We start from the raw sequence: 1,153,433 nt of genomic DNA on the forward strand, positions 1-1,153,433 counted from the left end.
CTCACCAAACATCATTTATGGGGTGAAGAAGATAATGCATAATGATCAAGGCTAGAAAATTATTATCCATGATATGAGCTGGTTAGTTTTACTGTTAATTAGATTAGGTCTGTACCTACTGGAGTTTATGCACATAAACAAACTTTCGAGGAAGGCTGCACCATTTACTGATCGGAACTACGATGCCAAAGCTCTGTAAAACGTTTTCAGGCTGTATTTCCGTAATCAGCTATTAAATAATACCAAAATTTGATAGCAGTGCTCCAACAAATGTGATATAAAGACACTCAACGTAGAGAAGGACAAGAAATCTTCCCAAGCACAAGCTGTTCAAAATACACGTGGTTCGCTTACTGGACTACCGAAATAAACTGTAGGTTGGTCAAGGAGCGTAGTTTGGCCTTTATACAACGGATTAAAAGTTATCAAAATACTTATGAAATTGTTCGATAACATTACAAAACACCCATGGCACTACTGCTGTTCTTAGACCTGAAAATGCGCTTGTTAACGAAAATATTTTGATCTGTGGACCAAAGGAATCAATGTCACGTCCACATCAAAATTTGTCAAAAACTTGTCTGAGTTTGGCTGAAACGAATATCAATGTCAGTCGTATATTATAATGGCCCTGATGCTAGGGTATTAACTTCATTTTGCAGCACAAAACGTTTGTCATCTTCTGCTGATAATGTTAAATCATGCTGTAACACAGTGGAGACTAAGTGACACTTCGATGACCAGTAGTAATACTCACTAAACTAAACTCCTCCCGAACAGGCCATGAAGGCCCAACGGTATTGACCGACCGTCGTGCCATCCTGAGATCATAGGCGTCACTGGATGCGGATATGGAGAGGCATGTGGACACCACACCGCTCTCCCAGCCGTATGTCAGATTCCGAGACCGGAACCGCTACTATTCAGTCACGTAGCTCCCCAGATTGCCTCACAAGGGCTGAGTGCACCCCGCTTGCCAACAGCGCTCGGCAGACCGGATGGTCATCCACCGAAGTGCTAGCCCATCCCGAGAGCGCTTAACTTCAGTGGTCTGACGGGAACGGGTGTTACCACTGCGGCAAGGCTGTTGGCAGTAATACTCATTCGTATAGATGAAACAAGAGTGTTGCTACGCTTTTCAACTACTTTTCAAAGAAGCAGGTGGGTGAAGTAGATAGGACGCTCAAAAAAACAGTCGCAGTTAGCTCTAGTCTATTAGTGTTCTTATTATTCGTGACTCCCATGCAGCTGTATTAACTTTACCTTTCAGTACATCTGCTATCATACAGGAGAGAGTATATGACACTTCACCTCATACATCGTCATTTAACAGCAAAGCTGTAACGAATTGCCTCACGCGAAGGCGATAACAGCTGGATAAAACCGGTTACAGCAAAGTGTAACAAATTAACACCCCAATACATCACCATGGTTACATGAAATAGTATTAGGTTAATGCACCGATGTTCAGTCGCTAGAGTGATCACTATTAGCTCAGGGACAGTGATGGCCAATTTACTAGATGACTACCACTACCCCTGGGGCAGTGGTGGTCATTTTAGAAGGTAACAATCATTACCCCAGAGGCAGTGATGGTCAGTTTACAAAGTGACCATAGTTACCCACTGGAGGAAGAATGGTCAGTTTACAGAGTGAGCATCATTACCACACGGATGAATGATAGTCAGCTTTCAAGGTGACCATCATAACAACCTGGGGGTAATGGCGATCAGTTTATAAGATGAACACCATTACCCTCTGTGAGGGGCAATAATCGTTAATTTCTAAGGTCACTACCATTACCCTCAGGGGGCAATGATAGTCTGTTTACTAGACAATCACCATTACTGCAGGAGGCAGTGATGAGCAATTTACAAGCTAATCACTATTACTCCCTTTGGGGAGAGGAGTGGGTGGGTAGCAATGACGATCTGTTTATAGGATGACCACCGTTCCCCTGGGGGTCGCTGATGGTCAGTATATGAGGTAATCACCCAGGGAGCAATGATGATCAGTTTTCATCATTTCCATTGGGCAGTGATCATCAGTTCACTAGGTGACCACCAGGGTCACCTGTGGTAACAATAGTCAATTTACAAGGGACCACCATTATTCCCTATGGGAAATGAGGTCAGTTAACAAGGTGACCGCTATTGCTGCAGGAGGCACTAATGATCAGTTTATGTGGTGACCAGCATTAGACTGGAGGATACTGACAGTCGACTCACAAGGCGACCACAATTAAACATAGTGCAATTATGGTCAGTTTTCATCTGAATACCATTACCCCTAGGAGACAATGATTGTCAATTTATGAAGTGATCATCATTAACCCAGAAGGGAAATGATAGCCAATTTACAAGGAAACCACCATTACCTCTGGTACAATGATAGTCTGTTTACAGGCTGACCACCATTAAGCCTGTAAGTAATGATGGTCAATTTACAGGTAATTACTATTGCGTCAGTACACAGTGGTGGTCAGTTTACTGAGTGAACACCATTACACCTGCGGCAATGATGATCCATTTACAAGGTGCTCAACTTTTTTTTTTTTCTTCATCGGTCTACTGAGTGGTTTGATGCGGCCCGTCACGAATTCCTTTCCTGTGCTAACCTCTTCATCTCAGAGTAGCACTTGCAACCTACGTCCTCAATTATTTGCTTGACGTATTCCAATCTCTGTCTTCCTCTACATTTTTTGCCCTCTACAGCTCCCTCTAGTACCATGGAAGTCATTCCCTCATGTCTTATCAGATGTCCTATCATCCTGTCCCTTCTCCTTATCAGTGTTTTCCACATATTCCTTTCCTCTCCGATTCTGCGTAGAACCTCCTCATTCCTTGCCTTACCAGTCCACCTAATTTTCAACATTCGCCTATAGCACCACATCTCAAATGCTTCGAACATCTTTTGTTCCGGTTTTCCCACATTCCACGTTTCACTACCATACAATGCTGTACTCCAGACGTACATCCTCAGAAATTTATTCCTCAAATTAAGGCCGGTATTTGATATTAGTAGACTTCTCTTGGCCAGAAATGCCTTTTTTGCCATAGCGAGTCTGCTTTTGATGTCCTCCTTGCTCCGTCCGTCATTGGTTATTTTACTGCCTAGGTAGCACAATTCCTTAACTTCATTGACTTCGTGACCATCAATCCTGATGTTAAGTTTCTCGCTGTTCTCATTCCTACTACTTCTCATTACCTTCGTCTTTCTCCGATTTACTCTCACACCATACTGTGTACTCATTAGACTGTTCATTCCGTTCAGCAGATCATTTAATTCTTCTTCACTTTCACTCAGGATAGCAATGTCATCAGCGAATCGTATCATTGATATCCTTTCACCTTGTATTTTAATTCCACTCCTGAACCTTTCTTTTATTTCCATCATTGCTTCCTCGATGTACAGATTGAAGAGTAGGGGCGAAAGGCTACAGCCTTGTCTTACACCCTTCTTAATACGAGCACTTCGTTCTTGATCGTCCACTCTTATTATTCCCTCTTGGTTGTTGTACATATTGTATATGACCCGTCTTTCCCTATAGCTTACCCCTACTTTTTTCAGAATCTCGAACAGCTTGCACCATTTTATATTGTCGAACGCTTTTTCCAGGTCGACAAATCCTATGAAAGTGTCTTGATTTTTCATTAGCCTTGCTTCCATTATTAGCCGTAACGTCAGAATTGCCTCTCTCGTCCCTTTACTTTTCCTAAAGCCAAACTGATCGTCACCTAGCGCATTCTCAATTTTCTTTTCCATTCTTCTGTGTATTATTCTTGTAAGCAGCTTCGATGCATGAGCTGTTAAGCTGATTGTGCGGTAATTCTCGCACTTGTCAGCTCTTGCCGTCTTCGGAATTGTGTGGATGATGCTTTTCCGGAAGTCAGATGGTATGTCGCCAGACTCATATATTCTACACACCAACGTGAATAGTCGTTTTGTTGCCACTTCCCCCAACGATTTTAGAATTTCTGATGGAATGTTATCTATCCCTTCTGCCTTATTTGACCGTAAGTCCTCCAAAGCTCTTTTAAATTACGATTCTAATACTGGATCCGGTATCTCTTCTAAATCGACTCCTGTTTCTTCTTCTATCACATCAGACAAATCTTCAGCCTCATAGAGGCTTTCAATGTTTTCTTTCCACCTATCTGCTCTCTCCTCTGCATTTAACAGTGGAATTCCCGTTGCACTCTTAAAGTTACCACCGTTGCTTTTAATGTCACCAAAGGTTGCTTTGACTTTCCTGTATGCTGAGTGTGTCCTTCCGACAATACTCGCTGGTATCGTTAAAAATGACGCTTTTTCAAAAATTCGGTTTGGCATTTAACACACCTGACCCATATCAGCCTTTCCACGATGTTGACAGTTCAATTGATGGAAGAGAAATGAATTAAGGAAATTTGAAGCACTTTTTTTCATACCCTGCAAAATTGTGGAGGGGGCTTACCCTCCCAGAAATTTCTTGTGAATCAGAGCCTACACATTCTCATTCTAACATGAACCAGTGGAAAGCAATAGAAAATAATATTTATTGAAGAGGGTCTTCGATTACTGACTAAAGTTTATGATGGCTCAATTGCAGAAAATTCCGGAAGTCCAGCAAAATGTGTGGAACCACTGCATCGTCTGAGGTGCATACGACAGAAACCACGTGCAACCAACGATTACTAGAATTGCTGGCTGGGTTGTTGCATTAAAAACAATGTCTACCACTGCTTATTAGTTAATCCCCCTGCCCCGTCCCCCTGCCCCAGCAATAGCTTGGATGTGAGCAAGGCATTAACCTAGAGCAAAAGCAATTGCAGAAGATCAGCAAAAAAGAACTCTCTTACCCCAGCTTACAGTGGGTAGTTACGTGTTGTAGTACCGGCAGAGAATGAATAGTTGTGAGCACCCGGTATAAGAGATTAAATTCTTAAACAGTAATGTATACTCCTGGAAATGGAAAAAAGAACACATTGACACCGGTGTGTCAGACCCACCATACTTGCTCCGGACACTGCGAGAGGGCTGTACAAGCAATGATCACACGCACGGCACAGCGGACACAACAGGAACCGCGGTGTTGGCCGTCGAATGGCGCTAGCTGCGCAGCATTTGTGCACCGCCGCCGTCAGTGTCAGCCAGTTTGCCGTGGCATACGGAGCTCCATCGCAGTCTTTAACACTGGTAGCATGCCGCGACAGCGTGGACGTGAACCGTATGTGCAGTTGACGGACTTTGAGCGAGGGCGTATAGTGGGCATGCCGGAGGCCGGGTGGACGTACCGCCGAATTGCTCAACACGTGGGGCGTGAGGTCTCCACAGTACATCGATGTTGTCGCCAGTGGTCGGCGGAAGGTGCACGTGCCCGTCGACCTGGGACCGGACCGCAGCGACGCACGGATGGACGCCAAGACCGTAGGATCCTACGCAGTGCCGTAGGGGACCGCACCGCCACTTCCCAGCAAATTAGGGACACTGTTGCTCCTGGGGTATCGGCGAGGACCATTCGCAACCGTCTCCATGAAGCTGGGCTACGGTCCCGCACACCGTTAGGCCGTCTTCCGCTCACGCCCCAACATCGTGCAGCCCGCCTCCAGTGGTGTCGCGACAGGCGTGAATGGAGGGACGAATGGAGACGTGTCGTCTTCAGCGATGAGAGTTGCTTCTGCCTTGGTGCCAATGATGGTCGTATGCGTGTTTGGCGCCGTGCAGGTGAGCGCCACAATCAGGACTGCATACGACCGAGGCACACAGGGCCAACACCCGGCATCATGGTGTGGGGAGCGATCTCCTACACTGGCCGTACACCACTGGTGATCGTCGAGGGGACACTGAATAGTGCACGGTACATCCAAACCGTCATCGAACCCATCGTTCTACCATTCCTAGACCGGCAAGGGAACTTGCTGTTCCAACAGGACAATGCACGTCCGCATGTATCCCGTGCCACCCAACGTGCTCTAGAAGGTGTAAGTCAACTACCCTGGCCAGCAAGATCTCCGGATCTGTCCCCCATTGAGCATGTTTGGGACTGGATGAAGCGTCGTCTCACGCGGTCTGCACGTCCAGCACGAACGCTGGTCCAACTGAGGCGCCAGGTGGAAATGGCATGGCAAGCCGTTCCACAGGACTACATCCAGCATCTCTACGATCGTCTCCATGGGAGAATAGCAGCCTGCATTGCTGCGAAAGGTGGATATACACTGTACTAGTGCCGACATTGTGCATGCTCTGTTGCCTGTGTCTATGTGCATGTGGTTCTGTCAGTGTGATCATGTGATGTATCTGACCCCAGGAATGTGTCAATAAAGTTTCCCCTTCCTGGGACAATGAATTCACGGTGTTCTTATTTCAATTTCCAGGAGTGTAGTTTCAGTTCTAGAGCCTCAGCCCTGAGTTAGGAAACAGGCGGCGAGTGTAGGGAGGACCCATTCGTCACAGAAGACACAGCCATCCCCACTTGTACTCTCTGTAAGCCATTCCGACTGTTGCGCTTCATGGAATGGGTGTATGCAAGAGGAAGGCTACCAAGGAAGCGGTAATGGTAAAAATGTAACGTTCAGGTTAAGGGACGACTGGAGAAAGAACATCGAATACAGGGCTGGTGTAATACGTCTGGTGAATTTGCATGAAAAGATGGAACATTTCTGTGGTGCCTTCGTGGGTTGGTAAGCTTGATTATCCCAAGGATCGTATAAAGAATTTCGACAATGTACAGCGTACAGTTCATTGTTGACTGCCGTCTGAATTGGACAATGTGTCGTCTGAGATGGAAAATCGATAGTTCCGTTCTGTTATTAAACATTTTCATTTGAGGGGTTGGGCTGCTGCACAAACCAGAACAAAATTTTATGAAGTTTACGCGGTGTCTGCGCTATCTTTAAAAGACCATATACTTTTGCATCAATGGATTTAAACGTGGTCAGACAAGCGCCGAAGACAAAGCGCGCTCCGACCGTACGTTGAGGTCACCACAAAGCAAACTATTGACAAAGTCTATGGTATGGTAATACAAGACAGCCGAATAAAAATTCATGAGGTTGCTGAGACTGTAGGTCTCTCAACTGAGCGAGTGCGTAATATCCTGCACGGAAGATTGGTTTCTGTGTATGAGATGGGAGCCGCGATTGCTCACAGTCGACCAAAAGCGCATCCGGCACAACATTTCAACACAATGTTTGGAATGTGCAAGACTTTTTGAGCCGATGTGTAATGGTTGCTGAAACCTAGATCCGACATTACAAACCTGATTCAAAACGTCTGTTTAAACAATGGATAAAGTGTGGTGAAAATGCGCCGAAGAAGGCAATGATCATTTTGTCAGGTGGTAACGCGATGGTCAATGTTTTTTGAGATTTCCAAAGAATAATCCTCATAGATTACTTGGAAAAAGGCAGAACCATAACTGGACCCTATTATGCTTCATTGCTGAATCGTTTGAAGCTTGCCTTTGACTGAAAAAGGACCAAGGTTGGCACATAAAAAGGTGCTCTTTCACCAGGATTTGCACCCTCCCACACATTAGCGATAGCAATGGCGAAAATGTATGAATTAGACTTTGAATAGGTTCCTCATCCGTCCAATCCACCAGACATAGCCGCAAGTGACTTCTTCCTATTCCCTAACTTGAAACTCTGGCTTCCTGGGAAAAAATTCTTCAAATGAGAAAGTGATAGTTGCACTCAACAAGTATTATGCAGAACTTAAGAGAACCTATTTTTCCGATGGGATGAAAAACTGAGGGATCGCTGCATTATATGTATATTAATCAAAGAAACTGTGTCGATTAGTGAGGTGAGTTATTTACTAAACAAACCTTTTTTCTTTCTTCTTTACGTGACTCATCAAACCACCCTCGTATCACTATCTACTAACTCATGAACTGCAAGCGAAAGTAGATGCCGGATAAGATCGAGCAAGTGATTAAAAAAAAATTGGAGCTGTAGGAAAGCGAACTATAAGAGGAAATCATGACATGCAGAAATTACGAATATCTACCAGATGAAAAGTGAAACATTTACCATCTTACAAGGAAACGAAAAAAAAGACGTGAAAAGAGATATATAGGTAACATCCTAGCTGCATGTTATGTATATCATACTCGGATGGGATGTTTCGGGATATGATTTCGAGTTAAGAGTTTGTATTTTTGGTGTGTTAGGCGTTCTCTATACCATATGCCAGAGTCCTTTGTGACAATACAGACATATTAATTTATAGACGCATTTTGAAAAGTAGTCATTCTTGCCTATTGTTAGAATGTTTTGGGTAAAAATTAATTTCTCTGGTTAAGCGTGGATACTGTACGATACGAGAATTTCTTAGAAAGTAACCACATTCGTAGTGATCAGTAAAAAACAGCATGAAATTGGAGTTGCAGGCTTATAAATATAGGTTTGTATCATGTTTTTTTTCGCTCCCAATTGTAAATCGAGAAATATCTTTTTTCCAGTTGTCAAATTAGTGCCTCGAGAAAGAATTAAGATTCTAATACTGATTCAAATTATAAGTTGAAAATTAAGCATGGTATTAAACATGAAGAAGGAGTTGTTTCCCGTGTGTAAATGTATTATTAGAGCAGTTAACACAGAGTGCTTTTTCCATTGCACTGTCCTTCGAGTGGTGGCGTCCTGCTTGACTTATTAAACTTCCGTTTCCGGCGGTTCGTGTCTGATATGTGATCACACGTGTTGCCGACACATGGGTATTCTTGATATGTCTCCAGTTACTATTCCGTTTTAACAGTCACAGAGCGAGCTTTCTCTGTGTCTCCCTGTTCTGGACGTTGCTGCACAGACGTGCTTTTCGTGTTGCAACCAGTCGACTGCCGATAAAGGTGTAGGCGGGAGGGGCCAGGTGGGGTGCATCAGAATGCAGCCTTCTCGCTCCTCAGCCATACAAGACACCAGGAAAATCACATGGGACTCCACTTTGTAGCCCGCAACTCGTCGTCGTGCGGTAGCGCTCTCGCTTCCCACGCCCGAGTTCCCGGGTTCGATTCCCGGCGGGGTCAGGGATTTTCTCTGCCTCGTGATGGCTGGGTGTTGTGTGATGTCCTTAGGTTAGTTAGGTTTAAGTAGTTCTAAGTTCTAGGAGACTGATGACCATAGATGTCAAGTCCCATAGTGCTCAGAGCCATCCACTTTGTAATTCTTAGTTAGCTTTAAGTATTTGTCTATCCTCTTCCCATCCTACATCTTTGGGGAGTTTGCTTACGGTGTACATGTGTTGCTAGGTGCGCACAACTGGATTTTTTTCCCACTATTTACAAGTAAAATATAATCGTGTAGCGTGAGACGCTTCTGAGGCATCCTTATAGTGACGTGACACACTAATAACTCAGGAATAATGTATACTTGGTACGTACAGTGCCTTTTGGTTAACGTGACATACGGGTGTTTTGCTAAAATATCATGTTGTGTTAGTTGTTTCACGTGATAACATGGTATTGGTGTCTTCAGTAAAATAATGTTCTGTGATAGCTATTAAACATTCGAAATGATGTACACTGCAGGCCACCGTAAATGCAACACCCTGAAGGAAGCCGAATCAAGTGAAATTTACACCATGAGTTTGCAGCGATGAGATATGTAACTGATTAGAATTTCAGCGCAGACGCACATCACGCGCGCCTGTGGCGCCACCTCATAGCGCCGTTTAAGGCTTGGCTATTTCGACGAGTGTACGTTCGGCACGTGTGTTTACCTTGTGGTTGTTTCACAAGACGATCAGTTATGCCTCGTAGACAACAGCGAACATCTTTTGATCAAGTATCCGAGTTCGACAGAGGAAGGATAGTGGCTTACCGAGATTGTGGATTATCATACAGAGAAATCGCTAGTCGTGTTGGACGAAACCAAACAACTGTTGAAAGGTGGCTACACTGAGCCACAGCGCCAGCGATCGCTAGAGAGCATTGTTCCGCCGCCTCCACTGGCAGTGATTATTGAGAACTCGTAGTGGGCAGTGCTTGGGGAGAGCTCGTGGTAGTCAGTGCTGAGATGTCGTAGTGAGGAGTGTTTGTTGAGATGAGCTAGTAGGCAGTGCTTGCTGAGATGTGATACTGAAAAGTTCTTGTTGAGATGTGATAGTAGCGAGTCGGTGTGGAGGGATTGTAATGTCTAGAGTGCTTTTCATCAATATAAATTAAGGTAACAAACTACTTTTCTTTTCTTTCTCATTATTTCAATGTCCTGAATAATGCGTCATTACAGGTTCAGTCAACAAAGCATCTGGCTTGTGTTCTTGTATTAGAGTGTAATTCTGGTTTTCTTGAGTAATTATGGTATTTCTATTTTCTTTAATTAATTCAGTATAAATGATATTTAAAATTTCTTGTGTTGTTGAAGAAGAACCGTGCCAGATGCGTACGTTGAGTCATACTTCCACACACAGAACAGTTACACTTGTGCTTTGATTTCGTAGGTTTTATAGTTGCTGGGGACTTAATTAATTAATTGTGTTAATGAAAATTTCCATTTCATTCTTTGTTGTTGTTCTATGCAGTCAGATTGCGTAATAATACTAGTCAGGGCCAACCGTTACGAGACTTCGTAAACGGACAGACAGCTACTGAATCAAAAAATTAAAATTATTTGCATTATATTTTAAATAAGCCCCCATGCACGTGGCGACCGCTGCTTCGGATCGTCCCTTGGAATCTTCTGATTGTAAAAATAGTAGACAGTAGTATTGTTGTAGTAATTTGTAGTTTAGCAATTGTAGTCTATTTTGCATGTGTAGATTTGGTAATTGTCATTCTTCTAATGGTATTTTTTTTTTTTTTTTGCAAAATTTCATTTCTGTTGTCTTGTCTATGGGTTTGACAATTAGTGCAATTATTTCAATTGTTCGTTTATCGTGTTTGAGGGAAACATTTCGTGTGAATGGTATTGTTGGAGATAAAGTGTCATTGTGTGTAATTTCATATAGTGACGAGTTTTGTATGTTTTGTAAATGATTACGCGGTCGATGAAAAAGGCAAAAATGATGGACAGTGAGAATGACGAAATTGTTGACATGGCGAACTCGCCAACACAGGACAACAGTATGATGAATAATGGAGTGGAAAACAATTTAATAAGTCGGGAAAATAGTCCGGAACCATTTCAAAATTTTTCTCAATCAGGAAATTCACAGAATACGAGATTAACGATAGAAGAGTCTGAAATAGTATCGAACACAGATAGCTTTACAGCTATGACGAAGGAAACTGGTTTTGCGGGAAATGTTAGGGGCGAAAGGAGTTTCGAATCAGTTACTATGGAGCAGTTGATGAGTGCTATATTAAAAATGGAAACACGGTTTGGATCTGAATTAAAAACACAGAGGGGAACAATGGAATCACTGGGATCACAAATAGGAACAATTAAAACAGAGATGGGAACTTTACGATCTGAGTTAAAAACTGATATGGGAACAATGGAAACACGGTTTGGATCTGAATTAAAAACACAGATGGGAACAATGGAAACACGGTTAGACTCACGAATAGGGACATGTTTCAAAAACATGAAAGATGAATTAAAGAAAGAAATCAGAGAAGAAGTACAACCGATTTTGAATGCTCACAATAATAGATTAATTGCAGTAGAGATTAGACAAAGGGAACAGGATAGAGAACAGGAGGAAAGAGATCGCGTGATAGTACAAAAATTTTCAGAGTTAAATTTACAACGTGCACATGATAAGGAAGAAATATTTGAGAGAATCGAGGAATCCATACCAAATGACAGAATAAATAATCTAACACAACAATATGAACAGTTAACTACCAAATGTGTCAATACTGAAACCCGAGTCGCGATACTTACGGAAGACGTAAGTAAACAGAAAGAAAAAATAGGTGACTTATCGGAAAGAGTTGAGGAGATTTCAGATAAATTGACAAGTCTTAGTTTAAATGGGGATAGAGATTCAGATGATACAGCTCCATTACCATTTGCAGAAACCGAAGAGTACCAGAACATAAGTAAGCATGTTGAAAATCAGGGAAAATTTAATGAACGCGTTAAAAGGGAAGTTGAGGCATTACGAAAGCAAGTCAAACAAATTGAAGGCGAAATCGTAGGAAAGGACAGCAAAAGAAATTTGGAATCACAGTTAGCGGAGGGGTTTGAAGAAAATAATTTGTTTCATTTACGGGATGCAACAAGGGAGCGCCAGGCGCGCGAACTTGACAATAATCAACATTGGGACTGGGACAGACGCGGTAGGTCTTTGTCGCCACGAGGCGAAAACTTTGACTATAAACACTTTTTGACTGTTCGGAAATTTAAGATCTTCCGCAATTCTAAGAATGACATACATCCATGTGCATGGTTAGATCAATTTATGTATGCACTCCCACCAAATTGGCCACTAAGTCACAAACTGGAATTTATGTGTGGATATTTAGAAAACGAACCGGCGACGCGGATGCGCGCACTCATTAGAGATTGTAATAATCTGAATGATTTTTATCATGCATTTCTATCGGCATATTGGTCCGAAAACACGCAAGACAGAGTCAAACACAGTCTTATTATGCAGCGTTATTTCAAACAGTCTGAGTTCCGCACGCCAGCGGAATATTTTGAAGACATGATTCGAAAGAATCAGTTCCTTTCCAACCCTTATAGCCCGACTGAATTAATTCGCATTTGTTTAACTAAGCTGCCACAATCCATAAGACAAATTGCTTTAGCCGGAAGATGTAAAGACGACATTGAGACTTTTAAGACTTTGTTACAAGAACTTGAGTATGACAACGACGACGGGACTTCCTGTAACTTTTTCAGTAACAGTAATTACGATAGATTTTCAGAGAAAAGGGATAGTGATCGGAACGGGCGTTATATGGGTAATTTTGAGAATGACAGACGTAACAGACAGGACAATAGATACCAGCCTTATGACAATAACAGACGTTCTAACAGAAATTACACAGACAATTATAATAACGGTAATTCTTACCGGAATGATCAATCATACGGAAACAGTAATCGGTATCATCAAGACAGAAATTATCCATACAATAATAGAAATTCTTACTACAGAAATGACAAGGGTAGTAGATACAACAATAATTACAGAAGTGACAGTCGAAATTATACAAGAAGTAGTTATGCAGACAGACAGGAAAACAGAAATTTTAACAGACACAACCAAGAATTTGCATCTAACAGACAGGAAGGACCTAATTGGCATCCTCCGCGTGACAGAAATTCAGAGAGACAAGTGGAAATAGTAGAAATTGATCCGCGAAATGTCGGGAATAATCAAAGACGTGACGCAAACAATCGACAATGACTAGCAGCTTCAGCTTCTGGCAGCAATATAGACGGGTCAGAAAGTAATGACACTACAACTTTACACTACGTACGCCTGGAAGATATGAGAGACATTTTGCTAGGCGAAAAGGAGAATAATGTAGACGCATTTTTACATCCTGTTATTGAACTATGTGTGGGTAAGAATAAGTTCACTGCAGTTCTAGATTCTGGGAGCCCATTGAACGTCATTAGTGAATCAGTTTTTCGTATATCTGAAAGAACTATTGCCCGTCCTGTGTTACCTATTTCTAAAACTACAATTCGAGGAGCGATTTCTGGAAAAGGTGTGGAAGTTAAACAACAGACCAACCTAAATTTCATTTGTCAAGGATACGAATTGTCTGCTAATTTTATTATTGTTCCATTACTCAGTACACAGATTATATTAGGTATGGAGTTTCTTAACACACATAAGGCAATTTTGAACTTTAAAGAAGGAAGTGTGAATTTGACTGTTGCCGGAATGCCGAAATGTCTGAAATTTTTCGAGTGTTTAGCAAGATCTGAATCAGATACAAAATGTTTAAGGTTTCTTACTTCTGATGTTTTCGTTGAGCATTATGACGACAGTGTGTTTATTCATGACAATGACAATAGATACAGAGACGCGATGGAGGATATAATTAGTAGCGAAGAATTAATTAATGAAAAGGTTAAAAAAGCTGAAGTGCCAGATGACGTTGCAAGAGAAGAGCTGCACCATATTTGGTCTTCACATGCTACAGTGTTTAGTCATCACACAGGAACTATACAAGGCTTACAATATTTATTTAAAGTAAAAGAACACACACCATTTCGCGGGAAAACGTACGCTATTCCTTTGGCTTACAGAGACAAGGTTAAGAATGAACTTCAATACATGTTAGATCAGGGCATTATTGAGCCAGCAGTCAGCCCTTATACCAGCCCATTACACGTTGTTCTTAAAAAGGATGGGTCAATTCGTTTGGTTCTGGATTCCAGACAGATAAATAATATTATTATTCCTGAAACTGACCGTCCACAAAATTTAGATGAACTTCTTCAACATTTCCATGGAATTAAAGTTTTATCCACGATTGATATGCGCGCAAGTTTTTGGCAAATAGAACTCCACCCTGATTGTAGAAAATATACTGCCTTTTTAGCCTTTGGTAACTGTTACCAGTTTCGGAAATTACCGTTTGGACTTACTGTATCTTCAGCAGCATTCATTCGTAGCTTAAATGAAATTTTACCTGTTTATCTTCGTGACAATATTACTTCATATGTTGACGATATTCTTATTGCTAAACGTTCTTGGAGTGAGCATAACAAAATTTTGGATTCATTGTTACGTATTTTTGCAAGAGTTGGCATTACAGTGAACTTGGAAAAATCTGAATTTGGTCGTTCTCAGGTGAAATTTCTCGGTCACATTATTTCTACAGACGGTATTCTTCCTGATCCAGAGAAACAAGACGCAATTCGTAATTATGCTGTTCCTACTACAAAACGTGATGTCCGTAGTTTCCTTGGTGTCTGTAATTTTCTTAGACGCTTTGTTAGATTGGATGATTTGGCCACACCTCGTTTACACATTTCAGTTATGCACATTTTGGTCCCAGAAAATGCTTTCATAAATTACGAGAAAATTGTTACTTCAGTAATATGGAAAAACGTATTCGTTCTGTTCTTGCCAAATGCAAATTATGTCAAAAGGCTAAGCCGCCAACAATTTCTCACAGAGCACCGTTGTTTCCTATCATTCCAGCGAAATTAAAGGAGATGGCTGCAGTTGATTTGTTCGGTCCAGTGGTTCGATCTACTAATGGTTTTGCGTACATTTTTGTAGCAGTGGAATTGACATCAAAATATGTGTGTTTTACACCGTTACGCAAAGCAACAGCTCGTTCAGTATCTAATGCTTTCATCAAACATTTTCTTAAAGAAGTTGGTCATGTTGATAAGGTTATATCAGATAATGGGTCACAGTTTCGCTCTAAAATTTGGCTTCGTACTCTACGGCGTCGTAAGATTAAACCAATTTTTATTTCACTTTTTCACCCTCAATCTAATGCTTCAGAGAGATGGATGAAGGAAATCAATAAATTGTGCCGTCTTTATTGTCATCAGAATCACAGAACTTGGGATCAGTATCTTCATATTTTTCAAAACATTCTGAATGAACTTCCTAATGACTCAACTTCTTTACCGCCTCTATTGATATTAAAAAACAAAGCACCGACAAATCGCATTTCTAAAATCGTTCCTTTTCCGCCTTCACGGAAACTGCGGCATTCTGAAGTTGTCAACCTGGCTCTACGAAATATTGCGTCTGCGGCTGCAAGAAGAGAGAAATCAGCTAAACGTCCTGGTCGTTTAAAAATTTTGTCAGTTGGTCAAAAGGTATTAATTAAATCTCATCGTTTGTCTCACAAAGGAAAAGGCTTGTGTCGCAAATTTTTTCTGCTTTATAACGGTCCATATAGAATTCGCAAAATTATTCATGATAACACTGTTGAAGTAGAAACTCTTAAATCTCGGCGCTCTAAGGGAATACATCATATATCGAACGTAAAAATTTTTGTGGAATGACATACTTTTGAGAAACCAACAGTTATACGTAAACAGGTGGAGAATGCAAGGATACCGCGCCGTGTTCCGGCGGCGGCACGTACTCAAAGCAACAGTCAGTCTGCGCGCCGCACAAGGCTGTCGTTGACCGCAAACAATCACTTTCTACGTCACGCGCCTACAGCTGATCGAGCGCTCAGTGCGAATGCACTGACAGACGTAAACAAATACACAGTCTAATTTCTCCGACTAAATTCTGTATAAAGCTATGGTGACTTTATAAATTATGTTATTAACGTTCAGTATTTTTCAGGATACGGTTGTGTAAAATATTTAAGACCTTTAGGTAAATTCTGTGCGTGTCCGACGTTAAGACGACTTGCTATTGAGAAAATTTCAGGAAGAATGAACATTTCGAAGAAGAAAGTAATAAACAAAAAAGGTAACGATTAATTGAGTTTATTTTTCAGGTAACATATTTCCACTTAGGTACGTACTTTAGACGTAATTTGCTGCTTGCGATTACGTGACTCATACTTTGTGCTAAATTTCATGTTCTATGAATTTACTTGTGAAGCGACGTACTTACGCACATTAACTGATTTTGACGATGATTGATTAATGAACAGGCTTGTTATTTGTATATATTATGCATCGCTTGGCTGCACTGCTTTTTCACTGATGTCATATTTTTCTATTATGTGCCTGCTGTGCTTATTTATTTAAATTATAATTGTCACCTGATTAATTGTGCTGACTGTAGTTAGGTATGTAGGTTACACTTTGTGATTTATCTGCTTGCGCCTTCATGTTTACTTATTAAGATTACATATGAACATTTATTTGCTTATGCTGAATGATGCTAATGACTTGTTTATTACGTAAGATATATGTTTGCTGCTGAGCGTATGGTTTGCATATTTACACATTTCTGTTTTGTTGTCATAACTATTCTTTAATTTGCTATGTATAGAAATGCTGATATGAGGTGTACGTACATGGAGTTTAGGCCACACTATAGTATTAATTATAGATTGTTCGCTTGACGGAGACTCGTTATAGGGATTGTGCTGCATCCACTTGTTAGCATTCTGTTCTCTACTGGTATATTTACTCGCTATTGCATGTTTTGCTTACGCTCAGTGCCTTATATTTTTAAGATAAGAAAATGAACTGCTATAATTCTACGAACGACATTGGTACAAGAAACTTCATAGAAGTCACATGAGCTGGAGGTTTTATGGAAGCTGTATAAATTTATGCTAATAGGAAGGAAGCTAATGACGTGACATACCAACACTAGGTTTAGACCATTGACAGTTATTACACTGCATTCTTCGTGAGCAATTGAAATAGGAAGTGACACTTGACACGAGAAATACTCCACATGTTTGCTTCTGTTTGCCATAATTTTTGAAGTGGTGTACACACTGAAATATCACCATCATTAACACTTCGTAATCGTACTTACTTACTGAAAGTTATTCAAACTAAAGTCTGTTAGAGGTCATGTATGCATTTCTTTTATTTAACGATGGACAAGGAACCAAAATGTATCTTATAATTTATAATGAGTAGAAGATTTGGGTCAGATGGATTATACAGAGGTTGTGTGTGGACACTGTGTCTTCGGATTGTATGGGATGCTGAACTGAAGTTGCACTAGGATTTTGTCTGTACTTGTTCGAGGAGACTGACTAGAGGAAAGAGTTGTTATGGAAGTGAAATGATATTGGTGCTGAGGTTTATATGTATCGACGTATTATTGAGGTATTGAGATTATGTGAAGTTGATGATTATTGGAGTTTCGTGGACAAGAGGTAAGGTAAATGAGGTATTATTGAAGTATTGAGATTATGTAATGCTGATGTTTATTGGAGTTTTGGTGGATAAGAGGTAAAGTAAGTGAGGAGCATATTTTTTTTGTTGGTCCATAATGAACAAGGAGGATGAAGATGGCAGACTAGAACACTCAAGTAGAAGGAAGATTGTCTACACACACACACTTTGTTAAATCACTAAGCAGTATATACTTTTTTTTTGGAGAGAGGAAGCAATTGCATATCTTGGGTCACTGACAGTTGTTCAGCAACCGTACATTTTGATCTGGCTTGGCAAACATTGGTCTTGACATGATGACTATGACGTTGACTAACCATTATTGACTGTTATACATTGCTGCCACTACTACTTGATACACATGATGAACATAAAATTTTGACAGAATTGCATTTACACAGTTAACACTATTCAATTACACAGTAGCACTAATGTGGATGAAAGATGAGTGAGTGTGTTTTGTGTGTTTTCTTTTTATAATCCCAGAGAAGTGATCCCAACCTATCTCCTAAATATTATTTTACTTGTTTATTGTGGCTTGCACTGACACCCATAAATATTATAGGTTTACTGGTATTTGTGTATTGTAATAGTTAATAGGACAATTATCTGATATCATTTGTGTGTTTGTTATGATTTGTATGTTTAGTGTAAAAGCATTGTATGTGTATTCAAACTATTGTTCATGCCTGAACTGTATGATTAGTGATGGTGCTGCACTTTTCAACATGATGTGTGACATTTAGAAATGTTTAATTTCTGATGAACAGTGTGATCAGTGATAGTGAATTTTATGGAACTGCTTCTGCTGAGAAATGTGACTTGTTGATGTGTGTACCTGCTCAACATTGCTGGGTACCACTGATGGACTGCTTCTACTGAAATGATGTTGCTTCTTGCTGTCTGCACCGGGTCAACATTACTGGGTGCCACTGATGGACTGCTTCTACTGAAAAGATGTCACCTGTTGCTGTGTGCACCTGCTCAACATTGCTGGTGCCACTAATGGAACTGCTTATACTGAAATGGTGTTACTTGTGGGTGTCCGCACCTGTTCAACATTGCTGGTGCCACTGATGGACTGCTTCTACTGAAAAGATGTCACCTGTTGATGTCTGCACCTGCTCAACATTGCTGGTGCCACTAATGGAACTGCTTATACTGAAATGGTGTTACTTGTTGGTGTCTGCACCTGCTCAACATTGCTGGGTGCCACTGATGGACTGCTTCTACTGAAAAGATGTCACCTGTTGATGTCGGCACCTGCTCAACATTGCTGGGTGCCACTGATGGACTGCTTCTACTGAAAAGATGTCACCTGTTGCTGTGTGCACCTGCTCAACATTGCTGGTGCCACTAATGGAACTGCTTATACTGAAATGGTGTTACTTGTTGGTGTCTGCACCTATTCAACATTACTGGGTGCCACTGATGGACTGTTTCTACTAAAAAAAATGTCACTTGTTGGTTTTTGCACCTGTTGACCATTGCTGGGTGCTACTGCTGGAACTGTCAACTTCTTATTCTTGAGCTATGGAAAGCGTTTATGTGAATATTTGTATAAACTGATTTTTTTGTGTATTACTGTTTGTGAAAAGTTATGTGACTCTTACCTGCACATATTCGTCATTGCTGATGCTATTGATTGAACTGTTTAACCACATAATACTTGTGTAAACTGTTATGTAAAGTCACATGTATGAAGGAATTTGTATTGCTTACTGTATTTTATATATTAGGTTATTGAAAGGTCAGTGCAAAGCCAAAATTTTATCTAGTTATATGATATTTACGCATTAATATTATCTTTTATTTTTGTCTGTATTTTTTTGACGAATTTGGTGGTATTTTCACCACCAATGCTGGCAAAAATACCATCAAATTCTAGCCGTGGAGGAAGGGCATATGAAAGGTGGCTACACTGAGCCACAGCGCCAGAGATCGCTAGAGAGCATTGTTCCGCCGCCTCCACTGGCAGTGATTATTGAGAACTCGTAGTGGGCAGTGCTTGGGGAGAGCTCGTGGTAGTCAGTGCTGAGATGTCGTAGTGAGGAGTGTTTGTTGAGATGAGCTAGTAGGCAGTGCTTGCTGAGATGTGATACTGAAAAGTTCTTGTTGAGATGTGATAGTAGCGAGTCGGTGTGGAGAGATTGTAATGTCTAGAGTGCTTTTCATCAATATAAATTAAGGTAACAAACTACTTTTCTTTTCTTTCTCATTATTTCAATGTCCTGAATAATGCGTCATTACAGGTTCAGTCAACAAAGCATCTGGCTTGTGTTCTTGTATTAGAGTGTAATTCGTGTTTTCTTGAGTAATTATGGTATTTCTATTTTCTTTAATTCATTCAGTATAAATGATATTTAAAATTTCTTGTGTTGTTGAAGAAGAACCGTGCCAGATGCGTACGTTGAGTCATACTTCCACACACAGAACAGTTACACTTGTGCTTTGGTTTCGTAGGTTTTATAGTTGCTGGGGACTTAATTAATTAATTGTGTTAATGAAAATTTCCATTTCATTCTTTGTTGTTGTTCTATGCAGTCAGATTGCGTAATAATACTAGTCAGGGCCAACCGTTACGAGACTTCGTAAACGGACAGACAGCTACTTATTTGCATTCTATTTTAATTAAGCCCCCATGCACTGTAATGCGGATATGTGACCGTTGGATGCAGGAGGGTACGACGGACCGACGTGGTCGATCGCATTCACCTCGGTGCACCACTGCACGTGCTGATAGGCAAATTGTGCGCATGGCAGTGACGGATCGCTCAGTGACATCCCGAACCATAGCACAGCACATTGCGTCTGTAACGCATCATCCAGTGTCTGCGCGTACCATTCGACGCCGTTTACAGCAGAGTGGTCTGTCCGCAAGACGTCCATTGCTTCGTCTACCATTGACGCAGAACCACAGACGTCTCCGTCGCCAATGGTGTGATGACAGACGTATGTGGACGGCAGAATGGAATGACGTTGTCTTTACTGACGAGGCACGCTTCTGTCTGCAGCACCACGATGGTCGGATTCGAGTGTGGAGACACCGTGGAGAGAGGATACTGGACAGCTGCATTATGCACCGCCACACTGGTCTTGCACCGGGTATTATGGTATGGGGCGGTATTGGATATTACTCTCGCACGCCTCTAGTACGCATTGCCGGTACTTTAAATAGCCGGCGCTACATATCCGAGGTGCTGGAGCCAGTTGTCCTTCCGTACCTTCAGGGCTCGGCTACAGCCATATTTCAACAGGATAATGCGCGACCCCACGTGGCACGCATTGTCCAAAGGTTCTTCGCCAATAACCAGATCGAATTGCTTCCCTGGCCGGCTCGCTCTCCGGATCTTTCGCCGATAGAAAACATGTGGTCCATGGTTGCTCAACGAGTGACCCAGATTACATCCCCAGCTGCCACACCAGATGATCTTTGGCAACGTGTGGAAGCTGCTTGGGCTGCTGTACCCCAGGAACACATCCAACGTCTGTTTGACTCAATGCCGAGACGTGTGGCAGCGGTGATCTCCAACAACGGCGGCTACTCTGGCTACTGATTCTGGCAGGAACCACATGTCACAGACGTCTGTAAACGTAATCATTTGATACTTGGTCAACATGTTATCTACAAAATAAATCTTGTTGTGCTACCTCTTGTCTTTCTTGGTGTTGCATTTACGGTGGCCAGCAGTGTATTTGCATCTATCTTAGAATGAAAACATGGGTATTTAAAGGAAAATCAGTCAGAAAATGTAACTAGCAACGGGAGGTGGGGTGCTTTTGCCATTGTTTTTTAACAAATTCTAACATCACACGTTAATCACAAACGGACGTGTTCCCTCGTAGCAGTAGTTTATTTGGTGCACTGTGGTAACTGCTCACTCTCGTTCTTCGAGAGGGTATTTGTGAAAAAAAAAAATCATCCAAAATCACAGCAAATTACAGTGGGAGGTGGTGTACTCACAAAAAATGCCGAATACTTTGCTGTTAATTATGTTAACTAAGATACAAAACGTGAAGGTGGCAGTTTTGGACAATTAATTATGATAATATTGGCTTCAATTTTTAAGTGGGGTAACACCATGCCGCACATAATTCGCCTAGAAACGTGGATGGACTAACATTTTCCATCAATTCGTGGAGTGTGGGCCACACACGAACCTTACCAACCAACAGCTCTTACCAACTGAAATTGAGCTCATCTGACCAAACCACAGTTTTCCAGTCGTCTAGGTTCAAAAGAAATGGTTCAAATGGCTCTGAGCACTATGGAACTTAAAATCTGAGATCATCAGTCCCCTAGAACTTAGAAGTACTTAAACCTAACTAACCTAAGGACATCACACACATCCATGCCCGAGGCAGGATTCGAACCTGCGACCGTAGCAGTCGCGGTTCCAGACTGAAGGGCCTAGAACCGCTCGGCCACAGCGGCCGGCTCTAGGTTCAACCGATATGGTCACCAGCCCGGAAGAGACGCTCCAGGCCCTGTCGTACTGTTAGCAAAGGCACTCGTGTAGGTCTTCCTCTGCCATAGCCCATTAACTCCAAATTTCACCTCACTGTCATAACGGATACATTCACTGTACGACCAATATTGATTTCTGCGGTTATTTCAGGCAGTGCTTCTGGTCTGTTAGCGCTGACAAGTCTACACCAATGCCACTGCTGTTGTCAGAGGTGAGAGATAATGCCTGAAATTTAGTGTTCTCGGCACGCTCTTAACACTGTGATTCTGGAATATTGAATTCCCTAACGATTTCCGAAATGGAATGAACCACGCACGCGTCTAGCTCCAAATACCATTCCGCGTTCAAAGTCAGTTAATTCCATCGTGCGGCTATAATCTCGTCGGAAACGGTTTCACATGAATCTCCTGAGCAGAAATGACATTTCCGCCAGTGGACTGCCCTTTTATTCCTTGTGTACGCGATACCACCGCCACCTGTATATGTGTATATCGCTATCCCAGGACTTTTGTCATCTCATTGTGTACTTTCCGTACCGAGTCCTGCGCCATCGGCGTCTCTAGCCCGTATACAGTCTCGCTGTGAACAGTGATCATAATGTTTTGACTCATTGCCGTGTATTTTTTGTATACAAGCAGAGTTTGATCTCACTGACGCTCCGTATTCCCCTTGTGAGAACCACACTAAATCAACAGAAGTGCTAGGAGACCAAGTGTGTGCTGTGTGTGATCCTCTCAGTTTTGGAGTAACATCGTTCCTGGTACTGACTTTCAAATTCAAGCCTTGGCAGTGGACCTCGAAGGCCAGACTGTGGTCTCATTTCACGGCCAGATATTTGGGTTGCGGTGAACTTGTTAGCTGTATCTGTTGAGGCGTGATGACAGAAAACAAAGGGCCTGTGGTTTCAGTCGGTACAGACATCGCCTGGGTGATGTTCAGAGGTGTCTTTCGGCAGCCTCTGTGTGTGATGCTGAGCGGGCAGATCTTTCCTACGTGTCTCAAAGCAGGTGTTCAAGGACGTCATCAGAAACAACTCGGTGTTTTCACAGGTTTGGATCGGTGTCCTACGTAGCAGTCGGTTTGGCGGATGATGAACTTTCTTTTGTAATCGAAGTCTGAAAATTAGCTTACCTTTTCTTACAAGTCCGCCTTCTACGAATACAACGTATTCTTCTTTCTCTCTTTTTTCACGTAGACCCGTTTTTGCACATGTGAACAATTTTCTGTGACTCCTACATTATTTCTGCTAAAAATATACACAATTTGAAATTGTTGCTGGAAACTAGAAGTGAAACTGATTCGTACGTAGCTTTGGTTCTGTTACAGAATATCGCAGTGATATATGTACCCGAAAGAGACGAAAACATAGTGGAAAGGCACCATAAAGACTTGCACAATCGGAAGTTAAAGATGTACGAAACATTTGAAGAAAGTCGTATTTAACAACCACCAAGAGCTGTTGATAATATAAACCTTTATTTACCATCGGTTTCATTCAACCGATTTTCATCATATAACCTGTTGTTATTTACATCAGCCTGTAAGGTATGTTTCCCGCCGGCACGTCAAAAAATAAAATAAACAACCATCCTGCATCACTGAAACTACCGTCAGTAGGAAAATGGTTTTAAACGAGTCAAAAATAATTAAAGGCCTTATTATAGTCAAATAATGTTAGTAATATCTATATTCGCGTTCACGTTCAGTCCTGCTGTGTTGAATGGACCCTACATACTCTCTAATAATGCGTTTTATGACGTCACAGTAAGTACATAAGCTCACAGGCTGATGTAAACAATTTTATATAAAAGTGCGCGTCATTTATGACGGTGGCCGAATTTAGGTTCGTTCTGCGCATCTGACGTCACAAAACACAGTCGACCAATGAACAGAGAACGACGTTGCCGTAGCTCGACTGCAGTGCAGAGCACGGACGAGTGTCTTCAGTTTTAGAAACGTTCAGTCATAAGCAATGTCTTGATAGCCGTCTTTCTTTTATAGAAAGATTGGAAAAAGCATTCTTTATACCAATTGCTTCATATTCTATTAATTAATTGCACCAAACAAGCAATAAGCTTCCTAATTCAGGCGATAGCAAGGAAAGGTGTTTGTATCATTCCCACTAACCGCTTTTTCGCAATAAAGAACAGCGGTAATTGTTATTTCCTATTGTACTTCCACGAAACGTAAGTAATTCATAGTCATACCAACAGTGTTTGTCAGTATTTTGCGTGACAGTTTAAAGTCCTCTGGGAGAGGCACTAAATGACGAGCTGCGTTAGTGTAATGGTGAAAGTGTATGGCTGTTCAGCAAAAAGTTCTGAGTTCAAACCTTGTTTGGTGCTTAATATTTTCTTTATTTAAAAACAATATCGAAGTGTCACACTTCATGAATTTTATTCGTTTGAATGTAATTTTTTGAAATTTCTAGTGGCAACTAAAATCGACCATACGGAAAGCATACGCTATGGACTTTTACCTCTGCAAACTCTTCAAAATTTCGTGCAGTGGTTTACTACATCTAATGCTGCACAATAACTGCGTTGGATATCGAAACAAAATTAAGTCATTTATGGGGGGAAGGTATCAGTCAAGAAGATGTGTAAAAATCATATTTTTGGGTCAAATAGTTTTTGTGAAATCGAATGATAAAGTTTGTCAAAGCAGTCGAAACACCATGTGTCTGCACAGGCGAGCAGTGCAATGATGACAAAATCGCGCATATCGTGGAATGCGGGGAGCACGTCTCTGTAGCAGCGAAAGGGTTAATGCGGCCGTGGTGGCTTTACTTCATAAACTGCGCGCTCCCCCCTAAACGTTAAGTTTGCGAACTACACTCCTGGAAATGGAAAAAAGAACACATTGACACCGGTGTGTCATACCCACCATACTTGCTCCGGACACTGTGAGAGGGCTGTACAAGCAATGATCACACGCACGGCACAGCGGACACACCAGGAACCGCGGTGTTGGCCGTCGAATGGCGCTAGCTGCGCAGCATTTGTGCACCGCCGCCGTCAGTGTCAGCCAGTTTGCCGTGGCATACGGAGCTCCATCGCAGTCTTTAACACTGGTAGCATACCGCGACAGCGTGGACGTGAACCGTATGTGGAGTTGACGGACTTTGAGCGAGGGCGTATAGTGGGCATGCGGGAGGCCGGGTGGACGTACCGCCGAATTGCTCAACACGTGGGGCGTGGGGTCTCCACAGTACATCGATGTTGTCGCCAGTGGTCGGCGGAAGGTGCACGTGCCCGTCGACCTGGGACCGGACCGCAGCGACGCACGGATGCACGCCAAGACCGTAGCATCCTACGCAGTGCCGTAGGGGACCGCACCGCCACTTCCCAGAAAATTAGGGACACTGTTGCTCCTGGGGTATCGGCGAGGACCATTCGCAACCGTCTCCATGAAGCTGGGCTACGGTCCCGCACACCGTTAGGCCGTCTTCCGCTCACGCCCCAACATCGTGCAGCCCGCCTCCAGTGGTGTCGCGACAGGCGTGAATGGAGGGACGAATGGAGACGTGTCGTCTTCAGCGATGAGAGTCGCTTCTGCCTTGGTGCCAATGATGGTCGTATGCGTGTTTGGCGCCGTGCAGGTGAGCGCCACAATCAGGACTGCATACGACCGAGGCACACAGGGCCAACACCCGGCATCATGGTGTGGGGAGCGATCTCCTACACTGGCCGTACACCACTGGTGATCGTCGAGGGGACACTGAATAGTGCACGGTACATCCAAACCGTCATCGAACCCATCGTTCTACCATTCCTAGACCGGCAAGGGAACTTGCTGTTCCAACAGGACAATGCACGTCCCCATGTATCCCGTGCCACCCAACGTGCTCTAGAAGGTGTAAGTCAACTACCCTGGCCAGCAAGATCTCCGGATCTGTCCCCCATTGAGCATGTTTGGGACTGGATGAAGCGTCGTCTCACGCGGTCTGCACGTCCAGCACGAACGCTGGTCCAACTGAGGCGCCAGGTGGAAATGGCATGGCAAGCCGTTCCACAGGACTACATCCAGCATCTCTACGATCGTCTCCATGGGAGAATAGCAGCCTGCATTGCAGCGAAAGGTGGATATACACTGTACTAGTGCCGACATTGTGCATGCTCTGTTGCCTGTGTCTATGTGCATGTGGTTCTGTCAGTGTGATCATGTGATGTATCTGACCTAAGGAATGTGTCAATAAAGTTTCCCCTTCCTGGGACAATGAATTCAGGGTGTTCTTATTTCAATTTCCAGGAGTGTATACTATGGCGCTGCTTCTCTTGGCGCGTACAACTGGCAACGCAGCAATCTCCCGCGTCTGGGCGGGCATGCGCGAACCGCCAAGGTAAAAGAACTATAGCTGACGATGATCAATTGTCTGAAACTGGTAATGAATGATGGTTTATTTCATTAGCAGCTCTCGGTCGTTATTAGTTACGGTTTTCTTCAAATACAATCACGGAAAAAATTCGCAACACCAAGAAGAAGTTGTGCGACATAAAGCAAAGTTGGTAGGCGTTTTTCTACATATGAAGACGATGTCTGTTCAGATTTTGCGCCAGTTGCATAACAGTGGCGCTAGTATTGCCACTTTGCAGTAAATGCTGTAGCGGTCGTCAGTGTTAGTTAACTTTGAGATTCGGTGTAGTGAGTTGATGTTGGTCAGGGATGTCTTTAAGGCGACAAACACGCCATTATCAACACCTCACTGACTTTGGACGAGGTCATGTAGTGGGTGTTGGATAAGCTGGATATTCCTTCTGCGATAGTGCAGGAAGACTTGGCAGGAATGTAGCCACTGTACACGATTGCTGGCAGTGGTGATCACGAGAATGAACGGTCGCAAGAAGACCGCTCCCAACGGGCCATGTAGCTCAACCAGAAGGGAAGACCGTGGTGCTCGGCGCCTGGCTTCAGCGCATCGCACTGCATCTGCAGCAGCACTTTGAGCAGCGGTTGGTACCACGGTGACACAACCAACTGTTACAAATCGGTTACCTCAAGGTCAGCTCCGAGCCAGACGCCCTGTAGCGTGCCTTCCACCGATCCCAAATCGCCGCCATTTGCGACTTCAGTGTTGTCAAGGGAGAAGTCGTTGGACGGCGAAGTGGAGATCTATTGTGTTTTCTGATGAAAACTAGCACTGCCTCGGTGCCAGCGGTGGCCGTGTGTTGGTTAGGAGCACGACAGTCGAGGGCCTGCAACCAACCTGTCTGCGTGCTAGACACACTGGACCCACACCTGGAGTTGTGGTTTGGGGTGCGATTTCGTATGACAGCAGGCGCACCCTTGTGATTATCTCACTTACCCTGACTACAAATTTTTACGTCATTCTGGTGATTTGGCCTGCCATTCATGAACAGCGTTCCAGGGGGTGTTTTTCACCAGGACAAAGCTCGCCCACATACCGCTGTTGTAAGTCAACATGCTCTACAGAGTGTCAACACGTGTCCTTGGCCTGCCTGGACAGCAGATCTGTCTGCACTCAAATGCACATGGGACGTCTTCGGACGGCAATTCCAGCGCCCGCGACAACCAGCATTAACCGTCCCTGTACTGACCGACCAAGTGAAACAGGCGTGGAACTCCATCCCACAAACTGACATCAGCCGCCTGACAACACAATTCATGTGTGCATTTAGTATTACGGTTGTTACACAACTGCCGCGAGGGATTAGCCGAGCGGTCTAAGGCGCTGTAGTCGTGGACTGTGCAGCTGGTCCCGGCGGAGGTTCGAGTCCTCCCTCGGGCATGGGTGTGTGTGTGTGTTTGTCCTTAGGATAATTTAGGTTAAGTAGTGTGTAAGCTTAGGGACTGATGACCTTAGCAGTTAAGTCCCATAAGATTTCACACACATTTGAACTTTTTTTTTTTGTTACACACCTTTTTAATGTACCAGCATTTAGCATTTGCAATGGGTTATCTCGCACTTACATGAACCTGTGATCTTGCAGCTTTAGTCATTTAAATATGTTTGAAAGGTGTCAGGCAAACCCAACACCTTCCATGAAAACCCTGACATGATAGCAAATCTGGCAGTATGTCACAGAGCTCCGAATAAATCGTGACATTAAATTAACCAAAGTAATACGAGTAACGAGTGAGCAAATGGAATACCACAGACTAACACAAGAATGCCTAAATGCATGTCATACCTTCCCACCATGAAACAGACGCAGTTCCGAGGGGAGAAACGAGAACAGAAGCCAAAAGCAGAGTCATGTAGGCTAGGAGGCCCTACGATAAGGGACGTACACCCACGTATCCAGCCGACCGCCAAGACCATCCCCCAGCCCATGTTAAAAGCTACAGCCCTCCAGAAGAACAGTATAGATCTTAAAATAACACTAAATTGGCCACACCAGCTGCAAGTTTCAGCGTGAGACTATACGCGTCTCCGTTACGTTGCAAACGTTAAAAACATTGCCCCACCACGAAAAGTAGAACGTTTCTGGTTGGGTAGACAGAATTTTTGTAGGCGGAGCTTAAGGTTAACATTGAGACCCTGATTGGTCAGTTGTAAACACAGCCAGATACTTTTTCTTAAACCAGCTTCGGTAAATTGTAGTAAGGAGAGGTTAGAGAAGAGTTGCTTCCGAGACGGCGAGGTGTGTGGAGCTGCGCCGCCCGCCGCCCCCTGACGCTGCCTAACCAACGACAAGGTAATGAATGCATGCGATGCCGCATAAGAGCGCATAAGGCTTCACTCAGAACTGCAGAAGTCTCATCTGTTACACCCCCTTTTTACATAATACTAGTGTCGATCGTCAATTAAACTTCGTGGTATTCACATTTGCTATTAGAAGTTAAAAATCTGAAACGCGATGATTTTTCTGTTATATAATTATTGAGAAGCCACATCAGACACTGTAATTTACGACAAGTTAAATAAGTAATTGAAGATAATTGAGGGTCAGTGTAGACCATTTTTGATAGTTTTCTCTTTTATGAAATTTAATTTAAACCTAGATTATAGATGTGATATGGCATAGGTCATCCTTCGATCCATTGTAGAACTTGGAAACCCATTCAGGGAATATTCGTTCACATTTTTGCTGAACGCAGTTGGTTTTTATCATCCTGTATTAAAATATTTCCTCTTATCAATAGTGCAATTTATAAGCAATGTTTTGTGAGTAGAATAAAATTTCCAATGGTAAACTTAACTGCTTTTTCGACGTTATTTTACCAGCTAACTAAAAATAGGAAAGCCTTGAACCCCTTCCACTAAATTTAGTTAGTATTAAGATACTTTTACAGGGAGTGCAGTGGAGCTGTCGCTGAAATCATTAAGTATTCAATTATATCATCGCTAGTCTTACTGAACTCTTCTGAACTCTACATGTCATGTGTGGTCTGGCGTCTCCTTGCCAGCAACAGGTCCCAGGTTCAAACTAGTCAATTCCCTAAAAAAACACGCTCAGAGCGTCGTTGCGCGAAAGTGTTAGGGAGACACGACTTAGAACAGACAGACACCACGCAGAATGTTAGATGTTACCTAGACAAATGTATTCCCGAAATTTCTTTACTCTACGTGATTTATTTTCTGGTGTTGCAATTGTTTTCCCGTCACTGTATTCAACTTATTTCTTGTTCCTTGCTTTATACGGTGTCATCTCTGGATCGGCATGTTAATCTGGATTTGCCAGGCGGTAGCGGACGCCCTACCTTTCGCCACCCCTTTCCATTCCGGGATGGATTTGTGCTCCACATGTGCTTGCATCTAGTGCTATTCTATGTGAAAGTGTGCAAACGTTTCCAGATGTTTGCGAATAGTGTAACTGGGGCGGGACGTGAGTACCAGTCCGGCGTTGATCCAGTCAAATGTGGAAAAACGCCTAAAAATCATATCCAGGCTGGCAGCTGGTACGCACACTGGTCCTCGCCGTTAATCCACTGGGTAGGTGCGATCTGGGGCCAGCACAGCGCCCCGTATGCCTCAGGCGGCGTGCCAACCGTCGCGGCTATCCCATTTTTTAAAAATTTTGTTTAGTATTGTTCGTAGCATTTGGTTGGGCCAGACGTCACACGTCAATGATTCTCCTTGATCATTGATTCCTTTACCCAGTTTTTTTTTTATTACTGAAGGCAATCAGCCCTCTGACCGAACTCGCTGAGCTACCGTGCCGGCTCCGAGCTGGTTGGCTTAGAGGAACCACCTTCACTATATACTGTTACAGTTGTTATTATTATTTGCATATGGACCCTATTGGATCATGAAGAACTTTAAGATTCGTTTTGCTGACCTTCCATATGACTCTCGTTCTTTCTCCTCGGGCTGATTTTCATCCTTCGTTTTCTTTTTAACTTCCCTGCCTGGCTCTACAACCCAACAGTTTACCTTTTGACTGGTCCATTTTAACTTGTTGGATTCATAGTATTTTCTTTAAGTTTCTTAATCTTGACATAATTTTGTGTGCAAGCCTCATTTTTTTCTTCGTCTTGTAATGTCCACTGCCAGGTTCCATCATTTTTCTGTAGCGTTACAGGATAGTGATCCGAGTCGACATTTTATGAAAGTAGCACATTTACACTATGTAATTTTCCAAAAAACTCTAGTCCTGTTCCTGAAAATAAATTCAGCTTCGTGGCCTGTATAACGATAAGTATCTGCCAATATTATATTATGGTTGATTCGTGTCCCAGGTGTATAGACAACAGAAGGTCTCTTCTAATAGGACAATAACAGTGCAACTATACTGTACCAGCCTCATCCATTTTTATGCCGGCCACTCCCGCCAAAGATTCGAGTCCTCCCTCGGTCATGGGTGTGTGTGTTGTTCTTAGCATAAGTTAGTTTAAGTAGTGTGTAAGTCTAGGGTCCGATGACCTCAGCAGTATGATCCCTTAGGAGTTCACACACATTACATCACTACATTTTTATGCAAGACTCAGTTTTAGCAGTTTGCTGATGACAAAAATGTAATGATTCGATTATAGTTGGTTGTAAATACATAACGTGTTTTTTTTACATTAGACAGAAAATTATGTAGAATTACTGTTTTACGGACTGGTGCAATCCTAATAGCTTCATACATAAAAACAGCTGGTCATTACATGCGCTTTCACTAAAACTGGACTGTTTTACGCGAGTTTAGAAACCGGTGCAATATATCCAAATGATTCTGAACAAACTTGTTAATATAAAGCATGTTTCTTAGCCGAGGCGTGTCGTGTAAAGCCATTATTGTATAGATTAATCTGATCTTAGGGTCTGTGTTAAAAGAAAGGACCTCTGGTAAAATAGTTACTTTTTGCAGCCATATTTTAGTAATGGATGTTTGCTTTAGACTTTCATAATTTTTTACAGAACTAGAACTATGCTGGAAAATGTGACCTGGTTTTTAGTCTAGTATGTGTTTATAGAACATTACCGCACAAACTGATGTAACCTTGGCGGTTTTTTATTTTATAAACAAAACTAACAAAGTTGTATTCATTATTAGCTGGACTGCTTTATGGACAGCGTATGTATACACCAAGCGGTTGGATTGCGCGTGTAAAAGTATAGTGCATGTACGCTTCAGTGTACCAGTTGGCATCAGACTAATACAATAGTCTTATCTACGCTGTAGTGTGGATATTTTAAGGCTTGACGATCAATGCCTTGTTTACTAGTCGCATTCATTGTCCACAACCAAAGACAAAGATAGTGTAAATTGTGCATCTCTGACGAAGATATGATCGATCATCCTAAATTCTGATCAATATCGCTGCACTCGTCTGAGCACGAAGATAAGCTGATTCTTTCTTTAGTTTATTATATGACTATGTTGGAACAGAATGCTGAACATTGCAATGGACTGTCAATTTGTGCACTGAAAAATCTGTAACAAATTTATGCATGCATAAGTGACACGTAATTCTGTTAAAATTGTGTACATTCTGTTCGTGTAGATTGTCTAAGTTTGTACGTGTGTGTACTGTGTTTTCAGTGTCTTCACGCATATTGTATTTTTAGCATGTACATCCTGCAACTGAAAATAATGATGTACACCCTTTAACCTGATGTATATACAATAGTTCACGTTAATATTTTAACAAGTACCGTTTCTTAGACACAAATTATGGAGTGTCAGTCTCTGTGGTGCGCAACATGATCAAATTTATTTCCCGTACAATTTTGTTAATATATATGGTCGCTTGACTGAGGCTCTTTGTTCGTAATTATATGCTCATTACAACTGCCTCTGGTGTTTTTCTGATGCTATTCTTTTTATTAATAATTTCTAATTGCATGAAAATAAGGTGACAGAGAAAAGAGGAATGCCTTGTTGTTAAATATAAAAATTATGTGTATTATTCGTGTATTATTGCGCGTAAGGAGCACGGAGATAAGATACGAGAAATTAGGGCTCATACGGAGGCACATAGACAGTCGTTTTTCCCTCGCTCTATTTGCTAGTAGAACAGGAAGGGGATTGTCTAGTAGTGGTACAGGGTACACTCCGATACCGTTCTGTGGCTTGCGGAGTGCGTATGCAGTTTTATATGTAGTTTCAATAATACTGTTCAATGCCTAGAAAGATAAAAGTATTTTGTTTTCTACTTGACGTTTCGCACTTTGACCAAATTTTAAGTTACCAGGGGACCTGTGCGATAATTTCGCACTTTTATACTTTTTAAATAATGACAATATTTGGAATAAGAGTAGTCGTTGTGATATGGGTAGTTGTGGGCATGAAGAGAAAAGTCTATCAAAATGAATCGAACGACAGGAAACAATAATCTTGAATTTATGATACATCCTTGCATATATATATTGTGTAAAATTGTAATTTCTAACTTTCGACCATAATATTTACATTTATTTGTTGTTGAAGAGAAGTTTAATCAGAAATATGAATATAAAATAGAAAGAAGTACATAAAACGCAAAACGTATAGTTTAGAACATAGTGTTCGCTTCTTACCTGGTATTACCACCAAGGCCACAACAACATCTACCTGTACTTCGCGATTTTAATTGCACTTCGTACATTATGTAAGCACTTACGCCGTAGCAGCAATAGGTAAATCACAATTCAAGGTGACAATAACAAACACGTTTGTCGTTTCGGAAAGCATATTCGTTTAGAGAATTCAACCTGTACAAGGAGGGGAGATAATTATTCCAGTGTTCACGGCTATTACCTATAACAATGCCGTATGCAAATTATGCAGTAAAAACTACCTTAAAACAAATAAAGTGATTTTTGTAAGAAGATAATATGAAAACGGAGTCACTTATTCGTGATTTATGTTAAACTTTTCGAGAAATAATAAATATTAGCTCAAAATCGTATGCAATGTCCGATGCCAGTTAAAAATCATTTCTAACGATATGCGATTCATCCTTGTACGATTAATACGTGTTGAGATAAAGGGATGTTGACTTGAGAAATAATATATATGATTGAGAATATTCGCACTTTTATAAGATTAGTAATTAAAAGTAGAAAGATATTTTTACTGAATATTATGATTCCATATTTGATAATCAACATTTTCATTTAACAATAAGTATGGGGTTCAGATAAAAGGAAAAAATGTCTGCTTGCTAGAACCGAACCAACGACTTGGCGACTGAAAAACACTTAGTTGCCGGCGGCTCTGTTAAACGGGCGAAATATTTTCCTCTTAACAGCGCTTGAATATCTTCAAGTGCGATTTTTTTAGACGTAGGCCTCTGTACCACTGTTTTAGGGAACTGATGTCCGGGCATAGACCTCCAAACCCTATAAATGTAACCAAAATCGAAGCGGGTCGCTGCTTTTGTTCGACCAAAAAATGGTTCAAATGGCTCTGAGCACTATGGGACTTAACTTCTGAGGTCATCAGTCCCCTAGAACTCAGAACTACTTAAACCAACTAACCTAAGGACATCACACAAATCCATGCCCGAAGCAGGATTCGAACCTGTGACAGTAGCGTTCGCGTGGTTCCGGACTGAAGCGCCTAGAACCGCTCGGCTACAGCGGCCGGCCATTGTTAGACCACTGGGGTACGACACAAGTACGTATGTGGGTATTCTTCAGTAAAGCGATGTCCTCTCGTGGCGCTATATCTATTCCAGACGCAGCCCGATTCGTTAGTTAAAGTCGCCTTGAAAAGGAGTACGAAATCTGAGTACGGGATGGTATCTTGCTCCTGACTTCCCACGGTAATCACTTCTTTCGGAAACTTCTCAGCCATTTTTCCCGCGAAGGTTCCGATGGCCTTTTACTCATGCAAAAGAACTTTGTCTTTCTTTTTCTCTCGTGCAAGTACTCCGTATGTTGGATTGTCATGTAAAAGATCAAGTCACTACGCCATTGTTTGAGGTAGTATTCCAGTACTTGTAATGCCAAGAACGGGTCCGGCAGTAGCTACACTGGAAAAAAAAAAAAAAAAAAAAAGACTGCTCCACCTGCGTAATATCGCGTAGGACCCCCGAGAGCACGCAGAAGTGCCGCCAACACGACGTGGCATGGACTCATGTCTGAAGTAGAGCTGGAGGGAACTGACGCCATGAACCCCGCACGGCAGTTCATAAATCCCTAAGAGTACGAGCCGGTAGAGATCTCTTCTGAACAGCACGTTACAAGGCGTCAAAGATATGCTCAATAATGTTCATGCCTGGGGAGTCTGGTTACCAGCGGAAGTGTTTAAACTCAGAAGTGTGTTCATAGAGCCACTCTGCAGCAATTCTGGACGTGTGGTTTGTCGCATTGTCCTGCTGGAATTTCCCAAGTCCGTCGGAACACACAATGGACACGAATCGATGCACGTGATCAGACAGGATGCTTACGTACGTGTCACCTGTCAGAGTCGTATCTAGACGTATCAGGGGTCCCATATCAATCCATCTGCACACGCCCCACAGCATTACAGAGCCTCAACCGGCTTGAACAGTCCCCTGCTGACATTCAGGGTCCATAGATTCATGAAGTTGTCTCCGTATCTGTACACGTCCATCCACTCGATACAATTTGAAACGAGACTCGTCCGACCAGGAAACATGTTCCCAGTCATCAGCAGTCCAATGTCTGTGTTGACGCGCTCATGTGAGGCGTAAGTCTTTGTGCCGTGCAGTCATCAAGGGTGCACGAGTGGGCCTTCGGCTCCGAAAGCCCGTATCAGTGATGTGTCGTTGAATAGTTCCCACGCTGCCACTTGTTGATGACCCATTACTGAAATCGGCAGCAATTTGTGGAAGGGTTGCGCTTCTGTCACGATGAACGATTCCCTTCAGTCGTCGTTGGTCCAGTTCTTGCAGGATCTTTTTTCGGTCGCAGCGATGTCGTATATTTGATGTTTTACTGGATTCCTGAAATTCACGGTAAACTCCTGAAACGGTCGTACGGGTAAATTCCCACTTCATCGCTACCTCGGAGATGCTTTGTCCCACCGCTCGAGCGCAGACTACAAAATGGCTCTGAGCACTATGCGACTCAACTTCTGAGGTCATCAGTCGCCTAGAACTTGGAACTAATTAAACCTAACTAACCTAAGGACATCACACACATCCATGCCCGAGGCATGGATGTGACCGTAGCGGTCACGCGGTTCCAGACTGAAGCGCCTAGAACCGCACGGCCACATGGCCGGCGCGCCGACTACAGCACCACGTTCAAGCTCACGCCATTGTAGCAGCAGTAACCGGTCTAACAGCTGTGCCAGACACTTGTTGTCTTACATAGGCGTTGCATACCGCAGCGCCGTATTCTGCATGTTTGGTTACGCATGCCTATACTAGTTTCTTTGGCGCTTCTGTGTGTATTAGTCTTGGTACCAGCGTTTTTGGGAAATAACTATGCAATAAAGAGACACATAACCCAGATGGTCAATCAAACTATCGTCCCCTAACAGTTGACAGACTTATTCTGGAACCATAACGGAGGGTAAGGGAAAGAGAAGGACGTGAACGTATGTAGAGCTGCATGTGATTTGGTAGTAAGAGTTGCGTTACGCGACACTTGGCATTATGTTCTACCGAGGCTAGCCTCTGTGACGTATTTTACGAGCTACCAAGAGTCAATAAAAGAGCAGAGCACGGAGCGCTCTCCATGGTGGAGCCTCGGTCTCTTTTGGGGCCACGGAGGTAAAATGAATGGCGAGCAACGGCCGCCATTAACGATCGCACGAAAGCGCAACTCTGAGAACGTGGAAATGTGTGCATAATTCTAAGAGATCAGAGGAAAAGCTTAAGAATATACAGAAAACTATGAGATATGGACTCTTCGGCTGGGTAAAGGCAATGCGGTTTTCGGGAACGCTATCCTGTTGCCGTAGGAAGGAAACACATCGTGCCTCTATTTTTACCAAATAGTTCAGAAGAACATGCAATAATAAAACTTAAACCACATTATTCGTTTCTGATTGCTTCGTAGCTTTCTGCAAATTAAAAAGAAATGTATGACGATGAAAGTAATAATTAGGACTTTGTTGTGACAACTATTTCGTACCATTCGGCCGTGAACGTAAATAAATGTGACATTTTGCGCGTAAATAGGAGAAATGATCTATCACCGTTCGATTACGCTATTGGTGGTAAATCACTGGGAACGGTATCTACCGTATGAAATTTTGTCTGCAGCAAAGTGTGCGCTGATTAGAAACTTTCTGGCAGATTAAAACTGTGCATCGGACCAAGACCTTTGCTTTCGCTGACAAGTACTCTACCAATTGAGCTACCTTCCAGATTTCATTGAGGTTTTCCTGCGGAACTGCCAAGACTAGCACTCACGAAGAAATAAGCGCTAGTCTTGGAAGTTTCGCAGGAGAGCTTCTGTAAAATTTGGAAGTCAGGAGACGAGGTACTGGCGGAAATAAAGCTGTGAGGACAGGTGAGTCAGTAGAGCATTTGCCTGCGAAAGGCAAAGGTTCCGAGTTCGAGTCCCGGGAGCTTAAGTATCTACTGTAAAAAAAAAAAAAAAAAAAAAAAAAAAAAAAAACCTGGGAATAAGAGTCCGGAGCGAGCTGAGATGGAATGACTACATAAAACCAACAGTAGAAAAAGCAAGTGCCAGACTGAGATTTGAAGAATTTTAAGGAAATGTTATTCATCCACAAAATGCAGCACTGCATTGATACCAATGGTCATCACTTCGAACACCTTCTGTAAATGGACGTTCATGCCACCTTTTTGACCTTCGTTGACCTTCAAAGACCTTACTGTTAGACATAATTGGATTCGTCTCGATAGCCACTATCAGAAAATAAGTACCAAACTATAGCATCCCATTTAAAAAACAACGTTGACCTTCATATCTCTGAAGCGACCCACCCAGCAACAAAAAACCAACGTCATGATAGGTTTTCTTACAAAACATATTGACCACATGTTGGTCTACTTCATTTCACATAATATATTTGTTCTCAACATAAATAAACGATGTACCTCACATGCTGGACTGTTTCTCAACAACGAAAAACAATGTATAAAAACTGTATGTACACAGTATTTACAAAAAGTAATTTAGAAATTATACAGGGTGAGTCACCTAACGTTACCGCTGGATATATTTCGTAAACCACATCAAATACTGACGAACCGATTCCACAGACCGAACGTGAGGAGAGGGGATAGTGTAATTGTTTAATACAAACCATACAAAAATGCACGGAAGTATGTTTTTTAACACAAACCTACGTTTTTTTAAATGGAACCACGTTAGTTTTGTTAGCACATCTGAACATATAAACAAATACGTAATCAGTGCCATTTGTTGCATTGTAAAATGTTAATTACATCCGGAGATATTGTAACCTAATTTGACGCTTGAGTACCACTCCTCCGCTGTTCGATCGTGTGTATCGGAGAGCACTGCAACATACATCGCGTTTCTATAGAATGATCTGCCAACGTTGCTCGAAAATGTCCCACTGGAAACGCGTCGACGTAGGTGGTATCAGCATGATGGTGCACCTGCACATTCCGCTATTAACACTAGGCTGACCCTTGACAGGATGTTCGACGGGCGTTTCATAGGACGTGGAGGACGCATAAATTGGCCAGCCCGTTCTCCTGATCTTACACCTCTGGACTTCTTTCTGTGGGGTACGTTAAAGGAGAATGTGTACCGTGATGTGCCTACAACCCCAGAGGATATGAAACAACGTATTGTGGCAGCCTTCGGCGACATTACACCAGATGTACTGCGGCGTGTACGACATTCATTACGCCAGAGATTGCAATTGTGTGCAGCAAATGATGGCCACCACATTGAACATCTATTGGCCTGACATGTCGGGACACACTCTATTCCACTCCGTAATTGAAAACGGAAACCACGTGTGTACGTGTACCTCACCCCTCATGGTAATGTACATGTGCGTCAGTGAAAAAGACCAATAAACAGGTGTTAGCATGTGGACGTAATGTGCTGTTCCAGTCTCTTCTGTACCTAAGGTCCATCACGATTCCGTTTGGATCCCTACGTAATTCGGTGCTCTCCGATACACACGATCGAACAGCGGAGGAGTGGTACTCAAGCGTCAACTTTAGGTTAAAATATCTCCGGATGTAATTAACATTTTACAATGCAACAAACGGCACTGATTACGTATTTGTTTATATGTTCAGATGTGCTAACAAAACTAACGTGGTTTCATTTAAAAAAACGTAGGTTTGTGTTAAAAAACATACTTCTGTGCATTTTTTGTATGGTTTGTATTAAACAATTACACTAGCCCCTCTCCTCACGTTCTGTCTGTGGAACCGATTCGTCAGTATTTGATGTGGTTTACGAAATATATCCAGCGGTAACGTTAGGTGACTCACTCTGTATACAAAACATGTATCACAGGATGTTTCCCTTTACAGCTGACGCACTTTTCAGCAGCTTGGAATTTTCTTTGCACACGTTACTTACACATTTTTCTTGCAACAGCTTGGGATAGTCATAGCACAGATGATGGACTTAATGAAACAGTTACAAATTTTAACTAACTTGACATGGAATATTTATTTGAAGTTCCTCTATGATACGTAACACTAAACTAAATGCGGTGTCTTTTGGTATGGCCGTCAGCAGTACAACTTTACCTTCTCTAGAGATACTATACATGCAATGTGCCAAAAACAACATTCCTCACAAATACACTCCTGGAAATTGAAATAAGAACACCGTAAATTCATTGTCCCAGGAAGGGGAAACTTTATTGACACATTCCTGGGGTCAGATACATCACATGATCACACTGACAGAACCACAGGCACATAGACACAGGTAACAGAGCATGCACAATGTCGGCACTAGTACAGTGTATATCCACCTTTCGCAGCAATGCAGGCTGCTATTCTCCCATGGAGACGATCGTAGAGATGCTGGATGTAGTCCTGTTGAACGGCTTGCCATGCCATTTCCACCTGGCGCCTCAGTTGGACCAGCGTTCGTGCTGGACGTGCAGACCGCGTGAGACGACGCTTCATCCAGTCCCAAACATGCTCAATGGGGGACAGATCCGGAGATCTTGCTGGCCAGGGTAGTTGACTTACACCTTCTAGAGCACGTTGGGTGGCACGGGATACATGCGGACGTGCATTGCCCTGTTGGAACAGCAAGTTCCCTTGCCGGTCTAGGAATGGTAGAACGATGGGTTCGATGACGGTTTGGATGTACCGTGCACTATTCAGTGTCCCTTCGACGATCACCAGTGGTGTACGGCCAGTGTAGGAGATCGCTCCCCACACCATGATGCCGGGTGTTGGCCCTGTGTGCCTCGGTCGTATGCAGTCCTGATTGTGGCGCTCACCTGCACGGCGCCAAACACGCATACGACCATCATTGGCACCAAGGCAGAAGCGACTCTCATCGCTGAAGACGACACGTCTCCATTCGTCCCTCCATTCACGCCTGTCGCGACACCACTGGAGGCGGGCTGCACGATGTTGGGGCGTGAGCGGAAGACGGCCTAACGGTGTGCGGGACCGTAGCCCAGCTTCATGGAGACGGTTGCGAATGGTCCTCGCCGATACCCCAGGAGCAACAGTGTCCCTAATTTGCTGGGAAGTGGCGGTGCGGTCCCCTACGGCACTGCGTAGGATCCTACGGTCTTGGCGTGCATCCGTGCGTCGCTGCGGTCCGCTCCCAGGTCGACGGGCACGTGCACCTTCCGCCGACCACTGGCGACAACATCGATGTACTGTGGAGACCTCACGCCCCACGTGTTGAGCAATTCGGCGGTACGTCCACCCGGCCTCCCGCATGCCCACTATACGCCCTCGCTCAAAGTCCGTCAACTGCACATACGGTTCACGTCCACGCTGTCGCGGCATGCTACCAGTGTTAAAGACTGCGATGGAGCTCCGTATGCCACGGCAAACTGGCTGACACTGACGGCGGCGGTGCACAAATGCTGCGCAGCTAGCGCCATTCGACGGCCAACACCGCGGTTCCTGGTGTGTCCGCTGTGCCGTGCGCGTGATCATTGCTTGTACAGCCCTCTCGCAGTGTCCGGAGCAAGTATGGTGGGTCTGACACACCGGTGTCAATGTGTTCTTTTTTCCATTTCCAGGAGTGTATTATATGCAGAAAACAACACAACTCCCACAAATGGCGTTCAAAATACAAACACTTGCACTCACAGGTAGAGACACCAATACATTACTGTAAGTGGGTCCTACTATTCCGCATCCAGACACACAGTTCTTCACCATACATACACTGGCATACTACATACACAGGCAAACACTCTCACCCAAGTGAATAGTTTGCATTCGGTAGGGTTTTGATCCCGGCAACACAAATACGTCGCTTATCAGCATGTCCAGAAGGGCCATTATTCAGTTGGTATACAGTGTGCACCCCATGTCTTTGCGACTGAATAGTGAACTGCTGCGCCACATGCGGAGTGGAGGACAGAGCACGACCAACACTGCTCCACATGCACTTCAAGTAGTCTTCGGCCCTGAGGGCCATTGGTGCTGCATGCCGCCCATCTTCAGCTCATCTAAGAGTGGCACTTGTCAGGACTAATGTGCACCTCTTGAGTTTTAACGTTTGCCATCGGTTTGACACGAGTCATTTGGGTAAAAATGGTCATAGACCATACAGAGCTAGCACCAGCTCTGTGGAGCGAGTTGCAGGTGAGTTGGTCGGCAGAGATGAGGCAGTGGTGACTGAGGTCTGGCCAGCGTCCAATAAGTGTTATAGCAGAGACAGTCATCTAGAGTGGATGGTGGGTGTGGTGCGCCAGCAGCAGGGACTGAAAGCCCTTTTCCTCCTGATGTAGTGCTGAAGTTATATAGGGGAAAGATACAGACTTAGACTTAGGAGAAGCAATATGCAGGAATTATATAAGAAATGAGACATCTCTGAGTGAATAATAAGTTAGAGGAAAAATATGTTAAGTAGACAGCAGACTAGAATCCTCTGTCTAATACACAGGTCTGGACTTGCAGGGGGACAAACATAGTTTGCCGTGAAGGGGGGGGGGGGGGGCGAGAGATACGTTGTCATGGAGCCAGAGCCAGTATTCCAAGCTTGTGACATGATAGAGCTATGCCAGAATTCTAAGTCAGTCATCTTGGCGTCTGACACCATAGAGCTAGTATTCAAGGTCTTGGATTCTTATGTCATAAGGTAGAATAACAGGTAAACCGTATTAGATGGACCTCTTGTATTTTGACATCATAGAGCCAGGGCCAGTACACACAGATCGTCATCTTGATTCCAGTGTGCCAAAGTGTCATCTTGAATTTTTGAATTTTCGTCCAATTTGTACGTTGGATTACAGCTCTACGTCATAGGAGTGGGAGTGGAGCAAACACGCTATTGCAATGCGGCTATTTTTTATTTCGCACCAAAAGTTTGAATTTTCACCATTTTATACATCGGGAAATTGGTCTCCATCAGACAGGCAGGGGTGGGGAAATCCGATGACTCATCGATGATATCATCAGTAGCATACTTTGGCCCAGCATGTGCACTGTCTACCTACTCCCATAGAGGATTCATGTTGAAATTCCGATAGTGTGCGTTCAAGAAAGAGTCAGACAACATCGTGAAATGAGGACGACGAAAAAAACCAGAGGAATTCGAGCTCACACTGAAGTTTATCGACAGTCATCCTTACCACACACCATTCACAAATGGAAGAGGAAAGGAGGAACAGATAGTCGTACCACAAATAAGCATTGTCACACACTGTAATGAGGCTTACAGAGTATACATGTAGGTGTAGACCACATGCGGTATCTGGATTTTCTGCTTTTCGTGACTAGTCGCATTCACTATAAGGCTGTCACCACACCTAACTCACGCTTTCACTGTACTGATGTTTTGATCTATAATTTTTGAGCGCAACTACCAGGGGTTCTCCCGCGCACTGTCTTAGAAGTTTCATTGGCCGTGCTACAGTTCATTTGCTCTGCCGTCGACCAGATAACTCAGCTTCGACCTTACCGCCTTCGAAGGAGTTCCACAAAAGAATGTCTCAGGGATTGATGGCAGGAACGTGAAGAGGACAAATGCCGCTGCAGTACTGTTTAATGCAGAAACCCTGAATGGCGCCAATGCAGAAACCCTGAATGGCGCCACTTCTGTGTGGCTGCAAACGGTTATGCATAATGGATTGCGTATGCATTGGGAACTTCCTGGCGCGTGAAGTGGTTGGAACCAGTTCAACATCATCAACATGTATCGAAGAAATCTGGGCGTTTTTTCACAGACGGCCTGACTCTCCCGCTGCTTGGCCCTGGAGCACGTGCACACACAGCCCGACCGAGCGCAGTATGTTCCTGGAGACACGGCGGTACATTTGCCAGCCAAGCTACACTACAGGCCATTAAAATTGCTACACCAAGAAGAAATGCAGATGATAAACGGGTATTCATTGGACAAATATATTATACTAGAACTGACATGTGATTACATTTTCACGCAAGTCAGTACCCAGAAAAACCACCTCTGGCTGTAGCAACGGCCTTGATACGCCTGGGCATTGAGCTTGGATGGCGTGTACAGGTACAGCTGCCCATGCAGCTTCAACACGATACCACAGTTCATCAAGAATAGTCACTGGCGTATTGTGACGAGCCAGTTGCTCGGCCACCATTGACCACACGTTTTCAATTGGTGAGAGATCTGGAGAATGTGCTGGCCAGGGCAGCAGTCGAACATTTTATGTATCCAGAAAGGCCTGTACAGGACCTGCAACATGCGGTCGTGCATTATCCTGCTGAAATGTAGGGTTTCACAGGGATCGAATGAAGGGTAAAGCCACGGGTCGTAACACATCTGAAGTGCTCTCAATGCGAACAAGAGTTGACCGAGACGTGTAACCAATGGCACCCCATACCACCACGCCGCGTGATACGCCAGTATGGCGATGACGAATACACGCTTCCAATGTGCGTTCACCGCGATGTCGCCAAACACGGATGCGACCATCGTGATGCTGTAAACAGAACCTGGATTCATCCGAAAAAATGACATTTTGCCATTCGTGCACCCAGGTTCGTCGTTGAGTACACCATCGCAAGCGCTCCTGTCTGTGATGCAGCGTCAAGGATAAACGCAGCCATGGTCTCCGAGCTGATAGTCCACGCTGCTGCAAACGACGTCGAACTGTTCGTGCAGATGGGTGTTGTCTTGCAAACGTCCCCATCTGTTGACTCAGGGATTGAGACGTGGCTGCACGATCCGTTACAGCGATGCGGATAAGATGCCTCTCATCTCGACTGCTAGTGATACGAGGCCGTTGGGATCCAACACGAGCAGCAATGTCCCGATACGATAAACCGCAATCGCGATAGGCTACAATCCGACCTTTATCAAAGTCGGAAACGTGATGGTACGCATTCTCCTCCTTACTCGAGGCATCACAACAACGTTTCACCAGGCAACGCCGGTCAACTGCTGTTTGTGTATGAGAAATATGTTGGAAACTTTCCTCATTCAGCAAGTTGTAGGAGTCGCCACCGGTGCCAACCTTGTGTGAATGCTCTCAAAAGCTAATTATTTGCATATCATAGCATCTACTTCCTGTCGGTTAAATTTCGCGTCTGTAGCACGTCATCTTCGTGGTGTAGCAATTTTAATGGCCAGTGGTGTATACGTGGATCGGAGTAATGAAGTCATTGACAGCCGCCTGATTACAGAGCAGCTGCCCCAGCACCAGGCAACTCGAAAGGCCGTGACATCGCTTCTGTTATGTTCCGACTGTCTCCACTCTGAGAGGACACTTCGTGCAGACTCTAAAATGGTCCCAATAACTTTTCCTATCTGTTCTCTGGCAACTGCCTATCACTACTGTATAATTAAGACTGTTTTGTAGCCGGCCGGAGTGGCCGTGCGGTTCTAGGCGCTACAGTCTGGAGCCAGGCGACCGCTACGGTCGCAGGTTCGAATCCTGCCTCGGGCATGGATGTGTGTGATGTCCTTAGGTTAGTTAGGTTTAATTAGTTCTAAGTTCTAGGCGACTGATGACCTCAGAAGTTAAGTCTCATAGTGCTCAGAGCCATTTGAACCATTTTGAACTGTTTTATAAATTTTAGCTAAGGTTGAAAATTGTTGACATAAACCTCAGTACCTCCTCAGAGTGCAACTGATAAGCACAGGGTGTCCATAATTAAAGATGCAGTTTCAAAACGCCATAGAAGAAGAACCAGTACTCATGATGACGTCATATTTGAACAGCACGTTATCAACCCAGGGAGAAACGTCACAGGAAACAAAAAAATTAATGAAAATGCTACCGATACTGGCGCTGTAAGTTTCTTAACGTAAACTGAGTCGGCTACAAATGACAGATGAATCGCAGTACGACGGCTATGGTTTGAGTTGCCCGTTACACAATCCGCACTGTTCAATGTGCATGACGGCACGACTCCAGCAGTCATCAGTTGTGGAGGTCTCACGTAAGCCCATCCACCACGACAAGATCGTGCCTCATCAGACGGGAAAAATCGGTTCGTAATTGTCGTGAGATCAAAAACCTCATAAGAAGCAAAATGACATCTGTTTATAATTGTCCTGGGAACAAAAACTGCACAAATATCAAAATGACATAGGCTTCTATTCGTCGTGAGAATGTGGTAAGACTTGTACTGTCCACTGTTCTGTGCCACAAATTGAAATCGAGAAACAGCACGATCCGTAACAGATCGAAGTGTCTCGGGGGTCGCGTTCAGAAAGTGTCGCGCAGTGCGTGCCTTCAGTTCAGCTACGTTTAACTAAAGCACTGAACACAACATCTTTCTGGTAATCCCGCAGCCAGAAGTCACACGGTTTAGGATCATATAATCTGGACGGACAGGCTGTAGGGAACTGATGGCTGATAATTCTACCAGTTCCGAAATGCCTCTGCGACAGCCACTTCACTGGCTGTGCAAACTGCAGAGAAGCGCCATTTTGTATAAAAATCATTCTACCCACACGTCCACGCTGTTGAAGATTTGGAATGACGTTGGTGCACAAGAGACTGTCGTAGCTTTTACTAGTGATGTTACAGGTAACAGGTCCCTCAGACTCATATCCTCGAAAAAATATGGCCCTACGATAAACTGTGCCGTTAACGCGCACCATGCAGTCGCCATTGCAGAATGAAGTGGTACCGTTTGACGTGCGTACGGATTTTTGCGTTGCCCATATTCTGCAGTTCTGCGTATCGGCATGTCCTTGGAGATGGAAATGGGCTTCGTCTGTCCACAGAATGTTCCACGGCCATTCATTGTCAACTTCCATGCAAGCAAGAAATTCCAGAGAGAACGTTCGTCTTTCTGGCAGGTCACTGGGAAGCAGCTCCTGGACATAGGTATGGGTAGCAGTGCAGGATGTGTCGTGGGATTTTATGCGCCATGCTCGCAGGCATGTCCAACGTTCGGGCAGTTCCCCAAGCACTGCATGTTTGCACACCGTCACTCGACCTCCCCTGTAAATACTGTGGTTACGTCTTCTACAGACGTCGGATCAACTGCTTTCTTCCCTCTGTCACGCGGTACTCGAAAAGAACCTGTCTTTTCTAATTTTGTAATCATTTTCTCCAGATCTTTGGCAGACATTGGACCAATACCTTTCCTCATACCCGCGAGTGGGTGGAACTTCTGCAGGGCTACCGGCGCGCAGCCACAGGTCTAGTAGATCGCTGTTGTTAAACGTGAGCGAGCTGTGTAAAGCAAGCACAGTGATGGCGCGAGAACTGTGTTAGCGGCAGCTCTCTGCACTGTTGTAGTCGTTTCTTTATTGCGCCAGTTGGACGAAATAACACAGTGAGAACAGAGTGCGTTTGCAGCCACTGATAAAGGGAGAAAGGCAGAGGGAGGGAGCGGAAGGTGTAGAAAAACCCACGTGCCTCTCCTACTGAATTCTTAAACCGACTTCTTAGTCAGATTTTGGGCTCCTCTTCGCCTGCTCCCATGGTGGGGGCATACCTCGCCACCCCATCAGTGCGGCCAGCCAGGGGCGATTCTAAAAGTCGGTCAAGGGGGGGGGGGGGCTAATGGGAGAGAGGAGGTTTGGGGGAATTAAATATAGCTTAACAAAAGGAGAGTTGAGGTCCTCCACCGACACATTAGTAAAATTTGGTGTTGCTTAAAGTAGTTTTTGGTAGCTGTTTTGGAGTTCAGGGTAAAAAATGTGTTTTCATAAATAATAAGAAGCCCATCTGAAGTTGAATGACATTTATTGGTTTAGATAGTATGCTATTTGCCGCTCTTACTCTTTTGTTGAAATGTGTTTGAAATACACTCCTGGAAATGGAGAAAAGAACACATTGACACCGGTGTGTCAGACCCACCATACTTGCTCCGGACACTGCGAGAGGGCTGTACAAGCAATGATCACACGCACGGCACAGCGGACACACCAGGAACCGCGGTGTTGGCCGTCGAATGGCGCTAGCTGCGCAGCATTTGTGCACCGCCGCCGTCAGTGTCAGCCAGTTTGCCGTGGCATACGGAGCTCCATCGCAGTCTTTAACACTGGTAGCATGCCGCGACAGCGTGGACGTGAACCGTATGTGCAGTTGACGGACTTTGAGCGAGGGCGTATAGTGGGCATGCGGGAGGCCGGGTGGACGTACCGCCGAATTGCTCAACACGTGGGGCGTGAGGTCTCCACAGTACATCGATGTTGTCGCCAGTGGTCGGCGGAAGGTGCACGTGCCCGTCGACCTGGGAACGGACCGCAGCGACGCACGGATGCACGCCAAGACCGTAGGATCCTACGCAGTGCCGTAGGGGACCGCACCGCCACTTCCCAGCAAATTAGGGACACTGTTGCTCCTGGGGTATCGGTGAGGACCATTCGCAACCGTCTCCATGAAGCTGGGCTACGGTCCCGCACACCGTTAGGCCGTCTTCCGCTCACGCCCCAACATCGTGCAGCCCGCCTCCAGTGGTGTCGCGACAGGCGTGAATGGAGGGACGAATGGAGACGTGTCGTCTTCAGCGATGAGAGTTGCTTCTGCCTTGGTGCCAATGATGGTCGTATGCGTGTTTGGCGCCGTGCAGGTGAGCGCCACAATCAGGACTGCATACCACCGAGGCACACAGGGCCAACACCCGGCATCATGGTGTGGGGAACGATCTCCTACACTGGCCGTACACCACTGGTGATCGTCGAGGGGACACTGAATAGTGCACGGTACATCCAAACCGTCATCGAACCCATCGTTCTACCATTCCTAGACCGGCAAGGGAACTTGCTGTTCCAACAGGACAATGCACGTCCGCATGTATCCCGTGCCACCCAACGTGCTCTAGAAGGTGTAAGTCAACTACCCTGGCCAGCAAGTTCTCCGGATCTGTCCCTCATTGAGCATGTTTGGGACTGGATGAAGCGTCGTCTCACGCGGTCTGCACGTCCAGCACGAACGCTGGTCCAAGTGAGGCGCCAGGTGGAAATGGCATGGCAAGCCGTTCCACAGGACTACATCCAGCATCTCTATGATCGTCTCCATGGGAGAATAGCAGCCTGCATTGCTGCGAAAGGTGGATATACACTGTACTAGTGCCGACATTGTGCATGCTCTGTTGCCTGTGTCTATGTGCCTGTGGTTCTGTCAGTGTGATCATGTGATGTATCTGACCCCAGGAATGTGTCAATAAAGTTTCCCCTTCCTGGGACAATGAATTCACGGTGTTCTTATTTCAATTTCCAGGAGTGTATATTGCAAACTATGATGCTACATAATTATAAAAAAAAAGTTTCCATCTGTTGGAGTAATATATTCGCTGATTTCTGAAGTCATTTTATCCAGTGTAACATGATACTCCATTTGGGGGGGAGTCCTATAGCCCTCATAGCGCCCCCCCCCCCCCTTGCCACAACCCCTGGGTGCGGCCCTCGCCTTTTGCCTTGGTCTTTTTGCAGCTGCTTAAATATTAGTCGCGAGTTCTGATCATGCAGGACTTGTATCGCTGGTTGCTTTTCTTTTTACGCCACTTCATGACTGGTGTCTCATCGTCGAGTTGTGTTTTCATCTCTCGTGTGTCCGTCTGCTTAGTTGAGTGGTAACGTGCGTGCCTCCCATGCAGCGTGCCTGGGTTCGATTCCCGGCCGGGGTGGAGATTTTCTGTGCTCGTGAACTGGGTTTTGTGTTGCCCTCATCATGATTTCGTCCTCATCACCCGCACGCAAGTCGCCCAGTGTGGTGTCGACTGAAATGAGGCTTGCTCTCGGCGGACGAACTTCCCCGGATGGGGCCTCTCGTCCAACAATGCCTCACGATCTTTTTTTTTTTTTTTTTCACCTGTAGTTACCGCGACAATATGACTAATCTCACAGAGGCAGCAGTCAACCTGTTGTCAATATCCAGTATAACTGGCTACTCGGGTTGAAGAGAGTACTCAGGATCTGAAGGAAGCGTGGTTAGGTTGGAGGATACCTGGTCGTCATCGTCGTATTTCATTCATGAGGCATTTCCCATTCGGTTTCCACAATGTTTTGTCCATTGCTGCCTTAGTTGACTTATCTCCCACCTTGGTTTTTGGTTGTAGTTCTGTTTTTTCTTACTTTCATCTTTCACTTTGTTCACATTTTGTTTTCACCTGTCCCTGTATCCGATTAATTCCTAACCAACAGCACGTACATTCAACCCAATTCAAACGTCTTCAGTCTCTATTAAACCTCTGCTGCTTGAGTTCTGTCGTCATCTTACTTTGTATTTATCCAAGTCCCGCTTCTACACTATAGTAACGGTACTGCCATAGTTTAGCAGCGCGAACCGCAGCAAGATGCGCAGGAAGTGAGTCAGTGAGGTCGTGGAAGGTGTGGAGCCATGCTGACTCCAGTGCCGCGGCCAGCTGCGCAAGGACCATGGAGCGAAAAGCCCGGTGCAGGTGGTCACACAGATTCTCGGTTGGGTTTAAATTCGGTGAGTTAGGTGGCCAGGGGAGTACGGTAAAGTCATCCTCGTGCTCTTCGAACCACGCACGTACACTGCGAGCTGTGTGACATGTTGCTTTGTCCTGCTGATAGATGCCACCTTCCCGAGGAAAAACAAACAGCACGCAGAGGTGGACACGGTCTCCAAGCATAGTTGTATACTCGTATTGATCCGCTGTGCTTCTAGAACGACGAGATCACCCAGGGAATGGCACTAAAACATCTCCAGGACCATAACGCGTTCTCCCCTGCCCTTGACCCTTCCCACTATTCTTGTAGTGTGTTTGCTTTCATACGTTTAACGCCGCCGTACACGCCAACGGCTATTTCTCATACGGAGCACAAAACTCGATTTACCTGAAAAAGCCACCTTTCTCCACTCAGGGGACGTCCAGTTGGCCGGCCGGGGTGGCCGAGCGGTTCTAGGTGCTACAATCTGGAACCGCGCGACCGCTACGGTCGCAGGTTCGAATCCTGCCTCGGGCATGGATGTGTGTGATATCCTTAGATTAGTTAGGTTTAGGTAGTTCTAAGTTCTAGGGGACTGATGACCTCAGAAGTCAAGTCCCATAGTGCTCAGAGCCATTTGAACCATTTTTTTTGACGTCCAGTTGTAGCATCTGCGTGCAAAATATAATCTTCGTCGCCGACGAACAGCAGTCAGCATCGGTACATGAAGCACGCCCATACGCAGCAGCGATCGCTTACCACACACTCCTCGTAGCCCCTTGGTTTGTCTGGGTGGTCAGTTGTTGGGCAGTTGCACACGCCCATTCGCCACTACGCATCTTCTTCGCAGCCGTCGTTTTGCCATCTATGGCTCGTAGTGCGCTACAGCTGCCTCGGCGCCAGTTTTGGATAGCGCCGTTTGCCATGGACGGTGTACTTTAACCACTGCGTCACGCAAACTGTTCACTAACTTAACCGTTTCGCAGATGGTTCCATTCTTGGCCCGAAAGCCAATGTCATGCCCTTTTGGACGGCAGATAAATGGCTCCTTGTTTTCATTACGACAACGACTGCACTGTTTTCCGCGATCCCCAGACACGCTTTGTATACTTTCCGCTGCTAGTGCTGCCACCTGCCATCTGTGACTGATTACTACAAGTTGCGATCGGACATAGGCGTTGGTCATATGTGACTGTACCGTGTACATTCAAAATCTTCACAAAGTAAAGCCGGATGGATTTACATGAAAACGAATTAGAAGGTAACTGATAAAAGATCATTACGAATACCTCAAAATTATTGAAGACTGTTGCCATTTCATAAGAAATATGAGGTACCTACAATAAACGTGACTGAGAAATGGTGGTTTTTATGAGATCTGTACGTAATATTTTGCTACTAGGCGGGTAACATTCAGAATGCGTTCTAAATTCACATTTTATAGTATTTTTTGACATTTGCTGGTTCCACGAAAAGTACAAGACATTACAAATTGAAGACACAACGCTTGTGGAAAGTTTCATAACCTAGTGTCATCAGGTGCAAGGAAAACGGTGGCGAAATAGTTTCGAGATTTCACTATACATTGCTTTCGCCAATCAATATCCATTACATGACGTGCTTCTCGCCGGCCGAAGTGGCCGCGCGGTTCTGGCGCTGCAGTCCGGAACCGCGAGACCGCTACGGTCGCAGGTTCGAATCCTGCCTCGGGCATGGATGTGTGTGATGTCCTTAGGTTAGTTAGGTTTAACTAGTTCTAAGTTCTAGGGGACTGATGACCTAAGATGTTAAGTCCCATAGTGCTCAGAGCCATTTGAACCATTTTTTTGAACGTGCTTCTCTTTACTGTGCTACTGGACTGATACGTTTTTCTCTGTGATGGAGGAGGATGCGAGTTGGGTGGAGAGGGGGCGGGGGAAGGAGCAGACGGCTTACCCCGTGCTCTGCTTCTCTGCTTATACTCTTGCCCAGGTTTCTCACCAGACCATTGGCTCTCACTGCTAGGTCATGTGGGATAACGGGCGTGCAGTCTGTTGGGACCAGCTCCACAGTATCGTGATACTGGTCATCTGGTGTAGCTGCCACTGGACTCGCATTCTAGACGACGACGGTTCAAAACCGCGTCCAGCCGTCCTGGTTTAGTTCTCCCGTGATTTCCCTAAATCGCTCCAGGAAAAAGCCGGGATGGTTCCTTTGAAAGGGCACGGTCGACTTCCTTTGCCATCCTTCCCGAATGCGATGAAACTGATGAACTGCCTGTTTGGTCTCCTACCCTAAATCAAACAACCAATCGGGTAGCTGCCACGATGCTTGACAACGAAGTAGGTGCAGAGCAAGCCTGTCCTCTGCACAGTTTGCAGCAGGTGTAGACGTGCACCTGTAGCTTTCCCCCACAACACTTAGCAGCTACTTCTAACATTGGACTGATGGGAGCCCGGCAGAATGCAACGCCGCAGCATCGAGTAGAGGCGGCGTTGTCCACGGGTTTAGGATGGCATAATGGAACGTCTAGCTGTCGCAGTGCATTCAGCTTGAAGTCACTGAAGTGATGCTTCCGTGTGAGGTCTGTGTCCATGGGCGCTGTAGGGGTTGTCCTGAGCTAAGGAATGGGGCCTCCAATGATGCGTACTGACTGCAAGTGTCTAGGCAGTTTTCTGCCGGCGAATCACTCTACCTGGCTCCTCTTGGTGGCCCGCTCACCAAGGGCTAACAGTCAGTCTGGAGGCGCCAGCAGAGTGTAACGCCGCTGATGTGCCTGCAAACGTACACTGTCATGAAATGGCACGATCACATAAAATCGATACTATCGAAGGCAGATGAAAGGCTTAGGTTAGTGTCAAGGGTTCTCGGAGCGTGCAGTGGCTATAAACGACATCGTAGGCAAAACGCTAGTGCGGCCAATACTGGAACACTGTTCAAGTGTTTAGGCAACAAGACAGACATTGTCAGCATCACAACAGGTCGATATAGCCTATACTCGAGTGGGTAAAGTCCATACTTTCGACTGTTTCTGACCATTTCTGCCTGTGAGACATGTCCATGCTGGACGATAGTTCCATAGCTGCCTCTGGGTCACCACTTTGCTGGAAGTGTTGGTACAGTGTTTCACTTTCATCATTACATCCTCGAACATATTCTTTTCGGTATCCTCTTGGAATACGCTTTTTAGCTGTTGCTGTTACTGCACCAATGAAGCGTTGATAGTGCTTATGTGATGGAGGCATCCAACGAATGGTCTATCCAGTTCCGTTGAAAACTTCATCCAGTCAGCTTTCTGGAAATTCCATCTAGCATGCGGGGTTGATCATATGAAAGGAGCCGGCCGAAGTGGCCGTGCGGTTAAAGGCGGTGCAGTCTGGAACCGCAAGACCGCTACGGTCGCAGGTTCGAATCCTGCCTCGGGCATGGATGTATGTGATGTCCTTAGGTTAGTTAGGTTTAACTAGTTCTAAGTTCTATGGGACTAATGACCTCAGCAGTTGAGTCCCATAGTGCTCAGAGCCATTTGAACCATATGAAAGGAACCGTGCAGCCAGTTTGTATTATTACAGGTCTGTGTTGGCTGTGAGGAAAGGCATTTATCACTTTTCTTGTGGCGTTGAAGGGAAAGCCATTTTCGTTGCAGCTAACAAAGCATAAGTCAGGATTTGAATCCTTGACCCAAACAGCTGACCTGAAAGTGCCTTGATCTTTGGCATCAAACACTACATGAAGACTATTCTCTTCAACCCATTCTGCAAGCATGCTCCCATTTTCATCATTTTGAGACTACTTCCAAAGTTCGTGGTGACTATTGATGTCTCGTATGTAAATTGCAGGATGTTCTGCTGTGTGTAGGACACAATCGGGCCATGTTGTTTTGGGTGGTTTGTAAACAATTGTAATAGTAATACCGTGCAATTGTATGACAACTGTATGTATATCTGCCTCCACACTTACAGAAATCAGTGAAGCTTCGTTTATGTTGTTACGGACATACGTAGCAATTCCATAGCGTTGTTCACGTCCGTAGGTTTAACCTCAAAATACCCTACACGTGCCTCCTGGGTGGTGCTTATTGAGCAACAGTGATTACAGGCAGCCAGACTATCCGTAGGATCTCCTGGCAATGACATATCAACTAAACAGCATTTCAGACAAACCGCAACTCGGAACCGATACGGAAGGACTACAGGGGGTGGCGTATAGGGAGTCAGTGAAACCACCCCTTTCCTAAGGGCTTCCCATACTTTTCACGGTCGAAAACAACAGTTCGAAATGCGATGAGCAACAGGACGATGTGCTTGACACCCTTGCTACTGTTGGCACCCCTGGAACGATTTCATCTTTTCTAAGAATCGTGTGGGCCAAGAACGCCACTGAGCATGATCGCATAGCTTTAGCGTGCAGTGCGACAAATTTTGCTCTGGTGTACAAGATGAAACGACTAGCCAACGTTCAAAGCCATTCGAGGAAATTTGAATGTGATCCGAAGCAGCAAAGGCTGATGATGCTTTTCCAGGCCTCCTGTTCGGCACTCTACTGTGGCGTGATTACGGGGAGAGAGGAACGAGGGGGAGGGGGGTTGTTGACATTGACACATGCGTGAATAAAATGACGAAGGGTCACTGTCAAAGGCCACCCAATACGCTAACACACTCGGTGCCACACGCCCAGCTTTGAGCTTTGTTGATCACTTTGAAAACATGTCTGTACGTAGACAACTTGTGACCGAATCGTAGCGCCTGGAGGGAGGCCACCTCTGACACCCCTGCGATTCTGCCTGTCCACTGGCAGGTGCCTAGCAGTTCTTGTCTCCGTACAGACACATTTTTTTAATTTTTTAAGTGCTGGGCGTGTGGCACCAAGGGTGTTGCCGAACTGGGTCGTCTTAGAGGGAACCTTTGCCATTTGATACACACATTTGACAATGTACGAGGTTTGACTGAAAAGTAATGCCTCCACGTTCGTAACTGGCAAAATGGTTCAAATGGCTCTGAGCACTATGCGACTTAACTACTGAGGTCATCAGTCCCCCTAGAACTTAGAACTACTTAAACCTAACTAACCTAAGGACATCACACACATCCATGCCAGAGGCAGGATTCGAACCTGCGACAGGAGCAGTCCCACGGTTCCGGACTGCGCGCCTAGAACCGCACGGCCACACCGGCCGGCCCTTCGTAACTCTTCAACAAGTTGCAGCATTGGTATGCGGCAGGTACTGGCATGTTCCGTAGCCTCTGCTCTACGGCTCCAGTTGGTGGGAAGCCTTAGCTTTCAACGGTTGTGTTGCTACAGTGTAAAGTATGGAACCCGGCGCAGACAGTCGTTCAATGCGATTTAAGCAACGTGCAGTCATTGAATTCTTGACAGCAGGAGGTGTCACACCAAAGGAGGTTCATCAGAGAATGAAAGCAGTTTATGATGATTATGTTGCTGTGAGACTTTGGGCGAGTAAGTTTAAAGATGTTAAGGCGGGAACAACTGACATGCGTGACAAACAAAGAGTTGGACGTCCTGTGACAGCAACCATCGAGTTTCACAAGCAAAACGTTGGCAAATTGATTCAGGACGATCGTCGTATCACTCAGAGAGAAACTGCAAGCACAATCGGCATTCACAAGAACAAGCATGACAATACCAAACCACACACTTAAAGTGCCACCACAGCAGAACTTCAGAGACTGAATCTCACCACCGTACGGCATCCTCCATACAGTCCAGGTTTAGCACCGTCTGACCTCCATCTGTTCCCAATAACAAGAAAGACGATCTACGGGGATATCATTATCCTTCGGATGAAGACGTTGAGAGAACTGTGAGACTGTGATTGCGGAAAAAGAGTGTCGACTTCTTCTGCGAAGGCTTCAGAAAACTAGTTCATCGTTGACAGAAATGTATCCAATTGGCTGGTGGTTATGTGGAAAAGTGAATATTGTTAATTACAGATCACATTCTAAGGATTATTTCTACGTTTGATTTATTAAAATATTCCCATCCAAACCCAATTAATGAAAGCGGGAGCATTACTTTTCATTCAACCGTCGTAGACCCCATTCAAATTCATTCTTTATTCATTATGGCCATGTGCAACCACTCTACTGAAATGGCCATCCTATAACATTTGTTACCAAAATTTCTTATCAATGGACATAAACAAATTGGAATAATGTGACATATCGTTCATGCTGCTGCTAGTCTGTCACGTATACGTCGGGGACTCATTGTCTTGGGATATTGCTTATTATTCCTGAATAATATACACTACTGGCAATTAAAATTGCTACACCAAGAAGAAATGCAGATGATAAACGGGTATTCATTGGACAAATATATTATACTAGAACTGACATGTGATTACATTTTCACGCAATTTGGGTGCATAGATCCTGAGAAATCAGTACCCAGAACAACCACATCTGGTCGTAATAACGGCCTTGATACGCCTGGGCAGTGGGTCAAACAGAGTGTGGATGGCGTGCACAGGTACAGCTGCCCATGCAGCTTCAACATGATACCATAGTTCATCAAGAGTAGTGACTGGCGTATTGCGACGAGCCAGTTGCTCGGCCACCGTTGACCAGACCTTTTCAATTGGTGAGAGATCTGCAGAATATGCTGGCCAGGCCAGCAGTCGAACATTTTCTGTTTCCAGAAAGGCCCCTACAGGACCTGCAACATGCGGTCGTGCATTATCCTGCTGAAATGTAGGGTTTCGCAGGGATCGAATGAAGGGCAGAGCAACGGGTCTTAACACATCTGAAATGTAACGTCCACTGTTCAAAGTGCCGTCAATGCGAACAAGAGGTGATCGAGACGTGTAACCAGTGGCACCTCATACCATCACGCCGGGTGATATGCCAGTATGGCGATGACGAATACATGCCTCCAATGTGCGTGCACCGCGATGTCTCCAAACACGGATGCGACCATCACAATGCTGTAAACAGAACCTGGATTCATCCGAAAAAATGACGTTTTGCCATTTGTGCACCCAGGTTCGTCGTTGAGTACACCATCGCAGGCGCTCCTGTCCGTGATGCAGCGTCAAGGGTAACCGCAGCCATGGTCTCCGAGCTGATAGTCCATACTGCTGCAAACGTCGTCGAACTGTTCGTGCAGATGGTTGTTGTCTTACAAACGTCCCCATCTGTTGACTCAGGGATCGAGACGTGGCTGCACGATCCGTTACAGCCATGCGGATAAGATGCCTGTCATCTCGACTGCTAGTTATACGAGGCCGTTGGGATGCAGCACGGCGTTCCGTATTACCCTCCTGAACCCACCGATTCCATATTCTGCTAACAGTCATTGGATCTCGACCAACGCGAGCAGCAATGTCGCGATACGATAAACTGCAATCGCGATAGGCTACAATTCGACCTTTATCAAAGTCGGAAACGTGATGGTACGCATTTCTCCTCGTAACGCGAGGCATCACAACAACGTTTCACCAGGCAACGCCGGTGAACTGCTGTTTGTGTATGAGAAATCGGTTGGAAACTTTCCTCACGTCAGCATGTTGTAAGTATCGCCACCTGCGCCAACCTTGTTTGAATGCTCTGAAAAGCTAATCATCTGCATATCATAGCATCTTCTTGCTGTCGGTTAAATTTCGCGTCTGTAGCACGTCATCTTCGTGGTGTAGCAATTTTATTGGCCAGTTCTGTATTTATAACAACGTATGTATCTTCTAGAAAATTACGTGAATAAAGCCGTTTTATGGTTGGTAACACACTTTTCCCATCTATGTCATACACATATCTGTAATGGGCCAGTAGCTTTTTTACTACTGTTATAAACTATTATCTACGTAAATGTTAATAAACTTCATAACGTTTTCCGTATACATGTATTGGTAATATCACTGGACTCGTGTATTACGATTTCTACGCGATCTTTGTGTGTTTTGAAGCTTTAGTTCTGACACAGAATCTCGCTAACCGCTTAGCGTCCACAGCCTCGCGGTGACACAGTTTGGCCTTGCTCCAGCGGGATTTCCATGCGGCTTCCGGTGGCCAGCTCACTGGACACTTACCCGGCGATTCCCTTGCTCGACTCGCTACAGTGACTCGGAGCGCTGGACGGATATTCTTTGATCAGTTTCTGTGTACAGCAGACAGACTGCTTGTATTGTTATAATGTGTAAGTACGGATAGTAACCACATCGAGCTCTTGCTGTAGTGTTGACATGCAGACGGGTAGCATAAGACAGAATGGCACATACTCGACTGGCACAAGGTGTCCCACTTAAAACCGGTTCGCCTCACGCCCGAGACTGAAGTAACAATGAACAAACTAAAGAAGAACAGATAATAGTAACGGTGAAAAATGTAGTTACCTGTTTGTAAGAGATGCTGGAAGTGTTGGCCATGTGCTTCCAGGCATCACAGACTTCATGTGATGACGGTACTGCGGTTTAATTCTGAAGCCGTGATGTTAATTTCTCTAGCAATGTTCTGTTTAAGATCGTTTACTGTGCGACGATTGTCAGCGTGCACTTTGCTTTTTGATGCGCCCCATAAATGAAAATCACAGGATTTGAAGTCCGGTAACCTTGGGGGCCAGAGACCTCTACTGACATATCTCTTCACAGAACTCATTGGTGATGTGGGCCACACTTTGGCTCGATGTGTGTTGCTCCATCTTGTTGGAAGGCTGCATACTGCTACTCCGCACCTGTTAATAGTCATATAAAGAGTCAAAGATCTCCAGAGACGTAGCATTCTTAACGGGGCAGCTGAAAAATATAGGGCCGATAAAACGCGTGCCAAACAATGCACAATGAACACCTCTGTTCTCTGAGTGGAGAGGTTCTCCATGCAGCATATGTGGGTTGTCCTGCGACCAGTATCTGCAATTCTGAGAGTTAACATGACCTGACAAATGAAAATAGGTCTCATATGACATAAAGCAAAGCAAGTGGTGCAAGTAACAGTTAGCAGTTGATGTTAACAGCCAGTTACAATAATGAACTCTTTTTCTCTCGATCCTCGAATTTCAACTCTTGCACCACACTTATACGATAGGCTTTTAATTTCGTGTCTTTTAGTACTTGATGACATGACGTGCGAGATATACCATCCTGTGGTTATAACTTCCTTACCGACTTGTGGGGACCTCTCGTAATGTCCGTGCGAATTCTGTGAATAGTTTCAGGGGTCCCAGTTGTCGGTCGCCTATTTGTCTGCATGTTCTGAGTGGATCATACAGCTCTCCATTTCTTCTACGAGTTTCCTACCACGGTACTTTGCTTGAAACATTTCTCTGCATTTCTTCATGGAGTCTGTCTTTGTGTAATACTTCGCTGTTATAATGCGAACTGCCCCATGTCTGTAACAGCTCAACAATATGAGCTTCTCGCCACGAAAGACGCACGAGCACACAGCTGCTCTCAACTTTCTGATAACATGCATTGCAGCCAACTTTCGAGACAGTGTTGCCACTTCAGAGACAGTTCGACTAGAGCTGATTAATTGGTGCAGGAGGCACGCCGGTTTTTGTGGGACACCCTGTATGTTTCGGGATACATGTTTACAGGATTATATTTTAGTTTTGTCGGTCTTATGTCTCATAAGCATACGACACATCTCGTTCAAGAAAGATCTTTTACTGTACAGAATGTTACAAAGTCTTGGTTTCAAAGGTTTAGGGGTGATAGGTCAGGTTATAGGGAACAACTTTTGTGAGAGACAAAGTGGTCGCTGACGCTTCCCAGCAATGCTAGGAGTCTTTTAAGCGATCGTCGGCCTTGGGACAAAGTGATTCCACCGAACTAGTAGGGCCTAGTAACCAGGTGTGCATAAGAATGAGTATCTCGAATAAGGAGGGGTTCCCAGTGGTGGGATCGACTTTTTCAAACCTTGTATACGATCGTGTAGGTTAAGACCCCAAGTATCACACACTGCAGCCGTTCATCCTGGTGGGCCCTCATTTGCGAGTAACTGACGAAAAAATATTTCTGAATTTTGTGTGACACTCAAAATGTTAAAAAAGTTGCATCTAACAGTGTCCTTCTGTGGCGCAATAAATGGGGTACGAGCTTCCAATGCCAGAGGTTGAGGGCTCGAGTCCCGCCAGATGCACTGAACTTCCTTTTACTTTTAAATCTTTATCGAATAGACTTTGATCACAATTTTCATTCAGTTAATTGATTTAAATATCACTTTTTATTTCCATTCCTTTGTCACATCATTTTAATCATAATATGAACGTCTTAATTTGCTCTCGTTTTTCTTCCCGACATTCTTTTTCCGTTTGAAAACTTTGCTCATGTGTTTTTAATTAATTTTATGTATTAATTTCGTTTTAATTTCTTTTGATTCATCACCCTGTGTTTTTTTCCACATTACTGCCTTCATAATCTATTCCTCATTTTGTTTCTATTTCTTATACTTATAACTCCTTCTTTCATTTAAATCTCCATCTGCGTTATTTTGCCCATAATGCAATAGGTTTTAGGTTATGTTTTAAATCTTTATATGACGATTACCATGCAAAAAAATTGCAAAAAAGTAACGAAAAATACATATTTCACACCACCGTACAGTCAATATAAATACACTCCTGGAAATGGAAAAAAGAACACATTGACTCCGGTGTGTCAGACCCACCATACTTGCTCCGGACACTGCGAGAGGGCTGTACAAGCAATGATCACACGCACGGCACAGCGGACACACCAGGAACCGCGGTGTTGGCCGTCGAATGGCGCTAGCTGCGCAGCATTTGTGCACCGCCGCCGTCAGTGTCAGCCAGTTTGCCGTGGCATACGGAGCTCCATCGCAGTCTTTAACACTGGTAGCATGCCGCGACAGCGTGGACGTAAACCGTATGTGCAGTTGACGGACTTTGAGCGAGGGCGTATAGTGGGCATGCGGGAGGCCGGGTGGACGTACGGCCGAATTGCTCAACACGTGGGGCGTGAGGCCTCCACAGTACATCGATGTTGTCGCCAGTGGTCGGCGGAAGGTGCACGTGCCCGTCGACCTGGGACCGGACCGCAGCGACGCACGGACGCACGCCAAGACCGCAGGATCCTACGCAGTGCCGTAGGGGACCGCACCGCCACTTCCCAGCAAATTAGGGACACTGTTGCTCCTGGGGTATCGGCGAGGACCATTCGCAACCGTCTCCATGAAGCTGGGCTACGGTCCCGCACACCGTTAGGCCGTCTTCCGCTCACGCCCCAACATCGTGCAGCCCGCCTCCAGTGGTGTCGCGACAGGCGTGAATGGAGGGACGAATGGAGACGTGTCGTCTTCAGCGATGAGAGTCGCTTCTGCCTTGGTGCCAATGATGGTCGTATGCGTGTTTGGCGCCGTGCAGGTGAGCGCCACAATCAGGACTGCATACGACCAAGGCACACAGGGCCAACACCCGGCATCATGGTGTGGGGAGCGATCTCCTACACTGGCCGTACACCACTGGTGATCGTCGAGGGGACACTGAATAGTGCACGGTACATCCAAACCGTCATCGAACCCATCGTTCTACCATTCCTAGACCGGCAAGGGAACTTGCTGTTCCAACAGGACAATGCACGTCCGCATGTATCCCGTGCCACCCAACGTGCTCTAGAAGGTGTAAGTCAACTACCCTGGCCAGCAAGATCTCCGGATCTGTCCCCCATTGAGCATGTTTGGGACTGGATGAAGCGTCGTCTCACGCGGTCTTCACGTCCAGTACGAACGCTGGTCCAACTGAGGCGCCAGGTGGAAATGGCATGGCAAGCCGTTCCACAGGACTACATCCAGCATCTCTACGATCGTCTCCATGGGAGAATAGCAGCCTGCATTGCTGCGAAAGGTGGATATACACTGTACCAGTGCCGACATTGTGCATGCTCTGTTGCCTGTGTCTATGTGCCTGTGGTTCTGTCAGTGTGATCATGTGATGTATCTGACCCCAGGAATGTGTCAATAAAGTTTCCCCTTCCTGGGACAATGAATTCACGGTGTTCTTATTTCAATTTCCAGGAGTGTAGATTATTTGGTCGTTTCTTTTTTAACTGATAGATCGGAATCTTCCAGTAATTGAATATTATAATAGATAAATACAATTAAGTTCATAAAAATTACATTTAAACAGATTAATTGAATAAAACGTATGGTCAAAGTAATTTCGATAAAGATTTGAAAATAAAAAAGAATTACTACATCTGACGATATTCGAACCGTCAACCTCTCGCTTCTGGAGCTGTTATCTCTCCATTACACCACACAACCAACGTATTTAAGTCAACAATTTTAACGTTACTGAGCATCACGCAAAATTCCGATTTTTTTTTTTTTTTCGTCAATTACTCGCAGATGAGAGCCCACCGGGATGAATGGTTGCGGAGTTTGATACCTGCCACCTTAACCTGCATCTCCGTATATTTCATTTCAAAAAGTCGATCCCGCCACTGCGGACCTCTCCTTGTGAGCGAAAAAAGATATTCTTGGAAGCGAATCAGAAACTTCGGTGTCGGTTGGATGATCGACCTACCGCCTCTGACTTAGAGCAGGTGAGCAGGTGACCTGATGATAGGCAGCACATACTGCGTGCGGATGCCGCAAGGTCCCTGTAGACATGGCATACCGGAAACCAGTTTTGAACGACGCCTAGAAGCGTCACTGAACCTTTCATCTCAAACGAAAGTTGTTTTCGATGACGCGAGGTATCACCTCTAACAAGGGGAGGCCGCCAATTGTGAAATTCAGATTCGATTCATACTGCGCATAATAAAAGCTCATGGCCAGAGGTGTAATGTGGCAAAGCTCCAAGATGCACTTCTCAGCCGTTGTCGAGAAAATCGACAGTTAATAGAAACCGTTGCGGTGAAATACTCTCTACGATGTTTTACTTCCTATAGCGTCGTGGCGCAGCGGTAAGTGCTTGGTTTTGTAAGTCAAAGGTCGCCGGATCGAATGTCGCGCCATGCAATTTTTTTTAGTATTTTTTTTGTAATTCAAATAAATATATATATATATATATATTTGAATTACAAAAAAATATATATCATTGGGTCTCTTACACTATACGTATTCGTTTCGGAATATCGTTTCTACGTCTTCCGTTAACTACACGTGTAAACATTATGAAGACAATTAATAACATTTGAGAAATACAACTTTGTTTACAGAAAACATAATCATGTTCGAAGTCGCCAGTTTTTCCACGACAAACGACTTTCAACAACTTATTATATGCATAATTGTTGCAACTGATTGCCGGGAATTTAATATATATATATATATATATATATATATATATATATATATATATTACAAATAAAAAATACTAAAAAAAAGTTGCATGGCGCGAGATTCGATCCGGCGACCTTCGGATTACGGACCCGAGCGCTTACCGCTGCGCCACGACGCTGTACGAAATTACAAATCGTTGAGAGTATTTCACCTCAATGGTTTCTTTTAACTGTCGATTTTCTCGACAACGGCTGAGAAGTGCATCTTGGTGCTTTGCCACATTACACCTCTGGCTATGAGCTTTTATTATGCGCAATATGAATCGAATCTGAATTTCACAATTGGCGCCCTCCCCTTGTAAACGCTTGTCGCAAAGGCTTTGAAACGCTCCGTATATAAACTGGTGCAAGAATTTTTAAAAAATGGTTCAAATTGCTCTGAGCACTATGGGACTTAACATCTATGGTCATCAGTCCCCTAGAACTTAGAACTACTTAAACCTAACTAACGTAAGGACATCACACACATCCATGCCCGAGGCAGGATTCGAACCTGCGACCGTAGCAGTCGCGCGGTTCCGGACTGAGCGCCTAGAACCGCTAGACCACCGCAGCCGGCAAGATTTTTAAAGAAGCTGGTTCAATAAAGTAGTAATAAATTCATAACGACAACCACACAGAACAAAAAAATAGTCGCTCACACGAGCAATCACGCTAATACTGTGTAACATCCCGTCTGGTCTTGATAATTACCCCTATTCGGCGAGCAAAAGAGTCAAGTTTCTGCAGGTATGCCATATCCAACTGAAGCCACTGATTCATTGACAGTTAGATCCTGTAGATCTATCAAAAAATCAAAATTCTGGGAGACTGACTGCTTCGGTGCTCACTCTGCCCCAAATAGTCGCAGACATTTTCTGTGGGATTCAAGTCGGCTGGTGCCAGTGGAAGTGAGTCAGGGCTACTTAGCGTTCATCACATTAGGAACGTATGTGTGGAGCCCTGTGAATACTGCTGGTGTCACCCTCGAGTACGAGAGTATCCCCAGCATACTCATCACGAACATGTGGTTGAATGGTCACCACGTGGTCACCGAGACTGGGGACACAAACATCCTAGTTCTTATTCATGGGGACCTGAATGAGTCAGCCAAAGTCACCGTACGAAAAAGTCTCCCAAAACTTTACAGAACCACCTGTGGCCTGAACTACACTGCCTACACACTCCAGGTTAAGCTCCCCATTGGGTGCACCATTTGAACGAGAGGAACACGATGTGCGTCTTCAGTCAGCTATCCTCCAAGTACTGTATTTGGCCCATTAAAGACGTAAAGCTTTAGATGTAGTTGTGAGCAATAGCTTCTTACGAGGTGCCCGTCTGCAAATGCCCAACGCACGCAGTTCCCTTCACAATGACCGCTAGCAAGGTGGTTGACATGTAACTGTATTTACAGACATCAGCAATTTCTGTCGGGTTTCAAACTGATCGTCTTTCCCAAGGCGAGAGACCCAATTCCGATCCCTGCCAGTTAATATCCTTTTCACGACCACTTTGCTTCCGGCGTATTTCATGGTTGCAAGTAGTGGACGATTCTTTGTATAGATATTGGACTGTCCCCTCAAATACCCCAACAAATCGGATATAACTTCTTTGAAGATATGGTTATGGTCACATCATAACACAGTGCCATTGTGCCTGGTATCCGCGTCGACTGGTCTTACTGTGCCGATCCCATCGAACCAGCTGGTACGTAGAGAGAGTTTTTCATACAGTGACTTTGGCTGACTCATTCAGGTCACCATGAATAAGAAGTAGGGTGTTTGTGTCCACATTCTCGGTGACGATGTGGTGACATTTCTTCCGTATGTTCATGATGAGTATGCTGGGAACACTCTCGTACTCGATGGTGACAGCAGCTAGTACGCAGCACCTCTTCTGGGCTTGTGCCCATATCGGTTGGATCCTAGATGACTGGAAAACCATGGGCTGGTCAGATGGTTCCAAATTGGTGAGAACTGATGGTAAGGTTCGAGTGCAGCGCAGACTTCACGGAGCCATGGACTCAGGTTGCCAGCAAAGCAGTGTGCAAGGTGCTGGTGGCTCCATAATGTTCTACGCTGTGTTTATATGGAATGGACTGAGTCATTGACTGGAAATGGCAATGGTCGGCTACTTGGATAACATTTGCAGCCATTGACGGACTTCACGTTCCCAAACAAGAATGGAATTTTTTTTTGAAGAGAATGCGCCATGTCACCAGGCCACAGTTGTTCGCGATTGGTTTGAACAACATTCTGGACGATCCGGGCAAATGAACGGGCCACCCAGATCGCCGAACGTGAATCCTATCGAACATTTATGGGAGATAATCGAAAGGTCAGTTCCTGAAAAAAATCTTGCACCGGCAGCCCCTTCGCAATTACGGACGGCTACAGAGGCATGATGGCTCAGTACTTCTGCAGGGGACTTTCAACAACTTGTTGAGTATCTGCCACGTCGAGTTGCTGCCTTACACCGGGAAAAAGGAGGTAAGACACAATATATACATGTGGTATTCCACGACTATTGTCACCTGAGCATATGGAGCACGTTACAAATATTTGCTACACTTTGAGACGAAACTGGAGGTTTTCCTTTCGTGGTCAAGTGTTCTAGCGACTGAGATACCCGAGAACGCCCGACAACCCGTCCTCAAAGATGTGAGGACGAGGTTGAGTCCCAATCTGGCACCCACGGAGTTTTAACCTGCCACGAAGATTAATAATTATAGTGTTAATATTTGCAGCTGTTCTTCCTCAGTTACTAGATAAATTCAGTTTGGCTTGTAACAAGAATAACTATTGTTCTTCTTTTGAAGTGATTTACTTTATTTTATTATTATTATTTTCGATTATTCCCATTTAAGAGAGCGTTTGAACTTGAATTCCTTTATGATGATTGTTTATGTTTTTTCTGAGCCCAAATTTTCTTCATGTGTTCACTGTGTTGTTTCTTTCGCTCCGCTGTCCATTTGCATCCTGGTCTCTGTGTTGTGGTGTCAAATTTACGTTTTTTGATGACGTTCCTGAATTCAGTTCTATTTTCTGCATCATTTACTGTTGTGTGCTTGTCTGAGGTCCTCTTAAACTTCTTTTATCCATTTTGTTTTTCCCCTGCCTGAGTTGATGACTTTAAGAATTCGCTTTGAAATTCTGTTTTCATTCATCCTGTGGATATGTCCGTAGAACTGCATTCTTCTTTTCCTTATTGTATCCGTAATCTTGTCTGTGTATTTATATAATTCTGATGTTGGTCTCTTCTTCCAGATTCCTTGCTCTTGTATCGGGCCAAAAATTTTCCTGAGAATTTTCCTTTCTTGTTTCTCTATTCCGTTGATTTTAGTTTGCCCACCTATTTGTGTTGTTTCAGATGCATACAGTGCCTCCGGAAGTACGACAGTGTTGTAGTGCCTCAATTTTGCGTTAATGGATATGCACTTTTTGTTATAATAGTTCCACGTGAGTTTATATGCTTTCTGTAGTTACTTTATTTTATTTTAATTTTTATTTATTTTTTTGTTTTTACCCGATGATTGACCCAATGGAGATATGTATAACACAGGAGACATTAGAGCAACTGAAGATGCCTAAAATAGTTAGATGAAACATGTCTGCATAAAAATAATGATAAATACTGTAAAAGTACGAGTAGTTCTCGTCTACAAGATAATCAGAACGACGACAATTAATATATTCGAGCACTGAAAAGGTTAAGGTATCGGTATAATTCCAGCCAGTGGAATGCAGACCTGGACTCGTTCTTCCACCTGTCACAAATGGCTCGCCTTCGCTCGGACCAGGAGCCGGCAAGCGCCGTCTACGGATTAGCTGACGTAACGGGGTAGCCTTCTAGCCAGGAGCGGATATCCTGTGGTCGAGGTGAGCGTGCCGTGCCCTGGCTGTTACACGCTGCCACTTTCTCCTTCCGTTACCCAGCAGCTCACGGCGCCGGTCAACAGCGCACGCGGCGAAGCAGACGACCGTCAGGGATTCGGCACTGTTTGGAGTCGAAGAACCATACGTCGCTGCCTGTCTGCAGGGTAGCCTCAACATCCAGAATCGCTGTGGACACAGTCGCGAACGGTGCGGTATGGGACAGAGAAGATATATACAGACACTCTGTTGTGGAGGGCCGTAGGAAGAATGGAAGCAGGAGAGTCGCAAACTGGTGTGGGCCGATGGCTTAATGTGAATCGTTGTGTTGTTTCCCGGACGAGGCGACAGTTTATAGAGACCGAAACCGTATCCCAGAGACCAGGGCAGGGCCGACCACGTGTGACATCAGAAAGGGAGGACCGTTATTTAGCTGTAAGGGCACTACAGTACTGCCTTAGTACTGCTCCGCAATTGTCATGTGAGCTCGCAGCATCCACTGGACGAGTTGTATCGAGGCAGATGGTGTGAACGACACTTCGGCAGAGTGGCCGTTATTGTTGGAGACGTGCTGTATGTCTACTTCTACCTCCTCTTTACAGAAGGGAATGTCTAGAGTGGAGTCATCAACATACCACCTGGACGGTCGAACAGTGGGCCAATGCTGTTTTCACAGATGAGTCCCGATTTGGTCCGGAGAGAGATTCTCGATGGATTCCCATCTGCAGGGAACGTGGAACACGATTTCGGGACCCAAACATTATCGAAAGAGACCGATATTGACAAGAGTCCCTAATGGTGTGAGCGGGGATTATGTCGACCACTCGAACACCTCTTCATGAAATTGTACATGTGATTCCGCAAGACCACCCCATACTGAGCACATTAACCAGTAGTCGGAATGCGTATGCAAATCTGTTAAGTCGGAAAAAACAAAGAGCACTGTTTCTACCGTTATGCGTATAGCAGTTACGAGGGTTGGAACTTTAATAGTGGCAACTATTTATTTATAGCTCGTACAAAATAGATACACGTTTCAAAGTTTTGCTGGCCTTCAAAGTAGTCACCACCATTGTGTATAACCCGTTGCCAGCGATGTGGAAGTCGTAGGATACTCTTAGCAGTGCCAGTTGTGTTGACAGTTCGAGCGGCGCGGTCTATTGCACGACGAATTTGTATCAGTTCTGAAGCGAATGCCGTGAAGTGTCTCCTTCAGTTTAGAAACCCCGCACTGCGTCCTGCTGCTTAAGAACTCTTCGAACCGGTCACATATCTGGGAACTTACTCCGTGTGATCGTACCTTCGTTGGCGGCCTGCAGTGGTGGATTGTATCAAACGCTTATCGGATATGTCGGGATATGGAATCTGTCTGTTGCCTTTCATCCATGGTTCACAGGATATCACATGAGAAAAGGACAAGCTGAATTGAGCACGAGAGATGTTTTTTAAATCCGTGCTGATCCGTGTACAGAAGCATTTCCGTCTCAAGTAAATTTATTATTTGTTTTCTGGATCATGTTCTTTCTCGTCTTGACTTTCTCAGACGTTTTAGATGTTTTCTTCTGACCATCTGGTGTGGCTGTTACAATTACGTCCCGGAGGCACTGGATTAGAATCTCCATTTCCAAAGATCAGCTAACAACCAATCTTCCGAAAGTTGCATTAATTTGCATCTTGTAGCGTAAATCAGACATCAGCCATGCAAACTTTCTACGTGTGGTTTCTGGTTTGTTAGCAGTGTACAAGTTAAAAGAAATGGAACCAATAATGATCGTTGTGGTAACCTATTGTTGAGATTCCTTTAGTGGCTGATGTCGCTCCCCACAACTACTTGATAGTTCCGATTTCTGAAGATACACAACTGGCCATTAAAATTGCTACACCGCGAAGATGACGTGCTACACACGCGAAATTTAACCGACAGGAAGCAGATGCTGTGACATGCAAATGATTAGCTTTTCAGAGCATTCACACAAGGTTGGCGCCGGTGGCGGCACCTACAACGTGCTGACATGAGAAAAGTTTCCAACCGATTTCTCATACACAAACAGCAGTTGAGCGGCGTTGCCTGGTGAAACGTTGTTGTGATGCCTCGTGTAAGGAGGAGAAATGCGTACCATCACGTTTCCGACTTTGATAAAGGTCGGATTGTAGCCTATCGCGATTGCGGTTTATCGTATCGCGACATTGCTGCTCGCGTTGGTCGAGGTCCAATTACTGTTAGCAGAATATGGAATCGGTGGGTTCAGGAGGGTAATACGGAACGCCGTGCTGGATCCCAACGGCCTCGTACCACTAGCAGTCGAGATGAGAGGCATCTTATCCGCATGGCTGTAACGGATCGTGCAGCCACGTCTCGATCCCTGAATCAACAGATGGGGACGTTTGCGAGACAACAACCATCTGCACGAACAGTTCGACGACGTTTGCAGCAGCATGGACTATCAGCTCGGAGACCATGGCTGTGGTTAATCTTGACGCTGCATCACAGACAGGAGCGCTTGCGATGGTGTAACCAACGACGAACCTGGGTGCACGAATGGCAAAATGTCGTTTTTTCGGATGAATCCAGGTTCTGTTTACAGCATCATGATGGTCGCATCCGTGTTTCGCGACATCGCGATGAACGCACATTGGAAGCGTGTATTTGTCATCGCCATACTGGCGTCTCACCCGGCGTGATGGTATGGGGTGCCATTGGTCACACGTCTCGATCACCTCTTGTTCGCATTGACGGCACTTTGAACAGTGGACGTTACATTTCAGATGTGTTACGACCCGTGGCTCTACCCTTCATTCGATCCCTGCGAAACCCTACATTTCAGCAGGATAATGCACGACCGCGTGTTGCAGGTCCTGCACGGGCCTTTCTGGATACAGAAAATGTTCGACTGCTGCCCTGGCCAGCTCATTCTCCAGATCTCTCACCAACTGAAAACGTCTGGTCAATGGTGGCCGAGCAACTGGCTCGTCACAATACGCAAGTCACTACTCTTGATGAACTATGGTATTGTGTTGAAGCTGCATGGACAGCTGTACCTGTACACGCCATCCAAGCTCTGTTTGACTCAATGCCCAAGCGTATCAAGGCCGTTATTACGGCGAGAGGTGGTTGTTCTGGGTACTGATTTCTCAGGATCTATGCACCCAAATTGAGTGAAAATGTAATCACATGTCAGTTCTAGTATAATATATATGTCCAGTGAATACGCGTTTATCATCTGCATTTCTTCTTGGTGTAGCAATTTTAATGGCCAGTAGTGTATTATTTATTAGCTGGACCGCTGTTTGGCAAGGAATCTTCCAAAGAAGATATACACTTTTAACACAAAAAAACGACGCACGACAAAGGAATTATACCGATGGCACGGATATCGACTGATGTGATGCACATGGGAGCACAAACAAATGAGTACAATTTCAGAAAAATTGGATGATTTGTTCAAGAGGAAGTGCTTCACAATCTGAGCAAGTCAGTAACGCGTACGTCCAGCTCTGACCATTATGCAAGCAGTTATTCGGCTTAGCATTGACTAATAGGTTGTTGGATGTCCCACTGGGGAATATCGTTGCAAATTCTATCCAACTGGCGCATAAGAAGGTCAAAATCCCGAGACGGTTGGAAGGTCCCTCGAATATTGCACCCAATGTTCTCAACTGTGGAGACATCAGTCAACATTGCTGAACAAAGTAGGGTTTGGCAAGCTCGGAGACAGACAGTAGAAATTCTCGCCGTGTGTGGGCGGGCATTGTCTTGCTGAAATGTAAGCGCAGGGTGGCTTGTCATCAAGGCGAACAAAAGAGGGCGTAGAACATCTTCGAGGCACTGCTGTGCTGTAATGGTGACGCGGATGACAACCAAAGGGGTCAGGCCATGAAAAGAAATGGTACCCCACACTATTATTTACTGGCTGTCGGGCCATATGGCGAACGACAATCAGGTTGGTTTCCCACCTCTCTACGGGGCTTCTGCTGACATGTTTTTGGCCTGCGATCTCATTGACTGGAGAAGAATTGTCTTCATTGATGAGTCCCGCATCGAATTGAGCGCCGGGACCATCTAAGAAGTGTCTTTTGCTTGTCTTCATGTTTGCCATACCTTACCTTGGACAGCTAGACCGACGAATCTCTCCCCAGTCGAGAGCTTTTGGAGCATTATGGGCAGGGCCCTCCAGCCAGTATCTAACTCGCCAGTTGGACAGAATTTGGCACGATGTTCCTCGGGGCTACACCCAGCAACTCTAGGAGTCAGTGCCAATGATGGACCAACGCTTTATTGAGTTGTTCAGTGTACGAAGCTCTTTCTCCTGATCAAATAATTCAGTTTTTCAGTTATTTTCATCGTTTGTTTGTCTGGACATGTTGTATATAATGCCGTGACTCCAAATTGCCTCGTAGGGTACAGAGTGACACTGCTGACGTTTCAACCTCCCTCTGAATTGCTGCTCGGTGGTAGATGTTAAGTGACGAATGACTGGTGTGTCGGCAGGTGTGGCTCCTCGCGTGGACGTTGGCCTCAAAGCCAGGCCGGCTCCGCCGCCAGCGTCTCAACCCAACTCCGCGCTTCCATCTCAGCGTGGCAGCTGCCGCCGTCTGCCGTTGGCAGGTAAGTCCGCTCACTGCACGATCACAACTTCCGGGGTCTTCACTGCCGTCGGTAAGTACAATTCAGGTTCGCTCTTTACTGTACTTCTGTGCGCCATAACAGGTCCGAATTTTCATTTTGGTCGCCACCAAAAGTTACGTCTCACCAGAGATACTGACAATGTGACATTCGCCCCAGTATCTTCTTACAAAACTTTTTTGTGGGTTTAGTCTGTTACTTGTCAATACGCTAAATTATGCCTAATTTTAAAAAAGCATGATTCGTACACCGCTGTCTGCGGCTTTTTTGTATGTTAACATGCTTATAGTTTTCAGTCAGATCCGCTAAAGCCGGGTGTAATGTGACAAGCAAAGTAGCTTTATCAGACGATCTTCGCCGTTTCTTGTCTTCCAGTGCTACCATCCTCAAAGAAGTTGTGTTTATGAGACGACGAGATGCAGACAGTGTTGTCGCTTAAATGTCAGCTGTAGCGTTGTGTCTTGCATGAACAACTTTCGCGAAAGTATGGTCGTTTTGCAAGCACACTTCGACTCTTTGCGTTCCTCTAGCATTTCACATTCATCGCAAAACGCAGAAAGATCCAGTTTCACAGTTGCTATTAGTGAGCTCTCATTTCTAGTTCGTGATTGAGCGTTCAGCGAACCTATGCTGTCAGAAAGCCCAGAATAAAAACTAGAGGCTCATACTTGGTACACTAACTATGCTTCCCCCTCAAGCCAGTCCTGTAACACAAGTGTAAACTGTGTACTTACTCCATTTCTGTGTGATAGCATTCACTATTTACGCATTGCAGTCTTCTTTGAAATTACAAAAACTACTTTGGAAAATTAATACTTTTTCCAAATATGAAAACGTGTTCCCAGGCAGGACTAACTCATGACTAGGAACAGTTATTCGATTGCCATTTAAAGCCGTTGCAGTCTTGTCAGTAGTGCATTTAATAGTCTACCTGTGACATTGTTACTCTATTACACACCAGTAATCAGTAAGTGAAATCGAAATAACGAGAAGTATTATCAAAAGCCAATTAGAGGTAAAATAAATTTTCAAATAGAAACTATTGAAAACTAATATAGATTTCTATTTTTAAGACGTATTAATATGTTAAGACATTAAAGAAACGCAGTTCATTTGCAATTACCACATGTTCCATGGAAGAAGACCTTCTGTTTCGTGGTATAAGACGGTGCACAACTGATGAAGTGTGGCTTAAGTAACAAGTCTCTTGTGGTAGCCGTTTTCGCAGCAGGTCTATATAAATTTCAGTAAGTTAAATGAAAGACGAATTTTGCATGTTGAACTTTAATATTTTATTTTACTTTGTACCCAAACGCGTTTCGCCCTATTTACAAGGCATCTTCAGGGAGTGTCCTGAAATATTACACGATGTTCTTGTTTGCACTTAGTATGCATAGATTATAGATTTAAAATAGCACATAGAATTTTTATAATTAGACGGAAAGGTCCTAACAGATCACGGTCAAGTTCATTATTTGTAAGCCAAACAGGTTTCTCTCATGTAGAAAACATACGTGTTGTGCTATTTGCAATCGAAAAACTTGTATAATATTTCAGGAAAGCCACTGAAGATGTCTTGTAAATAAGGCGAAAGGTGTATGGGCGCAAAAGTAAAATAGAATATTGACGTGTAGCATAAACAGGCGTCTTTGTTTTAAACTACTACAACTGATGGCTTAACAGTCCACATTTTGTACAAATAGTAATAAAATATATAGCATTTAACTCACAATAAAATCTCGTACCTGAAGAATTAACATACATGTTGGAAATTGCGTCAATTGAATTAATAATATATTCCAAATAGCTTTGACATGTCATACAGCTGCATAAATATGCAGAACCCAAAAATTTACAAATGCTATGCAAAACACAACCTCATGTTTAACAACAAAAACTGTAGATGATGGCGGAATCTGCTTATGGCGGTCTGTAGTGAGCATTTCTTCGCGTGATTCTAAAATCGATCACCAGACTGAAGTACCGACCAAAAAACATCGTGTCTGCCGAGTACATCCTCCAGTTACAATACTGTCCCGTACTACCGATTTTCTAATGAGACGGCGAATAAGAGTACACTAAGCTACCGCTAATACGGCCCTCAGTAGTCCGGCCTTTCAGTAATCCGGCACACTTCCAGCTTCTAGTCCTTCAACCTGAAATGACGCCTACAATAATGAAATTTCGTCTGCAAATATGTTGTTAGTTAATTACAATGTTCAACATTCCTTAACACTTTGAAATTGTGGCTTTCCTTACGGATCAGTATCGTGGCTTCTAAAGGGAAGTACGTTATGCTAGACCTCGAGCAGAAACTCGAGATTATATACAAACTGAACTGAGGTTCTTCACAGAAATCCATCGTTGCTGGCAACTATTTATGACCAGACTTCAGCAGAAAAGAGGTAATCATACGCTCACAGGAAAGTACCGATGAAACTGATGAAGAGGAGGACACAGGAGGAGGGAACATGAGGGTATCTCAGCCTGCTGGTGCTGAAGCTGGAGACGCCTTCCTGGAGTACATTACGCAACAATCAGGAACATGGCAGGACCTGTGAAATGCTTGTAAAGCCGCTGTATGATAAAGCATACTACCGTCGCCTATCATCATGGTGACAACTAATATTTTTGTACATGTTTCATAGTGAATGTCGAGTGATATGCATGTACACACTCAAGCACTAAGTTTTCTGTAAAACTGAAAGTATCTTTTGATTTGATAAAGTACAATCCCAATGTGTTTATACTAAATTTTAGACACTCTCAACAATCCGGCGCTTCCGTCAGTCCGGCACCCATATGTGCGAGGAATGGCCGGTTTAACAAGAGTCTAGTGTATCTTTCTTCTGACCAGGAAAACCAGCAATGGTGTCATGCAGAGAACTGTGTTATGCAGAAAGGTCATATATTCAGAGGAAGTGTGACTCTCTGCCTAAGGGAAAGGACAAGCTACGTCTGTCGAAACACACAATTCACTCGCAGAGAACTTCCCTGTAGCCATGTCTGGCGGAATTAGGTCGGTATGACCTTCCTAAGTTTCGGGGATGACAGAGCAAAGTATTTCTACTCTAGCGAGGGGATCTCCAGCTGAATAATGCTGTTGTTGTGCTATTTAAGGAACGTCTTTTTCAGCCCTATGTGTTGTAATAAGACCACATCCACACTACCTATGTGTTTGCTCTCAATTATAGCTGAACATACAGGGTGATAATGATTGAACTGTATGAAATAAAATCGTCAAAACTTCTGAACGTTTTCCGTTAGGGCGTTCAAACTGCACGGTTTGCAGTGGGGCATGCATCCTTGATTTAGCGACGAAACCCACTTTCGTTTCGATGGATTCGTCAATAAGCAAAATTGGTACATTTGGGGGACTGAGAATCCGCATATCCCAATCGAGAAGTCTCTTCACCCTCGACTGGTGACCCTGTGGTGTGTAATGTCCAGTCACAGAATAATCGGTGCGATATTTCTTCATGGCACCGTGACTACCGAACGGTACGTGAAGGTTTTGGAAGATGATTTCATCCCAGTTATGCAAAGTGACCTTTATTTCGACAAGATGCGGTTCATGTAAGACGGCGCTCGACCCCATCGAAGCAGGAAAGTGTTTGATGTCTTGGAGGAGCACTTTGGGGACCGCATTCTGGCTATGGGATACCCAGAGGTCACTGGCATGGGCCTCGATTGGCCGGCATATTCTCCGCACCTGAACACATGCATCTCCTTTTTGTGGGGCTATATTAAAGACTCGGTGTGCAGCAAAGCCCCAAAATTATTGCTGAGCTGAAAACAGCTGAAACTTCCTGACAGATTAAAACTGTGTGCCGGACCGAGACTCGAACTCAGGACCTTTGACTTTCGCGGGCAAGTACTGTACCATCTGAGCTACCCAAGTACGACTCACGACCCGCTCTCACAGTTTCAATTCTGCCAGTACCTCGTCTCTACCTTCCTAAGTTCACAGAAGCTTGCACAACTAGCACTCCTGGAAGAAAGGATATTGCGGAGACATGGCTTTGCCATACCTTGGGGGATGTTTCCAGAATGAGATTTTCACTCTGCAGCAGAGTGTGCGCTGATATGAAACTTCCTGGCAGATTAAAACTGTGTGCGGGACCGAGGCTTGAACTCTGGATCTATGCCTTTCGCGATCAAGAGCTCTACCAGGTTCGCAGAAGAGCTTCTGTGAAGTTTGGAAGGTAGGAGACGAGGTACTGGCAGAATTGAAGCTGGGAGAGGGGGGGGGGGGTCGTGAGTCGTGCTTGGATAGCTCAGATGGATAGCACTTGCCCGCGAAAGGCAAAGGTCCCGAGTTCGAGTCTCGGCCTGCCACACAGTTTTAATCTGCCAGGAAGTTTCATATCAGCGCACACTCCGCTGCAGAGTGAAAAAATATCATTCTGCAAACAGCTATTCAGGAGGTCATCGACAGCATCGATGTTCCCACACTTACAGAGGGTCATGCAGAATTTAGCAATTCGTCTGCGCCACATCATCGCCAATGATGGCAGGCATATGGAACATGTCCTAACCAAAAACCGAATGTCTATAGTGACGTTTAATTGTCGAATAAGGCGTATGCACGCCGTAGTTTGTAAATAATCTACTTTTTTTCATATAGTTCAATAATTGTCAACCTGTGTGATTAGTGTGGGCCTGTATTCGTGTTGTGGTCTTGGGACTGAAGGGTTCTTTAATGCAACTTCCCACGCTGGTCTGTCCTGTATGAGTCTCTCCACCTATGCGTTACAACTGCAGCATACATCTATGAACGGCTGTAGCAATTTGTCCAGAGGGGCAAGACTAGATTTGTCATTTTAATGTTATGAGTGTCACAAAAAATTCATTATATCCCAACGAACTGATGGTTATCAATCTGCATCTAGGAGTGTACGAGAATTCTATGGACAATATAAACTCTGTACTCCACATTCTAGGAGGGAGGGGGCTGCCTCTCCCCCCCCCCCCCTCCGGCCCCCCCTCATGCACACTGTTTCCTCTTTTAGCAAAGTTATTATCCTTTGATATCTCGGTGTGTGTCCTATCAGCTTATTTACTTTACTTAAGGTGTCTTATAAAGTTCTTTTCTCCCCTGTTCAGTTCAGCACTTATTCATTGATTATTCAAAATGCCTCAAATCTTCAGCATTCTACTGTAACTTCATTTCAAAAGCTTCTTTTCTTGTCCGCCCCGTCATCGTCCACATTACACTTCTGTATAAAGCTACCCTCCAGGCAAACTCTTTTGAAACCTGAAATTTATATTTGTACTTAACATATTTCTCAGCATCACTTTAGTTAATTCCACTACACTGGAATATCGACCTTTTGCTTTTGCTGATGATCAACTTATAACCTCTTTTCCATACACTGGAGTCAGCTGATATTCCTAGTCCTTTGCGCCTCTGACGGAATTACAATTTCATTCGAAAACTTTAAATTTCTTATCCTTTTCCACATTTCTCTTTGGTTTCCTTTAATGTTTGTCCAGTGTCCACATTGAATGACACTGGGTATGGAGGTGGGGGGGGGGGGGGGGTTATGGGGGTAGGGGGATTCGCAGTCTCTACTCAAGTGCTACCTCCCTGTCATGTATTTGTGTAAGGGTGTCGGATGTTTAATTATTTTGCCAAGAAAACATACAGTATGTCCAAGTAAGAGTCCCTGATTTAAAAATTAAACATCTCGTCACTTTTAGAAGGCAACAACTTTTCACCCTGAAACAACCACAAAATAAAGAGTTCATACCATCCCAAATTAATAATATGTCAATAAAGTTATAGGTTTGTCAGTCAAATTTACCTTCTTTTCCAAGGAACATTGTGGATACGTTTGTTTGTGTGGCCCTCTTCCGCAGCAGCTGTTAACATCTGTTATTATAGGTTATCTGTCTACAGCTGACTGCAATCTAATTAAAAAAATTATGCCAGACGCGTTTCGCTTTTGTTTACAAAGCATTTTCTGTGGTATTCTGTAAATTGGATACACACTTTTGTACATTTTTTGATTGTTTTAAGTTTAAAAACAGCGTTTTCTGTATAAAATTGGTCTGCAAGCTACTTACGGTGTTTTTTACATAACCTGCACCTTCTCTTCTTGCTAGCAATGATTGGTGTATTTGTTTGTTTTCATTGAGAGATAGAGAGAGAGAGAGAGAGAGAGAGAGAGAGAGAGTTAGTGAAATTGTCTTGTATGTAGGTAGAGACGTGAGAGGAGTATTTTTTAATTTTTTATTTTTTTTACCTGGTCTGTGATTGTGGGACAGATCTGGGAGGAAATGGTAGTGGTAAATGGAGCCTGTGGTTGTATGTGTACTTTTAATGTTATATTAAGTGGTCGATCAGTTTAAAGAGTGTGTGGTTTTCCAAGTTGATGGGATCATTTTTGAGTTGTTTCTTTTCTGTTACGGTTTTTTTGGATGTGATAGTTTTCTTGTGAGGTGAGGAAGTGTTTTTTTTGTTGTTGTTTATCCTTATGATTTCGATGTCTGTGTGTGTGGTTGTAATTTTATGTTGGTGTTGTACAAAAGTTGAATGATTTGTCCTATACTTCCATGCTCTTACATGTTCTTTGTATCTGGTGTCAAATGTCCTCGTTTGACGTATGTATCTTCCATCACATGTATTGCATTTCAGTTGGTATATTTCTGATTTCTGATGCAGATCAGTTTTTCCTATTCTTTTTGGGAAGTATTTCTGAATTGAGTTCTTGGTTTGGTGTACTATTTTTATGCCTTGTGTTTTGAAAGTATTGGATATTATGTGTTTGTATTTGTGGTTGTATGTCATTGTGTTCCATCTTTTACTTTTTGTTGCTTTCACACTTTGTGTTGTTTCTATTCTTGTATTTTGTGTATCTGTTTGTGTGTGATTTTGTCCTTGTGTTGGTGATAGTTGAGTGTTTATTCTTTAACGTTGAGACTCTTCGGTACTGCCGCGCTACTTTTATTCATGTTTTCCTTTTAATACGAGATTTCCTTGTGTAGAATTGAGCCAACAGTTAACACACACGAAATAGCAACACATACTTCAGTGTGCGAAGAATAGAAGAATTCTGTCATATAGCAACTCATGGGTAACTGAACGCTCTCTGAGCATGCATCAAGCACATTCCAATTAAAGTGATCTTTTTACATCTGTTGAAACGTAAGCTCAGTTCCTACGCGATAAATAGGCCTAAATTGCGAAACTTCACTTCATATCGCCTGTCACACAGCATTCTTTCCGTTTGAACGTAGAGTGTTGACCGTGAACTTTTGCCCTGTGTACTTACGCAATGTATATTGCTGATATGTCTCTGTTATGCAAGCAAGCGTGCATAGAGATGAGCTGTGAAGGTCTTCCCACATTTGTGAAAGGCAGTCTCCACGCCTCTCCCCATATGATATGCTAGAATGCTCGCAATGTTGTTGACGCCCGTTATATAAACGGCAGGTTACACCAGACAACACCATTTTTGTGAGACAGTTGTCTCTGCCTGCGACTGGTTGCTTTTGTCGTGAAATGAAAGTAAATCGATATTGTTTTAGTGCGGATCTGCTTTAAGAACATGCCATTCACGCTTTATGCTTTTGCTGATTCTTTTTAAACGTCATATGAACCAGAGTGCAAGTTAGTAATTTCTGAAGTGTTTACTGCGGGCATATAGGGCGTGAAATATGTAGTGTCGTGTACTTCTATGACTAAAGTGTTACTGTCGAGTGTTTACCGTCTAACAAAATTATCTTATCATAGCTTACGAAAATACCTACACATGAAAGAGAAAGTGTCACTTCTCGGATGATTAGACACAAGAGTACTCCTTTGGCAAGAAAGGATGTACAGATCAGGAAGCGTCGTGTGACATTTGTAGCTGTTTCATCTCATTAACTTACAGAGGTAGGGCAGATGTGATGCATCACATTTTTACGAAGAACCGTACAAATAGATTCGCGGTAGCATCGACATCAAAGCCTACTTCTGCATTCATGATTAAAACAGATATCCAATAAGAATTGCCCGTTACTGGTGCAGAACGAACAACAACTTACAAAGTTGTCAAGCATCATCAGCCCTCAGTTCTCTTGACTGTACAGTAAAACTGAATGGCGCAATGTATCCTGACTCCAAAGCCGCCACAAAACAGTGTACAGCCAGGAAAAAAAAGCTACAGCGAGTGTTGAAAATATTTTCGCACCACACTCCGCATAAAACAGTTAATTGCAAGAAGTTTCGTTTTACATCATAGGCACCGATGCACCGAACCACAGGGCTGAAAAGGCGTTTCCTTTAGTTATTTAATACTTTACTGAAACTGAGGGAACCAGTTGAAGTTTGATTCCCTGAATAACGAAACATCGAAGACAACTGCAAAGTTTTGTCTAGACTCTGTGAGTCAACTGCAAATTCCATTACAGTTATTAATCGCTTTTCATGGATGCAATACCAATACCAACCTCGGAGGGCTTCATCGACGTTACCAGCGGAATCTGTTTCACTAAATTAAAGAAGTAGAAAAAATGTAGAAGGCATTGGATGCCCTGCTCTTATTCCTCACAACACTATATCAAGCGGTGCTGGATTCTTAACTGTCGACATTGAAATAATAGTCATGAAAATAATAATTTTTCAATATACATTGTAAGTCCAAAAAAGCTGAGAGAGTTCTGCGTATATGTTGATGTCATCATCAGAATTTTCTATCCCACAAAAAAAAAACAAGGTAGCTGTCGTTAATGCCCGCAGTTGAGAGAATTCTTAAGCTTTGGATTCCATCAAAAGAACGCCGAAGACAGGTCACCTAAAATAATTTCAGATTTTTCCAGTAGCCTGATCATTGAAATATACTTCATGTTTCTGGTGTCAAACTTGTCTCAGTTTGAAAAAATTTGGAAAGGTGTAGAAGAATAAAGTCTCGATAACTGAAAAAGAAGTATATTAATCTACACTCAAAGTTGTCTGAATGAAAGGAAGATTGCCAATTTTATTGGCAAGCAAACCAAGATGAATTTGAACAAATTAGACAATAAGGACCCTAATCAAGAAATAATTTTTTTTATTTCGAAATTTGAGGATGAGACAATGGCTTTATCTACCATAGCATTTGATTACTTAGAGAAATGGTCTAATTCTTTTATTAAATATAAAGTATCAGATTGTTTGATGCTGTCTGAAATCCCAGTTTGGGTGGTGATTGAAAACACTGTTATGTACCTGATTAACAATGGTGTGAGAATTTCAGGAGACACTTGTTTTCAGGAATATATGTATCCGAAGAACTTTTTAGAAACTCAGCGTGACTCGGAAGAATGGAAGTCTAAAGGCTCTATGGAAGAAAGGTGGATTTACTTTCTTAAGGAAACTGAAAATCCTGAGCGTTAATTCCACCTGCTAAAATTATTTGAGTTTTTTTTTTCTGATGCCGTACCCAACGCTACTATGGAAAGATTGTTTTCGGTGATGGCCCAGTAGATTGTTGAAAGAAATGGACTGCTACCAGGGACTGTGGAAACAATCTTACAGTGATTGTTTAACTACGTGCGGACTAGTTTGAAGTTTCATAAATACGTAAAAGAGAAAAAAAGACTTGCTGAAGAAGCTGAAATCTTCCGAAAAATACGGTGTACCAACTACTTCTTCCATAACAAGTTCCACGTAATTGTGTTCTAAATAAAAAGAAATTATATTAAATTTTTTTACTTCATTTCTACACCACCATCTCAGAGTCTCCCGACGATGTCCCAGCTAGATATGGCAGACTTACGTACAAGGCTACTACAAATGATTCATTCGTCGAAATATTGCGTTTGTATTATAAGGGCAGAAGGGCTTCTTTTAACTAGCCACCCTCTATGTTGTGATTGTTACTGTTTTCAATGATGCTCGCCAATCGGCTAATCGAATACTAATGGGTTTTCCCCCTGTTTCTGCGCAATACGTTAAATTTATTTATGCTGAGCTTCAGCTGATCGCCCTTGTAACAAACGTCGATACTGTGAAGAGTCTTGCTGCGTTTCACTACAGTCTTGTGCCGTTGCATCCATTCTGTGGACATCTCCGTCACCCACGAACACTCACTCTCACGGAGCTTTCGACGTTATTCGCCAAACCATCGGTACTTAAATCCAGAACAGTAACTGGTCTGTAATTCTCCCTTGGGGCACACTCGATATTTCTTGTACACATTACGATTTAGCGCCGTTAGCAACGACGTATTGAGTTCTAGCCGCTAGGGAGAACTGAATCCAGTCACAAAGCTGGCCCGATGTTTACTGAAATACTAAAGGGGTACTTCCCCCAGCAACCAAGTTAAGGGAACGCTGATGTCATTAAAATAACACTACGTAGCGGTTGCCATTAATGGCATAATTTCCAACGAGCTGGAAATACGCATCTGATACCCGCCACACGGAGGAGAGGCAGATTCGACAGTATAAAAGGAGGCGGGAAGTATCGTGTTGTCAGTGATTGCTCAATTCCTGTCGTTCCCTCTGGAACATAGGGCCGTGACGAAATTCCTCCACCTGGTACGATTTCTAGCAGGTCTCTTCACTTCACTCCAGGTTTTCCTATCCTCTGCAGCTTCTGCCTCAACCGTCCTTTCCCACGTCTGTTTGGAACGACCACGTTTTCTAACTCCTTGAGGGTTCCAATCCAATGCCATCCTTTCAATAGCTCCATCTGGTTTCCTCAATGTATGCCCAATACATTTCCATTTTCTTTCTTTGATATGTATATTGATTGGTTGCTGATTTGTCTCACACCAAAGATCTTCATTTGCCATTATATCTGGCCATCTGACATTTAATATACGCCGGAGGCAGCGGTTGATAAAAACTTGGATCTGGTTTTTTATGTGGTTAGTCACCTTCCCTTCCAAGTCCCACAACTATACAACAGAACAGCCTTCACATTGCTACTGAAAAGCCGGAGTTTGGTCTTCTTTCAGATGTTCCTATTTCTCCACACAGGGCACAGTTGTACAAACGCACCGTTTGCTTTGCGGATGCGACTATGGACGTCCTCCACAGCGCCTCCTGTAGTCGTGACTACACTTCCGAGACAGAGGAAAGATTGGACCTGTTCTACGTACTCTCCATTAATGGCCAGCCTATTCGTGATGGTCAAATTTATCCGCATTTCCTTGGTTTTGTGAACATTTTTCTTGAGGTCTGCAACTTCCGCCTCTTTCTGTAACCTGGCCAGTTTCTCTTCGATGTCTCGATATCGCTGTGCCATTAAGCAGATGTCGTCCGCGAAATCTAGATCTTCGAGCCTATCCCGCATCCCCTATTGTACACCTCTCTTCCGTCCCCCCATCACTCTCTTCATCACATTGTCCAACGCCAAAAGAAATAGTGCTGGTGAAAGAATACACCTTTGTCGTACTCCCGAATTAACTTGGAAAGGCTCTGTTAGTTCTCCATTATGTAGTACTTCATACATTTCCTTGATGATGTTAACAATCTTCGTTGGAATGCCATAAAATGGTTCAAATGGCTCTGAGCACTATGGGACTTAACATCTATGGTCATCAGTCCCCTAAAACTTAGAACTACTTAAACCTAACTAACCTAAGGACATCACACAACACCCAGTCATCAGGAGGCAGAGTAAATCCCTGACCCCGCCGGGAATCGAACCCGGGAACCCGGGCGTGGTTCAAAATGGTTCAAATGGCTCTGAGCACTATGGGACTCAACTGCTGAGGTCATTAGTCCCCTAGAACTTAGAACTAGTTAAACCTAACTAACCTAAGGACATCACAAACATCCATGCCCGAGGCAGGATTCGAACCTGCGACCGTAGCGGTCTTGCGGTTCCAGACTGCAGCGCCTTTAACCGCACGGCCACTTCGGCCGGCCCGGGCGTGGGAATGCCATATTTTGCAAGAGTATCCCACATGACTTCGATGTCTGTGTTGTCAGTAGAGAAGCCATAACAACACAATGGGTCATTCAGGAGACGTCAGAGACTTCGAACGTGACCTCGTCATTGTATATCACCTGAGTAAGAAATCCCTCAGAGGCATTTCAGTCCTTCTTATAGCTGTCCAAGTTGACTGCCTGTGATCTGACTGTGCAGTGAAAACGCGAAGTAACATTGCAGCTAAACCAAGGCCAGGGAGACGTCATGCACTGAGCGAACAGGGGCCGACCAACAGTGCGGAGGGCGGTTGTAAAGGGCCGCGTGAAATGAGCGGAATGAAGCACTCGTCAGTTCCAGAGTGCTGCCAGCAGTTCGACCAGCTCAGAGACTGTACGTAGGGAATTAAAAAGAATGGTGTGACCGAGCAGCTCTTCGTAGACCACACATTTCTGTAGTGAATGCTGAGCGACGCTTGAGCTGGTGTGAAGAGCGACACGGCTGGACCGTGGATGATTGGAAACGAGTTATTTGATTCATGAATCATGCTGTACCGTGTGGCACACCGATGCTTCGGTTTGGCCAATGCCTGGTTTCGTGTGAAGTGCCAACAACAGTAAACGTATCAGTAGGCTGTATTTACACGGAATGGAAAAAATGGTTCAAATGGCTCTGAGCACTATGGGACTTTACATCTGAGGTCATCAGTCCCCTAGGACTTAGAACTACTTAAACCGAACTAACCTAAGGACGTCACACACATCCATGCCCGAGGCAGGATTCGAACCTGCGACCTTGGCGGTCGCGCGGCTGCAGACTAAAGCGCCTAGAACCGCTCGGCCACAGCGGCCGGCACACGGAATCGACTGGACACTGGTTATCTTCAGGTACAGTTTGGGCTGTTGAAAGTATCCTTTTAAAATGTTTTAGTACATTTAAAACTGAGTGTCACATGGCAAAGCACGGAGGAGGTGGCATTGCAGTTTGCCGGTGAGTTTCGTAGTTGGGGTATGATATCCTCATCGTGTTTAAGAAGATGGTAAATGCGGAAGGATATGAACACTTCTGACAGCATTGTAACTGCGTTCAGTAGAGGAACAGTTCGGAGACGATCGTTGTATCAGTGTGTCAATGTACCCTATCTGGAAGCAGCATCTGTGAGACAATGGTTTTTGACAGCAACATTCCTAAAAATGACTGGCCTGTCCAGAGTGCTTACCTGAACCCAATGGAACACTCTTGGGATGAATCAGAATGTCAGTTTAGCTCTAGAAGCCAACGTCAAATTTCACAACCTTCTCTGGTATCGTCTTTTGAGGATGAGCGGGCTGCCATCCCTCAACAGAGATTCAGACACCTCACTGAAACTGTCCCCAGCAGAGTTCACGCTGTCATAATAGGTGTCCGGATACTTTTGATCAGATAGTGTTCACCCGTAAGCCATTTGCATTATGCTGTGAGAACAGTACGAGTGGAGAGACATACATATCTGAAGATGAGTAGAACTGAAATCGTTTGGGGCTTTCTGACGCAAATTACTTTACTGCGACAGCTGGCGTCCGCTTACGCTCGCCAAATTCTCACTCATAGAGGAAGGCAATGGCTGCGGTTCCTCTTCCTCCAGGGAGCGTAGTCCCTTGCGCGTCATAGTTCCCGCAGACCGGAACCGTAGCGCTTGCCATGTTTCTACACCAGTTTTCGCGAATGGTGTGTATTGCAGGGCCGTATTCTCCCTCTATTAAATATATGACTCCTTAAGTCACAACTCCTATCTTAGAAGATAGATTAAGGAAAGGCAAACCTACTTTTGTATCATTTGTAGACTCAGAGAAACCTTTTGACAATGTTCACTGGAATACTCTCTTTCAAATTCTGAAGGTGGCCGGGGTAAAATACAGGAAGCGAAAGGCTATTTACAACTTGTACAGAAACCAGACGGCAGTTATAAGATTCATGAGGCATGAAAGGGAAGCAGTGGTTGAGACGGGACTGAGACAGGGTTGTAGCCTATCCCCCATGTTATTCAATCTGCATATCGAGCAAGCAATAAAAGAAAAAGAAAAAATCGGCGTACGAATTAAAATCCATGAAGAAGAAACAAAAACTTTGAGGTTTGTCGATGACATTGTAATTCTGTCAGAGACATCAAAAGACCTGGAAGAGCAGTTGAACGGAATGGACAGTGTCTTGAAAGGAGGATATAAGATGAACATCAACAAAAGCAAAACGAGGATAATGGAATGTAGTCGAATTAAATCAGGTGATGCTGAGGGAATTAGATTAGCAAATGAGACATTTAAAAGTAGTAAAGGAGTTCTGCTATTTGAGGATCAAAATAACTGATGATGGTCGAAGTAAAGAGGATATAAAATGTAGATTGGCAATGGTAAGGAAAGCGTTTCTGAAGAAGAGAAATTTGTTAACATCGAGTATGGATTTAAGTGTCAGGAAGTCTTTTCTGAAAGTATTTGTATGGAGTGTAGCCATGTATGGAAGTGAAATATGGACGATAAATAGTTTAGACAAGAAGAGAACAGAAGCTTTCGAAATTTGGTGCTACAGAAGAATGCCGAAGATTAGATGGACAGATCACGTAACTAATGAGGAGGTACTAAATAGAATTGGGAAGAAGAGGAATTTGTGGCACAAATTGCCTAGAAGGGATCGGTTGGTGGGACATATTCTGAGGCATCAAGGGATCACCAATTTAGTATTGGAGGGAAGCGTAGAGGGTAAAAATCGTAGAGGGAGACAAAGAGATAAAAACACCAAACAGATTCAGAAGGATATAGGGTGCAGCAGTTACTCGGACATGAAGCAGCTTGCACAGGATAGAATAGCATGGAGAACTGCATCAAACCAGTCCCTGGACTGAAGACCACAACAAACATGTCACAAATATTCATTTTAAGCCCATTAGTAATACTTAAATCGTAATATAATACCTGTTCTACAGTCTGTATTTTCTTTTGTTTCTACTGACAGCTCGTTTCTGTGTTGCACAAGAGGTGGTGTGCCTGCATCGGCCCTCCCTTGTAATAGTCCTTGAAACGTAAAAGCAAGGCGCCGCGGTACATTCGATTCCCATTAGGCCGTTTTTGACGCCACCTAAAGCTCGCGTGAAACGTGGGTAGACGCGTGTAATAGCAGATTGCATTCAGCACGTTTTCTCTTCTGCTACCCTGAATTGTGATGTTATAGTAAGCTTTTTTAATAAATCTTTCCACTCGTGACGATTCAATGAAAAGTTAGAGCTTGCTAAAAACGGTGGACCTGCTACTCACTCTTAGCAGTTCAATCCCAGAGCACTAAGGGGAGAGGGTTACGTTCCATCGCTACTAGGCCATCGTGCATTTTACTACTCCAAATTTTATTCAAAGGAAGTAAAGTTCCAGTATCACTGCTTAAAACATTTATTGATTATTACGATAGTTTCGGAAAATTTCCGTTTTCAAGCACCTGCATATACGAAGTTTGAGAATTACAACATCCTATAGTTCTAGAGGAATTTTAGGCGTAATTTTTTTTATATAAGAGAAGAATTTCGTAAATTATTGAGGTAGAACTGAAACTCCAGTCATAATTTTCACTATCACGAAGCAAATGTGTGTAATTAATTTTTATACTTCTAAATTATGTAAGTAAGAGGGAGAATTGCGTGTACGTTGTCCTGACGCAAGTCTCCGTCTTACTTACATAATTTAGAAGTATAAAAATTAATTACAACATAGTTGTTTGTGTAATTCGTGATAATGAAAATTGTGGCTGCAATTTAAATTATAGCTCAATAATTCACGAATTTTTTCACTGATAAAAAATTAAGTCTAAAATTCCTGTAGAACTACGGCACATTGTAATTCTCAGGCGTTGTTCAATTGGCTCTGAACACTATGGGACTTAACATCTGAGGTCATCAGTCCCCTAGACGTAGAACTACTTAAACCTAACGAACCTAAGGACATCACACACATCCATGCCCAAAGCAGGAATCGAACCTGCGACCGTAGCAGCAACGCGGTTCCGAACTGAAGCGCCTAGAACCGCTCAGTCACAACGGCCGGCTAAGATGTTGTATATGCAGATACTTAAAAATGGAAATCTTCTGAAACAGCTGTCGTAATAATCAATAAATGTTTTAAGCAGTGATACTGGAGTCTTACTTATAATGTCCTTTCAAGACATACATTTCGCTGCAGGCCCAATCGCCAAGAAGACATAATTGATAGGTTATGCACGAGTTAATTAGAATTGTTATATCTCCAGTGGTATGTTACATACAAAATAAGTACAAAATGTCCTGTTTTATACCCTGTAACGACAAGGTTACTGCTAAAAACGTTATTGGAAAAAAAACTCGTGATTTATGGTGTTTACTAACTACAAATTATTATAATCATTATAGCTCAATCAGTGTTTCATACACAAAATGGGTAGAGTCTTCATATTTAGACACTGTTACTGCAATCTAAACGAGACCTAGCTCGATGCTCTGCACAATTGGTTCTTGAGCAGTGGTTACAAACTGTCATCATTCTTCGTTTGCTCGAGGGACAAAATCAGCGTACTTTCCTCCCTTGAAATAGTTGTAGTCTTCACTAAATTCTCCGTCGTTTGCGCCTTTATCAGTTTCTACGTGCAAATCGTGCAGTACTTAGTGTCAAAATCAGACACAGCGCCATCCACATTGTGCTGATTTGAGTATCAAAAGACGAGATCAGTGGTCAGGGAGACAGTGTGATACCAATATTTACCTAACAGCGAATGCTTGATGTTCCACCTACGTTGCAACTCCGAGGTAATTCCAAGCGACAAAACAAATACGCAGACCATTAGAAAGCACGCGCTTCCTTTCCAAACATTCGTAATATTTACAAGAGCACCAATGTCAACAAACCTGTGTCGTCAGCCGGTAAATGATTCAACCATTGTTAGCAATAATGTTTTTGCCACGAAGGTACTCAAGAGCACGTGAGCACTTGTCGCTTGTATGTCCAGATTGGCGGAGACCAAGTAGAGATACCAACCGCAATCACAAATTTTACGAGGATTTAGTAATCTAGGGTTAAAGACATAGAACAAATTCAGAAATTTCATACGGCCATTCAGTCCTGATATTTGCAACAAAACAGGCTGGTTGTGTGGCAGTGTAAACTCTTCTGTTGACCATTTTTATTGCTGGGAGAGTACAGATCTCCTTGGAAAAGTAAAGATTGTGTTTATTCGGCACTTAATAGTCCACACATTGCAGTTTCAAGGCATTAAAAATCGAAGTTTCATATCCATGCATGGATAGCTTTCAGTACATTTGGTGGAAGTAGGACTGATTTGCACTTCGGTGAAAAGAAACGTCGAAGCGTTTTGAAGCACAATGAAGCAGTGAAACAGGACCGGAAAAAAAAAAAAAACATTAGAGACTGACAGCATCCGCGTGCCATTTACCACAAGAATTATGAATTTGAGGACACAGGGAATGCAGTGCCTTCAACAATAGAGGCAATTATGTGGAGTTAATACATTGTTAATTATCAGTTTTTGTTGGCTGTGTCCAAACCTGAATACAAAATCGAGCGATTATCTATAGATATTGTAGAGGCCTGTCTATAGGAATAGAGCTAGACAATGTATATAGTGTCTAGATATTTTGTCTCGTGTACACACTTGAATTCATTGTTCCTCGATATTTGCTAAATATGAGTGACCTTGTTGGGGTAGCAGCTTGTGAAGTGACAATAATGGATAGTGAGATAAATCGAAAGAGCAGACGTTGGTGGAAACATGAACTGTAGGCCGAGAGGCCTCGTTTCGGCAGTAATTTACTGTCGACTTTGAACGTAGAAGTCAGTAAGTTTTTTCTATTCTGGCATCACTCACCTATATTGAATATTTTTTGGCCAGCTCTTTGACAGGCAGCTGCTTCTTGTTGCGATTTTTATTTTATGAGTTACTAACTTCCCAGAAACATGATGCCGCATGAAAATCTTCAATCTGGTGCAACACTTTTTCCGGTGGCCACATCTTCATAAGTAATGTTTAACAATAAGAAAAACAAAAACAATAAAAAGCCGGTATTTCCCACGGTGCAAAGATAATAGCTGGAGGCTATGTCTACCAACACGTCCACACTAGCAAACGTTGCGCAACATTGTCTAAGAACTGTCTCATGTCTTCCATTTCGAAAAGTCAAAAGTTCTGCGATTTTGTTGCAAAAGCGAAACTATAGATTAGAAATGTCTCCCAATTATCTTTACATAAAATCGCTTGAGTGTGTATAGGCACTGTCTAGATACAAAAATCGCTCGACTTTGTATACTAGTGTAAACAAGGCCTTGGACGACAAATCAAGAATCCACTTATCTACAACCTCTGTGTTCAATAGATTATCTCCTCTCATTCAAATTATGTGGTTCAAAGCGTACATGATGTTATGCTCTCCGAAATAAAACCACAGATGAAAGAAACTACTTTAATAGATGAGACTTCGGATGTCGCAAATCTTTCGCAGTTACCAACTGTATCCAGAGATACACACAAGGGATAGATTTGTGAAACATCGGTAGGGTTTAGTGACGGGGTATTTAAACGGAGCGTAAAAAAAAAGTAGAGAAATAATTCCACGTCCCATATTTCGTGCACTGTCCACCTGCAAGTTCAATTTGGTTGTATCACAGGCAATAGTATCCTGAATGCGCGCATGTAGAGGTTTTTTGTAATTTATTGATTTTGTAACATTTTTTGCCCATTCTTCGAAGACAGCAATCTTACTAGGTACATTAGAGAAGAAGAGATTTCCAAATCGTACACAAACAAGTTGCAGTTACTCAACTCGTTTGGCACAACCTGTGCCACATCATAGGGTTGAAATTAGAGATTTGTAAGAATTCATTCTGGAAACTCCACAAAATTGAGACGCAATTACTATTGATGAAGCATGTGGATTTCTCAAAATGTTACGAGCTTTTCAATTTAACTTGATTTTGTGTCTGTTTGAAGAACTGTTTTCGCTTACATTGTGCAGTCAAAATCCTTAGACATTTCGTTTTGCAGCAAAGAAGTGGAAGACTTGAAAGAAAAGCTGCGCACTCAGATATACAATGGCTTTGAGGAAATATGATGCAAAACTGAAAAGCATATTATGTGGTACTCCAAGGTAGAGAAGAAAGAAAAACTGCACAGAAACATCTGTCAAGAATGACTATAGGAGGATCCACCTTGAGATGTGTCAGATTTTTTATTTTTTATTTACCCGTCATGTTCCGCAGGACCAAATTGAGGAGCAAATATCCGAGGTCACGGAACGTGTCAGTACATAAAATTACAGCATAAAAGTAATAACAGGCGAAAATAAAATGTCTATGAATCCGAAAAAAGTCAGCCGATAAGTTTAAGCAAACGCAATCAACAATACAAAAAGAATCAGCTTAAGTTTTCATGGAACTCCTCGAGAGAACAGAAGGAGTGACCCATGAGGAAACTCTTCAGTTTAGATTTGAAAGCGCTTGGATTACTGCTAAGATTTTTGAATTCGAGTGATAGTTTATTGAAAATGGATGCAGCAGTATATTGCACAACTTTTCGCACAAGAGTTAAGGAAGTCCGATCCAAATGCAGGTTTGATTTCTACTGAGTATGAAGTGAGAGAAAGCTGATTATTCTTGGGACTAAGCTAATATTGTTAACAGGAAATGAAAGTAAGGAATATATATTGAGAGGCCAATATCAAAATACCCAGACTCGTGAACAGGGGTCGACAAGACGTTCCCGAACTTACACCACTTATTGCCCGAACCGCCCATTTCTGATCCAAAAATATCTTTTTAGGATGGGAAGAGTTAGCCTAAAATATAATACCATACGACATAAGCGAATGAAAATAAGCAAAGTAGACTAATTTTCGTGTCGAACGATCACTAACTTCAGATACCGTTCGAATAGTAAAAATTGCAGCAATAAGTTTTCGAACAAGATCCTGAACGTTGGCTTTCCACGGCAGTTTACTATTTATCTGAACACCTAGAAGTCTGAACTGTCCAGTTTCACTAATCATAGGCCCATTCTGTGAAATTAAAACGTCGAGTTTTGTTGAATTGGACTGTAAAAACTGAGTCTTACTGTGATTCAGCGTTAGTTTATTTTCTACATGGGTCATGAACTGCACTACTGGAAACCGAGCCAATGTTGCACACAACATTCTTTACTCCCAAGCTAGTGTCATCAGCAAACAGAAATACACTCCTGGAAATTGAAATAAGAACACCGTGAATTCATTGTCCCAGGAAGGGGAAACTTTATTGACACATTCCTGGGGTCAGATACATCACATGATCACACTGACAGAACCACAGGCACATAGACACAGGCAACAGAGCATGCACAATGTCGGCACTAGTACAGTGTATATCCACCTTTCGCAGCAATGCAGGCTGCTATTCTCCCATGGAGACGATCGTAGAGATGCTGGATGTAGTCCTGTGGAACGGCTTGCCATGCCATTTCCACCTGGCGCCTCAGTTGGACCAGCGTTCGTGCTGGACGTGCAGACCGCGTGAGACGACGCTTCATCCAGTCCCAAACATGCTCAATGGGGGACAGATCCGGAGATCTTGCTGGCCAGGGTAGTTGACTTACACCTTCTAGAGCACGTTGGGTGGCACGGGATACATGCGGACGTGCATTGTCCTGTTGGAACAGCACGTTCCCTTGCCGGTCTAGCAATGGTAGAATGATGGGTTCGATGACGGTTTGGATGTACCGTGCACTATTCAGTGTCCCCTCGACGATCACCAGTGGTGTACGGCCAGTGTAGGAGATCGCTCCCCACACCATGATGCCGGGTGTTGGCCCTGTGTGCCTCGGTCGTATGCAGTCCTGATTGTGGCGCTCACCTGCACGGCGCCAAACACGCATACGACCATCATTGGCACCAAGGCAGAAGCGACTCTCATCGCTGAAGACGACACGTCTCCATTCGTCCCTCCATTCACGCCTGTCGCGACACCACTGGAGGCGGGCTGCACGATGTTGGGGCGTGAGCGGAAGACGGCCTAACGGTGTGCGGGACCGTATCCCAGCTTCATGGAGACGGTTGCGAATGGTCCTCGCCGATACCCCAGGAGCAACAGTGTCCCTAATTTGCTGGGAAGTGGCGGTGCGGTCCCCTACGGCACTGCGTAGGATCCTACGGTCTTGGCGTGCATCCGTGCGTCGCTGCGGTCCGGTCCCAGGTCGACGGGCACGTGCACCTTCCGCCGACCACTGGCGACAACATCGATGTACTGTGGAGACCTCACGCCCCACGTGTTGAGCAATTCGGCGGTACGTCCACCCGGCCTCCCGCATGCCCACTATACGCCCTCGCTCAAAGTCCGTCAACTGCACATACGGTTCACGTCCACGCTGTCGCGGCATGCTACCAGTGTTAAAGACTGCGATGGAGCTCCGTATGCCACGGCAAACTGGCTGACACTGACGGCGGCGGTGCACAAATGCTGCGCAGCTAGCGCCATTCGACGGCCAACACCGCGGTTCCTGGTGTGTCTGCTGTGCCGTGCGTGTGATCATTGCTTGTACAGCCCTCTCGCAGTGTCCGGAGCAAGTATGGTGGGTCTGACACATCGGTGTCAATGTGTTCTTTTTTCCATTTCCAGGAGTGTATTTTAGAGTTACTCATAATACTAGAGGGCATATGATTTATATAAATAAGTAACAGGAGTGGCCCCAACACTGATACCTGTGGCACCCCCCCCCCCCCCACTTGGCCGTACCCCACTCTGACCCCACATCACAGCCATTCTCAACATTGTGAATAATGACCTTTTGCTGCCTGCTGCTAAAGTAAGAGGTGAACCAAATGTGAGCTACTCCCCGTATTCCGCAATGGTCCAACTTCTGGAGCAATATTTTGTGATCAACACGATCAAATGCCTTAGTCAAATAAAAAAATATACCTGTCGTTCCCATCCTTTTGTTTAACCCATCCAGTACCTCACAGAGAAAAGAGAATATAGCATTTCAAGTTGTTAAACGACTTCTAAAGCCGAACTGTACATTTGGTAGCAAATTGTGTGATATAAAATGATCAATTATCCTTACATACACAGCCTTTTCAATAACTGGGTCTAAAGTTATCTATATTATCCCTTTCTCTCTTTTTATAAAGCGGCTTTACGACTGGGTACTTAAATCGTTCAGGAAACTGACCATTCCTAAAGGAAAAATTACAAATATGGCTAAATGCAGGGCTAACATGTGCAGCACAGTACCTTAATATTCTGCTAGGCACTTCATCATAAGAGTCCTTAGTCTTCAGTGATTTAATTATTGACTCAGTCTCCCCCTTGTCTGTATCACAGAGGAGTATTTCAGTCATGAATCTCGGAAAGGCATTTACAAAGCAAGTTATATGATTCCTTGCAGAAACTAAATTTTACTTAACTCACCAGCAATGCTCAGAAAATTACTGTTTAATACTGTACATATATCTGATTTATCAGTAACTGTAATATTTTCACACGAACTGACTTTATACTGTCGACCTTGTGCTGCTGACCAGACACTTCCTTCACAACTGACCATATGGTTTTAATTTTATCCTGTGAATTAATTATTCTATTTGCATACCACATACTCTTTGCCTTCCTAATAACATTTTAGGCACCTTACAGTACTGTTTGTAATGGGCTACTGTAGCTTGATTATGAATACTTCTAACATTTTGATATAATTCTCACTTTGTTCTACAAGATATCCTTATTTCACTAGTCAGCCACGCGGGCTGCCTATTACTGCTAGTACCCCGTTTACAACATTCTAATGGGAAGCAACTCTGAAAGAGCATGAGAAATGTGTTAAGGAAATCATTATATTTATCATCTATGTTATCAGCACTACAAACATCCTGCCACTCTTCTACTTTGACAAGGTTTCAAAACTGTCTATTGCTGTTGGATTAAGTTTCCTACATAGTTTGTAACTATGTGTGACATTTGACTACAAAAGCCTTTTAGTGTTAAATTTGTGCATCAAGGTCTGAAAGGCCATTCACCCTTTTACTAACAGACTGCCCATCTAGTAATGAAGAATGAATAAAAATATTGTCTATGGCTGTGCTACTGTTCCGCTGCATCCTAGTCTGCATCAGATCGTATGAATTTATGAGATCTATCCTTTTTCTTGAACCATCATACACAAACTTTTTATTGAAGTCACTAATAACAAAGTGACTAATAACAAAGTAACTAATAACAAAGTGAATCTAGAACCCTCTCTATCTTGAGCAGAAATGCTCTGAAGTCAGAGTTACGGAACCTATAAACAACAATAATTATAAGTTTAGTTTCACCATCTTCCACTGCCCCTGCGCAACATTCAAAAATCTGTTCTGTGCTGTGCCGTGATACGTCTGTGGACTCAAATGGAATACTGTTTTTTTTACGTACGTGCATATGCTATAGTCATGCAGTTAAACTTCAAATTTGATTGGCTGCCTGACTTAGTGTTTGTCTCTGTGAAGTTTTCAAGCTTTGCAGATGTGTTTCCCAAGGAGGCGTTTCAAAAATTAAGGACAGTGTAAGTTTTTTTGATGTTGATAGGTTGAAGTCTGAAGTGAGTGCTGTTGTTACGTCACAACATTTTGAAATCAAATCTGTGAAGGAAATACAAAGTTTCCTGTGTCAAAATGAATTTGACACTGGACTTCCAGAAGTCTGTAAGCTATGTGAACTGGTTTTAACCATACTGGCTACATCGTCATCAGTAGAACGATCGTTTTCCGCACTGGAAACAATGAAGACACTCGTGACGAATACGCAAGGACACAGTCGTCTGACCGCATGTCCTGAGAAAAGGTTCTGTTGATGGAGACGAAAGCTCGAAACTCGTTTTTCGACTACGAGTTTTGTGAGAAGAGCCGCAGAGCGGAATTTCACTACAAGTAAAACGATAGTGAGTGAGCAGTGCCATATACACGTGCAACGGGTAAGTTTCACGTCGCATGGCTTACCAGCTTTTTCAGTCTACGCCACTGCTGTACTGCCAACGACAGTAACCCGTGTCTAAAGTCGAGAGGAAAGGTGGTCGCAGTAGAAGTCTGGAGATTATTTGATGCTTGTCGCTGGTGCCGATTCCGTCCTATGATTTACATGCACGAACGTATATCATAACTATTCGCCACTCAGAAATACATTGTTGTCTTGACTATTACTAAAAAGAACATTTATTTTACCTTCCAGGTTTGTGTATCTCGACTACCGTTACGGTACCACCGACCACCTTAAAACGGCAATCGATGCTACTGCCATACCCCTGCGAGGAATGTTTGAAATTGTGACCGTGAGATAATCTAATGGAAACAGAACAATCAAACTGGGATTGTTTCCGAAACACTCCAGTGGAGTATAAACAACAGTAAACGGTGGATCTGGAACAGACGTTCTCCTAGCACAAAAGGAAGCTGTAACATTACATATTAAAACCGGTCGCCAGCCTTGTTAGGTATTCTTGTGTCAAGCAAAATGATGAAGCAGAAGGCAGTGCTAAGGCTGACCTAACCTTCCTTGACACACAAGCACTAAACTCTTTCCTTACATCTGTTCACACTACAACACAGTAACCTCTGTTCACACTACAACACAGTAACCTAAGCTTGCAGTTGAAGGTGCTATTGACTATTAAGTCAGATAAACAAATGGCCAATGAGATAGTAAACAGCAACGTATGCCTCTCAACAACACGTACCTTAAATGAACTATGTGCAACAGTTTATAAAACCAATTACCGACACACATGAAACTAGTAGCAATACCGAACAGGGAAAAGCTTGAGGTGATTCTGAATTTAAATCAGGGAGTCTGCTTATGATCATAACCTATAACTTCATTGGTTAGTAGAGGGTCTCTATGTCTATGCATTAACCAAGTTGCATTAAACAGATAACACAGTAAATAGTTCTTTCTTAAACTCGGTTTGAAGCAACTAAACAGAATGCAGATCTAACTACACTGGCTCTGAAGGATCCTTTGCATTGCTCCATTAACTAACTAGCCTGGTACATGAGGACCCTTAAACTTTCATGGTTTGAAGAAAGATACTCATTAACAAAGCTACACCAGTATGTATGAGAAATGGCAAGTATTCTTATCATTAATTATTAGTTACGTAAAGCACAACAAACTATAACTCTTTAAATAACAAATGTACTTTTGTAAGCAGTCTTTTGACCTACTCAAAAATATAATTGGCTGTGCAAATGGCAACGCAACATTAAATTCAAGTTCAGCCGCTTTGACACTCGGAATTAAATTCACTAGGTTAGGAGCCCTATCCAGGTTTGTGATTTGGGATAATCACGGGTGTAAGATGGAGTTTTTAGCAACACCACAATTATTATTAACGTCAACCAAATTTCAGAAATACCTGGTCCATTTACAGAGTGCCAAATATAAACCATTTAGTGGAAGACTGGTAGCACTGGTGGCATAATCTGCAGTGTCTGTTAACCTGGCGGCGATGCGGTCACGGCTGTACTGTTGGCCTCGCCCTATTGCTGATCTTCTTGGCGTCGGAATTGGCCAAAAACCATGTCATGATAATGGTATCACCAGATGCAGGATCCGAGGCCCATAAATACTGCCATTAAGCTCTTCTGGCCTCAAAGCTCCAGCAATATGAGCCACAATGATCTGCTGCTACGAGGTGTTACCCACATCACCGCTCAGCCCAAACTCCTTACCCGTCACAAAAGGACGAGTTGCCACTTGCGCGCCAACCACACTTTTTCCACTCCGCCCGGTTACTTCCGTAGCTGCGATGCTTCCCCACATCTTTTACATTTAACCCTACGTTCCCCAATTATGGACCAAGTCATTTATAGTACAATACATAACAAACATTTCAGTAGTTATTTAAATTCACAAGCATAAGTTAAACAACATCGTTCAAAAATTCGTATACCTGAAACATGTATACATAGTCAAAGAATTTCCATGACAGATGCAACATCATGCAGAAGTAATACTACAAATTGTCACAGAAATATCGATACAGATGCAAAATAGGTCAAAAATAGGTGTTGCACTACGTCTACAACGAAAACGTTTCTGATACATTAATCAATTAGTTGTAGAAGTTCATATTCGCTACCCTATAATCAAAAATAGGTGAAATGTAAGTGGTTTTCAATCTCTTCTTAAGTTATTACTGTGACGGGACACTGTGGTACTGCAGAAGAATTAGGAAGATTAGACGAGTCGATCGAGTAACTAATGAAGAGGTACTGAATACAGGTAAGGATGAAACAGCTTCGTGGCTCAGTTAGACAAAAAAAAAAGGGTTAAGCTTCAAGGAGCACTTTAATTCATAATAAAGTGACATGTAGGGGGTAAAAATTGTAGAGGGAGAGCAAGGCTTCAATACAGAAAGGAAGTTCCAGTGGATGTAGGTTGAAGTAGTGATGGAGAGCTAAAGAGAATGGGCTAGATTGGTGAGATGCATCAAACCAGTCTTCGGTCTGAGGATTTTAACGTCACTTTGTGTCTGACTTGCCCAATGTTATAACGAGGGAGGCTTGTAAAGACACTGTGCTCCAATCCCCCTCCCTAGGTGACAAGGACGAATTGACCTTAAAGTGATGGACAATACACAGGCTGGTAACATAAACACTTGGGTATTGTGGTTTTCATCCCATGACTCACATGGACTATCTACTTCGATGCAAAACATTGCCATTGGTACCTTCTGCAGCTGAGGAACACGAATTGAATGAAGTATTACTTTATTCCTCTATTCCAGGTGTTAAGTAAAAAATTCATCTTCTTTGCTATTCCTCTGTCGGTTTTAGTGACTTACGAGAACGAGCCATCATTTATTTGTCTGGTCAGATGTTATTCGGGGAGAGATTTCACATATATTAGGTTCGAATGATCATTACGTATTATCTATCATCGGGACTGGAACTGCCCATTGTTGGGAAGATTGCGTTTGTGTCATTCCAGGCGGAGGGACATTTTGTACGTGGGACCGTACCAGGTGGTGGATTTTCCTAAATCGTAGTGCAGCTGGCTTTAGTATACCTTTCCAACGAACATAGAACGACCCTTGTGGGAGTTTTGGGTTAGTACTAGAAGCAACGGGTTTTTCCACGGCGCTACGAAGAATCTGTGTACATTAGGATGCAAATTGCATGAATAAGAACTACTGGCAGGCGATATACATTAGGTCGACGGTTGTAGTTGGTATGAATCGGAAAAAGACCAATGAGGATGGCCTTTACTGGATCAAGAAGGAAGTCATTTGATAACCGCCAAGGTGATTTGCCGAGAGGTTAAATAAGGAATAAAGTCTTAGAGCCGTTGCGGTTGTAGAATTTCAGGAAACCGCTCAGACTACTGAGAAAAGAAGTGGCACAAGGAAGAAGACAGTCTTTCAGGAATACTGCTTTTTCGGAGGGTAGGATTGTGGCTGAGAGGAACCAACGTAACTGCGATTCTGATGCTTTCTGTCGGCGGGAAACCACAGACCTGATTCTGGTTGCGGTTGGTCCGTGTGGATAGGACTGCTGCAGAGGCTTGGTTGCATTCAGTCCGAGTCTATGGGATACGTCGGAGACATCCCCGTGTCAGTTTTGTACACCACATTGGGCACGTACAAATTCCTGCTACGAAAATAACGTCACAATGACATTTTAGAGTGATGACTGGGTGTTGTGTGAAGTCCTTAGGTTAGTTAGGTTTAAGTAGTTCTAAGTTCTAGGGGACTGATGACCATAGATGTTAAGTCTCATAGTGCTCAGAGCCATTTTTGACATTTTAGAATCGTAAACTGTCATATGTAAGGCGAAAGAAGATCTGTGATAGATGACGGCGGTTTTGTCGGCTAAGAGGTGCCACACAGTCTGTCCGAAAGCGTATAAATGCGGCAACACTGAGGCGTTTCCATAGAAACGTAAACAAAATCACGTTGTGTGGTTGGTCGCGGAGCCGCGCGAGGGACAGTTCACAGTCGGGAAACTCTCGCCGTTCAAATCGTAGCAACGGGTGAATGCCCTTGTAGACAGACTTGTAAGTCGATCTGTGTGGTACGCCGTTTGGAAATATGGACGAGACGGCAGATTCCTTGAACAATCCATTCAGTCTTGTAGACAGGTGAGGCAAATATGCTTCGTCGTTTTTATGCTCATGTGTCGATAAATATTTAAGAACTAGCGCTCGTAATACGTTTGTAATGCTCGTTCCTGCTGGTGAAAAACAATTATTACAGCGTCTTTCAAAAAGTATCATCCTATTCCGTAAAACTGTATTTTATACCTGAATTAAGATACAAACTTAGAATGGATTAATATATTTTAACACAACAGACTAGACGAAGAATGGTGCGTTTTGAAGACATTTTTAATGTGATGTGTCAGTGGAACTGCATATTTTCGTAATACCCAAGTTAACTTCGGAAATACTACAGTCAAGATGGCAGTTGTTATATTCACGTCAGTCAGCCACTCAAAGCACGGGACACATCATCTAATCAATCAGTCGCAACAAATTTTTTTCGTAGAGCGAACAAACAGGTTAATGGTAGGAAGTGCGACACTGTGTGGGTCAGCGATGCCGGAAAGTGCTTCCTTAGTTTTTATGAACAGCGATTTTCCACAGGTGTTGGGAATTATTTAAGATCTAGCTCTCTTACCTTGCCTATAGTGCTCGTATCAGTTAGTAAAGAACAAAAGTCACTACTGCCCCTTTGAAAAAAATTATCTCATTTCACAAGATTCTATCTTCTACAAGAACGAAGACAGATACTTGGAATTAATTTTAGCTTGCGCATCGAAACCGCAAGCTGACCTGAATTTTCGGTAAGAGTCGCTTCTGTCGCAGCTAGCTCGCTGGCTCTTTCGTTCATATTCCAATGTACGTCGAGCCCGGGTAACAATACCGCACCAACAAAAGTCATTTTGCTCTCGCTATTTCATCAGGTGCAGCTCAGTTCCAGGTTTACAAGACTCCGTCTTTGTACTTCCCGCCTTCACCACTCATTCCAACAACTTAACTGCGGCGCCGTATTGCAAAAACAGTAAATGTACTAACTCCTGACAGGCTCGCAAATGTTTGGGGCGAGTTTTCCTGTGGTCTGCATGTTTGTCGAACATGTGATGGGAGCACACTCGACATTTTTGAAAGTTGAAGCTCTAATCCAACCGTAATTGGAAACAATTGCCGACGTTGAGGATTATACGCTACTAGTTGTCAGATGTGTGATATTTTCAGCACAACATGTTTCGGAATTAGGTTATCCCCTTATGAAATGCTATAAAACAAGTAAATCAATCAGTAAATCTCAATATTACACGTACTGATATTTATATCGCCCTGTAGTAAAACACACCTTAAAGCTTGTATGCCATAAGGACCGTCAAAAATAACGAGCGAGCATCAAACATGCAGTGTCACACATAAAACTCTTCTCAGAACATCTCGTGTAGTCGTGTCATGCTATCAAGACAAAGTTGTATGTAACGCAAATGCAACCGCTTTCGCCTATCAAAGATAGGACATTACTGCAACGCATATGTCACAGTCCCCCCAACGATGCTACTTTCTATCATTAAATCTATGAACATCATATGTCATCAAAAAATCAATAGACTAATGTTCAAGTAGTAGTAAATTCTAAAAATCAGTAGTACACTATGTTGTAACGTTGTTGTTGTTGTTGTTGTGGTCTTCAGTCCTGAGACTGGTTTGATGCAGTTCTCCACGCTACTCTATCCTGTGCAAGCTTCTTCATCTCCCAGTACGTACTGCAGCCTACATCCTTCTGAATCTGCTTAGTGTATTCATCTCTTGGTCTCCCTCTACGATTTTTACCCTCCACGCTGCCCTCCAGTACTAAACTGGTTATCCCTTGATGCCTCAAAACATGTCCTACCAACCGATCCCTTCTTCTAGTCAAGTTGTGCCACAAACTCATCTTCTCCCCAATCCTATTCAGTACCTCCTCATTAGTTATGTGATCTACCCATCTAATGTTCAGCATTCTTCTGTAGCACCACATTTCGAAAGCTTCTATTCTCTTCTTGTCCAAACTATTTATCGTCCATGTTTCACTTCCATACATGGCTACACTCCATACAAATACTTTCAGAAACGACTTCCTGACACCTAAATCTATACTCGATGTTAACAAATTTCTCTTCTTCAGAAACGCTTTCCTTGCCATTGCCAGTCTACATTTTATATCCTCTCTACTTCGACCATCATCAGTTATTTTGGTCCCTAAATAGCAAAACTCCTTTACTACTTTAAGTGTCTCATTTCCTAATCTAATACCCTCAACATAACCCGACTTAATTCTACTAAATTCCATTATCCTCGTTTTGCTTTTGTTGATGTTCATCTTATATCCTCCCTTCAAGACACCATCCATTCCGTTCAACTGCTCTTTCAAGTCCTTTGCTGTCTCTGACAGAATTACAATGTCATCGGCAAACCTCAAAGTTTTTATTTCTTCTCCATGGATTTTAATACCTACTCCAAATTATTCTTCTGTTTCCTATACTGCTTGCTCAATAAACAGATTGAATAGCATCGGGGAGAGGCTACAACCCTGTCTCACTCCCTTCCCAACCACTGCTTCCCTTTCATGCCCCTCGACTCTTATAACTGCCATCTGGTTTCTGTACAAATTGTAAATAGCCTTTCGCTCCCTGTATTTTACCCCTGTCTCCTTTAGAATTTGAAAGAGAGTATTCCAGTCAACATTGTCAAAATATTTCTCTAAGTCTACAAATGCTAGAAACGTAGGTTTGCCTTTTCTTAATCTAGCTTCTAAAATAAGTCGTAGGGTCAGTATTGCCTCACGTGTTCCAACATTTCTCCGGAATCGAAACTGATCTTCCCCAAGGTCGGCTTCTACCAGTTTTTCCATTCGTCTGTAAAGAATTCGCGTTAGTATTTTGCAGCCGTGACTTATTAAACTGATAGATCGGTAATTTTCACATCTGTCAACGCCTGCTTTCTTTGGGATTGGAATTCTTCTTGAAGTCTGAGGGTATGTCGCCTGTCTCATACATTTTGCTCACCAGAGAGTTTTGTCAGGACTGGCTCTCCCAAGGCTGTCAGCAGTTGTAATGGAATCTTGTCTACTCCCGGGGCCTTGTTTCGACTCTGGTCTTCCAGTGCTCCGTCAAACTCTTCACGCAGTATCATATCTCCCATTTCATCTTCTACTACATCCTCTTCCATTTCCATAATATTGTCCTCAACTACATCGCCCTTGTATAGACCGTCTATATACTCCTTCCACCTTTCTGCTTTCCCCTCTTTGCTTAGAACTGGGTTTCCATCTGAGCTCTTGATATTCATACAAGTGGCTCTCTTTTCTCCAAAGGTCTGTTGGCTGTATCTATCTTACCCCTAGTGAGATCAGCTTCTACATCCTTACATTTGTCCTCTAGCCATGCCTGCTTAGCCATTTTGCAATTCCTGTCGATCTCATTTTTGAGACGTTTGTATTCCTTCTTGCCTGCTTCATTTACTGCATTTTTATTTTTTCTCCTTTCATCAATTAAATTCAATATTTATTCTGTTACCCAAGGAGTTCTACTAGCCCTCGTCTTTTTACTTGATCCTCTGCTACCTTCACTATTTCATCCCTCAAAGCTACCCATTCTTCTTCTGCCGTATTTCTTTCCCGCATTCTTGTCAATTGTTCCCTTATGCTCTCCCTGAAACTCTGTACAACCTCTGGTTTAGTCAGTTTATCCAGGTCCCATCTCCTTAAATTCCCACCTTTTTGCAGTTTCTTCAGTTGTAACGTGTGCATCCATATAAAATGGCCAATAGAAAACAGTTTAATGTACTTGATGGCCGGTTGATTACATAAATAATTTCAAGCTGTACCATATATCCTGCTTGCTATTTTTTATACATAGTTTGATTTCTCCATATGTGGATCTTGTGGCTTTTTCGGTCTTCCCTCCTGCCCTCTTTTTTTTTTAGTTTTCGTTTTCCTTCTGTGTCCTGATCCCTTTTTGGTATTTTTTCTAAAAATCATTTTCACTCCTTCCATCCCCTTCCACCTTTTTATCTTTACTTCTAATTGAGATGCTTAGCATTCATAAATCACGTACGAGTGCACATGCGTATGTAATGCATTTTGTAATGTTGAACGTTGGTGTAAACAGTTTTTATATCTTTTAAGTTTCGCAATGTAGTTCCAATACTGATTTCTATATGCTTCTTATTCTTGTTACTTTCTGCATAAAATGGTACTTATTTTAATCATGTACTACATTATTCTATACAATCTCTACGCTGCTCTGTTAGCAACAATGGCGGGTCCGCTTCTTGTGGTACGTAACGGTCCGTTCCGCATTAACATAGGGGTGTCAGAACAGTTTAGACAAGATAGCGCATCTCGTCGTCGGCTGCAACACGATTTCGAGAATGCACTGCTTCTTCCTGCACATTATTAGCATTTCAACTGAAATTCTGGCTGTGTTTCCGGTGGCTGAACAGACCAGTCCTGGCATGAAACAACCGTCGACGTACACCGCTCTGATTGGTTGGAGGAGAGCGCCGTTGTAACTGACGAAGCTTTCTTGCTTGTCGCTTGGCCTCTACATGCCTGCGGCGTTCTCCTTCGAACGAGATAACAGCAGTGGATGTAGCGCTGGTGCACAGTAAGCAGTGAAAAATTACACCGCATGTACGTAATGGAAATTTGGGAAAAGCAATCGTCACCGGTAATTAGATATTTGAGATTTGGGGAAAATTACGGTCGCCAGTCCTATGGACAATTACTATAGTAACTGAAAAAGAAAGGTTATTGCACATATAATGAGCACTAGAAGCGTGGCAACTGAAGGTTGACAAGTGTAATGTGAAAACTGAAAGTTTGTCAGAAGTAATAAATTTTGCTACACTCTGACTTAATTTAGCAAAAGAATTAATAAAACCGGAAAATTGAAAATTAATTTAGTGACTGAAATTAATAGTGAGCTTTGTTTCTGAAGCACTACGAAATTCAATAAAATAAGGTTAGTCTTGGGCTACCTCAACAATCATTTCAAAAGCTACTTGAATCTACGCAATTTAGAAATAAGAGATTTAACTTTGAACTTGAATTAAATGATTCTGAACAATTAACAATAGTATAATTTAGTACGTACCAAGCTGAGCGGCAGTCACAGGTAAGCTAAAATATGGTAACAAAACTCGCACTCATAATTTGTGCTTGTGTAATCTAAATATTGTAGCCAGCTATGAATACCTTAACTGAACTTTGAAATTAAAGCAGTGAAATGGAATAATATTACTTTAATGCTGGCGTTTGAATTTCAACGACAGTCGGGTTCATTCCGGAAAAGGAAGGGACCCTGCTTGGTAATGCAATTGGGACAATGAGCCACAAAGGTTCATGCTACGTTGCTGTAATTTAGTGAGAAAAATTTAACAGTTTGAAAAGCTGAGGTCTGCCATACAGTTCTAAAACTTTACGTGCTACCAGTCTTCCTTGTTGGTTGATTGAAGGTTTGAAGTCGTCGATCGAGGAGGTGGCGACAGTCACTCATTGTCGGCCGTCGCTGTTGCAGAAGCTGGATGTTGGCGCTCCTTTTTCTCGACACGGTCACCAGGCGAAACGGGTTCTTGATGTGCGCCAGCTAACGCTTCCCGTCCGCGGCACCGTGTCAGAAACTATCATAGCAAGTCGAGCGCAATTACATGCTGCCAAACCCCGAAAGCGCGGCAACTCGCGGGAGCGTCACACAACACACCTGCTCAACCGCACTACTCCAGCCAGACTCTCTCTCTGCTCTGCCCACGCTCCACGCGGCAGAGTTAACACTACCAAAGATCCTAAACACTTTTGGTTCTCCACACGACCTATCAATGTAATCGTTCGATAGCATAGTTTTCCCTAGGCCAGACCCAGCGTAAAAATACAAATAATATTTACAAAACAAACCAATTATACATCGCCATAAATGCATATATATATATATATATATATATATATATATATATATATATATATATAACAGTAAGACAAATACAATATATAAAGGCCGGCCGAAGTGGCCGTGCGGTTAAAGGCGCTGCAGTCTGGAACCGCGAGACTGCTACGGTCGCAGGTTCGAATCCTGCCTCGGGCATGGATGTTTGTGATGTTCTTAGGTTAGTTAGGTTTAACTAGTTCTAAGTTCTAGGGGACTAATGACCTCAGCAGTTGAGTCCCATAGTGCTCAGAGCCATTTCAACCATTTCAACAATATATAAAGAGACAGAAATGTCATATCTTCAGGTGACAAAATAAGGAAACAATTTATAGTACAATAGGTGGAAATAGGAGGATATGCATTTCCGGCGTTACAGTCTTCATGATGTGTTTTATCAGGTCCTATGACGGGGGCTCCATGAGGTCTACTGCCAGAGCAGAGTTCGTCATAAAGGATTTGGTGGGGAAGCCTTCTACCACTCATGCGATGAACAAGACCTCAGCAACTCAACTGATGAGCGAGGATGGTTGCCTCAGTGCTGTTTTGCAGCGCTTTCTCGAGAACCGTAGTGTGGGTCACATGGTACTCCCATTTAATTTTTAAGATGTGTCTGACTTTTTGTTGGTGGAAGCGTTGACGTTTCTTGATATCACGGCGACAGACTGTCCAAGTCTCACAGCCGTAGAGGAGCGCAGAAATAACAGCTCTGTACACCATGAGTTTGGTGTGCAGCTGTGGGTCTTCATTCATGAAGGCTGTGTGTGTTAACCGTCCAGATGCTGCATGGGCAGCCCCAAGATCTTGTAGATAGTGTATCTAGTACATGCAGATATGGTTGGTCATGGGAGTTCACTGACTTCGAACGCGGACTAGTTGCTGGGTGTTCAAATAACTGCCGGGTGACGTCGTGGACGGTGGCAGACCAGTGTATTGAACATGAGCGTCACACACGCTTACAACAGCCGAGCAAATCCGCTATCGCAGAACATTGCCTTGACACAGGTCATCCTATGGAATACAACAACACGGAGATTCTGGCTTCCACGTCTAGCTATTGGGATAGTGTTATTAAGGAAGCTGTTGAAATCAAACTATCAAGCAACCTTATAAATAGAGATGATGGATTTTGTTTAAATGCTGCTTGGAATCGGGCTCTGTCTCTCATCAAAAAACAGAGGGACAGAATTAGTGCTACCTCACCTGCTGATTAATAGTCACTATCGATTTTTCTGATGTTGGTTATCTTTCGTTATGTGTTGACTCTGCGGTTACTAGTTCTGTGTGTGGTATCTTCCTTGTTTATCCTATGTGAACCGAGGTATTAAGTTCCCTTGCACACTGCTTCCTCCTTGCAGTTGTGCGTTGAGAATGGCAGGGTGTGCTCCTGTCGAAATATCGGCGTTGGTCGACGACGTCACCCGGCATCAAACCCGTAAGTTATTTGAACATTCAATTCGCCGGAAAAGTTAAGGTCTAGTTGCTGGGTGCCACCTCTGTAACACATTCATCAGCGATATTTCAACCATTCTGAAATTACCCAAGCCGACATTTGGTGATGTGATTTTGAAATAGGAACGCGAAGGAACAGCCCGCAGCTAAAGCAGGACCAGGTAGATCTCGTGTACTGGCGTACAGCGTGGCTGTAAAACATCGCGTGAATTCGGCGGAGAGAATCACTCTTGAGTTTTTTTAAGTGTTGCACCTGTACTCCAGCTAGCACAATGACTGTGAGTAGCCGGTTAAAAAGAATAGCATAAAATTGTCGAGCTGCTCCTTATAAGCCACACGTTTGTGTAGCTAGCGCTTGAGGTGGTGTGAGTAGCGGCGGCACTGGGCAATGGGTGGCTGGAAGCGAGTGATTGTGAGTGATGAATCACACTGTACCTCGGAGCAATGCGATGGAAGGGGTTTGGTTTGCCGAATGCCTGGGGAAGGTTGACCACCACCACGTGTAGTGTTGCTGTAGAGGGGTGATTTCCGTACGTAGGATGTGGTCTCCTTATGGAAAACACTTAATGCGCAAGGGTATGAATACGTCTGAGAGCACTGTGTCCCCCATACAGTAGAGGAACCGCTCGGAGACGTCGGTTGTTTGTATCGCCATGAAAATGCACCCTGTCGCAAAGTATCACCTGTGAGGCAGTGGTTTCTCGACAAAAACAGTCCTGAAATGTACTGACCTGCCCATAGTTGCGACCTCGGCCCATCGGAACAGCAGTGGGATGGGTTACATCAGGGGTGTCCAGCCGACGGGCTGCATGCGTCCCAAAGCAAGTACCAGTGCGACCCAACAAGTGATCGGAAAAAAGTACACAAAGTTCCGTTTATATAGCGTTATGAAAGTAATGAAACCTCATATACAAAATGTCAAGTTAATTCCGTCTTGCTTTTTTAGAATAGAGACTCATAAAATTAATAAATTCTATTGTACTTAAATGTGTCAACTATGTACCTCCGACCATTCTTTTTTTCTGAACGGTTATTGTTAAGGATATTATGTGCGGCCCAAAAATACTGCAACGTGGCTTATGTAAGCTAAAAGAATGGACACCCCTGGGTTAGACTGTCGACTTCACTCCGTATCCCTGCATCCAACGTCGCCAACTTGTCCGGTTTATGCTCTAGAGGAAGAATGAGGCTACCATTCCTCTACAGACATTCAGATACTTTTCTGAAAAACTCCTCAAAAAATTGTTCAAATGGCTCTGAGCACTGTGGGACTTAACATCTGAGGTCATCAGTCCCCTAGAACGTAGAACTACTTAAACCTAAGTAACCTAAGGACATCACACACATACATGCCCGAGGCAGGATTCGAACCTGCGACCGTAGCGGTCGCGCGGTTCCAGACTGTAGCGCCTAGAACCGCTCGGCCACTCCGGCCGGCGAAATTCTCCTCAGGCCGAGTTTAAGCCATCATAATGGGGTATTGTGGACACATCTCATTATAATGTTTACTAGCAGATGTCCGGATACTTTTGAACAGATAGTGTATATTCTTGGGGAAAGCAGACGATTTTTTTAATCAATCTCTACTTGGATCACTAATCAAGAACCGATATATTCAAATATGCGCATTGTGAAACGTAGTGTCGGGCTTCTGAGCGATATAGGTTGATCTTTGAAGCTCTGATTCAGTGCTACCACCAGTGACAGCTGGAAAGACGACAAACATTGGTTAGTACATTCAGTAATTCTGCATTATAGAACCGAGTGATTCTGTCGTAGATATTATACAGTCATTAATTAAATTAGTTTTGCATTCCACGTGGAAATCAGAACAGCAATCAGGCGAGCGTGTTGTGTATTTAAACCGGGGACCTAGAAACGACGGAGAGGCTTCGTCCCGCTGTAGCTCTCAGTGGTTCACAACCCCACAACAGGTCACAGCAGTCCACCCACCCCACCGCCGCCCCACATCGAACCCAAGGTTTCCAAAATGAGATTTTCACTCTTCAGCGGAGTGTGCGCTGATACTAAACTTCCTGGCAGATTAAAACTGTGTGCCGGACCGAGACTCGAACTCGGGACCTTTCCCTTTCGTGGGCAAGTGCTCTACCAACTAAGCTACCCAAGCACGATTCACGTCCCGTCCTCACAGCTTTACTTCTGCCCGTACCTCGTCTCCTACCTTCCAAACTTTACAGTTTTAATCTGCCAGGAAGTTTCGAACCTAAAGGTTATTTTTGCGGTTCGCCCCCCCCCCCCCCCCCTCCTGGAACGCCTCGCACCAGACGAGTGGAACCTCAGATGTTTCCGTGGTAGAGTAATTATGGTGTACCCGTACGTGGAGACTGTGTTTGCGCATGCCCGCAGCATGTAGCCCAGGACAGACACAGCCTGTCGCGAGCTGGGCTCTCGTGTTTTCAGCGTGCGCATAAACACGTCTCATTGCCTGTAACTGGTAGAAGGGCCGAGCCAAAACAGTCGCTCGCGAGCTGTCAGGTCAAGGAGGGCAGTAGTGTTTCTGAAACCGCGCAGCGGACGTGAGCTGTTGGCGTGCTGTCGCGGTGAAAGCGTGTTCTGGGCGGACGCACTTCACCGGTGCGAGTAACGGACGCCGCTGCACTGGAGCACCGCAGGTTAATCACGGGGGCCGAAACTGCGGGCCACGGTGCAGCCGCTCACCGCCAGAGTCGCGAGGGGGACGGGATGGCGTGCGTCGAGGTGAGTGCTCGGCGAACCGCGTAGACCACGACGCAAGCCGAGGCGCTTCAGCACAGAAGACTTCAGGTTTGCGCGCTTGCCTTAAAATTGGACCTCTGATACTTGACGAAAGTCTTTGACTTCGCCGATCAGTTCTATTTTTGGATTCACCAAATGAGTCGAAGTTGACGTATTAAGTCTCCTTTACAAGGAAGCGAACACAAACGAACGCGCAACAGACTACGAGAATTCTCTCTGGTGTAAACACAAGGTGCGTGAGCAAACGACATTCGTTCGTGTTCGGTTCGCATTCGCTTGTGTTCCGCCGGCTGTCGGTATTTTAGCGAATCACCAAGGGGAAGTTCGTCGCTCTCCGTTTCTGCGTTAGCAGAAGCGTTCGTCTTCTGTCTTGCGTAGTTCTGTTGTTGACATGGATTGCGTGAGCGGTGGAGCGGTCCGAAGAGAACGTAATGTCACTGATAGAAGAGCTTAGGTACCATGCGTGCCTTCTCTGATCCAAGAGAATCACAGCACAAATATCGAAAGAGAAGAAATGTGATGGGTAGAATATTCCCGAAGCACTCTGTGGTCCTACTGGGAACGTGAGAAATAGGATAAATTAATTGGATAGTTGCATAAGGCGGGAGCAGGCTGAGTAAACACAAGATTTGTAATTCTTCTTGTTAACAGGGGAAAGTTTACTTTCCTCGCAAGTAAATAAGTGCGATTATGTATTATCTATTTTGCTGGTTAAAATTAAAAATTATACGAAAGATCTGATCATCCTTTTAGCTTACACTTACGGTATCTGTAATTACATGACTGGTGTATGACTTGTATGAGAGATTTCTTATTATAAATAAAAATAGTTTACCTGACATCACATACCTGACCTGTAACATTTTATACAGTAGATTGTGTGTATGTGACAAGTCATATAGATATTTCGCATTTCATTAATCAAATTTTACTGACATTATCTGTCTTATAATTATCTTCTTTAATACAACCCTTGAAGTGGTTCGCATATGTCACTGCAGACACGACAAGCTATCTGATGTACAGGGTGGTCAGAAAAAGTCTGAAAAGCTTGTAAGGGTGTTGCAGGGTAGGTTGTGCTTAGAGATAATTCTTGACAAAAAAGATCGATACCTTGACCCGCCTCCTTATTATTTAACGTTGAAGCCAATCACGCCGTTTCTCGCTCATATTCAAGCGACCCGCAGATGCAGTTAGGCTCACGAGATTGCTCAGCCTTTGGCTCGGTTTCGATCCTTATACTGCTGTCCCATGTCCAATTTGTGTATCGCTCCGTTGGTCAGTTTTAGGAAACCAAACGAAGAAAACGTTTTGCGACACCGTCTCTGGCGGGACGCTTGAATTTGCACGCGTAACGGCCTCATTAGCTAACTTCAACGTTAATTAACTCGGAAACGGCAACGTATCGAATTTTTTCTTAATTATTATTTCTCAGCACAGCCTACGATGCAACACCCTTACACTCTTTCCAGACTGTTTATGACCACGCTGCATGGGAAACGTAAGAGCGTTTGAGCAATTCAGGAGGCATCTGACGAGACTGGGTCAAACCGGCATGTGCATTTCGTTGCAGATAAGACGGAGCGCGCAGTGCATGTGCACCCAGACCATCGGACCAATTTGGTGGCATGCTGACAGAGCAGTCCTGCAGCCCTGGCAGAATTGCCAAAGTTACGCCTCTCCCCCTTTCCCATCGCTCAACTACCTTTCTCCAATTTTTTCTATAGAAATTTAGAAAAATTCAGTTTTGTTCCACAGTTTTAACTGCGCACAGTTTTAACTCCGCTGCAGAGTGGAAATTTCATTCTGGAGAATCTATGTCTTAACTGCTGATGGTAGCTTCTGTATATAAGTTTTCGTGCATTTTTAATAAAGAACAGATATAACTTGTTCCTCATAAACTATTAATAGTAAATATTTCACTAATTAAAAATAACAATAGTAAGGACCATAGTAAAGAGCTTAGAAAATATCCCTTGCCAGATATTTTGTTGTTACTGTAATTTTAGTTCACATGTTCTTGATCTGAGAGAAGCAAACTCGTGTGCCACTGAGGTCCAGTTTAGCGGCTGTGTCGGATTCTACAGACAATGGAGCAAAATTTGAGACTGCGTACGTCCATAATCGGCTTCACAAGATTCTGTAGTCGCTGGCATTAGCCCATACACTGAAGAAAAAGAAACCTCGAAAATATCCAAATGAGAAGCTCTTCATTAGCTCTTTCACCTGGAACTTGCTGTTCCGTTGTCTAGCGCAGTTGATAATATCTCTGCTACATTTGGCACCAAAATCAGCTGGACGTTTTTCAACATAAGATAGAGATGTGTTGCGTAAGACTTATCTTCTCGGGAAATTTAAGTCAAACTTATCATGACAAGTCGTCGCGCTCACTGCCGAGCGTCGTGACCCCAAGAACCAGGCGTCTCCATCCTGGACGGTTACCAGTTTGTCTTAGAACCTGCTACAGAGATAGATCCAAGATCTTCTTGATTCTGATCGGTCCACCTCTTCGCTGCCCTTCCTCTCGACCTCTTGCCCTCGATCTTCCACTCCACGATTATTTTTTCCAAGTTTTGTCCACCACTTCTCACAGTATGACAAAAGAACGGGAGAGTTTTTTGTTTGACACGAGAAGAAAGGCGCATGGAGATACTGAGTTGGTCAATAATGGACATATTTGTTCTTGTTTCAGTCCATTTTAAGCGCAGCAAGCTGCGCCAGTTCTAAAATTCAAATGCATCGTTGCGCTATTTTTCTCTGGCTTTAAGAGTTCATGTCTCACTTGCCATAAAAGAAGAATGAATACACGAGTGTTTCAACAAGCCGGCCTTTGTGGTATTCATTATACAATTTGTTCTTCCAGACCTTGTTGAGCTTCTGCATAGCCCCTCTCCCTAGCGTGATCCATTTTCTTGTCTTGTCTTCACAGCTTCCCGTGTCTCAGATTGTTGACCCGAGATGGATGAAAAAGTGACCTTATAGGTTTGGCAACCACACCTAAAAAGCTGTACGTAATGTGGACGACTATAAAACAATTTAAAATCAGAGATGGTCAAGTAGTGTATATTAAACCGAGTGAAAGTCCAAATCCACAATAGCTGTTTATTGCTGATTTGGACTTTCACTTAGTTTAATATACACTATTTTACCATCTCTGTTTGATTGTCCTTCACATTATCTAGATGAAAGAATGCACAACTTCCAGTTCCTACAGTCGACCTGTGAATTGAACCTGTACTCCTCGACCATTCATCTTGTGTTTGGACTTGCTAAGATTGATGTCCAGTCCATATGAGAGACTAATATCCTTTACTTTTGTTGACAGCTCAGCAAGTTCGAATTATCCGCTGAGTAAAAGCAGTCATCAGGAAATCGGAGGTTGTTAATAGTTCCACCACTATTTGAGATGCCTTCAGTCCAGTCATCAAGAGCATTCCTAATGACATGTTCTGCATAGATGTTGTACAGTTGGGGAGGGGGAGGGGGGGTGGAACACAACCCTGTTTAACACATTTTGAAACACTGAAGACCTCAGACGTGCCAGCACTTGCCTTCACAGCTGCGAGGTGATGACTGTATACACTTCTCATCAGCGCTGTCGTGTGTGGTGGGACACGGAACTCTACAAGCACCTGCCACAACTTTTCCCAGACAACACAGTCCAAGAGGTTTTCCTATAGTCAATGAAGCATTGAAGCAGATGAAGCCAGGAACACAGAATTCTCGCCGTTTACCCGATTGTTTGTCTGATGTTGAGAATCTGTTCACGAGATCCTTTTCCTCCAACAAAACCTGTTTGTTCTGTGGGCATGTGAGGCTCAATGTATGGCTTCAAACACTGGTTCATGAAGTGGAGCAAAATGTTGCTAGCGTGGGATATGAGAATGGTTCGGTAGTTGGAGCAGTTTCTGATTGACCTTCTGCTGTCTAGTGGGATGAAGAGAGACTTTGACCAGTCCTATGGTCATTCCCCAGTTTCCCATATTTTTGCACACATTTCCTTCATCATCTCGCCAGATTTACTGTCTAGACCAGGGAATTTATAGTTCTTCGAATGCTGTATTGCATTCTCTATTTCGCTGCGCGAGATTGTACGCTCCAATGTAAGTTGGTCTACTGCTTGACTTTCCCTATTGTTGTTAATCCCAGCATACAGCTTTTCACAGTACTGTTTCCACCTCGCAACAGCCATTTCCTTGTCTCCAGTTGGTTTGCCAGTGTCGTCATCTACCACAGGGTGTCCCTGGAGGAATGGCAGATATTCAGGCATATTGACGCTAATCATCATTGAAAGCAAAATAGTCTAGTAAACATCGGCTCTAAAATGCGTGCCTTAAAAACTACAAGCACTTGTTCATCTTCGGTACTGTGAAACACATCTCTTCTACTGAAGAAGAGGTCATTGATACTAAGGCATGCATTTTGGAGCCGTGACATTTGTTGTTCCATTTCACTTATTCGCTTATCAGATACTACGAAGCACCCTACGTCTAAGAGACTCGCCCCAGTCTTAGGTCGGTAGAAACAGGCAAAAATAGGCCTTCGATCGGACAGCGTATTTGCTTGAGCACCCTCCCGCAAACGTTTGAGACCCTACAGCTGCAGAGGGAACTTTGCAGCAACAACTCCAATGTTCAACACGATGGAATAACGTAGGGGATAGCAGCGTGAACCAGGGATACTGTTGCCATGTATACCATGCTAGCGGTAGGCATCTGTTCGATATGACCGAGTGTAGAGGTGTGAAACCGGAATTTTCCTATAGGTGGTGCTAGCAGTCAGTGAGGGGCCCGTGAGACCGCGTCTGCAGCGCCATCTACTTCTGTAACGGCTGACGACGAATGTCAACACAGAGTAAAATGGTTCAAATGGCTCTGAGCACTATGGGTCTTAACATCTGAGGTCATCAGTCCCCTAAGAACTACTTAAACCTAACTAACCTAAGGACATGACACACATCCATGCCTGAGGCAGGATTCGAACCTGCGACCGCAGCAGCAGCGTGGTTCCATAGGGAAACGCCTAGAACCACTCGGTCACAGCGGCTGGCAACACAGAATAACCCAAGTTTCATACATCGGTATCTGTTTCAAACCGGTAAACATGTCGAGTTTTGTACCTACGAACTACGATTTGAAGACAGCATTGGTTTTCTGTTATCATTTGAAGAAAACCGCTGCAGAATCGCATCGAATGTATGTCGAAGATTTCGGCGAACATGCTCTTGGGAAAAAAAAAGTGTTTCGAGTGGATCAAAATATTTAAAAGTGGTGATTTTGACGTGTGACACGACGAGCGCGGGAAACCACCGAAAAAGTTGGAAGACAACGAACTGCAGACCTTATTGGATGAAGATGATACTCAGACTCGACAGGAACTCGCGGAACAGTTGAATGTGACGCAGAAAGCCGTTTCTCTTCGGTTGAAAGGTAGGGCAAAGTGCAGAAAGTGGGAAAATTGGTTCCGCATGAACTGAATGAAAGACAACAACCAAATAGAAAGACCACTTGTGAAACGCTGTTCCCCAGATACAAAAGAAAGTCGTTTCTCCATCGAATAGTGACAAGTGATAAAAATGTATCCTAAGTGCCGTAAATCATGGGTGAATCCAGACAAACCATCGACATCCATTGCAAGACCGAAACGCTTTGTAAAGAAGACAATGCTCTGTGTTTTTGGTGGGATCAGAAGGGAGTCATCTATTATGAGCTGCTAAAATCTCGTGAAACCGTGCTACCAACAGCAAATGACTGATTTAAAGCCGCGCGGAATTAGGCGAGCGGTCTGAGCGCTGCAGTCATGGACTGTGCGGCTGATCCCGGCGAGGTTCGAGTTCTCCCTGGGGCATGGGTGTGTGTGTTTGTCCTTAGGATAATTTACGTTAAGTAGTGTGTAAGCTGAGGGACTGATGACCTTAGCAGTTAAGTCGCATAAGATTTCACACACATTTGAATTTTTTTTGACCGATTTAAATCGAGCATTACGTGAAAAATGACCGGAATATGGAAAAAGGCAACACAAAGTCGTATTGCTCCATGATGATGTCCGATCACACACAGCAAAACGGGTCAGGCAAACGATCGAGGCGTTCAGTTGGGAAATACCAGGGCATATGGCTTATTCTCCAGACTTGGCTCCGTCCGATTGTCTCTATCTGCGTCACTGTGATACACTCTCGCTGAACAACGCTTCAGTTCGTATGAAAATGCACGAAAATGGTCCGCTGACTGGTTCGCTTCAGAAGAAGATTTTTTTTTTTTTTTTTGCCGCCGGAGACGTGGGGGAAATACATAAATAGCAATGGAGATTATTTTGAATAAAATATTGTTTATTAGTTTCAGGACAACTGACGTGTAGCTATTGTAACCAAATTCCGGTTTCATACTTGTACACCTGGTACATGTTTCTTTCTGATGTTACTTAGACCAAGTGACCGTGACAACAGCTTGTGTGCACAGCTGCAGGGAAAGCCTTCTTCTCGTACATAGAGGATAGGAACACGATAGGAAGGAGAAGTCACGAATTCTTAAACCGCCTTCTTTTATTGTTCTTTTTCTGGCAGTTACTGCCCCCCCCCCCTCCCTGCGCCTGAGCTGTAGACGGGGGCCTGTGTCGCTATGCCCGCGATAGTGCACCGCATACCGAACGTGGCGACAGAGGCCCAAAGTTGGATGGTTCAGATGGCTCTGAGCACTATGGGACTTAACATCTGAGGTCATCAGTCCCCTAGAACTTAGAACAACACAAATCCATGCCCCAGGCAGGATTCGAACCTGCGACCGTAGCAGCAGTGCGGTTCCGGACTGAAGCGCCTAGAACAGGTCGGCCACAGCGGCTAGCAAAGTTAGAGAAACGACTACTTTGAATATTACACGTGGTTGAACTTTCTGCACGGAAATAACTGCGGCTGTTGCTTCGCCTAGTACTGACTCAACCATGGGAGCAGTCTAATCACTGACAACTGCAATCTGTTACACTGCGTTTGTTTCCTGTTGCATACTCGTTCAAAGGTATTTTATTTGCCCTGTACAGAGCGACCTATATGCCGATTGTTTTTGCATTTTTGGGTGAAATGGAGTTGGGGGTAGTGGCGTTGGTGGTTGATTTTCCCTCTAAATTTTGAATGTACGTGTATAGTTGTCCCTTGTGATATTTAGGTCCAAGCAATTGATGCTTTTGTCTTGTCGATGTTCTACGGTGAATATAATTTTCTGGTGTGGACTACTGAAGCAATTTACAACGGCCAACGAGTCTTCGGCATCCCCTTTGGCCAAAGACAAAGTCAATTTAATAAGGACATCAGCTCGGGGCGCCATTGAACCGATGCGATACTATGCGTGGGCGGCAGAGGCGAGGCAGCGCGCGAGACCGGCTGACGTAACGGTACTGGCCACCGCCTACGCCTGCCCGCTGTGCGGAATGTTATCAGCTGGCGCCAAGTTCATTGGACGCGGGCACGCACGCACGCACGAGCTCACTGCCGAGGCTAGCGGCCAGCAGCAACTCTCAGCAGCGGATCTTGTTCTCACTGTCAGGCCGAGCCAGGCCAACGATTAATGGTGTGTCGCGGCACGTAGTCGGCCGGACGTGGTGGTTTGCCTCGCGAAACCGTTCGCCTTTCCCGGCTGCTTATCTGGCGCCGAGGCCGAGGCCGCTGCGTTCGCTCTGCTATCGCGCCGTCTACCAGGGGAAGTACTCCATTGAGAAGTGTCGCAACAGCAGACGTCTGCTGTTTTATGAGCGCCACGCGGAGTGCCCACCAGCACAGCGGTTAAGTCTGACACGGAGTACGACGTTTCTAATCTACTTTTAACTATACAGGGTGAAGAAAAATTCGCGTACTCGGACTTATCAGCGCGGTCCCTCACGTACAAGCAATACAAAAATGTATGACACTAAATTCCGCCCTGCGCATATTTCGGGCAGTAAATGGTCGTTAAAGATTGGCAATCTGGCAACACTGTTATGACATGTAAGATAAGTACCCCCGCTTTGCAGTTGGTGCAGTAGATAGCGTTTTGGGGTAGCGTGCAGGAGGTCGAGAGTTCGGTTCTAGGTCGAGGCTTATCTACTTTAACTTGCTAAAAGCAGTCTGCGTTGTACAGTATCTATCGTCTTAATCGTCATACAGCAGTTACAGTGGGTCTCCTGCAAAACATTTGCAGTTACATACTACGAACACAGAAATGGAAGTACAATCGTTTTCATTGGTCAGCTTTTAAAGAAGCCTTTTGCAAGTCGTGGACGCGAAATGTTTCGCTCCACTGCATCGACTAGATTACAAAGCTGTTTTCTGTGTACCTTTCCCAATGGTCCCATCGAAATTATTTGCAAAGCACGTTACTAGCCCCACTGGTGACGTAAGGCCCCAACGAAGTGCAATGCGCCTGAACATGGCAAGAATAATAGTTGGTAGTAATCGATCGAACCATTGGGGGGAGGGTAAACACAAAACGAGTTGTAATCTAGTAGATGCAGTGATGCAAAACGATTCGTATCCATGACGTACAAAAGGTTTCTTTAAAAGCTGATCAATGAAAACGATTGTACTTCCGTTTCCGTGTTCATAGTACCTAACTGCAAAATGTTTTGTAGAAGACCCACTGTAATCGCTGGATGGCGGTTAAGACGCCAGACAGCGTACCACGCACACATCTTTTAGCAAATAAAAACAGATAAGCCTCGACCCAGAATCGAACTCTCGACCTCCTGCATGCTACCCCAAAATGCTATCTACTGCACCAGCTGCACAGCAGGAGTACTTACCTTACATGTCATAAGTGTTGCTAGACTGCCAATCTTTAACGTCCATTTACTGCCCGATATATACAGGGTGGTCCATTGATCGTGACCAGGTCAAATATCTCGCGAAATAAGCGTCAAACGAAAAAACTACAAAGAACGAAACTTGTCTAGCTTGAAGGGGGAAACTAGATGGCGCTATGGTTGGTCCGCTAGGTCAAACGGATATAAACTGCGTTTTTTTTTTAAATAGGAACCCCCATTTTTATTACATATTCGTGTAGTACGCAAAGAAATATGAATGTTTTAGTTGGACCACTTTCTTCGCTTTGTGATAGATGGCGCTGTAACAGTCACAAACATATGGCTCACAACTTTAGACGAACAGTTGGTAATAGGCAGGTTTTTTAAATTAAAATACAGACCGTAGGTACCTTTGAACATTTTATTTCGATTGTTCCAATGTGATACATGTACCTTTGTGAATTCATCATTTCTGAGAACGCATGCTGTTACAGCGTGATTACCTGTAAATACCACATTAATGCAATAAATGCTCAAATTGATGTCCGTCAACCTCAATGTATTTGGAAATACGTGTAACGACATTCCTCTCAACAGCGAGTAGTTCGCCTTCCGTAATGTTGGCACATGCAATGACAATGCGCTGACGCATGTTGTCAGGCGTTGTCGGTGGATCGCGATAGCAAATATCCTTCAGTTTTCCCCACAGAAAGAAATCTGGGGACGTCAGATACGGTGAACGTGCGGGCCATGGTATGGTACTTCGACGACCAATCCACCTGTCATGAAATATGCTATTCAATACCGCTTCAACCGCACGCGAGCTATGTGCCGGACATCCATCATGTTGGAAGTACATCGCCATTCTGTCATAAAGTGAAACATCTTGTAGTAACATCGGTAGAACATTACGTAGGAAATCAGCATACATAGCACCATTTAGATTGCCATCGATAAAATGGGGGCCAATTATTCTTCCTCCCATAATGCCGCACCATACGTTAAATCGCCAACGTCGCTGATCTTCGACTTGTCCCAGCCATCATGGATTTTCCGTTGCCCAATAGTGCATATTATGCCGGTTTACGTTACCGCTGTTGGTGAATGACGCTTCGTCGCTAAATGGAACGCTTGCAAAAAATCTGTCATCGTCTCGTAATTTCTCTTGTGCAGGACTGTACACGACGTTCAAAGTCGTCGCGATGCAATTCCTGGTGCATAGAAATACGGTACGGGTGGCAATCGATGTTGATGTAGAATTCTCAACACCGACGTTTTTGAGATTCCCGATTCTCGCGCAATTTGTCTGCTACTGATCTGCGGATTAGCCGCGACAGCAGGTAAAACACCTACTTGGGCATCACCATTTGTTGCAGGTCGTGGTTGACGTTTCACATTTGGCTGAACACTTCCTGTTTCCTTAAATAACGTAACTATCCGGCGAACGGTCCGGACACTTGGATGACGTCGTCCAGGATACCGAGCAGCATACACAGCACACGCCCGTTGGGCACTTTGATCACAATAGCCATACATCAACACGATATCGACCTTTTCAGAAATTAGTAAACGGTCCATTTTAACACGGGTAATGTATCACGAAGCAAATACCGTCCGCACTGGTGGAATGTTAGTGATACCACGTACTTATACGTTTGTGACTATTACAGTGCCATCTATCACAAAGCGAAAACAGTGGTCCAACTAAAACATTCATATTTCTTTGCGTACTATACGAATATGTAATTAAAAATGGGGGTTCCTATTTAAAAAAAACGCAGTTGATATCCGTTTGACCTATGGCAGCGCCATCTAGCGGGCGAACCATAGCGCCATCTGGTTTCCCCTTTCAAGCTAGGCGAGTTTCGTTCTTTGTAGTTTTTTCATTTGATGCTTATTTCGTGAGATATTTGGCCCGATCACCATCAATGGACGACCCTATATATACAGAGGGGTCCAAAAAAAATGTATCCACTGTTTAAAAGTCCATAACCGAACTGCAGCACGAACTACTGACTGCAACGTGTTCATTTGGATATTTGCACGTGAATGTACGATGGATTCTCGAATTTCATTCAATGTGCGTGGCTTTTGTCGATAAACGACGTCCTTTAGTGTTCCCCACAGGTAAAAGTCGAGAGGAGTTAGGTCTGGGGAACGTGGTGGATACTCCACAGTACCTCTACGGTCATCAGTCCCCTAGAACTTAGAACTACTTAAACCTAACTAACCTAAGGACATCACACACATCCATGCCCGAGGCATGCGGTTCCAGACTGAAGCGCCTAGAACCGCACGGTCACACCGGCTGGCAGGCTAGATCACATAAGTAATGAGGAGGTACTGAATAGAATTGGGGAGAAAAGGAGTTTGTGGCACAACTTGACAAGAAGAAGGGACCGGTTGGTAGGACATGTTGTGAGGCATGAAGGGATCACCAGTTTAGCATTGGAGGGCAGCGTGGAGGGTAAAAATCGGAGAGGGAGACCAAGAGATGAATACACTAAGCAGATTCAGAAGGATGTAGGTTGCAGTAAGTACTGGGAGTTGAAGAAGCTTGCACAGGATAGAGTAGCATGTAGAGCTGCATCAAACTAGTCTCAGGACGGAAGACCACAACAACAACAAGAAGTATAGCGCCGCCACCTGTGGCTGAAGTAATTGTGGCTGAAGCGGGAATATTCTACTATGTTCCACAACGAATTGCACGTGTTTGCAACACAAAATTGGCCGAGAAAAAATGTGCTGCATTGAACGGCTCTGTCATCATACTGCCGCCACGAGCCTGGATCCGTAGCGTTTGTTTCAAGCGGCCGTTCGCCTAAGCCCTAGATGACTGCGTATCTGGACTGCACCATCGATTCGATTTAACAAAAAACGTAATTCTTCAGACCAGGCGACAGTGTCCGTAGATTCAGGGTCCCATCTCTATGACCCCCTTGCTGAGAGCAAAAGTAATTTGGCGATGTCGTTGGGTCACCATGGGAACAGGTAGGGATCGTCTGCTACGGAGATCCTTTATTCATCAATGCGGTCTGAAACAAGGGTGCCTTCAGCGGCACCGTGTTCCGTCCACATATCGCCGTCTGTCTTGCTTTACAGAGCGCGAAAGCCTGTGACCTTGTACTGTGATGGGGCGTGGCGTCCAACACCTTGTCGTCCAGTGGTGTTTTCACCGCCATTCGACCACTTTCCGTAGTTGATCGCAACAGCACCAGGCGAAAAGCAGATCAGCTTCGCCGTTTCTGACAATCTCGTTCCTAAGCGCCGTCCCAGAAAAAAACTGTTATCTGTCAGAGTCTCTTACGTCAATGGACTTCCCCATTTGCTGCCCATTCGGCTCAATTCCGCTTGTAAAGAGTGCATCCGGAAAGTCACTGTGCACCAGACCACGGACTGTGGATGTGCAGATTACGTTGGAAGTTCGAAACAAAGCTAGCTGGCGAAACACAAGTTGGCACAGCTGTTTTTTCGTAGATACTTGCTTGGTTTATAATTCGTTCTTCTGTTGCACAACAGGTCACTACGTAATTCAGGGATATGTAGGTTTTCGGTATTAACTTAGTTTCTAAATTACGATCGTTTCAAGTCAGCAACGTATCTTTGTTTTTGAACATGCGTTTCGCCAAGGCGATAAATACACAGGTTTAGCACAGGAGGCATTTGCTATTCCCGTAAACAGCTGTACGTCATCGCAAAGCAGTTCGTCGACTTATTGAGTGATTTCGAAAGTGAGTCTCAGTGTTCGACGCCGAACGAACACCAAGACCACCTGATCTAAACAAGCAAACGTTTTTGGATAAATATGGCTCTATACACCAGCGCCCAGGAAAACAATTCCGCAAGTTGGAACACTAAAAAGGTATTCGCCCTGTAAGTGGTTAGCCAAACATTGCAATTGTTTACGTATAAAGTGACAGCAGAGTAAGAACTGAAAGATGGGGATCATGAAAAGCGAATCCGTTACTGCCTGTGGTTTACGTCTTTTATTGACACGAATAGCATTTGTATTCTTGACGTCATCTTCTGTACAGTCGACATCTGATTTCACCTCTGGTCATTTTAATAAACAAAACACACGCTTGCGTGCCTCAGCGATACAGCTAACCGCACCGTAGGTGCAACCACAACGGAGGGGTATCTGTTGAGAGGCCAGACAAACGTGTAGTTCCTGAAGAGGGGCAGCAGCCTTTTCAGTAGTTGCAGGGGCAACAGTCTGGATGATTGACTGATCTGGCCTTGTAACATTAACCAAAATGGCTTTGCTGTGCTGGTACTGCGAACGTCTGAAAGCAAGGGGAACTACAGCCGTAATTTTTCCCGAGGGCATGCAACTTTACTGTATGGTTACATGATGGTGGCGTCCTCTTGGGTAAAATATTCCGGACGTAAAATAGTCCCCCATTCGGATCTCCCGGGGGGCTTCTCAGGAGGACGGCGTTGTCAGGAGAAACAAAACTGGTGTTCTACGGATAGGAGCGTGGAATGTCAGATCCCTTAATCGGGCAGGTAGGTTAGAAAATTTAAAAACGGTAATGGATTGGTTAAAGTTAGGTATAGTGGGAATTAGTAAGTGCGGTGGCAGGAGGAACAAGACTTCTGCTCGGGTGAATACAGGGTTACAAACAGAAAATCAAATAGGGGTAAGGCAGTAGTAGGTTTACTAATGAATAAAAACATAGTAGCGCCGTTAAGCTACTACGAACAGCATAGCGAACGTATCACTGTGCCCAAGATAGACACGAAGCCCACGCCTACCACAGTAGTAAAAGTTTATATGGCCACTAGCTCCGCACATGACGAACAGATTGAAGAAATGTATGATGAGATAAAAGAAATTATTCAGATAGTAAAGGGAGTCGAAAATTTAATAGTCATGGGGGACTGGAATTCGAGAGTAGGAAAAGTAGTAGGTGAAGATGGAATGGGGATAAGGAATGAAACAGGAAGCCGCCTGGTAGAATTTTGCACAGAGCTAACACTTGGTTTAAGAATCATAAAAGTAGGTTGTATACGAAAGAGACCTTCGGAGAAAAGAGAACCACTTGCGACAGGCGAAATGCCCTCAGACTGCAAGAAGAATATAATAATTCCAATCCCAAAGAAAGCAGGTTGTAACACACCCGGGAGTACAAATGGGGATGGGGGGGACCTTAAACTGGTTGTCGTTTCTTGACCGTGCGCCCTGTCCACACCACGTACCTGGTAATCCCGCGGCGGTCGTACTGTTCTGCTCCACACTGCTGCTGGCTTGCCTCAAATTATCTATCGAAATATGCAAACGGGTTTAGGGGAGACACTCAACGTTAAAATACAACACTGTCCTATGTCTGGTATCAACATCTGTATTTTGAGACGATATGGAAACCACAGGTTGCACTGTTTACACTCTAAATCGTAAATGTTTATCCCAATTAACACTTGATGTTTATCTGTTCACAATATCATTCAGACGAGCGTGCGCGTAACCGTCACGGCGCGGCTGATTCTTGATAACTGCGGAACGCAATGACCGAACGCACGTTCTCACGCTCGCTACAAATCACTGGCACTTGATTGCACTCTTTTATGGTAACTAATTTCTACTGATTCACATTGGTTCATTCTGGGAGACCGAACACGGCGCGGGTGATCGATGCTGTGCGACACACAACGTGAGGATACATACACACGTTATCGACGGCACTGATCATTTTTTCATAACTTCTTGACGCACTTTGCTCTGAATCACTTGCATATTTCATCACTTTACTGTAACATCACTTGTAGCAACACTTCAACCTGAATACTAAAAAAAGCCTCTCACATGCAGAACTACACACTACACAACGTAACAGTACCGAGTCCCGCGCTCGACTCTCTACAGACGCGGCTGCCCCCAAAGATACTCCACAACTAAATCAGCGATATGGCAATACGCTTACAAGGTGTTGACAGGTGCGAAAATTATCTAACTATCAGTTTAATAAGTCACGGCTGCAAAATACTAACGCGAATTCTTTACAGACGAATGGAAAAACTGGTAGAAGCCGACCTTGGGGAAGATCAGTTGGATTCCGTAGAAATGTTGGAACACGATAGGCAATACTGATCCCACGACTTATCTTAGAAGATAGATAAGGAAAGGCAGACCAACGTTTCTAGCATTTGTGGACGTAGAGAAAACTTTTGACAGTGCTGACTGGCATACACTCTTTAAAATTAAAATTCTGAAGGTGGCAGGGGTAAAATACAGGGAGCGAAAGGCTATTTACAATTTGTACAGAAACCAGATGGCAGAGTCGAGTGGCATGAAAGGGAAGGAGTGGTTGGGAAGGGAGTGAGACAGGGTTGCGGCCTCTCCCCGATGTTATTCAATCTGTATATTGAGCAAGAAGTAAAGAAAACAGAAGAAAAAATCGGAGTAGGAATTAAAATGTATGAAGAAGAAATAAAAACTTTGAGGTATGTCGTTGACACTGCAATTCTGTCAGAAACAGCAAAGGACTTGGAAGAGCAGTTGAACGGAATGGACAGTGTCTTGAAAGGGGATGCAAGATGAACACCAACAAAAGCAAGACGAGGATAATGGAATGTAGTCGAATTAAGTCGGGTGAAGCTGAGGGAATTAGATTAGGAAATGAGGCACTTAAAGTAGTAAAGGAGTTTTGCTATTTGGGGAGCAAAATAACTGATGACGGTCGAAGTAGAGAGGATATAAAATGTAGGCTGGCAATGGCAAGGAAAGCGTTTCTGAAGAAGAGAAATTTGTTAACATCGAGTATAGATTTAAGTGTCAGGAAGTCTTTCCTGAAAGTACTTGTATGGAGGGTAGCGATGTATGGAAGTGAAACATGGACGATAAATAGTTTGGACAAGAAGAGAATAGAAGCTTTCGAAATGTGGTGCTACAGAAGATTGCTGAAGATTAGATGGGTAGATCATGTAATTAATGAGGGCGTACTGAACAGAATTGGGGAGAAGAAAAATTTGTGGAACAACTTGACTAGAAGAAGGGATCGGTTGGTAGGACATGTTGTGAGGCATCAAGGGATCATCAATTTAGCATTGGAGGGCAGCGTGGAGGGTAAAAATCGTAGAGGGAGACCAAGAGATGAATACACTAAGCAGATTCAGAAGGATGAAGGTTGCAATAGGTACTGAGAAATGAAGAAGCTTGCACAGGATAGAGTAGCATGGAGAGCTGCATCAAACCAGTCTCATGACTGAAGACCACAACAACAGCCACGCACATTCGTGAAACTGACTACCCTCTATTGGGAACTGAACATAACCACACACCTTAGCACATATAGGTTACGAGCAGGAAACTGGATAACTGAGACTATTTGAGATTGCGGTAGAAATGAAAATAAATTAAATGCGCAGATTACGGGAAACCCAAACAATTTTTTTAAAAAACTTTGTAGATCTGTTATAATATCTCTCCTGGCCTAGATTAAAGAGGTGTGGCACTTTCAGATAAATCTAGTTAGGAGTGTTTAGTTATGGCCTCGCTGCATATTAATTATATATGACAGTAAGCTGAAATACAGGGTATACACAAAATCCGTGAACACTCTCAATTATTTATTGCATAGGAACCAAACATTGTACAGATATCATACATATGTCATTTTGAAGAGAACCTCTGAAAGTTTTTTTCATGTATGCCGCGACATCGTAGTTTGGTAATTTGCCGATGGTCAGCGCTAGTCGCAAACATGGGGAGATCAGGTGCGGAGCGAGCTGTTTCATGAAATGGCCTCCCCAGTCACCAGATCTCACTCCGTGTGACTTTTTTCTGTGGTGACACATTAAAGACCTGGTGTACGTACCGCCTCTACCACGTGATGTAGCAGAGCCCCGGCAGAGAAAACGGGAGGCGACTGCCACAGTCGACGATGCCATGCTGGGACGGGTATGGCAAGAACTCGATTGCCGTATTGACGTCTGCCGGGTCATTCATGGTTCGTATATCGAATGTTAGTAAATAAGACTTTCAGAGTTTCTCTTGAAAATGAAATATGTGTGACATCTGTACAAAGTTTAGTTCTCGTGCAATTAATAATTAAAAGTGTTCCAGGACTTTATGTATACCCTCTATATTGATGCATTGTAGACAGTGAGGTAAGAGTATTGTGTTTTCTCAGTCAGTTACAGCAGAACGTATTCCGTCTTTCACCGAAGCGTTTCAAAGTTATCAAAATGTTTATAATCGTATTGACGTGGAAGGATAGAAAAACAATTAAAATCGCTCAAAAGAGGAAAGGCTGCTGGACCTGATGGGATACCAGTTCGTTTTTACGCAGAGTACGCGAAGGAACTTGCCCCCCTTCTTGCAGCGGTGTACCGTAGGTCTCTAGAAGAGCTTAGCGTTCCAAAAGATTGGAAAAGGGCACCGGTCATCCCCGTTGTCAATAAGGGACGTCGAACAGATGTGCAGAACTATAGACCTACATCACTAACGTCGATCAGTTGTTGAATTTTGGAACACGTATTATGTTAAAGCAGAATGACTTTTCTGGAGACTAGAAATCTACTCTGTAGGAATCAGCATGGGTTTCGAAAAAGACGATCGTGTGAAACCCAGATCGCGCTATTCGTCCATCAGACTCTGGTCCATAGACACCGGTTCACAGGTAGATGCCGTGTTTCTTGACTTCCGAAAGGCGTTTGACACAGTTCCCCACAGTCGTTTAATGAACAAAGTAAGATCATATGGACTACCAGACCAATTGTGTGATTGGATTGAAGAGTTCCTAGATAACAGAACGCAGCACGTCATTTTCAATGGAGAGAAGTCTTCCGAAATAAGAGTGATTTCAGGTGTGTCGCAGGGGAGTGTTGTAGGACCGATGCTATTCACAATATACATAAATGACCTGGTGGATAACATCGGAAGTTCACTGAGGCTTTTTGCGGATGATGCTGTAGCATATCGAGAGGTTGTAACAATGGAAAATTGTACTGAAATGCAGGAGGATCTGCAACGAATTGACGCATGGTGCAGGGAATGGCAATTGAATCTCAATGTAGACAAGTGTAATGTGCTGCGAATACATAGAAAGATAGATCCCTTATCATTTAGCTACAATATAGCAGGTCAGCAACTGGAAGCAGTTAATTCCATAAATTATCTGGGAGTACGCATTAGGAGTGATTTAAAATGGAATGATCATATAAAGTTGATCGTCGGTAAAGCAGATGCCAGACTGAGATTCACTGGAAGAATCCTAAGGAAATGCAATCCGAAAACAAAGCAAGTAGGTTACAGTACGCTTGTTCGCCCATTGCTTGAATACTGCTCAGCGGTGTGGGATCCGTACCAGATAGGGTTGATAGAAGAGATAGAGAAGATCCAACGGAGAGCAGCGCGCTTCGTTACAGGATCATTTAGTAATCGCGAAAGCGTTACGGAGATGATAGATAAACTCCAGTGGAAGACTCTGCAGGAGAGACGCTCAGTAGGGGCTTTTGTTGAAGTTTCGAGAACATACATTCACCGAGGAGTCAAGCAGTATACTGCTCCCTCCTCCGTATATCTCGCGAAGAGACCATGAGGATAAAATAAGAGACATTAGAGTCCACACAGAGACATACCGACATCCTTTCTTTCCACGAACAATACGAGACGGGAATAGAAGGGAAAACCGATAGAGGTACTCAAGGTACCCTCCGCCACACACCGTGATGTGGCTTGCGGAGTATGGATGTACATGTAGATGAAGACTAAAGTGGTTTAGACCAACCGATGATCATCAGGTAACGTGAAGTTCTTTATGTTAGCCTATATGAAATTGTTCTTACTGCAGTATCAGAATATGTAATAAAACTGTCGTGTACAACTGAAATGACGCGTCGACGTCTCACATCTCCATTTCCTGATTCCCACATATGCTGAACGGCAACAAGATCGTCTCACGTAGCGAGTACATAGCTGCTGTTATGTCTATGGGACGTTCCTCAAGCTGTTCTCACCGAGCGATATCACGTGGTGTTTAGCACACTTGACTCGCATTCGGGAGGGCGATGGTTCAGATCCACGTTTGACCCTCTTTATTTAAGTTTTCCGTGGTTTCCCAGAATCGCTCCCGGCAAATGTCGGGAGGATTGCCTTGAATGGTTACCGCCAATTTCCTTCCCCCTTCTTGAAACAGACCGAGCTGGCGTTTCGTCCCTAATGAGCGCGTTGTGGACGGAGCGTTAGTCATTTTCCTGCCGTTTCTCTTATTGAAGCTATTCTGATAAAAATCGAAATCACGAACTGGTGCATTGTGTTGCGGAAGAGGTAGACTGACAGCAGGGAGCCTAAAGTCGTGATGGTACAGTACAGTCCTGCATCCTTCGCCATTGAGTGCGCTGTTGACATTCTGTTCGTGACGGAACTTGAACTCTGCAGTGCTGGGCATTATCTTTGGTTGCTAATGTCTCTTTGGTTTCTTGTCTGTGGGTACGAAGTGCTCATCCGCCTTACGTGTCTTTTTTTTTTCCTGGTGACACACTCGTACGGACCGTGCAGTCGAACATTTGTTGATGTGGCGCTCCCCATACTCGGGACAACGTACGCCGATTCATTTTAGTCTATTCTGTCGACTAGTCGAATAAGGTGGAAGCACATTTTACGTAGGCACTGTTACGTGTAAGTTACCACGAAATTTTAATGTTTTATTTATATTTTTAACGTTATGGCTTCTGTAGAATCTCGCAGAATAATTCCAATGATGAAAGCCTGCTCCACTGAAACGTGTCAATTTTAGTACTTTCGGATTCTGAAAGGTGGTTGAGACTACATTTTAACAGTAGCGTACGAATGCTGTATGTTGCACTGGCCAACGCCAATGGGAGGGGTCAGCGACTGACTCCACAACCATCACACATTCTCTATCTAGGATAAATCACATTGCTTATGTATTTCCATTATTTTGGCAGATTAGAAGATTAAAATGTTGATTATTATTACTGGGAAAGGGTTTCTGGGACATTTTAGTAAAAAATAAATAGTTTTACGTTTGTATTAATTTCACAGTTACAAGGATTACTCAGATTCACATTCAGAACACTTTCCAATACGAACTACTTCTTCTTTCTTGGTGTGTGCAGGGCAAATATATTTCCTGCAAGAAGTGCAAGCCTTCATGTACTTAAAGTCTTTGCTTCTGGCGCGTATGTTGCAGCGTCCTTTCTTTGGCAGATTATGCACAGCTGCACGTGTTGCTTTCCGTCGCGGCTCCGTAACATTGTTTCCTCTGCTCACAGCACCTTGATTTTGATTACACTCATACCCAAACGTTGATAACGCTGTAGTGTATTTTGAGTGTTGGGCTACAGCATTTTGAGCGCGTCTTTTCATGTTGAGGTCACAAAGTTCACGAGCAAGATCTCTCAGGTACTTCTTTCTTCCAGACCTCTTTGTCGGGTAGTTCTTTGTCCATTCCTTGTGTGTATCTTGAAATAGAATTCCAATTGCTGACACAATTTCTTCCCTTTCAAATGCTTTCGAATTTTTTATGAAAATATCTTCAGATGATTCCCTAAGATTTCCAAGCTTTTGATTGGTACACATCAAAATGTTATCAAGGATGTTATCAACGAAGTACATGAAAAAAGCTTGACCTGGCGTATCAGGTTTTATCCCTGGCTTAGTTCCTTTCGGGGTTCTCATTATGTTAGCAACAGACCTCCTCCTTTGATTTACGTAAGGGCTTCTCTTCCATATCACACTTGACGGGGCCACTATGTCTTTTTCAAGTTGATCAATTTGTGCTTCGGCCAGGGTCGTCTTCTTGTTGGTTGAATATCTATAAAAATATGAAAACAATACAGAACACTAGCAAACTAAGCACTCTACAGAGACACACATCCTAATATATTCCAAAATATCTGCAAAAAGTAGTAAAAATCAATACTTACGCTGCTCACTTTCATCCAACTCGCTGCTGACAGAAACTACTTGATCCGGAATTTCCATGACTACATCTTCAGTTTCACTGCTTGAGCTTTCCGATAGTTCACCACTAAATTCATTATCTGAACTCTCAAGCAAATTTCTAATTTCGTCATCTGTCGATTTCATCATCTTGTACATTCTGTCAAATGCCACAAAGATATCTTCCACTCACCACACTATTTACCGGTTGACTGCGAGTGGTGATTGTTGACCTGCTACACCTTCAGTTATAACAATCGCTATAACTCAACAATCAGTGTAAACCAAAAGCTGTTCTTATTGTCGATTGTAGCAATTATAATTACGATAAATGTCATGTATTTATTAAATAAACTACTGAACACGACAGGAGTTTTTAGGCTAAAACTTCGTTGGGGTCAGTTACTGACCCCCCCCCCCCCCCCATAGGTATGCAACTGTTAACACTGATTGTAACAACCACGACCTCGTATCTACTATGGACAAAATCAGTGTATTAGATTGATGCATAGGTTTGTAGCGTTTTGGTTTTGCATTATGGTATACCGGTTGCTATGGGTTTATTTATCGACTGTCATTTTTTATTTGTAGTTAACTGTTGCTGTTTGAGCTTACGTATTGTCATTTGGAGATAGAGAGTGGAGCTGTGGCCACTAGAAAATGGAGTGGAGAAATCGGAACATTTCCGACCTATTCTTCTGTTTGAATTCAACAGAGGCGTGACAGGAGCGGAGGCAGACCAGAAATACTTAAACCGTGTACATGGATAATGCCATTGGAAAGAGCATTTCAAGAAAATGGTTTTCTCGTCTTAAGAAGGATGATTTTGATATTAGTGAATCTTCACTCTCCACGTTTAGGGAACCCCCGTTGTTTGATGAAGATCGTTTAAACGCGTTAATCCACAAGGATCCACGTCTGTGTAATCGAGAGATGGCTGATGTGACGGACCGTCATCGTTCCACCATCGTGCAGTGGGGAAGGTTTAAAAAATGGGTGCGTGGCTACCGCATGCTTCAAGCCAAGATCACAAAAATCAACGGGCGTCCATACGTGCATCTCGGCTTGCTCTTCATCAGTTTGTTGGTGAACAACAGCGGACATTCCTATTGTGTATCGGTACTGGAGACGAGAAATGGTCTCTTTATGCCAACATAAAGAAGAAAGAGTAATGGCTGAGCCCAAATAGAGCGGCAACTCCCCATAGTTGCGCGCGCATAAAAAGGTAATGAATGGTACGCATCTGGTGGAACAGCGATGATGTGCTGCACTGCGAATTGCTTCCCTGAGGTGAGATGTAACCATCACTACTGATATTTGCTGTCAACATCGGAGACTTCTTGCAGACGCAGTCGAAGAACGACCAGGAGACTGCGTGAGATGGTGCTACTCCACGTTAATGCCCGCCCGAATTCTTCTAGACTGACAGAAAAAAGCACTATATAAGAGTTGGACTGGGAAATCGTTCCGCACCTACCTTACTCATCTGATCTGGCGCTCTCAGATTTTCACCTTTCCCGAAGGAACTTCCCTTCCGGGTGAAAATGCGATGTGAACATGGCTCGACGAGTTCTTTGCCTCAAAACTACATGATTTCTACAGCCGCGGAATCGAAAAGTTACTCCAGCGTCGGCAGGCTATTGTAAATAGTGAAGGAGAATGTGTTAGTGATGACTAAGTTCTCTGTTACGTGTATCTGTTGCGTTTATCAAACGTATGGAAAAACGCTACGAACTTATGCACCAACCTAATAATTTTTACTGTTTCACGAAACGGTCTTTCTCTATTACTGAGGTTTGTTAGAAACACTGCGAACTACAAACAAAGAGTTCTGCTCAATGGACAAATGTTGAGGTACAATCCTTTCTCAAAAATCACGGAATCACTCTATGTAGAAACCTGAGCTCCAAAGAGCACATCAGCAAGCTTTCTCATAAAGTTGCTGCAAGGAACAACATACTACATAAGCTCTGTGGTACCACCTGGGGAACCTCTGCTGACTGTCTGCGTTTAACTGGCATCAGCCTTGTGTACTCTGCTGCCGAGTACAGTGCACCTGTCTGGCTGGAAAGTGTACATGTGAAGAAGGTAGACACAAAACTTAACGACACAATGCGCTGCATTACTGGTTCCATCAAATCAACCCCATGCCACTGGTTACCTGTACTGAGTCACATCCCACCACCTCACTTAAGGCGGAAACAAGCTCTACAGAGGGAGGCCAAGAAAATCTCTGCATCACCCTCTGTACCACTGCACCAGGAATTCTGTCATCCACCACAGCAACGATTGCGGTCAATAAGATCAGCAAGTGTTACTGCAGAACAACTCATCGCGGGTGATTTTGATCTAAATGAAAGTTGGAAGCATGAATGGTCAACAAAAACATTGGGAACAAGAGCCCATCACTTTGATCCCACAAAGAAGCCAAAAGGTTTTGACCTACCGAGGAACAGGTTAAGGACTGGACATGGTTGTTGTAGCTACTTCAGGTACAAATGGGGCTGGATCAGTTCACCAATGTGTGAATGTAATCAAGAAGAGCAGAAAATTGAACATTTAGTCCAACGCTGTCCACTTCATTCATACCCTGGAATTCCCGACAACTTGTTCACTCTCACACCCAGTTTAATTAATTGGTTGAAAAACATGGACTGCAAGCTTTAATCTTGTCTTATATCATATGTATCCTTGTATCAACTGTATATTGTATAAAATCACCATACGATTAAATAAAAGTTAGAAACACTGTACAGATTTTTAAGTTTATTTACATTAGTTCGTTTGGATTCTGATCTGTTTCTAAAATTAATAGATACACATTCATATACAAAAATGGATATTGAAGATCTTTGAAAAAGTTTAATCTGTTTCTTCTACATGAATTAACTGAGGTAAATTTTAAATGTTGTTGTTGTTGTGGTCTTCAGTCCTGAGACTGGTTTGATGCAGCTCTCCATGCTACTCTATCCTGTGCAAGCTTCTTCATCTCCCAGTACCTACTGCAACCTACATCCTTCTGAATCTGCTTAGTGTATTGATCTCTTGGTCTCCCTCTACGATTTTTACCCTCCACGCTGCCCTCCAATGCTAAATTTGTGATCCCTTGATGCCTCAAAACATGTCCTACCAACCGATCCCTTCTTCTAGTCAAGTTATGCCACAAACTTCTCTTCTCCCCAATCCTATTCAATACCTCCTCATTAGTTACGTGATCTACCCACCTTATCTTGAGCATTCTTCTGTAACACCACATTTCGAAAGCTTCTATTCTCTTCTTGTCCAAACTGGTTATCGTCCATGTTTCACTTCCATACATGGCTACACTCCATACAAATACTTTCAGAAACGACTTCCTGACACTTAAATCTATACTCGATGTTAACAAATTTCTCTTCTTCAGAAACGATTTCCTTGCCATTGCCAGTCTACATTTTATATCCTCTCTACTTCGACCATCATCAGTTATTTTGCTCCCCAAATAGCAAAACTCCTTTACTACTTTAAGTGTCTCATTTCCTAATCTAATCCCCTCAGCATCACCCGATTTAATTTGGCTACATTCCATTATCCTCGTTTTGCTTTTGTTGATGTTCATCTTATATCCTCCTTTCAAGACACTGTCCATTCCGTTCAACTGCTCTTCCAAGTCCTTTGCTGTATCTGACAGAATTACAATGTCATCGGCGAACCTCAAAGTTTTTACTTCTTCTCCATGAATTTTAATACCTACTCCGAATTTTTCTTTTGTTTCCTTTACTGCTTGCTCAATATACAGATTGAATAACATCGGGGAGAGGCTACAACCCTGTCTCGCTCCTTTCCCAACCACTGCTTCCCTTTCATGCCCCTCGACTCTTATAACTGCCATCTGGTTTCTGTACAAATTGTAAATAGCCTTTCGCTCCCTGTATTTTACCCCTGCTAACTTCAGAATTTGAAAGAGAGTATTCCAGTTAACGTTGTCAAAAGCTTTCTCTAAGTCTACAAATGCTAGAAACGTAGGTTTGCCTTTTCTTAATCTTTCTTCTAAGATAAGTCGTAAGGTTAGTATTGCCTCACGTGTTCCAACATTTCTACGGAATCCAAACTGATCTTCTCCGAGGTCCGCTTCTACCAGTTTTTCCATTCGTCTGTAAAGAATTCGCGTTAGTATTTTGCAGCTGTGACTTATTAAACTGATAGTTCGGTAATTTTCACATCTGTCAACACCTGCTTTCTTTGGGATTGGAATTATTATATTCTTCTTGAAGTCTGTGGGTATTTCGCCAGTCTCAAACATCTTGCTCACCAGATGGTAGAGTTTTGTCATGACTGGCTCTCCCAAGGCCATCAGTAGTTCTAATGGAATGTTGTCTACTCCCGGGGCCTTGTTTCGACTCAGGTCTTTCAGTGCTCTGTCAAACTCTTCACGCAGTATCTTATCTCCCATTTCATCTTCATCTACATCCTCTTCCACTTCCATAATACTGTCCTCAAGTACATCGCCCTTGTATAAACCCTCTATATACTCCTTCCACCTTTCTGCCTTCCCTTCTTTGCTTAGAACTGGGTTGCCATCTGAGCTCTTGATATTCATACAAGTGGTTCTCTTCTCTCTAAAGGTCTCTTTAATTTTCCTGTAGGCAGTATCTATCTTACCCCTAGTGAGACAAGCCTCTACATCCTTACATTTGTCCTCTAGCCATCCCTGCTTAGCCATTTTGCACTTTCTGTCGATCTCATTTTTGAGACGTTTGTATTCCCTTTGGCCTGCTTCATTTACTGCATTTTTATATTTTCTTCTTTCATCAATTAAATTCAATATTTCTTCTGTTACCCAAGGATTTCTATTAGCCCTCGTCTTTTTACCTACTTGATCCTCTGCTGCCTTCACTACTTCATCCCTCAGAGCTACCCATTCTTCTTCTACTGTATTTCTTTCCCCCATTCCTGTCAATTGTTCCCTTATGCTCTCCCTGAAACTCTCTACAACCTCTGGTTCTTTCAGTTTATCCAGGTCCCATCTCCTTAAATTCCCACCTTTTTGCAGTTTCTTCAGTTTCAATCTGCAGTTCATAACCAATAGATTGTGGTCAGCGAGTCGATAATATAAGTTTACCTGGGCACCAGTTGTAAGTTGTCGGTACATGTGATTGCTAGTGGGGGTCCTGCTGCAGCTAGATCGCTCGTTTGTTCATTATCCAAAATGCTTCTCGTAAGGGCTGTGACAAACCAACAAAAGGCGTTCCGGCACAGTACCCTCGCAATGGTATCTGTTTGTGAATGTGCGTTTTACACTGCGCCACTCTTGCCTCCTAACGGAGATTTTGCGCAAAGCTGTTCAAATGGTTCAAATGGCTCTGAGCACTATTGGACTCAACTGCTGTGGTCATAAGTCCCCTAGAACTTAGAACTACTTAAACCTAACTAACCTAAGGCCATCACACAACACCCAGCCATCACGAGGCAGAGAAAATCCCTAACCCCGCCGGGAATCGAACCCGGGAACCCGGGCGTGGGAAGCGAGAACGCTACCGGACGACCACGAGATGCGGGCCGCAAAGTTGTCCCGCCCTTTTATTTACACAGAGTAAAATGTTGCACGAAAATTGTGCGCCGTCAGTGTGTGAGAAGCAACCACGTCTGTGCTCTCTCTCGTGCATCCGGTCCCTGTATAACCGCGTCACGGAGCTGTTTTTCAAGAAGAAAACGAGGCGAGGTCGCCGCTGGTAGACTAACGTTCTATTCCTTCAGCGATGCCAATATGGGAAACAGCTTCTGAGGGAAATGGCACAGGACCTCATGGAAGATATTATCAAGAACTTCATCCATATAACTTGAGAAGATTTTGCAAAATCTTGCTAACACTGATCGCTCCGAAAATCGAAAACGTGGATTCACAACTAAAAGAAACAGAAGCTGTCCGAGGAAGGCTGTTATGACAGTGCAATGACTTGCGAGAGGCGATTCATACATTAGTTTACAGTACTTGTTTAAAATTTCCTGATGCATTGTCCCCACTCAACAAGGCAGACAATTTGCACTTAGCGAAACAAGAGAAAAGAGGCACTTCGTCTCCCGTCCAAAAACACTGAATGGTCTGCGTCACTGTGAAACAGCTTCACACAACACATTTTGGGGGAGGGGCCACATTCACGCTACGTGAGACTTGCCTCGCGAAACTGTTGCGCGAGCTGTTTCGTCTAGCACAAATGCAGCTTTAAGAGCATTTCTTAACAATCAGCAGCCACACAGAGTACGCGAAGGGACATGCCCCCCTTCTTGCAGCGGTGTACCGTAGTTCTCTAGAAGAGCGTAGCGTTCCAAACGATTGGAAAAGGGCACACGTCATCCCCGTTTTCAAGAAGGGACGTCGAACAGATGTGCAGAACTATAGACCTATATCTCTAACGTCGGTTAGTTGTAGAATTTTGGAACACGTATTATGTTCGAGTATAATGACTTTTCTGGAGACTATAAATCTACTCTGTAGGAATCAGCATTGGTTTCGAAAAAGTCGGTCGTGTGAAACCCAGCTCGCGCTATTCGTCCACGAGACTCAGAGGGCCATAGACACGGGTTCACAGGTAGATGTCGTGTTTCTTGACTTCCGCAAGGCGTTCGATACAGTTCCCCACAGTCGTTTAATGAACAAAGTAAGAGCATATGGACTATCAGACCAATTGTGTGATTGGATTGAAGAGTTCCTAGATAACAGAACGCAGCATGTCATTCTCAATGCAGAGAAGTCTTCCGAAGTAAGAGCGATTTCAGGTGTGCCGCAGGGGAGTGTCATGGGACCATTGCTATTCACAATATGCATAAATGACCTGGTGGATGACATCGGAAGTTCACTGAGGCTTTTTGCAGATGATGCTGTGGTGTATCGAGAGGTTGTAACAATGGAAAATTGTACTGAAATGCAGGAGTATCTGCAGCGAATTGACGCATGGTGCAGGGAATGGTAATTGAATCTCAATGTAGACAAGTGTAATGTGCTGCGAATATATAGAAAGATAGATCCCTTATCATTTAGCTACAAAATAGCAGGTCAGCAACTGGAAGCAGTTACTTCCATAAATTATCTGGGAGTACGCATTAGGAGTGATTTAAAATGGAATGATCATATAAAGTAGATCGTCCGTAAAGCAGATGCCAGACTGAGATTCATTGGAAGAATCCTAAGGAAATGCAATCCGAAAACAAAGGAAGTAGGTTACAGTACGCTTGTTCGCCCACTGCTTGAATACTGCTCAGCAGTGTGGGATCCGTACCAGATAGGGTTGATAGAAGAGATAGAGAAGATCCAACGGAGAGCAGCGCGCTTCGTTACAGGATCATTTAGTAATCGCGAAAGCGTTACGGAGATGATAGCTAAACTCCAGTGGAAGACTCTGCAGGAGAGACGCTCAGTAGCTCGTTACGGGCTTTTGTTAAAGTTTCGAGAACATACCTTCACCGAGGAGTCAAGCAGTATATTGCTCCCTCCTACGTATATCTCGCGAAGAGACCATGAGGATGAAATCAGAGAGATTAGAGCCCACACAGAGGCATACCGACAACCTTTCTTTCCACGAACAGACTGGAATAGAAGGGAGAATCGATAGAGGTACTCAAGGTACCCTCCGCCACACACTGTCAGGTGGCTTGCGGAGTATGGATGCAGATGTAGATGCAGAATAGGCCTTAAGTAGCGTGCGGGACTCGCATTGCACTATTGTCCTGCAAGCTCGCCTGATCACATGGAATATACACTATCTGATCAAATGAATCCGGACGCCTCTGGGTAATGTGGGTCTGGCCACCGTATGTCGAGAGAGGCGTTATCAGTAGAGAAGCAGTAACAGCGGAGTAGGTCGGTCAGGAGAACTCACTGACCCCGACCATGGAGTAACTTACTCTTTGAATGTCCTCCGAGTAAGAAATCCATTAGCGGCATTTCAGACCTTACAAAGCTGCTCAATTCGACTGAATGGATATGACTGTGAAGTCGATACGAGAAGGAATAACCACAGTGGAACTAAGGCTGGGCAGACCTCACGTACTTTCGAACAGGTACTGTCGAGCATTGCGGTCGGTGATTGTAAACAATCCTATGAAATCCATGGGAGAAACCACTCGTGTGTTTCAAAGTGCTAGCAGCAGTCCAGGTAGCGTAAATGGCTGTGCCGAAGTAGTTGAAAAGAAAGGGGTTCAGTATTCGAGCAGCTCGTCATAGGCCACACGCTACTAGTCAACGTAAGGTAACACTTGAGATGGTGTCAAGAGCGAGGTCACTAGTCAGTGGATGACTGGAAGCGAGTGACTGGGAGTGGTGAAGGGCACTCTACCTTCTTTCCGTCCGATGGAGGGGTCTGGGTTTCAGTCCGATGGAGGGGTCTGGGTTTCAGTCCGATGGAGGGGTCTGGGTTTCAGTCCGATGGAGGGGTCTGGGTTTCAGTCCGATGGAGGGGTCTGGGTTTCAGTCCGATGGAGGGGTCTGGGTTTCAGTCCGATGGAGGGGTCTGGGTTTGGCGAACACCTGGAGAATGCTACCTGCCATCAGCGGTAGCGCGGAGGAGGGGGTGTTACGACGTGGGGGGTGTTTTTCGTGGTTGGTGTCCCCTTAGAACGCTCAGTGCCGGCCAGGCTGGCGCTACAGTCTGGAACCGCTACGGTCGCAGGTTCGAATCCTGCCCCGGGCACAGATGCGTGCGACGTCCTTATGTTAGTTAGGTTTAAGTAGTTCTAAGTTCTAGGGGGTCCGCTGCTCGTGGTCTCGCGGTAGCATTCTCGCTTCCCGAGCACGGGGTCCCGGGTTCGATTCCCGGCGGGGTCAGGGATTTTTCCTGCCTCGAGATGACTGGGTGTTGTGTCGTCATCATCATCATCATCCATCGCCATCACGGTCGGAGGAAGGCAATGGCAAACCACCTCCACTGGGACCTTGCCTAGTACGGCGGCGCGGGTCTCCCGCATCGTTCCCCTACGCTCTGTAAAGAAGCATGGGACTTCAGTCATTCAAGTCCTATAGTGCTCCGAGCCATTTGAACGCTCAGGAAAACTCTGACTGTCGAAGGTTATCACGTTTCACAGCATTGTGTACTGAGCAGAGTAAAGGAACTCATTCCACCAGTTTGGTTTCGAGGCTTCTTTGTCCTGTGTAGTACTTCAGCATGACAATACACCCTGTCATAAAGCAGCATCTGTGAGGCAGTGGTGAAATTGGCTGGTCTGCCCAGATTCCCGACCTGAAGCCAGTGGAACACCTTTAGACTGAGCTAGAACTTCGATTTGGCTCCAGATCCCAACGCCCAGCATCGCTATCTGGTTTCGGCTCTCGAGGAAGAGTGGGCTGCCACTGCTCCGCAGACGTCCACACACCTCACTGGAAGCTCCCCCCCCTCAAGGCGAAGGGGAGCTCACAGGCCATTTTAATGTCTAATAAAAGGTATTTATGTTTACAAACTGAAGTGGTGAGTGAAAATTTGTACCAAGGCTGGGAATCGAACCTGGGTCTCGTGCTTACTAGGCAGGTGCGTTAGCCACTAAGCCACCTTGGCACAGCAGTTCACACAACTGCACGGGTCACCCTGGCACGCCTCCCTCCTCGATCCAGTTCTTACCGCCGCCCCAGTCTATTATAAATTTTGGGGTGAGACTTTGCATTGAGAAGGAGGACGTGTAAGGGTAATCCGCACAGTTGTGTTAACCCCAACCCCTGTGTCAAGGTGGCTTAGTGGCTAACACACCTACCTAGTAAGCACGAGACACAGTTTCGATTCCTGGACATGGTAGACATAAAATCACATCTGTATGAGATCAGTGATGTCCCTGAAATTGTCATTTTAAATAAAATGTGTCCGGATACTTCTGACTGTGTAGCGTGATTATTTTGGGGATTTGTGAGACACCCTGTGTATACGAGGTGCGATAATAAAGTAATGAGACTGATTTTCTTTTCTGCAAGATGTGGCAACCCTGCAGGCTTGCGTAGGCACAATATCTTTGACCTTGGTCTGTAAGCTCCTTCTAGTCCAAGCAGCACATCGGTGGAACTGCTCAGTTGTGAGCTGCGCTGTAATAAGTTAACACATGTTTGTGTCTCTCGTCACGGAAATGAAACCGCATAATATTGCACAAAGGTATGCCATTTCGTTTTGCGTTAAATTGGGTGAAAACGCGACGACAACTTACGGTAAGCTTCAGAAAGCTTTTGGACAGGAGGTTATGTCAAGAGCTCAAGTTTTTCGTTGATATAAAATGTTTAGTGAAGGCAGAACTAATGTTGAAGATGAAGACCACACTGGACGACCATCAACCTTGCAGACGGATGTCAACTTGGCCAGGGTGTGTGAACTCGTACGATGTGATCGAAGATTATCCGTGAAAATGATTGCAGAAGAACTGAACATCAATCGAGAAACGGTTCGTCTAATAATAACTGAAGATCTTGGTATGAGAAAGATTTGTGCAAAAATGGTCCCCAAAAATCTCACACCACAACAGCGAGAAACACGGAAAAATGTGGCAGCCGATCTGTTAGAGCAAACGGAAATCAATTCAGAATTTTTGAGTCGTGTAATCACTAGTGATGAAAGTTGGTTTTTTCAGTACGATCCAGAGACAAAACGCCAAAGTTCCCAGTGGTGCTCAAAGGGATCACCCAGACCAAAAAAAGCTCGAATGTCAAAGTCAAAAGTGAAATGCATGCTTGTGTGCTTCTTTGATTCCAACGGAATTGTTCATAAAGAATGGGTGCCTCCTCGACAAACAGTTAACCAGTATTACTACAAAGAAATTTTAGAAAGACTTCGTAAAAGAGTTCTTCGTGTCCATGCCAACATAGCTGATAACTGGATTCTGCATCACGATAATGCGCCATCCCATACTGCTCTTTCAGTACAGCAATTTTTAACCTCTAAACAAATTTCACTACTACCACAGCCACCTTATTCACCAGATATCGCTCCGTGCGACTTTTTTCTATTTCCAAGAGACAAAACGGCTGACGAAGGGCACCATTTTCAAACAACACAAGATGTCGAAAAAGCTGTGACGAGGGTCTTGGAGGATATTACAGAAGATGAGTTCCAGAAATGTTACCATCAATGGCAGAAGCGCTGCAAAAAGTGTGTGCAATCAGAACGGAACTACTTTGAAGGAGACAACACTAAACTTGACTAAAACGATAAGCAACATTTTTTTTCACATCAGTCTCATTACTTTATTGTCGCACCTCGTAATCCTTCCCTTCCAACAACTATGGGTGAACTGCAACGTTATCAAGAACACAACACGGAGTATGTTGATGAATACTCGTGAAGCAAAGTGGCACGCTTTACCCGCTAATGAGGAAGAAACGGGCTTGGGTCGTCTCCGCTAGCCGCCTGATGTGAGGGAACCACCGCCATCACCGCATCTGTCACGTTATATGAATAAATTTTCTCCCCTCATCTCTACCCACTCATTCCACCACTTTAGTTTTGAGGCCTCTTTGTCCTCTGTAGTATTTCTTTCACTTCTCTCTGCATGATCCTCTCCTTTCCCCCGTGGCCACTACTGGCAGTCTGCCTTGTGTGCAAACCGCTGTTGGTCAGTTTCGCAATGTGACGTTCCAGCTGCGTAATCCAGAAGCTTCTTCAGTGTGTCTGTAATCCATCTGAAGTAAAGAACTCGAGCTCCTCCCAACAGTTTCGGTGTAAGAGTAAGACGGGATGTAACAGAATGACGTTTTAAAATTTTGGGAGATTGCAGAGAATTACAAATTTATAGGGCTTTGATCTAGGGAATCGATAGCCGGAAATGTGACAGTTTTTACAGCCACGGCTGTGCTGTTGAAAATCCACGCACTACTTGCACAAGAAGTTACCGGGTGAGCTTCAAAGTGAAACTTTGGGCTAAAGTTCTTGGAAAGCACTATATTGAACCTCGTATCTTATCAGATCGTTTCATTGCTTCGTGGTATTTGGGCAGTGCCTTTCCTGGACGATGCTCGCTTGCAGTTGGTCACTACTTCGTGGCTTCTGAACGACGGTGCTCCAGGGCAGTTGGATGGCTTGTCCAGCGCCTATCTCGCATGCAACTTCAGGCGCGTCCGCTCCGCTGACCTCACCTCTCTCGGGGTTTTTCCTCTGGCGTTATGTAAAGTTCTTTGTGTACTCAACTGCAGCAGGAACAGTGCCTGAGCTTATTGAGCTCATCTTACGGAGAATCAGAGAAAAACGTGGTTTGTCGTTGCACATTACGTAACGAAGTCGAAGGTCGTCACATGGATCATTTGTGCTACAATAGAGAAGCCACAGATTAGATTCACGATATTCGATTGCACTCAACTGTCAGTAAAAGTTTTCCCAACTACAGTATTCTGGGCCGGCCCGAGTGACCGAGCGGTTCTAGGCGCTACACAGTCTGGAACCGTGTGACCGCTACGGTCGCAGGTTAGAATCCTGCCTCGGACATGGATGTGTGTGATGCCGTTAGGTTAGTTAGGTTTAAGTAGTTCTAAGTTCTAGGGGATTGATGACCTCAGAAGTTAAGTCCCATAGTGCTGAGAGCCATTTTTTTACAGTATTTTGGTCTTTCATTTAGTCTAATGAATGCGTAGAAAGTACATAGTGGTGTAGAAACTTTTATTTCACATTTCCGGCTACAGGTTCGTTACATCAAAAGGTTCAAAATTTCATACTTGACAATCTTCCAAATTCTGGAAAGTCATTGTGTTATACGCTGTATATTATTACATCACGTCACACAGATGCTAGTGATGTGCCCTCCGAAGGCGGTACAGGAATGACATCCACTTGTAAGATGAATATGAAGTTTATTGTTACACATATGAACAACCTTCTCTGATTAGAGTTAGTTTGGAACACAATAATTGAAAACAAGTCACTTCTTGAATATTGAAAGAACGACAATATTATCTGAGGGCTGAAGGCCTGAAAATGTGACAATGACCTGTATGTTTCAAATCCAATGTCCATATACTGTGTTTACAACAATTAAAACCTGGAAAGGATGTGCAAAAGTTAAAGTCCCGAGAGGAGGAGCAAAAGTAAAAGTATCAAAGGGATGCATAAAAGTTCAAGTCTGGCGTATTGCTGATAGTAAACAAAGGCAAATATTACAATATCTAATTGCTGTTCATTGCGTCTGTAGCCACATATCTTTGGTGTATAGGCCACAAACGGTGTAGGTCTGTAGCTGGCAGCTTCTGGAGGCGAAGGTCGACGTGGGCGGCGTCGTGCTTAGAGCAACACCTCTTCATTGTGGGAATGCTAACGCAGTCGTCACGTGCCACAGGAAACTCACTTGGAGTAAATTGCTCGAATGTACCCCCAAGCGCTGGCCTAAATACCACCACGGCGCCAGCATATTGCAGGTACTATTTTTGGCCATGTGTTCCACGCAGGAGGAAAGGTCCATAGGGGCAGTGACCACTGGCTGCACTTGAATTGGCTACCAGTGGCTGGGGAGCGTGTAGCTGTCCCTGGTCTCCTAGCTGAGAGCTGTCTGCTGCTAGGTCTGTGTCCACGTAACCTGTCTGTGTTGTCGGTTGCTGGCTGAGTAGTAGCAAGGCCTCGACACAGCAGTTACACTTACCTGTTTGACTTATTACTTATTTGCAAGTTATCACCACATGGTTCGAATACGTTACACAGTGACTAGTTTAAGTACGAGGGCTATTCGGAAAATGAGGAACGATCGGTCGCGAAACGGAAACCACAGTGAAAATCTCATGAGGCTTTTCACAGACGTTTTGGGCGGAGTCTCTAGTATGCCCACCGATCGCATCAAGACGCTCTTCTCAGTTGTGAGCGCACTGTGAGCGAGTAAAGGTGCCTAGAACAACAATGTCTCCCACCAAGTAGGAGGGCCCGCTGAAATGTTCGCCTTAATGAATGCAGCCCACCTAACACAACTGCCACGCACTTCCTTCTTCATGGCAATTCTCAGCCGCACTCTGCAGGGGCAGTGAAGACGCTCCTGCAGCCTTTTCGATGGGAAGTGTTCCATCACCCACAACACAACCCTAATTGGCTCGTCCTGAGTATTATCTCTGTTCACATGAAACGCTGGATACGAAGACAACACTTAGGCGCAGGCTACGCGCTATAGAACAGCGTAGAGGAATTATCGGAAAGTACAGGCGGCTGCCTTCTGTGACGATGGTGTTGGAAATTTGATATCACGCTCCGACAAATGTCTAAGAGTGGCGACTATGTAGAGAAGTACCTGGTAGGTGTAGCTAAATGTGCAAAGAAAATAGTTATGATTTTCCATGTGATTTCCTTACTTTCCGAACAACCATCGTACAATGAACAGGTCATGTTCTAGTTTGAGTAGTTACTAGGTAATGATTTCACATCATCTGATGAAAACTTACTAATAAGTAATAAAGTCAAGAATGGTAACTACAGCATTGTAAGACCTGTGGCAGTAATAGTATTTTGTAAAAGAAAAAAGTAGTTTTTCCATAGATCTGGGCCAATTACACTCATACCAGTTTGTACTAGTCATCATTTCAGCAAAATTGCACATGTAGGCAGGACTACATTTAGTATTTAAGGTAAGATTGGGCAGTATGTTTCTCATTCAGAAATCCCAAATGAATGCTGGTTGTTTGCTAGAAAATCAAGGAGAAACGTCTACTAACAAGTCACATGTAACATCTGTGTGATTATGGCCTGCGAAGACTGCAGTTTGTAACATTATTGTCACATATCATTAAGCAGTATTGTTTCATTTTCTGCCACTTCTTGGTGGTTACCTTTTTGAAAGTACTGAATGTCTGTACATGGGGGAAGTGAGATGCACTGAGATGCTGCACTCCTGGTGTTGGTTCCGGGTCCTGTTGTCGCCAGAAGCCAGTCAATGAATTCCATTAGGACAGGCAGACCTCCTCAAGGAGACAGGTAGTTTTTGCAGCTGTGAAGCTGTGGCCTGCTTCGTGCTTTTGTGGGCAGAACCGGCGCCTAGCCAAGCTGAGGGCAGGGGACGCACGCAGTACCACCCATACTGTCCCCAAAGAATGACTGAGTACGACATTTTGCCTATTTTGCACGAAAATCAAAGACCAAGATATAATGGCGCCACCCAGTGAGTGTGAGAAAGACAGCCGCTTTCGCTCCACAATTTTGGTCATGCAATCCATTTGAGTCACCCACCATCGGGCTTAATGCGAAGAGACCAACCAATCGAGGAGCTGAGGGCAGTTCCTGCTGTGTTCCCCTGCTCCTTACCACATCGTCAATAGTTTTGATGCATCCTCTTCATTTAGAATTTTTTGAAAGTAGAAAGATGAGGAGAGAGAGGTAAACATCGTGACATTGGTGTTGTGGCCGCCGTGTGATTGATCTCACAGCCACCGTTTTACGCTGATGGCCACACACGTTTCTGATTTTCGGCAAATGTGAGTTGCGTAGCGTGCAACAGTTCATCCGAACTCTGAGCGGGTTGGTGCTTAGTTGTCCTGGCAAGCAATTTGAGTTGCACACTTGACTGTAATTCGTGATGTTGTATCATTAATGTAAATTCACAAGCTGCCCACGTAAGGATAACTTGTTGCCTTATCTCCGTGCAGTTTTCCATTCAATTTGGTACCTTTCCACTTTGTTAGCACCATTATGTGTGAATTCAATCCAGATATTTACAATACTCGGCTCTCTCTTAACTGCTTGTGTTTTGTGTCTAATAATTAGAACAAGTAAGAATACCGTACACTCCGTCTTGATTTACATTACAAGAGCATTCAAACTATCCTACAACTTTTCCATCGTTAGGCGACTCGTTATAATAATAAACATAGCCTGTTGGACTCCTTAAACTTGTTCTCAATGTGACGGGCATTGTCGCTGAGCACAGTGGCCAAACTCAGCGGTCATTCTCTTATTATCCAGTGAAGGTAACGAGCATTTCACTCGTTCGTCGTGTTTGATTATGTGCCTGGTTATTGACTAGGGAGAGCTATGTCGATTTCTCCTAGGGTTATACCTTTGCTGTCTTGTTTCATGATTATTTGGCTAACGACCTGAAAGTACTCAAGTATTCAGACGTAATAAGCAACAACATTTTATAGCTACATCATAGCATAACACGTCTTCATTACTGTCTTCTCAAGTTTATAGTTTTGCGGCTGTCAGACTCAAGTATGGGGGCCCTTCATAGAATCACGGTTCATTACGAAAATAACAAGTTACGTTGGATTCAGTTTCACACTGAAGCAATCATTGCTATGTTGCGTTTCCACTTTAAATAAACAGGTAATCACTAATTACGTAAGTCTTTTCGTCGACGTTCTGCTAGCAATATGTTTCTGCAGGAGAATTACTGTTTCTCAAACACGGAACTGTATCAACCATAAATTTCTTAATTAATCGCCCACGCTGGGACATTATACAGAAAGACAGTGCTTTCACGGAGAAAAGGCGCGGCCGCTTCCGAAAGTTCCAGAAGTGAGCGATTAACTAATGAGTGCTGGATACTTTTGTCATCAAAGACAGCAGTACTCCTGACAGGGTCTGTGGTTTACCGCCCACTCAAACCGCTCCATCTTTTAAGTTAATTGTGCAGAGACTTTGCTGCTCGTGTTGGTATATATTTCTCGACTGTAATGCGAACATTGAAACGACAATGTCCGGTCACTATGCGAGGTCCCAGCGGCCACACGCGACTAGCGCGCAAGAGGACAGACGTATACGTAGGTGACAGTCACGGAACCGGTATGCACATATAGAGATGGCCGTAGTATCGCATACACGGGGTATAAAAGGGCAGTGCATTGCCGGAGCTGTCATTTGTACTCAGATGGGTTCATGTGAAAAGGTTTCCGACGTGATTATGGCCACACGACAGGAACTAACTAAGTTTGAACGCAGAATTGTAGTTGGAGCCAGACGCATGGGGGATTCCATTTCAGAAATCGTCATGGAATTTTTTTTATTTCTAGATCAACAGTGTCAAGAGTCTGCCGAGATTACCACATTTCAGGCGTAATCTCTCATCATGGGCAACGCAGTGGCCGGCGACCACTTAACGACCGGGAACAGCAGCGTTTGCGTAGAGCTGTCAGTGCTAACAGACAAGCAACACTGTGTGAAATTACAGCCATGATCGATGTGGGACGTACGACAAACGTATTTGTTAGGACAGTGCGGCGAAATTTGGCGTTAATGGGCTGTGGCAGCAGACGACGGACGCGGGTGCCTGTGCTAACAGCACGACATCGCCTGCAGGGCCTCTCCTGGGCTCCTGACCATGTCGGCTGGACCCTAGACGACTGGGAAAGCTTGGCCTTGTCAGAGGGTAAGAGCTAATGGTAGGGTTGGAGCGTGGCGCAGACCCCACGAAGGCATGGATCCAAGTTGTCAACGAGGGACTGTGCAGCTGGTGGTGTCTCCATAATGGTGTGGGCTGTGTGTACGTGGAACGGACCGGCTCCTCGGCCATGTTCGGCTACTTAGACATCATTTGCAGCCGATCATTGATTTCATGTTCGCAAACAATGGAATTTTTATGGATGACAATACGTCATGTCACTGGGCCATCCAGAATCGTTCATGCTTGGTTTGAAGAACATTCTGGACAGCTCGAGCGAATGGTTTGGCCACCCAGATCGCCGGACACGAGTCCCATCGACCGTTTGCGGGACATAGTCGACAGGTCGGTTCGTGGACAAAATCCTGCACTGTCAACACTTTGGCAATTATGGCCGGGTGTAGAGGCAGCATGGCTGAACATTTCTGCAGGGGACGTCCAACGACTTGTCGAGTGCGTGCCACGATGAGCTGCTGCACTACGCCGGGCCAAAGGAGGTCCCACACGATATGAGGAGGTACCCCATGACTTACGTTTGATGCCAAATACAGCAGTACTCCCGACAAGGTCTGTCGTTTACTGCCGACGCAAACACCTTTAACTTTCAATTTAGTCGTGCTGAGAACTTGCTGCTCGTGTTGGTCTACCTTTGTCGACTCTAATGCGAATACCGTAACGACGGGTTCCAGTGGCCCACACTCAGCACCATGAAAGATGTCAGCAGCCCCTCGGGACTAGCACCGAAGTTGATAGTCGTGCAGCCGCGTTACGTAGTTTGAGTCAGGGAAGGGCCTTGTATATAGCAGGACGAGTAACTACCCACATAGTGCGACGGCATGTGGACTGTCGGCACGGAGACTGTTGTTACGGTTCCCTCTCCTTGGCTGCAGAGAGAGTCGCGCAACGACAGTACTAGACGAAGGACGGGCGCCGCGTCGTCTTCTGAGTACAGCACCACGATTGCCGGTTCCAAATTGCGTTACGGGATACCGGAAGGCTGGCCAGCTGAGCTCCACTCGATGCCCAGATCGACGTTGGTGCCAGAAATCTGCACCCGCAGATCCCCTACAGATTTACAGAAGTACTCTTGCTACTGTACTGTTTGCGCACATCAACTAAAACTTTATCTACTTTCTTTCCTGGTGTTGCAGTTTTAATAGCCAGTAGGGTATGTAGCCGCCGCTTTCCTCTTACACAAATGAAATACTTATTTGGCTGTATCTTGTGAACTGTCGGGTCGATCGGTGCTTGGCGGGCTAGTAGAACACGACTCACAACAGACAGAAGGTGCTCGTTGGTATTGCAGTGGATCATCTATTCTCAGGAGACAGACATTCTGGCCGCGGTGGCCGAGCGGTTCTAGGCGCTTCAGTCCGGAACCGCGTGACTGCTACGGTCGCAGGTTCGAATCCTGCCTCGGGCATGGGTGTGTGTGATGTCCTTAGGTTGGTTAGGTTTAAGTAGTTCTAAGTCTAGGGGACTGATGACCTCAGGTGTTAAGACCCATAGCGCTCAGAGCCATTTGAACCATTTTAAGACAGACATTAGGCTTAGGTCATTCGTGTTCATAACACTGATAAAGAAATTGTCCACTCATCGATGTTTGTTATCAGTATCATACAAACGCGTTCTTTTATGCTAGATTTATAGAACAGTGTCATGTCTGTGAATGAGAAGCTCAGACTGGAAATTTTGTTCGCCATTTATAAAACTTGTTACACGCTGTTTGTCCTATAAAGGATCTCATCAGGCTATGAATACGTCAAAGAAGCGTTGATATATTTCTAGCATACGCTTTTTTCTTTACCTTTATTGTTGTTCCAGTTCTGCATGAGGTGATGTGCTGACAACTGTATGAAATCTGCTCTTCAATTAAAGATGTATGTAATTTTAAAATGATATAATGAATCAAAAAATGTGTAATTGTGATTTTAAAATTATGTATGGAGATGAGAACTTTATGTAGCTTTCTGACAGATTAAAATTGTGTACCGGACCGAGATTCGAATCTGGTTTTTTTTATTTGCTGGTAAACGCCCTAGCGACTGAACTACCCAGGCGTGACTGTTGAAGCGCCCTCACAGGCTTACTGCCGGCAGCACCTCTGTCCTACCGTTCAAACTTAGTGAAGTTCTCCAGCATACCGTGCGGATTAGCATCCCTGGAAGAAAAGATATTCCGTAGAAATTACACAGGCACGGTTCAGGCGATTACTGCGGAAATGAATGTTCACTGTACAGCGCAGTGTGCGCTGATCTGAAATTTAATGACCGGGAGTCGAACTCAGAACCTTTGCCATTCTCGATCTGTGCTTGCTAAATGTAGTATTTCGCGGTGCTTCCTTGTTTCGGCTTCCATCAGCTGAGCTTGCGCTTCATTTCCAGTGCTCTTCGATTTTCTTCTGAAAGTTTGTGAACGCGCTTTTCTGAAAGTGCTGCTACGAGCCGCTGAATGTATATATTTTAGTGGGATCTTTCTGATAATTCACTCGGGTTACGAACTACCGCTTACGAGTGCAGAAACGAGAAGCGTCACGAAGAGTGCAACAGCTGCTAAGAGTAGGACAGGATATTTTCCCGATCTGTGCTAAAATTACGCTTATCGGTAAGTATAATTCATGATTGAAGCAGTAACCGGTAATTACTGAATTTTCATGAAAAAATTGATGTCTGCTGAAAATACTATCCACTGAAGGAAGTACTGTTGACTGAAAAAAATTGTTTCCGTAACTTTAAAACATTTGTTAAAAACATCATACGAGAAAAGGAAAAGAGAGTGGGGGTTGGCTGGAAATATGTCGTGTTAGGGGCTGTGTAACATCTTTCGTCTGTGACTCTTCAGTTTCTCTCGGCATTAATACGACCCGATCGCAGTGTACAACGGAAGTCTGACACAGAGTGTATCTGCCACGAATTGGAACACCTGAAGGCGGTTTTCCGTTAAGACTGCTTGCACACAACGACGCATCCGGCTAGCGATAGGCCGCACACCGACAGGAAAACCGCACCAAAGGGAAGAGGAACTTGTGAATGCCGTAGCTGCTGTACCTCTTTCACGCGAGTCTGACAAATACTAAAGATTCGCTGAATTAAGGCTGTTTTAAATCCGTCTGTGAAACCGCAGGAACTCCTTGGGAGCATCAAGTCTGCCAAATCTCATCTTAACGCGCCAGTAAGTATGGAGGGCAGAAGCTGGTAGGGTTGGATAATATTGTCGCGAATAGCGGCGGGGCCACCAGTCGCAGACACTCAGTGTCCCTGTTACACGCAATGATTTAAAACGGTGCACTGTTAGATATCGAAACTGGAGTAGCATGAATGGCACGTGCAGCAGACATCAAAGAGGCATGAAGTGCACTCTATGCTGTCAGATGCAAATTGTTAGCATTGCAGCACAGCCGCGTGGCAGCAGTAACGGTATTTTCATTCTGTATTCAAGCAAAGGATACGTAGCGGGTTTTCAGAAATGGCACTTAAATGTTGTTCGTTTGTAAGAAGATAGAGTTATGCCTCTAGTAAATTAACTAAGGTCACAACCTTAGCAGTGCTAACTACCCGAAATATGATTAATTAAAAGACCAAAAGAGATACCCGTATAACGTGCCGTTTCGTCTTAACTGTTTATTCTGCTATTTTAAGCGAAATATAGTAAGCCTACTGTTACCTGTCTGCTAAATGTTAATGTTTATGTAAAGCAGAATTTTTGTATGTCCCAACTATTCAATCTGACTGCGTTTACGAATGGGATCTGACTGCAAGAAAAGTTACGCACAGCTTCTGCGACTTGCAAACAACACTGACATTCCTGTGTCGTCTTCTTCGTCTGAAGAACTATGCTGCAACTCCTGCGATTCGAATCAGTTCTTTGTTACTTTAATATGAGGTTGAGTTTGAATGGAGTGCGTCGATCCTTTTTCTGTCGTAAATTCGAAGACAAATGAGGTACTCAAACAAGAGCGAACTACTATCATACCTAGTACATTAACATTTACTATTTCCACTATTATGTCGTGACACCGGCTGTTATCATACACTGTCATTACTCTTGCACAACATGTTTTGACTATGTTGCACTTTTCGAAAACATACCTGTTCAGTATTCAGGACTATGTTCTGCCTTCAGTATTCTGTCTCAAACTGCACTGGTGTCCAAAATTGAAACAGCAAACGGAAATTTTGCAAGCTCGCATTTATTTTGTCACAAAACAGGTGATGGGAAAGTAGAAACAGTGTGAATAATACAGAACGTAATCAACTGCAACATGCATAAAGGTGGACAAAAATGTTCTTCGTTTTTTTCCCTCTTAACGGATTTCCATACACATTCTGACAATTGATTAATGTGCTGAGTATGAGTTTTGACCACCTCTGACACCAATACAGGCCTGACAATGACGGGAAATGGTATGAAGTATGTCATCAATCCCAAGTTGAGGCAAAAACGCCCATCTTTACTGCAGAGCTGCTAGCAAGTGTTGGAGAGTGGCTGGTGGATGTTGACGTGATGCAAGCCGTCCCCTTAGTGCATCCCAGACATGCTCCATAAGATTCAAATCGGGAGAGTGAACAGGCCACATCCTGCGTGCAATATCTTTCGTTTCCAAAAAAATATCAACCACCCGTGCCCTATGAGATCGAGCATTATCATCCATCAGTACGAAATCTGGGTCCACGTCACCTTGCAACAACAACGCATCAGATCCCAAGATGTCCTAATGACATCTGAGAGCTGTTAAATCTTACAGATTCACTCGTACAACTTCATGAAGAGGTGTTGGAGTGCTCAGCATAATCCCTGCCCACGCCATTAGGGATCCTTCGCGATATCGGTCTCTTTCCACAATGTTTGAGTCGCGAAATCGTGTTTCACATGCCCTCCAGGTGCGAATCCGTCCAGAATCACTCTCCAGACCAAATTGGGACTCATCTGTGAATAAAAGATTGGCCCACCGTTCGACAGCCCAGTTGGCAAATTGACGGCTCCAATCTAGACTCTCTCTTCTGTGAAGACACGCCACAGATGAAGAGACAGGACGTCCCCAGCAATAAAGGCCACTCTGCCCAAGCCTTCTGTACACCGTTTGCCGCGATGCAACATGTCCAGTGGATGGTGCGGGAAAAGATGCCAGTGTAAGTGCGTTAGTAAGGCGATACCGCCGTGCCCTTACAGCCAAGTAACGGTCCACTCTTTCTATTGTCTCACGTGGTCTGCCCTGTCCTGGTCTCTGGGATACAGCTTCGGTCTCTATAGACTGCCGCCTCATCCGAGAAATAACAGAGCGATTCACTTTAAGACACCGGGCCACATCAGTTTGCGACTGTCCTGCTTCCATTTTTCCTGCGGCCCTCCACAGCAGAGAGTCTGTAGGCGTCTTCTCTGTGCCATACTGCACCGTCTGTGACTGTGCACACAGCGACTCTGGGTGTGGGACTACCCGGCACACACTACCCCGTTCGACAGGTGCCCTGACGTCATCGTTGCTGTGGTTGTCCATTGACCGGAATGCCATCTTCTGTGCAGAACACGATCGTAACATCTGTTGACAGTTTGTATGTATGATTACATCGTGGATTAGAGACAGGACGGGGAAACAGCGATTTGTTGCTTCAATTCTGGATACCAGTGTATTAATTTATCATAGTTCTTCACATATTTGGACCTCACGCGCCAATGTTCGCTATCGTCCAGTTCCAGCTTCTTCTCGTCCCCAACTACCACTGACTGCCCTGCTTGGTGTCACTCTCCAGGGATATTTCTTCTCGGCTGACGGTAGTGGGTAGCGTTCCTACATCATGCGTGTCGTCCAGTGGCCACGTGCAAGTCTTTCAATTGGACGCCACACAACTACCCCAGTTATCCAGCTGGAGAGAGCTCATCTACAGTTTAAAGTTGAATCCAACCACTTGTCATTCGTGGTGACTCCTCACGTTGTTAAGAGGTGAAGACTATATTAAAGGCAGACTGAAAATTTCCATGGTCGTACCGGAATTGGATCCCGCGACTTCTCGGTTTCCAGGCACTAGCTTTAACACTATACAACCAGATACGACGGTATGTGTGATGACTTCCACTTACTACAGCAGATGGTTTAACACGATTTAGCTATAAATGCGGTACCCTCGGAAGAATTGCATTTTCAGAGTGGTGCTTCTTCTAACCAAACTGCTACATGCTCTGGAGATTGACTTCCGGGTTAATTTTGTTCAAATGGCTCTGAGCACTATGGTACTTAACTTCTGAGGTCATCAGTCCCCTAGAACATAGAACTACTTAAACCTAACTAACCTAAGGACATCACATACATCCATGCCTGAGGCAGGATTCGAACCCGCGACCGTAGCAGTCGCACGATTTCGGACTGAAGCGCCTAGAACCGCTTGTCCACACCGGCCGGCCCGGATTAATTAACGTGTTATTTGTCATAAATCACGCTTAATTGTTTGTCACTAAATGAGATGTAAGGTAACATTGGAGGTTCTCGCAGATACTTTCACCGTACATCTAGTATCACTAATGAATCGGCGTCTGATGTGTGAAGAGCACCAACGAATACGTCATGCATTAAACACGTACATAGGGTCATCCACCTCGTCCATCAGCAGATAAAACACACACACACACACACACACACACACACACACACACAGACACACACGACGACAAGCAGCTGATCGAATTTTGATGTACCCGTAGGCGGTTCTTACTTTTCTTCCCGGAAGAAATTGGTTTTGTGTGCTACGAAGACTTTTAGTTACATTTTTTTAAGTATCCCCTTACAGTAATTTACGGATTTTACGTAGTGGCAATGATGGGATTGTAAGTTTTAACTGTCCTGCGGCTGGGTGCGCCGTTCTCCGAGGAGAGGCGTGGCTGCAGTTACACGTGAGGGTAGCCAGGTTGAGGTGGGGCGGGGCCAGAGCGGCACGAATGAGTCCGCGAGCAGGACGGGATTTACGAGGACGATTTGCGTCGCTGAGAGGAGCACGGCCTCCTGGAAACCCGTTCCCCAGCCCCGGGAGCGTCGTCCGGCCGCCTCACACACTCCTAACGGCGCACGCTTGCATAGGCGGCACAAGAGTCAGGCGTTGCGGTGGCTGGGAGCGTGCTTTTATACACTCCTGGAAATTGAAATAAGAACACCGTGAATTCATTGTCCCAGGAAGGGGAAACTTTATTGACACATTCCTGGGGTCAGATACATCACATGATCACACTGACAGAACCACAGGCACATAGACACAGGCAACAGAGCATGCACAATGTCGGCACTAGTACAGTGTATATCCCCCTTTCGCAGCAATGCAGGCTGCTATTCTCCCACGGAGACGATCGTAGAGATGCTGGATGTAGTCCTGTCGAACGGATTGCCATGCCATTTACACCTGGCGCCTCAGTTGGACCAGCGTTCGTGCTGGACGTGCAGACCGCGTGAGACGACGCTTCATCCAGTCCCAAACATGCTCAATGGGGGACAGATCCGGAGATCTTGCTGGCCAGGATAGTTGACTTACACCTTCTAGAGCACGTTGGGTGGCACAGGATACATGCGGACGTGCATTGTCCTGTTGGAACAGCAAGTTCCGTTGCCGGTCTAGGAATGGTAGAACGATGGGTTCGATGACGGTTTGGATGTACCGTGCACTATTCAGTGTCCCCTCGACGATCACCAGTGGTGTACGGCCAGTGTAGGAGATCGCTCCCCACACCATGATGCCGGGTGTTGGCCCTGTGTGCCTCGGTCGTATGCAGTCCTGATTGTGGCGCTCACCTGCACGGCGCCAAACACGCATACGACCATCATTGGCACCAAGGCAGAAGCGACTCTCATCGCTGAAAACGACACGTCTCCATTCGTCCCTCCATTCACGCCTGTCGCGACACCACTGGAGGCGGGCTGCACGATGTTGGGGCGTGAGCGGAAGACGGCCTAACGGTGTGCGGGACCGTAGCCCAGCTTCATGGAGACGGTTGCGAATGGTCCTCGCCGATACCCCAGGAGCAACAGTCCCCCTAATTTGCTGGGAAGTGGCGGTGCGGTCCCGTACGGCACTGCGTAGGATCCTACGGTCTTGGCGTGCATCCGTGCGTCGCTGCGGTCCGGTCCCAGGTCGACGGGCACGTGCACCTTCCGCCGACCACTGGCGACAACATCGATGTACTGTGGAGACCTCACGCCCCACGTGTTGAGCAATTCGGCGGTACGTCCACCCGGCCTCCCGCATGCCCACTATACGCCCTCGCTCAAAGTCCGTCAACTGCACATACGGTTCACGTCCACGCTGTCGCGGCATGCTACCAGTGTTAAAGACTGCGATGGAGCTCCGTATGCCACGGCAAACTGGCTGACACTGACGGCGGCGGTGCACAAATGCTGCGCAGCTAGCGCCATTCGACGGCCAACACCGCGGTTCCTGGTGTGTCCGCTGTGCCGTGCGTGTGATCATTGCTTGTACAGCCCTCTCGCAGTGTCCGGAGCAAGTATGGTGGGTCTGACACACCGGTGTCAATGTGTTCTTTTTTCCATTTCCAGGAGTGTATATCTACGTGCCGTCCACAGCAACAGAACCGAGCCAGATAGCTACGGATCCTAACACAGTCTGTGGTTCGCTTTTAACTTCCAAAATGAAATTTCGTTCTACGCAGACTACGTGCTGATTTCGTGGCAGATTTAAGACTGTGTGCCGGACCGGGGGTCGAAACTAGGACGTTTGCCTTTCGCGGGCAGACGCACTTCTGAGTGAGACAGAAGATACTAGATAAGGTGCTGAGGACATTAGAGCTCTGGGGAGGGAGGAAGGCGGTGTTCATTGGAGAGCTCAGCTGCTAGAACACTCGCTCGCAAAAGGCAAGGGTCCAAGGTTCGGGTCCCAGTCTGGCACACAGTTTTGATCTGCCTAGGAGCTACCAAAAACTTGTCTAATTGTGCTTAATCATTAGGATGAGAACACATCCGTCTGTTTCAAATTAATGTTTTATTTGCGTTTACCAAACATGTTTCGTCTGTTCATGCTAGGAGTCTTCAGCGGTCTATAATATACAGAAAAAGTATTTAATTGTATCCCAGGTGTACACATATGAAACCGGAATTTGGTTGCAATAATTACACGTCTGTTGTTTGAAACTGATAAACAATATTCAATTCGAAATAATCTCCATTGCTAGTTATACATTTCTCCCACCTCTCCGGCAACCTATGAATGCCACGCCAAAACAACTGTTCTTTTTTTTTGAAGCGAACCAGTCAGCGAGCGAATTTCGAACATTTTCATACGCATTGAAGAGTTGTTCAACGAGAGCGTGTCCCATTGATCCAAACAGATGATAATCGGAAGGATCCAAGTCTGGAGAATAAGCCGCATGCCCTATTATTTCCCAACTGAACGCCGCGAACGTTGCCCTGATCCGTTTTGCTGTGTGTGACGGGGCGTTATCATGGAGCAATATGGCTTTGTGTTGCCTTTTTCCGTATTCCTGTCACTTTTGACGTAATCCTCGATTTAAATCGATCATTTTCTGTTGGTAGCGATCAGTGTTAACGGTTTCACCAGCTCGCAGTAGATGACACCCTTCTGATTCCACCAAACACAGAGCATTGTTTTCTTTCCAAAGCGATTTGGTCTTGCAGTGGAAGTCGATGGTTCGCCTGGAGTCACCCTTGGTTTACGACGCTTAGGATTCTCAAAATGTATACATTTTTCATCGCCTGTCACTTTCTTTTGTATCTGGCGAGCAGCATTCCACAAGCAGTCTTTCGATTTGGTTGCTGTCTTCCATTCAGTTCATGCGGAACCCATTTTTCCACTTTCTGCACCTTCCCCACAGCTGTCAACCGACGAGAAAACGCTTTCTGTGAGACATTCAATTTTTTTCGCGAGTTCCTGTTGAGTTAGAGTATCATCGTCATCCAATAAAGCCTGGAATTCATTGTCTTTGAACTTTTTCTGTACTTTCCCGCACTCGTTGTTTCTCACCTAAAATCACGACTTACGAATGTTTCGAACCACTTGAACACTGTGTTTTCACAAGAACATGTTGGCCGAAAGCTTCGACAAACATTCGATGCAATTCTGCAGCAGTTTTCTTCAAATAATAATAGAAAACGAATGTTGTCCTCAAGTCGTAGTTCGTAGGAACAAAACTCGACATGTTTACGGGTTTGAAACAGATACTGATGTATGCAACTTAGGTTACTGTGTGTTGACATTCCTGGTCAGCCGTTACAGGAAGCAGATGGCGCTGCAGACGCGGTCTCACGGGCCTTACGCTGACGGCTAGCACCATCCATAGGGAAATTCCGATTTCATACTTCTACACCTGGTATACTTTGATGGAAGACATGTAGTCATTCTCGGCAGCTCATCTAAATGATCTAACTATTTACAATTACATTGCGCAACTGAATTAAAGGATAACTGTTTTCGAAAGCCCCGTAATTATCAACCATTGCGAAGCAATAGTTTGAAATTTCGTTCAAAGATGTCTACAACCTTCCTCTGTAATGGTAGAAAAGCGTGGCGCCCTGCCACGTCATCCTCGGGCTCGACGAGGCTTCATACAGCATCGTGTCGACACATGCCAAAAAAAAAAAGGCCCGAGTTCATAAGTTCATCTGAGCTGTATTAATCATATCACACTGGCATCCACTGTGGATGTGTCACATCGTGAGGTATTTACAACTTACATTTCATGCCTTCTTTTGACGCCTCGACGACGGAGCTCAGAACTGCGACGCCCAGCGTTGAAATCAGGCGGTTTTTTGTCGATGGGCGAGGAAAACATTTCAGGTAGGCAAACCGCACCCACGGGTGTAGAAAGGGTAGCCCAACCCTCAGGCGCTAGAGCAGCCGCCATGCTCAACTGGTGACGAAACTTCTGACAGGAACATAATTATGCAACGTGGCAGTAAAGCTACGTTGGTGGCACCGAGGGTGTTGCCCGAATTCGGGGTCTTGGAGGGACCCACTGCCGTTTTATTCACGCACGTGCTAATGTTGCGCATCCACGAGATCACGCCACAGCAGGGCGGAAAAACGGAAGGGCTGAAAAAGCATAAGAACCCTTTACAACTTCGGATCACGTTCTAATTTCGTCGAATGGTTTTTGGCCTTTCCCAATTGTCCCAATCTGTGCACGAGAGCAAAAACTGCTGTCGCACTGTACTCCAAAGCGTTACGATCACGTTTGATGGGGATACCGCCCCACATTATCCTTAAACAGGGTTGAAAAAGTCCGAGGGCGTCAGCAGTGTCAAAGGATGTAAAGAACATCTTCCTGCTGCTCAACGCACTGCGAACTGTCGTTTGCGACCGCAAAATGTGTAGGAATCAACGACCCAGGGAAAGGGGTGATTTCATTGCCGACCACTGAGGCCTTTTCGTGTCCATTCTGAGCACCGATGTGATAAATAAAAACTGCGTGATTTCAACGCTGGGTGTCACGGTACTAACATCCCTCACAGAGACGTCAAAAGAAATGGTGAAATGTGGATAACAGGGACTGTGACTCCTTTTTTTTTTTTTTTTTTTTTTTTTTTTTTTTTTTTTTTTTTTTCAAACCTATGCGTGGCAACAGGAGACAATTATGGGGTATGGAAAAAGTGATCCTTTAATTTTGTTGTGCAGTGTATATGGTTGTGTTTGTTACACTGACATTCTTTTCATATATCCATGTGTTCTTTTGGATCTACTAGATGCATGAAGTACAGGCTTCTTCCAACTAGTGGGTTGCATTTAAACATAAGCTGCCAAGAACCACAACGGATGTCACGTCGCCTCTACCAGAGTCGTATGGCGCGATCGATGGTTTGCTGTGAGTTAGATCGCACTAGATATGAATTTGGGGCTTGAGGAACCCGTTTCTGGCAGAGGCCAGTGCACCACATAGGCTTCACTAGTCGACGGCCGACTTTCGTCCTTGTGTTGTCAGTTCGACACAGAGCTGTGAGGCTGGAACAGGCACGTGAAGATCGTCAGTAAACCATTAACAGTCACGGCGTGTAGAGTGGTCCGATGGAGCTAGGGATCGTGCACGTCAACAGGGTCGTGTCCATGTAGGAGAAAGCTCAGTAATGCTCTGGAACATGTTCGCCTCGTCACAATTAGGTCCTATTTTTGCTTGTAGGGACCAATGCGGGCCATCTGCACCGCTCTCTGGCATTAGAGAACCTTGATGGAGATGTCATCTTTTAAAAGGACTGTGGGACATTCAGTCAGTCTTTGGTTACACGCAGGTGGCTTCATGAATAGTCCAGTGGATTGATGACCATGGCTTGGCTGCCAACTCACCTCATCTTACCCTGGTCAAGGTTTTAACAGAGTCAGTCGATACCTGTGTATGCTCAATGAACACAACGCCAACTAGACAAGAGCATTGAAGGTACCACTGTAAGATGCGTGAATCAGTATCTTTCAGGACTCTTTTACACCTCTTAAGAGTCCGTGCCTCTATGGGTTACTGCAGTTTTCGGGGCTCGCAGAGGCGCTATTCTTTTGTTGTTGTTGTGATTTTCGGTCCAGAGACTGGTTTGATGTAGCTCTCCATGATACTCTACCCTGTGCAAGCTTCTTCATCTCCCAGTACCTACTCCAACCTACATCCTTCTGAATCTGCTTAGTGTATTCATCTCTTGGTCTCCCTCTACGATTTTTACCCTCCACGCTGCCCTCCAATACTAAATTTGTGATCCCTTGATGCCTCAGAACATGTCCTACCAACCGATCCCTTCTTCTAGTCAAGGTGTGCCACAAATTCCTCCCCAATCTTATTCAGTACCTCCTCATTAGTAATGTAATCTACCCATCCAATCTTCAGCATTCTCCTGTAGCACCACATTTCGAATGCTTCTATTCTCTTCTTGTCCAAACTATTTATCGTCCATGTTTCACTTCCATACATGGCCACACTCCATACAAATACATTCAGAAACGCTTTCCTGACACTTAAATCTATACTCGGTGTTAACAAATTTCACTTCTTCAGAAACGCTTTTCTTGCCGTGGCCAGTCTACATTTAATATCCTCTCTACTTCGACCATCATCAGTTATTTTGCTCCCCACATAGCAAAACTCATCTACTACGTTAAGTGTCTCATTTCCTAATCTAATTCCCTCAGCAACACCTGATTTAATTGGACTACATTCCATTATCCTCGTTTTGCTTTTGTTGATGTCCTCTTATATTCTCCTTTTAAGACGCTGTCCATTCCGTTCAACTGCTCTTCCATGCCCTATGCTGTCGCTGACAGAATTACAATATCATCGGCAAACCTCAAAATTTTTATTTCTTCTTCATGGATTTTAATTCCTACTCCAAATTTTTCTTTTGTTTCCTTTACTGATTGCCCAATATACAGGTTGTATAACATCGGGGATAGGCTACAACCCTGTCTCACTCCCTTCCCAACCACTACTTCCCTTTCATGCCCCTCGACTCTTACAATTGCCAAATTGTAAATAGCCTTTCGCTCGTTGTATTGCACCCCTGCCACCTTCAGAATTTGAAAGAGTGTATTCCAGTCAACATTGTCGAAAGCTTTCTCTAAGTCTACAAATGCTACAAACGTAGGTCTGCCTTTCCTTAATCTATCTTCTAAGATAAGTCGTAGGGTCAGTATACCCTCGTGTGTTCCAACATTTCTACGGAATCCAAACTGATCTTTCCTGTGGTCGGCTTCTACTAGTTTTTCCATTCGTCTGTAAAGAATTCGTGTTAGTATTTTGCAGCCGTGAATTATATTCTTCTTGTTGTCTAAGGGTATTTCGCCTGTCTCGCACATCTTGCTCACCAGATGGTACAGTTTTGTCATGGCTGGCTCTCCCAAGGCTATCAGTAGTTCTGATGGAATGTTGTCTACTCCCGGGGCCTTGTTTCGATTTAGCTCTTTTCGGGCCTCTGTCAAACTCTTCACGCAGTATCCTATTTCCCATTTCATCTTCATCTACGTCGTCTTCCATTTCCATATTCTTGCTCTCAAGCACATCGCCCTTCTATAGACCCTCTATACACTCCTTCCACCTTTCTCTTCTTTGCTTAGAACTGGTTTTCCATCTAAGCTCTTGATATTCATACAGGTGGTTCTCTTTTCTCCAAAGGTCTCCTTAATTTTGCTGTAGGCAGTATCTATCTTACCCCTAGTGAGATAAGCCTCTACATCCTTACATTTGTGCTCTATCCATCCCTGCTTAGCCACTTTGACCTTCCTGTCGATCTCATTTTTGAGACATTCGTATGCCTTTTCGCCTGATGCATTTACTGCATTTTTATGTTTTCTCCTTTCATCAGTTACATTCAGTATCTCTTCTGTTACCCAAGGATTTCTACTAGTCTTCGTATTTTTACCTACTTGATCCTCTGCTGCCTTGACTATTTCATCTCTCAAAGCTACCCATTGTTCTTCTACTGTATTTCTTTCCCACGTATTTTTCAATCGTTCCCTTATGCTCTCTCTGAAACTATCCCATCTCCTTATATTTCCGCCTTTTTGCGGTTTCTTCAGTTTTGATCTACAGCTCATAACTAACAGATTGTGGTCAGAGTCCACATCTGCCGCTGGAAATGTGACAATTCAAAACCTGGTTCCTAAATTTCTGTCTTACCATTATACAGGGTGAGTCACTAACTAATGCCACCAAGAATAACTCCGGAATTATGATAGGAGCTGAAAAGTTTGTGGGACAAAAGTTGGATGAGAGAACGGGGGCCATAATATGAAGTTGGTTTTTTGTTGATACGTGGGGTCACTTCAGAGATATGAAGGTCAGCTTTGTTTTCGTAAGTGGAATGCTGTAGTTTGGTGCTTATTTTCTGATAGCGGCTATCGAGACGAATCCAATGATGTGTAACAGTAAGGTGTTTGAAGGTCAACGAAGGGCACAAAGGTGGCATGAACGTCCATTTACAGAAGGTGTCCGAATTGATGACCATTGGTATCTATGCAGTGCTTCAATCTTCTTATCGTGGACTGGGTGGTATTCCTTATCACTTCGGCACTTGTCGAAGCATCTGTTCTGACAATTCTCTCTTGCATATCTTCAGGTTTAGTTGGAACGTCTTTACAAACAACATCTTTTACGAATCCCCTCAAGAAAAAATCCAGAGGTGTCAAGTCTGGCGAACGAGCCGGCCACGACACATGTCCTGCGCGCCCAGTCCAACGATTTGGGAACTGTCTCTGCAATTCATTTCTAGCCATCAGCGAAAAATGTGCTGGACACCCATCGTGTTGATACCACATACTGTTCCTTGTTCCTAAAGGTATTTTTTTCCAATAACAGGCCTAATGATTCTTGTAGGCATGTGGTGTACTTCTTACAATTAAGATTTCAAATGGTTCAAATGGCTCTAAGCACTATGGGACTTAACATCCGAGGTCATCAGTCCCCTAAACTTAGAACTAGCTAAACCTAACTAACCTAAGGACATCACACACATCATGCCCGAGGCAGGATTCGAACCTGCGACCGTAGCAGCAGCCCCGTTTCGGACTGAAGACAGTAGAACAGCTCGGCCACAGCGACCGGCTATTAAGATTTCCTTCGATGAGATAGGAACCTATAATTCTGTCCTCCAGAATCCCACACCATACATTCAGCGACCACGGTTTTTGGTGTGCAACTTACCGCAGCTAACTTGGATTTTCAGTTGCCGAATAATGCATGATATGCAAATTAACATTTCCACGGTTCGTGATTGTAGACTCGTCAGTAAATAAAATCAAATTAATAAATGTGTCATCCCTCTGAATCTGAAGTAGAGCCCAAAACACGAACAACCCTACTCTGGCTCATGTCAGATTCCTTTGCGTTTCCTCGTTAGTAACTTTCCTTTGACGGATATGTTTCCAATCCGTTAAAGATCCAGTTGTTCTCGATTTGCCATACACATATTTAAATGTGCGACGTGTAGGGTGAGTACGTTGAGGATATCTTTCAGAGTATAAGTCTCTAGCTCTCACTGAATTTCGTTGTCATTCTCCGTAAATGAGAAGCATATCGACTTGTTCTTCGAAGGAATACATCATTCACATTCGCTTGATTCGACGACACTAGCCTTACCGCTCCTATTGGTGTTGTATTGCGAGACCGTCGAATGGTGTTTACATGACAGTGGCACGTTAGATGGATACGCCGTATTCGGCGAATATTTACTATTTGCATGATATACGAGACAGAATTGTCTGAGCATGTGCTTCGATAAGTGCCGAAGTGATGAGGAATACCACTCAATCCATGATAATAAGATTGCAGCACTGCATTGATACCAGTGGTTATCACTTCGAACACCTCCTGTAAACAGACGTATACGACGGGAGGCCCTCGTCACACGACATTTCATTTTTTCAACAGACGTTCTTGCCACCGTTTGGACTTTCGCTGACCGTCAACGACCTTACTGTTACGTATGACTGCATTCGTCTCGACAGCTGCTATCAGAAAATAAGTACCAAAATATAGCATCCCATTTAAAAAGCAATGTTGACCTTCATATGTCTGACGCGACCTCACGTAGCAACAAAAAAAAAAGTCATATTACGGCCCCCGTTGTCCCATGCAACTTTTGTCCGACAAACTTTTCAGCTACTGTCATACTTTCGGAGTTATCCTAGGTGGCAATAGTTCGTGACTCGCCCTGCATAATCTATGTGAAACCTTCGAGTGTCCCCAGACCTCTTCCATGTACACAGCCTTCTTTCATGATTCTTAAACCAAGTGTTAGCTATGATTAAGTTATGCTCTGTTCAAAATTCTACCAGGTGTGTTTCTCTTTCATTCCTTACCCCCATTCCATGTTCACCTACTATTTTTCCTTCTCTCCCTTTTCCTACTGACGAATTCCAGTCACCCATGACTATTAAATTTTCGTCTCCCTTCACTACCTGAATAATTTCTTTTATCTCATCATACATTTCTTCAATCTCTTCGTCATCTGCGAAGCTAGTGGCCATATAAACTTTTACTACTGTCGTAGGCGGGACTTCGTGTCTATCTTGGCCACAGTCATGAATTCACTATGCTGTTCCTAGTAGCCTACCCGCGCTGCTATGTTTTTATTCATTATTAAACCTACTCCTGTATTACCCCTATTTGATTTTGTATTTGTAGCCCTGTATTCACCTGACCAAAAGTCTTGTTCCTCCTGCCACCGAACTTCACTAATTCCTACTATATCTAACTTTAACCTATCCATTTCCCTTTTTAAATTTTCTAAGCTACCTGCTCGATTAAGGGATCTGACATTCCACGGTCCGATCCGTAGAACGCCAGTTTTCTTTCTCCTGATAACGACATCCTTTCGAATAGTCCCCGCCCGGAGATCCGAATGGGGGACTATTTTACCTCCGGAATATTTTAACCAAGAGGACGCCATCATCATTTAATCATACAGTAAAGCTGCATGCCCTCGGGAGAAATTACGGCCGTAGTTTCCCCTTGCTTTCAGCCGTTCGCAGTACCAGCACAGCAAGGCCGTTTTGGTTATTGTTACAAGGCCAGATCAGTCAATCATCCAGACTGTTGCTCCTGCAACTACTGAAAAGGCTGCTGCCCCTCTTCAGGAACCACACGTTTGTCTGGCCTCTCAACAGATACCCCTCTGTTGTGGTTGCACCTACGGTACGGCTATTTCTATCGCCGAGGCACAATGAGAATATTGGTTCACTGTGATTGTGCCTGCCCAGGAATGTCCCGCCCACTCCCATTTCAGTCCTATAACGATTCTAAATACTTCTTCTGCTTCCTTCTGCCTCTCCTCCATTTGTTTGTTTTCTGGTCTCTTTAAATATTCACCATGCATCTTGTAAACTGTGTACACCCCTATCGATATTTTGCCGGCAGCGAGGTTCTTATGCATGTGCGTGCTCTTAAGGCCTCATTACCCTGCCGGACCAGCCTTCCCCGACCCGCTCCCCTATGAGTGGGCGATGGCCTGGCCGTCGGATCCGCGACTCAGATCCGTCGCTTCGGCTGGCGGACGGACCCCTACTGTATGTTTGCCGCGACCGCTGCCCGCCAGCCGACAAGAGCGGAATTTCGCGGCGGGCCAGAACCGCAGGCCAGTTCCGCGGTGCTCTCTGACGGACATGACTCGTACAGCTGATGCCCGCCCGCCGTTTCCCACTAGCGTGCTGTTCCCGGCTTCCGTATCTGGATCTCCGATACGCCCACAGGACGGGCCCGTTCGTGTGTGGGCGCAAATCGGCTGATTCTCCTGCTTTATCCGCAGACTCAGGACAGGCCTAAAGGCCACGGCCGACGTATTTCAGGAGTTGTGCCTGTGTCTCACAGCAAATACGTAGCACAATCTGGCACTTTATTTCGTTATACGTATCGAGCACATTTTCGCAATTTGAAAGTAGTTTATGTCGTCGATGGAAAGTTTCGCAATTTGAAAGTAGTTTATGTCGTCGATGGAAAGTGTGGAAGATGCTAGGAAGAAGATTAGATTAGATTACTTTTTCGTTCCATCGATCCATGCTGACCAGATCCTCGTGGATGTGGAACATGTCAATTCTTTTTTTTTTAACTGAATAACAATACTAATAGTATGAGTATATACAATACATCATTTGTTTCTATTAAAAACTTCTTCAATGGAGTAGAAGGAGTTGGCCACTAGTAAGTCTTTCAGGCTCCCTTTAAACTGATCTTTATTTGTAACTAAATTTTTTATGTTTGCTGACAAATTATTGAAGATGAGTGCTGCTGAGTAGTGGACCCCTTTTCGAACTGAAGTAAGTGCTTTTAAGTCCTTGTGCAGATCATTTTTGTTCCTGGTATTGTAGGTATGAACTGAGCTGTTTCTTGGAAAAAGAGATATATTATTTAGGACAAATTTCATTAATGAGTAAATATACTGAGAGGCAGTAGTTGGTATACCCAGTTCTTTGAAGAGGTTTCTACAGGACGTCCGTGAATTTACTCCACAAATAATACGTGGTGTGGTCCTATGGCTCAAATGGCTCTGACTTAACTTCTGAGGTCATCAGTCCCCTAGAACGTAGAACTACTTAAACCTAACTAACCTAAGGACATCACACACATCCATGCCCGAGGAAGGATTCGAACCTGCGGCCGTAGCGGTCGCTCGTTTCCGGACTATAGCGCCTAGAACCGCACGGCCACTCCGGCCGGCGGTGTGCTCCTCCCAACTGAATTTATTATCAAGCTGTAATCCCAGCCGGCCGCGGTCGCGGTGGTCTAGCGGTTCTAGGCGCTCAGTCCGGAACCGCGCGACTGCTACGGTCGCAGGTTCGAATCCTGCCTCGGGGATAGATGTATGTGATGTCCTTAGGTTAGGTTTAACTAGTTCTAAGTTCTAGGGGACTGATGACCTCAGAAGTTAAGTCGCATAGTGCACAGAGCCATTTGAACCATTTTTGTAATCCCAGGAATTTAAGACTGTCAACCTCTTCTATCTGCTCTTCTTCATACTTTGTGCATATGCTGGGTGGAAACCTCTTACAGGTTCTGAATTGCATATAGTGCGTCTTTTCGAAGTTTAATGTCAGTGAGTTGGCTTTGAACCATTTATTAATATCCATGAAAATATCATTAGCAGATCTTTCTAGAACTACACTCGACATACTATTTATTGCAGTACTTGTGTCATCTGCAAACAAAACGAACTCTGCTTCTGGCAGTGTAACTGATGAGAGATGATTAATGTACACACGAAAAAGCAATGGCCCTAAGATGGATCCTTGTGTGGGACACGACATGTAATTTCTTCCCATGCTGGTGATGGCTGATGACTTAATTCACTAGTCCCATGCACTGACACCCTTTGTTTCCTGTTAGTGAGGTATGAATCGAACCATTTTGCAGCACTGCGCGTCACACCGTAGAATTCTAATTCATTTAAAAGGATGTTGTGGTTCACAAATGATGGCAGTCGCCCGCTGTTTGAGTCTTTGTGGCGTACAGTAATTTGTGATACCTGTCTGCCCCCTGGGTGAGTGGTCAACTTACCTCACTACCGTGCAGCGGACCCAAGTTAGATTCCCGGCTGCGTCGGAGATTGTCTCCACTCGGGAAGTGTGTGTTTTGTTGTCCTCATCAACGTTTGATCATCATCGACACGCATGTCGCCCAATGTGGCGGCAACTAAAAAGACTTGCAACTCGGCGGCCAGCCATCAATGCCATACGGTCATTTCACTTTTTTTTTTTTAAATATCTGTAGTGTGGTCATGGTCCACTACCTTTACTGTATAGCAACTAAAACTTGCTGTCAACTGAAAATCACTCATTCATCAGCGGCGAATTTCGAGTATCACCTACATTTCTTTGGTTGTCATGTTAAAACTTGCTTCTTTTGGCAAAACAGAGCGGAGTTCACACAATGTCCCCTCACTAACATTCTAATCCAGTTTCAGTTGCGACAGAATACTGAAACAGTGGTTTATTAACCGAGATACCGAGGATAAAAAAGGCGAAAAGCTTAAGAAAAAATGGTTGAAATGGCTCTAAGCACTATGCGACTTAACATCTGAGGGCATCAGTCCCCTAGACTTACGACTGCTTAAACCTGACTAACCTAAGGACATCACACACATCCATGCCCGAGGCAGGACGGTTCCGGACTGAAGCGCCTAGAACCACTCGGCCACAACGGCTGGCAAAGCTTAAGAGAAATCACATTATCGGGATAAGTATAAAAGTGGATTTTCTTCACTTACCTTGTCGCAAAGCCGCACTGTGAGTTCACATTTCATGAGTAATCAACGACTGCTAAAAACTAACATCATTTCACTGCAAGAGTCTGCAGTTAGTCGTATATCGCGGTTGATAAGAAACTTCTGTTTGTTTTCCATGTGGCAAAACAATCTCCCCTTTGCGTGCTATCATCTGCGAAAATCTAGTTTGGGTATTTCAAACCTTTTGTGAGATATGAAGGATAGCAAATGAGTGCGCTGCGTAACATATATTTTCTCGAGATCGGTGATAGATAGAGAACTCCTCTAAAGTCTAAAGAAAAATTCACTGTGTTAGCTAAATATCATATATAGTGTAATATACTCCATATGGAATTCGAAGAGTGCTTGAATAAATATAGAAAGTGTTTGTATCGATTGATAGTGATTGCAACCCAAAAGACATAGTAATTTGACGTGAAGAACATAAAGTTACATAAACCACGTGGCATCTTCACCAATGAAAGACAAAGTCTCCGCTCACAAAGTACTCATGAAACCCACAAAAATACTAGGAATCTCTCGATGAATGAAGAACGGATTTTTATATCTCGCCTACGAGTCAAATATGTAACATTGAAAAAACGAATTCTGGCCCACAGTATACGAAACTGAATGAACCACAGTATCACTCATAATGGCTCAGTACAAATGTCAATACCTTGCATCAGTGTGTCACACCAACAGCGCATTGCGGCGTGTATTACCTGATACATCATTGCTCGTGATCAGAGAGTGCAGATGGCAATTGTCATAATATTTCACATGAAAAGCAAAGCTGTTGCTACCAACCAGTTTCTTTATCTATATACCTGAGAGCACCCACACTTCCAGCTTGCATCAAACACGCCACAGAAAACAAGTTTCACAGAACAGAACATTACTCTTTGTTTTTCATTCAAAAACAGACCATGCTGCTGCTGCTCTGACCGCGTTGAATTCCTATTAGCCGAGTCTGCGCTTACCTAAAGAACGTCGTTAAGACAAAGCATCGCAACTGAGCAAGTTAGAAAACGTGTAAATCATGAGAAATTAGATATTGATAAATATAACAGGGAAGTTTCAACTTCCAGATCGTATTTTTCGTCTGACGAAGAATTCTACATACGTGCAGAATTAATCAGTTACTTTTGTTTTTTTACTGATACTTCGCGACAAGTGTTACCTTACACTGAGGTTACCTCTGGCAGTATCTGTATTCACTGCATAACACTTGGTCCAAATTACACTTGCTCGAGTGCTTTTACATCAGTAACCAACGCTATCTTCCTAAGCATAGTATTCTGTCTCGGCACGGTTAATTATATAATTCTTTCTTCATATAATTCGGTATCACTTGTCCCACCTCCTCTCCAAGTCCACAACTGTCGTTTTTCTATGTCGATCCCCGTCTGCCTGTGCTTGGTGACACCTCCAGGGATACATCTTTACGGCTGACGTCTCAGGGTAGCGTTCCTACGTCATTTCCGCCCCTCGCCACGTACTGCACAATGTTTCTGCGCCTGATAAAAGGACTGCACTAATCATTCAGTGATTTCATGTTGTGAGTGGTGCTTTGTGCTAATCAAACTACTCCGTATTCTGATGTTTGAGTTCACAGTTGCTTTATCGGTTATCTTGCAGGTACAAAATTTAATTGTTTGCCACTGAATCAGAAGTAATATGACATCGGAGCTTAGCGTAGATATCGTCAACTTAACTCTGTGTTGAGCTTTTGCGTGGTACTTGAACATGACGTCATGTCTAGTATCTGTAGTACCACGGCGGAATAAGCGCCCCGCCATACGCTACCATTCCCTTTGCCTACCTGCGTCAGAAAATCATACACTTTCCAGTCACATTAAACTAACCATCTGTTAAAAGCCTCAATAACCACCTGGACTTCCAGGAAGAGAATGAGTGAGGAAGTTTTGGAAGGTATCGGCAGCGATGTGGAGTCATGCTTACTCCCGTGCCGTGCACAGCAGCGTAAGGTTTCTCGGTTGAGGATCCAAGGCGCAAATAGCCCAATCGTGATTCTCGATTGGGATTTAACTAGGGGAATGTGGTCAACGCATGTGGTCTTCGAACTACGCGCGGGTACTGCTAGCTGTGTGCCACGTTGCATTGACCTGCTGGTAGATGCCATTGTGCTGAGGGAAAACAATTGCATGTAGGGATGGACAACCCAGACGGATAGATGCATACGTGTGTTGCTCCAATATGACTTCCAGAATGACGAAATCACCCAGGGAATGCCACGAAAACAGCCCTCAGACGAACGCTCCCTCTTTCGGTCATTGTTGCAAGGTGTTTGGTTTCAGACGTTTCACGCCGCACACGTAACGGCTCCGATGAAGCATCAAACGTGATTCATGTGCGATGGGCACCTGCCTGCCCTCCGTGCGTAATGACGTGCGTATTCTAGCCTTCGCCCCTGACGAGCAGCAGTCAACATGGGTACATGAGGCTGGCGCCTGCCAGAGAGGCTCATACGCAACAACGTTGTTGAACGATCGTTGAGGAGACACTGTTGGGAGCCCTCGGTTCATCTGTATGGTCCGTTGCTCAACAATTGCACGTCTATTCGATCATACACATCTCCGCAGCCGTCGTTCTTCCCTGTCATTTACGGAACCCGTGGTACACAACAGTTACCTTGGCGCCCGTTTTGAATACCTCCATTGTGCCATCGATGTTACACTTCAACCACGGCGGCACGCAAACGATTTACAAATTTAGTCGTTTCCGCAACGCTTCCACCCAAGGCCCTGACCATGCCCTTTTCGGACGCTAAATAGATCGCTCCGTTTGATCGTTATGACGAGTTCAATATTTTCCGCGTCCACGTGACACGTTTTATTTATCCCTCCCACTTGTCGAGCTGCCACCTGCCGTCTATGAGTGGTTATTGCACGGTGGCGTCGAACCTAGACGGTGGTCACGCTAATGAGACTGGGCCGTATATCGGTACTGCATACATAACCCACTGGCCGCCTACAGTCTCGCTCAGTTTTCGAATGGTTTTCTCATTAGGAGTCCAGTGTCTCACAGCGATAAGTCGACATTGTTAATAGTGAGTCATATACTTTGAAACATCGAAATATCTTAAGATTTATGGGCCTACACACCACAAGAAAACTACGCATAATGACGCGTTCGCCTGCAATATGCCGATATCTGATTTCGTGACATGGTAGGCTACTGTTGCCCGTGCTTCACTGTTTGTAACTGCATGCAGTATTCTACGACAAAAAGTGAAAACGTTCGTGCCAAAACATGTTTTTCAAACGAGACTCTAAATGGAAATCATGACAAGGAACAGACAGGCAGATTTTAAGTGGATTATACCACTACTGGCTGGAGCAAAAGGGCTGTTTTTATGCAAATACTTGTACCGCTTACGGCTGTATGGTGCGTAACTCTTATTGTGTTTGTATTCATTCAATCGCAGTATGCTTTGTTTCAGGCAGTCCTCCAGTATAATTATGTGCAAGTAAAGACCGTTGTTCTGAAAACGAACATACTGCACACTGTGGTTAGGTCTGTCTGTTCCCTTTTCATGGGTGTTGTTTCTGACAGGTATGGATAGGTTATGTAGTGAATGAAATGGAGTGTTTTGTTTCAGAAAAAAATTTGATGAGACTTGATGTACGGTCAACCCAGAGCAAAAATCACAAATCTTGTCAGTCTTTATACAAAAAGGTTTCCTGCTAGGACACTATGTAATGTTTCATTTTACAGCTCAGGAAGAATTTACCACCAACGAATGCGCACAAGTGAAGAGAAGCCTGTGTAGAAGAACTAGTGCGGAAAAATAATGAGACCACAGTGTCAGCTACAGCTGCTGTATATCCTCGTATAATCTGTGAACCTATTGATAGCCGGCCGCTGTGGCCGAGCGGTTCTAGGCGTCCGGAGCCGCGCGACCACCTCGGTCGCAGGTTCGAACCCTGCCTCGGGCATGGATGTGTGTGATGTCCTTAGGTTGGTTAGGTTTAAATAGTTCTAAGTTCTGGGGGACTGATAAGACCTCAGATGTTAAGTCACATAGTGCTCAGAGCCATTTGAACCATTTGAACGTATTGATCTGATTCTACAATATCAGCGACCGGTGTTGTCAGAATATTACGGCGTCACAAATGTCACTTCTACCATCATGACATGGAATGCCGTCAAATGAGAACACTTAATTTGTGGCTCATTTCTCTCATCTTCTAAGTATGATCTGACCGTAAAATCACAGACTCCTTAAATGAGGAGAAACAGTAGTTCAAAGAATCTCTCGAGGCTGGCAGTGTAAGCTGTTGGCACGTGGAATGTTAGTTTTGGCAATGCATTCTTGATGTAGCTGTGATGCTTTGTTGTGAAAGTTTTAAATTGATTTGTGGAAAAAATACTTCAGTCCTTGTAATCCGTTTGTTGATAATTATTATGGATTATTTGACAACGTTAGCGAATATCTGAATAGTAATATAGATTATTGTATTAATCATTTGTGTTTTGATATGAGGACCTGATACGTTGAGACAACTGTCCATTACTGTCTTCAGTTCATACGGAAATTTTTCTTTTCCTTTATCCTTTTGTAAACTAGTATTTTATTATACACAGTACCCAGTCATTTCTGAAATGTGCTAAATGTAGCTAGGAATTTTAACCAAACATCAAAAAATTAATTTTATTTGCGTACGGTACATTCATGGAAAGAACCACAAGCTTTACGTTGACAATCTCTTCAGCCGCATTCAGTTGATATTAAAACTCAAAGAGCCCAACATATGGTATGCTGGTACAATTCATAGCAACGGACTGCGGGGAGCAGAGAGAAAATTTGAGTATTGGAAGAAATGACAGAAGCATGGACGTGGCAGTTCCACAGTGGCAACATTAGTGGAAGCAGTTACTATCTCAAGATGGACTGACAGTTCACTTGTAATTCCTGTATAATGATAAGCAGGTACAGAACCAGTAGGAATTGCTATCAGGTTTAATGGAAAGGAAAAGGAGTCTATAGAGATCGAAAGACCCCACTGAATTGGAATATGTATTACGCACATGGGTTGTGTTGACGTGATGGATTCTCCAATTGCTTCGCACAGAAATGACACTAGAATCATAGGTTGTCTGGAGGAGTTTGTACCACATGCTAAATGTAACGGTAGCAGATGACACTGGACACTCATTCGGGAGGACGACAGTTGAAACCCGCGTCCAGACATCCTGATTTAGATTTTCCGTGATTTCCCTAAATAGATTCAGGCAAATGCTGGTTCCCCAATCCGATGTGACCTATGACCTCGCTGTCTGGTCTCCTCCCACAAAACCACCCAACCCAACCCAACCCTTCTCTCTGTCGTCTTAAGAGGACACCTCCCTATTAATAATAAATGTAAGATGTAGTCGCTGTTTCTCGCTGTCCTAATATGAGTATACCCCCTATTGGTCTACAAAGTATTTATTTTGGTTGATGTTAATGAATTATATGCAAGAAAAGTCTTACGGCACCAAAAAATATCGGATTTTTTTCAGTTTTGTCTTGATCACGTGTGCATGAGAGGATTGACGGTATGATAAATGACAGAGACGAACAACCGGCTGAACTGCAGCGGCGGCAGACGGGGAAGTTCTGCAGACAGACAGCGCGGCGCTGGCCGCCACAGCAGGTTGCGTAAGGCGGACGAGGAAGACCGAAAGTCGGCCTCCGGGTCTTCTTCGTCAAACGGGAGTGTCGCGTAGACTAATCTGGGACCGTCTTATCATATGACGACGTAAAATTCTCCTTTAAAAGGGGTTAGGACGTCAAACGGGGCGACAAGGAGCAGGAGGCGCATCACAGGACACTTTAATTTCCACTGTCTATACTTTTACAAATAAGTTGATAAAACTTTGTCAGCATGACCAAGAAGGATTCAGGATTCACACTCATAGCAGTGGTAGTAGAAAAACATAAAAAAATAATTTTTTTACATAAGAAATTTCATCATTTTTTCACTTACTATTGGCTTCATTCGTTGCTATAGGTGGTGGTGGTTAGTGTTTAACGTCCCGTCGACAACGAGGATTCGTTGCTATAGGTACACTTTTCTTCATAAGTAAGAGAGATTCTTTCATGAATTTTGCACAGCATACACAGCATACTTACAGGTGTATGAAAACCTAGAATGTATTTAATTTATGAAAAATGGATCAGCTGTTACATTTTAAACTTAATGTTTAGAAAAAACTCAAATTTTATAGTTAATTATCTAAATTTTTACCACAGTTTTTAATAGATTTGGAAAATTGTAGAGTTTTGCATTAAGGAGTTTGTGTTTAATAAGCAGTGCAAAATTCATCGAAGAATGTCTCTTTCTTATGAAGAAAAGTCTACCTATAGCAACAAATGCAGCCAATAGTAAGAGAAAAAATGATGAAACTTCACATGTAAAAAAAATTATTTTCTTATGTTTTGAACTTACACTGCTATGACTGTGAATCCTGAATCCTTCCTGGCCATGCTGACAGAGGTTTATGAATTTATTTGTAAAAGTATGGACAGTGGAAATTAAAATGTCCTGTGGTGCCTCTCCTGCTCCAAGTCGGCCCGTTTGACGTCCTATTTTTAACGGGAAACAAACCTACGTTTCCCGTAGACGCTGTGCGTCGCGTGACCACTTAACCAGCAGTCCTTCAATTGGTCTTACTCCATGTACTCACTCCAGAAACAAAACACCAATTATGGAGCAAAAACTCAGAGAAAATACGCCTGACGAGTTGGTAGCGAGGACGCAGCGTGTTACCTTGGACGGAGATTAATTGACAAACATAAGTTCAGGGCCGTCCGAAGTGGCCGTGCGGTTCTAGGCGCTACAGTCTGGAACCGAGCGACCGCTACGGTCGCAGGTTCGAATCCTGCCTCGGGCATGGATGTGTGTGATGTCCTTAGGTTAGTTAGGTTTAATTAGTTCTAAGTTCTACTCGACTGATGACCTCAGAAGTTAAGTCGCATAGTGCTCAGAGCCATTTGAACCATAAGTTCAGGTGTTGGAACCCTTGCTGTTCATGATGTGTGTCATTCACTTGGTCGACAATATTAACAGTGAACAGATTTTTTACAGGTACGTAGTTATGTGTAATGAAACACTGTCTGACAAAAAGGTTTGCTGTAGAAATAATCATCCAGATCTTGGTAACATCTAGAAGTGGCTCAAAGATTGGCATCTTGCTTTAAATGTTCATAAATGTAAAACTGTGCCGTTGAGAAAACGTGAAAACATAATTTTCATTTGATAAGAATATCAGTAAGTCCACAATTGGAATCAGACAAGCATGTGGGTGTATGAATTTCTGTGTGCATAAAACAGAATGTTCACACATGCTCAGTCTTAGCCAAAAAAGTGGCAGACCATGGTTGATTGAGCCGCGCGGGGTAGCCGCGCGGTCTGATGCGGCTTGTCTTGGTCCGCTTGGCTACCCCTGTCCGAGGTTCGAGTTCTCCCTCGGGCATGGGTGTGTGTGTGTCGTCCTTAGCGTAAGTTAGATTAAGTAGTGCGTAAGCTTTGGGCCCTATCACCTCAGCAGTTTGGTCCCATAACACGTTACCATAAATTTTTCCATAGTTGATTGGTAGGTATTCAGAAAATGTAGTCAATGTACTAATTATGTTGCTTACAAGACTCTTGAGCGACCAGTTACTGAATATTGCTCAATTGTGTGGGGCCCACACAAAAAGAGTAGCATGAATTGTGACATGTTTGTTAGACCCATGGGAGAGAGTCATGCAAATGCCGATAAACCTAAACTGGCATTAACTGCTGTCTTTCAGTGTTCCTAGAAACTGCTTGGTACGATCTCACTTGTTCAAATGGTACATATTAAACATAGACGCTGTCGCACGAGAAACAGGCCAAGTTACTTTCGTATTGTGATAAGCATTTGTCGCCGACGATTACCAAAAGCCGCATGCTAAACAAGATGGACATAACGTGTTCTCATCTTAATGTACGAGAAGCTGAGGATAGAGATGACCACTTTAAGGGAGTATGCAATGCGTCCGTAAAAGACATCGCCTATGAGGTGAATTCTAGAGTGTTGTCCCAGTGTCTGAAGTCTTTATGAAGTAGATACGACAACAAACACCGAACGAAATCAGAATCGTGACAGGTAGCTATAGCTCATATGGAAATGTAACACAAATATACCGGAAAATGGAACCGGAACCTATGGAAGAATGACGGTGTGGTTCCCGCTAAGCCGCGGGGGATTAGCCGAGCGGTCTGAGCGCTGCAGTCATGGACTGTGCGGCTGGTCCCGGCGGAGGTTCCAGTCCTCCCTCGGGCATGGGTGTGTGTGTTTGTCCTTAGGATAATTTAGGTTAAGTAGTGTGTAAGCTTTGGGACTGATGACCTTAGCAGTTAAGTCCCATAAGATTTCACACACATTTGAACTTTTTTTTTTCTTCCCGCTAAACCCTGTTCGGTACATTCGCATACAGGTATTCGAAATTTAGAAAACTTGTATTCGAAGAAGACTGTGCAGCCATCATTCTGCCGTCGTCGTATACATCGCGTAGGCTCGAGGATAGGATAAGGAAGATTACGGCACCACCAGAGGTAAATAAACAATCATTTTTGCTCGCTAATTATGCGAATGGAATAGCAGAGGAAGTCCCTGAAACTGGTATGATGTATTCTCTCTCACGCACTGTACAATGAGTGGCGAAATATGCAAGGACAACCGAAGTACATCAATAAAATTTCGGAGGTTTTTCAGGAATATTTTCCGAATATTTTGGTGTAAGGCGCACTGAGCCATCGGTGGTCCGTTACAGAAAAGCTGCATTTTGTTTTATACCGTCATTTATGTTTGGTTGTGTACTGCACTGAAAACACGTACCCCGCACAAAGTCCCAAGCGACTGGAAAAAGCGCAGGTGACTCCAGTATAAAAGAAGGGTACAAGAACGGAGCCGCAAAATTACAGACCAGCACCCCTAACTTCGGTTAGCTTCAGAACCCTTGAAAATATTCTCATTTCGAATGTAATAAAATTTCTTGAGACTGAGAAGCTCCACAATTCATCGTGGTTTTTGAAAGCATCGCTCGTCCGAAACTGAGCTTGCCCTTTTCTCACATGATATACTGCGAACTTTGGATGAAGGGCAACAGGGAAATGTCATATTTTTAGATTTCCGTAAGGCATTTGACACGGTGCCTCATTGCAGGCTGTTAAAGAAGGTACCAGCACATGGAATAGGTTCACTGATATGTGAGATTAGATTACTACTTGTTCCATAGATCATGAATACGAGACTTCGTAATGATGTGGAACGTGTCAGGTTAATAAACGGTGTCTATGCAAGATATTACATTACACAAAATATTACATGACACTTTATATTTTTTTTACGTGGGGGGTGGGGAAATTACCCACTCAGTATGTCCAAAAATTCATCTAATGAGTAAGAGTTGCCATTCAGAAACTTTTTTAATTTCCTTTTAAATACTATATGGCTATCTGTCAGACTTTTGATGTTATTAGGTAAGTGACCAAAGACTTTTGTGGCAGCATAATTCACCCCCTTCTGAGCCAAAGTTAGATTCAACCGTGAGTGGTGAAGATCATCCTTTCTCCTAGTGTTGTAGCCATGTACACTGCTATTCCTTTTGAATTAGTTCGGATTGTTAATAACAAATTTCATAAGTTATAGTGTGGCTACAGTGACGATCCCTAGCTCTTTAAATAAGTGTCTGCAGGATGATCTTGGATGAGCTCCAACAATTATTCCGATTACACGCTTTTGTACAATGAACACTCTTTTACTCAATGATGAGTTACCCCAGAATATGATCCCATACGAAAGCAGAGAATGAAAATAGGCGTGGTAAACTAATTTACTGAGATGTGTATCGCCGAAATTTGCAATGATCCTAATAGCATAAGTAGCTGAACTCAAACGTTTCAGCAGGTCTTCAGTGTGTTTTTTCCAGTTCAACCCCTCATCAATGCATGCACCTAGAAATTTTGAATATTCTACCTTAGTTACCGATTTCCGATCGAAGTCTATATTTATTAATGGTGTCATTCCATTTACTGTGTGGAACTGTATGTACTGTGTATACTGTGTGAATGACTCCAAGACTTGTTCAGCAACGGAACCCCGGCGAGTGTTGATCAGAGACAAGGGTATCGTCAGTAGTGTGGTAGGACCGCTCTTGTAATCTACACTCCTGGAAATTGAAATAAGAACACCGTGAATTCATTGTCCCAGGAAGGGGAAACTTTATTGACACATTCCTGGGGTCAGATACATCACATGATCACACTGACAGAACCACAGGCACATAGACACAGGCAACAGAGCATGCACAATGTCGGCACTAGTACAGTGTATATCCACCTTTCGCAGCAATGCAGGCTGCTATTCTCCCATGGAGACGATCGTAGAGATGCTGGATGTAGTCCTGTGGAACGGCTTGCCATGCCATTTCCACCTGGCGCCTCAGTTGGACCAGCGTTCGTGCTGGACGTGCAGACCGCGTGAGACGACGCTTCATCCAGTCCCAAACATGCTCAATGGGGGACAGATCCGGAGATCTTGCTGGCCAGGGTAGTTGACTTACACCTTCTAGAGCACGTTGGGTGGCACGGGATACATGCGGACGTGCATTGTCCTGTTGGAACAGCAAGTTCCCTTGCCGGTCTAGGAATGGTAGAACGGTGGGTTCGATGACGGTTTGGATGTACCGTGCACTATTCAGTGTCCCCTCGACGATCACCAGTGGTGTACGGCCAGTGTAGGAGATCGCTCCCCACACCATGATGCCGGGTGTTGGCCCTGTGTGCCTCGGTCGTATGCAGTCCTGATTGTGGCGCTGACCTGCACGGCGCCAAACACGCATACGACCATCATTGGCACCAAGGCAGAAGCGACTCTCATCGCTGAAGACGACACGTCTCCATTCGTCCCTCCATTCACGCCTGTCGCGACACCACTGGAGGCGGGCTGCACGATGTTGGGGCGTGAGCGGAAGACGGCCTAACGGTGTGCGGGACCGTAGCCCAGCTTCATGGAGACGGTTGCGAATGGTCCTCGCCGATACCCCAGGAGCAACAGTGTCCCTAATTTGCTGGGAAGTGGCGGTGCGGTCCCCTACGGCACTGCGTAGGATCCTACGGTCTTGGCGTGCATCCGTGCGTCGCTGCGGTCCGGTCCCAGGTCGACGGGCACGTGCACCTTCCGCCGACCACTGGCGACAACATCGATGTACTGTGGAGACCTCACGCCCCACGTGTTGAGCAATTCGGCGGTACGTCCACCCGGCCTCCCGCATGCCCACTATACGCCCTCGCTCAAAGTCCGTCAACTGCACATACGGTTCACGTCCACGCTGTCGCGGCATGCTACCAGTGTTAAAGACTGCGATGGAGCTCCGTATGCCACGGCAAACTGGCTGACACTGACGGCGGCGGTGCACAAATGCTGCGCAGCTAGCGCCATTCGACGGCCAACACCGCGGTTCCTGGTGTGTCCGCTGTGCCGTGCGTGTGATCATTGCTTGTACAGCCCTCTCGCAGTGTCCGGAGCAAGTATGGTGGGTCTGACACACCGGTGTCAATGTGTTCTTTTTTCCATTTCCAGGAGTGTATATGGCTATCTGTCAGACTTTTGATGTTACTAGGTAAGTGACCAAAGACTTTTGTGGCAGCATAATTTACCCACTTCTGAGCCAAAGTTAGATTTAACCGTGAGTGGTGAAGATCATCCTTCCCCCTACTGTTGTAGCCATGTACACTGCTATTCCTTTTGAATTAGTTCGGATTGTTAAAAACAAATTTCATAAGTTATTGTGAGGCTACAGTGAAGATCCCTAGCTCTTTAAATAAGTGTCTACAGGATGATCTTGGATGAGCTCCAGCAAGTATTCCGATTACACGCATTTGTACAATGAACACTCTTTTACTCAATGATGAGTTACCCCAGAATATGATGCCATACGAAAGCAGAGAATGAAAATAGGCGTGGTAAACTAATTTACTGAGATGTGTATCGCCGAAATTTGCAATGATCCTAATAGCATAAGTAGCTGAACTCAAACGTTTCAGCAGGTCTTCAGTGTGTTTTTTCCAGTTCAACCCCTCATCAATGCATGCACCTAGAAATTTTGAATATTCTACCTTAGTTACCGATTTCCGATCGAAGTCTATATTTATTAATGGTGTCATTCCATTTACTGTGTGGAACTGTATGTACTGTGTATACTGTGTGAATGACTCCAAGACTTCTTGAGCAACGGAACCCCGGCGAGTGTTGATCAGAGACAAGGATATGGTCAGTAGTGTGATAGGGCCGCTGTTGTAATCTATATACATAAATGATTTGGCTGACAGGTTGGGCACTAATCGGCGGTTGTTTGCTGATGATGCCGTGGTGTAGGTAAGGCGTCGAAGTTTAGTGACTGTAGGAGGATACAAGATGACTTAGGCAAAGTTTGTAATTGGTGTGAGGAATGGCAGCTAGCTCTAAATCTGGAAAAATGTAAGTTACTGCGGATGAGTAGGAAGAACAAACCTGTAATGTTCGGATACAGTATTAACAGTGTTCTGCTTGACACAGTCGTTTAAATATCTGGGAGTAACGTTGCAAAGCGATATGAAATGGGTCGAGCATTTGAGAACTGTGGCATGGAAAGCCAGTGGTCGACTTCGATGTATTGGCATAATGTTAGCAAAGTGTGGTTCATCTGTAAAGGAGACCGCATACAGTACTGCTCGACTCTTTGGAGTCCGTATGAGGTCGGATTACAGGAGGACATGGAAGCAGTTCAGAGGTGGGCTGCTAGATTTGTTACCGGTAGGTTCGCACAGCATTTAAGTATTGCGGAGATACTTCGGTAGCTGCAGTGGGAATTGCTGGAGGTAAGGCGACGTTCTTTTCGAAAAACACTATTTCGAAAATTTAGAGATCGGGCATTTGAAGCTGACTGCCGAACGATTCTGCTGTCGCCAACACACATTGCGCGTAAGGACCTCGAAGTTGAGGGTACGATAAATTAGGGCTAATAGAGAGGCATATCGACAGTCATTTTTCCTTCGCCCTCTGTGCGACTGGAACGGGAAGGGAGATGAGCACTAGTGGTGCAGGATAGAGAGCGCCAATCAGTGTACGGTGGCTTGCAGCCTGCCGATGTAGATGTAAATATCGAGGGCAGGGAATAAATTTACGGTAGTTGCTGTTGAGAACGGTAACGTTCACTCGACTTTACTCCCTCAGGCTTCGTGTCAGAATTCCTCGGTCACGTCCGGGTTTGTTTTTCTGGCAGTGTTAGCTGCATGTTAACAGTAACGCGTTGCAGTATGCATAGCATTGTTGATGTTGTAGGTTTTGAATGAATGGAAGAATGAATCAATGTTAGAGCCTGTCACCATTTCCCCGTTAGCTGATAATAGGAACCTCACCTGCCAATTTCTGTCGCTGACCGTGGGAACACATCTGTTTACTTAGTGCCAGTGTTGGCAGATGTAATACGTAAACACTGAAGGCGACAGGGGGGAAACAGACAAACAGAAAGGAATTTTAAATAAATTAAAAGTATATTGTTCGTCTATAAGAGAATAAATGCGAGATAGTCCTGTTACACAATTACGAGAACGATAAAAAACCACAAGTGTGGATTACTTGGCATGCAGCCACCTTGTTGTAGAACAAGAAAAGTACACGGACGAACTGTAGAAACAAATGATGAACCGCTGAGTCCTTAGAGGGTGGTATCTGGTGAATCGAGATGAACTCTTGGCGGTAAATAATGAGGAAAGAAGTGGTTAGCCACGAGGAGTTAGGGATACGAACGCAAAGACACGGGCAGCGGACGGACTTAGTAAGTCAGCGTTAATGAAATCGTGTTACCGGTTGCTCCCTGTGCAATCGTCGTGGTTGTGTAATAAAAAACGACCGAAGTAGCCACGAGCATATTATCGCGAATCATCCTAAGTAGAACTGACCGACTCCACACAACGCTGCTTACAAGGTGATGGACACCGACACATGTACAACAAAACGCCGGAAAATCCCGCACTGCTGCCGGTAACGAAGTGATATCTTCCGAGAGGTGCAGCCGAATGGCCGGCCGGTGTGGCCGTGCGGTTAAAGGCGCTTCAGTCTGGAACCGCGTGACCGCTACGGTCGCAGGTTCGAATCCTGCCTCGGGCATGGATGTGTGTGATGTCCTTAGGTTAGTTAGGTTTAATTAGTTCTAAGTTCTAGGCGACTGATGACCTCAGCAGTTGAGTCCCATAGTGCTCAGAGCCATTTTTTTGCAGCCGAATGGCTGGGTGCCAAAGACCCGCAACGATATGGCGCCCTCTCCGGGTTTTCGTAAACTCGGACGCGGCACAGCACTGCGCCTCCTCCGACTGAAAAAGGTGGCTGTAGCCAACTTTGCTGGTGGTGGCAGTGAAGACGACGGCTGCTACTTCAGGCCCGATCTCCTGAGATTTAAGTTGGCTGACCTGTTGTGGCACCAGGAGACACTAGTGTCCCGTGCACTGTCGTGAGTGCAGCCGAAATCTGAACTTAACTACCCCGAACATTTACTAATTTTCACCGTCTTGTCGTTTTTCTAATTTAACTGAGCGGTGAACGTGAAAAATAATCCTCCCCCGCCATTCGATAGTCCTCTACGCAGGCAGCTTGTCATTGGTTAAGGTTGGCTGGGGAAGATGACTATATTGATTGATTAATTTTACCGACATTTTAATTAATCAAGCAATAGGCCAATGATTACTATCGTTGAAATCGTGATTACGTATCCACTATGAATATTCCACTGGAAACACGACTGTTAAGTCCGGAACCGCGCGGCTGCTACGGTCGCAGGTTCGAATCCTGCCTCGGGCATGGATGTGTGTGATGTCCTTAGGTTAGTTAGGTTTAAGTGGTTGTAAGTTCTAGGGGACTGATGACCTAAGATGTTAAGTCCTATAGTGCTCAGAGCCATTTGAACCATTTTGGAAACACGATTGTTATGTAACTGAACACTCTTTCCGTGGGACTGGACTGAATTGGTAGCTCCTGAGACTTCTCATCCTGGGTCATACGTTTCAAAAAAGTCTCAGTATTACAGGTTTAACGAGGAAGAGATACCTGATATGTACCTCGTGTGTCGGTTCACTGAATGCAATGGACGAGGTGCACGATGCAACCACATAAGAGTACTTTCGGATCTGAAGGTTGTTGCATTAGTTTACATATTACAGGCTATTTCTCTGTCGAGGGGATATTTTCACAGAAACAAGGTAACTAGTATAACAAACCGAATAAACCATAAGTGCATTAATGATGTAAATAATAAGACATTGCACCAATTAACTGCTGTTTACATTAGTATCGTATATGATCTCTCTCTCTCTCTCTCTCTCTCTCTCTCTCTCTCTCTCTCTCTGTGTGTGTGTGTGTGTGTGTGTGTGTGTGTGTGTGTGTGTGTGTGTGTGTGTGTTTTGTTCTGATAGTCTTGCTCTGCAGTCGTCTTTTTATGGTTTTAAGGGACTGTGCCCCTTTCATTGCGGAGAAATTCCTATACTAGTATACGAAAATCATCCCTCACACTATTTCTTTACGTAAACCAAAAACTTTTACTTAAAGTAAAAGTGTATGTGTGTGATTGTCTACTCGTGTTTCATTTTCTGCGCAGTGAAAGAAGCGCAATACATTATAACCACAAAAAGACGACTGCAGAGCAAGACAAGCAGGAGAAAACACACGCAGACATTACAAACAGTAGTAATGTAAACTATCACAGCACTTGAAAATGGGAATAAATTTCTGAAACACATGGTACTACAGAAGAAGAAACGTAGGTGCTGGAGAGTTGTGTTACTCAAATCATCATTTGCATAGCTGCCGGCTTTCTAAAATTACCGGTTATTCGTAATTATCGTTTGTGATTCTGAAACTCATCAGTAAATAGTGGCAAGACTTCAAGCAGGAAGCAGGTCAAGATTTGCACTCGAAAAAGTTGCTTTAGTACCGGCTTCTTACGAGGTCCTTGAGCATGAGGATCTGCAGGACTGTATGACAACCTGTGGTTATGTGGAGAACAGAGTCCTCAACTCTGTCCCAAGAAAATAAAAAGAAAACTCCTCACATCTGTGAGTACTCTTCTGAGACAAATTTTTGGACCAGTGAAGGACAGAGAGGACTGGAGAGAAAGGAGAAAAACCGCCAATTTCAGTAGTTGTACGAACCGCTGGACAATGTGGCTGTGATTGAACGGAGAAGACTGAAGTGAATAGTGTGGCCATGTAGTGTGTCGACTAGGCCAGAGGTGGTGGAAAAAGACATCAGAGGTAACGGACGAAATGGAAAATCACGCCCGAGGTGGATTGACGGAACCAGAGAAGATATTAGCACGGCGGGACTAGCAGAAGAAGAATACATGGGCTGAAGAAGATGGCGGAGGGTGAAATACTCAGAAAATGTGCGTGAACAACCCACGAAACCTACGGAATATCAGACCAGCTGTGTGGCTGGATTGAAGAGTTTTTAGCAAACAGAACACAGCATGTTCTTCTCAATGGAAAGACGTCTACAGAAGTTAAAGTAACCTCTGGCGTGCCACAGGGGAGTGTTATGGGACGAATACTTTTCGGAATATATATAAATGATCTAGTAGATAGTGTCGGAAGTTCCATGTCGCTTTTTGCGGATGATGCTGAAGTATAGAGAGAAGTTGCAGCATTAGAAAATTGCAGCGAAATGCAGGAAGATCTGCAGCGGATAGGCACTTGGTGCAGCGAGTGGCAACTGACCCTTAACATAGACAAATGTAATGTATTGCGAATACATAGAAAGAAGGATCCTTTATTGTATGATTATATGATAGCGGAACAAACACTGGTAACAGTTACTTCTGTAAAATATCTGGGAGTATGCGTCCGGAACGATTTGAAGTGGAATGATCATATAAAATTAATTGTTGGTAAGCCGGGTGCCAGGTTCAGATTCATTGGGAGAGTCCTTAGAAAATGTAGTCCATCAAGAAAGGAGGTAGCTTACTAAACACTCGTTCGACCTATACTTGAGAATTGCTCATCAATGTGGGATCCGTACCAGATCGGGTTGACGGAGGAGATAGAGAAGATCCAAAGAAGATCGGCGTGCTTCGTCACAGGGTTATTTGGTAAGTGTGATAGCGTTACGGAGATGTTTAGCAAACTCGAGTGGCAGACTCTGCAAGAGAGGCGCTCTGCATCGCGGTGTAGCTTGCTCGCCAGGTTTTGAGAGGGTGCGTTTCTGGATGAGGTATCGAATATATTGCTTCCCCCCTACTTATACCTCCGGAGGAGATCACGAGTGTAAAATTAGAGAGATTCGAGCGCGCACGGAGGCTTTCCTGCAGTAGTTCTTCCCGCGAACCACACGCGACTGGAACAGGGAAGGGAGGTAATGACAGTGGCACGTAAAGTGTCCTCCGCCACACACCGTTGGGTGGGTTGCGGAGTATAAATCTAGATGTAGATGAAGAAATTTTGTCCTAGGAGGTGGGGGTTCACGCTGTGTATATGGATCCAGTCTGTACTTTCCCCCCGTACTCCTACGCCTCTGAGGCGAGCAGAGTCGCCAAATGTCGTAGCCGTCACCCAGTCGGGCGGTGCTTTTTCCCACACACGTATAGTGACTCACTCGAGCCCCTCCCGGACTGGTGACGCGGAAAATCCGCACGCAGAGTTCCCCCGCTGCTATTCTGGGTCGCCTTCCGGTGTCTATTTATCGCCCGTCCCAGCGGCGCCGGCGTCCATTTCTGCACGCGGCTGCATCCGGGGACGGAACTGCAGAGGATGCGCGCCGGCGGCTGGTCGGGCGCGGAGCGCGAGGCGGCCTTCTGGTGCGCCGAGCGGCGCTCGCAGGTGTCTGCGGTGCTGGGCGCCGCGACGCCGGAGCGGGAGGTGCGCGTGCAGGTGCGGCTGCGCGCCTGGCAGCTGCGCGCCTGCGCGTGCGCGCGCGCCAGCTGCGGGCCGGTGCAGTGCGCAGGCGCGGCCGCGCTGCTGGCGGAGCGCGCCGAGGCGGCCGTCGTGGTGCGCGTGGCGCAGCTGTCGCGGGGGCCCGCGCCGCAGCTGCAGCCGCAGCTGCGCACCGCAGAGCTGGCGCTGGTGGTGCGCGCGGCGCGCAGCTGCTACAGCGAGCGCCACAGCCAGGACACGCCGCGCGGCCGAGCCTCCTGCCGCTTCAGCGCCAGCGCGGAGGCCTCCTCCGTGTCCTCCACGTTCACTGTACGCGTCTTCCGGGCGCCGTCCTCGAACCTCGTTCCTGCGGGGGTGAAGGACTGCTCGTTTTCTGACGGACTAGAGGAGCTTGTGTCACAATCCTCGTGTCGCAAATCAATTCGCGGCAGAGCGTAAGGAGAAGGGGCTCGTAGCTCCTGAGCTGAGTATGAATAACATGTTACAAAGAGGTGACATTTTCCGCTTTTGCTGTATAAATTTTATTTCTTCACAAACTATTTCAGCTTTCTAGGCCATTCTCACGTGTTTTTGTGGTTCCGTAATAGAAAACTGTGAGCGTCTATAAATCTGTGTTTTACATTCGTTTCGGTTCACAAATGCTGTCTCTTTGGTTTGATAGCTTGACATTTACATGTGATGTCTGTGGCTGTTACACGAATGAGCAACGTGTGTGGAATATACAGTGTCGCAAAATATAGGTAGCATCCGAAATAGTATGTACTTTTTTGGAATTCCGCTTGTAATATTGAGAGTCTATATTAACAATAGTCTGAGAATGCTGAGTTTCCGACTTGTAAGACCGTCGAACGGAGCTCACTAGTGGCGCCAAACTGTCAAGGAGCGAGATTCAGATTCCCCTGTTGCCATCTAGGATCACGTGCTCCCTAGTTGAACTAAATCTATTTACGCTAATGCGCCGGTGTGTCCCTGTGGACGGACACGGTCGATTTTCTGCTACACCTCTGTCATCCTGAGCACGTGTTTTGTCTCTAGTGACCTCGTCGTCAACACGATGTTGAAACACATAATTATTTTATTAGTTAATCCACATCGATATTGTTTCAAATGCTTGATGAACTGTCGTGACGGGTCTACAGAATACTTGGACAACATCCCTTGAACAATATGCTTGGCTTTCCTGCGTGTTTGACCTTAGCGTGCAATCACTGATTAATGCACATTATCCTGGTCATTGAATAGGTAGAGATGAGCCCATTTCTTGGGTTAACTCACCTCGATAATTAACGCACGCCTGCCACTGGCTCAGCATGTGCTTTTATAGAAGTATGGGAGACAGCACAAGTGGGTGTATCCGAATACGTTGGAAACTTGGTGTGTCGCCGAGATGGTGGAATGTCGTCTCTTTGGGCAATTTGTGTGAAATGGTGTGAACCATTTGTATAAAGGAGTAAATCATTTGTATAATGAAGTAAATGGCAAGTATAATGTACATGTGACAATGTCGTAACTCAGGGCCTAAGACTTTCAGGACTCACCTGTAATATATATATATATATATATATATATATATCTTGAAGAGTTTGGTGCCTTTGTGTTATCCACTATTTTTGATACATCCAGAATATTTGTGACATTGACTACCAAAGTCCCTCTGTATTGAGTATGAAAGTACCTGAAAACAAGCGTTGCTGTGATGTTGCCCGAAAAAGACTGTATTTATTGTTCTTGTGCCATCTGTAACAATAAAAGTATTTGCATATCACTGTCGAACTTTATTTACTGTTTAACCTTCCTGTGATGAAATATTAGTGCTGTAGTGTCACATAGGCACTTTGATTTTATTACTTTTTATTTGCTTTTGCCTTTCCCCTACGTTTGAATGTTCCTCACTCAGTGAATTGGTTCACACAGACCTGTGCTGGAGGGGGCTACGCTAGCCGTATGCACATGGTACTTCTCTAAAGTCTTAGTCGTGTGGTGGTGGTTCACTCGTTCTGTTATCACTCCACCATATTTTCTCAGTATTGCAATTCCACAAATGTAAGTGTGTCGACGGCCACTTAGGAACGACGTTTGAAATCGAAACTAAGACAAATTTTAGTCTGTTTTTTATGTCTTTTTCTTCTATTTCAAATGGTTCAAATGGCTCTGAGCACTATGGGACTTAACATCTGAGGTCATCAGTCCCCTAGAACTTAGAACTGCTTAAACATAACTAACCTAAGGACATCACATACATCCATGCCCGAGGCAGGATTCGAACCTGCGACCGTAGCGGTCGCGCGGTTCCGGACTGTAGCGCCTAGAACCGCACGGCCACAGCGGCCGGCTTTCTTCCATTTATTCAAGGAATATTTCAACAGTTATGTTACGAAGTCCGAAAAGTACATCAATTTTGACAGTAATACAACATTCCGTTTGTCCTGATTGAATACAGTCGACCTAAGGACCCCCCCCCCCCCCCCCCGAAAATTCGACTCGAATGAGCTATCACAATAAAATTTTCATCAATTAACAACATTTTTAGAGAACAATGGCTCTTATGTAACGCAGAATGTTTGAAAGTGAAAACAGCAGCAGCCCACTGGTATTGATTCACTTTACTTAAAACACAGTGTGACCAAGTTACTTCCGACGACTTCCAACTGTAGTGGTTAAAATGTTCTATGGTGCGTCTTTGCAGACGTACTACCCTGAGGTAAACAGTAGTTAATAATTAGGAACAAGCCAAAATAACTATGCAAAATCGGGATTCCTTTTTAAAACCCGTGCTATAGTGGAAAACAGGTGACATAAGTACCTGAAATGTGGGATCTTGTTCTTCCTGCATGTCATCACCTTGAACTGCTTTCTGTTATTCAGCTGGGTAACAACGTCCAGATCGTACGAAATCTCGACAAACCGACTCGATTTCCAGGACCGCCTGAATATGGCAACAATTCGGCTTGCCGAAATTGCGCACACCAACCTGCTGCATACTCGAGAGACCGTCTGGTTTGTTTTGCAGACTGTTCGCTACTAGAGTATTTCCTGTGAACTCATATTAAGTCTAGTTAAGTTTAAGTACGCGAGAGAAAAAGGCACACCCGGGACACTGCAGTTTTTTGGTTGAGATGTGCTTAGCGCACGTGCAGACAGCAAAGATTTGAAGGGCCGAATGACTGACACTCTCGCAACTGTACTTGTACACTAACGAAAAATTTTAGGGCCACGTCTCCACGCACGCAGTGTACAAAAGTACACTACACTTTAGAATATTCCAGGAAAATAAATTTTCTTTTACAATCAGTGGTCATCTTAAACTCCTCAGAGCACCAGAAATTCTCAACGTCACTTTCCCTAGGTGAATTTGTTCCTTCCAGAGCGATGAAACTTGTAGAACGTGGCTGACGCAGTGACCTGACAACCCGGTCTTGCGATTAGTGACGTTCGGAAGTTCTCATCACATTGCGTAGAACTGAAGCAGAACGGAGGGTTTTCGTCGGAAGTGGAATTCAATTCTCGCCCAGAAGTGCTGCAATCTGAAACAGAAGAGACTTTCTGTCATCTGTATTGGTTTCCAGTAATCCTCCCTCCCTCCTCCTGTTCTGTTCTTCCACCCCTACAAACGACTGCTAGATGGCGACTCTGAGATATGACATTACTTTAGTTTTAAAAATTTCTTTTGTTGTGATTAAAGCAGGGGCAGCTCAGATATTGAGTGCAGAGCTTGTTTACAGGAAGCGTTTAAAAAACGGGTTTGGGACAAAATGGAAACTTCACGATTTTTGTATTTATTGGTAATCATTTACTTTCAGGAAAAACTTTACAACAATGCATTGCATTTGGCAGCGATAAGTAGGGGACAATTTTGGTGTTTCAGTCTGGTGACTGACTGTAGAATAATAAGAACGAATGCGTACTAGCGACGGCCATAAGCATTTTCCGCCGTTTTAACAGTTTTTGTTGTTAGGCATAAGGTTGTGTTTTGCGTAGCGTTTGTCTAAGTATTTCGCGTTCTCCGCATTTAAGTGCTGCATATAATGCGAAAGCTATCTGGAATGTATTGTTAATTCTTCCGATACAGAATTTTATGGTGAGCGAAATGCTGCACATTCGCAGAAATATTTGTATACTTCATAGGCCATGCACCGTCTTGTACCTTGAAACAGAAAGTGTTTACCATGGAAGATGTGGTACTTGCAAGCGAACTGAGTTTAACGTCACAAGATTTTTACCTCTCTTGAAAATGTAAACTGGGTTGGTTTCTAATGGCTTCTGTTTCAAAATATATTTGACTTGTAATTGGTTTTTTTGTAATACTTCTGCTTAATTTGATTTCACTTAGTGGCTGTCGGTGTGTAGCAGGGTAATAAAGTAACAGACGATTAAATACAATACTGACAAGTTTTTCTCTATTGCAACGCTTTAAAGTTGAATAGACCATTTGTTTCTAGGTGCACGACCATGTTGTACAATGGATAATGTTTTCACACTTGCGAAAACCTTCATTTTCCGTAGCAATGTTTGTAATTCCGGAAAAAGACTACAGCACGTAAAAATGAATTTTATCACTTAAAAATGGAATAATAATATGTGTTTAACTTCTATTACAGGGCTGGGTAGAGGAGAAATCTCGTAAAGGATATTCTCACAAGCATTCGTTATTAAAGCTATTAAATGTCGTATTTTGATTAATGTTGTAATTCCTGTCCTACTCACAGTTGATTGTGTGTTGCCAGCGCTTGAAAAAATCGTTTGCCTAACACAAATTTATGAGCTTTATAATTATATGACTTGGTACACACAGACAGTCTTAATGCTTTCCATAAAATATTAATGTAACATTAACAACAAAGATTTTGCTCAAAAACGCGAATCCCACACTTCATTTTTTTAAAAAAAAGGGCGCCGATAATTTTGAAGATTCCAGAAAAGTTTGTCAAACCAGCCCTAGCTAAAATTATTATCTCATTGTAAACAGCAAGCGAGGTGGCACAGTTGTTAGCATACTAGGCTCACATTCGGGAGGACGACGGTTCAAACCCGCGTCCGGCTATCATGTTTTAGCCTTTCTGTGGTTTCCCTAAATCACTTCGGGTAAATCTCGGGATGGTTCCTTCGAAACACCACCGCCGATTCCCTTTCCCATCCTTCCCTAACCCGATGGGACAGATGACCTCGCTGTTTGATCCCCTCCCCCAAAGCGGTTCTAGGCGCTTCAGTCTGGATCCGCACGACCGCTACGATCGCAGGTTCGAACCTGCCTCGGGCATGGATGTGTGTGATGTCCTTAGGTTAGTTAGGTTTAAGTAGTTCTAAGTTCTAGGGGACTAATGACCTCAGAAGTTAAGTCCCATAGTGCTCAGAGCCATTTGAACCAAAGGAAGCAACCTCATTGTAAATATGATTCTGGAGCTATTTTGTGAATGCATTAAATATTATAATCGTCACCCAGTTAACTAACATCTTAAATATGATTTTAATGAACATAATTATGCAATAGAAAACTAAACGTTCCGCAAAGTGTTACATACTGTGGCAAACAGTGCCCACAGGTTCTCCAATATTCTAGTCTTTGTTAAACATACATGTAGCATTCTGGCCACAGTATCAAGTTGATGCTGTTTTGAAAACTCAACGGTGTTACGTCCACAACAACATTTACATCCACATAAATACTCGTAAGCTACTGTGCGATGCTTGGCGGAGGGTACCCTGTACCACTACTAGTCATTTCCTTTCCTGTTCTGCTCGCAAACTGAGTGAGGGAGTGTCTATATGCCGCTGTATGAGCCCTGACGTCTCGTGTCTTCGTGATCCTCACGCGCAGTGTATGCTGGCGGCAGTAGAAACGTTCTGCAGTCAGCTTCAAACGCCGGTTCTCTGCATTTTCTGTTGTTGTTTGCAGATGACGCTGTCGTTTATTGACTAATAAAGTCATCGGAAGATGAAAACAAATTCCAAAATGATTTAGAAAAGATATGTGTGGTGCGAAAATTGGCAATTGACCCTAAATAACGAAAAGTGTGAGGTCGTCCACATGAATGTTAAAAGGAACTCGTTAAACTTCGGTTACACGATAAATCAGTCAAATCTAAAGGCCGTAAATTCAACTAAATACCTAGGTATTACAATTACGAACAATTTAAATTGGAAGGAACACACAGAAAATGTTGTGGGGAAGGCTAATCAAAGACTGCGTTTCATTGGCAGGACACTTAGAAAATGTAACAGACCTACTAAGGAGACTGCCTACAGTACGCTTGTCCGTCCTCTTTTAGAATACTGCTGCGCGGTGTGGGATCCTTACCAGATAGGACTGACGGAGTACATCGAAAAAGTTCAAAGAAGGGCAGCACGTTTTGTATTATCGCGAAATACGGGAGAGAGTGTCACAGAAATGATACAGGATTTGGGCTGGAAATCATTAAAAGAAAGGCGTTTTTCGCTGCGACGGAATCTTCTCACGAAATTCCAATCACCAACTTTCACCTCCGAATGCGAAAATATTTTGTTGACACCGACCTACATAGGGAGGAACGATCACCACGATAAGATAAGGGAAATCAGAGCTCGTACGGAAAGATATAGGTGTTGATTCTTTGCGCGAGCTATACGAGATTGGAATAATAGAGAATTGTGAAGGTGGTTCGATGAACCCTCTGCCAGGCACTTGAATGTGATTTGCAGAGTATACATGTAGATGTTGATATACACTACTGGTCATTAAAATTGCTACACCACGAAGATGACGTGCTACAGACGCGAAATTTAACCGACAGGAAGAAGATGCTGTGATATGCAAATGATTAGCTTTTCAGAGCATTCACACAAGGTTGGCGCAGGTGGCGATACTTACAACGTGCTGACGTGAGGAAAGTTTCCAACCGATTTCTCATACACAAACAGCAGTTGATCGGCGTTGCGTGGTGAAACGTTGTTGATATGCCTCGTGTAAGGAGGAGAAATGCGTACCATCACGTTTCCGACTTTAAAAAGGTCGGATTGTTGCCTATCGCGATTGCGGTTTATCATATTGCGACATTGCTGCTCTCGTTGGTCGAGATCCAATGACTGTTAGCAGAATATAGAATCGGTGGGTTCAGGAGGGTAATACGGAACGCCGTGCTGGATCCCAATGCCCTCGTATCACGAGCAGTCGAGATGACAGGCATCTTATCTGCATGGCTGTAACGGATCGTGCAGCCACACCGCGATCCCTGAGTCAACAGATGGGGACGTTTGCAAGACAACAGTTCGACGACGTTTGCAGCAGTATGGACTATCAGCTCGGAGACCGTGGCTGCGGTTACTCTTGACGCTGCATCACAGACAGGAGCGCCTGCGACGGTGTACTCAACGACGAACCTGGGTGCACGAATGCCAAAACGTCGTTTTTTCGGATGAATCTAGGTTCTGTTTACAGCATCATGACGGTCGCATCCGTGTTTGGCGACATCGCGGTGAACGCACATTGGAAGCGTGTATTCGCCATCGCCATAATGGCGCATCACACGGCGTGATGGTATGGGGTGCCATTGGTTACACGTCTCGGTCACCTCTTGTTCGTATTCACGGCACTTTGAACAGTGGACGTTACAATTCAGATGTGTTACGACCCGTGGCTCTACCCTTCATTCGATTCCTGCGAAACCCTACATTTGAGCAGGATAATGCACGACCACATGTTGCAGGTCCTGTACGGGCCTTTCTGGATACCGAAAATGTTCGACTGCTGCCCTGGCCAGCACATTCTCCAGATCTCTCACCAATTGTAAACGTCTGGTCAACGGTGGCCGAGCAACTGGCTCGTCACAATACGCCAGTCACTACTCTTGATGAACTGTGGTATCGTGTTGAAGCTGCATGGGCAGCTGTACCTGTACACGCCATCCAAGCTCTGTCTGAGTCAATGCCCAGGCGTATCAAGGCCGTTATTACGGCCAGAGGTGGTTTGTTCTGGGTACTGATTTCTCAGGATCTATGCGCCGAGATTGCGTGAAAATGTAATCACATGTCAGTTCTAGTGTAATATACAGGGCTATTACAAATGATTGAAGCGATTTCATAAATTCACTGTAGCTCCATTCATTGACATATGGTCACGACACACTACAGATACGTAGAAAAACTCATAAAGTTTTGTTCGGCTGAAGCTGCACTTCAGGTTTCTGCCGCCAGAGCGCTCGAGAGCGCAGTGAGACAAAATGGCGACAGGAGCCGAGAAAGCGTATGTCGTGCTTGAAATGCACTCACATCAGTCAGTCATAACAGTGCAACGACACTTCAGGACGAAGTTCAAGAAAGATCCATCAACTGCTAACTCCATTCGGCGATGGTATGCGCAGTTTAAAGCTTCTGGATGCCTCTGTAAGGGGAAATCAACGGGTCGGCCTGCAGTGAGCGAAGAAACGGTTGAACGCGTGCGGGCAAGTTTCACGCGTAGCCCGCGGAAGTCGACGAATAAAGCAAGCACGGAGCTAAACGTACCACAGCCGACGGTTTGGAAAATCTTACGGAAAAGGCTAAAGCAGAAGCCTTACCGTTTACAATTGCTACAAGCCCTGACACCCGATGACAAAGTCAAACGCTTTGAATTTTCGGCGCGGTTGCAACAGCTCATGGAAGAGGATGCGTTCAGTGCGAAACTTGTTTTCAGTGATGAAGCAACATTTTTTCTTAATGGTGAAGTGAACAGACACAATGTGCGATTCTGGGCGGTAGAGAATCCTCACGCATTCGTGCAGCAAATTCGCAATTCACCAAAAGTTAACGTGTTTTGTACAATCTCACGGTTTAGAGTTTACGGCCCCTTTTTCTTCTGCGAAAAAAACGTTACAGGACACGTGTATCTGGACATGCTGGAAAATTGGCTCATGCCACAACTGGAGACCGACAGCGCCGACTTCATCTTTCAACAGGATGGTGCTCCACCGCACTTCCATCATGATGTTCGGCATTTCTTAAACAGGAGATTGGAAAACCGATGGATCGGTCGTGGTGGAGATCATGATCAGCAATTCATGTCATGGCCTCCACGCTCTCCCGACTTAACCCCATGCGATTTCTTTCTGTGGGGTTATTTGAAAGATTCAGTGTTTAAACCTCCTCTACCAAGAAACGTGCCAGAACTGCGAGCTCGCATCGACGATGATTGATGGGGACATGCTGCGCCGAGTGTAGGAGGAACTTGATTATCGGCTTGATGTCTGCCGAATCACTAAAGGGGCACATATCGAACATTTGTGAATGCCTAAAAAAACTTTTTGAGTTTTTGTATGTGTGTGCAAAGCATTGTGAAAATATCTCAAACAATAAAGTTATTGTAGAGCTCTGAAGTCGCTTCAATCATTTGTAATAACCCTGTATTTGTCCAATGAATACCCGTTTATCATCTGCATTTCTTATTGGTGTACCAATTTTAATGGCCAGTAGTGTAGATATTGAAAGTGGCATTGAATGCTTCAGGAGATCCGCAGCCGAAGAGCTATACGAGCTGATAAGTTTTACCTGTTCGCGTTCCTGCCTAGTTCTTCGGAAGTGCACTAAAACCGCGAGCGAATCGCCGCCCTCGTTCCGGGTGTTTACTGCGCAGCGGCGGCGGCGGCCGTTCCCTTGGACGACTTTGCGCCGGAGCGATGCGCCCGCTCGGTTCCAGGGGTCACGGTCGGCGGTCGGTACTGCTCTCTGACTGTGAGCTCAGGTCAGGGGGAGGTGCGTGCGGTAGGCGAGCGGCCACGTTAACATTCAGCGAGCGGACCGCCTGCGAACAGCGGGCCGGAACACGTCTCCGTCTGGGCCGAGCTGCGTCTGCTCACGTGCTCTGCTGTAGAGTTTCCAGGGTGTAATCCAGCGCGGACACAGCTGCTGCGCGCCTCGTCTACAAACACATTCCGTCCAAAAAATTCCGAGATTGATATTATTCCTGGCGTTTAGGCAACGTCAACGCAGTAACTACGATGTCAGCTTGAACCAGCTTCAACTAACAACTTGGATTCGACCAGCCAGTTGTGCGTGTTTAAGTAGTGGACGAGCGGTCATAGAGTGTCAACTTCTTGCCTCACAAATCGCAAAGGAACAGCATCTCTAAATCATGTGTCTCCAGAATGTTTTGAAGGAGGGGAAAGTGCGTGCAAAAAGTCTGTACAGTACATTTTGAGTTCTGGAGAAAAACAGCGACCTGTGGACGCTTGCCGCAACTTGATTTGAATACAAAACGCGGGCAATTGTTTTCTGGGAAAAAGATATTCACTTGAAAGACCGGGCAACGGCCTTGTCGCAGTGGATACACCGGTTCCCGTCATATCGCCGAAGTTAAGCGCTGTCGGGCGTGGTCGGCACTTGGATGGGTGACCATCCACGCCACCGTGCGCTGTTGCCATTTTGCGGGGTGCACTCAGCCTCGTGATGCCAATTGAGGAGTTACTCGACCGAGTAGTAGCGGCTTCGGTCAAGAATACCGTCATAACGACCGGGAGAGCGGTGTGCTGACCCCACGCCCCTCCTATCCGCATCCTCCACTGAGGATGACACGGCGGTCGGATTGTCCCGGTAGGCCACTCGTGGCCTGAAGACGGAGTACTTTGAGAGTACTTGAAAGATCAACGCTTTGTTCACATAACCGCCCTTGAAACCAATGTCACAAACGAACTGAACTACAACTCACAGAAGGGCATCTTTTGATAGTTTCACATGACTGGATGAACTTTCTGCGCGTTCTGCTCGAGTAGAGAGAGATCATGTAGAACACCTGCAGCATTAAAATCGACATCTTAACTTTTCTGTAGTTTTTCTTCATCCAGTCTGGAAACTTCTTAGGTTGTTGAGGAATGCACTGAGGTAACTAAAGTAATGGGATTCATCATAATATCGTATCGGACCTGCTGTTGCCCGGCGTAGTGCATCAGATCGACGTGGTATCGATTCAATAAGTTGTTGGAAGCCGCCCCCTGCAGAAATATTGAGCCATTCTGCCTCTGTAGCCCTTCATAATTGTGAAAGCGTTGCTGGTGCAGGATTTTTGTGTATGAACTAACCTCTCCATTATGCCCCATAAATCTTCGATGGGATTCATGTCGGGCGATATGCGTTCTTAAATTACTCGCTCGAATTGTCCATAATGTTCTTCAGACCAATGGCGAAGCATTGTTGGTCACTGACATGGCCCAGTGACATCCATAAAAATTCCATCGTTGTTTGGGAACATTAGGTTCATGAATGGGTGCAGATAAAAAAAAATGTATGTATATATATATATATATATATATATATATATATATATATATATATATGGTTCAAATGGCTCCGAGCACTATGGGACATAAATTCTGAGGTCATCAGTCCCCTAGAACTTACAACTACTTAAGCCTAACTAACCTAAGGACATGACACACATCCATGCCGGAGGCAGGATTCGAACCTGCGACCATAGCGGTCGCGCGGTTCCGGACTGTAGCGCCTAGAACCGCTCGGCCACTCCGGCCGGCCAACTGCAGCCATATTCGCTTCCACAAAAGATCATTTTTTAAATATGCGTCACTCCTAGTGATACTCAAGCAGATGTTGAATTCGTTAGGTTTTCACTTTTCCGCTCTGCTGTCTACCTGCAAACATCTCTTGTAATGACGCTTTCCTGAGGCTTTGGCATTCGCCTAAATAACTTGGTATTTCGACGTTGCTGTCGTATTGTGTATACCTTCATCAATTGCTAAGAGACCGTGCAGAAAAGCAATACCTCTGAATTTCTCATGTCAAAACTCTCAAAGCTTTTTAAATAAAACAAACGCTATTTACATTCTAGATCTTTATTCTTCATGCCTAGATATTTCTCAGCATGGTTACCCTGGCGACGAATACATTTCCCCAAACCAGAGGCCGGTTTGTTGATACCGTCACTGCAGGATGTTTGGCTTTGCTGTCAGAGCTGCAACCTCATCTCCGCTTGCACCGCTTCGTTTCTATCAAAGTGAAGGCATCGAAGGTGTTCTCTAAGTTTTGGAAACAGATGAAAACCGGATGCGGCCAAGACGGTGAAGCACGGCAGCGAACCCGAGGCGTCGGTTTGTTGCAGATGTGGCAGCACTCGTGCGTGCTCTGGAATTGTGATCCCGAAGGAAGCGGTGCTCCATGCCTCGAGGAACTCCTCGAATTCTAAACTCGATAACAATAACCTGTTTCTCGCACACTAACATAGTAACACTACATACAGCCATGTTACTCTCTACAGTTTGGAGCCGCCTAGTGGGAGAGGGCTGCAAGTACGTAGACATGAAGACTAAACATGTAGAACGTTAACAACTCGGAGACACTACTCTTTAGCGCCCCCTCCTATTCTATGAAGCAACATCAGAACTGTCAGGGTTTACTTCACATAGCCTACAGTAATACCCACCATTTTCTACAGGTTATTCCAAACGCACACCCTACAACCCGTCTAGCCATTGTCAAAAATTCATTGAATACATCTTCTTCATAGCGTCATAAAAGTAGAAATCTATAACGCCACCTCTAAACACAGTTTGACGAATGCGCATGCAGGCTGGGAGCGTAAAATAAGTCGCACGCCGCAGTTTTTACGAAGTCATGCTCCTACAACCTCACTTCTCGTGTGTGCGTGACCTTTGCCAGTGGCACAGAGGCCAGACATTATGGCCGCCTGGCGCGTACACCAAGTTGTGGCGGATAACTACTTTCGTTACTTCACGTATAGAAACATTAACAAAGTGGAAAATGATACTCTGAAAATTTTGGAAAATACATTAAACGGTTTTGTGTGTGTTATAAAATTATACACTGAAGAGCAAAAGAAAGTGGTACACCTGCCTAATATCGTGTAGGCGCCCCGCGAGCACGCAGAAGTGCCTCAACATGACGTGGAATGGACTCAACTAATGTCTGAAGTATTGCTGGAGGGAACTCACACCATGATTATTGGAGGGCTGCCCATAAACCCGTAAGAGTACGAGGAGGTGGAGATCGCTTCTGGACAGCACGCTGCAACGCACCCCAGTTATGCTCAATAATGTTCATGTCGGGGCAGTTTGGTGGCCAGCGAAAGAGTATAAACTCAGAAGAGTAGTCATGGAGCTACTCCGTAGCAATTCTAGACGTGTGCATTGTCCAACTATCCTGTGGCAATTGCTCAACTCCGTCGGAATGCACATTGGACATGCAGGTGATCAGACAGGATGCTTACGTACGTGTCACCTGTCAGAGTTGTATCTAGACGTATCAGGGCTCCCACATCACTCCAACTGCACACGCACCAACACGCACCACACCATTACAGTTCCCTGCTGATATGCACGGTTCATGGGTTCACGAGCTTGTCTCCATGCCCGTGCACGTCCATCCGCTCGACAGAATTTGAAAAGAGACTCGTCCGACCAGGCAACATGTTTCCAGTGATCAGCAGTCCAATGTCGGTGTTGACGGGCGCAGGCGAGGCGTAAAGCTTTATGTCGGGCAGCCATCAAGGGTGCACGAGTGGGCCTTCGGCTCCGAAAGCCCATATCGATGATGTTTCGTTGAATGGTTCGCACGCTGACACTTGTTGATGGCGCAGCATTGAAATCTGCAGCAATTTGCGGAAGGGTTGCAGTTTTGTCACGTTGAACGATTCTCTTCGGTAGTTGGTGCCGTTCTTGCAGGACCTCTTTCTGGCCGCAGCGAAATCGGAGATTCCTAATATTCCCACTTGTCTCATACACACGTTGCCGACCGCGGCACCATATTCTGCCTGTCTGCATATCTCTGTTTTTTTAAATATGCATGCCTATACCAGTTTCTTTGGAGCTTTAGCGTGTAAATATAAATAAATTATATGAATATAAAATAAATTGGTAATAAATGAGCATTTTAACTACATGATGGATTTTTTGTTAAACTTTTCAATAGTCGTGAACACTTTCATTTTAGAAGTATCAGTTTGATAGTTGATTGCTTTTAATAATCAATGAAGTTGTTTGGTACGGGTCCCACCCGCTTGAATAATATTCTAGGATGGGCCGTACGAGAGATTTGTAAGTAGTCTCCTGATTGCATTTCTCTAATGTTCCACCAGTGAACCGAAGTCTGCCAGCTACTTTACCTACTACTGATTGTATGTGATCCTTGGAGCTCGTTCTCCCACAAACTGTTACAACGGGGTGTTTGTTCTACTTGACGAGTGGGACAGCACAAGCTGGTTGTACCATTACGGGTTGTAAACACCGTGACTTAGCGGTGCTAGTGTATTCGCATTCAGACACCTTCGGAATCCAGCAGACCGAGATCTTCATCTCTGTGCCCTGTCGCAGAACGCATACATCCATCACTCTGTATGCAGCAGACACAACAAGTGATTATTCTTCGTTTTGCATAATCAGTCCGGCTTTGTCCCTAGTATTAATAGCATTATCTGCGTCTCTAATGCGTCACACGTAGAACAAGTTTCAGACTGTGGCTATTCAAATAATATGTTCAGAGTAATGAACACTTCCTAGTAGAGTTTGTAGGGCACATTAATCTGATACTCGTCCAGAAAAACTGATATGCATTTTCTTCACAGTTCGAGTTTCAGGTAGATTCCTTTCAGACAGATTTTTTGGTATTGAGTAATGATAAACCCTTGGTTCAAATAAGAATATATATTTCTAAATCTCCAGAAGGCTTTTGACACTGTATTTCACAAGAGGCTTGTAGTCAAATTACATGCTTTTGGAATATCGTCTCAGTTACGCGACTGGAGTCGTGATTCCCTGTGGGAAAGAGCTTACAGCTCGTAGTAACTGACGGAAAGTCATCCAGTAAAACAAAGGTTTTCCCCAAAGTAGTGTTATAGGGCCTCTGTTGTTCTTTATCTGTGTAAATGATTTGGGAGACAATCTGAGCGCCATCTTATGTTGTTTGCAGATGATGCAGTCGTTTATCGTCTAGTAAAGTCATCAGAAGATCAAAACAAATTGCAAAACAATTTAGGTAAGACATATGTATGCTGAGAAATTGGCAATCGACCGTAACTAATAAAAAGTGTTATGTCATCCACATGAATGCTAAAAGGAACCGTTAGACTTCGGTCACACGATAAATCAATCAAATCTTAAGGCCGTAAATTCACCTAAAAATGTAAGGATTACGAATACGAGCAACTTAAATTGGGAAGAAGACATAGAAAATGTTACAGGGAAGGTGGACCAAAGACTACGATTTATCGGTAGAAACGTTAGAAGATGCAACAGACCGATTAAAGAGACTGCTTACACTACGCTTGTCCGTCGTACTTTGCAGTGCTGCTGCGCGGTGTGGGATCCTTAACAGATAGGATTAACGTAGTACATCGAGAAAGTTCAAGTGTGTCAAGTCAAAGACGAGCAGCATGTTTTACATTATGGAGAAATAGGGGAGAGATATCTCGGACATGATTTATTTTTTTGTTTATTTATTTGTTTATTTATTGTTCCGTGGGACCAAATTAAGGAGAAATCTCCACGGTCATGGAACGAGTCAATACATGAAATTATAACACGACAATAGAAACAGATAAAATGAAATATACAAAACATATTCAGGCGACAAGTCGTAAGTTTAAATAAAGAAAATCAACAACGTAACACTGGAATTTGCTTAATTTTTTAGCTCTTCCAGGAACTCCTCGACAGAATAGAAGGAGAGAGCCATGAGGAAACTCTTCAGTTTAGACTTAAGACTTTGTGCTACTGCTAAGATTTTTGAGTTCTTGTGGTAGCTTATTGAAAATGGATGCAGCAGAATAGTGCACTCCTTTCTGCACAAGAGTCAACGAAGTGCATTCCACATGCAGATTCGATTTCTGCCTAGTATTAACTGAGTGAAAGGTGCTAACTCTTGGGAATAGGCTAATATTGCTAACAACAAACGACATTAAAGAAAATATATACTGTGAGGGCAATGTCACAATTCCCAGACTATTGAATAGGGGTCGACAAGAGGTTCTCGAACTTACATCACATATTGCTCGAACAGCCCGTTTTTGAGCCAAAAACACCCTTTTTGAATCAGAAGAATTACCCCAAAAAATAATACCATACGACATAAGCATATGAAAATATGCGAAGTAGACTACTTTTCGTGTTGAACTGTCACTCATTTCAGATACTGTTCTAATGGTAAATAAAGCAGCATTTAGCTTCTGAACAAGATCCTGGACATGGGCTTTCCACAACAGCTTACTATCTATCCGAACGCCTAGGAACTTGAACTGTTCTGTCTCGCTTATAATATGCCCATTCTGTCTGATCAAAATATCGGTTCTTGTTGAATTGTGAGTTAGAAACGGTAAAAACTGAGTCTTACTGTGATTTAGCATCGAATTATTTTCCACAAGCCACGAACTTATTTCATGAACTACATTATTTGTTACTGTTTCAATATTACACACAAGATCCTTCACTATCAAGCTGGTGTCATCAGCAAACAGAAATATTTTTGAATCACCTGTTAATACTAGAAGGCATATCATTTACATAAATAAGAAACAGCAGTGGCCCCAGCACCGACCCTTGGGGAACGCCCCACTTAACAGTGCCCCATTGGGACTGAACATCACTACCACTCTCAATATTGCGGAGAATTACCTTCTGCTTTCTGTTCTTAAAGTAAGAGGCGAACCAATTGTAAGCTACTCCCCTTACTCCATAATGGTCCAACTTCTGCAGTAATATTTTGTGGTCAACACAGTCAAAAGCCTTCGTTAAATTAAAAAAAAAAAAACCTAGCTTTCGCAGCCTTTTATTTAATCCGTCCAAAACCTCACAGAGAAAAGAGACTATAGCATTTTCAGTTGTTAAACCATTTCTAAAACCAAACTGTACATTTGACAGCAAATTATGCGAATTTAAATGCTCCAGTAACCTTGTATATACAGCCTTCTCGATAACTTTAGCAAACACCGATGGCATGGAAATAGGTCTGAAGTTGTCAACATTATCCCTGTCTCCCTTTTTATAAAGTGGCTTCACTACATAGTACTTTAATCCGTCAGGAAACCGACCACTCCTAAAGGAAAAGTTACAGATATGGCTAAGTAATGGGCTAACATACACAGAATACAGCATTTGAGGTGGACATCATTAAAACAAAGGAGTTTCTCGTTTCTGAGGGACCTTCTCACAGAATGTCAATAATCAACTTCGCCTCCGAGTGTGAAAATATTTTGTTGACGCCGATCTATATAGTGAGAAACGACCATCTTAATAAAATTAAGGGAGATCATAGCTCGCACGGAAGGAAGTAGGTGTTCGTTTTTTCCGCGCGCTCTTAGAGAGGGGAATAATACAGAATTATGGTGAAGGCGGTTCGATGAACCGTCTGCCAGGCACTTAAGTGTGTTTTGCAGAGTACCCCTGTAGATGTTCATAGAGATGATAAACAAGATCTTTGAACGTCAGAGCAACTGCACCATGTCTGTTGTTCGAGGTCAGACGCTACTGCACGGCGCGTCGTTGGCGAGAGACTGTACGCAAAGCCAAGGATGCGTCTCTACACACCGGTACCTCTGTTATCGTAGCATCAGCAATAACGCAGACATCATAATAAAAATATTTGCCACAGCGATACCAGACAGTGAACCTGCGTCATGCTCCTTGTTTATGTACTAGTTTGCGTAACCTTTATTGTTACATATTATTGGCTGTGATGCTCACAGCTACATGTTAAAATTTTTTACTCTGTTAAATAGACGTCTGAGAAATGTTGTTCCCTTTGTTCAGCTGTTGTCGACTGAAAACATCGCAACCGTCGGAAGCAGATGTCAGGTCACCAACACACACTTTCCTGATAGAAAAAGTTACTGTCGGAGAAAAGGAATGACTGGAAACAGTACTTACTTGCAAACTTTTCCAACATGTTCGGCGGGAACATTTATGCCAAATATATTGGAATGTTCCTCACCCATAAGTTTAATCTTTTTCTGTACAAAATTTTCCTTTCTTCCTTGCTGTTTCCGTTTTTTGGGGTACCGGGCACTGTCTTCAGAATTCGTTACAGAAAGACAGACACCGAACCTTAGCATAGGCAAGGACTAGAGCAGGCTGAACGACTCCGACAACTACTAGAAAGGGGACAGCTAGCATTCAGGGTGCAGTGTCCCCAATTTTCACACATAAATTGCCCTTTTTAATTGACAATGACCATTTTGCAAGAAACATTCTTGAGAAGGCTTGTTTCTGTAGAAGCACCTTTTCTGTCAGTTGCAATAATCAACACAGGGGTTGTTTGTGCTAAATTTAATTAAAGCAAATGGTGAGTCCAGGCATGGCTATCAAAATGCGTTGAAATGTCGAAAACAAAATAAAATGACATGGGTTGTTTTTGGTATGAACTCGGCAGTTATGATCCACTAATGTTTTAGCTACAGGACACTAAGTTTTTTTTTTTTTCATTTGTGAAGTGCACAGGTGTACTTTTCTGAACACTGAAAGCTAATATTTGTAACACTCTCAAGTTTTACGAAGGTACGAATAAATATATGCGCAGCTTTCTGCAGATAGTATTTCATTACAAATAACTGCACCATCTGCGGAAAGTCTGAGGTTACCATTTGTTCTGTCTGCAAGATCATTAATGTGCAACATGAGCAGCAAGGGGTCCAGCACACATCCGTGGCACACCACTTCTACATCTGCCCAAGACTCCATCCGAAATAAAATGTTGCGTCTTCCCTACCAACAAATCCTGAACCCACTCACAAAATTAGCTTGATACGCCATACTGTCGTAGTTCCGACAGTAAGTGTTAGTGCGGTACTGAGTCAAATGCTTTGTCGGAAATAAAGGAATACTGATTGTACCTCACTGCCTTTCTCCATGACTTTTATGAGGTAATGTGAGAAGAGCTCTGGTTGGATTTCAGATGAACGATGTTTTCGGGACCCATGCTGGTTCGACTGCAGCAGTTCGTCTGTTCGACACACTGTAGGACGGCGGGTAATAATCAGATGATTGATAGTTTGTTATGTAGTAATGAAAAGACACTTAATTTGTCTGTGCGTACTTAACACTCGCCTTCGTCGTTCACAAGAGTCTGAATATGTGTATGCACTGAGTCAGAAAGCGATGGAGAACATACTGACCGTAATTTGCTGTCTGGAAGTCCACATTACACTTTGTGCTCGCTGGAAAAAAAATGTTCCTACTTGCTATTTATTCAGCGGGATCAGGAGCTACGACTATAAATAAAAGTTTCGACTGTTAACTCATTGACAATACTGTAAAAGGTCACATGCACAAAATACAATAATATCCATGATGATGATAATAATAATAAATATAATATCCCTATCGGAAAGAGTACTGTTAACAGTCCAGAGGCGACATCTGTGGAAGTTCCATGTAAAATAGTCTATTGCACTGACTTCTAATCACCATAAGTTAATTGCTCGCCTTAAAAGTGAGAAATAATCTCGCCACTTGCCACGCGGTTTTGTCATCATTACGGGCGGCAGACCAGCAGTTACTTCCGTGAAATCTAAGCGACAGAGTACAGTCCTCGCGCGTTCACTTCCAACTTTTATCAAAAATGCATTCAAATCTGCCCAGCTGTGACGTCATCCGAGGCACAACGCACACAGGCGTTTCACTGACGAGAAGTCGCGCGGGGTAGCCGCGCGGTCTAGGGGGTCTTGCCACGGTTCGGGCGGCTCCCCCCGTCGGAGGTTTGAGTCCTCCCTCGGGCATGTGTGTGTGTGTGTGTGTGTGTGTGTGTGTGTGTGTGTGTGTGTGTGTGTCGTCCTTAGCGTAAGTTAGTTTAAGTTGAAACTTACCACCACCACCACTGACGCGAACATATCGATATCTTGTTGCAAAATGTGTCGTCCCCACTGCCTCTCTGGCTGTATTTATATAGGGGCGCAGCGGACTGCCAAACGGAACGTATGCTTTCAACTCCCCTAGGTGAAGGCAGCAGTATGTAAATAGCCCGTTTCTTGGTCACGTATTAATTAATAGCTCTGTCTAATAATTTACAGTCTTCTTAATTTTTGTATAAAGGGAGTGAAGTTTGCTTTAGTTACTGGTACCGAAAAAGTTTTAGCTCGATTGCATTTAAACTTTGCCTGCTAGAAGTTCTAGAACGGAACTGACAGTAGAACATGACGTGTGAACTGTCTCTTCAAGGTTCCTTGTAATAGTTGTTATTTACAATATAACCTTGAAACTTAGTACAGCTGTATTGCTGTATTAATGTAATCGATTGCTGTAATTAGAACTTTCTACTACAAATACAAATGATACTTAATCTACCATGAATAAGGACATTTTCGTTTCAAATGTGGTTTTCAGTAAATAGGTTGAAAACTAATAGAGGTAGCTTATTGCTCTCATATAGTTAATGTTTTTACATGAAACTGAGACTACATACGAATTTTCAGCTTTCTAAGTGTAATATTTAGCGTTTCAAGTTTTTGTACAAACGCCGATCTGAGCCAAAATATTGCTCTGATCAGGTTAAGGCTTTTAACTTTTAATTTTGACTTACATTTGCGTATTCTGAACAGTTTTTACCCTTACAGTTTCATTAATCAGCAACACTTATTTTTTTCTGAATATCGTATATTTTCCCGAATATATGCATTTGATCATTCTGAGACTTAACATTAGTGCACTTAAGCATACGCTGACGAAGTTTGGAAAAGATATTTTAATTTTTAATTTCACTCTTAGATTATGGTGCAGTCCCTTGTACGTTAAGCACGTTATGATCCTGACGTGGCGCTGGTAGTAATGAACTGGGGTAAAGGATGGCACACTCGCTCGCCTCTGAACCTCTTACAGCTATACAGCTCATGTTTCGTCCCAATACTAGGTTATGTTCCGATTTTGTACTGCTATTTTGATTGCTCAAACCTTCGGTATCGTATACAGAGGTGGACGACCTGATCACATCAACATATTGCTCACTGGCATGGGGAAGGTCACAGACGCAGCCAGCCGATTGTTATATGAACACGTGGTGTCTGTTATTTCGGATCAGACACACACCACACATTCAAATAATTTGGTAGACCTGGCTGGGAAATGAATCCATCATCTTCAGTGCGGATGCACAGATACGTCCGACCTGCTGTGGGAATCACAGGGAGCGAACGTTTAGGAAACTGACAGGGGCTGCGGGCAGGTGGCTCTCGATGGGGGTGTGGGTCGGCCGTGAGGCGCGCCGAGACAGTCCGGGCAGTGGCGCCACTGCTGGGTCCCGGTCGGCGCAGTGGGTACAGCAACCGCCTGGTAAGCTGGATATCTTGCGTTAGAATCCTGGTCGGGTAGACATTTTCATTCGTCGCTGCCGATTCTGCTTAATGTCCCAATCCAGCTGACAGCAGTGATCCCTGCCCATTCCTTCCCCATCTTCCCCTCTCCTTCTTCAATTTACATACAACCGATTCTTCTCATATTTGGCAGGTCGCTTGTGTACAGCCTAAAATAAGACTCTTAAGTTGTTCTGGCTCAACACCACTGACCTCCCCATATTTGAGAAAACTATCTCTACGATTCAAGACGCGGAATCGATTCAAAATTGATGGGATCGATACATAATTGGAAGTCGAGCATTTTATCATCGTGATGTATGGGATCCGCAAACTCTTACTTTCCTAAAAAACCGAGGAAAGAAATGTTTTTGACTGCCGCTTGTGCACCCGTAAGGTAAACACTGGGCAAAAAACCGCCATTGGAGTAGACACCAGGGCAGCTGGCTGGGGAACAGAGAACCTCTGTCCGATTCCCGATTGTAATTTTTTCCATTTCGAATTTGGTAGGTATAGGAGGGCTAATAAGATAAGTAAATCAATAAGGAATAATAACAAAGTAGGCAAATAAACGTCTCATACGAAATGGTTCAAATGGCTCTGAGCACCATGGGACTTAACATCTGAGGTCATCAGTCCCCTAGAACGTAGAACTACTTAAACATAACTAACCTAAGGACATCACACACATCCATGTCCGAGGCAAGAACCTGCGACCGTAGCAGTCGCGCGGTTCCGGGATAAAGCGCCTAGAACCGCTCGGCCACCGCGACCGGCTCATCTCATACGACTTGGATTAGTAAGGAATTGAGAACGTAATCCAGGTCACTTTATGACGGCCCTTTCACTCACCTTGTTACGTGTCCTCTATTTGTTTCGAACAACTAGATGGATGGTACTTCTCATATAATTACGAAGCAGATATAGTCACGTCACGAAGAAGATCTAACGAATGCAGTCCTCGTGCAATTACATCGTTCCTTAGGAAGGTTCTGAGGAAAACAGACTTGGTTTACATTTAAAAATATTTATTTTTAGAGAATTAATTGTGATGCCTACTACACTTACGATAACATTCCCTGAAAAATCGGTGCCAAAAGTTGATAATGAATTATAGGCCTACTGTGTATCGTTACTGCATCCGTGCGACTGTGCAATTCTCGCGTGGTTTCCAGTAGCAGCCTGCAATTTTGAAGCCCCGAAATAAAGTTTTTAACTTGGCAATAAAAATGAACACCACGTGACTGACACACTGGCGTGTAGTGTGGCAGTATTACTTTTATCTTGCATGACAGTTGACCCTCAGCATCTATAAACGTGTTGTCATACAAGACGGTGTTAGTTTGTCCACCCCGGGCATCAAATACATACAAGACTTGTTAAGGTTTTTAAAATCTTCTCAGGATTTGCTTCGTAAATTTAACATATCAATTAAATGGATTTGGAGCAAGTGTCGTAAACATTCCGCAACAAGTACGTTAAGCGTTTGACCTGTGCTGTACTAAAAAAAAAACCACCTCCCGAACAGGCCATGAAGGCCCAAAGGTACCGCCCGGCCGCCGTGTCCTCCTCAGCCCACAGGCGACACTGGATGCAGATATGGAGGGGCATGTGGTCAGCACACCGCTCTCCCGGCCGTATGTCAGTTTCCGAGACCGGAGCCGCGACTTCTCAATCGAGTAGCTCCTCAGTTTGCCTCACGAGCGCTGAGTGCACCCCGCTTGCTAACAGTGCTCGGCAGAACGGATGGTCACCCATCCAAGTGCTAGCCCAGCCCGACAGCGCCTAACTTCGGTGTACTGAGGGGAACCGGTGTTATCACTGCGACAAGGCCATTGGCTTCCTGTGCTGTACACTGAGGGTCACATTAATCGTCAGTTTGTTGTAAACACAAGAGAACCTCAGGCAGTAATGATCCAGACGCAGCGGTCGAATACCGCGCCTGCCAACTGCGACAGACATCCGTTTTCCCACCCCCTTGCGATAACGTGCGCAGAATGCTCATCTTCGCAGCACTCTATTGGGAATGGTTTTCGTGCAACAAGATCAAGATTTTAATTCATTACCAATGTATGTCGTTTGAGAAATTTATTTGCCTACCTTGCTATTATTCCTTATAACTCCTAATGTCTGCAGGCGTAGCAAGAATCAGGTATTTCTTTGTTGCAAGAGGTGAATTAGAACAGTTCACTGGACTCATTAAATTGTTACGTTTACTCACTGCATTTTCTTCCAGGGTTCAGTAAAGGAAAAATGGCGCGCCAGTTTGAGGCAAATAGTGAGGGCGCAGTCCTCCAGGAAAGCCAAGAAATTGAGCGGAAGGGCACACAGATTTACTACCGTATTACCCTTCTATTACTGTAAAATTCGAAACGTAAAAAGACACGGACAAAAAAGTGCAATTGAGTATGGAACACAGGTTCTCTGCTCCCCAGCTTGTCGCTACTCCAGCGGTGCTTTCGTTTCCCAGTACCTTATGGTCACATAAGCGGCAGTCAAAAAAGTTTCATTCCTCGATTTCTAGGAGAGTAATTGTTTGCGACACGTATATATGATCAAGGAAAATGCTCAGTTCTGAATTATCTGTCGATCCCATCAATTCTGAGTCGATTGTAAGTCATAAACTTTAGGGGTGGTTTTATCAATAACTGCAGATTGTTGAGATTTTCTTTTTAGGTTGTACCTAAACGACCTGCCAAATAGCAGCCGAGACGATTTGTCGTGTCTGAGGCCTTCCCTTTGCACTGCCACAGTCGACACTAAGCACAGTACTGTGATTATTTAAATGGTTATACAACAGAGTTCACAGTTACTCACAGTTCTCGAGCTGTCAGTATTAATATAGCTAACGCATTGTTTAAAATGCCAGTAACTTGTCGGTGTCTGTGGCACTCACGAAACAGTCTGAATATTCCTTTAAACATCGCGATCCATTCACAATTTATACAAAGTCACTGCCCTACTGACGTCCGGATTAGTTCAGTTCACGCGGCAATATCGTCGTCCTTGGCGGATCACTCCGTACATAGAAACCTCCGGCATGTATCGCACATGCACAGGCTTACTCAATTACACATGAAAGTTGTAAGGTTTACACATGCATTTGCAGTTAATAAGAAAGTAGGTACTATAAACAAGACATTTTAAACACTATACAAGACTGGTAAGACTAGGATGTTTATATACTATATGTGAGCACTTAGCGATGAACTACACAATCATTGTAATTAATCATCAACGTAAGAAAATGGCTCTGAGCACTATGGGACTTAAGTGCTGTGGTCATAAGTCCCCTAGAACTTAGAACTACTTAAACCTAACTAACCTAAGGACATCACACACATCCATGCCCGAGGCAGGATTCGAACCTGCGACCGTAGCGGTCACGCGGCTCCAGACTGTAGCGCCTAGAACCGCACGGCCACTCCGGCCGGTATATCAACGTAAGGTTACACGGCTGGTACTGACATCACTTAAAACGTCCGGGATAACAGGACGTGGTCGATGTATAAAACTTTCTCCTAACGTGTCCTCTCCTACTTCGGGAGACATCTTCAGAGGTAAAGTGGCGAACTGCAGCCAGAACTCGAGGGAGCGCCGAATTTATGGGCTGTGTAGAGGGCACCACAGTCCACCACATGAATTTAACAGATACTTGGCGTAATATGTCTCCACATCTGTTTGAATGTAACAAGAAAGCTATAAAACATATTCTGATGCTACTGTGGCTGTAAAACCTTTTTTTGTCCCTCCTGTTGAATTAGATTTCATAGGATTGGTACCTTTTGGAAATGACCTTCTCGACTGTGAAATGGTACCTCTAGCACAGTTCCGTGCTATCGTGGATGCTGATGGTCGAAACGTGGAGCTCCATTTGTAACCGAGAACGTAAACACGATGCGCAGTTAACAAGTATTACCATCTCAAGTGGAAATCAAAATACCTTTCTTCCAGTTGTTTATTCGTTATTTGTCTTCCGCACGTTCTAACAAATGCTTCCGCGAAGTTTCATTGTCCTAGAATCTGTCGTGTTTCATGGGGGCCTATCAAGTAGAGAAAGTAGAGTTATATCCAACCTGTGCAAGCTGGACAGAGCAGAGGTAGTTAAAAGATATGTTCTTAGGGGGAGAAGAAGGATTTTGAGAAAAGAACGGTCAGGTGTTTTGCGAAATTACTTGTCTAAGCCGGCCGCAGTGGCCGTGCGGTTCTAGGCGCTACAGTCTGGCACCGAACGACCGCTACGGTCGCAGGTCCGAATCCTGCCTCGGGCATGGATGTGTTTGATGTCCTTAGGTTAGTTAGGTTTAATTAGCTCCAAGTTCTAGGCGACTGATGACCTCAGAAGTTAAATCGCATAGTGCTCAGAGCCATTTGAACCATTAGAACTTGTCTAAAAGGAAGAAATAAAATGGCTTAGAGTAAAATTTGACGTGCCTCTGAAGGGTGTTGAAACCATGTACGACAAATTAGACTGCATGGTCTACATATCCTCGAGACAAATACCCTGTAGTACTCCTTAACACGTTCGGCGCAGCGTCACCCATGTGTGGGTGACGTGGAGGCTTCCGTGGCGGCCGCGGGACCCACATATGTTCAACTTAATAGGATTTAGCAGTTGGAATTTCCAAAGGAATGTAATGGAATAAGCACTGAACTATAACTGTAAGATATACAACATAAACATACAAACACTACACAGAAACGCTCATACGTTTTATTCATTTCTACACACATCAAAAAAAAGTTTTGCATCACCTCGGTTGCGAGAGTTCCGGAACCTGTACAGAAAATTGGAATAGAGATCAACATAAACATCACTTCCGCCCTTTTTATTGCTCATGAAAACCACATATTGCATGTTATACCACCATACAGCGAGACCTTCAGAGGTGGTGGTCCAGATTGCTGTACACACCGGTACCTCTAATACCCAGTAGCACGTCCTCTTGCATTGGTGCATGCCTGTATTCGTCGGGGAGATGTGGCCCTCAACTACGTATCCTCAGACTCAGAGTTGAAATATTAAAGGTTTTGGCTGGTTTCGTTGTCTAGGGGTTGGGATACGTAGTTGCTGCATTACAATATGAATATACACATGAATCGAATGATCGAAGGTTCCTATGACTCGGCCAGTTGCGAATTTTGAATGTTACATAGAAATTTGTAAATGAAAGATTGCAATTAAATAAAATCTCCAGGTACTATTTTAACGTCTTTAAATGATGAGTACGATAGCAGAAGTACCTTTAAGAATGCCCTTTATTACTGTGAAACACTTATTGCTGTCGATAGTCCAGCAATTAAATAAAATATAAGTTGAATAACAGTTAAACATTAGATTCCTACTTCACGTAATTAGTTATGAGCAAGAACATAGCTCGCGAGATATTCACTTCTAAACGCATACTACGTCTTCACTGCAGAAGCCACGGAAATCTCATAAGTGCACGAGTCGGCACTACGAAATATTTCTATCTCCCGCGACCACGCGCAAACTGCTCCACTCTGCAAGTCTTTCCCGCGACTGCCCGTCGCTGTTTCCCGTCCAGCACCTCCCGTGACCTCTGCCGTCCCCTCCAGAACTGCCCTGACCTCCCTCGAAACGATGCTCCTCCCCCACTTCCACACTTCCATGCAGTCTCCCCACGTGTCCTTTTTGGAACGATCGCTGTGATTGGCTAGAGCGCTCCTGCCCTGTTTCCAAGACAATGCACACTCACAAACGCGATGAAGCACCTTCGAAATACTGGATTTACATTTAAATAATTTGAAATTAAATAAATATTCCTACAGCTGGACCATAAACACGCTCTAGCACACATTATTAAATACAAAAACAAATAAACATACTGGTATATCAAAGGAATAGAACCAAAGTAAACCAGTAGCCTAATGTCTCTGTGCTTTCTAAAACACACCAAGTAATTGACCAATTTCTTCATGAATTGTATATATCCGATATAAGCAAAGACTTAGATGAATTAATATATCTATAAGCATGGTGTTACCGCTCTTTCGTGTAACTGTGGAGTACTTATGGCCTGACGCGATCGATAGTAATCGGCCACTTTGACCTCCAGTAACTCATGTACTATTCAAGTTACATGCCTGTAATTTATTCCAATTTAGGTTTACACTAATAGCCTTCTAAAGACACGTCGATCGGCAAAATCGGATGAACCGTTTTGTATAATTTATCGTCATATACTAAACTTTAAACTAATAAAGATATTGAAAATCTGATTACACCATCAGAATCGTCGTGCAAATAATGGTACTGTAAATGTTTCGTTTGGAGGTATCATGATTCCTCTGGCTACTATTAATTTGTATATGAACTGTGAAATGTCTGCCATTAAGGTTTTACAAAGTCTGCCATCTTTGCCACTCTCGGCATGTCTCCTTCACCGACACAGCGTCACCATGGAATTCCCAGCCACGCGCTCCCTGGACCACGTGGTCCGGCTGCTGTGCGGCATCGAGCGGTTGCTGAGCGAGCTGCCCGAGCGGTGGCCGCCAACTCTGAACTTAGAATATTTTTAGGCCGCCACAACTCGCCCGTTACCTCACAGTCGTGGAATACTATCCACGAGTTCATCGAGGCACTGTTGGTCCATATCCTTCCACTCCTCAACGGCCATTCGGCTTAGATCCCTCACAGTGGTTCGTGGGTCACGTCCCCCATAAATAGCCCTTTTCAATCTATCCCAGGCATGTTCGATAGGGTTTATGTCTGGAGAACCTGGTGGCCACTCTAGTTGAGCGACGTTATTATCCTGAAGGAAGTCATTCACAATATATGCACGATGGGCGAGCGAATTGTCGTCCATGAAGACGAATGCCTCGCCAATATGCTGCCGATACAGCTGCACTATCGGTCGGAGGATGGCATACGCGTATCGTGAAGCCGTTACAGCGCCTTCCATGACCACCAGCAGCGTACGTCGGCCCCACCTAATGTTGGGAACCTCCACCTAGCTGCACTCGCTGTACAGAGTGTCTAAGGCGTTCAGCCTGACCACGTTGCTTCCAGACACGTCTCTGAAGGTATATGCGACACTCATCAGTGAAGATAACGTGATGCCAATCCTGAGCGGTCCATTTTTGTTGGTGCATGGTGTCGTGGTTGCAAAAATGGACCTCGCCATGGCTGTCTGGAGTGAAGATGCGCATCATGCAGCCTATTGCGCACAGTTTGAGTCGTAACACGACGTCCTGTGCCTGAACGAAAAGCATTATTCAACATGGTGGCGTTGCTGTCAGGGCACCTCCGAGTCGTAATCCGTAGGTAGCGGTCATCCACTGCAGTAGTAGCCCTTGGGCGGCCTGAGCGAGGCATGTCGTAGACAGTTCCTGTCTCTCCGGATCTCCTCCATGTCCGAACAACATAGCTTTGGTTCATTCCGAGACGTCTGGACACTTCCCTTATTGAGATCCCTACCTGGTACAAACTAACAATGCGGACGCGATCGAACAGAGGTATTGACCGTCTAGGCAGGTTGAACTACAGACAGCACGAGCTGTGTACCTCCTTCCTGATGGAATTACTGGAACCGATCGGCTGTCGGACCCCTTCCGTCTAATAGGCGTTGCTCACGCATGATTGTTTACATCTTTGGGCGGGTTTAGTGACATCTCTGAACAGTCAAAGGGACTGTGTTTGTGATACAATACCCACAGTCAACGTATACCTTCAGGAGTTCTGGGAACCAGGGTGATGGCCGGCCGGAGTGGCCGTGCGGTTCTAGGCGCTACAGTCTGGAACCGAGCGACCGCTACGGTCGCAGGTTCGAATCCTGCCTCGGGCATGGATGTGTGTGATGTCCTTAGGTTAGTTAGGTTTAATTAGTTCTAAGTTCTAGGCGACTGATGACCTCAGAAGTTAAGTCGCATAGTGCTCAGAGCCATTTGAACCATTTAAACCGGGGTGATGCAAAACTTTTTTTGATATTTATATTTAGGTTAACATATTGCGTTATACTACACTGCATGGTGTTCCTTAAAACACGCTAAACGTTGGCTCTTCTTCTGGTAATATAAGGCGCACGTCCTACCTATAGGCTTCTCCTGCTGATTGTTACGAATCTCTGAATGGTGGAACGCGTTCCTTTTTTATTTATATTACTGTCGGGCACACATTTTCCGTGGAAAACCATTCGGTAACGAGACGTTCCCGAAATTTTCTTATTTCTGCATTTGTATTTGTGGTCTTCAGGCACACGATGTCAGCATGTGTTCCTAAAAGCAAATGTAGTGCTAATTCCGGATACCACTTGATACCCTTTCGTATCGTTGTGGTATATGACATCATCTGGTCGGTTCTGTCGATGCCAGTTTTTCCGTTGTTATATGCCAGTATCACCAAAGGTGTCTGTTTCGCGATGCGTGGAATCCGAGCTTGACGTCGTAATAGGTACAAGTTTTGCTGATAACGTCCTAACATCGCGAACATCTCTCCATTTTAGCATCACAAGACCGTTCTCATCTTCACGTGGAATCATTTCACCTGTCTTCAATGGGTACGACGCTACAAAACTTGGCCTTAAGTTTTTGTTGTATCGTACAGTTCCAGAGACATGCGTTTTGAATTTTACACATTTGACTGCTAACTCATAGCTCGTGTAAAAGTTGTCGACAAACGAAGTTCGTCCTTCATTTAGCAGTTTAGCTGCAAGTTCAATGCAGACATTTTCGGCTATGCCAACTTGCTGTCTTTCGCCAGTATGTCGTCCAGAATATACTTTCACTGACCATGTATACCGTTAGGTGGAGCAGAATTTGAAGAGTTTCATATTATACTTACGCGATTTCGTTGATATGTATTGCCTCACCGTTTGTCGTCACCTCCAGAGAACCATTGTCTCGTCGACTACCTTATCTTCGCTTGGTGAAAAGACTTTTTGATAGTCTTTTCCATATGTTTAGCAGTGGTAAAACTTTTCCAAATCTGCTGCCCTTGCCTGTCGTTTCGCTATTTGCGAAATGCAAGTTTTCTAACGGTAATGCAGAACGATTACGGGGCACCCTGCTGCGCGAAAATGCAAAGTTGTAAATAGGGTCCACTGACCAACATGTAACGAGCGGTATCTGTACTAGATCTATCTAAATCATCAGCCTCATAATGTTTGTAATCAGATGTGGTGGTTTTCCATCTTCAGTCGAGCAGATTCATTCATTTCATGTTGATGCAGTGCTTGCTCTGCATATCTATTAGTCTCTGTGACTAAAAGGCTTATCACTTTGTCGTCTAAGACTAGCGAAAGCATGTCACCTGCTCTAATATCATACGGCTAGTCCATCAGAATCCTACATTTTTCGGTGAACGGAAATGGCTGTTGCCTGTAGCGAATTCGTTCACACTGGAAACTGTGCAATGAATCATCAACAGAGTTCAGTTCCTCTCTTTCGTTTGCAACAGTTTCTGCCAACATGTCGTCAAGGTCTTCACTTACATATGATTCCTCCGTATCGGGGTCTGAACTGGATGGAATTCTATTTATCACTTTTCGTGAAAGCGCACTACCTTGTCATCACTACTCTCCTCACTTTCGATTGTTCTTTCGATCTGTCCAAGGATTATTTTAAGGATACAAAGGTCACTGACGCGGGTCTCAGACACAGTACGCCTCTCGACTCAATAACGTGCATGTGATAACTGCAGGGAGCTCACAGGCACTGCTCTGGCCGAAGAGCCTCTCGCTTTCCCCATCTCGGAACTAAACGCTTCATTCTTTGGAATGATTCGAAAGCTCTGTGGCACTGGATCACCGGCAACGCACGGGCCTCCTCGACTTTCCTTGCTACTATTCCCGCTTATCGCTCTGTTTAGGTTCTGACGCTCCGACAGTCCGACTTACGCGCCGAGTGAAACTCAGTTGAGTCGCGCCGGGTGGTGGGCGTTTAAAATCGTGAATTTCTAAGATGAGCATTGAACTTCAAAATCTCAGTCGGAACGTCATTCGCTGTACATGATTTGGAGCACCACTCAAGGGCACTCCAAATGTTTTTCCAATCTTCTCGTACTTTATTTCTTACTTTTGGGCGAACCATTTCACAAAATATTTGATCGTTCTATTACAGAATTCTTTTTTGTTTCAGAATTGTTTATTGAGACTTAAATATCGCACCAGTGCACAACAGTATGAGAACTGTGGATCCACCCTGATACAAAACACTTTTGTTATTTATTTATTTTCGACAAATTTCACCATCACTGGGTCCTTTAATTCTAAAACATGCATAAATAGCATAGCTATAATACATTGTAAGACTTTATTACATGTGTTACTGTTTGTTATTTTAAATATTTTTTTTGTGAATAGTTTCATAATACCTTATTTACCATACGTCACACCATGCTTTCAAGATTGTTGTCGTTGTTTGCGGCATATTTTTCTGTGTTTTGCTGTTGCCGTTTTTTGTGTGAGCGGTTGTTAGTAAAGAAATACAACGACGTGAACTTAAGTATGTAAGCGTTATACAGTTGGGATTGCGGTAGTGTTGTGGATAGAGTGTTGGTGTGTACTAGGCTGTTACGCAATTTGTCGTGTACTCACGTTCGTTGGGCGGCTTGCAGCTATTTTTATACAGAGAAAAACATAACTTTCGAACTTCGTTCGTAATCGAAAACATTACGCGATGTTGCTGTTCGCGTGTGTCGCGAGAAATGTATCGCATGTTGTAACTGTTTATGCGCAAAATAGCTAGGTTTCGATAAGATAAACTTTTTGACAGTTTTGATTTTCATCGCTAGCGGCAGCTGTACGTGAAATATCTAAATTTTCTCTCAACTCACACATTGTTTTTCTTAATTAACTTCGTTATTTTCAAGCACTTAAACCATTTTCTGCAAAAGTAGTCCTCACCCGGTTAACTTGATATCCCTTTCGTCCATTTCCCACTTTTCGTTTGGATATGAAAGTTCGGACGAAACTCAGTTGCACAGTTTCTAGGGAGTCTCGTTTCGACCAAAAACAGAACTTATACAACCACACTTAAGATAAATCGAAAAATGGAAGTAAGATGGAGATCTACGAAACTGTAGAGAAAATGTCAGAATTAATGGCAAAGGGAATATAGAATGATTGATAACTGGGTAACGAAACAAATCTCCCTGTCTTTCTGGAAAAATAAGTCGAAATAACGTCGATTACAGAAATAAGTAAGGAAATACAAAGAGAGCAGGCCAGAGAATCGGAAAAAACAGAAAAAAATCTTTATAATAATCGCTCTGAGCACTATGCGACTTAACTTCTGAGGTCATCAGTCGTCTAGAACTTAGAACTAATTAAACCTAACTAACCTAAGGACATCATACACATCCATGCCCGAGGCAGGATTCGAACCTGCGACCGTAGCGGTCGCGTGGTTCCGGACTGAAGCGCCTAGAACCGCTCGACCACAGCGGCCGGCGAAATCTTTATAAGAATAAAATACGACATGTACAAGTATTGCGATACAAATGTATTTTTCACGAAAAAACTGCCACTTGAATGCGTCGTGTATGATATAGGGTATACAAGTAGATTGCTTGATATCTTAGCGTTAAAGCCGAAAAGTCGTTCCATCAGAATACTCGTGGACGTGTCTTCTCAAGTGAGACTTCACAAGCGAACGCGTTGATGATAATGACCTTTAGGACTCAGGAATACCCGTTAGCGTTTATGAGGTTAGCATTTTTACAGCCGCGTGGAGAGCTGTTCTCTGTCGTCGCATTCCGACGCTGTATTTACGAGTTCAGCTTTTTATATCCCTGCAAGCGGTACACGATGGGTCAGCCGCGTTTTCTCAAGCTTTCCGTTACTTTAGCAGGCGTGAAGTTGTTCTAGTAAGCTTCCATACTTCATAGAGGTGTTGCACGTCAGCTGGATTTAAGTGTCTTGGACAAGAAAAGCATGACAGAAATCAACAAATGTGTGGGTCACGCCGCTTTAATAGACGTACTACCACACAGAAAACGTCTCTGGCCAAAGGACTTTCCCCTTAACAGAAGGATCCCTGTAGTTACGCACCATCCTGTTCACAGTGTGTAGGAGCGGCCACACAAAAGTGTAGAGAGCTCCACTTCCGCGGGTGGAGCGGCCGTAATGATGGATTCTCCCGTTAGGTGGCTCTGATACACATTGTTTCCAATCAGCTGATCAGCCATCATCCTTGGAGAAGCGTCAGTTAAGTAGGAGTGCCTGGCTTTGTTTTTGCTAACACTACATCGCATATTTTGCAGTTTGAGGAGTTGTGCACTCGGCACACAGAAGTGCTGAAATCAGATTGTTTCTTTTACTGAAACCATGGTGGAAACTGTGTACGAGGGGATTCGAAAAAACACGTTACTGTGGCAAGACAAGTAGCTTTTATTGAATGCTGCACTGCACTTCAAGCTGACAGAGGTATATGACACTATTTTTCAACGTTGTCACTGTTGTGTCGGCTACTGTGGGATATATTGGTTGGGGAGAGAGATGATTTCGTATGTCCAGATATCCAGTAATTATCGCTAAGCTGCACCAAAAACTACCTGCCCAGAAACGCGCGTAGGCATAGACGAGTGCGTGTTAAGAGCGTTGTGGCAGATCTACAACATGAAATTCATATTAACGTCTTTCAGTTGAGTATGCGGCCTGGTATTTCCCTTTTCTCCCCATTGCTGTACAACAATGCCGGCGTGGCTGCGGCGGCTATTCTCTCTTCGTGTTGGCTTCCTCTCCGAAGACCCAAATTTTAAAAAGCAAGTCCTCGTCGCATCGGGAGTAGGATATTAGGACTTAGCTCGGTAGTACAATGAATATTTGCGACTTCCGCGTATTAGAACTTTTACTCAACACAATACTGCGACAACTCGGTTACATTCGTCTTTCACGCACCAGCTCAGAACACCGACAGACACCGAGATCGGTGAGAAAAACAAATGGGTTACACAAAAAAATAGACAAATTAACCTTCAATTTTCTGTTAGCTTAGATATGATCATACCTCCCTACGATATCTTTGCCGTGCGGAGACGGCGCTTATATTTATTTATAGGTGCAGGCCATTTAAAGAACCGACACAGGGAGTCAGCACCGACACAAACAATGAAGGAGAGAAGTTACGATGGCCGATGGCAGGAATCCAAATCATCTGCACAAAACACTTGAAGATATAACTCTTTATTTACAAAAAGAATATAATACAGTAAAGAGCCAAAGAAACAGGTACACATGCCTAATATCGTGTAGGGCCCCCGCGAGCACGCAGAAGTGCCGCGACACATGTGGCATACGCTCAACTAATGTCGGAAGTAGTGCTGTAGGGAAGTAACACCATGAATCCTGCGGGGCTGTCCTTAAATTCGTAAGAGTACGAGGGGGTGGAGGTCTCTTCTGAACAGCACGTTGCAAGGCATGCCAGATATGCTCAATACTGTTCATGTATGGCGAGTTTAGTGGCCAGCCGAAGTGTTTAAACTCTGAAGAGTGTTGCTGGAGCCACTCTGTAGCAATTCTGGACGTGCAGGGTGTCGCACAGTCCAGTTGGGATTGCCCAAGTCCGTCGGGATGCACAATGGACGTGAATGGATGCAGCTGATCGAACAGGATGCTTACGTACGTATCACCTGTCACAGTCGTAACTACACGTATTCAAGGATCCCATACCACTGACTGCACACGCCCTACACCATTACAGAGTCTCCAACAGCTTGAACAGTCTCCTGTGACATGCAGAGTCCATGGATTCATGAGGTTGTCTCCATACCGGCACACGTCCATCCGCTCGATACAATTTGAAACGAGACTCGTCCGACCAGACAACATGCTTCCAGTCATCAACAGTGCGATGTCGATGGGCGCAGGCGAGGAGTAAAGCTTTGTGTCGATCAGTCATCAAGGGTACATGAGTATGCCTTCGTCTCCGAAAGCCCATATCGATGATGTTCCGTTGAATTGTTCGCACGCTGACACTTGTTAATGGCCTGGCATTGAAATTTGCAACAACGTGCTGAAGGGTTGCACTTCTATCACGTAGAACGATTCTCTTCAGTCGTCGTTGACCCCGTTCTTGCAGTATCTTTTTCCGGCCGCAGCAGTGTTGAAGATTTGATATTTTACTCCTGATATTCAGGGTACACTGGTAAAACGGTCGTACGGGAAAATCCCCACTTCATCGCTACCTCGGACACGCTGTGTCCCATCGCTCGTGCGCCGACTGTAACAGCACGTTCAAACTCACTTAAATATTGATAACCTGCCATTGGAGCAGCAGTAAGCGATCTAACAACTGCGCCAGACACTTGTTGTCTTACATAGGCGTTGCCGACCCATCGCCGTGTTCTGACTGTTTACATATCTGTATTTGAATGTAGATCCCTTTACTAGTTTCTTTGGCGCTTCAGTGTATAGCTTAGTTTGAGGTGCCCCTTAGGCCTCCTACAAGCAATTACTTTCCACTATAACGTGTACGGTTATGGAGACAACCTCACGAATCCATAGACCCTGCACTTCAGCAGATGACTGTTGAAGCTGGTGGAGGCTTGAAATGGTATGGAGCGTGTGCAGTTGGACCATGGTACGCCTAGATAAGACACTGGCAGGTGACGCGTACGTAAGCATCGTGTCTGATCAGCTGCATCCATGTCCACTGTGCATGCCGACGGACTTGGGCAATGCCACCAGGACAATGTGACACCACTCACGTCCAGAATTGCTAAAGTTACTGCAGGAGCATTCTTCTGAGTATAAATACTTCTAATGACCACCAGACTTCTCAGACATGAACATTTTTTTAGTGTATCTGGGATGCCTTGCAACGTGCTGTGCAGAGTAGATCTCCATCCTCTCGTAGCCTTACGGATTTATGGACATCCGTGCAGGATTCATCGTGTCTGTTCCCTCCAACACTACATCAGATTTAATGTAGTCCATGCCACGTCGCTTTGCGGCACTTGGGTTCAAAATGATTCAAATGGCTCTGAGCACTATGCGACTTAACTTCTGAGGTCATCAGTCGCCTAGAACTAATTAAACCTAACTAACCTAAGGACATCACACACATCCATGATCGAGGCAGTATTCGAACCTGCGACCCTAGCGGTCGCGCGCTTCCAGGTTGCAGCGCCTCGAACCGCTCGGCCACCCCGGCCGGCGAGCTTGCTGTCTTCCAAGCCGAAAGTAAATGGAACGATATTGAAACACCTGAGAAATAATTCTACCTGGTTCAGGCCATAGAGATAGTATTGATCTGAAAACCATAAATCAGTCTCCGGAATTTAGAATCATGAACGAGTGTAATGAGCCATGAGCAGACATGCTAATGCGAGCATGCAGAGGGGGGCAGCACGACAAAGCTATCCTATATTAATGGAACCATAAAGCTGATTTCTTCAGGTGCAAATCGATTGTTTGCATCTTAAGCATGGTCGGATTTGGTTTGAGGGTTCTACCACTAGTCACTTGTCAAAAGCTAAACGTAACAATGCATGATTGCTTCTAAAGTGATGGAAGCAAACCGAAGTGACGAGAATATTGTGGCAGATAGCGAACTACTGTTAGTGACGAAGCGATGCCTATCAAGAGCCGCAACGCACTGGGACTGAGAGAGCGTCTCTCAGTAGGTTTGTTACCTCGGATGCCACACCGTTGAGTGCACCCTCTCATAGGAAAACGTTCCTTTAGCGAACTTTGCTGGCTCTGGCAGAGCATATTGTCACACACTTTCTGCTAAGCAGCAGCTCGGTCCGCCCAATGCGCAAGTTGGTGGTCATAGGGGGGCGCCAGTTGTCTGCCGGCGGGAGGGGTCCGCGTCATTCTGGACGACCGTAGACTTGGCTTGAATTTGAAACTAACGGCCACTGGAGCTTCTGCAGACTTGTGCTATCTTAAGTATACTATGAACTAAATGATAGCTGATGACGAAAATTATCCGATCCCCACCACTCGATAGTCCTCTTCTTAGGCAAGCTACCTGTCACTACAACTGCCTGAGGAAAAGTATTTTTAGTATATAAAGAAGGAGATTAAATTCATCGTCTGTCTAATTAAGTGGTGTACAACCCTGTGCCTCCTACCACTGAACTCTTAATTGCATAAGCAGTCCGAATAGTTTTATTCTCCCTCTCCCACTCTTTCTTCGTAACGGGACTGGGAGTGACTTCGCCACATTCTCTAAACGTCTACGAAAAGTCTCTTTGTTACAACCTGCCCCTGCGAGGGTTCCATTAACTGAAACCCAATAACGAAACATATCTACGCTGAGTACAGGGTATTACAAAAAGGTACGGCCAAACTTTCAGGAAACATCCTCACACACAAAGAAAGAAAATATGTTATGTGGACATGTGTCCGGAAACACTTACTTTCCGTGTTAGAGCTCATTTTATTACTTCTCTTCAAATCACATTAATCATGGAATGGAAACACACAGCAATAGAACGTACCAGCGTGACTTCAGACACTTTGTTACAGGAAATGTTCAAAATGTCCTCCGTTAGCGTGGATACATGCATCCACCCTCCGTCGCATGGAATGCCTGATGCGCTGATGCAGCCCTGGAGAATGGCGTATTGTATCACAGCCGTCCACAATACGAGCACGAAGAGTCTCTACATTTGGTACCGGGGTTGCGTAGACAAGAGCTTTCAAATGACCCCATAAGTGAAAGTCAAGAGGGTTGAGGTCAGGAGAGCGTGGAGGCCATGGAATTGGTCCGCCTCTACCAATCCATCGGTCACCGAATCTGTTGTTGAGAAGCGTACGAACACTTCGACTGAAATATGCAGGAGCTCAATCGTGCGTGAACCACATATTGTGTCGTACTTGTAAAGGCACATGTTCTAGCAGCACAGCACAGGTAGAGTATCCCGTATGAAATCATGATAACGTGCTCCATTGAGCGTAGGTGGAAGAACATGGGGCCCGATCAAGACACCACCAACAATGCCTGCCCAAACGTTCACAGAAAATCTGTGTTGATGACGTGATTGCACAATTGCGTGTGGATTCTCGTCAGCCCACACATGTTGATTGTAAATTTTCACAATTTGATCACGTTGGAATGAAGCCTCATTTGCATTGAAATGAGGATTGACACATTGTTGGATGAACCATTGGTAGAAGTGTACCCGTGGAGGCCAATCAGCTGCTGATAGTGCCTGTGCGTGGTACGGAAACAACTGGTTCTCCCGTAGCACTCTCCATACAGTGACGTGGTCAACGTTACCTTGTACAGCAGCAACTTCTCTGACGCTGACATTAGGGTTATCGTCAACTGCACGAAGAATTGCCTCGTCCATTGCAGGTGTCCTCGTCGTTCTAGGTCTTCCCCAGTCGCGAGTCATAGCCTGGAATGTTCCGTGCTCCCTAAAGCGCCGATCAGTTGCTTCGGACGTCTTCCTGTCGGGACACCTTCATTCTGGAAATCTGTCTCGATACAAACGTACCGCGCCACGGCTATTGCCCCGTGCTAATCCATACATCAAATGGGCATCTGCCAACTCCGCATTTGTAAACATTGCACTGACTGCAAAACCACGTTCGTGATGAACACTAACCTGTTGATGCTACGTACTGATGTGCTTGATGCTAGTACTGTAGAGCAATGAGTCGCATGTCAACACAAGCACCGAAGTCAACATTACCTTCCTTCAATTGGGCCAACTGGCGGTGGATCGAGGAAGTACAGTACATAGTGACGAAACTAAAATGAGCTCTAACATGGAAACTAAGCGTTTCCGGACAGATGTCCACGTAACATCTTTTCTTTATTTGTGTGTGAGGAATGTTTCCTGAAAGTTTGGCCGTACCTTTTTTGTAACACCCTGTATATACAAACAGCAGGCAACAAGACACAAAAGTGTTTTACAGATATCAAAATGAAATTTGCCTCCAAGACTACCATAGTACAAAAGGATCTCATACCGAAAAACAATCTAAACATTTCCTTGGAACGGTGTTCCATTTGCTCCACTTAACCACTCAAAAACAGTTTCAGTTTACGTATACACAAAAGATTATTACAGGACATTTAAATATATGCATTAAGGTAAAAACAAAGATCATTTCGAATGTTGTTAGTTGCCACTATGCAAAGACTGTTCTTCTATGGGAGATCCTTCAAGACTTTACAATATTACGCCTCTCGGTCACAATAACGTGACGACCGCCTGTGTTCGACGACATAATGCAAGAACCACACGCAGAGGCATGTAGCAGCACTATCATTGGAGGGTATGTACAGCGTGTCGGCAAGAGGGAGGGAGGGGGGGGGAGGGAGACAACGTGCTAAATAGTGCAGCAGTTGTCTTATTGGTGAAACGGAGCGATATATCTGACATCCGAAAGGGAATGATCATTGGCTTTTGGGTCAGGGTTGCGAGAATTTGCGAAAGTTCGTAAATTGTTCACGTGCCGTCGTGGTTGAAGTATACCGTTCATTGCAAAATGGCGCTATCCATGACCAACAACGAGGCAATTGTGATGCACCATGATCCGTAGATGACATGGGAGAACAGTGGCTCCGGAGATGTGTGCGGGCGAATGTGAGGTGCGACAATCAAGTAATGAGACTGATGTGTAAAAAAATGTTGCTTACAGTTTTAGTCAAGTTTAGTGTTGTCTCCTCCTAAGTAGTTCCCTTCTGACTGCACACACTTTTTCCAGCGCTTCTGCCATTGATGGTAATATTTCTGGAACTAATCTTCTGTAATATCCTCGAAGACCCTCGTCACAGCTTTTTGGACATCTTGTGTTGTTTGAAAATGGTGTCCCTTGACCGCCGTTTTGACTCTTGGAAATAGAAAAAAGTCGCACGGAGCGATATCTGATGAATAAGGTGGCTGTGGTAGTACTGAAATTTGTTTTGAGGTTAAAAATTGCTTTACTGACAGAGCAGTATGGGATGGCGCGTTATCGTGATGCAGAATCCAATTATGAGCAATGTTGACACGGACACGAAGAACTGTTTTACGAAGCCTTTCTAAAATTCCTCTGTAGTTATATTGGTTAACTGTTTGCCCAGGAGGCACCCACTCTTTATGAACAATTCCGTTGGAATCAAAGAAGTTCGTGAGGTTCATGGTCGTCCACTGCGGTCTTCATCTTCAACATTCGTCCTGCCTTCACTAAACATTTTATGCCAACGGAAAACTTGAGCTCTTCACATAACCTCCTCTCCAAAAGCCTTCTGAAGCTTACCGTAAGTTGTTGTCGCGTTTTCACCAATTTAACGCAAAAAGAATTGGCAAACCATTGCGCAATATTATGCGGTTCAATTTCCGTGACGAGATACACAAACAAGTGTTAACTTATTACAGCACAACTCACGATTGAGCAGTTGCATCAATGTGCCGCTTGGACCGGAAGCAGCTTAATACCAAGGTCAAAGAGATTGTGGCCTACGCAAGCCTGCAGGGTTACCACATCTTGCAAAGAAAATCAGTCTCATTGCTTTATTGTCGCACACCGTAGACGTGCAGCTGTTGAGCATCTGACCACCCAGATGAACCAAGAGGCTACCAACCGCGGCTACTCAACGACCGTTCAGCAACGGTGCAGCGTATGGTCCTCCGCAGCAGGCGCCCGGCTCATGCATCTGTGGTAAGTCCTGTTCATTGGCGACGAAGGCCGCATTTTGCACGCCAGTATAGCAACTGGACGTGCACTGAGTGGCGACGGGTGAATCACGTTTTATGCTCCATCAGACAGATGGCCGTCTGAAAGCAAACACCTCGCAACAGTCGTCGGAAGGGTCGGGACCGGTGGAGGAAGCGTTATGGTCTGCAGAATGTTTTCATGGCATTCCCTGGAAGGCACAGTGGATCAACACAATTCCTTGGGGACCACGTCCACGCCCTGTTGTTTTTCCTTGGGACGACGGCATTTAGCGGCAGGACAATACAGTGTGTTTGAAAAAGAACTCGCTATAATCCATTCAGGATAAGAATAAACCTGATGTAAACAAACACGAACACAATGACTGGTCAGAAGCAGTAGCACACGTAAACTGGTGTTGTTACGCTCTTGGAAGTAGGTCCTATGTTTTAGATATCTTATTACTAAGTTGCGTTAAATAAAACTTTAAGATACTCAAATGTATTAACAGCCATCAACGTTTTTCTTAATCACGCTTTAGCTGCGTACTTTTTATTTCAATAATCGCGTACAGTCATAGCCTCTGCAGCGTTGTGCTCTGATTGTCGCGCTGTTAATGCGCAGTATGAAAATGGCTGAGGCTGCTTTCTGTTCCGTAGTGCAACACGCGAATTGGAACACGGTTAAAAAGAGCTGAGAAATAGGCTATTCTTAATGTTTTTTATAAATTTACGAAGATAATCGACTTTGAAGTATTCTCAGTTTTCTATATAATGCAGTTCCCAAATTCGCGTTGAAAGTGTAGCGCAGTCGGTAGCATAACGGATTGAGAAACAAAACCCCACGGTATCATTTTCTTTTTCTCGTTCAGTTTGAAATACCTACATCTCGTAATTATAAAACTCATCACCAATTTTTATGAGTAATGCACAACTTCTTGTTTCTAATTACGTATTGAACCCGAAATTTCTGTTTCCATTTCCAATACATATTCTTAATTATCGATGTTTTATGAAAGACTGTTCATAAAAGTTATTGAGATTAAGAAAACATAACAATTTAATTTTTTAAAGCAAAAATGGAAAACCAAACCCTCTTTATTTGGACTATGTCCATCGTTTTATGCATCGAACGAATCGTAGAAACGCTGCATTTTCACATTTTCTTCTGTACCATTACAATATGAACCCAACAGAACTGATCTGGAGCCGAGCCGCGGGATCTGGCCCGAGAAGTAACAAGACTGTTAAGCTGCCAGACGTACTGAAACTGCTTTTTCACACGCCACTGCCGAACGCTGGTGGGGTATAGAACGGTCGCCATAAAGGAAGAAGAGAAAATGCTGCGCCTGGTTGGCTTTGTGGATTCTGTTGTTGATAGGCTCGTTAACAACGTAGCAGGTTACACTTTCAGAACTAAAATGTATTTCTCTGTTTCGGATAAGGAAGGAGCTAAGAGATTACCATACGAGTGACTGTAAGTAATACCTTCAGTGTCTTCAATATTTAACTACACGGTGAAATCCTTCAATACTCTCTTACGTTACACACAGCTTACGCAGAAAAATTATCCTGTGGTTAAATCAGGAATTTTCATCATTCTTGTTTTTAATTACAGTACTGCGTTAGCTAGAAACGATAACGTGTTGCGGTTTTCGTCTAGTCGTCTAAGGAGCGTATAGTGGGAGATTTGCAGTGTACTATTTCATTTTCCTTAAAAATTAAATGACATTCGAAGCTCTGCTCGTCTCTCTTTATATGTGAATTGCAGCTGACCACGCTACGGCAGGCTAGCTGTACCAGCTGAACGGCCAATGCGTCCAAGTTAAATGCACCGGTAAAGCTGTTGCCCCGTATTATCGCTAAGTCGATGTGCAAGTAGAGCAGAGCGCAAAAATTCCCCTTATTATCGTACTTGACAGTACTCGAGACGGCTTGGCTGCAGTCCCACGTCAAACGGAAATCCAATGAGGTTCCAGCAAACGCGCAAGGATACATAATCAGGTTTATTCTTATGGTGAACGGATAGTTTTAAAGTGTCCTAAAATCTGTACAAAGTGACATACACTACTCTAGTTTGTGGTGTCTGATTCATCAACTCTCCAAGTTTGACTCCGCTACATCTGCTTGGCCTTGAGACGGCCCCGGTGCTGTTTTTCCCTCTGTTCCCTCAGATCAGTCCAGGCGTGTGTGCAGTGCGGCGCAGAGCAACTCAGCAACAATGTGTACTCCGCAACAGAAAGCGCAGTGTGTTATTTGGTTTGTGAAAACTGAGTCAGTTATAACAGCGCAACGCAATTTTAGACATGAATATGGTGGTGAACCACCTACAGCAAAAACTATCCGTCATTGGCTAAACTCTTTCAAGGAAACCGGTAGTGATTTGAAAACAAAATCACCAGGTAGACAGAGAACGTTTGAAGAGGTTGTTGAACAGATCTGTGTTTGAGACGGAAAAGGGGCTTGTGTTTTTCCAACATGATGGCGCCCCACCTCTTTACAGTAACCATGTGCGTACTGCTCGACATTCGCTTTCCAGGAAGGTTATAGGCGGCCAATACCTTGGCCACCACGAAGCCCAGACTCAAACCCACTGGACTTTTTCTTTTGGGACCACATAAAAAATGTTGTGTACAGTGGAAAGATCAGAGACATCAATCATTTACGCGAAAGAATTGTCGCGGTGGTTGGGACAGTTACACCTGAAATGTTGGTGAATACGTGGCGAGAAGTGGAATATCGTCTCGACGTGAGCAGGGCAACAAATGGATCCCACGTTGAAGTCTATTAATATTTAACAAAACTTGAAGGAATTCTCTTTCATGATATGTACTTATTGATGTAATTTTTCATTAATTTCCCCATTAAATTTATACTTAAAACTAGGGAGTTCATTTTCAAACACCCTGTACAATGTGCCACACAGCTTGCAGTATACATGCATGTCTGGAAAAGCACGAGACTTAGTTTACAGTATTCCCTCGGCCACCGAACTCGCCGGTTTTAAACATTCGAGAATCTGTGGAACCACCTCGATCAGTCTGTTCGCACAGTGGATCTTCAGCCGATACATCCAGGGCGGCTGGCCGCGGCACTGGAGCCAGCGCGGCTCCACCTCCCACAATTTCACCGACTCTCTTCCTGCACGTCTCACATGGGTGCGGGCTGAAAATGTGGTTGTTCAGCCTTTTGACGGTGTATAAACATCAGAAGAAAAAGGAACATCAAATTTTCCCTAGTCACCCAGTAATGCGATAGTATTTGCGAGTAACCCTTCTTCTAAACCTAAACACAATCACTTTCACTGCTCTCGCTGGTGGTGGACAGGGGTGCCCTAGTGGCCAACTTGTTGCTGCCCCAACAGAACTAGTGAATGGATGAATTGCTCATATGGGTAGCGGCGGCTGGTTAGGCAGCAGCTGGCCGCAATTGGTTCCCCCTTTGAGTGTCGTCCACAGCCGTAGGTCCCTACAACACCATTTTCATGCCTCAATTACCAGTCTGTAGACTTCCTGGGCCCTGAGGGGCGCCGGCTGCTGTGACAGAGTGGTTCTAGGCGCTTCAGTGTGGAACCGCGCTGCTGCTACACTCGCAGGTTCGAATCCTGCCTCGGGCGTGGATGTGTGTGATGTCCTTAGGTTAGTTAGGTTTAAGTAGTTCTAAGTTCTAGGGGACTGATGACCACAGCAGTTGAGTCCCATAGTGCTCAGAGCCATTTGAACCCTGAGCGGCGTCCGTCTCACACCCAGTTGTCACCGCTCCGAACTGTCCATAGCAGCCCCCTGCTTGTGTCGCTGCAGTTCGACTACCCCTTGAGCACTCTCTTGGTGAGGAGCTGGTGACAAACTACGAAAAATCCAGGTGGTGGTTATACTCCCAAAGCCACAAAACTAATTGTGAACAGGACAATTCTTTAAAACCTAATCCTTTAAATTTCAATTGGAGCAAGAATAGGTCGATAATACGTAATTACGGCCCTCAGCATAGAAATGGGGAATGAGCATAAATCTGAGTGTGGTTGACTCTCTCTGACTGAAACAAAATTTATTAGCGTATGAGTTACTGTGATTGAAAGTATCTCCGTGAACACTGGTTGACTGCATCTAACTTAATATAGTGAAGGTACCAAACAGAAACAATAGTTAGATAAATACTCAGATTTATTCACAAGCACTTCAGTTAAAAAACATATAAATTCTACTATGAAAACCATGACAATTCTATTTTGAAACTCAGGTGTAAGTTTAATAACAATAATTGCAATCTATCTAATCCTTCATGTTCCTGACCGAAATAGTGGCAGGAGGTTGGTGACTGTCCCCAGAAATTCACGCATTCAGTACAACTGCAATGAACTTGAGACAGAAAATCGTCCTGGAATCCGCAAGTGTGAATCGAATTGAACTACTCTGTTGATGCTGCGAGTTATACTCCCCATAACTATGACTGTGTTACGCCCAGTTGCACGCTGGAGAACGGTGCAACTAGCGGTTCAGTCGTACTGGTCTCTGCAACAACTTGTAGTTTGGTAGCAGAGGTGTCCGGATCGAATCCCGAGATGGTAGTAATAGAGGATAGATCGATTTGGCGTTACATCGCAGTTGAGGCTGCAACATTTTCGAGTTGCGACAGTCTCCTGACGACGTTGTCTTCACATTTTCCACCTGAAATCTCATTGACTGGGGTAGAATTGTTTTCAGTTATGAGTCCCACTTCGAACTGAGCCCCGATGACCATCGAAGACCTGTCTGGACCCGCTCGGGACAGTGATGGGACACCATCCAAATGTCACCTACCATGCGGCCTGTCAACCAGGACTGGTGGTTGGGGTGCCATTTTTTTCCATAGCGGGATCACATTTGTTGTCATCCGCAGTACCACGTCGACAAGCCATCCTGTGCTTACATTTCGGCAAGATGATACGCCCCCTCAGACGGCGAGAGTTTCTACTGCTTGTCTTCGTCCTTGTTAAACCCTGCCTCGGCCAGAAAGGTCGCCGCCGGATCTCTCGCCAATTGAGGGCGTTTGGGGCATTATGAACAGACCCGTCCAACTTGTTCGGAACTTTGACGGTCTGACGCGCCACTTGGACAGTTTCTGGAACGGTATGCCTCATGAGGATATCCAGCCAGCAACGCCGTCAAACAATGCAAAGCCGAATAACTACTTGCATAAGGGCCAGAGGTGGACCACCGCATTATTGACTTGATCAATTTGCGAAGCTCTTTCTCTTGAATAAACCATCGATTTTTTCCGACATTGTAATCATTTATTGGTTGTATATGTACATCGCATCGATTTTACGTCCGATTCGGATAATTCCTTTATGGTGCGTCGTTCTTTTTTCGCTTAGAGTGTACTTAACATCGATTAGATGTATACTAACCTGGTGTTTAGGTGTGTTAAAAGCAGTGACCCCATATAGGCAATAAACGAGGGTTGCTATGCCTCCATATATCTAATTTCTGGAACTTTCAAGGTCATCCAACTACCTACTTTTTAGCAATGGAGCAGGATCTTTTTTAAAACGCGTAAGGAAGTTCACCTCCCGCCAGAGAGCATTATCAGCACAAGTGATGCATCTATTTAATATTTAAATAACTGCCAGTGTTGTTGGGATAGGGTGGGATTAATTGCAACGTTTTTATTTAAGCGAACACAACACCGAGGTGTGCCCGCGCAGCCTCTCAATCCAGCATTGCGTTCCTGTGTTACCGGGACAATCAGACTTCACCCACTCTAGCGTGTAGCTAACTCGCCTCACCGCAGGCTCATACCGTCGCACAGCACCGCATCCATTGGTGCTAATATCATGTGAGACTACGTGACCTCTGGTCATACTTTCTACTATTCCCACAGCGGAACCATCATTGTGGTTCCTCATCCCGCTAGCTTCCAGTTTAACTACAAACGCATTCGAGTAAAGCGTATGGTGTAAGTGAGGTGTAATCTATATTTTGCACTTCCTACCTGGTCGAAAGTATCCGGACGCTAGCCTAGCGATCGCAGCTACATCTCCCTCGTAATAGTCATCTTGTGTTTCAACATATATTTGCAATTTGTAGCTGCAGTCAACACAGCCAAATACAGGGTGATTCAAAAAGAATACCACAACTTTAAAAATGTGTATTTAATGAAAGAAACATAATATAACCTTCTGTTATACATCGTTACAAAGAGTATTTAAAAAGGTTTTTTTTTCACTCAAAAACAAGTTCAGAGATGTCCAATGTGGCCCCCTCCAGACACTCGAGCAATATCAACCCGATACTCCAACTCGTTCCACACTCTCTGTAGCATATCAGGCGTAACAGTTTCGATAGCTGCTGTTATTTCTCGTTTCAAATCATCAGTGGTGGCTGGGAAAGGTGGCCGAAACACCATATCCTTAACATACCCCCATAAGAAAAAATCGCAGGGGGTAAGATCAGGGCTTCTTGGAGGCCAGTGATGAAGTGCTCTGTCACGGGCTGCCTGGCGGCCGATCCATCGCCTCGGGTAGTTGACGTTCAGGTTTATACCAACGTTTAATACACCACCTATCAGGAGGTTTAACACCATACTTCGTTCGAAATGCACGCTGAACAACTGTCGTCGATTCACTTCTGCCGTACTCAATAACACAAAAAGCTTTCTGTTGAGCGGTCGCCATCTTAGCATCAACTGACGCTGACGCCTAGTCCACAGCGCCTCAAGCGAACAAGTGTACAACTAAATGAAACTTTATAGCTCCCTTAATTCGCCGACAGATTATGCTTGGCTCTGCCTTTTGTCGTTGCAGAGTTTTAAATTCCTAAAGTTGTGGTATTATTTTTGAATCACCCTGTACTGCTCATCACGCCTCGTGGGGGCACCTTCATCCCCCATCCCCCACCCTCGACCTACCACTGGTGGGTCCACCCCTGCACGCTCTCTCAGATTGAACGCGGGTGGATCTACCACAAACAGTAACGCAGACCTAACGCGTGTGGATCCACCTCTGGACGCTACCCTGGATGTAACACCTGTCGATCCACATCCGATGATGTTGATGTTTGGTGTGTGGGGCGCTCAACTGCGCGGTTATCAGCGCCCGTACAAATTCCCAATCTGTACACGTTTCAATCTCGCCACTTTCACGAATGATAATGAAATGATGAGGACAACACAAACACCCAGTCCGCGGGCAGAGAAAATCCCCAACCCGGCCGGGAATCGAACTCAGGACCCTGTGTTCCAGAGACAGCACCGCTAGCCACTAGACCACATCCGACACCCATCTCAGATCTGGTCCAGACAGTGGGAGGCACCGTGAGTAAGCGACACACGCACACACGAAATAACGCAATTGGGCTATGTGTGTGTATATATTAGGATAAACACAGATTTTCGATAACTGTTTCCATCTGTTACATAGACTTCGTATTTTTAAAGTATATACAAAAGCTTTAAAACCTTAGTTGGACAGCATTCTGTGTTATCAGCATACGAGAAAGGACAAACGGATGTCATTGTTGTTAAGTGGTTATGGAGGTAGATTTCTTTTTGTAAGAATCGGTAAACTTAAAGCTACATTCAAGATACCTTAAGTCACCAATCCATCACCACTGCAATGCGTATGTAGTTTAGAGTACCGAATGGTTGACTTTGGAATTAACTGGAAGAAGTAGTAGCTAGGAGTAACCATCTGGGGCGACCTAAAGTGGACTGAACACTTTAAACAAATAGTAGGAAAAGTGGTCAGATTGAGATTCATTGGGAGAATCTTACAGAAATGTTATTCATCCACGAAAGAAGTGGTACACAGAACACTAGTTCGACCAATTCTTGAGTACTGTTCTTCAGCCGGTATCCTTATGCAGTAGGATTAATAGAAGGGATAGCGAAGATGCAAAAAAGAGTGGCGCCTTTCTTCACAGGATCGTTTACTCGACGGCAGATGTAAAGAAGATGTTCAATAAACTCCAGTGAGAGACGCTCCAAGAAAGGCGCTGAACATCACAGAGATTTTTACTGCTGGAATTTCGAGAGATTACGTTCGAAGAAGAGTGGGCCAGTAAATTACTTTCTCCTGTACACGCCTTGCAAAATGATCATAACGAGAAAATTACAGAAATTATTTGTCATATGGAGCTTTACCAACAACCATTCTTCCTGCGCCGCACGTCCCTTTTGTGGATGGAACAGGGAAGGGGGATCAGTTAGTGATACGAGAAGTACCCTCTGACAAGTGTCTTGCGGATTATAGATGTAGATATGCTATGACTAGGCTCCAGATACATCGAGATCCTGCCGCCGTTGGATAAGCAGCTGCCAGCACCAAGTCGTATACTCCTAGCTCACTTATTTGTTACATAGTTTAATTTTTAATTTCTTTGCGTGTTTTTTGGTACTAGCATTGTTTAATTCATAAATTTCGGGCGTATTATAGTATTTGAGAGTTGTAGCATCGCGCTTTGATACCTGAATAGTGTAAATTCGCGTAGTCGTTTGCCTTCTGTTTTTGTTTTGAACGGCCGATGTCGGTTGGTCACAGTCAGTGTGCTCCCTGCCGCCGTTGGATAAGCAGCTGCCAGCAGCAAGTCGTATACTCCCAGCTCATTTATTTGTTACATAGTTTCGTATAGGAGGTGTAATTTCGAGTTTTAGTTACTGAAATCGTAAATTCAGGCACATTGTAGCGCAGTCGCTAGGCATTTGTACACATTAGTTCATACATTCTTTGCGTGTTTCCCTTGCGTTATCTAGCACGGACTCGGTGTTTCAGTAGCTGTTGTTCAACAGCGATTAGAATGGACAGGGACTGGGATTGCTCTGTTTGGATGAGGGCTGAGTTGACATCCCTTCGCTCACAGCTGCAGGCGGCGCTGACTTCGGTCGTGCAGCTTGAGGCTGTTACCAATGGGCACCACTGTGGGGAGCCGGACTTGGCTATCACGGGGATGTCAACCTCGTCCCGTCTGTCCCCAGATCGGTCTGCCGCTGTGGTTGCCCCGGTTGCTGCCCGCAGTGGGGTTGAGCCCTCGCCTGTAGTTGATTGGGAGGTCGTTCCAAGGCGTGGCAGGCAGCGAAAGACGTCCCCGGAGGCTGATCAGAAAGCCTCCCCGGTACATCTGACAAACAGGTTTCAGGTGCTGTCTCTGGCTGAGCCAGATGCAGCAGCATGCCCCGTTTCAGAGGATGATTCTCAACTTTCAAGGTCCGGGCAATCGCTTATTGGTAGTTGGGAGCTCCAATGTCAGGCGCGTAATGGGATCCCTTAGGGATATGGCGGCTAAGGAGGGAAGAAATCCAGTGTGCACTCCGTGTGCATTCCGGGTGGAGTCATTCCTGATGTGGAAAGGGTCCTTCCGGATGCCATGAAGAGCACAGGGTGCAGCCAGCTGCAGGTGGTGGCACACGTCGGCACTAAAGACGTGTGTCGCTTTGGATCTGAGGAAATTCTCTCTGGATTCCAGCGGCTATCTGATTTGGTGAAGGCTGCCGGTCTTGCTTACGAGATGAAGGCAGAGCTCACCATCTGCAGCATCGTTGACAGAACCGACTGCGGACCTTTGTTACAGAGCCGCGTGGAGGGTCTGAATCAGAGGCTCAGACGGTTTTGCGACCGTGTTGGCTGCAGATTCCTTGACTTGCGGCATAGGGTGGTGGGGTTTCGGGTTCCGCTGAATAGGTCAGGAGTTCACTACACTCATCTGGCGGCTACACGGGTAGCGGAGGCTGTGTGGCGTGGACTGGGCGGTTTTTTAGGTTAGAAGGCCTCGGGAAAGTACGGGGTGCACTGAAATCTCAAAGGGTGCATGGCAAATACAGGACGTGCTTGGATCAAGGAACAGTCGGAATTGTAGTTGTAAATTCTTGTAGTTGTGCTGGGAAAGTTCCTGAGTTCCAAGCGCTAATAGAAAGCACAGAAGCTGAAATCGTTATAGGTACAGAAAGCTGGCTAAAGCCTGAAATAAGTTGGCGGTGGAGTGTTTGTGTCTGTCAGTAGTGGTTTATCTTTTAGTGAAGTCGAAGTAGATACTCAGTGTGAATTGGTATGAGTGGAGGTTATACTTAACAGCTGAACTAAGTTAATAATTGGCTCCTTCTACCGACGCCCAGACTCCGATGATATACTTGCTGAACAGTTCAGAGAAAATTTGAGTCTCGTAACACATAAATACCCCACTCATACGGTTATAGTTGGTGGGGACTTCAACCTTCCCTCGATATGTTGGCAAAAATACTTGTTCAAAACCGGTGGTAGGCAGAACGCATCTTCCGAGATTGTCCTAAATACTTTCTCCGAAAATTATTTCGAGCAGTTAGTCCACGAACCCACGCGAATTGTAAATGGTTGCGAAAACACACTTGACCTATTAGCCACAAACAATCCAGAGCTAATAGAGAGCATCATGACTGATACAGGGATTAGTGATCACAAGGTCGTTATAGCTAGGCTCAATACCGTTTCTTCCAAATCCACCAGAAACAAACGCAAAATAATTTTATTTAAAAAAGCAGATAAAGTGTCACTAGAAGCATTCCTAAGAGACAATCTCCATTCCTTCCGAACTGACTATGCAAATGTAGACGAGATTTGGCTCAAATTCAAAGATATAGTAGCAACAGCAGTTGAAAGATTCATACCTCATAAATTGGTAAGAGATGGAACTGATCCCCCATGGTACACAGAAGAGGTCCGAACGCTGTTGCAGAGGCAACGGAAAAACCATGCGAAGTTCAGAAGAACGCGAAATCCCGAAGATCTGTTAAAATTTACAGACGCGCGAAATTTGGCACGGACTTCAATGCGAGAAGCCTTTAATAGGTTCCACAACGAAACATTGTCTAGAAATTTGGTAGAAAATCCGAAGAAATCCTGGTCGAATGTAAAGTACACAAGCGGCAAGACGCAGTCAATACCTTCGCTGCGCAGTGCCGATGGTACTGTTACCGACGACTGTGCCGCTAAAGCGGAGTTATTGATCGCAGTTTTCCGAAATTCCTTCACCAGGGAAGACGAATGGAATATTCCAGAATTTGAAACACGAACAGCTGGTAGCATGAGTTTCTTAGAAGTAGATACCTTAGGGGTTGCGAAGCAACTCAAATCGCTTGATACGGGCAAGTCTTCAGGTCCAGATTGTATACCGATTAGGTTCCTTTCAGATTACGCTGATACAATAGCTCCCTACTTAGCAATCATATACAACCGCTCGCTCACCGATAGATCTGTACCTGCAGATTGGAAAATTGCGCAGGTCGCACCAGTGTTTAAGAAGGGTAGTAGGAGTAATCCATCGAACTACAGACCTATATCAAAAATGGTTCAAATGGCTCTGAGCACTATGGGACTCAACATCTTAGGTCATAAGTCCCCTAGAACTTAGAACTAATTAAACCTAACTAACCTAAGGACATCACACACACCCATGCCCGAGGCAGGATTCGAACCTGCGACCGTAGCAGTCCCGCGGTTCCGGACTGCAGCGCCAGAACCGCTAGACCACTGCGGCCGGCACAGACCTATATCATTGACGTCTGTTTGCAGTAGGGTTTTGGAGCATATACTGTATACAAACATTATGAATCACCTCGAAGGGAACGATCTATTGATACGTAATCAGCATGGTTTCTGAAAACATCGTTCTTGTGCAACGCAGCTAGCTCTTTATTCGCACGAAGTAATGGCCGCTATCGACAGGGGATCTCAATTTGATTCAGTATTTCTAGATTTCCGGAAAGCTTTTGACACCGTTCCTCACAAGCGACTTCTAATCAAGCTGCGGGCCAATTGGGGTATTGTCTCAGTTGTGCGACTGGATTCGTGATTTCCTGTCGGGAAGGTCGCAGTTCGTAGTAATAGACGGCAAGTCATCGAGTAAAACTGAAGTGATACCAGGTGTTCCCAGGGAAGCGTCCTGGGACCTCTGCTGTTCCTGATCTATATAAATGACCTGGGTGACAATCTGAGCAGTTCTCTTAGGTTGTTCGCAGATGATGCTGTAATTTACCGTCTAGTAAGGTCATCCGAAGACCAGTATCAGTTGCAAAGCGATTTAGAAAAGATTGCTGTATGGTGTGGCAGGTGGCAGTTGACGCTAAATAACGAAAAGTGTGAGGTGATCCACATGAGTTCCAAAATAAATCCGTTGGAATTCGATTACTCGATAAATAGTACAATTGTCAAGGCTGTCAATTCAATTAAGTACCTGGGTGTAAAAATTACGAACAACTTCAGCTGGAAGACCACATAGATAATATTGTGGGGAAGGCGAGCCAAAGGTTGCGCTTCATTGGCAGGACACTTAGAAGATGCAACAAGTCCACTAAAGAGACAGCTTACACTATACTCGTTCGTCCTCTGTTAGAATATTGCTGCGCGGTGTGGGATCCTTACCAGGTGGGATTGACGGAGGACATAGAAAGGGTGCAAAAAAGGGCAGCTCGTTTTGTATTATCACGTAATAGGGGAGAGAGGGTGGCAGATACGATACGCGAGTTGGGATGGAAGTCATTAAAGCAAGGACGTTTTTCGTCGTGGCGAGATCTATTTACGAAATTTCAGTCACCAACTTTCTCTTCCGAATGCGAAAATATTTTGTTGAGCCCCACCTACATAGGTAGGAATGATCATCAAAATCAAATAAGAGAAATCAGAGCTCGAGCAGAAAGGTTTAGGTGTTCGTTTTTCCCGCGCGCTGTTCTGGGGTGGAATGGGAGGGAGATAGTATGATTGTGGTTCGATGAACCCTCTGCCAAGCACTTCAATGTGAATTGCAGAGTAATCATGTAGATGTAGATTATGGACGTTCTTATGCAGACATACTGACAAGACCCAGTTTTGTCCCGATGTTACAAAATACTGTTACAAGCTTTGCTCAAGTACTGAAGTAACGACATCTTTAGTGCGACATATAAGTGCTGCCTCAGTTTTCTTTATATTAACAATTTTATGTTGACAAGATCGTTCCACGGATGGTGTTGCGTGTTGCGTATCGTGTATCGGCGATGCAGGCACTTAGATCTAGCGCCATCATTCGAGAAAATACCAGACTTCTTCAGTAGTATGGGGCTCAAACTATTTAAGCACCACCACGCGGAAGAATCGGTCAGTTCCGATTTGAATAGCAATGTGATAAAACGATTCTTTCTAAATGGTTCAAATGGCTCTAAGCACTATGGGACTTAACATCTGAGGTCATCAGTCCCCCAGAACTTAGAACTACTTAAACCTAACTAACCTAAAGACATCACACACATCCATGCCCGAGGCAGGATTCGAACCTGCGACCGTAGCAGCCGCGTGGCTCCGGACTGAAGCGCCTAGAACCGCTCGGCCACAGCGGCCGGCTTCACCCCATCCGTCAGACCGTTTCTGTGTACAGAGAACATGGGCTGTACTATCACCCTGGGGCACTCTTGGCGATGCACTTACCTCTCATGAACACTGGCCGTCCAGGACATCGTACTAGTTTCTGTTACTGGATCTACAATGAAGCGCCAAATAAAATGGTATAGGCATGCGTATTCAAATACAGAGACGTCTAACCAGGCAGAATAAGGCGCTGCGGTCGGCAACGTTTAATAAGACAACATGTGTCTGGGGCAGTTGTTAGATCGGTTGCTGCTGCTACGATGGGAGGTGATCAACAAGTGAGTGAGTTTGAACGTGGTGATATAGTCGGCGCACGAGCGATGGGACACAGCATCTCAGAGGTAGCGCTGAAGTGAGGATCTTCCCGTACGATCATTTCACCAGTGTAGCGTGAATATCAGGAATCCGGTAAAACATCAAATCTCCAACATAGCTGCGGCCGGAGAAATATCCTGTAAGAAGCGAGCAACTACGACTTAAGAGAATAGTTCAACGTGAGAGAAGCGCAACCCTTCCGCAGATTGCTGCAGATTTTAATGCTGGGCCATCGAAAAGTATCAGTGTGCGTACCATTCAACGAAACATCATCGATATGGGCTTTCGGAGCCTGCACAACACAAAGTTTTACGCGTCGCCTGGGCCCGTCAACACCAACATGGGACTGTTGATGACTGGAAACATATTGCCTAAGCGGACGAGTCTCGTTTCAAATTGTATCGAGCGGATGGACGTGTACGGGTGTGGAGACAGTCATAAATCCATGGAGCCTGCACCAGGGGACTGTTCAAGCTGGTGGAGGCTCTGTAATGGAGTGGGGCGCGTGCAGCTGGAGTGATACGGGAACCCTGACACGTCTAGACACGACTCTGACGGGTGACACGTGTGTAAGGATCGTGTCTGATCAGCTGCATCCATTCATGTCCATTGTGCATTCCGACAGACTTGGACTGTTCCAGCAGGACAAAGCAACACCCCACACGTCCAGAATTGCTACAGAGTGGCTAGAGGAGCACTCTTCAGAGTTTAAACACTTCGGCTGCCCACCAGACTCCGCAGACACGAACATTATCGAGCATATCTGGGATGCCTTGCAACTTGCTGTTCAGATGAGATCTCCACATACAGCCACATACAGCACAACATGAGATAGTACCTTTCGAATTAGACAGCTCTCAACCTATGTCACGACCTCATAAACTATGGCAGCATTACCATAGAACTTGTAACACTGTAAGATTGTATATTTTAATTATTTTGTATATTGCTGCCCATTGCGTAAAGTTCAGAATGTCAGAAAATATATTTGTTGCACAACATAAATGAAGAGTGGTCAGCTTGAAAGTTTCTCAGACAATGTCAAGACCTCAGAAGCTTTAGCATTTTAACCATTAAACCTGTAATACTGTGTAGTTTAATTATTTATTGTACTTAACATTGCCCACTGTGTAAAGTGTAATTTCAACGTTAAGAAACAAGACTGATGCACAACACTCAACGCAAGTTAATTGTATCTGCTTATAATGTTTTGTTTCCGAAGAACTAATGTCACTTTCAGACGCTAGTCAGTTGTTTCCTGAAGATGACGCAATAAGCCGAAAACAAGTGTGAAGTAAACAAAGATCAGTAGAACAAAAACAGTGTATTTATTATTCGACCTTAAGTATGGATTTTGTTTACCTTCTGTTGTTTATAAAGTTTTTAGAAAGTTTGTAGTATGATGTGCAGAAGTCTGGAAAAAATGGCGGCAGACGGTTAAGATGATCGTATGACGGGTCACCAACTTCCTACTATGAAAGATGGAGTATTGATGATGATATAATTTATTTATTACAGTGATAATTTAAATTATTGTTTTTCATGAGTATATTTCATTTACGTCTGGTGAGCAAGATGTATGAGACAGGCGAAATACCCTCGGACTTCAAGAAGAATATAATAATTCCAATCCCAAAGAAGGCAGGTGTTGACAGATGTGAAAATTACCGAACTGTCAGTTTAATAAGTCACGGCTGCAAAATACTAACGTCAATTCTGTACAGACGAATGGAAAAACTGATAGAAGCCGACCTCGGGGAAGATCAGTTTGGATTCCGTAGAAATATGGGAACACATGAGGCAATACTGACCCTACGACTTATCTTAGAATTAGATTAAGAAAAGGCAAACCTACGTTTCTAGCATTTGTAGACTTGGAGAAATCTTTTGACAATGTTGACTGGAAAAATCTCTTTCAAATTCTGAAGGTGGCGGGGGTAAAATACAGGGAGCGAAAGGCTATTTACAATTTGTACAGAAAGCAGATGGCAGTTATAAGAGTCGAGGGACATGAAAGGGAAGCAGTGGTTGGGAAGGGAGTGAGACAGGGTTGTAGCCTCTCCCCGATGTTATTCAATCTGTATATTGAGCAAGCAGTGAGGGAAACAAAAGAAAAATTCGAAGTAGGAATTAAAATCCATGGAGAAGAAATAAAAACTTTGAGGTTCGCCGATGACATTGTAATTCTGTGAGAGACAGCAGAGGACTTGGAAGAGCAGTTGAACGGAATGGACAGTGTCTTGAAAGGAGGATATAAGATGAACATCAACAAAAGCAAAGCTAGGCTAATGGAATGTAGTCGAATTAAGTCGGGTGATGCTGAGGGAATTAGATTAGGAAATGAGACCCTTAAAGTAGTAAACGAGTATTGCTGTTTGGGGAGCAAAATAACTGATGATGGTCGAATTAGAGAAGATATAAAATGTAGACTGGCAATGACAAGGAAAGCGTTTCTGAAGAAGAGAAATTTGTTAACATCGGGTATAGATTTAAGTGTCAGGAAGTCGTTTCTGAAAGTATTTGTATGGAGTGTAGCCATGTATGGAAGTGAAACAGGGCGATAAATGGTTTGGACCAGAAGAGAAAAGAAGCTTTCGTAATGTGGTGCTACAGAAGAATGTTGAAGATTAGGTGGGTAGATCACGTAACTAATGAGGAGGTATTGAACTGTATTGGGGAGAAGAGGAGTTTGTGGCACAACTTGACTAGAAGAAGGGATCGGTTGGTAGGACATGTTGTGAGGCATCAAGATATCACCAATTTAGTACTGGAGGGCAGCGTGGAGGGTAAAAATCGTAGAGGGAGATCAAGAGATGAATACACTAAACAGATTCAGAATGATGCAGGTTGGGGTGGGTACTGGGATTTTTTTAGAGATGGGGCCCCTCCACGCCCGCACCGACGTGGTGACCAGACCAAAAGTTCTACTGTCACCTCCGTCGACATGTTAGTTATCTAATAGGAGGATCACAGGATGCTGGGCTTTGATGTTGTCCGTGCGTCTGGGTAAGACTACAAGACTACGCATTAACACGGTCCATCAGGTGAGAGATGGAAGAAACGTGAGTGAGGGTAGCAATTTGAAGAGCAGAGGGAAAAAAGTGCCATGGCTCGTGCCGTGGGAAAAAAGCCTCTGCGATAGTGGGATGGGTAGTAAGAGCAGTAGTGGCTTACTAGCTGCGATAGTTCATGCAAGGTTGGGTTTGTTAGTATGGGTATCATGCATCATTACCGTGGCAAGCGATGGCGATGTATCCCGGTTTGCTGCAGCCGCTGCATTCTTGGAACAATCAAGATCGTTATATAGTAATGGGAGATGGGCCATAGATCATCTCACTGTGTGGGGGATGTGTGGAGCTTGTCTGCATGCAGTGTGTGGTACGGCTTCCCTGCGTGGTGCCAGTTATTCGGCAGTGTATTCCAGCTGGGTATCCAGTAATGGCGTCTGATTAACAGGGGCTCACCTGTACCGTTGTGTTTGCGTGTGCTTGGCCATAGATGTTAGGTCCTTACAAGTATGTATTTTGGTCTTTTCTGTCTCCATCTATGGTTGTGGTCGTAGTTCCACAGATTCAGAATAAACGGGTTCTGCGAATGTCTGGAGTTTCTGTATAGTCTTGTAGTGAGTTTGTGGATTACCTCCGTTAGAGTCTCAAGTCGGTATTCCCGGTGAAGGTCCGCGATGCGTGTGTATCGTGGAGCATTGTTTATGATTTTGAGTACTTTGTTTTGTATGAGCTGCAGACGGCGCAGGCGTGTGGGCGCAGCGTATCCCCAGACAGGAGCTGCGTACGTCATCAGGGGTCGAAGGAGGGTCATGTGCACTGGACTTCGACACCCTTCTGTTCAGTGTGCTACGCCTGTTCAGCATAGGGTAGAGCTGTTTGAGCCTCGTGCTTGCTCGGTTGCTCATGTGTTGTATGTGGTCCCTCCAGAGTAATTTCCGGTCCAGTCAGACACCGAGGTATTTGCCTTTCTCACGGAAACGTATTGGGCGCGCATGTAGAGTTACTGGTCTGCAGTATCGGTGTTTGCGCAGTTGCTTCTGTCTTCTAGTGAACAGAACGGCTTCGCACTTGTCGACGTTTACTCTAACAAGCCCTTTCTCCAACCAAGGCTCAGCCACTCCGAGTGCAGTCTGTAAGCGTGACGTAATGTTTGATGGTTTCCAATCTTGTGCGAGGATGGCTGTGTCATCCGCGTAGATTGCCATCGTCGTGTTGTGTGTGGTTGGGAGATCGTTTGTGTAGAGGTTAAACAGTAGGGGCCCTAGGATGCTTTCCTGGGGTACTCCAGCGTGTATACCGTTTTCCCCGCACGTCAGTGTTGAAACTCCTGTCTGTGAGGTATGAGTGTATTAGACGCACCAGCCCGTCGGGGAATCCCGCGTCGCTGAGTTTGCGAATGAGGCCGTTGTGCCATAGACGGTCGAAAGCCTTTTCGATGTCCAGGAAAACCGCCCCTATTGCTTTGTTTGTGCTGAAGCCATGTGTTACATGTTCAACGACCCGTAAGAGTTGTTGTGTTGTGGAGTGGTGATTCCTGAAGTCGAATTGCTCCGGTCTCAGGATGTCATTTGTTATGCAGTGCCAAGTGATGCGTTTGAGAATCGGCTTCTCAACAATCTTGCTGAGCGAGCTCAGAAAGCTGAGGCTGTGGTCTGATGAAGAAGCCTGCCCAGGATAGAGTAGCACGGAGAGCTGCATCAAACCAGTCTCAGGACTGAAGACCACAGCAACAGCAACGGTTCATTTAAGTAACATTTTCAGTAATGCTTTGTTTTTATGAAGTCGACTTTCAAAATTACTGTATCTCCGTTAAACAGTTGCAGGAAGATTACGGGGTGGCGTGTGCCTTGTACAAAAGTGAAACGTGGGCAATAAAAAGTTCAGACAAGAAGAGAATAGAAGCGTTTGTCATATAGAATAATGCTGAAGATTAGATGGACTGATCGAGTAATTAATGAGTAGCTGCTGAATCTAATTGGGGAAAAAAGAAATTTATGATATTGCTTGGGTGAAAGAAGTGATCTTTCGACAGATGACATTCTGTGGCACAAAGGACTCGTCAATTGGGTAATGGTGGAAAGTGGTGGGGGTAAAAATTGTAGAGGGGGCCAAGACTAGGTTCAAATGAATGTAGATAGCAGAAGTTATGCATAGGTGAAGAGACTTGCACAGGGTAGGACAGTGCGGAAAGCGGCAACAAATGTCTTCGGACTGAAGGTCACAACAGTGACAACGACAAACAACTGTGGTCCAATCCCAGTTTGAGGAGCTGATGGAATCGAGTGGTGGTGGGTGGGGTGGGTGTTAGCTGAGGCACGTGCGCGCCGGCAGAGGGGAGCCCACCGGCACCGGCAGTGGGTGTTGACCCGGGTGGTGGGTGCCGTGCCCCCACCCAGCTGGCAGCGGCTGGTGGGAGAGAGCCTCCAGCGTTCAGCCTGGGCCGGCAGTCGTCTGCGCGCGGTCGCTGGCGGCGCACACACGTCTGCAGCCGGAGACCGCCCGCCTAGCAGTGTGCGTGCGGCGTGCGTGTGTAAACACTCCACCCGGCCGGTGCGTGCTCTCGCCCAGCTACCTACCTGAGCGGCCCGGCCTCATCTCGCCAAACAAGCGACGGCGACGGCTGCGCTCACGTGGCATTCCACTCCGCTCCTGCTTCACCGCGCACCTCCGCTCGACGAAGCGTCGCAAGTGAGTACGGGGGAATGCGTCGGATTAAGTTGTAACAGCGTTCCACGGCTAACAGGTATTTTAGCCGTCGTGCTCGTGCCCGATATTTTTTACGCTAAGCAGGTGATGACAACAAATCGTCTCCAACCTACTAGATGTTTATTGCCTCTACAAGCTATAACTTCATTTTACAACTAAATCTCTGCTCTGCAAAGCAGTGTGCTGTGCATGACAGAGCGAACTTCCCACTGTAACACTTATTAGTCTTTTGTTTTCTCCTTTCACTTCGCATACGTAACCCGGGACGAACTGCTCTTTATATACGTTCAATATCCGTGTTAGACGGATGTGATTCCCACACACTGTAGCAGATTAATAGGATGAGTCGCACGAGCGTTCGGTAGGCAATCTTCTTCGTTGAGTAATTGCATTTTTCCAGTACGCTACCAGTGAACCCATTTCTAAACCTATGACTCAGCAGACGTGTTCATTCCTTTTGACATTCCTATAACTTGATGGTTTTTTGACTATATGCCTGCTTCAGAATCAATGTGACAGCTGCTGAAGCAACACAGTCATTTTTAGTTCTGTATGGTTCTGAATAAATCTGGAAAGAAGTACAGAAGTGTATCTCTAATAATGGACCTCAACAATGAGGAAGGAGCGATTGTTAGGGTTTAGCGTAACACCGATGTCGAAGCCATCAGGCTCAGAACCTTTGCCGAATTGGACAAGCATAAGGAAGGGAATGTGCTGAGACCGATATGAACCAACTGCATCGGAATCCGCCCAGAATTCGGGACGTAAATCAGACTGGGCGTACGGAAGTGTGAATCGCGCTCCTCCCGAATCTCAATCCCATGTTTCAATTACTGTGCAGCGCGCTGGTTGCGCTGCTGAATTAAGTTGAATTTCACTCATGCGAACACGGTTGAACCAGGGGTCCATTAATTATATAACTTCATAACATGGCGGGGGGGGGGGGGGGGGGGCTGGTGAAAATCTCACGTCAGCTGTCTAATTCAGAGAATATACATTACTATAATGGATAACACTTCGTTGTATTAAATTAATCCCGAGCACAGGGAGAATGACAGTGCTCACCAATCATTATGGCCTCTTTGAATGCTCTACACATGTGCATGCCCGGGATTCCCAGATTTGAAACCACTCCCGCACAAGCGTCAGATTTCATCTGGGAGTTCTCTGTCGTGCCGGTCGAAATCACTGCGTGTCCCAGAATCACTCATGGTATTCTGCAACGCATATTAAGCTGATGTTATTGCGTTCAGCATGAATTTGTCCCAAGCCTTGTACAATACATGTTTTAAGTGGCATGCCGACAGGCCGAAACACACATGCGAGCAAGAAGTTAAACGTTTGTGGAAGGAAGCCATCCTGAAGTTCACCGACGAGAATTTTATTACCGATCATGTTAATCAGTAGACTGAAAATCTACGTAATCATACGGTTCAAAGGAAGGTACAAGTCATGTCGTCTTGCATATGCAGAGTACTTAAGGGTTTAATTAGATTTAGCGTATATACCAAGAAAAGATCGGTTTTTAGGAATCCGTCAAAACGGTTGATACTATTACTGTGGAGACTTTTTGTCCGTCTACGGCTTTTCTGTCCTCCCGATTGCTACTCGGGGTTTAAAATAAAGTATTTTTAATCATTTGTTAAGAACATTGTTACATACAATTTGTAAATCAAAGATGGTTTTACTGAAATGACTTAATCACTGCTTAATACAAATTTTAAAAAAAATCGTTTATACGTATTTTTACTCGGATACGGGGTCAAATCACGTGGGGGAGGGGTGTTCGGACCACATCTGATCGAATCTCACCAAGGGGGTAGCGGGAGGTCCAAATTTTAAAAGCCGTCCGCTGGTGGCCGAGCGGTTCTGGCGCTACAGTCTGGAACCGCGCGACCGCTACGGTCGCAGGTTCGAATCCTGCCTCGGGCATGGATGTGTGTGTTGTCCATAGGTTAGTTAGGTTTAAGTAGTTCTAAGTTCTAGGGGACTTATGACCTCAGCAGTTGAGTCCCATAGTGCTCAGAGCCATTTGAACCATTTTTGAACCAAATTTTAAAGAAAACCTCTCACACAATCAATGGACTTCCCCCAGGTTCCTAACAACACCGACAATTCAGCAGCAAAAGAGCTCGTAAATCGGTTGTAGTTTCCATTGATCGTAAACAGTAGTTACGATGGATACTCGTCTTCACGATGAACTGAAAGCCGATTTTCCATAGCAAATTCTCTTCTGCTTCAAATTGATGTCGCAGCAAAATGGGCAGGAAAAATGTGATTCATGAATAGACGGAATGTGTGTCGTTTTAACGAAGCCCATAAGCAGTTGGTAATATTTGTTCGTATTGGTTTTCCATCGCAGGTGAGTTCAGTTGTTGGTGATGTTAGTAAATGTAGAGCAATAGCAACTGAAATGTTTGTAAGAAGCGTCGAAATAACACGGCCGATACCTTTCTCCTTGCGACGTTGTACCTCTTTCTTAACGATGTTATTTTTTGTAACGAGCATCGCGATTAATCGATGCCCATTGCTGTGTTGGAGTAATCAACAAGTGCAGATGAGTCAAGTGTAATTAAATGCCAAGCTACGTACCGATGTTCTGTCCGGTAGAAAAGCACGTTCGTCGCCTTCCACGTGATAATACGAATACAGAATGAAATAGCTAAGATAATGCGGTACAAATTCGCGTGATTACCAGATGGTGTGTTGTGTTAGGCTAGAGCTACTTGCAGAAGGGTAAGAATTGGAAAAAAACAAAACTGGAAATTTGCGATTCACCATGACCCAAGTAGGACGAACGAAGTAAGCAGACAGGTGGAGTTTGAAACATGAAAAATCTCGAAACCTGGTTCATATGTCTGCTGAAGTGCTGGGTAAAGCAGCGTTCTTGGCAGGCAGCGGTTGTGGTATTGTGTGTGGTTTGCTCAATTAGTGACCGCTCGAGTCAGCGACCTTCATTCGGACAGTGTACCGCGACCCGCTCGCTCTCCAAGGCCGTCTCCATCCGTGGCTACACTGCTCTGGTGAATACTGAGAACGTTCACTGACCGTGTTGCCTTTCTTTACACGTAAATGCTGAAGTTACTAGTGAATTGCCATGTAGATATCGCCCTGGGTTTTCTACTAAGACTTGTAAAACGAAACAAAAAATTACACTGCGAACTAAAAGCCTCTATCTTTGTGCCGTTGAGAACTGTGTCATCTGTTTGTTGTACAACATTGAAACGATTCATGTTGGCAGGTTTGAAGAACACAGCGTTCTACTAGGTATGTTCCTATTGGAGGTGGTATATGCCATCGCCTTCCTCCGATCTTAAGTCTTAAGATCGACAGGCGAATTTCGGTTCTTTTCATTTGTAGTCTGACACCCCTTTTAGACAGCGAAAAACAATAAGTATTGCATATCTTTCACCAAACCGGCACAGGGCTTTCGGTAGTGGCAAGCAAATAAAAATTGGCAGTATGTGTTTCGGCAGCACACTACATTCTGCAGGCGTCTGCGTAAAGGCCCCCGTAGACCAGTTATTCCCTACGTTCCTGAGACCAGTAGCCGGGAGCCGTCAGATATTAGCTAGTAATCCCCAACCCAGTCCTCCCACCAGCATTAGCACATAAATAAACTTTAGAAGGAAAAAATATTTTTGAACATTTTTACTTTTAAATGAGAAAGAAAAATGCTATTCAGTTTGTGTATGAGTCAATGAGATTACTGGTGCTTATTATTTCTAACAGACTTTTTGTATTTGTTTTTTTTTCCTCAATTAGTGTACGTTATAAATTCTGACCGAAGTACGTTCGGTTCTTGGTTTTTATTTTCTTTGCTATCATAGTACAAAACCTACATTCCCACTTACAAATCTTGAATGCCACATTTCTTTTCCATGTGCTGTGTTCGAGTTCTGTGTGTGTGTGTGTGTGTGTTAGAATGAATGATGCAGCAATTCTCACTGCATCGTGAGTGATACCTACAAATCCTTAATAGAAAAGAAATTGTCTATCTACATTGATGGCAGATAGTTGTTACAAAAGACCTTTCCCCTGCCCAATTGCTCTCCCTAGCGACACTTTATTAACCTGCACCCTGCATCCCCTTTAGAAATCAACCAAGTTAAAATGGGTGCACTGTACTTACTGTTTAGAAATCACTTGATTTCTGGACTCACTTCAGAACTGGCAGAAATTGGTGGACTGCAGGCTGCCAGTGATTTGTGTCTGACCACTGCCACTAATAATAATAATAGTAGTAGTAATAATAATGTGTAAACTACTATAGTACCCTTGTGTAGTTACTGTCGTGTCATGCTGTAGGTGATTTACCTGTTTCTAAGTGGGTAATGAAGAAATCTGTCGTCCGTTGAAGGAATTATTTCCAACTTCGAGAAGATATTGTCATGCTATATTTAGCATATGTTACGTATATGTGTCATTTTTACTGTCATACATGCATGGTACAAAATACATTTATGAAGTATGCGTGGAGTGGGTGGACAGTGTGAGGAAGATGTTGCTGATACATTTGTTTCATAACCTGTAACCTCGACCGCGGGCATTGTGTCATGGATTAATTCTAGTAATTGAGAAAAAGTTATTATTTATAGCTTTGATAAACAGTACCATATTCTTAGAATTTTGTAATAATAGTACTGATATTTTTAAAAAATAGATTCATGACTAAAACAGGAACGCTTTTGGTTTTAACCAGATTATTTGACAGTAATGCGGCCCTGTTTGACATGCTTTCAAACCGACAGTGTTCGACGTGTATGAGGCAAAATTTGATTCACGGGAGATTTGACAAGATGACAGACGTTGTTCGTGTCGATGTTTCGCCGCACATGTTCAGCTAGAGTGAGTTTGTGTTACAGAGTATCTCGCTGTATCGTGACTTGACACAACTGCGAAAACTCTGATCAAGGATAAAAAAAAAATGTCGAAGCGCTGTGGTTCTTCGACGGACGAGTTCCACCGCGGTTCGAAATCCACTTTAAACCGTAGGACTACTAGTAACTGAATGGGTTCAAGTTAGTTCAAAGCTCGGAGGAAAGCAACGGCGAACCTCCTTCAACAGGACTATGCAATGTGATGTTCGAAACAGTCTTCGGATTGAGGAGTGCTTTACTTTTTTAATGAACTTTTCTTTAGAGGACCAAGTAGAAGGGAATTCATATTCGCATAACTTTGCCTTCTTTCTTCTATGTAAGTGCGAAGTTATTCTTACAGGTTATTAAAAGTTTGGCTGCCCATTTATAGAAAATTGATGTAATCGTCAGTTTCTTAGTGTAATATTGGCTTTAGCAGATTTTCATGGATACATTTATCGGTGAATTTTAGCCAACCCTGAACCAGCGTCTTGTTTTGTTTTTCTTGTTTACATATAGTGCTTAAGTCTAGGGCGTCCATACCCGTGGGGTAATACGGGGGGGGGGGGGCAGCTGGTCCACGTCCGGCCACTTAGCTGAGCGCTCAACGCGTCTGATCGCCAAACAGTGGGCCCGGGTTCGATTCCCACTGGGTCGGAAGTTTTCTCCTCTCGGGGACTGGGTGTTATGTTGTCCTCATCATCATTTCGTCACCATCGACACGGAAGTCGCCCAGTGTGGCGTCGATTGAGAAGACTTGCAACTCGGCTACGGAATTTACCCAGATGGGAACGCCCGGCCATCGATGCCATACGATCATTTCAGGTGGGGCCGCGCGCCCCACCCTAGCTCTCAGGGAAAGGAAAAAACATAGTGCAGTCAGGTGGTTTTCTTTCAAGAAAATAATTTAAAAGTCGATATTACGAAGGTTTCTGACAGGTTCGGGACTTCAACTTTTTTATAGCTACTTTAAAGTCGCAATTCCTCTTCGAAAATACTAAAGATAGCCCCTTCCGCCAGGTCTAGCCCCGCCCCCCCCCCCCTTACAAACTGTCGTGTGGGTGCCCTTGGCTTAATCCAACACAAGAAATGTTTTGTCTGCATCGCTAGTTCTTCCCGCTAGTGTCAAAATCCTTCGCGAAACGGTGAGTGCTTCTTCAAAAATGATGTAAATTTGGCAAACTTGGTTGGAATGTATACTTTCCTGTCTGACAGGAAACGGCGAATTTGAGAAAAAAGTTTTATCGTTACCATGGCTCTTAAGAATTGCACAGTGTGCTGTACATGGCAGAAAATATATTCTTTTCGTAATTGAGATATTTTTGCTTATGTGTGTAACTTAATGTGATACATTACATCAAGCATTGACTGGGCGTATTAATTTAAATACAGTGTTATTTAGGAAACATATACATTTGCAAGATACTCACGTGAATCCTTCACAGACGAATGGAAAAACTGGTAGAAGCCGACGTCGGGGAAGATCAATTTGGATTCCGTAGAAATGTTGGAACACGTCAGGCAATACTGACCCTACGACTTATCTTAGAAGCTAGATTAAGAAAAGGCAAACCTACGTTTCTAGCATTTGTAGACTTAGAGAAAGCGTTTGCCAATGTTGACTGGAATACTCTCTTTCAAATTCTGATGGTGGCAGGGGTAAAATACAGGGAGCGAAAGGCTATTTACAATTTGTACAGAAACCAGATGGCAGTTATAAGAGTCGAGGGACATGAAAGGGAAGCAGTGGTTGGGAAGGGAGTAAGACAGGGTTGTAGCCTCTCCCCGATGTTATTCAATCTATATATTGAGCAAGCAGTAAAGGAAACAAAAGAAAAATTCGGAGTAGGTATTAAAATCCATGGAGAAGCAGTAAAAACTTTGAGGTTCGCCGATGACATTGTAATTATGTCAGAGGCTGTAGAGGACTTGGAAGAGTAGTTGAACGGAATGGACAGTGTCTTGGAAGGAGGATATAGGATGAACATCAACAAAAGGAAAACGAGGCTAATGGAATGCAGTCGAATTAAATCGGGTGATGCTGAGGGAATTAGATTAGGAAATGAGGCACTTAAAGTAGTAAAGGAGTTTTGCTATTTGGGGAGCAAAATAACTGATGATGGTCGAAGTAGAGAGGATATAAAATGTAGACTGGCAATGACAAGGAAAGCGTTTCTGAAGAAGAGGAATTTGTTAACATCGAGTATAGATTTAAGTGTCGGGAAGTCGTTTCTTAAAGTATTTGTATGGAGTGTAGCCATGTACGGAAGTGAAACATGGACGATAAATAATTTGGACAAGAAGAGAATAGAAGCTTTCGAAATGTGGTGCTACAAAAGAATGCTGAAGATTAGATGGGTTGATCACATAACTAATGAGGAGGTATTAAATGGAATTGGGGAGAAGAGGAGTTTGTGGCACAACTTGACGAGAAGAAGGGATCGGTTGGTAGGACATGTCCTGAGGCATCAAGGGATCACCAATTTAGTACTGGAGGGCAGCGTGGAGGGTAAAAATCGTAGAGGGAGACCAAGAGATGAATACACTAAACAGATTCAGAAGCATGGAGGCTGCAGTACGCACTGGGAGATGAAGAAGCTTGCACAGGATAGAGTAGCATGGAGAGCTGCATCAAACCAGTCTCAGGACTGAAGACCACAACAACAACAACAACATCGTGACGTAATTTTAAGGGCGCAGGCGGGAAAAACCAGCAAGATGGTCTGTTCCAGTTCCGTGTACACTACATACGTAGATAATCAAAAAATGGCATCGTGCTCTGCTGACAAACGTGTCGTGCCAGCGTTATTCGTTAATGAAAATGCCAGATGTAGAAAACTTCGCAACAGGTCAAATTCGTAAGGATGAAGTTAAATATGACTCATTAAATGCAGGCGCCGTTTTCGTGCCCCATAAATCAGGTACAAGGTTAACAGCAGCCAGTTACCTTTCAGACAGCTTTACGGCCGCGAATGGCCTTGTTATGGGACAGGGCGCTTTCGTTCGCTCGGTGGCGGAAAGCCGCACCTCTGTGGAGGACGCCTGGAGCACGGCCGGTGTACCTGTGTGTTTGACGCGTCGTCTGCTGGCGCGGCCTGGCCTCCCCGTGTTGTGTCGCCACTGGAGGCTCCTCTGCGACTCCAGCGCACGCCGCGTCCGCTCGCAGAGCGCTTTCCACAATGGAGCAAGCCGCGGGCGCGGACACACCGGCCTGCGGTCTCAGACGCAACGACCGCAGACGCCCGTTTCTCAAAATGCGGCAACCACAGCAAGGGAAAAAGCAAAGCCGGTCTCTGAACAATAGCTCAGGCCGAGCGTTACAGTTCCAGCAGCGCCAGCCACTCCGCGTGATGGCAGCTCACGTACGAAGCCGCACGCGCAGTTTTCTGCACCTGTCCTACGCAAGCTACTTCGCGGTGTGCGGGAGAGGGTACTTCTTATACCAGGGGTCTCCAAACTTTTTAGTCCGCGGGCCACATTGACTCCTCCACGAAGTCATAAGGGCCAAGATCTGCCTAGTGGGATTAAAGCACTCTAGCACTCCACGATCACCGTAATGTAAGACTAAAGGAAAGATGAAATCGCAAAAATCTAAGGTTGTCGGAATAGCTAGCACTGAAACGAACTACGATTTTTATTTAATTACATAATTTTGATTGGTGGACGTACCTAACCGAAATTCTGGCGTATTTTATTCTGGCGAATTTCACCGACAAAAAAGTATATCACTGCACATTCTTCACGAAAGCGTCCTGCAAAGTTAACGAAATCTCAAAATCATTGTTAGCAACACTATTACTGCAAGACTTAACAGAGGTAGAGTATGTCAACGCATTGTTATTTCAAGCAGCGCAACAATAAGTTTAGTTATGTAGTCTTGTAGCGAGTAGCAGAGCCAATGTCGCGGTGTATTGGTCGCGATAGGCCTCGAAACTCAATTGTTGGCAGTGTAGGTACCACCTCAAATATTTGGCTGACCGGACACCGGGGATGTCCGGCCAGCTAACGCGGGCCGGTTTGCCGGCCCTCGCGGGCCGTAGTTTGGGGACCCCTGTCTTATACCATCATCTTTTCCCCTGTTTCCTGTCGCTTCACGAATAACGCGCGGGACAAATAATTGTCGGTAAAGCTCCGTAAGACATCCGATTTTTCTAGTTCCCTCGTCCTTGAAACGCACACTCTCGGAATTGCAACAGGAAATCTCTCGGTGATGCTCTGGGTGGTTATAATGAAAGTACAGCAACTCGGAGAGATCCAGTGTAGGCTGCAACTATTGTCCCGCAGCTAAATTTGGCAGATATTCCAATGCATTAATGCTGATGCTGGAAAAAAAGTTAGTTCCAATTTCGGCTACCAGCTGCAAATCTGGCGTTGTCAATGCAAGAAAGACTTATAGAAATGTTTCTATACATTATGTATTAGGAGTGGGGTGCGAGCGGAAAAAGTCAAACAAATGAGAAAAGGCATAATGTTGATTTCATTATTAACTGTCGGTTGCACAGTTTTTATAATATGAGCAATGGAGACATGGGCGAGATGCCTTATAGCGCCACATTTGCACCTGGTGGCAAAAGTATGTATTAATTTTTTCCAGCGTAAATGGGCTCTATTTTAACGCATTATCGTAATTACCAAGTTTCGTTGTATGCGATAATTACAGCCCACTGGACTTCCGTGAGTAGGTAATTATAACCACCTGGTACAACGTCGCTCATGAAAGGCCCGCCAGTGGAGTTTGATTGATAATCCACTTAAAGCTCTTGCGCGTACGAAACAAATCCGCCGGCCGATTGGGCGAGCGGTTCTAGGCGCTTCAGTCTGGAACCGCGCGACCGCTACGGTCGCAGGTTCGAATCCTGCCTCGGGCACGGATGTTTGCGGTGTCCTTAGGTTAGTTAGGTTAAGTAGTTCTAGGGGACTGATGACCTCAGGTGTTAAGTCCCATAGTGCTCAGAGCCATTTGAACCATTTGATTTGAAACAAATCCGTGACGAAACGCTTCGCTCTTCTTTGGATTTTCTGTGCCTCTTCTACTAATCCACTTTGGTAAGGGTCTCAAACTAACAACCAGCACTCAGCAACCCGTCGAGCGAGTATTTTGTAAGACACTTCTACCGTGGATGACTTTGATTTTCTTAAGAGTCCTCCAGTGAATCTGCATTTCGTACTGGTTTTGTGTGATTACTCCACTTCTGGTCGCTCCAGATGGTTATTTCTATGTTTTTCACAGTTGTTACTGTTTCCATTCATATATCGCCAATAACGGCATCAATCAATAATCGATCTCCTCGCTTCTCATGCGTAATACGCTACATTTATTTACGTTCAGGGTCAACTTTCACAACTTGCATCAATTCTCTACAGGGTTTCGCTATAGCAGTGGTTCGTAACATGGCAGTAAAATGTAATTTTCGGAGGACTAAAAACAAAAGGGTCGTGTATTTCGCTCACGAATCCTAATTCTTTTATTGTTATCACTATTTTCTAAGACTGTAATACTAAGTGCATATGTTACAAATTATTACTTTTTTTTACGTAGTATCATTAATGTGTGACCAAATGTGTTGGAGGTTATGACTTATCCTACGAATATATGCTCAGATAGTCCACCCACTATACACACGTGTTGTACTTTGTACCATGCTTCTGTGTCAGTAAAATTGAGACAAATACGTGACATGTGCTTAAGGATACAGAGTACTTATAAATGGTGGAAAAATCGAAATTTTTTAATGACTTTATTAAATTCTATTGTCTTTCCTGATAACATTGGTGTATACATTATAGAGTTTCAAATGAAAAATGACCTATATATACCAAATTTTAAAGTTACATTCATGTATGCTGCCACACCCCCTTTATTTCTGTTTCAGAAACCAGTGTTATTTCGAAAGGAACTGTAAACCTGTTTCCAGTAATTATACATATGATACATTGTATATGTTGGTAACAGTGCCGGTTTCTAGTGTCTGTATATGATTATCTTCGATAGTACTTACTTTTGTTTCGTTGAAGCAGTTTGTTCACGTGTTACTGAATGTTTTTTGCCCAGGTGCTACTTATATTTGTGGAAGTACATATCCATTAGTGTGCAATAAATGCGAACTATGCCACACACCAATAAATTCTATAAAAGGAAATTTCGTGGTAACCATTTCACAAACAAAGCAAGCCACACTGTTGAAAGTAACCTATGTATCAGTTCTTCAGGGAAGAAACTCCCACATGGCCAACCTCCTGGCGACTCAAATTTTTATGTAAACAATGACGCTGTTTGTAGTGGATTTGTTGTTGTTAATGTGGGAATCTTATCTTCTTTGATAAAGGAAGTGGCGAAATGTAAACATGTGATTGTGTAGGCTGTCTGGAAACATCTGAACAACAAAGTAGCAGGAACGGTTTAGCGTCAAAGTCAGTTGTTCTGTGTAGATCCTGCAATAAATCTACCTCAAAAATGGCTTTGAACATTCATATGATGTGAATTTGAAGTTAGTGTATGCAAGGCGTGCAATAGAAAAACGAAAAAAAGGCTGAAACTTCCTGGCAGATGAAAACTGTGTGCCGGACCGAGACTCGAACTCGGGACCTTTGCCTTTCGCAGGCAAGTGCTCTACCAACTGAGCTACCCAAGCACGACTCACGCCGCGTCCTCACAGCTTAATTCCGCCAGTATCTCGTCTCCTACCTTCCAAACTTTACAGAAGCTCTCGCAGGAGAAGGTAGGATACGAGGTACTGGCAGAAGTAAAGCCGTGAGAACGGGGCGTGAGTCGTGCTTGGGTAACTCAGCTGGTAGAGCACTTGCCCGCGAAAGGCAAAGGTCCCGAGTTCGACTCTCGGTCCGGCACACAGTTTTAATCTGCCAGGAAGTTTCATATCAGCGCACACTCCGCTGCAGAGTGAAAATCTTATTCTGAAAAAAAGGCTGCTCAAACGTTTTGTGGTTTGATGGACCTTCCTCCTCCTCCTCCCTGTAGGTTTAGCACGTACATATAAATTCTTTTAGGAGCGTTGACGATTGTCTAAAGCATCTGTGAAGCGTGCAGTAGCGGAAACTGTAAATATTAGTGGAACCAGGGACATTGCTGTTGCACTTGATGGGACATGGCAACATCGAAGACATCGTTCCTTGAATGGTCTTTGAAGTGCTACTTCTCTGGAGAATGGAAAAGTTGTTGATATTGAGTGCTTATCTAAGTACTGCCACACCTGCCATGGTAACACTAAAGGACATATTGAACATCAGAGTTCTAAGAATTATGATGGTTACAATGGAGGTACGGAGCGTGATGGAGCTCTAAATATATTTCAGAGGTCGGTGCCCGTTCATAACGTGAGATATACGAAGTACCTAGGCGATGGGGACTCTAAAGCTTTCAATAAAATTAATGAGTTCAGTGTTTATGGTGATACCTGCGTAACAAAATTGGAGTATTGTGGACATGTGCAAAAGAGGATGAGTGCTAGATTAAGGAAGCTACGAAGAGAAATGAAAGTTGCTATCTGATGGAGAATCTCTGTCTGGCCTGGGCAGTTTGACAGAAACTGAAATATACATTCTTCAGAGTTATTATGGACTGGCCATTGGACGAAATGCACCTCTGAATGATGTTACAGCAACGAGAAAAGCCGTATGGACCACCTACTTTCGTAAGGTGTCCACAGATGACCACCCTGTTCACGGACTTTGCCCTAAAGGAGCAGATTCTTATGTGGTTACCAAAAAGCAATACTATGCTTCAGCAATGTTCTGAGGCACAGTTTATTGGACTCATACCTTCATTCGCCATTTCCTGCAAGTTGTACATTTCAGAATTCTGGTACAAATATTTCCTAAAGTTTATAAAGCATTGCTCTAATTTTTTTTCTGTAACTTGCAATAGCCCATACTTACGTAGTGGACATAAACTTTATTGCAGAATCGACTAAATTATAGAAAAAATAAGATTTTTATTAGGAAAAAATTATAAAAATTAAAATGTAAGATATTATATTTTTAATCCTTGTAATATGCATAATGGGTGGAATTAAATAGGTCTAGTACTTCAGCCATCATGTCATGCATATCTGGTAAAAATTTGGTCTCCTCCAAATGTATAACATTGGATTAAATGGTATCTCAATTTGAGGAAGGATCATCATCATCATCATCAGCCAATTCAATCATTAGATGATGTGGCCTCTTCGAGTCGTGGATTCAGGTAGGCTTTCAGAAGTCTTCTCCAAGTGGGACGGTCTTGGGCAGTTCTCTGCCAGGTGTTACCAGCGATCTTCTTGATGTCTTTGTCCCATCTGTCTGGTGGTCTTCCTCTAGGCCTCCGGTGCTCTCTCGGACTCCACTCCAGTACTAGCTTCGTCCATCTGTCGTCTTTTCTTCTTGCGACGTGGCCAGCCCACTGCAATTTCAAGGAACCTACTCTCTCTAAGATGTCAATAACCTTCGTCACAGACCGGATGTCATCTGCCCTTTTCCTGTCATTTCTTGTATAGCCCAGCATTGATCTCTCCACGGCTCTCTGTGCTGTCCTAAGTTTCCCTTTTGTGAATGAGTCCAGTGTCCATGTCTCGCAGCCATACGTCATCACAGGAAAAATGCATTGATCAAATACTGCTTTCTTCAGATTTACTGGCAGTTTTGATCTGAATACTTTTGAATTCTTCCCAAATGCTTGCCAGCCAAGCTTGATGCGTCGATAGATTTCTGGCCTTATGTCTCCCTTCATATTTATAATCTGGCCAAGGTAGACATATTCACTGACCTCTTCTAGTAGACTGTCCTTGACTTTCACATCTCCAGCTGGGACCCATTTGTTGGATATTACTTTTGTTTTGGAAAGGTTCATGTTCAAGCCAACCAGCTGACATTCCGATGCAAGATCTGTAACTAAGTTTTGGAACTCTGCGAAGTCTTTGGCCAGTAAGGCAATATCATCAGCAAATCTCAAGTTGGTAAGCCTTCTTCCATTAATTCTAATTCCCTTACCTTCCCAGCTCAGCTTTGACATAGCCATTTCCAATACAGCAGAGAACAGTTTTGGGGAGATGGGATCGCCTTGCTTGACACCCCTCATGATGCGGAATTCTTGAGTTGATTCGCCGATGTAACATAAGCTGAAGAATTCTCGTAGGTTTTCCTGAGCACTTCAATGTATGCTGCTCCCACTCCTTGCTCACTCAAAGCTTGGAGGACAGCTACATGGCTAACGGAGTCAGATGCCTTTTCAAAGTCAACAAAGGCAATGCAGAGAGGCAGTTGGTATTGGAAAAAAAATTGCATCAATTTCTTCGTAATTTTTTAATAAGCCTAAACAGGTTCAAGAATATTCAAAATTTGTTTAGAAAATGTGCTGCATTAGCTGATATCAACAAAAAATCTGTAAAACACAGACATTACAAACAGTGCCTGAAAGAAATAGGTGTTGATTTTTACAAAATATTGAGCCGGAAAAGTACCCTGTATCCTTAAATATCCTGTGGAAATGCCTTCTCCAAGATGTAGAAAGTCTCCGCAGTAGATGAGAAACTGCCGCGTTATTCACTTCGAAACAATAAACGAACTAATTAATAGCACAACACAACACAGTAGACCAACACTTTATTATTATTATTATTATTATTATTGTTGTTGTTGTTCCTATTATTAGCGGCAGTGGTGATACACAAAACATTGGCAGCCTGAAGTCTTCCAGTTACTTCCAGCTCAGATGTCAGGAGTCCAGCAATCAAGTGATTTACGAAGTATAGTTAAGACTGCCATTAATCCGACACTCGGTAATCCGGCACACATCGCAAATTTTCCGGTATTTTTAGCTCGGCGCCGTCTACTTCCTGGTTCAAATGGCTCTGAGCACTATGGGACTCAACTGCTGTGGTCATCAGTCCCCTATAACTTAGAACTACTTAAACCTAACTAAACTAAGGACAAGACACACATCCATGCCCGAGGCAGGATTCGAACCTGCGACCGTAGCAGTCGCACGGTTCCGGACTGCGCGCCTAGAACCGCGAGACCACCGCGGCCGGCCTACTTTCCTGATTTTAAATGGGGTATAGGGTAAAAGTCTCTAGGAAGTGGAGTTGTGCAGAGGAAACATGTTTTGTAACAAGCGTCTACTCTAGCTTTCTTTTTTGAGGTGTTGTAGGTAGCACTCGCAAAACACTGAGAACTGTTTCATCATTCTATAAAAGAAGGTTGTTAGAAATAAGTGTTTAATTTCTAGAGCACTTTAGCTAGGCGCCAATGTTGATGATAGTGACGAGTGGGGGGGGGGGGGGGTACAAGTTAATACCTGCTTACACTCGGGGCTAATGGTCTCAGAAAGGTTGTGAACCACAGCCTTACAGCATTCTGGAGTTGCTGTTTTTTCTGCATGTGACTTATTTAAGCGGGTGAGATCACTGTCTAAGGATTACGCTCCATTAGCACAATTAAGATGGCAGCTATATTGCTCTCTCGCGACTAAAGCAACTACTCCGTTAGCCAATGAAGGCGCCTTCAGCTCAGATCCCTTCCCGAGATAGGATATTAAAATAATACTGTAAGTCCTTTGGCTGCGCCTAGGAATCGAAGGCTGTGATGCCATCTAGCGTCTCCGATTGCATGTAATACTGTAAACCTGCTCCTCCTATTTTCCGTGCTGCCTGGTCAAGTGTTCTGTATGTTTTGGGACTGTGGGATTGTGAATGAGTAAGTTTCATCAGCTCGGAACTACAGTAATATTCAGATAAATGTAGTAAAAATAACAGCTCCTTGGAGAGACTGACAATTAGCTCTCCATGTAGAGAAGTGTCGGATTGTGCATTACACCAAATGCAGAAGTGTAGTGGCTTTGACTACATGGTTAATGCCTGGGAGTATTAATAGTGTCCGCCCTTAAAGCCGGTTCGTGGAATTTCCACGAGTGGATTCTGTTAGCGAGGAAACTTAAGCGAAGAGAAAGCCTTGATGCCCAACTCACTGACGAAACGTTTCACAGATCAGCTTTCGGTGTCGATCTTGATACTGCACAAAGGTTCATGATTCATGCATGAGATTGCAGAACCGATATGCCTAGGGCTGGCTCAGCGAAATGTCGCCAGCATGTAAACGTTATTTTCTTTACGTTGAATTCAACATCCGCTAAGAAACTTGAAGGTTCCACTGGCGCTGCAAATCTTTGTCAGAATTAAAAATGTACCAACATCAATTACAGGCCTGTTTCCGCTTTTAAGCCGTCGTCAAGTCGTAGTAGCACAAAGCTGCCCGTCAAGAATCTTCCTTGATCACGTTTTCATTAGATAGTCTGTAACACTGTGTGAGGGGGGCGCGCTGAAAAGTGATGCCTCAGAATTTTTCATTCTGTTCACAATATCGGTTGAGGTATTGCGTGTCATGCATGTTACTCGGTCGACTTTCCCGCTTCGCTAACGCAAGTTTCAACCCTCTGCCGCTAGAGGGCTCCGTATTGTATCATGAAACATGGCGGTGTGTTAAATAATTTTGTCTGTGCGTGAGGGACAGCACATGCTGTAATCCAGTTTCGAATTCGAACAGTTCGTCCACACATGGTTCGTTCTCTCCTTCGGCATGACAATGCGAGACCACACACTAGCGCTGTGCAACAACCCGACTCCTTGGGTTCATTGTCATCGATCATCTTCCATACTGTTCCGACTTGACCCCGTCCGAGCTTCATCTGTTTCAAAAGATTAAAAAACACCTTCAAGTACTTCACTTGGATAGTGATGAAGCGCTGCAAGCAGCAGTGAGGCTGAGGCTCTGTCAACAGACATACACTCCACAGTGACGATATCCACAAGCTGGTCTGTCGTTGGGAAAAAATAAGTTCGTCGCCAGTATTGAGAGACAAAGGGGTATACATGAAGAATAAAGATGTAGAATGTTAATAAAGTGTACCTTATTTAAGAAGCAGATAAGCACACCATCGTATATTATGTTGTATTACGAGCGAGATGACAATCAAATTAAGGCCGGCCACGTTACGTATTGACTACACTGGCAATCTGTAATATTATCAACGGTGCGTGCTATGAACGAGTTGACAAACAGACCAAGACAAGTCACGATACGTATCAGTATTCGTATCTTCAGTTCACTTGTCAACCCGCCTGCCGTTTATTATACACACGGTTGAGATTGTCACAGACTGTCAGTGTGGATATTGCTTGTTGAAATACGTATCTTGCACTGTGCTATAGGTTCTGTTGATGTATGCGTACACAACACGGAAAAGTCTTTACAGAAAAGTTTTCGACAGGTATCTACTCGCCTGGAAATACCTTAAAACAAAAAAACGCGTATAGTGGATGTTGTAACTTTTTCAGTTTGACAGACGTTTAGAGCCCTGTTGGAACCAGTTTTAACTTTCAGTATATGTAATTGTTACACGAATATAATAATGGTATGGAGAGGGAGAACAACGAAAAAATGACGAGACTCTGGGAGCAGAGTTGGCCATGATGACGTGTTCGGTCCATACCATTTCTTCGGTAGTTGCAGAACCAGGTGAGTACACTGTTCGTGAAATGAAGCTGTCGCTTAAGGGACCTCTAATTTATAGGAAACATTGTAGCGCGTCGTAACAGTAAGGTACATATATGATCAAATCTGGTCACCTTTGTTTTAATGTTATGTCCAGTTTTACAACTCAAGTAGCTGAATGATGATACTTGATTTCAGACCATATTCTCCTTTGAACTGTGTTGTTGCCACAGAACGTGTACTGTTTGGCCACAATAACTTGACGATTTCGCTAGTGCTGCCAGAAGCGGAGAAAACGGCACTACTCGAAAGATATTCATTTGTCTCCAAGTGCTGCCGACAAGCTGCCTCCTAGATCCGAAGTATTACAAAAGGCTTGCGTCCACTTGCAAATAACTTCTTTAAGCACTTGCTGAAGTTTTTACATTAGACCAAAAACTTTCTCAAGTTTGCTTCTTCAAGTCACTGGTCCAAGTCTATTTCAGAACACGCCGCAAGTACTTTTTAGAGAAGTGTCTTAAAAACCACAGCGCCACTGTTATTTCATTATTATTATTAAGGAATGAAAATCGTGAAAAAAAACAAAAATAAAAATACTAGAGGAGTACATATGCTGTTAACACGAAACACTATTCAATTAACCAAAATCAGTGGAGTTCACTTAGATTGAAAACTTTTGGAATGTCCTATGCTAACTTCGAACATCTCTTTTCTATTGTTCAATCAATTATTCGGTAACAGGAAACAAAAACGCGGCGTAGCATCTCAGCGAGCGACTGCCTTTAAATTACTCTTCGATTTTTGCGAGCACTATTTACTACGTTTATCACAAATGCATTGCATTTATGTTTAGAGTAACATTAAAAAATCAGCTAAAATCTGAAGACTCTGTACTGCCTTCCTACTTTTCCTTCTGGTGAAACAAATTGATTCGTAAATTCATTTCGCACTTTCTTGACTGGTGGTGCCAATTATATGTGTCAAGAGGTTCCAGCGGTAGATTTGTTTCTGCCCATCTGTCTTTATGCCATTCTCCTTTTCAACAATGTTTTCTGCTTTCGCACTGGTACTGAACACACACAACTTCTGTAAGTTTGAGAAGAATTTCCACGAGCAGAAAAATTCGGAAAGAACTTGCAGCAAGATGCAAGGAACTAGAACGAATTTTCACCCCCCCCCCCCCCCCCCAGCGGTGTGTGCATTGCTTTCAAACTTCCTAACAAATTAAATGTGTGTGCCGGGCCGAGACTCGAACCGGGGAACCCGATCTGGCACACAGTTTAAATTTTTCGGGAAATTTAATGCAAGAAACTTTCCATTAACATGTGAACTTCCGGAATTTGACTGAACTAGCGGACGTAGATTTTTTAGGGGAGGGGGCGGTGCTGCAGCTACGGTCATTCGTAATATTCTACCCAATTCTGTGATTGCATGGATAATAAATATCATTTTAGGATTACGATGTTAAAGTGGTAGCGAGTCAGAGGCGAATAAACTGCAACGACTCAATGAGGAAGACTGAACTGTTATATAAATTAAAGGAAAACAAACAAGCTGTGAAAGTGTACGTGGATAAAATCTCTGACAGTAGAGGCCACAAAGTAGTGCATTTACCGTCATGCAACTGCTATCTTAATCCAATAGAATTGGCTTAGGCCAAAATAAAACACAATTTCAGGGAGAGCAATGTCGCTGGTGATATGTCGAACGAAAGATTGCAGGATCTTCTTAATGCTGCTTTTCTTTCAGTTCCTGCACAGGACTGGCAAGGTTACTGCAGGAATGTGCAGCAGCTGGAGCAATACTACTGGACACGAGACGGAATGATGGGAATGACCATCTATGAAGTGATCATCAGTGCAATTCCCTCAAGGGATGATGATGAAGATGGTCTTGAAACAAACACAATAGACGGTGATCTTTACTGAACATCATTTTGACAGTTCTTTCAGGCGCTGTTAATAACACTTTGCGCTGTGTGTAATAAATGCGATGTGCAAACAGATTGCAAAAATCAATTTTTTACTTCCGATTCCCCCCGTACATTTATCAACATTCACTTTTCATTGTTTTCGATAGACAAATGATACATATGTCAATGAATTAGGCGATTTCCGATCCTACGGAAGTGTCAGTTAAGGGGCAGCCGTAGGGAGCGACGGTTCCCGACTGCCACCTCGCCAGTCACCAACTTATTGTGGACAAACAGTACAGTAGTTTTAGATTCAGAATTTCGACGTAATAGTTCTTACGTAAGATATTTAAATGTCCCCCTCCGTAGCTGAATTGGTTGGCGTAAAGGAAGGTCGATTGGGAAAAAAATCTGGTTGTCAGCGTGGCTAACAGTCATGCGGAGGTCTCGGGTTCGATTCCCGGTACCGTCAGGGATTTTTCTTTGTAATGGTGGTGGTGTGTGTGTGAGGGGGGGAGGGGGGAGGGAATGGACCGGGGTGCACTCAGCCTACGATGCCAGTGAAGGGTATACTTGGCCGAGTACGGCCGGCACAGCGGTGTGCTTACCCGGCGCCCTTCCATGCGGCCTGCAGTGACGCCATTGGCGGACGACGAGACGGCGGTCGACGCTCTGTCGGTGCGGATGGGCCCTTCTGTGGTCAGAACGCCGGTGATTTCCCTCCTTATTTAAATGATTGAGTGCGCATACAGTAAAACTTTTACTACAGTTTTCTTTCCATAATTCAGCACCTGTGTGATTTAATTGCATGCAGCTATGGATGACGTCATTTTTATAATTGTTGAAAGACGTAGACAATACAGGACATCCTTGTTGCATAATTTAACTTCTGTTGTTTTTTTATTTTATTTTTTTAAAGAGACTGATTCGCATGGCTTTGCGACGGACAAACATCCCAAATTCTGTGTTCATCTCTTATGTTCCATCTCCCCCTCTTCCGGGATAATATCAGTACCTGTCAAAGTAGGAGGGAATGGCCGTTCGAATTCCTGATCTGGCAACAATCTGTTTTGCATGTCTCACCACCGCGTGCGTTCAGTATAGTGACGACATTAAACTATAGAAGTGGATGCGTACTTGGATTGGATAACAAACGAATTCTTACATAAAATTCTAATTAAAAACAGAAAAAAGTTAGCTCCTAACGACACGAGGATGGTGTTGCAGGGGTCGAGATCCATGTTGGGAAGGACCTTGCTTCAAATCCGCTCTGGCTATCCCAATTCAGGTTTCCCCGTAGTTTTTCGAAATCAGTCAGTTCAAAGAGCGGCATGGTTTTTTGAAGGAGACGTGCCTGATTTCTTTCCCCATTCTTCACGAATGCGACGTCGTCCACCAAACGTCAGATCCTTATCTTACTCCCTTCTCTTAAAGGACTTGTGCAGGAAGCGTACTTCATACAGTTCCACTAATGAACCAATGGTTCAAATGGCTCTGAGCACTATGGGACTCAACTGCTGAGGTCATTAGTCCCCTAGAACTTAGAACTAGTTAAACCTAACTGACCTAAGGACATCACAAACATCCATGCCCGAGGCAGGATTCGAACCTGCGACCATAGCGGTCTTGCGGTTCCAGACTGCAGCGCCTTTAACCGCACGGCCACTTCGGCCGGCACTAATGAACCGTTTCGACGACCGTTCTGATTTATTAGGTAGGCCCCACCATCAGCGTTATCAGAAACTGTCTGGAAAGCTTGTAATGTTGTTTCAGTGTAGGTTGTGCGGACAAATTATTTTTAACAAAAAAATTCCACATGTGGCGCCGTTTCCGAGTTACGTAGCATTGAAGTTACCGGATCAGGCCGTTGCGCGTGCCAATTCAAGCGGCCCGCCAGAGACGGTGTCGCCAGACGTGTTCAATGCGAAAACGAAGCTGTAAATATCTGGCGGAATACCAGAGGAAATGCGTCTGATGACTCTTAACGGAAACGCCCTGTATGGTCTTTGGACAGCGTAACTCAAGGCCCGGAAATTATCCAGAATCTGTTCATACAGTGTGTGAGAATGAGAGCACTTAGCGACTTCCAACAAATTTTACTCACAATTTCAAACCTTTCCGAAACCCACAACATGATGAAAGGAAAGAAGTTTATCGGTTACTACATTTTTCCTGTTCGTGCAGTAAAACTGCCGCATCAGGCATGATGTTTTAATTACTAACTGTAGTCGCGACGCATTTCACACGCGGTATCCACATATACCCCTGAATACAAGTGCAAAATTATATCGTTGTACGACACGCAGTTGAGGAGGTATGACATCATAAGCATTGATGATGATATCGTAAACATTGAGATGTGGGCCGGCCGCTGTGGCCTAGCGGTTCTAGGCGCTTCAGTCCGGAACAGCGCTGCTGCTACAGTCGCAGGTGCGAATCCTGCCTCGGGCATGGATGTGTGTGATGTCCTTAGATTAGTTAGGTTTAATTAAGTAAGTAAGTGCTTAGAGCCATTTGAACCTTTTTGAGCTGTGTGAAAAATTAGCTTGGTCGATAACGAGAGCAAGTAGCACCTTGAAGAAACTTTAGACATAGTTTCAAACCTTTCCTAAACGTTCCCTCGCCTACATGGTTAACGTCAAATATTTAAGACATTAACTCATTCGTAAAGTAGTCAGATATTTGAACACGTTTTATAGAGGGGAGCCTGGCCCTTTACTGGCGCCATTCAGCTGGTGTGTAGCCCCTGGCCCCGGACACGGACACGTCGGCACTTGGCGCCAGCGCCGTGATTTTAGCGCCGTCGTTAGCTCGGCCGGTCAGGTTCCGCCCGAGGCGCGGGTGTTGTCCACCTGCAAGGCCATCTTCTGGAGACCGCCTCGCGCACATTACAGAAGTGTTCCGTCGAGAAGGCCGTGTTACGGAAGGCCGTCATTACGACTCGTTCCTTTTTCACCGGCACTACGCCCGAAAAGCGAATTTTGTTTCTGTGTTACGCAATATGTAATTGTAATTTACGCAATAATTGCTCTTCTGGAGTCAGAAATTTGCCAATATTATCTCGTAAGTCATTACATTTTCTCGAAGGCTACGTGCATGCCGAAAGGGCAGACGCCAAAAAATAGCTGTTAAATCATAAGTGTCTGCTGCTACATAAAACAGGTCCAGAGTGCATCTAGTTGACGCTAATCTGCATAACAGGCCACGTTTAGTGTCCGCATTACTGCTTCCGCTGTCTGAAGCTGAAGATGAAATAAAAAGATGGAAATCTTGATCTGGCAGAAATACTGTATTTCGTTGTGGAATTATAACAGTGGGTTTAGAGTGTCACCTTTGTCTCTTTCAAATACACTTCGGTACAGATCCCGTCTGTATATGATACTGTGGTCACCGTTCGTGTAGGTGTATGTAGAAGTTCTCCGTTTTCAAAAAAATTGCTCTGAGCGCTATGGGACTTAACATCTGATGTCATCAGTCCCCTAGAACTTAGAAGTACTTAAACGTAACTAACGTAAAGACATCACACACATACATGCCCGAGGCAGGATTCGCACCTGCGACCGTAGCAGTCGCGCGGCTCCACACTGAAGCGCCTAGAACCTCTCGGTCACATAGGCCGGCTCTCCCTTTTCCTAAAGGTACAATATACCCGATGGAATGACTCAGTCGTCCTTATTATACAGCATGAATATCTAACAGGATATAATGGTAGTTCGTATTTGTGATAAGAGAGCGAGACAACTAATTGTGACTTGGATAGTAAATGAGGCAGGTAATTCGCGTGAGCTATGTCATAGACGCCTGATAAGGTAGCTGGTGAATACAAACATGAAGATGCAGTGGCTCAAATCAGTCTCCCCGAATGAAAGACACACTCTGCAGCGGACTTTGCGGTGAAATGGACTGTGTTTACGGATACAAGTCGCCCATCTCGACCTGAAGTAATTGTATGATTCCCGTGTAATTTTTAGAACATGTGTACTGCCGGAATTGCGAATGCCAGTTTATGTGTATAACATGCAGTGACACAAGAAAAATATGTCTTCGTTGAACCTCTTATTCTATGACAAATGAATGTGACAGATTGATCGATTAGGCTAGCGCACTATTCTACCTCTTATCACCTCGTCGCCCGTCGGTACATCAATTACTAACTTTCCTGTTCAATTTAGCAAACTGTTCTAATGGTTTGCATGCCTGCTGGTGGACGTCTGTGCGGATAGGAAAATGGTATTGGCACGATATTCGTAAGTCTTTAGTCCACATCCATGGTCGTCAAAATTGTGTATACACGTTACACCTCAGTTATCTCAGAACTCTGAAGGCAGCCTTGCACCAGCACCAGCCTGTCGTTTTCGGTGCTGAAGTCTTTACAGCAGGTTTTGAAGTTTTTCTTCTGATACATTGCTATTTCTATCGACGTCAGCCGCATAAAATTTACACTCATTGTTTTCCACGACTAGCAGTGAGAAACGACATTTTTGTTGTTGTTTACTGATGTTGAAGCCATCTTCATGAGAAGAAACACCATAGCGGATTATGAAAGTTCCGCGAACTGACCTCGTAATCTAACGTACAAAAAAAAAAAATGGCTCTGAGCACTATGGGACTTAACATCTATGGTCATCAGTCCCCTAGAACTTAGAACTACTTAAACCTAACTAACCTAAGGACGTCCACTACACCCAGTCATCACGAATCTAACGTACATTCCGTTCAATAAGTGCGTAGGAGGAAGCCATGAAGGTCAGGGTTTCACATCGCACTGACGACAGCGTCACTGGAGGCGGTGCAGAATGTCAGATTGGGGAAGAAAATCGACCGTGCCCTTCCAAAGGAACCGCGGCGAAATTCGCCGTAAGTGACTTTGGGAGTTCACGATAAACCTTCATTTAGATTATTGAACGAGGATTTGGACCGTCGTCGTCACGAATACGGGAACAGGACGTTCCCAAGTGTTTCATTGCTCGGTATACGAGTGTGGAGGCCCATGATGACCACACTGTAATGCAACATAACCTGCCGATATACGATGTCGCTTCGTGCAACCGTGTAGGGTGATAGCATACAACATAAGGAAAACGAAACTCCCATTAGAACATATTGGAAGTCGTTGTTTAACTTTTAACCACAAGGTAATTAGTTGGTTGGTTGGATGATTTGAACCAACAGAACCAGACAGCGAGGCCATCGGTCCCATCAGGATAGGGAAGGATGGGGAAGGAAGTCGGCCGTGCCCTTTCAAAGGAACCATCCCGTTATTTACCTGAAGTGATTTAGGGAAATCACGGAAAACCTGAATCAGGACGGCAGGACGCGGGATCGAACCGTCGTCCTCCCGAGTGCGAGTCCGGTGTGCTAACCACTGCGCCACCTCGCTCGGTCAGGGTAATTAGTTTTGCAGATATTCGCAGGTATGCCCGCCGTTGTCGGCACCTGTTCATGAAGTTACCTTCAAAGTAATTATCACTGCAGACGTCTGCTAATACTGTCAGTCCTAAGACTTCAGAGACTGAATTCGTAGAAAGTAATGAAACGTTACGATGGTAAAGTTAGTGCTTCAGGTGTTATACATAACCACCCCTCCCTCCTGTTGATTACAACGCACAGAACGTTCGTTTAACTGTGTGAAATTGTCGGAATATCTTTGGGATATTGTTCAACTCGCGTGCAACATTGGTTTGAATGTCGAATATGTTAACACAGAGTTGACCGTTCATGTGAATTCATGGATTTCTTCGTTTTGTGGCAGGTCTGTATTGACAACACCAAGTTTCGTCACCTGTGATGATTTTCTCCAGAAAAGAACTACCTGCGCTTTGCGTTTCGTTGAAGTCGCAGCTGGCGTTCACGCGCCTTGTTTTTATTCGGGAGGCACGGTTCGTGAGACACACTTTGCACACACTTTCTTCTTCAAAACATTCTGGAGAATGCCGTGGACACTTGATTGAGGTATGTTGCTCAACTGCGTTTGTGATACAACGGCGTTTACGCAGTAAGGCCCCACGTTCATTACTTAACACTACCTGATCAGCCGGCCAAGCGGTTCTAGGCGCTACAGTCTGGAACCGCGCTGCTGCTACGGTCGCAGGATCGAATCCTGCCTCGGGCATGGATGTGTGTGATGTCCTTAGCTTAGTTAGGTTTAAGTAGTTCTAAGTTCTAGGGGACTGATGACGTCAGAAGTGCCATAGTGCTCAGAGCCATTTGAACCATTTTTGAACTACCAGATCACAACTGCGAGCTCGAATACAGATCTGCAATGGACCACGTCTGTGATGAGCTGGAACCTCGACTTCACTCCGCACACCTGCTTCCGACATTACTAGCTTCTCTGGTTTCGGCTTGTGAGAAAGAATGGGCTGCCATTCCTCCATAGACATTCTGACGCCTCATTAAAAATATTTCCAGCAGAATTCACGCCGTTATAAGGGAGAGAGGTTCAAATGGCTCTGAGCACTGTGGGACTTAACATCTGAGGTCATCAGTCCCCTAGAACTTAGAACTACTCAAACCTAACTAACCTAAGGACATCACACACATCCATGCCCGAGGCAGGATTCGATCCTGCGACCGTAGCGGTCGCACGGTTCCGGACTGTATCGCCTAGGACCGCTCGGCCACTCCGGCCGGCCAAGGGAGAGAGGGGACACACCCCATTTAATGTCCACAACTAGCTGTCCAGCTACTTTTGGTAAAGTAGTGTACAGCGAAGGGAAGAGTGCAGGGAGCAGAGGAAGAGAAAAAGAAGATTAAAATGAAAACGTCCCCAGTAGACTAAGGAAGATGAAGACGACGGAGGCAAGTGGAAAACGTTCAGTCTGTCCCCGTATGCACTGTAATATAACGATAGTTCACCGCGTGATTTCCCTTTGAGTCGATAATGGAACCCATGAGAACACAGCACACGGGCCGGACCGATCGGGCTGCCTGTGAGTCATAATTGCTGCCGGAAGTGACGTAACCGGAAATTAGGGACAAAGAGAAAAACAAACAACTGTGTTTCGGGCGGGAACGTTACTTACGTGTTGGCTTTTAAAGCACGCAGCAAAGCAGTCGGACGCACGCTTGCATTGGACGCGTGCTTACATCCAGGCCGGAAGAACAGCGACAGGTCGTTGGCACAGAGTGGGGGTGGGAGCGGGCCGCCGCCTCCGACCGGGGGCCAGGGCGGCCTTGCGGGGGCGGTGCGAGGCACGGAGTCAGCCGTCGCTTCTGCCTCCCCTCCTCTCCAGCCGCACGCAACGGAACGTCACGAGTCCCTCAGACGGTACAGACAATGCGGCTGCCATGTCGTATTACTCTCTGTCACGCACCTTAAGATATGGTACAGAGAATGATTCAGTCGCATGTTGATATGGACCCGGTATTGCTTTACTAGGAGTTCGCATATTAAAATTACCGAGCGTTGTCGCACAATGATTAGCACTCTCGGCTAGCATTCGGTCATTGGGCCGTCCAGATTTAGGGTTTTCGTTCTTTCTCTAAATAAATTAAGGTCAATACTTGAACGCCTTAAGGTCACGAGTGGTTTCCTTCCCCATAGTGGTCCTGTCTGATGGTTCAAATGGCTCTGAGCACTATGAGACTTAACTTCTGAGGTCATCAGACCCCTAGAACTTAGAACTACTTAAACCTAACTAACCTAAGGACATCACACACATCCATGCCCGAGGCAGGATTCGAACCTGCGACCGTAGCGGTCACGCGGTTCCAGACTGTAGCGCCTAGAACCGCTCGGCCACTCCGGCCGGCGGTCCTGTCTGAGCTTTTCTCCCATCTCTAGTTACCTCGTCGTGGACGGTACGTTAAACTCTTATGCTTCCGCTCCTATTGAAGCTGATACGCCCTGGCCACATAGTTCCGCTGACTCTGACGAGAACGAGATTCATCAGTATTCAAAGCCCACGACGTAATTACGCTCCTTTTTCGTGTCGGAGGATGAGTACCAAAAGACTGGAAAGCAGCACAGGTGACACCAGTATTCCAGAAAGGAAGTAGCAGTAATCCGCTGAGTTACAGAACCACGTCACTGATGTCAATTTGCAGTAGGATTTTGGAGCGCAATGTATTGTGTTCGAATATTATGAATTACTTCGAGTAAAACGACTTATTGACAAATAGTGAGCACGGGTTCAGAAAATACAGTTCTTGTGAAACACAAATAGCTATTTATTCTATCGAACTAATGACTTTTATCAACTGCGTATCTCAAATTGATTCCATATTTTTATATTTCAAGAAGGATTTGATACTGTTCTTCACAAACGGCGTCATATTGGATATCTATGGAGTGTCGTCTCAGTTGTGCGACTGGATACGTGATTTCCTGTCAGAAAGGCCACAGTTTGTATTAGTTGCGGGAAAGTCATCGAGTAAAACAGAAGCAGTATCTGACATTCTCCAAGAAAGTGCTTAGGCCCTCTTTTAGGGGACAATCTTCGCAGTCCTCTTAGATTGTTTGCAGATGATGCTATCTTTACCATCTAGTAAAGACATTTGAAGATTACAATTGCGATCACAAATTGCAAAATGATTTAGATAGGATACCTTGGTGCGAAAAATGGCAATTGACTCTAAATAATAAAAAGTGTGACGTCATCCACATACTCCTAAAATGAATAAGGTAAATTTCGGTTACACGATAAATCACACAGATCTAATGGCTTTGAATTCAGCTATGTATCTAGGGATCACAATTGCAAAAACTTGAATTGGAGCGATGACATAAATAATGTTGTGGGAAAGGTAAACCGAACGCCATGTCTTGTTGGCAGATCCGCCCGCCTGCTTAGCTGGATGGTAACGTGCTCGCCTCCCATGCAAGCGGGGCCGGGTTCGATTCCCGGCCGGGTTGGGGGTTTTCTCCGCTCGTGGACTGGGTGTTGTGTTGCCCTCATCATCATTTCATCCTCATCATCGGCGCGTGAGTCGCCCAGTGTGGCGTCGAATGAAATAAGACTTGCACTTGGCGGTCGGACTTCCCCGAATAGGGGCTCAAAATGGCCGAAATGTGTGTGAAATCTTATGGGACTTAACTGCTCAGGTCGTCAGTCCCTAAGCGTACACACTACTTAACCTAAATTATCCTAAGGACAAACACACATACCCATGCCCGAGGGAGGACTCGAACCTCCGCCGGGACCAGCCGCACAGTCCATGACTACAACGCCTCAGACCGCTCGGCTATCCCGCGCGGCTCCGAATAGGGGCCTCCCGGCCAACGATGTCATATGCTCATTTCATTTCCATTGGCAGAACCCTTAGCAAATGCAACAGGTGTACGAAACAATCTGCCAACACTACGTTTGTGGTTCCTCTTCTGTTGTATTGCTGTGCGGTATGCGATCCTTCCTACCTGACTGGACTCATGGAGAACATCGAGAAAGTTCAAAGAAGGGCAGCTCGTTTTATGTTATCACGCAATATGGGAGGTAGAGTCACGGATAAGATATGCGAGTTGCGGTGCCAGTCAGTAAAGCAAAGGCGATTTTCGTTGCTGTGAGATCTCTCCAAGAAATTTGGATCGCCAACTTTCACCTCCGAATGCGAAAATATTTTGTTGACGCCCACCTACATAACGAGAAATAATCATCGTAATTAAATAAGAGAAATCATAGCTTGCACGGGAAGATTGAAGTATTCGCTTTCCCCGCGCGCTCTCTGACAGTGGACGGTAGCTCGATGGACCCTCTGCCAGGCACTTAATTGTGAACTGCTGAGCACCCACGTAGCTGTAGGTGTAGGTTTGCGATCGTTAAGGGGTGGTAATTTATAATTTCTGATGGACAGGGAGACATACATTTACCTTTTAGGATTTAGAAATTGAATTGACGATTGAGTAACATTTGTGGAAATTTTGCCCTGGGGTTGGATGGTATAGTTTCTAATGTTTTATTAGTGCATCAGGGGATGTTGCTTTATGTTGGATGATTTTTTTCGGCGGCTATATTTTAGATATGAGTGTTAGGAAGGTGGCTGTGGTGCATCAGCGGCTGTGCGGAAGAGTGTGTTCTGCACCGGCTGAACCCTCTACATGTTTGCCTCCTCAGCCATTGCGCAGATTTAGGATATGTGAATGATTGGCAGACGAATATACAGAACAGCCTGATCTTCGTCTCGATCGGAAGGCCGTTGTCTGTTATAAGGGGGTACATTTGTTTCATGTGTCCTTGTCCTGTATTGCAGACGTATCCCGCATGTCAAACGGCAGTCGAGAATTATACCTAAATATTTGATATAAATTTTCCATGGAATCAGTCCCACTGAGTACGAAAGTGACATCTTGGGGTATTCTGTGAATTTGTGGAGATCTTCCAGGGAAGCACCGATGCCATATTTCTTCCAAGTGCACCTGGGCGAAGTCAGTCACACTTGAACTGCTCCTGTAAACAGTAGTATCATCCGCGATAAGGGGCCTCCAGAATGGTGCACAATATTGTTTGTGTGAGTTGCATAGAGGGTGGGTCTCGTGATCGAGTATTGAAGGACCCCTGCTGCCATATTTCAGTTTTGAATGGCAACATAAAAGTGCATATTGCGTAAGAAGGAGTGAATGATTTTGACTACTTAAAGCGAGCAGTTACGACGGATGAGTCTGTAGAGGAGACCCGCGTGCCAAACCATATATAAAGCCTCTTAGATGTCCAAGAATATGGCTCCAGTACATTGCCTAATTGGACGCTGTGGATGATGTGTTGGTGAATGTGCCAACACCTTGTAGATAGAGGAGGCCGAAAATGCACGCTATCTAACGCAGACGGGCGTAAATTCTGGAACAGGATAAGTAGTGAATTCTAATAAGAAAAGTATGCAGCTCCTCAATACTTAACTTTTATTTATCCTTGTTGTGAATACAGCATTCTTGATGAGACATTTCATACGATAACTATCAAACTATGTAAGGCTAATGGCGCCTTGCTAAGTCGTAGCCATTAACTTAGCTGAAGGCTATTCTGTCTCTCGGCAAATGAGAGCAATGGCTTCGTCCGTATAGGCGCTAGCAACGTCGTCGTACAACTGGGGCGAGTTCTCGTACGTCTCTCGAGACCTGCCGTGTGGTGGCGCTCGGTCTGCGATCACATAGTGGCGACACGCGGGTCCGACATGTACTAACGGACCGCGGCCGATTTAAGCTACCACCTAGCAAGTGTGCTGTCTGGCAGTGACACCACATTCCTCCCCCGCAAATCGGCGAACGGTCGTGTTATAAGGCTTCCGCCCGCCGTGGGGAGGACCCCATGTTGACGTATGCGAGGAGGTGGGGAGCCTAACAACAGGCGAGGCTGTGCTACCCGCACCCGGCCATTCGGTCCGAGAGGAGCTAGGAAACGCCTGAAAACCTAGTCCAGGGTGCACGTCAACATGCGGTGTATGCGCCCGAAACGAGACAGGAGGGGCCGAAGGGTCGACCTCCATGTGGTCGGGGCACCCGACGGGCGAAGACGACACCTGGTCCGGAGCGGGCAAGAGTTCCATGGCGGAGGACATCTGGTCACGGGAAGCGATCGGCGGCGCGTGACCCAGGGAGGCGCCCGGCGGTTGCAGCAACGCGTCCACTGCGGGCGGCGCCGGCGGGAGAACAGGCGGCGGCGGCGGCGCGTCGCCATGAGGCAAAATGGAAGGCAGCGTCGGTAACACCTGGGGATGAGGCGAGCCAGTAGATGGGTCCCCAGGGCGCTGACCGGACGGCACCGTCGCTGAAAGCAGACGGGGAGCGGCAGAACCCAGGCGACGACAGAGGCGCAGCTGATTGAGATGCCGACGCACCTCACCAGAGGCCCCCAAAACCAAATACATCGCGCGGCCGAGGCAGCGAAGAATGCGCCCTGCGAGCCAACGCCGTGAACCGCGATAGTTGCGATAGAAAACAACGTCGCCAGGAGCAAAAGCAGGAGTCTGCCGCTGCACAGGAACATGATGCGGCGGATGCAGCAAAGACATCAAGGTTCGATGAGGACGACCATGGAGCAACTCAGCCGGCGAGCGACCATCGCGGGGCTGAGAGCGATACGAAGACAAAAAGAGCAACAATGCGTCCTCCCTAGAATGCGACTCTTTCAACTTCAACATCTGTGACTTGAAAGTCCGGACCAACCGTTCAGCGGCACCGTTTGACTGAGGCGAAAACGGCGCGGATGTCAGATGTTGAATACCATTGGCCTTGCAGAATGACTGAAATTCTGCGGACATGAATTGTGGGCCATTGTCGGAAACAATAGTCTGGGGAAGACCTTCAATGCAAAAAATAGCGGACAACGCTTGGATGGCGGCAGATGACGTCGTGGAAGACATCCGGACAACAAAAGGAAAATTACTGAAGGAATCCACCACAACCAACCATCGAGCATTCCAGAATGGACCAGCAAAATCGATGTGGAAGCATTGCCAAGGGGAAGTGGCTGTCGGCCATGCAAAGAATTTCCGTGGCGGGGCGGATTGTTGTTCGGCACACGCCATGCAAGAAGAGCACATATCCGTAATCGCAGCATCGATTCCGAACCAAGTACAGTGCCGACGAGCAAGCTGTTTCGTTCGCACTATACCCCAATGTCCTTGGTGAAGAAGCCGTAAGACAGAGGACTGTAACGAATGTGGGACCACGACTCTGGATTGATCATTATCCGAACGCAACAACAAAACACCACGTCGTACAAAAAGTCTCTCCTTGTGAGCAAAAAATCGGCGAACCAACGGATCCTCAATCAGTGACTTTGACAAGGGCCATTGCGTAGCAACAAAACGCAAAACAGTAGCAAGGACAGGGTCAACAGCTGTGGCTGTAGCGACACGACGAAAATCAATCGGAAACGATTCGACCACGTCATCGGTTTCCGAATCAATGAACATGCAAGCAAGTTCGGAAGAATCGAATGCTTGATCCTCAGCAACAGGCAAACGGGACAACGCATCAGCGTTTCCGTGCTGAGCAGTGGACCGATACAAGATATCGTAGCGGTACTGCGAGAGGAACAGAGACCAGCGAATGAATTTCTGCGCTGTACGTGGAGGTACAGGCTTGTTCGGATGAAAAAGCGATGTCAAAGGTTTGTGGTCTGTGATGATGGTAAAGGGACGACCATACAAGAAATCATGGAACTTAGTAACACCAAACACGAGAGCTAAAGCTTCTTTCTCTATCTGTGAATAATTGCGTTGCGCAGACGAGAGCAATTTTGACGCAAAGGCAATAGGACGATCATGCGATCCATCTTTGTGCGTAAGCACAGCACCGATCCGAATTCCGATGCATATACCATCAACAAAAGGGGTTTCTGGGGATCGAATGGCGTAAGGCAAGTATTTGAAAGCAACGCCGATTTCAACCGGTGAAAGGCGCGTTCGCATTCCGTCGTCCAGACGAACGGAACACCTTTACGGCGTAAGCGATGAAGCGGAGCTGAAATGGAAGAGGCATGGGGAACATATTTATGGTAGTAATTAATTTTTCCCAACACACTCTGGAGCTGTTTCACATTTTGCGGCGAAGGCAACTCCTGTATGGCACGGAGGTGCTCTGGACTCGGATGTATGCCTTGGGCATTAATTACATGGCCCATATACGGTAAGTCACGAGCAAAAAACACACATTTGTCCTTCCTCAAGCGAAGACCACTTTGTCGCAATACCTGAAATAACGTTCGTAGGTTGGCTAAATGTTCGGCTTCTGTCTTTCCGGAGATCACAATATCGTCCAGATAGTTCGCAGCAGTAGGGACCGACGCACAAACAGTTTGTAAATATTGCTGAAACAATGCAGGGGCGGATGCACACCCGAATGGCAGTCTTTTGAATCGGTACAATCCAAGATGCGTGTTCACTTTGAGTTCCAAATGTGCTTCATAGTTCAGAGCGCAACCAAGGCCCGGTGCAAAATTGTCTGCGAAGTCCTCACATAGACTAGAAACACTGGCGGAAGGCACAGTCTGATTCACTGATAGGACCTGATTTACTATAGACATGTTAAACAACTGAAATAAATCTAAACCAAACAAGTTCACTGCAGTAGAAGAACGAAGAACGTAAAATGACACAAGTTTTGTTTGTTCGTTGTATGTGGCAAGAAGGCTGCACTGTCCTAACACAGGTATCTGCTGTCCTAAACAACTATTGAGCTGAACATTTGCGGCACGCAACGGAGGTTTGCCCAGTTGTTTGTACGTGTCGTAATTGAACAATGAAACTGCAGCTCCGGTATCGAGCTGGAATGGGATCACTTTGCCTTCAAAGTCTAAGTCTACAAAAAGTTTATTGTCCTGCTGACGACAAGAGCGACTTTCACGTGTAATTTGAAGTGATACAGGTACAGAAGCACTTGCGACTTTACGGGAGTTCCGGCGACGTCGACGCACACTTTTTGTGGGACGAACACAGTCACTGTTAGATAAATTGGCACTGGACGGGGTGGAATTAACGACATGAATGTCCATGGGCGAAGGTCCACGAGCCTGATTGTCCCTGGTTCGATTCCGGCGCGAAGCAAAGGGCCTGGAATCGTTGTGATTGTCTGATCTTAGCTTTTTCCGGCAAACACTTTGAACATGTCCTTTCTTATGACAGTAAAAGCAAATAGCTTGGCGTGACGGGCAATTGTCACGCGAATGTCTAGTTGCACACCGCGGGCATGATTTTAGAACTGCATTGGCATGCTTACGCGGCACACGTGTTTGCGAGCTAGGCTGCAGCTGCGCTGACGTGCGCGAGGGCCGTTTAACGTCCTGTGCTGCGCGCCCGGCGGGCCGGTCAATGCGACACACTGCTGGCGAAGTTTCAAATGATTCCTGAGCAAAGTCAAGTGTGTCTTGCCTATCCAATATGTCTATCACTTGTTGAAGGGAGGGATTAACGAGTTTCAAAATCTGTTCCCGTATGCGAACATCAGAAACGTTCTGTGCTATTGCATCACGCACCATAGTATCTGCATACGGAAGTCCACATTCACATGCAAAATCACAATCCCTAGTAAGTCCTTGCAATGTTGCAACCCACTCCCTATTAGTCTGACCGGCCGTACGTTTGGTACGAAAGAACGTATACCTTATTGCAACTACATTAACTGTTTCTTTGAAATAGGCATCTAAAGCAGACAAAATTTCTTCGTAGGACAGAGTTGCTACGTCGCGTCGGGGAAACAATTTCACTATCACACGGTAGGTGGACACGCCGACACGAGAAAGCAAAAACGGCTGCCGCTCATTACCTTGAATTCTGTAGGCGGCTAGATGGAAGCCGAACTGTCGAGACCATTCTTGCCAGGTCTCGTGGGTTGAACCAAAATTACTGAAGGACGGCGCAACGGCGTGTTGTGGCTGCGGTAGCGATGAAGCGGCGGCGGCCGCATCGGTTTGCAGCGCACGTTGACCCTGGACGAGCTGTCCCAGGGCATCCAATAACGCCTGCGTCTGCTGATTCTGCAAGTGATAAAATTCGGACAGTACATCTGGCGAAGCCATGACACAAGTAAATGTAAGCAATCAGAAAGAACACTTTTCCCTCGTCGCCAATGATGTGTTGGTGAATGTGCCAACACCTTGTAGATAGAGGAGGCCGAAAATGCACGCTATCTAACGCAGACGGGCGTAAATTCTGGAACAGGATAAGTAGTGAATTCTAATAAGAAAAGTATGCAGCTCCTCAATACTTAACTTTTATTTATCCTTGTTGTGAATACAGCATTCTTGATGAGACATTTCATACGATAACTATCAAACTATGTAAGGCTAATGGCGCCTTGCTAAGTCGTAGCCATTAACTTAGCTGAAGGCTATTCTGTCTCTCGGCAAATGAGAGCAATGGCTTCGTCCGTATAGGCGCTAGCAACGTCGTCGTACAACTGGGGCGAGTTCTCGTACGTCTCTCGAGACCTGCCGTGTGGTGGCGCTCGGTCTGCGATCACATAGTGGCGACACGCGGGTCCGACATGTACTAATGGACCGCGGCCGATTTAAGCTACCACCTAGCAAGTGTGGTGTCTGGCAGTGACACCACAGTGGACATATGTGCTCACCCAGCCAAAGTGTTGACTCGAAAACCAGACTGTTGCGGGATGGTGATGTTATTTGCTTTGTGAAGAAGTCTCGTAGCATTCTAGGGATTATACGTTTTGAAACTCTGCCGGGACAACTGAGGAGAAGGGTCGGGCTGTAAGTTTGGGGGGATAAGTGATCTAAGCCTGGTTATGGTAAGGTGATGACCTTCGCTAGCTGTCACGATTTGAGATAACAGAGTTGGTCTGAGCAGGCAATTCCCGAGAAGATATTTGAGGTGAAGAGGTGTGGGATGTTATCAGGTTTGCCCGCTCCTAGAGCGGACGCTTTGTTTACAGAGACGACCAGTCCCCTAAATTGTCGATACCTAACCACAACACTCAGTTTCTATGGCGGTTCTTTTCCACAGTTCCTTCAGGCTGCACGCTGCGCTGTTAGAAGTGATTAAACATCTCGCATCTTCCACCACACATAAGTTCTTTTCTTGCTTTTTTTTTTCGTGGGTTTTGTTAACGCACTGCCCTCGTAAAGCCAATTGGTGGACGCAAGGCAAACTCTGAGAGCTAATTTTTGTATTCATGCGTCAGTCACATTAGTACATGTAATACTTTGGAAAATATAGAACTTTGGAATCGAATGAATCATTTATAGTAGACCTGTAGTATCAGCTTATTGTAAAATTGTGTCATTTTTCTGCCAGCTGACGATGTCCATCACAAGAGTGTGATGTCGTAACCACACTCACTCTGAAATCCGAAAGCAAGACCGCAAATGAAACAGCACATATTACTGAAAGTACGCTTTGGTATTAACTCTTGGATGGAGAGTGCAGCTATTTATATAAACATACAATACCTGAGAATGCTTTGATCTATGCAGGCATCCAATAGTCCAGCGTATACCAATATTGCAAACGTAAGATATTAGAAAAACTTTCCAGAAATGATTAATACGAGGGTCACTCCGAAAGAAATGCACACTATTTTTGTAAAAATACAGGTTTCATTCTGCATGTGTGAAAGTTTTACTGTGTGTAGATACGTCCTTCCCGCTTGTTTTCAAACTTAGTTTAACCTGTTCCCGTAAGTGGCGCCGTCACAGCATGTCTACACTTGACGTTCGTCAGAAGCAACGTGCTGTCATGGAATTCCAGTGCTGTGAAAACGAGACAGTGGGAAACATCCACAAGAGGTTGAAAAAGGTGTAAGGAGATGCTGCTGTCGATCGCAGTAACGTTAGTCGGTGGGCAAGCAGGTCACGTGATGAAAGCGGGCACGGCAATATTGAGGATTGTCCTCGCAGCGGCAGGCCTCGTACTGCACACACTCCAGACAATGTGCAGTGTTAACGAATTGGTGACTGCTGACAGACGCATCACAGTGAGCAAATTGTCACGCTACGTTGGGATAGGGGAAGGAAGTGTTTACAGAATACTGGAAGTTTTGGCGTTAAAAGGTTTGTGCCAGGTGGATTCCCAGGATGTTGACAGTGGCTCACAAAGAAACAAGAAAAACGGTATGCAGCGAACTTTTGGAACAGTACGAGAATGGTGGAGATGAATTTCTTGGAAGAATTGTGACAGGTGATGAAACATGGCTCCATCATTTTTCACCAGAGAAGAAGAGGCAATCAATGTAGTGACATTATGCAAATTCACCCAAGAAGAAAAATTCAAAAGCACATCTTCTGCTGGAAAAGTTATGGCTACGGTGTTTTTCAATTCCGAAGGACTCTTGCTTGTGGACATCATGCCAAGTGGAACCACCACAAATTCTGATGCATATGTGACGACACTGAAGAAATGTCAAGCTCGACTGAGTCGTGTTCGACCACATGGGCAAAAGCAGCATGTTTTGCTGTTGCACGACATATGTCAGTCAAAAAACCGTGGAAGCGATCACAAAACTCGGATGGACAACACTGAAACACCAGCCTTACAGTCCTGACCTGGCTCTATGTGACTATCATCTCTCTGGGAAACTGAAAGACTCTCTTCGTGGAACAAGGTTTGAAGATGATGACTCCCATGTGCACGCTGCCAAACAGTGGCTCCAACAGGTTGGTCCAGAATTTTACCGTGCGGCTGGGTATACTGGAGCTGGTTTCAAGATGGCGTAAGGCAGTTGAGTGGGATGGAAATTATGTGGAGAAATGAAAATATTGTTCCTAAAGGATGTATCTACACACTGTAAAACTTTCAAACATGTAGAATAAAAGATGGATTAAAAAAATAGTGTGAATTTCTTTTGGAGTGACCCTCGTACTAACAAGGGAACCTCCCCATCGCACCCCCCTCAGATTTAGTTATAAGTTGGCACAGTGGATAGTCCTTGAAAAACTGAACACAGATCAATCGAGAAAACAGGAAGAAGTTGTGTGAAACTATGAAAAAAAATTAGTAAAATATACAAACTGAGTAGTCCATGCGAAGATATGCAACATCAAGGAGAAAGCGAGTCAAGGAGTGCCGTGGTCCCGTGGTTAGCGAGAGCAGCTACGGAACGAGAGGTCCTAGGTTCAAGTCTTCCCTCGAGTGAAAAGTTTAATTTTTTATTTTCAGTTTATGTGACAAACTCTTATGTTTTCATCACTTTTTTGTGAGTGATTATCACATCCACAAGAAAACCTAAATCGGGCAAGGTAGAAGAATCTTTTTACCCATTCACCGAGTGTACAAGTTAGGTGGGTCGACAGCATATTCCTGTCATGTGACTCACATGCCGTCACCAGTGCCGTATAGAATACAGCAGACGTGTTTTCCTGTGGAGGAATTGGTTGACCTATGACCTTGCGATCAAATGTTTTCGGTTCCCATTGGAGAGGCACGTCCTTTCGTCAACGAATCGCACGGTTTTGCGGTGCGGTCGCAAAACACAGACACTAAACTTATTACAGTGAACAGAGACGTCAATGCTCGAACTGACAGATCATAACTTTGCGGAAATAAAGTAAACTTTTCAGTGGAGGGAAGACTTGAACCAAGGACCTCTCGTTCCGCAGCTGCTCACGCTATCCACGGGACCACGGCTCTTCAGAGCTCAGACTCTCCTTGATGTTGCCTATCTTGCGCACGGACTACTCAGTTTGTATATTTTGCTTATTTTTTGCATAGATCCACACAACTTCTTCCCGTTTTCTCGATTGATCTGTGTTCAGTTTTTCAAGGCCTATCCACTGTGCCAACTTATAACTAAATCTGAGGGGGGTGCGATGGGGAGGTTCCCTTGTAAGTAACAAATGATCGCCAGTGGTCAGGTTTGATCTGGCGACCCTCAGCAAGCCAGCGAGGGATGCTACACACTGCCTACAACGCAGATCGTGGCAATATTAAATTGAGAACGAGCTGGGGAATCAAAGCCTTTAGAGATGTAAACAGGAAACTGCCTGTGAGATAGTAAATAGCAGGCTCCGTTACGGTTACGCAAGACGAGGGCCAAAGTTTGTGAGTTTTATCTGCGGACGCGCGCCGTCGGCGTCCCTCTGTGTCGTCTCGGCCCGCTTTGTTTTCGTGCCGCTCGGCGTTGACAATGAAACTGATTACGCCGCACCGGGGCTAATGTCGGCGCGCGCGTAATCTCGCAAAGGTGAAAACACGTCGCGGCAAAACCGATCATTTAGCTGCCGTGTGACGTCACGGGCATCGTCAGCCTTCTATTACGTCGGCTTGACAAGGCGCTGTGCCTTGCGTGGCAGAGGCTACTTCCCACCATTACTGTATTTATCTGACAGTGAGACAGGCCTGAATATACTTTACGCTTACACCACAATGTAAAACTTTCACGACATGAATCAACGCTGTGCGGTCGTTGATGACCAATTTAAGACTGTAGTAAATTAATGTTCTTTTTTTAAATTTTTTAGTTTGGCGTTTTTGTATTTTTTTTTCTCTACAGATTCATATAAATACTTTTCTCTATCGTCTACGAACTTATACATCTGTAAGATGTTTAATATAGTTCCTTCATTAAACATTACTATAAACTGAACCCATACATTTAAGATCTCCTTCTCTCAAATGAAAACTATTCAAATGCATACCGCCACACACTGTATAAAATGACCTTTATCTTAACGATATGAATATTTATATATGTGTTTGGAGGGAGAGAGCGATTGATTTTTGGTTGAGATTTTTACTTCAAGTCGTAACTGGTACCTGAATTTTGGTTGCTGCCTCCTTGAATGATCAGCTTCTGCACCAGTTGGTGACGTATTACAATTTAGAGGAAGCTATTGTTTTTTAATGTTTAAAATACGACTATGTTGGTTACTTGGCCGTATTGCGGACAGCTTTGAGCCCGAGTTTTCGTAGCTTTTCATACCTAAGGGACCACTGTTGTAAAATAAGATCAAACAGCAATCTGCTTTTCGAGAGAAAAGAGGACTGCTTGGCACACAAACTTCCTTCAAACTACACGTCCTGCTGCATCAAAATAGGTCAGTATAGTTCAGCACCATACTATTATACAAGAACATAATCCGATTACTGCAATTAAGAAATTATGAGAGGTTGTTATGAACTGAATGAAAACTATAGAGAATGAATTTCCTTTCCTGTATTTTAATGAACTTTGTACACTTACAGTTCTGTCGATTGATAGCCGGCGACGACAATAAAGTTCACCTCCTTTTCCCAGAAAACAAGATACTTCTGTTCTTCATTTCCAGAAAATTTGTATACATAAATGTTTGGCAACTATTACACATACTTCACTCGTTTTTATCACTCGAATAGCAATTTTCATTAAATGTAACAAAACGTTCGGAGCGACGGCCTAGCAACACGCCCTCTTTCCACTAGATACAGATTAACAGTCCTCTTTTTTTAATACGTCAATTTTTTTATTTTATTTTTTTTAAGTCCATACTCAGAGATTCACAACTACTATCGTTGCGGGGATTGTGCTCTAAAGAGTTTCTTGCTGTCCAGCTGCGCTTCGCTTCACTTCACTTCACTTCAAGTATTTTTTGAATCAAATTTACATTTTCGGTATTTACATACATTACTGAGCTTCTCAGAATAAGATCAGGCACAAATTAGTTAAAAAGAGGGGAGTGAGGCTCACATAACATTACAGCTTTTCAGCTCTGAAAATAAACTGACACAAAATAGCTGAATTATCTTCACTGTAGTCACTAAATTGTTCAAATGGCTGTGAGCACTACGGGATTTAACTTCTGAGGTCATCAGTCCCCTAGAACTTAGAACTACTTAAACCTAACTAACCTAAGGACATCACACACATCCATGCCCGAGGCAGTATTCGAACCTGCGACTGTAACAGCAGCGCGGTTCCAGACTGTAGCGCCTAGAACCGCTCGGCCACTCCGGCCGCACTGTAGTCACTCTGTGAGACTCTAGGCTCTGTCATTTTTGCACTCGCCACAGATTCCATGTTCGCATTCTTAACGGAGAATGCGAGAACAAATCACGCACTTCGTTTCCCCTTTTCTGTCTTTGCTTCGATGGCAGAAACACATCTCCGGACTTCCTTGTTGGCACTTGATTTCATCTGAAAAAAATAAGCCAAAAATACTCTTTTCATTTGAAACATTACCCGCTTCGATTTTGGGCTTTGGGTAGCGATCTACCTAATTTTGATTCCTTGTTCTCATGTCAGCGGAGGGTAAAGGGTTTATGAACCACATTGCCCATTCTTCCTAAAGACAACGTTCCTAGAAACTGATTCTTCACTTTTATCATCGTACCTTGCTTCAAACTCATCCTCGACATCATGGTCTTCAGTTGTGGCTTCATCTTCTTCATCATCAACACTTTTCTTTTTTCAAGATGACTAAAGTCACTGTAGTTTATATCGTCGGTTTTTGCACCATCTTTCAATGTTTCCGTAATTTATTCTGCAGAAAGACCTGGGCGTGAATACGCCATTTTGGTGACTGAAAATATTGTAACATTACTAGTAAATGAACGATAATGAATTCCTTGATCAATATGTCATCAACTATTCATAACATGTCTATTAAAATAAAACAAGGTACCTTCTTACAATACTATTGCACAAACGACACCGTGGTGTCGTATGTGACCCTAACACAAAAATACTATAGAGAAAAATATAAAATACTCGTGACTGATGTTAGTACTTCATTAAATACACCAACACTGAAGGCAGGAAGACAGCACGGTAACAGCAAGTGGCGCATGCGCGGTTGACTTAATAAAACGTCCGAGTTGTGGGCAACCGCACAGCGCGGTTCTAAAGTTTGTCTTATTGATGCAAAATATAAAATGAGACCACGTTGGCTGTTGGAGGAGACTGATGACCGTAATATCGAAACAGACAGTAGAATTTACGGTCTGGGTTACATGTTATTGTATCTGCGCTGGTAACATATTCCGACTTTACTATCATCATCAGATCTACAAGAGGAAAGTAAAAAGGAAAGTATTTCAGACTTTGTGAAACATGCAGTGTTATTATCTTAGAAAGCAGCGAGGCAATGGTTAGCCGAATTAACTTACAACTAACGCGGTACTTAAATAACTAGTGATGTTTGGTTTATGGGGCACTCAACTGCGCGGTTACCAGCTCCAGTACAAAGTCCCAATCTTTACACAGTCCAGTTTCGCCACGTTCATGAATGATGATGAAATGATGAGAAAAACACAAACACCCAGTCCGCGGGCAGAGAAAATTCCAGCCCGGAATCAAAGCCGGGACCCCGTGATCCAAAGGTACCAACGGTAGCCACTAGACCACGAGCTGCAGACTAAACACGACGGGTGGCAGTCACAAATCTTGCCGCTACTGGAGGGAGCGGTGAATGGTTTTAAAATGCTAACTTCTAGTGAATGTAATAATAATAGCACTTGTTTCTGTTTACTCACTTACTGCCTAAAATAATACACTGTGCTGTAGTATTACTGCTTTACTCCTCCTTCTCTATCGTCTTCGTATGCTAGCCACACCACCTACATTGTCTTCATTATTTACAGACCATACTCGTCTTGATTCCACAGCCGTCATTGTGGTACCCTCACGAGTAATGGAGGAGTCTTCATCGCATTTTATTTTGAAAATGCTGCACAACCTGCTCAGGTCTCTTGAAAATATTGCATGGCCGTCTGTGATGTGTTCCTAATCAGAGGCCGTTTGCGAATATCTGATTCTGTGACCCGAAATTCTCTTCCTGCAGTTCAGCTGTTGCAGTGTGTTGAGCAATTAAAGTTAGCGTCGTATCGAGCGTGTGAACTAATTGGGAATTGCGATCTCATAGGTAAATGTGCCTCATCTAACATATGTTTCTGATTTGCATCCTTTGTTTGTCGAGTGCTGCATTTTAATGTTCTTAAAACTGCTTTTAAAGCTACAGCAAACTGAAGGTTCAAAATGGCTCTGAGCACTATGGGACTTAACATCTGAGGTCATAAGTCCCCTAGAACTTAGAACTACTTAAACCTAACTAACCTAAGGACATCACACACATCCATGCCCGAGGCAGGATTCGAACCTGCGACCGTAGCGGTCGCGCGGTTCTAGACTGAAGCGCTTAGAACCGCTCGGCCACAATGGCCGGCCAAACTGAAAGCTGCGGTTAATTTTTGAACGTTATCGTTGACAAATTCAGATGATCTCCTAACAGTGACGGAATATGTTATTGAATTGTGAATCTATACAATAAAGATTCGTGATTTTAGCGTTTGGTTTAAAATAGCAATGGCTAAGGAAGAATGGGCAAAGGATTGGCACCTTTCAGTATGCCATAGAGGTCAATACTTTGTTGTGACTGAACCAGTCATTAGAAGCTCCCTCTGGAGTCGAACATTTAAGTCGAGCAGGAAGCTGATGACTGCCTTGGTACGGACGTGTCCGGAGATATGTAGACACACCCAGCCCTCTGTCGGTGGTTTGCCCCACGTCACGCACCCTTCAAGAGCTCTGTGTACGTCGCACTGGTGGAAACACAAATCCCTCTACTTTGCTTCCAGAGCAAGGACAGGGCACAGTGATCGGTAACACGAAAAACGCAAACTGTTGAAGCAACAGTCCATGTATTCCAATCTATATACAAATAACAAGCAAAAAATCATCGTTTGGCGTTAAAATATATCCGAAATAGCAGGATATGCGCCGGCCAATGTGGCCGAGCGGTTCTATGCGCTTCAGTCTGGAACTGCGCGACCGCTACGGTCGCAGGTTCGAATCCTGCCTCGGGCATGGATGTGTGTGGTGTCCTTAGGTTAGTTAGGTTTAAGTAGTTCTAAGTTCTAGGGGACTGATGACCACAGATGTTAAGTCCCATAGTGCTCAGAGCTATTTGAACCATTTTTTTAGCAGGATATGCATCCATGCATGTCTTCGGACGACACATTTAAACGAAACATAAACCTAAATTGTCAGATGGAATTTTGTGAATAGTGTTTTAATAAACATTTCTTCGATAGCGTAACTTTATGCATTGACAATTACTCTGAACATTCTCTGTGACATTGCTTGGATTTAAATGTAAATTTTAAAACACACTTTTAGCCTATTGAATTAAATCACAGCAGTATTCCATATACTGCTTCCATTCGATCATTTATACCACTGGTAGTTTGTAAAACACACATCAGGCTCACGAATTATGACAAATGATTAACGAATCTGTATGCATAGTTCTTTATATTTGCATATTACTTTACAGTAGCTTTGGACTTCATGTCAGAAAATAACAACCACAAAACACAAAAAAATGGATTTTTTTACTTTCCTTTCACTAACTAAAACTTCATTAGACGACTGATATGATTGCTCAGCAGCTTTTCATGACAATTTTACTGGTGGAGTTTGCTGATTTTGCAGCACTGAACGTCACTCAAATGACCTTCACGTCGCTAGAAATTTATCTTATTCCTAGTCTGTTTCCAACTGCAAGTTCCTCTCTAATCATTATGTTTTTTATTCTGTTCACTGACATTATAAACAATTTTTGTAATTCCCGAGAGACACCGGATTTCAGTCAGTAAATTAACACGACGTATGTAGTGTTCTTCTTTTCCCAGCGATTAAAGTAGGATATCTATTTTTTTTGCTTTGTTACAGTTATTTACACAGGCATAGTTAAGAAATTCGCAATAAGTGCTTAATGGTTCTTCGGCAGCTTTGCTTCTTCAGATCGCGTTTACAAATGAAATACTGTCCTAACTATTGGTTTGGTGGTGACTTCAATCTATTGAAGAACTGACAAATTTATACTGAACGTGTGTAGGCCCGTTAGGTACTGGCTGTGTCGGCAAAGATCCAACACGACAACTGGAAAGCGAAGATTTTCGGACACCGTTAGCTGGAGGAAGAGCGACGTGCCCAACTGCCTGGCAGCACATGTAGGTGTCCGCGAACCTCCGTCAAACCCTGCAGTCCGAATTTCTCCGGCATGCGTACAAACATTACTCTTTATGCTTCACAATCTCTGTTGACCTTTTTTATGTGGCCCATTTTGTGAAGATTCGTTAGCTATAAGTATGGAAAATATAAGGAGATTGTCAAATTATTTATTGTCATTATTCAAACTATTTCTATTGTGGTTTCTCTGTTTATACGTTTCTATATTTGTACCGAGCTGTTCGCAGTACGGTTCAATACTCCGAAGCCAAATTAAAAAATATTATTCCATTACATAAAAGCGTTAACTTCAACTATCATAGTTTCATCTGTGACTAAGATAACCCAGGTTTCTCTAGTGACGAACTTTAGGGAAACAAAAGCTAGTCTTTTAGTAGTAAGCTAAGTACTGTACCTGCCGACAGTGGTTGGAGCGAAACAGAAATGGCAGATTGTCTGCCTAAGACGCACCCTGAATCTCTCCTGCCTGTTCCTGTGCTGCCTACACGGAAAATACGATGCAGCCATAGAGTTATTTTTCTGTTTGCCTGGACGCAGGTACTGTATATTTAGCCAGCGGACCATCTTCCCGTTATGGTATAATGACCGTCTCTGCAGTACCCTCCGTACCCAGCAGCGTGGCTGTCAATTCACTACGGCGCTTCCTTCAAGGAGACACGACCATGCCAAAGGTTACTGCAGTACTCGGTGTAGCTCACAGGACGATTTTTTTGTGCGTTAGCGCTGTGTGTACTTAAATAACGTGTTCAAGCCACGTCTTAACGATCCTCAGCGTAATGACTATATGTTTAATCGATAAGACAAAGCCCGGAGTAATACCATTTACGCTGTCATAGAGAGCAGCGAGATTCTTTTCTCCAGTTTGCACACACATTATTTTGCGTTTACTCGGTGCCTTATGGTAGGCGAGCTGGCGCTTACTGTAAGATGTAAAACAAGTGCGCGCTTTATGGATTTCTTGGGACATATCTAGCGATGACACCTTCCATCAGCCGAGAGTGTCATCTGCGAGCTAATGACAGAATTACTCATTACATCTGCATCTAAATATGTGTACTCAGGAAATGACCTCCTTGTCGACAGCACATTAAACCTCATCCTTCCTTCTTTTGTTTGCATATTTTTGTGGTTGTCCAATTTCTCCCGGCGCGTTTTACGACAAAATAGTCCGCGAGTGTAATGTCGACTGTTGGTGTCTACAGAGCACGATATTTCGGCCATCCGCTCTACCGCCAACTGTGCGTCACCTGATGACCACCGATCGCTGAAAAATTGTGCTCTTTGTACACCCTGCAGCCGGCGCTACAATCGTTTATTATTTTAGTACATTTTTAGTAAACATTAGCGCCCTGTCACACTGCTTTAAAATACAACCAGCGGTGCCGCAATTCATTAAGAATACGCTTCATGATTACGTTCTGGGTCATCAAGAACTCGTAGAGCCAAACAGGTACTTGGAAAGATCGTATAGTGATCAGAAGGAGAGTTTTATTTGTGGTATGATAGCTCATGAAGCACTTTTCTGGAAATAGCAGCTCCACATCACTCATCCTTCGCGGCTGCTTACAATGTCGCATCCCCGCTCTCAAGCGTTTTGTAATTAGTCCAGCTGTCAAGCTGGAAACTGGCGTAATTATTGCCCCCCCCCCCCCCAGGTAGACTAAAATTTCATTGCCGATGATGTCAGTTGCAGTTTGACTGCTTGGCTGATTACAAGAACGGGCGCTTGAAAATGAGAATGCGACACAAATAAAAAAAAATGAAAACAATAAAATCTAGCAGTTTTCAGAAAAGTAAATAACCGGATCCTTCTTATGTGTCGGTGCGTCGGCGGGCTGTACTTTGTCGAACCACTTTAGGAAATACCGAGTGATACAAGAGGAAAGAACAGATTTCACTCGTTTATTACAGAGAAATTGTAAAAGATCTTGTTCATTACTTTTGGCTTCTCAGGTCAACAGACATCACACCAAAAATGTTCAAATGTGTGTGAGTTCCTAAGGGACCAAACTGCTGAGCTCATCTGCCCCTAGACTTACACTCTACTTAAACTAACTTATGCAGAGAACGACACACACACACACACACTCACCCATGCCCGAGGGAGGACTCGAACCTGCGGCGGGAGGGGTCGCGCAGTCCGTTGGTTGGTGGGTTTGTGGGATTGAAGGAACCAGACTACTGGGGCCATGTTGTGACATGGCACCTCAAACCGCACGGCCATTCCGCGCGGCGACATCACACCTTGCGATTTTTTTCTATAAGGGGAACATAAAACACAGAGTCCTCGTCCTAGTTATGGCAGCGACTCTTCAAGAACTGAGAAATGGGACCGTTGAAGCAGTTGATTCAGTAAACAGGAATATGTTGGTTCGTGCGAGAAATGAAATGGATTACCGTTTCTCTGTTTCTCGAGCAACGCATGGTGCTCATGCTGAAAGTACGGTACATTATCTGCGTGAGCATAAAACTTTGAACCATTCTGTATCCAGTGACATGCGCAATGTGTTTTTATCTCTTATAGTTTAATAAACGACTGAAACCTGTTCTTTGTTTTTTAATCATTGTGTATAGAAATGCGAAATGCGTTTACCTCTTCATGGATGAGAGAGAGAGAGACAGAAACAGAGAGACGGAGGAGTGGGCGAGGAGGGGAAGAAAGGAAGTGAGGCTACAGTTTAAGATCCTATCGCCAATTTGTTGACTGGACACAGACTGGCAGTGAAGAAGAGATTGAAATGTAATCGCCTTTGGCCCTTTCAAAGGGACCACCTTATGTAGCTTAGTGAAACCATGGGACCTATGGATCATAAATAGTATCTGGACTGGTATCTGAACTCCTATGTTTCCGATATTAGAAGTCCTGTGATGTGCAAAGAGTTCTGCGTTACTAATGAACGACCGCTTTTGCACACATTACTGTCAACATTCGCCTCTGACGCTGCACACTCTTGGTCGTGAAGCTGAGCACTTCCCCTGGAACAGTAACCTGCAAGTACTCCGCCTGCGCTGTGCTGCGCTGTACTTAACTGACGCAAAAACTGTGCGAATGCAAGCTCAGTGCTGCGTACTCAGTTCTCCAGAAAGCTGAGTCAGTGCTGGTAGCGCTCCAAATATGCAAAGCACGCTGTGTCCATTTTTGGTTCCAAACGCACTTGCTTGGCTGCTCGATGGGCACGTCATCGAAAAAAATTGACTCGTGTAGTATTTCATCGCTGGACTACCCTAGGATGGAGCTCCGAACGACACGCAGCCGTGTAAAGGTTGTCAAACTCCAATGGAGGGGTACGTTTGTTTTTCAAGAACACGGAATTGTAGTAAAGTACAGGACCATTTGCTGGGGAAACCCAACTTGCAGGAATCCAAATGAATTTATATTACAGTGTTAATGGTAATTATAATATAAAATATTAATTTTAAGAGTTTCTGTGAAGACACTCCTCAGTGAAGTAGGAGAGTTCTGTAATTCGTTTTTAAGCTCCACCACGTTACTTACAAGAGAGCAGACTGTTGTCCTTGTGTGTGACTCCTTTCTGTCTTAAGAGTCCGTTAACCCTTAAGGTCTTTCGAGAAGGTCGTAATGCTGCTAGCACTATACTCATGCTTCGTACTCTTTTTTGAGAAAAGATAAAATGTTCGTAATGACGAAGGACACCTAATATTAAAATATTTCGTGAAATCGTCTCTGCTGAATGTTGTAGGAGGAACGTCACGATGTTGGGTGATGGCATTCAACATGAGTAGAATTAAAACAACAAAATTAATTATACTGATTACAGTTAAATACAGTGTACTCACCAGAATCACTGTAGGTGCTGGCAATGTTTTCCTCTTTCTTGAAGGAAAACATTTACACTTTTACATTTATTAGCGAACACCTTTACCAGCGTTTCACGTATAATCGAATGCAGACAATAAATTTCCGCTGTCTTCATTTACTCTGTTGTCTTTGGGTTATTTTGATACACAGATGATTTAAGCGGCCCCGGAAGGAAATGGTCGGACGGAGACGGATCCGGTGAGCGCGGGGACCCGAGACCTTTCGTGCTTACTCTGCCTCCAGAGATTTCACGTAAAGACGCAGGTGCTGGTATGCCGTATGAGCAGTAACATTATCTTCTTGGAAAAATGAATAAGTGATCTCATTTTCATTCAAAAGGGCAACAAATGGATAAATTATCTGGGAACATCGGAAGTGACGATAGTGTGGGAAAAGATCTGCTCCTTAATTCGCTCTCCCATTTTGGCAACTCACACTCCAATTTCCTCTACGTGCAGTGGCGTTTCTCTTAAGGAATATGGATTTTCTGATGACAAATTCGTGAATTTTGGGAGTTATTGTAGCCAGACGGTGAACCCAAGTCTCATCCGTTAAAAAGCTTCGATCTAAGACGCATGCTCCATGTCGATTAACAGATCGCTGGAATTGTCGGTCAGCAAAAATTTGATGCAGATAGGTCGCCAGTTCTTTGGTTACGGCCTTACGTGCTGTCTTATGAGAGACTTTAGCCTTTTGCCATATTCTCCTCACTAATTTGGTTGGACTTCGAAACATGATGTCCGAAATGTCGTCAAGCTTCCGTTCTGCTTAAATCGTGGATCAGTTGGTGGTTCATCGTGAAGTGAACATGTTGTCCGGAATTTGCGAACTGAATCGCGTACAGTGTCACGATGCGCACACTTCGAAGCAGCCGCTTCACATACTCGGTAAAGTTTCCTCCCGCGTGGAAAACCTCTTCCACTACGGCCGCTCTCTCTGCGATAGTAAGCTTTCTCATTACAGACGAACTAGACCATTATACAACTAGCAGCTGGAATGCACACGCAACTCCCTATCACTGAAGGTCCAAGGAACACTTGCAGGCGAGACTTGAATGTTGTAATCTACCCCCTCCTTCCTACTTGCAGCTGTTTCCCACATTAGTCTTTTATGAAGGTTTGAGGAGAGCGAAGATTACAATAAACTTTCTAGTTTACTTATCTTCTCACGTAGAGTTGGCTTCAGTTCTTCTCGTCGAGAGGTCTGATTCATGAAGCTGGAATTTTACATTTTGCGTCCTCGTGGTTGAATTGATCTAAGTAAATTTGAAGATTGTTTTGTAGAATTTTTGTTGTTACGTAATATATTTTGGCACATTTTACTATATCATACAGTCTTTTGATTTTTCACATTAACAAAGCCAAAATTACGTTGTTCGCACAAAATACAAAATTACGCCCGATCACATCAGAGGCATGCTTACTGATGTGTCACTCATCGGAAATAACAATATTCCAAAAGGTTTACAATTTTTCTTGACAAATGAATTTGTATTAGTTTCGATTACTATTTCATAAATGAATCCAGAAGTAAACATAGTAAACAGTACTCGACGACTTGCGTGTCTTTGTCAAGAAGATGAGATCAAATGATTAAGGCAACACAAACACCCAGCCCCCGAGCGAAGAAAAATCTCCGACCAGGTCAGGAATCGAACGCAGGACCCCCGATCTAGTGGTAGTGACACTAACCACTACAGGTGTGCACTTCATGCTGGATAATGTTGATCAACGAAGCAAAGGATGGCTAATTAGTTAGTTACATGTTCCATGGATCATTTTGCACGATAGATCGTAATGATGTGGAACGAGTCATTTTTACACTCATATCTTTTTTTTTTTCAAAAATAAGAAATACACCCAGATTTGAGGTAGTAATTCCTACCCTGCACATTTTACGTATTACAGTAATAAAATTTTTTCTACGGAATAGAAGGTGTTTCAGTGGTAATGTGCCACTCGAGGGATGCAAAGGTCTCGAGTTCGACCCCCGGTAACTCACAGGATTTGGCCGAGCGGTTCTAGGCGCTTCCGTCCGGAACCGCGCTGCTGCTGCGGTCGCAGGTTCGAATCCTGCCTCGGGCATGGATGTGTGTGATGTCCTTAGGTTGGTTAGGTTTAAGTAGTTCTAAGTTCTCGTGGACTGATGACCTCAGAAGTTAAGTCCCATAGTGCTCAGAGCCATTTGAACCATTTTTTTGACACCTGCCGGCGAATGCCTGCGACTGTGTGGGACGCGATGTGGTCAGAGCTTGTGGGGGATAGCCCAGCTGGAGTAGGGCCAGATAATCCTGTACTCTACTGTGTGTTCATACCAAGCAGCCGTCAGCAGCCGGCGCAACCGAGTTAACGTAAAGATTGGGCGATTGCGACTGGCTTCCTGTGCACATTGAGGCGTTCTCTTGTCGCTCGTGGCGCTAGTTTGTTGAATACACACTAGACTTTTCCTCGAATTGCATAACAGCGTACGTCGTTCCACGCTGATGTTCCAATGCTCTACCTGTGGATGTTTTATTTGCTTTTAATTACAGTGGTTGCCAAGCCGCCATGAGGGTGTGTTTGCGAACTCCTTCATGACAATCATAACAACTACAGCCGCCGTTGGTTGCATCACTTGCGATCCAAAACTACTTACGTCCAACGCAAAAGTTATAGGTTTTGTATACACGTAAACAAATGCATATGTGCGTACTCTAGGCTTTTAGATTTTCGTCTGGGACGTATAGTTCTAGAATTAAATTAAAAACAGTCTCCGCACTCATTTCCGACCAAAGTCTTGTGAACTCAGCTCGATCTGTTCGTCCATGACATCGTGAACGCGGTACACAAAGGGGCTCACGTTGATAGCGTGTTTCTTGATCTCCTGAAGGCGCTAGATAAATTCCGCACTGTGCTTTAGTGAACAAAATAGGAGCGTATCTGACCAGATTTGTGACAGATGACAGATCTTCCTTGGAGGTAGAACTCAACGCGTAGTTCTTAACGGAATAAAATTGAGAAAAGGAACAAAATCGAGAAAAAAATTATAGTTTTGCAAGTATGCGAAACGAAGAGCATATGGTCACAATTATTTACAGTTTTATGTTAATAACCTGTGACCTGCCCCGATGTAGGCTGCATACTAACGATTTTGCATTTTTTTTCTCTCGCCTACCGATGATTGTATTACTTTTTCCCATTTTTAGCAAATTATCGTAAAACGTAAAATATTTGCTTTGAAAAACCACCATTTCTGTTTTTTGCCCAGTTTTGCTCATTAGTCGTTTTTAATCGATATATGTGTTGGAGTTTATAGAAATCTGGAAGTAAGGCGTAGCTGCAGCGTATATGCAACGTAGCGCGACTCCGATGCGGATATAGAAGCACCGACAAGGCAAGGGACACGTTTATGTCTATCCGATGTTTGTGCGGTAAATGTGGAAACGTGAAGTATGCCGGCGTTATTACCAAATACGTCCAAACAGAACCAACGTGCTGCTATTCTTTTCTTGGCAGCCGAAGGACAAACATCGGTAGACATCCGTCGGAGAATGAAGAATGTGTATGGGGCAGCATGTCTGTTGAAAACAGGTAAAACTAGGGTAAGGGTTGCTGCTGCTTCATGCTGAAGCACGTCCTCAAATGGCAAATGTCGTAACGCAGAAGTGACGCCAACTCAAGAGGAAGGCGCTCCAGCACCCACCCTGTAGTCCTGGTCTCCGTCCATGCGATAATCACGCCTTCGGTCCCTCAGAAAAGGCCTCTGCAGGTTTGGTGCACCTGTAGGGCACGTTCTCGAGACTTCCAAATAACTCTGGGAACCAGCAGGTTACTTGGTGAAATCAGTGCAGTGCACCTTCGTAATATTAACTGAGGTTGTTAGTCAGATGCGTTTCATGTCTGTGTTTTCAACTGAATTTATTAATGTGTTCATTTAAAACACGTTTCTGTTAACAGCTTCAATTAAGCTCATTTTAATATTATGCAGTTTTCCACTTTAGCATCTACACCTAGGGCCATAAATTATTTTCATTAGTTAATCAGTTGCGCACAGCAGTTCAGCACGGGCCTTAATGTTTTGTCCAGCTTTTAATTCATTATCTACCACGGTTTAACCATTTGAAACACACGCGGGGTTTTGCAGCTGGAAACAGTAACTACCGTACAATACCCAGTACTAATCCTCGGAGCGAACTAAAGTAGAATGGCCACATAAAAGGAAACAGAAGGAAAAGCATAAGCCAGACTGAGATTCATTGGGAGAATCTTGCGGTAATGTAACTCACCCACGAAAGGAATAGCTTACAAATGCCTTTCTTGAATACTGTTCATCAGTGTGGGACCCCTACCAACTACGATTTACACAAGACACGAAGAAGATCCAACGAAGAGCGGCGAAGTATTAAAAGTCCTCTCAAATCGATAACTTTTTTATTCACTCGATGACTAATTTCGGGACGGGACCAATTTTCAAATCATTTTCGAAGATGCAAAAACATGTCAGAAATGTGAAAAATGTACAGTTACAGTTATCTGTATGCGCTGTAACTGTTAGTTTGCGCATTTTTGGCATATTTTTCCATTTTCGGAAATACCAGTTTTTGCTATGGTACGATGATATAAAAATGGGCTCCGACCCGAAACTATTCTACGAGTGAATAAAAAAGTGAAATTTGCAAGGCGTGATAATCGCATGGGCAGAGATGAGGGCTACGGGGCGGGTGTTAGAGAGTGCCTCCTACTTGTAAACTACTGGCGATCGAAACATTACTGTGTGTCATTTCAGTTACATATTTTTTGATCGACGGTGTCATTTGTAGTTTTAACGTCTGTAGCATACGTGGTTTGTGTGCAGGGTGATGATTGGCCGTTGTTATCAGGCGACGAATTCCTGTTTTCCAAAGCAGCCATGTGGTGCGAACTCTTGAATTACAAGCTGTACATACTGTCAGCTACGGTGTAATCTAAAATTTTACATTTTTCTTAAACTCGTTGTAATTAGCGTGAAATAAAAGCTTGTGTTTATTCCCGGTGTTCTGTAATTTGAGACAGAAACCAATACTACAGACAAAAAAATCTATAGCTGAAAATTATAAGGTATTATACTTTTCATCCCCTCCCAAAGAGTTCGTTTTAAATGAATGATTGCATCTAAACTTTTTCGCCAATTTAAATTCTTAATTTTTTGTTCGTTGTTTCAATGCTTTTTGCACTTTCGGAAGCAAGGAGGGGAGAAATAAGTTTAGCTATTTATCATATAAGTTTAATGGCTATAACATGTAGTAAATTATAGGACTCATTCAAAAGCAAAAAGGGAGCTCTTTTTTGTTCCATAACTCAGTTTACTTATTACGTGTTTCCTTATTTTTCAGGCAGAATTGGTTTTGGTTAAAATGCACGTTTACTGGTGCGTAAGATTAAAGTTGAAATAACGTCAGGAGACAGTGCCCTATATGACTACTTAAACTAAGTTAGTAAGTCAGGATAACACAATGTTTTGTTCAATTTTTTACTAAATTTCTGTGAACTGAAAATTTAACAATTTAAAATGAAAAAGTACCCGTATGAGTTTTAAAGTGAGTAAAAGTAAGGTGTAGAGCTTAAGGTTTTCCTTTCTTTTTTAACACTAAAATTGTTCAGAAATGACAACTTTTTTGGTACTTACATTGTTTCAATAAAATTTACATCATGATGTAGCCCACACTGTGCTAGTTTTTTGCGTTGTTGTCCTATCATGGGCAGTGCATTAGAGCAGTACATTGGCGCTATGCCAGTACAAACATACAAATGCGAACTCACTAAATTTTCCACCTTTCTCTCCTAATTGTATTCAAAAGAATGAAACATGCAGCGAAATGAAACAAACAAATGCATCTAACAAACGAAGCTATGATAAGAATTTAAGGGATACAAGAAGATATTATACAATTTTTACTTCTCTCTTTAAGCAATAAAAGACTATATTATCCAATTTTGGCCATTCTCACTCTCAACTTCACGGTTTGTACTCCTTTTTAACTGGCAACGTTTACCCGCATGTTCGTACATGTGGTCAGTGTAACAGGCTTCATTTCGAACTGTCAGCAGTACATTGAACAGAAACGCAAGAATACTCGCAGCTTCCCGAACAGTTTGTTTCCCCTCAAGCGTCATTCATTTATGCACGCACACGTACTTGGTATTCACCGTCCTCTATACGTACGTTCCTAGGCACTCAGCAAGTCTGATATCCGTAGAGAAAACTGAAATTTGCGAGTCAACTGCCTGTCTGTGGAATATGATTCAGATCACACAGTGCGTTCTTAGAGGTCAATGTTTGCTCTTGATATCTCACAGATTTCGCCGAAATCTCTTTTGTTTCTGTACTGGCGTACTCTCATATGTTGAGAGCGAAAATAATTATAGAAATAACAACAAGGGCGATTATAGCCTAACAGAGATTACTGGAGGCGGGACGATTATATTTAGTGTCTCTGATTGTATTTACTGTCTCTATATCTTAGTATTAAGGAAGGTTTCGTTATTCAGAGTGGTAAAGGTTAACTTTTAACGCAAAATTATAATTTAATTCTCTAGCAGTTATGTTCAATCAATGAAGATGTTACGACTGACGGCACTTATGTTCATTCCATACGATTAAATTTTTCTATAAACAATGGTGAAAAAGTTCGCTCTTGAACGATTTGGAAACTCGGTTAATATCTTATAAGCGTAGAACACGAGGTGTCTTTATGCAGCACCAAAGCACTTGTTCACTATCGTTACGTGTCTGAAGATCGAAGTTCCGAAAGATGATTTAGTACCATGACTCACATGCTGTTATTTGTGAGTTCTCAATGCGAACTCAAATTTCTGTCATTTCGCTAATTTGACAAAAGCATGACTTTTTTTAAATGGCAGGTAAACTGCCATGCACAGGACTACAGTCCAAGAGCAAAAATAATTTATGTATGTAATTCCCATCCACATCTTTGTTTTCAAGTGCGTTTCTGTAGTGGTTCGCAGTTCTTTAGCAGGTTTTCTTGCAGGCACAGGGAAAACATTTCAAACACAACATGTTTAAAAAGCAGTACAACGGAAAACCAGTCCAAAGTTGCAAATTTCACACTTGTTTATTCACTCGTAGACTGGTTTCGGCTCGGGGCCCATATTTAGATCGTCGTAAGATAGTCAAAAATGGTATTTCCGAAAATGGAAAAACATGCTGAAAATGTGCAAACGACCAGTTACAGCGCCTACAGATAACTTTAACTGTTCATTTGAACATTTCTGACATGTTTTTGGATTTTCGAAAATACCATTTTGGCTATGTTACCATGATTTGAAAATGGGGTCTCGGCCCGAAATTAGTCATCGAGTGTATAAAAAAAGTGAAATTGTCAGCTTTGGACTGGTTTTTCTTTGTACTGATTAACAGAAGTTGCTAACCCACAGCTATTCCAGTTTTTGCTGGATGTTTAAAAAAAATGTTTAAAAATGTTTGAAAATAAAGTTAACGAAGGGTACCTATCGTCGTACTATGTTTGACACTGTTGTAATTAGACTGTCAAGTTTCATCACTCACGACGTCAGTAGCAACAGTCTACACGACAGATCCTCCCAACTTTGTAACAGAAACTATTGTGACTGAAGAAGAGATACATCTACGCCCAGTTTTAGCTGATGCTGCCTATCGACAAAAAAATATGTCGCATTTTGGAGATCACTGCGACGCTGGAAATGTGCGCTGTCTGATGGAGAGTGTGCGGACACGCCTGTGTAACGTGGGATTGACCAGTTCGAGAGTCGCATGCGTCAGTGTAAAAGAAGGCGGGGTGTCTCGTGTTGTGGGCGGAGAAGCTGTTACAGCAGAATGGATCGTTCGAGAGAGCTCAGTGACTTCGAATGTGGCCTAAAGACAGGAAGGAGGATTAGAGTTTAACAACGAGGTCGTTAGGGACGGAGCACAAGGTTGAATTCCAAAAGGATGGGGAAGGAAATCGGGTGTGCTCTTTTCAGAGGAACCAGCCCGGCGTTTGCCTGACGCGATTGACGGAAATCACGGAAACCCTGAATCCGAATGGCCGGAAGCGGATTTGGAACGTCGTCCTCCCAAATGCCAGTCCGGTGTGCTAACCACTGCACCACCTCAACTCTGCCTAACGTGGACTAGTCATTGGGTGTCAGCTGAGTAACAAATGCATCAGGCACGTTGTGACCCTTCTAAAGCTTCACAAGTCGACTGTTGGTGATGCGATTGTGGAAGTGGAACAGGAAGTGCGCAGGGGCGACCACAGCTGAAGCAAGACGAGGTAGACCTCATATACTGACAGACAGGAAATCAGCGGAAGGAAAGACTCGTGAGCAACAGAGTGGTACCAATAATACAGCTGGTAGGAAGATCGTGCTTAAGGAGCTGAACGGAATGGGGTTCATTGGTGGAGTTACTCCTCATACGCCATATCCACTCCTGGAAATTGAAATAAGAACACCGTGAATTCATTGTCCCAGGAAGGGGAAACTTTATTGACACATTCCTGGGGTCAGATACATCACATGATCACACTGACAGAACCACAGGCACATAGACACAGGCAACAGAGCATGCACAATGTCGGCACTAGTACAGTGTATATCCACCTTTCGCAGCAATGCAGGCTGCTATTCTCCCATGGAGACGATCGTAGAGATGCTGGATGTAGTCCTGTGGAACGGCTTGCCATGCCATTTCCACCTGGCGCCTCAGTTGGACCAGCGTTCGTGCTGGACGTGCAGACCGCGTGAGACGACGCTTCATCCAGTCCCAAACATGCTCAATGGGGGACAGATCCGGAGATCTTGCTGGCCAGGGTAGTTGACTTACACCTTCTAGAGCACGTTGGGTGGCACGGGATACATGCGGACGTGCATTGTCCTGTTGGAACAGCAAGTTCCCTTGCCGGTCTAGGAATGGTAGAACGATGGGTTCGATGGCGGTTTGGATGTACTGTGCACTATTCAGTGTCCCCTCGACGATCACCAGTGGTGTACGGCCAGTGTAGGAGATCGCTCCCCACACCATGATGCCGGGTGTTGGCCCTGTGTGCCTCGGTCGTATGCAGTCCTGATTGTGGCGCTCACCTGCACGGCGCCAAACACGCATACGACCATCATTGGCACCAAGGCAGAAGCGACTCTCATCGCTGAAGACGACACGTCTCCATTCGTCCCTCCATTCACGCCTGTCGCGACACCACTGGAGGCGGGCTGCACGATGTTGGGGCGTGAGCGGAAGACGGCCTAACGGTGTGCGGGACCGTAGCCCAGCTTCATGGAGACGGTTGCGAATGGTCCTCGCCGATACCCCAGGAGCAGCAGTGTCCCTAATTTGCTGGGAAGTGGCGGTGCGGTCCCCTACGGCACTGCGTAGGATCCTACGGTCTTGGCGTGCATCCGTGCGTCGCTGCGGTCCGGTCCCAGGTCGACGGGCACGTGCACCTTCCGCCGACCACTGGCGACAACATCGATGTACTGTGGAGACCTCACGCCCCACGTGTTGAGCAATTCGGCGGTACGTCCACCCGGCCTCCCGCATGCCCACTATACGCCCTCGCTCAAAGTCCGTCAACTGCACATACGGTTCACGTCCACGCTGTCGCGGCATGCTACCAGTGTTAAAGACTGCGATGGAGCTCCGTATGCCACGGCAAACTGGCTGACACTGACGGCGGCGGTGCACAAATGCTGCGCAGCTAGCGCCATTCGACGGCCAACACCGCGGTTCCTAGTGTGTCCGCTGTGCCGTGCGTGTGATCATTGCTTGTACAGCCCTCTCGCAGTGTCCGGAGCAAGTATGGTGGGTCTGACACACCGGTGTCAATGTGTTCTTTTTTCCATTTCCAGGAGTGTATTTTCGCAGTCAGTGTTAAGAGACGCCTGAGTTGGTGCAAATATCGACGCAATTGGGCAGTCGATGACTGGTAACTGGTGGTTTGTACTGATCGGCCATGCTGTAACCTGTGGCAGTCCTATGAAACGGTTTGCGCCTGGAGATTGTTATCTTCCATCACGTGTAGTCCAGCAGCGAATTGTGGAGGAGGTGATGTTTTTCTTGCGTAGGATGTCGTCGCTTTCTTGCTGTTAAGAAAACTTTAAAAATGTGCAAGGACGTGAAGACGGTGGAGGAACAGTTTGAAAACGGCATCTGTCAGGCAATGGTTGGCGGATAATAACATTTCTGAAGTGCACTAGTCCGCCCAACCTCGCAGCCTAAAACCAGTGGAAAACCTTCGGGCTGTGTTAGAAAGTCGACTTACATACATCCCGTAATGTCCAACAGCACTACCTTCTCTGGTTTCGGCTCTTGAGGAAGAATGGGCTCCCATTGCCGCACAGACATCCATACAACACTTCATTGAAAGTTTCCCCAGTAGAGCTCAAGCCGTAAAGTCGAAGGGTGGACACTATAACATAACAAAATAATGGAATAAATGATGATAAAATGTTGAAATGCGTGGCTTTTTAAAATGTATTGAATTAATGTGATCAATTTTTCGGCATGACTGATAGGCACAATAAGCTGAGCTATGCCTGGAAATAAGTTCGTATTTGTTCATATTGTTTTGCAGGGGGGAAGTAGTTTCTTTCTCCGCTGTAGATTTGTGCTTACACTTCTTTATAATGCTACGTTTGGTCGCCGTGTTCACCTTCGTAGTCTTGACCGTGTTCTCATTTAGCTTGTCGGGTCTTCGTAATTTTCCAAAGTACAGAGGTGGGCTTCAGTTCTTGTAATGATCGTATTATTTGAAATAACAACTCACACGACGTTTCTATTAATAAAACAATATTGTATTTTTACAAACGGTGCACGTATGAAATACACACTCCTCACTTATTCATAGCTACCCCAAAATGGCGGTCTACAATTACTCGCTTAAAAATGGTGTGCTTCTCCCTCGTTTACTAGCTGAGCGCGAATCCTTCCTTCCTACTACTGGTACAAGAGAAACTCCTCTGTTTTTCAACAACTGAAAATGGTTCAAATGGCTCTGAGCACCATGGGACTCAACTTCTGAGGTCATTAGTCCCCTAGAAAGTAGAACTAGTTAAACCTAACTAACCTAAGGACATCACACACATCCATTCCCGAGGCAGTATTCGAACCTGCGACCGTAGCAGTCGCGCGGTTCCGGACTGAGCGCCTAAAACCGCTAGACCACAGCGGCCGGCGAACAACTGAAAATCAAAAATACGTGACTGTAGGCATCTTTTCTCTTTGCCTTTAAAGAAGACGAAAACATAAAGGAAATGCAAAAGATTTATCACAACACACCCTATATTGGAGTACTCTAGCAGGCGTCCGAATACTTAGGATCAGATAATGTGTTACGCAGCTGAGGATAGCTGAAACTCCGAGATGCGTGTTGGCACAAGTGAAGCTCTATAAAATGTGACTGCTGTACTTGATCAAGAAATTCAGTCAAAAGTCGCGAAGTTGGACCACTACTTAGATGTGGATGGTTGGACAGCGATTTGAAGCCGTCAGTTCTCCTGAAAGCCAAGCCGAGTGTGTTAGCACAGCCTTTGTGACCTCGCCTCAGTACAGGAGAGCCTGGGGTCGTGGCACCCGCGGAATTCGGAGAGAGGCACGCCCACGCTGCAGGCGTGGAGGACGCGTTCCGCGCGGCCGCTGTTGTGTGGCCGGGACACGCGTGGACGGCGGCAGCGGCCGTGGCTCCTTCCCACGCAGGCACGCGCAGCATATCTGCGCCGATAGCGCGGCCCATCTGCAGATAACGGCGCCGGCGAGGTCTCGCAGGTGGAGGTGCCCCCCGGCAGAGGTCGCCGCAGACCTTGCGTCGGCGTGGCGAGAACGTGCCGGGTACGCCACGCCTTGCAAATTGTGGCTGCAGTTGTGCTAGTAGGTACTGCCGTCCTAGATTCACGAAAAGGACTGAGCATTATAGCACGTGGGAGGCAAATAACCAAGAAGGATCGCCGGACAGAATATTTGTCAGCACCTGAAAACATACTGCTCGCTTCGGAGTGTGGCACGGTGAACCCCTGCAAAACCCAGGCAGTAAGTCCAGAACGAACGACTCACAGCTTCCGCCTCGATCACATGTACCTCACCATTTAAAGCCACCATGTCCAGTTAGCTTACGCCATACAACACCTCGCACTAACACTATCACCAACTAATATGGCAACCCCATCTACTAACATTCAGCAGAAACCCCACAAAAGACTAAAACTACGAACTTGGGATTTGCACCCCTCTAATATCCTCCACACCTAAAAACCTTGACCTGACCCATTCCCTCCAAACCCTTGAACGCCATGTCCTCCACCTTGCTTCCCGTATCCATTTAACCTTCCACCACATGGATGCTCTACCACCTCATGAAATTAGGTTCCAATACCGCCATTCTTTCCCCTTTGGTCATCGATTCCTATTATACTGCCACACCTTTACGAACACATCCACCCGCCCCTGCACTCAATACTCTCCATATTCTATCGCTGCCGAACTTCATCCAAGTCCCTCCGCCGGGAAGTGAGACGCACTCCGATGTTTTGCCGCCCTACCAACTATAACTTCTCCCTACCTACCCCACTATACACGAAGGCTCCCCCCTCTCTCTCTCTTGCCTCTCCATCTCTCTCTGACCCTCCTCTTGATAGTCACCCCCGCCCCCAACCAGACTCCTGCTCACCTTCTGTCTTGCTACTACCGACCTCAACACTTACCTTCATCTCCATTGTTTCGTACCCACATCTCGTTCAAGCCCATAGAACACATTTTCTCCTCCTCTGATATTTTCCTCTCAGTGCAGGTCCTTCAGCTTCTGAGTAACAATTCAGTGCTGTTTTTAGAAGAACATCACCATGTGAGCGATACAACTCCCCATTTTCATTACGAGGCTGAGGATCCCGTTCCAATCCTCACAACAACAAAAACCCCCTAGCAGTATCGGGAACTGAACCAGAGTCCTCCGCAGAGCAGTCAGACGCGCTGGTCACTCAGCTACGGTGGCGGACTCGCTACATTTTCTACTGAAAAAAAAAAAAAAAAACCAATAGGTCTTGCACACTCTTAGCTCGCCTGATGGTCAGAGTGGGATGAGACTGAAATGTAAAAATGATCAAAAACGATCGATATTTACATCTAAGTTTGGTGGAACAGAACGAACAAAGCGCTCTAAAATCCTCTAGAACAAAGTAAGCGCGGAAAATGAGGCACAATGTTCATCAAATTTTCTTCCACCCATGACAGAGGACTCCCCAGTTACTTACCCGCCTCCGTGGCTGAGCTGACTAAAGCACGCCCGTGTGGTGGCGTTCGACTCGTAGGTACCCCGGTTCGAATCCTAGTAATGGACGAAATTTTCACCGCCAGTGTTTGGCCGGGAACGGGAGCAGAGGTGGTGGAGTAAAGTTCCTGATCACCAGTCTTTACGTCAATGCCCGGGATTGAATTTCAGACCCGTCAGGAGTCTCGTGAAGTGAAGGTCTGCGACACTGTTGGTGGTGACCCGTCTGTCGGACGGGGACGTTACGTTCGCCGGCAACTCCGAGAAGAGTTGGCTGCACTGGGTTCCACTCCCTCCCTTCTTTCATCTTTAGCACACAGCATAAGCATAATAATACGCTATATACGCATGCGTTACAGCCACCTACACTCTGCAAATACACATACGGCACAAATCTCACATATACGCAAACCAGGCAAAGGAGCCAGTGTATGTGGAGGTAGAACACCCCTCCACGACAACCCCGAACGTCGTGGGACACGACGGCAACAGTGCTACACGACAGTTACATTTTAGCCAGCGGGTGTAGAAACACAGTTAATTCGAGGCTCCATGGTGTACTTCCTTTCCAACACACATTCAACGGGCTAATTTACTGACAGAAAGACATCAAGAGCAAACAGATTGAAAGCAACGAGGTGGGTTGGCCTAGAATAAACGTCAAAGAGATTGGGTGGCTAAGACACTTATGTGCGCATCACTAGTCCAAAAAGTAATACACGTTAAATGCGTTCTGTCTCGGAAACCATTCGGAATATGGCGTACGTCCATACGACGTTTTTTGTTTCAAATGAGTTTCCCTGTCATATTCCTGAATATTGACCATTCCTCTTCGGACACCCTGAATGATTTCTGTCTTTTTTTTTTTTTTTTTTTTTTCTACATCGCTTCTAGGAAAAGCTGAGGCGGTGGCTTTGTAAAGTATGCGACAGATTTCCGACCACAGTTTGAACTTGTGCTCCGTCTCCAATGACATTTTGTCACCTGGGTGTGAAACTCTAATGCTCCTTCCTTCAAGTTCCTTGATACATCCCTACACTTACCAGAAAATCGTCTGCTTCCTTCATAACAACGAGGCCTTGGTACTTACTGGTACTTTGACCATCACAAGCATCTTGAGCTATTTCTGATCATGTTAAATTTGTATTGTTACTTTCCGTTTGGTTAGCTCGCGTACCCCTTAGCAATGCGATATTCATGAAACCGTTTTGTGTGTCTCGTACCTTAAGTTCATCGTTATGTATCACACTTTCATTTCGTGAGCTGCATTACTCCCTTTGCTCGGCGGTGAAGAGCATTCTGCACTCTTACGGTCTATTGTTTTCCACCCGTGCTCTACCTTACCGCGCTGTCATCACCTGGAAGGGAGAAGGGGGGGGGCAATAAGTGCCACATAACGGCTACGTACCATCGCTTCCTGTTCACGACGTACAGCAGTTATCCAGACGCTGATTTAGCTGCATTTCGGGTGTGCTGATTATTCGACCGCCGAAAGCGACAGGAATGTTCCATGTGGTTTCGAATTACAGCTGCCGCTAGAACTTTTTATATTACTATAGTCGCTGTGAACAACTAAAAAAATTCTAGAGTAGGGACTTACCGTCGTGGCAATTTACTTATTAAAGAACTGACTCTCCGGATCACAAAGCTTTTCCTATTAAAGGGATGAAGGTACGGAGTACGATCAACATCATACATGAATCACTCTCACAGAAAAGAAAAGAAAAACAAGCGTTATATGACAGCAGATTATGACGAAACCGCAGTTTGTCCAAACCTGCTGATACGTACCTAGCACGCACTGATAAACGAATAAGAAACTTCACATAGCGAAATGTGAGCCATGCAGCGTGCTAAGTACAGAAGAGGGAACGTAAATATTCAAGCACACAGATATTTCATACATGACTGTAAGTATTACCAAGCAGTACAGCATGGTTTGTGTGTGATATTTTTTCTCAAAAATTTAATTGAAAACTGTTATTCAGATAGTTATCTGACGATAATTCCGAGAAATTTTCGTACCATTTGAGAACAATTTTTAACAAATTACTTCTGCATGTATGACATCAGTGTAAGTATTGTGCCTAAAACGCTATACATTAAATGCAAAGTGATATCCTTCAGAGTTAGAAACGATGCTCCAGTATATGGAATTATATTGAACGTCACTGCGTATTTCTTTAAACAAGTAATATGTGAAAAAGTATGTTCCTGTTATTGTCCTCAGTATGAACACTGATGTCATTCCATGGTACTCCATCCAGACCATCTCTGTATAACAGCTGGTGTAGTTACGTTTTGGTCTCCCCCTGCAGCCCACCACCCTCTTCCGGAGAGACTGAAATATGCTGTTGTTAAACCCCTCTATACGAAAGGTGGCAGGAGAGATCACAATAACCACCAACCTGTTTCACTACTGACATCATTTTTCTAAAATTTTTTGTGCGGTGATGTATTGTAAAATAGTATCCCATATGAGCAACAATAATATCCTCAGTAAATCAGAGTTTGGGTCTCGGAAGAGTTGCTCTACAGAGATTGTCATTTATATGTTCATGCGCAATATTTTACAACCATTCAGTAATAAAATAGCGCCGGTTGATATTTTCTGAGACCTATCTAAAGACATTTCACTGTTGAACTACAATATTCTCCTAGATAAACTGCTGTTTTAAGGGATTGGTGGTATAGCCAGCAAATAGATCATTCTGTCCAGAAGAATGCAGCAAGTTCTACTTAGTAATTCAACGAATGTAGTCTGGGGACCTTATTCAGACTGGGGAGAAATCACGTATGGCGTTCCCCAAAGTTCAGTGTTAGCTCCGCGGCTGTTCCTCGTATATGTAAACTATCTTATATGTAAACTATCTATACAACAAGCAAAATTAGTTCTTTTTGCGGATGACACTAGTATTGTAATCAATCCAAGCGTACATAAAACAACATAAAGAATAGTGAAATTTTCTTCACAGTGTCATTGACTGGTTCATCATCAGACGGCACTTCACGTTAAGATTCATATTTGTTACTGTTTACGAGGTGCATTCAAGTTCTAAGGCCTCCCATTTTTCTTCTCCGGGCTGGAGAGAGATAGAAACATGCGCATTCTTTTAAAATGAGGCCGCGTTCATTGTCAATACGTCCCAGAGATGGCAGCACCGTACGGCAGATGGAATTTTACCGCCAGCGGCGAGAATGAGAACTGTTTTAAGTACTCAAAATGGCGACGTTTTCCTTACTTGAACAGCGTGCAATCATTCGTTTTCTGAATTTGCGTGGTGTGAAACCAATTGAAATTCATCGACAGTTGAAGGAGACATGTGGTGACGGAGTTATGGATGTGTTGAAAGTGCGTTCGTGGGTGCGACAGTTTAATGAAGGCAGAACATCGTGTGACAACAAACCGAAACAACCTCGGGCTCGCACGAGCCGGTCTGACGACACGATCGAGAAAGTGGAGAGAATTGTTTTGGGGGATCGCCGAATGACTGTTGAACAGATCGCCTCCAGAGTTGGCATTTCTGTGGGTTCTGTGCACACAATCTTGCATGACGACCTGAAAATGCGAAAAGTGTCATCCAGGTGGGTGCCACGAATGCTGACGGACGACCACACGGCTGCCCGTGTGGCATGTTGCCAAGCAATGTTGACGCGCAACGACAGCACGAATGGGACTTTCTTTTCGTCGGTTGTGACAATGGATGAGACGTGGATGCCATTTTCAATCCAGAAACAAAGCGCCAGCCAGCTCAATGGAAGCACACAGATTCACCGCCACCAAAAAAATTTCGGGTAACCGCCAGTGCTGAAAAAATGATGGTGTCCATGTTCTGGGACAGCGAGGGCGTAATCCTTACCCATTGCGTTCCAAAGGGCACTACGGTAACAGGTGCATCCTATGAAAATGTTTTGAAGAACAAATTCCTTCCTGCACTGCAACAAAAACGTCCGGGAAGGGCTGCGCGTGTGCTGTTTCACCAAGACAACGCACCCGCACATCGAGCTAACGCTACGCAACAGTTTCTTCGTGATAACAACTTTGAAGTGATTCCTCATACTCCCTACTCACCTGACCTGGATCCTAGTGACTTTTGGCTTTTTCCAACAATGAAAGACACTCTCCGTGGCCGCACATTCACCAGCCGTGCTGCTATTGCCGCTGCCATGGAGTCATGGCGTCAGCGTTGTGAAAAATGTGTACGTCTGCAGGGCGATTACGTCGAGAAGTAACGCCAGTTTCATCGATTTCGGGTGAGTAGTTAATTAGAAAAAAAATCGGAGGCCTTAGAACTTGAATGCACCTCGTACATTAGCTTTAAACAATAACAGATATTTTTCTTGACGTGAACAGTCGTCTGATTATGAACGTGTCACTTTGAAGCCGGTAACGGCGTTATTTATGTGAATGAATACCATTATTGAAAGTGGCCGACTGTTGTTTCCCTCTCTGCAAGAATCGACCTGTATTTTGTACAGAGCCGATATCTCAAAATGTCCGTTTTCGACAAAATAGCGTCGTTGACTGGTTTTCTGCGAATGGCCTCACTCTCAATTTTAAAAAGACACGGAACATTCAGTTCTGCACACATAGAGCCACCACGGCAATGGTAAGTGTAACGCAATGCGAAGAAATAATAAATACGGCGGAAGCTTTAAAAATTTTAGGTGTCCATGTTGACGAGGTGCTGGAGAAAGCACATTTTGGAACTCCTAAAATAACTTAGTTCAGCAACATTTGCACTTTAAATCATTGCAAGTCTTCGGGAGAGACAAATCAGAAAGTTGACATATTGCATACTTCCATTCAGTAGTGTCATGTGGGATAACGTTCTGGGGTATCTCATCTTTAAGAAGGAAAGTGTGCATTGCTCAAAAAGCTGGTATAAGAATAATATGTGATATTCAACCACGATCATCTTGTAAACATCTGTTTAAGGAGTTGGGCATTCTGATTGTGCTTCAAAGCACATTTATTCCCGCATTATGTTTGTTGTGAATAATCCACTGCAGTTCAAAAGGAACAGTGATGTACATAATTACAATATCAGAAGGAAAAATGATGTTACTCCACATTACGGTTGTCTTTAGCACAAAAGGGATGCACAATGCTGCAAGCAGAATTTTGATTACTTACCCAGTGGTATAAAATATGTGGCAGAGGGCAAAGCAAAATTTGAAAACGAAATGAAAAAGTTTCTCGTTGACAACTACTTCTATTCAATAGAACAATTTCTGTTATTGTAATCTACAAAAGGCGGCAGTTGGGAATTATTAGCTCACATTTGTATATTTAAAAAAAATGTTAATGTTCAGTATGTAGCCATATTTACAGATTTGTGATGTGAATGTAAAATGACTCGTTCCACATCATTACGATTTATCGTGCAAATGATGCATGGAAAATGAAACTAACTAATGAACTCACCTCGCACACGCTCACTTCCCTCCATTACCGTTATCTTTGTTGTAAACTTCACAAATCTAAAATGTCCGATAAGCGATGACATCACGTGAATTGAAATTATCGAGCCCTTTTACTTTATCGACTTTTGGTCCACGTACAAGAGCAACGGTGACCCAGCCTTTACCGTGTTCATTCGTATCCTTGTTAGCGAGAGTGAAGTTCAAAACTCCACCGCAAAACACCGACGGACCATGCAAGATGACTTGGGCACCTACGAAATCCTTGGTAGTAATAGAAATGTTGTCTATTGCTCTAAAAAACTGTAAGACGCGAACGCCTACCCCTCCTAAAATAACCTAAAAATAATGCCTCGGAATGTCTCCCATCAGCCGGTGCCTGCTTGTAGTCAAGTTGTGCCATAATTACAATTTCTCGCCAGTTTAATTCAGTAGCTCCTCGTCAGCTGTCCGACGGACCCATTTAGGGCTACAGTTTTGAACATGGCTGTTGTTCAGCAACCGTATACTGTTTTCAATATAAATTAACAGCCAACCGGTTACACATAAACGGTAGGTACGTCGACCTAAGTTTCGACACCTACTAAGGGTGTCTTCATCAGAATGAACAGCTGCTAAATCGTAAAATTACATTGCTAAAAAGCTATAGTCCGAAATTGGAGGAACTGTGCTCAAGTCAAAAGTAGCCTTTGCCACGTGTACCCAGCTGGGAACAACATCAGACTATTTAGCAGCTGTTCATTCTGATGACGACACCTAGGCCAATGTATATAATGTTTATGTGCAACCGGTTGGCTGTTTAATCTTACATTGATGCCATCCATTTAATGTTCACAAACTCCTGTTGTACCACGTTCTAAATGCTTGTGAATAATAATATAAACTTAAGGTTATAATATATTTAAAAAAATCTTCAGTGTGGTGCGAAATGCCAGGAACATACGTGTAACTTGGTTAAGAGGCGTAAGTACAGGCCGCAGCTGTTCATTGCAAGCGTGCAGTCAGGGTAACTACAAAATTAGCGTTTCTAAGTTAAAAATGTATGAAGGTAGTAACATTTCTCGAAAGAATAGATACCACCGATGACCGTGCAGCTTCTCCAGAATAAATCATAATTAATTGAAACCTTCAGCTGCCGACAGGTGTTGTTGACATACTTGGATGGGGACCGCTGAAAATATGCGCCCCAACTGGGACTCGAGCCCGGGATCTCCTGCCTACATGGCAGACGCTCTATGTATCAATTTTTTTTTTGTCTCATTTTGTTCGGTTTCGTTCGTTGCATCTTCTCGATGCGTCGGTGCGGACGTCGCAAGACATCCGTTTCAGTTCGTCGTTGATCCATTAACTCAGTTATTTATTACAGAGGGCAGCTAACCCTCTGACTGAACACCCTAAGTTACCGTGCCGGCATCCATCTGAGCCACCGAGGACACACATGAATAACGCGACTGCAGGGACCTACCCCTTGCACGCTTCCCGTGTATGTCATCAAGATCTGTCGGCAGCTGAGGGTTTCACTTAATCACCATTTGAGAATCTATCTTGCTTTCCGTATCATTGTACGCAAAATAAGTAAGAAACCCTAAATTACGTATTTTATAGTTGAAAATAGTAGCCGGCCGCTGGGGCCGAGCGGTTCTAGGCCCTTCAGTCCGGAACTGCGCTGCTGCTGCGGTCGCAGGTTCGAATCCTGCCTCGGGCATGGATGTGTGTGATGTCCTTAGGTTAGTTAGATTCAAGTAGTTCTCAGTTCTCGGGGACTGATGTCCTAAGATGTTAAGTCGCATAGTGCTTTGAGCCATTTGAACCATTTTTGAAAAGAGTAGTAAGCCTATCAAAATTCTTTTCCAAACGGGCTGAGGCTGATAACTCGTATATCACGATGTATAGTTGTTTGCACGGCATGCGGCGCAGCGCCGTTGAACGTGGCTGGTATTCAGAGTTCGGTGGGAACACGAGGTGCTACCACAGCGCTATCGCAGCCTCTCTGTTCCAGGGCGTCGACAGCACCGAACAAACCGCAGGGCGCCCCCTTGTTAGGAAACCGCAGCGATAAAGGCCGGAAACTGGAACTGCGCCAGAGGTGGGTCCCCTCCAGGAGACCTGTTACAAAAAAGGCGCGAACTCTCTTGTCTGAGACATTACCCGCTGGTCAACTCACTGCCTGACAAAATAGGCGAAGCACGCAGAAGGGAAGGAGGAAACGAAATGGAACGTCATGAGCTGATATCGTATGTGATGTCATTTCTGCTGTTATAAAACTAAATCAAATTTACACAGTTAGCAGTATGACGTTGCACTCTCTCTCTCTGGCCTGAGTGCGTGACTTGATTCGGTTGAGAAGGATGCCAGAAAGCTGTTCTATGTTCTCCTGAGACAAACAGCCCCACACCTGTTGTAACTGGTACTTGACACCCTGGACATCCTAGCATGGAGTTGACGTCTGAATTGGCTCAACATCTGTTCTATCGGGGACAGATCTGGGGATATTCCCGGCCACAGAATTAAGACATCACGCAGACCGTTCTTAAAGACGCATAATCTTGTAATCGGATACTCGCAGGTTCTTCGACCATGGTATTGGCATTACATTACGTTTATTATTCGAAGAGAGCTGTCATTTCTTAGTCCGTATTACGTTCTGAAGAAATTCAGCGTTGTTTGAGAGTAGGCAGAAATAAATTGTAACGGGATATACGTTATCAACTTCCGCATAGTCGGCGCCTCATGGAAAACGTTATTTTAACTTTGACGGAAAACAAATGAAAGAGTGCCAGTCTTATTGTCGAATGCACAGCAGGTGGCCATCGTCTCCGGGTGTGGCGGTTTTTCTCTTTCTGACTGTTTATCGATTAATATGGGATATTGTTTACATACGTATTTCTGTGCGACTACATTCTATCGTGAAACGCGAAGATGTATCTGCAGAAGCTGTCTTACGTAAACAACGTTTATGTGCTGATAAAAACGTAATTTGGGCCGCTTCGAATATTACTTCATTTTCGTCTCTAATGAAAATACGAGTACACTTTGACTAAAGCTGATATGTTGGCGACTTCGTCTCTCAAGCGCCAAAGAAAGTGGTGAAGGCATGCGTATTCAAACACAAAGATATGTTGGCAGAATATGGCGCTGCCGTCTGCAACGCCTGTATAAGACAGCAAGTGTCTGGCGCAGTTGCTAGATCGGTGACTGCTGCTACAATGGCAAGTTATCAAGATTTAAGTGAGTCTGAACGTGATGTTATAGTTGGCACACGAGCGATGGGACACAGCATTTCTGAGGTAGCGATAAAGTGAGGAATTTCCCAAGTGTACCATGAACATCAGCAATCAGGTAAAACACCAAATCTCCGACGTCGCTGAGGCCGGAAAAAGATTCAGCAAGAACGGGACCAACGACGACTGAAGAGAATCGTTCAACGTGACAGAAGTGCAACCCTTCCACAATCTGTTGGAGATTTCAATGCTGGACCATCAACTAGTGTCACCGTGCGAACCATTCAGCGAAACATCATCGATATGGGCTTTCGGAGCCGAAGGCCCACTTATGTACCCTTGATGACTGCACGACTCTAACCTTTACGCCTCGTCTGGGCCCGTCAACACTGACATTAGACTGTTGATGACTAGAAACATGTTGCCTGGTCGGACGAGTCTCCTTTCAAGTTGTATAGAATGGATGGACGTGTACGGTTATGGAGACGACCTCATGAAACCATGGACCCTGCATATCAGCAGGTGACTGTTCAAGCTGGTGGACGCTCTTTTATGGTGTGGGGCGTGTGCACTTGGAGCGATGTGGTACCCCTGATACGTCTAGATACGACTCTGTATAATATAATAAAATAATGGAATAGATGATAATAAAATGTTGAAATGCGTGGCTTTTTAAAATGTATTGAATTAATGAGATTAATTTTTCGGCATGAATGACAGGCACAATAAGCTGAGCTATGCCTGGAAATAAGTTCGTATTAGTTCATATTATTTTGCAGGGGGGAAGTAGTTTCTTTCTCCACTGTAGAGTTGTGCCTACCCTTCTTTATAATGCTGCGTTTGGTCACCGTGTTCACCTTTGTAGTCTTGACCGTGTTCCCATTGAGCTTATCGGATCTTCGTCATTTTCCAAAGTACACAGGTGGGCTTCAGTTCTTGTAATTATTGTACTATTTGAAATAACAACTCACACGACCTTTCTGTTAATAAAACAATACTGTATTTTTCTAAACGGTGCACATATGAAATACATACTCCTCACTTATTCATAGCGACCCCAAAATGGCGGTCTACAATTACTCGCTAAAAATGGCGTGCTTCTCCCTCGTTCACTAGCTGAGCGCGAATCCTTCCTTCTTCCTACTGGTACCAGAAAAAATCCTCTCTTTTTCAACAACTGAAAGTCAAAAAATACATGACGGTAGGCATAGGCTCTATGATGGGCTACCGCTTCATCTTCTCTCTTTGCCTTTAAAGAAGACGAAAACATAAAGGAAATGCTAAAGGTTTATCACATCTGACAGGAGACATGTACGTAAGCATCTTGTCTGATCACCTGCATCCATTCATGTCCATTGTGCATTCCGACGGACTTGGGAAATTCCAGCAGGACAATGCGACTCCCCACTTGTCCAGAATTGTTACAGATTGGCTCCTGGAACTCTCTTCTTAGTTTAAGCACTTCGGCTGGCCACCAAACTCCCCAGACAGGAACATTATTGAGCATATCTGGGATGCCTTGCAACATGCTGTTCAGAAAAAATATGCACCCCCTCGTACTGTTACGGGTTTATGGACAGCCCTTCAGGATTCACGGTGTCAATCTCCTCCAGTAATGGAAAATAAGATTTGAGTTTTAACCAGATCGCCTGGTGGAAACGGTGTCTTTCTTTGTCGTCTGACACAATGATAAAATGAGTTAGCAGCGAACAAGGAGATGCATTACGTGATATATGGGGTTTTGTTACTGGAACAAATTCATCCCGTAAAGAATGTCAGGTTATGCTACAGGTAGAGATATTGCCGATGCGGCCGTAACTCTGGAATTACCGTTTCCACCACTTTTACCAGCGAGTCGACCAGCATTGTTCTGTATTTTTAAGAGTACAGAAATCCCTACTAAGAAAATATTCCATGTCAGGTCTTTTACGGATCGAAGGATTGGCCTCTAGAGATCGTTTAGGCATCCGCAAAAGTATGTCGACGTGGCGACATAGAATGACGCGGGCCACGGGATCCCATTATAAACGAGTTTGCCTCGTATTTCCGGGTGCGTTACCCTTGCAGCGCGTTAACTGGCCTTTGATAAGGCTGGTTGCTTTCGCAAGACGCCTCGAGGACTCTGATAATGGGTCCACAGCCAGTGTCGTCGGATGTTCTTCTTCTCACTCTCCAGTATTTTTCCCCAAATTTAACTGGAGAATACCGCCAGAAATATCTGATTTTATTTGGGAAACACGGATTTCGAAGTGTCACATTACGTGTGACCGATTGTCCGAGGCCGGCCGATGTGGCCGAGCGGTTCTAGGCGCTACAGTCTGGAACCGCGTGACCGCTACGGTCGCTGGTTCGAATCCTGCCTCGGGCATGGATGTGTGTGAAGTCCTTAGGTTAGTTAGGTTTAAGTAGTTCTAAGTTCTAGGGGACTGATGACGTCAGCAGTTAAGTCCCATAGTGCTCAGAGCCACTTGAACCATTTTTTTTTTTTTTTTTTTAATTATCCGAGAGAGTCACAGGTCCTGTGATACTTGTTGAGGGAGAGGGGGTCAAAATATTTGGCTCGGAAGAGAATGATAGGCAAGTACTATTCGACTGCAAGCAGTTTTCTACATTCATCTGCTCTGATGAAGACAGTAATCCGTCATCAGAAACAGATGAGGACCAGATAGCAGATATGTGTTTTGCCGGTGATGTGGAGTCTATGATGTATTTACGACTCATAACTTAAGGTTCGTTTTGTAAAAGGGAACGCCTTATACACAGACTAGTACAGTGTCTTATCCAAGAAGTCTTAACAGGTTGTCACTGCGCATGTGGATTAAGCATCGTTAATTAGATATGCTTTAGTTTGTTCGTATGCAGATCATAGTAGATCTTGATATTATGATGCCAAACTAAATCGAGTATAGCTGTCGTCAGCTTAATATAACTAACAGAAAAATATGAGCGATACCGCCAAACGTGGAAGAGATAAGGCTTAGTTACTGACGCAGGTAGTTGCTTTATTGGTTTCTATATTTTGGAATAAATAAATAAATAAATAAAAAGTACGTACGAGTTGTCTTTCTGATTGCCGATGTGTAACATGCAAGTAAAAGCGGGTGAGATTCACAAAGTATTATTACATTATAGCATCTGTCAGTAAATGTTTATGTTATGGATGCGAAAGTCCACTTGAGCTTGTGTGAGCAGTGTCAAGAAGAAGAATGAGAAATAGATTTAATCCTGTGCTGTTTATTGATATGTTGCTTACAGCCATGAAATACAGTTTCAATTTGCATCCTATCCTTGATTCAGATATTTTGCCGAGAAATCGGGTACAGTCATATTATTTAATGGGGCTAAACAGAAAATTTGTTTGAGTACACTGTCAGAATGTCCTTGAAGCGTTTCGTTTTAGTAGCGGTGAAAGACCTTGAAATACCAACTGGCCGATGTTATACGAAACTTATGCCATAAAGTGTGCCAGTCAGACACTGTGTAAGCCCTACGTAAGAAATACTTTGTTGTTTCATGTCACTCCTGTACACAACACAGAACAGATGAAGCGCGTATATGTTTCGCTAATAGACAGTTCCTCTTTGTCTTCTTGCCATCAACGTGGTTGTTGCTAGGCCGTTTCTGTTTGCTTCATCGTTGAGTAATTTTTCGTTGATCTAAGAATAGAGCCCTGACCTTTAATTATAATGCACTGGTATTCGAAATTGATGAGATATGAGACGAAACTAACGACGTAAATATCTCTGACAGCAGGCGGTGAAGGCGAGATGTCCTTGTCGTTTATGGATCCATAGAAGAGGAAAGAGGGAAGTGGGTGGGGGGGGGGGGGGGGCGTAGAGGCGGGGCTTGGAGCAGTAATCAGTGTCTGCTTAGCTTAAGGAAACGCCGAGGCTTAAAAACGAGATTGATTTAAGTGTCTGTCGCATTTCACAGTTTGTCTGCTTATTACTCGCCATTGATTTTGCTCATTTCTTTGTGCCTCGCTGCGGTGTTTGTTCTTCTCTCATTAGTTCTACATTCTGAGGTATGTTCTGTGCAGGGCGGTGAATGGACGTGTGATTACTTGACTTAGATTTCGCCAGTCCAAATTTACAGCCTGTTTATTTAAATCCTTTCTTTCTCGATGTTTCGCCCATGCCTCTTTGCTTGGTGCTTCGTAGCTGTATTATTTTAGAAACACTTCATTCTTTAGTCTTGCATTTTGGGGCTTGCTCTGAAAAAAGTTTCATATTTTTCTGGAGGGCAGTCCTTGAAAGCAATCCAGTCACAAGTTAATGTTGTTGTCCAAAGCTGATATCGTACCATTAAACATCGACGGGGCATAATGACTCTCTCTAGCATGAACCTTGCCCATTCCGTTTGATGGCTCTTCACCGACTGAGCAATGTGTAGCTGTACGGCGCTGCACCCTTATCTCTTACTTTAATCAAATGAAACTAGATGGTTCCAGAGCCCTTTTCCAGACTCAATCGTCTGTGATGTGTATGTGCAGAGTGAAGCATCGAATGAAAATTTGTACCTAGATCGGGATTCGAAGCCGGGTCTCGGGCTCACTAGGCAGATGTCCAGACTTGCACGGTGGCTTTGCACAGCTGCACGTTGTCGCTTCAGTCTGCATGTGTACTTCATTCATTATGTTTGTGACTTGAAAAAGTCTCTCGAACCATATAGTTTCATTTGATTATAGTTTCTTTGCTTATTTTTTAATACGTTAGCTATGGCGACGTGAAGTAAAAGGATTTAAAGTACAAAATACGTAGTGAAAGGATTAGTGTCTGACAATGCTGTTGTGAGTAGTGTTGATATGTTGACGGAGTCCTCTGCCACTTCTTGGTAGATGGCTGACACGTTTGCAGCTCGTGGTCTCGCGGTCGCGTTCTCGCTTCCCAAGCACGGGGTCGCGGGTTCGATTCCTGGCGCGGTCAGGGATTTTTACCTGCCTCGAGATAACTGGGTGCTTGTTTTGTCCTCATAATTTCATCCTCATTCATGAAAGTGGCGAGACTGGACTGGGCAAAGGTTGGGAATTTGTACGGGCGCTGATAACCGCGCAGTTGAGCGCCCCGCAGACCAAACATCATCATCATCATCAGCGACGCATTGAAGGTTCTACTACAGTGAACCACTTACTGTTACAACCTATGTGATACATACAAAGGATACGCAAAATAATGTGAACAGTGGTAGTTACGGGATGGGTGTGTTTGACGGTCATCAACACAGGTAAGCCACTTGTTGCACTAGTCTCGGCGTGTTCAGTACGGACCAGGCATCAGTGCAGGTTGTTTACGAGTAGTGAACACTTTGTATTTGCATTCCGAGGCCGAGGTCGACGTGCAATGAAAGAAAACGAAAATGTTCAAATGTGTGTGAAATCTTATGGGACTTTACTGCTAAGGTCATCAGTCCCTAAGCTTACACACTACTTAACCTAAATTATCCTAAGGACAAACACACACACCCATGCCCGAGGGAGGACTCGAACCTACGCCGGGGCCAGCCCTAGACCGCTCGGCTAATCCCGCGCGTGCAATGAAAGACCTAACAGAGTTCCAAAGAGACCAGATTGTGGGGGCCCAATTAGCTGGAGCAACGGTGACCAAGGCAGCCGACTGTTTCAAGTCACGACAGCCTACACAAAACATAGAAAGACATCATTGCGTAAACGTAATAGTGGGTGCAAATCAAAACTGAATGTCAGAGATCGTCGTACGCTAACACGAATTTTGTCAAAACAACACCAAACTACGGCGGCTAAACTGACTGCAGAGATCAATAACCATCTTCGAGATCCCGTATCTATCGACACTGTCTGCCGAGAACTGCATAAAGCGAATATTCGTGGACGAGTTGCTAAACCGAAACGATTAGTGACGACAACCGACGCAAAGACGCGTAAAACATGGTGTCAGGAGTACAAATCCTGGACGGCTGATCATTGGATACACGTCATACGGTCCGACGAGTCAACGTTTACGGTGTTTCCAACATCGGGCCGGGTTTACGTTTGGAGGACGCTAAAAGAAGCCTACAATCCTGATTGCTTGATTCCAACAGTTAAGCATGGAGATGGAGTGTGATGGTGTCAGCAGCCATATCATGGTATTCTGCTGGTCCCATCATTCCTCTCAAAGGCCGTGTTTTACAGCCAACGATTATGTGGACATTTTAGGTGATCACTTGCACCCCATGATTCAGATGTTGTTCCCCAACAATGATGCCATATTTCAGGACGACAGTGCACCCATTTACACAGCCAGGACAGTACAATGGTGGTATGAAGAGTATGCAACTGAACTGCAGCGTCTTCCCTGGCCATTATCGAACCCTTGTGCGCTGTGTTGGAGCGCAGACTCCGGAGCAGATTTCCGCCTCCCTCGTCACTACAGGAGTTAGAAGAGGTTCTGATCGACAAGTGGCATAATATTCCACTGGAGACTATACAATCATTATATGCCAGTATTTCTAGAAGAATCCCAGCTGTATTACGGCCAAATGGGGGTCCAACCCTTATTATAAACCATTCCCAAATAAGTACAGGTGTTCACATTATCTTGCCTATCTCCTGAATCATGAAATATGAGCACTGTTCTTGACATTTTGTGCTTAATGTCGTGATCAAAGATACCGTGCATTGGTAATAACTTCAGTTTTCTAGGTTTGGTTCCTTGGTCACTGCTATCTCGGGTGGTCGCTGGTCGGTTGCCTCATGACAAGAGCCTGCTGTGCATAAGCGTCACACACGTTTACAACAGCCGAGTAAATCTGCTGTTGCGGAACATTGTCTTCGCACAAATCACCGAATGGAATACAAAAACACGGAGATTCTGGCATGCGCTTCCCGCTATTGGGATGGTGTTGTTAAAGGATCAGTTGACATTAAATTAGGAAGTGACCAAGTGACCTTATGAATAGAGATGGAGATTTTTGATTAAATTCTGCGTAGAATCTTGCTCTCTACCTTCTCAAAAAAGAGAGGGCAGATTTAATGCTACCTCACCCTTTGATCAGTAATTTTCACTACTGATAACATCTGACTCCAGGCTTTGTGTCGTGGTGCTAATGTTTACAGTGTGTGTGTGTGTGTGGGTGGGTGGGTGGGTGGGTGGGTGGGTGTGTTACCGTTCTGGAAATGCTGTGCGCACCGTGGTTTTTAATTCTCTTGCTGCATTTGTGCCTTAGAAGTGACAGGATGTGCAACTGTCGAAATATCGGCGGTTTCCGAGGACGTCACCCTGCTGCTTTCTCGTAAGTTATTGAAAAATGTAGTCAGTTTGCTTTCGTTACTAAAATAATGTTATTGATATCACTGCTGTCTGTAAAGAGGAGTTTTGAAGAAGCTTAGGTCGCGGTCGTGCCTTTCTCTGACCGCCACGTGTGTTGGAAGTGACCCGCGGTGTTCATCTACACGCCGGGCCGGGGGGGGGGGGGGGGGGGGAGGAGAGAACTGCTCGAAGCTAACATTGCGGAATCAACGTGCTTATTGTCTCTGCTGAGCACTCGCTCCTTCAATACAATCGAACAGGGGTCAGCTCTCGTGAAGCCTAAAGGCGGCTACAGACGACCTGATCTGTCGGTCCGAGAGCGGACCCACCGAAATCTTGCGGCATCGACTCGGCCTCATGGTCGTGCGGTAGCGTTCTCGCTTCCCACGCTCGGGTTCCCGGGTTCGATTCCCGGCGGGGTCAGGGATTTTCTCTGCCTCGTGATGGCTGGGTGTTGTGTGCTGTCCTTAGGTTAGTTAGGTTTAAGTAGTTCTAAGTTCTAGGGGACTTATGACCACAGCAGTTGAGTCCCATAGTGCTCAGAGCCATTTTTTGAACTCGGCCTCAACGTAGAGCCCGGTTTTGCCCAGTCGGCTCTTGGCTTCTGGCGAGAATAAATGCTCGAACGCACCATGCGTCTTGCTCTGTCGCAACGAAAGAAAGCTGACATTGCTGTTGTAGCATTGCTAGATGCTCCTCGCGCAAGAAAGAGAACGCTATGGTCCGAGAAGTGGTTACGCAACCGAAATCAGTTACATGACGTTATTGACAGAACTGGATAACCCGCCAGGGTAGCCGAGAGCCGACACGGTAGCTCAGCGTGTTCGGTCAGAGGGTAATGTGCCCTCTGTAATAAACAAAAGTGAGCTAAAAAAAAAAGAAAGAAAGAGGGCTAACGCGCTGCTTCCTGGACTCGGGTAGGCGCGCCGGTCCCGGATCGAATCCGCCCGGCGGGTTAACGACGACGGCCGGCGTGCCGGCCAGCCTGGATGTGGTTTTTAGGCGGTTTTCCACATCCTACTAGGTGAATACAGGGCTGGTCCCCACGTCCCGCCTCAGTTCCACGACTCGCAGACATTTGACACACATTCACACCATTTCACGATTTACACTGCACACAGACAGCTGGGGTACACTCATTCCGTCCTGGGAGGTCAGGGATGGCGGCAGGAAGGGCATACGGCTACCCCTTACAATTAACCATGCCAAATCCGTACTTAACCCTGCCGACCCTGCGCACAATGCGGGATAGAGGCGGTAGGAAAAGAAACAAACAAAATAATTGACAGAACTGGATAGTTAGGATTTTTGCTCTTCCCTGAGAATGGACTACCACAGTTTAGTTACACCGCTTCGAAACGGAGCTATGCCGTGAGAGAGGCCATTACTGCTGAAGGAAGACTGGTGAAGATTTTTGGGGGAGAGGCTACGCAGATCTTAAATAAAGCACTGCAATCTCTCAACAGTTACTGTCAGAGATAATTCCCGAAACGTGCTAATCAATATGATTCAGACGAAGGCGTCGTGATGGCACGGGAGAGGTGTCATTTAAATTCATAAATGATTTTATAGCCAGGTTTCCTAATTTTCCGTAGAAAAAAGTCAGATACTAGTTTTTATGCAGCACATTGTTGAACGTCATTCAGTTCTCGTAACTGTAGGCAAACATATCTCCCATATGTCTCAACTTTTTTGTTTTAGTTAAAAGTAATGACAGCCGTTTCGATTAATCTTTTCTGTTTCTTTGTATCAGTAGCACGTCTTCTCCTGCAGTGTAACCTGGCTGTGTCCTTCATCTGTGTTTCAAGTACTTGCAACTGTTTATAGTTTCTCTACCTGATTCCTGGCATCCTTATTGCAATACTGCTTGTCAGAAGTATTTGAAGGCCTTATAGAGTTCTAAGAACTTCATAATGACTTGTCGCTTAGTAGCAAGAGTGACAATTATGGTCACGTAAGCACGACCTTCAGGCGGTGAAGTCCAAAGCGCTTCTGACAGCTCTACAGACTGCCCGATGCAGTCAGCCGGTCGGATGGAGCTGCCACCTGACAAGGACCCGGAAATGGACCTGTCAGCCAACACGACACACGAGCTGGCCACGCATCTCACCTCACCAAATGCCCATACCGCTTCACCAAATCAGATGCTCTGTAGGCAACTTAAGTCTAAGTTTGTCGTCTACTCATCCTGCTGTCTCAGACAGCCGAAGAGGTACTATGACTACTCAGCAGCAACTCTTTTATAGGCAGTTACCTAAGTAACGTGTAGCACTACCACTCGCTCTGATAACGACAGCGACGCCTCGTGCGGTGGACTATACTGGGCAGCGGCGATATCACTGTGAAGGCGCCCCGAACCGTCACCACTCAACCGCAGCCTACAACTCTCGCAGACTGGTCCGAGCAGCTGAGGTCCACACACGCACGTCTTGCCCAGTGGTGTCCCATGATAGCTGCACAAGAGTTAAGGCGGTGATGCGGAGAGGGGGGGGGGGACAGTAGTATGCCCTTATGTCCATGGAGTATTCCTCAAACCGATCGTACAAAGTTCGGAAGCGATGGCTTCATACTGAAAGTACAGATCCCCGGCAGGATACCGGAAGCGAAAAAACAGGTGCGCGACATTAGGAAGTAGGTTCCTGAATCATCGCTCTCTAAGAGACAACGGCAGACGTTCCCAGAGACCCAATTAATCCCATATTAGCAGCTCCCACACGTTAATATGTCCACCATTTGTGGGGCCCGTGACAGGTGACACGTCGAAGCTGTTCCATTCGCTCAGTTTACCCCAGCGCTGTCTGTAACTTAGCTGCCCATCAGTGTATACTAATAGATACAAATCATGCAGAAATGCAGCTAGCAGTTCTCACACTTGCCTGGCGCACGAATAAAAATCGAACACTTAGTTCCACAGCACGCAAGAAAGATAGCCGAACCATTACACAAACTATGCCAACGTTGCAGCAAACAGCAACACGAGCGCCCTGGCACGTGCTCATAATACATGTCTGGGGGTAACTTCTCTACAGAATCACTTATGAACGAAAAAACGTCGTGTTATTTGAGCAATTCGTAATAATCGCCCATTAATAATAGTAATACGTACTAAACGCGTTAATAACGAGTACACCTAGTCAGTTTGCCGCAACTGACTTTTATTGTTGTGTTAGACGTCATCAGCCCGGAAAATGGTTTAACACAACAATCTAGGCCGGTGTATCCGTTGAAAGCTTTTGATATCACCGTAACTGCTGGACGCTACACTCGTCCGAATCTCCTTACTGCATTAAAGCTTTGTTACCCCTCTACCTTTCTTTTCTGATGACGACATCCTTCTGATTAGACCCTGCCGGAAGATGTATTGTTAATCTTGCGAAGATCGGAATTATTTTAGCACCAGAATATTTTACCAATACAATAGAGCTTTTTGTCCTCAGGAGGAGGAGATTAGTGTTTAACGTCCCGTCGACAACGAGGTCATTAGAGACGGAGCACAAGCTCGTATTAGGGAAGCATCAGGACGGAAATCGGCCGTGCCCTCTCAAAGGAAACATCCCGGCATTTTCCTGAAGCGATTTAGGGAAATCATAGAAAACCTAAATCAGGATGGCCGGAGACTGGATTGAACCGTCGTCCTCCCGAATGCGAGTCCAGTGTGCTACCCACTGCGTCACCCCGCTCGGTTTTCTCCTCAGGTAATACACACATCAAAAAAAGTTTCGCATCACTCCAGTTCCCAGAACTCCTGAAGATAGACGTTGACTGTGTATGTTGTATCACAGACACAGTCCCTTTGACTGTTCAGAGATGTCGCTAAACCCGTCCAATGATGTAAACACCCATGCATGAGCAGCGCCTATCAGACGGAGGGGGTCCGACAGCCGATCAGTTCCAGTCATTCCACGAGGAAGGAGGAACACGGCTCGTGTTGTCTGTAGTACAACCATGCCTAGAGGTCAATACCGTGGTTACTTCGTGCCAGGAAGGGCTATCAACAAGGGAAGTGTCGAGGCATCAAAGCGATGTTGTTCGGTCATGGAGGAGACACAGAGAGACAGGAACTGTGCATGACATGCCTCGCTCAGGCTGCCCAATGGCTGCTACTTCAGTGGATGACCGCTACCTACGGATTATGGCTCGGAGGAACCCCGACAGCAACGGCACCGAGTTGAATAATGCTTTTCATGCAGCCACAGAACGTCGTGTTACGACTCAAACTGTGCGCAATAGGTTGCATGATGCGCAACTTCACTCCCGACGTCCATGGCGAGGTCCATTTTTGCAGCCACGACACCTTGCAGTGCTGTACAGATGGGCCCAACAACATGCCAAATGGACCGCTCAGGAATGGCATCACGTTCTCTTCACCGATGAGTGTCGCATATACCTTCAACCAGACAATCGTCGGAGACGTGTTTGGAGGCAACCCGGTCAGGCTGAACGCCTTAGGCACACCGTACAGCGAGTGCAGCAAGGTGGAGGTTCCCTGCTGTTTTGGGGTGGCGCCGTAACGGCTGTACGATACCTGTATGCCATCCTCCGACCAATAGTGCAACCATAGGGCAGCATATTGGAGAGGCATTCATCTTCATGGACGACAATTCGCGGCACCATCGTGCACATCTTGTGAATGACTTCCTTCAGGATAACGACATTGCTCGACTAGAGTGGCCAGCGTGTTCTCCACATATGAACCCTATCGAACAGGCCTGGAATTGATTGAAAAGGGCTGTTTATGGACGACGTGACCCACCAACCACTCTGACGGATCTACGCCGAATCGCCTTTGAGGAGTGGGACAGTCTGCGCCAACAGTGCCTTGATGAACTTAAGGATAGTATGCCACGACGAATACGGGCATGCATCAATGCAAGCGGACATGCTATTGGATATTAGACGTACCAGTGTGTACACTACCTCTGAAGGTCTCGCTGTATGTTGGTACAAGGTGCAATGTGTGGCTTTCATGAGCAATAAAAAGGGTGGAAATGATGTTTATGTTGATCTCTATTCCAATTTCCTGCAGTGTACAAGTTCCGGAACTCTCGGAAACGAGGTGATGCAAAACTTTTTTTGATGTGTGTATGATGGTTGCATTTACTCCTTGCCTTCAGGCGTGCCACAGTGCCAATATAGTAAGGCCATGTTGGTTAATGTTACATGACTGGACATCATCCAGACTATAGCTCCTGCAGCTATTCAAAAATCTGATGCTCTTTTTCAGGAACGAGATGTTGGTATGGCTTGTTGAGAGATTCTTATTCGCGATGGTTACACCTACAGCACGTCTATCTGTATTGCTGTTGAGATAGCGAACGCACCGCGACAAGTATGGAGGACCGTCCATTAAAACTGCTGTAATGATGTCAGTATGTTAATATTTGTTCAAACTTGGAATATTCATTTCTGTCATATATTACTTTGCAGGTGAACATCTCTTTTTCTCAATACATGCTAATCTTAAACAGGGATGAAAGAGGTATCGTTAGAAAGATTTCTCAACCGGGCTTCTGACATTGCATACCGATTTTGCCCTAAGACTTACTATTGGTAGAAAATTTCAACATAAAATAGGCGTTAAACTGTCATAGGCAAACGGCATCATGGATGCCCACCTTCATGCAATATTTTACGAAGCTAACTTATTTATCATGGATAAGAGTCTCCCTTTTCATATTACCTTATTACAAACACCATTTTATTTGTTTTAAAGAACTTATTAACTGGATAATTTGCAAACATCATTGACACAGATAATAACCGTGCCCACTGCGGTAATCCATTATCCCTGCCCGTCTTACGAGCTGACTTTTCTAATCTGATTTACTTTCCGAAACGACAAACATATTTGGCATCGTCGCCTTGAACGGTGGGTTACCTATTTCTACTGTGGCCTAACGTGCTTACTGTAATTGGAAATGTTTGTCGATCTAAAGTTACAGGTTATGTGGCCCTACGGATAGTCCCTGATCTTTGCACTTTGTACAAGCTTGGACAAAACATTTTTGGACAAATTGAAATGTATATACAAATACGTATCATAAATTCATCATCCTTATTCCACGTCATTCGGTTCATTTTTAAAGACTTTTTCTCTTCATTCCTACAACAACCCTTACCCCAGCGACTACACTTATTCAAAATACTATCTTTATCAAGAAATCAGAAAGTTTCGCACGCCTCCCCTGCTAATTATGTAAAATCCACTGACTGATGTGACAAAGCGTAACATGTTTGGGTAATAAAAAAACAAGTAATTTTAATTGTAAAGAAAATGTTAGTTGTCTTAATCTACGAGGGTTGTCCAGAAAGTAATGCACCGCAATTTTTTTTTTTCTCATCGGAAAACAATTCTCGAATACGAAACGTTACGTATGTGTTATTTGATGTCTTCTGAGTGAGCGCGCCAAGTTTCCGTCACCTCCGACAGATAGCGTAGCTGCAGGACAGTTTCAAAATGGCGTCTGTAGGTGATGTACGCTACAAGCAACGTACCGTCATTGAATTTCGTACTGCAGGGAAAGAAACTGTGGGGAATATTCACAAACTCTTGTACAAAGTCTGTGGAGCATCTGCTGTCGGCAGAAGTACAGTTAGTCGCTGGGTACGAGGGATGAGGTCATCAGAAGGCGGTTAGGCGGAGCTCCACGGTATGCAGCGGTCGGGGAGACCATCCACGGCTGTCACACCTGACATGTTGTAGCGAGCTTCCACTAGTTTGAGCCATTAAAGGATACCATTCGTGGAAGACATTTTGAGGACGATAAGGATGTGATTAAGCACTGGCTCCGCCACTAGGACAGGGATTGGTACCGACAGGCCATACACGCTGGAGGAAGGGCATAGAACGGGATGAAGATTAGGTGGAAAAATAGAGTGTGTAGATAAAACAAAATTCTTCCCATGTGTATTATTCTCAGTATGTTCAATAAATAATTGTTGAAGGAAAAAAAAACTGCGGTGCATTACTTTCTGGGCATCCCTCGACCATCGATGATGTCGTAAGAATGATTCCTTTGCGGTCCTTAGACACCCCACCACATTACGAGCTACAACGCTAATATTCGTACTCACGGCGTGGGCGGCCGACAGCATTAACGGATGACGGACTCCATCGGACGGCCAGAGAGCGCCGTAAGTTGGAGTCGTGGAGCGCGAGCCGCTGGTAGCCGCGTATCGGCCCCCTGCACGCGCGACCTCCATCTCGTCTGGTCAGAGTCCTCTACTCAGAGGTTGGGCCATCGGCGACCTGACCCCGGAGCCGAAACGGTGTCTGCCGGCGGCTGGTAAACACTGCTGCCGGCGGACAGAGATACGCCTAGTCAGTTTGAGAACGCTACTGGCAAACCCACAGGGACCCGCGTCAAGTAGCTTGCTGTGGAGGACAGTAAGACATACTAGTGGTCTAAAGTTTCCTGAACAGGTTGTCGAAAGGGGCAGAGACGGTGTCCCAACTATGGCAGACCGGGACAGCCGGGCAGCTCGTCATGGCTGCCGATTGCGTGGGGGCCCAGATTTGTAACGGCAGAAATCAAAATATGGGAAGTCAAAAGGAAAGGGGAAGAGGGAGGAAGAAGAAGAACCGGAGGAGCAGGGAATGGGTTAGAGGGCTCTAACATGGGGGCAGGGAGCGGAGACGCGTGTTCCTCGTCTCCAGTTGTTAGATGGAGCAGCCATTCTTGTTATGCCAAATGGGCCAACAAAACGAAAGTTAAGGAGTACATTAACCGCTTGTTCCTTGGTTTGTTGCACTGATTAGCAATCAGACAATGGAAAACCAATCGCAGTATTGTTTCGAGATATGCGACTTCGGACAGCGAGTTGTTCTATGGTTTGAATTGTATTATACAAAAAGCGACTATTCAAATATGTATCTTTAAAACCTTATGAAGTAGTGCTGATGGCGGCAACAAAGGAATAAACAGACTAAGGAGAGATGAAGATTAAGCAAAGTTTCGCCTAGACGCCTGTTATGCTAGTAAGGCCACTGGCCACGGAACAAAGCAAAGCTTGAACCGCAGAACATTTGGTACACGTCCATGTCCGCGACTTTTAGTACAGGAGACGGTCTGAATGTAAGTTAGCTAACGTCTTTACACATCAACATTTTTCTGTTAATGATTAAATTATTGAAGAAATCCTGGGGCGTTACAGTAACATGTGCCCTTCAAAGTTATGAGTGATTAAACAATTAAAAGACATTCTTCTTGTTTTAAATAATTTATTTAAAAAACCAATACTACAACACCGATTCTTTGAGTTCAAATACGGGCCACCTATAACATGAAGGAAAAAAAAGTCTGAAGTGGAAGTAATAATCATTATCGATTTCTGCATATTCAATATGCGCCCACATATGGCACTGGATACACTGAATCCAAATTTTTCCGTTCACGTCTGCTGAAAATTGGTTGTCGTAGAATTTTCACGATACATCCGCCCCAGAAGGCGAGCGGTCTTCAGAAAGCTCAAAACCACTTTCCTCGTCGTCTAGGGTAGCCTCATCCTCATTAGATAATTAGTCAGACGAAGATACGTCTACTTTCTTTTTCTTCTGTAGATTTTTTTTGTTTCACTTGCCTTCTTAATTTGATTTTTGAATCTGCCTCAATTTTTGATCAGGAAAAGTTAGCTGTCTTTTCCTATTTAGTGATCTGCCCAAGGAACCTGTGAGCTGTTCCTTGTACGGTGATCCTGTAATCAAGTAAGCTTTTGCAGATTTCCGACCTCTACTGCTTGTTTTCTTTGCAGTTGTGGGTGGTGGGGAATATCAAAAGTGCTAGCAGGAGTCGAAGTTTCTGATTGTGCATATGACGAGGAAGAAATGAGCAGAGGGAATTCCGAAAACGTAACCTGAAATTGTTAGAAGGTTTACCGTTGGAGGTTCTGTGTGAACCCTTCGCGACGATCCTGGCTAAGGGTCGATCGATAGGCCAGATGAATGGCGATTCGGAATAAAATCTGCCCAACTTCTACCAGTTGCGTTAGTGGTGAAAGATGCGTTAATATCATTCCTTTCTGCTAAAACAAACGCGATTTGTTTCAAATCGGATAAAGCATAACCAAAAAACTTTGTTCCATAGTCAACAAGTAAGAAAAAAGCTCTTTTCCAGACGTGGTCCTAAAACAGAAGGCGTACATAGTGTAGCACTGGCTGCAGCACTTGGAGTAAAATCTGCTTTCTAACATAAAGTCTGCAGGGCAGAGCGAGGAACATCACATACTTTGACAGCCTTTACAGTTCCCATTTTCTTCTCCCTCATAGCAGTGATGCCTTCAAACCATCTATAAAGGGTCCCACGTCTTCCTTTTGCCCTTGGCTTGATATTTTAGGGTTGTTACCTGACATCCTGAAAAACAAATCTTGAACAGATTCCAGCTAAAATTATACGAATATAAATTGGTCCAAATATGAGCCAGCCCGTAATTAGACTCTCCATGTGAGCCCATATTTGGACCACACTGTGGTTCCTGCAAAATGGCCCCAAAGGCCATTACGAAATACAGGCAGAACAATGAAAACTGGGAAATAGATACTTAAACATATCAATAATACAATTCTTCGAACGAACTGCATGCAGAGCTAGGTCAAATTATAAATAAAATGGTTGAGCACATACTTGTCCACAGAGTGCAGCCCACAGAATCGAGGTTTTGACGCGCAAAATCTCACTGCAATATGAGTTCGCACAACCGATTCTTTCCAATCGTCCTCGGAGGTGGTGGGGGACAGACTTACGCGCGCCGCCACGGCCAGGTGGCAGCACGTTCTGCCCCCCCCCCCCCCTGGCGTCCTGCCATATATTTAAACCACAGCTCGTATTTGGATCTTCTCCTCTAAGAGGAGCCCTGAAACAAATTACAATTTCTTAAAATAAATATCATCATCAACAACAACAACAACAACAACATCAAGGATTAGTCTTCAAAACTTCTGGTAGATTAAAACTTCGTGACTCACTGGGACCGCCACCTGGCACCTTTCCCTTTGGCAGCCAAATGCTCTGCCAGCCTCCCATTCCTCCCCACCTCCCCTTTATTTTCATGAATCACGACACGACTGTCACAGAGCTACCTTCGAAACTTAACGAAAGTTCTTCTGCATACTTTGTGGGACTAGAACTCATTCCTCCAGGAGCTCTAGTCCCGCAAGTTTCGCAAGAGGACTTCTGTGAAGTTTGGAAGGCAGGAGACAAGGTACTTGCCGGAAGTACAGCTGTGACTGCAGACTGTAAGTCTGCAGTCACAGCCAGCGAAACGCGAAAGTGCCGGGTTTGAGTCCCGATTCTGCCAGGAAGTTTCAAATAAACGCACAGTCCGCGCTACAGAGTAAAAATTTCTTCTGGCAGGGATTAGTCTTTGACAGAATGTTGCGATTTCATGTGTCTCACAAGTGATCTTTCCACGATTCATGTACTCTGTGATTGTTTCCGGTGTGAAAGGATCAGCCATCATTTCTTGACGCCCAGGGTACGCCAGATTGATTTTCTCAGTCGCAATATTCGAAGAGGCTCCTTTCATGTACCCCACCAAAGACACAAATGTCTGCTTTACATCTGAGAAATAGGGGAAATAGGGAAAACAAGTTAAAGATAGAATGGTCACGGGTTAAATTGGAACACTGTGACATTCCAGAATACCTAGAAATAACACTCGACAGATCTCTGACGTTCAGAAAACACTGCATGAATTTCAAACCAAAAGACTCCGCCAGGAATAACCTACTGAGAAAAGTGGCCGGATCACAGTGGGGCAGCCAAGCTGGAACCATCCGCACATCTGCAAAGGCATTATGCTACTCCCCTGCAGAGTATGCCTGTCTTGTTTGGTATGAGTCAACACACGCCAAACAGGTGGATATTGCCCTAAACGACATATGCAGAATAATGACAGGCTACTTGAAGTCAGCTCCAGTCGAATGGCTCTACCACATTGCAGGAATTGCTCCACCTCCAGTTCGAAGAGAAATAGCAGCAAACAGGGAAAGAACGAAACTGGAGCAGGAAAAAACGCATCCAATGCATGCGCAACAAACCTACCCACAACGACTAAGGTCAAGGAAAAGTTTCCTCACAACATCGGAGAAACCAACTAGCACTGATGAAAAAGCCAGGCTCCAACTGTGGAGGGCTGAGACGTCCCACCTTTCTGGTTGGAAAATAATTTCAGAATCTTTATACGCTGGTCATGATGATAATTGACCAGCCTGGAAGTCCTTGAATAGGCTGAGATCAGGAATGGGCAGATCACAAGGTTAAGCTGGCAAAATGGGGATACATTGAGGAAAACAAAACCATATGTGAGAGTGGGGAAGAACAGACTGTTCAACATATACTTCAGTGTCGGCTGTGTCCAGCCATCTGCACAGAAGAAGATGACCTTCACCAGGCAACAGAAAATGCTCTGGTAGTGGTCAAATTTTGGTCAAAGATTAACGAACTATATTCATCTATCAGTAACTGTATAAACTGTGTTCTACGTATGTTTCTGACACGATACTAATAATAATAATGTATCCTATACTACATTACCCTACGGCTTTGTAATTACGCATTGTTTTTCTGTTTTGATTATTCTTTTAATATGATTTAACCATTTTACCTAAAGTGCTCCAATTTCTTCCGGTATATTCTTTACTCCTACTCTGAGTCTTATATTATGAAGTAAAATAAATTCTGACCTCCGGAGCAATTGGACATTATAATGAATGGTGCCGGACCCAGTCTTAAACCCGGATTTCTCGCTTTATGCAAGCGGCCGCCTTAAGCGCTTCGGCTATCTGAGCACGCTTTCTCTCCGATCCACATCCCCATGTTATCGCACTTTACTTACGTAGCGCCCCCTGTCCACCATACTAACACCAAACATATTGAGTATTATATCTTAATTTCGGATGCAGTAACTCTCGTGTGTTCCAAAGTGGAAGATATAAATTCTGCTGACTGGAGTTTTCGTTTGTCTGTATCAAAAGTAACAAAGGAAAAAGTTAATAACAAAACCATAATATTTCTTCCACGAGAGAAAAGTAGATAGCTGTCAGTACGTATAACAACTACATAACCCACTCTCTGTGGAGTGATCCACTGCACTACTCGCAACACTACCTGGGAGAAAGCTCTGCTGTTACATTTTAAAGGGGGAGTACCTGGAAAACAGGAAGAAACAACAGGAATTTCTGCGGTACGCTTCACACGGGGCGGTGAGGCATGTGCGTAAACGCAGTTGTTATAAGGTAACCGACGGGCAGGATTCCCAGAAAAAGAGATTAAACAGGAGTTAGAGGCGAGCACAGAGAGTCCTATGTTATAAGAGCTGAGGGTCAGGGCGTCACAGCGGTACTCTGTGACGTCACGTTTTCTCGGAAGAAGCGGCCGCCGGGTCGCCTTGAGAGAAGGTAGGCTAGGCTGCTCCTGCATCGCATTGCTCGCGCCGCGAACTGCGGCTGGTGACGTAATAGTGGCGCTGTCGTAACCAGGCACCTGACAACCGGCCGAGCTGCTCCAGCTGCACGCTGGCGGCCGCCGAAATCTGGAACGTCCCGGTCGCGTCACAGGGCAGCGACTGATCAAGACACCACAGAAACCGATTGGCGATTCTCCTTTTATTTGCTAGAAGGTTGCGAGTCATTTGTTGCACCATAGTGACATGCTGTTTTGATAAATAGGAAATACACTACTGGCCATTAAAATTACTACACCACGAAGATGACGTGCTGCAGACGCGAAATTTAACCGACAGGAAGAAGATGCTGTGATATGCAAATGATTAGCTTTTCAGAGCATTCACACAATGTTGGCGCCGGTGGCGACACCTACAACGTGCTGACTTGAGGAAAGTTTCCAACCGATTTCTCATACACAAACAGCAGTCGACCGGCGTTGCCTGGTGAAACGTTGTCGTGATGCCTCGTGTAAGGAGGAGAAATGCGTACCATCACGTTTCCGACTTTGATAAACGTCGGATTGTAGCCTATCGCGATTGCGGTTTATCGTATCGCGACGCTGCTGCTCGCGTTGGTCGAGATCCAATGACTGTTAGCAGAATATGGAATCGGTGGGTTCAGGAGAGTAATATGGAACGCCGTGCTGGATCCCAACGGCCTCGTATCACTAGCAGTCGAGATGACAGGCATCTTATCCGCATGGCTGTAGCGGATCGTGCAGCCACGTCTCGATCCATGAGTCAACAGAGGGGGACGTTTGCAAGACAACAACCATCTGCACGAACAGTTCGACGACGTTTGCAGCAGCATGGACTATCAGCTCGGAGACCACGGCTGCGGTTACCCTTGACGCTGCATCACAAACAGGAGCGCCTGCGATGCTGTACTCAACGACGATCCTGGGTGCCAGAATGGCAAAACGTCATTTTTTCGGATGAATCCAGGTTCTGTTTAGAGCATCGTGATGGTCGCATCCGTGTTTGGCGACATCGCGGTGAACGCACATTGGAAGCGTGTATTCGTCATCGCCATACTGGCGTACCACCCGACGTGATGGTATGGGGTGCCATTGGTTACACGTCTCGGTCACCTCTGTTCGCACAGACGGCAGTTTGAGCAGTGGACGTTACGTTTCAGTTGTGTTACTACCCGTGGCTCTACCCTTCATTCGATCACTGCGAAACCCTACATTTCAGCAGGATAATGCACGACCGCATGTTTCAGGTCCTGTAGGACCTTTCTGGATACAGAAAATGTTCGACTGCTGCCTTGGCCAGCACATTCTCCAGATCTCTCACCAATTGAAAACGTCTGGTCAATGGTGGCCGAGCAAGTGGCTCGTCACAATACGCCAGTCACTACTCTTGATCAACTGTGGTATCGTGTTGAAGCTGCATGGGCACCTGTACCTGTACACGCCATCCAAGCTCTGTTTGACTCAATGTCGAGGCGTATGAAGGCCGTTATTACGGCCAGAGGTGGTTGTTCTGTGTACTGATTTCTTAGGATCTATGCACCCAAATTGCGTGAAAATGTAATCACATGTTAGTTGTAGTATAATATATTTGTCCAATGAATATCCGTTCATCTTCTGCATTTCTTGTTGGTGTAGCAATTTTAATGGCCAGTAGTGTATGCATCTCTCCTTGGAGACCATGTCGACCCCTGCATGCAATTTGTTACTCCTCTTGACGATGGCGTCTTCCAGCAGGATAATGGAACGAGTCCACACAGCTCGCAGCGTACGTGTGTGGTTGGAAGAGCACCAGGATGAGTCTGTCGTACTTCCCTGGCCACCAGATTTCCCCGGATTTATATTCAGTTGGGAATCTGTGGGACCACATCTTTAGGGCTGTTCGCACCTTGTACCCTCTACCGAGAACCCTAGCTCATCTGGCCACGGCACCGGAGCCGGCGTGGCTCCGCACCCCTGTCGGTGTCTTCCAGAAGCTCGCTGACCCTCTTCCAGCACGTCTCGCAGAGGTCCGAGCTTCAAAAGGTAGTTATCCAGGCCTCTTACAGATCACTTTAATGTGACTGGACAGTGTAGATCGAGGTATCCACTGTCCACTATCGGTATTTCACTAAGTACTGAGACGACTGTGAATACTGGTTTGCAAATTACCGCTACAGGTGTTTGTAATTGGAGGGGAAAGTGTTTTTCTTCTTGTCGTTTCTGAGTATGTGCGCGAAAACATGCGTTTTTCTACTGGTTTTTTTTCCCTTAGTGGAGGGTCTCCCCCTTCTGTGTCGCCTTACTCAATTTCCTGTTTGTCGCCGCGCTAGGTAGCCGCGCGGTCGAGGGCGTCTTGTCACGGATCGCGCGGCTCCCCCTGTCGGAGGTTCGAGTCCTCCCTCGGGCATGGGTGTGCATGTTGGCCTTAGCGTATGTTAGGTGAAGTTATTAATTAGGGTGAAGCCTAAGGAGTGATGACCTCAGCAGTTTGGCCCCGTACGCCTTACCACAAATTTCCAAAAATTTCCTGTTTGACGGTTGCACTTGGCAAACGAATCGCGTCGCACTTGTTGTCGGCAGCAGGTAGCGGTCAAGGCTGTGACTGGGGGCCTCTACCTGACTGGAATATTCCACGTTGGCGGTCTTGATGCAAGCCCATGCACGTCGCAAAGAAACTGAAAACTACCCTGCGTTGAAAGTTACTTGTAAATTTCTTGGATTCCTGTACTGTTTTGCCGGCCAGTGGGGCCGAGCGTTTCTAGGCGTTTTTTTCTGGAACCGCGCGACCGCTACAGTCGCAGGTTCGAATCCTGGCTCGGGTATGGATGTGTGTGATGTCCTTAGGTTAGTTAGGTTTAAGTAGTTCTAAGTTCTAGGAGAGTGATGACCTCAGATGTTAAGTCCCATAGTGCTGAGAGCCATTTGAACCATTTGAACCTATACTGTTTTCCACAGTATATTTTTCGTGCTGCTTTATTCTCTGAGAGATAGCTCAAATAATTGGAAACTGCTTTACGTAAAAATGTAAAAGATATTATTTTTGAAAACTGGAAGGTCATGAACCCCATGACCCGCTTCCTACTGTATCCGCAGCTGAGTACAGCATGTGGGGGTTCGAAACAACCTCCGGGCTGGTTTTAGCTGTCATCCAGGGCGCCTGCAGTGCGCTGCAAACTGTGGGTGTTGGCAGCGTGGCTCGAAGTACAGAGACAGGTGGATGTGAGAGCCTGGCAGGAGCAGTTGTTAGTTACCTGGTGCGGCCGCTATTTTGAACGCACGCCACTGAGTGAGTGACCTCCGCGCTGGCAGCGGCCCTGGTGGTGGGACGGGACGCTGCGGCCGTACGTTGCAGTGCAGCACAGTGCAGGGGGGCGCGCGCGCTCAGTCTAGTCTGTTCTGTCCTGCCGCAGCGGCCCGGGACGCGGCTGGTCGCCTCCTTCCCGCTGCAAGGTGAGCGCGCTCTGCTGCACACGCCACACAAACACTCGTCCCAGCGGGAACAGCGTTCCGTGTGCGACACCACGCTCCTCCCTACCTGTCGCCTGTAGCTCAACGACCTCCAACGTTGACAAACTGCCGCGTACCTTCACTTCAGTAGGACTCGACAGCGACGTACAGTGCCTGGCAAAGAAAGTGAACTCCAGTAGTTTCAAGTGCTTTAATGTTTCGAACTCTTATCTTTTTTAGTACACTCACATGACAAAAGTCATGTCTCCTAATATCGTGTCGGAGCTCCTTTTGTCCGGGCTAGTGCAGCAACGCGACGTAGCATGGACTCAACAAGTCGTTGGAAGTCCCCAGCAGAAATATCGAGCCATGCTGCCTCTGTACTCGTCCGTAACTGCGAAAGTGTTGCCGGTGCAGGATTTAGCGCAGCAACTGACCTCTCGATTATGTCCCATAAATGTTCGATGGGATTGTTGTCGGGAGAGCTGCGTGGCCTAACCCTTCGCTCCAGTTGTCTGAAATGTTCTTCAAACCAAACGCGAACAGTTGTGGCCCAGTTACAACACCCTCAGTGGCATTGTAGCGAGGAGGATGTACTTCTCTGGGCAGAATCACTAACCTGGTGTCTTGCTGCTTCGGTTAAGTCCCTCGTAGCACAGTAGTAGCGCTCGGTCGCCAGGTTACATCTGGGTGGTGATCCTGCTGGAGTGGAGAGTTTAGGGATGCCAGTTGTTAAATTATCAACGACGTTTGAACTATGTAACCTCCCCCTCACTTATCGACCTTAATGACAGTGAAAAATTAAACCACGTGTACCTAATGGAAATTTGGGAAAAGCAATCGTCACCGAAGTTAATCTGTCGGTAAAGAGGGAGGAAAGGGTTACATCTAAATGAAAGGAAAAATGCAAATGAAACTGGTGGAAATTAATTTTGAAAAGGGGTAAAGTTAATAAAGAAAGTAAATGTGCGGCCGTTACGTTAACAATTAACTAGCGGTAATTAGATATTTGAGATTTGGGGGAAATTACGGTCGCCAGTCCTAAGGACAATTACTATAGTAACTGAAAAAGAAAGGTTATTACACATATAATTAGCACTAAAAGCGTGGCAACTGAAGGTTGACACGTGTAGTGTGAAAACTGAAAGTTTGTCAGAAGTAATAAATTTCGCTACACTCTGACTTAATTTAGCAAAAGAATTAATAAAACCGGAGAATCGAAAGTTAATTTAGTGACTGAAGTTAATATTGAGCTTTCTTTCTGAAGCACATCGAAATTCAGTAAAATACGGTTAGTCTTGGACTACCTCAACAATATTTCAAAAGCTACTTGAATCTACGCAATTTAGAAATAAGAGATTTAACTTTGAACTTGAATTAAATGATTCTGAACAATTAACAATAGTAAAATTTAGTACGTACCAAGCTGAGCTGCAGTCACAGGTAAGCTAAAATACGGTAACAAAACTCGCACTCTTAATTTGTGCTTGTGTAATCTAAATATTGTAGCCAGCTATGAATACTTTAACTGAACTTTGAAATTAAAGCAGTGAAATCGAATTATAATGCTTTAACGCTGGCGTTTGAATTTCAACGACACTCGGGTTCATTTCGGAAAAGGAAGGGACCCTGCTTGGCAATGCAATTGGGACAATGAGCAACAAAGGTTCATGCTACGTTGCTGTAATTTTGTGATTTGAACAGTTTGAAAAGCTGAGGTCTGCCATACAGTTCTGAAACTTTACGTGCTTTTAGTCTTCCTTGTTGGTTGATTGAAGGTTTGAAGTCGCCGATCGAGGAGGTGGCGACAGTCACTCATTGTCGGCCGTCGCTGTTGCAGAGGCTGGATGCTGGCGCGCCTTCTTCTCGACACGGTCACCAGGCGAAACGGGCTCTTGATGTGCGCCAGCTAATGCTTCCCGTCCGCGACACCATGTCAGAAACTATCATAGCAAGTCGAGCGCAATTACATGCTGCCAAACCCCGAAAGCGCGGCAACTCGCGGGAGCGTCACACAACACACCTGCTCCACTGCACTACCCCAGCCAGACTCTCCCTCGCAGTCCGCGCTCCACGCGGCAGAGTTAACACTACCAAAGATCCTACACACTTTCGTTCTTCACACGACCTATCGATGTATTCGTTCGATAGCATAGTTTTCCCTAGGCAAGACCCAGCGTAAAATACAAATAATATTTACAAAACAAAGCAATTATACATCGACATAAATGCATAAATATATATATACAAATATTAAAACAATTACAATATATAAAGACACAGAAATGTTACATCTTCAGGTAACAAAATAAGGAAAACATTATGGTACAATAGATGGAAATAGGAGGATATGCATTTCCGGCGTTACAACTATACTTGTTTTAAAACAGAAATTTCTTTGTCACACACGTCACAGAATCAGCATTTGCAATATGGCGGCTCTGGGCTACGCCGTTATATTGGACCCTTCACATACTTTAATACCGTTTTCCGACTTTACATAATGATAGACACTGCCCACGACACGTGGCGTTCTGATAACTAATAACGTCACTTTTTAGCTTGTTTAACAGCTGAAATACGCACTAGCGACCGTTCTTTTACAGCCGCCCCGGTTACTCCACCGTGCGTTTTGAGGGGCTGCTCGCGACTAACTCGCCCCGTCTTCTCGAAGGACAAGAGAGCTCCCCCTTTCTCCCTCAGCCAACTTCGCTCGTTTCCTACACACACACACACACACACACACACACACACATATATATATATATATATATATATATATATATATATATATATATATATATATATACTCCTGGAAATTGAAATAAGAACACCGTGAATTCATTGTCTCAGGAAGGGGAAACTTTATTGACACATTCCTGGGGTCAGATACATCACATGATCACACTGACAGAACCACAGGCACATAGACACAGGCAACAGAGCATGCACAATGTCGGCACTAGTACAGTGTATATCCACCTTTCGCAGCAATGCAGGCTGCTATTCTCCCATGGAGACGATCGTAGAGATGCTGGATGTAGTCCTGTGGAACGGCTTGCCATGCCATTTCCACCTGGCGCCTCAGTTGGACCAGCGTTCGTGCTGGACGTGCAGACCGCGTGAGACGACGCTTCATCCAGTCCCAAACATGCTCAATGGGGGACAGATCCGGAGATCTTGCTGGCCAGGGTAGTTGACTTACACCTTCTAGAGCACGTTGGGTGGCACGGGATACATGCGGACGTGCATTGTCCTGTTGGAACAGCAAGTTCCCTTGCCGGTCTAGGAATGGTAGAACGATGGGTTCGATGACGGTTTGGATGTACCGTGCACTATTCAGTGTCCCCTCGACGATCACCAGTGGTGTACGGCCAGTGTAGGAGATCGCTCCCCACACCATGATGCCGGGTGTTGGCCCTGTGTGCCTCGGTCGTATGCAGTCCTGATTGTGGCGCTCACCTGCACGGCGCCAAACACGCATACGACCATCATTGGCGCCAAGGCAGAAGCGACTCTCATCGCTGAAGACGACACGTCTCACCACTGGAGGCGGGCTGCACGATGTTGGGGCGTGAGCGGAAGACGGCCTAACGGTGTGCGGGACCGTAGCCCAGCTTCATGGAGACGGTTGCGAATGGTCCTCGCCGATACCCCAGGAGCAACAGTGTCCCTAATTTGCTGGGAAGTGGCGGTGCGGTCCCCTACGGCACTGCGTAGGATCCTACGGTCTTGGCGTGCATCCGTGCGTCGCTGCGGTCCGGTCCCAGGTCGACGGGCACGTGCACCTTCCGCCGACCACTGGCGACAACATCGATGTACTGTGGAGACCTCACGCCCCACGTGTTGAGCAATTCGGCGGTACGTCCACCCGGCCTCCCGCATGCCCACTATACGCCCTCGCTCAAAGTCCGTCAACTGCACATACGGCTCACGTCCACGCTGTCGCGGCATGCTACCAGTGTTAAAGACTGCGATGGAGCTCCGTATGCCTCGGCAAACTGGCTGACACTGACGGCGGCGGTGCACAAATGCTGCGCAGCTAGCGCCATTCGACGGCCAACACCGCGGTTCCTGGTGTGTCCGCTGTGCCGTGCGTGTGATCATTGCTTGTACAGCCCTCTCGCAGTGTCCGGAGCAAGTATGGTGGGTCTGACACACCGGTGTCAATGTGTTCTTTTTTCCATTTCCAGGAGTGTATAAGAACATGTGATCAACACTGTTTCTCAAAATGTAGTCTCTGAAATGACTGCATCTTTGACATTTTTACATACTCTACTTTTTAATTTCATTATGCTATTCACTTTTGGAACACTACTTACGACCAGCTTAAAGACAAAAGTGATGACACTTTCTGCAGGCCCTGACCATCATTTTGCAGGACAATGCTCAAGTACGTACAGTGCAAATTGTTACTGATTGGTTTGACTGATGGGACTGCTAAGTGCTATACCACATACTGCACTCCCCTGACTCAAGCCCTCGTGAGTTCAACTCGATTTCTAAACTGAAGCATTCGCTTCAGAACTGCTACAAAAAACGACTTCCACATCGCTGGCAACGGGTAATACTCAATGCTTTGAAGGCCATTAAAACTTTGAAACACGCATCTATTTTGTACGAGCTGTAAATAAATAGTTGCCACTACTGAAGTTCCAACCCTCGTACACTATCTGTACCCGACATGCGTTGCAATAACACGGAATGAAAGAAGCGTTTAGTTTTATAATCTGTTTATTCAAGTGCTTTTGGATACACCATATTTTTGGTTTTTCCGTCTAGTGTGTACACTAATAAGTACACGGGTTTGATGTCAAATCCTGATGCTTTCCTTCGCGTGATAGTCTTGAGCGCTGATTAGATTTCTTCACGTGTGAAAGGGCGATCATATTCAGTCTCCGTCGCCTGATTTCATATATTTCTAAGTTCACGTTTTATTTCTCCTCAGCCTATACATCGCAGACAACATGCCAGATGCTAGACCTAAAAAGCACACCTACTCTGATGAAGATGTTGCTCATTTGAAGAAACAGAGGAGGTCCTTGCAGACCTGGAGAAGTTGGGAAGGTACTTCAGAAAATGGCGCGTCCAACCAAACACCAGCAAAACAGAGGCTACATGCTTTCATCTGAACAGTAAATTTGCCAAGACGGAGCTTAGAATACAGTTAGAAAACACATGGCTTGCTCACAATGGAACATCAAATTTCTGGGTGTGACACTCGACAGAACTCTCACATTTAAGGAGCGTTCAACAAAAATAGCAGAGAAATTAAAATCGAGGAACGAGATTATACAAAAACTCTGTGGAACAGCATGGGGAGCATCGGCCTTTGTCCTACGCTCATCTGCTCTGAGTGTCGTCTTCTCAACTGCCGAATACTGTGCGCCAGTTTGGCTTAACAGTCCTCACACTCATAAAACTGGCGCTCAACTCAGTAACACAATGAGAATGATCGCAGGAGTCATCACATCTACTGCTACGGAATGGCTCCCTGTACTGAGCCGTATACCACCGCCAAATTTGCGTCGTATAAACGCACTCACGAGATTGTACTGGAAGACGTGAAGCAACAATAACCTACCAATAAACGAGGACACTGAATACGCCACTCATAGCCGCCTTCACTCCAGAAAGCCCCGTGTCAAAACGGCAATTACGCTTGAGGGGAAAAGTTCAGCTTGACTAAATCCTGGCACCAACAATGGAGGACAAAGCAGAGTAACGAAATTCCATGTATTATCCAAAAGCCTCCGGGTTTTGAGTTATCACGTAAAAGATAGCCAAGTCTGAACAGAATAGGGACCCAGAACAGCAGGTGTGCCTTAGTGTGGTGAAATCCAAACCGTAAAATAAATCATGGAAGAATGCCCTGGAACAGCTTATGGAGGGAAACCTGGAGATTTCCTGGTGGCGACTCCAGAAGCAATAGCATACATAAATATGTTAGAAGTTTGTTCATAACTATAATCATTTCAATTTTAACTAAGTGTATTGCCATTTGTGTCTTACTGCCACACGCTAAATAAATAAATAAATAACGAATAAGTGAGACGGTTTCCGGACGTTTTGCCAAGCCACATACAGTTGATCACGTGAGAAGCTTGGCTTTTATAAATTTAGCCCACACACTTGGCGTGATGGCCCCTGCACCTTGTTGACGGTCATTGCAAATGCGAGTCGCACCGGAAACTTCGAGCGTTTGCACTCGAATGGCTTATCTGTTGGAATCATTGAGATGCGTGGTAACAGCAAATCTTCTCATTTAAAATGTCATTTTAATGCTTATTCATGTCTTTCACTGAAAGTGTGGTACCGTGGTGGATCGATATTTCTGAGAAGAATGAGAGGCACGCCAATTTTTAATATCTACACGTGCGGCGGCATGCCCAGCAAATCAAGTGAATTCAAGAACTTAGTCGGAAAATTTACAATTTCTTCTTGATTTACCAGACTATCGAAGTTGTTGTCTCTCCTGGTATTTTGTTTTGAACGCTGTAGTTCGTGGCATTGACATCGCTGCTTTTAGCTGCTAATATAGCACTTTCACCGAGCCGCGTATCAGAATGCAACGTTGTCTCAAAGTTTGAAATTAGTCGGTCAAGAACTTTGCGAAATCAGCTATGAAGAATAAGCGAACAGAAAATGTAAATGTACCTAATCGCAAATCTCGGACAGTACTTAACCGACTGTTTTCAAACTCTCTGACACAACGTTGCACTTGAATACGGCCGTGGTTTTGTATACTTTCTTTTAATACGTTTGCGAAATGTGTTGCGAAGACCTGTAGTAGTAAAGAAGTAATAAAACAAAAAGCCAGCGTGCGCGGCAGCTTCTTACGCATGTTGCCGGCCGCTGTGGCAGAGCAGTTCTAAGCGCTTGAGTGCGGAGCCGCGCGACCGCTACGGTCACAGGTTCGAATCCTGCCTCGGGCATGGATGTGTGTGATGTCCTTAGGTTAGTTAGGTTTACGTAGTTCTAAGTTCTAGGGGACTGATGACCCCAGAAGTTAAGTCCCATAGTGCTCACAGCCGTTTGAACCATATTACGCATGTCAGTATTTATGAGGTCACGTCTGCTGAACTATGGGCCGTATGGCACGAAAATTGTGTTTCATTCAGTTGTAGTCAGACGGTCCATAAAGTAAAAATTATCAGTATACCGTAATATTTTTTGTTTCCAGTTTTGGGGAAACTTACCTAATAGATGTGTTAGCTTATTCTCTTGCGCCTGGTCACATCTAGGACCGAGCGACAGCTTCATCAGCTCTGTAATCGTCGGTGAATGAGCAGTCTGACCATCTACAGGTGGTTCCAACGCGGCCATTGATCCCAGCGTCAGCGCTGCCGCTACCTGTTGCTCGTGACCTCCGCGGCGGTTCACAGCGCACAGTGTTTTTTTACGAATGGGGGTGCCCCACCCACCCCCCAGCTATACCACCTCATCGTCACAGTAGCCATAAGCGACAGGAGCAGCGACATCATCACCAGCCATATGACGCCCACTGCTGGATAACAGGTAGGCTCTGCCACGCATTACGGTCGCTAGTGACACGCGCCGATACTGCAACTTAATCGTTTTCTAATTGTCACCTTTGCACTTTCCATTATCTCGTCATCTGGGACTTTTCATTCCTCGTGGGATCGACCAAAGAACTTCCTTGGTCTATGTATAATTCATTTGTCATGGTGCATTTGCCGTCCGCCTCCTAGTTGAGAGAATTTCGAAGATTTCCGGTCCAGTGTTTCCCTTACAAGGAAACGATATTACCAGAAAGCATTGGTCGGAACCAAGTAAATCTGGGACGATATATCCGAGACGAAAGTGAAATTCTAGTGTAGGTGAAAGAGTATTTGTTTGGATATACGCTAGCTGATCAAAAGTATCTGCACACTATTAGTGGACATTAATGTATGGTCTGTGTTCGCCCATGGCTTTTACGACCACTTGAACTGTACTGGGGACACGTTCAGTGAGGTGTCTGAATGTCTGGAAGAAATGGCAGCCCATTCTTCCTCAACAGCCGAAACTAGAGAAGGTAATGATGTTGGACGCTGGGGTCTGATGCGAAGTCGATGTTCTGACTCATACCAAAGGTGTTCATTAGGTTCAGGTCGGGACTCTGGGTAGGCCAGCCAAATTTAGGAATGTTATTGTGCACAAACTATTGCCTCACAAATGCTGCTTTATGGAAGGGTATGCTGTCATGCAGATACCAACAGTTATGGTCTCCAAACTTTTCCTCTGCTGTACGTAGTACGTATTGCTGTCAGATCTGTTCATACCCTTTTCTTAAACACTATACGGGGATCACACCCTAACCAAGAAATTTGTCCTCATACCGTGGCACCACCCTCTCTGTATTTCACTGTTGGGACTACACATGATTGGAGGCATTCGCCAAACCCAAACCCTGTCGTCGGTTTGCCACAGGGCACAGCGTGAGTCATCAAGCAAATCACTCGTTTCCAGTCATTCATTGTCCAGTGGCGTCGATGTTTACACCACCTCAAGAGTCGCTTAGAATTGATTACAGACATGTGTGACTCACAAGGAGATGCTCTACCATTCTACACCGTTCTTATCAACTCTTTACGCCCAGTCATTGTGCTAGCTGGACTGATTGAAGCGTTGATTCCTTCTGCTGATTTAGCACTTTTTTTTTTTTTTTTTTTTTTTTACAGTACGCTATGCTCGGCGGTCCATGTCCGTCACCACGTGAAGTCTGCCTAGTCTTTGTTTCTCTGTTCTTGATCCTTCGCATTTCCACCTCAGTGACTGTCGACTTGGGCATCTTTAGAAGGTGTCAAATGTTCCTGACGGATTTGTTGCTCACGTGACATCCAATGACAAGTCCACCTCCGTAGGCACTGACCTCTCCTGAGAGACCTGCTATGCTGTTACTGCTTGTCTACTGACAGATCCTTTTGTTACTGACAGATCTTACACCTCGTGACATCTAGTGATGAATTTCGCATTACATTCGGATGTCTGGGAATCTTTGATCAGATACTGTATAGAGTGTAAAGTTGACGATTTGGTTGACATGCCGAGTGCATGCGCATCAGCTGACTATGGCGGAGTACTTAACTTTCCCTACCTTCGTCTTTATCAATGTTATCGCTCAGCAGTAAGCTGGAGTTGATAGCTTTCACTGCGTTGACCAGTCAGGATTCTCAAAGCTGTGAGAGGTGACTGCAACAACGGAGCAACCAGTTCCTTCCAGTTACAGCTGCGATCTAGAAGACGGACTGCCCTCCAGTACCTGGCTATCGCTGACTCTCTCTCTCTCTCTCTCTCTCTCTCTCTCTCTCTCTCTCTCACTGTCAGATTTAGTCGTGAAAAATCGCGGTAAGCGGGCGGTCACGCACCGTGAGGTGTTGTTTGCAGTGTCCTGTCCGTGCAGGTGTTCCACAGGGTTCGGTGCTTGGGCCGGTCCTTTACTCCGTCTCCACCTCGAACCTCCCTTCACCACCACGCGTAGAAAAAGTCATTTACGCTGATGACACAAGGCTTTATACCAGGGAAAAATGGCTCGAAGTACTCGTCCCACGCCTGCAGAGTGCCTGCTACGCCTTAGAAGACTGGGCGGCGAAGTGGCGTATCCGGTTTAATCCGCAGAAAACGCAAACTGTCACCTTCACCAAGAGGCGACCTGGTCCTCGCCGGCTTCGTCATCTTCGGAACCTTCGGCTCTGTGTAACCGAACTGCAGTGGAAGGACTCCGTTAAATACCTCGGAGTGACTATGGACAAGCAGCTCACATGGAAGCTCCACGTCGACGACATCCGCGCCAAAGTGTCTCAAAGGATAGGGGCACTTTACCCCTTCATAAACGAAGGTTCGGACCTGTCTATAGGGAACGGTCTACTGATATTCAGAACGTACATCCGCCCCATTTTTGACAACGCCTGCGAGGTATGGGGCAACACGGCAAAGACACATCTTCAGCGCCTTCAATCGCTACAAAATAAGGTACTTCGTCGTGTTTTCCACGTTCCCCCGCAGTTCCCGCACCGGTACATCCATGAGGCCGCAGATGAACTGCAAGTGCCACAACGACATCAACAGATAGCACGAAGATTCTACACCAGGACTGGAACTTCCGCCAATCCCCTGATACGAAACCTCGGAGCGCCGCATCAACCAAGGGAACGCTATGCGCGACCCATTGCCATGCTGGAACGGTAATGTAAATAATCCGAAGTAAGACGGAATCTGCACCAAAGACAGGAGATAATTCGTGCCCGCCCACACCCAAGACACACAAGCAAATAAAGATGTTACACACAAACCCGCCCCCCAGAGAGAAGTAGGAAATGCTCCTGAGTAAACCCTACACAACGCAGCTGCCGCAGAACAGCCTGAAGCAAAGCGGAAGTAGCGGCGGCTCGTTGCTCAGTACGCACTGCTCCGGCCGCACGGCTGCCTCCAGACCAGCAGCCGGCCAGTCCAGGGCCCGCCCCCGTGTCCGTGTTTACAGTCGCTCTGCGGCTGTGTGGCAGGCGCCGGAAACTTGTCCAGGCGCACCGGCACATGTGACTGCTACCTGCAGCCAGACCAATTGACGGTCAAGGTGAGGCGAAGAGGAAATGCGCAGCAGGGGCTGGAATACTCTACCCGTATAATCTGCGCCCCTATCTTCCGTATAAATAAAAGTAAATGTTTCCTCCTATATTTGTCCTCTATGCGTTCCTAAACCAATCATGCGACTCCGATGAAATGGTTCAAATGGCTCTGAGCACTATGGGACTCAACTGCGACTCCGATGAAACTTTGGTGAGTTGTTCTCCGCACGCCCGCAAGCTTCCTACAGAGTACGACAAATAGTTGATGAGATATTACGTCATAAACTGACGTGCCACCGCGCGAAAATACCCAGATTTATGCATCCACTATTTGAGATACTTGCAACAAACTCGATCTAATTTATAATTTCAAATTTTTAAGAAAATCTTTCTCTCTGGCACTCTCCCACCCAGTGGTGAAAGGAACAGGAGATTATCGCTTACCCCATTTTAGCCCGTCCGGTTGGCCGTGCGGTCTAACGCGCGGCTTTCCGGGTTGGGAAGGAGCGCCTGGTCCCCGGCACCAATCCGCCCGGCGGATTTGTGTCGAGGTCCGGCGAACCGGCGAGTCTGTGGATGGTTTTTAGGCGGTTTTCCATCTCCCTCGGCGAATACGGGCTGGTTCCCCTTATTCCGCCTCAGTTACACTATGTCGGCGGTTGCTGCGCAAACAAGTTCTCCACGTACGCGTACACCACCATTACTCTACCACGCAAACATAGGCGCTACACTCGTCTGGTGTGAGACGTTCCCTGGGTGGTCCACCGGAGGCCGAACCGCACAATGGTTCAAAATGGTTCAAATGGCTCTGAGCACTATGGGACTCAACTGCTCTGGTCATAAGTCCCCTAGAACTTAGAACTACTTAAACCTAACTAACCTAAGGACATGACACACATCCATGCCCGAGGCAGGATTCGAACCTGCGACCGTAGCGGTCGTGCGGTTCCAGACTGTAGCGCCTTGAACCGCTCGGCCACTACGGCCGGCGAACCGCACAATAACCCTGGGTTCGGTGTGGGGTGGCGGAGGGGTGAAGTGGACTGCGGTAGTCGTCGTGGGGTTGTGGACCACTGCGGCTGTGGCGGGGACGGAGCCTCTCCGTCGTTTCTAGGTCCCCGTTAACACACAATACAATACAATACAATACCCCATTTTCGCTGTGCATGCCGTAAAACTGCCCCATCAGGCACAACGTGTTATTCAAGTACTTCGTTGCAGCTCACTCTGTTTGCAACCTATTTTGTAGACAGTATGTACATATATCACTAAATGTGCCGGCAAATTTGTGTCACTGTACGGCCCATAGTTCAGCAGACGTGACCTCATAAATACTGACATGCGTAAGATGGTTCAAATGGCTCTGAGCACTATGAGACTTAACATCTGAGGTCATCAGTCCCCTAGAACTTAGAACTACTTAAACCTAACTAACCTAAGGACATCACACACACCCATGCCCGAGGCAGGATTCGAACCTGTGACCGTAGCGGTCGCGCGGCTCCGCACTCAAGCGCTTAGAACCGCTCGGCCACAACGGCCGGCAACATGCGTAAGAAGCTGCCGCGCAGGCGCGGCTTTTTATTTTATTGCTTCTTTACTACTAAAGGTCTTCGCAACACATTTCGCAAACGTATTAAAAGAAAGTATACAAAACCACGGCCGTATTCAAATGCAACGTTGTGTCAGAGAGTTTCAAAACAGTCGGTCAAGAACTTTCCGAGATTTGCGATTAGGTACATATACATTTTCTGTTCGCTTATTCTTGATAGCAGATTTCGCAAAGTTCTTGACCGACTGATTTCAAACTTTGAGACAACGTTGCATTCTGATACGCGGCTCAGTGAAAGTGCTATATTAGCATCTAAAAGCAGCGATGTCAATGCCACGAACTACAGCGTTCAAAACAAAATACCAGGAGAGACAACAACTTCGATAGTCTGGTAAATCAAGACGAAATTGTAAATTTTCCGACTAAGTTCTTGAATTCACTTGATTTGCTGGGCATGCCGCCGCACGTGTAGGTATTAAAAATTGGCGTGCCTCTCATTCTTATCAGAAATATCGATCCACCACGGTACCACACTTTCAGTGAAAAACATGAATAAGCATTAAAAGGAAATTTTAAATGAGAAGATTTGCTGTTACCACGCATCTCAATGATTCCAACAGATGAGCCATTCGAGTGCAAACGCTCGATGTTTCCGGTGCGACTCGCATTTGCAATGACCGTCATCAAGGTGCAGGGGCCATCACGCCAAGTGTGTGGGCTAAATTTATAAAAGCCAAGCTTCTCACGTGATCAACTGTATGTGGCTTGGCAAAACGTCCAGAAACCGTCTCACTTATTCGTTATTTATTTGTTTGTTTAGCGTGTGGCAGTAAGACACAAATGGCAATACACTTAGTTAAAATTGAAATGATTATAGTTATGAACAAACTTTTAACATATTTATGTATGCTATTGCTTCTGGAGTCGCCACCAGGAAATCTCCAGGTTTCCCTCCATAAGCTGTTCCAGGGCATTCTTCTATGATTTATTTTACGGTTTGGATTTCACCACACTAATGCACATCTGCTGTTCTGGGCCCCTATTCTGTTCAGACTTGACTATCTTTTACGTGATAACTCAAAACCCGGAGGCTTTTGGATAATACATGGAATTTCGTTACTCTGCTTTGTCCTCCATTGTTTGTGCCAGGATTTAGTCAAGCTGAACTTTTCCTCTCTGAGCGTGATTGCCGTTTTGACAGGGGGCTTTCTGGAGTGAAGGCGGCTATGAGTGGCGTATTCAGTGTCCTCGTTTATTGGTAGGTTATTGTTGCTTCAGGTCTTCTAGTACACTCTCGTGAGTGCGTTTATACGACGCAAATTTCGCGGTGGTATACGGCTCAGTACAGGGAGCCATTCCGTAGCAGTAGATGTGATGACTCGTGCGATCATTCTCATTGTGTTACTGAGTTGAGCGCCAGTTTTGTGAGTGTGAGGACTGTTAAGCCAAACTGGCGCACAGTATTCGGCAGTTGAGAAGACGACGCTCAGAGCAGATGAGCGGCCGATGCTCCCCATGCTGGTCCACAGAGTTTTTGTATAATCTCGTTCCTCGATTTTAATTTCTCTGCTATTTTTGTTGAACGCTCCTTAAATGTGAGAGTTCTGTCGAGTGTCACACCCAGAAATTTGATGTTTCATTGTGAGCAAGCCATGTGTTTTCTAACTGTATTCTAAGCTCCGTCTTGGCAAATTTACTGTTCAGATGAAAGCATGTAGCCTCTGTTTTGCTGGTGTTTGGTTGGACGCGCCATTTTCTGACGTACCTTCCCAACTTCTCCAGGTCTGCAAGGACCTCCTCTGTTTCTTCAAATGAGCAACATCTTTATCAGAGTAGCTGTGCTTTTTAGGTCTAGCATCTGGCATGTTGTCTGCGATATATAGGCTGAGAAGAAATAAAACGTGAACTTAGAAATATATGAAATCAGGCGACGGAGACTGAATATGATCGCCCTTTCACACGTGAAGAAATCTAATCAGCGCTCAAGACTATCACGCGAAGGAAAGCATCAGGATTTGACATCAAACCCGTGTACTTATTAGTGTACACACTAGAAGGAAAAACCAAAAATATTGTGTATCCAAAAGCACTTGAATAAACACATTATAAAACTAAACGCTTCTTTCATTCCGTGTTATTGCAACGCATGTTGGGTACAGATAGTGTACGAGGGTTGGAACTTCAGTAGTGGCAACTATTTATTTACAGCTCGTACAAAATAGATGCGTGTTTCAAAGTTTTAATTGCCTTCAAAGTAGTCTCCAGCATTGAGTATTACCCGTTGCCAGCGATGTGGAAGTCGTTTTTTGTAGCAGTTCTGAAGCGAATGCTTCAGTTTAGAAATCGAGTTGAACTCACGAGGGCTTGAGTCAGGGGAGTGCAGTATGTGGTATAGCACTTAGCAGTCCTCCCATCAGTCAAACCAATCAGTAACAACTTGCACTGTACGTACTTGAGCATTGTCCTGCAAAATGATGGTCAGGGCCTGCAGAAAGTGTCATCACTTTTGTCTTTAAGCTGGTCGTAAGTAGTGTTCCAAAAGTGAATAGCATAATGAAATTAAAATGTAGAGTATGTAAAAATGTCAAAGATGCAGTCATTTCAGAGACTACGTTTTGAGAAACAGTGTTGATCGCATGTTCTTATATAATGATAAATACGTGATTACATATATATTAAGAGGATTGAAATTAGGGTTTTTGCTTCCACGCTGTAACCTGTTTCATACAGTCTGCAAAGTTCTGAAAGAATTCCCTTTTGAAGTGAAACACAGGAGCACATCACAAGTCTGGCATTTTACGACATTATGGCTGGAGCAACATTGCATTCTACATCTAGATCTATATTTTTGTCTCCCAGCGTAAATTTCTGGCAAACGCAATGCATTCATAGATCTTTTTCATGTTGGTGGGATGGCTTGTATTGGCTTACGCTTCTTTGCTTCATATCATCCCGTTTCGTCCGAAATATTTGGGTTGATGGGATCCAGTAGCACTTCCAGAATTTCTGAATCCATTAAACCTAAGAACCACGTACACTTACGATAGAAATTCTGCAGTTTTCGATCTACGAGGTGCATTCAAGTTCTAAGGCCTCCGATTTTTTTTCTCTGGACTGGAAAGAGATTGAAACATGCGCATTGTTTTAAAATGAGGCCGCGTTCATTGTCAATACGTCCCAGAGATGGCAGCACCGTACGGCAGATGGAATTTTACCGCCAGCGGCGAGAATGACAACTGTTTTAAATACTTAAAATGGCGACGTTTTCCTTACTTGAACAGCGTGCAATCATTCGTTTTCTGAATTTGCGTGGTGTGAAACCAATTGAAATAGATCGACAGTTGAAGGAGACACGTTGTGATAGAGTTATGCATGTGTCGAAAGTGCGTTCGTGGGTGCGACAGTTTAATGAAGGCAGAACATCGTGTGACAACAAACCGAAACAACCTCGGGTTCGCACAAGCCGGTCTGACGACATGATCGAGAAATTGGAGAGTATTGTTTTGGGGGATCCCCGAATGACTGTTGAACAGATCGCCTCCAGAGTTGGCATTTCTGTGGGTTCTGTGCACACAATCCTGCATGACGACCTGAAAATGCGAAAAGTGTCATGCAGGTGGGTGCCACGAAAGCTGACGGACGACCACATGGCTGCCCCTGTGGCATGTTGCCAAGCAATGTTGATGCGCAACGACAGCATGAATGGGACTTTCTTTTCGTCGGTTGTGACAATGGATGAGACGTGGATGCCATTTTTCAATCCAGAAACAAAGCGCCAGTCAGCTCAATGGAAGCACACAGATTCACCGCCACCAAAAGAACTTCGGGTAACCGCCAGTGCTGAAAAAAATGATGGTGTCCATGTTCTGGGACAGCGAGGGCGTAATCCTTACCCATTGCATTCCAAAGGGCACTACGGTAACAGGTGCATCCTACGAAAATGTTTTGAAGAACAAATTCCTTCCTGCACTGCAACAAAAACGTCCGGGAAGGGCTGCGCGTGTGCTGTTTCACCGAGAAAACGCACCCGCACATCGAGCTAACGTTACGCAACAGTTTCTTCGTGATAACAACTTTGAAGTGATTCCTCATGCTCCCTACTCACCTGACCTGGCTCCTAGTGACTTTTGGCTTTTTCCAACAATGAAAGACACTCTCCGTGGCCGCACATTCACCAGTCGTGCTGCTATTGCCTCAGCAATTTTCCAGTGGTCAAAACAGACTCCTAAAGAAGGCTTCGCCACTGCCATGGAATCATGGCGTCAGCGTTGTGAAAAATGTGTACGTCTGCAGGGCGATTACGTCGAGAAGTAACGGCAGTTTCATCGATTTCGGGTGAGAAGTTAATTAGAAAAAAAATCGGAGGCCTTAGAACTTGAATGCACCTCGTATAGCCTATGAAACTATTCATTTTCTCATTTACAGGACATAAGATGTAGCAGACAAAGTCATTTGTTTTACATCATTTACATATATGTAAATATAACTGGACTGATAATGTGCAAAATGTAGTCGTACAGCCCGATTGTGTCAAATTTGATACAGTACATTTCCACGTATCCTGAGACTTTTAAACACAAACTCAAACTTACAATTAGAACCCGACGTAAGTTAAGAATTTACCATGATTATTCATCGTAAGTAATACTATTTATGTTATTTAACTTTTCTTTCACGTGATGACTTCGTTCGGCGCAAACACTGTGCTTTCCGTAAGTGCTGCCACCTTCTTGTGGCTGCGAGAAACGTGGTAAAAAGAATGACGAGCGTGAAGCGCAAACTGTGTACTACGTGATACACATGGCTGCCAATTCAATTTGATACTTGGGGACGCTAGACGGTGAACTACAGTTCATTGAGGAGGTAATCGGATATTTATGATAATACGCTCTGTAATCAGCGATGGAAAACCAGCCCCATTTTTGACGAAGTGGGTGAGAGTAACCGCTCAAAGAGCATAATGGGACGTAAAGCTGGCAAAAATCAACAGATATGACACTTTGAGAAACTTCGGATCGTAGTTGTCATTCACTAGGAAGAACCACAGCTGACGAATGGTATTTGTTCTTTTTGCAAGAAAGTGCACCCGCTCGAGGATTAGCCTACTGCCCTGTATCACAACCCGGCACTCGACGCGTTGCGCTGTGCAGGGTGCTTGTGGAAAGGAGAAGAAAGGCTTTCGGTAGAGAGGAGGGACAGCGGTGTCCTTGGCGCTGTGGAGGTTGGGCCACATTTAACTGGCAGCCGCGGCCGGCCGGTCACTGGCATTTGCCGGCGGCGCGCGACCCCAGCCGGAGCCGGGTTTTGCCGGCGCAGAGGTCGCGGGTTCACGCCTCGCCCGTTCCCGTGCTCTTTACTCGACCGCCGACCGATGTCGAGCAATAGTAAGGCGCAGGAACCACATCTGCAAGGATCGCGGTTCAATTCTCCGTCTGGCCATCCGGATTTTTCATTGTTTCCCTGAAGCGCTTCTACGTCTACACGTACGCCCGTACTCCGGAAACCACCTTTCGGTGTGTGGTGAGGGGTACTCTATGAACCAGCGTCGGTTCCCCCTTTTTCCGTTCCCCTCGCTATGCTTGGCGGAAACAATGGCAGCTGGTAAGCCTCCGTGTGGCCTCGAATCTCCCTAATTTTATCTTCGTTGTCTCTCCGCGTGGCCGAGCGGTTCTAGGCGTTCAGTCTGAAGCCGCGCGACCGCTACGGTCGCGGGTTCGAATCCTGCCTCGGGCATGGATGTGTGTCGTCGTCATCCCGTCCAAAACGATGTCGCCAAGTCAAATGAAACATCAAAACAATGCTCATTTCCTTTTTTGATGCCAAGGGCGTTGTCCCCCAATTCAGACCATCAGTCAAATCTTTTATTTGGAAATTTTAAAGAGATTGCACAACACTGTTCATCTAAAAAGACCCGATTCGTGGCAGACAGCAGACTGGTTGTTCAACCACGACAGTTCACTTGCACACACAGACATCTCTGTTAGACAGTTTTTGGGTAAAATTGGCATGGTACCGCTGCCCCATGCACCTTTCTCGCCTGACCTGGGTCCGTGTGACTTTTTCTTATTTCCAAGTATGAGAAGGGGTATGAAAGGACACCGATTTCACAACACTGAACTCACAGAGAGAGAGAGAGAGAGAGAGAGAGAGAGAGAGAGAGAGAGGAACTGTCAACCATCTCTAAAGATGACTACAAAAAATGTTTCGAACTTCGAACAGTGGAAGCACCGGTGGGACAAATGTATTAGTTGTAATGGAGAGTATTTTGTAAGGGATAAGGTTGTTTTGTGAGAAATTTAAAAGTATATAGCTTTTAAAACATAATTCGGTGTTGTTTGGGTACCCACTCGTATGTATGAGTCCAGTCTTGATACTGTTTCGTGTCATTCTGGCGCCATATGGACCAAACGGAGTGTCGCGTCCAGCCGAAGTGACATGTTGCCAACACTTTGACAAAGGCAGTACAGAGGTCGGTGCTGCTGGTGGCCGCGAAACCCTGATTTGCGACGTGTGATTTCCATCTTTTCGCAGACTGAAAGAAGATCTTGGGGGGAGGTTCTCAAACGATGGAGACGTTCACAAAGTGGTTCTAGAATGGCTCTGGCTTCAAGCAGCGGATTTCCGTCTTCCAGGAATTGAACGATTGGTAGAATGTTCCAACCGCTGTTTCCAGATACCTGGCGGCGATTTCGGGAAACAATGTCTTGTAACTGTGTCACTTTTTAAGTGTAGTGCAGCACCCAACAGAAGCAACTTGGCCTGTCATAAAAATGTGTAACTTAAGTTTCTGAAGACGCCTCGCACAGTTGGAAAAATCACGGCAACTAACAAGACGGTAAATGATACAAGAGAAAGGAAGCAGTTATATCCTCGTTTTCTGGCCTTACTTCGCACAACGGTGAGTTTACGACAGGTGGTTATTTGGCAAACCAGATTGGTTTTCTCCAACCTGAGTACCGATACCTGCAGACAACGCGCTGCTGCTCACCACAGCAGACTTTGGCGTGACGGTTTTGCCACGATCCCACTGACAGTACGCTGTTGGCAGGGAGGCTCGTGGTAGGCCCGACGCCTGCTCCACCTCAAACACGGAGCGTCCCATGCGTCAGTTTCTGGCCGCTGTTTAGGCCGTGTCCTACGTGAGCGACAGAAGCGAGCCACTTCCGGATACGCGACACTCCAGCGACAAGCAGCAGCATCGGGCGAAAAGCTCGGGTATCCTACGTGCGAGCGATCACGTCGCGCTCCAAGATGCCTGCTTAGAGCCAACCAGCTGTTTCTATAAAACGGCCTCCTTAACCTGTAGAATAAGGCTACAGAATTAGATTTACTTAAGAAAATAGAGTGAAAAGGAAAGCTGTGCATGAAATTTACAACAGGAAGAATCTCCACGGAGAATTTCATAAATATCATCAACTACGAAGATCACCAGACAAGTTCTTCGAATACACGTGAATGAGCAGACGAGCATTCGACTATCTCATCAATAAATTAAATACGAATGTTTCTTTACATCAAGAACTTTTAACAGCCAATAAATGCAGAGGAATGACTACTACATGACCGACTACGCTAAATACAGTAACACTGCATTGGCTGCCTGGGGAGTAGGGGTAGCGTATGTGGTTTGAGCCTACGTGTGTGAGAAAAGGTCCTGGGTTCGATTCCACGTCGTTATTATAATTTTACTGACTCAGTTACAATTCTGTATACCAAGTTTTATGTATACTGTTTACACTGGACCGCTGAGTATATCTTTAAGGTCTTGCCAAAGAACGTGACATTCACATCTATCCCAGTATATCACACACATTTAATTCCCAATAAATTACAATGATCCATGAAATTTTACAGATATTTGATGTTGCGAACGTAATTCATCAGCAGTCAAAGTTAAGGCCAAGCGTTTCAATAACTCTAAATAGTCTGTAAAAGTAAAGCTTACAAAATTGTTGAAAAGAAAGTCAAACATTTTGTGTAATGATTTCTCTAAAAGTATAAAATAAAAAGTTTTAGCGAAGCATTAGGTGCACCTCATTTTCCGTTCATGATTTCGAGCATCATTCAAAGTCACGTAGAACGTTTCTCTGGTCTACTTATTTCTTTTACACAAACCATTTCATAAAATATTTGACTGATTTATTTCATTTTTTTAATTTCAAGTTTTATTCAGAAATCATGATCTTACTGACTCCTCGTTTGCCTTCCTAACGTACTTGATTCGAAGGAAGCCTTTTTGACATTTCAATACCGCACCAATGTATCTTTTTATGTGCAAAATAGACATTTTTGACTCTTCATTTACAGCAGCCTTTTGTGAAATATTTCAATTTTTCCTCAGCTTATTAATTAAGTTTTCGTTAATTACCCTGATTTTGCAGTTAAATATTTTCATGCCAAACTAGACCTCATGCTGGTCACGGTCATACCCCGTTTAACTCTTTCTCTCCCTTTGTTTGGCTATGAAAATTTGGACAAAACCTCATGGTGTAAGTTATAGGGAGTCTTGTTTTCGCTCTGCTCACGCGTTTACAAAAACGTATCGAGTGTTAATCATATGATAAAATAGTCCTTTGTGCGTGCTGTCATTTCCAAAATTCGCCGTTTCGATATCTTGAACCTTTTATGAGATACGTCTACTTTTGCGACCACTTGATTCGCGTAGCGCAGGAAAGGTTCGGAGGCGCCGCGAGCGACCCGTCCACGGGTATATCAACCAATATCTCAAGAATGAGAAGAATTATCACTCCAGTCTCAACTTTAAATACAATTTAGATATATTGGTTACGTTTCATACGCAATAATGTATGGCCTTATATGAACTATATAGAAAGTCTACACAATGTGATTTTACCCGCGCAAAATCTTAAAAATTTCGTGCAGCCATGTACTCAATTTCGTGCTGCACAGTAACTTTGCCGAATGACGAAAATAAATTCAGACCTTTATCGTTCAAAGATATGAAGCTATAGGTTGCGGAAGAATCAAATTTTTTCACCGAATAGTTTTCTTAAAATCGGATGTTAAGTAATTCATAGCTGCCGTCGCGTCCGCTCCACTGCTTTGGCAAGAAGACACGTGGCTGTCGCTCTGTGTCGCTCGTGCTGCAGCGACAAGACTCAAACACGTCTGAATTCAAACGTCGCCAGTTGCAGCGGGACACAGGCAGCGACACAGATGTCGCTCACGTACGACACTTCCGTAACTACACCTGCAGGTGTGTTTTGTCGCCTGAAGCTGTCGCTCGCTTCTGTCTTTCACGTAGGACGCGGCCGAAGTCGCGTGAATGCCGCACGCTGAGCCACGCCGGCGGCCGGTGCAAGATCCGGCGACACCCCAGCTTGCTCCATTCGCCTTGGCTGCCTTTCCCCAGCTGGCCTCTCCGTTTTCTGGTGTTTATCCTGCCGTCTGGGTTCCCCACTTTAGTGAGTTGACAAATTTAAACCGCTGCAAATTAAACTAGAACACCTCGTTGGCAAAAGTCACATAGGCGTGAAGTGTACTACGTAGGCAAATCAGAAAGTCTTTGATCCTATTTGTGTTAGCCAAATTACGGCACTAAATGCGAAGTCAACGTATCCAATCCCAGCCTCGGATGTTCCTCGGTTCGTGCCGGCCTTACTTCCCGGTAGCTCCGCCGCACGACGCTGCTGTCAGTTGTTTAAAGATGGCGGTTGTGCTTCACACGTCCACTGCGTTAAAGCAGCGAAGTGTGATTCGTTTTCAGTGGAGCAAGGGACGAACGCCCATCGAGATCTACGGGGAAATGCAGCCCACACACGGGGAAAACTGTCTCGCTTTGAGAATTGCGAGGTGTTGTCGTTTCGACAAAGGCCGTGAGGTCTTCCACGACAGTGAGCGGTGGGGGAGGCCGCCATTCGTCGCTGACTGACGACATTTGCCGCGTGGATGCAATGGTGAGAGCAGACCAAAGTTTACATATCGCGGCCATTTCCCTGGAGCTTGCCATATCGTACGGGGGTGCAGCGGTTCACAAGTAACGATGAGGTCGAGACGGCAGTCTGACGGTGGCTCCATAGTTAGCCGGACGAATCCTACCAGAAGCATTCCATAATTTAGTGCTGCAGTGGGACAAATGTGTGAACTGGTTAGGGGGATATATCGAAAAATAGTGTAACGTACGTAGAATATGATGTGTATTTCTCATTACCTGTATTCCCTTACTTTGGCTAGTAAAAAATGAGGGCAAAGACTTTCGGATTTCCCCTCCTACTTGCCTGTGTTTTCAAACGACTAGGACGTTAACGAAACCGCACAGATTAGCTAGCACTACCGCCATCTACATTCTGAATGTAATAAAAAAATTCTCTGCTAGTTTCTCGTTCAGAAATCTTATTTCAATGTTAATGCGTTGTCAAAAGATCGTGTTACGCCTCAAGCAAGAAGAAGAATCGTCTACAAGGACGTGACGGAAATCGACAGCGGCAGGGTTTCAGTAATGTTTCAGACCACTTAATTTGCCTCTTTCCCAATAGAACAGTGACAAGAACTGGTGTGGATGGTACAAGCAATTGACTACCGGCGATCTTCTCACGTTCTGCCCATACAGGTGATTAGACGCGCATAGTGGCCTGAAAAGTGACGTGTAGAACGTAAAGTCAACGTCCAAACGGACAGTAGGCTGATTGTGACCATAACAGCTAGATTGAAACTCAACCGTAGTTACTCCCGTCTGCTTCTCCGCAGCATCCATACTGTGCCATTGCCTCACTGCGATTGTAATGAGTCTGAGGATATGAGCCAAATATACTTTGGTCGCCGTAAGTATAGAAGGCAGTCGAACTTCTACTTTAGGAGGTAGTTACAGTTAGCCATGAACTCCAGACTGGTCTGTTGATACTCCTGGTAACAGCGAAGATAAAAATTATACCAAATTTCTGTTTGAATTCTCGATGAAAAATTGCCATTAAATTATAGGCAGTGAAAGACAGCGTCTGTGTATTTTGCTCATTAGTTTTACTGAATTTACATTCTTAAAAAATAATGAAGTATTGCATCAATAAGAAACATTTATGCCTCGTGTATCACTGCAACGTTATCACAAAACCTGCGTGCCTAAAGAGTATCGTACCAGTTCCTCCGAAGGATCATCTCAGTTGTGCGGCTGCATTCAAGATTTCCTGTCAGAAAGGTTACAGTTTGCAACAGTTATCGGAAAGAGAAAATCTGGCGTTCCCCAGAGAAGTGTTACAGACCCTATATTGTTGCTGATCTGTATAAACGATTTAGAAGAGAATCAGAGCAGATATCTGTATAGGGCAAAACGTGGCATTTGACTCTAAATAATGAAAAGTGTGAAGTCGTCCACTTGAGTACTAAAAGGAATCCGCTAGATTTCGTTTACACGATAAATCACACAAATCTAAAGGCTTTAAATTCAAGAGCCGGCCGCTGTGGCAGAGCGGTTTTAGACGCTTCAGTCCGGAACCGCGCTGCTGCTACGGTCGTAGGTTCGAATCCTGCCTCGGGCATGGATGTGGGTGATGTCCTTAGGTTAGTTTGATTTAAGTAGTTCTAAGTCTAGGGGACTGATGACCTCAGATGTTAAGTCCCATAGTGCTTAGTGCCATTTGAACCATTTTTTAAATGAAATACTTAGGGATTAAAATGACGAATATCTTAAATTGGAACGATCACATAGATAATGTTGTTTCTAAAGCAAACCAAAGACTGGCGGAACACAGGTCTACGAAAGAGACCGCCTACACTACGCTTGTCCGTGCTCTTCTGGGGTATTGCTGCACAATATGGGATTCGCACCAGATAGAATTGACGGAGGACATTAAAAAAGTTCAAAGAATGGCAGCCGTTTTGTACTTTCGCGAAATATGGAAGAGTGTCTCACGAATATGATACGCGAATTGGGGTGGCAATCATTAAAACAAAGGAGTTTTTCGTTGCGGCATCACCTTGTTATGAAATTTCACCAGATTTCTCCTCCGAATGCGAAAATAGTAGTTTGGCGCCTACCTACATAGGGAGAAGTGATCACTGTAATAAAATGAGAGAAATCAGAGCTCGCATGGCAAGATTTAGCTGTTCATTTTTGTCGTGCGCTGTTTGAGGATGGAATGAAGGAGAAATAGCTCGTTGTTGTACTTTATATACATTGTATTAATGTACCAAGGGAACTGTCATTCTACAGATATGACTACCTGTTACGCATTTGGCGTTTCCGGATGCAATGCACTTAGCACGATTGTGTGCTTGTCCTGCAATAGCGAGCGTCATTTATCACGGAGAGACGTGTCCCGGCAGCACGCCGCCGTTTCTGACGTCCACGGCCGTCTCGTTTCGTAACACGCTTATGGTTCCCTTCAGTATACAACAATTACTGCTGTATAATTGAGAAGTTTGTTTCTCCAGTGAGATTCGAGCCTTGCGAAACCACAGAACAAGGCTGCGGAGACCCCAGCCAGACACGGATATCCGCCCCTGCGGCCAGTTAATACGTTCTGCGCCTTGCGTAACCGCTGACAATGAGAAAATAAACCACGGAATTCGCGGCCACGAGTCCTTGCCTCGCTCTCGAACAGCTGTACGCAATAGATTTTGCGGGCGGCTGCAGTGGGACTGCGGTTCTTTATAGAGTCACATAAATAGGTAATGCTGCGGCATTTATGTGTTATCATGTCCTGTCCCCCTGTACTTGGGGCGCCAGGCAGTGTAAATTAGGTGCGTGCCCTCAGCTGCGAGGCGAGGCATTGTTTCAGCTCTCGCTTCGTGACTGCCTTCAGGCGTGAAGCAATTCCGCGGTCACGAGCAAAATGCAGAAACTGGCTGGGTAGACAGAGGGATTCGGCACGCGTATCCAACCGAGTCTCCATCGTGCCACCGTGTCGTGGTGGGATCGACTGACCAGTCATTGATGGACACTGTTTACAAAGAGGACGCCGAATGGACAGTTGATGGACAAGTTGCGGAGCCGACGCTCACGCGAGAGCCCTCCAGCTGGTACCATATTCTGACAGAAGTCTCACTTCATGTTGAGGTAACGGCTCCATGCTGCCATAACACAGTATGTCCCACAAAGAAAGCAACATTTGGGATCATAATAACATGCAAATTAAATAATATACGTACAACTACAGAGTGTGTTACTTGCGATTGCGTAAGAAATACGTGGGCTTTCAAAAATAACTACACCCTCCGACTCAGAGTTGATATATTAAAAGTTTTGGCTGGTTTCGTAGTCCAGGGACTGGAATACGTAGTTGCCGCATTACAATCCAAATATTGCAGAGTGTACAGTATACAATATGAATAGACACATGAATCGAATGGTCAAAGGTTCCTATCACTCGGCAGTTGCGAATTTTATAAATAAAAGATTGCAATTAAATAAAATCTGCAGGTACTATCTTATCGACTTTAAATGAAGAGTACAATAGTAGAAGTACTTTTGAGAATGCGGCATATTTCTGCAATACCCTTTTTGGTGTCGATGGTCCAGCAATTAAATAACATATATGCTGAGTAACAGGGAAACAATAGATTCCAACTGTACGTAATTAATTATGAACAACACAGCTCGCGAGATATTCACTTCTAAACGCACACTAAGTCTTCACTGCAGAAGCCACGGAAATCACACAAGAGCACAGGTCGGCACTCCGAAATATTTCTATCCTCCGCGACCACGCGCAAACTCTCCACTGTCCAAGTCTTTCCGCCGACTGTGCGTCGGTCGCGCTGTACTGTCCGCGTCCAGCACTCACCCCCGTGTCCTGTCGTACCGTCCAGAACTGCCACGTGTCCTCTCTCGAGACGACGCTCTCCTCCCACTTCCATCCAGTCTCCACATTCACGAGCGTTGTGATTGGCTAGAGCGCTCGCGCCATGTCTTCAAACCAATGCATACTCTCCATATAATGAAACATATACGAAATACTGGAATTGCATGTAAATAGTTGAAATTAATAAGTATTCCTACGGATGGACCATAAACAAGCTCTAACACACATTATCAAATACATAAACAGATTAAATAAACATATAACTAATGAGGAGGTATTGAATAGAATTTGGGAGAAGAGGAGTTTGTGGCACAACTTGACTAGAAGAAGGGATCGGTTGGTAGGACATGTTCTGATGCATCATGAGATCACCAATTTAGCATTGGAGGGCAGCGTGGAGGGTAAAAATCGTAGAGGGAGACCAAGAGATGAATACACTAAGCAGATTCAGAAGGATGTAGGCTGCAGTAGGTACTGGGAGATGAAGAAGCTTGCACAGGATAGAGTAGCATGGAGAGCTGCATCAAACCAGTCTCAGGACTGAAGACCACAACAACAACAATATCGAAAGAAAAGAAGCAAAAGGTAGGCCACGAGCCTAATGTCTCTGTGCTTTCTAAAACACAGTAAATAATTGACCAGTTTCTTCTTGAATAGCATATATCGGATATTAACAAAGACTTAAATGAATTAATATATTTATAAGCATGCTGCTACCGTTTTTTCGTGTAACTGTGGAGTACTTATGGTCTGACGCGATCGATAGTAATCGGCCACTTGGACCTCCAATAACTCGTGTACTATTTAAGTTATATGCCTGTAAGTCATACCAATTTAGGTTTATACTGATAGCTTTCTAAAGAGACGTCGATCGACAAAATCGGATGAACCATTTAGATTTTGGAAATTCGTTGCTGGGTGTTACTTGGCTACTATTAGTTTCTATACGAACTGGAAGATGTCTGCCATTAAGGTTTCACAAAGTCCGCCATCTTTGGCACTCCCGGCATAGACATCTCCTTCATCGACACAGAGCACCGTCCTCGTCACAGCGGAATTTCCAGCCACGCGGCTGGACCATGCGCTGAGGCTACCCCTCTCGTCCGGCTAACGTTTGCCACCACGTGTTTGTTGCCGGGGCCCCAATTCCCAAAATATAATACTTCCAGGGCGCGAAAACTCGCCCGTTACCTCACACGTACGATGGGAGAGAGCTGCCTATATTGTACCAGCACCTAAATTGTACCACTACCATAAAATTCGTACCTCTTGTACGTCACACATTTAGTGACGTCAGCGTAAAGTACATGCTTCTTGGAGCCATGTTGTCAGCTATCACTTCTGTGTTGAGGAACAGATCGTCGTAAGACAGCATTCATTTTGTTGTAGTTTTGATGTACATTCTCAGACAAAAAGACGCAATGCGAAGGAATTATCCGAATGGGACGGAAATCGGTAGATGTGATGTACATGCGCAGAAAAACAAACGATTACTGTTTCAAAAAAACTGACTCATTTGTTCAAAAGAAAGAGCTTCACAAATTGAGCAAGTCAGTAACTTGTTGATCCATCTACGGTCCTTACGCAAGCAGGTTATTCGGCTTTGCATCGATTGATAGTTGCTCTACGTCCTCCTGTCCAATTCTGCCCAATTGGCGCTTTAGATCGTAAAATCCCGAGCTGATTGGAGGGCCCTACCCATAAAGGTCCAAACGCCCTCAATTACGGAGAGATCTGCCGATCTTGCTGCCCAAGCTAGGGTCTGCCACGCACGAATACAAGCAGTAGTAACTCTCGCTGGGTGTGTGTAGGAGGGAATTACCTTGCTGGTATGTAAGCCCAGGATGGCTTGCCGTGAAGGGCAACAAAGCGTGGAATATCGTCGATATACTGCTGTGCTGTAAGGGATGCCGCGGGTGACAACCAAAGGGGTTCTGCTATGAAATGAAGTACGAAGGCACCCCAGACCATGACTCCAGGTTGCCGGGCCGTATGGCGTGCGACAGTCAACGCCTGGGGCTTCTCCAGGCACGTCTTCGACGTAGAATCTCATTGACTGGAGTAGATTTGTCTCGAGTTCCGCTTCGAACTGAGACCCGATGAGCACCGAAGACGTATCTGGGGGCGCACCAGGCCGTGGTGGGATACCACTCAGACTGTCGCCTGCCATATGCCCCACCAGCCAGGAGTGACGGTTTCAGGTGCCATTTCTGATCATAGCAGAAACCCTTTGGTTGTCATGCGCGACACCCCTACATCGCAGCGGTAGGTCGACGATATTCTACGCCACAATCCCTACCTTGGGCAGCAAGGCCGCCGGATCTCTCCCAAATTGAGAACAGTTGGAGCGATACGGGCAGGGCCCTCCGACCGTGCCGGGATTTTGACGATCAAACCCGCCAGTCGGACAGAATTTGGGGCGATACCCTCAGGAGGACTTCCAACAACTCTGTCAGTCAGTAGCAAGCTGGTAACTCCAGAATGAGATTGTCACTCTGCAGCGGAGTGTGCACTGATATGTTTCATATCAGCGCACACTCCGCTGCAGAGTGAAAATGTCATTCTGGAAACATCCCCCAGGCTGTGGCTAAGCCATGTCTCCGCTATATCCTTCCTTTCAGGAGTGCTAGTTCTGCGAGGAGAGCTTCTGTAAAGTTTGGAAGGTAGGAGACGAGGTACTGGCAGAAGTAAAGCTGTGAGGACGGGTCGTGAGTCGTGCTTGGGTAGCTCAGATGGTAGAGCACTTGTCCGGGAAAGGCAAAGGTCCCGAGTTCGAGTCTCGGTCCGGCACACAGTTTTAATCTGCCAGGAAGTTTCAAGCTGATAAGTGTTTGCATAAGGACCAGACGTGGACCAACACGTTCTTGACTTGCTCAATTTCTGAAGCTCTTTGTCTTGAATAAATCATTCAGTTTTTCTGAAATTGTATTCATTTGTTTGATTTTACATTTACATCGCATCCAACGATTTTCCTCCCGTTCGGATAACTCTTTAGAGGTGCGTCGTTTTCTTTGTCTTAGAGTGTAGCTTTTTATGTACGTAGCGAAGAGAATTACTGTTGTAAGTGCCAACATAATGTTTTATTTATGGGCGAATATACATGTAGTAACCTCAGTTTTCAGACTGTCACGAATCTCTATTCATTATGATTCATTTGCAAGAAACTGCCACAGTGGCGGCGTTGCCTATAATCTACCGGTGTAAGTTTCCGATATTGTACCGGTACCATGTAAGAAAGATGGTCGCGTAGTGAGCTTTAAAAAGGACTCTTAGAATTATTAATACAACGTAATGTAAAAACAAGCCTAACTCACGCAACGCAGAAGAAATCTGGAACCACGGCTCCCACTGTGAAAAGGAAGTGTTTTTGAGACTCTGCGGGGAAGCCACCACAGAAACTCATGCGTGAAACAGAGGCATGCTACTGCGAGATGTGGGAGGAGAATCGAATGGAATAGATGATCAGACGCGTGAAATGCAAAATGTGGATTCACACAAAGTGTGCAGGGATGGCGAAAGGAATGAAAACGTTACGTTTCAATGCTGCAAATAGTGATGTAAGAATTAAAACATGAATTTCCTGCCGGCCGGAGTGGCCGTGCGGTTCCAGGCGCTACAGTCTGGAACCGAGCGACCGCTACGGTCGCAGGTTCGAATCTTGCCTCGGGCATGGATGCGTCTGATGTCCTTAGGTTAGTTAGGTTTAATTAGTTCTAAGTTCTAGGCGACTAATGACCTCAGAAGTTAAGTCGCATACTGCTCAGAGCCATTTGAACCATTTTTTTTAATTTCCTTAGACTTGTATATCTCTAAACTCATGGACATAGTTTTGTAACGGTGGTAAAATTCATGCACCAAATGGTAAAATAAGGTAACTAGATTTATAAATGGTACCACTTCTAGATGTTTAGAAAATTAAGTGTAGTGTGTTTATTTTCCTCAGAATTTCCATTGTTTCAGTCAGGTACAGAGGAAAACATCCCACAGTTTGAGGAAGGCGTTATTTAAATAATTTTATAGCTCACTGCTTATGCTGAAATAAATAAAATCTCAAAAGTGGTACAATTTGGGCAACTCTCGCCTACGACTCAAATGCCCTCCACGACCGTGCAGGCACTGCCTCGTTCTTACGACGATGTTTTTCGTAAGTTTACAGCATTCTTGCCCCTCTACTTCTGAAATTACGCGCCGAATCTCTGCCATGAGACCTGGAAGTAATTGCGGTTTGTTGGCGCACACAAGAGATTTCATATACCTCCGCAGAACGAGACCACAAGGTGCCATATCGTTATGATCTGGGTGGCCAGTTCACGTCACCGTTGTGAGAAATCGCCCGGCCGAGAAACCTCTCTCGTAACAACTTCATTGTTGCAATCGATGTGTGAGAGGTTGCGCCGCGTCGTTGAAACCAGACCTCCTGAGAATTCACACGATCCAGTTCAGACCACAAAAAGTGTCTCAGCATATTGCGGTTGCGTTTGCCGTCCACTGTTAATGCGTTGTGGCGCAATCTCCGAAGAAGTACGGTCCAGTTACGCCCCCAGCCCCAGTGCCACCCCACACGCTAACTCGTTGTGGAAGTAGTGCCTTCTCCTTGATTACTCGAGCGTTTCTGTGCCCCAAGCCCTTCAGTTTTGCTTCTCCACCAAGACATTCAACAGATTATTTCCTTGATGAAATTGTTGTCTGGTCTTTGCTTTTCACGCTGCCAACGGGCAAATGCTCGGCTCTTTTCGTGATCATTTGGGTTCATTTCCTGTGTCGGTTGGATCTCATAGGCCAAAAGGTGCAGATCTTGTTTCAGGATTCGTTGCATGCTAGTTCGTGGGATATCCAGTTTTTGTGAACGTCGGCGAACAGATTCCACCGGACTTACAGCAACATTGTCTCTCAACGATGGCGATGTTTTGCGCACACCGACTGAAACGAAGACGCCCCGAGTGGTATCAAAGGCTAAACGGCTTTTTCAAATTTTGCCATCAGTCTCATCACTGTCGGCTTATCGGTGCATTACGCTGACCGTTCCACGGAGCTTGTGAAAATTCTCTGCACAATATTCGCCATATTCGTAACAAATTTTCACCATGACAACACGTTGTTCTGTCATAAAGTGCCACAAAGATAAAAATCGCACAAAGTTCAGTCTTGCCAAGCTATTGGGACAGAAATGGGGGCAATTCCTAAGTTGTGTTGTTATGGGACAGTCTATAGCATGCCGTCGTAGGAGGCTTTGAAGTGGGAAGACGCATTCTGCTCAAAGGTAACCCCTAATTCTCTGTTTCTTCTTTATTCGAGTCTGTGTCGCACAATAAAAACCTTACCGACATATTCCATAGCTTAGTACAAAAATTAAAAATACGATAAATAATTATGAGCGATGAAGTTATAACGTTTCAAAGCGAAAATGATCCATAATAATTTTCGTATGTAAACATACGAAACTTTAGGTATGTTTTGTACTGCGGTATGCAAATCATACTAAAACTTGTTCAGTTAGCTTACTTTCTCTCTTATTATCCCCTATGGTACCAAAGCTTATTAACGAAAGTACGATCATATGATGAACAAAACAAGATTTCACACTGGATTGAGCATTTTACTACGGGTAGGGCGAAGCATGCTGTATTGGATCCAGAGTCATGAACAGACGTAGAAGTATTCCAGACATGGCCCTGGGTAGTGTACTGGGCCCCGTGCTGTTCAAAGTGAATATAAATGACCAAACATTGTGCAGATGATTCAGCTGTTTAGAGTGAGGTACTTTGTCATTAGTTGCCTTTCATATTCAGAAATGTAAATAGGCAAATAGACACAACAAAAAACCTTTGTCTCTTATGTCTAAAGCATGTCAGTTTCAGTTGGATTCAGTCAGATCAGATAAATACCAGGGATTAATTAAATGAAATTATCACATATATTCAACGGTAGGTAAGGCAAGGGACAGACCTCCGTTCATTCGTAGCGGCTTGGAAAATTTGGGTAGCCTAGAAAGGAGATTGTTTAAAATACATTCGAACGAGCCATCGTGAATATTTCCCAACTAAAGCAAATACGTATGGAACGACTGGCTGTGAGTCCTTCAAGCGGGATGTTGAGGCGCCTGTATATAAGTTCATTCTTACTGGACACCACTTCGGGAAGTTGTGCGCGTATAACCCAACCGCTGGAAGGGGACCTACAGTTACACGCGGAATTCGAACCGCGTATCATTCTCGACATAAACGAGATATGTCCACAAAGTAAGTTCCGTCTGGTTATACAAAACAAACGTGTGCAGATACAGAGAGTTGTTTGGTCACATTTGCCGTGTGAAGTCGGGAATTATCGTGAAAAAAAAAACACCACCTTTTGACAGTAATCCTCGGCGCTTGTTCTGTATAGCGCAGCGCAATTTCTTAATGGTCTCGCAGTAACCATGTGCATTGATTGTTTGGCCTCGTGGTAAGAAGTCACAACCACTGAAACCTAACTAACCTAAGGACATCACGCACATCCATGCCCGAGGCAGGATTCGAACCTGCGACGGTAGCTGTCGCGCGGTTCCAGACTGTAGCGCCTAGAACTGCTCGGCCACTCCGGCCGGCATTTCAGTAAGAATTTTGGGTACCCAACGTGAACAAAGATTTCGAAATTTCAGTTTATCAGATACAATTTCATGAATTAGTGGTCGTGGGATTTGCAGAACTTCCATAGCAAGGGCACTAAGTGTAAACTTAAGGTTGTGCTTAATCTTCTCTTCAATTGTGTGAAGCAGTTCATCAGTAACCACAGACGGGGTCCACTCGGTTCTTCATTGTGCACTTTATCACGTCCTTCATTGAACAGTCTGACCCATCTTCTAACCATTGAATCACTCATAGCATTTTGTCCGTAAACCTCGCAGATTTGCCGATGAATTTCCTTTAGTTTAACTCTCTTTGCATTTAGAAAAGGAATCACAGATCTGATATCACACGCGGCGGCATTTTCAAGTACGGCTGACATTATAAAGAAGCGCTACAAAGCACACGTCGGCAGCAGCGATCTGAATATGGCGTACATGTCTTCTCCTTGAGTCAGAGTAACTGCCGCGCGTGGTCGGGACTGCGATAGTAGCGCTGCTGCGGACAGAAATAGAAACGGAACTTACCTCGTACGCACGTCATAAAAGAGGTGAAGAATGGCGAAAGATGGACTCCAGTGCGTAGGACCGATAGTAAATAGGACTAGCAAGGGATATTGGACGTTACGTTACCCTCGTGCAGAGAGAGGTAGGAACAGGTAATGCACCCAGGAGCATTTCGAACATGATGGTTGTGTTGGCGCTGGTGTTATGGTGTGGTAGGCATAGTGTTGCGTAGGTGCACTGACCTGCAAACGTTTCAACACGGTACATTCGTCGATCAGTGTTGTTGTGATAATGCGATACTTCCCCATGTACCTCTTTTCAGAGGTGCTTTCGGTCCCGACGTCATTTGGTTGGATGGCAGTGCGCAGCTGCATCGAATTGCGCAGGAGGAGGAGGAGGTGGAGAAGGAGCTTTTGGAACGAGAGGATATTCGGTGACTTGACTGGCCTGCCTGCCGCACTCGTGGGGCTCGTTGGGCAGACGTCAACACGCACCAACGAACATGCATCACTTGTCAACCGCGCTGGAGGCGGAACGGAAGGCACTGCCGCAAGCAATGCGTACGCAACATGGGACTACGCTGCAGGCAACGCGTCGCCCTTCTTGGTGATCACAATCACACTCCCTTTTTTAGAAACATGCCCCGCCTTTTCTAATGTCCAGGGACCACCACGAATCACGGTGACTCAAGTACAGGGTGAGCACAAAGTCTTGCCCTGATTATAACAATTTATTACAGAATAACCATTTGACATAATAATTTACATTTGATGCCGTTACATAGGTTAGTTTACTAGTCTTTCTTAAGACCACTTACGTTAGTAAACCTCAACGTGTGCTTCCTTGGTAGCTCGGAGAATGTCGAGGACGTATTCCAGTTCCCGCCAGATGTTTCGTAACCTGTGTTCTGTCACAGTACCCACAGCAGCTTGTATCCTAGCCTTCAGATCGCCGACGTCAGCAACTGATGTGACGAAGACTCTGTCCTTGATATAGCCCCAGAAAAAAAAGTCAAGGGAGAGTGGGGTGGCGCCGGCCGTTGTGGTCGAGCGGTTCTAGGCTCTTCAGTCCGGAACCGGACTGCTGCTACGGTCGCAGGTTCGAATCCTGCCTCGGGCATGGATGTGTGTGATGTCCTTAGGTTAGTTAGGTGTAAGTAGTTCTAAGTCTAGGGGACTGATGACCTCAGATGTTAAATCGCAAAGTGCTCAGAGCCATTTGAACCAACCAGTGTGGTGGCCAGGGCGTTGGGCCGTTCCTTCCAGTCAACCGATCCGGAAATGTTTCATACAGGAAATCACGCACTACCAAAGCCCAGTGGGGGAGGGGGAGGGGAGGTGCTCCATCATGCTGGAAAATTATCCATGGCTGATATTCTTCTAACTGTGGGGCAATGAACTGTTGCAAAACGTCTCAGTAAATATTAGCGGTAATGGATTTTTTCACGAAGAAAAACGGTCGAAAAACCTTGTTATGCATGAGGCCGCACCAAACATTCACTTTTTCGCTGTCTCGCTGTAACTGTACAGTAGCATGTGGAGGTCACTATACCTATTTGCCACTCCACTGACACGAAAGGTGGATTCATCGGTACAGCATATGCGATTTAAGTAATCGTCAGCGCCATCAATCATGTAGAGAATCTCAGTTGCAAATTCAGCACGTGTCAGCAGATCATTCGGTTGCAAGACCTGCACGATTTGCAATTTGTAAGTATGCAACCTCAGCCTTTCATGAAGAATCTTCACCACACTTGCTTGCGGTATTTGAAGTTCACGTGATGCTTGACGAGTTGATTTAGACGGACTCCGTTGAAACGATTGCCGAACACGATCAACAGTTGCAACACTCACACGAGGCCTGCCACTCCGAGGACGATCTTCAACGCTGCCCGTTTCCTTAAACTTTGCATACCATCGCTTTACTGATTTAACGTCAGCAGGGCTGCGTCCATAAGAAGCCCGAAATTTACGCTGAACACTGATGGGCGATTTCGTTTCGTTAAACCAAAGCACACATTGCGCTTTCTCCTACTTCGATGCCATTTCGTCAGCAACTAACGGTACCTAACAGTCCGCGTCGGTGTTGTGGAGCACTAGCTCCATCTGTTGGTCGCAACAACTAGTAACACTAACCTATGTAACGGCATCAACTGTAACTTATTATGTCAAACGGTTATACCGTTATAAATTTTTATAATCAGGCCAAGACTTTGTGCTCACCCTGTATAATTACTGTCTTGAACAGAAATGTCATTTTTCTTCGTCCCATAGCATATTTCATCGATACTTTGTCCTTTGTACTGTAGCACTTTTTTACTATGTGTTTCACCGAGCTACGTTACTTGGCAGTGACACATCTTGGTACAGTTACTTTCGTCCTTAAGTTTTGCACACCGATGCATGTGGTAGAAAGGGAAGCAACCTCTGCCATGTACTCTAAAGTTTGCAGAGACTGATGTACGATAAAAATTTTGTGGACGCGTACAATAAGTCATCTTGGCTCACAATAAAACGGAAGGGCAGATATGATCTGCGGTGTCAGTGCACTAAGTCGAGCAGGCTGTTGTTCAAGCGTCTCGTAATTCCATCTCTGCCATCAAATGGTTCAAATGGCTCTGAGCACTATGGGACTTAACATCTGAGGTCATCAGTCCCCTAGAACTTAGAACAACTTAAACCTAACTAACCTAAGGACATCACACACATCCATGCCCGAGGCAGGATTCGAACCTGCGACCGCAGCGGTCGCACGGTTCCAGACTGAAGCTCCTAGAACCGCTCGGCCACAACCGGGCCGGCGCTCTGCCATCCCTGGACGTGTCCTCCTTCATGGAGTTCGTTGTTGTCATTCAAAATAAACTGCATTATTCACCGAAGACTGGACGGATAAATGTTTTGCTCTTGGATCCACCGCCTTGACCTTTATCACTGTTCTGCTGGTTCCATTATTAGTAGCCTTGCAGTAACGTTTAGATAACGTATTTTATACCATATATCTTAGAACTGTAGCACACTACTTTTATTTTGTATAGAATATTCTCACAGAAAACATTTGTTAATTTGTAAATAATTCGCAAATGTTTCATTTTCACGTTTCTGTTTACGTTTTTCAATTTTTGTTTTATTTGTATTTTTACAGACTCCCTTGCAATATCTTCCCAACGCATTCTTCCATCTGCCAGACGCAGTCTTAGGAAACTTGACCGAAAAAGTGGAACTAAAAGTAGGATTGTGGTTAGTGTTAGAAATTATGATGATAATTTGTGCTGGTAATTGTGAGTGCCAAGTGCGTAACCATTTCGGGACAGTGGTTAGTCTATCACGTGCCCTGTCATCTGGTCCCCCGCATCTCTCTCAGTAGATCCTTCCGGCTTCCAGGATAACCCGCATCTTCAGGTTATTGTTGGTAGTCCCAACCCCTGTTAGCAGCTTGTTGCACCATTTCCATACACTTGTGAATTAGTGGTGTGCTTTTGCATGTTGAGCCGAGTTGTGCTTCCATTTTATGCAGAAAATTTCGACGTCCAAACTAGTTCTCCTCTTCTTGTGTTACGAGTAGTGTTGTTGTGTGTGCTTGTTGACTGGACTCCAAGCAGACTGAACCATTACTGCAGTCGCGGCAAGGAATACACGAGTACATACTGTAGCAACATCTCTCACAGCACCCGAAGAAGACAGCTGATTCGGTCATTGGAATATTCCAGACAAAATGAAATCAACAACTCGGCTAAGCACGCTGGAAGCTAAATTTTGTCTAATATGTCCACTGATCGAGTTTGGCGTGAATTCGTTGCTACTCGTACGTCATCCGACCCATAGTGCTGTACATGCAAACAATCATAAGTAACCGAGTCAGATCCGAAGATAAGCGACTTGTCTTAGTAAATAACGCTCTCTGCTCGTCACGAAAGTATGAACGATCCTTCCATTGGCGCCTCGTTGAAGTATAAACAATTTTAATGCTAGTGCTTAAGATTCTATGGCGAGTACCAGTTGGGTACTAGGCTGAGTCACTTTGAAACAGTCCAACTATACGACTGTCTTTCCAGGGCGACGAAAATGTTCTTTCCGGTTTATGTTGTCGTCCTGTTTCGGATGTCACTGGACGATCAATGTCACTGTTGTGGAACAACATTCGACAGTCCAAATTCAAGTTGCCTGTGGATGACTGGTTAGATGGAAGACTACTGCCAATGCTGGTCCTAGTGAATGGCAGGCCACAGCGAATCTCCACACTTCAACAGGCAACCTGACTTTGGACTGTGTACTGAAGTTCTTGAATAGCGATGTCGGCTGTAATGTGATGCAATGAAGGGAAAATCGTCATCAAAATTGAGCAGTTTTTCACTCTGGGTAGAACAGCTGCAAACCCGGTCGTAACGACAACGTTGTTTGATAACTGTTTGTAATGACGTGGTCTACTACCCAAAAGGATTTCTGTTACCGTTCTGAGGGGAAATGGCCTAAACTATAAGGATATAATATGTCGCAACTGGCAAGCCTCGTGTTATGTGCATAGAAAATTATCTTTTGCAGCTGAAAAACGAGTGGCTGTTACACACTCGGTTCAAAAGCGAACGCGCAAGTGACTACAGGTAAAGGTTAGCACAGATTCGTGTGTCCGAAAAGATCTATGAGCGAGGCATACAACTACTACCTTAGCAAAAGATCTGGCCGACAACACGAAAAAACTCTCGTATTACGTAAAATCGTTAAGCGGGCCGAAGGCTTCCATCCAGTCACTCGTTGACCAGAGTGGTGTGGTAGTTGAAAATAGCAAAACCAAAGCCGAAGTTTTAAATTTAGCGTTTAAGAAGTCGTTCACGAAGGAGAATCGTACAAACATACCGCCGTTTGAGCATCAAACACTCCCTTGTAGACGACATAGTACGGGGGCGAGTCAGATGAAAACCTTAAATATTTTTTTAAAATATTATTTATTGTGCAGAAGTGGTACAAAGCTGTATCACTTTTCAACATAATCTCCCCCACGCTTATTGCAAGTCCTCCAGCGCTTACAAAGTGCATAAATACGTTTAGAAAAAAATTTTTTTGGTAGTCCGCGCAACCACTCATGCACCGCGTGGCGTACCTCTTCACCGGAACGGATGCTGCAATCTCATTCAGTGTCACTCGGCGGTTTTCTTTCACTATGGCTTCAACTGCTGCAATATTCTGTGGAGTCACAACTCGTTCTGCCTGACCTGGACGAGGAGCATCTTCCACTGAAGCCACACCATTTGCGAACTTCCTACTCCATTCGTAGACTTGCTGTTGTGACAAACATGCATTACCGTACTGAACCTTCATTCGTCGATGAACTACAATAGGTTTCACACTTTCACTACGCAAAAATCGAATAACAGAACGCTGTTCTTCCCTGGTGCAAGTCGCAAGTGTGGCGGCCATCTTTATACTGGTACTGCGACGGTATGTGTGCATCAGCACTATGCTGCCACCTACAGGCCATTCTGCACGCTGTTCGTAGCACGCTTACCAGCTTACAGGATAACGGGGCGAAATTTCGATTTGTTATTAAATTTTAAGGTTGTAATTTGACTGACCCACGTATCATGCATCCATGGCGTAGGGAAACAACTGGAAGAGCTGAAAACAAATAAGTAGCCAGGTCCGGATGGAATCCCGTTTCGGTTTTACAAAGAGCACACAACGGCGTTGGTCCCTTAGCTTCCAAATCGTGAATCTCTCGCCCTGCCCAGAGTCCCGAGCGACTGGAAAAAAGCACAGATGAGTCCTGTATGTAAGGAGGGTAAGAGAACGGACTCGTGTAATTACAGACCGTTATCTGTAATATCTTTCTTCTGCAGAGTACTTGGGTATATTCTGACTGCCGGCCGATCTGACCGAGCGGTTCAGGCGCTTCAGTCCGGAACCGCGCTGCTGCTACGGTCGCAGGTTCGAATCCTGCCTCGGTCATGGATGTGTGTGATGTCTTTAGGTTACTTAGGTTTAAGTAGTTCTAAGTTCTAGGGGACTGATGACAGCACTTAATCATTGGCTGATGTGACTCTGTCACAGGTTGCACTCCAAGACATTCCACTGTGTGCTAGAGCGTTGCTGTGTAGGACAGTTTCCATACTCTCCCGTCCATAGGACAAGAAAGCTTAGCCCTTTGTGCTTTCCTAGAGGAGTAGGTTAGATGCGAGCGCTAGTTTTCACCCTCAGCATGAAAGGCGTCTACAAATCAAGACTGTCCATTGGCTTCGCCCGTAACGTTATTATGCGTTCATCGGTCTGTTACAGATCACCCTCAGCATAGGTCACATTGATAAATTGCGCGGTTCCGTTTGCCTAACGTCCACGACAAAGCGTTCAGTACTCCGGCACTCTCAGCAGCAGTCTGAACAATGGCCATCGTCGGGTACGTGTAGCGAAGTGTGCCAGAAATGCAAATATTCTAATGGCGTGTGTAATATATGCGTAAAAACACTGCGAGCAGTTCCTGTGAAGGACGCGAAAGGTTACTTTCCTCAGGTGATTCTGTTCGCATTGCTTCTGTTGCTGCAAACGGTATCTAGTTCACGGTCGCCGCGGACGCGTATACTCCAGTTGTTTAACCAAGCTACAGCTGTAACGCTTGCAGTGCGATCCTTGCATCGTTGCACGTTTGGACGAATGCGGCACCGAATGCTCGGAGGTACCATGACCTTTCTTGGTGTAGTAGTTAACATTCGCATCGACACTTCAGAAGTAACAGTAGTCATCGTAAAGGCAGTGCCGTAACTACGACAGCGTGTGGCAGCCGGGTCGAGAGTTCTGCTCGCTGTTTCCGTTGGGGCGTAGATCGGTGACAGGCGAGAGAAAAGAAAAGCGGATGAGGGACAGCAAAATGAAAGGGCGAAGAAGAAGGAGGAGGAGGGAAGATTTACAGTTTAGCATCCCGTCTACGAGGGGGTCATTAGAGACGGAACACGAGCTGGGATTGGGGGAGGAAATTCTGCCACTCGCCTTTACCGATGTAGGGAAATCACAGAAAAAACTAAATCTGTGATGTCTGGATGAGGATTGCAATCGTTGTCCTACCGAAAGCGAGCCCACTGTGCCAATCATCCTCCTGCCTCGCTCGGTAAGAAGAAAAAGAAGAAGAAGAAGGGATTAGGTTGAAGGACACAAACAACGGAAGGGCGCGGAGCTGTATCAGAGGGAGACTTGAGATTCACATTGGCCCGTGCTTTAGCAAAAGTTCGATAACACCTACCACACCTTGATACGGAGACGATTGTTCCATATTTTTATCTACTTAACAGAGCCACTTTTGTTATTGCAAGCGAGCCCGCGCATCATAAATGTGAGCAGTACTCTTTCTTACCTCTTTGCATTGATCGCCAATGACACAGCGAAAAATTCGACATTTTGGAATCATGCGAGCAGACTTCAAATAGTAAGCTACAACGTATTATGACAAGCCGCGCAGCATTTATTTAATACTTCACTACATTCCATAATGACGCAGAAACATGATACCAGTTTCCAGAATGAAACTTTCTCTCTGCAGCGGAGTTGCGCTGATGTGAAACTTCCTGACAGATGAAAACCGTGAGTCGGACCGAAACTCGAACTCGGGACCTTTGCCTTTCGCGGGCAACTGCTGTACCGACTCTTTTTTTGTCATTTTGTTCGTCGTATTTTGCCGTAGCGGACGTCACATGACATACACTGAAGTTCGTTGTCTCGGACCGAACTACCAACAGAGCTACCGGCTACCGACTGAACTACCCTCGACCCGTCCTCACAGCTTCAGTTCTTACAGTGCCTCGCCTCCTACCTTCCAAACTTCACAGAACCTCTACTCCGAACCTTGCAAAACTAGCACTCGCGGAAGAAAGGAAGCGCTGGTGTGAATGTTAACTACTATACTACACCAAGAACGGTCACAGTACTGCAGTGCTACTTCTGCAAGGTTCGCAGGAGAGTTTCTGTGAAGTTCAGAAGGTAGGATACCAGGTACTGGCAGAATTGAAACTTTGAGGAGGGTCGTGAGTCGTACTTGGTTAGCTCAGTCGGTAGAGCGCTTCTCCGCGAAAGGCAAAGATCTCGAGTTCGAGTCTCGGTCGGGCATACAGTTTTACTCTGCCAAGAAGTTTTATGATACCACTTTTCAACATAAGTCTTCTAACAATAAAGTTCTTCTCGATACATCACCGCATTGTCAGTGTGTAAAATTCTCCGACGTTTCGGCCACTGTTGCAATCGGCATTTCTAAGGACGTTTAGGACGAACATTTACAACAGTGGCTGAAACGTCGGAAAATTTTACACACTGACAGTGCGGTCATATATCCGGAAGAATTTTATTGACTGTGGGAACGGCCGCAGAATCCTAAGCTTGTACTGTATGGAACTGGGGACCTAGAAATGACGGAGAGGCTTCGTCCCCGCCGTAACCCTCAGTCGTTCATAACCCCACAACAGGCTACAGCCGTCCATTCACCCCTCCGCTGCCCCACACTGAACCCAGAGTTATTGAGCGGTTCGGCCCCAGTGGACCTACCACGCTATGATGCACATGTTATCACCACGGCAAAACCCTGCAGGAACCCCTGAACATTTACTGTCTTCTGACAGTGCGCCAATTTGTTGCGCAATCTTACGGTGGAACGCCGTGTGTAACATACTTCCCGAAGTGCAACGTACCATTTACCTACTTGCAAGTTCGTGGTGGAGCAGAGTCGTAAGTTAACGCCGGGCGTCACTGTTAGCCCAGTTTCAGTACAGTATAATCAAGCTGCCAACTTCAGGTTACACTAGGTAACGAAATGGGGATGTTGTTTGATCGAAATGGATCTACTATACAATATATACATTTGTCGAAGTTCTGTCTTAGTCCCATGCGTTAAATCTCTCACAGTTTATTACGAGATGTTCTGTTGATGGTGACCAGTTTCTGGGAGAGGGACAGTGACTTCGGCGATCCATGTGGTGCTAGTTTAACACTCTCCTCTTCTCCCGTCTACAGAAGCAGAAGGAAGAAAACCCACACAAGCGCTCAGTACGTTCACAGCCACTCGATAACAGTATCATACCTATGCTGTAAACGACAGGTTCACAGAAGAGCCTCTCCGAATAACATATCTTCATCTGAACTGTACAAGACAGTATCGCTGTACCCGCTGCATACTGAATTCGAATTCATCGCTAATTGCCTGGTCATCTTAACGTTCAGATGCACTTTGGCTGACACACTGCTACCACTATTTTCTCGCGCGTCCACAGTACCTAAAAGGAGGCAGATATTGCTCTAAGCCTTAATTTTCCTGAACGTAACTAGCCAGTCGGAGTGACCGAGCGGTTCTAGGCGCTACAGTGTGGAACGGCGCGACCGTTACGGTCGCAGGTTCGAATCCTGCCTCGGGCATGGATGTCCTGAGTTTAGTTACGTTTAAGTAGTTCTAAGTTCTAGGGGGCTGATGACCTGAGAAGTCCCATAGTGCACAGAGCCATTTGAACCTGAACATAACTATAAGAAACTATTCGTATTTCACGGACATGAAAGATATGACCAACTTTGACTAGAAAGCAAATTCGTGGTCACATCATGAGGAAGTCCACAATCTATATGTACACTGCGCGAGGTGCCTTACGGTGGGTACTTTTCGTATCGTTGTAATTTTCTCCCGTCCTTGTGCCATTCGCGAATGGTACGGGGACGTTTCTGCATGAGCTCTAATTTCTTTGATTATCTTTTTGTGGTCATTTCCCGAGATGTATGTGGGAGATTGAATGGCAGTACGTCACCGAATAAGCGCAAGGTTTTCTAATTTTGCCGTCACGATCTTTACATGAAATGTGGGACGGAGTAGCTCTTACTTTGACTCGTTTCGGAACCTCCGCTGCCGGAAGCGATCCCATTTATGTTGTGCACTTCGCATTTTTCGTCCTTTCGAGGATCTCCGGTTTTCTATGGGAAATTTTCGTAATTCTATTCCTTGCAGACGAACAAAGACCACTAATGAATCTGTCTCACAAGTTTTATTTTCTCTTCTTTGTAACGAGCTTCTTCGTGGATTAATTAGCGCTCAGGATTTTCCCAACAAATTTTCGTACATCTGATTCCTTACAGCTACGTTTATGTGCAGTGATGTTTGACGATTGTGTGTTTTTATTCATTTCCTCAGGCCTCTATGAATCTCCTGACGAAAAGCTACTTCTTTAAGGATGAGTCATTAAAAAGAAGGAAAAACTAACAAGATTTCTGGGACCTTTGAGTATTAATATAGTAAAAATTGTCTATACTGGCGAGGAAATCCTACTTACGTTTATGTCCATTGTTGAAGGTATGTTACACAGGGTCTACGAATGGAAAGGGCCCTCACGACCAGGGGCGATGCTGGAAGTCGGGGAGGGGGGGCTAACGGGGGGGGGGGGCGGGTTAGTGGAATGGAATATCCCTTAACAAAACGAGAGTTGGAGTCCACCACCAACAAATTGGTAAAATTTGATGTTGCTTAAAGTAGTTTTTGGTGACTGTTTGGAGTTCAGGGTAAAAAAAAAACTTATTTTAACATGGGAGATTTTATATATTACATAAACCATAAAGAAAGGTCCACTTACAACAAATAAATTTTCATTAATTTTCTGGATACAGAAGATGATATGAATGTAAAAACTTGAACTTTAGATGAATATAAAAAAATTCTGTAACAAAATTCACTGGATATTTCTGTCCTCTGCCCAATTTGCCATGCTCATTCGTCTTTGTTTCTTTTTACTGAATATGTCAATGATATTTGCAAAGTCCATATCTCTTTCTTTATGGATATTTGCAAGAGCCAATCTATTTAGTCTCACCTGTCCCATTGTGTTACGCAAATAAGTCTTTATTCGCATCCATGCCCGAGGCAGGATGCGAACCTGCGACCGTAGCCGTCTCGCGGTTCCAAGCTGAAGCGCCTAGAACCGATCGGCCACACCGGCCGGCTATTACACAGAACATGCCAGTCTTTTGTCAGTGCAGGAATTGACTGACCAATGCATGTGGCTCTTAATTACACCACAAATGTGTATTCTGAGAGTTTTCATAGCAAGAGAAGTGGAACCACGCCTCATCACTGAACCATGTGTACTGCAATATTCCTGGCCCCTAAGCAATAAATTGCTGAAACGAACGGCAAAATGTAACGAGTTTGTCTTTGTCATTGACATTCAGTTCCTGAACAACCCTGAATGGATACATGCCGACTTTCTTCGCAGCTCTGTGACATGTGTTCCGTGATATTCCATATTCCTGAGATAAACGTCGAACAGACTTCGCAGGAGAGGCCAACAATCGTTGTTTCACGTTAGCCACTTTTTCTTCCGATAATGACAGCCTACCCCGGCCATGAAGACCCAGAATCGTTCCACTGCTGTCCATCTTGTTTACTAACTTACGTACGCAGCATTTAGAAGGTATAAGGTGTTCACCAAACCATTCGACAAACATTCGCTGACATGTCGTAATGGAACCAGTAATCCAATATTGTTTCACAAGGAACACGCGCTCTTGGACAGAATAGCGATACATTGTCACTAAACACTGAAGACTGAGCTCCTTAGGCGATGTCCTTAGGTTAGTTAGGTTTACGTAGTTCTAAGTTCTAGGGGACTGATGACCTCAGATGTTGAGTCCCATAGTGCTCAGAGCCATTTGAACCATTTTTTTCTGTGTAGTATCACAGCGTCACATCACCAGACCAATTTTTTTCGAGTCTACTGTGACAAGGGCAATTTACTTAGAAATGATCCGGGAATTTGTGAACAAATTGGACGTTGGACGATGAATAACTTACCCTCGGCTGGTACGAACAGGATGGCGCCCCATGCCACGCGTCTCGAGTGACCACGGCTGGGGTCGAATCATTTTTCCCCGTCAGAGTGATTTCGAAAGGACTGTGGGCTCCGAGGTCACCTGATTTAGCACCACCTGTTTTTTTTTTTTTTTTTTTAATAAACGGCAAGGTGACAGAAACAAACCACAGAACTCACACGGCTTGGAAGGTTTACAAGAGAACTTCGTTTGTGAAATCCAAGCAGTGATACCAGAGATCCTGGCAACAGTGTTCAGTATATATATATATATATATATATATATATATATATATATATGTGTGTGTGTGTGTGTGTGTATGTGTGTGTGTGTGTAGAGGGGCGGGGGGGGGGGGGGGCGGGTAGAGAGCTTGATACAGCAGATTGCATTACTCAACCAGAGGTGAAGCGGAGTTCACAAGATAGACTAGCATGAAGAGCTGCAGCAAATGTATTTCTTAAAAATTTTTAAATTTCGAATTGGCTAGCGGAACAGTGCAATGCCCTAAATATTTTTTCATTGTATTCCATTCCGGCAGGGAAACTGAACTGCTTTTTACTGTCCGAAATTATGGGAAACATTTTGTGGCAGAATTTTATTCACCTTGTATCGCTACATCTGTGTGTGTGTGTGTGTGTGTGTGTGTGTGTGTTTGTTTGTTTGTTTGTTTGTTTGTGTGTGTGTCGAGTTACGAGTTCGCATGTGGAACGGCTTTGACGATTATTGTCTGGAAGGAAAGTGAGAGTGCTAGTCTCTAAACATGTGCAGAGGCCGATTTCTTTTTTTTTTTTTTAAATTTTTTTTATAATTGTGATCAGTGCAGCCGTGAAACTGATGAAAAACTGCATGAGTACATAATCCACCAAATCGTCTTCAAATGCTTATCCAATTTATTTTTTTATGCATGCTACAGTCACTAGGTAGCCCCACTTCTCAGAATGAATTATAGCGTACTTTGGTCAAAGGAGATGGCAGTACAAGGAAGAATCAGTTGTAATATGTGAGAGACGCGGCGTAAATCCTGTAGGTAGGCGCTTGTGGGCACCGGTCACGCAGATTACAGACTTTTGTGGGAAATACCCCCATGCCAGGACAGAATATCAGTGATAACGAGTTGTAATTTAAATAGGTTGTCACCGTAAAAGAAGACAGTGAAATTTGATCATTTGCAGCCTTCGTCCGCATTCAACACGAGTATTGGGTGAACTGCAGGAAGGTGATATTCGCGTAAAAAAAGGAATTTATTTACGGCTCTGCTACTGGTCTATCTCACTGTGTTGCGACTCAGCTGCGGGACACGGCACGGCGCGGCCACTCGCTTGCGCAACGCGTCTCAAATGTCTGCGTTGCGACAAAGGGGCGCTTCAGCTACACTCTACAGGCAGCGGCCGTTTACCACCTCCAGGGAAGGGCTTCCGCACCGGGGAAGGGTTTCCGCAGCCCGGGGGGGTGCACAGGCGGTCCGCCGTATGCGGCCAGCTGGTGCCTTCCCTCCGAGAGACCCGTTCCAGCTGCGTATCTCGTCACGACTTCTCCGGATTTTTTTTTACGTCTGTCCGAAAGGCCACTGCAGCTGATGTGCTGGACAGGCGAACGAAGCGCCGGTGCTGGACTCGCGGTCGCCAGGACGGCGATTACCAGCCGCACAAGTGTAAGTTTCCCGTGGTTTGCGTTTAGGCTGGAGGCGAACGCCGGAATGGTAGCTTTGAAGAGGAATTTGCCCATTTCCTTCTCTATCCTTTCCTGATTCGAGCTAGTCCTCCGTATTTTTCACATCGTCTCTGACGGGATGGTCAACCCTAATCCCTCTTCCTTCCTTATTTGGCACAGCGAAATCTTTCCGCATTACCCTCGGTCACAGGCTCGCCGAAGCTGTATATTCTACTGTCGCGCACCTGCACATCAGAATCGCGAAATTCGCGTCCTGTTATACTCGGATGAAAGGTGGAATTGGCGCACACGATCACTCAAGTACGTCGGCAAAACGCTCCGTTCGCGACAGCGGATCAAATGGTTTGTCTTGCCGCGGCTGACTTCGTCACGCAGGGCGCTTAAGAAATGGCAATTTGTCAGAGAGCGGACTGCTCGTGTGCGGCCCGCACGCTAGGCTTGGAGAGCCGCCAGCGATGCCGCGATATGCTCGCGACACACACACACACACACACACACACACACACACACACACAGCCGTGGCGTCCGCGTTGCGGTCACGGCCCTGAGATTTCCGTGGCGCCGAGCGCAGAAGTACGTTTAACGGTGTTAAGCTCCGTCCTTCTTCCGCCAAGTCTGAAGAACTCTACTGTCGTCGTTCGCACAATTCGATCACGATTAGTAATTAGTACAAGATCACTAAAGAAAACATGTAAATGGCGAAACAATGTCTTATCTCTTGTAAAAACGTTGTAAGCATTGTCGTCAGCCTCACTTTGTCCTACGGCACTCGTACAACATTAATCGGCCGCAGCTTGAACGCTGCTCTGTACGCGTTCTGTTTGTCTCACCATGTCTGACTACTGAACAGGAAAATTATACACAGTTAATAGTCGCCACTTAACCTCTCAACTAATTCCTCGCAACGGCTCTGGAACTAGAAAAAGTTGTCTTGACGCAAACAGTGTAGAGGACAAAATCAAAACTCGTTAGTCTATAAGGCAACAATACAGTTCAGTTCCACTTCAGCACCCGAACGAGTTGACACAGTGCCTCAGGAAATCAATTGGCATTCGAGAGGCTCTCTCATCTTGATTTCCTCAGTCACCTATAAGGTGAATGCCGAGATATTTTCTTTGAAAGCGACATGGCGCTATCCCTTCCTGTCCTTGACCCATCTGACCTCATCCGTCTGTGATGACAATCACGTCGACGGGGCATTAAATACTAATCACCATTCCGTCTTCCACTTTTGACCAAGGCCTCCTCCAGCTCTCTACTGCCCTACAACCTAACAGGGCTGCTTTCAAAACTCATCACACGTCTCAGCCAATTCACTACACTGCAATTTGAAAATCGTGTCTGGAACATACATACATCTCCCTCGGTTCCTCATTCCACGACGCGACCATCTTACGTCCGTTGTACCAGTTCAGCGAGTCCAGAACACTTGACGACGACTGTTTCATGTCCCTCGTTTCAGGCAGTCAGGGCTGATGTTACAGATGATTGGTGTTTGCCGCAGCAGCAGTCATTCTTATTATTCCTACCTCCTATACTAGCTGCTCCCTACTAACACAGTCTCACATTTCTATTACGTATATACTGAAGTTCAGGAAAGTTTTCAGAGAAGTCCACCCAGAAACTCTTGCGGGAACATTCTGATACTACGAACACCTCCTCAAAGCCATTCCTCGGGGGTATGCCGACAAATGAAAAAAATTTGGAAATTTGTGGGAAGTTCCTATGGGACCAAATTGTTGACGTCGTCAGTCCCTAGGCTTACACACCACTTAATCTAAATTACGCTAAGGACAACACACACACCTAAGCCCGAGGGAGGACCCGAACCTCGAACGTGGGGAGCCGCGCGAACTGTGGCAAGCCGCCCTAGACCACGCGGACAAATTAGAGCATCCTGAATACACGGTTTTAACAAGGCAACTAACAACAGCTGCCGTGTCGGTGACACGAAATTACGGCAAAGCCGAGGCCATGACGTGCATCACACTTAATGTTCCTATAGTGACTCCCCTAACTAAAACCGAATCGGAGGAGACAATCTTGTATGGTTGGTGCTATGCAGCTTGTAAGTATTTGTCAGAAGACATCTCGTTAACACCATGACTTCCATGTAAAACATTTCATTGCCAGACCATTATTCGGACACAGAGGTACGTAATATGTAAGTTAACTTACGTTTGTACTGCATGTAGGCACTTACTCCCTTACGTCTGGCAACGTTTTCTATCGAATTATCTCCTCTTTTAATGAAGTTCTGGCGTAAAACTCCCTTCTCGTCTGTTCCATTGAGTACCTCCTCAATAGCTAATGATTAAGCTTCTAATCCTTAGCGTCCTTATATACAACCACATTTCGAAAGCTATTCTCTTCTTCTACTATTTATCTGCAATGTTTCATTTCAATACAAGGATGCATACCAATCAAATAGCCTTAGAAAAATTTTCTTACATAAATTTATATTTGATGTAAACGTCTGTCTCTTTTACATGTAAGTTTATCCTGGTACTGGCAGTCTACCATCCGCTTTACTTCTGCCGTCATTAGTTATTATTCTGCCGAAACAACAAAACTCATTTACTACTCTTAATCCCTCATCTCGTAGTCTAATTCATTCTGGACCGAATGATTTAATTCGACGACACTTCATTAAGCTTGTTCTGTTTTCACTGATATTCATGTCATAACCTCTTATCAAGACACTATCCATTCTCTTGAACTGCTGTTACAGGTCCTTCTTCATCTCTGACGAAACACAGTGTAATGGATAAACTCTAGCTCCTATTTCTTCTACTTAAATTTCAGTCCCTTTTCCAAAACCCTTTTCCTCTAATTACTTCGTCGTACGTCCCTTTCGAGCTTACAGAACATGCCAGCATACTTGCGACTGGCTTCAGGACTTCTTAGCAGGTAGAACTCAACACGTTGGTCTTGACGGAATGTAGCCGACAAAATTTCAGAGGTGCCTCTAGTGAGGGCGTTATAATTACGTAAGTGGGCAACGTCCAAAGCCCCGTGGGTCTGTATGCGAACGATGCTGTTGTCTATACAAAAGTGACAGCAGCAGAAGACTGTAGCGAAATGTAACAGAATCTGCCTGGCGATCGACGTTTGGTCCACTGACTGGCAGTTCACGATGAACTTAAATAAGTGTAACGTATTGCGAATAAATTGGCGGAGAGAACTGTTTCTGTTCGATTACGCTATTGGCGATGAATCGTTAGAAATAACATCTGTAAAATACCCAGGAGAAGCCGTCCAGAGCCTCCTAAAGTGAGACAAACACTTAAAATAAGCTGTAGGAAAAGCAGATGCCAGGCTGCGATTCAATGGAAGAATGGAAATGAGATTCACTTATCAAAGAAGTGCCTTGGAAAACTTTCGTTCGATCTTATCTTAAGCATTGCTCATCAGCCTGGTACCCTTAACATTTTGGCTTAATAGAAGAGAGAGACAACATCGAACGAAGAGCGGCGTGTTTCGTCACGGGGTCGTTTAGTAAGTGCGAGAGCGATACGGGAGTGATCAGTGAACTCCAGTCAGAGACAATAGAAGACAGGCATGAGACGTCACGGAGAACGAACAGATTTGCTGTTGGAATTCCGAGAACATACGAGCCACGAAGGGTCGGTCAACGTATTTGTATTACGTTGTTCCACAAACATCTCGCGAAATGTTTGCAACAAGAAAATCAGAGAAATTAGAGCTCATACAAAAACTCAGAAGTACATCTACATGGATACTCTGCAAATCATATTTAAGTACCTGGCAGAGGGTTCATCGAACCACCTTCACAATTCTCTGTTATTCCAATATCGTATAGCGTGCAGAAAGAACGAACACCTGTATCTTTCCTTACGAGCTCTGATTTTCCTTATTTTATAGTGGTGATCGTTCCTCCCTATGTAGGTCGGTGTCAACAAAATATTTTGGCATCCAGAGGAGAAAGTTGGTGATTGGAATTTCGTGAGAAGATTCCGTCGCAACGAAGAACGCCTTTCTTTTAATGATGTCCGGCCCAAGCCCTATATCATTTCTGTGACACTCTCTCCCATATTTCGTGATAATACAAAACGTGCTGCCGTTCTTTGAACTTTTTCGATGTACTCTGTCAGTGCTATCTGGTAAGGATCCCACACCGTTCAGCAGTATTCTAAAAGAGGACGGACAAGCGTAGTGTAGGCAGTCCCCTTAGTAGATCTGTTAGATTTTCTAAGTGTCCTGCCAATGAAACGCAACCTTTGGTTAGCCTTCCCCTCAACATTTTCTGCGTGTTCCTTCCAATTTAAGTTGTTCGTAATCGTAATACCTAAGTATTTAATTGAATTTATGGCTTTTATGTTAGACTGATTTGTCGCGTAACCAAAGTTTAACGAATTCCTTTTAGCACTCAAGTAAATGACCTCATACTTTTTGTTTTTCAGGATCAACTGCCAATTTTCTCACCATTCAGATATATTTTCTAAATCGTTTTGCAATTTGTTTTGATCTTCTGATGACTTTACTAGTCGATAAACGACAGCGTCGTCTGCAAACAGCTTAAGACGACTGCTCAGATTGTCTCCCAAATCTTTTATATAAGGCGTCCTGCGTGGTGTAGATGTAGCTAACGGATTTTCTCATGAGTCGGCCGCGAGTCTGCTCTTGTAGTCGAAGTTGACCATGCCTTACACGTCCGTGAAATACTACCAGTTAACATAATTTCTAATTCCATGCAGAAAAATTAAGGATTAGAACAAAATCTTCCTTCTAGGTACTGTGGGCTCGGAAGAAAACAGTGGTAACAGTTTGTGAGCCGAAGTGCATCTGAACGGTAACTTGATCATGCAAGTTTCGATGACCCACTTACCTTGACCTAGTTATCTCTAACGTAATAGCGGCAAATTGTGGAGGGTCTGCCGAAGTTAAGTGGGGCGAAAGTGATTGTGTTGTAAGAGTGGAGAGCGCCGGCACTGATGTAACTGTGCGCTGCTGCCTCTTACTTAGCAGTCTGTGGCGAGAGAAAAGAGAGAGAGAGGGAGGGACGGGCTGGTAGCGGGCGACGGGAGGACGCTCACTGCTTTCGCAGGCAGTGCGGTGGAGTGCGCGGAATAACGGGAGGGTAGAGAGGGGAGCCCTGCGCCAACAGGTCGTCGTTAGAGGTTACAGGTTTCCCACAAGAAAGCTTTCAAGCCGCCAACTACATTACGTTGTAATTCACTTTGGGAAATTTTTGAGCAGATAAAGATCAGCAAATCTCACAAGACATATTTGGGCATTGTGTTACTGTGGTCTTCATTCCGAGGACTGGTTTGATGCAGCTCTCCATGCTACACTATCCTGTGGAAGCTTCTTCATCTCCCAGTAACTGCTGCAACTTACATCCTTCTGAATCAGCTTACTGTATCCATCTCTTGCTCTCCCTCCGCGATTTTTACCCTCCCTCCCCCACTTCCCTCCCCCCCCCCCACACACACACACACATGTCCCTGCATTACTAAATGGATGATCCCTTGATGTCTCACAATGTGTCCCATCAACCGATTCCTTCTTCTAGTCAGGTTGTTTCACAAATTTCTTTTCTCCCCAATTACATTCACTATTTCCTCATTAGTTACTCGATCCTCCCATCTAATCTTCAGAATTCTTCTGTAGCACCACATCTCAAAAGCTTCTATTCTGTTCTTGTCTGAACTGCTTAACGTCCATGTTTCATTTCGATACAAGGCTACACTCCTTACAAATACTTTCAGAAGAGACTTTACAACCAAATTTGTATCAGACGTTAATAAATTTCTCTTCTTTAGGAACCCTTTTCTTTCCATTGCCAGTTTACGTTTTATACCCTCTCTTCTTCGGCCATCCTCAGTTATTTTGCTGACCAAACAGCAAAACGCATCTGTTGCTTTTGGTATCTCGTTTCCCAATCTCATTCCCTCAGCATCACATGATTTAATTCGACTACATTCCATTATCCTCATTTTGCAGTTGTTGATGTTTATCTTGTACCCTCCTTTCAAGACGCTGTCCATTCCGTTCACCTGGTGTTCCAATTTCTTTGCTGTCCCTGACAGAATTACCGTGTCATTGGCAAACTTCAAAGTATTGATTTCTTCCTCCCTGGACTTAAATTCCTAGTCCAAATTTTTCTTTTGTTTCCTTTACTGCCTGCTCACTGTACAGATTGAATAGCATCAGGGATAGGCTAGAGCCCTGCCTCAGTCGTTTTTGAACCACTGCTTCCCTTTCATGCCCCTCGACTGTTAGACCTACTGTTAGATTTCTGTATAAGTTGTAAATAACCTTTCGCTCCCGGTATTTTAGCACTGATACCTTGAGAATTTCGAAAAAAGTATTCCAGCCAAGATTGTTAAAAGATTTCTGTAAGTTTCGAAGTGCCATAAACGTAGTTTTGCCTTCCCTTAACATGTCTTGTAAGAGATACCGTAGGGTCAGTATTGCCTCGTGTGTTCCTACATTTCACCTGAATCCAAACTGATCTTTCACGAGGTCGGCTTCTACCAGTTTTCCCATACTTCTGTAAAGAATTCACTTTAGCATTTTGAAATCATGAGCTATTAAATTGTTAATTCGGTAATATTCCCACATAGCAGTACCTGCTTTCTTTTGTATTGGAGTACAAAACGGGCGTCCCAGCATTCACAGTGTGTGATACAAACCCAAAAGAAGCTACCTACACGACTTTCATACTTTGCTTAGTACTGGAGTACAGAACGGGAACTCCAGCGTTCATGTATGGTACATAATACACAAACCGAAAATAAGCTACCTTCACGAGTTTCGAACTTTGCGTGCGTCCGTGCGCTCGCCTGTGTGTGTGTGTGTGTGTGTGTGTGTGTGTGTGTGTGTGTGTGTGTGTGTGTGTGTTTCTTTTTGTAATTTCTGAACTCGGTTCAGTAGAACGCACCGTGTCTCCAACAGTCAAGGGACACTGGCTTGCGGGCATTGCTCAGTCTGCAACATGCCTCGAAGGGTCCTTTCTGGCTTTGCCCGTGCAAGTACTGCCACTTATCGGCAAGAAGGATTCTCTGCACGAAAACTTAACAAATTTGCATGCGCTGATCGAAAGTATCCGCACATCTGTCGTTGTTGTTGTGGTCTTCAGCCCAAAGTCTGGTTTGACGCAGCTCTCCACGCTACTGTATCCTGTGCAAATCTCTTCATCTCCGAGTGACTTCTGCAACCTACAACCTTTTGAATCTGCTTAGTGTATTCATGTCTTGGCCTCTATCTACGATTTTTACCTTCCACGCTGCCGTCCAGTACAAAATTGGTGATCCCTTGATGCCTCAGAACGTGTCCTATCAACCGATCCCTTCTTCTAGTCAAGTTGTACCACAAACTCCTCTTCTCCCCAATTCCATTCAGTACCTCGTCATTATTTACGTGATCTACCCTTCGAATCTTCAGCATTCTTCTGTAGCACCACGGTTGAAAAGCTTCTAATCTCTTCTCGTCTAAACTGTTTGACGTCCACGTTTCACTTCCATACACGGCTGCACTCCATACAAATACTTTCAGAACACCTGTTAATGGACTTTAATCTGAGTCTTTTCACCCTTTGCCTTTATGTCGGCTTGAGTTACATTGTGGACAGTTTGAATGAGGCGTGTGAATGTCTGTGGAGGAGTGGCAGCCGAGTCGTACTCAAGAGCAGAAAGCAGAGAAGATAGTGATGTCTGACGCTGCGGTCTGGAGCGAACTCGTCGGGGTAACTCATCGCAAATGTGTTCTGCTGGGTTCAGATCGGGATGTTGAACAGAGCAGCCCATTCATAAATATTACTGTCGACATCTCAGTTCCTCACAGATGCCGCTCTACGACGGGGCTCGAATAACACTGTAAGAGCCTATTGCTAACCTTGTTGGTTACCACATACTGTTGTTGCTGTCGGTCATCAGTTCCGAATGGAGTCTAACTTTTTCCATTTAATATCCTTTATGTTATTAATGCCTCCACAGAGTTTGATGAGTATTGGACTGGGATTTCACGGTTAACATTTTCCATTTCCACCAGTGTTTGTGTAATACACAGTGCAGGTATACGGGCCGGTCGTATCGTTGGTAAGGACGGCTGTCTAGGAGTCTGGAGTGACCGCAGAGTTGCTGGGGAGGACGCGACCAGAGCAGGCCGTTGGCCGTTAGTCGGTTCGCCTGCGCCAGAAGGGCAGTGAGAGTGTTTCTGCCGTGCGTTCCAGCCCTGACACTGAACTCCTTTAAAACAAAGCCACGCTCCGCCGGGGTATTTTTAAGCCGCGTGCCCGCCGCGCCTCGGCAGAGCCTCAGCTGCCGCTGGCTGCTGCCACGCGGCCGCCCGTATCTTCCACGCCATGCAGGGCTGGCGCCGCTGACTGGCTGCGGCGGCCGAGGTGTGGACGGCCGGCGGGAACACGGGAGGGTCGTCCCGTAGGCGGAGGAAGCAGCCAGCACAGCCAAAGCTGAGTAGGGGATCACGTGACCAGCTGGTGGAGCTCAGCACTGCTTGCGGTTTGTAATCTGCCCGCACCATCCTACTTGCAGCTACTGTCCGCATTAGTCCTTTATGAAGATTTGAGGAGAGCCAAGATTACAATAAACTTTCTAGTTTGCTCATCTTTTCACGTAGAGTTGCCTCGAGTGCTTGTCTACCCACCTGATTCTTGAAGCTGAAATTCTCACATTTTAGGTCCTCACGACTGAATTGATCTAAATAAATTTGAAGATTGTTGTTGCAGGATTTTTATTGTTACGTTAATATATTTTGTCACATTTCAGTGTATCGTACAGGCTTTTGATTTTTCACATTAACAAAGCCGAAAATGCAGTGTTTGCACAAAATACAAAAATACGTCCGATCACATCAGAGGCATGGTTACGACTCTCTCACTCTGTGGAAATAACCATATTCCAAAGAATTTACAATTTTTCGTAGCAAACGAATTTCTACAAGTTTCTGTTACGTTATTACTTTTGGTTATAATTTCATAAATGAATCCAGGAATAAACGCAATAAACAGTACTATATTGCGTAATTAGTAATACAAATTTTAACTTTGCCAAATAAACCGTAATTTCAAATGTTTGTAAAAAAAATAATTTTAACTCTACAATCAGAACTAGTACCTATCGGTTATAACATCCAAAATAAAGTAATTCCTTTTCATGAATTTTAGCTTGAAATATAACATACTGTGTATAAGATTATAGCCGCGTGGGATTAGCCGAGCGGTCTATGGCGCTGCAGTCATGGACTGTGCGGCTGGTCCCGGCGGAGGTTCGAGTCTTCCCTCCGGCATGGGTGTGTTTGTTTGTCCATATGACAGTTTAGGTTAAGTAGTATGTAAGCTTAGGGACTGATGACCTTGGCAGTTAAGTCCCATACGATTTCACACAAATTTGAACATTTTTTATAAAATTATATTAAACGTTTCAGAAAAGGAGCTGAGATAATATTGACCTGTCCAAATGGTTCAAATGGCTCTGAACACTATGGGACTTAACATCTGATATCAGTCCCCTAGAACTTAGAACTACTTAAACCCAACTAACCTAAGGACATCACACAAATCTATGCCCGAGGCAGGATTCGACCCTGCGACCGTGGCAGCAGCGCAGTTCCGGACTGAAGCGCCTAGAACAGCTCGGCCACAACGGCCAGCTGACCTGTCCAAAATTCAAATAATAATACTGGTATCGACAAGTACTGTTGAGGAAAACTAATGCTAGAGGAGGATGTCCCGTTAAAAGTTACACTATCTGACCCTCACACCCTATGTAGTGAGGAAGTGACCACTACGTGTCACGAGAGGTCGACCCGTCAGTATAAAAGGACACGGCGAGTTCTGTGTTGTCAGTGCCATTGTAGTGACAGCAGAATGAGTCAGTCAGGAGGGTCGAGTCACTTGGAACCTGAAGTAGCCTTGTCACCTCAATAAGAGATCCATTAGGGACGTTACAAGCCTTCTACAACTGCTCGAGTCCACTGCCGAAGAGGTGGGAACGCGAAGGAACGAAGACGGGGCAGACCTCACGTACTGACGTACAAGCATTGTCGAGCGTTGCGGAGAGTGAGTCCAAAAAAACTCATCAAATCTACATCTACATGGACACTCTGAAAATCACATTTAAGTGCCTGGCAGAGGGTTCATCGAACCAACTTCACAAATCGGCGGAAGGAATTACTAGTGAGTTCCAGTGTGCCACCAAAAGTCCAGCTAGCACACTGACTGCGCCTGGGGAGTTAAAAAAAAAAATGGGGTGTAACGACGGAGCAGCCCGTCATAAGCCACACATTACTACTGTAGCCATTCCTAGGCGGCGCTTGAGGTGATGTAAAGACCGACGGCAGTAGACAGTGGATGACTGGAAACGAGTTGTTTCGAGTTATGATTCAGGCTGTACCCTCTGACAATCCGGTGGAAGTATTTGGTTGTGGGGAATGCATGGAGAACGTTACCTGTCATCATGTGTAGTGCCAAAAGTAAAATGCTGTACAGGAGACGTGGTGTTACGATATGGGAGAGTTTTTCTTCGTTTTTCTTCTTAAGAAGACGCAAAATGCAGAAGGTTACGAACACAATTTACAGCATCGTCCACTGCATACAGTACAAGAACTGTCTGCCTCGATAGATGAGTGGCCAGCGCGGCAGATTGCCATGCAGGGGCCCGGTTTCGATTCCCGCTCAGGGACTTCACGCTGTGGTGTCCTCATAACCATAGCAAGTCGCCTAAGTGGCGTCAACTAAGAAGACTTGCATCAGGCGACCGGCCTACCCGACAGGAGCCCCTAGCCACACGGCGTTCCCTTTCAGTACAAGAACTTGCAGCTTGTACGAAGCAGCGTCTCTAAGGCAATAGTTGTGGACAATGGTATTGCTGAAATAGACTGGCCTGCGCAAAGTACCGATGTGGAACCAGTGGAAGTTCTTTGCGATGCGTTACAGCATCGACTTTGCTCCAGATCCCACCGTCCAGCATGACTGTACCTTATGCGTTTCGGTCTTGAGGAGGACTGTCCTGTCACGTCTCCACGGAAATTCAGACACTTAATTGAAAGTGTCGCCACTAGAGAGCAAACCATCATAAAGGCGAAGGGTGGACACACCCCGTATTAATGTCCACTTGTAGAGGTCCGTATACTTTTGATCAGATAGTATATGTGAGATACACATAATACACACACCATATAAACGAACAGTTACCACAATACATCACACCTAACCTTGATAACGGCTTTCTTTCGGCGACGAAGAGAGCCAAGCCGTTTCTTGAGGTGCTCATCGATAACTAGGATCCCGTAGAACTACCAAGTTGAGGGGATGTTGACTGTCACGTCTCACCCGCCGTTACTCGTAATCCCATATATTTTTTGTTGGAACGCAAAAGTAAGATCGGTAGCGCTGTAGTTCTCCTCCTGATACCTGCAGCGTTTGTTCGCTTCAGGACGGGAATTCAGGATCCGTTTACTCTGAGGCTTTCTTCTAGGCAGTACGTCAAAGAGTGGCCATGTAAGCCTCTACAATTTTGTAGACTGAGCAGTGCGCCACGCAAGTGGTGTTTCTTGAAACCGTGCTGATTTTTTGCGAAAAAATTGTGTTTCTTTTGAGATTTTAACATGCTCTATGAGCCTGAAACAGATGGACGTCAGCGCTTGTGGTCCGCAATAAGTCTATACTACGATTTTTACCCATTTTATAAATGAGAGTGACATGTGTATTCCGGCCACGAGGAACTTGTAGATAGGCAATAGATGTACAAGAAAAATCAGCTGAAATAGGAGCTACGTTCACAGCGTATTCAGTGTAACGTCTAGCTGGAATTGCGTCAGGCCTTCGTGCCTTTTTCGCTTTAATCAGTCGCAACTGATTTTTTGCGTCGGGAGTGCCCATCTGTCGGCTTGGACAGCGGGTAAACGTTGCTGAGATTGTATCGTCATGCATAAATCCAGGTTTAAATGCGGCATTTAATGTTTCAGCTTTTCGTCTGCTGTCTTCAGTTTCTATACTAAACGAGTCAACGTTATACGTGATGTGGAATCGTATTCGATGCTGGGTAGACCTGCAAATCGGGGATTAGATTTAACTTCCCATCATCGTCAAAGTTGCTACAATCGGAGCACACACATTCGCGCAGGATAAACTTGCGAGAAGAAATCTGGCCGTGTCGTTTTGAAAGGATCCGATCCGGAACGCACCAACCTTAACCGATCTAAAGAGAGCAAGCGAAACCTAAACGTGGACAGTCAAACAAGCTCTTCCGGAATGCGGGGGAAAAAAAAGGAAGTAAAATTGGGATTTCCGACCCCTCGAAGGCGAAATCTACGTCTACAACTGCATTTACATAAGTAGTCTGCAATTCACACGTAAGTGCTTGGCGGAGGGTTCATCGAACCAGTTTCACACTATTTTCCTATACCGTTCCACTCTTAACAGTACGCCGGCCGTTGTGGCCGTGCGGTTAAAGGCGCTTCAGTCTGGAACCGCGTGACCGCTACGGTCGCAGGTTCGAAACCTGCCTCGGGCATGGATGTGTGTGATGTCCTTAGGTTAGTTAGGTTTAAGTAGTTCTAAGTTCTAGGCGACTGATGACCTCAGAAGTTAAGTCGCATAGTGCTCAGAGCCATTTTTTTATTAACAGTACGTGCGAAAAACGAATTCTTATATCTCTTCTTGTGAGCCGTGATTTCTCTTATTACAATGATCACTTCTCCCTGTATAGGTAGACATCGACAAATTATTTTCACACTAGAGGAGAACGCTGGAGATGGAAATTTCGCGTAACGATCTCTACAGAACGAAAAATACATTTGTTTTAACGATTGCCAGCCCAATTCGCGTATCATGTCCGTGACATTCTCTCCCCTACTTCGCGGTACTACAAAACGAGCTGCCCTGCTTCGAACTTTTTCGTGTCCTCCGCTAATACAATCTCGTAAGGATCACATATACTGCACAGCAGTACTCTAGCAGAGGACCGAGAATTGCCGTGTAGGCAGTGTGTTTAGTAGACCTGTTGCATCTCGTAAGTGTTCTGGCAATAAAACGTAGTTGTTGGTTTGCGTTCCCCAGAACATTATCTGTGTAATGGTTTCAGTTTAAGTTATTCATAACTGCAATTCCTAGGTATTTAGCTGAATCGACAAACTTTAGATGTGCGACATTTACCACGTAGCCGAAATTTAACGGATTCCTTTTAGTACCCATGTGGATGAGGTCACACTTTGCATCATTTAGGTCAATTGCCACTTTCCACACCACACAAATATGTTGTCTAAATCATTTTGCAATTCCTTTTGATCATCTGATGACTTTACAAGACGGTATATGACAGCATCATATGCATACAATCTAAGATGGCTGCTCTGATTGTCTTCTAAATCGTTTATATAGATCATCAACAGCAGAGGGCGTATAACAGTTCCTTGGGGATGCCCAGATATCACTTCTGTTTCAGTCGATGACTTTCCGTCAGTTACTACGAACTGTGACTTTCCTGACAGGAAATCACGAATCCAGTCACAAAACTGAGAAGACACTCCATAAGCACGCAATTTGATTAGAAGCCGCTTGTGAGGAACGGTACGAAAAGCTTTTCGAAAATCTAAAAATTTGGAATCAATATGACATCCCTTGTCGACAGTACTCAGTACTTCGTGCAAATAAAGAGCAAGTTGTGTTTCACAAGAACGATATTTACTGAATCCGTGCTGACTGAGTCAACAGATCGTTTTTATCGAGATAATTCATAATGTTCGAACACACTGGAATTCGACGTCAGCGATATGGGTCTGTAATTCATCGTATTACTCTTACTTCCTTTCTTCAGTGTTGATGTGGCCTGAACAACTTTCCAGTCCTTAGATAAGGATCTTTCGTCGAGAGAGCGGTTGTATATGATTGTTAAGTACAGAGCTATTATTTCAGCTTACTCTGAAAGGAATTTAATTGGTGAAAACTGTATTCACTAACTCAGCTGCGGTCGCACTGTCATCGCTATCATTACCTTCGCTATCGCGCAGTGAAGGTATTGATTGTGTCTTGCTGCTGGTGTGCTTCAGATACGACGGAATCCCTTTCGATTTTCTGCCAGTCATTAGGGATGGAGGACAATCTAGGACTGATGAAAGATGAGGACGGAAATCGGCCGTGCCCTTTCGAGAGATTCATTGTGGCGTTCGCCTTCAGCAAAACGGAAACCTGGGCAGCCTGGAGGGTATTTATACGAGTCACATTTATGAACACCGCGCCGCTTCTCTCGGTGACGAATACGAGTCCAGTACCTTTGCCTCGGGGTCTGCGCCTATCCTCGCTGAGGAAGATTGCTGCGTTACGCCCGGAACATTGCTTATTTTTCTATTCTAAGTGTGTTTAGAAAGGGAAAATCAACCGTAGTCCAACTACATGTAATACCGTAAATGCTATGAAAGAGCTGGAATTTCGCAGAGGCGTTCACTGTCTTTTTATGGACTGATAATCTGAGCAGGCAAAAAAATGGCAGAAACTGGAACGGGCGCAGATTCCCTGAAAAGTAATGGAGCCAACACAAGCGTGTGTACAAGAGACAACATGCACGGTGGAAGTGAATGGAAAGGTGTGAGAGAAGTTGCCGTGTTAGAAAAGCGCTACGTAAACAAAGAGCGGTTCATCTCAGATTCAAGAGAAGTAAAAACCTAACTGACAAACGAAAGCTGAACAAAGCGGAAATGAGCGTAAGGATCAACCGATCTGAGTGAAAACCCTAAGAGATTTGTGTCGTATGTAAAATCAGTAAGTGGGTCAAAATCATCTATTCGTTCTCTCAGCGACCACACTGGCACCGAAACGGAAGATAACAGAGAGAAGGGCGAAATACTGAACTCGGTCTTCCGAAAATGTTACACCGCGGAAGATCGTAACACTGTCCCTCTTCACAATTGTCGTGCGAACGTCGAAATGGCAGATATTGAGATAACCTATCGCGGAATTGAAAAGCAGCTACAATCGCTTAGTAGTGGAAAGGCTTCAGGGCCAAATGAGATACGTATAAGATTCTATAAAGATTATGCGAAAGAACTTGCTCCCCTGCTAGCAGTATTTTATCGTAGATCGCTTGAGCAACGAAAGTTACCTAACGACAGGAAAAAAGCGCAGGTCATTCCCGTTTTTAAGAAAGGCCGTAAGACAGATCCACACAATTATAGACCTATATCGTTGACGTCAATCTGTTGTAGAATTATGGAACATGTTTTACGCACAAGAATTAGACGTTCTTGGAAAATTAACAGCACCTACATTATTGATGACAAACAGCTCGAGACAGCGTCTGCCATAAAATATCTAGGCTTAACTATCCAGAGCGCCTTTAAGTGAAATGACCATATAAAACAGATAGTGGTTGGTTTGGGGAAGGAGACCAGACAGCGTGGTCATCGGTCTCATCGGATTACGGAAGGATGGGGAAGGAAGTCGGCCGTGCCCTTTCAGAGGAACCATCCCGGCATTTGCCTGGAGTGATTTAGGGAAATCACGGAAAACCTAAATCAGGAGGGCCGGACGCGGGATTGAACCGTCGTCCTCCCGAATGCGAGTCCAGTGCCTAACCACTGCGCCACCCCGCTCGGTAAACAGATAGTGGGAAGAGCAGACACCAGACTCAGATTCTTCGGAAGAATCTTAAGGAAATGTAACTCATCCACGAAAGAAGTGGCTAATAAGGCGCTTGTTCTCCCGATTCTTGAGTATTGTTCATCTATCTGGGATACCTATCAGGTAGAAATGATAGAGGAGATAGAAAAGATCCAACGAAGAGCGGTGCCTTTCGTCACGGGATCGTTTAGCTGGCGAGAGAGCGTTACGGAGATGCTTAACAATCTCCACTGGCAAATGTGACAAGAAAGGCGTTTTGCATCACGGAGAGATTTACTACTGAAATTTCGGGACAGCACTTTTCAGGAGGAGTCGGACAACACATTATTTCCCCCCACATACATGTCGCGTATTGACCACGTGGAGAAAATTCGAGAAATTAGAGCCAATACAGAGGCTTACCGACAGTCATTCTTCCCACGCACTATTCGCGAGTGGAACAGGGTTGGAGAGATCTGATAGTGGTATCGAAAAAAGTACCCTTCGCCACACACCATTAGGTGGCTTGCGGACTATAATGTGTAGGTAGATGAAGTTGTAGGTGGGCCCAGAGTGCGATAGGGAGACTGTCTGTCCCACCTTAGGTTTAATTTGATTCTAAAAAGAGCAGCGAGCAAGGTAACACGCCTGGAAACAGGAATTCCGCTTTGTAGATGGCCTATGCGAATTATGTACACTACTGGTCAAAAGCTTTCGGTAACCCATGGTAAAAATAATATAATTTATATTTTAAGGTACAAACATATCATACAAACTAAATTAGACCAACAAAATAAATACTTTCTCTCTCTGTTATTAGGTACAATACAATATGGTTTACATTTTAGCATGTTCAAAGTATCCAATCTTTCTCCTCAGAACACCTGCACGAACTGTTGGCATTCTGGAAACAAGATGTTGCTGTGTTCTTGCAGGTATTACAGTCCAACGCGTCTGCAAATTATTCCATAGATCGTCAACATTAGATGACCTCCGTTTTCTGACCTGCCTGTCAAGTTCATCCCAATGGAATTCAATGAGATTTAAGTCAGGTGACTGACCTGGCCGAATATGTTCTTCAGTTTCCTCATTTTTCGTTTCTATTGACGTACCCCTGCACAAGTCAGAAGCATGTTTAGATCGTTGTCCTGCTGCAGAACAAACCCACAACCAATAAGTCTCTTGCCGGATGGAGCTGCATTGCTGACCAGTGTCGTGTGATACCCTTCCTCATTTAATGTTCCATTAACTCTCACTAGATCACCGCTTTCATCACCCGCAAAACATCCGCATATCATGACCGGCGCTCCACCATGCTTCACAATTGGCGTCACACATTCCATACGTTCTCCGCCAAGTCGACGAACAAACATTCGACGATGGCTTCCAGATAATTCAAACTTAGACCTTGAAGCACTGCCACACGCTCCAGTTTCTATGTTGCTGTGCCCATTGCAATCTTTTCATTTTATTTTGTTTGCGTAGTAAAGATTTTTTGGTCGCTATGTGCCTCTTTAAACCCCCTTTACGAAGACATTGTTGAGACAGAGGTTGCAGCTGCTCGCCAACTATTTACTACCTCTCGAATTTAAAGTGCAGTGCCAGTTCTCTGGTGTTTACTCTGAACACATGTGGACTGATCTTCCCTGTACGAGTTTACTCGGATAGCGACACACTTACATTGGCACCAGTTTGCTGGAACCGCCTGTAGACTGGGCTATGCCAACATTCGTTGCTATTGTCCTACTAAAGTAGCCTTCCTAGTGCAGAACTACAATTACAGGACTTTCTTCAGTTCCTGATAAGGTATACAAAGACACTGCTAGATGCACACAGTGTGGTGTGAACTAATGAGAACTGAAACTTCCTGGCAGATTAAAACTGTGTGCCGGACCGAGACTCGAACTCGGGACCTTTACCTTTCGCGGGCAAGTGCTCTACCAACTGAGCTACCCAAGCACGACTCACGCCCCGTCCTCACAGCTTTACTTCTGCCAGTACCTCGTCTGATTGTTACACAGGCTGCTGAAGGGATGGAGCCTATTAGAGTGGAACCGTCTTCGGTAAAAGCACGTCAGTGTTGTTGTGGATACTCACCAGCGCTCCTCTGTGGGAACAACCAGTCAGATACACGACAGAGATACTTAGTCTTTACGTGTTTAAACTTGTTTTATTATCAGATCGAGGGTATGATACAATATTCAAAACGAAAACCCTCTTTTAATCACTAATCCATTGTTGTGATATGTGATCGAAAACTTTTGACTGACAGTGTAGGTTTAATAGCACAGAATGAGCGAGATCCGGTTCAAAAATGGTTCAAATGGCTTTCAGCACTATGGGACTTAACATCTGAGGTCATCAGTGCCCTGGAACTTAGAACTACTTAAACCTGACTAACCTAAGGACATCACACACATCCATGCCCGAGGCAGGATTCGAACCTGCGACCGTAGCAGTCGCGCGGTTCCGGACTGAAGCGCCTAGAACCGCGAGACCACCGCAGCCGGCTGATCCGGTTCAGGTGGCAAGAATGTTAATTGATGAGGCAATGAGAGCAAATTTGAAGATGAATGTGGGTAAGACCAATTACCTGTAGTGAGCAGAGAGAACGATGCCAGACCTTTAGATGTGGATGGTAAAATCTGTGAAAGGGTTAACGGGCTCAGATATCGGGCGCAGTATTCTGTGAAAGAGTAAGATACACCAGGAAATAATGGCGAGAATTCGAGCAGGAAACAGATGGAGGTCTGCACTCGGAAAGCTCCTCAAGTCCTGGTTTCTGTCGAGATCTACGAAGATTAGGATCTACAGGACTATACCACAGCCAATGGTCGTATACGGAGCAGAGTTTTGGCCTCTGACCCAAAAGATAGAAGGAGTACTCCTGATATTTCTGAGACAGATCGTTGGACTAGTTAGCGTTCCAGACGACTGGACATAAAGGTAAACCGCGAATTGTAGAGTTGTACAAGTCGCTGGCCGTTGTGGCTGTGGTCAAAGAGAGGACACTGAAAGTGGTGTGGGCACGTAATGCGACAAGAAGGCCAGATGACCAGGCAGCTGGTGAAAGAAGTCTTGAGGGCTAACATACAAAGTGGAAGACCGCGGCTGAGATGAATTGACGGGACCAGTGAGGATGTGACAACGATGGGACTGGCTGGAGAAAACGTGGACTGAAGAAGATGGGTGAGGCTGAGTGGCGAAGCCAAAGACCGGCTGCAGTTTGTGTGGCCAACCTAGTAAAAAAGGAAGTAAGGGCGTTAGTACAGCGTCACAATTACTGAAGTATATGAAAAAACGTAAATTAGCTACAAACTACGGCGTGCACACTCTTTATTCAACATCTTAATGTCACTACAGATATTCGGATTTAGGTTATGACATCTTCGACATCATTGGCAATGACGTGGCGCAGAGGAATAGCGAAATTCTTCATGACCCGCTGAAGTGTCGGAACATGGACGCTGTCGATGACCTCCTGAGTGGCTGTTTTAGGCTCAGCAATGGTTTTGAGGTTATTGCTGTCATCTTGTCTTTAATATAGCCCCACAAAAAGGTGTCGCATGTGTCTAGACCCGGAGAATGTGGCTGCCAATCGAGGCCCATACCAGTGACCTCCGGATGCACCAAAGCCAGAATGTGGTCCCCAGAGTGCTCCCCTAGGACATCAACACTCTCCCACTTGGTTGGTGTGGAGCTCCGTCTTGCATGAACCACATCATATCGACTTCGGATAATGGGGATGAAACTATCTTCCAAAACGTTCACGTTCCGTCCGGTAGTCACCGTTCCCGTGCACCGATTATTCCATGACTGGACATTGCACACTACGCAGTCAACAGTCGAGTATGAGGACACTTCCTGGTCGCGAAAAGCGGATTCTCACACCCCCAAATGCGCCAGTTTTGCTTGTTGACGAAACCATCCAAATTGAAGTGGGCTTCGTCGCTATACCAGACCATACATGCGCATGCTTTCCCATCATGCCCGCGGCCAACTGGTGCAGTTTGAACGTCCTAAAGCAAACCGTTCAGAAGTTATGACGATTTTATTTCATATAGATCTACAGCTGTCACCCTGTATCACGACTCATTAGATCACCCAGAAAAATTTGAATGCAATCTACACTGTCCGCGGAAGGCAAACTTAAACTAACCATGTTATGGTGTCTCGTGTTAAGCCCGAAGTAGTGACCAGCTGAAGACGTGAAGACTTGTCCGATGATAAGGCATGCCGAATGATTGTCAGTACGTTTTTTGAATATTCAACAGTTGCTGACAAAGGTTCGAAAATAATTTCTTCTTCATCGAATATAGACAACTGTGGCAAATTGCCAGCCGTATCCGAGGGCGCCACCGTATTCCCACTTCCCGTGGTCTATTTTTATCCTCATAGTTCTCCTGCGTTACGTCAGTCAAAGACAAGGTAATGATTCCATTCATGGTAGTAGGACCGATATGGAATCGCGAAACGGAACCTCATCGCTCCTTCTGACCTGCGCACGCGGTCGTTGTTTCCTTTCACCTGGCCAGTCTTGTCTCATTACTCACTTCTGCGGACTGCTGTTGCGCCGTCAGTATTTCTCCTCCCAAAGCTGCCTGGTCGTAATTATGCGTGCACGATTACTCGTGACGTAATTTATAACGCAGCTGTCAGTTTGCTTTTGAGCCGTAACTCTTCATTAATCTCTGTGGTCTGATCGTGGCATTCCAACAACGTTCGTTTCTAAACACAGTTCTGATGACATTCGTTGCGAAGTATTTCCTTCTCGTGTAATAAACATTAAAACTGGGGTCTCTGTCACAGACGTGAGGAAGGCAGATTAGAGTTTAGTTCCGTACACAACGGGGTTATCACAGACAGAAGAGTACAGCGATGAGTTGAGTGTGTCCTTTCTCAAAGGAACCGTCCCGTCATTCACTTTAAATGTTTTAGAGAAACCGCCGGAAATTCGGACGGATATGCTAACGCCAGTCATGCTGTATTCTAACTGTGACGTTCCGAAGTAATAATTTCGTAATTTTTGCAGTTGAGTTACTGCTGCAATTACGTCGTTTCAAAAAAGTTCTCAATTTAGCATAAGTGTTCTAATAAATAATGAAGTCATTGCTTGTTGAGTGAACAGTTATTCCTGTTGACGATATCGGACACAGCTGTGGAAATTGCGGAGGTCTTAGCCGAAGTGACGTGGCTTGAAAAACCGAGAAGATGTTATTCACTGTTTATTTAACGTCTCCCTTTTACTGGCATTTGTTCGATAAAAAGCTCATCGGAGGATGATCTCGTAAAAACTAGCGCACTGAAAACAGTAATATTTCATACATACGTATTTGTTGCCTACTTGCGGTTCTTATGCAGAATTCTGACGGGAGGCATAACAAAGGCTTTCACTAAGCCATAAGAAATTGCATATTACTGGCCAATCACATAGCGAGTATTACTTGCTACTCATAATAGTCTGTTTTAAGGCTCTTCTACGTTGGAGCGTGTTTGTACCAATACATAAAAATTATTTAAAGGGGCGTACTTTATACAGTTCCTGCGAACATAAATTTGTTTGATAAGAATATAATAACCATACATTTCTTTCTACGTCCGAGCAGCTGATACCGCAGAAAGAATGGCGTCACCAAGACTCTAATAGCCCGCATGCACCAAATGCTTTTTGTACAAAGGGAATAACGTAAACTTGCATGAGTGGCGTGCTCAAGAACATCTGTAGCCTTGTCATATGTAAAATCCTACAAGATGACGGTAAAATTGATGGAGGTAGTGATTCCAAGCAAAAGCGCGTAGCTTGCGATTGCTAGTGATGATCATTGGTCTGGAGCGTGTTGCTCTGCTTAGCATTATGTACACGAAACTTGAGGCGTCCTGTATCCTCCCTTAAAAGATACTGTCATGTCTGGGATCTATTTCATAGAGCTACTCGCAGGCGTTGACATGATATGATAGGCCCCAGATGTTTTCTACTTAAGTTGTATTCCGGTAGTGTCGAGTTGTATGTCTTGTATATACTGTAGATGTCATCTCGCATTTACACACGACTGAAGAGAAAAGCGTGGGGCTACACTGTGAAACTTCGGTATTCGCAACCCAGCGACGATAACATTGTAGAAGTCAGCCATGAGGAAGGCACATGCCAAACAGACTAAATCAGAAGAACGGAAGGGACATTAATCCACTCACATTTGAGGTCGCTTGTGAAATGCTCCGTCGAACAGCTCTTCTGTATCGTTCGTAAGTTAGAAATACTTATATAGTTGGCTTGACGGAAGAATTGGAGAACCTGCACGTTTCGGTACGACTGTGTTTAGACAGAGTGAAATCACCGTATGTACGTTCAACAGACTCCACTGAGAAGCGCTACAAGAAAGGCATTGTGTGCCGGGAAGAGCCTCAATCACAAAAATTCAAAGTCCACGTTTCTAGAAAAGGGAGGAAGTACAGCAGTTCTGGCATCTTATATCGCGTGCAATGATCACAAGACTAAAATTCGAAAAATGGGTGCAAGCCGCGGTGGCCGTGCGGTTCTGGCGCTGCAGTACGGAACCGCGGGGCTGCTACGGTCGCAGGTTCGAATCCTGCCTCGGGCATGGGTGTGTGTGATGTCCTTAGGTTAGTTAGGTTTAACTAGTTCTAAGTTCTAGGGGACTGATGACCTAAGATGTTGAGTCCCATAGTGCTCAGAGCCATTTTGAAAAATGGGTGTATTTAGGAGGGTTTGAGTACAGATCAGATGCGATGTTTGGAATCGACACCAGTATATAAAATTATATCGATAGCTCGATAATTTCGGTAGAGAAGCACCGACAGCAACAGTATCGCAAGGTATTGATTGAAACTTCTTGGCAGATTAAAACTGTGTGCCGGACCGAGATTCGAACTCAGGACCTTTGCCTTTCGCGGGCAAATGCTGTACCAGCTGAGCTACCTGTGGGGCGGCGGGTGGAATAATTGTTATATATGTGTTCCTATTATTTATTTAATGCTGTTGTTTGCCGTTCTCAACACTGGCTCTCTAACTACAATATTGTCAACCAGAAAGTGATTAGCAAAACGTGAAGCCTGTAATTAGAATTCCTAGTGCCCACTTCATCTGAGAAATACATTTATAGCTACAGCTTATAGCTCTGAGGAATTAGGAGACTGTCTGGGATTCATAATCAAAAACCATTCTCTCTAAAATGTTCACTATATTCTGAAAGTCTCAGACCAAAAAGAATCCACACAATCCAACTAACAGAGCAGTTCAGAGTCTAATGCGCTGATGCAACTATAACTGTCCAAATTAAAGGTTTAAATGAATGCTCGCCATAATTTGATGATTAGGTTCATCAAACGCCACGCTAAATAATGGTAGTATGTCTGTCCCGCGGCGGCACGTGAAAATACGACATACGCAAACTGAAGCTAGATAATTAAAATCATCCCAGAATTAACACTTCACTCGAAAATGATTTCATGGTTACGCGTATTCCGAGTAACTTAATACGGCATCCGAGGCTGTTTGTAGCAATGATACCGACGCGACGCGACTCCCGACACAGATGGCGTGCTATTCAGCGTCTGGAGAGAACTGGGGCTTTGCTTCCTCGCGCAACGTTCTTATATATAAAGCCGCGGTGCGGACGGCTAAGGGAACGCCTGATCAAATCGGCTCTCCCGACTAGCCGCTGGGCTAGTAATGCATCACTTTAAGTTATCGAATAAATCATTACTTCGTTTGCTGATGGCCGATGAAGCTTTCAATTTAATTGTGCAATCAGCACACAAGTAATCATAATAAAAGTCTGACAGGGCAAAGTCAAATATTTTGGGCGAGGGAATTAATTTAATTACACTTACACGCGGTAGACGAGCTCTGAACTTGCTCTTTAGAGATACGCTATCGCTATAGTTTTATAGTTATTCAATTGAAACTTCTCACATCTTTATGATTATAGCGGATCTCCCTTCTACTTAAATTTAAACATTCTAGCCTTATTTATTAGCCTATTTCATCTATCTTGCTTCCTTAATTTCTAAGACAAAAACCAGAAAATCATGAATTTCAATTAAAATTTTAATTTGTGAGATCCAGAATACTGTTTTTACTAAGTTGTTATGCAAAAGGAATCTAAATATAAATTTTTAAGTTTCTAGCTCTTTTGTGTTGCGCCAATGATTTTTACAGAAAAACATCCAAATTTCGAAAATGGTTAAAGTTATTGAACTGATATCCAACACATATTGATTTTGTATTACTCCTGACATGCTAGAAACGTTTCAGGTTATTTACTTGATTTTTAAAGTATTGCGCAACATTTATGACGTCAGAGCTAGTTACAGCGGACTGGCTGGCACACAATGCAAAGACTGATGTGAATTTACTACGGCGTGCTGTAGGCTGCTTCCCTACATCCCCAAGCACGACTCATGCCCCGTCCTCACAGCTTTACTTCTGCCAGGAGTGCTAGTTCTGCTAGGTTCGCAGGAGAGCTTCTGTTAAATTTGGAAGGTAGGAGACGAGATACTGGCAGAAGTGAAGCTGTGAGGGCGGGGCATGAGTCGTGCTTGGGTAGCTCAGCTGGTAGAGGACTTGCCCGCGAAAGGCAAAGGTCCCGAGTTCGAGTCTCGGTCCGGCACAGAGATTTAATCTGCCAGGAAGTTTCATATCAGCGCACACTCCGCTGCAGAGTGAAATTCTCATTCAAGGTATTGATCGCTTATGCATTTTTAAGCTTCTCCAGAAATATGACAATGACGCAAAATTGTCATGAATCCATTTGAGTACGAAATCAAATACAAACATAGGGAGCAAAGGACAAATATTACAACTCCGAATAAAATATAGGCCTTGACATAGATTTGAACCTAATCATACCTTCTGTTATTACAGTGCATCATTAAAAGCATTCTTAAGAAAAAATCACTCATTTATAGTAAGTTTATTTATAGGTAAGAATACTCATTGCGAATACACTGTCAAAATGGGAAGTGCGCTGTGTGTGCATGAGCGAAATATAGTTTAAAGACAATAGTCCTACTACTTACCGAAGTTACTGAATATATATTTAATGTTACTGTTATGTGCTGCTGAAAGCAGATATGTTTGTTATAAGCTGCACGTGATATGTGGTTTTTACTACTGAACTTGTGTTTCCTGTGCTGTACACACACACTGCATACATGTTAATCCTCAATAAACTTATGGTGAAAGGTTATTATTTTTCTCAACACTATTCGGTACTTCCATACCTCTACTCTTGAGTTTTTTCCAATATTATAAAATTATCGAATACTTGGTATCGACACCGACAGCACAGATACTTAAACGGAAGTATCATATTTACTCATGTATGGTATATCGGAAAGTCATTAGGCGTATGCAAGGTGGTACCGAGAATCCTTTATACAGCGTACCTTCCACCAAAGGAAGAGCAAAGCTGATTCTGGTAAACACTGTACTCTTGTTTGCGGAGCACAGATGTAGAAGTACACTGGCCAACAATCTGAGAGGCTGCTAACTTCATTCTTGGGAGTTCCAAACTCAGGAGATTCATTTTCCTTAAGGAACATTGTTTCACTGCAAATGTGTGCAGCAAAGAAGGGAAAGGAACCGTTTCATCGATGCTGGTATGCGGAACTTCAGTATATTACAGCAGAAGCCCCACTGTTTTGGATGAAGCTCACTTTGGTCCATGATAGCTTCGTAATACACTGCCGAAAAAAAGAATAGTACACCTGGGAAGACGACAACGATTTTGATCCGACGACAGCATATGCCACGTGGGCAATAGTAGAAGTACTAACAACGGTTTCAACGTCGTCCGCCAACAGATGACGTAGTGACATAGCTAACAGAGCGCCGTCTGTCTCTATTCTATAATAGAAAATGCTCACAGCCAGAAGGTTCAGTGTGGTGCAGACGTGTGAAGCAAGCAGGCAACCATGGCTCAGAGACACACTCGTGCTTCCTGCAACCAAATCAGCGAGTTTGAAAGGGGTCAAATTGTGGCCTTCCGTGTGGCGGGATGGTCCTTTCGAGGAATTGTCACACAAGTTGGACATAATGCTTCAGTTGTGGAACGATGGTGGCATCAGTGTCAAGTCAACATTGTCACACCTGTAGACGAGGTTCTGGACGTCCGCGCAGCACAGACGCACGCCAGGATCGTCGTAATGCAGGGCCACCAGTGACAGATCGTACAGCAACCACAGACCAGACAAGAGGCCTTGTGGGCCCAGCCGTGCCAACACGAACTGCTGCGAACCGGTCCTTAGCTGGGGACTGTGGACACGCACACCTCCAGCCCGCCTTCCACTCACGCCACAGCATCGACTCGCACGGCTTAACTGGTGCTGTCAGAGGGTCATTTGGAAAGTGGGATGGAACGGCGTGGTCTTCAGCGATGAAAGCAGTTTCTGCCTGCATGAAAGTGATGGTCGTTTGCGCATACCACTTAGAGCTTGTGAGCGATGTCTTGCAGAGTGCATTCGTCCAGGACACGCTGGTCTCACCCCAAGCCTTATGGTCTGGAGTGCGATAAGCCTCTCGTTCCCCTTTGTTGTTTCTGGAGGAGACGCTAACCAGCACTCGGTACGTGCAAAATGTTGTTAAACACGTTCTTTTGCCAATATTGCAGCTATTGATGTGTTGTTCCAACAGCATAATGCTCACCTACACACTGCCCGTGAGACTAAATGTGGTGTGCGAGACATTCAGCATGTTCTTCGAACTTGCCTCCAATCGGGGATGTGTGGAATGTGATGGGACAAGAAGTGACTCATGCGACTCGTCAGCCAACACCTCTTAGATAGCAACGTGTACAAGTCGAGCAGGCGTGGCATAAAGTATCCCAGGACAGAGTTCGCCATCTGTAGGATCGACCGGATTCCTGAGTCAGCGTCTGCATTACCGCCCTGGAGGCATACTAATGTGGGGTGTTTCAGTAAGGGTCGTTACCTGGTACCTCAGAACCACTTGTGCTGTTGATCTGTAAGTGTAGCCATTTCATGTACTTCATATGCCCTATTGCAACAATAAATCTTGAGTGAACTGGAAACCTCTAAAAGAGTGTATACATTTTTCTTCTTGCAGTGTACATGAGTATGGAAATGCGGCTCTACCGTGTACAGACACTATGCTTCTCTTATTCAACATATTTTCTTGAAGATTCACCACTGTCAGTAGCCTTCATTTATTTTCTGTCAAATGACAGGTAAAAAAATATTTTCTGATAATACATACAGTGTTAAGATTATGGTATTTACATTTATAGTGCACTCTGAAGACTAAAATAGCACTCACCTCGACGGAATTATCCGAATGGGACGGAAATCGGAAGATGTAATGTACAGGTACAGGCAAACAAGTGATACAGTTTCAGAAACACTACATGTACACTCCTGGAAATTGAAATAAGAACACCGTGAATTCATTGTCCCAGGAAGGGGAAACTTTATTGACACATTCCTGGGGTCAGATACATCACATGATCACACTGACAGAACCACAGGCACATAGACACAGGCAACAGAGCATGCACAATGTCGGCACTAGTACAGTGTATATCCACCTTTCGCAGCAATGCAGGCTGCTATTCTCCCATGGAGACGATCGTAGAGATGCTGGATGTAGTCCTGTGGAACGGCTTGCCATGCCATTTCCACCTGGCGCCTCAGTTGGACCAGCGTTCGTGCTGGACGTGCAGACCGCGTGAGACGACGCTTCATCCAGTCCCAAACATGCTCAATGGGGGACAGATCCGGAGATCTTGCTGGCCAGGGTAGTTGACTTACACCTTCTAGAGCACGTTGGGTGGCACGGGATACATGCGGACGTGCATTGTCCTGTTGGAACAGCAAGTTCCCTTGCCGGTCTAGGAATGGTAGAACGATGGGTTCGATGACGGTTTGGATGTACCGTGCACTATTCAGTGTCCCCTCGACGATCACCAGTGGTGTACGGCCAGTGTAGGAGATCGCTCCCCACACCATGATGCCGGGTGTTGGCCCTGTGTGCCTCGGTCGTATGCAGTCCTGATTGTGGCGCTCACCTGCACGGCGCCAAACACGCATACGACCATCATTGGCACCAAGGCAGAAGCGACTCTCATCGCTGAAGACGACACGTCTCCATTCGTCCCTCCATTCACGCCTGTCGCGACACCACTGGAGGCGGGCTGCACGGTGTTGGGGCGTGAGCGGAAGACGGCCTAACGGTGTGCGGGACCGTAGCCCAACTTCATGGAGACGGTTGCGAATGGTCCTCGCCGATACCCCAGGAGCAACAGTGTCCCTAATTTGCTGGGAAGTGGCGGTGCGGTCCCCTACGGCACTGCGTAGGATCCTACGGTCTTGGCGTGCATCCGTGCGTCGCTGCGGTCCGGTCCCAGGTCGACGGGCACGTGCACCTTCCGCCGACCACTGGCGACAACATCGATGTACTGTGGAGACCTCACGCCCCACGTGTTGAGCAATTCGGCGGTACGTCCACCCGGCCTCCCGCATGCCCACTACACGCCCTCGCTCAAAGTCCGTCAACTGCACATACGGTTCACGTCCACGCTGTCGCGGCATGCTACCAGTGTTTAAGACTGCGATGGAGCTCCGTATGCCACGGCAAACTGGCGGACACTGACGGCGGCGGTGCACAAATGCTGCGCAGCTAGCGCCATTCGACGGCCAACACCGCGGGTCCTGGTGTGTCCGCTGTGCCGTGCGTGTGATCATTGCTTGTACAGCCCTCTCGCAGTGTCCGGAGCAAGTATGGTGGGTCTGACACACCGGTGTCAATATGTTCTTTTTTCCATTTCCAGGAGTGTATATTCAAGAGAAAGAGCTTTACAAATTGGGCAAGTCGGTAACGCGTTGATCCACCTCTGGCGCTTATCTAATCAGTTATTTAGCTTGGCAGCGATTGATACAGTTACTCGATGTCCTCCTGGGGCATATAATTCCAAATTCTGTCCATTTGGCATGTCACGTCGTCAAACATCCCGAGATGGTTGCAGGGGTGTACCCATAATGCTCCAAACTTTCTCAGTTGGGGAGAGATTCGACGACTTAACTGGCCAAGGTAGTGTTTGGCAAGCGCGAAGACAAATGGTAGAAACTCTGGCCGTGGGCGGGCGTGCATTATCTTGCTGAAATGTAAGCTCAGGATAGCTTCTCACGAAAGGCAACAAAACGGGGCATAGAGTATCGTCGATGTACCGCTCTGCTGGAAGAGTGTTGTGGGTGACAACCAATGCGGTCCTGCTAAGAAAAAAAAAATGGGACCCAGATCATTACTCCTGTTTGTCGGGTCGTTTGGTGGTTGACAGTCGGGCTGGTATCCCACCACTGTCCCAGACGTCTCCAGACAAGTCTTCGGCCTGAAATGTCATTGACTAGTAGAATAGTTTGCAGTGAAGAGTCCCGCTTCGAAGTGAGCCCCGATGAGCAGCGAACACGTGACGATCTAACGTGCCAGTTGTACAGAGTTGGCATGATATATTCCTTGGGAGGACATCCAACAACTGTACCATTCAATGTCAAGTCCAATAATTGCTTACGTAAGGGCCAGAGGTGGTCCATCGCGTTATTGACTTGCTCAATTTGTCAAGTTTTTTCTCTCGAGTAAATCATGCAATTTTTCTGAAATTGTAAAAACTTTTTTTTTGCTGTACATGTAAATCGCATCTGCTGTTATGGCGTCAATTCTTCGTCTCCGTCCCACTCGGATAATTCCTTCATGATGTGTCGGTTTTTTTGTGACATAGGGTGTATGATTAACAGAAAAAAATACACTGAGGAACCAAAGAAACAGCTACACCTGCCTAATATCATGTAGGCCCCCGCGAACATGGAGAAGTGCCGCATCACGACGTGGCATGGACTGGACTAATGTCTGAAGCAGTGCTGGAGGTAACTGACACCATGACTCCTGCAGGGCTGTCCATAAATCCGTAAGAGTACGAGAGGCTGCAGAACTCTTCTGAGTGGCACGTTGCAACGGATTCCAAATATGCTCAATAATGTTCATGTATGGGGATTTTGGTGGTGTGTAAGCTTAGAAGAGTGTTCCTGGTGCCACTCTGTAACAATTATGGACGTATGGGGTATCTCATTGTCCTGCTTGAATTGCCTAAGTCCGTCGAAATGCACAATGGACATGAATGGATGCAAATGATCAGACAGGATACTTACGTACCTGTCACATAGAGTCGTATCTATACGTATCAGGGCTTCCATATCACTCCAACTGCACACGCCCCGCACCATTACATAGCCTCCACCAGCTCGAACAGTCTCCTGCTGACATGCAGGGTCCATGGATTCATGAGGTTATCTCCATCCGCTCGGTGCAATTTGAAACGAGATCGTCCCACCAGTGTCTCCAGTCATCAACACTCCGATGACGGGCCCAGGCGAGGAATAAAGCTTTGTGTCTTGTAGTTATCAAGGGTATACGAGTAGGTCTTCGACTCCGAAAGCCCATATCGATAATGTTTCGTTGAATCGTTCGCACGCTGATACTTGTTGACGGCCCAGCATTGAAATTGCAGCAATTTGCGGAAGGGGTGCACTTATGTCACGTCGAAAAATTGTCTTGCGTCTTCGTTGGTCCCGTTCTTGCAGGATCTTTTCCCGGCCGGAGGGATGTCGGAGATTTGATGTTTTACCGGATGCTTGATGCTCACGGTAGACTCGTGAAATGGTGGTAGTGGGAAATCCCCATTCATCGTTAACTCGGAGATGCTGTGTCCCATCACGTTCAAACTCACTTAAATCTTAATAATCTTCCGTTATGGCAGCAGTAACCGATCTAACAACTGCGCCAGGCACTTGTTGTCTTACATAGGTGTTGCTGACCGCAGCGACGTATTCTAACTGTTTACATATCTCTGTATTTGAATACACATGGCTATACCAGTTTCTTTGTCGATTCAGTGAATATAAGTCAGTATCACGTGCTGATTATTTATATGGCTGTCTCACAGTTGCAGTACAGCAGTTGTTTTGCCCCAGTATCTTAAATGCAATTAATTAGGACGGCTGTTGCTTCATATAAGGATTTTTGGGTCGGTGTTTATGGCTGTTGGTCTGTGGTTCACTTCCATCGTTAGCCTGCCTAGCGCACGCTGGAGTGCCTAATTCGATTCTGCTTCGGCGCTGCCCGTCACCTGCGCTTCCCTGCTGGACGAGCCGCGCAGGAACAGCAGTACTGGCGGCGATGTGGGCGACGCGAATGCGTGAGAGTGGCAGCCCGCTGCACGGCCGTGTCGCAACGCCGCGCCGCGCCGCGCGCTCACACACACATGCTGAGGCAGGCGGGCGACAATGGCGCATAATGAGCGAGCCGCGGCGCGCCGGCCACCCACTGTACGCAACGCGCCACCGGCAACCTTCCGGTTCCGCGCGGCCGACGCCCCCGACTGGCCGCCTTTGTCCGGCGCCCACTGGCCGCGGCCTTGTGGCCTGCCCAGTCACTCGTGTGAAGGAGCTACAAACAGGTGCGAACCCGCGTACCTGCCCACCGGAAATCTATTTACCTCCTACAACACAAGCCGTTCGCTCTCCGTGACGGGAAGAGGGGCACTACGCGATTCTGCGCTTGCTCAACGGATCTGACCCATAGAGGCTGTTTATTGCGCTCCAGTGGTTCTCCGATGACATTGCAATACTATCAGAGACAGCAAAGGACTTCGAAGAGCAGTTGAACGGGATGGAGAGTGCCTTGAAAGGAGGATATAAGATGAACATCAACAAAAGCAAAACGAGGATAATGGAATGTAGTCGAATTAAGTCGGCTGATGCTGAGGGAATTAGATTAGGAAATGAGACACTCAAAGTAGTAAAGGAGTTTTGCTATTTGGGGAGCAAAATAACTGATGATGGTCGAAGTATAGAGGATATAAAATGAAGACTGGCAATGGCAAGGAAAGCGTTTCTGAAGAAGAGAAATTTGTTAACATCGAGTATAGATTTAAGTGTCAGGAAGTCGTTTCTGAAAGTATTTGTATGGAGTGTAGCCATGTATGGAAGTGAAACATGGACGATAACTAGTTTGGACAAGAAGAGAATAGAAGTTTTCGAAATGTGGTGCTACAGAAGAATGCTGAAGACTAGATGGGTAGATCACATAACTAATGATGAGTTATTGAATAGAATTGGGGAGAAGAGGAGTTTGTGGCACAACATGACTAGAAGAAGGGATCGGTTGGTAGGACATGTTCTGAGGCATCGAGGGATCGCAAATTCAGCATTGGAGGGCAGCGTGGAGGGTAAAAATCGTAGAGGGAGACCAAGAGATGAATACACTAAGCAGATTCAGAAGGATGTAGGCTGCAGTACGTACTGGGAGACGAAGAAGCTTGCACAGGATAGAGTAGCATGGAGAGCTGCATCAATCCAGTATCAGGAGTGAAGACCACAACAACAGCATTACCCCAAGAGGACCGCCATGAACTTTTCTCTTCGTCAATAGTGCGTCACATGGACAAGACACCTAAACGGTTCAAGACGTCGGATGGAGTAATTCGCAAATGATTGTACGCCAAAGGACCAGTATTTCGTTGCATTGTCAAAATTCCTAAGAATCGAGACAAAAGCGGTTCAGACACGAGGTCATTCTTTTCAACTTACTTTTGTGGGTTTAGGGAAATCACGGGAAATCTAAATCAGAATGGCCGGACGTGGGTTTGAACCGTCGTGCTCCGGAATGAGAGTCCAGTGTGCTAACCACTGCGCCACCTCGCTCGGTAACACTTCAGTGCCACAGCATTAACACACTAGTCTCGTAAGTGTTTAGTACGGTGCAAACATATTCACACGTTGCTTCAAACCTGTCAGTGATTGCACTGTCAGTTTATAAACAACATTGTCGAGTGTCTCTGGAGAGAGTAGTTCAGGGGCTCGCGACAATTTGGAGGAACAGTACTATACAATACTTGAAATACTTGTTCGCATAATTTTGCAGAAACATGAGCATTTCATTTTCATGTTTTTTTTATAGAAAATAGGTGTTGTCCAGCTATTTTACACGTAGTCGTCTTTCCAGTCAATGCGCTTTTCGTAAGGGATTTATTTTTCTATTGAGCGAGCTCCTCACTGGAAAGCACCGATTGGTGACTGCCGTAACTTCTCCTTTGGACTCAAAAATGTTTTCCAACCATCAGTCTTAATAGATTTGAAAACTATTTCAAGTCAAGGCTGCCAACTCTGGTGAACAGGATGTATTTTCCAACAAACTGTATTTTAAATCCCTCAGTTCCCATGTAACTTAATTACGCGATCTAGCGCTCTATTATACGGGGTGATTCAGCTGCCCTACCTATGTGTTTTATGCAGCGACAAAACATTCTTATTCTCTTCCTCGCGTCGAATTCACTTAGCTCTTACGTAATGTACGTACAGCTTCACAAAACACTGTTCCGATCATAACTGACACTTGCTTCTTATTGAGGACATTGCTCAGCTGCACATTCGTGGTCAAATACATCGGCGCAACCTACATACTTGGATGGCATCTGCCTTTTATGTTCAAGCACGTACTTTCCACGATGTTTCCATATTTTTGTACAACATCTGTACCACGCCACTTGGCGTCGGTGTGAACTGTCTCGGCTCTAGCGCACCGCGGCAGCGTAACTCGGTGACCTTGGCCGTGAACGCGAAGCTTTCCGTTCCACGAACACGACAGAAGGCGAAAACCCAACCGTAGGTCTATAGGATAGTCTATTCTCGCAGTTTCTAGGAGTGGCGCATAAGCTCTCGGTTTGCCCACCAGTTCAATCCACTTCACGTTGCGATGCGCCTTACGTCACAGGTATTTCCCTACTCGCTGCACCTTCCAGTTACGTCGCCGCCCGAGGAACTCGGCAAGGTCATCTGTCACTGATACGGGCGGTTTTGTTCCTTTTTCTGGCATCTTGGCAGAGGCTGCGAGCGGCTCGTGGGGGGGATCGCGGGCGACAGGCCGTAAAGTGCGGCGGGGGCAGCCGGCGGGCGGGGTCAGCCCGTGATCCCTGGCATTAGACGCGCCGACATCCGGCCTCGGCGCGGGCGCCGCCCGCTGGAAGCGAACCCTGGACGCGGATGTGTGCGGCGCGCCGCTCAGTGGCCGCTGTGTGGAAAGTACGCGCTGCCGCTGGTATCACCTGCCCGGTTGCTCGAGCTGGGCTTTCGCGATTGAGAAATCGATCAGGCAGCAAGCCTCTTCTGGCTTCTCCGCCTAGAAACCGATATTCCGAATGTACACGGTGTAGCATAGAGCAGATTACTTTAACTTTTTAAATTCGGTCAGTAACTCGACGAGATATTGAAAATCAAATTCATGTTGCCCCTGGAAGCGGTTAGAGAGGCAACTAAACTTGTGACGAGAATCAGATTCACCGTTCACTACTGCGTGACAAACGTTAAGTCTGGACTGCACCAGTGTCGAGCTACGCCATAAAACGATACCCAAGTAGAGCGACGGGAGCGCAGACCTGTGTGCATTTAACACAAGTTGTCCCCTATAATACTCTTTATGTTAAAGAGCGCAGTTACTGGTTATACTGTAAAATGACAAAGCAAATGTTATGCCGAGCAATCAAAACTGGGCAAACTTTAACTCACATCCAAGACAGGTTTCCTAAGAAACAGTGTTTGCTGATATTTACTGAGTAAGGCTTGGCCATTCAATCAGCTATATCCTACACGGATAAAAGTGCACTGTAGACCCAAAGAAACTGGTGCACCTGCCTAATATTGTGTAGGGCCCCCAGCGAGCGCGCAGAAGTGCCGCAACACGACGTGGCACGGACTCGACTAATGTCTGAAGTACTGCTGGAGGGAAGTGACACCACGAATCCTGCAGGGCTGTCCGTAAGAGTACTAGGGGATGGAGATCTCTTCTGAACAGCAACTTGCAAGGCATCCCAGATATGCTCGATAATGCTCATGTCTGGGGAGTTTGGTGGCCAGCGGAAGTGTTTAAACTCAGAAGAGTGTTCCTGTAGTAACTCTGTAGCAATTCTGGACGTGTGTGGTGTCGCACTGTCCTGCTGGAATTGATCGAGTCCGTCGGAATGCGCACAGCACATCAACGGAAGCAAGTGATCAGACAGGATGCTTACGTACGTGTCACTTGTTAGAGGCTCCAGCAGCTTTGACAGTCTCCTGCTGACATGCAGGGTCCATGGATTCATGAGGTTGTCTCCATACCCGTACACGTCCATCCGCTCGATACAATTTGAAAGGAGACTCGTCCGAACAGGCAACATGTTTCCAGTTAATCAGCAGTGCAGTGTCGGTGTTGATGGGCGCAGGCGAGGTGTGAAGGTTTCGTGTCTTGCAGGCATCAAGGGTAAATGAGTAGGCCTCTGGGTCCGGAAGCCCGTATCGATCATGTTTCGTTGAATGTTTCCCTCGCTGACACTTGTTGATGGCCCGGCACTGAAATCTGCAGCAATTTGTGGAAGGATCGCACTTCTGTCACGTTGAACGATTCTCTTCTGTCGTCGTTTGTCCCATCTTGCAGGATCTTTTTCCGGGCCGCAGCTACGTTGGAGATCATAGGTTTTACCTGATTAATGATAGTCACGGTACACTTGTGAAATGGTCGTACGGGAAAATCCCCACTTCATCGCTACCTGGGAGATGCTATATCTCATCGTTCGTGCGCCGACTGAAACTCATTTAAATCTTGATAACCTGCCATTTTACCTGCAGTAACCGATCTAACAACTGCGCCTCTCACTTGTAATCTTACATAGGCGTTGCCGAACGCAGCGTCGTATTTTGCCTGTTAGAATAGTAATAGAAAGGAAAACTTTCCAGTTAATACGAATCCGCAAACGAGCCGTTCGCGAGATTCGATGCGCCACTTTTTTTTTTCCTTAGCCAATAACAATGGTACGGTCTAGGAACTTGTAGGTACGCATTATTTGAAGAATTCGAAGTGGTCGTGCAAATTTTCCAGTTCCACCGACATACGACGTAGCTGCAGCAGTGTTTCAAAATGGCGTCTAAGTGATGTACGTCACAAGCAACGTCCCGCCATTGAATTTATCATTGCGGAGAAAGAAACTGTTGGGAACATTCACAGTACTCTCTGAAGAGCGCCACTGTAACCGTAGCCGATACGTTGATTTCTTCCACTGCAGTTTTTTTTTACATTATGATGCGGAGCGATACGGAGAAACGTTTATATCAACATTCACAAACGTTTGTGTGCAGTGTATGGAGCACGTGTAGTTGGTAGACGTACGGTCACAGAGTGTGGGGCCATCAGAAGGCGATTCTCGGTGGAGCTGCGTGATTTGCAGCGAGCAGGGAGCCGTCCGTGGCTGTCACACCTGATAAAGGAGCGGGTTGCTGCTGTGCTCGTTCACGAGGACCGACCTATAAGGACACGGCAGGTGGCGCTGGAGCTGGCAGTCAGGAAAGGAAGCGTCGATGCAGTCATCCGTGCTCTCGATTACTCAGAAGTGTATGCACGATGGATTCCGCGTTGTCTTACGATGGAATGGCGTCATTCTCACCGCACAGAATGAAAAAATTCGAAGTACTTGCTTCCGCCTGTCAGATCGCGCTCACTGTGTTTTGATGAATTGATCGACCACTGTTACCCATTTTTAACTCTCTACGCGCAGTCATTGTAGTAGATAGACTGCTGGTACCACACTGGAACTCGTGAGTCATGCCTTCTGCTAATTTCACGCGATTTTTTTTACAGAACCCTCCGCACTGCTTGACGGTTCTTGTCCATCAGCATATTAGGTTTGCCGGACCATCTCCGCTTCACAGTCATATCACGAAAAGTGGGCGTGGGCAGCTTTAAGAGGATTAAAATGTTCCTGATCGATTTGTTAATTTGCTGACATCCAATGATTAGCCCACGTTCGAAGTCACCGAGCACTCTTGTTCGTCCAAATCTGCTCTTACCGCTTCTCTACTGACAACACAATGCCTCCTTTTGTGCTGGTGGGTGTGCGTCGCGTAACATCTAGCGCTCAACCCCACATTACGTAGCGGCGTCCGATAATTTTGATCAGATAGTGAATAAGTTTGTAATCACTGCAAACAGGTCATTACAGGAAACAGCTATTGAACTAAGGAACTTGCGCTACCCATTCAACATTTGTATCAGGCATAGACCGAGTATTTGTTGCTATAATTTTTGGCTGGTTTCTGCAATATGTTTTACCTACACTGACATGAAAAAATGCTCAGCATTATGAAAGGAAACTTTGTCGGTTTGTACTGCACGGTTAGAAAGATTACTCGATGTATTCTAGGCTACATTCTTCACCTTATCAGCTCTTTATTATAGGCACTGCATATAAAAAATTTATACTTTGATAAATTTATCTATCTTGGTTCCTTATTCTCCATTCTATTATTGCATACTTCTGTATGTTAAAAATTAAAGGATAACAAAAGCAGTTGTAAAATGACAGTACGGAAAAATTGCCGAAGTCAGTTAGAAAATACGATTAATGCTAATCCTGTGAATTGATGTTACCAGCCTCACCATAGTACGGTAGGCGTTCAGTTCCTCAAGTAGGAGTACTGTCCAATGAAGATAGTTTTCTGTAGGCAACAGCACCGCCAGCGAGGTAGTTATCTAGTTACCTTCACATTCCATGGGTCAAATGTACGATTAATTCTAATGATATGAAACGAATCATTTCACATTCATAAGTAAAATAACTGATAATGGCTGCAGTAGAGAGCATATAAAATATAGGGTGGTAGTGGTAAGAAAAGTTTTTTGAGAAAGAAATTTGTTAACAAACGATATAAATTGAAGCATTAAGAATTCTTTTCTGAAGGTGTGTGTATGGAGTGTCGCCTCAAAAAATGGTTCAAATGGCTCTGAGCACTATGGGACTTAACATCTTAGGTCATCAGTCCCCTAGAACTTAGAACTACTTAAACCTAACTAACCTAAGGACATCACACACATCCATGCCCGAGGCAGGATTCGAACCTGCGACCGTAGCAGCCCCGCGGTTCCGGACTGCAGCGCTAGAACCGCACGGCCACCGCGGCCGGCTAGTGTCGCCTCATATGAAGGTGAAGCGAGGACGATAAGCAGTTCAGAAAAGAAGAGAACAGAAGCTTTTTAAATCCAGTGCTACAGAAGAAGGCTGGAGATTAGATGGGTAGATTGCATAACTAATGAGGAATACAGTAAGCAGGTTGAAAACGATGAAAGTTGTAGTAGTTATTCGGAGGTAAAGAGCCTAGCACAGAACAGTGAAGCGTGGAGAGCTGCATCGAACCAGTCTAAGGACTAAAGAGAACAACAACATGTTAATATGGCTGCATGCTGATCATTTACAAACTTATTTCTAATATATAGTGTTGAGAACATTAGCAACCCAGAGTCGTTCACTTAGATACTAGCAGCGTACTAACAGTCGCCTTTATTGCTGAGACTTACGTGGTTGTTATGTTATGACGCTAAGAACTGGACGCTAATTAATACTGCCATTACAACACCTGCGCCAAGCTGACTCCGTATACAGCGCTAAAGAATGCGAGGCCGTGAAGCGCTGATCTCTTCCTTGTACGTTGCAAATGACGCACACGCCGCGCGTATGAAATTGCGGCGACCACTTAAGATTGTTCAGGTGCTTCAAATATTTGACCCTCGGCGTGTGTGGTGTCTGTTTAGTTCGCGGCCACCTGCACGACACCTGTGCAAGTATAAGCTTCAGCGCGAACCACTCCATTGTCCTTTTTTTTCCTTATACGAAAAAATTTGTTTCGCATTGAAAGTCGCCCGTGTTTTATGAGACTTTCTACACCACTGTGGCTGCAACCTGTCTTATTGCCCGTTTGCATCTGCCAGGTGACCCTCTGGTGGCTGGGTATGGCAAATGCCGCCGCCCGGAACACGGCTGCGTTAGGCGACCCCGCGTGTTTATTCGTGCGTGAAGGCAGAACAGCAACAGCGCGCTGACCACACGTGTTCGTATCGCAAAAGCTGAATAAACTCAGATTGGAATGTATACCGCAAAGACAGACTGGACAGTGAAGGGGCAGGCGTGTTTATAGCGATAAGAAGTGCAATAGTATCGAAGGGAATTGACGGAGATCCGAAATGTGAAATAATTTGGGTGAAGGTGACGGTTAAAGCAGGCTCAGACGTGGTAACTGGATGTCTCTATAGGCCCCCTGGCTCAGCAGCTGTTGTGGCTGAGCACCTGAAGGATAATTTTGAAAATATTTCGAGTAAATTTCCCCACCATGTTATAGTTCTGGGTGGAGATTTTAATTTGCCGGATATAGACTGGGAGACTCAAACGTTCATAACGGGTGGCAGGGACAAAGAATCCAGTGAAATTTTTTTAAGTGCTTTATCTGAAAACTACCTTGAGCAGTTAAACAGAGAACCGACTCGTGGCGATAACATATTAGACCTTCTGGTGACAAACAAACCCGAACTATTTGAAACAGCTAACGCAGAACAGGCAATCAGCGATCATAAAGCGGTTACTGCATCGATGATTTCAGCCGTAAATAGAAATATTAAAAACGGTAGGAAGATTTTTCTGTTTAGCAAAAGTGACAAAAAGCAGATTACAGAGTACCTGACGGCTCAACACAAAAGTTTTGTCTCAAGTAGAGATAGTCTTGAGGATCAGTGGACAAAGTTCAAAACCATCGTACAATATGCGTTAGATGCGTATGTCCCAAGCAAGACCGTAAGAGATGGAAAAGAGCCACCGTGGTACAACAACCGAGTTAGACAACTGCTGCGGAAGCAAAGGGAACTTCACAGCAAACATAAACATAGCCAAAGCCTTGCAGACAAACAAAAATTACGCGAAACGAAATGTAGTGTGAGGAGGGCTATGCGAGAAGCGTTCAATGAATTCGAAAGTAAAGTTCTATGTACTGACTTGGCAGAAAATCCTAAGAAATTTTGGTCTTATGTCAAAGCGGTAGGTGGATCAAAACAAAATGTCCAGACACTCTGTGACCAAAATGGTACTGAAACAGAGGATGACAGACTAAAGGCCGAAATACTAAATGTCTTTTTCCAAAGCTGTTTTACAGAGGAAGACTGCACTGTAGTTCCTTCTGTAGATTGTCGCACAGACGACAAAATAGTAGATATCGAAATAGACGACAGCAGGATAGAGAAACAATTAAAATCGCTCAAAAGAGGAAAGGCCGCTGGACCTGATGGGATACCAGTTCGATTTTACACAGAGTACGCGAAGGAACTTGCCCCCCTTCTTGCAGAGCGTAACGTTCCAAAGGATTGGAAAAGGGCGCAGGTCATCCCCGTTTTCAAGAAGGGACGTCGAACAGATGTGCAGAACTATAGACCTATATCTCTAACGTCGATCAGTTGTAGGATTTTGGAACACGTATTATGTTCGAGTATAATGACTTTTCTGGAGACTAGAAATCTACTCTGTAGGAATCAGCATGGGTTTAGAAAAAGACGGTCGTGTGAAACCCAGCTCGCGCTATTCGTCCACGAGACTCAGAGGGCCATAGACACGGGTTCACAGGTAGATGTCGTGTTTCTTGACTTCCGCAAGGCGTTCGATCAGTTCCCCACAGTCGTTTGATGAACAGAGTAAGAGCATATGGACTATCAGACCAATTGTGTGATTGGATTCAGGAGTTCCTAGATATCAGAACGCAGCATGTCATTCTCAATGGAGAGAAGTCTTCCGAAGTAAGAGTGATTTCAGGTGTGCCGCAGGGGTGTGTCATAGGACCGTTGTTATTCACAATATACATAGACGACCTTGTCGATGAAATCGGAAGTTCACTGAGGCTTTTTGCGGATGATGCTGTGGTATATCGAGAGGTTGTAACATTGGAAAATTGTACTGAAATGCAGGAGGATCTGCACCGAATTGACGCATGGTGCAGGGAATGGCAATTGAATCTCAATGTAGACAAGTGTAATGTGCTGCGAATACATAGAAAGATAGATCCCTTATCATTTAACTACAATATAGCAGGTCAGCAACTGGAAGCAGTTAATTCCATAAATTATCTGGGAGTACGCATTAGGAGTGATTTGAAATGGAATGATCATATAAAGTTGATGGTTGGTAAAGCAGATGCCAGACTGAGATTCATTGGAAGAATCCTAAGGAAATCCAATCCGAAAACAAAGGAAGTAGGTTACAGTACGCTTGTTCGCCCACTGCTTGAATACTGCTCAGCAGTGTGGGATCCGTACCAGATAGGGTTGATAGAAGAGATAGAGAAGATCCAACGGAGAGCAGCACGCTTTGTTACAGGATCATTTAGTAATCCACTCCAGTGGAAGACTCTGCAAGAGAGACGCTCAGTAGCACGGTACGGGCTTTTGTTGAAGTTTCGAGAACAAACCTTCACCGAAGAGTCAAGCAGTATATTACTCCCTCCTACGTATATCTCGCGAAGAGACGATGAGGATAAAATGAGAGAGATTAGAGCCCACACAGAAGCATACCGACAATCCTTCTTTCCAGGAACAATACGAAACTGGAATAGAAGGGAGAACAACAACAACATTTTTGTTCATTCCTCATTACTAGAAGGGCATTCTGTTAGAAAAAAGGTGAATGGCCTTTCAGATCATGATGCGCAAATTTTAACTTTAAAAGATTTTTATGCTGCAACTCGTGTTAAATATAGTCATCAGCTGTTCAGGAAAGCTGATCCGGTTGCTGTAGAGACCTTTGTAAACCTTATAAAGGAACAAGAGTGGCAAGATGTTTATAGCGCTGAGACAGTAAACGATAAATATAATGCTTTTCTAAAGACCTTTCTCATGCTCTTTGAAAGTTGCTTTCCGTTACAACGTTTAAAACAGGGTACTAGCACAAACAGGCAGCCTGGGTGGCTGACTAGAGGGATAAGAATATCTTGTAGAACAAAGTGGCAATTATATCAAAACGTTAGAAACAGTCAAAATCTAAATGCAGCAGCCCATTACAAACAGTATTGTAAGGTGCTTAAAAATGTTATTAGGAAGGCAAAAAGTACGTGGTATGCAGATAGAATAGCTAAGTCTCAGGATAAAATTAAAACCATATGGTCAGTCGTAAAGGAAGTTGCTGGTCTGCAGAGACAGGTCGAGGATATAGAATCAGTGCGTAGTGGGAATGTCCGTGTTACTGATAAGTCGCATATATGTACAGTATTTAATAATCACTTTCTGAATATAGCAGGTGAACTAAATAGAAACCTAATTCCAACAGGGAATCATATAGCGCTCTTAGAAAAAAGTGTTCCGAGACTGTTTCCTGAAATGCTCCTCCATGATACTGACAAGAGGGAGATTGAGTTAATAATTAAATCACTAAAGACCAAGAACTCTCATGGATATGACGGGGTATCTAGCAGAATACTGAAGTATTGTTCTATGTATGTTAGCCCAGTACTTAGCCATATCTGTAACTTTTCCTTTAGGAGTGGTCGGTTTCCTGATCGATTAAAATACTCGGTAGTGAAGCCACTTTATAAAAAGGGAGACATTGATAATGTTGACAATTTTAGACCTATTTCTATGCCATCGGTGTTTGCTAAAGTTATCGAGAAGGTTGTATATACAAGGTTACTGGAGCATTTAAATTCACATAATTTGCTGTCAAATGTTCAGTTTGGTTTTAGAAATGGTTTAACAACTGAAAATGCTATATTCTCTTTTCTCTGTGAGGTTTTCGACGGATTAAATAAAAGGTTGCGAACGCTAGGTGTTTTCTTTGATTTAACGAAGGCTTTTGACTGTGTTGACCACAAAATATTACTGCAGAAGTTGGACCATTATGGAGTAAGGGGAGTAGCTTACAATTGGTTCGCCTCTTACTTTAAGAACAGAAAGCAGAGGGTAATTCTCCGCAATATTGAGAGTGGTAGTGATGTTCAGTCCCAATGGGGAACTGTTAAGTGGGGCGTTCCCCAAGGGTCGGTGCTGGGGCCACTGCTGTTTCTTATTTATATAAATGATATGCCTTCTAGTATTACAGGTGATTCAAAAATATTTCTGTTTGCTGATGACACCAGCTTGATAGTGAAGGATCTTGTGTGTAATATTGAAACAGTAACAAATAATTTAGTTCATGAAATAAGTTCGTGGCTTGTGGAAAATAATTTGATGCTAAATCACAGTAAGACTCAGTTTTTACAGTTTCTAACTCACAATTCAACAAGAACTGACATTTTAATCAGACAGAATGGGCATGTTATAAGCGAGACGGAACAGTTCAAGTTCCTAGGCGTACGGATAGATAGTAAGCTGTTGTGGAAAGCCCATGTTCAGGATCTTGTTCAGAAACTAAATGCTGCTTTATTTACCATTAGAACAGTATCTGAAATAAGTGACACTTCAACACGAAAAGTAGTCTACTTCGCATATTTTCATACGCTTATGTCGTATGGTATTATTTTTTGGGGTAATTCTTCTGATTCAAAAAGGGTATTTTTGGCTCAAAAACGGGCTGTTCGAGCTATATGTGGTGTAAGTTCGAGAACCTCTTGTCGACCCCTATTCAAAAATCTGGGAATTCTGACATTGCCCTCACAGTATATATTTTCTTTAATGTCGTTTGTTGTTAGCAATATTAGCTTATTCCCAAGAGTTAGCAGCTTTCACTCAGTTAATACTAGGCAGAAATCAAATCTGCATGTAGAATGCAGTTCCTTGACTCTTGTGCAGAAAGGAGTGCAGTATTCTGCTGCATCCATTTTCAATAAGCTACCACAAGAACTCAAAAATCTTAGCAGTAGCCCAAACTCTTTTAAGTCTAAACTGAAGAGTTTCCTCATGGCTCACTCCTTCTATTCTGTCGAGGAGCTCCTGGAAGAGCTAAAAAATTAAGCAAATTCCAGTGTTACATTGTTGATTGTCTTCATTTAAACTTAAGACTTGTCACCTGAATATGTTTTTTTTTCTATATTTCATTTTATCTGTTTCTAATATCGTGTTATAATTTCATGTATTGACTCGTTCCATGACCATGGAGATTTCTCCTTAATTTGGTCCCACGGAACAATAAATAAATAAATAAATAAAATAAATAAAAAAACCGATAGAGGTACTCAGAGTACCCTCCACCACACACCTTCAGGTGGCTTGCGGAGTATGGATGTAGATGTAGAATAGTCTCCTTGGTCTATGGGCCACGTCGCTATCCAGAGGTCCAGAGTTCGAAATCCTCTGACTCGTCTTGTAGTGGGTTTATAATGTGCAAGTAGTGTGTACAGTTAAAGAGTAATGTGTAGAGTAGAATAATGAAATGTTATTTGTCTGTGTCAACTTGATAGTGTAAAACGAGACAACATCTTGATGGTTCTGAGAGACAAAGGGAGAGATTGGGAAAAAAAAAAAAAAAAAAAAAAAACGTGAACGTCACCCACGGATTAGGCGTTTGACCTGTTCCGACAGCTGCTGCCAGGCAGTACGAGGATCGATCTGTGGTCTTGGGACATGTTGTAACCCCCCCTCTCACTAATCGGTTAATGCAATAATGACTGCCTATGCCTAATGAATTTGATTTTTCACAAGGCTATCGTCTCCGAAAAAAAGGATGGTTTAGTGCCGAGAAATGTACAGGAAGTTATTCTAATGAACAGCCTATTCTACTCCAGCACTTTCTACATGTTCGTATTTTTTTTAATACTTAAAACAGTGACATCACTCAAGTGAAGTAAGAAACAAAAAGGGGTACCTCGTAACTTAAAAGCGTTCACAACAAATTCTTAAATAATACAGAAATTTATTAATATTTTGGCAAGGCCAATTGGGCACTGTCTTAACCCTTAACTCACGAGGTGTAGTCTCTCAGACCGCACGAAAATTTTCGAACTTGCTCTCCAAGGCCAGTTGTGGTGGAATGATTCTATACTGCCCCGACCCTCCTTAAATTGCCAAGCTCACGATGTTTTGTTGTCGGTTGTGTTATCACCTTCTGTGTGTATCGTTGACACATGTTATTAGTAGTTGTTGGAGACTCCTAGACCGCGCTTCGTGAACTACGTATCTGTTTTCTTCAGTACTGTACCGTGTTGTTATTGTTGTCTTCAGTCCAGAGACTGGTTTGCTCCAGCTCTCCATGCTACTCTATCCTGTGCAAGCTTTTTCATCTCCCAGTTCCTACTGCAACCTACATCCTTCTGAAACTGCTTAGTGTATTCGTTTCTTGGTCTACCTCTACGATTTGTACCCTCCACGATTCGCTGCAATACTAAATTGGTGACCCCTTGCTGCCTCAGAACGTGTCCTACTAACGGGTCCCTTCTGTTAGGCAGATTGTACCATAATTTTCTCTTCTCCCCAGTTCTATTCAGTACCTCCTCATAAGTTACATGATTTGCCCATCTGATCTTCAGCATTCTTCTGTAGCACCACATTTCGAAAGCTTCTACTCTCGTGCTGTCTAAACTATTTATCGTCTATGTTTCACTTCAATACATGGCTACGCTCCACACAAATATTTTCAGAAACGGCTTCCTGACACTTAAATCTATAATCGATGTTAACAAATTTCTCTTCTTTAGAAACGCTTTCCTTGCCATTTCCAGTCTACATTTTATATCCTCTCTACTTGGACCATCATCAGTTATTTTGCTCCCCAAATAGCAAAACTCATTTACTACATTAAGTGTCTCATTTCCTAAACTAATTTCCGCAGCATCACCCGATTTAATTCGACTACATTCCATTATCCTCGTTTTGCTTTTTTTGATATTCATCTTATACCCTACTTTCAAGACACTATCCATTCCGTTCAACTTTCTTCCAGGTCCTTTGCTGTCTCTGACAGAATTACAATGTCATCGGCAAACCTCAAAGTTTTTATTTCTACATGGATTTTAATTCCTACTCCGAATTTTTCTTTTTTTCCCCTTTACTTCTTGCTCAATATACAGATTGAATTTTGAATATGTCTCACTCCGTTCCCAACCACTGCTTCCTTTGCGTCCCCCTGTACTCTTATAACTGCCATCTGATTTTTGTACAAATTGTAAATAGCCTTTTGCTCCCTGTATTTTACCCCTGCCACCTTCAGCACTGTACCAGATAGCTCAAAATGTGTTCACACAAATGTGTCAGTTTTAACTTTCCCGAGTTTGATGAATTTGTTAGTCGGTCTATGGAGGAAGGTGTTAGTGATATAGACAAAGAAACAAACGAAATCGACGAAGATTTTACATTAGCGAGTGACCACAGTTCTGCTATCGAACAAGAGTATCATTAAGAGAAAGAACTTCACCAAAGTTGTGGTGCGGCTCTGTCTGCTTCTTCAGTGGACTACTTAAAAGTGTCTGTTGAAGTCGAATGTGTTCTGAGTGGTGACAAGAGAAATACACGCGCGGTCTCAGATTGGCATGGCTCTCCACTACACAAGGTGCTGTACGTAGCGACATCTCGTTGTCAGACGAATGTTGAGAAACCGATTTCCGATCAACAACGTACCAATTATGCAAGTCAAGCCGGAGAGCAGTTCATACGGAGGCGACTATCATACCGAGTTGTCACAAGCTGCTGCTTTCGTAATGGAAAGTGTCGTGATTGGAAAGCGCCGTAGCGTTAGGGAATGACCCTGACCTGGTGCAGCGGGAAGGCGTTGTGAAGCCCTCCTCAGGTCTCCTCCTCGGAGCTCCCGTTCCCGTGACGTCTCGCGAGGTTCCAGTCGCGGTCGCGGCCTGCGTAGTACAAAAGCATTCTTAAACCGTCCTCACGCGAGACGAGAAAGTGCGTTCGCGGTCGAAGAGTCGGTCGAGTTTTATGACGTCACAACGTAGAATTTCACGCTCCACAGAAGTCCCTAACGTGAAAGCCTTTATAAGATAAGTCAGATTTTTACTTAGTGAAGAGGAACGTGGCCAATGAGATGCTAGATCGCGTTCTACGTCACAGGCAGAACTTGGGAGACACCATATTGGATTTCGTCGTTCTTTAGTTTAATCTCATATTTTGTAGGTTTCATGTTATAACTTATGTTCTATGAACATATGGTGTTTCAAACTACTGTCACACTGTCTATATCTCGAAAACGCGTCGGTATTCGTGCGATTTGGTGTAATAAAATTACGAAGAACGTCATATTGGTGATAGAATTTTCGTACTTGCTATTAATACTTGCATGTTATGAAAGTATGCCGTTTCAAGGCAACGGCGCATTGAACAAGATTTATGACAAACATATCGCTCTCGGTACGATTTGTTACACTTAATGCCATTTAATGAAATATCTGTAGCCTTCAGGAGAACCTAACGTGAAGTACATGGTCACAAGTTACCTAAGTTCACCTTAGAAAAAAGAACCGTAGTAGAGTGGGTAGTGGCGTGGAGTTGCGAAGCCTGAATCAGTTGCCTTTTTTTAGCCTGGTTTATTAAAATCTTTTATTCGCCTTTGAATTTCCAAAATATTCTGGATTTTTTATGATTTTTAAATAGAAGTATGTTCTGTATTAGTCGATGTCATAAAATCGTGCACTCTCTAACGAGTGAGTTTCTTCGATTTTGTGAATATACCAAGGAATATGTGCCATCGGACTGCAATTGTTTGAGTGTCGGTGCCTGATTCATTTGCAGTTCAGTGTTATTCATTTAAAAAAGTTGTAGACTTTGCGATGCATAACTGTTTTATAAATATTGTTGTGCGCGTGTGCGCATGCACGCACACACACACACACACACACACACACATTACATACAGAAAACGTAAGGTTAATATTGCTGTAATTAAACGATTTTTTGGGCTTTATCTACAAGATACGTTACACTTTTTGCAGTAGCCCATTTTGGACTCTCTGGTTTCAGGCCTTGCAGTGGGAAAAATGATCTTAGAACTTTACAAAAAAACCGAGAATGATGAAATAATTTTTTATCTAATGTGGAGGGTTGTTGTATGAGGGGATGCGGCATACTGAAAAGTAACGTCTTCGAATTTTTTATGTGAAAGCTCTTACAGCTTTTAAAATAAAACAGACATATTTATTCTTCGTGTCTACGTATTTGCAGCCCTCTGCCGCTAGAGGGCTCCGAGTAGTAGCGCGTAACATGGCGGCGTGTGACGTAAGTATGTCGGCGCGTGAAAAACAGCGTGTTGTAATATAGTTTCGAATTCGAATAGTTCATACCATCTCTTCCAGTACGACAGTGCTAGACCACACACGAACGTTGCGGTATCTGCAACAATCCGTCGCCTTGGGTTCACTGTCATCGATCGTCTTCTATACAGTCCCCACTTGGGCCCATCCGTGTTTCCAAAACTCAAAAATCACCTTCGAGTACTTCACTTTGATAGTGATGAAGCGGTGCAAACAGAGGTGAGGTTGTGGCTCAGCAATTAAAGTCAAACATTGTACAATGACTGTTTCAACAAACTGGTCTCTCATTGGGAAAAATGTGGGCGTCGCCTGGGTGGCTATGTTGAGAAATATTTATGTAGACATGGAGAATAAAGACGTAGAATGTTAATAAAGTGTGTTTTACTTTAAAAAGCTTTAAGATGTTTCACATAAAAAATTCGGAGGCAGTCTGTATCGCGCCGTTTGTAACGGAAGTTTTAAAAGCTGATGTGCTTACTTACTAGACATGAAGCTTTCTTTTTTACCTTTGGGTACTGAAGTTTTTATCTGTATATACGAAAAACAGAACAAGCCGGTTAGGCTACGGACGAGGGAGGGAATGTGCGTCGTAATAAAGCTAGCATATGAATTTTACGCACGTGCACTTTCGTAAACAAACGCGTGATTTGCGAGTCAGATGTAGCCGACAAATGCCGCAGCAGAGCAGTGTTGTCACAAATCACGGTGAGAAGCAACCACGATGGGAACCAGGTCTGACGTGCATCAAGATGAGAAATGCGTCCCGGGTCTGTTCTCAGCTCTCTAGTAAGTCGGTGTAAATAAGGGTCTCCAGCCTGGCTTCGACATGTGAGACAAGTTTAAACTTCCGACTAGTACTATATAATGAATAAATGCCCTGCAGCAATCTGATTAGTTCCAGAAACGTTCCAAGCAATCTGATTAGCTCCAAAAACGTTTCTAGATCCGACCACTAGGCTGAAAACTGAACAGCGCAAAGCGTCACCCCGTCGTCACCGCCCGGTTTCTAGAAATCCCGCCGATGTTCTCCTCCATAAACAAAAGAGGATAATAGTTCAAAGTCAAAGAGGGACACAGACAAAACACTTCACTTCACAGCTCAGAAGGTGCGCACTTTCCCGAAGAAGGCAAGAGTCTCAGCTTCGAGAATCGGTTCGGCATACAGTTTTTGTCTGTCAGGAAGATTGAAATCAAACAACACTTCGCTGCTGAGTGAAAATTCATTCTGGATCACGCTCCACGTTTGCAAGGGAACAAAAGGAATTTGTTTTCTATTAGGCTTCGCCAAGTACGCCCAGCACATTGAACAACACACCTACATCTACACTCCTGGAAATGGAAAAAAGAACACATTGACACCGGTGTGTCAGACCCACCATACTTGCTCCGGACACTGCGAGAGGGCTGTACAAGCAATGATCACACGCACGGCACAGCGGACACACCAGGAACCGCGGTGTTGGCCGTCGAATGGCGCTAGCTGCGCAGCATTTGTGCACCGCCGCCGTCAGTGTCAGCCAGTTTGCCGTGGCATACGGAGCTCCATCGCAGTCTTTAACACTGGTAGCATGCCGCGACAGCGTGGACGTGAACCGTATGTGCAGTTGACGGACTTTGAGCGAGGGCGTATAGTGGGCATGCGGGAGGCCGGGTGGACGTACCGCCGAATTGCTCAACACGTGGGGCGTGAGGTCTCCACAGTACATCGATGTTGTCGCCAGTGGTCGGCGGAAGGTGCACGTGCCCGTCGACCTGGGACCGGACCGCAGCGACGCACGGATGCACGCCAAGACCGTAGGATCCTACGCAGTGCCGTAGGGGACCGCACCACCACTTCCCAGCAAATTAGGGACACTGTTGCTCCTGGGGTATCGGCGAGGACCATTCACAACCGTCTCCATGAAGCTGGGCTACGGTCCCGCACACCGTTAGGCCGTCTTCCGCTCACGCCCCAACATCGTGCAGCCCGCCTCCAGTGGTGTCGCGACAGGCGTGAATGGAGGGACGAATGGAGACGTGTCGTCTTCAGCGATGAGAGTCGCTTCTGCCTTGGTGCCAATGATGGTCGTATGCGTGTTTGGCGCCGTGCAGGTGAGCGCCACAATCAGGACTGCATACGACCGAGGCACACAGGGCCAACACCCGGCATCATGGTGTGGGGAGCGATCTCCTACACTGGCCGTACACCACTGGTGATCGTCGAGGGGACACTGAATAGTGCACGGTACATCCAAACCGTCATCGAACCCATCGTTCTACCATTCCTAGACCGGCAAGGGAACTTGCTGTTCCAACAAGACAATCCACGTCCGCATGTATCCCGTGCCACCCAACGTGCTCTAGAAGGTGTAAGCCAACTACCCTGGCCAGCAAGATCTCCGGATCTGTCCCCCATTGAGCATGTTTGGGACTGGATGAAGCGTCGTCTCACGCGGTCTGCACGTCCAGCACGAACGCTGGTCCAACTGAGGCGCCAGGTGGAAATGGGATGGCAAGCCGTTCCACAGGACTACATCCAGCATCTGTACGATCGTCTCCATGGGAGAATAGCAGCCTGCGTTGCTGCGAAAGGTGGATATACACTGTACTAGTGCCGACATTGTGCATGCTCTGTTGCCTGTGTCTATGTGCCTGTGGTTCTGTCAGTGTGATCATGTGATGTATCTGACCCCAGGAATGTGTCAATAAAGTTTCCCCTTCCTGGGACAATGAATTCACGGTGTTCTTATTTCAATTTCCAGGAGTGTATATACTGTCTGGTCAGAAGTATCCAGAGACCAGTATCTGATACGGAACTGACCAGCAGATGTCTGGAGAGGCATACCCGCCAGTGCCAAACGAGACGGGAGATTTAGCATTGTCAGCAGACAGCAGCAACAGCAGTGGGGGAGGGGGGGGGGGGCGCTCAGTTGAGTTCGAGACCAAGAAGATGGACTGACCGTTGGACGTCACACGGGTATCAAATAACAGATCCATCAGCGACATTTCAATCCTTCTAAAGCAGTCCGTGTCGACTGTTGGTGATGTGACCGGCCATTAGTCTGAAGGAAGGACAGGGTAATGTGCAGATTCAGGCACAGATGTCGTAACCGTCAGTGATGTATCCGTGCCTCGACGGGCTTAAATGGCGATAAAATATTTGTCTCTCCCTGTGCAGCAATCACGAAATGTGCGAGCGTAAAAGGTGTGGACTCCGTGACGTATGGAAGGTTGTGTACGTGTATGTGCATCTTTTTAGAGATAGTTACGGGACTCGGCTGTTCGATACAGGATATGAAATTAAACACCTTTCAGCCCTCTAGTTTCCAAACTTATTTTATTAGGCTACGAGTTTCAGTGTTTTTCTACGCAGTCTTCAGGCCTCTGACCGACGTGTAGGAAGGTGCTATTGATGGCCCCTGTTTTGATCGGAATCAAGGTAGAATCTTCCTAAACGTCGGTCTGGGGCCTGAAGATGGCGTAGTAAAACGCTGAAACTGGTAGCCAAATAAAACGTCCCTGTCCATCAGTTCATGAGGTCTCCCTGGTCTCTGTTTACCTATGATCGTTCCTTTGTGTTTCTTCTCCCAGCAACGGTCCTTCTTCAGGTGGCATCCAATGGCTAGACCACCCTTAAAGTGACTGACCTCTCCCGACCAACCCATTCTACTACTGTTGTTTCTTTACTGACAACACGGCACTCGCCACCTTATTTTATACTGGCGGATCCGCCTCTCGTCACATGGTAGTCATCAATTTCCCATTACATAAGGATGTCTGGTAGTTTTCATCAGATAGTGTATGTGGCTCAGTTCCTTCGCCATGCTCCAATTAGCTCGCTGTGGACAGGACAGGACTTCCTGAATGAAGGCGATCGCTCGAGTAAGATCAACACGCTGTCGTGATGGAATATCCTTAGTCTCCCGTGCAAGCGATCTGCCGAAGTGCGAACCAGTGGTGTGGATGGTTTTAGACAGCAAACACTGTCGTCTCGCTGATGCAAGTCCACTGTAGTCGGTGATTCACTTCGCCCGCCTGGTGCCTACGCTGCAGGCGACGGCTGAGACAATAGGGACGCCGGCGCAGCTCTTCCGCCGGCCTTGATCTTGGCTGGGAAGTGGGTCGGCCGACACGCGACACCTTCGCGGGTGCAGCAGGCCACCCGCTGCTCCAAATGTCTCACCTGGCACCAGCGAACGAGGGAGGCGCGGGAGCCGCCAGCTCTCCCACCGACCACAGCGGCGATCAGGTTGCCCGTCTCCAGCAGTGCCATCTCACATGCAGCGCCTGTCTCAACCACAGTTACCCCAACTGCAAGGCCGGCTTCATTTGAACTGTTGCGGTATTTTACGTATATTGTCCGTCACTGTTCCCATAAAAACCATTCCCATATCTTCCTTTGATAAGTTCGATTGCTTGGAGGACTGACTGCGTTGGATCTGACGCATTACCACGAATCTCACTTTCTTTTTCAACGAAAATGAATGCATTTTTTTCTTGAAAGTCTATTCGGGTTGGCTGCCGGATCCTAAAATCAACTTGACTCGATATAAATGATGACTAACTAACAACCTCAGCTGCCGACAGGTGTTGTTGATATACCTCGATGTGGACAGCTGAAAATGTGTGCCCCGACCAGGACTCAAACCCGAGATGCTTACATGGCAGACGCTCTATCCATCTGAGCCACCGAGGACACAGATGAATAGTGCGACTGCAGGAGATCCCGGGTTCGAGTCCTGGTCGGGGCACACATTTTCAGCTGTCCACATCGAGGTATATCAACAACACCTGTCCGCAGCTGAGGTTGTTAGTTAGTCATCATTTATTCTGTGGTGTCACAGGCAGACACCACACGTGCTAGGTGGTAGCTTAAATCGGCCGCGGTCCTGTAGTACATGTCGGACCCGCGTGTCGCCGCTGTGTGATCGCAAACCTAGCGCCACCACAAGGCAGGTCTCGAGAGACTGACTCGAACTCAGCCCAGTTGTACGGACGACAGAGCTAGCGACTAGACGTACGAAGCCTTTCTCTCTCATTAGCCGAGAGACAGAATAGCCTTCAGCTAAGTTAATGGCTACGAACTAGCAAGGCGCCATTAGCCTTACAGTGATTGTAATTAGAGTCTCACTTGTGTTCACCATAGAGATGTACAAGAAGACATTAAAGATAAGTATATGAGAAGCTCCGTTCTTTTCTTCATAGCATTAATTACGTATCCTGTTCCAGTACTTCACGCCCGTCTGCATTAGTTTCGCGTGCCTTTTTAAGCCACCTCTATTTACAAGGTGTTGGCCCAGCTGCCGACACATCATATTCCAGGGAAAATCTGCACGGTCATCAACAGTAACTGTTCTTTCGTGAACAAGTTACTGTCTTCATATTCATATTGACTCGATATTTCGGCGATCCAACTGGTCGCCATCTTCAGGAAAACGCTGCTTCTGCTGATGAGTCCCGCTGAGTTCCAAAAGAAATCCGTTGGAATTTGATTACTCGATAAATAGTACAATTCTCAAGGCTGTCAATTCAACTAAATACCTGGATGTTAAAATTACGAACAACGTCAGTTGGAAAGACCACATAGATAATATTGTGGGGAAGGCGAGCCAAAGGTTGCGTTTCATTGGCAGGACACTTAGAAGATGCAACAAGTCCACTAAAGAGACAGCTTGCACTACACTCGTTCGTCCTCTGTTAGAATATTGCTGCGCGGTGTGGGATCCTTACCAGGTGGGACTGACGGAGGACATCGAAAGGGTGCAGAAAAGGGCAGCTCGTTTTGTATTATCACGTAATAGGGGAGAGAGTGTGGCAGATACGATACGCGAGTTGGGATGGAAGTCATTAAAGCAAAGACGTTATCCGTCGCGGCGAGATCTATTTAGGAAATTTCAGTCACCAACTTTCTCTTCCGAATGCGAAAATATTTGGTTGAGCCCAACCTACATAGGTAGGAATGATCATGAAAATAAAATAAGAGAAATCAGAGCTCGAACAGAAAGGTTTAGGTGTTCGTTTTTCCCGCGCGCTGTTCCGGAGGGGAATGGTAGAGAGATAGTATGATTGTGGTTCGATGAACCCTCTGCCAAGCACTTAAATGTGAATTGCAGTGTAATCATGTAGATGAAGATGTAGATGAGAACTGATGCAAGGTTGCAAATCGACGTCCTATATAGGCCACCGTTCAGTACACGACGCATGCGCCGCCCATCACGGTTTCTGCCTCCCAAGACAGGGAGGTGGCGCCGCCCTTAGTGAAACACTGCTGGCAAGGATACATCGCAATCAAGGCCGCACCGAAGAACGTTCAGTTTTGATGCGACATAATACAGGATTCCACGTCTTGCTAAGAGGAAGCCCATAGTCTTTGTTGATTAAATTACCAGCCAACCTAATTTCAATCGCCTCTTTATAGACACTGTTCCAAAAACCGGAAGTGTTGGGCAACTACCACAGTGTCATCAAATTTCACAGTGTCCCTCATTTAAGCAGTGTTCTGCTACTGCCGATTTTTCCGGCTGTTGTAGCCTCGTATGACGGCGATGTTCCACACATCTGTCATGCACTGTGCGAATCGAACGGCCAATGTAAGCTTTCCCACACTGACAAGGAATTTTGTACACACCGGGTTTCGTAAGCCCCAAATCATCTTTCACAGAGCTGAGCAGAGCCCTGATCTTAGAAGGTGGACGGAACACAGTCTTATGTTAAAATTCCTTAAAATTCGTCCAATCTGAAACGATAAGCCACCGATCTATGTTCCTCTTCATACGCCTCCGGAGATGGTCCAAACTCCGTAGCCCAACGAATCTGCTTCTCGGAGTATCCATTTTCCTTAAAAACAGCCATCAAATGCGCAAGTTCTTGGGTTAAGCTGTCCGCGTCGGAAATGGCATGTGCTCTCCGTACCAAAGTACTAAGGACGCCACTGCGTTGGTGTGGTGGATGAGTCGCAAGCCACAGGACGTTGATTCCGTGTTTATTAGTTTTCTTTCTCTTTACATTTTAAGCACTTATCGTCCCCGAAATGGTACCAGCGTTTCGTCAACAGCCACGTAGCTTCCAGCAACAAAATACTGCAAGCAGCCCTGAGCGAATGCGTCCCAAACTTCACGTGCAACAGCACGCGTATCTGTTCGCCTTCGCTCAGCTCTTGTCTGGGCACAGTCAAGGCGGAAGGCAAGGAGAGTGAACGAGAATCTCTTGACGCTCGTGGTAGCCCGCAAGATATCGCTATCCGTAAAGGAGGCAGGAAAATGATTTCGTTTTCCGGTTTCATAACACCAGCCAAATACAGTAAGCGTATTACTGCTTTGATTTCGATCATATCGACGTCGCTCGCAAATCATTCCTGAGGTTCTTTATACTAGCTTCTCATTTGTTAGATTTTAATTTTGGTGGCCGCGCGGCATTAGCCGAGCGCTCTAAAGGTGCTGCAGTCACGGACTGTGCGGCTGGTCCCGGCGGAGGTTCGAGTCCTCCCTCGGGCATGGGTGTGTGTGTTTGTCATTAGGATAATGTAGGTTAAGTAGTGTGTAAACTGAGCCACTGATGACCTTAGCAGTTAAGTCCCATAAGATTTCACACACATTTGAACATTTTAATTTTTGGGTTGTCTAATATAATCTGTATACAGCAGATACAGGGGCCCAGGCAGGTGCTGTGTTCCTGTACTTCCGAAAGGCGTTTCATACATTTCCGCCTAATGAAAAAAATGCGAAAGTACAGAACACCAGACCAGCAACGTGTTTGGGTTGAAAAGTTTCTAGCAAATAGAATAGAGCATGTCGTTCTCAAAGGAGAGTCTTCAGATGTGAAAGTAACGTCGGCCGTGCCCCAAGGCAGTGTTACAGGACTACCCATTTTTCGCAGTATGCACACTGAAGGGAAAAAATCGCAACGCCAAGGAGTTGTGGGACATAAACGAAAGTTGGTAGGCGTGTTTCTACATCTGAAAGATGAAGTCTATTAAAATTTCGCGCTAGTCGCATAAGAGTGGCATTAGTAGCGTCACTATGAGGATGCAATTCAGGTTTGCTTTAAACACACGCTGTAGTCGTCTTGAGCGTTAGTTAAGCTTTGAGAGAGGACGCGGTCAGATGATGACAGTCGAGAATGCCTCGAAGGCGACACAGACGCCATGATCACCAACTCACTGAGTTTGAACGTGGTCGTGTAATAGGGCTACGAGAAGGTGGATGTTTCTTCTGCGATATTGTACGAGGGTCACTCCAAAAGAAATGCACACTATTTTTTTTAAAAATACACCTTTTATTATACATGTTTAAAAGTTTTACAGTGTGTTGATACATCCTTTAGGAACAATATTTTCATTTCTCCACATAATTTCTATCCCTGTCAACTGCCGTACGCCATCTTGGAACCAGCGCCTGTATACCCGCACGATAAAATTCTGGACCAACCTGTTGGAGCCACTGTTTGCCAGCGTGCACAAGGGAGTCATCATCTTCAAACATTGTTCCACGAAGAGAGTCTTTCAGTTTCCCAAAGAGATGATAGTCACATGGAGCCAGGTCAGGATTGTAAGGCGGGTGTTTCAGTGTTGTCCATCCGAGTTTTGTGATCGACAACATGGTTTTTTGACTGACATGTGGCCGTGCATTGTCGTGCAACAGCAAAACATCCTGCTTTTGCCGATGTGGTCGAACACGACTCAGTCGAGCTTGAAGTTTCTTCAGCGTGTCACGTATGCATCAGAATTTATGGTGGTTCCACTAGGCATAATGTCCACAAGCAAGAGTCCTTGGGAATCGAAAAACACCGTAGTCATAACTTTTCCAGCAGAAGGTGTGGTTTTTTTTTTTTTTTTTTTTTTTTGAGTTTGTATGATGCCACTCCATTGATTGCCTCCTCGTCTCTGGTGAAAAATCATGGAGCCATGTTTCATCACCTGTCACAATTCTTCCAAGAAGTTCATCTCCACCATTCTCGTACTGTTCCAAAAGTTCGCTGCATACCGTTTTTCTTGTTTCTTTGTGAGCCACTGTCAACATCCTGGGAACCCACCCGGCACAAACCCTTTTTAAAGCCAACACTTTCAGTATTCTGCAAACACTTTCTTCCCCTACCCCAACGTAGCGTGACAATTCGTTCACTGTGATGCCTCTGTCAGCAGTTACCAATTCGTTAACTCTCTGCACATTGTCTGGAGTGAGGGCAGTACGAGGCCTGCCGCTGCGAGGACAATCCTCAATATTGCCGTGCCCGCTTTCATCGCGTAACCTGCTTACCCACCGACTTAACTGTATTGCGATCGACAGCAGCATCTTCATACACCTAAAAAACCCTCTTGTGGATGTTTCCCACTCTCTCCTTTTCACAGCACAGGGATTCTATGACAGCACGTTGCTTCTGACGAACGTCAAGTGTAGCAGCCATCTTGAAGACATGCTGTGACGGTGCCACTCACGGGAACGGGTTGAACTAAGTTTGAAAACAAGGGGGAAGGATGTATCTACACACTGTAAAACTTTCACACATGCAGAATGAAAACTGTATTTTTACAAGAATAGTGTGCATTTCTTTTGGAGTGACCCTTGTAGAAAGACTTGGCAGGAATGTAGGCACCGTACTTGACTGCTGACAGCGGCGTCACCAGACTATACGGTGGCAGGAAACCGGGCTCCGGACGGCCACGTGGAACTAAGAGAGGGCAGACAGGCGTGTTCGGCGTATGGCTCTGGCGCATCGTACTGCAAGTGCAGCTACTATTTGAGCGGCACTTGGCTCCACAGTGAGTTTTTTTTCCATTTTTTTTTTCACTAGCTGCTTATATTTTATGACCCACCGTCTAATTTCTTACGGTGGGTCGTATGTTGCGACTTAGCCGTTGTGACTGGGTCCGGGGTCCGGAGTGACTGAAAGTAACACCACACCGGGTCCCGTCCCCACTCACACCGTTGCCCGTGTCCCGCCACGTGGAGGCGGGCTCTATTTGTTTACATCCATAGGATATCTTTTTTTGTGCAGCATTAGAAAAACTTATAACTAATACAAAATCAAGTGAGATATTAATATACAAAACGAAATTAAATGTTTAGAAAGAAGGGAGGAAGAGAATTGAAAAGAGAAGCGATAGGTATAATATTGCCCGTCACCTGGTTGTGGGCGGCGGCCCGGGTCTCGGAATGACGCTGGCCGTAGCTCACCATTCCTTTAACATCTACCATCCTAAAAACTAACTTAACTAGGAGAGATTAGGGTACGTTAAAGCTGGAAACTAAGACTAAGACCTCCATGTCCAGCCTGCTAAACTATTTACGATATGCAATAGAGAGGTAACTGATTTTGTGCTTGGCTCAAAGTTGCTAATTAAAGGGTGCTTGTGGTAAAAATAATAAGGTAATGACGGTGACGGTTTGTGTTGAGCCTACAAGGCTTCTAGTAGAGTACATCAGGCGCAAGCACCTCCCGGCCCCGCCGACAACACGACCTGAACGGTGGTTTTCCCCGATCTACAATAGGTATCCGTCGGGTGGGGCTCAAAAGAGAGGAACCACGATTAAGATCCTTCCATCCAGGCCGTGCGCCGCCTCTTACCGGGGGGCGTAGTTCCACAGTGACTCAACGAACTGTTGCATATCGATTATGTCAAGGACAGTTGCAAGCCACACGCCCTGTAGCGAGCATTCGACTGACCCCAAACCACAGCCATTTGCGACTTCAGTGGTGTCAAGCGAGAGCTCATTGGGGGGGGGGGGGGGCAGGATGGAGGTCTGTTGGTTTTTCTGATCAAAGCTGGTTCTGCCTCTGTGCCAGTGAAGGTCGTGTGTCGGTTAGAAAGAGGCCAGCTACGGGCCCGCAACCAGCCTGTCTGCATGCGAAACAGCCTGGACCCACACCTGGAGTTGAGGTCTGGTGTTTGATTACGTGTGACAGCAGGAGCACTCTGGTGGTCATCTCACGCGCCAGAATAACGCTTCAGTTAAATCACATCCCAAAGAAGAACTCTTCTGCCGGTTTCACATGGTTGAGTGAACGGTGTATGTGTTGCACCCAAGTGGGAGGAGACTGTAGAAAACCTGAAACATTAAAACAGCCAACTTCACTTTCTCTATTTTTTATTAATCTGGTTTCGAAACGTTTGCCGCTGATGGCGTTTGGTGCAGGAGTATTTCCATCATTGGCTTGAACTGATTAGATACTTGCTCGGAAACTTTGCCCAAGAAGACAAGAGGCAACTGAACACTTAGAAGGGTTTGAGACGAGAGCGTGCCCGGAGGCGATCTTCAGCGGCTGCAACAAACCGCAGGTGGGAAATAGCTCTTCCAGAAGGAGCGCTCAGCCGAGATGTTTTTTCCCATTTTTATTCTCGCTGGCGACGGCTCCGCGAAGCATAAGAGAAACATAACTCGGCGTCGGCGTTACGTAAGGCGGGTGGACGCTGATGCAACGGCGGTGCGGCCGGAGTGCGTGCGAGGTTGCACCTGCGACCGCAGCGCCACGACCTGGTGTGGTCGTCTGCAGCAGCCACCACCAGCCAGCTCTCAGCACGACCTGGTGGTCCACGGCCACTACGTCGCAGAGCCTCGTTTCTTACTCTGAGCATCCGATGCCAGCCACTCTGCGCTCATTTTGCACTCGTATACTGCCTGAACTTGACCTACACTACAGGATACACTCCAGTATCCTTGATTGCTCCTACCTCTACCAGGTGGAGACGACAGTTACCGCTGAAACAACCAGTTTTCGGTCTTCAGCTGTTGTACTTCTTGTATGATATACGGTGTTTGCCATTTAATATTTTGTCTTTTCTATAAGAGCATATGTATGTTCGTCATAATGCTGCGTATAGTGTTGTTTAAAATTCTGCTCCAATCTGATTGTGGTTCAAATGGCTCTGAGTACTATGGGACTTAACTTCTGATGTCATCAGTCCCCTAGAACTTAGAACTACTTAAACCTAACTAACCTAAGGATATCACACACATCCATGCCCGAGGCAGGATTCGAACCTGCGATCATAGCAGCAGCGCGGTTCCGGACTGTAGTGCCTAGAACGTCTCTGCCACTCCGGCCGGTCCAATGTCATTGTCATCACTGCCTTCGGGTGTCTTATGTTTGTCTAATTGCGCTTTTATTTTACTTTAAGAGTGTGTTTATGTGATAACTTCGTAATTTTGTGCTATTCTGTTTTTTCGCGATTGTCTTTCTTTGGCACTTTGTAACCGTTGTTGGCTCTATGGTCCTTGTAACCCAAAGCGAAAACGAAGGGAAAAAAAAGAACAGTTTCTGTTGTATCGGCATTTTTCCACACCAGTTTAACCAGGCTGTTAAAAGCGCTCTAACTAGCCGCTTTCTGAAATGCTCCACTTCCGGTTTTTCATTCCTATTATTTTCTGTAGCAAACGTATAAATCGAACAAAAGATTGAAAATTTTCTGACTGAGTTTCAAGATAAATAGAATGAAAATATTAAATTAAATAGGCAAATAAAAGAAAACTTGGCCCGTCCACCATTCTCTGCTTTTCTCTAAAAGTGGTAAGTGGTTTAATACTGCAAAAAAAATCACCACATTTCTCCTAATAATTCTAATTTTTTGAAACTGCTGAAAAATTGTGTTATAATCGGGGATCGTACCACTGTCTGCGCATTACCAATAGTCATTGCTGAAGGGTGCAAACTGAGGTTGAAGAACTATGGTTTTCGTGTTGCTTCATACCTTTCCGAGGGCTACAAGCAGATAAACGCGTATTGTGCAGACACAGGAGGCAGATCACCTAATTTCTACTTTTATTGTGCACTATAAATGAACTGATGATTAAAAATCTTATGGATGTTCTGCGGCGTAACTGAATAAAATACTTTGATTTTTGAAACCAACGTTTCGACCGTATTACAGCGGCCAACCTCAGGGCAAGACTTGCTGTGTAATTGGAGCTGGGGATCTAACCATACTGCTAGCGAAAGCACTTGACAAGCGGAGGAACCTGGGTCCCTGACGAACAGCCGAAACGTTGGTTCAACTTCGTAATTAAAGTACTTTGTGCAGTGACGTGGTACAACATTCAGAATAATTTTAATCATCGTGGCATCCCGAGGAAGTCTACGTAGTTATATGAATAAGTTGTCAAATTTTTAATTTATTACTGTTACCATAATTTCCTTCCTCATCTATTATTTCACAGAAATGGCAGGCAAATGTTCGATTTTTTAAAGCAAATGAATCATTCTACTTCGTTGCCAGATTACTTGGTAAAAATATTTCCAAGCTAGGGTCTGCGCCATTCTGCAGTACGACGGATGACCGGCGGCGACAGCGAGAAGCTATCGTATAGACGTGGCGGGGGACCAGGTCTGCCCTGCACACTGCACGCACACGCGTACTCTTAACTAAGCCGCGACAGGCGGCAACAGGGGCGTTATTGTCTCAGCAGTGGTCAACCAGTTCTGCCGTGTGTGTGTTGCTTGTTTCTGTCAGCACTGCAAACAAAATAGCACTGACCAGTTTTCCGATTTTCTGTAACAATTTTCGAAACGATGCAAATTTTACGAATTAAAATAACTAATTTTTTAAGGAAAAGGTTTATTTAAAAATGAAAAATCTTGGCACTGCTACTACGACTAACTCATATTTCTTTTTTTACTAACTTATTAGTAAATATAGAAATCATCTGTTATAGTCGAACCAAACAAATACCGAAAAATACCGGCTATTCAGAGCTAAAATACCGGTATCGGTTATAACCGGTCAGTTTTTCCCATCCCTAATACCAAGTAGGTTGGGCACCGTTCGCTCGGAACGAGTGAAGGCCTTCCTCGAGCTGCAGATGTTCGCATATCTTCGCTTTCAAAGCTTAGTGTCCCCATTTTTCCCGACCCTGCCAGCACATAAGGGGTGCAAATATTTGTGAACAATACTATATTGCCAGCCCTTCAATGTATTGGAGCTACCATTACACCATCAACAGTTGTGTCAGTATTTTCATTGTCAACTCTATTTCAAGAAGCCAACGTGTCGGAGAACAATTAAACGTTTATTGCTGTTTTATGAACTATGACTGTCAGAAAAACAATGAAAAAAGGAAAAAATTGATATGCCAGTGACCGCGAAAAAAGAGCGACACACTGCATGTTAATTTGTTCACTGCAATCCGACGTCTCTTTTGGCTTATGAGAAATTATTAATGATGTCACAGGATAGAGTAGAGAACGAAAGCACAGTAATTTGAGAGGAAATTGCAGTTGGAAAAAGGTTAGGAGTAACTGAAATTTCTGTCGGCAGGAAGGTCATTTGACTGATGTTTAGTGTTGTAATAACAGCAAGTACGAGGAGTGTAATTGTCATGAAAGCTTGCAAAGTAATTTCATCTGTCGTGCAAAAATCTTTTTAGTTTTGTAAAGAAAGGCAAAGAAACTTTTTTTTTGTGTTTTGTGATTATTATTTCTTATGACATGTTACTGTAGAGTAATTTGCAGATGTAAACAAATAGGGATAAAAGTCATTAAATATACAGAAATTTAGATTTGTATCAGCACGTAGGTAAGTATAGCTACAGCTGAATGTCAAAATACATAAATAATTTATGATAATTTCTTGACATTGACTTGCAATTTACAAAGTACGAGCTACTGCATGAACCTTCGAAGCGGAAGTAGCCGGCCGCGGTAGCCGAGCGGTTCTAGGCGCTCAGTGCGGAACCGCGCGACTGCTACGGTCGCAGGTTCGAATCCTGCCTCGGGCATGGATGTGTGTGATGTCCTTAGGCTACTTAGGTTTAAGTAGTTCTAAGTTCTAGGGGACTGATGACCCTAGATGTTAAGTCCCATAGTGCTCAGAGCCATTTAAGCCATTTTTTTGAAGCGGAAGTCGTTTCCCGGATGGCAATGTGAAATGCTGCTGCGATTTAATTCGAAGTAAACACTCCACAAACGAATTCACGTAATCTAGATATTGTTGGCTCCAGTTATGCATGTATCAGTATATGTCCTGTTTATACATGGAGTGCATAGGGGCCTAAAGATGGCATTAATGAGATGCTGAAACTGGTCGTCAAAATAAAACAACATGGGGTGTTCTGCGATTTTTCTTTGATAAAAAGATGGAAGTGTGTTTTAATATTTAAAATGAAAACAATGTGCCAAAGACTTACGTATAAAACACATTCCGAAGGGATAAATATAATCACTACTGCATTAACTTGTGCTGCCTAAGAATTTGTACTGAAATACTATTCAAAAACTAGTTTTTTTGTTTTGTTTGAAATGCATAGTACAAAGAAATGCGTGGATGCAAATACTGTCATTTCAGCCATATTCTGAGGCCAAACAACGCGCTCTGTTTGTTTGTAGGCTAGGTGACTTGGACTGTTATTTGAATAATTTAGCATTTTCATGTTACGTTACTAACGGCTCGCCACGTTGGTAACATCGGTTCACGCCTGGTCACTGATATTAAGCAACGTTGGGCCCGGCAAGTACTCGGATGGATGACCGTCTGGGAAAAAAAACAGATGCCGTTGCTTTCGAGGACATGCAAGTTGCTGAAGTGATGTTCAACTGAAAGACTTGCACCAGCCCGTGGTGCCGCGCGACATTTGATTATTTTTGACGTTAAAAGTCGTCATGTCCTGCCCTTCCTTGGGAGACTTGTGACGCACCGACAATAGCGAGGTCAGCGGGAGGCGGCAGTGGTTTTGGAGTAGGAAGCCGAGATCGACTGTGGTAACATCTCAGCGTAGAGGCGTACGAAATTGACATGTGAAAATTGAGTGTGAGGTATTTAAGTAGTTAGGCCGAGGACAATATTGTTTGATATGTAAAGGTTACTTAGAAGATTTAAATTCTAGGATCTTTCGGTTTCTGCAGAAGTCAATTTACGGGAGCACATGCAACTTTGCGATCCGTGTGAATTGTTAACTGGTATACCGAGATGCAGTATAAATTACAGACGGCATTCTACACTGATGAGCCAAAGAAACTGGGACTCTGCCTAATAATCGTGTCGTGTAGGGTTCCCCCGCGAGCACGCACCAGTGCCGCAACGCGACGTGGCGTGCAGTCGATCAACGTCTGAAGTAGTGCTGGAGTGTCTGTTGTTTACATGAAAGGAACTTTCTACGGCGGTAAGTAATGAATCTCTGGTCTCTTTAAATATGGATCACAAAGAGGAAGAACCGGATAGCATTTGATTACAAGATTAGTCGTCAACGTCTGGAGCACGTCACTCTGTGTAAGTATTTAGTGCCGGCCGCTGTGGCCGAGCGGTTCTAAGCGCTTCAGTCCGGAGCCGCGCTGCTGCAACTGTAGCAGGTTCGAATCCTGACTCGGGCATGGATGTGTGTGATGTCCTTAGGTTAGTTAGATTTAAGTGGTTCTAAGTCTAGGGGACTGATGACCATAGCAGTTAAGTCGCATAGTGCTTAGAGCCATTTGAACCATTTGAAGTATTTAGCGACAATACTAAGAAGCGGTATGAAATGGGACGATCACGTAAAGTCACTGTTACGGAAATCTATTGAAGGACTGAGATTTGTTTGAAAGGTTCTGGGGAAGTGCAGTACACGTTAGACGAATCCACACACAAGTCGCTAGTGCGACCAATTCGAGAATACTGTTCCAGTGTGAGGAGTCGTTATGAAGGAGGTACGATAATAAACAAAGAACGAATTCGGATATGGGATGCTAGGTTTGTTTCAAGTCGGTATAGCTGATACAGAAGTGTACCAGAAATATTCGAGAAATCTGAATGGGAACGCCGTTATTTGACTTTGTCAAATTGGAAGACAGACGAGCACTGTAAAAATGTAAAAAATATCTTATGGTAAGATCACTAAAACTCCTTTGTTGATTACTAGTTTCAACTCATTGAAGAGTCATCTTCAAATCTGAAAAAAAGAAAAATTGCATAAAATAAGTGAACAGTAGTATCATAAAAAAGCACTCCGTCGTCAGGCCACGAATGGCCTACCGGGACCATCCGACCGCCGTGTAATCCTCAGTGGAGGATGCGGATAGGAGGGGCGTCGGGTCAGCACTCCGCTCTCCCGGTCGTTATGATGGTATTCTTGACCGAAACCGCTACTATTCGGTCGAGTAGCTCCTCAATTGGCATCACGAGGCTGAGTGCACCCCGAAAAATGGCAACAGCGCATGGCGGCCTGGATGGTCACCCATCCAAGTGCCGACCACGCCCGACAGCGCTTAACTTCGGTATTCTCACGGGGACCGGTGTATACACTGCGGCAAGGCCGTTGCCACAGTAGCATCATACATTTTATATTTAAACTTCCGTTTTATGCTACGTACTAATGAAAATTTTTACTTCATCCGGTATGTATCAAGTACCAGATATTACACATCGTCATAATCTGTTGAGCTGAATCGCTCTTGTCGTCATGTAGACACTGAAACATTTTGTAGATCGTGGCAGAGTATATTTGGTAAGTGGTATAAAGCTGTAAATGTGACGATTAGTGCTTTATACCACTTACCAAATGTACTCCGTATGTCATGATCTATAAATTTTTTCGATGACTACATTATGCTACCATCAAGGCGTATGGCGGGCAGGAACGACGAGAATAAATTAAGATAAATAACGGCACGAACGGAGTCGGGTATGCAGGATTGCCTCGCTCAACGGTGAATAGTGTAGTACAGAAAATTCTAAATAGTGGTAGAAAAATGCTCAGCCATGCGCTTGCGGAATAATTACTTAGATGGTGATGTAGGATTCGTTCGGATCACTGTGTTTTCGACGGCAGTTTCACATTTCGTAGAGCAAGACACATTTTCTGCTCTGATCCTTCACGGATGTTCGATGCCCCGTTCTCAGAGACTGCCTGGCGATGTCGTACTCGTAGACGGCCCTGACTTCTTTTTTGGAACGAAGAACGCTCGGGCGCATTCGCGCTACTTACTACTCCCGTCGCACGTTCCGGCGGGCGCTGTAATTTTATCGACTCACGCGGCTATAAAAACAGCTGAGCGGACCGGCAGGTCGGCGCTGCTCCAGTTGGGCGCCCGCAGCATGTGTGTCAAGGCGGCGCAGGCCAAGAGCGCAGTGGGGGTGGGGGTGGGGGGCGCAGTCGTCAGCCGTGATGTGACCGAAAAACGTCACGCAGCGGCGGGCAGGTCACGCGGAAATGTTGCGGACCCGCGGCGAGGAGGAACATCAGCCGCGGAGCCCGTCGTCCTTGGGGTTATGTCAGAGCCTGAAACTTTACTGGCCGCCTTCCAAGGTCACGGAATGCCGACCTATCTCCGTGTTTCACTCGGCGTTACGACATTATTACACAGTCAGCGCTGTCGTTTTATTACAAGGTCAGAATTTTCCGACCTATCGCCTTGCTTCATCGGTTTCAGTGTCCTTACAACAGTGATCATAAAGTTATTACTGTCACTAGGAACAAATCAATCTGTCATCGTGAAACTTCGTGCTGGTGTCACCTCCGTAACCAATACAGGTACTTGAAGGTTGCTGTCGATGCGCCACCTGAAGAACATATCTAATCATATCCTCCGTAATTGTAATAAATGTTATATTTCCAGTGTAACATCAACGTTATCTTTTGCATTTCACTACAGTACACACACTGGGACTTAACATCTGAGGTCATCAGTCCCCTAGAACTTAGAACTACTTAAACCTAACTAACCTAAGGACACCACACACATCCATGCCCGAGGCAAGATTCGAAACTGCGACCGTAGCAGCAGCGCGGTCCCGGACTGAAGCGCCTAGAACCGCTCGGCCTCCGCTGCCGGCGTTAATGAAATATCTGAAAATAAAAAAAAAATAAAAAAAAAGGTGTCATCGGCTCAATCAATGGGATAGGTCCCTTCATCGGGGCACGCAGTTTCCGCGAATACGCTATTGTGTCATATCTGTTAAAGTTTACACACATCTGTACAGGGTGTTCGGAAATAGCGTTACAAATTTACAGGGCTTGTAGAGGCGGGTGAGTAGATAATACATTGAACAGGATCCCCGGTCTGGAAACGAACCGTTTCCTTTATACGACGGTTTCAATTACATGTGTAATGCATCTGCTAAGGGGAAACTCTCAGATGGGACGGAGCACCTGTACAAGAACGTGCTCTGTAGGTACGATGGCTGTAACAAAGTTGATTGTTGCCACATCGAGTCGTTGTTGTAATGCTTCACTACCGTTTCGTACGTACAGTATGCTGGGTTCTTTTTTGATTTGGAAACAATGTAAACACGCAACATTTTAGTGTTAATACGAACAAATAGGCTTAAATGATAATGGATGTCTCGTTATGTTTCGTTTCGAATTGTTGGCTAATAAATTGGAAGTGAAACACGGACAGTGAAGAGTTTTAGACAAGAACAGAACGGAAACTTTCGAAATGTGGTGCTACAGAAGAATGCTCAAGATTAGATGTGTAGATCACGTAACTCAAAAATGGTTCAAATGGCTCTGAGCACTATGGGACTCAACTGCTGAGGTCATTAGTCCCCTAGAACTTAGAACTAGTTAAACCTAACTAACCTAAGGACATCACAAACATCCATGCCCGAGGCAGGATTCGAACCTGCGACCGTAGCGGTCTTGCGGTTCCAGACTGCAGCGCCTTTAACCGCACGGCCACTTCGGCCGGCTGATCACGTAACTAATGAAGTACTGAGTGGATTAGGGGACAAGAGGAATTTATGGCACAACTTGACTAGAAGTTGATGGGACGCGTTCTGAGGCATGAAGGGATCACCAATTTAATACTGGAAGGAAGCGTGGAGTGTAAAAATCGTAGTGAGAGACGAAGAGATGAATGCACTAAGCAGATTCAGAAGGATCTAAGTTGCAGTAGTTACTCAGGAATGAAGAGGCTTATACAGGATAGAGTAGCATGGAGAGCTGCATCAAACCAGTATTTGGGCTGAAGACCACAACAACAAGCTAATAATTGTACTGCGTCACCCCTAAATGAGTTCCTCAACCAGAAAGGGATGAGCTAACATCTGTATTGAAACTGTAGTAGAACGGAAATGGTACGTTTCCGGTCATGGGTTCCTGTTCGAAATACTACGTACTCACTCCCCTCTACAAGTCCTATAAGTTTGTAACGGGAATTTCCGAACACCGTGTATAGGTGTCAATACATTTCAAATCTCATATTGTTAGGAGATTTTGCCGGCCGCGGTGGTCTCGCGGTTCTAGGCGCGCAGTCCGGAACCGTGCGACTGCTACGGTCGCAGGTTCGAATCCTGCCTCGGGCATGGATGTGTGTGATGTCCTTAGGTTAGTTAGGTTTAAGTAGTTCTAAGTTCTAGGGGACTGATGACCACAGCAGTTGAGTCCCATAGTGCTATGAGCCATTTGAACCATTTTTTGTTAGGAGATTTTCGTTGGCACCTGAAACGGATAACGTGTATTCGAAACGAAGGAGGCTAAAAAAAGAAAAAAAATTAAAAAAGGAAATAAAGAAACGCATCTTACTGATTACCGAAACACAAATTGTTAGAAAACTTCTAATAAAAATTATTACTTAAATTTGGTTCGTAGTGGCCTACTTGGGCCTGACATAAGAAGAAATTAGAGGTTGCTCATTCAAGGCAACAGCGCGCTTTGCATCGCTTATCAATACCTAGTCTCAGTCCACAGAACGTCGCTTTATGTTGTGAATATGAGAAAATGCTGTGAACTGTTCGTATCATCCAATGATGGTTGTAGAACTTTAATTACTATTACCGTATCACTACGACAGCTTTTTTCACTGTTTAAAAATGGTTCGAATGGCTCTGAGCACTATGGGACTTAACATCTTAGGTCATAAGTACTCTATAACTTGGAACTACTTAAACCTAACTAACCTAAGAACGTCACACTCATGCCATGCCCGAGGCAGGATTCGAACCTGCGACCCTAGGAGTCCCGCGGTTCCGGACTGAAGCGCCTAGAACCGCTCGGTCACGGTGCCCGGCTTTTCACTGTTGCTTAGTGTCTTCGTGGGTCAACTCACCGCTAAGGCGGCGAAAGTTTGGCAACACGTGGTAAATTAGTGAGCGTTAGAATGCGTCTATCGTCAAAATACACAGAGGAATCGACCCGTTCCATTGATAGAGCCGGTCCAGAGATAGCAACCTTCTCCTAACCTCTTCGTTACCTTGGTCCACATATGTGGACCTTTGTACAGTATGTTTAGGCGTATTTTTCTGTTTATAGACCAATCGTCTGCGAGTATGGACCTTACAGTTTTTAGTTTTAAAACTAGGGCGCAGAATTTTGCAAGGAACGATTTGTGTGTTAGTCTACAGCTATTCGTACGCAGGAAATGGTTGGTTCTACAAATCGAAAAGATATATAAATAATTATTGTGTCTAAATATTAGACTGAGAACCTGTTTTTTTCCTAACGTTCCTTAACTATTCTAAATGTTCAGAATTACTGCAAAATTGTATAACTTTTGCTCGTTACTAAGAAATAACCAATTTCCTGGAGGTCCTTGTACGTGGACCTCAGTGCATAACGCATATTTACTAAATTTCAAAATCGTCTTCGATAACAGAATATTGAAATAACCGTTATTTTTACACCCTACAGTAATAAAAAGACATTCTGAATGACAGCAATGTGGAATAATATGCTTGGGAAGATGAATTCTTGTTTTTGACTGAAGATTGTCCTGCTGATCTTGATGAAACTGACTGGTAAACAATAAGAACGTAAAGATGTCGTGCCAGTAGCTAGGATGACGTCCTTGTAAAGCGAATTCTTCTGACATTGGGGATGTAGAAAAATATGAATCAAAAGCGAAGAACAGCTGTGTTGGAACCAATTTCAGAAGTTAGGTTTTAAAGTGTTGGCCAACTACAAAAATTTGTGGAGGCAAGGAATGCCTCAAAATACAGGAAACGTGGCTGCAATTCTGAGATAAGAGACATATTTTTGTGTCAAATATGAAACGCATTTTAGTATTGTGAAAAATAAATATTCTGAAGCTTATCATAAAACATATGTTAAAGATTTATTTACTGGCGGTGAATTTATAACTCGCCAGAAATTATTGTATGTTTATTAATTTCTTGCATTTGTGAAGTTGTTTTGCAGCACCAAGAAAAACCTGTATTGAAAATCATTCAATTAAAACATTTTAACAAGTTTGTTTGTGCGGCCATCCTCCGCAGCAAGCATATAAATACTTGTTTTGCAAATCAAACTGCCTTTTCCTCCTGCTAGTAATTTTATTTAATCCATACGCGTTTCCGTTTCTACTGTTTTAAGGCATCATCAGTGGGACATATGATGATAACAATTTTGTTAGTTATAGATTATCAAACTGTTCACTTCGCGATTTTAACATTAAGAATCATATTTTCTATGTGCGTTAGCAAATACAATTAAGTGTTTCAAATGAAATATGTAAAGTGCTAATAAAATATTCTAATTGAAGAAAAAAGCAAAGACTCACAAGTTTTCATAATACGTGAGATCTGAGGTCCACGTACGTTAATCAGCAAAAAATATTTCATTTCCATTCGTATCATGTTTGTTTATTAATTTGCTGGAAAATGTGCAAAGAAAAATTTCCTATGATTTTTTTTTTTTATCTCAGGAGTGAAGAGGCTGAACATTTGTAAAGCATGGGTACACAGTCATGCAGGAGGAACACTCGGTGTAACAGATACGCAGAGATGTAGGAACGCGGACAGGCTAACGAGAAATGCAGGATGATTTCGAATCTTCGTTGATCCACTACGGATCGTGGGACGACGGCTCGCATGAACTTCTTGATGCAGTAATTTACCAACAGCCGTGTGTATTGTAGAAGTTTATTTCATTTTATGAACTTTTATGTGCTAAGAGTTTCGGCATTACATTGATGCCATCTTCAGCCCCCACTCGTCATAGTCGTAAAATCGCTATACACGGAAGGAGCCATATAACTGGATCCGTGAATCAAATCGTCCTTGGTGGCCAGGCGACACAGACTCTGTGTCGCCTGGCCACCGAGGTTTGTACAGCGATTTTACGACTATGACGAGTGGGGCCTGAGGATGGCATCAATGTAATGCCGAAACTGGTAGCACATAGAAGTTCATCAAATAAAATAAATTTCTACAATACATACGGCTGTAGGTAAATTACTGCATCAAGAAGGATTTCGAATCTAGTCAGATACTGGAGATTTCCGGAAGAAACGTGACAGAAATGCGGTGATCGTGTGCGAATGGGGAATGCTGCCATTCTCGTAGTGAGATCCAGTCGAGAAACAGTATAAAATCCCTGCGAAGACGCAGGGTGTGCGTCCCGTTATGCAGGCAGAACAGTGCCCTGCGGGGCGGCCGCTTTGCGAGTTCTTGTTAGGCCTCGCTCGTGCCTGCGTGGCTGGATCGCCGCGCGGCCTATCAGTAAGCGGCACGGGTCGGCCAGGCCTCTGGCTAAGCACGCTCCTCACGGATGCCCCTCGTGAAACGAAGACAGCCAACCGCTTTCTCTGCAATCGCTTTTGCGTAACTATCCCACTCCGTATCACTTCGCTTTCTTGATCTGACCTATTCCGATAGCTGATCAATAGTGCTGCATCCTAGAACCGGCAGTAGGCTATTTCTCCCCAATGTAATGCCTTGCGAGAACCTAAGCAATCCGAGCAAAACTATCCGGACACCTGTTAGTGGATATTAATACACTACTGGCCATTAAAATTGCTACACCGAGAAGAAATGCAGATGACAAACGGGTATTCATTGGACAATATATTATACTAGAACTGACATGTGATTACATTTTAACGCAATTTGGGTGCATAGATCCTGAGAAATCAGTACCCAGAACAACCACCTCTGGCCGTAATAACGGCCTTGATACGCATCGGCATTGAGTCAAACAGAGCTTGTATGCCCTGCACAGGTACAGCTGCACATGCAGCTTCAACACAATACCACACTAGTGACTGGCGTATTATGACGAGCCAGTTGCTCGGCCACCATTGACCAGACGATTTCAGTTGGTGCGACATCTGGAGAACGTGCTGGCCAGGACAGCAGACGAACATTTTCTGTATCCAGAAAGGCCCGTACAGGACCTGCAACATGTGGTTCCTGCATTATCCTCCTGAAATGTAGGGTTTCGCAGGGATCGAATGAAGGGTAGAGCCACGGGTCGTAACACATCTGAAACGTAACGTCCGTCAGTGCGAACAAGAGGTGACAGAGACGTGTAACCAATGGCACTCCCTTCCATCACGCCGGGTGATACGCCAGTATGACGATGACGAATACACGCTTCCAATGTGCGTTCACTGCGATGTCGCCAAACACGGATGCGACCATCATGATGCTGTAAACAGAACCTGGATTCATCCGAAAAAATGACGTTTTGCCATTCGTGCACCCAGATTCGTCGTTGAGTACACCGTCGAAGGCGCTCCTGTCTGTGATGCAGCGTCAAGTGTAACTGCAGCCGTGGTCTCAGAGTTGATAGTCCATGCTGCTGCAAACGTCGTCAAACTGTTCGTGCAGATGGTTGTTGTCTCGCAAACGTCCCCATCTGTTGACTCAGGGACCGAGACGTGGCTGCACGATCCGTTACATCCATGCTGATAAGATGCCTGTCATCTCGACTGCTAGTGATACGAGGCCGTTGGGATCCAGCACGGCGTTCCGTATTACCCTCCTGAACCCACCGATTCCATATTCTGCTAACAGTCATTGGATCTCGACCAACGCGAGCAGCAATGTCGCGATACGATAAATCGCAATCGCGATTGGCTACAATCCGACTTTTATCAAAGTCGGAAACGTGATGGTACGCATTTCTCCTCCTTACACGAGGCATCACAACAACGTTTCACCAGACAACGCCGGTCAACTGCTGTTTGTGTATGAGAAATCGGTTGGAAAGTTTCCTCATGTCAGCACGTTGTAGGTGCCGCCACCGGCGCCAGCCTTGTGTGAATGTTCTGAAAAGCTAATCATTTGCATATCACAGCATCTTCTTCCTGTCGGTTAAATTTCGCGTCTGTAGCACGTCATCTTCGTGGTGTAGCAATTTCAATGGCCAGTAGTGCAGGTGATGTGTCCTCCCTCAGCCTTTATGTTGGATTGAACGCTGCTGGGGTGTCTGAAGCTCTGTGGAGGAATGACAGTCGATTGGTTTCACGAACACTCTGGACAATTCGAGCGAATGATTTGGCTACCCACATTGCCCAACACAAATCCCATCGAATATTTATGGGTCACAATCGAGAGGTCAGTTCCTGCACCGGCAACATTCTCTCAATTATGGACGGCTACGGAGGCAGCATGGCTCAATATACCTGCAGCGGACTTGCTATCACGTCGTATTGCTGCACTACGCCGGACAATAGGCAGTCCGACACGATATCAGGAGGTGTCCTGTGAACATCAACAGGCAAGGAACAACCTCAAATGTGTTTCTAGAAGGAGTCAAAGTAGAATTTGTTTCACATTTCAAGCACCTAGGAAGCATCATCTCGAAAGACACCACCATTAAGCAGGGAATACTCAGCACGATCCAGTTTTTACAGGCAAATCAGACATCTTCTCTGGGATAATAAAATGCCACGTAAAGCAAAAGCGACCATGTACCACACCTGTTTCGTAACAATCAAATGGCTCTGAGCACTATGGGACTTAACTTCTAAGGTCATCAGTCCCCTAGAAATTAGAACTACTTAAACCTAACTAACCTAAGGACATCACAAACATCCATCCCCGAGGCAGGATTGGAACCTGCGACCGTAGCGGTCGCGCGGTTCCAGACCGTAGTGCCTAGAACCGCTCGGCCACCCCGGCCGGCTGTAACAATCCCATCATATGCTTTAGAAACATGCACCATACTAAACAAAGATCTGAGCAGAATTCGGGCAATAGATGTGAGATTCATTAGAACTATGGACCAAACAGCTAGAATGGACAAAATCAGGAATGAGGTGGGCCAGCCGGTGTGGCCGAGCGGTTCTAGGCGCTTCAGTCTGGAACCGTACGACCGCTACGGTCGCAGGTTCGACTCCTGCCTCGGGCACGGATGTGTGTGATGTCCTTAGGTTAGTCAGGTTTAAGTAGTTTTAAGTTCTAGGTGACTGATGAACTCAGATGTTAAGTCCCATAGTGCTCAGAGCCATTTTTTTTAATGAGGTGAATAAAAAAGTAGCTCGTATTGAGGTTACTGTAACCAGAGTCATAAAGAAATGCAGGCTTCCGTGGTACGGGCAAATAATGTGCATGAACAGCCAAAGACCTGCCAAAAAGTCTTTCAATCTGAACCTCGTACGAAGAAGACCCAGGGGAAGACCACGAAAACGCTGGATGGGGCCTGTAAGATCAGATGTGGAGGAGAAACGACACGAGTGGGCAGCTGGCCTGAGTTACAGCGATAGGATTTACGTCGGGGGGACGTCCATTCGCCGAATATCCTCCTGTTCCAAGAGGTCCTCCACCTGCGATGTTCGATTCGGTCGCGCAGTGTCATTCATTAGAATGAAATCAGACCCGAGTGCACACCTGAAAAGACGCTCATGGGAGAGGAATACGGTGTCACAACAACGGTGACCTGTGAGCGTGCTGTGTTCAATGATCTGGAGGTCACTACACCTCGCCCATGCAACGTCGTGCCTCTGCAGACCGTAACACCTGGACCACCACACGATGATGTTCGAGAATGTTCCTGGATGCATTACATGTTCCCACCTCTCGTCATATGAGGGTACGTCCAACATTGTCGGACGTGAGGACCTATATAGAGGTGGAGGTGTAATGTTGTGGAAAAGGATAATGTTGTATGGGCGCACTGACATCCAAATCTTTGGATACGGTAGATTCATTGGTCACCGTTGTTGTGATACCTTCCCCACGTGCCTCTTTTCAGGGGTGCATTCAGACCTCGCTAGATTTTTATGCGACCGCATCGAATTTAGTATAATTACTGTCTACTTAAAGTGTCAATTCTGTTCCTTTCATTGCGTATTCAAGTTTCATCGAACTATGTTACTTTACAGTGACACTCGTGCGAAAGTTGCTTTCGTCCTTAAGTCTTGCACATTAGTGTAGGAACTTCAGCCACCAGTCGCTTAGACGAGAAACAAGTAATGTCTACACTGTTATATTTAAGTGTATTACAATTTACCCGAAAATGTCTTTCTACGAGGGAAATCCGAAAGGTAAGGTCTCCTATTTTTTTATAAGTACATAGACCTGTTTATTTCTACAATGGTTTACATCAGTTTAGATCTTGAACGTTTAGCTGTTTTTCGACATAATCAACATTTCTGTCGATGCATTTTTGTAGACGCTGTGGCAGTTTTTGTATGCCCATCTCATACCACCTCACCACCACGCTCTTCACAAAGTTATAATCCTCTTCTTTCACCTCGTCGTTGGAGCTGAATCCCTTTCCAGCCAATTGTTTTTTAACGTAGGGAACAGGTGATAGTCACTGGACTATAGGGTGGGTGGATGATTATGTTCCACTGAAACTGTTGCAGGAGAGCAACGGTTTTCCGAGTCATGCGTGGGCGAGCGTTGTCATGGAGAATGTGTACGCCCTTGCTCAACATTCCTCTTCTACGGTTCTGAATTGCCCATTTGAGTCTCACAGTACCTGTCAACGTTAATTGTGGTTCCAGCGATTCAGCTCCGACGACGAGGTGAAAGAAGAGGTTCATAACTTTCTAAACAGCATGGCGGCGAGCTGGTATGACATGGGCATACAAAAACTGCCACAGCGCCTACAAAAATGCATCGACAGAAATGGTGATTATGTCGAAATATAGCTAAACGTTCAAGTTGTAAACTGGTGTAAACCATTGTAGAAATAAACAGGTCTATGCACGTATAAAAAAATAGGAGACCTTACCTTTGGGGATATACCTTCGTATATGTGGTGTTAGAGTATTTTAAAAGTTTGCCTGTACACAATACTGCGACGATCTCAACTGAACCAACACGTGTTTTGACAACTGGCTTCTCTCTTCTGATGCAGGCCCAATCGTCCAAAGCTGCACTCCCAGTCTAGCCCAGTTGTTGTGGATTGCCTTTGCTGGCGAACCTTCTGTCGGGTGGTGAGTACCTGCAAACAAGATTTATTACTGTGGCAATGCGTGTTTTTACTGTAGTTTAATTTTATTACTTGCTACTGTTACTTGTAACAAAGTTGGCAAACAAAGGTGCTGTTCTGAGAGAACATAGCTCACACACGAAGCACATACTTGCACAAAATAATGTGTATATATGCAAGATTAGGTAAGGTCTGTTTACAATGCCCCTAGAACTCGAATGCCACCTACGTTCCTGTCCCACATGTATTTAGTAAATTCAGACTCTGTATAGCGTCAGACACAGAAAAACCGTTGGTCTATTCTCATGTTTTTCAGTCTTCAGTCTCCAATATGTCGATAATTTCATTTTCCATGATTTTTGCGCATTCCGTTTCGCTTTTATAAGAGAAATACATTAGAAAATGTGTATATACGCTGCATTGTGTAGATTTTATAAAAGGACAGCGACTGTGATCGTACTCAATCACGAATCGATGCACACGGTAGCTTGCTAATATTGGATGTAGAATATATGCGCAAATGGAACTCTAGCGTACGAAGGTATTGGAGGATGGCGCGAAAACGTGTTGAGCGACTGATTACTGTATAAGGAAGACGTACAGTGCGTTCCTGCCCAAGAAGTGCAGAGTTTGAACTGGCGCCTGCGAGCTAACATCCCATAGATGTTCGGGGTCACATGCGCTTCCTCTTCTTCGAAATGTTTTTGCTCAAACTCGTCTAGGAGTTGAACCGCACGTGTTACATTACACTCCCTAAATTAGACACTAGGGGTTGAACCGCACGTGTTACATTACACTCCCTAAATTACACTTGTGACCCTTTGGTTAAATTGTCTGGCTGATGGCAAGTTTGCGAAATACAAAGTTAATACAACGTGTACTAACAGTAATAATAATATTGAGAACTAAATTAACGACCCATAAATGATGTAGGCCACACACTTGAGATTTCGTTAGAATAATGTTTATTCAGAAAGAAAACTAATAGCGAAAGTGGTCGTATTTGGAATTACTATTACACTCGAGCGCATACCCATTTGACACAGTTCGATCATTCACAACCTCATCGCGAAACACAATACTCCACCTCGATGTTTACACGAAAAGTTAGAGAGTTCACTCCAGGAGACAAAGTCCCGTGACACCACACAACGCGAAATTTTCTAAGTCGTTTCACTTCCTAACTGCCTAAAGACCGACTGTCCGCTTTCGCGTCTTAATCCGAACTGTACCTTTTGGTGTCTCCAGCCGAATTGTCCGTCTTCCCGTCTCTGACCGCGTTTCCCGCGCGCCGAACATCCTCGCTCAACTGACTAGGGCAGTTCCCTTTCCTGAAGCCGTCCATCTGATTGCCTATAGCTTATTCTACATTATTTTACATTTTAACATATTTAAATAATCAAAGTTTGACCACTTTTACGTTCTAAGTAAAGTAACAATAATATCCATTACATAATAAACGTTAAATTCTTTTACATAAAACCAATACAATTTCCTTCTTAACTTTGAATGTCACAACCAGTAGCCTTGCACCAATGTGTTTTCTTATACATAAATGAAGAATAAAAGTAATTACTAAGCACTAAACTTTACAACAAATATTCTATTACTTAATGATTCAATAAGGTGTCATGCTGTCATCGTTCAATGTGTTTTGTGTCGAGGAAATGATGATATGATGCTTAAATGTAAATACTGTTAATTTAAATTTACTATATCTTTTAAATAAATAAAGTTAAAGAGTTGATATTTACAACGTTTGTCATTTTAATGGTGCGCTTCTATATTAAATGTCGATCGTTAAGATCGACCAAAGCGTTCAGATTTTAGCATCCAGGTCTTCGTTACAAAACTTGTTAATTTCACTTTAACAGTAAATCGTAAGCTATTATAGATATGATCAATATTCAAGTTTTATTGGGATCACCATGAAAATTTCTGGAGGATGGCAGATTAAAATTACTGTGGCTTCATTCCCTGAATTACTACAGAATTAAATAATTTTCATAAATGTTTTCCTTTATGGCCGACCTTAGGTCCGCCACATTTAACACTGCTACGTTGCCTTGGCCTCACACGGCTTTTACTGGGTTTCCCTACGACGTAGGTTCTTGTCTGTCTCACTTGCACACTACAGCGCTTAGGCTTCAATAGACAATAGACGTCTGTGAGTTTCCCCATCTCGTGCTGAATCTGCGCCCTTTGTGGCACACGGTCCTGGATGACAGGGTTCGTTTCACAATTATTGTAGGCTGACTCTTTCTGCCATATACTTAAATGAGAGCGAAGTGCTCGTTAACTCACACGCCTGCCATACTACTTTCTTGTATATGAGAATGTATCTGCGTTTTCTGTTTAAAACTAGTCGTACAGCCACAGTAGTTCCTGAGCTGCTGAAAAGCTGTAAAATCCCAGGCTGTTTTTAAGTACGTCGTAATGTAGCTGGGTGCAACAATGTTTCCATTAGTGATACAGTATAAGAAAACACAAGATACAGACCGCGTGTGACCTTCAAAATTATTGCAGTCTAGTGACATAGCAGCAAATATCATCAAAGGTATGATGAGAAATGAATCGAAAAAGAGCTGTGACACCCTCTCGAATAGGTGTCATCGCCGCAAAGAAATGTCTCGGATGTACGTTACACGAGGCAACAAAAATAAACGACTGTCGTTAGGCTAAAGAGTGATGCGTAGAACACCGATTGTTTTGAAGACGACCGCTGATTCTGAACCCTTGTTTTTCTTCTTGTCCGATTCACCGACCTTTTTGCACACACGAGGTACTTACTTTCTGTTCGTCTTACCTGGTTCTGCCTCAACGCAGTTCCTAGAGTAAGCTTAAAATCTACCCAGGTAAAGTATAATGCCCCCACTACTCAGTAAAACTGCTGGATTGACTGGAGAGATGGCTGTTCCTCGTGATATGTAATGACACGCGCCATACTGAGGGGAAGCAATCTCTGCCTGCTTAGTGGTGCTGACATTTCTCAATCTCAAATACAGGTGTCCGGGCCGACAGGGTGTCCAAGCAATCCCCGTACTCCTTTTGGCTTCGTACAGGTGGGAAAATAAATGGTTGCTTTATTGGTATCCTTGCTTTGAAGCTGACTGTTGCATTCACCAAATGTGAGTGTTGTATTCACAAAATATACTTGATATACAGTATGTGATCAAAAGTATGTGGACACCTGGTTGAAAATGACTTACAAGTTCGTGGCGCCCTCCGTCGCTAATGCTGGAATTCAATATGGTGTTGGCCCACCCTTAGCCTTGATGACAGCTTTCACTCTCGCAGGCATACATACGTTCAATCAGGTGCTGCAATGTTTCTTGTGGAATGGCAGCCCATTCTTCACGGAGTGTTGCACTGAGGAGAGGTATCGATGTCGGTCGGTGAGGCCTGGCACGAAGTCGGCGTTCCAAAACGTCCCAGAGTTGTTCTGTAGGATTCACGTCAGGACTCTGTGTAGGCCAGTCCATTACAGGGATGTTATTGTCGTGTAACCACTCCGCCACAGGCCGTGCATTATGAACAGGTGCTCGATCGTGTTGAAAGATGGAATCGCCCGAATTGCTCTTCAACAATGGGAAGCAAGAACGTGCTTAAAACATCAGTGAGGGCCTGTGCTATGATAGTGCCACGCAAAACAACAAGGGGTGCAAGCACCCTCCATGAGAAACACGACCACACCATAACATAACCGCCTCCGAATTTTACTATTGCACTACACACGCTGGCAGATGATGTTCACCCGACATTCGCCATGCCCACACCCTGCTATCGGATCGCCACATTGCGTACCATTATTCGTCACTCCACACGACATTTATCCACTGTTGAATCGTTCAATGTTTACGCTCCTTACACCAAGCGAGGCGTCGTTTGGCAATCTCGGTCGTGATGCGTGGCTTATGAGCAGCCGCTCGACCATGAAATCCAAGTTTTCTCACCTCCTGCCTAACTGTCATAGTACTTGCAGTGGATCCCGATGCAGTTTGGAATTGGTGTATGATGGCCTGGATAGATGTCCGCCTATTACACATTACGACCCTCTTCAACTGTCGGCGGTCTCTGTCAGTCAACAGTCGCTTTTGTGCTGTTCGTGGCTCTTCAAGTTTCCACTTCACTATCACATAGGAAACAGTGAACCTAGTGATGTTTAGGAGTGTGGAAATCTCGCGTACAGACGTATGACGCAAGTGACACCCAATCACCTGACGACGTTCGAAGTCCGTGAGTTCCACGGAGCGCTCCATCCTGCTCTCTCACGATGCCAAATGACGACTGAGGTCGCTGATATGGAGTACCTGACAATAGGTGGCAGCACAATGCACCTTATATGAAAAAAGGTATGTTTTTTGGGGTGTCCGGATACTTTTGATCACATTGTGTATGTCAGTCTAATCCGGATGACTTCTGGATTCGCCTTACACAGTTGCAACATAGTGCTACGACACTGTGGTGCAGCTATTCCGATGTGTACTAATACGGCGATCCATCCACTTTAACGAAAGGCAATGCTAGTAGCTGTACGTGACACCAGCCAGTCTGAAGTGCAAATGCGTCTTGCGGATCGCTCCTCCGTCTTGGCGCACGGAACTGTCTCCATTTGTAAGCGTAGGCTTCCGCGGCCGTTGTCTTCTTCAATAAAATTCTTCAGGGTATCAGACCGCATCGTCATAATGGCTAGCTGCAACGCTGGCCGAAACGTTGGCACATTTTAAATTATGACGATGCGGTCTGATACCCTGAAGAATTTTATCGTCTTCATTTGATACAACAGAAAAAGCCAAAGTTACAAATTTCACTTTTACTTACTTGATGACTAGTTTCAAGTGGGGACCCATTTTTCAAATCGCCCAGATAGTTAGAATGGTTTCCCAAAATATGAGAACCATGTCAAGATAACAACGAAGACATATAACCAAAGTGTAAATGAACAGTTGCGGAGCACGCATTTATACTGCAGTAGCAGGAAGTTTGAGGGTCATGTCTGTGTCGCTGCATCATACAGGGTGACAATTGCTGAACAATATGAAATGAAATCGTCATAATTTCTGAACGGTTTGCGTTAGTAGGCTCAAACGGCATGGTTGACCGCGGAGCATGATGGGAATTACTATGCGCTGTACGGTTTGGTTAAGCGACGAAGCCCACCTTCATTTGGAGCGGTTCTTCGAGAAGCAAAATTGGAGCATTTGGGGGACTGAGAATCCGCATTTCGTGATCGAGGAGTCTCTTCACCCTCAACGGGTGACTGTGTGCTGTGCAGTGTCCAGTCACGGAATAATCGGTGCGATATTCATCGATGGCACGGTGACTACGGAACGGTACGTGAAGGTCTTGGGAGATGATTTCATCTCCATTATTCAAAGTGACCCTGATTTCGACAAGATGTGCTTCATGCAAGCGGAGCTCGACTCGATTGAAACAGGAGTGTGTTTGATGTGCTGGAGGAGCACTTTGCGGACCGCATTCTGACTCTGTGTGGTACCCAGAGGCCACTGGCACGGGCCTCGACTGGCCGCCATATTCTCCAGACCTGAACACTTGGGACTTCATTTTGTAGGGGATATATTAAAGACGAGGTGTACAGAAATAACCCCAAACCATTGCTGAGCTGAAAACAGCCATTCAGGAGGTCACCGACAGCTTCGATGTTCCGACAGCGGGTCATGCAGAATTTCGCTATTCGTCTGCGCCACAACATCGCGAATGATGGCAGGCATATCGAAAATGTCATAATTTGAGTCCTAATATCTGTAGTGACATTTACGTGCTCAAAAGTGTGCACGCCGTAGTTCTTAGCTAATTTAAGTTTTTCTCGTATAGTTCAATAACTGTCACCGTGTAGCTGAGCACTGAAGATCTGAAAATGTCCATCCACCTGGCGTCTTCAAATGGTGTTCTCGTTCTTGCAGACCTGTAGAAGTAGCGGATCCGTTGTTGTTGTGGTGAGGCAATAAGTCACTAGCGAGTTGGCCGCGCCTCACTATGGTGTTAAATGAAAATCCAAAGCTCACTGGGATGCCAGAGGGTTTTCATTAGTACTTGCCGCAGAGGAAGCCATAAACTGATGACATAAGTTGTAACAAACGTACGCCCACGAATTCAGAAATATTACGCTTCTAATGCTTGTGTGTTGAAAACATGGAACAAAGTGCCAATTAAATTTTACTTCCGAAACTATGTTCATAGTATTGCTTGCAGAGTCGCGATTTCTTAAGCCCTTACTTTGCAGCGCGAATCACTTCGCTGGGCGTGCTTTTGGGGGGAAGCCGAAGACACACCAACGAATTCGTCTGCATCTCGGTATTCAGATGTTATTGACATTAAATATTAAAATGAAATTCTGGACTGAGTGGACGCTAGCTTCTTGCTGACCGGTTTTCCCGTGTATACTTATTAGCGAAGTCTGAATTACAATTTACTGAAGAGTAATAAATGAAAATATGTGGTTCGGCGCGCTGGCTCAAGGGTAATCCCCCAATTTTCTGTTGCGGCGGGCGGCAGCCAACCACATTGTACGACTACTAAGGCGGCCCAATTTCCCACGGAAGTGGTACTCCATGTTTTTTCAACTGTTGCTTGCAGCTCACTCTACCCTCGTATGTCATCTAATGGATTTTCTCGCAACCAAAAAGTGAACCAGGGACTGCTGCTGCGGTCGCAGGTTCGAATCCTGCCTCGGGCATGGATGTGTGTGATGTCCTTAGGTTAGTTAGGTTTAAGTAGTTCTAAGTTATAGGGAACTGATGATCTCAGATAAGTCCTATAGTGCTGAGAGCCATTTTGAACCAGGGGATATTAATATTGAGGCTCCCAGAACCAGAAATGTTACACTACGAAAGTACACCCGTACCTGGAAACAGACAAAAATTAATTGCGTAAGTAACTTTATTTTATTCGTAGTGATAGTGAACAGCTGGTGACTACCTCCCTGTGGCTTACGCAGTCTCATAGGTCATACGTTGCGGCCGCCTTCTGCAGCCGTGGTGCCCGCTCGAAGTCGGCGAGGCGCAGCGACAGAGTCCAAGGCCGGCGTGTGCCGGCCAGCCAGCCAGCCGGTGTCTTCTTCTTCTTCTGCCTGCCTCGCTTGTGCAACGTGCGCAGCAGCCGCTCCCGGCCACTCTGCCAGCGCAGCACCTGCCGAGAGCAGTTCGGCAAGTTGGTGTTTGGACAGCTGTCCACTGGACGCTCCCCACACCCCCTCTTCCTCAATCTGATACTCAGTTCGTCCAGTTATAATGTCATCCAACCTTGCAAGACATCTTATTCACCCTCTTCTGCCACTCCAATATTTGCTTCTACGATTCTTCTTTGCAAGCAGTTTCTTCGCACTACATGTTCCAGCCACGATGTTTTCCACATTCTTGTCATTTCCACTTCTCTTCTTTCCCCTCGCATTTTAAAAAGCGTTCCTTCATTCGTCATTCTGCGAGTCCTTTTCACTTTTGCCAGAAGTTCCCACAAGCTCATTTCAAATCTGCCCAGGTACTTCCAAGATTGTCGTGATGCCGCCTTGAGCTGCTGGTCAGATACTTTGTCATTCAACCAGTTTCAGTCGTTTGACTATCGTCAGGTTCCAGTATAGCAAACAGCCGCGCGGTTTAAGGCTCCTTGCGACTGGTCGCGCAGCTCCCCCTGTCGGAGGTTCGAGACCTCCCTCAGGCATGAGTATGTGTATTGTGGTTAGCGTAAGTTAGTTTCAGTTAGATTAAGTAGTGTGCAAGCGTAGGGACCGATGACCTCAGCAGTTTTGTCTCATAGTAACTTACCACCACCACTATACCAAATAAAATAATACACAATTAGCATTAAAGGCTTAAACTGTCACGAATCTATTAACTAATGTGAATTTTAATGACAACACACACGTAGTAAGGTGTCACATATTCACATAAAACTATTCACACTATCATTTAGACGAAATATAAAATCGTTATCTTCAGCTGATAAAACCACGAATAATACATTGGAAATAAAAGTACAGGGTGAATCAAAAAGGACTTTACAACTTTGGAATGTTATAGAAATTTACTGAGATAATTTCGAGAATTGATAGATGTGTCATTTTCTGTCAAACAACCTAAGTTCGATGCCTGTCTTGCATGAGTGCGCCATTCCGCCACCAGGAGCGCCAGTGTAGTAGCAGTTAAAATGGCTACTTTCATTGGTGCGGAGCGAGCTCGCTGTGTGTTTTGATTTCATGAAACGAATTCTGCAAGATCTGTTCTGCGTAAATCCCGCACCGAATGCGCTAAAGAACCTCCAAGCAGGCAGCGAAAATCTACATGCAACCATGGAACACGTTCGTCTCAGCGTCAGAATTAATATGTTTTGTGTCCTTAACAAAATGAAAGCGCACTACCCTTTCTTCTTCATGGAGAAAACTGTTACAGATGTTGTGTATCTGGGTATGGTCGAAAACTTTTTGACTCCACAGATCGATGAAGATGGCATATTCGCACCGAATATGCTAAAGAACCTCCAAGTAGGCAGCGAAAATCTAAATGCAACCCTAGAACACGTTCGTGACAGCCGCAAAGTTAATGTGTTTTGTGCCCTTAGCAAACTGAAAGTGTACGACCCTTTCTTCTTCATGGAGAAAACTATCACTGGAATTGTGTCTCAGGAATATGCTTCAAAACTTTTTAATTCCACAGATCGATGAAGATGGTCGAGATGGGATGGTTCACTGCCAGCAACACAGTGCACCACGTCATTTCGTCACTGAAGTTCGAGGTTTCCTCGATATCGCTCACCAGATTTGACACCACTGGATTTCCTTCTCTGGGGTTTCATTAAAGAAACCTACCAAACAGTTTAACCGACCTGAAAACTCGAATGTACGCCGCCGCTGCATAAGCTACGCCCAGTTTGCTGCAACAAGTGTGGGAAGACATTGATTACCGGTGCGATGTTTGTACCCTCACAAATTCTAGTCACAGCGAACCAAAAAGACGCTTGACACTTCTAAGTGGAACTTGAGGTTGTTTGCTACAAAGTGACAGATCTACCGATTCTGTAAGTTATCTAAACTTTTTGTATCATTCCAAGCTATAAAGCCCTTTGTGACTCACCCTTTGTATCGTAACACAGTGATGTGATTCGTTACGAAATCCACGTACCATAAAGGCGTAAATTATTCACATTTGTACAGAGTTACCTCTTATCATATCGTAATATAAATTACGTAGTAAATCTATTACAACTGCGCTAGGGAGTGTACACATTCATGTTAAAACTGTAGCGACTGAACAGCTGATCATTGTTTGCTAGTAGAGCCAAAGAGGTCTACATACATCGATAGCGATATACACTAGAAACATACGATTACCAAACTGGACGTTTTCTGCTACGATAAGTACATGTGACAGTCGTAACAGGTGACCTATATGTTACATAGAAATTTGCACGTGTTACAATCACAGTTGCGGTGACAGAAAACAAAATATATAGAGTAATAGCTAACATGTACCCATAAACACTACTGTGAAACGAACTATAGTTACATTCGTTTATGTACTGCTTCCTGCGTTGAGTAACTTTTGTGGAGCAGGCCATAGAGATACGTACAGTTCAAAATGTCTCTGAGCACTATGGGACTTAACATCTATGGTCATCAGTCCCCTAGAACTTAGAACTACTTAAACCTAACTAACCTAAGGACAGCACACAACACCCAGCCATCACGAGGCAGAGAAAATCCCTGACCCCGCCGGGAATCGAACCCGGGAACCCGGGCGTGGGAAGCGAGAACGCTACCGCACGACCACGAGATGCGGGCCTAAGATACGTACAGTATACAGCTAGCGGAATCGTCTAAATATGTACACTGTAACAGATGTAACAAACTCAGTTTCTCGGACAAGTTTTATATGAGCATCTCACTTAACACGTTAAAGCGGCAGTTGCGTGTATTGGACAAATAGCTATATCAGCATCTCTCTTAACACATTAAAACAGCAGCTGCATGTAAGCCTTATTTGAATTGTGTGTAGTTCCCGCAATGGACCAGGAATTGCTCCATTATCTACTTCGCAACAGATGATCAAACTGACAGAAAAACGCAACAGTAACTATGCAATGGCCTCTACATTGTTTGAGGGCTTACACAATAGTATTGTTAGTAAAATTATAATAATAATTATTATTATTATTATCGGTGGCTGTGAACAGAGGCAAAGCATTGACATACTAGAGTCTTCCAGTTTCTGGCAGTTTAGAAGCAATGAGTCCAGCACTCAACTGATTTACAAACAATAAGCATAGTGCTCGCATTTTAGCTTGACTGATTTTAAACGGAGGCGTAGGGTGTGGGTGAAGCAAGTGTCGCTAGCGAGAGGAGTAGTGCAGAAATAGTATGTTTTATGGAAAGTGTATACTCACAGTGTGGGTAGTTAGCTTTCTCTTCTGACAGGGAGTTGTAGATAGCGTTCACGATACACTGACAATTGCTTCGTCATTCCGTGAAACAAGCTCGTCAGGTATAAGCAGTACCATTCGATTCATTGGCTCATTACTTTTTGATATAATTGAAACACCTACAAAAACTAGGTATCATTTATCTCCGTCATTTTAAAACTTAAGTGTGTTCAAAGAAAATTCTTTTCCATTCTAAAGTTGATGGTGGGGTGTGGAGTGAAGGATGCAGTGAGGGTACACCAGCTAATATCAGACTGCACTCAGGGGTGATGGCCTGAAAAAGGTTAGGTTAGGAGCCACAGTCCTATGGAATAGGACATTGTATGAACAGAGGAATAGAGCTGTCGCTTCCTCACCCGTTGGTTATTTATATTCGATAGTATTTACAGAGAGTAGTATTTACAGAGAAAGAGATAGAGTTATATGCTCTGCAAACCGAGGTTTTAAATTTCCTAGTACAACGGTCTTTCGTTGCGTCTGTCTTGCAAATGACAGGTTGTGCACGACGTCACCCGGCTGCATTGTTTGAACCAGGACGCAGATGATGAAGAAATACGGGCTGAATAAGAGGGATAACTACAGTTTATGACGGAGAGGGTCCTAAAAGTGGAGAAAATAATTCTGAACGAGGGTAAATATAGTAGATACCAAAGTGATGACAATGATAAACGTGGAGGTGCTGTCAAAATATCACTGGAAGTGAAGACCTCGGAACAAACTAAATATTTTAGGTACTTAAGAAATTAGGTGACAGATTATGGGCGCAGAGTTGAGGAATATCGATCGATGAAAAGGTAAAAGGCTTCTTGACAGTGAAAATAATTCCGGTAGAATTAAGACACAGATTCACCATGTGTTTTGTTTGGAATTTTGTATTTTGTGACAGGGAATACTGGACGGTCGAAAAGAAAGAGGAAGAACACTTGGACAATATATTTGCAGGAAATGGTGACCCACATCTCTTATATATTAGAAAAAAATCACATTACCTCCTTGAGCTCCTGGTAAAATACTTCAGTCGTCTGACCATCACCAGGTTCCTGGGATACGATAGACACACGGCTTACGCAACGAAGATCGTCCTTTAGGGTTCTAAAAGCGTCCTAACCTCAGACAGCGGTTGAAACCCACATTTCACATCATACATCCGCCTAAGACCGCCAATCCTGTTGGAAATGCTTTCTGTGTAAGTCAAAAAGTTCGCACGGTTTGGTGGCACCTCGGTATTATCACACCTCATCCGATTCATGTCTTTTCGATAGCGCAACGCACGTGTAATCAGTCTTTCATTATAACCATTCTAACGAAAGGTGGCTTCGGAATGAGCTAACTCACCTGGCAAACTCTCAGACGTGGCCCTCTGAACCAAGATATGAGGTACTCTTTCGCACTGAGCCGGATGATGAAAACTATCAGCCTGCAGATATAAGTCAGTATGATTAGGCTTTCTGCAAACGCCACGCCCCAACTTACCATCAACCTTCGTCCTGACGAACACAAAAACGAAGGGAAGGCAGACACCCTTTTCCATCTCCATCGTGAAGCGAACATTCGGGTGGCTTCAATTCAGATGATCTTTTTATAGCTGTTTAAATTCTCTCTTTCAATGTCCCAAGCAAAAAAAGTATCGCTTAAAAATCTGAAAATAACCAGGCAAGTTTCATGGCCGCCGACTCTAAGACGCGTTCTTCCAAATTGATATTTCATAGGTGACAACGGATTACCCATCGCAACTCTGTCTGTTCACAGTACTGATCGCTGAATAAAAAGAAAACAGAAACCAGCACGTGTGAAATAGGTTCCTTAATTTGACACCCAACTTAACCTCAATCATTCTTAACCAATCAGACGCGGGTGAAGGCGGAGACCAATTCTAAACATAATAAAATATCATTCATGCGTATTCTTAATTGAATTCTTCTTTTCTGCTTCTACTACTGCGCGTCTTGCTTTTTCCTATCCTTGGTGTTTGAGTTTCTCAGGAGGAATATTGAGAACGTTTGGATACAAGCATCACTCCTGACTAACATTGTTTCGTGTACCCGCAACTGTCTGTCTGTCTGTCGTTCTTTCATTGTAATTGTCTGTCTTGTCCAACATTCCTTTGTTAGTATTCTGTCTTTCCAGTCTACACTAACACATTCTGAGGTCTTCAGTAAGACTCCCGTCGGCTGTTAGCATACGTTTAAGTGTAAGTAACCCTGGCTGATAAGCTTACTTCGGATTTTGCATCCATTTCAGTGAGTTATACCGCGCCATTCCAAGATGGAAAAATCACAGCGTCCTCCATTGAATCACTCTTTTGCATTTGGTTAGGAAAACGTGTCACAATGTAAAATCAAAACTCGGTACTACTGCAGCCACTGATCGACGAGCAAAAGTACTCGAAGTGTCAAGGTTCAAATGGTTCAAATGGCTCTGAGCACTATGGGACTCAACTGCTGAGGTCATTAGTCCCCTAGAACTTAGAACTAGTTAAACCTAACTAATCTAAGGACATCACAAACATCCACGCCCGAGGCAGGATTCGAACCTGCGACCGTAGCGGTCTTGCGGTTCCAGACTGCAGCGCCTTTAACCGCACGGCCACTTCGGCCGGCTAAGTGTCAAGGGACTGTAGGTCTGTCGAGGGGGGCGGCAACTAATATCTCACTTGACAAGTTGTAGATGAAAAATTTGTCGGCCCGTTGGGTGCCACGACTGCTTGCGGTGGACAATAAGAGGCTGTAGCAGTTCGAGCGACATACATGAGATTTAATTTGTAGAGTCGTCTCCGTCGATGAGAGCTGGATTCGTCATCATACCCCGATAACCTAGAAACAAAACTATGGTTCAAATGGCTCTGAGCACTATAGGACTTAACATCTGAGGTCATCAGTACCCTAGACTTAGAACTACTTAAACCTAACCAACCTGAGGACATCACACACATCCATGCCCGAGGCAGGATTCGAACCTGCGATGGTAACGATCGCGCGGCTCCAGACTGAAGCGCCTAGAACCGCTCGGCCACACCGGCCGGCTACAAAACTATGCTCGACATTGGGTGAACCTGGTCCAAATAAGACGATGGCTTCCGCCTCAAAAGTTAAGGCAACAATTTTTTTTTTTTTTTGTTGAGATTTTTTAGGGTGTTGGACTGGTAGCCTATCATAGTAACGGTCAGTGCACGGTACTACAGTGAGATATTCGACAAGAAACTGAGGGAAATATTAGGCGAAAAAGAAAGTGCTGTTTCATCACGACGCACCAGCTCATACATCAGGATTTGTCGCCGCAAAACTGCATGAATACAAATGGTAAAATATTCTGTTTCGACTCTGTAATTAATGATCATCAAATGAGCTGTTTAAAGGTAAATAAAAAGTAAGCTAGTAAACCACTACAAATCTAGAGCGTGTAGTTATTTACAGATGTTATTTTGATTTTGTAATTTAGCTTCCTATCATGCTTTTAGTTCTCTTTCAAAGAGAAAATCTGACGATGACTTGCTGATAAGAAGAAACCGATTAGGGCAGCACTTTTGCCAATGTTCACGTACGAGGTTGCCACTGTGTTTCTTTGACTGTGTGCGAGTACCTTACATTTGCTGCCAGCAAGTCTCGTGAGAAGTGCCAAGTTGCAATTGCACATGAATTTTTTACCTGATGCCTCGGGATGGTAAGTCCGCAACAGTTGGAGGAAATTTGGTAATTTTTTAAATTTGTCCGTCTTATTTGCATGAATATACGATTTTTGCTGCAGTGGTTGCCGGTTGCGGGCTGACGTGTCCATTCTCAAACAACACACCTTGTTATTAACCGTAACAGTTTTGTAAACGTTGATCCGAGATATTTGAACTCTTTCACACGCTTATACATGTTGCAGTTTGCTACTAGGCTCAAATGGGTCTGAGCACTATGGGACTTAACATCTATGGTCATCAGCCCCCTAGAACTTAGAACTACTTAAACCTAACTAACCTAAGGACATCACACACATCCATGCCCTAGGCAGGATTCGAACCTGCGACCGTAGCGATCTCGCGGTTGCAGACTGAAGCGCCTAGAACCGCACGGCCACACCGGGCGGCTTTGCTACTAGATCTCGTGCGTTATCAAGTTTTCTTCCTATGGTCATTACTCAGTCTTTTCAGTGCTACTTGTAGTTCGAACCGCGATGTCGCTAATTGCACGGTCTGATTAGATCTTTTCAGCTCATCTTGAGTGCATGCAAGATTATTAGTAAAACTAAAGAAAGACCTTCGCAGGGCGAGGAAAGTCGTGACAGACACTAAATAGCCGAAAACAGGAAGTGAAGAAGACGAAGAGGAAGCTGAAAAGTTCTTATTCGAGTCGCTATTTGGTTAGTCTGTCAGAAAAAGTCGTTACCTGTGTCGGTGAGAAGTTTGTGTGCGCGATTTGAAACTCCAGTGGGGAAGGTCAGAGATGTAATGTTGTAAGCCGGGACGGAGAACGGTGTTGAATGTCGGTAACAACATTATACAGAGTCGTGCGCTACCAGTGATTACGGACTACGGTTTTACTGGGAAGGCGTGACGCTGCGCGGCCTGTCTCAAAGAGCTCACGGAATGACTTAGGTGCGAACTGTCGGCTTTGCGTCGGTAGCAGCAGAGCAGCTACAGCAGCAGCAGCCGCAGTAGCCATCCCACCTCGAGAGCTGGCCGGCCGCAAGTTAACGTGGCGTGGCGAGTAGTTAATACGGTGGGAAGAGAGGCCGGCCGTGAACTTTGGCGGAGAGTCGCCACGGCGTCAGGATCGCCTCACATCGAGACCAGCCGTCCTCGCAGCGAGGGTGACCAGCAGGTGGCAGGTTGCGACTTGAACCCTGGCCGCGCTGACAACTTAAGTAATGCGCAGCCTTTGCCATCCCACCTCGAAAAGAGCCTTTCACATTCCAGCAGAAGCTGGGAAGGAGGAGCGTCTGACCACGACGATCTGATAAAGAGCATGTGTCACATGCAGGGTACTCCAGGAGGGTAAATCAGTGTTCTACGATATCATAACTGTGTTCATTTGAAAAAGCTAAAAGCTGTACGTTTTATTCTCGTCTCGGAATAGCTTCATTGTCATACATGCGAAAGTAAATCTGCTACGTTTTTACAACTACACCGCTGAAACGATTCGCATGAAATTCGGTACGTGCTGTGGCGGGTTGTCAGAAATAAATTGGATTCTGAACAACAGGTGATAAATGACATTATTATTACATGCGTAAAATCTAAGAACTGAAATATATTTACAGTCAAAATGAACACTTTCATTTTGTTATACAACTTCTTCTTTGCTGTCTCTTTAGGCCAGAGCGTAGTAATTGTACACTGGTGTCCAAAATGAAAGTAACAAACCCCTATTTCCCTGTCCTGTGTCCAATTCACTATATAATTGTACAAACTGTCACAGATCTTCGTACGATCGTGTTCTGCACAGAAGATGGCATTCCGGTGAATGGACAACCACAGCAACGATGACGTCATGGCACCTGTCGAACGGGGTAGTGTTTGCCGCGTAGTCCCACACCCAGAGTCGCTGCGTACACAGTCACAGACGGTGCAGTTTGACACAGAGAAGACGCCTGCAGACTCTCTACTGTGCAGGGCCATAGCAAGAATGGAAGCAGGACAGTCGCAAACTGATGTGGCCGGGTGCCTTAAAGTCAATCGTTCTGTTGTTTCTCGGATGTGGCGACAGTTTATAGAGACCGAAGCTGTACCCTGAAGACGAGAACTGGGCCAACCTCGTGTGACATCGGAAAGAGAGGACCGTTATTTGGCTGTAAGGGCAAGACGGTACCGCCTTAGAACTGCATGGCAACTGACATCTGACCTCGCGCCATCCACTGGACGTGTTGTATCGAGGCAAACGGTGTAGAAAAGACTTCCACAGAGTGGCCTTTACTGTCAGAGACCTGCTGTATGTGTACCTCTGACGCGTCTTCACAGAAGGGAGCGTCTAGAGTGGTGTCATCAACTTGTCACCTGAACGTTCAAACAGTGGGCTAATGTTCTTTTCATAGATGAGTCCCGATTTGGTCTCGAGAGCGGTTCTCGACGGATTAACATCTGGAGGGAACGTGAAACACGATTTCAGGACTGTAGGATTGTAGTAACAGACTGATGTCGAGGAGGAGGGGACACGGATTATGTTGACCACACGAACGCCTCTTCATGAAATTGTAAAGGTGAATCGGCAAGGCTTAACTTTTGTCAGATCTTGGGACCGCGTGTGCAGTTGTTGCGAGGCGCTGTGGGTCGAGATGTCGTATTGATGGGCGATAATACTCGACCTCATGGAGCACGGGTGGTGTGATGTTTTTTTGGAAACGGAAGGTATTGAACGCGTGTCGTGGCCTGCTCTCGCCCACGCTTTGTATCCCACAGAGCATGTCTGGAAGCTCTAGGGAGAAAGGGTGCATCACGTCAGCATCCACCAACCTCTCTCCAAGACTTGTGAGCAGCAATGCAGGAAGAATGGGCGTTATTGGCTCTGCATGAGATACATGGCGTCATATACAGCATGCACCACCGTTGTCAGGCCTGTGTTGCTGCCAGAGGTGGTCACATCCCATTCAGCACATTAACCAGTTGTGTGTGCAAACCTCTGAAGTTGAAAAAAACGAAGAATATTTTCGTCTGCCATTGTTTACGTTCTGTATTCTTTCCATTGTTTCTACTTTATCTGTTTATACTGTTTTGTGGTAAAGTAAAAGCTACCTTGCAAAATTTCCTTTTAATGCTTTATTTTAGACACCAATGTATCTACGTCTACATCTACATGGATACTCTGCAAATCTCATTTAAGTGCCTGGCAGAGGGTTCTTCGAACTACCTTCACAATTCTCTATTATTCCTATCTCCTATAGTGCGCGGAAAGAATGAACACCTATATCTTTCCGTACGAGCTCTGATTTCCCTTATTTTATCGTGGTGATCGTTTCTCCCTATGTAGGACGGTGTCAGCAAAATATTTCCGCATTCGGAGGAAAAAGTTGGTGATTGGAAATTCGTGAGAAGATTCCGTCGCAACAAAAAACGTCTTTCCTTTAATGATGTCCAGCCCAAATCCTGCATCATTCTGTGACACACTCTCCCATATTTCGCGATAATACAAAATGTGCTGCCCTTCTTTGAACTTTTTCGATGTACTCCGTCAATCGTATCTGGACGGACAAGCGAAGAGTAGGCAGTCTACTTAGTACATCTGTTACATTTTCTAGGAGTCCTGCCAATAAAACGCAGTCTTTGGTTAGCCTTCCCCACAACATTTTCTATGCGTTTCTTCCAATTTCAGTTGTTCGTAATAGTAATTCCTACATATCTAGTTGAATTTACGGCCTTTACTTTTGACTGATTTATCATGTAACCGAAGTTTAACGGATTCCTTTTAGCACTCATGTGGATGACCTCACATTTTTCGTTATTTAGGGTCAACTGCTAATTTTCGCACCATTCAGATACCTTTTCCAAACCGTTTTGCAATATTTTTGACCTTCTGATGACTTTATGAGTCGATAAACGACAGCGTCATTTGCAAACAACCAAAGACGGCTGCTCGGATTGCCTCTCAAATTGTTTATATAGATAATGAACAGTAAAGGGCCTATAACACTACCTTGGGTAACATCAGAAATCGCTTCTGTTTTACTCGATGACTTTCCGTCAATTACTACGAACTGTGACCTCCCTGACAGGAAATCACAAATCCAGTCACATAACTGAGACTATATTCCATAAGCACGGAATTTCACTACAACTGCTTTTCTGGTACAGTGTCAAAAGCCTTCGGGAAATCTAGATATACGGGAACAGTCTGAAATCCCTTTTCAATAGCCCGCAACACTTCATGCAAAAAAGAGCTAGTTGTGTTTCACAAGAACGATGTTTTCGAAACCCATGTTGACTGTCTGTCAATAGACAGCTCTCTTCGAAGTAATTCGTAATGTTTGCATACAATATATGTTCCAAAATACTGCTGCATATCGACATTAATGATATGGGCCTGTAGCCGCGCGGGATTAGCCGAGCGGTCTGGGCCGCTGCAGTCATGGAGTGTGCGGCTGGTCCCGGCGGAGGCTCGAGTCCTCCCTCAGCCATGGGTGTGTGTGTTTCTCCTTAGGATAATTTAGGTTGTTTGTAAGCTTAGGGACTGATGACCTTAGCAGTTAAGTCCCGTAAGATTTCACACACATTTGAACATTTTTGATATGGGCCTGTAATTTAGTGGATTACTCCTACTGCCTTTCCTGAATATTGGTGTGACCTGTGCAACTTTCCAGTCGTTGGGCACGGATGTTTCGTCGAGCGAACGGTTGTATATGATTATTAAGTATGGAGCTAATGTACGAGCATGCTCTGAAAGAAACCTAATTGGTATACAGTCTGGACCAGAAGACTTGCTTTTATTAAGTGATTTAAGTTGCTTCACTACTCCAAGGATATTTACTTCTACGTTACTGATCTTGTCAGCTGTTCTCGATTCGAGTTCTGGAATATTTACTTCGTCTTCTTTTGTGAAGGCATTTCGGAAGGCTGTATTTAGTAACTCTACTTTGGCAGCACTGTCTTCGATAGTATCTCCATTTCTATCGCGCCGAGAAGACACTGATTGTGTCTTGCCGCTAACATACTTCACATACGACCGGAATCTCTCTGGAATGTCTGCCACGTTTCGAGACAAAGTTTCGTTGTGGAAACTGTTATAAGCATCTCGCAATGAAGTCCGTGCTAAATTCCGAGCTTCTGTAAAAGATCACCAGTGTTGGAGATTTTGCGTCTATTTAAATTCCGCATTTTTTTTTTCCCTGCAACAATGTTCTGACCCGTTTTGTGTACCAAGGAGGATCAGCTCCGTCGTTTGTTAATTTATTTGGTATAAATCTCTCAGCTGCTGCCGATACTATTTCTTTGAATTCAAGCCACATTTGGTCTAAACATACAGTATTAATTTGGAAGGAGTGGAGATTGTCTCTCAGGAAGGCGTCAAGTGAATTTTTATCTGCTTGTTTGAATAGTTGATAGAACCAGCCTAACACTTGTGATGAAATTGAATGTCGTCGATAATACCACCCGAAGCACTGTTCAGTAGAGAGCCTTTCTCGTAGCATTGTTCACAGAGTTCTCAAACATATCCAGGGACTTGCAGATTAACTCTAAGAGTCTAACCGCTTGTCTCTAACTCTGTTGTCGCCGGACACGGCGCTCTTTTCGCTGCTTGCTGTAGACTAGGCGTTGACTAGAACGTAGCCTGGCGTAGCACTGACCTCGTGTCCGTGTGTTGGTCTGTTACAAGACAGGCCGCCGATGGTGGCGTGGAGAACTACTGTTCGCGCGTCTCGCTACTTCCGTCTCTCTGTAGTGTCCAGCGACGCTGCGATAGCCAGGACCCTCTTCGGTGATAGGAGGCTCCAGCGCTATTTCTATCGACTACACCGCAGAATGGACACATCATGAACCCTGAATAAGAACAGGGGCTACTTTAAAAAAACAAAAAATCTAACCTTAAGAGGGAGAAAGAGTGAAGGACGGCGACTCGGACTGTTTATTCATTATGCCGTGACAGTGACAATCCAGTGTTTACCCGTACTTGCGGTTTCTGAAATTTGAAAAAGAATTGCTGCAACACGAAGCGAAGCTGGACAGTGTTTAGGCGAAATATGGCCGAGATACAGTAGTAAAAATCCGTCGGTAAGCCCGGGAACAGTATTTTAGAACTATTACGACCGGAAAGTGTTCAGAAACATATTATTAGTATTATTTGTTTTACCATATGTCTCGCACACGTAATTCTGATTTACCGCATAGTTCTAAGAGAGCCCGAGCTGTGTAAGTTACTCGAACCCAACAAACCTCGGAGCGATCTCACAGCGCCGGAACTCAAACCCAGAACTTGTAAAAGAAGGCAGGACCACAGTGTTGCGTATACAACTGTCTTCTCTTAAGATCGTTTAAGGGTCGTAGGACGTCAAACGGGCCGACGTAGAGCAGGAGAGGCACCAGAGGATATTTTAATTTCTACTATCTATACTTTTACAAATAAATACATAAAACCTTGTCAGCATGACCAAGAGGGATTCAGGATTCACACTCATAGCAGTGGATGTTAAAAAAAAATAACAAAATAATTTTTTTACATGTGAAATTTCATCGTTTTTTCACTTACTATTGGCTGCATTTGTTTCTATAGGTACACTTGTCTTCATAAGTAGGAAACATTCATCGGCGAATTTTGCACAGATTACAAACCATACTTGCAGATCTATGAAACTCTAAAATTTTTTTAATTTATGAAGAAATGAATGAGCTGTTACATATTAAATTTAATGTTTAGAAAAAACTCAAATTTTATAGTTAATTATGTCAATTTTTACCACAGTTTTTAATAGATTTGGAAAATTATAGAGTTTTGCATTAAGGAGTTTTTGTTTAATAAGCATACCAAGTTTGAAAGTAATAGGATATTTATTTTGGATGTTACATGTACCTAAGTACAGAAATTTGTGTTTTGCGGAAAATGGCCGTTACAGTTTCTGCATGTATTTGGCATTCTTTTAGAACTGTCCGACACCATAAGCAGGTGTTTTTTCATTTTCTAAATCGGTTTTCTTCCTTTTCACATTCCTATGATGCACTCTTCTTGCTTTTACCACCTCCAAAAATGTCCGCACCTGGTGCCTGAGTGGTGAGCGCGACGGAATGTCGTACCTAACGGCCCGGGTTCGATTCCCGGCTGGGTCGGAGATTTTCTCCGCTCAGGGATTGGGTGTTGGGTTGTCCTTATCATCATTTAATCCCCATCGACACGAAAGTCGCCGAAGTGGCGTCAACTCGAAAGATTTGCACCAGGCGAACGGTCTACCCGACGGGAGGCCCTAGCCCCATTTCCATTTACCTCCAAAAATGATTGATCTGGTTTCACTACACGCTCTCTGTTGTCGCATACAAACTTTGATGCAGTTCTCTCCGGGCTGAATTCCTATTTTCTGTGAAACATGTTTCCTGCTTTCTGAACCATCATTAAAACATGAAATTTCATCATAAACACCAACAGCAAGTGCATTGCTTCCCACAAAAATCATTTTTGGCAATCTTTCCCATACACAGACAAAACATTTATTCGGGTTTTGGGTATCGCCATGAAAACATTTCTTCAATAGGTTTTAATGTGCAGTATCCCTGAATATAGGTTCGATGGCTTCCATTAGAGCAGTTACTACAGAATTCCTGTCATGATGTTCTTCACTTACGTATGACAGAAGAATGCTGTGCAAAGGAGTGTGTCACTGCGTTTTGGCACACTTAAGAGCAAATAACGTGCCTTATAATCTCTCAAATATGTATGTTTTATACATCAAGCTATTCGGGAAGATGTTTACTACAAAATACGCGTATATTTGAAAAATCGATTTTTTAAAATTTTTAACGTTCTACCCCCTTAATAAGTAACTCATAAAAAAGAGAAAAAACTGTCGTTTTTAATATTATTTAATTAAGATTCGACATACAACAAAAAAATAGAAACACATTCGTCGAATACATATATATAAATCATTACTACATATAATTATACATACACACCTAGAGCACTATTTAGCGGGATGTTTGTAGATTACTAGCTTAGTTACTCAGCATCACGCATCATAACAAAGTGCTGGTCACTGGAGCTCGCTTTGTGGGGTAACATGGGCGGTATTATTTTTAAAATCCCACTAACAAAAAACCAGCACCGGTCACTGAATGAGCAATTAAGCATTACAACTGAATATTTGCTTTCAGTGATTTACAAAACGCTACTGCTGGTATACAAATCACTTCTGGATGCTGGCTAGTTTCTTATGACAAGCAGTGAGTCGTAAAACAGTACAAAGAAATGTTTAGTGATTCGCACTGCCTTATTCCGCTATTGGCACTGGATGGAAGCTTAATATCGCTACCGCCCGTGCTATCTCATGAACAAACTTCTATTGGTATGCATTAAGAAAAGTTACGTAAGTCTTCTATGCGCGTCATCCCAAACTAGTTACGGAATCAAATATATCATTAAGCGACTGGTTGCAGCAAGTTTTTGCAATTATTTTATTTCTCTTTCTCAGACACCTTAGTTGTCTCCAGAATGAGATTTTCACTCTGCAGCGGAGTGTGCGGTGATATGAAACTTCCTGGCAGATTAAAACTGTGTGCGGGACCGAGGCTTGAACTCGGGAGTTCGAGTCTCGGTCGGGCACACAGTTTTAATCTGCCAGGAAGTTTCACCTTAGTTGTCCTTTTTGTACTATGTTTTATCTACTCTTCTTAGGTACTTTTTGTAACGTGAGAGGAAAGAACAGGCACTTTCGTATTTCGTAATAGACGAATAATTTAATATGACCGAGCGAGGTGCCGCAGTGGTTAGCAAACTGGACTCGCATTCGGGAGGACGACGGTTCAAACCCGCGTCCGTCCATCCTGATTTAAGTTTTCCGTGATTTCCGTAAATCGCTTCAGGCAAAGGCTGGGATGGTTCCTTTGAAACGACACGGCCGATTTCCTTCCCCATCCTTCCCTAATCTGATGGGACCGACGACCTCGCAGTTTGGTCCACCCCCCCCCCCCCCAAGTTACTATGAGCCTTTAATGTTTTGCTGATATGTTAGTACTACAAGTATATTAGAGTATCATTAGAAAAGTTACCTTAGGAGATACACATTGCCAGAAACAAGAACGGGAGCCGGCCTCGGTGGCCGTGCGGTTCTAGGCGCTGCAGTCCGGAACCGCGGGACTGCTACGGTCGCAGCTTCGAATCCTGCCTCGGGCATGGATGTGTGTGATGTTCTTAAGTTAGTTAGGTTTAAGTAGTTCTAAGTTCTAGGGGACTGATGACCTCAGATGTTAAGCCCCATAGTGCTGACAGCCATTAGAGCCAAGAACGGGAATATATAGTGGAAATAGATCAAGGCAGTGTTCAAGCCTCCGCATAGGTTTGTGAAAAAGGTTTTTCGAGTGTTTACGATCCATAGATAGCCGATCGGATTTCACTGTCCGCGACTTCGAGTCCGTTGCTAGTAAAGAATAATAATACATATTTAAGAAGGAGAAACCAGAAGCATTGGCTCACTGTGACCTGCAAGATCCGCATCAGCTTAGCAACATAAATAAAAGCAAGAATAACATTCCCTTTTTCAGTGTGAAAGAACAAAATAAATATAATCTCTTTAAGTTCGCCCTCAAGACCAGCAAGGTAGCAAACAGCAACTAGTCAGGGATAAAGATGGAGTGATGCGCCGTGCGCGGACCAGTCTTTCCGGTTGTTGTGAGAGAGGAAAGTCTTGGCAGAGCACACAGCGATTACGTAAGAGAGGCGATCATGTCCGTACAGTAATCACGGAATTGCCACACTGCTACCTAGTATTGTGAGGGTGCGGAAAGTGCCCTTTCGCTAGATCTCTGCCGCGCGGGGTAGCCGTGCGGTCTAAGGCGTCTTTCCACGGTCCGTGCGGCTCCCCCCGTCGGAGGTTCGAGTCCTCCCTTGGGCGTGGGTGTATGTGTTGTCTTTAGCCTAAGTTGGTTTAAGTTAGATTCAGTAGAGTGTAAGCCTAGGGACCGATGACCTCAGCAGTTTGGTCCCATAGAACTTACCACAAATTTCCGTAGATCTCTTCGGCATCCTTTAAGTTTCCGAAAAGTGTCGCAAGTAATTTAGTATCTGATGGAAGAAGTGGAGGCACGACGGGAATGTGTGAAAAAGAGAATCTCTGAACGACTACAGCTTTGATAAGTACATCCACTGACCACAACGAGTTCGAATGCCGCGTGGTAAGGTTACGTTGCCTGTATGTGAAGCGGTGAAGAAAGTGGACAGAGGCGAATGGAGAGTCATTCTAGCGGGGACACGGGCTGCAAATGAGGAAATCGACTGGCATCAGAGATTTTGACCGAGGGTGAGTTGTTACGGCCTCGCACGTAGCGTCGAGCATACCAGAAACGGCGAAGCTTTACGGCTCTTGGTGTGTTAGTGTCGTGAATATCTGTAGAAAGATTCTTGGACGTCCACGCCTCATCACAGAACATTGACGTCGGAGGCTCGTCCGCCGAGTAAAGCACGGTAGGTGGCGGTCCGTGGCACACCTGACGAAAGGCCGCGACGCCGACCTAGGTACACCGTTCAGCGCATACTGTTGACGATGGGACCCTCAACGGACAACCTCTACGTGTTCCCATGACTGCATTGGTCACGGAATCATCTAGATTAGATCGTAGACCAATGGGAGCGTGTCGCCCGGTCGGATGAATCACGTTTCTTGGCAGGTGTTGTGGCAGACACGCCGACATTCAGGCGGACGGCTGTTCCAACCATGCACCACGCTATGGACACAGGTGGGTGGGTACAGTTTTGTGCCAATAGGGACACTGTCGTGGCCTTACATGGGACCTGTGGTAGTAAACGGACGTGGTATGTTAGCTGTGGACTACGTAAACATTATCTCGAACCACACACATCCCTTTCGTTTCATGTCTTCCGCTACGGTGATGGCATCTGCCATCAAGGTAACGGTATGTTGTCACAGGCGCAGAGTCATGTTACAGTGGTTTGAGAAGCGTCACAGGGCACTCACTCTCATGTGTTGGCCGCCAAGTTCGCCTGACTTGTACCCGGTGGAACACATCTGGGACGCTATCGGGCACAAGCTCCGCAACCACAAACCAGCAGCCCATAATTTACGGGAACAGTGTGACCTGTGCCTAGACATCTGGTGTCACATACCTCCGGAAACCTACCAAGGACTTCCGGAATCCACGCCACGCAGCATTGCTGCTATATTGCTTTCCTCAGGTCATCCGACGTGCTATTAGCAGGCGGTCACAATGCTGCGGCTCATGAGTGTATATTCAGAAAAGAACGTCCTTCGGCCAGCAACTTGCGGTGTAGTTGCTTTTACATCACCTCGAGAGATGACTGCATAATTCCTGAGAAGTGAGCGTATACTGTTCAGTTACACGACTGTGACCATTTTTCACAAGCCTTTTTGCAGCGCGGACTGCAACGAGACGTGAAGGAGGAGAGACGATGAGGTTGTGGAAGCGATGTGGAGCCGCGACGACTCCAGCGTCGTGCCCATTTGCGCTGGATTTCTCTCCTGAGGATGCACGGCGCGAACATCCCGATCGAGGTGGCCCCACGCACTGTCGATTGGCATTCAATCCTGGAAGTTCGTTGGCTAGCGGAGAACAGCAATCTCGTCCTGGTGCTCTTCGAACCGCGTACGTACCCTACGAGTTGTGCGACACATTGCATTGCTATGATGGTAGATGCCATCATGCCGAGGAAATGCAAACTGGATGTAGGAGTGGACACGGCTACCAAAGATAGATACAAACTTGTGCCGATCCAGTGCCTGGGGATGCCACGAAAACGCTCCCCGTACCATAACACTCACTCCTCCGGCCTGGACCCCTCCCAATGATTGCGATGCACGCCACTGACCATCTGTCCGATGCGGCATAAAGCATGGTTCGTCTGGAAAAGACACCTGCCGCCATTCACTGGACGTCCAGCTCTGGTACTGGAGTGCAGGAGGCACTTCTGGTCGACCCTCGGTTCATCTGGGCTGTGTGTTGCTCAACAGTTGCACATCTGCTCACCCGTTCGCATCCCCACAGCCGTCGTTCACCCCTGTTATCTGTGTCCCGTGGTGCACCACATTTACCTCGGCGCCAGTTATGGGTAGGACTTTTTGCCATGTGCGATATGCTTTAACTACGACACCAAGTGATTAATTTACGAACGTAGGCGTTTCGGAAATACTTTCCACCGTTGGGCCGAAATCCAATGATCGTCCCCTTTTGGCCGTCAGATAAATCGCCCCATTTCAACAATACGACAACGAGTGCTCGTTTTCACCCCCTCCCTCCCCCAACACGCTTTACTTACCCTCCACTCTAGTGCTGCCGAATGCCGTCTCTCAGTGGTTTCGGCACGTTGATATTTAACGTGGACGGCGCTCACAGTTATATGACTGCAAAGTGTAGTTTTTGTTTCATTGGAAGTGTTGTATTGACTGTTGTTGTTGTGGTCTTCAGTCCTGAGACTGGTTTGATGCAGCTCTCCATGCTACTCTATCCTGTGCAAGCTTCTTCATCTCCCAGTACCTACTGCAACCTACATCCTTCTGAATCTGCTTAGTATATTCATCTCTTGCTCTCCCCCTACGATTTTTACCCTCCACGCTGCCCTCCGGCCTGGACCGCTCCCAATGATTGTATTCACTACAAGGCAAAATTAACGTTGTAAGAAGTTTTTTGGCTTGTACACTACTGGCCATTAAAACTGCTACACCACGAAGATGACGTGCTACAGACGCGAAATTTAACCGACAGCAAGAAGATGCTGTGATGTGCAAATGCTTAGCTTTTCAGAGCATTCACACAAGGTTGGCGCCGGTGGTTTCCAACCGATTTCTCATACACAAACAGCAGTTGATCGGCGTGGCCTGCTGAAACGTTGCTGTGATGCCTCGTGTAAGGAGGAGAAATGTGTATCATCACGTTTCCGAATTTGATAAAGGTCGGATTGTAGCCTATCACGATTCCTGCTCGCGTTGGTCGAGATCCAATGACTCTTAGCAGAATATGTAATCGGTGGGTTCAGGAGGGTAATATGGAACGCCGTGCTGGATCCCAACGGCCTCGTATCACTAGCAATCGAGATGACAGGCATCTTATCAGCAAGGCTGTAACGGATCGTGCAGCCACGTCTCGATCCCTGAGTCAACAGATGGGGACGTTTGCAAGACAACAACCACCTGCACGAGAAGTTCGATGACGTTTGCCGCATCCGTGTTTGGCGACATCGCGGTGAACGCACATTGAAGCGTGTATTCGTCATCACCACACTGGCGTATCACCCGGCGTGATGGTATGGGGTGCCATTGGTTACACGTCTCGGTCACCTCTTGTTCGCATTGACGGCACTGTGAACAGTGGACGTTACATTTCAGATGTGTTACGACCCGTGGCTGTACCCTTAATTCGATTCGTGCGAAACCCTACATTTCAGCAGGATAATGCACGACCGGATGTTGCAGGTCCTGTACGGGCCTTTCTGGATACAGAAAATGTTCGACTGCCCTGGCCAGCGCATTCCCCAGATCTCTCACCAAGTGAAAACGTCTGGTCAATGGAGGCCGAGCAACTGGCTCGTCGATATACGCCAGTCACTACTCTTGATGAACTGTCGTATCGTGTTGAAGCTGCATGGGCAGCTGTACTTCTACACGGCATCCAAGCTCTGTTTGACTCAATGACCAGCCGTATCAAGGCGGTTACTACGGCCAGAGGTGGTCGTTCTGGGTACTGATTTCTCTGAATCTATGCACCCAAGTTGCGGGAAAATGTTATCACATGTGAGTTCTAGTATAATATATTTGTCCAATGAATACCCGTTTAGCATCTGCATTTCTTCTTGGTGTAGCCATTTTAATGGCCAGTAGTCTTTTTGGTGGACAAAGATAGTTAATGTGATGATATGGTGCTTATGAGATACATAAAAAAAATGGTTCAAATGGCTCTGAGCACTATCGGTCTCTCTCTCTCTCTCTCTCTCTCTCTCTCTCTCTCTATCTCTCTCTCTCTATCTGTGTGTGTGTGTGTGTGTGTGTGTGTGTGTGTGTGTGTGTGTGTGTGTGTAAGAGAATTTACCATGCTCTGAAATCCATTGTGCTGTTTTGAGTAATGAAATATAGACATATCTACCGTCCCATATTTCTAAAAATAGTCACAGAAAGAACAAAAGTGACTTTGTTCCGATGCAGAAAATGAAGAATGAGATGAGCAGGCTTTATAATAGCTTTTCAGTAATTTCGTTAATGGTTCATAAGGTTCTGCTGGCTATTGTTTGTTTCACAATTAGAAAAATTCAGCGCTAAGTTTCTAGAATGTTTACATGAAGCTATTCAGTTTGTGTATCTTGGTTTCTTCTGCCAGTGTCTGTAGCTCTATTCCACGTAAGATGTAATCATTCTGTAATTAGTTCCAACACACTTACGTATTAAGCAACCTGTCACAGTGCTATCTCAGCATTAGATCTGTGAGGGCTTTGTACGTTGCCTGTGTTGCAAAACACGTTGTAATTGCAGCATTAAGCATTAGATTACTTCGTGGCACATTTAAAATATAAACTGCTATGACCTTTACTCGATGCAGCCAAATGAGTTATTAAAACTTTCCGTTCATAACATGAGTAATGTTTTGTGAAACTTCTTGGGCCGTCACTATGAATGCCGTAACGCGACTCGAAAGCGGACCTTTGCATGTAGGCGTTCTGCAGTGTGGAGACCCAGAGCAGGATTGGAGGTGGATTGAAGCCCTGGGGTGGTTGGTGACCACACTCGGATTACTCAGTTGGTGTGAGTGTTGCTGCGAAGCTGAAGTGCCGACTTCGAGTCCGTGACCGACACGTTGGTTACATCAGTCCGGAAGTTTCATTACAACGTGGACTTCGCTACAGATTGAAATGTCCTGTCAGAATGATAAATGTTCTTATTTACTTTGCTGTTTGTTCTTGAGATGAGTCGGAAAGTCATTTTCGCAATAAGAATGGATGTAGACATGTGTGGTTTCTGGGATAGCTTCTATAAGGAGCCATTTAAAATTATTAAAATTATATTGGCAGACAACTTGATTAATAGAGATGAAAGTTTTCTTCGTGCCTGATCGTGGAGCACATCAAATCACAAATTTTTTTGGTGCGGCGTGCCCGAGTTATTGAAGCTAGCCTTTTTAAGTGCGTTACAACGTTGCAGCTGTTGTGCTGTGGGCGGCACCACAGGACTCAGGCTGCGCGGAGTGGCCGCGCGGTTTGAGGCGCAATGAAACGGATTGCGTGGCCCCTCCCACCGAAGGTTCGAGTGCTCCCTCGAGGCATGGCTGTGTGTGTTGTTCTTAGCATAAGTTAGTTTCAGCAGTGTGTAAGCCTAGGGACCGATGTCCTCAGCAGTTTGGTTCCCAAGGAATTGACACACACACACACACACACACACACACACACACACACACACACACACACACACACAGATTCAGTCTTTGAGGGCATGCGTGGTGTACAGCACGGAGACGTCTAGAGGACGACGGTCGACGGTTTCCAGTTGTGGCCTCTGTTGTCATTGGGACTCAGCAGTAGCAACGCCTCATCTGAAGATGTCCTCCGGATAGACCGTCGAAATACCGACTCATATTGACCTCAGGACTCGACAGCAAAACCTGAGGAGATTACTAAGAACTGCTCACTTCAGTCTACCCTACATAAAGATGCACAACATTTTTAGGATATACATACAGTATACCAAAAAATGCTTAGTTTGATTTGCAGGTACAAAGAAATTCGTGTGACAACTTTTTTAAGGTCAAGACAGCCTGTATTGGCATGAAGTGCCCATTACACTCTTACGTAGAGAAGCGGGTCATAAAGTTCTAGCGAAAAGACGGCGACTAAAAACAAGATTTGCTGACCACAGAAACCTTGCGATGACACCAAAACTCTTGCGATGTGTTCGCTTCGTTAGTTAAAACTACTTTTATTCTCCAGACTGGATATTACCTGTATATTTTACAAATGCAAATATGGTAACTTTGAATCTGTGGGTCTTGGTAGCGGATAGTGGTATCGAAAAATGTTTCAAGAATCCCCGAGAACATCATCTTACGAACATATGGTAGAAATGTGGAGAATATGGTACAAATCTGAATTATGGGTGTGGGCGTCCCCACAATCGGTACTATTGGTACCCATAAATCATGGTAAATAAATAAATGTCGTATAACTAGGGCCTCCCGTCCGGTAGACCGCTCGCCGGGTGCAAGTCTTTCGAGTTGACGCCACTTCGGCGAATTGCGCGTCGATGGGGATGAAATGGTGATGATTAGGACAACACAACACTTAGTCCGTCAGTGGAGAAAATCTCGGACCCAGTCGGGAATCGAACCCGGGCCCTTAGGATTGACATTCTGTCGCGCTGACCACTTTTTTTTTTTTCTCATGTCATTTTGTTCGCTTTCGTTCGTTGTATCTGCTCGGGGCGGGCGTCGTAACACACCAGTTTTAAGTTCGTTGTTGATCGGTGAACTAAGTTCTCTTTTTTTTATTATTATTATTACAGAGGGCAGCTAATTCTCTGGCCGAACACTCTCTGCCATGCCGGCATACCACTCAGCTACCGGGGGAGACATAAATAGTCGTTTTCCCGGTGTATCTTGATATTGGTTAAAGATTTCCGAAAACGGGAAAGTGGCGTTTCAAAATAAATATCTGAAGGATTTACGTGTAAAATTTGTGCCATTTTCTATGGTTATTTATTCACACAGTTAAGGCCCATGGTGCAAAAACGGTTAAAAACAGGATTTTGCTGCTTCATCGGTTCACGGGTGTCGCGTCGGATAATGTTGTCGGCGCTGCACAACATTTGAACGACACAGCTGCCCGCCATCTTCAAGTGCTTGCAGTGAGCACCTGAAGAAGGCCAGCAGCTTACACAACAACATCCGACGCGAAACCCGTGAACCGATGAAGCAGCTACTGCGCCGGGAAAGTCTGAAACGGGTTTTTGCTGTTTTCTGTTTAAGTAGGCAACTCCGAACCTGTGGACCTCTGTAACGAGTAATGACGTTGAAAAAAGTTTCGAAGTTTCCCGAGAACATCATCCTACAAACATGTGGTAAAACTTTCGACGATTTTCCATGAATAGAAATTGTGGTGGCCATACCCATAATTGGAACCCAAAAATCATAGTATTTCAGGGTATTCTCAGAAACTGTCCATGAACAATTGGTGCTCTTATAAGACCTCTTAGGGTTACCCTAATGCAAAAGAACCAACCGATTTTCTCGATTTGCCTGTGTTGGAGGTGTGTAATGATTAAATGGTGACCCTCTACTTTAGGACAGATACAGTTCGCCCTTCTTCCATTACGTATACGTATGATCGCTAGGCCAAAGGCTACACAAAACACTTGGGCCCTTATTTCTGTGACCAATAGAATTCAAGGTATGGCGCCCTGAAAAATCGTTTTCGCTTGCGACTTTAGGAATAAATTGGTACTCTCCACTGTCGTCCGCGAACCGACGTTTTTCCGTCTTTAACTGCTCCGCAACTTAAAAGTGTTTTACCTCAGACACGTTTTGATTTTATTTACAAAGCATCATCAGTGGTCATTTTGTAAGTGTAGTATACATAAAACGTTTGTACATTTTGTTATTTATTGAAGGAGTTTTTCTTTGTAAAATAGGGGTACCATTTACTTACATATCCTAAAGGCGACAGGTTTCCCGTCGTTGTTGGGTTGAAGCCGAAAAAAACTCGACTGCACTTCAATCCTTCTAGATGTTTCTGATTTTTGGAACCTTATCTTTCTTTTGCTGGATTTGCATTTTCCGTGCCGTTTCTGGTAAAGCCGAAAAATCGCGAATAGTGAAAGTGCAACGAAGTTTTTTTCGACATCAACCAGCACTGACAACGACGGAATAGCGTACCGACATCATAATATCTAAGAAAGAGGAACAGATATCATAAGTAAAATGTACGTGAAATTTATAAACAGAAACTCTTTTCGATCTACGAGTAAAATGTTGGAACTATCACATATACAGAACGACCACTGATCGTGCTTTGTAAGTAAAAGCCAAACGCGTCTGTTGTAAAACTTCCTTAAATGTCAACACACATAAGGAGGAAAAATAAATAATAAATGTTAAATAATAATTGTTGAATAATAGCTGCCGCAAAAGATGGACATGCAATCTGTTACATTCTTTGCTGAACTCTCTTCAGAGTTTCAGTTCTTGTGATTTAGCTTGCAGGCAACGCCGATGCAAGTGACTACGTAGGGATCTCAGTGAAGAACGTGTCGCGGTTTTCGCCAGATAATTGCTCAGTTAGCGGCTGAAATCATTCAGTGGAGGCTGAATCGGACGGACTGGCGACGAGCGCGAACCGGATTTCGCGGCACGAGGTCAGAGGTGTAGCCGTCCAAACAGCTCGCTCGCGAGTTGGTGACCCGATGCATCCGGTTGCGCGCGCGGTGGCGCCGCCCTGGCAACGTTGGCGGCTATTAGCACTGTGACAAATTATCGATATTCTTCACGAGAAACATCGATATAAAGCATTGACGTCTCTCCACCCGTTGTATCGATTTGTCGACATCGAGACGGCAATATCGAATCCCGGTTTTTTATTTTATATTATTTTTTCGCAATTTTCGGTAAGTATTTGAAGCTGCCCTTTTAAAATTGTAGTAGAACATAATTTTACTTTCACAGTGTGAAGTAGTGTTACCACTTGTGCAATCTTTCTCTTTGAATGTGTGATGCGAGGTACAAGTGACACAAAGAAGTAGTCTGATTGCTCTGGGGAATGGCGGTGTGAATGGAATAACAAGATTTCCGATGTGAAGAAATAGCATACCAGTTGCATTAAAAACCGATTTTTAACGCAACTAGTGTGCTATTTCTTCACATCGGCGTTCTTCCAAAATACTGCTGGTAATGATGAACAAAAGTCAAATTGACAAGATCGGTCTTTGCGGTGGGCGGTGACGTGTCAGGGCAAATACTGACTTAATCAGCGCTCGGCGCTACCAACAGAAACGACAACGTGTAACTTCTAGCACTCAATTTTGACACGACAAGTGCTAGGTCGCTGGCGTTTTCAGAAATGATAAAACAGGGAAGTCGACGTGAAGTGTTCTGGACAAATCCCATATGTGCCGAAACCGAACGACGGACCCATCGGACACCTTTTACTGTGTCACTTTCATGCAGTTACCATTGTTAGCAAAGTGGTTATCGTCAAGCGTGAAGATGCGTCGTTTTCCATTCAATTCTTGCTTTAAGGGTGATAGGTAGATTGCTAGCTCGTTGATGTACGGAATATCTAATGATAAATCAATGCTTATATATACAGCTCTGAAACCAGCAGTATATTTACAATGCGCAACCGATATTTTTATAGGCCGGTACGTTGGTATCATTCCCGTCGATGTATCAATACTTCTCTCGATGTGTTCAGAGCCGATAGTGATATTTATTACATATCGATATATAGGATTCTCGATGTCTTTATAAATATTAATAGTCCTAGCGGCTGTGTAGATTATCAACTACTCTACTCTGATATGACGTCCTGAAATACAAGGAGCAGCGCAGTCAGATGGATGTAGTACTTCTTGACGCTCTAAAGCACGTGACTTATTACTATACCACTGGCTACTAGGCTACTAACAAAAATACGACCTTAACGGGGTGTCAAACGAAATTTGTGACTGGACTGAGGATTTATTGATAGAGATGACGCAGCATGTTGTCTTCAATGGAGAGTCATCGAGGGGTGTAGAACTAAATTCCGAAATGCGTCAGGGAGGTGTGTTAGAACCTGACCCGGAAGACATTTTGGACATTTAACTAGTGTTGGAGTTATATGTAATAAAGTACTTTGTTTGGAAACTTAAAGTCGTAGAACCACATCGGACGATCGCCATATTGTGCACTAGGCACATCGTAACCCCTGCCATCCCAGAACTACCTGCAACCATGTCTGTCATCGCCCAACCTTGGTCGGGGACTGCCAGCAGCCAGACTAGGGGAATGTGTAGGTCGCCGTTAGCACCCCAACACAAACTGCTGCGTTTGGAGTGGCGCCGTAACTGGGAAGCATGGACTGGTCATGCATCATGAGTCGAGGATCTGCGCTACCCTGGATGACCATCGTCGCCGAGGATGGCGAAGACGTGGGGAGACGTTCCATGCTTCCAATGTTTCGGCGAGTCACAGAGGTATTACTCTGACGCCGTCGTGCGGGGACTATGGCTTCAGCCGTACCGGTCGTTTCGCGTCCTCATGTGTTAGCTATCATGCAACGGTATCGTGCTGCTGTTGTTCAAGAGGACAAAACTCGTCCACACGTGGCACGCGTCCCTATGAACTGCCTGCGTGATGTCGATGTACACTCGTGCCCAGCAATATCCGCAGACCTGGCGCTGATGGGAAGTGTCTCGGAGCAGCTCGCACGTCAGCTGCGTCCCCCGGCCAGTATCCAGAATATGAAGGGCCAGTTACAACTGCTGCGGGCCAGCTTTTATCGGGAGAGCACACGTACGAGGGATTCACGACGCTCTTCTCTACCGAACGAGTACTTGCGTCGATACTAGAGGGGCTGCTGTGTTACAAAGCGGGCTCATACTGGCTGGTTCTTTGTTAATTTGCCTCGATATCGTAAACACTGAAATAGCATCTCATACCCTCCCCACGCGGTAGGTTTCATCTCGTGTCCTTCTCCACTTCTGGGTGCTTCACTTCTTTCGTCCAGCAGTGTATATAAATTTATTGGATTTGAGGTCCGCCAGATACGCAAAACACCGTTTTTCTCAGTAGCCAAACATGTTTCGGCACCACCGTGCCATCATTAGAGGGTTTTCGCTTCATTTATTCTTTACATTTGGTGAGCATGAATTTTCTGGACCACTTTTGTGTTAATTATTACAGGTAGCTTGTCATGTTTTCGTGTGGTAAGCACTTCCATTCTCCGCATCATGGTGAGATGTTGTGATGCATACGTAGCTATAACAAGTATTTTCCACAAATAACGCAGTAAAACGCTTTTCAGTACAGCAGAACACAGTGTCATTGTGGTTTGTTATGTACATAACGTACATGTACGTTATTCTCTGCTACACTGCTACAATAACGTCACAGGCAAAGCAAATTCTGCCCAATAACAAGTACAGACATGATCTATCCGCCGTGCGCTCATACACTGTTTACGCTTTGTTATTCTCGCAGTTATTAACGATTCAGATCTGACAGTGTTGTTTCCACACGAGAAAGTTCGACCGACGAACGAATGGACGTTTTCACGGCAAAACGAAAGAACGACTGCTTCTGACAGAGAGAATCCCAACAAAATATAATTTGCATATCAGATGGGAGATTCAGATTTTAAGGAAATTTACGAATCGTTTTATATAGTCTGTAGCGCCAAGAAGGCATGCGTATTCAAATACAGATATATGTTAACTGGCAGAATACAGCACTGCGGTCGGCAACGCCTGTATAAGACAAGTGTCTGGCGCAGTTGTTACATTGGTTACCGCTGCTAAAATGGCACGTTATCACGATTTCAGCGAGTTTAAACGTGAATTTGTAGTCGACGCACGAGCGATGGGACACAACATCTCCTAGTTAGCGATGATGTGGGTATTTTCCCGTACAACCATTTAACTAGTGAACCGTAAATCCGGCAAAACATCAAATCTCCGACATTGCTACGACCAGTAAAAGATCCTGCAAGAACGGGACCAACGACTATGAAGAGAATCGTTCAACATGACAGAAACGCAACCCTTCCGCACATTGCTGCAGATTTCAATGCCAGGCCATCAATAAGTGTCAGCGTGCGAACTATCCTACGAAACATCAAAGCTTTACGCCTCGCCTGGGCCTGTCAACACCGACATTGTACAGTTGATGACTGGAAACATGTTGCCTGCTCGGACGATTCTCGTTTCAAATTGTATCGAGCGGTGTACGGGTACGGAGACAACTTCATGATTCCATGGCTCCTGCATATCAGCAAGGGATTGTTGAAGCTGGTGGAGGCTCTGTAATGGTGTGGGGCGTGTGCATTTGAGTGATATGGGACCTCTGATACGTCTAGATACGACTCAGAGGTGACACGCACGTAAGCATCCTGTCTGATCACCTGCATCCATTCATGATGATTGTGGATTCCGACGGGCTTGGGTAATTACAACAGGACAGTGCGACACTCCACACATCGAGAATTGCTACAGAGTGGCTCCAGGAACATTCTTCTGAGTTTAAACACTTCCGCTGGCCACCAAACTCCCCAGACAGGTTCATTATTCAACATATCTGGGATGCCTTGCAACGTGCTGTTCAGAAGAGATCTCCACCTTCTCGTATTTATGGACAGTCCTGCACGATTAATGGTGTCAATTCCCACCAGCACCCCTTCAGACATTAGTCGAGTCCATGCCGCGTTGTGTTGCGTCACTTTTGTGTGCTCGTGGGGGTCCTATTAGGTAGGGGTACCAGTTCTTTTGGCTCTTCATTGTATGTCACAGGTCACTCCAAATAATATATCAAAAGTCGTTGACATTAATCGTTAATTAAATATCTTCAAACTAATTTTCCCCAGCGTGTAGAGATCACCAGAGACCTGCCTGATCAGAGAACTGCCTAATTAGGGGACTGTTGTCTCTTGGAGGCGGGGACATTGTCTGAGCCTTGGTTTAATCGTTCATAATAATTCGCAACATGATGGTTAGCCAGAAAGGCTGACCGAGCGACCACTTTGAATTCCTTGTACGGATTCCTCGTGACACAGCCGACCCGTTCGCCGAACTGTCGCCATTCCAAGAGACCCAACCTCTGAACTGGCCACAAATCCTAAGTTTCGCCCTGTTTAGGTTGGCCACGAGGGAGCCTCTTTGACCCCGCGGACGTATTACTGCAATGCAGTGCCCTCGGTTACATAACTGATGAAGAGGGGGCCTCGTGCCCTCTGTCATTTTCAGTTCTCGGTTGGAGTCTGCAGCTCGTGGTCTGGTGGCTAGCTTTGCTGCCTCTGGATCACAGGGTCCCGAGTTCGATTCCCGGCCGGGTTGGAGATTTTCTCTGCCCAGGGACTGGGTGTTTGTGTTATTCTCATTATTTCATTATCAACATCATCATTATTCGTGACAGTGGAAAAATTGGACTGTGAAAAAATTGGGAGTTTGTATGGGCGCTGATGACCGCACAGTTGAGCGCCCCACAAACCAGACATCATCATCATCATCATCATCATCATCATCATCATCATCTTGGTTGGAGTTGGTTTGTGATCTTCAGTAGCGCAGATGTTGTCGCCATTCATATGTCCTTGTACGTCTCACTGTTTTTGGTAGCAGCTGCGTAGACGAACCGTTTCTCGATTGATGTTCAGTTCTTGTGCAATCATTTTCACGGTTAATGTTGTATCAGATCGTACGAGTTCACGCACCCTGGCCAAGTTGACATCTGTCTGCGAGGTTGATGGTCGCCCACTGCGGTCTTCATCTACAACATTCGTTGTGCCTTCACTAAACATTTTATGCGAACGAAAAACTTGAGCTCTTGATATAACCTCCTCTCCAGAAGCCTTCTAAAGCGTACCGTAAGTTGTCGTCGCGTTTTCACCCAATTTAACGCAAAAAGAAATGGCATACCGTTGCACAATATTATGTGGTTCCATTTCCGTGACGAGAGACAGAAGCACCTTGTATGCAGTTGTCGTGACTATTAATCATTTTGACAAATTATCCTTCTATCTCCCCCCCCCCCCCCTCTCTCTCTCTCTCTCTCTGTCTGTCTGTCTCTGATGAGAAGGTGGATGGTTATCAGAACCCTGTCTACAATGACTTGTTTCTTTTGTCTTGTCTTGCAGCAAGACCTAGCAGACTATGTTCACTAACTGTGTGTGAATAAGTCGTAATTAACGTATAGTAGGTTACCTCCCATTTCCATCTTTTGAGCAGTATATGCGAGTTTATGTCAGAGATGTCGGACTTCTGGTCTGTTGAATTTCCCTGTTGCGTTGTTGAGTTATTCATGTAGCTATCAGAAGCCACGAGATGACGAGATGGGGTCCGATGGTGGGTGCGATCGAGAGAGTAAATTCTCAAGTAAAGCTAAACGTTTGTGTTACTTGGGAATCAGAGGTCGTGGAGTTTTTCATCAGTTTTGCCACGAGTATTGCCAAGTTCTTTAAGCAGAACATAGCGAGCAGCATCAACGTTGTCGGAAGCAAAGTATAGGAGAAACAGATCATTGCGGGACGGCCAGTGTAAGAAGCGCTGCCGCAGAATATTGGTCGGCGCCTTTTTAGGACCGTTGCGGTGCGCCGTGACGTAAAGAAGTCGCGGAGGCATCCGGAAGCTGGACCCGGTGTGAGAAGTGGAGCGACGTAACTGCGGCAAGAACGGCGGGGGGGAGCGGAGCTCGCGTTTCCGCGGTCCAGGCTGCAGCGAGAAAGTCGCGGTGGTCAGACTTTTCCTCGCCGGCCGAGAAGTGGCCGATAAAAGAGCAGGCAGTGCTGGCTGGCGAGGCAGGACACGCCAGGCGAGGGAAGTGTTGCGCTGTCCGGGTAGCGCACAGGCAGGCGGCCGCCTCCCGTGTCGCAAGGCGACACCAGCTGTGCGCCGACACGAGCCGGGCATTGCGCGTGGAGGAGCGTGACAGCGTGAAGCAGGGCAGCGGCGCTCACACGTGACTGCCCCACACTGTCCTCTTTATTACTAGACACCATCACTTTTAATCGAGGACGCTCTTAGGTCGCGCGGGAGCTGTAGCACTGATAATCTGTAGGGATAGTATTCAGCAAAATATAGGGTGGCAGTTATTGAACTGTGTGGAATAATAAGTTTCCTTTAATTTACGTCTATGGTCACAAACTTTTTGTTAACAGGTTACCGGTTCCGGTCGATAATGACCATCATCAAATCTGCAGAAAAAAATGGGGAAAGATAAATATACTGGGTGATGAAAAAGTCAGTATAAATTTGAAAACTGAATAAATCACGGAATAATGTAGATAGAGAGGTAAAAATTGACACACATGCTTGGAATGGGGTTTTATTAGAACCAAAAAAGTACAAAAGTTCAAAAAATGTCCGACAGATGGCGCTTCATCTGATCAGAATAACAATAATTAGCGTAACAAAGTAAGACAAAGCAAAAATGATGTTCTTTACCGGAAATGCTCCGTATGCCCACCATCATTCCTCAACAGTAGCTGTAGTCGATGAATAATGTTGTGAACAACACTGTAAAGCATGTCCGGAGTTATGGTGAGGCATTGGCATCGGATGTTGTCTTTCAGCATCCCTAGAGATGTCGGTCGATCACGATACACTTGCGACTTCAGGTAACCCCAAAGCCAATAATCGCACGGACTGAGGTCTGGGGACCTGGGAGGCCAAGCATGACGATTGTTATGCGCAGTCACTGACGTTTTTCTGTCCAGCGCCATGTGTCGGACATTTTGTGAACTTTGTTTTTTATTTTTATTTATTTATTTAATTTTTTTGTTCTAATAAAACCCCATGACATTCCAAGCATGTGTGTCAATTTTTACCTCTCTATCTACATTATTCCGTGATTTATTCAGTTTTCAAATTTATACTGACTTTTTGATCACCCGGTACTCGCAGATTGTCTACAGCTTAAAAGCAATACATAGACCATAATGAAAAGTGCTACTGACAAATACATGCATTTGTGCGCTTTTAAATATGAAGAGGCATAGACTACCTGTTTTATAAAAACAAAATCCTAATGTACTGCAGCCATAGTGGCATCGTCAAATGTTAAATGCAAAATGACCACCAGCATCGTCAAATACGTATAAATAACATCATCTGCACGAGTCATGTTGTCAGTAGCACTACTGTTTAAAATAAGCTGCCGTACAGTAGCCACAAGCTGTTTGTGTTGTAAGTTCACCACATGTCGCTAATGTTGGCATACACTGGTTTTCAATAATTAACTGCACAGTGAAAATAAAAGGGGATACAATAGTTGATGTCTGTAATGGGCTTATGACGTATATAAGGCATTACAGTAATAAAAAGCAAAGAAAAAGAACACGACCAAAGTAAAATTGTTAAAAATACGAGGAGTTAAGAAACAGTACCTCACATATGCTCTAGTGCCAATATTCTAGATAATCACATAAATAATAAACACCTTTGATGGTGCACCGGATAATATAAATCAACCATAAAACAAATCGCTAAAGAAGGCACAATGAAAGAAAACACAGTGCTGGACATAACCAGCGCCCTCTGTTAGCTCTAACGCCAGAATTCCGCACAGGCGGGAAGTGGTTGGAGGAACGTGACCGGCAGAGGGCCCCTCGTACCCCGCACCACTCCATTGCAAGAAAAAAAAATGAGAAAAATCGGCAACAGTGTATGACCCAACTTATATGGTTAATGCAGTCTAGAATTTTCTTGTACCTTCTCTGTTCATTTCATAGAGTCAAGCGTAAAACGTACGAAAACGAAGTAAATATGTGAGGCACTCTATACTAGGTGAAACTGTCAACAAACTATATACAACAGAGGCATGCAGTGATTAGAGTGAAACATTGTCGAATAAAGCAACGTAGGTATCGGGCACAAAGGCTAAGTGCTAGTTAAGCAGTTTTGTTGGTTTTTGATTTTTTGCTTTATAAGGTTCAAGTTCCTCTAGTAAATTACGAGCACAGCCCTTTTCCATTCTGTGAAGAATACGCATACAAGTCTCTATGTTCCCTATGGAATGACCAGTATCAGACAAATGGTGTCCCAAAGCAGTTTTTTTCCGTGGCTGCGAGTGTTCTTTAAACCTCAATTTAAGAGAGCGGCCTGTTTGACCGATATAATACACTCCTGGAAATGGAAAAAAGAACACATTGACACCGGTGTGTCAGACCCACCATACTTGCTCCGGACACTGCGAGAGGGCTGTACAAGCAATGATCACACGCACGGCACAGCGGACACACCAGGAACCGCGGTGTTGGCCGTCGAATGGCGCTAGCTGCGCAGCATTTGTGCACCGCCGCCGTCAGTGTCAGCCAGTTTGCCGTGGCATACGGAGCTCCATCGCAGTCTTTAACACTGGTAGCATGCCGCGACAGCGTGGACGTGAACCGTATGTGCAGTTGACGGACTTTGAGCGAGGGCGTATAGTGGGCATGCGGGAGGCCGGGTGGACGTACCGCCGAATTGCTCAACACGTGGGGCGTGAGGTCTCCACAGTACATCGATGTTGTCGCCAGTGGTCGGCGGAAGGTGCACGTGCCCGTCGACCTGGGACCGGACCGCAGCGACGAACGGATGCACGCCAAGACCGTAGGATCCTACGCAGTGCCGTAGGGGACCGCACCGCCACTTCCCAGCAAATTAGGGACACTGTTGCTCCTGGGGTATCGGCGAGGACCATTCGCAACCGTCTCCATGAAGCTGGGCTACGGTCCCGCACACCGTTAGGCCGTCTTCCGCTCACGCCCCAACATCGTGCAGCCCGGCTCCAGTGGTGTCGCGACAGGCGTGAATGGAGGGACGAATGGAGACGTGTCGTCTTCAGCGATGAGAGTCGCTTCTGCCTTGGTGCCAATGATGGTCGTATGCGTGTTTGGCGCCGTGCAGGTGAGCGCCACAATCAGGACTGCATACGACCGAGGCACACAGGGCCAACACCCGGCATCATGGTGTGGGGAGCGATCTCCTACACTGGCCGTACACCACTGGTGATCGTCGAGGGGACACTGAATAGTGCACGGTACATCCAAACCGTCATCGAACCCATCGTTCTACCATTCCTAGACCGGCAAGGGAACTTGCTGTTCCAACAGGACAATGCACGTCCGCATGTATCCCGTGCCACCCAACGTGCTCTAAAAGGTGTAAGTCAACTACCCTGGCCAGCAAGATCTCCGGATCTGTCCCCCATTGAGCATGTTTGGGACTGGATGAAGCGTCGTCTCACGCGGTCTGCACGTCCAGCACGAACGCTGGACCAACTGAGGCGCCAGGTGGAAATGGCATGGCAAGCCGTTCCACAGGACTACATCCAGCATCTCTACGATCGTCTCCATGGGAGAATAGCAGCCTGCATTGCTGCGAAAGGTGGATATACACTGTACTAGTGCCGACATTGTGCATGCTCTGTTGCCTGTGTCTATGTGCCTATGGTTCTGTCAGTGTGATCATGTGATGTATCTGACCCCAGGAATGTGTCAATAAAGTTTCCCCTTCCTGGGACAATGAATTCCCGGTGTTCTTATTTCAATTTCCAGGAGTGTATTTGTCACAGTTACTGCAGTCAATCCTATATACTCCAGAGGTATCAAATTTGTCATATTTCCCTTTCACTTTATGTTTTATTCCCAGTTTTAGGGTGTTGTTAACTGAAAGCCACATCTGACATCAGACTTTTTAAAACATTTTTCTATTTGCAGGGACATTTTGCCGTTGAATTTCATAGGAATGGTTTTCATTCTGTCTTTGCCGGTTCTTTTTTGTGTGTCGGTGTGTGTGCGCCTGCTGTTTGTTATACGTTTCTTTAGTCTACTGAAGGGGCGTATGACGTTCTAACATTCTGCGTGGTTTCTGTTGTTCTATATCGTGTCGCCCTACCACTTTCGCGCAACGACGCTCTGAGCGTGTTTTTTAGGGAATTGACTAGTTTGAACCAGGGACCTGTTGCTGGTAACGAGACGTCAGACCACACATGACACGTAGAGTTCAGAAGAGTTCAGTGAGACCAGCGATGATATAACCAAATACTTAATGATTTCAGCGTCAGCTCCACTGCACTCCCTGTAAAAGAATCTTAATACTAACTAAATTTAGTGGAAGGGGTCCAAGGCTTTCCTATTTTTAGTTAGCTGGTAAAATAACGTCGAAAAAGCAGTTACGTTTACCATTGGAAATTTTATTCTACAAGTTTCACAAAAGAGAAAACTATCAAAATGGTCTACAGTGACCCTCAGTTATCTTTAATTACTTATCTAACTTGTCGTAAATTACCGTGGCTGATGTGGCTTCTCAATAACTATATAACAGAAAAATCATCGGGTTTCAGATTTTAACTTACGTAGCAAACGTGAATACCATGAGCTTTAATTGACGATCGACACTAGTATTACGCAAAAAGGGGGTGTAACAGATGAGACTTCTGCAGTGCTGAGTGAAGCTTTATGCGCTGTTATGCGGCATCGCGTGCGTTCATTACCTTGTCGGTGTTCGTCAGGGGGCGGCGTAAGCACAGCTCCGCTCACCTCGCCGTCTCTGAAGCAACTCTCTGTCCTAATTTCTCCTTACTACAATTTACCGAAGTTGGTTTAAAAAACTATCTGGCTGTGTTTTCATCTGACCAATCAGGGTCTCAATATTAACCTTAAGCTCCGCCTACAAAAATTCTGTCTATCCAATGAGAAACGTTATACTTTTCGTAGTGGGGCAATGTTTTTATAGTTTCCAACGTAACAGAGACGCGAAAAAGTCTCACGCTAAAACTTGCAGCTGGTGTGGTCCTTTTAGTGTTCTCGTAAGATCTATACTGTTCTTCTGGAGGGCTCTATCTTTTAACATGGGCTGGGGGGTGGTCCTGACGTAACAGAGACGCGAAAAAGTCTCACGCTAACACTTACGGCTGGGGTAGCCCTTTTTGTGTTATCGTAAGATCTATACTGTTTTTCTGGAGGGCTCTAGCTTTCAACATGGGCTGGGGGGTGGTCCTAGCGGTTAGCTGGTGACGTGGGTGTCCGCTCCTTATCGTAGGGCCTTCCAGCTTAACACGGTTTTGCTCTCGGCTTCTGTTCTCGTTTCTCCCCTCGGAACTGCGTCTGTCTCACGGTGGGAAGGTATGACATGCATTTAGGCATTCTTGTGTTAGTCTGTGGTATTCCATTTGCTCACTCGTTACTCGTATTACTTTGGTTAATTTAATGTCACGATTTATTCGGAGCTATGTGACATACTACTGGATTTGTCAGGGTTTTCATGGAAGGTGTTGGATTTGCCTGACACCTTTCAACGTCATTTACAGAAAAGCCGTTACCTACCGCAATCTGCTTTAAAATGTTAAGCTCTTTACGTATTTCGTTTTCTTCCAAAGGTAGGCGAAGGAGCCAGTGAACCATGGAAGTGAAAGAAAGCTTTTTTGCATCGTAGAGGATGGCATGAACTGGCGTTGATGACACTATCTGTACAAGTTGGTTTTCTGAAAATCGAAAACTTGTGCTTATTGTTGACTTTCATAATATTTAGGTCAAGGTAGTTAATGGAGTCATCTTCTTCTATTTCAGTGGTAAAAGTTATTTTTGGGTGCATGCAACCTATTGCTTGGCCTCACTGGTGTCACCTTCTATCAGTAATAAAACAATAAATTCGTCATAACCTCCGAACGGTTTGCGTTAGGACGTTCAAACTGCACGGTTGGCGGAGGGTCATGATGGGAATTAGTATGCGCGTGCGCACGTATCTTGTTGTCGGCCATTTGCAAGTCACGGAACAGCGTGCCTGAACGTATAGCGCGTGTTAAGGCCTGCTGCTCAAAGGAAATTTGTGACCGAGTTCAAGCTGAAGGCAACCGGTCCAAGTATGCTAACAATCAAGAATTTGATTCGCAAGTTTGAGAGAACTTGTAGTGCTCGTGATGACACTGCTGACAATGTCGCTCGTCCAAAAAGGGTGAAAACGCCTGAAAACACAGAGGGAAATCCATGGGACGTGCTGCACGACAGGTGGGAATCATCCGGCAGACACTGCAGACAGACCTATCAGCCATTAAGTCCGAGGGCCATGGAACAGCGCTTGTGTATCGCAAACACTACTATCCATAGAATTGGCGAACAGGACTTGGATGTGAATATGGTTTGGAATAGCGACGGGGTCCACTTTCATTTGCATGGGTTCGTCAATAAGCAAAATTAGCGCATTTGGGGGACTGAGAATCTGCATTTCGCAATCGAGAAGTCTCTTCACCCTCAACGTGCGAATATGTGGTGTGCAATGTCCAGTCACGGAATAATCGGTGCGATATTCCTCGGTGGCACGCTCACTACCGAACGGTAGGTGGTTTTGGAAGATGATTTCGTCTCTATTATCCAAAGTGACCCTGATTTCGACAGGATGTCGTTCATGCAAGACGGTGCTCGACCCCATCGAAGCAAGAGAGTGTTTGATATACTGGAGGAGCACTTTGGGGCCACCATTCTGGCTCTGGGGTACCCAGAGGTCACTGGCATAGGCCTCGATTGGCCGCCATATTCTCAGGACCTGAGCTTTTTGTGGGGCTCTTGTAAGACAAGGTGTACAGCTATAACCCCGAAACCATTGCTGAGCTGAAAAGAGGCATTCAGGAGGTTATCGACAGCATCGATGTTCCGACACTTCAGCGGCTCATGCAGAATTTTGCTATTCGTCTGCACCACATCATCGCCAATGACGGCAGGCACATCGAACATGACCTAAATCAGAATATTTGTAGTGTAGCGATGTCAGGCACGTCGAAGATGTCATAACCTAAATCCGAGTATCTGTAGTCACGTTTAAATGTTGAATTTTTTTTCATATATTTCAGTAATGCTCATGTTTTGGGATTGCGTGCCTCGTTCTGGAAAACCGGAACGCTTATATGATCGCTTTGTTGTCCTCCTGTGCGCCTGTTAAGAACCCTTTTCCTCAGGGGAGTACGGAGGATGCGACAGCACAAAGATTTCGTTTTTTGTGCAGTGGTCACTCTCCAACATGGATGAATGAGCGGGTCCGTTATTGTGATGCAAGAGCCATGAATTGTCTGCGAACATCTGTGGCCGTTTCCTTCTCATAGGACTTCACGACATGATCCAACTGAAATATTACATTCTTCTGCAGCCTCTCGGACAGTTGGTCTTCGATTGGCACGCACAATTTCGTTGACGTTCCTGATATAAACGTAGCCGGAAGACGTCGAAGGGCGTCCTGAACGAGGGTCATCTTTAACTTCCGTCCGGCCATTTTTAAACCGTGTGAACCATTCTTAACACCGAGTACGGCTTCAGCAGTCATCACCGTAGACCTCCTTCATCATTTAGTGTGTCACTGTAAGTGTTTTCTTGAGTTTCACGCAAAATTTAATGGAGACGCGTTGCTCTTCTAATTCTGCCATCTCGAAATTCGCAAACTGTGCCACATAACTTTCTACTCAGTACAGCACTGAACAATAACTGACAGACAGGCAACAACGAAACATCCGGCAGTTACACATTTAACACGTCGTGTGCAGGAGTGCCAACCACGTTTCGCTCCAACACACCATTGGCGCGAAATTACGAACGTTCTGGAATTTTTTGAAGACCTCGTACAGAGAAGAGCAGCACAACGGTCAGAGAGTTTTGTTTGACCCGTGGGAGAGTGTCACGCTGATGCAGAAGAAGCTGAACTAGCAGGCGCTTCGGTACACTCCCAAACTATCTCGTGAAAGCCTACTTACAAACTTTCAAGTACGAGTATTAAGTGAGAAATGTAGGAATACAGTACAGCCCGCTACGTGTCGCTGCCGTAGGCAACGCAAAGATATGTGATTTACAACGCGCGCAGATGCTTTTAAACAATCATGCACCCCAGGCTTCATATTTGAATGGAACGAGAAGCAGCCCAAATAAATGGTACAATAGGCAGTATCCTCTGCCATGCCGTTCAGTGGTTTACAGACTGTAGATGTAGAGAAACCATTTGTTGCGAATAAGTCTTTCCGTCATAAAACTGGACAAAAAATTTTTGACGTCTACCTACTTCGCGTATACACTGAGTGACCAGTCTACTGCTACTCTTGTTTCTAGTAATTGTGGTGTGTAAGGTAGGCCCAACGGCTGTTCCACATTTTTACCATCGGTCAAATTTTCGGAAATTAGAACTGACAGAACTTGAGCAGGAGTTGTATCTGCAGATCACGTTAAATAGTAAAATGCCGTCTACTATAATTTTATAAATTTTAGACCTTTGGAAAGAACGGAATTGGAGGACGCAAAGTAAAACGCGACTAGTTGGGAGAGCTCTAAGACTCAAAACTTTAAAGCATGCTTGAAAAATTTACAGAAATGTGTAAAACGTGTTAGACAACCATACAACAGCAATTAAAATTAGCGAAAGGAACATAAAACAGGATTACAAAAACAGTACTTATGCTACGGCCACACGTGCGTAGTTTCACGCCGTGCGAAGCGTAGGGAAACCCAGCCGCAGAAGAGCCTGTATGAAATGAAATGTCGTGTGACGAGGGCCTCCCGTCGGATAGACCGCTCGCCTGGTGCAAGTCTTTCGATTTGACGCCACTTCGGCGACTTGCGCGTCGATGGGGATGAAATGATGATGATTACGACAACACAACACCCAGTCCCTGAGCGGAGAAAATCTCCGACCCAGCCGGGAATCGAACCCGGGCCCTTAGGATTGACAGTCTGTCGCGCTGACCACTCAGCTACCGGGGGCGGACAGCCTGTATGATTGTCCAGAATATTCACTGTGTATGGGGTGGTTGTTGTGTTTTTTTGGGGGAGGAGACCAAACAGCTAGGTCATCGGTCTCATCGGATTATTGAAGGAAGGGGAAGGAAGTCGGCCGTGGCCTACATCTACATCTACATTCATACTCCGCAAGCCACCCAACGGTGTGTGGCGGAGGGCACCTTACGTGCCACTGTCATTACCTCCCTTTCCTGTTCCAGTCGCGTATGGTTCGCGGGAAGAACGACTGTCTGAAAGCCTCCGTGCGCGCTCTAATCTCTCTAATTTTACATTCGTGATCTCCTAGGGAGGTATAAGTAGGGGGAAGCAATATACTCGATACCTCATCCAGAAACGCACTCTCTCGAAACCTGGCGAGCAAGCTACACCGCGATGCAGAGCGCCTCTCTTGCAGAGTCTGCCACTTGAGTTTATTAAACATCTCCGTAACGCTATCACGCTTACCAAATAACCCTGTGACGAAACGCGCCGCTCTTCTTTGGATCTTCTCTATCTCCTCCGTCAACCCGATCTGGTACGGATCCCACACTGATGAGCAATACTCAAGTATAGGTCGAACGAGTGTTTTGTAAGCCACCTCCTTTGTTGCTGGACTACATTTTCTAAGCACTCTCCCAATGAATCTCAACCTGGTACCCGCCTTACCAACAATTAATTTTATATGATCATTCCACTTCAAATCGTTCCGCACGCATACTCCCAGATATTTTACAAAAGTAACTGCTACCAGTGTTTGTTCCGCTATCATATAATCATACAATAAAGGATCCTTCTTTCTATGTATTCGCAATACATTACATTTGTCTATGTTAAGGGTCAGTTGCCACTCCATGCACCAAGTGCCTATCCGCTGCAGATCTTCCTGCATTTCCCTACAATTTTCCTTTCAAAGGAACCAACACGGCATTTGCCTGGAGCGGTTTAGGGAAATCACGGAAAACCTATATCAGGATGGCCGGACGCGGGATTGAACCGTCGTCCTCCCGAATGCGAGTCCAGGGACTGTGTGTGGTTAGTATCAATCATGAACGCAGTTTCATTAAGTAAGAATGGCGGGCTTGCGTTCTGTGCTGCGATAGTTGTCCGTAGGTATCGGTAATGGCGGCGTGAGAAAAAAAATATTGCATATGTCCGATACTAAGCGAGAGGTCAACAGACGGAAGGGTTGCGGTTCTATACAGCAAAGTCAGACAAAATCCAGATAAGTTATTCGAATACTGGAGGATATCTACTAATTCATTGGAAATGCCTTGGAGTAGGGATTGGTAGATCGCGTAATCAATGAGGAGGTACTGAATAGTAATGGAGAGAAAAGGAACTTGTGGCACAGCTTGACTAAAAGAAGGGGTTGGCTGATATGACACATTATGGGACATCAAGGAATCGTCTATTTACTGCTGGAGGGAAGCGTGGAGGGTAGAAATTGCGGAGGGAGACGAAGAGTTGGAACGGATGTGGGTTGCAGTAGTTACTGGGAGATGAAGAGGCTTACACATGATAGAGTAGAGGTAAGAGCTGCATCAAACCAGTCTTCATACTGAGGACCACAGCAACAACAACAAGAACTACAACAGTAATAACGGTCAGAGACAGAACTTGTAATAAAAATACAATCTTGAGGGAACGCATGAGTGCAGAAGCAAAAGTCTGTGTAATTTAGCATTTTTTATTTTCTTTATGTATTGTCACAGTTAATACTGCCAAGGTGACAGTAATTAAAAATAGTTTTATTTATGTGAAAGCATTTGCACAGGTACAGCTCAAATTCATAAATTAAAAAGATAAACTGAAGAGACTTTGCTGTATACCACAATGTGTCCGGTAGAATGTCATGCGGGAATTTCGTTTGAGCCAAAGTGTTGTGGAAAAACATGTTGACTGTGAAAGAAGTGCCTCATCGAGAAGTAAGTGAAGAAAATGGTTCAAAATGGTTCAAATGGCTCTGAGCACTATGAAACTTAACATCTATGGTCATCAGTCCCCTAGAACTTAGAACTACTTAAACCTAACTAACCTAAGGACATCACACAACACCCAGTCATCACGAGGCAGAGAAAGAAGAAAATGTAATTATTGTGTAAGATTACAAAGGAGTTTACTGGGAAGCCAAACTTATCGTGTAGTTTCAGTTTTTTACTTAGTGGCAGTAGCGACGTAAAGAACATAGCAACCGCATATTACAAATGTTTCTGTAAACCTGCACTGTTTCATTCTCCAGCGAATCATGTCTTTTCTTTCATCTTACTTCAGGGTACCCCATTTTCTTCCCAGAACGGTACATGTTACTGGTAGCAAAGATTCTCTTTTTTCCTTCTGTTTTTAATATTCGTCGTCCCGTGTATTGTACGGACTGGGGTGTGTCTGCGCTACCATGATGCTGGATTCGCTGCCTAGACGTTACATTTGATACATTCTAAGGTACGACAGTGATACGACGGTGCTAAAAAAGCATTGCGTTCCCAGCACGTGTGGCCAGGTGGCAACATGGTTGTTAAAGATTCGAACTCTGTTGTATAAGCCAGCTTCAAACGTCTGATTACTTTACAAACGAATCAACCTGTTAGAAATCTTATGTTAACCATTCGCGCGAGGAAAAAGGTTTGAAATTACTGTGTTCAGAATTTGTTGGAAGTCGCTAAGTGCTCTCGCATTATCAGACACTGGATGTGTATAGTTTTTTGTTTTTTTTAAAGAAAAAGCTAGTTTACCACGCACCTCAATGTTTATGACGCCATATCCCCTGAACTGCGTGTCGTACAATGATATAATTTTGCAGGTACATTCAGTGGTATACGGTAATGTTGTCTACAGAAGGTGCTGCTAATAGGGATAGTAAAGAAGTGGTAAATTAAAAATCGTGCCTCCTACTGTGACTCAACGAATAAACTTCCCTGTACACGACAGCGTCATCAGCTGCTGCTCACGCTATCCATCAAATCGTTTGCGTATATAGGGAACAACAGCGACCCTGTCACACTTGTCTGGGCCACTCCTGAGGATATCCTTGTGTCTTTTTACGAACACTCGCCGTCGAGAACAACGTTCTCAGTTCTGTTGAAAGTCTTCTAGCCACTCACATATCTGGGAGCCTAATTCATATACTCAAACCCTCGTTAACTGTCTGCTGTGGGGGACAGTGTGAAGCGCTTTTGGGAAATCTAGGAATATGGAATGTGCCTGTTGCCCTTCAAACATAGTTCGCAGGATGTCTTGTGAGAAAAGGGCAAACTGAGTTTCGAACGAGCGATGATTCTAAATCCGTGCTTATTTGTGAAGAGAAGCTTGTCACTCTCACGGAGCCGGCCGGGGTGGCCGAGCGGTTCTAAGCGCTCAGTCCGGAACCGCGCGACTGCTACGGTCGCAGGTTCGAATCCTGCCTCGGGCATGGATGTGTGTGATGTCCTTAGGTTAGTTAGGTTTAAGTAGTTCTAAGTTCTAGGGGACTGATGACCTCAGAAGTTGGTCGCATAGTGCTTAGAGCCACTTGAGCCATTCTCACAGAAATTTGTTTTCGAACTTAGAATGTGCTCAAGATTCTGCAGGAAACCGAGGTTAAGGACATTAGTCTGTAATTTCACAGTTTCACCCCACTTATTTTTAAGAGTCGCCTGCACTTTTTTCTAGTCACTTGGGGTCGTGCGCTGGGCGAGAGATTTCGCGATAAATGCGGACGCCGTGTTGTGCCTGTAAAACCTAATTGCGATTCTGTCCGGACCTAGCGACTTTCAGTGATTTATCAACACACGGTTCACTATTTCTGTGTTCTCCATACGGGAGTCTATGCAACAGAAAGTGTCGGACTCTTGCGTGAATGATTTTTTTAAACGTTGCATTTAAAATTTCAGCTTTCCTTTTGCTGTCTTTTATTGCCACACCAGATTGGTTGACAGGTCGACAGGTGTCGAATGAGAAGAACGTAGTACTGGAGCAGCATTTCTTACATCTAAGTACGTACTACAACAATGCAAAATTAATCTTTTGATGGCCACCCGTTGGATTTGTGCTTCCCTTGTAAGACATCTAAATATAATGAATAGAAATGTTCCTAACTTCCTTTAATCTATCATTATCGTATCTAATTCATTTAGGCCTGTAACATTTACAACAGGTATCAAAATCTTTTACAAAATATATTTTTCTGTTCTTTGTGATTTGTAATGTAGATTAGCTTTGATTGCAATTATATAAATGTTCCGGTTAAGAGCATTGTATTCAAGGAAATGTTCAACAGCTAAGAGTCAGTAAAACCGCATGTACTTCAAATTTCGATCCCTCCAGTAAGTCCTTTTTTCGTGATTGACGTATCTTATTTTAAAACGTAAGGAAGGAAGATTGATTTAATGCCCTGTCGACTTAGGGGTCATTATACACGGACATTTTAAAAGCCGTGTTTACTTCTTCTAAGGAACATTTTGTATTCTTTCAAAATATTGTAGTTATTAAATTTTGCTATTCGCAAATATTACCGTAAGAAGCGTAAAATTAATGAAATTGTAGTGTTTAAACCTTTCGAAACTCTGTTGTATCATATGGTTGCCCTGATTAATCTGTATCTGACTATGTTTACTATCTCTCTTTGTTTCCTAGCGGGCCCACTGGTTTCATGATTTGGAAAAATTTATGTTATTTTACATTTGTGGCTGGATATTCTTCGTTAGTCATACTTGTCAGTTAACCTAGGGGAGAGAAGTCGTGTACACCGTAAGTCTGTCAATAGCGCAAACTTAGCTATGTGTGTTGTCGTATTGTGATTGTTTGGTGTTGTATTTCTGGAGGCGGAGATCACGGACCAACCCAAAACTTCCCCATCCGAGCGTTGAACTAACATTAGTAGATATACTAGGCCATCAACCGGTCGTTGACATTGAGATCATTTGTGGTGAGGCAGCCTGGTTGGACGAAAATAGTTAAGGAAATCTGCTCGGTCATCTTGCGGGAGCCATTATTTTGGGAAACTATCGTAAGTCTAAAACAGGATGGCTAGGTGGGGATTTGAGCCCGTCCTCCCGGGTACTAGTGTAGTACTGTAACCATAACACCACCAAACTTGCTTAGTTTTTGCGTGTGATTACACTCAGAGATTACTTTTATTTCTCTTTTAATATTAACGTTAATTTATATTTTCCAGAGCTCACCATCAAAATGGTTCAGATGGCTCTAAACACTATGGGACTTAACATCTGAGGTCATCTTTTCCTAGATTTAGAACTACCTTAACCTAACTAACCTAAGGACATCACACACATCCATGCCCGAGACAGGATTCGAACCTGCGATCGCTGCGACCGTGGCAGCCGCATGGTTCCGGACTGAAGCGCCTAGAACCGCTCGGCCACAACAGCCGGCAGAGCTCACCTCTGGCGACTAATTATATGTTGTCTGAGGATGGCATAGAGAGTCGAGGAAATTTGCGATGGACCGTTGGTATGTCGTATTTCATCCCGTGAGAAGAAAGTTTAAGAATACAGACCAGTTTAAGTTTATACGGCGGATCATAAGTAATACTGGAACATAACGTAGTCCATGTTTAAATATGAGAACTAAATGAATACAGTCTATTTTCTAACGATAGCACTAACGAATATGTGACGAAAGACGAGTGTTTTGTTCAAGATCCGCACGTACGGAACCTACGAAATTTCTGAAATTGAGAATTCAAGCCACATGCAGCCAAACGATTGCAAAGACTGGCGGAATTTGGCAAGGTGGCAAGGCTGTTGCAGATCCCGTTGACAACGTACTCGATTCGAAATACGTGGTCGCCTGATGAAATCAGTAGATGCAACAACCGTTGGCTTTCCGCCATCCCCAGACAACTGAAGATTGCAGACTCAAACTGAGGTTTGTGGCGGCCTGTGCAACATGAGCAGTCCTTCGGCCGCGAAATCTTTTAAACATAATAAGTACAGCTATTTTAAGCAGCATTTCCTTACTCTCCTTTTCAAAAAAAATGTTGAAATGTGTGTGAAAACTTATGGGACTTAACTGCTAAGGTCATCAGTCCCTAAGATTACACGCTACTTAACCTACATTATCCTAACGACAAACACACCCACCCATGCCCGAGGGAGGACTCGAACCTCCGCCGGGACCAGCCGCACAGTCCATGACTGCAGCGCCTCAGACCGCTCGGCTAATCCCGCGCGGCTCTCCCCTTTTCATATCGACGTGTAACAAACAACAGATCACCGAGGGAGACCAGAGTAATATTCGTACATGAAGCTACGACCCACAAAGTGTTCGTTGGTGATGGAACTCTGCGTTGCCCATTGGACCGCTTTTGATGACGACTCCTGATAATGATATGAGAGTTGCACATCAACCTTTATCTAATGTGAGCCCGTATCCCAGAAACCTGCTTTAATTGGTCGTGTTTTTCGTCACCTCTTGTAGAAATTTGTCCATCATATGTAGTAGAATGCATTCGTGAGTTTGCACGTTGGTTAATTGTGTACTATGGGCATTCCTATTACATACAGTCTTCTAGATTTCATTGACACTCGATCATCGGGAACGAAGCAAAATCTCGTTGTTTTCAGTAAAAGAACGACGTATCAGTACTTCCCTGTTGAGGTAATCCATTCTCCTGAGAAATCGTGAAAAAAAAAATTAAAATAGTTGCGCTTGGTCTATTGGGGAACTCGAAATGCTGGTTCTACACACTGAAAGAGACCCGTGCAATAGTGACGGCACAATTGAGCCTCATATCTAATTTTAGATGAATACTATTTTTCTTTGTTTTTTCGATCTGCAACTGATTGTAATCAATGAATAAATTAAATTTCGTTCTCTCCTCCTTAGCTCTACAGGCCGATCAAAAAGTTTCCGTTAGAAGGCCGTGCTGTCCAGAATCGGTATGCCAATCAGGCAAAATCGCCGTGAGCACTGACGTAATCGTCCCACAGACGCATCACGTTCAAGATACCTGTCAGGTAAAACACCGTGACCTGTTGTGTGAAGAAATCCAGACCTGCCTGCTGCACATCCTCATCCGACGGGAATCGTCGACCATTCGAGGCCTTTTTTATGGGACCGAAGACTTGTTAATCGCACGGGGAGAGATCAGGACTACGGGGTGGGTGCTTCAGTGTCTGCTGCTTGAGTCGGCATAACTTCTGTGTTTCAACATTTGCGATATGGGGCCGTGCGTTATCACGAGGCGGCAGCAGCTTCGTTCGTCGCACAACATTCCGGAGCGGTGGTTATCGACAGACCTGCTGCCCCACACACGTTCTTCCTTCTCCGATGGGTGCCTACCGGTGTAGCGTTCGGCAGCCAAGAAAAGAACAGCAGCACGTTGGTTCTCATTGGACGCATTTGGTACGAGGTGCATTCAAGTTCTAAGGCCTCCAATTTTTTTTTTCTCCGGACTGGAAAGAGATTGAAACATGCGCATTGTTTGAAAATGAGGCCGCGTTCATTGTCAATATGTCCCAGAGATGGCAGCACCGTACGGCAGATGGAATTTTACTGCCAGCGGCGAGAATGAGAACTGTTTTAAATACTTAAAATGGCGACGTTTTCCTTACTTGAACAGCGTGCAATCATTCGTTTTCTGAATTTGCGTGGTGCGAAACCAATTGAAATTCATCGACAGTTGAAGGAGACATGTGGTGACGGAGTTATGGATGTGCCGAAAGTGCGTTCGTGGGTGCGACAGTTTAATGAAGGCAGAACATCGTGTGACAACAAACCGAAACAACCTCGGGCTCGCACAAGCCGGTCTGACGACACGATCGAGAAAGTGGAGAGAATTGTTTTGGGGGATCGCCGAATGACTGTTGAACAGATCGCCTCCAGAGTTGGCATTTCTGTGGGTTCTGTGCACACAATCCTGCATGACGACCTGAAAATGCGAAAAGTGTCATCCAGGTGGGTGCCACGAATGCTGACGGACGACCACACGGCTGCCCGTGTGGCATGTTGCCAAGCAATGTTGACGCGCAACGACAGCACGAATGGGACTTTCTTTTCGTCGGTTGTGACAATGGATGAGACGTGGATGCCATTTTTCAATCCAGAAACAAAGCGCCAGTCAGCTCAATGGAAGCACACAGATTCACCGCCACCAAAAAAATTTCGGGTAACCGCCAGTGCTGAAAAAATGATGGTGTCCATGTTCTGGGACAGCGAGGGCGTAATCCTTACCCATTGCGTTCCAAAGGGCACTGCGGTAACAGGTGCAGCCTACGAAAATGTTTTGAAGAACAAATTCCTTCCTGCACTGCAACAAAAACGTCCGGGAAGGGCTGCGCGTGTGCTGTTTCACCAAGACAACGCACCCGCACATCGAGCTAACGTTACGCAACAGTTTCTTCGTGAAACAACTTTGAAGTGATTCGTCATGCTCCCTACTCACCTGACCTGGCTCCTAGTGACTTTTGGCTTTTTCCAACAATGAAAGACACTCTCCGTGGCCGCACATTCACCAGCCGTGCTGCTATTGCCTCAGCGATTTTCCAGTGGTCAAAACAGACTCCTAAAGAAGCCTTCGCCGCTGCCACGGAATCATGGCGTCAGCGTTGTGAAAAATGTGTACGTCTGCAGGGCGATTACGTCGAGAAGTAACTCCAGTTTCATCGATTTCGGGTGAGTGGTTAATTAGAAAAAAAAAATCGGAGGCCTTAGAACTTGAATGCACCTCGTAGTAACGTCGCCGTGGTTCACGTTCCCGCGTTTATCGCACGCACGTGGGAGAGACACGAGTGCCACGCTGACACCTAACATGCTCGTGGTTATGTAACCGCATCCAGGTTGTGCGATCTTGCATACACGCTGCAGTAACGCCCTCAGACCGATAATTTTTGATCGCCCGTTATACACCGAAAACTTTTTTCATTTCTTTTTTTCGGTTTCAGGTTCCTAACATGTTTTCAAGTTCTCGAGCAGAACATCGTACGTGTCTAATTTCTGTTTTCAGGAATCGTATTTATGGTGTGTTAATAATGTTTAAGCATTTGGATTAGCGACCAAGACTACGGAAGAAATCATACCCAGCACCAGGTCTGGCGTGCAAGCCCTCAGAAGTAAGCAGTCTCAACACAAAGAGGACAACTCCTTGCAGGTTGATCAAGGCGTCGGTAATTTTCATGAAAATTGTCGTATTATATTCTTCGGTTTTAACGAGCACATATCTAACTAAGGACTCCAGGCCCTGCAATTAGTTTGTCTGCTCGTTTCTAACACACTTTGTCTCTACTCGAAACTTCCTTCATTCGAAATATTTGCGACAGTTCGTTCACTTATCCTTTTTGTGGACCACGTCCTAAATAGTTAGAGCAGTCGCTTTCTTTAATTCCATTCTGTAATTCGAATGCAGCTCGTATTCATACGTGAATATATCAGTGGTAACGACTGTGTTACGACTAAATTAAACTTCTCTTTCTAGTCATTCTCACCTCTCACGCTGTTGTTTTCTAGAAGCTATCTTAATCTGGTCAACTCCTCTGTGCGAGTTTGCGTTCTAGATGACTTGACGTCAGTTATGCAAGTCAGTTGATTGAAAATGGAAGTATTATTGCCCTTTTCATTACCGTGGCTAATGTTGGCGTAACTGTAGTTAGCTATCGCTAAGAGCTCATTACGATGTTATTGCGTATTCAGCCCAGGTAACTGTGTGTACAACCTTTACCATGGAATCATTAGTTGTCCTTGCGCAGTATGTGAATAAGAAAACTGATCTTGATAAGGGCAGACGTCTGAATGACCTTAGAAACGTTTCATTCTCATTATTTAAGGTAGTATACTTTTTATGCAAACCGCTTTTGAGGTTGTAAGAAGGAAGAGGTGTGCAGAACTAGTAATGCAGTTAACAACTTAAAATGTAAATGCGGGACCGAAGGCTTATATAACTGTAAGGCTGCAATTTAAGTGCTCGAATGGAAACGTTGTCATGGTCTCCGTCTCACAAAATGGTCACGAGCGCTACAAGGTTGTCGGTATCACGGCACAGCCATCTTGTGTTTCGCGTGAGCTCCGCGAATCGTGTCAGTTCTGGACATTATCTCAGGTGTTTTTTTTTAAAGAGATTTTAATTAAACCACTAATTATTTCAGAAGTTATTACAGAATTCAATATAACTTACACAGCTCGGCTTTGGCACCTTACAAAGATTATTTGTTTCTGTTAGATTCGGGCTGTCTAACTTCATAAACCAGAAGATGAACCATCTGTATTATAAAAGCACTTTCACGTATTTTTAAATCATTCGTTGAACATCGAACACACACACGCATACACACAAACCATCGACCCATTCGTAGTGAAAATTTTCTTGTCACTTATTACGGTCATCAAATTCCAGTCCTGTAGTAGTCTGTACTGCAGGTCATGTAATACATCATTCTGACATGTATAGTACATTAAAAAAAAATTAAACTTAATACAAAACAAGCATATAAAAGGCAGAAATAAAGTAAAATATAAAATTATGCACATGCACAGAGTGTTAAAAAAAGTATTCCATGTTTCGAGAAGTGATAGTAGGGACCAAAACAAGACGACATGTCCAGTAAACATGGGCTCTAAAGCGCATACTTTAAGAGCTATGAGCACTTGTTGCCTTCAAGAGATGCGTTTCACAATAGCGGAAATGAGCAAATGTACATAGCTCTTGAGGTATGCGTTTTTAGCCCATGTTTATTGGACCTTTTTTTTTATTCTTTCGGTTCATACAACCACCTCTGAAAATATGGGAACGAAAGAGCTTGCAGCAGATGAGATGTGTTTCACAGCTGCGAAGATGAGCAAGTGCCCATAACTCCTTCAGGTATGCATCGTAGTGCCAGAGCTTACTGTACATTTTTGTCTTGTTCTGGCCCACACTATCACTTCTCACAATATGGAGGTTTTCTTTTAATACCCCGTATATACGAGAGTTGCGTTGTTATTATTATTGTAGCAGGCCGTGTAACTTTTATGGAAAGCTATACAACACTTAAAAGTGACACAGATACATGACACTATTTCTCAACATCGTCTCCAAGTCCGAACCAAAGTTCGGAAATTTTCGCAGTCGAATATTCCTCGACTACAGCAATCGGCTCCTTGCTCGCGGAGTCATTCGAAAAACTCTGTCAACGTCATCATCGTAGAAAAATCTCTCTCCCCCTCCCCTTTTTCTTTCCGCTTGTCGAAAAAATGTAAATTTCACAATGCAAGATCTGAACTGCACTTCGAGATCGTATCAACCATGGGCTGTGAGGCCTTCGCCAAAATATTGCCACCATTTCACTACGGCCGGGAGGGGAGGGGTGGCACTGCATCTGAGTTCATACATCTACATGACTACTCTGCAATTCACGTTTAAGTGCTTGGCAGAGTGTTCGTCGAACCACAATCATACTATCTCTCCACCATTCCACTCCCGAACAGCGCGCGGGAAAAACGAACACCTAAACCTTTCTGTTCGAGCTCTGATTTCCCTTATTTTATTTTGATGATCAGTCCTACCTATGTAGGTTGGGCTCAACAAAATATTTTCGCATTCGGAAGAGAAAGTTGGTGACTGAAATTTCGTAAATAGATCTCGCCGCGACGGATAACGTCTTTGCTTTAATGACTTCCATCCCAACTCGCGTATCATATCTGCCACACTCTCTCCCCTATTACGTGATAATACAAAACGAGCTGCCCTTTTTTGCACCCTTTCGATGTCCTCCGTCAGTCCCACCTGGTAAGGATCCCACACCACGCAGCAATATTCTAACAGAGGACGAACGAGTGAAGTGTAAGCTGTCTCTCTAGTGCACTTGTTGCATCTTCTAAGTGTCCTGCCAATGAAACGCAACCTTTCGCTCGCCTTCCCCAAAATATTATCTATGTGGTCTTTCCAACTGAAGTTGTTCGTAATTTTTACACCCAGGTACTTAGTTGAATTGACAGCCTTGAGAATTGTACTAATTATCGAGTAATCGAATTCCAACGGATTTCTTTTGGAACTCATGTGGATCACCTCACACTTTTCGTTATTTAGCATCAACTGCCACTTGCCACACCATACAGCAATCTTTTCTAAATCGCTTTGCAACTGATATGGTCTTCGGATGACCTTACTAGACGGTAAATTACAGCATCATCTGCGAACAACCTAAGAGAACTGCTTAGATTGTCACCCAGGTCATTTATATAGATCAGGAACAGCAGAGGTCCCAGGACACTTCCCTGGGGAACACCTGACATCACTTCAGTTTTACTCGATGATTTGCTGTCTATTACTACGAACTGCGACCTTCCTAACAGGAAATCACGAATCCAGTCTCACAACTGAGACGATGCCCCATAGGCCCGCAGCTTGATTAGAAGTCGCTTGTGAGGAACGATGTCAAAAGCTTTCCGGAAATCCAGAAATACGGAATCAACCTGAGATCCGTCCAAATTTCATCGTCTGTTCGGTCTACTTCAACTTTGGAGTAAGTTTCCAGTTTTATCGCCGTTTCACTGCATAGTGTGACGATGGTCGGTCATTCGTACCGCAGTAGAACTGTGTCTCCAGGATTAAGCAGTGGACTTAGCTGGCAACGAAATGTTTGACTTACTTTCTGAAGTCCCTAAGTATATGCTATCTGACAAAAAGGAGAAGCACCCAGAAGGCGTTGTCAGATGTGTGTGACTCTGTATGGGTACACGCCATCGGCATGTATATACGACGTCTGTTCAAAACATTCCGCAACTTTGACCACAAAATTCTTCTACGCTTACCTTTTACTTATTGTGCATGGCCTCCTTCGAAGAACTCTCCTCCACAATTGATACACCGCTCCCTACGCCGTTTCCACTTCCCGAAGCAGTCTCGGTACGTCTCTTGCTGAATCGCAAATTTTCTTTTATCTCCTCCATCGTTGCAAAAAATGGTTCAAATGGCTCTGAGCACTATGGGACTTAACTGCTGAGGTCATCAGTTCCCTAGAACTCAGAACTACTTAAACCTAACTAACCTAAGGACATCACACACATCCATGCCCGAGGCAGGATTCGTAGCGGTCCGGAACCGTGCGACTGCTACGGTCGCGGGTTCGAATCCTGCCTCGGGCATGGATGTGTGTGATGTCCTTAGGATAGTTAGGTTTAAGTAGTTCTAAGTTCTATGGGACTGATGACCACAGCAGTTGAGTCCGATAGTGCTCAGAGCCAGTTGAACCATTCGTGGCGGTCGTGCGGTTCGAGACTGAAGCGCCTAGAACCGCTCGGCCACAAAAGCCGGCCTATCGTTGCAATTTTTTCCCTTAAAAGGTGTTTTTGAAGTTTGGAAATAAGAAAAAAGACTGCCGGGGCCAAATATGGAGACTACGGAGGATGAGGCAGCACGGCGATTTCGCTTTTTGTGCAACAGTCACGCACGAACAGGGATGAATGTGCGAGTGCGTTACCGTGATGTAAGAGCCATGAATTGTCTCTCCACATTTCATGTCGTATCCTTCTCGCATTTTCTCGCAGGAGTCGCAGCACAGCCCGATAGCACCATGGGTTAACAGTTTGTACCTGTGGCACGAATATTCACGATGAACTAACCTTCGTGTCAACATCATATCCGTAGACCCACGTTTCATCTTCAATTATAATTCTCTTAAGGAACATCTCGTTCTCGTTCCCGCGATCCAAAAACTCTTCACAGATTACGAGACAAAGGTCTTTCTGGCCTCGACTCATCAGCCGTGGGACGAACTTGGCAGTTACACGATGCATTCCAAGATGGTGTGTTAGGATTTCACGACGTGATCCAACTGAAAAGTTACATTCTTATGCAAATCTGTCTGGCAGTAAGTCTCTCTTTGGCACCCATAATTTCGTTGGTATTCCTCACAGGAGCGTTGGTAGACATCGAAGGGCGTTCTGAATGAGGGTCACCTTCCATCCGGCCATTTTTAAACCGTGTGAACCATTCGTAACAGCGAGTACGGCTTCATCACTCATCAGCGTAGGCTTCCTGCATCATTTGAGGTATCTCTGTGAAGGTATTCTTGAGTTTCACGAAAAAAATGTAATGCAGACGCTTTGTGCTGCATGACTCTGTCATCACGAAATTCGCAAACTGTGCGACACAACGTTGTACACAGTATAGCACTGAACGCTAACAATAGAGACACAAAAATGAAACGCACCAACACACCACTGGCGCGAAATTAGAAATATGTAATTTTTTGAACAGACCTCGTAAATGATTGTAAAGTTGCAACTCCCTGCGACAGGTAGAAGAGCCACCGGAGTGCATTAGTGCTTGCGAGGCTTGATGATACAGATACGTGGCGTGAAGAGCGTCGTGTGCTGAGTGAGCACTGAAGGCCGCAGAGACGCTGAGTACAGGTGTGAGAGTCCGTTATCAGCGTTTGACAGACTTGAAAAGGGCCCTCATCGTGGGTCTCCGTTTGGCCGGCTGATTGAATAATGCAAGAATCAGATGTGTGGGGCGTACGGATGTGGGGACGTGAGAGCAGACATAACCGTCGTCGAGGTTCCGGTGGGCCGCCTGTGACCACCACAAGGGAGGGTCGCCATATTCTGCACCAAGTGCGTCGTAGTGCCTTCACTCCCTGCAACATTCTGTGTTATTCCACACCATTGGTCGGAGATTAGCAGCAAGTGGATTTGGAAATTGCCGTCCCATGCGCAGATTGCCGTTAACACAACAACGCAACCGGCTGCGTTCGAAACGGCTTCAGTATCAGAAGCAGGGACTGTTGATGATTTCCATCGCATTGTGTTCAGCGACGAACGGCGGTTGTGCATTATCCCGGTTCGCTATCGGCGATGACCTGGGGAGAGGTACCATTCTTCCAATGTCTGGAGAGGCCGAGCAGTGTTCCTTCTGACGTCATGGCGTCAGGAGCCGTTGCGTATGACGTCAGGTCACGGCTGGTACTGGCTGGGGGGAACTCTGACGGCACGAGAGACGTCATGGACAGTCTGCGTCATCACCTCTGATCGAAAGTATCCTGATGCCATTTTTCAGCAGGACAGTGCTAGTCCACGTATGGCTCGTTTCTCTACGACCTGTCTGCGTGATGTTTTGTGCCTAGAAAGATCCCCAGATGTGTCCCTGATAGAACACTATGGGAACAGCTCGGGCTTCAACTCCGTCCCAGTTACACTGTACAGAATGTCAAGGAGGCCAGCTTGCCTCGGCAGAGGATGCAGTGGCTTTATGACATCTTTACCAAACAAACCACTGCATGCATCCTAGCCAGAGGGGGTCAACACCATACTGACAAGTGGACTCATACTGCCCAGTTCTTCTTTGATGATTTTACATAATTTTTGTAATCTCCGAAATAACGTCACTTATCTTCCCAACGCTCACGAAACTTAACTTCTGGAAGCGCCTAACTGTCGAGATATGAGCCGCTTTATTTGTGTTGAAAGCGGTAAGCAGTCAGTGGTATTTAGGGAGCCTTCCGCTGACGTTCGTTTGCTCATTTCGTGTTGGGTGGCTTTGCCTCTGTTCCCAGTCATCTGAGTGTGGTGCTGTTCTCAGCACTTACTACTGGCGCGTACATCACCCTTTCAGTACACATTTTGAGGTTTTGCCGGCATAAGAGTTTGATTAGTAGTTCCGTGTAGTATTATCAACGTAAACAGTGAAAAGGATTCGTGTTAGTCCCCTCGGAAAACTACACTAGTGGCCACTAAAATTGTTACACCAAGAAGGAATGCAGATGATAAACGGGTTTTCATTGGACAAATATATTATACCGGAACTGACATGTGATTACATTTTCGCGCAATTGGGGTGCATCGATCCTGAGAAATCAGTACCCAGAACAACTACCTCTGGCCGTAATAACGCCCTTGATACGCATTGCCATTGAGTCAAACACAGCTTGGATGGCGTGTACAGGTACAACTGCCCATGCAGCTTCAACACGATACCACAGTTCATCAAGAGTAGTGACTGGCGTATTGTGACGAGCCAGTTGCCCGACCACCATTGACCACACGTTTTCAATTGCTGAGAGATCTGGAGAATGTGCTGGCCAGGGCAGCAGTCGAACATTTTTTGTATCCAGAAAGGCCAGTACAGGACTTGCAACATGCGGTCGTGCATTATCCTGCTGAAATGTAGGGTTTCGCAGGGATCGAATGAAGGGTACAGCCACGGCTCGTAACATTTCTGAAATGTTATGTGCACTGTTCCAAGTGCCGTCAATGCGAACAAGAGGCGACCGAGACGTGTAACCAATGGCACCCCATACCATCACGCCGGGTGATACGCCAGTATGGCGATGACGAATACACGCTTCCAATGTGCGTTTACCGCGATGTCGCCAAACACGGATGCGACTATCATGATGCTGTAAACAGAACCTGGATTCATCCGAAAAAATGACGTTTTGCCATTCGTGCACCCAGGTTCGTCGAGTACACCATCGCAGGCGCTCCTGTCTGTGATGCAGCGTCAAGGGTAACCGCAGCCATGGTCTCCGAGATGACAGTCCATGCTGCTGCAAACGTCGTCAAACTGTTCGTGCAGATGGTTGTTGTCTTGCAAACGTCCCCATCTGTTGACTCAGGGATCGAGACGTGGCTGCACGATCCGTTACAGCCATGCGGATAAGATGCCTGTCATCTCGACTTCTGGTGATACCAGGCCGTTGGGATCCAGCACGGCGTTCCGTATTACCCTCCTGAACCCACCGATTCCATATTCTGCTAACACTCATTGGATCTCGACCAACGCGAGCAGCAATGTCGCGATACGATAAACCGCAATCGCGATAGGCTACAATCCGACCTTTATCAAAGTCGGAAACGTGATGGTACGATTTCTCCTCCTTACACGAGGCATCACAACAACGTTTCACCAGGCAACGCCGGTCAACTGCTGTTTGTGTATGAGAAATCGGTTGGAAAGATTTCCTGATGTCAGCACGTTGTAGGTGTCGCCACCAACGCCAACCTTGTGTGAATGCTCTGAAAAGCTAATCATTTGCATATCACAGCATGTTCTTCCTGTCGGTTAAATTTCGCGTCTGTAGCACGTCATCTTCGTGGTGTAGCAGTTTTAATGGCCAGTAGTGTACATACCCGGTATACTACTATCGTTCAACAGGCACGCGTGCCGCATTCAGTCTGGGAAGAAAGCGTTCAGTGTTTTGTTCTAGTGGCTTGCAGGTGCGGGGTCATCTGCAACAAGGAGTAGAAGCTCGTCCTGAAACAAGTGCGCGAATAACTGCAGCTGCTGGAGGATAAATCAAGTTCTTGCGTTGTCAGTCCTGCACGGGCGGTTGCATTATTCACATCAGTCACAGCTTGTGCCGGCTGTCAGACCAGCGGATCCCGAGACAAGCACCCGAGATAGGCTGCATTTTATTCAACAATTAGCTATATGGCCCGGTTTCGCACGGGTAGGATCAAGTATCTACGGCCAGACAACTGGTGTGGCGTAGCGTATTTTATTTGCGGACCACTGTGCAGTCATATATTAATTCCAGAGAACGACGTTAAGTAGGTGAATATCGTGATGCCGTACAACTTATGCAATGTAAGCAGTGCACGGCACGAAAGTCGCCTGGGAGCGTGAATGTTGTGCCTTTCTTACTGAATTGGCGTTTTGAGCGACATTGTATGGAATGATGGGAGGACATCGTGATTTAAGTAATACGTTTGCGAAGAATGTAGTTAATATTGTATGCAAATTGTCAATGTATGTATGTGTCAGTGATCCTTTATGTACCGGAGGTTGGCTTAATGGCACAAATAAACGAAAAAATTAGGAAAAAATAACGTGCGTGATGTACATGTTTACCTCGTGTTGCAGCACTCTGGTGAAGCTTAATACAGCCGCGCGGTTTGAGGCGCCATGTCACGGACTGCACAGCCCCTCTAGCCGGAGGTTCGAGTCCTCCTTCGGGCATGGGTGTGTGTGTTGTTCTTAGCATAAGGTAGATTAAGTTGTGTAAATCTAAGGACCGACGACCTTAGCAGTTTGGTCCCTTAGGAGCTTAATACACGCTGAGATGCGTTGTTGAGATTCATTGGCGCTGTTCTTTGTCGTGGACCCTTTATTGCAGATTGTTCGTCGTGCCACCCAAAGAATCGTCTTCCCATCTAGGTTTGATTCAAGGAAGGAAGAAATCTGAAAGTTGAGTCCTCTGTTGCACTGCTGAAGGAACGTACTGTATGTAAACGAGGCAGAATTGCTGAAGTAGTTTTCCTAAAAGCTTTTACTTGCAGCATATAAAATAAAAACATCACATATTTAGAGAATGAGATTTTCACTCTGCAGCGGAGTGTGCGCTGATATGAAACTTCCTAGCAAATTAAAAGTGTGTGCCGGACCGAGTCTCGAACTTGGGACCTTTGCCTTTCGCGGTCCGGCACACAGTTTTAATCTCCTAGGAAGTTTCATATGAGCGCACACTCGGCTGCAGAGTGAAAATCTCACTCTGGAAACATACCACAGGCTGTGCTTAAGCAATGTCTCCGCAATGTCCTTTCTTTCAGGAGTGCTAGTTCTGCACGTTTCGCAGGAGAGCTTCTGTGAAGTTTGGAAGGTAGGAGACGAGGTACTGGCAGAAGTAAAGCTGTGAGGACGGTGCGTCAGTCATGCTTGGGTAGCTTAGATGGTAGAGCACTTGCCCGCGAAAGGCAAAGGTCGCCAGGAAGTTTCATCACATATTTAGAATTTGCTTGTTTTTTTATGCAGTTGTTCTTAGACGATTCAGGGAGTAATTGGTTAAAAATAATTGATTATTTCAAATCGTTAGTCTCACATCGCAGCCTGATGATGAGACGATTATCTTTTCGTTACTGTCAGTTTTGCGTCGGATTCGAAAAACTAGACTCACAGGAGAACGACCACCAGGTGACCGAGGCAGCAATACACCCCTTGGAGACAAGTCGGCTGGAGGATACTTCTAGGTATTATGCAGCCGTCAGTTTGGTAGTGGTCGATTTGTAGCAGGGGGCCAAGGAACGAATACAATTTTCAGTGTCAAACGGATGTCGCTAGCAGTGATTATTCAGAGATGAAGATTCTTGGAAATACTGGTGTGTCAGTTTGGTGGCGTTTCGTCAACACTTTGTTTCCAGCAGTGTACATACAGGATGTTTCAAAGTCTTCACGAAAAACGTATAGGAGTGATAGATAACATCATGGGGAACAACTTTTGCTACAGACAAAATTTTCTGCGATGCTTCGGTGACATACAGTAGGGTTCATTTTATTCAATCTGTGGGACGGCCCTGGGACGACGAGATTCACCCGAACCAATCGTACGTATTAACCAGCGAGCTGCATACTGCGTATGCCGTTCAATAGATAGAGTGATTTTGAACAAAAGAAACAGTAAGAATGAGTGTCTCTAAGCGGGGGAAGATATTTTAGAAGCTCGACGTACCACGTTTGAAGAAGAGCAGATCGCTGGCCTTTAGCCAACACGAATTGCATACGAACGCCGCAGTGCGCCAACACCCTGCCGCCTATCAGGGGCGTAATCAATTACGCTGAGGTGACATAAGTCATAGATGGTTAGTTGGTTTGGGGGAAGGGACCAAGCAGACAGGTCAGCGGTCCCCTGGGATTAGGGAAGGATGGGGAAGGAAATCGGCCGTGGCCTTTCAAAGTAGCCATCCCGGCATTTGCCTGAAGCGATTTAGGGAAATCACGGAAAACCTAAAGCAGGATGGCCGGACATGGGTTTGAACCGTCGTCCTCCCGAATGCGAGTCCAGTTTGCGAACACTGCGCAACCTCGCTCGGTCAAAAGTCATGGGACAGAGATGTGCAGGTGTACAGGTGGCGGTAGTATCGCGTGCACGAGATATAAAAGAGCAGCGCATTGACGGAGCTGTCATTTCTACTCAAGTGATACATGTGAAAAGGTATCCGACGTGATTATGGCCGGACTAGAGGAAGTAACTGACTCTGAACGCAGGGGGGTGATTGGAGCAAGACACATTGGACATTCCATTTGAGGAATAGTTAGGGAATTCAACATTTCGAGAGAGACGGCACAGTGTGCCGAGAATATAATATCTCAGGCATTATCTCTCACCCTGGACGCCACAGTGGCCGACGGCCTTCACTTGAAAGGCGAGAGCAGCAGTGTTTCCGTAGTGTTGTCAATGCTGACAGACAAGCAACACCGCGTGAAATAAGTCCACGTGCGACGTGACGAACGTATCGTTTTGAACATTGCGGCGGAATTTGGCGTTAATGGGTTATAGCAGCAGACGACCGATGCGAGGGCCTTTGCTAAAAGGACGACATCGCCTGCAGCGCGTCTCCTGGGCTCGTGACCATCTCGGTTGTACCCTCGACGACTACAAAACTGTGGTCTGGTCAGACGACTCCCGATTACAGTAGGTAAGAGCTGACGTTAGGGTTCGAGTGTGTCGCTCACCCCACGAAGCCTCGGACCCAGGTTGTCAACAAGACACTGTGCAAGCTGGCGGTGGCCTCATAATGGTGTGGACTTTCTGTACATGGAATGGGTTGGATCCTCTGGTCCAACTGAACCGATCGTTGACAGGAAATGGTGGTGTTCGACTACTTGGAGACCATTTATGGACTTCATGTTCCCAAAGAAAGATGGATGACAATGCACCACACATTCGGATGGACGACGGTACAAACACGCGTCCGGCCATCCTGGTGTAGGCTTTCCACGATCTCCCTAACTCGGTTCAGCCAAATGCCGGAATGGTTCCTTTTTTTGAAAGAGCACGGCCGATTCTCTTCCCCATCGTTCCCTAACCGGAGCTTGTGTTCCGTCTCTAACGACCTCGTTGTCTCCAATCTACTCCTTCTCCTCCGACAGTGCACCATGTCACTCGGCCACACGTGTTCGCGATTGGTGTGAAGAACATCCTGAACATTCCGAGCGAATGATTTGGCCGCTCAGGTCGCCCGACATGAATCCCATGGAACATTGGTGGGACTTCATCGAGAGGTCGGTTGGTGCACAAAATCCTGCACCGCCGACACTTTCGCAATTATGAACGGCTATAGTGGCAGCATGGCTGGAGACTTCCAACTATTTATTGAGTCCATGCCATGCCGCGTTGCTGCACTACGGCGGGCAAAAAAAGGACCGACACGATATTCATCGCATGACTTCTGTCAACTCAGTGTATAAAAGACGTGTATCGTCGCCAGGAAGCTTCGTTGTACATTTTGTCTCGAAGAAACGTTGTTCCCCATGACCTCATCTGTCGCTCGTAGACGTTCGTCGAAAAGACTCTGAAACACGCTGTAAATGGGGCCACCAAAATCCTGGACGCGGTAGCCTTGCTGAAATAGCAGAGGCCTGGTTGCAATACATGAAACAATGATGAGGAAAAGTGACCGGATCTGGTGCTATAACGATGCACAAGAATCAAACAAAGACTGGTGGGTGGAAGCCATTCGAGATGTAGGTGGGGGGCTTACCTGTCAGACACCGGGTGGAAGAATCTGGTGAATGCCCACCTCAACGTGTCACTTGCAAGGTCACACGTGACGCTGTGACAGAAGCGACTGGACAGCTGAATAGAAGCCCGCCTGGCCTGGCGTGCTGTGGTGTGGTGAGGGCAGACAGAGAGACGGGCAGCTAGCTGCAGTAGGTTGTCGGGCCGCGTCGCACGTTGCGCAAGTCCCAGCTGTGCCACGCGGAGCCACGGCCGCTTTCTCCAGCAGTCTGCCGGTCTCGCTGGAGGGCGCCCACGGCTGCTATCGCGAACAGCCAGCCGGCTGCCGACTCCGTGCACGGTACAGCGGCTGCCTGCCTGCCTATGTAACAGGCATAGTATGCACCAACCCTCCTCGGCGCAGAGAGCAGTCAGATTGGGGGTGCAGAGCTCAGTTAATAGCACAGACCTTCCGGCTAACACCCCCGCCCTTCTAGCCATCTATATCTACATCTACATAGACACTACGCAATCCGCCGTACGGCGCGTACCGGAGGATGGCCCATACCACTACTTTCCTGTTCCACTAGCAAACAGAGCGAGGGAAAAACGATTGTCTATATGCCTCTACTTGATTCCTGATTTCTGGTATCTTATCTCCGTGCTCTTTAAGCGAAACGTACGCGTATGTTGGCGGTAGTACCCACATCAAAAAAGTTTTGCATCACCCTGGTTCCCAGAACTCCTGAAGATAGACGTTGATTGAGGATATTGTATCACAGACACAGTTCCTTTGATTGTTCAGAGATGTCACTAAACCCTCGCATGGATATAAACAAACATGCATGAGCAGCGCCTATTAGACGGAGGGGTCCGAAAGCCGATCAGTTGCAGTCATTCCACCAGGAAGGAGGTACACGGCTCGTGTTGTCTGTAGTTCAACCATGCCTAGACCGTCAATACCGCGGTTCGACCCCGTCCGCATTGTTACTTTGGCCAGGAAGGGCTCTCAACAAGGGAAGTGTCCAGGCGCCTCGGAGCGAACCAAAGCGATGTTTTTCGGACATGGAGGAGATACAGAGAGACAGGAACTGTCGATGACATGCCTCGCTCAGGCCGCCCAAGGGCTACAGCTGCAGTGGATGACAGCTACCTACGGTCGCAGGTTCGAATCCTGCCTCGGGCATGGATGTGTGTCATGTCCTTAGGTTAGTTACGTTTAAGTAGTTCTAAGTTATAGGGGACTAATGACCACAGCAGTTGAGTCCCATAGTGCTCAGAGCCATTTGAACCATTTTGAACAGCTACCTACGGATTATGGCTCGGAGGAACCCTGACAGCAACGCCACCATGTTGAATAATGCTTTTCGTGTAGCCACAGGACGTCGTGTTACGACTCAAACTGTGCACAATAGGCTGCATGATGACCTCCATGGCGAGGTCCATCTTTGCAACCATGACATCATACAGCGCGGTACACATGGGTCCAACAACACGCCGAATGAATCGCTCAGGATTGGCATCATGTTCTCTTCACCGAGGAGTGTCGCATATGCCTTCATCCAGACAATCGTCAGAGACGTGTTTGGAGGCAACCCGGTCAGGCTGAACGCCTTACACAAACTGTCCAGCGAGTGCAGCCAGGTGGAGGTTCCCTGCTGTTTTGGGGTGGCATTATGTGGGGCCGACTTACGCCGCTGGTGATCATGGAATGCGCCGTAACGGCTGTACGATACGTAAATGCCATCCTCCGACCGATAGTGCAACCATATCGACAGCATATTGCCGAGATATTCGTCTTCATGGACGACAATGTGCGCCCCCATCCTGCACATTTTGTGAGTGACTTCCTTCATGATAACGACATCGCCCGACTAGAGTGGCCAGCATGTTCTCCAGACATGAATCCTGTCGAACAATCCGGGATTGATTGAAAAGGGCTGTTTTTTGAACGACCTGACCCACCAACCACTCTGAGGGATCTACGCCGTATCGCCGTTGAGGAGTGGGACAATCTGGACCAACAGTGCCTCGATGAACTTGTGGATAGCATGCCACGACGAATACAGGCAGGCATCAATGCAAGAGCACGTGCTGCTAGGACGTAGACGTACCGGTGTGTGCAGCAGTCTGGACCACCACCTCTGAAGGTCTCGCTGTGTGGCGGCACAACATGCAACGTGTGGTTTTCATAAGCAATAAAAAGGCCTGAAGTGATGTTTATGTTGATCTCTGTTGCAGTTTTCTGTACAAGTTCCGGAACTGTCGGAACCGAGGTGATGCAAAACTTTTTTTGATGTGTGTAGAATCGTTCGGCAGTCAGCTTCAAATGCCGGTCCCCTCAACTGTGTTCCTCGGAAAGAATGCCGCTTTGCGTCCAGGGATTCCTATTTGAGTTCCCGAAGGATTTCCGTAACACTGTTGTGTTTTTCGAATCTACCGGTAACTAATCTAGCAGCCGACTTCTGAATTGCTTCGATGTCTGCCTTTAATCAGATCTGGTACGGATCCCAAACGCTCGAACACTACTCAAGAATAGGTCGCACCTGCGTCCTATACGAGGCCAGTTTTACTGATGAACCACACATTCGTAAAATTCTCCGAATAAGCCGAGGTTGACCTTTCGCCTTCCCTACCACAATCCTCATATGCTGACTCCATTTCATATTGTTTTTGAACGTTGCGGCGAGATATTTTTAGCGACGTGATGGTCTGAAGTGAGATACTACTAATGCTGTATCCGAACATTACGGGTTTGTGTTTCCTACTCATCCGCATTAACTTCAATTTTTCTACATTTAGAGCTAACTGCCATTCATGAAACCAAGTAGACTTTTGAAACTTCCTGGAAGATTAAAACTGTGTGCCCGACCGAGACTCGAACTCGGGACCTTTGCCTTTCGCGGGCAAGTGCTCTACCAACTGAGCTACCGAAGCAGGACTCACGCCCGGTCCCCACAGCTTTACTTCTGCCAGTACCTCGTCTCCTACCTTCCAAACTTTACAGAAGCTCTCCTGCGAACCTTGCAGAACTAACACTCCTGAAAGAAAGGAGGAGAGCTTCTGTAAAGTTCGGAAGGTAGGAGACGAGGTGCTGGCAGAAGTAAAGCTGTGAATACCGGGCGTGAGTCGTGCTTCGGTAGCTCAGTTGGTAGAGCACTTGCCCGCGAAAGGCAAGGAGTTCGAGTCTCGGTCGGGCACACAGTTTTAATCTGCCAGGAAGTTTCATATCAGCGCACACTCCGCTGCAGAGTGAAAATCTCATTCTACAAGTAGACTTTCGTCTAAGTGATCTTGTAGCCTTCTACACTCACTCAACTTCGACACCTTACCGTACAGCGCAGCATCAAAAGTGAACAACTGGAGATTCAGCCCACCCGGTCCACCAAATCATTTATGTATACAGAGAATAGAAGTTATCCTGTCCCACTTCCCTGGGGCAGTGCTGCTGATACCCTTGTCTGTTATGAATACTCGCCGTCGAGGACTAAGTACTACGTTTTATAACTTGAGATATCTTCGAGCCATTCAAATACCTGTGAACGTATTCCATGTGCTCGTACCTTCATTAACAGCCTGTACCGTGTCAAATGCTTTCCGGAGATCTAGAAATATGGAATCTGCCTGTTGCCCTTCATCCATAACTCGCAGTATATGGTGTGAGAAGCTGAATTTAGCAAGAGCGAGGGTTCCTGAAACCAAGAAAATTTATTACATTCGAATTGAGAATGTATTCAAGCATTCTGCAGCAACCGATTTTAGGGATATTGGTCTGTAATTTTGCGGGTCCTTTTCTATGCCCTTCTTATATATAAAAGTCAACTGCGTCTTTTTCCAGTCGCTTGGGACTTTGCTCGCCTGTCCGTTTTTCGTGTAACATTACGTCGTAAACAAAGTTCCCCAAATATACTTCTTAAATTTATTACGTCTATCTATCGCTTGAGCCTTGTCCCGCAGTTACGCAGGGTCAGCCATCGTTAATCGGATTTGGCATGTTAATGTTGAAGGGGTGGCCGGATGCCATTCCTGCCGCCACCCTGCACCCCCCCCCCCCCCCCCGGGATGGAATTAGTGTACCCCAACTGTCTGCGTCGAGTGTAATCCATGGAATAGTGCAAAAGTGTTCAGACGTCTGCGAGCCGTGTAACTGAGGCGGAACATGGGGACCAGCCCGGTATTCACCTAGCGGGATGTGGAAAACCGCCTATAAACCACATCAAGGCTGCCCGGCACATCGGCCCTTGTCGTTAATCCGCCGGGCGGATTCGATCTGGGGCTGGTCGCCTACCCAAGTCCAGGAAACAGCGCGTTAGCGCTCTCGACTACCCTGGCGGGTCTTCTTAAATTTATTACGTCTAACCTAGTCTTATTCTGCACCATCACCTTAAAAGTTGTCCCGCTGGAAGCGTGTACAAGTTTACGAATTGTGAGTAACATTTAGTTTCCTGGTTTTATCCAAGATCTCTTGAAAATTTAAAAGAATGTTTTCGTTATTGTTAACAAAAGCTTTCTCGATCTGCCTTTCTTCAAACTATCTTCTAATCCTAATCAATATTGGCTCGCGTGTGCCTACATTTCTCCGTAATCCAAAAGTGATATTGACCGATGTTGGGGGCTAACACTTTTTCCTTTCTTCTGTAAACAATAAGTGTCTGGTTTTTGCCACCATGGCTTCTTAAACTGATAGTACGGTAATATTCACGCCTGTCAACATCTATAGTCTTTGCAACTGAAATTGTTACATTCTTAAGTCCGAGACCATTTCACCGATCTAAGAGCAGTTGAACTGAATGGACAGTGTCTTGAAAAGAGGATATAAGATGAACGTCAACAAAAGCAAAACGAGGGTAATGGAATGTAGTCGAATTAAGTCGTGTGATGCTGAGAAAATTAGATTAGGAAATGAGACAAAGTAGTAAAGGAGTTTTGCTATTTGGGCAGCAAAATAACTGATGATGGTCGAAGTAGAGAGGATATGAAATGTAGACTGGCAATGGCAAGGAAAGCGTTTCTGAAGAAGAGAAATTTGTTAACATCGAGTATAGATTTAAGTGTCAGGAAGTTGTTTCTGAAAGTATTTGTATGGTGTGTAGCCATTTATGGAACTTAAACGTGGACGATACATAGTTTGGACAAGAATAGAATAGAAGCTTTCGAAATGTGGTGCTACAGAAGAATGCTGAAGATTAGATGGGTAGAGCGCATAACTAATGAGGAGGTATTGAATAGAATTGGGGAGAAGAGGAGTTAGTGGCACAGTTTGACTAGAAGAAGGGATCGGTTGGTAGGACATGTTCTGAGGCATCAAGGGATCACCAATTTAGTATTGGAGGGCAGCGTGGAGGTAAAAATCGTAGAGGGAGAGCAAGAGATGAATACACTAAACAGATTCAGAAGGATGTAGGTTGCAGTACGTACTCGGAGATGAAGAAGCTTGCACAGGATAGAGTAGCGTGGAGAGCTGCATCAAACCAGTCTCAGGACTGAAGACCACATCAACAACAACAACAACAACATATATTTACACACGAGGTGACATAATTTTGTCATGGCTAGATCTCGCAAAGATTTCAGTAACTCTGAGAGAATGTCGTCTACTCCAGGAGCCTTGTTTCCACCTTACTCTTTTAATACTGTGTCAGATATTTTCCAAGATCATATCTCTCATCTCAGCTTCATCTACTTCCTCTTTCCCTACTATAAGAAGTTCGTTTCTTTTATGCAGACCATCTATATGTTCCCTCCACCTTTCAGCCTTCACTCCTTTGCGTAGTAACGACTTGCCAGTTGAGCCCTTCATATGCATACAGCTGTTTCTCTATTCTTCTAACGCCTCTTTAATTTGCCTATGGACGACACCGGTCTTTCTCCTATATGCCCACTTCTACAGCTTTGCATTTATCCTCTCGCTATTCTTGCTTAGATATTTTGCATTTTCCGACAGTCTCATTTTTTAAACTTTTACGTATCTTTTCGCCTGATTCATCTGCTGCATTTTTACATTTTGTCCTTTCGCCACTTCAGTTTAACATGTCCTGTCTTACCCAAGGCATGCTACTAGACCTTGTTTTTTTACCTATTTATGTTCATCTGCCTTCACTATTTCATTTCACAAAGCTACCCATTCGTCTTCTACTGTATTGCTTTCTCCTGTTTCAGTCAAAGATTGTTTAATGCTCTCTGAAACTCTCAACAGCCTATGCTTCCTCCAGTTTACGCAGGTCCCACCTCCTCAATTCGCTACCATTTTTTTTTGCAGTTTCTTCAGTTTTCATGTACAGTTCATAAATAATAAATTACGGTGAGTTGAATATAAGTTCCGAATAGAAAGAAAGTTTAATCGTCTAATACCCATTACTCTATGTATATTTCCACAAAGTTAGATAAATAATCCGACTGATGCTTGATGGTTTTACACTTCACTTTATGTAATATGTAACATTATTTGAATTTTAACTGCAAATTCGGAAGTTTTTCACCGATTCGTACAACGAATATTTCGTAGGCAGACGGAGATGAGTTGCAGCTACCAAATGGCATTGAACCAAAACAGATGGATAAAATATTGTGAGTGAACATGGAGTATTACTAACTTAGATATTCCTAAGTTATAAGCGAACGTTACGGACAGACCTTGGCGAAATGTTTGTGAATAATCTACAATGTAACTTTTGTGAACGGCCTTCGCTGGAAATGTTTTTAGACCGTACATTCGCATGCGGTTAGAACATTGGTGGGGTTATTACCCTTCCGCAAGCTTTTCACGAGCCTGCGGGAAAGGCAAGCTGAAAGCGAGTGTTTTTCTCAGATGTCTGGTCGCTCTACGACTTCCGCGTACCGGAGAGGAACACATTAGCGCGGCATTCGCAAGTGGACCGAAAAGGAATCATGAAGTGCTAATGCCAAAAATGCAGTGAAAGGACTGCGTGTGGTTTTGTAACGAAGTGCTGGGAGGCAGCTTTCGTAGTTCTGAAAATGGTACTATTATTATTTTACATATGAGTGTTATTGTTATTTAAACATTTTCTGTTACTTTTATTAATGAAGATTGAGTCCATGTTCCTAGGAAATGCCTCTAAGTTTGAGAGACGACCAAATAAGAATTTTACGGGCTCCCGGGGACTGGAGAGAAGCTGATCTGCGCCGATAGAGTATGTTAAATAATCCAAAGAAAGCAAACACGCTGTATCTAAAAATATTTAGTAATAAGAGATCTGCCGTGGCATGAAGAGCGCGGATTATACAATGTTTCTTACTATAACTGTATGGTGTGTAAACAAAGTTTTTGTAATTAACTTTAATTGTGAAAATTACCGGTCTCCAGTAGCCATCCCTGTAAAAAAGCAAACAAACGTCTTACAGACTACACACCCTTTGAAAACTGAATCTAACATGATGCTCGCAACAGGCGTATATAGCAAAAACAGTTGCTTACTGTTTTATTCAATTTTAGGGTTGTCTCCTTCAAAGCAGTTCCCTTCTGATTGCACACGGTTTTTCCAGCGCTTCTGCCATTCATGGTAACATTTCTGGAACTCATCTTCTGTAATATCCTCCTAGACCCTCGTCACAGCTTTTTGGACAGCTTGTGTTGTTTGAAAATGGTGTCCCTTGACCGCCGTGTTGACTCTTGGAAATATAAAAAAGTCGTACGAAGCGATATCTGGTGAATAAGGTGGATGTGGTAGTACTGAAATTTGTTTTGAGGTTAAAAATTGCTGTACTGACAGAGCAGTATGGGATGGCGCATTATCGTGATGCAGAATCCAGTTATCAGCTATGTTGGCATGGACACAAAGAACTCTTTTACGAAGTCTTTCTAAAATTTCTGTGTAGTAATATGGTTAACTGTTTGTCCAGGAGGCACCCACTCTTTATGAACAATTCCCTTGGAATCAAAGAAGCTCACTTTTTGGTCTGGGTGATCCCTTTGAGCACCATTGCGAACTTGGGCGTTTTGTTTCTGGATCGTACTGAAAAAATCAACTTTCATCACCAGTGATAACACGGCTCAACAATTCTGGACTGACTTCCATTTGCTCTTAACAGATAGGCTGCCACATTTTTCCGTATTGCTCGCTGTTGTGGTGTGAGATTTTTGGGGACCATTTTTGCACAAATCTTTATCATACCAAGATCTTCAGTTATTATTAGACGAACCGTTTCTCGATTGATGTTCAGATCTTCAGCAATCTTTTTCACATATAATCTTCGATCAGATCGTACGAGTTGACGCACTCTGGCCAAGTTGACGTCCGTCCGTGAGGTTGATGGTCGTCCACTGCGGTCTTCAAATTTCTGCCTTCACTAAACATTTTATGTCAACGAGAAACTTGAGCTCTTGACATAACCTCCTGTCCAAAATCCTTCTGAAGCTTACTGTAAGTTGTCGCGTTTTCACCCAATTTAACGCAGAAAGAAATGGCATACCATTGCGCAATATTATGCAGTTCCATTTCTGTGACGAGCGACACAAACACGTGTTTACTTATTACAGCACAACTCACGACTGAGCAATGCATTGATGTGCTACTTGGGCTAGAAGCAGCTTATAGACCAAGGTCAAAGATATTGTGCCTACGCAAGCCTGCAGGGTTGTCACATCTTGCAAAGAAAATCGGTCTCATTACTTTATTGTCGCACCTCGTGCTTTACCTAAGAAAATAACACCGGTTAGTAGGAGGAAAATGTCCAACAGACCCTTCTGAAGAAAGAATCTATTCTAAACCTAATCTAAATACTGATGATAATTTTGAAATGGGTGGAAATTTAGTGGAATCACTCACGAACCACACAAATAATATTTTTAATACAAAAATATAGATAACAAAAAAATTAATTATTAGCTAAAAAGGGGAAAATTAAATGTTCGTCAGCCCACTAGGGCAATGAATCTCCAGACTCTTAAGAAAGGTATTGGCAAAGAAAAAATGGTTCAAATGACTCTAAGCACTATGGGACTTTAACATCTGAGGTCATCAGTCTCCTAGAATTCGAACTACTTAAACCTAACTAACCTAAGGACATCACACACATCCATGCTCGAGGCAGGATTCGAACCTGCGACCGTAGCGGTCGCGCGGTTCCGAATTGAAGCGCCTTGAACCGGAGGAGTGGATGGGAGTTTATGTATAAACGTTTCCCCTGACAATGCAGCACCACTTCCTGTGCGAGCAGTTCTTTGTCGAGAGTGTTGGCCAGCCGACCTTGACTACACGACGCAGGTCATCGTAAGTTTGTGTCCACAGCAACAGACTTCTTCCAATCAGAATGACAATCAGTTATGAAACATTTCTCCGCACATTTATTTTTACCTCTGGGGCGTACATCTTGTTTCTTTCCCTCAAAACGCTCGGTTTAGGATCGTCTACACTCTGTGTACTGCTGACCTTAAAAGATTTGGGAACACATTGAGTAGAGATTTCAAAAGTGGCTTTAGCATTTTTTTTAATTATTATTATTTTACGAAGAGAACCACATTCCTTCTACACCTGTCTCTAATATTCACCCCGTTATAACTGGGAATAAAAAGTACTGCAGCGGAAGAGAATGTTCCTTGTCCACGTCAATACCAGACATGTTTTATGATGGCCATCTATAGACTGCCGTTATGTGACGGACATCAGAAGCAGGGCATTCTTGGCAGGAGACACAAGACACACTGGATGGAGTGCGACGTGGTATTTCTCAGGAAATAACTCCAGCATACCTCGAAAATAACTGGCAAGTATTCGAAGCAAGGCGCGATATGCTCTGTTACAGCAAAAAGGTGAAGTGTCTGAATAGCGAACCGTGTTAGTTTCTGCGTGATACCGGACTCGCTGTGTGACTACTGTAGCCTGAAAGTCTTGGTCGAGCAAGAAACTTAGCTGGCTGAATCTTTACAAATGGTTCAAATGGCTCTGAGCACTATGGGACTTAACATCTTAGGTCATCAGTCCCCTAGAACTTAGAACTACTTAAACCTAACTAACCTAAGGACATCACACACATCCATGCCCGAGGCAAGATTCGAACCTGCGGAATCTTTACAATTACAGTTAATGGCTTCATACTGTCCCAACGCTGACGTTCCCCCTAGATTGGTTATTTCGAAGCGAGGACCTGATTTCCGGAAATTCGAAAATTTGAGGCCCCTATTCCCATTTTCCGACGAATAATTATGTTTCAGAATTATCTTTCTCTTGGTGGAGTTATATCCCCTTACTGATTTTTCCATTCCATTCTAACACTTGCAGTTGGATATTTTGGAATATACCGTAGAGGAGCAGGGTTATTCACTGCGTTTCACCATGAGTACGAATACTCTGGTCTTAGCTTTCAAATTCTGTCCGTGTATTGTTTAATCTACTCGTACGAATTTCTTTTTAGTTTGTAGCTCAGTGCAGAGTTCTAGTCATTGTCAACGTTCTGATTCTTGTGCTTCGTGACTCACTGATAGCCTTTATTTTATTTTTTAGCTCCACCTTAACAATACCACACAATTATGGAGTGTGTAACAGCATCGAAAGAATAATAATTGAATATGCTGAATAAAACCAGCCTTCAAAGTAGCAAAACCAAAGAAGAGTAATAATATTTGTCGAGTTCAGAAGAGCACATGATTCGGTAGACAGACTGATACTGTTGGAAGTGCTAAATGAATTGATATCTCCACAACCATAATAATAAATCAGATAGCAAAAAGTGGATACAAAGGATCTCTATTTACAAAATTAAATAAGAAAATGCAGAAAGACATCAAAATAATATAAGCCATCCAAAGAAAAGCAAGACACCACACAAACCCAGGGATGCACAACACTCATCACAAACACATGCACACTAACAATACAAGGACACAGCACTAAAACTCAACAGCCAGGCTGACACTCGGAACTGGTAATATCTTTCAGAAACCAGGACTAAAAAAATTTAATACAGGAAGCTTTAAAGGAGTATGAGACTGACATAAATACAAAATCTGGCTATTTACGTACCAACTTTAGTGTAACACCTGTGGTGCTCTACACTTAGGACAGACCAGCGGAACATTCGATATGTGACATAAAGTATATAAAAAGGAATGGAAGTATGGCACCAGCAATTCAAAATTTGTAGAACATTCCCAACAAGAAAACTGCCACCCAACCACATGTGAAAATAGTCATATTCAGTAACAAAAAACATCTCCTAACACTACAAGAGAACTTCCAAATTCAAAAGGCAATCACAGAGAAGAAACACATCATAAATAACCCCACAAAAACCGTCAACCAAACTTTATTTAAAGTAAAAAACATTTAGCAGATAAATAACAATCCCCCTAACCACAACAAAAACAGTATCACATAAAAGAGCCTAAATAACTACTCATGATCACCTATCACTGTATCACACTAAAATTGTTTTAACGAAGTAATAATTTGTGTACACAGAAATTCCACAGCCACAGAAAACAGACGACGGTAGCACCTCGCAAAATGAGATCGAAGTATACGAGGTGTAAGTCGCCTACACAATATGAAAACGAATATACAGGGTATAACTTAATTCCTTTAGACACGTCGAGGAATTGTAATGGGGACCAACAGGTTAAGTTTAGCATAGGAATTCATGTCCAGAAATGTACCGTTTTCCCGCTACACACAAAATACCACCACAACACACGTCCAAATCTTCCGCATTTTCGGCCCCCTGACTATGGTATTACGTACGTTATACACCCAACACCTAATGTCCCATGCTCACTACAGGGGAGGTTTAAAAGCCATTCAGTTGAGTTTATGGCTGGTCATTGTGGCCAAGCGTTTCTAGGCGCTTCAGTCCGGAACCGCGCTGCTGCTACGGTTGCAGGTTCGAATCCTGCCTCGGGCATGGATGTGTGTGATGTCCTTAGGTTAGTCAGGTTTAAGTAGTTCTAACTCTAGAGGACTGATGACCTCAGATGTTAAGTTCCATAGTGCTCAGAGCCATTTGAACCATTTTTAATTGACTTCATGGTCTTTGCCCATAGTGTACTACTGTACAGCAGTAATCATTTACTACGGTACAGAATGCAAGCTGACCGTGTATTTCATTTTTAGTTCACCATGGTGAACTACACGTTTGCGGAATACACCGACATGATGTTATTGTACGGCGCAGCTCGGTGCAATGGGAGGGCTGTTCGCCAGTTGTTTGCAGAGAGTTCTCCCGGCATGGGTGCTCTAGACTACTACGTGTGACGTCACATGAAATCCTTGATTTACGAGACCACGGCGGCATCCGTGGGAGACCTACCGGCGTGTGTTACGGCTGCGGCGAATGCAGAGGACCAGGGACTGGTGAACATGTGTACCGGAACATGGCTGGTCGGTTTTGGGGGAGTAAAGGGAGTAAACAGGCGAGTTATGAGTGTCTCACCGGAACGTGGTACGGAGGTATTGTATCTGTGTTGACATTGGTTGTCGTCCGTCACACCGCGCCCTTCTTGTACGTGGACCGAGACGAAAAACGAGTCAGAGAGCAACTTGGGTTGCGGCATTTGCGCGAAGCCCGAAACCGGTACGTTTCCGGGCATGATTTCCTACGCTCAACTTAACCGTCTTGGTCCCCACTACAAGTCCTTAGAATCTGTACAGGGAAATTAGTTCTATCCTGTACAGCCAGTATCAGTGAAGAGTGCTCTGAATATCGAGCAGCTATCTGTGGAAGAATATTGGGAATGAAGTAGGAATCAAATAATCGTGACAAATAATTGTAATCTAAGACTCTTCAAAAGTAATAATGTAAGATATGGAAACCGTTTACGATTTTGAGAAACAAGGTTGTAAGGAAACCAAATTGTTGCAGTGACCACTGTAGATGCTTGAAATAAAACGAAACGCGTATAGTCTCAATAAGACTTTTGTTACAGTCTCAAAAGCGGTACCGTCAGAGAGGGTGAAATTGACCGATTTTGGACTTTAAACATAAATATTTCTGAAATCGATAAATTTAATACTGGTTTGCTTTCGGAGTTTGGACTTTGAGCTGACCTACTTTCTGTAAAGTGATAATTGCGGATTGTTTATGACTCTAGGATGACTTCAGCTGTTCTGAAACTGTATCGATAACTGAAAAATGATTTTGGCATAATAATGAAAATTTAATACTAATTTCAGAATAACACACACAGAAACTTTAAGGACCAAAAAATTGGTCACAAATTTTCTTTATGGTTTTCCGCTCTTCTTCTTTAGCACAAAAAGTGATCGACCACCTTGTGGTTTACCATAATGCCCATGAATCCTGTTAAGCATGATTTCAGTCGAAATTTTATACACTCGGATAAGTTTTTAATGCTTACTTTTCCACTTAAAATTTCTGTGGGGCACAGTTCGAAAACGTGCAGGCTATGTTTCCGCAGTTCACCAGATTTACATTTGTACACACGCAACATTTACACTCTTACGATCTCAACTGTTCGACGCAGCAAACATAACTGCAACATACTTCAGGAATTCGTATGTTAACATACAGACACTTGCAACAATGACTTCTTCACTGCACCACTAGACCGTTACAGGCAGTTGTTGATGCATCCACTGTGTTGAATTGTTGCTGCGTTCATTAGGTCGCATTCTCGCCGCATTCACGAATGTTTGGACGTAAACGAACCGCTTGAGAAAGGAACGGCTTTACTCCGATTTCAGCTAGAATTTGCTTGCAAAGTTTTATTTACGTGTCTACAAATGGTTAAGTACGAGATTAGATTAACCTCTCGTTACCCATTCGATATCACTAAGCGGAACGAATTGCCGATCATTTCTTTTCATTCCTTACGTATATTTTTTACATAAGAATCATGTTACGTTGATCAAATATCTTCGAACAATGATATCGGCAGTCTCTTCAATGGCTTGATTAATATCGTGTCTCACGCTATTAATAGGCGGTAACCTGATAATTTCGTGAATACGTAATTTACGTCTTTTGGCATTAATTAACTTTATTTGTCTATATTTTTTGCCCACGTTTGTCGTCTCTGAACGTTTCACTACCTCTTCACGGAACTGCATAGTAATCAGTAATTTTATTAGCCGTGACGTACTGGGAACAGTTTTCATAATACAGTAGTAATATCCCAGGCCTCTCTCTGCTGCTGTAAATTCTAGAGGGAGGTGTTTCATTGTGAAGTAACAATGCACGACTTACGTCAGACGTAGGCACACGAATTATTTTCTGCAGGTCACACGAATAACGTCGCAGCTTATTACAATGTTAAAAAGATGAGTCCTTCTGAAAACGATTAGTATTCAATTAATGGATTTTAATACGGTATTGACATTTTGCCATTGTCAGGCATTAAGAAGTTTCGAACAGTAAATACGGGGCTGTTCAAAAAGAAGGAACAGATTTCAAACATTTATTGCTTCCAGACAACAAAAGATAGAAACACAGTTCCAACGTTCCTGGAAAGAGAAAAGTTCAAATTTTTACGCATTCAATGTGAGCACCATGTGTTACCCAGCAAATATGAAAACGGTGGCTCATTTCCTGCCACATAAGATGCAGCTGGTCTCTCGTTATCGAAGCCACAGCTTCAGCAATGCGATGTCTCAGACTTCCAAGAGTGTCAGGCACAGGAGGGATAGAAACACGCTATTTTACGGAACGCCACAGAAAAAAGTCACAAGGTGTGAGTTCTGGAACGTTGTATTGGAAGTGAAGATAAACTCAGTCGGACGTGGTCTCCCAGGTCTCCACACGTCACACGTTGTGATTTTTATTTGTGGCGTTACGTAGAAGATCGCGTTTTTATCCCCCCTGTGCCTGACCTCTTAAAAGTCTGCGACGCCGCACTGTTGAAGCTGTGAATTCGACAACGAGAGACCAGCTGCTTCGTCTGTGGCAGGAAATGAACCACCGTTCAACATTTGCCGTGTGACACATGGTGCTAACGTTGAATGCATAAAAACTCGAACTTCCCTCTTTCCAGGAACGCTGGAGTTGTGTTTCTACCTTTCGTAGTTTGTAAGCAATAAATGTCTGAAATCTGTTCCTTCTCTTTGAATAGCTCTGTATAACAACCGAGATATAAGAATTATCATCACCAATTATTTAATGTCTTTCGAATTTTATGGGTCAAATTCGCCCCAGCGACTAACTTTACACGCTTTGTGGTATACAACCTATGTAATTTGTAGGGCTGTTTATAAATGTGACAGTACAGAGCATTAATCCGTGCCCGCTAACAAACATAAGCCGCGCGGGACTAGCCGAGCGGTCTCAGGCGCTGCAGTCACGGACTGTCAGGCTGGTCCCGGCGGAAGATCGAGTCCTCTCTCGGGCATGGGCATGTGTGTTTGTCCTTAGGATAATTTAGGTTAAGTAGTGTGTAACCTTAGGGACTGATGACCTTAGCAGTTAAGTCCCGTAACATTTCACACACATTTGAACAACAAACATACGAGGCGTGCTTTTTAAGTAAGTAACGTTTTGAAATAAAAAAAAGACGTACTAAGATATCTCAATTTTATTTTTACGTGAAAGCCTGTACATTAATCTACTTTTCTACATATTTCCGTCAATATTGAGGCACTTGTCATAACGTTGTACCAGTTTTTGAATACCCTCCTCATAGAAGTCTGCCCCCTGACTTGTTAACCACTGCAACACCACTGTTTTGACTTCGTCATCGTCTCGAAGACGCTGACCGCCCAGGTGTTTCTTCAAGTGCAGGAACAGATGGTAGTCACTGGGCGCAAGATCGGGGCTGTACGGAGGATGGTGTAGAGTTTCCCATCGAAAAGATGTGATGAGATATTTGGTCGGATTCGCCACATGCGGACGGGGATTGTCTTGCAGCAAAACGATGCCCTTGCTCAACTTCCATGGACTGTTGCTTTGATTCTGGTGTGAAGTAGGCCACCTATGTTTCATCGCCCGTAACAATTTGGCTTAAGAAATCATCACCGTCGTTGTGGTACCGGTCAAGGAAAGTCAATGCACTGTCTAAACGTTTGGTTTTGTGCACATCCGTCAACATTTTCGGTACCCAACGTGCGCACAATTTTCGGTAATTCAAGTGTTCGGTCACAATGCCATACAAAACACTACGAGAAACATTATGAAAGTCATTCCGCAAGGAGAAAATCGTAAAGCGTCTGTTTTCTATCATCTTATTGCCCACTTCCCTGCACCAAACTTGCATTAACGACCGAAGGACGCCCACTCCGTTGTTCATCACGCACATTTGTGCGGCTGTCTTTAAATGCTCTCACCCACTTTCTTACCATTCCATCACTCATAATGCTTTCTCCGTAAACTGCACAGATCTCACGATGAATATCGATCGCTTTTAGGCCTTTAGCACTAAGAAATCTTATAACAGCCCGCACTTCACAGTCGGCGGGACTCAACGATTGTCGAAGGCATCTTAAACACTCAGTACACAACGTAAACAAGGAAGAATCAGACTGTAATGGCGTCAGTGCTTACATTAAGGTAGAGGCTTTCATGTAAAAATAAAATTGTTGAGATATCTTAACACGTCTTTTTTTAATTTCAAAATGGTAATTACTTAAAAAAAAAACACGCCTCGTATCTGTGTAAATCTGTGGCTCGGTACGCCGAATCATGGCCTGCTACGGATTCTGGCTGGAGCCTCGAATGGGCATCGCTCGACGCCACGTAGTCACCGAGTTGTGGACGAGAGGAAGCTGGCGAGTGTACTTGGTGTGTACCAGAGCGGTGCTCAGTAAGTAACGGGACGTTTGCCGTGGGACAGGCGTCGGCGTGGCCGCCCACCAGGAAGGCAGCCCGTGGACGCACGCACTCGCGCGCACGCATGACAATAGCGGCGCCGTCTGCCTGCTTCCCCATGCAGGCCGCGAACGCAGCCGTTGCGCAATCACGTGTCTCCGCTGGCGGGTCGCCACGCCCCCACCGCGATGCCTTCGGGCCACCCGAGCTCCACTCCGTGCGCTGGACGCGGCCGTGGAGCGTCTGGAAGCACTGGCGTCCACAGTAGCAAATGGCAAATACCACTCGCTGGAAGTGTCGTAGTACTAGGACTGTCGGTATTTCTAAAACAATCGGGATTCGCATATATCGATATTTAAAACACACCAATGTGGTATATCGATGTACATGCCTATGAAAATATCGGCTGCGCATTGTAAATATACTGCCAGTTATACAGCTATATTCTGTATGTAAGTACTGATTTATTATTAGATATTCCGTACATATATATGGAAGAAGCCTGAAGATACTAGAAGGTTTCAGATATAATGGTAAGACAGAGATTTAGGAACCAGGTTTTAAATCGTAAGACATTTCCAGGTGCAGATGTGGACCCTGACCACTGTAGATTGAAACTGAAGAAACTGCAAAAAGGTGGGAATTTGAGGAGATGGGACCTCGATAAACTGACAGAACCAGAGGTTGTACAGAGTTTCAGGGAGAGCATAAGGGAACAGTTGACAAGAATGGGGGAAAGAAATACAGTAGAAGAAGAACGGGTAGCTTTGAGGAATGAAGTAGTGAAGGCAGCAGAGGATCAAGTAGGTAAAAAGACGAGGGCTAGTAGAAATCCTTGGGTAACAGGAGATATATTGAAGAATTTGGGAGAGCGCTGAAAGACCTAAGTCGAAACAAGGCCCCGGGAATAGACAGCATTCCATTAGAAATACTGACAGCCTTGGGAGAGTCAGGCCTAACAAAACTCTACCATCTAGTGATCAAGATGTATGAGACAGGCGAAATTTCCTGAGACTTCAAGAAGAATATAGTAATTCCAACCCCAAAGAAAGCAGGTAATGGCACATGTAAAAATTACCGAACTATCAGTTTAATAAGTCACGGCTGCAAAATACTAACACGAATTCTTTACAGACGAATGGAAAAACTGGTAGACGCTGACTTCGGGGAAGATCAGTTTGGATACCGTAGAAATATTGGAATACGTGAGGCAATACTGACCTTACGACTTATCTTAGACGAAAGATTAAGGAAAGGCAAACCTACATTTCTAGCATTGTAGACTTAGAGAAAGCTTTTGACAATGTTGTGTAACACCCCACCCGTCACTTAGCTGGTTTTCGCGTGTGTTCACCCCAGCTAATTGACTAACAGATCAACAGAGAGTGCAAACTGCCGCAATATAGGATAAAGCAAAAACGTAATATGGCCCTGTTACTCCTGATTGAACTGCGGTGGCAGTGTTGACATTAATTTATTCAGAATTGATCACTTTTAATTAAAAAGGGGTGCACATTGATGTTTTATCCAGCTATTGAACACCAGATGCAAATGTGGAACATAAAATTAATTAAGAAAGTGACTTTGGATTTCAACTAGTTGATTGAAAACAGATGCAGTCGATTAGCACAAATTTATTTTAACTCAAGACCTTCAATCATGACATTACAAGACTCTCCTATCAGGCAGTGGTAATAAATTGCGTTTGCGTGGAGTAAAGCGCGATACTCAAAAGTAATTCCTATCGACTGACCCAGGCGTAATGCGAAGTGCAAGAAGAATTCTACAATACACGGCCCATGAAACCCTCGTGGAAACTCTGTCGACGTGATCCAACAAATTAATTAGTGGCCGCAACTGGCGCAATATCACCGAATACAGCGTGGCGGAGCGGCGTCGTTGTGTGGACGTCGGCCGCCCTCGTGGTGCTGCAAGGCTGCGCTCGTTTATTCACTCCTAGCTATCTTGCTCATTACATAGCTGAACCAAAACTTCCTATCTCCAAGCTCAATCGTTCCCTTTGCTAAGTCCTAAACTGCAGAGATGCTCACTCTTTCTCAGGCAAGCTGAGTCAAGAACGCCACGTCCACACTCTAGGCAAGCTGGGAACGGAAGACTTCTACTGAGACTTCTGCCAGTCCGCTCTTCGCCTCGATTTCCCCTCCAGCAAAATCACTTACGCCAATTGCAGCGCAAGTCGCGTTAATTATACGTCGCTTCCCAGCGCCGACCAATGCCTGCTCTGGGAAGTGAACAAATTCCCACAAAATTTCCGTTCCTCTCAACTTCTGCTATTTAGGTCCTCCCAGGCCACCCATCAAGGTTAGCATCTGCACAAACACCAATTTTTACGGAATTCCGATTCCCAGGAGAGTACTTCAAATTCCTCGGTCCTACGTTCCCACCGAAGGCTGGCGTATTTCATGCTGTCGCTCTTCACCTGATTTACTTCAGGCTCTGCGGACCGTGAATTCAGCGTGAAGTTGCTATAGTCACGAACACGCATATTTTGACCTCTGTTGACCGCTCCACCGTAGCTTGCGCGGCTTTGTCGCATGTTTCACGGAAAACTGGACGACGGACATTTATCAACAGGCGTACAAGTTCTCCGTCTGTTTCCTGGTACACCAGCATGGAGTTTAAGGCAGCTGGAGGCCGCACACCATTACTGCTTTCTCAGAGCTTGAGCCGCCCTAAGCTGCCTATTGTCGCATCCTTTAGCCGCTCCCCCGGCCGGCCACGTTCAAATACTTCCCTGGGGCAAACTAGCCTCCAGTAAATCGACGCGTTTCCACAAAGTTTTCATGTCGTGTGAATTACTTTAAAACCATCACCCAACATTAATTATTCCACTACGTCCATACTATACCCTCTACAAGATGCGTTGTGCCTTGTCAGTCATTTTGTTCAGCCCTACTGTTCGCTCAACGTGAGTTAGGTGATCTTTAATGACTTCATGTAAGGGGCATAGTTCTTGCCATCTTACAGTTGATTGGAATACTCTCTTTCAAATTGTGAAGATGGCAGGGGTAAAATACAGGGAGCAAAACGATATTTACAATTTGTACAGGAACCAGAAGGCAGTTATAACTGTCGAGGGGCATGAAAGGGAAGCAGTAGTTGGGAAGGGAGTGAGACAGGGTTGTAGCCTATCCCAGATGTTATTCAATCTGTATATTGAGCACAACTTGACTAGAAGAAGGGATCGGTTGGTAGGGGATATTGTGAGGCATCAGGGGATCACCTATTTAGTGTTGGATGGCAGTGTGAAGGGTAAAAATCGTAGAGGGAGACCAAGAGATGAATAAACTAAACAGATTCAGAAGGATGTAGGTTGGGAGATGGAGAAGTTTGCACAGGGTAGAGTATCATGGAGAGCTGCATCAAACTAGTCTCTGGACTGAAGACCACAACAACAGCATTCCGTACATCAACAATCTAGCAATTTGGCTATCCCACTTAGAGCAAGAATTGAAAGAAAAGAACGCACGTCAACGCTTGGCGATAATCACTTTGCTAACAATGGTAACTGCGTGTAAATGGCACAATAAAAGGTGTCCGATAGGTCTGTCGTTAGGTTTCGTCACATATCGGATTTTTTCTGGAACACTTCATACCGACTTCCCCATTTTTCCATTTCTGCCAACGCGAGTGACCTAGCAGTTGTAGTGTCAGAACTGCGTACTTACGCTAAACGTTGCAGTTTCCGTTGGTAGCGCCGAGCGCCGATTGCGTCAGCATTTTCCCTCGTGCGTCTCCACCCACTGCGAAGACCAATCTTGTCATTTAGATTTTTGTTCATTTTCAGCAACTGTTATTGAAGAATTCCGATGTGAAGAAGTAGCACACTAGTTACGTTAAAAATTGTTTATAAACGCAACAGGTATATGCTATTTCTTCACATCGGAAATCTTGTTATTTCTTTCACCCCCCATCCCCCTAGTGCAATCGGATTTCTTCTTTTGTGCCACATATACTTGCTTCACACAGTCAAAAGAGAAAGACTGGAGGTGTTGAAAGCTCAGAAAATAGTAAGACTTGTTTACACAGCGAAATTAAAATTATGATCTAATACAACTTCAAAAGAAGAACTTCAAATACTTACCCAAAACTGTGAAAAAATAATATGAAACAAAAGTATCAGGACTGGATATTGGAATTTTGATATCTTTATATCGGTGGAAAAAATATCGACATATCGATATTTTCTCAACAGTCCTAGGGAGTACCCCCCTGATGGCCTCTGCCTTAGATCAGTTAAATTACACCGATTGTGTCCTTATCGCTAGCTGAGGTAATTATGATTAATGTTATCAAAGATACCTCTGGAAGGAGTAACCGCGGTCTTTAGTTCACACAGGAACGCTCTGGACCAAAGAGCATCGGTTCGATCCCGCTTCCGGGGTAGGATACCAATGTTACGACCGTGGACTGATTCCAGACTTGCAAAGTGGTAAGGGGTAGCAAAACACAATCTGTTGCGGTTGGTTGGATAAGCAAAAGAATTTATAAACACAAGAACATTGGTAAAAACTGCATATATCGTTAATGCAAACTACAGAACACATTGCCACAGGATGTAAAGCGTAAATTTGTGAAATTAGTCGTTCTGTCGAACCTCCACTACATTGATGTAATGGAACACGGCTCGAGTAGGGAAACTCTAGACGGTTCTTTGTAACTAACGATGAACGCGTGTGTGCATTACATCCGCAACACTCGTCAACACGCCCAGTTAGGGTCACCGCGGTGACTATCGTAGCGCAGGGCAGGGCTCAATTTCGGCCGGAACGCACCGGAAGGGCGTTCCGGTTCCTCCCAGGATTTTTTTTTTAACTTGCTGGAACAAGTCGCCACCGGATATTGACGTAGCACACGTCTATGAAATCGTAACGTAGTACTATAATTTGCCGCCGCGCCAGCACCAATGAACTTGACAATCGGCGGCCAACGTCGTGCGATCGGTAGGGGCGTGTGGAATGAGATACTGTGTGTGTGTGTGTGTGTGTGTGTGTGTGTGTGTGTGTGTGTGCGCGCAGTACACCTAAGGTAAGTCAAGTTTCGATCCGAAGTTTCGATCCGAAGTTGTGATCCGTACATATCGCCTTTTGTTTACGACCGCCAGCAGCGGAAGCGGTGTACTAGCATTTACTAAATATCTAGCTTTATATGTGATACAGTGTTTTGAGAGTGAAATTTTCACGTGTTTTGGTATGTAACTTTCCTCGCAAATCAAAACTGTTCCCCGCACCGAGATTCTAACTCAGGATCTTTGCCTTTCGCGTCCAAGTGCAAGGGCCCTACCGACAGAGCTAACCAAGCACGACTCACGACCCGTTCTCATAGCTTTGCTTCCACCTGTGCTTCATCTTCTACCTTCCAAATTCACAGAAGTTCTCTTCCGAAACTTGCAACAGAACTTAGATGGTAGGAGATGAGGTGCTGGCAGGAGTAAAGCTGTGAAGAGGAGTGGTGAGTCACGCTTCGACAGCTCAGTCGGCAGAACACGGCAAAGGTCCACTGTTTCAGTCTCGTCCCGGCACACAGTCCTAATTTGCTAGGAAGTTTTATAGTCTTTTGTTTTATCATAACTACTCGGGAAATCGGAATTGTACGTGACCCCGATGGATCAGGAATACTTTCATCGTCATTCATCGCTAATTGCTTTATTACGTAGTACAAGACCCAAGTTCACTGACTGGTTACAGTGCAACTGTTTGAACGTGACGTTGTAGGTGACGAAGAATACCGACTTGTGCCGATATGAATCGAGCAGAACTAGGGAGAAACGTGACATTGCTTTGGGGACAGACCTGTTGTTCGTATTAAACATTGCGGTTATATTGTTTTGATTATAATAAAAACGTCATAAGGACCTGAATTTCCGAACAGTTTTTATTGCCAGGGGAGGAAAAGAAAGGAAAGCGATTGTATCGTTAAAGAGGTGCGTTCCGGCACCTACAATGTTAGAAATAAAGCAATTGCGCAATGTTATCTTCTACATGGGTGTACTATACATACAACCTTCGCATACTTTTTACTATTACCTTTAGGATCAAAATTTCATTTACTTCTCACAAATATTTAATGTGACCCGAATGCTCGTCAGACGATAGACAAAGTCGTAACATAACGTACATTGCCAGGAAGGTTGGAGTTAACTACAGTAGGACGTAATTTTTCTCCCAAAGTTGTTGCACGGGAAGGCACATAATTGGTATCTTATACAACTTGCACCCCCCCCCCCCCATACCACCCAAGAAATAAAAGCAAAAGAATCACACACTGCGAACTGAGGCGACCTAGGAGGCCAGTGCTGCAATGCAAAATCTGTAGTGTGTGTTGTGCAGTGCCGTACTCTCGCCGAAAATCACGCCAAACTGTACCCGTTGAAATGGAGATCGCATAACTCCTTTTGTTGCGCGACTTGACCTACGTTGAACAGTAAACAAGCGAGCGCACAGGCTGCACGAAGTTTGACGTTCACCGGTAACCGCATGGACCAGAAACTTGCAGCTGACGCCAAGGCAAACTTTTAATTGCTATGCTTAAGTTAACAAACGTCCCTAGTTTCTGCCTTCATTCAGACCGAAGATATTGTTGTTGTGGTCTTCATTCCGAAGACTGATTTGATGTAGCTGTCCATGGTACTCTAGGCCCCCGCAAACCTCTTCATCTCCAAATAACTGCCTCAAGGTGTATCTACGATTTTTAGCCACTTCCATCCAGTACTAAGCTGGTGATCCCTTGATGTCTGTGTGTGTCCTATCAATTTATTTCCTTTTCTAATCTGGTTGTGCCACAAATTCCTTTTCTCCTCATTTGTCACGTGGTCTACCCATATAATCTTCGGCATTCTTCTGTAGCATTCACATTTCAAACTCTTCTATTCTCTTCTTGTGTGAACTATTTGTCGTCCACGTTTCACTTTCATATATGGTTACACTCCAGACAAATACCTTCAGAAAAAATTCTTAATACTTAACTCTATATTCGATGTTAACAAATTTCTTTTCTTCATAAACGCTTTTCTTGCCATTGCCAGTCTACATTTTATATCCTCTTTGCTTCCGTCATCATCAGTCAATTTTGCTGCCCAAATAGAAAAACTCAGCTACTATTTTAAATGTCTCATTTCCTAATCTAATTCCCTCAGCATCACTTGATTGAATTTGACTACTTTCCAGTATTCTTTCTTTTTTGCTTTTGTTGATGTTCATCTTATATTCTCCTTTCAAGCCACTGTCTATTCTGGTCAACTGTTGTCCCAACTCCTTTGGTGTTTGTAAAAGAATTACAATGTCTTCGGCAAATCTCAAAAGTTTTTATTACTTCTCCATGAACTTTAATTCCGTCCTCAACTTTCTGTTTGGTTACCTTTACTGCTTGCCTAATGTACAGATTGAATAACGTAGAGGATATGGTACCACCCTGCTTTACTCCCTTCTCAGTCATTGCTTTCTTTTCATGCCTCTCGACTGTTATAACTGTTTCTGAACCAGTTGTAACTAGCCTTTAGCTCCCTGTACCTTACCCCTGCCACTTTCAGGATTTGAAAGGAGTATTCCAGTCAACATTGTTAAAAGCGTCCTCTAAGTCTACAAATGCAATAAACGTAGGTTTGTCTTTCTGTGACTTATCTTTTAAGATAAGTCTTAGGGTGAATACTGGTTCCCGTCTTACTCCTTTGAAACTGAATGAATCTTTTGGAAGCATTACACGTAAAGTATGGTGCGTTTAGATACGGGAAGGACTATTATTGTTTGTTTAAGCAGTTGGCGCTCAATCACTGGAAAAGTCTCAGCTGTAAAATACACATTGTGTAATCAAAATTATCCGGACACCTATTTGTGGTCATTAATGTGCTGCGTGGCTACTTTTGCCCTTATGATGACCTTGAACTCTGCTGTGGACGCTTTCAGTGAGACGTGTGAACGTCTGTGCGGGAATGGCAGCCCATTCTTCGTCAAGAGTCGAAACCAGAGAAGGTAGCGATGTTGGACGCTGGGGTCTGGAGCCGTTTGGGTGCAGGTCGGTACTCTGGCCATGCCAGCCCATGTCAGGAATGTTGTCGTCCACAAACCGTTGCCTAACAGATTCTGCTTTATGATACAGTGCACTGCCATGCTGACAGGATCATTGTACTCGACTGCCTGTCTTCTGTTAGCAGTACACACTTCTGTAGAATGTGTTCGTGTCCTTCAGCATTTGGTTTTTTCTTAAGCGCAATAAGGGGATGACAGCTTAACAACGGAAAACGTCAGTCACAACAACGCCTTCTCTGTACTTCCCTGTTGCCACCATGCATGATGGCAGGTTACGTTCCCCAGGCGTTCACCAAACTCAAACCCCTCCGTCGGATTGCCACAGGATACAGCGTGATTTATCTCTCCAAGTCACTCGTTCCGAATTATGCCCTGTCCAGTGGCGTCTCTCTCCACATCAGTTCAGGCGTCGCCTACCACTGACTACAGAAGTTTGTCGCTTGTGAGGAGATGCTCTACCATCGTCCCGCATTCCTTCTTAACTCACTGGGCACAGTCGTTGTGGTGGCTGAAATACTGTTCGCATTTTGGAACTCACGAGTGATTCCCTCCGCTGATTTTATGCGATTTTTTTTACAGCCACTGTCCGCAATGTTCGGAGAACCCTGTCTGTTAATTTATTAGATCTGTCTGATCTTTGTTTAGCTCTGGTTGCTTTCTGTCAACATGGGTTGAAAAAACATCGTTGCTGTGAAACACAACTAGCTCTTTATTCACATGAAGTGTTGAGTGTATTGACAAGGGATTTCAGATCGATTACGTATTCCTGGATTTCCGGAAGGCTTTTGACACTGTACCACACAAGCGGCTCCTAGTGAAATTGCGTGCTTATGGAATATCGTCTCAGTTATGTGACTGGATTTGTGATTTCCTGTCAGAGAGGTCACAGTTCGTAGTAATTGATGGAAAGTCATCGAGTAAAACAGAAGTGATTTCTGGCGTTCCCCATGGTAGTGTTACAGGCCCTTTGCTGATCCTTATCGATATAAACGATTTTGGAGACAATGTGAGAAGCCGTCTTCGGTTGTTTGCAGATGACGCTGACGTTTATCGACTAGTAAAGCCATTAGAATATAAAAAAATTGCATAACGATTTCGTAAAGATATGTGTATGGTGCGAAAAGTGGCAGTTGACTCTAGTTAACGAAAAGTGAGGTCATCCACATGAGTGCTAAAAGGAATCCGTAAACTTCGGTTACACGATAAATCAGTCAAATCTAAATGCCTTGAATTCAACTAAATACCTATGAAATACAATTACAAACAACCTAAATTGGAAAGAACACATAGAAAATGTTGTGGGGAAGGCTAACCAAAGACTGCGTTTTATTGGCAGGACACTTAGAAAATGTATCAGACGTACTAAGGAGACTGCCTACACTACGCTTGTCCGTCCTCTTTTAGAATACTGCTGCGCGATGTGGGATCCTTACCAAATAGGACTCACAGAGTACATAGAAAAAGATCAAAGAAAGGAAGCACGTTTCGTATTATCGCGAAATATGGGAGAGACTGTCACAGAAATGATACAGGATTTGGGATGGACATCATTAAAACAAAGGCGTTTTTCGTTGCGACGCAATCTTCTCACGAAATTCCAATCATCAACTTTCTCCTCCGAATGCGAAAATATTTTGTTGATACCGACCTACATAGGGAGGAAGGATCACCACGATAAAATAAGGGAAATCAGAGCTCGTACGGAAAGATACATGTGTTCATTCTTTCCGCGCACTATAGGAGATAGGAATAATAGAGAATTGTGTTCGATGAACCCTTTGCCAGGCACTTGAATATGATTTGCAGGGTATCCATGTAGATGCAGATGTTTCCACGTCACGATCACGTCGCGAACAGTGGACTTTGGTATCTTTGGAGGGGTTGGAAAGTTCCTGATGGATTTGCTACATCTAATGAGTAGTCCACGTTCCAAGTCACTGACCTTCCTGCCAATACTGCCTCTGTACTGACAACACGATACTACCGTCTGCTTCCATACGTGACCTCTAGTAGTCAATTCTCCATTACATTCGGGTGTCCAAATATTTTTGATCAGATACTGTACCTTAATAAAGGTCCGAGACGTATGGAGTATACACCCTAATTGGTCGATCGGCTGCTTTGTAAGCGATCTTCTTCGTGCGTGAAGTACTTTTCCTCAGGATCATTCCAGTAAATCATTGTCCGGAATCTGTCACTCTCACGGCTAGATTTATGTCGTCGTTGTACCTTTGTAACATTCTGTAGAGAACAGGAAAGGCGAAATGGTTGTGCCGTGCAAACTGGCTTCCGCCACACACCATAAGGCGACTTGTGGATTATACATGTAGCAAAGTGGACGGTAGCGTTATGAGACCGTGGATTGTCGGATGCCGGAGGTCTTGGAGTAAGCCGGAGCGGAGGGACCGTAAGCTGGCGGCTGTTTGGCAGTCCCAGTCAGGCCCCACTGTGACCCTGCGGACAGACCGTTGGCCCGTGGCCCCGCCGTCTTTTATTACGGAGGTGAGAGGTCCCAGGCGCTGCGGTCTTCGGCCGTGCTTCTTTTGACCAGCGCGCCGTGAAGCGATTCAACGCCGAGGCATCGCCGACCTGGCGCCGACACACTTCATCGCGGCGCGGCGTCGCGTTTCACACAGGATTAGCAGTCATCTTACTATAGAAAGACCAGTGCTATCCGGAAAATATATAGTCCGTTGCGCTATAAATAAAATACTGGACAGAGCGAGTTGGCACAGTAGTTAGCACACTGGACTCGCATTCGCGTGTTCAAACCCTCGTCCGACCATCCTGATTTAGGTTTTCCGTGACTTCCTAAATCTCTTCAGGCAAATGCCGGGATGGTTCCTTTGAAAGGGCACGGTCGACCCCCTTCCCTAACTCGATGGGACCGATGACCTCGCTGTCTGATCCCCTCCCTACAAGCAAGCAAAATAATGGAATACTTAAAAGCAAATATATTAGAAAAATGTTAAATCTGCACCTTTGCTTTACTTCTGTCCCTGATCACCGTTCAGATTTAAACATTTATCGTGCCTGTTAGCGAGTCGGCAATAGCCTCCGCATTAAATTGTGTTGCTTGTGATAGTAGCCAGCCCATTTGACCAGGTACGAGGTGCATTCAAGTTCTAAGGCCGCCGATTTTTTTTCTAATTAACTACTCACCCGAAATCGATGAAACTGGCGTTACTTCTCGACGTAATCGCCCTGCAGACGTACACATTTTTCACAACGCTGACGCTATGATTCCATGGCAGCGGCGAAGGCTTCGTTAGAAGTCTGTTTTGACCACTGGAAAATCGCTGAGGCAATAGCAGCACGGCTGGTGAATGTGCGGCCACATTCATGGTTGGAAAAAGCCAAAAGTCACTAGGAGCCAGGTCAGGTGAGTAGGGAGCATGAGGAATCACTTCAAAGTTGTTATCACGAAGAAACTGTTGCGTAACGTTAGCTCGATGTGCGGGTGCGTTGTCTTGGTGAAACAGCACACGCGCAGCCCTTCCCGGACGTTTTTGTTGCAGTGCAGGAAGGAATTTGTTCTTCAAAACATTTTCGTAGGATGCACCTGTTACCGTAGTGCCCTTTGGAACGCAATGGGTAAGGATTACGCCCTCGCTGTCCCAGAACATGGACACCATCATTTTTTCAGCACTGGCGGTTACCCGAAATTTTTTTGGTGGCGGTGAATCTGTGTGCTTCCATTGAGCTGACTGGCGCTTTGTTTCTGGATTGAAAAATGGCATCCACGTATCATCCATTGTCACAACCGACGAAAAGAAAGTCCCATTCATGCTGTCGTTGCGCGTCAACATTGCTTGGCAACATGCCACACGGGCAGCCGTGTGGTCGTCCGTCAGCATTCGTGGCACCCACCTGGATGACACTTTTCGCATTTTCAGGTCGTCATGCAGGATTGTGTGCACAGAACCCACAGAAATTCCAACTCTGGAGGCGATCTGTTCAATAGTCATTCGGCGATCCCCCAAAACAATTCTCTCCACTTTCTCGATCGTGTCGTCAGACCGGCTTGTGCGAGCCCGAGGTTGTTTCGGTTTGTTGTCACACGATGTTCTGCCTTCATTAAACTGTCGCACCCACGAACGCACTTTCGACACATCCATAACTCCATCACCACATGTCTCCTTCAACGGTTGATGAATTTCAATTGGTTTCACACCACGCAAATTCAGAAAACGAATGATTGCACGCTGTTCAAGTAAGGAAAACGTCGCCATTTTAAGTATTTAAAACAGTTCTCATTCTCGCCGCTGGCGGTAAAATTCCATCTGCCGTACGGTACTGCCATCTCTGGGACGTATTGACAATGAACGCGGCCTCATTTTAAAACAATGCGCATGTTTCTATCTCTTTCCAGTCTGGAGAAAAAAAATCGGATGCCTTAGAACTTGAATGCACCTCGTACAATAGCGTGACGTATTGAGGCTGCTCTGTAGGCGAAAGTTTTCGCCTTGCCTTCATTGTCTGTTTTGTCTTTATCGTTAAGGCGTAACACTGAGAGGCACCCACTTGCCTTGCTCATACTGTGGCATCAAGCAGTCAGGCCTGCAAGATGAGTGGTCTGCCAAGCGAGTGGATTCATTCTTATTTATCGAGTAACATGAACTCTCGTACTCACAATTAAGTTACAAATTATTCTCCTGTATGAATAATACGCAACGGAAACGCATATCTGACTATCAGTGATTTACAGAACTCTGACTGTTCACTACGCACTGGCAATACCACATTTTCTTTTTGTCTTTTATTTAACGGCTTTTATCAACACGTGGCCACCGCACTGAATATGAATGGCGCACACATTATAAATTCGGGACATCATGACAACATACAATTCGAAGGAAAAGTCCACCAATCTTTTTCTTTTCACTATCTTATTTATTCCGATAAATTCTATAACCTAAACACACAAATTCTATAACCTACAACAATAACACATGAGAAATTCCGCCCAGTGGGCATGGCTTTACATTGGTGAATCCCTATATTATAGTCTCGTAATTATTTAACGCTACAGTGCACTTTCTGGATAGGATGGTGGATCTTTTATTATACCTCACACTTCGACTCTCACAATCATCATCACGAAACTTTCCTCCAGACCGAGCGGTACCGAAGGAACAAGCAAAACCCACTAATCTTTTGAAACTACCTTGCTACTCTCCCATGCAAACCACACATACCCAAATTACATGACATACACCACACTACAATACGAATACAAAACACAAAATAGTCACAACATTATCACTTTCAGCTTTACCACTTCAATTAGTATTTATCCCAGTTTCACACGACACTGCCCCACTTCGTAATTCTACTTTCCTACTATGAACTCTGGAGATATTTGCACGTCTTCCTGTGCAATGCAAGCCAAGTGGCGTTGCTGGATAGACGGCCGACTCACCTTGCTTCTCTCTCAGAGTTTGAATCTAGCGTCACACGGAATCATATCACGCAAAGTAATATTAAGAACATATTCATCACACACGCGAGTCCTCAACTGATACCATGGACGAGTACTTCTCTTTATCCTTTGTCTCATACACAGATTGAGACTCACACAGTACTCACCACGTGGAAGTACTCGTCTCTAATTTCAAGTCCTGCACACGCCATTTCTTAAATATTTCAACTTATGGTACACACGCTATTTCTTAAATATTTCAACTTATTGTACACACGCTAGTAATTCAGCTTAACTTAAGCATACGGAAGTATTTCAACTTATTGCTACACGTGATTTCATTGTGACCGTTGGTCACTTCCGAAGATTACTACAATCCCATTAATATTACCTGCCTGGCATTTAATTTTCCCCCCACAAAAGTTCCTGAAATAGAGAAATTATTATTTCAAACTACTCTTAAATATTCCACATGCATACCATGTCTCCACTCTTTCGTCATTACGGAGCACAACTAAAACAGGTTTTAACAGCACAAGATCCAGCGGCAGAGTGCTGAAACATGGCCGTTCTTTAGGTTCTCTCACACCTCTGTCGAAGTGGGGAGGCACCTTGCTACCCTATTGGTCAGCCACATTTCAGGCGCTCAAAGCTCAGGTAAATTTCATCTCTTTGGTCCCACCAAAGGTGGCCAAAGGATCGACTCAAAAATGATCATATATTCACATTCACTATCTGCGGTTAGCAGACGACCATACATTCATTCATTTCACAGATCTCACCAAACTGGATGTAGGGATTTACTTTGTGGGAGTGCACATGTGATCAATTAAATAAATAAATTGTCATCCTTTGCCACACTGGTATCCGGCTTCGCTGTATTAATTGAAATTGAGTTATTTTTACACAAAAAATGTGTTGTTCTGACAAGAATAATGAAGTAAGTTGTACCTATTTTCAATGTCGGGCGGTACTGTACCCTTTCAACACTACACACTGCATCTGCGTCTGTATCAATACTCTACAGGGCACCTGACGGAGGGCACATGTGTAGTACTCCCTCTTCCCTACTTTTCTGATCGAATAGGCCATGATGCAAGGGAAGGGAAAACATCTTTATTAAGCCATCCACACATTCTAGCAAGCTTTCGGCATGATTCCCGCCCAGATAGTTCCGGTGGTCACGTGAAAATAGTTTTTGTGGAGCCTGAGGAAGATGGGTTGGACTTTCATTAATCCCTGTAAACGGTGGCCGTTGCAGTACTGGCTCTTTCGTCCTTCGAGAGGGGCAGCATTATAACAGTAGCGCTGTATGCGCCAATGGCAGTGCCAATATTTTGCTCCTGATTTCTTATTGGATCAAGGGCATATCTGTTAAAGAAGTTCGGGAGCGGTTGGAAGTGAGTTGGCAGACCTCCTGGATTTAAAGTGGCAATCTCCGTATACTTGTGGGACGGAATGGTGTTTAGTCCATTTCAGGAGTCTGGAGAAGGTAACCCTTCATGATTAGTCAAGTGAATGAGTGCAGTGCGGAAGACTGAATACGAAGTGCGTTCGCTTCCAGAGGCGGAGAATTCTGCTGAGCCGTTTTCAAGTTGTGCTCTGTGAGCGGCGAGGAGTAACAATTAAGCTATAAGATAGGGGCTCTGAGAGAACGTGGATATTTTTGCTACCTCCAACACGTTGTGACGGGTTAGGCCAGGGTTATTCGATGCTAATAAACTTCATTTGTATCCGTGCAAATCTGAGAGCGATAGTTTTCGAGTGCCCTTTTCCCAGTTGACTTTGGACTGTGTTCCCGTGTCCCCCTACTTAGATGAGTGGTTACGTGCTTGCCTACCATGCAGCAGGCCCGGGTTCGATTCCCAGTCGGGTTGGAGATTTCTTCCGCTCATGGACTGGGTGTTGTGTCATCATTTCACAATCACCGACGCGCAAGTGTCCCACTGTGGCACCTCCTGAAATGAGAATTGCAGCCTTATTACCAACATCAGTGGGTAATAGCCAGTTGAAGGATGTTTTTCTCCTATAGCGGTGAGTTTCACCAATCCAGTGGTCGGATCTGGGAATGTTACCTGAAAGTATGTAGATGAAGTAGTTAGATAGTAACAGTGGTTTCGCTTATTGGCTTTGTTGTGATCAGAGTTTAAGGCTCTCACGTGGGGAGAAGTGAAACTGGCGACCCTGATTTAATCTGATTGGACAGTGTGACACAACACACAGTCAAACAGGATCCGCCGAAAACGTTTCCGATTAAATTCCCGGACCAGTACGTCGCGCCATTTTGGTCTCGCGCGCCGCACGTCGCCAGCAGTACGTGACTTCGCGAGACGCCACGAAAGCTTCGAGGTCGGACGAAAGGAACGTTTCATGATCCCCAGTTTCTGGATAGAATCGCCCATGGTGCACGAGTCTTGGTAAACCACCGTGTGAGCTTGAATCCCTACAACGTTGCCTTCCTCATTCGTCGTCTTTCCGCGAGGTGTCCGTTGAAGAAAGCAAGATACGTGCTTCGGGACTTTTAACGGTAAACCACACCGTCATGCACAGCGTCTATTTTGTAGCGTCTGCCTCTGTAGTCGGATCAGCGTCTCTCCGAAGGTTTCGTGTTCACTGAACAAATCCGTGACGACACCCGTTGCTCTTCTTTGGATCTTCTGTGTTTCTTCCATCAGTCCTTTCTGGTGCGGATCGCAGACTAATGAGCAGTAGTCATGTATGGATCAAACGAGGATTTTGTAAGCTACTTACCTCCTTTGCGGGTTGACTACGCGCCTCTGATTCTGTCTGACATTACTTTTCCTTCGATTATATGCAACGATCAATTGAAACGAGACAGACGGATAAAAGTAAGTAACCTGTTTACAATTTCAAAATTAATCGCCATAACTGTTGACAGATTTATCCCATTGTGACACAAGACGGTCAGTGCCTTCATGGAAACATGTTTGCGGTTGCGTCTGGAACCATGATTGTGCCCTGGCCAGCACCTTTCCGTCCGCAGCAAATCAACGGCCACGTATTTCGTTGTTCAGGGGTCCAAAAATATGGAAATCAGATGGGGAGTGTGTGTGGGGGGGGGGGGGGGGGGCAGATCGGGGCTGTATGGAGGAAGCGTAAGGGCTCTCCAGCGAAACTTCTGAAGCGTAGTCAAAACAGGCACGCCAGCTCCGGGGAACTCGTGATGACCTTTCTCTCTGACTGCAGGGCCCGCTGCTCATTGACTTTCTGGAACACGGCGTCACAGTTAACGCTCAGCGGCACGCGGACACAGCGGACACTCTGCAAAAGCCGAAGCGCGCCATCAAGTCCAAACGCCGAGGAATGCATCATTGTGTTGCACGATAATGCCAGCACACATGTTAACCAAGGTTGCTTCGATTATGGTGCGGAAGTATCGCTGGGAATCCCTTACACGTGCTCCATCTAGTCCCGATCTCTCTCCCATGCGATTCCCATATTTTATAAATACATTAACAGCTATGGCGATTTCTTTTGAAATTGTAAACAGTTTACTTACTTTTTGGGATTCAGTTTCTCACTGAAAATGGAGCACTTATTGCATTAATTTGTTGTTCGTCTGTCTGTGTGTTCGAATGTTCAAAGCCCTGTTTCTCAGGAACGGGCAGACGTAAAAAGCTGACATTTATGCCACCTATTGAAGTCTACGGTCCATTGACGATATAAAAAAGTGTAGCTTTTAACCAACTGCAGTCAAATGATACAGCCATTTATGCCACGTACTTTGATACTCACAAACTCGCTCATCATAACCTGCAGAGTGCTTCCCGTTGGTCTACAGTCATGAAGTTTGGCAAGAAGCAACGTTTCACTCTAGAACCAATGGAAAAAATGTTAAAATTGTTAATTTGTAATTATATCACACGAAAACTTTTTTTGTTAATTTGTTATCACACTGTCCTTTTGGCAACACCCTTTGTTCTCAGGAACAGGAAGATGTATCAAGTTCAAATTAATCTCATATTCTGAGATTTATAGTATTTTGGTGGTGTAACAGTGTTAAGCTCCTAAGTCAAGATAGTCAAAAGATACAGCCATTTATGTCAGATATTTTGATACTCACAAACTCACTCATTAAAAAAATAGAGCGCTTCCCGTCGACCTAGAATCATGAAATTTGGCAAGAAAAGAGGTTTCACAGTACAAAGAAAGGAAAAAAAAAATTAGAAAATTTATAATTTGTAATTACAACAAACGAAAAAAATATTTCTTTCGTCACTTTTATACGATTTCATACTTGAAATTAAAACCTTCTCCAAAGGCATGGAATTCCTGGGACCGATATCTGCCCGTTTCATTGTCGATAAAAGGCAAAAATCGTCGTGATCTTCGATTCACGAAATGTGTGCACTGTCTGTATACGTTTGTGCGGAACCCTCAGTGCTTGAGTCCTATTCGCACCTGGCCAACTGTCTCGTTTTCATTTTACTGCCCCTCATACTTTTGCATGTTCGTTCTACTTTAACTCGCTCTGTGCGATCACTAGCAAATATATTACGGTTGTGACTGTTTCCATTAATTTTTCGGAATCGTGTAATCAAACAATAACGTGTCTTTCCGCATATTTATGCCCAGTACGTTACACTAGTCTGCTGTGGTCACGTGACATTCTATGCACTAAGCATTAATTCTCTGTGGGTGTTCCTGCATTTTTGCTACAGTTTTCGAGCACATCGGCGCAACTCACTCGCGATCGTTATACTCAAGACACAACGGGTCCACTCCACGAAGGAAAGGCGGTGACAACATAAAATCTTCCCGACTTAGGAGTCTGAAGCCGTAGAGATCATTAGAGGTAACGACGCTGAAGGACGTTTATATTATTAACCGTTCCTGAACCTGCCACAAATGTCCTTCCCGCTGTGACAGACGTTTTTCGGGGAGCAGATCAGAGAACCTGCCTTAACATATATCGCGCTCTTTTAAGGCCTTATATGGACTACGGATGCATCTCTTACTGTTCAGAAATCCAAAATAGCCAAGAGGAACTAGGTAGACGCCTGTATAAACTGTCAGAGACTTCAGCGAAGCATGTAAATCGACTCCAACTAACGCTTTGCTTGTGGAAGCAAATGAAATGCCATTACAGCTACGCAGAAAATACATTTTTATTTATTTATTTATTGTTCCGTGGGACCAAATTAAGGGGAAGTCTCCATGGTCATGGAACGAGTCAGTACATGAAATTATAACACGATAGTAGAAACAGATAAAATGAAATATAAAAAACATATTCACGCGACAAGTTGTAAGTTTAAATAAAGAAAATCAACAATGTAACACTGGAATTTGCTTAATTTTTCAGCTCTTCCAGGAGCTCCTCGACAGAATAGAAGGAGTGAGCCATGAGGAAACTCTTCAGTTTAGACTTAAAAGAGTTTGGGCTACTGCTAAGATTTTTGAGTTCTTGTGGTAGCTTATTGAAAACGGATGCAGCAGAATACTGCACTCCTTTCTGAACAAGAGTCAAGGAAGTGCATTCCACATGCAGATTTGATTTCTGCCTAGTATTAACTGAGTGAAAGCTGCTAACTCTTGGGAATAGGCTAATATTGCTAACAACAAACGACATTAAAGAAAATATACTGTGAGGGCAATGTCAGAATTCCCAGACTATTGAATAGGGGTCGACAAGAGGTTCTCGAACTTACGCCACATATAGCTCGAACAGCCCGTTTTTGAGCCAAAAATACACTTTTTCAATCAGAAGAATTACCCCAAAAAATAATACCATACGACATAAGCGAATGAAAATATGCGAAGTAGACTACTTTTCGTGTTGAACTGTCACTTATTTCAGATTCTGTTCTAATGGTAAATAAAGCAGCATTTAGTTTCTGAACAAGATCCTGGACATGGGCTTACCACAACAGCTTACTATCTATCCGAACGCCTAGGAACTTGAACTGTTCCGTCTCGCTTATAATATGCCCATTCTGTCTGATCAAAATATCACCGCCAAATTCCTGTTGAAAAGTATTCACTTCTTAAATGACAGTACATCAGCAAAGGTTAGAGAATTCACTATAAAGTGCTATGCATAGTGGTGGTAATTAACAAGAAAGTACCGCCCTTAGCAGGGTTTTACGTCGCCAGTTCCCTAAATTTAAGCTGCTTCAGTATGCCCTTCCCCAACACCTTAGTGAAGCTCAACATTCAGACTCACCTTCCATTCACCTAAGGTACACTGGAAAAGAAAATTTTAGCTGACAACTTAGCAGCTAGGCCATCCGCAAGATAGATTTACGCTGATGGGTCTAACTAAACGAAAAGACGGAAGAGGAAGTGCAGTAGTAGATGCCAAGACTAATCGAGGGGACAAATTCAAGCTTACTGGAGTAGCGTCCATACTCACTATAGAAAGTACAGAGATTTTAGAGGGACTTAATCAGGTAGAAGAAGTTGAAGAAGAAACAATCATTAACTTAATCATATCCACGCCCAGCATTGATGCTATGATGTCAACAGCACCAAAAAGTATCTATTACAGCCCATTATAGAAGCAGTTCAGGAGCGTTCTCGCCTGACTAAGACGACCATCATGTTTTTTTGGGTAAAGACGCACAGCGGAATAATGGGGATTGAAGAACAAGATACTCTGACTGAGGAAGCTGCTTCGGTGAAGTGGCACCTGACGATCTCCTACATACGACACCAACTACAAAATGTGTGTGAATTCCTAAGGGAAGAAACTGCTGAGCTCATCGGTGCCTAGACTTACACACTACTTAAACTAACTTATGCTAAGAACAAGCACACACATCCATACCCGAGGGAGGCCTCGAACCTCCTGCAGGAGGGGCCGCGCAATCCCTGACATGCCGACTCTGCGCGGCCATACGAACTACACAGAAGAACCAAAGAAATTGGTACACCTGCCTAAAATCGTGTAGGGGCCCCCGAGCGTGCTAGAGGGAATCGAAACCATGAATCCCGCAGAGCTGTCCATAAATACGTAAGAGTACGAGGGGTGGAGATCTCTTCTGAACAGCACGTTACAAGGCATCCCAGACATACTCAATGAAATTCATGTCTGGGGAGTTTGGTGGCCAGCAGAAGTGTTTAAACTCAGAAGAGTGTTCCTGGAGACACTCTCTAGCAATTCTGGACGTGTGGCGTGTCGCATTCTCCTGCTGGAATTGCCCAAGTCTGTCGGAATGCACAATGGACATGAATAATGCAGGTGATCAAACAGGATGTCTACGTACGTGTTACCTGTCAGAGTCGTATTTAGACGTATCAAGGGTCCCATATCACTCCAACTGCTCACGCCCTACACCATTGCAGAGTCTCCACCAGCTTGAACAGTCTCCTGCTGATATACAGAGTCCATGGATTCATGAGGCTGACTCCATACCCGTACGCGTCCATCCTCTCGATACAAGTTGAAACTAGACTCGTCCGAACAGGCAACATGTTTTCAGTCATCAGCAGTCCAATGTCGGTGTTAATGGGCTCAGGCGAGGAAAGCTTCGTGTCTTGCAGTCATCAAGGGTACACGAGTGGGTCTTCGGCTCCGAAAGCCCATATAGCTGAAGTTTCCTTGAATGATTCGCACGCTGACACTTGTTGATGGTCCAGCATTGAAATCTGCAGCAATTTGCCGGCTGCAGTGGCCGTACGGTTCTAGGCGCTACAGTCTGGAGCCAAGCGACCGCTACGGTCGCGGGTTCGAATCCTGCCTCGGGCATGGATGTGTGTGATGTCCTTAGGTTAGTTAGGTTTAAGTAGTTCCAGGGGACAGATGACCTCATAAGTTAAGTCGCATAGTGCTCAGAGCCATTTGAACCATTTTTTTGCATCAGTTTGCGGAAGGGTTGCACTTCTATTGCGTTGAACGATTCTCTTCATTCTTCGGTGGTCCCCTTCTTCCAGGATCTTTTTCCGGTCTCGGCGATGTCGGAGGTTTGATGTTTTACCGGATTCTTTATATTCACGATGCACTCGTGAAATGGTCGTCCGGGAAAATCCCCACTTCATCGCTACCTCGGAGATGGTGTGTCCCATGGCTCGCGGGCCGACTATAACAACAGGTTCTAACTCACCTAAATCGTGATAACCTATCATTGTAGCAGCAGTAACCGATCTGACAACTGCGCCAGACACTTGGTGTCTTATATAGGCGTTGAAGGCTGCAGCCCTGTATTCTGCCTGTTTACGTATCTCTGTATTTGAACACGCATGCCTATACCAATTTCTTTGGCGCTTCAGTTTATAATCAGGGCCCGATGAAACGAAAGGGTGCAATGGTCTTACGAAATTAAAAGGAGCCCGCTACGTCGCAGTGGTATTTACTCTCCCACCATGTCCCTGGAACCAAAATTGCCGATACGGCAGAAACTATATACTGACAAGGATATGACTTCGATTCAATCGCGGCAGATACCGGCAGTATCTCTACCACTTCAAGACGATCACTTGAACTTAAAGGGAACGCGGCAGTGAGGAAGATGTTAACCACACACAAGATATCAAGAAACCACGAGACTAATGCAGCATCTGATGTGCTGTTTGTCGTACCAGGAAATATTAAAACTCGGTTACCACAGAAGTCATAAGAGTGTATAAACACTGCACTTGTAGCATTTTGTGTCAGGGGCACAAACAAGAATGTAGGAGATGATTTTTTAATTTTTTTACATAACAGTAAATATGAACTACGTACACAATGGTAGTTTGAAAAGCTCTCTGAATGGAATAGAAAGAAACGACTTATGTTAGTGAAACTTATTTCATTTGTCAATGTAGTCTTCCAGTACACTAATGGACTTGGTCCAGAAATGTTGACCCCAGCTCCAAAATTATGGATTCCTCGAGGCCTGAAAAATACCCGCTAATTTCGGCTGACAGTCCTTCGTCTGAAGGGAAGCTCCGTGCACCGATGAAAATTTTGACCTTGGGAAAAGGTGGAAGTCTGATGGAGCCAAATTAGGCGAATGGGGCGGGTGTGGCAACAGTTCCGTATTGTAGTTGATGTATTGTTGTCATGGCAACTATGCTTGTGTGTGGTTGCGCATTATCTAGAGGAAGGGTGACCTCCCTCCTTGCCAAAAGTGACCTTTGTTGGCGTATCTCTTGATGTAATTGGTCCAGGAGGTTAGCGGTATACTGTCCCCTAACTATTCGACCAGTGGGGTAAGCTGTCATTAGAATGACGTTCACGTCCCCGAAAACTGATGTGGCCTTTCCGTCCGGCCGTTGTGTCTCTGCGGCGTAGTAGTGGATGCAAGTTTCTATAGTGGTCGCAAACAGCTGCAGAAAATCATGTCGGTTGTTTTGAAAACGGGTGAAACATTGTTAGGGAGTTTCGATTCTGATGAAATCTGATCCTGCATTGAGAGTGGCGACAGCCTTCCAGCAGGTAATTTTCTCATATCCGATTCCACGGTTAAAGTGTGGTATGCCCATTCGGATGACATCCCTAGGCACTACTGCAAAAATATGGGGACAGAGGCACATCTTCACTGACCACTACGCGAATCATTATCCATGCTGTGCCTACCAAATTTAAAATTATTTGTCCACGTGGCAACAGTTGAACTTGAAGAAGTAGTCTGCCAGCGTGTTCTGATAATCGGCAATAAGTTCCTATACTTTCACATCTTTATTTATTACGCATTTTATTACTGCTCAAAAGTTTCCAGCTTCAGAAATCGCTGCACGGAAACTACAGCAGCAGAGAGGTCCGCACCACAGATGTACCACGACCGGCAAGACAGCCCAGCGTGTTCGGTCGGAGGGTCAGCTACCCTCTGTAATAAAAAACTGAGTGGACGGATCAACACTGAACTTGAACAGCTGTCGTGAGACGTCCGCCTCGAACAAATACAACCAACAAAATGTGTTAAAAAATCCATAGTAGAGGCGGGTCGCGTATTTTGCTCGTAAAGGATGACCTGTTATTCTGCGGGAACCTCGTTGCGGTAGCGTTGACATCTGGTGGTGATTCCGCGAACTTTTAAAAACTACGTACTTGTTAATTTTCGTAGACCGTTGACTTAAGTTGAGATGGAATGGATATAACGGATAACTTTTTATAGTTATGAGACTGGTTGCGTGGGTGATACCCAGTAGCCATAGAAATGTCCTTGCCCGTAAGTTTAGCCACTATTGTGCACACGTGTCTCCTTGGTAGCGCGTGTGACGCGTTCGTTAAAGCCGTCAGTACACATACCGTGTATTCCAACGTTGAGGGTGCCGAGTTTCTGACGTCATACTGTGGAAAAAAACACGTTGAGGAGTCTTTCGGAATGTGCAGAGCAATATCTAGCATGACAGATCTTCTGAATGTGCGTTTAAACGTTGACCAATGAGCAAACAGAACACAGCATGTTGTTCTCAATGGAGAGACGTCGACAGACGTTAAAGTAACATCTGGCGTGCCACAGGGGAGTGTCATGGGACCATCGCTTTTCACAATGTATATAAATGACCTAGTAGATAGTGTCCGAAGTATCATGCGGCTTTTCGTGGATGATGCTGTAGTATACAGAGAAGTTGCAGCATTAGAAAATTGCAGCGAAATGCAGGAAGATCTGCAGCGGATAGGCACTTGGTGCAGGGAGTGGCAAGTGACCCTTAACATAGACAAATGTAATGTATTGCGAATACATAGAAAGAAGGATCCTTTATTGTATGATTATATGATAGTGGAACAAACACTGGTAACAGTTACTTGTGTAAAATATCTGGGAGTATGCGTGCGGAACGATTTGAAGTGGAATGATCATATAAAATTAATTGTTGGTAAGGCGGGTACCAGGTTGAGATTCATTGGGAGAGTCCTTAGAAAATGTAGTCCATCAACAAAGGAGGTGGCTTATAAAACACTCGTTCGACCTATACTTGAGTATTGCTCATCAGTGTGGGATCCGTACCAGGTCAGGTTGACAGAGGAGATACAGAAGATCCAAAGAAGAGCGGCGCGTTTCGTCACAGGGTTATTTGGTAAGCGTGATAGCGTTACGGAGATGTTTAGCAAACTCAAGTGGCAGACTCTGCAAGAGAGGCGCTCTACATCGCGGTGTAGCTCGCTGTCCAGGTTTCGAGAGGGTGCGTTTCTGGATGAGGTATCGAATATATTGCTTCCCCCTACTTGTACGTGCCGAGGAGATGACGAATGTAAAATTAGAGAGATTAGAGCGCGCACGGAGGCTTTCCGGCAGTCGTTCTTCCCGCGAAGCATACGCGACTGGAATAGAAAAGGGCGGTAATGACAGTGGCACGTAAAGTGCCCTCCGCCACACACCGTTGGGTGGCTTGCGGATTATAAATGTAGATGTAGATGTACTGTTTTTTGGAAATTTTACAAAGGGATAAAATAAAAAAAGAACAAAAATATATAATAAGTACAAGTGTATATACAATATTTTGTTTAAAATTGTTGATAACTTAGATAATAATAGTAAATAACGTACTTAATAGTTTGTGCATGGATTTTAATTTAAAATTAAAAGAGTGTGTGTGAAATCTTATGGGACTTAACTGCTAAGGTCATCAGTCCCTAAGCTTACACACTACTTAACCTAAATTATTCTAAGGACAAACACACACACCCATGCCCGAGGGAGGACTCGAACCTCCGCCGGGACCATCCGCACAGTCCATGACTGCAGCGCCCAAGACCGCTCGGTTAATCCCGCGTGGTAAAATTAAAAGAGTGTTTAATGGAAGAAGCAAGAGATGGCAATTTGAGTTAGATTCATGTGACAGTTCTTCCCCTTATACCTTCGACGTGTGAGGTTACAAATGTTACATAAGTTGTCTTGACAGTGGTAATACTTAATTTAATGTGTTGATTAGTTTCCGAACTTAAGGTAACCGTGGAGACTGGAAGTGGGTACAAAATGTCATAGTCAGCTGAATCGGGTACGAGGACTCGGTAAAACTTCGAGCCACTCGCACCTGACGCAGCGAAAGAAGAAGAAATGTAACGTCTTCTGATAGACATACGGTACGCGCAAGTCGCACAGTTTCTGAGCGTCCACCAGCACGTTGAACTCGGCTGACTCTGGAGAGCACGGCCTCTGCCGCGGCACGCAGCGTGTTCACTACTTGCTGTTGCGGCGCGCCTGCTGGCTGCACTGCACGCTGCACGCTGCACGCGCCGCTGCGCCCGGGGGTCGACCCCGCAGCCCGGCCACCGTGACTCCTGCCGCGGCCGCATTGTGTGCTAATGCCACCGCCCCCGCACACGCCCCCACCTCCCTGCCACCGCCCCGCCAGCCGCTGCACTGTCCGCTCCTTCCGTCACTACCACAGTCCGCGGTCTGAAGTAGGTGACGTTTGGCAGTGGGCTAGACTAAAGCTATCTGTAAATCATGAAATTCTGCTAGACAAGCTCAAGTATTGTGGCATGAGTGGGACAGTGCACAAATGGTTTAATTCGTACCTAACTGGAAGAGTGCAGAAAGTAGGAATAAGTAGTTCTCGTAACATGCAAAGATCAGCAAATTCCTCAAACTGGGGAACTATCAAGAATGGGGTTTCGCAAGGGTCAGTCTTGGGTCCTTTGTTGTTCTTTTATATATTAATGACTTGCCATTCTATATTCATGAAGAGGCAAAGTTAGTTCTCTTTGCTGATGATACAAGTATAGTAATCACACCTGACAAACAAGAATTAACTGATGAAATTGTCAGTACTGTCTTTCAGAAAATTACTAAGTGGTTCCTTGTAAACGGACTCTCACTGAATTTTGATAAGACACAGTACATACAGTTCCGTACAGTGAATGGTATGACGCCATTAATAAATATAGACCTTAATCAGAAGCATATAGCTAAGGTAGAATATTGCAAATTTTTAGGTGTGTCCATTGATGAGAGATTAAATTGGAAGAAACACATTGATGATCTGCTGGAACGTTTGAGTTCAGCTACTTATGCAATAAGGGTCATTGCAAATTTTGGTGATAAACATCTTAGTAAATTAGCTTACTACGCCTATTTTCACTCATTGCTTTCATATGGCATCATATTTTGGGGTAATTCATCACTGAGGAATAAAGTATTTATTGCACAAAAGCGTGTAATCAGAATAATAGCTGGAGTCCACCCAAGATCATCCTGCAGACATTTATTTAAGGATCTAGGGATATTCACAGTAGCTTCTCAGTATATATACTCTCTTATGAAATTTGTTATTAACAACCAAACCCAATTCAAAAGTAATAGCAGTGTGCATAACTACAATACTAGGAGAAAGGATGATCTTCACTATTCAAGATTAAATCTAACTTTGGCACAGAAAGGGGTGAATTATACTGGCACTAAAGTCTTTGGTCACTTACCAAATAGTATCAAAAGTCTGACAGATAACCAACAAGTATTTAAGAAGAAATTAAAAGAATTTCTGAATGACAACTCCTTCTACTCCATAGAGGAATTTTTAGATATAAATTAAGAAAAAAACAAAAAATATTTAAAAAAATAAAAAAAATAAAAATAAAGAATAAAGAAAAACAAAAAAACACAATAAAATAAAGTTGTTATATTAACTTAAGTATGTTGTTAAATTAACCTAATTATGTCATGTATTGGAAAATTCGACTCGTTCCACATCATTACGAAATATCGTATTCATGATCCATGGAACTAGTATTAATCTAATCTAATCTAATCTAATCTAATCTAAAGGGGAGTCGTTTGTTTCCCCCTTCCGCTTGCCGGCGTGTACACTTCATCCTTGGTTTTTAAGTCGCGTCACGTCATACTGCCGCCCATGTAGAGCTCTCCCGTTGCGTCTGTGGCACAGGATGCGTAATGTACACTGCCTGACAAGGAAAGTGAAGCAGCGCAATTCTCTGTGACAGATAAGAAAAGCCACCAGAACGCATTAGGTTTGTTAAAAATAAAAAAAAAAGGTTCAAATGGCTCTAAGCACTATGGGACTTAACTTCTGAGGTCATCAGTCTCCTAGACTTAGAACTACTGAAACCTAACTAACCTGAGGACATCACACACATTCATGCCCGGGGCTGGATTCGAAACTGTGACCGTAGCGGTCGCGCGGTTCCAGACTGTAGCGCCTAGAACCGTTTGGCCACCCCGGATGGCCAGGAACTGATTCCTGTCTGGAAATGGGACCGAACGAGGTGGCGCAGTGGTTAGCACACTGGACTCACATTCGCGAGGACGACGGTTTAAATCCGCGTCCGGCCGCCTTCATTTACCTTTTCCGCGATTTCCCTAACTCGTTTCAGGCAAATGCCGGGATGGTTCCTTTGAAACGGCACGGCTGATTTCCTTCCACATTCTTCCATAATCCCATGGGACCGTTGACCTGTCTGTTTGGTCCCCTCCCCCAAATCAAACCAACCAACCAACCAACTCGAAATGGAGGAGAAAAGGTCCTAATGAACATGTGTCCGGAAACGCATCGTCGGCACGGTAGATGGTGCTGACGAATCAAAGTTCCGCTGACCACGTGCAGTGTCGATAGCCCAGAGAGGTTGATGATGCGAGTTCCGGTAAAGGATGCTTAGTCGGTAATGAGGACTGACGACAGAAATCCCACAACTGTGATGGCGTGGTGCAAAAACCGCCGAAAAAATCCTTCCCACAGAGCGAAATCCGCTACTGATAATCCTTGCACTCGTTGCAGGCGATGGGGGGTCAGTCGCGGTTGTCGTGCAGGATACACGTAGTACTTTGGCTTACACGATGTCGGCGGGCCAGTTGCCTGGAGCTTGTACTAGGGTTCGTCTCAATGTCCTGTAGAACACGGTCCTCCTGATGTGGCGCACGCACAGTCTGCCACGTCCTTGCACGTTCGTCTGTCTGAAAGGACCCATGGGCACACACGCACCCAAAAAGGACTTGAAATGTTGCCTGATGTGGTTATGAGGGTGCCTTTCGGCCGCTTCCACCTGCTTCGTCGTACACATACAACATCTCGGCTTGTTCGCTACACCATTACCGAGCCATTCTACTGCTTACAGCACGTTGCGTCAATTGTACAGCTGCAACACTCAGGGGACACTCGGCAAGTGGTCAGAGGAACTTTCATTTATCAGCCCCAACTACCGTGGCAACGATACGTTTCGGGACAAATGTTCATAAGACCTTTCTTCATCTATTTCCAGCCATAAATCCATCCCAGCGGTTTTATTAATGTTCACCCTTTACAGATGCGAGTTAGTACACTACTGGCCATTAAAATTGCTACACCAAAAAGAAAAGCAGATGATAAACGGGTATTCATTGGACAAATATATTATACTAGAACTGACATGTGATTACATTTTCACGCAATTTGGGTGCATAGATCCTGTGAAATCAGTTCCCAGAACAACCACCTGTGGCCTTATTAACGTCCTTGATACGCCTGGGCATTGAGTCAAACACAGCTTGGATGGCGTGTACAGGTACAGATGCCCATGCAGCTTCAACACGATACCACAGTTCATCAAGAGTAGTGACTGCCGTATTGTGACGAGCCAGTTGCTCGGCCACCATTGACCAGACGTTTTCAGTTGGTCAGAGATCTGGAGAATGTGCTGGCCAGGGCAGCAGTCGAACATTTTCTGTATCCAGAAAGGCCCGTACAGGACCTGCAACATGCGGTCGTGCACTATCCTGCTGAAATGTGCGGTTTCGCAGGGATCGAATGAAGGGTAGAGCCACGGATCGTAACACATCTGAAACGTAACGTCCACTCTTCAAAGTGCCGTCAATGCGAACAAGAGGTGACCGAGACGTGTAACCAATGGCACCCCATACCATCACGCCGGGTGATACGCCAGTATGGCGATGACGCATACACGCTTCCAATGTGCGTTCACCGCGATGTCGCCAAACACGAATGCGACCATCATGATGTTATAAACAGAACCTGGATTCATCCGAAAAAATGACGTTTTGCCATTCGTGCACCCAGGTTCGTCGTTGAGTACACCATCGCAGGCGCTCCTGTCTGTGATGCAGCGTCAAGGGTAATCGCAGCCATGGTCTCCGAGCTGATAGTCCTTGCTGCTGCAAACGTCGTCGAACTGTTCGTGCAGATGGTTGTTGTCTTGCAAACGTCCCCATCTGTTGACTCAGGGACAGAGACGTCGCTGCACGATCCGTTACAGCTATGCGGATAAGATGCCTGTCATCTCGACTGCTAGTGATACGAGGCCGTTGGGAACCAGCACGGCGTTCCGTATTACCCTCCTGAACCCACCGATTCCATATTCTGCTAACAGTCATTGGATCTCGACCAACGCGAGCAGCAATGTCGCTATACGATAAACCGCAATCGCGATAGGCTACAATCCGACCTTTATCAAAGTCGTAAATGTGATGGTACGCATTTCTCCTCCTTATACTAGGCATCACAGCAACGTTTCACCAGGCAACGCCGGTCAACTGCTGTTTGTGTATGAGAAATCGGTTGGAAACTTTTCTCATGTCAGCACGTTGTAGGTGTCGCCACCAACGCCAACCTTGTGTGAATGCTCTGAAAAGCTAATCATTTGCATCGTCTTCCTGTCGGTTAAATTTCGCGTTTGTAGCACGTCATCTTCATGGTGTAGCAATTTTAATGGCCAATAGTGTAATTCCTACCCACCTTCTTTTACACATTACAGTAATAGAAATTTCTCTATGGTGTAGAAGGAGTTGTCAAGGAGAAACTTTCTCAGTGTGTTTTCAAATTTTACTTTACTGTCCGTCAGACATTATAAGTGATCAAAAATTGTTGTTGGAGGGAAAGTGTCGTCTTCATTGTTTCCTTCCGCTCGCCACTGTGTACAGTTCGTGACTGGCTCAAGTCGATTCACGTCACACTTCCCGGCCGTACTGAATCCTCCTGTTAACGTCTGTAGCAGCAGTATCACACAATTTCGGAAGTTACCACTCAAACAGTGCCATAGTGCTCGCTTCCCATTACACTTTTCGAGGACGGAAGGGATGGAAATTTTATACGATATCCCCTGAGAGGAGAGATGGGGATAGAATTTTTAAAACGCTAATAATAGTAAAATTTAAAGTTCCGCTACAGATATATAAGCTTACAAACAGGTGCAATGTTTTAACATGAACAAATTCGTTGTGAGAGTTGTAACACGATGACTGCGGTTTAAATTCTTAACGTATCGATGCCTTTTACTTATCTATAGATGGCTGAAACTCAAAAGTGAAGATGATGTATAACGTAGCCAACATTGCGTTTTATTTCAACTACTTTCGCAGTTCACGTTACAGTGCTGAAGACCATTGCATGTCTGCTGCTTGCGTTTAGTGTGTCATTAAAGCAAAAAATCATGCAACCGGAACAAAACAGTCTACTTTTTTTAATCCTCAGTATTTTGCAGCTGTTGCTGTGCTAGATTAAGTAATTTCAAACGCACTTAATAAGAACAATATGCGCGTCAAATTATATTTGTCGTATATTTTTGCAGATAGTCGTTCATATACAAGTGTGAGCTAGCTCTTAAATATCAGTCAGGTATATTGTGAACGCTTCATGATTGGCTCACACATCTGTACGATGAATGTTCTTAATTGGGTGCCCATTGTCCCGAAGGCATTTACATTTCTCACAATAATTTGCTTCAGCAGAAATTATGTGAAAAAAAATATATTTCAACACATCGTGTCTAATGTACTGTCCTTCTGTCCTCGTAATAAATTCACCCCTGGTTGCCGGGTTGTATGGCGGGCAACGGTCAATTGGTATCCCACAGCTGTCTTACTTTCCCGGTAAGCATTCTGCTGTCTTCAGAATGAGATTTTCACTCTGCAGCGGAGTGTGCGCTGATATGAAACTTCCTGGCAGATTAAAACTGTGTGCCAGGCCGAGACTCGAACTCGGGACCTTTGCCTTTCGCGGGCAAAAAAATGGCTCTGAGTACTATGGGACTTAACATCTGAGGTCATCAGTCCCCTAGAACATAGAACTACTTAAACCTAACCAACCTAAGGACATCACACACATCCATGCCCGAGGCAGGATTCGAACCTGCGACCGCAGCGGTCGCGCGGTTCCGGACTATAGCGCCTAGAACCGCTCGGCCACTCCGGCCGGCTTTCGCGGGCAAGTGCTCTACCATCTGAGCTACTGTTCTGCAAGGTTCGCAGGAGAGCTTGTGTGAAGTTTAGAAGGAAGACGAGGTACTGACAGAAGTAGCTCATGAAGTAGCAGGGTCGACAAGAGTGATACATCCGGCTGTGACGATGAGAAGGCAACATCGGTTTTCCGTTCATCCCCAAAGAATCACGTTGTTTGCGCGTAATGTGAAGGCCTGGAATCTCATTGACTGGAGTAGAACTGTCCTCAGTGATGAGTCCCACTTGCGACTTAGCCCCTGTGAGCAGCGAAGATGTGTCTGGAGTGGTCCCCGACTGCGGTTTGCAACATACAGATGATGCACGCAATTTCCCTCTGTTTTGTTAACTGATGACTGTGGTGAGCCGAAGGGCATCCGGATAGAATAATTCATGTAAATAAAATTTGTCAAATATGGTAACACCGAGCGCCGTACTACCAGATGAACAACAGGAAAGAGCGACTATAAGTAAAAACGGCATTTGCATCTGTCATTAAAGATACTTACGAACAGCTGTTGGATGAATAAACTATTGACATCAGCGTTAATGATGTACAGTGGGTGACAATAGCGAGCAAGCTACATTTCACATTACGCGCGAACGACGTGATTCTGTAGGGATGAACGGAAATCTGATGTTGCCTTCCCATCGTCACAACCGGATGTATTACTCCTGTTGACCCTGTTACTTCGTGAGAAAAACAGTTTAAATTATGTAAGGAAATTGTCGCAGAATTCGAATAGTTCCTGAAATGCCGGATGAAGCAGCGCTGTGAGACCATGCGACTAGAGACAATAAGTGTTACTGAATGAAGAAGAGGTGTATTTAAATAGCCCCTATTTCATGCAGTAGAACCTGTGCTGTCCAGTGAGAGCATGAGGCCAGAAACAAGACAGCAGAATGTTTACCGGGAAAGTAACGGTGGAACGACCTCGGAATGTCGTTTCTCGCCCGACCTTCGGTCCCTGCTGCTCGGAAATACATTTTCAGCTGAATGTTAAGCGACCCTTTCGGCGTAGCCACTCACGTTCGGGCTTCTTCCCGCGAAGTCATTGTTCGGTATTGCGTATTCTTCGCGTTCCTTTTGTTGAAAACTGTGGTGCTCCTGAAACAGCTGTTTGCATTGTACTCCTTGCCCCCACAGGCTGAGCGAATGACAACTTACCTTGGGAACAGAGCAATTTACGACATTTTCTCCTACAAAACACAGATTTCACTGAGGACGCGTGACACCAGTGGGGGTGGATTCGTAGGAATGGCGCGGACACGACGCCTGCATTCTGGATTTCCTGCCGAGCGCCCTTCACATCCCCGTCACATAGTTTAGATATTTCCCTGTGGTTAACGTAAATACCGCAAAGAGAATACCGGGCTGGTTGCATTGAGGAAAACGCGAACAGTTTCATTCCTCCTAACGTTCCAGTCCAAAGCAGCGCTATGCCTACAACGACCTCGATGTCGGCGGGACGTTAAACCCTAACCTTCTTTCAGTCTCCTTGCAGATTTCTGCACATAGCTAAGAACAGGTCTGCCTCTGTTGGCGTTATGCCATTCTCCTTACTACAAACTAGCAGCCAAGGTTCTATGTTGTATAAGGGGCGATCAAAAAGTTTCCATTTCAGGGCGTTGCCGCAGCGTGTATGCAACGTACCGTGACTCCGATGCGAGAGTGTAAGCACCGACACGTAGGCCAGGCATTAGTGTGGCCTTCTTGTCTTTTAGACGTGCGTGCGTTAAATGCGCAAACGTGAACTGTAGCGACGTTATAGCCAAACGCATCAAAACGGGACCAACCTGCTGTTATTACAGTAATGGCCATTAAAATTCCTACACCAAGAAGAAATGCAGATGGTAAAGAGTATTCATTGGACAAATATATTATACTACAACTGACATGTGATTACATTTTCGCGCAATTTGGGTGCATACACCCTGAGAAATCAGTACCCAGAACAACCACCTTGATACGCCTGGGCATTGAGTCAAACGGAGCTTGGATGGCGTGTACAGGTACAGCTGCCCACGCAGCTTCAACACGATACCACAGTTCATCAAGAGTAGTGACTGGTGTATTGTGACGAGCCAGTTGCTCGGTCACCATTGACCAAACGTTTTCAATAGGTGAGAGATCTGGAGAATGTGCAGGCCAGGGCAGCAGTCGAACATTTTCTATATCCAGAAAGGCCAGCACAGGACTTGCACCATGCGGTCGTGCGTTATCCTGCTGAAATGTAGGGTTTCGCAGGGATCGAATGAGGGGTAGAGCCACGGTTCGTAACACACCTGAAACGTAACTTCCAAAGTTCAAAGTGCCGTCAATGCGAACAAGAGGTGACTGAGACGTGTAACCAATGGCACCCCATACCATCAAATGGTTCAAATGGCTCTGAGCACTATGGGACTTAACATCTGAGGTCATCAGTCCCCTAGAACATAGAACTACTTAAACCTAACTAACCTAGGGACATCACACACATCCATGCCCGAGGCAGGATTCGAACCTGCGACCGTAGCAGTCGCGCGGTTCCGGACTGCGCGCCTAGAACCGCGAGACCACCGCGGCCGGCCCCATACCATCACGCCGGGTGATACGCCAGTATGACGATGACGAATACACGCTTCCAATGTGCGTTCACCGCGATGTCGCCAAACACGGATGCGACCATCATGACGCTGTAAGCAGAACCTGGATTCATCCGAAAAAATGACGTTTTCCATTCGTGCACCCAGTTTCGTCGTTGAGTACACCATCGCAGGCGCTCCTGTCTGTGATGCAACGTCAAGGGTAACCGCATACATGGTCTCTGAGCTGATAGTCCTTGCTGCTGCAAACGTCGTCGAACTGTTCGTGCAGTTGGTTGTTGTCTTGCAAACGTCCCCATCTGTTGACTCAGCATACAGCATCTTCTTCCTGTCGGTTAAATTTCGCGCTTGTAGCACGTCATCTTCGTGGTGTAGTAATTTTAATGGCCAGTAGTGTATTTTCTTGGCTACCGAAGGAGAAACACCGGAAGACATCCATTGCAGAATCAAGAATGTGTGTGGGGTAGCATGTATGTCGAAAACCACCGATGTGGAACGGTGCACAAAATTCCATGCTAGTCGCGACTCGACACAAGACGACGGTTGACGGGAGAGGCAGTCCTTATTCATTCAGGACGGCAACAAGGGAGCGGTCGATGACGCGATTAGGACAGATCTTTCCCCATGCCATCGGTCCCTTAAAAAAGTCCTTGAAGGATGGACGATTCCTGTAAGACGAGGATGTGCGGCAGACTGTTACGGGCTTCTTCGCGCAGCAGTCATGGTGTTTTACCAGACGGATATTTTCAACCTGGTGAGTTGGTGCGTTGATTGCCTCAATGCTCACGGGTATTTTGCGTGATTAGCATAACGATTCTGGACTGTACGATATTCGAATGGAAACTCTTTGATCGCCCTTTACACTTACGCAGTATCTTGTGAAGCTAGGAAGCGGAAGATACAGCAAACGATATCTACACACGACTACCCGCTAACAATGACGAAGGCACGCTTGATACAAATCCGACAAGGTGTACGGATGCTGTTCACAGTAGCTGCCGTCTTACAATCACATTAGCAATCCTAACATTTACATCGTAGTGGCAAGCCAACAGATGCTGCACGTTACCTAGATAGTGATTTCATCACAGCACGATACGTTTTGAAACTATGTTCCAGTAACTGCAATGCTAAGAATCACCAAAGGCGAGGTTTTTTATTTTAGTACAGATTTCACTGCTTGAAACAAACAGTAAGCAAGTTCGCATTCCTACATCTATTGTACATTCCTCCGTTAATCCGTTCTTCTACTACGTTTTGACAGGACTGATATACTGGGAAAAAAGATTTCTCCCGTGTATTGTTGTCCTCTTCTAGTACTGACCGGAACGGTATTCCAATCTGGTTGGCCATCAATCGATTGTGGAGGTAGAATGAACCTAAAATTATGGTTCAGGTGGAATTCTAATTTCAGGAGAAATTTGTCTTCAGGTATGACAAATGTGCACTCGTGCTTCAGCACACGCTGCGGTGAACTTCAGAGACAGTTATAGGATTGTGTGCCTGGCTGGGATTGGATAGCGGACATTGCCTTTCGCAGTTGCACTGTCCGTCTTTGAGTCAGTCCATGGTGCTTGCTTGAACGGCGCAGCTGCTAAAGAAATGTCAGCGGAAAGCAAGGTCCGGTTTCGAATTCCAGTCAGGCATACAGTAACTGCCGTGAACAGCATCCGTACACCTTGTCGGATTTATATCAAGCGTGCCTTCGTTACTGTTAGCGGGTAGTTGTGTGTAGTTATCGTTTGCTGTATCTTCCGCTTCCTAGCTTCACAAAATACAGTGTAAGTGTAAAGAGCGATCAAAGACCAATGTTCAAAGTTAGCTCAAGTTTTGCAGAAATGAAGCAAGGTCTCATCAGTATTCTAATATTCTAATTGTAACGTTCATTGTTACTCGATCGTCATAAATACAGTAAAGCGTCGATTGCCGAATGCATTCCAGGCGAAAAATTCAAATTTGCTCGCGCCGTGCGTCGTGCAGAAGTTCCACTGACGCTGGACTGGCAAGATCTACGGTATTCTTCTCTCTGCCAGCCGTCATCGTTGTGTTAGACATTTCGGAGTATTCGTCACCGTGCTACCTTCCCGACGCAGCCGACGCACTAGGGATCATCGACATGTTTAAGAAGAACGTCCGTTACTTTTACAGACCGTCAAGAGGGTACGGTAACTCATTAATTCGCCCACTAGGAAGAGCAGACGCTCCCCGAGAGCTGTATAATCCCTCGTTGTCTTAACTTAATAGGATATAAGGCCCCAGAGACGTAGGCACTATGCCAACATTTATCTTGCAACCCTGACGACACACGAAACCTTAATGTCGTACACAACCACTTATGGCCTTCACAAATGACAGGGGGTAAAAGCCGCCAAGATACACAATGCACCCTAGCGCCTATTTAAGATAAGGTGCAACCAACGATTGCAGTAGAAGCTTGTACTGTTGTCAAGGATACTGCACTACCAAAAGATTCTAGTAAGTTCCCTCCTTCGACGACTCTTATGACTGCTCCTGAAAAACGACCAAACGGCTAATATATAGGGTGAGTCACCTAACGTTACCGCTGGATATATTTCGTAAACCACATCAAATACTGACGAACCGATTCCACAGACCGAACGTGAGGGGAGGGGCTAGTGTAATTGTTTAATACAAACCATACAAAAATGCACGGAAGTATGTTTTTTAACACAAACCTACGTTTTTTAAATGGAACCACGTTAGTTTTGTTAGCACATCTGAACATATAAACAAATACGTAATCAGTGCCGTTTGTTGCGTTGTAAAATGTTAATTACATCCGGAGATATTGTAACCTAAAGTTGACGCTTGAGTACCACTCCTCCGCTGTTCGATCGTGTGTATCGGAGAGCACCGAATTACGTAGGGATCCAAAGGGAGCGGTGATGGACCTTAGGTACAGAAGAGACTGGAACAGCACATTAAGTCCACATGCAAACACCTTTTTACTGGTCTTTTTCACTGACGCACATGTACATTACCATGAGGGGTGAGGTACACGTACACACGTGGTTTCCATTTTCAATTACGGAGTGGAATAGAGTGTGTCCCGACATGTCAGGCCAATAGATGTTCAATGTGGTGGCCATCATTTGCTGCACACAGTTGCAATCTCTGGCGTAATGAATGTCGTACACGCGGCAGTACATCTGGTGTAATGTCGCCGCAGGCTGCCACAATACGTTGTTTCATATCCTCTGGGGTTGTAGGCACATCACGGTACACATTCTCCTTTAACGTACCCCACAGAAAGAAGTCCAGAGGTGTAAGATCAGGAGAACGGGCTGGCCAATTTATGCGTCCTCCACGTCCTATGAAACGCCCGTCGAACGTCCTGTGGAGTTGCACGCTGATACCACCTACGTCGACGCGTTTCCAGTGGGACATTTTCGAGCAACGTTGGCAGATCATTCTATAGAAACGCGATGAATGTTGCAGCTGTTTCGGCCCCTGCAATGAAGTGAGGACAATGTTTCAAGCGTCAACTTCAGGTTACAATATCTCCGGATGTAATTAACATTTTACAATGCAACAAACGGCACTGATTACGCATTTGTTTATATGTTTAGATGTGCTAACAAAACTAACGTGGTTCCATTTTTAAAAAAAACGTAGGTTTGTGTTAAAGAACATACTTCCGTGCATTTTTGTATGGTTTGTATTAAACAATTACACTAGCCCCTCTCCTCACGTTCGGTCTGTGGAATCGGTTCGTCAGTACTTGATGTGGTTTACGAAATATATCCAGCGGTAACGTTAGGTGATTCACCCTGTATATGATGTTTCATAATTACACCGACAAACTTCGAGGGGCTATAGAAGGTGTCTTGAGGAACAAAATGACGATAGGAACCCGTGTCAGAAAACGTCATCCAACGACGCTACAGAGCGACGAAGTTATAGGCGGCTTATGTGTATGTATATACAGGGTGGTTCCGCGATGCTATTATAAACTCTCTGGAATAATGGAGACGGATAAATACTGTATATCGATTTGAGTGAAGGGAGCCTGGTCCGAAAACTAAGGACTAGAAAGTCATAAGCGAAAATCGTTCTGATGCTTCTGACAGTGGAATACGTGAACCGGTAAGGTTGTTGCTAAGATTGCAGGGTAGGCAGCTTTCAGAGAAGGTAGTACGGACCAAAACAGGAAAAAGGTCTGGTAAACGCTGGTTCTAAAATCCATACCTGAGGAGCCATGAGCACAACATCATCGCTACTGAGTGCCCATAGCTCTCAAACTATGCATTTTAGGGGTCCTCTTTTCTAGGCTCTCTTTCTCGGTTTCTTCCATACTACCACCTCTCAAAGTTGCTTACGCTACAATCTCAGCAACAACAGTACCAGTACATGTATCCCACTGTTTTTTAGAGGCATCAGAACGATTTTCGCCTATAGCTTTCGACTCGTTCGTTTCAGGACGAGGGTCCCTTACCTCAAAGTGATACAGACACTGGCTCCTATAAATTCGACGCTCTGCAACGTCTTTGGATGACGTTCCCGGACTTCGGTTCCTATATTCAGTTTGTTCCTCAAGACACATTCTACATCCTCTCGAAGTTTGTCGCTGTAATTCTGCAACCCGCTGTATATCCGAACTGGTTGGGGTTGTTATATAATCTCCCAGGTTTGAATAATCAACCAGGAAAACATTCCATATTGGCTCGAATGTGATGCTGATGGCCCTAGCTATCGAGTATTAACGGACGATGAAGTAATTACCAGTGCCATGCACGACCAAGACTCGCGAAAGGAGGAGGAACCTAGCGATGAGGTCTAGGCTAAAACAACACCATCGATTGTGGAAGTTTTTCAGTGCTTTGAAAAATCACAAAATGTTCAAATGTGTGTGAAATCTTATGGGACTTAACTGCTAAGGTCATCAGTCCCTAAGCTTACACACTGCTTAACCTAAATTATCCTAAGGGCAAACACACACACACATACACCCATGCCCGAAGGAGGACTCGAACCTCTTTCGAAATGTGGTGCTACAGAAGAATGCTGAAGATTAGATGGGTAAATCACATAACTAATGAGGAGGTATTGAATAGAATTGAGGAGCAGTTTGTGGCACAACTTGACTAGAAGAAGGGATCGGTTGGTAGGACATGTTCTGAGGCATCGAGGGATCACCAATTTAGTACTGGAGGGCAGCGTGGAGGGTAAAAATCGTAGAGGGAGACCAAGAGATGAGTATACTAAGCAGATGAAGAAGGATGTAGGCTGCATTAGGTACTGGGAGATGAAGAAGCTAGCACAGGATACAGTAGCATGGAGAGCTGCATCAAACCAGTCTCAGGACTGAAGATCACAAAAACACAACAACATGAAACAATAAGAGCAAAAGGAATAATGTGGTGCTGCCCTGTTAATGCCTTTAAAAAGCCTGCGAGAGTTAAAAAAAAACGGTCCAAGCATGCCACGAATTTGGAATAGCGCAGCAAACGCTGTGGAAGATTTTTTACCACGGCGGCTTTTGAAGCAGTACCATCTGCAGCCTGTACAACGATTAGAACCAAAAGATTATGACCGGCGTTTTCAATTTTGCATCATAGTACACCTGAGGATAATGTTTTCACCGCCAAGCTAATATATTCAGCGATGAAGCAACCTTTCATATATTTGGAATGGTTAATCGTCGTAGTGTGAGAGTGTGGGGCACAAAAAATCTTCATGAATTTCTGACGTAAAAAGAGATTCATCGAAGGTTAGTGTTTTCTGTGCAGTGTCGTTTTTCTAAAAGCACTGCCACCGGGATCAGAACATTGCTTTCAACATTATCGTTTCCACCATCTCCTCGTTCGTAACTGTTAAAATCTCAGCTAGTGCCTAGTCTGATGAAGATCTCGCTAATGTGCATATTTTCTGCACGTCTATCAATTCATAGATCTCGTTCAGTGCATGCGTTACGTTTTCGGTCGCTAGATTAGGCGCGTCAAGAACGAGAAACCGGATTATTTCGCCGTTTCGAAGGAAGCAGCGACGGTTAATCGAGATATAAATAATCAATGAATAATCTCTATCCTGAAACATTCCGCCAGCTCTTGAGACGACTAGAGACATTCTAGGACTAGACAAAGATGCGGAAGTGAGTTTGCAGTAATCTCGGCTTGGAAACTATTCCAGAATTAATACCAGCTTAACGAGAAAAACACGGAAAAGGCGAAGTGAGAATCCGGAAAGCCGAAGTGTTCGCTGTTGCTTATATTATATGGAAAGCGTCGTTGTTGGGTGGTAGCAAGGAGGTGTCAGAGCCGCTTTGTAGAATGAAACGTAGATACTCTGGAATTCCATTGGATCGTTTTATGTATTCCAGGGGGAGGGAGCAGCAGCTTGACATTTCTGCTTAAGACAACATAAAGTGGTTTCTCAATAATACCTAAAAAATTAAGCATTTCGGACACTTTTTATACTATTTAAATTGAGCTTTACACTACTGGTTTGCTGCATATTCTTTTTTTAGAATATTTGGAACGCTTCGACGAAAGTAGAAGGCCCCTGTACCACACCGAAGAATTTTCCAGACGTTAATAGACTTGTCAAATACTTGACAGTGTGAGGCTTTATTTGAGGGACTTGGCAAACAAAGACCGTCTTTGATGTGGTTCAAATTTGGCAATACGGTGGACGTTTTTTGTGTTCCACGACTTTGGAAACTAGAATCAAAAGAGTATATGGATAAAAACAAAAAAACAATGGCTATTACCAAAATAGTAGAGGCGTTACGTCTTTGCCAGCCATATATTACGCAAGAAGACGTAAGGAAAAAATCAACCTTCTAGGAAGTCCAAGAAAATAACATGTATACAAAAAAATCGAAGCTCTCTGGTTCTTCCACGGACGAAGTGTTGGGTAGTTATAATTAATCTTTCGGTACTTGAGCTAGTGTATACGGAAAACTATTTAGCGTATTGGTACCCAACTTTATTGGAATAATGTTCGGATTGTGCGCTGCAGCATTTATTTGTTAGTGGTGTTAGTCATGACTTGCTGTCGGGCGCAGGTACTGGTATGCCGATGTAGGGTTGACACACATGCATGCAGACAGTCAACATGGGTCTGGAAAACGTGGGCAGGGCTTTAGTCGTGAAGCCATTTTATCAAAACAACGGCAGTGGTACTGATGCACTTTGCGAGAATCGACGCACCGGGGTTGAAGAAGATGGTTGGGAAGTTCTAATTAACTGGCGATTTGGGAACAGCTCCTCGGAGAGGCCTATGGCCAGTTGCCCCACAAAGTGTTGAAGAAGGTACTATTGCGATGGCTGAGAATGCTGGACGCAATGTTCGATCTTAAACAATGCACGAGCTTTGCCACGACAGCTGAATATTCCATTGTCTACAATTCGAAAAGTGTTCCGGACAATTGTGAAACGGTGTGGCTCCAGGATGTAGTGAATGCAGATGTTCATCCCACTGAGCAACGTTTGTAACCTGCAACGTAAACATGGTAAGCAGTTAAAGTATGTTACTCTCTCATGTGTAGATTAAAATGTGTTTCTTCCAGTGGTTTGACGGCCGGTGTGGCCAAGCGGTTCTAGGCGCTACAGTCTGGAACCGCGTGACCGCTACGGTCGCAGGTTCGAATCCTGCCTCGGGCATGGATGTGTGTCATGTCCTTAGGTTAGTTAGGTTTAAGTGGTTCTAAGTTCTAGGGGACTGATAACCTCAGAAGAAGTCCCATAGTGCTCAGAGCCATTTTAACCTTCTTTTCCAGTGGTTTATTCCTTATTTTTCTTCCGCGTGTCCTTGCGAATGTTTCCTGAAGTTTCATGATCCTACGTTCATTAGCTTTTCATGGGGGTCCTTTCAAATAGTGAAAGTTTTATTATAACCACTATGTATTTCTCCAAAAAATGTACACGGATGATGAATAGAATATGTTCCCACATTGTGGTACTTAACTGATCTTCCATTAGATTTTCATGGATGTATATGTCTGTCAATTTGACATACACTGGATCAGTGCCTTATTTATTTTTTCTTTTTCTTTGTACGCAGTGCTGAATTCAGTGCAAGAAATGCTTTGTCTGTATTGATATCAGTGCCCACTAGTGTCTGAATTCTCCGCGACAGCATACAGCTGCTACAGAAGTGACGTTGCAATGACAGACCCGCGGATAAGAGAGACCGAATTTTACAAACAAGTTTGATGTTACCGGAGGCCTTTATATTCACTGAACCCTACGTTTGCTCGCATCTAACCTACGCTGCGCACGAGCCATATCTGACAGCGTGTCATGAGACAAAAAAGGCTTCGCTTGCCGCTTTTCCTTGTCGGCGGGGCAATAAAGATGAAGGAACTTCCAGATAAGCGAGCATCCAAGGCTGCGGGGTGCGGCTTATCTAACATGTCTGCCCTGCTTTGCGAGTTCGCTGCCTTTGGAGGCTGCTTTTTCACGGCCGCGTCCACTTGGCGTCCGGTACGTGTCAAGATCGTTGATGCGGCGTATCTTTCTTCCCAACGGCGTTGGGACAGACGTTAACCTCCTGCCCTTTGCGATAACTGGCTTCACGTGTTCTCCGACATGCTACTGAAGACACTGATCGAATGTTCCAACTAAAAAGTCGTGGTCTTGCCAAATATAGCAGGTCTGATTACTCGAGGAATTGCTGCAACCAGAGTTTTTTATATAGGTTTGCTTACCCGAGAGGCCTAATACCTGTGTATCTTCACCAGCACTAAGTTTTTGTCAACTGCTGTTTGAACGCAACATTTGTCCTTTATTCTGTAATTTTAATTCCGTTTTCCGCGTTTATACAGGGTGGTCCATTGATAGTGACCGGGCCAAATATCTCACGAAATAAAGCATCAAACGAAAAAACTACAAAGAACGAAACTCGTCTAGCTTGAAGGGGGAAGCCAGATGGCGCTGTGGTTGGCCCGCTAGAGGGCGCTGCCATAGGTCAAACGGATATTAACTGCGAACCCCCATTTTTTTTATTACATATTCGTGTAGTACGTAAAGAAATATGAATGTTTTAGTTGGACCACTTTTTCCGCTTTCTGACAGATGGCGCTGTAATAGTCACTAACGTATAAGTACGTGGTATCACATAACATTCCGCCAGTGCGGACGGTATTTGCTTCGTGATACATTACCGTGTTAGAATGGACCGTTTACCAGTTTCGGAAAAGGTCGATATCGTGTTGATATTGTGATCAAAATGCCCAACGGGCGTGTGCTATGTATGCTGCTCGGTATCCTGGACGACATCATCGAAGTGTCCAGACCGTTCGCCGGATAGTTACGTTATTTAAGGAAACAGGAAGTGTTCAGCCACATGTGAAACGTCAGCCACGACCTGCAACAAATGATGATGCCCAAGTATGTGTTTTAGCTGCTGTCGCGGCTAATCCGCACATCAGTAGCAGACAAATTACGCGAGAATCGGGAATCTTAAAATGTCGGTGTTGAGAATGCTACATCAACACCGATTGCAACCGTGCCATATTTCTGCGCACCAGGAATTGTATGGCGACGACTTTGAACGTCGTGTACAGTTCTGTCACTGGGCACAAGATAACTTACGGGACGATGACAGATTTTTTGCACGCGTTCTATTTAGCGACGAAGCGTCATTCACCAACAGCTGAAACGTAAACCGGCATAATATGCACTACTGGGCAACGGGAAATCCACGGTGGCTGCGACGAGTGGAACATCAGCGACCTTGGCGGGTTGATGTATGGTGCGGCATTATGGGAGGAAGAATAGCTGGCCCCCATTCTATCGATGGCAATCTAAATGGTGCAATGTATGCTGATTTCCTACGTAATGTTCTACCGATGTTACTACAAGATGTTTCACGGCATGACAGAATGGCGATGTACTTCCAACATGATGGATGTTCGGCACATAGCTCGCGTGCGGTTGAAGCGGTACTGAATAGCATATTTCATGACAGGCGGATTCGTCGTTGAAGCACCATACCGTGGCCCGCACGTCCGCCGGATCTGAGTTCCCCGCATCTCTTTCTGTGGGGAAAGTTGAAGGATATTTGCTATCGTGATCCACCGACAACGCGTGACAACATGCGTCAGCGCATTGTCGATGCATGTGCGAACATTACGGAAGGCGAACTACTCGCTGATGAGAGGAATATCGTTACACGTATTGCCAAATGCATTGAGTTTGACGGACATAATTTTGAGCATTTATTGCATTAATGTGGTATTTACAGGTAATCACGCTGTAACAGCATATTATCTCAGAAATGATAAGTTGACAAAGGTACATGTATCACATTGGAACAATCGAAATAAAATGTTCAAACGTATCTACGTTCTGTATTTTAATTTAAAAAACCTACCTGTTACTAACCGTTTGTCTAAAATTGTGAGCCATATGTTTGTGACTATTACAGCGCCATCTATCTCAAAGCAAAAAAGTGATCCAACTAAAACATTCATATTTCTTTACGTACTACACGAATATGTAATGAAAAATGGGGGTTCTTATTTTAAAGAAACGGATCTGATATCCGTTTGACCTATGGCAGCGCCATCTAGCGGGCCAACCATAGCGCCATCTGGTTTCCCCCTTCAAGCTAGACGAGTTTCGTTCTTTGTAGTTTTTTCGTTTGACGTTTATTTCGTGAGATATTTGGCCCGGTCACGATCAATGGACCATCCTGTATACAGATGCAACACTAGTACACTTAGTACTAATACACACACGATCACACTCCGCGTATTTCTTATATCACTAAGCACAATATTGACTGAAGTCCGTGGTAATAGCCAATAATCGCAGTTGTTCACTTTCTATCACTTCCAAGTTATCCCGACGGTTGTAGCTTTCAAACTGACTACCTGGCAGCGACTCCGCTTCCCTTATATATGTGACTCGGTTGTTTCGAGAACATTCACTGCCGGAATGTTCGCTTCCAGACTTTTATGGAGTGTGAACAAATACCTGCTGTGAAGGCGACAAGCCAATATGTACCTTACGACGTATAATATAACGGCGAGTTTCCAATGATGACGTCATCAGGCGATTTATGTGTGTGTAACTTTCATTGTCTATTGCGTTCCTTTCCAGAGCATTCGATAGAGGGTCTATATAGTAACAATACGTTTTTAGGAATCTTCTCCAAAGTCACTATTACCGGAGATATACGCATCAGTAGTTTCCCAGACCTAATTCGTATTACGAGTTAGGTATGGGAAACTGTTGTTACGTTATTAGCAAAAATATTGTTACAATTCTCGTGATAATATTTTTACGAGTAACTACTATGAATTACTATTATTAATACTTCACAATCAACTGATCGCTCTCACTCTTGACTAATCTTCACACCTGCACTTGCTACAACTAGGACTTTTCACTTATCCATTCTTCAGTCTTAATATTTCTGCTTCTGATTATAAACTAGCTTCCTATTCGGCGAATAGTCCGTATTTACAACGCTACTTCTCGAAGGTTGCCTGTACAAGGAAACAGTAGAATAATCGCGACTTTTCTCGAACAAATGCCAGACAGAATAACGCTTCGGGTTCACTAGAATGGTCGCGACTTTTCTCGTAGGTATGTGTTAGCTACATGTGTGTCACACAGAAACGTATAAAATACAATGACGCGGACGCGCGTGCTACATAGGAAAGTACAACTACTCGATAACTCGATTCAGTCGAGTCGAATGACGAAAGAAACGAACGAATAGCGTACAGGCTGACTGGCGGGGGAGGCGCGGATGGCAATGGGTGGCGGCTCCGCAATGGGGGGAGGGGGGGGGGGGAGAGTGCATCCGCCACTAGGTTAACGTCCAACAGGGAAGTACGAAGCAGGAGATTAGGGTTTGATCCACTTGTTTCGGTTAAGAGAACGGCTAAATGCGGAAGGGTAAGAACGCATTTTACGCTATCCTGAACTGCGCACAGTAGAGGGAAAGCCCGGAGACGATGACTGTTTCTACCAACATGACAATGCACCCTCTCATAAAGCAGCATTTGTGAGGCAACGGCTTGTGGACTGCAGCATTCCTGAAATGGACTGGCCTGTTCACAGTATCGACCCGAACCTAATGGATTACTGTTAGAACGTCGACTTCGATTCAGATCCCACCGTCCAAAATCACTTCCATCACTGGTTTCGGCTCTTGAGGAAGAAAGGGCTGACATTGCTCCATAAACATTCAGACAACTCTGTGGAACTGTACCCAGGAGAATCAAGCGGTGATAATGACGAAGGGTAGACTAACCCCATATTAATGTCCACTAATGGGTGTCCAGACATTTTTGCTCAGGTAGTGTGAATGCGAAAAATGTAGTTAAAAGTAACGGAATAAAGATAAGTGCACCTAACTGTTAATTAAGCGTAAATATACAATTTGAGAAATGTGGTACCTGAAATAAAAACGCGGTAGCTAAACGAATTGTTACTTTGCAAAGGGCAGTGGTAGTATTCAAATCACTGTAGACATAAACATATACTGATAAAGATACAAATGTGTTACGCCGACTGAGAATGGGTGAAAATTCGAAACGCACCTTGGCATAATAAAGCTACATGAAAAGTGTCTGCTTGATGCATTTCTTCAGGTAATTTAATCGACAGCCACGGAGTTAAAAATGTAAATGTCGTGTGACTACGGCCTCCGGTAGGGTAGACCGTTCACCGGGTGCAAGTCTTTCGATTTGACGCCACTTCGGTGACTTGCACGTCGATGAAAATCTCCGACCGAGCCGGGAATCGAACCCGGGCCCTATGGATTGACATTCTATAGCGCTGACCACTCAGCTACAATTTTTTTTTTTTTGGATATCATTTTATCTACACTCCTGGAAATTGAAATAAGAACACCGTGAATTCATTGTCCCAGGAAGGGGAAACTTTATTGACACATTCCTGGGGTCAGATACATCACATGATCACACTGACAGAACCACAGGCACATAGACACAGGCAACAGAGCATGCACAATGTCGGCACTAGTACAGTGTATATCCACCTTTCGCAGCAATGCAGGCTGCTATTCTCCCATGGAGACGATCGTAGAGATGCTGGATGTAGTCCTGTGGAACGGCTTGCCATGCCATTTCCACCTGGCGCCTCAGTTGGACCAGCGTTCGTGCTGAACGTGCAGACCGCGTGAGACGACGCTTCATCCAGTCCCAAACATGCTCAATGGGGGACAGATCAGGAGATCTTGCTGGCCAGGGTAGTTGACTTACACCTTCTAGAGCACGTTGGGTGGCACGGGATACATGCGGACGTGCATTGTCCTGTTGGAACAGCAAGTTCCCTTGCCGGTCTAGGAATGGTAGAACGATGGGTTCGATGACGGTTTGGATGTACCGTGCACTATTCAGTGTCCCCTCGACGATCACCAGTGGTGTACGGCCAGAGTAGGAGATCGCTCCCCACACCATGATGCCGGGTGTTGGCCCTGCGTGCCTCGGTCGTATGCAGTCCTGATTGTGGCGCTCACCTGCACGGCGCCAAACACGCATACGACCATCATTGCACCAAGGCAGAAGCGACTCTCATCGCTGAAGACGACACGTCTCCATTCGTCCCTCCATTCACGCCTGTCGCGACACCACTGGAGGCGGGCTGCACGATGTTGGGGCGTGAGCGGAAGACGGCCTAACGGTGTGCGGGACCGTAGCCCAGCTTCATGGAGACGGTTGCGAATGGTCCTCGCCGATACCGCAGGAGCAACAGTGTCCCTAAGTTGCTGGGAAGTGGCGGTGCGGTCCCCTACGGCACTGCGTAGGATCCTACGGTCTTGGCGTGCATCCGTGCGTCGCTGCGGTCCGGTCCCAGGTCGACGGGCACGTGCACCTTCCGCCGACCACTGGCGACAACATCGATGTACTGTGGAGACCTCCCGCCCCATGTGTTGAGCAATTCGGCGGTACGTCCACCCGGCCTCCCGCATGCCCACTATACGCCCTCGCTCAAAGTCCGTCAACTGCACATACGGTTCACGTCCACGCTGCCGCGGCATGCTACCAGTGTTAAAGACTGCGATGGAGCTCCGTATGCCACGGCAAACTGGCTGACACTGACGGCGGCGGTGCACAAATGCTGCGCAGCTAGCGCCATTCGACGGCCAACACCGCGGTTCCTGGTGTGTCCGCTGTGCCGTGAGTGTGATCATTGCTTGTACAGCCCTCGCGCAGTGTCCGGAGCAAGTATGGTGGGTCTGACACACCGGTGTCAATGTGTTCTTTTTTCCATTTCCAGGAGTGTATATTGTTCGTTGAATTTGTTCGGGGCGGACGTCCGATGACACCCATTTAGGTTCTTCGTTGATCCGTTCACTCATTTTTTGTTGAAGAGGGTAGCTAACCCTCTGACCGAAGACGGCTGAGCTACCTTGCCCGCCACGTAGGTCGATCACCGGTACTGAACTAATGCTGTAGTACCTACATAAACATATAATGTCGCTGATCCACTGTCATCCAAGCTCTCTAGAGAAAAATAGCATACATAAAAACCGACTAAAGTCAGACATAGGTCTCCAACGTACATCGAAGGAGAAACTAATAATTCTAAAAAGAAACAGGATATGGCAGAAACTGTATTATATGTAAGGAACACCAAACGAATGTATCATAACTTTTCTGATCATAGTTACAGGCTAGTATATGAAGACCATGGCTTACTTAGGTATTTACAGAGCACCTGATGGTGGCAGTGTGCCGAAGTGGGCTCATCGTTAATGGTTTATAAAACAAAAGCCTTTTAAAGAGCAGTGTGGCTGACTGATATTCATAGTAATCATGTCTTCAGAGGACACATTTTACACTGTGGCCCCCAAAGAACGAAACTAATACTGTGGGTCTGACTTTCTTCTCTTGTCGTCTGTCGGTTTGCAGCGTTGTCTGTGGGCCTTTCGCGGCTTCTAATGGGGGATTCAGTATTTAATGCCATGCAAGACTTGTATTAATCGACCATACGCCGGCCGGTGTGGCCGAGCGGTTCTAGGCGCTACAGTCTGGCACCGCGCGACCTCTACGGTCGCAGGTTCGAATCCTGCCTCGGGCATGGATGTGTGTGATGTCCTTAGGTTAGTTAGGTTTAATTAGTTCTAAGTTCTAGGCGACTGATGACCTCAGAAGTTAAGTCGCATAGTGCTCAGAGCCATTTGTCTTCTTGAAGTTTTCGCCTTACAGGGAAGTGATATGAGTGAAGACACACGTGTGACACCAAGGGTATACCTAAGTCAGTAAGAGGAACAACATGTTTTGCTTGCCGTTTGCACAAGATGGCCTCTCGCATCTCAGTTAAGTCGAGCGTTCTGTACTCAAATGAAGTAGCTCAGTGTTGTCGCGACAGGCCTAATCGTATTTACTCAGTGCCTCTGCGCGCGCACACACACACACACACACACACACGCCCTTACGAGAACTTACGTTGCGTGTATTAGGTGTTTTGGTAGACTGTATCTTCACACGGTTGTCAGTCGGTTAGTACACTTACGCTATCTCACAACATAAATAATTGTCGAAGCGTTACTAATACTATTTTGTTATTTCATTGTGTTTTGAATCACAAGTACGATAGATATCGTGAAATTGCGGCACAATTTAGAATTACTTTTTCCTTCTGTTCTTCTTAGTGAATCATGAAGCAAGTCTCTAGTGCTGCCACGTATATTCGTATTGCAATATGTAATGTTTAATACAATAAAAATTTCCTCACATCAGTGCTTGATACATTGCTGTAGCATAGTTTTCAGTAATTTGCATTTCAGAGAAATAGCTCTGGAAACTGTCTGGCAATTTGCAAAGTACGTCTTTCATACAACTGATTTTAGAACTACAATAGCTAAGAAACTTCCACAACTGTGACTACGTCATAATTTGCGAGATACAAATACGAAATGTAAATTCACAGTTACCAGTGTTTCACCTACCACTATGGTTCTTGACACTGCTCTGAAGCCCGACCGCGCGAGGATGTAAAAGCGGCGAACGTTCACACTCTTTTTCCTGTGTTTGTGAAAATGAGTGGCTTTGTTTTTTTGTCTATTCCGTTCTGTCTTGCCGACAGAAAAACCTATCTTTACAGATTCTACCTGTGTGGATAGACGTATGCTCAAAGATGAAAATTGTGTATCTCCATATAATAGTTTAAACACAATACATAAGTTACTTCGTTGTGTCGTCATATACAACAGAAGCCAGCAAAATTCAGTCTCCCGTTTCTGGCGTATTGACATCGCAGTGAATTTTCTTCGTTGGGCAAATGAAAAACGGTTCAAATGGCTCTGAGCACTACGGGACTAAACATCCGAAGTCATCAGTCCCCTAGAACTTAGAACTGCTTAAACCTAACTAACCTAAGGACATCACACACATCCATGCCCGAAGCATGATTCAAAACTGCGACCGTAGCGGTCACTCGGCTCCAGACTGTAGCGCCTAGAACCACTCGGCCACAGGGGCCGGCTGGGCAAATGACGCGCTGGTGATGAAGATGTGCTTCGGAGAGTACAGGGTGACTATAATTAAAGTGCAACTTTAAAACCGCCGTACAAATAACACCACTGCTCAGAATGAGGGCAAATTGCGACGGAATATTATCGGAGAAAGGGGAAAACGTATGGCAGAAGAAAAATAAATAGTTGCATAATGTAACAATAGGCGGCGCTGTAAGCATCACAATTTAATGGTGTTCGACTACAAACGACAAATGATTCATATAACAGTGCCTAAGGTGTACGTTTGACGTTAAACAAACTGTACTACTCAGTGTACGTGGGTGTACGGGTGTGATACTGTTAGGTACGTAAACCCACCAAGGTCTGTCACATCGGATGGGAAAAATCGGTTTTTAGTTGTCCTGAGGCCAAAAACCGCATAAGAAGTATTACTAACATCGGTTTTCAATGCTCCTGAATCCAAAAACCGCTTAAAAAGCAACAATCACGTCGATTTTTAATTGTCCTGAGACCAAAGACCGCATAAAAATCGTCAATCAAAATCAAATCGGATTATTAATTTCCGTGTGACTGGCGCAAAACATGTTCAATATGCTGTCCACCGTTTTCTGCAACAAGTTGTAATCAAGAAACAGCACGTTCCTCAACTGATCGAAGTGCTTCCGTGGTCACGTTCAGAATGTGTTGCGCAATGCATGCCTTCAATGCAGCTAACTTTACAGTCGGAACGCTGAACACAACATGTTTCAGATAGCCCCACAGCCGGAAGTCACTCGGATTAAAGATCAGGTGATATGGACGGCCAGGCTATAGGGAAATGTCGGCTGATAATTCTAGCATTTCCGAAATGGCACTTCATTAACTGGATTTGCAATGTGCAGAGGTGCGCCATCTTGCATACGTAGTTGCGCAAAAGATACTCATAGCGCTTATCAGCGACGGTACGGGAACAGCACCGGAAGCACCTGTCTCTTCGAAAAAATGTGGTCTCAAGATAAATGATGTCGTAAACCCGCATCACACAATGACCTTTTCAGGATGAAGTGGTACTTGTTGATTTGCGCGTGAATTTTCCATTGCCCACATTAAAAAAAAATGACTCTGAGCACTATGGGACTTAACATCTTAGGTCATAAGTCCCCTAGAACTTAGAACTACTTAAACCCAACTAACCTAAGGACAGCACACAACACCCAGTCATCACGAGGCAGAGAAAATCCCTGACCCCCATTGCCCACATTCGACAGTTCTGTATATTGACGTATCCTGTCACATGGAAGTGGGCGACTTCTGTCCACAAAATCTTCCACGGCCAATCATTGTCCACCACCGTGCGAGCAAGAAATTCTAAAGCATAAGTCTCTCTTGCTGGCAGGTCAACAGGAAGCAACTCGTGCACATAGGTTGTTTTGAATGGATAGAAAAGAAGGATGTTTCGCAGGATCTTACGAAACGTGCTCACGGTAATGTCCAATGTTCAGGCAATTCTCCGAGCACTACACGTTTGCACACCACCACTCGTCTCCTCCTGCATTGATGTGGGCATTGCTTCCACTGACGTGAATCAATTCGTTTCGTCCCCTTACCAGGTTGGCCGTCTTTCCGAATTTCCGAACCATTTTTTCCAGACCCACGGCAGTCATCGGACCTACGCCTTTTTCCAAACCCTTCCGTGTCCGGAACTTCTGCAGAGCGACGTGTGCACAGTCAACATTCTTGTAATACAGCTTTACAAGCAGAGCGTGATCCTGCATTGAGACGGTAATTGCAAACGTCGCAGACGCGAAAGGAGTGTACCCGGCGTCTTTATACCAACTTCAGTGGGTCATGCGCATGACTAGTGTTTTCAAATGGTTCAAATGGCTCTGAGCACTATGGGACTTAACATCTATGGTCATCAGTCCCCTAGAACTCAGAACTACTTAAACCTAACCAACCTAAGGACATCACACACATCCATGCCCGAGGCAGGATTCGAACCTGCGACCGTAGCAGTCGCGCGGTTCCGGACTGAGCGCCTAGAACCGCGAGACCACCGCGGCCGGCTAGTGTTTTCTTTTCGGTATTCTGACACATAGAGTGCCACCTATCGATCAGTTCACACACTATTTTTTTTTCTTCTGCCATACGTTTTTCCCCCCTTCTCCGATAATATTCCGTTGCAATTTTGCTACGGTTGCAGATTCGAATCCTGCCTCGGTGATGTCCATAGGTTAGTTAGGTGTAATTAGTTCTAAGTGTAGGGGACTGATGACCTTAGATGTTAAGTCCCATAGTGCTTGGAGCCAGTTTTTCGTTGCAGTTTGACGTCATTCTGACCAGTAGTGTTACTGTATATCGGCGAAGTAGAAAAGTCGTTGAAATGCCGGTAGACAGATTCTCCCTCTTTGGTTAAAGGCCCACTGAGGACTACGTTTAAGCCACTGAGTTAACTTCACGCTTTTTCTAGTACTCCTTTATTTATTCACTATTGTATCTCCTCTCTTCTGCTGTCTAGTTTTTTTGAACTGTCTTGCATTAAAAAAACCTACCTCTTAAATCTGTTTCTATAGTTCCCACTGTGTTCTGTGTATTGCTTCTGGATATTAATGCAGTTTCGTCAGGAAATTGCGTGTGCCTTTGAATTTTTCAAAATGCTGTGCAACTTTTCTTGTTAGTCTTCTAGGACCTTTCTTTGGATGTGTCCATACAACATTAAACGTCTTTTCCTAATGTCGTTTGTAACTTTTTGTACATGATTGTATACTTCTGTGTTACTTCTTAAATGAAATAGGAAAAAGGAAAGATGGATTATGAGGAAGCTATTAGAAAATACAACAGCGGAAACATTTCATTTAAGAAAATGAATAAATCAGGAAAAAGGAAAGATGGATTATGAGGAAGCTATTAGAAAATACAACAGCGGAAACGATTTATTCATTTTCTTTCATTGATCCGAAAATAGCTGTCTGTGGTTCATTCTAGCCGAACTGCTTTCTTTTCATGAAGTCTCGAGTTTTTAGAGACCGTTTTTTTTATTGTAATCTTTTATTAAGTGAATTACTACGTTTATCTTTCGTAATCTTGCTCTGAGAGCTTATTTTTTTCGCTCCATTAAGCTGAAGTATTCCTCCTAAGCGTTTAAATTGGTTTTTTCTTCTGCGGATGTCCATACTTTGCGCTTAGTTTTTATGGTACAGCCCTGTTGCTCGTCGTTACCTCTGTTTCTGTTTTCCAACGAGATTTGTGGTATTGTTTCACCTGCAGTTTGTTTAAGTGTTTCCATCCGTTTTTGTGCTGCTTTTACACGGTCTGTTAGTATCACTATATCATATTCGGACTTGATTAATAAGCTTCCCAATGGAAAAGTATGTTCACGCAATCTGCTGTTCTTAGCAGCCGTAGAGAAGGTTAACATATTTCGAAGAGAACAGCACAAATTTACAGTGAACTATAGAATTAGCTGACGAGTTTTTGTATGTGGGAAAGGTGAAAACGTAAACATAATGTTAAGAGCAAACATAAATATAAGAGTAAAAACAACCTGGAGGACTTTTGCTTCACTAATTAGTTGTTCGAAAACCAGTTTTCCGATATAACTGAAACGAACTTTACAATTAGTGAGTATGAGTTACGGTAGGTTGGGAGGTATTAGTTGACGCAGGAAAACAGAGAAATACGTGGATCGGGCTAGAAATTAGAGGGCAACACTTAATCATGGTTGAATTGAAAATAAAATAAGGATGGTCTGGAACTAATATCAGGTGAATGGCTGACCAAGGAAGTTGTTTCCTGCATTGCAACAGGCAAGAAAAGAACGAAACGACTACCTAATGTCGGCCGGCGTGGGTGAGCGGTTCTAGCCGCTACAGTGTGGAACCGCGCGACCGCTACGGTCACAGTTTCGAATCCGGCCTCGGGCATGGATGTGTGTGATGTCCTCAGGTTATTTAGGTTTAAGTAGTTCTAAGTTCTAGGGGACTGATGACCTCCGAAGTTGAGTCCCATAGCGCTCAGAGCCATTTGAAACATTTTTTTTTTTTTTACTACCTAATGGAAGGGGGGCAGATGACAATAGGATACCTCTAGGGGCTGCGGGGTTGTGTATTCCAGAATACGGTGATGTGAGAAGTAGTCTCGCGGAGGCGGATTTTATACCCCAACTGATGCCCAAATGGTTGGTGAAGATGAAGAGGAAGAATACTGCGTTGACGTATCTTGGCTGTCGATCTACGCTGGCTGTCACATTTTTGCATCTTGTAATAATCTTAAATGTTTATGACGTATAATGGAAGGTAAATTGATACCGATGGTCCCTACAGCAGACCAAAACTAACAGCCGATTTTTAATTGATGGAGTATGTGTGCTCAGGCTAGTCTGAGGAACTACTGTAGAGATTTTCGATACGGTCTTGGAATTCCCGGGACCTATATCTTACCAGCACCAATACATCGATAACAGGCAAAAATTGTTGGGGTTGCTGATTCCCAGGATGGATTATATATAAAAAAGATTTTGTGCGGAACCGTCAGTGCGGGAATACGACTCCCATTTGGCCAATTTTAGGTGTATGAAAAGGTGCCAGCACAGCGAACAGCGCAGCTGGAGAAGCTCCCGGAACGAGAGGATATTCGGCGAATGGGCTGACTGGTCTACCCATTCTCCCGACTTACGACTCATCAAACACATGTGGGAAGCGCTGGGGAGACGTCTTGGAGGAGATGGCCATACAGAAAAGACCGTCCAGGTGTAGTCACCATCGCTGTTGAAGGAATGGAACTTCTTAGCAACCTTGTGGCCAGAATGGGAGCACATTGGAGAGCATGCATTGCCGTCGTGGTGATCACACACAGTCTTGAGAACCATGTCCCGCCTTTTGTTATATCGTGGGGACCATCATGAATCGCGGTCACTTCAGTGAGGTAACTACTGTTTTTGGATAGAAGTGTCATTTCTGTTCGTCTCATTCAGTTTGTCTTCCACTTACCTTTTCTGTTGTAATGTAACAGTATCTTTTATGTTGTTGTTGTTGTTGTTGTGGTCTTCAGTCCAAAGCTGGATTCGATGCAGGTCTCGACGCTACTCTATCCTGTGCAAGCCTTTCATCTCAGAGTAACTACTGCAACTTACACCCGTGTGAACGTGCTTACTGTATTCATCTGTTGGTCTCTCTCTATGATTTTTATTCCCCCAAGCTTCCCTCCAGTACTGAACTGTTGATCCCTTGATGCTTCAGAATGTGTCCTACCAACCGATGCTTTCTTCTAGCCCAGTTGTGCCACAAATTTCTCCCTTAGTTACGTGATTTACCCATCTAATTTTGAGCATCCTTCTGTAGCACCACATTTCAAAAGCTTCTATTATGCTGTTGTCTAAATTGTTTATCGCCCATGTTTCACTTCCATACATGGCTACGCTCCATACAAATACTTCCAGAAAGGACTTCCTGACACTTAAATCTATACTCGATGTTAACAAATTTCTCTTCTTCAGAAAAGCTTTTCTTGCCATTGCCAGTCGCATTTTATATCTTATATGCTTCGACCTTCGTCAGTTATTTTGCTCCCCAAATAGCAAAACTCATCTACTACTTTAAGTGTCTCGTTTCCTACTCTAATTCGGTCAGCGTCATCTCATTTAATTCGACTACATCCCATTACTCTCGTTTTGCTTCTGTTCATGGTCATGTCATATCCTCTTTTCAAGACGCTGTCTATTCCGTTCAATTGCTTTTCCAACTCCTCTACTGTCTCTGACAGAATTATAATGTCATCCGCAAATCTCGAAGCTTATATTTCTTGCCCTTGGTCTTCAATTCCTACTCCAAATTTTTCTTTTGCTTCCTTTACTGGTTGCTTAATATACAGGTTAAATAACATTGGGGATGGGCTACAACCCTGTCTCACTCCCTTCTCAGCCACTGCTTCCCTTTCGCGCCCCTCGACTCGTGTAACTACCATCTGGTTTCTGTACAAGTTGTAAATAGTCTTTCGTTCCATTCTCAAAAGCTTCCCCCAAGTCTTGCCTTTCCTTAACCTATGTAATATGAGAAGTCGAAGGGTCAGTATAACCTCGCGTGTTCTTAACGTTTCTCCTGAATCTAATCTAATCTTCCCCGAGGTCTGATTGTACCATTTTTTCCATCCTTCTGTAAAAGATTCGTGTTAGTATTTTGCAAGTGTGACTTATTAAACTGATAGTTTGGTAATTTTCACACCTGCCCACGTTTCATATCGCTGTGTTACTTGGCAGTGACACATCGTGCGAGAGCTGGTTTTGCCCTTAAGTTTTGCTCACCAGTGTGTTTGTGTGGCCCCACGGTGTTACTGCCTGGACTGTGTCGCCCTCTGGATACCGAGCTGCGTACAGCATCTGGTGACGAGACAGCGGGGCGAGAAGGGTGCAGTGCGGGGAGCCAGCCGTGTGCTGCAACGTGACCCTCTGGCTGTAATGAGGCAACTGTGACGGCGAGGCGGCCTGGTAGCGCCTGGTACCAGTGCTGGTGCTGGTAGTGGTACTTGGGCTGCTAGGCGTGAACTTGCGGCCGCCGGCAGGAGGTCAAGCTCCGCGGCGCAGAGTGGGCGAGCTGCCAACTGGACCAAGGACCGGCCGGCGAACACTCTCCTGCTGCCTCTACCTGCCGTGCCCTGCACCGTCTGTCCTCTGCCCCACTGCAGTCAGCATTGCGTGCCGCCAGCGTTCTCCGAGGGGGCGCCACAATGTGTGCTGCCGGCTGAGTGAATGGGGCGACAGTGGGCGAGCCACGTGCCATTCACGTGCCACAGCAGCAGTGGTACTGCAGTAGTAGTAGTAGTAGTAGTAGTAGAAGACTTATCCATCTGTATATCTCTTTCACGAGGGTACTGGTCATGTTTGGCATAAAAGGACCACCTGGAAAGCGATCGTGAGGCACAGTATTTTTATTAAATTGTCTTTACCTCACAGCTTTTTGAATTACCGGGTTCGGCTATGCAGTAGCCATCTGTAGATTTTGGAATAGATGCAAAGGAAAGTAAATTACTTGCTGCTACATTAAGAGATTAAAACAAAATGACAGAAGTTGTAACAAAGAAACAGTATACCTCTCATTCTCCTGCACTGCAATGAGTCATAACATGCACCAGTAATACCAGTCAAAGCTGCCATGCGTGTATGACCTACCACACACACACACACACACACACACACACACACACACATATATATATATTGCATCACCTCTGTTCCGAGAGTTACGGAACCTGTACAGAAAATTGGAATAGAGATCAACATAAACGTCAAAAAATGATTCAAATGGCTCTGAGCACTATGGGACTTAACTGCTGAGGTCATCAGTCCCCTAGAGCTTAGAACTACTTAAACCTAACTAATCTAAGGACATCACACACATCCATGCCCGAGGCAGGATTCGAACCTGCGACCGTAGCTGTAGCGCGGTTCCAGATGTGGCGCCTAGAACTGCTCGGCCGGCAGGCCATAAACGTCATTTCCGCCCTTTTTATTGCTCATGAAAACCACACATTGCATGTTGTACCACCATACAGCGAGACCTTCAGAGGTGGTGGTCCAGATTTCTGTACACATCGGAACCTCTAATACCCAGTAGCACGTCCTCTCTCATGCCCGCCTGTATTCGTCGTGGCATACTAACCACGAGTTCATCAAGGACTGTTGGTCCAGATTGTCCCACTCCTCAACGGCGATTAGGCGTAGATCTGCCAGAGGGGTTGTCGGGTCACGTCGACCATACACAGCGCTTTTCAATCTGAGAGAGAGAAGAAAAAGGAAAAGAAATCATGAAAATACATTCCACTGGCAATATTTCATGAAGTGATGCACTACCCGTGGTTTCCTGCCACACTGTGCGACGAGAGCATTTTTTATCACGTAACTTAAGTTCGTTTTTCTACACCCTGTTTTTACGATGAATATCTCCTCAGCATGTGTAAATCATCAACTGCAAGTCAGCCTCCGGTAACTGAGTAGTCAGCGCGGCAACATGTCAATACTAAGGGCCCGGGTTCGATTCCCGGCTGGGTCGGAGATTTTTCTCTGCTCAGGAATTGGGTGTTGTCTTGTCCTAATAATCATCATTTCATCCCCCTCGACGCACAAATTGGCGAAGTTGCGTCAAATCGAAAGACTTGCACCCGGCGAACGGTCTACCCGACGGGAGGCCCTAGTCACACGACATTTACATTTTTTATCAACTTTGAAATAATAAAAATGTAATTTTATACACGAAGTCCTCGTGTAAACCTCGCAATGTCTTTTTGGAGATTAATTTGCAGTCCCACATTTTCGTTGACCTTTTCATGCCTTTTATAACAATATTAATAAATACAATACATTAAGCAGTATTTCGGTTTATCTGCTGTGTATGTAATCGAAAAGTTGAAGATAATAAAAAGGAAGAAGAGATTTCGACATAGGGACTCCACCTCACGAATCTAGGATTACCGTTCCGTAGTCTCTCCGTCCGCGAACCGATGCCTGGAAGCTGTGCTAACACAAAAGGATCGTGATTCACCTGACTCACGCCGGAAGTGCTATTGTTTTTAAGCGCATGGCTATCTATAGCTCCCACTTCATTTACTTTAATTTCTGTCGAAGCCCTGCGCAAACCATAAATTTGGAGGTTATCGGTGACATGTAGGCACATCTCCTTGTTAATGGAGCAACTTGTAGGTAAGTATGTTTTTGTTCATAGTGTATGAGTGAGTGCCGCACTCTGGTCAGCAATTGATATTTAAGTATATTTATAACAAAATAGTTCTCAGATTAGAAGATTGGTAACGGCAAGCAAAAATTCAGATGTGAAGAGCTGTATCTGCCTGAGGATATGAGAGAAAACTGTCGAAAAGTCTCGTGGATGTTAAGAAAAGTATGACTGACAAACGTATCTGTCGTGTTAACTATATGTAGACAGTCACAGATTGCATCAAACTACACGGATACGAAACGTAGCAACAACAGTCACACCAGATATTATTTATACGTTGACGTAAGTTTAGAGCCAAAGATAGGATACACGTAATTGAGATACCCAGAGATATAATCACCTCGGACCATAGTCTGTTACTATGTAAATATAAATCATCTATGGTCTGAACTGTCAAAAATTACAGGAACTATTACAATATTATATCAAAAGATTACGCCACAACGTATAAAAGAGCACAAAATCGACATGAAATCGATGTTTTAGAATTTTACGTGAAATATAACGAGAACAGTCACCAGATACAGTCACACCAGATGTTATATATACGTCAGGACAACGTAGACGTAGGTATCCCTCTTACTTACATAATTTACAAATATTAAAATTAATTACAACATAGTTGTTTAAGTAATTCGCGATAATGAAAATTATGAGTGCAGTTGCAGTTACACTTCAGTATTTCACAAAATTCCTCACTTATAAGAAATTTATGTCTAAAATTCCTATAGAACCATAGCACATTGTACTTCTCAAACATTGTATACGCAGATACTTGAAAATGGAAATCTTCCGAAACAGCTGTCGTAATAATCAATAAAGTTTTAAGCAGTGACACTGGCACTTTACTTACAATGAGTTTGGATAATTCTTCTTACTTGGGAATCCTCAGTAGTATGTCACAAATGAGGAAGGTTGAATATAGCAGGACAGAACCAGTGCAACTGCGTTGATCGCAGGTCGCCACCTTACAGAGTATCCCATAGAACAGTCACGCTAGAGGCGGAAGGCAACCTGCCGTGGTGGTTTGGGCGAGCACTCTGAAGACCAAAAGAAGCCGCCGAAGACTGAGTAAAGGCGTGAATCTGCTTGATGCTCTGGCCGTGCCGTAATCCGGGCCTCGGTTGAAGGCGGCGTCTCACGCTTGCGCCGCGGCAGCACATGAAAGGTTTCGCATTGTGCTCCTAACGGCGTGCCTCAGTGCTGTCGGTACATTAGAATTGTTTTCTTCCGCGACTTCTCTCAAAGGCAGCTGCGTCTGTTGTCTAATATTCCCGACACGTACGAGGTCACCACGGTAGGCGTGTCCCCGAACATGAATGTTTCATTCTGATGAAAACTGATGATGAGATAATGGGTGAACATGTATAATGCATTTTGCACCCTCTGCGTTTTTCTGCCTCAGGTTGGCACGTACGTTGTAGTGTCCTCTTGTAGACGGCTTGGTGACAGTGTTGACGCGACGAAAACATCGTTCACGTTAATTATCTTGAGAAAAAAAAAAAGGTTTTTGTAAAAAAAATTCTGTTTAGTAGCACCGGAAGAATCAGTGATCTTTAAGCCCTGCTATCCCACTGGCATGACTGAAACTTTAAGATATGTAATCACGAAAAGCTGTCCGCAGCTCGTGGTCTTGCGTCTCGTGCACGGGGTCCCGGGTTCGATTCCCGGTGGGGTCATGGATTTTCCCTGCCAGGTGACTGGGTGTTGTGTCGTCGTCATCATCATCATTCATCGGGCTGTTGTGTCGTCCTCATCGTTATCTTTCATCCCCATTACGGTCGGAGGAAGGCAATGGCAAACCACCTCCGCTAGGACCTTGCCTAGTAAGGCGGTGCGGGTCTCCCGCATGGCCCCCTACGCTCCTCGGAGTAAGGGACCTCATCATCATCAATCGTGTGCTTCCGAGTCGAGTTGTCAGACGAGTTTTTGTTGCCATAAATTCAGATACCCGAAAGCAACCATTAATCACTCATTCCGGAGAAACTTTTGAGATCTCACGTTACGAAAGCTGTTGATGTGATGCTATTTGCCAGTGCGATGAAATCAGAAATTAGTAGCATTGCGTTCTCAGGTAAACTAGAAATTTATTTTCGAGACACATATCTACACTATTTTCATCTCTCTCTCTCTGTCTTCTTTTGTTTGTTTAGTTTTGTGGTAGCAGATGCATTCACGCTGCAGCAGATAAAACAAGATGTGATTCAAATGGTTCAAATGACTCTGAGCACTATGGGACTTAACTTCTGAGGTCATTATTCCCCTAGAACTTAGAACTAGAACCGCTCGGCCACCCCGCCCGGCCAAGATGTGGTAATCAGTACCAATAAATTCCTGCTTTCTTTTCAAAATAAGATATGAAAGATCTCACAACACGATACGTCGGACTTCTCCGCACCGGCGACAGTTTCACGTACCTTTCGGCGACCTTTTCATTAATATATGCATAACCATCTCGGTAATTCTGACGTCACAAACTTGAAGGCGACGTCAGTCATGTTAGTTGCCGCAAACCTTAGCTTATGGTGGAAGTGTCTGATGTCACAAATGCCAGCTTGTGCCCTTTGCGGGTGTGCTAATCATTCTGATTATAGTCTGTTGTTTGAAGGCATCACATTTCATTCGTTAACGGACTCGTTCCACCAGAGATACGTTCTTACATGCCTGTATGCATGAATTTTGGTCGCGCGGTTTACCTTCACATCACGTACGTCTCTTCTTATAAGAAACGCATAACAAAAGTTATATTAACGAACCGAAATGCGTCGTACTAGTGGCTCAAATATGCATTTAAGACCAGAAAAACGTCTGATAATGCCTTTCTGGCGCTATGCTACGAAGCCAGTGAAACGTTTTCTATTTAAAACAACTGTTGCTTGTACACTGCATAAATTAAGAACAAGAAACAACCATAAGCAGTAGTCCACCCATGTTTTAGGGCATCTAAGATGACGGCGCCGGCTTGGACACAATGTGTGTGGCGCCATCTGCCCTTATTATACCTGCCTGGGCGCAACAGACTTTTGATCTGTCTGCAGATTAATACTAAGAAAGCTTTGCGTGTTGGCTTTGGCGTCTGGTTATGCCGCGCAGTGTAGTGGAGACACTGGACTGGCATTTGGAAGGGGCGGACGCATACTTACGGTATCGAACCCTGAGACTCGAATGTTCAAACCCAACAGCTATTTTTTTATTTTTTTATTTTTGGCTTTGGGCGCCAAAGGCCATACAGCCAACAGAAGTTACAAAAATGCCATATTAACATAACTGCAATTCCCACAGCAAAAAAACTCAACACTTAGCACATTGCACTAACTGACCAGCGCTTCCACGCCCTATTTAAAGGAGATCCTCGTAGTATATACGGTTACAGGTCACTCAAAGCGTCATTCCCTGACTCCATTTCCTGTCGAAAACGCCTGCGGGACGAAATTTTATTACTGACAGTTTTTGCATACTGAATGAGCAAAGAATCGCGCGATTTTTTTTTTTCAGCATGTATCCGTACAAAGTCTCGTACAACGAATTTACTGTGTGAAAGTTGCTTTCTTTACAAAGATCGCCATTTGAAACTTGTTGGGGATCTCCTTTAACTTCGAACGACTGTTGATTGGGTATGGTCACTGTACACAACCAAAACATCCTCACAGTGAGAACGAGAACTTAAGTATATAGCAGGTTATATTTCTTACTCGTGGGTTGCCTAACCATGGAAAACTTGTAGGACACTTGAGGGATTTAGGAATCTTGAAATCCAAGTCAGGTCTGAGTACGACAAACTTTTATTTGCTCTTTGTGGTGGACACAACTGACATAAAATTCTCAATGAGCAAAGTTCTCTAAAATATCAATAGAAATTACATAACATTTCGCTAACACTGTGAGGGTACCAAGACTGTACCGACAATACGCAACAAAATTTCCTCATCTGGGCAGCTCGCAAGCACAAAGAGAATGAGACGAAAAGGGGCCAGATATTATAATCAAATAAGCGCAACAAGTTGCGTAGCAAAACAAGTAAGTTGCCAACTGTCCAGAATTGGATAGCGGAACCGCAGTTGCGACACATTTCCCCAAAATCAGCTAGCAAGAGCCAGTCCGCACCAACAAGACGGCCAGGACAGGAAGAGCCCAGAAACTTCGTTCTCTGCTCTCAACTATGAACTTTCAAAAAACTCCCCATTGGGGAGGGGGGTGGGGGGCGGACTGAATACTGTGCCTATGTGATGAACCTAAATATCGCTTATTTTACGAAAAAACAGGGGAACAGAGTAGAAACTTTGCGACTCTTGGTGTAAAAAACGCACCTAAACAAACAAGAGGTCAATAATGGCCTGTAACTGTGTTCCACGGATTGGTCAACTTCTACGTGACAAGCGTGGTGACTTGGGTAGCCAAAATTTTCGAACAAAAAAATTGTTCAAATGGCTCTAAGCACTATGAGATTTTACATCTTTGGTCATCAGTCCCCTAGACTTAGAACTACTTAACCTAACTAACCTAAGGACATCACATACATCCATGCCCGAGGCAGGATTCGAACCTGCGACCGTGGCAGCAGCGTGGTTCCGGACTGAAGCGCCTAGAACCGCTCGGCCACAGCGGCATGCTTCTAACAAAAGCAACCGAGTTTTTCAGGCTGGTTGTGTGGTATCACGGCGTCCCATCGGCAGTGGCGGCACAGCACGCTTTGCCCTCAGCAAGGACAGTCGCTGGCTCTAGCCAACAAGAGCACGGAGTGCACCGTGGCCGCACTTCTGCGGGACGCCTCGACTTCTTCTGGGGTACCAACCCCTCACTGTCTTCTGCCAACAAGAGGGAACTAGAGACCACAACAGGTGCGCATCTTCCCAGTGGGAAAAAAACGCAAATCTTCCCTCCCAAGCAAAAGTGAAACGTGCCCAGTACTCTCAATAAAATACAACAAATAGTGGCAGAAAATGAAACAGCACAGTGTTAATTAGCGACATATGACAGTCTTCTCACTCGTCATATACTTTCTGCCCCGTAACTGATGAACATTATGTCGCTTTACTTAGTAGTTTAATGGACTATGAGGCGCTACAAAGACAAATAACTGGAGTGGTAACCAGAAAGCTGTCGCCACAGCTCTGTTAACCCGCGCTGACTCTTGGCTCATAGCTTTTTCCTAATAATTCCTCCAGTCTTTGTAGACGATTTTTCCACCCAAGGCACAGATCATGAGTGGCCTGAGGCAATGTGGTCATTGCCTCAGAACCGTGGGACATCAAATTGTAAAGGACAAAAGATAGTGAATTAAATAGTTGGCTTAGTTAACGATAATGCATTCCTACCCTTGCAAATCCGCCATCGAATGGACGCCTTGCTTCTCCACGTCCAGTGACACGTGATGATGTCTGCGGGAGAAGAGGACTAAATCCACTGTGTGCCATAAGAGTTGTTCGCACACGAAAATACCGAAGCATCGTATCCTTCAGTAAACTGTTGGCACTCTACAATACACACGACATGAAATACATACAACTGAGAAGAATAATCAATTTGTGACGCAATGTCGTTCATTTCGTCGGTGATTTGTCTAAAGTTAACACAGTTTGGATAGAAAACAGACTAGTTATAAGAGGACGTATTACTCTTCTGAGCAGATAATAGATGGGTGTCGTTTACTGCTACACATCCGCAATGCTCTTGTTTTCTGTGGACGGGACGTCCATTCTCTTTAATGTTTCATACACGTGCCGGTTCTGAGCAGCAAGAAACCTGTGCCCGCAGGGAATGGAACGAGCTGATTTATGGCACATGTTAATGTTGTCCGCTGGTATGTTATAGATTGCTGTGTCGTTGCCAGATGTTGCAACGGATGTGTGCTACACTGATTTCAAAAGCTGTAAATATATTTCAATCCTAATGAATGGATATGTTACGGAAATACGGTTACCGCACATTTTTCTGCACTTTGTCATCTTGTGGTAGGTTCATACCGATAACACGAAGTCTCGTCACACGTCATGATTTTTGTCCAGAAAAGAATTGTCCGTGTTCTGCTTTTCGATCAAGTCGCGGCAGCGGACCACACGTCTTTGTTTTAGTTCGGGAGTCAAGGTGTGCAGGACAAACTTTCTACACACTTCTCTCTTCTTCAGAACATACTGCAGAATGTCTTGAAATTTGATTGAGAGGTATTGCTCCATTGCGATTTATGACACAATGGTGTAGACACACCACGGTCGCACGTCCACGACTTAACACTGCCTGCTCACAACTGACCGGTGTCGAATGCACAGCTGTTGTTTGCAGTTGATAGTTCAAGTTGCCATCGCAGTTTCTGTGCAGACGTCTCTTATGCGTCAGGGATATCATCGGTCTCGGACTGTTTTGGATGGTCAGCGTACACCCTCCCAAGGACAAACCAACACAGTGCCTCGGAAGAATAGATAGAAATGGTTTCTCTCTTAAATATAGCAGGAAGTATACACTCGTTTGACGCTGGAGCTTTCGAATCGTTCCTCCTTCCCAGTTTTATTGCTGTAGCCAATTTATGGACGAGGAAATTGCCCGTCGAAACTGTAACCCTCTCTCATACTTTGAGGATTCATTCTGATTAGATTATCGTACCGTCTTGACTGTTGCTCTTTCATTATCGTTATGGGATGTTCCCCGTGTTTTGGATCTTTCTACAATACTTAGTGTATTGTGCTGTATTTTAGGTTTATACTAGTAGTATACCTTACTTAGCTTGCTTTCCCGGAACAGGATTAGGACTTTATGATTCCATCAAGTGTTTCGACGACGAGAAATGAAATATTTTAGACTCAAACGAAGGAGGTGGAGAAACGAAATAATTAAAGCTAATTGGTGAGACGGTCAATGAGCCACCAAATCTCGACACTACTTTTCTCTTACATTGCAAGCTTCATGTTGCGTCTCTACGGATACAGCCAAGAGAACAAACATTTTGGCTATGCCATTCAATCCGCTGCATCCATTCCATTCCACCCCCCCCCCCCCCCCCCCCCCGCCTCCTCCCCCTCCCCCATTGGTTGCTACTTTGCCGAGTTTCTTGCAGAACCATCGTGGACATTAGCGACGAAGAAGAGAGATTCTATAGCGGGACCGAATTTCTTTTACTGACTTATTTGTAATGCCTTTCTTCAACAATTAGAAATTTAGTTTTTGTTTCCAAGAATACTCACTTTTTCATTCTTTACAACATGCCCCAAAAATGCGTTCGTTCCCGCCTTCTCAGGCGGTATAACCAAACAGACTGGTTTAGGATTGAAAGACCCTGTCATCCGGGTAAAAATTTTGCCAACGTTTCTTTCCTCTGGCCTTTAGCGGTAAGAAGCCAGAGAACTAGCCAGTTTAAAGAATGTAAAGCAGTGTCTGCTGTTTTTGCTCGAAGTTTATAGGGTAGATAGCTCTAAGTTTTGACAGTGCATATTGAGTAAAATTTAAATTGGAAAACTCATATAACAGACACGTAAATAAGATTAGGTTCAGCTACTTTTGCCATGTGAATCTTCGTGGGGATACAGATCAGTAAGGTAATTTTTTGCATATTTTCATTCACTGATGTACTACCGGATACTACATGGATAACAATATCGTGACAAATGTACAGAGAACTTGAGACTATGAGCCCGCATTTATTGCTGTGACGTTGCACCCCCTCTCACCTACATACTAGCGCTATTTCAGTTGGGAAGTGCGTCATAAAACAATTGCATCCTCTCCTGAGGCAAGCTGGCAAGCAACTGTTTTAAGTGGTCCCTGATAACCTGGACACTGGCGCTAGATCGGAGCTGACGTCCGAGTTCGTCCTACACATTTTCTATACGGGGCAGTTTTCGGAATCTTGCTGGCCACTAGTGTACTTCAACATCTCGCAGACTGGTCATAGACACATGTGCCGTGTTTTGGGGGAAGATTTGTCTTGCTGAAACATGGGGCCATGATACTGCCTCATGGGAGGCAACACACGAGACGCAGGGTGTCCGTGACGTAGTATTGTGCCTTCAGAGTTGCCTCCATCACTGCTAGCCGTGACTTCAAGACATAATCGATGTCTCCACACACCATGACGCGCGGAGTTTCAACGCTGTTTCTCTCCAAAACATTGGAAGTATGGGACTTTTGCCCAGGTCATCAGGGAGTAGTGCAGAACAGCAATTCATCGCTGAGCACAGTGCGACGCCATTCATCAACAGTCCATGATTGCTGGTCACGGCACCACTCCAAAAGCTGGACTCACATTCAGGAGTACGGCGGTTCAAAGCCGCGTCCGGCCATCCTGATTTAGGTTTTCCGTGATTTTCCTAAACCGCTTCAGCCAAAGGCCGGTATGGTTCCTTTGAAAGGGCACGGCCGGCTTCCTTTCCTAAGCCAATAGGACCGATGACCTCGCAATTTGGTCCCCTCCCCAGAATTAACTAACCAACCAAACGCAGATGCGGGCGTCGTGGCGTTACTGGTAGTCTACGCATGGGACTGTTATTCTTAGTTCGGCTGCTGCTTGCCCCCGACCAATGGTGCGTGATGACACAGACTGTTGCAGGTAGTCGGATACTTGTTCTCGGATAGCAGGCGCGCATGTGAAGAGGACCATGTGTTTGGTGCACAATGTGCCGAGCCGGCCGGAGTGGCCGAGCGGTTCTAGGCGCTAAAGTCTGGAACCTAGCGACCTTTACGGTCGCAGGTTCGCATCCTGCCTAGGGCATGGATGTATGTGGTGTCCTTAGGTTAGTTAGGTTTAAGTAGTTCTAAGTTCTAGGGGACTGATGACCTCAGAAGTTAAGTCCCATAGTGCTCAGAGCCATTTGAACCATTTTTTGAACAATGTGGCGACCCTTCCTTGTGGTGATCAGACGTGGTCAGCGGGAACCTTGACGACTTCTATGCCTGCCCTCAGGTTGCCATGGACTCCAGCATTTGCACTGGATATTGCACTATTCAACCGGACGACCAAATGGAGACGCTGAATGAGACGCCTTTCAAGCTGTGTTAGGTGCTGATAACGCATTCCCACACGTGTACGCTGCAGCTCCGTGTTCTTCACAGTGATCACCCAACATCTGACGTTGTTCATCCGTTTTATATTTCCTACCAGGTCTGGTAAGATCAGTAAACACAAACAGCGCTAGTGAGCCGTTGGTGACCGTTTACCGGTCACAGAGAATTGTAGCTCTAATCATTGACATACCAGGCGATGTTGTCGACATGTGCAACGCTACACTGACATCACACTGTGTCTAGTGGGCGCTTCACTTCTTGTTGTCAGCCAGTGTAGTTCGTCTCACTGCGAGTATAACCAAGCGCCCGACGCCTCTGCCCGCCATACTGGACGTCTTCGCAACGATGAGGCGACGACGGCAGTGCGTCTTTGATGAGTTGTAGTGCCGCCGTCTGGAATGCTGGGAACGTAACATGCCACCAAGGATGTGATACTGTGTAATTATTACGAGTAATCTTTGACCTTGCAGTAAACATACTTGAGGCACAGATGCTGTTTTGAATCAGTGAGAGATTGATTATGCGCCAAAGAAAAAATAACCGTGGTATCTTTCCCCTTTGGAGAAAGCCGCCCACATTTCAGTGTGCACTGAAGCTCGTCGAGGCGTCGCGGTTCGGTGACAAATGACGAGATTACTGCTCCAGCGAGACGAGACGGAACATCTACCCACTCCTTCGGTCCGCCCTTGATCCCTCCGTATGTGGCGGACGGCAATCGAGGCTCTGCGTAAGGTCACTGACCCTGCAGAGTCTATCCGAGTCTCGCGAGATGAGCTCCTTCGGTGCATAAAGCGTGCTGTTATCAAATTAGTGCCAAAGGCGGCTCTCTTTGAATAAATATTACTGATAAACACGACTGAAGGAAAGAATAGTATGGAGGCTAAAGTTTGGACTCCCTAAGTCATTAGGCACTGCGCACAAATTAAATTGAGGAAGAGTATAGTAGTCGGTTCACTTTCGGCATTTTTAGATTTAGAAAAAAAAAGCAGTGGTCAAAAACAGCGAGCGGAAGGTTACCTACAAACTTGAACAGAAACCAGTCAATAATTCTGAAGGTTAGATCGGTAGATCGAACAAGTGCTGGAGAAGTTCTGAATCGAATATCGAAGAAGGGAAATTTATAGGTACAAGTTGACTAAAAGGAATCGTGGATAGGAAGCGTTCTGAGGACTATAGGAATAGTTCATCTCGTGATGGACGAAAGTATGGCGAGACCGAGGCTTGAATACTTTAAATAAGTTCAATGCAATGTACGTTGTTGTAGTTACACAGAAATGAAGAGACTTGCATACGATAAGCTAGCCTCGAGAGCTGCCTCAAAGCAGTCATAGATATGAGGATCACAACAACAACAACAACAATCAACAGGCTATGGTCTTCCTGTACATAGAGATTAAATGAAGATTTGGACGTTTATCTCCCCTTCGTTCGCGATGTTATAAGTTACATGTTCGATTGCTGATGGCTTCATGGTGTTGCGAAGCGTCCCTTTGGATACTACAGAATAAATGGTCTGGATGCATACACAGATTCTGTTGGGAAGAATCCCACAAAGTCGTTACTACCCTGTCCTTAAGTAAGCGGTGTCACAACTGGATTAACTGGTCCGTGATGACGTGGATACTGGCAATAGAATGTACCTGACGTCCCACTCGGTCACACACATACTCTATTGGGGACAGATCTGGTGACCTTGCTGGCCACGGGACAACCTTAGAATCACGCATCTAGTTCATAAAGACACGTGACATTGATCAGCAGTGCTTGCTCCCCAGTCACTGCACCACTCTAGACGCAGCCGTTTGTGTATTATGGTGATAAGGTAGCCAAGGTGTCTCTTCAAAACATGGGAAGAATGACGTCTCCCAAGGACGCCGCCACACTAGCCAAGAGCCGGACGACGGAAGAGTTTGGAAGACAAAATTTCATCCAGGATTGGTTGATTAAGAGGACGATGTTAAGAGCGTGGTATTATTTGACCCTAGAGACGACTGTTTTCTGTGTATGTTCCTAAGTTACCTGCACTGCCTCGTATGTGATACTAGCTTCAAGGCACAGCGGTATTACTCCTGGCGCCATACTGTGGGGAACCAACATATAGGACAGTATACGCCTCGTCCATCTATCGCTAGTCTCCAACAAGCCGTGTGGAACGATACAGAATGGTAACTGGGCTAATAGTGTCAAGTTCTTAGTAACTTCGACTCGATTTTGTAATCACTGAAATAACATCACATACCCCATCAAACAGTGAAGTTTCATTCGTTTCCTTCTGCCATTCTGGATGCTTCACTTTTTTTATCATGGAGGGTAAAATGATTGTGTGCCAGTCACTTGGCAAATCGGTACTGCAACATGTGAAGGGGGGGGGGGGGATAAGACTGGCAGTCAGCTGGTGACCTGTCACAACCACGAGAGAAATACTCCATAAGATATGGGATGAGGCCTTTAAGAAAACTGTTGCAACGTGGTGGTGTTTGTCTACGAGCATTGTCCTATTGAAAATGGCACCACGATACTGTCTCACGGGACGTAGTACATGAAGACGCAGGGTATCCGTGGCGTCCCGTTGTGCTGCCCGAGTTCCATCAATCACTACGAGTGGTAACCTTACGACATAGCTGATGGCAGATTACAACTATGCAAAATACTGTTATTGAAGCTACCATCCTCACAGACCTAGCAGTTGATGATGTGTCTTTCATATTCCATAAACGTGTACCAATGATTCCAAACATTTTACTCTCTCATTTTAAGCGACTTCAATTCCCAATCAAAGCTTTGTCTGCAATAACTATAAAGAAGGCTCAAGGTCAGGGAGAGGGGAGAAGAGGAGATAGACAGAGAGGGAGGGAGGGAGGGAGGAAAGAAATGGACACAGAGAGGGGGAAGGAGGAGGCGGTCAGAGAGTGAGGAGGCAGAGAGAGAGAGATGAAGGATGAGTTTATGGACAGAGAGAGGGGGAGGAGCTGCAGGAAATGGACAAAAAGAGGGGAAGAGAAAGTTATGACAACATGTCCGAAATAATCGGACCAGTAATACCTGTTGCTGTAACTGCACACCACACTTTTTTCTCGTTATGCAAACACTCTGTAATAACAGATGACGATTTTCAGAACTCCGTCGTCCATTGTTCTGCGAGTTGCGTGCGCTAATAAACGCAACCGTGCTTCATCATAAAAGAAGAGCATTTCAGGGTCGACTTCTCCATCACGCGCCGACTGCAACAACTAGTTACAGTGCTGACGTCGAGTAACAGTATCTGATTTTTTCAGTCGATGCTCCACCCAGGAACGGTTCGAAATAATTTTCCCACTCAAGCAGCTGAATATTGGACGCACGCCTCACCCCGTCCCCTCCCTCCACCCTTTTCCCTCGTACAGTTTTGCCCGTCCGCCCTAGATGGCTGAGTGGTCAGCGCGACAGAATGTCAGTCCTAAGGGCCCGGGTTTGATTCCCGGCTGGGTCGGAGATTTTCTCCGGTCCGGGACTGGGTGTTGTGTTGTCCTAATCATCATTATCATTTCATCCCCATCGACGCGCAAGTCGCTGAAGTGGCGTGAATTAGAAAGATTTGCACCCGGCGAGCGGTCTACCCGACGGGAGGCCCTAGTCATACGACATTTACATTTTTAGTTTTGCCCCGTGTCAGTTTCCGCTACTAACTGTGATGTGAAGTGTGTACAAATCTGGCACAAGTGCACCCCTTGGCGTCCCTATCAACTTCGCACCTCAGGCATCCGATACTATAGTTTGATTAAAATTACTTGATAGCTGACTTTCGCCAGTTGTAGCTGGTTTCCCCCGATCAGAGCGCTCAAAGTCACACCAGAACCGTTCGCCGTTGCCAGACTGCCGCAACAATTAGTTACTTCTAGTTCCTTGCCCGGCATTCTTTCTTGATGAGTTTGGATCCTGAATCCCGGGTGTGGCGCTCTTATTTCGTATTTCACCACACATGATAAAGACACCAAAAAGAAAACACACACACAGCCACTCTCTCTCTCTCTCTCTCTCTCTCTCTCTCTCTCTCTCAGACAAACACACAACGATGCTAATGAAATATAGACGTTTCACACACAGCACTATCCAAACACTATTGGAGTCTTCCACATAAGACGCGATTCAGCATCATTTATGAAGTTATTATAATTACACAGATTTTCTTACATTAGATAAACTTCGCACAACATTGCATGAAGTGAGTCATTACTCGTTGCGAGTGGAGCTGTTAGTACAACTGCCTTTCGCACTGTAGTGGCGTAGTGTAGTGGTTACCGTATAAACATAACGTGTCGAAGATTCTAATCTCGTCTAATGCAGTGAAATTTATTTTTCTAAATCTTATCAAAAGACTTTGTCATTTTTATTCATTTAATTGGTTGAAATGTATTTCTTTGTTTCTAATACTATACTGAGGCATTTTCAGCATCATATTGACTTTTTTATTTGCTCTAATTTTTCTTCCTATCAACCGTTTTTCGTCTTGAATCTGCTTGTGTCGCCTGTAATCTACAACCGAGTGCCAACCACGACTGCTCACCGCTAAAGCTAAAATTATGCTGCGGAAGGTAGCTGTGGAAAGATACATACTATGAAATTTTTATGTATTTAGTTTGCTCGTAGAAGTTAGCCTTAAAACGCTGTGAACCAAGCGATCGTGATCGTAGTTCTGCCGCAGATTGTTGATCGCTTTTTTCTCGGATACATTGCACATCACGAGGTTGTGGTAAGGTTAGAACATGGGTTTAAATTCAGATCTACAAAACCCGTCGCCTGGTCACTGGCCCCTTAAAATCATATGTCGATCAGAGCATCTTCTGTTTCCGTCGTAACTTACGGTGGCCGCTTCCAACGTTGCACATTAGAACAGCATTTGTGAAGTGACCCGCCGTGTTTGTGTGTCGCCAATAACCGAGCGGTAGGCGGCGGCGGATGTGGGAACACTGTGTCGGCGTGTGACAAACGTCAACCATCAAGTTATTTTAATCCAACTATAACTGAGACGTGTGGTGTATGGAAGTCTAAGAGTTACGGCGACTTTGGCGCCTCCGTCATCATGGCGCCCCACAGCAGCTTAATGTTGCTCGGGCCTTAAACCTGTCCTGGCTGTATCTCTGCTTCTAAGGTTGCACCACTGAGCTTCTACAAAGATCTTTCAGCTGAGATCCGTGAAAGACTGCAGCAGAGTGGATAGATTAAAAAAAAAAAAAAAGAAATTAGCCAACTGCGACTAGGACTTACACACTGTCAGAATCTCGAGGATTTTTTACTGTTATCGATATCGATACTGACAAGATATTGGCCCCAGAAATTCCAAGACCGTTTCAAAATCTCTACTGCAGTTCCTCAGACTAGCCTGGACATACAAAAACAAGCCAGCAGGGGGCTCTGCTTATTAAAACATGACATACAACTTATATTTTATGTTCATCTATTATGCTTTTGACAGACGGTGAGAGCAGTGTGCAGTGTGGTCGGAAAGTCCTGTGACCTCCCTCTTTTTAGGTCGTGATGTCCGTTTACGTATTTCGAACATCTCGTAGCAGATGTGTTGACATCGTTGATACTTCACGTTCTAGCTTGTTTAGTGGGCCAGAAACCAGTATGGATACCACCATTGTCACGGCACAAACTGATGCGGTGCCAGGTCCCGCGTGAAATTTTCTCAAGCATAGGCAGCATGATTTTCTTGAATGCCTCCCTGACAACTTTCTTCCGTTCATCAATCGTCTGGTATCATTGTTTTAATTGCAGATCTTTTTTCATGTGTGTCGGAACAGTCTTTCTGGAATTCCGAATTCAGCAGTTGTTTTCCGCAATGATTTTATGGGAGATCTGGTCATAGAATCCGCCACTGCTGCACAGGTTCCTTGTCGTGTTGATGGTCGACTTGTTCTCTTTCTGTCCAAAATGGATCCGTTTCTGAAGAGTTTCTGTTTGGCGAAGCTTCTTTATGGAATCGTGCCACAAAATCCCGCTGCACATCTCCTATGGTTTTCCCGGTGTATGCACGTTCATGGGTCCATGCGCTTGCCAGTACACGTTCTTCCACTCTGTAGGTATTTGTGTCCACCATCTGAAAAAACGGAAAAGACACATGAAGTATAAATATACATCATGACCAAAAAAGAGGGGAATCACAGGACCTTCTGACCTTACTTGAAGTTCAAATGGCAAAAGAGATTTTTTGTGTGATGTAATTGCAGTTTTAATACGTTTCAGATCTTTACTTTACTTGTACTGTGAAACGTTGCTTCTTTCTGAATTTCATGATACTAGATTAACGGGAAGTACAGGTTCAAAGTTTTACACCTCCCAAAGACCGTAGAACTTAATTCGTGACATATATTTGGACTTGATACATCTCCCAGTTCCTGAGAAAGTCGGTTTTTAACAGTCGGACAGACAGACAGACGTCGACAGACAGACGATCCTGTAGGGTTTCCGTTTTTACACATTGAGGCACGGTATCCTTAAAATTACTGTGTGTGGTAATATCTGAATAACTGTGAAACAGAAGATGGAATCAACAAAGAAAAAAAGATGGCTCTACACATTAACAGAATGCAAGAAGTATCTATATTACACTTAAAAACTTGTACGGTACGCGGCCCCTGTAGCAAATTGTCCTATGTAACGGCTTCTGGGGGCAAAGAAGTCTCATTTACAATATTTGTGTAATTATTGTCCAAATTTTATAAACGATAGATGCTTTCATAACCTATTTATTAAGAGGTATAATCTTACGTTAAAGGTTTACGCAAAAGTCACATAATAAAGTTGGGAAATGTGTATATGTCATAAGGCAGCATAACTCAAGGCGTGAACATTTCCCACACTATATGCGTCGACTAAAGCTTTATGAAACTTTTTCTCTCTGACAACTGCCCCCATCCCTCCCCCACATAAAATAATGAAAGTAAAGAAATTTATCGTTTATATTTTCACTGTTCATGGAGTAAAACAGCAGCATCGGCCACGACGTTTTAATTTATTATTTCTTTACTACTAACTGTATTCGCAACACATTTTTCAGCACAAAAGTATATAACTGTGTTACACATAGTTCAGGCTGTACAATATCATAGAAACTGAGGAAGGTGAAAAACTAGATAGTCTTAAAACGGAGCGCAAATTACAAACTGCGTGCCTACGGAGTATTGCCTCAGTTGTGCGACTGGATTCGTAATTTCCTATCAGAAAGGTCACAGTTCGTAGTAATAGACGGAAAGTCATAGAGTAAAACAGAAGCAATATCCGGCGTTCCGCAAGGAAGTGTTATAGGCCCTCTATTGTTTCTGATCTATATTAACGACATAGGAGACAATCTAAGTAGCCGCTTAGATTGTTTGCAGATGACTCTGTCATTTACCGTCTTGTAAAGTCATCAGATGATCAAAACGACTTGCAAAATGATTTAGATAAGATGTCTGTATGTGCGAAAAGTGGCAATTGACCCTGAATAAAGAAAAGTGTGAAGTTATTCACATGAGTACTAAAAGAAATCAGCTAAATTTTGATTACGCGATAAGTCACACAAATCTGAAGGCTGTAAATTCAACTAAATACTTAGGGATTACAATTACAAAGAACCTAAATTGGAACGATCTCACAGATAATATTGTGGGTAGGGCAGATGAAAGACTGCGACTCATTGGCAGAACACTAGAAGGTGCAACAGGTCTACTAGAGAGACTGCTTACACCACGCTTGTCCACCCTACTCTGGAGTATTGCTGTGCGGTGTGGGATCCGCATCAGGTGGGACTGACGGATGACATCGAGAAAGTACAAAGAAGGGCAGCTCGTTTTGTATTATCGCGAAATAGGGGAGATAGTGTCACAGACATGGCAATCATTAAAACAAAGGCGATTTTCGTTGCGACGGGATCTTCTCATGAAATTTCAATCACCAGTTTTCTCCTCCGATTGCGAAAAAATCCTGGTGGCACCCACCTACATAGGGAGAAATGATCATCACGATAAAATAAGAGAAATCAGGGCTCGCACAGAAAAATTTAAGTGCTCGTTTTTCCCGCATGCCGTTCGAGTGTGGAACGGTAGAGAGACAGCATGAAGGTGGTTCATTGAACCCTCTGCCAGCCGGCCGCGGTGGTCTCGCGGTTCTAGGCGCGCAGTCCGGAACCGTACGACCGCTACGGTCGCAGGTTCGAATCCTGCCTCGGGCATGGATGTGTGTGATGTCCTTAGGTTAGTTAGGTTTAAGTAGTTCTAAGTTCTAGGGGACTTATGACCACAGCAGTTGAGTCCCATAGTGCTCAGAGCCATTTGAACCATTTGAACCCTCTGCCAGCCACTTTATTGTGAATAACAGAGTAATCACGTAGATGTAGATGTACTCATCACGGAATAATTCGAAACTAATAAAAACTAACATACCATACTATTTAACAAATTAACTCATTTGTAAAGTAATCACAGGTTTGTAGCTGTTTAGACGTGGGAGTTTGATTCTTTAAGGATTAGGAGGTTGGGGAGGAGCCTTACCGGTGATTACTAAACAAAGTGTTGTCATACGGAGCGAATGCCAAAGAGACGCTGTAAGACCAGGAAAATTTTGGCAGCAGCGTCCCGTATGACATAACAAACGAATTGGCTTCTGCTCGAAAGGAGGAGGAAAACAGGGAAAACGAAAATCTTTGGACCCTGTGCAGTCGTGGGATTACGTAGCTGCTGTCGAGGGCGTACGAAACGGATCCTGTCTTTCCCCTGGCGGATATAGCCTCAGGATTCGCTGTAGAGAGCTGATGCAAGGGGACACGCCCTATTATCACGAAACCGATGATAAGACTTGACACCAGAACACGCTGAGCTGGAAATACATGAGCGCTTGGCTGCCGTATATTCTAAGGCATTGTTATCCTGCCATCGCGAGCCAGTAGCGTCAACAGCTTGCGTAATACTCCTCGCCCCTCAGAGCTGCGCTGCGGTGTGGCACACATCAGTCGCTCAAGCTATAGCGTACCGCTGGCTGCGCTGGTGTACTTCCGTCATTGCTAGACAAGTGTAAACATTGCGGTGTTCTTATCAAAAGTTGTGCGATAAAAATGGATGTGACTCTTCGGTGATTCATCTGCTGTGTATCGAGATACGACGAGCTCTGTGCATCCGTGTTATCGTCTCCAGGTGTCGTCGTCGAATTGAAAATTTGTGATCGTCTTAGCGGCAGATTCCAGGAGCGGCCTCTTTGTGCAGTTCTACTGGACTGCATCAAAACCGTATTGAAGCGCAGGTTCATTTACTTTCTCCAGATCTTCCACCGGTAGGTGTAACATCTTGTTGCTGTTGTTTCCTGTCGAAAATACTGTTTCTTTCAATTGTTGTTTGAATTCTCGATACTTATTCGGTCCATCTAGGCGCAATACAGTTTCACTGTGGTTGATATTGCTCTGCGGAATGCTTTTAAGTTATATGTCCACCTTTCACTTTTTTTTATTTACTTTATTTGCGGTTTCCACATTTTCTGTTAAGATTTTGTTTAATGTGTGAAACTGCATTATCTCAGATGTGGTAAAGTTTTTTTTGTTCATGGTTGCCTTAAATTTCTATATTAAGACATTACGTGGTGTGTGAATCGTTTAAATTACATCACAGTTGAATAAAATGCTCAAACATAAAAGTGAGTACTCCTTCGCCTACAGTGAATTTCAGTGACGGTAAAACATGCGTTTAACTCGAACATGGTTTTAATAAATTCCCTTTCGCCTCCGCAGCTATTCGGGCTGTTGCAGACTCGGATTGTTACAGCTTTGTCAGCCGAGCTTTATCCATTCGTCTGCGACGATGATGTAAGAACGCTTACACCATGCCTTTGTGTGCAGCCCTATATTAGTATGTGATAATATCGTGGGACTTCGGAAATAAGAGCTTTCTCCTCTGTTTATGGCGCAGCGTCTACCTTTAACCTGTCTTCTTCATGCCAACATTAAGTGGTTTAATATATTGCTATTGAATTACTATCGCAACTTTAATGTACGTGATGTCAGAGTTTTTGCTTCTCATAAAGAGAAAATTATTAAAGGATTCTCTCCATACGCCAGAGACGGGGGACCTTAGCTGTTGTAGGTACCCGCGTGTTCGATTTAATGAATTGACGATCGCTAACATACACGACAGATATGTTAGACTATAGCTGGAGCACAAACGACAGAGATATTCAATTTAACGGAACTTTAAAAACAAAATATAGTTTTTAATTATTATAATTTGCTTTCGAGCGTTCCATATGTAGCCATTTAACGAATGTATAAATGCATATTAGAATTTGACACTGTAAAATCTAATGTAAGTTAAGACACGTTATCTCTGGTTTCGAGTTAATCGTTTTTATTTATTTCTTACGTTTTTCGCTTCGACGTTGCCACATCTTGCAGCCATCCCGCAGTACGATAAAAATTTCAAATCGCGGAAGACATTTTACAACAATGATCTTGTCCGAACATGTTCACATGACTTAAAAAATTAATTTAGATGGATTTCAAAATATTTCAGGCACATGATTCAAATATACAAGGCAAGAATATTAATTGGATTGTAAGTATTTAAGAAAAAAGTATCCATAAACACTAGAAAAACATAACGTCCCATACACACATCGAAAAATTTTGCACCACTCCAGTTCCCATAACTCCTGACGACAGACGTTGACTGTGGATAAATAATGTATCACAGACACAGCCCCTTTGACTGCTCAGAGATGTCACTAAACCCTTCCAAAGATGCAGTGGATGACCGCTACCTACGGATTATGGCTCGGAGGAACCCTGACAACAAAGCCACCATGTTGAATAATGCTTTTTGTGCAGCCACAGAGCGTCGTGTTACGACTCAAACCGTGCGCGATAGGCTGAATGATGGGTACATTCACTCCCGACGTCCATCTTTGCAACCACGACACGACGCAGCGCGGTACAGATAAGCCCAACACCATGCCGAATGGACCGCTCAGGATTGGTATCACGTTCTCTTCATCGTTGAGAGTCGCATATTCCTTCAACCAGACAATCGTCGGAGACGTGTTGGAGGCAACCCGGTCAGGCTGAACGCCTTGGACACACTGTCACAGACAAAGATATGTTACTCTGTGACACTGTCCAGCGAGTGCAGCAAGGTGGAGGTTCCCTGCTGCTTTGTGGTGGCATTATGTGGGGCTGACGTACGCCGCTGGGGGTCATGGAAGGCGCCATAACGGCTGTACTATACGAGAATGCCATCCTCCGACCGATAATGCAACCATATTGGCAGCATATTGGCGAGGCATTCGTCTTCACAGACGACAATTTGCGCCCCCATAGTGCACATCTTGTGAATGACTTGCTTCAGGATAACGACATCGCTCGACTAGATTGGCCAGCATGTTTTCCAGACATGAACCCTATCGAACATGACTGGGATAGATTGAAAAGGGGTGTTTATGGACGACGTGGCCCACCAACCACTCTGAAGGATCTACGCCGAATCGCCGTTGAGAAGTGGGACAATCTGGACCAACAGTGCCTTGATGAACTTGTGGATAGTATGCCACGACGTCACGACGAATACAGGGATGCATCAATGCAAACGACGTGCTTCTGGATATTAGAGGTACCGGTGTGTACAGAAATCTGGACCACCACCTCTGAAGGTCTCGCTGTATGGTGTTACAACATTCAATGTGTGGTTTTGATGAGCAAAAAAAGGGCGTAAATGATGTTAATGTTGATCTATCTTTCAATTTTCTGTACAGGTTCCGAAACTCTCGGAACCGAGGTGATGAAAAACTTTTTTTGATGTGTGTATGTTTTCAGAGTTTAACGATATAAATCTTGAATTAAAATTTTTTGACCTCTTCCTGAATAATTTCATTGTTTTTGACACCAAAATATACCGAATATTAACAGGAAAAGGAATATATGGTTTTTTTAAAAGTTTGTGTTCGGATCTGCCCAGCCTCTCAAATACTTTCTGCACGTAAAACGCAAACCGTTGACACCTCCCGTTTTCAGGTCGCCCCAGAAGCAAATGTCCGTTTCACTGTAGGTCAAGTAGTGAAGGTATTGGAAACTGCCATGACGTTAAAAGTCATGGCACCCATTAAAAGTCAAATAATTGATTTGATGGCCGTTCTTCCTGCTGAGTTGAAATGCGCTTTGCTTTTATTTTATCTTTCCCAGTTTTCCTTCCAAGTCTTTCTACAAATTTCTAGCCCTACAGTGACAATAGCTGAAATCTCTCTGAAAAGAAATTGTCTCTTTATTAACGCAGTAACAAGATGACACACCGAAGCCATAATGACCAACGATTGCAACAGGAAAGTAATCACAGCCTTCATAAAACTGCCTGCATTGAGGCAATTTAGTTTCATTGTAAGTTAACTTCATGTGAAGCAGTCAATTCTTGAACACACATCAATCTGGCGATGTTCTATAAGCTCCAACGTCAATGAAAATAAGTCTGTTGTGGGAATAACACACCGTCAGCGACAGTATCGAGAAAACGTTTTTGTTATTGTATTGAAGCTACCCACAATCAGCTTCCTTGATAAGTGTATGTTTACTAATTGTAGTCGTCTCATAGTTGGGTAAACTGGCTGCCTTTTTAGTAATCCTTAAACTACTCCTCCTTCGAGAAATACTGGCACCCAGGATTTACTTTTAAATTTCCTCTTTTTTTATTTTCTTATTCAGTACAAGAAGTAGAAGAGAGGCATTTTGCTGATCAGACTCCATGACGGAACCGAGACATGGCTCGTTACGCTGCATAGAAGCGCTTTCGGTGGCCTTTTCTGAAGGGGCCCATAGGCACTCGGCAGGATTTTGCATCAATTCCAGAATGAGTCATTCGGTATGCAGAGTAATAGGCCAACAAATTTCTTTGCTGCATTCATTCTGGACGCGTTACACGGATCAGTATTGGACAACCCGATGCCAAACTAGATAACCAGCATGGCTTTCACGTCACGGAGTCTGTGGTGGCAATCACACATGGAACGGCAGAGATCCTGAGGAATTGGATAGACGTTCTAGCAGCCATTGCTAATCTTCCTCTTACTTCAGCAGATATTCCAAGTGATTAGTCACGCTACTTCAGTAGATGGCTGTATGCAGCTGCAGAGCGACAACACAAAGGCACTGTTTAACCCTATGACGCCCAAGCCTTTTTTTTCTAACTTGGATGCCTAAGGGGGGGGGGGGTTCGGGGAGCCCACAGGTATTAAATAAGTTTACTGACGAAAAATTACAACATTGAAAATGGTTTATGTATTTTAACTAAGGCATCGGTTTAATAATGTTGTTAATTGTTATAAATTGTTATAAATTGAGTGAATAAAAAATTGACATATTACAATACAAAATACAGATGTGTTCATATACAATAGACTACTCTGAGTCCTCAACTTCAAGGCAAGAGACACACTTCACAATTTTTTCTGAATGTGTGTTACACACATGTTTATGATACTGTCCACAATACTGTTTTGGTTTACTTAGTTGTACTTGTGCTTCTTTGTTTTAGCTTCTCTTAGACAAATATGTCACCGACCTTTCCCTGCAGGAGGCTGACTTGCTTCTGTTGTCACTTCTTTGATTTTCTTTGTAGGATAGTCTCCATTGATTGAACAATTTGGTTGGATAACCCTCTTGAATTGGCACTTCTTTCTTCTACCTGCAATTTCAGTAGTTCCATCCCAGCTTGCAGAAGATAAAGTTTCCGTTTGTTGTGTTTCTTCTCATTGCATCTTGGATGTTGCTGGATGAATATGGTGGTTGCATTGATAGCAAAAATGTCGATGAGAGAGTAAAATACAGATAGAGGCCATCTCTTTGTTCCCCTCTTGCAGGTGTACATACACGCCATTTGATCAATGGTATCAATTCCACCTTTAGTGGAATTATAATATGCATTTACGTCGATTTTATTCGTCTCTCCTCCAACAGCGCCTTTATCTTGGTGCATTATTGACAACATCAGTAAGTTTTTACTTCGTTCCGTTTTTGCTGTGTAGGACACCATCGTTACTGGAGGCGTACGTGTTGGGAACTGCACTAACTCACTGCAAGTTTACAAGATAAATAACAGCTGACTGACATCAACAATCACTTCCTCTGAAAGTAAACCGATTGTTGTGAATATCGAGAATACCAACCAACAAGAAACTAACTTGCATTGTTGTAGAGATGAGAAATACGAAATCCTACTAAGAGAAATTTTCTATAGCATGGAAGCCTAAGGGGGGGGGGGGTTGTTGTACCCATAATAAGTTTATTTATTTTTTTCTTTCAAAACAGGAATTTTCTATAAAATATATTGACACTAACGTTTCATAAAATAGCCAACAAAGAATAACTCAAAGGGAATATGTAGTATGAAAGTTACTTGGGCAAAAGCAGGGGACATAAAAAAATTATGGGTTCAACGAACCCCCCCCCCTCCCCTTAGTCGTCCTAAGGTTAAGTATTTCAGTCTAACTAACTGGTAAAAGAGGCCTACGCCTGTAGTTACTTTACTGGATGGCCGATTCACGTGAAACCGCTTCTCACTAGTGATATGTTCCCATTTAATAATGTAGATATAAGCGTGTGTAAAAGTCTTTTTGATTCTATGCGGTAAAGTTATACTCTGATGTCAAAAGTCATGGGATATCTCCTAATATCACGTCGGACCTCCTTTTGCCCTGAGTAGTGGAGCAATCCAGCATGGCAAGGACCCAACAAGTCGTTGGAAGTCCCCTGCAGAAACATTGAAGGATTCCGCCTCCATAGCCGCCCGTAATTGCGAAGGTGTTGCTGGTGCAGGATCTTGTGCACGAACTGATCTCTCCATTATGAACCCTAAGTGTTATATGAGATTCATGTCATTCGATCTGGGTGGCCAAATGATTCGCTCGAATTGTCCAGGATGTTTTTCAAACCAATCTCGAAGAACTGTTGCCCGGTGACGTTGTTTGGGAACATGAAGTCCGTGAAGGAAGGCTGCAAATGTTCTGCAAGTAGCGAACATAACCATTTCCACTCAATGACTGATTCAGATGGACCAGAGGGTGCAGTCCATTCCACGCACACACAGCCCACACCATCATGGAGCTACCAACAGCTTGCACACTGCCATGTTGACAACTCGAGTTCGTGGTTTCGTGGGGCCTGCGCCACACTGCAACCGTACCATCGGCTCTTACCAACTGAATAGGGACTCATCTCACGAGGCCACAGTTTTCCAGCCGTCTAGGGTCCAACCGAAACGGTCACGAGTCCAGGAGAGGCGCTACAAGCTACGTCTAGCTGTCAGCGAATGCACTCGCGTCGGTCGTCTGCTGCCATAGCTAATTAACGCCACATTTCGCCACACTGCCCTAACAGATATCTTCCACATTGATTTCTGCGATTGTTTCACGCAGTATTACTTGTCTGTACCACCGCGATGACCGTGGTGTGAGGTAATGTTTGAAAACTGGCATTCTCGGAACACTTGTTGACGCTGTAGATCTCGAAATATTGAATTCCCATACGTCTAACTCATTCCGCGTTCAGAGTCTGATAATTTCTGTCGTGCGGCCATAATCATATTGGAAACCTTTTCGCGTCAATCACGCGAGTGCAAATGACAGGTCTGCCAATGCACTGCCCTTTCATACCTTGTGTACGCGGGTACTACATCTACATTTACATGGATACTCTGCAAATCATATTTAAGTGCCTGGCGGAGGGTTTTTTCGATGCACCTTCACAATTCTCTATTATTCCAATCTCGTATAGCGCGCGGAGAGAATGAACACCTATATCTTTCCGAACGAGCTCTGATTTCTCTTATTTTATCGTGGTGATCGTTCCTCCCTATGCAGGTTGGCGTCAACAAAATATTTTCGCATTCGGAGGAGAAAGTTGGTGATGGGAATTTCGTGAGAAGATTCCGTCGCAACAAAAAACACCTTTCTTTTAATGATTTCCAGCCCAAATCCTGTACCATTTCTGTGACACTCTCTCCCATATTTCGCGATAATACAAAACGTGCTGTCCTTCTTTGAACTTTTTCAATGTACTCCGTCAGTCCTATCTGGTAAGGACCCCACACCGCTCAGCAGCACTCTAAGAGAGGACGGACAAGCGTAGTGTAGGCGAAAAAATGGTTCAAAAGGCTCTGAGCACTATGGGACTTAACTGAGGTCATCAGTCCCCTAGAACTTTTTAGAACCACTTAAACCTAACTAACCTAAGGACATCACACACATCCATGCCGAGTCAGGATTCGAACCTGAAGCGCCTAGAACCGCTCGGCCACACCGGCCGGCTAGTGAAGGCATTCTCCTTTGTAGGTCTGTTACATTTTCTAACTGTCCTACCCCAAGACTTTTGTTCCTCGATGTGATTTAAAACCAATAAATGATTGAAGATATAAATCTTTCGCGGGCCGCATTTTATGTCTTGCGGGCAGCTGATGGCCTTTGGATCTCCGGTTGGGAACCAATGCCCTAAATCGACTAAGGCAAATGCTGGGATGTTTCGTTTGTAAAGAACAGAGTACACGCTCGGTTTCCATTTTCGTCCTTGCTCATTCTCGCCGTGCTCTACGTTGACCTCGCCGTCGATCGGATGTTAACCCACAGTCTTTCCTCTCCTTAATTGTATGTCGTTATAAAAGCCAATACATTCTCAGTGACTTCATTTTACGAAAGCGTGCTGAAAAATAATGCCTCAGATTCTTTTATCCGAAAACGCTAACAGCTCCGTAAATAAAAAATGTTCAAACGTGTGTGAAATCTTATGGGACTTAACTGCTAAGGTCTTCAGTCCCTAAGCTTACACACAACTTAACCTAAATTATCCTAAGGAGAAACACATACACCCATGCCCGAGGGAGGACTCCAACCTCCGCCGGGATCAGCCGCACAGTCCATGACTGCAGCGCCCTAGACCGCTCGGCGAATCCCGCGCGGGTGTAAATAAAACAAACATGATTGACATTCTACATCTTTATTCTTCATGTTTACCTATTTGCAGCCCTTCTGTCGCTAGACGTAACGTGTAACATGGCGGTCTTTAACGTGGGAGTAACTATATCGGTGTGCGAGAAACAGCGTGTTGTAATCGAGTTTCGTATTCGAAGAGTTCGTCCACATGTGGGGCATCCTTCCTTCAGCATCACAGTGCCAGACAACACACGAGGCTGGGACGTCTTCAAAAATCAGACACCTTGCGTTCGGTGTCGGTGCTCATCTTCCATACAGTCCCGAATTTGCTCTATCCGAGTTTCATCTGTTTCTAAAACTCAAAAGGACACCTTCGAGGACTTGACTTTCATAGTGATGAAGCGCTGCAAGCAGAGGTGGGGTTCTGACTCCGACAAGAAAGTCAAAGGTTCTACGGTGCTAGTGTCAACAAATATGTTCGGCGCCCAGGTGACTGTGTTGAAAAATAAACACTTAGACATGAAGAATAAAGATGGTGAATGTTAGTAACGTTGCTTCAAGAGTTTTCACCTAAAAAAATCTGGAGGCATTACTTTTCTGCGAGCCCTCTATACTTTTACAGGTCTTGGAGCCGGCCTTTGTGGCCGAGCGGTTCTAGGCGCTTCAGTCCGGAACCACGCTGCTGCTACGGTCGCAGGTTCGAATCCTGCCTCGGGCATGGATGTGTGTAATGTCCTTAGGTTAGTTAGGTTTAAGTAATTCTAAGTCTAGGAGACTGATGACCTCAGATGTTAAGTTCAAATGGCTCTGAGCACTATCGGACTTAACTTCCGAGGTCATCAGTCCCCTAGAACATAGAACTACTTAAACCTAACTAACCTAAGGACATCACACACATCCATGCCCGAGGCAGGATTCGAACCTGCGACCGTAGCGGTCGCGAGATTCCAGACTGTAGCGCCTGGAACCGCTCCTCCACAACGGCCGGCTCAGATGTTAAGTCCCGTAGTGCTTAGAGCCGTTTGAACCATAGGTCTTGAACAATGTTTGGAAGAAATTATTAAAGATGTAATAAGTTACATGAATGTGTTATGATACTGTCGCTGGACAATGGCACTTTAATCCTGCTATATACTTTTTTTAAAAATTACTTTGAATTTCGTTAGAACGTTGTTGTTAAACTACTTCGTTGCAAAATTCGAGTTAGATTTATGCCGTAAAAAGCTAATCGTTCAACTTTTAAAACGTCCAAACATTATTTTTGTAATAGATTTCCGTTGTTTATGAGACTGATAACGACACTTTATGAAACCAATAGCAGTGAATTTATTTATTTACTCGAATAACAGGCTTACATATAGGATTCTATAAATTTACAGTTTCAGGTAAGGAAATAGAATAAATTTGTACATATGCAACGAATTATTTACAGACGAATGGAAAAACTGATAGAAGCCGACCTCGGGGAAGTACAGTTTGGATTCCGTAGAAATGTTGGAACACGTGAGGCAATACTGACCCTATGGCTTATCTTCGAAAATAGGTTAAGTGAAGGCAAACCTACGTTCCTAGCATTTGTAGACTTAGAGAAAGCTTTTGACAATGTTGACTGGAATACTCTATTTCAAATTCTGAGGGTGGCAGGGGTAAAATACAAGGAGCGAAATTTGTACAGAAACCAGCTGGCAGTTATGAGAGTCGAGGGACATGAAAGGAAAGCAGCGATTGAGAAGGGATAGAGACATGGTTGTAGGCCATTCCCGATGTTATTCAATCTGTATATTGAGCAAGCAGTAAAGGAAAGATAAGAAAAATTCAGAGTAGGAATTAAAATCAATGGAGAAGAGATAAAAACTTCGAGGTTCCCCGATGACATTGTAATTCTATCAGAGACAGCAAAGGACCTGGAAGAGCAGCTGAACGGAATGGACAGTGTCTCGAAACGAGGATATAAGATGAACATCAACAAAAGCAAAACGAGGGTAGTGGAATGTAGTAGAATTAAATCGGATAATGCTGAGGAATTAGATTAGGAAATGAGACGCTTAAGGTAGTAAATGAGTTTTGCTATTTTGGGAACAAAATAACCGATAATGGTCGAAGTAGAGAGGATATAAAATGTAGACTGGCAATGGCAAGGAAAGCGTTTCTGAAGAAGCGGAATTTGTTAACATCGAGTATAGATTTAAGTGTCGGGAAGTAGTTTCTGAAAGTATTTGTATGGAGTGTAGCCATGTACGGAAGTGAAACACGGACAATACATAGCTTAAACAAGAAGAGAATAGAAGCTTTCGAAATGTGGTGCTACAGAAGAATGCTGAAGATTAGGTGGGTAGATCACGTAACTAATGAGGAGGTATTGAATACGATTGGGGAGAAGAGAAATTTGTGGCACAGCTTGACTAGGAGAAGGACATATTCTGAGGCATCGAGGGATCACAAATTTTGCATTGGAGGGCACCGTGGAGGGTAAGAATCGTAGAGGGAGACCAAGAGACGAATACACTAAACAGATTCAGAAGGATGTAGGTTACAGTAGATACTGGGAGATGAAGAAGCTTGCACAGGATAGAGTAGCATGGAGAGCTGCATCAAACCAGTCTCTGGACTGAAGACAACAACAACAACAACATGCAACATGCAAAATTCAAATCAAACTGTCTTTATCCAGAAACTAGCAACTGATACAGCATTTTCTTGTGCCTTGTACACCTCTTGCTCGTTTCAAGAATCAGAGAAAAATAAACGCCCGGCACACAATTGTTTCGTTGACATTACTTCTCCAAATACACGCAGTGTGGTTTGCCAACGCCCGTTCGTAAACTGTTCAGTGATTTCCATGTGGTCCAGCCCATGTTGTGTCCGGCTGGTAAGCATTCGGCTGGCTACGCTACTGTTTGGAGATGACTAATTTTGGCTGCCTGCAGTTTTTCTCTGGCCTTCTTGCCTCATGTTTTTAGTGCTGACGTTGACAGTAAAACGCTCTTCGTAGACTTAGTGGCGGAAGCGCAAGCAGTGGGCGCTCTCGCTTCCCTAGCACGGGGTCCTGGGTTCGATTCCCGGCGGGGTCAAGGATTTTCACCTGCCTCCAGATGACTGTGTGTTTGTGTTGTCCTCTTCATTTCATCATCATTCATCAAAGGGGCGAGACTGGACTGAGCAAAGGTTGAGAATTTGTACGGGCGCTGATAACCCCGCAGTTGAGCGCCCCACAAACCAAACAACATCATCATCATCACCAAGCAGTGAATGTAACTCATTTCTTCGATTTTCTTCCTTGCTTCATTTATGGATACAAACCGCGGTATGTCAGGAGAAGCATATCTGCCCTGCAGTACAATTTATCAACAGGAGTTCGTTTCAGCCTTCAAGTAATTTGCCTCGCATTTCAGTTAATGGAAGACGTCCACAAAATTGACTGAAAATGTCAACTGTCAATTGATTTCTTATTTATTGACAGAGATCAGGGACAATTAAAGTTCAGGGAGAAGAAGTAAAAACTTTGGGGTTTGCCGATGACATTGCAATTTTGGCAGAGACAGCAAAGGACTTGGAAGAGCAGCTGAACGGAATGGACAGTATCTTGAAAGGAGGATATAAGATGAACATCAACAAAAGCAAAACGAGAATAACGGAATGTTGCCGAATTAAATCAGGTGATACCGAGAGAATTAGATTAGGAAATGAGACACTTGAAGTAGTAAATGAGTTCAAAAATGGCTCTGAGCACTATGCGACTTAAATTCTGAGGTCATCAGTCGCCTAGAACTTAGAACTAATTAAACCTAACTAACCTAAGGACATCACACACATCCATGCCCGAGGCAGGATTCGAACCTGCGACCGTAGCGGTCACGTGGTTCCAGACTGAAGCGCCTTTAACCGCACGGCCACAAGGCCGGCAATAGTAAATGAGTTTTGCTGTTTGGGAAGAAAAATAACGGATGATGGTCGAAGTAGGGAGGATATAAGATGTAGACTGAATATGGCAAGAAAAGCGTTCCTGAAGAAGAGAAATTTGTTAAGATCGAGTATAGATTTAAGTGTCAGGAAGTCCTTTCTGAAAGGATTTGTATGGAGTGTAGCCATGTATGGAACTGAAACATGGACGATAAACACTTTAGACAAGAAGAGAATAGAAGCTTTTGAAATGCGGTGCTACAGAAGAATGCTGAACATTAGATGGGTAGATCACGCAACTAATGTGGAGGTACTGAATAGAACTGGGGAGAAGAGAAATTTGTGCTACAGCCTGACCAAGAGAAGAGATCGGTTGGTAGGGCACATTCTGAGGCATCAAGGGATCTCCAATTCAGTACTGGAGGGAAGCGTGGTGGGTAAAAATCGTAGAGGGAGACCAAGAGACGAATACAGTAAGCAGATTCAGACGGATGTAGGTTGCAGTAGTTACTCGGAGATGAAGAGGCTTGCGCAGGATAGAGTAGGATGAAGTACTGCATCAAACCAGCATTTGGACTGAAGATAACAACAACTGTGACTCTGTTCCGTATCTTAGAAACAATAACAAACCACCTGCTCTATTTATGAAGAAACAATTATTGTTTTGTCTTGCGCTCACTCAGCTCTTCAAGTATATTATGGCAAATCTACGGACAGAACCTGTACATTGAAAGTGACATGAAAAGTGCAGTTTGGGCTACATATTTCCACATAGTGTCAACAGATGATCATCCCATTCACCATCAGTGACACATTAGCTACCGTAAATATTTACTGGCTCAGAGGGATAACAATCCCTACATTCGGAAGGAGGGGCTTCCAAATTGTAATCTGGATATTGTCGAGCCCACTTACCAACTTATGGCTGATTGTGTTCATGGCAAATCTCAGAATCCAAATGAGTCTCTAAATTCAGTCATATGGAAACGATGCCCTAAAACCACATTTTCATCTGGTACAGTTGTCAGAATTGCAACTTATGATGCAGTTCTGGTATGTAGTTATGCGAACTTAGGAAGGCTAAAAATATTAGAATGGGTTGTAAGAAAGGAAATTTCAGTCGAGACATCTTGAGAAAAATAGATTTACACTGCCTCTCTGCAGCTAAAAAGTCAGTTGCAGACCTGCTAAATGAAGGAAGGCAGAAAACGAGAAACCAGAAGAGAAGTCCTGAAGGGAAAGAGGACCCTGAGTACAAATGCGGGCCTTTCTGAAGAGGTGACATAAGAAAAAAAAAATCAGGTTGGACTTCATACCGCATTTCCTAGAAATAGTGTTTTTTAAAATTCTTCGTGTATCTTTTTCGCAGAATCTATGAAGTACACTATTGTGAAATTTTGTGCACTCATTTATATAAATCGAAAAATGTTATTTCAAGAGCGTGTTTTGAAATTCTGCTTGTAAGCTGAGATATGGGGCAAAGTGCTTGCAATTTTGCCTGAATTTTATATTATACTTACAGAATTATAATTAAAAAGTTATTCAAAAAGCCTCATAAGAGAAGCTTACTCCATGAATAGAGGTTAAAGAGAAAGATATTTTGTAAAAATCTCTCGCATTCTTTCTGGGAGAAAGGTACACACATTATTTTTTGAAAAACAAAATTTTTAAATTGCGTTAAGAAGTTAAAATATGTGCAATACAAGGAACTTAACTGTAAATGTGTTAATATTCTGTAAAACATGATACAAAATTTCATTGCGTACCTTCAAATTGTGGATTCTTTGCGTGTTATAGATAGATTGTGTTCTCCAGCAACGCCGCCCCCCCCCCCCCCCTCCTCCACGCCTTAATGGCTACGTCTACTTCCTAAGTATGGGCGGATTTGTCCATCACTAGGCAGGCATATTCACAAGCGGAGGGGCAAGAGTGCGATAGCAGAAATACAGACCACTTGTGTTGGGCACCCCTGTTACTGCCGGTCGCTGTGGCCGAGCGGGTCTAGGTGCTTCAGTCCGGAACCGCGCGCCTGCTACGGTCGCATGTTCGAACCCTGTTCGGGTATGGATGTGTGTGATGTCCTTAGGTTAGCTAGGTTTAAGTACTAAATCTAGGGGACTGGTGACCTCAGATGTGAAGTCCCATAGTGCTTAGAGCCATTTGAACCATTTTTGAACCCCAGTTACTACCAATTAGTGTCCGGATGGTGGTGTTTCGGGCTGAGACCTTGTTTGATATTAAGACATTGCCACCGGTAACTGAGTGATCTGTCTTAAGGTGACTCAAGGGTTTTTGGGTGTAAAACAATGATCCAGTTCGATCCCTTCCCAGATCACTTAATGACACTAGGTCTCACTAAAAGAAAATAAGTCAGTGTAAGAGATGGCGATCATTTTGGGCCTTTCTTACTGAATTTATTCTGGCTACTTTCGACGTTTGCCATCAACAGATCATCGCTACGCCAGACATGTGACACATTGTATCTATCGCCAGAATCGGTTTAGGTTGCAGAAGTACGTCGACAGGCGTAACCTATATACAGTACTATGACTAAGTGATACACATTGTATGTTTGACATCGTAACTGCTTGATGATGGTTGGCAATGCCGAAACTAGGCAAGTGTAAAGCTTGAAAAATATTTACGACATAGACTAAATTCATAAATAATAAGACGTTCGATATGTTGTAAGTTCGTGGTCATGTCGTTCTTGCAATATAGCTCAATAGGCTATAGAAAACAGGCACAGCAGCTGATGCATTTACAGTCTATTGCGGAATAGATAAATTCCTTTGTTCAGTTCTGTGCCACTTAGGCGAGTGGAAGGAGAGTAATTAGGGCTTTTAAAGCGGTGCTGTCTGCGCTTTGTCACAGTAAATGCTGCCATCTACAATACTACCTAGCGAGCGTGACTTCGCCTTACCTCGTGGGCAGGGAAGTTGGCTTTTCGCCGCCACAGTACTACACTACATGAATACAGCACCTCCATTTCTCAATGTTTGCCGCTGTCATTTAGTAAGTCCGGGCAATAAATATTTATCGCGCGCCAAGCGCTCCATTTGTCATTCCGTCATTGGTACGTTTAGAACAATGCAGTGAGTCATAAACAAGGAAAATGGCGCTCGTAGTTTGTGGCGACGACGTGGAAGAACCGATTGTCGCCGCTCAGTCACACGCTGCCTCTGCATTTGTTTTCTGGTTTTGTACCTTAATTATTAGAATTTTTGTGTGGAAAATTGTGATTTGCACCGTGGACATTTCATTCACTCTTAAACTGATTCATTTCCACAATATCATAATTTGCATTTTACTATTGCTAATTTCGATTTTGCTGTGTTGCATTAACGCTCGACAGTGATTTGATATCGACAGCAACATCAAATAGAAAGCGTCGCTGTTTGCTTGTGGCACCCAGTTTGAGGTGTAGGTGGCATTATTAAATAATTATTTTATAACGTTGTGTGGACTGACTGTGGGTTATTGGAGAGCCATTGCAATTATTAAATAAGTAATCACACTTTGTGGCCTATGCTTCACGACTTCGCTATCTAGTTTTCAGGTTACAAGTCTTATTTTCTAGCTTTACTGTTTCAAAGAAGCAATTGTAAAATGGATCTTGTAACCCGAAAGCTAGGTAGTGTAAAAAAAATAGTTTGGAAAGATAAACTACCCTAAACAGTGTAAAAGAAAATGTTTAGAAAGGTGCGCAGAAAGTAACTGTTCTCGAGAATAAAATGGTTTTATGTCCTTGTACAGTGCACAGCAGAGTAAAGTTTCGTGACCAAAATGCATTACGTGTTGGCTATAAAAGATGAGACGCCTGTCTCTTGCACTTGCGGACATTGTCAAACAAACGCGACTTTTAAGACAGTCTCGAACGGGAAATGGGGTCTGCTTTCACTGAGCAACGTGTAACTTTGAAAACTTGTTCTCTTTTTCATAAATTCACCATGTGGACGTACTAAATATTTCAGCACGCACGGATGAAAGTTACACTGAATGCGGCTATTTACATTGCAAATGGAGATCTAAGAATAACATTAGACACATTGGCAGAATTATTGAATATGGTGCGCGGCAGTAGGATCACCATTTTGTAGAGGATGTGTCTGTGCCTGACGAATGCCGAGAGCGCTAAGGCCGAAACTGAAGCAGATAACGCATGGAGGTCTGTCGGCACTTTTTTGTGTGCGCAGCAGAGCGTCGTGAAGGCTATCTCAGTTTCTTCGCCACTGATGATAAAGCAGACACGCCGAGTACGCTACAAGTTGCAAATTACACGGTTCGTCGACGCGTATAAAAACAAACGTGTGCTTGGGAGGAAGCTAATTTTTCCATTTTCTTGATGTGTTTCGGCTATCGTATAGACTATTAGAATTGTTCTCGTTGTTGTTGTTGTTGTTGCTGTTGTTGTGGTCTTCAGTTCGAACACTTGTTTGATGCATCTCTTTACGATACTCTGTCCTATGAAGCCTCTTTATTTCTGAGTAAGTATTGCAACCTTGTAAACTACTTCTGTTTGAGCCTGCCTACTGTAGACAAGCTTTTGTATCCCTTTGTATGTTTTAACCCTCACACTTGCCTTCATTACATAAATAGCGATTCCTTGATCCCTCAGTACGTGTCCTATCAACCGATGCCTTCTTTTAGACAGGGTTTGGCCTTAGGTGTTTTTTCTCCCAAATTCCATTCAATGCGTCCTCTTAAGTTGTTCGATCTACACATCATATGTTCAGCATTCATCTCCGGCACCATATTTCAAAAGCTTCTGTTTTGTTCCTGTGATGCTAATCTTCAGATCCTACAAGACTACACTCAGATACATTCACAAAAGACTTTCTAATATTTAAATTTATAGTCGATGTTCAGGACCATTTCGCTTCACATTGCCATACCTAACAAGGTGTACTAAACCCGTTGACATTCAATGTCGCTTCCATACCTCTCCAAATGGATAAATACAGGTCCCGTATCTTTTTCAAGGGAATATTACAGCATTCTTCCTGCAAAGTAGGGGCAACGGTCAGGCAACCTTCTCTTCAAAGTAGACCACAAAGCCTCATTAATTATTGAGATGCGATGATTGCGCGGAGAAAAAGGGAGGTACGAAAATTAACCTCCTCCTGGTCACAGAACGACACCTTGACGATGCTACGGGGACCCTCTCCTCTTGGAACATAGTATCACCATTGGGGAACAAATATTGCACCACGGGTTGGTGCTGATCAACCAAAATGGTCACATAATCCGTGACAGTAATGCGATCTTGCAGAGTTACTACGAGGCCCATGGAATACCACGATATGGCTCATCAAATCATCACCTAACCCCAGCCATATTTCACTGTCGGGAGCGGGCAGTCTGGATCGTAAGCTTTGGACGGCGCACGCTAAACTTAAACTCGGCCAGAAGTTGGAAAAACAGTGTGAAACAACACTCATCCGACCAAATGGCTTCCTTCCATTGCTCCATGGTCCTGGTTTTATGGTCTCGACACCACGTTTTCCTGTTAGAAGTATTTGCGTCACTGATCTGTGGTTCTGGAATACTAGCTCACTGTTCAGTTTGCTGTTTATGGAGTTCCTTCCTGTCGTTTTGGTGCTGACAGGGTTCGCGAGTACGACATTCAGTTCTGCATTTACTTTTGCAGCGTCTTATTTTTCGTTAAAAATCGTCTTCAGTGACCGTCCCTCACCACTACTCTACACACCCAGTTTCGTCCGAGCTGTGGCGTAGCGGGTGATGTATTTCCGCTTTCCCTGTATGCGGTATTCATCTCCGATACGGTGTCTCTTGAAGCACTAAACACTTCGGCTGCCTTGGTTGTGAAAGCAGTCACCATACCAGCACCAACAACTAGTCCACGTACGAATGCACTGAGCTCAGAACTCCATAGAACACTGTTCGGAACACGACTGACACTGCAGACGTATCGTTCGTGGTCAAGTGCAGCAATGCGGCTTGCGTGCTTCGCTAACATTTACATTTGCGTTGAAGCACGCACCTCTCGTGGTTATCCGCATTTTTGTCCCACCTGTGTTGAATACATAGAACGAAAGATCCCTTATCATTTAGCTACAATATAGCAGGTCAGCAACTGGGAGCAGTTAATTCCATAAATTATCTGGGAGTAGGCGTTAGGAGTGATGTAAAATGGAATGATCATATAAAGTTGATCGTCGGTGAAGCAGATGCCAGACTGAGGTTCATTGCAAGAATCCTAAGGAAATGCAACCCGAAAACAAAGGAAGTAGGTTACAGTACACTTGTTCACCCACTGCTTGAATACTGCTCATGAGTGTGGGATTCGTACCAGATAGGGTTGATAGAAGAGATAGAGAGATCCAACGGAGAGCAGCGCGCTTCGTTACGGGATCATTTAGTAATCGCGAAAGCGCTACGGAGATGATAGATAAACTCCAGTGGAGGACTCTGCAGGAGAGACGCTCAGTAGCTCGGTACGGGCTTTTGTTAAAGTTTCACGAACATACCTTCACCGAGGAGTCAAGCAGTATATTGCTCCCTCCCACGTATATCTCGCGAAGAAACCATGAGGATAAAATCAGAGAGATTAGAGGCCACACAGAGGCATACCGACAATCTTTCTTTCCACGAACAATACGAGACTGGAATAGAAGGGAGAACCGATAGAGGTACTCAAAGTACCCTCCGCCACACACTGTCAGGTGGCTTGCGAAGTATGGGTGTAGATGTAGATGTAGATGTGGATATACATAGATTGTGGTTGGTATTGCTCCGATCACAGGTCACACAGGGAATTGTCACTCTCGGTAATTCGGACGCGGCATTGAGTGCGCCATATCTACATCTACATCGATACTCGCCAAGCCGCCTTCCCGCTTGTGGCATAGGCTATTTTTGCCACCAGTGCCTTACCCCTCCTTTGCTTTTCCATTCACCAACGGCACGTGGGAAGAACGTCTCTCGATAAAGTTTTGCATGAGCTCTGTTTTCTACGATTTGCTCTCCGTGGTCATTTGGCGAGATGTATGTGGGGGAAATAATATGTTGCTTGGCTTCTCTTGGAAGTTCAGCAGTAAACTTGTCTCTGACACACAACGCCTCTCTTGTAGCGTATACCTCTGGAGTTTGTTAAAGGGCTCTGGAAGGTTCTCACACCTGCTAAAGGAGCCCGTCACGATTCGCGCCGCTCTGGATAGGATTTTCTGTATCGTTTGTATTAATCCAGCTGAGTAGCGGCCCCAGTCATATGTAAAATACTGTAGAATGCGTCGAGAAGGTGTTTTGAAAGCATCTTCTTTCGTGGTGGAATTACGTTTGCTTAAGATTTTTCTGAACGAATATCAGCCTGGCTTTTACTTTTCCTACCATCTTTTATACAGGTCGGTCGGAAATTGCCGTTACAAACTTCTAGGACTTGTGGTGGGAATTGAGTACATAATATTTTGAACAGGATCCCATTTTCAGAAACGTTCCATTTCCGTGCTACAACCATTTGAGAACGTGTTGCTAGTGCGACCATTTTTACAAGTAGTTGACTGGGCGTGATCCAGTAAATCACTTATTTGACAGTTCCACTCATTAATAGACAGTGAGACTGCTCGTGTACTTGTTGACGGGTTCTCATCAACGTGATGCACTAACGCCTCTTCCAGTTCGGGCGTGTGGTCCCTGGAGCGCCACAGTCACGCCTGCTGCTGGTGAAGATACCCTTTCTCGAAGCTGCTGCGTGATTTTGGCGAAAAGCGTAGTCTGAAGTTGTGGAGAACTATCTTGATAAAGGCGAGGAGCAGCACTTCCATTGCCGTGAGGTTCGCCATTCAGGGAGATCGTGTCGGTGTTTTCTGCAAACTTGTACTCAACCATGTTGCTCCAACACTGACAGACTCGTGAATGAGGCTCAGCCAGGTCAGTGAGGTAGGATAGGATGTCAAATGACATCAGCCAACCTGGCGTGAGCACCCGTCACTATGACTATCCTGTTGCAAACCTACCTAGCAAACATGTCTTCAAACGGCTGTAGCACGAAAACGGTTTCCGGACGTGTTCCTGTTCGGAATATTACGAACTCACTCCCCTCTACAAGTCCTACAAGTTTGTAAGGGGAATTTCGGACCACCCTGTATGTTATCACTGCGCTTCACTTTGCTCTGGATAGTTACTCTGCTTCATATTTTACGGTAGTCTCGTTTACAGTGATATGACACCAGTGCTGTTTCGAGCGGTTGTGGACGTCTTCACGTGTTGATGTGCTGTACATCACGTTTATTAGCATTGAATGTCAACTGGTAGATTTGGAAATGGGAATGGCCTTATACCACAGGCGCAACAACCGTACACGGCAGACGGTTTCGCCACCGGCGCTTCAGGACGCGTTAGCCGGCCCCAGGGGACGCGCCTGTAAAGGAGACGCCGGGCGACGTCGACGCCAGAGTGTAGTCTGCCGGTCAGCACGCGAGCGCCGAAAGTGCGAGTGTTTGTAAACTGGCGCACGCAGAGCCTCCTCATGGAGTGGAAGCCCGAGACAGTCGCCGACTAAGGCTCACGTTTTGTTGTACCGGGTGGTTGTAATTCAGCTGTAGCTTACTCACGGATGTCCCGTGTGGGCTGCAATCGTCGTATGGCGGCGAAACGAAGGTATGCTAATGCGTCAATACGGAACCCTTTCCGCTGGAAAACACATTAGTTCCAATTGTGCCCGCCAGGTGCTCTACTGACGCTGTACACTGTCTGTATGGCGCTATGAAATCTACTCTGTCATTTGACAGACCACAAGTTGAGTGAACAGTGGATCGAGAAGAGAGACCGTGCGCTATTAGTGGAACTGTTTATGTGAACGACAGCAATTACATTGCACTGATAAAGTAATGCCGAAAGAAAGATCTAAGGTGGATGTTACTGGCGAGGTTGCCATGGCTGTAACTGACCATGCAGCACGTATTCCGTGTATTGCTGGTGCCCGTGCAGTGTCATGAGAATTGTCCATACCATGGTCAGCTGTACAGAAAGTTTTGTGCTCTATTTTAAACTGGTACCCTTACAGAATCCAGACGGTGCAGCAACTGAAACCTCACGATTAGCAACAAATGGTTCAAATGGCTCTGAGCACTATGGGACTCAACTTCTGAGGTCATCAGTCCCCTAGAACTTAGAACTACTTAAACCTAAGTAACCTAAGGACATCGCACACATCCATGCCCGAGGCAGGATTCGAACCTGCGACCGTAGCGGTCACGCGGTTCCAGACTGAAGTGCCTAGAACCGCACGGCCACACCGGCCGGCTTAGGAAGGCGTCCTATCCCGGTGGATGTTACTGGCGAGGTTGCCGTGGCTGTAACTGCCCATGCAGCACGTATTCCGTGTATTGCTGGTGCCAGTGCAGTGTCATGAGAATAGTCCATACCATGGTCAGCTGTACAGAAAATTTTGTGGTCTATTTTAAACTGGTACCCTTACAGAATCCAGACGGTGCAGCAACTGAAACCTCACGATTAGCAACAAATGGTTCAAATGGCTCTGAGCAGAATGGGACTCAACATCTGAGGTCATCAGTGCCCTAGAACTTACAACTACTTAAACCTAAGTAATCTAAGGACATCACACACATCCATGCCCGAGGCAGGATTCGAACCTGCGACCGTAGCGGTCACGCGGTTCCAGACTGAAGTGCCTAGAACCGCACGGCCACACCGGCGGCTTAGGAAGGCGTCCTATCCCGGTGGATGTTACTGGCGAGGTTGCCGTGGCTGTAACTGCCCATGCAGCACGTATTCCGTGTATTGCTGGTGCCCGTGCAGTGTCATGAGAATAGTCCATACCATGGTCAGCTGTACAGAAAGTTTTGTGGTCTATTTTAAACTGGTACCCTTACAGAATCCAGACGGTGCAGCAACTGAAACCTCACGATTAGCAACAAATGGTTCAAATGGCTCTGAGCAGAATGGGACTCAACATCTGAGGTCATCAGTCCCACAACTACTTAAACCTAAGTAACCTAAGGACATCACACACATCCATGCCCGAGGCAGGATTCGAACCTGCGACCGTAGCGGTCACGCGGTTCCAGACTGAAGTGCCTAGAACCGCACGGCCACACCGGCCGGCTTACGAAGGCGTCCTATCCCGGTGGATGTTACTGGCGAGGTTGCCGTGGCTGTAACTGCCCATGCAGCACGTATTCCGTGTATTGCTGGTGCCCGTGCAGTGTCATGAGAATAGTCCATACCATGGTCAGCTGTACAGAAAGTTTTGTGGTCTATTTTAAACTGGTACCCTTACAGAATCCAGACGGTGCAGCAACTGAAACCTCACGATTAGCAACAAATGGTTCAAATGGCTCTGAGCAGAATGGGACTCAACATCTGAGGTCATCAGTGCCCTAGAACTTACAACTACTTAAACCTAAGTAATCTAAGGACATCACACACATCCATGCCCGAGGCAGGATTCGAACCTGCGACCGTAGCGGTCACGCGGTTCCAGACTGAAGTGCCTAGAACCGCACGGCCACACCGGCCGGCTTAGGAAGGCGTCCTATCCCGGTGGATGTTACTGGCGAGGTTGCCGTGGCTGTAACTGCCCATGCAGCACGTATTCCGTGTATTGCTGGTGCCCGTGCAGTGTCATGAGAATAGTCCATACCATGGTCAGCTGTACAGAAAGTTTTGTGGTTTATTTTAAACTGGTACCCTTACAGAATCCAGACGGTGCAGCAACTGAAACCTCACGACTAGCAACAAATGGTTCAAATGGCTCTGAGCAGAATGGGACTCAACATCTGAGGTCATCAGTCCCCTAGGACTTAGAACTACTTAAACGTAAGTAACCTAAGGACATCACACACATCCATGCCCGAGGCAGGATTCGAACCTGCGACCGTAGCGGTCACGCGGTTCCAGACTGAAGTGCCTAGAACCGCACGGCCACACCGGCCGGCTTAGGAAGGCGTCCTATCCCGGTGGATGTTACTGGCGAGGTTGCCGTGGCTGTAACTGCCCATGCAGCACGTATTCCGTGTATTGCTGGTGCCCGTGCAGTGTCATGAGAATAGTCCATACCATGGTCAGCTGTACAGAAAGTTTTGTGGTCTATTTTAAACTGGTACCCTTACAGAATCCAGACGGTGCAGCAACTGAAACCTCACGACTAGCAACAAATGGTTCAAATGGCTCTGAGCAGAATGGGACTCAACATCTGAGGTCATCAGTCCCCTAGAACTTAGAACTACTTAAACGTAAGTAACCTAAGGACATCACACACATCCATGCCCGAGGCAGGATTCGAACCTGCGACCGTAGCGGTCACGCGGTTCCAGACTGAAGTGCCTAGAACCGCACGGCCACACCGGCCGGCTTAGGAAGGCGTCCTATCCCGGTGGATGTTACTGGCGAGGTTGCCGTGGCTGTAACTGCCCATGCAGCACGTATTCCGTGTATTGCTGGTGCCCGTGCAGTGTCATGAGAATAGTCCATACCATGGTCAGCTGTACAGAAAGTTTTGTGGTTTATTTTAAACTGGTACCCTTACAGAATCCAGACGGTGCAGCAACTGAAACCTCACGACTAGCAACAAATGGTTCAAATGGCTCTGAGCAGAATGGGACTCAACATCTGAGGTCATCAGTCCCCTAGAACTTACAACTACTTAAACCTAAGTAATCTAAGGACATCACACACATCCATGCCCGAGGCAGGATTCGAACCTGCGACCGTAGCGGTTGCGCGGTTCCAGATTAAAGCGCCTAGAACCACTCGGCCACACCGGCCGGCGATCAGCAGCAGCGTTCTAAATTTGTTCTTCAGTTTTTGACACGGATCGAAGTAGATGGCCTGTAGCCGCGCAATATTCTGTGGAGTGACGAGGCACATTTTACACTCCAGGGTGCAGTGAATGCACAAAAATGCCAAATTTGGGGTACAATTGTGCAGGAAGGGCCATTGCACTGTGCGGTGTGGGTTCACAAGCACCTTTATTGTCGCTCCGTTCTTCTTTGAAGAGAACACACCCTGAGGGCCTGTCTGGTGTACTGTGGCGTGTGCAAGTTATCGAGACCTCCTTGTGCAGCATGTCATTTCCGCTTTGGAAGAGCGCAACTGTGTGGAAACAACTGTTCTCATACAAGATGGTGTAACACCTCTTGTCGCTTGCCCAGTGAAAGATCAGCTTAATGCAAACTTCGACGAACTTCTTATCTCCAGACTTGCAGATGCATGGCTCCCCACAATCACCTGATCTGAATCCATGTGACTTTTGGCTCTGGGGACATCTGAAAGAAAGCGTTTACCAGAGACACGTTCGGTCTGTACCCCATCTGAAGGCCAGTATACAGGGACACGTTGCTCAGATTCTACCGAAACTGCTGAGTACAACTGTTGATCACATTGTTTTAGGGATGACTGATAATAAAATCTAAACTATGCCCTTCACACTTGTTTTATTTTCTTCTTCCCATGCCCTGTTCCTACTCCATTACGTACGGAAACGTTTCTATACGTCATTCCTGCATTCGTAGCGCCAGATTTGCACCTGCTCACTAAAGTTCGAACTTTCTTTTTGCAGCTGAAATCGGTTCCGCACTAACACACGAGAATATGTACCAAGTTTCACTGGCATACGATAATTTCAGCCCACACGGGACCCTCTGCAAGTAGCAACACTTAAATTATAACCACCCGGTACATCACCCATGTCCCGAGGAATGGAGAGATTAAAGGAAGGGCTTGAAAATGAATTTGGTCAGTGGTATCCTAAACTATCACACGTCCCCGACACCAAGTTGTGCATACTCTAGTTTGTGGCTTTAAAAAAAATGCAGTTGGGAGTCCACAAATTTCATTTGCCTTGCCTGAGTGAGACAGAGAAGCATCGGCACGCGCAAGATGAAACGAAATGAACTCTACGTCTTGAGAGGATATGTGATATTATTTTAGTGATTACACAATCCAGAGTCAAATTTATAATGTACTTGGCACTTTGAATCCATTTGTCGGTACGATGTGGAACCCTTTGTGGCCTGCAAGCACGCATAATTTCTGTCGGGAAGGGTCTCATAAAGTCATTGTACCTTCTGAGGCAAGCTGGCCCATTTCTGTTGTAACTGGTCCTGGATAACTTGGATACTGGCACTGTGGAGGAACTGATGTCCGAGCTGGTCCCACTCATGTTGTGTTGAGGACGGAGCTGTAGATCTTGCTGGCCACGGGAGCTCCCTCACACACGCAGACAGCTCATAGCACCACGTGACATGTCTGGAGCTGCATGGAAGGTGACACATGTGAACGCAGTGTGTCTGTGACGTCCAGTTGTACCATCAGAGTTCCATCACTCACTACCTACTGTGACCTGAAGTCATAACCGATGGCTCCCCACACCTGGACGCCAGAAGTAACACGGCTGTGCCTCTCCAAAACATTGCAAAAATGGGACGTTTCCCCAGGTCACCGCCATACTCACTGGCAGTGGTCGTCTGGGGGTAGTGCGGAACCATGATCTGCCGATGCTCACAAAGCGACGCCGTTCATCAGAGCCCGTGCATCCCGATCGAGGCACCACTCCAAACGCAGCCGCTTATGTTGTGGTGTTAACGGCAGCTTACTCGTGAAATGATAATTCTCCAGCCGAGGCTGTTACTGGTCTTCCGATGAAAGATGCGGTCTGACACGCAGAGTTGCATGGAATCCACTAACTGTTCTCGCAGATGTGATGGGGTCGATGTGCTCGGTGCACATTGCGGCTATCCTCCCTTTCGGTGATCAGACGTGGTCGACCGAACTTCGACGACGAGTATGACAGCCCCCTCCATCTCATGGTGACAAAGATCGGGCCACTTTCACATCCGAATGCCCCACAAGTCCGAATACTGCGTGATACGACCACCCGGCCACTTGCATACCCATAATGGGGCCGCTTTTGAAAATATGTCAGGTGCCGGTAACGCTGTCTCATACGAGTACGCCGGCTGTTTTGACCGAGCGGTTCTAGGCGCTTCAGTCTGGAACCGCGCGACCGCTACGGTCGCAGGTTCGAATCCTGCCTCTGGCATGGATGTGTGTGATGTCCTTAGGTTAGTTAGGTTTAAGTCGTTCTAAGTTCTAGGGGACTGATGACCTCAACTGTTAAGTCCCATAGTGCTCAGAGCCATACGAGTACGTGGCATGTGTGTGACCTTCACAATGACTGCTTAACGTTGTACACTAAAAACGAACAACATCAGTGGACTAGTGGCTGTTTTACCTGCGTCAGAGAATTCCAACTCGAATCATTTTTGTAGCCGCCAGTGATGTTTACATGTTCGCAGTTACATTGACATCCGTCCATGTCTTCTGGGTACTTCGCATTTTTTTTTCTCCAGGCAGTTTAGTATGAAACCTGTACAGAGCTGAGATGGCGAACCACGCTTTAACCTGAGGGATATTCAACAAGAATAATGCAGTTTGTGTTATTTAAGGGTAAAATCTGTAGAAAAAATAAATGTGGCAGTAAACTGTCGAAAATTTTTATTTATTTATTTATTTATGCATTTATTTTACCTGGCAAGATTAGGGCCTTCAGGCCCTCTCTTACACCTAACCAGGCATACTCAGATTCAACAAATTTCAGTTTCTACAGAACATTAAGGACATATTACATGTTATACAGTATTAATGTTAAGAAAAAAAATAGAGATTATAAACGTAGTACAATGATAATCATAACAATCAAAAATTAATTATAACAATCAAGAATAATAATAATAGTAATACTAATAATAATAATGACTATGTATATGAAAGTAAACATATTTTTCTTTTATGAATGTCAGTCCTATTGCTAGTTGGGAATTTTCTCGTTATATTCTTGCAGCTTGTGAGTTATTCTCATCAAGCAGAGACATAAGACGATAGTCTGGGGTGAGAGAGATATAGAAGAGGTAGATAGGTTAGAGGAAGAGAAATAGAATGGTAAAATTCGAAGCTATGATGGAGAGGAGAAAGAAAGAGATGAGAGGGGCCCAACAATGGTGGCTATACCGTCCCTAATATGTAAGTCTTGAGTTCACTCTTGAATGTTGAGTGGTTCCGGATAAGACGCAGATCACAGGGGAGCGCGTTCCATAGTCGTATGGCTGAGATGGAGAATGACATGGAGAAAGATTTTGTGTTATGTAAAGGTACAGCCAAGATGCTAGACGTATCCGATCTGGTATTGCGGTTGTGGAATGATGATAGGTGTTTAATGTGAGAAGATAAGTATTGGGGGCACCAGTGGCTAAGAAATCGATGAAGTAAGCACATCGTGTGGAGATCGCGTGCCTTATGTGGGCGTATCCAACCTAGCTGGGAGTATGAAGGACTGATATGATCATACAACCGTATATTGCATACGTATCTAACGCAAGCGTTCATCACTAGCTCGAGGCGTCTCGAATTTTCACTATTTGTGCCGTGTTGAACTACATCACAGTAGTAAAGATTAGGCAAGACTAGTGTTTGGACTAATTTTTGTTTAACATGGGTTGGAAATATTTTTCTAAATTTCTGAATTGCATGTAGGGAGGAGAGCGATTTCCGGCAAGCTGTAACTGTTTGTTCTTCCCAGTTTAGGTGTTCATCCAAGATTATTCCAAGGTCTTTTACTGTTTTTTGGTATGGTAGTTGGGTACCATTGAGGTGTATTTGAGGGACTGTTTCGTGAAAGTACCGACTGATTAACTTTGGATGAGATATAAGTATGACCTGGGATTTCTTGGGGTTTAGTTTCAGACCTAGGTTCTGTGCCCATCGAGAAACAGAGCAAAGATCTGCGTTCATACTCGCTACTGCGTCAGCAATGTTCTTGGGGCTTGCACTTATGTACAGTTGGATGTCGTCGGCATATAGATGGTAGTTGCAGGAGTGAATCACTGAAGAAATATCATTAATGTACAGTGAGAAGAGTAATGGACCAAGGACGGAGCCTTGGGGAACTCCAGAGCGCACGTTTTTCCATGATGACTTTTCCGACCCACAAATGACTTGTTGACTTCTGTTTTTGAGGTAGCTGTCGAACCAGTGTATTGCGCTGTTTGAGAAATTCAGCTGCTTCATTTTAATTAGTAATATATCAAAGTCAACTGTATCAAAAGCCTTGCTAAAGTCAAGCAGTGTTAGGATGGTAGCTTCACGTCTGTCCATAGCATGTTTAATGTCATCAGTTACTTTGATTAATGCAGTTGCTGTACTATGGTGCTTTCGAAAGCCTGACTGATATTTGTCATGGATGTTATGAGTTTTGAGGTAATCCGTCAGCTGTTCATGGACGATGTATTCTAGGGCTTTAGATATTGCAGGTAGTATGCTGATCGGCCTGTAGTCACCTGGCGACTTAGGGTTGTCAGTCTTGGGTATAGGTTGAATTAAACTTTGCTTCCACTCAGTAGGATATGTACTACTGACAAGAGACAGGTTGAAGATGTCTGTGATAACTGGAGTAATAGTGTCTACGACGTTCTTGATCATGCCAATGCTCACTCCATCATTTCCTACTGCCTCGGAAGAGATTCTCGTAATTGCCTTGTGTACTGTGTCGGTAGTGACATGTTTTAGGAAAAACTTGTCTCTCGAGAGATTGATATCTTGGGGCTGGTAATTTGTCGCTGTGTGGCAGTTTACAGCTGTTGAGAAGAAATCGTTTAATTCTTCTGCAGACGCTTGATAAACAGCGTCAGATCTTCGCTTCCCTATACCGAAACTGCGCAGCTTTTTCCACAGTGCAGCAGGTTTTGATATGCCGCATACGACAGAGCGGGCATGTCTGATTTTGGCATTCCTCACGCTCTGCTTGGTTCTATTTCGGAGTTTCCTATAAGCTTCGTACGCCTCGGGAGTTGGGTTACGCTTGAAGGCCCTATGTGCAGCATCACGTTTATTCATTAACTGGCGTAATGCAGTGGTGAGCCACGGAGCGGGAGCTCTCTTTACCTTGACAGTGCGTTGAGGAGCATGTTTATCATACAGTGCAATGATTTTGCGACATAATTCCCGAATTTTTCCGTCTAAAGTCGGTTCATTGCTTATATCATACCAAGCGATGTCTGAGCAATCCTTTTGAAGAGCGTCATGGTTAACATTTTTTAGGTTTCTGTAGGTTACCAGGTGAGATTTTTCTTTGGTAGTATGCACTGAGTAATTTAAGAATATCACGTCATGAGCAGAGAGTCCTGGAGCGGATGTCTGATTGGCGCGAATTATTTTATCTGGTCGCTTTGTTGCCATTATATCTATGAGTGTATGGCTGTGTGGCGTGTGATGAGTTGGGTCCAGCGGTGTTAAACTCATATCATTGGAGTGGAACAGTCTCCTTAGTTTTTCTGCAGAGGGAGATTTTAACTGTAAGTCGATGTTTGTGTCGCCCATAATGATTATGTGTTCATACAGTGTCACGAGCGAGGACAGGGCAGACTGAAAGGAGGACATAGCACCGACGTTTGGAGGTTTATAGATTACTCCAATTAGCAGTTTCAGATTTGATGTATTTATTTCGAAAAACAAGAACTCTGCTTCTCCTTCGCACTTTGCATCCGATGTGCATAGTATAGTAGGTCTCAGATCAGAGCGAACATAGGCACCCACACCACCCCCGCGTCGTGTTTCACGATCTGCCCTTAGGAGAGTGTAACCAGTGATTCGGATAGCGTCGGAAGAGATGTTTGGTTTCAACCAAGTTTCAGAGACGAGGATAATATGGAACAGCGATTGGCAGAACAGGTCACAGAACTCGTCGAAGTGAGCCGTTAGCGACTGAGCGTTCGCGTGGGCCACAAAGAGCCCGCCGCCGGAACCGGTCCGTCCCATTGTGGCCGCCTGTAGGACCGACCGCGCTCCGTTTACCTGCTGGCCGGAAGAGGGACAAAAGCTGGATTTCGCGGGGGAAGACATATTTACAGGTGTGTCCAAGGTCGTGACTGACTCAAGCGTCTGTGGGCTAAAGGTGAAAGACAAGCAAGAGGTATCGGAGAAGGGAGCGAAAAGAAAGATGGAAAGTGGCAGTGGTGCTTACGAAAAAGATAATAGTAGTAGTAGTGGTAGTGACGAGGATGAAAATAACAGATATAGAAAGGCGGTTTTAAGGAGATTCCTGTTAATGGTGAATGTTAATTCCCGTTTGACTGACAATATGAATATACATGAGCACTTATGATACACAAATAAAGAAGCAATATCTATGTGAAACAATTGACTGATTTTAAATAGAGTACTTATGGTCCTTATAGAATTAACGAAGAAATATTTACGTAAAATAATGAAAAGAAAGAATACTAATTAACTTATATTAGACAGGGTACAATATGAGACTTTGTGTCTCGCGAGATTTCGCTCAGTCTTTCAGTTCGGACATGTTCGTCACCGTTTTCCTCCCTCCTTCCATCTTGACTACGATCCTGCCATCCTGGGTCCATACATTTTGAAGGCCGAACTGTGTGATCGCAGTGTTCAAAATTTTTAGTCTTTCGCGCGTCAGATCTTCCCTCAGGGTAACCCCACTCTTGGCGAGTTTTCTTTTCTGAGCAAACACTTCAGCTCTTTTCCGATATGACACAAATTTAATTATGATGGGCCTGGGTTTCATGGCACCTGGTATCGTGCGCCCAACACGGTGGCTTCTGTCAATATCGGTCACGTCGATTCGCACGCCAAGTTTTTCACGCACGAGGCTAATGACCAGGTCGTCGGTGTTTTCGCGATCGTTTTCAGCTACCCCGAACAAGCGCAAGCTGTTCCTTCGCTGATACTGCTCGATTTCATCGGTGGCCGCTGACAGTTTAGCTTCTAGGTCGGCGGCTTTTTTCTCTTGTGCGGCCAGGGACTTTTTAAGAGACTGGATTTCGGTGCTGTTGCGCCCGACAGACTCTTGCAGTTTGTCCATGACCGCGGCCGTCACAGAATCCGTGATGGATTGCACGATTACGTCCAGCGTGTCTTTGCTGTGCAGCGCCGCACTCACCTGGGACCGGACGAGCTCCCCGATGTCGGGAAGCGAGGCCTCACCTGCCGCCGGAGACCGGGCGCCCGCGCTGCCTGCGCCCCTGTAGCCTCGCCTGCTGCCGCTTACTCGTGCTCTTCCCATTTTTCACTCACTTATCGCTTATCACTTGTGGTAATCAACGGAGAACAACACACCACGGCAAGTAACTCTTGTTTAGTCGGATGCACACGTTGTGGACTGCCGCACTTCTCTGTAACACCTTCAATGAGCGGAAAAACTCGCGAGCCAAAGAAACGCGCGTCACTCAGTGGCCGCCATCTTAGCTTTTCATTCGGTTAGACAGTTCAAGACGTACCGAGAGGTAGCCGCAGTTTGAAGGGTATCAGTCGAACTCCGCATAATTTAACACTTTAAAACTTTTGGGTGTGTAACACTGCGACTGTGATAAACAAAGGTTTCCAGCAATTACTGCAACCATTCGCTTTTATTTTCCACGTCACCCTCCTTGTTGCTCTTACGCCGTTTAGGGACCGTCTTCGAACAGCGTATCATGAGCAGGCAGGTCACACGTATCATGGTTCTCTCGTGATTGAATGCAGAATAAAGAACTGCTGATAATACAACATACGCGTAATACTGTCAGGGTGGATGCATTAACATTCAGAAAATTATAATAAATGAAAAGCACCAGTTTGCTTTTGCTCTACAATATTACTTTTATTGTTAACCGGTTTTCGGCTTACAAGACCATCTTCAGACAGAAGTTAAAAAAGTTAGCAGACAACATTGGAAGAGAAGTAACACGTCTAGAGTGAAGTAGAAACATACAGTGAGTAACATCTTTGCAATGAAAAAGTAAAAACTGAACAGTACATAAATAACAATGGAGTAGACAGGAAACCTTTAGCACAAAATAGGAATAGCATGCCTACATAACAGTTTCTATTAATAAACAAAAGTAATAAAATGAAATAAAATTAGTACTAGACAAGGCTGCATCAGGAGGTATGAAACATGGAGAGTTATACACAACCAATTAAAAGAAGAGACAGTTATCAAAGTAAATACAGAATACATAAGGAACTTAATCAATATCAATAAGATAAACAGAAATAAATAAATGCAGGAAAATGGAGGTGTTTGAAGGAACCTACAGTTTGAGAGTGTGGTGGTACTGCATTTTAACTATAACATTATAATCAAAGCAGTGGCTGTGTAACAGTTTTCATTAAATAAATGAGCAAAGTAAAATATGAACGGTAGTTGATGAGACAACTACAAGGGGTGTTAAACATGGTCAGTAATACAAGTACCAGTTAAAAGAAAGCCTTAACTATTGAAACTACAGTCTATGTGGAATACAAAGACAACTGCTAACATTTAACTTCTTCGGTGATAATACTCAGTAAACGTCTGGAGATGGCCTTGTAAGCCGAAAACCGGTTAGCAATAAAAGTAATACTGTAGAACAAAAGCAAACTGGTGCTTTTCATTTGTTATAATGTTGTTCTACCAAGCACCGACGGAAGATTCTGTTAATATGATTCAGAAAATTATTCGAATAGACTCTAATCGATGAATTTATATTTGATGTATCACATGTTATTTTCGACAGACTTTGGCTTATTGTACCTTTGAATTGTTCCCGTTTTATAAAAGAAATTTAATTATGATACTCAATTAAATCTTATGTAACTAGTGCTACAACTTCGCTTCAATACAATTGTTATCAGTACACATTTTGTAGCGAAACTTTTTGTTTGTGAAAATGGTCTTAAAGTAATCGAAATAGCTTGTATAATTAAGAAAAAGTTGTTTTTGTGGTCTTTAGTCCGAAGACTGGTTTGATGCAGCTCTCCATGCTAGCTTCTTCCACTCCGAATAACTACTGAAACCCACATCCTTCAGAATCTGCTTACTGTATTCATCTCTTGGTCTCCCTCTACGATTTTTACCCTCCACAATCTCATAAAATAATAAACTGATGGTCCCTTGATGTTTCAGAATCCTCTCAACCGATGCCTTCTTCTAGCCAGGTTGTGTTACACATTTCTTATCTCCCCAATTCTATTCAGTGCCTCCTCATTAGTTACGTGATCTACGCATTTAATCTTCGACATTCTCTTGTAGAACCACATGTCGAAAGCTTCTATTCTCTTCTTGTCTAAATTGTTTCTTGTCCATGTTTCACTTCCATACATGGCTGCACTCCACACAAATACCTCCAGAAAATACTTCCTAACACTTATATCTGTATTCGATGGTAACTAATTTCTCTTCCTCAGAAACGCTATTGTTGCCACTGCCAGTCTACATTTTACTCGTATATCCTCTCTACTTCGGCCATCATCAGTTACTTTCCTGCCCAAATAACTAAACTCATCTGCTACTTTTAAGTGTCTCGTTTCCTAATCTAATTTCCTGAGCAATATCTGATTTAATTCCGCTACATTCCATTATAGTTATTTTACTTTTGTTCATGTTCATCTTATATCCTGCTTTCATTTGTTCATCTGCTCTTCGAAGTCTAACGCGGTCTCTGACAGAATTACGTCACTGGCAACCTTTAAAGTTTTATTTGTTCTCCTTGGGCTTTAATTCCTACTCCAAATTTTTCGGAGTAGGCTAATACACTATCTCACTTCCTTCTGAACGACTGCTTCCCTTTCCTGCGCCGGCCGGTGTGGCCGAGTGGTTCTAGGCGCTTCTGTGTGGAACCGCGCGACCGCTATGGTCGCAGGTTCGAATCCTGCCTCGGGCATGGATGTGTGTGATGTCCTTACGTTAGTTAGCTTTAAGTAGTACTAAGTTCTAAGGGTGGTGGTGGTGGTGGTGGTTAGTGTTTAACGTCCCGTCGGCAACGAGGTCATTAGAGACGGAGCGCAAGCTCGGGTTAGGGAAGGATTGGGAAGGAAATCTGCCGTGCCCTTTCAAAGGAACCATCCCAGCATTTGCCTGAAACGATTTAGGGAAATCACGGAAAATCTAAATCAGGATGACTGGAGACGGGATTGAACCGTCGTCTTCCCGAATGCGAGTCCAGTGTGCTAACCACTGCGCCACCTCGCTCAGTAAGTTCTAAGGGACTGATGACCTCAAACGTTAAGTCCCATAGTGCTCAGAGCCATTTGAACCATTTTGAACCCTTTCATGCCCCACTACTCTCGCAACTGCCGTATGGTTTCTGTACGAGTTGTAAACGGCCTTTTGCTTCCTCTATTTTATCCCTTCTAGCTTCAGAATTTCGAAGAGAGTATTCCACTTAACATTATCTAAAACTTTCTCTAACTCTACAAATGCCGTAAATGTAGATTTGTCTTTCCTTAACGTATCTTTTAAGATAACTTTTCGAGTCTGTATTCCCTCACGTCTTGCAACATTTATCCGGAACCCAAATTGATCTCCGCTAGGGGTTTCTATCCGTTTTTCCATTGTGCTGTAGAGTCCGTACGAGTGCAATGCAGTTGAGTAAGCATTGAATGAGACTGCTCAAATTTTGAAAGTAATTTGCTGAAAACATACTCTATAAAATTGTTACCAAGCCTATCAGAACAGCTTATCGCTTTGTAACTGCGTATTTCAGATAAGATCGGTTCTAAGGAAAAGGTATGAATTCGGTAATGAAGGCAGACAGACTTGGCGGCCACGGTGAATAATCGAACACGAGGACAGCTTGTTTTTGCCGCAGCCGAAACGCTTACAGCCTGCAGTCTGCAGACTGGGAATGACGTGGGCCTAGAATGCCCCGGCACGTGTCACGTTAACAGTCTATGACGAGCTCAATTAACGTCCAATCTGCGGAACGCGATATTTGATCGCGGAACGAGTCCTGGAACGGAGGTCTTCCTCTGCATTTGAAACGATCAGAGGAGCGTCGTGCATACAGCCTTGCAGAGAAAGCTTCAGAATGCAAAAGCCGGTGACGATGTACGTTTATTGTTACTTGTAATTGAACAAAAAAATTGAAGAAATTGAGTCCCGTGTACCAGCTCTTAAATACACTGTTCAAAATAATTATGGGAAGACGTGCGTTTTGTGATTTCCCTAAATCGCTCCAGGCAAATGCCGGGATGGTTCCTTTCAAAGGGCACGGCCGACTTCCTTCCCCGTCCTTCCCTAATCCGATGAGACCGATGACCTCGCTGTCTGGTCTCCTTCCCCAAACCAACCAACCAAGACGTGCGTCAATGTCCGCTATGTTAAATCTGTATTGAAGCAGGCGGTACCTGTTGTCTTACTGGATGGCTTACGCTCTTCACTTCCAATGTAGGTAACATTTAAAATCATTCGCCATCTATTGGCTGCAGTGTGCATTACAGTGCCGGGTGACTCCTCAAAAGTGAGTGAGTACAGGTATACCAGTATTTTCTAGCGAGGTATATAGACGACGGTTGACATTTGTGGCCGTTGTATTCAACCAAGCACATGCAGTTACAAGGGCGGTCTATTTGATCCAAAAAGATGGACTTTCGATCGTACTGCTGCAAATGCTAATGCCACTCCATGTGTCATCCATAGGTTGCAGACACGCTACGGGGAGACAGGTCGCTGGCCGTTGTATACAACCAAGCGCATGCAGTCCCAAGGGCGGTCTATTTGATCCAAAAAAGATGGACTTTCGATTGTACTGCTGCAAATGCCAATGCCACTCCATGTGTCATCTGTAGGTTGTAGACACGCTACAGGGAGACAGGTCACTGGCCGTTGTATTCAACCAAGCACATGCAGTTCCAAGGGCGGTCTATTTGATCCAAAACAGATGGACTTTCGATCGTACTGCTGCAAATGCCAATGCCACTCCATGTGTCATCCGTAGGTTGTAGACACGCTACAGGGAGACAGGTCACTATGCAATTCGGACAAGATCGCCGACGCATTGCAACCTCGCGTGAAGACCGATATCTGACCGTCTGTGCGTTGCGGTGTCGTACGAGCACCGCCACAGAACTGGAAGACGATCTGAGAAGGGCCACTGGAGCCGCTGTGTCCGATCAGACTGTAATGAACAGGTTACGAGAGAGGGTCCAACGACCCGGACAACCAGTTCGAGTACCCCGCTTGACACGACATCACCTCAGTTCTGCCGCTCCCATGTCGACTCGCAACTTCGTGACTGGCGAAACGTGTTATGCACAGACGAGTCCAGATATCCTCCAACGCAACGGGATGTCCGTGTTCGAGTACGGAGACCCGTGGTGAGCAGTACCTGCGAAATGTTACCCAAGGAATCGACATATTTCCAAGGTTCTGTGATGTCGTGAGGAGGCTTCAGGGTTGACAGCCATATGGATCACGTCATTGTCCACGGTCGCCTTACCGCCAGGCAGTACATCGAACAGATCCTATTGGACCATGTGGTGGCTGCTGCACACGGTGTTGGCTCTAAAATCCGTCTAATGCCACGACCCATGTGGTGGGCTTTAGCAGCGATGCCTTGCGACGTGTGGGCATTGAAGTGATTGTGATGTGATCCGACCTAAACCTCATTGTGCATATGTGACACATGCTTGACAGATGTGTTCGTGGTCGTCCGGTTCCATCCCAGACTCTCCAAGAACTCTCATGGGCTCTCATTGAAGAATGGTAACGGATACCGAAGAGTGATCACGTAGGGTGGGCAAGCCACGTAGGTGTGAGGCAGTGATAAACACTCACTACGAGGATAAAAGTTACTGAAGTCCTCAAAGTCCAATGAAAATCATCCAGGATGGTGGAATGAATGATTGTTTCCACTTCGTTTTCGACAGCTGTCGCACATTTGAGTTATTTTTATGTAAACGATCCAGGATGTAATGATGTTCTATTGTGTACTTAATTTGCGAAAGTTAAAAGTATAATTTCGTAACACACTCAGTCTTCAATTAATACTCAGTGGAGTATAGCAGACACCCAGAATCATGTTCCATTCCACCCTCGTGAGTTTCACATAGGGGACTTTAACCTCTAAGGGATTAAAATACTGGGTGATGATGTTTCGAAAATAAATTAGTAAAGTACTAATAAAACATTTTTAAAGATAAATCTATGAAAACTGTTAGTTGACTTCTAAAGAAATATGTGCTGGGGGACGAAAGTTTCTATGTAAATATCACCCCAAGACCTCAAAAGGCAAGATTAACAAAGATCTCCGACTCCGCGTATCAAAATCGCGTTTTGGTCAGAAGTACAATCGGAAGAGACATAATTCTACGGCCTTAATTAATATCAAAAGTTTAGAAGATGTAGCAATTTGTGAACAACATGAAAAGTAGATTAAAGAAGCCAAAGTAATTTGTGCAGACCGTACAGTCTATGAGAACAAAGCAGCAGGCGCTAAGCTAGAATACTACACGATTCAACTAAGTATAAGTAACCAGTGAGCATCCTTTTTACTACGAGCAAGCACACGGCCCGAGTCTTATTCGCACAGTAATTGCAACCGAGTACTGCCATTCTCACCTCGCCACGATGACTAAGACATCGCTACGGCACGTAAATTGAAATGGTTTCAACCAAGTCTTCGGTCGCTGTAGAATCTCCATAACGGCATGCCCCTCCAGCAGACCAAAGGCAGTCTTCTCCCCAAAGTTGGCTCCATCAACAAGAACCGAATGGAACAGGGGATAGCAGCACAGAGCAGGCTTGGTTTGGGAGGAGGGAGCAGATCGGGGCATCTCCTCCGGGCGGCAATTTCGGGGAGGCGCCAAATTCATATTCTTGAAGAAAGAAACCTTACTTCACAAAGCGCCGTGGGCATCCAGCGCACGTTGGTCTATCAATTATTCATATGATTTTGAAACGCATCCCGTTTGGTTCTTCAACACATTCTAAGTTGGTTTCTTAACGAATCGAAAGTTGTCTTCTAAATGCGTGCATAGTGTAAGTGATGTCCCTGTCGCGACTAGAAACAAAAAACTTTGCCGCAGACAAATGGGGACGGCGCTATATGGGCTGAGCCGAATAAACCCGAACGGGTGAACACCAATTGTTGTTTGTTTATGTTGTTGACCGAGTGTGCGAATGATCAGCTTTGTTATAATTATTAGCAAAATCCATAGATTCAGACTACAGAGTGGAAATAAACGGCTAACAGGAGGAACAGGTAAGAAAGACTACATGTTATCTTCTCGGCGTATGAAAGAAAATTAAATTTTGAAAGAAAATTTTTGCTAGGTCTCCACACTACCAGTTGTACATCCCCCGGTTAGCAGTCGCTTAAAGTTCTATTCTCGGAATATTGCGGAAAACGCATTGTACGAACATGTAGTAACGCCTAACCGGAGAATAGAGACGGGTAACTGAACCTGTGATTCTGGCAGTTAACCGGAGAGTAAGTTTTGACAATGGCAGGAACTGTTACAGAATTAGTGATGACAAGATTGTTTGTTGGAACGAGGAAGGGGAAGAAACGGGGACATCACACAAATTTTATAGAAAAATACGACGATTCCAAATTCATATCAAAATTTCGTACTACCACTTCTCGATCTCATGCTTGAGAAACTAGAGTGTATGAATGAAATGTGAAATTATTTCCTAACATAAAACTTTTTGCTTGTAGTAAGACTAATAAGCATTTGATATTGGTACTTCATGAATTATGTTCTGTCGTGTTATTTATGTAAACGAAGTACATAAAAATGACATTTTGTGCCAAAACAGTCTCGCTTATTTGGCGTGTGTTACAATTCATGCGAAGGAGTCAGTGACAAAATAGACGTAATCAGATCGAGAAACTAGTCCAGTCTTCGGTTCTATTCGTATTAACAGTTTTCAGTATTAGACAACGACATTTTGATTTTTCATGTAACAAATAGTTTGACGAACTGTGATGAAGTAATAGGTTCTTTCGCAGAAACGGAAACCCTCCGTTTAAAGCTGTAGCAAGACTGTTGTCAAATCGGCCGACTGGGAGCAGGAGAGGCACGACAGGAAATTTTAATTTCAATTATCCTCAATACAGGTTTGATGGTGCCCATTTCGAAATATACACGTTTGAATTCCACAGAGTGAATTACAGACACGTGAGGTAAAAGAATACTGTGTGAAGTAGCGTGGTACTGCACTTTGGCTCACTTAAGACCGAATAACATGTCTTCCATCTCCTCGAACATGTGTGTTTTATATATCAAACTCTTCAGAAAGATGTGCGCTACAAAATAAAAATAATTTGTTAAAAATCGAGTTTTTAAAAATGTTTGACGTCCTATCTCAAACGCTCGAGGGTGGGGGAGGGGTGGGGGGAGTCGCCACTATCAAGTTTTCTCCTCGGTTCGGAAATATCGTAGATCCTGGTTTGGCTCGAATCATAATGTAATGGCAGATCCTCTTGTAACGAACGGGACGTCATGGGCTGCAACGCGCGAGCGATTCCCGTTGGTCGAAGACAAACTGACTTACCAAGACTTAAACTTGCTTCAGTGACCAAGCAATGAGGTTTCTACACTGCTTCTATCGATTAATCGAAACTGGCTGTAGCAGACCCGCCTAAAGCAGATTGCAGAGGTAAATATCGCGATCTGGCAGAAATAAAATACAACGGACAGAAATGAAGTGCAGAACGAACAGGCAAGTTCCAAGTTCTACACAGTGCTGCAGCTGTTCACACTTGGTAATTACGTTGCGCAAGAGAATTAAAAGATCACTTTTTCGAAACTCCGTAATACCCGCCCATTGCGACGCTTAATTTACCTGTACAGACAGAACCTGTGACGAGAGTACTGGGAAACTGCAGACAAGTTAGGCTGGTAGTCTTTCGCCGCTGTAATCCTCCTCTTGCGCCTGATGGTAAGCCATCTGGAATCTGAGACTGTCAAAAGAGTTGCCGGTCTGTAAGCGCTTAGGACATCATCACGGGTTCTTTCTGTAGAGGAACGTTTTTAAAATCCTCAATAAAGGAGAGCAGGGTTCACAGAGTGTTTTGCCGAACTGGGGGTGTTACTCTACGTCGTTTTATTCACTTCATATCCCCCCGTGAATCATGCCACAGGAGGCCACAAAATAGGAACTCTGAAAAAAAAAAGCATAAACGCCCTTAGTTGCTTTGGATCACGTTCAAATTTCCTTGAATGGTTTTGAACGAGAGCAAAATCTACGTTCACGGTGCGCTCCAAACGGGTGCGATCTCATACGATCTGTCGCTTTCGACTGCGGAAAATGTGGGAATCAACGACAAAAGGAAATGGGTGGTTTCATTGACGTCCTTTGTGATACCTCTTGACGCCTTTGTGTTTTCGATTCTGAGCGACGTCGTCTCCGAAATGTATTCCTCGACCATTCATAAGAAAACTATGTGATTTTAGCGCTGGTCGTCGCCGTTTTAACCTCCATCGCGGAGACATCAAATGCAGGGCTGGAAAGTGGATAAGAGGGGGTGTGTCGACCTTCCGATCGTGTCACACGTCCACGGTAGCATTTGGCGGAATTGTGGTGAAATTTGGCGCCAATGTGACGTCATTAACCTACCTAACACCTCACGTGATCTTCTTAGCTGTGGTCCTTTTTTTTTCACAAGTGTCGTCACCTTGAATTACGGGGTTTCGAAAAAGTGATTCTTTAATTGTATTCCGCTGTGTAATTACCATGTTTGTTTAAGTACAGACAGCACTCTGTAGAACTTGAAACTTGCCTGTTCGTTCGATGTTTTCATGCCTTTCCGTCATATTTTATTTCTACTTGATCGAGATATTTATTTTTGCGATACTTCAGGCGAGTCTGCTACAGTCAGTTTCGATTAATCGATAGAAGCACTGTAGCAACCTCATTGCTTGGTCAGTGAAGCAGGTCTTTGGGTAGTAATTTTGTTTTCGACCAATGGGAATCGTTCGCGCGTTGTAGCCCATGAGGTCCTCTCCGTCTGAAAGAGAACTCGCAATTATATTACGATTCGAGTGGTGTCTATGTCCTGTTTCTGGTTCGGCTAGGTGCTTTTTGATGGAGCCGTGTTTGGAGAGAAGGCTGCATCTGGAGGTGGTCCATGTTGTTATGGAAATTCTACTGTGAGTAAAGGATTGGTAGAAACCATTTGAGTTGACATGTCTTAGTGAAGCTTACAAGGGAAACTGCCCATCCCACCCCTCTCAGATTTGGTGGTGAGATAGCTCAGTGGATGGACCATAAAAAACTGAACGAAGGTTAAGCATGGAAATGGGAAGAAAGTGCACTTAACTGTGAAAAAAGAAAGCGAAATAGAAACAGTGAGCGGTCTAAGAACAAGAAATGCAATATAGAGCAGACGTGAAGACAAATGCCGTCGTAGTTAAGACTGCCAAGCGTGCGAGCCGTGTGTGAAACTTCTTCGTGCCAATTCTTTTTTTCCAATACATTATGAACTGTCTGTGCTGGCATTGAAATATTTGTTCTCCGTCTGTAGTCTTGGCAGTTGTCATACTATACATTGGTTATAGAATATGAGTCATGTGGTAAGAATACGTTACCGTTGCAAGTAAATGTGATGAGTAGTAAGAGCTGGCGAGATACCACATAGACGTCTCACAGAAATGAAAACAACAAATAAACGGGCGTGAACTATGTTACAACAAAGGAATTGGTTGGTTCAAATGGCTCTGAGCACTATGGGACTTAACATCTGTGGTCATCAGTCCCCTAGAACTACTTAAACCTAACTAACCTAAGGACATAAAAACATCCATGCCCGAGGCAGGATTCGAACCTGCGACCGTAGCAGTCGCGCGGTTCCGGACTGAGCGCGTAGAACCGCTAGACCACCGCGGCCGGCAACAAAGGAATTCAAGAGTCAAGACCTCCAAAACGGAAGGCAACTTCAAAAACGTTGAAAACGTATGTTCTGACACAGCACAGAGAAACTGTGCGTTTGTGAAACTGTTGCGTTCATTTGTTACAGGTTATGTGACAAACATCATTTCATTGGGAGTGATCACATTCACTTTCATATGAACACCTATATAGGGCAAGGAGACATATTTCACTCATTTACCAGTCGTACAAATTAGGTGCGCCGATAAGAGATTCCTATCACATGACTAATTCCGTGTATGATGCACCAGGCGTATTTTCCGGTGGAGGATTCGATTGGCTTGTCACCTTGTCATGAAACGTTTGCGGCTCCCATTCGAAAGCCTCTCCCTTTGCGCAGTGGTTAGCACACTGGACTCACATTCGGGAGGACGACGGTTCATCCTGACTCAGGTTTTCCGTGATTTCCCTAAATCGCTCCAGGCAAATGCCGGGATGGTTCCTCTGAAAGGGCACGGCCGACTTCCTTCCCCGTCCTTCCCTAATCCAATGAGACCGATGACCTAGCTGTTTGGTCTCTTCCACCAAACAACCAACCAACCAACCAACCAACCTCTCCGTTTCGGCTGCTAAAAGAGTAGTTGTGCAGGGTCAGCTGTCAATATAGGCCCCTACCTTACTCCTCGCTGTCTGCAAACGGACGTTACACCACGACACAGGCACAAATTTCGATAAAGCGAACAGCGGGAAAAAAAGAAAGAAAATATGGATTGAGGGAGGTCTGAACCATAGAGTAAATATCTCTGGAGTGAACATTCACATGCGCAGAACAGATTTTGTGTTGTCAACATACATTGCCAGCCTGGTCACGTGTTCTCGGGACGTCGTGTCTTTGTCCGTATAAGCGCCCTGTATACTTAGAATGTCACTAGATCCCTAGTACAGACGGATTCTTTTCGTACGTGTCGTGGATTATTTATATATGTTGTGCAGAAATTTTAACAGTGTCCATTTGATATTGGGAATAAACCAGCTACGTAACTTTTAAGGGCAAGTGATACTACATTCTGCTTCTTTGCGATAGGTGTCACAGTTCAGATGCACTCGATATTTTTTTTTTGTATGATACGGCAATTTATAGTATTACAGAGCCAGACGTACGTTTTTGCAGTGATAGTCTGGCAAAACGACTTGACAGTACGCTAGTACTTTTGCAAGTGTCCGAAAAACACCGAATTCGCCACACATTAGCGATTATATCCCTGCTAATTCGCCCTTTTTTTCTTTTGTTTCTGCATATTTATTTCCTCGTTTTTGCGATCGAAAACACAATTTTTCTTACTGGTGATACTTTGAAGTATTTATTTAACGCATTTTACGTACTTGCTTCCAGTTTATTAAATAAATAGTAGACTGAGTAATCTATATACATAATCGACAAGTCATTGATAAATGCATGGAGGGTAATAGTTGCTGAAACAACTAACTATTCCCTTTCCTGTTACACTAGCAAATTTAGGAGAGGAAGCGATTGTTTGTAAGCTTTTGTACGAGCCGTAGTATAGTCATAAAATCGTAGCAAAATAGGTCTACAGAATCAAGCCTTAATTATAATGCGTCTCGAAATTTTTAAACATATACAGTGTCTCTTACTAATATGATAACTATAATTAGAGCTACATGGTATGTACCCATGAAAAGTTACTATCCCTCCTTTCACATATTTTTCTTTGCATCCGTAGCAACAACAGTAATTCACTATCGCTATTACACTATCAACAAACGGTGAAATACAAAAAAATTCTTGATATTACAAACTTCAAACGCTGCAGAAAGAACACACGCACAGCGAAGTCCCGAAAACATGTGACAATCCTGGTTTAATGTTGACAACATGCGCAGAACGCAATGCTCACTCCAGAGATATTTACACTATGGTGTGAACACGGATGGGTCGTTTGGCGGGCCAACACCATCAGCAACTTAGCTACGACACCGTTTGTCTCTGCGCCTGCTCTGTGTTGACTTCTTGTTCTTGGACCTTTCACTGTTGCTATTTTGCCTTTTTCTTCACAGTCCAGTACGCGTTCTTCCTGTTTTCATGCTTGAACTGTGTTCAGTTTTTGACAGGACTATCGACTGGGCCCTCTTACCACTAAACCTGAGGGGGGCGCGATGGGGAGTTCCCCTTGTTAGTTACTGTGGCGAGGTTAAAAAGGCACTGCTCGGTTCCTATCACTCGGCTAGTGAAAATCGGGCCGTGTCGGCGCGCGTAATAAAATGTTCTGTAGTGTAGTGTACATACATACCACTGCCGCCGGCGACAAAAGAATTGTACGGCCACCGACTCCGAATTCGGTCCCGATAAAACTGCCTCCGCTGCATCCTGAGATCGGTCGCGACGTGAGTCGGTGTAGCGCGCACGCCGCGGACACGGGCGGCTGCTGACGTCACAGGCCGCAGTTCCGGCAGTGCGGTAATAATGGCGGCGGCGGCAGCGGCAGCGGCCTCCAGTTCTGCGTCGCCTCGGGGGTGGCCGCCCATTGTCTGCGGGCCTCCACCTTGGCCCACATAGCGTGGGCGGCAAGGGGCGGCGGTCTCGGGTTACCGCACCGCGGCGCTACGAACCATGTCCGGCCCACTTTCGGAACAGGTAGCGCCGTCTGCGTAATCGGCGTCACGTGAGCTCGCACCGTTGTAACCAGCATGTACTCACTGTACAGCGTACAGGGTAAACCACGGCTACCATAGAGTACACGGCAGGGATCACGAGGTGTACGCGAAGTAGCAAGCTGCTGCGCTGACGTCGCAGTGAACCAAACGAGGCCCACGAGAAAGACAGGCCGCGGCGCGAACGTCACGAAGGCAGAACTGTGAACTCGCTCGCTCAACTGAGCAGACAAGATGCGTTTCTAAACCTGTTAACCCGCAGCTGGGCACGTACGTACTAACGAGAATTGCATCTTCTACTGGAATCTGCTATTATGAAGTTGTAATGTTGATGCTTTAATTTGTTCTGAAAGCGGTGCTGATATTCAAGACAATAAAAGCGCGTTAAAAGCTGTTAGCTATCTGGGGAAGTTAACCTTGCATTACTGAGCAACTGTTTCACCAGGTACCCAGTCTAGCTTACCAAATTCCCAACCAGACTAACATTAATTATAATCTTTTAGTACTCATCTTACGATAACTGGTGATATATATATATATATATATATATATATATATATATATATATATATATATATATATATATATATATATAAAGACAATTTAAATAAAAAGAAATAAATCAGTTTATACTTGGACATTTATTTTAACATTGATCATTGTTCCGTTAAAATTTCAGCATATTAAACTTGATTCATAACTAAACTGGTGCCACGCCCGGGTTCCCGGGTTCGATTCCCGGCGGGGTCAGGGATTTTCTCTGCCTCGTGATGGCTGGGTGTTGTGTGCTGTCCTTAGGTTAGTTAGGTTTAAGTAGTTCTAAGTTCTAGGGGACTTATGACCACAGCAGTTGAGTCCCATAGTGCTCAGAGCCATTTAAACTGGTGCCTTATTTAGGATTGTGAAAATGTGAGTTTGTAATCTTACGGAACACATCAAATATGGAGCCAAGATTGGGAGACTGCACAAAACACTGCATTCATAAAATAACACACGAAGAACGTTGAAACATATGCAAGAGGAAATTAACCACAACCAACCGATTCAATTTTCACCCAAAGAAGTTACGGTCGTAGCGCAATCATGTCCGTCATGAAATTACCACACACTGGTGTACTAAATTCATACTATCTGTCTGTGAAATCTTCCCGAAAATAATAGCTGAGGGCTACTTTGATGATTGCAGTACATTCTTCACGTGGTCAACTTGGTTTACACAAAGAGTGTAACTCCACAATAATTTTGATAATTAAAATAAATTACATCGAAACACAAATTACCAAAGAAAAACCTCGAACTGGTTACTATCGTCTTACTATTAACCTTATGGGTCAAACAATTGTATAAGCACGTGGTACAGCTCTCAAAAAGTACACCCCACGTGGGTTGAACATGAAAAGTTGCTATATTGGAAAATATTGTCAAGACGAGACGTTATAATCTCACGCACATTCGCATTTAAGATTGATGATCTTAGTTACGGATCATCCACACGTGGTTCCACTTTACTCACAAAGTAGTGACAAAGCAACTACTGGAAGATATTCTGAACTTCACACTCGAATTACACTGCGTTGCAATTTAAGATTGCATTAGATATTTTAGATCTAAACCTGAAATAAAGGTGATTAAATTTTCAGTGAGGCTGAACTTCAGAAATCCATTGTCCTACGGACTTAGCAGAGACGCGCTTAGCCGGAGGTCTTACCACTTCAGACGCTCGCCGCGGACAGACTGCCTGGGCCCCTACCGAGGGTGCTTAACAGATACAAACGGAAGTGGCCAGAGAGGCAGCTTCCTATACCAACATGACAAGGGACGGACAGGGCTATACTAAGAATAGAAACCTCTCTGTTTTTAGAAAGCGTAGCTACCTGTTCCGACGTTGTTCCTACTGTTCTCTAGCAGACAGGCTTGTCTGCTACCATCAAGCATGCAACTAGAAATACAGTTTTCATTCATCCTTTCACACAGAAGGGAAGGGGGATGACAGTATCTTATCATACACAGTATATAAAAGAAAGCGGATGTAGGTTCCGTATGAGACTGTGTGACATGAATTACATATAAACTGTGTTTTAAAGTGTAGTAGTGTGACAGATCGTTCTTCATTATGTATAAAAGTAACACGTTCCACTGCTCAGTCTCCTCCTAGATAGTCAGAAACACCACAGTAAATTTAGAAGTGGAATGTATGCCGTAAATGACAACAGTTTTAAGAAATTAACATGAAAGGAATCCAACAGAGACCTTTCAAATTCTTATTGATTAACAGTCTACAACAAAATTTAATTTAAGATCAGTACTAGATATAAATGGTATAACGGCATGTTTATGGCATTTAGTTTCTTCTGCTTAACAGTCCTCATTTCATTCAAGAAGTGGTGCCTTTTGCAACTAATAATCATTTTTGCTACCAATCCAGTTTGTGGAACCGCATATCAGTAGCACTTTCCATTTCCGCAATATTTGGGGTGCACTACTTTGGATACATGCTGTAGCAGTGCACTCAAACTGAATCTTTTTGATTGCCCCTTATAAAATTAAAACATTATCAGAAGTCTTGGAATTACCGGACCCGGTATATGGCCAGTACCAGTGTCGATAACAGACAAAAATCGTCAAGGTTCTTGATTCTCGGGATGCACGACATGTCTGTACACACAATTAAGTTTGTACGGAAATCTCAGAGCCTCAATCCTACTAGCATCTGGCAAATTTTTCCATTTAATTTACATTTCAAAATTGAGGAAATTCTACTGATGTAGGTACCCATGACGCTTTGTGTTACGGTTTTGTGCATCAGCCGTCTAGCTTGGAGCAGACCTAGCCACTTGTAGGTGTCATTTCCACCTTTTGTTACGATTATTGTTACTAGTAATGCATGCATTTGCTATCGATAACTTCACCTGACAAGTTTTGAAGATCTTATAAATAGTAACAAATGCTATCTACGTGGCCAAAAGTAAAAAATGGTGCAAATGTCTCTGAGCACTATGTGACTTAACTTCTGAGGTCATCAGTCGCCTAGAACTTAGAACTAATTAAACCTAACTAACCTAAGGACATCACACACATCCATGCCCGAAGCAGGATTCGAACCTGCGACCGGAGCGGTCGCTCGTTTCCACACTATAGCGCCTAGAAGCGCTCGGCCACAACGGCCGGTGGCCAAAAGTCGTAGGATGCTTTGTCACATTTGAAGGAGTCCCCTGTAGGAAGCGTCATTGTTACGAATAGAAGCGGCGTATGGCGCTGGCGCCACTGTCTCTGTTACGGACAGGTCTGTAGTTAACAATTGAGAGCACTTCACGATTAAACCGATTTTTAACGTGGGATGTGATGATGGGTCATTTTATGTTCGAAAGCTAAGGAATTCACGTAATTCAACCAATACAGTCGGGGGCATTATTCAAACTGGGAAGAAATTCATTACGGGTTTCACCAAGCCTCAATCTTAGGTCCGCTATTGTTCGTTGATTGTTACCCTTTGGTCTAAAATTTCTTGGGCTTCGTCGAGTCCCCCTTACATAATCAGTAGGAGGCTGCAGCACAGCTTAGCATAGTGTCTGCTGGGTAGAATCCGAGGACCAGCAGCGATGCGTCTGTCGGAGCAGTGCCGAAGGTCTCTGTGAAATCTGGGGAACACACCCCTGTGTGCAGGTCGCTCCGCACGCACCAAAGTCTGTGGTGGACGTCAGAATGCCATCATGATGGCTGGTCACTGCATGCAGTGACAGCTTCTGGTTTGCCTAACGGCAAGATGCTGGCTATTTGTGGTAGTGTCAGTGTCCTGTGTGAAGACACACTGTTCCTCCAGCTGGACTCAAGGAATCGCTGATAGAGATCTTTTACGAGGGTCACTCCAAAAGAAATGCACACTATTTTTTTTAAATCCATTTTTTATTCTACATGTTTGAAAGTTTTACAGTGTGTAGATACATCCTTTGCGAACAGTATATTCATTTCTCCACATAATTTCCACCCCTCTCAACTGCCTTACGCCATCTTGTAACCAGTGCCTGTATACACGCACGGTAAAATTCTCGACAAACCTGTTGGAACCTCTGTTTGACAGCGTGCACAAGGGAGTCATCATCTTCAAACCTTGTTCCACGAAGAGAGAGTTTCAGTTTTCCAAAGAGATGATAGTCACATGGAGCCAGGTCAGGACTGTAAGGCGGATGTTTCAGTGTTGTCCATCCGAGTTTTGTGATCGCTTCCGTGGTTTTTTGACTGGCATGTGGCCGTGCATTGTCGTGCAACAGCAAAACATCCTGCACTTGCCGATGTGGTCGAACACGACTCAGTCGAGCTTGAAGTTTCTTCAGTGTCGTCACATATGCATCAGAATTTATGGTGGTTCCACTTGTTATGAATGTCCACAAGCAAGAGTCCTTCGGAATCGAAAAACACCGTAACCATAACTTTTCCAGCAGAAGGTGTGGTTTTGAATTTTTTTTTCTTGGGTGAAATTGCATGATGCCACTCTATTTATTGCCTTTTCGTCTCTGGTGAAAAATGATGGAGCCATGTTTCATCACCTGTCACAATTCTTCCAAGAAATTCATCTCCACCATTCTCGTACTGTTCCAAAAGTTCACTGCATGGCGTTTTTCTTGTTTCTTTGTGAGCCACTGTCAACATCCTGGCAATCCACCTGTCACAAACCTTTTTTAACGCCAACTCTTTTAGTATTCTGCAAACACTTCCTTCCCCAATCCCAACGTAGCGTGACAATTCGTTCACTGCGATGCGTCTGTCAGTAGTCAACAATTCGTTAACTCTCTGCACATTGTCTGGATTATGGGCAAGCCGGCCGAAGTGGCCGTGCGGTTAAAGGCGCTGCAGTCTGGAACGGCAAGACCGCTACGGTCGCAGGTTCGACTCCTGCCTAGGGCATGGATGTTTGTGATGTCCTTAGGTTAGTTAGGTTTAACTAGTTCTAAGTTCTAGGGGACTAATGACCTCAGCAGTTGAGTCCCATAGTGCTCAGAGCCATTTGAACCATTTGATTATGGGCAGTACGAGCCCTGCCGCTGCAAAGACAATCCTCAATATTGCCGTGCCCACTTTCATCAGGTAACCTGCTTGCCGACCGACTAACTGTACTGCGATCGGCAGCAACATCTCCATACACCTTTTTCAACCTCTTGTGAATGTTTCCTACTGTCTCGTTTTCACAGCACAGGAATTCTATGACAGCACGTTGCTTCTGAAGAACGTCAAGTGTAGCAGCCATCTTGAAGACATGCTGTGACGGCGCCACTCACGGGAACAGGTTGAACTAAGTTTGAAAACAAGCGGGAATGATGTATCTACACACTGTAAAACTTTCACACATGCAGAATGAAAACTGTGTTTTTACAAAAATAGTGTGCATTTCTTTTGGAGTGACCCTCGTATAATTGAACTGTAGGATTTCTAAGTAAGGAAAGTTGACGTTTAAGGAGTATATGTGTGGGTTTCTGTGGGACTATGGTTAGTTTGTCGTTTACGCATCATTGCTGCATCCGGAAGAGGTCCCAACTCGCCACCTCCTCCAACTGATCTCCCGAGTACCCCGACACCACAGCCAAGACGTTATCGGCATACGCCACCATTCCATCGACTTGCTCATCTTCTTACAGTTGGCACAAGAGTGGTTAAATTGTCAAATCCCAGAATACCGGCTCACAAATCGACGCCTGTGGGCACACTTTAGTAGTTCTTTTTTTTACGATTCCAGACCAGACAGTTGCGGTTACGAGATGACGTGTTTACAGTTTTCGGTTTCCCGCGGGTACTGAGGTGGTGGTGTGGTGTGTCGCAGGTCCCGCCTCCGCCGCCCCCGCTGCCGCCATGCCGCCCCCGCGGCTGCGCCCGCCCGCGCCCTGCCTGCTGCTGGCGGCGTCGCTGCTGCTGGCGTCCGCCACCCCCGCCGCCCCCGCCTCGGCGGCGCGCCAGAAGCCGGTGTCGGCGCCGGCGGCGGCGGCGGCGTCGCTGCAGAACACGCTGCGGCTGGGCGCGGGCATCAACGTGTTCAGCCGGTACGGCTACCTGAGCATCAGCATGCGCGTGGTGCCGCGCAACGACTCTGACGGCGGCTGGCTGTTCCGCGAGCCCACCGTCGACGTCTTCACGGCGGACAGCCTGGTGGCGGCGCCCACGGCGGCGCTGCAGTCGCCGCTGGCTCCCGGCCGCGGGCCGCAGCCCGTCTTCCAGGTCAGCCCGGCCGCGCTGCTGACGCCGTGCGCGCGCCTCCTCGGCCGCTGGCTCGTCTGCGCCCGGCGCCTTAGCGTCGTCGTCCCCCACCCCGCCGTCGTCCTCGCCCGATCGCCCGCGCAGGAGCCCGCGATGCTCGTAAGCCGCGCCGTGCCGTCCCGGGCCGGGCCTTCGCCGGGGGTCCTCCGCGCTCCTCTGTCTCCACCTGTAGTTCCTTCTTTCTTAGCATCGGTGCCACCGTAGCTTCTCTGTGGGTGCATTACAAGAAGTTTCCAGAAAGTAAATTTCCTAGATCACAAAAGAACCCACACACTCGAGGAGGTGAGGGTGCACGTGAGCTGAGCTCGCGCAAAATAACGTGGCACCTGCGCAGGAACGCATCGTCGTCCTCAGGGCTGCGCGTGTCCATCTACATCTACATGGATACTCTGCAAATCACATTTAAGTGCCTGGCACAAGGTTCATCGAACCACCTTCACAATTCGCTATTATTCCAATCTCGTATAGCGCGCGGAAAGAATGAACACCTATATCTTTCCGTACGAGCTCTGATTTCCCTTATTTTATCGTGGTTACCGTTCCGCCCTATGTAGGTCGGTGTCAACAAAATATTTTCGCATTCGGAGCAGAAAGTTGGTGATTGGAATTTTGTCAGAAGATTCCGTCGCAACGAAAAACGCCTTTCTTTTAATGATTTCCAGCCCAAATCCTGTATCATTTCTGTGACACTCTCTCCCATATTTCGCGGTAATACAAAACGTGCTGTCCTCCTTTGAACTTTTTCGATGTACTCCGTCAGTCCTATCTGGTAAGGTTCCCACACCGCGCAACAGTATTCTAAAAGAGGACGGACAAGCGCAGTGTAGGCAGTCGTCTCCTTTGTAGGTCTGTTACATTTTCTAAGTGTCCTGCGAATAAAACCCTACCTTTGGTTAGCCTTCCCCACAACATTTTCTATGTCTTCTTTCCAATTTAAGTTGTTCGTAATTCTAATACCTAGGTATTTAGTTGAATTTACGGCTTTTAGATTAGACTGATTTATCGTGTAACCGAAGTTTAACGAATCCCTCTTAGTACTCATGTGGATGACCACACACTTTTCGTTATTTGGGGTCAAGTGCCACTTTTCGCACCATTCAGATATCTTTTCTAAATCGTTTTGCAGTTTGTTTTGATCTTCTGATGACTTTATTAGTCGATGAACGACAGCGTCATCTGCAAACAACCTAAGACGGCTGCTCAGATTGTTTCCCAAATCGTTTACGTAGATAAGGAACAGCAAAGGGCCTGTAACACCGCCTTAGGGAACGCCTGAAATCACTTCTGTTTTACTCGATGACTTTCTGTCAGTTACTACGAACTGTGACCTCTCTGACACGAAATCGGAAATCCAGTCACATAACTAAGACGATATTCCAACCCGCTGTTCCGGAGGCGTGCCTGCCTCAGCTGCTCGTCACCTACTGACCTGCACACATTGAGTGCTCTCATTGCTCTCTCTTTACTACATAGAATGCCACGGCAGTCCTGACGCACCATAGATGCAGCAACAAAGTTCTTCAGAATCGCGCATGTGTAGTATTATGGAATGACATTACATTTTTGTCACAGGGGGAGAACCGGGAAGCAAACATCTCATTAAAACTATGTTGAAACGATTGCAGGAACAGCAGTTCCTATTATAATCTCACAATAACGAGGATAAAGGAGCAGGAGAAAACTTCCGCATACACTCTAAAGGGAAAAAACAAAAAAGTGCCATGAAACAATTACACGAATGGGACAGAAATCTATAGCTGTGACGTACATCTATAGATAAACGAATGATTACAGTTTAAAATAATTGGATGATTTATTCAAGTGAAAGAACTTAACAATTTGAGCAAGTCAAAAATGCATTTGTTCACATCTGGCTCTTATGCAAGCATTTTTTCGAGTAGGAGATGATTGATAAGAGTTGTTGGATGTCCTCCCGGGAGATATCGTGCCAAATTCTGTCTAGTCGGCGTGTTAGCTCGTCCAAATCCCGAGCTGGTTGTAGAGTACTGGCCGTAATGGCCCAAAAGTTGTCAGTTGGAGAGAGATCCTTGCTGGCCAGAGTAGGGTTTGGCAAGTATGAAGACAAGCTGTAGATCTGGCTGTGGGCGGGGGATATTATCTTTCTGAAATGTAAGCCCATGATGGCGTGCCACGAAGGGCAAGAAAATGTGGCGTAGAACATCGTCGACGTACTGCTTTCCAGTAAGGGAGGCATGGATTACAACCGAAAGGGTCCTGCTATGAAATGAAATGTCATCCCAGACGCCTCCTGGTTGTGACACGTTGTTGATGATGATGATGATGATGATGATGATGATGATGTTTGGTTTGTGGGGCGCTGAACTGCGCGGTTTTCAGCGCCCGTACAAATTCCCAAACCTTTTCTCAGTCCAATCTCGCCACTTTCATGAACGCTGATGAAATGATGAGGACAAAACAAACACCCGGGCATCCCGAGGCAGGTGAAAATCCCTGACCCCGCCGGGAATCATGGTTGTGAGGCCGTATGGTGGGCGATGTTGGTATTCCACCACTGTCCAGGGCGTCCTCATCACGTGTTTGCTGGTCAGTGGGGCTCAGTTCGAGGTGGGGCTCGTCACGGAAGGCAGTTCTACTCCAGTCAATGAGATTCCAGGCTGAATGTGCCCCACACCACTGCAAACGGCCTTGTTGGTGTACAGAAGTCAATGACAGTCGGTGGAAGGGACGCAGTGAGCCCTGCCCCCTTTCTGTGAACCCCCTGTTACTGTTGCTTGTCCTCAGTGAAGCACCAGTTGCACGTTGTTTCGATGATAACGACGAATCCGGAACTCTGAGTGCCTCTCTGGCGATTGTTGCCTCCCAGTAGGTCGACTGCTTCCTTCAGCAGTGGTTCAACAATTCCTGCAAACATCGCCGAATAGTGGGAACGCTCCTGTTCAACTGTCGAGCAATTTGCCGATTACTCCAATCGGCTACTTTGAGACCAACAGCGCGTCCTCTACTCAAATTCTGACAACTGCCTATACTGTTCATGTGCCTGTTTGCCAGGCATAGTTAATGTCCAGCTGAGTACGCAGAATGAATTTCGTAGGGACTTTATGCCCTCTTTACTGCCCCTGCCAACTGCCCAGTGAAATTGCGCTGTGGCGTTACACATTTATCCACCGGCCGCTGTGCCATTTCAAAGGAACCATCCCGGCATTTGCCTGAATCGATTTAGGGTAATCACGGAAAACCTAAATCAGGATTGCCGGACGCGATCTTGAACCGTTGTCCTCGCGAATGTTGCTCCATTGTGCTAATCACTGTGCCACCTCGCTCGGTAAAGTTTTCCAGGATGAAGTTGGCAGCGATGTGCCACACGCGATGCCGTCGCTGCCTGCAGTGTCATCTTGTTGTCGTGTCAGTCCAGTGGAGACACAAGCATTGCGTATATAAGTGTCACATCGTGCGACATTCATTGCAGTGTGTCGTATTGCATATCGTTGGCCTCAGTGGGATCTGCGCCTAAGGGTTGGTAACGCAGTGAACAGTGCTACCACACAGAGCTCAGCCCATCACAGTATCTACATCGTCGTATAGGTTTTACGTCACTGCGTCAGTTCATGTCATCCTGGGCCCACAGGCGTCACTGGAAGCAGATGGATGGTCGGCACACCGCTCTCCCGGCCGTTCGTCGGTTTACGGGACGGGAAGCGCTACTTCTCAATCGAGTAGCTCCTCACTTTGCCTCACAAGGTTTGAGTGCACCCCGCTTGCCAACAGGGCGCGGCACACCGGACGGTCACCCATCCAAGTGCTAGCCCAGCCCTAAAGCGCTTACCTTCGGTTATCTGACTGGAACCGGAGTTAGCACTGCGGCAAGGCCGTTGACACTTCGTGTTAAAAGAGTCCTTGTCGAAACACTCTGCACTTCCTTGCATCTTTTCCATTTCCTCTCTCAATCCTACGTGGTAACGTTCGCAAACTGAGGAGCGTCAGTCAGGTATGGGTCACAAGATGATTTTGTAAGGCACCTCCTTCGTGTGTGGGATACACTACCTTACGATACCTCCAATGAATCGCACTTGCCAGTGTGACACCTATCTTCCATACTATTAGATTTATGTGGCACTTCCAACTGAAATCGCTAGAGTGGCAGGTTTCCGTTTTTTTTCCAGCAGTCGTGTAATAAAGCAATAACAGGTGTTTGCGCCCACTTACGTTGGGAGTCAGCGGCCAGTCCTTGAGTCCTTGCACCAGTTATCGATCGTTTGGTGATTTTTTGATTTTTCTTCACTTCGGTACAACTTTTTAGCGTTGCAACTCTCTACATATAGCAGCATTGTCCGCGAATATATGCAACAAATGGCACATTACGTCATAAATTTTCTGGGCCCACTTAACTTAGTGGTGATCAACATTCTCCATTACCTCGGTATAGCACATGTCGTACGTCATGAACTAGCAGATTGTTGGAGTACGCAGCTTCTCGAACTTGTCAAGACACGCGGGGACGCCATGTCACGGATTGCGCGGCCCCTCCCGCCGGAGGTTCGAGTCCTCCCTCGGGCATGGGTGTGTGTGTTGTTGTTGTTGTGGTCTTCAGTCCTGAGACTGGTTTGATGCAGCTCTCCATGCTACTCTATCCTGTGCAAGCTTCTTCATCTCCCACTACCTACTGCAACCTACATCCTTCTGAATCTGTTTAGTGTATTCATCTCTTGCTCTCCCTCTACGATTTTTACCTCCACGCTGCCCTCCAATACTAAATTGGTGATCCCTTGATGCCTCAGAACATGTCCAACCAACCGATCCCTTCTTCTGGTCAAGTTGTGCCACAAACTTCTCTTCTCCCCAATCCTATTCAATACATCCTCATTAGTTATGTGATCTACCCATCTAATCTTCAGCATTCTTCTGTAGACAAACTGCCTATTGGCTTCTGTCTCGGGTTCTTCGGCCGACGTTCATCTAATGATTTTTCTGACGTTTCGCCAGCACGAGTGGCTGGCATTGTCAAAGCTTCACCCTCCATTGCCGGTGGTGAACTGGAGGCGAGCTCGCGGCCGCAGACTATATGTACCTGCCGCGCCAACGTCCGAGGGCTTCTCCGCGGTCATTTCCGGTGCGGTTCTCCTCTTGCTACCTGCGACGGTCGTTCGCTGCAGTACGGGAAGCCAGGATCCGTTTACCTTAAGGCTTTCCTCTTTCTTGTTGAAACTGTTCGCGTGTTTTTGTATTTCTACAGCTTCTCTGAACAAGCGCGTGTGATAGTACTTCTCTACGGCCAGAACTTCCGTGTCGGCGAATTTTATTACGCACTATTAAGCACTATCACACGCGCTTGTTCAGAGAAGCTGTAGAAATACAAAAACACGCGAACAGTTTCAACAAGAAAGAGGAAAGCCTTAAGGTAAACGGATCCTGGCTTCCCGTACTGCAGCGAACGACCGTCGCAGGTAGCAAGAGGAGAACCGCACCGGAAATGACCGCGTAGAAGCCCTCGGACGTTGGCGCGCCAGGTACATATAGTCTGCGGCCGCGAGCTCGGCTCCAGTTCACCACCGGCAATGGAGGGTGAAGCTTTGACAATGCCAGCCACTCGTGCTGGCGAAACGTCAGAAAAATCATTAGATGAACGTCGGCCGAAGAACCCGAGACAGAAGCCAATAGGCAGTTTGTCAACAAGTGGCCACGAAAGCCTTAACAATTTTGTATTCTTCTGTAGCACCACATTTCGAAAGCTTCTATTCTCTTCTTGTGCAAACTATTTACCGTCCACGTTTCACTTCCGTACATGGCTACACTCCATACGAATACTTTCAGAAATGACTTCCTGACGCTTAAATCTATACTCGATGTTAACAAATTTCTCTTCTTCAGAAACGATTTCCTTGCCATTGCCAGTCTACATTTTATATCCTCTCTGCTTCGACCATCATCAGTTATTTTACTCTCTAAATAGCAAAACTCCTTTACTACTTTAAGTGTCTCATTTCCTAATCTAATACCCTGAACATCACCCGACTTAATTCGACTACATTCCATTATCCTCGTTTTGCTTTTGTTGATGTTCATCTTATATCCTCCTTTCAAGACACTGTCCATTCCATTCAACTGCTCTTCCAACTCCTTTGCTGTCTCTGACAGAATTACAATGTCGTCGGCGAACCTCAAAGTTTTTACTTCTTCTCCATGGATTTTAATACCTACTCCGAATTTTTCTTTTGTTTCCTTTACTGCTTGCTCAATATACAGATTGAATAACATCGGGGAGAGGCTACAACCCTCTCTTACTCCCTTCCCAACCGCTGCTTCCCTTTCATGTCCCTCGACTCTTATAACTGCCATCTGGTTTCTGTACAAATTGTAAATAGCCTTTCGCTCCCTGTATTTTACCCCTGCCACCTTCAGAATTTGAAAGAGAGTATTCCAGTCAACATTGTCAAAAGCTTTCTCTAAGTCTACAAATGCTAGAAACGTAGGTTTGCCTTTCCTTAATCTTTCTTCTAAGATAAGTCGTAAGGTTAGTATTGCCTCACGTGTTCCAGTATTTCTACGGAATCCAAACTGGTCTTCCCCGAGGCCGGCTTCTACCAGTTTTTCCATTCGTCTGTAAAGAATTCGTGTTAGTATTTTGCAGCTGTGGCTTATTAAACTGATTGCCCGGTAATTTTCACATCTGTCAACACCTGCTTTCTTTGGGATTGGAATTATTATATTCTTCTTGAAGTCTGAGGGTATTTCGCCTGTTTCATACATCTTGCTCACCAGATGGTAGAGTTTTGTCAGGACTGGCTCTCCCAAGGCCGTCAGTAGTTCCAATGGAATGTTGTCTACTCCGGGGGCCTTGTTTCGACTCAGGTCTTTCAGTGCTCTGTCAAACTCTTCACGCAGTATCGTATCTCCCATTTCATCTTCATCTACATCCTCTTCCATTTCCATAATATTTTCCTCAAGTACATCGCCCTTGTATAGACCCTCTATATACTCCTTCCACCTTTCTGCTTTCCCTTCCTTGCTTAGAACTGGGTCGCCATCTGAGCTCTTGATATTCATACAAGTGGTTCTCTTCTCTCCAAAGGTCTCTTTAATTTTCCTGTAGGCAGTGTCTATCTTACCCCTAGTGAGACAAGCCTCTACATCCTTACATTTGTCCTCTAGCCATCCCTGCTTAGCCATTTTGCACTTCCTGTCGATCTCATTTTTGAGACGTTTGTATTCCTTTTTGCCTGCTTCATTTACTGCATTTTTATATTTTCTCCTTTCATCAATTAAATTCAATAATTCTTCTGTTACCCAAGGATTTCTATTAGCCCTCGTCTTTTTACCTACTTGATCCTCTGCTGCCTTCACTACTTCATCCCTCAGAGCTACCCATTCTTCTTCTACTGTATTTCTTTCCCCCATTCCTGTCAATTTGTTCCCATATGCTCTCCCTGAAACTCTGTACAACCTCTGGTTCTTTCAGTTTATCCAGGTCCCATCTCCTTAAATTACCACCTTTTTGCAGTTTCTTCAGTTTTAATCTACAGGTCATAACCAATAGATTGTGGTCAGAGTCCACATCTGCCCCTGGAAATGTCTTACAATTTAAAACCTGGTTACTAAATCTCTGTCTTACCATTATATAATCTATCTGATACCTTTTAGTATCTCCAGGGTTCTTCCATGTATACAACCTTCTTTTATGATTCTTCAACCAAGTGTTAGCTATGATTAAGTTGTGCTCTGTGCAAAATTCTACCAGGCGGCTTCCTCTTTCATTTCTTAGCCCCAATCCATATTCACCTACTACGTTTCCTTCTCTCCCTTTTCCTACACTCGAATTCCAGTCACCGATGTCTATTAAATTTTCATCTCCCTTCACTATGTGAATAATTTCTTTTATTTCATCATACATTTCTTCAATTTCTTCGTCATCTGCAGAGCTAGTTGGCATATAAACTTGTACTACTGTAGTAGGTGTGGGCTTCGTATCTATCTTGGCCACAATAATGCGTTCACTATGCTGTTTGTAGTAGCTTACCCGCATTCCCATTCATTATTAAACCTACTCCTGCATTACCCTATTTGACTTTGTGTTGATAACCCTGTAGTCACCTGACCAGAAGTCTTGTTCCTCCTGCCACCGAACTTCACTAATTCCCACTATATCTAACTTTAACCTATCCATTTCCCTTTTTAAATTTTCTAACCTACCTGCCCGATTAAGGGATCTGACATTCCACGCTCCGATCCGTAGAATGCCAGTTTTCTTTCTCCTGATAACGAAATCCACTTGAGTAGTCCGCGCCCGGTGATCCGAATGGGGGACTATTTTACCTCCGGAATATTATACCCAAGAGGACGCCGTCATCATTTAATCATACAGTAAAGCTGCATGTCCTCGGGAAAATTTACGGCTGTAGTTTCCCCTTGCTTTCAGCCGTTCACAGTACCAGTACAGCAAGGCCGTTTTGGTTATTGTTACTAGGCCAGATCAGTCAATCATCCAGACTGTTGCCCTTGCAACTACTGAAAAGGCTGCTGCCCCTCTTCAGGAACCACACGTTTGTCTGGCCTCTCAACAGATACCCCTCCGTTGTGGTTGTACCTATGGTACGGCTATCTGTATCGCTGAGGCACGCAAGCCTCCCCACCAACGGCAAGGTCCATGGTTCATGTGTGTTATTCTTAGCATAAGTTGGTTTAATTAGTGTGTAAGTCTAGGTACCGATGACCTCAGCAGTTTGGTCCCTTAGGAATTCACACACATTTGAACATTTAAACTTGTCAAAATGTCTGTGTCGAAGAGCGCGACGGATTGCCGTATCTTGTCGATGAGGTCAGAAAGTACGGATGTACCTAGTCGGGGAGTTTCGACGCACCACTCGGAACAAGAGACTTCCGATTCTCACTGTACTTGTGTGCGTGTCCGTTATGAGCGAGCTAAAGAACCATACGGCGTTGTTGGCTGGGAGGCCTCTAGGATTAGGTTTACACGACTAGTCTGGTCGGTTTTATTTCTTCGCGTACAGTCCCATATTTTCTGCGTTAAGTGTCAGACTTACGTCTGAAGTCTGTGTGTTCAGTGAAGACAACTGTAACTGGGATTTTACTGTTGTGCTTTTGTTTTTTATAGCGATAATAGAGAAGAGAGAGCCCACTGGTCGACATATTATGAGTAGAAATGGAAAAGTTTCTCTGTGCTAAATTTCTCATTTATCTGGAGAATAAAAAGCAGTGCGTCTCGTTTCGTTCATAACTTAGTTGTGCCCAAAAAAATTGAGGAGCCCACCTCATCATTGCGAAAAATAAAGAGGCAAATTATCGAAATAAATAATTTATTAAGATAGTTCGAAGTGTCATACCAGGGAAATAAATGATTCTAGGTACCAGTAAGAAAGCTTTTGTTTCAAATGTCATTAATACTAGGACACTACGTTTTGTTTCTCGCAATTCAAGTACAGAAAACGGCAATAATATTTTAACTAGTAGAACTAGTAAAGTCAAGAAAAACAATTTCTCATTTCTTTTAACTGTTTTACAAGAGCATTATAGAATTAAATTCAAGAAAGAAACCTCAGTATGAACTACTGTTTCTTACACCACTCTATTGTAGGAATCAGATGTTGCAAAATTTACTGTAAAGCTCCGCGGCCTCTTGAGGAACAAATGGTGACATCGTCAACAGGTCTTTCAGATTTGCGACTGATAAACATGCTGGTCTTTCAGATGAAGTACATCTGCCATGGTCTTTCCTCTTTTGAATGCAGGGAAATTTTTCCGTTCTTCCACTTCACTGCAAGAATTGTTAATAGCTGAGATGGATGAGTATGAGATACTTTGACCATACTGCATTTACAGGTCTTATACCCCTGTATTGGAAATGGAAGTGCCGCGTGGCTAGGGCCTCCCGTCGGGTAGACCTGTCACCTGGTGCAGGTCTTTTGAGTTGACGCCACTTCAGCGACTTGCTTTTCGATGGGGATGGGATGGAAATGAGCGTATGACGTCAGTGGCCGGTAGTTCCCAGACGGGAATTCGGCCACCAAGTGCAGGTCTCACTGAGTGCGACGCCACACTGGGTGACGTTTGCGTCGACAGTGGGGATGAAATGATGATGAGGACAGCACAACATCCCATGATGATAGAGACAACACAGCACCCAGTCCCTGAGCGGAGGAGATCTCCGACACAGCCGGGAATCGAACCCGGGCCCCTTGGCATGACAGTCTGCCGCGCTGACCACTCAGCTATCGGGGCGGACTATGCCTGTATCGACAACACTGTTGTAACAGCATCTTTAAAATCAAAGAAGTTACTTGCATTGGAATTACATGAAATGGGTTGGTAGCTTTAGCTGACTCAACAATGTTGCTGAACGAAGGCCTTGCTTGCCTATCTTGAGGCTGCATCCACTCACCATAAACTCGTGGTTTCTCTCTTCAAAGCAGCCCAGGCTAAATGGAGGAAACCTTGACGCATGGCACCTAGAACTCCACTGGAAAGCACTGCCAGGCACAAAGACCATGCGACAGCTACTAATGAATATTTGAAAACATTTTCTCCATGATATGACACTTCGAGGGACATGCAACAGAGTCCCGCGAAGAAATAGAACTGAGAACGCGTTTTCTGAAGAAGAAAAAAAAAGTGTGTGAAATCTTATGGGACTTAATTGCTAAGGTCGTCAGTCCCTAAGCTTACACACTACTTAACCTAAATTATCCTAAGGACAAACACACACACCCATGCCCGAGGGAGGACTCGAACCTCCGCCGGGACCAGCCGCACAGTCCATAACTGCAGCGCCCTAGACCGCTCGGCTAAATACGCGCGGCGCGCGATTTGTGAAAAAAAAATGGCGTTTGCACTTTTCATATTCCCTTTACATCTCAAACAGCGCTAAAGGCGGCGCAAAGCTTAATATCGCCATCCAAAGGACATCTCATCCATCAGCAATAGTGTCTGATACCCTCAGTGCATGAGATATTGCGGAGATGTTTGAGGTTTACTGTTCGCCACCACGAGTGCTCCCCTTACCGGCTACACACTGACGACCAAAAGTTTTTCCACGTCCGGATTTGCAACCGGATACCTCGCAAGTTGACCGCCTCCACCCAAACGTATATTAGAGACGTTATGTACATAGGCCGGTTGCATCCACGATAACGATCCCCCACATGCGCCTCAACGCACACCTCATATTCGTTTAGGGAGGTGTTCCAGTATCTTGGCCGGCCGGAGTGGCCGTGCTGTTCTAGGCGCTACAGTCTGGAGCCGAGCGACCGCTACGGTCGCAGGTTCGAATCCTGCCTCGGGCATGGATGTGCGTGATGTCCTTAGGTTAGTTAGGTTTAATTAGTTCTAAGTTCTAGGCGACTGATGACCTCAGAAGTTAAGTCGCATAGTGCTCAGAGCCATTTGAACCATTTTTTGTTCCAGTATCCATCCTATAGTACTGATCTCACCCGCGCCACTCTCTGATTTGTAATTCACCTGAAGGCATTCTCTCTGGTCACCAGTTTAGTAGTGACGAAAACAAGGAGACATCCCTCACTTGCTGGCTTCAGTCCTAGGTGTCCGTTTTCTACTCACTTGCAATAATAAGGCTAATGAAAGTTGTCACTCCGCTTAGGCCGTATCGAGCGCAATGACAACTTTCAGTAACTTAACCAAGGCTGTGGACCCTATCCTTATCAAAAAGGCTAATGTTACGCGATGACAAGTGTGTCACTTTTGGTGATGAGTATAGTGAGAAGTAGGTGGTCCAATACAGATTTCCACGGAACTATATTATCTATCTGTTGATAGCACCACGAAATTTACTTTCTGGATAACATTAGCATTCCTTTAATACCCGCCCCCAGAAGCATTCCCTGTCTTTCAGTGTCTTTCGATGCATGTCTGTGGGAATATCTTACGTAGATAAGTGCGGGTTTCTCTCTCTGACTCCCTATTCCATTCTCTGCTTGTCCCCACGTCTTCCGTCTCCCTCCATCCCTCGTAAATACACACACACACACACACACACACACACACACACACACACGCAACACACTTTGCTAACACAAACTCGCATAGCGCATATTTACACTACTGGCCATTAAAATAGCTACACCAAGAAGAAATGCAGATGATAAACGGGTAATCATTGGACAAATATATTATACTAGAACTCACCTGTGATTACATTTTCACGCGATTTGGGTGCATAGATCCTGAGAAATCAGTACCCAGAACAATCACCTCTGGCCGTAATAACGGCCTTGATACGCCTAGGCATTGAGTCAAACAGACCTTGGATAGCGTGTACAGGTACAGCTGCCCATGCAGCTTCAACACGATACCACAGTTCATCAAGAGTAGTGACTGGCGTATTGTTACGAGCCAGTTGCTCGGCCACCATTGACCAGACGTTTTCAGTTGGTGAGAGATCTGGAGAATGTGCTGGACAGGCCAGCAGTCGAACATTTTCTATATCCAGAAAGGCCCGCAACATGCGGTCGTGCATTATCCTGCTGAAATGTAGGGTTTCGCAGGGATCGAATAAAGGGTAGCGCCATGGGTCGTAACATATCTGCAATGTAACGTCCACTGTTCAAAGTGCCGTCAGTGCGAACAAGAGGTGGCAGAGACGTGTAACCAATGGCACCCCATACCATCATGCCGGGTGATACGCCAGTATGACGATGAAGAATACACGCTTCCAATGTGCGTTCACCGCGATGTCGCCAAACACGGATGTGACCATCATGATGCTCTGAACAGAACCTGGATTCATCCGAAAAAATGACGATTTACCATTCGTGCACCCAAGTTCGTCGTTGAGTACACCATCGCAGGCGCTCCTGTCTGTCGTGCAGCGTCAATGGAAACCGCTGTCATGGTCTCCGAGCTGATAGTCCATACTGCTGCAAACGTCGTCGAACTGTTCGTGCAGATGGTTGTTGTCTTGCAAACGTCCCCATCTGTTGACTCATGGATCGAGACGTGGCTGCACGATCCGTTACAGCCATGCGGATAAGATGCTTGTCATCTCGTCTGCTAGTGATACGAGGCCGTTGGATTCCAGCACGGCGTTCCGTGTTACCCTCCTGAACCCACCGATTCCATATTCTGCTAACAGTCATTGGATCTCGACCAACGCGAGCAGCAATGTCGCGGTACGATAAACCGCAATCGCGATAGGCTACAATCTGACCTTTATCAAAGTCGGAAACGTGACGGTACGCATTTCTCCTCCTTACACGAGGCATCACAACAACGTTTCACCAGGCAACGCCGGTCAACTGCTGTTTGTGTATGAGAAATCGGTTGGAAACTTTCCTCATGTCAGCACGTTGTAGGTGTCGCCACCGACACCAGCCTTGTGTGAATGCTCTGAAAAGCTAATCGTTTGCATATCACAGCATCTTCTTCCTGTTAGTTAAATTTCCCGTCTGTAGCATGTTATCTGCGTGGTGTAGCAATTTTAATGGCCAGTAGTTTAGTAGTGTCGAAAACAGAGAGACATCCGTCACTTGCTGGCTTCAGTCCTAGGTGTCTGTTTTCTAGGCACCTCCAATAATAAGGCTAATGAAAGTTGTCACTCCGCTTAGGCTGTACCGAGCGCAATGACAACTTTGAGTAACTTCACCAAGGCTGTGGACCCAGTCCTTATCAAAATAAGGCTAATGTTACGCGACGACAAGTGTGTCAGTTTTGGTGATGAGTATACTGAGAAGTAGGTGGTCCAATTCAGGTTTCCACGGAACTACATTATCTATCTGTTAATAGCACGAGGAAATTTACTTTCTGGATAACATTAGCATTCCTTTTATTCCTGCCCCCAGAAGCATTCCCTGTCTTTCAGTGTCTTTAGATGCATGTCTGTGGGAATATCTTACGTAGATAAATGCGGGTTTCTCTCTCTGACTCCCTATTCCATTCTCTGCTCGTCCCCACGTCTTCCGACTCTCTCCATTCCTCGGACACACACACACACACACACACACTCACACACACATTTTTCCTCCCCATCCCTCGGATACACACACACACACACACTCTTTTCTAACACAAACTCGCATAGCGCATATTTATGTTCTTGATGCCTATCTACAGCGCACTGTCCTGGAGCTGAGTGTCGTAGTCTGTAAATTTGCATAGATTCATTGGTACCCTATCGAAAAACTGAAGCGTCCATTGAATTTTCAAGTAAGAGAGAGATGTAAATTCAGCGGGAACAGATTAAAAAACAAGCAACAAAACACAAAAATGCGAGCTTCTGGCGAATCTTCCTGATTGTGTGGATGTTGTCCATGAAACTTTTTCGATCCTGTCGTTTCGTTCAGAGCTGCGTTGGACATCTTTAGAGATGCTCCTGGTTCCGTTGAGTGTGGGTGACTGATAAGTCTACCATTGCAGATTGCTGTGGAAAAGGGGTATGGTAGAAGTTTGCACGTGATCGGCTGACGTCATCTTTTTTAGAGATAAAACTTAACTAAAGATTGTCATCTGTCAGACATAAAATTTATGTATCAATTTTCTGGAGCTACTGTCCATATATCACTAAACCTCATAGTTTCTTTTTTCTGATAAAATTCTTCCCTTTTTTTTATCTATTTCGATGAGTTGTCTATATATCGATGGATAATAGTTTCTTAACGGAGATAAAACTATAATTTCAAGAAACTTCACTTCATGATTCCGTGACTGAACAGAATGCTCTGCTACAGCTGATTTTTCAAAAAGCCTTATTGAAGACAGAAGTTATGGGTCGCAAGACTTTATGACTTAACCAAAATTCGTAAAAGTGATCTCTCCCTGAGAGCCATTGTTAGTGCTATCAACTCCTGCTCGTATTAAATAGCCAGAGATCTAGCAACTCATATACTAAAGACTCGGGTCATTTCAACGAGGAGCTTGAAGGGCTAACTTTGGCTCAGGAAGTTACCCTCCACTTAACGAAGCTTTAATTCAAATAACGGATGGCTTCCGAGGGAATATGACTGCTATTTTTAGACTTCGCCTTGCTTCTAGTCAATTCCAATGGGGCGATGAACTTAACGAGAAAATACACTCCTGGAAATTGAAATAAGAACACCGTGAATTCATTGTCCCAGGAAGGGGAAACTTTATTGACACATTCCTGGGGTCAGATACATCACATGATCACACTGACAGAACCACAGGCACATAGACACAGGCAACAGAGCATGCACAATGTCGGCACTAGTACAGTGTATATCCACCTTTCGCAGCAATGCAGGCTGCTATTCTCCCATGGAGACGATCGTAGAGATGCTGGATGTAGCCCAGCTTCATGGAGACGGTTGCGAATGGTCCTCGCCGATACCCCAGGAGCAACAGTGTCCCTAATTTGCTGGGAAGTGGTGGTGCGGTCCCCTACGGCACTGCATAGGATCCTACGGTCTTGGCGTGCATCCGTGCGTCGCTGCGGTCCGGTCCCAGGTCGACGGGCACGTGCACCTTCCGCCGACCACTGGCGACAACATCGATGTACTGTGGAGACCTCACGCCCCACGTGTTGAGCAATTCGGCGGTACGTCCACCCGGCCTCCCGCATGCCCACTATACGCCCTCGCTCAAAGTCCGTCAACTGCACATACGGTTCACGTCCACGCTGTCGCGGCATGCTACCAGTGTTAAAGACTGCGATGGAGCTCCGTATGCCACGGCAAACTGGCTGACACTGACGGCGGCGGTGCACAAATGCTGCGCAGCTAGCGCCATTCGACGGCCAACACCGCGGTTCCTGGTGTGTCCGCTGTGCCGTGCGTGTGATCATTGCTTGTACAGCCCTCTCGCAGTGTCCGGAGCAAGTATGGTGGGTCTGACACACCGATGTCAATGTGTTCTTTTTTCCATTTCCAGGAGTGTAGATGGATTCGCAATGGGAACGCGGAAGATTCGCCAGCAGCTAAGGCGAATGATCGCGGAGGAATTCATTGTATGACAACACAGTAAAATGTGTGAATTAATTTCTCTTTCTAGTTTCGTCACTCATTTCTGCCAACTATAATTTATTCTTTCCTGTGTTGATTACCCATAATTAACCTCATACCTGCATGGCAAGCATACGTAGTTAAGCTCTGTTCCGAGTGAGTAAACGTAAGACTACAAATCCGCGAGTTTGGGTTTATGTCTCTGGTTTGGCTTAGAAATTATCAAGAGTTCAATGTAAGCACTGTCTCCTCTTGTTAACTCTCTGGCTTCATTCTGCCAAACCTAATTTATTCTTTCCTTTGGCGGGCACTCGAAATTAATTTCGTATCTGTATAATAAGCATGTGTAATTGATAAGCTTGATGGATAACTAGAGTTGCATGTGTAATTGTTATCTCGGTGACTGAGTATACGGAAGACTACAAATCAAAAAACTTGGGTTTCAATTCTTCGTTTGCATTATGTTTTTCTGTTATTTGTCCTTTCTGCTTTTTGCATTAGAACAGGCTGCTAAGGACACGGCACTGATTACCAATGAGTTCAAGACTAAATGTGTGGTTGGGTAAGAGCCCACATGGCCAATATGCCGAAATCAGTAATTGTATCTTGAGAAGATTGAGGATTTTTAAAACCTGGGTCGACGACCGTGACCTATTACAACGATACCTGGGGCGAAATTAAACAACGGCTAGTGACGGCCTATAGATCTCACTTTGCCTTAACAGAACACATTTCTGAAAGGCTCTTATCTCTCACGACTGCATTAATGTTGTTGAAATATTTGCAAGACCAGTGCTCACTCAGAAACTGGGACACTAACGGAAAGGAATACCAACATGCAGGATGTCCTTGAGAGAAGTTACTCTGCAGAAATTATTCTGCAGAGCCTCCTGATCGAATAGTGAGGAAGACCATATAACAATGAGCTCTATACTACGTATGAAGATGCATCTGTCAGTGAAATAGTGATACAGAGGTGCCGAAGAAGATACTGACTGGAACTCCCAGGGGTCGTAGAGGGCGCTGTCGTCTCAAAAGTAGGTGGATAGACGGTGACCAAGAAGACCTACGGGTATTGGGATACAAGAACTGGAAACCTCGGAAGCCAGACGTCTGGCGAAAACCGCCGAAGAGGCAAGATCTACAATGGACTGTAGAGCAACAGCAGCAGAAGAAGATTTATCGCTCTTCATCTATGCCTGTGTTTCGTGTCTGTGAAAAATGCCAAGTTGCACTGTGCTTTCGAGTCCACGTCACACGGCAGGTCACTGCCCTAACGCACTGGGTAAATCCGTTCACAGGTAGGAAGAAGGCAAAGACATACCGTTCCAGACAGTCCCACGCCAAATAAAGCAGTGTGTTGTTCAAACCAAAGCTCATGTTGAGGACAACTTTACTTAGTTTCACAGTACGTTGCTGATTCCGAACTCTTCGAGTCCCTCATAATTGCAATGGCGCGCTATTTGAGAAAAGCTGCATACTCTCCCTGCATATCTGACAGCAGCTACAGGTTCCATGAACCAAACTGCGTTCAGACAGCTGGTTGCGACTTGGCAGCTAGTCGCTGCCCGCCTCCGCTGGACGACGTCAGTTTTTCTTAGTGTAGATAACGTCGGACAAATGCCAACGACTTGCTGTGGTATATCGAGAGATTGTAACAATGGAAAATTGTACTGAAATGTAGGAGGATCTGCAGCGAATTGACGAATGGTGCAGGGAACGGCAATTGAGTCTCAGTGTAGATAAGTGTACTGTGCTGCGAATACATAGAAAGAAAGATCCCTTATCATTTAGCTACAATATAGCAGGTCAGCAACTGGGAGCAGTTAATTACATAAATTATCTGGGAGTAGGCATTAGGAGTGATTTAAAATGGAATGACTATATAAAATTAATCGTCGGTAAAGCAGATGCCAGACTGAGATTCATTGGAAGAATCCTAAGGAAATGCAGTCCGAAGACAAAGGAAGTACAAATCTTTAACATATTGCAGCGTGTCAGCAACTGTGAAATGTACAACAATTAAACAATTTTTTCAGCCTTCAGTTGCAAGGTAATTTTATTCGAATAAAATTACCTTGCAACTGAAGGCTGAAAAAATTGTTTAATTGTTGTACAAAGGAAGTAGTTTACAGTACGCTTGTTCGCCCACTGCTTTGAATACTGCTCACCGTTGTGGGATCCGTACCAGATAGGGTTGATAGAAGAGATAGAGAAGATCCTACGGAGAGCAGAACGCTTAGTTACAGGATTATTTAGTAGTCGCGAAAGCGTTACGGAGATGATAGATAAACTCCAGTGGAAGACTCTGCAAGAGAGACGCTCAGTGGCTCGATACGGGCTTTTGTTGAAGTTTCGAGAACATACCTTCACCGAGGAGTCAAGCAGTGTATTGCTCCCTCCTACGTATACCTCGCGAAGAGACCATGAGGATAAAATCAGAGAGATTAGAGCCCACACAGAGGCATACCGACAATCTTTCTTTCCACGAACAATACGAGACTGGATTAGAAGGGAGAACCGATAGAGGTACTCAAGGTACCCTCCGCCACACACCGCCGGGTGGCTTGCGGAGTATGGATGTAGATGTAGATGTAGAAAACCGTTGCTGATAAAGAACGAAGGGCCTCTTAAGTTGATATTACGATCCTCACTCTTGTCCTACTGTTACCCAAGTAAGGTCCCTCCAGACTGGTAACGAAAGACTATGAGGGAGGTACGTCAATCAGGATTATCACTTGCCTGCCGCTTCCACCTGCCCTTTCCTGACAGGGGCGGAACTCGCTGTTGCCTCCTATGGAATTTCTCTAACCAGTGCCTCTACAGAGGCCAATATGAGGTTTCTCGGATTCAGTTGCAATGAACTCGGTTTCTCTAACTATGTTTGAATGTGATCAATATACTGAATTTAGACGGCGAGTGACCATTAGGTTTGGTAGTGTATATGGCACAGTCCGTAATGAAGAAAAGTGGCACCGGCTTGGTACACCCTGAGGGGGAGGGTGGGGGGGGGACATGGTAATACTAATTGGGGAGCGCGAGCTTATCGAACAGAAAAGAAACATTAATTAAAAATTTGATAATTTCACTGAAAGGAAGAAAAAGCATAGTACATTCTGACATAATAAAAAAATTAAAATTCGCTTTTACACTGATCCAATGCGCTGATAAATAGAACTGCATCAGTACTGCACAACGCATTTAATTAGCTAACCTTACAGTACCAAATTAAAAACAAGTTTTGTAATTATCAGTGACTCCCTTCGGCGGCCTGACTTGCAGAGAAACGTTTTTCGAAGGAGGATTTAATTTTTCAAGTAGAGACTCTGGGTTCTTTGTCTGTGTTCAGATGAGATTTGTGTTTTGTCTTCAAAGCAGCCAACGGTGAAAATCTGGTTTCTCAAAGGTAGGCTCTTGAAAATGGTAATAGTATTTCAAGTGCTCTTGTCTCCAGTGCAGAAAACTCATCGATCTACCCTGCCCATATTTCAAGGAGCGTTTCATTACCAAACTGCTTTTTGATTTCATCACCAGCCATGAAGTCTATGGTATGAAGACTCCTTCCTCGGTTGTCGAGAGACTTTCGCGAGTATTTTCACGCGCCATCTGTAATATAGAGAAATAGTGAGACATCGATTCTGGTTTTGTACGTGTAGCGAATCGGCTCTCCGAAATAGCAATAAATTGACTTACGTATGATGTGGAGAGACGAATCTCGCATTACAATGTGGGAGTTTGGAGGAAGGGTTTGGGTTTGGCGAGGGCGTGAATAACATTACCTGCCATCATGTGTAGTGCCAGCAGTGTAGTATGGACGAGGTGGCGTTACGGTATCAGGGGTTTCCGTGGTTAGAGAGTGGTTCACTTAGGGTGCGCTGAAAGGAACGCGAAATGCGGAAGGATATGACATTTACAGCATTTTGTACTGCCTACAGTAGAGGAGCAATTCTTAGGTGATGATTGTATCAGCTCAACAGTCCAGCCTGTCATAATATATTCTCTATAATGATTTTTGGACAATAACATTACTGAAATGGACTGGCCTGCCCAAAGTCCCGATCTAACCCCGACAGATCACCATTGGTATGGAGTTAGAGCGTGGACTTCGCTGCACACCCCAGCGCTAACAATATGAACGCACTATAAAAAATGAACTGAAAGAGAACATCTAATAATTTTCGGGTGTGCAGCCAGATGCCGACGCCATTCTGCGACGATATTTCGGCCCAGAGACGCCCGGTCTTCTTCGGGACAGTAGACAACTACTGAAGAGCACAGTTTTTTTTTCCTTTATTGTCATTTTGAAACCTTATACAGGTAGGCCGGCAGCGGCAAAACTACGCTGCTCTTCGACCACAGATAATACATTCAGTACAAGAGGAGACATCGAGAAACGAAACAAACACGGTGCATAAGCAACAGCAGACAGGCAAAATGAAAATACATGAAGCCGTTCACAGGTGCAGTGTCCGAATAAAAAACGTTCAGCACTCGGACACGGACAGAGATGACAGAAATGACACACGTGAACGATGGAGCACAAACGACGAAACACTGAATCACTTACACGATGGCACACAAAAAACCGATGGCGATGCTCTCCGGCGCACGAATGTTCACTGTTCATGTACGAATCCGGGAACCTGCCAGAGGGGAAAAGGTGGGGGAGGAGGGAGAGGGGGAGGGTGTAGATGCCAGTGGCAGAGGAGAGGGGAGGGGCGGGAAAGAAGGTAGGGGGGTAGGGGGAGCCTGGAGGAAGAGGAGGGAGGGAGGAGGGGGAGAAGGGAGAGAGGGTGCCCTTGGCAAAAACACACAGGGAGGAAAGGGAGGATCAAAGTTGGTAGGAGGAGTAGATGGAGGGGATGAGGGCATCATCAGGGAGGGGGAGTTGGCGGAAGCCACCTTGGGCAAGGGTATGGAGGGTGGAGAGATTGAGAGCGGGTGGGATGTGGGAATACAGGCACGGCAGCAGACAGGGGTGGGAAAGGATGGGAGAGACAAGTGGGTGAGGGGGATCAACTTTGTGCAAGGTGTATAGGATCCGTATCCATTCGAGGAAAAGGAGGAGGTGTGGGAACGGAATTAGGCCATACAGGATGCGCATGGGGGAGGGCAGGCGGATGCAGTAGGCGAGACGGAGTGCATGGCATTCCAGGATTTGAAGAGATTTGTAAAAGGTAGGAGGGGCGGAGAGCCAGGTGGGATGGGCATTGCAGAGGATAGGGTGGATGAAGGATTTATAGGTGTGGAGGATGGTGGAGGGGTCCAGACCCCATGTGCGGCCAGAAAGGAGCTTGAGGAGGCAGAGTCAGGAGCATGCCTTGGCTTGGATTGTCCGTAGATGGGGGGGGGTCCAGGAGAGGCGACGGTCAAGGGTAACGCCAAGGTACTTGGGGGCCAAATGGCTCTGAGTACTATGGGACTCAACTGCTGTGGTCATCAGTCCCCTAGAACTTAGAACTACTTAAACCGAACTAACCTAAGGACATCACACACATCCATGCCCGAGGCAGGATTCGAACCTGCGACCGTAGCAGTCGCACGGCTCCGGACTGCGCGCCTAGAACCGAGAGACCACCGCGGCCGGCGCCAAGGTACTTGAGGGTGGGAGTGAGGTTGATAGGATGGCTGTAGATGTAGAAATCGAGGAGACGGAAGGAAGGGGTGGTTTTGCCTAAAATGATCGCCTGGGTCTTTGAAGGATTGACCTTGAGCAACCACTGGTTACACCAAGTGGTGAACCGGTCGAACCGGTCAAGATGGGACTGGAGAAGATTTTGGGAGCTTTGCAGGATGGGGGCGAGGGCAAGGAAGGTGGTGTCATCAGCGTACTGGAGAAGGTGGACGGGGGGAGAAGGCGGCGGCATGTCCGCCATATATAGAAGGTAGAGAAGAGGGGAGAGGACGGAACCTTGGGGCACACCGGCGGAGGGGTAGAAGGTGTAGGAATCCGTGTTACGGATGGTGACATAGGAAAGACGTTGGGAAAGAAAGGACCCAATCAAACGGCCGTAGTTAATAGGAAGGGCGAAGGTTTGGAGCTCGAAGAGGAGATCGAAATGCCATACACGGTCGTAGGCACGTTCAAGGTCGAGGGAGAGGATAGGGTGAGTGAGGTGAAGGAGAAGGTCATCGGCAGAGAAGGACCGTCAAAAGCTTGTGGATGCGTCGGGTGAGGATGGATTCCAGGACCTTGCTGAAGACCGAGGTAAGGCTGATGGGACGGTAGGAGGAGACAGCGGATGGCGGTTTATCGGGTTTGAGGAACATCAGGATCCGGGAGGTTTTCCACGGATCAGGGTAGAAGCCGGTGGACAAGACCACATTATAGAGCCTGGCCAGGGTGGAGAGGACGAAGAGCCCAGGTGCATTCACGGTGTTAATGCCGAATCTCGCGCATGCGAAATGTGCTGGCGTTTTTTCGGCGCATGCGTCTTGCATGACATGCGCGGTACAGCCGAGTTTTGTGTGCCACCCTCGGTGGTGGAAGTGAGAGATGTGCTAATCACTGAGTATCGTATGAAACCGTCAATTCCACTGTGACTGAATAATTTTAATTATAGCATTCGAATTTTTATCCCGCTAAAAGCCGTTGTCACGATTTATAAGATTATCCGCAAGACTTGTGTGCACTGATTCTTTGATTACTGAATTCCAAAAACTGGAAACGGTTGCTAAAATTTTCGTTCTATTGTATTCCATTGAGTGTCCCATGGACATACATTGTTCTGCTACTGCTGATTTTAATGGTTGCCGGAGAGGGGTATATCTTTCGTGTTCTGTACAACGCTCCTGGACTGTTCGTGTCGGCTAGCCTATATATGCAGCACCACACTCGCAGGCAAGTGGTGCTCCATGTATACGCTACACTCGCCGCGTACGCCGCACCACCCACAGCACTGCTCGTCATACACAGCACATCTTCAAAAGAGATAACCCTTCCCCGGACTTTGGCCACACAGTTTATATCCCTCTAGCGGAATGCGGACGAGCGTAATCGCAGGCGATAATGGCATATGAGATCGTGCTTCTGTGTAAGTTCCACACACACAATACTCACACACACACACCAACGAAGGTTTCGAAGAATAGCGGAATGGTCGTGCTATTAATGAATACGATGCTCTGAAAGGAAATGAATGAACCGTCAGTTCCAGTTTCCGAAATGTTGGTGACGCACTGCCAAATTTTACACCACGACTTGTCATCTGCCTACGGGAGCATAACACGAACTCCACTTAACCACCTCGCGCGACAGCATTCATAGCTAATGCAAAATTCGAATGACACCTAGCTGGTTTCAAGTATCGGAACAAGTAATCGACACGTTTATTGTTAATTGTTTCAGTGAATAGTTTTACTGTACAAACCGCACTGTACGGAACACAAAGAAGATATTGTCCACAGCCAAGAAACAGCTGCGCAAGGTCTACTCGCAAAACAGTTTCTTGATATTCCGAATGACATTCGTATAAAATAAACAGTTCGTTCGTGGACACTTGAGCAAGAAATAACTACAGCCACAAGAATATTTTAAATTGAACTGCGTTGCTATTATTCTTGTCATGGTTCGGCAATGACAACATTGCGAAATTTCTACTTTCCGACTCGAAACTACCGAGGCTGGCAGCTGTACATAGGTATTTTTTACTAGGCCAATGCTTTATGGAACTTGCTGGACCATCGAGGAAATAATCGAACCAGAAGAAAAACCTTGCCTTTGCGCACTGCTGGTTGACACTCTTTTCAGATTTACGTTTCATCGGCGTCTTGCATGTAAATAGCGTTGTAGGCCTTGTATCACATGACATCAAGACATTCGTTGGACTTACTTCCAAGCTGTCTTCCGTCAGTTAAATATACTCCTAAGGAAAAAAATCAGGCACCACGAAGAAATTATCCGGATGAGTAGATTTGATGTTCATGTATAGACAAACAAATGACTACAATATCAGAAAAATATGATGATTTATTCAAGAGAAACAGCTTCGCAAGTTGAGCAAGTCACTAACGCGCTGGTCCACGTCTGGGCGTTATGCAAGCAGTTATTCGGCTTGACCTTGATTCACAGAGGTGTTGGATGTTCTCATGAGGCATATCGTGCCAGATTCTATGCAGCTGGCGTGTTAGACCTCTCGCCAATTCAGAACGATTTGAGCATTACGGCCTGGGCCCTCCATCCGTTTCTGGATTTTGGCGAACCAAAACGCCAGTTGCACAGAATCTGGCACGACATTCCTCAGGCGGACATACAACAACTCTCTCAGTCAATACGAAGCCGCGTAACTGCTCACATATGGGCCAGACGTGCACAAACACGTTACTGACTTAATCAATTTCTGAAGTTCGTTCTCGTGAATCAGTAATCCAGTTTTTCTGAAATTGTAATCATTTGTTTATCTCTACATGTATATCTCAACTATCTATTTTCGTCTTGTATTTGTCTTGGAGTGTATATGACAATAACTGATCTTAAACTTTTGTGTCTCTAGTGTAAACACCAGATGTATTGTAGTATCCCTCCCGTTACCACGCAGCGAACACAAATGTACACCTCTAAAATCCAGCCATAAACTTCGCGTTACTGGAAAGAAGCGTGCGCGAAAAAACAAATTATAACTGTGGCAAAATATGCTAGCTATAGCGTATTCTGATGTACACGGCGTGTTACAATTTTTTAGCGAAAATTGACACGAATGATAGTATGCGATAGTACCAGCAACCACGTTCCACTGAACATGCATGGGTCCAAAGTCAAAGCGTTTGCCTTGTCTTAAAACTTCACAATTCAGATATATTTGTACCGACTACGATACTCGTTCAGAGTGAAGTCAATGTCGGCTCATAACCACAAATGCGCAGTTATCTCGGAAACGGCTGGGTCTCGGTCTACATAATCCACCAGATTAATATCCTCTGGCGCTCTTTAACATTTTAAGATTCTAAGTAAACATTGAATTTTATATTCTCAGTTTGCACCTCAAATGCCATGCATAATTTCGAAGATGGTTCGACGACGTGTCAAATGTTTCTCTAATCTGTTTTATTTATCATTTCCAGACAAGTCATTTCACGAAACATCTGATCGTATTTTTTCAGAGTAAAATATCACATCAGTATAACTTCGCAAAATAGCTGGTCTTTAAGAGATGAAGTTTTTGATATTTGATCGACGTAGATAATAGGAGCTGTTCGTGAAATATGTAAATTTTCGTTCAAATTACTATTTAAGTTTTTCGCATTACTCTGGTTACCTTCAAGCAGTTGAATATCCTTTTGCAACATCAGACATCAACAAAATTGTTAAGCCTTTCGTGGCCACTTGTTGACAAACTGCCTGTTGGCTTCTGTCTCGGGTTCTTCGGCCGACGTTCATCTAATGATTTTTCTGACGTTTCGCCAGCACGAGTGGCTGGCATTGTCAAAGCTTCACCCTCCATTGCCGGTGGTGAACTGGAGCCGAGCTTTTAAAAAAAAAAAAAGAGATGGGGCCCCTCCACGCTCGCACCAACGTGGTGACCAAACCAAAAGTTCTACTGTCACCTCCGTAAAACATGTTAGTTATCTAGTAAGTGGATCACAGGATGCTGGGCTGTGATGTTGCCGAGCTCGCGGCTGCAGACTATATGTACCTGGCGCGCCAACGTCCGAGGGCTTCTCCGCGGTCATTTCCGGTGCGGTTCTCCTCTTGCTACATGCGACGGTCGTTCGCTGCAGTACGGGAAGCCAGGATCCGTTTACCTTAAGGCTCTCCTCTTTATTGTTGAAACTGTTTGCGTGTTTTTGTGTTTCTACAGCTTCTCGAAACAAGCGCGTGTGATAGTGCTTCTCTACAGCCAGAACTTTCGTGTCGGCGAATTTTATTACGTGGTCTGTCTCATTCAGTGCGTGCTCTGCCACGGCCGATTTCTCCACCTGCCCCAACCTGCAATGTCGCTTATGCTCTTTGATCCTCGTGTTAATTGATCGTCCAGTCATTCCGACATAAACTTTTCCGCATGTGCATGGTATACGGTATATTCCCGACATTGCAAGTGGGTCTCTTTTCTCCTTCGCCGATCTAAGACACTCTTTGATCTTCCTTGTCGGTTTGAAAATCGTCTTTACGCCACGTTTGCGCAATATACGGCCGATTCTGTCCATCACTCTGGGAATGTATGGCAGAAAGGCCGTACCCGACATTTCTCTTTCTGGTTCCTTACTTCGCCGAGTGTTTGGCTCTGTTACACTTCTGAGGTGTTGCGGCTCACATATTCGTCCTGCTCTCGTTACGAGCGTACTAATCATGCCTCTTTTCTGGCTCGGGTGGTGGTTTGACAGTTTGTGCAGGTATCGGTCCGTGTGTGTCGGTTTTCGATACACGCTGTGTCCCAGGTTTTCGCCGTCCCTTTTGACCAGCACATCGAGAAATGGCAGTTTCTTGTCTTTTTCTACTTCCACGGAAGTTCTGGCTGTAGAGAAGCACTATCACACGCGCTTGTTTCGAGAAGCTGTAGAAATACAAAAACACGCGAACAGTTTCAACAAGAAAGAGGAGAGCCTTAAGGTAAACGGATCCTGGCTTCCCGTACTGCACCGAACGACCGTCGCAGGTAGCAAGAGGAGAACCGCACCGGAAATGACCGCGGAGAAGCCCTCGGACGTTGGCGCGCCAGGTACATATAGTCTGCGGCCGCGAGCTCGGCTCCAGTTCACCACCGGCAATGGAGGGTGAAGCTTTGACAATGCCAGCCACTCGTGCTGGCGAAACGTCAGAAAAATCATTAGATGAACGTCGGCCGAAGAACCCGAGACAGAAGCCATTAGACATCAAACTGGTTAATTTGATACCCTGCTTACCTATTTATCACTCATTGTATGGCATTGAAAATTGAGCCAAATATCCACAGTTTAATTTCTAGGTAAATCTTGTTTCAGCTTCCCTGACTGACGTCCATTAAATCTTAATTCATGATATCTGATTCGTATAGTCTGATTTCAACAAATTTGTCTCTTAATCTGACCTGATCTGTCCATTTCAATTTAATCTCATTTATAAATGTAGCACTGCAGTGGCAAATGACTTTTATATCCTGATGATTAACGCATAATTTTTTTATCACCTGTTAAGTACGTCAGTATCACAGCACGGTATCAGCGCTAGAAATTTGTAGATAAAGAGCAATCCTGTACGGACATTCCGTTCTCCACATCTCCTATGCGCCGCTCCCTCGAAGTGATGCTACTGAAAATTATCTTCGAGGCGACTTTAACGACATGAAGGACAAAGACATACATGGCACGGACGTTACAGTAAACAGTAAAACTCGTATACGATGAACAAACATTCAGTCTTGGTTGCAGGGATGGCTGTGTTATTTATTTATCAATGACGCCTTTCGCCTGATTCACGCATCTTTAGATTGGTTGAATATTAGATGGCATTAGGTACGTGGGATACCGATCACACAGAGCGTCCCAACAAATAACTGCCCTCGTCAAATGTCTGGAAACATTGCACGCTGTCCTTGTTTAGATATGCGACGTAATCTAATGAATGCAGAACAGGATTAGTCTTTGTAGGTCTGCTCTTCTTCTGCATTCATTAGATTACGTCGCATATCTCAACAAGGACAGCGTGCAATGTTTCCCGACATTTGACGAGGGCAGTTATTTGCTGGGACGTTCTGTGTGCTCGGTATCCCATGTACCTAACGCCAACTAATATTCAGCCAGTCTGAAGATGCCCGAAACAGGCGAAACCGTCACTGGTAAATAAATAACAGATGCATCCCTGCAACCAAGACTGACTTGTTTGTTCACTGTATACGAGTATTACTGGTTGCTGTACCATCCCTGGCCTGTACTGGAAAACGTCGCTGTCCTTCAAGTTGTTAAAGTCGCCTGTAAGATAATTTTCAGCAGCGTCGACTTGCCTGTTCAGCGTATACGAGTATTAGAGGTTGCTGTACTATCCCTGCCATGTACTGGAAAACGTCGCTGTCCTTCTAGTAGTTAAAGTCGTCTGTAAGATAGTTTTCAGCAGCATCACATCGAGGAATACTTTGCACCAGTGGAAGCACAGTGGGAGGCGACAGGTTCCATCTGTGTACTGCTGATGGAAGCAGTCCAGTCCTGTAGCTATCTATTCATCGTGCCGCGCGGGGTAGCCGCGCGGTCTGCGGCGCCGTATCACGGCCCCCGCGGCTTCCCCGTCGGAGGTTCGAGTCCTCCGTCGGGCACGAATATGTGTATTGTCTTTAGCGTAAGTTAGTTTAAGTTAGATTAAGTAGTGCGTAAGCTTGGGGACCGATGACCTTAGCAGTTTGGTCCCATAAGATCTTACCACAAATTTCAAAAAAATTTTATTCATCATCATCATCATTGTAGAGTTCCAGTTTCCCGGGTACTGTTAGTGAGCCTCTTCCGCTGCCTTTTGTTCATGTGTGATCTGTGACGGAGAACATCATCCACTGTCTTTCCTCTAGCGGCGAGGTCATTCTTAATCGTGTGCATCTAACGGGTTTTGGGTCTTCCTTCTAGCACTCTTTCCAAATTTATTCGGGCTCTTCCTGCACGCTGCAATCTAGCTGTCTAATGCCAGGTACAGGGTGACAATTACTGAACTATATGAAATAAAATCGTGTCATAACTTCTGAATGGTTTGCATTAGGACGTTCAAAGTGCACTGTTGTGCGCAGAACATGATGGGAATTACTATGCGCATGTATGGTTTGTTTTATTGTCGAAACCCACCTTCATTTGGATGGGTTCGTCAGTAAGCAAAATTGGCGCATTTGGGGGACTGAGAATCCGCATTTTCCTGTAGAGAAGTCTCTTCAGCCTTAACGGATAACTGTGTGGTGTGCAATGTCCAGTCACGGAATAATCGGAGCGATTTTCCTTGATGGTACGGCGACTACCAAACGGTGCGGGAAGGTTTTGGAGGATGACTTCATCTCCATTATCCAAAGTGACCCTGATTTCGACAAGATGTGATTCATGCAAGACCGAGCTCGACCCCATTGTAGCAGGAGAGTGTTTGATGTGCTGGAGGAGCGCTTTGTGGACCGCATTCTGGCTCTGGTGTACCCAAAGGCCGCTGGGGCTATATTAAAGACAATGTGTACAGCAATAACCACTGCTGATCTGAAAACAGCGATTCAGGAGGTGATCGACAGCATCGATGTTGCGACACTTCAGCAGGTCATGCAGAATTTCGCTGTTCACCTGCGCCAAATTATCGCCAATGAAATGAAATGATCGTATGGCATTGTTGGCCGGGAGGCCCCATTCGGGGAAGTTTGGCCGCCGTATTGCAAGTCCTTTTTAGTTGACGCCACTTCGGCGACTTGCGAGTCAATAATGATGATGAACGCACAACACCCAGTCATCACGAGGCAGAGAAAATCCCTGACCCCGCCGGGAATCGAACCCGGGACCCGATGCGCCGGAAGCGAGAACGCTACTGCAAGACCACGGCGTATCAAACATGTCGTAACATAAATCTGAATATCTGTAGTGACGTTTACATGTTGAATAAAGTTTGTGCGCGTGGTAGTTTGTAACTAATTTACGTTTTTTCTCATATAGTTCAGTAATTGTCACCTTGTATTCTAAATGAGAGTATAGTAGGAGGTGAGGCACGGGAGCAGACTTTTTTTTTCTGACGCCGCGGCGCGGCCGGCGGTGTGCGCAGGGCGACTTCCACATGGAGTTCTGCGACAACCTGAAGCAGCTGATGCAGGCGTACTTCCGCGACTTCTCGGTGGAGCGCCTGGAGCGGCCGTGGCGCGCCTTCTCTGGCGGCTGGTCGCGCGCCTCGCTGTCGCGCCACCTGGGCATCGCGTCCACGTTCGCGTCCGGCGCCGCCCAGCACTGCTACGTGCTGGTCAGGGTGGCCCGGCACCGCCGGCGCGCCGCCCTCGCCCAGGGGGCGCCGCTCACGCTGCTGGACGCCGTGCGCCACGAGGCCGACAAGGTGAGCGAGCGCATATAGCGAGGGCACCGCCGCGGGAGGGGCAGGGGAGGGCTGTCAGCGGCACAGTCCGCCACTCTTCAGCCGAGTGACACGGCAGCTAAAACAAGAATAAAGTGATACATATAGAAGGAGATAAAACAGGGGACCATAAAACAGAGTAAGAGGAGAAAATGGAGGTAAAAATACACTGACATGGAGACGTTCATGGGGGACAGTTAAAAAAGTCACCAGAAAGTTAAAAAACACAGTTGGCGATTCTTAAAACACAAGGAAGACACAGAATGCACATGCACAGGTTAAAAGTCGGCCACAGTATTAAAAACACTCTGAAACAACACACTTAAAACCCTCGTGGAGCACACACGATGAATAATAAAACTGCCAGGTGGGACCTGCCAAGGGAAAGGTCAGAGAGGATGGAAAAGGAGGGGAGAGCAAGGGGCAGCAGGGGAGGCGGCGGGATGAAGAGAGTAGGGGCGTCAGCGGGTACATGAAGAGGCAGGAGACACGTGGGGTGGGAGATGAAGAGGGAAGACAGGGCAGGAGGGAGTGCAGAGACACTGAAAGGGGGCACAAGAGAGGGAGGGGGAGTAGGAGGGGGAAGCTGCTGAGGAGGAGGGAGGGAGAGGAGAGGGAGCCCTGAGGAGGAGGCAGGAAGATGGGGTTAGAGTTGGTAAGAAGGGTAGATGTCAGGGCGAAGCTCATCATCTGGGAGGGGTAGACGGTGGAAGTTGCGTTGGGAAAGGAGATGGAGGGTGTGGAGATGGAGAGAGGGTGGGACACGACGGTAAAGGCGTGGCAACTGGTTGGGGGTGGGGAGGAAGGGACACACCAGGGAGTGAGGGGGATCAAGATGTCGGACAATATATAGTGTGCAGATGTGTTCAAGGTAAAGGAGAAGGTGGGGGAAGGGGATGAGGTCGTAGAGGATGCGCATGGGGGACGGAAGGCGGATGCGGAAGGCGAGGCGGAGCGCATGGCGTTCGACGATTTGGAGGGCTTTATAGAACCGGGGAGGGGCGGAAATCCAAGCTACGCTGGCATAAAAGAGGATGGGGCGTATCAAGTATTTGTAGGTGTGAAGGATGCAGACCCCACGTCCGGCCAGACAGGAGTTTCAGGAGGCGGTTGTGAGCTTTGTTTTGGATGGTAAGGAGATGGGGAGTCCAGGTGAGGTGGCGGTCGAGTGTGAGGCCAAGGTATTTGAGGATAGGAGTGAGGTGGATAGGGCGGCCATAAATGATGAGGTAGAAATCATGGAGGCGGAAGGAGCGGCCGGTGCAGCCTATGATGATCGCCTGGGTCTTGGAGGGATGGATACGGAGGAACCACTGGTTGCACCAAGCGGTGAATTGGGCAAGGTGGATTTGGAGGGTACATTGCCGGCAGAGACGCACCAGAGAGCCTATACAGGGAGAGCGTGGCAAGTCTGCCCGTAGCCGCCATGTTTCCACCAGATCGCGCGCGGGACGTGCAATTACGTAGGGACACAAGCAGAAAGCTAGCCACTTCACGAGTAAAATAAGGCATGTGTTTGACACACGACACCAAAGCAGATCTTCTAGCTTAATACTCGGTACATGATTAAAACAAATGCCATTCGTCTATGTTTATATAGGCCTAATAAATATGTGAGCAAGTGGAAGTATCGTGAAGCAGTGTGTATGTCTGCCGAATTTCAACAGCTGTATTTTATGATGCCATATAAACATTGACAACTGATTAATAAGAAAAAGAAATTTCATTTAATGTATCTCGGAGTACACGATGCTATTTCAGATTTTTCCGTGCGCATATTCATCGCTGCAATTGGTAAACTCTTGTGTGTTTCCGTCCCCACATAATGCATTTTAAGTGTGTGTCGATCTTATAACATTTTCTTATTCTGGCAAAACGTGCCATTCTGTACACACTTTTAGAAACTCTATACCACAGAAAATCGGAAAAATAAGAATACTTAAGTACTCTACTGAAACAGCAGAAAGTAATTGAAAATAGGTAACTGACTATCCACGCGATAATTATAATTTACAGGAATGTGAGTAGCCAAGACTACAGAGCCAAGCGCGAGTCGCCCGTAGAAAGTACGTAGACTTAGGGTTGTGTATACATGTTAAAACACATCGTGTAGCATGAATTGTCACTCTAGAACCATTAAAAGTTTAGAAAATAAAGTTCAAAGAAACTTGTATTGAGCGGGATTCGAACTCACGACTTTTAGATTTTTTTTTTTTTTTAATCTCATTTTTGTTCGCTTTTGTTCGTTGAATCTGCTCGGGGCGGACGTCGTAAGACATCCGTTTAAGTTCGTCGTTGATCGATTAACTCAGTTTTTTTGTTACAGAGGGCAACTAACCCTCTGACCGAACACGCTGAGCTACCGTGCCGGCAAAGATTAGAAGATTAAAACTCTACCGCTGTGCTACAACGTCATGTTAGTAGTACTGCGGTGTTCATATACCTTTACTGTCATGGAGGGGATGTATCAGTTAAAAGGTTGTTCTGTAATTTTTTAGTTTCGTTTTGTAGGCATTACAAACATATAGAAAGAAATTGGTTGTTCGATATACAAAGAAACCAAACGAGCTTTCTAACAGTTACTTCATTTCTTGGGAAAACGAGCATCTTCACTTCGGTTTTTGCACCCAACAGCGGAGCAACCAGGCATTCCTCTCTTGACTGTCCTTGATGATTTTGTAATTCATATTATGAGTGAGACTCAGTAAATCACTTTAAATAAAAATTTTGGCTCGAAAATTGCTGTGAAGTTCTAAAAGTATCCTCATAGATCCGATCAACATAGTAACTGTGAGGTAATTTACGTAAATAGAACCGACAGAGAACATGCAAAAATCCTTCAGTGTTACTGTATTACAACAAGTACATAATTGTACAATGCAATTGGCGTTCGAACCGTTGAAGAGAACCAACGGTACAGAATCACACGCCGTATTTACTTATATTCGTAGCAAGTCAGCGTCAGTTCGGTAGAAACGTGGCGTCCTCGGCTCTTAGCCAGTCAGCGACGCTATCACCATTGGCCACTCTCTCCCTCTATACAGGCTCTCTAAGACGCTGTCAGCGGAACGCGCGGCGGCCGATGGCGGCTCCCACACCACTGAGGCAGCAGAGCTGCCGAGCGCCGCCTGCCGCTCACGCGTACCTAGTTTTGTCCGCCGGCCGAGGTGGCCGAGCGGTTCTAGGCGCTACAGTCTGGAACTGCGCGACCGCTACGGTCGCAGGTTTGAATCCTGCCTCGGGCATGGATGTGTGTGATGTTCTTACGATAGTTAGGCTTAAGTAGTTCTAAGTTCTAGGGGACTGATGACCTCAGATGTTAAGTCCCATATTGCTCAGAGCCATTTGAACCATACTTTTGTCCGCCCACGTGAGCACTACGGATAGTTTTGACACCGAATCTTTTATCTGCGATATTCATTTGGACTCAGCAACTTGGGACACTCTGTCTCAGAACTATTGAAAACACGAACTGGGGGGAAAAAGTGTTGGGAATTACGAGGATCATAAATGAAGCTCAGTTCGAAGAATAACACGAAATTTAACCGACAGGAAGAAGATGCTGCGATATGCAAATGATTAGCTTTTCAGAGCATTCACACAAGGTTGGCGCCGGTGGCGACACCTACAACGTGCTGACATCAGGAAAGTTTCCAACCGATTTATCATACACAAACAGCAGTTGACCGGCGTTGCCTGGTCAAACGTTGTTGTGATGCCATGTTTGCGACTTCGATAAATGTCGGATTGTAGCCTATCGCGATTGCGGTTTATCGTATAGCGACATTGCTGCTCGCGTTGGTCGAGATCCAATGACTGTTGGCAGAATATAGAATCGATGGGTTCAGGAGGGTAATACGGAACGCTGTGCTGGATCCCAACGATCTCATATCACTAGCAGTCGAGCTGACAGCCATCTTATCCGCATGGCTGTAACGGATCGTGCAGCCACGTCTCGATCCCTGAGTCAACAGTTGTGGACGTTTTTGAAGACAACAACCATCTGCACGAACAGTTCGACGTCGTTTCCAGTAGCATGGACTTTCAACTCGGAGACCATGGCTGCGGTTATCCTTGACGCTGCATCACAGACGGGAACGCCAGCGATGGTGTACTCAACTACGAACCTGGGTGCACGAATGGCAAAACGTCATTTTTTCGGATGAATCCAGGTTCTGTTTACAACATCATGATGGTCGCATCCGTGTTTGGCGACATCGCGGTGAACGCACATTGGAAGCGTGTATTCGTCATCGCCATACTGGCGTATCTCCCGGCGTGATGGTATGAGGTGCCATTGGTTACACGTCTCGGTCACCTGTTGTTCCATTGACGGCACTTTGAACAGTGGACGTTACATTTCAGACGTGTTACGACCCGTGGCTCTTCCCTTCATTCGATCCCTGCGAAACCCTACATTTCAGCAGGATAATGCACGACCGCATGTTGCAAGTCCTGTACTGGCCTTTCTGGATACAGAAAATGTTCGACTGCTGCCCTGGCCAGCACATTCTCCAGATCTCTCACCAATTGAAAACGTCTGGTCAATGGTGGCCGAGCAACTGGCTCGTGACAATACGCCAGTCACTACTCTTGATAAACTGTGGTATCGTGTTGAAGCTGCATGGGCAGCTGTACCTGTACACGCCATCCAAGCTCTGTTTGACTCAATGCCCAGGCGTATGAAGGCCGTTATTACGGCCAGAGGTAGTTGTTCTGGGTACTGATTTCTCAGGATCTATGCACCCAAATTGCGTGAGAATGTAATCACACGTCAGTTCTAGTATAATATATTTGTCCAATGAATACGCGTTTATGATCTTCATTTCTTCTTGGTTTAGCAGTTTTAGTGGCCAGTAGTGTAATTTCTTAAATCAATATAAAGCGTGTCAAATAAGCAGTTAATGTCACCATCAGCAATGAAGGGACGTACCCAGAATTTCTTGTCCTGCATTCCCTTTTCATTTCGATATTGCACACAAAGCTTGTCGCTCTTCTTCTGAGCGGAGACTGAAGGCACTCCTCTGGTGTCTCTGTTGACGCCTCGTACTGCGAGACCTGAGCACTGCCGGCAGACCTGACGTGGCGTCCCAGTGAGGCAGGACGCTCGGGTTGTGTTCAGACTAGACTGATGCAAAGTGGTCCATTTGATCTCACGTATTTCTTAGTTGCTCTAGAAAATAATGAATAAGGAATGCGTTACCTACGAAATTAAACAAGAATCACAGTTGATCCTGCTCATTACATGAAATGTGCACGACAAAACATATGACAAAATTTGATAAATCTAAACTAATACCGGTTGGTTATAATCAAGTCAGGTTCTCAACAAAATAAGCAAAAAATAGGCAAAATTCGAATTTTTTTTCGATGAAAAACATACAAAGGATCTGTTTGCAGATTATGATTGATCACACATTGAACTTTATTTTAGATTTTCAATACAAAAACAAAATGGCGCCCGTAATTATGGTTTGATCAAGGGCCTGCGACTCAAGTCCGTCGACTGCGTGCATTGTAAACATCAGTCGATACTACATTGTGTTTATGGGAGCTTATACTTAAATGCAATGAAATAACCTTAAATTTAACGATATGGTGCTAACTCTGAGTTCGATTTTTAGGGGTTTTGCTCGCTCTTTATCGCTTCACAAAAAGTAATTAATATTAACAAATTTCTTCTATTAGAGGTATAAGCTCAGGAGCAAAATGTTAACTTTTCAGGAGTTAAAGGTACAAGTTATTAGGTTGAACCGTTTTTATTGTATGCTGCACGCAATTTTGAAATACCGTTTCTCGGAAAAAAAAACCTGTTTAAAGTTTAGGGAAACCCTTTATACGTATTATTAGTTCAATTTTTATGTAAAAACTTCGTGTTATTGTGTATTTTTCATGCCGCTGAACACCAATCTGAAGTTATATTTTCAAAATTCAAATTACCTAATCCAATATGACGGACTAAAAATTATGTTTCGACCAATTTTGACCAAAATTTCACCAAGAAAGGGTGTTACCGGTACTTACGTTCAGTCTCCAATTCCAGGACCGTACATCAGCCCTTCCTCTTAACTCGAATTGTTCCCGGAGAGCACTTCGCTCGTTCTTCTCGACGAGAAAAGCCTGTCTGGCTGAACTGGATATGCTGCGTTCGGCAGCCAGCACACGTTGTTCGCCAGCTTTTCGGCGAATATGTTGCCATACATACTGCAGTATAAATGATTCTGTGAAGGTGCGTCACGACACGACAGGTTTTCTTCCTGAGCCGGGCGTCAGCGGCTGAGAGCGTCCCTCGGTGGCTATGAAGCTGCTTCGAACAGTGGACTGTAGAAACTTCCGTAACGCGTGGATTAAAAGAAACCTTTTCGTCTCAACATTCTAGACACATATACCTTCAAAAAATGCAATAACAATAGCATTTTCGACCACTTTGATTGAGAATCTGGCGTTAAATTGACGGAGTTCCGAATGCTGCAATACGCGCTACACACATCGCAGGGCGCTGAAACATCGTAAGTGTGTTCATTAATCGGTGTTCTATCTGAGTAGGCTGAAAAAATAACACAGGGTGGGGCAAATAAATATGGCCCCGACGAGTCAATACGATTTTACGTGAATCCATGCATATAACCACACGCGTGACGCGCACATCACGTGTATAACTGGCACGTCATCCACAGCGGTTGAGCAGCTGTTGTTCGTTGCGGAAAGATGCGTGACAACAAAATAGTGGGAACGGTGTGGTCAGTTGTTTGGTGAGAATTTTGATGGCGTCACTCAGTCCGAAAACGGCGTCAGACAAGATCTGTTTTGAACAAGTCAAAAAACATTTAAAAGTGCCTAGACACCAGAAAATGTGACTGCAGTTCACTAGAAAATACTTCAGAGTCCTACCAAACCAACCCGACGCCTGTCGCAAGAGACCGGCATATCACGTCGATCATGCGGGATAATATCCCAGCTGACCTTCACATGCATCCCTACCGAGTGTTTGCTGTCCGTGCATTAAAACCAGCAGATGCTCCTCAGCATCTCCAGTTTTGTGAGTGTCTGTTCCCTGAGATAATAGTGAATAGCTTGGACGTGGATCAGTTTTTTTTTATGTGTGATGAAGCTGGTTTCGCTTGAGTGGTTGTGTCAACTCAGAGAATCGCAGATTCTGAGCAGCGGAGAATCCGCTTAACTTCTACGAAACACATTATGGTCCCATCTTCGTTCATTAGGCGCCCCCGGTAGCTGAGTGGTCAGCGCGACAAACTGTCAATCCTAAGGGCCCGGGTTCGATTCCCGGCTGGGTCGGAGATTTTCTCTGCTCATGAACTGGGTGTTCTGTTGTCCTAATCATCATCATTTAATCCCCATCGACGCGCAAGTCGCCGAAGTGGCGTCAAATCGAAAGACTTGCACCAGGCGAACGGTCTACCCGACGGGAGGCCCTCGTCACACGACATTTCATTTCATTTCATTAGGCGTTGACTTCGGCACGTTACTGTGACAAAATTCTGAAACCATTTGTGGCAGCGTTAACGGTGGAGGGAAAGACCTTCAGTGACTTCCAACGGGATGGAGCAACTGCCCATACAACTGGCCGAATATTGGAGTACATTTACAACAGATCCTGGCGGAGGTTCGAGTCCTCCCTCGGGCATGGGTGTGTGTGTGTGTTTGTCCATAGGATAATTTAGGTTAAGTAGTGTGTATACTTAGGGACTGATGACCTTGGCAGTTAAGTCCCATAAGATTTATTTAAAAACATTTACAACAGTCTTCATGACTGACAGATTTGCCAGCAGAGGTTAGTCTGGTTGAGGCCCTAGCTGGCCACCCAGGACATCTGATCTGTCATTGTGCGATTTAGTTTGTGTGCGGAGCCCTCAAGTCCATGGTGCATCAGAACAACCCTCACAGTCTTGAAGAACTGCAGCAAAGCATTTCGGATGAGATTCCAACATTTCCAGCACTCTTCCCAAAAGTGCCAACACATGAATGATGGTCACTTTCAACATCTGCTATAGTCAAGTTATAACTGTATTTCCTTTCCTCTGGTGTGTTTCTTTGTACCCTGGAACTCTGTTCACTTTTATTTTCCCCATCCTGTAGTTCCACTCTCTCCACCAGGTGAAAATACGACACTATACTGTGCAGCTGATCCCGTCGGAGGTTCGAGTCCTCCCTTGGGCATGGATGTGTGTGTATGTCCTTAGGATAATTTAGGTTAAGTAGTGTGTAAGCTTAGGGACTGATGACCTTAGCAGTTAAGTCCCATAAGATTTCACACACAGTTGAACATTTTTTGAACTTTCTACCTTCACGTCCCTACAAAATGTTACATCCAGGTACTTGTATGAGCTGACCGATTCTAGTTGTGTTTCATTGATACTGTAGCCGTAGGGATAACAGGTTTCTTTCGTACTGTCAAGAACACGATTTCACATTTGCCAACATTTAAAACACGTTTCCAAACTTGGCACCACTTTGAAATCTAATCGAGAACTGAATGAATATTTGTGCAGCTTTTTTCGGGCAATACGCCATTGTAGGTAACTACACCATCTGCGAAAAATCTGAAGTTAGTATTAATGTTAATTGCAAGCCCATTAACGTAGAAAACGAACTGCAAAGGTCCCATTACGCTTTTCGTGGGCACTCCTATATCTGTCGATGACTGCAGGCAAAATAACATGCTGCGTCTCCTCTCTACCAAGAAATCCTCAGTTTAGTCACAAATTTCGTGTGTTACTTCCATACGATCTTACTTTTGATAATAAGCCTAGATGTGGTGCAGAGTCAAATGTTTTTCGGAAATCTAGAAATGATGTATCTACCTGAACGATTTAATCCGTGGCTTTCAAGATGTTGAGTGAGAAAAGGACGAGCTGGGTTTCGCACGAGCGATACTTTCGGAATATATGCTGGTTGATGAAATAAGTTTGAACAGAGTATAGTTTGCAGACCTGGCTATTATATATATATAACCCTGTGGAATCAACTGTGCCCTTAAGCACAGACCTAATACTGTATACCTACAGAGTTTCCCAATAATCCAACGAGCGACAGGGATGGAATCGCGGGGCTTTGGATTCGTAGGTTGGCAGTTACGCACTGAGCTAGTGAGACACACAATGTGCACCATTAGGCGCCTATAATATTTTATGTCTGAAATGTGTCCTGCATCTGTAGGTCGGCCAACTGATTGGTTCCAGAAATTTTCCGTTTTTATATATCTTCTTCTTTTTCTTGCGTTACGGCCTCTGTAGGACCACGGGTAGCCCCTTCGTAGACTGCATTTTCCTCTTCTTCTCCCAGAACCTCTTCATTCTTTCTCTTCTTCTCTCCCCCTCTTCTTCAGAGATCTTCAGTGTCCTTTTCTCCTGTATGTTCCACTGGCGACACTGTAATCTTTTCCTGTATTCTTCTCTGTCGCTGATCTCCGGCATATTGGACAGTGTATATTTGTTCCTCCAATTTTCTTTTCCTTCGACCTCGATCCCCAATTCCCACCAGTCCTTCCGAAGTTCAACAACCCATTTGGTCCCTGTCTTTCCCCTTGTCCTGCCTGTTGTTCCCACATTTTCTCGGTCATTCTGTCCATAATCATCCTCATTACATGTTCAGCAAACCTTGCCCTTTTGAGTCTGATTTCCCTCGATATTGTTCTCATGTTCCGGTACAGTTCTTCCCTAGGTCCGTGTCCATCTCTCTACTCCTCTTTTGTGACCCAGTATTTTTCTCTCTTCTTTCTCTAGTTGTTCTGCCACATTTATTCCTAGTGTAATTGTCTCAGCAGCATATAATACTGCATTCCTCACCGTTGCCTTGTAGTGGCTTATCTTTGCCTCTGTGGATATATTCTTTTTATTGTATATCTCTCTCGTCATACAGAAGGCTGACCTCATTTTCTTTATCCTCTCTCTTATTCCCTCCTTGCTCCTGTTCCTTCCTGTTATAAATTCCCCCAAGTATTTAAATTTGTCCACCATTTGCACAGTGCCTTCCGGTGTTTCCCAGTCTGCAGTGGTATTTAATGTCTTTGTCTTGTTATAGGCGATCCTCAGTTCCACCTTTCTGACTACCTTACTTCGAGTTGTGTCTTTGCGTCTTCTTCCGCCTCACGTACTATTGCTATGTCGTCTGCAAAGGCGAGGCAGTCCACTTGAGCCATGTTGTCCTTTTTGTCCCCCACATGGGTCTTTGGTATTCCCATTTCATTGCTCTCCGCTGCCTACTGAACGACAATGGTGACAATCCATCTCCCTGTTTAAGACCAGTCTTGATCTCAAATTCTTCCGACAGTGCTCCCCTGTATCTCACCTTTGCTTTTGTGTCAGTCAGAATTTCTTTTATGAGTTCTTGTGTAGTTCAAACGGGTTCAAATGGCTTTGAGCACTATGGGGCTTAACTTCTGAGGTCATCAGCCCCCTAGTACTTAGAACTACTTAAACCTAACTAACCTAAGGACATCACACACATCCATGCCCGAGGCAGGATTCGAACCTGCGACCGTAGCGGTCGCGCGGTTCCAGACTGTAGCGCCTAGAACAGCTCGGCCACTCCGGCCGGCCCTTGTATAGTTCCATCAGTCCTCTGTTCTTCAGGTACCTAACAAGAGACCGTCTGTCGATGGAGTCATATGCCTTTGTGAAGTCCACGAAGGTTGTTACGGACTTTTTGTTTTTTTAAGGCCCTATGTTCTATCAGTATCTTCAGGAAAAATGGCTGTTCTATACATCGTCTTCCCTTCCTGAATCCCGCATTTATGTATCAGTACACTCCTCACAATCGCAAAGTTCAAACTACTTGAAATATGAAAAATAGTTGCTCTATAGAAAAGGGCATTTGGTTCCAGTTGGAGATGCCTCTGTGTGGTGGAGCTGCGGCTGCCCCCTCTCCCGCAGTTTTGTTTACACGGCGTGTTGCTCGTCTGTTTGCAGGTGGTTCCGGGCGACACGGCCTCCGTGGTGAACTTCGTGCGGAGCTTCGGCAGCCATTACGTGGCCGCCTACGTCACGGGGAACTCCCTGTACCAGGTGAGCGCTTTGTTGTTGTTGTCATTGTCCTGTGGCGTGGGAACTACGGGCCTTCCCGTGGCTGGTTAGTCACCTGTCGGTAGGCGTGGGATAGCGAGAGATAAATATCGATGTTCGATGTAACCGAATATTACAGTACTAAATATCGATATCGGTCATTAACAGAGTAATTAATATCGATATTTCAGTATATCGGCGCTAAAAATTTAGTTTCAAGATGTATATTTCAATTTAGGGTAGCATATGTTATTTAAAACTTCCGAGGATGGTTTTTATGAATTACTAAATAATTAAGGAAAACCAAATTTAATTATACATTATTTTACGTAGGAAAGTCTTTGGAAAAAATTATTTAAAAAATTGTTTCAGCAAATGAAAAAATGGGTAGCTAAAAATCACTCAAAATACAGGTAACATGAATGAAAAATTTTCAGTTCCATAACTTATTTCTAAAGAACTTAAAAAAATAATTTGTTGGCATGTTCTGCTATTAATTTACTTCTGTGAACAGAAATCACTTCACTAGTTTTTGAAAATATTCTTTCTGCTGGAACTTAAGTCTCAACAACTCTCATTTTGTTTAAATGTTTCCACTCGTCACTTTTCAGAGATATTTCCTTTTTTGGTCTTAACACTGTTAAATCAGTAACACAAACACACAAATATCAGCGAAAAACATAAATAGGAGAGCTTTCGAGAATTGCATTTCGATCAACCTCACTTTCTAGTGACAGGTGGTTAAAGTACACAATTGACAACAATCGAAATTTCTGTGAGAACTTCAATGTAAGAAACTGTAGGTACTGTTCCTATGTCAGAATTATTTCAATATGAAAAAGAAAGTGGAGTTGGGTTTTCTGTATTATGAGCTAGCTGATAATAATAATAATAGGAGGCATGCAGAAGAGTAACGCCGCTGAATTATTATGTGAAAACTTCTAAAGCTTTTTTTTTAAATAAAGCAAACATTATTAACATTCTACATCTCTATTCTTCATGTCTACATATTTATTTCTCAACACATTGTCCGAATGAGACACCATTTCGTTGATACCATCACTGTGTAAAATTTTGTTTTTGTTGACGGAGTCACAAATTCACCTCTGCTTGCACTGCTTCATCTCTGTCGAAGTGAAGTCCTCGAAGGTGACTTTACGTTTTCGAAACATATGAAAATCGGATGGGGCCAAGTCGGGACTCTTTACTTTTTGAATGTGCTGTTGACCAAATTTTGTTTGGTTGTAGTCTGATAACCTAATAAATTTCTTATGATGAATATCGACATTTCTGTGTGCATACTTGAAGACTTGCTGTCATTGTTCTTTGGCGTGGCGTGGGAACTGTGGGCCTTGCCCTGGCTTGACAAAACGGCTGTCGTTAGTCACGCGGGGGTGGACACGCAGCGCGGAGGCTTGCGGTTCACATACCCGTCCAGCCATCTAAATTCAGCGTTCCCACTATTTTTCTAAATTGCTTCAGGACCAGTAGTCACCTTTATTTAAAACAGGAATCCGGGCTGTAAACTGACATCTGTCCACTGTCCAGTTTCCGAGTGAGGTGGCAGAGCAGTCGAAGGTGCACGAGTTACTTCACGGACGAGACCGTGGGGCACTCGCGTCCGGCTCCTTTTGATTAGTATGTTATAACAGATGGTTTGAAAAAAACTGTATGGAACAACGGTTCAAATGGCTCGGAACAACGGTTCAAATGGCTCTGAGCACTATGGGACTTAACATCTGAGGTCATCAGTCCCCTAGAACTTGTAACTACTTAGACCTAAGTAACCTAAGGACATGACACACATCCATGTCCCAGGCAGGATTGGAACCTGCGACCGTAGCGGTCGCGCGGTTCCAGACCGAAGCGCCTAGAACCGCTCGGTCACAAAGGCCGGCTGTATGGAATAAATATGCGGAGCAGCGGCAAAGAATTAATTTATATACATGAGACAGGTGTAGGAGAAAGTATCTCAGGTAGTTTTTGTTTCTGAAACAAAAAATCAAAACTTCAATAATTATTATTCTTGTATTAAAGTTTGGAGAGGAGGGTTTTACCGTAATCTTGCAGAAAGCGTACATTTTTTTAGACGATAAAGTAAGTCACCAGAAGCATTGTGTTTTATAGAAAATGACAGTATCCCGACTCTGTTTACTTCTGTCACGGCGAGTTTGTATATTAATATTTCGCAGCAATCAGCCAAAATCATTGATGTAGCATTATGGCGCTTACCTGCGGTCTCGTATTATAGTATGTGCCCTTTCAGATCAGCAACCTGTATCTTCTAAATATCGAAGTCTGAAGTTTCGTCCGACGACTGTAGAAATTCTAATTTGTGAGACCACAACTCAGACCTGTAATAAGTGTAACTGTCATTTTATCAATAAGCCCAGACTTTAATGTCTTAACGAATTCTGTTGCGTCATTTCCTGTAGACCAGTAGGACAGCCCGTGTTGGTACAGCAACAAATTGGACGACGTCTTTCGCTGCGTGGTCATGGACGCGTCCAAAGGCAGCAGCTCCTGTCTGCCATTATGTCACGTCTCTACGTAGAGCCTTCTTACTGCCCCGATTTCACACAACCGACCGGCACACACTAACTCTGGTTGACGTCAGTGGTGGAGGGTCACGTGACCACCGCCATGTAAAGTGCACCAGAACGACCAGTGTGCGCTGTTAAAGGGAGTACCGGTAACACTGCATGACAAAAGCAGTGAAGCACCTACAAGGGTCGGAAAAAAATTAAATGAAACTTCACAGGTTGAGATGGTGTGTGATGTAACTTCAGCGATTACAGTAGCGGGTCAAACTTACAATGAGGTGTACAGTACGAGCCCACTAATCAGTAGGACGCTGCACCCCTCCAGCCTGGACGTGTACACTGGTTCATTTGACGAGGGTGTCACACAGTCGTTGTTGTATCGTCTCCTGAGGCAAGCTCGCGCACAGCTGTTCTTATTGGTCCTTGACAACCTGGATACCGACACTGCGATCGAGTAATGATCTCTTGCTATCAAGGCATCAAGAGTCTTAACGCCGCAAGAGTATATTGGTACTACCTACCGATCAGCGAAATGCGACCAGCGGTCTGAGGCGCTGCAGTCATGGACTGTGCGGCTGGTCCCGGCGGAGGTTCGAGTCCTCCCTCGGCCATGGGTGTGTGTTTGTCCTTAGGATAATTTAGGTTAAGTAGTGAACATTTTCTTGCGACCGTTCTAGTGGAGACCGAAGATAATGAGCAGAAGATCCCGGGCCTGTTAGGGCCGACGGCGTACCGAAAACTAAGCGCAGATTCGACGCAGCAGATCACACGGAATACGAATCCCTTAATCAAGGTGTCTTCTCTCTCGCCGGACATACAGAGGAACCTCGAGAACACAGAAACATTACCACCTTGGCTGCGTGGATTACCAGAAATCCATAAGAATAATCTTTCATTAAGGCCGATTGTTAGCGCTCGTGGCTGACCGACGTATAAACTGGCAAAACACTTGGCCTCTTTGCTCCATCCGCGTATGGGGAAGACTGACACTTGCATATAGAACTCAGGACATTTTATTGAGAAGCTGAAGAAACTAAAACTTGGTCCAAACGACATGCTGGTCAGATTTGATGTTGTTTCTTAGTTTACCGAAGTGCCACTCAGTGACTCAGCGGCACATCGGTTACATTTTCCCGCAAGATATCATCAAGCTCTTTCATGCATGTGTCACCACGAGCTGTTTCACGTGGAATAGAAACTTCGAGGAAGAGCTGGGAGGCGTCGCCATGGATAGTCCTCTTAGTCCAGTGGTGGCCAACTTCTCCATACAACATTTCAAAGCACAGGCACTGGACTCGGTACCTTGTAAACGTTAAAGGTGTGATACAGATACATCGATGATAGTCTCGTTATGTGGAGCCATGGTGAGGAACGGCTTGGCGACTTCCTAAGGCACTTGAACATCCTCCATAAAATTTACCACGGAAATAGAAAAGGGCAAACAGCTGCCCTATCTAGACGTGCTGGTCACAAAGGATGGTGAAAACCTGAGACACAGTGTGCATCGAAAACCGATAGACACGGACCGATACCTGCACAAACTGTCAAATCACCACCCGAGCCAGAAAAGAGGCACGATTAATACGGACGAATATGTAATACGGACGAATATGTAAGCCGCAGCACGCTAAACGCGAAATGCAACACCTGGGAAGTGTTCTGAGGAGCAATGGGTACTCCACCAGTTATATAAAAAGCGTAACAGAATCAAACACTCGGTGCAGTGACACACAGGAAAAAGCCATACATTCCCAGAGTGACGGGTAGAATCGACCATATATTGCGCGCACACGGCGTAAAGACCATTTATAAACCGACAGACGATTAAAGAGTGTCTCAGATCTGCAAAGGAGAAAAGGAACCCACTTCCAATGTCGGGAATATACCGCACACCATGCACATACGAAAAAGTTTATGTTGGAATGAGTGGACGATCAGTGAACACCAGGATCACAGAAGAAAGCGGCCTTGCAGGTCGGGACAGGTGGAGAAATCGGACATGTGTGAGGCCGACCATTCAGCAAATTTCGCCGAGAGAAGAGAAGAGAAGAGAACAGCTATCAGTCCCGCTTGTTCAGAGAAGCTGTGGAAATACACAACAGGAGAATAGCTTCAACAAGAAAAAATGAAGCCTCACGGTGAACGGATCCCGTATTTCCGTGCACCGAATGGCCGTTGCATGTGGCAAAAGGAGAACAGCACCGGAAATGACCAGAGGAAAGCCCTTGGACGTTGGCGCTCCAGGTACATATAATCTACGGCCGTGAGCTCGACTACCAGCAATGGAGGCTGAAGCTTTGACAGTGCCAGCCACTCATGCTGGTGAAACGTCAGAAAAATCATCAAACAATCGTCGGTCGAAGAACCCGATACAGAAACCAGTAGGGAAATCTGCGGATGCTGCTGGCGGCGGCAATATCCCATCATCGAGCAGACATCTCACAGAGACACGAGCGATTTATAGAAAAGCTCAGTGCTGCTGAGAAATGGCGCCACGATGCTGTCGCATGCGAGGTAACCCAAGAGGGCGCAAGTTGCCCGTGACTTACCGCTGTGCCCTCAGAGTTCCCTCAACCCCTAGCAGCAGTGATGTGAGTCATACTCGATAGCTCGCCACACTGTGACGCCAGCAGTAACAGTGCTGTGGTTCGAATACTGGGTCGTCTACCCAGATCACCACCATACTCACCAACAATCATCAGGGGTAGTACAGAACTGCGATTCATCGCTGAAGGCGCTGCGGCACCATTCACCACTAGTCCGCGTTTCCTGGTTACTGCACCATTCCAAACGCAGTCGTCTGTGTTGTGGTGTTTCGAGCAATTTGCGAATGGGTCCAGATGTTGCTACTCTCCAATAATGGAGGAGGATGACACAGAATGCCGAAGGAGTCAAAGTACTTGTTCTCAGGTGGCACATGCAGATGCGAAGGGGTTCCGATACGCTTGGGGCACGGCGATCCCCCTTTGTGGTGGTCGGACGTGGTCGACCAGAACCGTGGTGATGAGCATGCGTAACCTTACGTTCCCTTGCACCATCCCCTGTAGACACGGAGGACAGTCGGTGTTGGTACAGCAACATATCGGAAAACGTCATTCGCTGTGTGGTCATGGGCACGTTGAAACCCAATTGTTCCTGGCCCTGTGTCACTTGCGAATGCCCACAAATCTGGATATTGCACGATTCGACCAGCCTGTCAAATGGAGGCCCACGATGAGGTTCCTCCAGATGGAGGCCCACAATGAAGTCCCTGATGAAGCTGTCAGAACCGATTACGCAGCATACCCGTGTCTTGCACAGTGAACACTGAACGTCAAACGCTCTTCACACGTGTTATATACCCTAACAGGTGTGGTATCAACACGAATCACTGACAACACTGTTGAACTCTGGTGGCCGTTGTACCTGTCGAGCAACTGGAACCGTACAGATAACCCGCCGATGGCGTGCACGTGTACAAAGTTGCGTTGACATCTGACCATGCTTCAGTGTTTTGCATGGCACTGTGTTTTGCCTGGTGAGCTCGCAGTGAGGAACTGGTCGTGTGAGGGCAAGATGGGGAATTATACACCGTGTAAGTAAGAAAATTACTGGGGAGATGTCGGCACAGATCTGCGACAGGTAATGAGGTGTGGTGGCAGGCGTCCCTGCGTCGCAGAGGCGAGGTCGACGACGCATCGAGCGCAGTGCTGTGGCGCTGTGCGTGACGCAGCAGACGCCGGCCGGCCCGCGACACGTGGGACAGCTGAGGTAGGGGCGGGGCTGACAAAAAGCGGCCCGCAGTGGCCGAGCGGCCGCCGGCGTGGGGCCCTAGTGCGCGCCGTTCACCAGAGTGAGCGCTCGCAGCCGGGGGAACCAGAAGGTCGCTCGTAGCCTGCCTGTTCTCCTGGCCGCGATTTGCGAGCCTCGGCCGTTGAGCAACGGCGCAGCGCGCAGTCCCGCAGCAGAGAGCTTCAGACGACGATCCGCGCTGTCACTGGGCCGTTTCCCCGTGCGACAACACGATTGGACGTCTCTCCTGGGTTCGTCTGATGACGCTCTCACAAGAGCGAGCGATCCGTATCAAGTGAACTGCTCTGCCTGACAAAGACAGTGAAGGCCCCAGAGGCAACACCGACTCAAAGGAAGGCCTCGGCGCTTGTTGGTGACGTCACGTCAGCTAGGCACGGCGAACGCCAGGTCTGTTGCAGGCAGAAACGCCTGGGCGTGCTTATCACTATAAATCTCTTAATTTTGGACAAAATGTTTGGTATTGTTTTGAATTCTGCAGTTTTATTTAGATGAAAGATTTTCTTACTATCGTAAAGCTACAAATGAAGATCTTAGTTCTGTATTACTGAATCCTGTCGAAACAAACGTAGATCAATATGAGAAGATGCTTGGCCCATTGCAAGCTTCGGAAATTTGACATTCAAGTAACTATATTTACTTGACCCATTTTGTTATCGAAATTTACCCCAACCCCCTTACAATTAACTCGTTTCTTTTATTTATTTATTTTCGTTTGACATCGTCACTGGAAATGTGAACTAATTTACATGTGTAAATGTCCAACTGTTGCCAGCCATTAGATTACAGTCTTTTTCAACGAAAAGAATTCTAAACAGGAAACAAAATAGCTTCATACATCGAAAATACTGCTGAGCTTAAACTTTTTGAAACATGCACATTGAAAAGATAAATATTCCCCTCTTGCAACTGAAAGGAGAAACTTTATAAGATAAAAAAAAATTATTTGATAAAACGAGTATCTCTCTTTTGCCTCTTCTTCTGGCCCCCACCCCCTCCCCCAACGTGTACAATCGCAAGATATTTCATTAACATTCAGTGCTCCTCACCCCATAGTCAACCAAGATACCTAAAGAAGAGCACCAATATGTTCACAGTTTCTTGTAAAAGCAACCCAGTAACTTCCTCAGATTTACAAATAAGGTAAAGAAGCACGAATTCTGTTGCTGCTGGACCATGAAGTTGTTTTTGTATGTCAATCCTTAAAACAGGCGGAAATTTAAGTTCAGGAGTACACTATTTGTTAAGAAGTGTAATGAATTGCACAATTAATTGATTGCAGAAATCTCTCAGAACAATGTGTGTTGGTCAACTACCGCCAATAGTTTCACATTTTCCTGTGTCAGAGAGGGAGACACACCGTTATGTGTATGCCTGCAACAGACCTGGCGTTCGCCGTGCCTAGCTGACGTGACGTCACGAACAAGCGCCGAGGCGTTCCTTTGAGTCGGTGTTGCCAGAGGACATCCTCAGAGTCAGTGTAACTTCGAACACGTACACACCATTGGTGGATGTGTAATGATTAACGTTGAGATTATCCACGAGAGGTAATAGGGCCACCAGAGTGCATTAATGTCGATGCTTTTTAGTGTTGTTTCCAAGCCTCGTATTGTATACTAATAAGGGGTGAAACGGTCCTGTAGTCCCCTTTCATTATCATTTTATTTGCTTTCCGGTGTTACAAAACTCTCTGGCATGCGGGATGGAATGATTGTGGATGTGTTTCATTTTCCTATACGATGGTTTAGTCTGCTGCAGCGTACCTCGTCTCCTATTTTCAAAATTTCACAGAAGCTCTCCTGCGAACCTTCCAGAACTAGCACTCCTCGAAGAAAGGTTATTGCGGAGACATGGCTTAGCAGCGGAGAGTGCGCTGATGTGAAACTTTCTGGCAGTTTAATACTGTGTGCCGGACCAAGCTCGAACTCGAGGCCTTTGCCTTTCGCGGCCAAGTGTTCTACCATTTGAGCTGCCCAAGTACGACACATGCCCCGTCCTCAGCTTCACTTCCGCCAGTACCCCGTCTGCTGAGTGAAAATCTCATTCTGGAAACATCACCCAGGTTGTGGCTAAGCCATGTCTCCGCAATATCCTTTCTTCGAGAAGTTCTGGTTCTCCAGGTTCGCAGAAGAGCGTCTGTGAAGTCTGGAACGTGAGAGACGAGGTACTGGCAGAATTGAAGCTGTGGGGACGGGACGTGAGTCGTGCTTGGGTAGCTCAGATGGTAGAGCACTTGCCCGCGAAAGGCAAAGGTCCCGAGTTCGAGTCTCGGTCCGGCACACAGTTTTAATCTGCCAAGAAGTTTCATATCAGCGCACACTCCGCTGCAGAGTGAAAATCTCATTCTGGTTTAATGTTACTAAAATTTGGCCACGGTACGTAGAAATTGTGTCTTCGTGAACCACGTGCCCACACGATCTGTCGTGAATCGTATAGCGTTTCATAAGCAATTATACTTAGTCACCAGGCAACATCAGTTATGTAGATGCCTTAGATCAATGTTTTCAGGAATAAATAATTTTACCTCCAATCTTATCCAGCGTGCCGATGTTGCGCCTTCGTTACCTATGCCATTTACCTTGTAGTTTTCCTTGTTAGTCCATCCACGGCGTTTCCATGCGCACAGGTCCAATAATTAGTGTTTTCTGTTTATTTTAAACGATGCTTTAGAATAGATGTTGTTTTCAGGAATGCTGCTGCAAGCTGCTCTTATGCAAAGTGTCGACGCACTCTTTGCTTTATCTTAATATTTGATTCACGTGAACAATGCCGGGATCAAATTAATAATTACATCCCATTCTTTATGAGTGACTTTATAATGAATGTTCTTTTATGAGTTTTACTTATGAATAAATTAAGCAATTTTTCGACTCAGCCCAACCTCTTATTTGTCGTGGGGATAGAGTTGGTGGCGACCCAATATTTTACATTGACTTCAATGCCAGAGAGCATTTTCTTATTCAAAGTGCGCTTCATGCCTCTTACAGGGGCATGAACAGATTAAGTTGTTGAGTGAAGGACACGAAGATGCCACTGCCTGATAGAGTTTGAATGGGACCTCATTGCGAGTCCTCATTCGCCCGTCAGGTCGAATTGAGCAATATCCACTTCCGTCGTTTATTGGTAGATCACACTGACCTGATGTTGGTCTGCGTGGGTGCCTGAGGGCTGCCATACTTGTTGTCGAGGTTCGGCTCGGTGACGTCCGACCAGCGTATAAGAGGATCACCATACTGTGTACCGAGCACATCCCACCCCCTTCACGTGCGTGCCTGCCGCCGTGATCGAATAATGGACTTCTTGCAAAAGTTGTGTCATTCCTGGTCGGAGACAAGCAGCAACCAGATAGAGACTCGCCACCCCACGTGTAGGCTGTCGTTATCATCACAATGCTGCGTTTGGAGTGGTGTCGGGGCTGATAAGTGGTGTCGCATTCTGTTCGGCGGTGAAGGTTCTGTGCTGCACCCGGAGTGAGTGTGGTGGCTGCTTGGGAAGAGGTCTCGATCTTCCAATGTTTTGGAGAGGCTCAGCAGCCTTACTCCTGGCGGTATGGTGTGACTTCAGATCGTGGCTTATAGTGACTGAAGGAGCTCTGACGGCACAGTGGTATATCATGCACATCCAGCGTCGTTATGTGTTAACTCTCAAGCGACAGGTATTTGGTGCCATTTTCTGATAAGGCAATGCTCTTCCACATATGACATGTGTGTCTGTGATTTGCCTGCGTGATGGTGAGGTGCTCCCTGGTCTTCAAGATCCCCAGATCTACCCTCGATTGTGTGTGTGTGTGTGTGTGTGTGTGTGTGTGTGTGTGTGTGTGTGTGTGTGTGTGTGTGTGTGTGTGTGTCAGCTGTGCCCCATTACCATTATTCAGGATATCAAGGACAAGTTGCAAGAGCTGTGGGCCAGCATACCACATGAGAGGATACATTGTCTTTAATATCCTTCCGAGCCGAATCAGTGCATGCGTACAAGCCAGAGAGGCTGCAACGTCATGCTGGTAAGTGGCCTCATACTGCCATGTCCTTTGTAAATCTCACTCGCTTTTGTAATCACGAAAGAACATCATATATCCTTTCAACTGTCCCCCCCCCTTATGCGTGCATCTTGTTTTTGTCAGGCGGTGTGCTTAATCGCACACGTGGAAGTGTGGTTAATAAAGAATTGTCTGGTTTTACCATAGCCATTCGCCATCACAATCATTTCCTTCCCACTTAAGTCAGCGTCGGCTAGAATTCTACCTTGTTGTTTTTGTTATGGTCTTCAGTCCGAAGACTGGTTATATGCAACTCTCCAGATTCGTCAATCCTGACAAAGTCTCTTCAGTTCCAAATATCTACTGCAACTATGTCCATATGAACCTGCTAGGTGTGTTCATTCCTTGTTTCCTTGTTCGCCCTCTACAATGTTTACTCCTCCCCGCTTCCCCTAGCTCTTCATTACCAAATTGACTATTCTCTCATGCGTCAAGAAGTGTTGTGAAGGTCACTTCATTGATCAAGTTGTGCCATAAATTTTATTCCCAGTTTCTCTTTAGTACCCCTCATTAATTACTCGATCTAACCATCGGCATTCTCCTGTAGCATCACGTTTCGAAAGCTGCTATTCTTTTGTTGTCTGAACTGGTTATCACCCCCATTTCAGTTCTGTACAAGTCTACACCCCACACAGATACATTAAGAAAAGACTTTCTAACACATTTGTGTTAGATGTTTCTCAGAAATGGTTTTAATACTAATCTATGTCTTCTCTACTTTAACTTCACCAGTTATTTAGCTGCGTAAATAGCAAAACTCGCCTGCTACTTTTAATGTCTCGTTTCCTAATTTAATTCCATCAACATCGCCTGACTTACTTCAACTACGTTCCATTACGTTTGTTTTACTTTTTTATGTTCGTCTTTTAACTCCTTTCGAGACGCTGTCCATTCGATTCAGAAACTCATCGGAGTCCTTTGACATGTCTGATAGAATTATAATGTTGTCAACAAACCTCAAAGTTTCTTTTCTTCTCCCTCAACTTTCGTTCCCTTTCTAAATTTCTCCTTTGTTTCCTTCACAGCTTACTAAATGTAAAAATTGAATAACGTACGGATAGGCTAATACAGTCTCACTCCCTTATCAACTGCTGCTTCCCTTTCAGCTTATGTCTGATTTCTGTCCAGGTTTTAGATAATGTTATTCCTGCTACCTTCATCGTTTCAAACGGTGCATTTTTGCCGACACTGTGGGAGATCATTTGGTAGGTATGCAATGGAACATAAAAGTATTCGACTGAATCCACGATGAACTACCTTGTCGGTGCTGTATTTGAAATACTTCCAGAGCTACAGGATGATCGAAAAGTTTACGACATCAAAAATGTGTGTATGTCTGTAATGTAAGGGTGTAACGGGCGTAAGTGCAGGTATTTTTGTATGTAGTATCTTAATATGTACACACATAAGTGTGATGTTCTTTTTGTGCATCGAACAGTCTCCCCAAAACGCGTCACAGACTTTATGGCCTCATGTTTCCGTAAGTGGATTACACCTGTCAGTATAGGCTAACCGTTTTGTGTCCACACGTCCACACTTCAGCACTTGACATGCTGCCTAGGAGAGAATGAGCATTAATGGCTTGCTCTTGTCACATTTACTTGGAGATACTGACCAACCTAAAAACATACTACTCCTAATTGCTACAACTATTAGTCTGCAAATGAAGTAAACGTTGATGTAATATTTTTCAGTACACTGTCCTCATTCAGCAATTGAAATATCTGTAGTTACATCCATTACACGTGTATAATGTACGAGGGTCGTTCAATAAGTAATGCCCCATATTTTTCTTCTCAGAACATACGTTAAGAGTGAGAATTTTGTGGCAAGATACATCAACATGTCTTGTCCGTGTCCTATTTTTATACGTAGTCTCCATCACTTTCTATGGTTGTATGCCAACTTTGTGGAAGAGCATATATTCCCTGTTGGTAAAAGCTCTTGCCCTGTAGGCGCAGCCATGTTTTCACTCTCGTCATCTTCAAAGTGTGTTCCCCTTAGAGAATCAAAAGCGGCCCAAAGAGATGGAAGTCGGAGGGTGCCAAGTCTGGACTATAGGGTGGATGAGGCAATGATGTACAACCCAATTTGGTGATGTGTTCCCGGGTTCTCAGACTTGTGTGTGAGCGTGCGTTATTGTGTTGTAGCAAGATTTCTGCTGGATTCTTGTCCGATCGAACACGTTGGAAACGGTTCTTGAATTTATTCAGGATCTTCACGTATGCCTCTGAATTGATGGTTGACCCTCTTGGCACCACATCCACGAGAATGACGCCGTCACAATCCCAGAAGACTGTCACCACGGATTTTCCCGCAGAGGGTGCTGTCTTGAATTTCTTCCTTTGTTGTGAATGAGGATGATGTCACTCCATGGGGCAAAGGGGCGCACCCAGCTTTCGTTCCCCGTACAGATCCGTGGCAGGAAGGCCTCTCCGTCGGTCTGAAAACGCTCCAACAACTCAGATGCCTTGGCCTTTCTTTGAATCTTGTGGTCCGCTGTGAGCATTTGTGGAACCTATCGTGAGCACCTCTTTGAATATTCGAGAGTCTCAATCATTGCAGACGCACTTTCAATGTTGACCGACAACTGTAGAGCCAATTGTCGAGTTGGATGCGCCGGTCGGCACGAATAATGGCTTCCGCACTATTCAGCATGTCTGGAGCAGTGGCTGTCACAGGACGTCCCGAGTGTGGCTGATCGTGGAGTTCCGTTTCTGCATTTCCTCAGTCTGTACCTTTATTTACCCATCGCCCAGCTGTACTGCTATCAACTACAGCATCGCCGTACGCTGCACACAAACGTTTATGTATGTTTACCACGATTTCTCTTTTTGCACACAAGAATTCAATAACAGCACGCTGCTTGTAATGTGAGTCGTACGTAGATGCCATTTTGACGCTGTACTAGGGCCCTGTCATCTGCCAGAACGGTTCGAAACTTCACCGGCGTACAGAACAAACATCATATGTGAAGCACCAACAAGGACGTTTTTCTATGTACATTAATGGCTTTGTAAAAGAATGTGGGGTATTGAAGGACCCTCGTATTTCACAACCTCACAGACGTTGTTTATAACATATGCTCAAAACATTTGCCCTGTTCACTAATGTGTGTCCAGCCCCATTTTAGCATGTTTGGGGGCACACAGACGTTGTTTATACACTACTGGCCATTAAAATTGCTACACCACGAAGATGACGTGCTACAGACGCGAAATTTAACCGACAGGAAGAAGATGCTGTAATACGCAAATGATTAGCTTTTCAGAGAATTCACACAAGGTTGGCGTCTGGCGCCACCTACAACGTGCTGACATTAGGAAAGTTTCCAACCGATTTCTCATACACAAACAACAGTTGACCGGCGTTGCCTGGTGAAACGTTGTTGTGATGCCTCGTGTGATGAGGAGAAATGCGTAACATCACGTTTCCGACTTTGATAAAGGTCGGATTGTAGTCTATCATGGTCGAGATCCAATGACTATTAGCAGAATATGGAATCGGTGGGTTCAGGAGGGTAATACGGAACGCCGTGCTGGATCCCAACGGCCTCGTATCACTAGCAGTCGAGATGACAGGCATCTTATCCGCATGGCTGTAACCGATCGTGCAGCCACGTCTCGATCCCTGAGCTAACAGATGGGGACGTTTACAAGACAACAATCATCTGCACGAACAGTTCGACGACGTTTGTAGCAGCATGGACTATTAGCGCGGAGACCATGGCTGCGGTTACCCTTGACGCTGCACCACAGACAGGAGCGCCTGCGATGCTGTACTCTACGACGAACCTGGATGCACGAATGACAAAACGTCATTTTTTCGGATGAATCCAGGTTCTGTTAACAGCATCATGATGGTCGCATCCGTGTTTGGCGACATCGCGGTGAACGCACATTGGAAGCGTGTATTCGTCATCGCCGTACAGGCGTATCATCCCGCGTGATGGTATGGGGTGCAATTGGTTACACGTCTCGGTCACCTCTCGTTCGCATTGACGGCACTTTGAACAGTGGATGTTACATTTCAGATGTGTTACGACCCGTGGCTCTACCCTTCATTCGATCCCTGCGAAACCCTACATTTCAGCAGGATAATGCACGACCGCATGTTGCAAGTCCTGTACGGGCCTTTCTGGATACAGAAAATGTTCGACTGCTGCCCTGGCCAGCACATTTTCCAGATCTCTCACCATTTGAAAACGTCTGGTTCGTGGTGGTCAAGCAACTGGCTCGTCACAATACGCCAGTCACTACTCTTGATGAACTGTGGTATCGTGTTGAAGCTGCTTGGGCAGCTGTACCTCTACACGCCATCCAAGCTCTGTTTGACTCAATGCCCAGGAGTATCACGGCCGTTATTACGGGCAGAGGTGGCTGTTCTGGGTACCGATTTCTCAGGATCTATGCACTCAAACTGCGTGAAAATATAATCACATGTCAGTTCTAGTATAATATATTACTCCAACGGATACCCGTTTATCATCTGCATTTCTTCTTGGTGTAGCAGTTTTAATGGCCAGTAGTGTAACATACGCTCGAAATGGTGGTCGTGTTCAGTAATGCGTGTCCAGACCGGTTTTACCATGTTTGAGGGCACTTAGCGCAGCATGTTGAAACTGACGTTGTTAATCAATTGTTCTGTTAATATTTGCTTCTGGCAATGTATGCGTGATGTTTTTATAGTCCCTTCCTTTAACATGACTCCACCGGATAAAATATGGAGGTGTTAAATTGGGAAAACTTATGGGCCGTAATCCGTTAGGCAAGATTGAATGAGCAAAAATATCCCTTCAGAAATGATTTGTTTCATTAGTTATTTGACAAGTGGGACCGCGTGCTGCAACCAGCAATAACGTTCAGCTGCCTCAAGAAGCGGAACAGTCTGTTCAGTGATGTGGCGCATTCCGCTGTTCACAGTAGTTTCAAAGAAAACAGGGTCCGCTATTCGACTTGGACGACGCGATAGGGCACACCACACTCCAATTTTCTGTTAGTGCAAGCAAGGTATTTTTTTGAAAAGCTTATGGATTCTCGGTTGACCAAATTCTTTTGTTTCCATTGCCATATCAACTAAGCTGAAACGACACTTAATATTTGAAGAAAACACGGTCTGCCGCACGGGATTAGCCGAGCGGTCTAGGGGGTTGCAGTCATTGGCTGTGCGGCTGGTCCCGCCGGAGGTTCGAGTCCTCCCTCGGGCATGGGCGTGTGTGTTTGTCCTTAGGATAATTTAGGTTAAGTAGTGTGTAAGCATTGGGACTGATGACTTAGCAGTTAAGTCCCGTAAGATTAAAAAAAAAATACACGGTCTAGTTGTGTGATTCCGTGGCTGTACCAAAATGACCGTAATCGTGTACAGTAGGCTAGACGATTTATCTTTATACGTTTCTTGTCGGCAGTACCGGTGGCTGATGAGTTTATTTTCACGAACGCGACTTTTCGATCGCATTGTATCCGCTCGCTAGATTTCGTGACGCGGACTCACTGCAAGACAGATCGCAGGCACCTGCTCAACTCCGCGTTGTTCCACGTGCCGCAGGCATTGCACGAGAGTCGCTTGCGCCACATCGCAACGCAACGCAGCGCAACGCGTCCGAAGTCCGTTCTACCTGTACTGTTTAAACGATGCAGGGGGCTTACGAGATGTACACCGGGGGGCACTGCGAATAGCAAGCAGGTAGTATCGAAACGGTCACCTCGCCATCCAGAGATTTCTCCGCTGGGGACCACGGTAATCATGTTGCGTTAGCTCACACAACAGCAACTACCACCACTGGACTCGCATTAGTAAGCGCGAGAGCCTTACGGAGGTAACTCAGAAAACTCCGCTGGCAGACGCTGCAAGAGAGGCTATTTGCAGGTGGTGTGGTTCACTACTACACGCTTCAACAAGAGTTGTGGAACATGTTACGTCGTCCCGCATTTCGCCATGTGACCGAGACGAAAAAACCGGAGTTGTTGGATGAGGTCACACGGAGGATTACTGACGGTACTCGCGTACCATCCGCGAATAGGAGATGGCAGGGGGAATGATAAAGGCAGTAATGGCAGCAAAAATAGCCTTGCTCAGCAGAGATGTAATTTTGTTCAGAAAACAGATGCCAGGCTTAGATTTACTGCGAAAGCTAGTAGTACATCTACGTCTACATCCATACTTCGCAAGCCACCTGACAGTGTGTGGCGGAGGGTACCTTGAGTACCTCTATCGATTCTCCCTTCTATTCCAGTCTGTTCGTGGAAAGAAAGGTTGTCGGTATGCCTCTGTGTGGCCTCTAATCTCTCTGATTTTATCCTCATGGTCTCTTCGCGAGATATACGCAGGAGGGAGCAATATATTACTTGACTCGTCGGTGAAGGTATGTTCTCGAAACTTCAACAAAAGCCCGTACCGAGCTACTGGGCGTCTCTCTTGCAGAGTCTTCCACTGGAGTTTATCTATCACCTTGGTAACGCTTTCGCGATTACTAAATGATCCTGTAACGAAGCGCGCTGCTCTCCGTTGGATCTTCTTTATCTCTTCTATGAACCCGATCTGGTACGGATCCCACACTGGTGAGCAGTATTCAAGCAGTGGGCGAACAAGCGTACTGTAACCTACTTCCTTTGTTTTCGGATTGCATTTCCTTAGGATTCTTGCAATGAATCTGTCTGGCATCTGCTTTACCGACGATCAACTTTATATGATCATTCCATTTTAAATCACCCCTAATGCGAACTCCTAGACAATTTATGGAATTAACTGCTTCCAGTTGCTGACCTGCTATTTTGTACCTAAATGATAAGGGATCTATCTTTCTATGTATTCGCAGCACATTACACTTGTCTACATTGAGATTGAATTGCCATTCCCTGCACCATGCGTCAATTCGCTGCAGATCCTCCTGCATTTCAGTACAATTTTCCATTGTTGCAACCTCTCAATATACTATAGCGTCATCCGCAAAAAGCCTCAGTGAACTTCCGATGTCATCCACCAGGTCATTTATGTATATTGTGAATAGCAACGGTCCTGCGACACTCCCCTGCGGCACACCTGAAATCACTCTTACTTCGGAAGACTTCTCTCCATTGAGAATGACATGCTGCGTTCTGTTATCTAGGAACTCTTCAATCCAATCACACAATTGGTCTGATAGTCCATATGCTCTTACTTTTTTCATTAAACGACTGTGGGGAACTGTATCGAACGCCTTGCGGAAGTCAAGAATCACAGCATCTACCTGGGAACCCGCGTCTATGGCCCTTTGAGTCTCGTGGCCGAATAGCGCGAGCTGGGTTTCACACGACCGTCTCTTTCGAAACCCATGCTGATTCCTACAGAGTAGATTTCTGGTCTCCAGAAAAGTCATTATACTCGAACATAATACGTGTTCCAAAATTCTACAACTGATCGACGTTAGAGATATAGGTCTATAGTTCTGCACATCTGCAATTCATGCTCTGCAAGATTAATCTTCCGACATCCTCGCAGTAATTACAAGACGAAGCACTCTCTGCAGCTTCCGCCCCCACGGCCTCTGCCTCACCGTTTACAACCGTCATATCAAAGTACCTAATACGCTAAAATGCCTCAAACCAGTCGTCGACCGTAAGTTAATATATAAATCGCCATTACCAGCCACTGGATAGGAAGCACTCAGTAGTCTAAAACTACCAAGTCTCCGAGGACGGAGATTGCATTCATTCACATACTCCACACCTACAAGGGATTAATCCAGACAAACCATCTCATACGGCAGTGTCGCCTGGATTTCCGTTCAGCCTAATTTTCGCTATTCTGTGAAAACCCGCGAAACCCATGCGCTCCATGTTGCCTTCCGTACCCGCCTACGCTCTGTCACTCTCCGTGTCCTCTCTTGCAGTAAACCTGATACCGGCCACCCTGTGTGTTCCATCCCTGATTATTGACTCTCATAGTTCGCTGGGCTTGTGCCAACTCATCGTCCCAACATTCTTCCTACACTATCCGCATTCTGTCCCAGCCAGCACTTTTTCGACACCCCCTCCCTCCCCCGCCTGAGCAAAAAAACTCTCCCAGAGACTTTCCATCCTCGCTGCTGCAACACAACATTTCTCCTCTCCTCCATGTCGGGGCTCCTCTTTCTCTTACTTTCCTCTCCATCTACTTAACGTACTCCACAAGCCACTATACGGTGAACGGCGGAGGGTACCTTTTACTTCTAGTTGCTTCCTTTGCTTCTTCATTACCGAGCGAGGTGGCGCAGTGGTTAACACACTGGACTCGCATTCGGGAGGGCTACGGTTCAAACCCGTGACAGTCCATCTTGACTCAGGTTTTCCGCGATTTCCCTAAATCTCTACAGGAAAATGCGGGCTAGTTCCTTAAAAGGGCACGGCCGACTTGCTTCCCTCTGTATTCAGCCACAGCTGCAGTTCTCCAAACGTTTCGCATGTGTTTCACGAGAAGAACGTCTCCTCCCTTTCGAGGATTTCCATTCCAGTTCACGAAGCATTTGCGTAATATTCGCTTGCTGATCAAACGTACCTGTAACAATAGCAATAGCACAGCACTGCATTACGCCTACGTCCGACCTGGTCGCCGGCCGTTGTGGTCGAGCGGTTCTATGCGCTACAGTCTGAAACCGCGCTGCTGCTACGGTCGCAGGTTCGAATCCTGCCTCGGGCATGGATGTGTGTGATGTCCTCAGGTTAGTTAGGTTTAAGTAGTTATAAGTTCTAGGGAACTGATGACCTCAGACGTTAAGTCCCACAGTGCTCAGAGCCATTTGAACCGACCTGGTACAGAGCTCAAACGCTCGAGCAGTACTCTAGACTGGACGGCACTGGTTTCTATGTGCCGTCTCCTTTACAGATGAGCTTCGTTTACCTACGGTAGTCGCAGTAAACCGTAGTCGACCATTCGCCTTCTCTACTAGTCTCCTTATGTGTTCGTTCCATTTCATACAGCCTACACCTAGATGTTTAATCGACGTGACTGTATCAAGGAGCACACTACTTATACTGTATTCGAAATCTGCACGATTCTTTTTCTGCTTCTGAAGGTGGCAGGGGTAAAATACAGACAGCAAAAGGCTATTTACAATTTGTAGAGAAACCAGATGGCAGTTATAAGAGTCGAGGGACATGAAAGGGAAGCAGTGGTTGGGAAGGGAGTGAGACAGGGTTGTAGCCTATCCCCGATGTTATTCAATCTGTATATTGAGCAAGCAGTGAAGGAAACAAAAGAGAAATTTGGAGTAGGTATTACAATCCAGGGAGAAGAAATAAAAACTTTGAGGTTCGCCGATGACATTGTAATTCTGTCAGAGACTGCAAAGGACTTGGAAGAGCAGTTGAACGGAATGGACAGTGTCTTGAAAGGAGGATATAAGATGAACATCAACAAAAGCAAAACGAGGATAATGGAATGTAGTCAAATTAAATCGGGTGATGCTGTGGGGATTAGATTAGGAAATGAGACACTTAAAGTAGTAAAGGAGTTTTGCTATTTGGGGAGCAAAATAACTGATGGTGGTCGAAGTAGAGAGGATATAAAATGTAGACTGGCTATGGCAAGGGAAGTATTTCTGATGAAGAGAAATTTGTTAACATCGAGTATAGATTTAAGTGTCAGGAAGTCGTTTCTGAAAGTATTTGTATGGAGTGTAGTCATGTATGGAAGTGAAACATGGACGATAAATAGTTTGCACAAGAAGAAAATAGAAGCTTTCGAAATGTGGTTTACAGAAGAAAGCTGAAGATTAGATAGGTGGATCACATAACTAACGAATAGAATTGTGGAGAAGAGAAATCTGTGCCACAACGTGAGTAGAAGAAGGGATCGGTTGATAGGACATGTTCTGAGGCATCAAGGGATCACCAATTTAGTAATGGAGGGTAGCGTGGGGGGTAAAAATCGCAGAGGGAGACCAAGAGATGAATAGACCAAGCAGATTCAGATGGATGTAGGTTGCAGTAGCTACTGGGAGATGATGAAGCTTGCACAGGATAAAGTAGCATGGAGAGCTCCATCAGACCAGTCTTTGGACTGAAGACCACAACAACAACAACTGGATTTACTAACATTTTTTCACATTTAGAGCAAGCTGTCGTCCATTACACCAAACAGAAATCCTGTCCAAGTCTTTCTGTATCATATTACAGTCACTCAACAACGATACTTTTCCGTTTATCTCAGCGTCGTCAACATATTGTCGCAGACTGCTGATCACACTACCCGTCTGTTCGTTTATGTATAGAGAGAATAGGAGCGGTCCTATCATAGAAGTGGCCTTACCACACTTCCTTGGGGCATTCCTGACGATTCCCTTTGTCTCTGACAAACACTCGCCGTCCAGGACAACGTAGTGGGTTCTTTGCTTAAGAAGTCTTTGAGCCACTCACATATCTGGGAAATTATTCTACAAGCTGGGACCTATGTTAACACTCTGCAATGAGACTCTGCGTCAAACGCTTATTGGACTCTGCAATGAGACTCTGCGTCAAACGCTGATTGGAAATCTGGATAAAGTGTGGGAAGAGTGTAGTGGAGTTTCGCGCACAAATCCGTTCTAATTTGTGGACAGAAGCTTTTCTGTATCAAGGAAATTCGTTATATTAGAACTCAGAGTGTGCTTAACAATTCTGCAGAAAACCAGTGTTATGGATACGGTGTCTAACTTCGCGGGTTCTTTCTTTTACCCTTCTTATATAAACATTCACCTCCGCTTTTTCCCAGTCTTTTCGCTGGGCTAGAGAATCACGAGAAATGCAGCCTAAGTCAGAAGCCAGAAACGAAAAGTATTCCCTGCAAAAACGAAATGGGCTTCCATCCGGACCCGGCAGCTTGCTTGTTGCCAACTCTTTCAGTTGCTTGTCAACGTTAGGGATGCCTTCTGTGTTCTCCATACGGGAGTCTGCGACGCTCAAACGATGATGCCATGTCTGTACAGTCCTCGTGCGTGAATGGTATTTTAAATGCGAAATTTATAACTTAAGCTTTCCAATTTGTCTCTTCTATTGCCACACTATACTGGTCGACGAATGACTGAATACAAGCCTCAGTTTCATATACTGGTTTTACGTAGCACCTGAATTTTCACAATCTTCGAGGTACAAACGCCTGTTTGAACAATTTTAAAAACATATACATGTTTGAACGCTCTAACTTCTTTTTAGAAAACTGTGCCTGTGTGTTTCATAAATACTTTCGGCTGAAAAGCCGCACTGTGCCCCTGCCAACGCACTCTCGCCCTGCTTGACGACAGAATGAAGTGACAGTAAAGGAAACACAGAAAAAAACCGTGACGGGACTTTCTGTCCTACGAACGTTAACGCCTCCTTTTTTTCCGGAGAGTTTTTTCAGAAGTGACCTCTTTCATTTTGTAGCCTCAATATGGATATAATAGAAAGTCAGTTACCTGTCCTTACTGCAACTCATAATGCAAGGCAGTGCAAAGCACCGAGTACATGCGTCAGCTGCAAGAAAGCAAATATGTACTCGGCACACCTACAGTTTGGAGAAAAGATACCTCCGCTTCTCTCACGTAGAACTGCCAACAAGAGAAATTTGTTTAGTACTAGTTTGCGAACGCCTGCCGAGTTGGAGGTAACGTTCATGGGTAACGAATAGTTTGTGCCTCATGTAATAAAAAATGACGCAGGTTCTCTGTGTAAAAGTTGTGATAGTGGCATGTGATGAACCGAGAAATGGTTTATTAAGGTAGCACCACAAAACGTAAGACAGCGCCATCATGTTTCTGTGCATTGTACATTTTTTAATAACCGATTATTCATTAGAGTCACAATTGCGATGTAAGGATGTGTTTCGGCCGCAGTGGGCCATCTTCAGAAATTTTCAGCTTTATTTCTGTGTAACGCGTCAACATCGTCGCCGTTCGTGCCTCGACGTTAAATACTGACGACAGCCCGAACACGGTGACGTTTGTAGGGTGCTCAACCGCGCGGTCAACCAGCGCCGCTACAAAGTCTCAGTTTTTACGCAGCCCAATTTTTTGTACACAGTCCAATCTAGCAATAGTCATGAATGATGATGATGATGATGATGATGATGATGATGATGATGATGGACCACGGTGACGAAGTTGACGTCTCGAAGATGGCACACGACAGCCGAAACAGATAATCACATATGTGCATCGCAAGTGTGGCTGTAACAAACTATTTGACAGTAGCTGTGTCTCTGTATGTATATTACGTCTGCCGTTATGTACTACTTCTGGTCGTTCGAAGCGTTTGAAGCGGTGCGTTATACCGCTCCTGTTGTATTCGCCACGTAGCGTAGCAGATTTCAAATAGCATCGTGTCGGTCTCCTAGTGATTTTTCAATGATCATGTACCCTCAAAGTCGAAAGGTGGGATCGCTCCTCGAAAAACGCAAGGATTGATTCTTTTCTAGTTATTGCTCAACAGAGTCAGTGCGTTGTCTCCGGTAATGACTTTATCAGTGTCTGGGATTAAACGCTAACAGGCCTTCAGTTTTGAAATATGGTGCTACAGTAGAATGCTGGAGATTGGATGGGTAGACTGCATTCTAATGAGGAGGTACTGCATCGTACTGGCGAAACAAGAAATTTGTGACACAACGTGAATAAAAGAAGTGATCGCTTGGTAGGACGCATGCTGTCTTGTCGAAAACTTGAGTTTTGAGAGGGTGGCTGTGTACGAATACAGGTTGTGTGTGGAAAGGTGAACAGTCGTCTGAAGATGAACCCTTCTGTTCGAAACCGCTTACCGTACTATTTCTCTACATAAGTATGTTATTATCAATGGTCGGTTGCTCTTTTCTTCTTTCCAAGAGTCAACCTGTTAGCACAGAATCTGAGGCATCAAGGAACCTCCAGTTTGGTAATGGAGAGAAGGATTGGGGGGTAAAAATTGTAGAGGGAGATCAAGGAGTGAACTGAGGAAGCAGGTTGATATGTGGGCTGCAGTGGTTACGGAGAGATGAAGAGGTTTGCACAGGATAGACTAACGCGGAGAGCTGCGGCATATCAGTCTCCAGGCTAAAGACCACAACAACAGCTTCCATGTCTTCAGTTTCAGACCAAAGTATGAAACACGAGCCGGTTGTCACAGTACCAGGCATGGTTTTCACTAAGCGAAACGGAGTTTCCTAGAATTTGTTAAAGAATGTGACTGGCGTTCGCTCTCCACAAGTTACAATGCCCACGTTGAAATTATACACATTCAGTACAGCCTCCTGGTTCTCAATAAACATACACTAGGTTTGCAATAAGCATACACAAGGTTTCCCGCGAAAGGCAAAGGTCCCGAGTTCGAGTCTCGGTCGGGCACACTGTTTTAATCTGCCACGAAGTTTCATATCAGCGCACACTCCGCTGCAGAGTGAAAATCTCATTCTGGAATTGATCAGCTGTCAGAGATTAGTGAGTTTTCTTGGAGCTAGGTTTAGAGAATTTTAATGGACGATTTGCGAATGAAAAGGGTTGCTGCCAAGTTTGTTCCTCGGGTTTTAACTGACAATCAAAAGGAACGTCGATTTGAAACATGTCGTGCTTTGAAACAACAGCTAGAAACTGATCTAGATTTTCTGCCAAAGGTCATTATTGGCGAATTTTCAGTGATGAGTCATGCCGCTATGGTTACGACTCAGAAAGAAAGCAATAGTCAAGCCAATAGAAGACGTCACCTTCATACCGTCCAAAAAAATGTCGTCAAATGAAGTCAAACATCAAAACGATGCTGATTTGCTTTTTTGATGCTATGGGTGCATTTCATTCAGAGTTTGTTTCCCCAGGTCATACCGTCAATCAGAACTTTTATCTGGAAGCTGTAAGAAGATTGCGCAAGAAGCTTGTTCTTCCAGCATGACAACGCACCTGCACACACAGCCATCAGTGTTAAGACAGTTTTTGGCTAAAATGGCACGGTTCTGCTGCCCCACGCACCTTATTCGCCTCACATAGCTCCGTGCGACTTATTCTTGTTTCCACGCAAGAAAAGGGGCAAGAAAGGACACCCATTTGACAACACTGAAGAATTCAAGAAGAAAAATGCGGGAGGAGGTGTCAGCCATTTGTAAAGATGACTACAAAAATATGTTTCGAACAGTGTGAGCACCGGTGGGATAAATGTATCAGTTGTAATGGAGAGCATTCTGAAGGGAATAAGGTTCTTTTGTAAACAATTTGAAAATATACAGCTTTTAATAATTCCTTTTTTTGGTAGCCCCTCGTATGTGAACAGTATTCACGGTTATTCTGAAGACCTCGCGAAAACTGCAAGACGTAAAAAAATAAATAAATAAATAAATAAAAGTTTGAAACGTGTCAGTGGACAGAGCGTCTCCCATGGTTTCGATTCATAGTGCTCAGCGCGACGTAGTTGCACAAGGGGGACAAGAACATGTAGACAAGCCATCCGCTGCGTGCTGTCGCATCGTCTTAGTTCGCACCTGCAGACAGGCAAGCTGGTGAACGGATTTCCAAAGCGGGCTGCTGCCCGCCTTCACAGTCAGTTCATGGCAGCATCGTCGACGAAATGTACGCACGTATTTACGCATGCAGCATCTCAAATTGTGCCCATATTGAGCAGCTGTAATGTGAGTTGAAACTTGTGGAGAAATTTTATCCACCTGTATGTGTCTATTTTCTGTACGTCTTGTAGCTCTTGGGCACTTGTCTTCTGGAACACCGGAAGTACATATAATAACCCTGTAAAAGCAATTAATCGTGATACTTATAGCGTGTCACAAAAAACATCAAGAAGCCTTACTGACCGGTTCCTTACACTAAAACAAGAAAAAAAGCCTAGTAATTATGGGCTCTAAAATGCATACATTGAGAGCTGTGAGCATTTGTTCGTCTTCGAGACCATGAAATACGTCTCTTCTACTTCAAGACCTTTGCTTCCCATGTTTTTGGACGAGGTAATGTGGACCAAAACAAGTAAAAAATGACTTAATGAACATGGGCTCTAAAATGCATAACTTAAGTGTTACGAGAACTTGTTCAGCACAAGAGACGTGTTTCGCACCAGCGAAAATGACCAAGTGTTCGAAACTCTTAAAGTATGCATTTTAGACCTCATGCTTAGTGAACGCTTTTTTCTTGCTTTGGTCCATACTACCTCCTGCTAAAATATGTAAAACAAACTCTTTGCAATAGAAGAGATCTGTTTCATAGCATCGAAGATGAACAAGTGCTCAAGTTCTTAAGGTATACATTTTCGAGTCGGTATTTATTAGACATTTTTTCTTACTTTGGTATAACGAACTTGTCCCTAAATCTTGTCAGTATTTTTGGGACACCCTGTACATACGTAAATGTAAATATATATATATATATATATAACTAACACAACTAAGAACTAACTAAAAGATATACGTCTTAATTCAGAGATCTGACAACTAACAAGGTTTATTCCTCGCAGGAAAATGCAAGAGTACACATCACGACTGCGACTGTGACAGAATTACGAGAATAGTTCCAGTCATCAAACTCAATTCATTGGTGAATGGAATAGTAAAATGGGGGAGAGAATTCCGTTATACTGTGTTCCCCACTGCCACACACACACACACACACACACACACACAGAGTACGTTGACGTATGAACCGGGAATCTACGGGGGGGTGTTCAATAAGTAATACACCACTTTTTCTCAGTCAATTTCGGTTGAAAAAAATGCGAAATTTGTTTTGGGACATCGTGCTATATCCCCACTTCAGTGGCCAGCCAGGGTGGCTGAGCAGTTCTAGGCGCTACAGTCTGGAACCGCGCGACCGCTACGGTCGCACGTTCGAATCCTGCCTCGGGATGGATGTGTGTGATGTCCATAGGTTAGTTAGGTTTAAGTAGTTCTAAGTTCTAGGGGACTGATGACCTCAGATGTTAAGTCCCATCGTGCTCAGGGCCATTTGAACCCACTTCAGTCCGTATAGTTTCATGAAGTTTCTGTGTGTGTGTGGCGCCGCTTTACGTTGCCTTCAGAGTGCCGTGTCTAAACGGAGCTGCGTTCCGAGCAGTGAGCTACCATCGAGATTGAGTTTTTTTTTTTCGGTTAACCCAGAGCATTGCTGATATCCATAGTCGCTTGCGGAATATCTTCAGAGACCTGCCAGCGAACAAAAGCACGGTGAGTCGTTGCGCGAGGCGTCTATCATCATCGCAAAAAGGTCGTGCAAACGTGCCAGATCTTCCGTGAGCCGGCCGGTCGCACATAGCTTCGACTCTTGCAGTGTTGGAACGTGCCGACACTCTCATTCGAGGTGATAGGCGGTTCGCAGTCAGACACCTCACTGCATAACTGGAGGTCTTCGTTGCTAGTGCTGACACACTCGTCCACCAATTGGGGTACTCAAAGGCGTGTGTTGGCTGCGTTCCTCGCCGTTTAACAGGATACCGTAAAAAGCAGCGAAGGACAATATGCGCGGAATTGCTGGCACGTTACGTTGGTTATCGTGGTAATTTCTTTTCGAACTCCGTCACAGATGATGAAACATGGGTTCGTCACCTCGAACCGGAAACAAAACACTTCTTCTCCGAAATAAAGTTCAAAGCCGCACTCTCAACCGGTAAAGTCCTTCCTCGGTCTTCTGGGGCCCTCAAGGGGTTATTCTGTTTGATGTGTTCTCCCATGGTGCAATGAGCAATTCTGAAGTGTATTATGCTACCCTCACTGTGCTTTTGCATTTTTAATATCATCGTGGGCCGCTACCACCATGGCACGACGCGTCCCCAGGTTGCGGATAGGGGATACGGCCTTCAGATATTAAGGGTAGCTCCGAATACAAAAAATAAGCAGTCGCGGACAGCCGGTGGGGAGCAGGCGAAGGCGTCATGAACAATCCCTGTTTCTTCTTCTCTTACTGTCAAAACTATTCATGAAGAATCGGCAACATTTATGGGCATGGATCCCTTTGAAGTAAAATATTCCGGAGGTAAACTAGCTTCGCATTCGGATCTCCGAGCGAAACCTAGTTCGAAGAGATTGAGGCCGAAAGGAACTTTCAGGTTGGGAACGTGGAACGCTAGGCGTGGACATCACTTCGAGAAATGAGATTGAATCCGAACTAAGGAACAGATTACGGGCGGGAATTGCGTGCTACTTCTCACTAAATAGATTACTTTCATCACGGATATTGTCTAGGAATTTAAAGATTAGAATATACAAAACTATTATTCTACCAGTTGTGGTGTATGGGTGTGAGACTTGGTCTCTCACTGTGCAAAATGAAAAGCCGTTTCAAGTATTTGAAAACAAAATTTTGAGGAAAATTTTCGGAATAAAAAGGGGTGACATTAGCGGAGAGTGGCGAAAACTGCATAACGAAGAGGTTCACGAACTCTTTTCAAGCCCTGACATAATCAGTATTATTAAATCACGTAGGCTGCGATGTGCGGGTCACGTAGCTCGAATGGATGAGGGCAGGGCAGCACGCAGAGTACTGGTAGGGCACCTAGAAGGAAAACGTCCTGTGGGGAGACCGAGGCGTAGATGGGAGGACAATGTGAAGGCTGATTTGAGGAGCCTAGGTATTGAACGTGAATGGAAGGAAAAAGCCCAAGACAGGGACAGATGGCGAAATTACGTTGCTGCGGTAATGGACTCTTGAGTCCGGTATGACCAGTGTGTGTGTGTGTGTGTGTGTGTGTGTGTGTGTGTGTGTGTCTGTGTGTTTATGCTACCCTCAGGATACTGAAGAAGCGATTTCAGCATATTCGTCGCCCCAAATTGCAAACGAACTTTCACTTCTCCCTCACACAAGTCTGCACACCCGAGAGAAGCTCACGAGACTTCATTGGACTGTTGTTTCTCATCCACCTTCCGACTTCAATCTGTAAGGCCCAGTGAAGGATGCAGGCCACGTGAAGCAGTACGTGGACGACGACGAGGAGGTTGCTGATGCAGCAAGACGTTGGCTCCAGCCTCGACCAGCAGAGTGTTACCACGCCGGATTACAGGCCCTCCCAGTAAGGAGACGTAAGGCCGCAGCACTGAACGGAGATTATGTTGGAAAATAGTGTTTTGTAACCAAAAGAGTGGGGAATAATATGACGTACTGGAATTCTGAACAAAGCCAACCTCCTCTGACGTAAAAAATTGTTGTATTACTTATTGGATACCCCTTGTAGTTGTGACAGAGAAGGAACATTTGACTAAATAGGCACGAAGCCTGGGCTCTGCTATCTTGTACTTCCTGGCATTATATTTCTGCGCCGTGGATCTTCGAAACACGGGAAACGACTGCAATTTTCAGTGATCACAAAAGCGAGTGAATCTGTTGCCCGTATCTCTGGCGTTTATCCGTCTCGCCAGATACGGCGCGTGTGCGGGACTGCCTGTTTCCCGTTCCCTAACGACTCTTTGCCTCGTCTGGCATTCCTCTGATAGGACCGTGGAACAGCTAATGGCCCTCAAGTTATTGGCCCAGCAGCATCTGATAGTGCAGAGCTGCTCATAGAGGCATTAGTAAATGGGCTTAGCCTATTGCGTGGGTATTTACAAATGTTGTTAACTGATAGAAGTGTATTTTTTTAATATATCTCTGAAATGATTGTATCTCCAACGTTAATGTTTCTTTTTGCTACAATAAATGAATCAATCACCAAATCACTTTGTACCGTTATAAGTACTTAACAGTGTCACATACAAAGTTACGCAATACTCACGATACTGGAAATATATTAGAGAGGACGCGAGGGTCAAATCCGTGTCTAGCCATCCTGGTTTAGATTTTCCACGTTTGTCATATGATGACATGATGGAGACCGTGGCTGTTACTTGATGAAAAATGTTGATGGTGTTGGGACAGCAACCAGCCACAAATTTACTTTCAGTTCCTTTACTCAAAGGGTACCGTTACCGGTTTCCAATCGTTGTGATTCATCTTCAGACGGTTTACATTCTTTCCTTATGTCATGTGGTGTGTTTTTTTTTACAGATTAAAAAATGTAAATAATACATAATTATAAGCACGCCATACACAGATGGATGATTTTCGTTGCATGTGACTTACGTGAAATGTCGATTTGGAGTCTTTGTTATGAAAACAAACACCCCAAACCGACATTTGTATGGTGTGCTTATAATTATGTATTATTTATAGTTTAGGACAATTAATCTGTAAAAAAACCACACCACATGTCATAAGGAAAGCATGTAAACCGTCTGAAGATGAATCACAACGATTCGAAAACGGTAACAGTACCCTTTGAGTAAAGGAACTGAAAGTAAATTTGTAGCTGGTTGCTGTCCCAACACCATCAACATTTTCCATGTTTTCTCTAAATCAGTTCAAGCGAACACCGGAATACTTCCTTCAAAAAGCGTGCAGCTGATTTTGCCCAACAGCCTTGCTCAAAGTAATCATTTCATCATCACTAAACCATAACCTCTGCCCCTTATCTCGTATTTTTTTATGAAGGACTAATTATCCTCTGGCTGTTATGACAGTTGGAAGTGTTTCTTAATCAATACAGAAGGTGACATCGGGTAAGAGCTTATTCAGTGCTGACTTACTCGGTAATCAGTTACATCAGTTACATTTTACGTGGTCTGGGCAGAGAGAGTGGGCATAAAAGTGTTGCGTTTCACTGGTACACAAAAAAGTATGTCATTGCATCGTACCTGATGAGGCAGGCCATCTTTCATGCTGCTAATGCTATAGCACAGACATAAATACACAGTGTTTGGTCAGAAGTATCCGGACACCCCTCTGTAATGCGGAATGGACCACTAGAGGCCGCAAGGGGCGGACCCGTCAGTATAAAGGATATTGGGCTGTATTGTATTGTCAGAGGAGAAGCAATAAGAGCAAAATTGGTTGGATAGGAGAGCTCAGTGACCTGGAACATGGACTAGTTAGTCCTTGGATGGCACCTGAGTAACCATTCCATCACGGAGAATTTCAACCCATCTAAAGGTGGTCAACTCGACTGTTGATGATGGCATTGTGAGATTGAAACGCCAAGGAACAACCGCAGCTCAAACAAGACGAGGCACAAGTTATATACTGACGGACAGGGACCGAAGAACATTCCGGACGGCGAATGTAGAAACTCGCATTAAACTCGTGAGTTCCGGACTGCTGCCAGCATTCCAGCTAAAACAATGACTGTGCGTCGGGAATCAATGATAATGGGGTACAATGGTATAACTCACACATTTCTGCAGTCAGTATTAAGTGATACTTCAGATTGTGTAAAAGATACGTAACGGTTTTTTTTATTACCGCTACCAGTCACAAACTTTGTCGACTATTGTATTATTTATTTAGCGACATATTTCTAGGGAATACCTCATCTTCAGACTAAATGGCATTACAAAAACAATTTTACAATAAGGTCATACTGATGTTGCATAGTCTTTTCGTAAATGCTGAGGTTATCCTGTGAAAGAAGAGAAAACTGAGTAAGAGGCGATGCCACTTTGGAAGCTGGACTGACGTTTGCATGAAAATGTTTTGTAACGGTCACTCACTTTGTTCCTCTGGCGTGGCAGTCTCGTTGTGGTGCACTGAGGTGTTTGCATTTCCGTGGCTCTCCGGGCTTTCTTGGTCACTGTTCACAAATTTTCTCTAACGTAACAGTAACTTGGAAACACGATCTGCTCTACAGATTTGTTTTTGTGGTCGTGTTTCCAAGTTACTGTTACGTTAGTGAACATTTGTGAACAGTGACCAAGAAAGCCCGGAGAGCCACGGAAATGCAAACACCTCAGTGCACCACAACGAGACTGCTACGCCAGAGGAACAAAGTGAGTGACCGTTACAAAACATTTTCATGCAAACGTCAGTCCAGCTTCCAAAGTGGCATCGCCTCTTACTCAGTTTTCTCTTCTTACACTGGACAACCACAGTATTTACGAAAAGACTATGTAACATCAGTACGACCTTATTGTTTCTGTAATGCCATTTAGCCTGAAGATGAGGTATTCTCTCGAAACACGTCGCTAAATAAATAAGTAATACAATAGTCGACAAAATTTATGACTGGTAGCGGTAATTTAAAAAAGCCTTAACATATTACTTGAGACAGTCACGGTCGAAAATACTCAAAATGACTTGTGTAAAAGAGATACGCTACTGGTTGGTGGATGGCTGGTTTGACCCTGTGGCAAGATGATGGAAGGGTTTGGGTTTGGCGAATGCCTGGGGAATGTTACCTGCCGTGGTGTGTAGCACCGACAATCAAGTACTGAGAAGTTGGTTTTGCGTTGTGGGAGTGGTCTTCGTGGTGACTGTATATTTCTTTCATTGCGTGTAAGAAAACGCTAAATAAGGAGGGATGCGAACGTGTTTTCCAGTGTATACAGTGGAGGAAAAGATCGGAGACGATGACTGTTTATGCCAGCACTATTACTCACTCCGCTATAAGGCGGCTTCTGTGAGGCAGTGGTCTGTGGACAACAACATTCTTCAAATGGACTGGCCTGATCCAGAGTCCCGATCTGAACCCAATGAAACACCTTTCCCATGAGTTAGAACGCCGACTTGAGCAGTAGTTGGCACCACAGTGACACAACGAACTGTTACAAACCAGTTACTTCAAGGACAGCTCCGAGTCAGATGCTCTGTGGCATGCATTCCACTGACCCCAAACCACCACCATTTGCTACTTCAGTGGTTTCAGGCGAGGGCTAGTGGAGTTCTGTTGTTTTCTGATGAAAGCCGGTTCGTACTGGTGGTGAGCAAGGATGTGTGATTGAACCCAATTTGTTTTCATTGTATGTTGCTGTTGTCGTACAGCTACTCAAACACAATCTTCCTCCAGGAATACAGTTAACTTACAGGATGGATGGAAAACTGTTTATTCCGAGCCGTCCTAAAGCAAGGACTCTTAACATTTTCTGCAGCATTAGTTCAGATACTGTATGCTGATGATAATGCCGTTTTATCTCAGTCCAAACAACAACTGGTGTTAATCCCGAATGCGTTCTCCACAGCATACAAAAAGATCTCATACTGAATAGCAGTAAAACACAGATCCTTCACCAAGCAGCGCATTGGAAATGACGAAGAAATATCAGTGTCACCGTCGACGGACTGGGTGTTCAACTAGTTAACACCTTTTCGTACCTTGCAGTATCCTCTCATCAAGTGCAAGTATACACGTGCTGGTGCATCGCTTGCCATACTAAGACCTCGCTACGACAGAGATCCTCGTATACAAATCATCCGTAGTTCCCACCCGGGTTTATGGATCCGAAGCTTGGACGTGTTAAAAGACGGCGCCTTAAAAAGTTGGAACAATATCGCCAGCGTTCACTAAGGAGGATTCTTCATATAACGCGGCAAGAGAGACTCACGAAAGCCAGCATCGTTGAAGGTGCGCATACATCAGTGTAGAAGCGACAATTTTCAAATGGTTCAAATGACTCTAAGCACCATGGGACTTAACATCTGATATCATCAGTCCCCTAAGAACTACTTAAACGTTACTAACCTAAGGACGTCACACACATCCACGCCCGAGGCAGGATTCGAACCTGCGACCGTGGCAGCTGCGTGGTTCTGGACGCGACGATTTTAACCCTAGGACGCCCAAGCCTTTTTTTCTAACTTGGATACCTAAGGGGGGGGGGGGGGGGGTTCGGCGAGCCCAAAGGTATTAAATAAGTTTACCGACGAAAAATTACAACTTTCAAAATGGTTTATGTATTTTAACTAAGGCATCTGTTTATAAATGTTGGTAATCGTTATAAATATTGGATCGAGTGAATAAAAAATTGACATATTGCAATACAAAATACAGATGTGTTCATATACAAGAGACTACTCTGAGTCAACTTCAAGGCAACAGACACACTTCACAATTTTTTCTGATTGTGTGCACACGCATGTTTATGACACTGTCCACAATACTGTTTTGGTTTACTTAGATTGTTGTACTTCTGCTTCTTTGTTTTAGCTTTTCTTACACAAATATGGCACAGACCTTTCCCTGCGGGAGGCTGACGTGCTTCTGTTGTCACTTCTTTGATTTTCTTTTGTAGAATAGTCTCCATTGATTGAACAATTTGGTTAGATAACCCTCTTGCATTGGCACTTCTTTCTTCTACCTGCAATTTCACTAGTTCCATCCCAGCTTGCAGAAGATAAAGTTTCCGTTTGTTGTGTTTCTTTTCATTCGATCTTGGATCTTGCTGGATGTATATGGTGGTTGCATTGATAGCACAAATGTCGATGAGAGTGTAAAATACATATAGAGGCCATCTCTTTGTTCCCCTCTTGCAGGGCAGGTGTACATACGCGCCATTTGATAAATGGTATCAATTCCACCTTTAGTGGAATTATATTATGCATTTATCTCGGTTTTATTCTTCTGTCCTCCAACTGTGCCTTTATCTTGGTGCAATGTTGCCAAACATCATAAGTTTTTACTTGGTTTCGCTTTTGCTGTGTAGGACACCAAAGTTACTGGATCCAAATGGTTCAAATGGCTCTGAGCACTATGGGACTCAACGGCTGAGGTCATTAGTCCCCTAGAACTTAGAACTAGTTAAACCTAACTAACCTAAGGACATCACAAATATCCATGCCCGAGGCAGGATTCGAACCTGCGACCGTAGCGGTCTTGCGGTTCCAGACTGCAGCGCCTTTAACTGCACGGCCACTTCGGCCGGCAAAGTTACTGGAGGCCTACGTGTTGGGAACTGCACTAACTCACTGCAAGTTTACGAGCTAAATGACAGCTGACTGACATCAACAATCACTTCCTCTGAAAGTAAACCGATTGTTGTGAATATCAAGAATACCAACCAACAAGAAACTAACTTGCATTGTTGTAGAGATGAGAAATACGAAATCCTACAAAGGGAAATTTTCTATAACATGGAAGCCTAAGGGGGGGGGGGGGGGGGGTGTTGGACCCATGATAAGTTTAAATGGCTCTGAGCACTATGGGACTCAACATCTTAGGTCATAAGTCCCCTAGAACTTAGAACTACTTAAACCTAACTAACCTAAGGACACCACACACACCCATGCCCGACGCAGGATTCGAACCTGCGACCGTAGCAGTCCCGCGGTTCCCGACTGCAGCGCCAGAACCGCTAGACCACCGCGGCCGGCCATGATAAGTTTATTTATTTCTTTTTTCAAAGCAGGCATTTTCTATAACATATATTGGCACTAACGTTTCATAAAATAGCCAACAAACAATAACTCAAAGGGAATATGTAGTATGAAAGTTACTTGGGCAGAAGCAGGGGACATAAAAAAGTTGGGGGTTCAACGAACCCCCCCCCTCCCCCTCCCTAGGCGTCCTAGGGTTAAGACGCCATTTGCGTTTGGCAGGGTATGTGCTCCGCATGTCCAGCAATCGCATTTCCAGGCAAGTGTTTTACTCTGAGTTGACATTGGGAAAACGATGTTTGAGAGGCCATATGATGTGATTTAAGGCTAACATGAAGATGTGTCACATTAATTTTAACAAATGAAACACGTCAGCTCCCGACAGTTCATCTTGGTGTTCACTAATCCATCGCGGGGCACTGTTTTTTTAAAAAAGAGCCGACAAAGATCGGTTGAAAAGAGGAAGCTTAGAAAAGAAAAGAAAAGAAAATTCTGAAACGACCACCCGGGACCACCTGTCGTCACTATGGAAAACTGTGTACCTCTCGCATCGGAGTGTAATGTCAACTCTGGACTCCATAGGATTGGAAGAGAGACCTTCTCGATAACAGGGGTTTGCTGTGATTTTGACGCAACCTTTGTTTTACGCACTCGCGTCGTGTAAACGCTGTGTAGACAGCATCTTGGTATCACAAAAAAAGTTGTGAAAGAACCACGTGATGAGCTTGCAGCTGCAACATTTGGCTCAAAAATGGCTCTGAGCACTATGGGACTCAACGTGGTCATAAGTCCCCTAGAACTTAGAACTTCTTAAACCTAACTAACCTAAGGACAGCACACAACACCCAGCCACCACGAGGCAGAGAAAATCTCTGACCCCGCCGGGAATCGAACCCGGGAACCCGGGCGTGGGAAGCGAGAACGCTACCGCACGACCACGAGATGCGGGCGCTGCAACATTTAATCGGGTTTAGTCAGAGGAGCGATTACGGAACGTCATATTTGGTACGCTTCGTCCTCAGACGTCCATCTTGGCTGTGTAGCGTCATAGTGCGTTCTCGCAGGCGCTTTACGGAAGTACATGTGGGACAGCAGCAGCGGGGGAAATAGTTTACTGCAGCGCACGCGCTGCGAGAGGCAGTTGTCGCGTGGCGGCACGCAGCGCATGCGCGAGACTCCCATCCCGCCGTCTTCCAATAACTGTTTTGTAAGTGACCAAAGATTTATGTGGCAGCATAATTCACCCCCTTCTATGCCAAAGTTAGAATTAACCCAAAGTAGTGAAGATCTATCCTCGTCCTAGTGTTGAAGCTACACCCATTGCTATTGATTTTGAATTGGGGGAAAGGGGGGGGGGTGGCCGAGCGGTTCTAGGCGCTACAGTCTGGAACCGCGCGACCGCTACGGTCGCAGGTTCGAATCCTGCCTCGGGCATGGATGTGTGTGATGTCCTTCGGTTAGTTAGGTTTAAGTAGTTCTAAGTTCTAGGGGACTGATGACCTCAGAAGTTAAGTCCCATAGTGCTCAGAGCCATTTGAACCATTTGAATGGGGGGTTATTAAACATATATATAGTGAAGCTACTGTGAATATCCCTAATTCCTTAAATAAGTGTCTGCGAGATGATCTTGGCTGGGCTTCACCTATTACTGTGATTACATGTTTTTGTACAATGAATACTTGTTTCTTTAAATATGAATTACCCCAAAATATTATGCCATACGGAAGCAGTTAATGAAAATAGGCATAGTAAACTAATTTACTTACATGTTTTATCACCAAATTTACAATAACCGTAATAGCATAAGTAGCCGAACTCAAACGTTTCAGCCGATCATCAGTGTGCTTCTTCCAGTTCAGTCTCTCGTCAATGTGCACACACCCAAAAATCTTGAATATTCTTTCTTAGCTACGCACTTTTGTTCAAATTTACATTTATTAATGTTGTGCCATGTACTGCACAGAACCGTATATACTGTGCTTTTTCGAAATTGAACGTGAGTCCATTTGCAGAGAACCACTTAATAATTTTTTGAAAGACATTATTTACAATTTTCTCAGGTAATTCTTGTTTGTTTGGTGTGATTACTATACTTGTATCATCAGCAAATAGAACTGGCTTCGCATCTTCGTGAATATAGAGTGGGGAAGTCATTAATATGTATTAAGAACAATAAAGGACCCAGTATTGAACCTCCTGGGACCCTATTCTTGATGCTTCTCCAGTTTGAGGAATCTGATGACTTTGGCGCATTATGTGAACTGTCTATTTAAACTTTCTGTACTCTTGCAGTTAAATATGAATTAAACCATTTGTGCACTTGCCCACTCATGCCACAGTACTTAAGCTTATCTAGAAGCAACTGGAAGCAGTTAATTCCATAAATTATCTGGGAGTACGCATTAGGAGTGATTTAAAACGGAATGATCATATAAAGTTGATCGTCGGTAAAGCAGATGCCAGACTGAGATTCATTGGAAGAATTCTAAGGAAATACAATCCGAAAACAAAGGAAGTAGGTTACAGTACGCTTGTTCGCCCACTGCTTGAATACTGCTCAGCAGTGTGGGATCCGTACCAGACAGGGTTGATAGAAAGAAAAGATCCAACGGAGAGCAGCGCGCTTCGTTACAGGATCATTTAGTAATCGCGAAAGCGTTACGGAGATGAACTCCAGTGACTCTGCAAGACAGACGCTCAGTAGCTCGGTACGGGCTTTGGTTAAAGTTTGGAGAACATACCTTCACCGAAGAGTCAAGCAGTATATTGCTCACTCCTACGTATATCTCGCGAAGAGACCATGAGGATAAAATCAGAGAGATTAGAGCCCACACAGAGGCATACCGACAATCCTTCTTTCCACGAACAATACGAGACTGGAATAGAAGGGAGAACCGATATGGTAGGTGACTACAACTTCTGAGGTGAGTGATAATGCCTCCATTGAGGAAAATGTTTGATGAACATAAGGATGAAATGTCGCTTTTTCCTGACCTCAGAAATTAATGAATTTGAAGGACTTTACGCTAAGTTGGGGTCATATACGCTTGTCCTGCGTCTCTCAAGAAAGTATATTTGTCAGAGAATTGTATAAATGTTTACTGAACGCCACTCAGAATTTGTATGCCACCATACCCAGAAGGGGACAACGGCCTTGCCACAGTGGATACACCGGTTCCCGTGAGATCACCGAAGTTAAACGCTGTCAGGCTGGGCTAGCACTTGGATGGGTGACCATCCAGGCCGCCATGCGCTGTTGGCATTTTTCGGGGTGCACTCAGCCTCGTGATTCCAATTGAGGAGCTACTCGACCGAATAGTAGCGGCTCCGGTCAAAGTAAATCATCGTAACGACCGGGAGAGCGGTGTGCTGACCACACGCCCCTCCTATCCGCATCCTCAACTGAGGATGAGACGGCGGTCGGATGGTCCCGATGGGCCACTTGTGGCCTGAATACGGACTGCTTTTTACCCAGAAGGCCTGGGACTGTTTCAGATGCCAGATGTGACGCTTGTTTGCGTTATTTGGTCAAAAATCTGTGGAGGTCTGCTGTGCCTAAGCGGGCTTGTACGGACGGGTCACATTATACGAGTTAAGTACGAAGGTCACGGGATGAATCAGTCACACTATTGTAACACCCACCAAGAAGTAGCATCTTCGTCGATCCTGCACAGTCCAGTCACGTAAATGTAATCACCGCGAGTATTCGACGTCAACGTGCAGAAGCCACTTACAGGCGGCAGGTGGCAGCGCTGACAGTGTAGAGTGTATAAAGCTCGACCCCCGGCTGGGAGAGGAGGAGGAAATGCAGAAAACAGTGCAGTCGTTGTCGTAATGCGCAAGCGGAGCGATTTATCTGGCGTCCAAAACATCATGATCATTGGCTTTCGGATTAAGGGTAAAATATTTCCGAAATGGCTAAGTTTACAAACTGTTCGCGTGCCATTGTGGTTAAAGTATACCATGCATGCCGAAGCGGCGCTATCCAAAATCTGCTCTGAGGCAACTGTGATACACCACCGGCCATAGATTACAGGGGTGGAAGACGACTGTGGAGATGTGTGCTGGCGAATAGACATGTAACTGTCGAGCAACTGACGGCTCAGGTGAACCAAGGGGATAACAACAGTGTCTCCTCAACGACCATCCAGTGAAGTTTTCTGGTATGGACTTCCGCAGCTGGCACCTTGTCCATGCACCCATGTTGCCCGCTGTTCTTCTGCGACGAAGGCTGGAATCTGCCCGCCAAAATCGCAAGTGGACGTGCACTGAGTGAAGACAGGTGACCTTTTCAGATGAATCACGTTTCATTCTTCATCGGACGGATAGCCCTGAGGCGTGTACGGCGTGAAACGTCCGAAAGCAAACATATTGTAACCAATGTGAGCGGTGTGGTCTGGAAAGTATTTCCATGTCATTCCCTGGGTGGTCTCGTCATCCTGGAAGGTACAGTGGATCAACACAAGTATGTATCTATCCTTGGGGACCATGTCCACAGCTACGTGCCGTTTGGTTTTCCTCGTCAGGATGGCATCTACCAGCAGGACAACGCAACAACGCAACATATCACACACCTCACAGGGCAACGGGCGTGGTTCGAAGAGCACCAGAACGAGTTTACTGTATCCCCCTGGCCACCAAACTCCCCAGGTTTAAACCCAATCGAGAAGTTGTTTGACCACCTCGATCGGGCTGCTCGCGTCAAGGACCCTCAACAGAGAAACCTAGTGCAGGTGGCCGCGACAATGGGGTAGACATGCCTCCACATCTCTGTCTGTACCTTCCCGAACCTCACTGACTCTCTTCCTGCACGTATCGCAGCGTTCTGCACTTCACAAGGTGTCTGTTCAGGCTTTTGACACGTGATCGCATTAATATGACTGCATTCAAGCTACACTACTGGCCATTGAAATTGCTACACCAAGAAGAAATGTAGATGATAAACGGGTATTCATTGGACAAGTCTATTATACTAGAACTGACATCTGATTACATTATCACGCAATTTGATTGCATAGATCCTGACAAATCAGTATCCAGAACAACCACCTCTGGCAGTAATAACGGCCTTCATACGCCAGGGCATTGAGTCTAACAGAGCTTGGATGGCGTGTACAGGTACAGCTGCCCATGCAGATTCAACACGATACCACAGTTCATCACGAGTATTGACTGGCGTATTGTTACGAGCCAGTTGCTCGACCACCATTGACCAAACGTTTTCAATTGGTGAGAGATCTGGAGAATGTGCTGGCCAGGGCAGCAGTCGAACATTTTCTGTATCCAGAAAGGCCCGTACAGGACCTGCAACATGCGGTCGTGCATTATCCTGCTGAAATGTAGGGTTTCGCAGGGATCGAATGAAGGGTACAGCCAGGGCTCGTAACACTTTTGAAATGTTATGTCCACTGTTCAAAGTGCCGTCAATGCGAACAAGAGGTGACCGAGACGTGTAACCAATGGCACCCCATACCATCACTCTGGGTGATACGCCAGTATGGCGATGACGAATCACGCTTCCAATGTGCGTTCACCGCGATGTCGCCAAACACGGATGCGACCATCATGATGCTGTAAACAGAACCTGGATTCATCCGAAAAAATGACGTTTTGCCATTCGTGCACCCAGGTTCGTCGTTGAGTACACCATCGCAGGCGCTCCTGTCTGTGATGCAACGTCAAGGATAACCGCAGCCATGGTCTCCGAGCTGATGGTCCATGATGCTGCAAACGTCATCGAACTGTTCGTGCAGATGGTTGTTGTCTTTTAAACGTCCCCATGTGTTGACTCAGGGACCGAGACGTGGCTGCACGACCCGTTACAGCCATGCGGATAAGATGCCTGTCATCTCGACTGCTAGCGATACGAGGCCGTTGGGATCCAGAACGGCGTTGTGTATTACCCTCCTGAACCCACCGATTCCATATTCTGCTGACAGTCATTGGATCTCGACCAACGCGAGCAGCAATGTCGCAATACGGTAAACGCAATCGCGATAGGCTACAATCCGACCTTTATCAAAGTCGGAAACGTGATGGTACGCATTTCTCCTCCTTACACGAGGCATCTAAACAACGTTTCACCAGGCAACGCTGGTCAGCTGCTGTTTGTGTATGAGAAATCGGTTGGAAACTTTCCTCATGTGAGCACGTTGTAGGTGACGCCACCGGCGCCAACATTGTGTGAATGCTCTGAGAAGCTAATCATATGCATCTCACAGCATCTTCTTCCTGTCGGTTAAATTTCGCGTCTGTAGCACGTCATCTTCGTGGTGTAACAATTTTAATGGGCAGTAGTGTATGTCACTCAGCAGATAATTAAACGGAAAATAGACGTAACATATACTGTAAATGGGTGGGAGAGGAAATTGCTACCAAATATGTGCGACATCTATACTCGGCAGCCAGAGTGGTCGAGCGATTCTAGGCGCTACAGTCTGGAACCGTGCGACCGCTACAGTCGCAGGTTCGAATCCTGCCTCGGGCATGGATGTGTGTGATGTCCTTAGGTTAGTTAGGTTTAAGTAGTTCTAAGTTCTAGGGGACTGATGACCTCGCCGGCCGCGGTGGTCTAGCGGTTCTAGGCGCTCAGTCAGGAACCGCGCGACCAGTACGGTCGCAGGTTCGAATCCTGCTTCGGGCATGGATGTGTGTGATGTCCTTAGGTTAGTTAGGTTTAAGTAGTACTAAGTTCTAGGGGACTCATGACCACAGATGTTGCGTCCCATAGTGCTCAGAGCCATTTGAACCATTTTTGAACTGATGACCTCAGACGTTTTAAGTCCCTTAGTGCTCAGAGCCATTTGAACCATCTACACTCGTCAGTCATGCGAAATCAGTCCAAGAGTGTGAAAACGATTTAGTTATGGTGAAGTCCTGAGACAACAAATGCGAGTAGTCTGCACGACACGCTGTGTTCTGGCGGCTAGTCAGACTGCTGGTTGCCGCTGCAGAGATGTTTACGTCAGCGAGGTGTGTAGCAGCACTGTGTTTCCGCCGCTCGCACCGTACTGAAGAGCAGAGGCGGACAGGTGTGAAGTGGCGAGCCAGAAGCGCAGGAGCTGCTAGCTCAGCACTTGGCAGGCAGTGCAAATCAACGCCTCGAAGAGCGCGGCAGCCTTGAAGCTGGCGGGGGAGGGCAAGCCGCGCCGACCAGCTGTCAGTGCCGTTGTGGTGGAGGGAAGCCCGCCTGTAAACACAGCGCGAGGCCGCCCCAGAAACCCCCAGGCGGTCGTTACCGGTCGGTTAACGTCAAACCTTGCAGCGGCCCCGTGCTCCATTCATTCACACGTAGTGTTCCATAAATTCCGACACGTAGCAGAACATTCAAGGACGCGGAGTGAGTGAACTTTTATCTCTGCAACCTTAGGTGTCGGCTTTTGTAAAGTGCAAGGTCTGTTCAAAAAATTCCGGGACAATCGTAATTTCGCGCCAGTGATTTGATGGAGTGAAATGCGGTTGGCATCCCTGCACACGCCTGTGTTTAATGTGTTAACTGCCAGAAGTTTCTTTGTTATATTCAAAATGGTTCAAATGGCTCTGAGCGCTATGGGACTTAAGGGGATACGGAATCGGATTTTGGGTTAAAAAATCGAATTTTTTTTATTGGCGTATTATATTCTGCCATGTTTCCTCTTTAAAATGACGTATCATACATAGCTCTACTACAATTATAACTATTTTATTTTTATATATTTGTGGGATCGGGTATTGCGCTTTAGTTATACACGTCTCTCGTGCCTGACCATGAACTTTTTGGCAGTACCTTTAAAGTGACATGAATTCAAATATCCCGGTTTCCAGCGACTATTTATACACTAGTTGCCCGAAAATGTTTCTCTCTGGTTTCCTCAAGTTACTCTTTGACTTTGTGGCGGGACTGTTTTGTAAACAGTGTGATATAAGAAAGTAGTTGTTGTTGAGTTATTTCGTATTTAGTGCTTCATTTTTCGCAGTGAAAATGCCTAGAGCTAAAGCAAAAGTATTTAAAAAGCGTGTGAACTGGCAAAAGAAAAGAAATAATGATTCATTAGCAAAGCAGTTCATCATCATCACTGTTGGAAAATGTGAATCCACTTATTACTGATTTGCCGAACGAACTTACACCAAATGAAAACAGTGCTTCTCATAAAAAACTAAGAGATTTGGAAGAGAAATATAATTTACTTGATAGAGGGAATGAAGTTTTTGAACTCATTGATACGAATATATTGTGTGAAGCTCTTGAAAACAGTTTGTGCTGCAAAAAATGTCATGGAAACGTTTCTCTGAAAGTAGAATCCCATGTTGGCCTGGCTGCCCAGTTTAATTTAATATGCAGTGTTTGTAAATACAGCTGTAAGTTTCCAAGTTCGGTTTCAGTAACTGTAAATAATGGATACAAGAAAACTGAACTTTATAGTGTAAATATTAGGTTAGTTTATGGATTGCGAGCAATTGGTAAGGGCAAAGCAGCTGGTGATATGCTATGTGGTGTTCTAAATCTTCCAAGTGCACCTTCAAAGTTTGAAGCTTACAATTATGTACTAGGATCTGCAGTTGAAGATGTAGCACAGAAGTCAATGCAGGTTGCTGTGGAAGAAGCAGTGGAAGAAAATGACGGCAGTCGTGACCTCACAGTGGCGTTTGATGGCACGTGGCAGAAAAGGGGCCACACCTCCAACAATGGTGTTGTAACAGCAACTAGTGTTGATACTGGCAAGGTTATTGATGTTGCAATAATGTCTAAATACTGTAGGTGCACAGGCAGGCTGAAAAATGAACACAGTGATGACTGTATTGCTAATTATTATGGTAGTAGTGGTGGCATGGAGGTTGCTGGGGTGAAGAAAATTTTTCATCGCTCTTCATAGTGGTATAATGTTCGCTATGTCAAATATCTGGGAGATGGTGACTCTAAAGCATTCAAAGAAGTTTTGGAAAGCAAACCATATGGGAACAGTGTAAATATAAGCAAACTTGAATGTATAGGACATGTGCAGAAGAGAATGGGTGCCAGGCTGAGAAGGTTAAAATCAGTTATGAAAGGGAAAAAACTAGATGATGGGAAAACCTTGGATGGCAGAGGAAGATTGACTGATTCCATAATAGACCACATTCAGAACTGCTATGGCCTTGCAATCAGGCAAAATACAGGCAATCTTGAAGAAATGAGGAGAGCTATATGGGCTTTATATTTCCACACCGCATCCACGGATGAGCATCCACAACATGGTTTGTGCCCCAAAGGTGAAAACAGCTGGTGTAAATACAATAGGGGACTAACAACAGGAGAGAAATACATTCACCACCACAGTCTACCATCAGCCATCATGGCAGAAATAAAGCCCATTTTCAGAGATCTGGCTGACAGAAGTCTTCTGATAAAATGTCTTCACGGAAAAACGCAGAACCCCAACGAGTGCTTGAATAGTGTGATATGGCATCGTCTCCCAAAAACAGTGTTTGTCGGAATTAATACACTACATTTTGGTGTGTATGATGCTGTGGCAACCTTCAATCTTGGAAATATAACTAAATGCCAGGTCCTTCAAAAGTTGGGTATATGTGTTGGTTCCCGTACGGTACGTGCTATGTTCTTTTTAGATCAGCACAGACTAAGGCATGCTGATAATATAATCAAGACATTAGTGAAAAAAGCAAGACAGGTGCAGAGGGGTGCCAAAAGAAGACTTGAAGATGATTATGAAGACTGTGAAGGGGGTATTAGCTACGGATCAGGAATGTTTTAATCTTCTTTCTCCGTTTCCCGTAAGTTTACTTTTTACTTCATCTAGGAACATTATCTCAGGTACTGGTCAACCTAGAAGTCTGAAATTTTTATGACGTAGTGACATAGGTCCCTATTACATACTGAAACAACGATTTTTTAATTACTTGATTTACAAAAGACTTAGGGGTGATAGTCTAGTAAAAAGCGATGGAAAAAATTTACTTAAAAATAAATGTACAATATCTCTGTAAGAAAATACTTTGACAATAAACTGTTGTTTCAGTATTGTTGTAACATATGAATGCACATACAGTAAAATTTTTACCTCTCTGTCTCCAGTCGTTTGTGAGAAAATGTTCCCTATAGTAGGCATATATTAACATTGCGGGGATAGGTGATTCTGTATCCCCTTAACATCTTAGGTCATCAGTCCCCTAGAACGTAGAACTACTTAAACCTAACTAACCTAAGGACATCACACACATCCATGCCCGAGGCAGGATTCGAACCTGCGACCGCGGCGGTCGCGCGGTTCCAGATTGTAGCGCCTACAACCGCTGGGCCACTGAGGCCGGCTGTTATATTCCTGTTACTTATTGTTCAGTGCGGTAGTGAGTAGTTGTGTCGCACAGTTTGCGAATTTCGAGATGGCAGATTTACAGACGCAACGCGTCCGCGTCAAACTTTGCATGAAACTCAAGAAAATCCTTATAGAGAAACATGAAATGATGCAGGAAACCTACGATGATGGGTGCTTAAGCCGTACTCGGTGTTGTGAATGGTTCTCACGGTTTAAAATTGGCCGGACGGAAGTTAAAGGTGACTCTCGCATCAGGAACGTCAGCGAAATTGTGCGTGGCAATCGAAGACTCGCTGCCCAAGAGATTGCAGAAGAATGTAACATTTCAGTTTAATCTTGTCATGAAATGCTGGCACAGCACCTTCGAAGCCATTGTGTTGCCGCCAAGTTCGTCCCACGGCTCGTGAGTCAAGACCAGAAAGACCCTCGCCTCGCAATCTGTGAAGATCTTATGGATCACGCAGATGAAACGAGATGTTGTTTAAGAGAATCGTAACTGGTGTTGAGACGTGGGTGTATGGTTATGATGTTGAAACCAAGGTTCAGTCTTCACAATGGGCCGAGAAAGGTTCTCCAAGATAAAGAAAAGCTCACCAGGTCAGGACAAATGTCAAAGGCATGCTTATAGTTTTCTTTGACTTTGAAGGATTTGTTCATCTTGAATTCGTGCTACAGGGACAAGCTGTTAATCGATGGTACTATGGGGACGTGCTGTCTCGCCTGCGAGACAATGTGAGAACGAAACGGCCTGAAATGTGGCGAGGCAATTCATGGCTCTTGAATCACGATAACCCACCCGCACATTCGTCGCTTTTACTGCGTGACTGTTGCACAAAAAAAAAAAAAAAAACGAAATCACTGTGTTGCTTCATCTTCCGTACTCTCAAGATTGGGCCCCTGCGGATCTTTTTTTTTTATTTCCAGAGTTGAAAACCGCGTTGACAGGACGAAATGAAATGAGCGTATGACATTGTTAGCCGGGAGGCCACATCGCGCGAAGCTCGGCCCCCGAGTGCAAGTTTAATTTCAGTCGACGCAACAGTGGCCGGCTTGCGTACTGGAGATGAGGATGAAATGATAATGTGGACAACACAACACCCAGTCCACGAGCGGAGAAAATCTCCAACCCAGCCGTGAATCGAAACCCGGGCCCGCTTGCATAGGGGGCAAGAACGTTACCAGCAAGCTGAACAGGCGGACTGAAAGGACGAAGATTTGCAACGATGGACGAGATAAAAGGAAATTCGCAGACGGCGCTTCGCGTACCAAGACTGCTTCCGGAAGTGGAAACGCCGTTGGGTGCGGTATATCAATTGAAGAAGAGAGTATTTCCAAGGAGACCATACACAATAAGTAAAAGGTAAGCGTAGAAGAATCTTGTGGACAAAGTTCCGGATTGTTTTGAACAGACCTCGTATACTAGCAACAAATTATGACTGCTGCTGATCCATTCACCGTGATAACTACGGCAATTACTTTACGCGTGGCATGTCACAATTATTAGCGAAACCCGACACGGTTGTTGCTGTTGTTATTGTTGTTGTTGTTGTGGTCTTCAGTCCAGAGACTGATTTGATGCAGCTCTCCATGCTACTCTATCCTGTGCAAACCTCTTCATCTCCCAGTACCTACTGCAACCTACATCCTTCTGAAACTGCTTAGTGTATTCATCTCTTGGTCTCCCCCTACGATTTTTACCCTCCACGCTGCCCTCCAATACTAAATTGGTGATCCCTTGATGCCTCAGAACATGTCCTACCAACCGATCCTTTCTTCTAGTCAAGTCGTGCCACAAATTTCTCATCTCCCCAATTCTAGTGATTACCTCCTCATTAGTGATGTGATCTACCCATCTAATCTTCAGCATTCTTCTGAAGCACCACATTTCGAAAGCTTCTATTCTCTTCTTGTCCAAACTATTTATCTTCCATGTTTCACTTCCATACATGGCTACACTACGTCCGAATACTTTCAGAAACGACTTCCTGACACTTAAATCTAAACTCGATGTTAACAAATTTCTCTTCTTCAGAAACGCTTTCCTTGCCATTGCCAGTCTACATTTTATATCCTCTCTACTTCGACAATCATCAGTTATTATGCTCCCCAAATAGCAAAACTCCTTTACTACTTTAAGTGTCACATTTCCTAATCTAATTCCCTCAGCATCGCCTGACTTGATTCGACTACATTCCATTATTCTGGTTTTGCTTTTGTTGATGTTCATCTTATATCCTCCTTTCAAGATACTTTCATTCCATTCAACTGCTCTTCCAGGTCCTTTGCTGCCTCTGACAGAATTACAATGTCATCGGCGAACCTCGAAGTTTTTATTTCTTCTCCATGGATTTTAATACCTATTCCGAATTTTTCTTTTGTTTCCTTTACTGTTTGCTCAATATACAGATAAATAGCCTTTCGCTCCATGTATTTTACCCCTTCTACCTTCAGAATTTGAAAGAGAGTATTCCAGTCAACATTGTCAAAAGCTTTCTCTAAGTCTACAAATGCTAGAAACGTAGGTTTGCCTTTCCTTAATCTATTTTCTAAGATAAGTCGTAGGGTCACTATTTCCTCGCGTGTTCCAACATTTCTACGGAATCCAAACTGATCTTCTACGAGGTCGGCTTCTACCAGTTTTTCCATTCGACACGGTAATAGAAGCAAAAAGACCTTAAACAATGGTCCGCATGAACAAGCCGTTTGAGTGAGAACTGCGAATTACTATGAGAAACCACAGAGTTCACGAAAAACTATTACCCTTGATAGTACGAGGACGTATTGAAAACTAATGTCTCCGAAATGTTTGTTTTGATTTCAATATCGGTTGAGGTGTTACACGTCATGCATATTAATAAGTCAACTTTGCCGCTTCGCTGACTCAGGTTGGAACCCTCTGCCATTAGAGGGCTCCGACTTTAAGGTTTAACATGGCGGTGTGTACAGTAACTACATCAGTTCGTGAGAAACAACGTGCTGCAGTCGAGTCTCGAATTCTGAGAGTTCGTCAATGCCAGTCTGCACACGACAGCTGCGACATCGACATTAATCTGACGCCTTGGGTTCACTGTCATCCATCATCCCCCATACAAATGGTTCAAATGGCTCCGAGCACTATGGGACTTAACATCTGAGGGCATCAGTCCCCTAGACTTAGAACTGCACTGGTGGCCATTAAAATTGCTACACCAAGGAGAAATGCAGATGACAAACGGGTATTCATTGGACAAATATATTATACTAGAACTGACGTGTGATTACATTTTCACGCAATTTGGGTGCATAGATCCTGAGAAATCAGTACCCAGAATAACTACCTCTGGCCGTAATAACGGCCTTGATACACCTGGGCATTGAGTCAAACAGAGCTTGGATGACGTGTACAGGTACAGCTGCCCATGCAGCTTCAACACGATACCACTGTTCATCAACAGTAGTGACTTTCGTATTGTGACGAGCCAGTTGCTCGGCCACCATTGACCAGACGTTTTCAGTTGGTGACAGATCTGCAGAATGTGTTGGCCAGGGAAGCAGTCGAACATTTTCTGTATCAAGAAAGGCCCGTACAGGACCTGCAACATGCGGTCCTGCTGAAATGTAGGGTTGCGCAGGGATCGAATGAAGGGAAGAGCCACGAGTCGTAACACATCTGAAATGTAACGTCCACAATTCAGAGTGCCGTCAATGCGAACAAGAGGTGACCGAGACTTGTAACCGATGGCACCCCATACCATCACGCCGGGTGATACGCCAGTATGGCGATGTCGAATACGCGCTTCCAATGTGCGTTCATCGCGATGTCGCCAAATACGGATGCGACCATCGTGATGCTGTAAACAGAACCTGGATTCATCCGAAAAAATGACGTTTTGCTATTCGTGCACCCAGGCGCTCCTGTCTGTGATGCAGCGTCAAGGGTAACCGCAGCCATGGTCTCCGAGTGATAGTCCATGCTGCTGCAAACGTCGTCGAACTGTTCGTGCAGATGGTTGTTGTCTTTTAAACGTCCCCATCTGTTGACTCAGGGATCGAGACGTTGCTGCACGATCCGTTACAGCCATGCGGATAAGATGCCTGTCATCTCGACTCAACGTGGCCGTTGGGATCCAGCACGGAGTTCCGTATTACCCTCCTGAACCCACCGATTCCATATTCTGCTAACAGTCATTGGATCTCGACCAACGCGAGCAGCAATATCGCGATACGATAAACCGCAATCGCGATAGGCTACAGTCCGACCTTTATCAAAGTCGTAAACGTGATGGTACGCATTTCTCCTCCTTACACGAGGCATCACAACAACGTTTCACCAGGCAACGCCGGTCAACTACTGTTTTTTATGAGAAATCGGTTGGAAACTTTCCTCATGTGGGCACGTTGCAGGTGTCGCCACCGGCGCCAACCTTGTGTGAATGCTCTGAAAAGCTAATCATTTGCATATCACAGCATCTTCTTCCTGTCGGTTAAATGTCGCGTCTGTAGCACGTCGTCTTCGTGGTGTAGCAATTTTAATGGCCAGTGGTGTACTTAAAACTAACTAATCTAAGGACATCACACACATCCATGCCCGAGACAGGATTCGAACCTGCGACCGTAGCAGGGCGCGGTTCCAGACTGAAGCGCCTAGAACCGCTCGGCCACAACGGTCCTCGTCATCCCCCACACAGTCCCTGCTTGGTCCCACTAGATTTTCACCTCTTTTCAAAACTTAAAAAACACCTCCGAGGAATTCACTTTGAGAGTGATAAATATGTCAACCAGGGAGGAGGTTGTGTGTCTGTCAGAAAAGTCAAACATTTACAGTGACGGTATCGACAAACTGGTTTCTCGATGGGAGAAATGTATTCGTCGCCAGGGTGACTACGTTGAGAAATAAGTTTGTAGACGCGAAGAATAAAGATATAGAACGTTAGTAAAGTTTGGTTTATTTAAGAAGTTTTTAAGACTTTTCACATAGGAAATTTGGAGGCATTACTTTTCAGCAGGCCGTCGTACAAATGTATTTGAAATGATAACTTTTCGATTAAGTCTTCATGTAACAGGGATAAAATTTCACCCAAGCCAGAACGAATACCGGAGTGTGTTCGTATCAAATGGGGTCATACTTTTTCTGATATTCATAGCGGATGTCAGTTCCAAGTTGTACCATTTAATAAACATAACGTGACGAACTTCTCCAAAAAGATTGATAGATAATAATAACAATAATGATAATAATAGTAATAATTAAAACCTTAAAAATAAAGCTAGTGGAACTTTTTTGGTGGTCTCTGCCAAAAATAAAAAGTGAGCTTGCTGAAAAGTAATGCGACCGAATTTTTCATGCGAAAACTATTTAAATAAAACAAACGCTGTTAACGTTCTCCATATTTATCCTTCATGTCTACTCATTTATTTCTCAACACAGTCGCCCTGGCGACGAACACGTTTCTCCCAACGAGAGACCAGTTTGTTGATACCGTCACTGTGGAACGTCTGACTTTGGTGACGGAGCCACAACCTCACCTCTGCTTGCACCGCTTCATCATTACCAAAGTGAAGTCCTCAAAGGTGTTCGTTAAGTTTTGGGAATAGATGAAAATCCCATGGGTGCAAGTCGGGACTGTAAGGGGGATGATCGATAAGCAGTGAACTCTCAAGGCGTCGGGTTGTTACAGATGTCGTAGCACTCATGTGTAGGCTGGCACCGTGGTGTTGAAGGAGAGGGTGCGCTATGGGAGGACGTATTCTTAGCGTTCGAAACTCGATTAGAGCACACTGTTTCTCACGAACCGACATAGTTACGGTATAGACCGCCATGTTAGACGCCACAATTCGGAGCCCTGTAGCGGCAGAGTGTTGCAAATAGGGGCAGGAAAGCAGGAAAGTTGACCACGCATGACATGTAATATCTCAAACAATATTGAGAACAGCATAAAAAAATGGGGGGGGGGGCATTACTTTTCAGTTCGCCCTCGTAAAATTAATCTTCGAGGAAATATGGACAACAGAAAAAATTTCATGAGGGTGGAAGGTAGTCTTGATACCTCAACTGTATAAGAAAGGCAATAAACAAGACTTTAACAACTAGAGAACAATTTCTTTGCAACAGATGCATATAAAATATCTTTCAAGAGTTTACTTAACAGGGTGGAGCCAACACTGGATGAATTTGAGTGAATAGCAAGGTGGTATTAGGAAGAGCAGATCATGTTCCGAACAAATATTTAATCTTAAAGTCAATCAGTCTACACATATTACTGAATTGTAGTAACGTTTGTTGATTTCAAAAAGGTCTTCGATTCCGTTGACAGCCGAACTACAGATAAAATAATCCAATAATTCCATTTGAAGTCTAAATTGGCAAATGTAATTCGTAAAACACTTATACGCAGTGTCTAAGCTGAAATTTATGGGAGAAATATATCAGCTCTTCGACATAAACACGGGCAAGGTGATGGTTTATCACACAATTATTTTTAATTGTGTTGTAGAACAAATAGCGAGAGTGAATATGAGATTTCACAAGTAAGGTTGGGAAGAGGAAACAAAAATATTGGAACAAATTCTATCGAATTTCCCGATGCCTTTCCTGTATTTTCTCAAAATGTGACATCTGCTGCAACACAAATTAATATTTAAAAAACAAATAGCCAGTAGGGCCGATTAACAACCTATGCGGAGAAACCTAGATTTCTTATAAGCATTAAAAATACCTAGAAATATTTGAAAACAGATACTGGACAAACTGAAAAGGTTAAAAAATTTAATTATCTTTTTCAGATAATGCAACAAAATTGTTTCGAAAAGCTGTTGTAGATGAAATGCAACATAAAATGGGAAAGTCTTACGTTATAAGAAAAGACTTTTACAGCAAATAAATGCCGGTCTAGAAACGAAAAACAAGGCATCACAATACAGTAGTGTAGCACGAAAGTGAATATGCAAACGGTTGTCCAGCATTATATTATAATTTAATTAAATTAGAAATGCGAATCATTAGGAAAATATTACGACCATGAAATACTGTGGAAGGTTGGAAATTACATAGTAACGACGAAATTTATCGAAAAATAGGTGACATATTAGCAGGAATGAGAAAAAGAAGAAAGGCATATTTTGGGACATTTATATCGAATGCAAGACAGTAGATTATCCCAAAAGATGTTCAAACATTTGTGAGTCAACAAGAAGTTGTATCATGAAGTGAAACAGAATTTAGAAAAAAAAAAAAAAACTTATAAGCAGGAGAATCAACTGACGGAGATATGTTTAGGGGAAAAGTACCGGATATGGAAGGATTCTAAGGTAAGAGAGTGAAGAAACTTGTATGAAGTGGTCAGAAGACAGGAAGGAAAAACGTGGTGAACAGGTCAAGGAATACTGAAAGGAAAAGGGAACAACGAATAAAGAATTGAAATTGGTATGTGTTCTTTAGTTGTCCCATGCCGCGCGGGATTAGCCGAGCGGTCTGGGGCGCTGCAGTAATGGACTGTGCGGCTGATCCCGGCGGAGGTTCGAGTCCTCCCTCGGGCATGGGTGTGTGTGTTTGCCCTAGGATAATTTAGGTTAAGTAGTGTGTAAGCTTAGGGACTGATGACCGTAGCAGTCCCATAAGATTTCACACACATTTGAACATTTTTTGAACAGTTATCCCATCCGAGAATAAAATAATAATAATAATAATAATAACAGACATGGAACACTTCTGGAGCAACATATGGTCAAACCCGGTACAACATAACAGGCATGCACGGTGGATACAAGCAGAAACAGACACATACAAGATGATACCACAAATGCCTGAAGTGATAATTTTGCAACATGAAGTCACCCAAGCAATTAATTCTACTCACAATTGGAAAGCCGCTGGAAATGATAAAATAGCAAATTTCTGGTTAAAGAAGTTCACCTCAACACATTCACATCTAAACAGTTACATTGCAGACCCATACACATTCCCTGATACACTTACACATGGAATAACTTATCTGAAACCTAAAGATCAAGCAGACACAGCGAACCCAGCTAAATATCGCCCCATAACATGCCTACCAACAATATACAAAATATTAACTTCAATCATTAAACAGAAATTAATGACACATACAACACAGAACAAAATTATAAATGAAGAACAAAAAGGCTGTTGCAAAGGAGCACGAGGATGTAAAGAGCAACTGATAATAGATGCAGAGGTGACATATCAAGCTAAAACTAAACAAAGGTCGCTACACTATGCATACATTAATTACCAAAAAGCTTTGGTAGTGTACCCCACTCATGGTTACTACAAATATTGGAAATATACAAAGTAGATCCTAAATTGATACAGTTCCTAAACATAGTAATGAAAAATTGGAAAACCACACTTAATATCCAAACAAATTCAAATAATATCACGTCACAGCCAATACAGATTAAGCGTGGAATATACCAAGGAGACTCATTAAGTCCTTTCTGGTTCTGCCTTGCTCTGAACCCACTATCCAACATGCTAAATAATACAAATTATGGATACAATATTACTGGAACATACCCACACAAAATCACACATTTGCTATACATGGATGATCTAAAACTACTGGCAGCAACAAATCAACCAATTACTAAAGATAACAGAAGTATTCAGCAATGATATAAGTATGGCTTTTGGAACAGACAAATGTAAGAAAAATAGCATAGTCAAGGGAAAACACACTAAACAAGAAGATTACATATTGGATAACCACAGCGACTGCATAGAAGCGATGGAAAAAACAGATGCCTATAAATATCTAGGATACAGACAAAAAATAGGAATAGATAATACAAATATTAAAGAAGAACTAAAAGAAAAATATAGACAAAGACTAACAAAAATACTGAAAACAGAATTGACAGCAAGAAACAAGACCAAAGCTATAAATACTTATGCCATACCAATATTGACCTACTCATTTGGAGTAGTGAAATGGAGTAACACAGACCTAGAAGCACTCAATACACTTACACGATCACAATGCCATAAATATAGAATACATCACATACATTCAGCAACAGAAAGATTCACATTAAGCAGAAAGGAAGGAGGAAGGGGATTTATCGATATAAAAAACCTACATTATGGACAGGTAGACAATTTAAGAAAATTCTTTATAGAACGAGCAGAAACTAGCAAAATACACAAAGCAATCACTCATATAAATACATCGGCTACACCACTACAATTTCATAACCACCTCTACAACCCTTTAGACCACATAACATCAACAGATACGAAAAAAGTAAATTGGAAAAAGAAAACACTTCATGGCAAGCACCCGTATCATCTAACACAGCCACACATCGATCAAGACGCATCCAACACATGGCTAAGAAAAGGCAATATATACAGTGAGACAGAAGGATTCATGATTGCAATACAGGATCAAACAATAAACACCAGGTATTACAGCAAGCATATTATTAAAGATCCCAATACCACAACAGATAAATGCAGACTTTGTAAACAACAAATAGAAACAGTAGATCACATCACAAGCGGATGTACAATACTAGCAAATACAGAATACCCCAGAAGACATGACAATGTCGCAAAAATAATACATCAACAGCTTGCCTTACAACATAAACTCTTAAAACAACAAGTCCCTACATACAAGTATGCACCACAAAATGTACTGGAGAATGATGAATATAAATTATACTGGAACAGAACCATTATAACAGATAAAACAACGCCACATAACAAACCTGACATCATACTCACCAATAAAAAGAAGAAATTAACACAACTAATCGAAATATCCATACCCAATACAACAAATATACAAAAGAAAACGGGAGAAAAAATTGAAAAATACATCCAACTGACTGAGGAAGTCAAAGACATGTGGCATCAGGATAAAGTTGACATCATACCAATTGTAGTATCAACTACAGGAGTCATACCACACAATATCCACCAGTACATCAATGCAATACAGCTACATCCAAACACATATATACAACTACAGAAATCCGTAATTATTGATACATGTTCAATTACCCGAAAGTTCCTAAATGCAATATAACACATACCGTACAGTTAATAGGAAGTGACGCTTGATCAAGGTCCGCGTCACTTTCCATTCTTAACCAGACTTAACGTCTGAGAAAGTAAAGAAATAATAATTTAGTGTGGCTCAACAACCTGGTGCAAACCATGCCACTTCGTCTTGAGAGTTCCTAACCTACGCCAGTGGTTCTACCAGGGAAAGGGAATCTACAGTTCAACGTGAAATACGAACCACGTGTCATCCTTGACGAAGTTTCACTCACAGAGAGCTGAAGGCAAGGTGTGATTCGATCCCACGGCCTCTGGTTTTCCAGTCACGCTCTTTACTATTTGATTTCATCGTGTCTCCACCCACCCATCGCAGCCTGTCTTGCCACTCGCCAACATTCCCCTTTATCGGCGTGGGCTTCCTTTGCCATGAGAACAACTGAATTATGTCCTGGAAATGCGCTGGGGTGTAGAAAGTAATAATTCTTCTTTTGAAACTGGAAGTAAAATTGGAAAAGAAAAGCTTTTTTTGTTAGCCTTCTTACAGTGAGTTGACAGAATAAGTCTTCTCTTCGAATGTTGACTTTACACACTTGTAGTTTTCATTTGGGTGTTTACCATTAACTGGTTTTCTATATGATTTGATAAGAGAAAAATAAACCATCCTCGGTTTAGAACATAAAATTTTGTCCTCATATTCTGAAAAGGGTTTAAAAACTATATATTTTATTTTCCCTGTAACTGAAACAAATCTTCTTCTTTATAAAGAGAATTGATGATGATGAAGAGTTCAATAAAATTCACAAATTCCGTCATGGGCAAATTCTCGCTGCATCAGACCATATCTTTTTAAAACTAAAGCAGTAATTCATTACGCTCGTTTCCCTTCTGATACGCAGAATCTTGTTGCTTCTCTACACTAGACCAACAGGCCAGACAGTTTGATAAACATCGCGCTGGTACTTCAGAGTGTAACACTGTCCATTTCTGTCAGTGAAACATGATATGCGGACGACCATCATTATATAAACTTACTGTAAAAATATGAGAGTATCCTAGTAATTTAGTGTTGCAAATTATCCAGTGCAGTGGGGAAACACGTAAATTTGTTTATTAAATAAACTATCGGCAGAATACTACGGCGTTTCTCTCCATGAGATTTACTTGCAAGCAAAAAGAGCTGTCGCTACGACTTATCAAGTTATTTGCGTGGCCATCCTCCGCAGCAAGCACAGAAATATTTGTTTTGTAAATAAAACCGCCTTTTCTTTCTGCAACTGTAATTTATTTCTCCCAGACGCGTTCTGGAAATGAAGTGGTAGTGCGACCCCCGGACCAGATACGAGGAAACGCAGATGCCAATAAACTCTCGGCGAAACCATCTGCCCTAGTGCTTTCACACTCTTGTCTCGATAGTTCATAGGCGAAGTAATGGTGCTAAACTGTTCGCTTTGACCCTGTGCCCATAGGCATGTTGTACAAATGGAGAAGATGTCTTAATTATTGACGACGCCTTTGGCACAATTGTTTTATTAATCTCCATTGCATGACGTAATTTTAGTAAGTAACTAAAGATTTTATGCCTGTATTACTCTGGTGATTTCACTGTTACTTAAGCTTTTGTGTTTCTCACTTCCGATGCTAAGGCTTTTCTAATGAAAGTGTCTTCCTGTTCAGGATTTTTTACTTCTGATGAAGGTATATTTATAAGTACCGAAACCTTGGTCAAGAATTTTAATAAATTTTTATCCTGCAACTGTTTTTGGCTGTCATCCTTTATCGTGAAGAATTTCAACAGTTTCTGTTGCAGCCATGTTTAAAATCTGGAAACTGTAAGTAATCACTTATTTACATAAAAAACGCGACGTCAGCTGTTTGATAACATAAAAATAACACATATCAAAACAAAATTACATCGTTGTAAATCCCACTGAAAATGCCTTAGAATAAAAAAAGGCGAAACGCGTCTGGGCGAAATAAATTACAGTTGCAGCAAGAAAGGCAATTTTACGAGGGTGGTTTGCAAAGTTCTCAGAATCACCACGAGAGGTCAGCGATGGCGCAACGATTTGTTCACGTGATATTCATTGGACTGTTGCCTGTAAACACGTGCCACGTCAAGTCCTCTTGGAAGAGAGCTGTGGCAATGACGTGGTTCTGTTGTTGTTCCCGCGTAGTGATTTGCGAAGATGCAAAAAATCGAGATTCGAGCAATGATTATGTACTTCCCAAAGAAACGTATGAACGCAAAGGACATTCATGCCGACTTCCAGAATACGCTGGGGGAGTCTGCTTCTTCGTATTCAACTGTTGCCAAGTGGACAAATGAATTTAAATTTGATTGGGAGAGCTTAGATGATGATCCACGCAGTGGTCGGCCAAGGTGTGTCATTACTCCAGAAATCATTGCAGGAAATTGTCAAGGGGAATCGCCGACTGAAAGTGCGTGAAATTGCTCACGCCTGCCAGATGTCATCTAAAAAAAAATTATAAATGAAAAAATTATCTGCAAGAGGGTGCCGCGACTCTTGATTCTGGATCTAAAACGCGTGAGAATGGACATATTTGAACAATGTTTAACCCTTCTGATCACAGATGAAGCTGGGGTGCATTTCTATACCCCAGAGACAAAACAACACTCAAAGCAGTGGAAATAATTCCCTCGGCGGGGAACGTTATGGCATCAGTGTACAGGGATGCGAAGGGGATTCTGTTTGTAGATTATCTCCACACTGCGCAAAAAATTACTGGAGAATACTGTGCTAACCTCGTAGACAGATTGCAACTAAAGATACGCGAAAGAAGGTCAGGTTTAGCAAGGAAGAAAGCCATCTTCCATCAAGACAATGCGCACCCGCACACATATGCCGTCGCCAAGGCAAAATTACATGAAATAAGGTATGAATTGTTGCCACACCCGCGTTATTCACCTGATATGGCTCCTTCTGACTTCCATATCTTCCCAAAACTGAACATTTTTCTTGGCGGACGAAGATTCACTTCAGACGAAGAATTGATAGCCGGAGTTGACAACTACACTCCTGGAAATTGAAATAAGAACATCGTGAATTCATTGTCCCAGGAAGGGGAAACTTTATTGACACATTCCTGGGGTCAGATAGACCACATGATCACACTGACAGAACCACAGGCACATAGACACAGGCAACAGAGCATGCACAATGTCGGCACTAGTACAGTGTATATCCACCTTTCGCAGCAATGCAGGCTGCTATTCTCCCTTGGAGACGATCGTAGAGATGCTGGATGTAGTCCTGTGGAACGGCTTGCCATGCCATTTCCACCTGGCGCCTCAGTTGGACCAGCGTTCGTGCTGGACGTGCAGACCGCGTGGGACGACGCTTCATCCAGTCCCAAACATGCTCAATGGGGGACAGATCCGGAGATCTTGCTGGCCAGGGTAGTTGACTTACACCTTCTAGAGCACGTTGGGTGGCACGGGATACATGCGGACGTGCATTGTCCTGTTGGAACAGCAAGTTCCCTTGCCGGTCTAGGAATGGTAGAACGATGGGTTCGATGACGATTTGGATGTACCGTGCACTATTCAGTGTGCCCTCGACGATCACCAGTGGTGTACGGCCAGTGTAGGAGATCGCTCCCCACACCATGATGCCGGGTGTTGGCCCTGTGTGCCTCGGTCGTATGCAGTCCTGATTGTGGCGCTCACCTGCACGGCGCCAAACACGCATACGACCATCATTGGCACCAAGGCAGAAGCGACTCTCATCGCTGAAGACGACACGTCTCCATTCGTCCCTCCATTCACGCCTGTCGCGACACCACTGGAGGCGGGCTGCACGATGTTGGGGCGTGAGCGGAAGACGGCCTAACGGTGTGCGGGACCGTAGCCCAGCTTCATGGAGACGGTTGCGAATGGTCCTCGCCGATACCCCAGGAGCAACAGTGTCCCTAATTTGCTGGGAAGTGGCGGTGCGGTCCCCTACGGCACTGCGTAGGATCCTACGGTCTGGGCGTGCATCCGTGCGTCGCTGCGGTCCGGTCCCAGGTCGACGGGCACGTGCACCTTCCGCCGACCACTGGCGACAACATCGATGTACTGTGGAGACCTCACGCCCCACGTGTTGAGCAATTCGGCGGTACGTCCACCCGGCCTCCCGCATGCCCACTATACGCCCTCGCTCAAAGTCCGTCAACTGCACATATGGTTCACGTCCACGCTGTCGCGGCATGCTACCAGTGTTAAAGACTGCGATGGAGCTCCGTATGCCACGGCAAACTGGCTGACACTGACGGCGACGGTGCACAAATGCTGCGCAGCTAGCGCCATTCGACGGCCAACACCGCGGTTCCTGGTGTGTCCGCTGTGCCGTGCGTGTGATCATTGCTTGTACAGCCCTCTCGCAGTGTCCGGAGCAAGTATGGTGGGTCTGACACACCGGTGTCAATGTGTTCTTTTTTCCATTTCCAGGAGTGTATTTTGCAGGCCTGGAGGAAACTCATTTCCGAGATGGGATCAAGGCACTGGAACATCGTTGGACCAAGTGCGTTAATCTACAAGGAGACTACATTGAAAAATAAAAAAAAAAGTTTCAGTGATGTAAGTAATTTTTTTCTATTCTGTTCCGAGAACTTTTCGAACCACTCTCGTATTTATAAAACAAATATGTCGCTACGACCGGTTTGAATTTTAACCAATAAATACGTTTTGTAAACAACCCGCTGGTGGGAAATGCGTGCAATCCTTCTGACACGCTGTGTTCGTGGATCCCGACAATTGTTTTTTCCTAACTTCGGGACTCGCAGACTGCGTGCCAGATGTGAAGATATGATATGACGTACGCAGCTTGGAATGTGTGTTGCTTTTGTTCGCGTGTTCGTTTAGTGTAGACACAGAGGGTGGCGGCGTCCGGCGTTAGTTTCGCCTCTTGCTGACGCCCGCTGCGTATGCAACCGCTCCCGTTACTGCTCAGCGGGAAGCATGCACCACGCGTGCGCCCGGGCGCTCGAGAACGCAAGCCAGTGGACATGTGCGGTAAACTGAGGACGGCAGCTCAAGTACTCTGTGGTAGAATGTTACGAGGTGACAGTGGTTAACAGTTTGTTATTTTGCGAAATGTGAGAGGAATCCGAAGGAAGTTTCCATACATGAGTGAACTTATTTCTTCGAAACTGGCTTTATTAAAAAAAATGGTTCAAATGGCTCTGAGCACTATGGGACTTAGCTTCTGAGGTCATCAGTCCCCTAGAACTTAGAATTACTTAAACCTAACTAACCTAAGGACATTACACACATCCATGCCGGAAGCAGGATTCGAACCTGCGACCGTAGCGGTCGCGCGGTTCCAGACTGTAGCGCCTAGAACCGCTCGGCCACTCCGGCCGGCGCTTCATTAAAAGATTTCTTCGTGGTATAACAGAATAACGAAATAACTTTAATAATTGAGTTCATGAACGAATAAGTGAGATGCAAAAATCGTTAATTTTTGAGCTGTCCTCGAGACAGCTTCAAAGAGCAGGACATAAAAAAAATTTAAAAGAAACCGCGCTCATGAAGCGCGTTATTTTTCGAAGGGCGGCGAAAATCGAAGTAATCTGTCGCTGCTGTGAATACATAGGAACACATAGCGGTGGTACCACCGTATTGATACTTATTTCTTCGTCCATACAGTGAATGCTACTCGAATACGCACATTCGTGAAGGCCTAACTCGACAGACATAGCTCGAATCGCTTCGTTAAAATTTTCGTAATCAGTAACCTACATAAAGGCCTGTTTACAATACGTTTGCAGACTTTTGTCGTGGTTGTGTTTCCGTCACCCATGAATTTCGTGAAGGACGATCAAACTAGTTTGTTGTTCCAAAAAACACCCATCCAACACGCAGCAAAATTTAGGGGATCGGGCATATGATACCATAAAGCGAGACAGAGGCGTTGTTAGGAATATTCAAGACTGGAGAACATTCGATTCTGCATTGACATTTAGCTGCGAAAAATACCTGTTCCCAGTAGATCCCGCACAGTTTGACTTGCGCTTCAGAGTAAGCTCGTGCCTGTCGATGTAAGACAGGAACAGGAGATGAAACTTTAGTCTGCTCGTACGTGCCGAAAACTGAGCAGCAGTCAATTGTTTGGGCGTTCCAAGACGCAACGAAACGAACAAAAGTACAGTAGCTCGTTCGCCGATCATTGAAAAGAAAACTGATGCTGAGGATCGAATGGTATACGAGGGCGTGTTGAAGAGTAATGCCTCCGAATTTTTTATTCCGTTCTCAATATTAGTTTAGGTATTACAAGTCACACATGTTAGTCGGTGGACTTTTCGGCTTCGCTGACTTAAGCTGCAACCCTCTGCCACTATAGGGCTCCGGATTGTAGCGTGAAAAGTGGCGGTGTTAAGGTACGTCGGTGATTGAGAAATAGCGAACTGCAATCAAGTTTGTAACCGCAGAAGGCGGTTTTTACTTTGTCCCGAGATTGAGATTATATTACCACTTTTTCACGAAGAAATGACTGAGTGGGTCAGAGTAGCCCCGAGTGCGGCTAACACTGGCCAACTTTTATATGGCACCACGGCAACAGATGCAAACTATTTTGTTTTATATCTTTTTTAATAGACGGTACAAGTCTTTGACAATACTAGAAAAATGTAGTTGAAATTTTCCCTCTGCCGCTATTCTTTGCTTTCATGCCACACACAAAAAGACTGGCAGAATTTGGGCCGAAGTAAGCCCGGTTTACGGTACGTTAAATCAGTCACTTCAAGCTACGTTTCACTGCTAATATTTTCTATAGTTATTTAATAACTGTAGAAGAGAGAGGCAGCTCCGGTGTTACATCATGACAATGCCAGCTGTGTCACAACACACAAAACAATTGATTCTTTAAAGAGGAATAACATCGAATTATTGCCTCAGTTTTCACCGCACTTATTGCCAAGCGACTTTTCTTTGTTCCCTGATGTCAAATGAAAAATGCGGTGACAGTTTCAGAAGCCTCAAGAAGCTGCCCACTTCTTCGTTAAGGTACCAACATCAGAGGCGGAATTTTTTTCCAGAATTGGTCGGAAAGTTTGCAGAAGTGTATGCACTTTAAAGGCGAATATTTTGAGAACGCAGGAGTGTATAAGATTCTCTTTCAGTATGCATTTTGTTATATCGAACGCTCTTAACGCGGAGTTCAAGAACGTCGCGTGGAACACTGACGCTATATCCGTCTGCTGCAGACTGATAAAATCTACTTCTATAAAAAGTTATTGACAATCTTTCCACTCTCCTCTAAGGGGCAGCGGTAATGTAACTCCACTAAAGTAACAGGTTATGATTTTAAAACACGGATGATGATTATGAAAAGGAAAATTGTGATGTGATTTACACACCTTCTGATCGGAAGCGTCTGGACAGCTGTTAGCGGACATTAATACGGGGTGCGCCCACCCTCCCCTTTTATGGCAGCTTCAGCTCTGTTGAAGACACTTTCAATGAGGTGTATGAATGTGTGTGGAGGAGAGGATTGGCAGCTTATCGTTCCCAAGAGCTGAAACCAGAGAAGGTAGTGGTGTAGGATTCTGGGGTCTGCAGCGAAGTCGACGTTCTAACTCATCCCAAAAATGTTCCATTGGGTTCAGATCGGGACTCTGGGCAGACCAGACCAATTCAGGAATGTTACTGTCTACAAACTACTGCCTCGCAGATGCTGCTTTGTGACAGCGTGCATTGTCACTCTGACACAAAGAATGATCGTTCCTGACCTGTTCCTGTACTGTACGTAGTACACAACGCTGTAAAATGTGCTCGTATACTTCCACATTTAGCGTTTTCCCAAGTGAAGTAAGGGAACCACACCTTAACCACGGGAAACACCCCATCCGCAACGCCACCTCCTCCTTACTTCACTGTTGGCTGTACACGTGGTGGCAGGCATTCGCCAAACCCAAAGCCGTCGACTGAATTGCCACTTGGGATTATCATTCCCAGTCTGTCGTTTCCAGTCGTTAATTGTCCAGTGGCGTCTCTCTCTTCACCACCTGGAGCGTCGCTTACCACTGACCGCAGAAATGTGTGACTTACGAGGAACTGCTCGATCATTGTTTCTCATTCCCTTTATCTCCCCACGTACGGTCATTATGCGTCAGTTTCGTACTGGAAGGGAGTTTGTGGGGGTGTGCAGGGGGGGAAAAATTGTAGAGGGAGGCCAAGAGGTGAATACAGTAAGCAAGTTCAAATGGATATATGTTGCGGTAGTTATTTGGAGTTATTTGGAGCTTGCGCAGGAAGGGGTGGTGTGGAGAGCAGCATCAAACCAGCCTGTGGATTGAAGAAGACAGAAACAACTGGTATACAGGATACTTAAAAAAAAAAGCGTGTACAGCCTAATATGGCACAGGCACATCGGGCGTACAAGGATCAGTAATGGCATACGAACCGGGGGCACTAAGGCCGTCTGCTGCTGCTAAATGACGTTACAGTTGCTTAACCACATGATACAGATGGATGCCCACTACAGGACACTGTCAAAGTTTTGTCCAGGTGCATCGAGACGCACCTGACATCGAAGCTGCGGTAAAAGGCACACCCTCTCAAATGTACCTGATGTATCTCGAAGACGTCCTGTTTGCCATAGCAATCTTGCCCACGGCGATGTAACAGCTGTTTCATACTCAAAGCCCTTCAGACAATACCGACCCCCCCCCCCCAGAAAAAATGGATTGGGGACAGATCGGGTGATTGTGGTGGCCATGATACTGGCCCACCGCGACCAATCCAGCGGCCGAGGGAGGTTGCCTGCGGCAGAACCTCTCTCAGGAATACGAGATACGGTCGACCATCGAGTCGGTCCGGGAGAATGTACGGCCCAATCAAACACTCTCCGGCGCTGTCAGCCCACACTTCCAGGGTAAATTTGCGTTGTGAGACATGCGTACGTGTAGCATTTTGGGTTCACATCCACCCACGCATGTACAGGGTGGCGCGCGAAATGTGTTACCATTTTGTTTTTGAATATAAAGTTTGTCAATACAATCTGAAAGGAACATATACTACAATGAAGAGCCGTCCATGGAGATTTCTTCTAACTCAGCACATGCTCAATATGTCCACCATTTCGTTTCCTAACTTCCTTCAAACGAACACTGAATTTAGTGATTACCCTACGGCACATGTCTTCCGTAATTTCACTGCAAGCTTGAAGAATAAGTCTTCTGAGCTCCATTAAATCACGTGGACGTTTCAGGAATTGTTTTTCCTTTAGGTACCCCCAAAGAAAAAAGTCACATGGATTGAGAGGTCTGGACTATTGGAGTTTTTACATGAGCATTTCGACATGCGGATCATTTCACTCGGGTTTCCAGGTCGCTTCAGTGACGGACAAAGTAGGCCCCCCAATAGTCCAGACTTCAATCCATGTGACTTTTTTCTTTGGGGGTACCTAAAGGAAAAACATTTCCTGAAACGTCCACGTGATTTAATGGAGCTCAGAAGACTTATTGTTCAAGCTTGCAGTGAAATGACGGAAGACATGTGCCATAGGGTAATCACTAACTTCAGTGTTCGCTTGAAGGAAGTTAGGAAACGAAATGGTGGACATATTGAGCATGTGCTGAGTTAGAAGAAATCTCCATGGACGGCTCTTCATTGTAGTATATGTTCCTTTCAGATTGTATTGACAATAAACTTTATATTCAAAACCAAAATGGTAACATATTTCGTGCGCCACCCTGTAGGTCTTGAAAGTTCATCACAGTCTCGAGTGAGAACGCAGCCTCCTCGATGAAGAGACCACTCACTGTGAAGCTTCGGTCTGCAGTGGATTCCTGCAGAAACCACCGCGCATGACCCAGGCACTTGTTCCAGTCCCGCCGTTGCAGTGCTTCGACGCGCTGCAGTTGTTGGACGTGTAAAGTGCGCCAGACGGAGGTTGGGGGATGTCAGTGCCGCGGGATGGACCTCGTGTGCTTGTTGACAGCGTCGACAACGCTTTCTTCCACCGCAACTGTCCGTGTTGTTAGTTGGCGAGCAGCAGCCGGCTTGTGCGCACGGAAAGAGCCGGTTTAGCACAATCGGCGAGGCAGGGTGGCGAATAATGTGTAAGCTAGCCGTGCTACTCCCGACGCTTCCACGGCGTGAATGGCGACGATCTCCGTACCCTCCGCCTGTATTTGTATAGCAACGGCGTCCCGTGGCGCTTGCGAACCCCGGCACGTGCGTGATTACTGATCCTTGTTGTATGCCCGATGTGCCGTGTCAGTTTGTAAACGTTTTTTGAATTACCACGTCTAAGGGGGACGGGAGAGCTTGGCCGTCGGTCTTTACGGCTCGCTCCGAAGATGGATGAACGGTACACACCCGAAAGATTAGCAGATAACAGAGTTTGGCTACGGTTGAATTCCTGCAGTTTTATGGATCAAATAACGCGCCGTGAGAATACGAAGTTCACAACGATAAAACGATTTGTACCGAAAGAGAGCTTTTATTGTTTTTTGGAAAAATATCTTAAATGGTGGTTCCACCTGTCGTGAAACTTGTCCATATGAGAGTGCCTCTTGTTGAAGGTACTGTGAGACTGTTGAAGCGACTGTCAGAAGACTCGTGTGCACCGAGTTGAGTGAGATAGCTAGAGGGGACAGGCAAAATAATGTTAACAGTGGTAGCAATGGGATGGTTGTGTTTGGCGTTCAACAACGCAGGTAAAGCACTTGTCGCACTGCACTGTGTGTGTTCAGTACGGACTAGGCACCAGTGCAGGTTGTTTACGAGTAGTGCATACTTCGTATTTGCATTCAGAGGTCGAGGTCGACGTGCAATGAAAGACCTAACAGAGTTCTAAACAGGGAAGATTGTGAGGGTTCGATTAGCTGGAGCATCAGTAACCAAGACAGCGAAATGGTTCAAATGGCTCTGAGCACTATGGGACTTAACATCTGAGGTCACAGTCTCCGAGAACTTAAACTACTTAAACCTAACTAACCTAAGGACATCACACACATCCATGCCCGAGGCAGGATTCCAACCTGCGACCGTAGCAGCAGCGCGGTTCCGGACTGAAGCGCCTAGAACCGCTCGGCCACAGTGGCCGGCTAAGACAGCGAACTTGTTGAATGTTTCAAGAGCAACTGTTCCAGCAGTCATGACAGCTTACACAAAACATCAGAAGACATCATCGTGTAAACGTAATACTGAGCGCAAATCGAAATTAAATGACAGAGATTGCCGTACTCTAACAGGAATTGTGTCAAAATAACACGAAACTACGGCGGCTAAAGTGATTGGAAAGCTCAATAGCCATCTTCGAGACCCCGTATCTACCGACACTGTCCGCCGAGAACTCCATAAACCGAATATTCGTGGACAAGCTGCTACACCGAAGCCAATAGTGACGACAACCAACGCAAAGAAGCGTAAAACATGTTGTTAGGAACGTAAATCCTGGATGACTGATCAGTGGAAGCACGTCGTATGATTCGCCGAGTCAACGTTTTCGTTATTTCCAACATCGGGCCGGGTTTACGTCTGGAGTGTGCCAAAAGAAGCCTACAATCCTGATTGCTTGATTCCAACGGTTAAGCATGGAGGTGAAAGTGTGACAGTGTCGGCAGCCATGTCATGTTTTTGTGCTGGTCCCATCATTACTCTCAAAGGCCGTGTTACAGCCAGCGATTATGTGAACATTTTAGATGCTCAGGTGTACCCCATGATTCAGATGTTGTTTCACAACAATTGTGCTATTTTTCAGCACGATACTGCAGCCATTCACACTGCCAAGACAGTACTATCGTGGTCTGAGGAGCATGCAACTGAACTGCAGAGTCTTCCCTGCCCAGCACAGTCTCCGGACTTGAACATTATCGAACCCTTGTGGGCGGTATTGGAGCGCAGACTCCAGAGCAGATTTCCGCCTCTCTCGTCATTACAGGAGTTGGAAGAGGTTCTGCTCGAAGAGTGGCATAGCTCCGCTGGAGACTACACAATCATTACATGCCAGAATTCCAGGAAGAATCGCAGCTGTATTACGGGCAGATGGGGGTCCAACCCCTAATTAATAAACCTTCCCCAAGTAAGTACAGCTGTTGACATTGTTTTGCCTGTCCCCTGTAGCTGCTGGCTTCCCGCCGGCCGGCTATTACTGTGGCGCAACACGGGCGGCACTTTCACGCCTTGGGCAAGCGCGCCCCACCGCCACTGGCGCACCACTGCGCTGGTGATTCCGCTGGAGCAGACGGTATGCAGGCGCTAGTCGGCTGCGTACGCTCGCATTCTCGCAACTTCCCCTCTTTACGTAACCAGAGTCCTGCTTCCCATGTAGCCGGCGTCGCTCCGTATCAGCGTGGAGCCGTTCCAGATCTCGGAAAAGGTATTGTCTCCAGTCACGCATATTCGAGCCCTGTTACTGCGTCGAGAAAGTGAATTAGTGTATGGAAATGGACAGTCTCGGACGCGATACACACAGATGGCCTTGCAGCTTTTACTTTTCCATTTCCCTATACAGTATTTGACTATTCGTCACACGAAATTCTCGCCCAGCATGAAGTCCCAGGCGACTGGAAGAAAGTGCAGGTGACTCCAGCATATACACTACTGGCCATTAAAATTGCTACACCACGAAGGTGACATGCTACAGACGCGAAATTTAACCGACAGGAAGAAGATGCTGTGATATGCCAATGATTAGCTTTTCAGAGCATTCACAAAAGGTTGGCACCGGTGGCGACACCTACAACGTGCTGACACGAGGAAAGTTTCCAACCGATTTCTCACACACAAACAGCAGACGACCGGCGTTGCCTGGTGAAACGTTGTTGTGATGCCTCGTGTACGGAGGAGAAATGCGTACCATCACGTTTCCACCTTTGATAAAAGTCGGATTGTAGCCTATCGCGATTGCGGTTTATCGTATCGACAATGGTGCTCGCGTTGGTCGAGATCCAATGACTGTTAGCAGAATATGGAATCGGTGGGTTCAGGAGGGTAATACGGAACGACTTTCTGGATCCCAACGGCCTCGCATCACCAGCAGTCGAGATGACAGGCATCTTATCCGCATGGCTGTAACGGATCGTGCAGCCATGTCTCGATCCCTGAGTCAACAGATGGGGACGTTTGCAAGGCAACAGTTCAACGACGTTTGCAGCAGCATGGACTATGAGCTCGGAGACCATGGCTGCGGTTACCCTTGACGCTGCATCACAGACAGGAGCGCCAGCGATGGTGTACTCAACGACGAACCTGGGTTCACGAATGGCAAAACGTCATTTTTTCGGATGAATCAGGTTCTGTTCACAGCATCATGACGGTCGCATCAGTGTTTGGCGACATCGCGGTGAACGCACATTGGAAGCGTGTATTCGTCATCGCCATACTGGCATATCACCCGGAGTGATGGTATGGGGTGCCATTGGTTACACGTCTCGGTCACCTCTTGTTCCCATTGACGGCACGTTGAACAGCGGACGTTACATTTCAGATGTGTTACGACCCGTGGCTCTACCCTTCATTCGATCCCTGCGAAACCCTACATTTCAGCAGGATAATACGCGACCGCATGTTGCAGGTCCTGTACGGGCCTTTCAGGGTACAGAAAATGTTCGACTGCTGCCTGGCCAGCACATTCTCCAGATCTCTCACCAATAGAAAACGTTTGGTGAATGGTGGCCGAGCAACTGGCTCGTCACAATACGCCAGTCACTACTCTTGTGGAACTGTGGTATCGTGTTGAAGCTGCATGGGTAGCTGTACATGTACACGCCATCCAAACTCTGTTTGACTCAGTGCCCAGGCGTATCAAGGCCGTTATTACGGCCATAGGTGGTTGTTCTGGGCACTGGTTTCTCAGGATCTATGCACCCAAATTGCGTGGAAATGCAATCACATATCAGTTATAGTATAATATATTTGTCCAATGAATACCCGTTTATCATCTGCATTTCTTCTTGGTGTAGCAATTTTAATGGCCAGTAATGTAAGAAGGATAAAATGACGGACGCACAACATTACAGATCAATATCCCTAGCTTTGATTTGCTGCACAATCGTCGAACATATTCTCATTTCGAATGTAAAATTTTATTGAGACCTAGAAGCTTGTGTCCACGAGTTAACGTGGTTTTAGAAAGCATCGCTCGTGCGCCCCATTCTCACAAGATATACTGCAAACTATTGATGAACGGCAACAGGCAGATTCCATATTTCCACATTTCCGGAAAGCATCTGACACAGAACCCCAGCCGGCCGAAGTGGCCGTGCGGTTAAAGGCGCTGCAGTCTGGAACCGCGAGACCGCTACGGTCGCAGGTTCGAATCCTGCCTCGGGCATGGATATTTGTGGTGTCCTTAGGTTAGTTAGGTTTAACTAGTTCTAAGTTCTAGGGGACTAATGACCTCAGAAGTTGAGTCCCATAGTGCTCAGAGCCATTTGAACCATTTGAACAGAACCCCAATGTTGCCTGTTAACGAAGGAAAGAGCGTATGGAATAGGTTCACAGATATGTGAGTGGCCCGAGGACTTCTTCAGTAACAGAACACAGAATGTTTTCCTCGACGGCGAGTGTTCATCAGAGACAAGGGGGTCGTCAGCAGTGCCCCAGTGAAATGTGACAGGACCGCTGTTGTTCTGTCTATACATAAATGATTTGGCGGAGATCGTGGACAGCAATCTGTGATAGTTTGCTGATAATGGAGTGGAGTACAGGAAGGTGTTGTCGTTGAGTGACTATAAGGATACATGATGACTTACACAAAATGTCCAGTTGGTGTAATGAATGGCAGCTACCTCTCAATGCCGAAAAAGTAAGTTAATGCGAATGTGTAGGAAAAACAAAGCCACAAAGTTCGCATACAGAATTAGTAGTGTCCTGGTTGACACAGTCATGCTGTTTAAATACCTGGGGCTGACGTTGCAAAGCGATATGAAATAGAACGAGCACGTGGGGACAATGATGGGGAAGGCGGAAGGTCGACTTCAGTTTATTGGGCGAATTTTAGGAAAGTGCATTTCATTTGTAAAGGAGGCTGCATACGAGACGCTAGTGCAACCTGTTCTTGAATATTGCTTTAGTGTTTGGGTTCCGTACCAGGAAGACGTCGAACCAATTCAGAGGCGAGCTGCTAGATTTGTTACCGGCAGGTTCGAACAACACGGAGATGCTTCAGGAACTGAAATGGGAATCCACAGGGGAACGCCGACGTTCTTTTCGAGGAACAGTATCGAGAAAACTGCTGTGTTCATACGATAGAAATTAAGAGCAAGAACATAAATAATAATCTCTTCATACCTTGGAGCATCTAACATGGAGCAGCCGGCTTCAAACCAACGTACCGGATATGTATGTAGCACCATCTCCCCGTATTACACCTCCATGAGAAATACAATGCCTGTAAGTCAAAGAGCATTACCAGCTTAAACTGAGAATCAACGATACAGATAACTGACGTATACATTTTTATATCTTCAAAACTTTTTGGCTTAGACCGACGGTAGAGCTCTAAAATCCTGAGTACGCTGAAGACTGTTCATGTTCAGAAACGGCGTCGTTGCGTCGTTCGCTCGCACCAGAAAATAAACTTTTCTCGTTGCATTCTCACATTTTATAGTAAAGGATTTTGTGTTATTCTGTCTTGTTAGCCTGCATATAATTCATCATTTGACTTGCTGCTCTTGCATTTGCCATGTTTGCAGTTGTAGCTACTGGATATACTGTAATGTCCACCTGTTATGCAAAATACTGTTTTTTCATGTGACCCAAACACGTTTCAGCACATCAGTACCATCATCAGTGGGTTTTCTTTTCTGAACTCTGCCTTTTGCTGGCCGTCTTTATCTTGTTGAATTGTAAGCCTCGGATGGCTTGCCATGAAGTGCAACGAAACGGGGCGTAGACGCTCGTTGGCGGAGCACTGTGCTCTAAGTGCGCCACGGATGACAACGATAGGGGTCCTGCTATGAAGCAAAATGGCACCCCAGAGCATCACTCCTGGTTGTTGGTGATTGTTGGGCCGTATGACGGGCTACAGTCAGGTCGCTATCCCAGCGCTGTCCGGGGCATCTCCGGATACGTCTTCGCTGAACATCGGGGTGCAATGCCGAGTGGGACCTGTCACTGAAGACATTTCTACTGTAGTCATCGAGAGAGAAAAAGTGTCTGGATACGCCCCAGTTAGCCGATACCAACCTAGTGTCGCCCGCCATAAGGCCCGACAACCAGGAATGATGGTCTGTGGTGCCATTTCATTTCATAGCAGGACGCTTTTGACAAACTTCTGTCTCGGGTTCTTCGGCCGACGTTCATCTAATGATTTTTCTGACGTTTCGCTAGCACGAGTGGCTGGCATTGTAAAAGCTTCACCCTCCATTGTCGGTGATGAACTCGAGCCGAGCTCGCGGCCGCAGACTATATGTACCTGGCACGCCAACGTCCGAGGGCTTCTCCGCCGTCATTTCCGGTGCGGTTTTCCATTGCTACCTGCGACGGTCGTTCGGTGCAGTACGGGAAGCCAGGATCCGTTTACCTTAAGGCTTTCCTCTTTCTTGTTAAAGCTGTTCGCGTGTTTTTGTATTTCTACAGCTTCTCTGCCGGCGGGAGTGGCCCAGCGGTTCTAGGTGCCACAGTCTGGAACCGCGCGACCGCTACGGTCGCAGGTTCGAATCCTGCCTCGGGCATGGATGTGTGTGATGTCCTTTAGTTAGGTTTAAGTAGTTCTAAGTTCTAGGGGACTGATGACCTCAGAAGTTAAGTCGCATAGCGCTCAGAGCCATTTGAACAGTCTGAACAGCTTCTCTGAACAAGCGCATGTCATAGTGCTTCTCTACATCCAGAACTTCCGTGTCAGCGAATTTTATTACGTGGTGGGTCTCACTCAGTGCGTGCTTTCCCACGGCCGATTTCTCCACCTGCCCCAAGCTGCAATGTCGCTTATGCTCTTTGATCCTGGAGCTGATTGATAGTCCAATCCAATCATTCCGACATAAACTTTTCTGCATGTGCATGGTATACGGTATATTCCTGATATTGCAAGTGGGTCCGATTTCTCCTTTGCCGATCTAAGACACTCTTTGATCTTCCTTGTCGGTTTGAAAATCATGTTTACACCATTTTTGAGCAATATACGGCCGATTCTGTCCGTCACTCTGGGAGTGTATGGCAGAAAGGCATTTCTTTTTCTGATTCCTTACTTCGCCGAGTGTTTGGCTCTGTTACACTTCTAATATAATTCGTGGAGTACCCATTGCTCCTCAGAATACTTTCCAGGCGTTGCATTTCGCGTCTGAGGTGCTGTGGCTCACATATTCGTCCTGCTCGCGTTACGAGCGTATTAATCGTGTCTCTTCTCTGGCTCGGGTGGTGGTTGGTGCAGCTATCGGTCCGTGTGTGTCGGTTTTCGATACACGCTGCGTCCCAGGTTTTCGCCATCCCTTGTGTCCACCACATCTAGAAATGGCAGTTTTTTTGTCCTTTTCTAATTCCATGGTAAATTTTATGTTGGCATGGAGGCTGTTCAAGTGTCTTAAGGAAGTCACAGAGCTGTTCTTCACCATGGCTCCACACCACGAAAGTATCATCGACGTACCTGTTTGCAAGTCGCCAAGTCCAGTGCCTGTGCTTCGAATTGTTCCACGAAGAAGTTGGCCACCACTGGACTAAGAGGACTACCCATGGCGACGCCTTCCAGCTGTTCGTAGAAATCGCCATTGCACGTCAAGCAGCTCGTGGTGAGACATGCATGGAAAAGCTTTGTGATGTAGTGCGCGAACATGGAACCGATGTGCTCCAGAGCTTTGACGATCTAAAGTGCCAGTTGGACAGAATTTGGCACGGTATTCCTCAGGAGGACGTCCCAACTACTCTGTCAATCAGTGCAAAGCTTGTATAAGGACCAGAGGTGGTGAAGCGTCCCCTTTGAACAATTATACATGACTGTGTTTAAACTGACAGACAATATTTTTAGGACAACGCAATCTGACTTTCAATAATCCTTACAAAAGAATGGCCCTGACTAACATTAACCTATTCCTTTCACAAATAACTTACCTCACAAAATCTTCGTTACTCGAACTACTGCAATACAGCGAGCGCCACTACTGCCAGCTAAATAAAAGATTCAAACTACTGAAGGCACTAACTACTGATAGGCACAGTAAGCAAATGAAAGATTTTGATAGAGAACAATGTATTTACCTTAATAGTGTTCAAAAGTCATAATATATGTAGCAGTTCATGACATCCATTCTTACAAATGTACTGTTTCTGATGGACACTCGTCCAGATCATCCGCTCTCAAAACTCCGCCATCTCACTTCCCCACATCCACCACTGCTGGCGGCTCACCTCCAACTGCGCAACGCTACGCGCTGTTCACATCCAGCTGCCCAACACTACAATGGCCAACAACAATGCAAACCAGCCACAGACTGCACACAGCACAGCCAGTGATTTTCATACAGAGCACTACGTGGCGTTACCAATAAAAAAACCTAAACAGCCTACTTACAGTGGACCAACACGTTATTGACTTGCTCGATTTGAAGCTCTCTCTCTTTAATAAATTATACAATTTTTAATAGGTTTGTTTATAAATAAGTAAATCTTCTGCTACCAGTCACGACGCGTTTCGAGAAATAATTCCCATTTTCAAGTGCGTTTGTTGGTGTGTATTAAGCCATTTCTTTTGATGTTGTCAGTGTGTGTGTGTCTGCTTCACTTTGTTGACTTTTACTGTAATACATAAAAATCGCGTTTATTATGTATTACGACCGAGCGAGGTGGCGCAGTGGTTAGCACACTGGACTCGCATTCGGGAGGACGACGGTTCAAACCCGTCTCCGGCCATCCTGATTTAGGTTTTCCGTGGTTTCCCTAAATCGCTTCAGGCAAATGCCGGGATGGTTCCTTTGAAAGGGCACGGCCGATTTCCTTCCCCATCCTTCCCTCACCCGAGCTTGCGCTCCGTCTCTAATGACCTCGTTGTCGACGGGACGTTAAACACTAATCTCCTCCTCCTCCTCCTTATGTATTACAGTAAAAGTCAACAAAGTGAAGCAGGCTCACACACACTGACAACATCAAAAGAAATGGCTTAGTACACATCAAAAAACGCACTTGAAAATGGGAATTATTTCTCGAAACGCGTCGTGCGAATAGTAAAATAAAGAAAAATCTTGACTGGTAGCAGAAGATTTATTTATTTATAAACAAACCTGTTGTATCTACAGTCGCAGGCTTTCAAAAACCATTTATAATGGATCAAATCAGATATACAATTTTTATGAAATTGCAATCATTTGTTTGTCTGTACGTGCACATCACATCTATCGATTTCCGTCCCATTCTTAAAATTTCTTCGTTGTGCGTCTTTTTTTGAATGTATAAACACAAAGGGACAAGCTAGTCTCACTGCACAAGTAATACGCCAGGGCTGCTGCAGTAGACTCACTTGGCACTAGTAGTCGACTGCGGAGAGGAGACGATCTGTAACAGGGAGTTAGTGCTGACTCGACGCGCCGTTGCAGGTGTTCGTGTTCACGCCGCAGATCTACCGGCGCATCAAGCAGCTGCTGAAGACGCAGGGCGTGTCGGACTTCAGCAACGAGGAGCTGTCCAACTACTTCTCGCCGTGGTACGCCGAGCACATCGGCGCCATCCAGTCGGCGAGCGGCAACGCGACGGTGGAGGCGTGGGCGGCCGACAACCTGCGCCAGCACTTCTACTTCCTGGCCTACTCGAGCCTGCTCAAGCTGCACGGCAACGCGCCCCTGCTGCGCCGCCTGGACGGGCTGCTGCGCGAGGAGGCGCTGCTGCAGCTAGACCTGCGCACGCTCGCACCCGCCTTCCAGGTGGGTACACCGACTGCCGCGCGTCCAGTGTGGCAAAGCTTTCAACTGAGGTCATACGATGTTAACAGATTTCTTTGCTTCAGAAATGCTTTTCTGCCATTGCAACTCTACATTTTATATCCTCTCTGCCTTGTCCTTCATTAGAACTGTTGCTGCCCAAGTACCAAAACCAGGTACTACTTTAAGTGTCTCATTTCCTAATCTAATTCCCTCAGCATCACCTGATTCAATTGGACTACATTCCATTGTCCATGTTTTTTAAAAATTTTTTTAATGTTCATATTGTGTCGTCATTTCAAGGTACTGCCCATTCCATTAAACAGCTCTTCCAAGTCCTTTGCTCTTTCTGACAGAATTATTATGTCAGCAGATTTTTTTTCCTCTTCCCACTGATCTTCAATTTGTACATCAAATTTTCCTTTCATTTCTTTTATTGTTTACAAATTGAATAACATTGGGGATGGGCTACAACCCTGTCTCACTCCCTTCCCAACCACTGCTTCCCTTTCATGTCCCTGGACTTTTATAACTGCCTTCTGGTTTCTGTAAAAGTTTTAATAGCCTTTTGCTCTCTGTATTTTACCCCGTTACCTTCAGAATTTCAAAGAGAGTATTCCATTTTCATAATCTTTCTCCAGGTCTATAAACGTTAAAAACATATGTTTGCCTTTCCTTAATCTATGTTCTCAGATAATCGTATGTTCAGTATTGCCTCAAGTGTTCCTACATTTCTTTGGAATGCAAACTGATCTTCTCTGAGGTCAACTTCTACCACTTTTTCCATTCTTCTATAAAGAATTCGTGTCGTATTTTGTAGCCGTGATGTAATAACCTGATAGATCAGTAATATTCACACCCGTCAGCAACTGCTTTCTTTGGAATTGGAATTGTTATGTTGTTTTTGAAGTCTAAGTGTATGTCAGGTGCCTCATACATCCTGCACAGCATTTGGAAGAGTTTTGGCGATGCAGACTCTCCAAGGTTGTCAGTAGTTCTGACAGGATGTCATCTACTCTGTGGGCTTTGTTTCAACTTAGGTATTTCAGTGCTTCAAAAATGGTTCAAATGGCTCTGAGCACTATGGGACTCAACTGCTGTGGTCAGAAGTCCCCTAGAACTTAGAACTACTTAAACCTAACTAACCTAAGGACAGCACACAACACCCAGCCATCACGAGGCAGAGAAAATCCCTGACCCCGCCGGGAATCGAACCCGGGAACCCGGGCGTGGGAAGCGAGAACGCTACCCCACGACCACGAGATGCGGGCTTTTTCAGTGCTCTATCAAATTATTTTCACAGTACCATCTCCCATCTCCTCTTCATTTACTTCCTTTTCCAATTCTATAATATTGTTTTGAAGTTTTTTAGACCTTCTGGTTTCATTTGCTGCATTTTTATATTTTCTCATTTCATCGATTAAACTCAGTATCTCCTGTGGTATCCGAGGATTTCTAATAGGCCTTTATCTTTTTACCTATTTGATCCTCTACTGCCTTCACTGTTGCATCTCTCAAAGCTACACATTCATCTTCTTTTCATATTCCTTTCCTCTTTTCTAGTCAGTCATTGCTCAATGCTTCCGTATGACTTATTTATTAAAAATTGAGTTTTCATTTGAAAAATTATAACAGTTTTTGGTTTAATGGATGAAAAATACTATGAGATATTTTGGTACCAAAATATAATCAAGTGTGAAATACATGCCATTTGTGGTTCAGTTGAACAAATGGAATTTATAGGATAATAACTTGTTTTAAAATAAAAAACAAAAATAATGTTCTGAAGTATTACAGAAAAACTTGGAAAAGTGTGAAATTTAAATTTCCATACGGTTCACCAATCCCAAAAGGCATTCCTTTTGTATGTCAGACTTGCAATTTTAGGTACAAAATAGCTGAAGAAAGGGTGAAATAACAATTTTTGTCAAACAAGTTAAGGATCGTAATTTACTGTTGATCAAAGATGCCCATAATTCTGCTTTGTTATAGTACAGAATTTCATCTTTGTAGTAAACCTGTGATAGCTACCTCAAGAGAATGACTAAATTGTAGAATACCAAAATTCAATATTGATAATTGCAGTTCAACAGGTGACTTTCAACCTCTCATACACCAAATTTCAGTAATGAACTGCTGCTTCAAACATCACAACTGTCACTTGACAATAAGTTTTTTTGATAAATGGCATGTCCAGTATACTGAAAATATAGATATATTTCTCCAGTATATCATATTGATATCCAAAAGTTGAAACATTGGTACTTAAAAAAATGTTGCCATCCCTTCTTTACAGGATGCTGCACGCCGCCAGTGGTTCCTCGAGGTTGTGGACAACTACCTCAAGCTGTGGGAGGTCAACATGTGACCGGGAGGTGAACACTCTCCCCCACCACCGCCCACGCCGGTGCCAGCACCCCCTGGCAAGAGCCGCACCCGCTGCGGCCTCACAGTTCCTAGTTACAGAGCAGGCAGAGGTTTTCCTCCTCCCCGTGAGGGGAAGCGGCCCTGCTGGAGCCCATCTCGTGAAGACATACCTGTTGGGACACTGCAGTTCCCTCAGAGACTCGAAGAGAGCTCCAGCTTCCGTATTGTTTACCGGACGAGCTGGTCGAAATCCAAAGTGTAACTGTCGACACCGAGACTCGTCCTTTCACAGCCAGCACCTGTTATTGCAGCAGAACGATGGAAGTGTGTGTCCTGATGAAATGCGACATTTTGTGATATTTACGTAGCACAAAAATGGCTACCAGAAACTGTACGAGAAGTAAACTTCGAAGAAGAGCGACCTGCCTTATTTTTACTTTGACATTTTCGTAACCAAGCTGTTTATGTTTATATTTCAGTGCACTGCACTAGGTGAACAAAGACAAAGCGAATTAAAATTGTTCAACGGAGTGTGCTTTGAAAATATTATAGTGTATATTGTATATAACTGTTTTATAAGAAAAAATCATACTGGTATGTGTAATATGTTATGCATTCCAGCATGACAGGGAACTTCATCTTATGTACTTTAAGTACATATGTTGTAAAGTCCTTCAATTTTGTAGAGGCACTGTACAACTAAAAGTACAATCAAAAGACATAAATAAATTGTATATTTTGGTATGTACCTGCACATATTTAGTTTCTTAATTGAGATGCTTGCACTTCAATTGTGTTGCTTTTATAGAAGGATAATTTTGAGTATCTCAATTTTCAAAGGCAGTAATACAATACTGTCAGGTTTGTCAAGCCTCACCGCAATCTGTGATGTAAACAATCCAACAAAAATAAAAAGTATGCAAGCAGTCTTATTATGATGTGTTTGGAATGTGATGAATGAACTGTGAAAATTGTGTACCCAACACACAACACTCATGCCATAATCCATATTACTTCACTGTACTTTGTAACATAAATGTAATGAGAAAAAGAAAGTATGCTTTGTGCTTTAGGCTCATATGGAAATGAATATCTGAGAAATTGGTGAGGCTGCTTTTCATGGATGTTCATATGTACAGCATGTGCCTACAGATATAGATAAAGCTGGTTCACCATAAGCTCAACAGATGTCACGAGCATGCTAAAATCTCAAAATTGATGATGCTTTGTTGTATTGGTTCTCAGCACCTCAAATGATTTTTTTATTTATAAAAAGTAATGGGGTACATTATAAACAGCTGAAAGGCCCTGCCTTATTTGGTGTGTTTAATAATTTAAGATTACACTACAAACAATTGGCCTAAAGTAAAGTGGTTCCTCATGAATCACAATAAAAATTAATTACACTGCTATCTTTCAGAAGACAATATGATGATCTTCGTGTAAGGTCATCTTAAATTGGTTAATTTATGACTAGAATGAATGAAGCACCCAACAATAAGCCAGGGTTACTGGCCCATGCAGATGCAATGGAGTACTACAGGGTGTCCCACATAAAACTGTATGCCTCATGCCCGAGATTTGAGTGACAATGAACTAACTAAAATAGAGCAGATAATAAAAACACTAAAAATATGTAGTTACCTGTTTAAAAGGGGTGCTGGAAGTGGTGGCCAAGGGCATCCAGGCATCTCTGACTTTGTGTGATGTTGCTTTCGTGTGATGTTACACACAGTAATTCTGCAGATGTGATGTTAATTTCTCTAATAACATGTCATTTAAGATAGTCTACTGCTGAGGACTGGCAGCATATGCTTCACTTTTTAGTGTGCCCCACTATAAAAAACACACAATGGTAAGTCCAGGTGTCTTGGGGCCCAAAGGCCTCTACTGACAAGTCTGTCTCCAGGGAACATGTTGGTGATGTGTGTCATACTTCGGCTGGATGTGTGAGTGGTCACTCCATCTTGTTGGAATACTGCACACAGCTTCTCTGCATCTGTCAACTGTGCGTAGAAAGAGTCAAAGTATCCCCATGACCAACACTATTCAAAACCTATAAAAGATAAAAGAGCTTTAGGATCCATTCAGAATGTGTGGAGGAACAAGTGACCAACAGTGTGGACCCCTGTACCTGTAGACAGAATTCGTGTGGACATTATGAGAAGTCCCCACAAGTCGTTTAAGGTGTAACTGAAATATATTGGGCCAATAGCGCACAGCAGACAGCAAACACGAAACACCTATCTTCTCTGAGTGGAGAGGTTCTCTGTGCAGACCAGTATCTGCAATTATAGGAGTTTCCATAACCTGACAAATGAAACAAGGCCTCATCTGACATGAAGTAAAGCAAGGGATCCAAGTAACAGCAGTTGATGTTAACAGCCAGTTACAGTAATCAACTCGTTTTCCTGATACTCAGATTTCAACTGTTGTGCCTCACTCACATAACAGGCTTTTAATTTCATATCTTTTAGTGCATGATGACATGACATACAAGATATACCGTCCCACCAACTTGTGGGGAGTCCTCATAATGTCCACGCAAATTCTGTGTACAGTTACAGGGGTCCTCACTGTTGGTCACTTGTTCCTAGCACTTTCTGAATGGATCCTAAAGCTCTTTATATCTTTTATAGGTTTTGAATAGTGTTGGTCATGAGGATACTTTGGTTGAAATGTTCCTCTACATTCCTCAATAGAGTCTGTCTTTATGTATCACTCTACAATATCAATTTGCTGTTCCAGTGCAAACTGTACCATTTTTGTAATGAATCAGCAATACGATCTCCTCACAGCAACTTGTTCATTATAGTACAGAATCTCATCTTTGTAGTAAACCTGCTATAGCTAGTTCATGAAAATGACTGACAACAACTGATGCCTGAACACACAGCTGCAGTTAATTTTCTGATAAAATGCAGTATAGCCAATTTTCAAGACAGTGTTGCCACTTCACAAGCAAATTCAACTAGAGGTGATTATCTGTATATAAGGTGTACCAGTTTTATGTGGGACACCCTGTATAACCTAAATGTAAGATTATATATGTACACTGCTTGTTGTTGTTGTTGTTGTTGTTGTTGTGGTCTTCAGTCCTGAGACTGGTTTGATGCAGCTCTCCATGCTACTCTATCCTGTGCAAGCTTCTTCATCTCCCAGTACCTACTGCAACCTACATCCTTCTGAATCTGCTTAGTGTATTGATCTCTTGGTCTCCCTCTACGATTTTTACCCTCCACGCTGCCCTCCAGTGCTAAATTTGTGATCCCTTGATGTCTCAGAACATGTCCTACCAACCGATCCCTTCTTCTAGTCAAGTTGTGCCACAAACTTCTCTTCTCCTCAATCCTATTCAATACCTCCTCATTAGTTACATGATCTACCCACCTTATCTTCAGCATTCTTCTGTAGCACCACATTTCGAAAGCTTCTGTTCTCTTCTTGTCCAAACTGGTTATCGTCCATGTTTCACTTCCATACATGGCTACACTCCATACAAATACTTTCAGAAACGACTTCCTGACACTTAAATCTATACTCGATGTTAACAAATTTCTCTTCTTCAGAAACGATTTCCTTGCCATTGCCAGTCTACATTTTATATCCTCTCTACTTCGACCATCATCAGTTATTTTGCTCCCTAAATAGCAAAACTCCTTTACTACTTTAAGTGTCTCATTTCCTAATCTAATCCCCTCAGCATCACCCGATTTAATTTGACTACATTCCATTATCCCCGTTTTGCTTTTGTTGATTTTCATCTTATATCCTCCTATCAAGACACTGTCCATTCTGTTCAACTGCTCTTCCAAGTCCTTTGCTGTCTCTGACAGAATTACAATGTCATCGGCAAACCTCAAAGTTTTTATTTCTTCTCCATGGATTTTAATACCGACTCCGAATTTTTCTTTTGTTTCCTTTACTGCTTGCTCAATATACAGATGGAATAACATCGGGTATAGGCTACAACCCTGTCTTACTCCCTTCCCAACCACTGCTTCCCTTTCATGCCCCTCGACTCTTATAACTGCCATCTGGTTTCTGTACAAATTGTAAATAGCCTTTCGCTCCCTGTATTTTACCCCTGCCACCTTCAGAATTTGAAAGAGAGTATTTCAGTTAACGTTGTCAAAAGCTTTCTCTAAGTCTACAAATGCTAGAACGTAGTACACTGCTTACTCCATAATAATTATTTGCTACATTTACATACAAAACAACTCGTGGAGGATCTAAAACAAATGTTGGAAACAGATTCCTGTTGACAAGTTTACATATTATTGTCTGAATTGATTTTTAAAGAGGGTCAAATCTACATCTACGCCTATACTCTGCAAACCACAGTGGAAGAGCATGTCAGAGTGTATGTCCCATTGTACCAGTTATGAGGGTTTCTTCCTGTTCCATTCATGTATGGAGCATGGGAAGAATGATTGTTTGAATGCCTCAGTGAGTGCTGTAATTATTCTAATCTTTTCCTCATGATCCCTCTATGAGCAATACATAGGGAGTCGTAGTGTATTCCCAGATTCATCATTTAAAGCTGGTTAGTGAAATGTTGTTAGTAGACTTTTAGGGAAAGCTTATGTCTATCTACAAGAATCTGCCAGTTCAGTTTCTTCAGCATGTCTGTGACTGTCTCACATGGGCCAAACAAAACTGTGGCTTTCCCCACTGATTTCAATCAGTGCTGTCTCACAGCTGATGTCTGTAATTCCTTCTTGTCTTAACTCATAATGGCTGCTGGATCAAAATGGTGTCTGTTTTTACAGACATGTCCACAGGAACAGACACACACACACACACACCACACACACACACACACACACACACACACACACACACACACACACACACAGCCAATGATCTCTTCAGTGCAGATGCACACCAGACTTTGAGTTCTTATGGGATTTGGCAAAATTCTATGAGTAATGAGGATGATGGGTCAGGGGCTCTATGGTAGAAATGTGTGGATAAGTTGAGAATTTTGGTTTGATGGGAGTGTAATAAAATGTGGTGAAAATGTTTTTGTGTTGAAGTTTGGGATGAGTATTGTAGTTTAACCCAAGAAAAACAGCATTAAAAAAAATCCTTCACCAATCTTATATGTATCTTGTGTAATCCGGGGTGCTGCTTCTTGATGCTGCCATAGGTTCATTTTGATATTACTGCATCGTCTCATAGAAATCAAGTAGTGGTTTAAATAAGTTTTAGTGCTTCTTGTGTACAAAGGATTTTATTTCGCATGCTAGACGTTTGGCAGTTAACGTACTTCGTAGAACTTACAAAGTCTGACTACATACTGTTGATACAAAATTCCGTCAAAGACTGAAGTATGGCGGCGTACAAATCGCCTCTATTTATAAGGTTGTAAACAATTATTGTAATTGTTACGTATTGAATTTTGCATTTATACAATTACAATTCCCAGATTACATAGAAATTTACATGGAATAAAAGCAAATAATTACATAAAAAGACAGGAAAGAAACTCTTTCTATTAAGACTATAAATTACATGTTTTATCATTGCAATGATATATTTTGTTAATTTGCATATAGTATTTAACCGACTTAAAGAAAAATCATGCTATCTTTTGAGGTGAACAGAGTGATTAGTTTTATTGAATGAAAGACCTAGATGCAACTAATTAATTTTTGTATGAGTAAAACTTTGTTGTATGGGAGCGAAAGCTGGGTGGATTCAGGTTACGTTATCAATAAGGTTGAGGTTACGGATATGAAAGTAGCTAGGATGATTGCAGGTACTAGTAGATGGGAACAATGGCAGGAGGGTGTCCACAATGAGGAAATCAAAGAAAAACTGGGAATGAACTCTATAGATGTAGCAGTCAGGGCGAACAGGCTTAGATGGTGGGGTCATGTTACACGCATGGGAGAAGCAAGGTTACCCAAGAGACTCATGGGTTCAGCAGTAGAGGGTAGGAGGAGTCGGGGCAGACCAAGGAGAAGGTACCTGGATTCGGTTAAGAATGATTTTGAAGTAATAGGTTTAACATCAGAAGAGGCACCAATGTTAGCACTGAATAGGGGATCATGGAGGAATTTTATAAGGGGGGGCTATGCTCCAGACTGAACGCTGAAAGGCACAATCAGTCTTAAATGATGATGATGATGATGATGATGATGAGTAAAATTTATGTTTCGATATGGTCTTAATTACAGTTCTATTAACTAACACCAATTAAAACATGGGTATGTTTGATTCTGACTGAAAAATCAACATGTCATATTTTTATTGGGGATCCAAACAATTTATGGTTTCAAAACATAAAAATAGCTGTCTCTCCATGACTTGGAAATATCGGAACTTAAATCGTTAATTACTCCTTAATTACAATAGCAAAATCATTCCTAGCATGTTCCTGAAATTTGTCTTGTGTGTAAATTATGATGGTGCATTAGTTTCTTATCCAACATTTTTCCTTCATTCTATGTACTGGCGACGCCCAATGTAAACAATGTCAAAACAACAGTTTAAAGTAGTGTAAATTACTAATATCATATATATGCCCTCTTCTGGAGAGTGGAGATGAGATTGGAATAGGATACAGGTCCTAAGTGGTTATGGTATTAGAGGAGGCTTCTAGGATAGTCCATGAAGTTGCAATGACAACTGTGTAGATAGCTTAGAGGTCTAGCATCTGCCTAGTATCTTGGAGACCTATGTTCAGTGTCTGGCCTGGAACAAATTTTCAATTTTCGCTATTGATTTCAATCAATACCCACTCAGAACCAATGTCTGTAAAAGCTTCATGTCCGAAATCTGTAACCATTCATGCTGTCCTTCACTGAATATGTTCAGTATCTCCTTTGCTATCTCACACACCTGAGCAGTATTCTAAAATGGTTCACTTGAGTGATTTGTAAGGAATTTCCTTTGTAGACTGATTGCAGTTCCCCAGTAGTCTACTAGTAAGTCAAAGTTTACCACGTGCTTTCTCTAATATTAATCTTTGTATTACTCATCTTTCTAATCGTGTGAGATTTAAATGAGGCAACACCCTGGATTTTCCTTTGTAAAAGAACATTTGAAACTTGAGTTTAGCATTTCTACTTTTCATTATCTACTCTCAATGTCAGTCCCTGTCTCACTCATGATTTTCTGTGCACTAACTTTGGTATCACTAACAACCGTCATGTATGACAAAAATTTGTTTGGATTTTCTGAGAGAGCGTTCAATAATATTCTGCTAAAGTAGTCATTGGAGGCTTCACTCATTGCCCTCTTCACAGCCAGAAGCATTTAATTCAGCATCTCTCTCTCTGTAGCTCTATATTTTGATTTACAACTATTTGCAGTAGTCATTTGTTTCTTTAGAAGTTTGCCTTATACAGGGTGGTCCATTGATAGTGACCAGGCCAAATATGTCATGAAATAAGCTCCAAACGAAAAAAATACAGAGAACAAAGCTCGTCTAGCTTGACGGGGGAAACCAGATGGTGCTATGGTTGGCCCGCTAGATGGCACCGCCATAGGTCAAACGGATATCAACTGCATTTTTTAAAATAGGAACCCGCATTTTGTATTACTTATTCGTGTAGTGTGTAAACAAATATGAATGTTTTAGTGGGGCCACTTTTTTCGCTTTGTGATAGATGGCGTTGTAATAGTGGCAAATGTGTAAGTACGTGGTATCACGTAACATTCCGCCAGTGCAGATGGTATTTGCTTCGTGATACTTTACCCATGTTAAAATGTACCATTTTCCAATTGTAGAAAAGGTTGATGTTATGTTGATGTATGGCTATTGTGATCAAAATGCCCAACGGGCTTGTGCTATGTATGCTCCTTGGTATCCTGGACGACATCATCCAAGTGTCCGGAACATTTGCCGAATAGTTACATTATTTAAGGAAACAGGAAGTGTTCAGCCACATGTGAAACGTCAACCACGACCTGCAACAAATGATGATGCCCAAGTAGGTGTTTCAGCTGCTGTCACGGCTAATCCGAACATTAGTAGCAGACAAATGGCGCGAGAATCGGGAATCTCAAAAATGTCGGCGTTGAGAATGCTACATCACCATCAATTGCACCCGTACCATATTTCTATGCACCAGGAATGGCGACAATTTTGAACATCATGTACAGTTCTCCCACTGGGCACAAGATAAATTATGGGACAATGCCAGATTTTTTGTACGCGTTCTATTTAGCGACGAAGCATCATTCACCAACAGCGGTAACATAAACCGGCATAATATGCACTATTGGGCAATGGACAATCCACAATGGCTGCAAAAAGTCGAACATCAGCGACCTTGGCGGGTTAATGTATGGTGCAGCATTATGGGAGGAAGGATAATTGGCCCCCATTTTATCGATGGCAATCTAAATGGTGCAATGTATGCTGATTTCCTATGTAATGTTCTAGCAATGTTACTACAAGATGTTTCACTGCAAGACAGAATGGTGATTTACTTCCAACATGATGGATGTCTGGCACATAGCTCGCGTGCGGTTGAAGCGGTATTGAATAGCATATTCCATGACAGGTGGATTGGTCGTCGGAGCAACATACCATGGCCCACATGTTCACCGGATCTGATGTCCCCGGACTTCTTTCTGTGGATAAAGTTGAAGGATATTTGCTATCATGATCCACCGACAATGTCTGACAACATGCATTAGTGCATTGTCAATGCATGTGCGAACATTACGGAAGGCGAACTACTCGCTGTTGAGAGGAATGTCGTTACACATATTGCCAAATGCATTGAGGTTGACAGACATCATTTTGAGCATTTATTGCATTAATGTGTTATTTACAGGTAATCACGCTGTAACAACATGCATTCTCAGAAATGATAAGTTCACAAAGGTACATGTATCGCATTGGAACAAGCGAAATATGTTCAAACGTACCGACATTCTGTATTTTAATTTATAAAACCTGCTTGTTACCAACTGTTCATCTAAAATTGTGAGCCATATGTTTGTGACTATTACAGCGCCATCTATCACAAAGTGAATAAAGTGGTGCAAGTAAATCATTCATATTTCTTTATGTACTACACGAATATGTAATAAAAAATGGCAGCCCCATCTAGTGGGCCAACCATAGCGCCATCTGGTTTCCCCCTTGAAGGTAGTTTTGTTCTTTATAGTTTTTTCATTTGATGCTTATTTTGTGAGATATTTGGTCCAGTCACGATCAATGGACCACCCTGTAATGGCTGTATATTATATAGGGTCCCTCACATCATGAGCTGTTCTACTAGCTACCTGTCTAGAAAGCACATGGTCAACTATTCTGCTAAACCTGAGCCACAGTTCTTTGCATACTCTACTGGAAAACTAAATGTTTTGAGGTTTTTACTGAGATATGACACTACTGCCCTTCTTTTCTAGTTTGCTGAACATATAAATCCTTATACTTGTTTTAGATGGCCTTTGTGTCTTGGTAATCATTGTTGCCACCAATTCTCCATGGTCACTGGTGGTAGTTTCTATGTGGATATCCTCAAAGAGGTCAGGTCTGTTTGTTGCTATTAGGTCCAAAATATTTTCATCATGAATTGGCTTCCAAGTGAACTGTTCTAGGTAGTTTTCAGAGAAGGCTTTTGGTAATGTTTCCAGGATGTTTTTTCACTCCAACCACTTGCAAAACTGTAGTTTTCCCACATGAGTGTTGGAATATTTAATGATGACAGTACAATTGGGGGAATTCATGAACAAACCAATTTAGCTTTTCTCTAAAGTTTCTGGCTACATCTGGAGGTGAGTCTGGTGCTCACTGGAAGAATCTGAGATACTAAATCTCTCCCAGACAGTCTTGCATGCAGTTTCAGTTCCCACCTCAGTGAATTTGAATTTCTTGTCTGCTGTGACAAACACACCACCTCCATTTACCGTTATCCTATCCTTGCAATATACACTTAAAATTTTCCAACAATATCACTGCTATCACTTTCAGCTTTTAATCTTCTCTCTGTATCTAATGTTATGTGAGATCCACAGCTGTTTAGGAGCACTTCAAACTCTGGCACTTTGTTTTAATACTTTGTCTGTAGGGGACATTTCTTCAGATTTTATACTGACACTGACTGACCTAAAGTGGAATGAAACTTCCTGGCAGATTAAAACTGTGTGCCCGACCGAGACTCGAACTCGGGACTTTTGCCTTTCGCGGGCAAGTGCTCTACCAACTGAGCTACCGAAGCACGACTCACGCCCGGTACTCACAGCTTTACTTCTGCCAGTACCTCGTCTACTGGCAGAAGTAAAGCTGTGAGTACCGGGCGTGAGTCGTGCTTCGGTAGCTCAGTTGGTAGAGCACTTGCCCGCGAAAGGCAAAAGTCCCGAGTTCGAGTCTCGGTCGGGCACACAGTTTTAATCTGCCAGGAAGTTTCATATCAGCGCACACTCCGCTGCAGAGTGAAAATCTCATTCTAAAGTGGAATGTCCATTTTAAACAAATGGAAATCAGACTGCAGGTTGTTATTCATAGGGAGAATCTTGTTGTCCTCATTGTGGTCTTCAGTCCAAAGACTGGTTTGAGACAGCTCTGTGTGCTACTCTATCCTGTGCAAACCTATTCATCTCCAAAAAACTACTGCAACCCACATCATCTGAACCTGCTTACTGAATTCATCTCTTCATCCCACATTCAATTTTTACATCCCACACTTACCTCCAATACTAAATAATGTTAAATTCATGATCCCTTGATGTCTCAGGATGAGTTCTGTCAATTGATCCCTTCTTTTAGTCAAGTTTTACCAAAAATTTCTTTTCTTTCCAATTCTGTTCAGTACCTGTGCATTAGTTATGTGATGCAGACATCTTCAGTATTCTTCTGTAACACCACATTTTAAAAGCTTCTGTTCTTTTCTTTCTGAACTGCTCATCATACATATTTCACTTCTATACAAAGCTACACTTCTGACAAAAACCTTCAGTAATGTGTTCCTAATACTTAGATTTATATTTGGTGTTGATAAATTTCTCTTCATCAAAACACTTTTCTTGCAATTTCCAGTCTACATTTTATATCTTCTCCAGTTCAGCTATCGTCAATTATTTTATTGCCCAAAAAGCATAAGTCTTCTACTAATTTTAGTATCTCACATCATCACCTGATTTTGCTTTTGTTGATGTTCATCGTATCTACCTTTCAAGATACTGTTCATTCTGTTCAACTGTTCTTTCCAGTCGTCTGCTGTTGACGAGAGAATTGCAATGTCATTGGCAAAGTTTTTATTTCTTCTCACTTAACTTTAATACTTTCTTTTACTTTACATGTGGCAAGGGCCTTATCAACCATACGCCTGCTCTATGAGCCTCTTCCACTTCTGTTTGTCCAGTTGCTGTTGCTGTTCATCCTAGTTATGTCCTCCTGAATTTTATCCCACCATCTGGTTCTAGGTCTTCCTCTTCTTCTTGTCCCATCTATTGTTCTGCTGAATGCCATTCTAGGTAGTCTATTCTCTGTAGTTCTTGCTATATGGCCTGCCCAATCCAACCTTCTCCTCTTGAGCACTTCGACGATGTTATGGCGTTTGTACAGCCCTCTTAATTCTTCTTCTAATAATTTCCGGGTATGCAGCCGGATCCCGTCGACATTCTGCCATGATATTTCGGCCCAGAGACGTCCGGCCATCATCAGGTGAGTACACAACTACTGAAGAGCCCAGGTGCAGTCATTCGGCATAAATACCGCGACTGCACCTGGGCTCTTCAGTAGTTGTGTACTCACCTGATGATGGCCGGACGTCTCTGGGCCGAAATATCGTGGCAGAATGTCGACAGGATCCGGCTGCATACCCGGAAATTATTAGAAGAAGAAATACGCCGGGAAAATTTCAGAACTCTTAATTCTTAATTACTTCTCATTATTCATTCCTTGTTATATTCCTCATATACAGGTCCAAAAATTTTCCTTATTACTTTTCTTTCGAATATTAACAGTTTTTCTTCATCTGTCTTTCTGAATATTAATGTTTCACATCCATATAACATCACAGGTATAATGGTCGATTGATATAAGTGGATTTTCAAGTTACTGCTAAGTGATATTTTTCTTAGAATTTTGATGAAATTAAAAAGTATCTTGTTTGCTGCTGCTAAAAGGGCATCTATTTCTATATTTCTTCTGTTGTTCTTACTAAAAAGACTTGCTAGGTACTTGAAGTGGTCAACAGTCTTGAAATTGAATCCATCTACAGTAAAGGGTGCATTTTTTCTGGTTTTCTTACTTATGGGAAGGTATTCTGTCTTTTCTTTATTAACATGTAATCCTGTTTTCTCAGCAGTTTTGTAGTAATTTTGCATCATTCTGATTAATTCTGTTTTGGAACTACTTGTTAGCACTACATCATCTGCATAGGCAAGTCTTGTAATGTTCACATCCTGTAGCTGGATCCCTTGTGGACTGGTTTTAGAAAATTATCTATCAATCTTCTCTAGGATAAGGTTAAATAAAATAAGTGAAATGGCATCCCCTTTTCTCAGTCCAGTGTACACCTTAAAATCTTCAGTTTCTCCTACCGATGTCTTCTATACACATTGTAACTAATCTGATTAATTTTGATGGTATTTTAAATTCCTTCATTATACTTAGGATTGTTTGTCAGTGTATGCTATCATAGGCCTTTTTAAAATCTACGAATAATATGTGGACATCTGCATTAACTTTAATTCCTACTCCAAATTTTTCTTTGGCTTACTTCATTGCTTACTCAGCACACAGATAGAATAACACCAGGGATAGGCCACAACCATGTCTCACTCCATTCTCAACCATTTCTTCCGTTTCATGCCTTTTGACTGCTATAACTGCAGTTTCTATACAAGTTATAAATAGCCTGTCACTCCCTGTATTTTACCCCTGTTGTCTCAAGAATTTGTATTCCAGTCAGTATTATCAAAGGCCTTCTCTAAGTTTACAAATCCTATAAACTTAGGTTTGCCTTTCTTTATCCTATCTTATAAGAGGAATTGTAGGGTCAATACTACCTCCCATGTTTCTACATTTCCAAGAACCCAAACTCATCTTCCCCTAGTTTGATTTCTATCAGTTTTCGTTTCTTCTGTAAATAATTTGTGGCAGTATTTTGCAACCGTGAAACCAACTTACAGTTCGGTAATATTCAAACCTGTCAACACCTGATGTCTTTGGAAATATATTTATTGCATTCTTCTTGAAGTTTTGGGGTATTTCACTTGTCTCATACATCTTGTGCATGAGGTGGAATAATAATGTCATGGCTCGCTCTCCCAAGGAGCCTTGTTTCAACTTAGGTCTTTCAGTGTTCCGTCAGATTCTTTCTGCAGTATCATATCTCCCATCTCACCTTCATCTACTTCCTCTTCTCTTTCTATGGTATTGCCTTCAAGTTCATTTCACTTTATATAGACCATGTATGTGTTCCTTCTTCCTTTCAACTTTCCCTTCTTTGCTTAGTTCTGGTTCTCCATCCACTCTTCGTATTCATACAGTTGCTTCTATAGCCTTCAAAGGTCTGTTTAATTTTGCTGTAAGAAGTATCTATCTTCCCCCTATGTATACATGCTTTTATAGCCTTGCTTTTGTCCTCTAGCCATTCCTGCTTAGCCATTTTGCACTTTCTGTCAATCCCATATTTCGACATTTGTATTTGCTTTTCCTGGTTTCATTTGCTACACTTTTATATATTCTCCTTTCATCATCCAATATCTTCTTTCATCATCCAATGTCTCCTGTCATATCCAAGAATATCTACTAGGCTTTATCTTTTTGCCTACTTGAGCCTCTGCTGCCTTCACTATTTCATCTCTCAAAGCTACCCATTCATCTTCCATGTATCCCTTTACCCTGTTTCAATATTATGAGAAGGAAAGTAGCTAGTCACCATATAGTTGAGATGCTGAGTCACAGACAGGCATAACAAAGAGACTCTCACAATTAAAGCTTTTGGTCATTGGCCTTAATCAACAGTAGACACACATACGAACACACACACTCTCACGCAAATGCAACTCACGCACACGACTCCAGTCTCAGGCAACTGAAACCACTGCCTGAGACTGCAGTTGTGTGTGCAAGTTGTGTCTGCGTGAGTGTATGTGTGTGCATGTGCGTATGTGTGTCTATTGTTGATGAAGGCCAGTTGCCGAAAGCTTTAATTGTGAGAGTCTTTTTGTTTTGCCTATCTGTGACTCAGCATCTCCGCTATATGGCGAGTAGCTACTTTGCTTCTCATAATATTGTTACATTCCATCCTGGATTTTCTATTGTTTGATTTTTACCCCATTTCAGTCAGTCAATGGCTAGTGCTCCCTCTGGAAGACTCAGCAACCTCTGGACCGTGCAACTTATCCGGGTCCCATCTCCACAATTTTCTATCTTTTTGCAATTTCTTCAGTTTTAATACACTCTCCAGGTCTCTTTCACATATACTGCCTACTTTCGAGATTCCTAAACCAAGAGTTAGTGATGACTGAATTATTCTCTGTGCAAAATTCTATCAGGTAACTTCTTCTTTTGACCTTTGCCCAGTCCCTATTCTCTATTTTCCTTCTCTTTCTCTTCCTGCTATTGAATTCCAGTCTCCAATCACAATTAAATTTTCCTCTCCCTTAAGCACCTGAATAACTTCTTCTATGTCATCGTACATTCTTTCATCTGTGGTGTTAGTTGGCATATAAACATATACTACTGTGGTGGGTGTTACCTTTGTGTCTATCTTTTCTATGATAATGCATTCTCTATGCTGTTTGTAATAGCTTACCCACATTCCTATTTTATTGTTCATTATTAGACCTATTCCTGCACTGACATAACCAGAGGTCTTGTTCCTCCTGCCATTGAACTACACTAATTTCCTTTACATCTAATGTCAACCTTCCTGTTTCTGTTTTTAAATTTTCTAAGTTATCTGCTGATTAAGGAACCTAACATTCCACACAATGACCTGTAGCGTGTCAGTTTTTTACTTCTCCTGATGACAACATCCTCCTGAGTATCCCAGCTTGGAGAACCAGATGAGGGATTATTTTAACTCCAGAATACTTTACTCAAGAGGATGGCATCATCATTTAACCATACAGCAGAGCCGCATGCCCTCAGAAAAAGTTACAGCTGTTTCCCATTCCTCTCAGCCGTTCACAGTTCCAACACAGCAAGCCTATGTTGGCTGATGTTACAAGGCCAAATCAGTCAATCATCCTCACTGTTGCCCTTGCAACTACTAGAAAGGCTATGGCCCTCCTCAGGAACCACATATTTGTCTGGCATCTGGTGTGGTTGCTCCTGCTCCTGCAGTATGGGTATCTTTATCATTGAGTTATGCAAGCCATCCCACCTTGGTAAGGTCCATCATTCATGGAGACTCTTAAGGAAATATAATTCAGCCATGAAATACATGGATTAGAAAACAAATCATTCAGCTGATCCTTGAGTATTGCTCATCAGTCTGGGACCCTTACCAAATAGGATTAATGAAAGAGATAGACATGGTCCAATGAAGAGCAGCACATTTTGTAATGTGATTGTTTACTAGGTGTGAGAGCATTATGGGGCTGCTCAACAAAGTCCAGTGGCATATGCTACAAGAGAGGCATTGTGCATCACACGGATGTTTCAAGAGCATGCATTGCAAGAAGTGTCAGGCAACATATTGCTTCCTGCCGCATAGATTTTGAAAATGACCACAACAAGAAAAGTGAAGAAATTTGAACTCACATGGAGCTTTACCAAAAATTATTCTTCCCATCTGACATTTGTGAATGGGCCAGGAAACTAGCCTACACAAAACACTTTTTTAAATGGGAAAAGGCATCTTGCACAAAATGTCACAGTGAACATGATGTTTACATTTGTAGCAGAAATTCCACAACAATTATTTATTCAAAGTTCTAGATGAAAGATAAAAATAAAAAATCGTAGCACTTGAGAGATATTCAAAACAGTTAGGAGAATACAGCACTCGTCAGAAACATTTGTAGCTTCATGCAGAATCAGCACCTTCCAGCACTGGTGCTCAAAAACTGTTAAGCTTCCAATTATCAGCACAGCATTGGTATGAAATGAATTCACAACATTTTGCATTAAGGAGTTAACAAAGTTGTTAAAAGTTCTTGCAGCTAACATACATATTTACAAACCGCACAAATGAGATTCTTAGGAGCAACCAGCAGAAATAAACAAAAATATGATGTTTGGATACAAGAACTCAATTAAGTTTCATCTGTCACTTGCATGTAGAAATGTCATAACGTGATACCACACCACAGAAAGAAGAAATCTAGAAGTAACATACTTTGAGTCAGTTTATGTACTAAAATTTGGACCTTTTCTAAGGTCAAATGTACTTGCTGACTGGTCTACATGTTACACTAACTGACTAGAGACTCAGAGTAATTTTCTCCTAATGACAATACTGATGAGAACATGTTTCTTTTGCCACAGCATACTGTTAAGAAATACAACTGGAAAATAAAGTAAACAACCATTTTCAATGCTTCATTTGATGTACAAAATTCCCAATCATGAAATGGCTGGAAACTGGATCTGATTTATTTCTTGACATACTTGCCATCTTACTGAGATTTCAAAAAATCTGATGGGTTAGCATGTGTTTAGTATTCGTAAATTAAAACCGCAAATTAACTAACTTCAGGGTCAAGCCCTGAAGACCATCCTATGATGACCAGCTTTGATGCCAACCTCTGTCAGTGGTGTCATTTGGATGTGGTGTGGAGGGGAATGGGATTAGCACAACTCTCTCCAAGCCAATGTAATCTTCGTGATCTGTGGGGCTACTACTTTGTACTCCAGTAGCTTCTGAATTGAACTCATGAGATCAAGCAAAATCTGTTTCAAGGAAAACTGCCTGACAGTCCACCTGGGTCATCTTTATGACAATCAGTCATGCTGATTGCTTAACTATGCAGATGAACTATTTGGTATTGCGCATCTCAAAACTTGGCCATGTATCATCATCATGTATCACCAGATGTAATAATGTAAGGGTGCATGCATTCTTCGATGTCTCCAAAGGAGCATAAAAACTGGTCTATTGGCATTGACAATTACAAAAAATAATTACTCATACAAATTGTCTACAGCAAAAAGTAATTACCCATACAAACACATATAAAACTGTAGGAGCTTGGCATACAGGTTGTGTTTGGGGAACAGTGATAAAAATTTTGGAATTTGCAAGCAAAGCAGACTATGAGAAGAGTCTTTCATGTTTGTTCACCATGTAAGATACTTCATAATTTCAACTACGAAGAGACAGAGAGAGTTCAACCCATATGACTATTCACAATTGACTATTCTTTATGGTAAGGTTTTCACTACGTTAAGATTGGCAACCAAACCAAAATATCATACAAGGTTCTCTTTCACTGTGTCACAACATGAACAATTCACCCCTAATTTGACGTACACTGATAATTTACTGACACTCGTGACATTTCTCGGGGTATAGAATATTTCCTATTCCCATTTCTTCTGCTAATGCTATCACTTTCACCATGCAAATACAGAACTACCATTGCATTCCAGTACAGTATTATTGTCCACAGCATGTAATCACTTCAAAATTCATTCCACAACAGGCAGCTTGGTGGGGGGGGGGGGGGGGTGGAGGAGGCAGGGAGAGGCTGTCTAATTAATTCTCTTTCTCCTACTTTTGTTTTGTGATGTTTTGAATCGTGATGAAAGTCTTTGTGTGTGAATGCAGCTTGCCGCTAACTTCGTGTAATGTTTGTCTGTACAGAAGTGTATCTTTCGTCTTTATCGCTCCTTCACGCTCATACCTGAATCAGTACAGTAAAGTCAGGGCTTCGTGTCTTATGATTGGCTGATCCGTAAAAGGACAGACAAACAATTATACTACTGGAGGATTCTAAGTAATTTCTAGAATTACATTCACTCTCTCTCTCTCTCTCTTTCTCTATAATTTATCTGTGTACAATAAATATATATATTACTTGAGATCAGCCTCGTCGAATCTCTGGTAGAGCCCCTCGTCTTAATATTCAGCGGCAGTTTTGCTAGAAAAGATCTTTACATTTGTTATTATTATTAAGCGCTGCATTCAGTTGGGAAAATCGATCGTTTGAACAATTCGTTCAGTTTACGACAGATTTAATATTTCAGATGTGGACGAAGCCTTTTTGGACGATTTGTAAAACTCATAGATTGCAGGTTCTCTTCGTCACAACTGAAACTTCCCAATTAATTACAGGCCCAGACAATCATCAATGATTCATACAGAGAACTCATTCTTCATTCACTCTGTAATAAAATGTTCACAAACCTGATTTCAGATGAACGGTTCATATTAAATCCTTTGTTGTACAGATTCCGTTTTCGGGTATTTTAAATCTCAGGAGATTTATTTTTACAGGTATATTATTTCTTTATCTCTCCCACTAGCGGCACAAATTTCCCTTGTTCGCTTTAGTGTGAAGAAGAATACCTAAAACTTCTTTAACAATCCGATTTTGGAAAAAGTTCCGTTCTCTCTCTCTATCCAAACTATAATAACCATGGAGTATACATATCTCTCCCTCTGTTGTTCCAGAGAATAAACGTACTAGAAAACTACCTTGGCGTCGACGAGCTGTCGGCGCATATCTTACTAGAAAATCTGATCAGATACTTTTTAAACGTAAATAAATATGGATGATTTGATTAATCATTATTAATTAGTGCGTGGTAGAGGGTAATTTTCCGTGGGGATATTACAATGCCCCTCGCAGCGAGCGAAGTTTGTGAGCTCAATTTTGATTCACCGAACACACTTCGCGAGCTATCTATTAATGTGGATAACCCGGAAGTGATGATTGTCAGTCCTCCGACTGAAAAAGAATATTATGTTTGAGACAGACGAAGAAAAGAAATGTGGAAAACAGAAGAAATGAAGAGACAGGTATCGCGGCTGTATTGCTTTTACGTGCATCTCGGTGTTATGTTTGCTGTGCACAACCAAGGAAGATGATCTTTCATAGACTGTTGTCAGGGTCTACCCATTCGGGAACTTTCTTAAGCAGGGAAACCTTGGAAAACCTCTTAAGCTTAGACCCCCAGCCTACGATACATAGAAGATAGGAAAGCCTATAGAAGAACAAAAATAATTTTGAAATTTATCTCTAAAGAAAAGATAGGGATCAATTTGTCTCACAATTTGGAAAAAGGTAGTTTGTGCCTCTAGCAAAAAACTTTTTACAATAAATAACGTGAATTTGCGTTTTACAATCTTGCTCCTAGTACAATATCTTGCGGTGCTAAACTCCCCCGGGTCTTGCATGTCCCCGATGTCCACATTTGTAGTCGGTCTTCTACGCGGCCCACAATGGGAAGAGTAGAAGGAACCGGGATACTCGAATTGACATGCAACATTCATTCCCAAAAGAATTAGCAGTGAACAAAAAGGAAACTCTTCCTGTAAGAGAACTGATTAGGTTGCACCGTCCAAGATTCTCCTTTTTGAAAGCAAAATCCTTATGGCTTCATGGATCCTTTTTGTTACGACGTACTTCAATGAATTTAACTCTTAATTAATGATGTTGCCAAAAGCATCATACGATTTACTTTCGTTTGAATACTCCTTTTGACTTTGCCTCCCCACTGGTACTTAGAAGTCCAAACGCTTTAACAGATTTTCTATGACTGATTTGTCCTTCGTAATTTAAAGGATTCATGTAACTTACTATAGATTTTGGATTCAAATCATCGAATAATGGAAAGTGTAGTTCATTTTATACCAGACATCATCCATATTCCCTTAATAAGTCATATAATTTAGCTATCCTCCAAACCTTTTATTCTAAACACATATATTTCTTCGGTTTAGTGCTGAATTGTAAAATTTATTAGCATTGAGGAATGCGGATTCGCTTCTTTCATTTTCTCTCTGATTCATACTGCGTTCATCCATGCGCATCTATGGAACTGGATTTTTCAAACAGAATTCCCAAACGAACACAAACCATTTAACAACTATTAATTCTATAAATATTAATAATTTTAAAAACTCTTAACTCCTAATTGTGACACTTATTCCTTTTAAAGTTCAACCTGAATGAGTTTATTCTCGCGCTTGGTGCGAGTCTCTTATAAAGCATATCTGTGTCGTCTCTATCGATTTTAATTCTCGCGCCGACGTCAACTGTTTTGCGCGGGAAATTGTCTTTGCGGCGTTAACTGTCACTCACGATTCACTACCACAACACATCCCTTCACACGTTTATACATCTAAGCGTTCACATGAGATTATATATGAATATTCACTTTAAACCTTTTTTTTTTTTTTTTTATTCAGCGTCATTTGCGGGAAACATTTCATTCTTCTCGCAGGTCAGTCAGATACTTTATACATCTTGATCACATTAGCAAAGCTAAAGTTCTATGTTCACTCAAACCACAGGTGAAGCCTATCTCCACTATCCTTTTTACAACATCCAATAATAATAATTAGTCACTATTTCTATATTCTATGTCATTGATTAACTATTTCATTTTAAAGGTTTTTAACACTACACACACACAGTTCATTGTTATATTTTTTTTTTTACGAGCGTTCATCTCTGTCACTCGGAACACCATTCCTCCCTATCTTCTAATCTTCATTATATCTTTTTAAGTCATTGTGAGGAAATAACCCTTTTATTTTGTTCGATCCCGTGTGTGCTTTTGGCACGACCAACAATAGTGAGCAGTAGGGGTTGTGGAGGGTTCGATCAAACCCCATTTCAACATGCGATCTATTTCTTTTTGAACTTGAGCCTTTAACCTCCAGGGAACAGGATAGAAAGTTCGACAATATGTTTCGTGCGGCTTAACGTAGAGATGGCATATGTATCCTTTAATCACTCCTGGCCTTTCATCAAACACGTTTTCATACACTAATAATAATTCTTTGAGCTGCTTCTTCTGATCTTCAGTGATGCAGTCGGATTCATTTAACTTCTCATACACTAATTGACCGAAATCTCCTTTGACTTGGAACTCATTATTTGCGTGCTGTTTAAAATTCTGTGCAGTCCTGATTACTTGCACACTGATCCCACTATTATATTTTCTGGTAAGGCTTTCTTTTTTCAACAAGTCCAACACAATTTCTTGTTTATTTATATTTAACCAAATTTTTCCTGTTTTAAAATCTATTCTGCATCCGTATTGACGTAGGCTGTCGACTCCGATAATGCAGTCTACCACCAAATTTTTCACAACAAGGAATGTGCTTAATATTGCTACATTTCCTACTTCTACACTAAGTAGTGACTGCACTTTTACATTCGCCGATCGAGCCCCAACGGCGCCTATTATTTTGCAATTTTGAACTGGAAAAATTGGTACTCTCCTTATATTTCTGATCTTGTTGAATAGAGCCTCTGAAATAACATTTGTGGTTGCAGCTGTGTCTAAAACCGCCACTATAGGTACAGTCTCCAAAATCACTTGCACTTCGGCTACTGCCACCTGTTCCTTATCCTCATCTTGGGGTTCTAAGTCCTCGGTCAATTCATCTGCCAGTAATCGTCCATCATTGTACGTTAGCATTGGTACACATATCCTGTTGCCCCTCAACCTATTGTTGACCGCTCCTCCGGGGCACGAGTGGGTCCTTACAAGTTTGTTGGATTTTGATTCGCCTGGTGGTTGACATCGTCCGTCACTTCGGTAATTACCGGTTGATTCGTAGATGTCTGTCCCCACTGATGTTGGTTGTTTGAGTTTATTCCCCCCGGTTGATTCCACTTTCTATTACCGTTATTGTTCCAAGCTTGGGGTCTGAAATTCCTTTCGTTTCCCCATACGGGATTGTATCTTTTCCCATTCCTGTTATTCCTTGGATAGCCCCTCGCAAGACTATTACCGGTATTATTGTTGAGATTTTGATGAGTTTCTCCATTATTTATCGATCTCTGTGCGTTCCCTTGCCTACCATTAGCCGGAGGTTCTATCTCCCTATATTGGAATCTGCTATTACGTGCTTTCTGGCTGTTCTCTTCTATAATGTCTATATGATCTAACGTCGTGAGGAACGACTCCAGGTCTTTATCGTTGCCGTAAATTAATTGATTCCGGATGCTAGTTGGTAATCTTGCCTTAAGTATGTTTATTATGTCTGGCAAAGGCATAGGTCTGTCCCAATATCTTGTTTTATTTATATATTTTTCAAAATATTTCCTAAGGCTTCCCTTCGAAAAAGAGAAAGGCTCGGGGTAGAGCACCTCCTGCCTTAGGCGTTCCTGTACTCCTTCTGACCAGAATTTCGCTAAAAACGCTTTTTCAAAATCTTCATACGTCGAGCAAACAGAAGTCATGTCCGAGGCCCAGATCGCCCCCGAACCTTGTATATACCCAGTAACGAAACTGATCTTCTGCCACTCCGACCAATTTCTGGGTAGCACTCCTCTAAAACTTCGAATAAAAACAATCGGATGGACCCCCCTTTTGTCCGTGTTAAAAATCTGAAATTGCCGATGCTTTATCATTTTTTCTTCGGCATGACAAAGGCTTTCGTAATCTCCATCCGCTAGGACATCACGCGAACAACTAGCTCGTGGCAATTTGATATTCGAGTTACTTACACATGTCGGTATTGTGTGCGAATGTGCAGTAACTGGGTCTATAGTCGCTGACAACTTCTGCTGTCGACCTGTATTCATTTGTTCTGAGCCTTGTTGTGAAACGCGTATCGATTCTTCGATCGTTCGTTTCCAATGCTCGAAATCAGCACCTAACTGCTGTCGCACTTCCTCAAGTCCTTTCGCAAACAAATTCTCTTCGTGTTTGCCGCATAGACTCTGGAATGCTGCTTTAGCATTTTGCTCAACGTTTTCACACATTAGCCTTTTGTTTTCTAATGTGATTTCGGATAATTTACCCGTTAATACATTAATCTGGTGGTCAATAACGTCTTGACGTTCTGTCAGATGTTCCACACTTTCCTTTAGGTTCGTCTGCGTACGTGCCAATTCAGGAAGTTGCGCAATTGCACATGACATGGCATCTTGCTTTTGTACTAACTGCGGAACCATTTCCACCTGTTCGCGTACGGTATCTATCTTAATGGCCACATACTCCTTCATTTCTACACGTACACATTGAGTAGATTCCTCACATTGAGCTTTAACCAATTCTATTTGTGCAGTTAATTTTCGTTCCGTCTCTTCGGCCTGATCTTTTAGTTCCTTTGTCTTTTCCTCTATCCGCTGCTCTAATTCGGAAAAACTGGCCTGTAAGTGCTGCTTAATCTCAGCTTTCAAATTTTCCTGCCCTTCAGTGACTGAAGCTAATTTTGTATTCAAATGGTTTTGCCCTTCAGTAACTGAGGCTAACTTCGCATTAATGTCGGTTTGCAAATTTTCCTGCCCTTCAGTAACTGAGGCTAATTTTGTATTCAATTGGTTTTGCCCTTCAGTAACTGAGGCTAAGCTCGCGTTAATATCGGTTTTCATATTATTCATACTCTCGGTTATCATTTGCATCTGTCTCATTATAATTACTAATGGATCTAATCCATGTTGCATCCCTGCTGTTACATCTCCAGCCGTGTCTACCGGGCGTTCTATTGCGCTATCTGTAGCGATCGGTTCTACAACACTTCTTACTACCTCATTATCGTCGCTGCTCACAGCTGAAGGCTGTTGCGTGTTGCTCTGCTCTGCTTGACTCATCTTAAACATTGCCCTAGTTAAAACCATATAAATGTTCTACAGTCAAGATTCATATATATCTCCCTCCACACAATAACAGTTTCATATATTACTTATATATTTAAATGCAACTAGGGCAGGTCAAACTACGTCTGGTATGAACACAATTAGTCAATGTTCAAATCTACGTCTACTTCCAGCATACAAGCAAGCTTTAGTAAAAAAAATTATAGATCTGGCCTTATTTTTCTGCGCCCTGCATGCTGTTTATTCGTAGACCCCACTAATTCAGCTGCGAGTATTTCTTCTCTTTTTTCCAAGTTAGGTTGTCTCGTCGTCGTTCACATGAAACAAAGAACAAAATTATTTTAACAATGTCCAAAAACGTGTCCTGTCACGGTCGCCATTCTAATTAATTCTCTTTCTCTTACTTTTGTTTTGTGATGTTTTGAATCGTGATGAAAGTCTTTGTGTGTGAATGCAGCTTGCCGCTAACTTCGTGTAATGTTTGTCTGTACAGAAGTGTATCTTTCGTCTTTATCGCTCCTTCACGCTCATACCTGAATCAGTACAGTAAAGTCAGGGCTTCGTGTCTTATGATTGGCTGATCCGTAAAAGGACAGACAAACAATTATACTACTGGAGGATTCTAAGTAATTTCTAGAATTACATTCACTCTCTCTCTCTCTCTTTCTCTATAATTTATCTGTGTACAATAAATATATATATTACTTGAGATCAGCCTCGTCGAATCTCTGGTAGAGCCCCTCGTCTTAATATTCAGCGGCAGTTTTGCTAGAAAAGATCTTTACATTTGTTATTATTATTAAGCGCTGCATTCAGTTGGGAAAATCGATCGTTTGAACAATTCGTTCAGTTTACGACAGATTTAATATTTCAGATGTGGACGAAGCCTTTTTGGACGATTTGTAAAACTCATAGATTGCAGGTTCTCTTCGTCACAACTGAAACTTCCCAATTAATTACAGGCCCAGACAATCATCAATGATTCATACAGAGAACTCATTCTTCATTCACTCTGTAATAAAATGTTCACAAACCTGATTTCAGATGAACGGTTTATATTAAATCCTTTGTTGTACAGATTCCGTTTTCGGGTATTTTAAATCTCAGGAGATTTATTTTTACAGGTTTATTATTTCTTTATCTCTCCCACTAGCGGCACAAATTTCCCTTGTTCGCTTTAGTGCGAAGAAGAATACCTAAAACTTCTTTAACAATCCGATTTTGGAAAAAGTTCCGTTCTCTCTCTCTCTCTATCCCAACTATAATAACCATGGAGTATACATATCTCTCCCTCTGTTGTTCCAGAGAATAAACGTACTAGAAAACTACCTTGGCGTTGACGAGCTGTCGGCGCATATCTTACTAGAAAATCTGATCAGATACTTTTTAAACGTAAATAAATATGGATGATTTGATTAATCATTATTAATTAGTGCGTGGTAGAGGGTAATTTTCCGTGGGGATATTACAGCTGGTGGGAGTCGACAGTATTTACAAAGTAGTGTAGTGTATGAGAAAGGTATTTAGGTGCTCAGAAGCAGTCAAAAAGGGCTTGAATAACAGGATAATAGAAACAGAAGGAATTAAAGACACATTATCCAAGATGGAGAGAGTGACATAGTTTTAACACCAGCCCATTTCCTAAACGCTGGTAATCTGATGACCATACATGATTCTACAACAAGCAAGGAGCTGATAAAGAAATTTCAATTCTGTCAGAATGCCAAAAAGAAACTCTGGCTTTAACGGAAGCAATCATTTAAAGGGAAGAGGGTTATGGAGGTATTTATCACAAAGTGAACCCCCAAGATGATGAGGAAATAGAGAATGAGATATCTGGCCATTGGTGACAGAGAGTCACAGTGTCAGAGGTTCAACATGACAAAGATAACGAGACTGTATTATGTATCATACTGTAGCAACCTCATGGAATTGGGCATTATTAGTCAATACAATCATTCCTTTGGAAGTAGATCAGAATGGAAAGGGTGTTGGAAAATGAGGACAAAGTAAACATTGTCTTCTACAATTCATATATGATATTGTCATTACAGCCACAGAAAGTATTGCAGTGTCAGAGAGAACAGAGTTTGTGTATGTGAGCACTTTGTGAATATGCCATGAATCTTCTGACCTGCAACATATTAATCTTCTCTCTTAATGTTGCTAATACTGATTGTAATATTCTGCAGCAGTAAAGATGTTTTTGGATAGAGGTAATTGCCTTTAAGTCTTGATATAGATTTTTTTATTGATAGTATTGATTCTATAAACTGATCTGTTGGTACGGAAAAAGAAATATTTTATTTATAAATATTTTCATGCAGGAAGAAATGTACTGAGAAACTTGCCTAAACAGTCACATTCTGAAAGCCAAAATAAAGAAATAGTAAACAATGAGAAATGTTAGAATATACATTGTTAGAATATACAACTTTTTGAATAGTCTTATATAGGATATTCTAGAATTCCCATCACAGATAATTGATATTACACATTCAAGCAATGAAAAGTCTTGTTTGGAATATCAACAGTTATGAAGAGAAGAGGACAGGCCACCTGTGAAAGCAGCCATCTCATATACCAGCTCTGCTGCAATCATTACACAGCTTTTGATGCTGGTATGATTGCCAACCAGCCGTTGACCAGAACGAATAGCCACTGCCAAACTGTGACCAAGAGCAAAGTGGGCCACCCTCTGGCACAACACACAGCTGAACATAACATGCTTGATTTCAATGGATGCCTCACAACCCTGGCCATATGGATGCTCCACTCTACCACCACCTTTTCTGAACTGCACAGATGGAGATATTGTTAAAACACATTCTTCGTTCCTGAAATTATCCCGGCCTCTTCTTATGATAACCTAATATCCCCACTCATCCACCCAGAAGTTTCTGCCCACTGTAATAAAACGTGCCGAAAATGTTTTTGTGGTGAAGTTTGGGATGAGTATCGTAGTTAAACACAAGAAAAATGATGTACAGTATACCATGTTTTAACACACATTACCAGCATAAGAAAATATCTTCCATAGCTTTTATATGTATCTTGTGTAATCCAGGGTGCCACTTCTTGATGCTGCCATAGGTTCACTTTGATGTTACTGCATCGTCCCATAGAAATTATGTAATGGTGTAAATAAGTTTTTGTATATCTAGTTTACAAATAATTTTATTTTGCATGCTAGATGTTCGGCAGCAAACTTACAAAGTTTGACTACGTGCTGTTGATACAAAATTTGGTCTAAGACTGAAGTATGGCCCCTATTTATATGGTTTTAAACAAGTATTGTCATTGTTACATATCGAATTTTGCATTTATATAATTAAAATTTCTTTGTATATCTTCCCAAATTACATAGAAATTTACACAGAATAAAAGTGAATAATTTCATACAATGAAAGGGAAGAATCTGTTTCTACTATGACTATAATTTACACGTTTTATCATTGCAATGATATATTTTGTTAATTTTCAGATATTATTTAACTGACTTTAAGAAAAGTCATGCTATCATTTCCAGGTGAACAGTGTGATTAGTATTATTGAATGAAATGCCCAGATGCAACTAATTAATTTTTTTATGAGTAAAATTTTACTTTTATATATGGCCATAATTACAGTTCTATTAACTAACACCAATTAAAACTTGAGTATGCTTGATTCTGACTGAAAAATCAATGTATCATATTTTTATTAGGAATCCAAACAATTTCTGGTTTCAAAACATAAAAATAGCTGTCTCTCTATGACTTGGAAATATCGGAAGTTTGATCGTTAATTATTCCATAGTTACAATAACAAAATCATTCCTACCATGTTCCTGAAATTTTTCTTGTGTGCAAATTATGATGGTACATTAGTTTTTAATCCAACATCTTTTGTTCATTCCATATACTGGTGAGACACAATGTAAACAATGTCAAAGCAACAGTTTAAATTAGTGTAAATTACTAATATTATATACAGGGTGAAAAGTATTTAAACTGACAAACTCTGGGAGGTTGTAGGGGACACCAAAACAAATATATTTCCCTAATGCCAATTTTTCCTATGAGGAGTATTTAAACCGGTAGAGGAAGATTTCTCTGGCGGCAAATTAATTAAACCAGCAAACACTTTTCCATTTTTTTTATGACCAAGAGACAACACATTAACACAGCCCAATTTCAATTACAGTAGATTTTGAAAAATGCCTCCATTGACATGTAAACAAAGGTTACCTGTCGGATCATGTTCTATCTTACCTGGGCAAAAACCCCAGAAGTATCCTGAATTGTTCCTGCTGCTGCTACTATCTGGGCAACCAGATCCTCTTCTGATGCTACAGGAGTTGCGTAAACAAGGTTGCGCATCTCTCCCCACACAAAAACATTCCAGAGGGGACATATCTGAGGATCGAGCAGGCCATGGTACAGGACCACCTCTGCCAATCCACGTTTCTGGGAACCGTCAGTCCAGGAATCGATGCACACGACGACTGAAATGTGCCGGCGCCCCATCATGTTGGAACCACATGCGTTGTCTTGTAGGGAGCGGGACATCTTCCAGTAATTCTGGCAATGTTCTGGGGAGAATATTGTAATAGTGCCTGCCATTTAATAGCCTAGGTGGTAGATACGGCCCAATTAAACAGTCCCCAACAACACCGACCCACACATTAACGAAAAACCGCACTTGAGGAGCGGTAGTAACTGTGGCATGTGGGTTATCCTCACTCCAAACATGCGAACTGTGCATGTTGAAGACTCCATCACGCCTGAACGTTGCTTCATCAGTAAACAACACAGAGGATGTAAATGTAGGATGCATTTCACACTGTTGCAGGTACCACTGCGAAAACTGTGCTCTGGGTGGATAATCAACTGGTTCCAGGTTGTGGACACGCTGTAAGTGAAATGGACATAACAATTGCTCTCGAAGGGCTGTTCTTACATTCGTCTGATTTGTCCCCATGTTACGTGCAATTGCACTAGTGCTGATTGAAGGATCCCCGGGATATGGCGATTAGGATATTGTTGTTGATAAACCCACTGTACAGCTTGTCCATTGTGGTGCGCTACGTACTACGCACCAACCATATCAGTGTACTCACTTCAGGTGTATCGCTCCATTAGTAAACAGAGACAATGCACTACTACACTGGTGGACAGCAGTTGCCTACAATTGAAGAGCGTAATACGCCCTCTAACAACTGAAGATCGTAATACGACCTCTAATAACTGAAGAGCGTAATACGGCCTCCACCGGTGTACATAATCCTCATAGGAAAAAATGACATTAGGGAAAATTATTTGTTTTGATGTCCCCTACAACCTCCCAGAGTTTGTCAGTTTAAATACTTTTCACCCTGTATATGCCCTTTTTGGGACAGTGGAGATGAGATTGGAATAGGTTACAGGATTCCAAGGGGTTGTGGTATTGTACCCCTCTGTCCTATCACCTCCTCACAATTCATGTCCCCTCACCATCCATGTGCGCCACTCTCTGCCAATGTGCCCACCAGTCTCCCCCCCCCCCCATCCCCCCTCACCCTCTGCTCCTCTCCTTTTTTGCCCCCTATCCCCCCCTCCCCCCACAGCCTCCTCAAATTTTACCTGGCAGCCTTGTACTGCTGCGTTCTAGTCCCTGCATGCTACACCAGATAGTGCTTTCTCCCCTGCCCCGCCCCCCCTCCCTCCCTCCCACAGCTCTCATACCAGTACTCTGTTATTCTTCCACCTTCCTTGCCCCACTCCAGACTGCTGCTTTTTTTCAATGCAACAGTTGCAGTCTAGTCAGAATGGACAGATATAGTGTTCATGTGCGTGGGAGCTGTGCCTGCTTGTGTGAATGTAGTAAGTTTTTTTCATTCTTTTCTGGAGAAGGCTTTGACTGAAAGCTCAATGTGTAAGAGTCTTTTCATTGTTCTTGTCTGCAACTCAATCTGTTATCTTTTCATAATTGTTAATATCCCATATGTCTGGGCTTGCAGGACTGTAGCTTAGCTTCAAGAGTTACACAAAATTTAGCTCTGTATGATATCATAGAATGAAAGTTCAACAGTATGCCAACTTTATATTTTTATTTCACCTATGTCTGACAACTGCAAATAAAGAGTTTTTTTGGTCTTTTTGCATTTATGTGATATCAGATTGTAATACCATGTGTGTAACATTCTCAATCTCTTTTATCTGTGCATACACATAGTTATGCATTTTCTGGTTGTAAGTCTCTTACAAGATTGAGCCATTTCAGGGTTCAAAGATAAGGAATTTACTACAAATTATTTATGTTAATAAAAGAAAATTTCTTTAATATTCATTCCTGAAACCATGCTTGACGTGGCATTTGACACAAATTTTTTGTAACCTGCAAATAAAATAAACTTACAAGGTGTACAACTTTACTTCTGCCGCTTGCTGATAGGTGGCAGTCAAAAGAAACAGATTGCAGATGTCAGGCAGTTAGCTTGGACCTCGGTCAACATATCCTCATTCAAACATTAGTCGATTTGTGTCTGCATCATAAAGATGTTCTTGATCGAAAATGTCAGTTTACGATCCTAATTCTCATTATTTGCGGGAGGTGTTACTGTTTTGTTTCAATATGAACGGTGATTTTAACGTCGTAGACTGGCATAGTAGTGGAAGAGAGAATTTTTTCGAAGATGCAGAATTGGAGACATTGCTGAGTGACGATTCACGTCAAACTAACAAGAATTGTCACAATTAGTGGGAGTGACACAGCAAGCCATTTCAAAATGTCTCAAGGCTGTGGGTAAGATTCAGAAAGAAGGAACTTGGATCCCGTGTGAGCTGAAACCAAGAAATGTTGAACGACATTTGTGTGTTTGTGAAGAGTTGCTTCAGAGGCAAAAACGGAAGGGATTTCTGTATCGCATTGTGACCAGGGGCGAAAAATGGGTTCATTATGTTAACCCTAAATGCAAAAAGTCGTGGAGGATATCCCGGCCATGCTTTCACGTCGATGGCCAAACCGAATATTCAGGCTCCAAAATCGTACTGTGCATTTGGTGGGACCAGCTTGGCATCATATATAATGAGGTGTTAAAAACAAGTGAAACAATCACAGGTGCTCGTTATCAAATGCAATTGATGTGTTTGAGCAGAGCATTGAAAGGCAAATGGCCACAATACAGTGAGAGAAATGATAAAGTGATTTTGTAGCACAACAATGCTTGACCCCATATTGCAAAAGAGGTCAAAACGTACTAGGAAACATTAAAATGGGAAGTCTTACCTCACCTGCCATATTCTCCAGACATTGCTCCCTCCATCACCTGTTTGGATCAATGGCGCATGGCGTGGCTGACCAACACTTCTGATCTCATGAAGAAGTTACAAATTGGATCGATTCGTGGATCACTTCAAAAGATCAACAATTTTTTTGATGCAGGATTCGTACACTGCTCGAAAGATGGGAGAAAATAGTGGCCAGTGATGGAAAATACTTTCACTGATACATGTGTAACAAATTTGTTTCATTAAAGCCTCAAATGTTGGGGAAAAAATCGCGGAAGCAAAGTTGTACACCTTATAGCATTTTGTAATGTTACTGGTGAAAGATCTTTAATATATTGTTGTTATGACCTCCAGTTCAAAAACTCATCTCTGCATAACTATTTCAATATGTGTTCACTGCACTCTGATTATGTGAACCAAACTTTGGCAACCTTCTACAAGTATTACACACCACAGTTGTCTTCATTATCAAGTTGACTGTTCCTAGAAGCATCAGGATGTGTTCTATCAAACCATTACTTCTTTTAGTCAAGTTGTGTCATAAACTACTTTGTTCCCCAATTTGAATGAGTATGCTTTGCTTAGTTAGTTGCTCTATCCATATACTCTTCAGATTTCCTCTGTAGCACCAAATTTCAAAAGGTTCTGTTATCTTCTTGTCTGCACTTTTAGATTAGATGTGCTTTTTATCCATAGATCCATAGACAGGAGATGGCCAAGGGTGTGTCATAAAACAAGGATGCACAATAGGTTGCTATTTACTGGAAAGATGACATGCCAAGTTGCAGACAGGCACAATTAAAGGTATTTACTCATAACTGTTCAGCTACAGCTTTCGTCCGAAAAAGAGAAACACACCATTTATTCACAAAAGCAAGCATACCCCATGACTACATCCCGTGTCACAACCTCCTGATGCTGTGCCTGTTGGCATTCTAGTCCCTGCACGCTCTGCCAGACAGGATCCTCTCTTCCCCCACCCATACAATGCTACATCTTCCCTTTTCCCGCCCTCTCCAGATTGCTAACCCCATCCTACATGATAGTTGTATTCTGGCTTGAGCTGCCAGAGTTGGCAAATGAAAATAATCAAAGCACACTAATTTTCATTTTGGACTATCACTTACTTCAGGTATAGTTGTAATTATAAATATAACAGCATCTGGCTTCTGAACAAGATCCTGTATATGGGCTTGCCAAGACAGCTTACTATCTAGCTGAGTTACTAGAAATTTGAACTGTTCGTATTCACTAATTGTATACCATTTCTGTGTCAGTCATAATTGAATTATATGTTAGAAACTGTTAAAAACTGAGTCTTACTGTGATTTAGCATCCATTTATTTTCTACAAGCTGTGAACTTATGTCGTGAACTGCTTTATTTGATACATTTCTTATGTTGCGTACAACATAATTCACTAGCAAGGTAGTATCATCGGCAAACAGAAATATTTTATAATCACCATCATATTAAAAGGTATATCACTTTTATATATATAAGAAACGATAGTGGTCTCAGCACTGACCCCTGAGTTGCTTACCATGCCCCAACCAGATGCCACTTCGCAGCAGTTCCCATTACTATAGAGAATGATCCTTTGACATCTTTTCTTAACTTATGAAAGGAACCAATTGTGAGCTACTTCTCTTATTCCACAATGATCCCCCTTCTGCAGTAATATTTTGTGATCAACACAATCAGATACCCTAGTTATATTAATGACATGAGGAACAAAAGTTTAAGCCCCTAAGATGATGCCTTTAGAAACACTGCATTTGACTATCAACCAGACAGGTGGTGGCTCACAGCTTATCTCTTGGTTCTAATCTATCAACATCCTCTTTTTCAGCTCAAGGAGATGTAGCTGAACCAGCCAAAAAATAATTAATTTGAATCTGTGGTGATATAACAACATGAATGTTTGTTGGTCACTGATCATTTTGCAATGAAATAGGTTTAATCATTGGTAAGCTAATCATAATGTATGCAGGTACAATCCTGGAAAATTCATAAATATCCTAAAATTCTTAAAATGTAATATCACTATCTGGGACATCAAAAACTATTTTAAATTGTAAAACTTAGTGTTTTATACAAACAATTGTTTTTCAAAAATATTGATGATTTGAAGAAAAACCCCACACAATTAAACCATGAGAAATATATGTTCAAAAGAGCCTGAAGTACATAACAAAAGATAGCCACTGGGCACCACATTTTCCAGTTTCTACATTAAGTAAATTACCTGTGATATTTTTTCAGAAACAGAGTTCACATATTCCTTTTGGTGGAGCTCTGAGTCAATATAGATACCAAAGAGTTTTACAGATGTAGTTTCAACAGTGTTAATATCCTGGATTTTCCATTATTTAACAAATGTAGTTTCTCAATTCTTTGAAAATCCCAAAAGGATGTGTTCAGTTTTGTCTGGATTGTAAAGGAGATAATTGGCAACAAACCACTCCAGAGCAGAATCAAGTGATTTTATTGTAATTTTATCTACAAGTGCAATGCCATGTCATTGGCACAGCATGTAACAGACTGAGCTACACAATGGGGCAGATCATTAATGGCGATAACGAAAAAGAAGGTTCAGAGGATAAAATCCCGCTGAATTCCAGTGCTGATTTTTAACAGAGAAGTAGTTCTTTTTTTGGTTGATAGACTCTCTCTCTCCTGTAATCCAAATAGGAAGCATATATTGCCAGTATGGAATTAAATATGCCACAGAACTCCAGGTTTGATAGTAAGATGTTGGATGGAATGAAATCAAATGCTTTGCTTAAACCACACAAAACAAGTAGTGCCAGGTTCTTGTGCTCTCAAAAGCTGTTAATGTTTGAGTGACACTTTCTGAAAATGCTGAAGTGGTATTTTGGCTTTTTTGAAAACAAAGCTCATTCACAAACAGCAGGAAAATAATGGCACAATTGAGCCTGCATGACAGCTCTGTGAGAGTTGTATATCATTCTTCTTGAATAATGTGACAGCTTATGAGCTGATCGGGGAAGACTACAACCTCTTAGCCTTAAAAAAAAAAATAAATAAAATAAAAAGCCAATGATCCAAAGTCCATTAAAATATGATGTAAAATGGACAATTCATTCATTCATCCATCCATTCATTATCTTCCATAGACCCCATCCAGGAGGAGAATCTTCAGGGTTGTGGAACAGAAGCCAAAGACATCATAGAAACTTAGTAAGTACATTGTATGAACAATAGAATATCACTGAACCTTTTGGGATCACCAGATGAACAAGTGATGACCAAATTCCCTGTCCTCAGATACGATTCTCAAAATGGTTCTTTCACATTCATCACCCCAAGAATCAAATATTAAGATAGATTTTTCTGTCACACTGGGAAAGGAAACTTCCAAATATTTTTTGACCTGGTCACACATTAATTGACCATGTATCAATGCTATCACAAAAACATTTAGGACTTCAAAAAGATATTATCAAATTCTCAGTCTAAACTACCCAATAGTTTCTTTTAAATCTATGGAAAGAGGGGTGGTCAATGTAAAAAAACCATTTCAAGGAACTTGTTCATCTGGTGATCCCAAATAGCTCAACAGCGTATGCACAGTGATTGAACGTATATGGCTTTTACTGCCGCAAGTACTTGGTGAGAAGATTGTCAGATCCAGTTTTGTTGAATGTTTATGATGTCACTATCTACTTGAGAAACAATACAATCAAACTGCAGTCACAAGTATATAATCAATACCTATTGCCTAGATTTTACAGTCTACTGAAATAAGCCTGGTACAGATCAATTAGAAATCCTGCTTAGTTTTGTTTCATATAGCATTGCCCATAATAATAATAATAATAATTTTATTGTCATTTGGCCTTGCAGCAATAGACAAGGTCACATATGTTATACAATACAGTTGATAATTTAAAAGAAACAACAGCATTGTTATTAGTGTTGCAATATTATACAACAGCTGAAATATTCATTTATGTCATAGAATGGGTGGGTAACTAGCCAGTCAGACAGTATTTGTTTGAATGCTTGTATGGGTAATTATTGTACAAATTGTGGAATCTTATTAAATAATTTGTGCCCCATGAGTTCATAAATGTTTAGTGGTTTTGGCAGTCTGTGGTATTGGGTATAAATGCATCTGTCCCTTCTGGTACTGTAACAATGTACATTTTCTCTGTGTTTTGCTTCTGTTAACTTCTTTTTTGTGTAAATTATGAAGTCATGCTGAACAGTTATTACTCACCTGCATTGTGCAAAATGTAGAGCACAGAACACTTCCTGTTGTCCCGAAACCATTTTTTCTAGAACTGAAGTGGGTGCACTCACTGCTGCTACCTAGTTTTGTTTTTTCCAACAGTATGGTGTTCACACACATATCTAAAATAGCATAGCAGTTATGATTTTTTAAAATTGGATGATTCTTTTTTATACTTCCTGTGTATTAGAAAATATCAACGATAAGAAGAAGAAGACTGTGGTAGTCACTGGTGGTTTACACACTATGTACTCATATTGTAAGGTAATAGACATAACACAGTGGATAATAACTGATACTAATGAACATTGTAGAACCAACATTTTATTGGTGGTCACCTTTAGTGTTGGTTTACATAACTCCTCCCTGCCTTATATGCTTCTTTCAAGAGGCCTTCTTGTTTCTCAGGTTATTTATGGAATCAGTGAAGATATTTTAAATCTGTCTTGTGACTCAAAGGAAGTGTGTATTTTTATCACAAAATTTGTTTTGTTTTATTGGAATAAAATAACAACAGTGGTCTTAATGAAACACATCCACCATTTGACTTGATTTCTCCATCTAAAAACAGTTCATTACAAAAGATGTTGATGTTAATACCTAAGATTTTTGCTCACATCGGGGAGAAATTCAGAAGTCCATACATTTTTTTGTCAACTTATGTCTTTACTTACCCTTGAGATCTCAAAATTTGTCAGGGAAAAATGCTAAAACTTGTCTGGAAATCAAGGAAATATCAAGGAATTTCATCTGGGGATACTTGTGGCAGCCCTGTTAGTATGTTTTGGAAGAAAGAAAAATGGGATGTTCTAACATACTTTTCGGGTACACAATCCATAAGTCACCTTAACAAATAAGTTACTCTTGACAGTTTATCACTGATATATTGTACATATTGACCCCAAGATAATTTATTGTTTAAATATACCCCCAAAAACTTAACATAACTAGGATCATCTGATGGAAGCTTGTCTTTCAGACTAAAAACCATGTACTGTCTTTTGTTGTCATTCAGTGAGGAGCCACTTTCTTTAAACTAGTTGGAAGCTTTGTCCATTGTCTTTGCAATGCACCTTTTAAGGCTGCTGAGATCAATACTACAATGAAGAAAGGTTGTATAATCTTCATATAGAACTGTACTGGACTTTATAAATGATGGCAGATCATGGATCATTATTAGGAACAGAAAAGGGCCAAATATGGATCCTTGAGGAACACTTACCTTAACTTGTTCTATACACAGCATTTCCTTGCCAATACAGGCAATTTGCCTATGGTTTCTGTAGATATGATTTTAATAGTTTAAGGCTGTTACCTTCAATGCCATAGAATTGAATTTTTTTTCCCAGAAGTGGTGTTTGCTCTACACAGTCAAAGGCTTTACTTAGATGAGGATAAGTGACTTGAGAAAAGCCTTCTTCCTCAAACACTTGATGTACCGTCAAACAGGTTGATTTTGGACACTGGGGTGAATTCAGGCAGTATGGCTTATTTGCTCTTTGCCACTGCATTTACCACTTTCCACAACTTTTATTTTGCATCAATTGTTTCCCTAGGTGAACAACTGACGAACAGTCTCAGTGTTAAAAATTCATGCATTATCGTAAAGTGGAAACTTCCTATTGTTGTGCCGAGCAGGAAGTTATTGTAACCATAATTGCCAACGGGCTCAGTAGCTAACAGCATTGAGACAATTTCTGTACAAGTTTGTCGAGTTTCTCATGCAAGGTTATAAAATAATGGCCGTTTTTGTAAAACTGTGTACTGTGTAGGGTGATTTCGGACAATGCCAAGAACATATAAGAGCAGGAGAGGCGGGACAGTACGTAATTATGACCCGGGACTTTTAGATAAAGCTGTTCGTGATATTCAGAGTGGTAAGTTATCGTACAGGAAAGCGTGTGATTTGTATGGTATATCTAAATCAACAATACAAAATAAAGCGCAGGAAGCACATCCGAAAAAAATGGGAGGACAGCCAGTGCTAAATAAAGAAGAAGAAGAAATGTTGAAGCAAGGTATCTTGAGGGCTGCACATAGGGGATTTACCTTCATTAAATTGGATATTAGATATTTAGTTTCAGGATACCTTGTTAAATCTGGCCAAAAAGAGAAGAAATTTCGTAATAATTTTCCAGGAGAAGAATAGGTGCACTTATTCCTCAAACGACAGTCAGAAGATCTTTCTGTTCGCTTAAGCGAAAATATTAAACGAGCTCGTGCAGAAGTGAACAAAGAGACTGTTAAGATGTTTTTCTCCAATATCAAGGCAAAGCTGGAAAATCTCCCACCTAGAACATGATCAACTATGATGAAACCAACATGTCATATGATCCAGGCAAGCAGCAGATAATTATGAAACGAGGGAGTAAGCATGCTGAAAAAGTGATGGACTCATCAAAATCTAGTGTCTCAATAATGATGGCAGCTAGTGCTGATGGTAAACTGCTTCCTCCGTATGTTCTTTACAAATCAGAGCTTTTGTGGGACACGTGGCAAGAAGGTGGACCACAAGGAACCTGTTTCAATAGGAACAAAACTGGATGGTTTGACCTGCCAGTATTTGAAGATTGGTTGTTTACAATCGCTTTGCCATATTTGAAGAGGCAAAATGGGCCAACAGTCGTGATTGGAGACAACTTATCCAGTTATGTGTCTTTATGTGGTATTGAAGAGTGTGAGCGGAACAATATTTCATTCATTCTCCTTCCCCCCAATAGCAAGCACCCCCGCCAACCGCTTGACGTGAGCTTCTTCAGGCCAATGAAAGCAGTATGGTGAGCTGTATTAACTGATTGAAAGAAACACACTCATGGGACCATTTCCAAGGATGCCTTCCCATCTCTTCTGAAGCAGACACTGACTAAGATTTTAGCAAACTCCAAGGAAAACATAAAGGGTGGATTTTGTGCCACGGGCCTAATCCCTTTTGATCCAGATTTTTGTCTTATGAAAATTGCCTGATAATGAGGAGAGCCAGCAAAGCAATGCAGACACACTTTTGAAGAAATGCTCAAAGAAATTCGTTATCCTCCAAATAAGCTTAGTAGCTCCTGCCGCCACCACAAACTAGATGTTAAACCTGGAAAATCAATCACTGTCAGATATTTTCAAGGAAACAAAAACAGTGCTGAAACAAATGACAGTGCTTCTAGCAGTAGTGAAAGTGAAAACGGCACATCATCCAGTGAAGTTTTACAGCTGAAAGTAGAGGCTTTTCTTGTTGCACAGTACAAATATAAACTTGGAAACAAGGAGCAAACAAGGCAGTATGTTAGAGTGGCCACAAATGTTGGTGTTCCGGAAGTAAGTGTGAAATTCTTGCATCCACACGAGAACAGTGAAAACATATTTGTGTTTCCTAATGTCCCCTATGAAGACACAATACAAAAATTGCAAATTTTAAGAATGTTTCCCACACCAGTTGAGAAGAGAGGAATGTTCATTTTTCAAGAAGATGTGCTTTAGACTCTAAGACAATCTTTTATTTAAAGTGTTTGCAACTTAATTTAGAATGATGAGTGAGAAAAATTATTTTGACCTTTTAGTTAAAATTACTTTGTTTGCTTCTGTCTGTATGTAATATTTCAGTTAAGAACTGTAAAAATTTTTTTATTTAAATTCTTGCAAAATAAAAACTTATCTGTAATATATAAAATTCATTATATCATGCCATATCACTAATTCGTAACAAAGGGCTACCTTAAAATGTGCAAAATGTCACCAAAATCAAATAACAAGCATGAAGAATTTTAAAAAAGCCAGTAACTGCCCTAATTTGCCCTCTATATACTGTAACTTTGGACAGAGATTTAAAAAACACATGTGTCTGAAATCACCCAATCCATGCGGTGACTTCAGACACTTTATTTAACTGCATCAGATAAAATTATGTACACATACACTTTCTGGTTCTGGGATATTTTATTCATTACACATATAACCTACAAATTCCATAACAATCAATTTAGTCTAACAATATATACGAATGTTACAATCAAAATAACGACAAAACCGTTCAAAATCACCCCGTTTGACGGTACAGTAAGTATTTGACTACAGAGTCTATAGCATCAACTGTTGACACATTTTTACTAAAGCCATACTGTGATTCACTAATTACGCCTAGATTTTCAAAGTAAACACATAATTGTTGCTAAATTATACATTCTAGTACTTTACAAAAAGCCAGGATTGTCGAAACTGGACCGTAACTTGAAGGTGAGTCGGTATCTCCTTTCTTATGTATGGGAACTTCCCTAGACATTTATAACTCATCAGGAGAATACCCCTCCAATTGTTTATACAAGTGTTAAGGGATACACAATATAATCTATTACTGTCTGTAGTATGTTACAAGATTTGTCATATACATCTATGCTGTCTGATAGTTTTAGCTGTTTTACTATTCTTAGGATGAGACTAGGAGAGACCTCAGAGAAGGCATATGTGCGTGCATTAGCCAGTGGTTTACAAACATTTTTTGAAAGAATCTCTGATGAACTAACATCAGGTTTAGTAATAGACTTTCCTACTTACTCAACTGATTTAATAAGATAATCATTGAATTATTGGGAACATATATTAATTTTCTTGTTTCTTTCATTTTTAGTAATACTGTTTATTAGTTTCCATGTGGCTTTGCACTTGTTGGTGGAATTCTCGGTACTGCTGAAATTGTGTACTTCCACAATGGCTTTTTTTATACACTTTCTTATAATTAATATTGAGTGATCTGGCATGGTTAATCTTCAGACTTATTATATACATTGTGCAGCAGCATAACTTGGTTTTTCAGATTTTTTTAGTTCTTCACTATACCATGGATTTTGTTCATTTGTGGCCATGTTTTTGAAGCCATTGTCAATTATTTTGCATTTCTTTGTGTGAATGCTGTCACTGAAAATGCTTTAAAGAACTTTTCATACGTTAGCTTTGCTAACAAATCATTACATAAGCTATAATGTATGCCACCATAACACTGGCCAAATCAGTCTCTCTCTGCAAGGGACTTGCAAAATTTGACAACTTTATCATTTATGACAGGTCTGGTGATTACAACTTTTAGGACAGTCCTTGCAAAATTACTCTTATCAGCAGAGAATCTAGTTTTACAATTTAAGGATACATAATCATGGTCAGAGAATGGAAATACTGTCACATCACATGCTTCTTCTGTAGTTTCAAAATTGACAAATATATTGTCAAGGCAGGGTCTATTGTTGATAAAGTGTAAATGGCACTGTCTCAGAAGATTTTTCAGCTCAGTGACACCATGTTTGTGTGTCATTCACCAAAATCTGAATTCAGACCTCCACTTATCACAGTAGTAGTAGCAGTAGTATTTTAGCTCTCTAAATACATGAAAGACAGGTTTTCTAGAAATACATTGGTGATACATTTAGGTGACCTGTACAAGAATATTATTACTAACTTAAAACTATCACTGTCTATACCAGTAGCTTCAAAATTCTGTTCGTCACACAAATACTCTAGATCCAACCTATTAATAGACCAACTGAGTGACTGGTTAATATAGATTGCTACACCACCTTTTCTATGCAATTTTCTGCAGTAACTATTTGCTATATTATAGTTATCAAGTTTCACAGCTGTAAGTTCACCCTCAGTAGCCCAATGTTCACTCAAACAAAAGATATCAAATTTATTATCTAGGCCAAAAGTATTCACAAAAAATTCTTAATCTTTTATTCCTTGTATGTTCAGGTAGCAAATTTTAATCTCAAAATTGTTATTCCCTTCAGACTGAACCGTTTGGTGAGAAGCTATAATATATTTTACACTACTTATCTTATGGGCTTCTTCATCTTGCTGCATTCCGCTTAAAAATCATTTAGGCGGAGAGGGCACACTGTTTTCCACTTACCCACTGCAGTTCTCTTACCTTCTCCTGTTAGTACTGCACTTACTACTGCTGGTGAAACTTTTTTTATGGCTTGTGATGGTTCTGATCCAGTTGCTTCATTTTCTAATTCTGCTACTGATAGTGACATTGGTAACAGTGATGCTTTGAATGTTGGTGCTCATGTCATTTCTTCTTCATGAGATGTAGATAATGATGTTTCTCCCTCATATGGTGTTGGTCCATTCTTCTTTCATTTGCCAATGGCAGTGAACATATTGGAGGTAGTGAAATTTTTTGTGTGTATCCAGTTTTTATGATCTGGAGAGTTTCTCTGGCCAACACTTACTTACCTAGCTCGTTTCTGTGCAGTCCATTTCTGGTAAAATGCTCTCTGACACAGCTGGTTGCTGCAATGAAAGTTGTGTGCACAAAACTGCTACAAATCTTCCTGAATTTTCTGTTTGTTGTGATTATTTCTTTATATACCCAAGAGTTTTCAGTTAAGTCATGTCTGTGTGGAATGCTTGCAATAAATATCTTGGCTTGTGAAGTTTTTCCTAGTGATTCTTTCAGTGCTTTTCTGCAAGGCTACCCCACTTTTTGTTCACATCATTTACTCCTCTGGTTATGACACAGTTCACACTGTTATTTTCTTTGGTTTCACAGTTCTTTAACACTTCTCATAAAGGAGCTCCAGGCTTTGAAATTCTGGTGACTTTATATTATGACTGGATATCAGACATGACTGTAGCTAATCCCCTTCCATGACTCATTGATAATATGTATATTTCTTCATTTTTCTTGACTGTTTGCTTTTGTGTTCTGTATTTTCACATGTTGCACTAACACAATTTTTATGTTTAACAGTAAATGACAGTAATGAGTTTTCTCTGGCACTTTTTTTGGTCAATAGCTGCTTCTGAGCAATTTTCTGCAGCACTGAAATTTTCTTTCTATGCTTTGGATGGTCTTCATTTAGAACATTGTATTTATTCATTAATGGAACTTGTTCAACATGCAAGTCACCGAAGTGGTGTCAAATCGAAAGCCTTGCACCCGGCAGATAGTCTACCTGTCGGGAGGCCCTAGTCACACGACATTTATTTTTATGGAACATGTGAAATGCTCTTATTTAACACAGGATGGGAGAATTTCTTAGGCCTGATATATATACTCTCTTGTTCACAGCTTTGTGTCTCTGTGAGAATGCACACATACTGAATCAAACTTTTCAACATTTCAGATTATTGTCTAGCTTTGCTTAAGTTGTTTTGCAGTTCTTTTCTCACAGTTATCTCAAGTCCAGTGATACACATTTATTCATGGTAGTTGTACTACAATCTACTTACATTGGTGACCTTGTGTTAGTCATGAAACATGCAGTGCACAATGTCAAGTGTTCTCAGTGTGTACAAACAATGTCGAAAACTGAGGGTGCCGATGGCTCAAGACTGACATCATCAAACCTTTAGTACATCAACATTCCCTACCACTTACGTATCCGTTTTCCTACTGTGAGTACAGCTATGCTGTTAATACTGTTACTGGTGTGCAATGATCCTAGAGTGTTTATAGCAACACTTTCGTATCATCTGCACCCTCCGCATTGCGTATGCAGTGAGAAATTCATGTACCACCCAGCAACAACCATTTGTGTGTCACAAACAATCACTGGCCATGTTGCCTCACACTATGGATCTGCTTTTAGATCTGGAGGAGAGTGTCTTCATGGGCAATGCTGCTATTCAAAACTGAGTGCAATATAGATGTGACATAAACTGTATGTCACCCATGTCTTTTGCATCACGAAATGCAAACGTCCAGTCATTTACCATATTGCCACAACACACTGGGCTTCATACCCCTGCTGCAAGAGACAATGCTGTAAATTCAGCCTTCTCTTCATGTCCGAAGCTTAGTACTCACTCCTATAACCATCTATTGGTCGTACGAATCCCATCTTGTGATTTGCGACAATTGCCAACAGGAGTCCTTGGCAACAATGCTATATATATGTCATTTCACTCTGCCATCTAGCAGGCCAAGCAGAAGTCAACAGTGACATCACACCCTCACCGTATCAAACAAACAAGTACAATGCATTGACTTTTGGACTCTTACAGCACCTCTGATTTACCTCTGGACAACAAGTACAGGAGGCTATGTGCTACCAACAGCTGCATGACAACATTCAACCACAGCTATGATGCTATCTTCATGCAAGCGTTGACCATGCCCGTATGCTGGACACTATGGATGGTTAAACCACAATGAACTACAACTAGAAATGATTAGTCATGAGTCTGAAACTCTCAACAAATGATTCATGCTAGCTGACCATATGTTGCGTCCTTCACCATCAATTAATGAATAACCAAGGTTATGACACACCGAGTAGCACACGGGCATTATCATCGTCCACTGACCACTACCAACTGAGCCAGCTCAGCGCAACCTCTCTGTCCAGCTCCAAAATGCCACAGCAAGAATGCCCTGTCCCTGCCATCGGATGAGAACACACCTGATGATGCAACCTCTTCTGCTGCTTTCATACAACCTTTGGGTAAACAGCTGGATAATGTCAAAAAGCATGTGAGTTCCAAAACACTTTCAGGAGGCTGAAATAGGTGCTTCAGCCCATTCAACACAACATAGTCGTCTATCACCCTTGCACACCGCACAAGCTCATGCCATTTCTATGGTACCCATGGAGAGACACCTCTTCATTCAAGACCTAACTACAAATCAATTATTCTTTGTGGATATGGGGTCTGATATCAGATTCCCACACTGCAGCAGCACGCCCGCTTTTGAACTGTTGTCACCTGTTAGTGTATACTTGGCAGATGAGTCAGACATCTTCATCCACAGCACCACCTTACATGCTGTTCAGCTTAAACTGGATTTACAATGAACCTGGACATTTTATGTCATGGATGTGTGGAAGCCTATTACCAGCATAGACTTCCTACACCATCACAAACTTTTGTCCAACATAGTGCACACAGTGTTAATGTAGTCCACAGTCTGGTATTAGCAGCCTGAGACTATATTCATGTGTGTGTGAGTTGTGTTTATGGTAGTGTACATATGTATGTTGTCTATTTCCAATGAAGGCCTTGTTGGCTGAAAGCTTACTTTCTGATAGTCTTCTGACAATCTTTTTGTTGTACCTATCTGCATCTCAGAATCCTCACTATGTGAAAAGTAGCAACTACCCTTTTCATAATACTGACATTATTCCATACTGGATTTTCCATTGTTTAAAGTTACATTACAGATAGACAACAACTATCCTTTACCACAGCTTGCCCAAAGTAACCATTCTTACAAATGCCTGTAAATGGCCTCAGTAACAGCAGTGTGTGACAGTTTCTCTCAAGAAAACAGTAATTCTAAAGTAATCATGTGTGTAATCTGTAATTCAAATGTGCAAAATGGTTTCAGACTTTGCTTAGAATCACAATTGTGGATACATTCTGCGTGTGTGACATACATTAATGCAAAAACTGTGTTTTCATGTGAATATGATCAGGGAAGTTGTGATGGATTTAACGCTATATTAGTTGCTTATGCTAGCGGACGTGAAATTAATGTGTTACAAAGTGTGTTGTATGAATTGCAAAGTGCGAAAAAAACAATAAAAGTCCTAAAAGCAAAGCTTCGTGAATGTGAATTGAATGGAGTATCATCACTTAACACAAACTCTGAAATCTACAGCACATCTATTCCTCCTAAGACAAGTGTAAATTAAAAAAAAAATATGAACTACAAGCAACTAAAAAGATCGCTGTACAAAACAGATACAATGCTCTGGAAATATGTGACGAAATAAAATCGTGTGGCGAGAGAGTGGAAGAAGTAAGTGTCGTGAGAACTGAAAGTAAAAAAAGGCTCCAAAAAGTTCGTTACACCTAAAATACAAGCAATTGTTAACGAAAACCTCGAGCGAAAACTTAACAACTCAGCCCATAATGTGCTCAAAACGTTAAAATCTGTTAATAATATAATACATAGAGACTGTGAAAAGAAAGAAGATCGTATAATAGACTGCAAAATTTCGGAAGACTTGAGCACAACAAATAATGCTTTTATTGTATATACAGGGTGTTACAAAAAGGTATGGCCAAACTTTCAGGAAACATTCCTCACACACAAAGCAAGAACATATGTTACGTGGACATGCGTCCGGAAACACTTACTTTCCATGTTAGAGCTCATTTTATTACTTCTCTTCAAATCACATTAATCATGGAATGGAAACACACAGCAACAAAACGTACCAGCATGACTTCAAATACTTTTTACAGGAAATGTTCAAAATATCCTCCGTTAGCGAGGATACATGCATCCACCCTCCGTCGCATGGAATCCCTGATGCGCTGATGCAGCCCTGGAGAATGGCGTATTGTATCACAGCCGTCCACAATACGAGCATGAAGAGTCTCTACATTTGATACCGGGGTTGCGTAGACAAGAGCTTTCAAATGCCCCCATAAATGAAAGTCAAGAGGGTTGAGGTCAGGAGAGCATGGAGGCCATGGAATTGGTCCGCTTCTACCAATCCATTGGTCACCGAATCTGTTGTTGAGAAGCGTACGAACACTTCGACTGAAATGTGCAGGAGCTCCATCGTGCATGAACCACATGTTGTGTCGTACTTGTAAAGGCACATGTTCTAGTAGCACAGGTAGAGTATCCCGTATGAAATCATGATAACGTGCTCCATTGAGTGTAGGTGGAAGAACATGGAAAATGAGCTCTAACATGGAAATTAAGTGTTTCCAGACACATGTCCACATAACATCTTTTCTTTATTTGTGTGTGAGGAATGTTTCCTGAAAGTTTGGCCGTACCTTTTTGTAACACCCTGTATACTTGCCGACAGTCTCAGAAAAAGACTGGCAGAAACACTATATAACTCAGGATGCAGTGTTACTAGCGTAATAAAACCTGATGCTCCACTGAAAGAGATCGTCAATAACTGCGAAAATCTGAGTATCAAGATAAAGAAAAATGATTGTGTTCTAATCCTAGGGGGCGGAGTAGACATCCGCTGCAATGATGTATTATCAGCAAGACGAGCGCTAAGAGAGACACTTGAAAAGCTCAGAAATGTACATGTGATGGTAACCAGCATTCCACACGATTTTTTTAAGGAATCTCGTGTTAACGAAGACATAAAAAAAAAAAAAAAAAAACTAACAGACTGCTTCACAAAATAACAAAGTGCTACCCAAATTCAACATTTGTCCAGCTAGATTTCAGAAAACATTTCACAAACAGTGGAGATCTCCTAAATAGAGCAGGACAACTGTATGTCTGTGCTCAAATTATGAAAACAATAAATAATCTCATTGATCAACACAAACTGCCTGGTATCCTCACCATAGCAGTAACTGAGCAAATGGAAATTTGCAAGGAAACGTCTAAGATGAGAGAGATACCTAACATACCGGTACCAGTATCTGAAGGAGTGGTAGAATATGGGGTGCCAGCAGAAATGTCAGGAACATCCAGCAGAGTTGAAGAGGAAACAATTTCTTCAGATGAGAAAGCCCACAAACCTAGTGTAAAATCATGTGCACCTGAAACCTCCAAGGATGAAGCTGTCAGCACAATCGACACACTTAATGCCTCATGCTCACTTGTAACTAGGACTGCAACCACACCAAAACCAAGAACCATTCTACTAGATCCAGAAATTCATCAGCTGCTCTGGAGACATCTCAAAGGAAGAGCCTCAGGATAAGAAGAGCTGCTGTGCATAGTGACTATTTTTTATGGGATCTTCGCAATTCGAAGAAGAAGAAAAGGCTGAATCTTTACAGTGTCAGCAACAAGAAAGTACAAAGGTAAATAGTTGAGGCAAATCCACTACATGAAACTTCAACAGTTGTATACCAAAATGTGCAGGGACTAGAAAGTAAATTAGCTGAAATAGAAGTTCTATTAACTGACTATCTAAAAGACATTAACATACTATGCATAAGTGAGCACTGGGTAAAAGAAATGCAAGCGTCTAGCATAATTATTCCAAATTTTGAAATGATTAGCAAATTTTGCAGAATCAACCATAAGGGGGTGGGACATGTATTTATGTTAGGATAGGGGTAGAATCAAAAGAAATTAAATGTAAACTAAAATGAATAGAAAAAGATTTTAAATACAGTATATGTGAGCTAACCAAATTAAAAATTACTATTGTGTGTCTGTACTGATCATCATTGGGCAACTTTGCCATTTTTATGGAAAACCTTGAGGGACTACTGAATGAACTTAAACATAATGTAATTGTTCTTGGTGATTTTAATGTTAACTTTAAGAATGATTGTAGTAAAAAACAGCAACTGTGCAATCTGTTTTTGTGTCATAATATGATGGCAACTGTAAATGAAGTTACCAGATGCGGAAATATGTCTGAAACTATAATAGATCAAGTATTTATAAACAAGGACAAGTGTGAATATAACACTGAAGTAATTGACACTGGTTTCTCAGATCATAAGGGTATCAAATTCAGTTTAAATGTCACATCTTACAAGGACCCTGTTATCAATAACAATTACAGAGAAAGGAGATTTATAAATGATGACAGCATAAGAATTTTTAATTACATTCTGGAAAATAACAACTGGGGTAGTGAATCAAGTGGTGATGTCAACATAAAGTTTGACTCATTCCTTGAAAGCTACAAACACTGCTTTGATGTTGCCTTTCCTATAAAAAGAGTCAAAACTAAACATACAACCAAAACATGGGTTACACAGGGGATTAGAAAGTCATCAGACACTCTCAGAAAGTTAAATAAATCAGCCAGGAAGAATGTAGCACTGAAAGCACATGTGAAATGTTATAGAAGCCTGTACAAGAAAGTAATAATTGCAGCTAAGAAGCTTGATAATGAATCATATATTGAGACAGGTAACAACAAAATGTAGTCAACTTGGGAGGTAATAAATAAAAATATAGGTAGACACAAAAGAAAAGATAACAGCTTTGTCATTAAAAGTGAGGGTGAAACTGTTAAGGACCCACTTCAGATTGCCAACATATTTAACAAACATTTCACAAATATAGCCATAAATTTAATTAAAACTAAATGCAATTCCAGTCATCATCATCAGTTATCTGCTATATTAGCAGGTCCTTTGCCTCTCCATTTTCTGCGATCCATTGCTTCCTTCTTAAGGCTGCTGTATGTTGTACCGTCCATCATGTCATCCAGTATCTGGAATCTCTTCCTTCCTCGCTTCCTTTTCCCTTCTACATAACCTTCTAAAACTGTTTTTATCAGTCCGTCATTCTTTCTTAATATATGCCCAATCCAATTTCTTTTTCTTCGCTTTATTACATCTAGTAACTGTCTTTTCTCTCCCACTCTTCTCAGTACCTCTTCATTTTTTACTCTGTCCATCCAACTTATTCTTTCCATATTCCGCCATGTCCAGATCTCAAAAGCCTCCAGCCTTTCTCTGTCTTTTTTCCTCATAGTCCACTAGGGGTAAGATAGATACTGCCTACAGGAAAATTAAAGAGATCTTTGGAGAGAAGAGAACCACTAGTATGAATTTCAAGAGCTCAGATGGAAACCCAGTTCTAAGCAAAGAAGGGAAGGCAGAAAGGTGGAAGGAGTATATAGAGGGTTTATACAAGGGCAATGTACTTGAGGACAATATTATGGAAATGGAAGAGGATGTAGATGAAGACGAAATGGGAGATAAGATACTGCGTGAAGAGTTTGATAGAGCACTGAAAGACCTGAGTCGAAACAAGGCCCCGGGAGTAGACAACATTCCATTAGAACTACTGATGGCCTTGGGAGAGCCAGTCATGACAAAACTCTACCATCTGGTGAGCAAGATGTATGAGACAGGCGAAATACCCTCAGACTTCAAGAAGAATATAATAATTCCATTCCCAAAGAAAGCAGGTGTTGACAGATGAGAAAATTACCGAACTATCAGTTTAATAAGTCACAGCTGCAAAATACTAACGCGAATTCTTTACAGACGAATGGAAAAACTGGTAGAAGCAGACCTCGGGGAAGATCAGTTTGGATTCTGTAGAAATGTTGGAACACGTGAGGCAATACTAACCTTACGACTTATCTTAGAAGACAGATTAAGAAAAGGCAAACCCACGTTTCTAGCATTTGTAGACTTAGAGAAAGCTTTTGACAATGTTAACTGGAATACTCTCTTTCAAATTCTGAAGGTGGCAGGGGTAAAATACAGGGAGCAAAAGGCTATTTACAATTTGTACAGAAACCAGATGGCAGTTATAAGAGTCGAGGGGCATGAAAGGGAAGCAGTGGTTGGGAAAGGAGTGAGACAGGGTTGTATCCTCTCCCTGATGTTATTCAATCTGTATATTGAGCAAGCAGTAAAGGAAACAAAAGAAAAATTCGGAGTAGGTATTAAAATTCATAGAGAAGAAGTAAAAACTTTGAGGTTCGCCGATGACATTGTAATTCTGTCAGAGACAGCAAAGGACTTGGAAGAGCAGTTGAACGGAATGGACAGTGTCTTGAAAGGAGGATATAAGATGAACATCAACAAAAGCAAAACGAGGATAATGGAATGTAGTCAAATTAAGTCGGGTGATGCTGAGGGAATTAGATTAGGAAATGAGACACTTAAAGTAGTAAAGGAGTTTTGTTATTTAGGGAGTAAAATAACTGATGATGGTCGAAGTAGAGAGGATATAAAATGTAGACTGGCAATGGCAAGGAAAGCGTTTCTCAAGAAGAGAAATTTGTTAACATCGAGTATAGATTTAAGTGTCAGGAAGTCGTTTCTGAAAGTATTTGTATGGAGTTTAGCCATGTATGGAAGTGAAACATGGACGATAACTAGTTTGGACAAGAAGAGAATAGAAGCTTTCGAAATGTGGTGCTACAGAAGAATGCTGAAGATAAGGTGGGTAGATCACGTAACTAATGAGGAGGTATTGAATAGCATTGGGGAGAAGAGAAGTTTGTGGCACAACTTGACTAGAAGAAGGGATCGGTTGGTAGGACATGTTTTGAGGCATCAAGGGATCACAAATTTAGTACTGGAGGGCAGCGTGGAGGGTAAAAATCGTAGAGGGAGACCAAGAGATAAATACACTAAACAGATTCAGAAGGATGTAGGTTGCAGTAGGTACTGGGAGATGAAGAAGCTTGCACAGGATAGAGTAGCATGGAGAGCTGCATCAAACCAGTCTCAGGACTGAAGACCACAACAACAACAACAGTCCATGTTTCAGCGCCATATAGAAGAACACCCCATACAAGACATTTTATGAGTCTCTTTCTGAGTTCTCTGTCCAGACCGCTGCAGAAGATTCTCCTTTTCTTATAAAATGCCTCTTTTGCCATTACTATCCTTGTTTTAATTTCTTTGGTGCACTTCCAGTCGGTGTCTATCCTGCTTCCAAGATACTTAAAATTTTGCACCTGTTCTAGTGTTTCTCCATTCAGCTCAATTTTTATTTCCTTATTTCCTCCTATTGCCAATACTTTTGTTTTATTTGTGTTAATTTTCATTCCATATTTTTTTCCGTTAGTTGCAATGGTGTCCACCAAATCCTGTAATTCTTTTTCCCCTGTGGCTAGAAGGACCATGTCATCAGCAAATCTCAAGCACCCTACTCTTCTTCCTCCAATTTCTACTCCTTTGTCATCTAATGAGCATTGGTCAATCATATTTTCCAAGTACAGGTTGAAAAGAGTAGGTGATAAACAGCATCCTTGTCTTACTCCTTTCCCTAGTCTGATCCAGTTTGTACTTTCTCCTCTCACTTTAACTGAAACTTTTTGATTAAGGTACAATGAGTTTATTAGTCTTCTGGTTTTCCAGTCCACTCTCTTTTCCCTCATAATAGTCGCCAGCTTGTCGCAAACCACATTGTCAAGTGCCTTTTCTAAATCGATGAAGCACATATATAGGTCTCTTCCTTTTTCAATAAACCTTTCTCCCAAGATTCGTAGGAGCCCTATTGCATCTCTGGTGCCCGTATTCTGTCTAAAGCCAAACTGCTCCTCGCCGAGATTCTCCTGTATTACTTTTTCAAGTCTTTTATTAATTATTCTTAACATCACTTTGGCTGCATGTGAAATGAGGCTGATTGTCCTGTGCTCGCTGCATTTCTTGGTTCCTTGTTTTTTCGGTAATGGAATCATTACTGTTGTCAAAAAGTCCTCAGGCCAGTCACCACTGTCATATATTTTATTACATAACCTCAATTTAGTTTAGTTTAGTTTAGTTTATTGAGCACCCGTTTTATCATGTACAATGATATGGGATTTGTCATATGTTACATACAGAAAAAATATGAATAACAACATATTATGTAAAAACTATCAGTGAACAATCTGAATTAAATATATGGGCAAAACAATTATAGCTTACATGATATAAATTTGTAACAATATAGGACACAAATATGTTACATATATTCTGCGTATAATGGACAGCAGATTAATTAATTTTTGTGTGTACATAAAAGAGTCTACCCCACGACACAAGTTTGTATATGAGTAACTTATAAGATATGTGAAGGCACGCTATCTTTCTGAAGAATTCATATATTCACTAACACTGTAAAAACTATTACTGATTAACATTCTTTTGAGTTCACTTTTAAAACTGCTCAGCTGCTGAATCATTTTTATTTTTAAGGAAAGAGCACTATAGAGAATTTTTGGGTGGTATATTGCACTCTTGTTGTATTGTATTGTATTGTATTTTTATTGATCCAGGCAATCATAGTATTGTACAGCTGTACATATGATATTGGATAGGTCAAGAGAGCTATTTACAGTAATTTTTACAAATTGATGTTTACATTATTTTGTAGCAAGGAAATTATCTATCTTCAACAAAACAGTTAATACAAATCAAAGAGATGTAAGATTTTACATACGATATTGGATAGGTCAAGGGAACATATTTGCAGGTAATATTTAATAAATTGATTTTACATCATATTGGGCTTTCTTATGCACTTCTCTGTGAAATTCATTACTCTGTCTTGTTGTATAGTCATGGAACTCACTGTTTAAAGAAGAAAACTGGGGGTGAGACTTCAGAAAGCATATACTTTCATAGATGTAAATGGATGGAAGAGTCATGATTTTATATTCCTTGAAAATTTCCCTACGTGGATCTCTAGGTGCAGCTCCTTTTATGATTCTTATTGCTCGTTTTTGAATAAGGAGCGTTTTGCCTGACTTGAATTGCCCCAAAATATGACACCATATCGCAAAAGACTATGCATAAATGCATAATATGTACACAATACTGTTTGATCACTGCAGCAATTTTTGAGCATTCTAAATACATAGCAACATTTACTTAACTTTTTATTGAGCACATCTAAATGCTTGTCCCATTTTAGATGCTCATCTAGCCAAATTCCTAAGAATTTTGTATTTGGCATTTGTAGTATATTCTGTTGGCCTAGCTTCACAGTTATATTGGGCTTCAAATTATTTGAAACATGTCTGTAATTCATCCATAATGTTTTTTCCTCATTAACAAATAAACTGTTGTCCCTGAACCATTTACTTGCTTCAACTGTTGTTGTTTCAATTTTGCTGTTAAGGTCAGTCTCATTCTGAGCTTTAATAAAGAGACTTGTATCATCAGCAAAAAGTACACAATCAGCTTGTGTTAAATAGTTTGGCAAGTCATTTATAAAGATCAAGAACAACAGGGGTCCCAACACCGAACCTTGGGGCACCCCATAACTAACTTCCTTATAACCAGAAAAGTATGACTTTCCATCATGAACTATTTCTACTTTCTGGGATCTGCCAGATATATATGACTTAAACCATGCATGAGCAGTACCACGGAGTCCATAGCAACTAAGTTTTTCGAGCAGTAGTTTATGATCAATAACGTCAAAGGCCTTTGATAAATCTAAAAAGACCCCACAATTTACTTCATTATTATCAATGGAATTTAGGACAAGTTTTAGAAAGTTGTATATAGCTGTTTCAGTTGATCTATTCTTTCGAAAGCCATTTTGTTCATCGACAAATATTCCACTTTTTTGTAGGAAAGTAGAGAGTCTTCCATACATTACTCTTTCTATAATTTTTGAAAAACAAGATAACATTGATAAAGGCCTTATTCCATTGTGGTTCAAGCATTTTAGTATTTCTCCCGGTATTGTATCTGTACCTACTGCTTTGCCATTTTTCATTGCAGCAGTGGCAGACTTTACTTCTTCCATTATGATGGTCGGTCCTTTCTCTTCATCACTTACACTGTTGTGTGATTCAAGTTCCAGAGTTTCTGGTTTGCTATTTGTGTCATATAGCTCTTTTATATATTCTTCCCATCTCTGGAGGACATCGTCACGATCTTTGTACACTACCTCTTCGTCTTTACTCAAAATTTCCATAGTAGCACTTCCTGCTCTGTTTTGTTCCCATGTCATAGTCTTTACTCTGTTGTATAGTAAGTCGTATCTTCCCTTCCTGTCCAGATCTTCAATTTCATTGCATTCCTCTTTTAGCCATTTTTTCCTAGCCTGCTCTGTTTCTCTTCGCAGTTCATTATTTAACCTTTGGTATATCTTTCTTACATCTTCAGTGTTCTTGTTTTTCAATTTTCTTCTCTCCACCATCTTGGAAATCATTTCTTGTGTGACCCATGGTTTTTTTGACCTTTTCCCTTTTACATATCCTATATTTTGCTGTCCTGCTTTAATGATTCCTTCTTTCAGCATATTCCAGTACTCGTTGGCATTATCAGGTGCTTCTTCGTCTCGTAATGTGTTTAGAAAGTCCCGAGACAGCATTTCTGTAATTTGTTTTTTGTTGGACCTTATCTTCTCTAGATCCCACTTCTTCACCATTGTCGCTTTTTTCAGTTTTTTCATTCTTATTTCTATTTCTGCCATAAGTAAGTTGTGGTCACTATTAATATCTGCACCTGGTAATGTGTGCACCTTCTTGATTCCATGCCTGTATCTTTCTTCTACCAGTATAAAAGCGATTTGGTTTCTATATTTATCCCCTGGTGATTTCCAAGTGTAGAGCCTCCTCTTATGGTTCTTGAACCATGTGTTTGCCGCTATCAGCTGCCTTTCCCTGCAGAAGTCAATTAACCATTCACCTCTGTCATTTCTCTTTCCGAGACCATGACTGCCTACTATGTTTCCCTCTTTCACTTCTCCCACAATGGCGTTCCAGTCTCCCATTACTATTTTGCAGCATTTTTTATTTTCGTCCATTATTCTCTCTATTACATTGTATGTTTCCTCTACAATTTGGTCATCATGTTCTGAAGTTGGCATATACACCTGGACAATCAGTAAATCTTTTTGTGCTCCTTTCAGCAACCCGGTCATTTGCATAGTCTACATATTCCACACATTTTGCCAATTCCTTTGTCATAATCATTCCTACTCCATTAATTTATTTTACTTCTCCTCCTGAGTAGTAGAATACATATTCATCTGACTGCAACTCTCCATGTCCATTCCATCTTACCTCAGCAACTCCTACGAGGTCCATATGATTTTTTCCATCTCTCTTTTAAGGTTTTCTAGTTTTCCTGCTTGTTGCAGAGTTCTGACATTCCAGGTACCAATTCTCGTTTTGATTTTTTGCCTCCTTTCAAGTTGTCCCCCTCGGAGATCCGAATGGGGGACTATTTTACCTCCGGACACTGATTTAACATGAGAGGAAGCCATTTTTTGTTCCTAAAATGGGGACTGCATTATGCAGGGAAGATAATCTGCGGTGGTATTCCGTTGCCTTCCGCAGTTCTGGAGGCCGCCCCTAACATGGGATACAGACGCCTTTTGCAGCCGCCGCTCCGGGTCAGACGCTGCATGAGAAGTATAGGTTGGAAAATGAAAGACCCCTAGCCCTCGAAACCTAATAGCATCAGGGTCGGAAAAGAACAAGAGCTGGCCGAGGGTGGCCAGATAGGAAAGATAAAAGTGAGGAGCCTGGCATAAGTAAGTGGAAGCAATGCCAGGACTCAGTTCGGGGCCCCGTGTTCGCCAGCCACGTATCACTAGGTGTAACTCCCTGAGGATGCAATTCCAGTAGCAAGGTAAAAATTCCCATGAATGACATGACAATGTTCCTTTATCCAGTAACTGAATCAGAGGTACTAAATGCTATAAATAAGTTAAAAAATAAAATGTCATGTTGGTGTGATGGGATTCCTGACAAAGTCATTAAGCAAAGTGCAAGAAACATAGCCTCACATCTCACTGAAATTATAAATGAATCTTTTAAGACAGGGGTGTTTCCATCAATACTTAAAATATCAACTATAAAGACACTTTACAAGAACGGTGATAAATATGATGTTAGTAACTTTAGGCCTTTATCAATGGTATCAGGTTTCTCAAAAATAATAGAAAGGATAATGTATCATAGACTATACAAATTTCTTATTAAGAATAGAATATTTGTTAATGCGCAAAATGGTTTCCATAAAAATAAATCAACTGAAAGAGCTATCTTCAATTTTTTGCAACTTGTTCTAAATTCCATAAATAGAAAGGGATTAAACTGTGGATTGTTTTTAGACTTATCAAAGGTCTTTGATGTCATCAACCACAAGTTACTGCTTAGGAAGTTATATGCCTATGGGATTCATGGAGTTGCCCACAAATGGTTTGAATCATATCTGTCAGACAGCTATCAGAAGGTGGAGATAAGCCATGCAGATAGGACATAGTCATCAAGATTCGAGAGAGTTTTGTACGGAGTACCCCAGGGATCTGTATTAGGGCCATTACTGTTTTTAATATTTATCAATGACCTACCAAGTCAACTATCTGAAGCAGAGGCAGTACTGTTTGCTGATGATACAAGTTTGTTTGTTAAAGCAAATAGTGATGCTGACTTACAGGAAAAAGTCACATTAGCAACAGAGGAAGCAGACAGATGGTTTAATGAAAACAGACTCATTGTGAATGCCAAAAAAACAACATGGATAAACTTCAGAAATATTACAAATAAAATAAAAACTAACCTTACAGTAGAACTGGGTAAGTGTAAGATTGAACAAGCCTCATACACTAAATTCTTGGGAGTATGGTTTGAGGAACACTTAAGATGGGAAAAGCATGTAATATCATTGAACAAAAAATTAAGTCAAACATGTTATATACTTAGAATGCTTAAAAGCTCATTTAATATTAAAACAGTATTATGTGTTTATTTCTCATTCATGCACAGTTTATTAAGATACGGTGTACAATTTTGGGGGAACAACAGTCTAACAAAACATTCATTTAGACTACAAAAGAAGGCAGTCAGAATAATAAAAGGTATAGGATATAGAGACTCATGTAGGCATGCTTTCAAAGAATTAAAAATCATGACACTACCATCCTTATACATATATGAAAGCATATGTTTCTTACAAGAACACGAGGAATTTTCTACATCAAACAGAGAATTTCACAACTAAGTAACAGAAACTCATAAAACAGCTATGTATCACAAAAGTGTACTACACCAACCCAAAATCCTCTACAGTGCTCTCCCCAAAGAACTAAAAATAATACCAAAACTGCACATATTTAAAAGAGAATTAAAAAAAAAAATTACTGAGCAATAGTTTTTACAGTATTGAAGAGTTTATGAATCATTGACAATAAAAGTGCAGTTAATATTTCCCTGACATAATAAATATGTGTAATTGCACACATTTAAATACTTGCTGTTTCTATGAAAGTGTGAAACAGTTTTAATGTAAGAATGGAAATAATCTTTGATGTGAGAATCATTAGCTTTTTTTTTGTACGTTGTTATCCTACTTGTATATTTTTATGTTAATGTTCTTATAGTTCTATTAAAATTGTAATGTCTAAGTGACAAGTAAATTCAATTATAAATTTTCATGTACATGTATTTTAAATTGTAATGTTTATTGACAAGTCCTACGTCATTTTGATGATGTACTACAAGGACGCTAATAAGTTGAATTGAATTGAATTGAATGTACTATGTAAATAGCCTTCATTATGTCTGTAAAACAAATATTCTTATGACTGAATGTGCTGTGAGTATACACGTCATATCTTAATAGCAGACTTACATTCAAGGACCTCTGTGCTTTCACACAAATTATTGATGTAAGTTTTGCGATTACACACCCCTTGAAATGCAGTAAATTTGTGATCTTTGTGTATATAAATGCATCTCTCAACAAAGGCTATGGGCCTTTAGCATAGTAAAGTATGAAATACAAGTGTAGTAAAATGGCATAATACAGAAAAAAAAACTCTCCAGTCATCCTAGTCCTTCACCAGTGAGCTTACAACACATTAACAATGAATGACTCATAAATACAAGAAAGTAAGAATGTATATATCTGACAAGAGAATAGTCTAAATGGGTTCTCAAATATCACTCACATAATCTTTTTCTGCATATTATTCAATATATCTTTGCATAGATTCTGCATGTGAACTATAAAACACAGATAATTCTTGTTTTGTAAGTAAGGCATTACCAGTATCATAACAGGGTATGTACATTCAGTGCTGTTAAAATAACATTTAGTGGTACGTGTTGCATAAACAATGTATAACTCTTTCATGTAAGCATACATGAAACATTCTATTGACAAGTGCCAATGACTTCTTCCTAATGTTTCCCAGACACTCAGCAGCTTGATGGCAAGAACAGTAGTAAAGTAATATTCATCACTTTCATTTCATTTCATTTATTATCATCCTTTGCATCATTTACATGGTATAGGAATTGTCATAATACTGTCCAGAATATGCACAGCAGAATATTAAAAATTTCTATCAAACACATAAAATTAACATTATGTTGAAAATTAAAACATTGAATTAAAACACATAAAATTAACATTATATAATGTTTTGAAAATTAAAGCATTGAATTAATGGGTTGTTCTTTTGCATGCTCTTTTAACATGTACCGTATGTGATGGATTTATATATATTTAGTACATTTTGGAAAACACATATTACACATAATTTAGAGTTAAAAGAGTATAAATGAGACATAGAACTGACTTTGAGAACAAGATGATATTGACAATACAACTATCAGTTAGTGATTTAAGAATTCAAAATATTCCTCTATGCTACAAAAACATTTACTTATCAGAAACTTTTTTAATTCTGACTTAAATTTTCCTTCAACTTCTGTTCTCCTGATGCTGAGTGGCAAAGCATTATAAAGCTTTATTCCATAGTGGGTCACATGTTTTTGAGTTTTTGTTTTTCTTGTTCTTTCTACATGCACATTCTTACAGATATGTGTATTGTAGTCATGAAGATCTGAATTTACATGTAAACTACTCAGGTGTGTAATTTTAAGCTGTTGCAACTCGATTAAGAGGAACTCTTACTTGTATTGTCTGGTGCCAACGGTTTTTTCATGTTAAGGCTGGGTACCAAAAATCCTTTAGGGACACAGGTTTCCTGCATCTTGTCTTTCTTTCTTCTTGATGTGCTGCAACTTTTGATGCTGCAATTCCTATTGCATCTGATTACTTAGCCCTAATATACAGTGTCTCAAAAATAAAATTCTAGATCTCGAGATTGAGGCCAGTGAATATTGTGTCGATTATATTTGTATTCAAGAGGATTGGTGCAAAAATTATGAATTAGAAAACATTAATATTTCCCCGTATACCTTGGTTAGTCATTTTTCTAGGAAGGAAGCCAAGAATGGGGGTGTCTGCATTTATGTAAAATCAGATATTAAAGTGAAAAACAGGCCTGAAGCTGAACTCCTGAGCATAGAAAAACATTTTGAGGCAACAACAGTGCAAATGAATGTAAAACATAGGAAAATAACAGTCATGTCAGTGTACAGATGACCATGTGGTGACCCAGAAATTTTTAAAATAAGATTGAAGAACTGCTGCTGTCACTGAAGTTGTTAACCAGGTGTTAACTGCATTCAAAAATAAGGATCTAGCATCAGTCGTACTTTGTGACCTTAGCAAAGCCTTCGACTGCATACCATCTAACTCCCTACTTGCAAAACTGGAATTTTATGGCATACACAAACCATCTTTGGATGTAATTGAATCATACTTAAGTAACAGGAGACAGTTTGTATCAATTAAAAATAGATGCTCCTCACTGAAGGAAGTTCGGACTGGAGTGCCTCAGGGCTCGGTCCTAGGTCTTTTCTGTTCATCATTGCACTTAATGACTTACCTTACCATGTAGGAGTGAATTCAATTGTGTGTTATGCAGATGATACAACATTGCTCAATACACACCAGGACACAACAGCACTGCATCAGGAAACACAGGAAAAACTAGAACTAGTAATGGATTGGTTTTCTTCTAATGAACTCCTGTGTAATCCTGATAAAACACAAGAACTAATTCTGGGTTTAACTACAGCTGTTGAAAGCAAATCAATAAAATTGTTAGGATTCCACATTGATTCAAAATTAAACTGGGAGGAACACATTAGCCATATCTGCAAGAGAATAGCAAGAGTGTGTTATCTCATCTGGAGACTGACAGATGTAGTCACTGATGAGTATCTAAAGGTGGTATATTTTGGCCTCTTTCAGTCACACATTTCCTACAGCATATTGTTATGGGGACATTCTTGCTTTGTCAGTGAAATTCTGAAAATTCAAAAAAAAAGTAATCAGAATAATGAGCAAAGTTAAGCCCAAAAAGGAACATTGCTTTATCAAGCACATGATATTAAATGTTGTGAATCTATACATCTACACAGCACTGCTTAATGTCTAAAGCAACTTAAATGAGTTTGAGACAAGAGAGAACATACATCCCCACAACACCAGAGGCAAACTGGACTTCGACATACCGAGACACAGACTCACAAAGACTGCAAACTCACACAAAATAATGAGTTTAAAATTCTTCAATAAACTTCCAGCATCTGCTCAGTCACTGACCAGTAATATCTTCAAACATAAGGTTTATGACTGGTTACTCAAACATCCATTTTATAAGATAACAGAATATTTTGAAATAATCATTGACATTAGTATATAAGAATATTCCTAAAAGAAAAGGAATTAAATTGTAAAAACTTTACTGTAAAGTTATTGTTAATTGTATATTTAATGTTCAGACCTATTCCGCTGTAAGTGGTCAATGGTGAATAAACTAAACTGAAACTGAAACTGTATAGCATGTATCATTAACTCCATTTTACCTTTACCAGTAACGCAGGAATCATGCAAAATAGTGTATAAAGACAATATGTATCTATAAAGTTGTTTCAAGTGAAGTATGTGAGCAGTGGTTCAAAACAGAACCCATCTCATTCTTACTTATTACAACTGAACCATAAAATTATCCACAATATCTACCTGAAGTATGTAATATAAATCCAAGCAATATTTTCATTACAATATAGTGTCTTGTATCAAAGTAGTTCTCACATAGTAATTAATTAGATGAAGCAGCTTCCTTATCTCTTAACAACCTAAGGAAACATACACTATGTGATCAAAAGTATCCTGACACCTGGCTGAAAATGACTTACAAGTTTGTGGCACCCTCCATTGGTAATACTGGAATTCAATATGGTGCTGGCCCACCCTTATCCTTGATGACAGCTTCCACTCTCACAGGCATATGTTCAATCAGGTGCTGAAAGGTTTCTTGGGGAATTGCAGCCCATTCTTCACAGAGTGCTGCACTGAGGAGAGGTATTGATGTCGGTCGGTGAGGCCTGGCATGAGGTCGGCGTTCCAAAACATCCCAAAGGTGTTCTATAGGATTCAGGCCAGGACTCTGTGCAGGCCAGTCCATTACAGGGATGTTATTATCATGTAACCACTCCGCCACAGGCTGTGCATTATGAACAGGTGCTCGATCATGTTGAAAGATGCAATCGCCATCCTCAAATTGTTCTTCAACAGTGGGAAGCAAGAAGGTGTTTAAATCATCAATTTATGCCTGTGCTGTGATAGTGTCATGCAAAACAACAAGGGGAGCAAGCCCCCTCCATGAAAAACATGACTACACCATAATACTACTGCCTCCAAATTTTACTGTTGGCACTACACACGCTGGCAGATGTTGTTCACCAGGCATTCACCATATCCACACCATACCATTGGATCGCCATGTTGTGTACCGTGATTCGTCACTCCACGCAACGTTTTTCCACTGTTCAGTTGCCCAATGTTTACACTCGTTACACCAAGTGAGATGTCGTTTGGCATTTATCAGCGTGATGTGTGGCTTATGAGCAGCTGCTTGACCATGAAATCCAAGTTTTCACACCTCCCTCCTAACTGTCATAGTATTTGCAGTGGATTGTGATGCAGTTTTGAATTCCTGTGTGATGGTCTGGATAGATGTCTGCCTATTACACATTATGACCCTCTTCAACTGTTGGGGGTCTCTGTCAGTCAACAGACGAGGTTGGCCTGTATGCTTTTGTGCTGTATGTGTCCCATCACATTTCCACTTCACTCTCACATTGGAAACAGTGAACTTAGGGATGTTTAGGAGTATGGAAATCTCACATGCAGACGTATGACACAAGTGACACCCAATCGTCTCACCACGTTCGAATTCCATGATTTCTGCAGAGCACCCCATTCCAGTCTCTCATGAGGTTACTGATATGGAGTACCTGGCAGTAGGTGGCAGCACAATGCACCTAATATGAAAAACGTATGTTTTTGGGGGTGTCCAGATACTTTTGATCACGTAGCGTATTACCGGTAATTCATGTGTGTGGCTTCTTTCTTAAGACTGTTAATATTATGTGCAACATTATCTTGCAGTATATAGTTGCATAGCTGAGAAACTCATAAAATACAAGTAAGATTCATGTAACAAATAAAGAGAATAAAGTTTCTGTACACAGACTCTTTGTAATATTAACATTTCATCTTTTGTTACTGAGTAACTCTTCTGTGTGACTTATGATTTTTTTCAAATATGAAAATGACCATAATTCCACAGTATTAGTTAAATAAAAATTGACATTCACAAGTCAGTCATCAGCAGGAAGGATAGAATAGAAGAACAGTCAGGGAATAACTGTACCAAAAGATGGCTAAATCACAGCAGCAAATGGTACAGGTCTTGGTCTTTAGAGGTTGTCAAACCCTTAATTTGCTAAGAAAACACGTTTCTCTCTAAGAATTATGACATTGTTGTAAAATAAAAATCATGTATTACACTTTATGTATTCAGAAAACAGTATGTAAGATTTCTTTTCTACTCCACATCACATGACAGTTCGATTCCTCTTTCCTTGTCTGTAGGCATTTGGAAAAGAATTCGATATCACTTCAAATGGCCCAATATATATGTCAAAAAACTTTCTGTTTAGTTTACTAACTGCTGTAGATATTCCATTGGTCTTCACAAGGACTTGGTCCCTAGTTCTGAAATGTGTGATGTTTACTATGCTTTCATGTCTCTATTTTCTTAAATTGTACTATTGTTCCATGGCCCTCCTAACAATTTATTATGTTTCCTGTGCATTTAAGCTTTTATATTCAGGGTACTCTATTAGTTTGTAGCAATCCCTATGCCCACAACAAATCATTGGGCAGAGAGGATCACCAGTACGCAACTGAACATTTAAATGAAGCAGTTTATTACTATAAATGACACACACCAATACAAATGATCCCACAGAACGGACATTCATACAAAACTGAGTCAAAGATCATAGAATCATCAATCAAAGCAGTACTTCTCAATCACATATTGAATGTCAGTGTCCACCACAGAGTCCCCCCCTGTCCCCAACAGTACAGAGAATGGTGAGGGTGAGGAGGTGGGGGGGGGGGGTTGGGGGGAGGGGTAGGAAGGAAGTAGTAGAGCTATAGTCAATGAGGCTGAGCCTTGGTAAAAATTGCTGCTTTGAAGAGCGCACCGCAGCTCGTAGTGTGAAGCAGTCGCCCTCCGTTTCTGGCGGTGGTGCCGCTGTGACAATCGTAGCTTTGGTGTCTCCCTCTGGTGGGAAAGGAGAAAAGTTGCCTGTTCACTTGCATTTAAGGGACGCTATGAGCTTGCCAGTGAGTCAGTCTGGGTCAGTCTCTCATCCCCAGCTTGCTAGTCTGTCTCTCGTCCGCATTTGTTAGGCAGCTAGTGTCTGTCTGTCGTTCGGCGTGCTAGTATGTCTGTTGTTCAGATCAACCTTTAAAGCCAGAAAAATGAGACTCTTTCCACTCCGCCAGTAAGAGAACTCAGTGAGTGGTCGCCCGGTCGGGGCTTAGTTCCTGCATCTGTGTCTGCGCGTTAGGCCGCCAGTCTGCTCGAGTTTGCTCAGGCAATGGTCATTGGCAGTTGGATCAATCAGTTGGTTGGCTGCGCACTGAGACACAAGATGACTTGTCCGTCTTGAGCATCGGCGCATGTGAGATCGTCATGTGAGTCCAGTGGGCCGTGGCTTATAGCGAGGGGTAGTGACTCTGTGGTCAACACAAGAGCAACAGGAGTCAACCCATGACATCAGTCTGGTCAGTGCGAACTGCAATGCCATGAGATGGGAGATCAGCATGCCTTCCTGTGTCCATGGAAGTGGCTGGCAGCAGACGGTTTGGGAGAGCGATTTGGGGGTGCTGCGCCAGGTCTTCTTGAGAAATCGCAGTTTATTAGAAGTTAAGTGATTGGTGATATGTTATTTGATTTACTCTTGTTAAATTCTACCAGTTTTCTTGGTGAGGTCACCAGCCATTTTGTTTTGGGGTCGTCCCACCATTCTTCTCTGTTTGCCCACCAGTGGGAAGGTGGTTGTTTATAAATTGGGTGGTCCGTTTTTCCGTTGTGGAGTAGGGTCGGGTTAGACCAACCTGTGGTTTGGGTTGTTCGGTAATCTCCCTATCAATCTACTGTACATTAGTAGCTGCCTCTGTCATGTTTGTCAGATTTGGTGTGTTAACGAATTTATTGCTTGGACTGTAATGGCCTAATACCTGAAATATGTTTTGATCTTTGGAAACTTTGATATTATTGCCTTTGATCTTGAGAGGCGGTATGTGTGTACTGTAGAGCATCTTAACTATTGTTTGGCAAACCTTGTAGAATTTTGTATAAGATTGCATTTCATGGGCTTTTATTTTAATGATCATTTTAGTATATAAAGTTGCCACCCTTTCACCGTAAGACTTTTCTTAGAAGTTAAAATCAAATTGCGCCTTCAGTGACAAGGTTAATACACTCCTGGAAATGGAAAAAAGAACACATTGACACCGGTGTGTCAGACCCACCATACTTGCTCCGGACACTGCGAGAGGGCTGTACAAGCAATGATCACACGCACGGCACAGCGGACACACCAGGAACCGCGGTGTTGGCCGTCGAATGGCGCTAGCTGCGCAGCATTTGTGCACCGCCGCCGTCAGTGTCAGCCAGTTTGCCGTGGCATACGGAGCTCCATCGCAGTCTTTAACACTGGTAGCATGCCGCGACAGCGTGGACGTGAACCGTATGTGCAGTTGACGGACTTTGAGCGAGGGCGTATAGTGGGCATGCGGGAGGCCGGGTGGACGTACCGCCGAATTGCACAACACGTGGGGCGTGAGGTCTCCACAGTACATCGATGTTGTCGCCAGTGGTCGGCGGAAGGTGCACGTGCCCGTCGACCTGGGACCAGACCGCAGCGACGCACGGATGCACGCCAAGACCGTAGGATCCTACGCAGTGCCGTAGGGGACCGCACCGCCACTTCCCAGCAAATTAGGGACGCTGTTGTTCCTGGGGTATCGGCGAGGACCATTCGCAACCGTCTCCATGAAGCTGGGCTACGGTCCCGCACACCGTTAGGCCGTCTTCCGCTCACGCCCCAACATCGTGCAGCCCGCCTCCAGTGGTGTCGCGACAGGCGTGAATGGAGGGACGAATGGAAACGTGTCGTCTTTAGCGATGAGAGTCGCTTCTGCCTTGGTGCCAATGATGGTCGTATGCATGTTTGGCGCCGTGCAGGTGAGCGCCACAATCAGGACTGCATACGACCGAGGCACACAGGGCCAACACCCGGCATCATGGTGTGGGGAGCGATCTCCTACACTGGCCGTACACCACTGGTGATCATCGAGGGGACACTGAATAGTGCACGGTACATCCAAACCGTCATCGAACCCATCGTTCTACCATTCCTAGACCGGCAAGGGAACTTGCTGTTCCAACAGGACAATGCACGTCCGCATGTATCCCGTGCCACCCAACGTGCTCTAGAAGGTGTACGTCAACTACCCTGGCCAGCAAGATCTCCGGATCTGTCCCCCATTGAGCATGTTTGGGACTGGATGAAGCGTCGTCTCACGCGGTCTGCACGTCCAGCACGAACGCTGGTCCAACTGAGGCGCCAGGTGGAAATGGCATGGCAAGCCGTTCCACAGGACTACATCCAGCATCTCTACGATCGTCTCCATGGGAGAATAGCAGCCTGCATTGCTGCGAAAGGTGGATATACACTGTACTAGTGCCGACATTGTGCATGCTCTGTTGCCTGTGTCTATGTGCCTGTGGTTCCGTCAGTGTGATCATGTGATGTATCTGACCCCAGGAATGTGTCAATAAAGTTTCCCCTTCCTGGGACAATGAATTCACGGTGTTCTTATTTCAATTTCCAGGAGTGTATTTTAATTGTTAGTATTTTGTACCATTTCCAATTTCCATCCCTCCTAGAGGGGTGCATAGTTTGTGTGCTTGTGTAAATTGTTAAAACTCTTAGTTTAAAGTTATCTGGTGTGTTGCAGATTTGCACCAGTGTAGTCTTTCAGAGGCTGTTGTGAGTGTTTGTAACTATGGCCGTGTCAAAAGGGTGTGGCAAGGTTCTCTGCCCGAAAGCTCATACAGTCAAAACTTGTTTCTTTCTGCCTCTGAATAAATTGTAACTTTGATATTTAGAGGGTGCTTTCTGATTATAATTTTAAATCTGTTTCTTTTAAAAAATGCTTTTAGGCACTATTTTAAGTGAATAAAATTCCCATTTGTTAAAAAGAATTTGGTTATGATTTCAACAGTTACTCCCTGGCAACTACTTCCGTGCTTACATAGTGTGATTAAATGTGTTAATGTTCTTGATGAATTGCTAGTAAATAAAATAAATTCTTAAAAATATTCTTTGAAAATAAATCAAGGCCCAGAGGCTATGTGGTGGACAGTCAGCATCTAGCATTATGTGTGACAAGCTTGACAGACCAGCCATATCATGACAGGCCCATGAAGGGATAGAGGCTGGACCGTTCTTGTATTGTGGCCAGGCATGAAGCAGCGTAGGGTTGACATGACATAGCCTTCATGCCATGCCATAGGGTGTAAATGGTGGCCAGCATGAGAGACAGGAATTGACTGATCCCGCATCTTGGCAGCTGCATGCACACAAGAGGCACATCGATGGTAAGGAAGCCAAGGGTGTTGATTTCGGCAGCGATGCTGTCTTCTTCGACGATTGGAGAAAGGTTGAAGGTGCGCCAGAGTGTGACATGGTGTGTGGAGCCATTGAGTGTGAAAGGAGGTGAGTGAAGCACGAGAATAGTGAAGTCATATAACTGCAATAAGAGGTCATTGACCTATAGGAAAGAGATGTTGATGTAGAAGTCTGCAACGTACGAGGAGAGGGTGATGGGGACAGCTCGAGACGAGCACTCATGGAGACAGTGTCAGAGGAACAAATATCACACTAAGTACCCGAAGCACTTGTAACACACAAATCACATGGAGCACATGCATTGTTAGCACTGGTAGAAGCTGATAGTGAGGAGGGGAGCCAACTCGTCAGCCAGAGGAGATGTGGAGCTATTGGTGGGGGAGAGGTTACCACCAAGCATCCAAGCTGGCTTGTGTCTGTTTATGGAGATGATTTGTAGCTTACCATGTAAGAGGGTGTTGAAGGTGTGGGCAGAGTAGTGGAGCACTTTGAGGGAGCCTGAGTAAGACACTTGAATAACAGAACGGACATTGTCATCTCGGAGCATTACATAATAATGCTGCTCTAAGGTTTTATGAATAAAGACATGTGGGGCAGTGTGGGTGTGCAGAGGTGGGGTGCAGATGTGAGGAACATGAGTGTGGATATGCTCAAGGAGAACTGAGAGCTTGGAGGCTTCGACAAATTCAGCAGGCAAGATCAGTGGCTCACCATAAAGAATGTCACAGAGAAGACTGTAAGTCCTCCTTAAATGCTATGTAGATTCTAAGTAGAATCCAGAGGAGGCCTCAGACCAGGAAGTAGAATGAAACATGAGTGCTGCCTTAAGGGACTGGTGCCAGTAATTGACCAACACATTACTCTGGGGGATGGAAGAGGGGGGAGGGGGAGCGGGTAAGCAGTAGTGTGGAATTTATTGGAACCACACAAGTCACACAGCCTGCTGAAAAGAACTGTTGCCCCTGATCAGCAGTAATAGAAGAGTGACAACCAAAGCGAGAAGTCCAAGAGATGACAAATGCATGAGCAACTGTATCTGTGGTAATGTCTGGGAGAGGAACAGCCTCGACCTACCTGGTGATGTGATCTATAATGGACAAAACATATTTGCAACCCCCTGATGGGAGAAGGGATCAACAAGGTCGAGATGAACATGTGAAAACCATCCTTTGTAGATATTGAACTGACCTGGGGGGGATCTGATTTTATCACATTGGCATGGAAGTCATGCATGTGTCCAGGCATGACAGTCCAACTTTATTCCTGTCCAAATGAAACATTCAGTAAATAGGTGAGTAGTAGCCTTAATACCCAGATGGGTGAGGTTGTGGATCACTGAGAAGGCTGTGTTGTAGGGGGGCAGGGATGAGAGGGTGGAGAGTACCTGTGAAAGTGCCATATAGCGGCAGGCACAAAGATCGAGGTAGGTATCGTGGCTTGACAGCCAGTGAGGTAGCGTTGTTTCATAAAATTTAGTGTTTATCGTCCCGTCGACAACGAGGTCATTAGAGACGGAGCGCATGCTCGGGTTAAGGAAGGATGGGGAAGGAAATCGGCCGTGCCCTTTCAAAGGATCCATCCCGGCATTTGCCTGAAGCGATTTAGGGAAATCACGGAAAACCTAAATCAGGATGGCCGGAGACGGGATTGAACCGTCGTCCTCCCGAATGCGAGTCCAGTGTGCTAACCACTGCGCCACCTCGCTCGGTTTGTTTCATAAAAAAGGGACTACAACAGGTTCATCCTGTTGGAGCCATGTCAGTTCATCCAGGTTGAACTCTAAAGGGATGGTGTACACATGAGATATTTAGTTGATGATGATGTTCTCGGCTCCTTTCATATAACTGACATCACTGGTGTGCTGGCAAATGTGATCCATGTGACAAGAGCACCAAGGCGACAACTCATTATCAGGATTACGGATGGCTTCTGCTAGTGGTTTGTGATCTGTGTAGGTAGTTACACACCACCCTTCTACATCCGCTTTAGAGTGACAGACTGTCACTTATGTCACCAATAGTTCCCTGTCAAAGATGGACTGCTTACATTGGGAGGTGGAGAGTTTCATGGAAAAGAAACAAAGGGGTTGCATCAAGTCGGCTATTGCTATCATAGGATGGGACTTACAGAACACTCACTTGTGTCAATGGTGATAGAAATGTCCATATCAGTTATGGACTGAGCGAGCATGACATCATTGGCCAGTGCTGTTTTAGGCTCTAAAGCACTCTGCATGTAATCAGACTGTTATCAGACTTTGTGAGTGCTAGATGTGTTCTTGCCTGCCTGTCAGAGGGGCTTGTGGGGACACAGTGTGAGTGATGTGCTGTAGGAAAAACTGGTCATCCCTAGGAAATGACTGAGGTAGTGAAACGTCTCGGTAAACAGCAAACTGTGCATGAATGTGACGTGGTTGGACATACGGCAAATACCATTGGTGGAGATGGTATGGCCCAGGAAAGTGACGCTGGTAGCATGTAACTGATATTTTTATGGTTTATCTCGACGCCTTTGTTGGCATATGCTTTGAGAACTGGAGATAAATGCGGCTGTGCTCGTAAGTATAAGGGGAGTAGATGACAAAGCCATCGAGGTAAGCATAGCAGAAAGGGATAGGGAACAAGACTGAGCCAATAAAATGTTGCCACATCTGCACAGCGTTTTTAAGACCATAAGGCATGTAGCACTATTCAAATAAACTGAACAGAGTAACAATGGCTGTTTTAGGTATATTGTCACACTGCATAGAGATTTGATCGTGCAGTTGTTGCCTGAAATCCTGGGTGTGCAGAGTTGGATAATTGTCAAGGATCATCTGAGTGTTGAGTTTGCGGTATTCACTGCACATGTGGAAAGAACCGTCTTTTTTAGGCCCAAGCTGTGTAGGCAATGACCAATTATTGTCTGAAGGACATACATAGACTACACATGCATTAACAAGTAAAAATGGTCAGTATTGTGGCCTTAACATGGTGCAGTTTGGTGGCTTTGAGGGGGAGACCCTTATTCTGGATAGCCGTGCTGACAGTAGTAACAAGCCTGTGGCAGGTTCCATTAGTAATAGCGCCTATAACAGCGATGGGTGCATGTGTAACAACAATGGATGATGAAAGTAAGATACACAAAACATTGTAAGTTTGATTTTCACTGGGAGATTGCAGCGAAGATGGATGTGGAAGTGTGTCAGGAGCAGGCAAAATTTCAGCAACGTCCAGGGGCTGCAATGCGGAGACCACACGCCAAGTGGCTGAGGTGTTGGTGATCAGCTGATGCGGTTTGTTGTTGGTGCGGAGGTCAATGATCTCTTGGTGCTGAGTCATAAGCTGGGTCAGCAAGTTGATGAGATCTGCTGTAAGACGTGAGCACTTGAGGTAGCAAAGATGAATGCCATGCACTGAGAGGGGGTGGATGGGGGCATGGAGGTGAAGATATCTGGAATTCAAGAGCCAAATGGCAGATTGGAGGTCTGGGAGAGGCTGAAATGTTCGAGCAAGTTGATACCAACATTGGGGCAGTTGACATCACCTGGAGGGTCCAAGAGAATACCAGGTCCATTGTGAGTTGGAGACTAATGTATACTGAGCCATGTTGGAGTTGTTAGCTTCTATGACCACCTATTTTATGATTGCTGATTCAAATTAATTATTTAAATTCTGTCTATGGTGATTTTCAGGGCATATGCTAAATACTTCATAACAGCAACTGAACAAACAGGATGGAAAGTTCAGAAATGTTGATTTATCAAAATCCTTTCTTGTTTCTCATGGTTCAAATCTAGGGTCTTCTTTCTCGCCTTTCTTGTGGAATGTTGACAAAATATTTGGATTTTCAGGAGTGCATACACGCGAAAATAACCGACGCGGAGGTCGCGGACACAGTAAAACAGCGAAAACAGACGATGTTACAATTCGGGGTCACCAGTGAGGGCGAAGTTCGGGTTAGTTACACCAAACAACCCCCATTTAGCAGTAGTTCATTTATTCACCCAAACACAAGCTAGGCTCACAAAGAATTGAACATGGCGGAACAGGCCAAAGATAATCTTAGCTTAGTTCAAAGATGGATGCATCGATGTTGGTGTCGATTTCATCAGCACCACAGAACTAAGAAAAATGAGAAACTGTATCATACTTTGTTTAGTGTGGTTCATTAGCTACTTGGTTAAATTTTTTAGTGTAAGCATAGACATATTTTTTTTTAAGTTTTGCTTCATCAGTCAGACATATTAGTTTCTGTCTACCTTTTACATTCAGCCGGCATGTGGACTACTTGTAACTGTTCCACCTGGAACCTGTTATTCTGTACTTCAACTCATCATTTATTGATTTATTTTAAACTTCATTAACACTTGCATTTTTAAGTCTGACCTCCCTTACTTTCCTATAAAAATGCATTTATGCTATAATGCAGAATCAGTTTTTCATACTTTATTTAAGCTTTATTTTCCCCACTATAAAACTACTCCATTTTCATCACAAATTATCTCCTCTCACAAATACACTATGTGCCAAAGGTATCCGGACACATGGCTGAAAATGACTTACAAGTTTGTAGGCCCTCCATAGGTAATGCTGGAATTCTGTATGATGTTAGCCCACCCTTAGCCTTGATGGCAGCTTCCAGGTAAATGTTCGATCAGGTGCTGGAAGGTTTATTAGGGAATGGCAGCCCATTCTTCACAGAGTGCTGCACTGAGGAGAGGTATTGATGTCAGTTGGTGAGGCCTGGCATGAGTTGGCGTTCCAAAACATCCCAAAGGTGTTCTATGGAATTAAGGTAAGGCCTCTGTGCAGGCCAGTCCATTACAGGGATGTTATTGTCGTGTAACCAATCCGCCACAGGCCATGCATTATGAACAGGTGCTCGATCATGTTGATAGAAGCAACTGTCATCCCCGAATTGCTCTTCAACACTGGGAAGAAAGAAGGTGTCCAAAACATCAATGTATGCCTGTGCTGTGATAGTGCCACACAAAACAAGGGGAGCAAGCCCCCTCCATGAAAAACACGACCACACCATAATACTACTGCCTCCAAATTTTACTGTTGGCTCTACACAAGCTGGCAGATATTGTTCACCAGGCATTCACCATATCCACACCATACCATTGGATCGCCACATTGTGTACCATGATTCATCACTCCACACAACATTTTTCCACTGTTCAGTTGTCCAATGTTTACACACCTTACACCAAGTGAGATGTCGTTTGGCATTTATCGACTTGATGTGTGGCTTATGAGCAGCTGCTCGACCATGAAATCCAAGTTTTCACACCTCCCATCTAACTGTCATAGTATTTGCAGTGGATTGTGATGCAGTTTGGAATTTCTGTGTGACGGTCTGGATGGATGTCTGCCTATTACACATTATGACCCTCTTCAAATGTCGGCTGTCCCTGTCAGTCCACAGATGAGGTTGGCCTGCATGTGTTTGTGTTGTACATGTCCCTTCTCAATTCCACTTCACTATCACATCAGAAACAGTGGACCTAGGGATGTTTAGGAGTGTGGAAATCTTGCACACGGATGTATGATACAAGTGGCACCTTATCATCTGACCACATGCGAAGTCCATGAGTTCTGCAGAGCACCCCATTCCAGTCTGTCATGAGGTTACTGATATGGAGTACCTGGCAGTAGGTGGCAGCACAATGCACCTAATATGAAAAACGTATGTTTTTGGGGGTGTCCAGATACTTTTGATCACATAGTGTATGTGTGCGACAAGCACCAAAAACATCATTAACCTTCTCAATACCTCAATACAACATTTATTCACTATAATAACCCAATAAATCATCTCTATCTCAAATTCAGCTCAATATCACATTTATTACTTTTTCTCCATACAGTAAACCCATTTATTAACAACAAGTTATTTAAGTCTCCTGAAAAGCTTTAGTCTCATTTTACTCTCCAGAATACACAGGTCTGAAAAATATTACTTTCCTTTTTTTCCATTCTCTCTGATTCATTACACACAGGTGTATTTAGTAACAAGATTATTACTACATAGAATGACCTCCGTGCTGACTGACAAAAACTACTAGTTTTATAGCAAACAGCTGCTCCTCATATTCATTCCTCTCAATAATATCTGATTTTTACTGTTGTTTTCCAGTGTAATAAATATCTTACTGAATACATGGAATGAATGTGTGTCATTTGCAACAATATTGAAGTGAGAGCATGTTATGTAGTACTTATATAATAGAGGGAAACATTCCACGTGGGAAAAATATATCTAAAAACAAAGAAATGTGACTTACCAAACGAAAGTGCTGGCAGGTCGATAGACACACAAACAAACACAAACATACACACAAAATTCTAGCTTTCGCAATCAACGGTTGCTTCGTCAGGAAAGAGGGAAGGAGAGGGAAAGACGAAAGGATGTGGGTTTTAAGGAAGACTTACCTTGGGGGAAAAAAGGACAGGTATACACTCGCACACACACACATATCCATCCGCACATACACAGACACAAGCAGACATTTGTAAAGGCCTCACAGACACAAGCAGACATTTGTAAAGGCCTTTACAAATGTCTGCTTGTGTCTGTGTATGTGCAGATGGATATGTGTGTGTGCGAGTGTATACCTGTCCTTTTTTCCCCCCAAGGACTTTACAAATGTCTGCTTGTGTCTGTGTATGTGCGGATGGATATGTGTGCGTGTGTGAGTGTATACCTGCCCTTTTTTCCCCCAAGGTAAGTCTTCCCACTCCTGCGATTGGAATGACTCCTTACCCTCTTCCTTAAAACCCACATCCTTTCGTCTTTCCCTCTCGTTCCCTCTTTCCTGACGAAGCAACCGTTGGTTGCGAAAGCTAGAATTTTGTGTGTATGTTTGTGTTTGTTTGTGTGCCTATCGACCTGCCAGCACTTTCGTTCGGTAAGTCACATCATCTTTGTTTTTATCTAGTACTTAATGAGACAAACAATATACCTTTAATTTCTTATGGATAAAAACTCTGTTTTGTTGGAACATGTTATACACTAATATTTTTCCATTAGTTAAATAAGAGTAAACACTGCAACCAAAATATTAAAACACTCTAGTAAGATAAATGTTTGAAAAATGACTTTTCTTTAATAGCCGATATGTATAGAAAAATCCCTTCAGATGGGTAAATGTATACATAAATACATGGTTTGCAGTGTAGCTGTAATTTTTCCTGAGGGCATGCAGCTTTACTGTATGGTTAAATGATGAAGGCGTCCTCTTGGGTAAAATATTTTGGAGGTAAAATAGACCTCCATTCAGATCTCCGCGCAAGGACTACTTAGGAGGACGTTGTTATCAGGAGAAATAAAACTGGCATTCTACAGGTCGGAGCATCGAATATCAGTTCCCTTAATTGGGCAGGTAGGTTAGAAAATTTAAAAAGGGAAATGGATAGGTTGATGTAGGATATAGTGGGAATTAGTGAAGTTTGATGGCAGGAGGAACACGTCTTTTGGTCAGGTGAATACAGGGTTATAAATACAAAATCAAATAGGGGTAATGCAGGAGTAGGTTTAGTAATGAATAAAAAAATAGAATGCGGGTAAGCCACTAAAAAACAGCATAGTGAATGTATTATTGTGGCCAAGACAGATACAAAGCCCACGCCTACCACAGTAGTACAAGTTTATATGCCAACTAGCTCTGCAGATGACAAAGAGATTGATGAGATGTATGATGAGTTAAAAAAAATTATTCAGATAGTGAAAGGAGATGAAAATTTAATAGTCATGGGTGACTGGAATTTGACAGCAGGAAAAGGGAGAGAAGGAAACATAGTACATGAATTGGAATGGGGTTAAGGAATGATAGAGGAAACCACTTGGTAGAATTTTGCACAGAGCATAACTTAATCATAGCTAACACTTGGTTCAAGAAATGTGAAAGAAGGTTGTATACATGGAAGAAACCTGGAGATACTGGAAGGTTTCAGATAGATTATATAAATGTAAGACAGAGATTTAGGAACTAGGTTTTAAACTGTAAGACATTTCCAGGGGCAGATGTGGACTCTAACTACAATCTATTGGTTATGAACTGTAGATTAAAACTGAAGAAACTGCAAGAAAGTGGGAATTTAAGGAGATGGGACCTGGGTAAACTGACAGAACCAGAGGTTGTAGAGAGTTTCAGGGATAGCATTAGGAAACGATTGACAAGAATGGGGGAAAGAAATACAGTAGAAGAAGAATGGGTAGCTCTGAGGGATGAAATAGTGAAGGCAGCAGAGGATCAAATAGGTAAAAAGACGAGGGCTAATAGAAATTCTTGGGTAAGAGAAGAGATATTGAATTTAATTGATGAAAGGAGAAAATATAAAAATGCAGTAAATGAAGCAGGCAAAAAGGAATACAAACGTCTCAAAAATGAGATCGACAGGAAGTGCAAAATTGGCTAAGCAGGGATGGCTAGAGGACGAATGTAAGGATGTAGAGGTGTATATAACTAGGGGTAAGATAGATACTGCCTACAGGAAAATTAAAGAGACCTTCAGAGAAAAGAGAACCATTTGCATGAATATCAAGAGCTCAGATGGAAACCCAGTTCTAAGCAAAGAAGGGAAAGCAGAAAGGTGGAAGGAGTATGTAGAGGGTCTGTACAAGGGCGATGTACTTGAGGACAATATTATGGAAATGGAAGATGATGTAGATGAATATGAAATGGGAGATATGATACTGTGTGAAGAGTTTGACAGAGCACTGAAAGACCTAAGTCGAAACAAGACCCTGGGAGTAGATAACATTCCATTAGAACTACTGATAGCCTTGGGAGAGCCAGCCGTGACAAAACTCTACCACCTGGTGAGCAAGATGTATGAGACAGGTGAAATACCCTCAGACTTCAAGAAGAATATAATAATTCCAACCCCAAAGAAAGTAGGTGTTGACAGATGTGAAAATTACTAAACTATCAGTTTAATAAGTCACAGCTGCAAAATACTAACACAAATTCTTTGCAGACGAATGGAAAAACTGGTAGAAGCTGACCTTGGGGAAGATCAGTTTGGATTCCGTAGAAATGTTGGATCATGGGAGGCAATACTGACTCTACGACTTATCTTACAAAATAGATTAAGGAGAGGCAAACCTACGTTTTTAGCATTTGTAGACTAATAGAAAGCTTTTGACAGTGCTGACTGCAATACTCTCTTTCAAATTCTACAGGTGGCAGGGGTAAAATACAGGGAGCGAAAGCTATTTACAATTTGTACAGAGGCTAGGGGCATGAAAGGGAAGCAGTGGTTGGGAAGGGAGTGAAACAGGGTTGTGCCTATCCCCAATGTTATTCAATCTGTATATTGAGCATGCAGTAAAGAAACAAAAGAAAAATTTGGAGTAGTAATTAAAATCCATGGAGAAGAAATAAAAACTTTGAGGTTTGCCGATGACATTGTAATTCTGTCAGAGACAGCAAAGGACCTGGAAGAGCAGCTGAAAGAAATAGACAGTGTCTTGAAAGGAGGATATAAGATGAACATCAACAAAAGCAAAATGAGGGTAATGGAATGTAGTCCAATTAAACTGGGTGATGCTGAGGGAATTACATTAGGAAATGAGATGCTGAAAGTAGTAAATGGGTTTTGCTATTTGGGGAGCAAAATAACTGATGATAGGCAATGTAGAGAGGATATAAAATGTAGACTGGCAATGTCAAGGAAAGCGTTTTTGAAGAAGAGAAATTTGTTAACATCGAGTATAGATTTAAGAGTCAGGAATTCGTTTCTGAAAGTATTTGTATGGAGTGTAGCTATGTATGGAAGTGAAACGTGGATGATAAATAGTTTAGACAAGATGAGAATAGAAGCTTTCGAAATGTGGTGCTACAGAAAAATGCTGAAGATTAGATGGGTAGATAACATAACTAATGGGGAGGTATTGAATAGAATTGGGGAGAAGAGAAATTTGTGGCACAACTTGACTAGAAGAAGGGATCGGTTGGTAGGACTTATTCTGAGGCATCAAGGGATCACCAATTTAGTATTGGAGGGCAGTGTGGAGTGTAAAAATTGTAGGAGGAGACCAAGAGATGAACACACTAAACAGATTCAGAAGGATGTAGGTTGCAGTAGGTACTGGGAGATGAAGAAGCTTGCACAGGATAGAGTAGCATAGAGAGCTGCATCAAACCAGTCTCTGGACTGAAGACCATAACAACAACAACAGTGTACTGTAACCTGTTTTGAGGTCAGATGCATAAATGATGAAGACTTGCTCAGAACTCAGTTCTGAGACTTCTTGAGAGTATTTATATAAATTATAATATGAGTTCAAAGAATAATTCTGAGGCTTTAAAGGTTTTTTCTGGTACAAACCAGCAAAACAGGTCAGTAACAACTGAAAAAGAGAATTTGCTCAGAGAACACTTCTGAAGCATTTTTTTTTGGCAGCACTAACCAGTAAGATTGCTAATGCAACAATATATGAGACTTTTAATAGTGATATTGCATGGTGAGGACCAATATAAGTTCATAAGGGTTATCATTAACATATTCTCTGGATCAATGGAAGATAAAACAATTTCAAAAGATTGCAACTGTAAATTACAAGCTGAAAAAGGAATTACATGTATAAAATTCAGAACAACATTACATTAAAATTGTTGAAATACAGATTCTAAACAAAAAAGTCGTTTGTTCACAGTGCAGTGATGAAGACTTGAGGCTCAAGTACATCTCACTTGTATATACCCTCTATATACTCCTTACACCTGTTTGCTTTCATTTCTTTGCTTAGGACTGGCTTTCTGTCTGAGCTCTTGGTATTCATACAGTTGCCTTTCTTGTCTCCAAAGATCTTTTTAATTTTCATTTAAGTGGCATCTATCTTTGGTTCTAAATCCTTACATTTGTTCTCTAGTCATTCCTGCTTAGCTAATCTGCACTCCCTGATTCCCTTTCACCTCCTTATTTACTGCATTTTTATATTTTCTGATCTCATCAGTTTAATTCAATGTCTCTTGGGTTATCCAAGGATTCCTACTACTCCTTGCCTTTTTAGCTACTTGATCCTCTGTTACCTTCACAATTTCATCTCTCAAAGCTACCCATTCTTCTTCTACTGAATTCCTGTCCCCTGTTCTTGTCAGTCATTCCTTTAAGCTGTGAAACTCTCTACAACATCTGGTCTCTCAGGTTATCCAGGTGCCATCTCCTTAAATTCCTACCTTTTTCAGTTTTCTGTAGTTTAATCTACAGTTCATATCCAATAAATTGGGGTCAGAGTCCACATCTATCCCTGGAAGTGTCTTACAATTTAAAATCTTGTTCCAAAATCTCTCTTACCATATATAATAAGTCTGAAACCTTCCAGGGTCTCCAAGTCTCTTCCAAGAATACAACCTTCTTTCACGATGAAACTTCCTGGCAGATTAAAACTGTGTGCCAGAGACTCGAACTTGGGATATGTGTTTATTCAGCAGAAGTACACAACAAGAATATTATGTAACCACACATCCTGCAGAAGCCTTTCTAAGGATCTTACACTTACTTCTCAATATATTTGCTCCTGAATGGTTTCTGTTGCTTATAATAAAAATCAATTTCAACAGAACTGAGATACACAGTCACAATTAAAGACACAAAAATAGTTTTCATTAGACTTTACTGCCTTGCCTAGTGTTCAAAATGGAGTTATGTACTCTGTGGCAAGATATTCAGTAAGCTCCTTTGGAGATACAGAGAACCTAGTTTCATTCAAAGCTTCATGGAAAGTTATGTAATTATGTGTACTTGAATGATTTTTTCCCTCTGCAGCAGAGTATGTGCTGTTATGTAACTTCCTGGCCAATTAAAACTGTCTGCAGACCAGGCCTCAAACTTGGAATCTTTGATTTTCATGGACAAGTGCTCTACTGACTGTTACATGTGTATTTATCCACAACATTTGTCAGCTGCTACAATGTCTGTTGAGTTTTGTGGTCATGTCAATTTTGTGAAAGTAAGGAATAACTGTAACAATACCAGAGAAGGAAAGTTACTACTCACCATATAGCGGAGATGCTGAGTCGCAATAGGCACAACATAAAGATTCACACAATTATAGCTTTCGGCGTTAAAGGCCTTTGTCAGCCGTAGACACATATACACACACACGCACACACACACACTCACACAAACGCAACTTGCACACATGTAAGGAGTAACTGTATATTGCAATATTGGTTTCTGCCACATTTCCTACAGCTACCACCATGGCACAAGGGCAATGCCACGAACCATTACACTGCTGTCAACGAGATGCAAGCATCCACTCTTTGGAGATTCAGCAGTGAGTGTACTTAAGTTCGAACATTCATGCACTGAGCCCGTTTCGTGTGTCTGCCAATTGAATAACATTTGTAGACTTTCATAGTGGCCAGGGCTCAACATCTGAATATACATTGTATTGAAGTTCGACAGATTTATAAATCTTTTGCATGTGTATATGTTTCTACATTCAAATCTACTGTTAACAAATGACACTCCAACTATAGCAACAAAGCTATATATTATTTTTCAAACAATGGAATATACAGGAAGGAATGTAACAATATTAGAGAAGGAAAGTTGCCACTCACCATATAGTGGAGATGCTGAGTCGCAGATACGCACAACAAAAAGATTCTCACAATTATAGCTTTTGGCCATTAAGGTCTTTGTCAATAATAGACACACACACACACACACACACACACACACACACACAAATGCAACTAGCAGACACAACTGCAGTCTCAGGCAGCTGATACAACACTGTGAGCAGCAGCACCAGTGCATGATGGGAGTGGTGACTGGGTGGGGATAGTAGGAGGCTGGGGCGGGGAGGTGGGCGATAGTATGGTGGGGGTGGTGATGTAGGATGTATTGCAGAGAAAGTTCCCACCTGCGGAATTAAGAAAAGATGGTGTTGGTGGGAAGGATCCAAATGACACAGGCTGTGAAGCAGTCATTGAAATGAAGGATATCATGTTTGGCAGTGTGTTCAGCAACAGGGTGTTCCATTTGTTTCTTGGCCACAGTTTGTTGGTGGCCATTCATAAAGACAGACAGCTTGTTGGTTGTCATGCCTACATAGAATGCAGCACAGTGGTTTCAGCTTAGCTTGTAAATCAGATGACTGGTTTCACTGCCTTTGGTGGGATAAGTGATGTTAGTGACTGATCTTGTGGTGGTATGAGGATGTATGGGACAGATCTTGCATCAAGGTCTATTATAGGGGTATGAGCCATGAGGTAAGGGATTGGGAGGAGGTGTTGTGTAACTACATCTACATCTACATCTACAAGACTACTCTGCAATTCACATTTAAGTGCTTGACAGAGGGATCATGGAACCACAATCATGCTCTACCATTCCACTCCCGAACAGCGCACGGGAAAAACGAACACCTAAACCTTTCTGTTCAAGCTCTGATTTCTCTTATTTTATTTTGATGATCATTTCTACCTAAGTAGGTTGGGCTCAACAAAATATTTTCGCATTCAGAAGAGAAAGTTGGTGACTGAAATTTCGTAAATAGATCTTGCCGCGACGAAAAATGTCTTTGCTTTAAGGACTTCCATCCCAACTCGTGTATCATATTTGCCACATTCTCTCCTCTATTACATTATAATACAAAACGAGCTGCCCTTTTTTGCACCCTTTCGATGTCCTCCGTCAATCCCACCTGGTAAGGATCCCACACCGCGCAGCAATATTCTAACAGAGGACGAACGAGTGTAGCATAAGCTGTCTCTTTAGTGGACTTGTTGCATCTTCTAAGTGTCCTGCCAATGAAACGCAACCTTTGGCTTGCCTTCCCCACAATATTATCTATGTGGTCTTTCCAACTGAAGTTGTTCATAATTTTAACACCCAGGTACTTAGTTGAATTGACAGCCTTGAGAATTGTACTATTTATCGAGTAATCGAATTCCAACGGATTTCTTTTGGAACTCATGTGGATCACCTTACACTTTTCGTTATTTAGCGTCAACTGCCACCTGCCACACCATACAGCAATCTTTTCTAAATCCCTTTGCAACTGATACTGGTCTTCGGATGACCTTACTGGGCGGTAAATTACAGCATCATCTGCGAACAACCTAAGAGAACTGCTCAGATTGTCACCCAGGTCATTTATATAGATCAGGAACAGCAGAGGTCCCAGGACGCTTCCCTGGGGAACACCTGATATCACTTCAGTTTTACTCGATGATTTGCCGTCTATTACTACGAACTGCGACCTTCCTGACAGGAAATCACGAACCCAGTCGCACAACTGAGACAATACCCCATAGGCCCTCAGCTTGATTATAAGTCACTTGTGAGGAACGGTGTCAAAAGCTTTCCGGAAATCTAGAAATACGGAATCAACTTGAGATCCCCTGTCGATAGCGGCCTTTTCCGCTACTTATCCCCCCCTCCCCACCTCTCCCCAGCCCTCTGTATAAACTGCAGCACTTCACCGTCTACCACCCCCACCATACTATCCCTCCCCCTCCTCACCCCCACCTCCTCCTGACCCCCACCCAGTCACCACTCCCATCATGCACTGGTGCTGCTGTTCACAATGTATGTTTCAGTTGCCTGAGACTGCAGTGGTGTGTGCAGGTTGTTTTTGCATGAGTGTGTGTACATTATTTTTGCTATTTGATATAATATGTAGAAGAAATTAATATCTGAATTCCCTGTTCATGAATGTCCTCTGTTCTTCACTCATATATCCACTAAAAAACTGCACAACATGCAAGGAAGTTGTAGCATATGTAAGTAAAAGACAATTAGTTATCAGCATAAAAAATTAGCATGTTCAGTTCTCAAATTGACAAAAAGTTATGTGAGGAGTGGACAGTCTCAGTACAAAGAGAAAATTTCATCCCAACTAAACAGTCCATAGGAAATATCAATTGAATTTAGTCTTCCTTTGGCCTTAAAATTTCTGGCAATGGAACTAGTGTGAAATAATATTTATTGTACAACTGGTGTAGGGAAAATCTGTATTTCCTGTGGATGTATACATGTCTCCATTACTTTGATACTGTATGTTTTCTGCAGGAAGGCTACAACATGTAGTCTTGTCACATTAGTGGTCCATCCATGTCGTGTGACTAGGGCCTCCCGTCGGGTAGACCATTCTCTGGTTGCAAGTCTTTCGAGTTGACACCACTTCGGCGACTTGCACATTGATGGGGATGAAATGATGATGATTAGGACAACATGACACCCAGTCCCCGAGTGGAGAAAGTCTCCAACCCAACTGGGAATCAAACCTGGGCCCTTAGGATTGACATTCTGTCACACTGACCTCTCAGCTACCACGGGTGGACTACATCAGTGGTGCAACAAGAGAATTGCGTGGAAGGAACACAAGTTACTGGAGGGCTGTGTTTCTAAATGATGTGGTACCTCACTTTATTGTGAAACTGTATGAAAATGTAAGTACAAAATGATATGTGTATGCACAACTTCTGTACAACTTTATGAATACAGTTTCTCTGAAACAAAGCGAGCAAGACAGGACAGTGTAACATAATGAATCTAATCAGGAAAACAGTTGTCTAACTAGGTCCATGAGTTGTGAAAAACATTTTGCAGCAGCAGTTGTACAATTATATTTGGTAAACAGAAAATTTTTTTCATAAACCACCGGATAAGACACAATAAAAAACACACAAACACACACACACACACACACACACACACACACACACACACACAAATTTCAAGCTTTCGCAACCCATGAAGAGGAAAGGACGTGGGATTTAAGGGAGAGGGCAAGGAGTCATTCCAATCCCAGGAGCGGGAAGACTTATCTCAGGGGGAAATCTGCCTGTGTCTGTATATGTGCGGACGGATGTGTGTGTGTGTGTGCGCGAGTGTATACCTGTCCTTTTTTCCCCTGAGGTGAGTCTTTCCGCTCCCGGGATTGGAATGACTCCTTGCCCTCTCCCTTAAATCCCACGTCCTTTCCTCTTTCCCTCTCCTTCCTCTTTCCTGATGAAGCAACCTGGGGTTGCGAAAGCTTGAAATTTGTTTGTATGTTTTTTATTGTGTGTATCTACCAGCACTTTCTCATTCTAATCTACACAATCTGGAACCAAAACACTCCAATTCAGTGGTTAACCTTTCCTCCAAACCTCTCTCCCAATCCGAAACCTCTGTCCTATCCAAAGGCCTCACCTTCAGCCCTACTCCCAGATTCAACCAAACAGCCCTCGTCAAAGATTTACTGTCCTACACTTGTACTCTCTGCTGGAAATATCACTTTGCCACGAAGAAAAATAACCCTGATCCTACTCCTAATGACCCAACTCCCCAAGACACTATCCAAATTGAACCCTGCCTGGAACAGTTCAGTCCTCCATCACAGCGGGACCCACCTCCTCTTCCTCAAAATCACCCTCTCCAAACCTTCCAGGAATTTGTCACTTCCAGCCCTGCCTGTCAATCCTCCTTGAAAAACTTTAATCCCACTCCCAACATCACCACAGCTGAAGCCCAGGCTATCCATGATCTGAAGGCTGACCGATCCACCGTTATTCTTCCGGCGGACAAGGGTTCCACGACCGTGGTACTTGATCGTCGGGAGTATGTGGCTGAGGGACTGCGTCAGCTTTCAGACAACACCACATACAAAGTTTGCCAAGGTAACCCCATTCCCGATGTCCAGGCGATGCTTCAAGGAATCCTCAGAACCTTAGGCCCCTGCAAAACCTTTCACCTGACTCCATCAACCTCCTGACCCCACCGACACCCCGCACCCCTACCTTCTACCTTCTTCCTAAAATCCACAAACCCAATCATCCCGGCCGCCCCATTGTAGCTGGTTACCAAGCCCCCACAGAACGTATCTCTGCCTACGTAGATCAACACCTTCAACCCATTACATGCAGTCTCCCATCGATCATCAAAGACACCAACCACTTCCTTGAACGCCTGGAATCCTTACCCAATGTGTTACCCCCGGAAACCATCCTTGTAACCATTGATGCCACTTCCTTATACACAAATATTCCGCACATCCAGGGCCTCGCTGCAATGGAGCATTTCCTTTCACGCCGATCAAATGCCACTCTACCTAAAACCTCGTTCCTCATCACCTTAGCCAGCTTCATCCTGACCCACAACTTCTTCACTTTCGAAGGCCAGACATACCAACAATTAAAGGGAACAGCCATGGGTACCAGGATGGCCCCCTCGTACGCCAACCTATTCATGGGTCGCTTAGAGGAAGCCTTCTTGGTTACCCAGGCCTGCCAACTCAAAGTTTGGTACAGATTTATTGATGATCTGGACTCACAGTGAAGAAGAACTCCAGAATTTCCTCTCCAACCTCAACTCGTTTGGTTCCATCCGATTCACCTGGTCCTACTCCAAATCCCATGCCACTTTCCTTGACCTTGACCTCCACCTGTCCAATGGCCAGCTTCACACGTCCGTCCACATCAAACCCACCAACAAGCAACAGTACCTCCATTATGACAGCTGCCACCCAGTCCACATCAAACGGTCCCTTCCCTACAGCCTAGGTCTTCATGGCAAACGAATCTGCTCCAGTCCGGAATCCCTGAACCATTACACCATCAACCTGACAACACAACACAACTACCCTTCCGACCTGGTACAGAAGCAAATAACCAGAGCCACTTCCTCATCCCCTCAAATCCAGAATCCCCCACAGAAGAACCACAAAAGTGCCCCACCTGTGACAGGATACTTTCCGGGACTGGACCAGACTCTGAATGTGGCTCTCCAGCAGGGATACGACTTCCTCAAATCCTGCCCTGAAATGAGATCCATCCTTCATGAAATCCTCCCCACTCCACCAAGAGTGTCTTTCCGCTGTCCACCTAACCTTCTTAACCTGTTAGTTCATCCCTATGAAATCCCCAAACCACCTTCCCTACCCTCTGGCTCCTATCCTTGTAACCGCCCCCGGTGTAAAACCTGTCCCATGCACCCTCCTACCACCACCTACTCCAGTCCCGTAACCCGGAAGGTGTACACGATCAAAGGCAGGGCGACATGTGAATGCACCCACGTGATTTACCAACTGACCTGCCTACACTGTGATGCATTCTATGTGGGAATGACCAGCAACAAACTGTCCATTCGCATGAATGGACACAGGCAGACAGTGTTTGTTGGTAATGAGGATCACCCTGTGGCTAAACATGCCTTGGTGCACGGCCAGCACATCTTGGCACAGTGTTACACCGTCCGGGTTATCTGGATACTTCCCACCAACACCAACCTATCCGAACTCCGGGGATGGGAACTTGCTCTTCAATATATCCTCTCTTCCCATTACCCACCAGGCCTCAATCTCCGCTAATTTCAAGTTGCCGCCACTCACACCTCACCTGTCATTCAACATCATCTTTGCCTCTGCACTTCCGCCTCGACTGACATCTCTGCCCAAACTCTTTGTCTTTAAATATGTCTGCTTGTGTCTGTATATGTGTGGATGGACATGTGTGTGTGTGCGAGTGTATACCCGTCCTTTTCTCCCCCTAAGGTAAGTCTTTCCGCTCCCGGGATTGGAATGACTCCTTACCCTCTCCCTTAAAACCCACATCCTTTCGTCTTTCCCTCTCCTTCCCTCTGTCGACCTGCCAGCACTTTCATTTGGTAAGTCACATCATCTTTGTTTATATATATATATATATATATATATATATATATATATATATATATATATATATATATATATATATATATATAAAAACACCGGTGTGTCAGACCCACCATACTTGCTTCGGACACTGCGAGAGGGCTGTACAAGCAATGATCACACGCACGGCACAGTGGACACACCAGGAACCGCGGTGTTGGCCGTCGAATGGCGCTAGCTGCGCAGCATTTGTGCACCGCCGCCGTCAGTGTCAGCCAGTTTGCCGTGGCATACGGAGCTCCATCGCAGTCTTTAACACTGGTAGCATGCCGCGACAGCGTGGACGTGAACCGTATGTGCAGTTGACGGACTTTGAGCGAGGGCGTATAGTGGGCATGCGGGAGGCCGGGTGGACGTACCGCCGAATTGCTCAACACGTGGGGCGTGAGGTCTCCACAGTACATCGATGTTGTCGCCAGTGGTCGGCGGAAGGTGCACGTGCCCGTCGACCTGGGACCGGACCGCAGCGACGCACGGATGCACGCCAAGACCGTAGGATCCTACGCAGTGCCGTAGGGGACCGCACCGCCACTTCCCAGCAAATTAGGGACACTGTTGCTCCTGGGGTATCGGCGAGGACCATTCGCAACCGTCTCCATGAAGCTGGGCTACGGTCCCGCACACCGTTAGGCCGTCTTCCGCTCACGCCCCAACATCGTGCAGCCCGCCTCCAGTGGTGTCGCGACAGGCGTGAATGGAGGGACGAATGGAGACGTGTCGTCTTCAGCGATGAGAGTCGCTTCTGCCTTGGTGCCAATGATGGTCGTATGCGTGTTTGGCGCCGTGCAGGTGAGCGCCACAATCAGGACTGCATACGACCGAGGCACACAGGGCCAACACCCGGCATCATGGTGTGGGGAGCGATCTCCTACACTGGCCGTACACCACTGGTGATCGTCGAGGGGACACTGAATAGTGCACGGTACATCCAAACCGTCATCGAACCCATCGTTCTACCATTCCTAGACCGGCAAGGGAACTTGCTGTTCCAACAGGACAATGCACGTCCGCATGTATCCCGTGCCACCCAACGTGCTCTAGAAGGTGTAAGTCAACTACCCTGGCCAGCAAGATCTCCGGATCTGTCCCCCATTGAGCATGTTTGGGACTGGATGAAGCGTCGTCTCACGCGGTCTGCACGTCCAGCACGAACGCTGGTCCAACTGAGGCGCCAGGTGGAAATGGCATGGCAAGCCGTTCCACAGGACTACATCCAGCATCTCTACGATCGTCTCCATGGGAGAATAGCAGCCTGCATTGCTGCGAAAGGTGGATATACACTGTACTAGTGCCGACATTGTGCATGCTCTGTTGCCTGTGTCTATGTGCCTGTGGTTCTGTCAGTGTGATCATGTGATGTATCTGACCCCAGGAATGTGTCAATAAAGTTTCCCCTTCCTGGGACAATGAATTCACGGTGTTCTTATTTCAATTTCCAGGAGTATATATGTCGACCTGCCAGCACTTTCATTTGGTAAGTCACATCATCTTTGTTTCTAGATATATTTTTCCTACGTGGAATGTTTCCCTCTATGATAACCATATCATTAATTTGAACCCAACAATTACGTTTGTTATTGTCGCTGTTGCATTTCGAAATCTTTCCTGTCGTCTTATTTTCTCTTAATTTTCTCTTTCTGTATTTACCAGTAGTCTCACTTTGTATTCACCTTCCCCTTTTTACCGTAATCTACTATACAATTTTATCCCGCCTATATATACTCAATAATACGTAACCCACTTCCAAACCGTAACCAAAAAATTTTATTTTCCGCTTTCAACACCACCGCTGCTATAAAATCCACCGTTTCTAGTTCAATAACAGCTGCTTTCACGTATAAAACAACCATTTCGGCTGGTTCTAATAACTTTCACTATATTTCCACTTCCGTTTTTCGCACATCACTGATCATTTTTAGCCGCTCCCCACAGGTTTTAACGTCATTATTTCTTCGTCAGACAATTGTTAGCCCCATTTTCGTACTCTTTCACCACAACACCACTCCTTTTAATACATTTACACGTTTTTTCGAAATTTTCCCGAATTTCTCCGTCCTTTAACGTGTTTTAGCGGCAAAGATGCCTTCACCTTAACCAGATTACGCTCGCATATTTTATTTTCTCAGGCTTGTCTGACATTTGGCATAACCCCCAAAGGCCTCACTCCATCAACCTCCTGACCCCACCGACACCCCGCACCCCTACCTTCTACCTTCTTCCTAAAATTCACAGACCCAATCATCCCGGCCGCCCCATTGTAGCTGGTTACCAAGCCCCCACAGAACGTATCTCTGCCTACGTAGATCAACACCTTCAACCCATTACATGCAGTCTCCCATCCTTCATCAAAGACACCAACCACTTCCTCGAACGCCTGGAAACCTTACCCAATCCGTTACCCCCAGAAACCATCCTTGCAACCATTGATGCCACTTCCTTATACACAAATATCCCGCACGTCCAGGGCCTCGCTGCGATGGAGCACTTCCTTTCATGCCGATCACCTGCCACCCTACCTAAAACCTCTTTCCTCACTACCTTAGCCAGCTTCATCCTGACCCACAACTTCTTCACTTTTGAAGACCAGACATATCAACATGGGTACCAGGATTGCCCCTTCGTACGCCAACCTATTCATGGGTCACTTAGAGGAAGCCTTATTGGTTACCCAGGCCTGCCAACCCAAAGTTTGGTACAGATTTATTGATGACATCTTCATGATCTGGACTCACAGTGAAGAAGAACTCCAGAATTTCCTCTCCAACCTCAACTCCTTTGGTTCCATCAGATTCACCTGGTCCTACTCCAAATCCCACGCCACTTTCCTTGACGTTGACCTCCACCTGTCCAATGGCCAGCTTCACACGTCCGTCCACATCAAACCCACCAACAAGCAACAGTACCTCCATTATGACAGCTGCCACCCATTCCACATCAAACGATCCCTTCCCTACAGCCTAGGTCTTCGTGGCAAACGAATCTGCTCCAGTCCGGAATCCCTGAAGCATTACACCAACAACCTGACAGCAGCTTTCGCATCCCGCAACTACCCTCCCGACCTAGTACAGAAGCAAATAACCAGAGCCACTTCCTCATCCTCTCAAACCCAGAACCTCCCACAGAAGAACCACAAAAGTGCCCCACTTGTGACAGGATACTTTCCGGGACTGGATCAGATTCTGAATGTGGCTCTCCAGCAGGGATACGACTTCCTCAAATCCTGCCCTGAAATGAGATCCATCCTTCATGAAATCCTTCATGAAATCCTTTGACCGTGTACACCTTCCGGGTTACAGGACTGGAATAGGTGGTGGTGGGAGGGTGCATGGGACAGGTTTTACACCGGGGGCGGTTACAAGTGTAGGAGCCAGAGAGTAGGGAAGGTGGTTTGGGGATTTTATACGGATGAACCAAGAGGTTACAAAGGTTGGGTGAACGGCGGAAAGACACTCTTGGTGGAGTGGGGAGGATTTCATGAAGGATGGATCTCATTTCAGGGCAGGATTTGAGGAAGTCGTATCCCTGCTGGAGAGCTACATTCAGAGTCTGATCCAGTCCCGGAAAGTATCCTGTCACAAGTGGGGCACTTTTGAGGTGCTTCTGTGGGAGGTTCTGGGTTTTAGGGGATGAGGAAGTGGCTCCGGTTATTTGCTTCTGTACCAGGTCGGGAGGGTAGTTGCGGGATGCGAAAGCTGTTTTCAGGTTGTTGGTGTAATGGTTCAGGGATTCCGGACTGGAGCAGATTCATTTGCCACGAAGACATAGGCTGTAGCGAAGGGACCGTTTGATGTGGAATGAGTGGCAGCTGTCCAGCTGTCATAATGGAGGTACTGTTACTTGTTGGTGGGTTTGATGTGGACGGACGTGTGAAGCTGGCCATTGGACAGATGGAGGTCAATGTCAAGGAAAGTGGCATGGGATTTGGAGTAGGACCAGGTGAATCTGATGGAACCAAAGGAGTTGAGGTTGGAGTGGAAATTCTGGAGTTCTTCTTCACTGTGAGTCCAGATCATGAAGATATCATCAATAAATCTATACCAAACGTTGGATTGGCAGGCCAGGGTGACCTAGAAGGCTTCCTCTAAGCGACCCATAAATAGGTTGGCGTACGAGGGGGCCATCCTGGTACCCATGGCTGTTCCCTTTAATTGTTGGTATGTTGGCCTCCGAAAGTGAAGAAGTTGTGGGTCAGGATGAAGCTGGCTAAGGTAATGAGGAAAGAGGTTTTAGGTAGGGTGGCAGGTGATCGGCTTGAAAGGAAGTGCTCCATCGCAGCGAGGCCCTGGACGTGCGGAATATTTGTGTGTAAGGAAGTGGCAACAATGGTTACAAGGATGGTTTCCGGGGGTAACAGATTGGGTAAGGATTCCAGGCATTCGAGAAAGTGGTTGGTGCCTTTGATGAAGGATGGGAGACTGCATGTAATGGGTTGCAGGTGTTGATCTACGTAGGCAGAGATACGTTCTGTGGGGGCTTGGTAACCAGCTACAATGGGGCGGCCAGGATGATTGGGTTTGTTAATTTTAGGAAGAAGGTAGAATGTAGGGGTGTGGGATGTCGGTGGGGTCAGGAAGTTGATGGAGTCAGGTGAAAGGTTTTGTAGGGGGCCTAAGGTTCTGAGGATTCCTTGAAGCTCTGCCTGGACATCAGGAATGGGATTACCTTGGCAGACTTTGTGTGTAGTGTTGTCTGAAAGCTGACGCAGTCCCTCAGCCATATACTCCCGATGATGAAGTACCATGGTTGTGGAACCCTTGTCCGCCGGAAGAATGACGATGGATCGGTCAGCCTTCAGATCACGGATAGCCTGGGCTTCAGCAAGGGTGATGTCGGGAGTGGCAACAGTACCTCCGTTATAACAGCTGGACAGTTGCCACCCATTCCACATGAAAGCAAAGACCTGGTACAGAAGCAAATAACCAGAGCCACTTCCTCATCCCCTCAAACCCAGAACCTCCCACAGAAGCACCCCAAAAGTGCCCCACTCTTGACAGGATACTTTCCGGGACTGGATCAGACTCTGAATGTGGCTCTCCACTTCTTCAAATCCTGCCCTGTTATGAGATCCATCTTTCATGAAATCCTCCCCACTCCACCAAGAGTGTCTTTCCGCCATCCACCTAACCCTCGTAACCTCTTGGTTCATCCGTATGAAGTCCCCAAACCACCTTCCCTACCCTTGTAACCGCCCCTGGTGTAAAATCTGTCCCATGCACCCTCCCATCACCACCTACTCCAGTCCTGTAACCCAGAAGGTGTACTCGATCAAAGGCAGAGCCACGTGTGAAAGCACCCAGGTGATTTACCAACTGACCTGCCAACACTGTGAAACTTTCTATGTGGGAATGACCAGCAACAAACTGTCCATTCGCATGAATGGACACAGGCAGACAATGTTTGATGGTAATGAGGATTACCCTGTGGCTAAACATGCCTTGGTGCACGGCCAGCACATCTTGGCACAGTGTTACACCGTCCGGGTTATCTGGATACTTCCCACTAACACCAACCTGTCAGAACTCCGGAGATGGGAACTTGCCCTTCAGTATATCCTCTCTTCTCATTACCCACCAGGCCTCAACCTCCGCTAATTTCAAGTTGCCGCTGCTCATACCTCACCTGTCATTCAACAACATCTTTGTCTCTGTACTTCCACCTCGACTGACATCTCTGCCCAAACTCTTTGCCTTTACGAATGTCTGCTTGTGTCTGTGTATGTGCACATGGATATGTGTGTGTGTGTGCGCGAGTGTATACCTGTCATTTTTTACCCCTAACGTAAGTCTATCCGCTCCCGGGATTGGAATGACTCCTTTCCCTCTCCCTTAAAACCCACATCCTTTCGTCTTTCCCTCTCCTTCCCTCTTTCCTGATGAAGCAACCATTGGTTGCAAAAGCTTGAATTTTGTGTGTATGTTTGTGTTTGTTTGTGTGTCTATCAACATGCCAGCACTTTCGTTTGGTAAGTTACATCATCTTTGCAGAATGAGATTTTCACTCTGCAGCGGAGTGTGCGCTGATATGAAATTTCCTGGCAGATTAAAACTGTGTGCCGGACCGAGACCCGAACTCGGTCCGGCACACAGTTTTAATCTGCCAGGAAGTTTTACATCATCTTTGTTTTTAGATAGGAAGAAGGTTTCAGAGAGGGTAGCTAGGAGGCAGCCAGTTTGCTAGCTAGGAATACATATGGGAGGAGTGGCAGGTGGACATATATGTTAAGGTCAAGATGGTCTTCGTAAGGACTTTGTAATAAATTTAAATCAACTGATCTATTTTATTCAAATTTTACTGGTTATTTACACCAAGGTAAGTTAAAAAATCATTTTATATATGTATAACACAAGATAAACTCTGAAAAATACTGCAAGTCAGTCTTCTCTTAAATTTTTGACAGAAGACTGCTCTGGCTTCTTCTGCGATAAATTTGATGTTCCTGTTGATGTGCCTCAGGGCTAAACCATTCAGTCAGTTTTTTGCCATGGTGCTATGAAGATGGGTTGCCATGTTTCACAGTGCAGAAAATGATCTTTCTGCTGTGATAACAGTGATGGGCAGAATGTTGGCTTGTGGTCTTATTTTTTCCACAACTGATTTCAGATCATCAGTTCCCCTTCCAGAGCTGTGAAACATGGTGAATCATTTTTGTATATTTGAGACCTCTTCAACACTTTCAAAGTGGACCCATCAAAAATGTTTTATGGTTTTAGCTTCTTTAAATGACCTATGGCTTCAAGGTGTGCACTGGGGAATCTATAGGCTAGGTCATTACACAGAAAATCTAGAAAAGGAATGTAGATTGGCACTCTAAAGTATTCCTCCTGTGACTCATCTGGGGCATTTTTTTTAATTCTTCTGTAGGGCAGTTGTTCTAGGAGGTTTTATCTCAGTGTATAATTTCTCAGCAAGTTCTTCTACTGCCTCAAAGACAGGATGTAAGTGTAAAATAATGTCCTGATGAAGTTCTTTCAAGCTGTGGGCATGCCGCTTCCATGAGTTGCATTGCTTGGAATGGATCAATTTCCTTGTCTTGCAGCTGTCAAGCAAGTGGCAATGTTATCCTAAGCACTTTGGCAACTACACATGATTCTGATAACTGCACAATGTGAAGTAAGGAAAATGCAGTTGTTGCAGTACTGCTTCCACTGTGAATGTTATGTTGCTTCTGGAGGCTAGGAACGATGTTAGGTTAGAAACGATGTCTTGAAAATGCAGAACAGCATCATGCATCTCTACCCAACATGTTTCACACGGTTTCTTTATTGTGTGAATTTTTTCTGTTTGCAGGCATGACTGTATTTTTTCCTCTAGTAAGTCTCATTACTGAGCAGATTCCCTCATGAAGTTTGCTACGGAACCGATTATACCTGTAGCATTTTGTACGCTGATTACAGTACAGGCTTTGCTTACTGCAAGATTGAGCCTGTGGCTAGCACAGTGACAGTAAATTGCTAATGGCTGTTCCTGTGATATAATTGCTTGAACACCTTTAAATTTACCACTCATATTTGCTCCTCCATCATAGGACTGACCTCAGCAATATGCTACATCAATGCCGCTTTCTTCAATGTCCTTGAGGATGGTGTTAGCTAAGTTTTCATCCATTCGGTCAGCAACAGCAACAAATTTTAGAAATTCCTCTCTTACAACACTACTCTCAACATCAAAGAAATGTAAGCATAGCAATCATTGTTAAGAGATGCTTATGTTAGTTGCTTCATCTGCTATTATGGTGAAACATTTTGATTCCTTTATAGAATCAACCATTTTTCCAACAATAACGTCAGCACAGCAAACTAATAAATAATTTTGTATAGTCTTACTTATATAACTGGCATTGTCTGAGACCAACTGCATGTGTTGTATTAATATTTCATTGTCCGCGTCCATTCAAAATTTCAGTGTAGTGTGAAAGTTCCCTCTGAAGCAATTTCCAATGATTCACTTGTCCACCTCCTGACTGTCTTCATCAAGCAATAGTCCATCATCTCTATGCTCCTACAAGGGTGTATTCTGTGCTCCACATAACATTATTGTCTTTATAATTGAGATTAGATTTTTTCTGTTTTCATCCACTCTTCTCTTTCTAACTTCATCCATTCTTATTGAAACATCCATTGACTTCTATTCAATAACATGAAGGAAGTTCTTCCAGGCAACCATATTTCTCTTATGATACTGTTTCTCTTGGTGACAGTACAATTTCAGTTGCTTTCTTACATATTTTCGTTGGTTCATTCACTAATCATACTAAATTTATATCATTATTGCTTCCTTCTCCCCTACTGAAGGGAATGCAAGCCTTACAAAATGTGCCACTTAATTTGTTGCTGTAGGATAGCCCAACATTTTCTTCTAGCTTATTTCTCTCGAACAATTGCCTTTTATAACCTCCTGCAACTTGTAGGAAGTAAAATTTGGTAGGAGGCATCCAAATGCACTTTAACCATCGAAATATTTTGTTGGCAGATGCCGACTTCTGTTTGCCGAATGATTGATATCATGTTCATCTACAATAGTCTCATCATCACATAAACCACTAACGTTACTTACAAAGGAATTACCACTAGAAGCTGAATCCACAATCACTGGAAGTGATGTTCCACCTCCAACATTAATTTCACTTTCACACCTTAAGTTTTTACAACAAACCAGTGAAGTGTCTTTTCTCTTTTAGATCCACTCATATTATCTTCTGTTTACTGCAATGTGGGAAGCAAACACAATAATGCAATCCTACAAACAATTGCTAAAGTGATCACGTTCATTGCATTCATTACACAACTAACAGATTGCCAACCTTATGTGATGCTGCTCACCTGCTTTATCTCTTTGTTTGTTGTTCTCAGTGCTACACTGGCTAAAAAATGGGTTGTGGAAGTGCAACTACTGTCTACTGTAAATGATGTAGCCGACAGATGCACAGTTGCTTTTCACAGTCTTTTACTTTCACTGTTCACAACCACTCAATATTACACAGTTATATGGCCAGTGCACTATTGTTTAACTTTCCATAAGTTCATTAATAGTTAGCAGGTGAACATCCACATACTGCTACAATAGTTTACTATCAAACATCTACTAGCAGCAAAAACCTAACCACAAAGTTCACAATTCTTGAATAATAGAAAGGTACATATGCAACAAACACTGTCATTGCTTTAACACATGGCCTATTGGTGTAACAACTATTTCACTGTTACATTGATACATTGTTGTCGTTCTAACCAACACAGGTACCTCGTCTGAAACCCGGCCATGGACTGACTGACTGATTCGTGACCAAAAATCAGGCCCTTGTATACAATCACAATAATAGGTACTGAAACTTCACATTGTTTGATGTTTAATTTACAGAAATTACAATTAAAACTTAACTCATTCGATTAACTGAATACATAAAAAAATTGGTTCTTTTTAACAGTTTTTTCTTCTGCAAGAGTTAGGCCGAATTATTTGTTTAAATTGTAAAATTAACTAATATTGTTACACAAACAATACTTTTGACAAAACTGTTAATTACTTTGGACTTAATTAAGGGCTGCCTTTCTTAACATGTTTCCGACTAGAGCCAAATAGATACTTTAAGAATACTAGCATTTTGTCTTCCAAATGTTTCTAATTAGTACAGAATTTATATTTGTTTATATGTCAACAACAGAATTTAAGTTACAAAACAATTACTACTTTTGCCCTATATTGAAAGATACTAACTAGGAATAGTCAAAATAAATTAGAAAATCAATTACATCTGTAAAACTAAGCACAAATTTAGATCTGGTGTTATATTCTTTAGCTGGCCATTGGTGGCCGAGCAGTTCTAGGCGCTTCAGTCCAGAACCGCGCGACCACTACGGTCGCAGATTCGAATCCTGCCTAGGGCACGGATGTGTGTGGCGTCCTTAGGTTAGTTAGGTTTAAGTAGTTCTAAGTTCTAGGGGACTTATGACCTCAGATGTTAAGACCCATAGTGCTCAGAGGCATTTATATTCTTTAAAATTGAGGGCCAACCTTTTTCTTATATGTAAATGCAGATTATATTCACATATGTTAATGGTAATTAGTTAAAAGTGAAAAAACGAATTTAAGGAGGCAGATAGCAAAACAAGAGGGGAAGTAAAAATATCCCAGCTTGCTTTGTCACACTTGCTGGTTTAAATTATGCTGAATAGGAGTATCAGCGCTTCTACTACAACCATCTACTGGCCACAGTTGCAAATACATACATGCAAAATGCATGGGTCATGAATACTATGTTCTAACAATCAAAGTTTTATGTTGTATACTAACACCATCTTGCCACCTTGGGTGGGAGGGGGGGGGGACTGGGGGGGGGGGGGGAGGGTGTGTTTGTGTACATGACCCTGTGTCCACTCTAAATCTGCCACTGTCTCCACTAATCCGTTTTTAAATTGAAAACAGATGGTGCTGCTGCCCAGGCTTGGTCACCAGTTGGCTTTGCCCTGTTATATGTAAGTGCTTAAAATATGCACAAAAATACATGAAATGTACACCAAACAAGGAAAATATTTACCAGAAATATACTAATATGCCCTCAAAATGAACAAATCTGCATCTAAAACCAACACCAAATACAGCTGGAAAAATGGGAATCTAAAAATTTGTTATGCATTTCTGAGATTATGATAATAATTAACCGATTCTGTACTGATTTTAGGTGTGTCTGTTTAGTAAATTACCAAATATTTTTCCAGATCTTCCATAAAGACCATCCTAACATCTGCCAAATTATTTTCACATTTGGAAAAACCTCTCTGCATTACATTATGGTTCAACATAGAAATTCATTCTTGCAGTGTCACCTGCAAAATAATCCTCAAGAAGTACAAGCAGAATCATAAAGCCAAATATAATGTTTTTCTTTAACTCACAAATTTAACAGCAAGCAAGTATGTGGTGATTTTCAAATGAACTGAAAAACTAACTTTCAGCATTTCTTATAAATTGAGAGAATCTCAGTTTGCTACAGATACTGCAGAAACTGTAATGGCTGAGCATTTAATCATAATTTTTACTTTTTATGAAGCAATAACAGCTGACTGAATGCTGCATTTATAGATTGTGTGAAATGTTGACTTGTTTTCACATTCAAGATAAGCAGCTGCTGACAGCTGTCATAGAAATAAATTGTATTTATATGAGTTCTTAAATTTTGTTTTATGTTCCTTTATAACTGATGACCACTTCTTCACAACAGTCAGGAGTGAAGTCCGGCTGACTTGGTAGTACATAACAAATTTTACATGCACTGCCATAACCATGCAAAATTAGGCATGTAATTTAATGGAGTCTGTCTAATGATAAATAAAACAGGAAACAGCCTACTAAATTGTAAAAACATTATTTTAAAAATTTCTCACCTAAATCTTTACTTTTCTTGCTTTTTGAGCAGTGAAGGCCTTCACCAGTTTCTCCATGTGGAATGAATGTGTGACCTGTCTCTCCAGTGTTATTATGGCAAGACCTCTTCACCACTCATTGCCCATTGAAGATCTGAGATAGATTTTTAATGATCTTTGTCTTGGATAAGCTACATGCTGCAGAAGCTGTACTCTCTGCCATGCACAAAAGTGTTCTTAACACAACTGTTACATTTGGGAAACACCATGTTGAAGATGTGCTGAAATGCTTCCAAACGTATATTCACAGTCTGAGGAAGCACAGGGGACAACAGTCCCAACTTGTTTGCAAGATTTGCCAAATGTCTCCAGAATGCATTTTAGGGTCTCTCAAAACTTCTGCAATGTGTCTACATTCTCTGCTGAAATTTTATTTCTTTGTTGTCAAGTTCTTAATGTCAAAAATAGCACTGAACCTGTCACAACAGTTACTGAGCTGCTGAAGTGTTTCCTTCAAAGACATAATAGCGATGTCTGCCACAACATAGAAGTGTACCCTTAAGTTGTTCTCTTCCTCTGGAATGGGTTCATCCTTTCTTTCACAAAAAACTGCCTTTTAATAGTTGCAGGTCTGGACTTTGTTAAATCAGTAACACTTCCTAAAGATGCAACCAGTTCATCTGCTCCTCTCTCAGCCTTTTCAGATCCGTTGGCTCTATATTTGTCAATAACAGTAAGTGTTAATTTTATTAATTTTACTGTAGTGTCTAATTGTTTACCTTCTTGATGAATTGTTTTATTGACTCTGTTTACTTGGCAAAGGGCATTATGCCCTATCACATCATGCAAAGAAAAATTAAATTTTGAGATTTATTTCAAGGGACTCGATTCTTCACTAAAACACACTGGATCATTTTTGAATAGCTTCCTTAAGTCTGTTAATGCAATTATTACATTATTAAGATCAGATCTTACAATCTGAACACTTTCAACCCTAGCCTCTCATCTTGTATCACACAGTGGCTTCATAGTCAGGTTTACATGATTCTTGAGTGCTTCCCAGCACTTTACAGAGGCAGAAAAAAATATGAAAAAATCTTTGAAACACATCAAATGAATGTAGAGCAATTACAGATGATTTAACTGAATCACTAATAACCAAGCAAGGGATATAATGAGCTCTAGGAATTTCTTTGATGTGAGCTTGAGTACCTTTCTTCTTGCTCTTCATGTTGCTCCTGTTGCCATAAGCTTGTCCCCCTACAATTTGCAAGTGGTATGCCAAGAGTATGTAGTATCTGAAGTAATAATTCAGTAAGATCTTATCCAGCAGTGTCACTCACTTCAAAAAACAAACATGTTCTTCAGTTGCCACTGGTCTGGAAAACACATCTACCACTCTTAAAGCCACACTTAATTGTTCCTTGTGACTTAAATCTGGTGCACAGTCCACTATTATTGAATAATCTTTATTTCTGAGTGAAGTATCCTTCACGATAGATACAATCACATAAGAAATTATGCTAATGGTTTTGTATGACCTTACTTAAGTAAGTAACCAACCTTCCACATTTAGCCACATGATTAGTAGGTTCATTTAATACAGGACTGAACTTGGTCATTAATTCTACTTGCAATAAAAAGTTTTCATTACCTGGATTTGCTGACATTTCATGGTTGCCTCTTAATGGAAGATTTCTTTCAGCAAGGAAAGATACTATGAAAAATAATGTTAACAAAACCAATCTCCATGTCTTTTCTTCCTGATCAATTTGATCTTGAGTTGCCCGATCGACTGACTTTGAGTTTTTAATTCTCTGCAAAAGCTCTTTCTGCTTGCACATTTCAGTAATGTGATAGTGTGACAGTTCATGGTTAGAGAGAGCTTTGCCAATCTCTTAAACCATTATCTGTCATAATGCCAGAACTTGAATTAAGCAACTAGCAATAAAAGCAATAAACAACATCTTTTGTTTGAGAATATACAATGCATGTTCACTTAACGATGGAGGCAATGAAAAACAGTAAAACACCATCTTGTCTCTGTATCCACAGGAACTGTGACATTCTTGCAGATCTTCCTTAATTGCTCTTATCAAAAAATTGTCATTTATAATATCTGCCCAGGTTCCTGTATCGCTAAGATCATCAACAACTAGTAAACTGTTACCTTCCTTGGATGGTATTCTTTCATCTCAGAGATCTTGTCTCTGGTTTCTTCCACAGTAACATTATTCCACTAGTGGAACAGTTTCATCAGCCATTAGTTCTTGCTTACATGAAACATATGATTCTTCAGAATTATCAACTGATGAAGCTTTATTAACATACAGTCTTTCACATTACACTCTATATTCACTGAACCGCTGTCAATTCAGTTTAAACTTTTATTTCATGAACCATTCTGCCACAACAGGACCCATATGGTAAGTCTCCCCTGACCCGCCGTTCTGGGTGACTTTCCCAAAATCTATCCCTTTTCCTAGACCTCTGCAGTCCTTTTCCTTCACCCTTCTTCTTTCCCCTTCAATCCTTCTGCCTGATGAAGGAGCCACTGACTCCAAAAGCTTGACAATCATGACAGTCTTTTATGTGTTTGTTCTGCTGTCGCTTGGTGAGTAGATTTTTCATCTGATATAGGTTGAGTGTGAAACCCAGTTTTGATTTGTTGGCAGGATAAACAGCATTATGCACAGTGGTGACAGTCATGGTTTACATTATGCCACACAAAATGGTCCATAATCAGCCATGTCATATTCCTGGTGCCAGGACAGCTGAGGTTGTGAAGTCTGTCAAATACTTTGCACCACATGTTTAGGGGCACCATTTGGCCGTGGTTTCCCCAGATAGACATCACAGAGTAATATGGTAGTTGTTGAAGGCAAAGTGTGTTATTCAATGTGAAGGCCCATGTTTCCATCAGTGAGTAGCTGAGTGATGGCGGGGTCATTTGTTTGTTCTTGCGTCATGTGTTTGCAGTTGTATTGTAGGGAGATTTGTAGAAATATGTGAGAAATGATCAGTGAAAATATTACTGGCTCTGTGAATGTGTCGGATGTCAGTCGTGTATTGGCTGATAAGATCCAAGTGGTGAAATGTCGGGGCCTGCTGTCTGTGAATGGACTGCAAATGGCATAAACTGAGGACTTACAATCTGCAAATATTGTTATATGCCAACCTTTGATGTTTTCTTTGAAATAATGCACAGTGGAGTAAGCTGAAAGCAGCTCACAGTTGGATACTGACCACTTTGATTGCACGGCTGAGAGTTTCTAGGAGCAGAATCAAAGTGGTTGTGGCACACCTTTAAGAATCTGTTGAAGAACTTCTCCAGTGGTGTTGCTCACGTCCATTGTAAGTGTCAATTCTGCATATGGTTGTGGTTGTGTAACAGCTTGAACTGAGCAGTTTTCAGGGTGGCAAATGTCTGCCATTCTTTCTGGGATCCATTTCTTTTTTGTGTGTTTGTCTTTGCCTTTCAAGGTATCTGTTAGAGGGATCTGCAGCTCAGTACCTGTGGGAGGTGCCAGCAGTAGAAGTCAAGAATCCTGGGGAATTGTAGGTCATCATACATTTCTGGGCGAGGAAGGTCTTGCAACAGCAGCGTATGTTCAGTTGTCAGTTTGAGCCAGTGGCATTAAGAGTGTGCAAAAGGAAGGTGACTTCTGTCTGGCAAAGTTGTGATTTCACCTCATTAATGACCACTCCATTCTCCTGCAGCACAGACATAAGTTTTTCTAGGTGCTGTGAGTGCTCACCAATGGGACACAAGAAGCTGAGTATATTGTTGAGATACATAAAGCAGAAGGGGAAGTGGAATAAGAGACCATCAATGAACTGCTGCCAAGTCTGTGCAGCATTTTTAAGCCCATACAGCATAAAGAGATATGCAACAATCTGAATGGAGTTATAATGGCAGTGTTGTGAATGTTGTTGGGGTGCATCAGTATTTATAGGTAGGTCCACTTGGAATTGATCACACTGAAAACTGTAGCACTTGTGAGGGTGTGCATGAAGTCCTGTATGTTAGGAATGGGGTAGCTGTCATGCTCTGTTTGAGAATTGATAACCCTGTAATCATGTCACAATCTTGTAGAACCATCTTTCTTAAGCATGAACTTCATTTTGGAGGACCAGATACTATCTGAATGGTGGACAATTAGTTCTTGAAGAGTTCATTAACAGCAGCTTTGGCAAGTTGTAGATCTGCTGGGGCTAACCGTCATGGCTTATGTCAAAATGGATGGCGTCTGCATGGTTATTATGCTATGCATAGTTCCATGATGAACAGCAGAGGTGTTGCATGTATGTGTGTGGTGACAGGGTTGGGAACACTGTAACAGACATTGTGCTTTGCACTGCACAGTGGCCAGCAGTGTCTGTGTTGGAGTGGTGTGTGCTGGAGGGGAGGGGGTGCACATGAAAAGAAGGTGGAGCCGTGTCCAGCTGTTTGTTGTCTGCCATGTAGAGCTGCTTGTGTGCTGCTGCCAAACCCATGGCAGCAGCTAAGACGTGATGTCAAAGCTCATCATTTTCTGTATGGAGTGGCTGTGGAGGATGTCCTCTAAAAGTCTGATGCATCCACAGATAATGTAGCAGATGGTGGGTGCCAGCTGGGGAGGCATAGAAGAGGTGGAGATGACTGGCACTCGTTTACCCAAGATATGGTGAATGAGTGTGAATTTTAAGACTGGCAGAGAGTCAGTCATGTCATAACAAGTCAGTTCTGATGACTGATTCTACCATATGTAAATAAGTTATACACAACTGCAACCAGTCACTTTTTTTCAATAATAATGCTTTATTACATGAACCGGTTTTCGAACCCTTTCAGGTTCATCTTCAGATGATTTCAGGAGGATCCGGGAAGTTACATCATTACTGTTGTTGTTGTGGTCTTCAGTCCTGAGACTGGTTTGATGCAGCTCTCCATGCTACTCTATCCTGTGCAAGCTTCTTCATCTCCCAGTACCTACTGCAACCTACATCCTTCTGAATCTGCTTAGTGTATGCATCTCTTGGTCTCCCCCTACGATTTTTACCCTCCACGCTGCCCTCCAATACTAAATTGGTGATCCCTTGATGCCTCAGAACATGTCCTACCAACCGATCCCTTCTTCTGGTCAAGTTGTGCCACAAACTCCTCTTCTCCCCAATCCTATTCAATATCTCCTCATTAGTTATGTGATCTACCCATCTAATCTTCAGCATTCTTCTGTAGCACCACATTTCGAAAGCTTCTATTCTCTTCTTGTCCAAACTATTTATTGTCCATGTTTCACTTCCATACATGGCTACACTCCATACAAATGCTTTCAGAAAAGACTTCCTGACACTTAAATCTATACTCGATGTTAACAAATTTCTCTTCTTCAGAAACACTTTCCTTGCCATTGCCAGTCTACATTTTATATCCTCTCTACTTCGACCATCATCAGTTATTTTGCTCCCCAAATAGCAAAACTCCTTTACTACTTTAAGTGTCTCACTTCCTAATCTAATACCCTCAACATCACCCGACTTAATTCGACTACATTCCATTATCCTTGTTTTGCCTTTGTTGATGTTCATCTTATATCCTCCCTTCAAGACACCATCCATTCCGTTCAACTGCTCTTCCAAGTCCTTTGCTGTCTCTGACAGAATTACAATGTCATCGGTGAACCTCAAAGTTTTTATTTCTTCTCCATGGATTTTAATACCTACTCCGAATTTTTCTTTTGTTTCCTTTACTGCTTGCTCAATATACAGACCGAATAACATCGGGGAGAGGCTACAACCCTGTCTTACTCCCTTCCCAACCACTGCTTCCCTTTCATGACCCTCGACTCTTATAACTGCCATCTGGTTTCTGTACAAATTGTAAATAGCCTTTCGCTCCCTGTATTTTACCCCTGCCACCTTTAGAATTTGAAAGAGAGTATTCCAGTCAACATTGTCAAAAGCTTTCTCTAAGTCTACAAATGCTAGAAACGTAGGTTTGCCTTTCCTTAATCTTTCTTCTAAGATAAGTCGTAAGGTCAGTATTGCCTCACGTGTTCCAGTATTTCTACGGAATCCAAACTGATCTTCCCCGAGGTTGGCTTCTACTAGTTTTTCCATTCGTCTGTAAAGAATTCGTGTTAGTATTTTGCAGCTGTGGCTTATTAAACTGATTGTTCGGTAATTCTCACATCTGTCAACACCTGCTTTCTTTGGGATTGGAATTATTATATTCTTCTTGAAGTCTGAGGGTATTTCACCTGTTTCATACATCTTGCTCACCAGATGGTATAGTTTTGTCAGGACTGGCTCTCCCAAGGCCGTCAGTAGTTCCAATGGAATGTTGTCTACTCCGGGGGCCTTGTTTCGACTCAGGTCTTTCAGTGCTCTGTCAAACTCTTCACGCAGTATCGTATCTCCCATTTCATCTTCATCTACATCCTCTTCCATTTCCATAATATTGTCCTCAAGTACATCGCCCTTGTACAGACCCTCTACATACTCCTTCCACCTTTCTGCTTTCCCTTCTTTGCTTAGAACTGGGTTTCCATCTGAGCTCTTGATATTCATGCAAATGGTTCTCTTTTCTCTGAAGGTCTCTTTAATTTTCCTGTAGGCAGTATCTATCTTACCCCTAGTGAGATAAGCCTCTACATCCTTATATTTGTCCTCTAGCCATCCCTGCTTAGCCAATTTTGCACTTCCTGTCGATCTCATTTTTGAGACGTTTGTATTCCTTTTTGCCTGCTTCATTTATTGCATTTTTATATTTTCTCCTTTCATCAATTAAATTCAATATTTCTTCTGTTACCCAAGGATTTCTACTAGCCCTCGTCTTTTTACCTACTTGATCCTCTGCTGCCTTCACTACTTCATCCCTCAGAGCTAACCATTCTTCTTCTACTGTATTTCTTTCCCCCATTCCTGTCAATTGTTCCCTTATGCTCTCCCTGAAACTCTGTACAACCTCTGGTTCTTTCAGTTTATCCAGGTCCCATCTCCTTAAATTACCACCTTTTTGCAGTTTCTTCAGTTTTAATCTACAGGTCGTAACCAATAGATTGTGGTCAGAGTCCACATCTGCCCCTGGAAATGTCTTACAATTTAAAACCTGGTTCCTAAATCTCTGTCTTACCATTATATAATCTATCTGATACCTTTTAGTATCTCCAGGGTTCTTCCATGTATACAACCTTCTATCATGATTCTTAAACCAAGTGTTAGCTATGATTAAGTTGTGCTCTGTGCAAAATTCTACCAGGCGGCTTCCTCTTTCATTTCTTAGCGCCAATCCATATTCACCTACTACGTTTCCTTCTCTCCCTTTTCCTACACTCGAATTCCAGTCACCCATGACTATTAAATTTTCGTCTCCCTTCACTATCTGAATAATTTCTTTTATTTCATCATACATTTCATCAATTTCTTCGTCATCTGCAGAGCTAGTTGGCATATAAACTTGTACTACTGTAGTAGGTGTGGGCTTCGTATCTATCTTGGCCACAATAATGCGTTCACTAAGCTGTTTGTAGTAGCTTACCCGTGTTCCTATTTTCCTATTCATTATTAAACCTACTCCTGCATTACCCCTATTTGACTTTGTGTTTATAACCCTGTAGTCACCTGACCAGAAGTCTTGTTCCTCCTGCCACCGAACTTCACTAATTCCCATCATTACTGGTAGTAGCATAATGCTGGGTGCTGGTTTGCGACAGTGTAGGCGGCTTTTTTCGTATCTGTCTGCCTCCATTTTGATGTCCAGAACACTTTCACACGAACTATATTAGTTCACACTTTAATAGTGACACTTTACCAGCACCCAGCATGCGCTTTACAACTGTTGCTTATAACAAAGGTCTTGACAGAGAGATATAGCATAAGCCTACTTTGTACAGAGATGTAATTTGTTGTTCTTTACATGTGTTAAAGTCGATATAAGGTCAAGTTTTTATCAGAATGGTGATAACATGAGAGCACTAGATAAAATAATAATAAATTACTACAAGAACCAATTCCAGGTGCTCTGATATGTTATTTCTACTTGTATGTTACAGGCATTTTTTTTTATCATGTTTGGCATTTACATGAATCCCAAGGAATCAATAATACAGAGTTATTGTATTTGCAGTGAGGTGCAGCTGTCTGTATGACTGGGACCTGTATATTTAAATTAATAACAAATCTTCAGATGAACTGTTGGCTTATTTCTGTTGTTACGTTAACATGATCTGGGGTATTATCAAGAGCAGATTCTGTTTATTTTAGCTAAAGGTATATGTATAAGAGTTATAGTGATTGTAATGGATTAAAGCTGTTTGTATGGCTGTACATTTAATATTTTAAAAATCATGAACAAAAATTCTTTAACTGTTGACTTATTTTTATTCTAACATTAGAGTGATCTGGGATATTGGTAAAGGCAGCTTCTGTTTGTTCCAGCTAGAGTCAAATTGCATATGATACTAGCATAGAGCAAGACTTGGAGCTGGTGCAGCTTAAATGAGCTGTTGCTTTGTGTAGCTTTGAGTGCTGGTAAGCATTGCTACACAGATGACAAGTAGTGATGCAGTCTGCCGTGATCATGGCCGTTCATGCCAGCCAACTGCATTCATGTGGTCCGTGGGATGGGGTCTGCTGCAGAAGCCTTTGAGTCAAATCTTGGGATGCTGTTACTTTTTGACAATGGCAAATGACAGTGAACATTCAGTCGGCCATGACCTAGTGCCATCGGATTAGCTCTGCCTCATTCACGATTGTGGTGAGCTGTAGGTCTGTCAGTAGCTTGATCAAACACAGGGGGACACAATGTGGTGTCTGGTATAAGAGCTGGATCAGCTGAGATGTGAAGGTAGCACCAGAGATGTGATGTAATGAACTCTTCAAGCTGCTGTTCTGGTGTGTGGGACTGTCTCTATAACAGCACCACCTTGGCTGTCGCATATGTATTCTCTGCCCAAGGCAGCCTGATGATATCAGAAATTAGTTCAGAGTGGCCTGCCAGGCGGCTGATCAGATGCGTGTACATAGAGTGGTCATCGAAAGTATCGATTGAAAAATCCACTCAATGGTCGTGAACCAGAAGCTCAGATTCTTGGCATCAAAAAGTGATAGTGATAGAGCTGAGAGCTGCCTGAACATGTTGGTTTACCAGTGGTCACACTATGTCCATGTAATGATAAGGCAAGATGGCTGCTAACTGTTCATGCACAATTATTGTGTCATGGCAAATAGTGATTGTTGAACTATGTTGCACAGCACAGAAGACACAGGTTGTATGAGCGTGGCATTGTGGAGATAATTAGAAGTGAGAAGGAATTTGAAGGAGCCTGTGAAATTCACTGGATTTAAGTCACTTAATGGGTTCATCATTTCTGCCATTGCTGATATGGCATTGTTCCACTGTAGGGGGAAGAGATTAGTGTTTAACATCCTATTGACAACAAGGTCATTAGAGGCAGAGCACAAGTTCAGGTAAGGGAAGGATGGGGAAGGAAATCGACCACGCCCTTTGAAAGGAATCATCCCAGCATTTGCCTGCAATGAAATCATGGAAAACTTACATCAGGATGGCCGGAGACAGGTGTGAACCATTGTCCTCCCTAATGCGATTCCAGTGTGTTAGCCACTGCACCACCTCACTCTGTGTTCCACTTTTGGCTAGTAGTAACAAAAGCAGATTATTTGTGCACTCAGTTTTCAAAGTTGGATTCACACACTGTCCACATTGATGCTGCACTGCATTCCTCTGAGTGGCGTCCACTAATGTAAATAGAGTGCCCAATGATGTGGTGTACAATGGTCACAGTGCCAGTGCCACCAGATAGTAAGCACGATTGAGTTCAGAGAGGAATTTACACACTTTCATGCTTGACACGAGGTGACCAATTTAGGGAGTGGTATATTATGGTGGTAGTAAGCCACCAATAGAGACAACACGCCTGGATCAGAAGAATACTATTTCTGAATCAGAACACATTATATACCTCACACTAAAGTTGCATTGTACTGTCCCAAAGAGCTTCCACACAACTCTTGCTTAAGATGTATGGTTGCTCTATGATGAATGTGTCCAAAATAATTTTCCGATTTTTCTCTTGAACTACTTGTCCCCGTATTTTCTTCTACCTTTAGGAAATGACTTTTGAACATACCTTCTTTCTGTGACTGATCATTTATAGTCCCTCCTTTAAATGAACAGTGACGTTATCCTGTACTGTGGTCTGTGTCCTGTCTCTTGTTTCACCACAGACCCAATACACTGATGTGACAAAGGTCAGGGGATAGCAATGTGCACATATTTAGATGGTGGTATGAAAGGGCAGTGCATTGGCAGAGCTGTCAACTCTACTCAGGTGATTCATGTGAAAATGTTTCCTACATGATTATGGCCACAAGACATGAATTATCAGACTTTGACTGTGAAATGATAATGGTAGATAGATGCATGGGACGTTCCATTTCAAATATCATTTGGAAATTCAATATTCTGAAATCCACAGCACTGAGAGTGTGCTGAGAATACCAAATTTTGGGTATTCTGTTATAAGTCATAAAATCACTCACAGTGAAAATGTCTAGTGACTAAACCAGTAGTGACAATAAGAAATGTTGCATTGTGCCAAAAGTGTCTTCATGCATGAAACAACACCAGTAACTGTTTATTACAGCTGTGTCTACCAAAACAGCTTTGAAATGATTTTAGATGATAAATGTATCCATATGGTAATTCAAATATTGCAAAAACCAAGTGATCCCTTAGATACTGTGAATATTCCCCTGAAAGTTCCACAAGTACATAGAAATTATACAAAATTGTGTAAGAAGGAAAGTACATTTCCCTGCGGCAACATGAAGTGCCATGACATAAGTTATAAAGACAATAAAGTGCTGGTTTTAGCTGATAGCCATGGAGGAAATATTTCGAAGACACTTAGTGAAATGGACATTAACATAACATCTTTTGTAAAACCAGGTGCACCTATGTATGAAGTAACAAAGGACTACTGTAAACTATGGAGACACTCACAAAAATGATGTTGTTATCTTAATAGGAAGTTTTAATTATGTGTACCATAGTAGTGCTAAACAGGCTGTCAGAGAAACAATGAAAGCCCTGAACAATTTATGAAATGTAAACATGATCCTCTTGAGCATACCAACAGGATATGACTTAATTCTTTAATTTTTTTTTCTTTTGGCTCATTCGTTCTGGATTGAGACAATACAATGAATTATAGTAATGAATATTAAGTATTATACAAACTCTCGGCACTTGAGCATGGCTTTTTTTTGTTAAAGGTCCATTCATGTATTTTTAACTGTGTTTCTTCTCTCTATATTAAATCAGACTTCGTGATAAGACGACAGTGGATCAAGCTGGATGACTTTTTGCTTAAAAGTACAGAGCCTTTTGCCATGCCAAGTCACCCAACAATTGTACAGTGACTAAAGATACAAAATAAAACATACATAGTTTAGTAATAACAGTATATTCTGAAATAAAAACACAATTTAAAGTATGACACTTATGCAATTACGTTTGGTTGCAACTTGCGAATGTATTAACAAAATAATGTAGTATTACTGGCAGTGTGGCAAAATGCGTCCAATCTGGACAAGACCTAGAAAACAAAAGGTGCCTCTTCTTTTGCCAATAATATGATGATCAAAAATCTTCAAATGTTTCCAGCAGATGCGTGCAATATTTATACAGCCGAGAGCTGTATCTTTTGCTCAAATGATTTCTTTATTTCATTACTTATAATTATGTTTTCTGCTAATAATAGCTCAGTATGCAAATGTGCCTTTAAAATTCCTACATCATGTGTCAACAAAGAAATCAAAAATACTAATAGGAAACTATGGAAAATTGCTAAAGCATTTGCTAATGCATTTGTCCTTGAATGTCATTCCCATGAAGGGGATCATTATACCAGGAATGGCATGCGCTTTAATAACAAGGGAAAGTGATTTATGTGTCACCAAATTAGAGAACATATTAGTAATATAACTAAATGAAACAAGTCACAAACTGTCATAATATGGGAATACAAGGACATCCTGGTGCTGAAAATGTAAAGGAGAAAAATAATATCTCAGTTGGCATACATATCAAAATGCAAGATCCATTTAAAACACTCTCCTATGCTGACATTGTGATTTCACCTACAAGGTTAACATCATTTGCAGAAGAAAAAGATGTGACACCTACAGGAAAAATGAAAATTCCACATGCAACAAATGGGAAGAAATCTTCATCAAGCAATCCAAATAAAAGGTTATTGAGCAGAAGAAACACTGAGCCTCCTTCACAAATGAACGATCTTTTATGTGTGGGCCTGAAGAAAAAGAAGGGACAACAGTAGGTACTGTCAAGTGTCTGCTCCCTCCTGTCTCGATGCAAACTCCAGAGGATTTTCAGTCAGGTAACAACAGTGCTATTAGAATAAAAAGGCAAGAGGAAGGCATTTCTTCCTTTCATCAAAATATAAGAGGCCTCTTAAACAAAACAAATGATATTAGTGAAAAGTATTGTATAAATAATGCTCAGATTTTGTCCTTAACTGAGCACTGTGTTACTAATAAATGTGCCTTGCCATTTATAGTAAGTTATAGTTTAGTAACACACTACTGTAGGGAAAGCAAAGACAAAGGTGGAGTAGCAATTTATGCTCAGGATAATGTAGCATACAAAGCTGTAGATATTAAGGAGTATTATGTGGAACAAAATTTGAGGCATGTGTAACTGAAATAATAAATAATTTCTACACAATAATAGTGCTGGCTGTCTATAGGGCACCTTCAGGTGACACAAAAACTTTTCTACATGTAGTGGAATTCCTGCTGTAAGGTTTACATGCAAAAGCAAAGGATATAGTAGTTTAGGTTATTTCAGTATAAACTTTTTGACAGAAAATAAGAATAAAATTGGCTTTGATATTGTGATGACCTTATATAATGTGATATCAATAATAAACTTTCCAACAAGAATTACATCCGAGTCCCAAACTATGACAGATAACATTTTTTTTTAGATGTAAGTAGAATCAGAACTATACTGTCAGGCAGGTTATAAGTGAGCATTCAAATCATGATGGAAAAATTCTCACTCTTTATGATGACGATCTGTTTAAAAAACAATTTCCTCACTGGAAGTTCATAAGATTAATGAACAAAGAGGCAAAAGAAACTTTCAACCATAGGTTGCAGCAAATGGATTGGTCTTTAGTATGTAGCCTTGACAAAATTGATACTAAATTTAACTGTTTTATACATTAGATCTGTGCTCTTTTTGAAGAAATATTTCCAAAGAAATGGGGCAGAAACAGTGCTTTCAATTCTGTAAGTAAGCCTTGTATTACAAAAGATACAAAGTCATGTAAAACCAAAAGGGAAACTTACACTGCAATAAGATTGTCTAAAGATGTAGAAAAATGGGAACACTATAGATCATACCATAAAATTTTAAAGAAACTAATACAGAAACCAAAAGCCCTTTATTATGAGAAGAAAATAGATAATTCTAATAATAAAACAACAATTTGGAGTATTGTAAAAAAGATAATACAATAAGCAGAGAAGATATAAATAAAATCAGATATGAAGGAACCCTAGCAGATAACCCAAAATGTGTGGCTGAGATTTTTAATAAACAATTTCTACCAGCCCAACGTTGATGAAGCTACAACTCTTTGTCACACTGTATATTCAAACACTATTCCAGAAATACACCTAAATTCTGTCACTGTAGATGAAATTCAAAAAATCATCATGTCTCTAAAAAATAAGAACTCTGCATGGGTTTATAATATTCCTAATAATTTATTGAAATATTCTTGTCTGTGGATAAGAGACATTCTGTCATATTTTCAATGCTTCCCATCAAAAATGTATTGTTCCCAGTAGACTTAAGTATGCCATTGTGAAGTCCCTATACAAAAAGGGTAATAAAACTGAATTAACCATCATACTATCTCTTTGCTGATCATCTCTTGACGAATGGAGTTCTCAGCAAGAGCCAATATGGCTCTCAAAAGGGCCACTCAACAGAAGATTCAATCTATGCACTTGAAAATTAAGTCCTAGAAACCCTTAGTGAGAAAATGCTAACAATTGGTGTCTTCTGTGATTTGTATAAAGCATTTGACTGTGTTGATCACCAGATTCTCTTGTCAAAAGCAAAATTAGTAGGAATAAGTGGTGTTGCAAGTAATTGGCTACAGTCATATCTTCAAGGCAGAAAACAGAAAGGTGTCTTGAATAGCTCAGGTGGAGTATGTAATGTTTCTGCACATTCTGGATGGAGTTACATTACATGTGGAGTGCCTCAGGGCTTAATTCTTGGGCCACTATTATTCTTGATTTTTATAAATGGTCTACCATCATGTACAAGCTTTCCGTGTAAATTTACTTTATTAGCTGATGATACCACAATATTTATGAGCAGTAGAACAGAGAGTAATCTTGAGGAATCCATTAATCACTTACTTTCTTTAAATTCCAGTAAGATGAGTTTTATTCAGTTCTATACAAAAACAGATAGAGAGAAATTAAGTGTGACATGTGGTAATCAGCCAATAGAAAGAATGGAAACAACAAAATTTCTTGAAGTACACAATGACAAGAAAATGAACCGTTCTTCACATATAATAGATACCTGTAAGAGAGCTGTGGCTAAGCCATGTCTCTGCAATATCCTTTCTTCCAGGAGTGCTAGTTCTGCAAGGTTTCCAGAAGAGCTTCTGTGAGGTTTGGAAGGTAGGAGGCTAGGCACTGGCGGAATTGAAGGTGTGAGATCGGGTCGTGAATCATGCTTGGGTAGCTCAGATGGTAGAGCACTTCCCCGCAAAAGGCAAATGTCCTGAGTTCGAGTGTCAGTCTGACGCACAATTTTACTCTGCCAGGAAGTTTCATATCAGTGCACACTATGCTGCAGAGTCAAAATCTCATTCTGAAAACATTCCCCAGGCTGTGGCTAAGCCATGTCTCCACAATATGCTTTCTTCCAGGAGTGCTAGTTCTGCTAGGTTCGCAGAAGAGCTTTTGTGAAGTTTGGAAGGTAGGAGAAGAGGTACTGGCAGAATTGAGGCTGTGGGGATGGTTCATGAGTTGTGCTTGGGTAGCTCAGATGGTAGAGCACTTGCCCACGAAAGGCAAAGGTCCTGAGTTCGAGTCTGTCTGGAACCCAGTTTTAATCTGCCAGGAAGTTTCAGATTCCTCATATACATAGTACACTCATGAAATGGTTGTATGGGAAAATCCTCACTTCATCACTACCTCATCCCATTGCTCATGCGCCAACTATAACATCTTGTTAAAACTCACTTAAATGTTGATAACCTGCCATTGTAGCAACAGTAACTGATCTAATAACTGCGCCAGACGCTTGTTGACTTATATAGGTATTGCTGACTGCAGCTCAGTATTCTGCCTATTTACATATCTCTGTATTTGAATACACATGCCTATACCAGTTTGTTTGGCACTTCAGTATATAAGAAAATTAAGAAAAGTGATGTTCACAAGTTTGCCAGACACAGTTGGAATTTGGAACAGAAATCCATAATAGAGTATATTATAATGACTGAAGAAATCAGAAGATGCCTGACAGAAGTGAAAGTGGTGCCAAGGAGACCCCAGACCACTGGTAAGGATACTGAAAAAATCCAGGAAAGGTACATACAGGGGAAAAGGACAGGCTAAAATTGAGTGCTGGAAACCAGGAGATATACAGGGAGAAGATTAAGACACAGCTTCCTTAAGATGAGAGGAAGAATGTAGAGGAAGGATGGAGGAGGTTCAAGCAGGGTCCTCTTCAAGGCAGTGGAAGAAACATTTGGAAGGACATCAACAAAATTCAGACACAAAGAAACTCCATGGTGGAATGAGAGAACTGCAGAAACTGTAAAGGAGAAGAATAATGTGGGGAGAGAACAGTTCAAAAACAAGCAGAACATAACAGAGAGAAGTGAGTAAGCTGAGCAGTAAGGAAAATGGTAGCATTGGCTAAGCAGATGTCTTGGGAAAAATTCACAAAGTAAATACGAGGTGCATTCAAGTTCTAAGGCCTCCGATTTTTTTTCTCCGGACTGGAAAGAGATAGAAACATGCACATTGTTTTAAAATGAGGCCGCGTTCATTGTCAATATGTCTCAGAGATGGCAGCACCATACGGCAGATGGAATTTTACCGCCAGCGGCGAGAATGAGAACTGTTTTAAATACTTAAAATGGTGACGTTTTCCTTACTTGAACAGCGTGCTATCATTCGTTTTCTGAATTTGCGTAGTGTGAAACCAATTGAAATTCATCGACAGTTGAAGGAGACATGTGGTGATGGAGTTATGGATGTGTCGAAAGTGCGTTCGTGGGTGCGACAGTTTAATGAAGGCAGAACATCGTGTGACAAGAAACCGAAACAACCTCGGGCTCGCACAAGCCGGTCTGACGACATGATCGAGAAAGTGGAGAGAATTGTTTTGGGGGATCGCCGAATGACTGTTGAACAGATCGCCTCCAGAGTTGGCATTTCTGTGGGTTTTGTGCACACAATCCTGCATGATGACCTGAAAATGCAAAAAGTGTCATCCAGGTGGGTGCCATGAATGCTGACGGACGACCACATGGCTGCCCGTGTGGTATGTTGCCTAGCAATGTTGACGCGCAACGACAGCATGAATGGGACTTTCTTTTCGTTGGTTGTGACAATGGATGAGACGTGGATGCCATTTTTCAATCCAGAAACAAAGCGCCAGTCAGCTCAATGGAAGCACACAGATTCACCGCCACCAAAAAAATTTCGGGTAACCGCCAGTGCTGAAAAAATGATGGTGTCCATGTTCTGGGACAGCGAGGGCATAATCCTTACCCATTGCGTTCCAAAGGGCACTACGGTAACCGGTGCATCCTATGAAAATGTTTTTAAGAACAAATTCCTTCCTAAACTGCAACAAAAACATCTGGGAAGGGCTGCGCGTGTGCTGTTTCACCAAGACAACGCACCCGCACATCGAGCTAACATTGTGCAACAGCTTCTTCATGATGACAACTTTGAAGTGATTCCTCATGCTCCCTACTCACCTGACCTGGCTCCTAGTGACTTTTGGTTTTTTCCAACAATGAAAGACACTCTCCGTGGCCGCACATTCACCAGCCGTGCTGCTATTGCCTCAGCGATTTTCCAGTGGTCAAAACAGACTCCTAAAGAAGCCTTCGCCGCTGCCATAGAATCATGTGTGTACATCTGCAGGGCAATCACGTCGAGAGGTAACGCCAGTTTCATCTATTTCGGGTGAGTAGTTCATTAGAAAAAAAATCGGAGGCCTTAGAACTTGAATGCACCTCATAGAAGAGAATTTTAAGGATGATGAGAAAAGTTACACTACATGTTAGGTAACAGAAGTAAGCAAAAAAGAAAGTACTTCAAAGAAGTCATTAACAAAGGAGGAAAAACCACAAGGGAGGAAGATGAAGTTTGGAAAGTATGGAAAGAATACTTCAAAAAACTATATGAAAGACAGGCTGAAACAAATAATCATGGTGAGACAGAAGGAGACAAAATAAATATCACCATCATAGAGGAAATAAAAAAAGAGAAGACCTTGCAGATGTTGTATGTGGAGGAAATTGTATTAGAAATGAAAAATGACAAAGCTCCTGGAGTACACATCACAGCGGAAATGATGAAAGCCACAGGACCTATTGAAATACAGTGGCTGAATAGAATAATGAGGGTAGTATGGAATATGACAAGATTCCTGATAATTGGACAAAGGCCTGTCTTTAAGAAGGGTAACAAGGTGTGATGAAGTAAGCTGGGATAATTTTTACTTCCCCTCTTGTTTTGCCATCTGCCTCCTTAAATTCGTTTTTCACTTGTAATTAATTACCATTAACATATGTGAATAGAATCTGCATTTTCATAAAAGAAAAAGATTGGCCCTCAGTTTTATAGAATATTACACCAGATCTAATTTTGTGATTAGTTTTCTGTATGTAATTGATTTTCTAATTTATTTTGACTATTCCTAGTTAGTATCTTTTGGTATAGGGTGAAATCAGTAATTGTTTCATAACTTAAATTCTATTGTTGACATATAAACAAATATAAATTCTGTAATAATGGTAAACATTTGGAAGACAAAATGCTAGTAATCTTAAAGTATCTATTTGGCTCTAGTTGGAAACATGTTTGGAAAGCCAACCCTTAATTTATTCCAAAGTAATTAACAGTTTTGTCAAAAGTATTGTTTGCGTAATGATATTTCTTAATTTCACGATTTAAACAAATAATTCGGTCTAACTCTTGTAGTAAAAGAAATGGTTAAAAAGACAGAATTTTTCAAAGTATTCAGTTAATTTCATGAGGTAAGTTTTAATTGTAATTTCTGTAAATTTAACTTCAAACAAAGTGTAGTTTCAGTGTGTATTATTGTGAGGATGTATGAGGGCCAAATTTTTGGTCCCAAGACAGTCAGTCCGCAGTCGAGTTTCAGATGAGGAACCTGTGTTGGTTAGAACGACAACAATGCATCAACTTAACAGTGTAATAAGTGTTACACAATTAAGGCGTGTGTTAAAAAAGTGACAGTGTCTGCTTCATACATACCTTTCTATTCTTCAAGAACTGTGAACTTTGTGGTTAGGCTTTTACTGCTTGCAGATGTTCAACAGGAAACTACTGTAGCAGTTTGTGGATGTTCATCTGCTAAATATTAATGAGGCTTATGGGAAATTAGAACAATAGTGCATTGGCCATATATATATAACTGTGTATTATTGGGGGAGGGCGGGGTTGTGAAAGTACAAGACTGTGAAACACAACTGTGTATCTTCTGGCTACATCATTTACAGTGGACAGTACTGCACGTCCATCCCCTGTTTTTTCAGCCAGTACATCAATACAAAGAAACAAAGTAGGCGAACTTCTACATCTGCTGCCCCGACATGGGGAATATTGTATGTGGGCACAATAAACTAGAATTCATGAAATTTGACAGTGAAATGTGAACTCGAGTGGTATAAAGCACAGTTTTAAATGGAAGAGATGATACAGCCAATCAGCACTTGGGTTTTGTAACAACCAGCAGCCAAGCAGCGAGCAGGTTCTATGGAAGCAGCTGCAGAGTACAGGAGCAATCAGTCAGCAAGCAGGTGGACACAGCTGAATGAGATAAACCAGACACCTCACTGAGAGAATTACAACTTGCTGCAGCCGTGCAGACAACGGATCAAGATGACAACCACAACAGCAGCAGCAGCAGCAGCAGGGCAACAGTAGAAGAGTGAATGAGAATAAGGTAATTTCATAGTAAAAGCCATTTTATATTAAGTGATACATAATGAGTGACTTTAATGAACAAGACAGTATGACTGAGAACAAAGCTGTAGAGGTTAAGTTTTTAAGTGAACTGAAAGACCTAAGTGAGAACGGTTCTGTAGAAGATTGTAGTTATAAATCAGACATGAATGTAACTTTGAAGGATGGGGGCAAAAGTCCTATTGTAAAGAGCGAAATGAATGAGAAAAGTACTGAAGTGGACGAAATCGTTAAGGTTCAGGGGAAGGAACATAGTAGCGAAAATCAGCAAGGGCAAAAGTTTGTGATAGATGGAAAACTGAAAGTGATGTTAATGCAAATTGTGAGAAGTTTGAGTAATATGAGTATGAAAGAAGACATGAATAGGATGGAAAGTAGTATGAAAGAAGACGTGAATATGATGGAAAGTAGTATGAAAGAAGATATTAGTAGGATGGAAAAGAAAAATGATACCATTAGAACTGACATGGTTAACCTGAAGGATGAACTGAAGAAAGAAATTAAAAAGGAGGTTAAGGTAGTTAGTGCAAATCTTTTAGAATTAAATAAGAAGTTTGAAGTGGTAGCTAAAGATTGTGATGAAAAGATAAAGACAGTAGTACATGAAACTAATGAGAAATTAATATTGATGAGTAGTAAATGTTGAAGAGAGAAAGAGGCTTTGTGATGACTATAGTAGGAAGGTGGAGGCTTCTGAAAAACTGTGTAAAGATGAAGTCAAAGCTGCCAGCAAATTTTGTGCTGAAAACAGGGTTCAACTTGAGAACCACATATATCAGATTGAAAATGATTTTGAAAGGGATGTAGAAACGAAGTGTGCAGTAGTGCTAGAGAAAAAACAGGTAAAAGTAAATAAAACTGTTGATTCAAAATTGGCTGAAATAGAGAAAAAGGTGGAAGAGGTACAAAATCTAAAACATAGAGTATGTAGTGTCCCAAACAGTCCCTCATTAGTCTGTTGTAAGAACTTTAATAATTTTGAACCATATGGAGAAGTGTATCCACTGGATTTCATTAGGGAATTTAATGATTTGCCTGAGACTTGGAATGACAAAGAGAAAATGTAATTTGTGAGAGGTTTTTTTGAAGGTGAATGCTTATGAATGGGCAGCTCAAATAACTGTTAGTTGTACTTAATGGCAAAGCTTTGAGAAAGCATTTTTAGAGGAATAGTGGTCCAAACAGAAGCAGCAGAGAATTTTGAGTGAATTTTGGAGAGGAGAGAGTTTCGACTCTCGGATGGATACTGTGAAAGCTTTCTGTCAGCTTTGGCTAAAGAAACTGAAATATTTGGAGAAAGAGATAGGTAGTGAATCAATAATAATGCATTTAGAAACTAAGTTGCCTCAGAAAATTAGAGAATTGATTGTACCTGCCCCTAGGGGTAATATTAGGGATATTTTTAATTATGTCGATAGTGGAGAGGGTGAAGCCCTCGGTGGAAGATTGTAGGAGGAATTCTGATGACAATAATCAAATCTGGGAGAGAGTTTCAGGTCAATAGGATGAACAGAACTAATTATAATAGAAATTCAAGGAATGATTGGGTGCAGGATAGCCAGAATGGGTACGGAAACAGTAGGTGAAATTCAAGTAAGAAAAATGGAGGAGATGATTTTAATTCTGTATCAAGCCATTTAACCAGATAACGCTCCAGTTTTGGCTCACACTAGAGCGGGTAGTGATGAAGAGCCACTTCTTTATAAATGTGCTGTAATTACTGGTAATGGTAATGAAAATGAGCTAAGTAAGACCAGTGTAATTTCTAATTCTAGTGAGATGTTGAATGATGTTGTGGGTCGCAATGTTTATCCCATAAAAGGAGAGGAGAAAATTATTATAATAAAATCAAGTGATGAAACAGTGTGTGTTGCTGTTGCTCATCGTGTCCAAATTGTCAAAATGGATGTTAAATTTTTTAGAGAACATAAGGAATTCAGGTGTTTTGCTTTGTGGTCTAATACTGGAAACAAGGATTAACTAATTAGCAAAGTATTTTAGGACAATGAAAATGACAGTGGGTCTGATTTGGACAGTAGTGGTAATTATGATAGCAGTGGCGAATCCAGTAGTGACGAGGACGAGGTATTTGAATTTGTTATTGACAATGATGGCAATGTGTTAGGTAAGGAAAGAATAAAGTAGGATAATATTACGACTAATGAAGAATTAGAGTTTGAGAGTGGCAATGAGGAAGAGAACCATGCTATCTGCCGTTTGATGGTGTCTGATAATTATTTTGGTAAGCAGGATGATAGTTTTTACAGGGAAAGGATTAATGAGGATTTGTTGTATGAAGAAGATCACATGGTGAGTAAAAAGGTTGTGTGGCTCCCTGTAATAACAGCAAGTTTACAAGGAATACATGTTGAGTGTTTATTGGACAGTGAGTTTGAAAAATGAATTAGTAAACAGTATGATGTTAGGACATCCAAATTTTTCACTGCATTTCTGTATGAGTACTGATGTGTTTTGGGGCTAGAAATTTTCCAGTTAGTATCTACTGAGATGGGGGTTGAACACAAAACTATTGCCTTTGTTAGTAGAACATTACAGCCACATGAAAAGAACTATTACATTTCAAAATTAGAGGCTTTGTCAATTTTTTTGGATTTCAAAAGTTTGAGTACTATTTGCTTGGATATAGGACAATAGTGTATACAGATCATAAGGCTTTGAATTACCATCAGAAGTGCAGGCTGAAACACACCAGGTTAACTAGGTGGGCTTTGTATTTGCAACAATTTGATTTGGAGGTAGGGTATGTGAAAGGAAAAGACAATTTTGTGGCTGATGCATTATCTAGGATGCCAGTAGGTAAGAAGGATACTGGCAATAGTGAGAACCATGAAGAACAAGTAAGGTTGTTTTATTTGCAAGGCATGAAGAATGAGAAGCTTATTAGGAAAATTTGCAAGCGAATGAGGAGGGAGCAGAATGAGGATCCAAATTTAAGGTTGGTTAAGCAGTATTGCAAGTATTGCAATTCAGACAAGAGTACTATACTATACATAAAGGGTTGTCGCTTAGGAGGAAAAATTTGAATGATTAGGACTGGAAGTTATTCTTTCCTGACCAACATATTGATAAATTCATTGATTACTTGCATGAGAGCTGTGGCCATTATGGGACCAGGAAAATAGTAACTAAGATACAGGAGACAGTAATATTTAACGACTTGTGGAGAAGGGTTAAGCAGATACTAGAAAGGTGTGATAAATGTCTGAAAGTAAAGACAACTGGTGTGCCATCAGAGGGCTTAATGCACTCTATCCTTTCTAGCGAACCTAATGAGCTTATAGCATTTAACCTATAGAGGTTATAAATATTTTTTCATTGTTTTTGACACATTCTCAATATATGTAAAACTGTATCCAATTAAGGAGTCAGATACTAATACTACAATTGAGTAGTTGACATCTGATTACTTTTGCAGTGTAGGAGTACCAAATTCACTTTTATCTGACAATTTGTTTCAGAGAGGTTTGAACACTGTATGGCAATACACAAGATAAAACACATAAAGATTTCTACCTATTTTAAACAAGGTAACATGAGTGAAAGGGTTATGAAGGAGATTAATACACTGTGCAGGACTTATTGTAGTAAGAAACACACTGCTTTGGTGGGTCATATTTGACATTTTGAAAATATTGTCAACAACTTGTAGAACGAATCGACAGGATTGGCCGTGTGAGCTTATGTTCAACAAGAGACCCAGCAATATCATCAGAGAAGAAGTGCATTTCCCTCAGGTAAGTGAAGTAGTACAGGACAAAAATATCAGATTGGCTAAAGAGATGATGAAAAAGAAAGCAGCAGGAAGGAAGAGAAGGCATGACAAAGGGGTGAATCCAATTAGTTCCACAATAGGTGACCTTGTCCTTGTCAAAACCAAAGAATAATCTAGCAAAGTAAATGATGAGATAAAGAAATTTCTGCATGTGTATCATGGTCCTTTCAGAGTGGTATGTATCACCCATGACAACTCTTATGAATTCGCTTACACTAGACTAACAGGATTTTTGGATTTAAGAGTATTATTGCCCCGAAACCTTATGTATCACCAATTACTTGTATGAATATCGATCCACAATAGTTTAAAACATTTCTAAGCTTGGGTAGTATTGATTTTGTTAGGAGAATGGATTGTGCATTGAACCAGAAGTAAGACCTATGAGCAAGTAGGGGGATCAACATTCTGTGCTGGATTCATTATGTGGCGATAATGCTTACCCCAGCTGTCTGTCTCATTTTGTGTGTTTCCTGGGGCAATCAAACTCTTCTCATATCCTATCTGTAGTTTATAAGTGAATCAGAGACATTCTATATTTGACTTTCATGTGATTTTGTACAGCAGGATACTTTAGCACAGGAATATTTTAGAAAAGGTTTCCCTAGTGTTTAGTGTTAGTTGTATGTAATGAAAAATCATAACATGATGGAAGAAAGTAAATTGGTACCATGGTTAAAGAATTTCTGTCAAACAAAGAGTTTACGAAAACAGGAAATGAAAGGATTCAGCATATGTGGAGCAGAGGGTGCAGATTATCTGAAAACTATAATTAACATCTGAAGTAATCAGCTCATGTGTGAAATTAGTATAATTTACTGCAGAAGCAGAGGCATTATGCAGCAAAAACCATCTTGGATACTAGGTCTTAATAGTAATTGTGATACAGTAGAAGCGTTTGTGTTCAGTGCCATCAGTATATTGAGATAACTATCTACCTATAGAAGTGAGTCATGGTACAGCCTTTTCCAACATTAAGGAATTACAGTTTTAAACATAGTTGGCTGGAGTAATGTGTGTGGAAAGAGTAAGCAAGATTTGTATATACAAAGGGCATTCAAAAAGTTTTGCACAGTTGTCTCTTACTTTTTTTTATTTTTTGCAGGAGGAGAATGAAATTGTTTGTGAACATACTTGGAACATTTAGCTATACACTGAGACTACTCAATGTAGCCTCCATCAGCTGTGATGCATCTGGGCCAATGTTCTCTCCATGATGTAAATGCACTTTGGTAAAATTCTGGGGACTGATTGACTTTTACACCATCGCTTGACACAGGAAATAAGGTCTTTCTCACTAGCAAATGTTTTTCTGTGTATGTGGGCCTTCAGATGACCAAAGAGGTAAAAAAATCAGATAGAGCCAAGCCCAGACTGTAGGGAGGATGGGGAACAATTTTCCAACCCATTTTCCTGATTTTCTACTGAATCATAAGGGCTGTATGGGGTTTGGCATTGTCACGGTGTAGTCTGATGAGCTGACCCTGAAGCTGTGGTCTGTGGGTCTCGATGGCACTTTGGAGCTTGTCAAATGATAAACAATAATGGTGCTGGTTAATTGTGCAGCCAGTTTCCAAAAAGTCAATGAAAATGGCACCACACTGATCCCAGAAGAAGGAGGCCATCAACTTTCGGCCTGCTGTTCATGAAAGTCTTGGTTTCTGCTTCCGCGGGGAACCCAGATGACGCCACTCCACAGATTGGGTTTTGCTCTCAGGTTTGGATAGAAACAGCCATGTTTCATCCTGGGTAATGATGCCATCAAAACACTGTTTCCACTCTTCAGTAAAGGTCTTCATGAGACCCTCACACACATTCTTTCTCATCGTTTTCATTTCTTTTGTCAATAATCTAGGCACCCAAAGTGCACAGATTTTTCTGTACTCTAGTGATTGTACCAGTGATACCACACTACCCAATGACAAACAAGTCATTTAAGCAACTTGTCGTCTTGTCACACATCTGTCATTTTGGATGGTTTGATCAATGGTCTCCTTATTCACAGCATTCACTGCCATCAATGGTCTACCTCATCATGTATTGTCCAGTAGAGAGAAATCACCTTCTTGAAACCTCTGCAACCACTGCTGCATACTACTGTGATCCACTGTGTCATCCCCGTAAACAGGGAGCAACTTCATGTGAATCAATGTGGCAGAGTCACTGCCGGTCTTGAAGAGGAATTCCATCACCAACTGTTGTTGCAACCAGATATCTTCTTTATAGTCCATTATGGCTTACCTGTAAATAAAAAAATACTTTTATATACCAACTTATAGCTAAATGTTCCAAGTATGTGCAGAAAAAATTTCATTCTACTCCTGCAAAAAATAAAAAAATTAGACGACTGTGCAAAACTTTTTGAGTGCCCTTCGTATATTGTCCTTCAGTCTAGAATTTTAAGCAGTTTGGTGGAATACAGTGAAATAATAATTTTTCTAAGTCATAATTTTGTCTGATTGGTAATGAGAGTTAAGTTTGCCTTAGCATAAGGATCTGTTATTGTGGAGTGTTTTTCAGTAGAATCAGTTTTGCACTAGATAAGCAGAGCAAGTGTTTATTTATCAGACAGTGAAGCAATAATGAAATAATAAAGTAATGAATAATGTTAGGGTCTTAATGGTTAGGGAGCCTGCCTCTGCAGTAGTGATATTTTTTGAGAATGCACTCCACTAACTAATGAGATAAGAAATGTAAATAAAATAATGGAGCTTACAGACAAGATTGAGGGATGAAGAAGATAACTGTATACAAACAAATGTAGTGTAACTGTGTCGATGATCTAATTGTGAGATAGGCAACATTGGGTACTGTGCATATTGTGCAATTCATGACACTGCAACTGGGAATGGGGGATTAGGAGAAACAGCTATATTTACAAGTCATATAATGCTCCATCATTGGAGATATGTTATCTGAAAATGTCTATTTGTGTTCTGAGGAATTACATACATACATACATACATTAATCCTGTTGCATAGATCAAGAATACATTTCGTAATGATGTGGAACTGAAAGACTTTGTTTGTGGTTTCCTCAGCTGATGCTTGCTTTTTGGGTGTGATTACTGTACTTGTATTATCATCAAAAAGAACTAGCTTTGCATTTTCATGAATATAGAATGGCAAGTCGTTAATAAATATCAAGAACAATTAGGGACCCAAGACTGAATCCTGTGGGACACCATTCTTGATACATCCACAGTTAGAGGACTCTGCTGGTTTTTGCATACTATCTGTACTGTTAATTTCAACCTTCTGCATTCTTCCAGTTAAATATGAATTAAACTATTTGTGCACTGTCCCACTCATACCGCAATACTTAAGCTTATCTAGAAGAATTTCATGATTCACACAATCAGAAGCCTTTGAGAGATAACAGAATATCCCAATGGGTGAAGTTCAGCTATTCAATGCATTTAATATTTGATCAGTGAGAGCATGTATAGCATTTTCTGTTGAAAAGCCTTTCTGAAAACCAAATTGACATTTTTTTATACTTCATTTTTACATATATGTGTTGCTACTCTTGAATATATTACTTTTTCAAGAATTTTGGATAAAACCACTAGAAGTGAGATTGAGTGGTAATTGATAGCATCAGATCCATCCCCTTTTTATGCAATGATTTAACAATAGCATATATCAGTCTATCTGGAAAAATGCCCTGTTTCAGTGAGCTACTATGTATGTGGATGAGAATCCTACTTATTTGTTGGGAACAAGCTTTTAGTACTTTGTTAGAAATGCCATCAATTCCACATGAGCTTTTACTTTTGAGAGAATTTATTACTTTCCTAATTTCAGTAGGAGAGGTGGGTTGAATTTCAGTTTTATCAAATTGCATAGGTACTGCTTCTTCCATTTGCCTTGCATTTTCTAATAAATATCTGGATCCTATTTTCTCTACAACACTTAAAAAATGGTTATTAAAAATGATTTCTACTTCTGACTTCTTGTTAACAAACTTTTTGTTGTGTTTGATAGAAATATAATCTTCCTGTGCTCTCGATTGCCCTGTTTCCCTTTTCACAAGATTCCAAATTATTTTAATTTTATTATCAGATGTGCAAATCTCAGACATAATGCACATATTTCTGGACTTTTTAATAACTTTTCTTAATATCTGCAGTAGTTTTTATGATGTTTCACTGTTTATGGTTCATTACTCCTCCTAGCTATAAGATACATTTCCCTTTTCTGTTTACAAGATATTTTCATCCCTTTAGTAAGCCATGGATTTTTACATAGTTTCTTACAATTATATTTCACTGTTTTCTTAGGGGAACTGTTTTCAAATATACTCTCAAAGGTATCATGAAATAGGTTAAATTTTGAATTAGCATCATGTCCCCTGTACACCTCATCCCAGTCTAACTGTTGTAAGCTTTCCACAAAATTTTGAAATTTTAAATTGTGAATTGAACCCATTATTTGGAAGACTGATTTGCATTACTGTATGTAGCTATATTATATACTGTAACTAGCTTTCAATCATGATCGGATAGTACTTTCTTAACAGGAAAAGTTTTTATTTGATTAAATTTATCTTGGTCTATGAAAACATTATCTATCAATGTACTGCTTTCCTGTATCACACGAGTAGGAAAATCAACAATTGATGTCAAATTGAAAGAAGCAAGTAATACTTCAAGGTCAAGCTTTCTATCGGACTCTTTCAGAAAATCTACATTGAAATCGGCACAAACAATAATTTGCTTTCCTCTGTATGAGAAATAACACAACAAAGAATCCACATTTTTCAAAAACAGCTGAAAATTTCCCAATGGGGACCTATACATGGCTACAATTAGAAAAGTGCTGTTATTTAGTTTAAGCTCACATGCGCTTCTGTATGTTGCCCTACGCAAAATTTTTTAGTTTCCTAATTTTTCACCCTATGACTGATTTTAACATATATGGCAACTCCTCCTCTCTCCATAGTGTCTCTACTTACATGTGCTGAAAGCTTATATCCACCTACATTTACCACTTCCATACCTGTGACTATACGGTGTTCAGACAGGCATAGTACATCTATTCCACCCTCAGTTTCTAAATCTTCTAAACAAACAAGAAGCTCATCTACTTTGTTTTTTAATCCCCTGATGCAGTATATTAACATTATTTTTCACAGTGATTTTATGTGAATCTCGAGACATACTAACATTATTTTTCACTGTACTTTTATGAGAATCTTGTCATGTTTCCATATCTTTAGAACCTGCCTGTCTGAACTTCTTATTAAGCTTAATTTCAATCAACGTAGGATGATTTGACCCTGATCTTAGCCTAAAAAAGTTCTCCCATGAATTACAGTGCCGCCACCCCCACTTAAAGATTTTGCTATCATCCCAGCCAGTTTACCCTTCCCTTTCCTACTGAGATGCAGGCCATGTCTTGTGAAGTCCCACCTACCAATACCATCAACAGGAACTAAACCTATGCCTGACAAAGTAGCCGCCCAAAGCAGCTGATCTAGCTCCATATCGACCCTCCTGACACTGACAGAGCTGTTCAATTGGGGCCGAACATACCACATGGTTTGTTGCAGATGTTGTTTTTAGCAGGTCACACTCAATATTGTAGCCCTGATCCCTATCAATACTGTTTCCCACACCACCCACTCCACCCACTACCACAACATGATCCTGTTTTGTAAAACCCTTGTACAATGATCCTACATCCTCTGTCACTTGGGTAAGACATGCACTGGGCTTGAAAATACTTGTGACCTGGTACCTCGCACCTAATTTTTCCTGCAAGATCTGGCCCACACCTCTTCCATGGTTACTACCTAACAACAGACTATCCTCCTACTTTCTACTTTTCTTGCGACAGTTGGTTTCCTAGTGAAAGTCTGTTGAGTGCTGACTACACTTACATCTACTTGAGCCTCTTCCTTAGCTGACTGAGGTAGCAAGACACACCTATTGTTTGTGCCAATGCTGAAACTGTCATATACTGTTTTCTTTCTGTGGCCCCTGTTCCTTGCTACCACTTCCCACCTGTCTTCACCCTTCTCCCCACTTAACCTCATCAGGTCCTCCCTAGCACTATCCAGTTCAGCCTGAAGGGCTCTATCTTCCCATCCTGTTCTGCTGTTTTCCTCTCCCTCGAACATAATCTGCAATACCATGGAAGAGACCCATTTACTTCCCCGATTCCCATGCCATTACATTCACCCCAATGTAACCATCTGCCACAGCAGCTGCACAGAACCCCAGACCTGACTTTCCTACAGCAGCTCAAACACTTCTTGCTCATGGTTGTTTGCAATATTTTAACAAAATGTATCTAGGCAATAACAGTAATATTCTATTAACTACAGATCATGAAAGTCTCTAAAGTTATGTGGAACACTAATAATTATACATGTATACTACTAATATAGTAACATAATGCAGTTAAACTAATGTTAAAAACCAAAATGTATGAGCTTGAAGTGGTAATACCAGAAAAAAGAACAATTAGTTTGCTGGTTAACTGATAACTGTGGTGCTAGACTGATGTGAATATTTTTGACAGGTCAACTATTTGGTAACATTCAGTGATTTTGTGGGGATTTAATTTTCTGGTTGAATGAGACTAGTTCTTAGAGTTCAGTAGAGAAGTGGGGCAGTGATTTGGTACAACTTCCATCCCCTTAATTTTGATTTGAATAGTAATTAAGCTATGTGATGGTGACTATTGTTTTCCATAAAATAATGTTAGTAAATCTATACTACTGCACATCTTGAGCTTTTGCTATTTTTGCAAATCGGAAAGAGAAACAAAAGTCTTTCAAGTTTAACCAGTTGACACAGTTATCACCTAGAGTAATGTTTTGTAGTGTAATGTGCACGTGATTTTAAATTTTTACTAGTCCACACCTTTCGTGCTATATTAAAATTTAGTGCTAATTATTGTAATGCTATAAGAATTACATAATGTATTTATTTATGATGTAATGACTATCATTTTGGCATTAGCGTTAAACATTTTTTAGACTTAAGTTAGAAGTAAATGTAAGTGTACTAAAGTACAGTATTTTGACTGATTTTTTTTCATTTACTGTGGCAGAGGAGAATCACCTACAAAGGAACTGAATAATAATAATAATAATAATAATAATAATAATAATAACCCGTGGAGGCCCGGGAAAAGAATAGGCCTCCGGTATGTTCTGCCAGTCGTAAAAGGCGACGAAAAGAACAAACCACTAATAGGGCTAACCCCCCTTTTAGTGTGATTAGTTGGTTCAGGACAGAACTAAAGAAGCCTCGGACAAGCGCCGTCATGGTCGGGAACGACGCTTGAACCCTATGCCCGCCCACAATGGTAACGACACTGCTAGCCAACTGGAAAATGATTTAAATCCAGATAGAGGTGTTTTGCAGGATATGCTTCCTGCAACCACCCTAGAAGGAAAACAAAGACAGAGGATGAGATGGTCAGATGAAGTTAATCGACACCTCATGTTCTGTTATTACCAAGCAACAAACCTAGGAACCAACACAACTGGATACAGATCACAAGTATACACAACATTTATTACCAGATACCCAGAATTAAAATTTTTAACAGAACAACGACTAGCTGATCAGATCCGTGTAATAATCAAAAATAACAGGATACCCCAGTCAGAATTAGAAAACATCAAACAAGAAGTACAACAAATACTGGAACAAAATAATGTGCAATCAGAAGAAGAAGAAAATACAGTAATGGACTCAAACATCCCAGAGCAAACAAACAAAGAACAACACGCACCAATTAAACAATCAGAGGAAAACGAAATCTTAAGACAGCCACCAGAACAAGCACAAATAGAACACGAAGTGACACACACGTTAGATATAGAAGAAAAATTTCAGCTGACATATATAGAATACAAAGACACAAATACAGACATAAGACCATTCTTGCATAGACCACCAAATAACCCACAAGTCGAAACAACAATAAAAACTATCAACACAATCATACACAACAAAATAAATGAAAACACAACTATGGGAGAGTTACAACTACTGGTTTATATAGGAGCACTCACTACACTAAATATACACACTAGACAGAGATCAGAACCAATCAACACACAGAAGAAACCCACAAAACCAGCATGGCAACACAGGCTACAGATCAGAATAGAAAAACTGAGAAAAGACATCGGACAGCTAACACAATTTATAAGAAATGAAATCTCGGAAAAAAACAAAAAAGGTTAGGTAAAATCTCACAACAAGAAGCGACAGAGCAATTAGACGAAAAGAAGCAGAAATTACAAGCATTAGCCAAACGACTCAGAAGATACAAAAAAAGTGAAAATAGAAGGAAACAAAACCAAACATTCAACACAAACCAAAAGAAATTTTACCAGACAATAGATAACACACACATTAAAATAAACAATCCACCAAACATAACAGACATGGAACACTTCTGGAGCAACATATGGTCAAACCCGGTACAACATAACAGGCATGCACGGTGGATACAAACAGAAACAGACACATACAAGATGATACCACAAATGCCTGAAGTGATAATTTTGCAACATGAAGTCACCCAAGCAATTAATTCTACTCACAATTGGAAAGCCCCTGGAAATGATAAAATAGCAAATTTCTGGTTAAAGAAGTTCACCTCAACACATTCACATCTAACTAAATTATTTAACAGTTACATTGCAGACCCATACACATTCCCTGATACACTTACACATGGAATAACTTATCTGAAACCTAAAGGTCAAGCAGACACAGCAAACCCAGCTAAATATCGCCCCATAACATGCCTACCAACAATATACAAAATATTAACTTCAATCATTAAACAGAAATTAATGACACATACAACACAGAACAAAATTATAAATGAAGAACAAAAAGGCTGTTGCAAAGGAGCACGAGGATGTAAAGAGCAACTGATAATAGATGCAGAGGTGACATATCAAGCTAAAACTAAACAAAGGTCGCTACACTACGCATACATTGATTACCAAAAAGCTTTTGATAGTGTACCCCACTCATGGTTACTACAGATATTGGAAATATACAAAATAGATCCTAAATTGATACAGTTCCTAAACATAGTAATGAAAAATTGGAAAACCACACTTAATATCCAAACAAATTCAAATAATATCACATCACAGCCAATACAGATTAAGCGTGGAATATACCAAGGAGACTCATTAAGTCCTTTCTGGTTCTGTCTTGCTCTGAACCCACTATCCAACATGCTAAATAATTCAAATTATGGATATAATATTACTGGAACATACCCACACAAAATCACACATTTGCTATACATGGATGATCTAAAACTACTGGCAGCAACAAATCAGCAACTCAACCAATTACTAAAGATAACAGAAGTATTCAGCAATGATATAAGTATGGCTTTTGGAACAGACAAATGTAAGAAAAATAGCATAGTCAAGGGAAAACACACTAAACAAGAAGATTACATATTGGATAACCACAGCGACTGCATAGAAGCGATGGAAAAAACGGATGCCTATAAATATCTAGGATACAGACAAAAAATAGGAATAGATAATACAAATATTAAAGAAGAACTAAAAGAAAAATATAGACAAAGACTAACAAAAATACTGAAAACAGAATTGACAGCAAGAAACAAGACAAAAACTATAAATACATATGCCATACCAATATTGACCTACTCATTTGGAGTAGTGAAATGGAGTAACACAGACCTAGAAGCACTCAATACACTTACACGATCACAATGCCACAAATATGGAATACATCACATACATTCAGCAATAGAAAGATTCACATTAAGCAGAAAGGAAGGAGGAAGGGGATTTATCGATATAAAAAACCTACATTATGGACAGGTAGACAATTTAAGAAAATTCTTTATAGAACGAGCAGAAACTAGCAAAATACACAAAGCAATCACTCATATAAATACATCGGCTACACCACTACAATTTCATAACCACCTCTACAACCCTTTAGACCACATAACATCAACAGATACGAAGAAAGTAAATTGGAAAAAGAAAACACTTCATGGCAAGCACCCGTATCATCTAACACAGCCACACATCGATCAAGACGCATCCAACACATGGCTAAGAAAAGGCAATATATACAGTGAAACAGAAGGATTCATGATTGCAATACAGGATCAAACAATAAACACCAGGTATTACAGCAAGCATATTATTAAAGATCCCAATACCACAACAGATAAATGCAGACTTTGTAAACAACAAATAGAAACAGTAGATCACATCACAAGCGGATGTACAATACTAGCTAATACAGAATACCCCAGAAGACATGACAATGTCGCAAAAATAATACATCAACAGCTTGCCTTACAACATAAACTTTTAAAACAACAAGTTCCTACATACAAGTATGCACCACAAAATGTACTGGAGAATGATGAATACAAATTATACTGGAACAGAACCATTATAACAGATAAAACAACGCCACATAACAAACCTGACATCATACTCACCAATAAAAAGAAGAAATTAACACAACTAATCGAAATATCCATACCCAATACAACAAATATACAAAAGAAAACAGGAGAAAAAATTGAAAAATACATCCAACTGGCTGAGGAAGTCAAAGACATGTGGCATCAGGATAAAGTTGACATCATACCAATTATACTATCAACTACAGGAGTCATACCACACAATATCCACCAGTACATCAATGCAATAGAGCTACATCCAAACATATATATACAACTACAGAAATCCGTAATTATTGATACATGTTCAATTACCCGAAAGTTCCTAAATGCAATATAACACATACCGTACAGTTAATAGGAAGTGACGCTTGATAAAGTTCCGCGTCACTTTCCATTCTCAACCAGACTTAACGTCTGAGAAAGTAAAGAAATAATAATAATAATAAATAGCAAGCATATTATTAAAGATCCCAATACCACAACAGATAAATGCAGACTTTGCAAACAACAAATAGAAACGGTAGATCACATTACAAGTGGATGTACAATACTAGCAAATACAGAATACCCCAGAAGACATGACAATGTAGCAAAAATAATACATCAACAACTTGCCTTACAACATAAACTTATAAAACAACACGTTCCCACATACAAGTATGCACCACAAAATGTACTGGAGAATGATGAATACAAATTATACTGGAACAGAACCATTATAACAGATAAAACAACACCACATAACAAACCTGACATCATACTCACCAATAAAAAGAAGAAATTAACACAACTAATCGAAATATCCATACCCAATACAACAAATATACAAAAGAAAACCGGAGAAAAAATTGAAAAATACATCCAACTGGCTGAGGAAGTCAAGGACATGTGGCATCAGGATAAAGTTGACAATATACCAATTATACTATCAACTACAGGAGTCATACCACACAATATCCACCAGTACATCAATGCAATACAGCTACATCCAAACTTATATATACAATTACAGAAATCCGTAATTATTGATACATGTTCAATTACCCGAAAGTCCCTAAATGCAATATAACATATACCGTACAGTTAAAAGGAAGTGACGCTTGATCAAGGTCCGCGTCACTTTCCATTTTTAACCAGACTTAACGTCTGAGAAAGTAAAGAAATAATAATAATAATAATAATAAAATGATTTAAATCCAAATAGAGGTGTTTTGCAGGATATGCTTCCTGCAACCACCCTAGAAGGAAAACAAAGACAGAGGATGAGATGGTCAGATGAAGTTAATCGACACCTCATGTTCTGTTATTATCAAGCAACAAACCTAGGAACCAACACAACTGGATACAGATCACAAGTATACACAACATTTATTACCAGATACCCAGAATTAAAATTTTTAACAGAACAACGTCTAGCTGATCAGATTCGTGTAATAATAAAAAATAACAGGATACCCCAGTCAGAATTAGAAAACATCAAACAACAAGTACAACAAATACTGGAACAAAATAATGTGCAATTAGAAGAAGAAGAAAATACAGTAATGGACTCAAACATCCCAGAGCAAACAAACAAAGAACAACACACATCAATTAAACAATCAGAGGAAAATGAAATCTTAAGACAGCCACCAGCACAAGCACAAATAGAACACGAAGTGACACACATGTTAGATATAGAAGAAAAATTTCAGTTGACATATATAGAATACAAAGACACAAATACAGACATTAGACCATTCTTGCATAGACCACCAAATAGCCCACAAGTCGAAACAATAATAAAAACTATCAACACAATCATACACAACAAAATAAATGAATACACAACTATGGAAGAGTTACAACTACTGGTTTATGTAGGAGCACTCACTACACTAAATATACACACTAGGCAGATATCAGAACCAACCAACACACAGAAGAAACCCACAAAACCAGCATGGCAACACAGGCTACAGATCAGAACAGAAAAACTGAGAAAAGACATCGGACAGTTAACACAATTTATAAGAAATGAAATATCAGACAAAAAACGAAAAAGGTTAGGTAAAATCTCACAACAAGAAGCAATAGAGCAATTAGATGAAAAGAAGCAAAAATTACAAGCTTTGGCGAAACGACTTAGAAGATACAAAAAAAGTGAAAATAGAAGGAAACAAAACCAAACATTCAACACAAACCAAAAGAAATTTTACCAAACAATAGATAACACACACATAAAAATAGACAATCCACCAAACATAAGAGACATGGAACACTTCTGGAGCAACATATGGTCAAACCCGGTACAACATAACAGGCATGCACGGTGGATACAAGCAGAAACAGATACATACAAGATGATACCACAAATGCCTGAAGTGATAATTTTGCAACATGAAGTCACCCGAGCAATTAATTCTACGCACAATTGGAAAGCCCCTGGAAATGATAAAATAGCAAATTTCTGGCTAAAGAATTTCACCTCAACACATTCACATCTAACTAAATTATTTAACAGTTACATTGCAGACCCATACATATTCCCTGATACACTTACACATGGAATAACTTATCTGAAACCTATAGATCAAGCAGACACAGCAAACCCAGCTAAATATCGCCCCATAACATGCCTACCAACAATCTACAAAATATTAACCTCAGTCATTACACAGAAATTAATGACACATACAACACAGAACAAAATTATAAATGAAGAACATAAAGGCTGCTGCAAAGGAGCGCGAGGATGTAAAGAGTAACTGATAATAGATGCAGAGGTGACATATCAAGCTAAAACTAAACAAAGGTCTCTACACTACGCATACATTGATTACCAAAAAGCTTTTGATAGTGTACCTACCCCACTCATGGTTACTACAAATATTGGAAATATACAAAGTAGATCCTAAATTGATACAGTTCCTAAACATAGTAATGAAAAACTGGAAAACCACACTTAATATCCAAACAAATTCAGATAATATCACATCACAGCCAATACAGATTAAGCGTGGAATATACCAAGGAGACTCATTAAGTCCTTTCTGGTTCTGTCTTGCTCTGAACCCACTATCCAACATGCTAAATAATTCAAATTATGGATATAATATTACTGGAACATACCCACACAAAATCACACATTTGCTATACATGGATGATCTAAAACTACTGGCAGCAACCAATCAACAACTCAACCAATTATTAAAGATAACAGAAGTATTCAGCAATGATATAAATATGGCTTTTGGAACAGACAAATGTAAGAAAAATAGCATAGTCAAGGGAAAACACACTAAACAAGAAGATTACATACTTGATAACCACAGCGACTGCATAGAAGCGATGGAAAAGACAGATGCCTATAAATACCTAGGATACAGACAAAAAATAGGAATAGATAATACAAATATTAGGGAAGAACTAAAAGAAAAATATAGACAAAGACTAACAAAAATACTGAAAACAGAATTGACAGCAAGAAACAAGACAAAAGCTATAAATACTTATGCTATACCAATATTGACCTACTCATTTGGAGTAGTGAAATGGAGTAACACAGACCTAGAAGCACTAAATACACTTACACGTTCACAATGCCACAAATATAGAATACATCACATACATTCAGCAACAGAAAGATTCACATTAAGCAGAAAGGAAGGAGGAAGGGGATTCATCGACATAAAAAACCTACATTATGGACAGGTAGACAATTTAAGAAAATTCTTTATAGAACGAGCAGAAACTAGCAAAATACACAAAGCAATTACTCATATAAATACATCGGCTACACCACTACAATTTCATAACCACTTCTACAACCCTTTAGATCACATAACATCAACAGATACGAAGAAAGTAAATTGGAAAAAGAAAACACTTCATGGCAAGCACCCGTATCATCTAACACAGCCACACATCGATCAAGACGCATCCAACACATGGCTAAGAAAAGGCAATATATACAGTGAGACAGAAGGATTCATGATTGCAATACAGGATCAAACAATAAACACCAGGTATTACAGCAAGCATATTATTAAAGATCCCAATACCACAACAGATAAATGCAGACTTTGTAAACAACAAATAGAAACAGTAGATCACATCACAAGCGGATGTACAATACTAGCAAATACAGAATACCCCAGAAGACATGACAATGTCGCAAAAATAATACATCAACAGCTTGCCTTACAACATAAACTTATAAAACAACACGTTCCTACATACAAGTATGCACCACAAAATGTACTGGAGAATGATGAATACAAATTATACTGGAACAGAACCATTATAACAGATAAAACAACGCCACATAACAAACCTGACATCATACTCACCAATAAAAAGAAGAAATTAACACAACTAATCGAAATATCCATACCCAATACAGCAAATATACAAAAGAAAACAGGAGAAAAAATTGAAAAATACATCCAACTGGCTGAGGAAGTCAAAGACATGTGGCATCAGGATAAAGTTGACATCATACCAATTATACTATCAACTACAGGAGTCATACCACACAATATCCACCAGTACATCAATGCAATAGAGCTACATCCAAATGTATATATACAACTACAGAAATCAGTAATTATTGATACATGTTCAATTACCCGAAAGTTCCTAAATGCAATATAACACATACCATACAGTTAAAAGGAAGTGACGCCTGATCAAGGTCCGCGTCACTTTTCATTTTTAACCAGACTTAACGTCTGAGAAAGTAAAGAATAATAATAATAATTAAACATTAAGCAGAAAGGAAGGAGGAAGGGGATTTATCGATATAAAAAACCTACATTATGGACAGGTAGACAATTTAAGAAAATTCTTTATAGAACGAGCAGAAACTAGCAAAATACACAAAGCAATCACTCATATAAATACATCGGCTACACCACTACAATTTCATAACCACCTCTACAACCCGTTAGACCACATAACATCAACAGATACGAAGAAAGTAAATTGGAAAAAGAAAACACTTCATGGCAAGCACCCGTATCATCTAACACAGCCACACATCGATCAAGACGCATCAAACACATGGCTAAGAAAAGGCAATATATACAGTGAGACAGAAGGATTCATGATTGCAATACAGGATCAAACAATAAACACCAGGTATTACAGCAAGCATATTATTAAAGATCCCAATACCACAACAGATAAATGCAGACTTTGTAAACAACAAATAGAAACAGTAGATCACATCACAAGCGGATGTACAATACTAGCAAATACAGAATACCCCAGAAGACATGACAATGTCGCAAAAATAATACATCAACAGCTTGCCTTACAACATAAACTTATAAAACAACACGTTCCTACATACAAGTATGCACCACAAAATGTACTGGAGAATGATGAATACAAATTATACTGGAACAGAACCATTATAACAGATAAAACAACGCCACATAACAAACCTGACATCATACTCACCAATAAAAAGAAGAAATTAACACAACTAATCGAAATATCCATACCCAATACAACAAATATACAAAAGAAAACAGGAGAAAAAATTGAAAAATACATCCAACTGGCTGAGGAAGTCAAAGACATGTGGCATCAGGATAAAGTTGACATCATACCAATTATACTATCAACTACAGGAGTCATACCACACAATATCCACCAGTACATCAATGCAATAGAGCTACATCCAAATGTATATATACAACTACAGAAATCAGTAATTATTGATACATGTTCAATTACCCGAAAGTTCCTAAATGCAATATAACACATACCATACAGTTAAAAGGAAGTGACGCCTGATCAAGGTCCGCGTCACTTTTCATTTTTAACCAGACTTAACGTCTGAGAAAGTAAAGAATAATAATAATAATTAATTTGTCTTTAAGCCATTACAGCAATAGACAAAGTCATACATATAGTACAATACAGTACAGTACATGCTATAGAAGGACAGAATTGTTAAGAACTTTACAGTTTAATATCACAGGTCATGAAATCCTTTACATTGTAGAATGTGTTTACAACTAACCAGTCATAAAGTGTTTGTTTGTATTGTTGCTCTGGTAAATTTTGTATACCTTGTGGAAGTTTGTTAAATAATTTGTGGCCCATAAGTTCATAACTGTTAACTGATTTTGACAGTCTGTGGTAGGGCGTATAGATAGAGCTGTTTGTCCTAGTGCTGTAACAATGTATATTTGCCCTGCGTTTTACTTTAGGTAAGTTCTTTTTTGTGTAGATTAAAACATAATAAACATATAGGTTTATTACTGTCATGATTTTTTGTTGAGTAAACAAAGGTTTACAATGAGCCTTGTATGGTGAGCCTGTAATTATCCTAATAGCTTTCTTTTGCAGCAATAGTATATCATGCACACAAGTGGAGTTTCCCCACAAAATAATGCCATAGGATATTATGCTTTGGAAAAATGAGTAGTAAGATACTCTAACATAATTTTTAGGTATACAGTGCATTAATCGCCTTAACAAATAGATTACCCTAGACAATTTACCGCTAATATACTTAATATGTGGATTCCAAGAAAGTTTATCATCCAAATATACCCCAAAAATTTAACACAACTACGATCATCTGATGGAAACTTGTCTTTTAAACAAAATACCATCTGCTGGGTTTTGCTTTCATTAAGCAAGAACCCATTTGCTTTAAACCAGAGCGAAGCTTGCTCAATTGTCTCTGTAACACATGTTTTAAGGCTATTAAGATCATTACTGCTGTTCAGAAATGTTGTATCATCAGCATAGAGTACTGTTCTGGATTTGATAAATGATGGCAGGTCATTTATCATTATTAGTGCATTTCCTTATTTCCTTACTAACTGCCACTCGGACCTGTTGAAAGTATGATCAGTTTGATGAGAAACTGTGTTAAAGCTCATTAAATAAGTGAAAGTGCTTGTAAAAAAAAACAAAAAAAAAAAAAAAAAAACCACTGCAGTGCACAGTGTAATTTAACTTTTTTGCTAAGCAAGACAGGACTTACATAAAACGCTATGAATCTTTAAATGTAATCTTCACTTACCCGAAAAGGACATCACTTATGAAGAAGAAGCATAATTTTTGGTAAAATTATAACTTGCGGATCTTTTGTGACATTGTACAATACACTGTATGTAAATATTTTATATGGAGATTTTCATATGGCCAGTTCGTACAAGTGTAAATTTGAAAAAAAAAAACATATAAGAGTTTGTATGTAGTAATTTTGTGTTGTGTAGATTTTAAACCCAATTTCTGGCATCACTTGTGGTCATTGAATTGCCCAGTTAGCTATTTGCAATATCTATCTGGTCAATCCAGTGAGGGGGTGATGTGATGAATCAAGCCGAGATAATTTTACTTCCCCTCTTCTTTTACCATCTGCCTATTTAAAAACCATTTAAAAAAATTTAACTAATTAACATTAACATACGAGAGTATAACCCGCAGTTTCATAAAAGAGAAAGTTTGGCCCTCAGTTTTAAAGAATATAACACCAGATTTGATTTTGTGCTTAGTTTTAAGTGTGTAATTGATTTTCTAATTTATTTCGATTATTTCTAGGTAGTATCTTTTGTTATAGGGTGAAATCAGTAATTGTTTCACAACTAGTGTTGACTTGTAAACAAATATAAATTCTGGAATAATTGTAAACATTTGGAAGGTGAAATGCTAGTAATTTTAAAGTATCTATTTGGTTCTACTCGAAAACATGTTAGCAAAACCAGCCCTTAATTAATTCCAAAGTAATTAACAGTTTTGTCAAAAGTATTGTTTGCATATCTATATATTTTAATTTCATGATTTAAACAAATATTTCAGCTTAACCCTTGTAGTAGAAGAAACTGTTAAAAGAACCAATTTATCAATGTGTTCAGTTAATTTAATGAGTTAAGTTTTAATTGTAATTTCTGTAAATTTAACTTCAAACAATGTGTAAGTTCAGTACCTATTATTGTGAGGATACATAAGGCCCAGTTTTTGATCACAAGACAGTCAGTCTACAGCTGAGTTTCAGATGAGAAACCTGTGTTGGAACAGCAACAGTGCTTCAACTTAACTGTGAAATAACTGTTACACAATTAGGCCATGTGTTAAAACAATGAAAGTGTCTCCTCCAGACATACATTTTTACTCTTCAGGAAATGTGAGCAATGTGGTTAGACTTTTCCTGCTCATGGATGTTCAACAGGAAACTATTATAGCAGCATGCAGATGTTTGCCTGCACCTATTAATGAGGCTTATCGAAAGTTAAACATTAGTGCACTGGTGATTATAACTGTGTATTATTGGGGGGTTGTAAACAGTGAAAGTAAACTACTGTGAAATACAATGGTGCACCTCTTGGCTACGTTATTTAAAGAAAGTCAGTGTTGCACTTACACACTCCAGTTTTCAACCAGTATCACAACGCAGTACGTCAACACTGAGGACAACAAACAAAGAAACAAAACAGGTTAGCATCGTCACAATGTCCTGACATCTTGGTGCCAGTCTAGAAATCTGACTAATTTTATTTAAAAGTTCTGATATTGTAATTTGAAGTACCTGAACAAAGCAAATTACCAGAAGAATATCTTTGCTTAAGACGGTATCTCTTATTAGCATAGATATTATGTAACTCCAGCTCGGCTTCAAATAAATATCTGAAATGACCAAGATTGACAACAGTATTATGCTGAACTAGAAAATTTGTTTGATGAATCATTCTCACATTTCTGGGCAGCATGTAATCCACACATTTGCTAGCATAGCACTTTAAGTGGGGGCTAAATGGTAGTTTACATAATGAAATCATTTAAACAAAATTATTAAAACACTGGCCACTAATGTACCTTGACCAAAAATTGTATTCTTCAGTAATTATTACAAATTTCCCTGTCTCTTTTATCCATATAAAGATGTAACTTTTACATTTAAATCAGTTTCTTCAATGGCAACTACAACAATGCTCATCATTACATAAAAGTACGTGCAACTGCTCTCATCAAAGCCTAGAACTACAGAGAGCCCATCCATTTCCTCTTGATAGAGTCATGAGCTCATCCATTCCCTCTTGATGAAGTCCTAAGTCCATAATATAACGTCATCACAATTCAGAGAGCGCCTTTCTCTCTCACTTCCACAGTGCATGCATCTAATTTACATTTTTAGTACACAGTTTATGCCTGGTGTAACGTTCATAAACAGTAATAAAAATTCACTGTACACTGAAGGATAGTACAAAAACAGATAGTGCAGAAGCACGACATGGTAAGAACTCAATATGTTTCAAGTGGAGGAAACTATTTTCAAAAATTAAAACAAAGGAAACTTTATGCAAAAAATTCTAGAAGAGATGGGGAAGAACTTTGTCATGTTCAGAATTGAATAATGTGATAAAGCTATGGATGAACTTTTATACTTAACATCTTAATCAGCTAAACAACAAGGAACTTGAGACAATGAGCTTTACATAGTTTGTGTTGTTCTAATGACTTTTAGACCACTGTTTCACTTATTCACCCATACTCACATATAATTGTTGTTATAAGAGGTACATAAGTTGGATGATCAGATTGTGGCATGTTTGAAGAATTGTAAAATACCTTTCACAAATCATTTAATATGTGAAAGACCATGTGTAGACATAATCCTAAATAAAAATTGAAGGACATCATAGTTTAAAATCCTATTGTAAAGGTGAAAAGCTGAAATTAGTTCAAAACATTGAGGGCATAACTTATTATTGCTCTTAAACATATAGGCACTGACTGATGGAATGAGTAGTACCAAGTGGGAAATTTATTTAAGTGAAGTAACTTTTATTAATTTTCCATGTTTTTCTACAAACTTCAGTTTGTAGCAGTACAGACTAACTGACGAAAATGAATAAATGTTCTATAGTCAATCCATGATTTATTTTGGATTGGGGGCATATGTTACAATTCAAGCAATATTTTATTTAGCATTCTGTTCCTCTTTTACCAGGATGATGGTCATTTTGTGGGATTTCAGTTTAAGAATAAAAAACATAATTCATATATAGAGACATTTGGATACTTGGAGGACTAGTCTGACAAGAATGGGACACTCATTTGGCTGAGGCTGTATAGCACCATCCATCCTGACATTTACTTGAAGTAATTTAGGGAAAGGTAAAACTGTCATCAACCTAAAGATTGATTTCAATGGTGTGAAGTTTGACTAGGTGTGGTCCTGTTAGAGGCTGTATGCTTTTGTCTTCCTTGGACCTCTGAACTGCCTTACCCAGCCAGTTATAGGGGGTGTACAGTATAACATGTATCCTGAACCACATTGTTATTTGGCATTTTTCACATTAATAAACGCTGCCACTGATGAAGGAAGTGAAAAGTGATGGACAACAATCGTAGCAATAACTATGGATCAAAGCCAAGACCTTTGGATCTGTTAATCTGGCACTTTACCACTGATCTATCCTACAGAACGTCCCTTTCAGAAGGACCAGATGGAGCATAGAGCCAGTACCTTCCTGAATACAAGGTCAGTCTACTAAAAATAGTAGTGTCACTTAGTTTATTTCTTGTGTACAATGCAGTTACCTTTAGATGCTTATGCAAAGAATTTATTTCACAATATAAAAGACTAGCACTAAATTGTTCACTCATTTCTCAACAACAATCACTGTAAACACTATGAGCTGAGTACAAGACTTAGCAATTCATGAACCTATTCTTTGTGTTCTTTAGATCCTATCAACAAGAAGAAATTTAAGAGATATTGAACAAGATAAAGTATATATTAATAAAATATACAAAATAATGGAAGCTTAATCTTCATAAAGTATTCACAATAATCAATCATTATACTGCCTAATACTTTTGGATTAAAGGAGACCGATCACCAAAAACTGAAATGTTGAGTTGTTGAGAGGCGCACGCAAAAGTTATCCTTTGACGAACTAGAGCTAGAGTAAAAAAAAAACACACACACACACACTCACTCACACACACACACACACACACACACACACACACACACACACACACACACACAGAGTTATACATGGCTATGTCCCTACATGGTGCTGGATAGATTAACAGTGCTGACACTGTTCTTCAGCAGGTGGGCAGGTTATGGTGAGGGTAGGTTGGGTGGTGCAGGTAGTGGGAGAGGGAGGTGAGAGGGGGAGGGGGTGAGTAGCTAGCAGCTCAGAGTGAGGCGACTGGTTTGTTGGCTAGGAATGTGGGGTGAAGGGTGGCAGGTGTATGGGTTGGCAAGAATAGTGGCTGGTGGAAAGTGGCACAGCCTGAAGGCAACATGGGTTCATGAAATGGGAGGGGGTGACATCATGGAGGAAGGGGAAACTGTTGGGTGGAGATTTGGGTACAGAGGGTTATCTGAGATTGAGGCTATGTTGGTTATGGGAGTAGAAGATGTGTTGCAAGGATAACTCCCATCTGCATTAGTTCAGGGAAGCTGGTGGTGGAGGAAACGATCCAGATGGTCATCTGAACTATGCAGAATAATTATCCTTACTACACATTCTTCACTCTCATAACTGCACTGGTCTCAGTTCAGAAAATGGCTCTGAGCACTATGGGACTCAACTGCTGTGGTCATAAGTCCCCTAGAACTTAGAACTACTTAAACCTAACTAACCTAAGGACAGCAAACAACACCCAGCCATCACGAGGCAGAGAAAATCCCTGACCCCACCGGGAATCGAACCCGGGAACCCGGGCGTGGGAAGCGAGAACGCTACCGCACAACCACGAGATGCGGGCACACTGGTCTCAGTCTGAGGTAACCCACTGTGTATGTGCCCTCCACCTAACAGTTTTCCATTCCTTCATCCTGTCACCCCATCGAAATTCTCATCCCCACATTGCCTTCAGTGTGTGCTAATTCCCAATGGCCACTACAATTGTGCCAGCCCATATACCTGCCACACCTCTATCTAGCATTCCTAGCCGGCAAACCATCTGCCATCCTCTGAGCAGCTAGCCAGTAACTCCTGCCTCACTCTCCATCTACCTACCCTCACAGACACAACCAGTCAACCTGTCAACCTGGCACCATGTAGAGAAATAAGGGTGTATGTGTTTTTTGCTCTAGCTCATCAAAGATAACTTCAGAAGCTACCAAGTTTTCTGTCTTTTGCATGTGTCTACTGACAACCCAATGCTTCTGATTTTAGGTGAGTGACCTCCTTTAACCCAGAAGTATTTAAATTCTACAAGAACTTTCCTTCAACAACTATACTGTTTAATGCCACTGACACTTACACCAAGTAAATTTAACTGTGTAAATTAGAAAGAAATTTGGTACTTTGTAAAATGCTGCTACCACTTCAGTTTTACTACATAGCCACTGTTTATCTGCTGTTAGTAACATATATTTCCTTGACTACAATCGTGGTTCTCAAAGAAAACAGTTTTGACATCTGCACTACTGAGTCTTATCTGCAGCACATTTGCTCCAGGTAATTTGTGAAAAGGGTAGCCTATAAGATACGTTTTTAATTTTCTTTTGAATTGATAGGGATTCCTAACGTCTTGGTTCAGGTTCAATTGGAGGTTGTTTGATATCTTCCCACAAGAGTAAATAACTCCACTAATTATGAAATGAATGTAAAAATCTAAAGATGCTGAAAAAAGCTTCTGCAAGACGTACAGTTATCTACTTTACACAATATTCTTATTGCTCACTTCTTTCAAATAACTTCATTATTTTAGGTGTACTGCCCAGAAGATAAATTCATAAGACAACATGGAAAGAAAACCTTCAGAATAAGGAAAAGCATTTGTCCTCAGGTCAACACAATGAAACATGTTCCCAAAGGCATGACACTCTGGACTCGGTTTCATAATTATATTATCTTTGCGTTGACTGTTTTAGCTTTTTATCCCTGATGGACTCCAAGGACTTTTATACAGTGTGCCTCATTTAGTGAATGACACTGATGCTTCTGATGCTAAAAGATCGTTATTGCTAGTCTGAAATTGCATAATATGAGTCTTTGGGAGATTAATGATTAAACTGTTGACTTAGAGCCACTTGTATCACTGAGCCACATGATCAATAAACATTACAGTTTTTTAACCACTTTTAAACTCATTGGAAGATCATTTACACATGTCAGAAAAAAAGACTGAACCCAATATCACTCTTTGTGGCACTCCAGACATTATGTTCCACCATTCTCAGGTTCTTTTCATGCCTGATATACAGTATGTAAATGAAATCCTCTGCTCGCTGTAATGGAAATTAGATTTCATCCATGCAACAGGAATGTCATAATGCAATAAGACTGTAGTTTGCTAATTACAGTTTTCTGATCCACACAATCAAAGACTTTGGCAAGTTCACAGACTATACCAACAGTACAATTTTTCTTCTTTGGTTCTGACAGTACTTTATACATGATGTGCTCTATTGTCTCCTCATATTTTATTTTATTGTATTTATATGTTTGTTCTTGGACCATTCAGTACAACAATACTAGACATGTCATGTACAATGTAGAAATTATAAATAAATCCATAAAACATAAAAAGTAGGATAGAATAAGGCAAGGATAGGCAGGAAGTTGCCATGGCTAATCAGTGGCCTGGCATTTAGTACAAGAATTTGGGAAAAACCATGGAAAACCCAAGAGTGGCTGGACTAGGCATGAATGCCACTCCTCAGTACATTCACTGGCTGAACTGACTCACTCAGTACACAATTAGGAAAGAGAACCACATATGTGATGTGTGCCCAATAAGTAAGTTTCCCAATTTTATATTAAAAAATTTACACATAATTTATCATATTGAAAAAAGTTTATTGGCAGTGCTTCTGTTACTTTTATACATAGTCACCATTTTTTTCCAAGCATTTTTTGGTAGCATGACAGAAGACTTTCCAAACCAGTGTTGTATGAGGTCAGGTCCTTCACTCGTAACCAGCTGTTCTCTGCTCATGTGACTTCATCCTCTGCATTCAAGTGCTCACCTCCAAGAGCACCTTTGAGTTGCATGGACATGTAAAGTCGCTTGGGGCAAGATCTGGTGAATATGTAGGATAAGGAAACACTTCCCAGCTGCATCTTCTGAGCTATGCCTGGGTCATTTGAGCTGTAAGAAGCTGAGCACTGTTGTAAAGGAAAAGAACTTTGTGAGAGAAAAGTCCCAGGTGTTTTCTTTCGATGGTAACTCATAGATTTCTCAAGATGCGCACTGGTTTGGAAAAACTTGTGTCATGCTACCAAAAAATGCATTGAAAAACATGGCGACTATGTAGAAAACTAACGATGTCAATAAAATTATTTCAACATAATAACTTGGTTGTTATATTTTTTATAAAATAAGGGAACTTACTTATTGTATGCCTCTTGTGCCTGTGAAGTAACCTCTACAAAAATCAGAGATGTAGTTAACAAATTCCACTCAGTAGGGGCCATGCCTACTCATTGTCACCAATTTCATCCAAATATATGGTGTATGCAGGGCATGGACAAAAACAAAAGTGACCAAGTGCTTGGAAAGAAACGGAATTTTTGGCTTGGGTTGTTTGAAATGTGAGCCATTTAAATTAACTTAGTTTACAGACAGCGGTTGGTGTAGCAAAAGAATACAGAATGGTAATAACAGGGTGGTGGGATCAAGTCTGTGGTGTCACCGCCAGACACCACACTTGCTAGGTAGTAGCCTTTAAATTGGCCGCGGTCCGTTAGTATACGTCGGACCCGCGTGTCGCCACTATCAGTGATTGCAGACCAAGTGCCGCCACATGGCAACTCTAGTCTAGAGAGACTCCCTAGCACTCACTCCAGTTGTACAGCTGACTTTGCTAGCGATGGTTCACTGACTACTTACGCTCTCATTTGCTGAGACGACAGTTTAGCATAGCCTTCAGCTACGTCATTTGCTACGGCCTAGCAAGGTGCCATATTCAGTTACTATTCTGAACAGATCATATTGTGAATCATGTGCCGTCAAGAGCGACGTTCATCATTAATGGATTAAAATTAAGTATCAAACTAATTACGTGCGCTTTCTGGATTCTAATTCCTTGTCATGTTCCAGGCCTCACGTCAGTATAGTCCTTCCCTCCTCACGCCAGCCTGCGTGAGCTAAAATGCGTGCATTTCGGCCTCCACTAGTAACACGGTGTTGGCTCTTCTGCCAATGCAACATTGGTGACGAGAGTAATAAAGGTGTTCTTAATTATACTGACATATATCGTTGATCCTGCCCTGATTTCTTTGTGTAATGGCTTCGCCACAATCTCCAGATGTACTGTCCGAATTTTATCGCTTTACAGAATCAGCAGACGCAGGCATTACTGGCTGCCCTTGGACAGCTCGTCCAGGGTCAACGTGCAATGCAAAAGGATGCGGCAGCCGCCGCTCCACCGCTAACGCAGCCACAACAAGCAGTTGCACCGACGTTCCGACCTTTTGATGCTGCACTGGAAGGCTGGACGGAGTAGTCACGCCGATTTGGATTCCATCTCGCCGCCTACAGAATTCAAGGTAACGAGCGGCAGCCTTTTTTGTTAGCATCCGTCGGCGTCCACACGTACCGAGTGATAGTGAAATTGTTTCCCCGACGCGACGTAGCAACTCTGTCCTATGAAGAAATTTTGTTTGCATTAGATGCATATTTCAAACAATGTCAATGTAGTTGCGAAACAGTATACCTTCTTTTGTACAAAATGTATGGCAGGCCAGACTAATCGGGAATGGGTTGCAGCCTTGCAAGGCCTTACTAGGGATTGCGCTTTTGAGTGTCAATGTGGACTCCCGTATTCAGATACTATGGCATTTGATGCAATTGCACAGAACGTTTCGGATGTTCGTATAAGGGAACAGATTTTGAAACTAGTCAATCCCTCCCTTCAACAAGTGATGGACACATTGGATCGGCAGGACACACTTGACTTTGCTCAGGAATCATTTGAAACTTCGCCAGCCGTGTGTCAGGTTAACCGGCCCGCCGGGCAAGCTGCACGGAGCAGTAAACAGCCCTTACGTCCGGCCGCGCCGCTGCCGCCAGGCTCTCAGCCACGTGTGCCGCGCCGGCAAGCAAATGCAGTGCTTAAATCATGCCCGCGGTGCACTACTAAACATTCGCGTGAGAATTGCCCGTCACGCCAAGGTATTTGCTTTTACTGTAATAAAAAAGGACATGTTCGGAGTGTTTGCCAGAAAAAGCTCAGATCGGAAACTCCAAACAATTCCAGGCCCTTTGCTTCGCGCCGGAATCGGAATCGAACCAAGGATACTCAGGCTCGCGAAACTTCGCCCATGGAAATTAATGTCGTTCATTCCACTCCACCAGTGCCACTCTCTCTAACAGTGACTGTATTGGTCCCACAAATAGTGTGCATTGACATCGCCGGAACTCCCGTCAAGTTGCAAGTGGTTTTATACCAGTGTCAGTTCACGTTGCACGGGACAGTCGCTCTTGTCAGCAGGACAATAAACTTTTGGCAGACTTGGACATTAACGTCAAAGTGATACAATTCCAGCTCGATACCAGAGCTGCAGTTTCATTGATCAATCAAGACACTTACAAACTGCTGGGCACACCTCCGTTGCGTGCCGCAAATGTTAAATTAATTAGCTTTTCAGGTGAAGAGGTCCCTGTGATAGGACAGTGCAGCCTTCTTGCAAAATACAAAGGACAAACAAAACTTGTCTCATTTTACGTCCTTCGTTCTTCTCCTGCAGTGAACTTCTTTGGTTTCGATTTATTTTAGTTGTTTAGCTTGTCTATAGTAAATCAGGTCCTACCAGTGAACCAGTCTGTGCTTTCAGACAGTGTTTCTCGTCTATGTGAAGAATTTGCAGACATTTTTGCACCGGGCCTCGGTTGCGCTAAGAACTATAAATCACATTTGGAACTGAAAGTAAGCGCGCAACTGAAATTTTTCAGAGTGCGCAATGTTCCCCACGTATTAGTGTAATTGAACGTGTGCAGGCTTCTCTCTGGGCATCACCCTTGGTAATTTTGCCAAAACCTTCGGGAAAATTGAGACTTTGTGTGGACTTCAAGGCAACAGTGAATCCACAACTAGTGATTGTAACTTTTCCTTTACCCAGCCTGGAAGATCTTTTTGACAAACTGTGCCCCGGCACATATTTTTCGAAGTTGGGCCTAGCAGATGCGTACTTGCAAATACTGGTGGACGAAGAATCCCAGAGCGTTTTGGTGATTAACACGCATCTTGGTTTGTATCGATTCAAAAGACTGCCATTCGGGTGTGCATCCGCCCCTGCATTGTTTCAGCAATATCTACAAACTGTTTGTGCGTCGGTCCCTACTGCAGCAAACTATCTGGACGATACTGTGATCTCCAGAAAGACGGAAGAAGAACATTTAGCCAATGTCAGAACATTATTTCAGGTCTTGCAACAAAATGGTCTTCGCTTACGGAAGGACAAATGTGTGTTTTTTTGCTAGTGACTTGCTATACCTGGGACATGTACTCAACGCCCAAGGCATACATCCCAGTCCCACGCACATCCGTGCCATACAAGACTTGCCTTCGCCGCAGAATTTGAAGCAGCTACAGAGTGTGCTGGGAAAAATCAACTATTATCACAGATATGTGCCGCATGCCTCTTCCATTTCAGCTCCGCTTCATGGCTTACGCCGTAAAGGTGTTCCATTCGTCTGGACGACGGAATGCGAACGCGCCTTTCGCCGGTTGAAATCGGCGTTGCTTTCCAACACTTGCCTTACGCCATTCGATACCCGGAAGCCCCTTTTGTTGATGGTGGATGCATCGGATTTCGGGATCGGTGCTGTGCTTGCGCACAAAGATGGCTCGCGCGATCGCCCTCTTGCCGTTGCGTCCAAATTGCTCTCGTCTGCGCAAAGAAATTATTCACAGATCGAGAAAGAAGCATTGACTCTCGTATTTGGTGTTGCAAAGTTTCATGACTTCTTGTATGGTCGTCACTTTACCATAATCACAGACCACAAACCTTTGACATCGCTTTTTCATCCGAACAAGCCTGTACCTCCACGTACAGCGCAGAAATTCATTCGCTGGTCTATATTCCTCTCGCAGTACCGCTACGATATCTTGTATCGGTCCACTGCTAAGCACGGAAACGCCGATGCGTTGTCCCGTTTGCCTGTTGCTGAGGATAGGGCATTCGATTCCTCCGAACTCACTTGCATGTTCATTGATTCGGAAACTGATGACGCGGTCGAATCGTTTCCGATTGATTTTCGTCGTGTAGTTACAGCCACAACTGCCGACCCTGTCCTTGCTACCGTTATGCGTTTTGTTGCTACGGAATGGCCTCAAAGTCACGGATCGGGGGCTCGTTGGTTCACCGATTTTTTGCACACAAGGAGAGACTTTTTGTTCGACGTGGTGTTTTGCTGTTGCGTTCTGATAATGATCAGTCCAGGGTCGTGGTCCCACGTTCGTTACAGTCCTCTGTCTTAAAGCTTCTCCACCAAGGACATTGGGGTATAGTGAGAACGAAACAACTTTCTCGTCAGCACTGTACTTGGTTCGGAATCGATGCCGCGATTACGAATATGTGCTCTTCTTGCATGGTGTGTGCCGATCAACAATCAGCACCACCGCGGAAATTCTTTGCACGGCCAAAAGCCACTTTCCCTTGGCAACGCTTACACATCGATTTTGCTGGTCTGTTCTGGAATACTCGATGGTTGGTTGTGATAGATTCATTCAGTAATTTTCCTTTTGTTGTCCAGATGTCTTCCACGACATCATCTGCCACCATCCAAGCATTATCTGCTATCTTTTGCATTGAAGGTCTTCCACGGACAATTGTTTCCGACAATGGCGCACAATTCATGTCCGTAGAATTTCAGTCATTTTGCAAGGCCAATGGAATTCAACATCTGACGTCCGCGCCGTTTTCGCCACAGTCAGACGGTGCTGCTGAACGATTGGTCAGGACTTTCAAGTCACAGATGTTGAAGTTGAAAGAATCGCATTATCAGGAGGACGCGTTATTGCTCTTTTTGTCCTCGTATCGCTCTCAGCCCCCAGATGGTAGCTCACCGGCTGAGTTGCTCCACGGTCGCCCTCATCGAACCTTGATGTCTTTGCTACATCTGCCGCATCAGGATCCTGTGCAGCGGCAGACACCTGCTTTTGCCCCAGGCGACGTTGTCTACTACCGCCACTATCGAGGCTCAGGGCGTTGGCTCGAAGGGCTCATACTTCGCTGCCTCGGACGCGCTATGTATCTGGTTTTGGGGGCCTCTGGTGAGGTGCGCCGGCATCTCAACCAGCTGCACTTCTGTCGTCGCACGGGATCTGCCGCTCGCCGTCTGCTTGCAGCGACAGTGCCATCCGGTCAGCGCCCTGGGGACCCATCTACTGGCTCGCCTCCGCCCCAGGTGTTAGCGACGCTGCCTTCCATTTTGCCCCATGGCGACGCGCCACCGCCGCCGCCGCCTGTTCTCCCGCCGGCGACGCCCGCAGTGGACGCGTCGCTGCAGCCGCCGGGTGCCCCCCTGGGTCACGCGCCGCCGATCGCTTCCCGTGACCAGCTGTCCTCCGACATGGAACTCTTGCCCGCTCCGGACCATTTGTCGTCTTCGCCCGTTGGGTGCCCCGGCCCGATGGAGGTCGACCCTTCGGCCCCTCCTGTCTCTCTACGGGCGCATACCCGCATGTTGCGTGCACCCTGGAGCAGGTTTTCAGGCGTTTCCTAGCTCCCCGCAGTCCGAATGGCAGGGTGCGGGTGGCACAGCCTCGCCTGTTGTTAGGCTCCCCACCTCCTCTCATACGTCAACATGGGGTCCTCCCCACGGCGGGCGGAGGCCTTATACCACAACTTTACGCCGATTTGCGGGGGAGGAATGTGGTGTCACCGCCAGACACCACACTTGCTAGGTTGTTGTTGTTGTGGTCTTCAGTCCTGAGACTGGTTTGATGCAGCTCTCCATGCTACTCTATCCTGTGCAAGCTTCTTCATCTCCCAGTACCTACTGCAACCTACATCCTCCTGAATCTGCTTAGTGTATTAATCTCTTGGTCTCCCTCTACGATTTTTACCCTCCACGCTGCCATCCAATGCTAAATTTGTGATCCCTTGATGCCTCAAAACATGTCCTACCAACCGATCCCTTCTTCTAGTCAAGTTGTGCCACAAACTTCTCTTCTCCCCAATCCTATTCAATACCTCCTCATTAGTTACATGATCTACCCACCTTATCTTCAGCATTATTCTGTAGCACCACATTTCGAAAGCTTTTATTCTCTTCTTGTCCATGTTTCACTTCCATACATGGCTACACTCCATACAAATACTTTCAGAAACGACTTCCTGACACTTAAATCTATACTCGATGTTAACAAATTTCTCTTCTTCAGAAACGATTTCCTTGCCATTGCCAGTCTACATTTTATATCCTCTCTACTTCGACCATCATCAGTTATTTTACTCCCTAAATAGGAAAACTCCTTTACTACTTTAAGTGTCTCATTTCCTAATCTAATCCCCTCAGCATCACCCGATTTAATTTGACTATATTCCATTATCCTCGTTTTGCTTTTGTTGATATTCATCTTATATCCTCCTTTCAAGACACTGTCCATTCCGTTCAACTGCTCTTCCAAGTCCTTTGCTGTCTCTGACAGAATTACAATGTCATCGGCGAACCTCAAAGTTTTTACTTCTTCTCCATGAATTTTAATACCTACTCCGAATTTTTCTTTTGTTTCCTTTACTGCTTGCTCAATATACAGATTGAACAACATCGGGGAGAGGCTACAACCCTGTCTCACTCCTTTCCCAACCACTGCTTCCCAACCACTTGCTAGGTGGTAACCTTTAAATCGGCCGCGGTCCGTTAGTATACGTCGGACCCGCGTGTCGCCACTATCAGTGATTGCAGACCGAGCGCCGCCACACGGCAGGTCTAGTCTAGAGAGACTACCTAGCACTCGCCCCAGTTGTACAGCCGACTTTGCTAGCGATGGTTCACTGACTACTTATGCTCTCATTTGCCGAGACGACAGTTTAGGATAGCCTTCAGCTACGTCATTTGCTACGACCTAGCAAGGCACCATATTCAGTTACTATGAATGTATTCTGAACAGATAATATTGTGACTCATGTACCGTCAGGAGCGACGTTCATCATTAATGGATTAAAGTTAAGTATCAAACTAATTACGTGCGCTTTCTGAATTCTAATTCCTTGCCATGTTCCAGACCTCACGTCAGTATAGTTCTTCCCTCCTCACGCCAGCCTGCGTGAGCTAAAACGCGTGCATTTCGGCCTCCACTCCTAACACGGTGTTGACTCTTCTGCCAACACAACAAGGTCCCTATATGGAAACTTTTTCGTCACTTTGCCGGCCGAAGTGGCCGTGCGGTTAAAGGCGCTGCAGTCTGGAACCGCAAGACCGCTACGGTCGCAGGTTCGAATCCTGCCTCGGGCATGGATGTTTGTGATGTCCTTAGGTTAGTTAGGTTTAACTAGTTCTAAGTTCTAGGGGACTAATGACCCCAGCAGCTGAGTCCCATAGTGCTCAGAACCATTTGAACCATTTTCTTCACTTTCAGTTTTTACATTACAGTACTTATACTGCAAATAAATTGAAATAATGCCCAGTAAAAAGTATTTATTAATATTTTCGTAAAAGGCATGGAAAGGAAAGGAAAAGCAAAATCTGGGATCGGCAAATAAATTTCCAGGCAGGGATTTTTAGGCATATGTGAGAACCCATTGTGTAAAATTGAATCCTTTTGTTATCTTACAGTTGATTTACACGTGCTGGGGTGATATTCACCATAAAAAGTTATTACTGTTCGCGTGCAAATACAAACCAAAATTTTCTGTTGCCTTCCCTTTCCATGCCTTGTTTGAAGATATTAATAAATATGATATATTGAGTATTATTTCGCTTTATTTGCAGTGTAAGGAACGTCAAAACTGAAATAAAAAAATCCGGCCAAGGACTCGACTCCAATACATTCGGATTCCTGTTCTGCACTTTCTGCTGCGCCATCCGATGCATGGAAACTACGCTAAGGTGAATGGCTGATGTCTCGGCCGTCCCGCGCCTGAAGTGCTGTTTCTCCTGAACGCTTCACCATCTGGAGCTCCCGGTTCTGTCACTTTCGTTTCTGGCCAAGCCCTGCACAAGGCATAAAACTGGACGAAAATGCTGATGATGAGTCGGTGCTGTCCCTTCGTCAGTTAAATGAGTCAGTGGCAAAAAGCACTGAGCACCATAGGTAACATTGGGCATTGTGAAAAAATAAGAAAATTAAATAAATAGAAACAAATTGCTCCAGTTTATAATGTTTATTAGTAACGCAAAAACAATATTTCGTGGGCTCTCCTTTTGCCCTTATTACAACGTACTTTCTGTTTGGTAGAGTGTGCACTAGATTTTTACAATCTGCTGCACTTATGGTGTTCCTCTCAAGGCACAGCAGGTATTTTAATTCTTCTGTTGAGTTATGACGGTAGTTTGAAAAGTTCTCGGAACAGAATAGAAAAAAGTACTTACATCACTAAAGCTTCTTTTATTTATCAATGTAGTCTCCTTGTAGGTTAATGCATTTGGTCCAACGGGGTTCCAGTGCCTTGATCTCACCTCGAAAATGAGTTTCCTACAGGCTTGCAAAATAGTTTACATAGTTGTCAACTCCAGCTATCAAATATTCGTTTGAAGTGAATCTTCATCAACCAAGAAAAAGTCTGAATAAACCGAGTGTGGCAACAATTCATACCTTAGTTCGTGTAATTTTGCCATGGCGACGGCACATTGTCTTGATTGAAGATGACTTTCTTCTTGCTAAACCTGACCTTTTTTCGGGTATCTTTTGTTGCAATTTGTCCAGGAAGTTAGCCTAGTATTCTCCAGTAATTGTTTGCCCAGTGGGGAGATAATCTACAAGCAGAATCCTCTATTCATCCCAGAACACTGATGCTGTAACCTTTCCCACTGAAGGAATTGTCTTTGCTTTTTTTGATGGCGTAGAACCAACATGTTTCCACTGCTTTGACTGTTGTTTTATCTCTGGGGGATAGTAGTGCACCCACGTTTCATCTGTGGTCACAAACCGGCGCAAAAAATCTAAAACGGGCCAAACATTGTCCCGAAATGTCGACTCTCATGCGTTTTTGATCAGCTTCAAGAGTCGCGGCACCCATCTTGCGTGATAATTTTTTCATTTGTAATTCTTCAGTTAAAATGTGATATACTCTTTCAGATGACATCTGGCAAGCGTGAGCAATTTCATGGACTTTCAATTGGCAATCCTCTATGACTGTTTTGTGCACTTTTGCAATGATTTCTGGAGTAGTGACACATCTTGGTCGACCATTGCGCGGATCATCGCCCAAGCCCTCCCAGCCAAATTTAAATTCATTTGTCCAATTGGCAACAGCCGAATATGAAGGAGCAAAGTCCCCCAGTGTATTCTGGAAATCAGCATGAATGTCCTTTGATTTCATACCTTCCTTTACGAGTACTTATTCACTGCTCGAATCTTCGCAAATATCTACACAGGAACAAGAACAGAGCCACGTCACCGCCACAGCTCTCTTCTAAGACCACCGACAAAGCACGTGTTTACAGGCAACAGTCCAATGAATATCACGTGAACAACTCGTTGCGCTAGTGCTGATCTCTCTTACTGATTCTGAGAACTTTTCAAACCAGCCCCGTAATTGTGTGCCGCCTGACTTTGAGCTTCAGTAAACTCCAGGATGCTGTCCTGGATTCAGGTCTGGAGATTGAGCAGGCCAGTCCAGAAGCTGGACGTTATTTTCCCGAAGACAAGTCATTGTGCAGACAGATTTATGACAGGTTGCTCTATCATGCTGGAATTTAACGTCGTCCACATTTGTATCGCCCAAAAGGGTTGTAAAAGAGGGCAGTAAAGCAGATTCTAGGACGTCTATGTACTTTATGTAAGTGGCCTTCGGATATGATCATTTGTCCCATTCCTCCAGCCGTCATGCAGTGCCAGATCCTGAAGATCTCTCCGCCATTTTTTACTATAGGTACCACACACTCTGTGTTATATTTCTCGCCCATCCGGCGATGTACACAGCTCGCACCCGATATACCAAAAATCTGAAACGTGAATAAATACTGTCGAGAATTCTTTCATGAGTTTTCAACATTAATAAATTTTGCTTTCTACCCAAAATGGTACTGTTGTTAGAGCATCTAGTAGACAATCCTACCTAAATGTTTGCTTTGTCAGACAACACGATATCTGATTAATCTCGTTCGGTGAACGTTTGTTATTTTAGAGACCACTCATAACACGCCTCTCTGTTCTTGTAAGAGAGCCATGGCTTCTTGCTGGCTTAAGAGCCTTTCAGACCAGCTTCTTGAAGTCGTCTACGAGTGGTGCAAGTAGATATTTTTTTGTTAAGCCTTTTAGACAACCCAACAGCGAGATCTAAATAGGTTGCCTTCCTATTTTTTAACGACTCGCTTACTATCATTTGATCCTCACGGGCTGTTGTGTTCCTCTCGCGCCTGGTTCTGGGGGTATTAGGATGCGACCCAGTCATGGTGAATCGCTCAATAGCATGTGGTACAGACTGGTGTGAACGTTTCATAGTTTTCGAAATCTCCACATGTCAGTTCCATTCCTCATGCAAAAGCATTATCTGCACTCGTTTTTCTAAACTAAGTTCGTTTCTTTCAGGCATAATGCAGCATTTAGCGATGTCACAGATCTAAACAGCAAAAGATCACTAGATTAGTGATATGAGTCCACAAGGAACGAATGTAGCGGACTGATTAGTACTCAGAAAAACATTCGAATGACAAATTTTATTACATCAGGTGTATTGGTGGCTTTGAGGTGGATCATTGTTTTTGGCCTTTTTTGGTGCTGAGAAACTACTTTTTAAACCAAAGGGTTTATTTACTGTTATGTGTATCGCACACGTGCAAAATTCCTAAGGTGCTCAGCACTTTTGGCCATCATTGTATCACAGCCCACTTTCTCAAACGCTATTGAAAAGTTTGGAAGTAGTGTTTCCGCAGTACCTCGTGGATAACATCGGAAGTTCGCTTTTTGCGGATGATGCTGTAGTATATCGAGAGGTTGTAACAATGGAAACTTGTACTGAAATGCAGGAGGATCTGCAACGAATTGACACATGGTGCAGGGAATGGCAATTGAATCTCAATGTAGACAGGTGTAATGTGCTGCGAATAAATAGAAAGAAAGATCCTTTAACATTTAGCTACAATATAGCAGGTCAGCAATTGGAAGCAGTTAATTCCATAAACTATCTGGCAGTAGGCATTAGGAGTGATTTAAAATGGAATGACCATATAAAATTAATCGTCGGTAAAGCAGATGCCAGACTGAGATTCATTGGAAGAATCCTAAGGAAATGCAATCCGAAAACAAAGGAAGTAGGTTACAGCACACTTGTTCACCCACTGCTTGAATACTGCTCACTGGTGTGGGATCCGTACCAGATAGGGTTAATAGAAGAGATAGAGAAGAGCCAACGGAGAGCAGCGCGCTTCGTTACGGAATCATTTAGCAATCGCGAAAGCGTTACGGAGATGATAGATAAACTACAGTGGAAGGCTCTGCAAGAGAGATGCTCAGTAGCTCGGTACGGGCTTTTGTAGAAGTTTTATATATATATATATATATATATATATATATATATATATATATATATATTAGAGCCCACACAGAGGCGTACCGACAATCTTTCTTTCCACGAACAATACGAGACTGGAATAGAAGGGAGAACCGATAGAGGTATTCAAAGTACCCTCCGCCACACACTGTCAGGTGGCTTGTGCGGAGTATGGATGTAGATGTACCGACGGTGTCCTCGTCGACAGCAAATGGCGTGTAGTGCGCCGCTCACATCGCAGAAGAGTGATTTGAACTGGCTGCCTTGAGCCGTTGCTATAGAAGGTTCGCCATACACCACCATGTGGCGCTCCACAGGCTACCAGAGGACGCCAAAGTTGCATCACCTCACTGCCTGCAAATGTTATTGGTTCTCGCGTCTCTGTAAACTGCAGCCCTCAAGCCTCCGGCTCAGTGTACGACCCTGTCTGGGGTGACAAACTGAGCGCCAAATTGTCTGAAAGTCACGTCCTTCCTGACTACTGCCTCAAGTCGATCATCAACTTTCTTCGGGACAGGGAGATAACACTTAAGATACAAAGACAACACTCCAGTCTCAAACACCTTTCGGAAAGCACTCTACAGGGATCGGCTTTGTCATCAGTTCCCTTTGTCATCTATGTTGACGACCTTCCAACACCGCAGCGCGAGGTGCCTGCACAATTTGGTGATGGTGCGGCTTTGTTGATTAGTAGCCTACAAGTCACTGCCATCATAAACCGCCTCCAGTGACAACTGACGCTAACTGAACAACGGAAGGCGTAAAACTATATTACGTTCAATACAGAAAACCCGAAGACCGTGATGTTTACACAGCGATGCTCCGATCTCCGTGATTCTCTGATTCTGCACAGTCGACCACTCAACTGGATGGGCAGAGTTAAATATCTTGGTATTATCCTGGACAAGAAACGACTTCTTAACTCACATGTGTGAGAGAAATGAGTCAAACTGAATGTTTGAACTGTGGAATTGATAGTAAACTCGAGTTATCGGGTAGCGTGTTGTAACTCCAAGTGGTGTGCTTACTCTGTGCTACTGTTAGCAAAAACTTTATACGCATTGATTGGGCAATGCGACTCCCAATACCAATAAAGAAATATAGTCACTGCAAAATACATTCAGCCCCTTAGGCTGTGAATCCTCTGGTCCTGTTCAAAACTGATGACATTCGTCCCTGTGCAAATAACAATAAATTAAATTGACTTACCTCTATAGCAGCAATGGCAGAACGCGGTATATTTTGGTCTCACAAAAAAAAATAGTAATATATGCTAGTTACAGGCTCAGAACTGTGCAATACTGGCCACAGTATTTTAAATGAACATGAAATTCTTTTGGCTAATAAACGAGACATTTAAGAAAATCCAACTTCTTTGGATGCCACCTGAACAGGGACGCGATACTGATTGTGGTGAATTGCAAAGACAGTTTTTTTTTTGGTGAAATCATATCGCAAGTTAAGTTCTTCTTTTCCAAAACATCTGACAACTGAAGTTACATTGATCAGAAAATACATGATATTTACTAATTGATTCACGAACAATGAGATTTATACAGCAAGTATTATCCAGCCTCACTGTACCTGCATAAATGCAAATCATCAAATTACATATAGCTCTGTTAATAAATCTTAGAAACATTACAAAAGTGAAATATCTAACTAGCCTTTGTATCAAATCAGTTTACGTACATTCTGCGGTTAATCATCAATTACAAATTATCAGCCAACTCATCTACACTAACGCCCTGGCAAAATGAAAATCATAATTATTTAACATCTTTACCTTGCTTGCATGAAGACTTCTGCTTCCATGTTCCCCTAACACTTGGTGGCTTCACGGAGCACACCACAAAAACTGCCTACTCCATCGTCTTTCGCTCACAGGTACAACCGTGCACCAAGTGGTCTCTTACTCCAACACTACAATCTCAGACCAGAAGCAGTGCCTCTGGCTCTGCGGTCGTGCACAGTCAGCGATCCGGATTATAGATCCTATGAGAGATATACCTCGTTCATAAAATCATATACTAGTTTCATTTTAGTTTACATTAATATTGTTATCGTATTTGGGTGCCACATACAAGTGTGCACCAGTAGACTCATGCATCGTTTATAATATACTAGTTTCACTTTAGTTTACGTTAATATTATTATCCTCCCCCCATGAACCATGGACCTTGCCGTTGGTGGGGAGGCTTGCGTGCCTCAACGATACAGATAGCCCTACCGTAGGTGCAACCACAACGGAGGGGTATCTGTTGAGAGGCCAGACAAATGTGTGGTTTCTGAAGACAGTCTGGATGATTGGCTGATCTGGCCCTGTAACACTAACCAAAACGGCCTTGCTGTGCAGGTAGTGCGAACGGCTGAAAGCTAGGGGAAACTACAACCGTAATTTTTCCCGAGGGCATGCAGCTTTACTGTATGATTAAATGATGATGGCGCCCTCTTGGGTAAAATATTCAGGAGATAAAATAGTCCCCCATTTGGATCTTCGGGCGGGGATGACTCAGGATGACGTCGTTATCAGGAGAAAAAACTGGCGTTGTACGGATCGGAGCGTGGAGTGTCAGATCTCTCAATCGGGCAGATAGGTTAGAAAATTTTAAAAAAGGAAATGGATAGGTTAAAGTTAGATGTAGTGGCAATTAGTGAAGTTGTATGGCAGGAGAAACAAGACTTTTGGTCAGGTGAATACAGGGTTATAAATACAAAATCAAATAGGGGTAACGCAGGTGTAGGTTTAATAATGAATAGGAAAATAGGAATGCGGGTAAGCTACTAGGAACTGCATATTGAACGCATTATTGTAGGAAAGATAGATACGAAGCCAGTGCCTACCACAGTAGTACAAGATTATATACCAACTACCTCCGAAATGACGAATAGATTGAAGAAATGTATGATGAGATAAAAGAAAATATTGAGATAGTGAAGGGAGTCAAACATTTAATAGTCATGGGGGACTGGAATTCGATAGTAGGAAAAGGAGGAAAAGGAAAATTAATTCAAGAGATGTTGAATTTAATTGATGAAAGGAGAAAATATAAAAATGCAGTAAATGAAGCAGGCAAAAAGGAATACAAACATCTCTACAATCAGATCGATAGTACGTGCAAAATAGCTAAGTATGGATGGCTAGAGGACAAATGTAAGGATGTAGAGGCATATATCACTAGGTATAAGATAGATACTGGCCACAGGAAAATTAATAAGACCTTAGGAGAAAAGAGAGCCACTTGTATGAATTTCAAGAGTTCAGATGGAAAACCAGTTCTGAGCAAAGAAGGGAAGCTACAAAGATGAAAGGAGTATATAGAGGGCCTATACAATGGCGATGCACTTGAGGGCAACATTATAGAAATGGAAGAAGACTTAGATGAAGATGAAATGGGATATATGATACTGCGTAAGAGTATGACACAGCACTGAAAGACCTAAGTCGAAAAAAGGCCCCGGGAGTAGACAACATTCCATTAAAACTACTGATAGCCTCGGGAGAGCCACCCCTGACAAAACTCTACCATCTAGTGAGCAAGATGCATGAGACAGGCGAAATGCCCTCGGACTTCAATAACAATATAATAATTCCAATCCCAAAGAAAGCAAGTGTTGACAGGTGTGAAAATTATTTAGCAGTCACGGCTGCAAAAGACTAAGACGAATTCTTTACAGACGAACGGAAAAATTGGTAGAAGCCGACTTCAGGGAAGATCAACGTGAGGCAATACTGACCCTACGACTTATCTTAGAAGATAGATTAAGGAAACGCAAACCTACGTTTCTAGCATTTGTAGACTTAGAGAAAGCTTTTGACAATGTTGACTGGAATACTCTTTCAAATCCTTAAGGTGGCTGGGGTCAAATACAGGGAGCGAAAGGCTATTTGCAATTTGAAAAGAAACCAGATGACAGTTATAAGAGTCAAGGGACACGAAAGAGAAGCAGTGGTTGAGAAGGGAGTGAAACAGGGTTGTAACTTATCTCCGATGTTATTTAATCTGTATATTGAGCAAGAAGTAAAGGAACAAAAAAGAAAAATTTCGAGTAGGGATTTAAGTCCATGGAGAAGAAATTAAAGCTTTGAGGTTTGCCGACGAGACTGTAATTCTGTCAGAGACAGTAAAGGACCTGAAAGAGCAATTGAACGGAATGGACAGTGTCTTGGAAGGAGGGTGTAAGACGAACATCAACAAAAGCAAAACGAGGATAGGGAGGAATGTAGTCGAATTAAATCAGATGATGCTGAGGGAATTATATTAGGAAATGAGCACTGCATGAATTTTGCTATTTGAGCAGCAAAATATAAAACGAAGACTGGCAATGGCAAGGAAAGTGTTTCTGAAGGAGAGAAATTTGTTAACATCGAGTATAGATTTAAGTGTTAAGAAGTCTTTTCTGAAAGTATTTGTACGTAGTGTACCCTTGTATGGAAGTGAAACATGGGCGATAAATAGTTTAGACAAGAAGAGAATATAAGCTTTATAAATGTGGGTCTACAGAAGAATGCTGAAGATTAGGTGGGTAGATCACGTAATTAATGAGGAGGTACTGAATAGAATTGGGAAGAAGAGGAATTTGTGGCTCAACTTGACTAGAAGAAGGGATCGGCTGGTAGGACACGTTCTGAGGCATCAAGGGATCAGTTTAGTATTGGAGGGAAGCGCGGAGGGTAAAAATCGTAGAGGGAGACCAAGGCATGAATGCACTAAACAGATTCAGAAGGATGTAGGTTGCAGTAGTTACTCGGAGATGAAGAAGCTTGCATAGGATAGAGAAGAATGGAGAGCTGTATCAAACCAGTCTTTTGACTGAAAACCACAACAACAATATTATTCTCGTATTCGGGTGCCACATACAAGTGTGCCCCAGTTGTGGTTTTCAGGATTAAGTTTGGATCGAACTGTTAACGTAATTAGTTTTAGTGAAACGTTTACAAAAGTCGTTTTTTGTTCATTACCCTCATGCGCACATTTAAATTAATATTGTTAACGAATTAACCGACTGTGCTGGTGGTGTAACAGCGCAATAAATAGAAATCAAAAAAGATCGAATATCGGGAAGAGCTCGTGCAGTCGGAGTGGTAGAACGGAGTGCCACGAACAACACCCTTGAAATTCTCACTGGTGGAGGATGAATGTGGGGTGGCGGTGCGTTTGAAGGTCACTTTTGTTCGTTTTATTTTCATAACAAAATTTAATTACGTTAAACTTCCTACAAAAAGGTTCTGCTCATTTTTTCTGTAGTGAGCGAGAGAATATGAAAATCTCACGCGAGGTTTATGAAGGCCCGCAATAACTTTGCGGTTTGCATAAAACGACAGCAGTAGAGGTATCTGAATTCCCCTTTGTAACGTTTTAATCATTCTATACTGTTTGAGGAGTTCTAGAATGTTCATCCACCTCGTCACACCGACGTACCCAACAGGCATTCCAGGCGAGGAGCTTGTGAATAGTGAGTACATTGGCCCACGATTGAAGATTCGACATCTCTGCATACCGAAATTATCAATATGTTTTTCATTGTCGGCATAACTAATTTAAATGTTTGATTTATAGAAACGACCACCAGTAGAAAGTATCTAGATTTATTCATTTTTACATTATCATTACAGTGTTCTAAACAAGTTATATCTATTTTTGAATTGATTTAAACTCTGTATACAGTGATGACATCCGCAGAGCAACCACTAGCTACGCTTATTCAGATTCAGAGCCAACGAATCCAAACTTTGCAAACAAGCACCACCAAACTGGCTGAAGGGCAGCAAGCAAAATACCGGCAACTACTGGCGTATCCCGCCCCCTACCACTCTTTTCACGAAAACCAAGACGAATGGACGGAATACCACACACAGCTCGAGCGCAGCAACACATACACAAAACCTCGTAGCTTAGAAAATCACATAGAACTAACGACGTTCTTAGTTTTTTCCTTGAGTATGAGTGCATATTTTTCGTTTATGTAGGAAATTCTTATCTCAAGTAGGGTCCCGAACCATACGCTATGAGGAAGTCATTCGGAAGTCAGATGAATTTTTTTTTTTTTTTTTTGAAGTTCGAGTCATGTAGCTGCAGTTCATTTCAAATTTTTTCGTACCTCTCGTCATAATAATCAATCTTACAAGTAACCGATCCCTGAACTCACGGGCTTGAATAGGAACTGTAACCTTAACTACAATTTATAGTTTCTTTTCAAGACGAAACGCTTCGCCTTGCCATTATTCAGAACCCTGCAGACAACAGAATATGGGCGGAGATTCTAGGGCATCGCAATCCGTGTCTCATTGACGAACCTGAAGTAATCGAAGCTCAGGAAGTACAAGAATTCGCGGAATTTGAATTTAACTCTTTGAGGAGCAGGCAAACGACATAAGAATTTACCCTACACGGGCATGAACAATAATTTACATATTTCATATATTTTAATACACTTGCAACACTTAATCTTTGTTATTGTGTTATGTATTCTACAGTAAAGTTGTAAAAATTCATCTTAACAACAACGAAATATTAGTATTAAATGTGATTACCGCAGCTAACCATCATCCCACTATAGTGTCCAAGTTCGGTAATTGGTGGTTCAACTCTGTTATAACTTTAATTTTCGTTATTTCTCTTGAAATAGTTCTTACCTGTTCTCAGGCAGAAAGGTACTTTGGACAGTGAACAGACCCACACACTTCGGACTAGGGTTTTTCTTAAACTGCACATCTTTTTGATGACGAGTGAATATGCTGATGTTTACTGCCTTCGTGGCGAATACTTTCGTCTACGCACGGCTTGTGTGCTTTGATTTGAGGAGATATACGAAGTGTGTTCTAAAAGTAAGGTGACTTTATAACTATATAAAAAAAGTATTTATTTATTCATCAATATTCATGTTGTCCCCTTTAACGTAATCCCCCTCAGATACAATACACTTCTTGTCACCGTTTCTTCCAATTCTCGAAGCACTTCTCATAAGCACTTTTTGCTACAACCTTGAGCACTTCCAGCGATGCAGTTTTTATTTCATCAAACGTCGAAAATCTTCGTCCTTTCATGGGTCTCTTTTGGGAATAGGAAAATGTCGCGGGGGGCCATATCCGGTGAATATGGTGGCTGAGTCATGATTGTCGTGTTGTTTTTGGGCAAAAAATCTCTCACAAGTAACGATGAATGGGCAGGTGCATTGTCGTGGTGTAAAAGCCATGAATTGTTTTTCCACAATTTCGGATGTTTTTTTGCGTATTACTTCTCGCAAACGGTGCATAACGTCAAGATAATACTCCTTATTGACCGTACGGCCTTGAGGCAAGAATTCACGATGTACTACGCCGCGGCAATTGAAAAAAAAACAAAAAAACAAAAAAAAAAACAGTGAGCAAAACTTCGACGTTTGATCGAACTTGACGTGCTTTTTTCGGTCTTGGCTCTCCGGGTTGCTTTCATTGGGACGATTGGGTTTTGGATTCGACGTCATAACCGTAAACCCATCTTTCGGCACCTGTTATGACTCTTTTGAGCAAATCAGGGTCATCATTGACGTCATTCAAGAGCTCCTGAGCGACGATCATGCGACGGTTCTTCTGATCAAAATTGAGAAGTTTTGGAACAAACTTCGCTGACACACATCTCATGCCCAAAACATTCGAAAAAATTGCATGACAAGAGTCGACCGATATGCCATCATCTTCAGCAACTTCTCTTGCGGTAATTCGACGATTTTCAAAAACAATTTTCTTCACAGCTTCGACGTTATCATCTATCGTTGATGTGCTGAGTCGTCCAGAGCGAAGTTCGTCATCGGCATCTTCTCGCCAATTTTGGGAGAGCTTGTACTACTTGCAACCTTTTTTTTTTACTTAGAGCAGACTCGCCGTATGCCACAGTCAACATTTCAAGTTTTTTAGAGCACATGATTCCATTTTTCACACAAAATTCGATGCGAATTCTTTGCTCCATTTTTTATAAAAATCGAAAATCGTCGAGCACACTAAAACACGTCTAACCTTTCTATCTGTCAAAAGCAAACGAAGTATGCTGTACACTTGAAACTGCGAACAAATGTTCGGCACATGTGTACCAACATAATAAAAAAAAGATCGATAGTTGAAAGTGCGTTGCCCGCGCAATTTGAAAAGTCGCCTTACTTTTTTTAACAGCCCTAGTATTATGATTGTATACAGAGGATGAAGCAGCAGCAACTGAAACTGTTTTTGGAACCAACAAACTTTTTTACACCTCTCGACGAAAGTGCCAGCCTCATTCTGCCAACGGCCTTGTCAAAGAGGGCGGAGGAGCGGATAGAGGTTCAGGGCACTCTCTTGTCGTAGGGGTGGGAAATTGCCCCTAAAGGCGGAAGAATCAGCAATGATCAACGACATGAGGATGCAGAAGGCAATGGAAACCACTGCATTAAAGAAACGTAACGTGTATCCACAGGACATGTGCCCTGTAATTGAAGAAGTGTCATGATAATCTCTCCATTGGCAAAAGATTCCAGAATAGTCCTCCATTCGGATCTCCGGGAGGGGACTGCCAAGGGGGAGGTTACCATGAGAAAAAGATTGAATAATCTACGAAAGGATAACGTTCTACGAGTCGGGGCGTGGAATGTCAGAAGCTTGAACGTGGTAGGGAAACTAGAAAATCTGAAAAGGGAAATGCAAAGGCTCAATCTAGATATAGCAGGGGTCAGTGAAGTGAAGTGGAAGGAAGACAAGGATTTCTGGTCAGATGAGTATCGGGTAATATCAACAGCAGCAGAAAATGGTATAACAGGTGTAGGATTCGTTATGAATAGGAAGGTAGGGCAGAGGGTGTGTTACTGTGAACAGTTCAGTGACCGGGTTGTTCTAATCAGAATCGACAGCAGACCAACACCGACAACGATAGTTCATGTATACATGCCGACGTCGCAAGCTGAAGATGAACAGATAGAGAAAGTGTATGAGGATATTGAACGGGTAATGCAGTATGTAAAGGGGGACGAAAATCTAATAGTCATGGGCGACTTGAATGCAGTTGTAGGGGAAGGAGTAGAAGAAAAGGTTACAGGAGAATATTGGCTTGGGACAAGGAATGAAAGAGAAAAAGACTAATTGAGTTCTGTAACAAGTTTCAGCTAGTAATAGCGAATACCCTGTTCAAGAATCACAAGAGGAGGAGGTATACTTGGAAAAGGCCGGGAGATACGGGAAGATTTCAATTAGATTACATCATGGTCAGACAGAGATTCCGAAATCAGATACTGGATTGTAAGGCGTACCCAGGAGCAGATATATACTCGGATCACAATATAGTAGTGATGAAGAGTAGGCTGAAGTTCAAGACATTAGTCAGGAAGAATCAATACGCAAAGAAGTGGGATACGGAAGTACTAAGGAATGACGAGATACGTTTGAAGTTCTCTAACGCTATAGATACAGCAATAAGGAATAGCGCAGTAGGCAGTACAGTTGAAGAGGAATGGACATCTCTAAAAAGGGCCATCACAGAAGTTGGGAAGGAAAACATAGGTACAAAGAAGGTAGCTGCGAAGAAACCATGGGTAACAGAAGAAATACTTCAGTTGATTGATGAAAGGAGGAAGTAAAAACATGTTCCGGGAAAATCAGGAATACAGAAATACAAGTCGCTGAGGAATGAAATAAATAGGAAGTGCAGGGAAGCTAAGACGAAATGGCTGCAGGAAAAATGTGAAGACATCGAAAAAGATATGATTGTCGGAAGGATAGACTCGGCATACAGGAAAGTCAAAACAACCTTTGGTGACATTAAAAAAAGCAACGGTGGTAACGTTAAGATTGCAACGGGAATTCCACTGTTAAATGCAGAGGAGAGAGCAGATATGTGGAAAGAATACATTGAAAGCCTCTATGAGGGTGAAGATTTGTCTGATGTGATAGAAGAAGAAACTGGAGTCGATTTAGAAGAGATAGGGGATCCAGTATTAGAATCGGAATTTAAAAGAGCTTTGGAGGACTTACAGTCAAATAAGGCAGAAGGGATAGATAACATTCCATCAGAATTTCTAAAATCATTGGGGGAAGTGGCAACAAAACGACTATTCACGTTGGTATTCTGGCGACATACCATCTGACTTTCGGAAAAGCATCATCCACACAATTCCGAAGACGGCAAGAGCTGACAAGTGCGAGAATTATCGCACAATCAGCTTAACAGCTCATGCATCGAAGCTGCTAACAAGAATAATATACAGAAGAACGGAAAAGAAAAGAAAATTGAGAATGCGCTAGGTGACGATCAGTTTGGCTTTAGGAAAAGTAAAGGGACGAGAGAGGCAATTCTGACGTTACGGCTAATAATGGAAGCAAGGCTAAAGAAAAATCAGACACTTTCATAGGATTTGTCGACCTGGAAAAAGCGTTCGACAATATAAAATGGTGCAAGCTGTTCGAGATTCTGAAAAAAGGAGGGGTAAGCTATAGGGAGAGACGGGTCATATACAATATGTACAACAACCAGGAGGGAATAATAAGAGTGGACGATCAAGAACGAAGTGATCGTATTAAGAAGGGTGTAAGACAAGGCTGTAGCCTTTCGCCCCTACTCTTCAATCTGTACATCGAGGAAGCAATGATGGAAATAAAAGAAAGGTTCAGGAGTGGAATTAAAATACAAGGTGAAAGGATATCAATGATACTAGAGGGAGCTGTAGAGGGCAAAAACTGTAGAGCAAGACAGAGATTGGAATACGTCATGCTAATAATTGAGGACGTAGGTTGCAAGTGCTACTCTGAGATGAAGAGGTTAGCACAGGAAAGGAATTCGTGGCGGGCCGCATCAAACCAGTCAGTAGACTGATGACAAAAAAAAAATTCAGGACAATGTGCGTGCTATTGATAGACAAGTTTCTTTTGCCAGAATTAATTCATCGGTCGCGCAAAAAATATGGACTTTTTCATCTGGCTCATTGGAGCATGGAAATAATTCTACAGGGTGACAATTATTGAATTATTTACAAACTACGGCGTGCACACACTTTAATTATTCGGATTTAGGTTATGACACGTTCGATATACCTGCCACATTGGCGATGATGTGGCGCAGACGAATAGCGAAATTTTGCATGACCCGCTGAAATGTCGGAACATCGATGCTGTCGATGACCTCCTGAGTGGCTGTTTTCAGCTCAGCAATGGTTTTGGGGTTATTGCTGTACATCTTGTCTTTAATATAGCCCCAAAAAGTAGTCGCATGTGTTCAGATCCGGAGAATGTGACGACCAATCGATGGCCATAGCAGTGGCCTCTGGTACCTCAGAGCCAGAATGAAGTCCCCAAAGACATCAAACACTCTCCTGCTTCGATGGGGTTGAGCTCCGTCTTACATCTACATCTACACCCATACTCCGCAAGCCACCTAGCGGTGTGTGGCGGAGGGTACCTGGAGTACCTCTATCGGTTCTCCCTTCTATTCCAGTCTCGTAGTATTCGTGGAAAGAAAGGTTGTCGATATGCCTCTCTGTGGGCTCTAATCTCTCTGATTTTATCCTCGTGGTCTTTTCGCGAAATATACGTAGGAGGGAGCAATATACTGCTTGACTTCTCGGTGAAGGTGTGTTCTCGAATCTCCAATAAATGCCCGTACCGAGGTACTGAGCGTCTCTCTTGCAGAATCTTCCACTGGATTTTATACGTCACCTCCGTAACGCTTTCGCGATTATTAAATGATCCTGTAACGAAGCGCGCTGCTCTCCGTTTGATCTTCTCTATCTCTTCTATCAACCCTATCTGGTACGGAGCCCACACCGGTGAGCAGTGGGCGAACAGGTGTACTGTAAACTACTTCCTTTGTTTTCGGACTGCATTTCTTTAGGATTCTCCCACTGGATCTCTGTCTGGCACCTGATTAACCGACGATTAATTTTATATGGTCATTCCATTTTAAATTACTCATAATGCCTACTCCCAGATAATTTATGGAATTAACTGCTTCCAGTTGCTGACCTGCTATATTGTAGCTAAATGATAAAGGATCTTTCTTTCTATGAATTCACAGCACATTAAACTTGTCTACATTGAGATTCAATTACCATTCCCTGCACCATGCGTCAATTCGTTGCAGATCCTCCCGCATTTCAGTACAATTTTCCATTGTTACAACCTCTCGATATACTACAGCATCATCCGCAGAAAGCCTCAGTGAACTTCCGATGTTATCCACAAGGTCATTTATGTATATTGTGAATAGCAACGATCCTACGACACTCCCCTGCGGCGCACCTGAAATCACTCTTACGTCGAAAGACTTCTCTCCACTGAGAATGACATGCTGCGTTCTGTTATCTAGGAACTCTACACTCCAATTACACAATTGGTCTGATAGTCCATATGCTCTTACTTTGTTCATTAAACGACTGTGAGGAACTGTATCAAACGCCTTGCGGAAGTCAAGAAACACGGCATCTAGCTGGGAACCTGTGTCTATCGCCTTTTGAGTCTCGTGGACGAATAGCGCGAGATGGGTTTCACACGATCGTCTTTTTCGAAACCCATGCTGATTCCTACAGAGTAGATTTCTAGTCTCCAGAAAAGTCATTATACTCGAACATAATACGTGTTCCAAAATTCTACAACTGATCGACGTTAGAGATATTGTAAGTAGGCTGTTTAGGTTTTCTTATTGGTAACGCCACGTAGCGCTCTGTGTGAAAATCACTGGCTGTGCTGTGTGCAGTCTGTGGCTAGTTTGCATTGTTGTCTGCCATTGTAGTGTTGGGCAGCTGGATGTTAACAGCGCGTAGCGTTGCGCAGTTGGAGGTGAGCCGCCAGCAGTGGTGGATGTGGGGAGTGATATGGCGGAGTTTTGAGAACGCATGATCTGGACAGAGACAGTAAATTTGTAATATTGGATAACATGGACTGATATAGATATTATGATTTTTGAACACTATTAAGGTAAATACATTGTTTGTTCTCTATCAAAATCTTTCATTTGCTAACTATGCCTATCAGTAGTTAGTGCCTTCAGTAGTTTGAATCTTTTATTTAGCTGGCAGTATTGGCGCTCGCTGTATTGCAGTAGTTCGAGTAACGAAGATTTTTGTGAGGTAAGTGATTTGTGAAAGGTATAGGTTAATGTTAGTCAGGGCCATTCTTTTATAGGGATTATTAAAAGTCAGACTGCGTTGTGCTAAAAAATATTGTGTGTCAGTTTAGTGTTGATCAGAATAGGTAAAGAGCGAAATGTCTGAGTACGTTCAGTTTTGCTCAGCTGTTTGAAAATCAACTAATGTAAGAGATTTATCAGCACAGTAATTCACTGATTTTCTAAAGGGACGTTTCAACATAGGTCTATAGTTCTGCACACCTGTTTGACGTCGCTTCTTGAAAACGGGGATGACCTATGCTCTTTTCCAATCTTTTGGAACGCTACGCTCTTCTAGAGACCTACGGTACACCGCTGCAAGAAGGGGGGCAAGTTCCTTCGCGTACTCTGTGTAAAATCGAACTGGTATCCAATCCGGTCCAGCGGCCTTTCCTCTTTTGAGCGATTTTAATTGTTTTTCTATCCCTCTGTCATCTATTTCGATATTTACCATTTTGTCATCTGTGCGACAATCTACAGAAGGAAGTGTAGTGCAGTCTTCCTCTGTGAAACAGCTTTAGAAAGAGACATTTAGTATTTTGGTCTTTAGTCTGTCATTCTCTGTTTCAGTACCTTTTTGGTCACAGAGTGTCTGGACATTTTGTTTTGATCCATCTACCGCTTTGACATAAGACCAAAATTTTTTAGGATTTTCTGCCAAGTCAGTACATAGAACTTTACTTTCGAATTCGTTGAACGCCTCTCGCATAGCCCTCCTCACACTACATTTTGCTTCATATAATTTTTGTTTGTCTGCAAGTCTTTGGCTATGTTTATGTTTGCTGTGAAGTTTCCTTTGCTTCCGTAGCAGTTTTCTAACTCGGTTGTTGTACCACAGTTGCTCTTTTCCATCTCTTACGATCTTGCTTGGCACATACTCATCTAATGCATATTGTACGATGGTTTTGAACTTTGCCCGCTGATCCTCAACACTATCTATACTTGAGATAAAACTATTGTGTTGAGCCCTCAAGTACTCTGAAATCTGCTTTTTGTCACTTTTGCTAAACAGGAAAATCTTCCTACCTTTTTAAATATTTCTATTTACAGCTGAAATCACCGATGCTGTGACCACTTTATGATCGTTGATTCCCTGTTCTGCCTTAACTGTTTCAAATAGTTCGGGTCTGTCGCCAGAAGGTCTAATATGTTATCGCCACATGAAAAACATCTTGTCGGAATCAGGGTCGCTTTGGATAATGGGGACGAAGTCATCTTCCAAAACCTTCACATACCGTTCGGTAGTCAATGTGCCATCAAGCAATATTGCACCGATTATTCCGTGACTAGACGTTGTACATCACACAGTCAGCCGTTGAGGGTTAAGACACTTCTCGATCGCGAAATGCTGATTCTGTCCCCCAGATGTGCCAGTTTGTCTTATTGATGAGCACATCCAAATGAAAGTGGCCGACAACAACATGGAGCGTGCGCATGCGCATACTAATCCCCATCGTGCCCCTTGGCAAGCCGTGCCGTCTGAACGTCCCAACGCAAACCGTTCAGAAGTTACGACGATTTTATTTGATATAGTTCAATGACTGTCACCCTGTGTATAATTTACTCACAACTATTACAGATTGCAGTTCTTTTTTATAGCTGAGATTTTGCTCTGGTTTCAGAGCCAATTACAAAAGCCCAAGAGAAAAAGATAGAAGTGGCAGAAATGATAATGTTAAGATGGATGAGTGGGGTGACACGACAGGATAGACTAAGGAATGAGTACATCAGGGGAAAAGTGAAAGTGGGGCCGATAGGTAAGAAGATCCAAGAAAATAGGCTAGATGGTGTACATGGACATGTGCTGAGAAGAGGGGAGTACTACGTGGCGGGAAGAGTTGAAGACCTAGAAATCGAAGGATCAAGGAGAAGAGGAAGACCGAAACTAAGATGGAAAGACAAGGTAGCAGGAGATCTACGGGAGAAGGGATGGCTCAGGGAAGAAGCACTGATAAGGCATTTATGGAAGAGAAGGATCCAGCAAAGCAACGCCGATCCCACATGAGTGGGAAAAGGCTGAGATGATGATGATGATATTGCTCTGGTTTCGTTCATGGGATAGTGAGGGAATTGGTTAACATTATTAATTTGGCGAGAAAAAAATTCTTTACCCAACAACATACCCGTCTTCTAGGTAACTTTTTCTTTAACAGATGTCAGCTGCATTATGCCGATTAAGGATTTAAAAAAATAGCGAATAACTCCCAAGAGCGACAAGCAGACTTCCAAATTTCACGCAGTTTCTTTCTAACGCCTCTAAACTAGAGAACCGTATTTAAAGATTGATAAACAGGTTTGACAGAGAGTTAACAAAGTGTCTGAAACTTAGTTACGTGAAATGGCATGTGTGCGAAAATTATCCAACCAGATCATATCTGAATAATATCATACTCACTAGCAAAAACCAAACGGGTCTTGATACACCGCACAGAAACGAAGCGGTAGGTTGCTGTCAGGGGGTAACACGGATTCACTAATAACTTTATAACATCGCATGCCTCAGAGGAATCACAAAACTTTTGCTTCCTTGTTTCATCGATTGCGAGTGTTACGGCTAAGCTTGACAGCATGCGTAAATACAAGGGCTTGTGCGTCATGTCCGTCCAGCAGAACATCGAAGAACATGTCGACAATGAGTCGGACGTTAACAGGAGTACCAGCTGCACGCAAAGGACATGCACAAGGTCGTGTGCCGAGCCACTGCGGTTTGTGTCAGACAGGTCTACATGCGTCTATCCAGCGCCCACGAATAGTGTAGACGTCATCGAGAGTTTATGTTTTACTGGAGTCCTCTTGTCGGACATATTTTCAGATGGTGACTAGCATAACAGGATACATGCAAGTGCCGGTCCTCGTAGATGCAGTGAAATTTGGTGCAAACGTTGCTGGGATTGAGTCATGTCACCGCCCTACGGGTTGCAATAATTATCGGTGTCCAAGCGGACAGAAAGGAGTAGGAACAGAGCCTAAAGTCTCGTCGCCCTCGGTGCTAATACAGCTTGGACTGGATAAGGAGGCATATCGGTATCTATCTGAAGGGATTTGGGAAAACTAAAGAAAACATGCACTGAGTTCACAAAAGTCAATGGATACCTCCTAATATGGTGTCGGACCTCCTTTTGGCCGTTGTGGCTTGGACTCAGCAAGTCGTTGGAAGTCTTCTGCAGAAATACTGGGCCACGCTGCCTCTATAGCTGTCCATAACTGCGAAAGCGTTGCTGGTTCAGGAGTTGGTGCGCGAACTGACCTCTGGATTATGTTCCATAAATGTTCGATGGATGGCCAAATAATTCGCTCGGATTGTCCAGATTGTTCTTGAAACCAGTCGCGAACAATTGTGGCCTGGTAACAAGGCGCTTTGTCATCCATAAACATTCCGTCGTTGTTTGGGAACATGAAGTCCATGAATGGCTGCAAATGGTCTCCAAGTAGCTGAACATTACCAGTTCTAACCAACGATCGGTTCAGTTGGAACAGAGGAGCCAGTCCATTTTATGTAAACACAACTGACACCACTACAGACTCCCCACCAGCTTGCGAAGTGCCTTGTTGACAACTTGGGTCCATAGTTTCGTGGATTCTGCGCCACACCCGAACCCTACCGTCAGCTCTTACAAACTGAAATTGAGACTCACCTGACAGGCCACAGTTTGCCAGTCGTCTAGTGTCTAGCCGATACGTCACGAGCCCGGGAGAGGCGCTGCAGGTGAAGTGCTGTTATGAAAGGCACTCGCGTTGGTCGTCTGCTGCCATAGCCCAACATGCCAAATTTCGCCACACTATCAAAAATGGCTCTCAGCACTATGGGACTCAACTGCTGTGGTCATAAGTCCCCTAGAACTTAGAACTACTTAAACCTAACTAACCTAAGGACATCACAAACATCCATGCCCGAGGCAGGATTCGAACCTGCGACCGTAGCAGTCGCACGGTTCCGGACTGCGCGCCTAGAACCGCGAGACCACCGCGGCCGGCTCACATTTTTGTATCCGTTTTCGAATTAACGAGAGATGTTCGAAATTAGCTTACCACATTCACAGAATATTTTTAAGCTTGGTTTCTTATTTTATTTCATTCGATAGTTTTTCTTGATAATTTAAATATGTACTCCTCTGGATCTGTTTCACCACCCAAATACTTCTTTTTTGTTAATTCTGTTTTTCGTAACGATTTTTCTTCAATAATAACAATAATGCAACAATGAAGGCCAGTCCTCTGTTTTTAACCACAACACTGTCAACTTCCACTTGCCTGCCTCACGACGCAACACTAGTGGAAACACTTCTGCAATTACCTGCAGGAAGCTCATTAAATTAGCTTGCCGGAGCGCCTTGAGCAGAAGTAAACTTCCGCAAGTTTTTTCCCTTCTGTAAACACCCCAGGAAGCGGTTGCACAAGTTACTCGCGGAAGTTACTTACTAGTGGACACACGCCTTTACAGCGATGCTCAACAAACCTCAATGGCAGAGGCTCCAAGAGAAGCGTTGTGCGTCAGGCAGAAATTTACTGTTAAAATACCGAGAGCAAACATTTGAAGAAGTGTCCGGGAACATATTATATCCCGTCACACCGCAAAATGAACGCCAGGAGAAAACCAGAGAAATTAAATTTAGAGCTTGCGCGGAGTATTAACAAGAGCCGTTCCTTCACGAAAGTAAAAGGGGAGGGCGAAAGCGATGATGGTACCTGAAGTAGCCTTTGCCACACACCGTAAGGTGGCTTGCGGAGTATAGATGCAGATGGAGTGACCAAGCTGTTACACGCACCATTCTTTCATGTCGTCTCACTGCCAGGCAGGCAGAAACGACTTAAATCTGCAAGCGCCCATCCGTGCTGTTATTGACCAGTAACTCGAGGACGTCCACCAGGGCAGGCGCATTTGAGGGAGTGGGCTGTATTCTATCAGTGGCTTTAATGCGAACTCAACTATGTGATCGTTGCGCTTGATATCACTTCGTAACAGAAAACAAATTTCGGGATGGCAAAGTCTGTAAAATAAGGGGTGTTTCAAAAAGAATGACCTGATTTCAAAACTGTAGTATAAGATTCCCTTGAAAAGCGTACAGGACCCGTATTTATTTCTTTCGAGACGACGGGGAGCTGTTTTGAGGGCCAAAGGGTTTCCTGCACAGGGTTAGGCACGATAACGTGTTGCGTTTTTGGTGTTTCCGCATCTTTGTCCACTTCCTGTAAATCTCTAACGTTCACGTTATGTCCTTTCTTAAAACCCACTACTCCTGTTGATTCTACAGTCCGTCAGAGAGCAGTTGTCAATTACGGAATATTTCCTGTACTTTACGTTAACAGAGCGTATTCCGCCTTACATAGTCGAGATGTGATCCATCACTTCTAACGACCAATGCCCACTCTTTCCTCCTCTATTCACTTGTTTCTCGTGCATTCATTAGCAGCTACATTCCTTCGTAAGCGAATTTTGTATGTTTCTATTTAGACAACACGTCGAATTCATAAAGCGGCAAGGAAAATAATTTTAAAAAATAGAAACATCGAGAACAACAGGAATGTACGACTGGTTTCATTAATCAGAATTGTGTAATTACACTGTGTTTAAAAAGAATGATCTGATTTCAAAACTCTATATTTATTAATAAAAACGTACTACAAACATGGGATGGATTGCAAAATACTCACAAAATACTGAAGTTTTAGTTACACTATTAGAAATGCTGTTTGTGTCCACCAGCAGCAGCATGGAAAAAATCTTCACAATAGCTCAATTCTTTATAAGCTTTACATAATGTCTCTACTTTTACAGAAGTTATGGCAGCCGTTACTCTATTCTTCACTTATTCTGCGCCACGAGGTAAAAAGGGAGATGAACACACTTTCCTTCACTCATCTCCACAAGAAAAAATCGCATTACGTCCTGTCTGGCGATCTTGAAGGCCAAGAATGCAGGGTAGTATCTGATGTCCCGTGGCCCTATCCGGCGTTGAGGCAGATTGTCATTGAGCAAGTGTTGTTATGCCAGCGCAGTGGAACTGCTGTTGGAAAAAGAAATAATCTGAGTCTTCCTGAAGTTGTGGAAGACAACGCTGGATAGGTCGCACGGGATCCCGAGGCTCTGCCCTGCGTTCTCGGCCACCAAGATCACTATACATGACTTCATGCGATTTACCCTCGTGAGGGTATGTGAAAGAAAGTGGGTTATCTCCCCTCTACCTCATGACATAGAAGATGTGAACAGAATAACAGCCACTATAACTTCTGTAAAAGCAGATATATGGTGTAAAGTTTATGACGAATTTAGCTATCGTCTAGATGCTGGGGGAATTTTAGATTTCGTATTTTGCAATCCCTTACATGTTTGTAGTACGTTTTTATCAATAAATATGGAGTTTTGATATCAGGTCATTCTTTTCGAAACACCCTGTACATAGGCCATTCTGATTAATGGATGCATTCGTACATTCCTGTTGTTCTCGATGTTTCTATTTTTTAAAACTTATTTTCCTTTCAGTTTTACTAATAGGTGTTGTCTAAATACAAATATAGAAAGTTAACTTGTGAGGGAATGTATCTGTTAATGAAGGCAAGAGAATAGAAGAGAAGGGTGGACATTGGTCGTTAGAAGTGACGGAGAGCACCGCCATTTTGCAAGGCGGAATGAGCTCTGTTAACGTAAAGTACAAGAAATATTCCGCAATTAACTGTTGTTCTATGACGGACTGTAGAATAAACAGGAGTAGTGGATTTTGAGAAAGGACGTAACGTGACCGGTAAAGATGTACAGGAAATGGTCAAGGATTTGAGAACACCAGAAACACAACACATAGTCATGCGTAATGCGGTGCAGGAAAGCCGCTGGCATGCAGAATAGCCCCCAGTTGCCTCGAAAGGGATAAATACAGGTCCTACACGGTTTTCTAGGTAATGTTGGACCGTTCGTCCTGTAAAATAGTGGCCAGTTCAGGTAACGAGGTTGAAAGTGGGCAGCGATCAATGTTATTGAGATCTGATGACTATGTGCGATGTGCGACAATTCATCCTCGTGCACACGAAACCACTGCTGGACGATGCGAACTGTGTGAATAGGGGTCCTGCGTCATGGAACACTGCATCTCCGTTGGGGAACAAACATTTTACCATGGGATAGACTTCATTAGCCAAAATGGTCACATAATCCTTGACAGTAATGCGACCTTGCAGAGTAACCATGAAGCCCATGGAATGCCACAATATGGCTACCCAAATCATCAGCGAACTCCCACCAAGTTTCACTTCTGAGACGTAATGTAGGCCAGAACTTTGAAACAGTGTGAAAGAAGGCTCATTCGGCCAAATACCATTTTTGCAATGGTCCATGATCCAAGTTTTTTTCTGCATCATGTTTATGTATTACTGGCATTTGCATTAGTAATGTGTGATTTTGATATTGCAGCTCTCCCTGAAATTCCCAGGATACGGAGCTCCCTCGTATTGTTTTGGTGCTGACAGAGTTCGCGAGTACGACGTTCAGTTCTGCACTGACTTATGTAGCTATCGTTCTCCTATTTTTCATCAGAATGCTCTTCAGTCACCATCCGCCACGATCACTCAACACACACTTTCGCCCGTGTTGTGAATTAGTAGACTTCGGCTTCGATGGTTACGGAAGCACCCACTTCACGAGCACCGCACACTTTCGAATGCACTGAGCACCTTGATAACGACTCACAAGTACACGGAACACTCTTCTGACCACGACTGACTCTTGCAACGTGCTAAGGACACTGCACAGGTGCCATCGTCGTCACACATAACAGCTTGGCTAGCATCTGCATGTATACGAGGTCTGTTCAAAAAATTCCGGAACTTTGTCCACAAAATTTTTCTACGCTTTCCTTTTACTTATTGTGCACGGTCTCCTTCGAAATACTCTCCTCCACAATTCATAAATCGCTCCCAAAGCCTTTTCCACTTCCAGAAGCAGTCTTGGTACGCCACTTGCTGCATCGCGCGAAGCGCTGTCTACGAATTTGCTCTTATCTTGTCTGTCATTTCAAATCTTCTTCCTTTCAAAGGAGTTTTCAACTTTGGAAATAAAAAAAATCCACAGGGGCCAGGTCTGGTGAGTACGGAGGACGAGGCAGCAGAGTGATTTCGGTTTTTGTGCAATAGTCACGCACCAACAGTGGTGAACGTGCTGCTGCGTTACCGTGATGCAAGAGCCGTAAGTTGTCTCGCCACATTTCAGGCTGTTCCCTTCTCACAGGATTTCGTGACGTGATCCAACTGAAATGTTACAATCTTCTGCAATCTCTCAGACAGTCTTCGATTGGCAGCCACAATTTCGTCGTAGTTCCTGACATGAGCGTCATCGGTAGACGTCGAAGGGCGTCCTGAGCAACGGTCATCTTTCTCTTCTGTCCGGCCATTTTTAAGCCTTGTGAACCATTCGTAACGCCGAGTACGGCTGAAACACTCATTACCGTAGGCTTCCTGCATCATTTGGTGTGCCTCTGTAAAGGTTTGCCGGCCGCTGTGGCCGAGCAGTTCTAGACGCTTCAGTCCGGAACCGCGCTGCTGCTCCCGTCGCATCTAACTCTGCCATCTCGAAATTTGCAAACTGAGCGACGTGACGTTCTACTCAGCATAGCACTGAACAATAACTAATAGACATACAACAATGAAAGTTCTGGCATTTACACATTAAACACAGGCGTGCGCAGGGATGCCAACCGCACTTCGTTCCAACACACCACTGGCGCGAAATTACGAATGTTCCGGAAATTTTTGAACATACCTCGTATTCAACCATCCATTTCTCGCGGTGTTTCCATATTTCTGCCCGTCCCCTGTAACTACTTGAGCCCCGCACCAGTGATCCCGATTTTGGATGTGAATCCAAATAGAAAGGACAGTTCCGTTACGAAGCGAACGTTCATGGAGCTTGCATTTTCCTCTTAATAATGAGAAAACTACAGTAGATAGTTCTATGTTAACTTAGGCTTTATAGATTTCATACGGCAAGCAATTTGATACGGAAATATAGTAAAAACAATTTATCTTCAATTTAGTTTTTATTTATCTAACCTCATGCGAGTAGGGCTTTCTGCCCTAGTCTTACATCCGACCTTCACATTTTAACTGAATAGTGATAATACCTATAATATAAAGGCTGATCAAAAGGTTTCCGTTCGAGGCGTTGCTGCAGCGTATACGCAGCGTAACCCGACTTCGATGCGGGTGTATAAGCAACAACAGGCAGGCAAGGGAATAGGGTGGTATTTGTACCTTTCCGACGTGCGTGCGATAAATGCGGAAACGTGAGCTGTGGCGACGTTGTAACCAAACGCGTCCAAACAGTACCGACTTGGTTTTATTCTTTCTTGGCTGCCGAAGGGTAAACACCAGTAGACATCCATTGTAGAATAGAGAATGTGTGTGAGACATCACATCTGTAAAAAACAGCTGTTGTGGAATGGAGCGCCAAGCCTTGCTGGTGCTTTTTTGATCGACCCTTATATTACAAACAACATCAGTAACATTAATAATAGAAATGGAACGATGAATCGAAACCAGATTTGTACATATCTAAGGGCATCGGGAATAACAATGCTGAATAGGAACTAATTATAACAGAAATTTTCGTACTGCCAGTAATATTAATAATAATGTTTTACTGACAGTGGGAAATAAAAAAAATGTATTAGTAAGTATACAAAAGTGAGATGATATTGTAACCTCCCAACAGAAAAATTCCGAAACCTCCCTACAGTAAAAAATATAATTATATAATTCATATTCTACATAACCTACCAACAGAGAAATTCCGTAACCATCATCATCATCATCATCATCATTTAAGACTGATTGTGCCTTTCAGCGTTCAGTCTGGAGCATAGCCCCCCTTATAAAATTCCTCCATGATCCCCTATTCAGTGCTAACATTGGTGCCTCTTCTGAAGTTAAACCTATTACTTCAAAATCATTCTTAACCGAATCCAGGTACCTTCTCCTTGGTCTGCCCCGACTCCTCCTACCCTCTACTGCTGAACCCATGAGTCTCTTGGGTAACCTTGCTTCTCCCATGCGTGTAACATGACCCCACCATCTAAGCCTGTTCGCCCTGACTGCTACATCTATAGAGTTCATTCCCAGTTTTTCTTTGATTTCCTCATTGTGGACACCCTCCTGCCATTGTTCCCATCTACTAGTACCTGCGATCATCCTAGCTACTTTCATATCCGTAACCTCAACCTTATTGATAAGGTAACCTGAATCCACCCAGCTTTCGCTCCCATACAACAAAGTTGGTCGAAAGATTGAACGGTGCACAGATAACTTAGTCTTGGTACTGACTTCCTTCTTGCAGAAGAGAGTAGATCGTAGCTGAGCGCTCACTGCATTAGCCTTGCTACACCTCGCTTCCAGTTCTTTCACTATGTTGCCATCCTGTGAGAATATGCATCCTAAGTACTTGAAACCGTCCACCTGTTCTAACTTTGTTCCTCCTATTTGGCACTCAATCCGTTTATATTTCTTTCCCACTGACATTACTTTCGTTTTGGAGATGCTAATCTTCATACCATAGTCCTTACATTTCTGATCTAGCTCTGAAATATTACTCTGCAAACTTTCAATCGAATTTGCCATCACAACTAAGTCATCCGCATATGCAAGACTGCTTATTTTGTGTTCACATATCTTAATCTCACCCAGCCAGTCTATTTTTTTCAACATATGATCCATAAATAATATGAACAACAGTGGAGACAGGTTGCAGCCTTGTCTTACCCCTGAAACTACTCTGAACCATGAACTCAGTTTACCGTTAACTCTAACTGCTGCCTGACTATCCATGTAAAGACCTTTAATTGCTTGCAAAAGTTTGCCTCCTATTCCATAATCTCGTAGAACAGACAATAACTTCCTCCTAGAAACCCGGTCATATGCCTTTTCTAGATCTATAAAGCATAGATACAATTCCCTGTTCCACTCATAACACTTCTCTATTATTTGTCTTAAGCTAAAGATCTGGTCCTGACAACCTCTAAGAGGCCTAAACCCACACTAATTTTCATCCAATTGCTCCTCAACCAATACTCGCACTTTCCTTTCAACAATACCTGAGAAGATTTTACCCACAACGCTGATTAAAGAGATACCTCTGTAGTTGTTACAATCTTTTCTGTTTCCATGTTTAAAGATTGGTGTGATTACTGCTTTTGTCCAGTCTGATGGAACCTGTCCCGACTCCCAGGCCATTTCAATTATCCTGTGTAGCCATTTAAGACCTGACATTCCACTGTATTTGATGAGTTCCGACTTAATTTCATCCACCCCAGCTGCTTTATTGCATTGCAATCTATTGACCATTTTCTCCACTTCCTCAAACGTGATCCTATTTCCATCATCATTCCTATCCCATTCTACCTCAAAATCTGAAACATTACTGATCGTATTTTCACCTACATTGAGCAACTCTTCAAAATATTCCCTCCATCTGCCCAAGGCATCCACAGGATTCACCAGCAGTTTTCCTGACCTGTCCAAAATACTTGTCATTTCCTTCTTACCTCCCTTTCGAAGACTGCTAATTACACTCCAGAATGGTTTTCCAGCAGCTTGACCCAATGTCTCCAACCTGTTTCCAAAGTCTTCCCAAGATTTCTTCTTGGATGCTGCAATTATCTGTTTGGCTTTGTTTCTTTCCTCAACATAACTTTCTCTGTCTACCTGAGTTCTAGTATGTAGCCATTTTTTATACGCCTTCTTTTTCCTTTTACAGGCTGCCTTGACTGTGTCATTCCACCAAGCTGTTTGCTTCCTCCTACTTTTACACACTACTGTTCCAAGACATTCTTTAGCCACTTCTAGTACTGTGTCCCTGTACCTTGTCCATTCCTTTTCCAATGACTGTAATTGACTACATTCAACTAACTGGTACCTTTCTGAGATCGCTGTTATGTACTTGTGCCTGATTTCCTTATCCTGAAGTTTCTCCACTCTTATCCTCCTACATATGGACCTGACCTCCTGCACTTTCGGCCTCACAATCCCCATTTCACTACAGATTAAATAATGATCAGTGTCATCAAAGAATCCCCTGAATACACGTGTGTCCCTCACAGCCTTCCTGAATTCCTGATCTGTTATTATATAGTCAATGACAGATCTGGTTCCCCTGCTTTCCCAAGTATACCGGTGAATGTTCTTATGTTTAAAAAAGGAGTTTGTGATTACTAAGCCCATACTGGCACAGAAATCCAAGAGTTGCTTCCCGTTCCTGTTGGCCTCCATATCCTCTCCAAATTTACCCATAACCTTTTCATACCCTTCTGTTCGATTTCCAATCCTGGCGTTAAAATCACCCATGAGCAGAACACTGTCCTTGTCCTTTACTCTAACAACTACATCACTGAGTGCCTCATAAAAACTATCCATCTTATCTTGATCAGTCCCTTCACAATGCGAATATACTGACACAATCCTAATTTTCTTGCTAGACACTGTCAAATCTATCCACATCAGTCGTTCGTTTACATACCTTATTGCAACTACGCTGGGTTCCATTTCTTTCCTGATGTAAAGCCCTACACCCCATTGTGCTATTCCTGCTTTGACTCCTGACAAGTAGACCTTGTATTCTCCCACTTCCTCTTCTTTCTCACCCCTTATCCGAATGTCACTAACAGCTAAAACGTCCAGTTCCATCTTACTTGCAGCCTCTGCCAGCTGTACCTTCTTCCCAGTGTAGCCCCCATTGATATTAATAGCTCCCCATCTCATTACCATTTGTTTGCCGAGTCGTATCTTAGGAGTCCCTGGTTTGTCAGTTAGAGGTGGGACTCCGTCACCTCCAAAGGTCCGAGGCATTTTGCTCTGATTGTTGCCAGCATCATATTTAAAGTACCAGGGAAGCAGGTTGCTAGGCTTACTTGCCCCGAGTCCCATTGGGTTTTACCCCTAACGGCTGAGGGACTAACCGGTGGATTTGGTAGTCTTTGCCGTATGAGCACAAAGGTGACCACGACTCAGAATATGTCCGAGATGCCCAGCCTTATTCCAAAGTAACTGGTATCCCGACTGTCGGGACCACTTACTTGGCCACTCATACGTTGCCCGTGGTTCATGAACGTAACCTACCAATAATAAAAATGTGACTAATCTCTCAATAAAATTGTGGTTCACAACCTCTCAATAATTGAATGTGAATTTAAACTGGTAAATTTTGGACGTCAGCAGTGCTGCGTCACGGCCCTGAAAGATCATACTGAATAAATTGAAAATTCTTACCTCAATAAGGTTGCTGGATAACGCAATATATATCTGCTCCTATAAGAAAATTTTCTGGCACAGTCCAGTGCAATGCTGGACGATAGATTTGTCATGTATTAAAGGAAACAACTGATTTTTCTTTACAATAATCGGGATGACCATGGATTGGAGAAATTAGTAAATTCTTTAAATTGTGATGAATGATTGTCAAAAGTTACTTTTTATGAGAAAGATTATTATTAAGAGATTTTTTTTAAAAACATTTACATGGGACTTGATATAACAATACCACATATGCGCGAGGCTGCTTTTACCTTATACTACAATGCTCAGGCACCGCCATCACTGCCCCACGACCGGCCCAGCCAACTCCACACACACAACTGCTCGCTACGTCTTACTCCTACTACCACACAGTTCCTACTGCAGTCAACACTGCTCTCTGGTCTGAGATCCTCTTATAGCTTACATATCGCAGACAGCGCGTGAGCAATCCATCGAAATTACATCTGCTCAAGTGCGCTAGCAACAAATTCCTTAATCATGGACCTCTTACATAACCCTCCACTGGGGGTGCAAAAATTTGGCAGCGATGGTGAGTCAACTGGACTTGCCATGAGCAACAAATTTTTGTATACTCTGTTTAGTTTACTAAGTCTACAGTCACAGAGTATATACATTATTGATAAGTGCAGTACATATTAAGAAATGAAGTAGAGTGCACATGCACTGAGTTCAGAACGTATTAAGAAATGACAAAACGTATACGCAATGAGTACAAAATATGTTAACAACTGACATAAAGTGCACACGCACTGTATAAGTCTTTAGCATTTTTTTTACAAGAACTGAATACATTAAGAAATGAAATAAAGTGCACATGCACTGTAAAATTCTTTAGCATTTTTACAAGAACTAGGAAAGGAATGGGAAGGATAGCATCATGGTTGTAGCACAGTAGGTTGCATGTAGCTGTACTGAAAGTCCACATCTTTCTACAGAATCACAACACCAAGTGAGACAATCTGAAGTTCTCTTCCTGAAGTATTTATCAGTGTAGCCAAGACACTGAAATGTTGCATTAATATTGTATGTTATCATTTTGGTAGTACATTAGGTACACCAAAGAGTAGGACCGTAATGACATCTCCATCGTTCAAGGTGGTGGACAGCTTGATATGTCAACACCTTGTAGAATCCATACTCTTACATCAATGTAGAATTAGTGGAAAAACCAAATATAGTGGTCCATGATCATGAGGATGGACAGGACATACGGATATAACAGTAATTGGTGGTAATTTGGTCAGAAGGTGAAGGACATATTAAGTCTTATGCTAGTTATCATTCAGAATTACACTAGTGTATCAACCGATTTGAATAATTATTGGCACTCATTGGCTAGTTACTAAACATTTCTATGTATGTATGGAGTATTACAAAACATTATTCATGAGTCATCTAATTACAGTAATTATTGGCATAGCATTTATGCATAAGTCATCTCATTACAGTAAACATTGGCATTCATTGGCCAGTTATTAAACATGTGGTAAGTATTGAGTATTAAAAAACACTATTCATAACTCATCTCATTGCAGTAATTATTGGCGGTCATTTATAGAGAATAACAAAATATTATTAAGAACTCATGTCATTGCATTAATTATTGGCATTCATTTATAGAGTATAACAAAATATTATTAAGAACTCATGTCATTGCAGTAATTATTGGCACTCATTGGCCAGTTACAAAGTATTCATACAGTTTTACAAAACATTATTCAGTGTTATTCACAAGTCATCATTTAAAACAGGAGTTACTGAGTGTTGCATCAAGTTACTGGTGTTCATATATGATATCATGTAAGTGACATAAGACATATTTAAAATGTAAGACATTGGAACTAGTATTCAAGGTCCAATAATACATAGAAATAACGTAATCAATACATCAAAGAAATTTGCATTATCTTTAGGACTAGAAATATATCTTAAACTGGTAGCATTATTTAGTTGTATACTGGTAATAGTTGGGACTGGCAACAAAAAATTTTTTTGTGCTAGCAATTCATTGCGTTGGGATCGATAATTAATTGCTGGGGCATGAAAATATTTGCTTTTGACTTATTGCTGGAAATAAGGATTAATAATATCATTCGTCATGAGTCAGCTGTAGCAAGGTTATGCAACAAGTAGAGTATATGTGATCACATTCGTAAATGATAGACACAACTGGGTAAAAAAATGCAACTACTAGAACAAATATAATAATTAAATGCTTATAGCATATTAATATCATGAAAAGCTTCTCCTGAAAAAAATGAAGTCTATTATTGAGCTGAAATAAAAAATGAATATTATGCTGAAAATTAGTAAACTTCAAATTAACAGGTAATGAAACGTGTACTTAATATGTATGTACTCTAGCTGTCTTTCCCAAAATATTCAGTCATTTTACTATGCGATATAAGACATACTGTCAAAAGGAACTGCAACAAACACTTAAATAACTACATAGCATTTCTTAACTAACAGTAAATATATAAACTTCATCAATATCATCATCTGCAAAGAAAAACTTCATTATTCATATTACCATAACTTCATCACTATCATCATCTGCAAAGAAAAACTGAATTACCATATTCGTTATAGAACTATTCATCATCATAAAATAGACTCTTCATTATTCATTATTCATATTACCATTTACTTCATACAACTAGTCATAGTATAGAGTTTCTTACTTCTAGCATATTTCATCACTAAAATTAACATGTGTAGTTCTGTCTGACAGCCTGCATCAATCGCCTAGTCTGAAAGAAAAATAATTAGTTAAGACTGCTATTATACAGTATGTATATTATATTCTTGTTAATGCTTGTTATTTCTGATTCATTTACTCTTCATGACAAGGTATTGCATTTTCTTTCTTTCATTCTGATGGTAAAATTTCCATTTCATAGTAGACCACTGTGGTTGTATAATTTATTTCTTTTACATGTCATTGCTTTCTGAAAATGATGAATATGGATTAATCTTGCATTTAAATCATATACCCATTAAATAAAAACTTGTTTCTAGTGATATAACTAAGCATGCAGCATAGCATGAGAGAAAACGTATTAGGTCAAAAAATAGACAGTTTTCAAGTGCAAAAAATGTACACACAGTATCATAATGTAATTGCAAAAAAAATGTAAAAATAGTCAAGATATTGCGATATCATAAGGGAAAATGTCAAAGTCAACTGGTGTTTGTTATATCTTAAAGATTTCATAGTGCATACAGACAAAAATTCTACTTTCGATTGGAAAACAATCATACATACACAAAAAAATGGAAATGTGCATGGTCTGATGTCTAACTACAAGAAAAGCGACCTGCTTACCTTACCTTGCCGGGCACTTGCCAAGAAAAAATACACTCTTGGAAATTGAAATAAGAACACCGTGAATTCATTGTCCCAGGAAGGGGAAACTTAATTGACACATTCCTGGTGTCAGATACATCATATGATCACACTGACAGAACCACAGTCACATAGACACAGGCAACAGAGCATGCACAATGTCGGCACTAGTACAGTGTATATCCACCTTTCGCAGCAATGCAGGCTGCTATTCTCCCATGGAGACGATCGTAGAGATGCTGGATGTAGTCCTGTGGAACGGCTTGCCATGCCATTTCCACCTGGCGCCTCAGTTGGACCAGCGTTCGTGCTGGACGTGCAGGCCGCGTGAGACGACGCTTCATCCAGTCCCAAACATGCTCAATGGGGGACAGATCCGGAGATCTTGCTGGCCAGGGTAGTTGACTTACACCTTCTAGAGCACGTTGGGTGGCACGGGATACATGCGGACGTGCATTGTCCTGTTGGAACAGCAAGTTCCCTTGCCGGTCTAGGAATTGTAGAACGATGGGTTCGATGACGGTTTGGATGTACCGTGCACTATTCAGTGTCCCATCGACGATCACCAGTGGTGTACGGCCAGTGTAGGAGATCGCTCCCCACACCATGATGCCGGGTGTTGGCCCTGTGTGCCTCGGTCGTATGCAGTCCTGATTGTGGCGCTCACCTGCACGGCGCCAAACACGCATACGACCATCATTGGCACCAAGGCAGAAGCGACTCTCATCGCTGAAGACGACACGTCTCCATTCGTCCCTCCATTCACGCCTGTCGCGACACCACTGGACGCGAGCTGCACGATGTTGGGGCGTGAGCGGAAGACGGCCTAACGGTGTGCGGGACCGTAGCCCAGCTTCATGGAGACGGTTGCGAATGGTCCTCGCCGATACCCCAGGAGCAACAGTGTCCCTAGTTTGCTGGGAAGTGGCGGTGCGGTCCCCTACGGCACTGCGTAGGATCCTACGGTCTTGGCGTGCATCCGTGCGTCGCTGCGGTCCGGTCCCAGGTCGACGGGCACGTGCACCTTCCGCCGACCACTGGCGACAACATCGATGTACTGTGGAGACCTCACGCCCCACGTGTTGAGCAATTCGGCGGTACGTCCACCCGGCCTCCCGCATGCCCACTATACGCCCTCGCTCAAAGTCCGTCAACTGCACATACGGTTCACGTCCACGCTGTCGCGGCATGCTACCAGTGTTAAAGACTGCGATGGAGCTCCGTATGCCACGGCAAACTGGCTGACACTGACGGCGGCGGTGCACAAATGCTGCGCAGCTAGCGCCATTCGACGGCCAACACCGCGGTTCCTGGTGTGTCCGCTGTGCCGTGCGTGTGATCATTGCTTGTACAGCCCTCTCGCAGTGTCCGGAGCAAGTATGGTGGGTCTGACACACCGGTGTCAATGTGTTCTTTTTTCCATTTCCAGGAGTGTATAATCATCATCAGTAAGTGGTCATATAAATATCTGGAAATGGCATTACAGTGTGATAAATCGTAAAGTATGTTCATTCAATAAATGGTTTAATATTGGAAATATGGTGATTGCCCTTGCTTTTTCTGGTTCTTGAAGTTTCGACATGTACTACGTTTGGGAGAGGAATGCTTCGTATTCTATATGGGCCTGCGTATAGAAGTTCAAATTTACTACATCTACTCTTCCCTCTGTTGGATAAATAATGTGTGCGTACTAATATCTTCTGTCCTATGTGAAAGTCACGGCGTGTACAAACCTTTTCTTGATGTCTTCTTCGGCGCTCTGCGGCACGTTTGATGTTGTTGAGCGCAATGTCAATTCTTTCATGGTGGCGTAGTCGACGAGATGTAGGAAAAGATACTAATTCTTTAATTTTGTTAGGTGGTTCAACATTTTTCAATATAACAGTCGGAGATAGCATAGTAGATTCATTTGGTATGGAGTTAATTACATCCTTGAATGAGAGTTTGTGTGTATCCCAATCAATATGTCTTTTATGACAGTATATTCTATATAGTTTACCAATTTCTTTCATCAGTCGTTCAGAAGGGTCCGAAGAAGCGTGATACCTGGATATATAGATCGGAGAAATGTTTCTAGCTCGTAACATACGTGTCCACATCACAGTTCGAAATTGTGGTCCATTGTCAGAAATTACTTTCAATACATGTCCTATATGAAACAGAAAATGTTTTACAAATGCATTCGAAATAGATTTAGCAGTAGCTTTGCGTAACGGAGTGAAGGTAACAAATTTCTAAGTGAGTTCAACAGCGACAAAGATCGAACAAAAACCTCTATTAGATCTGAGAATCGGTCCAAAAATGTCTACAGCGGTCATATGTCTCAATTTAACGGGTACAATGGGATGTAACGGAGGAATATGTGAAGTTGTGTCGGATTTAGCTTTCTGGCAGATTTTACATGACACTAAAACTCGTCGAATACGTTTCTCCATGTTGCCAAAATAACAGTTCTGTCTCAGTATGAGAAAACATTTTCTGCCTCCATAAAGTGCGTAACTTAAATGAGTATACCAAATTAATTTGTTAACAAGTTCGTCAGGAATACATAATAACCAGTTGTTGCTGTCAGGGTGAGAGCGGCGAAACAGAATGTCATTGCGTACAGTGTAATGGTTTAACGTTACTCCTATCTTGCCAAAGGTCTTTGATTTCTTTCCACACGTTGTCTTTGCTCTGCTCTTGTGCTATGTCTCGTAATGACGACGAAATAAAATTTTCAAATGCAACTTGTTGAATATACATGACGCTAGAATTTGCTTGGCAGAAGTTGGTTCCGATGTCTTGTTGATTGTTGCTGAGAGAACGGGATAGCGCGTCTGCTACAATATTTTGTGTACCGGGAATGTGAACAACTGTAAAATTAAATTCCTGTAAATAAAGTTTCCATCTGCTTAACCTGTCGTGTGTACATTTAGCGGAAATTAAAAACTGAATAGCTCTATGATCTGTGTAAACGGTAGTGTGTCTTCCATAAAGAAAATGCCTAAATCTCGTAAATGCCCATACAACACATAATGTTTCAAGTTCTGTAACAGAATAATTGCGTTCAGCAGGTGGCAGAATGCGACTTGCAAAGGCGATGTTTATAATTACTGTAGTACCGTCTTCTTCAATTTCCTGAAAAATGTGTACGCCTAAAGGGGTGTTAGAACTGTCGGTGACAATGGAAAAATTTCTGGTAGGATCTGGGTGTGATAAAAGTGGTGCATTTAAGAACGCGGTGACAATGGAAAAATTTCTGGTAGGATCAGGGTGTGATAAAAGTGGTGCATTTAAGAACGCATGTTTCAGGTTGACAAATTCAGACTGCGCTTCGCTATCCCAGGACCAAATAGCGTTTTTACCCGTCAACTGGCATAATCTAGGGGTGTCTAAAGCAGAGTAATGAAGAAATTTACGGAAAAAGTTAATTAATCCCAGAAAGCTGCGTAGTGGTTTCTTCGTAGTTGGAACAGTAATGTCACGTAAAGCTTGAAGATTTTCCGGGTCAGGGGCAATGCCTTCTGCTGAAATTACATTTCCAAGAAATGTTATGGAAGTTTGGCCAAAGTGCGATTTGCTAAGATTAACTGTGAGTCCTTGTGCACGAAAAGTTTGCAACAGTTGTTCCAGAATCAGATTGTGTTCAGACCAGTTAGCTTCTGCAGTAAGAATGTCTTCTACATACGTTGTGATTCTGTCTTTCAGTTCTGTCGGAAGTATACTATTCAAACCGCGAATAAATGCTGCTGAAGAAATTGTTAAACCGGACGGTAATTTCCAAAACTGGTAACAGCTACCAAAACAGAGAAATGCTGTGTACTTTCTGCAGTTCGGATGGAGCTGAATTTGCCAAAATCCCGATTTTAAATCTAATGTGGAATAAATAGCAGTACCATGAAATTTCTGTAAAAGTTCTTCTAGTATCTGTGGGCGATCTGTTTCATAAATAATAATGTCGTTGACATGACGCGAATCAAGCACGAGTCGAAGTGAACCATCCTTTTTCTTAACAATATGGAGCGGGTTTATGTACGGACTAACTGCCGGTTAAATAATTCCTTGGTCAAGCATAGCTTGCAATTATTTCTTAACTTGTTCTCTGTGGATATAAGGAATGGGATAATGTTTAGCTTTAAATGTGTCATGCTGCTTAACTAGAAACCGGACATAGTACCAGGGATGTTGTTAAAAACTGGAACTTGCTTTAAGAGAATATTGCGTAGCTGAGTACGTTCGTCGTCTGTATTTGCACTGCTTTGTTTTACCTTCTCAGAAAGCATTTGCATAACGTCATAGTCGGCTTCGTCTGGTGTATTGTAGTTATGTACGTACGTATCTGTGAACAATGTGGAATGACAGTCTATGTTACGCGATGTCGAAATGACCTCTGTTCGATTAATTACTTGTTCTTCTGCAGATAAAACGTGCTGAAATTCTAATGGCAGTTGTACATTTTCATCCCTTAACATTAAATACGAATTTCGAAATCAATAACTGCGTCGTGTTGTATCAAGAAACTCGTACCTAAAATAATGTCTGTTGTCAATAAGGGAACAATCCAAAAATTTGAGTGGAACGTATGACTTGCAATACCAAATGATAAGTTTGTCTGTAATTTTACATCTACTCCTTTACCAGAAACTGCCCCTTTTACTTTAGTTTTGCCTAATGGTAACGTAGGATAGGTGTTCTCTTTGTTACATTCGTTGAAAGTTTCTTCATTTATAACTGACATAGGTGATCCAGAATCGATTACCGCTGAAAATGTGTATGATCCAATCTTTACTTCAATGACAGGGTGGGAAATGGTTTTTTGAATAACTGGTTTTTCATCTAAAAGAGTGTCTCGGATGTCGTCAAAAGTAATAACATTTTCGTGAACATGCTTCTGTGTGTCAAAAGTATTGCTTACATTGCTGGAGGATGCAACCTGAACTGTATCTAGTCAAAGTCTTTCTGACGTGCTGTTATTTGCGGGAGGATGCTCTGGCGTTTCGACTATTTGTACTGTTCTGTTATTTCTTCCTGACGTATTAGGTTCGGGATGATACCGACTGTCTGGTTCATTCATGATAATCTGTTGTTGCGGATGATTTTGCTGCTGATAAGATCTACTGTTATTAAACGTACGCTGAAAACTGTGCTCATTATTTTTACGTCTGTCATGATAGTCATTGCTATACGGTGCATTGCGATAGGAATTGAAATGGTGTGTTTTCTGTACGTAGTGATTTCCTTGTTGCTGTGCGTTACTATTTGGTGGAGCCGACGCTATACGTGTAGGCGGCGAAACATTAAAGCTTGGCTGACCTTGCAGACTACATTGTTGGTTAGGTATGTTAACCGGCTGGTTTTGATGCTGTTGTGGGGAAAAGCCTCTATTGTTGCCAAAATGTGTTTGCTGTTGCTGATAATTTTGATGATACAGACAATTAAAATTTTGTCTGTTATTAAAATTCTGGTGGTTGTCAGTCCTGGAGCGTCTATCACCTTTGCTATTGAAATAGCGTGGCTGATCGTAATTACTATATGTTCGTTGGCCTTGGTTATGTTGTGAAATTTTTTTGTTTTCGAAGGAATAGTCTGATTGCTGAACTTCCAAAAGCTGTAGCAGATCTCTAAAAGCCGAAATATTTTCTTTCTGCTGTCCTGTTAAAAGTGACACTCTTAACGATCGTGGTAATTTTGAAATACATAATTGAATAAGTGCTGACTCACTGTATGGCTCACATAAATATTGGTTTTGTTGTACCACGTGTTCAAAACATTGCGTCACACTGGGAAAATTTGACTTCTCATAATTCGGTAAGCTAATTAAGTGATCCTTGATTCCGCGTTGTGTCGTCTTCGACCAATACGCTGACAGAAAAGCATTCTGGAATTCTTCTACCGAATAACATTGTCTCGCGATCGGTCTCATACGAGTTGCCGGTTCGCCTTCCAAAAAACTGCAAATAAATTCAAGTTTATGTGTTACGGGCCAAGTTGGTGGGAACGCAAAACTAAATTGTTGTATCCAATACAAAGGGTGAATCTGTGTTCTGTCATTTTTAAATACCTTAAATTTCCTAACGGATAGAAAGTGCTTGTAATAAAAATTATCGTCTCAGATGTCTGAACTGGTTCAGGATTGTATGATAATCTGTCTGTGACTGTTCGGAATCTAAGTCACGTACTCTCGTAAATTACCTAAGTTATACTGGCTGTGTAAGTGTGACAAATGTTCAGAATGTGGCATATGCGGTGACGTGTTAAGAGGATGAAAAATTTTTCATTTCTGTTACTTCTTGCTGTAAAGATGACAATTTCCTACGCAATGTATTGTTGGACGAATCTATGTCACTGTCTGCTGTAAATTTTGGAACTCGGGTGTTTGATTAAACGAAACTGGTGACGTATCGTCTGAATTGGTGTTATTGTTATTTTCGATAACGTGAATACGACTGGCCAGTTCATCAAATTTTTCAGTCAGTGCTTTTGCCTGATCGTCGTTTTTAGTGTCACAAGCATTAATTTGTTTTTGCATTTTACGTGTGATTTTGTTCAATTTCTTAACGTCTGCTTCGATGGCACAGGATCCTGCATTAATTCTAATTGTTCAAGTCTGTTGGTCATTGTCTGAAAGTCTACTGTATGTTTATTTTCCAAAGTCTGAATATTAGTATCTGTTTTTGTTTTTAGATCGGATATTTCACCATGCAGTTCAGTGTTCAATTGTTTGATAGTATTGATTTCGTCTGATACTGTAGCAATGTTGTTGTCTACGTATGTTTTTGCTTTCCTAAATAACTTACGCTTATCTTCCTGTCACTGTACAGTAATTGTTTCCATGACTTGTTTCTTTACTTTGTTCTATTCCTGTAAAAAATTACGGTAATGCGTTTCACTGTCTTGTAGGTGGTGATTGAATCGTTCGTAATTTGGCTGTTTTGTTGTTCACATTTTTTGTCGACTTTCGCATCCAGTGTGTGTGAAAGATCTGCTAACATTAATTTAAACTCGTCGCGTAAGTGTGTTGCGTTTTCAGCACATTGCTTAGCGACTGCACTAATTTCATCTCTAAGTAATTTCGTTGTGGATACATGTGTATTACTTAATTCTTGTGCAACAGATCTAATTTCGTCACTACTGTTCCTAGCACAAGCCTTAATTTCCTCACTTAATTGTTCTTTAGTATCATGACATTGCACAGCAATGGATGTAATCTGTTCAGCAAGCTGTTCAATAGAGGTGTCAAGTTTTTCATTAATTTGTTTGAACGACCTGTCTCGGTTTTCATTCGACTGATTGAAACTTTCATCAAGTTGTTTATAATTGTTGTCTTGTTTTTCATTAAGTTCTTTGAAATTGTTGTCGTGTTTTTCATTAAATTGTTTGAAATTGTTGTCGTGTTTTTCATTCGACTGTTTGAGATTTTCATTAAGTTACTTGTACGATTCATTAAGTTGTAGCAATACTGCCATAATTTGATCCCAGCCAAAATTAGCTGCCGTATTCTCCGTGCTGTGTGATGATGTATCTGCATGTGTCACGTTTTGTGTAACCATTTGGTCATTGTCTGATTCACAAAATGGTTTACCAATCGGATGTGCACTGTTGATCACTACATCGGAATCAAATAAATCTGACATATTTTGAGTACATTGTTCACCTTCGTTAGAAACAATTATCTGTTCGCTACGTAAATTTTGCAAATCAGGTGTGTCAAACTGGGCAGCATTCATTGTAACGGAACGTGCCGCGTCATCAATTGTAGTTAAATTTAGTGTGAACATAATTGAATTAGTTTGTCCATCATTAGGATTAAAATCATTACTTTTGGTCGGTACGCACTGATTATCTGTAATTAGAGGATTATCACTATTTCACTGAGTGTCTCTAGTATTATCGGTCAAATTATTCGAGTCGGTTTTTTCACTCATTGCACATCGCGATGCACTGTTAGCAGTTTTTCGCGGCATTTTCACAAATCAAAGTTAAGCACAAAATAAAACAGAGACAAAACAAAAATCGAAGAAATACAATTAGAACAAAGAGCAATAAATTCGCGATGATCTGTGACGGAAAGGGTGACAGTAATTGCGTTGCGCCAGATGCAAACTCCTTTTAACATTAAGTAAATAAGAGAAGGTATATAACTGACTACTTCTCAGAAATTCGCAAAAATACGATCCATGCAGGTTGTCGACAAGTGTAATCTCCCAACATAAAAGTTCCGAAACCTCCATACAGTAAAAAATATAATTATATAATTCACATTCTGCGTAACCTACCAATAGAGAAATTCCGTAACCTACCAATAATAAACATGTGACTGGTCTCTCAATAAAATTGTGGCTCACTTATAACCTCTCAATAATTGAATGTTAATTTAAACTGGTAAATTTTGGACGTCAGCAGTGCTGCGTCATGGCCCTGAAAGATCATACTGAATAAATTGAAAATTCTTACCTCAATAAGGTCGCCGGATAACGCAATACATATAATTCCACACACACTCCTACTACCACACAGTTCCTACTGCAGGCAAAACTGCTCTCTGGTCTGAGATCCTCTTATAGCTTACATATCGCAGGCAGCGCGTGAGCAATCCATCGAAATTACATCTGCTCGAGTGCGCTAGCAACAAACTCCTTAATCATGGACCTCTTACAATATGAACTAGTGAGCTCTAAGAGGGAGAAATACAGGCCAATTGACATGTTAAGGACATTGAGAAATGGGAAAGGTTTCGTAGGAAAGAGGGTACTCAGGTAACAGACGCCTTTTGAAACGACGATAGCGTTTCTTTGTTTTCGGAGATAGGCCATTTTCCTGTGGGCGGTGGTTCTAAACCCGGTGTAGTTAACGGTCTGTGCGTGGGCATTGGAAACTGAAAATAAGAAAATGAATGTTTTATTCCGGTACGGGGATGATACGTTTGTTTTGTGAAGGCATGGCAGAAAGGGACTAGGTAGTTTCCACCAACATCTCATTGGGAGTAATCCGAGGATTCAGTTTACCATGGAGGAAGAAGAGGTAGGCGGAAGATGAAATTTTCTTGATGTGATGATTTACAAGAAAGAAGAAAGTACCCCAGGGCTGTGCACTGAATATATACCACAGTAGTCAGACCTATGATTTCCTACGAGGCCGGAGTGTGGTGGAAGAAGGTAGAACAGCGGATTGCAGCTAAGGAGCTTGCTAAGGTGCAGAGATTGGCCTGCTTAGCCATAACAGGCGGAATTAGCGGCACACCAACCGCTGGAATGGAAGCCATGCTGGACATGACTCCATTACACCTTTGGGTCAAGATGGAGGCAGCAACTGGGGCACACAGACTTAAAACTGGCAAAAACTGATTCTTATTAGGATATGCAGAATCACACACTAACATATTGAGTGAGGTAAATATAGGAATGGCTGGCGAAATGCCTGCCGACTGTATAATATCTCCCAACTGCTCCGACAAGCCTTGCAACATAATAATTGGAAGCAGGGAGCAGTAGGGAAAAAACAGTTCGACACCGTACGGGGGACATCGTTTGGTTCACTGATGGGTCGAAAATAGACCAAGGCGTTGGGGCAGGGGTGTACGGGGTTCAGCCAAGACTGGAGGGCATCATCTTTATAGGAAAACTGGCCTCTTATTCCTAGCTGAAATTACTGGAATCAGGGCATGTGTGGAGGAGAATATGCGTAGGTGCTACAAGGATCGTAGCATCTACATATATTCAGACAGCCAGGCAGCCCTGAAATCATTGGCAGCTCCTGCAGCAAGATCTAAGATTGTTGCAGAATGCCACAGGGCTCTGGTGGAGCTAGGGGGAAGCAATAGGGTAAACCTAGTGTGGGTCTCTAGCCACTCAGGAATCTGTGGCAATGAACAAGCCGACAGATTGGCTAGGATGGGGGCAACAACTCCATTTATTGGACGGGAACCTGTCCTGGCAATCACCAAGGCTATGATCAAATTAGAACAACGGAACTGGCTTAGGAAATAGCACGTAGGATATTGGACCAAGGTCCATAACCAAAAACATGGTAGGGTTATGATGCCCAATACATGTTTTAAAAGAAGCTCTGTAATCCTGGGACTGAACAGGAAAGACTGGACTGATGAGCGGCCATGGGAATTTAAAAAAAACACCTACACGCAGTGGGTATAACGGAAGAGCACCCTAAATGGAGGATCTGTGATGAGGGTGAAGAAACTGTATCACACCTAATCTTCGAATGCATGGCATTAGAGAGTAAAAGATACAGAATCTCCGGGACAACTAGACCTGAAGAAATCGTGTCTAACAAAAAACTGGCAGAGGGACTCCTTGCACTATTTAAGGGCATTGGTTGGCTTTACTAGATATACCGAGAGCGCTTCCGCACAATAAACTTAGTTTCGGTGCGGGCAGTGGCGGGTTAGACCTAAGCTGTTTTAGCTTCCCTGTTAAAATCAAATCAAATCAAATCAAAAAGAAGAAAGTAGCTTAGGCCACATGGGTTAATACGCACAGAACGTTACTTATACTGGTTTTCGAACCACCACCCACAAGAAAAGCGTGGCGTCGTAAAAACGTTGGGGGATGGAGCAAGAGACATCTGAGAACCAGAGCTGCTTGACGCTGAATTAATACAGTTCACCATTGCATTACTCAAGAATTGTTATTCGTCCGCTGGGGTAAAAAGAGCGTTAAGACTACCTGTGAAATCGAAGTTTTTCCTGCCTTTCATTATGGACATTATTGATCCCATAGGAAAAACCTTGAATAAACGGAACATCGCGATAATTTACAAACCCATCCGAAAGATACAAGATCAGCTGCAATTGGACGAAAATGCTCGCCAACTGTTGGAAAAAGCAGAAATTTATAGGATTCTGTGAGGTTGTGGAGAGGTGTTCGTATGTACTACAAAAAACGGTCAAAAACGATAGGAAGAGCACGAGGGAAATTTGCAGAAGAGGGGAAAGTGACAGATTAGCTGTGACGGAACATGCTTTGCAGCCAGGAACCGCCGCATCCATCTTGATAGGACTCAAGTATTGGCAGCTGAAAGCGGATACCATGAAAGCCTATTACAGAGAGGCCATGGAGACTGTAAACCACCCAGGAAATTGAATGGGAAGAAGGAGGGCGTGAAATTGAACGACATCTGGAGTCCGGTGCTGAAGATGATGTGTACCAGTCTTCCACCATAGCGTGATAGCAACAGCGGACGGCGGCAGTCGACAACGGCCAATTGCGCTCGGGTATTCAAAATGTATGACGTCACGCTGCTGCGTGGAAGCACGCGTAAACGGAATTTTGCTGCAGTCAGTAACGAACCAGGGTGTGAACCGTACACTCAAAGAAGCTGCGATGCCCCTAGAAAATTTCCGCCGCAGACGGGGACAAAACGTTGGGTTTAAATGAGAAATCCATTCGAGCACGGCATAACAGCCCGGAACATTTTATTAACTACTAGCTGACCCGGCGAACTTCGTACCGCTTAACAGTCAATGAATGTCGTGTTACCTTTTAGCTGAACTAATTTAGGCTTTGATGAACGTAATACAATGATACAAAATAATATTAATATAGATAGAAATATAAAAGTATTTTATTTTGATGAATGATGATGAATACATACAGAATGAGAATAAAAATTAAAAAAATAATAATAATTGAGTATTTCAAACACATGTCAGAAAAAAAAGCATTGAAAACTATGTTGTGCAGGTTGGGATACACTCTGATTAATTCATTAATCGGATTTTCATTCAAGCACCTTGTGGTAAACGACATTCTTTGTTTTTTGGTCAGGCGCAAGAACAAATAATGCGGATGGTTTGCCGACACGTGAGCATGCCACGTACAATTGACCATGAGAAAAACACGCATTTTCTAGATTGAGGCCACAAATAGTCAAGGATTGGCCCTGTGATTTGTTGATCGTCATGGCGAAGGCAAGACGAATCGGGAATTGAATTCGTTTAAACTCAAAGGGCATATCTGTTGGGATCATCGGAATCCTTGGAATAAGAACTTCCTCATCTTTAAATTTTCCTTTAAATATCGACGCGTGAATCAAATTTCTCATCAGTTTTCTTATCACCAAACGCGTTACATTGCACAGTTTTGGTTGGTTTAAATTTCTAAGCATGATGACTACCGAGCCAACCTTCAGTTGTAAATTGTGCGGTGGTAAACCAGGCACATCCAAGGAGTTCAAAAATTCAGTTGGATAATTAGTGGCTTCTTCTTTGTTTGTTACACAGTCGATAGATCTGAATGAATACAGAGTACCTACGATTTGATTTTGAATTATAAAATTGAGGTCATCTACATCTTTATTTTTAGCCGCCAAAATTGCTCGCTCACTTAACCATTTAGTATTTTTGTGGTTAGCAATGATATCCGGAAATACTTTGTTGATAAGCTCGTCTTTTGATGAGACGAAATTGCAAAAATTTGGAGGAAATGAAATCAAACCGCTCGTCCCGGCGGGGTCAGGGATTTTCTCTGCCTCGTGATGGCTGGGTGTTGTGTGCTGTCCTTAGGTTAGTTAGGTTTAAGTAGTTCTAAGTTCTAGGGGACTTATGACCACAGCAGTTGAGTCCCATAGTGCTCAGAGCCATTTGAACCAAACCGCTCGATTCGTCAACAGGAACACGGCCATTACCGATAGTCAGCAATTGCTTCGAGAAATCATCAGCAGATAGATCGTTCAACAATGCAACTCTCATATTTACAGACAGTTGAAGTTTGTTTACATATCGCCACAGATTTGATGCTTTGAGGCAAGCGTTTATTTCGTCGGCAGCAGTAGATCTTGGAATTACTGGTAGTGTTTGTCGGAAATCGCCAGATAATAAAATCATTGAACCACCAAAACATCTCGAGTCATTGCGCAGATCTTTTAATGTTCGGTCTAGTGCTTCCAATGCGCGTTTGTGTGCCATTGTGCATTCGTCCCATATGATGATTTTTTATGCTACTAAAACTTTGGCCATTGCGGAGTGTTTCGAAATGTTACATGTCGGTTGTTCAGTAGTTTGAAGGTTTAATGGCAATTTTAACGCTGAGTGAGCCGTACGGCATCCGTCTAACAATGTGGCCGCTATTCCAGAAGAAGCAATTGCTACCGCAATTTCGGATCTCGCACGTACAGTGGCCAAAATCAATGACATGAGGAATGTCTTCCCAGTTCCACCGGGGGCATCCAAAAAAAAATAAGCCACCATTTCCATCATCAATTGCATTAATCAGTGTATCATAGACTTCCTTCTGCTTAGGATTCAACAGTGGTACATTCGTTTGAACTGAATGGATTAGTTCATGTGGATCATATTCACGTTCACGTTCCAATTCTCTATTAAATGCGCCATTCATTCCGCGATCTGGCGCTGGCATTCCTAACCTAACTAACAAACTGCCGCACATGAGGTAACATATATCTTCGATCAAGAGCAAAGCCTGGTTATGCATCTCCTCATTCGCCACAAGATCGGGATTTCTTGAGCTGACACGAATTCGATATAAAATGTCTTCTGACATGTTATCTTTGTATTTGTTCCACAGGTCACGTGGGTTCGATGGGAAGCATGTCGAAATGATGATAGCAAATAATGTGCGTATCTGACTTGGAGATGCAGAAATAATTGCTTCAGCGATTGTCGTGTCCCAATGAGTATCGTTTTCAAGCAAATTCAGCTCTTGACATGCTGCACGAAATGTGGGGCACACTATACGATTAACAGTTCGTAGTGATTCAAATGATGTTGGCCCTCGAACATGTACCAGCAACAACCGCAAATAGAAACATTCATCATTCTTCGGATGAACTGTGTAAATACGACCAAGAGCATCAGCAGAACGCAACTCTGGATGACCAGGAACTGCATCGCCTTGCTTCCGACGTTGAAATTTCTTCGATGTAGCGTTCCAAGTGTAATAACGTGGCATTTCCGAGTAAAGCAACGTTCGTGCGAACGGATCTTTTTGACAAATCGCAAAGAAACTGGTCAGTGTTGTCGCTGGAGGTGTTTCGGCACGTTGAGCAGCATTCGACGCTGTGAAATATACTCTCTGACCGTTCTCTAGATGCACCCCCAAATGTACAACAGTGGGATAACGTTCGTGAATAGGGAATGAGAATATACGCCAAATTGCTTCATTGCAGTTCACATGTCTACCAACTTGATAGCGCGTGATTTCATCGTTGATATTGGATGTTTGGATACCAAAAACCGCCATGTCGCTCCCTTTCGTGACATATTTGCAAATGTATTTAATAGATTTGACCGAATTGCAATACTCAACATTACAATGTGCCTTGAATGTTTTGGAAAGAAGTGGCGAATATGGAACAATCCAACTGTTGTCAACTATGAAATCGTTTCCTTTCACTTTAGTTGTGATAGTTCTACCATTATCATCGGGCGAACGACGCCGATACAATGGATAACCATCGTTGCCTGTAATGGTCTCTGCCGTGAATTTTCGCGGATACCTTTTGGAACACTTGCCGTCGACCATGCACGGTGATTGGCGGTTGATAGTGCCACATGGTCCATGAATCATATTCGTGATTACAACATCATGTAGGTCTGGATCGGTTTCAGGAGCAGGAATCTCCGCACATATGATGTCATCTATTTGATCTGGCCGAATTCTGTCTACTAACCAAATTAGAATGTGAGCATGCGGCAGGCCTCGTTTTTGCCATTCGACTGAATACATCCAGCATCGAGTAATCCCAAAGACGTGTTGCTTAACAATGTAATTTATTAGTGACCGAATTTTTTGCTTGAAAACCCGTGCGGTGATGTCGTGTCGATCACTTGATGTTTGTCCGGGAAGCAGCAATTGAATAATTTCCATCCATTTCGGATTACATGTAAATGTAATGAATAGATCTGGCCGACCATAATGACGAACATATGTCATTGCATCTTGCGCATATTCATGCATATGACGCGGGCTACCTGTGTATGTCGCTGGTAAAATAGTCAATCGACCAACATTTTCTGAATCTCCTTCTGTGCTTATTGCATCGCGTAAATGAATATACTCTTCCGAACGCAATTTAGCTTGATTCAACCGGATGAAAGTCAGGCGCTCCGTTTCGATTTTAACGTACATGTCAACGCAGTATTGTTGAAGCAGTCGACGAAATCGCAACAAATAATTGTCAGAATTTTCACGAATCATCAAACGATATGCGTAATAATTCATCGAACTAACCTTCTTGGTAGTTTCCTCACCTGAAACAAATACAGTAAAAATTGTATTTTAGAACCCCTAATAGGTTAACGACTCTTACAGCTACTCTCTACTAAATTAGGAGTGACAACCTTTTTTGTGTACCAAAAGCAAACAGAATAAAATGTATATCAAGTTAAAATGAAAACAATGATATTGATCTTACCATTCAATGGATTAATCATTTTGATATTAAAGTGATATCCATTGTCTCCTTGCCAAAACATGAGCGGGTATTGTAACGCGTCATATGAACGGTGTGTTTCATATATTCTTTGTAGTTGCCCAGTATTGCGTCGTGTAAGTACAAAATCACGTGTTTCCAAGTTTTCACCAACGATCAGGATTGCCACTTCATCGATTGTTGGAGCATTAAATGTGCGTTCATGTGTTCCAGCTGGTCTTTTATCTGCTCTGATTACAACTTTATAGTCATCACTTGGCATGCGCTCTAAAGCAGTGTTGAACAGCCTGACCAATGCATGATGTTCATGAAGCATTTGCTGCAAATCTTGGAGAATTGCTCTTTTCGTAGCTGTGTTGATCCCTTGACGCCGGTCAAGTTGTTCTTCCATATTGCCCATGAAGTATATTTGCAAGAATTTGTGCAGTGCACCTTAAATAGGTTGCAATGATCCAATGCGATGGCAAATCTGGCCTTGAATCTGTAAATTCAAAGCCATAGTTATAGTTAGATTTACAAACACTTTTTTTTTTCAAATAATAACATACCATTTTTATTTTAGAGACAAATACAGAAATCTAACAAACTACATTCCAAATTTTTTTACAATCATAGAAAATAAAGTTTTTAACGTAAATTACCTTAAATGTCGGATTATATCCGTGTTCTTCGATAATTTCCGCCCCAAATGAAGTCATTTGGAAACAGCCATTGTATTTTTGAGTGTTCGCTAGAAAATGTGATTCTAGTGTTTCGCCATAAAGCAGGGAACGCAATGGCTCTGGTGGCGGGACCACTAATGGCAATGTCACTTTACCACTAAGGCAGCACAAACCAGGCGTTTCACCAGCAAACTTCAATGCGCCACAATGCTGGCAAACAACGTCCATTGGACCAATGCAAACTAAACGATGCAAGCTGTAGTCGATGGTGCAATCATATCGAAACGCTGCTCGATTCAAATCAATACTTGAACCTTTTCTTCTTGCACTTCGAAGATTATTCCTCTGTTCATCTGTACGATAAGCCCGACGATTTCTCGTTTCTAATCTAGCCGTTTCACGGGCTGCCTCTCTTTGCTCTTGTGTTTGAGAAGCACGAATTAAGGCCCTTCTTTGCTCCATCCTAACGCGGCGCTCTTCTCGGGCAATTTCTCGTTCTTCGTCAGATAATTGACTCGCGATATTCCGTTGCCTAATTGCATTAAGGCTCCGCTGGTAAAGATTAGATCTTCTAGGACGCGGCATTTTTATTAATAGTAATACTGAATATGCACTCGTACAAAACCACATGAAACAATCGAGACATAGACAACCTATGAAAAGACATTTACACTTTTGTTAACCTGTAGAATAAATCTTTAATTAATTTAATAAATAATTTACACAAATTAATGTCTAAAACAAACAAATATAACAGTACCTACCTGAACTTTCGAGACATTTTACACAAAATAAATTTCTGAACGAACACATAAATAGTTGTTACAGTACTTGACAGGATTGGACAACAAATGTTTGACATGTAATAAACAAATGAGCTTTTATTGAAATGATTAAGTATTCATTACACATTTCTGAACGCACGCGTAATATTTTTCAATGTTTTTTTAAAAAAATACACATAATAGTTTATTCATCCATTTTAAATAGTTTATGAACGCATGCATAAATGTCAATCATTACTTACAGATTTTGACAAAAAAATTTGACAGCTCCGAAACTAAAGAACTTTTGGGGAAAATAACGCATTTTTCAAGTATTCGTCAGTTTTTCATTATTTTTAAGATGTATTCTGCTATTCGGGGCGGAGACAAATCCAACAAATCAAAACCCATGAAAATTTTTATTCGTCAATTTTTCATTATTTTTAAGATGTATTCTGCTATTCGGGGCGGAGACAAATCCAACAAATCAAAAACCATGAAAATTGGTCCAGCAGATCTCGAGTAACAAACCCGACTTTGTTTTATATATATGCCGTGAAAGCATACATTTTACACTATAGCAATTGTCGGGAAAGAATGAGAATGCGTTGGGTAGTGTCTATTGTGGGCAGTATTACCAAAAGCATGCCTTGACTATTTATGTCGACAACTGGAAGTAGCTACGAAAACTGTGGTCCTAGATGACAACCAACAGAATTTTGATCGCGTCCTAGGACGACTACATTTTTGGATTATACCTAGCCAGCGTGCGCAGAGTACTGAAATTATCATCTGCGATAATCAGTCCTTAGGGATATGACGCTGCAACAAGGATTCATACAACGTACAGTCGGCATAAAACGCGCAATAAAATATCACGGAAGTTAGAGTGTTGGTAGAAGGAGCCATTTTTTTTTATTGTTTGTCTCTGTAGTCGCTCTCAAGATCTCGTGTCTCATCCCAGTTCCTCATCTTGCCCTCTGTGGCGTTCGCTGTTATTCAGTAGTTTGGTATTTAACTAATTTGTAAATGAAAATGATAATCTTATTTCATTACAGTGAATAATTACTAAATAAATTTTTCTGCCGGCTAAAGATTTGGTCAAGTTGCTAAAGAACTCCAAGTTAACGTTGTGTTAGTGTTGTCTGTAAGTTGTGTGTCATTAAATCACAGTTCACACAACAGAATCTATACCACTATTGATTATGATGGAAACAGTTATCTTCAGCAAAATGATCTTTAAAAATCCGAATATCAGCCGCGCACTACACTATGTTACCTGAAACAATATTCTTCGCAACTTGTGCGTAATTAATTTCGGCTCCATACATCAGCAAGAAAAGTTTGTTATATGGATCGTGCTATGAGCACTGTTTTTAAAGAACCAATCTGATTCGAATTATTTTCATTAAAATGAGTTCGGGACCACCGGTGCACATTTATTTTTACACATTTTTATTACCTTCGGCATTTATGTCTGCAGAGTTGCGTAATTTGAATTTGCCGTTGAGTTAATTGTTAAGATGGCGGCAGACAATTGATAGAGACTTTCTATTGTTAGAGCAAATTTCCTTTTAACAGGATAAGTATTTGAAATGCTTATTAAACTTTACTTTCATATTGTGCACTATTTAGACTAATTTTCATCAAGCAAACCTTTGATACTTTCGTAAGAAACACAGATAAAAGCGCGATACAAATCGCTGTCATCAATGGCTGCGCTCCTTGCAGCGGAAAGAAATAATTAACACAGATAACGCTTATTGAGAGAGGAATTAAAGTTACGAATAATTATTCACTCATATTTATAATAATAATGAACTCTATTCTCAAGCAATAATTAACAAATAATTACGATTTCTTAACAGACCTCAGTTTGATATGCGTCTTGCGTGCACAACCTACAAAAGCCAACCAACAAAAGGTAAAAACAAAGGAAGACAAACACAGATCATAAAAGGAATTTACAATTATCATTGTCTTTGTATAATACACATCGATATGTCCAAATACATCATAAAATATTATATAAATAAATAATATTTATCATAGTTTTATTTCACTGTTTTTTCATATGGCGGATAGATAATGTTTATAACTGTTAGAAACATAATTTCCTCTCGTCACAGTGTAGCTAAAATTTATCTCGTTGGATGTTACACCTCCTCTACCCAAAACGAATATTCCTGTACATTGTGTTTCCGCAAGAGAGTGCAAAAATGTAACAGGACACGAGGACGCTTCACTGAGCAATTTTAGGTAAGGAACCTGGGGTCGAGGAAGAGATATGGAAGTAAACTTGTCTACCACTTTGTTTAGCATTACTATATCCCAACTTATTTGCAACTAAGATGCGTACAAGTTTACACGTAATGTGCTATTTATTTACATGTACATTCTTTATTTCCTGTAAGGAAACAAGGAGGGCGAGCCATCTCTTCTACCAGGCCGTCTGAATGGCCACCTGTACGTGAGTTGTTGGAGAACGTAGCCTTCGCTGTTCGTGAGAAGCTGTGGATGATGTGACTTCTGGCGTTCCCCAAGGTAGTGTTATAGGCCCTTTGCTGCTCCTTATCTATATAAACTATTTGGGAGACAATCTGAGCAGCCGTCATAGGTTGTTTGCAGATGACACTGTCGTTTATCGACTAATAAAGTCATCAGAAGATCAAAACAAACTGAAAAACGATTTAGAAAAAATATCTGAATGGTGTGAAAAGTGGCAGTTGACCCTAAATAACCAAAAGTGTGAGGTCCACCACACGAGTGCTAAAAGGAACTCGTTAAACTTCGGTTACACGATAAATCAGTCTAACCTAAAAGCCGTAAATTCAACTACATACCTAGGTATTACAATTACGAATAACTTAAATTGGAAAGAACACTTAGAAAATGTTGTGGGGAAGGCTAACCAAAGGTTGCGTTTTATTGGCAGGACACTTAGAAAATGTAACAGACCTACTAAGGAGACTGCCTACACTACGCTTGTCCGTCCTCTTTTAGAATACTGCTGTGCGGTGTGGGATCCTTACCAAATAGGACTGACGGGGTACATCGAAAAAGTTCAAAGAAAGGCAGCACGTTTTGTATTATCGCGAAATATGGGAGAGAGGGTCACAGAAATGATACAGGATTTGGGCTGGAAACCATTAAAAGAAAGGCGTTTTTCTTTGCGATGGAATCTACTCACGAAATTCCAATCACCAACTTTCTCCTCCGAATGCGAAAATATTTTGTTGACACCGACCTACATAGGGAGGAGCGATCTCCACGATAAGATAAGGGAAATCACAGCTCGTACGGAAAGATATAGGTGTTCATTCTTTCCGCGCGCTATACGTGATTGGAATAATAGAGAATTGTGAGGGTAGTTCGAAGAACCCTCTGCCAAGCACTTAAATGTGATTTGCAGAGTATCCATGTAGATGTGGATATATCATGACGGAGCATAGCCTCTCTTCAGTGTGGGTGTTCGCGACCATCTCAATGCTGTATTTCCTGGTCGCTGGATTGGAAGCGGAGGTCCTATTCCATGGCCTGCGAGGTCATCTGACCTGGTCCGCTCGATTATTTCCTATGGGGATATCTGAAGTCCCTTGTGTATCTGGCCCAAGTGGATACAGAGATGGAATTAGTTGCCAGAATGGTAGCTGTATGTGATGTGATTCGAAATAACCAGGGATGTTTTGTCAAGGCGCGTCAGAATCTTGTCCGTCGATGTCATTCTTTCACTGAGATTGATGGCCGTCAGTTTCAGCACATTTTGTAAGATTACGTTCCTTGTGTCAGTGATGGTATTTGCAGTTAACTGTAACTAATGTAAAAAACACACTCTAATGTGATTTTATTTCTAGCATCTCCTTAAGCTGGCTTCTCCGACCCCTGGTTCTCTACCTCAAAGTCTTCAGTGGAGCATCCACTGTGTCCTGTTAAATTTTTGTACACTGTTACGGAAACACCCTGATCATTTTTATTATATAACTGCTATAACGTTTCGCGTGTGTTAGAACCTTATCACGAAAATAATAAAAATACCAGGGACTTCAAATGGTTCAAATAGCTCTGAGCACTATGGGACTTAACTTCTAAGGTTATCAGTCCCCTAGAACTTAGAACTAATTAAACCTAACTATCCTAAGGACATCACACACATCCATGCCCGAGGCAGGAATCGAACCTGCGACCGGAGCGCCTAGAACCGCTCGGCCAACCTGACCGGCTACCAGGAACTAACCGCAGGTCATAAATTGAATTTGGCAGCATATGCCACAACAACGGCAGTAAAATCCGAAAGAGCCACAAATACAATGCTGGAATTATTTATTGCATCACCGTCTATAATTCAATAGTTTTCTTATAATCGCTGAATGTCTTAGATAAATTGGCTTGAATTCCCGCTGTTTCTGTAGGAAACAAATGTTGTTGTTGTTGTGGTCTTCAGTCCTGAGACTGGTTTGATGCAGCTCTCCATGCTACTCTATCCTGTGCAAGCTTCTTCATCTCCCAGTACCTACTGCAACCTACATCCTTCTGAATCTGCTTAATTCCCACTATATCTAACTTTAACCTATCCATTTCCCTTTTCAAGTTTTCTAACCTACCTGCCCGATTAAGTGATCTGACATTCCACGCTCCGATCCGTAGAACGCCAGTTTTCTTTCTCCTGATAACGACGTCCTCTTGAGTAGTCCCCGCCCGGAGATCCGAATGGGGGACTATTTTACCTCCGGAATATTTTACCCAAGAGGACGCCATCATCATTTAATCATATACACAATTATTTATATCAACTTGATATTGTTATGTTGATTTATTTCTATAACATAAGTTGTTCTTTACATTTAAACGCTTTCGTAAGGAACCGCGTAGAAGTGCATATGTCATCTGATAGTTTTTCCTTTCGTACTACGAGTGTTAATCTCGGAAGGAAGACTGATTATTAATTTTACGTCATAAAACTCATAGTTTCCAGTGTTGGTACATACATAGTTATCTCATATGAATCCGCTGTTGGCATTTAATCCGTGGTTGGTCCTGCGCGTGCCTTCATCATCCGTTTTACATTGTGTGGGCACTGAGAGATATAACTTTTTAATATATTCCTTACTCTCCTCATGAAAAGACACACGCATTAGAGTCTCCAGCAGTTCCCGACTATTCTCTGGCTTCTTTTTTGTGACAGAATTTCCCATAATCTTCCAACAGTTCTCAATAAGACTCAGATCGTGGATATTTCCAGGCCAGCCTAACGTTTGAACTCCATTCTGTCTCAGGAAATTTTTGGCTTGAAATGTAGTAACCATTAAGTTGGAACATCATCTGCTTCCTGCCTGATACGAACTTGGTCACAGGACTTGACTTCAAAGCTCTGTGACAAGGAACAGGATGTTACTGGAGACGCAACTGGAATCATCTGCAAACTCGTCTCTTTTTGTGGTCATAGGCTTCGTTTCAAGGATGCTATTGTACACATCTGTATTGACTGAGCCGTTTATGAAATCCAAACGACCTACTACGCTGGTAAAAATGCATCTACAGACCATTCCTCCTGCTGAAAGTTTGACTGTTTGTGGTATACACGGAGGCAAAAATTTTTCCCCTACTCTGCGACGCACGAACACCTGGCCTTCGGAGGCATGTGGATTAATTATATTCATCTGGGAACATTACTATGTTCTACATATCCGGCGTCCGTATCACGTGTGGTTTCGCCAACTTTAGCCGCTGTTGTCGCGTTGTTTATGCCTGGAACGGCTTCTCTCTCGATCGACGGACAGCGACTCCAGCTTCCAGTTGCCTAACAGTTCTAATGGTTACTGAGGCGTCACAAATTTCATTCCAGTCTCGCTTCAGGACTTTAAAACAGTCACATAATTGTAAAAATGCCTCGTTTATAAGAGCGTGCAAGGTGGCGAGGAAATTACTGCTTCCCTTGTTTTTACTACGAGTATCACCCCAGCACGCATAAATCATCAGTTTTGTAAACCCTCGTCGCAAGTTTTGTAAAGGCGTCGTCGCTACTTCTGGGGAGGCTGAGTTCGCGAGTTCATGAAACGCCTTCTGGTGCAGTACACCGCTAAGACAATTTCTCTGTGCCACTGTTACACAGCTATGCCCCAGGGTCAGGTACATCTACATCTACATCTACATCTACATCCATGCTCCGCAAGCCACCTGACGGTGTGTGGCGTAGGGCACCCTGAGTACCTCTATCGGTCCTCCCTTCTATTCCAGTCTCGTATTGTTCGTGGAAAGAAGGATTGTCGGTATGCCTCTGTGTGGGCTCTAATCTCTCTGATTTGATCCTCACGGTCTCTTCGCGACATATGCGTAGGAGGGAGCAATATACTGCTAGACTCCTCGGTGAAGGTATGTTCTCGAAACTTCAACAAAAGCCGGAACCGAGCTACTGAGCGTCTCTCCTGCAGTCTTCCACTGGAGTTTATCTATCATCTCCGTAATGCTTTCGCGATTACTAAATGATCCTGTAATGAAGCGCGCTGCTCTCCGTTGGATCTTCTCTATCTCTTCTATGATCCCACACTGCCGAGCACTCTTCGAACAGTGGGCGAACAAGCGTACTGTAACCTACTTTCTTTGTTTTCGGATTGCATTTCCTTAGGATTCTTCCAATGAATCTCAATCTGGCATCTGCTTTACCGACGATCAACTTTATATGATCATTCCATTTTAAATCACTCCTAATGCGTACTCCCAGATAATTCATGGAATTAACTGCTTCCAGTTGCTGACCTGCTATATTGTTGCTAAATGATAAGGGATCTTTCTTTCTATGTATTCGCAGCACATTACACTTGTCTACATTGAGATTCAATTGCCATTCCCTGCACCATGCATCAATTTGCTGCAGATCCTCCTGCATTTCAGAACAATTTTCCATTCTTACAACCTCTCGATATACCACAGCATCATCCGCAAGCCTCAGTGAACTTTCGATGTCATCCACAAGGTCATTTATGTATATTGTGAATAGCAATGGTCCTACGACACTCCCCTGCGGCACACCTGAAATCACTCTTACTTCGGAAGACATGCTGCGTTCTGTTATCTAGGAACTCTTCAATCCAATCACACAATTGGTCTGATAGTGCAGCAGGGTAGGAGGAGGAAGGTTCTACAATACCCCAACAAATTAGTAACAAAGTCAGACAAATAAGTTTACTTATCTTTGTGACTAGTGGAATATTGAAGTCTGCAACATTAGACGTAAAATAACACAAAAAGGCTCTCATTGGCTAAGTGCAAGTAATCGAAGATACACTTCACAGTACATAGCAAATGAAATTTACATCAACTGTCTGTTCACTTCTAAGACATCACTAAAACGATGTTCCCTGTTTAAGTCACCACTAACGATGACCTATAACCAAGTGGGCGAGAGCTGCTCTTCTGTCTTCCGAACAGGCTTCTGTCCGTTGTCGTCCGGTCATTGGCGGATTGTACTTGGTAGGCAATTCGCTTCATCGCCGCCCGTGCCGCTGATGGAGCTGGTACAAGTGGTGAGTCTCTATGGCTGTGGCACCAGCTCGCAGCTTTGCGCCTCTGGTGCTTTTGCCCTGGCTGTGTCTTGTTCGGACGACACAACAATCAACTGTATAATAATTAAAGTAATTTTATGCATAAAATTCTTGTGAAAGCGTTACCATCTTCCTGGAAATATTTTTGCAGCGCCACATTATCCTCTGCCTTTCCTTCTCCTGCCATTTATGAAAATAATAATAAACACAATAAAATATATTGAGCATTATTTCACTTTATTTACAGTGTAAATAACGCGAAAAAAGAAAATAAAAAAATGTTTCACCAGACAGACTCCAACCAACGACTTTCGGATTACCGTTCTGTACCCTCACGGCTGCTACCTGGCAACTACAATAACATACAGGGTGTTCGGAAATTCCCGTTAGAGACTTATAGGACTTGCAGAGTGGAGTGAGTACATAATGTTTTGAACAGGAATCCATGTCCCAACGACAGTTCCAACCGAGTTGTGTAACGCGTCCACGCCTGCTGAGGAAAAGAGGAAAGAGGGAAAGAGAAAAGTCGCAGAGTTTCTTGTCATGGTATTCAGCAAGGTTGACAGGCTGACGTGTACTTGTGGGTTGGTATGCAAAGTTTAAGAGCAGACTCGTGCAGAGACAAATGAAGATGCCTGCTACACTAGAAATAGAACAGACACCAGGTGGGATGGAGAGCGTGTACCAGAACTCGCTTCGTAGGTACCACGTCTATAACAACGTTCGTGGCCGCAACATGGAGCCGCTGTTGTAATGCATCAGCACTGTTCTGAACGTACAGTATGCTGGGCTCTTTCTTTATTCTGGGCTAACGTAAACACGTAATGTTTCAGTGATGTTCAAGTGATAAATGGACGTTTCATTACGCTTCCTTTCGAACTGTTACCTAACAATTGTACTGCGTCACGTCTAATTCAATTACTCAAGCAGGAGTGGACAAGTTGCACATCTGAACTGAAACCGCCGTAGAACGAGGACTGTACGCTTCTGGACAAAGGTCCCTATTGTAAATTTTATGTACTCACTCCCCTATACAAGCCATAGATGTTTGTAACGGGAATTAATGAACACCCTTTGTTATGGCTTACGCCGCGTGGGGTAGCCGTGCGGTCTTGGGCGCCTTGCCATGGTTCGTGCGGCTACCCCCGTCGGAGGTTCGAGTCCTCCCTCGGTCAAGGGTGTGTGTGTTGTCCTTAGCGTAAGTTAGTTTAAGTAGTGTGTAAGCCTAGGGACCGATGACCTTAGCTCTTTGGTCCCATAGGAACTTCCACAAATAATCAAATGGCTTATGTCTCACCCGACCAACGCTAATAATGCTACTTTTTTTTCTGATCACTCAGCCCCCTGGAGCTCCCACTCCTGTTAGCTCCATTTATGGCCGAGCTCTGCATGCGCAACAAAGTTGAACGAAGGCGCGATCCACTTGTCAGTAACTTCTGTATCAGCTACAGAACAAGTCGCGCTGCAGACATTGTCACCATACGGCTCATTGATGACTGTCCTGTTGGTACCTTTTTGAACTTAAATGTTACAGATCGTGCTGAAGATTAAGTGGATAAGTCGGGTAACTAATGAGGTGGGACTGAATCGAATTAGGGATAAAAACAAAAATATGGTACAACTTGGCAATATGCAACCTTAGGGGTCCATGAATCGTCGGTTTGGTATTGAAGGGAAGTGTGTGGAGGCGTAAATATTGTCGAGGGATTCAAACACTTGAATACGAGATGTGTGAGAAAAGTAATGAGACTGGCAACACTGCGAGTGATCTGGCAACGCTGTGCTGTTCTGCTGGTGTACACCAGTGTGTTCGTTCCTTCCAGATGACGAGTCCGAGTTTCAGCTCCGTACAGCTATCAAGAGATTTTTGTGAACGCCATCAATGGATTTGTAGTTTTGGTGCGTGTTACGAAAATGAAACGTTGTGCCATCAAGTTTTGTGTTAAAGTTGGTGAATTCGTGAGTGTGACCTTTGAAAAGTTGAAACAGCCGTTTGGGGAGCATTTCCTGTCAAGAGCACAAGTTTTTCGCTGGGACAAATCACTTCTGGAAGGCCGAGACCACGTTGAAGATGAAACTCGCTCAGGGAGACCTTCAATTTCAAAAACCGACGGAAACGTCGGATGTGTACGTGCTCTTCTTAGAGCAGACCGACGTTTAACAATAAGGATCATGGAGGACCTGCCTGTTAAACTTCAACACTTTCATCGCACATGAAATTTTGACCGAAGATTTGCACATGCGAAAGGTCTGTGGCAAAATGGGGCCGAAAAACCTCACAATCGAGCAGAAGGTTAATCGAAGAAAGATGTGTGTTGATCTTTTTGAGAGAACTGCCAATCACGACGAATGATTCAGTCGTGTGATCACAGGTGATGAATCCCGTGTTTATGAATAAGATCCTGAGACAAAGCTGCAAAGTGAGGCGTGGCACACTGAGACGTCTCCTCGACAGAGAAAAGTTCGAGTGAGTAAATCCAAGATCAAAACAATGTGGTTGGCTTTTTTGAGAGTAGGGGCATCGTGCATAATGAATTTGTTCCTCCACGACAAACTGTCAATTAAATGCTTTACATAAATATTCTTGAAAGGATCAGAAAAACTGGGAATCAAGTGAGACCATACATGAATGCTGCATTTTAACAACACCCGATGCCATGCGGCCGCTTCCATCACTGAATTTTCGACATCAAAAAGCATTCCTGTTGTTCCCCGGCCCCCCTATACACCGGTTCTGAGTCTTGTGACTTTTTCCTTTTCCTGAAATTGAAAAATGGCTTAACAGACTCATTTTAAGACTCTGGAGAACATTCAAAAGAATGTGACCGACATGTTAGAGGCCCTACCAGTTGAAGCCTTTCAGCTCTGCTATCAAGAGAGGGAACACCGACTTCGCCGGTGTATAGCTGCGGAAGTGAACTGCTATGAAGGAGACCATAGACCGACGCGACAAAAGTTACGGGGTACCTCCTAACATCGTGTCGGAGCTCCTTTTTTCCGGCATAGTGAAGCAACTCGATGTGGTACTGACTCAACAAGTCGTTGGAAGTCCCCTGCAGAAATACTGAACTGCCTCTATGGCCATCGATAATTGCGAATGTGTTGCTGGTGCAGGATTTTCTGCACGAACTTAACTCTCGATTATGTCCCATAAATGTTCGATGGACGGCCAAATCGTTGTCCAGAATTTTCATCAAATCAATCACGAACAATAGTGGACCAGTGACCTGGAGCATTGTCATTCATAGACGCCTCATCGTTGTTTGGGAACATGAAGTCCACGTGTGGATGCACGTACTCTCCAAGTAGCCGAATATAGCCACTTCCACTCAATTATTAGACCCAGTCCATTCCATTTAAACATAGCCCATACCATTATGGAGCCACCACCAACTTGCACAGTACCTTGTTAACAACTTGGGTCCATGGCCAAATTCTAACCTTACCAGCAGCTCTTGTCATCTGAATTGGACTCATCTGAATAATTCGTTGTTCTCGACTCTTGTAGCGTCCAACCGATAAGGTCACTAATCCCAGAGAGGCACTGCAGGCGATGTCGTGTTGTCAGCAAACGCATTCGCGACGCTCGTCTGCTGCCATAGCCCATTAACGGCTGCAGTTCGCTAACTGATACGTTCGTCGTGCGCCCCACATTGATTTCTACGGTTATTTCACGCAGTTTTGCTTGTCTGATAGTACTGACAACTCTACGCAAACGCCGCTGCTCTTGGTCGTTAAGTGGCCTTCATTGCATTGTCCTTGGTGAGAGGTAATGCCTGAAATTTACACTGTGGATCTGCGAGTACTGAATTCGCTAACGATTTACGAAATGGAATGTCCCATGGATCTAGCGCCAACTATCATTGGACGTTCGAAGTCCGTTAATTCGTATCATGCGGCCATAATCTCTTCGGAAACCTTTTTACATGAATTACCTGAGCACAAACCACAGCTCCGCCAATGCGCTGTCCTTATATATCTTGTGTACGCGACGCTACCGTCATCTGTGTATCTGCATATCGCTATCCCATGACTTTCGTCACCTCGATGTATTGTTGCTTGAAAAAGAATGTAAATTAAGACTTTGATAGATAAAAAGAACAGTCTCTTCACTTCTCTTTCACACCTCCTACAATAAGCAGGTTCAGATGGGTCTGGGCCACAGCGGTCATGTAGAGATGAAGAGAGCTACACGGCGCAGTGGGCTAGCACGTTAAAGCTGAGTGTTTTAGCAGAACTGAGTATTATAGTAAATAATGCTTGCTGAAAATAATTTTTCTATTAAAACTGCTTATTAAAGCTTTGTTGCCAACTTCTAAAGTGAAAGTTCTCAAAACTGAGGCTAATAGAGTTTCACAAATTAAATGATGACAGAGCAATCTGTTGAAAATCAACCAAAGGTGAGCTATTGTCTTATAACCACATCAAGTTGTGTTCTACTGCAGTAAAACTTGAGAACTAATACTGTTGAATTTTACATATTCATGCTTGTAAAGGGCTTGTTCCTTTAGTGTATTGAAAGTGTGTTTAGTTTGCTCTACTACAGTGGTCAAGATTAAGGTCCCCCTCTATTGAAAGTAGTTCAAATGCACAAAGTTAGTTAACTATAGCAAGTTGCAATTACTCTTGCAATTCAAGTGAAATTCTATACAATACTGGGTTCCTCTTGTGTATTAAAAGTGCATATTAGTGGTGTAACATAATCAACAGTTTGTCTATTGTACCCATGCTAAATAAGGATTAATAGAAAAACCGCTATCTATGGAAACAGTAACTTTTTTTTATTCAAAATTCAGTGAGAAGTAATCTGTTAGTGAACTCCATTTAATTTTCATTCTAAGTAGAAAAAGTGTTTAGTATTGAGAGACTCAATCTATACACAGTAACTAGTTTTGCTGTGAACCATATCCATATTTCAAGTCAGAAAGGAATGTGTTTGAAAAGTAATATTGAGCCTATGCCCAATTGACGATTCTGCAGTGAATATTAATAGTAACATTATTGAGACCATTCAGTTTGACTAAGTCCTCAAGGTAATAGTGTGTTTTATTATCTGTTATATTTATGCAAATAGTTTGTTCTGATCTGGTAGCTCCAACCTTAACGTGAACACACTGTATTCAGGTGCCAGAGTTCATTGCACTCGCGTGTGGCAAAGCCTAGGTTGGGTTCGTCCATTAAAGTTACTCTTACTTATTTTCAGTTCTTGAATAAGAATGTTACTCATTCTCTTGTCTAATTAGGCTGGCGACCGTTTTCTTTATTCTTTGAACAGTGTAGATAGGTAAAATATTGTTTGTCACTGTTTTAATATTTACGTAATCCTGACTTTCACTTCCGATAAGCCACCTCCGTTAGGTACAACACGGTCAACATAACAAAATTCCTCTCAGAGGGTAACACTGCTCTGTTGCTTTATACCACAACTGCTTTAACAAGATAGTTTTATTTCAGGAGCTGCCTCCAAATTTAAGCATGACATTATAAGCAGTAGCACACGGTAGAGTTATAAGCTCATCAAACCAGACTAGGGGCTGAGCACGACGACGCAACCAAGATCAAAACGGTACTCGGGGGCGCCACAGGCGTTCTCGTTAGCGGCGGCTCTGGCTCACCTGGCGGGACAGTAGCGCTGACGAGTTCGCTGTGCATCTGCTGCGTGGTAACATACGCGCCAGCCGCCAGCAGCTGTTTACAGGGACGGGAATAGCGGCGCGCCTCAGACTCACCTGGCCTTGCGGTCAGTACGGCAGCCGCCATTACTCTCCTCCTGTAACAGAAGCCGGCACGTGGCAAGCGGTCTGCATTTACAAGTCAGATTAGTCCCAAACACATCTCGTGCTCTCCGACCTTCGCATGCATCTCGAAACGGCGCCAATAAAACGTACCAAAAAAGTTCCCGCTGCGTGCAACAACAAGTCCTCAACGGATACAGACGCCAAGTGTTCGTTCCCGCAAAACACGCGCAGATAAACGCCGAGGGCTGATAGATGTAAATAAGGAGACCGAACAAAAATGTTATGGAAATATTTCCAGAACGAGTTTTCTACGCCGGAGTGTGCGCTGATTTGAATCTTCGTGGTGGATTAAAACTGTGTGCGAGACCCTTTTTCGCGAGAAATGCTGTTACCCACTGAGATATCCAGCCACGACACACGACCCACCCTCATAGCTTTACTCCCGACAGTGCCTCTCACTTGACTTCCATTCTTGACAAAAGATTTCCTGTTTGCTTTGAAGGACTATAGTCTGATTAAAAATACTTGGCTCTGAGCATTATGGGACTTAACATCTGAGGTCATCAGTCCCCTAGAACTTAGAACTACTTAAACCTAACATAAGGACATCACACACATCCATGCCCGAGGCAGGATTCGAACCTACGACCGTACCAATCAGATCGCTGAGCGTCACTCCCGAACCGTTCACTGCTGCCAAACTGCCACAACAATTGGTCAGTTCACTTGCAATTCTTTGCCCGGCGTTCTTTCTTCATATCTTTGGTTTCCGTATCATGGGTCTGGCACTTTTATTTCGTATTTAATTACACATAACGACACCACAAACACACACACACACACACACACTCACTCACACAAACACACACTTAAGGATGCTAATGAAATACACACGTTTCATACACAGAACTACCTAAACACTGCCGGCCGAAGTGGCCGTGCGGTTAAAGGCGCTGCAGTCTGGAACCGCAAGACCGCTACGGTCGCAGGTTCGAATCCTGCCTCGGGCATGGATGTTTGTGATGTCCTTAGGTTAGTTAGGTTTAACTAGTTCTAAGTTCTAGGGGACTAATGACCTGAGCAGTTGAGTCCCATAGTGCTCAGAGCCATTTGAACCTAAACACTACTGGATACTTCCGCGCAAGAAGCAATTCAGTGTCACATATGCGATTATCATAATCTTAGAAATGTGCTTCGCACGAGACTGTGTGAAACCGATTTTTTGAAGCGTGCAATTTATAATTGCCACTAGGCGATCACAGTCAAAAATATAGTATTTCTTTCAGTGTTTTGCTTCAGCGCAATGGTTGGCTTCTCAATTTGGCATGCTGAACGTTGCGGGTTCGAATCTGCCAGCACGGTAGGTCAGCGTGTTCGGTCAGAGAGCTGGTTGGCCTCTGTTATGAAGCCGCGCGGGATTAGCCGAGCGGTCTCGGGCGCTGCAGTCATGCACTGTGCGGCTGGTCCCGGCGGAGGTTCGAGTCCTCCCTCGGGCATGGGTGTGTGTGTGTTTGTACTTAGGATAATTTAGGTTAAGTAGTGTGTAAACTTAGGGACTGATGACCTTAGCAGTTAAGTCCCATAAGATTTCACACAATTAAAAAAAAATCCTACCTGTTGCCAACTGTTTTGCCATCATCTGTTATGAAAAAAACTGAGTGGAATGATCAACAAACGAACTTGAGCGGATGTCAGGTGACATCGTAAACGACCAAACACAAGCCGGCACGGTAGCTCAGCGTGTTCGGTCAGAGTGCTGGTTAGCCTCTGTAATAAAAAACTGAGTGGAAGGATCAACAAACGAACTTTAACGGACGTCATGTGATGTCCGCAACGACCAAACACAATGCCTACCCGACAAGAGCGTCGCACCGCTACGAATCAGCGACACAATCCACTGTCTTGGCATTAATTTCACATCTGACATGAAGCGTTCAACAGCCCTTAACTACAGGCGTTTATTGAATCAGATGAGAACAGGAATAAGTGACCACCGTCTGAGACATCTAGACCTCCTGCAACGGACACGATATGCTAACGTCTATTTGGCGTCACGTATCCCCCATTTTGCACAGATACTCTCGATACCACCTACCCTGGCTCACCGCATGTTGGCGGTTTTGGGATCCTTTGTTAACACGGGCATGTTATTTAAGATTCGTTACGTGTCCCTGACTCTCCCGAGGAGCAGAGGGGGTTTAGGCCTTTGTCATGTTCAGAACAGAGCGCAGACCCTGTTCGTCAGCTGTCACCTGCAACTGTGGCGACGAAGTCCGACGTGCCTCACAAGTCTCTTACTGGAAGCCTTACGACCAACCCCACTCGCACCCCCTGTGCTGATATCGGACATCCCAGCACCTTTCTTCTACATTAGCCAATTCTTCCTTGAATTAAGCTACATCCGCACCGCACTACTACCCACACGCTTCATGATGACGAGGGCGATATATGCTGCCATGCAAATGAACAGGACGCCGAATGTGATTGAAAGCAAACACCCCACTACAAAGTGGCGCGCTGTGTGGCAGGCAGTGAATGCCACCACCCTTGATACTCACGTGCAGTCTGCATGGTACGTAACTGTTAATGGGAAACAGTTGTGCCAGTCCCGCCTACATCACATCCACCTCGCTGATTCACCCTTGTGTGGCACACGCCAAGTGATTGATACGGATGCCGGCCGGTGTGACCGAGCGGTTCTAGTCGCTCCAGTGTGGAACCGCGCGACCGCTACGGTCGCAGGTTCGAGTCCTGCCTCGGGCATGGATGTGTGTGATGTACTTGGGTTAGTTAGGTTTACGTGGTTCTAAGTTCTAGGGGACTGATGACCTCAGATGTTAAGTCCCATACTGGTCAGCGCCATTTGAACCATTTGATTGATACCGATGAACATCGTTTCGAATGCGGGTCGGCAAAGGACGTTTGGTATTTGGTGCGTCAGATATTGGCTTTTCTCACACGCATGACTCCCGACAGGATAACTACTGGATCACTTCTTTCCCCGATGAGATTTATTTTCCAAGATCAAAAACGAACTCTGTGACGTGGATCAGCGGCCACGCTGTTCACTACCTATTCGGTAATGGCGAAAAGACAGTACCCGATTTTTGGTATTACTTCAACGAACGACAATGAGCGATCGTCAAGAACCCTAAATATAGGCAATATTTTTCTAATTTTCTTTGGAGCGCATTCCATAATCCGCCTCGCAGCTGGATTATCGATGACATGAGAAGATAACCATAGCACCTCTTTCCAGTTCCTTTTTTTATGAGATTGAACAAACAACGGAAACAACACAGCAACGAGACGACAATCATCGAAAAATTCGCAGCGGGCTATAGTATGGAGCATCCTTTGTCGTAACGGGACGACTTCCTATTATTCTGTTTATGTAGCCGAAGAGGAACGGCCTTCCTTTTATCCATTTGTATAAAAATAAAATAAAATAAAAATAAAAAAAAGCAGAAAAACAAACCTTCCAAAATCCTTTTTCCTTTTTTTAAATTTTTGTTAAAAAAAGTGGCTACGAAAGCTGGGTATTAAAAAAAGCCCATTTGTGTTACGTACGCATTTTGTTATTTTAATTAGTGTAGGTTTTGAAAAAAAGACAAAAATAAATTTAAAAAAGCGGTCTAACGAAAAAAATAAAAAACCACAACGATCAACAACGAACAAGAAAAAAAAATCAACAACGAACAAAATGAAAAAAAAGTCGTCAAGTGTCGTGAAATGGTTTTATTTCTAAATGTAATCAAAAGAATTTGCTCATCATTTTTATTCATTTAATTGGTTTAAATGTAATTCTTTTATTTCTAATTCCTTACCACGTCATTTTCATCACCGAATTGAGTTTTTTATTTGCCCTTATTTTTCTACCATCATTCTTTTGTCATATACAAAGCGTCTGCGCCGTCCACAATCTGCAACCAAGTGCCAACGAGGGCTGCTCATCGAACGGTAGCGCGGCAGCTCGCATTGTAGTGAGTGAGAAGGTAGTTTCAATTAACCAATGACAACAAAATTTTGCTTTTAGCGCTGAAACAGAACTTTTTCTGTCCTGAGTTTGCTCGTAGAGGTTAGTTTTCGTCGCCATGAATAAAGCGATCGTGGTTTTAGTTCTGCCGCAGACCACCACTTTCTCGGATACATTACCCATCAGGAGGTTGTGGTTAGCTACGAAACGCGTCTCCCGCCGCCGAAGGCGGGTTGGTCAGCTGTCGACAGACCATCTCGCATTTCCGACGCACCCTGCGGCGGTCACTTGCAACACTGCTCCGCGTTACACGTTAACAGCATTTGTGGAGTGATTTGCCAAGTTCTTGTGTTACGTGTAACCGAGCGGTGGCCGATGTGGCAACACCGTAGCGGCAAGTGACAGAAGTCGACCATCAAGTAATTTTCAATGGACTACGGTACTTCTTCTTTCCAGATTCCAGGTTCGAGTAATGCCGGGCATACAGTTTTAATCTGCGAGGAAGTTTCTCGGAGCTACATGAACACGTTTCTGTCGTCGTAAGACGGTGGGGCATGGTCTCCCATATTTCAGCTCGCAGTTTGAACTGCTGCAAGCGAGAAGCAGAAAATGTAATCAGTTCTTTTTGTGTGTGAGAGACTTGCAGGGCTAGAAATGCTTTCGCCTATGGCAGCGGTTTTGTTTAATTTTAGAGTTGCCGCTTTCTAAATAACAGCTGCAGCGTTAGGCCTTACACCTATTCCTTAGTGTGCATGTAGATTCATTTCAATGCTGTTTTCGTCAAACGTTTTCGCATTGCTAACAAAGCCTTGTGATTACGTGGGTGACTTGTTTTGCTCACGTACTATCACGTCGCACTTCTCGCGAGCAGTTTGTCGACTGTTACGGTCTATAGTACCATATCCACATGGACACCTCGGAAGGCAGCACAGAGATCCAGTATAAGAATGTGCCACTGCTGCGTTATTTTTTTTTATCTATGTTTCTTTAACTAGATTTTTTGTTGAATTGAAATGAGAATTACAAGTTTTACTAGTATTTATGCATGCTCTTACACTTTAACTAATAATAGTAATAATAACACGTTGAAGAAGAAATACAGAATTACACCAAACAATGATTTGTTCCATTCTCACATGTTGTCTCAAAACAGTCTGCTCGTTAGTATTTTTCTTTGAACCTTAAGTGTTTTCCTCGAGCTGCTTATTCCGTCAGATGCTTGTGTCACTCCCTAATGTGTATCGTTTATCATCATTTTTCTTTCTTAATCTGTCTTGAGAATCACACAGTTATGGTTATGCGCCCATGGTCCATGTGTAGTTTCTAGATGTTCCAATGTTGCAGTGACAAGTAGTCGATAAATTATTGTAAATCAGGCCCCTTAAATTGGAGGAAAAAATGTCAAATTTTTAGCAAGCAAGACAATTGCATTGTGTTTAGCGTCATAGAATAATTTCCGATCTGGCTGCAAAACTTAATCGACGTATATGCTGACGATGCAGTTGTGTACAGGAAAGTATCTTCGTTAGACGATTTGGACAAAATTCCCGCTTACCGCCAGAATGGCAGATCTTTTTACTTATGAATAAATTCAGGTTAACGCGTACAGAAATCGCCCAAGAGGGTCCAATTACAAGTTTAGTGGTGAACATCTTGAGAACTTCTAGTCGACTGAGTAGAGCGTGCTTCGAAATGATTGGGACAAAAAGAAAGTATTCCAGCGATTGCAGTAATGACTTTATTTCAGAGATACACATATAGCCGAAAGGTTAACCCTAACAGTTGCTACGAACATTCACAGATGTTCGATGTCGGCGCCGTTTGTGACACGGGTGATGTCTGTCCGGTACTGCATTTCCTGCCAACGTAGCTCGACCAATGGAGGCAACTGCGCCGATAATCTGGCGCCTTACCTGCTGTAAGCCAACGGGGGTATGTAAAACATGTCCTTCACATATCCCCAAAAGTAAACATCCAGTTTTGTAAGTCAGGTGACCTGGGGGCCATAACATGAGTGGCACACCATCCGACCCAACACGACCAATCCAGCGCTGAGGAAAACGTTCGTTGAGGTGACTACACACATCAAAAAAAGTTTTGCATCACCTCGGTTCCGACAGTTCCGGGACCTGTACAGCAAATTGGAATAGGGATCAACATAAACATCATTTCGGCCCTTTTTATTGCTCATGAAAACCACACATTGCATGTTGTACCATCATACATCGAGACCTTCATAGGTCGTGGTCCAGATTGCTGTACACACCGGTACGTCTAATAACCAGTTGCACGTCCTCTTACATTGATGCATGCTTGTATTCATCGTGGCATACTATCCACAAGTTCATCAAGGCACTGTTGGTCCAAACTGTCCCACTCCTCAACTGCGGTTCGGCGTAGATCCCGCAGAGTGGTTGGTAGGTCACGTCGTCCATAAACAGCCCATCTCAATCTATCCCAGGCATGTTCGATGGGGAACATGCTGGCCATTCTAATCGAGCGATGTCGGTATTCTGAAGGAAGTCATTCACAAGAAGTGCACGATGGGGGTGCGAATTGTTGTCTTTGAAGACGAATGCCTCGCCAATATGCTACCAATATGGTTGCACTATCGGTCGGAGGATGGCATTCACGTATCGTACATGGTATCCGGCATGGCTGCTGCACGCTCTGAAACGAACGGCTACATCTGAGGGAACGTCCTCCTCGTGTAGAGTAGAAATATCTCTGGAGTGTGCATTCAGATGAGCGGAACTGATTTTCTGTTGTCAACATACATTGCTACCGTAGTCACGTAATCTCGGGACGGCGTAGGTTTGTCCGTAATGCATCCTAAAACTTTGAATGTTGTCATATCGCTAATACGGACAGACTCCCTTCGTAGGTGCTGTGGTCTCAGTATAGGCATTCTGCGGACACCATGACAATTTGCATTCGATACTTGGAATAATCTGGCCTCTTAGCTTTGATAACCAAAGTGAACGGGCATCACGCCGCGGCACCATCACACCAGCATGTATTCACACCGTCCGTCACGTCGATTCGCTTTGCCCATGTCAGAGTACAGTATCGGAACTGAGAAACTGGAAACGACAAAAGTTGTTAATGACCAAAGCTAACTTCATAACTTATGTTACTGATTAATTTCTGTTGTGAAACTGTTATGATATGGAACAACGTTTTAAAATCTCGACATTCATTTACTAGCTGAAATATATACATACAAACATGTCAAACAATAGCTTAATGAAATAGGCTTGTTCACATTATCCACTTTTTTCTTACATAATAATGTCGTAGACAGCTGCATTTTTCACTCTCGTTAAAGCTGACCTATTCACTTAAAATGTGATGTTTTGGAAATTGCTTCCTCAGTTTATGTTCTTATTTCTCTACGTTATGGGCGTCAGCTCTGTTCTGTTAATGTAAAACATAAATAATTTTTTCGCTTTCATATGTCTGACCTCACTTGTGTGAGAACACTCAATGGAAAAAATATCCAGGTTGTCTTGGTACATTTGCAATACGTCAACAAAATCACGCATAATGATGAAGATTACGAAGACACAGAAGCATAAAATCCACTACTATTAGTGAGCGCGGCGAAAATGGTTTACGTACGATTTTAGCAGACAACAATACCGTCGAAACTTTCTTCCCAAGAAACATACACGTGCTGTGACGTGACGCTTAGTGACGATCCATTGGAGATCTGTGTGAATGTTTTGACGTGTCGTGACGACCAACGTGAATTGGCTTTAAACAAACAGCGTCGTTCCGAGGTCACGTGACTATTCCAACTTAATGTAGACTACATGAGCAGAACGCAATACCCACCCCTGAGATATTTCTACACTGTGGGTTCTCATCGCGATTTGCGACCTCAGCGCTCTCTACCGACAGTTTCCGGCTGCATCTGGCGCTTAAATCACGCGGTTTTCTTACGAAAATGGACGCGCGTAAAATAGCTGCTTCATCTCTGTTAGCGACTGCCGAAAAAGAGCCGAGAAAATCGCGGAGAGGATACTGGACTCATCGACGATTTGAACAGAGAATGTTGTACAACGATCTGAGGTATATACTAGTAGAAGTTATTCGTTGTCTCAGTTGAATCTTCATCCCATTTTTTGTTTTAAATTGAATATAATTAAACTATAGTGTCTAATGTTAGTTCGTGCATGCATAATATCCATGTTGCATAGAATACCATCACTGCGACGCAACGCACTTCGTCACATATTCAAAATCAAGGTTCGTTTCGTAGTACCATTTCAACAGAAGAGAAAATTTTTTCGAAGCTGGTCACCGTCACTCAGAAAGATATTTACCGGTAGGACAATAACATCAAGCAGTTCATAAAACCTACATATACATCTACATCTACATGGTTACTCTGCAATTCACACTTAAGTGCGTGGCAGAGGGTTCATTGAACCATTTTCATACTACTTCTCTACCATTCCACTCTCGAATGGCGCATGGGAAAAAGGAACTCCTAAATCTTTCCGTTCGAGCTCTGATTTCTTTTATTTTATTATGATGATCATTTCTCCCTACGTAGGTGGGTGTCAACAAAACATTTACGCATTCTGAAGAGAAAGTTGCTGACTGAAATTTCGTAAATAGATCTCGCCCCAAAGAAAACCGCCTTTGTTTCAGTGACTGCCACCCCAACTCGCGTATCATATCATTGACACTCTCACCCCTACTGCGCGATAACACGAAACGAGCTGCCCTTCTGTGCAGTTTTTGGATGTCCTCCTTCAATCCTACCTGATAAAGATCCCATATCGCGCAGCAATATTCCAACAGAGGACGGACAAGTCTCTTTAGTGGATTTGTCGCATTTTGTAAGTGTTCTGCCAACAAAGGGCAATCTTTGTTCCGCCTTCTCCGAAATATTATTTATGTGGTCTTACTAATTTAAGTTGCTCGTAATTGTAATTCCTAGGTATTTAGTCGAATGGACACACTTTAGATTTGTGCAGTTTATCGTATACCCAAAATTTTCCGGATTTATTTTAGTACCCATGTGGATGACCTCGCACTTTTCTTTGTTTAGTGCTAATTGCCACTTTTCGCACCATACAGAAATTCTCTCTAAATCATTTTGTAATTGGTATTGATCGTCTGATGATTTTACTAGACGGTAAATAACAGAGTCATCTGCAAACAATCTAAGGGGGCTGCTCAGATTATGATCTAGATCATTTATATAAATTAGGAACAGCAGAGGGCCTATGACACTACCCTGCGGAACGCCAGATATCACTTAAGTTCTACTCGATGATTTACCGTCCATCACTACGAACTGTGACCTCTCTGAGAGGAAATCGCGAATCGAGTCACACAACTGAGACGATACTCCATATGCACGCAATTTGATTAATAGTCGCTTGTGAGGAACGGTATCAAAAGCCTTCTGGATATCTAGGAATATGGAATCGATCTGAGATCCCTTGTGGACAGCACTCATTACTTCATGGTAATAAAGAGCTAGCTGTGTTGCACAAGAACGATATTTTCTGAATCCGTGTTGGTTATGTATCAATAAGTCATTTTCTTCAAGGTGATTCATAATATTCGAGTATAGTATATGCTACAAAATTCTGGCTGGGTTTATACACTATTGGCCATTAAAATTGCTACACCACGAAGATGACGTGCTACAGACGAGAAATTTAACCGACAGGAAGAAGATGCTGTGATATGCAAATGATTAGCTTTTCAGAACATTCACACACGGTTGGCGCCGGTGGCGACACCTACAAAGTGCTGACATGAGGAAATCTTTCCAACCGATTTCACACACATAAACAGCAGTTGACCGGCGTTGCCTGGTGAAACGTTGTTGTGATGCCTCGTGTAAGGAGGAGAAATGTGTATCATCGCTTTTCCGACTTTGATAGAGGTCGGGTTGTAGCCTATCGCGACTGCCGTTTATCGTATCGCGACATTGCTGCTCGCGTTGATTGAGACCCAATGACTGTCAGCAGAATATGGAATCGGTGGGTTCAGGAGGGTAATGCGGAACGCCTTGCTGGATCCCAACGGCCTCGTATCCGCATGGCTGTAACGGATCGTGAGGCCACGTCTCGATCCCTGAATCAACAGATGGGGACGTTTGCAAGACAACAACCATCTGCACGAACAGTTCGACGACGTTTGCAGCAGCATGGACTATCAGCTCGGAGACCATGGCTGCGGTTACCCTTGACGCTGCATCACAGACAGGAGTGCCTGCGATGGTGTACTCAACGACGAACCTGTGTGCACGAATGGCAAAACGTCATTTTTTTCGGATGAATCCAGGTTCTGTTTACAGCATCATGATGGTCGCATCCGTGTTTGGCGACATCGCGGTGAACGCACATTGGAAGCGCGTATTCGTCATCGTCATACTGGCATATCACCCGGCGTGATGGTATGTGGTGCCATTGGTTACACATCTCGGTCACCTCTTGTTCGCACTGACGGCACTTTGAACGGTGGAAGTTACATTTCAGATGTGTTACTACCCGTTGCTCTACCCTTCATTCGATCCCTGCGTAACCCTACATTTCAGCAGGATAATGCACGACTGCATGTTGCAGGTCCTGTACGGGCCTTTCTGGATACAGAAAATGTGCGACTGCTGGCCTGGCCAGCACATTCTCCAGATTGTGTCAAGCAGGACACTAGTAATACGATATCCGAAAATTATGGGTTTATTTGTCCTACACATCCGCATTAACTTATATTTTTCTACATTTGAAGTTAGCTGTCATTCATCACACGATATAGAAATTTTGTTTAAGTCGTCTCGTATCCTCCTACAGTCACTCAACTTTGACACCTTGTAACACCAGGATCGATTATAAGCAACTTATACTATGTAATTTTATGTATGTAACTATGAAATGTTTGGTCTTCACTGATTAATGTCTTTGAATTGCCAGTAAGGTGTACGGAATCCCCTCCGCTACAGAAGTAGGTTGGCGCGCGGGAAAAGATGGAATTGGCGGTCAATCTGGGCGACAAGGGAGAGAGCACATTAGACAGTCAGTGGCCAGCAGTTGTACAGTCAACACCGCAGGTGACAAGTTAGGCATTCAGAAACCGATTTATGATGAAATGGCCTCGTATGTGGTTTCGGCTGTAAAATGGTGCTCTCGCATTTTGGAATTGCTCTGAAAATGATTAATACGTCGCCAAGAAGAATTGAATGGAGCATTAAACCGCCAGAGGTGAGACCAGATAGCCGCCACGTGCTTGCCACCACTATTGCGCCACTGCTTCACCAGCTTTGGAAATCAGATATGTATACCAGTATGAACCAGTATGCTTGTGTGTGAGTGTTTTTCAATAATAATTTCAATGATGAAAATTCGTGTTTGAACTTTGAAACTGCCCTGTTCATGAAACCAAGCGGGATCGAGGATCCTAAACGTGCTAAAGACCGAGTATCCAGTTTATGAAGAACCACTGACTTGCTTCTATTTGAATGTGCCTAAGTTTCAGTGTTAAAGCATATAAATGTTACTAGTTAAATTACTTGTTTCTCAGGTAAAGAGAGAGGCAAAGTTTGAACTTATAAAAACTTTATTTTGCTTTAAATTGTTTCTATTTTGAATGTGCCAAAGTTTTTGTGTTAAAAGCACATAAATGTTGTTAGTTTAAATCACTTGCTTCACAGGTTATGAAAGAGGCACATAATTTTGAACCTACTTGAAACTTAACTTTACCTTAACTATTACCTTGGAATTATTTCTGAAATTTATTAAGAATATTGCTAGTGTAAATTGCTATAAAGCATTGAAAGATAATCTCAAGTGGGGTTGGAAATCAGTATTAGTGTGACGCAAATCTTTTTTGAAATGTGTGCATAGACTGCTTATAGGGTTCAAATGGCTCTGAGCACTATGGGACTCAACTGCTGTGGTCATTAGTCCCCTAGAACTTAGAACTACTTAAACCTAACTAACCTAAGGACATTACACACATCCATGCCCGAGGCAGGATTCGAACCTGCGACCGTAGCAGTCGCGCGGTTCCGTGCTTATAGGGAAAGTGACAGTTTATGGGTCCACACTTTAATATTTTCTAGTATGACAAAGTTTATTTAAATATGCTTCTTGCTAATGAAATCTGAAATATTGTCACAGTAGAGTGAACATGTAATATTAGTACAGTGTTATTTAACTGCATTTGGGTTATTTGGGTATTACTTAAATTAGGACTATGTTCATGCTCAGTTTTAGTCTTGTGCTGTATTTGATAACATCTTGATACTGAATTGGTTAATAAGTTGAGGTAGTAATTACTGTTAACAGGAGCAAAGTTTTATTTATATTTCTTTGATTGCCAGTCTATGCAAGTGATAACTACTGCTATCCACTGCCAAGTTCGTCAGGTAATTGTGTGTATTTATTGCACTTTACTAAGAGAGAAATAACGAAAGTTCCTTTCGTAAAATTATAGTTAAATTCTTTGAACTTGGTGTTTCCACATCATTATGCCTAATTAGGCTGGCGACCGTTTATTATTTCATTCTCGAAGAACATACTTACTTTTTTAGCATCCAAAATTAAATCCTTTCATTTTTTCTACTAATCGCCATAGTTACGAAATATATGTTTGATCCCCTCTGTCTGTTAGGTTAACACACTGTCAAACTATTAAAAATTCCCCCCAGAGGGTAACACTTTTTTCACGTTAATCTCATATTTGGCACAAATGCAGCAATAGTGTTATAACCTCACCGTACACCGCGGAGTCGTAAGCTGCCCATCCTGTCAGCCAATTCATTTATGTACTCTTCTCTGGGGCACTCCTACGATACCCTTGTCTCTGATGAACACTCACCGTCGTGGACAACATACTAGGTTCTACAATTTAAAGAGTCTTCGAGCCACTCACATAATTGTATACCTACTCCATATCCTTGTACCTTCGTTAACAGCCTGCAGTGGGGCACAGTGTCAACTGACGAAAAATTGCAATCGTTGGCATTTGCAACAAGAACTGCGGCAAATACTTTATTTGTAATAAATAACATCGACTATTGCACATAATACTTCCATTGAATTTATGAGAAATACGCAGGATTCTTTAGAAAACAAAAGGTGATGACTGAAATTTGGAAGGAGATGTATCCAAACTTGCTCCTTTTCATTTCATAGCTCAACAAACTACACATCGGCTTCGAGTATACACTGTCTACCAAAGTCATAATTTGATATTTAACAATGAAAAATTGCACCAGAACGACGCGCTTTGATTGATCCTCATTGTGCACTGGAACGTCACACTTTCGTAATACACAAGTTATGAAACGTCCCCTTACAAAAATTATACATGACTGTGCTTAAACTGACACACAATATTTTTTAGCGCAACGCAATCTGACTTTCAATAATCCCTACAAAAGAATGGCCCTGACTAACATTAACCTATACCTTTCACAAATCACTTACCTCACAAAAATCTTCGTTACTCGAACTACTGCAATACAGCGAGCGCCACTACTGCCAGCTAAATAAAAGATTCAAACTACGGAGGGCACTAACTACTGATAGGCATAGTTAACAAATGAAAGATTTTAATAGAGAACAAACAATGTATTTACCTTAATAGTGTTGAAAAATCATAATATACATAGCAGTTCATGACATCCAGTCTTACAAATTTCAAAACTCCGCCATTTCTCTCCCCACATCCACCACTGCTGGCGGCTCACCTCCAACTGCGCAACGCTACGCGCTGTTAACAGCCAACTGCCCAACGCTACAATGGCGAGTATTACTACAATGCAAACTAGCCACAGACTGCACACAGCACAGCCAGTGATTTTCATACAGAGCGCTACGTAACGTTGCCAATAAGAAAACATAAACAGCCTACTTACATAGCCCCCATGCTCCCCACAAAAATTTTACAAATTGTTTTGGGCAGTGGCCAATAATGATTTGATAAAATTTTTCATAATTACAATAACAAAGATATCAAATGCACACACTTATTGATACAATGTTGGTCAAAAGCTAAAATTTTCTCACAGTCCATAAAGACAGTCCTGATCATTCATCACAGTAAAATTGCAGTGCTTTTCTCAAAGGCTGAGCAGTAAAAGAAAATGCACACAGAAGTAGTGGATTTTCATGCAGTCTTGAAGAAGTAGTGTTGTCCTTCCAACGGAAAGACAGTGCTGACTCTCGACATGCAGACAGGTAATGGGCCACAAGAGAGCAAACCCACAGCAGAGTCATTCAAAGTTTTGAATATTGGTAGGTAGGTCATCAGAGAGCAGATCCACTGTAGTCCTGGTAGAGATTACGGTATTGGTGGGCCACCAGAGGTGCAGACCCACTGTAGTCCTGGTAGAGATTGTGGTATTGGTGGGCCACCAGAGGTGCAGACCCACTGCAGTCCTTGTAGAAATAATGGTACTGGTGAGTCAGCAAAGGCGTAGACCCACTGTAGTCCTTGTAGAAATAATGGTATTGGTGAATCATCAAAGATGCAGACCCACTGTAGTCCTTGTAGAGATGGACAGCAGCCATCTGTTGTGACCGTGCAGGTGCACAATCACCATTGAAGAGTCTTGCGGATAATATAGCAAGTCCATAACCACCACTTGTGCTCTCACAAAGTTTTTGGAATTGTCCTTAGAACCAGCAATGCTGTTATCCAGTCCCTTGCTGAATTATTAACACACGTGCAAACACTAACAGTCCCTACTTCTCACATATTGTCCATATACTATGACCAACAGAAACGTGTGCAGTGAAATGGAACTTACAAGTTAATAATATGCTGAACTGGTGTCAATTACAATTTTATAACATGAGAATACAATAACAAAGGTGGAAAATACATCATTCAAGAACATAACAATACAGATAACATTTGTAGTAAAACAGGCTTTACAAAAGAATAGAAATAAAAATGTACGTCAGTGTTACAAGAATTATGATATAAGTACATACATAAAAGATCAGAATGACTTTCGAAACATCAACATGAGCATTAACACAAAACAGAATAAGTAATGTCTAAACATCTTTACAAAGAAAATAACATAGTATTTGAAAAATTCTACAACATAAATATTATTAGCTAAACACATAAAGACAGGAAAAACACAAATATACAAGAGTACACAAACACATAGAGGGATGACACAAAGGGAAAGGACAGGGTTTGTTTTACTGCAGTATCTTGCAAACAAAACTTTCTTTACTTCTCCCTTCGTTCTTCATTATTTCAAAAAGTGCTATCTATACCTGCTTTCTGTACTTTTTTCGTAAAACTTCTCAATGCATTTCTTCCAATTCATAGCAACTCATTCTCTTATATAGTGTACCCCTCTTAAGCTAACTTAAATCTACTGCGCTCAGATGCTAAACTAAGGGACGAGGCAATGCAGCAGCACAAAACAATTAACACAAACAGCAATGACAAAAAAAATGGAAATAGTCAAAGCAAGCAGCAATATTACAACTAATATAAGGCAATGAGTGGCAAACAAGAAAAATAAATCAGTAGTAAAACTGGCTTAACAGAGTAATGCAAAGTGAAGTTTAGTAGCACTATGCCTGGCAAACAGCAGCAGCAAATACAATAACTTATATCTAAACATGACAAAGCTCAAGCAGAAAAAATATTACAGTTAAAATGGTAATGTTTAATACCTATGTCACATCTTAACACTAGGGTGATGCATCACCTTAACTTACACTACTAAATAAGTTACCCAGTCATTGACAAAAATTATGTATGCAATTCCTGTGAAGGAAAATGTTTTTTGTGCTCCCTCGTATTTTTTGAAGTAGATTATAAAATGGTTATTTACTGGATCTGTAGGCATAAAATATCTATATTAGTACATCCATAAAATTTTATTTTAACCAATGCTGCAGTGCAGCTAGAAACTAGATATTAAACAAAATGAGCAAACTCTCAACTAGAAAGACAATAGACGTAAAATGTTTCTTATCATTTCATTAGGCATTTTAGTAAATATCATAAATTAAGAGCTCCAAAGTGTAATCATATGTTTTCAAGTTTGAGCGTGTCGTATTTGCGATGCTTTCGACAGAGAAATGTCAATAGCGAGGTTAATGGCCTCTTTTTTTTTTTTTGCTCCTAATTGCTTTTTGTCAGACGACAGCGCCCAAACCGCATTACGTCAAGGTCACTTACCTTTCTTACTGAAATATTTACGACAGCAGTTTCCGCTACAGTGGCAGTCTCATATAAAAAAATTCACAGGTTGAGAATTTGGCTACAAATGTGTAGAAACAAAATCCTATCGACATAACAGTGTCCAAAAAATTTTCATCGGCATTGTAATACATTCACGCATTTACATACATTTCATGACTCTTAAAGTACGATTCTTGGTTTCCAACAACCTTTTTCACAAACCAGAGTCCCTAACCACTACTCATTATTCCTTACCTTATTACACATATACATATTCGTCGACACTTCTTCAATATTTCATCATAATAAGTACGTAGCATAATCAAATTCCTCATATAGCATCAGTTTATTGATCATAAACATACCTCAACAGCATAATACACATCGTCGTCGTAAAAATAACATCATAACACCTCAGTCAAATCTCAAAAACGTCATAGCTTTCTGCAATAATTTCAAAACCTAAAAAAAAATTCTCTGCTCATTTCAGTAGTGTCATCTACCTCAAACATACTTTAAAAATCATGATCCCATACCAAATACATTATTCAAACCTCTTATAGTATCACAATGGCTCTGAAAAGATATGAACAGTTCACAAAGTACAGACAAAATACAGTTTCATAAGTGTGAAGTTATCCAACTGTCTAATTGCGTAAACATGTGTCACTGATGTAGTAAAAAAAATGTTTGTCTCTCAGTTAAATGATCAGATATCTGTGTAATTTGTGTGTTAGAGAAATATGGTACCGATGTGTAAAGTTTGTATAAGCAAATACCATACTAGCTAGAGCTCCTTGTCCTTGCCAAACACATGGTACACAAAGTAAGCGTGTACCCCCTAGAGGATTAATGTAATTATACCCTCGGGTGTTACAGATTACAGCAATGGAATGAAATGTGTCATGGAAAACCTTTGTATCATTGTACTTCAAATATCTTTAAAAATAAATGATTTAAGTACAAAATTAATCACTCAAATACATGTCCTGTAGCGCTAATTGTGCGTCTTGCTGTAAGATAATCTCTGTGGAAGTGTCATGGTTATCGTCCTCTGTAAGCAAAGTTCTGCTGAAGTCAATGTACTTAACTCATCATAAACGAAAGTGAATTGCTTTGCGTATAGATATTGTAGTTATTACATATCTTACTGTGATCAAGAAAGTACTATAATGTAACGTATTGTTGTGCTACGGAAAAGGCTATCTCATTGTAGCTGTACCACAAAAGTTACTACTAAAACATGTTTTACTTTCCAGAATAATACAGAAAAACTGTGCAGATATAAAACAGATACACCGCAAAAGCAACAATGTTAATTGTGTTACATATTAGTAGTGTCGTGATATAATCATGTAGATGTCAAATAAACTAACCACTGTGTCATCTGGTATCCCTCAGAAAGTACTTTAAATCCAGAATGTATTTTCAAGTAAACCAAAATGTTGCATTAAAATCTCATTAGCAGTACCGGTACATGTTCTAAGTATGTCAGCCATATAGTCGTTACGTAATCGTGCAACTAACAAGCAAGAATGTACACACACAATAACACTGTGTTGTCTGTTCACTATAACAATGCACTCGTAAATACTGTCTAAATATGTTCCTTAGGTTCTAGACTGGATAGTGAACCTCAAAACATTGTTGCATGTCAACAGTTTCTAAGTCTGACAAAGCATACTAGTAACGTGAAGTGAAAAGTTTTATGGCAAAGACAAAGTTAAAAAGCAGATTATCTTTCAATAAACGGTTTTACTTGTGAAATGTTGTGTAAACCTTTACTCTTCCTAGTACGCAGAGTTTCAACCTGAACGCAATTATCATGCAATTATATACGTCGATAAAGAATACTGGAATTTTTCTCAAGGTTAGCGTCTAAGTTATTTTTCTCTGAGCCAGCCGACGCACGCGGCTGCCTGCGGTGCGAGTCATTGTCTGCTATCTCTTTGTTGGCGTGCGTCGTTATTGGGATTAAGAGACCTAACTTCCACAAATTCACCTTGTCGAGAGTGCCCTGCTCTGTTTGAATCCCGCCAGTTCTGATGGAATTCAGGTCTGTCGTTTTGTCGGTAGTTTACATAGTTTCTTGTTTGTCGGTCATGTGGTGGAGAATTTCTCCCGGAATCGTAACTGCGCGCTAAACAGTTGCGTCTGAAGTTATTCTGTCTCCCTTGATAATAATTGTTTTTGTTCCCATATTGTCTGTTTCTATGGTAATCTCTGTCATATTCATTACTACGGAAATGCGATCTTTCTACGTAACTATTATTACTCTGCCAGTGGTTGTCATATGGGTGGTGTCTGTTTCGGTCACGATTTGCGTTGTAAGAATAGACTTGTCGTGTCCAGTTATTATTTCTTTCATCAAGGAATTGTGACGGATGTGACCTGTAATTGTTGTGTTGCTGTTTTCGCGTCCCGCGATTGTCAGTGTCAATTTCCAGTTCTTGTAACAGTCCCTGAAAAGCTTCAATGTCGTCTTTGCAACGTCCTGCCAAAATAATATTTCTTAAATGTTCAGGCAATTTCATTAAGCAAATGCGGATGAGTTCTGAAGGGCTGTATGGGTTTGAAAGATATTGATTCTTATGCAACATGTCTTCAAAATATTTGACAAGACTGGAAAATTCAGATTTTTCAAAGTGTTTCATCATCATGATGGTATGTTTTACTCGGTCTTGTGTAGCTTGAGACCAATATGCTGAGAGGAAGGCATGATAAAATTCTCCTTCACTGTGACAATCGTGAATGACCGATCGCATTCTTACAGCTGGTTCATTCTCCAAGTAGCCACACATAAATTCTAATCTGTGTTCTAACGACCAGTTGGGAGGAAAACAATGAGAGAATTGATGGAGCCACGCTTGTGGATGAATGTTGTTGTCAGAATTCGTAAATGTTTTGAATTTGCGTGTAGTAATGAACAGCTTATAGTCAAAATCATCGTGTCGGCGAGTCGCATGTCGGTCATTGTTGCGTCGTTTCGGCGGTTCCATTTCAAAATTTGGTGCACCTTGCCAATTTCTTTCATAATTTCCGAAATGCGCTGTGTTATTATTTTGTGGCTGTTCCGTATTTCTATGTCCCTCTTTCTGTATTGGGGCGCGAGTGTCCTCTGAAATACGTAATTCTTGTATTACCTGTGTCAGCTGATCTTGTACTTCCCGGATTTCTCTTTGGTGTTGCGTATTAATTTGATTCTGATTTTGTTTGAATTTCCTAATTTGTTCGCACTCTACTGTGTCATTAAAGACTACCGGTTTTGTGTCATTCAGATTATCATCTACCTTCGTAGATAAATTATTTAGCTGATCAGAAAGTTCAACTACTTTCTCTGATAATGAACTAATTTCCTCAATGTGTCTTTCTGAACCAATTTTCAGAGAATCTACTGTGTCCTTTAAGTTTTCCTGAGTTTTCGCAAGTTGCGTAACGGAATCGGTAGATGCAACTGAGTCAATTTTGGCTTGCAAGGTCTCATGATTTTCATGAACAATAGTTTGCAGTTCTTTTATGGCTGCTTCGTGATTCTGTAATGTATCTTCATGCCGCGAAAAAATAGGTTGGAAATGCTCACAAATTTGTGTTTTTACGTCATTACAGACTTTTTGACATTTCGATTCGATTTTATGTAACTCAGTAGTTAAGTCTTCACGTGTTTGTTCAAGCGTATGTTCCACTGAGTCTAACTTTTGAAGCTTTTGTTCCATTGCATCTAACTGTTGCTGCGTTTGTCTCTGGTGTTGTTCCATTGTGTCTAACTTTTGAAGCTTTTGCTGTGTTTGTCCCATTTGTTGTATTAATTGTAATAACAATGCACTGGTGTCTGAAACATGTTCCTCAGTGCTTTTCGGCAGTGAATTTGCACCGGCAACATTCACATTTTGACAAGCAGAAAATGTGTCTTGACTTATTTGAGAAAACGGTGAGGACCCAAAACCTGAATCTACAGTATTTGCGAGATTGTGTCCTGTCATTTCGGATTCCTGAGGCGAGCTATTGCCAACCGATCGATAGATAATGCTTCCCTGTTCACTAATTGTTTCACTGCCTACACCATTATTTGCAGCCCGCTTCATTTCCCAATGCACAATTACCAAATTACTACTTTGAACATTAGTTAATTCATTAAATGGTGGCGCTAACACACTGCTTTCGTCTTCACTGTCATTTCTCAGTTTACTTTGGAGCCTAGTATTACGTTTTTCACACGCCATTATTGTCACAATATTTCACACCACAACACAGAAAAGCACAATTTGAAGAGCAAAATAACAAAACACATTAACATAGCAATGAAAATAATATCTAGTTAATTGCAAGCGCAGCTGCGAAATACTTGGTGCAAATCTACATGCATGCCACAACAACAATGAAAGACTGCAACTACAAAGGAGATTCTCTCTACAATTACGCGCTAGCAATAAACAATAGCTACACTAATTACACAAACTACAAGAAAAAATCAGAAGATTCCAGTGAGGTATACTCGGCTAAGGGTCGACATATGAAATGTCCCCTTAGAAAAATTATACATGACTGTGCTTAAACTGACACATAATATTTTTAGCGCAACGCAATCTGACTTTCAATAATCCCTACAAAAGAATGGCCCTGACTAACATTATCCTATACCTTTCACAAATCACTTAACTCACAAAAATCTTCGTTACTCGAACTACTGCAATACAGCGAGCGCCACTACTGCCAGCTAAATAAAAGATTCAAACTACGGAAGGCACTAACTACTGATAGGCATAGTTAGCAAATGAAAGATTTTAATAGAGAACAAACAATGTATTTACCTTAATAGTGTTGAAAAATCATAATATACATAGCAGTTCATGACATCCACTCTTACAAATTTCAAAACTCCGCCATTTCTCTCCCCACATCCACCACTGCTGGCGGCTCACTTCCAACTGCGCAACGCTACGCGCTGTTCGCATCCAGCTGCCCAACACTACAATGGCAGACAACAATGCAAACTAGCCACAGACTGCACACAGTACAGCCAGTGATTTTCATACAGAGCGCTACGTAACGTTGCCAATAAGAAAACATAAACAGCCTACTTACAGTTATAGCACTTAAAAACTTCAATTACAGGAAGCTTTTAACTACCGGCGTGTAGTTTCCTATCATTTTATTATTACAAATCGTCGCTTAAACGACTCGTTTCGGAGAGATCCTCTATTTTCTGATGCTTTGAAACAGCTTATATTCATAGCAATTACTCGACGATAAAGAAAAGCACGAAACATACAGTTTAACGCCATACAATATGGCAGCTTCTACGTTCTCTTTGTGACGTAAAACTGTGTCACATCACACTGACCACTTTCCTTTCCACGAGGCAAAAATCTGCCCGGCTAGTTCGGTATTTCACACTCCAGCAGTGCTGTGAAACGTGGAATTCACGGTTTAACCTCACCAGCTACTCAAGCACATGCGTTTTCACGTCTCTTGATGTGATGGCTTCAGATTCGTTTGAAGGCTACTGAAAAAATTCAGTGCTTTTTGGAAGGAAAACGCAAGCAGCACGCTAGTGCGGCCAATTCTACGGTATTGTTGCAGAGTTTGAACTCCTTATCAAGGGGGCATGACAGTAGTCATCGAAAAAATTCAGAGACGTGGTGCTGCGATAGGGAGGGGTCGGTATGGCCCCTACCAAAGTATAAGTTCTCGGGGAACTTAAATGGGAATTCTTGGAAAAAGGACGACGCAGGTATTGCGAAACCCTCTTGGATAAATGCGCGGAAACTGTAATCGAAGAAGACTGTGCGATGATTATGCTTCCACCATCGAATATTTCGCATAGGGGTCATTAGATCAGAAGAAGAGACAAGGGTATCGTCAGGAGCGCCCCAAGGAAAAGTGTCAGAACCGCTATTAGTCTCTATATACATGTTTGATTTCGTGGACAGGACGGGCAGCAATCTATGGTTGTTTGTTGACGATGCTGTGGTGTACGGTAAGGTGTCAAAGTTGAGTGACTGTAGGAGGATAAAAGACACTGAGACAAAATTTCTAGCTGGTGTGATGAATGGCAGCTAGCTTTGAATGTAGAAAAATAAAAGTTAATGGGGATGAGCAGGAAAAATAAACCCATAATGTTCGTAAACAGCAATAGCAGTGTCCGGCTTGCCACACTAAAGTCGTTTAAATATCTGGGCGTAACGTTGCGAAGCGATACGAAATGGGACGAGCATGTGAGTATTGTGGTAGGAAAGGCGAATAGTCGATTTTGGTTTGTTGGGAGAATTCTAGGAAAGTGTGGCTCACATGTAAAGGAGATCACATATACACTCATGCTCATAAATTAAGGATAATTGCACAATGTGGTGCCTACAACGCGGCACTAAACAAAACTGGCGCTAATTGCATAGGCACATAGGGAACACACACGACACAGATCTGTAGGTCTACGGTATTGGTGATAAGTTGACAAAACCGTCCCGAAATACCTGTGCTACAAAACGCCACTGTTGCCTGCACATGTACCCCGACATCCATATGATCACCATGCACCCGTACACAGGCCGCACAACGGATTGGCATACACTGGATCAGGTGGTCGAGCAGCTGCTGCGGTGAAGCATCCCATTCTTGCACCAGTGCCTGTCGGAGTTCCTAAAGTGCCGTAGGGGTTTGAAGACGTGCAGCGATACGTCGACCGAGAGCATCCCAGACGTGCTCCATGGGGTTTAGGTCTGGAGAACAGGCAGGCCACTCCAGTCGCCTGACATCTTCTGTTTCAAGGTACTTCTCCACGCTGTCAGCTAGGTAGGGCCGTGCGTTATCCATCAGGAGGAAGGTGGGACCAACTGCACCCCTGAAAAGGCGGATATACTGGTGCAAAACGACGTACCGATACACCTGACCTGTTACAGTTCCTCTGTCAAAGACATGCAGGGGTGTACGTGCACCAATCATAATCCCACCTCACATTATCAAACTACGACCTCCATACAGGTCCCTTTTAAGGACATTAAGGGGTTGGTATCTGGTTCCTGGTTCAAGCCAGATGAAAACCCGGCGAGAATCACTGTTCAGACTATGTGTGGACTCGTCCGTGATCATAACCTGGGACCACTGTTCCAATGACCATGTACTGTGTTCTTGACACCAGGCTTTATGGGCTCTGCTGTGACCAGGGTTCGGTGGAATGCACCTTGCAGGTCTCTGGGCGAATAAACCATGTCTGTTCAGTCGTGTGTAGACTCTGTCTGGAGACAACTGTTCCAGTGGTTGCGGTAAGGTCCCGAGCAAGGCTACCTGCAGTACTCCGTGGCCGTCTGGGGGCACTGATGGTGAGGTATCGGTCTTCTTGTGGTGTTGTACACTGTGGACGTCCCGTACTGTAGCGCCTGTGTTGGAATCGTTGCCATAATCTTGAGATCACACTTTGTGGCACACGGAGCGCCGGTGATAACGACCTGCTGTGTTTGATCAGCCTCCAATCGCCCTAGTATTCTACCTCTCATAACGTCATCAATATGTGCTCCTTGAGCCATTTTCAACACACAGTCTGAAAACGTCTGCACAATTACTCGCTTTCCCGTACTCTGACATGCACCAACACACCTCTGCGTTTGTGGACTGCTGCCAGCGCCACCGTGCGACGACCGCAGTCAAATGCACCGCATGGTCATACCCCGAGCTGATTTAAACCCGCAAACCGCCCACCAGAGCGTTGTTTCACCAAGTATCAGCATTATCCTTAATTTTTGAGCAAGAATGTAGAACGCTAATGGGACCTTTTCTTGAGTACTGGTCCAGTGTTTGGGGTCCGAGCTAAGTCGGGTTAAAGGGAGACATTGAAGCAACCATGAGGCGGGCTGCTAGATTTGTTACTAGTAGGTTCGAACAACAAGTACGTGTTACGGAGATGTTTCGGAAACTCAAATGGGAATCCCTAGTGGGAAGGCGACGATCTTTTCCCAGAAACATTGTTGAGAAAGGTCGAAGCTGACTGCTGAATGATTCTGTTGCCTGCAACATACATTGCGTGCAAGGATCATGAAGATAAGATGCGAGAAATTTGGGCTGTTACGGAGGCATATAGACAGTCGTTTTCCTCTCGTTCTGTTGGTGAGTGGAAATGACTAGTGGTGGTACGGGATACCATCCACCACGTACCAGGAAAGTGGACTGCGGAGTATCGATGTAGATGTCGATGTAAATTAGGACGTATACAAAGGGATGTAGGCTAGCTCAGTTGGTGACTGGAATGGGAAAAAAATCAGTAGTACTGTTACGATTTGGCCTCCGCTAAGAAATTCATTGTACGTACATTGGCATGCGGAGATATGACTGTATAAGCAGATGTTGGTGATATATTGGCTGCATCAAAAAATACCAACTCTCGGTATCTTGTCCGGGAGAGCAAACTGACGATTTTTCAAGGGATAACTCTTGTTGTGGAATATACACGCAATTCCTGTTAGATGCTTCTAGGGGTTGTATCAATGCGTAGTGTCTGTTCTTTAGATCATGCCCGGAAGAGCAGTTACTACGCGGAATATGCAGCAGTGATACATATGATGCTCCGAAGGCAATCTAAAACTAACGAGCACGGAAGACACAGACGACGACTGTGGATAGGTGCCGCTAGGGACCGTGCCGAGATAGGCCGCGTATTTGCGATAAACACTGGGTCCGGATGGCACAGTGGTTAACGCAACTGCATAGCATACAGGAGGTCCCGGGTTCGAGTCCTGGTCCGGCACACATTCTCACTCATCACTGCCGATACTGCATGAAGTACCGATGCAACTGCTATGATCAGTTCCTTTCCCATATCGATATTTCGTTGAATGGTTCGCACACCGACACTTGTTGATGGCCCAGCAATAAAAACTGCAGATTTTCTCGGAAGGGTTGCACTTCTGCCACGTTGAACGTTCAGTCGTTGATGGCCCCGTTCTTGAGGGATCTTTTTTTTTACCCGCAGCGATGTCGGATATTTAATGTTTTACCGGATTCCTGATATTCAGGGTAGCCTCGTGAAATGGTCGTACGTGAAAATACCCACTTCATGGCTACCTCGGAGATACTGTGTCCCATTGCTCGTACGCCGACTATAACACCACGCTGAAAGTCAATTAAGTCTTGACAACTAGCCATTGTAGCAGCAGTAGCCGATCTAAGAACTGCGCCGGACACTTGCTGTCTTATACAGGTGTTGTCGATCGCAGCGCCGTATTCTGCCTGTTTACATGCCTCTATAGTTGAATACGCATGCCTACACCAGTTTCTTTGGCGCTTCAGTGTATATCTTCGCTAGTGTGCAACACATCTCCTCTACTGTACAAGTGCTCCATAGCTCTTAAGGCATGCATTTCAGAGTCCACGTTTTCTAGACTTTTTGTTGTTGTTTTGGTCCATACTACCACCTCTGAAAGTTGCTTACCCTACAATCTTAACAACAACAGTAGTGTACGTATATTCTACTGTCAGAGGTATCGCAACGATTTTCGCTTATAATTTTCGACTCATTCATTTGCGGTACATAGACCCTTGACTCAAATTGATACGTTTATCCTTCTCCATCATCCCTTAAAGTTTGCAACATCATCGCGGAATCGCGTTGTACATACAGGATGATTCAAAAGAATGGGAAATTTTGGATGAGCGCAATTACTTTACACGTACACTACTGGCCATTAAAACTGCTACACCACGAAGATGACGTGCTACAGACGCTAAATTTAACCGACAGCAAGAAGATGCTGTGATATGCAAATGATTAGCTTTTCAGAGCATTCACACAAGGTTGGCACCGGAGGCGACATCTACAACGTGCTGACATTAGGAAAGTTGCCAACCGATTTCTCATACACAGACAGCAGTTGACCGGCGTTGACTGGTGAAATGTTGTTGTGATGCCTCGTGTAAGGAGGAGAAATGCGTACCATCACGTTTCCGACTTTAATAGAGGTCGGATTGTAGCCTATCGCGATTGCGGTTTATCGTATCGCGACATTGTTACTCGCGTTGGTCGAGATCCAATGACTGTTAGCAGAATAAGGAATCGATGGGTTCAGGAGGATAATGCGGAACGCCGTGCTGGATGCCAATGGCCTCGTATCACTAGCAGTCGAGATGACAGGCATCTTATCCGCATGGCTGTAACGGATCGTGCAGCCACGTCTCGATCCCTGAGTCAACAGATGGGGACGTTTGCAAGAAAACAACCATCTGCACGAACAGTTCGACGACGTTTCCAGCAGCATGGACTATCAGCTCGGAGACCATGGCTGCGGTTACCCTTGACGCTGCATCACAGACAGGAGCGTCTACGATGGTGTACTCAACAACGAACCTGTGTACACGAATGGCAAAACGTCATTTTTTCGGATGATTCCAGGTTCTGTTTACAGCATCATGATGGTCGCATCCGTGTTTCGCGACATCGCAGTGAACGCATATTGGAAGCGGGTATTCGTCATCGCCATATTGGCATATCCACCGGAGTGATGGTATGGGGTGCCATTGGTTACACGTCTCGGTCACCTCTTGTTCGCACTGACGGTACTTTGAACAGTAGATCTCTCACCAGTTGAAAACGTCTGGTCAATGATGGCCGAGGAACTGGCTCGTCACAATACGCCAGTCACTACTCTTGATCAACTGTGGTATCGTGTTGAAGCTGCATGGGCAGGTGTACCTGTACACGCCATCCAAGCTCTGTTTGACTAAATGCCCAGGCGTATCAAGGCCGTTATTACGACCAGAGGTGGTTGTTCTGGGTACTGATTTCTCAGGAGGTATGCACCCGAATTGAGTGAAAATGTAATCACATGTCAGTTCTACTATAATACAGGGTGTTACAAAAAGGTACGGCCAAACTTTCAGGAAACGTTCCTCACACACAAATAAAGAAAAGATGTTGTGTGGATATGTGTCCGGAAACGCTTAATTTCCATGTTAGAGCTCATTTTAGTTTAGTCAGTATGTACTTTACTTCCTCGATTCACCGCCATGATTTCATACGGGATACTTTACCTGTGCTGCTAGAACATGTGCCTTTACAAGTACGAGACAACATGTGGTTCATGCACGATGGAGCTCCTGCATATTTCAGTCGAAGTGTTCCTACGCTTCTCAACAACAGATTCAGTGACCGATGGATTGGTAGAGGCGGACCAATTCCATGGCCTCCACGCTCTCCTGACCTCAACCCTCTTGACTTTCATTTATGGGGGCATTTGAAAGCTCTTGTCTACGCAACCCCGGTACCAAATGTAGAGACTCTTCGTGCTCGTATTGTGGACGGCTGTGATACAATACGCCATTCTCCAGGGCTGTATCAGCGCATGAGGGATTCCATGCGACGGAGGGTGGATGCATGTATCCTCGCTGAGGACATTTTGAACATTTCCTGTAACAAAGTGTTTGAAGTCACGCTGGTACGTTCTGTTGCTGTGTGTTTCCATTCCATGATTAGTGTGATTTGAAGAGAAGTAATAAAATGAGCTCTAAGATGGAAAGTAAGCGTTTCTGGACACATGTCCACATAACATATTTTCTTTCTTTGTGTGGGAGGAATGTTTCCTGAAAGTTTGGCCGTACCTTTTTGTAACACCCTGTAAAAAAAATGGCTCTGAGCACTATGGGACTCAACATCTTAGGTCATAAGTCCCCTAGAACTTAGAACTACTTAAACCTAACTAACCTAAGGACATCACGCACACCCATGCCCGAGGCAGGATTCGAACCTGGGACCGTAGCAGTTCCGCGGTTCCGGACTGCAGCGCCAGAACAGCATGACCACTGCGGCCGGCAACACCCTGTATATTCGTCCAATGAATACCTGTTTATCATCTGCCTTTCTTCTTGGTGTAGCAATTTTAATGGCCAGTAGTGTATTTATTTATGTCTGTGTATGGTACAGAGTATGCCATTATTGACTGTCACAAGCATTTGTATTTCTTGAATATCACTTCCAATAAGTAAGCTCCCCATCGGCGCACATTCCTGCAGCCTGACAGGACCGTCAAGGCTGGCTCGGCCTAACATTTCAATAGGAATCCTGGAGATTTCCTCTCGTATTCTTGCTCTAAGTTCCTCGGTGGCAGCAGATCGAGTACGGTAAATCGCGCTCTCAAGGTGGCCCACGCTGTCAGGTCAGGCGATCTTGGGGGCGGTTACCGAACAGTCGTCGTACGACTCCCATCGATATCCATTCCGTATGTGCCGTTGCTCCATCATGTTCGTCCACGAGACTTAGAGGGCCATAGACACGGGTTCACAGGTAGATGAGTGTTTCTTGACTTCCGCAAGGCGTTCGATACAGTTCCCCACAGTCGTTTAATGAACAAAGTAAGAGCATATGGACTATCAGACCAATTGTGTGATTGGATTGTAGAGTTCCTAGATAACAGGACGCAGCATGTCATTCTCAATGGAGAGAAGTCTTCCAAAGTAAGAGGGGTTTCAGGTGTGCCGCAGGGGAGTGTCATAGGACCGTTGCTATTCACAATATACATAAATGACCTTGTGGATGACATCGGAAGTTCACTGAGGCTTTTTGCAGACGATGCAGTGGTATATCGAGAGGTTGTAACAATGGAAAATTGTACTGAAATGCAGGAGGATCTGCAGTGAATTGACGCAAGGTGCAGGGAATGGCAATTGAATCTCAATGTAGACAAGTGTAATGTGCTGCGAATACACAGAAAGATAGATCCTTTATCATTTAGCTACAAAATAGGTCAGCAACTGGAAGCAGTTAATACCATAAATTATCTGGGAGTACGCATTAGGAGTGATTTAAAATGGAATGATCATATAATGTTGATCGTCGGTAAAGCAGATGCCAGACTGAGATTCATTGGAAGAATCCTAAGGAAATGCAATCCGAAAACAAAGGAAGTAGGTTACAGTACACTTGTTCGCCCACTGCTTGAATACTGCTCAGCAGTGTGGGATCCGTACCAGATAGGGTTGATAGAAGATATAGAGAAGATCCAACGGAGAGCACCGCGCTTCGTTACAGGATCATTTAGTAATCGCGAAAGCGTTACGGAGATGATAGATAAACTCCAGTGGAAGACTCTGCAGGAGAGACGCTCAGTAGCTCGGTACGGACTTTTGTTAAAGTTTCGAGAACATAACTTCACCGAGGAGTAAAGCAGTATATTGCTCCCTCCTACGTATATCTCGCGAAAAGGCCATGAGGATAAAATCAGAGAGATTAGAGCCCACACAGAGCCATATCGACAATCCTTTCCACGAACAATACGAGACTGGAATGGAAGGGAGAACCGATAGAGGTACTCAAGGTACCCTCCGCCACACACCGTCAGGTGGCTTGCGGAGTATGGATGTAGATGTAGATGTTGAAACCAACTGTTGGCAAGAAACAAGACTCCCCATCATGACAACGTAGCGAACAGAGGTTACATTAGTTAGGCATTCACGATCATTTTCTAAATAAATAGGGACCTGTAACACCACTCGATGAGATGGCCCACCAAAGAGTAACCTTGCTGCTGTGCAATGGATCCTCGTGTAGCTGGTGTGAGCTTTGCTGGGACCAGTGGCGAAAATTCTGTGTATTGGCAGAGCCACTGATGTGGAAGCGAGCTTCGTCCGATATCGACATGTTGATAATGAAACTGTAGTGCACTTCTGCAAACGTATATTCAGCGATTTGTGTACCCATTAGCAGACCGTTAGGTTGAAGTTGCTGAACGATAAGGTGCTTGAACGGATTGAACTTTAAATCCAATCTTGCAGTATTCGCGGGCACTCGAACGATGCAGCTGTAGAGAATCTGCGAGACGAAAACAGTTCGCACAATTCGTGGATAATACACTCCTGGAAATTGAAATAAGAACACCGTGAATTCATTGTCCCAGGAAGGGGAAACTTTATTGACACATTCCTGGGGTCAGATACATCACATGATCACACTGACAGAACCACAGGCACATAGACACAGGCAACAGAGCATGCACAATGTCGGCACTAGTACAGTGTATATCCACCTTTCGCAGCAATGCAGGCTGCTATTCTCCCATGGAGACGATCGTAGAGATGCTGGATGTAGTCCTGTGGAACAGCTTGCCATGCCATTTCCACCTGGCGCCTCAGTTGGACCAGCGTTCGTGCTGGACGTGCAGACCGCGTGAGACGACGCTTCATCCAGTCCCAAACATGCTCAATGGGGGACAGATCCGGAGATCTTGCTGGCCAGGGTAGTTGACGTACACCTTCTACAGCACGTTGGGTGGCACGGGATACATGCGGACGTGCATTGTCCTGTTGGAACAGCAAGTTCCCTTGCCGGTCTAGGAATGGTAGAACGATGGGTTCGATGACGGTTTGGATGTACCGTGCACTATTCAGTGTCCCCTCGACGATCACCAGTGGTGTACGGCCAGTGTAGGAGATCGCTCCCCACACCATGATGCCGGGTGTTGGCCCTGTGTGCCTCGGTCGTATGCAGTCCTGATTGTGGCGCTCACCTGCACGGCGCCAAACACGCATACCACCATCATTGGCACCAAGGCAGAAGCGACTCTCATCGCTGAAGACGACACGTCTCCATTCGTCCCTCCATTCACGCCTGTCGCGACACCGCTGGAGGCGGGCTGCACGATGTTGGGGCGTGAGCGGAAGACGGCCTAACGGTGTGCGGGACTGTAGCCCAGCTTCATGGAGACGGTTGAGAATGGTCCTCGCCGATACCCCAAGAGCAACAGTGTCCCTAATTTGCTGGGAAGTGACGGTGCGTTCCCCTACGGCACTGCGTAGGATCCTACGGTCTTGGCGTGCATCCGTGCGTCGCTGCGGTCCGGTCCCAGGTCGACGGGCACGTGCACCTTCCGCCGACCACTGGCGACAACATCGATGTACTGTGGAGACCTCACGCCCCACGTGTTGAGCAATTCGGCGGTACGTCCACCCGGCCTCCCGCATGCCCACTATACGCCCTCGCTCAAAGTCCGTCAACTGCACATACGGTTCACGTCCACGCTGTCGCGGCATGCTACCAGTGTTAAAGACTGCGATGGAGCTCCGTATGCCACGGCAAACTGGCTGACACTGACGGCGGCGGTGCACAAATGCTGCGCAGCTAGCGCCATTCGACGGCCAACACCGCGGTTCCTGGTGTGTCCGCTGTGCCGTGCGTGTGATCATTGCTTGTACAGCCCTCTCGCAGTGTCCGGAGCAAGTATGGTGGGTCTGACACACCGGTGTCAATGTGTCCTTTTTTCCATTTCCAGGAGTGTATCTCCCGTCAAGCGATACGGTGGCTCCCTGCAGATAGTTTCTGCAATGCGGAACACTTTGCTTCAAAATTGCGGTCCCAGGGTTTGATTGCATGCACTGAGGGAACGTGACCACGCCGTCCGATGTTGAAATGACGCAGAAATTCTCGTATCGCGACCTCCACACTTCCATTCTTCTAACAGGCTTTTACCCCAAAGGCACGCTGCTCATTCTTTTAATGCTTCACGTTTAGTGCTTACTAAACGGCAATACTGTGTTAGCAGCATTCTGTATGTCATTCGGCGCCACCTACCTCGCAACGTTGCCACAACATGTTCCAAAATAACCCATTTTCTTGAGTCACCCTGTACACACATTTACACTCGCCGGCGCCTATAACTTTAACACTCTATAGCGTCGTTGGATGATGTTTCCGGGACCGGGTTTTCATTGAAGATATCATGTACTCACTGCCCTATACAAGTTCTAGAAGTTTGTAACGGGAATTTCCGAACATTCTGTATACAGGGTGGTCTATTGATCGTGACCGGGCCAAATATCTCACGAAATAAGCGTCAAACGAAAAAACCAGATGGCGCTAAAAATGGCTCTGAGCACTATGGGACTTAACTTCTGAGGTCATCAGTCCCCTAGAACTTAGAACTACTTAAGCCTAGCTAAACTAAGGACATCACACACATCCATGCCCGAGGCAGGATTCGAACCTGCGACCGTCGCGGTCGCGCGATTCCAGACCGTAGCGCCTAGAACCGCTCGGCCACTCCGGCCGGCAGATGGCGCTAAGGTTGGCCCGCTAGATGGCGCTGCCATAGGTCAAACGGATATCAACTACCTTTTTTAAAATAGGAACCCCCATTTTTTATTACATATTCGTGTAGTACGTAAAGAAATATGAATGTTTTAGTTGGACCATTTTTTTCGCTTTGTGATAGATGGCGCTGTAACAGTCACAAACATATGGCTCACAATTTTAGGCGAACAGTTGGTAACAGGTAGGTTTTTTAAATTAAAATTCAGACGTAGGTACGTTTGAACATTTTATTTCGGTTGATCCAACGTGATACACGTACCTTTGTGAACTTCTCATTTCTGAGAACGCATGTTGTTACAGCGTGATTACCTGTAATACCACATTAATGCAATGAATGCTCAAAATGATGTCCGTCAACCTCAATGCATTTGGCAATACGTGTAACGACATTCCTCTCAACAGCGAGTAGTTCGCCTTCCGTAATGATCGCACATGCATCGACAGTGCGCTGACGCATATTGTCAGGCGTTGTCGGTGGATCACGATAGCAAATATCGTTCAACTTTCCCCACAGAAAGAAATCTGGGGACTTCAGATCCGGTGAACGTGCGGGCCATTGTATGGTGCTTCAACGACCAAGCCACCTGTCATGAAATATGCTATTCCATACCGCTTCAACCGCACGCGAGCTATGTGCCGGACATCCATCATATTGGAAGTACATCGCCATTCTGTCATACAGTCAAACATCTTGTAGTATCATCGGTAGAACATTACGTAGGAAATCAGCATACATTACACCACTTAGATTTCCATTGATAAAATGGGGGCCAATCATCCTTCTTCCCATAATGCCCAATAGTGCATATTATGCCGGTTTATGTTACCACTGTTGGCGAATGCCGCTTCGTCGCTAAATAGAACGCGTGCAAAAAATCTGTTATCGTCCCGTAATTTCTCTTGTGCCCAGTGGCAGAACTATACACGACGTTCAAAGTCGCCGCCATGCAATTCCTGGTGCGTGGAAATATGGCACGGGAGCAATCGATGTTGATGTAGCATTCTCAACACCTACGTTTTTGAGATTCCCGATTCTCGCGCATTGTGTCTGCTACTGATGTGCGGATTAGCCGCGACAGCAGCTAAAACACTTACTTGGGTATCATCATTTGTTGCAGGTTGTGACTGACGTTTCACATGTGGTTGAACACTTCCTGCTTCCTTAAATAACGTAACTACCCGGCGAATGGTCCGGACACTTGGATGATGTCGTCCAGGATACCGAGCAGCATACATAGCACACACGCGTTGGGCATTTTGATCACAATAGGCATACATCAACACGATATCGGCCTTTTACGCAATTGGTAAACGGTCCATTTTAACACGGGTAATGTATCACTAAGCAAATACCGTCCGCACTGGCGGAATGTTACGTGATACCACGTACTTCTACGTTTGTGACTACTACAGCGCCATCTATCACAAAGCGAAAAAAGTGGTCCAACTAAAACACTCATATTTCTTTACGTACTACACGAATATGTAATAAAAATTGGGGTTCTTATTTTAAAAAACGCAGTTGATATCCGTTAGTCGTATGGCAGCGCCATCTAGCGGGCCAACGATAGCGCCATCTGGTTTCCCCCTTCAAGCCAGACGAGTTTCTTCGTTCTTTGTAGTTTTTTCGTTTGATGGTTATTTCGTGAGATATTTGACCCGGTCACTATCGATGGACCACCCTGTATACCTATAAGAGATGCAGCGGATCGTCTGACTTTGAGAACCGTGGCGTCAATTTATTTGGTAGCCTGGCTGGTTATGCAACCCACTAGCCGTAGTTGTAAAGTGGACTGACGGACTCCGCGCTAAAGAGCATTCACTTGTATGTGCTCTGGTCTCGTCGTAGTTGGGTAATTATACTGCGCGACAGTCCAGCTACGTTGTTGACAGGATTACAGGAAGTACAAAACTAACTAAACAATCGATGTGCTGCTGGAATACGACAAAACTGAAGCCAACGGCTAAGCGGCAACACGATTGCATGAGGAAAGATCTGTCACAGATGCTCCATCTCATTCGAATTTTGCAGCAGCTGAGAGAAGAATAACGTATATTCCACCTAGAGTTTCTCCAAAACCTTTCAGTGCCTGCAGAACTTCGATTTTTATTCCATAAAAAACCTGCAGCTTTATTCTTCTAGAACGTCGGAATGATCGTAGCTACTTCTTCTTCTGCAGAGGCATTATCGCAGAGCCAATTCAGCTCTTCTCTAAGCTGTTTCTGCCGTCCTTTTTCATTCCCGCAGTTGTCTTCCGGAAGCGGCAACACTTTTAAAAGTTCTTCTGAATCCTCCCAAGTTCTCGTCGTGGTACTTTTTCCTTTGCTCGTAATGGACAAAACCGTAGGTGACCTTATCTTTCACTATAGTCGACATAATCGTCTTGAGAAAATTCAGCAAATGTACACGTGTAGATATTTAAGATAATTCTCAGTTACAGTTTCTTCCCAGTTGGACACTTTTCTTTAATTCGAGTACATGTTTCGATCACTCTATTTTTAGATCTAAAACAAAGTAAAACTACATAAGTACCATCAATATTTTACAACAGTAGAAAACAAAAGAACTGTACATACAGTCATTTCCACAAGAAAGTGTACGCTATAATTTTAAATGTAACGTCTGCACGCGACGTCTCCGGTAATGGTCTCCAATCAATGCAATTTTGCGCAGTGTATAGGTAAACAGTGTGAGAGTTGAATGTTTTGTTTTGTCGGTTGCGTTTAAAATGTATGCAAAATATCTGAAGCTTCACGAGGCCAAAGGGAGCAAAACTTTCATGTGGAGCTGCTGCTAAAATTCTCAGAAAATCAAAGACATTTGTTGCGAAGTGGATCAAAGGATATTTAGAGGCTGGAAGCGAGGATGATTCACCGGAGAAAGGGCTAAGGTGCTAAGCTGTAATCGACAATGGCTACAGTTGGATTAATTTTTAGGTAATTGTACAATTAGTAATAACATGTATTTTCATGTAAGTATATATTAATATTAGTGTCTTTTATTTCGTGCAGATAATAACGTACACTTTCAAAATGGTTCAAATGGCTCTGACCACTATGGAACTTCTGAGGTCATCAGTCCCCTAGAACTTAGAACTACTTAAACCTAACTAACCTAAGGACACCACACATATCCATGCCCGAGGCAGGATTCGAACCTGCGACCGTAGCGGTCGCGCTGTTCCAGACTGTAGCGCCTAGAACCGCTCGACCACTCCGGCCGGCACGTACACTTTCTTGTGGAACTTACTGTATATGTAGTATTCAGCTAAGGAATTGCATCAGCAACCCCTCTTGTCCATTCAGAGCAACATATCAGAATACTGTATTTTGCAACTGCGGTCAGTGTTTTATATAGATAGATGTTGAAGGTAGGGGGTAGGAGGGGGGGGGGAGAGGAAATGGACTTCACCTGATTACAGCAGGGGAAAGGAATCAGGGAAGGAGTGGTCGGAATATCATTAGTCTAACAAGAGAGGTACTGCTAAATTTATAGAACTTATAATTATGTAAAAGTTCTCGTCGAAACACTAATAGTGTATAACAATGCGTATGTAAAATGTAAGAGGTAAAAAATAGCGAAACTGTAAACCAGGGGCGATCGAGAGCGAGCAAAGAAAGCAATGGAGAGGGGGGGGGGGGGGGGGGAAGATGGATAGTGGCAGGGATGGTGTGGGGACGATAAGAGAGAGCCTTTCACTAAAGTTGCAAGAAGTCAATAATGTAAACGCCTTCTGTTAAGATGCCGGAATATATGCGTAAAAGGGGAGAAAACACTAGATTTTGAAACTGGAAATAAAGCTGCGAAAACTGAATAAGCATCTCAAGATATTCAAATTGTGAAACTTATGAGGTAAAAAGTCATAAGTTCTTACTCTGAAAGTATAAAAATAAAATTCTATAAAAATATTTCGTTATGATATTAGAAGTTCTTTATAGCTAGTGGGCGTGTACAAGACTTTCTTGTCTTTCTGTTCACCTTTTAGGGTGCTGCCATTGATTTTACGTTGTTGTTTTCTTTTAATTTTCTGTAGTAACTTAGTTCACACTGGATACCGTTGCTCACTACAAATTGCTTTATAGCAACGATTTCTACATTCCTGTCACGCTCGCTTCTTGGCAGTTTTACAGAAAAATTAAAAGACAACAACAGCGTAAAATGAACGGCAGTACGCTAACAGGTGAATAGAAAGACAATGAAGTCATGTACATGCCGCTGAATTATTAAGAACGTGTGCCGGAAGTTATTGATAGACTATTTCATAATACAAAGGGTACTAGGAAAGTTTTGCAATACGACGAACAATAAATCGCAGAAGGCTGATTTTTGCTGCGTTCTGAGTATACTTCACACTTGCATTGTAGCCGCTGTGCCAAGTCTGTAGCAACAATCGTTCACTGTCAAGGTTAGTCTGAAGTGCTTGCTATGGCAGCGTCGTCACGAAATGAGATTCAGGCAGTCTTGCGGTACCACTTTGTTCCTGGTTTAAACATAGACTAGCCGCGCGGTCTCAGGCGCCTTGCCACGGTCACGTGGCTCCCCCCCGTCGAGGGTTCGAGTTCTCCCACGGGCATGGGTGTGTGTGTTGTCCTTAGGGGAAGTTAGTTTAAGTTAGATTGAGTAGTGTGTAAGCCTAGGGACTGATGACCCTAGCAATTTGGTCCCATAAGATCCTACCACAAATTTCCAACTTTTTTTTTTTTTTTTTGCACCATCATATACAAAAGGACGCGAAGGCCACCGTCATCAGCTACGGAGGAAAATATTGATACTGTGAGGAAAATGCTAGACGAAGGCATATATCAGATAGAGGGTACCTTAGATAGGGCAATTCGTTCGATTCTGCATGATCATGTGCAAGTAAAGAAACTTTTTTGTCTCTGGGTGCCGCATAGACTGACGGAAGAGCAGATGACACGACGCGTGGCTTAGTGCCGGGAGATGTTAAACAAGCTTTCTAAGGGTCGATCTCAGTATGTGAATAACATCGTGACAGGTGGCGAGACTTGGCTGTACTATTATGACGTGCCGACTAAGACTCAAAAGAAAGTTTGGGTTTTTGAAGATGACGACACGCCCGTAACTGTCAGAAAATCCCGATCAGTAAAGAAGAAAATGATAGCTGGTTTTCAGATAGAGTGGAATTGTGGAGCGCGTTGTTTTGAATACACTGAAGACAGCCCCGCTAAGTGGTACACTGAGCAGTGCGTGCCCAAAGTCATCCAATGTTTGAAGAACCTGCCACCGAAGTCAGTGTAATGGGACACCCTTTTCTAAAGTAACCTTTTTTTTTATAGAAGTAGCCGATACCACGATTAATCCCGAATCTGGGTAGGTGAACGTTCTCGGCTGTTTCACTCAAAGAATTTCATTTGATTTTTATACTATGCATTATATTTCAGGCTAAAATGTATAAAAAGAAATTAATTTGTTACACCCTGTATGTGCGGTTAAAATTATTCTTCTTGTAGAAATATAAGAAATTACTACATTTATGGCATGCTTAAAATTCATGTTATTAATTCTACAATCTGACGATAGTTATTAAATTTAATTCTGGATTCATTTACAGGAAAATGATATAACTTATTAAAGATTCTTCTTTTGTCAAGAAAGTATGTAAACTCTTTTGCTTTGTCCCCTTAGAAAAATTATGAATGACTGTGCTAGTAAACTTCTACGTTATTTGATAGAAAGACAGCTGAGTGAAACTGAACGTACTCAGACAGTTCTCTTTCTACTTATTCTGATCATTACCAAACTGACACACAATAATTTTTATCGCAACGCAATCTGACTTTCAAAAATCCCTACAAAAGAATGGCCCTGAGTAACAATAACCTATACCTTTCATGAATCACTTACCTCACAAAAGTCTTCGTTTCTCGAACTACTGCAATACAGCGAGCGCCAATATTGCCAGATAAATAAAAGATTCTAATCAAGGTGATACGCATAGTTAGCAAATAAAAGATTTTGATAGAGAACAAACAAAGTATTTAGCTTAATAATGTTTAAAAGTCATCATATATATAATTCATGACCTCCATCTTTACAAATTTCATTTTTCTAGTGGACACTCATTCAGATCGTCCGCTTATAGTAACCTCTCAAAACTCCGCCATCCCTCTCCCCACACCCTCCACTGCTGGCGGCTCACCTCCAACTGCACAACGCTACGCGCTGTTAACATACAACTGCCCAACACTACTCAAGCGAATATTCCAACAATGAGTCCAGCCACAGACTGCACACAGCACAGTCAGTGATTTTCATACAGAGCGCAACGTGGTGTCACCGACGTAAAAACCTAAACAGCTCACTTACAAACTCTTTGGAATATCGTGAGCACCGCAGAATTTGGGTAGTAGTTGGCATGCCTATGATGGAAGCGCACGTGTTTTTTTTTTAAATTTTGTCTACAACAATGTAATTGACGGTTTTATGAAAAAGGAGATTGTGAAGTCAGTGTAATATAGAAGAATGGGATGAAATAAAAGAAAATCATAGCAACAGATAGTACTTCATCAGTTATTTGGTCATCAGGAACCCACGACGTTAAACCAAAATTTCAACCTGAAGAGTGTAACCCTTGACGCAAGAACTGGAGCCACTGGGTGGGTGAACTGGAACCCTGAAGAATCCCCAAAGGAAAAAGTCCGGTAGCCTGAGGTCTGGTGATCGCGAACGCCTCTGCCGATTACCCGGCCGTCGAAGAGTTCATTTAAATATTCGCGTACAGTACGACTGGAATGTGCGGGAGCCCCATCACGCTTCAACCACATGCGTAGCCATATGTCCAGGGGAACATCTTCCAGCAGGGACGGTAGAGTTTCTTGCAAAAAGTGAAGCTAATTTTCCCCCGTAAGTGAGGAGGTAGACGGACCGGCCCAATCGGATTGTCACCCACAATGTCTGCCCAAGTGTTGAGCGAAAAACGTTCCTGGTGTCCGTGGACGCACGTGACATGAGGATTTCCCCTTGTCCAGTAATTAACGTTAAGAGTGTCGTAAAGGCCATCCCGATGGAAGGTGCACTCGTCGGTAAACAACACAATGGCGGGTAAGTCGGGATCTCCTGCAACACGTCGCAGAAACCACCGACAAAACCCTAGCCTGCGTTCATAGTCTCCTGCAGGATTTAGATCTTGCACAGGGTGGGAACTAAATGGATGCTGGCCGTCATCCCTCAAAACCTCCCAGACTAACTGATGAGTGACCCACATATTGTCCAACCGCTCGAGTATTTGTCGAAGGTTCTTCTTCGAAGCGCTCGAGTCTTCTCAAATGCAGCATCCCGTCGTGTTCAAGATCTTCCAGCATCACCACGATATCCTGCCAACGAGCCTGTTTCGCCAAGTCGCCAGTGAACTGCTGTAAACGTTTGCGGGTGTGGGAGGCGTCTTGCTGGTACAACCGTCGAGCTTTATGGGCATTACCGTCGGCTAGTCTATAAACAAAAACCATATCTGGTTGTTCTTCAAACGAATACTATGCCGCCATTCTTACTGTATGACTAAATCGCAGGCGATGTGTGTGAGCTCCGAAGTGAAGCTCACGTGTGAATGCCTATGACGCGAGGTGGAGACAAACAGCATGACCTACTCGACACCTGGGCAGCGATGGGGCGAGGGACGTTTGTATGTGTGAACCGACAACCATACCGCTGCCCGTCAGCCGACGGACAACAACAGCGCAATCCCACGGCCAATCGGAGCGCGTGGCGCCAGGTTTCCGTAGTTTAAAAATGGTGCGTTGTCGACCTACACAGCGTTAGTAACTTTGCTTCCTACTGACATCAGATATCTAGGGTTAAAACTTCGTGACAGTTTTTCTGCCGGCCGGTGTGGCCGAGCGGTTCTAGGCGCTTCAGTCTGGGAACGCGCGACCGCTACTGTCGCAGGTTCGAATCCTACCTCGGGCATGGATGTGTGTGATATCGTTAGGTTCGTTAGGTTTAAGTAGTTCTCAGTTCTAGAGGACTGATGACCTCCGATGTTAAGTCCCGTTGTGCTCAGAGCCATTTGAACCATTTTTCTCCACGTTGTATATTCAGTGTGACTGTATTGCCATCTAAACGCGGCGCATCTGCAGTTTCCCCCTCTTCTCCATCCTCATGCTCAGACAGTGTGGTATCCAGGTGCGGAGTGTGCAGGCATGCGAGAGTGACCGGACTCTTGGCCATCCCTGGTCTAGGCAAAAGCTATTTATAGTTCTTCAGATATTGATTTGTGTTCCGTAGTTCGTTTGCGCGACCGCTACGGTCGCAGGTTCGAATCCTGCCTCTGGCATGGATGTGTGTGATGTCCTTTGGTTATTTAGGTTTAAGAAGTACTCACTTATAGGGGGCTGATAACCTCAGATGTTAAATCTCATAGTGCTCAGAGCCATTTGAACCATTTGCTTATGTAATGGCTCTGAGCACTATGGGACTTAACTTCTGAGATCATAAGTCTCCCAGAACTTAGAACTACTTAAACCTAACTAACCTAAGGACATCGCACACATCCATGCCCGAGGCAGGATTCGAACCTGCGACCGTAGCGATCGCGCGGTTCCAGACTGTAGCGTCTAGAACCGCTCCGCCACTCCAACCTGCTTAGTTATGTAAAACTGGAGGTTCCAACACAAGTTAATCAACTGGATGGTTGTCAGTAATGGTGTTATTTCCAGAATGTAACTTCTCATGCGTTGGTCCACCTCTGGCCCTTAGGCGAACAGTTAATCGGCATGATATTGACTGACAGAGTTGTTTGATGTTCTCCTGAGGAATAGCGTGCAAATTCTGTCCAACTGCTGCGTTAGATCGTCAAAATCTCGATATGGTTGGAGGGCCCTGCCAATAATACTCAAAACGTTCTCAGTTGGGGAGAGATCCAGTGACCTTGTTGCCAAAGGTAGGATTTGGGAAGGGCGAAGACAAGCAATAGAAACACTCTTTCTGAAATGTAAACCCAAGATGGCTTGCCATGAAGGGCAACAAAATGCGGCGTAGAATATTGTCGACGCGTCGCTGTGCTGTAAGAGTGCCGCGAGCGACAACTAAAGTGGTCCTGCTATGAGATGAAATAAAATGGCACCCCAGACCATAACTCGTGGTTGTCATGCCGTATGGCGGGCGACAGTCAGTTTGGTATCGAACCGCTCCCTGGACGTCTCAAGACATTTCACTGGCTATCAGGACCCAGATCGCAACGGTACTCATCTCTGAAAACACTTCTGCTCCAGTCAATGAGTCTTCTCCAACCAGAATGTATCTGATACTAGTGCAAATGGGCTTGATGATGTTCACAGGTCAATGATAGTCGGCGCAAAGCGCGCCGTGAACTCAGCTCCCTTTCTGTGAGCCGCCTTCTAAACGTTGTAAGTAGGCTATTTAGGTTTTTATGTTGGTAACGCCACGTAGTGCTCTGTATGAAAATCGCTGACTGCACTGTGGGCAGTCTGTGGCTGGTTGGACTCATAGTTGGAATATTCGCTTGTGTAGTGTTGGGCAGTTGGATGTGAACAGTGCGTAGCGTTGTGCAGTTGGAGGTGAGCCGCCAGCAGTGGTGGATGTGGAGAGAGAGAGATAGCAGAGTTTTGAGAGCGGACAATCTGGACGTGTGACCGTCAGAAAAAAGAAATTTGTAAGACCGGATGTCATGAACTGATACATACAGGGTGTTTCAAAAATGACCGGTATATTTGAAACGGCAATACAAACTAAACGAGCAGCGATAGAAATACACCGTTTGTTGCAATATGCTTGGGACAACAGTACATTTTCAGGCGGACAAAACTTTCGAAATTACAGTAGTTACAATTTTCAACAACAGATGGCGCTGCGGTCTGGGAAACTCTTTAGTACGATATTTTCCACATATCCACCATGCGTAGCAATAATATGGCGTAGTCTCTGAATGAAGTTACCCGAAACCTTTGACAACGTGTCTGGCGGAATGGCTTCACATGCAGATGAGAAGTACTGCTTCAGCTGTTCAATTGTTTCTGGATTCTGGCGGTACACCTGGTCTTTCAAGTGTCCCCACAGAAAGAAGTCACAGGGGTTCATGTCTGCCGAATAGGGAGGCCAATCCACGCCGCCTCCTGTATGTTTCGGATAGCCCAAAGCAATCACACGATCATCGAAATATTCATTCAGGAAATTAAAGACGTCGGCCGTGCGATGTGGCCGGGCACCATCTTGCATAAACCACGAGGTGTTCGCAGTGTCGTCTAAGGCAGTTTGTACCGCCACAAATTCACGAAGAATATCCAGATAGCGTGATGCAGTAATCGTTTCGGATCTGAAAAATGGGCCAATGATTCCTTTGGAAGAAATGGCGGCCCAGACCAGTACTTTTTGAGGATGCAGGGACGATGGGACCGCAACATGGGGCTTTTCGGTTCCCCATATGCGCCAGTTCTGTTTATTGACGAAGCCGTCCAGGTAAAAATAAGCTTCGTCAGTAAACCAAATGCTGCCCACATGCATATCGCCGTCATCAATCTTGTGCACTATATCGTTAGCGAATGTCTCTCGTGCAGCAATGGTAGCGGCGCTGAGGGGTTGCCGCGTTTGAATTTTGTATGGATAGAGGTGTAAACTCTGGCGCATGAGACGATACGTGGACGTTGGCGTCATTTGGACCGCAGCTGCAACACGGCGAACGGAAACCCGAGGCCGCTGTTGGATCACCTGCTGCACTAGCTGCGCGTTGCCCTCCGTGGTTGCCGTACGTGGTGGCCCTACCTTTCCAGCATGTTCATCCGTCACGTTCCCAGTCCGTTGAAATTTTGCAAACAGATCCTTTATTGTATCGCTTTTCGGTCCTTTGGTTACATTAAACCTCCGTTGCAAACTTCGTCTTGTTGCAACAACACTGTGTTCTAGGCGGTGGAATTCCAACACCAGAAAAAACCTCTGTTCTAAGGAATAAACCATGTTGTCCACAGCACACTTGCACGTTGTGAACAGCACACGCTTACAGCAGAAAGACGACGTACAGAATGGCGGACCCACAGACTGCGTTGTCGTCTATATCTTTCACATCACTTGCAGCGCCATCTGTTGTTGAAAATTGTAACTACTGTAATTTCGAAAGTTTGTCCGCCTGAAAATGTACTGTTATCCCAAGCATATTGCAACAAACGGTGTATTTCTATCGCTGCTCGTTTAGTTTTTATTGCCGTTTCAAATATACCGGTCATTTTTGAAACACCCTGTATATATTATGGCTTTTGAACACTATTAAGGTAAATACATTGTTTGTTCTTTATCCAAATCTTTCATTTGCTAACTATGCCTATCAGTAGTTAGTGCCTTCAGTAGTTAGAATCTTTTATTTAGCTGGCTGTATTGGCGCACGCTGCATTGCATTAGTTTGAGTAACGAAGATTTTTGTGAGGTAAGTGATTCATGAAAGGTATAGGTTATTGTTAGTCAAGGCCATTCTTTTGTAGGGATTACTGAAAGTCAGATTGCGTTGCGCTAAAAAAAAATTTAAAAAAAATGTGTGTCAGTTTACTGTTGATCAGAATAAGTAAAGAGAGAAATGTATGAGTACGTTCAATTTTGCTCAGCTGTTTGAAAATCAAATAACGTAAGAGGTTTACCAGCACTGTCATTCTTAATTTTTCTAAGGAGAAGTTTGAACGTCCTTGTGGTCACTGAAGCACCACTTGCACGCCGGATCGATGACAATGAAGAATTTGGGACTCTGAGTGCCTCTCTGACGACTGTTCGGTCATCATGTCGTTTGTCGAGGTCGACCGCTGCCTTCTGGAAGCTGTGTTTGGGCGTGGTTCGCCCCTTCCTGCCAACATCGTCGGACAGTGTAATCGCTCCTATTCAAATGTCGAGCGATCCGCCGATTACACTAACCAGCTTCTTTGAGCGCAGCTACACATCCTCTTTCAACTGCTGACATCTGCGTTTATTGTTCACGCGCCTGTCTGCGAGGCATAGTTACTGTGCAGCTGAGTACACGGAATGAAATTCGCAGAGACTTTATGCCCCGATATCGACATGTCCCCTGTTTGCCATCCTTTCCAGTTGCGCAGTGAAACTGCTCTGCAGGTTCACACATTCATCCACCGGCCGCCGAAGTTTACAGTTCTGCTTTTTCCATCGACGCCTGTATGTACACTCCTGGAAATGGAAAAAAGAACACATTGACACCGGTGTGTCAGACCCACCATACTTGCTCCGGACACTGCGAGAGGGCTGTACAAGCAATGATCACACGCACGGCACAGCGGACACACCAGGAACCGCGGTGTTGGCCGTCGAATGGCGCTAGCTGCGCAGCATTTGTGCACCGCCGCCGTCAGTGTCAGCCAGTTTGCCGTGGCATACGGAGCTCCATCGCAGTCTTTAACACTGGTAGCATGCCGCGACAGCGTGGACGTGAACCGTATGTGCAGTTGACGGACTTTGAGCGAGGGCGTATAGTGGGCATGCGGGAGGCCGGGTGGACGTACCGCCGAATTGCTCAACACGTGGGGCGTGAGGTCTCCACAGTACATCGATGTTGTCGCCAGTGGTCGGCGGAAGGTGCACGTGCCCGTCGACCTGGGACCGGATCGCAGCGACGCACGGATGCACGCCAAGACCGTAGGATCCTACGCAGTGCCGTAGGGGACCGCACCGCCACTTCCCAGCAAAATTAGGGACACTGTTGCTCCTGGGGTATCGGCGAGGACCATTCGCAACCGTCTCCATGAAGCTGGGCTACGGTCCCGCACACCGTTAGGCCGTCTTCCGCTCACGCCCCAACATCGTGCAGCCCGCCTCCAGTGGTGTCGCGACAGGCGTGAATGGAGGGACGAATGGAGACGTGTCGTCTTCAGCGATGAGAGTCGCTTCTGCCTTGGTGCCAATGATGGTCGTATGCGTGTTTGGCGCCGTGCAGGTAAGCGCCACAATCAGGACTGCATACGACCGAGGCACACAGGGCCAACACCCGGCATCATGGTGTGGGGAGCGATCTCCTACACTGGCCGTACACCACTGGTGATCGTCGAGGGGACACTGAATAGTGCACGGTACATCCAAACCGTCATCGAACCCATCGTTCTACCATTCCTAGACCGGCAAGGGAACTTGCTGTTCCAACAGGACAATGCACGTCCGCATGTATCCCGTGCCACCCAACGTGCTCTAGAAGGTGTAAGTCAACTACCCTGGCCAGCAAGATCTCCGGATCTGTCCCCCATTGAGCATGTTTGGGACTGGATGAAGCGTCGTCTCACGCGGTCTGCACGTCCAGCACGAACGCTGGTCCAACTGAGGCGCCAGGTGGAAATGGCATGGCAAGCCGTTCCACAGGACTACATCCAGCATCTCTACGATCGTCTCCATGGGAGAATAGCAGCCTGCATTGCTGCGAAAGGTGGATATACACTGTACTAGTGCCGACATTGTCCATGCTCTGTTGCCTGTGTCTATGTGCCTGTGGTTCTGTCAGTGTGATCATGTGATGTATCTGACCCCAGGAATGTGTCAATAAAGTTTCCCCTTCCTGGGACAATGAATTCACGGTGTTCTTATTTCAATTTCCAGGAGTGTATATCAGTTTGTGACCAATTTGAATAACTCCTTCGTGTTGCTATTATTTATTTTTAGGAGTCGCTGAGCCCATTTAAATACCCTGATGCCCAGTTATTTACCCACTTTGTTATTTACCCACTTTCCACGGAGACCAGCGCTATTGACGCTGCTCTCGACAGGGAGTGGAGTAAACTTCCGTCTGGCACGCCACTGAAAAGTGCTGCAAACAACAGCACAGAAATCCCCGTATTCAATGCATTCTTACAATGTAGTTTATTGTCAGGTATACAATACAGTCGTATCACTTATTTTGTTCGCAGCCGTCTTTTGTCTCGGAATCTGCGGCCGACATTTGGTTAACTTTTTTACTGACGTTCCGCTAGCCCGGGTGGCTGCCGTTATCAGAGGTTCACCCTCCATTGCTCGTGGTGGAATCCACTTCGCCATCTGCTGACGAAAAGTCAGAAAAACTATTAACCAGCTGTCGGCCGCAGACTCCGAGAAAAACGTCAGCAGTCTTCATGTCAACTGGTGGCCGCAAAAGCCCCACCAATTTAGAATGAGCTTTTGTCAAAACAGATTTCTAGTTCCGTCAAAATATTCAATTCTTGCAGACGTAAGAGTTAAAATGGTTCAAATGGCTCTGAACACTATGGGACTCAACTGCTGTGGTCATAAGTCCCCTAGAACTTAGAACTACTTAAACCTAACTAACCTAAGGACATCACACACATCCATGCCCGAGGCAGGATTCGAACCTGCGACCGTAGCAGTCGCACGGTTCGTAAGAGTTATGTAGATGTTATTGCATAGTGATAAGCTGATCATTGTCATTTACTTCATGTTTTTTTCTGAAACCAATTTGTCCTTTAGATTGGGCGCTGAGTATATGCAGAGCTAAATCCAGACGAGCGACTCGACTTAAGATATGTACACTCCGCGTATAGGGAAGGAAAATGTGTGAGTTTAATGGAGTCTGTAACTACTTCATTTTAAAATAATGATTTCTCTTCCATTGATGACATTACATGTAAGATGTAAGGTTTAAGACGCAATCTAGACTGATAGCAAGGAGACAAATTTCGAAATAGAGGAACTGGTTTTAATCCGTAGCAAGTAAAGAAACAATGAGTTTGATGTGACCTTTGAAATTCAATGAAATGCGGAGATCGAATGATTGCGTAAAGCCAGGTAGGTGTATATGCAAGGTGGGCAATAGATATGGAACCAGCAATCTAAAACAAAAACAGGTGAATAACCAAAAATTTAAGATTAAGTTCTGAGATGGGAGACAGGGGAAAAACTACGTCTCTATGTCACCAACAGGACGGCCATTTTGGAAACGGTCATCTTGGATACTACTTGTAAAATTCAGATTTTAAAGGAGTCGTATGATGCATCAAACATGTGAACGTACGAACACGAGGAAAATAATGGTACTTTTCATTTGAGCGTAGCTTTATACGTTATCGACTGACGGCACATGTTTCTTCCTCGCAGCATACTTTAAAGATGATGACCTTAACACAAGCTGCACTCTGAATGCATTGAGACCGTCGTGATACCACGAGACATGAGCACCTGTGTTATCGTAGAAGATATCAAGCAACGCCGTCGTGGCAGACTACCCATTATCCGCAATGTGATGATGAAACTCGTGGTGAAAGTCCACGAAACTGGCTTTGTCGTAGGCAAACCGAAAGCTGGACAATCGAAAACTGATACGAATGAAACCGCAGTTCTGGCATCATTCGGTAAGTATTCACAGGCCAGTACTGCCGCTTCTCGCATGAAACTGGATTCAGCCTGCAATGGTACTTGAATTACGTAACCATTACGGCACCTCACTTCAACCTCTCGATACCAGCAATATTCTACTGTGTTTCTGTAAAATAGTTAACATATTTCTGTGACAACATTCAGATTTGATTTCATTAATGTAGAGGTACTTCGATACATCGATATGTATATATTGCAATGATATTATTCTTATATGTATTCTTTCTTTTGTCACTATGATCTTTGACGTACTTGTAACTCTGACGCAAATTGTAGTCAGTTTATGAAATGTGAACTTTAACATTGAGGAAGATATTTTCAAGTATGTTTTATATTGTGAAGTGATGTTTTGGAACGAGTTACGTGATATTGCAACAAAAGTAATAAAAAAGAAGTAACTTAAATTCGGAGTGCTGATTACTTTTTTACATCACCATTGTCCTAACTTGCAAAAGTTAAATCTTCAAGAATGGTTTATGAAACACATCTATAAAACTTTTGGATATCGCAGAATAACACCTAGGCCTCTTTGCATCCGAGCTTGGAATCATCACTACCTAGATTTTCGACGACTGAGCCATGAGTTCACAACGAGACCAGCGTGGGAAACACGAAAAGATGAGTGCCTAGTTTATCCATTATTTCAAGAAATGACTTTATTAACTGTGCTCTAATGACACCTGCCACATAATATAACTTTGTTGTTGCCCAAAAATGCAATATTTAGCAGCGTGAGCAACACTACAATCATAATAAATTTTTGACCTTTGTTGTGGTAGGGCTGTTAGAAGCCATACATCAATAATGAAAATTTTGGTCAAACATACATAAATGGTACCCTAACAAAATGGAAACGTTACATCTCTCCGAGGACGATAAAGATCGTCGTATTGAGTCTGCAGTATGGGTGAACTGCTGGCTGTACGAAAACCGTCATTTGCCCTATGGTCTGTTGTTTACGAATGGCGCCAACATCAATGTGAAACTAACAGAAACACGGATTCCCGTCACATGTGAACCGTCACTGGATGGTTCAGTCTTGGATAGTCGGGGCATCGAAAGTGATCCACATCTGCACCTACATGATTACTCTGCAATTTACAATGAAGTGCCTGGCAACTTCAAGCTATTTCCTTACCGTTCCATTCTCGAACAACGCGCTGGAAAAACAAACACCCAATTCTTTTCGTGTGAGCTCTGATTCCTCTTACTGTATTATGATGATCATTCCGCCCTATGAAGGTCGGTGCCACAAAATTATTTTCCCATTCGGAGGAGCAACCTGTTTTAATGACTGCCAGCCCAGATCGCGTATCGTATTCTTGGCACTCTCTCCCCTACTTCGTGATAATACAAAACGACCTGTCCTTCTTTGAACCTTTTCGATGTGCTCCGTCAGCCTTGTCTGATGCGGATCCCACACCGTGCAGCAACACTCCATAGTCAAGAAGAGGACTGACAAGCGTAGTGTAGGCAGTCTCTTTAGTAGATCTGTTGCATTTACTGCCAATAAATCGCAGTCCTTGGTTCGCTTTCTTCACAAAGTTACATCTGTGATCATTGTAAGTTATTTGTAATTGTAATCTCTAAGTATTTACTTGGATTCACAGCCTTTAGATTTGTGTGGTTTGTTGTGTAACCGATATTTGTCGGATTCCTTATAGTATTCATATGGGTGAGTTCACACTTTTCATTATTTCGAGTCAATTGTCACCATTCGCAGCATACAGATATCTTGTTCAATCACTTTGCAGTTAATTTTGATCGTCTATTGACTTTATCAGACGGCGTATGACAGCATCATCCGCAAACAATCTAAGTGAGCTGCTCAGATTGTCTCAAAAATCAGGAACAGCAGAATGTCTATAACACGTACTTGGGGAACTCCAGATATTACTTCTGCCTTATTCGATGAATTTCTATCGGTTACTACAAACTGTGACCTTTCTGACAAGACATCACGAATTCGCTCAACTCGGACATTACTCCTAGGCACGCAATTTTATTAGAAGTCGTTTCTGAGGAACGGTGTGAAGAGCCTTCTCGAAACCAACGAAATTTGGAATCAATTTATTTTCGACATCCTCTGTCTATAGCGCTCATTCCTTCATGGGGGCCGCGCGGGGTAGCCGTGCAGTCTGAGGTGCCTTGTCATGGTCCATGCGTCTCCCCTTGTCAGAGGTTCGAGTCCTCCCTCAGGCATGAGTGTGTGTGTTGCCCTTCATGTAAGTCAGTTTAAGTCAGTAGTATGTAAGCTTAAGGGAGCGATGAACTCAGCACTTTGGTCTCATAGAACTTATAACAATTTTTTTCCTTCATGGGAATAAACAGCTGTTTTTCACAAGAACGATATTTTCTGAATCCATACTGGCTGTTTGTCAATAAAACGTTTTGTTTGAGGCAACTCGTAATGTTTGAACATGGTATATATTTCAAAATACTACTGCAGACAGACTTTAGTGGCATGTGTCTGTAATTCAGCGTATTCCTCCTATGTTGTTTCTTGAGCAGTGGTGAGGTCTTTGCAAGTTTCCAGCCTTTTGAGTATTGATCTTTCGAAGAGCTAGCGATTGTATATGATTGCTAAGAATGGAACTAATGTATGAGCATTCTCTGGAAGGAACTTAACTGCTGTAAAATCTGAATCAGAGGCCTGGCTTTATTAAGTAATTTAAGCTGCTTCACTACACCGATGATATATACATCTAAGTTCCTCATATTGGCAGTTATTATCGATTCGAATCCTCGTCTTCTTTGGTGAAGGAACTCCATAACGCTACGGTCGCAGGTTCGAATCCCGCCTCGGGCATGGATGTGTGTGGTGTCCTTAGGTCAGTTAGGTTTAATTAGTTCTAAGTTCTAGGCGACTGATGACCTCAGAAGTTAAGTCACATAGTGCTCAGAGCCATTTGAACCATTTTTGAACTCCAGAAAACCATGTTCAGTATCTCTGCTTTAGTGGCACTGCCATCAGTAACATTACCATTGCTATCTCACAGTGTAGCTATTGGTTGCATATTGCCACCAGTATACTTTGCGTAAAATCAGAAACTCTTTGGATTTTCTACCTGATTTCCAGACAGAATCTCGTTGTAGAAACTATCAAAAGCATCTCACACTGAATTTCGTGCTAAATTTCAAGCTTTTAGAAACGAGATGGAGAATGTGGGCTCTCGTATTGTTGGATCTTTTGCCTTTCAGGGTTCAACATGCGATATAATTAGTGAATGAATGAAGTTATGCTCAAATGAAAGACCCAAATTTTTTTCGTGCAATCTCCTATCTGTTTTATAAGACCCATGGTATATCTCTTTCACTTCGAAAATTACGAGATGCATCCAAGGTGGAGGTTTACAAACTGGGCCCCATGTTAATAAGATAACCTCACAGGTTTTTACACTCTCCCGTCTCTTATTAGTTGACTTTAAATTGTTCCTCCATATATTTTCTTGTTTTAGAAGAGTGACACCAAATCTAGTGGCTAACCTGCATTTTCCAAACACTATTCATGTCCAATGGTCTCCACTGTATAACTCCATGGTGTTGTACTTGCCTACACGGCTGTTGTAGTCACAGGCTGTGTAGCCAGCACGTCGCTAGTTCTACAGTGTTTGCTTCTCGTGCAGAGCACTTGCGGATGAGTGCGTAGCGGACGCACTTCGATGAGGCGCCGTGCTGCTGTTAGCCTGGAGTGTGGCCCCTCCAGTCGAGAGGTGGACGCCGTACCTCTTCATTATTGATGCGCACGCAGAGACTGAACAGGCCCTGCATCTCGCGATAAACAGCTGCCGGCGTGGTGTGTTCACGAAGTTTACCGCGCGCGCCAAGGTAGGCCCCTCGCTGGCTCCACTGCGCCATTGGCTGGTACCGAACCGAGGATAAGTGCGCGAGGAGGGGCAGCGAAGTGTGCTGACGCACAGGGTCTGCAGCTATAACCGTAGAGACTCGAATGTGTACCTGCATATTTTCAGAGGTTAATCAGAGGTATTTTGTGATGGTTTTGATGTGAAGAAACCTCGTTTATCAGTGGCTCCTTACACAATACTGTGCTGGGCCTAGCATCATCAGTTATTGTTGTTTTAGGAAGTCCGTTTATGGCGGTCCATCACTTTCTTCTTAATGCTGCTTCATGCGCTGAATCAGTACAATGAGCATCATTTTGGCTTTACGAAAGGTAAAGGCAGGAGAGAGGCAGTTATCACGTTGCGCTTAATAGGGAAACAAAGCTGAAGAAAAATCAAAACAAGTTCATTGCATTCGCCAACCTAGAAAAACTATGTTCTACAATGTAAAATGTTCTAAATTCTGGGAAAAATAGGGGTAAGCTACAGGAAAAGGCAGGTAATATTCAATATGTACAAAACTAACAGGGAAAAATAATATTGGAAGGCGAAAACCGCTGTGCACGGATTATAATGGGATGCTTTCTCTCGCCAATAGTGTCAAATTATACATTGAGGAAGCAATGGCGGGAATAAAAGGAAGGTTAAAGAATGGGATTGTAATTCAGGTCGCTACAGTCTGGAACCGCGCGACCGCTACGGTCGAAGGTTCGAATCCGGCCTCGGGCAGGGATGTGTGTGATGTCCTTAGGTTAGTTAGGTTTAAGTATTTCTAAGTTCTGGGGGACTGATGACCTCAGAAGTTAAGTCCCATAGTGCTCAGAGCCATTTGAACTATTTTTTGTAATTCAGGGTGAAAGGATATCAACGAAAAGATTCGCTTATCATATTGCTACCCTCAGTGAGCGTGCAGAAGAATTATGGTACCTTTTGGATGGAATGAACAGTCTAGTGAGTACAGAATATGGACTGAAAGTAAACAGGAAAAAGACAAAAATTATGAGAGGTACGAGAAATGAGAATAGCGAGAAACTTAACATCGAAATTGGGGATCATGAGGCAAATGAAGTTAAGGAGTTCTGCTACCTTGGAAGCAAAATAACCCGTGACGGACGAAGCAAGAGGGACATAAAAAGCAGACTAGCAAACCAGAGCGGGCATTCATAGCTTAGATTAGTCTACAGGTGGCAAACATTGGCCTTAATCTGAAAAAAATAAATGTCTGCGTATCTACGTTTAGAGCACAGCATTGTATGGTAGTACGTTATGGACAGTGGGGAAACAGGAGCAGAGAAGAATCGAAGCTACAGACGAATGTTGAAAATCAGGTGGACTGATAATGTGGGGAATGAGGAAGTATTCTGCTGAATCGGCGAGGAAGGCAACGTATGGAAAACACTTGCAAGAAGAAGGGCAGGGTGATAGGACAGTTTTTAGGCCTCAAGGATTAACAACCATGGTACTAGAGGGCACTGTAGAAGGTAAAAACTGTAGCGGTAGACAGAGACTTGAATATATCCAATAAACAATTCAGGATGTAGGAGGCAGTAGCTACTCAGAGGCGAGGAGGTTAGCGCAGGAAGGGAATTCGTGGCGGGCCAGATCAAACCAGTCGGAAGACTGAAACATAAAAAAAAGAAAATTACTGTCTAGCACATTGCACTGGAAAGGAAGTATTCCCCTACATCGCCTCCTCTTACAATCCACATTCCCTTCTACGACTGTTTTTATAAAACGCATATGAAAGCCCTTACACTACTTTTTACTTTAACCTGCGAGTTCATAAGAGAATATGAGCCCGGTGTTTAATGCGCTGGAACTTTTTCCCTTTATAGAAAGGGTGAACCATATGTAAATAAGCGCAATATGACAAGTTTTGTTTTTGAGTTTCGTAGCGGCAAGAACTGTCGGAGAGTACCACAGAAAAATTAAATGGGTCTTTAACAAAAGCTGAATTTAAACAAAACGCGAACCGCAGTCCTTACACACAGACAGACCACATACAGCCACTTACAATACATTTGTATGATTTACACCTCATAGATGTAATTCGTGTGTTGCAGACGATTTAGCATTCCGTATCGTCCATCATCTAATGAACTGATAAGTTCTGATGTACGTCGAGCCCCTGAGAGGGGCAGCACGCCACTTGAACAGCACCACTAACTTAGCTGCATACCTGAAAGTTTTATTTAGATGAAAATCTCGTCTATTTTAAATGGCGCTAAAGCGAATCTAGTAAATTTGAAAACATAATTCTTATGTGAACGCATGTGGAGATATGGGACACGTAAAAGGTTTAACTTAAACAAAGACCAATAGGAGTGAAAAGTAGGTTCGTAAGAATCCCAAATTATATTCAATTTTAATATCTTGTTCAGTAATTAAAGTCCAAAATCTCAAATTTCATATAGAAATCCAGTTCAGCATGATATTATCTGGCAGATTAAAACTGTGTGCCAGACCGAGAGTCGAACTCGGAACTTTTATCTAGGTCTAGCAAGCGCTCTACCCACTGAGCTACCCAAGTTTAACACAGGACAAATACTGATAGCTTTACTTCCTCCAGTAACTGATACCAGTTCACCGTGATCACGAGATAGTCCATTTACAATAGAAACAACCAAATCACCACATGCCAACATTAACGTACAAAGTATTATTTGATGAATGGAAGAGCAATATGATAAGCAACTAGCAAGTACAGATCACTGAAAATATATTCGATATTGATTTCGAAGTATTCTAAAGAAGTTGTGAAGTCGAATAAAGACCTGCACGCTGGCCGCGGTGGCCGAGCGGTTCTAGGCGCTTCAGTCCGGAACCGACATGGATGTGTGTGATGTCGCTCGTTTAGTTAGGTTCAGTTCTAAGTTCTAGGAGACTGATGACCTCCGATGTTAAGACCCGTAGTGTTCATAGCCATTTGAACCATTTGAAAGATCTGCACGGTCAGTTGCCATTGAGGTGACCACCGCCTATGTTCGACATCGATGTGCAATAAACACGCACAGACAGCAGGTGGTAGCACTAGCAGTGGAGGGTATTTTAAGGGTAGTGGCGGGACGTGGGAAACAGTGCAGTCCTTGTCGTAACGTGGAAACGGAACGATGTACTGTATGTGACGCCCAAAGGGGTACGAATGGTTCAAATGCCTCTGAGCACCATGGGACTTAACATCTGAGGTCATCAGTCCCCTACAACTTAGAACTACTTGAACCTAACTAACCTAAGGACATCACGCACATCCATGCCCGAGGCAGGATTCGAACATGCGACCGTAGAGGTCTCGCGCTTCCAGACTGAAGCGCCTAGAACCGCGCGGCCACACCGACCGGCCCAAAAGGGTACGACCATTGGCTTTCTGGCCAAGGGTGGAAGCAGTTCCGAAACCGCTAAGTTTGCAAACTGTTCGCATGCCGCCACTGGTTAGAGCATGCATGCATGGCAAAACGACGCGGCACAAAACCGGCGCTGAGGTAACTGTGGCGTCCCACGGGCTATAGGTGACAGGTGAGCGACGGCTGAAAAATGTTTACGGGTCAACAGACGTGCAGTTGTTGAGGAACTGACCATCCAGATGAACCAAGCGGCTACCAGCAGTGTCTCCTCGACGGCCGGTCAGCGAATGTTGCTGCTTATGGCCTCCGCAGCAAGCGCCTGGTTGATGCACTCACGCTGACTGCAGTTCATCGGCGACGAAGGCTGTAATTTGTACGCGAGTACCGCAGCTTCACGTCCACCGAGTAGCGACAGGTGGCCTTTTCAGGTGAATCTAGTTCTGTTCTCCTTCAGACAAATGGCCGCTGGCGTGTACAGTATAAAAGCGCGCAACAGTCGTCAGAGCGTTATGGTCTGAGGAATGTTTTCGCGGCATTCCCTGAGTGATCTCGTCGCTCTGGAAGGCACAATGGATCAACAAAAGTCTGCATCTTCATAGGAGTCATCTGAGTATCAATCGATCGTAGAATTACACTACTGGCCATTAAAATTGCTGCACCACGAAGATGACGTGCTACAGACGAGAAATCTAACTGACAGCAAGAAGATGCTGTGATATGCAAATGATTAGCTTTTCAGAGCATTCACACGAGGTTGGCGCCGATGGCGACGCCTACAACGTGCTGATATGAGGAAAGTTTCCAACCGATTTCTCATACACAAACAGCAGTTGACCGGCGTTGCCTGGTGAAACGTCGTTGTGATGCCTCGTGTAAGGAGGAGAAATGCGTACCATCGCGTTTCCGACTTTGATAGAGGTCGGATTGTAGCCTATCGCGATTGCGGTTTATCGTATCGCAACATTGCTGCTCGCGTTCGTCGAGATCCAATGACTGTTAGCAGAATATGGAATCGGTGGGTTCAGGAGGGTAATACGGAACGACGTGCTCGATCCCAACGGCCTCGTATCACTAGCAGTCGAGTTGACAAGCATCTTATCCGAATGGCTGTAACGGATCGTGCAACCACGTCTCGATCCCTGAGTCACCAGATGGGGACGTTTGCAAGACAACAACCATCTTCACGAACAGTTCGACGACGTTTGCAGCAGCATCGACTGTCAGCTCGGAGACCATGGCTGCGGTTACCCTTGACGCTGATTCACAGACAGGAGCGCCTGCGATGGTGTACTCGACGCCGAACCTGGGTGCACGAACGGCAAAACGTCATTTTTTCGGATGAATCCAGGCTCTGTTTACAGCGTCATGATTGTCGCGTCCGTATTTGGCGACATGGCGGTGAACGCACATTGGAAGCGTGTATTCGTCATCGCCATACTGGCGTATCACCGGGCGTGATGGTATGGGGTGCCATTGGCTACACGTTTCGGTCACCTGTTGTTCGCATTGACGGCAGTTTGAACAGTGGACGTTACATTTCAGATGTGTTACGACCCGTAGCTCTATCCTTCATTCGATCCCTACGAAACCCTATATTTCAGCAGGATAATGCACGACCGCATGTTGCAGGTCCTGTACGGGCCTTTCTGGATACAGAAAATGTTCGACTGCTGCCCTGCCCAGCACACTCTCCACATTTCTCACCAACTGAAAACGTCTGGTCAATGGTGGCCGAGCAACTGGCTCGTCACAATATGCCAGTCTCTACTCTTGATGAACTGTGGTATCTTGTTGAAGCTGCATGGGCAGCTGTACCTGTACACGCCATCCAAGCTCTGTCTGACTCAATGCCCAGGCGTATCTATGCCGTTATTACGGCCAGAGGTGGTTGTTCTGGGTACTGATTTCTCAGGATCTATGCATCCGAATTACGTGAAAATGTAATCACATGTCAATTCTACTGTAATATATTTGTCCAATGAATACCCATTTATCATCTGCATTTCGTCTTGGTGTAGCAATTTTAATGGCCAGTAGTGTATGTCGTATCTTTGCTCTCGAGCTGTTACATGTGAGCGAGCAGCGATGTTGTAAGCTGTATCGCAGGATTAAGTTATCATCTTTGGTGTGCCAGTAGGCGCAGGAGCGGATAGTGGTTAGCTGTGTTAAAGTGAGAAAGCAGTTGTAATGTCATGTTTCAAATGTAAAGTCTCATTTTAGCGATGTGTTTAATTAAGATGATTATGTAATGGTGACTGATCTCAGAAGGAGAAAGTGTAATGGAATCTTTTATTTACGTGAAGAGGAATTACAAGGCAATTTTTTTGGTGTCACTCTTATTATTGCAGCGCTACTGTTCACTTACCTTTCTCTTACAATTTTTCATTGATCATAGTATTTTTTGAGAAGTAGAAAAGGGACCAAGTGTGTCCCGTAAATACTTCGATTTGCAATTAACAGAGAACTCATTGCACCTCACGAGTGCCTCTGTGTAGATATACTAATTTGCAGCATTAGCATAGCGGCACGCAAAACAGAGCAGTACTGCAACGCGTTATCCAGATTTGCGCAGAACAGAGGTAAGGACTAAAGATTTTGATGTTTTTTTAATTCAGTCAGGGCCAATTTATGTCATTCAGAGATTTTTCTGTGTTGTGTATCAGTTTTAGTTCTGGGATCTGTGATCAGTTCTGCGAAATTAATTATCGTAGGTTTTATGTCAAAGTTTATTATTCAGGCAGTTCATATTGTTCAAAATTCTTGCAGTCAGATTATTCACTTTACCAGTCTTAAACGCTTGTCTTCTCATTTCGACTTCTGTTTTCCACTCTATGATTCGTTACTACTTCTCCCCACCTCTTAGTGTTAAAAACAGAGTACCTCAGTCATGTTATAATTATTATTAGCAGAGGACTACGGGGGATGTACGTGCGTAGTTCGAAGAGCACTGGAAATAGAAACCGGATAACCACGCCTTCTTCGGAACACACTAAAACTACAAACTGCCTAAAGAGGCATGGTCCAACATTAACACAGAGCGCCCAAAAGGGTAAAAGACTCGCATAAAATGTAAAATAAACGGTACGTGTGTACCATATCAATAGCTGTACTTAGGTGAAACGTCAGAAGCGTGCTTCCTCACTCCAGCCAACGTTCGGTGGCCGCGGGCTCTAATTTGAAGAACCACGCGAGGTAGAATTATTTAATGCATTGCAGGCATGCAAGCCGCAACCATCTCACCGTCATCCAAATAGAAGCCACTTCAACGTGCCTATTTCATCATCACAAGACAAAGCATCTATACGAATGAGGTCGGTAGGTGCTCACAGCTGCAGGTGTAAGAAGAGAGTGTATGGTCACAAGCGACCCTTTTTCTGCTGACCACATCGCATTGTGAAGTGGTTCTGCCACCAAGCTTTCCTACTGACTGACTCACGTCAAAGCTAAGATCACCTGCTGAGACCTAACTGATAGTTTCCACCCAGTGGTATAGTATTCATTCATACAGCTAGATGGCTACAGGGTTTCTGGGTCAAGTGCTTATTGAAGAATGCATTAAAACTGCAGCAGCAAAAGTGTCGAACAGCAGACGATTTTTACCTCCTAGATTTTTAATATATATTCTACTCAGTTTCTTGTTCTTCTTTTATTATTCGGGAGGACGACGGTTCAATCCCGTCTCCGGCCATCCTGATTTAGGTTTTCCGTGATTTCCCTAAATCGCTTCAGGTAAATGCCGGGATGGTTCCTTTGAAAGGGCACGGCCGATTTCCTTCCCCATCCTTCCCTCACCCGAGCTCGCGCTCCGTCTCTAATGACCTCGTTGTCGACGGGACGTTAAACACTAATATCCTCCTCCTCCTCTTCTTTTATTAAACTCTACATCTGTAATCTGCAAGAGCAGTAGTATAATTATGAGGCCTCCAGTACATTTTGAGCAACCTTGCACCATCTTGCTGGCACACACGTGGCGTGACACCGTACACATGACGTTTTGTAGTTTGTCCAAGTGCAGGGGAGAGACACTTTGTCTTTAGTAACCTGATACACTGTTACATCAACAAAAATTATGCCTCGTCAATAATTTTCAGGCGGCCGTGGTGGCCGAGCGGTTCTAGGCCCTTCAGTCCGGAACCGCGTGACTGCTACGGTCGCAGGTTCGAATCCTGCCTCGGGCATGAATGTGTGTGATGTCCTTAGGTTGGTTAGGTTTAAGTAGTTCTAAGTTCTAGGGGACGGGTGACCTCAGATGTTAAGTCCCATAGTGCTCAGAACCAACCAATAATTTTCACCTCTCTCAGACATACACATTTTACCCTACCAATCACAGCCCAGTTCTTTTATCGGCCATTAAAACGAAAGAGCCAATCACAGTCTAACCCAGAACTGCCCCCTTGCTCATGTACAAAATTATCTGAATGGCAAGAATTTAGCTGATTGGTGAAAAATGTTCGATTTTTGTATCAAACATGCATGAAGGGTGTAATTTACAGGCTAAGCTGCACTTGTCAACGAGCTTAGATCGATCTTTGTACCACATATGGTGCAAGGTACAAAAATGGTTCAAATGGCTCTGAGCACTATGGGACTTAACATCGGAGGTCATCAGTCCCCTAGAACTTAGAACTACTTGAACTAACTAAGCTAAGGACATCACACACATCCATGCCCGAGGCAGGATTCGAACCTGCGACCGTAGTGGTCACGCGGTTCCAGACTGAAGCGCCCAGAACCGCACGGCTACACCGGCCGGCTTGCAAGGTACAATTGACACCAAAATTAAATATTTCTGTATCTGAAATTTGTCTGTGTTATTGTTCTGTAACTGAACAAAACACATAATGCTTGTTAAGTGACACAATGTTATTGTCACATCTAAAATATCGGTCAAAAAAAGTAAACGGTGTAGCTTATAGGATTTACACGCGCAACAAGCGAACACATTTTTCATGATGTGTAAAGCGATAACTGTGATAGTTAGGGGCGATTACATTTCGTTTTCTGTACTGTATTACTATTAACCTACTGCGTACTGTTATAATGATTTCCTTGGGAGAACTTTCTAGCAGTGGCCTGTTCGGACAGAACATTCAGGGTGGAGCACAAGCGAATAGAACCCCGCAGATAAGGGACAAGGCTTGCTGAGAATTGGTAAGGGGCCGACTCAGGTAAAAGCAGGTGGGTCCATACAGTAAGTGTTGTAAACCCTCGTCGCCAGTTTGGTAAAGGGCTCGTCGCTACTGCTGTGGAGGCCGAATTTGTGAGTTCGTGAAACGGTTTCTGGTGCAGTACACCTCTGAAACGATTTCTCCCTGCCATTATTTCACAGCTATGCGCCAGGATCAGGTAAGAGGTTAGAAGAACAAAGGTTCTGCAACACTCCAACAAATTAGTAACAAATATATGTGAAGGTACCACCTTCATATATATATATATAGTTAAGGCTCACCGGCCATTTGACCATCTTCTTCTGTGCACATTCACATACAGTGCCCGAACTCTTACGGGAATCGGCAACAAGCTGCGAGTAATGAGTATAATGGGCAGGGGAACTATGCAAATGGTGCGGGACAGTAAGTTGGAAATGTGGGTCTCACGGCAGGCGTGTCAGAGATAAGTCCCTGCACTTACCCTGTTCTCTGTGGATAGAGCGTCTGCCATGTAAGCAAGAAATCCCGGGTTCGAGTCCTGGTCGGGTCATACATTTTCAACTGCCCCCGTTGACTTATATCAACGCCTGTATGCAGCTAGGGGTATTCATTTCATGTAATTAATAACGTCACACAAATGAGTTAACGAGGTGTTATTATTTTTGTGACTTGCTGAATGATTAAGTTAGCAACACTGCATGTGATAGAACACAAAAAGCCCATCAATAGCTGAGTGCAAATAATCGCAGGTAAACTTCGCAGTAGATAGCTAATGCAATAACAACTATCTATTCACTTATAAGAGTCCACTAAACGACGTTCCCCGTCTATGTCCATCCTGGACGAGGACCTATAACCAAATCGGCGAGAGATGCTCTTGTATCTTCTGTGCACGCTTCTGTCCTTTGTCGTCCGGTCATTGGCGGATTGTACTCGGCCAGAAACTTGCCGCGGTGAAATCGTTATCTCCATTTTCAGTGCCGCCTGTGGCGCTGGTGGAACTCGTGCAAGTGGCGAGTTTCTATGGCACCGGCACCAGCTCGCATCATTGTGCCGGTGATGCTTTTGCCCTGGCGGTGTCTTGTTTGGACGACACAGCAGTATGTCCATAGGGAAGCAGAGGTCTGGACACCGGTCCAGTGGTGCCCACGTGCTGGAGCCAATAACCCAGGAACAGCATGAGCCAAGGGGTAAAAAGAATGAAAAAAAACCGAGGTCCAGCTGAGAAATGGTGGTTTTTATGGCCTTCCCATGTTCAACAGTCCGGTCACAGCTGCATGGATAAATTCAGCTCATCTTTCTAGCTGTACAGTCACTGTTATTGATACATACGCCGGTTGCGGCGAATTGGTTACATCTACAGCTACATGAATACTCTACAAATCACATTCAAGTACCTGGCAGAAGGTTCATCGAACCACCTTCACAATAGCTCTCTACTATTCTAAGATCGTACAGCGTGAGGAAAAAACGAATACCTACATCTTTCCGTGCGAGCTCTGATTTCCCTTATTTTATTATGGCGATAGTTTCTCCCGATGTAGGTCGGTGTCAACAAAATATTTTCGCATTCGGAGAAGACAGTTGATGATTGAAATTTCGTTAGAAGATACCGCCACAACGAAAAACGCCATTGTTTTAATGATGTCCACATCATATCTTGCATTATTTCAGTGACACTCTCTCCCCCATTTTGCGATAGTACAAAACGTGCTGCCCTTCTTTCAACTTTCTCGATGTACTCCGTTATCCTATGTGGTAAGGATCCCAAACCGCGCAGCGGTATTCTAAAAAGAGGACAGAAAAGCTTAGCGTAGGCACTCTCTTTAGTAGATCTGTTACATTTTCTAAGTGTCCTGCCAATAAAACGTAGTCTTTGGTTAATCTTCCCAACATTTTCTATGTGTTCCTTCCAATTTAAGTTGATCGTAATTGTAATTCCTATTTAGCACTCACGTGGATGACCTCACACTTTTCGTTGTTACTTCTCAGTTGAGGTCTGTTATCTCCACACAATCTTGATTCAGTCTAATTGTCAACACGAAAGTTGCCCTTTGTGGTCGATTGCCAATAATTGCACCATTCAGATATTTCTTCTAAATCGTTTTGCTATTTGTTTTAATCTTCTGATAGTTTTACTAGTCGATAAACGACAACTGCATCTGCAGACAACCTAAGATTGTCTCACAAATCGTTTATATAGATGAGGAACAGCAAACGGCCTAAGACACTACCTTGGGACACGCCAGAAATCACTTGTGTTTTACTCGATGACTTTCCGTCAGTTACTTCGAACTGTGACCTCTCTGACAGGAAATCACGAATCCAGTCACATACCAGAGGCGTTATTCCTTAAGCACGGAATTTCACTACAAGCCTCTTGTGTGGTACAGTGCCAAAAGCCTTCTGGAAATATAGAAATACAGAATCAATTTTAAATCCCTTGTCAATAGCACTCAACACTTCGTGTGAGCACAGCGTTGGGAAATGGAGGCAATGTTTATGACTCCCCAACAATTAACTCTCCCAATTGTTATTGTTATTATTTCACTTTTATTTTTGTCAAAGTTAATTTGTGGATATAAACGTTAGGAATATATTCAGACTCACAAAAATCATGATTCTGACTGAAGTAATTCGCAAACCCTTTCTCGTTATCAACGTTTTTGATTAACAGAATTGTGACTACTCCACCTTATGTTTCACTGCTAGGACCAAAAACTTCTAAAACTTAATTCAATCCGTTGTGGACATTTACTCTATGATTGATTCCTGAGTCTGAATTTGTCTCACAGATAATTCTGACGCAGATTGTTCCACACACAGAGTTCCACAATATGTAAGTACTCGCCAACAACGCTATATTTCAATGTTATCACCGCCTCTAAAATGTCCGTATTATTGATCTATGAAAAACATGTTAGCTAAAGTGACGTGTGAGACACTGGAAGGGTGGAATTAATATGTAAATTCCACGTGATATCTAAAACACAACTCTGGTTTCTCAAATTAAATGTTTCAATGCTATTTACATATCTAAATTATCTATATTATTTTCCTACAAAACACACCTGGGTTAAATAATATGCCAAACAGGCAACTGGCACATCACCTTAGGCCTAAATGAGGCTATATACAAAAACTAACCAGACCAAGCACCATTTTAGAGGTGAAGAAGATAATGCACCAAGAAAATATAAATAATGTTGCTGACAGGGTAATACAGCTTTATTTTATGTTAGTTTTGATCGTGGATATACCTGTAACACTATGTTTATCCACCAATGTTACGTTTTCCGCCACTTTATATCACTACAAACTGTACTAAAAATGAGATGTTTTGTCGAGACTTTTAACACATTTTGTCTGCAAGAGGCGATTATTGCGAGGGCATAAGCAGAGTCGGTTCTGCGTCAGGAGATACTCTCCCAGTCAGCTCCTTGAGCTCCTTGCCAGTTTCCCTCAGTGGGATGGTAGTGATCTGTGGTCACCGTTAGGCGCAGTGAAATAATATTCAGAAGGTTAATGTTTACCCGACGTCATTCGTCATGACCGCGTAGGGCTCGCTATTGCGAAGGTATCGGCGGTTTTCACTCAAAAGTGTCGCAACACGACAAGGCATGGACTTGACTGATGTCTGAAGTAGTGCTGGAGGGAACTGATACCAAGAATCCTGCGCGGCCGTCCGTAAATCCGTAAGAGTACGAGGTGGAGGAGATCTCTTCTGAACAGCACGTTGCAAGGCATCCCAGATATGCTCAATAATGTTCATGCCTGGGGAGTTTGGTGGCCAGCGGAAGGGTTTAAACTGAGAAGAGCAATTCTGTAGCAATTCTGGACGTTTGGGATGTCGCATTGTCGTGCCGGAACTGTCCAAGTCCGTCGTAATGCACACTGATATGAATGATGCAGGTGATCAGACAGGATGCTTACGTACGTGTTGCCTGTCGTATCTAGACGTATCACAGGCCCCACCCATATCACTCCAACTGCACACGCCCTACACCGTTACAGAGTCGCCACCACCTTGAATAGTCTGCTGCTGACATGCAGGGTCCATGAATTCATGGGGTTTTCTTCGTACACGTCCATCAGCTCAATACAATTTGAAACGAAACTCGTCCGAGCAAGCAACACGTTTCCAGTCATCAACAGTCCAATGTCAGTGCTGACAGGCCCAGGCGAGGCGTAAAGCTTTGCGTCGTGCAGTCATCAACGGTACATGAGTGGTCCTTCGGCTCCGAAAGCCCATATCGATGATGTTTCGTTGAATGGTTCGCACGCTGGCACTTGTTGATGGTCCAGCATTGAAATTTGCAGCAATTTGCGTAAGGGTTGCACTTCCGTCACGTTGAACGATTCTCTTCGGTAGTTGGTGCCGTTCTTGCACCAGCGATGTCGGAGATTTGATGTTTTGCCGGATTCCTGACATTCAAGGTACACTCGTGAAATGGTCGTACGGGAAAATCCCCACTTCATGCTGTGTCCCATCGCTCGTGCGCCGACACGTTGAAGCTCACTTAAATCTCGGCAACCTGCCATTGAAGGAGCAGTAGCCGATCTAACAACTGCGCCAGACACTTGTTGCCTAATAAAGGCGGTGCCGACCGCGTCGCCGTGTTCTGCTTGTTTATATACCTCTGCATTTGAATACGCATGCCTATATCAGTTTCTTTGGCGTTTCAGTGTAGTATAGAACTGGTTCGTAAAAGCTCTTGCTACCGTTCGTTGCATTCTCCTTAGCCTTTCTTTCGTCACATAACGAAGGTGACGTGACCGTATTTGGCTGCTCTGACTCGCTACATTTCCCTAAAGTCTGCTTCCTGCCTGGCTCGCCTGAAACGCCGATGTCGTGTTTTGCCCTGACCCAGTTTGGTGGCGAAATGCTTTCATTGCGGCCGCCTCGTGTCGACATTGCCGTAGTGTAGTGAGGTAGCTTCGCTCTGGTACTCCGAAAATTTTGCTCATTTTACTGCCCTAAACAAGTTAGGCATGCGACATACCCCTCCTCTCTAAAAGAAATTCATCCCGAATTGCCGGCCGAAGTGGCCGTGCGGTTAAAGGCGCTGCAGTCTGGAACCGCAAGCCCGCTACGGTCGCAGGTTCGAATCCTGCCTCGGGCATGGATGTTTGTGATGTCCTTAGGTTAGTTAGGTTTAACTAGTTCTAAGTTCTAGGGGACTAATGACCTCAGCAGTTGAGTCCCATAGTGCTCAGAGCCATTTGAACCATCCCGAATTTGTAGGAAAAACAAAAAAAAAATCGTTACCTTTAATATAATAATCTTACTCCACTTATAATTTTTTATCGACTTAATCTATGTTACAATTTCTCTTCTCCTTTCTGGTACAACCCATTCCAGAGGGATCTCGTGCTTTAACTCTTCTTTCGTTATTTTACTCCTTAGATGAAGATAAACTGCACAAATGACTGCCAGTACTGCGATTACGCCAGCGGTTGTTACACTGACGGTAATTGTATTCTGCTTTCGCCCACGGTGATATTCCTGAACATGTCCTAACATTTGGTCGATAGCAATTTGCCACTTTTCTGCATAAATCAATTAATCAGTGCTCTGTAGTACCGTAGCATCTAGTGTGTAATTTAGAAATGAAATATTTTGAATAGGTAAAATGCTGAAGGGATTTTCTGGCTAATACAGTGTCGATTGTACACTAGTAATTGCTGTAGTACCCATGATGGTTGCTGGTGGATGAAAGTCTACTGCCGCTATATCACATTCAGTTCCGTTCAAATGGCTCTGAGCACTTAACTGACTTAACTGCTGTGGGCATCAGTCCCCTAGAACTTAGAACTACGTAAACCTAATTAACCTAAGGACATCACACACATCCATGCCAGAGGCAGGATTCAAACCTGCGACCGTAGCGGTGGCGCGGTTCCAGACTGTAGCTCCTAGAACCGCTCGGCCACCACGGCCGGCACAATTCCGTTGATTAATATACCGCTAAGTTGCAATTCTACTCTTCGCATTTCTGTAAAAGTCTTGTTTTTATAACAGTACACTATTATAGTTTGTGGCTTTTGTACAAGGACTCCAACGATTTCCGAATCACTGAAAATTTGCCCATGGCTTCAAAACTACCTTCTTACATTCTGGCGCATTCATATTTCGGTTATCCGTTTGAACTACTCCTGCAGGACAAACGGTAATAATTTCATTAATACGCTTACCAAGATCTTCTACTGATAGAACTACGTGCATTTTGCGTTGTTTAGATACAAGTAACACAGAAAATTTAAGCCATCAGTAATAAGACTCCACCAGTCCGATGTGCATGAATTGCATAACACTCAAATTGTGATTGTGACTCGAAGCTAGTTACTATATATATAAGGAAACATGATATTATTAGTTATGTTAACAATCCTTGCTCCTTACCCGTAATCTGCGTCGTATGCCAATCCGCTAATGTTTCTATACGTCTCGCTACTCCTTGCACTTGGCCTATTGCACTATTCAAACTTGAAATATCATCACTATCTGCTGTGACAAACATGGTTTTTAGTAGTTTCCCAGTAGCATTCAGCCACCCCCTCTTCCTCCGTACAAGACAATATGGAATTGTGCCTGTCACTTGCTGTAACTACTCTCTCAGCTTATCATAAGAGAACTTAAGTTAATAATATTCATTTCGTATATCCCATGTCATATTGCGACGTTTCGCTTCCTATAGTGCTTCTAAGACCATATCTTGCAATCTTCTCACTTCGTTCCTTACCTCCGAGGCGTCGAATGTAAGTCTCAAGGACAACCTGTGATTTGTGCGGAGTACATCCGGCTGCTGTGCGAACAAAACTCCTTTCTGTAAAGGCTGGTTGACAATTCCTTCCGCTCCAACGATGAGCAAGTTCATAACACTCGCTGTACTCCATCTAGGCGTCATCCCCGCTGTCCCCTAGAGGAAATAATTTATAATTATATACTTCCTTCCTCCTTAGAAAAAATTGGGAATACAGTAAAAATACATATATTCCTAAATACACGAGGTGAATTTACATCTAAATCTACATCTACATGGATACTCTACAAATCACATTTCAGTGTCTGACAGAAGGTTCATCGAACCACCTTCACAATTCTCTATTATTCCAATCTCGTATAGCACGCGGAAAGAATCAACACCTATATTTTTCTGTACGAGCTCTAATTTCCCTAATTTTATCGTGGTGATCGTTTCTCCCTATGTAGGTCGGTGTCAACAAAATATTTTCGCATTCGGAGGCGAAAGTTGGTGATTGGAATTTTGTGAGAACATTTCGTCGCAACAAAAAACGCCTTTCCTTTAATGATGTCCAACACAAAATCTGTATCATTTCAGTGACACTCCCTCCCATATTTCGCGATAATACAAAACGTGCTTCCCTTGTTTGAAATTTTTCGATCTAAGAGGACGACGAATTGAAGTGTAGGCAGTCTCCTTAATAGATCTGTTACATTTTCTAAGTGTCCTGCCAATAAAACGCAGTCTTTGGTTAGCCTACAACACAACATTTTCCATGTGTTCCTTCCAATTTAAGTTGCTCGTAATTGTAATTCCTAGGTATTTAGTTGAATTTACGGCCTTTAGATTTGATTGATTTATCGTGTAGTCGAAGTTTAACGAATTCCTTTTAGCACTCTTGTGGACAACCTCACACTTTTCGTTATTTAGGGTTAACTGCGATCTTTCGTACCATTCAGATATCTTTTCTAAATCGTTTTGCAATTTGTTTTGATCTTCTGATGACTTTATCAGTCGATAAACGACAGCATCATCTGCAAACAACCTAAGACGGCTGCTCAGATTGTCTCCCAAATCGTTTATATAGATAAGAAGGGCCTATAACATTACCTTGAGGAACGCCAGAAATCACTTCTGTTTTACTCGACGACTTTCCGTCAGTTACTACGAACTGCGACCTCTCTGACAGGAATTCACAAATCCAGTCACATAATTGAGACGATATTCCATAAGAAGGCAATTTCACTACAAGCCGCTTGTGTGGAACAGTGTCAAAAAGCCTTCCGGAAATCCAGAAATACGGAATCAATCTGAAATCCCTTGTCAATAGCACGCAACACTTCACATGAATAAAGCGCTAGTTGTGTTTCACTAGAAAGAGGTTTTCTAAACCTATGTTGACTGTGTGTCAGTAGACCGTATTCTTCGAGGTAATTCATAATGTTCGAGCGCAATATATGTTCCAAAATCCTGCTGCATATCGACATTAATGATATGGGCCTGTAATCTAGTGGAATACTCCTACTACCTTTCTTGAATATTGGTGTGACCTGTGCAAGCTTCCAGTCTTTGGTTGCGGAACATTCGTCGAGCGAACGGTTGTATATATTGGTTAAGTGTGGACCCACTGCATCAGCATACTTTGAAAGGAACCTAATTGGTATACAGTCTGGACCAGAAGACTTGCTTTTATTGGTTTAAGTTGCTTCCCTACTCCGAGGACATTTACTTCTACGTTACTCATGTTGGGAGCTGTTGTTAATTCGAATTCTGGAATATTTACATTGTCTTCTTTTGTGTAGGCATTTCGGAAGGCTGTGTTTAGTAACTATGCTTTGGCAGCACTGTCTTCGATAGTATCTCCATTTCTATCGCGCAGGGAAGGCACTGATTTTTTCTTGTCGCTAACATACTTCACATACGACCAGAATCTCTTTTGATTTTCTGCCAGGTTTTGAGACAAAGTTTCGTTGTGGAAACTGTTATAGGCATCTCGCATTGAAGTCAGCGCTATATTTCGAGGTTCTGTAAAAGATCGTGCATGTTTGTTTCGTGTTCTGACCGTGTTTTGTATACCGAGGAGGATCAGCTCCGTCGTTTGTTAATTCTTTTGGTATAAGTCTCTCAATTGCTACCGATACTATTTCTTTGAATTCGAGCCACATCTGGCCTACACTTATATTATTAATTTGGAAGGAGTGGAGATTGTCTGTCAGGAAGGTGTCAAGTGAATTTTTATCTCCTTTTTTGAATAGATATATTTTTCGCTCATTTTTGGAGGTCTTGGGGGTTACAATATTCACTCTCGCTACGACAACCCTGTGTTCACTATCCCTGTACCCGTTATGATGCTCGTCATTAACTCATTATTGTTTGTTGCTAAGAGGTCAAGTGTGTTTTCACAACCGTTTACTATTCACGTGGGGAATGAGTTTAGCACAATTTCGGATGATGTTTTATGGGTGCCTCCGGAATTAAACATGAATTTTCACCAAAATATCGAGGATAAATTAAAGTCACCACCAACTATAATCGTATGAGTCGGGTACGTGTTTGAAATCAAACACAAGTTTTCTTTGAACCTTTCAGCAATTGCATCGTTCGACTTGGAAGGTCGGTAAAAGGATCCAATTATTATTTTATTCCGGTTGCCAACAATGACCTTTGCCCATAATAACTCACAGGAAGTATCTACTTCAATTTCGCGACAAGATACACTACTTCTAACAGCAACAAACACGCGACCGCCAACCGTTTTTAGCTTATCATTTCGGAACGCCGTTAGATTCTTCGCAAAAATTTCGGCTGAGCTTGTATCCGGCTTTAGGCAGCTTTCAGTGCCTATAACGATTTGAGCATCAGTACTTTCTATTAGCGCTTGGAGCTCTGGTACTATCCGAACACAGCTACGACAATTTACAACTGTTACACCGATGGTTCCTGTATCTACGTTCTTCCTGTGTTCAGCCTGCACCCTTTGTGACTGAAGCCCTCTTGTGTTTTGCCGAGACCCTCTAACCTAAAAAACCGCCCAGTCCACGACACACCCATGTAGCCGCCTCCTGCGTGTAGTGGAACCTGACCTATTCAGCAGAACCCGTAACCCAACCACCCTTTGGCGCAAGTCGAGGAATAAAGCCTACACGGTCGCAGAACCGTCTGAGCCTCTAATTCAGACCCTCCACTCGGCTCTGTACCTGAGGTCCGCAGTAGGTCCTGTCGACTATGCTGCAAATGGTCAGCTCTGCTTTCATCTTGTGAGCAAGACTGGCAGCTTTTGCCGCTTCTGTTGGCCACTTCTGATCTAAAGTGACACACATCATTGGTGCCGACATGAGCAACCGCCTGAAGTTGGCTGCACCCTGTGCTCTTCATGGTACTCGGGAGGACCCGTTCCACATCTGGAATGACTCCACTCGGTATGCACACGGAGTGCACATTGGTTTTCTTTCCGTTCTTGGCAGCCAAATCCCTAAGGGGCCCCATAACGCTCCTAACGCTGGAGCTCCCAGCTACCAAAAATCCAAGCCTCTGCTATTTCCCGGATCTTGCAGGCTGAGTGGTTTCCTCTGAAACAGGACAGGCGACAGCATCTGGCTCAGCGACCGTGTCAGCCACAGTCAGACAAATCGGGAAGGCCTTACATGCAGTCGTGTGGGAAGTCTTTCGCCGCCTGCTACACCCCGGGGCGACCTCGCTCTCGACCACACGTGAGGGGTCGACCTCAGTGGGAGCAGTAACTGGGGTGGCCACCAGTGAGGACCGATCGGAGGACTCGGTCGTGCTGGACGTCCGTTGGATCCTTATGACCGGCCAAAACAGTGGTGCCCATCCACTGCAGCCTCAAGCTGTGTAACCGAAGCCATCACAGCCTGAAGCTGAGAGCGAAGTGTCACCAACTCGGCTCACATCGGCACACAACAATCGCAGTCCATGCCCATACTAAAGACCGTGGAAAACTAAACCATGCAGATAAATGGACTATCGGCACGTACTGCGCAACTCTACTGTCAACCCTGACGAAAATGCAGGAACTGTGTCTAATAAATTAGATTAACACTCAGAGATTCAAAAACCTAACTACCTAAGCCATCAGGTGAAACTAAATAATTCGCCCTTGATTAGGAACTTGTAATATCTCACAAAATCGGTTTACTTTCCGACGCAGACGAAAGCGCGAGAACTGTGGCTATTAGATACTAAATAAAGACGCAGAAACTCAAGAAACCAAACTATTAAAGCACACAGATGATATTATAAAATTCGCTCCTGGTTAGGAACTCGTAACAGTCACAAAATCAGTTACTTCTCTGTTGCTCCTTGTGTCTAGGCCGGCTACTGCCGCCTGACTCAGTGCCTGAATCAATGGAAACAAAGAAATACACCGGACTATTACCCTTCTATCTCTACATCCACAACTATGTATTCCTTGGTCTCAACCAATATGGTCTATTCAGCGGTATTTTTTTACTCTTTGGCTTCTTAATGCTAGTATGTGGCGTCTCTGCTGGTACTTGAGAAAAGGAATCTATGGTCCCTTGGAAAAGGTTTGATTCTACTGATATGGACTATTGAAGGTCGTCCTGGTAATTGTAACTTTACGTTTACAGGTGACTTTACCCAGACCACTTGGTAAGGACCTTGAAACTTCATCAAAATCTTTTTTTACTACCGTAGGGAGTGTAAGGGTTTGCAGGTAATACACACTGACCTATCTGTTACTGTGGTAAATTCCTATTGCTTAATCCCACACTCTCTTGACTTTCTAGCGCTTTTGTGTTAGCCCGTTTTACCTTTTGGCACACTTCTTTAATCACATCAAACAGAGAAGGAATTTTGCGTCCATATACCACCTCGTAAGGTGTTCCTGTATGAGATATTGAATCTAAGGCGCAAGCTACAAAATCTAAGCATGCGTCCCAGTCTAGGTGCTGATAATTCACATGATCGCTTAGTATCTTAGATATAGTCCTATGAATTCTTTCTGTACGACCATTTGCCTGGGGGGGGGGGGAGGGAGGGGAGGGGGGGATGGACTTGTACGTAATTTCTTAACTATCAGTAAGCACACAACTGCTTAATGAGATTGGATATGAAATTTGTGGCCTGTTCTGTAATATTCATTTGTGAGACCCCAAATTTAAGTATCCAATGATTCATCATAGCGTAATCCACTATGCTTGCTTTCTGATCTTGTGTTGCTACCATCAACAGATATCTTGAGATGAAAGATAATTGTGAACACATACTTGTTACCAGATTGACTCCTGTGAAATGGCCTCGGAAGATCTGCTCCTATCATTTGGAATGGATAGTCAGACACCAATAGTCTTTGCAACTGGATATTTTGATGGGATAAACCAGAATGTCGTGCCCATGTAATACACTTCTTGACCCACTCTTGAACATCAGTGTTTCTTGTTCTCCTCCAAAACCTTTGCGCTACTCTTTTATTTGTTGTTCTCTTACCCTTGTGAGCTGATGACATATGCTTGCCATAACACTTATGTCTCCAAAGCTGCTGGAACTACAACACATGGTCCAGTCTTGTAATCTTGTTTGATCTACACAAAACCCCATATTACATTATGAACTGTGGCTGTGTGCAGTACACCTGACACTCTTTATCATTTGGTTGTGCTTTCTTCACATATTTTGGATCAAATTCAGAGACCTGCAGTGCCCAATCTTCCTACTAATTGTGTCTGCATTTGTGTGTTTAACACCCGGTTTGTGAATCATATCATAGCGAAATTCACTTAGTTTCAAAGCCCACCTTATTAGACGGCTTGAAGAATCTTTCAGCCCACATAGCCATTTTTAAGTTACATGATCGGTAATTACGGTGAACTTACGTCCGTATAGATAACGTATAAAATAATAAATACCGTATATAGATGCTAAAATGTCCTTTATATTGGTAGAATTTTTTTCTGCCTTATTAAGGTGACAAGATGCATAAGAATTGACTGTTCTTTCCCATCAATGATTTGCCCTAAAACAGATCCCAAAGCTGTACCATTTGCATCACATGACAATATGAATCTGAAGTTAATATATCTTTTCAATTTTGAAATGCTGTCTGACATTCAGATGTTCAGCTAAATGTAATACTTTTCCGCAATAAATTTGTTAGTGGTTGTGTCATCAATCCCCTTAATGAATTTTCTATAATAATTTGCTAATCCAAGGAAAAACTGTAATTGTTTAACCAGAAAGTCAGATACTGCTGCTGTAAGGTGAGGATCTGTCCTTACTCCGTCTAGGCTATTTTTATGTCCCAGATAGTTTACTTGTGATTGTGCAAAGTGACATTTATCAATATTAAGCGTTTCTCGACTTTTCAAATACCATTTTGAAAAGCTGTACATGCTCTTCCAGGCGTTTTGCAAATATAGTTATATCATTGAGATACACCATGCATTTGTTTGGTTTTAAACCGCTGAGGACTCGATCTACAAAACATTGAGATGGTGGGTCTTTCAGCCCAAACGGCATCCTACACTATTGTTGATGACCAGAAGTCGTGGTAAATGCTGTTTTACTTCTATCTTCAGAGTGTACTTCCCTTTCATGATATCCACTTCTTAAATGTAGAGTTGAAAAGAACTTGCACCAACCAAAATTATCCAATGTGTCAGTAATATTAGGAATCGGGTACGCATCTGTTACTGTTTCTCCATTTAAGAATTTAGGAATGAGGAGGTTCTGCACAGAATCGGAGAGGAAAGGAATATGTGGAAAACACATAAGGAGAAGGGACAGGATGCTAAGACATCTGTTAAGACATGAGGGAGTGACTTCCGTGGTACAAGAGGGAACTATAGAGAGCAAAAACTGTAGAGGAAGACAGAGATTGGAATACATCGAGCAAATAATTGAGGACGTAGGTTGCAAATGCTACTCTGAGATGAAGAGGTTAGCACAGGAAAGGAATTCGTGGCTGGCCACATCTAACCAGTCAGAAGACTGATGACAAAAAGAAAGTCGCAACAAAACCAACATTTATTTGTTCCATCTGGTGACTTATTACCCACAATCATGATACTCACTGACTACAGACAATCACTATCTTTTGTAATCCCATATGATAACTGATATAACTGATGATTCACCAATTCCTCTACTAAAGGCTATAAGTGTCTAGGTAGCTGATACCTTATCTTCACACTGAAGGTGTTTAACTTTTTCTTGCACTGCAGGTATATCGACGGCTTGCTTTGTTCTACACTCCTGGAAATGGAAAAAAGAACACATTGACACCGGTGTGTCAGACCCACCATACTTGCTCCGGACACTGCGAGAGTGCTGTACAAGCAATGATCACACGCACGGCACAGCGAACACACCAGGAACCGCGGTGTTGGCCGTCGAATGGCGCTAGCTGCGCAGCATTTGTGCACCGCCGCCGTCAGTGTCAGCCAGTTTGCCGTGGCATACGGAGCTCCATCGCAGTCTTTAACACTGGTAGGATGCCGCGACAGCGTGGACGTGAACCGTATGTGCAGTTGACGGACTTTGAGCGAGGGCGTATAGTGGGCATGCGGGAGGCCGGGTGGACGTACCGCCGAATTGCCCAACACGTGGGGTGTGAGGTCTCCACAGTACATCGATGTTGTCGCCAGTGGTCGGCGGAAGGTGCACGTGCCCGTCGACCTGGGACCGGACCCCAGCGACGCACGGATGCACGCCAAGACCGTAGGATCCTACGCAGTGCCGTAGGGGACCGCACCGCCACTTCCCAGCAAATTAGGGAAACTGTTGCTCCTGGGGTATCGGCGAGGACCATTCGCAACCGTCTCCATGAAGCTGGGCTACGGTCCCGCACACCGTTAGGCCGTCTTCCGCTCACGCCCCAACATCGTGCAGCCCGCCTCCAGTGGTGTCGCGACAGGCGTGAATGGAGGGACGAATGGAGACGTGTCGTCTTCAGCGATGAGAGTCGCTTCTGCCTTGGTGCCAATGATGGTCGTATGCGTGTTTGGCGCCGTGCAGGTGAGCGCCACAATCAGGACTGCATACGACCGAGGCACACAGGGCCAACACCCGACATCATGGTGTGGGGAGCGATCTCCTACACTGGCCGTACACCACTGGTGATCGTCGAGGGGACACTGAATAGTGCACGGTACATCCAAACCGTCATCGAACCCATCGTTCTACCATTCCTAGACCGGCAAGGGAACTTGCTGTTCCAACAGGACAATGCACGTCCGCATGTATCCCGTGCCACCCAACGTGCTCTAGAAGGTGTAAGTCAACTACCCTGGCCAGCAAGATCTTCGGATCTGTCCCCCATTGAGCATGTTTGGGACTGGATGAAGCGTCGTCTCACGCGGTCTGCACGTCCAGCACGAACGCTGGTCCAACTGAGGCGCCAGGTGGAAATGGCATGGCAAGCCGTTCCACAGGACTACATCCAGCATCTCTACGATCGTCTCCATGGGAGAATAGCAGCCTGCATTGCTGCGAAAGGTGGATATACACTGTACTAGTGCCGACATTGTGCATGCTCTGTTGCCTGTGTCTATGTGCCTGTGGTTCTGTCAGTGTGATCATGTGATGTATCTGACCCCAGGAATGTGTCAATAAAGTTTCCCCTTCCTGGGACAATGAGTTCACGGTGTTCTTATTTCAATTTCCAGGAGTGTATATTATACACTAGAGTCCTCAATATCTTCCTCTTTGAGAACCTCTGACGCGGCTATCAGTAATCTCTTTGGAAGATTCACTTCATCTTCCCCAAAATTACAAAATTATTGGCACCATGACCTGACCATTAATATCTCTTGTACGCATTACATACCTACATACAAAGCAATGGTGCTCATACAGCAAGTCATTACTTGTTAGTGGTTCTACCAAACACACTACACACTGTGGAATATTACTATTTTCTGGTACCCAGATTAGTTGTCCTGTGCCTGCAGGTATTCTCTCATGAAAAACAACTTTTAATGCCCTTATACACAGTTTATTCGATACCACCTTTGAAATGGGCGCATCTTGTGATATAGAAACATTTGCAACTACTGTCATACACAACGGAAATAATTTAGCATCGAATTCAATCACCCATTGCCAAAGGTTGATTTCTAGCAAGATGCCTAACCGGAATATCTACCCAAAGAATCGCAGATAAACCTTGTTCCACAGTTGGCAACACTTCCATTTGCTCATGAAACCTTGTGTTTCCTACATTAAGACCGAGCCTTAGTTTCCCGACAAAATCACTGCATTGCCGCCTATTGCGCATGACCTATACTTTGGCAAGTGAGTTGTTTTGAAAATCAGCCTTATGCAAACACGATAAGTTTATTTTGATATTTACCCAGACATGTTTCAACACCAACGTGTCATCTTCTGTGGGTCAAATTTTTATTTCTGTAAAGTACAATATCACATTTATAATAATGTAGCTGCTGTAGGCCTAAGAATTACAATATGTGCAATTTGTTTTGTTTAGCCACTCACCTTAAAATTACATCACTAACTGAACTATTATACACCGGTTTTATTGCTTGTTTTCGTCGTGTTTTTTTTTTCTTTTTTGACAGCATGCTATCTGAAAACAAGCCATGAAGAAAATTATTGCGTGTTTGTGAAGAACTATTTCGAGGGTAGAGGTTATGTACGTTTTTGTACTTACATTTTTCGTCCTGTTTCGTGTCTCTGGTTGGTGTCTCGATCAACTGCTATTTAGTGCATTGTTTTCACTCAGTTTTTCACAAAGTTCCGCTCACTACTTCACTTTCACAAAATGTGGCGAAATGTAATCTGAGCAGACACTTCTGACAACATACTCAGTGCGATGTGTCATGTTATTGTCGCTGCTCACTTGTTCATCGTTGGACTTGTGTTTGTTGTGGTGCTAATTTTGAATGTTTCGGCAGAACTGGTGTGGTGTGGCTGCTGGAAGAGGACAGAGTCTATGCAATGTTGTATATATCTGTATGTGTGTGTGTGTCTGTTTCTGTGTGCGAGAGAGAGAAATGGAAAGAGGGATGGGGAGGGAACAGAGAAAACAAAAGTCTTTTTTTTAAATGTTTTATTATTATTATTTTAAATCTGTGTGGTTTTGGTGGGGAATCGCCTTTGTATAGTTCAATGAGTGTTCTAAACAGCATTTTGTTGCACAGTGCTGTATGTTCATTCAGAACTCTCTTTCACTCTATTATGGCTTTATGTATGTGGCAATTCTCCTCTGTTGTGTGTTTTTTATAGAGACTGTTTCTTTCTCTGAAAATCTTGAGATCAGTCTCAATGTTTTTTGGGTGGTGGTTTTCTTGTATTAGATGGTCTGCGAAAGTGGAGTGTGTACTACCACTTCTTAGTGCTCTGAGGTGTACAGAGTACCTCGTTTTGAAATTTCTGCATATTTGGCCTATGTAGACCTACTGGCATGAAGTACAGGTTAACTGATATACTGCAGCTTTGGAGAATTCTTTGAACTTAAATTCTTCTGTGCTGTGTTATTTGTGCGGAATGATATTTATAGCCCTTGTTTCTTCATTATGTTTCCCACCCTGTGGACGTTTTTGTTATTGTTTGTTAGTATGTGTCATGCTGCACTCTTTGTAGGGCGTTTCGGGTACCCTGCGTTTGTCTGCAGTTTGTGTTCTTGGCTCCCTGTTGCGGCTGGTGATTTGTTGATGGTTTGTCCACTTTTAATTGTTTTTTTAATTTTATTGTTCAGTTTGTTTATCATTTGTGTGTTGTACCCATTCTCTCTTTATATTTGGTGCATTGTATTTAATTCCCATGTGTAGTTGAGTTTGTCCAGTGGAGTTTTGTTGAACCTGTGTTTGAAACTTGAGAGTTTGTATGCTTGTGGGTGGTAGGAGTTGATGTGAATGGTTGTGCTTGTGGCTGTAGGTTTCCTGAAAATTCGAAAATTATGTTTGTTGTTGAATCTGTGTATGGTAATGTCTGAGAAATTAAGTTTCATTTCCTCTTCTGTCTCAATGGCGAAAAACTGAGTGAAAACAATGCAATAAATAGTAGTTGATCGTGACACCAACCAGCGTATAGTAATACAGTTAAGTTAGCGATGTAATTTTAAGGTGACTGGCTTAACAAAACAAAGCAGATTGCACATATTGTAATTCTTAGGCCTACAGCAGTTACATTATTATAAATGTGATATTGTACTTTACAGAAATAAAAATTTGACCCACAGAAAATGACACATTGGTGTCGAAACATGTCTGGGTAAACATAAAAATAAACTTATTGTGTTTGCTTAAGGCTGATTTTCAAAACAACCCACTTTTTAAATCGCAAACACTAAAAACAAAAAGAGGAGCATCAGACCTTAGTAAAATGAGTATCTATACTTAAGCTTTCGTAATCTGCTCTTATCCACGAGGTCCAGACTGACAACTGATACATGTGCCCCTGTATCTACAAAAAATTCGTAGTTTTTCTCTTTCTACTTCTATTTAATTGAAACCCCTCTCGACGGGAGATCCCCGTTGTCATTTAACGATATTCTTTCCCCATTATAGTTACCCTGTTTCTTTAACTACATTCCTGTGCGTTATGATCAGTCCGTTGGCAATTAAAAGATTGTGACTGGCGACACAGTGCTTTAAAATGCGCTTTCTTCCTCAGCGATAGCATTCTTTGTTCGACAAAAACATTTTCTGATCATTCCAACACTTTGTAACACTATCTATCTCTCGCAGATAATTGGCTGTCTGCAGCGCTGCTGCTTCGTCTTGTGGATTTTCCACTTTCACTCTGCGAGAAAATTCTGGAGAAATCCCCCTTAGCAATACATCTAACACCCTATCCTCAGCCTCTCCCAATAAAACTGTATCAGCGTCCGGGCTGTTTGTCAGCTCGTAAGTCTGGGCGTTCAGCTTGCGTGTCCTGCCCGAAAGCGCTTTGACAGTCTCATTTGGCAATTGTGTCAAATTACTTAACTTTTCTCGAAAGAAATGAGCACTATTTTGTTTTCTGTATCGTTGCTTTAAGCCATTTGCCAACTGTGTAAATGTGGTTACTTTGCTCAGAACTTCATGGTACATGATGTACGTCTTAGCCCCACGCGACAAGCGGTATTAGCCCATCTGCAATGATGTTTGTTCAGACCAGCTACACAAGCTGGGTGCGGATAACACGTCCTGAATAAAAATAATGACGTCTTCCGAAGGTTTTCCAGAAAAAAAGGGAAGTAAGACCAGCGGCTATAGGATCCACGGATGGGGAAGTTACCGCCAGTACTGATTTAATTCCATTCGGACCCGATCGGGAAGGATCTCCCATTTGACTACGTAACTGCTGTGCCATTTTCTCGGTCTGTTCTTCTAATAATTCAGCCTATTCTGTTAGAGCTGATACCGTGTCTGTTGTAGTAGCTGCTCGCGTTTGTGCCGTATTTGTGCAGTTTCAATTTCTATCACAGTAAGCTTTTTACATCACACACAATATATACTATTATGAATATCAAAATATATACTATTATGAATATCAAAATTTACTTATTACTTCGTCTTGTCGACAATTAACAAAGCTCTCTTTTGCATGATCATTCTGCAAGTGGAATATATTACAGGAATAAACCTATCACAAGGCGCTCTGTGTCTAGACAAAGTAGTTTTACAATCTACCAGTACAAAATACAAATTTCTGTTAAATTCAGATACTACGCTCTGACTTAAACTGAGTATTTTCGTAATACGCAAGTGTAACTTCGTAATGCACCAAATACAAAATGTAAATACTATACAGTCAAAGAAAATAGTGAACTAAGTTCCACACAAAAAATACCATCTTTTTATTTATCAAGGTAGATGAAGATTTCGAGTACAAAACACACGCAGATCACTTATAATAATGTGCCAGTGAAACAACAGATTTCCGATTGTCAACTAAAATTCAATTTTTGCACCAAAATAATTTAGTCTGCATAATTTAAGAAAATACGTAAAGTTTTGAGTACAAAACATATCTGGGTTCCATACATTGTGTTTAAAGTAACCTGCAAGCCTTGCTTGTTCATTTTACAATGAAAAGGAAGGGAGAAAGCAAATAGAAGAACAGAAGCTTTGTTGTAATAATAGTTTATTAATTTATGTATATTCATTTATACAAATGAAGGAACAATATTATTTATTTTTTAGTATTTTTGTACAGTTGTATCTTTTTTTACCAAACATGCTAATATTATATCTATCTATCTATCTTGACACCACAACTTACGGAACATGCTTCCTCCTTAGTCTTTTATCTGTAACACTGCATCTTGATGGAGTCATTGGGTAACATGAACGAAAATGAGAATTTCCCTGGGAAAGATTGTCAGAGCAAAAGAACGATCTCTTCGAAAGTTTTCAATTTCGTTTGAATAAAAAATTCAGAGCATATTCTCTGACGAGGGAATTCTTTCGCTCTTTCTCACTACCTCCCCTCCCTGAGAAGTTTCTCGGTTTGTGTAGTCTGCGGCGTCCGGCACAGAACAAGGGCGAAATCTTACATTTCATTCAACTCGCTCACACAGGCAAACAATTCAGTGTACAAATGTGGAGCTAGCATCAGTGTGTTCTGGAAGAGTTGCACTACGTTTCGATTATACTTTTATGTGCAGCAACAAATTATTAAGACGGTTACTGACAGTTCAAAAAATGCATTTTCTGGCGATGTTCCCGAACTTTCGACGCGTGGAAAACTTTATTGTTATTGAAGTTAGGCGAACACATTATGGGAACGAAACGTTAAGGATACATCACATTTTCATCTATTCCAAACCGGAAATCTATCAGAGTTTTCTAACACGAGATAAATTAGCTTAAATACGACGCATAACGGTCCTCTCGCGTGTCAAGTACAGAGTGGTTAACTGATGGTAACAAAATTAAAGCAGCAAACCGCTATTTCCCCGTCTTGTGTCTAATTCACGGTATAATCATACAAACTGTAAACAGGTGTCTGTACAATCGTGTTCCGCACGGAAGCTGGCATTTCGGTCAACGGTCAACCAAACCAACGATGACGTCAGGGTACCTGTCAAACGGGTTAGTGTGCGCCGGGTAGTCCCACATCCACAATCGCTGTATCTAGAGTCACAGACGGGGTGGTACGGCACAAAGAAGATGTCTTCGAGACTCTTTGAGGTGTAGGGCCATAAGAAGAATAGAAGGAGGACAGTGGAAAACTGATGTGGCCCGATGGCTTAATGTGAATCTTGGGTGTGATAACAATTTATAGAGAACGAAATATTACCCCGAAGACCAGGGCGGGGCAGACAATGTGTGACATCAGAAAGAGGGGACCGTTATTTGGCTGTAAGGGGACGACGGTGCCGCCTTAGTACTTCACAGCAACTGACATCTGGCCCACCAGCATCCACTGGACGTGTTGTATCGAAACAGACGGTGTACACAGGGCTTCGACAGAGTGGCCTTTATTGTCGGAGACCTGTTGTATGCATATCTCTGACGCGTCTTTACAGAAGGGAACGTCTAGAGTGGAGTCGTCAACATACCACTTGACGTCGTAGATGTTCTTTTCACAAATCAACCCAGATTTGGTCTGGAGAGTGATTCTGCAAGCATTCGCATCTGGAAGGAACGTGGAACGCGATTTTAGGACCAAAGCATTGTGGAAAGAGACCGATATGTTCGAGTATAATGACTTTTCTGGAGACTAAAATCTACTCTGTAGGGATCAGCGTGGGTTTCGAAAAAGACGATCGTGTGAAACCCAGCTCGCGCTATTCGTCCACGAGACTCAGAGGGCCATAGACACGGGTTCCCACGTAGATGCCTTGTTTCTTGACTTCCGCAAGGCGTTCGATACAGTTCCCCACATTCGATTAATGAAGAGAGTTAGAGCATATGGAGTATCAGACCAATTGTGTGATTGGATTGAAGAATTTCTAGATAACAGAACGCAGCATGTCATTCTCACTGGAGAGAAGTCTTCCGAAGTAAGAGTGATTTCAGGTGTGCCGCAGGGGAGTGTCGTAGGACCGCTGCTATCACAATATTTATAAATGACCTTGTGGATAACATCGGAAGTTAACTGAGGCTTTTTGCGGATGATGCTGTAGTATATCGAGAGGTTGTAACAATGGAAAATTGTACGCAGATGCAGGAGGATCTGCAACGAATTGACGCATGGTGCAGGGAATGGCAATTGAATCTCAATGTAGACAACTGTAATGTGCTGCGAATACACAGAAAGATCCTTTATCATTTAGCTACAATATAGCAGGTCAGAAACTGGAAACAGTTAATTCCATAAATTATCTGGGAGTAGGCATTAGGAGTGATTTAAAATGGAATGACCATATAAAATTAGTCGTCGGCAAAGCAGATACCAGACTGAGATTCATTGGAAGAATCCTAAGAAAATACAGTCCGAAAAGAAAGGAAGTAGGTTACAGTACACTTGTTCGCCCACTGCTTGAATTCTGATCACCGGTGTGGGTTCCGTACCAGATAGGGTTGATAGAAGAGATAGAGAAGAGCGAACGGAGAGCAGCGCGCTTCGTTACGGGATCATTTAGCAATCGTGAAAGCGTTACGGAGATAATAGATAAACTACAGTGGAAGGCCCTGCAAGAGAGATGCTCAGTAGCTCGGTACGGGATTTTGTAGAAGTTTCGAGAACATACCTTCACCGATGAGTCAAGCAGTATATTGCTCGCGAAGAGACCATGAGGATAAAATCAGAGAGATTAGATCCCACACAGAGGCATACCGACAATCTTTCTTTCCACGAACAGTACGAGACTGGAATAGAAGGGAGAACCGATAGAGGTACTCAAAGTACCTTCCGTCACACACCGCCAGGTGGCTTGTGGAGTATGGATGTAGATGTAGATGTAGATATCGAGGAGGATCCGTAATGGTGTGGGCAGGTATTATGTTGACTATTCGAACACCTCTTCATGAAATTGTACAGGTGAATCGGCAAGGTGTAACTGTTGTGAGCTATCGTGACGAGATCTTGGGACCTCATGTGCTGTTGTTGCGAGGTGGTGCGGGCCCAGACGTCATACTGATGGACCATAATGCCCGACCTCATAGAGAAGGGGTGGTTGATGTTTCCTTGGAAACAGAAAATGTTGCACATATGGCGTGGCCTGCTCGCCCTCCCGATTTGAATCCCATGGAGCACGTCTGGGATGCACCAGGGAGGCGGGTTGCAACACGCCGTCATCCACCAACCGCTCTCCAAGACTTGCGAGCAGCTCTGCAGGCGGAATTAGCGTTATTGCCTCAACACGAGGTTGATGACATCGTTCACAGCATGCCCTGTCGTTGTCTGGTCTGTATTGCTGCCAGAGGTGGCCATATCCCACACCGAGCACATTAACCAGTTGTCGGAATGTGAGTGCAAATCCATTTAAGTTGGAAAAAACGAAGCACATTTTTGTCTACCGTTATGCATTTAGCAATTATTTATGTTCTGTTGTTACTATCACCTGTTTGTACTGTTTCGTGGCAAAATAAACGCAGCCTTGAAAAAATTTCCGTTTGTTGCTTTCATTTTGGACACCAGCGTATTAAACTTTCGCTACTTGAGACGGCCCACAGGAAAACAGAGTGCTCGAAGGACAATGAAACTTTGTGGAAACATTTATAAGAACATACGGAAGAGAAATAACGAATAAACCATGGAAAGGAACACTTTTTTATTTCCACGTGAGAGGGCAACGTTTGTTAATTGCGCAGCATGTTTACGTGTCAGGTTACAAACGTTGCTGTGTGTGACTGCCATCGTCATCCGCAACAATCTGAAACCGCACTAAAGATAGCATTTCGGAATTTTTCAGACCATTTTTGGGACGGGAGACGATGGAATGTTCAACTGTCTTGACACAGCTCGTGCACTGTTTGACGGGACGGTCGCACATTGCTTCCAGCATTCTCGACTAGGGCAAGTGTAAATAATTAAATTATATATATATATATATATATATATATATATATATATATATATATACTCCTGGAAATTGAAATAAGAACACCGTGAATTCATTGTCCCAGGAAGGGGAAACTTTATTGACACATTCCTGGGGTCAGATACATCACATGATCACACTGACAGAACCACAGGCACATAGACACAGGCAACAGAGCATGCACAATGTCGGCACTAGTACAGTGTATATCCACCTTTCGCAGCAATGCAGGCTGCTATTCTCCCATGGAGACGATCGTAGAGATGCTGGATGTAGTCCTGTGGAACGGCTTGCCATGCCATTTCCACCTGGCGCCTCAGTTGGACCAGCGTTCGTGCTGGACGTGCAGACCGCGTGAGACGACGCTTCATCCAGTCCCAAACATGCTCAATGGGGGACAGATCCGGAGATCTTGCTGGCCAGGGTAGTTGACTTACACCTTCTAGAGCACGTTGGGTGGCACGGGATACATGCGGACGTGCATTGTCCTGTTGGAACAGCAAGTTCCCTTGCCGGTCTAGGAATGGTAGAACGATGGGTTCGATGACGGTTTGGATGTACCGTGCACTATTCAGTGTCCCCTCGACGATCACCAGTGGTGTACGGCCAGTGTAGGAGATCGCTCCCCACACCATGATGCTGGGTGTTGGCCCTGTGTGCCTCGGTCGTATGCAGTCCTGATTGTGGCGCTCACCTGCACGGCGCCAAACACGCATACGACCATCATTGGCACCAAGGCAGAAGCGACTCTCATCGCTGAAGACGACACGTCTCCATTCGTCCCTCCATTCACGCCTGTCGCGACACCACTGGAGGCGGGCTGCAAACGATGTTGGGGCGTGAGCGGAAGACGGCCTAACGGTGTGCGGGACCGTAGCCCAGCTTCATGGAGACGGTTGCGAATGGTCCTCGCCGATACCCCAGGAGCAACAGTGTCCCTAATTTGCTGGGAAGTGGCGGTGCGGTCCCCTACGGCACTGCGTAGGATCCTACGATCTTGGCGTGCATCCGTGCGTCGCTGCGGTCCGGTCCCAGGTCGACGGGCACGTGCACCTTCCGCCGACCACTGGCGACAACATCGATGTACTGTGGAGACCTCACGCCCCACGTGTTGAGCAATTCGGCGGTACGTCCACCCGGCCTCCCGCATGCCCACTATACGCCCTCGCTCAAAGTCCGTCAACTGCACATACGGTTCACGTCCACGCTGTCGCGGCATGCTACCAGTGTTAAAGACTGCGATGGAGCTCCGTATGCCACGGCAAACTGGCTGACACTGACGGCGGCGGTGCACAAATGCTGCGCAGCTAGCGCCATTCGACGGCCAACACCGCGGTTCCTGGTGTGTCCGCTGTGCCGTGCGTGTGATCATTGCTTGTACAGCCCTCTCGCAGTGTCCGGAGCAAGTATGGTGGGTCTGACACACCGGTGTCAATGTGTTCTTTTTTCCATTTCCAGGAGTGTATATATAATGGCATCCGTCCATCCTTGAGGGATGATGGTGTAGCATGCTTGGTTCAGAGTCTGCAGCGTCTGCTGTGGCTAAAAAGTCCCACTCGACAGTGGCAGTCCCTACTGCAGTTTGGACATGTGAAATTTGAGGGACTTCGAACAGAAGCCGCTCTGTCTCTTCGCTTTGTCCTCTTCCTGATTTGTTGCTGTGTGCCTTCGTCCTCTGAGAGCTTGACGCCGTTGCGCACAGTTACTCGCCACTTGACACGGTCATCTGCAATGCTTTCCCAGCGGCTTGGATTGATTCTGGTCTTGGTCAGGTCTCTCTTGCAGACATCCTTGAAACGAAGATGCGGTCGTCCCACTGGCCTCACACTTTCCTGAAGTTCGCCGTACAGCAGCTGTTTCGGTATCCGCTCAGGATCCATGCGCCTGACATCTCCCAACCATCTTAGACGTCGTTGACTCAGGAGTGCAAAGATGCTGGTTGTGCTTGCACGATGAAAGACTTCGGTGTTGGGTACTCTATCTCTCCAAGAGATCTGAAGGATCTTCCGGAGACAGCGGAGATGGAAGCTGTTGAGTCGAGATTCATGCCTAGAAAGAGTTGTCCATGTCTCACAGCTATAGAGAAGGGTGCTTATAACACAAGCGTTGTAGACTTTTAATTTAGTTTTTGTGGTAAGCAGTCCGTTGTTCCATACTCTGTTTTTCAGTCTAGCCATGACAGATGATGCCTTTGCGATTCTGTTAGTAAGTTCAGTGTCCATGGACAAGTTGCTACATATTGTGGATCCCAAGTAGGTAAAGTCATCAACTATCTGGAGAGGATTGCCATCAATGCTAATGGATGGAAGGTTGGTAGTGCTCTGCGCCATGATCTTAGTCTTTTGAAGGCTGATGAGTAGACCAAACTTTTCACAGGCATTTGATAATTTGTTGATTATATACTGCAGCTCATCTTCTGTGTTCGCTACTAGAGCTGCATCGTCCGCATATAACAACTCATGGATAACGACTGCATTTACATTTGTCTTGGCCTTGAGGCGAGCAATGTTGAAAAGATTTCCATCAGACCTCGTATGTAGATACACTCCCTCCTCACAGTCTTCAAAGGCAAATCTGAGCAGAAGGGAAAAGAAAATCCCAAACAATGTAGGAGCTAACACACACCCCTGTTTCACACCGCTATTAACAGGGAATGCTTCTGATGTTTTACCGTTGGAGCAAATTGTTGCTTGTGTTTTCTCATGAAAAGAGACAATTATCTGCAGTAGTTTAGGTGGGCATCCAATCTTCTGCAACAGTTTGAAAAGCCCATTTCTGCTCACTAAATCAAACGCTTTAACAAGGTCAATGAAAGCAATATAAAGTGGCCTCTGCTGCTCACGACATTTCTCTTGTAGCTGTCTTAAGGAGAAGATCATATCTACGGTTGATCGGCCGGGCCTGAAGCCACACTGAGATTCTGGGTAGATTCTGGAAGCTAAGATCTGTAATCGCATTAGGATGACTCTTGCATAAGCTTTCCCGGCTACACTTAGTAATGAAATGCCTCGGTAATTGTTACAGTCACTTCTGTTTATATAGAGTAACTATCCTCGAATTCCGCATACTCATCGGGACATAACCTTCTTCCCAGCTGGTTGTGATAAGTGAATATAAATGTTTGAGAATAACCGACTTGTTGTACTTAATAACCTCTGCAGGGATCCCATCTTCACCTGGGGCCTTTCCGTTAGCAAGAGAATCTATTTCTCTACTAAGTTCTTCCATAGTAGGCATTGCATCTAGTTCTTCCATAACTGGCATTTGTTTGATGGCGTCACATGCATCCTTGGTAACTTCATTCTCAACTGCATACAACTCGAGGTAGTGTTGAACCCAGCGTTCCATTTGTTGGCCTTCATCAGTAATGACTTCACCCGTCTTGGACTTCAGAGGAGCTGTTTTTCTGACAGTTGGTCCAATTGCTTTCTTAATACCATCGTACATTGCCTTAGCATTCCCAGAGTCGGCCGCTTTCTGTATACCTACACATAAATTCAGCCAGTAGTTATTTGCGCATCTCCTGGATGTTTGCTGTGCCCTGTTCTTTGCTTTCCGTAGGTCATCTCGAGTTCTTTCATTTGGGTTTCTTTTGTAAGCAAGCAGGGCTTTCCGTTTAGCCTCAGTGACTGGTTCCATTTCTTCCAAATTTTGCTCGTACCAGTCCTTATTTCTTTTTCCTTTTATTCCATAGGCCAATACTGCTGAGTTGTAGATTGCACCCGAGAGTTTTGCCCATTTCTTATCAACATTCCTTTCTGCTTGCACGTTTCCTGGGAAAGCACTTTCAAAATTACTGGCAAAATCCTGCTTTCTTTGTGTGTCATGAACACGATCTGTGTTGATACGGGGATGACCTCTCGGTTTAGCGTGGTGACATTTCTTAGGAGTGAGCCTCAATGTGCACGCCACTAGGGCGTGGTCTGTGTTGCAATCAGCACTATGATAACTTCGTGTCAGTAGCACATTTTTGAGACCAGTACGCCTAGCTATGACTAAGTCAAGTTGATGCCAGTGATGAGAGCGCGGGTGTCTCCAAGACACCTTGTGCTGATCCTTAAGCTGGAAATATGTGTTTGTGATACAGAGTCCAGAAAAGCAGCAAACTTCAAGCAGTCTCTGGCCATTTTCATTCATTTTTCCCACCCCATGATGTCCCAGGCAATTCGGCCATATGTCGTTATCTGATCCAACTCTAGCATTAAAGTCCCCTAGAATATACAGTGTCTCGGTGATAAGTACCTTGGCTATTCTGTCACTGAGTAAGTCATAAAACAGATCCTTCTCTTCCATGCTGGATGATAAGGTAGGAGCGTACACATTTAGGATGTTGACAGTGCCACTTGAGGAGCATATTTTCAAATCAATAATTCGCTCTGTTCCACCGGATGGTGGCACAGTACAGTCTAGGAGGGCGTTTTTAACAACAAATCCTACGCCATGAAGTCTTGGCTCGTCTTGAGACTTCCCCTGCCAGAAGAATGTGTAATTATCCTCCCTGATAGAGCCCGCATCTGGAAGCCGCGTCTCCTGCAGTCCCGCGATGTCTACATTCAAACGATGGAGCTCTCTGTCAATTACGGCAGTCTTACGGATGAAATCAACCTCTTGGGCATCGTCAATGTACCTTGGACACATTGTCCTAACATTCCAGGTGGCAATACGAAATAGTGATTTCTTTATTATTTCATTTTTGTTGTTGGTAGGTGCACTATATCAACCCGCTTGTCGAAGATTACTTCTAAGCTCCACACACCCCGTGAAGCAGGCGGATAGTGGCGCGACAGCACCTTATTGGCTAAGGGCTGCCCAGCTTGAGGCGGACGGTAGCTGTCCAATGAGATGCAATGGTCTCTCCCACCGTCGGAAGTGGCCTCTGGCACTCGAGTCTTACGCCAATCAGACAGAGTTTATAACCGGTAACTGCCTCTTCCCGTGTTGTGCCGAAGTCCTTGGACGCCGCTGAAGTGTGCTCTCCAGGATGCTACAAGCCTGAGCGATAAAATATGAAGACACGTGAGCTGCCCAATCATCACGGTCTCCCTCTCGATCTAAATGATAATATCCAGAGGAAAGGCAAGCCAATACGTCTGGTATCACTTCGGTTGCAGGAGCTGCCGAAAGGGGACGTAGTGCGCCTTCCAACCGCCTTTGGGGCCCCACTCCAGATTTTCTTTCAGGGTTTTCTCCCTTAGCCTTCATCCCTCCCGAGACCAACCACAAGGCAGTGGTGTGTTAAGGTAATTAGAGAAAGAGGAGGAATGGTAACTGAGGAGAGGGTAGGGAATAGTATACATAGGATATAGGATATAAGACGCGTCGTTGTGAGGCACACTTTGTCTGGCTCCTCTGCTGAGACCCGCCCGGCTAGGTTGGACCTGCCAGTACCTACGCTACCGCCGGTGTAGCTCTCAGCTTCCTTGGAGCACACAAACTCTCTCGCTCACATGGACAGTGCTACGATAAGGCGGTGCCTCATGGAATATATATATATATATATATATATATATATATATATATATATATATATATATATATATATATATATATATATACTCCTGGAAATTGAAATAAGAACACCGTGAAGTCATTGTCCCAGGAAGGGGAAACTTTATTGACACATTCCTGGGGTCAGATACATCACATGATCACACTGACAGAACCACAGGCACATAGACACAGGCAACAGAGCATGCACAATGTCGGCACTAGTACAGTGTATATCCACCTTTCGCAGCAATGCAGGCTGCTATTCTCCCATGGAGACGATCGTAGAGATACTGGATGTAGTCCTGTGGAACGGCTTGCCATGCCATTTCCACCTGGCGCCTCAGTTGGACCAGCGTTCGTGCTGGACGTGCAGACCGCGTGAGACGACGCTTCATCCAGTCCCAAACATGCTCAATGGGGGACAGATCCGGAGATCTTGCTGGCCAGGGTAGTTGACTCACACCTTCTAGAGCACGTTGGGTGGCACGGGATACATGCGGACGTGGATTGTCCTGTTGGAAGAAAAAGTTCCCTTGCCGGTCTAGGAATGGTAGAACGATGGGTTCGATGACGGTTTGGATGTACTGTGCACTATTCAGTGTCCCCTCGACGATCACCAGTGGTGTACGGCCAGTGTAGGAGATCGCTCCCCACACCATGATGCCGGGTGTTGGCCCTGTGTGCCTCGGTCGTATGCAGTCCTGATTGTGGCGCTCACCTGCACGGCGCCAAACACGCATACGACCATCATTGGCACCAAGGCAGAAGCGACTCTCATCGCTGAAGACGACACGTCTCCATTCGTCCCTCCATTCACGCCTGTCGCGACACCACTGGAGGCGGGCTGCACGATGTTGGGGCGTGAGCGGAAGACGGCCTAACGGTGTGCGGGACCGTAGCCCAGCTTCATGGAGACGGTTGCGAATGGTCCTCGCCGATACCCCAGGAGCAACAGTGTCCCTAATTTGCTGGGAAGTGGGGGTGCGGTCCCCTACGGCACTGCGTAGGATCCTACGGTCTTGGCGTGCATCCGTGCGTCGCTGCGGTCCGGTCCCAGGTCGACGGGCACGTGCACCTTCCGCCGACCACTGGCGACAACATCGATGTACTGTGGAGACCTCACGCCCCACGTGTTGAGCAATTCGGCGGTACGTCCACCCGGCCTCCCGCATGCCCACTATACGCCCTCGCTCAAAGTCCGTCAACTGCACATACGGTTCACGTCCACGCTGTCGCGGCATGCTACCAGTGTTAAAGACTGCGATGGAGCTCCGTATGCCACGGCAAACTGGCTGACACTGACGGCGGCGGTGCACAAATGCTGCGCAGCTAGCGCCATTCGACGGCCAACACCGCGGTTCCTGGTGTGTCCGCTGTGCCGTGCGTGTGATCATTGCTTGTACAGCCCTCTCGCAGTGTCCGGAGCAAGTATGGTGGGTCTGACACACCGGTGTCAATGTGTTCTTTTTTCCATTTCCAGGAGTGTATATATAATGGCATCCGTCCATCCTTGAGGGATGATGGTGTAGCATGCTTGGTTCAGAGTCTGCAGCGTCTGCTGTGGCTAAAAAGTCCCACTCGACAGTGGCAGTCCCTACTGCAGTTTGGACATGTGAAATTTGAGGGACTTCGAACAGAAGCCGCTCTGTCTCTTCGCTTTGTCCTCTTCCTGATTTGTTGCTGTGTGCCTTCGTCCTCTGAGAGCTTGACGCCGTTGCGCACAGTTACTCGCCACTTGACACGGTCATCTGCAATGCTTTCCCAGCGGCTTGGATTGATTCTGGTCTTGGTCAGGTCTCTCTTGCAGACATCCTTGAAACGAAGATGCGGTCGTCCCACTGGCCTCACACTTTCCTGAAGTTCGCCGTACAGCAGCTGTTTCGGTATCCGCTCAGGATCCATGCGCCTGACATCTCCCAACCATCTTAGACGTCGTTGACTCAGGAGTGCAAAGATGCTGGTTGTGCTTGCACGATGAAAGACTTCGGTGTTGGGTACTCTATCTCTCCAAGAGATCTGAAGGATCTTCCGGAGACAGCGGAGATGGAAGCTGTTGAGTCGAGATTCATGCCTAGAAAGAGTTGTCCATGTCTCACAGCTATAGAGAAGGGTGCTTATAACACAAGCGTTGTAGACTTTTAATTTAGTTTTTGTGGTAAGCAGTCCGTTGTTCCATACTCTGTTTTTCAGTCTAGCCATGACAGATGATGCCTTTGCGATTCTGTTAGTAAGTTCAGTGTCCATGGACAAGTTGCTACATATTGTGGATCCCAAGTAGGTAAAGTCATCAACTATCTGGAGAGGATTGCCATCAATGCTAATGGATGGAAGGTTGGTAGTGCTCTGCGCCATGATCTTAGTCTTTTGAAGGCTGATGAGTAGACCAAACTTTTCACAGGCATTTGATAATTTGTTGATTATATACTGCAGCTCATCTTCTGTGTTCGCTACTAGAGCTGCATCGTCCGCATATAACAACTCATGGATAACGACTGCATTTACTTTTGTCTTGGCCTTGAGGCGAGCAATGTTGAAAAGATTTCCATCAGACCTCGTATGTAGATACACTCCCTCCTCACAGTCTTCAAAGGCAAATCTGAGCAGAAGGGAAAAGAAAATCCCAAACAATGTAGGAGCTAACACACACCCCTGTTTCACACCGCTATTAACAGGGAATGCTTCTGATGTTTTACCGTTGGAGCAAATTGTTGCTTGTGTTTTCTCATGAAAAGAGACAATTATCTGCAGTAGTTTAGGTGGGCATCCAATCTTCTGCAACAGTTTGAAAAGCCCATTTCTGCTCACTAAATCAAACGCTTTAACAAGGTCAATGAAAGCAATATAAAGTGGCCTCTGCTGCTCACGACATTTCTCTTGTAGCTGTCTTAAGGAGAAGATCATATCTACGGTTGATCGGCCGGGCCTGAAGCCACACTGAGATTCTGGGTAGATTCTGGAAGCTAAGATCTGTAATCGCATTAGGATGACTCTTGCATAAGCTTTCCCGGCTACACTTAGTAATGAAATGCCTCGGTAATTGTTACAGTCACTTCTGTTTATATAGAGTAACTATCCTCGAATTCCGCATACTCATCGGGACATAACCTTCTTCCCAGCTGGTTGTGATAAGTGAATATAAATGTTTGAGAATAACCGACTTGTTGTACTTAATAACCTCTGCAGGGATCCCATCTTCACCTGGGGCCTTTCCGTTAGCAAGAGAATCTATTTCTCTACTAAGTTCTTCCATAGTAGGCATTGCATCTAGTTCTTCCATAACTGGCATTTGTTTGATGGCGTCACATGCATCCTTGGTAACTTCATTCTCAACTGCATACAACTCGAGGTAGTGTTGAACCCAGCGTTCCATTTGTTGGCCTTCATCAGTAATGACTTCACCCGTCTTGGACTTCAGAGGAGCTGTTTTTCTGACAGTTGGTCCAATTGCTTTCTTAATACCATCGTACATTGCCTTAGCATTCCCAGAGTCGGCCGCTTTCTGTATACCTACACATAAATTCAGCCAGTAGTTATTTGCGCATCTCCTGGATGTTTGCTGTGCCCTGTTCTTTGCTTTCCGTAGGTCATCTCGAGTTCTTTCATTTGGGTTTCTTTTGTAAGCAAGCAGGGCTTTCCGTTTAGCCTCAGTGACTGGTTCCATTTCTTCCAAATTTTGCTCGTACCAGTCCTTATTTCTTTTTCCTTTTATTCCATAGGACAATACTGCTGAGTTGTAGATTGCACCCGAGAGTTTTGCCCATTTCTTATCAACATTCCTTTCTGCTTGCACGTTTCCTGGGAAAGCACTTTCAAAATTACTGGCAAAATCCTGCTTTCTTTGTGTGTCATGAACATGATCTGTGTTGATACGGGGATGACCTCTCGGTTTAGCGTGGTGACATTTCTTAGGAGTGAGCCTCAATGTGCACGCCACCAGGGCGTGGTCTGTGTTGCAATCAGCACTGTGATAACTTCGTGTCAGTAGCACATTTTTGAGACCAGTACGCCTAGCTATGACTAAGTCAAGTTGATGCCAGTGATAAGAGCGCGGGTGTCTCCAAGACACCTTGTGCTGATCCTTAAGCTGGAAATATGTGTTTGTGATATAGAGTCCATAAAAGCAGCAAACTTCAAGCAGTCTCTGGCCATTTTCATTCATTTTTCCCACCCCATGATGTCCCAGGCAATTCGGCCATATGTCGTTATCTGATCCAACTCTAGCATTAAAGTACCCTAAAATATACAGTGTCTCGGTGCTAGGTACCTTGGCTATTCTGTCACTGAGTAAGTCATAAAACAGATCCTTCTCTTCCATGCTGGATCATAAGGTAGGAGCGTACACATTTAGGATGTTGACAGTGCCACTTGAGGAGCATATTTTCAAATCAATAATTCGCTCTGTTCCACCGGATGGTGGCACAGTACAGTCCAGGAGGGCGTTTTTAACAGCAAATCCTACGCCATGAAGTCTTGGCTCGTCTCGAGACTTCCTCTGCCAGAAGAAAGTGTAATTATCCTCCCTGATAGAGCCCGCATCTGGAAGCCGCGTCTCCTGCAGTCCCGCAATGTCTACATTCAAACGATGGAGCTCTCTGTCAATTACGGCAGTCTTACGGATGAAATCAACCTCTTGGGCATCGTCAATGTACCTTGGACACATTGTCCTAACATTCCAGGTGGCAATACGAAATAGTGATTTCTTTATTATTTCATTTTTGTTGTTGGTAGGTGTACTATATCAACCCGCTTGTCGAAGATTACTTCTAAGCTTCACACACCCCGTTAAGCAGGCGGATAGTGGCGGGACAGCACCTTATTGGCTGGGGGCTGCCCAGCTTGAGGCGGACGGTAGCTGTCCAATGAGATGCAATGATCTCTCCCACCGTCGGAAGTGGCCCCTGGCACTCGAGTCTTACGCCAATCAGACAGAGCTTGTAACCGGTAACTGCCTCTTCCCGTGTTGTGCCGAAGTCCTTGGACGCCGCTGAAGTGTGCTCTCCAGGATGCTACAAGCCTGAGCGATAAATATGAAGACACGTGAGTTGCCCAATCATCACGGTCTCCCTCTCGACCTAAATGATAATATCCAGAGGAAAGGCAAGCCAATACGTCTGGTATCACTTCGGTTGCAGGAGCTGCCGAAAGGGGACGTAGTACGCCTTCCAACCGCCTTTGGGGACCCACTCCAGATTTTCTTTCAGGGTTTTCTCCCTTAGCCTTCATCCCTCCCGAGACGAACCACAAGGCAGTGGTGTGTTGAGGTAATTAGAGAAAGAGAAGGAATGGTGACTGAGGAGAGGGTAGGGAATAGTATATATAGGATATATAGGATATAAGACGGGTCGTTGTGAGGCACACTTTGTCTGGCTCCTCTGCTGAGACCTGCCCGGCTAGGTTGGACCTGCCGCCGATATAGCTCTCAGCTTCCTTGGAGCACACAAACTCTCCCGCCCACACGGACAGTGCTACGATAAGGCGGTGCCTCATCGGATATATATATATATATATATATATATATATATATATATATATATATATATATATATATGGAAATGGAAAAAAGAACACATTGACACCGGTGTGTCAGACCCACCATACTTGCTCCGGACACTGCGAGAGGGCTGTACAAGCAATGATCACACGCACGGCACAGCGGACACACCAGGAACCGCGGTGTTGGCCGTCGAATGGCGCTAGCTGCGCAGCATTTGTGCACCGCCGCCGTCAATGTCAGCCAGTTTGCCGTGGCATACGGAGCTCCATCGCAGTCTTTAACACTGGTAGCATGCCGCGACAGCGTGGACGTGAACCGTATGTGCAGTTGACGGACTTTGAGCGAGGGCGTATAGTGGGCATGCGGGAGGCCGGGTGGACGTATCGCCGAATTGCTCAACACGTGGGGCGTGAGGTCTCCACAGTACATCGATGTTGTCGCCAGTGGTCGGCGGAAGGTGCACGTGCCCGTCGACCTGGGACCGGACCGCAGCGACGCACGGATGCACGCCAAGACCGTAGGATCGCACGCAGTGCCGTAGGGGACCGCACCGCCACTTCCCAGCAAATTAGGGACACTGTTGCTCCTGGGGTATCGGCGAGGACCATTCGCAACCGTCTCCATGAAGCTGGGCTACGGTCCCGCACACCGTTAGGCCGTCTTCCGCTCACGCCCCAACATCGTGCAGCCCGCCTCCAGTGGTGTCGCGACAGGCGTGAATGGAGGGACGAATGGAGACGTGTCGTCTTCAGGGATGAGAGTCGCATCTGCCTTGGTGCCAATGATGGTCGTATGCGTGTTTGGCGCCGTGCAGGTGAGCGCCACAATCAGGACTGCATACGACCGAGGCACACAGGGCCAACACCCGGCATCATGGTGTGGGGAGCGATCTCCTACACTGGCCGTACACCACTGGTGATCGTCGAGGGGACACTGAATAGTGCACAGTACATCCAAACCGTCATCGAACCCATCGTTCTACCATTCCTAGACCGGCAAGGGAACTTGCTGTTCCAACAGGACAATGCACGTCCGCATGTATCCCGTGCCACCCAACGTGCTCTAGAAGGTGTAAGTCAACTACCCTGGCCAGCAAGATCTCCGGATCTGTCCCCCATTGAGCATGTTTGGGACTGGATGAAGCGTCGTCTCACGCGGTCTGCACGTCCAGCACGAACGCTGGTCCAACTGAGGCGCCAGGTGGAAATGGCATGGCAAGCCGTTCCACAGGACTACATCCAGCATCTCTACGATCGTCTCCATGGGAGAATAGCAGCCTGCATTGCTGCGAAAGGTGGATATACACTGTACTAGTGCCGACATTGTGCATGCTCTGTTGCCTGTGTCTATGTGCCTGTGGTTCTGTCAGTGTGATCATGTGATGTATCTGACCCCAGGAATGTGTCAATAAAGTTTCCCCTTCCTGGGACAATGAATTCACGGTGTTCTTATTTATATTATTTTTGTTTTTGTTGAACTGAATTGAGATGGATGGAAATATTTAAAAAAATCTATGAATATATTTAAACCATTATAAGGTGGCATCGGACATATACTTTGAGAATTTTGTCGCCGTAAGGAGGAGGTTCGTGGGCCACGTTATTTCTGAGCTAAAATGAGATAAATACTGAAAATACAGTTTACATATAATGTTGAAATTTTAGGATCATGGATTAAACAAATAATGAAATCACAATAGCGTTAATCATAACTATAATTACTGAAGTGCACTATGCTACTTACATTGGGAATACAATATTGATCACTAGTGATACGTTGATTATCCGCACGACGGTATCTCGTCCGTGCGCAGCGGAAATTTCCTTATATAATTACTAGTACGCGCGAGTATGCGCCCTGCAGTACGCAGTGACTTTTTATAAACTTAAAGAGTTTAAATTAGAGCGGCCAGTCTAACGCGCGAGGCTCTCCCTCATTGCAGAACAGATAACAGAAGAAGTATTTAACAAAAGACTAGACATCCTTTCCGTGCCTCACCAGCGATCACATGCGGCCGCGCACAAGATAACCTGCATTGGCTTTCATGCTTTATTGAACAGGGTTCTTTGATTAAGAAAAAAATAGATTTACATGCTGTGGCTAAAAATGTGCCTTTAAAGAAGTTCTTCGACTACTTGTGGCACACTTAGCTGACGGCCTCTCCTAGGAGCAATTCCCAAACCACCAGTTAAGTCGAACTTCCGAATCATCTTCTTTGAACCCGTTAAGGATAGAAAACGTCTCCGTATGCTTTTAATAAATCGATAATCGCAAAGACTAGAAGCACTATTGCTGTTGTTTTGAAAAAAAAGTACAGCTTTACTAGTAATGTCCTGCTCACGTAGTGCAGGCCCACGCTGACTGTCTGCAACTGTAATGCCACTGATGCTTCTTTTACAGCTCTACGTCGCCTTACCATTAGCCGCTCAACATTAACACTACTAACAACGCAAATCCTGCAGCACACTGTCTGAACATCGTTCCTATAAAGTTGAGTACCCATAAGATAAATAGATTTCCGTCTGCACTGGCCAAAGTAGCGGAAGATTAATTAGAACCGCACACTACCTCAGTGATCGCGAGTGCTCTTCCCCTACTAGAAACATCCGCTAGATTTGTAATAAATCAGTTATTAGTTTTTGTCATCTGCCTACTTATTTGCAACATAACAAAATATTAAATTTATGCTGTGAGAAGAAAATGCTGATGAACATCTGAAAATGTCGGTGATACAGTTGTCTGGTGTATACCTAAATCGTCTCCTACAACAGTCTGAAAACCTGTCTGCTGAATGGCACGAAAATGTTTTTATTTTTGTTTCGTTTGAAGTGTCGCCTCCTCCTCCTTCCTTTCATGATTTTCTGGAGGAGGAGGAGAAGATTAGTGTTTAACGTCCCGTCGACATCGAGGTCATTAGAGACGGAGTACAACCTCGGAATAGGGAAGGATTGGGAAGGGAATCGGCCTTGCCCTTTCAAAGGAACCATCCCGGCATTTGCCTGAAGCGATTTGGGGAAATCACAGAAAATCTGAATCAGGATGGCCGGACGCGGGTTTGAAGCACCGTCCTCCCGAATTCGAGTCCATTGTGCTAACCACTGCGCCACCTCGCTCGATATGAAGAAAGTTCATAAACTAAATAACGTTTTTATTCCTAAACCAGTATAAACTTCCACGGTTTCTCCGTTCAGTATTTCTTCGAACAACATCTATCATTTGCGGCCTTCCGAGCAATATACATTCTGCCATTTTTTACGAAAAAACTTGGTAAAACTTAACCTCCACTGAACTTATTCACCTCGAAGGGTGCTACAGAGCTCTCTTCAAAAAACGTAGAATGTTCTCCTCTTGTGAAAAACATCTCTGATTTTATTCATACGAAATCGGAGAAGTTCTTCTCGTTGACCAACTTCTTCCACGCTTCTGCTCAACCTTTCTTACTACGAGGGTGAGCCAAATGAAAACCTTAAACATTTTTTAAAATATTATTTATTGTGCAGAAGTGGTATAAAGTTGTATCACTTTTAAATATAATCTCCTCCACGCTCAATGCAAGTCCTCATGTGATCGCTCTAAGCTTGTTAATGCCAGTGCCTAACAATTTTAATTGTATCTTACAGCACTGAGGATGGTCACTAAGTGACCGAAAATCGATTTTGCGGATAATAAAACAAAAAAATACGACCAAGGCTGTTTCTCCTTCTAATTATATCCTATAAACACATAAGAGACAAGAAAACAAGGTAAGGAAAGGAAGCAGAAATGTGGGGATACGCATTTTTCTGATCCCTTTGCCTCCTGCACTTTTCCATCATGGCTAAAAGTGGCTCTCTCTATCAAGTGGCGGGGAGGAGTTCGCGCTGTGAATTTGAAAACGCCAATGATTATCTCCTCGGCGGTTCCGAGTTTTCCCATCTCCCTCGTCCAAAGGCCTCTTTTTCACTCCCAAAATATCATTCTTTTTCACATGGTGGGGAGAGATTTTCGTTAAAATATGCCATCTTACTCACACAAGCCACATCTTCGTCACGCTCCAAGTAACGTAAAATTTCGAGGTGGGGGATGTTTTCGTTATTATTTCAAAACCAAACCGACGTTCCCGCTCGTTCTGTATTTTTCCTTCCTCTGACACTATGATGCGTTACATTTTTATTACCTATGCCTCGCCCAACTGCAGTCGCACGTGGAATGAGGCATAAAGGAATTTAGTTGAAATAAAACACTTACTTGTCCCATTTTCCTTCCAACGTAAAATTAGCATGGAACACTCTATACCGCGCCACCGGAATGACGCACAGATGACACATCTCGTCAAACTGTATAAATGGGACTACCAGTCATCTTTCACCGTCATTCAATACTTCATCTCGATGTTGCTCAGTTAGTGCAGTAAGTATAATTTTGCATCAGCGTACTCGAGTTCAAGAATTCGGTTTCAGTTTAGATGTAACAAGAAATGACAGACTTTTCATCATTGTGTTAAGCAATTTCTTCATTACATTTTTTTCGAATATGTGTAATAACATCTCAGCCAGGTGTATGGCAGCAGTACAAGGTGCAAAAAAAGTTGACTGTGTTGTGTCTCCGAGTCGGAACCCCTATAGTGCTGACCACCCTCCAGCCACGCAAGGTGACCGGGACTGCATATAAGCCAGGGGAACGTAGTACGTCAGTATTCCAGCGGGGCGAGGGACTATGTTGAACGTGACTCGTTACGTGCAGTCAGTAGGTTGAAGCTCGAGTATCACCCCGCGCTATTACATAAGAGGCACCCTACGGCCTAGCCGGCAGTGTGCGTGCCGTCCAGAGGAAAGGTCGACAGAGCTAACCAGCAGTGACAGTCTTCTGTGTGTCCACAGCAGTAGCCGCTACAGCTCGGACGATTGAGGAACTGCCACTCGCCGACAATGTTTGCGATAGGATATAGACTGCATTGCGCAACTGGACGTAGCTGCTGAAAGAATAGTTGCAGACTTGCATTGTGCACAGATATTGAAGCAGAGTATTTGCGTTTTTTTTATAAAAGTTCGTCTTTGAAATCTTGCACTGATATCATTTCAGTAGTTATTTTTTTAGAAGCTTGATGTGAAGCTGGGAGTAGTGCATCAGTTACACCACATTAGAGGCACCTCAGTGTCTGTTGTCGAGCTCCTAGAAGGCGAGGGCCGAACCACAACAGAAGTTGGAACAAGGCTGTCTGTGCCATTAGATACACAGCAATACAGACCTGTACTTCTCCATCTGGAGATGACGTTGTTCGGGAAAGTCCAGTTCAACGTTTTGATGACTACGATATTAAGACTTGGGGCTATTAGAACATCCTGCGTTTGGCGGTTAGGAGTTTATGGCTTTGGACCCGACAGTGTAAGGAAATGTTGAACATTTCTCACTTGCTGTCTTTCCTTTCTGAATTTTCTCTAGCCTGTCGTCAAGTGCGCTATCTACCTTATTTTTTCCCGTGGATCCTCGATAAGAAAAGTAATCTATGTTCCTTTTAATTTCAGCCGGCGCAACAAAATGACTTTACGGTAGGAATCCTACGTCTCCTGCGGTTCATTAGAAACACGCAAGAAAGGCTGCTGCAGAATCCGATGAAAGGGACCATCGACAAGAGGAAGTCAGGAACACTCTCCAGCGTTCCATCTGTTTGACGCGACGAAGGTTCAAATGGCTCAAATGGCTCTAAGCCCTATGAAACAACATCTGAGGTCATCAGTCCCCTAGACTTAGAACTACTGAAACCTATCTAACCTAAGGCCATCACACACATCCATGCCCGATGCAGGATTCGAACCTGTGACCATAGCAGCAGCGCGGTTCCGGACTGAAGCGCCTAGAACCGCGACGAAGGCAAAATGTACAAATTACTTCACGCAGATGGAGTAATACAGAACAAACGGTGACATCAGACAAAAAGCATTTTTCTTTTCTGATGCTGCAGCTGACATTTATAGTTTAATGCCTCAGTTGTTTCTGGACAAGAAGCAGAGTGCATTAGGTTGGACAGAGATACAATAGAGAAATAACACAGGCAACCGGTTGCCATTTGTCGTTTCCCATTGAAACTTACATATGGTTGCTGAAGGACAGCAGTGTTCAAAACTGATATACAGAGATTAAAGAAACATTGTAAGAATAATGTTAACGTCAAGTTCTTATACTGGCGGCACGTCACAGGTTTTACAGAGCTTATAAAAAATCCGCTCAGACTTTCGAGGAATGGGTCACCATGCTGTCAGGGTCTAACCAGAGAATGTCAATTGAAATACAAAAAACCCTACAGTAATCTTTCGCATTCGGATGCAGCAGTATGAGGCATGCTAATGGTCCAAGAGCCTAACGCCAATTTAAGGAACGACCTCACTATATTAAATAATCGCACATTCGAAGAATGTTTATCCATCACTCAGGCACTTGAACAGATAAAAGAAACGGATAGGGTCCTCCATAAGGGAGCGGCCGATGTTTTTCAAAATAGAGTTTCATAGCCTCGGCAAACTTCCAGTGAACTCCAGTACTCATAACTACAAAAGCACTCCTAAAGTTCAAAATTCGTTATGAAAGCGAATCAGAATTTGAAAGGTGGGGCAAAATTATGTGCTAATTCTTTCATTAACCATGATAGAAAATCTTGTTATTACAAAGCCGCAAACTGTTTACACTGGGAAAAAGAAGCACATCGCAGAAATCTGCCCGCAAATACAACGTAAGAACTTTCACTACACTACTTTCAAGGACGACACTGAAAATACCGAAGATGACTTAGAAACTACAATTTACAAAAGAAGCGTGAAGAAGGAATGTGCAAATCCTTATAGACACGGATTCTTCTGAAACTGTTATCTGTAGAGCTAGTCATCAGTTTGTTGACTCCAATGAGTTAAACAAATTTCGGGTAGATTCACAAGCTATTGTGAGCAAGCGATACGAATTAAAGGCTGCTGTACATTAACCACTCACTACAAGCCCAAGGTAGTGCAAGAAACAACAGTGTTCCTGGCTCAGTCTCCAAAAGCTGCCGACATCGTGGTGCTTCATATTTTTAAGCGACTAAGGTCCTTGGTACAAGACTCAGCCAATCAAATCCACGTAACGGTGGAGGAAGCTGAATGAACAAACTCTGTAAAAACTACAGACAATTATTTTGTGGCACTCCAGGAAGCCTCCAAGATTATTAGGTGCGTATCACCTTTAAGCCTCCTGCGATTCAGCAGTTTTGCTAACTCAGACCATTCATTATGCGTTGCGTGACAATGTCGAGCAGAAACTGGAATGTTCAGAAGGAAATAGTGTAACTGAACCCATTTCGAACAGTATCTGGGCTATACCACTGGTCGTCATGGACAAACCAAGCAGGAAGATGCGACTGTGTGGTGACTCCCAATCACCTACATCTACATGCATACTCCTCAATCCACCATACGGTGCGTGGCCGAGGGTACCTCCTACCACAACTAGCATCTTCTCTCCCTGTTCCACTCCCAAACAGAACGAGGGCAAAATGACTGCCTATATGCCTCTGTACGAGCCCTAATCTCTCTTATCTTATCTTTGTGGTCTTTACCCGAAATATAAGTTGGCGGCAGTAAAATTGTACTGCAGTCAGCCTCAAATGCTGGTTCTCTAAATTTCCTCAGTAGCAATTCACGAAAAGAACACCTCCTTTTCTCCAAGAGACCCCCACCCGAGTTCTTGAAGCATTTCCGTAACACTCGCGTGATGATCAAACCTACCAGTAACAAATCTAGCAGCCCGCCTCTGAATTGCTTCTATGTCCTCCCTCAATCCGACCTGATAGGGATCCCAAACGCTCGAGCGGTACTCAAGAATAGGTCTTATTAGTGTTTCATAAGCGGTCTCCTTTACAGATGAACCACATCTTCCCAAACTTCTACCAATGAACCGAAGACGACTATCCGCCTTCCCCACAACTGCCATTACATGCTTGTCCCACTTCATATCGCTCTGCAATGTTACGCCCAAATATTTAATCGGCGTGACTGTGTCAAGCGCTACACTACTAATGGAGTATTCAAACATTACGGGATTCTTTTTCCTATTCATCGGCATTAATTTACATTTATCTATATTTAGAGTAAGCTGCCATTCTTTACACCAATCACAAATCCTGTCGAAGTCATCTTGTATCCTCCTACAGTCACTCAACGACGACACCTTCCCGTACACCACAGCATCATCAGCAAACAGCCGCAAATTGCTATCCCTCCCTATCCAAAAGATCATTTATATAGATAGAAAACAACAGCGGACCTACCACACTTCACTGGGGCACTTCAGATGATACCCTCACCTCCGATGAATACTCCCCATCGAGGACAACGTACTGGGTTCTATTACTTAAGAAGTCTTCGAGCCACTCACATATTTGGGAACCAATCCCATACGCTCGTGCCTTAGTTAGGAGTCTGCAGTGGGGCACCGAGTCAAACGCTTTCCGGAAGTCAAGGAATATGGTATCCGTCTGATACCCTTCATCCATGGTTCGCAAGATATCATGTGAAAAAAGGGCGAGTTGCATTTCGCAGGAGCGATGCTTTGTAAAGCCGTGCTGATGCATGGATAGGAACTTCTTTGCCTCAAGGAAATTCATTATATTCGAACTGAGAATATGTTCGAGAATCCTGCAACAAACCGATGTTAAGGATATTGAGCTGTTATTTTGAGGATCCATCCTTCTACCCTTCTTATATACAGGCGTCACCTGCGCTTTTTTCCAGTCGCTCGGGACTTTACGTTGGGCAAGAGATTCGCGATAAATGCAAGCTAAGTAAGTAGCCAATGCAGTAGAGTACTCTATGTGAAACCGAATTGGAATCCCATCAGGACCTGGCGATTTATTTATTTTCAACCCATTCAGCTGCTTCACAACCCCAGGGATGTCTGTCACTATGTCCTCCATACGGGAATCTGTACGAGACTCAAACAGCGGTATGTTTGTACGATCCTCCTGCGTGAAGGATTTCTCAAATGCTAAATTTAAAATTTCAGCTTTCGTTTTGCTGCCTTCCGTTTGCAGGCGAGACTGATCAGTGAGCGACTGCATGGAAGCCTTCGACCCGCTTACCGATTTTGCGTAAGACGAGAATTTCCTTGGGTTTTCAGCAAGATCTTTTGCTAAGGTATGACGGTGGTAGTGGTTGAATGCTTCGCGCATCGCTCTTTTTAAGCAGCACGAATCTCTACTAACTTTTGCCTCTCCTCATTCTCCCGATCTTTCTTGTACCGCGAGTGCAACTGTCTTTGCTTCCTGAGTATTCTCCGAATTGCGCTGTTAAACCACGGTGGGTCTTTCCCGTCCGTAACCCACTTTTTCGGCACATACTTCTCCAATGCGTTATTTACAATGTGTTTAAAATTTGCCCATAATTCTTCCACGTTCGTCGTACCGGAAGTGAGTGAAGTCGATTCATTTACTAAGTGGGATGCTAACAACTGCTTATCTGCTCTTTCTAGTAAGAATACTCTCCTAGCCGTCTTGACCGACTTTTTAATTTTCGTAACCACAGTCGTACTGACAACATCATGATCACTAATCCCTGTCTCAACACTGACACCGTCGATGAGGTCTGGTCTGTTCGTGGCTACCAGATCTAAAATATTTCCATTACGCGTTGGCTGTCGATTTAGCTGCTCAAGACAGTTTTAGGATAATGTGTCCAAAAGTAATTCACACGACGGCTTGTCTGTACCACCTGTAATGAATCCATAGACATCCCAGTCTATACTAGGTAGGTTGAAGTCGCCTCCGACTAATATAGCATGATCCGGGTACTACTACGATACAGAGTGTAGACTCCCTTTCAATGGTTCTAGAACCGTCACGGTGGAACCTGGTGGCCGGTAGTAAGACCCAACAATTAACTCTATTTCTCCTAGCCCTGTTAAACGTGTCCAGATAACTTCACAATCAATCTCTACTTTGACCTCAGTAGACACAATATTTTTGTCAACTGCAATGAAGACGCCACCTCATAAGGTGTCTAATCTGTCTTTCCGATACACGTTCAAACCCTCACTAAATATTTCAGAACTTCCTATCTCAGAGTTCAGCCAGGTCTCAGTCCCGAGAATAATATGCGCGCCACGCTCTTCTTGGAGGGCAGTAAATTCAGGAACTTTATTCCGAACACTCTGAAATTGTACTGCTAATATCTTGATACCTGAAGTGTCTTTACACTGAGCGCGTTCTGATTTCCCTGCCTGCACGTCGACTGGTGACTGTTCATCAGAACACCTCGCACTACTGCCTAGCCTAAAAAAAACCTATGTGCACGCCACAAGTACTCTGCTTCCCGAGTAGCCGCTTCCTTTGTGTAGTGTGCCCCTGACCTATCTAGGGGCGTCCTACAATTCCACAATTCCACTGAATATACGACTAGTTTCTGCTACTGCTGCTCGCACACGTCACTCTGCAAGCACAGATGAAACTGCACTGGCCTCTGTCAGCTGCTAACTGACTCTACGAAATAAACAGACGGCACTGGCTGTCCAAAACAAACAACTAACGACTCCGCGAATTTATGCTTTACAGCTATCAATAAGCAATATAACTCCTCTCAAATACGAGAATACGCAAGGATTTTATGTAATTAAATATGCAAGCGCACAAACACTTGGAAAGTAATTAAGAATAAAACTACAAAACAAATATGAAAGCTAAATATGCGAGCCCCTATTGCACTGCTGCTGCACTACTGCTCGTACGTGGATGCTGCGATATACCCGCAGTGGTTACATCACGGCCTGTTTGCAGGGATACTATGTAATCTTCTCGACGAGTTTGTCTTACGTAGCTCGACTGCAAAACTAAAGTCCGCTACTTTCTTTCCAGCGATCGCGCCTAACGATATATAGCTCCAGAGACTGGTAGAATTATTGTTTGGACAAATTATTTTCTGCTGCAGCAGTCGAATTGTGGACACTTGTATTTCAGAAAATTATCTTCAACATGGAATTACGTAAATTGACTGAAAGGTTCTCTCTATCCATCGATTACCGCATGGGAATAAAAGGACAACGGAGAAGTCATTACGTCACAAATTTGAAGCCGACGTTCGCCATCTTACGTTGCCCAGAACATTGGGTTCAGTGCATTCATACCTCGATGGTTCATCGCGGCTATACTCCCCCGTGACGTCAGTCTGACGTGCCAATGGTCAATGTCGACCGTGTTGAGTGCTTTGATTGTGTGGTGGTAACTAGACACTCGCTTTGCCAGGTAACTAGAAACTAACTTCGATTGCGTGTAGTTGTTTACGAGTGTACTAATCGATCCGATCGTAGTCTCAGGTTTAAAGGAATGGCATTACATTCGTAAGTGGAGCTATTCAAGCAATATTTACTCCTGTGAACGTGAATTATGGTTGCACTGTTTATTTTTATTGTAGTGGTTTCTGACATTTGACTTTAGGTTTCTTTTACTTTACTCGGTGCTCAGTGTCCGTTCTTTCTCTTCTTTCCACTGTTTTTTATAGTCTTCCAAATCGCAAACACTCCGACATCCAAGCCACACTATATCAACGGGTCCGTCCCTGCAACGTAACCGCGCTGATTGTTGGTATCCCATGTCCTACATTTCTCCCGGGGCTGTTTAAGACGTCAGCAGGCCCCATCCACTCTGGTTTCAAAATAAGACATAAAGTAAATCTACAGCAACGTCTCCCTCTTTTTTTTTTTTACCTCCACTGATTACTGTTACAATGTCGACCAAGGATCACTGTTAATCCAAGGTCAGCGAATGAAATTGTCTGTGGTCAGCTTGGTAATAATTGTCAAGTACATGAAATTATTTTCGTAATTTCTGAACACTTTGGTCACTTTATGAATAATTTAACTAATTAATTTTTACTGAAATAGTCTAACAGGTCCATAAGCTTTCAGAATATTTCGATATTTAAAGTTTATGTCAATTTTTCGTGATCTCGTCGAGTCAGAAATTAACTAACACTTCGCTTTGGCTTCGTAATAGGTTTTAGACCTACAGTCACGAAAAAAATCACTTCTGCTCATGATATTTAAGCATCTCTTTGGACAAATATATTGGATTCAGTATCTTCCAAATAATCATTTTTAACTTATTTTCAGAAGAAACAAACAGTTTTATTTCAGAACACCGTGTAAAATCTAATGCCACTTAAATTTTACGGAATTTTCAGAATATTTGTTAGGCAGTGTGGCTCATGAAGTCTATGTCCGACGACGTCAAAGCTTCGTAAGAGATTGAAGATCTCTTCGGCTGCTGTTTAGCTGCTGTGATCCTCATGAAAGAACCACAGAAATAACGCGTTTGTAGCTCTAAAAAAAGATTAACAACGTACATATAAACGTTGATTTGTCACGTAGCACTTAAAATATAAAAGCTCAAGTGGATACTAATCATACGTCCTTGTTGCGATAAATTATACAGGAAGAAAGCCTTGTATCAGCACAATGCACAGTAGGTCGTTGGTCCCTATCGTCTCCTGGCCGCAGAGATGCTTCTCGGCAAAAAGATGAAGATTCTTTTCCCTCACTGCACTTCGTAAACATGGAGGAACTGTCTCCAGAGAGTTTGAGTGAAGGAAATAGTATTTTGAGATCAGCGTGAAAATGCCATAGTCAGAGGTGCGTCACGGGATGAGAGAATGGTACCTAGGGTATATACAATCGGCAGACTAGGAAACAAGATGTGTGTATTACAAGGACTGCAGATGGAGATAGCTGCCGAGAATGTGTGGAAAACTTCTGGCCGCGATGCGATACACTTTTCCGTTCAGGAGACTGCAAACGGTTCTCAATATCAGGAGGGGACAACCCGTCTACCCTAGAGGGGGAAGGAGGAGTGCCGGCATCCAGCAGTGACTCCCCGCCATGGAGTCCAGCTGAGAGGGTGCGGGGTTCAACATGGAGGTGGACCTCGTCCGACGCAGTGGCTGCATGAGAAGAGTATGTTTTGCCTGTCCCTCTTCGGGAAGAGCTGTTTTGTGGTCCCGAGTCGCAACCCGAGTCGCATAGACTACCCTTGAAACACGAGAGGACAGCGGGATTGCATACACACCAGGCAAAACTAATACATCAGTAATCCAGTCGCCCTCTGGAGAGGTCGCCAATACCATGTTGCACGTCACTGGTCACGTGTATCCAATAGGATAATTCATGCCCCCGTATGTGTTATCCAGGGGAAAGTTCGACAGAGTCATCTAGCAGCGACAAAGTGTGCCTACAGTAGCCGATTCAGGTGTAGACATACTGTGCTTAGGACAGAAGAGGAACTGACATTTTTCGAAAGAATTTTAAAACGAGATAGAGACTGCCTTGTGCAACTAGGCTTACCACTGACAGGACTCTTATGGGCTTGCTTTGTACACCGATGTTGACGTTCATTATTTGCGCTCTTTTAATAAAAGAGTGTGTTTGGAGCTTTGCTCTGTAATTATTTCGGTAGTTGTGTTTTCAGAATTGGTGCCTACTGTGAAGCTTGGTGTAGCGCCCCAGGTACACTGGCATCAGCGGCACCTCGTGAGTTTGTTGTCGGTCTGGCGAGATCCGAACCACAACAGCAGCTGGAATGATGCTGACCGGACCAACAGATACACTGTAGACTAGTGAAAGAAGGTTTGAGAACGAATAAGGTAAGATTACCAGACGAAACTGAAGGAAGGAAACAGAATCACAAAGGGATGAGAAAGCTTATATTGTGACAGAGGTGATGGTTCATTGTCGGACAAAGGGAAAACGGCTGCCATATGCCGGGAGGGAAGCTACGCCAATAATAACACATAAAACTTTAATCTCCTCTTGAATGACAGGGCGGTTTTGGGTAAGACACAGGGTGATCTAAAAATTCAAATGGCTCTGAGCACTATGGGACTTAGCATCTGAGGTCATCAGTCCCCTAGAACTTAGAACTACTTAAAACTAACTAACCTAAGGACATCACTCACATCCATGCCCGAGGCAGGATTCGAACCTGCGACCGTAGCGATCACGCGGTTCCAAACTGAAGCGCCTAGAACCGCTCGGCCACTCTAGCCGACCAGGGTGATCTGTTTCCTAGTAGCATGACTGAATTGGAGAAAGATTTAATGCTATGCATAAGTACAGACAAGATACTGGACCTATTAGATCTGATATTTCAGTTAAGAAATGGTGACTGATATTTGATGGGTGAGATGTGATTCTGAGGACACCAGTGACCGAGAAACCAATTTAGTAAACAGAGCTTTTGGATGTCACGCTTCCTATCTGGTCGCATCCAGGCGGAGTATAAATGAGTAAAGTCCTTCTCAAGCATGCCACAGATTGCAACTTCCCCAGCTCCAGCGCTCGATGAATCCAAGTTGGTCATTTGTCATCTGTATGGTCGCCGAGAGGCTACCGTCCTGAAGTACAGTTGTGGAATGACGCCCACTTGTGTATGTTTACAAACACGTCTGCCAAGATGTGAGCGTCGCCTCACTATGTCCTACCTCTAGCCAACAGTTATTGCGATGAATGTATGGGATAGACTACCACGTTATGAAATATCCTTCTAGATAATACACGTCCGAACACTTTAGCAGAAGAGGCACACTGGTTGATAGAAAAGGTAAGGTTCGATGTAGACGTTCTTGGTATCAGGAGGAATGTAAATGAATACTGTACAACGATGTGTGGTGGTTAGAATGGATACCACAGTGCATTAAGCTTGTTACCTCTTCACTATATTATCAGACACGACAGCAAATATAATGAGTTGCGCTGCATAAACAGCAGGGACAATTCTCGTGTGAGACATCGTAACCAGCAGTTTTAAAGCAATATCATTGTGTGTCAGTATGTGAGCTACTGGTACATGTGTGCAACATAGTGGCTGACTAGAGGGATAAGAATATCTTGTAGAACAAAGTGGCAATTATATCAAAAGGTTAGAAACAGTCAAAATCTAAATGCAGCAGTCCATTACAAACAGTATTGTAAGGTGCTTAAAAATGTTATTAGGAAGGCAAAAAGTATGTGGTATGCAGATAGAATAGCTAAGTCTCAGGATAAAATTAAAACCATACGGTCAGTCGTAAAGGTAGTGGCTGGTCTGCAGAGACAGGTCGAGGATATAGAATCAGTGCGTAGTGGGAATGTCCGTGTTACTGATAAGTCACAAATATGTACAGTATTTAATAATCACTTTCTGAATATAGCAGGTGAACTAAATAGAAACCTAGTCCCAACAGGGAATCATATAGCGCTCTTAGAAAAAAGTGTTCCGAGACTGTTACCTGAAATGCTCCTCCATGATACTGACAAGAGGGAGATTGAGTTAATAATTAAATCAGTAAAGACCAAGAACTCTCATGGATATGACGGGGTATCAAGCAGAATACTGAAGTATTGTTCTATGTATGTTAGCCCTGTACTTAGCCATATCTGTAACTTTTCCATTGGGAGTGGTCGGTTTCCTGACCGATTAAAGTACTCGGCAGTGAAGCCACTTTATAAAAAGGGAGACACTGATAATGTTGACAATTTTAGACCTGTTTCTATGCCATCGGTGTTTGCTAAAGTTATCGAGAAGGTTGTATATACAAGGTTACTGGAGCATTTAAATACACATAATTTGCTATCAAATGTTCAGTTTGGTTTTAGAAATGGTTTAACAACTGAAAATGCTATATTCTCTTTTCTCTGTGAGGTTTTGGACGGATTAAATAAAAGGTTGCGAACGCTAGGTGTTTTCTTTGATTTAACGAAGGCTTTTGACTGTGTTGACCACAAAATATTACTGCAGAAGTTGGACCATTATGGAGTAAGGGGAGTAGCTTACAATTGGTTCGCCTCTTATTTTAAGAACAGAAAGCAGAAGGTAATTCTCCGCAATATTGAGAGTGATAGTGATGCTCAGTCCCAATGGGGCACTGTTAAGTGGGGCGTTCCCCAAGGGTCGGTGCTAGGGCCACTGCTGTTTCTTATTTATATAAATGATATGCCTTCTAGTATTACAGGTGATTCAAAAATATTTCTGTTTGCTGATGACACCAGCTTCATAGTGAAGGATCTTGTGTGTAATATTGAAACAGTATCAAATAATGTAATTCATGAAATAAGTTCGTGGCTTGTGGAAAATAATTTGATGCTAAATCACAGTGAGACTCAGTTTTTACAGTTTCTAACTGACAATTCAACAAGAACCGATGTTTTGATCAGACAGAATGGGCAAATTATAAGCGAGACGGAACAGTTCAAGTTCCTAGGCGTTCGGATAGATAGTAAGCTGTTGTGGAAAGCCCATGTCCAGGATCTTGTTCAGAAACTAAATACTGCTTTATTTACCATTAGAACAGTATCTGAAGTAAGTGACACTTCAACACGAAAAGTAGTCTACTTCGCATATTTTCATACGCTTATGTCGTATGGTATTATTTTTTGGGGTAATTCTTCTGATTCAAAAAGGGTATTTTTGGCTCAAAAACGAGCTGTTAGAGCTACATCTGGTGTAAGTTCGAGAACCTCTTGTCGACCCCTGTTCAATAGTCCGGGAATTCTGACATTGCCCTCACACTATATATTTTCTTTAATGTCGTTTATTGTTAGCAATGTTAGCATATTCCCAAGAGTTAGCAGCTTTCACTCAGTTAATACTAGGAAGAAATCCAATCTGCATGTGGAGTGCACTTCCTTGACTCTAGTGCAGAAAGGAGTGCAGTATTCTGCTGCATCCATTTTCAATAAGCTACCACAAGAACTCAAAAATCTTAGCAGCAGCCCAAGTCTAAACTGAAGAGTTTCCTCATGGCTCACTCCTTCTATTCTGTCGAGGAGCTCCTGGAAGAGCTAAAAAATTAAGCAGATTCCGGTGTTACATTGTTGATTTTTATTTAAACTTACGACTTGTCACCTGAATATGTTTTTTTTATATCTCATTTTATCTGTTTCTAATATCGTGTTATAATTTCATGTATTGACGCGTTCCATGACCATGGAGACTTCTCATTAATTTGGTCCCACGGAACAATAAATAAATAAATAAAATAAATAAATAAAATACAGGCATGCGGGGCGTTCACATGTGACATTCATCCTATGTAGGAGGGATTAAATGGAAACGTGAGGGAAATCACACGGATATAGTGTTCTAGACAATTAAATCTGACCACATCAAAGAAGAATTGCAGTTTTGTGCGTCAAGCACATGTTAATGTCACAGCTACGCCCGACACTTGCGCACAAGGAATGGATTCACTTCAGTACCCGTGTCACACTGCGATGAGACTGGGAGAAACTTGGACGTCGAAGCGCCGTCCCATGCGTAGCCATGCCTGTAGGCTGCCGTTAACACAACAAGACAGCTTGTTGCGTTGGAAGTATGAGTTTGCTGACGTGTGATGTCCTATCGTTTCCAGCGATGAAACTCGATTCATCACCACCTCGAGTGGCCGTCTGCAAATATGGAAACACCGAGAGGAGAGGACATGTGCCAACGTTTTGGAGAAAAACAATGTGGATACACTTAGGGTCTTGGAGATTGGATCCGCTGGGTATGACTTGAGGTCACCTCCGATAGTGAGTCAGAGGGCTCTGGCGACAGAACGGTACGTCACAGACAACCCCCGTCGTCAAGTGTGATCTGTCATGGTACATTTTCTTGTTACCACCTTTCAAAAGATCGATGGTCCAACAGACATAGACACGGGTTCCCACGTAGATGCCGTGTTTCTTGACTTCCGCAAGGTGTTTGATACAGTTCCCCACAATCGTTTAATGAACAAAGTAAGAGAATATAAACTATCAGACCAATTATGTGATTGGATTGAAGAGTTCCTACATAACAGAACGCAGCATGTCATTCTCAATGGAGAGAAGTCTTCCGAAGTAAGAGTGATTTCAAGTGTACCGCAGGGGAGTGTCGTATGACCGTTGCTATTCATAATATACATAAATGACCTTGTGGATGACATCGAAAGTTCACTGAGGCTTTTTGCAGATGATGCTGTGGTATATCGAGAGGTTGTAACAATGGGAAATTGTACTGAAATGCAGGACGATGTGCAACGAATTGACGCATGGTGCAGGGAATGGCAATTGAATCTCAATGTAGACAAGTGTAATGGGCTGTGAATGCACAGAACGAAAGATCCTTTATCATTTAGCTACAATATACCAGGTCAGCAACTGGAAGCAATTAATTCCATAAATTATCTGGGAGCAGGCATTAGGAGTGATCTGAAATGTAATGACCTCATAAAATTAATCGTCGCTAAAACATATGCCAGACTGAGATTCACTGGAAGACTCCTAACGAAATGCAATCCGAAAACAAAGGAAATAGGTTACAGTACACTTGTTCGCCCACTGCTTGAATACTGCTCACCGGTGTGGGATCCATACCAGGTAGGGTTGATAGAAGAGATAGAGAAGATCCAACGGAGAGCAGCGCGCTTCGTTACAGGATCATTTAGTAATCGCGAAAGCGTTACGGAGATGATAGATAAACTCCAGTGGAAGACTCTGCAGGAGAGACGCTCAGTAGCTCGGTACGGCTTTTGTTGAAGTTTCGAGAACATACCTTCACCGAGGAGTCAAGCAGTATATTCCTCCCTCCTACGTATATCTCGCGAAGAGACCATGAGGATAAAATCAGAGAGATTAGAGCCCACACAGAAGCATACCGACAATCCTTCTTTCCACGAACAATACGACATTGGAATAGAAGGGAGAACCGATAGAGGTATTCAAGGTACCCTCCGCCACACACCGTCAGGTGGCTTGAGGAGTATAGATGTAGATGCATACATCGACTTGTCTCTACGAACAACTTAAAAGACTGCTTGTGGAATCAGTACAGGTGGCAATACACACGATACCAAGGGCCAGTTACAACGTATGTGGGCCAGATAACTTCAGGAGAGAATACAGTGGCAGTGTGAGATCGTTCCCTTCCCACTTACTGCACCTGTGCAGAAACATGGCTGCGAAACATTCAGTGGACAGCAGTGCACGCTTGCTGCTAGTTTCGTTTTTTATTTTGTAATGACTGAAATAAAACAGCGTAACCCATCATCACATACGGTTTCAACAGACTTTCTCCTCTCTTTCCACGTCATTCAGTTTTCGTGAGAGTAACAGAGTAAATACTTCACGCTACAAGATAGCAAGATAGCATCAACGAGTGGCTGGCTCTGAGCACTATGGGATTTAACTTCTAAGGTAATCAGTCCCCTAGAACTTAGAACTACTTAAACCTAACATCCATGCTCGAGGCAGGATTCGAACGTGCGACCGTAGATCAATGAGTGGTCAGTCCTGCTACATTCCAATGTAGTGACCATCATTCCCACCTCATCTGCTGTGGCACCATTCACAATATGCCACACACTCCCCCACGTGAAACTCTTTCATTATCTGCAGCAGAGTGCAGCGATAGTCCTGTATCTCTACTCTCTTCCCTGTCCCGACACTTCAAGACCGACTTCCCTGGGCAGTGTGCATGTACAGATTCAGAATGCGTTGCAGAGGTCCAGGAGCGTTGTGCCATCTGGTATTATGGAAGGTTTACAATATTATATTACATATAATGTACACTTCCACACCAATTGCGCTGGCGAACGAAATTCTGTCCATGCCGAAATCGAAAGCCACACAATTTTCCTTTACTAGAAGAGCTCCACTGCGGTCTTCTTTCATAAAACATTGTCTTAAGCTTCATCCACCTACATACTGATTTCTCCGCCCTCTTCCTACCAGAAACCATTCCATCTCTTCACCAAGTTAAGCACGCTTACAACACATGTTTATTGTTTTTTATGCAACCTTAACAGATATAGACTTTTCTTTTCCTACACATTCCTTAAATAAAGGATCCACGATGCAGATCTTCGTTTTCCACACCTTTATGAGCTCATCTAGAGCTCCTGGTATTCATTACAACTTCGTGCGCAACGACTTGAGACTTGAAACTTCCTGGCAGATTAAAACTGTGTGCCCGACCGAGACTCGAACTCGGCACCTTTGCCTTTCGCCGGCAAGTGCTCTACCCGCTATATCCTTTCTTTCAGGAGTGCTAGTTCTGCAAGGTTCGCAGGAGAGCTTCTGTAAAGTTTGGAAGGTAGGAGACGAGGTACTGGCAGAAGTAAAGCTGTGAGTACCGGGCGTGAGTCGTGCTTCGGTAGCTCAGTTGGTAGAGCACTTGCCCGCGAAAGGCAAAGGTCCCGAGTTCGAGTCTCGGTCGGGCACACAGTTTTAATCTGCCAGGAAGTTTCATATCAGCGCCCACTCCGCTCCAGAGTGAAAATCTCATTCTGGAAACATCCCCCAGGCTGTGGCTAAGCCATGTCTCCGCTATATCCTTTCTTTCAGGAGTGCTAGTTCTGCAAGGTTCGCAGGAGAGGTTCTGTAAAGTTTGGAAGGTAGGAGACGAGGTACTGGCAGAAGTAAAGCTGTGAGTACCGGGCGTGAGTCGTGCTTCGGTAGCTCAGTTGGTAGAGCACTTGCCCGCGAAAGGCAAAGGTCCCGAGTTCGAGTCTCGGTCGGGCACACAGTTTTAATCTGCCAGGAAGTTTCATATCAGCACACACTCCACTGCAGAGTGAAAATCTCATTCTGGACTTGAGACCTATTTATCTCCTAAGTTTGCAGTGATTTCTACCAGTTAGGTAAAAAGTACAAACTCCAGCGTCTGTATGAAACAGAACCCTCAGCAGTGGCGGTTAGCTGAGCTACACTAACCACTCAGAACACTATCACCACCGACCTAAGATATAAAGCCGTCCAGGCGACAGCAGAGTCACGTAGATAGGAATGGCTACTAGTCAGAAACATGCGCGGTGAGTGTGGTATTAGTGAGCGTACTGTTCGTGGATAGAATGCGGAAGACGCGCGATCTATCGAAGTTTGACCGAGGGCAGATTGTGATGGCTCAGAGGCTCGGCACAAACTTTTCGGAAACCGCACGACTTGTCGGGTGTTCGAGGAGTGCTGTGGTGAGCGTCTTCAACAAATGGCTAAACTAAAGTGAAACCACGTCCAGACATCGCGGGGCTAGGCAGCCACTCCCTAATTACTGATGTTGGACGTCATAGGCTGGGGAGAGCCGGCCGGAGTGGCCGACAGTCTGGAGCCGCGCGACCGCTACGGTCGCAGGTTCGAATCCTGCCTCGGGCATGGATGTGTGTGTTGTCCTTAGGTTAGTTCGGTTTAAGTAGTTCTAAGTTCTAGGGGACTGATGACCTCAGCAGTTAAGTCCCATAGTGCTCAGAGCCATAGGCTGGGTAGACTGGTGAAACAGGATAGGCGGCGAACTGTGGCGAAACTTTAATGCTGGGCAGAGTAAAAGTGTGTGTGTGTGTGAACATTCCTAACGCTGGACCTCCGCAACTGACGACCCATGCATGCATCAATTTTAACACCACGACGTCGGCAGCTATGACTGAAATGAAGGCTTGACCATCGGCGCTGGACGTTGGCGAAGTGGCAGAGCGTTACATGGGCTGATGAATCCCGACACCGATAGGAGGGTGCGAATCCGTTGTCTTCTAGGGAAACAGCTCTTTGACACCGGTATTGCGGGACGGAGACAATCTGGCGGCGGCCCCATTATCGGAACATTCAAGTAGGCGTTCATGGGTCCAGTGGAGCTCGTACAAGGCACCATGACGGCCTAGGGGTATCGTACACTAGTTGCGGACCACGTACACCTCTTCCTGACGATTATTTTCCCGACGGCAATGGCATTTAACAACAAGATAATGCACCATGTCACAACGCTGAGGAGTGTGATGGAGTGATTCCATGTCATTGAACGTTGCATCAGATCTCTTCGCCCCCTCCCCGGAATTTAAGGGAGATAGGTAACTTGTGTGTCCAGATGTGGTACCAACTTCCTCCAACGAACTACCAAGGCCCCATTGCTTCCATCCCACGACGCGTCGCCACTGTTACCCGTGCCAGAGTAGGACATATTGGCTATTAGGTACGTGGTCATAATGTATAAAAACCTAAACAGTCTACTAAAAGGGGACGTTTCATACAGTTCATCATATTATTAACTTGTAAGTTACATTTCACTGCACACGTTTCTGTTGGTCATAGTATATGGACAATATGTGAGAAGTAGGGACTGATAGTGTTGGCACGTGTGTTAATAATTCAGCAAGGGACTGGATAACAGCATTGCTGGTTCTAAGGACATTTCAAACAAATTTTTTTGTGAGTGGACAAGTGGTGGTTTATGGACTTGCTATATTCTCCGCAAGACTCTTCGATGGTGATTGTGCACCTGCACAGTCGCAGCAGATGGCTGTTGGCCGTCTCTACAATGTCTAGAGTGGGTCTGCACCTTTGATGACCCACCAATACCATTATTTCTACAAGGAATGCAGTGGGTCTGCACCTCTGGTGGCCCACCAATACCGTAATCTCTACCAGAGCTACAGTGGGTCTGCTCTGTGATGACCTACCTACCAATATTCTTCAAAACTTCGACTGACTCTGCGGTGGGTTTGCTCTGCTGTGGCCCATTACCTGTCTGCATGTTGAGAGTCAGCACTGTCTTTCCGTTGGAAGGACAACACTGCTTCTTCAAGACTGCATGGAAATCCACTACTTCCGTGTGCATTTTCTTTTACTGCTCAGACTTTGATAAAACCACTGCAATGTTACTGTGATGAATGATCAGGACTGTCTTTATGGACTGTGAGAAAATTTTAGCTTTTGACCAACATTGTATCAATGAGTGTGTGCCTTTGATTTCTTTGTTATTGTAATTATGAAAAATTTTATCAAATAATTATTGGCCACTGCCCAAAACAATTTGTAAAATATTTTGTGGGGAGCATGGGGGCTATGTAAGTAGGTTGTTTATGTTTTCTTATTGGCAACGTTACGTAGCGCTCTGTATGAAAATCACTGGCTGTGCTGTGTGCAGTCTGTGGCTAGTTTGCATTGTTGTCTGCCATTGTAGTGTTGGGCAGCTGGATGTGAACAGCGCATAGCGTTGCGCAGTTGGAGGTGAGCCGCCAGCAGTGGTGGATGTGGGGAGATAAATGGCGGAGTTTTGAAATTTGTAAGAATGGATGTTATGAACTCCTATATATATTATGACTTTTGATGACTATTAAGGTAAATACATTGTTTGTTCTCTATCAAAATCTTTCATTTGCTAACTATGCCTATCAGTAGTTAGTGCCTTCCGTAGTTTGAATCTTTTATTTAGCTGGCAGTAGTGGCGCTCGCTGTATTGCAGTAGTTCGAGTAACCAAGATTTTTGTGAGGTAAGCGATTTGTGAAACGCATAGGTTAATGTTAGTCAGGGCCATTTTTTTGTAGGGATTTTTGAAAGTCAGATTGCGTTGCGCTAAAAATATTGTGTCAGTTTAAGCAGAGTCGTATATAAATTTTTAAAAAGGGGACCTTTCATAAGGACGTTTCAAATGTTCTGGCTGATCAGTATGCATTCACACCAACCTATTGCTGCGGCGAACCGGAGGTTTCGGCGGCAATCCAGTTTGTGAACCTCGCCTGCTTCGCTATTATTGTAGAAGATCTGACGTTGGCTCCTTCTGCTGACGCATTTATACACTAACATTGTGGTGGACATGTCCGGCTGTAGCGGACTCCTGCTTAAGTTCACTTCGTTGGCGCTTTTCATCAGTCCTGAGGCTGGAAATTCACGCAGGGCACTGCATCAGTAGGTAGTGTGCACTCGAGTGGGCTGCGTGCATTTGTAGGCTCAGCACTGATGGAAAAGGCCAATGAAGCGACCATTAACAGCTGTCTGCTGCAGTGGACATGTGTACCACAGGTCTAAATGAAATGATGGGGCATTTCAGATGTGGTGCTGCAGAAGTCTATTAAAAATTAGGTAAGGAATAAGGAGGGGGAGTGGCAACACGACGATTATTCGCGTTGATGTGCAGAATGTATGAGTCTGGCGATATACCATCTCGCTTTCGCAAAAACATCAGCCACACAAATCCGAAGATTGCTAGAGTCGACAAGTGCGAGAATTACCGGACAATCAGCTCCACAGCTCATGCATCCAAGTTTCAGACTGAAGAATATATAGAATATGGAAAAGAAAATTGTGGAAGTGTTACATGACGATCAGTTTGACTTAAGGAAACGTAAGGGTGCAAGGTGCCGGGGTGGATAAGAGTTCGTACCTCTTTAATTCTGACGACTTTTGCATGAGACGAGACATGTACTCGATCCCCTCCTTATCCACCACCTAATTAATTATGCACACAACAGTAACGGAAGAAAATGATGGAGGACCCTGATAGTGGGTAAATTAAGGCGTGCACACTCACAATTATTTAATAAAAATCGTAGTCTACTCAGAAAAAAAGAGAACTTTATCATAATAAACAACAGAAAATGGGATTCTGCATATATATACGAAATTATATGAGGATTAAATATTAAAATGAGATTTATTGTACATCAGAACATAAATGCACATGATTATCAACACAAATAGTAGTTTAAAGGATAGGGTATACTGAAATATAATGAGAATAAGAGTTGGCTCTAGAACAAGGGGCTACTACTCTTTGTGATGCAATAGACTGACGATAATGACTGGAAGTCCTAATGGATCAAATATTAATCTCCAGACTATACAGCAGTATCGCAATTAGTAGTGAGAGCTCAAATGGGATCACAAGGAGAAACTAGCAAGGTGGACTTGTAGCAAAGCGAGCGCGCGTGCTGCTGAGGGATTCAGTATAAAATTGATCAGGCCCTACAATGCCGGAGCCGCAAAATACTGCACCACTACTGAAATCTGCAGCACGTCGTCGGTAGGCAGCGTCTTGACGATGTGGGCGCCGACTTCTGCCGTGCAGCGACTCTGTGGCCTCGAAGGCTGTCCGAGAATTCTAAGTTTTTCCGATAAAGAGCGACCAAGTCGCAAGACCGTCCGACTCGGAGGAAGATCAGATCCCAAATTCCACTCTGTGATGCGATGCAAGAGCGAACTAGCATTGCTCAACTCCCTACTCTCCTCGAAAACCACGAATCAGCATTCAGTGCTGATTCCAAAATTCTCCCACACTGTCTCGGAACATCATTCGCGCCAATAGCGACCGTTCCCTCAAGTTTCGAGCAGGGCTTTATGATGTCAACTACCCTCAGTTTAAGTTGACCAATCGTGCCTTTGCTATTCAGCTGAGGGCACTGAACTTGCCGTTTGACCAGATATGAAAACAACCTGCATAGACTACTGGCCATCCGGCGCCAGACAGTCGCACCCAGCAGGGCACGGTCCACAAGTTTTCTCAGAATCAAGAGGAAAATGCAGTCAGTCGGTGCCAGGAATCTTTCTTCCGGACACGCAGGAACGGTAAACACATAAACTGCGGCGACACTAAGATGTCTCGCAGGTCGTTTCACCCTGCATTAAATAGGCGAAAGTCGAATCTCGACCGACGTCTGTCGTTCCGCCAGGCACTTAAGCCTATTGTACGAACCCCCCAAATTCAGGGAAGTGTAGCCACCAACCGGAAATGCGGTGTGCCGTATCCTCCGATGCTTGCCTCGCACAAGCCACCCAGGGAAGTAACCCAACAAGTATAGGAATTCAGTGAAAAGTATTTTTATGTATTTTTTGAGCTCTCAGTACAAATACCCTCATTACAATAACCTTATTCGGTCTGTTTCTACCGTGCAATGACATAGAACATTAATAAAATTGATGAAAATGAGAGGAGACATGCAAAAGAGGGCATGGAACCTTTCAAGGGCACCAGAGAGGCAGTTATGAAGTTGGCCTCATAATAGAAGCAAGACTAAAGACAAGACACGTTCAAGGGATTTGTCGATCTGGAAATAGTGTTCGAGGGTGCCAAATGGGGCAAGATGTTCGAAGTTCTGAGAAAAATAGGGGTATGCTATAGGGAAAGAAGGGTAGTATACAACATGTACAAGAGCCAGGATATAACAATACGAGTATAAGATCAAGTACGAAATGCTCGATTTAAAAAGGGAGTAAGACAGGATTGTAGTCTTTCGTCTCTACTGTTCACTCTATACAATGACGAGGCAATGGCGGAAATAAAGGAAAGCTTCAAGAGTGTAATTAATATTCAGCATGAAAGGGTATCAGTAATAAGATTCACTGATGACATTGGTATCCTCAGTGAAAATGAAGAAGAATTACAGTATTTGCTGAATGGAATGAACAATCCAATGAGTATAGAATGTTGAATGAGAATAAATCGTAGAAAGACGAAAGTAATGAGAAGCAACAGGAATGAGAACAGGGACAAACTTAACATCAATATTGGTGGCAACGAAGTAGATGAAGTTAAGGAATTCTGTTACCTAGGCAGCAAAATAGCCCATGACGCAGCAAGGAGGACATAGAAAGCAGAGTAGTACTTGCAGAAAGGTCATTTCTGACCGAGAGAAGTGTACTAGTGTCAAATATAGGTCTTAATGTGAGGAAGAAATTTCTGAGAATGTACGTTTGAAGCACAGCGTTGTATGGTTGTGAAACATGGACTGTGGGAAAACCGAAAAAGAAGAGAATCGAAGCATTTGCGATGTGTCCCTACAGGAGAACGTTAAATTTAGGTGAACTGATAAGGTAAGAAATTAGGAGCTTCTGTGCAGAATCGGTGAGGAAACCAATATATGGAAAACACTGACACAAAGAAGAGACAGGATGGTAGGACATTTGTTACGACATCACGGAATAAATTTCATGGTACTACAGGAAGCTCTAGAGGGCAAAAACTGTGGAGGAAGACAGAGATTAGAATGCATTCAGCAATAATTGAAGACGTAGGAAAAAAATTGCAGGGAGGAGGTCAGTTGACCAATAAATAAGTACCAAACTCGTCTGATAAAACATAATTTATTGTTGAGACCTTGTGTGTTTCAGTTAAGTTTGTATACGTAAATATCATATTTGTATTGAAAACAGAGTCACTAAACACAGCCTTCCGAAATGTCTTCGCAAAAGGAGACGAAGTAAATATTCCAGAATTCGAATCAAGAACAGCTGCCAATATGAGTAACGTAGAAGTAAATATTCTCGGAGTAGTGAAGCAACTTAAATAACTTAATAAAAGCAAGTCTTCTGGCCCGGACTGTATACCAGTTAGGTTCCTTTCAGAGTATGCTGAATCAATAGCTACTCACAATCGTATGCAACCGTTCGCTCGACGTATTTTATACATTTTGGTTCCACTCCCTTCATCTCTTTCAATACGGTGAATATTCAAATAAACTAAAAAAAGAAGGATTAAGAGTAAACGATGGTACCTCCTTTGTTTGGGTTACTGGCAACATTTCTAATCAAGAAAATGGTTCAAATGGCTCTGAGCACTATGGGACTCAACTGCTGTGGTCATCAGTCCCCTAGAACTTAGAACTACTTAAACCTAACTAACCGAAGGACATCACACACATCCATGCCCGAGGCAGGATTCGAACCTGCGACCGTAGCAGTCGCATGGTTCCGGACTGCGCGCCTAGAACCGCGAGACCACCGCGGCCGGCTTCTAATCAAGAAGCTAGTTTTTGAAGTAAATATTAGTGTTCTCGTAAACAATAATTATGGAGAGCGGAACAGAGCCTTGTGGCACGTGTAGAACAGAAAGGAACAGAAGAAGTCGTTTACTTTAGAATTGATTACATGGTCTGCTTTCAACTCTCCATGAGGGCGCATCATTTTTAACAATTCATGTGCAGAGAGGCAGAGATTCAGTGCTACAAAAGTGAAATATTAAAAATTTAGACGTATAATAATTACCGGAGTCGTCTAGCGTTAATATCTTTCATTTGTTAAACAGAGGATGGACAGCGAAATTGCCGGCCGGAGTAGCCGTGCGGTTCTAGGCGCTACCGTCTGGAGCCGAGCGACCGCTACGGTCGCAGGTTCGAATCCTGCCTCGGGCATGGATGTGTGTGATGTCCTTAGGTTAGTTAAGTTTAATTAGTTCTAAGTTCTAGGCGACTGATGACCTCAGAAGTTAAGTCGAATAGTGCTCACAGCCATTTGAACCATTTGACAGCGAAATTAATTGATTTTCAATATTTGTTTCTACCGTACAAAAAGATACATATGTTTCATAAGATCTTATTCACAAATACACTCCTGGAAATTGAAATAAGAACACCGTGAATTCATTGTCCCAGGAAGGGGAAACTTTATTGACACATTCCTGGGGTCAGATACATCACATGATCACACTGACAGAACCACAGGCACATAGACACAGGCAACAGAGCATGCACAATGTCGGCACTAGTACAGTGTATATCCACCTTTCGCAGCAATGCAGGCTGCTATTCTCCCATGGAGACGATCGTAGAGATGCTGGATGTAGTCCTGTGGAACGGCTTGCCATGCCATTTCCACCTGGCGCCTCAGCTGGACCAGCGTTCGTGCTGGACGTGCAGACCGCGTGAGACGACGCTTCATCCAGTCCCAAACATGCTCAATGGGGGACAGATCCGGAGATCTTGCTGGCCAGGGTAGTTGACTTACACCTTCTAGAGCACGTTGGGTGGCACGGGATACATGCGGACGTGCATTGTCCTGTTGGAACAGCAAGTTCCCTTGCCGGTCTAGGAATGGTAGAACGATGGGTTCGATGACGGTTTGGATGTACCGTGCACTATTCAGTGTCCCCTCGACGATCACCAGTGGTGTACGGCCAGTGTAGGAGATCGCTCCCCACACCATGATGCCGGGTGTTGGCCCTGTGTTCCTCGGTCGTATGCAGTCCTGATTGTGGCGCTCACCTGCACGGCGGCAAACACGCATACGACCATCATTGGCACCAAGGCAGAAGCGACTCTCATCGCTGGAGACGACACGTCTCCATTCGTCCCTCCATTCACGCCTGTCGCGACACCACTGGAGGCGGGCTGCACGATGTTGGGGCGTGAGCGGAAGACGGCCTAACGGTGTGCGGGACCGTAGCCCAGCTTCATGGAGACGGTTGCGAATGGTCCTCGCCGATACCCCAGGAGCAACAGTGTCCCTAATTTGCTGGGAAGTGGCGGTGCGGTCCCCTACGGCACTGCGTAGGATCCTACGGTCTTGGCGTGCATCCGTGCGTCGCTGCGGTCCGGTCCCAGGTCGACGGGCACGTGTACCTTCCGCCGACCACCGGCGACAACATCGATGTACTGTGGAGACCTCACGCCCCACGTGTTGAGCAATTCGGCGGTACGTCCACCCGGCCTCCCGCATGCCCACTATACGCCCTCGCTCAAAGTCCGTCAACTGCACATACGGTTCACGTCCACGCTGTCGCGGCATGCTACCAGTGTTAAAGACTGCGATGGAGCTCCGTATGCCACGGCAAACTGGCTGACACTGACGGCGGCGGTGCACAAATGCTGCGCAGCTAGCGCCATTCGACGGCCAACACCGCGGTTCCTGGTGTGTCCGCTGTGCCGTGCGTGTGATCATTGCTTGTACAGCCCTCTCGCAGTGTCCGGAGCAAGTATGGTGGGTCTGACACACCGGTGTCAATGTGTTCTTTTTTCCATTTCCAGGAGTGTATATCTACTCGGTTCCTGCCAATATCGTATATAAATGTTATGTGAATCTAAAAATATTTTGTGTGACAACACGGAATACGAATCGATTAATCAAGGCGTCTTCTCTGCCGGCGTTCATACAGAGAAACCTGCGCAACACAGAAGCCCTACCACCTCGGCTGTATGGATTACCCAAGACCCATAAGAACAACGTTCCACTGGGACTCAGGACATTTCATTGAGAAGCTGAAGAAACTGAAACTTGCACCAAACGACATCCTGGTCAGCTTTGATGTTGTTTCGTTATTTACGAAAGTGCCACTCAGTGACGCTCTGGAGCACATCGGTTCCATTTTCCCGCTAGACATCAGAAAGCTCTTCCATGCATGTCTCACCACGAGCTATTTCGTGGAATGGCGATTTCTACGAACAGCTGGAAGGCGTCGCCATGGGTAGTCCTCTCAGTCCAGTGGTGGCCAACTTCTTCATGGAACAATTCGAAGCACAGGCACTGGACTCGGCGACTTGCAAACCTAAGGTGTGGTACTGGTACGTCGATTATACTTTCGTGGTGTGGAGCCATGGTGAAGAACAGCTCGGTGAGTTCCTAAGACACTTGAACAGCCTCAATGCCAACATAACATTTACCATGGAAGTAGAAAAAGACAAGAAACTGCCATTTCTAGATGTGCTGGTCACAAGGGACGGCGAAAATCTGGGACACAGCGTGTATCGAAAACCGACTCACACGGATCGATACCTGCACAAACTGTCAAACCACCACCCGAGCCAGAAAAGAGCCATGATTAGTACGCTCGTAACGAGAGCAGGACGAATATGTGAGCCGCAACACCTCAAACGAGAAATGCAACACCTGGAAACTGTCCTGAGGAGCAATGGGTACTCCACAAATTATATTAGAAGTGTAACAGAGCCAAACACTCGGCGAAGTATGGAACCAGAAAAAGAAATGTCGGGTACGGCCTTTCTACCATACATTCCCAGAGTGACGGACAGAATCGGCCGTATATTGCGCAAACATGGCGTAAAGACGATCTTCAAACCGACAAGGAAGATCAAAGAGTGTCTTAGATCGGCGAAGGAGAAAAGAGACCCACTTGCAATGTCGGGAATATACCGCATACCATGCACATGCGGAAAAGCTTATGTCGGAATGACTGGACGATCCATTAACACCAGGATCAAAGAGCATAAGCGACATTTCAGGTTGGGGCAGGTGGAGAAATCGGCCGTGGCGGAGCACGCACTGAATGAGACCGACCACGTAATAAAATTCGCCGACACGGAAGTTCTGGCTGTAGAGAAGCACTATCACACGCGCTTGTTCAGAGAAGCTGTAGAAATACAAAAACACGCGAACAGTTTGAACAAGAAAGAGGAAAGCCTTAAGGTCAACGGATCCTGGCTTCCCGTACTGCAGCGAACGACCGTCGCAGGTAGCAAGAGGAGAACCGCACCGAAAATGACCGCGGAGAAGCCCTCGGACGTTGGCGCGCCAGGTACATATAGTCTGCGCCCGCGAGCTCGGCTCCAGTTCACCACCGGCAATGGAGGGTGAAGCTTTGACAGTGTCAGCCACTCGTGTTGGCGAAACGTCAGAAAAATCATTAGATGAACGTCGGCCGAAGAACCCGAGACAGAAGCCGATAGGCAGTTTGTCAACAAGTGGCCACGAAAGCCTCAACAATTTTGTAATATCTTGTGTACTACGATGTTCGTGATGTACAGCACTTTTGAATGACACAGAAGATGTGGTTTGCAGTTTAACGCCACTCATTGTCGCTGCAGCTTACGTGTTTACGTTTCACTCACACCCACCCACCCACCCACACCCACAGACACACACACACACACACACACACACACACACAGAGAGAGAGAGACGGGTTGCTCTTTGTTCATCATGTCATAGTGAAGCACGTAACATTCGGTAGGTACGTAATGTCTGTGGCAGTATAGTCGATGTTGGTGTTGTCAGGTTGGCATTGTTGGGCAGTTAACTGAAAGCCACGTAATCGAACGGTGTTTAAGGATGAGAAATAAGTGTTAAGAAAAAAATTCGGTACGTTGCGCCGCTTTCGAGTTATTTAGCACTGAAGTTAGCCAGTCAAGTCGTAGTACGCGCAAATTCAAGCATTCTGCCGGCGACAATGTCGCCAAACTTCTTCTTCGTTTGGTTTTCTCAAACAAATAAACATGGCATTTGTTCACCTAGCTTAAATTCATCACTTCCGAAAACGGCACATTTTAACTGGTAATGAGCATTCGAACAAATGGTAACGCACGGACAAGCAGATGTCTGTGTATTACCCAATTTTAGTAGGCACAATTGTCTGATTAGCTAATTTCAGTGCTAAATAACTCGGAAACGGCGTAAGGTATGGAATTTTTGTGCTTAACAATTATTTTTCAGCACAAACTGCCCTTCTGCACCCTTACACTGATCAGCGAAAACATCATGACCAGTACCCACCGCTACTTTGGATGCCGCCTTGTTGTGATGCGGGCACGTGACCTGGTAACAAAAGTATGTAAGAGGAACGGGCACGGATGGGGGATCACGCTAGCAAACACATGGGCCACAAATGGGGAATTCCACTGCTGTGTCACTCCCCGCCATTGGTAGGAGACTAGCAGCAGCTAGCCTAGCGAATTACTGCCCCACACGTTCGCTGCCACTGACAAAACACAAACGGCTGCGTTTGCAGTGATGCCATGAGCGGCAAGCATGGACTGTTGGCGAGTGGCGTCACACTGTGTTTACCGACGAATCGCGCTTTTGTACTGCTACGGTTCACCATCGTTGTCCAGTATGGCAGCGATCGGGGGAGATGTCGGATTCTTCGAATGCTTTTTTTGTTTTTTGGAGAGTCACAGTAGTGACAGAACTCACGTTATGATGTGGGGAACCATCGGGTATGGGTTCAGGTCACGAGTGGCAGTGGTTGAGAGAACTGTGACAGCACTACGGTACATCACGGACATCCTGCGTCCTCACGTGTTACGTACTATGTGGCAAATCTAGGTGCTGTTCTTCACAAGACAGACACACAGCTGAGAGAAATGCACACAGCAGTCAGTCGCAAACCCATTAGCTTTTATCATCATTGCACATCTAGATTATGGTTATTATTATACATCTTCAGTGCATTTACGTTATATTTCATGTCACCATATGTTCTTACAGGTGTATAGGCGGGAGGACACTTTAGTCTCTCTGTGTCCTGTCTATACACCAGTAAGAACATATGGTGACATGAACTGCCACGAGTCTTTGAAATGCACTGAAGATGGTTATTTTTGCTAAAATATACAGGGTTATTACAAATGATTGAAGCGATTTCACAGCTCTACAATAACTTTACTATTTGAGATACTTTCACAATGCTTTGCACACACATACAAAAACTCAAAAAGTTTTTTAGGCATTCACAAATGTTCGATATGTGCCCCTTTAGTGATTCGGCAGACATCAAGCCGATAATCAAGTTCCTCCCACACTCGGGGCAGCATGTCCCCATCAATGAGTTCGAAAGCATCGTTGATGTGAGCTCGCAGTTCTGGCACGTTTCTTGGTAGAGGAGGTTTAAACACTGAATCTTTCACATAACCCCACAGAAAGAAATCGCATGGGGTTAAGTCGGGAGAGCGTGGAGGCCATGACATGAATTACTGATCATGATCTCCAGCACGACCGATCCATCGGTTTTCCAATCTCCTGTTTAAGAAATGCCGAACATCATGATGGAAGTGCGGTGGAGCACCATCCTGTTGAAAGATGAAGTCGGCGCTGTCGGTCTCCAGTTGTGGCATGAGCCAATTTTCCAGCATGTCCAGATACACGTGTCCTGTAACGTTTTTTTCACAGAAGAAAAAGGGGCCGTAGACTTTAAACCGCGAGATTGCACAAAACACTTTAACTTTTGGTGAACTGCGAATTTGCTGCACGAATGCGTGAGGATTCTCTACCGCCCAGATTCGGACATTGTGTCTGTTCACTTCACCATTAAGAAAAAATGTTGCTTCATCACTGAAAACAAGTTTCGAACTGAACGTATCATCTTCCATGAGCTGTTGCAACCGCGCCGAAAATTCAAAGCGTTTGACTTTGTCATCGGGTGTCAGGGCTTGTAGCAATTGTAAAGGGTAAGGCTTCTGCTTTAGCCTTTTCCGTAAGATTTTCCAAACCGTCGGCTGTGGTACGTTTAGCTCCCTGCTTGCTTTATTCGTCGACTTCCGCGGGCTACGCGTGAAACTTGCCCACACGCGTTCAACCGTTTCTTCGCTCACTGCAGGCCGACCCGTTGATTTCCCCTAACAGAGGCATCCAGAAGCTTTAAACTGCGCATACCATCGCCGAATGGAGTTAGCAGTTGGTGGATCTTTGTTGAACTTCGTCCTGAAGTGTCGTTGCACTGTTATGACTGACTGATGTGAGTGCATTTCAAGCACGACATACGCTTTCTCGGCTCCTGTCGCCATTTTGTCTCACTGCGCTCTCGAGCACTCTGGCGGCAGAAACCTGAAGTGGAGCTTCAGCCGAACAAAACTTTATGAGTTTTCTACGTATCTGTAGTGTGTCGTGACCATATGTCAATGAATGGAGCTACAGTGAATTTATGAAATCGCTTCAATCATTTGTAATAGCCCTGTAGATTTGCAATAATAATAAGACCTAATGGGTCAGCGAGTGACTGCTGTGTGGCTCTCCTTAGTTTACGGTCGCCGTGCACAATGGTTCCTGATTGAAACAACGTTGGTTAAATCCACAGCTGCCTCTGTGAACTGTCTGAGTCACACTGAAGCGCCACAGAAACTGATATAATCATGCGTATTCAAATACAGAGATACGCGAGCAGGCACAATACGGCGATGTGGCCGACAACGTCTATTTAACACAAGTGTCCGGCGCAGTTGTTAGATCTGTTACTGCTGCTACAATGGCAGGTTATCGAGATTTAAGTCAGTTTGAACGTGGTGTTATAGTCGGTGCAAGAGCGATGGGACACAGCAACTCCGAGGCAGCGATAAAGTGGGGATTTTCCAATACTACCATTTCACGAGTGTACCGTGAATATCAGGAATCCGGTAAAACATCAAATCTCCGACATCGCTGCGGCCGGAAAACTATTCTGCAAGAACGGGACCAAAGACTACTGAAGGGAATAGTTCAATGTGACAGGAGTGCAACCCTTCCGCAAATTGATGCAGATTCCAATGCTGGGCCATCAATAAATGTCAACGTGCGAACCATTCAACGAAACACGACGCAGGGTTGGAACATTATACTGATAAATGAGTTCACACTACCGAGTTATTTATAAATTTGATTCGATATTTTTGTGATCACAGCAACGACATCGCATGTCCTTTCAACCCCAGAAGTCTCAATTCGTTTTCTCTTACATTTACTGGTACTTCACTCTCTTTTGCAGGCAAAAAGATTTTTCTGTGTCGACTGCAACTAATTCACCACAAGCGTTGTATATAGCCTACTCCAGGCATCACCCCTGTCTTTTAATGTCGTTTTATATGTAACTTTAACACGCTGTGTTCCGTACCTTTCAACACCCCTTGTGTTCTTATACGTGCGCCTCACTCATTTGAAGTCACACCATCAATGGAGAGAGTGGCGTTTGGCAACTATGCCGTCAAGTCTGCTTGCTCATTTGAAACCAAAGTCATTCAGTATCTACACATCTCGCATATATTTTATATTGATATGTTAAATCGGCTACTTTTCTAAATTTTACTTCAGGAAGCACACATACGGGGTGGTCAACAGTCTAAAAGCTTATTCAGTGATGAACCAAAACATCATGACTACCTGCTTAATAACTTGTTTGTCCGTCTTTGGAACGAAATACATCACTGATTCTGCATGTTAGGAATCCGATAGTTTGTTGTTAGGTTTGTGAAGGTATGTTGCATTAGATGTCTACGCACACGTCATGTAATTCGCGAATATAACGGGCCGCTGATTTGCGCACGCGGTCATGGCGCCCGGTAGCGTCCCAGATGGGTTCCATAGGATTTACATCAGGCGAATTTGGTCGTCGGGACATCAACGTGAGTTCACTACAATGCTCCAGAAGCACTCTTTTGACATCCGGTATGACTCCCCCCGGTACGCACACGGAGTGCACACTGGCTTCCTTCTCCTCCACGGCAGACATACTCCTAAGGGACCCCATTACGCGCCTAATGTTGGAGCTTCCAAGTACCAAGGAATGATGAGGTACACCTGAAGTTCTTTAGGGATGTAGATACAGCAACAAGGAATAGTCTAGTACGCAGTACAGTTAAAGAGGAATGGACATCTCTAAAAAGGGCAATCACAGATCCTGGAAAGGAAAACGTAGGAACGAAGAAGGTAACTGCGAAGAAACCATGGGTAACAGAAGAAATACTTCGGCTAATCAATGAAAGAAGAAGTACAAAAATTTTCAGGAAATTCAGGAATACAGAAAAACAAGTCCCTGAGGAATGAAATAAATAGGAAGTGAACGGAAGCTAAGATGAAATGGCTGCAGGAAAAACGTGAAGAAAACGAAAAGGAAATGATAGTCGGATGGACTGCCTCACCGTACGCGAAAGTCAAATTAAGCTTCGGTGAATCTAAAAGCAAGTGTGGTAACATTAAAAGTGCAACCGGAATTCCATTGTTAATTGCTGAGGAGAGAGCGGATTCGTGTAAAGAGCACATTGAAGGTCTTTATGAGGGAGAAGATTTGTCTGATGTGATAGAAGAAGAAACATGTATCGATTTAGAAGAGATAGGTGATCCTGTATTAGAATCAGAATTTAAGAGACCTTTGGAGGACTTAAAATTAAATAAGGCAGAAGGGATGGATAACATTTCATCAGAATTTCTAAAACAATTGGGGGAAGTGGCAGCAGAACGACTATTCACTTTGGTGTGTAGAATGTATGAGTCTGGAAATATACCGTCTGATTTTCGGAAATGCATCATCCACACAATTCCGAAGATTGCTAGAGCTGACAAGTTCGAGAAATGTCACACAATTAGCTTAACATCTCGTGCATCCTAGTAGCTTACAAGAATAATATACAGAAGAATGAAAAAGAAAATTGAGGAAGTGTTAGATGAAGATCAGTTTGGCTTTAAGAAAGATAAAGGCACCAGAAACGCAAATTCTGACGTTGCGGTTGAAATTGTAAGCAAGACTAAAGAAAAATCAAGATATTTTCATAGGATTTATCGACCAAAAGAAACGGTCGACATTGTAACATGGTGCAAGATTTTCGAAATTCTAAGAAAAATAGGGGTAATTTATAGGGAGAGACGGGTAATATACAATGTGTACAAGAACCAAGACAGAATAATACGAGCGGAAGACCAAGAGCGAAGTGCTGGATTAAAAAGGGTGTAAGACAGGAATGCAATCTTTCACCCCTACTGTTCAATCCGTACATCGAAGAAGCAATGAACGAAATAAAAGAAACATTCAGGAGTGAAATTAAAATTCAAGGTGAAAGGGTATCAATGATATTATTCACTGATGACATTGCTATACTGAGTGAAAGTGAAGAAGAATTAGATGATTTGCTGAATTAAATGAACAGTCTAATGAGTACAGAATATGAATTGATAGTAAATCGAAGAAAGAAGTAATGAGAAGTAGCAGAAACGAGAACAGCGAGAAACTTAACATTAGGACTGATGGTCACGAAGCAGATGAAGTTAAGGAATTCTGCTTCCTAGGCAGCAAAATAACCAATGACGGACGGAGCAATGAGAGCCTCAAAAGCAGACTAGCAATAAGGGCATTCCTGACCAAGAGAGGTCTACTAGTAACAAACAGAGACGTTAATTTGAGGAAGAAATTTTTAGAGAACGTATGGTAAAAGTACATCATTCTATGGTAGTGACAAATGGATTGTGGGATAACCGGAAGATCTTCGAAGCATTTGAGATGTGGTGCTACAGACGAATTTTGAAAATTAGGTAGACTGATAAGGTTAGGAAGGACGAAGTTCTGCGCAGAATCGGAGAGGGAAGGAACATGTGGAAAACACTGACAAGGAGAAGGGACAGGATGATATGACATCTGTTACGACACGAGGGAATGACTTCCATGGTATTAGAGAACCTTTGAGGGCAAAATCTGTAGAGGAAGACAGAGGTTGGAATACATCCAGCAAATAATTGAGGACGTAGGTTGCAAGTGCTACTCTGAGATGAAGAGGTTGGCACAGGAGAGGAATTCGTGGCGAGCCGCATCAAACCTGTCAGGTAAGTTAATGCGAATGAGTGGTAAGAACAAACCTGTAATATTCGAATACAGTGTTACACACACACAGCCACGTCGTTTAAATATCTGGACGTAACGTTGCAAAGCGGTATGAGGCGGAACGACTATGTGGGAATTGTTGTAGGGGAAGAGAATGGTCGATTTTGGTTTATTGGAAAAATTTTAGGAATGAGTGGTTCACCTGTAAAGGAGACCGCGTATAGGACGCTGGTGCGACCTATTCTTGAGTACTGCTCGAGTGTTTGGGACCCGTACAGAAGCATTTCAGATTCAGGTTGCTGCATTTGTTACCGGTAGGGTGGAACAACACGTAAGTTTTACGGAGATGCTTCAGGAACTCAAATGCGAATCCCTGGAGGGAAGGCGACCCTCTTTTCGAGAAAATTTAGAGAAGCGACATCTGAAGTTGACTACCGAACGATTCTACTGCCGCCAACATACATTGTGCGTAAGGACCGCGATGATAGGACCTGAAAAATTACCGGTGATAAGGTAGCGTCTTTTATTCACAACCAAAACGTTTTCGGTCCTGGGTTCAAATCCCGCCGTTGCTTAAATTTTGATTAATAGTCAGCATTGGCGGCCGAAGACTTCCGGCATAAGAAGTCACCCTCGTTCTGCCAACGGCCTTGTCAAAGAGGGCGGAGGAGCGGACAGAGGTTCAGGGCACTCTCTTGTCCTAAGGGTGGGAAACTGCCCCTAAAGGCGGAAGAATCAGCAATGATCAACGACATGAGGATGCAGAAGGCAATGGAAACCACTGCATTAAAGACACGTAACGTATATCCACAGACTCCTAACTAAGGTAGGAGCATGGGATTGGTTCCCAAGTATGTGAGTGGCTCGAAGACTTCTTAAGTAATAGAACCCAGTACGTTGTCCTCGATGGTCAGTGTTCATCGCAGGTGAGGGCATCATCTGGAGTGCTCCAGGGAAGTGTGGTAGGTCCGCTGTTTTCTATTTACACAAATGATCTTTTGGATAGGGTGGATAGCAATGTGCGGCTGTTTGCTGATGATGCTGTGGTGTACGGGAAGGTGTCGACGTTGAGTGACTGTAGGAGGATACGAGATGACTCGGACAGGATTTGTGATTGGTGTAAAGAATGGCAGCTAAATCTAAATATAGATAAATGTAAATTAATGCAGATGAATAGGAAAAAGAATCCTGTAATGTTTGAATACTCCACCAGTAGTGTAGCGCTTGACACAGTCACGTCGATTAAATATTTGGTCATAACATTGCAGAGTGATATGAAGTGGGACAAGCATGTGATAGCAGTTGTGAGGCAGGCGGATAGTCGTCTTCGGTTCCTTGGTAGAATTTTGGGGAGATGTGGTTCATCTGTAAAGGAGACCGCTTTTAAAACACTAATACGACCTATTCTTGAGTACTGCTCGAGCGTTTGGGATCCCTATCAGGTGGGATTGAGGGAGGAAATAGAAGCAATTCAGAGGCGGGCTGCTAGATATGTTACTGGTAGGTTTGATCATCACGCGAGTGTTACGGAAATGCTTCAGGAACTCGGGTGGGAGTCTCTAGGGGAAAGGAGGCGTTCTTTTCGTGAATCGCTACTGAGGAAATTTAGAGAACCAGCATTTGAAGCTGACTGCAGTACAATTTTACTGCCGCCAACTTACATTACGCGGAAAGACCACAAAAATAAGATAAGAGAGATTAGGGCTCGTACACAGGCATATAGGCAGTCATTTTGCCCTCGTTCTGTTTGGGAGTGGAACAGGGAGAGAAGATGCTAGTTGTGTAACGAGGTACCCTCCGCCACGCACCGTATGGTGGATTGCGGAGTATGTATGTAGATGTAGATGTAGATATGTGGCGTGTAATTGAACAAGTGTCATGATGATCTCTCCATTAGTAAAAGATTCCGGAGTAGTCCCCCATTCGGATCTTCGGGAGGGGACTGCCAAGCGGGAGGTTACTATAAGAAAAAAATTGAATAATCAACGAAAGGATAATGTTCTTCGAGTCGGGGCGTGGAATGTCAGAAGCTTGAACGTGGTAGGGAAACTAGAAAATGTGAAAAGGGAAATGCAAAGGCTCACTCTAGTCATTGAAGTGAAATGGAAAGCAGAGAAGGATTTCTGGTCGGATGAATATAGGTAATATCAACAGCAGCAGAAAATTGTATAACGTGAATAGGATTCGTTAAGAACAGGAAGGTAGGACAGAGAGTGTGTTAATGTGAACAGTTCAGTGACCAGGCAGTCATGGGTGACTTGAATGCAGTTGTAGGGGAAGGAGTAGAAAAAAGGTTACAGGAGAATATTGGCTGGGGACAAGGAATGAAAGAGGAGATAGACTAATTGAGTTCTGTAACAAGTTTCAGCTAGTAATAGCGAATACCCTGTTCAAGAATCACAAGAGGAGGAGGTATACTTGGAAAAGGCCGGGAGATACGGGAAGATTTCAATTAGATTACATCATGGTCAGACAGAGATTCCGAAATCAGATACTGGATTGTAAGGTGTACCCAGGAGCAGATATAGACTCAGATCACAATATAGTAGTGATGAAGAGTAGGCTGAAGTTCAAGACATTAGTCAGGAAGAATCAATATGCAAAGAAGTGGGATACGGAAGTACTAAGGAATGACGAGATACGTTTGAAGTTCTCTAGCGCTAAAGATACAGCAATAAGGAATAGCGCAGTAGGCAGTACAGTTCAAGAGGAATGGACATCTCTAAAAAGGGTCATTACCGAAGTTGGGAAGGAAAACATAGGTACTAAAAAGGTAGCTGCCAAGAAACCTTGGGTAACTGAAGAAATACTACAATTGATCGATGAAAGGAGGAAGCACAAAAATGTTCCAGGAAACTCAGTAGTACAGAAATACAAGTCGCTGAGGAATGAAATAAATAGGAAGTGTAGGGAAGCTGAGACGAAACGGCTGCAGGAAAAATGTGAAGACATCGAAAAAGAAATGATTGTCTGGAGGACAGACTCAGCATTCAGGAAAGTCAAAACAACCTTTGGTGACATTAAAAGCAAGAGTGATAACATTAAGAGTGCCACGGGAATTCCACTGTTAAATACAGAGGAGAGAGCGGATAGGCGAAAAGAATACATTAAAAGCCTCTATGACGGCAAAAATTTGTCTGATGTGATAGAAGAAGAAACAGGAGTTGATGTAGAAGGGATGGGGGAGCCAGTATTAGAATCAGAATTTAAAAGAGCTTTGGAAGACTTAAGATCAAATAAGGCAGAAGGGATGGATAACATTCCATCAGAATTTCTAAACTCATTGGGGAAGTGGCTACAAAACAACTATTCACGTTGGTGTGTAGGATGTATGAGTCTGGAGACATACCATCTGGCTCTCGGAAAAGCATCATCCACAGAATTTCGAAGAGGGCAAGAGCTGACAAGTGCGAGAATTATCGCACAATCAGCTTAACAGCTCATGCATCCAAGTTCCTTACAAGAATGATATACAGAGGAATGGAAAAGAAAATTGAGGATGCGCCGGATGACGATCAATTTGGATTTAGGTAAGTGAAAGGCACGAGAGAGGTAATTCTGACGTTGTGGTTAATAGTGGAAGAAAAACTAAAGGAAACTCAAGACACGTTCATAGGATTTGTCGACCTGCAGAAAGCGGACGTCAATGTAAAATGGTACAAGATGCTCGAAATTCTGAAAAAAAGTAGGTGTAAGCTATCGGGAGAGACGGGTCATGTAAAATATGTTTAACAGCTACGAGGGAATAATAAGAGTGTACAACCAAGAACGAAGAGCTCGGATTAAAAAGGATGTAATACAAGATGTAGCCTTTCGCTCCTGCTGTCAATCTGTACATCGAGAAAGCAATTATGGAAATGAAAGAAAGGTTCAGGAGTGGAATTAAAATTCAAGGTGAAAGGGTATCAATGATACGATTCGCTGATGACATTGCTATCCTGAGTGAAAGTGAAGAAGAATTACATGATATGCTGAATTAAATGAACAGTCTAATGAGTACAGAGTATGGATTGAGAGTAAATCGAAGAAAGACGAAGGTCATGAGTACTAGAAATGAGAACAGCGAGAAACTTAACTTCAGGATTGATGGTCCCGAAGTAGATGAACTTAAGGAATTATGCTACCTAGGCGGTAAAATAACCAATGGCGGATGGAACAAGAAGGACATCAAAAGCAGACTATCAGTGGCAATAAGGGCATTCCTGGCCAAGAGAAGTCTACTAATATCAAATATCGGCCTTACTGGAGAACAGCATTGTATGGTAGTGAAACATGGACTGTGGGAAAACCGGCACAGAAGAGAAGCGAAGCATTTGAGATGTGGTGCTACAGACGAATGTTGAAAATTAGGTGGACTGATGAGGTCAGGAATGAGGAGGTTCTGCGCAGAATCGGAGAGAAAAGGAATATATGGAAAACACTGATAAGGAGAAGGGACAGGGTGATAGGACATCTGTTAAGACATGAGGGAATGACTTCCATGGTACTGGAGGGAGCTGTAGAAGGCAAAAACTGTAGAGGAAGACAGAGATTGGAATACATCCAGCAAATAATTGAGGACGTAGGTTGCAAGTGCTACTCTGAGAGGAAGAGGTTGGCACAGGGGAGGACTTCGTGGCGGGCTTCATAAAATAAATAAATAAATAAATAACCATATAGATAGTTGGTTTTCCCTCGCTCTATTTGAGAGTGATAGAAAAAAGCAAATGACTTGTAGTAGTACAGGGTACCCTCCGCTACCCATCGTACGGTGGCCAGCGGAGCATCTGCGTAGATGTAGATGCAGATGTAGTATGTACCGTCTGGATATTGCACTAGTACTTGCACCCCGCGGTGTTACCCGCGCTTAAATAGTTATTTATAAAGAGATGTTAATGCCGATACTCACTATTGACGTGTATCCGCCATCACCAACTCTATTTGTTGCACGTATTTACGCTCGAGCCACTTGCGCCAGCGAACTGCGGACATACGGAAAAAAATTGAGACGACGGGAGAAGCGACAGAAGACACGTTGCTCAAAACTCAATCATTTACCGACGAAGAAAATTTTTACACGACCGAATAGCGAATTACAAGATCTTCCAGTAAAGGAAGGAAATAATTTCACGACTTACCGATACCGTCTCTCCTTTGGCTCCGCCGGTGATGCTGGTAGCTTGCAGGATATGTCGTCTCAATTCTGTGATACGTAACGTGGTGCCACAGCACAATCTTGGTGCACCAATGTTACGTATCAGTTACGGTGTTAACGGAGTTTAGTGGTGATTTTATCCAACAGGAAAATTTCTGCTGTTTTATATTTATGTACGTACTTATTTCACTTACTAATACAATTAAAAACTAACATCTACGCCTAACTTAATGCATTCATTTGATAGTTAACTTTCATGGATGACTTTCTAGTCATGTTACCCTATCCAGTGGAACATTAGTCAGTTTGACCATCTCACAGGAACAGTGATTATTTCAGAATAAATAAGGTAGTCTATGTGTTGATTCAGGATATCGACTGTTTCCATTCCAAAGTTCATTCAAATCCGTCGACCTGCTTCAGCGTGAAGGAGTCACAAATCTACCAATAAGAAACATGCTAACCAGGCGAGAACAGTAAGTAAGCAATTAGTCGTTCGCAAATCCTATAATTCTTGTACCAACAACAACGCCATATGCCCTAACGTGCGTGCCTGTTATCGGCGGATATGCTCGCATATTATAATCAAATGCAGCCTAACTGCCGGCCGGAGTGGCCGTGCGGTTCTAGGCACTACAGACTGGAGCCGAGCGACCGCAACGGTCGCAGGTTCGAATCCTGCCTCGGGCATGGATGTGTGTGATGTCCTTAGGTTAGTTAGGTTTAATTAGTTCTAAGTTCTAGGCGACTGATGACCTCAGAAGTTAAGTCGCATAGTGCTCAGAGCCATTTGAACCATTTTTGCTGCCTAACTGAAAGCCTGCTACATTCTACACGTCAAGGCACAACCTCAGAAGTTAAGTCGCATAGTGCTCAGAGCCATTTGAACCATTTTTGCAGCCTAACTGAAAGCCTGCTACATTCTACATGTCAAGGCACAACCTCTCCCTGTCGTACCGCATTGAAATGACACAGTCGTTGTGGGTCTTCAAGAGTTTCAGCAGCTGTAAGATATGCCTCACCCTCAGCAGCAAAGATACGACAGGGTTGTATGCAAGTAGGAATTACACACTTTATATAAGCTACGTTGAATCGTATTATACAGGACATATTAAAAGATCATTTTGACAAATGCGGTACACTTCAAAAGTCAAAGAGTGAACAGATTTTTGTACGAGGGGTTATTGTTACACATTTCGCGTTATATTCTTCAAATCAATAAATATCTTCTACCACACACTTTTAAAAGTAGCCTGTGTATTAACTGAAGATACAAGCTAATTTAATTCCACATTTCTTCCGAATCCATCCAGCCGTTTCAGCGTGAGGGAGTAACAGATATACTCGTACACAAACTTTCGCACTTACAGGAAATACACTGATGGACAAAATTAGCAGTACCAGAAAATGATTCATGAAGAGTAAAGAAATTTCGGGAATATATTTGTCTAGGTAACACATTTACGTGAATAGCTTTACAAGATCACACTTTAATGGAAGTGCGAGATAAGCCATTGAAAGTGTCAAATGCTGGTACATCAACACAGAATGTTGAGGGCAAGCGCGCAAACGTGCATGCATTGTGTTGTACAGGTGCCAGATGTCAGTTTGTGGGATGGAATTCCACGCCTATTACACCTGGTCTGTCAACACAAGCATGGTTAATGTTGGTTATGGATGGCGCTGCAGTTGTCATCCGATGATTTCCCGTGTGTGCTGGATTGGAGACGGATCTGGTAATGGGGCAGGCCAAGGCAACATGTCGACACTCCTTAGAGCATGTTGGGTTACAACAGTGGTATGCGGGAGAGCGTTATCCTGTTGGAAAACACACCCTGATATGCTGTTCATGAATGGCAGCTCAGTAGGTCGAATGACCAGACCGACGTACATATTTGCAGTCAGGGTGCGTGGGGTAACCACGGGAGTACTCGTGTTGTCAAACGAAATTGCCCCCATACCATAACTCCCGATGTAGGTCCAGTGTGTCTAGCACCCAGACAGGTTGGTTCCATGTCCTCAGCTGACCTTTCAACCAACACACGGCGATCTATGGTACCGAGGCGGGACCAGCTTTCTTCAGAACACACAACAGACCTCCACGCTGCCCTCCAACGAACCACTGAAGTCGCAAATGGCCCTCAATGGAATGTACGCTACAGGGCGACACACTCGGAAGTGTCCTTGAAGTAACCGATTTGTAACAGTTAGTTGCATCACTGTGGTGCCAACTCCTGCTCAAATTGCTGTTCCAGATGCAGTACGAGCCACACTACGAACACGATGGTCTTCCATCTAGTTAGTGCCACGTGACCGCCTGGAGTCCGGTCTTCTTGCGACTATACATTCTCGTGACTGCCGTTGCCAGCTATCATGTACAGTGGCTGCATTTCTGTCAAGTCTTACTGCATCCTCGTAGCAGCGCTACTCTCATATGACTGACGCGAAATTTGAACAGACATTGAAACATCCCCTTAGAAAATTTATGAATTACTGTGCTGATAATCCCCTTACGTTATTTGATTTTCAAACAGCTGAGCAGAACTGAACGTACTCAGACATTTCTCTCTTTTAAATGTTTACTATTAAAAACAGTCTTGATTACGATTTATTTATCAAGGTGACCGGTTTCGACCACTACTGTGGTCATCTTCAGACCATTGAGTAGAATCTCCAACAGAAAGAGGTTCCTACTCAATGGTCTGAAGATGACCACAGCAGTGGTCGAAACCGGTCACCTTGATAAATAAATCGTAATCAAGACTGTTTTTAATAGTAAACATTTGTAAGACATTGATCACTGCCTTTCCCGTAATGTATTCAAAAGTAATTTTTCTCTTTACTTGTTCTGATCACCACTAAACTGACACACAATATTTTTAGCGCAACACAATCTGACTTTCAATACTCCCTAGAAAAGAATGACCCTGACTAACAATAACCTATACCTTTCATGAATCACTTACCTCACAAAAATCTTCGTTACTCGAACTACTGCAATACAGCGAGCGCCAACACTGCCAGCTAAATAAAAGATTTTAACTGCTGAAGGCACTAACTACTGATAGGTATGAAAGATTTTGATAGAGAACAAACAATGTATTTACCTTAATAATATTCACAAGTCATCATGTATATACATATCTCAGTTCATGATATCCAGTCTTACAAATTTACTCTTTCTGATGGACACACGTCCAGATCGTCCGGTCTCAAAATTCTGCAATCTCTCTTCCCACATCCACCACTGCTGGAGGCTCACCTCCGACTGCACAACGCTACGCGCTGTTCACATCCAACTGCCCAACACTACAATAGCGAATATTCCAACAATGCAAACCAGCCACAGACTTCACACAGCACAGTCAGTGATTTTCATATAGAGCGCTACGTGACGTTACCAACATAAAAACCTAAACAGCCTACTTACAACATCATCTTTCAGATGTAGAAACACGCCTACCAAGTTTTGTTTATGTTGTACAACTCCATCTTGGTGTTGTGGTTTTTTACCGTCAGTGGGATTCGACCGGCCAGCCAAATGGAGACCAACAATGATTCCAGCTTATGTGCTGATAACGCTGTCACACATGCGTAGGCGGCCTCTCCGCGTCCTTTACAGTGATTGTGAGGGTAACGAAAGACTGTGTTGTCTTGGCAGGACATTAGAAAATGTAATCGATCTACTAATGAGACTGCCTACACTACGCTTGTCGGTCCTCTTTTATGAGGTGCGACAATAATGTAATGAGACTGGTTTTCTTTGCAAAATGTGGCAACCCTGCTGGCATGCGTAGTCACAATATCTTTGACCTTGGTCTATAAGCTGCTTCTAGTCCAAGCGGCTCATTGATGCAAGTGCTCAGTCGTGAGTTCTGTAATAAGTTAACACATGTTTGTGTCTCTCGTCACGGAAATGGAACCGCATAATATTGCGCAACTGCATGCCATTTCTTTTTGTGTTAAAACGCGACGACAACTTACGGTAAGCTTCAGAAGGCTTTTGGAGAGGTTATCTCAATAGCTCAAGTTTTTCGTTGGCATAAAATGTTTAGTGAATGCAGAACGAATGATGAAGTCAGAAGTGAAATGCATGTTTGTGTTCTTCTTTGATTCCAAGGGAACTGTTCATAAAGAGTGGGTGCCTCCTGGACAAACAGTTAACCATATTACTACAAAGAAATTTTAGAAAGACGTCGTAAAAGAGTTCTTCGTGCCGGCATTGCTGATAATTGGATTCTGTATCACGATAATGCGCCATGCCATAGTGCTCTGTCAGTACAGCAATTTTTAACCTCAAAACAAATTTCAGAACTACCACAGCCACCTTATTTACCAGATATCGCTCCGTGCGACTTTTTTTCTACTTTCAAGAGTCAAAACGGTGGTCAAGGGACACCATTTTCAAACCACACAAGATGTCCAAAAAGCTGTGACGAAGGTCTTGGAGAATATTACAGAAGATGAGTTCCAGAAATGTTAACACCAATTGCAGAAGCGCTGGAAAACGTGTGTGCAATCAGAAGGGAACTAATTTGAAGGCAACAATACTAGACTAAAACGGTAAGCAACATTTTTTCGCATCAGTCTCATTACTTTATTGTCGCACCTCGTACAATACTGTTGCGTCCTGTCGGATTCTTACCAGATGGGGTTGACGGAGTACATCGTAGAACTTCAAAGAAGGGCAGCACGTTTTGTATTATCGCGAAAAAGGAGAGAGAGTGTCACTGAAATGATACAGGATTTGGGATGGACATCATTAAAAGAAAGGCGTTTTTCGTTGCGACGGAATGTTCTCACGTAATTCCAATCACCAACTTTCTCCTCCGAATGCGAAAATAAACTACTGGCCATTAAAATTGCTACACCACGAAGATGACGTGCTACAGACGCCAAATTTAACCGACAGGAAGAAGATCCTGTGATATGCAAATGATTAGCTTTTCAGAGCATTCACACAAGGTTGGCGCTGGTGGCGACACCTACAACGTGCTGACATGAGGAAAGTTTCCAACCGATTTCTCATACACAAACAGCAGTTGACCGGCATTGCCTGGTGAAACGTTGTTGTGATGCCTCGTGTAAGCAGGACAAATGCGTACCATCACGTTTCCGACTTTGATAAAGGTCGCATTGTAGCCTATCGCGATTGCGGGTTATCGTACCGCGTCATTGCTGCTCGCATCGGTCGAGATCCAATGACTGTTAGCAGAATATGTAATCGGTGGGTTCAGGAGGGTAATACGGAACGCCGTGCTGGATCCAAACGGCCTCGTATCACTAGCAGTCGAGATGACAAGCATCTTATCCGCATGGCTGTAACGGATCGAGCATCCACGTCTCGATCCCTCAGTCAACAGATGGGAACGATTGCAAGACAACAACCATCTGCACGAACAGTTCGACGACGTTTGCAGCAGCATGGACTATCAGCTCGGAGGCCATGGCTGCAGTTACCCTTGACGCTGCATCACAGACAGGAGCGCCTGCGATGGTGTACTCAACGACGAACCTGGGTGCACGAATGGCAAAACGTCATTTTTTTCGGATGAATCCAGGTTCTATTTGCAGCATCATGATGGTCGCATCCGTGTTTGGCGACATCGCGGTGAACGCACATTGGAAGTGTGTATTCGTCATCGCCATACTGGCGTCATAGTATGGGGTGCCATTGGATACACGTCTCGGTCACCTCTTGTTCGCATTGACGGCACTTTGAACAGTGGACGCTACATTTCAGCAAGAAATGCCCGACCGCATGTTGCAGGACCTCTACAGGCCTTTATGGATACAGAAAATGTTCGACTGCTGCTCTGGCCAACACATTCTCCAGATATCTCACCAATTGAAAACGTCTGGTCAATGGTGGCCGAGCAACTGGCTCGTCACAATACGCCAATCACTACTCTTGATGAACTGTGGTATCGTGTTGAAGCTGCATGGGCAGCTGTACCTGTACACGCCATCCAAGCTCTGTTTGACTGAATGCCCAGGCGTGTCAAGGCCCTTATTACGGCCAGAGGTGGTTGTTCTGGGTACTGATTTCTCAGGCTCTATGCACCCAAATAGCGTGAAAATGTAATCACAAGTCAGTTCTAGTATAATCTATTTGTTCAATGAATACCCGTTTGTCATCTGCATTTCTTCTTGGTGGAGCAATTTCAATGGCCAGTAGTGTATTATGTTAACGTCGACCTACATAGGGAGAGACTATCTCCACTATAAAATAAGGGAAATCAAAGCCCGTACGGAAAGAAATATGTGTTCTTTCTTTATGCACGCTATACGAGATTAGAATAATAGAGAATTGTGAAGGTGGTTCGATGACGCTCTGCCAGACACTTAAATCTGATTTGCAGTGCATCCACGTAGATGTAGATGTAGATCGCTTATCAACTGACTCTGTTCGTGCCCCTACCAGGCCTGGTAACATCACTAAACACGCGTGGCCGTTCTGCGTGTCACAGAGCATTGTAACTCATATCATGTACGTGTACGAACTTACGCTGACATCCGACCATCTCTCCTGGGTGCTTCAGAATCTCTTTCAGACATAGTTGTTCCATATAAGGAAAAAAAAATTTTTTTTGAATAAGATTTTATTTTTAGTTCAAGGTGAAACCGCAATCACGTAACTTTATAGTGTTTCCAATAGTACCGTTATTAGTCACCAGTGCGTATTTCCGAAGCCTTCCTAAAGAGCTGAAAGCCATTTCGGTCTGAAAGTCAATTACAGACCGTCCCTCCGGGGCGACAGACAGGACGCTGCTGTGCGCGGAGCGTAATTGCGGATTGTCTGGAAAGAACAGGGAGGAACGATTATAGAGGCAGGCGCGGTGGTAGCCAGTTGGGCAGAAGCGCGCCCGCGCTGCGACAAAGTCCCTGCAGTGGGACGGCAGCGTCCTCTGGGGCGGGAGCCCCCTTTGATGGCGGCAACCCCGCCGCGCCGCTGCGAGTGTCCGGTGGCCTACATCCGGCGCCTACGCAGGGCTCCAGCTGCCCCACTACGAGCCGTCACGTCCCACACAAGTCACGAATGTCTTTTTCTCACTCAGCTGTATGCTCACTCTGCAATTTTTACAGTTCTAATTGCTCCTGGTGAAATGTTCCGGAAAACAGTTTTCCTTTCTCTCTCCAATACGTACCCTACTTTTATAAGACTGTCCTGCCACTTTCCCGCTCAGTAGAAATTTGAAACACGACACCTTACTGACTCTGATGACAATTGTTTCTCTCTTTACTTATTCTGATCATCACTAAACTGACACACAATATTTTTAGCGCAAAGCAGTCTGACATTCAATAATCCCCACAAAAGAATGGCCGTGACTAACAATAACCTATACCTTTCATGAATCACTTACCTCACAAAAATCTTCGTTACTCGAACTACTGCAATACAGCGAGTGCCAATACTGCCAGCTAAATAAAAGATTCTAACTACTGATACGCATAGTTAGCAAATGAAAGATTTCGATATAGAACAAACAATGTATTTACCTTAATAATGTTCAAAAGTCATCATATATATATATCAATTCATGACATCCATCTTTACAAATTTCCTCTCTCTCTCTCTCTCCATATCCATCACTGCTGGCGGCTCACCTCCAACTGCACAACGCTACACGCTGTGCACATCCAACTGCCCAACACTACAGAAGTGAATATTCCAACAATGAGTCGTACCAGCCACAGACTGCACACAGCGCAGTCAGTGATTTTCATACAGAGCTCTACGTGGCGTTACCAATATAAAAACCTAATCAGATTACTTACAGTTTACACATACATTCAGCCTTTATACGTTTTAGTAAGTTGGTCATTACTTCAAGATTTTTCACTTGCTCTTTTTGTAACATTTATCCCCTCAGAAACACCTAATCTGCCAGTAACTGTAGATAATATATTTTGATCCCTATTAAATCTATGAATCTGTGAATTTTATTACCTTATGAAACTCTCAAATGAAAGATTTTTAAATCAACTTTGTTGCTGAGTAGCTGCACGAGAAGTCGATTTACTAACAGACGTAGTCAATTTTTGAGCCAATTGATGTACCTAATTCATGCAGTAGTTCATTGTAGAGCTTCATGTATAATATATTGGTGAGATCATCTGAAAGGTGTCATCGTTTTCAATCAACACTTGAGAAGCGTTGTTTGTTTCCTTAGGACAGACATGTCTTTGGTGAAATACGCCAACAGTTTTTGTTGGTGAAGTAGTGTAGCTCCAGATGGTAAACCCTTTAATTTGCAACGAATTTTACTATGTGGAGAGAGGAATATAGTGACTCGACCAGATGCAAGGGAAATGTGCATCTCAATTTTTTGAGCAGACTTTGAGGTTCGTTTTTGTAGACACAGGTTGGTTTCATCGCCGCGATGAGAGGAGAAAATCTAAGATTCCTCATTTCCTTTCACTATCGCGAATATCACAGAGGTTGCTATAGCATGCTCACGGCTTCCAGGTATAGGGGACCGACGGAGTATGTCAACCCCCATCCCTCTACCGCCTATGCCCCACCCACGTCCCATCTGAGGAA

General features: G+C 43.8%; 2 protein-coding genes, 1 long non-coding RNA gene and 2 pseudogenes across 3 annotated transcripts; 4 read left to right on the forward strand and 1 right to left on the reverse strand.

Annotated features, from left to right (window-relative positions):
* Window positions 1-245,767: 245,767 nt before the first annotated feature.
* Window positions 245,768-674,070, forward strand: LOC126199099 (uncharacterized). Its single transcript, XR_007540122.1, has 3 exons — window positions 245,768-245,825; window positions 461,243-461,321; window positions 673,965-674,070. It is a non-coding gene; the product is annotated as an uncharacterized LOC126199099 (long non-coding RNA).
* LOC126200074 (5S ribosomal RNA) lies at window positions 450,417-450,534 on the reverse strand (annotated as a pseudogene).
* Window positions 674,071-674,077: 7 nt separating the features above from the next.
* Window positions 674,078-793,086, forward strand: LOC126199098 (torso-like protein; the record flags this gene model as incomplete). Its single annotated transcript, XM_049935848.1, has 5 exons — window positions 674,078-674,356; window positions 703,973-704,254; window positions 715,201-715,296; window positions 789,467-789,790; window positions 792,084-793,086. Coding segments are annotated over 5 exons (1,053 nt in total), but the record flags the coding sequence as incomplete, so codon positions are not given.
* LOC126199952 (5S ribosomal RNA) lies at window positions 752,834-752,951 on the forward strand (annotated as a pseudogene).
* A 36,525-nt stretch (window positions 793,087-829,611) lies between the features above and the next one.
* On the forward strand, window positions 829,612-830,094 carry LOC126199707 (uncharacterized). The gene has a single exon (XM_049936633.1). It carries the CDS (start codon window positions 829,612-829,614, stop codon window positions 830,092-830,094), a length of 483 nt encoding a protein of 160 aa, XP_049792590.1.
* The last annotated feature ends 323,339 nt before the right edge of the window (window positions 830,095-1,153,433 follow it).

The sequence above is a fragment of the Schistocerca nitens genome, chromosome 8, assembly GCF_023898315.1.
Source record: "Schistocerca nitens isolate TAMUIC-IGC-003100 chromosome 8, iqSchNite1.1, whole genome shotgun sequence".
Lineage (NCBI taxonomy): Eukaryota > Metazoa > Arthropoda > Insecta > Orthoptera > Acrididae > Schistocerca > Schistocerca nitens.

Bases quoted from the DNA above. Each gene is read 5' to 3' on its own strand.
- LOC126199707 (XM_049936633.1), top strand. From the start codon at position 829,612: ATGATCAACTATGATGAAACCAACATGTCATATGATCCAGGCAAGCAG.